This window comes from Myodes glareolus, chromosome 18 (assembly GCF_982192425.1).
Source record: "Myodes glareolus chromosome 18, mMyoGla1.1, whole genome shotgun sequence".
Classification (NCBI taxonomy): domain Eukaryota; kingdom Metazoa; phylum Chordata; class Mammalia; order Rodentia; family Cricetidae; genus Myodes; species Myodes glareolus.
In genome coordinates, this window is record NC_142043.1 from 64,478,404 (window position 1) to 65,627,238 (window position 1,148,835).

The window sequence follows — 1,148,835 nt, forward strand, 5'->3', positions numbered from 1 at the left end:
AGAAGGGTCTCACACACAGACATGAAATAAGAAGGAAAGAAAAGATATACAGAAATAGAGAAAAGTAAAAGCCCAGAGGCAAAAGGTAGATGGAATAATTTTAAGTTAAAGAAAGCTAGCTAGAAATAAGCCAAGCTAAGGCTGGGCATTTATAAGTAATAATAAACCTCTGTGTGATTTATTTGGGAGCTGGGTGGCAGGTTCCCCAAAGAGCCAAAAGAGTACAACAATCAACAACACACTAATATTACTTCTTGTCTTCGTGTGTGTGTGTGTGTGTGTGTGTGTGTGTGTGTGTGTGGTGTTTCGTATGTATTTGGTATGCTTGTGTGTTTCATATGTTTGTTAGTGTGGTTGTCAGCACATTTGCCTGCAGATGGAAAGGGCAGTGACGGATGTCCGGTGTCTCTCCTCGGTCCTCTCCACCTTTTAGATTTTTTTGAAAAGGTGTATCTCACTAAACCTGGAACTTATAGATTTGCCTAGGCTGGCCAGCCAACTAGCTCAGGAATCTATCTGCCTGTCTCTCTGAGGTGATAAGCACATGTCACAGAAACCAGCTGTTTTACATAGATTCTGGGGATCCAAACGCAGGTCCTCAGGCCAACTGAGACTGCCTCGGCTCATTTATTTCATTTGTGAGGTTTATCCACTTTGGAATATGTCTTTCTGGCTGATTTTGTTTCACTAATATATCATATTCCAGTCTATGAAAATGATAATCTATCTAGTTTCCTGTTGTTGAACAAGTAATTCTTGCCATTTTCCCTCATCCCAACCATGCTTCTTCTACTTGTCACATGGAATATAAGTATAATAATCTTTGTCTAGGATCGATATTTAATAGTGCATCCTGGGGTGTGCTACCTTCAACTTCACTAAATGCTGACATATCGTCTTCTCACATGTTTCTAACAATTTAGGTTTCTACCAACCAATACCTGTTAATTCCAGTGTTCCACCTTCCACAGTAGTACAACACCGATGGCCTTTTAACTTTAAAGTTAGCCTGAGGGCATGGAAAGGGCCGGAGGTGATTTTAACACACCGTGTTCCCTTTTTCTTCTCTCTGCTACTTTTTATTGTTTTGTATTTTCTCACTGGTTTGTAAGAATTTTGACATATTCTGCATACAGGACCTATGCTGGCCTTAGGTGTGTATGGCCCATACCTTCTTCACCAAACATCAGAACACCAGGTTGTCTTCGTCCCTCTCCATAGTGTTTCTTTCTTTACATTTTGTAACATTAGAAATCGGTTCCTGTCACATTTCTCTCCATAGTATTGTTCATGTGGCAGAGAGAGAGAGAGAGAGAGTGAGAGAGAGAGGCTAAGGCAAGACTCACCAAGAATTAAAGTTGCCTCTAAAAAAACAAAACATTTTAAGGGTCTCCTGAAGCCCAGGTTGACCTTGAACTCACTATGCAGTCCACACTGGTCTTGAACTCCTGACCCTCCTACCTCCACCTCCCAGTTACTGGGACTGTTTGTGTGAATCAGCACACCTGACCAATCACACAGTTTAAAAGGTAATTTGAGATGTGACATCCCATTTCTTCTGTATATACCCATACCCTTTGTGTAGAAGTGAGTCATTAAAATCTCATCCAAATTCAGGTGTTTTGTCTGCTTGTACTGCATAGTCAAACCATGACTTACATCTCATTCAATTCACAACAAATTCCAAATTCTTTTTTGTGGTTGTTCTTGTTTTTCGAGACAGGGTTTCTCTGTAGCTTTGGAGCCTGTCCTGGAAAACTAGCTCTTGTAGATCAGGCTGGCCTCGTACTCACAGAGATCCGCCTGCCTCTGCCTCCCTAGTGCTGGGATTAAAAACGTGGACCTCCATTGCCAGGCTAAATTCCAAATTTTATAAGGAGGCTCTGTGAAGATCAGCCACTAATCCAAGCTCCTGGGGCCAACAGAGGAAGCAATGCTTAACCGTAGTTGCTCTTTTTTAAAAAATAGAATAAAATAAACGGAATTGTTTTCAATTATCCTGGCCGATCCAACTCAGAGAATAAACTTCAAACTCTTGTACAATAAAAAAAAAATCAAAAAAACAAAAACAACAAAAAAACTAATACCCAGTTCAAACTCTCATTATCCTAAAAACAGTAACTTCCACCAGGCTGCAATTTTATACTACGTTGCCACCCTGAGGGATGGGTGGTTATTCAATTTTTGCAATTAAATACAAACAAAATCAGGTCACTGAGTAACACCCAAGGTGCGGATGGAGCGTCACAAGAAGTTTTTAAAGAGTTGCCGCCATTGCCCGCAATGGCATCCTGGGAATTGTAGTTTCGCCTTACTTGAACCTGAGTCATTGGGATCCAATCAGTAGAAAGCCAGCAACCATATGCACCACGATTGGCTGAGAGCCGCGGCCGCCGCTCCTTAGCCGGTCACTCAGTCTTTTGCAAAGGCGGCCCACGGTCTTTGCGAAGCGTGTGTTCCGCTGGTTTGTTGGCAGAGTTGGTGGGTGATCCTCCAGGGCGACCATGGCAGAGCCACAGCCTGCGTCCAGCGGCCTCACGGATGAGGCCGCCCTCGGCTGCTGCTCCGACCCGGACCCCAGTACTAAGGTGGGCGACAGGGCCTCCTTCTCTGGCTGCCGGAGCGGACCTGGGACTCTGGCCCGGCAGGTCTGGGCCGAATCTTAACACTATCGGCGGCAGCCGCCGGTCCTCCGGTTTAAAGCGCAGTGGAGTGAGCTGGGAAGAGAGGCCGTTGGAGTAGACAGTGCGGGGGGCGGAGGTATCCCCTTCTTCAGAAAGTTATTTCAAAACATCTGACTCCATGTACTTTAATTTGTTTATTTTTGCACAGTGTCTTGAAGCCAGGCCAAATCTGGGTCAGATTCCATGTCTGTGTGTGTAGTTGTCCCTCAGTCAGAGGCCATGGTCCTTTGGAGGTGCAGTTTCTGGACTCCCATAGTTAAGGGCCCTGTCTATAACTGGTCCCTCCCAGTCGCACTCACTTTCTATAGTCGCCGTGAGTCCGGCTTTCACTCCTCCAAACTAATTTAACCGCATTTGCTGTTGCACAAGGCCACACTTCTGTCCCTGTGAGTCTGGTGGAGAAACTACAGGACTTGGATCGGAAGGGACTCTCAACCATCTTCTGGCCCTTTTGTTTTGCAGTTACAGCCTAGTAGGGACTTAACCTGTGGCATGAGAAAGCTTTCACGTCGCATGACTGTACTTACAGTCGGCTAAAACTCATTCAGGTGTGGTACCCTGGTCTGGGAGGTCCAAGCAGCCACCTCCAAAAGTACCTCACTGTCTCGGCATTGTGGCTGATGGAGGAATTTAGTCCTGTGTAGTCAGTCGTCTGTGTCAGTAAACACCTTTGCATATACTCATTTAGGTGTATCATTTGTAAATCCCCTGATGATTGAACGCAAGCTTGCAGACCTCTAGGAGGGGCAGATAGAGGGCAAAGGACTTTGGTTCCTGCTTGTTCTTTGCCTTAAGGGCAGCGAGAGTCAGTCATACTGTAATTGCCAGAACCTTTGACTAGAACAAGGTGTGTACTGAGGAAAGATCTTAGTCACCAGAAAATTAAGGCAGGAAAGAAAGAATGGATACACACCACACACCTTTCCACACCTTCCACTTACACGTACCTTAGTTTGCATTTAATTTTTTTCTAACTTTTTAAAAATGTATTTTATCTATGCCTTGTTTGCTTGTACATCTGCACCTCAGAAGAGGGCTTTGGATCCCGTAGATGTTGTGAGCCACCATGTGGTTTGCTGGGAATTGAATACAGGACCTCTGGAAGAGCAGCCAGTCTCTTAACCATTGAGCCATCTCCTTCCCCTGCTTTTATTTTTGTTTTTTAACATTTATTTGTATGTGTGTGTTGCATGCATACGTGTGGAGGTCGGTGGACAACTTTCTCTCTGTCCATGTATGTGTGGACCTTGGGATTCGAATTCAGGTCTTCAGACTTGGCCGCTAGTAACTACCCGCCGAGCCATTTTGTCAACCTCCTAGTTATTTTATACGCTATAAGTTGGTTCATTCTATGTTTCCTACAGTACTCAAAATTTTACCCACTTAGCGATTTTCTTTTCTTTCTTTCTTTCCCTTTTATTCTTTTGTTTGTTTGTTTAGACAGGGTCTCATTATGTAGTTTTGCCTCGCTGGGAACTTGCTCTGTAGACCAGGCTGGCCTCAAACTTACAGAGATCCAACTGCCTGTTTCCCCTAGTACTGGGGTTGAAGGAATGCACCCTCACAACCAGCTCTTTCTTGCTGGGCTCTTGCTTACAAAGCGAAATCAGAGTCCAGCTACTGTTCTATGTCAGCTGATTACCTGGTAACTGGGGGTTTTAGGAAGCAGGCTGTTTCAAACACAGCCAGTATGGTTCCAGGGCCTGGGGATGTGGTGTGGTAGAGATCATGCTTGACTTTGAAGTCAATTCTTAACATTCAAAAAAGAAAGAGAAAAGAATGAATAAATTAAAAGTCCCAGGAAGATCTTTAAAATATATATGAAAATTATTTTTTAAAAGACTATGTATGCAGTGTTCTTCCTGCATGCCAGAAGAGGGCACCAGATCTCATTATAGATGGTTGTGGGCTACCATGTGGCTGCTGGGAATTCAACTCAGCCAGTGCTCTTAACTGCTGAGTCATCTCTCCAGCCCAAAATGTACTTTTTTGTACCTTGATTTACATTCCACATTCTCCAAATGTCTCTTGATTTGAAATTACCTTTTGAGATTAGGCATTTTTAGTCATGGACCAAAATACAATTAAGCATGTAGAGATGTAAAATGAGTTGCCCAGTACCTGGTGTGTGCTGAGTGTGCTAGGCCCTGAACTGATGTTGCACAGTACCTGGTGTTTATTGAGTATGCGAGGCCCTAAACTGATGTTGCCCAGTACCTGGTGTATGTTGAGTGTGCTAGGCCCTGAACTGACGTTTTTAAGCTCATTCAGAACAGCTCTGGAAGGGAGAATCGTTTCCATTGTACAAATAAGGAGATTTAGACACAGGTACTGACTGACTTGCCTAGGGAGGAGCCCAAGTTCCCAGCCTCTACCCTCTCCTCTCTACTTCTGAAATAACTCAGACTGTAACTGTAGAACTTGGCCATGGAGGGGAGAGGGAAAAGCCTCTAGTGAATGAGATTTAGCTGGATTGTATACTAACTGCAGAGAACACGATAGGCACTTTTGCATGGGCGGTGATGCCAGCATAAACGAGGACTTCGTCCTTCGCCAAACACACACCAACTCTACGGACTTGGGATGAACGGGCTCTTGGCATTCCAAAGCATCCCGTGCGTGTATTTGTCCCTGCTGTGACCAAACACCTGCTAAAGAGCAAGGGGAGACTGACTTCTGTTCACAGTTCAAGGGTGCATTCTGAGACGCTGGGAAGACGTGGGGCAAGGGAGGCTCTAGCTTGTGTCCGCGGAAGCGTGAGGCAGCTGGTCACATTGTGTTTGCAGTTGGGACTCAAAGTGAGATGATTCTGTGCATGTAGCTGGCTGACTTCCCACTTTTTATTCAGCCTGAAAGCCTAGTCCGTGGGTCGGTGCCACCCACATTCAGGGTGTGTCAAACCTTGGGTGATTCTAAGTCCAGTTTCATGTTGTCATGGGAGATGAACTATCATAGTTTTCAAAGTGGTGTGTTGTCGGCACAGGGTGTTTGGAATCTAGAGCCCTGCATTGGAATCCTCACGCCCTTGATTATTATTCCCATCTTGCCTGGGCTCCTGGGACCCATCAAAAGGAACGTAAAGATGACTCGGAGATCTGGGCGTGTTGGCACATACCTCTAATGCCAGCACTCAGGAGGCAAGGTCAGGCGGATCTCTGAGTTTGAGGCCAGCCTGGTCTACAGAGTGAGTTCCAGGACAACCGAAGATACACAGAGAAACCCTGTCTTGAAAAAGAAAAAATGATGACTCGGAGAGCTGTTGTGAGGGTCCGATGAGATGGAATGGCTTGTGCTAGTCTGTGGAGATGGAGCTCGGGGTAGCATCCAGCTGTGAGGGTCGAGGAAGTCATTAAGCAGACCGTGGTGGTAGAACCACGTTTGCGTGGATGGGGTTCTCACACCCAGGGAGTCACGCGGGAGATTCCAGGGGAAGGAAAGGAGACATTTTAGCAAAATATAATAGCTGTAGGGTGGCAGAAGGGTGTGGGGCATGCCATATTGTGGTGAGAGTCACATGAAGCCTTGGTAGAGAAGGCTAGCCTGGTCTATTGGAGACGGGTCATGAAGAGAGAAGCCTGAATGTCGTGTCTAAGAAGGTTAGGTTATGAGTGTATGTGTGTGTGTATATAAAGCCTACATTATATATAGTAGGTACATTATAGAATGTAGGTAGAGAATGGAGGGGCGGGAACACAAAACAGTCATTGGAGTACTCAAAATTTGAAAACTCTTGTTTGTTTTCCCTCATCCTCCTTGGTGAGTTTGGAGTGTGTGTGTCTGTGTAACCCAGAACTTTGGACTTGCTAAGCACATACGAGCTCTGACACCAAAATACATCCTTAGGCCAGAGTTATACTAGTATATTATGCATGCATGTAGTGGAAATCAATATGTATTTGTTAGGAGAACGTGCCTCTTTCTGCAGCTATCTAAGCATTTGGCATAGAGAATGATTGGACTCAGCACTGTAAGGAGCAGTGACGAAGCTGTTGTTGAACAACAAATGTCAGACCTTGTGGACATTTAGCCCCACGGTGTCAAGAATCCACAACATCTGCGGTTGATATTTCTTTTCTTAAACCCAGGATTTTGATTGTGGAACTATCACTCCAAATTGCTCTTGAGTAAAAACCTGCAAGAAGCAGAGAGCATTCTGGTTGGAACCAGGGAGAACTCGAGCTAGGCAGTAGTTATTAGGAAGGCTAGAAGAAGAGAAGGGTTCCCAGGAGGGTTCAGCGGGCATGGAAGTGGTTGGCTTGGCTTGGCTCTTAACCTATTCAGTTCACTTCAGGTCGATAGGGTTGAATTGAGGAGACTATGAAGAAAGAACCGAGGAAGACTTCCCGTGTGTCTCTCTTAGGCTAATGAGGAGTAGCTGGGGCATTCTCTCTCCTCTGTTTGAACTGCGGTGCTTTTGATTCTCTGGCACAAGCGGATGTGGTGAGGAGGCCAGGGGTGGGAGTCCAGAGTTGAGGTTAGAGGGTTGGGCTGGAGAATGAAGATTTGGTAACAAATCAAATAGTGTAATGGTAACCAAAACCAATAGTGTAATGGAACCCCTGGCTTTGTTTGTAACAGTTGCCGAAAGACAAACAAAGTGCTTTGCTCTGGGCACGGCATTCTGTTAAGTACTTTAAATTTTTTTTCTATTTTTTAAAATTTTACATATATAGGTGTTTTGCCTGCGTGTATGTCTGTGTGAGGTGTCAGAAGCCTTGGAACTGGAGTTACAGACAGTTGTGAGCTGCTACATGGTTGCTGGGAATTGAACCCAGGTCCTCAGGAAGAGCAGCCAGTGCTCTTAACCTCTGAGCCATCTCTCCAGCCCCATGCTAAGTACTTTAATACATTACGAATTTGTACTTGAGTTCAGCCATAGACTGATTATCTTCGTCCCAAAGGTGTGGAAGCAGAGATTTGAGGAAAGTAACAACTCTCAGCGCCACAATTGTAGAGCCATGTTATTGCCAACTCAGAGTAAATAAATAAACAGACAACTCCTCTCGTATATGTGTGTTTTTCCTCCCTTTTCATGAGAAAAGGAATGCCTTGTAGTACTAAAAAGAGGAGCAATAATGTTGGATGCAGCTTGGGAGACCTGAGTTCAATCCCCAGGACCCTTGTAAAAAAACAAAAAGGCCTGGCATGTGCTGTGCCTTTGTAAGCCCAGCAGTAAGGAGGCAGAGGTAGGTGGATCCCTGGATCTCTCTGGGAGCCCCAGGTGGACAGTTTCTAGCAGCATCTTGTCCTCCGGCCCCCACAGGCATGGACACACATTGCACAAGAACAGGCTACATATATACAAGAAGTGTATGACCTCACAGCTGTATAGAGGTCTGACAAGCATCCCTCGGGCTTAAACTCAGGGTATGGGCGGAGCTTCCATCCTTACTGGAGGCTCCAGAGAGGCATCTGCCTCCCACTGCGGCTACCGTCTCATCTCATTTCCTCTCAGAGGTTGGACCGACACCCCCGTTTTCTTACTGGTTGCCAGTGGCCAAAATGGGGGTCTGTCTCTCAGGCAGCCCCTACAGTTTACTCGTTCTGACATCCCTGCAGCCACACCCCTCCTCACCATATCTGCCAACTCTTCTGTCTTCTGATGCTTTTAAGGTCTCGTGTGATTGCATGAACCACCTACCCAGCTGAGGTTTGTTTACCTACCTACCCCCCGTTTTTTAATATTTTAAGTATGTGTCAGCATGTCTGTGTGTGGGTGTGCGCATGTAAGCGTAAGTGCCTGTGGAGTCCACAAAGGGTGTTGAACTCCTTGGAGCTGGAATTTCAGTTGTGAGCTACCCAGCGTGGGGTGCTGGGAACTGAAGCCAGGTGCTCTGCAAGAACAGCTCGTGCCCTTAACTGCTGAGCTGTCTCTCCAACCCCAGTCTCTATTTTAAGGTCATCTGGTTAGTTAATTCCATTCTCAGAGTCCCTTACGGTAGAACCTAAGTTAATGTTTGATGAAATAATCTGGACCATGTTTAGAGCTAACTGGGTCTGCCAGCCTTCCCTCCCCCCAGGGGTTGTAGTGGCGATTCACCAGCCTAGTGTGGGAGGTTGGCTTTCTCTGATGAGGCCTGCCAAGGACAGCCTTTGAGATTACCACTGTGTGGCCTGAAAGAGCACACATCAGCATCTCAGTGGACTTGGCATCCCCACATGCAAGCCCAGTAATTGATAGGGAAGCAGCAGGCACTCACATTCGTTGGGAGAGGGAGATGCCTGCTATAGTTTGAGCATCTTGTTTTAGTCTCTGCTTAGACCAGCAACTGGCATGAAAGTGGTCTTGCTGCTTTGTTAAAAGGTCTGAAATTGGTTGTTTCTCATTTCGCTGTAGTCAGAGTGACTTTGTAGGTGTCTTTATGGCTGTATTCAGAGGACAGAGCCAGGTGGTCAGGTGCCTGGCTGGGGAGCCATTCATTGCTCTCTTGACAAAGGGGAGGGCGGCCTTGGGTTTGAAAAGGCTGCGTAGGTCCAGAAAAATGGAACCTTGAGCCTTTTCCTTGGGTGCTGTGTGGTGTAGGGAGAGGAGCAGACCACGAGAGCTGCACTGATGCTCAGCTCAGGGTATGAACTGCCCGGCTGTCCCCAGGAGAAAGGAATGCAACATCACCAAAAATGAGTTTGCAGTTTTATAGGGTGCTTTTAATTGGACAGGAGAGTGGTAAAGACAAAGGAATTCTCACAGGCAAAAGGGATTGCAGTAAGCAAAGTTTTTTGTGGAATGGGGAGCCCTGTGCTGTTAGCAGGAGGCTGTGGGCAAGCTGTTCTGCTCTGAGAGGGGTCAGCACACTTCTGAGAAGTGGAAAACATTCAGTTTTCATTTCCCTTAAGGGCCTGGGTCCCACAGGGTGTGTCCATCTTGTTATTTTAGGTGACCCCATTTTAGGATGAACAGTGAATTTAAGTGCTCTTTAATATCACTTCTTCATGATAGACAATGTATAGTGTATTTGCGTTTTATATGATGTAAGTTAGGGGGAAGAGGCTGTTTGGCCAGAGCATTACTTGTGGGCGGAGTGAGTTTTCCTGTCCCGCAGCTGCTCTCAAATAGACACTCAGAGGCGTAATATAAATTATAAATGCTCGGCCAATAGCTCAGGCTCATTACTAACTCGCTCTTACATTTTCAGTTATCCCATATTCGTTATTTACACGCTGCCATGTGGTAGTACCTTTATCAACATGGCACATCCATCTCCTGCTTCCTGTGTGTCTGGCTGGCTACTTCAGACTCTGCCCTTCTTCTTCCCAACATTCTCCTAGTCTGGCTCTCCTGTCTAACTTCACCCTGTTCAGCTGTTGACCAGTCAGCTTCTTTATTAAACCAGTCACAGCGACAAATCTTCACAGTGGACGAAGGGACTACTTTTCTCATTGTGATAAAGCTACTTGGGGAAAAGGACTTAGTTTGACTTGCAGTTCAAGTTACATGCCATTGCGGTGGAGCGGTCATGGTGGAAGGAGCTTGAAGTGGCTGGTCACATTCCAGCCACAGCCAAGAATCAGAGAATGGGAACTGTTTGTGCTTAGCTAGCTTTCTTTTTTGTGCAGTCCAGGACCCAATCCCATGGAATGGTCCCACCTATATCTATGGTGGGAATCCCCACTTTGATTAACCTACTCAAGATTTAGCTCTGTGGTAGAGCGCTGAAGACCTTGGCTTCAGTCCTCAGCTCTGGGAGAAAACAAAACCAAAATCTCAACCAAACCAAAACGAGACCAGAAAAGATGGGCAAGTGGTGGAGCAGGCCTTTAATCCCAGCATTTTAGAGGAAGGGGCAGGTGGATCTATGAGTTTGAGGCAGAAGGGAGAGAGAGAGAGAGAGAGAGAGAGAGAGAGAGAGAGAGAGAGAGAGAGAGAGAGAGAGAGAGAAAATAATCCCTAAATCCCTCTCTCATGCATGCCTGGATGCTAACCTAATCCACTACAGGTGTGCCCAGAGGCTTGCCCCATGGTGATTCTAGAGCCTGTGGAGTTGCAGCATTAGCTATCAAAGCTGCAGAAGGGAAGGATGATGGGTGTTTTCAGGCCTGTTGTGTTAAACCTACAAGTACAGAAGAATAACACTGATTACTGTAGGAAGTGCCTGTGGCAAAAGAAAACCTGGATTAACAAGAGTTAGATAATGAATGTACTCATTTATAAAATGGAGATAATACTCAAACATATAAACACTTCAGACTATTTTATCAGGGCTGGGAGTGTAGCTTCCTTGACTAGCGCACAGGAGGCCTGGGGTTTGATTCCCAGCACTGGGAGCACTTGGGAGGTGGAGTCAGGAGTATGAGCAGTTCAAGGTCATCCTTGGCTGCCTGGTGAATTCTAGACCAGCTTGACTCAAAAAATTGAGCCAGTGATGGTGTGTAAAGAAATCAGCTTCTAACTAAAGTGTTATTAATAATTTTAACCCTATGAATTTATGCATTGCCTTCCCTTTTTTTCTAAGTAAGCCTTTTGTTTTCTGAAGAAGTTGAAGGCTTTAGTAAGGATTAAGACACTAAATTTTTGCTTCTAGGTTCTCTAGGAGTCTAAGGCCTTCTTAAGGTCTTCCCGTTAACACGTTACCAGTAAATTCACAGACACCCAGAATCTCAGGGTGGCACAGAGGATCACAGCGAGAGTAGCTTCTCGGCAATTTCTTTCTGCAGAGACTGCCAGAGGGCAAGGACTGGCAAGCGCCCTGGGGCAGGACGGGCACTAGTTTTTTCAGAATCCTCAGAAAGTGAAGGAGGAAGGGGTCAGCTGTTCAGGCCATCAGGTTCTAGGGGACTGGGGATGGGGACCCTCATTTCTCACTAAGTAGTTCAGCAAGGGTGTTTATACATTCATCAAAAAAATATGGAGGCAGGTGGATCTCTGAGTTCAAGGCCAGTCTGGTGTACAGAGTGAGTTCCAGGACGTCCAGGGCTACACAGAGAAACTGTCTTGAGGGAAAAGAGCAGAGCGTGTGCGTGTGTGTGTGTGGGGGGGGTGTGAGAGTGTGAAGTTACAGAGTCAGGTATTGTATGGTAGCACGCACCTTTAATCCCTGCACTTTGGAGAAGTCAGGCTGATCTCTGTGAGTTTAAGGCTATCTCAGATTTGCTTAGAGAGTTCCAGGCTAGTCAGAGCTGCATGCGACCTTGTGTGTGTCGGGGGGTGTATTATAGAGGTTGGATTCTTTGTTATGCCAAATAAAATTAATTTTGGTTGCACAAAATCAAGGTAGAGAAAGGATGCACTCGTTAGTAGTCTATTTGGAAAGTAGAGTCCCCGGAAGCCCCATGGAGTGGGGAAGTACCAGCAAAAAAAAAAAAAAAATTGTTTTCTGCCACCTTGCGGGAGTAGGGAGGTGCGGGGGTGATGTGGCAGTCAGTCATTTCATTTCATAATTGTCTTGCCAAAGCGGGTGCTGGTGGCTCTTGCCCATAATCTCAGGACTTGTGTGTGAAAGCCAGAGGGTCAAGCAGGGGCCAGCTGGTGACACAGCAAGTTTGAGGCCACAGTGGACTATATGAGATAATGCCATTGGAACCCAAAATGAAACCAAGACAACCACCAAGGCCCCACCAAGCCCCAGTAGACTCAGAAAGCCAGGTTTTTCAAATCACTGTTGAAGGGCATTGCTGGAATGATAAGCCGCCGGCTCGCAGCTGCCCCACCCAGAAGCCTGCTACTGGACAGCACTTGGCAGAGAACTCGGGAGTGGAGCAATGGGCGAGGGAACTGTTCGAGGGAGCTACTGTTGCGGCTGAGGATGGGGCTGCCTTTCTCGTTTTCCGGTTGCTTTACAATGCTGGGCTGGTTGAGAGCACAGTGAACACCGCAGTGTGGAAAGTTAGAGACTGAACCTACACTGTCGTCTCTCCCCAGGACTTCCTAATGCAGCAAACCATGCTAAGAATTAAGGATCCTAAGAAGTCCCTGGATTTCTACACTAGGGTTCTTGGACTGACGTAAGTATTTCTTGGTGTCTTAATGTTGAAAACCACAGCGTTAGAGAAGACGGCTCAGTAGCAGCAGAGAACTGCCTCCCCCGAAGTTCCCCTACCTTCCATGGCCATGCCATGGCACGTGCTTCCTTCCTCTCAGAAATAAATTAGTATTAAAACTTTTTTTTTCAAAAAACCAACCTTTTTTTCTTTTCTTTTTTCGTAACAGAAAGTCTTTAGTTGAGGAGCCTACAAGGAGGCCAACTAGACAGCACTTTGGTTAGGTTCCATTTGTGTCAGGCAGGACTGGTCAAGGCGCAAGGGCAACAGGAAGCTTTTGTTTTCAGCAGCCTCCCTTCTGCCCAGAGCTGGCCGTCTAGATCATTGTCCCTTTAGACCCTTGACATGCTCGGACTGCTTTTAGCTCCTTTTGCTTGGGAAACGTGAATGGCAGGATGCATTATCTAGAAAAAGAATGGCTTTATTTACAGACGGCCCCTGGCTCCAGTTTTAGGGCTGCATTTTCTCTTGCTAAAGGGGTAGTAGCCACGGGGTTTGCAACTCTTTCAACATTTTCGTATGCAGTATTTTCTTTTTCCATTGGCTTTATTGGGGTATAACTGATCATTTGACTTTTCTTGGTTCGTTTCCTCAAATACCATGAGGTTTTCGATGGCACACATAATTAAATGAAATGATCTTTAATTTACAGCTTTTCATTTACTTCCACAAATTTTAAGAGACCCGCCCAAGTAATACATCTGATTAGAATATGTGATCAGTTCTGAAAAATACAAAACGAAGAGGAATGACTTCCTTCTCTGGGTCCTTCCCCCTAAACTGCTCTTAAATTCTTGTGATCCTTTGCTGAAAAAGTGGCTTTCTTGTGCGTACAGCGTATTTAAAGCGCAGAGAGAAAGCGAATGCCCTGGACTCCTACCATTGGCCAGGCGCAAACCCAGTTACTCCCTTGTGCCTTTGCAGCAGGCCTTGCAGACAGCTTGTGTCCTCCTACACATGAAGAAAGGAAGTTTCTGGTCTCTGACTCCACAGTTGGCAGAGCTGAAACCATAAGCAGGTGGCTCCACAGTTGATCTTTGTTTTTAAATAGTCCCCGGTAGAGCGCAGCTTGACACTAACCTGATTCGTGTCTTATAGAAAGAAACCTGCTTCCTTTGCTTCAGTTCACGTCTGAAGGGCGTTAAGGCTGGTACAGTCATGTTAGGGGCAGAGACAGCTTTCCAGATGCTTCTATTTGAGATGTTTGATCCTTTGTGGAGTACATTTATTTGTGGTTAATCAATGCCTACACCCAGTGGTCCAGGTATATTGATAACAGGGATAAGTAGATAAAAGATTGGAGCAGAACTTTGGAAACTTTGCTTTGGGTGCAGGGGGATGGCTCAGTTGATAAAGTGCTTGCCATGACCGCATGGAGATTTCAGTCTCCTGGAATCCATGCAGTCCTGATCCTGGGACTATCCTTGCACTCAGGAGGCAGAGGCAGGGGCAGGTGGATCTCCTGCCATCTTAGCCACTTTAGCAATTGCAGGCCTGGTGAGGTCACCTACTGACACAGTCTCTGGGGTTGAGGGTGACTGAAAGACAGTGGAGAGCAATAGAGGGTACCCCGTGTCAGCCTCTTACTTCTACATGCACAGTACACTCCATGTACGTGTACCCATGTGTGCACGCGCACAAACACACACACACACACACAAAGACATTTGGCTAGGCTTCAAGTACTTGCTCTTTTTTTTTTTTTTTTTTTTTTTTTTAGTAAATTTTATTAAATTATAAAAGTTTCCATTTCCGCCCCCCCTCCCAACACCCTCCCACTCCCCCCACTGCCCCCCTCCTTCCCCTCCGTCCCCCAGGGCAGTCAGGGTTTCCTGCCCTGTGGGAAGCTCCAGCTCCCTCCCCCTCCCTCCAGGTCCAGGAAGGCGAGCGTCCAAACAGACTGGATCCCCAAAATCCAGCATATGCAGAGGAAACAGGTCCCAGTGTCATAGTCAATGGCTTTTCAGAAAGACCCCGGGCCAGCCACAGTCAGAGAATCCGGCCAAATTCTGAGAATCTGGCTAGATCACGTCCTCCTTCAGTCCCAGTCCGACTGGCCCTGGTAAACTCTCATCAGATCCGTTCCCTTGTATCAGTGGGTGATAGCATCCCTCGCAGTACTGATTTCGTCTTTCATGTTCCTCCTCCTTCCGCTCCCCCTCCGGACCTGGGGGGCTCAATCCGGTGCTCCAATGTGGGCCTCCGACTGCATAGCCGTCCTTCGCCAGACGAAGGATCACTCCGAAGGCCCTCTGGATGGAAGCTGGGATGGCTGGCGGGGAAGCTAGCAGGGTGGAGCCAGCAGAGCAGGCTGACCTGGGAGTCTATGGGGTCGGGGAGAGTCCTAGCTTCCCCTCGCCAGGCCCCTGTCGCGGGCCCGAATCACCTCACCACTCCGAAGGCCCTCTCAAGTACTTGCTCTTAATTACGAACAGAATCATCTTTGAGCATAATTAATCCTCTGTATTATGTGTATTGCTCTGCTTGCATGCTATCTAACATTCTTTAAACCAACTTGATAAACTCACTTTTTAGAGCCTCGGGGCTCCCTCACCCTTGATATCAAGTCTCCTTGTCCCACCCACTTTTTCTCTCTTCCACCTACAAACAAACTTCAGAAGTCTTTTGAGACTTTCTTGCCCCTGCACCCTCGTTTGTCCACGGTCACTCTTTCTGCAGCGGGTCTGCGGAGGCTCTGCTGGCTGCTCTCTTGCTTGACTCCCGCCTTCCTCCCGGCCCTGCGTCAGCTTCTTGGCCATGTCGAAGCTGCTCCTGCAGGGCCTTCCCATGTCCCATGTCATGTGATCTTTTCGCAGTCTTAATCCTGTTTCACCTTTCTGCAGTATTTGAGACTTTAGCCCTCCTATTGTAGACATTCACTTGTCTGTGATATTAATCTGTCCTTCTCTTCTGCCACCTGACCTCCTTTTCCTTTCTGGGTGCTTTTGAAGAGCAGTAGATGTGTTTAGCTGAAAGAATGGCAGGAAAAGTTGTTGTTCACTGAAACCCAAACCTAAGATATCTTTCCCTGTTTGTAGATAAGCACTGTGATGCTAGCTGAATTCACTAAACTTGAATAATTGAGAGATGATTGTGCTGAGTCATCCTTGGAAGTGGAGCACTTGGGAGGCTGAAGCAGGGGATGGGTGAATTGGTGCTTTCTAGTGAGTTCGGGTGTGTCTCACAAAACAATAAAACAGAGAAAGAATAGATGAATTACAGAACCTCGCGCCTCACGCCTCGGTACAGAAACCTGGACTAGGGGTGGCGAAGGAGTGAGGAAGGAACAGACACTAAAGAAACTGCTACATGGGCACAGAAAAACTGGGGTCAGGTGGTCTGTCTGAGCCCTCTGAGTGGTCCCAGCTACCTGTGTGCAAGGGTGGGCTGGTCTCAGTAGGAGGTGTCTGGAGGCAGCAGTCTCAGGCATCCTAAAGGAGCATTGTCCTCACTTGGCCTAGAGGAAGGCTTTGCCGTCCGCCTGAGCTTAGGGGTGTGTCGGGGCGCTCTTCTCTTCCCACGTCTGAGCATTGGTCCTTGACATGGCCACGCTCATGTCAACAATACACAACAATGCTCTTCACCTAGTTGACCCTTTGACTCAATGCCTCCTTGGCTCTCAGAACTTTTTATTTTACTTTGTGTGTGTGTGTGTGTGTATTCACACGTGCGCTAGAGGGGACATACCATGTGTAAAGGCCAGAGGTCAACTTTGGGTGCTGTTTCTCAGGAACTGACCACTTTGGTTTTTGAGACAGGGCCCCTCATTGGCACCTGCTAAACTTGCTGATCAGCAGGCCCCTGGAGTGTGCCTGTCTCTGTCTTCCCAATGCGACTGTTGCCAGCACACATCATCACTTCTGGCTTTTTACATGTGTTATGGGGACCCACTTATACATACATATACTTACATGGCAAGCACTTTATAGATGGAGCTATAAATGAGATCTTTTTCCCACTAATTTTTGCCCATAGTTTTCTCACCAAAGTAACTACATTGCATATGGCCCTTATTCCTGGTAGAACTTGAATATTATGTTAAGCTTATTACCAGCCTTTGCTATTGTAAATGACTATGGCTTTTAATTTCAGGCTACTCCAAAAGCTTGATTTTCCTTCGATGAAATTTTCCCTCTATTTCTTGGCTTATGAGGATAAGAATGACATCCCTAAAGACAAGAGTGAGAGAACAGCTTGGACATTTTCCAGAAAAGCCACGCTTGAGTTGACACAGTGCGTATAAGCCTTTGTCTCTTTATAGATCCTAATTTTTCATAAGGTATTTTTAAAGAATCTTTTTTGGTGGTTTCCATTCTAAGTCAGATTATATATATGTAAATTTCATGTGCCTTCATGTTTTGCTTGCATGTATGTCTGTGAAAGTGTCGGATTCCCTGAAACTGAAGTTACAGTTAGTTATGAGCTGCCATGCGGGTTCTGGGAATTGAACCCCGGTCCTTTGGAAGAGCAGCCAGTGCTTCCAGCAGCTGAGCCATATCTCCAGCCCCCTAAATCAATTTTTAATATTTTTGTTATTTTTAAATATTTGGGTCTTTGTGTTATTCTTATGGTTTCTTTAGGACAGAGAGAACATTTTTCTTTTAGAGAATATAAGACCCTGAATTGGCCAGATATTTGCCAAACTATAGATTACTAATTTTATAACTTACAGATTCTCCTAAAATCTTCTGATAGTCATATTTTTGTCCTTTTATTATTTTACTGTTTTTGATCCAGAAATGTTATAGAATATGTTCCTTTTAAAGAACCAGCACATAATTTTGTAATAATTTTTTGTTTGTTTGGTTTTGGTTTTTTGTTTTGTTTTTTGAGACAGGGGTTCTCTGTGTAGCTTTGGAGGCTGTCTTGAAACTCGCTCTGTAGACCAGACTGGCCTCGAACTCACAGAGCTCTGCCTACCTCTGCCTCTTGAGTGCTGAGATTAAAAGCAGGCACCACCATTGCCTGGCCCCAACATTCAAATTTTAAAGTACTTTTATAACCTCAACATTTAAAAGAACAGAATTAAAGGACTCCCCATTTCTTTCTGTGTTAGTATGTATCCTTTGATTCAGAAACACTTGCTTAAGTGGCCGACTATCTCGTCTCCAGAATGGAAATGCTCAGCTCTGGTCCATGGAGCTGTATGATGCTTGATGACACATCTAGAACTTAGTGCAGGAAATGAGAGTTGCTGCAGCTCTTAACTCTTGCTCTTATCTGGGTGCTGACTCGACCATCTTCTTAACCTAGTTAGTATCTTCTTCGCCAGCTTGTCCTTCCTGCAGGCGAAAAAAATCAGTATTTGCAGTAAAGTAGCATGCATGCAGAGGCCTTCGGGGCGATCCCTTTTCATAGGCTATTCTAAGGTCGGAACTACAAGTTACTATCTTATGCAAGCCTCCTTCTCTAGAAGAACAGAACCAATAGAATGTAGATACAAAAGGGAATTTATTAGATTGGTTTACACGGTAGGGGTTGGGTAGTCCCAACAATGGTTGTCTGAACACTGGGGAAGCAGAGAACCCAGTAGCTGCTCCATCCACAAAGCCGGATGCTCAGCAGTCCTAAACTGACGTGGAAGGCCTCGGAGCTCCCTAGAAGGCTGGACTCTGTTATCAGCTGAGAGTAACAGCAGCAGATGCAGGACAGCTGGAAAGTGTTGGCTGTGTTGGCTGCGGGTCTTTTTTCTCAGAAAATTCACTTGAGGACACACCCTAAGATGTGTCTTCCAGGTGGGTTTTAAGTCCCCCAGGTTGACAGTTACAGCCTGCTAACACAGTCCTTCCCTCTGCAGCAACTGGGGCACCGAAGATGATGAGACCCAGAGTTACCACAATGGCAACTCAGACCCTCGGGGATTTGGTATGTTTGCCCCATTGTATGGTGTCTGTGGGTGTGTATGATTTTACATGGTATACATATTTATGGTTTAGTAAACCTAAGATACAAATGACCTAATTTTCAAGTATAATTAATTTATTAGGGATGTGATTATTTTTATTTGCTGCAGATCTTATTCAGCAGCTATCTATTTTCAGTATTGGTCCAAACATTGTGTTTGCTTTCTCATAATATTATGCTGTAAAGTCACAGTATTATGTTTCCAGTAAGCTTTATTGTAGGGCTAGGAAGAGAGTCCACAGCCTTACACATGCCAGGCACGCGTTCTATGCTGCCCTCCCTCTCCTTCTAGGAGAGTGTTCAATTAAAGATAATGATGACCGTGGTTAGTAATAATCCCATTTTCTGGCAGTGTCTTGTCAAGGGCTGAAGAGCTGCTTCAGTGGTTAAGAACACTTGCTATTCTTGTAGAGGACCTGGCCTTGGTTCCCAGCACCCACATTGTGGTTTACAACCATCCATAATTCCAGTTCCAAGGGATCTGATGCCCTCTTCTGACCTCAGTGGGTATCAGGAGCACACATAGTGCATATACAATAAAATAAATCTAAAAATATGTATCTTGTCTTAGTGGCAGAATAGAAGCTTGAGTTGGGAAATGTAGTGACCGTCTACAGTTAATCTACTAAACATGAGTAAATGATAACCTTTCGGGTATAGATTATCTAAACAGATTGAAGTATGCATTAGTCAGTATTGGTTTGTTTCAAATAATAATTCACAACAACTATTTGACAATGACTAGCCAGTCAGACAGCTATTGGTCCTTTACTATATAGATTTTGAACCTATTTAACTGTTTCCAAAGGCCTTGTGTTTTGAAGTAAGTTTTGGAAGCCATTTGCAGCATGTGGGTGTACTCTTATAATCATTTCTTTCCGTGCTTTGTTTTTTTGGGGAATGGTATCACCAAAGGTCACATTGGGATTGCCGTTCCTGATGTCTACAGTGCCTGTAAAAGGTTTGAAGAACTGGGGGTCAAGTTTGTGAAGAAACCCGATGATGGTGAGTCAACCCACCCTTCACCGTGTGTATAGCTGTGATTGGTCAGCCTGCACCTCACTATGTGCACTGTGATTGGTCAGTCTGCTCTGCACCACAGCTGTGATTGGTTAATATGTCTGAGGGCCATGCTGATTGGATGCAAGTAACAGGAAGCTGTTTCAGTGGTCCTAGGAGCAAAGAAACTTGAAGAGAATACCTGGCTCTCTTAAGAGACCAGAGAGAACATATAGTGTGGCTTCACCAGGACCTGGAGAGCCATGGGACCTCACCTCCCCTTCCCTAGCCCTGCTACTGTCTCTCATTGGCTTCCAGCTTTCAGGATTTCAGGGTGTAGGTAGTTGCTCCTAAATGAATTCTCTGAAGTTTATTTTGTTGTCAATATAACTTTGTCAGTTTACTTTAGTGAATAACTGATATTTTTCAGTCTTTTATACAATTGTATATGCTATGCTTTGGGTATATGTCTTGAAATAGCATATATCTGAATTGTGTTGGATTTATATGTATCACTATTATTCTTAGATCTATTCTTACCTTCCTAATTTTTTAAAATTTCTTTTTAACTTGGGAAATAGGTTCTTGCCATGTAGCGCAGGCTGCTCGTGAGCTTAGGATTCTCTTTTTCAGCCTCCTAGTTACTGACATTGTAGTGTGCCACCACAGTTTGAGACATTTCACGAGCTTAAGCAGTAAGAAGTTCGTTAGAGCCCTTGCCTAGCTGCACTGGGTCATAGGTTCAGCCCAGCACCAAAAAACCAACCATCCAAACAAACGAAAAAAGAAAAAAAGCCCAAAACCAACCAACCAAATACATAACAAAAACCCAGAGAAAAATAAACAAGACATTTTAGTAAAATTGTTTGAAGGAAAACATGTCCTATGGGATCCCCTCAGTAAGTGAGCAACTCTCGTCTCTGCTCACATCAGCTGCTGCCACCTAGACTAGGTCAGTGGTTTTCTTTTTCTCCTTCTTTCTTCCTTCCTTCCTTCCTTCCTTCTTTCCTTCCTTCCTTTCTTCCTTTCTTTCTTTTTCTCCTTTTTTCTTCCTTCCTTCCTTCCTTCCTTCCTTCCTTCCTTCCTTCCTTCTTTCCTTCCTTCCTTCCTTTCTTTTTTTGCCTTTACATTTTTTCAAAAGTAACGTAGTACAGTGTTTTGAACATCTTCGCTCCACTTCTCTCTTGAAGCATCTTTTGGATTTTCCTGTCTTAGCACCTCGCCCAGAACTGTGTTCTGAGGTTTTGTGAGGTTAGGCCTCTGAGACACATGCATGGGAACCAGACACAGATGGATGAGTTCTTTTGGGAATCCTAGGCTCGTTTTCCTTCACCTCTGAAAACACTACTATACTGTCATTCTGCATACAAGTGTCCTTGAGAATGTTGTCAGTGTCTCCTCCTTATTTATTTCTGGGAGCTTTCTGGCTTACCAGCTACTTTTCCCTCACATGTGTCTATTCTGATTTTTTCGTCTTTTTTCCCTTTGTATGTGTCTGTGTGTGGAGTATGTGCCTGTGTGTAGGCCTCAGTTAACAGTGGGCATCTTCCTTGAATACTCTCCACTTTATTTAATAAGGCAGGGTGAGCTCCCTGGAGATCCCAGCCCCAGCCCTCACACTGGGGTAACGGGTAGCCACCAGGCTTGCCCACCTGCCGCCTTCTCAGGGGGGTTCTGGGAATCCAGACTTCAGGCCTCGTGATTGCACAGCAAATGCTTTTGCCATTTCCTGTCAGCCCCGCTCTCTGCTGGAGGCTTTGTTTCTGGCTCCATTTCTTGGCTCCTAACATTTTCTTAGTCTTAGTTCACATTGGCAACACTTCATAGTGCTCTCACATGCCTTAATAACTCATTTATTATAATATGTATATTATATAATAACCCTTTGTCCACTCGTTCTAATAGTTCATGTTGAATTTGAATCTATAATCCATATAATTATGTTCCTAGATTATATTAGTTTAGCTTCTGAGCTATTTTTCCCAACAACTGTAAGCTGTTGTAATCCACCAGCCCACGTGACTGGCAGAAGAGAATTGTCCCTAGGGATCTGTGTGATCGCAAGAAGACAGGCTGATGAGCCCTGGGCTGAGTTTCCTGGGTACTGAAAATGACAGCTCTTCTGCTTAGGGGCTTTCCCCTCTCAGGGCAAAGCAGTGTTAGTAGGAGACACCCCTGAGGTTGTCGTGCTTGGCCCTGGATGTGTGGGGAGCACTAAGGAAGGCCAGCTGGTTTAGTCTTCTTAGCTTCCTCGTTAAACAAACTGTGTCCCCCTTCACTCTTGAGGACATCTGGCAATCAGTAGCTGAGCCCCTCCCAAGTGCCAGGGTGGGTGTTGCTTGCCTTGGGGAGGCAGAAGCAAGAACCCTGTTTATTCTCCCACAGCCACAAATTCAGAACTTGTGTTCTGACTCCAAACTACTTTCTGTATGGATCAGGGAACCTGTGTCCTCATCCATTCCTCCTCAGCCACAGCCCTGGAGATTGCTTAGCTGTGTTTTACCCTCTCTCTTTCACCCTGATTTGTATTCCGTGACCTTGGGGTCAGGAGGCAGATGCGAGAGTCAGATGGGTTCAGCATCTTAGTCCCCACATAAATCAGTCTCTCAGGCCACATTTATACATCTGAGTAAACAGCTCCATCTGGTTACAATCCCCGGGAGTCACAGTGTGATTGACAGGGTTTGGGTTGCTTAGTGTATTGTTAAATGGGGTTTACGTGACCCAAGCCTCTGGTGTCTTGGTTGTGTGTAGAGGCCACATTATCTGTTCCCTTGAGCATACCTCTATCTTCTTTTCCTTCTTAAATAATTTCTGTGATTGGTGGTATGGTAGCCTCAAGGTGAGGCAAGGACCTGATACTTAGCAAGACTGTTTTCAGCTCCTTCTGGAAGGTCATTCTAGCATTAGGATAGCCATGGTACCATTATAACACAAACTTTCTAGAATGAAAGCTATCAACAATGTGTCTCATTCAAATGCAGATTAAAATTGTAATGAAAATGTGTTTGATTTTTAATGTTCCTTTCTAGTAATGAGAAGTTTTCATTATACAGGTAAAATGAAAGGTCTGGCATTCATTCAAGATCCTGACGGCTACTGGATTGAAATTCTGAATCCTAACAAAATAGCAGAGATTATTTAGTTCTTTGAGAGAGACGTTGGGGACAAGAAGCAGCGCAAGAGAAGATGCTGAGGCCCCAGAAGCATCGAGAACTGATGGCGCTGTGCTCCAGCCATTCTGAAATCCCTCTCATTATCCTGTTTCAGTGGGTTTTTTTTTCCTTTTTAAATCTCCCCTCCTCTATTTAGTTAACCTAATTTTCAAGTACCAATTTACCTTATGACTTTGACAAAGTTATGTGACTTTACTTTTTAGATAATAATTAGAACGATTCCCTCTGGAGACCATGTCTGCTCCCGTCTGTCTCTTCAATACTACTCAAGTCTGGTTTTGATCTGTCATTTAAAATTTTGTTTTAAATGTTTCTTTTTCTGTTGGGGGGCTGTTACCTTCTGGGGTTTCAATTCCTCAGAAATGACTCTTCATAATGGAAAGTAAAGAGCACTGAACAGAAATGAAGCTTTGTGTGTGCTTCAAACAGCATAGTGTTTATTTTACAAACGAGAAGGCACTCGAGAGCAGTTCTGAATCATGCTGACAAGGACACTGACAGAAATACTAATTATATATATATAGTACTTTCGAGATTCAAGGACTAACTTTACTTTTCTAGGAATGTGGAGAAGGAAGGGCTTAATTTACTGGGTACTTAGACAGTGGGCTAGGCAGCAGCATACTTCACGTGAGTGGAAACTGCAGTTACCCTGTGAGAAAGCAGAACATACACGCTAACTTGACTGGGTCATCATTTTTGGTCCCTAGATTATGCCTCATTGTAGCTTCTGCGTTAGTCTTCTTCTGTGAAACCTGCGCTGAGCTTGGCTTTGTGCCTTTGCTCTCGAGCCTGACTACAATGGAAGAAGCATAGAAGTCTTAGCACCAGGCTGGTCTAGGTGACATTCTGTTTGAGGGCGTCTCACATGAGTCTTCTCCACCCCAGGGTCTTCGTGAATTCCCTTAGGATAAATTATTTCCAGTGACAGCTCAGATATCAGGAGTTCCCTCAGTGGTCTGCTGACTGACGACGGATTTCTAAAAGGCAGTTTTGAAAACTTGTGGCCTGGAGGATAAAACCCAATTTGAGGTCAAACTGCATTGAAGTTTTCTGCGGCTGTAGCGGCAGATGTCTGGGTGGTGATGTCAAGTGCTACATGACTAGAAGTGCTTTGTTTCTTTTTGGGATGGAATGGATAGTGTGAGCAGTTTAAACAAATCACAGACCGAAATAAAACGCTGTTTAATATGGAAAATTCTGTGCGGCAAGTTCTTTCATATAAAAGGCCTTGAAGAGGAGGTCTTGTAAATGCACAGTGAACATGCATGCTGAGCCAAGGGTACACATGGTTCTGTGCAGACTGTAAGCCAGACAGTTTCTATGGTTCTAAGTGTGGGAAAGAAAAATACAGAACCAGCAGTGGTTGCTCACACCTTTAATCCAAGCACTCAAGAGGCAGAGGCAGACAAATCTCTGTGATTTCAAGGTCAGCCTAGTCTACAGAGCAAGTTCTAGGACAGCCAGGACTACACAAAGAAATTTGTCTCAAAATATATATATTGACACACACACATATACACACATATTTCAGAGAATTGTAAGTACAAGAGAAAGACCAGATATCAAAAGGTGGGTCACAGGCATTTAGGAGGACCAGTTTCTGATGATCAGTACTATAATCACCAAATGGGAAGCCTACCGAATTCTTCTAACAATTTCAACCTTATTACTAGGGAGAAAAAGACTTCTTGCTAAGTGAGTCTTTCCAAAAGATAACCCTAATTTCTTAAGTTTATTACTAATGCACTGAAAAAAGTGTATGTGGCCAGGCCTTGGCAGGAATTCAAACAGTGCACTTTCAAACATGCTTGCTTGGGAAGTGGTGATGGTGAGAACGAAATGCCTCTCAGCACTGCAGCTCAGGAAGCTTGCTGCTGTTCCACGCTGAGGTAGCAGTATTCTAGCACAGTCAGGGAGAATGCTGGTCTGCAGACCTGCACGCATGCTGGGACTCTTACTGCAAGTGGCTTAAATAAAGAGCCAGTGGTTAAAGACTCAACTTGTGGCTCACCAATGCAGCATTTTGGCCAAACTGTATAATTGTAGCTCATAATATGCTGCTATAACAAAAACAGACTAGGTAGTGTAAACATTTTTCACACTTCAGGAGGCTGAACCATCCAAGAAGAAGGCAGCAGCAGATGCAGTCAGTGTCTGGCAAGGGTTCTCTTCCCAGCTTATAGAAAGACACTATCTGTTCTCACACCATGTCTGTCTTCCAGACACTCAGCCCATTCCGGAGGGCTCCGCCATAACTGAATTAACATGCAAAGAACTCATCTGGGATGGTTTGAATAGGTTGGCCTCATAGACTTGTGTGTTTAAATGCTTGGCCATAGAAAGTGGCACTACTAGGAGGTGTGGCCTTGTTGGAGGAAGTGTGTCACTATGGGGATGGGTTTGTTCAAGCTATGCTCAGTAGTTCACTTCCTGCTGCCTGCAGATCAAGATACAAAACCCTTACCTCCTCTAGCACCATGTCTGCCTGCATGCCATCATGTCTTGCCGTAAAGATAATAGACTAAACCTCTGAAACTGTAAGCTAGCTCCAAATAAATGTTTTCCTTTATGAGAGTTGCCATGGTCATAGCGTCTCTTCACAACACTAGAAACTCTAAGACATTTCCAAATACCATTTTTGGGAGTGCTGTAGGAATTCCTACAGCCAGTAGCCTTTAAGTTACCCACCCACTTGGGCATGACCTCTTGTACTATATATGCTGACGTAAAGTGCGCATCTGTCCTTTTACGGCAGTGTGATTCGTTTCCTGTTCCTTGTTTGTGCAGAGAATTGTGATCTGTGAGTCTACCTCTAAATAAATAACTCTTCATTATACTCAATTCTGAGCTAGTGTGGGATTTCTTTTTAGCATCCTTCATCTGGTGCCCCATGTGGATCCGAACTCCACACCTACCGGGTGAACCGGCTTAAAGGCCTAACCAGTCCATAGCCCAGAAAGTTTCCCACCCTGCCCACTTGCCTTTACCTACTAAGCAGTTTTTGTAAAACTCCCACCACCGCGGAGCAAACTGCATGCAGCGACTTGGAAATTTCCCAAGCCTGCACACAATTCCCCTTACCCCATTGCCGTGTTTCCTGCCATGTGGTGTCTTGTGCAGCTTCTGGTTTGTGCTCCCTGCCCGTGAGTTCTGGGATTCTTGTTCTGTGTACAGAATTGATTTAATAGCTTTGAATTTGTAAAGCAAAGCATATTTCTCAATATTTAACCAGCACCAAGGTTAAAAAAAAAAAAAAGCAGCTCAGGACCTTTGTATCACCAACAGTTGCACTGTCGCTAGTGGCGATTCTGCAACCACGACACCTGCTGGACGATAAATATTACACCTAAAACAATTTGCTGGACCTCATACCAGGTAAATATTTTATTAATTAAAAAAAGTCAATAAACTCAAAAGTTATATAATGGCAGACAATATTACCATAGAGAATTTTAGTAACTTTTTTGCTAATACTATGGTATGTATTCTGCAAGGCTTATATGGTTATTGTGATACATCCATTTATTGAATATTGGAAGTCAGTTTTTTTCTTCATATTGTATCCTTAAGAAAATGGTTTGATAACAGAGCCAAGAATTACACACTTTTAGAAATGATACAGTCTTTCCAGACTAACAACAGCTAGCTGACAGGATTAATACCATTGAAAATCAAAAGTTACCTGAAAAAAAATAATACTATTGAAAAGTGTAAAAGGAACGGAGGGTTGTGTCCCGGCTCCCGGCTAGCTTTACCTGAAATAATTACACGAAAACTGTATTCTTTTAAACACTGCTTGGCCCATTAGTTTCAGCCTCTTATTGGCTAACTCTCACATCTTGATTAACCCATTTCTAATCTGTGTAGCACCATGAGGTGGTGGCTTACTGGGAGGATTCTAACCTGCGGCTGTCTTGGAGAGGAGAGTCATGGCGACTACTTCACTTCCCTTCTTCCCAGCATTCTGTTCTGTCTACTCCACCCACCTATGTTCTGACCTATCAGGCCAAGCAGTTTCTTTATTAATTAGCCAATGAAAGCAACAGAAATACATAAGACTCTCCTACATCAGAAAAGGGTAACATTAATTTGACAGACAAAATTGAATCCATGTCAAAGGGTACTGAGGAATTATCTGAAAGAATTCATACTGTTAAATTTGACAAATCAAAATTTGTTAAAAAGTTAGCAGATAGAATATCTCTCCAGGAAGGCAATCTGCATGCTATCCAAATAATGCCCAAGGATGAGATGTTAGCTTTAAAGAAAAAACTTCAGACCTTGGAATCACATGTGCAGAATGAGAAACAGAGGCTAGCTGCCTCAATGAAATCACTAGACATAATATACAGGCCAATAGATTCAGGCCTTACAAAAGATAGTAGCAAAAAGATTTGAAATGATTAAGGAAATCATTGGAGCTGATGAGCAGGGAAAGGGGGTACAAGGACAGGATTCAACATCTCCAGTAGCTTCCAGAGATGACTTAACCCAGGGTTTTAGCTTCCTACCCTGTAATCTACTCTGACAAAGAATCAAGTTCTAAAGACCCAAAAGTATCCAAAGAAGGTAGATGGATACCTATAGGAATGAATGATCTAAAAGAAATTAAGCAAGCAGTAATAACTTATGGCTTGCATTCTGTATGTTAGGGAGATGATAAAGACATGGGCGTCCAGCATTAAAGCAATGCTGTATGATTCGCTCCAGCTAGTTTCAGTAGTCCTGGATAATGGGCCTCAACTTATGTTTAAATGTTATTTCAGGGAAGAGGCTAAAATCTTAGAACAGGGAAAAGCAAAAGGACTTGAGACTTTCCAAGATCAAATTCTTGGTGAGGGCACTTATACTGAGCCACAGGCTCAAACTCTTTGTGGTGATCAAAGCTTGTCCCTATGCTACAAAGCAGTCTTAAATGCTTGGTACAGAATTCAAGAACCAGGAAAATGAATTTAATCATATACCAGGCTTAAACAGGGCCAGAGAGAAACCTTTAGTGACTTTTTACAAAGATTAACTAAGGCTGTACAAATGGGAGTAACAGACACAGACGCTAGATGAGTACTTATTGAATCTCTGGCTTTTGAAAATGCCAAAGCAACTAGCAAGCCTTTAGAGGTACCAATGGCCCTATCTTTAAAATGGTTAACTGAGAAGCCAATATAGGTTAAACAGTGGCTGTTAACATAAGAAAAACTGCAGGCTTTAGAACAGGTGGTATAGGAGCAACCCGATGCTTACCATATTGAAGAATCAGCCAGCCCTTTGAATTCTCCTGTATTTGTTGTTAAAAAGAAATCTGGTAAATGGAGAATGGTGACAGATCTAAGAGCTGTCAACAAGGTAATTCAACCTATGGGCACTCTACAATCTGGAGTTTCTCTGGCCTCTTATAGTTATTGATTTAAAAGATTGTTTCTTCACTATTTCTTTACAAGGAAAGGACAGAGAAAAATATGCCTTCACAGTGTCTATTTACAATAATTCTCAGCCTACTAGGAGATACTAGTAGACTGTATCTCAATATCCCCATCTTTTGCCAATACTCTGTAAGTCAGCCATTGGAAATAATATGTAAAAATTTCATAAATCTATAATTTACCATTACATGGATGACATTTTGCTATCTGATTCAAACATATATACTTTAGAAAGAATGCTTGAAGAAGTAAAGAAAGTTTTGCCAAAATGGGGATTACAATTTGCTCCTGAAAAAGTACAGAGAGGAGATTCTGTTAATTACCTAGGTTATAAAATGGGTTTACAGAAAATTAGAACACGAGCTGGGTGGTGGTGGCGCACGCCTTTAATCCCAGCACTCGGGAGGCAGAGGCAGGCGGATCTCTATGAGTTTGAGACCAGCCTGGTCTACAAGAGCTAGTTCCAGGTCAGGCACCAAATCTATAAAGAAACCTTGTCTTGGAAAAAAAAAGAAAAGAAAAAGAAAAAAATGAAAAAAATTAGAACACAAAAGGCACAAATTAGGAGAGATTGATTGTGGATTCTTAATGACTTTCAAAGATTGTTAGGAGACATTTCCAATCTATGACCAGCTGTTGGGATAACACCTGATCTAATAGTTCATTTAAACAAAACCTTAGATGGTAACAAAGACTTAAAAAGTTCCAGAGAATTAACAGCTGAAGCAGAAAAGGAATTGATTGTCGTTGAAGAAAAATTACAGGAGACCCATGTGGATAGAGTGAATCCAAATCTTAATTGCATTCTAGTCATATTGCTTTCCAGAATTTCTCCCACAGGAATTTTAATGCAAAGTGAAAATATTATCTTATAATGGATCTTTTTACTACATAAACCAAGTAAAAAATTAAAAATTTATGTGGAAGAAGTCTCTAAATTAATTTAAAAAAGAAAATTGAGATTTTGTCAACTAACAGAGATTATAGTTCCTTTTACTGCTGATGAAATTAAAAGATTACGGGAAGACAATGAACCTTGGCAAAGAGCTTGTACTAATTTTTAGAAGAGATTAGTAGCAATTGTCCCAAAAGAAATAGAATTAACCTTATAAAGAGAACTACTTGGATCATTCCCCGCATTGTATGCGATACAAGAATAACTGAAGCCTATACATTCTATACTGATGCAAATAAATCAAGAAAGGCAGGTTACAAATCAGAAGATTTAAGTAAGGTGGAACAAAGCCCCTATAATTCTGTCCAAAAGACAGAATTATATGTTATTCTCATGGTGCTATGGGATTTTAAAGAACCTCTTAATAGAGTTACTGATTCACAATATGCAGAAAGAGTTGTCTTCCACATTAAAACCACTGGATTTATACCAGATGATACAGAATTGACTTCATTATTCATACAGGTTCAAGATATAATCAGGAATAGGCTTTGTTCCATATACATAACACACATCTATTCCCATACAGGTCTGCCAAGTCCTCTAGCACAAGGTAATGAAGAAATTGATTGATTACTGATTGGAAGTTGTTGAAGGCCTCAGAATTCCATAAGAAATATCATTTCAATAGCAAAGGTTTAAAGAAAGAGTTTTCTATTACATAGCAACAAGCTAAGGAGATTATAAAGAGATGTCCTACTTGCTCTTTCTATAACCAAACACTGTTACCTGCAAGGACTAATCCAAAGGTACTCAAAGGAATGAAATCTGACAGACGGATGTGTTCCACTTTGCAGAATTTGGAAAATTAAAATATGTACACCACACTATTGACACTTATTCAGATTTTCAATGGCCAACTGCTTTGAACTCAGAAAAGGCTGATTCAGTAATCACCCATTTATTAGAAGTTATGACCATCATAGGTATACCTGCACAAATAAAGACGAATAATGGTCCAGCATATGTCTCTAAGAAAATGAAACAATTTATTGATTATTATAATATAAAGCATATTACAGGTATACCACACAATCCTACAGGTTACGCAGTTGTAGAAATATCAAGTTGAATTATAAAGGATATGCTAAACAAACAGAAAGGGGTGGAAAATACCCGCAGAAATAGATCACATAATGCTTTATTAACCTTGAATTTTCTTAACGCTAATGAAAAAGGGGCAAAAGCAGAAGAGAGACATTGGGTAATATAAAAGGCTTTGAATTAAATCAGCTGGTGTATTTCAAGGATCTGTTGATCTCACAATGGAAGCCAGGAGATGTGCTATGTTGGGGAAGGTGTTTTGCTTTTGTTTCAAGAGAAGAAAAGTTATGGATACCATCAAAATTAGTAAAGATTTGGTTTGAAAAGAGAATTCTCTTGAGAAAGAGAAATAACGGCTCACCCACAGAAGTGACAACCAATCAGGTGGTAAGGAAATCTCATAAGGTTTGGGGTAGGGTTCTGTTCTTGTCTTTGCAGGAAAATACTCATCTTCAAAAAGTCAAGAGACCCTGGACACCTAGATGCCTAAAGAGGAAAAGATAATTATCCAGACAGGATCACAAAGCAAAGAGAATTATCACTTGTGAGGACATGTCATCTGAGGGTAAGAATCCCTGAATACCATTTATGGAGAGAGGAGAAAGGGTTGATAGGGGCTTTATATAGCAAGAACTCCCGACGTCTCCAGCTTTCTTTCTGTCACTTAACATCTTCCTCTTCGGGTCAGTACTATTTATGGTCAAAGATGCCTAACACCAGGCTGAGTGCTGGGTGTCGATCAATGTCTAGTGGAAGAAAGTAACCTTGTTTTCTTACTTGTCAGGATAGGACCGAAAGCATCTTCTAAGGCTCCTTTGCCAAACTCTCATCTTCTTATCTTCTGCAAGACTAACAATTTTATGGGGTATTAGTTATTTTACAGACTATTTCACAGTTGGGGTTTCTGATTTCGTGTGATGACGATGATGAAAGTGGGGTTGTATATCTTTAAGTGGAAGGCCACAGGTAAAATGCCCTCTCATATTGAGGGCACATGCATTCAGTGAGCATCACTAACTTAACCTTGTGGCCTGCTGAGGTTATGTTTGTTAAGTTTCTCCAACAGAAACTTATCCCCTGCCCACCTCTGTACTCTTCAGAAGAAAGTCAACTATGTGAAGCCCTAAACCAGGAAATTATGCTTCACTTCTTTGAGAGGGGGAAAAAGCAAAACAAAACAGGTTTTTGCCTATATGAATGCTCCTGGTTTAAATATTGTGCAGATCATTTTGGGGTGTCGACTGTCCCTGCACCTTATCTGTAGTGGCATTTCAATTGTATCTTCATCAATAAAGACTGCCTGAAGATCCGAGAGTGACAGAGTCCCATTGGTCAGGTCAGTCTTACAAACCAAGTTATGGTAACACACACCTTTAATCTCAGTAGCCACACTAGTTGCCATAGAAAATGGGTGGTGCATGCCTTTAATGACGGTGGTGCATAATTTTAATCCCAGCCCTAGAGAGGATTATAAAATAGGAGGAAACAGCTCTCAGGCACAGTCTCATTCTGAGATTCTTGGAGGCAGGATCACCATTTTCGGACTGAAGTCGAGGTAAGAGTCAGTTACTGGCTGTTTTGCTTTTCAGATCTTCAGGTTGAACCCCTATTTCTGATTCTGGGTTTTTATAAATCATGCTTCACTCATCCACCTAACTACTACTAGGAAAACCAACTGAAATTGGCCCCCATCCGTTTCCCGAATAACCCCTAGAGGTCAGTACTGCCCTGCTGGAATCACTGGCCTTTAGATTTCTGATTCTAGCTTCTTCTAAGTGGAGTGTGGCCTGGCAGCATTTACAAAGGAATGAGTACGGTCTATACTTTGATGCTTTCCTGCTTATGAACCCAGGGTATTTTCCACCTTTGATCAGCAGTTACTTGTCTCAGCATTTGAGGGCTTTTCTGAACATTGTTTTACATAAGATTTTGTTAAATTGCATAACTATCAACTACGGGGGCAAACTAATGGAACATGTTAGTTCCAGGCACAGAGGCACAGTACCATCAAGGAAGTAATAGCACTGGATGACCCAGAACATGGCCAACTAGTGACAGTTAACTGACCTTAACCAGACAGCACTCTTCGATGGAGGAAATGATGCCTCGGCTCAATCTAATCACTAGTTAAGAGAAGCTGTACTGCAAATGCATAAATTTAATGTTAGCATGTTAGTAAAATATGTTAGCATATTATAGAATATTTTTAAAATGCTAATATTCAGGGTTTTTAGAGCTATAATTAACTAGGCATGTCATAGATGTCATCAAACTACACATTAGGGCTGGAGACAAGGCCAGGAGCAGTGCCTGCTGTTGCGGAGTACCCAAGTTCAGTTTCTGACACCCATGACTCACATCCACCTTTAACTCAAGCTCCAGGGGATCTGGCACCCTTTTCTGGCCTCTGCACTCAAGTGTGTGCATGTGTGCGCGCGCACACACACACACACACACACACACACCATAATTTTTAAAAATAATTTATTTATTTTTATTTTATGTGTGTTGGTATTTTGCCTGCATGTATGTCTGTGTGATGGTGTTGGGTCTCCTGGAACTGGAGTTACAGACAGTTGTGAGCTGCTATGTGGGTGCTGGGAATTGAACCCGGGTCCTCTGGAAGAACAGTCAATGCTCTTAACTGCTGAGCCATCTCTCCAGCCCCACAAAACACAATTTTAAAATAAATATATTTTTTTAAAACTGCACATTAGATTTACAATAGGCTTCAGGACTTTAAAGGCTTTAAAATGGTCAGCTCCTTTTATTTGGTTAATGCTGTGGTATTCTGTATCCTAGAAAATAACCAGGGATTTTAATTTCTAAACTAAATGCAACTTGTTGCTTGTATTACATTTTACAGTAGAAAAAAAAGGTAAAAGAGCCCCTGAGCGAAGAAACAGTTAATTTTATAAACTCACAGTGATAGAATGTTTTCTCTTCCAATGTCACTTAAGCATTCAAACATTATTTTAGACCTTAGAAAGAACAGTGGAAAGATGCCAAGAGGCAGTAAGTGAAGAGACAGAATGCAAGCTATGTGTATCATGTGCTTGATGTTAGTAAGCAAAAAAAAAAAACGAACCATGGAAAGACATGGGGGAGATACCAAGTTAGGATCATCACTGGCTGGTGTTCTCGTAAATTTTCCAAACTATTTGAAGGGAGAAACTATGGTTCTACTGTTTTTAAAATTTAGTTTTAGTTTACATGCATTAGTGTTTTGTCTGCTTGTGTGTCTGTGTGAGAGTGTCTGATCCCCGGGAACTGAAGTTATAGACAGCTGCCATGTGGGCGCTGGGAACTGAACCCTGGTCCTCAGGAAGAGCAGCCAGTGCTCTCAACTGCTGAGTGTTCTCTCCAGCCTGGCAAGTATTACTTTTCAAATAACGAGAACCATTTCTTAGTTTGCTAATGTTTACTTTTTTTGCCCTTTGGAAAAATGAGGTATTTTAAAAATGCTTGTCTAATTCAAGTGTAGTGTTGCATGCCTTCAATCCCAGAACCTGGAAGATGGAGCAGTGGATCTCTGAGAGCTTGGGGTCCAGGTCAGCCGGAGCTACCGCGTGAGAACCTGTCTCCAAACAAGCAAGCAAATCCAAAATAACAACAACAACAAAACCTTTTTTGTCTGATTCTCAAACTTCTTTTCTTTTTGGTTTTTCTAGACAAGGTTTCTCTGTGTAGCCCTGAATCTCCTGGAACTCACTCTGTAGACCAGACTGGCCTCAAATTTACAGAGATCCTCCTGCCTCTGCCTCCTAAATACTGGGATTAAAGGAGTGCACCACAATGCTTGGCTCAAATATCTTTTCAGGATGACAATATATAAAGATTAGAAAATACATTTGTTTGAAACTCTTTGCATAGCTAAAAAAGTCATATTCTAAATGATCAAATTCAATTACATGACCTTCAAACTTTCCTTAGTATACTTACTTTTTGAAAGTTGAAATAAGTAGATAAAAAACACTCAGGAAAGAAGGCAGTACATTCTCAGCCACTCTGTCCACTCTCAGCTGATTCGGGAGCAGCATTCTATTTTGTTGATGTTTACTCTGTATTTTAAAGCCATCGTCTTATAGGCACAGCCCTCACTGCCAATACCCCTGGAGCATACTGCTGATGTTCAGAAGTCAAAGACAGCTTTGTGGCCCTTCCATATCCCCAGACAACCTACATCTCAGGACCGTGATTTCTCCCTTTTCTCAGTTACAGGAAGATATGGTCACTGCATAGGAACTCAATGATCATCAGGGCTGTCCTGCCTGACTCCCCTCCCAGCACCACAGGGGTCTGTGGTCTGACTGCCTGGATGGAGGATGGCCATGAGCTACCAAGACAGGCAGGGAGGGGAGTTAATGATTTCAGCATCATGTCATGTAATGATATAAAGATTTCATGGAGCGTGCATAGCCTGATTGGGGGCACATCACATTAAATGTCCTAGAACAAGGCTGAGGATACAAGGTAGTTGCTGTGTTAAGAAAAATTATGGTCTGAGGAGACAAAATGGTCAAACCAGAACAGCAGCAAGCACAATATCAACAGGACCAAACTAGGTTTAAAATCAGTACTAACCACCCTATGTGGGTCTGTCAGGGGCAGTTTCTAGCATCTGATGGACATGTGTGGATCTCGAAACTGGACATATTCTCAGAATCATTTGGGGTTTGTTTAAACACAGGTGTCTGGGCTCTACTGATGAACTGGGTCTGCAGAGAGCTCTACAGTGAACATTTGTTTGCTCTCTCTCTCTCTCTCTCTCTCTCTCTCTCTCTCTCTCTCTGTGTGTGTGTGTGTGTGTGTGATAGAGAGAGGGGGGGGGTAAAGATAGAATGTGTGGAGGCCAGGAGTTGACATCAAGGTATCTTCCATTGCTACATCTTAGTTTTTAAAAAACACGGACTACCACTGAACCTGGATCTCACCATTTAAGCCAGACTGCTGGGCACTGAGCCCCTGGGATTCACTTGTCTCCAGCTATGCTCAGTATTCGGGTTATAGGTGACACTGGATACTACATCAAGCTTTTTCATATGGGTTGGGGATCCCGAGGTAGATCCTCATGCTTGTCCAGCAGGCACCTTGACCACTGAGTTGCTTCCACAGCCTTACAATGACCAGCTCTATCCAGTTCCCAGGTGATGCTGATGAGGCTAGGCAGCCATGGACCACACTTTGGTGAAGGTACCACGAGTTATCAGTGCTCTCCATGACACTGTGGGTAGGGAGCACACAGAGCTGTGACCGGAAGGAAACAGAGAGTGCTGCATGGTTACCATGGTAAATGAGCACCACCCTTCTTGGGAACTGGGGGAGACCATGAATGATTCACTTGCCGTGATGTGGTAGGGTCAGTCTTCCTGGCAACCACTCAGTGGATTCTGGTTCTGAAAACAAGTTACGTGTAGAAATTGGGTAAAAATTTTTTTTTGTTTTTTTCCAGACAGGGTTTCTCTGGGTAACAGCCCTAGCTGCCCTGGAACTCACTTTGTAGACCAGGCGTGCACCATCACCGCCCAGATTGAGCAAGCATTTTTAAAATTTGGATGAGTGGTTCATCTTTGATTTCTTTTGAGAGTATAGAGTGAGCAAGACATTGGCTAGCTGCCACTGGCTGTCCCTTTATAGCCCATGTGCTCAGAGCTCTCTCCATGACCATTCATTAACTGCCCCTATGGCTTTGCTAATCATCTATTACAGTGGGACCTTTCTTCCTCTTGAATTAAGCAACTTAGTTATGTCACAGTACTTCCGACTTTCGGCTCTTCATCTGATGGGTTTTCTGCTAATATAGAAGCTATTCCTGCGGGCACGTTCATTTCTCAGAAGAACCAATATTACAAGTCAGGGGAAGCAGCAATCTCAGGGGAGGAGGGAATGGCAGTTAACTGGAAGCCCAGGGACTTGGGGGTGCACACAATGTTCTAATGTTTTGTCTTGTTTTCCTTTTTACCAGGGTACACTGTGAAAGCCTAACAAGTTGTATTCGTGTGTCTTACTGTTCTGTTAGACGTCAGTTAAAAATGATGCTCCTCCCTCAAGGGAAACTATCTTAGATGGGGCTGAGTGACAAGAGGAGCCCTCCAGGTTAGAGCAAAGCAGTCCCCCTGGACCAGTCATGAGGACAAGTCTTTACCACGGAGAAGGTGGTCACTGGAGAACACACTCTGCTCAACAGAAGAACAGGGTTTTAGGGACTGTGGAGACAGCTAAGGGGCTAAAAACACTAGTCATGCAAGCGGGAACCCACATTTAAAAAATGGGGGAACTTGGGCGGCGGTGGCACACACCTTTAATTCCAGCACTCAGGAGACAGGGACAGGGAGATCTCTGTGAGTCTGAGGCCAGCATGGTGTACAAGAGCTAGTTCCAGGACAGGCTTCAAAGCTACAGAGAAACCTTGTCTCAAAAACAAACACACACACACACACACACACACACACACACACAAAATCGGGGGAAAAAAGCTGGATGTGGTGGCATGCATCTGTAATCTCAACACTTCTGTGGTAAAATGGGAAGTGGAGACAGGGGAATGACCCAGAAGCCGGCAGGCCAGATATCCTGGAGTACACAATGCTGAAAGTTGCCCTCTGAATGTTGCATGTGTGCCCTGGCACACGCCCACACATGGTCTCCCTTGACGTGCTCTCTCTGCTTCCACGATTGAGCCCGTGCTCGCCAGTTCTGACTTTGCAGCCTGTTCCCTCTCTAGTTTCTCTTCTAATACAGATGAGATTAAAAAGGCGCTGATTCCAGGCAGAAGCTCTTGACTCCATCGCTAACAGCGTGTCTGCAGGAGTTCTTCCTCACAACGGTTACTGCTGGGTTCAAGGCAGGGGTGGGAGGGGGAGTGAATGTGAATTCTTTTGTACCTGTGCCTGGAATAGAAAACATTCCCTCAACACTCCGTCCTCGGGATTGCCCCTTTTGCACAGTCTCGTCTGTCCCTGGTGATGTCTCCCACTTCCGTGGCCTTACCTATCATTTCTTTGATAAAATCATTTGAGGAGATAAAAAAGATTAAGACTGTAACACAGACAGAGCAAACACAGAAGTATAATTAATGCACAGTGCTATTTGGCCTCCCTGTGTCAGTCTTCCTAGACTTTGGGAACAAGACTGGTAACAGTGGAGAAACGCCTTTTGCTTTTGCCATTTGTGTGCCCCTCTGGTCCCCCGCCTCTTTTCTGTCTCCTGATCAGGGCATTCTTCTTTTTATGCCCTTGGTCTGTCACACTCTGACTGACTGTTTTCTTTTTATCTCTACCCTAAAGCAGCCCCTTTCTGATGCTGGCATATCATAACCCGCAGAGAAAACGGTACACGGTATGAAAGAAGCCAGCCACAAAGGCCCACAGACTGGATGATTCTGTTCCTGGGAAATGTCAGGAGCTGGCAAATCTGTAGGGACAGAACGCAGATGACTTGTCGCCCCGGGCTGGAATGAGGGGTGGGGAATAAGGAGTGACTGACAAAGGGCTTGGGAGCTCTTTTGTTGCACCGAGAAGGTTTGAAGTTGGAAAAGACGTTGCATAGCTTTGTGGACACACTAAAATCCACTAAGCTGCACTCTTTAAACAGACTCATATTCTAGGAAGGTTATTAGAAAACATAAACAAAAATTCACAATGGTGTAGTTTATTGCTCAGCTTTCTGTCACTAAAAAAATACAATACCAAGGAGAGAAAATTAATGAAGAAAAATGGATTCTATGTATATGTGAATATGCATGTGTGTGGGTACCTGTGGAGGCCAGAAGAGGGGGCTGGATTGCCTGGAGCTATAGTTACAGGGATTGTGAGCTGCCCAATGTGGGTGCTGAAAGCCAAATTCTGGTCCTCTGCAAGAGCAGCAAGTGCTTTAACTGCTGGGCCAAACCCTCTGTCCCCAGAGATGGTTTCAGAGGTTTCAGTTTGTGGTCACTTGGTCTGGTCGTTCTAGGTCTGTGGTGAGGAAAGCTTCTTGCTTTGTGGTAGCTGAGAAGCAAAGACAGACCTTATTTTTATAATAAAATCTATTCTCCAAACCCAGTAAGTTATTAGTCTGTAAGTAGACCCATCCATTAGAAGGTCAGAGAGGTCTTACCATTCACTCCCCTTCCACAGGCTTCCCTCTTTATACTGCTGCACCAGGGATCAAGCCTTCAATGTGTGGCTTTTTGCAGGGCAGTCTAGATTTAAACCATGGCAGTTGGTTGAAAGAGACTTTTGACCCTCACCTAGCTGAGCAGGCTTTCTTCCCTAGGCTTCAGAGGGTGATTTCGTTGCAACATGCATTTATGAAGAACTGTTCTGTGCTGCTGCTCCTGCACCACACACTGTGAGGGTCCACAGTTTTGGATCGGTTCCATCTTGACCACAGGTCAGAGAGTTCAAATCTATTTCTGCTCTTCAAGGTCAAACAACAGGATGTTTGACCAAAGGTGTGGCTACTGGATCCTTTGCTCCTTAAAAGCCAGACAGCAGGATGTTTGACTTAGGGCACGGTTACTGGGTGTTTTGATATGGAAGGGGGTTATTATGCTTGCTTGTTCTTTGTATCATGGGAGTCTTGTGCCCTCCTGTTTTGATTGGGCTATATAAGGACTGTGAGTAACGAACTCGGGGCTCTTTCTTACAGTAGTCACTGGAAGCCTCCCAATTCTATCTTTTGTCTCATGTCTATTTCTTTCCTCAATTCACACCACACTTCTCAGGGAGGTAGGAACCAGTTGTGCTGAACCCAGACACACACTGAGAACCAGTGCCCTGCAGCAGAGTCGTGAGTCAAGCATGGTGAGCATGCCTGTGAGCCCAGCTGCTCTGGGGACCGAGGGACATCACCTTTCCCCTCCTTTATTAGTGTGCAAGCTGCACCTTTGCAATTCAGTTTATATACATGTCTTTCTTTTATCAATAGAAAAATATTCCATAATGTATTTCATAACTCACCCAGCTTACTTCCCTACTGAAGAACACTCTAGGTGCTTCCACTTTATTTTTTAAAATGCAGCTAGTTTCCAGGTGGTGGTAGTGCCGTTAGTCCCAGCACTTGGGAGGCAGAGGCAGGCAGATCTCTGTGAGTTCGAGGCCAGCCTAGTCTACAGAGCTAGTTTCAGGACAGCCAGGGCTACACAGAGAAACCCTGTCTCAAAAAACAATATAAAACAAAAACTTAAAATGCAGCTAGAATCATAGTAAATATCCTTAGTGGTGTGTGTGGGCAGTTTTCAGAGAGAATGGGCTCCCTGGAAGATCTATAAGCAGGTACATTTCAACTGGAGTCGATATTGACAGATTCCTTTCCAAGGAAGTTGTAGAAGTTCAGTCTCTTTGACCCAATATCCCGGGGGACAAGTGAAATGAGATGTTTTCCAATACTTTTTTGACTATCTGTATTTTTCTATTTTATGCAGAGCAGACTTTATTCCTTTGCCCCATTTTCCTCTTTTGGAACATCTGCCTTAGTGCTTTTTTTCTGCCAAAGATTTTGGAAACGTGTTTTTTTCAGCAGGTATTTACTTTTACTGGATGAAACCAGGACAGAACTGAGAATCTAAAGTATCTTCTCCTTTGGCCTACATTGATGGTCCTGAGGGTGGCACATGCATGTTCTGTACCAGAGTTCCTGTGGGCATCTGTCAAACATCAAGCAAAGGAGACTTTCTGAGAACTCTCCAAAGAGGGTGATGGGTATCCACACATCCAGGCCATTCTTACATCATGCTACCTTATCTGCCTGATTCTCCTATGATTCCAACAGAACTTTCTGCAATAACCCAAACGATTTATACGTGAACTGTCTATCACAGCGGCTACTGAGTCCTCAAAATGGAACTGGAGACTGAGAGATGAGTGTTTAGAGTGGAGGCTGCTGCACCAAACTCCCTGAAACCTGAAACCCCACCTTCATTTCTGCATCCCTTTTGTGTCTAGCTCACAGTAACCTGCATATGAAAAAGGGCAAAAAGAAAACCTGGGCAATTTTTAAAGGTTCTTGGTATATCAAGAAATGAAGACATGCCAAAATCCAAGTATAAAAATCGTGGCATGCTGTAAGATTTGTCTTGCACTTACATGCTGCTTTAGTTTCCTGTGCTGATGATAATCTCGTGGTTAAAACAGTCAACCAATGAGGTAACGGTATCTGATGAGTGGGACTCGTCACCACACGCAGTCCCTCTCTACCATCACCTATATAAATACCAAAGACCTATTAAGACAACAATGAGTCTTTTTTGATCTTTCATGTGCTTTCTGTTAAAATATTGTAGTTGGAGAAGCAGGCTGCTTCCCGCCGCCTGGCTAGCTTAATTCCCGAAATAACCACACGGAAATTGTATTAATTAAATTACTGCTTGGCTCATAAGTTCTAGCCTCTTATTGGCTAACTCTCACATCTTGATTTAACCCATTTCTAATAATCTGTGTTCACCACGAGGTCGTGGCTTACCGGGAAAGATTCAGCATGTCTGACCTGGCGGATGGCTCCATGGTGGCAATCTCTGACCCTGCTTTCTTTCTCCCAGAATTCAGTTCTGTCTACCTCGCCTACCTACGTTCTGATCTATCAGGCCAAGCAGTTTTCTTTATTAATTAACCAATGAAAGCAACACAAAGATAGAAGAACCTCCAACACCAAAATATACATGCAGAAACATACGTATTATAGAACATACTCAGATTATTAAACTGAGGTAGAATGGAGGTATAAGCAAAGACTATAGTATATATTTACTCTTTGAAATTCAAGCCCCCTGGAAGACAGCATTGAGAGAGATGAGAGAAACCAAGAGTATCGGAGAACTTGGGGCTTGTTTATTGATTTCATTTATCCATCTCCTTCCGAAGGAAAAGTGGAAGGAATGTCATCCTGCAGAATTGCAATACTGTTGAAACTTCTCTGAAGATAACTCATGGTTCCTACTCTCACTAAACCGGGGAGAACTCATCAGACACAGTCGTCCCAGCCTGAAGTGAGGGCAGAAGGCTACACTTTATGCATTAGACAGCTATCATGAGAATACTTGTCATTCATTTTCCCAAACAACTGATGACGGCTGCAGTTACACAGAGGCTGCAAACATTTATACATGATTCTGAGCAAGCAAACCCAGAACAAAGCAGAATGCAGACATGCAGGCCACGACTTCATACCTGGGCACTCAATCATAGTTGTCACATTTCCTTCCTTATCTTTTCTCGTGGGTGCTGGAGATTGAAGCCAGGGCCTTGCACGCATTAAAGCAAATCTAAGCTGCATTCCTAGTCCAGAGCTATAAATTTGACTCAGAGCTTCAGGGCAGCCAAGATGAAAAGAGGAACCGTGGAGCCACATAGTTTCTTCATCCACAAAAAATGATGTCACTCTTTGGACTGGAGAGGAAGGGGGAGGGAGAATGGAGGGAGGGGGAGGGAAATGGGAGGTGAAAATTTTTAATAATAATAAAAAAAACCTGAAAAAAATGATGCCAGTTACTCAAGGTAATTACTTCATAGGCTTTGAAAGAAAATGTCCCATGGGAGATTTCCCGTAGGGAATGCAAAGCCATCAAGTACACAGTAGGTCTTACAGGACAGACATTCATAGGTTCTGGGGGGCTTCTGGGGAGGTGCCATACTCAACAAGTTGGTACCACACTGATGGCAGGGGGCTGGAAGTTTTGTGAGTTTGTGCTTAGGACAATACGGACAAGCATGTTTTCTGCGGGACCAGCTAGCATTGTGTGCTTGGCTAACGACAGATACACACTGTTCAGAATTCAGTAATAGCATCAGCAGATGGAAGGGGGTTGACAGCTTTTTGTGAAGAGTGAGCAACCCCATGTCATGACTGTTAACCTTATATGACCATTCCTGTCTCTATGATAGTAGCTGGGGGGCACAGGCAATCTAGGAATTTTAATAAAACCAGCTGTCCAAAAATAAGGGGGAAAAGTGTTCAAGTTTTATCCAGGAGAGCAGAAGGTCTATAAACTCAGAAGTTACTTTCTCTTTAAAGTTCATATTAATTGCCAATATTTAGAGATTAATAGACTTCAAGTCTGACAATCTGGATGCTTTTATTGCACCACATGGCAAAGTCGGCTAAGTGGGGCACAGAACAATACCCATTTGCTTGAGCTATTTAAATACTGAAATGCCGTGTTGTAGAACAATGGAAGAGTTGGATTAAATTTTTTCGAGGAAGTATTGGTATATGCAATACTATATTAGTGTATATACAAGTGTGTATCTTTGTGAGAGTATGTGCACATGTGAACACAGAAGTTTTGGTGTCCAGAAGAGGGCACTGGACCCCTGGAACAGGTGTTACAGGCAGTGAGCTGCTCTACATGAGTGCTCTCAGATCCTCTGCAGAAATTGTACAAACTCTTAACCACTGAGCCATCTCTTCAGGCTCACTGCTCACTCCTGACTAAGGGAGAATCTGAACGAAATCTTAGGAACTATGTATGGCTATCAGCAAAGTGACCCATTAGTAAATATACTTGGAAGGATAACATGTAAAACACACCCGTTGGTAAAGAAATGAACCTTTGCTGGGTAGTGGTGGCGCATGCCTTAATCCCTGCACCTGGGAAGCAGAGGCAGGCAGATCTCAGTGAGTTTGAGACCAGCTTGGTATACAAAGTGAGTTCCAGGAGAGCCAGGACTGTTATGCAGAGAACCCTGTCTCAAAAAAAAATAAAATAAAAAAAGAACAACAACAACAACAGAAGAAAACAAATGAACCTTATAGGTATGGCATGGTAGTACATTACTTTAATTCCAGCACCCAGAAGGCAGGTGGACCTCTCAGAGTTCAAGGACAGTCAGGGCTATGTAGAGAGGTCCTGTCTCAACAAGCAAAACTAAATGAAAAGAGACTAACCTGGTAGTAGTTACTGGATTTAGGCAAATTAAACTTAGGCCATGTTGTTTGGGAACTACCTTCATTTTCACCGACAAATGGGGAGTGGCAAGGACATCTACAGCTTTGAAACTCCATTAATATTAGCAACATATAGGAAAACAGACACTCTTGTTTCTAAGGCAAGGAGAATATGTGTTCAAAGAACCCACATATTATCTAGAGTTTAAGTTTATTTTTTCATGTTTTCTTTTTTTTATTTATTATGTATACAGTGTTCTGTTTGCATGTATGCCTGCATTATAGATAGTTGTGAGCCACCATGTTGTTGCTGGGAATTGAACTCAGGACCTCTGGAAGAGCAGTCTGTACTCTTAGTCTCTGAGTCATCTCTCCAGTCCCTTATCTAAATTATATATTATATATAATATAATTATTATATATTATAAATTATATATAAATATTTTATATATATATATATACACATGCACAAGAAAGGTCACACTTTCTGGACAGTGAATCTTTCAATCTGGACTTTCAAAGTTATGAAACTTGAAACTAGTTCTTACCCACAATCTAAATGTGAGAAATTAAACTTACAAACACTTAAAATATTGTGTGTGTGTGTGTATGTGTGGCAGCAACATGCATGCCTGAGCTCATGTGTGGAGGTCAGAGGGCAACTTTGAAAACACTTTTTTATGTGTATGTATGAGCATTTGTGCTATATACATGTAGTAGTCATAGAATGGCACGCAGAAGTCTGCTCTCTCTACCACGTGTGTTTCCTGGCATTGAACTCAGGTCTTGCACAGCAGATGCTTTTCTGTATCTATTGACCCATTTGGCTGGCCCCAAAACATTCCTTTTAAAATGAGGGTTTTTTTTTTTAAATTATAAAATCAATGCTGTCAGTAATTTAAAAAATAAGAAAATTTAGGTAGTTTTTCCAATTTTATATGCAGAAAAGCTTCAAACTAACTTCTATACTTTGGATCTAGAATATTCTCTGAAGCTCATGTCTCGAAGGTCCCCAGGGGAGCATCATTAGGAGGTGGTGGGGCCTTTACGATATAAGGCCTAGTGTCAGTCCTCAAATCAATAAAAAAAAAATGTGCCCTTGAAAGGGATTGTGGGATCCTGGTATTTTTTTCTTTTTGCTTTCTGGCCATGAGGTGAGTGGTTGTGCTCCCACATACACTCTGTCACTCCATGGGCCTAAAGTCAATGAAGCCCCTGGATACCAGACTGAAGCCTCTACAACTGGGAGCTGCAACACACATGGTTATCTCAGATATTTTGTTAAGGTGACGATAAAAACTAGCACACCAGTGGAAAGAGATATGCAGGCCAATCCACTCAGTCACAAATGCTAAGTGAGCAAATTTACTCAGGGCTTTGGGGCAGGGACATGAACTTGGAAACATGGTTACACAATTCAGTTATATAATTGGTATTGCCAATAAAGAGAGACACATCAGTTATCCAGAGTGGCCCAAGGATCTGTGACTTTCAACGTGGGCAGAAGAGTCTTTGGCGGTGTTCACATCAGGGAAGGAGAGGAATCACACACAGACTGCTGAGCTGTGTAAGCCCTGTTTTCCAGCATCCCTCCATGTCAACTGGGAGTATGTGGTAGGAATGGTTACAATACACGGGTTCTAGCATTGGTAATCCTGGCTCTATCACTTATTAATTTAGTGAGCTTGAGTAATTAAACTTTCTGTGATGTAGCTTTCTGATCTGTAAGCACTGTAATTAATAGTATTGCTTACCTCATCGGGCTCCGACAAGACTTGAATGAGCTAGTGCTGCCTATAACACTGACACAGGAGCACAGGTGCAGGAACAGAATGCCTGGCATGTAGGGAGCACCATTATTACAGTAAATGCTACAGTGGTGGGTATTGTATTAGAGTATGGAGAAAGAGCATTTGATCCATTTAGGACTCTGATAGAAGGCTTCCTAGAAAGGGACTGCCTGTCATGGTCTAAACCTTGGTCTATTAACTGTTTCAGCTTTCTCTAGTCTGCTACAGTATGTGCACACCTTAACAAAAAACCCCAAACAAACACCCATTAGCAACTAGCTAACTACCCACGTGTTTACCTTTCCTCTAAACTGAATAGCTTTTGTAACTGAGTGGTAGCCACAGCTGTCTGGGTAGAAGTAGCACAGCCTACGTTAACTCTGAGTGTTTGGTGAAATGGCCTTAGTAGGTTTTTAAGGATGCTGCTATAAGCAACTCAGTCTAATATAAAAGTTGACATTGTATTTTTGCCTTGATTGATCTCATCCATCGAGGTCTTAACCTCCTCCAAACTTCGACTTCTTTCAGCTGTCACAGACCTGTGCAATTTGGCTTGGACATTTTCCTCTAAATGTGGGGGGTCCATAGTCACAGTGTGAGTCTATGAAGCAACCTGATAAACTGTGATCTTTTTATTTTTTTCTAGAGAAAGGCGAATGCACCAGGAAACTGTTGTCTTTATTGTTGATGGTGCTAGTTTCTTATGGTTATGGTGATTCACTCGATTCCTGCCCTCTTTTGATCCATTTTCAAGGATAACTGGGTGGTATCTTCAAGTCTGTGACCTCTGCTTCTTTCATATGCCCCTTCCCCACTCTGATGCTCCCCACTTCGGCAACCCGAAGCATCTCATGTCCTTAACTGAACCATATCTGCAAACTCCCTTCTGTCACAGTAGATTATGAAGATGGGGGTGTTTGCCAATGTGGGGAACATTATTCTGTAAAACACAATTACCAAAGCTGGAATAGGGTATCACCTGTGGGCAGTTTCCTAATGTTAAACTCTAGGGTTTGCTTTGTACCCTTGCATTAGGCACCTTCAATTCACCACAACCTAACAGTTTCTTAAAGCCTCCCCATGTACAGTTTGTTCTTTTAAATTTACCAATCGAGAAGTCAATTCTCCAAGGAAAAGTCAATTAGGGACATGTGTAGCAAATGCTAGAAGTACTCAATTAATGGATATCATTTCACATAAAAGATTTGAGAGGAGTGTGTTTCTCCAACCAGCGTATTCATTCACATTCCAACTCGTCTGTCTACCACAGCCATCCGTCAGGAACGTCATTACCATTCAGTAACTCACGCACCTGCAAACACAAAGGCATCTTTCTTTCCATCTTGCTAAATGTTCCGCCCACCTATCTCAACCCGCATTAGAATTCTGGCGCTGGCCTTCTTGTTTACAGTCCCACTCCCAGGGCCTTAGCGGTTCTGATCACTTCTCTAGGATGCTACAATAGCCTCTAAATGGGAGTCCCTGGTCCAGCCCAAGCGGTTTCTGTTTATTTCCACTTCCTATTTAAGACGTCTCTGTTTGGGACTATCTTTCATCTTCAAATCCTCGTACTCAGATAAGAACCTAACTCTCAAGGGAGACGACTCTTTAGTCTGCGGCTTCGAAGTAAGCAGTTCTTGCTCTCCTTGCTCTACCGTCTCTTCTTATGTGAAAGATGAAGTCTAAAGGGTTGTACACATCTGGTAGTCCTGGGAGGTGGAATGGGGAGCAGTTATGGACGGGCTTCCGCCAGGGTCTTGAAATTAAAAGTTCGAATAAACCGGGTTCTTCAGTAGCATCGCACGCATTATCTCGTCCTGAAATTCACACCTTTCCAGTGCAAGCAGGTTAGGAGGCATTTTTCACACTTAGAGAACGAGAAAACTGAGTCACGGGATTCCAGGCCTGGCCTTCATCGCACCTTAATGCTGTTAAAGACTCACTTGGTTCATTCTTTCTCCTTGTAAAACTTTCTCGCACCCGGCAAACCGTCCCTCTGGTAGTCGACTAACTGAATAAGGTTAAGGCTGGCTCTTACAGGCGCTCCGGCTCGTCTCCGTACGGAGTGACGTGACCGATGACGCTATTCAGTGACGTATGATGACGTGACTTACCCTGAGCCAGGTGCCGGCAGGGCAGCCACACCCTGAGGGCCCAGTTTAGGAGGGATAGTGGCTCCGACGGGCGGAGACGCGCCGCAAGACCCCGCCTGAGGCGACCTGGGGCCCCGAAATCCTGGGTCCTACCGGCCCACGGTTGATCCGTTGCTAAGTGACGCCAGCGCGCAACGCGCGTGCGCGGCCACGGCGGTGTGCGTGAAGGCGGGCGCGCGCCGCGACGGCGGCGGCGGGGAAGGCGGCGACGGCGGCGGTCGAGGGGGCGGTGGCCACGAGGCCGGGTCGCTGCAGGCGGAGGAGACGTATGTGGCGGCGGCTAGGTCGCTGAGGAACATCGTCGGGGTGAGTCGCCGGGACCGCTCGGGGGAGGTGGGGCCTGCTGGCCGCACCTGCTGCGCGGGCCCGGGGCGCGGAGACGCGCGCCCCCCGCCGTACCCGCGCGCGCCGCTCCACGCCCCTCGGCCGCTGGTTCCGGGGGCGGGGACGGGGACTGACGAGGGTCAGTTCCCGGGCCTGGCGCTCTGGGGGCGCGCTGGAAAAGGGTACGGAGGGACAAGGGATTGGATGCCGGGGTGACGCTGCCAGTTTCCCTTCCACTGAGGAATTCGAAGCGGGAGAAGCCCGCGTTCCTCAGCAACCTCCGCGCCAGGACAAGAGATGCGACTGTGCGAGCCTGACACACGCGGAAACAGGGACCCTCGGGGTTGGGGGTTCCCAGAGTTTTGGGTTAGCCGCGAAGGGCTTCGTGTAGTTAGGGAGAGAGTTATGAGCCTCTGCCTACGCGAGATTCGGGCACACCCACGACCTGGGAAAGGCGACCTGTCAATGTAGATGCTGGGCGGCCAACCTGTTGCCCGGACTTTCTGGCCTCACGTGTATGCCCACGTGATATTCTGACATTTTTATCCGGTGTTGGTACACATTTTGAAGCCAGAGGACCTTACCCATCAAGTATTGTTATTTTCTGATAGATTCAAAATTGCTTATTTTTTTTCCCCCGAGAACTGTGCTGTGCTTTGGGCCATTTCAAGGGCCGCGAGGGTGGGGCAGCCCTGCCTTTTGTGTTTGTTTTCCCTAGATGCATTGCAGGCTGTTATTTATCGTATGAAAATATAGATCGAATTCCATGTGTAGGCTGGAATGGTGGAGCTGGAGGAAAAAGATGCAGTTAGCTGCCCGTTGGTACTGTCGTAGAGCTCTGGACTACAGTGGGTTGGATGTGTGGTGGTTGTCCCAACCATCCTTGGGGAAGGAGTAAGGGAGACAAACCGAAGAAATTGTTTTTCCCCCGTTACCTGTTAAAGGCGATGCTTAGAACCAGTGACAAGATAGGGAGCACTGATATTTAATCATGATTTATGCATAAAGCCCGAGTGACATAGCTTCAGTTTCCACCCAGCTCTACAATCCAAAGAGGTTCAGTTTTTTGTTTTTTTGTTTTTTTTTTTTAAACCAAGGCACTGTCAAGTATGGCATCTGAACTTCTCACGTCTTGGAGTCAGTAAAGCTTGCTCTGTAAAGGGGAATACCCAGGATCCACTGCTTTTTTACGAACTTTTAGGACTAGTGTCCTCCGTTTTTCATTTCTGCCTGTGTCTCCTAGAAAACCGCATGCTACAGTGTAGACACAAAATAGCTAGAGCTTCAGACTGTGCATAAATGGTTTATCAGTACCTGAGAAGCATCTGGTCTCAGCCTTCACATAGTTGATAAAACTGCTCCTCTCGTTCCAGAGCTGTGCTAAATTAGTGAGAGGGTTTTGGGACCACAAGTGAGTAGATGAGTCTAGTCAGGAAGAGAAAGAGTATCTATGTACAAGAATCATGGGACTAAAGGAGGCAGTACTATTAGATGGGGCTGTAGTATAGGAGAAATTTGGACAAGAGGAGGTCAGCTAAGGAACTCTGGCAGGCAAAATTAAGACTGGCCTTTGGAAGAAGTATAAAATTGGAATTAGGAAAGGATTAAGAAATCCTGTTGTGAAACTTTAGTGTGAATTTGTTTGTTGGGTGGTGGAGATGTTTTAAGGAGGCCTGCTTGACTGGAGCAGAGAAAGTTTTCTACTGAAATAGTGGAGAAAATTAGCAGGGAGGAAAGGTGTTAGAGACAGCTATTAATAATAGGGTGGAGCCTGTGGCTAGTTTTTGTCAGCTTGACACAAATTAGTATCCCTGGGAAGAGGGACCTCTATTGAGGAATTGTTTTCTTCAGATTGACTTGTGTTCCTTCTGTGGGGGCACTTCTGAAGTGATAGTTGATGTAGGAGTGCCTCCCCAATCCCTGCAGAGTCACCTCTTGGCAGGTGGTCCTGGGTTGGAGGGAAGGCAAGCCAGTAAGCAGCACCTGGCTCTTGCCTTCAGGTTCCAGCCTTGGCTTTTCTTGATGATGGGCAATTAACCTGTAAAAATAAACCCTCCCCCATAGTGGGTTTGATTAATGTTTTATCATAGTAACAGAAAATCAGACTAGAGCAGAGTCTGTTTGCGTGGGGGATGAGTTGGCATTCATCAGAATAAAGTCTAAGACAGCAGTAAGTTTCAAGTGTTATTCTTTGAAAAACAATCTACTTATTTGTTTCTTGAGATAGGGTCATATATATATATATATATATATATATACGTATATATATATATACGTATGCATACACACACACACATACACACACACACACACATATCCATATCCCTGGCTGGCCTAGAACTTGTGTAGAACGTGTTGGCCTCAGACTTAGTACTTAGTATGATCCTCCTCACTCAGCCTCCAGGTTACCGAGAATACAGACAGATATGCGCCACTGTGCCATGTCTAAAAATAAATGTTATTCTTGCTTAAAGGATATCTAGTTGAGCCAGGATCAGATGGCTATGTCCTTCAATTTTATTTAGTAATTGGAATAAATACTTAAGTCCTGTGCATTTGCCCTAGGTTGTCCGTACTGCATGGCTCGACCCCCAAAATCTACCTAATGGCTTTAGGCTGCTGTTCTGGACCTTTACAGAAATGATGTAACCAAAGTCATCATCTGACCATAGTTAGTGACACAGTTTCCATTGAGATGATCTCAGCACCCTGCTGAGCAGTAACTGCTAATCCTGTGACAAAAATACAAATAATGTTAGCTAGAAAGGGAGTCTGTCTGAAGAGAGAGACCGAGAACCGTTGACGAAAAGATCTGACAGTAATTACACATTGTAGGAGAGTATCAGATTATCTTTATTAAAGTTTTTGTTATTAGAAAGTTCTTGAACTGTTTGTAGTGACACACACTTGTAATCTCAGCACTTGGAAAATAAAGGCAGGAGGCTCAGGGATTCAACAATGTTCTCTGTAACAGTGACTTTGAAGCTAGCCAGGGCTCCGTGAGGTTCTGTCTCACTCTTGTCCTCCCTCCCCACGAAAAGACAAAATCCTTAGAGTGCTCTGTAAGCCTGAGGTTGAGTTGCTAAGTGAGATGTGTAGCGCTACTCGGCAAACGTTGCATTATTCAACGACTCAGCAAATATTTATGAGGTGCTAGCTATAACTAGCTCTTCTGTCATGTGCTGAGAGGACATAGATGAATGAGATGCTGTAATACATTTGGCATACAAGTGTTCATCAGAGACAATAAACTGTTATATGTTGTGATAAGTTAATCACTTTGAGAATTAATAAAGTGCCAGAGGAATTAACCATATTTGAGAAAACATTGATGTTGCAAGATGAGAAGAGGATAGACGTTAGGCCCAAGGGTTAAATAGGTTTTTGCTGTGTGTGAGGAGGAGGGGAACTTTCTAGGTAGACAGTCTAAGAAATGTTGCTGAACATTAAAATTGTCCTTTTGGAAATGTCTTGAGTTGTTCCTTACCAGCATAATGTGTGGCAGTGGAGATAGGATAGATACATTAAAGACAAATTATGAAGGGATCTTTCATTCTACGTGTGTGTGTGTGTGTGTGTGTGTGTGTGTGTGTGTATGTCAGGGAGAGAGAGAGAGAGAGAGAGAGAGAGAGAGAGAGAGAGAGAGAGATAGCCCTGGTAGTCTAAGAACTTATTATGTAGACAAGGCTGGCCTTCAACTCACAGAGCCTGCCTGCACCTCTTGATTAAAGCGTTGTGTGCCACTACTCCTGGCCCTCTCTATTCTAAGAAGTCTAGACCCACCGCTTATTTAATTGGCAATGGAAAACCAAGGAAAGTAGATCAAACACATCGTCAGGAAGTAATCAACAGTCCCACATAGGTTGCTTTAGTATGGAGAGGTGGAGATGTGCTGGTTATCTCAGGATAGGAAAGTGGCATGGTTTAGAGTTCAGAAACATTTTAGTTGTTAAAAGTTTACAAATTTAAGAACACATGTAAGGGGAGGGAGAAAAGTTCAAGATGACATGCTTACTGTGACCAGGTGGGTGACTATGATGCCGTTGAATTAGAAAGTAAAGGAGGGATGGTTTAAGTGTGAAGAGACAATGCTGCTCTGTTAATTTTCAGGAGCTTATGGGGAGTTTCAGTCGATAGGTCCACTAGGTAGGTAGTTCAGAATTCTACTTCAGTTGGAGAGGACCAGGAGCAGTGTAGTGCACAAATGACAGCTGAGACCACAGGAGTAGCAGTTTCCTAAGGAGCATATAGGATAGTCATTAACTTTGGGAACTCTGGAAGTAGGCCAGCACCATATTATACTATTTATTGGCTAAGGGACCTTGTACAAATTAATGTCTTTTATCATTGACTTTTTGTTGGAATTAAGGAATTATTGTGAAGACTGAATATTACAGTCTGTTCTTGGTATCAGTGCATGCCTTGCAAACAATAATAGTAATATATGTGGAAGTAATTGGTCCAACTACATAAAAATAAACAGAAACAAAAACCAGAATGGTAATTAGGACAGTGAATGAAACTTGGGAAAGTAACAGGTGAGTTGGCATTTAAACTCAGGTCATTTCTTGGCCAGACCAGCTCTCAGTCTGTTCTGTTTCTGTGAGGAAACACTGAAAACTTAAGAGTTTATAAACAACAGAAATTTGTTTCCTCAGAGTTCTAGAAGTTGAGATGGCCAAGGTCATTTGGTAGATTTTGTGGTGAGGGATGGTGTCTGTCTGTCCTTTTCTCCTTCTATAGGAACCTCAGTCCTGGAGTGACAACTGAGGCCTTCATGTCTTATTACCTCACAAATGCCCTGTCTCTTTACACAGTTGCTCTGAGGATTATGCTTCCAATGTGTTAGCTCTGGAGAACCTCAAAACCATGGCAGTTCCCAGACTTGAGCCTGCATCAGAAGTACATGGAGGCCTTGGTAAAACCAGAAATCCAGGCCTGTTCTCTGTTTCAGAAGGCGCAAGCCTAGACTGGTCTTGAACTAAGTGTCCAGGTGATGTGCTGGGGTCAAACTTGTAAATAACTGGCGTAGACCCCTGTGACTAGAAGAGGAATGAGCATGGCCATGAAGAAGATGTTGAACTTTTTGGAGAACCAGTAGAAGTTCAGAGCAGAATCAGGATGTAATCGTTTCCAGACTGTAGGCCCTTCACCTGAGTACTTCCGTAGAGCTCGCTGTAGTTGTCGTCTCCAGAAGCTACCAAATGCCTGCACTATGTGTCAGTGTCTGCACGAACCCTTTGAATTGCTGACCCTGCGGGTGATTGTATGTCCTTCGCACTGATTGCTCTCGTGCGTTCATTACTGTAAATGAGGATACTATTAATCTCACACAGGAGATAATGACAGAAAAGATTTTAACAGACCCATGTGTAGCTTGTGCATCTGGCTTTGTGTTAGTTTCTTTCTCCTCACCCCTTTTCTTACTGTAGAAGAATGATAGTTCAGGTTGTAAAATCAGCTGGGTTTTGTGCATGTGACACAAATGAGAGTCAGTTGGGAAGTAATTGAGAAATTACCTCCTTCAGATTGATCTGTAGGCCTGTCTGTAGGGCCTATTCTTGATCAATAATTGATGTGGAGGACCCAGCCCACTGTTCTGTTGCCATCCCTGGACAAGTGGTCCTGAGTGGGATAAGAAAGTTGCAGAAGCTATGGAGGAAGTCAGGAAACAGTGTTCTTTCGAGGTCTCAGCTTCACTTCCTGCCTTCAAATTTCTGCTGGAGCTCCTCCCCCAACTTCCTCCATTGATGGACTGTAAAAGGAAATAAACTCTTTCCTGCCCAAGTTGGTTTTAGTCAATGTGTTACCACAGTAACAGAAAACAAGCTAGAACCCAAAGTCACAGTGAGCAATGTGTGCCAGAATTCCCGTGTGCGTTCTCACTGTTAGGGAAGCAATAATATACTCTTGGTTTCTAGAGAGTTTACAGAAAGTTGGATGAACTGTGCAAAGCTAAGGAAAGAAACAGGAAGTTTAACCATGGAAACCAGGATGTAGAGGACTCTGAGTCTTAGGTTGTTTGTGGATGTACCTTAGATCCTCTGTGTCACATGTACCAAGGACTTCTAGTGTACAGCACAGATGTTAGTATTATTTCTCTTTTTTCTAATAGGAAGTAGAAAAGGAGTTTGTTCTCTTACTTGTTTTCTCTGTCAAGATATTAAGTAGTTGCTGACTCTCCAGATTTTATGTGAAGCTATAGGCAGGAAGAAATGATCATTGTTCTGGGCACATAAGCTGATTGTCAGTAGGCAGTGAATGTGTGCACGTATATGTTGTCGGGCATGGGGGAGGATGCCTGATTTTTCAAATGTTCAGGTTATTCTTACAAGAACAGTGTATTGAGAACTTGAAGTTAAATTTATAAGCTTTTTATATGCGAGGAGCCATGAAGAGTACAGATGTTTAGCTTTTTTTCTTTGCAATCCAATTTGTAATTTGGTGGAAGAGAGAGTGCAATTAGAGAAAGAAAATAGACTGCTACAAGGAATATGTTAAGCTTTATAAATATTGATTGCAGGCTAGGGACTTGTGCTTGTTGAGTAGGTAAGTGTTCTGTTTTGATTTCAATTCATAAGCCATTGTAATCTTTCAGAATTATAACAAGTCTGGAACTGAGGATATAGCTTTCTTGATGGAGGCCTTTGGAGGACATTTAAGATCTAGCCATGCCTCCCACACATGGAAACCTGAGTTTGATCTCTAATACTGAATAAACTGGTCATGGTGGCACACAACTGCCCATGCCTGTACTCCCAGCATTTGGGAGGTAGAGGCCGGAGGCTCAGAAGTTCACGGCCATCTTCAGCTACACAATGAATAAGAAACAAGCTTGGGATATGTGAGACCTTACCAAAAGTAAAAACAAAAAAAACCAAGCCATAAATCTGGATATATTAGTCCTCCTGGGCTGCTTTTTGCATCTCAATATGAGACATAAAATGATTCCAGCGGTCTGTGTCCTTGCAGTTCATGATTTGGGAGGCATACTCAGTGTGCTAGTCAGCTTTCTTTTACTGTGGTAAAACTTGACATAAACCAACTTAATAAGAAAAAGGGTTATTTTGGCTTACAGTTTAAGAGTTTTATGTCCACAATCGGACACTTATTCCTTTTAGGCCTGCAATATGTATTTGTGTTGGGGAAGCACAGCATAGTTAGAGAATCCAGGGTTCCACAGTCACTTTTGAGGGTATGGTCCCAATGACATGAAATCTCCCACTAGGCTTTACCTCCCGAAGGTAGACTCCTGTCCTCTGCTAATCACAGACTAGACGCCAAGCCTTAATGCTTGGATCTCTGGAGGCTGTTCCAAATGCAAGATGCAGCATGCATGTAGGGAGAGTGCCTGGTACGGTTTGGATCTCAAATATTTCCCAGAGTTCTGTTAATGCCGATGGCATTGTTGGAAAATAGCAGAACTTTAGGAGGTAGGAACTGCTAGGAGGAATTTAGATTATTGAGCCATGCCATTATAGAAGGTAGCTGGGGCTCCATCCCAATCGTGTTTGTGGCTTTGCTTCCTAGCCCCTGTGAGGTAAGTACACCATGTGCTTTCTGCCATGATGCACTGCTTCAGCACGGGTCAGAAAGGCAGTGGACCAGCCACTTGGTTAACTGAAGCCTCTGCCAGCACAAGCGCATCTTTTCTCCTTTCGACTTCTCAGGCGTTTGTCACAGTGATAGAAAGCTGACTATTACATGAGTTATTAACAACTAAGGGCCATGGATCGAGTGGCAGTAATAATGTGAGGTGAGACCCTGTCCACGTATTCTTTAATTCTAATAATGATCTTGAAAACCTGACAACTATCCCCATTGTACTAACGAGCCACGTGAGTTCCAGAATGGGGAACAATCTGTCTGTAGTTTGTAACCAGTGAGAGATGGCACTGAGTTTCAGCCCTAGGCTCACTCTTAATACCAATGCCTTTTCTAGTTAGTGTCAACTCCTGTGTTAACGGAGGCTGCTTGTTCATTTCCCAGAACCCAGTCTCGACTTATCACCCAGAAACTATATTAATTGCAACACTGCTTGATCAATGACTTAGGTGTATTCCTACCTAGCTCTTATATCTTAAATTAACCCATTTCTATTAATTTGTGTATTGTCATGAGACTGTGACCTACTGGAAAGGTTCCAGCAGTGTCTTTTTCCTTTGATAGCTACATGGTGTTTCTTTGACTCCATCTACTTTCTCTCTATATCTCTGTTCAGATTTCCTACCTGGCTCTACTCTGCTAAGCCATTGGCCGAAACAGCTTTATTCATTATCCAAAAAAAGCAACACTTATACAGAAGGACATCCCACATCACTCCTGGTTTCAGCATGAGGTCCTAGCATGTGAATGTCCTGATGAACACACACACAGACACACATTCTGCAGAGTGTGCAAAAATTGTTAGAGCAAGTCAGAATCTTAATCAAATGCTTAAATGATTGAAGTTAATTTGATAAAATATTTATGGTTAGAGAGGACAGGTGCCTGATAGGTGGCAGTGATGATTACTCTATGAACAAGTGCCTTGTTTTTTGAATGATATGTTTTATGTAATCATTTGGTTTTATTTCTAGGTACAACATGTTTTAGAGAAAGAAAGATAATTTTTCAAGGTAATCAATAGCTTTTGAAGTAAATTTAGAACTTATTTTTTTTTAATGGTGGTATGAATGAGAATGGCCCCATATATTTAAATGTTTGGTCCTCAGTTGGTGGAACTGTTTGGGAATGATTAAATGGTGTGGCCTTGTTGGAGGGAGCTTGTCACTGGGGCTAGGCTGGGCTTTACCATTACCAGTTAGTACTACTGCCTCCTCCCTGTGGATTAGATGCTCCTGTTCTAATGCCATGCTTGCTGGTTTCCCACTATGCCCTCTGCTGTGATGGTTATGGACTCACCCTCTGAAACTGTAAGTCCCCAGTAAACTCTTTCTTTTATATGTTGGCCAGACACCCTTGAACTCTTATCTCAAACAATGTAATACCTGAGATTCAGTAGGTAATCTCTCTTCTGTCTGCATCACTTATTCCTTCTGTCGAAGTGTTTATTAAGTCTCCACAAAATAAATGTGTTCTGTTTGTGTTGTAATTCAGTTATTTTGATTTGGGTCCTAGCATTTTGACTGAGTTACTCTGACTCATCCTATTGTCTACATTCCTAGAAATATGGACTCTAATTATTATTATTATTTTTGTTTTTGGTTTTTTTCAAGACAGGGTTTCTCTGTAGCTTTGGAACCTGCCCTGGAACTAGCTCTTATAGACCAGACTGACCTCGAACTCACAGAGATCCGCCTGCCTCTGCCTCCTGAGTGTTGTCAGAGTTTCTGTCCTGCCTAGTTCCCTCAATCATCAAGTCCCAAAGAAATCACACAGAGGTCTACATTAGTTATGAACTGATTGACCCATTAGCTTAGGCTTCTTATTAACTTTTATAACATACATTAGCCCATTATTTTTGTGTATGTTAGCCATGTGACTTGGTACCTTTTTTGGCGAGGCAGTCACACTTGCTTGCTTTGTGGCTGGATCAGGACTGCATCCTCTTCCCAGAATTCTCCTGTTCTCCTTGACCCACCTCTACTTCCTGTCTGGTTGTCCCACCTATACTTCCTGCCTGGCTACTGGCCAATCAGCATTTATTTAAAATATAACTGACAGAATACAGACCATTGTCCCACACCACTTCCCCCTCATTAGCATATATTAGTTGTACAAAACCATGGATTTCATAATGACTTTTTATCCACGCATAAATAAATTTTGCTCTGGTGCAGTGTTTCTTAGGTTTGCCTGGTTAGATCTTTTGGCAGGAACACCGCAGTGTTCTTCAGTGCTTCCTTTTGAGATATTGTCCTCTTGTTAGCTTCAGTCACTTGACTCAGATGGGTCTGCTGGCCTCTCCACAGTAATGTGTGCGATGCTGTTTTTCTCCTGTATTTAGTGTCTTCTGAGGAGACTTTGAGACTGGGCACCTGTTACTATTCAAGCCTCCTACTACTGTAGCATTCTTGAATAATTCTTTGCTGAATTTGTTGACAAGGTTGTTGCCAAATGGAGATTTACCAGTATCATCATTTCTTTTACAATTATTGGTTGGTTTTCCCCATTATCTAATTGTTTAGTTACTACCTTTGTGAATTTGTATTCTTAGGCTGTTAATTAAGTCAGCATTCTTTATCCTCATTTATTAAATAAAACTATCCCAGATTTGACTAATGGGAATCTTTTCAAGATGGTGCTGTGTGTGCATTTCTGGCTTGTTCCCATGGTTTCTGGATACCCTCTTTTTTCTGATTCAAAATAGTCCAGGTCTGTCTGGTATTTTCCTTATTCTTGTCCCAGAATCAAAGAACCCTAGCCATGCATATAGATGCAATATTCAGTTTTACGTATGGCTGTAACTACCAGATATCCTTGCTTGTAGACTTTCTTAACAAATAGCTATTTAGACTGGTGTGTGTGTGTGTGTGTGTGTGTGTGTGTGTGTGTGTGATTTCTATATTTGTACTATATACTATAGTATCTCCTATACTGCAGGGTTTATTGTAGCTATTTGTTTTTCATATATGTAACTTTTTTCCCAAGGTGCTAACATCTAGCTCCGTCTATCAACAGTTTATTCACTCATTTGCTTACTGCTAAATGTACCCAGAAAGTAGGTTTGAGATTGCTGCCTTGTACCTCTGTGAAAAAGAAGCTCATCAACTAGATGGCAACATTCTTTCTTAGTGTTAGCTGGAGGCTGTGTTCCAAACACTGTGTTCTAAAGTTACAGGGTGAATTCTCCTGTCACTCCTTCCTTTGGTGTAGTCGTGGTGTCCCCTTGAAATGAAGTCTTGTTTCATTTGATTGTACTTCATGTTAGGCTCCACTCTTCCCATTTTTGTTCATTTATTTGTTTATTTTTGACTGTGTGAATCATTAGCATGGTTCCACGAAACCATGTTCATAAAGAATTGTCACTGTCCTCCGACCTTCTCACTGATTTGTCTTAACTTGTAGATAGTGAATTTTTTTATCTATCAAGATATTGTGATCTTGCATACACCCCACAACCACCTTACTGTAGGATGTGTACACTGGAATTTGTTGAGACACATGGTATTCAAATCTTGAGCTTTAGTAGGTGGTAACAAATTGTTTCCCATTGAAATAGTTGTGTTTTGAGCCTTGATATCAACATTGTGAAGAGCACTAATGAAGCCTAATGCTACTGATGCTACACCATTTTCCATACCTTGCTGAAGTCTAGAGGTGAAAGGTAGTCTAATGGAGAATATTGGTAATATTTCATCTGCGCCAACTCATTAACTATTTTAAAATCACTTTTGCAGCAGGTAATAGATGATTTTTGTACAAAATACCAAATGGTGTAGAAGTTGAGAGTAAGTTTGTAATCTTTACCCCACATTACAGTTCCTGTGCTATCATTGGCTCACTGATTGATTCAACAGAAATTTATCAAGTGCTTCTTTAATGTCAAGGACACTTCTAGTGTTTGAATATAGAAACGAACAAGATTGGCCAAGAACTGCCTTTGGAATATCCATTCTACCGGGAGACTGTGACTGGGAATGTAAAGGTGCTTGCTGTCAAGCTTGACAACCCGAATTTGATTCTTGGAATCCACATGGTAGAAGAGAATTGACTCCCAAAAGATATCTTCTGACATCCAAGAACACATTTATTTTCTGTTTTGGTTTTCTGAGACAGAGCTTTTCTGTGTAGCCTTGACTGTCCTGAAACTCACTCTGTAGACCAGGCTGGCTTTGAACTCAGAGAGATATACCTGCCACTGCCTCCTGAGTGCTGGGATTAAAGGCGTGCACCACTACTGCCCTGGAGCCCCATTTCTAAATAAATAAACATAGAAAAAATAATCAATTAGACATTTAAAATTTAATTTCACAGGGCTGCGGACATAACTTAGTAGTAGAACACTTGCTTATTAGTGTGTTTGAGGACGCGAGCACTAAAAAATAAAAGAAAGAAATAGCCTATGTAAATATAGCTTGCGTCATTGTTTAATATTCACTTTAAAAGATCTTAAAGTAAGAATGGATTCTGTCTTGGAGTCTTCATACGTATGTTGTTATTGTTACTCTCATTTGCTCCCCTTCCCCACTGCTCTCCAACATGACCGCTTCCTGCTCTGATTAGTTTCTTTTCTGATTTGTCTTCCGCGTCTGCTCCTATTGTGTTTATTATCCTTGATACTTCCTACCTCCCTTAAGATTTCCTCCTTTCCTCTCATGAGCCCGTTTCTAGTTTTTTTGACCTACAAATATATAAATGTAATATATAACATATAGTTAATATTCAAGGGAAAAATGCAGTGTTTGTCTCTCCCTTGTGTAGCTTATTTTGTTTAACATGATTTCCAGTTACATCCATTTTCCTACAAATGTCATGATTTCTTTCTTCATGGCTGCAGAAAGTCCCATTGTGTATATGAATCACATTTTCCTCTGTTGATGGACATCTAGATTGGCCCATTCCTGTCTACTGTGAACAGTGCTGCAGTGTGTGTGGCTGTGTAAGTGTCTCTGGTATGTTTTACACTCCGAGTTGTCTAGGTAGGTCATATGGTTGTTTTAGTTTTTTTTTTTCTTTAAGGAGCCTCCATGTTGATTTTCATTGTAGCTCTACAAGGTGTACACCAGCAGTGAATAATAGTTTCCCTTCTTCCACCCACATCCTCCCCTGTGATTTCTGTTCATTGTTTTCTTGATTACTGGGATAAGATAAACTGTCAAAGCATTAACTTCCTGATGACTAAAGATGAGCACTTTTAAAACTCTTTATTGGCAATTTGTATTTTCTCTCTCTTTTTAAAAAATATTTATTTTATTTTATGTGTTTTAGCTTATATGTATATCTGTGTGAGGATGCTGGATCCTGGAGTTACAGAGAGTTGTAAGTTGCCATATGGGTGCTGGGATTGAACCCAGGTCCTCTGAAAGAGCAGTCAGTGCTCTTAACTGCTGAGCCATCTCTCCAGCCCCTGTATTTTTTCCTCTTAAGACCAACCTGTCTGTTTAGTGTGTTAGCCCGTTTATTGGTTAGTCAGATGTATTTTGTGTTTGTTTAAATTGTGCAGTTCTTTCTAGATCCTGAATATTAAACCCGTCTGATGTGTAGTTGGCAAAGTTTCCTTTCTTCTTGTTCTTATTCTTCAGACTTTCTCTTTATTCTGTGGGTTGTTCTCTTTGCTGTGCAGAACTTTTAAATTTAATGTCATCTCCCTTGTCATTTGGGACTATCTCCTGCTGGAGTCTTGTTCAGAAAGCCTCTGCTCATGCCTGTATGCGGAAGCGTCGCATTGATGTTTTCCTCTACTGCTTTTACTGTCTCAGGACTTACCTTAAGGTCTTTGATTTAGTTTAAATTGATTTTTGTGGAGGATGAGAGACGTGTCTAGTTTCATTCTCCTACATTGGAAATCAGGCTTTCCTTTATTAAAGAGGCTGGGTGTGGTGCTTTGAATGACATTGGTCCCATAGGCTCATATGTTTGCATTGTTAGTCTCTAGTGGTGAGCTGTCAGGGAAGGGGGAGGAGGTGTGCTAGAAGGGATGTGTTGTTTGGGTGGGCTTTGAGATTTCACAAGCCCACAACAGGCCCAGTCAGTCAGTCTGTCTGTCTGTCTTGTCTGTCTGTGCCTACTGCCTATGACCAGGAATGTAAAACTCTCAGCTACTTTTCCAGCACTGTGCTTCCTGCCATGATGATAATGGACTAAACCTCTGAAACTCAGTGAGCCTCCAATTAAATGCTTTCCTTTATGAGTTGGTTTGGTAATGGTGTCTCTTCACAGCGATAAAAACACTAAGACACTGGGTTTCTTCAGTGTTTGTTTTTGGCAGCTTTGAAAAGTTTAAGTGTAACTGTATCATTTATTTAGATAAAAATAAGAAGAACAATAAAAAATAAAAGTGTAAAGGTGTTTTTTAAAAAGCCAATACAGCAAAGTCAAAATACTCCTAAGTGTGGAGAAAAGAAAAAGGGAGAAAATTAAGGGTCAACAAAGAAACTAAGGAACAGAACAAACATCTAAAAATTTAAAAAAGTAAACTAAATTAGATGAATGGGAATAACAAAAAATTTCTAAAACTTTTAAAAAATCAGATATAACAGAGTAAACATAGAGAAAGGTAAATCACACAGTGGGAAAAATGGGGTGGTGAAAAGGCTGCTTTCTGAGCCTTCAGAAATTGGAGGCTGCCAGTTACATGCATGGAAGGGGTGAGGTCTGCTGAGTACCTGGACTCTTGTTCTTTAACTTGTGTGCCTGCTCAGTGGATTCTCCAAGTGTCTGGTGTTGCTTTCCTTGTTTGTGTAACAGGGCCTCTGCTGGCCACACTTAGCTTTGCATTCTGTAGGCTAAGCAGCCTTCTGCGATGACTCCTAAGGACTGATCCCTGTGTGGCTACTTTGGCTGAAGGATGTTTTCCAGGTTCGTTGTGAGTAGGAAAACAGCCACAGTACTGAGACCAGTAGGAGCCTAGGAATCCTTCCATGCTTCCAGTCTCCCTGGATTAGACCTTGTTAGAGGGATGCTACTATGGGTATTGGGGATAGCCCACATTCACAGTTCTCAGGACTACAGCCGCAAAAGATAGGTGACCACAGAATTTGATCCATTCTTTGGCATTAGGCCCAGAGCTATCAAATGTCAGGGTAATTCTGTGTTGCTGAGATCTGTTCCAGTTCATTATGGTTGGCTCTGTCTCCTCCTGTATACCTCCTACCTTGAGCAGGAGTGTCCTGCCACCTTTGGTTTGTCAGGGTTTAGCTCTGACTCTTTACAGCTGCTTCTCTGGTGTTTTCAGCCAGGGACTAAGGCAGAGGGCAAGTTGAGGTTCAGTTTCTCTCTCAGGTTAGTGCCTGGCTGCTGCCCTCTAAGGGATATGATGGGATTTCTCTTGCTGTTGACTTATGAGTGGAGCCCTTGTCTCACCAACACTGCAACTGGATTCGGGGCTTGTGGAGGGCTGTGGGCTTGTCCCAGGGGGCCGCTTGACTTTGTTGGCTTATCCTTTTGGGAAAGGCTGTCTTCAGTCTTCTCTTCACAGCTTTGTTTTTGTTCTTTCCAGAATTCTTCCAGTTTCCGTATGGATCTCTGAAGTGTTTCCTCTGTTCCTTTCCTTGGGATTAATTCTTGATTCTCATACGTCCAGCTCACACAGGGGCAACCACTAGGCTGTCTTTCCCAGAAGTCCTAGGTTGTTTTCTTTTTTACTTTTGTTTTTGAGACAGGATCTTCGTATCTCTGACTGGTCTCAGATTGATTACATAATTGAGGATGACTGAACTGATTTCTCTCCAACCTCCTTCCTGTTCTTAAGCATATGCACCACTTTTCTATTCTCTTGCACCTTGGAGACTTTCCATAGCAGTGCATTCATGCCTTTCGGTTCCATGCCATGGTTTTCTTACTACAGGTTCTTACAGGTTCGTAAATAAGCTGATTAAAAAAAGATTTATTTATTTTTATATGCATTGGTGTTTTACTGGCATGTATGTCTGTATGAGGATGCCAGATCCTCTGGAACTGAAGTTGCAGACAGTTGTGAGCTGCCATGTGGGTGCTGGGTCCTCTGCAAGAACAGTCATTGTTCTTAACTGCTGAACCATCTCCCCAGCCCTAAATAAGCTAATTTTGATTATGAGAAAATGTGTAATAGTAGTATTACTTAAAATCCCTGATTTAGCTCATCAGTCCTAGGTGATTGGAAAGGTTTGTAGTATCCTCTGCCTGTAATGCTAGTGAGCACACAAAAGGTAGAAGTGGATGCTCCAAGAAGCCATAGGTGTTTAATTGGGAATCCCATTGCTAGGAGTGGGTTACCTCCCTGGGAGTTGTTGGCCACAGGGACCCTAGAGGCCTCTAAAACAATAAGACTATTGCTATTGTTGTTGGATGCATGCCAGAACTGAATAGTAGACTCAGTTCCTGAAGAGGTTGTATGCTTGCTTTGATTGCAGAGCTTGAAGAAACAAAGCTTGGAGTGGGTTGGAAGTGTCTCCTCTCTGTGAGTTAGCTCCCCTAATGAATTAAGCCCCAAAGTCCTAATCAGCTGTGTATCCTGCATGCTTCTGTTGGAAGTGCTAGAGATGTGCCAGCCTGTGCAGTAGTGGGGCAAGGAGGTCTGGATAGAATCAGTTTTGTTGACTTCCCCTGGTTCCCAGGGGGAAATTTGCATATAGTACTGGGACCTTAGAAAAGACCCCGTGACCAGAAAGTCATAGGCTCCAGGGGAGAAGTCTATTACTTGTACTGATGTACTCACTAAGATGCTTTCCACATTTGTGTTTACAATTATAGGTTATTACTGTAGACTGCACTTGTTTTGGTATTTTTTTATCCCCCCCCTTTTTTTTTTCCTTGCTTGTGTTTTTTAGTAGAAGACATACCCCCATGGTTTGCCAACATCCACTTTCTTGAGATAGGAATGATGAAAGAACTTGAAGGTTTAATAGTATTGGAGGAGGATATCAGACATCTATGTCACCTCTTTCCACTCTCAAGGACTTTGTAGAAGAGAGGGGTGCAGAGAGAATGTACGCCAGAACCATCCCAGCTGGGCTTGTTGACTGTGCACATCTCATAGAGGGAACCGTCTCAGCTGGGCTTGTTGACTGTGCACATCTCCTCATGGTGGGGTGGGAGGATCATGAGACCCCCACCTAAGCTGCTCCCTTCCACCTGTTATGCAACTCTGTCTTAATTACACATGGTCATTGGGAGGGGCTGGAGTGTATAGGCTCAGAGGACTAGGGCAGGGGATTCCCCTCTGATGTGGGATTCCCCTCTGTATGCTGTGAATACCATTGGTTAATAAAGAAATTGTCTTGGCCTGTGATAGGGCAAAAGAATAGAGCTAGTCGGGGAAAACTAAACTGAATGCTGAGAGAAAGAAGGCAGAGTGAGTGAGAAGCCATGTAGCTCGCTGCCAGAGACAGACGCCAGAACCTTGCTGGTAAGCCACAGGCATGTGGTGATACACAGATTAATAGAAATGGGTTAAATTCATATATAAGAGTTAACCAATAAGAAGCTAGAGCTAATAGGCCAAGCAGTGATTTAATTAATACAGTTTCTGTGTGGTTATTTCGGGTCTGGGCAGCCAGGAACAAACAAGTGGCCTTCTTCCTACAGGCTGTGGGGTAACTCTTTTCCTTGCTAGGTATTTTGAGTTCTCTATTGCTGTGCTAAGGCACCGTGACCACGGAACTTATAGAAGAAAGAGTTTATGAGGTTTATAACTTCAGAGGGTGAGTCATGGTGGGGAACCTTAGCTGAGAAATCTTAAATCTGATCCACAAGTAAGAGAGGAGGGAGCTAGGGGGTGAGGGAGTGACTGCATGCAGGAAACCTCAAAGCCCCACTCCTAGTGGCATACCTCCTCCAACAAGGCTACAACTCCTAACCCTTCCAAACACGTTCACCAGCTCTGGACCAGGCCTTCAAATACGTGAACCTGGGGAGTGGAACATTCTCATTCAAACCACCACGCTGGATAAAGGCTTTACCAGAGCAGCTTTGTGGGGAAGGAGCATCCGCACCACTGTAAGGAACCTAATACACTCATTGCTTCCCCGAGTGCGCTTTGGTGGAATTCTTGGAACCTTGGGAGGGGAGTGGATACTGTTCTTCTCCCTTTGGGAAGGACTTTTAGCAACAAGGGGTAAGTGGGGGCAACATATGCCCTGTTTATCAGCCATGACTTTGTGTGGTAGTCTAATAATGGGTCAGCGTCAGTTGTTAGGTGTTAAGTACTTACTGGTTTGTGCTGGGCACTGGTAGGTTGCCTTAGACATTGTTACCCATGGGATAACCACAGGGCAGGTGTGGAAGTGCAGAGGCCTGTTTGACTCCAGAGTTTTATCTGGAGAATTGTTACAGAAGCATCAAGCAGAGGAATGACAGTTAATCTTGATTTAGTGTTGATATTCTGCAGAGTAGAAGTGAGCTTGAGACTAAATTAGGATGCAGAAGGTTAGTTGGGAAGCTGTTGAAGCAGTCTTGATGAGAAATGTCTGAAACCTGACTACGTTATAAAGTAAATGTTGGTCACTTTTGTTGTTGCTTTGACTAATGCTGAACAAGAGACTATTTAAGGGAAGAAGTATTTAGTTTGGCTCACAGTTTGAGAGAGTCATCTGTCATGGTTGAAAGGTGTGGTGGTGGAAAGGGAGGCTGTGCATTCATATCTAGGTAGGTCAGGGACAGAATCCCAGAGTTAACGTGACTTTCTCCTTTTCTCATTTTTAACTCATTCCCAGACCCTAGGCCATGGATAGTACTGAACCACATTCAGGGTGAGTCTTCTGTCTTCAGTTCAGCCTCTCTGGCAACACCTTCACAGACTTCATGTCCAGACTTAGCTCACTAAGGCTAGAAGCACTTCTCAATCTAATGTGCTTAGAATGGTGATTCTCCATCACAGTGGCATAGGAGTGACGAGGACACACATACTTAGACAATTAAGTCAGGACTAATTAGGTATTGTGGGGCCAGGGGTAGTTGTCAAGGGTTTCTTAAGGTCTGAATGTAGCAGGGTTTATTTTGTGGTTGTACTGTGTGTTACGGTGAAGGCCACTGGAGGCAAATGTCCATTATTAAGAGATTAGTTCAGTGTTGAGTAGTTGATTTGAGGTGCCTGGAGGGACATGTGTTGGCATCATACTGCAGGCGTACGATTCTGTACAGAGGGGTCTGGGGGTTCAGAAGAGAAGTAGAGAGAGCTGGACTAGAGAGGAAGATTTGGAAGCTACAGAGTGAAATCTGGAGGATAGGCCACTCTGCAGAGCAGAACTCATACAGAGGAAGTAGTGACAGAGAGACAAGATGCCAAAGAACCAAGAGGGGAGTTCACAGGCCAAGGGAATAGAGCATTTTAAGTAGGGTGGGGGTGGGGCCATCTTTAATGGGAGGCACTTGGGAGATAGAGGCAGGTTGAGATCTCTGTGAGTTTGAGGTCAGCGTGGTCTGTAGAGCAAGTTCCAGGACAGCCAGGACTACACAGAGAAATCATTGTGAAAAACTAAACCAACCAACCAAACAAACAAAAAGGGCCTGCTCTAGAGTCAGTGCTGCAGAAAAATTCAGACCGGTGAGGGAATGAGATTCTAGAACTTACCTTCCTTTGCATATTCCAGGGTCAGCCACAGAGCAGCTGTGGACTTTGACAAATCACTCCATTTTTTTAAGCTGTTAAAAAATGCTGTGTGTGTGTGTGTGTGTGTGTGTGTGTGTGTGTGTAGTATGCATGTATATACACATATGTGTAGTTACATCTGTCTGTGTATATTTGTGTAGAGGCCAGAGGTTGATTTCATATATCTTAGTCTATTGCTTTTTGCCTTTTTCTTTTAGGCCAGTGATTATCAACCTTCCTAATGCTGCAGCCCTTTAATACGGTTCCTCATGTTGTGATGACCCTAACCATAAAATTATCTCATTGCTACTTTATGGCTGTAATTTTACTACTATTATGCATTGTAATATAAATATCTAATATGGGACCCAAAGGGGTCATGACTCACAGATTGAGACCCACTGTTTTAGGCAGTGTCTTACTGTTTATACTCAATCAGCTGGCTAATGAGCCCCAGGGACCTGCCTGTCCCACTACCCCACACCCTGGTGCCGAGGTTATAGGTGTACACTGCTAAGCCTGCTTCTATGTGGGTATATTAAGGGGATCCAACACTTTCCCACCGAGCCATCTTCCTAACACCCTGGTTATGATTATTCTTCTCATGTCTATTTTCCAGGTATTAGTAAGTATTTATCTTATTTGGGCACAAATAAAGGCTAATAAGGGAATTTTTCCCTTCTCAGTGAATTAGTAGCTTAATAGTAACATTGTCAGGTTGTACTGATGAAATAATTTATTTTCCTATCACAAAGTGAATTCTCATTATGTATGTGGCTTTTGAAGGCTAGTATAAAATAAATCAAGTAAATAGATTTGATGACAGGCCTTCTATCAGTTGTTACTGGGCATGGGCACGTGGGCAGAGAGCCACCTGCCGGACTGTGTGATGATGTTAGTGTGTTATAGGTTAAATGCCTAGTATTTTTATTAATTTAGGAAGCACTTTGGCATGTGGCCTTTAAAGTCACATTATTATGTTATCATAAATCTCGATTACGGCAACAAAACATATTTACTATGGTCAGCTTCACAGCTGGGGTGAACTATTTCATAGCACGTGTAATGAACTACTAGATGATGGTGACTTCGCTCCATCTGAAGAATTTGAGCTGGAAAATGAATTAGCAGCTATAAAGGTCTATGTAATTGTGAAAATTAATTTCAAGGAATAATATCATGTGTCCTACGAGTACTTCCTTAATAATTGAAGAGGATATTGAAAAAATGGAAGTTGTGAGGTTTTCCAACCTCTTTAAGTCCATTTTGTAAAAAGAATATAATAAAATATAATGCTAATATGAATCTTCAAAGATATGCTTCCCCACGTGATATAAAAAGAAATGAAATTGAGCTGGCAGGATCACTTGGAGGGTAAAGCACTTGCCATTGAACCTGATAGGGTTTGGTCACCTCCTCCTGAAAGTTGTCCTCTGTCCCCCACTTGCATACTGTAGCATGTATGTGATTCCTCTATTAAATAATTATAAATTAAAAAAATAAACAGTTAAATAGCAGGTTTTTGAAGATGATTCAGACACATGTTGTACTGCTACTAGAGGCCTGGAATGATAAGAAGAGACATTGGATGGCATTGTAGAAAACCCAGCAGTGCTGCACATCCTGGCTCCCAGTGTTGGCATGGACATGTGCGAAGGCTGGAATGGGCCAGCAAAATCAGTGCTGCAGTGGATATTCTCTTGTGGGGTCACAGTAGTCAGTCATTGCTTGGCATCTTGTTTGGGAAGAGCTGAGAGCATGTACAGGTGGAATGGATTTCAGAAAACTTGAAGCCCTTTTATTTGTAAGTGAGGTTACTGTAGGCTCTAGGTTATCCAGGATCCAGGCTAAGGCCCGTTTATTACACTACTGTGGGACAGCAGTTGGTTCCTCTGCCTTGGGTTGCTTATATTTTTTTGAGTTATGTGCAAAGGAAATGCCCTGGAAACACTCAGGTTTCAGTGTGTTTCCGTGTGTGTGTGTGTGTGTGTGTGTGTGTGTGTGTGTGTGTGAAAGTGGACCTGTTCCCTAGGGTGCTTCATCAAACCCGTGTTACCAGTGTTACCAGTGTTGGTGTCTGCTGTCCATCTGTGCACCTAGCTTTGTCCTTTTCTTCATGTGCTACTGTGGTGGTCATCACAGCAGTGTGTGAGGTTTGTGTGCTGGGAAGGTCGTGTTTTCTGTTACCTACACTGTGTAGAAAACAGGAGGGAGGTTTAGGCCAGTGAGGTGGCTCAGCAGGTGGAGTGCTTGTCACCCAGGCTTAACAGTCTTTATTCAGTCCCTGGAGCCCAAGGAAAGGTGGAAGGAGAGAACTGATGCCACAAAGTTGTTGTTCACTTCCACTGTGTGTGCCGTGACACATGCGCCCCACCCCATACACAGACACAACTGTTTTTTATAAAGAATATTCTAAAATGGAGCTTTAGGAGGAGGTTAAGCAATATGTCCAAGACTACATCGTAGTAAATGGTGCTGCCACGACTTGAACCCAGGCAGTGTGACTTTTGATGCTGTCGGATGCCTTGTTCTAAAGCTCTACTGCCTCCAGAGATGTGTGAGCTGCAGGTGCAAACCCTGTGTCTCCCTCAGAGTGCCCCAGGAGCCATGCCAAGGAGAGCGTACAGTGGACCCGGTGAGATGAATTGAGGAAGCCTGATGAAACTGGCGTCTTTATTTTTTTTTCAAAGTTTATTAAATTATGAAAGTTTCCATTTCCGCCCCTCCTCCCAACACCCTCCCACTCCCCCCTCCCCCTCCTCCTCCCTCTCCATCCCTAGGAGCAGTCAGGGCTTCCAGCTCTGTGGGAAGTTCAAGTTCCTCCCCCTCCCTCCAGGTCCAGGAAGGTGAGTATCCAAACAGACTGGATCCCAAAAATCCAGTATATGCAGAGGAAACAGGTCCCAGTGTCATTGTCAAATGGCTTTCCAGAAAGGCTCCGGGCCAGCCACATTCAGAGAATCCGGCCACATTCAGAAAATCTGGTTGGATCACATGCTCGTTCAGTCCCAGTCCAACTGGCCTTGGTGAACTCTCATTAGATCAGTCCCCTTGTATCAGTGGGTGATCGCACCCCTCGCGGTCCTGAGTTTTTTTTTCATGTTCTTCCTCCTTCTGCTCCTCATTTGGACCATGGGGGGCTCAGTCCGGTGCTCCAATGTGGGTTTCCGTCTGTATCGCCATCCATCGTCGGATGAAGGATCTGTGGTGATAAGCAAAATCTTCATCAATATGGTTATAGGCCAAGGCCGGTTCAGGCACCCTCTTCTCTGTCCAGAGAACAATCTGGGGATCTCTCCTTGGACCTGGGATCCCCTCTATAATCAAGTCTCTTGTAAACCCTAAAATGACTCCCTTAGTTGAGATATATTCTTCCCTGATCCCATATCCATCCTTCCTCCCTCCCCCCATCTCAGTCCCCCGAGTTTTCCCCATTCCTCCCCTGCTCCCTTCTCTCTAACCCTCTCCCCTTCCAACAACCCTCCCCCCCCCATGCACCCGAGGTTACCTGGGACTCTTGTCTATTTCCAATCTCCAGGAGGATAAGTACATGATTTTCTTCAGGTTCACCTTCTTATTTAGCTTCTCTAGGATCTCGAATAATAGGCTCAAAGACCTTTAATTATGGCTAGAATCCACTTATGAGTGAATATATACCATATTCCTCTTTTTGGGTCTGGCTTACCTCACTCAGTAAAGCGTTTTCTATGTCCATCCATTTGCACGCAAAATTCAAGATGTCATTTTTTTTTTTTTTTTTTTTTTTTACCGCTGAGTAAAACTCTAGTGTATATATGTTCCACACCTTCTTTAACCATTCTTCTATTGAGGGGCACCTAGGTTGTTTCCAGGTTCTGGCTATTACAAATAGTGCTGCTATGAACATAGTTGAACAAATACTTTTGTGGTATGATAGGGCATCTCTTGGGTATACTCCCAAGAGTGGAATTGCTGGGTCTTGAGGGAGATTGACTCCCAGTTTCCTGAGAAACAGCCACACTGATTTCCACAGTGACTGCACAAGTTTGCATTCCCACCAACAATGGATGAGAGTTCCCCTCTCTCCACATCCTCTCCAGCATAGGCTATCATTGGTGTTTTTGACTTCAGCTAATCTGACAGGTGTAAAATGGTATCTCATAGTTGTTTTGATTTGCATTTCCCTGATCGCTAAGGATGTTGAGCATGACCTTAAGTGTCTTTTAGCCATTCAGAGTTCTTCTGTTGAGAATTCTCTGTTCAGATCAGCACCCCATTTTTTAATTGGGTTAATTAGAGTTTTAGTGTCTAGTTTCTTGAGTTCTTTGTATATTTTGGAGATCAGGCCTTTATCTGATGAGGGGTTGGTGAAGATCTTCTTCCAGTCAGAAGGTAGCCTTTTTGTCTTACTGACGGTGTCCTTTGCTTTACAGAAGCTTCTCGAAACTGGCGTCTTTAAATCTAAAATGGTGTTTTAACATATACTGACAATGTTTTACATTGGACCAGCCACATTTTAGGTGCTCAGTAGCTGCGGGTACTATGGGGACCACTGTCATTGCAGCTGTGGGGACAGGAGTCAGATATTACTCATTAGAGAAGTGGGGGAAGCCTGTGGAAAAGTCAGAAGAATTAGGTATAGATAGAGAAAAAGGCAGTATAAAACTCCTGGGGGTGAACCCTCCCAGCTCCAGCTCCCGTTTCCTGACTGGGATTGCGGTGGAGATGGGGCCAGTGGAGAAATTTGTGCTCGTATCACCTTGAAACTGCTAAGGTGTTTTCTTCGTTCCAAACTAAGTATTGCTCCGCATGCTTAGTTTCCACAGGACTGCATCCTATAGACACCTTAGGAATAGATAGGCATTTGTGGGCCACCCACCACTCCAGCAGTTTCTATGGGAAAGAATTCCCAACTCTAAGAACTGTATCTTTTACTTGAAATGCCATTTTTCATTCAGAGTGGATTGAGTTCCTTGGGGAAGAATGGTTAGGTATCTTCAGCCTTTTGAGCTCTAGGAAACCTACAAGATAAAGAGATACGAACTTTTGGTATTTAGGGGTCACTGTCACCTCCTCTTTTAGTGTCCCCTGGGCTTAGCTCGTACTGTAGTGAGCCATCATCAGGTTGAGAAGCAGTTGTTCCTAGAACTGAGCTGTATGAACGGTTTTCTTCATTCTTATGTAGTTTCTTCCCAGAAGCCTTAACCCACTATAAATACCTACATGGGCTTTCCCCAAACTAAATGGCATATGTTAGGAAGAGAACCACTGGCTTCTGTCCTGTGAAAGATAGGAGCAGGAGTTTTGGATTTTTGTGGATGGGAAAGTGGTGCAGTACTGGGCTGAGATTGTAAGGCTAGGCCGACTCGGGTACATGTGGTTAAGGGCTGCTCACATTCTGCTGCAAGTATCTGTAGCCTGAGAGCGCCCGAGAGCGCGCCTGGGAAGCACTGCACAGTAAAGTCCATTTGTATGAAAAGAAAGCGTGGGACTGGACTAAGGGCGTGCAGTTTAGTACAGTTTGTTGTAGAGCAGCCACCAGGAGCAGGGCTGACAGATTAGGGAAAGAAAAGGAAACCTTCTTCACTTTCACTGTAAAACATACTTATTTCATGTGTGTGCCTTTGTGTGTGTATACGGTGGGTTTACAGGTACTCACAGAGGTCAGAAGATGCGTAGGATTGCCTGGAGCTAGAATTACGTGTGGTTGTGAGCTGTATGATGTGTTGGGAACCAAAGGCCTCTGTAAGAGCAGTAAGTACTCTTAACTTTGGAGCCATCTCTCCAGACCCATGGAAAACTGCTTAAAGCATTTAGTTTAAATAGTTCAGCTATTTAAATTATTTATATGTATGTTTTATTCACATATACATAAGGGATACTTTATGACATAGATGCATAATAATGTATTTTGAACATGCCCAACACCCCCACTTACTCTCTGTAGTGCCAGTCCTACTCCCCATGATCTCCTTTGTTTTCCCAACTTATTCCCGTCTACTTTCTTCCTCCCTTCCTTTGTTAGTTTTGCAAACCAGTGAGTTTAATTAAGGTTGCTTATAGGAGTGTAGATAACTTACCAGTGGCCCTACCTTTCAAGGAACCGTTAGTGGCCTATAGATCTGCATGGAGAAGGGTAGAGCCTTATGAGTCCTTCCCCATCCAGCAACCTGCCCACCTATAAAGTCTTGGAAAAGAGTGGGCCTTATGCGGTGGAATGTTGACAGGCTCCATTTTGTGCCTTCATTGTATTTGCAAGAAGCAGGTGGTTCTTGTCTTTCAAAGGTAGCAATTTGTATACATTTAGCTAATTCTTAAAAGTGTGTCTTAAGACAATACTGTCAGTATCAGGCTTCCTTCAACTCTCACTGTATTCTCTTCATATACAAGTTGAAAGTATCTGATGTCGATATTTATACTGTGTATGTGTGTATATACACACGTGCATGCTTACGTGCACCACTGTACATGTGGACGTCAGAGGAGAGCTCATAAAAGTTGTTTCTCTACCATGTAGGTCCCAGGATCCTACTTGGTTGTTAGGCTTGGAGATAAGTGGTTTTATCTTTTGAACCATCTTTCTGGTCCCCTGTATTTCTTTTGAAACAAACAAACAAACAAACAAACAAATTCTTTTGATAAACTTATCACCTCTTAGTTGCCATTTTGAAAAAAATTAAATTCTATTTATATAAAAGTCCAGTCTATTATTTGAAAAAGAGCCACTTCAGAAATATATTGGATTTAAACAAAGTTTCCTAGTTACTCACTTTCCCCTTTCTCCGAGGCCCTGCTATTAACAGTGTGTTATGTGTTTTTCAGGTCCTTTTTCCTATCTCAGTTTACTTAATTAGCTAAGTCTATGTTTAGGTATACATACTAGGTATCAGAATATGGGTTGAACTAATTCAGTAAATATATACATATATAGAGAGTATCTTTATATAAATATATGTGCATATACATGTATATAAAATAGATTCACATAAATGCACCTGCTTACATAAATGGATTCTATTGTCCTGAGGCCTTCTCCTGTTATTTCCTTTGGTTAGGTCAGATTGTGCAGAGCTTGGGCAAGTGCCCCAGCAGAGAGCACTGCAAAAAGCAAGACCAAAACAAGCAAACAATATTCTTTTGTATGTATGTATGTATGTATGTATTCATTTTTGGGACTGAGTCTCATTTTGTAGCCCTGGTGTTATCCTGGAACTCACTATGTAGACCAGGCTGGCTTTGAACTTGGAGATTTCTCCTGCCTCTGCCTCTGCCTCTGGAGCGCTGAAATTAAGGTGTGCCACCATGTCAGCAAGTTATTACATTCTTACTAATAAATGCATCTTATTTCATTTTGCTCTTACTTAATTTCTCCCTAGCTTCTTAAACTTAGAACCAACCAATAGCTTTAAAAAAAAAACAGAGTTGTTGGGTCATAAAAATTTGTATAGAAACTTCTGATAGTGTTCAGAGCTTAGCTCCAAGAAGCAGTTTGTACTTCCAGCACTGTACTTTGTAATGGTTTAATTACAGTTTCAGAACTTGGACCACAGAACGTAGCCCGGTATACCCTGGCCTCTCTCAAGGTAGACACTTGAAGGCTTGAAAATCTGGAGAGCAGGAGGGAGGAGGAGAAAAGAGTACATGTGCATACAGGTACCTGCTGAGGCCAGAGATGGCAGATTCCCCAGGAGCCAGAGTTAGAAGTGGTGTTGGTGCTGAGAACCACGGTTGGCTCTTCTGAAAGAGCAATGTGCTCTCTCAACCACTGAGCTGTCTCTCCTGCCCCCAGACGCATTTTGTATAGGATGCTTCATCACTGTGTATCTGTCTCTGGTTCTCTTCTGTTGTCACTCAAACGTCCTCTTAGTCACAGGGTTTCCCTTCATGCCACCAGCCTCTTGACCTTGCCATCCTTTTTCTATAAAACATCTTTTACTTACTAGCAATAAAAGCCACCTCTTCCATATTTAAACCCTTGCTCGATCACAGCTGTATGGATTACTTTAGGTTTATTTGTGGGTACATTAGAGGATATTGTGTGGCTCTTAATTTCTTCAGCAGCAGCTGATCCCACCGTTTGCCAAAAAACACGTTAGCGTCTTCATTTATAAGCCCTGAACAGGAAGCCGACACTTGTCTGTCAGCAGCATCTGTCTATCACAGCATTTCTGCTGCTGCATTGATGGTTTTATGTTTCTCAAATGCATAATGACGGTACAATGGAATGAAGACCAACTTAATACAATTTAAAAACTTACTACCTTTTCCCTTCCCTTAGAAATGACCTTCAAAAAAAAATTCTGCCTATACTGTGTTAATCATTTCTCTTCTGTGACAATATAATTCTCTGGTGCTTGAGTTGTAGATTTATCCTACAAAGGCATAGTCCTATTGGTGTCCTCCTTGATGGACCAGGAGAACTTGTGTTGGGGCCATGGAGATGGTTCAGTGAGCAAGGACTCACTGAATCCACATGGTTGAAGGAGAAAACCAACTCCAGCAAGTTTGCACGTGTACCTTGGCAGGTGTGCAAACCCACCTTTCCTCACACAAAATAAATGCAATAAAAATTTTGTGTTAGTGGCTTTCTAAGTTGCTTCTGTTGCTGAGCTGGTCACATATTGAAGATTATGACATTAGGTAAAGAACCAACTGGCATCAGCCTTGACAGGGCTTTTGACCCTGACAAAAGAGAAAGAATACAAGATTAGATGTGAATTAAGTTTGGTTTATGAATGCTGTTCACAACAGAAAATAGCAGTCTAATCATAAACTTATCAATTATTCAGTAGTGTCCTGGGGGCATTAGTGCACAGAATACAAAGATTCTTTACTTATTTGTTATTGTTCTAAAACAGCAAGAAAAAGAATGCGTTATTCTCATCTTTATTTTATTTTTTTAAATTCTCCCAGTGTAAGTGAAGGTTGCATGTACACAGAAGAGGATTAAAGGGCAGACTACACACTTGTTTATTCATGAGGGCTTGTGGATATTTGGGGTAAGGCCAAGTTTAAATCTTGAAAGGGTGACAGTTTTATAGAAGAAAAAATCCATTTTCCTGACGGGCTCTAGAAAGTTTTGGACTTAAACTTTTTTTAAACCCAAGATTTTTCTGTTTCTAGAATGAAAGTTGTTGCTTGAGTTAGGCCTGTCTGTTCCTATATGCTGAGGTGCACACCCTTGGGAAGTGTGCATTTGGGAAGAGTTCGTGGTGAGTCCCGTGGCCCCTTACCCAAGTCACCATTATCCGTGGTTTTCAGTAGCATCTTTAAGACTATATTATGGATTCTCTTCATCACAGTGGAGGGTGCCAAGTTGGCGTTAAAGACAGGGCTTACAAAACAGGATCATATGGGGAAAGAAGAACAAACAGGTTAGTGTAAATTATAAACATTTCTTTTAAATTCTGTTATAGAATAGCAAATGAACTTACAAATCAAGATTTTAGATTTGATTTAATTTCTCAGTTAATTTCTTTTTATTTCATAATTTTACAGAAAATAGTCCTGATATTGGGGGATAGCAAACTACAGTCAAAACTATGCAAAGTAGAACATTTTATAATATTCTACAAATGAAAAGCCAATTTCCTTTACACAGATAATAATGCCCGTGTTCACAGCAGCTTTGCTACAAAGAAATTATGTTGCTGCAGTTGATGATTCTACTGCTTTAATGGGAGTTCATGCTGTAATAACCTTTATTAATTAGGAAAACCATATAATTCACATCTCTGCAAGAATATTATAGCCCCATAAGTTGCCACTGAAGAAATTAAGTAGAAATGACTTGTTCTATGTTTTAAAATATTATTACAAGCACTAACCTCTGACCAAGAATAGACCATGAATAGTCATTCATGACTATTTTGTTGTTGTTGGGTGGTTTTCTTTTTTGGCTTATGTTTTTCTGCTCGTAGCATTCAGTTCATACAGTGTTCAATGGGCTTGGGACCAATAAGGCCAAAAGTTAAGAAAAAGATAATCATATAAATTCTGAAACATATAAACGATAGCTGCTTCTTGGAGTTGGGAAGTGTGACTTCTCATAAAAGTCACTCATCTGTGGGGAATTGCCACATTAGAAATTACAGGAGGAGCGATCACAACCCAGGAGCCTCAGGGTGATTGAGGGCTGGATGCACAGGCATTGGGTAAATACTCAGAACTTAGGGTAGGACAGTCTGGTACATTTTATTCCTACCCCTCTTCTAAAGCGGCCGAAGGTGTTAGGGAAGAAAGAAAGAGCAAGTGTGTAAGTTGTGAGAACACTTCAAACAGTGGAACGCAGCTTGTGTGGTCGTCTGGCACTCACTCTAAGAATGCCCTTTTTGAATGCTGTGGTGTGTGTGTGTTGTGCAGCATTTGGATTGTTTTAATTAGAGGTTGGACCGACTGACTGCAGAAGGCTTAACTGAATAGAAATAAAAATGATATTGCAAATTGTGAGTTAGGTTTTTTTTTTGCCTGAGAGTCTTAGCTATCTGTGCTGTGATAATAAAGCAGCAGCCTTGCTCAGCCACCACAGAATTAGTTATCATCGCCAGAGTGAGCCTGCAGCATTTCCTAGTTTAAAGAACATTTTTCAAAAGATGGGCCAAGGCCTCTCATAGACCCTGACAAAAAATATTGGCAACTGATGGGCATTGTTGTAGCCCTTCATTTTATATAAATATAAAATATACATATATTGTATATGGGCAGCTTACTAGTAACCAATCAAATGAGGCATTGGGAGACTGGGAAATGTGGCATTCTTAAGCCTACAATGGTATATTACTGCAGTGTGTAAAGGAGTCTGGTTAGCTCTCCGAGTCCAGCAACTACGTAATGTTTAATACCGTTGCCCAGCTCCTGTTTTGCATCTGAATGCCTGTAATAGAGTTCTTCACAGATGTGGAAGGCCATGCTCATCAGTGTATTCTGAGTTGAACTTCCTATTCTAATTTTTATTATAATGTACTGTTGGGCTTATTATTTAAGTTTGCTATAGGTTGTTTACTTAACCCTACTATATATACTATAAACTACACACACACACACACACACACACACACACACACACATATACACACCCTACATAACCCTACAGCATACTTGTGTTAATAGTATTCTAGTCTAGATTTTACTTTGCAATTCAAATATGAGTTGTTTCCCCCATATTAGTAAGTAAAAGATATGTTTTACCCACTTAAAGATGACATGAAAATGACTTTGTGGGGGTTTCCAGACAGAGTTTTAGTATGTAGCTTTGGCTTTCCTGGAACTTGCTCAGTAGATCAGGTTGGCCCGATCTTCCTGCCTCTGCTGGAATTAAAGGTGTGTGTTAACCACACCTGGTTGAAATGGCTTTTTTTTTTAACTGACTAGAGTATGTTTCTGTCATCCAGTACTGGACTGTATTATAAAGAGAGCTCAGGCAATCTTCTGCTGATGATCTACAGATTCAGAAACTAGTTTACTTCTTGACAAAGAAGTGGATCAATGTGATGAGTAGTAAATGGAGTTATGCGCATGGTCAATAAAATAATCTAGTCAAAGATTTTTGTTAAGTTGCAGTTTATTAAAGATGACTTTGTGTCTTTGGATATTTATTTACAAACATAAAGTTGCAGAATGCCACGACTTTGAAGGTAGCATGGACGTGAATTCAGTCTTTCCCTAAAAGAAGATGTCAGGGATCTTGCCTTATGAGCCCCATGTTTCCTTTTGTTGCTTTTCAGTGCCCGTTGTAGAATGAGGCTTTCAGGATTTCAGAATGAAGGTCACACCCCTAGTGTGGTCTTCAGACTTAATGACAAGTAGTGAATACATCAGAAGAAGTCATGTGCTCTTCTGGTGAGAAGGTAGATTGGGGTCCTCTGTGAGAGTGTTTAAGATGCAGACAGGGTGTAGTTGACTCCCTGAGCGCTATTAATTTAAAGTTTAAGGAATCCTACTTCAAATTACATACCACATGGGTACCAAGAACAGAAAGAAATTGCTAAACCATATGCTTGTAAATGCCATCTCTTTCCCCCAGAGAAAGATCATTTATATTTTGCAATTAAAGAGCAGAAGGTCTTTTTCCCCATAAAGACCTTTCAGTCAGGAAATGTGCAGGGTGGAGAGGGCTCCCAGGGGAGACGCACGGCTCAAGGACTCACTGGCATCTCCACTTTGTGGAACCACTTTGGCTATTTCGTCACGAAATACTGAAGAATAGACTTAATTATAGAAATGAGAATAGCCCTTAAGTTAAGGCCTGTCAACCACTGCTTGGAAGTGTGACTTTAGATAAGGAAATGGATATTCAGGCCAACATCATTTCTTCCCTCTTTAAGAGACATTTATAACAGGACACGGTTATGAGCTGCATATGGTACTCTCATTTCACTGATGGACATTGTTTATTATTTTGGTGAGAAAAAGATGGGTGTGGGATTCTTCCTGCATCGCAAACAGGTAGTACCCATCAGTATTTTAGCACTGCTGACTAGCCTTATTTTGATAATTGATGCTTTTGAAGTAATGAAAGTCAACTAAGAACAATAGTATCCATGTATTATCCCTACTAATGTAAAATTCACACAAGGGTCCAGTACCTCTCAATTAATATTTGAATAAGGTACCATGGAAGATACATTCCTGGTTGGGACATTCTTTTGTCCTCTGCTAAACTAAGCCCGTGTTGCCCTGCCTTTCCACCACCTTGAGGAGGAAGTGAAAGGAATAAATTAAGCCTACTTCATCTTGTGGGAATCAAGACTTCAGGACTGTAATTAGGAAGGAGTCAGTCAGATCACAGACATCTGAGGAGGAAGTCTGTCCTCAGACTGGAAGGGAAGATCTCAAGTTGGGATGTGCCAGATGGAGACAGTCCCCAAGGCCACTCTACTCTTGTGCCATTGTTACCTAGTTTTTATGTGGACTGACCTCAAACTCCTTTTCTAGCTGAGGATGACCTTGAATTCCTGACTTTCCTGCCTACAACCTCCGACTGCTGGGATAAGGGAGTATGTCACCACTCAGGGGTTAGTTTTCATTTGTAGAGATAGTCCTTGTGCTTAGTAATTTGATAATGCCTTTTTTCAGTGTTTATGTTTTACTTACTTAATAAAACAAACTTTCTGACAGTACTGTTTTTTGTTTGGTAATTTTGAGACAGGGTTTCTCTGTGCAGCTCTGAATGTCCTGAAACTCACTCTGTAAACCAGGTTGGCCTCAAACTCAGAGCTCTCCCTGCCTCTGCGTCTCGAGTGCTGGGATTAAAGGTGGGCACCACTGCCTGGCTGTGGTACTGTTTTATAGCGTGTGTTTGCATCCAGTGGTGTGTATTTTAGAACTGGAGTGTAGTTCAGTGGTAGGGTGCTTGCCTGATGATGAGCCCAAGTTCAGTTGGCTAAAACCATTGTTATTAGTGTTAACTTCTTTGTTTTAATCATTTATAATATTAGTAAATAACATTTTTATTAATATTTGAAGTGCTACTATTTGACTATAATTCTTCAGAATATGTATGTGTGTGTGTGTGTGTGTGTGTGTGTGTGTGTGTGTGTGTGTGTGTATATATACACACACACGCGCGCGCATGGGAAGTGAACTTTTCTTAACTTGCCTAGTTTGTGTGAGACTCTGGGTTCAATCACAAAGAGGACTTTATAATAAATAAAAAATCTATACACTTAATATTTTTTCTTTTTCTAAATTTGAAGTGTGTGTTCATGTGGGCAGTCATCTGCAAGTTATGATCATTTTGCTTCTGTTCCTAACCCATTTCCATTGTTTTGCTCAGTTGCATAGTTTTGGTCCTATAAAATGTTAATAGTGATAAGAGTAGACATTATCGACTTGTTCCTGAACTTGAGTATTTCTTGTGTCTTATTAACCAGATGTTTATACCTGTTAGGGTGTGGATACGTGTGATCACCGACAATCCTTTTATTTGTAACCAGTTACCACTTTTATTATCAAGTTTGTAATTATGGGCTATAGAGAGGGCTCAGACACTATTTACTGCTCTTGTAGAGGACCTGAGTTCAGTTCCCAGCACCCACATCAGGCAGCTCACAATTCTCTATAACTCCAGCTCTTGAGAATCCAGCAACTTTTGAGGGCACCTATACTCAAGTGCACAAGCCCCAACATATAAATAAAGGTAGAATTTTAAAAAAGTCTGCAGTGAATGTTGTAAGACTTACTTTAGCATTTATTATGTGGATATTTTCTATGTTGTAATTAATTCATTTTGTTATGAATCCTTTTACCTCATTGCTTCCACTATCTTTGTGAGGATTTTTTAATATTAATCTTGTTTGAGTATATAGATGTGGTAATGTCTCCATGTCAAGGTTATGTTGATTTCATATGATAAAGTTAGAAAAGGACTTTTTCTTTTCTTTTTCTTTTGTTGGTTTTCAAGACAGAGTTTCTCTGTAGCTTTGAAGACTGTCCTCTTGTAGACCAGACTGGCCTCAAACTCACAGAGATCCACCTGCCTCTGTCTCCCGAGTGCTAGGATTAAAGGTGTGCACTACCACAGTCAGGCTAGAAAAGGACGTTTTCTTGTGATCCTCCAATATATACCCTATGGTGTGTGCCACAACTGGCAAAAAACTACTTTTCTCTCATGCATGAGAGTAGAATGAATGTTTTCAGAATGATCTGAATCTTGATGTTGTCCATAATGTTTGGCTCTGGGGCACTGGGAGGATAGAGGTTAGGGATACATCCAGATAGAGTTGGTGGTTATTATTTTTGGTATCCCTTTCTCTAATTCTAAGATTAAGTAATTAAATTGGCCATCAGATAGTAGGTAACTTTATTTTCGGTGCTTTTGCTGGTATTAAGTCCTCTTGTTGTCTCTAAAGCTCTGCAGAGAAGAATGAACAGAGCAGGACTGAACTGCTGTCTTTGAAGGAATCTGCTTGCCAGGTTGGTGCTTCCATAGCACCTGGCAATTTAGATTGTTGTCGACTATGGGTAAACTGAACAGCTGTGTTGGCTTCTCTCTTCTGAGACTCAGAAATCTACATCCATTTCAGGTAGGGACTACCCATGTGGGATGTGCCCACTAAGCACTCTGGTCATTAAGTGTCTTTTTCTTTTTTTCTAAACAATCTTTTCTCATTTTATATACCGATCCCAGTTCCCTTTCCCATCCCTCCTCTTGCTCCCACCCTCTCGCCGTCTTCCACCCACCCCATCCTTCATTCACTCCTTAGAGAGAGTAAGGCTTCCAGTGGGGAGTCAACAAAGTCTGGCACATCACTTTGAATCAGGACCAAGACTCTCTGCCCTAAACCTAGGCTGAGCAAGGTATCCCTCCAAAGAGAATGGACTCCAAAACACCAATTCAAACACTAGGGATAAATTCTGGTCCCACTGCCAGTGGCCCCGTAGATTGCCCCAGCCACACAACTGTTGCTCACATTCAGAGGGCCTAGTTTGGCCTATGCAAGTTAACCCACTGTCAGTCTGGAGTGAGTTAGCTCCCACTAGCTCAGGTCAGCTGTTTCTGGTGGTATCCCATCATACTCTTGACCTCTTTGCTCATATTATATTGCTCCTCCATCTCTTCAACTGGACTCTGGGAGCTTGGCCCGGTGTCGGCTGTGGATCTCTGCATCTGCTTCCATCAGTTGCTGGATGAAGTTTCTGTGATGACAAGTGTAAACAGAGGCTGCTTGTTCATTTCCTGGCTACCCCAACCCAAATAATCATACAGAGACTATATTAATTATAACACTATTTGGGCAATAGTTCAGGCTTCTTAGTAACTAGCTCTTGCATCTTAAATTAACCCATTTCTATTAATCTATGTAGTGGCACGAGGCTGTGGCTTTACTGGTAAGGGTCCAGCGTCTGTCTCCTTCTATAGGTACATGGTGTCTTTCTGACTCTGCCTACTTTCTCTCTATATCTCTGTTCAGATTTCCTGCCTGACTTTACTAAGCCATTGGCCAAAATAGCTTCTTTAATAAGCTGTTCAGAATGGAGTATAATTTAAAAAATGGAAAAATAAATAAAAACCAATGGTAATAAAACATACTCATAACATACAGAGGGGAATCCCATACCAGACAAGTATAGTCATCAGTTTGATTGCAGGGCAAGACCAGTTCAGGCATCCTCTCCACTATTGTTTAGGGTCTTAGTTGGGGTCATCCATGTGGATTCCTGGAAATTTTCCTAATGCTAGATTTCTTGCTAGCCCCATAATGACTCCCTCAATCAGGGTATGTTTTTCCTTGTTCTCCCTCTCTGTCCTTCCCCCATCTCGGCCATCCCATTCCCTCATGTTCTCCTCCCCACATCCCTTCTTCTTTCCCCCTCCCCTTCTGCCCTCCCTTCTCCCCCCTCCCAATTTTCTCAGGAGATTTTGTTTATTTCTTCTTTCCAGGGGGATCCATGTATGTCTCTCTTAGGGTTCTCCTTGTTACCGAGCTTCTCTAGGGTCATGGAATATAGGTTAGTTATCTTTTGCTTTACATCTAATATCTACTTATAGTGAATACATTCCATGTTTGTCTTTCTGGGTCTCCATTACCTCACTCAGGATGTTTTTTTTTTTTCTAGTTCGTCCATTTGCCTACAAATTTCTGGATGTCTTTTTTTTTTCATTTTTTTTTTTTTTTGTAAATGGACCACATTTTCTTTGTTCATTCTTTTGTTGAGGGGCATGTACGTTTTTTGAAATTTCTGGCTATTCTGAATAATGCTGCTATGAACATAGCTGAGCAGATGTCCTTGTGGTGTGAATGTGCCTCCTTTGGGTATATGCCTAAGAGTGATATTGCTGGGTCTTGAGGTAGATTGATTCCCAATTTTCTGAGAAACCACCATACTGATTTCCAAAGTAGCTGTACAAGTTTTCACTCCCACAAGCATTGGAGGAGTGTTCCTCTTACTCCGGGGCATTGAGCTTCTATCTTCCCTGGTTGAGAACTTTCTGTCTGTGTTGTCCCAGCCCTTTGCTGGGGATGGTCAGCATGTGCTATATGACTCCATTCGGAGAGCATCCCAGGAAGCTTGAGCCTGCTTTTCTGTAGGCTTTGCCTCATGGATCCATTCTCTCTGATAATTTTCTTTCTTGTAAAACATATTTATTTTATGTACAAGAATGTTTTACTGGCATGTATATATGTATATCGTGTACCTACCTAATGGAGGCCCAAAGAAGGCATCAGATCTCTTGAAACTGTAATTACAGCTAGTTGTGAGTGGCCATGTGGTGTTACTTGGGGCCTCTGGAAGAGCAAGTGTTTTTGATCGACGAGCCATCTCTCCAGCTCCTGCATAATTTCCTTTGTGTACTTTTACAGTAACAGACCATGACAGTGAATATTAACTGGATTAAGTCATGAGAGACCTCATAGTGAATCATTGAGCCCAGGACTGGTTGTTGGGATTCCTGATATAGTTCTTGCATAGTAGAATTTTTAAAAAAGGTTTGTTTAACTTTGGACTATGTGAATGTGTCTGTGTGAAGATATGTATATATGAGTGTAAGGGGCCGCCAGGACGTTGCCATGGCGAAATGGTGCCAGCGGTCCTACAGCTTGGAGGTAAACAGATCCTTTTGATGTTGCGGGCCAGAGTGCCCTGGGCCTGTCTTTTGCATAACTGAGCCTTGGTTCCCTAGCCTATCCAGAAACCCCGGGCTTCAGCGGAATGATATTAACCAATCAGAACAATGTCCGAGCCTCTCCACCCTAGAAAAGCAGCTGCCTCTTGGCTTCTCTCTCTCTCTCTCTCTCTCTCTCTCTCTCTCTCTCTCTCTCTCTCTCTCGTCCCCATTCCCCCTTCAACCGAGTGCTCCAATAAAGTTGTGATTTGGAAAGAATTCTCGATTTCGTGGTTGTTCCCGCTTGCTGGTCAAGGGGAGCGTCTCACATATGAGTGCAATTAGGTGTATGGAGGCCAGGAGTGGGAATTGGATCTCCTAAAACTAGGGCCATGTTTAGTTGTGAGCCGCTCAGCTTAGGCGCTGGTCCTCTGCAAGAGCAGTAAAGGCTCCTAACCACCGAGCTCTCTCTCCAGTCCCTGTTGGTTTCTTAATATTAGCTTTTCCTGCTGGTCAGTATAGGTTTAATTTGCATCTCTCTGATGGCTAAGGATACTGAACACTTCTAAGTATGTATTAGCTATTTGTATTTCTTGTGAGAGATGTCTGTTTAGTTCATTAGTTTGGCTACTAATTGTCTGATTCGTGGATTTTTGTAGCTATGTTTGGGAGTCCTTAGTAGTTTCTAGACCTGTCCTCTGCTGACTGCTTTTCCACCACTCTGTGGCTGTCTTTAGATGGCTGATTATTTTCTTTACTTTGCAGAAACTACATGCGATCCTCTCTGTCGCTTGCTGGGATTATTTTCTTTGCTGTGTATCTTAGTTACAGTTTCTGTTGCTGTGAAGAGACACTGCCACAGCAACTATTATGAAGGAAGACATTTAATTGAGGTGGCAGTTTACAGTTTCAGAGGATCAGTGCGTTGTCATCATGACAAGGAGCATGGTGGTGTGCAGGCAGACATGGTGCTGGAGAAGTAGCCAAGTGTTTTACATCTTTCAGGCACCAGAAAGTGGTCTGAGACACTGGGTATGGCTTGAGCATAAATGAGACCTTAAAGCTCACCTCCACAGTGACATAACTTCCTTCAACAAGGCCACACCCACTCCAACAAAGCCACATCTCCTAATTATGTCACCCACCCCCCTTGGGGACCATTTTCTTTCAAATCACCACATTATACATATATTTAATGCTGCTGCTCAGCTTTCTGTTTCCTTTTTATTCATTTGGGACTTCATAGAATATTACCGCCTACATTTAGAATGGGCCTTCTCCCATCAGAGAATCTAATCTAGACAGTCCTTCACAGGCATGCCATAGAGGCTTGTTCCCTTGCATAGCTCGTTGCTTTGACAGGGTCCTCTCACTGTCACAGAGGCCAAGATGAATGCGATTTTCTTTTCTGAGTTTTTCTTGACAGTTTTATTATTAGCGTATAGAAAACCTATTGATTTTTGTATGTTGATTCTTGTATCTCGCCATTTGGCTTAGTGTCCATTAGAATCACTAATTCTCATGTAATACTATGTAACAAAGTTCTCTAAAAGTTAATGGCTTATATAGATAGCCATTTTATATTGAGTATAATTCTGTTGAATGAATTTAATCAGGGCCTAGCTTGTGTTTAGACCACATGGCACCTGCTCGAGTTGGAGCATCCTTACACATTCAGCCCAGCTGATGACTGAGCAGATTGGAAGGACTTGATTAGAAATATATGTTGGTTTTCATTTCCCCTGCGTTCATTACTCATCTGTGAATAATCTCAGGGCCTCTTACTTTCGTCTGGCCTGTCTACATGGCCTGAGCAGCTCAGGGTTTCCCAAAGGCATGAAAGTAGATGCTGTCAGATTCCCAAAGGCTTAGGCCTGGAACCTCAGTTTTTGTTTGTTAAAGTGACTCCAACTCCAGATTTAAGGGGAGGAGAAATGGATTGCCACAGGGCAGATGTTTGTGTTAGGGAAAGGAAAGTAGTTTAAGCCAGCTGTCTTTGGGACTGTTTGCCTCAATAATGATGTGTATTTGTATAGACTTTTCAAAACTTCTGTTTTCTTAAATTTGTTTCAGTTTGTTGTCAAATAGCATACATCGTAAGAGGCTTCCTTATGGGGGCTGGAGAGATGGCTCAGAGGATAAGAGCACTGGCTTCTCGTCTAGAAGTCCTGAGTTCAATTCCTAGCAACCACACGGTACCTCATAACTATCCATAATGAGGTGTAGTGCCCTCTTATGGCCTGCAGGTGTACATGCAGATAGATACTGGGTAAATAATAAATAAATAAATCTTTAAAAAATTAAAAAAAAGAGGCTTCCTTATATCCTTATGGCAGTTTTATACTTTGCTCTCGTTGATCATGAAGACTCCCTCCTGTCCCCCGCATTGTACTCTTCTGTTCCCAATGGCTCCCTTTCTATCTTGTCACCTTACATGATCTCCTATGGTTTTATGGTTGAAGTGTCTTGATTTTATATGGCAGGACAAAATAAGCATTAAAAGACAGAGAGGCAGAGTTATAAGATGTAACTTGAGAAAATAATCATCTACTGTACACCCATGTCATGAGTGTGGAAATTATCTCGTATTTTAAAATCTGAATGTGCTGTGTGACATGTGTGGCTAATGTAGCATAATGCAGAGAGTAGAACTTGTCATGTCAGTGCTCAGTTCCACGAACATGAGTCCTTTCCCCCAGTTTTATTATTTATCATGTGAAAATTGGTGACTTAACAATATGACATGTAATTTTTAAAGTAGGCTTTTAAAAAAAATGCATGTGAAATACACACAAACTATAACTTTGTAGATAAGCTAGCTTATTGATAAAAATATTTTTCTGCGTATATACATATACAGTCTGGTTATTTGTCTCTTTGCAATATTATCAAAGTAGAATTTGTCCTGGTTAGTTCCCCTCTACCCAGCTTGACACAAGCTGAAATCTGAGGACTATCAATTGAGAAAATGCCTCTATCAGATTGGCCTGTAGGGAAGTCTTTAGGGCATTTTCTTCATTAATATGGGAGGGCCCAGCCCATTGAGGGTGGTCCTAGGCAGGTGGTCCTGAGTGGTATAAGTAGGTGGGTTGATCAAGTCTTGGGGAGAAGAAGCTAGTAAGCAGTGTTTCTCCATGGTCTCCGCTTCAGTTCCTGCTCAGGTTTCTGCCTGGAGTTCCTGCCCTGACTTCCCTTCTTGATGCACTGTACACTGTAAGGTGAAATAAACCCATTTCTCCTTAAGTTATTTTTGGTCATGGTGTTTTATCACAGCAATTTTAACCTAAGACAGAACCTGTTTTTCTTTTGGACATATTTTGCTTTTGAACTTGTGTACCTAGGGAATGTAAACTGTATTAGCTTTGTATAACTATATGAGATATCTGAAGTAGGCTAGCTTTATAAAGAAAAGAGATTTATTTAACTTATAATTTTGGAAGTTCAAGGGTATAGTCCTGCCATTGGCCCAGGAGCTCATGTTAACAAGCTGGTATTACAATGATGGGAACACATGTGGGAGGAAAAAAAGATGTCTTGAAACAGTAAGCCAGAGAGCTTAGTGGACCCAAGCTTGCTATGGCTGCAACTCTTGAGAAAACTGCCAAAGGGTCTCTTGAGAACTGCCTTAATCCCTTTGTCCTCAGTGACCTCAAGACTTTCCAAAGGGTTGGCTAACCTCTTAAAGGTTCCTTGCTGCCTCCTGATTCCACCATCTGTTGATTCTATGATCAAACCACGAACCCACAGCAGTCTAAACTGGTGGTTCTTCTCCATGTTGCTCATTTAAATCACTTTAGTATGGTGACTCCGGTGTCTGTGTTCCTTTCCAGACTAATTAAATACAACTCTCTGAAGGGTGGGACTTAAGCGTCTTATTTCCATTTTTCTTAGCTTCCTATGTGGTTCTAGTATATGGCAAGCTTGTTGAGAATCATTGATCTAATTAAAATTATTTCTATACGCCAATAAAAATTGTGTTTATTCCACACTAAGTGGCTGTTTTCTGTATCCAGCACTATTCACTTTATATTTCCACTTGGAAAAACATAATTAAAATGTAAATTTAGCAAAGTGAAATTATATGTATTGAGAAGTGAAGATCTGGTGAACCCATTAAGGCAGATATTTACATATTCAGAATTAATGCTCATGATTTGTCAGTTGGTGAATTGTAAATATCCCACTGAGCTAGTTAACTGAAAACCAGTCATTGTTCAGCCAGAGTCATTAGCAGTGGGTTGAATCCTGACCATGACTTAGATAAATGCTCAGAGATGTTACACCGGAGGATATTCATGAGCCACATGCAGTGCTTCCTCTCAGTGCAAATGTCTGTTTGATTTGGAGTGGCAGAGTGATGGAGCAGTCCTGTTGTGAAGGATGGAGTTTGGAGTCAGAATCTAGTAGCTTTCAGAGTTTGGCCAACATAGGAAGCAACCATGGCCTTTGCATATCAGCAGGATAAACTACCAGAAAAGAATACAAATCTCAAACCCTGTTTGATCCTTCATCTGGAGCTCTTGATCATGTTAGTCAAGCACATGGCAAACTGTGACCTGTGACCAAATCCATTTTCTCTTTAAATATGAGAGAGAGAGAGTAGAGTGCAGGGAGAGGGAGAGGATCTCTGTGTGTGTCTGTCCGTATGTGTGTATCTCTTTGTGTGTGTATTATGTCTGTAGAGATCAGAGGACAATTTGGGATCTTAATCGATCCTCAAGCGCTATCTACCTTCTTTCTTTTCTTCGCTCCCCCTTCCTTTCTTTCAGCACGGCTCTCAGAGGCCTGCAGCTCACTGAGTAGGCTAGACTGGACGGCCGGAGAGACCTCCACTTTCCAGTGCTGGGATTACAATCTGTGTTCATCATGTCCTGCTTTTTTTAAAAATGACTTATTTATCTTTATTTCATGTACATTGGTGTTTTGCCTGCATGTGTATCTGTGTAAAGGTATCAGAACCCCTGTAACTGGAGTTACAAACAGTTGTGAGCTGCCATGCGGTTGCTGGGAATTGAACCTAGGTCCTCTGGAAGAGCAGCAGGGCTCTTAACCTCTGAGCCATCTCTCCAGCCCCCATGTGTTGTAGAATATTATTTTAAGGTGTGTTACTTTTGTTTATACTCCAGAACATTTCTTTAATGATGCAAAGATGTGTTTGATTAAATAAAATTCACCTGCGGTCCGGAGGTTGCATCGGCAACTAGCTGACAGGAAGTTGTAGGGAGGAGCTGGGTGGAGAAGGGTTTATAAGGAGGGGCGAGAAAAGGCACGAGGAGGAAAGACTTCTTGGGAGGTGAGCCAGGTTAGTTGCTTGCTGTTCAGCCTCTCTGGGAAGCAAGATTCTACCTCAGCCTTTGAATCTTGAGTTCTTTAGCAGGACAGAGATTTAGGTAAATTCTCTTAGTTCTTTGAAAGAGTCAGTGCCTGAGGGAACAGAATTTCCTCAGGCTGCTGCTCCTTCTGCCTACAATGGAGTTGCAATTGCTGACTAGTGCAGCCTAGCTTAAAAGGCAGCAACCATTAAAATAAGAGGACAACACTTTTTAGTGTGGATTTTTGGGGATTGAACCCAGGTTCTCGTGCTTGTAATGAGTTCATTCCCCAGACACTGTACCATTCTTTTTTCAATATCTTTATAAGACCACTGCCATGGTCATTCGTTTACTTATTGCCTAGGGCTTCTTTTTAGTTCTTAAGGCAGACTTGAGTATACATGACAATGTTGTGTAGTGCACAAAGCCTGAAGTAACTACTATGAAACCTTTATAGAAAGTGGCCCAACTTCCATGTTAAATGTCATAGCACACACTTCCCATTGTTGCTAATGCTTCCAAGTTGGTCCTAGTAAACTGAATTTGTTTTTTCTCATACAAATGACTGAAGATGGCTAAGTTTTGACTCTTTGAAGTGGAAGCTGCAATGAGGAAAGGGGGTTTGTTTTGTGTATTAGTTACTTTTTCATTGCTGTGATGAAACACCTTGAGCAAGACAATTTATAAAGAAAACATGTGATTGGACTGTGATTCAGAGGGTTAGGGTGATGGGTGGAGCAAAGGCATGGTGACGGAACAGCTGAGAGCCCACATCACAGACTGTAAGTAGACACAGGCACATTGGGAATGGAACTGTCTTTTGAAACTTTAGAGCCTTCCCCCAGTGACATGCCTCCTCCAACAATGACACGCCTAATCCTTCCCAAACAGTACCGACTGGGAAGAGTACGAAACTTACAGGGACCGGTCTATTCAAACCACCACCCTTTGGCAACAGGGGAGGATGCTGCCAGTCATCCATTATGTTCTTTCTTCTCAGCTCTTGCTGTTGGTAGTCTCTCTTTTGGGCTGGTCATGTGATGACAAGCAGCTAAAGAGCTTTGTTCATGAAGGTTTCCTTGCAGACACAGGAGACAGACTTCATACACCTTGCTAGTAACAGATCTAGGATGGAAGTTTGAAGATGGGAGCTCTTCAGCCTTTAATGCTGGTTAACATAGACTGCTGAAGATGGTGAGGTTTCAGTGAAGACTGTTCATTGGCTCATTTTCCTTGGTCTCTGTTCAGTGTAGAGACTACTTCTGAGCCACCAGGCACCTCTTCTACCTGGGGGTGTGAATGCTAGTGAAGAGCCTCAAGTATCTGCCGAGTTCTTACATCTGAAAAAGGCGTGCTTACAAATAAAAACTTAAGAGCAGTTCTAGCTTCCTAAGGTCTTAACTTCCCTTTTCAGTATGTTACTCAGACTCCAGCCCCTTGATTTTCATTTATTTTTATAGACAGACTGCACATAAAGGCAAGGAAGTGCCTATAAATATAGTGATATTCTGGTCTTTGTCATCAACCTGATCATTAGCATCACAGGTATGAAATAGAAGTCTTACTGTGTAGCTCATGCTGGTCTTGAACCCATAATCTTGCCTCAGCCTCTTGAGTGTGGTGGTATTAGTTCACGGCACTTCACCAGGCTGAGAAGTAGCAGTTTAGAGACGATGCCAGATGAATTCTCATTTTGGAAGAGCGCTGTGATGTTTCTGTAAATTTTTATTAATAAAGCAAGTCACTTTTGTGACCACAGAAGATTGTTTTCTATAAATTATTTAAAATGGTTTCAGACCAAAATCGCTCACATGGAATGATATTGAATTTAGTCTGTAATTTATTCCTAGATCTGTACTTGAAAGACTTTCCGGGGTGTAGCTGTATACAGCCTTGCAAAATCAGCCTGTGATCAGTGTAGGCCCTTTCTGCTGGTTGGCTCTCCTTTCCATGAGGAAAGGCATAGAGCCAGTGTGTCTAGATTGCTATGGCTCCAAGCACTACTAGTATGTGAATATCCAGGCATTTCTGCTTTCCTAGTGTGATGAGGCAGTGAAGGTTGTGGAGTTAGTTAAAAAAAGATTGAATTACTTCTTAGAATAAGCAGATTAATTAAAAAGAAACCACCTGGGTAGTGGTGGTGGATGTCTTTAATCCTAGTACTCAGGAGCCAGAGACAGGCATCCCCTCTGTGAGTTTGAAGTCAGCCTGGTCTACAGAGTGAGTTTCAGGACAGCCAGGGCTACACAGAGAAACCCTGTCTCAAACAACAAAAACAAAATAATAATAATGACATAAAATAAAATGGAAACCTTTGACGCTTTGGACTGAGGAGGGAGGAGGGTGAGTTCTGGGATAGCCTGAACTATAGTGACTTTTAAGGCAGCCTAGATTACACAGTTGAAGATTGTTCCCCCCCCCCCCCAAAAAAAAGAAAATAATCATTGCTGATTAACTCTGGGGTAAAGTTTGGTTGGCTGATGGAATGCGGTTGTCTGTGTCTGCACCCTTTGCTCACTAACCCATGCTCCTCCTCTGTGTAACAGGTCAGTGACTATCATCTGTTCTACACGATGAGTAACAGCCACCCTCTTCGCCCCTTTACTGCAGTGGGGGAAATCGACCATGTGCACATTCTGTCTGAGCACATTGGTGCCTTGTTGATTGGTGAAGAATATGGCGATGTCACATTTGTTGTGGAAAAGAAGCGGTTTCCTGCCCACAGGGTAATTTTAGCAGCTAGGTGCCAATATTTTAGGTAAGTGTGTAATGTGCTTTTTCTTTTCTTTCCTCTTCTTTTCTTTTCCTTCCTTTTTTTTTTTCTTTTAGATTTAAGTCATTCATGGGAAACACTAGTGTTTTCTATGAAAAATATGAACCAGGTAGTGGTGGTACACGCCTTTATTCTCAGTACTCAGGGAGGCAGAGACAGGTGATTTCTTGAGTTGAGGCTAGCCTGGTCTACAGAGTGAGTTCCAGGTCAGCTGGGGTTACACAGAGAAACCCTGTCTTGAAAACAAAGAAGAAAATAAAAATATGTAACTTATGTATAACAACAAGTGGAATCCTTTAGTACAATGTCTGAAAGAACTTTATCTTTGTGGATTTGTTACTTTCTGAAAATTACCTTTTCTTTAGGAGCCAGCTTAGAAGTAAGGGGTTAGAAGGCTGTGTGGGCCAGACAGTACCAGTTAACTCTTTTTGAAAGTCTGAATGTACTTTTTAAAGACCCTTTCTATTTCTGAATACTGTATATTTTACTCTCCTTAAAAAGCAATTGGGCAAAAACAAAACAAAACAGAAAAAAATTACCTGTATGTGGATGTCATATGATCAGTATATTATTTTAAAAAAGATAATCCAAACATTTTCAGAAACTTGAAGATGGTATTGAGCTAATGGAATATATTCCCCTTACTCATTGACATTTGTGCTTCTGAATATTGAACTTTGTAGTATTTGTCACTCACTTGGGCTTAAACCATGCCACCACCAAAACTCTCAGATTCTCATTGATAACACTATTCTTGTGCAAAGCAAAATTAACTGGCAGCAGTTGGGAGGAGTCCTGACTAAGTCTTGTCACCAGATCTTATCTGTTCCCTGACAAGGGCATACTAGCTATACAAGAGGGAACTTTTCACAGTAAGCTTCTAACCACCTTCACTGTTACTGGGAAAGACCCAAGGCAGATGTCTCCTAGACAGCACACATTGATCTCTATTGATCTTCCTAGTGGTGACATAGAATGTGTGTGTGCCACAGTGTTTCAGCCATGTTCATCTTGACATTTTGATTTTTTCCAGTGTTTAAGTATTCATTCCTATATATCGTTAAATGAATTATATTTTTCTCTAGTTGGGTCTTAAAAGAACAATTGATGAGTCTTAGTGTATATACATTGCAGATTTGAATAGCTGTATTACTAAATTATTTTGCAAAAAGAAGGGGCCCATTTACATAGCCCCTTAAAATGCTGCAGGACAGAACCTGTTTTCTTCCTGTGCAGCAGTCAGAGACTCCCATTAGTATTGATCTCATTTTCCTGTAGAGTTTTACTTTTTAAACTTTAACATCTTTATATTGAGTGTATTGTTCCTCTCAAATGATGACTTCCAATTTTCCATGTAATCTTGCGTTCCCAGGGTGCCTCATTTAGCTCAATTGTTTATGATATTAATTAAAAGTGGTTTTTAAATTCTTCAAAACAAACTATTTACAATCACTTGCATTCTCCACCTGAATCTTTATATCATTAAGCAAATTTATTATATGTGTATAGTATTGATAACCATTATTACATGTATTTTGTAGCAAATGGTGTGTGAGGTTTTCTAACTCTGTTTCTTCTCTGGTGTGCAGAGCATTACTGTATGGCGGGATGCGAGAGTCTCAGCCTGAAGCAGAAATCCCCCTCCAGGACACCACCGCAGAAGCATTCACAATGCTGCTCAAATACATCTACACTGGGCGGGCGACACTGACAGATGAGAAGGAGGAGGTGCTGCTGGATTTTTTGAGCCTGGCTCATAAATATGGATTTCCAGAGCTAGAGGATTCTACTTCTGAGTATCTCTGCACCATCCTTAACATCCAGAATGTCTGTATGACTTTTGATGTTGCCAGTCTCTACTCACTGCCCAAGTTAACTTGTATGTGCTGCATGTTCATGGACAGGAATGCTCAGGAGGTGCTTGCCAGTGAAGGCTTCCTCTCCCTTTCCAAGGTGTGTTCTGGTCTGCCTTTGATTTCTCAGCGTGCTTTTTTTTTTTTTTTAATTTGTACTTATGCAGTGACCAACAACAGTGGTCCTAGAATCAAAGATAAAGGTCCTTGGTCTCAAAGAAGTAATCTGGTCTAGCACTTGCTCCAGGCTTCTGGGACTCTAGTTCTTAAAGACTTTTGGTTCCATTTTTCTTTCCCTTTCCAAGGTTTCTCTGGTAAGTTTTATGTGCAGAAGAGACTGGTTTTGGTTTTAATATGACATAAGATTCTTTTTTGTTGTATTGCACACCATTTTTGGGATATGTATTTCTCTGATATAGAATATAACTAGGGATTCTCTTTTGTCAAAAGGAAAGAGTCTTTAGGGCTGGGTATAGTCAGTGGCCCAGAGGGAAAATTGATCAAAGAGCTCTGAAGTGGGTGTCTCTTAAGTCACTGCTGGGGTCCCTCCTCTTCCTGGTTTACTGTTTACCACTCTAAAACTGCCACTTAAATCTGCCATCGAACCTGGAGCTGTGGCTCTCTGTCCCTCTCAGTATTTATCTGTGTGTGTTTAAAGAGCTGTGTATCTTGATTTGAATGAACTCTGATTTTTTTTTTAATTATCCCATTTAACTTCTGTAAGCAAGGAATTTTCATGGGTGCATCAGTGTTTATGGAGTTCAGTCCAGAGAGCCAAGGACCGAAACCATGGTAGTGCAGCAGAACTGTAAAACAGAAGGCTTCTCTTACTGACTTACAAATGTACACCTTCTCAAAGAATACACACATGCGTGCACTTGCACACACGCAGTTTGCCATCTTTGTTCTTGCTGTTTTATAAGAGGATAGCTACAAACTATACCACTCCTGCAAATAAACCCAAAGAACTTGAAGTCAGCATGTTAGAGATACTTGCACCTACAGGTTTACTACTGCACTGTTTGTAGTAGCTACAGTGTGGAGCCAGTCTAGAGGTCCATCAACAGCCAGATAAGTGATGTGGTATGGAAACACAATGGGACTCTGTTCAGCTGAAAAGGAAAGTGAAATAATGACAGTTGCAGCAAAATGGAAGAACTGAAAATCATTAGTTGAAAGAAGCCAGACTCATAAAGACAGATTTCACCTGTTGCTCTCATAATGGCCCCTACATTGTATGTGTGTAAATGTGCACATGTTAGGGACTGGGTTTCTAAGTTTGGTTTCTATTGCTTTGATAAAACACCATGACCAAAAGCAACTTGGGGAGGAAAGGGTGTATTTCAGCTTCAACTCTCAGGTCACACCCCCCATCACTGTGGGAAGTCAGGGCAGGGACCTGGAGAAGGAACTGAAGCAGAGGCCCTGGAGGAATGCTGCCTACTGGCTTGCTCCTCCAGGCTTGCTCGGCCTGCTGTCTTAGACAACCCAGAACCCATTTGTATAGGGAGTGGCATTGCTTTTAGTATGCTATGTCCTTTCTCATCATTCATTAATCAAGAAAATGCCCCACAGACTTGTCCACAGGCCAGTCTTCTTATGGGGGAGCATTTTCTCTATTGGGAGTTCTTCTTCCCAGATGACTCTGGCTTGTGTCAACTTGACACAAGCAGGCAACACAGTAGGTATAGCCCATGAAACTAGAAAGGGGACTATGAAAATGGAAGAAGATCTTAAGACAGAATGTAGGAGAAAAAGCATGTGTATCTGTGGGGTAATGGAATACACATGACATGGAAGCAAAAGCAGGACTGTGGGAGGCGGACAGGGTACCAGCAAGATGGGCAGTGGAATGGAGAGTAGAGCAGAGGACTGTTACAAATATGAGCAACATAGTGTATGAAAAATTTATTTACTTTGTATTATAACTTTAAAAATAGAGTAAATCTCTTTAAAACAACAAAAGATGGGTATAGATGTATGGGGAAAGACTAATTGCTTTCCTGAGTTAGGGAAGGTGCTACTCTGTTTTTTTTTTTTTTTTTTTTAAATTAACTCATATTGTCTTTGAACCACCCTGTAGCCCAGGCTGACCTTAGACCCACAGTCTTCCAAATGCTGGTATTACAAGCATGAGCTGCTGCACCTGAATTATTACTGCTGCTTGTTCACATAGCCAGAGGGGAGAAGGGGACAGATAGGAAGGACAAAACACAAGGAAAGGACTGCTGCCCATTGTCTGGCCAAGTTCTGCTGACTGGTTATGCTTATGGCTGCACTCCATGCTGACGTCTACGCTCCCTGTTTATCCTTTGCAGACGGCACTTCTGAACATCGTTTTAAGAGATTCGTTTGCTGCTCCTGAGAAAGATATTTTCTTAGCCTTGTTAAACTGGTGTAAGCACAATGCAAAGGAGAACCATGCTGAAATCATGCAGGCTGTGCGTTTACCTCTGATGAGCCTCACTGAGCTTCTGAATGTCGTGAGACCTTCAGGGTTGTTGTCTCCAGACGCTATTCTAGATGCCATTAAAGTGCGTTCAGAGAGCCGGGATATGGACCTTAACTACAGAGGCATGCTCAGTAAGTATCTGTTTCTCCTTCTCACCTTCTCCTAACCGCAGAACTCCAGCTACAGAGTTATACATACCCTGGTGCAGGTATGCATAGCATATGCCCAGCCAAGAGGACCTAGCTCTGTTTCCTGTGGGTGTCTCTTGCTGTTGTTCTTCCTAACAGGATGAGCTTGCACATCTATCTGTTGTCATTCCTGGACACATTTTCCATCTGCTCCTCAGGATGTCAGTAGACACTTTCCTAAAAAGTTGCTTGTCAAATTAAGACTTTTCCTCCTCCCTCCTTCCTTCATCTAAGATGAGTGCCTAATTCTTTAGGTACCACCTGTGGAGATTCTAAGTAGTGGTGACACTGGCTGCTGATAGTAACAGTGTTCTGATTTGCAAATGAAATAATAGCAGTTAAGGATTACCAAATCCTCTCTGTGTCAGGGCCAAGCTCTACATCCTCTCCATTCTCAGGTCCGTGGAGACACACTGCCTATTTCTAATTGGTTGTTTCACAAGTGAAGAAAATGAGACACAGAGAATTGGGTGCCTTGCCCAAAGTCACACAGAAGGATGATACGCTGAGAACTTGATATCACTCGCCTCTGTAGGCTGTGCCTATTAAACTATCCTATTAAACTATTAAGCTATGCAGCAGAAGTGTAAAGAGCAGCCTCTGCCTTTGACCCTTCCACTTTCATTGTGGGAGAAGGCCTGTGACCAACTAAAAACAACAGTGTTGAAGTAGTAACACGGTGTAACTTCAGGAAAAGGTGGCATAGAATGGTTGAGGGGAAGACAGGAAACTCCTTGGTTGGAGTGGTATTGTCATTGACTGAGCGCCGGTTTGGAAAATGGGTGAGATCAATGGAGTTTTGTATCTGAGAGGCCAGGACGAAAGCGCTTGATAGAACAGGAGGGTGTGCTGCTGTGTGAGCTAATGGCTGCGTGCCAGTTCAAACAGATCGTGGAGATCTTTGAAAGCTGGCTCAAATCTCCTTTCTCTACAATGAGAAGCTTACTTGAGAGTGGCTTGCACACTGCAGTGGGGCTCTCGTGGATGGTTTGGAAGAGTTTAAACTGGATTCCAGAAAACCAGTGAGGAAGGAATTTAATCTGCTCGACTGACACAGCGTGTGATGGCAGAGAAGTGGAAGGAACAGGAGCATAGACAGGGTTCCAGGAAATTAGAGCTTGATGATGGGAGGATTTCACTGTGGTTTTCTAAATCTAAGAAACCAGCAGTCCTGAGGCCTCATTGTCTTAGGACAGTAAACGGTGCCAGCTAAAGCTCAGGACATTTCATGTTCTCAGGCAGGCAGTGCTTCTGCCAGGAGATGCTGAGCATCTTTGGTTATTCAGCTTGAGGGCTTCTGGGTATTTGCCATTTCTGGTGAGTCTGGTCATTTCCTGAAATGATACCTTTCTTGACTGGTTTGAGACGTTCTTGAAATGCTGGTGGGCCCTAAAAGAAGTTCTTAGCCTAGATTTACATCCCAAGTTGTCAGATTTAGATTTCTTTTCAACTGACACAGTAGTTCTTTGGCCTCACATATTTTGTGGGTGCACATACATGCATATATGTGCACAGAATGTGGAGGCCGGAGGTGAGCCTCAGGCATTACCTTGTGGGAGTCATCCAACTTGATTCTGAGACCTTCTCTTGGCCTGGGGCCCGCGTCCCGCTGAGTAGACTGACTGGGTGGCAGACACCCGGGCTCACTGGTCTGTTCTGGGGTCTATAGTTGTGTGCCCTTAGACTCAGCTTTTTATGGCGGCACTGAGAAATCCTTTAGGTTCTCACTGCTGGTTTGGTAAGCACTCTTTAGACTGAGCTGAGTCCTTCAGCCAGACAGATTTGATTTTAAGTCCTGAATTAGTCATTAGCTGTATGATCTGGCAATAAATTGAGTTTTAGTTTTCTATTTCAGTATTGTTATGAGGATTAATTGGAGTAATTTGTGTAAATACGGCATGTGGTTTCTTTTTCCCTCATCTCTGTATGTCATTGTGTGAATTGTTACATTCACCATATTCTTGTAAACAGTTTCCTTTACTTACCTTTGAGTTTTAAAGACAATGTTTTTTGGTGGGTCTTATTTATTGATCTTTTATCCTGACCACTTAACACACTGACCAGTGTATAACAAGTGAATGCTTGCTGGATCAAAGCATTCTATGGTATTCGGGGAGCAGTCACAGCTAGTGACCAAAAGATTTGAAATCTGGTAAGAATAAGGAGTAAAAGAATCAAGCTCCAAGACTTGGAGACCTGTTGGCCGGAGGCTTCAGGTGGAGAAGGAATTAGAAAGGCAGGGAGGCAGCAGAGATACAGAAGTCCACAGAAGCCGGTGGGGAGAGGGGAGAGCTGCTGTATGGAAAGGCAGTTATGGTGTCTCACGATGCCAGATAGTCAAGGTGAATGGCAATCAAGAGGACTTTGGATGTAAATCGTGTGAGTTCATGAATAGTCTAAAGGGAATCAGGCATGTTTGAAGGGATAACACGTACAGTGTTAGTGATTGGGTTTGTGGTTTGAGGTAAAAGGCAGTAGAGAAGCAGAGTGGCGTAGCTGTAGAGAACGAACTGCAGAGGTCTGGGAAGCAATTAGAGGGGCCAGTTGAAGGTCAGCCTTAGCTGTAAGAGGGTGAAAGGTGATAACGATGTTAAATTTTACACTTTCCAAACCCTCATTTTGTATCCTCTTATATAAGTGCCTCTCCTTCTTTCCTATGATTGACTGATATACCCTAGAACTGGGTTTGGAGAAGATGGGTTGGATCATGGATGTAGGTGTTAGGTATATTTGGCACTTCATACAGTTACTGGTTTCTTGGTCAGCCCATGCGGAAGCACTGGATTCTCGTTCTCTGGGAGATTCCTTGGGGAGGGAATAGCTAAGGCACTGAGTTCTGGAATGATGTGTTTTCTATGACTATTGCTCATCAGGGTAAAATTTTCAGTTTGGAGACATTCAGGCAGAGCTCAAGGAATAGATTATGAAAGTGTTTGGTAATCATAAAATCATTGAGTAATGGTTAAATAGCAGAATATTTTCTGACTTTTGTAGTATTTAGATAGTAAAACCAATAATAAAAATACTGTGGAAACGCAATGCATTCCTAGCAGATTCGTGAAGAGATTATTTTCTAAGAACTATCTAAACATTCGGATAATTATTTTAACACATTTTTTTTTGTTGTTGTTGTTGTTGGGAAACAAGGCCGAACAGCTCAGAACCATTCTTAGACTGATGGTTTGGAAGCTAGCTCTGCTGGTATTGGAGAAGCTAGCTCTGCTGGTATTGGAGAAGCTAGCTCTGTTGGTTTTGGAGAAGCTAGCTCTGCTGGTTTTGGAGAAGCTAGCTCTGTTGGTTTTGGAGAAGCTAGCTCTGCTGGTATTGGAGAAGCTAGCTCTGCTGGTATTGGAGAAGCTAGCTCTGCTGGTATTGGAGAAGCTAGCTCTGCTGGTATTGGAGAAGCTAGCTCTGCTGGTATTGGAGAAGCTAGCTCTGCTGGTATTGGAGAAGCTAGCTCTGCTGGTATTGGTGCTGCTGGGATCGGATTGTGTGACTGTTGATGTTCTTCCCTGGCATGTGTTTGTGTTTAGAGGCTAATCAGGAATGCAGAGGGCCTCTCTTGGCCCTGGTGCCGCTCTTACAAATTCATCGACATGGGTTTCTAGAAGAGCCTCTCCTCAATGCCTACTTAGATACTTTACTAAATTGCACACGCCACCCCATTTTAAAGGGGGCGATCCAGAAGATGTTTTTACTCAGTGATGAGGGCTGGTCTCTTTAGAAGGTAGTTTAAATAGTTTTATGCATATCTAATAAGAATTCATCTATGCATCTAGGGAAAGGAAATGACCTTTTTAATGAAATCTTGAACAGCCTTCTTTCCATTCTCTTAACATTTAGTTTTACTTAATTCTGTAGATGCTGTCTTGAAAGTCAGTGCTTTTTCTAATGAGGCTGAGTTATACTCTGCTTTGTTTATCTCATGCTTTTGACTATGGGAAAGAGAACAGTAACTTCTTATTTCTGCATGCTTATAGCAGAGAGCTGTGTCACAGATTCTAGCCTCAGGATTTCTTTGTTGAGTAAAAGTCAATATGTTCTAAGACTGCTGAGGTACATTATTGGGGTGTGTGTGCACGCGTGCGTGAGTTACTGGTCTATAGATCTTTGCAACTGTGATATAATTGTTGGTTTTTATTTGTCTAGACGCACTCATTAGATTGAGTTCTTTAATGATATAGTTGTGGTCTTCTAGCACCTGTCACAGTGTCTGAATCAAGATTTTAAAAACACACGAGACAGAATGAGTTCTTTAATTGTTTCTAAACTAGAATTTAAGTCTTTCCCCCCATCACATAAAGACAGTTATACTCAAACTTTCAACTCTTGTCTCTTCACTGCTGTGTCATTCGTGGGGTGCATTCATCTGTGGAGGTGGTCGGTGTCAGTGTAGGTTGTCTTGTTCTGTCAGATGCTGAACATCTGGGGCTGAGTCCAGTACTGTGATTTGCACAGCGGAGGCAGCCTTGAAACCTGTTTCTTTAAATAAATTGCATGCTATTGCTTGGTAACTTGCCTAAAGTTGCCAGGTAAATTAATTGCCTAGGCTGGGATCAAACAGTAGGAAGTAGATGCTCTTCTGTAATTTCTTCTAGTTGGTTTCTTCTTTGTTTCCACTTTGTGTGTTTGAGTGCCAGAATTGAGAAGTGTGGAAACCAGGCCTGGAAATAGTAGGTTAATGGGGAAAGTTAAAGCAAGACAGGAGCCTTGGGAAAGTCGTTTGTAATGACGCAGTTGTTAGGAAGTATCATGGGAGGGAGGCAGATGCCCCATACATTCCAGGAAGTGCAAGAGTTGACTTAGGTGACAAAATCTTAAAGAGATTCTAGTAGGCAGAGAGCTATTTTGTATCTAAATAATTCATTGGTACAAGTGCCTGTCTCAAGTGCTATGTCCCCAGTGATGATTATAAACATAAGAGAACACAGGGTTGTTAGCCCAGCGCCTCAGCTTTTCTCACTGTGTAACTTGCTTTAAATTATGACTCAATCTCTGAGCATGTTCATGTAGCCTCTTGTCTGTCCTTGGAGTGTTGGTTTTTAGGTGTCAGTACCTGGTGACCCCTTCCTTACTTGTGAAATTAGATTTATAGATGACTTCATAGTCCTAGACACCAGTCTCAGTTGGAGAGAGGAGGGAGCTTGAAATAACCCAACAATCCCCCTTTCCTCATTTCTAATAATTGGTTTGATTTTACCTAGCTATAGAACTTTAAAGCTCATTTTTTTCTTAATGACTATAAAATATATTATAAATCATAAATGTAAAGAACACTTTGATTGCTGTTTATGATCTTGCTCAATTCCTGTTACTACCTTCTATTCTCTGAAAGTTTTTTTGTTCATGGACAGAGAGATACAGTTACTAAGAATATTCATGCTTTGAATACTTTTGTAGTTTAAAATTTTCCAGGATGACTTTTCCTTTCAAATTCATCATTTAACTGTAGATTTTGAAGAAAAAGATTACGTTGGAGCTGTATTTTTATCTAGCAGTGTACTTTTCTTGTCACGAGGGGATTTCCACTTGTGTAAATGGTCTTCACTCGGAGCGAAAGATGCTCTCCGGGAATGAGCGTGTTGAGAACGGCTAGAAAATGCTCAAGTACTCTTGAAATAGACTTCAAAAGAAGACTTTGACTTGCGATAAACTTTCATTTCTATTTCAGATATCAGCTGTAATCATTAGAAACTCTTGGACCTGCTGTATTATTCAGAGCTTGATAGATTTTAGTACTGAGGGAAACTCTCTTAAGGTGGCTTCAGTTTCTAAGCTTGGAGGCTTGGCACAAGTCCCTCTATGTCTCGGTCCTAACTTGTACTCTCTTAACAGTCCCATCAAAATTTGCCTATGAAGGAGGCTCAGAACCTTAAACTAGCAGTGGGACCCCCTGGATGCCTGGGTCTGGTATCAGCTCTGCTGAACAGTAGGTCTATTGAGCTTTTTTTGCTTCCATGACTCATCTGTGATGGCCGCAGTAATGTACTGTGCTCTGAGAGCAATATGAGGACTAAATCAAAGAGCTAATATTTATAAGTGCGTGCAGCAGTGTCTGGGAGGAGTATGGAGAGTGATCAGAGTCGGCTGTGGGAGGTTGTAAGTTGGTGCGGCTTCAGCCACTGAGCGTTGCTCTACTTGCTTTGTTTGTTTCCCGAGTTGCTTCAGTTGCCTTTAGCTGCATTTGTTACCTGTTCTGGAGCCACTGTTACCTGTCTTTATTTGTAAACTTCCACAAGCCAGTTCCCACCGTATCTACAGTGCTGAATTCTTCCTCCTGCCTTTTCTTTGTGCACCTGATAAGTCTCCCTTTCCCCTGCATACCATACGGCCAAGCTGTATGTGCTTGCTGAGAAATCTGCACAGTTCTCTTACATACGTGCAATATAGTGATGACTGTTTTTAAAGAGCACGCTATATGCTTTATAAACACCTGCTCAGTCTTTACAGGGGATGTGTAGGGGACAAGCATTGTCTTCTTAAGAAATTGACATTTAGTAAGAGTAATTTCTCCCAGGTGACATATCCAGTTCAGGGTACAGCCTTGATTTAAATTATGACTCAGTCTCTGAGCATGTCTATGCAGCCTCGTGTCTTTCCGTGGAGAGTGCTGGTTTAGGTGTCAGTTCCTGGAGACACCGTCCTTACCTGTGAAGCATGATATGTACAAATAACTTTAAAGTCCCAGACACTAATCTCTCATTGGAGAAAGGAGGGAACCTAAGATAACTGCAATACTGATTCTGATTACAGGCTTCTGAATTTTCAATTAAAAAAAAAAACAGGGCTGAAGAGATGGCTCAGTGATTAAGAGCACAGACTGCTCTTCCAGAGGACCTGGGTTTAATTCCCAGCACTTAACTGGCAGCTCTCAGCTGTCTGTAACTCCTGTTCCAGGGGATCTAACACCCTCACACCAATGCACATAAAAGAAAATTAAATAAATTAAAATAGCAACAACAACAAAAATCAAGGGATGTTTATTTTCTTTTAAGGTAGGATCTTATTTTCTCAGTGTGGAAAACTGATGCATCTTGTCTGCATGTGACTAACAGTGGCCAGCGCTGGAGCTTCTCCTTCTCTCGTTTGGCCTGTTGGCTGGACACCTGTCCTGGGTCCGGAGGGCGGGTGCAGGTCGTCTGATGTGCTGTTTCTGATCAGTAGTCACTAGATTAAAGCTGTTAGCGGGATGAACAGAGAGGATTGCTTGACCTGCTACTTGTGTTTCTAGTATTGACTTTCTCTTAATATCTAGTGTCTGGCTCACTATAGATGTGGTAGTGACATTCAGTTTGAATACTGAGCTATTTTAATCTTGGTGGACATTCTATATTCTCCATTTTCATAAAGTTGACTATGCAACTTAAAATCAGATGCAGATACTGTAATCAACTAGAATGCTTAAAAGTTCACTTTCCCTTCACTAGTACAGAATAATGAAAATCACCACACCACTTACTCTGTTTCTAACTGTAGTACCAGAAGAAAACATCGCAACTATGAAGTACGGAGCCCAGGTTGTGAAAGGAGAGCTGAAGTCAGCCTTGTTGGATGGTGACACTCAAAATTATGACTTGGATCATGGATTTTCCAGACATCCCATCGATGATGACTGCCGCTCTGGCATTGAAATCAAGCTTGGCCAGCCATCCATTATCAACCACATACGCCTCCTCCTGTGGGACCGTGACAGCCGGTGAGGCCTTCCTGTCCCTGAGACACTGATGTTGCATTTGCTGAAGAGGACCTAACTTTTTGGTCATCTGCTTTGGTTCCTCTCCCCAACTGCTTCTTTATCTACTGGCAAAGGGGGCAGTTATTGAGAAAGACAGTGTCTCTGTCTTAGGGTTACTATTGCTATGATGAAACACCACAGCTAAAGCAACTTGGGGAGGAAAGGGTTTATTTGGCTTACATTTCCACATCACAGTTTACAAAGGAGGTCAGGACAGGAACTGAAGCAGGGTAGGAACCTGGAGGCAGGAGCTGATGCAGAGGCCATAGAGGGGCTGCTTCCTGGCTTGCTCCTTATGGCTTGCTTAGCTTGCTTTCTTAAGGAACCTAGGCCCACCAGCCCAGGGATGGCCCACACCCCTCCCCGTGGGCTGGGCTTCGCATCAATTATTAATTAAGAATATGCCCTACAGCTGCATGATACGGAGGCATTTTTTTTTTTCAGTTGAGATTCCCTTTTTTTTCAGTTAACTCTAGCTTGTGTCCAGTGACATAAAACTATCCAGCACAACTCTCTAGCACGGAAGTGCACCAGGGGAACTGGGAAAGACTGTTAGATGCTCAGTGATCATCTGCTCTGGTTTTATCGGTTTAAATGACCTAATTGTGATCATTCTGCTATTTCTTTCAGTTAGTTGTAGAAGAAGAATTAAAAGATTTCTTTAAAATTTTTAAAATTTAAAGTTTTTGGTATTTTATTTTGTGTATTATGAGTGTTTTGCTTGCATGTATGTATGTGCATCATGAGTATCTGGCCTCCCCATAATAAGGTGATGGATACCCTGGGGCTGGAGTTTCAAACTGTTGTGAGTCACCATGTGTGTGCTGGGAATCAAACCTGGGTCCTCTGAAGAGCAGTCTGTGCTCTTAACCACTGAGCTGTCTCTCCAGCCCCTTTTGTCCTCCTTATATACAAGCACCGAATAAGTGTTTATTTTGGGATATACAGAAAGCACAAAGAAGAAAATAAAAATTGCTGGTAATCTCACCACTACCAGTTAACTAAACTTTTTACGTATCTAACTGTGTTTATTTGTTTTCTCCCTGTCTGTTTCATACACACATATGCACATTACAGAGTCTTCACATAGCTTCACAAAATACAGACTAGCTATATGGAAAACTCACCTCTACTTTTTACTTTTCTGTCTTAATAATTTGCCTAACCTGATCTTGGATTCCTTTTGCCACAGTTTCCCAAATTCTTGTATTACAGATGTGTGTGCTCCACTGCGCCTTTGAAATGTAGTAACTGAAACATGAAATTAAAGCCAAGTGTGTTTCAGTTACTACATTTAAAACATTCTGTTAGTTTTGAATTGTTATCTGGCATCCTTCCATATAAGTAAACATTATTTATTTGATTCTTTAATATTGGATATTATGAAACCTTTAAAATACATATCATTGAATGACTGAAGAAATTGTCTTTTAGTGCATAGCTGAGCATCCTTGGAATGAAGTCAAACTGAGAGAGAAGTGGAGTGATCTTCAGGCCACTGCGTGTGCCCAGTTTCTTAGCAGCTCCAAGAGTGCTTTCCTTCCATCACCTCTGTCGTACTCTGGTCTGCTTGAGCCTGTGCATTCCTGGTGTCAGAAGCACCAGGGCAGTGATGAGCAGAACTACGTGGTCTCTAGTTGTACTTTTAGCCTAAGGCCTACCCAACCTGCTGTGCCTTTTGAGTCTGGGCCTGTCGGTTCAGTGGGAGTAGTGACAGGGCTCACATGGAAGGAAGAGAGTGTGTCCTGGTAGCACATTGAATTTTTGACCATTTGAGGGAATCTTTTTAAGGTGAGTCAGTCAGCATTTGTATGTGTAGTGTTGTTTTTGAGATCCCTACGTGATAGCTCTGTTTTGTTTTTTATTAAGAATATACTTCATGGGGCTGGGGAGATGGCTCAGTAATTCAGATCCATGTACTGCTCTTGTGGAGAGGGTGAGAGTTTGATTCTAGCACTCACATTTGGTGACTCACAACCACATGTAATGTGTGCTGTAAAATAAATCCTTTAAAAAAAAAGAGTGCATTTCCTCACATGTATCTTGGTGGATATCTGGTGCATGACTGACGAAGTGGTTAGAGTTAATTCATGTTTCTCACTTCCAAGAATCCCTGCTTAATAATAACAGTGTAATAATATTAAATTGCACTTCCATTACTTGTATATGGTAGGCTTTCTAAAGGCTTTATGCATTTCATTCATCTAATTAATAATGAAATTGGTATAAAAATAATAAAGGAAAAGGCTAGTGTGCTTGAATCTGAAAGCACTGCTCATTGTTCCCACGATGTTAAGTATTTCTCGGCCACTTTTATTTAGTATCTGTGTTCCATTCACAGAGGACTTAGCATTACCTGTTCTTTTCTTACAGCATTGTTAACATTTGAAGTAAAGGTGAAAAATTCAAAATCTTAAGCCAAAAAGATTCTGATGTGTTGTAAAATTATATCCCACAATACTGATAAGCCAGAGAGGTTCAATAAAAGGTTATAGCCAGTTTGAGGCTGAGCGATAAAATGAATGGGAGTTGAGGGGACAGCAGAAAGTGAGGGGATGACACAAAATAAGCTGACCTTTTCTGGCCACAGCTGTGGGCTGCAGGCTGACATTTATGCTCACCTAAATCTTCCGAGATTGTTCCTGTTGATATTACAGTACGAGTAATAACTGCACCTCAAATTTAAATTTGGCTCATGACAAGGAAGTACAGATGTTTTCAGTATGGGACCAGCATGTAATGGTCCTGGGCAGCTGCCTAGGGGAGGATGATAGGCTGTTTTCATTACAGCCAGGTTATTAGCTGGCAAGTTTTAAGTTGCATCCAAAAGAAACAAGCATTATCTTCCCCCCATGTTGTTTATTTTTCAGCAGGCTGTTTTTAAGTGTGGTATGGTAGGAGACTGAGAGGTGGCTGGAGATAAGCTGGCTTCTGTGGAGAACCATTCCACCCTTCCACTAACTTTCCCTGCCAAGAAGGGAGGGCAGAACACCTAGACCAGGGGCCGTGGAAGGAGGAAAGGGCACTTGCCTGCTTCTGTTGGTTGTCTCTTCCCTGTCTAACCTCTCCAGTCCTACTCCTGTTTTCTCTGTCTCCTCTCCTCCCTCTTGGCTTTATTAACCTGCTAATAGGACATGACCAAGGCATCTGGGCAATGTGAAGAAAAGCAGTCTTCTGTTTCATTTTGTTCTTAAGTAGTTCATCATTTGATTAAGGCAGAAAGACAAGCTGAGAGGAAATGTCAATACATTGAGTAAATTCTAAGGAGAGTGTTTTATACAGCTTTCATTGCTACCTAAATTTGATAAATGTCATTTTGAAACAGATAGAATTAGTTCATTCTATACTTTGGTACATTTTAATATCTTACTTTGGTTTTCTGTTGTCACTGTGCCCTGTTCTTTCCTTTTACTTCCTAGGTCTTATTCCTACTTTATTGAAGTGTCCATGGATGAACTTGACTGGATCAGAGTCATAGATCACTCGCATTACCTGTGTCGGTCTTGGCAGAAGTTGTATTTTCCAGCTCGCGTCTGCAGGTAAGTACTCATTGTTAATAAATGATTTCCATCTTTATTTAAGGACATTTGGAGTTTGAGAAGGAGATTGCTCTCAAAAAATCAAAACCAAAAGAAAAAACAAACAAAAATAGAAAAACAAAACCCTGTAGGGAAGCTTATGGACCTTAGTGTGTGGCTGCACTGGGGAGCTGTCCAGCGTGTCTGTGCCGTGTGTTCTGTGCCGTGTGGAGACGGAGTTGCTCTTTGCACTGTTGTCTGCATAGAGAAGGCAGTTGTGGTTAGACGGTGGGAAGGTCTTCCTCAAGGCTCCCTGATGGTGCCCAGAGCCAGGAGGAGAGTTGTGGATGCCTTTGTCCGCATCGGATGGCAGGTGGGGTGTGTCCCAGAGCAGGTGTTTTTGTTGTTGTTGTCGTCTGTTTTTGAGAGGGTTTCTCTGTGTAGCTTTGGCTGTCCTGGAACTAACTCTGTAGATCATGTTGGCCTCGAATTCACAGAGATCCACCTGCCTCTGCCCCCCAAGTGCTGGGATTAAAGGCGTGTGCCACCAGTGCCCGGCCAGAGCAGGTGTTTTAAGTGTGGTTGGTCAAAGGCACAAGGCCAGCTTAGCTGGTAGGCTTCATGCTCACATCGTTTTTTTCTCAGTACCAGCCAATTCTATCCAAGCCCCCAGGTAGGATTGTTGTAGAGAGTGCTGAAAGGTTACTATTCTAATAGTTCACATTCTTCTTTAGATAAAAACCATTATCTGAACTTTCTGTACGTCTGCAAAACATGTAAGTTAGTGAAATTGGGAGTTGGAAAAGGTGGTTGAAGTTCCCTGAAAATTACATAGATTTGTTCTTCTTCTCACCGGACTGTGCGATGATAATCTTTAAGGCAAGAGGTTAAAGGCAGAAGATAGTAGGCTCATATAGTGTGGGAGAAGAGTAGGGAGGAGAAATGGTTGGGAAAAACAGGAACAAAGTGGAGCTGGCCTCTCACCATCACCTCCCCACGTCAGATGCCATCCACTCTGACTTGTAGTCGTGACTGACATGAAGCATGTGAGAATGTCCCTGGCTTAGTCTCCTGGCCAGGAGTCTCCTCTGTGAACTCTTGATTAACTCAGCACAAGAATTTGTGAAACTTTTCCACCTCTAGTACATTTTTATTGGTATTCCTGGACGCAGTATTGTTACTCAGGGATCCTCTTGTGTATAAATGAAGAAAATCAATTTCATTTCCCCAAAGAGGGACTAAAATATTTCTTTTACTTAGAGGAGTTTGGAATGGATTAAAATAAGAGGGATCAGAAATTGAGTTAAGATTCCACATCCCAGAGCTGCCACCAGATACTTGGCGAGAGGGACCTGAGAGGAGGAGGACGTCCAGTCTGCAGTAACTCAGGTTGTAATGGTTGAAGCAGGCTAAAAAATAAACAGCATGTCAGCCTATGCTGACATGAGTGGAAGGATAGAGCACTGCTATGCAATCTGAAACAGTGGGAACATGGCTCGTAGAGCTAGTTACCATGCCTCCAGCCCGGACAGTCGCATTAGTTACCATGCTTCCAGCCCGGACAGTCGCATTAGTTACCATGCTTCCAGCCCGGACAGTCGCGTTAGTTACCATGCTTCCAGCCCGGACAGTCGCCGTGCTCCAGCCGCCTTCAGTCAGGCTCTCTAGCGTCTAGAAAGTATACTTTCCCTTGAACACTTCCATTTTTCCTCCTCCCTTCTTTCTTTCCCTCCTTTATGAACTTGACTTTGCCAGGGTCATTTTTTGTTTTATTTGTGCTGCCAGCTTTTGTTTTAGTACATGTCATAATAATTACATTCGGTTGCTATGGCAAAACACATGAGCAAATCAACTTATAGAAGAGTTTATTGAGGCTTACAGTTTCAAAGGGTGAGTCCATGGCCATTGTAGTGAGAACTTGCAGCAGGCAGTCGGGCAGGTTCCAGAGCAGTAACTGTGGGTTTTCACCTTTTCCCAGAGCACACATCCACCCCTTCACCCCCCACTCCCACCTACCCATACTCACCCCTGCACCTCCTGCATGGATGGCATGGGCTTTTGAAAGCCCAAAGCCCAGCCCCAGTTATAAGCTTCCTCCAACAAGGCCACACCTCCTAATTTTTCCCAAACAGTTCTATCAGCTGAGGACCAAACGTTCGAATATATGTACCTATGTGGCCATTCTCATTCATACCACCACAGGTCATCAGTGCCAAACTACAAATCTGAGCAAAGGTGCTGTTAGAGACAGTGATAGCAAGAAAAGGGAGGAATCTAAGGGCCCATATTAGTAAGAAATAACCTTTTTAACACATCTATTACATTTCTTCATAAATTCTGTTTCTTGGGTTCAGTTTTTGTTCTAACAGTATTTTAAAGTGAATCTAAGAATTAGATTTTACTAACATCTAAGGATGCGTTGATTTTTTTTTTCACAATCACTTATTGACCGTTTAAACAATGCTCTGAATGAACTACTTGCAGGAACTTCACTCTGCAAAGAAATACTTCCTTAGTATGTAAGGATTTAGTTTTTATTGTTAGCTAATTTATGTATTTGTATATCACCTTTGTTCATTAGTATCTTTTGTGTTTGTTTTATTTTTGCCTCCATGCGTGAAATTGCAAGCTCTTAGAAGGCACGGAGTTTTTTTATATATATATTTATATATTTACTTATTATGTATACAATATTCTGCCTGTGTGTGTGCCTACAGGCCAGAAGAGGGCACCAGACCTCATTTACAGATGGTTGTGAGCCACCATGTGGTTGCTGGAATTTGGACTCAGGACCTTTGGAAGAGCAGGTAATGCTCTTAACCGCTGAGCCATCTCTCCAGCACCCCAAGGCACAGAGTTTGGATTTCAAATCATCGTACTTTTGAGCAGTCCTCAGACTGTGGCAGCTTCTCTGTGCATAGTGTGGTTTCGTGATGTCAGGTGTCGACTGTAACGGCGGCGAGTGACTCAGCATTGCCGTGCCCACTCCTTACTTCATCTTAGTCAGTCGTTCATTAGGACGGTGGAGTGCTGGCAGACTCCCCGAGGTGGCACATAGCTCTGCGCTTTCAGAGTTTCTTTTCTTTAGGAAACTGAATTTGGAGGTTCAAATCAGAGCTTTTGAATGCTTTGTATGGATGGCAGCTTTGTTCTGTTCCAGTGACAGTGGTGATACTTTATAAACGGAGGAGAGGGAAATTACCTGCGTCTCTTTCTGAGACCAGACCAGAGGAAACAAACACTGTGGCCTGGAACTGAGCTGTGGTGTAGATGGGGCTCACCCCAGTCCTAGCTTAACCTCACACACTCCTTTTGTGGTAAATCTGTGCCTTCCTCAGCCTGGCACCCACACACATCAAGAACGGGAACAACGCTCTTCGTGGGCTTCGCTTTGATAGTTGGCAAGCACAGAGCATGATGTCTGGTTGAGAGTAGAGACTCATACCTAGCAGAGGTTTTTGTTCACTTGAGAATCTGAACTGTTGCTTGTTCATCAGAGAAGGTCCTGTTCTTGGCATGGTGGCTTTTATTAAGACCACTGTGCCTTTTCTTAGTAGCCAAGTCTTCTGGGTACTTCCTGTACTGTCAGGTCACACATGACAGTCCCAGGCCTGCTGCAAACAGGTATATCAATAACTAATTGCCCATTTTTCAATGTTTATAGCAGTTTTGCATGTTTTGATTCTGATATATATGTATACGTGTGTGTGTGTGTGTGTGTATGTGTATAGATATAGTCATTAAGTCTGCCATTGCGATGCCTGTGCAGTGTGATCTTTCAATGTTTATAGCAGTTTTGCATGTTTTGATTCTGATATATATGTATACGTGTGTGTGTGTGTGTGTGTGTGTGTATGTGTATAGATATAGTCATTAAGTCTGCCATTGCGATGCCTGTGCAGTGTGATCGAGGCAGCGTTCATCCTGCATAGCAGTAGATTGTGTCTGCTGCAGTAAGATAGTGCCAGGCTTCAGACCACAGTGATCATTTCAACCATGATGACGAATGGAGGGAAATGATTGACTCTTACTGGAGCCCTGTTTGTGTGTGAAGTGGGGCTTGTCCTGTGTGACCAAAAGGGTAGACTAATACTGTCTGCCCTTATCTTTAACCCTTAACTGGAGAAGAAGAAAAGTGACTTGCAGTTTATGTGCAATCTTCATATTCAGAGCAAACCATACTGTGTCACTTGTAAGACCTTTGCATTGATATAGACATGCGTGGATGTGTGTGTGTGTGTGTGTCCATGTGTGTAATGTGTGATTTTCTTTTGTGTGCTATGTGACTTGATACTAGGTTTTAGTGTTAAATTGATGCTCTTTTGTCAAATAGACTTTTATGTTTTTAAAAGAGATGCTCAAATCAGTGTTTTGAAATTATTTCTAGTTATATATATTATTCAGAAAGATGTTCCTCAATCCAGTGCTTAAGAATGCTATGTATTTTCTAATATTTTAAAAACTCCTTATAGTTAGATATTCCATTCAGACAGAGGAGGGGATGGTTTAGGCTGGGGGGTTAACTTAGGATTGTTCACTTAACAATGATTGCTTACCACCCTGATGAGACTGGTCTTGTTTCTCATGCGCTGAATTGTAGCATATACTTGACTCTTTTACAGTGATTTCCTTTGATTTCTGTTGACTGTTTGAATTATTGAGGTTTTCCTTCCTCTTTTCTTAGAGTGTGAAATTACAATGTGCCAAGTATGTCACAGACAAAGGAAAGGGTGTCACAGAACATCTGCCAGTCTGTCTTTCTAGTCTCAGGGGTTCCATTAGAGGCCTTCAGTGATGATCAACATCGCACTAGCGGGGCTCTGTTTCCACGCAGAACAGGAATTTAGCTGTGCCTCACCAGCTCGGGAAAAATTCTCTTCATATGTTCAGCCACCACTTATTCAGTCAGCAAATGAGCACCTACTTTGTGCTCTATTTTGTACTTAATCCTGAGATTGTAGCTCTGATGGATGTCAGGGGTTCTGCATTTGTCGATTGGGGGAGGCATATGCACGAATTTATAACTACATGTTGTCAAGATGGCACTGTGATAACAAGGATCAATGGGAGCAGGTATGCATTTGAAGTAAGGTTGCCAGGGTGGTGGTGTTGTAAGCCCAGCTATAGGAAATGGCATTATCTGGTCTTTGCTTTGGCCATCAAGGCTTTCTTTGGTTGCTCATGTAGTTGGTCTTCTGTAGGAAGCCTTATTAGATGCGTACTAAAACTGTACCATTTGTTGGCATGAGGCACTTGAATCTTTTATTGCTACTGTACATTTCAGTTCACCCTCATCCCTGCTGTCATTAGCTACAGCATTTTCCCCACTCGTTCTCATTAGATTATAGTACCTACACAGGTCTGTAGATCTAGCGGGGAGAGAGAACAAACGAGAAAAGAAGTGTTTCTATTTATGGAGGCATTCTCTCTTGCCATGCTGACAGTGTGTGGACACACATGTCTTTGTTATTACCCTCCCCAGCCCCCTAACTGGGCAGAGATAACATTTATTTGCTTTTAAAAGCAAACAGTGGCATAATTGAACAGTTCACCTGGAGGCTTTAGGTTCCTAGTCAGTTATGCTGAGCCTTTACTCTGCTCCTGGGATCAGAAAGCTCAACCATTTGAGAAATGCTCTATTTATGATGGAAGAGAAGTGGGAAGTGTTCCACTTTAAAGAAGCGGCTGTTTCAGCAAACACTGAGTTTGAATTGTTCCTCTACCTATAACTTTGATATTGTACTTGAACTAGCACAGAACAACCTGCAGAGAGAGGAGCATTTTTTCTAAGAATGCAAAGCAAAACGTAGCCACATGGTGTCACTAAATTATAACAATTTTACTTAGAGCAGAAGAGAATTTGAAATGATTTTTTAAATAAAACCATATTTAAATATAAATTTTCTGAAGTCTGTGATTTGTGAAATAACATGTGAGACATTTGTACTGTTTGAGTCGCCTACTGATGGAAGCATTAATTATGCCCAGAGTCCGTGGATATCCACTCTGTGCCAGCAAACTTAGGAGTCATCATCTGCACAGCGGAGGGGACTTGTGGACTTCACAGCACAGTTGCTCCAGCTTCTGACAAATAAGGATTTCAGGCCTTCTTCTGGAACTCTGAAATAAATGAGTAACAGATTCACTGAATATGTATGAGGAGTCAGAAAAATGGGAGGAATGAGGATACAGGGAGAGGATTAGAGGGCTGGGGAGGCTGGAAAGGGAACAGCCTGATGTTTATTGAGCACTTGTGGACCCAGCCACATTTTATTCCCCCTGTGAATCTCACAGCAGCCTCCTGGGAGGAGAACCGACTCTATTGCTGTACAAATGAAGAACTTGACTGTTGGAAATCTGAGCTTTTAACCAAAGGATCTGATTCTGTGTCAAACACTGCCATTACTGGGTGGCAGCGGGGGTTGGGGGGTTGGTGTGTGATGGTGGTGCAGAAGCAGCCCTCACTGCATGTGCAGCAAGGTGGGAGGGAGCACCTTACTGAGCACCAGCCCTTGGGTTCAACCTCCAGAATAAACACTGGGCCAGATCAAACCTAGCAAAACAAAAGGAACAGCCCTGCTCTAGAGTTGCAGGACCCAGGATCCAGAACCTTTGCTGCCCTTTAGGGAAGCATTCTCCCACTGAGTGACATCTCTTTCTTCCCCTGTGGGGAGAGCCATTTCCAGGAATACTGTAGGAGGCTCACTGTCACCAAAGGCTGCCCTGCTCCAGCTGGTCACAGCCACCGAGTGGACAAACTCACACTTGGTAATGATGATGAGCAATTGAAGAAGTTTTCTTCCTAAACATGCTCCTAAGAGCGTTTGGCAAACCTTGTTTTCAGCGTGCTTTGTCAGTTTGTCAATAGAGCTTTAAATCTTTCTGCCCCTTGGTTACTCCTAAGATCTTTTCAGGCTTTGTTATTGTAGAGTGAAATCCACCAATGTTCTTATTTCCTGGTTTGTTTGCTTCATTTGTATTTAGAAACAACAAACATTGTGAAATCTGTTTTCACAGATCTCTCTACATATTGAGTTGCCTTTTTTTAAGTTGAGAAATTATTTATTGTTTTCACCTAGAGGCCTCTTATTAGGGGGGACAAAGCCCACAGCAAAACCAAATAACAACAAAACCCAAACACTGTGCTTTATTTTCATTAAGACCTTTGAGAAATAGCTGTTTATGTGTGTTATTCAGCTGAATTCAGGCCTTTTGTTTTATGTTGTTGTTTTAAAGGATAACGCTTGAGCTCCTTTTGTGTATAGCGGAGGGTTGGAACATGAGAAAATAGATCGGGGTTGTCCTTTTCCTTAGCATTTTGTTTTGTAATTTTAGAGAGCGTTTGTTGTAATTTAACAAGCTCATTGCATGAAGAGGATGCTAATGGCACTAATAACCTGTTATTACCAGAAATACCAGTTGCTGATTTTCATTATGGAAGGGCAAGAGCTATATTTTGTTCTCTTAGCAGTTGCTTCCCAAGCAGTTAGGTCCAAACAGAGACTGGTGCTGCCTGATCAGTCCTCAAGCATCCTTTTTTATAATTTACCCCCCAAAATATGTATTTCCTTTGTTGCTAAAGGATTTATCTATTCAGACATTCACCTGACACCATTTGTGGGAGGTATCTACATCAGATAGCAAGATACAGTTGTTTAAAGAGACTCATGATGTAATGGAAATAACAATCTACTAAAAATTTGTTGTTGATTTTGATAAAATAGTCCCACACTAGCTCAGAATGGAGTATGATAAAGGGTTCTTTATTTAGCGGTAGACTCAAAGATCAGCAATCCTCTGCATGAGTGGAGAACAGAACCAAATCTAGCAGACAGGGGGCTTGACCACACCCCTACCTCTGCTTACATAGTACCCAAGACCATATCCAAAGTGGGACAGCATCTTAAAGGCCATTGGCTGAAGGAGTTCCCATAGCATCTCCCCCTTTTGTCTAAATAAGAGAGTTTTATAATACAAAGCTATATACAATAAGAACAAATAATCAGGTTTAAAAATTAGAATTACAACCAGCATAAACAATATCAAGCAAGAAAAGTATGCTAACTATTTTAATAGTTATCTTATCCTAAGGAGTTTAAGTCTTATGTTAGAAATGGCTTGGCTAACTCATGAGAGGAAGGTAGCTACAACTATCTCATCTTTAACCCCATTAAAGACCTGAGAAAGAAAATAATATTACTTGAGTAAACAGGAAGTGTACAATCAAGCAACTTCCAAAATATGCAAAAACTGATAGACAACAAGCTACCTGGACAATAGCTCAAAGTTCCATTTTCAAGGTTGAAGCAACCAGCTTTGGCTTAGGCCTAGAGTAACTGACAGACCATTTTCAGAGGCAGGAGAATTTTGAAACTGTCTTACCCTGTCCTGGAAAGGTTTGGCAGTCTTTTTTTGTTTGTTTGTTGTGTTTTTTTTTTTTTTGTATTCTGCTTGTCCAGCCTTGATGCCATGCAATTTGTCAGTGGTTGAGGCATGGGCAGTTTTTGCCCAAAGGCCAGTTTTGCCAAACTCCTTGTGGAGTGTCTTTGGTGCCCAGCATTCTCTCATAAATAGATTGGGGCTGCCAGGAGCAGTCGTGTCTCATGTCAACAGATCCCTAAGTTATTTGAATGTCATATTTTATAGTTCTTGGAAGTGGTTGAAGATTACCTTCTATGTGGACTACAATCTCTATGTATTTAAAGAAACTGATTAGTCTAACTATAAGTACGACAAACATGGATGACTATTGACCTATAATTCTTAATATCTATATAGCTTAAAGACTTAGGCTTCATATTAGAATATTAAATATTCTTTAAACACTTGTGTAGCAAATGAAGACAATGACCTCTTAAAGTAAACAATGTATAAGTATCTTGATCAGAGGTAGAAATGTATAGTGCAGTATGATAAATATATTTTAAAATTTCATCAATATACAAAATATCTTAAGCAGAGGTAGAAACATGCATGCATACCATATGACAATAACTTTGCATAGGTGTACAAGTATTGTAAACAGAAATAGGAGCATATTCAATATAACAAACAATTTGAATGTGTATCAATATACAAAAAATCTATACCAGTGTAAATTATCTATAAATAATAACTCACAAGTATTCTCTCTGTACTCACTATTATTACTAGTGTGAGTTTACTCACACTACTCTACCTCTTATCCCATCCAATTGCCTTTATTGTTTTCAAAAGAGATCCCTGAACTTACCTAATTTCTACCCTAACTGCCAATGCTATAATACTTGTAATTAACCTCTAATAGATGTCCCTAACCCTAAGGACAAATTTTGTTGGGAGAGGGGATGTTGCCTTCTAGGATTACTGAAGAGATGCCTCAATAGATAAAGGTGCTTGCTGCCAAGCCTGATGAACTGAGTTTGAGCCCCATGTCCCACATGGTAGAAGGAGAGAACCAACTCCTGCAAGTGTTTCTCTGACCTCTACAGATGTACCATGACATGTATTTAGGGCCCCAATAAATTAATAAATATAAAAAATTAAAAATTGATAAAGTAAAATATGAAAGGTACAAGGCCATAGTTATAGAGGATCCTCCTATGGGGAGGATTTGAACTGAGTCTTAAATGACCAAGGCTCCTGGCGAGGGAAGTGAAGTGGGGAGGATGTTCTGGGTACTGGACACAAAAGGCAGGCTCTGAATTGCACTCAGTTCTTCAGCGTCTCCTACTTCTCTTCTCTGTTTGCTCCCTAGCGCCTGCCCATACTGCCTATGTGTGAATGGCACATTCGTGTTGCTTTGGATACCTCTATAGATTTCTAGAATTTACTTGGTTTTATTTAAAGTTATGCTTTTGAATTCTTCTTATCGTATAACTAAAGTTTTCACTATGAAGAACTTTTCAACTGGGTTAATTTTCAGAGAATAGTAAAAATTTATGAGAACTGAAGAAAGTCATTTTTTGGAGCCAAGATTTGACCTGATTGTGTGTGTGTACACATTTTTTTCAGAGAAGAAAATTGCTATTCATCAGCATCTCACTGTGGTATGTGCTCTGTGTGGGAATGGGAACGTGACTGTTCATGCATGAGACTTCTTTTGGAAACTGCTCTCCTAGAACTTAGTAATGACACTCAGGAAATCCAGAACCAGCACGAAAGTAGTGAAATATTAGGCCTGAGACAGTGTTTTGTTGGGTAGAAGGCAGAGGAACGTGAAGGCAAGCTGCCCAGAGCACTGGGCTCCTGAATGGTTAGCCAGGGGCCTCTAACATGGGGACAGACCACACGAGATGGAGGAGCTGGAAGCGAGAACACACGGATGAATAGAGCTCTTAGGGAGGAGTTTCCAAGCCTGTCAGTCAAGCATCTGTGTGGATAAGAAAGTAGTGTTGATGGTGAAAGCCCTGCTGATGTAAGCTTGGGAAGGCAAGGAACTTGGAGGGACAGTTAGGATGCAAACTCTAGATGCAGCTCTACTGTGCACGACAGTCATCTCCTATCCTGCATGCTTTGGGTATAGTAATCCAGAGGGAATGTTGGTGGTTAGTAATTCTCTCAGTGGAGAGCTAGACTGTGTACATTCAGATGTCACACACACTACCTAGTAGTGACTGCTCTGACCTTTACTATTTATAACCTGAGTGGCCCGGTATACCCATCCATTACATAATATACTCTGTGCACTCCTCTAGTTATTTTGTGGTTCCTGGGCCTTACTTTACATTCCTTTAGGTAGTACTCATTAAATATTTGATTCTCCTTAACCCTCTTAACATCCTTAACATCGTAACAACTGCCTGAATAATAATAGATTTTTCTGGAAAACGCTCTTAGCATTGCTGTCCCCCTCCTCATTGTTAGAAAGCAACACTAGGAAACAGGATTTTTAATATTCCATCTCACAGAAATACGCTTCAAGAGAACTGTGCATACAAGTTCCATGGTTAATAAAATGATCAATGCTTTTGTGGTGATGATTATAAATGGCACAAGCGCCCTGGATCAGGGTGCTCACTGTGGATACAAGGTTAGCTCAAGGGACAGCGGACAAACAGGTAAACCAGATTGCTTGTCGGCTGCCAGAAATTCTGGGCAGAGTTCCAGGCTTAGTTCACCTTCTAGAAATTCATCTCCCAGTATGAAAAGAGAGGGCTCGATCCCTGCAAGGAACAGTAGCAGCAGGAACACTCAGACTCTTTCAGTCCAAGTGCTGCAGCGGACGGTGTAGAGCTGAGCAGTGGACTTGGTGTCTGACCTCATTCATGAGCAATGGGATTTTCCTTAGCAGCTTTCCTTCATTATGCTTCAAATTATAATTTCATAAGTTAATAATTGTTCTTCCAAATAATGTGGGTCATATGTACACATGAATACGTTCTGCCTGATGGGAAGCTATAGGTTTAATTTTGGGTAGTCATAGAAATTCTTTACACATCATAAAGCTATTAGGACATAACAGCTGTTTTAGTTCATTTCACCCTGCAAAAGAAATGCGATGCAGACTAAAATGATCAGTAATTATGTATTTTGAAAACCAAACCTCCAGTTATAGAAAGAGCTCATTTACACATTAGATGCTGATAAACAATACGGTATGCCATGTGTTTCAAAGTTAGTGTAATCTCCTGCCTAAGACGATGAAAGCAAACCTGTGCCAAGAAACATTTTTCCTTCTTTGAAATCCTCCTTGGCTTTGCCTATTGTAACCATGGAGTTGCAAATCAATAGTAAGGAAAAGCTACTTGATAGTTTGCTAAAGGAAAGACGTGAGAGGGACTGTTTGAGGGAGTAGGACTTGGGGTTTGTTTTGTGTCTGTTGATCAGTGCCTACCATCTGCCTTGCAGTTAATGTTGGAGAAGCATGTGTGCAGCTCCTCGTTCTGAACAGATGATGTGCACGGTTTGTTGGGATAAATGTGCATTCTGTGTGTGTGTGTGTGTGTGTGTGTGTGTGTCTGTACCTAGAGTGCTTAAAATCACACTTGAAGTGTAAAACAGATAATGAGGCTCCATTTTGGGCTAATTTGCATATTCAGCTCTTATACCTAAGACAAAGGATTGTAATGACACTGATTCTCTTTTCTCCTTTAGATCAGCACTAACCAGCTGTCAACAAATATTTTGATTAAACACTTCTTTATTGGAGAACTTTGGTGCATGTTCTTTGTGTAAACACTGTTTTCTTTGATTGCAAGGGATAGATTTTCAGTGTGGTTCATGGATGTATCCCACCATAAGCTGTCAGACAAAACGATTTTTTCTGTAAGCTCCCCTTTTACTGTTGATTTCTCTCGGGAAAGAGCAATATTTCAGCTCATGATATTTGGTTGCAATAAAGGTGGTGTATAAGTCTACTTTAAGGAAATTAAAACATGTGAGGAATGATTCATAAACTTGACTATTCCACAAGATTTTAAAAGAAGAGTTATTGCTGGGCAGAGGCACACGCCTATAATCCTAGCATTCTCGAGACAGAGCTAGGCAGGTCTCTGAGTTTGAGGCCAGTCTGGTCTACAGAGTAAGTTCTGGGGCAGCCAGAGCTATACAGAGAAACTCTGTTTCAAAAAAGCACAAAAAAGTTGTTTCTAGTTTCTCTAATAAATTTGAAATATGACTAGAAATTTTGCTTATCTTTTAATATTCATGTTCTTAGAATATATATTCATATTCATTAGGATGTATTGCATGTATTGTCTTTTTTTTTTCTTTTTTCCCCCTTGGTTTTTCCAGACAAGGTTTTTCTATGTAACAGCCCTAAGTGCCCTGAAACTTGCTCTGTCGACCAGACTAGCTTTGAACTCATCAAGATCCGTTTGCCTTTGCCTCCCAAGTGCTGGGATTAAAAGCATGCACCACCACCACCACCGGCGGTGGTCTAAGTATAGTCATACATAAATGTGTTATTTATAAAAAAAATGTATTTAGTGGCCAAAGAATCTTCAGAAAACTGTTGAAACATCCTCAGCCATCAGGGAAATGCAAATTAAAACTGCTTTGTGATTCCATCTCATCTCAGGCAGAATTGCTTCATCAAGACAGTAAATGAGGACAGAGGCAAGAGAAGCCTTTATATACTGCTGGTGGGAGTATACACATGGCCATCAGTGTAGAGGTCCTTTAGAAAACAAAACTGTCCTATACTTCAGCTAAAATACTCATGAATAGGCACCCAAAAGACTCAAAATCAACATAGCACAGAGATACTTGCACATCCATGCTTACTGTTACATTATGATACAACTGCTAAGAAATGGAGCCAGCCTAGATGCAGTTCAACCAACAGATGGATAGATAAGAGAATGAGATCATGTGAGATAGTGCAAGTAATAGAAGGCAGGGGTACAGAACATCAGGTGTCAGGGCCTGGAGCTCACAAACTGAAGCTGTCTATTGAAAATGCAGGCATGAGTGAAGGTGCTAAGCAAGGAGTTTATATGACTTTATAAGATATTGTCACCTCTTTGGGGAAAGGATTGAGGTGGGCATGGAGATTGGCAGTGCAGGTGAAAGGTGCTTTGGGTAGCTAAGAGCGGCGTGGAGATAGTGTAAAGATGGCGGCAGTGGCATTAGAGATGAGCGAACTGGAGACAGGTACTGCTGTTGGGAGTCTTCTAAGGAGCAATGTTAAATGCATAAACTTAGAGCTGAGGAATGATTGGTGCCTGGAAATAGAAACAAAAGAGATGCTCTTGGGTATGGGAAACCGTAGAACCACAAGAGAGAATGTAGCAGAGTTCAGGAGAAAAGAGAACTAGACCAGGGCATGAGGTGGCCAGAATGGCTGAATCAGAAGAGACCTTGTCAGAGGAAATGAGAGGAGGGTAGCTAGCCAGGGGAGACTGTGAAGGAAGGGGTGGTGCCAGGGAGAGCAGTGTGATGACAGTGTTGCTGAGAAGTCACATGGGAAAGAAGTTGAGTCACAGACGCTGCCAGCAGTGCATTCTTCACGAGGACAGCAGGACACTGGTGGCAGAAGCCATATGCGGTGGGTTAGAGAAGAAAATGTGCACCGTTACATCATTAAACATGCATATGTCCATTCAGCCAGCAGTCATTGACCGGAAAATATGTTCAAAGAAAACCTATGTGAGAGCCAGGCGGTGGTGGCGCACGCCTTTAATCCCAGCACTCGGGAGGCAGAGGCAGGTGGGTCTTTGTGAGTTCGAGGCCAGCCTGGTCTACAAGAGCTAGTTCCAGGACAGGCTCCAACGCTACAGAGAAACCCTGTCTCGAAAAACCAAAAAAAAAAAAAAAAGAGAAAACCTATGTGAGAATGCTTTTTGCAGTAGTGTTTATAGCACCAGTAACACAAAACTACTGAAATACCCATCAATAAGAAAGTCATTAAAATAATTGTATAGTATACAGCCAGGTGCATGAGGTTCTAGCTTATAGGAGGCAGAGGCAAGAGTTGGAGGCTACCTTGGGACATAGGGCAAGAACCAGCTTAAAAAAATGAATAATACTTGTATCCCCATAAATTCCTAGAGAGATTTTCATAACAATGGCTACACAGAAGACATATCATAGCTAGTACTAGTTATACTGTGGTGAACGTTCCATGCCATGGGGTCTGCATCACCACCCAACTGGTATGGACCGCGACTCCACACCTACCACGAGCTCTATAATGTCCTAGGGGTTAAAACACAAGACGCACACACAGATACACAGAGTTCGAGTCATTCTCAGGAGAAGGAGAATGCCTGTTTATTTAAACTTAATCCAGGGTTAAATACTTTTGCCCCAGAAGTGGAGAGCCCCCTCCCAGCCAGGTGTGAGATCACGGTGTTGAGTGCCTGGTGCCTAGTGGCAGGAGCTTCCATGCAGGGTGTACTGAGCTGGGAACCCTGACAGACAGATAGGAGGAGATTCAGGGCGCCTGTGAGAACCCTCCTTAGCAGGTCAAGTTACCATATCAAAGACTGAAACAAGGTTCTGAACTAATCCCCTCGGCTGGCAGAGTCGAGCAGAGGAGTCTAGGCTGGTTAGTGTAAACAGTTTTTGCATCCTGTGCTTGGCCTCGAGGAACAGGGAAGACAGGGCCTTATATTATACTTCTTTTGTCAGTGACTTTGTGTTTATATGGAATTATGTGAACAAAGTAATATGGATACATACCAAACTTCGATATTGATAACTTTCAGAGCCTGACAATGAGCTAAGAAAAAGGGAAACATAGTAGCAGAACTTTCTCTGTGCTTTCTGTTAATGTCTCTGTGTGTATGTACTTGAACTTACATATGCATGCTGTCTTGATCAGTGTTCTATTGCTGTGAAGAGACACCATGATCATTCAACTCTTACAAAGGAAGCTTATAGTTTCAGAGGTGTGCTCTATTATCATCATGTTGGGAAGCATGGGGGCATGCAGCAGACATGGTACTCGAGAAGGAGCTGAGAGTTCTACATCTGTGGATCCACCGGCAGTAGGAAGAGAGGAGAGACTGGGGCTAACTTGAGCATTTGAAATCTCAAGGTTTCCCATTTGTGACACACTTTCTCCAACAAGGCCAAAGGCCATATCTCTTGATCCCCCATCAAGTAGCACCACACTCTGATGACCAAGTTTTCAAATCCTTTTCCAACCACCAGACATGCTGACCTGGAAATTGAAGCTGGGGTCTTGCGCATGCTTGTCAAGCACTCTGTCACTGAGCTGCATCTCCAGCCCTTGTTACTTTTAATTTGAAAGGGAGTTAAATTTTTAAATGTTGAGAGATGAGGTAATAGAAAAAGAGAAATCAATAACTTTTTGAGAAACTGTACCATGAAGGTGAATACAAGAACACAGCTTGGAACTGGACATGTGTGCACATGGTGTTGATGGTCACGGGGCGAGGGAAAGCTGAGGTTGAGGTAGGGAGAAAAATAGCCAGTGGAGTAAGGTATGCTTCCATTTTGTAGGCACAGAGAACAGGGTAAATATAGTTCCAAATGGTACAGGCCAAAGAGGCTGTGTCTGGTTTCCTCCAGACTCGGGACAGCCATCACCTGAGAGCGCCAAAAGATGGCGAGGCTCGAGATGGAGGCTCGACCCAATAGGGAAAGTTAGGAACAAGCGGCTGTAGGCCGAGGGAGAGTTTCCTGGGATCTGTTGGCTGTCAGCAGGGTTGTCTGTCTGTCTGAGGCTGGTAAGCACAGGCTTGCAGCAGTTGTTTCCTCGGGTAGAGCTCAGCCACTCATACCCAGAAGCAAGTGTGTGGTGGTGGCTGTCAAGGCTACAGAGTAGAGAGCATCTGCAAAGGCTTGGAGAGTGAACCTAGAGTTACCACGGGAACGGTAACAGTCTGTCCACAGCCAGGCCTTGCGGCTTGTTTTCTGGTTTTTGTGTAGCTCTTGGAAACGGAGATCCTGGGACTTCAAGTAGAAACACAGGGAAGCCTGTGCATATACTCAGCATCTGCAAAGAAACGAAACTGAGAAAAGCAGGTCTAACTGAAGTTGAGAATATTGCCAAGATCTTATTGCGCCACGATCCTCATCCCATTAAGGATGGTAGGTTTGCAGGTTCTCAGATGCTTGATCAGTTGAGAGATTATTGGCAACCTTGTCATGGACTTCCACTCATTATTAGACTTACATTGCCCTTCCTAGTTTATGTTGTCATTTAGAGAAGAATACATAGCCACACATAGACACCCTTGGACCAGACCTTAGGACTGTAGTTTATTGCTGTCATTTACCTTTAAGTACACCTTTCCTGCAGAATCTGGATCTTACGGAGTCTGACTTGTGTCTTGAGTTTTGGAGGGTTGGGGTTTATTTTTTTATTTTTCTGTTTCTGAGACAGGATCTCATTTTATAACCCAGGCTGGCCTTGAACTCATGATTCTCATGCCTCAGGATTGTCTGCACCATCATGCTTGGGGTTCTAAAACTGATCTTTTTGTTTGTTTTAAAATAAAGTACTGTCCTTTCTGTCTTTTTCATGACATTGTCTCCATGTGTGTGTCTTCAGTGATAATTCAGTTTTGTTCTGAACTTCAAGGTTGTGAAGTACTAACTCTTACTGCAGGATGATCAAATTTCTCCCTCCCTTCAGCCATCCTGCCCACTTTATAACTGAACAGTAGTCTCTATCTACTATTTAATTTTTAAAAAGCATATTATGTCATCAGTAGGTCTGCATTCAGGCAGTTGCCAGATACACATTTAGATGCTTAAATTAGTAAGTTGGGATTTAAATCTTGCTGCTGTAGTTAGAGTGGTGCCCATGAAAGCCATTTCTGCTATTAGAGAACAAGGGCCCTCCAGGTATCGTTTCCTCAGTCCGTTAGTACTGTGGTGGCAGGCTGTGGAGACAATGAAAAGGTATGCCAGGGTGTGCTGCTAGCTTCAGAAACATCTCTGGTTCAAGAAAACAGGAGCACTTCTGTGCAGTCAGTGCATTGTCTCGCCCTGCACAGTCTCAGATTTCACAGAATGCGGCAGTCATCGTAGTATAAAAATGTTCACGAATGAACTGTCCATATGTAGAATTAACTCTCACTCAAACCTTGTCCCTGAGGTGGAACGTCCTTGTCTATCCCATCAGGCACAGTGCTTCACTGGTGCTTGGGAAGTTGTAAAATCATAACTCAATTACACGATTAAATACAGGTTTTTATAAAGGTAAGGAAATAAAGATGCTTGAAGTTAAGAAGATTGAAGTTACAGAACTGCCAGACTCACATGCAGAGCTGTTGACGAAGCAAACTCTGACAGTGAACAGCTGGGAAAGAAAAGGCTACCAAAATAATGGTATGTAGATGTTTCAAGAGAGGGGACAGATAAATAAAAATTTAGAGAATATTGATGATATCCAGTCATTTTGAAAGAATATTCCTCACCGTAGTTGTACTGGGACAGTCAGGGAAATGGTGTTAAGACTGTACTCAGGGCATGGATCAGCCACTTACTGCCGCCATTCTGGTCAATACACAGATGCATTCATTACCTGTTTCTTCTTAAATAGAATCTAAAATATATTTGAATCTCAAAGTCCTTTTCCACACTCATAAATAAGATTTGATCCTGATTTGAAGAGAGCTCACTTTTAGTGTTATATTCTGGATAACTATTCTAGGATAATAGGAACTACCCCTGATGGCTGCATGCCTGTCTTCTGAGATTATGTCTTCTTTGTCCAGTTTTGTTGGTGATGAACATCAGCCACAAACACAGATGTAGCCAGTTTAGAAGTAGGATTGACTTGTCCTGAGTAAAATTGTCTTGTAAGAAACTGACTGTGATCAGCCATAGTCTCTTCCAGAAGAATGGCTAACTCTTAGTTTATGCTTTTATCTGGGAGAAAGAACTTGCGGTCACTTGTTAAATGAAAAGGCATTGCGTTAATACAGACTCCAGTTAAAGGGTGGAAACACAGCAGTATGGTTTCTGAAGCCTTTGTTTCTTTGTCCAGAGATGTGATTTTACTCAGACTTCAAGATGAATATATTGGAGCTTCCTAATCCATTTGAAAAGGAAAACGTGTCTGCAGCTTTCCCAGCCTTCATTTGGTCACTGGTGGATTGACAGATTCAGCCTGTATGTTGAGAGTGAAGTCTAATGCACCCGGCTGCTTGCTATTTTTAGTCCAGTCAAGGCTGTGGAAGCCTGGGGCTGACATTTCTTTCTAGGTCTTAGAATCTGGGGTTATGGTGTTGTCAGAGAATTTATTATTTTTTGAGTTTTGAAATATGTGTAAAATAATATATATTGGTTGAAGCTATAATGCATAGTTGATTATCTGGTAGCTTCCACCAATATGCAAGTTGTGTTCTAATAAAATCAGATTTTTTTAAAGATGTGAAAAGTAAATATATACCTTAAAGCCATTCTCTAAATAGCACCCATTCATTATGGTGCCCATTTACATTCATGCCTCCCTTGAACTTAGGCTAGAATATTTATCTGTGCAATTTAAGTGGCAACATGTTAGTTAAGTGCACAGTTTAAAGATGTTGGCATGTCCATTAATTTTTCTTTTATTGGAAAAGTTCATCCTTCTGAGAAAGGTTGGCTTAGTCATTGGGTGGTTTGGGTAAGTTCCTTGAGCTGAGAACAAGACAATAGCAGGATCCATGGAGCTGTCTCCAGCACCTGTGTAATGGGCACATAACACACTCTTCATAGCTATGTGCTTGCTTTTCAGTGGGAAGTATGTATGATGTGTGACTGAGACTCCATTTTATGGCAAGTCACACATCTTGTCTAGTAAGCTAACCACAGGTTTTGTTGTTGTTTTGTTTTTTTAATTTTTTGAGACAATGTTTCTCTGTGTAGTCCTGAAACTTTTTCTGTCGCACATGCTGGCCTTAAACTCAGAGATCCGCCTACCTCTGCCTCTTTTGAGTTCTGGAATTAAAGATGTGTGCCAACATGGGTTTTTAATTTCTATTGCTCCAAGGATTTTACTCTGAAACTCACTTGCTCAGAAACAGAAAATAATTCAATACCATATAGTTTGTATGCTTAAGAATGTATTTTCATCAAAATAGATCATCTTTTGTTTTTCCTTTCTTTTTTCTTTTTTCTTTTTTTTTTACAAGAAAAGAGATCAATACATTGTTCTATTTACTGTACTTCCCCCTTTTAACTTCTGTCTAGTTATCTTAAAGGTTTTTAGATCTGATTATTTAAAAACTTGAAAATGTATATAATAAAGCAAGACCCTCTTGAAACACAGGTATGTCACATATCCAGTAAAATCTTAGAAAATGTTGAACTTATCTGTAACTCTGGTGTTTTATGTTAGATTGTAAAACTGCAAAACTATGCTCTCAGGCTTGAATTACATTTAGCTAATGCTATGAAAAAGAGACAGAATTTTGAGAACACTTTTTTGGAGAGCTTTGACCTTATTCTCAATGAAGGTGAAAAGAGATGAAGATTAAAAGGAGCTATGAGGCCAAGGAGGAAAGAGAGGACGAGGGGTGCGGGAGCGGCAGAGGCATTGCGCCTCTCTACTTCACTGCACTGCCGCCTTCCTTCCCCGTGCACTCTCTTGTCTCTCAGGGCTGCTCTCACTGGTTCCCAGTCCCTCCAGCATTTGCCCCTGTCATGACTAGATTCTCTCTTTAAGGCAGAGTGCAGGCCTGTTATCTCTAGTTCTAAGCTTACACAAATATGTATTTTTTAAATCTCCATGTTGTTGTCAGAATTTACCCTAGATCAAGAGGACTTTTGTAAACTACATGTTGACAGTATTCAATCCTTTGTCCCTGCCTTCCTCCCTGTCTGTTCATCTGTCCGTCAGTCCGTCCGTCCGTCCGTCCATCCGTCCGTCCATCCATCCATCCATCCATCCATTCATCTATCCATCCAAATGTATCTGTTAGGATCTTATTCTCTGATATTTGCCTTTTATGTGCTAGGGATGTAACCCATAAGAAATTTGGAGTCCATTGACATTTTCATGCCCAGACCTCAAAAGATTTCAGCATGATAAAGAACACAAACAACTTTAGAAGACAGTTTTGCTTATGGAACTAAAAATCTTCTGTGACATATGAAACAGTTACGTATGTGTCGTAGATTTATCAGGATGAAATGTGTCCGAGCTTTGTGACTCCACTAGACAGATTGTTGTTTCTTTTGTGCCTTTAAGCTTTCCTTGTTATAGCTGTTTCCGTTCTCTATACATTAAGCATTGTGGAATTATTTTTCCTTTATAATTATTTCAGAGTGGGCTAACCTACTGCTTGATGGTGGTTGTGGTCCTTCATTTCTGCTCAGCTGAATACTAAAGGAGATAATTTCTGATATGTGGAGGATTTTTTTCATACAAGGATTTCAATACTTTGTTTACCCTAAGTCTGTGAGTAAATTCTTTCAGAGTCTGTCACATTTCTTTGTTACTATACATTTTAAGACAAGTAGTCTGTATTAAAGTCAGTAACCCTTTGTTACTAGAAACTATTCTTTGGGTATGCGAGATGACTGGAGAAGGCATAGCTGAAGCCTGCACTGAACTAGTAATCCCATCTTGCTGACCGGCTTCTCTGAGCCCAGTGTAAAAGCTACAGAACCGTGCTATGCCTTGAACCTCCTCCCAAGAGTTTAGTTTCTATTCATAGGTGTTTTCAAATTATTGGTTAGCTAGATTACTAATTTGAAGTCCTGCCATTCTTTCTGATTCTTTCTCATAGCTTTTATAGAAGACTACGTATCCTTCATTATCTGGAATCTTTGAAAGAGTCTGAAATTCCAGCCTTCGCCTTTTACAGAGGCTATATGTTTCAATCCTCAGCGGGCACTGGGGACAGTTATGTAAGATCTGCTAGAGTTTTAGTTTTGTTACTCAAATGTTAGACCTAAAGATGCTAGGAGGAAAGGAGAACGTGCCAAAGTTGTGTCTGTTCCAGTGACCAGGCTGTCTCCTTCAGATCTAGGGCAAGCATTTGCTGTCAGTTTCTACTACCATGGTGTGAGTCTGCTGAGTTTTTTTTTTTTTTGGTTGTTGTTGTTGTTTTGTTTTGTTTTTTGTTTTTGTTTTTTGCTCCTGTATTTGCCTCATTCTTAGTATATGGTGGGTTTTTCTAATACATTAACAACAGATACTCTTACTGCTTTATTCACCAGTAAGTCAAATTGATGGCTATTAAACAATAATCGTGCAGCAGTAGAATTCTTGCATTTCCTTGTTTTGACACTCCTCTCCCCCAGCTCGTTCTCCTTCCACTTGAAGGTTTCCTGACTCCATGAGGTGGTTGTTCCAGTTCACCCTCCTTCTGGAGTTCTTGAAAGTTTCTGTAATACTCGGTGTAGTGGGTTCAACCAGAACACTTCATGCTGCCCACTATTCGTCCCATCACGTTGTGCTCATTCTCTTTGCGCCCGAACCCAAGTTTGCTGGTCACTGCTCCAGGCTTCCATGTGGGTGGCCTGAAGATGAAAGAATTGCAAAATGAACTGCATATAAGGAAAGGCAGAAGCCCTTAATTGTTTCTTCATCATAAGCCAAATGCTCTGCCTCCATCTTAGTAGATCCCTACTCTGTATTGTTTGTAGACTGACCCAGTTCACAGTATACTGTTAACTTTGATTTGAATTCAGCATTTAATATTATAAGTCATTTTTTATGTAAATACATGGAGGATGGTAAAAGGCAGCACATACCATAAAAAAAAACCCCTAATTTCGATTTTCTATTTTTTCTCCCCCTCAAACCTTTCCTCACTTCTTACTCTGTCTTCTTGCTTCCTGTATCCAGTTTGGACCTTACTGGTGGCTGTCTTTCTCTAGATTCACATTGTGTCTTAAATGAAAACTTGTATTATCTCCCACAGGAAAACTTGTTAGTGGCCCTTCCTTATCTATACCATGAAATCCAGATTCATAGCATAACAAATATAAAAATAGTCTAGTGACTAGGGGTACAGTTCCTTCTAAGTCACTGTTCTACCCTCAGTTGTTACACCTTTGGAAGGGGGAAGACAATGGTGACTTTTTTGAGCGAGAATTAGAACAATTCCTGGTGTAGTATGATTGCTTCGTAAGTGTCAGATCCCTGCTGCGTTGCTGGGCTCACAGTCTGCTGAAGCCTTAAGCTCCATCAAACCAGCCTGTTTAGAGATTCCAGGACCACACTGTGTGAGTTCATTATTCTGTGTCTTTAAACACTCTTTGCTCAGAGTGAACTTGACCTTCCTGATGGCTGAGCATTGCCTTCCCTGTGAAGATTCTTCGACTGCTGTCTGGAAAGCCTGAGTTTCATAGGTACAGAGGCTCAGCCAACAATAGACAGCATAAAATGCCTATCTTCATAAAAATTACGTTCTTATGGGGAGAGACAGACAGTAAAAGAATAAACAAGTACACTAGAGCAGAGGGAGTAGGGCATTATGGGAGTGGAGTTTGCAGTTTCTGATTGGCACTTTTAAAATCAGGACGTGCCTATCTGAGTAAAGACCTGAAGAGATTAGGAAATAAGCTAGTGTGGCAGTGTTCCAGGGTGAGGGGACAGTGCTTAGCCATGACAGGACATGTCATGTGTGCTCTTAGAGGGATACAGAAGCCACTAGGGAATGGTGCAGAGGGGCAGGAAGGAAATAGTCCCAGTTTTCCTAGGATTGGATGAACGGAGGGTACTCAATATAGCCTGTGATCATTCTTCCTGGAGCCCAGGTTGGAATGGTCTGGAAGAGGGCGCACACACACACACACACTTCCACAGCTTAGCTCTGCAGGAACGTGGTGATTTCCACAGAGGGTGTCTTCTCCAGAAAGCTGTTCAGTTGCTGCTCTCCTCTGCTCTCGGCAGCCAGGGTCCACGAACTCTTACTAATGTTTGCTGATTTTTCACATAGGAGCTGATGTCAGGGACTGAGATGGCACCCCTCCCCCTGAGGCTTTAGGGTGTCAGTGTGTAGATGTGACCTTTCCCGAAACTTGGGAGTGTCATGTGAACCAGGCAGTTAAGACTCGTCAAGAGTGCCTTTGTGCCAGCCAGCCCATAGCTGGCTGCCTCACTTCCATTATCCATTTCACCTGAGAGCTTCTTGGGGACAGACTTGTAAAGATGTTAGAGGTTGGCATCTGGGGATTGTGACAGCTCTCCTAGCACCTGCTTTATCTCGCCAGCTTTGATAGCTCATTGGAATGCCCAGACATGTTTTATGGCTGTCTCTGTAGTTCCAGGCAAGTTTATGGAACCAGTCATTAAAAAGAGTCACATTGTAGCTTACTTTTTAAGCATATTATGAATTCCAGTTAAGAAGATGGACTTTACTTTTTAAATTACAAGACTAAGATTTTGGGGGGGAGGGTGGGAAGATTCCAATTCAGTGACAACCTGCTTGAGGATTTTAATTCTTAGGATTTACAGGTTCCTTTGCCCATAGGTTCTGTTGCTCTTTCTGAGGTTATTGATTTTCCTCATCCATTTCTATAATATTTGCCTGGCTGTATCCACTTCCTTAGGGATTTATTGCTCATCTTTTGCTCTGCTCTCTTTAGAGGAATCCTGAGTCAAACTTTTATCCCTTCTATCAAGTTACAGCAGTTTCAAGTCAGATTGTGCTCTTGGCCTAAACATATTGACAGAGACCCTTAACAGTGAATGATAGCATGATTTTCAGGTAAATGTCTTGGTGTTGTGTTTTCCTTCTGTGTATGGACCTCACTTCTTTACTTATTTACATATCTCTAGGGAGAGAAAAATGCCTGAATTGGGCAAAAAAGATTCTGCTGTGAAATTGCTCTATCCTTTTTTGTAAGATGACACCTAGAAATGCACTATTTAAAAAATTTGAACTTTGTAGGCACATTTCCATTTTAAAAGAAGAAAGTTCTTAAAAAAAAAGAAAAGAAAGAAAAAGGACTCTGGTCTGACAAGCGAATAAGAAGAAATGATTACTGATCATTTCGATTTCCTGTAAATTGCAAAGCATACATAATGGGCTTGGAAGAGAGATTCCTCCTGTGGCACACTTCATGCTGCCTTCACAGGTAAGTGTGTAAATGAGAGGGAGATGAGTTGTTTCAGCCCAGAAAATCTGTAGTATTTGTGAGTGAAATTGCGATAATTCTATCACTCTTTACTGAAAATAAAACATAAATGTTTTTGATGTGTTTCTAGAGAATAGTATATGTACAGATTTGTTGCAGAGAAACATTTTTTTAATCAGGGATAACTAAATGAATATCAAAAATAAGAGTCTAGGCTGGAGAGATGGTTCAGTGGCTAACAGCGTGAGCTGCTCTTACTCAGGACCCAAGTTTGGTTCCCAGCACTCACATGGTGGCTGTCTTGGATTTTTATTGCTGTGGAGAGACACCATGACAACAGTAACTTTAACAACATTTAATTAGGGTGGCTTATAGTTTCAGAGGTTCGGAACGTTATCATTGTGATGGGGAGCATGGTGGTCTGCGGGCAGATGTGTGAGAGTCCTACATCTTGACTCAGAGACAACAAGAAGTAGATTATTGTACTGAGTGAAGCTTGAGAGAAAGACCTCAAAGCCCTCCCCTGCAGTGACAAACTTCCTCCAATAAGGCCACACCTCCTAATAGTGCCACTCCCTTTGGAGGCCATTTTTTTTTTTTTTTCAAACCACCACAGTGGCTTCTAGACATCTATAACTCTAGTTCCAGTAATCCACTGTCTTTTCTGGCGGCCTTGGTCTCCAGGTACACATGTAGTATGAGGCTACTTGTTTGTTTCCCGGCCACCCAGACCCAAATAATCACACAGAAACTATAGTAATTACAACACTGGCCAATAACTTAGGCATATTTCTAGCTAACTCTTACATCTTAAATTAACTCGTTTCTATTAATCTGTGCATCACCATGAGGCTGTGACCTACTGGTAAGGTTCTGGCATGTCCTTCTCCTTTGGCAGCTACATGGTATCTTCCCGACTTCGCCTACTTTCTCTGTATATCTTTCGCTTGACTTTATTCTGCTAAGCCATTGGCTTCATTCATTAGCCAATAAAAGCAACACATATACAGAAGGACTTCCCACATCAATATGTTGTACACAGACATACACAGAAACAAACACTTGTGAGAGTAAAATCTATTAGTATTTTATATAATTTATACTACAAATTTTAAAATATCACTTTGTGGCAAGAAATTTTAAAATAAAATGTCAAACAAAATAACCCTTAGAATTTAACAGTTTTCCATAAAGGTGTGTGTTGGGTCCTTGATCCATATATTCATTTAACACAGATTTCTTGAAAGCCTGAAACATTCTAGCCAATATGACAGCACAGCCAGTTTCCATTAAGGAGTTTTCATTGTAGTGGAGACAGATCTGATCATAAACAGTCACAGAGATGCCTTTAGTGCTCTATAAGAGAAGTTGGGGACTTGCTGCAAGAGCCTGGAAGATCTTTTCAAAAAAATATTATATTGCCTACCCTGAGACTTAGGAAGATAGTAGAATTCAAGGAAAGGAGAAAAGAGGCACCGAAGGAGAGACTTATTTGGAGGCATCAAGAAGAGAAAGGACTTGGTGGGTTCCTAGGACTGAGAGAAGCAGAGAAGTGTGCAGTGTGTGTGTAGTTCAAGCCAGCCAGAGGGGGAGGGAGCTCCAAAATCAGGCTGAAGTAGTGAATTGAGGACAGATCTAAGGGTAATCATGTTTGGAGTTTGGATTTTATTTCTGAGAACAGGGAGGGATCTGTTTTCTAGGTGACATTCTTTAAAGATAATACACAAAACTCTTGAATAGAATCTTTCCAAAAAGAGCTAATAAATTCATGACAGATGACCAATATCATTTGGCATTAGAGAAGTGCAACTAAAAACCACAGTGAGAAACCACTTGACAGCCATTAGGATGACTGTGACCAAAACAAGGAAATAAAACAAAACCCAGAAACCAGAAAATAAGTGTTGGCAGGGTGTAGACAAGATAGAACCTTTGTGCATTGCCAGTAGGAGCACAGCATGGTGACAGTTGCTGCTGGAGAAGTTGTACAGTTCAAGGTGTGCATGAGATTCCCTATGATCTAGCAATTCCACTTCCTGGTGTATCCAAGGAACTGAAAGCATTGATTCAGACAGATGCATGCATGTCAGTGATCACAGAGCCAAAGGGGGATGTCCATCAGCAGGTGTGTGTGCAGAGAATGTGGGCTCTGTAATAAACAGTGGGGTATTATAGCACTTTAGAAAGAGATGAAATTCTGGTACTTGCTGAACTGTGAAAACATAGTGAGTGGATAAGTCATGTGAAAGGACGACTGTCCTACAGTTGCATTTACGTGATTCACCTAGACAAATTTCTAGAGGTTAAAAGTACAGTAGTGGTTTGGAAGCAATGGGAGGAGGTGGACCATTGGTATTTGTTGTTTATGGGTACAGATGTTCTGTTGGGGATACCATGGAAGTTTTAGAGATGGGTAGTGATAGTGATGAGTTAGCTAATGTCACTGAATTATACACTTGGAATGGCTAACTGACTGAAACAATCTCCTTGTGTGTGATTAGGAATGAGTTTCAGTACAAATCACAGGAATGTCAGGGTAAAACATTTGGGTTGCTTGTTGCTCTCAGGTTGGCATTACGGAACTGAGTGGTGCTTTCAGGAGCCAGCTGTTTCTCTTTTCACCCTTCTATCTGTGGTGTGTTGGTTTGTCCTGTGGATGAAATAACTCTCAGTATTTTGGCAGGAAGGAGGAGGACTAGTGGGAGAGAGCGGCATCTGTATTGGGAGCATCAAAGCCAGTTTTCATGTCAGCTTACTTTCTTTTCTTCCTCATGTACCCCAACCTATGACAAATCTTATTGGCCCTGCCTTCGACATGTTGGAACGCCTTCCTCATACCCACTTCCACTTCTCTGATCCAGGCCACCCTCTCTCAGATTATTGCAGTTCTCATACCTGTCTTCCTGCTTCTAATCTTGTACTCCTTTGGTTTCCTTGATTTCTGAGATCTTTTGTCGTTTGATTGTTTTGTTGTTGTTAACATAACATATAGCATTTAATCTTTTTTTGCTCTGCAATTCAGGGGCTTTAAGTATTTTTCAAAGGTTATGTAACCAGAACCACCACCATCTAAGCCAGAAAGTGTTTCTTTTAAACACCAGGTGCCAGCTGCTTAAAACCATCACACTCTATCTAATTCAAAATAGAAGCCAGCTTTCTTGACTCTGAGGCCCTGCATAATCTGATCCCCTTGCCTCTCAGGCTCCACCTCCTACAACTCTCTCCCCTCCTTACCCCTTCTGAACCTCACTGGCTCCTGCTGTCCTGTGCTAGATCAGCTGCTCTTTCAAAGCCCTGCACATCTGCTGTTAGCCACTGTTTTGTTTTTCCCAGTGGGCCCTTTCATGACCACCTTGTTGATAACTGTAGTGAACACAGCTCACAGAAACACACTCAGTATGTTTTCTTCAGCTAATCCATAATATAACCTCTACATTTATTATTTGTCCTGTTTTATTAGGTTATGAACTGCTTCAAGAGAGAATTTTGGGAGTATTTGAACCTATCACCTTGACCAAAGTCAATATTGTAGTTGATGAATGAATAATAAATTCTGTCATTTTGCGTCTCAATCTGCAAAAGACCTGCCTAGCCTCAAGATTGCAAGAACTAAATGAACTGTAGTTAGTGTTCAGGGTTGACTGAGCCTGCCGCAGGAGCCCAGTGTAAGAGGTGTTAGGGTGGCACATTGCTTATTTGATGCACATTTACCGTTTACCATTGAGTATTTATTCACTAGCAAATAAACAGCTAAATGGTCCCTGCTGTCATGGAGTTTACTGTCTGGAGGGGTGATCTATACAGCAGGTAAGCAGGAAAGGGAAGTTGAAGAACAGTGGTGACTAAGGAGAAAATAAGACAAGGTGATAGGGACTGAAGGCAGGTTATAGTCAGGCGAGGACTGCTTTAGACTGTTTTAGACTGTGTAGTTAGGGAAGCCCTCTAAAGAAGTTACCATCCCAGCTGGATGACTGGGAGGAGCCAGCCATTTGGAGCTTGCCTTAGTTTCTTTTCCTGTTCTTGTGATAGAATAACCTGACACACAGTCTAAGGGAAAGAACTTCTTTCAACTGTTTAAGTGCAGTTTATTATGGCGGGGAGCTTAAGGATGCAGGAGCATGTAGCATCTGGGCACATTACAGTCTCAAGTTGGAAAAGCAGAAGGATGGACACGTGCATGCTAGCACTCGGCTCGCTTTCTCCACTTGGGCAGTTCAGGCTCCCCTGAACAGAGCATGGTCTGACCCCACGTTAAGATGAGAGTCTCCCACATCAGTTAACATACTCAAGATAATGACCTCTAGACTTTCCCAGAGACCTGTCCGCCTGACTCTATTAAGTCGATATTACTGACCATCACAGCTGGAAAGGCCTTTTCCAAGCTTGGGAAAGAAGGCCAGTCTAGATGGAGCACAGCCAGTTAGAAAGGGGCAGGGCCTTTCTTTGATGCCATGGGTAAGAATTTAGATTTCTAGGGCCTGGAAGGATGGCTCAGCAGTTGAGACTGCTTGCTGTGAAATCATGAAGGCTGGATTGTGGATCTCTCCACCCACATACCAAGCCTGGTGTTCCATAAATGTCCATAACCTTGGCTCTGAGGGATCAAATGCCCACCCCTTTGCTCTCACTCACTGAGTCATGTACACACACACTTTAAAAAAGAGTTTAGACTTTGAAGTCATTAGTCATTATTGGGTTTAACCAGGTACACGATATGATCTGATTAAGATTTTACATAGGGCCCAGCGGTGGTGGCGCATGCCTTTAATCCCAGCACTAGGGATGCAGAGGCAGGTGGATCTCTGTGAATTTGAGGCCAGCGTGGTCTACAGAGCTAGTTCCAGGACAGGCTCCAAAGGTACAGAGAAACCCTGTCTCAAACCCATCACCCCCCAAAAAGTTTTACCTAGGAACTTGTACGTAAGAGGTCTCTGAAGCACATGTTCTTTCAGTGGCCGGCTAGTATAAAACTGTGGATCAGACTTTGTAAACGAAATAGTTTGGACTATGGTGATAGATGCTGACTTGCTAAATGTTGAGGAAAAAATAGAACAACGGCAAACAAGACAATGAAGAAGCCCTCCTGAACTCGTCCAGATAGGCCAAATGGACTTTCATGCCCATACTGCCAGCTCTTCATTTTCCAAGAGAAGTCAGGAATCCAGTGTTTTGTTAAACTCTTCAGTTGAAGTATAAGCGACCAGTTGAGGAGCATTGTAAAATGCTGGACCAGGGCTAAGAACGACAGCTTTGATGGTATATGGTCAGGTCTTACCAAGGACACTGCGTAGTGTCTGGGTGAGGATGACGGCAGTAGAAAAGCAGCCAGGATTCAGAATCACTTCAGGAAAGGTAACAGAAGTGTGATGACAGAAGGAATGTCAGAGACAGGGTGGGAGGAATGTGCAGAAACCTGGTAATGCAGAGATGCAGCACTTTAGAGGAAAGAGATACTGTGCATGTGTGAAGACCACCCATGTAGTGTTGAAACTGAGCAAGTTTAAGATGCTTGTGCAAGCACATGGGGACGTCTGATGTCGCAGGGCAATTGATAATGAAAAGTCCCCAGATTATTTTAATACAAAATATATAGCTTTAATAAACAGAAGTAAGACTTACAACAGCTTACACCAGAATCCAAACGATCCGTCCAGACGCAGGAGCCAGGCGAAAAAGAGTTAGCGGGACCGTGCTTGCTAGGTTTTTAGGCAAGCTTTAGCCTAAGGGCGGCATGCCCCCAAAACAGAATGTGATTGGCTGAACTCTCCTATCATCTCCCCCTTTTTTAAAAAATAGGACAGAACCAAATATAAATATAACTATATATAATAGAAGCAAATAATAAAGTTATAAACAACAAACAATGTGAAGCAAGAAACATATAATAAAAGTTCTGTTAAGCATTCTATCTCAGGGAGTCTAAATAATGTAGATGGTAACTATAACTATTTAATCTTTAATTCTATCAAAGATCTGAGAAGGAAAATAATTTTACTCATGCAGCCCGGAAGTACAAGCGGGAAACTTCCGAAATGTGCAATGAATGGAAGAGACAACTGAATACCTTGGTAATCATCCAAAGTCTCGTATGTAATGTTGAGTCAATCAACTTTGGCTAAGGCCTGATGTAACTGACATGTCATTTTTTAAAGGCAAGAAACCTTTTAGGACTCTCTCATCCTGTCTTGGCAAGATAAGATAATTCTGTTTTTATCCATTTATGGATATTTTGTAATTTTGTCAGTGGTTGAGGTATGGGCTTTTTCTTTGTCCAAAGGCCAGTTTTGCCAGGAAGAAGACAAGCTCCATGTGGAGTGTCTTTGGTGTTTAACGTTCTCTCGGGAGTAGAGCGGTGATGCCAGGAGTGATTGTGTCTCATTATTATAGAACTATGAGTTAGATTAAAGGCCATTTTTCATAGCTCTTTGAAGAGGTTGAAGATTATATTATCTATACTAAGTATGATCTCTATGCATCTAAATAATTTGATTAGCCTAAATATAAATATAATAAACATATATGACCATTGATTTTTATCTATCTAACTTGAAGATTAAGAGAATGAACAATTGTGTAATGAGTGAGGACAATGACCTCCGAATGTAAACAGTGTACATAAATATCTTAATCAGAGGTAGGAATGTAAATATATGTATATATATTAATATAAATAGAGGTAGAAGCATATTTACATATAATATTTAATATATCAATGTACAAAAATCAACATCGATACAATTTTTTAAAAGCAATAACTCACAAATACCAATATATTATTATTTCAATCAAATTACATAAATATCCTAATAAAGGTATGTAAATATATGTATATATATCAATACAAATAGAGGTAGAAACAGCATTGTGGATTTAATTTGTAATGATTGAATCATTCTTATAAAATATCCAAATATCAGAAAAGCGATAAGTCCCAGAAATAACCAAGTAAGAGGAATGTCAGAAACCTCATGGAGGATATCCTCCATGGCGTAATTAAAAAGGCCATTGAACTTTTGGATAGTAATATTTTTTGACATATTTAATCAAAAGAAATTGTATTTATTTATTTGTTTTTAACCGAAAAGAAAAATCTTATCTGTAATGACCCTTGCCTGTCAGTAAGTGGCGGGGGGCGCATCTGAATCCATGTGGCAATGGCGCCGACCCAGAAAGATTTTGAAATATATATAAATTTAAATCCAGAGGTTATTTTTAGGCTAGCAGCGCAAGCCAAATTTAGCCGGAGCTGTAGGGAATATATTGCCCAAGTGGGGGGGGGTAGAGCTGCCGCTTGCCTGAGTTTTGTAGAAGCCACGTTTGTAGAACCCCGCCCCGGTGCAGGCTTTATGGAGCATCTAAGGAAGTTGTAGGTAGCCGTCTATTGTTTCGGCCGCGGCTGCGCGAATATGGTTTATACTTAAGCTAGGAATTGGCTAGTCAGGGTAAAGACCTTGGGGTCGCCAATGGACCCCAGGTGCTGTGCGCATTCAGGCTGCTAGGCCCGTGCCATGAGGGGGGAAAAGGCCCCACGTTCGGCGCCAGATGATGTCGCAGAGCGATTGGTAATGAAAAGTCCCCAGATTATTTTAATACAAAATATATAGCTTTAATAAACAGAAGTAATAAACGATCCGTCTGGACCCAGGAGCCAGGCGAAAAAGAATTAGCGGGATGTGCTTGCTAGGTTTATAGGCAAGCTTTAGCCTAAGGGCGGCACGCCCCCAAAACAAAATGTGATTGGCTAAACTCTTCTATCAGACGTCCAGAGAGATTATGACACTAGCAAGGATTTGGTTGGGATATAAAGGTTTGGATCAGTGGTATATAATTGTAGACAGAGGTTTCTGTCCTGCCTGGTCCCACAGCTGTTCAGTCCCAAAGAAACACACAGAGACTTACATTATTTATAAACTGTTTGGCCTATTAATTCATGCTTATTAGTAACTAGTTCTTACCCATAATTAACCCATATTTCTTGCCTATGTTTAGCCATGTGGCTTGGTACTTTTTCTCAGTAAGGCATCCTCATCTTGCTTCTTCTGCATGTAGCTGGTGACTGATTCTGCCTTTCCTCTTCCCATAATTCTCTTAATCTGGTTGCCTCTCCTTTACTTTCTGCCTGGCTACTGGCCTATCAGTGCTTTATTAAACCAATGTGAGTGACAAATCTTTACAGTGTACAAGAGCATTATCCCCCAGCGTTACCTCTTTTTTTTCTTTTCAAAACAGAAACCCTGAATCTAATCTCCTTTGTTTAACTTTTTTCCTGACCAGTTTCCATAACAACTTGTAACCAACATGCTAAACAAAGACAAATATCCATAATCCATTTTGGGGGAATGTGAGCATAGTTTTCTAGGCTGATTGAGGGCACTGGTAATTTTATGGGAATGCAAAGAAAATTTAGATTTATGGTCAAGTCCTGACTGGAATATTCTTTGAGGCTTGATCATCTCAGCGTGCAGCCTTGAAGGTGCTCTAGATGCAGAACTCAGAGGAAACTGCCGCAGAGGTGCTCTGAAATGTTGGATCATCTGGGCTATCTGCTCCCATTGGAGATTTTTCAGGGGTCTTCCTTGTTCAAACTTTATTTTTCTTAATCAAGAATGAATCCGTAGCCTCTCATTTCCTGTGGAAACAGAAGCAAAACCTCTTCTCCAAAGTAACATCTCTTTTGACTTAAATTTTAAAGTCAAAACCTTTTCAAAATATATAGGTTAGATTAATTCAGAAGCATTTATAACCAGTGTCTTTTAGTGCTGTTGCTTCTTCCTCAGCAGTCAAACAATTCAAAGACAACACAGTAACATACAGTATCCAGACTCTGTAAATGTTCCATCTTTACGTGTTTTTTTTTAACTCTTATTTCTTTTTATTTTTATTTTTAACTTTTGATTTTTTGAGGCAAGGTTTCTCTCTGTATTTTTGGCTGTCCTGGTTCTCACTCTGTAGACTAGTCTTTGGCCTCAAATGCAGAGACCTGCCTGCCTTTGTCTCCCAAGTGCTGGGACTAAAGGCGTGCGCCACCACACCCAGCTACTCTATTTCTTTTTTAAAGGACTTTCTCTATCCTTTTATTCCTCTCCCAAGCCTACATATATTTTTAAACACACTGTAAAATGTTTAGAGGTCCCCCCCCCTTCTGAATCTGTCTTTACTGTATATCTCTATCTTTTTCTGAGCTAAATGTCATTGCTAGGATTAACGGTGTGGCTTTGGTGACTGATTCTGCCCCATTCCTTAGCTTCCTGAGTCTAGCTTCATGGTGGAGATACGGGTGGGAGCCACATTTATTGCCACAACTCAGTGGAGTTTCTCGGTTCAGCCACCACCAAGAAGCCTACTACTAGCTGCTCATAAACACCATTTAAGTGATTGGTGACAGAGCCTCTTAAAAGAGCTGTGAGGTTTTTGCCGTTAACACTGAAGTCAGAAGCAAACAGCTCACTTGAGAAAATGCTGCTACCAAGAACCTGTACTTGACCATGTTCTTTTGTGTCTAGAATCCCTTCCCAAGCTCTCTCAGGTTTTATATGGATGTAGTTGCCAAACATTGGGCACCATTTATAGACAGAATTTTCTGTCTTGCCTGGTCCTACAGCTGTTCAGTCTCAAAGAAACACACAGAGGCTTATATTAATTAACTTTTTGGTTAATTAATTAACCAAAATTATTATTAGTTCAGGCTTATTAGTAACTAGTTCTTACAGTTTAAATTAGCCCATAATTCTTGTCTGTGTTTAGCCATGGTTGAACTGTGACTTAGATAAGATCCACTATTGAGAGAGAAGGCCATGTGTCCAGCCTTAGTGCCATGCCTTAACTCTAGATGATCATCCCTGCCTCTTTTCTCTTCTACCCTTTTTATATAAACTTACACTTTTATATTTAGTTAAGTTGATACAGGTTTCCTACACGAGAAGGTAAATATTCATCTTATTTTTAGTAAGCATGAGAATTCTAGAAACCCAGGGTTTCTACTCACACACAATCAGAGGAAGCAAGTGGTTTTATAAACACCTGCACAGGGCTTTGACGAGCACCTGATGGATATTTTGCGGTGTGGTCAGTCCCAGGATGAAAATGTTATTGTTGACTTCTGTGTCCATGTTCCAGTTTCAGAATTCCCTCCTGTTGGAATTCTTTCTACTTCCTGTTCTTATTTTTATTTCTTCTCTCATCCATTCAAATATTTACATATACTTGCTACGTGTTGCATAAAAATAGGTGATGTCATTGTAAAACCAAACTAAATGAAAAAGCTTATGGTCTGTTTTCCATAGTAGTATATATTTACCTACTCTATTTTGATACTCATTGTCAAAAGTTTTCATGCTTTTTCTTGAAGCATGAAGGACTTAGACATAAAATTAGAACAATTTTAATAATATGAATTTAACTGCCTTAATCCTTGATTTAATAATGCCAGACACATTGTCATTAATTTCTATTTACATTAAACTATGTCTGACATTGTGCTTGCTTTTGTGTTTCTTGACTTACTGCCCCTCTGCTCTAGCTGTGAATGTATATGAAAAGAAGGCCTTGCTCAGTGTAGTCCACAGGAAGGTGATGCAGTGTTAGTGGCTAGCAGCACAGAGCTCTACATGAGACATCATAACTCTGCTCTGCTTTTGAGTTAAATTCAGAACAGCGACTTTCTTCTTTGATTTATACTTAAGCCTTTAGGTATCTTTAACACTTGTATCCAGGGAGGCACCACCGGTGCTCTCCTGCTGGTTGGCTTAAGTCTTTGGTGTCCATAGATAGTAGTGTTTTCTTGAGATGAACTTTTCATTTTCTAAGTCTTTATAAAGTTAGCCTTTGGGTTGACCTTCAGGCGTAAGGCACACTGCTTTTGTTTAGTGCTTTAAAATGAACAAAAGAAAATCTGAACAGAGCCAGTCTTTCCTCCTTGCTCAGGTTTTGTATGTGCTTTTATACCATGAGTGCCCAGAGGTGTCTTCTTAAGATGGACATGTTTTTATAAGTCTTAAATAAAAAGTAAATGCTTTATAGCTTTGGGATTTGTGACTGTATAGCACACTGTACATCAATGACTCTGTTGTAACACAATAAAGTTTATTGTAACATAAACCTATTTGTAAAGAGTTCAGCTCATGGATTACTAGTGTAATCCATAAAGTGGACCCTGCTGTGAGACATTTTATAGTAACTTATTGAGCCTCCAACATGGGTATTACCACCTAACCCAACGAAAACATCAGCAGTTTATTGGAGACTGGAAAAAAAAAATCAAAAGATGAGACTTGGCCAGAAGGTTGCCTGACACATTGGCACAAGAACAGTCTTGCTTTACTGTAGCTTCCTTTTCGTTATCTGTGCTTGTCAGCACATGTGGATTCCTATTTCATTTCACTTTACTGGTTAGAATATGTATGCAAATGTTCTGAACTCATGTGTCCTCTTCATTGTTGGTACTAATGGAAAACCTTCACGTTTTGTTTTTTCCTTTTCTGAGACAAGGACTTACTATATTAGCCCTATCTGGCCTCAGACTTGCTACAGCCTTCCTGCTTCAGCCTGCTAGGGATTGAAACTGCAGTCACGCACACCATGCCCGGCTGAACACCCTTAATGCTTAACTAGAAAGCTCCAATCATGTCGGCATCACTGTTCGTCATCTTAGGAGAAGACCGGTTTTCCAGCCTCTTAGGGGTTTCTAGAAATGTGGACTTCTCTGCACTTGTGAACACTGAGAGAATGTACTTTTCTCTTCAATGACCTGAGTCTGATTTTCAGAGAGCCTAACATGGATTGGTTTCTACCTCATTTTCAATACTTACTGTCAAATGTCACAGAGCATAGGTCAGTGTCCCATTTTGTCTTTGGTTGGTATTAAGACCCAACATGAACTGATTCCACTATTTACTTTGATCCCAGAAGTACACATCATATTTCTTGTTTTTCTGAGCAATTCCCATGAATATCTTAAAAAACAAAACATTTACAAGTCCAACTAGAAGATCTGTGAGTTGTTTTTAGTCATGTGTGATTGCCCATGGCAGTTTAATTTTTTAACAGAATTGTGGTCATCTGGTTTTGAGTACAAACTGCTCTAGAAAATTCAAACGCAGAGATTTAGGTTCCTTATGTTCTGGCCTCCCCATCTGGTTATTAGTGTTGTGAGTTTGTGTGGTTGGAGGGCTCTGTGTATATAATAAGTCTGATGATGGTTGCATGAATAAATGTTGACTAGTGGTTGGCAGTTAAATGTAAAACAAGTAATTGAAAATAGTAAACAAAGGGCTGTCGACTTAGTAAATTTAGATTAAAAACTGCTCTAGCTAAGAATTTGCGGTCTCTCCAGTAGATATAATAAGGAACGTTACAAGGACGTTATGCAGCTAATACCTGTCATTCCTAGATTATACTTGGATTTAGAGTTAAGATCATTTAGAGTTAAAATGAATAATTTTATCATTTCTCTCACTCCCACTTGCCTTTTATTATTAATGTTGACGATGTACATGTTCCTCAGAAACCACTTAATTTCCCTAAAGTAATTTGCAGTTTTGTCTCTTGGGTTTAATACTTTGAGTTCGGCCATTACTTTTATTGTAGGAAGCTAATGACTTCCTAGAAAATCAAGTGTGCATGAGTAGATTCACACTAGATTTTTTTTCCTGCCGAATGGTTGCTTCAGTATTGTAACTTCTGATGTACACTTCTAGATTTCATCTCAATCTGTGTGAATATGGTCATGGCCTAAGCAGTTATCCCAGAAGATGCAGAGGCTGTTCAGCTTAGGCTGTTCTTTCTTGCCAGTCTGAGGCTGCTGGGGCATGCTGTCCTTTGTGACCCAAGGACTGCAAGGTGGCCTTGGCTCTGGTTCCCTTAAGTGTTGTCTACCACTGCTGCTCACATTCTAGTGGTGGGAAATTTGCTGCCACTGTAGAGGGATGGTGGGAAATGTCTCAAGTGTTTCTGTGTCAGCTAAGGTTTGCCAGAGGGCGGAAATAAAAGCATGGAGGCCTGCTTCTCTGTCATATCTAATGTTTATGTATGACAGAATTCAGTGTCATGTTGCCAGCCTGTGAAATACTTTCCCTAACTCTACCCAATCCCTACCTCTCAAAAACAAATATAAATTAAAGAGGCCCGCTAGCCCTTATGGTAGAAGGAAGGGTAAACTTGGAATGTAAGATCTGCAGAGTGAGCAGAAGTAGACAAACTGGTCCCTGCCCCGTGGACATTTGGAATTCCCAGAGATGCTTCCTTCAGAGGGTCTTTTGGCCATTTGTGGAGGCTAAGAGCTCCTGAGTTAAGTGAGGGGAAGAGCACAGGAAGGCTTTTCATTGGGCTCATTTGCACTGTTGGGAGCATTGTTTCTCTGGGTCACATGACTCCCTTTTTAGGAACACAGACTCCTCCATTTCCACATGGTTCTCTACACAGAGAGAATGCAACAATCACAAATCTATAAATATTCCGGTTTCTTTGAAAGTTATTTCTTACATGAAAAATAAGTGATTGGGAATTACAATAATTCCCTAGGGAAATACTTTCTGATTCTGGTTTTGTTTTGTATTAATGTGGTTTACTTATTAAGGGTATATTGTGCTGATGATGTCAGTGTGTGACAAAATATGACTGTAAATTTCTAAATCTTTTTAGTGCATATGTCAGTATTAAACGAGGATCTCTGAAGTGTTGGCTCACTTCTGAGGGTTTGATCCGTCCAGACTGTCCAGATAGCATCTAGCTGACCGAGTTTCCTTTGACACTGCCAGTGTGCGTCAGAGTCAGACAGACAGAGGAAGGAGAAAGGAAGCTGTGATAAATGAACCATTTTGAGCCCAGGGAGTCCCCTCCTCATCATGAATTTTGAAATGCTTAACTAGAGAGAAGAACCCACTTAGTAAGGCCCAAAACTGTGATTGGATCTAGTGTAGGAAACGACAGTAACCTTGGTAGGCAAGATTTCATAAAATAGGGAGGCCCTTGTGGGTCTGTGGTCTGGAGAGTGAAGGTGGTGAGTGAACTTGTCTAGGGGTGTGTGAGTGGAGGAGCATGCAAGATGGCTGTTTAGATCCAAGTTAAGATTTAGAAAAGCAGGTAGACACACATTTAGGAAGGGAGAGGAAAGGGAAGGGAAGGGAAGGAGGCGGGGAGTGAGAGAAGAACGAGAAAGAATGTGAGAATTTGAGAGAGGAAAGTGGAGTGAACTGGCTGGAGCCGGTGGAAGGGTCTTTGGAGCCCTCAGTCTCTGCTTCAGAGGATGAGGAGCATTCTTGAGCAGTAAGAGGGAGCTTTCCCCTGGCCAGTGTTTGGGAACAGTATCTGAAAGTGTGACAGGAGGGACAAGACAGGCATAACATCTTAATGTGGTAGTGGTCAGGCGGGCTGTTAAGGCAGCACTTTGTATGAAGCGCTGTGCTAATGTGTTTGCGGATGTGCGCCATTTGTCTTTCAAACTTGGTAGGTATTATTTCTACATTTTGTAAAGGAAGTCATCAAAACATAAAAGATGAACCAATTTGCCCTATTTATATGTTTATTAAAGAGCAAAGCAGCTCTTTATTGTTACAGGGCATGACCTTAACCCCTGAGCTTCTGCTTCTTTTGGAAATTAATGGAAAAGTCAAGGCATGTATAAGCATTTTGATTGTATAGGGTGGGAAATCAGCAAAAAAGCTAATTTTTTTGAGCCAAAGGCCTTAACATGCACAAAGCAACACATCAGCACTAATATATGCGTTTAAACCTTTGATAGCAGTGCATAACCATTTTATTTTTTTTCTAAAAGTTATTTGTGTTTATTGGAGAAAATTTAGTATAAATCTGAACAGAATTATAAACTAGGTGTGGTGGTGCTTACCTTTAATTCCAGGACTTTTAAGGCAGAAGTGGGTGGATCTTTGTGAATGCCAGGCCAGTCAGGGATACATAGAGAGACCTTGTCTCAAACAGTAACAACAGCAATAAAACCACAACAAAAATGAAACAAAGAAATTGTCTTAAACTAATAGATAACCAAGGCCGAAAATTTGTGTGTTTCCATATAATTTTTTTCTTGGAGACAGGGTCTCATGTACACTGCAGTTTGTGTTCAGGCTTAGTGCACCTCAGGGTTGCCTTGAGTCTGAACATCCCTCTCCCCTGTCTCCACTGCGCTTGTGCTGAAGTTGTAGGCCTTTCCACCATACCTGATTTTATATGGTGCTGGACTTTGACCAGCATGAATTCGTGACTCAGCGTGGTAGTCAAACAGCCTTCTGAGCCATATCCCCAGCCTCTTGTGTAACTGTTTTTTTTAAAATATGTCAACAATTAATATTATATATATGTATATATGTCCATGCATAACACACACACACACACACACACACACAAATATATATATATCTGTGGGGGAATTGGGTGGTCGTTATTTAACATTTTATCTAGAGTATTTGCTGCTGTAAATCAGTTACACTGCAACATTTTCACTGGTTTTTTATTGAAGAATCAGGCCATTTCTGCATGTTGGTTTATCAAACAATGCTATAGTGGCCATCTTTCTTTGTTTACACTTTTTATTATTACCTTGTGCTGTATACTAGCCGGCACCCTGGGTCTAAGCAATAGTTATGAACCTTGAGCTCAGTTAGGTGAAAAAGCAGGTCATAGTTTATGTAGTTGGTGAAATAGCAGGAGATATATACATATACATACATACATACTATACATATACATGTATATGTGTATGTATACACTGATTTTTGATGAATTCTCCTACTGTATAACTAAATTTGGAAGATTCACTTTTTGTGATCTTACATTCACTTTTTTAGTCTACCTTTAGTATGGGATCCATGAGGAGTAATGGGAACCGCCTTTTTACATGGTTCCGGTGCTGTGATGGACAGCAGAGCTGTATTGCCTCCTAGAGAGCTTCTTTTTCAGTTGAATTACACTAACTGAATCTGGCGCTCTTCAGAAAGCATGTATATCAGTTTCTGTCTCCTTTGAGGTGCTGCTCCAATGTTGCCCCACACTGATTTGTGTTACCCTTCTTTGCAGTTGAGGTGATATTTTTCTCCGTTTGTCTTATAAGTCTTAAAAACTAGAATGTAAGTTCCTATAGATAAAGGCCAGTTATTTTCAGGTCTCATCTTACTCCTTGCATAATGATACTTGATTATTCAGATGTTCCTTAACCAGTTAGGTGTTTTATGTAGTTATGGAAGATGCTGTCAGCTGCAAGTAAGAGAAGGCTGTGATTCAAAGACTAAAAATAATAAGGAAGCACACACTTAGATAGAGACCCAGATATTGGCCTGCTTCCTGACTGGTTAATTTGGTGGCTTAATGATGTTGTAAAGGATGCAGGATTTTTCCATGCTCAAATTCTGTCATAGTTAGGATCTGAGGTTTGCCCTGAACTGGATTTTTCTGCGGATCACATGGTAACTGATACATGGGCCCAGGAGTCGTGAGAGGATCTTTCCTATTATTTTTCTGAAGTGCTAACGAGCCTTTCCCAGAATCCCTTTGGAGACTGCTGTAGATGTGCTAGAACTAGTTGAAGTTACCAACCCTATAGCTAGTCCTCAGTGAAGAACGTAGTGATAAGTGTTCAGGATTTTCACCTGGCCAGGGCATGCAGCCCCCGCCCCCTATGGTGAGGATATTAGTACTATCAAGGTTTGTTAGGAAGGAAGAATGAAAACTCTGTAGGCAACAGATGCCATCTCTTGAATTTTATTTGTTTGTTTATATGTTTGGGGTATTTGAGATCAAACCGAGGGCCACATGCATGCTAAACAGACATTCTGTGGGCTTCAGCCCCAGCTCAGCATTATTCTTTAACAGAAATACCTGCTCTGTTCTCTGAAGTTGGTGGTGGGAGCTTGTCTTAGACCTTGCATGCAATTCTCCTAGCTTCCGGAATGCCTTCTTATTTGGTGATGTTTGATGTGTCAGTTCTGGTCTTTTTAGGTTTCTGGTAGTCAGTCTTCTTACTCTTTCTGAGAATTTATTATTTTGACTCTTAGAATTTGGAAGTGTACATTTTAATGATTTCTTGCTAATTTTATCTGGGATGAATTCCTCTAAACCAAGGCTCTAATTCTGGATGCAAAGCAGCCTGAGGCTAAGATTAAGATGTTGATGCTTTCGTTGAGAAGTTCAGGTCCAAGTTTGTAAGAGTAGGGACAAAAGGAAATGAACCAGGAAGGGTGTGAAGACATGAGTGTATTACTGAACTAGTGTGGGCTTCGTACTCAGCTCTGAGGAGATGTAGCATGTCATTCAGCAGACATGGCTTTTGGCCTTGCCCACTGGTGTCCTTGGGAAGGATTGGGAGGAGGGGAAGATAATAGAGTTGTCTTTGGGAAAGAGAAGATGAGGAGTTTATCCAGCTGACTCCTTCTCCCACCTGTTCCTAGTAGATGGAGATTGCAAGGAGCAAACTCCCTTTGTGCTTTCGACCTGAGCCTTTTAACTCTCTCCTTTAGGCTACTCGAGTTGCTAGACCCTGTGCTCTTTGCTTTGGTAAGTCATCCAAATCGGAAATAGCTTGTCAGCTAAGACAAGAGAAGCATGAAAGGAAACAAGAAGGGCAGGAAAAGGGGGGTAGATTCTTGGGAGGATTTTGGCTTTGGTGTTTTCAAATTACTTTGGTATTTAATAACAAGGAAATACTAGTTCCACAGAGCAGGCTATCTCCTGCTTTGTTGTCCACAGGTCTGTGTGGCGGGCGTGCACTTCAGCCCACCTGCCATGCAGGTTTGCTGTGGTCTGGTCTGGGAATCTCATGTAGAAGGATTGGCAGCGTTCCAGAGCTCACACAGATCATACTGCTTGTGGATCTGGGTCAACACCGACTCCTTGAAGTCATTCTGAAATACGACTGAGGTGGAGTAGAGTGGCTCTGGGCACGCTCAGGTTGTCTGTTCTCCCCAGGTTTCTCAGGATTGATGGACTCTTTGGCATGCTAGACACTTGGAAGTCCCTTGAGTGTTGGCTTTGAATTTTGAAAGCTCTTACAAGGCCAACTTCGTTTCAAAGAGAGCAGCTTTTGCTTTTTATTCAGTGTCAGTGAAAAAAAAAATGGGCAGAATCGATGGCAGAAGAGCAGAATCAGATGGAGTGAAGGAGAGAACGCTCTGGGTTGGGCTGCTCTCTGATGCTTCGTGTATGATATCTATTTTCTTCACTTAAATATCTTTGTTTTTCCCCATGAATGTTGTTCATCGGATTGCTTTGACTGCCTAATAGATGCGAGAGAGTAATGGTGGCTGCTTTTGTGGGGGAGATAAAGGATGCGCTTGCTGGAGATGAGCGGTCACTGGCTGTGTCTAACAGGCCTGAGGAGACTCCAGCTCTGTGTCATAATAGGAACCGAGGCAGAGATTTGTACAGTTCCAGCATGTTGCCAGCTGAATGCTTTTGATTGACTTTGAATTGCTCATGCTGGATGCCACTGGTGTGGGGCTAGATGGTTCTTGGAGCTGCTTAGGATGTGTGGGAGTTCTTTTCTAGGCCCTGGTTTGAGCTACTCAGATTTTTTTTTTACATATTCTGAAAGGGCCTGTGTTCCTTCACATGACTTTGGCGACTATTTAATCTAGAGACAGAGTCACCTTAAGTCTGTTGGTCTGGTTTGTCGAATCCCTCTCCTTTTTTTTTTTTTTTTTTTAATTTGTGGGATGGCTGAGTGATGCTTATTTTACTAAAGTAACGGTGACACGTGGAAACAACGGCCCCCTGCTCTGGGTTCTGGTTTCTAGTCTGCCTAGAGCCCTTCCCCTTTAACTTGCCTTAGGCACTTTAAGGTTACGTGAGTGGCTGATTCAAGGTAAGTCTTCTCCCCCTCCCCCTTCTTTCTGAAGCTTTCTTATGAGCTAGAATCATAAAAATTCACAACTTGTGCCAAATTTTCTTTTGTTGATGACTGTGCTGTAGCCTGTTATGTAACTGTAATGTATAATTTACACATCCTGAAGACCATCCGACTCTGTACAGAGCGACTATATTTAACCCTCTCTTCTTTGGGGAAAGAGAACATTACTAATTATCTTTGAAAATGTATTGTGAGACACAGCGCACTGATCCACCCTCTGCTTCCATTTTTAATTTCTGGTACGTGAAGAAGTACTTTCTGATTTATTGTGTGCTTTTCATATATCTGAAGCCTGGAGGAGATAGGGGAGTCGGTGTCTATTGCATGTGCCTCGAGCCTCCTCCACTTGTCCTATTAAACCGGGAAGGAGAGGTGTGATGTCTCCATCTCTGCTGATGCAGGACTCTCTCCCCATGCTTGTCTTTTCTTTGTGAAGGCAAGTGGAGAGAGGAGTATTGAAGGAAGTTTTTAATGGCATACAGTTCTGTGCTTAGCAGGAAGATAGTCACACTACCATGTAGCAGGCTTTTGGACCACCAGCTCCCAAATCATGACATGGAGACTTCTTACTAGTTATGAATGCTCGACCTCAGCTTAGGCTTGTCTCATGAGCGCTTATAACTTATATTAATCCGGTTCTCTTCATTTGCGTTTGCTCAGGGCTTTTTACCTTTCTTTCATTCTGTATGTCCTACTTTCCTGCTTCCTCTATGCCTGTCTGGCTCCAGGCATCTCCCTCTCTTTCCTCCCTCGTTTTCCATCAAGCCTAGATTCCTTCTACTTATTCTCTCTGTCAGCCCTGCCTGTCCCTCTATTGCCTACTTATTGGCTGTCAGCTTTTTATTAAACGAATCAGGTGCCTAGGAAGGCAAGGTAAAACAAACACAACACATCTTCACATAGTTAAATAAATGCAACACACCTTCACATAGTTAAACAAGAGCAGCACAAACAAATACAGCACACTCTTCTATATTTAAACTCTGTTCATGGCACTTCCATTGTCTTTACCATGACATCACTGGTTCTCTGTGGTTTGTAGACTTTGAGAAAGAAAACTGTCAATGCTAGTGTCCACATATTTTGAACTTTGAAGTCTAGTCCAGGCCAGGAATAAGGCACCCACTGTGGTGCCCTTTAATTTGTTTACTTCCCATACTGCAGGTTTCGTGTGACACTGCTGTGTCAGAGAACCCTGACTGATCCCCTAGAAAGGAAGCCTTGAGTAAGAACGCACTCTGATCAAGTCAGCTCCTTAAGCGGGACTTGTGGGAGGACTTGCCACAGATGTAATGGACGTAATAGTTCATATACAGAGGCTGAGGAATAGGAGTGATATTCTGCAGCTGAGTAACTGTAGATTAATCCATCTTCAGACCGTTCTGGAAGCATCTGTAAAACGGGAAATTACCTTTTCTATCCTTTTTTCTGGTGCAACCATACTAAATGTATTTCCCAAATAATTTGAAATTAAATTACATCCACGTATGTAGGCCTACTAAAATTATAAGAAAAATTAAAATAAATGATAACATGTAAAGGTGTTCTTCTTGGCTACGTTTCCCATAGTGCTAGTCAGTTTGGGAGGGATGCATTGTTGAAGGGCACCCTGAGGTCACTATGGAAGTTCTTTTTTGTTAGAGGGCCCTATCAGCTGTAGTGGTCACTTCTGCTTTCAGCTGGATGAAGTAACCCTTTTAAGGTGGGTGGTGAAGTCAGCCGGTAGGACTTCTCTGCAGGCCCTCTCTGTGACCCTTTCAAAGCCCCTTTTAAGTTCACCACACTAAAAGCACAGCACCAGGCCCTCCTCCTTTGTCAGGAAAGGACAGCTATTCCCTTTCCTGCTCCTGCTCTAACCTTTAATGAGTGCTTACTTCTATGGAGAGAGCGGGACTCCCAGGCCATGCAAGCATTTTAATGGGCTTGAGTGACATTCTACAGACATTTGTAAGACATGAAAGGGTATGGGCTTTGTTCATGTTTCATTCTCCTCTAAGTTATATATTCCATTCATGTGCTGTGTCTATAAGATATTTAATTTGGGCAACATATTCCGCTTGAAGATTCTTGAGGAAATAAAAAGTAAAAAAAAAAATACCAATTTGCGATTCTGTTTATTGGAAATGAATGAATGCAGTGGAATCGGTCCATTTTATAAACACAGCTAAGAGAAGAATAGAAGTATTTTGGGAATGCCTGTAGCCCCATGTGTATCTGTAGAACATGGCAGTTTGCAGAGGACTTTGCCCACGCCCCATTGGCCTATAGCGTGGCTTCTATGGCGGGAGGTGAATTGGCTGGACTCCTGGCTTCCTTAGCTTTAAGATCTCTGGGTCTGAATCTCCACACCAACTGTTTTAATTGGCATTCTTGCTGCACTGTGTTATTAGACGGGCAGAATAGTGAGAATGTCTGCTATTGGTGGCAGCTGTTCAGCATGTTTAGCCCTTTCCCTCCTCTGCTTCTCATCGCCGTCACTTTTCAGTTTGAGAACTGGAGCGTGTGTGCCCATCTTTATTTACATTTGTTCCGTGCTAGCATTTGCCTTCCACTAAATGAGGTTGTCCTTTAGGAGACAGCTGGCAATGCATTTCTATAGTCAAGATTCACCTATTGCATTTGGAACCTGGGCTACAAAATAGAAATAACCATCAGCGTGAGCACTGTGCTGGAGCTGCAGACAGCCGTCCCCACCAAAGAGCTGCCACTTCTGTTTCTGGTCATTGGCACTGATACTTTTGCCTCTGTTCTCCAGAGGGTTTCACAGCCAGCAGTAAGCAGTGAGGATATCAGTGAGTGATGTGCGCATGCTTGTGTTCAGATGCTCATCTTGCCCTCTCCCCGAGGGGAACCATTCCTCACATTTGCTCTTATGAACAACACCCCTGTATGATCTTAACGTCAGCTCAGGCAAGTTGTCTTGTCCACCTTTTGCGTTGGGGTTATTGAAAGCATCATGGCGAGTTTTACCCAAGATGCGCTTTTGTTAAGTGACTTACTAATAAAAAATTTTAAATGCTGAGTCAGTCTAAGGGTTCCTTGAGTTCTTATGGTCAAGCACTGGGTTAAGGTTTTTAATGGATTAATTTTTTAATTGAGATTTTTTTTCACACAATGTTTTCTTATTGTGCTTTCCCCTCCGCAGTTCTTCCCAGACACTCTCTCTCACCAACACTATGCACTTTTTTTCTCTCTTTAAAAAGCAAAAACATAAAAATCTCCCCCCACACAAAAACAGAAACCAAATTATACAAGTGAAAGATCAGTAAGCAAAAAAAATAAACCCCAAAAAACAAAACAACAACAAAAACTAAACAATGCAGTTGGAGACAAAAGTCTATAAAAATGCCATTGAGATTTTTGTGTTGGCCAACTATTCCTGGGCATGGGGCCTGTCCCTAAGTGTGGTTGACACACCCAGTGAGACTACATTGGAGAAAACTAAGTTTTCCTCTGCAGATACCTTGTTGGTTAGGGGTGGGAGCCCTTGTCTACTTCCTCCTCTCAGCACTGGGATCCCATCTGGCTTGAAACTGTGCAGGTCCTGTGCCTGCTGCCACAGTCTCTGTCAGTTCTAATGAGTCCCAGCCCTCCTGTGTCTGAAGGGCACTGTTTCCTTGAGGTTGTCCATCACGTCTGGGTCTTAGACTCTTTCTGCCTCTTCTTCTGCATTGATCTTTTAGCCCTGAGTGATGGTGGTGGGGCGCTTGATGAAGACATCCTATTTATGACTGAGTGCTCCAAAGTATCTTGCTTTTTGCACTTTTTACTTAAAGTATTGTTCAACCACAGTAAGGACCGTTACACTTGTTGAACTGCTTTTGATGTGGTTTTGTTACATATATTGTATATTTTTTCTTGGAAATTTTAGACTGTAAGATTTTAGTTTGATGTTCAGTATATCCTGTTAAATTTCAGCATTAGGCAACATGGAAATGTTTGGGACTTGCCACAAAAATCACTTAATGGGGAATTGAAGATACTAACAAAGAATGGTTTATAGTAATTTGAATTCATTTTTTTTTAAAAAAAAACCTTCCCTTTCAGAGTTAAAGATTTAATTCTTAAGCATGAAAACACTTTTGGAACCTTACTAAACTATTGATGATTGTCTGTAGCAGAGTTTCTTGTGATTGAACATTCTGTGTGTGAAAGGTCATACAGCGTGACTTGCTCTACAGCAGCAATCTTCTGTTATGGAAGGTGGTGGAGCTTTTTCAGTGTGTTACATAAAGGAACTCAATTCGCTTCAGTAAACAAACTGCCACTAATGTCTTGGCACTGAAGATACAGTGACTGAGTTCACAGTTCCCTGGAAGAATGAGTCCTCCGTGGGTCATTTTGACAGTGACACCGTGTGGTGTTTGATGTACACACATTCACACTGCTTTGTAAGTGAGCGGTAGACAGTGCAAACCGCTGGGGATTCTCTCTTGGAAAACCTAGCTCTAGTTCTCGAGTGCCCTTCTGACCAAGCTCAGAGTCCCTACTCTGGACTTTGATGAGGGCCCCAAATTTTTTCTTTCCCCTCCCCACTTGTACACGTCTGAAGTAGTCCTTCTCAGAATGTCACCTTATGTTTGAAACGCTTTTCTTGCCCTCTGCGCAATTAGATCTTTTCTGTCATCTTCCATGTGGTGTTCTGATTCCTGAGAATAAAGCCCCAAATCTCTGATTTCCTCTTTCGCTTTGAATTGTTTCTAATGAATATGCAGTTAATCATGATAATTGAAAGAAGATTCAAGCAACACTCTAGATATTTATAAAATACTGTGGGAGCCTAACATAGAGGAGGGAGTGATTAATTGGTTTGGGGGAATTCAGAAAATGTTTTGTAAAGAAGTTATCGTTTATCTAAGGTCTTTGAGGGACACGTAGGAGTTTTCCAGCTGGAGCCATGTGTGATGGCTGATGGGATGGCAGCAGCATTGTATAGCACAGGCATGTGGGGTAAGTGGTGTGCATGTTGACCTGGTGCAGGGAAGTAACAGTGAAGGATGATGTCTTGAAAGAATGAAGTATGTTAGAGGAAATACAATGGACTATGAGCTGTCCATGCTGATTTGGTGGTGCCAGGCCTGCAAGACAATATGACCAGCAGGATTTACACAATCTCTGAAATGCAGAAATCTAGCTCCTGCAGCTTTTCTAATACATGTCATACCAGCTAGCACGTCATGTGGTGGGTTATGCGTGTGACTTATGTTTTGTGAGGAAACATGAAGCTCAGGGTCACTGGCTCTTTGATCAGAGTAAGAAAATGCAGCTGCTTTAATAACCATATTTATTGTCATTCCTGGCAGCAAGGGAAGTATAAAGATGTTCCTCACTATTTGTGCAGCGCCTCTCCCCCAAATTCACGTTTTACAAGCTTTTTCTTTTAAGTTTTAATTCTATGTCATTGTATTATATTTTATGAAAACTTAGTTCTAAAGCTTTGTGAATTATTTCTCCCTCTGAAAGGTCTGGAACCACTTTAGCCCATAGCACTGCCTTATTTCAGGTGACTGGCATTTCCCTGTGTATCATACCTTTCCAGCCAGTGGTTATAAGACGATGAAGGTAGAGCAAGAAGGGTTCTAGATGATTTGTGCTGAATCTTTTACACCTACCATTTTAAAATAGCACCCTTACTGTTGTTATGCAAAGAAGGCATAGTTTAGCTGTAGCAAACAAAGACTGAATGGCATTGAAAGGAAAATGGTTACTTGTTAGAAATTGCACTTCGGCCAATACTTCCTTTTGCCCACATGTGGAAAATATTCCAATCTACTGGCTTCTTGAGGGTTGTTTAAATTCATCATGTTTTGTGGGAAAAGGTTATAAGTGGAAGTAGGGCAAAAACAGAAACAGGTCAAGATACTGGTTGCTTGGAGTAAGTAAGCTAGTGGCAGTAGAGACAAGGCAGGTGATAGTGAAATACGCTGTACAGAATGGACATGGTTTGTCTGGTGTCTAAAGGAGGGGCCTAGGACCAGGGAGGGGGAAACACTTGGGTGTCTGAATATACAATGATACCATTTCCCGAGAGATCCCCACATTTCCAGTGCTGAATGGGGCTGGGGAGACATTCAGAGTCAGGATGGCTTGTTTGATACAAGCCTGGGGATGTCGCTCAGGAGTAGGACACATGTCTAGAATGCTCAAGGTCCTGGGTTTGATATGCAGCTCTTTGAAAATAAAGGGAGATTTCTTATTTTATGTAAAGTTCAGTTGCATGGAGTTTTCCCCCCAATTTTAAATAGATAGAGGTTAAAGAGGTATGTTCATATGTCTATTTATAGCCCCAAGGTCAAGTATTAATTTGGAAGCTTTTGTCATATCAAGGTACTTAAAACTCTGAAAATGGATAAGGCCACCTGAGAAGGGGATGGAGGACTTGGGTTTGAGGAATGTCCTCAGCTCAGGGTGATACAGAGGAGACATAGCTTTCAGAAACTGAGAAAAGAGCTAGTGAAGTTGGAGGGAACTCAGCAGAAAGGTGGTGGTCCTGGAAGCTGGAAGACAGTCTACAAGAAACACAGGCAGCAGACAACTCTGTTGAGTGATTCTGATCAGGCCAGAAAAGTGTGTAGATTTTCTAGCCTGGATTAGTGGTTACGAATACAACCCACATTCAGTGTCATGGTTGGGGCAGGAGACTGTGAAAGATGGTGGGGCAGTGGGACTGTGCATGAGTCCTACCTGTGAGGGGCTGGTCAGCCCTCTGAGGTGAGGGCTATGTGGCAGTTTGCAGGGTAGATCTGACATAATTCACTCAGGCTTTAACTTTAAAAAAAAAAAAGGACATTTACTTGCCTTGGCTTGCATGTATGTGTGTGCATCATATGTATGTCTGGGATTATGGCATTATTTTTAGTAGCAAAGTGAAGTGCACACAGATGCTCATCAACAGTGAAAGGCTATTGTCTCTCTGTTCTTTTAAACTAATGATTTATTTTTACTCACTGAGGCTGTCACTTAGATCATCTGCCTCTGCTTCCACCTCTGCCTCACAAAGTGCTGGGACTAAAGGCAAGCACCACCATGGAGTCCATAATAGGGCATCAGATTCTCCTGGAACTGCAGTTTCAAATGGTTGCCCACGTGGGTGCTGAGAATTGAAACCAAGTCCACTGCTAGAACAGCCAGTGTTCTTAATTGCTCAGATGTCTCTTCATCCACAGCCTTTCGCTCTTGATGAGCAGCTATGTATACTCTACTTTGTTACTAAAAATAATGCTTCAGTGAGCAGTACCACCAGCATGAATTAGTGATTGTGGTTCAGAGTGCTTACCGAGAGACTGCACTTTAATAGAGAGAAGACAGGAGGAGGGGATTTCTAGGTGCCCACAATATTGTAGTGTTATTATTGGCAACATGAAAACATCCCATAGCCTCAGTAGATAAGATATAAACCCATTAGTTTAAAAGGAGCATGTGCTTCATATGTGCATTCTTCGAGTTAGTTCCCAAGGATAGAAAGTGAGAAAGAACTAGAAGGGGTGGGTTTGGGACAGGAAAGCAGACAAAGAAGCATCAGAGTTGTAGTACTCAGAGTAGACAACAGTTCTCCAGAAGTAGTGCAGAGAATATAACGGGATTCCTGGGCAGTGTTGACTTCGCAGTGAAGTCTATTTGGTTTTTCTCCAGTTGTGTGTGTGTGTGTGTGTGTGTGTGCGCGCGCACGCACACACACACACACACACACACACTCAGACATTCTGGGTTGATCTCAAACACTTGAGTTCATCTAGGGCGGCAGTTTGCCAGACAGGCTTAATGGAGGAGGTATGTATGTCAGGGGAGACAGGGAAGTGAGGACGCTCAACCAGGGAATTATGAGACATGGACATCTAACAGATGAGGGAAGTGAGACCAGAATGAGGCTGAGAGTATCAGTGGGGTAGGGTCAGTACGGCTCACTTAGGGCAGGAAGTTCCACAGAGGGACATTAATGCAAATGAATGAGAAAGAGGTTTGGGACATGGGAATATTTGTACTTAAGATATTAGCAGGTCTGTGATTTCTCTAGATCAAGTCAAGGAAATTGTCCATGGATTTAGATCATTAAAGTATAATAGAAAAAAAGGTCCCTGGAAGTGAAGGTGTCAAGGACTTGAGTGAGGGTAAGATACTATTTGCACATGGCACAGTGTAATTGACGTGATGATAGGAGTGAGAGTATAGCAGAGTCGGTTCAGCAGTGCCAGTAAGGTCTGGGAGATAACACTGCCCCAGACAGGTGGGCTTGACCTTTGGAAGGACAGGCAGGGTGTCAGGCACAAGGAAAAGAAAAGTGGTTTTGAGAGTAGCAATGAGGACAAAGGTAATCTTCCTCCAACTTCTAGCCCCATGATTTATGGGGCATTGAAAGAATACATTACCATCTCTTGAGGGCTGCTGGGGAAGCATGTTTAAATACTGGGAATGAGAAATCAAGAGGCAGGGAGAAGCTGGGGAGATGAGCGCAAAGATGCCTGGGAAGGGAAAGTAGGTGGGTGGGTTGAGGACCTTTGTGAAGAGGTTGACCAGGTTTGTCCTTGTAGAGGGCCAGTGGGATGGGTAGTAGCCAGAGGCCAGCGCTGACTCCCTTATGTTCTTTGCAGGAGGTAGTAACCTCTGCTTAGACTCCAGGGAACTGGGTAAGAGATAAGACAGGAAATGCAGTCAGAAGTCACAGCCATGAAGACTGGAAGATTCGCTATATCACTTAGGCCACCGGCAGGTGGTGAGAGTTGAATGAAGTGTGTTTCACAGGTTAGGCTACTCTTCTCCGTGTGTGATTTGTTCTCCTAGTCCCTCTAGACCCAAGTACTGTTCCTTGGTTTCCACCCTGAGCACCACTTTCCATTACTTTATGTTGAGCTGCAGGGTGTACCTGATTTCTCCGAGAGTGAGCTCCCAGCCAGCATGAGCTTTGTAGTAGTTAGCCCCTCTTTAGGATCGCCTAGACTAATGGCTGGAACCTACAGGCACTCAGTTAATGCTCACTGAATTGAATCACATTACAAGTATGCTCATTTAATTTTTCTAATAGTTCTGGTGGTCTGATGCCGTGTATTCCAAACAGTCTTCCAGCATCTGCGGCTCCAGTGTGCTCATTAAGCCATTCTATTTCTCTGGCTTGCAGGAGCAAGACCTGCAGAAGATGAAGCTGTTTCATCTCCACACAGTCGGTGTCAGTTTATTTGTTTTGGGGGTTTCTTCTGCAGTTGTTTGTTTGCCACACACTCACCTAGCCACCCAGCCCTAAGGGCAGGCTTTAGAAACATGGCGAGCAACTATTTTCCTCCAAGCCCTCTTCCCCTGCCTTCCTTTCCCATATGAGTAAATGATACTGGGCAGTTTGAAAATTGCAGAAGACTAGACATGAAGGGAAATGGTTTTCTTTAAAGGAGCACTAACGAACAGTTAAATTAAAACTTACCCTGCTTCAAAATGGTTGGAAATAGTGTACTGACACAAAGATCTTATAACTGTGGAAAAATATTAATTTGCCCATTAATGTGCTCATATTTCTTTGTGGATAGTGAAAAGAAGGTACATTGTTATTCATAGTCCATGTCAGGAGCCATGTCCCTAGGAGGAGGTATGCTTTTATGTCCCTTTAAGACAAATTACAGACGCCCATTTTAGAAGGAAAGTGCGGAGAGCAGTAGGTCCAGTTACCCAGTCCCGTGCTTGAATCCCCTCTTGAGCATCCTCGCCATCTGGACATCCAGCTTGATGTACACATCAGAGGCTTCCCGTAGTTCTCAGAGACGGCAGTCCATTGTGGTTGCAGTCTCTCGCAGGGCTCCTCAAGTCATTGCTCCTTTACACTCCTAACCACTTAGCACACCAAAGAACATATGTGGAATATGTCTATCAAGATTTATTAATTTATTAACTTCAAATACAATCATGAGCCCATTAAATGCTGTTACAAATAACTTTTAATGAAAAGTAGTTGTTTTCTAAAATAAAATAAATTTTGTTAGGAAAGTGGTTTTGTAAGTCTTCTAGCTGGCCAGTAAGTTAGAAGGCGTCTGGATTCTCATACATGTTCCTCACCTAGTCTGCTGTAGATCATACAGCCCATGGAAAGCTTAATCATACAATAATTCCTTACAGTCAAGAGCTCTTGACCCCATAGACCTCTTTATGTGTTCTCTGGGACCCACTAGGAGTTTCCAGATCCCACTATGAAACCTTTGCTCTCTTTGTATCAAGAGGTGGATGGGACTGTAAACTGGTAGGGTCTGCCATTAAAGCAAGAATAGATGCATCGAAGCCAATACAAACATCTCAACCTTGTGATGGACCAGTATCGAATGCCTGTCTGTGCCTCTGTAAAACATTGAAATACTAGCATATTTCATTTGCTTTCTCAACAGGAAGACTCATTTTGACACCCAAAAATACTTCAGTAATGTGAACTAGCTCTTTTACGTATAGCATTCATTAATTGAGAAAATGCCAAAAAAGCCACTGTACATTAGTTCTGGTTTTTAATATATTTGTTTTATTAATCATAACAGCCCCTGTGGGCATTAACAAAAGAATGCTCTGCCTGTTCTGCGAGGATGCATTTGGTCTGCAGGAAGGCTTGGCACCCGTGGGGACTTGCAGACCCCTTAAGAATCACAGTGCTTGGTTTTTGGTTTTTTTTGGAGGGATGTCACTTAAAGGACCCACAGATTGGAAACTGAAGTTGTTCATCAGTTCTTGATGTCATCATTAACGGTGCTGAGTGGTGGATTTATTTGGAGGTTACAACTTTTGCTGCTTTTTATCAAGGTGTTCTATTGCTATTAAGAAACTAAAACCCAGCAAAGAAAACCCAGGGATGGACACAAGAGCTCCCAGTGCCTCAGAAGCTCCTGGGCAGCGCTAGTCCTCTGGTGTTGGAGGGCAGTGCTTGCCGATCCAGCACCTTGCCAGCTTAGGAGATCGAGAGTTGAGGGAGGAGGGTTGTGTTGAGGGAGTTAATACTGAGCTACAGAAAAGTGGAAGTGTGGGGATGGTGCAGGAGGAGGAGTGAGAAATTAAATGGTATCTCTTTAGAAGTCTGCCTTATTGCAAGCTCCATGGCTCCTTTGGGATTTTTCTACTGAGTACAAGAAAATCAGCAAGCACTTCTTGAAAAACCCAGATGAAATTACTGCCATAAATTTTTTTCATGGTATAAAACCCTTAATTTAGGTGGGGAGGGTTTATTACCAGTGTTTTCTTGGCATGGCTAAGTTCAATTAATTTCCGATGACAAGCTATCCCCCTCCCCCACCCCAGTATGTGGAAAGTACCATTTGTTACTGGGTTGCCTTTGGCTCTGGAGACCTCATTAAGAGCAGGAGGAAGGGATTCTATCTGACTGGCTTTGACACCTTTCTCTTTCCTGGTGGAGTCGGACGTTTGCATTGTCATATGGGAAGGATGTATGTTCTGTGTGTGAGGAGATTCACAGACGAAAGTGGTCTTGTTTATACCTTTTAAACATTGATTTCAAATGATTATTGCAAGTTAAAAATCCTTAGCACAGTGTTCATCTAAGATGCCTGGTGGATAGAGATGAGGGCTCTGAAGAGTGTGGCTGCATTTTGACAGGAAACTTCCGTGGTTGTTCTGACACTTGATTTGGAACCTACCTGGTTGTTTGAAAGCAGGAACAAGATGTCAACAGAATATCGTGTTTCCTCGCACACTAAGACATAGCATGCTGCACCTTCAAGTTATTGTTCTTGTCCAAACCCCGTGAGCATATCTTGCAAACAAGGAAAATAATCTATGGTGTTTTGTTTTGTTTTTTCTGCATAGTAATACAGAATCTATTGTGGTGTGAATAAGAGGAGTCAGGAGAGATTCATTACTGTGTGTGAAGGGCACTGTCTGTGTCTTTGTGCATGTGATGGTTTATTTTACTTACAAAGCAGATATAAAAATTAGAATTGAGGTGATAGAGAAGATATATTGCATAAATAAGCAATTCAAACAAAAGTTTTGCCATAATAACAAATAAATATCCTGTTTCAGAGGTTGGAGATTAGAATTCTGTTACATTAAATGCTTGACAATTAATTAGCTATTGCCTGTAAGGTTCCCAAGATGACAAGTTACTTAAACACTGTTATTAGGAATAGCTGGATTCGTAATAATAATGCTCAAGTGCCATTGGCAACAATGAGGAGATTTTAAAAATAAAGATAAATGCATATGATCACAGTCAGAGTGATCTGTGTGCTGTATGCAGAGCAGGCGGTCCCTGGGCCCCGTGCTTCTGAGGCTGTGAAACTGAGCAGGCGAATGTGTGGTGCTTGGCGCACTGTGCTGAAGAGCATGAGGCAAAAGTAGTTCATTTGTTAATAGTTTTTTCCTCTGCTCTTTTGTCTATTGTTAAATAATGTTTGCTTAGTAAAATTAAAGAGAAAATAAGAATGCTGACAGAAGATAGGTCAGGAAAAGGCCAATCATAAAAGAAATACTGCCTGCAGTTGCTGATGCTGTTCACACCCCAGATATACTGTGTCATTTGTTATCGTATGTGTTTTTAAAAAGCACTATGTGAGTGTGTGGTTAAAAGCATGTGCGGACTTAACTTCAGCACATGGGATTTTAGCAGAATTTATGCCCATGGGCCCCATTTGTTCTGGGTGTCAGTTTGCAAGAAAATCAACATGGAACCTAGATGATGCCCAGTATCAATAACAGAGGTCAGAGTGACACATGGATACTTATTGTGCAAAGTGAAGCTTATGAGGAGTGCTGTACACTTGTTGGTTTTAAAAGGATTGATTTTAAAATTGAAATGAGTGCAGGGGCAGTAGTTCGCATCAGCTGTCCGTGTGCCGCTCTCCATTACTGTTGCGTTTGGACTGTGAGGGAAGCATAGAAGGTACTTTTTGGAATATGCATTTAAAATGCAGTGTCTTCCAGTCCTTTCTGGGTAGCTTCTTGCTGTGTATTTTTGTTGTTGATTAGTACTACAGAACAGATAAAGAGAGAACCATACAACTTTGAGAAGTATCTTTGCCTCTAAATAATGAAGTGATTTATTTATGTTCCATATAGTTCCTTGGTACAATCTGCTGTTTGGAAGTATTTATAGTGTTTCTCTGCCTATGAATATGGAGTGTGGATGACAGACTAGTTCTGACGTTGTGGCTTGTCCTTGAAAACCTTGTGCGAGTCCTGGAGAAGACTTATTGTGTGAAGACCAAGCTGGCTGGGTCTGGTTATGGGTACCACAGGCAGGTGCTGCAGCAGCCAGACCCATGTAGTCAGGCACTGTTATCAATGACCACATTTCTGGCTCTGGTCATTTGTTGACAGTTACTTTAATGTTGATCTTGCTAGAGTTGGTTGTTAGTGGCAAAATGATGTGCTAGTGTTCCTGTTGAGCCAGCGAGATTCCAGTAGAGGTGCTGAGGGCACCTCAGCCTTAAGCCCATCTGTCCTCACAGGTCTCATGCATGCTCTCACCCGACTCCTCTGCAGAGCTGCCTGTTGCCGCCTCTGCTGCTTACATGCAGTTTGATTCTAGCCAAACTTGCTTAATTAGGACTTGAAATAATTCTTCAGTGTTGCCTGGAACTGGAGAGAAGAACTAGGCGCAGCTGTTACTTAGTAGTTGAAGTATCTGGACTCCTCTGGTGATTGGTGGCTTTGATCCAGTGGGAAGGTTAGGCCATCCGTGTTGGTAGTAGTGGTCTTTTCCACTGAGTACTCATTCTTTGCAGTTTTCTTCTCGTTTTACTACCTTCTTCTTTCCTAATCTTCCACTTCCATCCCCTTCCTTATTTTATCCTCCCTTATACTGAACTGTAAATTTGAAGTAAAGCCTCTCCCCCATACTGCTGCTACAGTGTCCCCTGTATAGGATCTAGGATGCCTGATCATTTTGAGGAAGGAGCTAACTAGTTCCAACACCAAATACCTAAGAAACATCTACTTAAAGACTGTAGTGATGGCTCAGTGGTTAAGGACATCTGCTGCTCTTCCTGAGACCCTCAGTATCAGCTCCCAGCATCAGAGATGGATGATTATAGATGGCTTACAATTGCCAGTAACTTCTGACCTCCATGGGTAACTGCACTCATGCATACCCCTCCCCCCGAAGTACACATAATTAATTAAATAAACTGAATTAGAAATGTTCACAGAGTGTGTATCATCTGTGATGAGTGAAATGTTTCAAGAGAGTATACAGTTAGGAAGAGAGGGGAAAACGTTCTTGAGACCTGCTTTAGAGAATATAAATCACAAATCAGCATGAATTTCAGATAATCCTTTATTCAGCAGCGGTGTGTGACAGCACTTGGAGGTGGGAAAACTCCCTCCCTGTGTACATTTGGAGAAATACAGTGTTTTTATTTGGTATAGTTGCATATTCATTCCTAACAGACTGCATTCTGAAAGAATTGGACTTTTATAGATTCTATGAATATTCAGAGAGTCACCAGAACCGACTCTGTCCTTTACCTTATGTATCTAGACCCATCTGTCATTTCTTGCTAGATGGTTCTGTTTCTGTTTTTGTGGCTTTTGCCTTTTTGATAAAGCATTTCCGTTGTTGAGAGTGGGGGGCGAGGGGCATACTGTTAGCTTTGGCTTTCTGTTTGAAAGCAGCCAGTGCTCAGAATGGGTCTTTAGAGATATAACAGATATATCTGTCTTTCTGTCAGTATGCCATCTAGAGAGTCCCACCTGCTTTGGGTTGTGGTCCCTCAAGTCTTGAGCATTTAGGACATTGTTTAGGATCCTCGCTCAGTAAGGGGATACATGATGGCTGCTGTCACTGAGTCATCAGGGAATTTGGCAAGAGGCAGAAGCTGGAAGCCTTATCCATTTGCATTTTAATTGACATGACCATTAGCCTAAAGCCCGAATTTTAAAAGTTATTCCGTGAATCCCTTCACTTGGTACCCTCTCATTTCCCTCAAGCTGACTTGCATCTTTATAAAACCATGTTTCAACATTTAAAAATTTCAGTTCCTTTTGATAAACTTGGAAATTGTACATCACATTTACTTAAGATATCTTACTTTAAGATAACAGTTTAAAAGTTAGGATTGTAGAAGAAAGAGTCAAAGCAATGACAGTCTTGGAAGGATATCTTTTGTTCAGTGGTCACATGAGATCACGGTGAGGTTGCATGCTTGCCACAAGCATATTTCCTGTTCTTGGCTAGTGACAGCAGAGCGTAGGTCACTTTCACATTGCGCTTCTCAATGCCTTCGTCTCCATTGTCACACAGGGTGGAGAGACTGCTTTCCAGTGTCCTGTATATACTGGGGTATAATTCAGAAAATGTCCTCTCGGACTGTGCTTGTGCCCATCCTCCCCCACTTTAAAGATTTTGACTCCTCTGCCGTCTTCTATCATCGGGCTTTAAACCCTTGAACACGAAGAAGCAGATAGAGTGATTGAGGTGGGTTATGTAAGACATTTTTATTCCTGAGCACATTCTGCTGTTTGCCACCATCCCTTGGGGCTGCGCTATTGTTTCACCCCCTCAGTGTCCTCAACATCCCAGATCTACCTGCAAGGCCAGCCAACAAGGCCCTCCAGTCTTCCTCAGACAAGAGTAAGTCAACTCAGATGACCCCCATCCTCGCAGGCCTTCTTTTTATGGTGTGAAGTAGTAAGACAGCGCACAATGCATAAACGTTTCTGGGTCTTCGAATGTGTGATAGTAAAGGATTGGGCTGTTGATTCCCTCGTGTGCTTCCATGTCTGCCAACTCTAGCTCAAGTGCCCCTTGCAGTGAGAATACGCCTTTTGCATTGTTCACTGGTAAGGGGGCAGGGGGAGAGAACTGGTATCTGAAGATGTTCTTTGTGTGTTTGAGGCAGCAGCGCCAGATGTAGTGCTTGTATTGTGACATTGAATCCTCACAATATTGCCATGAGATGGGAGCCATTGTTAGTTCTGCATAGATAAATAAACCATGCTAGCATGGAGAGATCTGCATCCAGGCCCATATGCCATTGTTCCTCACTGGAGAGGTGCATCGTTGGTCCAGTGGAAGGAATGCCCATTTCCAATTCCAACATGTTCAAATGTTTCCAGTCTTTGGATAAGCAAAGAGGAAAAATCGTTAGATAATTTTCATTATTCTTTTGAAAATTAAATACCTCATTCTACTCAGTAACTACTTGATTTATGATATGAGGCAGTGGTTTCATGCCTTATGTTTTTATTGAGTAGAAAACCAGGACTATTATAATGGACTCACTCATTTCAGTTGTTCTGAATGGAAGTATGATCCTTTGAATGTGAGAGACCAATGTTTGTTTCTCAAGACTAGAAGCATTATAGACTGGCCTATGTGAGCTGCTTCCTGCCATCTCAGGAAAACTGTTCACACATCGGAAAGGAGTAAAAGACACTTTATAATTTTAAATTGCTTTTGTAATGTTCATCATGTTGTGTAACCTGTGGATTAGAATTCCATGGTTTTTATAATCTTGCTTTTGAATTTAAGTTTGAGCATTTAGGAATTAGTTATAACCCATCTAGTGCAGACCGTCCAGCCACTATCCTGGGATTGTAGGGAATCTACTCATTCATCATGAAGTGTTGAATTCATGTGAGGTCACCTCCACCCCATCCCTGCACCCCCTGCCTCCAGAGTTTGTCTCAGAAGGAACAAATCAAATTTGAATTAAAAAGTTTGAATTTGGTGAGAAAACAATAAGAGTGGGAAGATAGTATGGCACTGATGATATGTGATGATATAAACAGTTGTGTTTTAAAAAAGAAGTTAATGTCATTGTCATTGTTCAATAGGAAAAAAAGTGAAAATGGCCTTTGAAAACTTGCGTTTTGAATACATGGCCACTGGAGGGTGCTGTGTGACCGTAAACCACCCTTTTCAAGAGAGAAGTCATCAAATCTCACTGAAAAGATAAAGGATTTATATTCTTATAATACCAAATCAGTTCACACTTAACATTCAGCCTTTAGCTGTGGAAACTTGTTTGAATGACAGTAATGGCTTCATTTCAAGTTATTTAAATGTTTAATGCTGCGTAATTTACGCAAATGTGTATAATTCTTTATTTAACTAGATGAAAATAATATACTGTTAACATTGTTTTTTTAGCATTAATTAATGTGACTAATTATAGCCGAAAAAACTAAACCAGTCTCCCTGTTTTGTTTGGTGATCAGACTTCAGAGAGGCTTCCCTGTGGCCCAGGCTGGCACAAGTCAGGCTGTCGGCTTAGCGCCCCCCCCTCCCCCCCCCCCCCCCCGTTCTTGATTTTAATTTGCTTTCAGTCTGACAACTGCTACGCGAGGTTAGCTGGAGGTGCTTTCTGCTACAACTGGTTCTTGCAGTGCAGGAACTCATAGCACTGCTCTTCCTAAATGAGGTTACTATCAGCGTTTTAAAAGGAGGGAAGGAGTAGCTTTCCATGTTGACAACCCGAATCCTGGCACCTGCGGGGTAAGAACTCATTTTCAATAGGCAAAGGTAGAAGCTCCTGTAAGCCCAGCCACTGCCATCATTGACTCCCAATAATGATCAAGAACGAAAGCCCCGCTGTTTTCCAAGCCATGTTTGCTCTTGGAAATCCGATGAGTCTCAGTCAAATCCAGGTACCAGGTTCCTGGCAGCTGGCTTGCACTGCTATGATGTGATTCATCAGAACTGCCCATCCCAGCCCCATGTTTGTTGGCATAAGTAATCCTTTCTCGTTAAACACTGCTCCTCCAGGTGCTGGAGAAAGACTTTTACCCACTATTAAGTGTTGAGAAATATCCTTTATTCAAAATAATTGTTAAACACTGCTCCTCTAGGTGCTGGAGAAAGACTTTTACCCACTATTAAATGTTGAGAAATATCCTTTATTCAAAATGATCGTTAGGTCACAACAAGCTGTCTTTCTAATCTAAACGCTGGAATTTTGTTCAAGATTCGAAGAATTTTTGAATACAGAATGTTAAAATACAGAAATATCTCATTAGTTTCAGATCAGATTCTGGATTAACATTGTTTAGGTTTTTAAAAACCTGTGATGGAGTTCATTGTCTTTTGCCTCCTCCGGTGGTGTCTCAGACTAACATGTGCCCCACACAGCCATTTCTCAGTGCAGCTTGCACAGCTCCCACGTTGGTTCACTTTAGAGCTTCTTGTGTCCATAGCTAGCACTCAGTGATTACCTAGAAAGTTGTCCTCACTAGTGGTGAACTTTTGCCAGCATTGGTTCTCTGATCCTTCATCCTAATACTGCAGCCCTCAACACCATGCTGTGCTGACCCCCAATGAGAAAATTATCTTTGTTGCTACTTCCTAACTATAATTTTGCTACTGTTAGGAATTATAATGTAAATATCGCTGTTTTCTGATAATCTTAGGCAACCCCTGTAAAAGGGTCTTTGATCACAGAGGCATCGCGATCCACAGGTTGAGAACTGCTGCCCCAGATTGCCACATCATCTTACTTAAAATGAATTCTGTAACCTGCTTATCAGAAGGACAAGAGTCGATCTCTCCTGTTAGACTTTCTTCTCTCACCTCCTTCATTCTCTGATGACAGGTCACTTGGGTTGTAGACTGACTGTCCTGAATGCCCAGCCCCAAGTTTCCTTTCACATGTCAGATAGGCATGAGCCTTAGAATGCACGTCTTTGAGACTGCAGTGGCCACACCTTTCATTTGGTTGGCAAGCTGTATGTTACCAAGGGCCTAACAATGTGCAGTGAACACACATGGAGGCCCCTGTCTTTGTCTGTGCAACAGCATTTCCATTCTACTTCGTTTCCAAATGGTCACAAACAAGGGGAAGCTTGGCAGGCTGCAGGGACTCCGGGATCTGCATGGACTGGTCTGACTGGTCAGTAGATCATTAGCCAGCTCCAATAGATCATCGCTGACTGTTGCTGATTCGTGTTGAGTTACAGAGGACAAAGGGATTTCAGAAGATTTGACCCCCATTGAAATGTTACATTTCTTAAATTAATAGCAACAAATAAAAAAGACTTATGGCTAAGTGGGGAAATATATTTGCCTTAGAAAACAATGGAAATCTTTGCTATGTGGCTTTTATAATAAAGAAGGAAGAAGTAAACATGTCAGAAGAAGTGGGACTAGGACTTGTGACATCGGAGCCAGGCTATTCACAAAGAAGTCTGTGAGATGCAGTGAAGCTCTGCAGCCATGGCGTGAAATGACCACAGAAAATAGGTGTGTGCATATGGACGAGCGCAGAGGTGGCTCAGTGATGAGTACCTGCTCTGCAAGGGCGAGGACCTACATAAAAGCTGGATTGCTGGGCTTGCTGTCTGCTGGCCTAGCCCAGGTTTGGTGGGATTACCCCGTCTTAAAGGAGTAAGGCAGAGCGAGAGCAGGAAACCTTGTGAAGCATACACTGCGTTCATCCACAAACTCATACCAAAACATTTGAATGTGGATTGAACATGCATTTTTTTTCTTGTCATTATTCCTTAAACAGTACAGCTATTCACACGTTTGTATTGTTCTGGGTGTTACACGTTAAGTAGAGAGATGTGCCACTAGATATATGCAAATACTATACAAATTTATGTAAGGGGCTGATGCGTCCTCGGCTTTGTTATTCAGGGGCCTTGTAGATGCATCGGCCCTGCAGAAATGGAGAGATTGCAAATGGCTGTATAAAGAAAGAATCAAGCTCATTGTGAAGCAAAGAGAAACTTATTTTGTGCTCATCAAATAGAAAAATATTTTGAATAATACAGTATTGTTTGCCAGGGCAAGGGAAAACTGTCTTTCTATATGCTGGTTCTTAAAGGATTACTTAGTTATAAAAATTGCAATACAAATATATTATAGAGTGGTATATCACTAAACATACTGGGAAATTTATGCGACATAAAAATGCTGACATGTTAGGTGAAAATGTACTAAAATATGCAATATTCTAGTTTTTAAAGTGACACGTTTCTTTAAAAAACTATAAATAACAATTGTTAAAGTATTTTATTTTTAAGTGCAGAAATTGATTATTTAAATATTTTACATTTTCTGAAATTTCTGTAATGAGTGCATGCTACTTGTGAAATATAAATTGTTGTTAACAAAAAAATGGACTGTAATCTTTTCTATGGGAGGTGCCGACTCCTCCCTAATCACACATTCTTTGCAGCCCCACAGGTTTGTCTGACCTTTTAAAGGCTGTCTAGCAGTCTTTTGTCTGTCTGTCCAGCGGTCCTCTGTCTGTCTGTCTGGTGGCCTTCAGTTTGTCTGTCCATTGGCCTTCTGTGTGCAGAGCACTTCACACAGAGCAGCACAGTAGACTTAGTTTGAGTGTATGCAGACTTGGGGGTCCTGTTCTTTCTGTTCTTTGCACAGGCTGCTTACACCTGTGAAAGCTGCTCTTGGCTTGAAGTAGGTCACTGCTCACTGACCTTTGTTCAGAACCATGGAGGACAAGCATGCTGTATCAGACCTGTTTCTGCACACGTCCATGATAGTCTTCAGACCATGAAGAGGTCCTGAGGAGAACAGATGCAAACTGATGTAAGGATATGTTGGGCATGTTGCTTCATCCCTCAGAGCCCCAAGCTCAAAGGCAGGTGTGCCTTAACTAGACTGTTTGAAGTTGGTACGTTGTCACACTTGCTAGCTTAGGTGTGGGCGAGGGCTCGGCATCTTCACTGACACTTCCAGCAAGACACAGAGCAGCAGAGCATAGACTCTTAGACTGATCTCAGTCCTAACTTGGTCACTCATCAGTGGTGTGGCCTTCAGTGTGTTAGCCATGTGGAGCCTCAGCATCTTCATCCCTGCAGTGAGGACAGTAACTGTCTTGTGCATTTGCTGCAAGTGTCACAAGAGATGATGCTTGGCCCAGGAGGCCCTCACTGCTTACAGGGTACTTAGTGTTCTTTAACATAGATCCTGTATTCTTCCTCAGGAAATAGTCACTATCACAAACACTAGTCAGTCTCAGAAAGTGTTTGCCTATTTAACCCATGCTATCAGCTCTAGATTGAACAGTGTTCTGCTGCACCTGCAGCCCATTTCTTTGATTTGATCCCTACCAGACACAATCAGCTAGGAAATGATGTTCTGAACCCGAAAATGAATCACTGTCTCTCAGCGTCCCTAGTTCTGGTAACCAAAGATGGATCCACCTCACCACCCTCACCACCCTCACCACCCTCACCACCCTCACCACCCTCACCACCCTCACCACCCTGTGCAGTGTTTGAGTTCTCCCTTTATCTTCTGTGTGGCCCTGTACAGTAAACAAAGAGATGAACAGTACTCCATCATCTTTCCAGTCTTCCACTGAGTATCTACAGAACACCCACAATGTACTGCCTGGAGCCAGACAAACAGAATGAGACCAGGCCCCCGCCCTTTACAGCTTGTATTTTAATAAGAGAGCGAGATAAATGAGAGGTGAGAACTAAATGCGATATGTGGAATATTTAAAAGAAACTGGGTTGGGCTCACAAGTCAGCAGGTGGCTGAGTTTAGCAGGGCAGGTGGAGAAGTCAGTTGAGCCAAGATGTGAATCGTAATTGTGCTGTTGGCTCAGTTGTGAGCTAATAGAGAACATTGCAGCCATCTGAACAGCAGAGGAAGGACTGGGCTGTGCACAGCTTTGGAAGAAGTCTCTGTAGGAAACTTGTTGGGCAGGCTGTAGACAGTGGAGAAATGTCTTACTAGAAAAGAATGTGGTAGACAGACAGGAGCCCAGGTTTTCCAGGCCCTGGTGATACACAGTTCCTTCTAAAGAGGTGACAAGTCATCGATAGGTACAAACTGAGGCACTTAGGCTCAACCAGTATTGATCTGGTGTGAGAGTGGCCTAGAGAAAAGTCAGCCATGGAGGAAAAGCAAGCAGAGCCTGGGTGGAAGCCACCAGGAGGCAGGAAGAAAGGATAGAATTTTCAGGGACCAGTGAGGAAGTCTTTCCATGGAGCAGAGGGGAGACAATAGGCTGTGGATGTCAGAGAGAACAGATGAGGATGTGGCTGGCAATATGGGGCTTATTGGCTTCCTTGTTCAAAGCTATTTTAAGGTGTTGTGGGGAGGGGAAAATAGAGTCTGAGGAGACAGGAAGCAGTAATGCAAGGAGACAGAGGCGTGTCATTGGAAAGGGAAGCAGAAGAGTGACCATGAGGCAGAAGTCACTTTCTGGTCAAGGAGGATGCCCAGGGAAGAAGATTTGATAATGCAAGGGAGTGGAGCCTGAGCGCAGGAGGATCAGCTTTTGATAGTCAGGACGTTACAGGCCTCATACAGGAGGCAAGGCCAAAGTGTGTTCTGGCCATGTGCATAGGTAGATTGAAGCAGAAATGAAAGCATCATATCCAGGCACATGGGCCTTGTGCTCTTGGGTTTTGTGGCATGTGATAATCATAGCCTTTTTTGCCCTGCCTTGCTAAGTTATTTGTACACCATAGTTTGTTTTCTCTGTCCAGGCCTGTGTCTCAGATACTGATCTGTTTACACGTCTGTCTTTCCCACTAAACTGGTCTCTCTTCCGCTAGAGCAGTTATCTTTTTATCACAGATGCAGCTCAGTGCTTGCAAGAGCAGAGTTGCAATAGTGAGAGCCATGTCACTACAAAGGCCTGTGTCACAGTTCCACAAGCATGCGCTACAAGAGGAAGTGAGTTGAAAGCATGAATAAATTCAAGTATTTGCGTTTCTTAGAAAAATTAATATGTGGTCTCTTAAGCTGAATAAATTATCACAGATCTACAGAGTTGAGGAGCAGCTAAAGGTAAAAGCTGGACCGTGTTGTGACCATGTGGGACGAGGTAGGTTTTTGCAACCCTCTTCAGTAGGGAGGCATCAGCAATTGGCATGCTGTTACATGGGAGCTCATCTTGTGTTCAGGAGCAAGTAGGCCTAGTGTGTATGGAAAAGGAGACCTCTGCTTTTGGGGAGTAGCAGGGGCTGTAGAGTTTTCACGCAAGGTCCATCAGTGAAAGATGACCTAAGTAGCTGGTGTCCGAGCGTAAATGAGAGCAGCTTTACAGAAGGTTCCAGCTGAGCATGTATGGTGCTTTCTCAAATACTGTCGGCTCAGATTGGGGAAAACCACAACAAAAGAGGCATGCTTTCCTCTTTACTATAATACAGCACGTTTTAAATGAAACATGACTCTTGAGCTGCAAGCCGCCCCTGGCAAAGAAGCTGGGTGTAAGAACGTAATCCCAACCCACGCTCTGAACTTAATGTTCTGTGGGTGCTCCAGATTTATGTGACGTACTGTAGCTGTATCCAGCCTGCATTAAGTGGTGTGAGAGGGGTAAAGCACCTTTCCGCCCTTCTAGCTCTTCCTGCATGGCCTCAGGCCATCACTGTTGCTATGGGGGCCTTCTCTCCCAGGGGTCACCTTCTCGCCTTTAATGCCTGTGCGTGTGTGGCGGTGTCTCTAAACTACATTTTGCCTCTCTTGGCTATTAGGTGCTAGCAGATGGGGCCTCCACCCTCATTGGCAGGTGGAAGCAGTCATGGCCTCTTCATCAAGTATCTCTCCTCTCAGGATTTGTGGATTATCAGCTAAAGGAGGTTGGGAGCAGAGCACCCACTCCAGAGTTCATTTTCTCCATACTCATTACAGCGCTGCCTTCACTTCCCTGGGTTTTTACTTTTCAAAACACTTTATGACATGTGGCCTCATTGTGTTTTATATTAAGCTGACAACCTAACATCTCACCAGGTGTCCTTTGGGAATATATTTCCTCACTCATTGTACTGTGCTGTCTTGCCAAGTCCTGTCTCTTCCACAACTCTCATTCAGAAAGGAATTAATTTGAATTACATGATGCTATGATTGTCTCCGGAAGAGCACTGGGTTCTTGTATGCCTTGGGAAAGTGTCTGGGTGCACTTGAGTCTTCCCGTTTGTGTGCGCCTCTCCTTCTCCCTGCCTCCCCTTCACGTCATTGTGGCACCTTCAGTTTAGAGGCAGATCTTTCTTTCTCTCCTCGGGATGTTCAGGGCCAGTTGCTCTGTCTCAGGTTTACCTGTGAGAAGCTGCTATAGATGGAAGGATCTACATCTAAATACAGTGTTCTACGTTTAGAAGAAGATTCATTGTTGAGATCCAGTTGTTAGCGCAGAAAACACATTCACACCTTCCCTGGTACTGCCAAGCCCAGCTGGTGGGGCCTGTCAATAAATGACCTATTCAGGAAAGGCGGGCCTTGGCTGGGCATTGGTTTTAAAACTGCAGCTGGACAAGCATCTAACTATTTGGATCCTCACTTCTTAGGATGAGGGTCTGATGGGGTTAATGACTTGCTCTGTCCTGTCTTATTTTGTACAGAGAGGGTCTCAGGGCCTCAACTGTATACTAATCTTTTGGAAAGAGTTTGATGGTTCTGCTAATGCACTGTTTAAGTGGAGGACTGGAGTGGCTAGAGCATGAAGTTGCCAGTGCCCCACTTACCCTGTGCATGCTAGGCAAATGCTCTCCCTCTAAGCACTGCCCCTGGCCTTCAACAGGACTTTGCCAGCTTCTCCCACATTTTTGAGAAAGCTCCTAAGCCGAGTGTTGTGGGAATGTCTGAGGGTTTTACATGAAGTTGCAGGAATGACAGAGGTAAACCCCTGCTTGCTAAGAAGTGACAGAGAGCATTGGATGCCCATCATCCATCCGTTCCTGCGCAAGTACCTTATGAAGGGAAATAGTTCTCCTTTATTTATGGATAGGAAGTGGAGTGTCAGCAGGCTTGTCCAGAGCCAACAGCTGGTGAGGGGCAAAGCAGCTGCTCCTGACAGCCTTATCTGCTTCCTAAAATAAGGACATACTCTTAGTTCCAAATGGGGTCTTCAGGTAATTGTAGTATCACCTTTTCTCTCCTTTTTCTCTTTGCACTCTCTAAAGGAGAACATTTATTTAAAGGTTTTCATGCCCCTTAACTGAGGCTTGGATTCTGAAATAAAAATGCTGTTCTGGGGTAAAATTGGACAGTAGTGGCAACATCTGTCAGTATGGCTTAGTGGCTCTGTGTGCAGATGTGCACTAGAAAGAGCGTTAACATGGACCTGGGCCTTTCAAATGTTGGAAAACCCTGAATTTCTCTTCAGGTAGCAGAAAGGAAAAAAGAAAACCACTACCTCCTGCTGGTTATCTAACAGACTGATGTTTTCCCCAAAATTAAGACAGCATATTTTGTAATCCCCCCCTTGATCCTGTATGGTTTATCAGATAGATTTCATAGGAAGGGCTCTGCTAGCTAAGGTCTTGGAACTATGAGTGGAAAGCCGTTGGAACTGGAGGATCATGTGTCAAAGCTCTTGTCATTGCTGTGCTGTGTGTGCATAGGACCCTAGCAGCTTCCACTCACCATTTATTGTATGCCTGGGAACTATCTCCCAGCCAGATAAAGCCCAGAGAAACCTCCAGTCCTATGGTTTGGGTCATGTTTGTATAGTTTCCATTTGATGACAGAGTGGCTTTCAGAAAAGTTTGGAAGCTTCTGAGAACTCCTGAGACTCTTGTTTTGTCTTCATCTGCAGCTGAGATGATTGCAGATTCACCAGTGTTGCTACAGACAGCGTGGGATGTTCAGATAAACCAAAGCGAACACAGCAAGATGCTCCTCCTGGGGCTGTGACTCTGTTTTGTTATAAGAACAGCGCAATAGAATTGTGACTGACAGGCATACTGAGGCAACTTGGTACTTATGTGGTATCAGCCTTTCTAATAATTCCCGAAGTCTTCCTTCATTTTCAGTCTAGTGATTGTTTTTCAGTCCTCTATTCAAGGACAACAGACTTCTCAGGCTTTTCCTATAGTTGCTGAAATAAATTCATACCAAAGTTTAAAAGAAAGTGAAATAGCCCAGGGTCCACCCAGAAGTTAAGAGCCCACCTTGCTTCCTCCCAGGGTAGCCTTCTCAGGATAGCTTAAGAGGAAATGGCCATTGTAGCCCTCCAAATGCACAGAGACGTTGGAGAAGAATGAGTTCTCAAAACAGGGAGGCAGGATGGAAATGGTTAATCATACTAAGAGACTGTGTCAAGCTCAGAAGCACCTACAGGTGCTTGGATGTGTCAGGTGACGGAGGTGGTAAGCTTGTGCCAATGATGGGTGTGTCAGACGACGGAGGTGGGAAACTCGTATTAGTTACTTTTCTCCCTTTTGTGACCAAACACAGTTTTGGCTCATGGTTTGAAGGTACTGGCCATGGCAAGGAAAAGCATGGCAGTGTGAATGTCTCTCATCTGTGGCAATAGGAACATGAAATCTGTATACTCAACTCTGGGTGGATTCGAACACAGAGATAGGGGAGAAAATGGGGTTAGCTTATAAACCTCAAGACCTATCCTTCAGCACTCCATTTCTTCTAAAAGTTCCATAACTTCAACAGTTCCACCAACCAAGAGACCAAGAAAACACAGGAGTCTGTAGGGAAATATTATAATATAAATCATAATCTTCTGCCCATTAACTCCAGTCACATCGCCATCTCATAATTGGAATGTAATCATTCCAATTTCAAAAGCTCCCCTCCATTGTCTTACATTTCCAACCCTGTTCAAAAGTCTAAAGTTCAATATTTCTTCTAAAATTTAAGGCATTCTGTTAACTGAGCACAATCTATAAAATAGAAAGTAAATTACATTCTCCCAACATAAAATGGGACAGGTGAATCATTCCTACTCCAAAGCGGGGGAGAAACCAAGGCTTGAGCCTAGCAGGGCCAACATGAAACCCTGCAGGTCCATGTCTGACATCTGAGGCTTGGATTACATCATCTGGGCTCTAAAAGGCTTGAGACTGCTCTCCCAGGTCTGCTGCAAGTTTCACGTGTCGCTTCTCTCATGGGCTTCATTTGATGTCTTTGTATTTTCTTAGTGAATGTCCTGTATTTCTGGCATCTCCAATATCCTGAGCATCTTGAGCACAACTTAGGTTCCACCCTCATAGCTCTGCATAGCTCATTCAGTAGCCCCGTGAAGACAGTCCAACCCTGCTACCTATTGCCTGACTTCAGTTTGAAACTCACTGTAAACATCCATGACCCTGAAGCCCTTGAGTTTGCAGACCTGAAAAACCAGTTCCATGTGGATAACACCAAGTTTTGCTACCAAGATACAGCCTGGCCACAGTTATAGCAGCCCTTGGGGCTAAAGTTTGAAAAGCATACCGCCATTTTCTAGCAGGGTATCCCAAAGGCTCTGTCTTTTCAAATATTCTCCTTAAAATGAAAGTGCAAAATAATTTTGTTCTGCTAAACACTGGAGCATCTCTGGATGAGTTGCCTGCAAGGTTTATTTCTTATTGTCCTCGTTGAAAGCTTTAGAGTTCTCCTTATGGCACTGATCTCCTTAACAATTACCTTTGCTTTTTCCTCACGTGCTCTTTCTGCATATTCACACTCGACAACCTGCATGTTCTTTTTCTCTTTCCCGCTTGTCCTTACTATAAACTAAGAGCAGCGAGCAGTAACCATGCCTCAGTCTTGGGTCTCCTCCCCAAAGCAAGGTAGTCCTTCACTTCTGCATCTGGCCTTCCCTATTCCTGGACACAGGTAGAATGCAGCCAGTCTTGGCCAGAATGGCATGGCTTCTAGCCAGGTTCCTGATAGAGCCTTCATTCTGCTCTAGCACCTCACAAGCCGCCCTTCACTGTCTTCCTTTCTGATAGTACTCTGAACTTCCATACTCTAGCCAGAGTGGCCTGTTAGCGTTGTTGACAACATTCTACGGTTTCTCTAGCCTGTGGTTCTAGACTCTACATTTCTTCCACAAACAAATCTGAAAGGCCCAAGAACCATATAGTCAGGTTTATGGAAATGATGGTGTCGTTCTGCAGTACCAATTTTCGAGTTTCTTTTCTTGTGATTATGATCAAATGCTCACTAAGAGCAACTTAAAGAGGTTTGTTTAGGCTGAGTGTTGGAGAAGATCCGGTCATCATGGTGAGAAAGGCAACATAGATGGCTCCATGGCAGTGGATCATGCAGCAGTTGCCTGCTTGCGCCTCTGGGAACAAAAAAGCAGAGCAATCCAGGCTCTATACCTCGAGTCCTGTCCCCACCTCCTTCTGCTAAGCTCCATCTCTCAAAGGTTCATAATTTGTAGAGAGCACATCGCTAGCTGAGGACCAAGTGTTCAAACCCAGGATACTGTGACAGGCATGTCACATCCAAACTGTGACAACAGTAACATGGTATCTAAGTCAATAATAGTAAAACCAAAGTTTTTGTTTGTTTTGTTTTTGAGACAGGGTTTCTCTGTAGCTTTGGAGCCTGTCCTGGAACTCACTCTGTAGCCCAGGCTGGCCTCGAACTCAGGGAGATCGGCCTGTCTCTGCCTCCCAAGTGCTGGGATTAAAGGCATGCACCACCACTGCCCAGCTAAAACCAAAGTATTTTAAAGGTAGCAAAACTCATGAGGACACTGTTCAAAATATATAGCCTCTTTGTAACCTCTATACTTGTTCGAGCAGGTATAGGTAGGAAAACTTTTCAGTCCTTCTCTAGAGTAAGTGGCTTTCATAGTAGGAGTAACCCAGCCGATCCTGTGTTAACTTCCTCTTAGAGAGTTTCCTTTTACGACAAGGGGCTTCTTCGTATGGATGAAGAAACTAGAAATCAGAGAGGTTGAATGTTCTTAAAAATAAATAAATAAATAAAACATAGATTTCAAAACATAGGCTTGGTTGGGTGCAGTGATATCCACCTGTAGGCACAGCTACTAGGAAGACTGAGGCTGGAGCAGTTCAAGGCCAAACTGGGTAAGACCTCATTTGCATGGAAAATAAGTCAACACAGAGCAAGTTCTCGTTGTTGTAGTCTTGATTCAGAATTGCTTTCCACCAACCTAAGCTGCTTCACCCAGGAGCCCCTGGCTGTTGCTTTCACTTGACATTCCTGTCTTGTTGCTCGGTTTGAGTCAGGTCAGCAGTCGTGGAGCTGCCTGACCAAGAAGACCTTGCCGAGGAAGACAGTCCAGTTAGGATGGCTTTCTCCCTCACTCCACTGTAATCAGCATCGATTTCTCCTCATTCCCCATAGCATTCAGTCATGATAACATCGGGGTGACAGGAAGTGAGATCAGCAGACGTAGAGCGCTGGCAGCACTCACTAGGTCTTATCTAAAAAGTGTGGGCATAAATGTAAAGCACAGGCTTTAGAGCATTGCAGATAAAGATAGTTGTGTTTGCTAAACAAGCTTTTTTTCGGTATTAAGCAAAGCACATTGTTACCTCTGAGCATCTTACTTACTGCAAACATCTCACAGACCAGAATTTGCTCTTATAAAATGAGCAGGTGTGCTTGTTTACTTAGAAATGACATTCAGCACAAAGTAGGTGCTAGCAAACGTTAGTTGAAGTGACCACTCCAGGTATCTGATACCCTCACATACCACGCATGCACGCACACACGCACGCACGCAGAAGCTTCATGTAGCCCAGCCAGGCCTTGAATTTATTGTGTACCAGAGGTGACTCAACTTCTGAGTTCCTGGTCTTCCCACCTCCACCTAGGATTTCAGGTATGTATCACCACACTCCCTACATTATACTGGGAATGAAACCCAAGGCTTCATGCGTGTTAGACAGGCGCTTCATCAGCTGAACTCCTTCCTCTGCTGTTTCATCTAAATATGGAAGCTCATGTTCTGTTGTTTCATGTATGATCTAAATGTGTTACATGGACATTTCCATCAGTGAGTAATTCCCAAATTCAGGTAGCTTTCATTGTTGGTTTCATATGTTGTTACATTTAATTTTGTGTAATATATTGGATTTTAATTTAAAATTTTTAAAGTTAACTGAATTTAATTTTATTTTAAAGTAAACTCTAAGGAGCCATAGCTTTGTTGCTGGTCTGGAGCTTGCTATGTATCAGTCTGAACTAGAATTTGTGGGACTCCTTCAGCCCTGCCTCATGGAGACTAGTATTCCAGTCATAACAGCCAGCTTTCTACTCCCTTATTTCTTTATTATGCCTAATTTGCTTACATGGGGGAAAGCCCGTGTTCTGTCTAGTTCAGGCCCCTGTACTCAGTGCTACTTCTGGTTCTCTGTCCACCTTTGTCTGCTCTCGCTTTGACTGAGTAGAGGAAGCAAACAGAGATTATGATATCCTTCTCCCATCCCCTACCTCTGTCTCAGGGGGATTCATGGCATTTCAGAAGCTCTTTCATTTCAGGAAAGACATCTGTTGTCCACAGCTTTAGTTCCTAGCTCTTGTTAATTATCTTGAAGACACCACCCATCCCAGGTGTCGGCCCCACCTAAGCTTGGGCATCACCACCAGGGCCCTTTCTAGGGTCCTGGCTGTTATTGTTCCCGTGCACATGTCCGTCAGAGAACAAAGCTGTCTGTTTAGAAGCTCCATGGGAACATTAGGTGGAGTAATAACATTTTCATGTGATTATTTGCCATATTGGCATTGAGGCAGAGAAATCTGTTAGAAAAACTGTTTGCTCTTTTCCCATGTGTCCATATTGAGTGTGTGAGCTGGCTCTGTTGTCTCTATTCCAAAGCTGTCATGTGTTATAATAACTGCTTTGACACTTATTATCTTTTTAATGCAAAGAGGAAATTGCCAGAGTTCACAATAGTAAAGTAGATCCTTTGTTATTTGTATTATTTTCATTTGAAAGACTTCCTTGCCCTTCTTGTCTTGATAGGACTGAAGTTTATGTGGTAAAAGACTGTGGTGTGACAAGAACTACAGGGATTTGGACGGTCCTGAAGCAGAGCAGCATTCAAATGAATCACTAATTGTTGCTTTTTAGAACCAGTGTTTCTAAGCAAAGCTGTCAGCTCAGTCACAGTCTGCCCTCATAGGATGCCAGTGGTTTATCAGAGTAATTGTTTGTCAGTGACTTTACTATGTCTTCCTGGAGTTGGTAAAAGCATTCCCTCCACCAGTTTGTGGGCATGTGCCACATACCCTGGCCTCACTCAGGCCGGCCTCCATTCTTCCAGAGGTGCTGGGAGGAAGAAGGTGGCCTCCCAAGCGCCCTGAATTATGGTTTTAATTTTATGTCCCTCAGAGGGATTTGAATGAGATTACTCTGCCTTGGTGCTGCACTGGCTTGAGAACAGTGTGAAAGTGCCTAATGGTTGACCTTAAACACTGGTGCTGCCGTTCTGTTCACCAGGGCCTCTGACTTTGCTATTCAACAGTTAGATTATTCAGAATGGAAAACACAGTGGAAACCCCAAATAAATTTCCTCTAGTCTGCCAAATGTACATTCAGGAAATCAAACGGGCCTTTCCAAATGACTTGCCAGCTCCCATTCTTTGAAGAGTTGGGGAGAGGTCTCTCGGAGTCAGCTCTGTAGGACCAACTGGGAAAGACTGTAGAGTCAAGCTCTGCCAAGAACCTGCAGAGAGGTGTCCAGGCCTCTTCTCTGCCATGACCATCCATGACATAAAATAGGGTGTAATGGCAGCTTTTGGCCACTCAGCAACCTCAGCACAGGGAATCCCAGTAGAGCTGTTTTGGGGATTGCACAGTGGGCTCTGTATCGGAATGGTTTATTCATTCTGATCTATCAGCAAATACTAGAGGCCACAGAGGAGATGCTCCATATAGTTGTGTGGTGCAGGAAAAATGAACCAAATGGAAAAATAATGGTTTTGACAGAAGCTGGATGAGTAGGGGAGAGGATGCTCTCCCTGGGAAGTGCTCTGCTAAAGCTGAGGAGAGCTGCTGGGAGCGCTGGCTCCAGCCTGTGGGTGGGCTGGACACAACCAGAGCAGGTCTGTGGGACACAGCCAAGCCTCTGCCAAACGATGGGTGAGTCATGGAGGAAAGCTCAATGTTTTGTTTTGTTTGTGTTTGTTTTTAAATGTGATGATTACTGGGAAATAGTAAAAGCATTAATAATGGGGGCTAGAGAGATAGCTCAACATTTAAGATCACTGACTATTATAGAGGACACAGGTTTGATTTCTAGCACATGGTCGCATACAACCATCAGTAACTCTGCTTCTAGGGGATCCAACATTTTTTATGGCCTTTATGGGCACTGGAAGCATGTGGTACACAGACGTACATGTAGGAAAAAGGACTCATACATATAAATAAAAATAAAGGTAATTTTTTAAAAGTATTAATGTAGAAATTTAGAAAATAGAAAAATATTGAAAAAGTAAAATTACCCCTAACCTCATGGTTGTAGATCACTAATCTGATAATTTCTGTTTTGCTTTGGTCATGTATGTGTTTGTCTATATTTTTTTTTAAATTGAACTTCAAATTGTATTACATATACTGTACATATTATACATATTACACACACACGCACACATTTCCCCCTACATTACTAAGTATTTCCTGAAAGCTTTTTGTGAACTGTATTATATTTCATTATATAGAGCATAGTTCTAATTGGACTTCTATATTAAAGCATGTATAGATTGTTTTGCTTTTGTAAAGACTGTTATGATGAATATTCTTACATGCTTTATATTTTTGTTTAAAAATTATGCTTCCATTTTCATATAGCATTTAAATACTTCCATTTTCACTTAAAGGAGCAGCTCAAGAATATGAACTTTAAATAGTAAGCATTAGATATCATACAATTTTCTTTTGTCATAATTCTGGGTAAGAACTTGACTCTAGAAGATCAGTGTCATTGTTCTTAATGGTTAGACTGGACTGTGCCTTTTTCCTGGGGTGGATGGGGAGTATCATGAAAAAAGAACTGTTGAATGGATGGTAGTATTGGTTCTTCCATGGACATGGAACCTGGTGATGTCTTCTGTTACTTAGGTCACTTCCAGGCCATTCTAGGACTATGACAGCAACATCAGAAATCATTTTATAGTTTATCTATTTTCCTCTTGCTATCCTTTACTTGTTTTTATACATTGTGTGTGTGTGTGTGTGTGTGTGTGTGTGTGTGTGTGTTTGTGTACAACCCACATTAAACATGTGGAGATGAGAACATAACTTGTGGGAGTTTTGTCTACCCTGTGGCTTCAGAGATTGAACTCAGGTTTTATAGGATTCGTGGTAGGTGCTTTTACCTGCTGAGCCATTTTGCTGGCCTGATTGATGGATAGATTGGTGGATTGATTGAGACAGTTTCCCTCAGTCTCTCTCCTGGCTTCACTCCTCCTCATCTTCCAACTAGTGATATTACAGGGGTGTGTTACCACACCCAGGTTCTTTACTCCATTTTCTGCCTATGATTATTCATTATATGATATAAATCCAATCATGTTTCTTAACTCTGAGTTTCCCTGCAATTGTGAATATGAGATAGAACCCTAGCCCTGAGTAGGACCATTACTCTGGTACCTTGCTTGTATGTCCTGAACTGTACAGAGCCCTTTCCTATCCTTGGTTTTCTTACTTGTTACCATGTCTCCTGCAACTTCATACTCGTTCAACCTCAGCTCAGCTTCTATGCCTGAAAGAAGCCTTCCTGACCACCAGCTCCTGCTGTCTTCATGACAGTCTCACTGCACTTCCTTCCTTAGAAGAAAGCATGCTCCTGGCTTTCTCACTGCTTTGTGGAGGACAGAAACTAAATATTTTCAGCTCAGAAGAAGCACCATTATTGCATTAGTAACCACTGCTCCACCTACCATGGTTTGTCATGTCTTCCTATTTCCCTGAGCTCAACTGCGAGGATTCCTGTGACGGTAAGATCAGAGCTGGTTGCAGGAGTCGTGAAAAGTGAGCAGGAAAGACCCGAGCCCAGCCTTTCTGTGAGTTTCCATTTTGATTGTTTCAGGAGAAGAGAGATCAGAAATGACAGTGAGTGAAGGCATCAGACACTTGGTGGGTAAAGATGTTATTGACAGAATCAACTTAAGGTGAGCTGTGTAAGGAAAGAAATGATGAATGCAATCTCAGGACATGTGACATTTATGGTTGAAAAAGTTGAATGACCCACTGGCAGGACAATCCAGAATGCAGTACCATTCTTGCCTTAATAAAATAAAGCTATAGTTCGTCTTATCTGGGGACATTTTTAATGAGTCTGAGAATTTTTAAATTTTAAGGTCCTAAGAATCCGTTGAAAAGGAATGTTGCATTTATCCTTCTGAATTTAAAATAAATAGAAAAGGTAAAGCCATCATTTTCTCTTTGCTGGAAGACTTGCCACTCTGCCATCTTCATTCTTGAAGTTCTGGTGTCTTATGATATCTTCAGGAGAAAGACAGGTGGGCTCTTTCTTCCTCATCCCTCCAGTAATCCTCACTCCCCACATTGTCACACACTGGGGTTGGGCCACCCTAGCACTGAGGTTACTACAGTGAGGTTGGGGTTCAGGTCTTGAAGTCTGCTTTACAGACTTGGAGAAATAAGTGAATTGGAAGCTGGTTTTCCCCAAGAAATAATAGAAATTATCCTCTTTGCTTTGAAATGTGAGAAGTGCAAGCTCGATTATACCTGTGCTGGGCTATGATCTGAGAAAACCGGGATTGTACAGGTCCAGCTGCTCAAACTGCAGTCCAGCAGAGCTTAGAAAAATTGCTTAAACAGTCAAGGGAAAGCCTCATCTCATGTGGCGGCTCTTGGCCTCGTGTTAGCAGTAGTGAGATGCTCTTATCTATGGGCTGATCTTTATCTCGTGTTTTCTCATATAGGCTACCTTTGATACATTAGTAAGGTACGGGTTGTAGGTCATGCATACTTGTCCAGGTGTTCTATAAAAGCCACAGGCTTACCTCATGCCGCTGGTGTCTTTCTCTGACAGCGTCCACATTACATTTCCAGTAACCAACCAGCCCAGCACAGTTAAATTTGCTGCTTAACACTCTGTAAAGTGTTATTTAGACATTTCTAACTTATTGTTTCATGCTGGTTTATGGTACATAAATTTCTATTTAGGCCACTAATTTACAGGAGAAGTTTGTTGCTAATATCACTGCAGGCTCCATCCATCTAAAAATATTGCTCATAACCTATGCTAAAAATATGTTATATATTTACACTGTATGTAAACAGCATTGTGTTTTATTGGTGAGCAGTACTTTGTCTATGGAAATGTTGGTATTGCAGCATATATTTAGGAGGGTAAGAAACACAAGTATGGTGTTAAGGCTGTAGAGAAATAAAATCCCTGCAGGATGGGATTTATGGAATTTTCAGGGCACTTTGCAGAAAATCTACATAGAATATATTTTCCACCAAGACGAAGTGGAGTCTTACAGAATCTTCAGGGAAACACTACCGTTTGCCGCACTTGCCTGACTTCTAACTGCTTTGTAGAGGTTGGAAACCGCAAATATATTCAGCTCCAAAGAAGTATCATTATTGCTTTAATAAGCACTACTTCAAAAACTATTTATTTAAATAGGCCAGAAATTAAAAAGGTTGGATCTTCTTTTTTGTAATGAAGAAACATAATTTCAAGGCATGACATTTTGATTTTGTCCTCTGGTATCCATTGCCGGGGAGTTTTAGAGAATGGGAGGTTTGGTGCTGGAGAGCTTCTTTGGCCTGTTTTGATCGGCTTGCAGGTTTGAATTCACTGCACTGAATGCCTGTGCTCAGGTCTGGTTTCCATTGTTTCTTACTAGAATCCAGGGAAAGTGTAGACTGCTCCAGCCACTCCTTGTTTGCACAGGGCAGGCTGTTCCTGTCTCCCGCTGGCCTAATGTTCTCAGTGAAGCAAACTGCAGACCTTATCTCTGGGACAGATACACCACTGGCTACATGTTGACCAGTTGAAAAGATGATTGTACATCAGAAACAGATTAAAGTGGCTGGTTAAGCTGCACAAGCTGGGCTTTTATCTCTTACAATGGTGTATTGAGATGTGCGACCCTGTTTGTAGATCTTACAGCTTGTTTAAGTCACTGAGCTGCTGGGTATGGTGATACCATTGCGTAATCCCAGCACCAGGAAGAGTGAAGTAGAAGGAATGTCCATAGTGAGTTAGACATTGTCTGAGTAAGAAGTGAACTATTGTTTACAGAAAATTAAGACTATCAGTTTTAGGTAAAATGGAGACCGCTCGTTCGTTTCCTGGCCAAATAATCACACAAAAACTATATTAATTACAACACTGTTTGACCAATGACGCAGTCATATTCTTAGCTAGCTCTTGCATCTTAATTTAACCCATTTCTATTAATCTGTGTATCGCCATGAGGCTGTGGCTTACCAGAAAGGCATTTTCCCCCTTTGACAGCTTCATGGAGTCTATGTGACTCTGCCTTCTTTCTCCTTGCATTCAGCTTAGTTTTCTTGCCTAGCTCTATTCTGCCCTGCCATAGACCAAAGTAACTTCCTTATTGATCAATGGTAATGAAACATATTCACAGTATACAGAGGAGAATTCCACATCATCTCCCCTTTTCTGTCTCAATAAAAGGAAGGTTTTAACTTTAACATAGTAAAATTGCATATACAAAACAATTATCAAGTAAGGATTAAAGTTACAATATTTAGTCCATTTATTCTATCTTTGTGAGTCTAAAGTTTTATATATAATTTATTCTCTATCATAACTAAGGAAGACTATAACTGTTTTCAACTCTTCAGAGACCCCAGATGAGTATAATATTACTTAAATAAACAGAAAGTTCATTGTAAACAACTTCCAAAACTTTAGAATTGACAGTGATGTCTCACTGCCTACACAGTCACTCAAAGTTCTTCCATAATGTTGGGATATCTATCTTCAGCCTACAGGCCCATAGTATTCAGCAGACTTTTCCATGAAGCAGGAAATTTGAAAGACCGATTTGCCTGTATTAGCAGTCCTGCAAAATGTCTGGTAGTTTCTTCTGTGAAGCAGGATCCCTGAAGGACCATTCCTTCTTTTGGAAGGTTTAGCAGTCACTTTTCTGTGGGTCCTGCATGTCCAGTTCATACAGCACACCATCAAGCAGTCCAGGCAAGAGTAGTTTCTTGCCCAAATGGCCAGCAAACCCCATAAGGAGCCTCTTCGATGCCCATCATCCTCTTGAAGTAGATTGTTGCTTCCAGAAGCAGACATGTCACACTGTCAAGAAAAGTCCCAAGTTCTTAGAAATTTTAAATACCATATTTTGTAGGTCTTTGAAGTGTTGACATTTTTCTATTTAACTGAAATATATCTCTATATCTAGAAAACCTAACTAACGTAATTAAAAGTTTTATTATTATAGATGACTGACTATTAATCTGTATTTCTTAACTATACAGTTTTAGATGAGCTACAAAAACATAATACCTTAAACAAGAGTAGAAATACATATACACAATGTAACAACATTGACCTTAAATTTGTATCAATAGGCCAAGATCCATACCAATGCAAAGTATTCATCTCTATATCATTTCCCCCATTTATTTTTTTTAGAAATTTACTGTGATCATTACTCATCTATAACCAACTCTTTTAAAACGAAAATAAACATTTATAAACAATCAGTTTGGAAATTTGGGCATAGTTTTCTCCAAACTACTTCCTACTGTTTGTTGGGCGAAGTATTTTGGGGGTTCATGGAGACCCTTCAGGGGCTCTTGTTCCATCAAACCATGTTAACCTAGAAGGAATCTATAGGTTCTCATCTTCTGTGGAAACAAAAACAGAACCTTTTTTCCACAGCATCATATCCTATATCCCAAATTTTGAAATCAAGAAATCTTTTATGTTGGTTTAATTTAACAATCCCCAGAATCAACGTCTCTCTGTAGTCAAAAAAAATTCAAAGAAAGTGCAATAATATACATAATCCAGACGCTCTGTGTATATTCCATCTTTATGTAGCTTATTTTTCTTTATTCCTTTAATCTATGTCTGTACTCTTTTATATTACTTTTATGGTCTCTTTAAAGACTTTATTTTATTTTTTTAAGCTATTTCTTTTTATAACCGTCTATACTCTTTTTCTTCTCTCTCCCAAGCCTACATACATTTTTTTAAACACACTATGACCCATTCAGAGGTTTATTAATGTCTGACTCTGTCTTTATTACATGTCTGTAATAATTTTCTGACCAGGAGTGCTTTTTTAAAAAAAAGAAAAAAGAAAAGAAAAGAAAATACAGGCATGGTTAAAATGAATGCTGTGGCTTTGCCTGTTGGCTCCACCCCATCCAGCATGAAGGAGGTATGTTAATCACCTCTGTGAGCCATGCTCACTGCCCCAGCTCCAGGAATGTAGAGGGTCTATGTAGCCATAAAGCAGCTTGTAGCACTCTACTCACAAACCCCATTGAACTGCTCTGTAACAGGACCTCACTAAAGAACCAGAATTATGCTAGCAGCAGGAACCAGGAAGCCAACTCTTAAAGGAACCACACAGGTTTTGCTGCTAATGCTGAGTGAGGAAGCCTTTTCTTAAAGGAATCACGCCTCTGCTTGCCTCTAGCCAACAGAGCCCACCCAAGAAAATGTTGCTAACAAGAAGCTGTGCTTAACTCTGCTCTTTTGTGTCTAGATTTCCTTCCCAGACTCTCTCAGGTTTTATGTGGATGTAGTTGCCCCATGTTGGTGCCATTTTGTAAGTGGAGACTGGCACCTGAATAATTACAAAGAAACTATACTGATTACAACACTGTTTGGCCAATGACTCAGGCATATTTCTAGCTAGTTCTTACATTTTTATTTAACCCATTCCTATGAATCTGCATATTGCTATGAGGCGTGGCTTACCGGGAAGGTTCTGGGCATTTTTTTCCTTTGGCAGCTACATGGCATCTACCTGATTCTGCCTTCTTTTTCCCTGCATTCAGTTTAGTTTTCCCACTTAGCTCTATTCTGCCCTGCCAAAGTAGCTTCTTTATTAACCAATGGTAATAAAACATATTCACAGCATACCGAGGGGAATCCCACATCAGTTTTACTTCTAGAGTAGTGAAGTGTTGGTAGGTATATTCATGTCCTGCTGTATTGGCATGGTTCTCCAGTGCTAGAAAATCCATCTGTGAAGACTAAAAACAAATAAGAAGAACAAGAACACCTACTAAAGAATGTTAGTGTAGGATCGAGTCTTGGAGAACTGGTCTTTCTGATTTCCCACTTCACTCAGAGCATGCAGAAGAGGAAGCAGTGAGTCATTAACTAACCGAGAGGTCAGGGCTCCACGGTGTCACTCTCCACTTGATAACCCACGGCATCTTGCTTGGTTTGTTGGATGGAGGCAGGAGAGCTCCCAGTGCTCTGCGGTCACAGGAATACACAGCTTGTCCTGCTCGCAGTGCCCTCCCCACACTCTGCCCTCTGGTCTCTTGGTGATAGCTTCATTTAGGTACATCTCCCATGTTCACAGTAAAAGGACAGTTTTCCAGAAGCTGACCAGCACTGACTGAGACAGAGAAATGGAATCTGAACAATAAGTTATCCAAGTGGCGTTTTTCCTGTGTTCACATCCAGACCTGCAGACCGTGCTGCACACTTGACACCCATAGACATAGCAGAGTGTGCCCCTCCCAAAGCTATCACTTAGCCCCATCTTTAGCTAAGCCCAGCCCTTTATTTTCTCAGGGTTCCTTCTGGCCTGGCTCAGGGTTGCTGTCCATTAAGCCTGCTCTGGTGTTGTACCACCGTGCTGAGCCATGACGGGTTTGAAAATGGAACTGCATTTCATGCCTGGGCTCTCTACTTTATTTCCTCCTTTTCTCTGGTTATTTTTCCTGGTTCTTACAGAAAAGAGAACAAAGCCCATTTAATAACTCTAAAGCTTGCTGTCTGCAGATACCCTAAAGATTACTAGCAACAAAATGTATTTATGTCTTTAATAAGGATTGAAATTTACTGTTCACTAAATAGGTTTCCCTCTCTTTTCTTTCTGTGTTCTTTCTCTTTGGACATTTGTAGTATTGGGTAAAACAGTTTGGGCTACAGCATAGTATCAGCTATTAGTAAACTTTTGAGGTAATTATTAATTTTTTATGCACACAGTGTTATGTGAAATATTAGAGTTTTGTATAGCTTCCAAGTATCAAGGTGGAAAGACTAGACTGTAGTGAATGGGGCCGACTGTGGGAACTGATAATGTAGACCAGATCGGCTATAGAATAGAGGTGTATATGTAGAAGTGAAGATTGACCATTTGTGCAGTCCGCAGTAAAATGGTTCCTATCAAATGATCACATTGCCTGTTAACTATGTTCTAGTAAAATCTCTCAAAAGATAATGAGACTGTGAGGCCACAAGCCACAGAATGTACTTTCTAAGTGGATTCCTTAACCACCCTGATCTCCATTTTGTACACTTTTTAGGATGCATGAATAAGCAGTTGACAGAGATCCTCTGAAGACATGAAACACTTCTGAGAGTTACTGGCAAATGGTGGACCATCTGCTGCTTTTGCTTCAGAACTGATTTCTGGCTAGTCATGCATTTCTGAATGGCCCCTACCCCCTTGTTTCTCACTCTGTGTGAGCCCCACAGCCATCTTCTTGGGATTGCCTATACATGGTCAGAAAAGGGTGCACGTTTTGACTGGAAGGAAGCGTTGCTTAGAGAGAGAGAGAGAGAGAGGAGAGAGAGGCCCTCTGAGGAGTAGAAACTGTATCTTTAATTGTAAATACTCTTAAAGTTCTGTGTGGGGGTGGTTGTGGTTGTGGTTATGTCATTGGCTAAATGTTCTATGTCTGAGCCTTCAGTATCACAGTGTAGAACATGGACTCTCATCTCTTTTGAGTGGGACATTAAAGCACTTGCCTAAGAAACTGAGTCACACAGGAAAGTAGGACATGATTCTTGTCTTCAGGTGGTCTCTAATACTAATAGATGCAAAATCATCCAAGCAAAATCTATGTTTTTGAGGGCTCAAAAGTACTGGATCGTCCAGAAATCTAGAGGATTTCAGGAAGCTCATATTGCAATGATGGTAGGAGGGAGTTTCCAAAAATGTCTTTACACTTGGCCTTGGAAGATGCTCTGCATACATTTAGGCAGAAGAGACAGATAAACATGTCTTTGGCAAAAGATGGCAAAAGGGGTGGGAATGGGTGTTTCTGACTGTAATATAAGTTATAGATGCAGATCGTAGGAAGTAAGGTTGGTATTCAGTGGCATTAGAGTCTATAGCTTTGAGTGTGCCATGCAAGTAGGGGAGTAGAGTCGCCATGACAGCTGATCGTGCGGCTTGAACACTAGGAGCGACCCAGTTAAACTGTGCTTCACAAAGCTGGTCTGTAGGGTAGAGGATCTTTGAATTGTGGGTAGCAGACTATGGTATGTTTTAAGTTGGTTTAGTAAATGCCATGTGAAGGTGCAAAATAAAAAAGCCTGAGAAAAGCTGAGTGTCTGAACTTGGAAAATGTAAAGGACGGATTGAATTCGAAAGACATCCTGGAAACGACTCTAGAGACTGGGCAGTCGTGAGAGCTGGATGGGGAGTGAAGGAGGACAAATTAAAGGTGGCCACGTGTAATTCAGGAAAATTCTGGAGGAGCCAGAATAAAAGTCAAGATGAGAAAACACTTTCTTTTTGATAAACTGATAAAATTTTTGTACTGAAATGCCAGCAAAATGTTTGGGTTGCTTTGCTGTGGTGGAGGTGAGCGAGTGGTCTCATGTGCAGAAGAGTCGACTTTTGGTTGACCCCACACGAGGTGGTGCTGTGAGTGCAGATGGAAATTGCAAAGAAGTTCTATTATTGCACTCTGTGGGTTGAGTTAAACTGTTCGTTGTATTTCGCATTAATATCTAAATTAGTATGGTGGCCTAATGTGGGTAAAGGTTGTCTCAGTGACTTTTACTGAATTTATTAATGAGATGTGTTTGCAGAGTTGCTGACCCCGCATATGTTCAGAAACAAATACTTTTATGTTTGTTCATATGGAAGTGTTCGGTATCCTCTTCCCAGGATGTGTGTGGGGAAACCAAGAAAAAGAAAGGTCTGACAGTTTCAAGAAACCAAGGCTAAAGGAATAAGATTCCTTCCTATAGCTACTATTGTTCTCTTCATAATCAAAGTCAAGACCCCTTCTGCCTGCCCCTCCTCTTGCTGGAAACTCTCCCAGTGACTTCTATTCTGTGATTACAGGTTTTTGGTTTGAGATGAGGGCTGGGAAAAGCTGTCACTGGCATTTGGTTGAAGCAGCAGTTAGCATGTTCTGTCGTGCTGCAATTTAGTGGTTTCCGAGGGGTGTTCTGGGTGTATTTCTATGCTTGACATTACTCTTAAATTTTGATGTTTTTAATTTACCAGCCATGTATTCTGGGTATGAGGGCTGTGCCAGGCCTTAAACGGAGTGACAAATGTTTGCTGCAGATCTGTTTGCTCAGAGTGTCCTGTCTTTCTCTGGTGTTACCACTGTCCTAGCCTCCCTCTGTACTTCTGCACTTGGAGTTTTGTGAACTCTAGTAAGCTATCAGCTGGGTATAACCATGTGCGCTTTATTCCCAAACCTGGGAGGCAGAGGCAGCCTCCCAGTTCACGGCCAGCTTAGTCTACACACAGCAAGTTCCAGGATATTAGAGAGATCTTGTCTCCCCTCCTCCCAAGTAAGCCATTAATAGAGTATGTTCCCAAGATATTTGTCTGTTTTTTTTGTAAATGTTTTGTGCCTACAGCAGAGTGTTCTGAAGTTTTCGTTCAAGGCTACAAGTAAACAATACAAACATTTTCTAACCGTTCCTTAAGGAAAAGAAATGGAGAACTCAGTTAGCTTTAGAGAGATGGATATAAAGAAGTGTACATATATTGAAAGAAGAGTAAAGAATATTTAAAGCAACCTTATGCTGGTCAATAAGAATAAGTGACTTGGGTGACTTGGATGTAATTTATTTCAATTTTATTGAAAGACAAAAAGTACGAAAATCACTCAAAGAGATAAATGGAGTAGCCATATTGGTTAATGAAATTGAATATAACGCTAAAAGTGTTCCCACACAGAAACGCCAGGCCCTGATTACTTTACTTGTGAGTTCTGTTAATATTTAAGGAAGAAATGATGCTGACTATATACCTATATACCTACTCTTCTAGGAGAAAAAAAATCAAGGGGAATAGGATTTTATCCCAGTACTAAAGGCAGAAAAAACTACTATGTAAAAAGAACAAAACAAATGTTAAATCTGATAAGTCACAAGAAGAATTTATCAAAGTTAAATGAATTTTGCCATCTACAGTGCAAGGGTTATTTCACATTCAAAATTGTATAAAATCTAAGCATTCCAGTAAGCAATACCAATTAACAAGAACTAGAAAAAAAAACACAAAAATCCCCACAAACTTCTTCAAGTAATAAAGGGCATTAAAGCGACAACAACAACAGAACAAAACCCTAAAGCAGACAATATTCAGTGTGAACGACTGAACACCTTCCTCTGTGTATCAGAAGTAATCAGAACAGCCATTCTCGGGATCTCCATCTAGCATTATACTAGCAATGTTAGCTAAAACGAGAAAGATAATAATAATAACAACAACAACAATAACAACAACAACAACAATAAAGCACACCCACGTTGGAATGGTAGACAAAAACTCCTCCTCCTTCTATATGTTACCTTTGTGTTGGTTTATATGAGACTGTCCCTCATAGGGGCAGATGTTTGAGTACGTGAGTCCCTGTTGGTGCAATTGTTTGAGTAGGTTTAGAAGGTGTGGTCTAGCTAGAAGGAGGTATGTCACTTGGGTTGATCTTTGAATTTTCAAAACCACAGGCAGATTCTAGTTCCTTCTGTGCCTCTTGTTTGTGGTTTAATGTGTGTGCTACTGTGCTCCAGCCGTGACAGACATTCATTCTTTAGGTTGCTTCTAATCATGGTGTTTTATCACTGCAATAAAAAGAACTAAGACAGTCATGTGTGTGGAACAGCCAATGGAATCTGCAAAACAGTTACTCAAACTAGTAAACAAATTTGACAAGACTTCAGGATGTATATCAGTAATTAAACTTTTAAAAATACCATTTAAGCATCGTACAAGTCAAAGCTAAAATTCTGAGCAAATAAAAAGTGACAAAAGATGTGTAAGAAACTGAAAATTATAAAACAAGCAAAAACCATCCTGAAATCGAGAGATATGTACTGTGTTTGATGGGTCATAAGATTCAGTGATTAGAATGTGATCTCTCTGTACATTTTCTGTATATTCAACAGGTTCCTAAGTAAAATACCCAAAGATATTTGGAAGAAAAGGACAAATTGTTTTGATTTGGTTTGGTTTTTTTGAGGCCGGGTTTCTCTGTAGTTTTGCTGGCCTTGAACTCACAGGGATTCGTCTTTCTTGGCTGGAATTAAAGGTGTGGGGACAAGCTGGTTTTAAAACATGTAAACACAAACCTAGTTAAAACAACTTTGAAAAAAGAACAGAACTGGTACCTTAACGTTGCCTGACTGATTTATTATAGGGCAACTTTACAAAGTCAATATAGTGCTAATATACCAGCTAACAGAACAGACCCATATCACATAGGCTGCTGCTTCCACAGAGGCGAGAGACATTTCAGTAGAATAAGGGCAGATTCTTCACTAAATCCAAGATTTTTTTCCACAGACAAAAGTTATCTCAAAATAACCATTTCTCTCAAAATATAGACTCTAAAATTATAAAACTTCTGTGAGAAAGAATATAATCTTAGAGAAAGGCTTGTGACTTTGACTTGGGCCAGATTTATAGATACAACACTCAAGACATAGTTCATACAACAGAAAAAGTGATAAATTGTACTTCATCAAATATAAAACTTTTAACTCCTATAGAAATAGTCTTACAAACTTTAAAGGCAAATCACAGGCTGAGAAGATATTTACAAGTCATGTGTATGATTTACAATCTCATATTTAGAAAGCATGAAGAGTTCAGTAAAGAATCTCTGTCAGGAAAAGCTTGGAACAGAAACTTTACTTCAAAGGTATGGAAGATGTTCAATGTCATTAGTCAGTGGGGAAACACAAATCTGTTGTGCTCATTCAGATGAGAAAGACCATCCATCGTGATGTCAAGCACGTGAAGGCCCCTGACTCTCAGTGCTGTGCTGGTGAGAGGTGTAAGTGCCTCCAACACTGAAGAAGAGTTGGCAGTATCCTTAAAAACAGGCATGCATGTCCTTAAAGACTCAGCTGCAGTCCTCCTCAGGGTTTATCCAGGAAAGTGAGCACGTGTCATAGAGATCCGCCCATGTCTTCACAGCAGCCCCAGTGTCAATATCCCAACTGGAAATGGCAGATGCCTCTCACAGATGAATGAGAAACAGACCATGATGCAAGTTAGGTGTCAGGCAGAGCACCTCTCGCTTAGAAAGCCAAACCTGAAATCCAGAACATTTTGAACATCAACAGAACATCTGAGAAGCTTATGTTTTGTATTTTTTAAATTATGAATGTTAACCAATGTATTCTGTGCAGATACTCAAGAATCTAAGACCCTTTCATGCCTGAAACGTCTCAGGCGACAGAGTCAACCTCTAGGATTTGACAGTAGGGAAAATGCACTGTAGACGCATGCCAACAGCCACAGTGTGCACGCTTGGTGGGTCTTCTGTCTGAGAGTTCAGAGACTGGGAAATGTCGAGAAAGCAGCACTATAGATTAGAAGCAAAAGTGGGGAGTGAGAGGATGGTCAGGGAGTGTCACAAAGGGGATCAAGGACGTGTAGGGTCAGTAGATAGATCATTAACTGGAGTTAGTGATGGCTTATCATTTCTGAACATCTGCAGTTTGTGCCAGGAAAAGCCAACAAAGTTATTGACTCCCCTGAGGACTTGACATTCCTTAAGGGAATGGAATTATGTGCTCAGGTTTAATCAACCTAGAGGAGTTTGTTGTTGTTGTTTTAGGATTTGAGGCTTTCACCCTGGAGCCGTAGAGGCCTGTGCCCGTTCGACTTTTCCTGTTATTCCCCTCACTGTAGAGGGCGTGGAACATGAGACTTAGGGTCCTAGTCAGCACAAGGAAGATGATTTCTGGAAGCAAAAACATTTAATCACCTCACAATTAGGTGACAAACATTAAAGACTTCATCAATTACTAAGTCAGCCAGATTTTCCAAAAATTGAACTGAAGTGATTAACAAATTCCGCAGGCTGGCCAAATGTCAGCATGGTATATGACGAACATTCCCTGTAGTTACTGTATTTTCACTCGATGTTGTTTAGAGTGTCCTATTGTTCTTATATTACACTGTAAATTCGGTTTCCTTTCCTCCTGGAAAGGGGAAATAAATACACAATCGCAGCATGCATAATGATGCTCAGACCAGTGTTACCAACCAAAAACAAATAGCAGTGTGCTGTCAGCTCTCTGAGCAGCACTGACTGAGGGGCACACTGGTTTTACCATCTCTTGAATCCTGCTGTTTGGTGGCTGCTGTGATGCTGAAAGGGAAGGACCCCGCAAGACTTAAATGCGTGTAGAAACTCAGGAGGGAAACACAATTACTTGTGTTCTGACTGCAGAGGATTTAGATGTGATTCATAGGGGTTTGTGTTGTAGTGTACTGGTCTGTTAACTTCCATGTTAATGTACAGACAGACATACTGACTCCATGAAAAGGTGTTCTCGTTTGAATCCCTGTTTGTTATGCTGTTTGGGTGCATCTTAAGATGAAAAGGATGAAGCAAATGACGTGACACAATGCCCCTGTACGGTGCTGCCAGCCGCAGTGCTGCAAACTCTCCCAGGGACGACTTCTCCGTGATCGCAGGAACTGACACTCATGTCTTCAGTCAGTCGTGTACCCGTGACTATATGTTGACCTCTACCGTAGAAGAAATTAGTCTCTGCAGATAGTTGCTCTTTGTAAACTAGACCTGCTTTGTGAAGAGTGAGATGGGCTACTGGGGACAAACAGTCTTTGAGGGCATCTTCTTGAGGTTACTCATTCTGTGGCTATGATTTTAGATGACAAAGGTCTATTTAGAGGGCTAGGATTAGCTGTGTTTCATAACAGCAACATAATAAATACAAACATAATTAAAGTTTATCTGATGTTGAACATCTGAAATAGGTCATGTACTCAGTGGTCTCTAAGGACTTAGTCTGATGGAGTCTCTATTAACTTACAGCCAGCTGTGTATGCAGAACATGGAGAAACTGGAGTTAGAGACTCGTTTTTAAAGTCTTTAGCATAAAAGTGACATAGTTGTTCTCTTGAAACCTATTGCAGACCCAGTAACATCGCTGCACCCAGTGCAGGTCAGCTGTGGGATTGTTGGGGAGCAGCTGCATACGCAGTGTTAGATAACGTCTTGGCTGTAAATGGAGAGCAGGCTTTTAAGCACAATGACTCTACTCGGCCTTTTAAAATAATACCTTTAATAAAAAAGCTAATACTATTTACTAAAATACTAAGCTTGTAAAGATACTTATTTAAAATTGCCCTTTTTGTATATTCTCATTTGTTAATGAAGAAGAAAGGGAATCAATATATTTTTCTGTTTGCCATTATGTATGTAAATGGTAAGTTTTCAATTTTCAGTTTCCAATAATCACATGAACTTGTTGTGATCTCCAAGTGATAGTTCATGTGTTTATATAGAAATATGTTGTCGTGAAACTCAAACATGTTTGGGAAATTGTCTGCGATAGGCATAGGAAACGATTACTTCCAGACATTGTTTGGTTACATTTTATTTTCCTTTCAGTAAAGCTCAACAGTTGGAGAAGAGACTCTGGTAACCTGAGTAGATTATCTTGGACTTGTGGTTAGGCTGTTTCTAAGTCTTTTAGTAGTTCCAAAAGGAATTCAGAGTAGCATTGGAGGGGACTGTTGGATGCCTAGCATTCTCAGGGATACCAGTGGGTTACTCGTACTTGGATATGAATCCAAAGATATCACCTCTCAATTTAGCTCAGTCTCTGACCCTTTTATCTTGTGAAAGCTCATAAAATAGGAGAACTCATTTTGAAGACAGGAAATGAGAATTAGTAGGAGTGAAAATCCTTTGGGTAGTTCTAAGGTGACAGTGGCTTCTTTGAAGCTGTAACAGATCTTTAATCAAGAGTTGTGAAGGGCTCCTTGTGCTTAAGATTCTCCCTGCCTATCATGGGAACCGGGAACCTGGTGTCTAAAGCTTCATTGAAATTCTCCCTGCCTATCGTGGGAACTGGGAACCTGGTGTCTAAAGCTTCATTTCTTGCATTACAGTCCCTTGGGGTGTCTGGGCACCACTACACCTTGTGTTGTCATGCTTGTGTGAACCCACAAGACTTGTTGGGCATCAGACATGAAGATTCATTAGACACAGTTAGAAAAAGGGTACTGTTTGTGTGCTGGTAGACTGTATAGGCCAGGCAGAGGAAAGAAAGACATATAAAATGACTGTTGAGGTATGCTATTTACCATTGTTGGCATGCCAGAGCAAGCAAGCCCCTTTCTTTCTTTAGCACATATATGCTTCTAGCTCTCATGTTTATCTCTTTCTCAGGCTGACCTTGGTGTTCCAACCATTGTCTACAAATCTGTTGGAATGTCTGCTAGGCCTTCCAAATCTAATGCATCCCGAATGGAAAGCTTGGCTTCTCACTCCTCTTGTCTGTCCTTTCATTCAGCCTCCAATTCCAAGAGTCATTTCCACCCCTCCTTCCTTTTTCACTCTCCACACCACAGTCAGTGCACTGTGAATCCTACTAGCTTTAACAGGAAGATGCAGCTTGGCTCCCTCTGCACTGCCCCACTCTATTTGATTGCAGCATCATTTTTTTGCCCAGAGTGTAGCTCTCTCCTAACTGGTTGTCTTCATGTTTGCTTCTAGTGAATTTTTTTCTAGTACCCAGATTTATTTCTTTGCTTCCATGATGATCTTAAGGTTTTTTCCTTTTCCCTTTCTTCTCTTAGATTTTAGTTTATTTGGGGGGCGGGGTGCATGCAAGGAGACAGGAAATGAATGGGATCGGGATACATGGTGTGGGATGTGAGAGGCGTATAGAATGAATGGGAAGAAAGAGAAAGATGGAGTTACTGTCTGCTCCAGGCAAAGCTTAAAGGGCTCAGGCTCTGTTTGTGCTGTGTATCCATTACTTTCCTGCCCCCCACCAGCCTGGATGCCTTCTCTTCCTTGGTCTTGCTGAACTTCCCCAGCTTAGGGCTTTTGCTTACTTCTCTCTCCCTGAACCTTTTCTCTCTGAATACTTCCGGTTTGAGTCTTTCTTGAAACCTCACCCTGGCAGTCTTTCCTGACAACTGCCTCTGTATCATGATGCCATGATGATTTAATGAATGACTGTGGACCAGAGACTGGGGTTTTAAAAAGCTGATAGTTGAGAAGGTATGTTAAGGAACAGTATAGGAAGAGAAAACATCTGCACATCACATATATGGCACAGGATTTATAGCCAGAATACACAAAGAGCCCTCCAGACTCAACATTGAGTAAGCAGACAACCCAGTTTTGTGTGTGCTAGGGCCTTCCTCACACATATTAAGGAAGTGCTCTTCCACTGAACCACATCCCCAATTCTTACCAGTTTTACTTTGTTTTTGGTGGTGGTGGTGGTGGTTTTTTGTTTTTTGTTTTTTTGTTTTTTTGTTTTTTTTGGTTTTGGTTTTGGTTTGGTTTGGTTTGGTTTTTCAAGACAGGGTTTCTCTGTAGGTTTGGAGCCTGTCCTGGAACTAGCTCTGTAGACCAGGATGGTCTGAAGCTGACAGAGGTTCTCCTACCTCTGTCTCCTAAGTGCTGGGATTAAATGTGTGCACCACCACAGCCTGGCCCAGTTATATTTTTTAAGGCCAAAGGTTTGAGCAGGTCCTTCACCAGAGCAGTATTCAGGTGGTAACTAAGTACATTGCATGTTGTCCGATTCAGTTGGTTATTAGATGTAAATTGAAATGGTGAGACACCCAAGTTTCCCTAGGACACCGCTATAACACATAATAATTATTTAAAAGCAACCCATAACGCCACATCTGGGAAGGATGGGGGAGGGAACATCTGGAGTTTTCATACAGTTGGTAGGAATACAAAAAGATACAACCACTTTGAAAAACAGTTTAGCAGTTTCTTATAAAATAAACACATATTTATGTTGACCTTGCTATTTTTTGTTATAGACCAATGTAAACTTGGTTCACTGTAGTAGCATTTCGATTGTATTTTATTAAATAAAGCTTGCCTGGGAATCAGGAGAGTAAAACAGCCACACTAGTCACTGGTCAGCCTTACTGCCATGCCCTGGTAACATATATCTATAATCCCAGTAGCCACACTATTTTCCATAGAAACCAGACGGTGCATTGCCTTTAAACCCAGTGGTGGACACCTTTAGTCCCAGCCCTAGAGAGGATCATAAAACAGGAGGAGACAGCTCTCAGACACAGTCTCATTCTGAAATTCCTTGAGGCAGGATCGCCATTTTCTGACTGAGGTTGAAGTAAGATTCAGTGGCTGGCTGTTTTACTTTTCTGACCTTCAAGTTGAACCCCAGATTCTCTCCCTGAGTTTTTATTAACCATGTTTTAGTTCACCCAGAAACCTAAGCAGGATGCTTATAGTAACATCATTAAAACTTGACAAAAGCAGGATATAATCCTTTTACTGCCTTGGCATTTGGCAGCTTGACTCTCGTCCATCAGCGTGGTGGAGTTGTGCTATAGCACTGCTCCTCATCACAGAGGAAGAAACCTCTGATGAGACAGAATGTGGACGGCTCCTGCTAGGGGAGGAAGTAAACTTCATAAGGACTCACAGTGGCTTCATGTGTATGCCTTTTGTGAAAACAAAGCTGCAAGACAGACTGTTTTTTGCCAAAAGACAGTTCTGGGTGTGTTCGCGGTGTTGGGTCTATTTTGTGGTTGCTATGGGGGGAGTAAATAGTACATAGTAAGTCCTTGCTTCTTTAGTCTCAGAATAGTAAGTACACCAAAGGGCTAATTTCCTAGACTGTAAGAGTTAACATATCCTTAAACTGAAATATCATGGACCGCACTCTGTGAGTAGTGGGCCAGCATTTATTTTGTCATTGTTTTCATTCATGATGATTGTTTCACTGCAAAGCTGGAAAGAAAATGCCAGTTTTATTCCTCTTTCCAGAAAAGAGGTGTTTGGCTATAGGAGTACTGGTCTCTCATGGGCTGCTCAGATGGCAGTGGCAGTCTTTAATAATACCGCATTGAGTCTTCTTGTCTTTAAAATGAATTTTTGTTAAATGAAAAAAAATTTCATTTTGTCAGGAATATGCAGTATTTTTCCAATTTTAACTTTATTGTAATAATACTTTAAAAAAAACATTTTTAAGAGGTGATTTTTAGTGTTTTGCGTCCAAAATTCTGTATATGAACTTTATTATCTCTTTAGTTTCAAAAAATTAGACAATAAGTATAGAATAAAGTATTTCCCCATTTTGAATCCTTTGTGCTCACTTCTAGTGAGACTGCTCTGGCAGTGAAGGACACGAACATTGAGCTGGCATTTATCAGGTCATGCTGGGCTCCTGACCTTTGTTGTTGCTTGCACCATTGCATTGTACAAGTGCTTGCTGAAGTGCTGGAAACCAGCACCCATTCACTTCAGGTTTCCATTTGCAGTACATCAGAGTTACTGTTGGCAGCACCTTTCAAGTGCCGTTCAGAAACACCCAACACATTTCTCTGTTACTCATTCAAAATGGAGCCACTGCTGGCCATACTGAGGCATGACCTGGTGGTATGCAGGGTGCTGCCCTGGGAGCATTCAGGATGCGAGGTTGAGTATCGAATGTGTCCTCCACATTCCCATACCACTTGAAACTTAGCTATGTTCTAAATGTGTGTTTTACTAAAAAGCAGCTTTGTTGGTTTGCATAGCAGTCAGTGACATTGAATCATTAAATATCTTGTCCTGGTTTCCCAGTACCTGAGGTGAAATTCAAGAGGACATTCATTGGCTGTTGAAAAGAATGGGGAAGAGCCAAGTAGGGAGCCATCTTCACCCAAGTCTTAGTCCACAGCCTGAACTGCCCTGAGCGGTTTTCTTGTCCACGTCAGAGCACTTTTTTTAGAACGTGCCGTTTAAAAACTGTGAGACCAAACATTTAAAATCTTCCTTTGTGTTTACTTTGCCAAGCCTTATTGATTTTGTAGTTTTAAGGAATCTGTAGAGGAGTCCACTATTAATCATATTCTAACCCTATAAAATATGTAACCAGCTGTTTAACAGAACGATGGCAGCAGATAGAGGACACGCTCCCTTTGAATTCATGCAAATGTGGAGTTCCCAGAAAGCCATTTAAAAGTATGAGCCACATTTTGAAAATAAAACAAAGAATAATGCCTTGGAGTAGAAATCTGTAATGAAACCCAGAATAGCTGAAGAGTACCATCCATTCTATAGGGAGAGCTTCCCATCTTTTGTTCCTTTTCAAATTCTAATACTAAACTCTATTAGTAGTCTGTATAAAATGATGAGACATGAAGCCCTGCTGGTGTAAAACTATTACTGATCTGTTACTTTGCATAAATTTTCGCTCAGACAATTGTCTGTGGTCTTCTCATGAAGGACCTGCTACATGCTTTCCAGCTAAACAGATGAGACCTATTAACTGTCCCGTTCACGTTGAATGGGGCTGGAATTTGCAGGCACGGCATTATTTGCAGGTTGGGGAGAGAAAGAGGTTGTATGTAAGAGATGTCAGGATATTTTCTTGAGTGACCCAACATCCTTTTCATCGGTATTGTTGTCACCTACAAGAGTAACACAGGCATATTTTTACTCTTTGTTTTGAAAACAGGCGAATTTTGAAGTAGTCACCTTTCTTTATCTGGGTCACACTGTTATTTCATTCCAGCAATTGTGACAAATATATCATTTCTTCCCCATAAACTTTGTCTTCTCTGTTTCAGCTCCTGGCACCCTTTTTGCTTCGTGGTCATGCAGACATGCAGTTTAAATCAGCTTTGATTCCTTTATCCTTCCTTCAAAGGCTTCAGCCATTGCCAGGTTATTTCAATTCATCTTTCATAATTTCTATTATCTTTTTCTTTTCTACTCCCATTGCCAGCATCCGGTGCAGACCATTATGGCCTTGTGCCTAAATTATTACATCTTTAATTGCTTTCCCAACCTCAAATTAATTCCCTTCCAGTTCATCCAGAACACTGCCAGTAGATTTGTGATGCTAAATCCATGGCATTGACAAACTTCTCAGTTTGAGAGTTTGGAGCTGCTAGTGTTGTTCAGAGGCACCGTGGTCCAGTGGCATGCTGATCAGAGGCACCGTGGTCCAGTGGCATGCTGATCAGAGGCACCGTGGTCCAGTGATGTTGGCATTAGAACCAGATAAAATGGATTGTTTCTCCACATAAATCATTTTGTGGTGTTCTGACTTTAGGAAATGAGTTACTTAACCTTTTTGAGCTTCAGGGTCTATTTGACCATAGGGAAAATAAAGCCATAATTAAGTGGCAGCATGTAAAGTCCATAGGTTGGAGGGCCTGGTTAATGACCACTCTTAGAAGTGCTGTGAAGAGAGGCAGGAGAGGGTGACATGGCGCTGCCTCCACTTGAAAGCCTGGGCAGGAGCCTTTCCAGAGCTGTGAGTGCTTCTGAAAGAGGAGAGTGCAGATCTTTCTGACCATGTTTATGGTTTAAAGCAGTGAGGCCTTTCCCAGGAGACTACACAGTATTTAAAGGAACCTAAACTGAAACTTTTTCAGGTCTAACACTCAAAGACCACAGATTTAAGTATTAGAAACACTGTGCTGACTGTCAGATTACAGTTTCATGCTGAGCAGTTACTGCCAGGGAAATGGAAGAGGAATGGTCAAGTAGGGGTCAGGAGGGCTTGGTGACTCGTGCCACACAGAGAGGAAACTGTGGTTAAAGATGTAGGAGCAGGAACTTGTCTTCTCCAGTGAGTCTGGAGGACAGACACACCAGATGGGAGGGAGGTATATGGGGGCTCCCAGGGCGAGCAGGGTTCTTCTGACCTCAGGCTAGAGAGGAAGGAGCTCCACAGGCCACCCAGTCTAGTTCTGAATCATGAGCACAGGAAAGCTTGATAAGGGTTGTTTCCCCCTTGGTTAATTTACAAAGCTCTGTTAAATGCCTTGGCTATCCTGGAACTCACAGTTACTTATCTGTCTCTGCCTTCCGAGTGCTGGAATACACCAGCACCCTGTCTGACCATATATATGTTTAACAGATGCCCTGGTGGTTCTAATTCAGTTTGTACCTTGACCTCATCCTAAACGTTCAGTCAGTTGTTAGTTTCCTTCTAGAGCACCTCTGCTGTGCGGCTGCCTACCACTCACAGAAACTGGCACTGCTTTCTGGGATAGCCTATTCTCTATTACAGACCTGTTGGTTGGGAAGTCTTTTGTTGAACTGAAATCTCTGTCTGTTTTTTGCCCATTGATTTTCTTTTTCCTCCCTAGAGGACCCAGCATACAATAGGTCTTTCCCATGTGAGCACTCTTGGAGGTATGAGAAGGCTTCTCTTCTTTAAGCTGAGCATGTCTGGGCCCTCTCTTGTTTTGGCTTTGAGTTCCTCTCTATCTTAGAACTCATGCTTCTGAGTAAACCCAGCTTTTCTGTGACCTTTGAAAGCTGTATCACCCAGAACTCAACATTATGACTGCATGGTCTCTGAGTGTGACTGGATAGTACCAGATGGGCATGGGATTCTAGCAATCATTTCCTCATCTGGTTCTCTTCGATGCTGTAATGGAAACTTGAAGACAGAGGGTTGATTAGAATGCCCTTTATGAAGAGATTATGTGTCAGCACAAGGAGAAGGAATGAGACTGCTTTGTGTGCCTGAGAATCGTCAGTCACTGATCGGAGATGGAAAGGACTGGGATGTCTGTGGCCTTTTGTAATAATAAGTAGTCCTCTCCCACCTCATCTTCCTTTTGTGTCTTATTCTCTCCTTTCCCCCTTTTCTCTTTCCATTCCTTCCTGTATTCTGTTAAATATTTCACGTGTGTCAGGTTAGAAATGTTAATTGTGCTTCGTCACACTCAGACTACAGTCTAGAGAGTGTTGAAGCCGAGACACCGTCTTCATCTCCTTTCTTCCTTCTGTGTAGCTCTTGACACAGCTGATTGCTATAGCAAGGTGTGCAGCCTGGGCTTAAGTTAACCAGAGCTGCAGCTGGACCAGCTGCATTTTGATCCCAGATTGCCTTGTGGAAGACTATGGAAATGTAGCTCTCTAAGCCTGTTTGCAAGTCACTGAACCAGGACCAGTGTTGATGCATCTGCATCTGTCCACAGGCTTCCTTCACCCTGTTGCTAAAGTTTTAATTCAGACCTTGCCTTCCACCAACTTCTTTGACTTTGCCACCAAAAAGCCTAAGTATCAACTGTGTCAAGATGAGCTGTGTTCCCAGCATGATAAACTGATACACAGTATTCTTGGTAAGAAGGCAGGGAAAAATTCGGGGTGATTTTTGTTTTCTGCCTTTTCCTGGGTGAGTCAGCTCTATAACAATTCTTGCTATGAAATCTTAATTAATTAATGTTTTTGTGTCAGAGTTCACCATGGTTGGACACAGTCTATGTTGTAATGTCCTTGACTTTCCACGTTGTTGCCCTTTGTCAATGTGTTGAGTCTGTTGATGACCACTAGAGCTCTTTTTTCTTCTACTGGTGTTTTGCTTCTAGAAGAGAGATAAACCCAGTGAAGTATTATGAGCTCTGCTGTGATTTCTGAGTGTTACTAACTATAAGGCTCTTTGCTCTGTCTCCTGCCTCTTGCTCAGTGCCCATTGATTGAACCTCTGCTTATACTTCTGACCCCCCAGCTTGACAGCTTGTTTGTAATTACTGTGTGACCTAACACAAAGTCTGTGTTTCTAATAGGTACATTTTGCAGAGGTCCATAAAATTTGACCAACAAGTAAGAATCTCTTGATCTCCATGATATTTTGTTTTAATGCTGGTCCTTTTTTAAAGAACTTGATACATTTTTATTTTCTTAGAGAAAACTTTAGCAAGGTACTGATGGCAAAAATTCAAGTAATGGCATCTTTTATTGAGTCAAAGTTCTCATCAATACCAAAGAAAAAGATGAACAACACAAGGAGAAATTATTGCTATTGATTTTTTTAAACCAAAGAGTTTTTAAGGGTCGTTTAGCTTTTGAATTAGCTAGGTGTACAGGAATTTTGCCCGCCCTGGTTTAATTTGTCTAGATTTATACATGGGTTTGACTTCAGGACTTTGCAGTGGATGCTGGAGCAATTGATCTCCCTGCATAGTCACAGTGTGGGGTGAGCAGGAGCCCTGGTGCCTGGCGGGCCTGAGTTTGGCTGTCTTCTCCTTGATGAGATCCTTATTTATGCCTTGGTTCTTTCACCTGAAAGATGGAGGCAGTGCTAGATAGACCCGCTTCCCCATAGCACAGCTCTTGGCAGGGCTAACGGAAACCAATGATAAATGTAAAGGTGTGTGATACTTGATATAGAGCTGGCACCCAGCACATGGCAAGATGCTGGTGGTAAACAAGACTGTTGGATGACTATGGAGCCCATGTAGTGGTCTGGCCCCTGGTAGACAGACACTAAGCAAATCTTTGAAGACTGCTGTTTAATTAGGGCTGCCTTTGGTGCACAGCACCGGTACATATGACAGAACTGCGTTTCTGAGTCCACCTCTGTGATGGTTCACACTGAGCGAGCCCTGTCTTCAGCTAGTCCTCTGTTGTCTGATTCTTTAGCTGAACAACTGTTCAGACCAACCCCCTCCCCCTGACCCAGGTATTGTGCTTTCTGTTTTGTTCTGTTGTCTTACCTTTAAATCTCCCCTAGTTAGGAAATTTCCATTGCTGTGATACAACACCATAGGCAAAAGCAACATGGGGAAGAAAGGGTTTATTTTAGCTTACGGCTTGTAGTCCATCACCCAGGGAACTCAATAGGAACCCGAAGACAGGAACTGATGCAGAGGCCATGAAGAACTGCTGCTGTACTGGCTTGCTCCTAATGGCCTACTCAGTTTTCTTTCTCATAGCTCCAAGGATTGCATACGTGTGAACAGCAACTGCCTACAGTGAACTGGGCCCTCCCACATCAGTCATCAATCAAGAAAATGCACTACAGACTTGCCCATCTGTAAACAGAGACTGGTTGTTCATTTCCCAGCTATCCAGACCCAAATAATCACACAAAAACTATATTAATTACAACACTGTTTGGCCGATGTCTCAGGCATATTTCTAGCTAGTTCTTACATATTAAATTAACTCATTTCTATTAATCTGTGTATTGGGACAAGGTTGTGACTTAATTGGTAAGGGTTCAAGATCCTTCTCCTTTGACAGCTACATGGCATATCCCTGACTCCACCTTCTCTCTCTCTCTTTCTCTCTCTTTCTTGCTCTCTCGCTCTCTCGCTCTCTCGCTTTCTTGCTTTCTCTTCTGATTTCTCGCCTGGCTTTACTCTGCTAAACCATTAGCCCAAACAGCTTTATTCATCAACCAATAAAAGCAACACATATACAGAAGAACATCCCAAATCATCTCCCTTTGTCTGTCTAAATGAAAAGGAAGGTTTAATTTTAGCATAGTAAAATTACATATACTAAAACAAGTATCAAGCAAGAATTGCAGTTATAATATTTAGTCCATATATATTTGGCCAGTTAAGGATAATACTTTATCATCTGTCATATCTTTGTGAATCTAAAGTTTTATATCTAGTTTATCTTTTATCACAGCTAAGGAAAACTATGACTAACTGTCTTGAACTCCATCAAAGACCTCAGAATGATATAATATTACCTAAGTAAACAGGAAGTGCATTGAAAGCAACTTCCAAAGTTCTAGAATTGACAGAGACATCTCGCTGCCTGGACAGCCACCCAGAATTCTTTTGTAGTGTTGGGGCATCTGTCTTCAGCCTATAGGCCCATAGTATCCAGCATACTTTTCCACGAAGTAGGAAAATTGAAAGACCGTTTTGCTTATATTGGCAATTTGTCAGTCACTTCTTCTATGCCCTGCAGAGTGACTGGTAGTTTTTTCTGTGAAGCAGGAACCCTGAAGGACCATCCCATCTTTTGGATAGTTCAACAGTCACTTTGCTGTTGGTTCTGCATGTGCAGTTCATACAGCATACCATTAAGCAGTCCAGGCAAGAGTAGTTTCTTGCCCAAATGGCTAGCCTTGTCACATTGAAGGCAAATTCCATAACAAGTTTCTTCAGTGCCCATTAACCTCTCTAAAGTAATTGGTTCTGCAAGAAGCAGACATGTCACACTGTCAAGAAAAGTCTAAATTCTTAAAATATTTAAATGACATATTCCATAGGTCTTTGAAATATTGAAGATCATCTATCTAACTCTAAAATATCTTTGTATATTAAGAAAACCTAACTGACAGATTATAAGTTTGACTATTATGACTGTCTATTAATCTGTAATTTTAAAATTATACATATATTTTTAAATGAGCTGCACAAACACAGTACTTTAAGTAAGAGCAAAAATACATATATACAATTTAACAAAATCAACCTTAAATTTATATCAATAGAACAAGATCTATACCAATGCAAAATATTTGTTTCTATATCTTAGCCTCCTTTAAATGAAAAGAAACATTTGTAAACAATCATTTTGGGAATTTGGGTATTGTTTTATCCAAACTGCTTCCTGCTATTTGTTGGGCAAAGTATGTTTAGATTTCATGGAGAGCTTTTGGGGGTGAGGGGTTCTTGTTTCATCAGACCACATTAGCCTGGAAGGAATCCACAGGTTCTCGTCTTCTGTGGAAACAAAAGCAGAACCTCTTTTCCAAAGAAACATATTCTTAAACTCAAATTTTGAAGTCAAGATACCTTTAAAATATATATGTTGGTTTAGCTTAGCAGCCCCCAGAATCAAATATCTCTATGCAGTCATGAAATTCAAAGAAAACACAATAATATACATAATACAAACTCTCTGTGTATTTTCCATCTTTATGTGGCTTTTTTCTATTACTTTGTCTTTATTCCTTTAATCATGACTTTCTGTACTCTTTTATATTACTTCTACTACTTTTTCCTGTCTATAATCTTTTTCCTTCTCTCTCCAAAGCCTACGTACATCTTTTCAAACATACTATGTCTTGTTTATAGGTCTTTTTTGTCTAAATCTGTCTTTATTATGTATCTGTAATTCTTTTCTGACAAGCAGAGTTTTTTCTTTTTAAATGCTAAGTGGGCATGGCTAGTATCAACTTCAGGGCCCTACCTGTTGGCTCCACCCTGTCCAACATGATGAAGGCATGTTCACCACCTCTGCTAGTTATGTTCACTGCGTCTGCTCCAGGGACACAGTGGGTCTATGGCGCCATTAAGCAATTTGTAACATGCTGCTCGCAGACCCGTTTAGGTGCTCCATAATAGGACTAGCATAAAGGAACCGTGGTTTTTGCTGCTAATTTTGAGTCAGGAAGCCTTCTTTTAGAGGAATTGTCCCTCTGTTTGCCCCTAGCAGAGCCCACCCAAGAAAATACTGCTACCAAGAAGCTGTGCTTAACTCTGTTCTTTTGTGTCTAGAATTTCTTCCAAAGCTCTCTAAAACCATTTTTATGTGGATGTAGTTGCCCCATGTTGGCGTGCCATTTGTTGATGTACAAAGGAGTTCCAAAATAGCCCAGAATGGAGTATAATAAAGGTTTATTTGTTAGAGGATAAGCTCACAGAAATAGTAGTGATCCACTGTGTGCCCTCTGTGTGCGCTGGGAACTGGAAACAAACGCAGCAGCTGAGAGACCCATACATACTCTTCTTTGTCTGCATCTATAGTACATGAGACCACACCCAAATTGGGCCAATATCATAAAGGTCATTGGCTGAAGGAGTTTCCACAGCACCCACAGGCTAATCTGGTAGGGGCATTGTCTCAACTGAAGTTTCTTTCTCCTGATGTCTCTAACTTGTAGTACTAGCTATCAGAGGTTTAGTGCAAACTTTGTTTAGAAAGACCAGCAAGGGTTCTGTCTCAGGGGACAGGAGAAATTGCAAACTTTTAATGTAAATAAGCTTCTGCAGTGTTTATTTACACAGTGTTCATACTCACCTCTTGCCATTGCTTGGCACAGTGCTCTGTATTTAGGTTTCTAGTAATTTATATTAGCCAAGAGACTGAATATGAGATTTTTGTTCTCCCACTCATCTTGCCAGATTATATAGTGACACATCAATACCCTCTGGAATTACAGCATCCTGCACTCAGTTCAAGGTGTACTTGATAATGTATTTTAAATGTAGACTAATTTGGACATTTTCTTTCTGTGCATGATCAAAAACCGTATGATGAAATAGATAGTCTTAAGTTCCTATTTTAAGATTTTTTTTAACCATAACTAGACAGACTCTCTAGTATTCTCTGAATATGTAACATGTCAGAATAATGAAACTGTAATACTAGGGAGAGTGGCTTAGAACAAGGCTGATGGGCATTTCCATTCTCAGTCTACACATTTACATTAAGTTTACACCTGCTGGTAGGTTGATATCTTTCCTGTTACACTTTGATCTCCCCTGGTCTCTTATTAGACTCTGCAGACTCTGCAACCTGGCGCTGGTCAAATTTGATGGTTGTCAGCAGTTAGTACAAGAATCCCACCAGGGTTTTGTTTCCTGTGCTCCATGTAAGAGGGTAAATAGGAAGGAGATAGGGCGTTAGAGCATCAGTAGAGTAGATGGGTTGTAAGAAGGTAATAGGATGGAGATAGGGCATTAGAGCATCAGTATAGTAGATGGGTTGCACTGTACTCGCTCACAACCCAAGGATTTTAGTGAGATGCTTTTCCTATGACAAATTCAATAAGATTATCAGGGGCTTTACTCATTGTTGTTTGGGGCTCCTGGATGCCAGAGACTTATATTTTAATACGTGCTTCCGTGATCACAGAAACTGAGCAGAAAGTTCTCAGGGCTCTCACTCTAGCAATGGAATACTATAGCTCAACATGACTCCAACCATTCTGGTCACTGTGTACAAAGCTATTTCACTATGTGAGCAGGCAAGTCAGCTTCTTTTATGCCTTAGGTGGGGAGCAGACCTGACTCTAGATATCAGGGAGTGAAAATAATAGCTATTGTTATGAGTGGCCCTTTTTAAAAGAGGAAGATGGCTTTAGGACTTGGATGTTGGGGCAGAAGGGAAGAGATTTTTCTGTTCCCCTTCCCTTTGTGGAGAGCGAGTGTGGAATGATCTGGAGGGAAGATAAAGTGCACTGGGTGCCCTCTAAAGTGGGAAGCAATTGTGGAACTGCCAGGATTTATGGGGAGTGTGTGATGAGGACATGTGCGTGTTGTGAAATGAGCTTGCACGCACCTGACAGAAATGAAAGTGAGCAGGTAAGGTGGTGACACATCTCTCAGGATTAAGATGCAGGGTGTTGAGCCAGGAGAAATGCATTCCTGTCCCTCTCCCAGAAGCAGGATCAAACTAAACTAATCTAAAATGTGTTATGTATTTGCTTTTCTGTTCATAGAGGACATTTGTTTGTAATGTCAGGGGTACAGTCCCTGTTGATGTCCCAAGCAACAGTCTGAATCTATCCTTCTTGGCTTCCGTTTAGTATCAGGTATGGGAAGCTGTTTCTGTGTCCTTTTATGTCACAACGTCAAACTACCACAATCCATTTACTGACTAAGTAAATGTTTGCTTGACAAACAAACAAGTCAAAATGATTCTGTCCAGATTGAGTTCCTTATAGTTCTTAGAAAGGAAGCTTTGATTTTATTGTATTCCCCATCACAAGTAGACAAGGGCACATAGCTTCCTCTAACTCCGTCTTCATAGGACAGAGCATCTGTTACTGAGTGGAGCAGTTAAGGTACAGCTTTTGATGGCATCATATTAATTTTTTTGTTATGTTCTGCCTCCCTGGAGCATGAATACTTTGTTTTTACTTGAAATGTAAACATATGTATAGAGCCTCTGATAGTGAGCTCTGATGTGTTGTTAATGTCCCACTGCCATCATGGTTGAGGCTACTGAGAGCCAGTTCCTCAACATCAGCATCATCAAGATTCTGCAATGTTGTTTCATGTATTTCTGTGCATCCTCATACTATGGAGCTCTCTTCTCTAGCTGCGTTTCCCTGGTTTCCTAAAACAGGAACTTCTGTCCTCTGATGAATTTCAGAGAAGGAAGACTTCATGTTTGTAAGAGTGCACTCCTACATGTGTGTGGTCCTCCATCTCCCCAGCTTGATGCTTAACTATATGTAACTCTGTGACTGTGACTTTTGTTTGTGCTATTTGTAAAACTGTGTTGTTAGTCACATCTTTCTTATAGGTGATTTGTGGAAAGCACTTAGAATAATACATAGTACACAGTGAAAGCTCAGTAACTGTTAGCTACAGTTACTTCTCATTTCTCAGGGTGTGGTAATTTGCTTTCCTCTTTGTAACTTACCCCCCTCCCCCAGTCGGGGTTTCTCTGTGTTGCTTTAGAGCCAGTTCTGGAATTAGCTCTTGGAGACCAGGCTGGCCTCGAACTCACTGGGAACCACCTGCCTCTGCCTCCCGAGTGCTGGGATTAAAGACGTGCACCACCACTGCTTGGCCCTTTTTGTAACTTTGTATTGTATCATCTAACATATATGACATAGGGATGGCTAGAAACCTCCTGCAACTGCTCCCCCATCCCAGTTGTAGGCAAATTGTCAGATAAACAGAGAAGATAAACAGTCCTGTCAGAAGGAGCTGGTACCACTATGAGACTTGAAACCCTACCTCTATACCTATCCTTCTGGGATATGCTGTGTCCTGGCTGGCAGCCCCATAGCACATTGAACCTGGGCCTAGGGCATGTGATAAGAAGTCCTGTGCTTATCAGGAAGTGTCTCTTTCACCTCAGGTTACCTCTTGAGTTATGAAAAAGAACAGTATTTACTCTTCAGGTCAGGGCTGTCTTTACTGCCTTCATAGGTAGGTAGTTAGCATCCTCACTATTCCATTGCATGTTTCTGGAAAGCACATAGTAAAATGGATTATAGAAGTATGAATTACTTTGTTAATTTTGAAATGCAAGAAAATATTCTAAATTTGGTCAACACTAAATTAGAGTGCCCAGACCTCCTGGCCCTTGACCAGTGTCAGACCCATTATAGCTCATTATCTCTTCTTTATCAGTTGAATACAATGTGCATAAAATTTTAATTAGTGTATGTTAGATAGAAAATCTTAATAAAATATAGACAGTCAACACATTAAAATGTTTTTGTTAAGCTATAATTTGGCATAACTAAAAGTAATACAGCAGGTACAATATACACTGAGCTTGTATTAGTGTTCATGTTGCTTGCGTTACTACATTTTGAAAGAGACTTCATGGAAGAATGTGGAAAGTTATTTGGAAATGCATGACATTTCCCAGAAATAATCTTTCTTAAACCTGTTCCAGCAGGTCTTTGCTTAGTTATTCTCACACTACCCTTGTCGAGGTGACCAGCTCTTGCTAGGGTGAGGGTCCAGTGGTCTGTGCTGACTGTCTGTCTGATACAGCTGCCGTCAGCTTTTGATCATTTGACCCCTGCTTCTTGAAACACATCATTGTCATCTGTCACCTCAGCATGTCACTCTCACAGCCTTTCCTTGCATTCCAGACAGCTGCAACTGCTTGGGGCTTGCTTCCAGTTTCTCATCTTCTCTACTTCTAAACTAGAAATGTTCATATCCATTCAAGGCCTCTCGCTTCCATTTGGTCTGGACTCTAGGGCTTGAAGCCATGTCCGTGCTGAAGACTTTTCACTCTGTGTCTAGCCTACACCACTTTCTTGAATTGCAAGGTGAAATGAAGGCTGCTTGACTCTTTAATGTCTGACAGGCATGCGAGCAAGTGTCCCTCTTCCCTAATAGTTGAACAAAGACTAACTCCATTCTTCCAGGCAAGCCATCCTTTTGACTCTTCTCATTCAGCCTTTCAGATCCTGCTAGTTCTGCCTCCAGAATATTCCCAGAACAGGATTTTGCTCATCCTTTCAGTGGCCCCACCCGTATGGATCCTTCTCTAATCTCCTGCTTGAACCTGGACTATCTCTGCAGCCTGATGATCCTAAGTAAGCTTCTGTCCTTGTCCCCTGGAGTCTTTTCAACCCAGCAACAAAACTGATTCTTTACAAATGTTGGACCTTGTCACCATACCTAGCATCTTGCAGTGAACTCCTGTCCTATGCAAATGAAGGTATGCTCCTTTAAGTATTTGACAGCCCCGCAAGTGCCTCCTCCTCCTGGACTTAATTTCTAAGTTCTGTTTGTATTGTTTTCTTTATTCCAGCACCTCTTGAATGGGTTGAACACACAGGGCATATTCTTAGGCCTTTGAACTTGGTCTTTCCTCTGTTGAAGCTTCCAGTCTTCACTTCTCTGTCATTGTTTTCCCTGTAAGACTGAGTCGCTCCAGTTTTCACCCAGTCTGGATTGTCACATGTCAGATAGATTTGACTAATTTATCTTGTCTTGCTTGTTTTTCCTCTTTACCCATTAGAATGAAACTCCCCAGCATCTAGAACTATAAGTTGTAGTTGGTGCTCAGTAAATGTCCCTACGTGATCCAAAGAAAGGGTCACTTTGCCTCTGTAACTGTCACAGGAAACTGTGTCTTGATGTAGTTAGGGTTCCATAGGCACGGTCGTGTTGAGAGCGCCATCTTGCTGGCAGAGTGCTGTTTTTGATGGTGCTTTTCTTCTGCTCTGTATTCAAGTTTCCCTTTACTCTGATTGGAAGGATTGCCTCTTCTCTGAAGCCTGTAGTCCGTCACCCACATCTCACTGTTTTCCCACTTCAGATACTTTTTTGTGGCTCCAGCTCACATAGAGGCCCCAAAGTATATGAACTGGCTTTTATATGTGCTGTATTACCATAAACTGTTGGAAAGGAAGAACATTCTTTGCAGTAGAATCCAAACTTCAGATTCAGTGCTGTCAGTCCTGGGGGGAAATGTCCTCCTTTTGCTGTCCCCAGATGACACTGAGCATTGGAGTCAGGTGGGCCTTTTACAATGAGAAGGCCCCTTTGTCCAGCTGCGGGACAGTCGGAGCTGGGTCTGACTGGCCCCACTTCAGCAAAAGTGTGTCCTTTACCTTTTTTGTCTCCTCCTTTCCTTTTCCCGCACGCCACGCTACCCAGAGAAGAAGCTTAACCGTGCCATTCTCTAAACTATCTGACAGAAACCCTATTTGAATACTGTCCCCTACTTAAAAGTTGTATTCTGAGTTAATCATGAAGATCTCGGTGCTATTTCTCTCTCTTAATTGTTATTAGTATGGTCTTGGTGTGGACTCTGCACTGAGTAGAAGCCTAGAATCTTCACAGGCACTGACATGTAAGATTTGTCTTGGATATGAGGTCAGAGGAGCTCGCACTAATACAGGGAAAGGGCATTGCAGTTCACAGTCCTCCTCAAGGTGTCTTTCCCAAAATGATAATGGAACAGTGGATGCAGACAGCAACAGGTACCGTTTTCACACTTCAGTGAGCAGAAGTACAAATGAAGAATCATGTGAAAAGAACACAAATCCAGATAAACTGTTTGCATCTTCCTGTAACTTCTTTTTCTTTCTCAAAATGCTGTAAGATGACAAATCCCACAGTTGACACAGCTCAGAGCTGTAGAGGACAGGAGCACAATAATGTGTAGAATGCCTGTCTCCAACATGACTACCCCAGCTGTGAGACATTTCCAGGGGAGCTTTGTCATTAGTGTCCTGGTTCTTCCTGTCTTTGGATCTCCTTGACTTTTCAATCTTAACATATACATATAGTCACAGTTGGTTCTGTGTGTGTGCCTCCGTAAGCTGGGAAGCAGAATCTCAAGCCCAGTAGGCCCTGGGTTGGCTCTGTGTGTATATCATGCCCCTTACTCTTTAAGCCTTGGGCTCACTGTAATTTGGCTTTTATTTTAATCTTTTTTAAATTTTTTTAAACTTTAGTTAATTTTATGTGTGAGTACTCTGCATGTACACCTGCGTGTCAGAAGAGGGTATCAAATACCGTTGTAGATGGTCATGAGCCACCATGTGGGTGCTGGGAATTGAGCTCAGGACCTCTGGAAGAGCAGCCAGTGCTCTTAACTGCTGAGCCATCTCTCCAGGCCATATAATTTGTATTAATTAGATGTTTCATAGATATTGTTATCAACTCATCTGTTTTTGATGCCGTGATTTTTGATTCTTCATCCTGAGGAGGATAAAGAAACCGCAGCTCGGAAGAGCTGAGTGCTCTACACATTCTTATGACGGCATCTTTCATTGTGTACACTTGGCCATTTACAGCACTTCCTGTTTACAGATCCTGAGAGAAATGCACTCTGTGTCTTGAGTAATGACAAAAGCCATCCCAGGGGCTACTGGGTTCGAGATTCTGCTTCTCAGCTTAAGGAGGCTTTTGGTGTTAGCCTGTACTGGAGTAGAAGACACTGGTTAGCCTGCACTGTGGTAGAAGACGTTGGTTAGCCTGCACTGTGGTAGAAGACGTTGGTTAGCCTGCACTGTGGTAGAAGATGTTGGTTAGCCTGCACTGTGGTAGAAGACGTTGGTTAGCCTGCACTGTGGTAGAAGACGTTGGTTAGCCTGCACTGGGGTAGAAGACGTTGGTTAGCCTGCACTGTGGTAGAAGACGTTGGTTAGCCTGCACTGTGGTAGCGTCTGAGGTGGTGCTAGTGCGCAGTTAGTTCTCTTCCACATTCTGGAGCTGATCTCGGGTTTAGAGAATAGCGTAGCTAAGGGGCAGTAGATGGAGATTGGGATTTTTGAGAGGAGACTAAATCACCTTTTTGCTGCTTCTCCATCCTGCTCTGTTACCTGTGGACAAGAAGCTCTTAGCCTCATTTTTATATCCAGTAAAATGGCCCTTCCTGTTAATCTGCGTAGCAGTTGTGGGCAGAGATTCTGTATGATTTTCAGTGTCAGGATACTTAAGACATTGGTGACTTTAACGACCATGTTCCAGATTGTCAACTTGACAATCACAGTGTTAAAACTGGAGAGTCCTACAGATCTATGGGTAGACTGGGGTTCTTTTAGTCTCAGTGTTGGGTTAGAAAGGCAGAGTTTTGTAGGTTTTTCTCTAAAGCTTGTTTTTAGGGTATGCTTGGTGAAAGTTTAATCCTGCTTTCTTTGAGGCTAAATGATAGTCCTTAGTGTCTCGTGCCTCGAACACATCTCAGAGGAGAACATCAGGTGTCCGAGTCTGGACTGTTGCTCCAGGCTGACAGTGAGCCAGAGGAACAGCCCTTTGGCTGTGACAAAACAAGCCAAGCTGACATTAACTATTATTTTAAGCACAGTTCAGATATAGGACAAGTAAAAACATGTTTTGGTTCTCTAAAAGTTTCTAGGTAGAGTGAATAGATCCGGAAGAATAACTGAGCTTTCTGTCCACATGAAACAGCTGAGACAGAACGCTGTGTGTAATCACATGTTTTCTCAATAGCCGCCAACTTCAATACTAGGAGAATATGAAAGAGAATTGGGAATTTGAATTCCTCTTTCCAAAATGCTGGGACAGCAGCACTCACTACCCCAGCCAGTCCTTGTCATGGAATATATCATATGGTGGAGGAAGGAAGTGCAGTAAGCAGCTAAATGTGCATGACGGTTTCAGCTATTCTGAGTGCTAGAAGGAAATACAGCACATTTGTCAGATGAGGCATTTTGTATGGGGTTAGAGAAGGTAATTTGAGCTCATAGATATCAGGAAGGAATCAAGGAAGAAGTAATCTCAGGGAAGCATCTAAGGCAGCGGACACACTCTACAGAAACGCCAAGCTTTGCCAGGTGCATTCAAGGACTTGAGAAGATGTGCCAGGGTGAGGATGAGGATGTGTTGTAGGACTTGATGAAGAAGTAAACTCCATAAACTACAACGGGGATTTTAATCTTATATAAACGAGGTGACTAGAAACCACTGAAGATTGTGAGGACATTAAACTATGTGTGTGTCACCTCACAACACAGACAGAGGGGAGGGAGAGAAGATTGTGAGAACATTAAATGAATGTGTGTGTGTCACCATACAACATGGAGATGGAGGGGGAGGGAGAGAAGATTGTGAGGACATTAAACACGTGTGTGTGTGTGTGTGTGTGTGTGTGTGTGTGTGTGTGTGTGTGTCACCTCATAACATGGAGATGGAGCGGAGGGGAGGGGAAGGGAGAAAGGGTGAATGATAGAGACAAAGAGGAACCACCAGGAGTTCCATCATTCTTGTCAGTTCTTAATGAGAAGAACTGGACTTGGGGACTTGGGTCTGGTCAAAGAAAAGAGCTACAGGCAGACTCCAGATGTACTTGGAATCTAGTGATGGAGAGGAGAAAACATAGGTGAGGAGGAGTAGGTCTAAAGGTTGGGCATCAAGATTGTGTCAAGGTCGGAGATGCTGCTCAGTGGTAGAGGGCCTGCCTCTGTGCTCAGGCCCTGGGCTCAGTCCCAAAATATAGGGGTTTTTTTGGGGAGGGGGTCAGGATTAGTTTTGAATTTTATGGTTCTGTTATTTATTGCCTGTAGACTGTTACACAGATGTTTTCAATGACCTCATCTACAAAATGGGGATGGTAATTGTATATAAGCTTTTTGATTGATGTGAAAAGTGAATGAATGAATACTTCTGAAGCTCTTAAAACTTGATTAGCCACCTGTAGTTTCTCAGTAAAGGTTAGCTAGAGCTGCTGACGTTGTTGTTGTCTTAGAGTTGTAGTTGCTAGATATCCCAGTGAAATGTCACGTAGACCCAGTCACACGGTGCAGAACATGTGAGTCTGGAGCTTTGCAGGGAAGTCAGACTAGAGATGAACCTTGATAGTTACTGGCATGGAGATGGGCATTTAAAAGCATAGTGCTGTGTAAGTTTGCCTGTGGAGAAAGTGGGGAGTTGAGGGCTCAGGAATAAAATCCTCCGCCTAAGAGAGAGGAAAACAGAAGCAGGTGGCATTGAGGAAGCAATGGATAGGGCACATCCAAAGATGTGTGTGACTGCATCCAGTGCTGCTGAAAGGGGAGAGTGAGAAGTGCACAGACCAAACCCTTGTTTTGGCAAAGGGTAAACCTATGTGTCCTTGACAAGAGCCATTCCATGGAATGGTGGATATGAATGCTGTCATGAGTGGATGAGAGATTGCTAGGTAGGAAATGGAGCAGTGACTGGGGAGGGTTGGGGCTTCAGAATATCTTGGGAAGCTCATTTTAATGTGGATCTATTAAAATACGTTTGTGAAGCACGATTAATAAAAGCTCAGGGTCAGAAATTGGGTTCATCCTGAAGATCCAAAAAGCAAAACAACCAGCCACTGGCTCTTACCTCGACCTCAGTCTGAAATGATGATCCTGCTTCCTGAAATCTCAGAAGAGACTGTGTCTTAGAACTGTCTCCCCGCTACCCCCATCTATTTTATATTTCTCTCTAGGGCTGGGATTAAAGGCATGCACCACCCAGTTTCTATGGCAACTAGTGTGGCTACTGGGATTAAATATGTGTGTCACCATAATCTGGTCTGTAAGGCTGACCAGTGGGACTGTTTTTACTCTCAGATCTTCAGGCAGACTTTAGTAAAATACATTTGAAATGTCACTACATGTTTGTATGCTAATTGGGATGATTAAGTAGAGGGGGACTTTTATGATACGAGAAATGAAATAAGGAGAAAGTCTTTGAGTAGGCAGAAATGTATGACCCGAGAGAGACTTCAAAGGGATCCGAGGTTGTTCTTCCTTTGTGAAAGAAGGCAGAGAGAGCACAGATCAGCTGCCAGTGAGAATGGGGTTTGGTGCTAGGAGGGTCATTGTTAATTCTGTACTGTTTACCGTCTCAACCCCAGAGTGGTCTAGAGTGTCCATGGGAGAGGAAGTGAGCGAACCTCTCTGCTTGAGGTTAGTTCTCACCATAGGGATTGCACCTTAGCTCCCATCTGTTTCTGGAGTTCCCACTCACCAACCATACTTTCGAGAAGGAAAGCTAATATACTGTTTTTTGTTTTGTTTGTTTTTTGTTTTTGTTCCCTGCCCAAGGGAAAAATTCTTACACAAAGAAAAATAAGATTGGTTTTTATTCCTGGCAGAAATCTAGAACCAGTAACCTGAGGGTTTATGAACATTTAGGAGAAGGTGCATAGCACTAGTAACCAATTTGACTTGTCTAAAAATAAGTTGTTCTCCCAAATAAATAGATTATTCTCTTGTTTTGTCGTTGGAAAATTGGAGCATCCCCATAGGCACTGTATACTCTCAGTTTGGTCCAGTGTTTGGTGGAGTTTCCCATGCCATTTTGTATATAAGAAGGGCACATCTAAGTCCTGTCCGTGAAAAGTACTTGATGAGATTATGAATTACATTTATAGTGTTGCACTTAAATTGGTGGTATCTATTCACTAGCTAGTAGGGAATCACAAAAGTTTGAATTTGGCTCTGTCCTCCCAAGAAACTCAGGTAAAATCATAATGGGCTTGTGGAGAGAATGAGTACAGGAGAGGGAGGGAAGCGAACCCTGAACCAGAAGCAGCTTGCTCTGGGGTAGAGGTTGGAAGTCATTCAGGGGGGCAGATGCCTCTACCCCCTAAACCCCTCTTCAATATCCTATCCCCAGTACCTCACCTTGGCCTTATATTTCAGCAGAGCTATAGAGGGGCGGTCTACCATACCAACCCTCTCTGAAGCACCTTGTGATGATCAGCTGTCAGACATGTAGCTCATTAATCTCCACATCCCTCTCTGCTCTCATCTCCCCTGCCAACTTCAGCCTTCGGGAGACCGCTAACCTCCAGAGTAGCTGCTGTCTGGGACTCTGTTCTTTTGAAGGGGCTTACTTGCCTCTATACAAGTACATAAAAGTACCTTCATCAATGCAAATACTGGACATTAATGCTTCCATGGTGTCCATAAAAAAATGTTTCCTCAAACCTTACGTGTTCATGAGCAACAGACTATGAAGGTTAAGCTTCAGGACCAGCTTCATCCTGTCATCAAGGAAGACTCATCTATTAAGGCAGAACACATATTCTACCTCACCTTCTTGTGTTGCACTCTAATTAGTCAGCTAAAGAGTGGCTGACCTGAGAGGTTGCAATTAGTGTTTACTTTATGAGGTGAGGACAGGTCTTTGTGGGTTTTCTCTCCTTTTTGTTAGTTCTCCATTACCTGCAATTATCATGACTGTTAACAGGTTTTCGTGAGACCATTATAATTTAATCTTTCCACTATACTAGCAAACACACAAATCCTTTGACACTCAGGCTAGGAAATGGAAACTCCAGCATTTGAATCTGCTGGGATCCTGTTGCTTGTTGGAGAAGTGGCTTTTCTGTGCTTGGCTAGCTAATGAGCTCGTGGCTGTTTCACCTTCTGGGGGTGGACACTGGAGTTATTTGAAGTGATTTTACCCAGTGCCTCCTGTCTACCTCTTACAAACAAGAGTCTGACTGGTTTGTGGTAGGCCTGCTTGCCACCAAGAGTTATATATGTGTGTGTAAGCTTCTGAAATCAGCAGCTAACCCTGAGCAGCATTGTCTGGTAGGCATAGAAGCACAGGGCTTCTTAGTGATTTGTCCACAGAAAACCCCTGTGAGCATCATGGGTGGGGAAGGCTAGAGAGATCTTGTTGGCTGATGTATAGGGAACAGATTGCAGCTGGGAGCTAGAGCTTCATGCAAGGATTGCTGTGGCTTTATAGACTGGGTGGACTCCTAATCCAGACAGCTCATCAAACACCTTTATTATTTCCTCAACCTCACTCCTGCCATAGATTTGAAGCAACTCTGCCTCCTGGAGGTCCATTATGATGCTCATTTCATAAGTTCATAAGTTTGTCGTTGATAAATTTAAACTTTGGAGTCATTTAACATAAAATAATATGTAATAGCAAGCATGAACTGGAATTCCCTCTTCTACCCTATCTTTAGGTGTACCTTGCATATAGAATCTCAAAGCTGGAAGGATTCCTAAGGTGTTGAGTACTAAAATCTGTAGATGTTACATATGCTGCTTAATGTCATCCTAGTCGGGTTTTAGTTTTGTGCAGTTCTCGGGACTGAGCCAGGGCCTTGATTTTTTTTTTCCAGCACACTCTCCCCTCAGCTGCATCCCCAGCTCTCAATGCTTTAGGTTATAGAAGTAAGAGGAATGCCTACTTTGACTGTAAGGTCATTTCTTTCTTTGTCATATAATGCTGTCTTCTAGTAAAGTCTCCTGAATATTTGAAACAGAATACAAATTTTCATGTTTTGAAAAGAGACTTGAGTTTTGGAAGCTTCTGTAACATTCATATTCAAGCCCAGTAGGATGGGCGAGCCATCTAATAGTTGTGGTCCGTAACTGACTGGGAATTCACAGTGGTCTGAGCATTGTCATCAAGGTAAGAGTGGACAGTGTCACACTCTTTCAGTGTCGCAGAATTTCTCAATTGCTTCAGAATTTCTTAAAAACTGAATGGACAGTATGATCCTGTGGGATGAATTTTGAATGACTTATATATACCATCTGCTTGCTGAGGCTTGAAATTCCTTTAAGGGAAATAAAGATTTCCATTCTACAGTTTGGGGAGAAAAGCTTTAAGATGCAGATGACTTGGACACCTAGCTCACTGAAAGTTAGTCATAAGCTGCAGTGGATAAGTGAGTATGAAATTACAGGAGTAACCCTCTCCCTAATTAGTGCTTCTCAGGCTCCAGTTGATGCCTTGAATGTTTATGATCTCTGTGAGTTGATGTATAGTTAGGGCCTGGGTATGTATAGATCAGTGGGTGCAAGATTTGCCTAACAGAAGAGAGACTTGGGGCTCAAATGTCAGGACTACAATAAACAAACAAACAAATAAATAAGAATAAAAAACAGTAGAGCCAGAAATGGTGGTATATACCTGTAGTCCTAGCTACGGTGCACATTGAAGCTGGAGGATCTCTTGAGATTAGTAATTTAAAGCCATACTGGGCAACATAGGGACTCATGCATGTCCCAAAACATAATAAACAAAAGTCATGCACACATATATATAATACATACCCTACATATATAATTATATACTTATGTGTATGTACGTTTACACACACACACACACACACACACACACCAACCAGAGAAATAGCCAATATTATTTACACTTTTCAGATAAGGAAATCAAGTTCCTGAGATGTCCAATGGCTTGTCCAAGCATGTGTAGCCAGTAAGGAAAAGAGCTGTGCTTTGCATGGACCTATCTTGTCATACACTATTTAATAAAAGTATAATAATTTATTCATCTAAGACCAATGAACTTGAATTAAAATTTTAAGATTACAATGAGTCTTTTAATCCATTTTGTCTGTGTTACCATTCTTTATTGTATTATTTAACAGAATCATAATAACTTTTTTATCCTTTGACCTAATACGTTTCAAGTTTTATTAACTATTTGGACTCCCATTTCCAAACCAGCATTAGGAATTTATTTACCATGATCTCATTGGCCCTCATGTGACTATAAAATAATGAAGGACTCAGTGAAAACCCCTGTGTTTACCATCTGGGTGGCCATATCATGGTGTCTGAGAAAGGTTTCTACCTGAGGTTCTCTCAGTGGTCATCTTGAGGGAGTTTAGCTTTTCACAGAAGGTCTAGGTCTTAGAACATTAGGTCCATGGTCCTTGGCTGGATATTCCACCATTTATTTTGCTGAGAACAATGATTCTTATTCTTTTCAGGCAAATGTGCCTTTTTTGAAAGAAATATACAGTGCCCCTTATAGAAATATGACCTTTTCCTAAATCAATATAATGCAAATATTTTGTTTTGCTTTATTTTTTGTGGAATCTTATAGACGAATTCTAAAATTTATAAAGAATCACACAGGATCAAAAATAACCAAGGCAGTTAAGGAAGAGAGTAAGATAGGAAAACTCAGTTGATTGTCTATTGGTCAGCGTTCATTTCATAGCAGTTTGCTCGGTACTTTACTGTTACGTGGGCCGCTTCTGTCCCAGTGAAAAGGGAGGTGGAGTAATCAGTATGATGCTGTAGCTGTGCTAGGAAAGAGAAATGAAGCAAACAAACTGACTGGAATACGGAAGTGCTACTGCAGATGGCATGGTGCCCCTCAGGTGGCAGCCACCTCCATGAGATCCTCTGCTTTAGAAAACTGCTCACCATATGGATTTTAAACTGTTTGATGTTTTAGTTTTATTTTTTTAACTGATGGAGGAGTTATTTTTTATGATGTTTAAAATTTGTGGCTTACACATAGTAGCAATACATGTATGATGTGGTGACATTTCAACATAGTGTATAGTATTCAGTGATTAGATAAGTGGGTCTTTGGCCTCAGCTACACATTATGTCTTTGTGTGAGAATATTCAAAATATCCTCTGGGTTTATGTTGTGCCTAGAGCTACCTTATTGTGCTGTCAGACATGAGAAGTGTTTCTCCAGGCCACCTGCCCTTCCTAGCCCCACCAGTCTTTTTATATATACTCTGCTTCCTCATACCCTTGCCAGGCTCGGGTAAGCAATATTCTATAGTCTCTGTTTCTTTGAGGTCAACATTGGTCTCTATAAAGAAGTGAGACCATGTGATATTTGTGTCTATGCGTGACTTCTCTCGGTGTCTCCCATTTCCAGCTGCACTGCTGCAGATGGAAGCATTCCATTTCTTTTGGGGGCTAAATAACACTGTGTTGTATGTATATACCACAAGAACTAGTTCTTAATTAGTCATTCTGAGTCCCCCGTGCTGCATCCTGAGCTCATTAATACTGATCCGTAGTGTAAACGGAGCCTGGCTGATCATTATTTTCAGCAGCAGCAGACACTCATATTTTTGGCTAAGTTTTTGGCATTTTATATTTGTGGGTGCCCTTTTCCCATTTCTCTCACATTATTGATGTACCCTGTCTTTGTCATTAATGAGCTTAATTACTTACCCCATTGACAATTTAACTTTGGTTTGAATTTTCACCCTCTGGCTAATGCCTTACTGTTTGATGTCATCACAGAGTGTACCTGGATCATCTTCCATATATCTGTTGGTTTTAAGCAAACATGGTAGATACCTAGTATGCTCGTGGCTGCTATCCTAGTGTGCAGCTGTCCTGAATGGTGAGCAGCCGTGGAAGTGCTCTCCAAAGGAGGACTGCAGTCCAGTTTGAAAATCAGCATCATATCCATGAAGAAGAATAACAATTTTCTGAATAAGAGTCAAATTTAAAACCAAACAACTCAACTTTGAGTGTAGCTCAGTGATAGTTTGTGCCTAGCATGTGCACACCTTTAATCCCAGTACTTGGGAGGCAAAGGCAGGCAGATCTCTGTGAGTTAGAGACCAGCCTGGTCTACAAAGCAAGTTCCAGGTCAGGCTCCAAAACCTACAGAGAAAACCTGTCTCAAATCCCCCCCTCCAAAAAAAAAAAAAAAAGCTGTGTGTTTTACATATGTGTGTGCACCGTGTGCATGAAGCCAGAAGAGGGCCTCAGATCCCTGGAACTGGAATTACAGACATTTGTGAGCTGCCGTGTCAGTACTGGGAATTGAACCAGAATCAGGGTCCTTCCGAAGAGTGGTCAATGCCCTTGACCTCTGAGCCATCTCATCAGCCCCAATGTGCGAATTTTAATAGCTACATGGTAGTCCCTCTTTCTGATGAAATGGGAAGTGAGAAGAGTTCACAGAGGATCATGGCACAGGACAACTTCAGTCCCTGCTCATTCTCTGGTACCTGATGAGAAGAAGCTCACTGTTGTAGGGACTACAGTTGAGTGTGGTGGGGAAAGTCTGACAGCGGGAGCAGGAGCTGGCTCATGTGAATTTACAACCAGGAAGCAGAAAGTGGGCCAGAAGTTGGATAGGACCATAGAACTCCAAGTTACCCAGTGACCCACTTCCTCCTGTGTGGTTCTTCAGCTTCCACAGGCAGCTCCACCCTCTGGAGAGTGTTCAGGTTCAGGAGTCTGTGGCACCTGTTTCACATGCACACCATGTCTGCTAATGAGTTTACAGCCTGTGACTGACACTGTCCTTGCCCTACACATGATTCCATCTACTTAATTTCTGTTGGTTTGTGTGTGCACTGCTTAGGAAGCATTAAAACATACCCCATAGAGTGGTGTGAGTTCTGGATGGTGGTCGCCATAGTCACGGCACAGAACTGTGGTTTTTTAGTGGAAATCTTGCTTTCTTAGTCTTAGAAATTAAAATCTCCTATTTAAAGAAAAATTAAAAGCTTAAAAAGAATTTTTTTTCAGAGGAATGAGACATTGTTGACGGCTTTCCAGAATTCAGATAGATGTTTGAGTAGCTTAGGATCTGCTGTACATTTCAGGTCTAGTGTAATTACTTTATATTTTCTTTTTGTTTGGTATTTAGTTTGTTGGAAAGAAAGAAGATTGCTCTGAGCACCATGGACAATGTTAAAATATTATTTCTTAATAGTTTAAGCCACTGTTTTTAAGTCTTTCAAAATTAGTATTTTTATCTTCCTTCTAGACTTAGGTCATGCTCTGGTTATGGGTCAAGTGACAGTGTGGGGCCAGGACTTTGAGCATGCAGGTGCTGTGCTATTGAGCCACATCCCAGCCCTCAGATTCTTGTGGTCACAATGAATTTATCTCTAGGGGGTCAAAGAGACAAGATCTCATCAATGAAATGTGTAAACATCTCTAAGATTTTTGTGACAGCTTCTTTGCAATATCATTCACATATCATATAATCCACCTATTTAAACTGTACAGTACAGCGGTTTTTAGTATTTGACCTTTTGCTTGAGTTACTGTGTGTGTGTGTATATACACACACACACGAACACACACACACACATGTCCTAGGGATAAAATCCATGATTAAGCATGTACTTACTTTATTCTTGTGTTTTGGCTTTACATTACTTTATTTTTTGTTACTGGAAAGAAATCCCTTGAAGCTTCATACTTTATTATTAAGTTTTATTTGGATTACAGTTTTGAAGGCTGAAAGTCCAAACGCCATGGCATGGTTCTGGTCAGTGTCCTTCTGGCTGAATCACCTTATCAGGTGACATCCTGGAGGGAATGCATTAAAGAAGGTGAGGTCACAGTAAGGCAGGGTGGCTAGGCTTGTTCTTTCTGTAACAACTCTGTCCTGAAACTTAATTCAGAATCTCACAAGAATTGCCTCAGTTTCTTGCAAGGGTAGAACTGACAAGAAAACTAAACTCCTATCTCCTAAAGGTCTCACCTTCTCCTAATATCACCACTGTTGGGTTTAAGCTTTCCAAATGGCCTTTGGAAGACCAGCTTACTGAGACTCTAGGGCTCTGCCTTCCCTTTATGTCTCCATGTTCCATCCATGCTACAACATGCATACTATTTCATTCCTTTTATAGCTAGTGTTCCATTTTTATTAATATATCACATTGTGTTTATACATTCATTAATCGAATGGAGATTAATCAGAGCTTAAAATCTTTGACAGTGGTTATTTTGTGTAGTAGGAATGGCTATGAAAACCATTTTCTGTAACCAGCTCCTTAAAATGATAATGAGCAAATAGATAATGTGTCCTTGCCCACTTAGTACAGCCCTTTGTAAAATCAGAGAACACAAACAAAACTTAGATCTGTGTACAGTCCAACCAAATCAGGATGGCACTGAGCCACTAGGATGGTGGGAGGGCAAGCAGAGGATATGGGACCCTGTGGCACTGAATCAATGTCAATTGGACAATGTGGCACTGTGGTCAACGTAGACCACAGTAAAGAGACGAGGTCTACACCTAAGGAGCTGCTTAGACACCATGAGAAGGAGCCAGTTGCCAATACTCCTAAGTAAAGACAAACACATACATGGATATTTCCTGAGAATAGGTCTGGTGATTGTAGCCCTCCTGGCTTAATAGTGTTTATTGCACTCACATCTTCTGGAGCATGCATCCTCATCCAGGGTGATGTCGGGGAAGGTTGGAAAGAACTTACTTGTCCCCCTCTTCAGTACTGGGGCAAAATCTAGGGCCTTTTCCATGCTAAGAGGGAGTCATACTCTCTCACCAAGCTATTCTCCCCAGTCCCAGCCTAGAACTTGCTGTTTTTAATGTTAACGTACAGAAGGGCATAAAGTGATGTATAGAAAAAATATCTTGAAAAGCCTCTTTAGTCTAGTTGTTGTAGTGGCTGATATAATCCTAGCACTCAGGTGTAGCGGAAAGAGGGCTGCATATTCAAGCAGCCTGGGAAATATAGGAAGACACTGAATCAGACAAACAACCAACTCCTTAGGGAGCAGTAATGGAAAGGTTAGGAATTGCTGAGAGGTGGGAATTCTTACTTTGAGAGACCTAGGAATAGTTCCCCATTGAAGATCTTCCTAAGATTCCTCTGTAGCTATCAGGAATCTCACCCGCTTTCTCATTCATTCACATCCATATTCCCTGCCTCTCAATACTCCTTTTCTAGCCCTTTCTTTCTTTTTGCTTGGAGTCGGAGAGCCAGGTGAAAGTGGTAGAAGAGGGGAGAAATGGACCAGAATACATTCAAGTAGATGATTCCAGACTGTCTGACTTGTAAATGGATAGCCTCATATACAATTAGGCCCATTTCTACCTCTGGGCCTCAACACATTTACATGGTAGTTGTGCACCCTCCACATATTTCTCCCTGTACTTAGAGTCAGAAAGAGTGATTTTATGTAATTTATTTCCCTTGGAAGGCTCATCTCATACCAACACTTTTGTTTCATCAAGATCCTTTATATTTTCCCCTTAAATTTCCAATGCAGTTAAATCTGACTCTTTATGGGCCATAAGCAAAGACATAAATGATAATAGAAAAAAACATTCTTCAATTATAGGAAGCAAGAGTTCCCGGTGCAGTGCTCACTGCTTGCCTTTTTCATGGTGAAAGCTGGTAACGGATGACTTAAAGGTTTGTGTTCTTAGTCTCTGGTGCGCTCTCTCTCTCTCTCTCTCTCTCTCTCTCTCTCTCTCTCTCTCTCTCTCTCTCTGTGTGTGTGTATGTGTGTGTGTACTGTTTGTGCACATGTGTGGAGATCAGAGAACAATCTAGGATGTCACATTCTCCTTCCTTTGAAGCAGTGTCTCATGGGCCTGGGGCTTACAAGTCACCTAGATTGACTGGCAGGTGAGCTCCAGGGGTCCTGTTCTTCTCAACTTTCTTAGCACACATCATCATGCCTTGTGTGTTCCCTGGACTCTAGGGATTGGACTCAGTCTCCTGTGCTTGTGAGACAAGTACTTTGCCAACTGAGCCAGCTCCCTGACTATTTTATTTTAACCTTTACCTTAGTGGCAGGCAAGCTGGGATGATCAATTACTCAAAACAAATGCTGCTTCATGTAGTAAAAATCAGCTAAATGAAAAGTCAACAAAACGCCATCTTCATATGCTTACTTACTTAGCCAATACCAACTGTTTGTCTGTGTTCATGTGCTGGAGCCCAGAGGTGAAGAAGACAAAGCTTGACCCTCTGGGATCACATTCTAGGCAGAGGATATGAATGAACACAAACAGAAAGGAACCTTTCTGTCAGATAAGTGCAAGCAGGGTGCCCAGCCAAGTCTGGGGAGTACAGACAGAAGACCAGGTGATACTCCTCAGTAATACCTGACTTTAAGTGACAGGCTAGAGGAAGAGAGCTGTACGTACACGTACACACACACACACACACACACACACACACACACACATACACAAGATCCTGAGGAAGAGACAGGAAAAAGAAAGAAAATGTCCTTCCAAAAGAATGGCATAAGTCACAGAAGTCACAGCTGTCAGCAGGCCTGAGCAGTGTGGAGCAGATCCAGTGGGTGAGAGTGGGGTGGGGGTGGGCCAATGGCAGCTGCAGAGTGCTTGGGGAGACTGAAAAGAAGTGTGGATTGAGGTGAAGGGAAGAAAAGAGATAGGGCAATGACCGGAGGGAGGGAGTTCATAGAATTTCCTTCCTTCCTTCCTTCCTTCCTTCCTTCCTTCCTTCCTTCCTTCCTTCCTTCCTTCCTTCCTTCCTTCCTTCCTTCCTTCCTTCCTTCTCTTAAATAACAAATGCTTAGTGAAAGATGAGGGATTCGTATCAGCAGGGCCCTATGACTTGCATCCTCCATTATTCAGAGAATTAGTAAAATTTATTGGTAGAGTCTGTGTTAGCTATTATTTTTGAGATGCATTGAATAAAGAAGAGAGCTGTAAAAACTATAGAATAGCTGCTTGGTGACCCCAGTAATTATGGATGTCTTCCTGTTCTAGACAGCAGCTTGCCATCAAACAGTCCATGTTAAATAAGCACCTTGTCAAGCACAAGGCACTGAGCAGCAATGGCTGTGTTCTTGAACACAGTGAATTTTGTCAGTTATCTTTCTCAGTGATAGACAGCCCATACCTACAGAGCAATAATCAACAGAACATCCAAATTTCACGGAACTTTGTAGGTGCCCTGAAGAGTGCAGATGCTAATCACTCCCACAGCACAATAGCAGCAGGAGCAGCGGATGAGTTTTCTGGTAAATGCTATACACATTGCAGGTCACTCAGTCTGCAGAACAGTCGCAGCAAGCGTGTACTTTATGCTTTCTGTTTCACAGATGGGAACATTGCCAAAGGTTAGCGATGAGGTCAGTGAAACAGAAAGGCTTAAAGAATTCAGCATCAAAAGAATGTTTCTGGTCCAACTTTGTTTACGTGACTATTAGGCCCCAACATCGAGTAGTGCATGCTCCTAAAAGTGGCATGTGATGGATAGGCAGAGGGTGAGTGGGAGAATGGGAGGGACCAGCCCGAGGGCAGTGGCAAAGGTTGTACACAAGAATGATGTGTACCAGTGCATATGTTTGAAAATGCCATGATAAAACCCATTACTCTGTTTGTAACTTAAAAATAAATTTAAAGTATTTAAGAGCAGTGGGAGAAAAGTATAGAGTAAGATTAATTCAGTGATAAAAGAAAAAAGAGAATGTAGTCTGAGAATGCTTATACTCAAAAATGACACATAAAACTAAAACATCAGATTTTCAGTCACAACACAAATTCAGAAAATTACCTTTCTTTTCATCTCTGGATTTTGGAAGTTGGTCTCAAGACAGTAGCCGACATGATTTACCCATTCAAAAAATGAGTGCCCTGAGAAGAGCCTTAAACAAGCTTCACAATGTCGAGTTCTGAACAATGGCTTTTTGTTTGGCCTATACAGTATAAGAAATCTGAATTGGATGATAGCTCTTAAAAACTGGGAGATTTCCTTTAAAAAGTTATCTCGGTCACCAGGAGCTCTTGAAAAATAAGAAGCTTTGCCATCATGGCATCGCCATGGCCTTCTATCAGCTCCCATGAGCACTTGGGCAGTGTGTCCTTCTCACCCATGCTACCTATGCGAACACTTTTTCTTACTACTCTAAGCTGTGTGGCTGGGACAGGGAAGAAAAGGAGGGCAAGAGAGGGGTGGCCTGAGGAGGGAAGGCAAAGGAACAGGAGAGAGCAAAGAAACAACTTGAATTATCATATGACATTGGTAGGATTTCCTAAGGCGTAGTTAGGCGTTGTTGGCAGGATTGTACGCACGTAACAGTGCATACCACCTTATAGACTGTGTGGAAGTGTCCTGTCGGTTTTACCCTGCGCACCTGAAACTATAAGGCAGTTTTCCAAAGGGAAACTGAAAGTTTGAGTGTAACCTAAATGGTGGCTAGCTGATGAAGCTCCTCACTGGACCTGAATTTTATTCCTGCAAGGTATGAGGGAACTGTTCCCACAGCCTGTAAACAAAATTCGCTTTCCAGGCTTGATAAACAGTGCAGGGAGAGCCCTTGTCTGTGGTCAGGAGCAAGGCTGCTCATATGTCTTTAGGGGATGCTCAAGCGTTCCTTTCTCTGTGGTGAAAGGGTGTGTGTGTGTCTCCATGCACGTGTGCAGATGAATGTGGACACCAGCAGACAGCCTCGGGTGTGCAACTCAGGTGTAACCCACCTTTTGCTGTTTTAAAAAAATGAGCTCCCTGCTGTCCAGGAGCTTGCAGGCCAGCAGTTCCAGGGGTCAATCCTCGCCTCCCCAGAATGAGGCTTACAGTACACACCCACCATATCTGGCTTTTCTAAATGTTGGTTCTGCAGATGGAACCCAAGTACTCATGCTTGCAAGGCAGATCACTTGCCATGGAGCTGCTCCCCAGTCCTCTCCCCTGTTTGTTCTCCAGCTTCTTCACAGGCTTTAATCCTTTATATTCAGGAACTCTTTCTTCACCAGAAATGCTAACTTCCATGTTTGTTAAAAATGATGATGCGGTTGGAGATGTAGCTCAGTGGTCGAGCACCCGCTCAGCATGCATAGTCGGCCCCAACTACTGCCAAAAAGCTCTTTCTTAGTAAATCAAAGGAGCAGCATGCAGCTAAGGCTGAGCTAAACATGCCTGGATCCCAGCACTTAGGTAGAAGGATTGTGAGTTCAGGGCCAGCCTGGTCTACATAGTGAATTCAAGGCTATATAACAAGATTGTACCTCAAATAAGACAAAATGAAAATGGGGGTGGGGTTCAACCAAAGAACTTACAGAAATGTTTCCCTGTTTGTCATTTGGACCTTTCCTTATTTAGTTTGGGAATTTTTGTTACACTATATAGGATTTTTTTTTATTTAGACAGATCAGACTGGGTAGCCAGAATGACCTGGTATTGGCTGTATAGGTCAGGCTAGCCTCTCCCTCACAGAGACCCAGCATCCTAGACTTCCTGGGTATTGTATTTAAAGGCTTTACCACCCTGTCCAGCTTTGCTTTTTATCTTGTTAAACTGGCTAGATTTCTTTTTGTTTGGTTCTTTGCTTCAGGATTTTTGAGCCAATTTTAGAATACTTTTCTAGCCTCCAAGTATAGAAGAATTTACTCTATATATTAATTTTAAAAATTCTTAAGTTGGAATCTGTAACTCATGAATTTACCCTCATGTAATTTGAAGGACAGATCTGTTCTGTGGTTGCCTGGTTACCGAAACAGCACTTACTAAGGTCCATTCTTGATCTGAGATGTCTGGCAGACAATGCACATCCCTTTTCATATGCAGTTTGTTTCTGTGCTTGTGTTCTCCAGGGCCCAGCAGCCGTCTATTAATATGCTGATGCTAGGCTGTTTTATTTATAGCGTCACAATATATTTTTATGTTTGCTTTCCTTACTCCACATTCTTGACTATTGTTGCTTGATTGTTTGGAATTAGCCTTATCAGCTTGTCTGATTCTTAGTGCCGAGGATTTTGGGGTTTTCCTTTTTTCTGAGCTTTCCTTTGATAACGAGGGACTAGTCACATCCTTTAGTTTTGTAAGAACTCAAATTCTTTTGTTTGTTCAAATCTACTTTTCCTTCATGTCTTAGGCATGTGTCCTCTCAGTTTGGGCCAGCTTCAGTTGACTGAGCAGGGTAGAGAATCCAAGAACAGCAGTTCTCAACCTGTGGTTCATGAGTCTTTGGGAGGTTGATGGACCCTTTCACAGGGTCTCCTAAGACCACTGGGAAACATAGATATTTACAATACATAACAAGTAGCAAAATTATGGTTAGGAAGTAGTAACAAAATAATTTTATGGTTGAGGTCACCAAAGCATGGGGAACTGTATTAAAGAGTCGCAGCATTAGAAGGTTGAGAACTACTGACTTAGTAGAACAACTTAGCCAGCATCAAACTGTGAGGCTGGAGCTCATGAGTACAAGGTTAGGCTAGAGATAAAAACTCTAGAACCACTTTCATTAGTGAGATAGGCAGTGGTGAGCTGGCGTGTTACTATAGTGTATAAAGGGAACATTCTCCCAGAAATCCTCACCAAAAGCATCTCATTCCTCGGAGACATGTGGCCAGGCAACATTTTCATATTTTTACCAATAATATTTTAGAATTGTTTGTTTAAAGAATGTTATATGCCATAATTACTGTTTCATAAAGGAACATGTTCATTGTTTGAAATTTTTCTTTGCATTTTTTTGTTTCAGGTTATAGAAATAGATGTCTAGATTTATATCAACTATATTACATAGTCAAGATAAATTTTAAGTCATTAGTTTCTTAGAGTAACTAATATACTGATGTGCTTGCTATAGCCCAGAAAGTATAATGGCTTAGTTCTAAAACATGATTCCGGGAGCAGATTGCTGCGGGGGATGGTGAGATGAGTTGGTTTGAGTTAGTTAGATCTGGCTTCTAGTTTTCTCTCCAGGAAATCACACACATATGCAAATGCCTAGAAGGCCAGTGTTCTAGACCTGTGCTTCCCACCCTCCCTAATGCTCCTACTCTTTAATACAGAGTCATGTTGTGCTGACCCCCCAACACAAAATTATCTTGTTGCTACTTCATAACTTCATAACATATGGAAGTATGCATACTTCCATAAATGGAATACTTGTTATTCCATTGGGCGTGGGGCGATCCCATCATCATTATTTTTAAAAAGAACAATAGTAATATAATATGATATGATGTAATCATAATCTGATTGCAGGACATCTGATATGCAATCTCCAAAGGGATCACAATCTGTAGGTTGAGAACCACTGTTCTGGGGGTAGCCTGTAAACTAAATTCTCAACTAGAATTATAAAAATGAGTGTATGAGTATGTTTTTGTCTATATTTTTGAAATACCTTGTACATTAGATATAAGAATTTAAAAACAGGTTCTGTCTACTACTCTTTACCCTGTCTTAGGTATTATTTTCCATATCAGAGCTAGTTCACATTTATTAAGTCTTATAGACTGTCTTGGGAATGATGCTATGGTGTTGCAGATGAAGGATTATTTTAAGGAGCACTTTAACTCAGACAGGAATGTCACCATTGAATGGTTGCTTAGTTTTCTTTTTCTCCATAGCATTAGCATTTGCAGTAGGACCTGAAGCAAGGTAGCTCCATAGATCTCCCCACTTAACACTTGTGTAGGGGCTGTGTGTACTGAGAGTGGACTAGGAGAAGACATTGGAAATGTCACCTTTAGCTTTTGTTTTTAAAAGCTTGTTTGACTGCAAGACTTAGGGAATAATAAAATTTATTGTATATTCTTAGTAAACATCTCCTTTTTTTTCTCTGTCTATTCCACATACCAACTGTTTTCTCTGGAATATTTATAACTTGTGTTTTGGATTTACTAGGATTTATTGGGTCAGTATGCAAGCATAATGGCCCTCAAAACCATATCTCTTGTGCAGGTGTCAGTGTAGGGTTGGAAATACTGTAGGTGAGAGGAAAACAAATTCTCGTGTGTCCACTTCCTGTCTACGCCACCAGTGCTTTGAATTCTTCAGTTTTCACTGCCTTAAAGCTTGGGTATTAGAGTAAGCAGGTAAAGGAAATAACAGAATGTAAAAAACATTTTTTAAAAAGCCATTGCAGTACCACGTGGACTACGTCTTTCAGCTCAGCATGCTATGGCACAGACTGCCTTAGTAGAGGAGATTCCCAAGCAACAGTGAGAGAAGCTGGCTGTTAGTGCTTTGTGGGGTAGGGGCCACCCCACTCACTGCAGTCAGTGTGGGGCCCTGCACTGTGCCCTTGCACTGTAAATAAATAAAAAGTCTTGTTTTCAGGTTATATAGTAGCGGCTTTTTCTTTTCTTCCTTTCTTGGGAGGGAAAAACAATCCGATATCTCCAGAGAACAAGCAGAGAACAGCTTTTCTTTGATCATGCATCTGATTTTCCACCATTTGGGCCTCTGAATACAGAGATTCTTAATCAGGATAGGTGGACACGCATCATAGATTTTGCTAGTCTTCTAACAGAGTCTAGGTTTATAATTATTTGCATAGTTCTTTCAGGATTTCCCATTGATTTTCTTTGTGGACTCCAGCATAGGAAAGCTTGTGAAAATGAAACACTTTGGCTTTTTGTTGAAAACAATCCCTTAACTGATTTGTCCTGCATGTTTCTTTGCATTTAACCTTTACCTACCCAACTTACCTTACCACCTTCTCTCCCCCCCCCCCCCCCGGTTCTAACTGAAGCAAATCTAGCATGCTGGGAAAATAACTTCAACACATGACCAGAATTCTTTAAAATCCCAGCCAGACTCTGCAAGGGGCCGCTGCCCATTGCACCTAGGAGAAGCTAGCTGGTCTGCTAGTTGGCCTGCCCCAGGCTTGTGTACATTGTACACATTCGTCAGAAACATGGAACATACCTGATAATCCTACATACAGAATTTTGGTGAATCCAGAATTTAGAATAAATACGAAACAGAGGATCCTCTTCTAGTCCTCCAATGTAGTCCTTCTGAAAGCTGCGTTTGAATTGGACTGTGAACAAATGTTGGAGTTTACCCAGAATGACTCATTGTTTAATCCTGGCATTTTCTCTTTATTGTATGATCAGCAGATGTGTTGTAAGTTGATTCAAAAGGAAAATAAAAGTCCTAATAGTTAAAAGTATGATTATCAGAAAGTTTTCCAGATTTAAGAAAATAAAATTAAAATTCATTTGAGAAATGCTCAGCTGCAGCACTCCTTTTGGATGGATGATTTCTTGAGCACGAGGCTCGAGCATTGCCAGTGTTAGTGTGGACTCTGTCACTGAGTTTCACCCGTGGTCCTGAGGTTTATATACTGAAAGTGTGTGGGGGATGTGTACACACAAGTATGTGGGTGTATGCACCTGTTCACATACATGGGTGTCAGAGGCTGACATGAGGTGTGTCCCCCATCACGCTCTGTCTTTTTATCTTGAGACAGGATCTCCCAGTGAACTGGAAACTTGTCATTTTCGTCTAGGCTGACTGGCAGGAAACTCCCAAGATCTGCTGCCTCCATCTTCCTCCCTTATCATCATGCTTGGCCAGCAAGTGTTTCTTATCCATGGAGGCTGCTCCCCAGCCCCAACGTGTACCTTTATTTAGCTTCCTCTTGTTTCTTCCTGTCTGTGACTCCCAATTATATGTTCATTAACACGAGTGTTCAGAATAGGAATGAGCTCTCTATGAAAGCTTCCATTCTAGACCTAGCTCTTTCATTTATTAATGGTGTGGCTTCTGTGGGGACAGGTCACTGAGCCAGACGATAAACAGCCAGCCAAGTAATGCCAGGGCATTGGGGCAAACACTGACTCCAGATGTTGTGATGCACATAGACGGCTGTTCTTCTAGTGCTCATCCGTGAGCTACCCCTCCATCCCCTAACCTCTGTGTTGGGGTGCCAAAATGGTTTGTCAGTCCTTTCACCACCCCTGAATGAATACCCGCTGGGAATACAGTTCCCTACTGTGACGGAAGTGCAGTTCACTGAATGAAGAACTGAGTGTCGACTCTGACAGGAAACGTAAGAGGATGGCCATGTGTACAGTGTGGTGTAAGGCTTGCTTTCTCAACTTGACAGTAGAATTCGGAGGTTGTTTGGTTTGGTTTTAACCAACTCCTAGTAGCACTTAAAACTTGGCTGTTGATCCTCTCTCACAGTTCCTGTGAATGCTAGAGCATGTATGCTGGCCCTTCGAGAGCAGGTGCGAGGTGCCCCTCCTAGGGTTTTCTGTAGGGGTTTCCCCCTCATTGCCTCTACCCTTCACAAGTGCCTAGGTTTGTGAACCTACTGCACTCAGGTTTGGGTTTGGAGGCCCACTTGGGGGTATCTTCCTAGCACATGCTTCTTAAGATCATGTGACAGTGGCAGCCTGCCAGCTTCTGTTGATTCTGAAGCAGGTTCACTCCCACCCCATCTTCATAAAGCTTATTCCCTCAAAATGCATGTGATTTGTTAAGTCCGGTTCATGGGAATGGAGAACTTTCCTAGGTGTTGAATTATAATTTTCTCTCCTGTCCTCTGATTCCAGAATTTTGGAATTAGAGGTTTGTGCTACTATCCCCAATTTGTTTAGCTCTTTAGTGACTTGTGGACTTTGGCTACTTCCTGACTGCATTGACTTGCATTTATTTATAAATGTGTGTGACTTTCACCATTATAGAATGAACGTGGACACAGGTAACTTTGCACAGGTCTTTGCAGTTGTCCTGGGAGAACATGGCCTCTCTAGCTGATTTGTATTCTGAGCCAATATGATGGTTAATGCATCTTTACAAGGCATTCCACACTGATTTACTTATACACTTGTTTACTTGTTACTGTGCTAGGAGATGAACTTAGAATCTCACACACACTAGACAAGCGCTCTACCACTGAGGTGTTCTTAGCTTGGAACTCCATTGTGGAAGTAGAGATTAAGTTTCTGAACTTGAATCTGATTTCCAGACCTCCAGATCCCTCCAAGTTCTTCTGTGCTGATGCAGGGTTACCATTTTTAGGTCATTGCAATTTGGATTTTCTAAACGCTATTCTTTTTCTGAATGACTGGCAGGAATCATTACTCTCTGTGGCAAGAAACCAAAAGTTGGCAGGAGCCTTCCAATAATTGTCCAATTGGATTTATTTTTTTAAACTTTTGTGCCAATTTCCAAATTATCTTCAGTTCCAGAGCTTCTGTTTTCTTTAAATGTTCAAAGTGAGTGATGCGTGTGCAGCCCGAGTCCTACCCCGGCCGGCTGGGAAGGTGCCAGAGGCCTTTCCTTAGCACGCTTTGGATGGAGCACTCTGGACAGAAGCCAGGGCCTACAGGATGTCCTAGAACTGCCCAAGTCCTCTGAGTCAGGAGCAGAAGGCAATTTCTGTAGTTTTTGGAAACACTAAGGTTGTAACTTGACTCCTTCAGTTTGTTAGAAGGTGTGGGCTTCCAACGATCTCTTTGTATCCTTGAAGTAGACGCACTAGGGGTCCGAGCAATCACAACTATGTTTCCTGTTTCCTACCTCATTCTTTCAGTATTAATTGACAAATACCAAAAAAGGCCAGTCCTCTATCTCTGAAGTAATTTCTGAATGTCTCTGAAATAGAGGTGTGAACTGAACACTGTCATTTCACCTACAGCCCGAGACTCCTTTTATCTCCTGCTTTGCCAGCCTTGGCCAACTTGATAATAACAAGCCCAGAACAAAACACATCTGTTTATTTTCTCTTGTCTTCATTAACAACTAGAAATGGTTTTGCTTGTTTGAGTTTCCTTTTCTCTAGAATCCTGATATTTATTTTGAATTTGCTGTTGGCCGAATGAGATCTGATGTATGTCCGACAGACGGAGGTTGTGTGTTTAGTGCTTGAGCTATATTTTCCTCCCTGCTCTGGATGGAAGCTTTCAGCGTATGCAGTCTGACTCTATTGTCCTGGTTGTGCTGTTGGTAATGAAAGCATTCTTATTCTGGATGGTGCTGGGTAAGTTCACATCTGTCCATCCTTTTCCTTTACCTGCTGAGCTTACACACCTTGTTATACTGTTGTTGGAAGATCTTAAAGACACAGAACTGAGTGAGAAGGAAATGGGCTAGTGCTGTAGACAAATGACTTTGTTACCGTTTTTCCAGATTAAAAAAAGAGAGAGATTCATTACACATCATCAAAGTCTGTTTCTCATATTTTACTTTTTGATGTTCCAAAGGTTCTTTGTGTTGGAGCAAGTGTCAGCACTTCATTCTTGTTCATGGTGGATAGTGTTCCACAGTATGAGTACAGAGCAGTTGCACAGCCGCTGGAACCCCCGTGTTCAGCGTCTCCGTAGATGTGTATAGGTCTTCCTCAGTTCCTGATGTGGCTGTAGCTGTGGCAGCTCATTGTTGAGCTTTCTCAGGAACTTTCAGAATATTTTCCGTCGGAGCGTCCCAGCAGCCCTGTGGTGGTTCTGACTTGATGCCCCCACTGTCACATACTGTTACTGATGGCTATCATCCTCATGGGCACCTCAGGGTGGTTTTGATTGGCTCCTCCTGAAGAATAATGCTGCGGAGAGTCTCTTCATGCTGCTTGGGAATTGTGTGTCCTCTCTGGGAGAATGTCTTTCTCAGCTCCTTTGTCCATTTTTAGATTAAGTTGTTTTATTTGCCCAGAATTTGTTAATGCTGTTTTTTTGTTTGTTTTGTTTTAATGTCTTTTTAGTCATTGGGTTTTAAAGTTCTTTATATATTATGGGTTTTAGATCCTTATCGTAGCTGTAGTTTAGAAAGCTTTTTCTCCCATTGTGTGGAGTGTCTCTTTTAGGCTTGCAACACATTGCATTTTTTCTGGGGGGTGGGAGATATGTGCAAAGTGCCTGCTTTACTGCCGAGCTGTATGCCTGGACTTTAATGGTAATATCCACTGAAACACAAAAGTTTCTCATTTCGATGAAGCCTACTTCACCCTCTTTTCATAGCTAAGGAACTCTTACCTAACCCAGGATCGTAAAGATAACCACCTCGGTTTTTCTTGTGAATGTTTATAGTTTTAGATATTATAGCTAATCTCTCCTCCATTTGGAGTTAATTTTTGCATAGAGTCAGAATTCATCCATTCTTTTGCATGACCATAATCAGTTGTCCCAATACCTATAGCTTTCCATGTCTTAGATTTTTGTGGAATTTATTCTTAAATATTCATTGCTAAACTGCACCCCCAGACTACTGCTCTTGTATTCTGTTGTGGCGGAATTGGCTTCCTTAATTTATTTGTTACATTGCTTCTTGTTCATAGAAATTCAACCTTTTTGTTTATTGGGTATATTAACCACTAGAAAGAACATTGTCTTAATCCCAGCCTTCAAAGTAGGGAAATGGAGATTAAAAGTTCAGGGTCATCCTTGATTAAATAGCAGTTTAAGAGCAGACTGAGTTACATGAGAACCTGGCTCAAAACAACACAACCATGACAAGACACACACATACACCACTAGCAGCAACAACGAAGACTCTCATTACAGTTTTAAATGTATTAGAATTAGTTGACAAAGCTGATCTTGGGATTCTCTTTAAGGGGTTATAGAAAGTTAATTTGTATCACTGTGTGTCCTACACTAAGCTGCTTACATGCTGGATCATCATGGAGCACTGGGACAGTATTGGAGCTACAACTGAGGAGGCGACTTAATGGCCTGCCCTCTCTGTGCTCACGCCTCACACTCCATGCCCTGGAAGTAGCAGATTCCAGCCCTTCCTGTGGATTTGTTCACACTGTTCACACATTGACAGTTGGAATTTCTTCTGTAAAAGAGTTTCCTCTCTGTGTTTGTCTAGGATGTTTGATTCCATCCTAGTCACCCCTGTACTGACACACTCCTAAAACCTATGTTTTTAGTTACTTGAGGATGCTGCCTTTGGGGAATAATTTCTGGTAACTCTCACCAGGAACTCAGGCAATAGATGAGTTTCTAACTCTTCTATCTTTGTGTTTATTTTTGGTTTTTCGAGACAGGGTTTCTCTGTTTAGCTCTGGCTATCCTGTAACTCGTTCTCTAGACCGGGCTGGCCTTGAACTCACAGAGATCCCTCTGCCTCTGTCTCCTGAGTGCTCGGATTAAAGGCATGTGCCTCTACTGCCTGACTTTAACTCTTCTATCATATTAGGGTTGATCCTTTTGTGTCTGTATGATGATGACTCTCCTCCTCCTCTTAGAAATTTGAATTCTGTAGAGAAGTCTTAGCACATATAACACATTGTAGAGTCAAGAGGGAGGAGGTTCTTTCAGTAGACAGGAGATGATTGAGGAACAGTGGAGATGGTGACATGGGTCATAGCTTCATAGGCATAGACTAGAAACCAACTGTAGACTGGGCATGGTGGTCCATGGTGTGATCCCAGTCCTTGCAAGATGGAAGCAAAAAGATGAGGCATTTAAAGTCATCTATGACTATATAAGGACTTTGAAGACAACCTGGGTTACATGAGATGCTGTTTCACAAAAAAGAGACCCAAACAAGAAAGAAATTTTTTTTAACAGGTAATGAAAAAGAAATGAAAGGTGCTTGGGGTTTCTAGCTGTAACTCCTACTAAATGATGGAGGCAATAGACGGAACGTATGAGATGGGAGAGGATGGGGGGGTTCTTGGACAATAACAGAGAGATGTTGGTGCTGCTGGATTACAATACTATAGTAGAATGACAACGTCCTTTCTGTTTCTTTACAAATTACTTGATTTCTATATTCAGTAAACATTTTCTTTCTGATATGTAATGGTCACCAAAATGGACGTGATTCCTATCTCCAAGGATGTCCACTGAAGGAGAGATGCAGAAAGGCCTAGGTACCTAAATACCAGTTGATATCTACATCATGGAAGGAGGGAGCTGAGGAGACACTGAGAGAAGAGTAGAACAGGCTGATCTGGAAAGGGACAAGGAGGTGCAGTGATAGGAGCTGTGACCGCTGATGTCTGGTGGTTCAGTGCCCTGTGGGGAGGGGCATTCTAGGCCAACGAATTGATCTCTGTCTCATGGGATTAGAGGAGGCTTAAGGAAACAATGTGCATGAAATGCTAGCCTAACCCTGGCTCAGAGAACATGTCTTAAAGAGTAATTCTTAAGATGATTGTAATTAGATTAGCATGAGCAATCACAAATCCTTTCTGTTTATATTGGAGATGAACTAGCTCCGAGTGTGTTTGCTCAGACAAGAATGTGGAATGGTGTCCTAGAGAGTGGCCCTGGGAAAATGAAGGAAGAGTGGGTTATGAAAGACCTGAGGTGGAATGGGCAGCCAGACAGTGGAAGAACCTAGAGAGGGTGTCTATAGCTAAATGGCAGAACCCCTACCTAACATATATAAAGCTGTGTGTTGGGTCTCCAGTACCTCAGAAAGACAAAGAAATGACAGAGGGAAGGATTGCTTTTGAGGAGAAATGGTGGTCAATGAAGCTAGATGCCTCTCCGGCCACCAAGTTGAATAAAGATTGAGAAGGGGCCATGAGGTTCTCATGGGCACATTAGTTATTTTTCAGATCAGGTTCAGTGGAGTGAAGGAGAAGGGACATCCTGAGAAGCTGCCCTACAACAAGGAAGTAGTCAAGTTGTGTGAGTATTGGGTTTAGGAAGCTTGTTGATAAAGGGAAGGAAAGGGAGTGAGTGCTGAGAGCAGATAAAGGGAAAGCTCCTCCATTGCTGGTGGGAATGCAGACTGGTGCAGCTGCTTTGTAAACTGGTGTGGCAATTTCTCAGAAAATTAGGAAACAACCTACCTCAAGACCTAACAATACCACTTTTGGGCATATACCCAAAGAATACTCAATCTTACCACAAGGACATGTGCTCAGCTATGTTCATAGCAGCATTGTTTGTCATAGCCAGAATCTAGAAACAACCTAAATGCCCCTTGACCAAAAGACTGGATAAGGAAAATGTGGTCCATTTACACAATGGAGTACTACACAACGGAAAAAAATAAACGACATCTTGAGATTTGCAGGCAAATGGATAGACCTAGAAAACATAATATTGAGTGAAGTAACCCAGAACCAAAAAAACAAATATATGTACTCACTGGTAAGTGATAAGTGGCTTTTAGATATAAAGCAAAAACAAAAACAAAACAAAACAAATACACAGCCTACAATTCACAATCTCAGAAAACCTAGACAACAAAGAGGACCCTAAGAGAGATATACATGGATCTAATATACATGGGAAATAGAGAAAGACAAGCTCTCTTGGGTAAATTGGGAATATGGGGATTATGGGGTAGGGCAGGAGAGAAGGGGAGGGAAGTGTAGAAAAATATATAGGTCAATAAATACAATAAAAATGTTAATTTTTTTTAAAAAAAAGGGATTTGGGCTGAGGGCATAGCTAGCAGAGAGAACCATTGCGGATAGAGCCAGGGTAGTCTTGGGCATTGTAGCTCATTGACAGGGTATTGACAAGGCCCTCAATTAAATCCCTATCACTGTGAAATAACTGACAGCATAGATTGCAAAGGACGAATAACAAGTAAAGGGGAAATAGTAAACCAGCCAGATGGTAGTTTCGGAAATGTGCCTTTTATTCCAGGCCAGCTATTTGGTCAGGATCAGCAATTTGGAGTCTCTGCCGTAGACAGTCTAACCCAGCTAGAGTGGATGGTGAGTGTATATCAGGAATGAAATCCATTACTGCTCCCTAGTAGCCTTACCTTTCTCACAGATACACTGATTTTCAGGAGGGTTGGGTATGTAGCCCAGCAGAAACGTGTGTCATCACAGTCCCAGCTCCAGCCCTTCTTCTATCGCACTCTGAGGCATTTATGTGATGGGCCGAGCAGTTGCAGTTTAGCCCGCAGACAGTTTGAAATTGTGGTGTTCTACCTCCTCATGTCTTAATAGTCTAAATATAGGTAGTATTAGATGCATTGTATTCAAGTCCAGACAGAGGAAGACATCAGTAGGATTTAGATGTTGCCCATTGTAGAGCTTTTTACAATGGATTCAATTTAGTTTTTGTTCAGAAATTTAGTTGGCTTTTGAGACACAGCCATTTCTTGGTGTTTTGTGGAACAGTTTTATATTCTTCCCACCATAGAACCTGATAGGAAAATGTTGGTGAAAGAGGTTCTAAACACACCTTCCATTTAAAAGCAAACCTTTTCCTAGACTAGCAAGCATGTCTCCATCCTAATACTGGAGAATGCGTGTTATCTTAGAAGACCATGAGAGAATGAGGGCAGCACAGTGGCAGAACCTGAGCTGGTGAGCAGGGAGTGTGCAATCCTGCAAGTTAAGTCCTTCCAGCCCAAAATAAAACACATTTTTTTAAAAAAATAGACATGAGAATAAATTTTAAGACAATTGTCTTTAGCTTTTTAAATTGTCTATAACTTTTGAAGTAAGCCGAGTATATTGAACTCCATTTCATCATTAGCTTTTTCTTTGTTATTGTATTTGATGGTTTGAGATTTTATGTTCCAGGCCTGTATGCCCCAAAGAGGGGTGGGCAGTAGAGCCACTGAGAGCTGAAGCACAAGTGGATGGAGAATGTGGGAAGGTCTGGAGGCCATTGTTGAATAATCAGGCTGTGGCTTGTTCTGTCTCTTTGTAATCTGTCCAGTCCAGGGGAAGCCCGCAAAAAGGGTGTTTGCTTTTCTCCTCATCTGTGTTTTGCCTCAGTGTGTGATATGCAAAGTGAGGGAATTGTTTATGCCTGGATTGGCCTTCTGTTCATGACAAGATCTGAGAGTGGTGGGGTGGAGAAGCTGCTGCTAGTGTGGCTTCATGTGCTCTTACCAGTCCTCCATCCATAGGCCACTTTGGCTTTAAGGGCTGGAGGAATGAATGAATCCATCTGTTTTGAGTTGTGTTATCTCGAACCCAGTGCATGCCAGCTCCAAGTGGGTGGGTATACTTTGGGCTTAGGATGGATCACATGCTGTGAAGAAAGTTGTAAAGACCGGTGATATCCTGTCACTTCTTTACCTGTAATCTCCCTGGGCTCCTCATAGTCTGAGACCTGTAGCTTAAGATACATGGACCACACTCTTTTTCTCTTATCTATTCCAACAGTGTCGGTCTCCTCCCCCTTCTGTGAGCTTGTTGACTGCTCACAGCTCAGCACTTGGCATTTGATGTCTGTGTTACAGAATTTATCTTTCTCTCTTTGTCCAGTGTATTTTCTTGTTCCCATCTGACTTAAATAGCCACCTACCTTTCCCATGCCACCCACCCAATGCTTTGTGGTCCTGCTTTATTTTCTGTCTAGTGTTCATCCCACTTTAGAACCATGTTCTTTATGGGTTTGTATGCTCTGCTGGCCTTACTTTGTATGTTCTTCCCCATGCAATTTTGCAGGTCTGTGGGATCGATTAATAACAGATGCTCATGTCCTACTCAGGTCCCTGCTGTGCCCCTGCAGCCACAGAACATTGAAGAAGTGACTAATTTAAGGCAGAGTGACATGTATTCCTCTTGCAAGTTTCTCATTACAGAGGTTGCACCTTCCAGAGAATGGGCATCATTAGGTGTCACCTTTAATTCCTCCCTCTTCCCCAGCTGGTCATTCCTATTTGGTTGCCCTTTGTCCCAAAACTGCTTTCTATCTCAGCCTCTCATTGTCCTTTCCTTCTAGAGTTAAATACTTCCTCATTACAGATCTTCTAAAATATGTTGTCTGATAGAAATGTATGTAATTTTTAGTTTTTTAATAGTCATAGTAAAAAACATCAAAAGGAAAAAATGAAAATTTAGCTAAATTTGTTATTTAAAACCAGTATTCTTCAAGTGTCCTCATGCAACATGTAATCTATATGAAATATTATTGACAAATGTTTTAAATATGAAGTCTTCAGAACTCGGTGTGAATCTTATATTTATAGCCCGTCTCAATTTGGATTGTCTACATTCCTTCCTTAAAATAGGTACCCATGACTAAGGGTCTACTCCATCTGACTTGCTGCTTCAGAATGTAGAGCCCAAGAAGCATGGAGTGTGAATAGTTTCTTTGATGGGTTCCAGCTGAGAAGGAGGAGGACTGGATAAAGGAAATGTGTGCAGCATCTCCTGACTCGTGACCACCTCACAACCTCTGAGTCGGGCAGTTCCAGCCAGAGTCTCTTTCTTGATGACTCCTGGCACTTCATGACAGCTTTTCAGATTCTATATGACATTTGGTCCAAGGCCATGAGTGGAAGAAAGGGGCTCTAGGGAGGTGGGGGTGGAGTAGCCTAGAGACACTTAGGTTTGCATCCAGTAGAGCAGTGGCAAGATGGTCTGATGCAGACCTTACCCTTCCCACTCTCCGTCCTGTAGCCAGATGACTTGGTTCAATAAATACCTGACTCTTGTTTCCTATTTCAAAACATCTAAGGGTGCTTTTTATTTTCCAGATAAACTCTAACACCCCCTTTTTGTGTGTTCTTTACAGTTATTCTGACCTAAATTACCTTTCTAGCTTGTTTCAAATACCTCCTTCCAGTCTTCAATTCTGGGTTTGTTAGTTATCTGTGGTGGCTAGGAAGAAAATGACCCCAAAGGCTCATAGGAACTGGCACTAGTGGGCGGTGTGGCATTGTTGGAGGAACTGTCAGTGGGGATGGGCCTGGATGTTTCAAAAGCTCAAGCCAGGCCCAGTGGCTCAGATTCTCTTCCTGCTGCCTGCAACTCTAGATGCAGAACTCTGAACTCCTTCTCCAGCACCATGTCTCCCTGCACACCACCATGTTCCACCACGATGATAATGGACTGAATCTCTGAACTGTAAGCTGCCCCATTATATGTTTTCCTGTATGAGAGTTGCTGTGGTCATGTTGTGTCCTCACAGCAATAGAAACCATAGAAACCCTAGGGTAGCTAAGACCGTATCTACTACTGTGTGGTAGAATACCCCAAATGTAGTGACAGTAGCAGGCACTTGTTACCTCACAGTTTTGTGGGTTTGCAGTTTCAAAACAATAGCTTAACTGAATGGCTCCTGTGTGGGATGTCTGTTTATTTAAACTGCTAGAACAACTACCAGAACTAGATGATGTAGAAGCAGCAACTGCTTCTCACAGGTTTGGAAGCTGAGAAGATCAAGGTCATGACTTCAGGCTGATCCTTAGGTAGCACAGGCTTCAAATGATGGTTGTGGCAAAGAGGCTCTTCCAGGTTTCTTTTCAAGGCATTAATCTCATTTGTGACAGCTTCTACCTCATGATCTATGTCTTCCCCCAAAGTCCCATTGTCCTAAAATCATCAAGGTGGTAAGATTTCAACATTAAATTGAGAGGCAGGGAATAAATTTTTAATCCATAGCAGTCTGTTATAGTTAAGGTATCAGCCAGGGTTGTAGTCACATGGTTGGCATACAGACACTGACTGTTGTCAGGGGACAAAGTGGATTGCTGTATTGTCTTTGAGGTTTTTGTTGTTTTCTGAGATAGGGTCTTGCTGTATATATCAGGGTGATTTTGAACTCACTACCTTCCTGCCTTAGAGGTCTGTGCTTATAAGTATATGGCACCTATGTAAGGGCTCTATAGACAAACAAAACTAAGTGTGTGTGTGTGTGTGTGTGTGTGTGTGTGTGTGTGTGTAAAGGGTTTGTTAAAATTGCTTAAAACCAGTAGGGGTAGAGTAGTCTAGTGGGGCTTTCTTCCATGCTAGAGAGGCTAAGGAATCCATGAAGCTGGGTCTTTTAGCATTTGTATTCTGGAAGTAAGGCTGGAAGATTCTGGAGTGTCACCAGTCTTTAGTCACATTAGGAGGCCAAGACACTGTATATTCTGGAGCCAGCAAAAAAAATGGCAGTAAGGGCAGCAGGAAGAGGCTAGACAGGCTCACAGGCAGGTACCAATTTTCCCTCAGATCTCTTTATATCTATGCTGCTAGCTGGAAGGTACCACCTACTCTAGGTGATGGAGGTTATCTCGAGACCCTCACTTAATCCTTCCCGGAAATGCCCTAGTGTCTATTTAGTTGATTCCTGAGCTAATCAAGATTAGCGTTCACAGTACTCAGCTCCATAATATGTTGTCTAAAATGCTTATAGCATTCCCATACAGTATCATGCCCTCCCCCCAATAAAACATGATCCAGGGGAACAGGGAAGGACCTACATGCTTGTCAGTTTCTTTTTACCCAGCCTCAGAATCACACAGTGTTAACCATAGGATCAAACTGGTCAAGAGGGAATCCACACAAAGCCATGAGTAATGGAAGACAAGCACTGGGGCCACATTGGAGGCTGCCAACCAGTATATGACGCACCGGTGTAATTTCTGTAAGCTCTTGTGCTTTGAAGTTCCTATGGGCAACTTTTCGTTCTGTTTCTCTTCTTGTTTCCTTTGTATTTACCATTGAGATTGGATGTGGGTATCTCCTGATACAAGAAGCCTTCTTAGCAGCATGGTCTCTCTCCCATCAACACCATCCCTTAGACCTCTGAAAGTTGCCTGTTGCTTTTCTATTGCACTCCAAGTTCATGAGGACAGGGACCACCTTTCTGATTCATTGCCCAGCATATCACTTGGGAACACATCACAGGGTCTCAGTAAATAATTATTGGAAAGATGAAAGAAGGGCTGGATGAATAATAGGTGGGTCATGGGTAAACAGCTGGCTGACTGGCTTATCTTTTCTACTAGTGAACAGTGCCCTGTTCTTTTCATTCTAAATCCCCAGAGTATTCCCTAGTACCCTGCATGTCATAGGCTTCTGAAAATGACCCCTTTTCTTTCCTATACTTTTTAATGCCATAAAGATTTTGAGAAATCAATATTTTGAATTTAGTGTTATTTAAATTTATATTTAATGGTAAAAATTATGTCAACAATTTGTTGTCCAATATTGTTTAAATTTTCTCTTGAGTCAACTTTGTGGTAAGATTTTACTTGTGTTATATTATTATTTTTGGTGTTCGTTTAGGCTTAAGCAAGTACCTTGAACACGGATGGTATTTCACGAGTGACTGATGAATACATTTACTGTATTGTTGAGTGCTTTGTGTTGAGCATGGCGAGTTTCAGGTCACACAAGAAGAAAATAAACTTTTAAAATTGTTTTTATTAAAACATGGAATTGCTGATATTGAGTAATTTGTCCATTTCTGGATTTAAATTTAGGCAAAAGCTAACTTCCTATTGTGGCATGATTAATTTATGACCAGTTTGCTTTAGAGGCAAATGAAGGTGCTAATGGGAAAGAGGTCCGGCAGCAGTGTTAGAGCCTCTTTACTCCAGTTTTGCAGATTTCCAAGGCAGTTGCTAAGAAACCTCTGGCATGAAACAGTTGCCCTTAATTATGGTTACATATTCCTCCCAATATATCCTTTAGGAATTATTACCTTACATTTGTATGTTTATTCTCTGTGAGTTGATTCTATATCTGTTTTTGTTTTCAGCTTCACTTCTAGGGTTTCATTAAAAGGTCATGGGCTTGGGGTGAAACAGAACTGCCTTCACATTTAACAGGCGTGTCTTCGTGGTGGTGGTTTAAAGGAACAACCGAGGAAAGGGATAGGTTTGGCGGCTAGATGAATGACTGACAGACATGCATTGTGATGTGTTGGACACGTTGCTCTTTATCTATGAACTTCAATGTTTAGGATATAGAATGAAAATAAAATTGATCCTGTTATGAGATAGCTTCAGGCAGTATCAGTAAGCTGTGCCAGGTGAGTGCCTGGCATGGTCTGTGGTGTTTACAGATAGATGTTCAGTCAGGACTGACTAGTACCATCTTGCCTAGCTCTTTAGCTGATCTCCAGCAGGAATTTGCTGTGCCTACGGTGGTCTCACCTCATGCAGAAATGTATGGCATGTCTACCCAGTTGTTCTCTAGAATAGACTCCTTAGCTGTGCTTCTGTGCTTTGCTCTCCAGTCAGCTAAAGCGCTGGGTTCTGGTCAGTGCTCTTCTGGGGGGCTGGGTTTTTCTAGTCCTCATGTACTTATCTGCCCTAACCCCCCTCCTTTTCTTTGATGCAGATACATTTTTTAAATTCTTTATTGAAAAGAGGATTATATAATATATTTTGATCATGTTTCCCTCCCCCGAGTCCTTGGATCTTCCCCACCTCTACCCACCCAATTTTATGTTGTCTCTCTCTCTTTAGAAAATAAAACAAACACCTAAACCCCACAAGAGCTCAAAAGCAGAAACCAAAATATACAAGCAAAAGACTAATAAGCCCAAAAAAAAAACACAAACAAACAAAAAACCTAAACAATGCAATAAGAGCCAAAAAGTCTACAGAAATACTACTGAGATGGTTTTATGTTAGCCAACTACTCCTGGGCATTAGGCCTGCCCTCACATATGACTAATAGATCTAGTGAGACTCCATTGGAGAAAACTTAATTTTCCTTGCCAGCAGATACCAGTTGCAGATAGCTTCTTGGTTAGGGGTGGGAACCCCCATCCACTTCCTCCTCTCATTGCTGGGACCCCATCTGGCTCGACCCTGTGCAGGGCCTGTTCCTGCTGCCACGGCCCCTGGAGTCCATACTCACATCAGTCCTGCTATATCTAGAAGACACTGCTTGCTTTGAGTCATCCATCTTGGACACCTTTTCTGCACAGATCCCTAAGCCTCAAGGGAGAACGATTTGATGAAGACATCCCATTTAGGACTGAGTGCTACTCATTCGCTGCGCACTGTCCAGGTCTCTGTCATTCCTGTTGACTGCAAGAAGCAGCTTCTCTGGTGACGACTGAGTGAGGCACTGATGTTTAGATCGCTGCTTGCTTCCTCAGGCTGGCACCACCAAGGCTAGTTCCTCACCCTAACCATGCTTTTGCTTTGCCAGGATCCAGATGCTGGGCCAAATAGCTTGATTCTAGGAAGCTTTTGATTTCAGAGCTCCTTTTAGAATTTGTTCTGTTGAGCTTTCCTTGAAGCCCTACCAGGAAGTGGTGGTATAGATGATATGTCCTCATTTCTGTCTGGGAAGAATGTGATACACCCCACAAATAGACCATCTGGGGTATCCAGCTCTTGAGTTGAGCGGCCTGTTAAACAGGCTTGTGTCAAAAGTGATGAATAGTTTTTGTGGATTTTGAGCGAGTTGCCAATCGATCGACTCCTGTTTAATGAGAGAGGCCCTGTAAGAGGGGCAGAAGCCCAGCTGCCTGTGTGGGAGCCACCTGCCTTTTCTCTTTACTTCATTTTCTTGCTAATGAAGGAACCAATTGGTTTAGAGCGATCAATGCTGGCCTATTAGGATCAGACATTGTTTTGGTGTTGCCAAGGCAATTAAATTCAGCAGGGTAAGGATTAGTGAGAGAAAGGCTGTGTGGTGGGGTGGGGGAGAGAAATAAGGGACTTTTTATTCAGAAACAACCTTTCGTGGTGTTACAGGTATAAAAAGGATTAGTTAAAAAAGAACTAATCATTAGAGCATTTTCCTTCTTGGTAAAAAAATCAGGAGATTTGTTCTTAGACTTGTGGAGATAGGAAGCTCTGCCTTATGACCTGATTCAAGAAACATACTTTTATTATTGCCCTCTCCCCTGTTTAAGGCTGTGACTAATCCACGGAGCCTTTTCTCTGATTCTGTGCACACAGTGACAGGTAGTGATCGTATGTGCTGAGTTGTCTGAAACAGCTCTGATTTAGCACAGCATAGTAGCATAGCCCTGGGTCAGCCCATCAGCAGGTGCTGGGATCCAGAAGTTGTTAATTATTCTTTATTAAAGTCTTGATAGAGAGCAGAATCTAGGACCTAATTAGCTTAGCACACATTCTTCCCCTAATCTCAAGCTTTCTACCTCCACCTCGTCAATGGTACCTTTCACTGAGATATGCATTGACATTTGAGTAAATAAACCATTAATCATTGGGCACATCCAGTGACTAGAAGTTGGGTCTTCAAAAATCAAGAAGATTTTAAGAATTAGTTTTTTTCAGGTTAGGGAAGAAATAGGAGCAAGCATATAAGGCAGAAACAATAAAGTAAACGAAAGAGGCCTTTCTTGAGTAGAAGACACACTTAAAGCAGACTCTTGGATTTCATAGACCTTGTCATTTTCAGAAGGATTTTGCTATGTAAAGATTTTTTTTTATGTAAAGATTTTGATATACTGCTGTTCCATTACCAATATGTGAAATAGATCCAATCATGGCAAGGGGGTGACAATTCTTTTAATGACTTCTATTTTGCAATATTTAAGTTTGTACAGTTATTTATGTTTTGTTTTCAGAGACACAAGTACTGGCCCCTATGCCCAATGGCTTGTTCCATGTAGGGTGCCTCCTACAGACTTTGTCATAAAGTTACCTTTCATGGACTGCTGATGGCTTGCCATGGATGTGACATAGGAATTACCGCTGCTGTCCTCCTAATGAGAGCAGAGCGATGAGTTCATTTTAGCAGTGACAGTAGTTTGCATGATGTTGTATTTGTGACTTAGAATTGATGAATATCTTTGGTTTGGAGACTCATGCCTAAGACATCTATGTTTGCTTGAGTTTTGTTCATCCCTACATCAGTTTCCTACACTATTTCTTGAATATGTCACTCATAAAAATGTTTTATGTTGTTTTTTTCTTCTTCATGAAGGCTTAAGTATCTTTACTAGGAACTGTGGTGGATTCTTCAGATACTCCCTGAGGCTTTATTCACAGAATGATTTGTACTAGTGAACTTAGCAACTTTGTACGTGAAATGATAATCAACTTCACCAGAGAAGGATGAATGAAAACTACACGAGATAGCTACTACATGCTGAGTAGGATGGGGAAGAGACCTACAAAACAACACCAGCTGTTGACATTGCTCTGTTTCCTGCTAGAACTTGAGGCTAAGACCCTGTTGCTGAAGACACTGTATACTGGGATCATGGGGCTTGGAGAAATGAAGCCGTGTTGTAGGAGCTCTAGCTTCTTATTGGCTAGCTCTTATATCTTAATTTAAGCCATTTCTATTAATCTGTATCACCACATAGCTGTGGCTTACCGGCAAAGTTCTGTCTGGCATCTGTCTCTGGCAGGGATACATGGCTTCTCTCTGACTCTACCTTCTTTCTCCCAGCATTCAGTTTAGTTTTCCCCGCCTACCTTTGTTCTCCATGCTATAGGCTCAGAACAGTTTATTTATTAACCAATAAAAGCAACACAAAAGGACTTCCCACATCAAAGCTGGAAACCTCCATGGTGAATAGCATTCATAGTGTTAGAAGGGTTGTGTAGATCGCCAGGAGTGCCAAGTTGTTGGTTGTCCCACCTAGCTGTGGGTCCTGCAAATTATGATGGCATCCAGCCTAGCAAGATATGCCCAGTAGTGGTATAGTAGTGCTGCAAATGTCTTGGGGGTTACCAACAGCTGTCTGATTGATTTTAAGGCTTGTTCAGTAGGAAAACCTCATGCCTGGTGCTATCATCTTGCCTAAGAACTTTCAGCCAGAGAGGACATAGACCCCAGGGGACCACTATTTTGAATTCATACTGATTCCAACTATATTCTGAATACCTATCCTTACACCCATAGATGACTGCAGCTAACACCCCTCATCAGAAAAACTTTTTTTTGCATTGGACAGAGGTTACTGCAAAAACCACAATGAGGAGAATAAGTGACTATGGTGTGTCCTTCCCCAAATGGGACATAAACAACACATCCCTGAGCCCTGGAACATCAACAATACACCCCTTTCTACCAGAACTCAGGGACTATTGAAGAAGAGCCTGAATATTGGGAGGACCGTTCCAGAATAGTACATTCTGGGCATGCTAGGGATGTTGTGCTCATGTACTCTCTCAGCAGGTGTGGTTTGCCATGCACGATCAAACCTGTGAAGCTTCCAGCGTGGAGGGGGCAAGGGGTGACTATGACCCAATGCATAGTACTCTTGGTTGAAATTCTCAAAGGATAATTTTAAAAGACTGTCCAGCTTGGTCTTCCATTTTTCCTTACTTTGACTAATGTGTGGACAGTTGCATTTCATACCACTGTTTCCTTTTCTATAAGAAAACTATCTGACAAGTCTCATGGAATTCAAGATTTTCTAGTGGCTCTATTTTAAAAAGCAAGAAGCAAACTTAATTTTAAGTTTATTCGTGTATGTGTTTGTGCATACATCTGCCTCTGTGCACACATGCATGCAGCTTCCTGCAGAAGTCAGAAGAGTATTTGATTTCCTGGAGCTGGAGTTATAGATATTGTTAGCTGCTTTGTGGGTGCTCGGAATCAAACTTGGGTCTTAGGTAAGAGAGCAGTTAGTGCTCTTAACTGCTGAGCCATCTCTCCAGTCCCAGGTTGGGTTATTTTGTTTGTTTGTTATTGTTGTTATTGTTTTGTTTTGAGATATTTTAATTTTTACTTGCTTTTAAATAATGCTTTCCAATGTGCTTCATTAATATATTTCTCTGTATATATATGCTGTTTTTAAAGTACTGCATGTTTCCATTTTTAAAAAGTGTTAACAAGTTTTGGTGAGGATACTAAGAAATTGAAACCTTCATAAACTGGTATGAATGAAAAAGGTTATAGTGGTTTTGGAAGCCGTATAACTACTCAAAAATTTAAAAACATTTTACTTTTTCACCCAGAAGTTCCACGTCTTGTGCCTATGAGAAATAATGAGTGGGTAAATACAATAAAGTCTATCCAGGCAATTGAAATATTGTTTAGTCATTAAAAGGAATGAATTGCGAATGCTGCTTCAACATGCATTGAAACCATTGTTTAAAGTGAAAGAAACCAATCATAAATGATGATACGGTATTTGACTATCCCCAAGAAATTATTCAGTATAGGTAATTCTGTACAGTCTCTGGAAGGGAAAGTAGATTGGGGGCTTATGAGCGCTGGTAGATTGGGAAGTTGGTTATTTAGAGGTACAGTTACTTTCTGAGGTGATAGAAATGTTAGAAGTGCAGTAAGGTTTGTGTGCCCGTGAATATACCGCAAACCCTGTGTTCTTCACATGGGATACAGGCGGTTCACTTTGGAAATCAGTTCCTGACTATATTACAGAGAAGAACGCGAGTGAGTCAAGCCTGCATGGGAAAGCTAGGTTTGTTGTGACTGTCTGCATTTCAAGAAGAAGAGTCTCTGTGAGCCTATAGCTCAGCCATGCTGCTTAGGTAATGGCACTAGCAGGAGGCTGTTTCCAGTTACTCCACTGTACCTTCACAGAGAAGTTTGAGTGGCATATGATGACAATCACTGATGGCCCTCTAACCTCATATTTCATAATTACTACTAGAATCTATTCAGTATGTATGCAGCACTCTCCAGAGGAAGGAAAAAAATCCTATTCCCAGCTGCATGACAGAAAGCTATATTTTTATTAAGAGCTTTGACTGACAATATAAATCATAAATCACCAACATGATGCTTGAGGCACCAGAATCCAGAGCAGAAATTTAACCCGCAAAATGTGCCATCATGGTATAGTGTCCCCAAGATTTTAAAGCCTTTATATGCCGAATCAGAGGATCCATCTTTTTTTCGGGGGTATCTTTTTCCTGTGAATCTTCATAATCTTGTGTCATATCTTTATAATGTCAACTGATGGTAACTAGCTTGCCACTTGTGCATCTGAGTGATTAGCTCTTGTAAAAGGTAGTGCATAATTACAGCACATTTTTCATAAGGCATTCGTGTCACATAGAGCATGCTCGTGACATGCAAAGCCACTGTCTGTGTAGGGCAGATATTCAGGTGTTCTTGGTGCGATACTGATGTTGTAGAGGAAAGGGAGTATTCTGACGTTTCTTGCTCTGTTTGAAATGCACGAAGAATATGATATTGCATTTGCCTGCTTTTTGGGGTAGCAATGTGTCATTAACAACTTATTGTGTCAAATAAAGCCATGAAACAGACCCACATCCTGAGCATATTTCTCCAGCAGACAAAGGTGCAGATTTTATGTATTGAGTTAAAGGAAATGAAACTTTCCCAGTAAGGATAAGTAGAAAGAAATTTGGCTCTGGAGATAATATATGTCTTTAAAATGTAATGAAAATAAGTTTAAAAGGTTCTTTATTAAATCCCACTTCTATTAATTAATTTCTATACTATAAATTTTCAGAGATGTCCTGCTAATGAAAGACAGCTTAAAGATCAAGAGGAGAGTTTGATATGTTGCATAGCCCTAGAAGGAAAGTATTTTTATTCTGCTGACCTTTCCCCCAGGTTTGAAGAGCTCATTTGCTAGTGTGAGACCGTATTCTAATACAACTCAGATTTCTTTCTTAAGAAAAGATAATACATTACGAGACATAATTTTTAACCCTTTTAGAAATGTAGCTTTCATGATGAGATTTTAATATTTCAGAAGTCATGAAGTTTTAACTTGAAGTTAAATGATCTGTGGCTTTAAGCTGTTGATGTTTATTAGGAACAGTCATTTAAGTTAAAAGTGTAGATGGAGACTAGGTGCTTTATATAGTCCCAGCCTCAGAACAGAAGGATTGATGGACATGCTCCTTCCAGAACACTTTGAAAGAGACTGCGTTGAATGTATAAACACACTAAGTTTCATTTGATGTTTCCATTCAGTCAATATGAACTCTTGCAGTTCAGGGAGAGATAGGAAAAGCTATTACCCCGTGTGCTGAACATACACAAATAGCACAGTATCCAGGGCAAGGCGTAAAACATAAAACGAAAATCGTAATGCAAGTCTTAAGTAGTCTACTCTCAAATTGCTCCATCTTCCTTTTCATATTTTTTTTTCAAAAACAAAGCAGAAGAGCCTCTAATGTTGGAGAGTCACCACCACCATGACAGAAGTCAAAAAGGAGAGAGGCCCTGCCACCACCTTCAAGGTCAGGCTGCTGCCTGTTAAACCAGGCACTTGAGAGCAAGTGCCTCACTTGTGTCACAGACAGTTTTACTGAAGTGTTCTCTTGGCACAAAGTGTACATCTGAACATTTAAATCCAGATATGCTAACAGATGTCTCTTTAGCAACAGCATCACAAAACCAGATCTCACTTGAGTGAGGAAAATACTTTTTCCATCATTTTTTATTTTTCACTTGGAGATTGCATTTCACTGCAGACGACAGCCCCGTGGACTGTGATTAGAAAGGAATGTGAGAAGGTGGAAGTGGCGCGTCCTGTCAGTGAGAGGTGAGCGCATGCATTTCAGATGAGCACTGCTACCAGGTTGAGACCACGGAATGCTAATGAAACCGGCCATTATTTTCCTGTCTTGGTTTCCAGGCCTCTTTCCCCACAAATCCTGACACACTGTGAATTTGCTGTTTTCCTTTCTGATTCTGTGTGCATGTGTTTGGCATCTGGGCAAATCCTGTTCTCAAGAATTGGGGGGATAGTTTATCTGTTGGCGGATTTCTCTTTTGAGTGCAGATGGGACCAAATGAATGATACAGTTTTAGGTTTCTTTCAGATCCACTTTTCCTCTTGTACCTATTACTCGTAACCTCTGTCATACTGACCAGATTCCAACTGCTGAATGAGGAGTATTAGATACATGAGCCTGGCACAGGCCTTTTGTCTTAGTCCTAAAGTTAATACAGTTTTTCCCTATTATAAATAAATTTTAAATATTCTCATTAAAGAAACATGTTAGTAGTTGAAAAAGAAATATGTGGTTGTTTAAAATTCCAAGGAAGGTGAATGTCCAGGAATGATTTCCCTGCTCGTTGCATCTGTAAGACTCCCGCCTCACACCACAGACGATCACTCCAGCTACCTTACACACACTTGTCTTGATATCGCTGAGGGATTGGTTCCTGAAACTTCATGTATACCTAAACCCACACACCAATTTCATGTTCTAATGTCTAATGGCATAATGGTGTTTGCATGGAACCCACACACATTCTTCTGTATCCTGCCCATCACCTGTAGATAACTTTTAGTACTTAATCAAAACAGATGTCTTCATGTACATAGTTGCCATCCTTTATGGCTAGCATGATTGTTTTAAAAAGAAAGGTATACAGTTTCAGAATAGATGCAGCTGTTTTCTTTCATTTTCTTTCTCAGAGTGAATTCATGCGGAAGGCATGGGTATGGGCAGCTCACTGAGCACATATTGACCATGTGAGAGCTGAGATCAAAGATAGCCACCTACACAGGACAGACATTTGGGGATACAGGTACCTCAGAAGGTGTATCTAAAGTTGTGTTATTATAATTTTGTTACATCAGTCAGAATTTTAAAATGTAACTTTTTCACACGTCATCAGTTGCCCTCATCCTTTAGAGCGGTGGTTCTCAACCTGTGGGTTATGACTCATTTGGGGGGTCAAACAGTCCTTTCACCTGGGTGGTCTAAGACTGTCAGAAAACACAAATATTTACTTTATGATTCATAACAGTAGCAGAATTGCAGTTACAAAGTAGCAACAAAATAATTTTATGATTGGGGTTACCGTATATGAGGAATAATAGAGGGTCTCAGGAAGGCTGAGGACCACTGCTCTAGAGCATCGTATCGCACACTTGGAGTAGCAGCTTTGCACTTGCAGCCAAGACCTGAGGAGGAGCACAGCGCTGCTATCATGTTTCCTTCATTACATGAGGGGTAATTTGTTAGGGGTGTTGTTAAACATCACTTTGAGGGGTTTTTGTTTGTTTGTTTTCATTTATTTTTCTTTTCCAAGCATTCTAGGTATGTGTTCTGACCTTTAATTTATGTAATTTTGAAGTGCCCCATTTGATATTCTGTCTTAATTTATCCTCATATGAAATTAGTATTCTTCAAGTAGAGTTGGATATTATAGCTTATAGGATAAATGAAGTAAAATAATTAAAAATAAATACTATGTTTTTTGTTTACGGGTATGAATAATAGTTTATAAAATAATACCATAAAAATTAGAATGTATTGTCAAAAATTAGAATGTATTGTCAAATCTCTAGTTTAAAAAAGTATATGAAATTATCATACCTAGTTCCACCTGGGTTGCTCACCTCTGCTTGAATAATCAAATATAAACATTAAATACAAGTGTGTGTACTGTTGAGTGGACTGTGGTTTTTATTTTTAAAATGGCAAAGCCTTTGTGACCATGTCACTGCTGATCATGCATTCAGGGATTCTGAAGTTGGCCCTGAAGTAGACTTTACGCCTTCAACACCCATCCGAAGATTGAAGCTAAAGCCAAATTGCAGATAGCAGAGATCAAAGACAAACTTGATTTTATTTCTATAGTGACGCTGAATATGAGTTTGTAGTAGGGCCTGACGGCACAAACTTGTAATCCCAGCACTTGGGAGCTCAAGGCAGGAGGATTCAAGGTTAACCTGGTCTACGTAGTTAGGCCTGTCTCAAAAAGAAAAGAGTTTGTTTTGCTGTTCATATTGATGTTTAGCCCTTGTATGTTTAGCCCTGATGTGGAGCAGGGTATTTTTCTCAGTATATCCATGCAAAATGAGACAAATTCCCCTGTAGCTTCAAAGCCTTTTTATTCTGACCACCTCGTTCAGGTATTGTCATGCTAAATTTTAGGTCATTCCAGAGTTACCATATATTAATCTAATCAGACTATTTTCTGGTCTTCTATAATCTGAATACTGATTTTTCTCCTCAATTTGTGACTGTTTATGAAGACCCTCTACTGTGTGTCTACAGAGATGAATTGCTCTAGTTTTAAATGCTAACTCGTCTAGCTTGTATGAGCCAAGCAGGCTTTGGTTGGCAGGGTACATCTTGCATATTAAAAAAGAACCATTTGTAGAGGCTTGGGCTCAGAGGTAAGATAAAAAGGGATTTATATCTGACAGCGATCTTTGTCTCTTTTAATACCATTTTATTGAATTCTTCATAAGGTGAAAACTACTCAGTGAGTATAAAGATACACAAATTAGAACTACAGAATCAAGCACATTTGAAGTTAGAGCAGACACAGTAAAACTTTATATAATGCAGTGTGTTTTATTTTTATATAGTCTAATTCACAGTATCACAGGCATTTTATAGAAAGAATCAATTGCAAGCTTAAAAGAATAAGCGAAACTTTTAAGGTGAGATTTAAGGATAGAATATGCTCTAATTGCACACTTATCTTACAACTGAGTCAGAAGCACCATGCCTCACACACTGCCATTGCTAAAGGAAGATTGAGGTTCCCTGTACTGCCTGCTTGCTGCAGGAAGGAAGGGTATGGTATTTCTATGCACTCCCCACCTCTGGAGGAACAGCAACAGGATGCCACCATGGAATCAGAGTATCCAAGTCTGCGGGCTGATAGGCCAGTACAGAGACTCTGTGTAAGTACAGCCACTCATTCATCCTAGGACAGAATTCGTCCAACATTCCTGCCTCTCAGTTCTCTTCTTAGCTGTCAGCCCAGTCCTATAATAAGACACCAGGTTCTGTGCCTTTGGATCGTCTCAGCTTCAGTCTCTATCGTTGAATGTAAGTGTGTGTAAGTGTGTGTGCGTGTGTGTGTGTGTATGTGTGATGTGTGCACGTGAGCACACGTGCATACATGAGTGTGCATGCACACTTGCACACATCTGTCTCTTTTCCCTCTTCCTTTTTTTGTTAAACATTTGATAGACTTCTAAAATTATTTTCATTAATTTTTTGTTTTTGCTGCTATATCAGGAAACCACAGACTTAAAAATTTATAAACAATAGAAATTTATTTCTCCCAGTTTTAGAGGCTGGAGGTGGGTGTCCAGGATCAAAGTGCTAACATATTTGGCCATCTAGTGAGAGTGATCTTCCATCCAGAATGGCACCATGTGTTGTCTACACTAGAGAGGTGGGATACTGTGTTCTCACAGGGTGGAAGGCTCAAGGGAAAGCCAGCTTGAAAACTTACTAAAGCCTGTTTTATCAGGTCCTTAATTCCATATAAAATGGGAGGAAGTCTTCTTACCTGATCACTTTGTGGTTTTTGTTTTGGTTTTTTTTTTTTTGGTATTTTTTGTTTGTTTGTTTTTCAAGACAGGCTTTTTCTGTGTAGCTTTGGCTGTCCTGGAACTCACTATGTAGACCAGGCTGACCTCCAAGTCAGAGATCTGCCTGCCTCTGCCTCCCAAGTGCTGGGATTAAAGGCATGGACCACTACTGCCCAGCAACCTGATCACTTCTTAAAGGCCCAGCCATTGGTCATTTGGCTGTAAGATCTGAATTTTGAAATGAACACATTTAAACCATAGCAAAATATGACAAAATATTTTTTTTGCATTTGTATATTTTATGTGTACATGTTTGTATGACTGTGCATGTCCTGGAGATCAAAGAGCAGCTTGTGGAAGCTGGCTCTCTCCTTCTACCATTTGGGTCTCAGGCTTCAAACTCAGGATGTCAGCCTTAAAAGGAAGCATTTTTGCTCATTGAACCATTTGCTAATTAAAAAAATTAAAAACAGCTCTTTTAAGAATATCCCTTTATATTTTTCTTCCAAACAGTGTTACCTATAAAAAGGATATATCTTGCTTGTATGTAGTTAAAATCATAAGCATGTAGATCTTTTCTTTATGTCATATTTTGTTAAGCTTATTCCGGGGTAAGAATTATGTTTTGTCATTAACATGTGGTGTCTTTTAGTTCAGTGGATTCTGCCCTGTTGTTTCAGAATGTGACAAAGGCCATCAAATAGATGGGGCTGTGCAGTCATCTTTCTGTTGACTTCTTTACGTTTTTAAGTGAGTGCTTCTTTCATTTTACCACTGAAGAGCATTTGCTGTAAGGTTTTGATAAATGCCACTCCGCAGATTAAAGAAATCACCTTAAATTCCTAGTTTGATAATTTTCTTAATTTTTGAAAAGTTGAGTGATTTAATCACATTTCTTTTCTAGAATATTGAAAACCATCGCATGTGCGTTGTCACCCCACCCAAGGTTCATGTAATAGATTATATTAACATAGGTGATACCTGGCATTTGAGGGATTAACCTAATTTGACCACAAATAATTATTTGTACATTATTGGATTTATTTTGTGAAACTTTCATTTCTAACTTTGTAGTTGTGTTCACAAGTGACTTCAACTAGAATTTTTGTGTACATTTGATTTTCAGGTTGTATCGGCTTTATAGAATGTGTTTTCCCTTTCCCAGTGAAAGAATTTATATAATGTTGAAATTACCTGTTGTTTGAATATTTGGTATACGATGCCTGTAAAATTTTCTGAGGTCTGTCAGAGTATTATCAGCTATTAATTAAACAGTTAGTGTCTAGGGGATGGAGAGATGGCTCATGACCCAGGTTCCAGTCCCTAGCGCTGATATGACACCTCACAGCCCTCTGTATCCAGTTCCGGCTGCCCTGACAACTCTGCTGGCCTCTTCAGGCACCTGCATACATGTAGTACTCGTAGACTCAGGCACACACATACACATATAATAAAGGTTCTTTAAAAATATATTTAATGTTTATAGTATTCTGATTTCTTATTGAATTGTCGTATCTTTTTCTTGTTAAATCAGTTTTGGTAGGTGATATTTTCTAGAAATTTATCCATTTCAACTTTGCTGATCAGGGATACTTGTGATTAAATGTATGATGTGGACAGTGGAGGTATGATGTGGATACTATTAGAAAAAGTCCTGATTTAAAAGGTTCCATGCTGAATACCATCTATCCCTTCTCCCCAACGTGAGGGGTGGTTCCATTTAGTCATTGTCATATTTGATGGGAACACTGGTCCTAGCCCCAGTGTGGTTTCTTCTGAGAAAATGCTCTCAGCAACCTTGTACAGTTGCGCTGATGCACCACTTTCCCAGAGCAGCAAGTCAGTGTTATGTGCTGGGTTTACCTTTCATGTGGTTACATGTCAAAATTGACTGGCAACAAGTTCAACCAGAACATTTGTAATTTTTGAGTAGGATAGGTGGGTTTAGGGACACAAGCTTGATGATGTACTGGAGACTCCATCCATTGACTTGAGAAACTGGTTGTGATAAGCAAAGTTTTACTCTGGGAACCCAGCTCAGCCGGAGAGCAGTCAGCATCCGGCAGGAAGATGTGTGTGTGTCGCTGGGTAAAGTAATTCACTTAAAGGAGATGATGGTGTGCAGTATATTCACATGGCTGTCATTGTAATTATCTAGTCCATTCAAGGTACTAGATAGCTTTTATGATTATAACCACTCCAAGAAGGACAAATACAGGATAATAAGCACCAGAGCCACCGAGTCCTCAGAGTGCATGGACGAGGCAAAATGGATGATGCCAGAATACATCAGCTTGTCTTCAGTTTTCTCTATACACAATTGCAATAAAATTTGATGTGCATTGCTGAGTCTTAGGATGTTTTTCAGTGGCTAATGATTGTGTAATGATTTCCCTTTTATCATAGAGTTAACACAGCCTACTTCTGGGTTTTGAATAATTTTGGTATAGCTTTCATTTTGTTTAAATACACACACACATGCCTTCATCATTTGTGATGTTTGTTTTTATTTGTGAACCTCTAGATACAGTATTTTTGTTACTCAGATTGTGGGAACGTTCTGGCATTTAAGATATATTTTCTTGGGCTGGAGAGATGGCTCAGTGGTTAAGAGCACTGACTGCTCTTCCAGAGGTCCTGAGTTCAATTCCCAGCAACCACGTGGTGGCTCACAACCATCTGTAATGAGATCTGGTGCCCTCTTCTGACCTACAGGCAAGATACTGCATAAATAAATAAACAAATCTAAAAAAAAAAAAAAGAAGTCCCTGAAGACAGCAATTTAAAAAAAAAGATATGTTTTCTTCCCTTCATTTCTTTCTTTAATTTCCTGTTTTCCAGTACACTAATAAATATTTTTAAACAAATATCTTCTAAAACCTTATTTCTCCATCCTTGGAATACCCTTAAATATTACGTGTACAAAGTAGCTTTTGTGGTCTAGTGGTCCTTAGCCAAATGATATATGGTTTCCTTTTACTATCTTTCATCTTAAACCATGCTCACCTGGTATAATGTCTGTGTTGGGAATGGGCATGGCCCACATAGGAAAGTTTTCTTAAATGGATTCCAATGCTCATTAAACAGCAGTAGATAATTTGGAGGGTTCTATTTGCTCTCTAATCTGAAGGATGCTTTCTCGGTGTGTAAAATGAGATACCTAGGGCTGCACATATGGTTGCTTTTCTAGTCACAGTTACTCTACCTGGCTTGTTTATTTTATTTCTTGCTTGTGTTGGCTCAAGGTTGATTGTCTTGGGAAAGATAGCAAATCAGTTCTGTAATAAACCGTGTCCATTTGAGACTTGGAGCTGTGGAATCTACCCTGTTTGTCTTCCCCATTACTAGCCTACCATGGTGAGTTTGTTTTCCAGCTTGCCCTTTCCCACAGACCTTGTCTTCCTTGACGAAGTCTATTCAATAATTCACATAGTTTTAAGTTCCTCTGAGCACGTACAGGTCTGATATTGGCACCAGAGTTCAAATATCTGGTAACCTCTCCTGCTGTGGTTAGCAGTGAGGGACAGCAATCCAGGCGATCCTTTCTCAGTGGCAGCCAGCCGGCTGTGCAGCTGTTGACCTCCCATCCCTGAAGTCCCTGCAGTACTAATGTTGATTTCCACTCGAGCCTGCCTGGAAGATCATAAGCACTCTGAGGGCACACACAAATATTGTAAGGTCCTTAGCTACATGTTGTACTTCTTGTGACTGTCCAGGAAATAAATATCCTGCTAATAAAAAGCAGAATACACAATTTAGTTGTTTAATGAGCTATTTCAGTTTTCACTGAACATGATTTTGACCAAATTTATGTTTCATTATGGCATTGACAGCCATGCTTTACATAGGAAAGAGCCCCTGCAGACCAATCTGCAGTATTTCCCATCAACTTTCGGGACATCAGTGTACCCTGGCATAGCTTGCTTCTTCTTCAGTGCTGGGTTTGTCAAAGGACTCAGCATTCTATAGATGGGAGGAGTATTGAGGGTTGAATCTGAACTCTTGCTGTAAAGTCAAGAATGTGAGAAAGACAGTCCTGACTCTTTACCCCTCGACTCTCTAGAGTGACGGCTATCGAAAGGCAAGGAGAGAGAAACTGCCTCGTGGTTTTGGACATTGTGTTCCAAAGATCACTAAAATGTCGCTGCCAACTCTGAGTCCTTTTTCTTGTCACTACAGGCAGAGTAGAGGGCTAGTGACACTTTTCTAAGACGCAGTAGGTGTGTCCCTAGGCCCATCAGCGCTTTCAGGGCCTCATAAAAGGTATTGATTTCATGCTGCTCTCTATGCAGGGTTCTTCCTCTCTCAGGGCTCTATTGTGTGTGTGCATGGTGGGGAGGAAGGTGTCTTTCTAATACCGGCAGAATTTTCTTTTTCAAATAATTTGTTTTAAATTGAAAACATTTTCATTAATTAGTTTCTTCGTTCTGTTAATTATGCCAAAATGAGACATTTCAGGGAGATATACATACTTCTCTTCTTAGGATATCTTAAGTTAAAATGCTGTTTGATTTTAAATGACATTATTATCCAGAAGTTTCTGAGTATTAATAAATCTGGCTTTGAAGTTACAGAATGTGACTTTCTTGTACTGTCTTTTTTTACCTTTATGCAGTTTGGATTTTGATGTTTAATAGGCTTATTTTTTAAGAAAAGACACGAAGTCAGGGGTAGATTGGGGTAGGAAGAGCATGTGCAGATCTGGGAATGGGGGTGAATATGATCAAAATCCTTTATATGAAATCCTCAAAGAATTTGTAAAAATGTCTAAAAAGAAAAATTGCAGCTGCACCTGGGGTAGGGTGGGAGGAGCACGTGAGTGGGTACAGGTGTCCTTGGGGAAGTGTGTGACATATGGGAAAGGACACCTCATGAGAGTATGTTTTGCCCTTGACCTTTGCGATTTACCCTTCAAAGTTTTTAAAATTATATACATTACTTAAGTAAACATTGCACGAAAGGTGACGTTTACCAGATAAAAGCAATGTATGAAGAGGGAAAACAAAACAAAAAGTAGCACGCTTATTTTTCAGATAAATGCTAGGCATGGAAGCAGTGTCAAATGTTACTTACCTTAATATCGATGCAACTTCTTTTTCATCTTTACTTTCTAATGAAATTAGCTGCAACCCTGAATTTTAACCTAGTATCAAGTTTATACCTGAAGTCTGCCCCTAAGAAGAGCAAGAATGCTCGCTGAAGCATATATTTTATGGCTTCATTAAAAAGGAAACTGACACAATACAGTGTGTGTATTTAAGCAATGTGAAAAATACAGGGGTGACTTAATAATTCTGTATTTGGTGAACTTAAAATCTTATTAATTGTGGTCCAATTCAGAGAAATAAATCAGTATACAAAATAGTATGTCCCCAAAACCAAAGATTGCCATGGGTAGTGTTTTAGTAGTTTTTAAAGGTATAATCTATTTACTAATCACTTTAGTAAGGAATTTGTCTGAATCCTTATCCCTTTTGGGGTGTCCAGGGGATCAGTGGAAAGAACAAAACACTGCATTTTACTTTCTGATCCCCTGAGGGGATGTAGCCTCCTGCAGTGAGGAACACTGTCCTCCTCAAGTGCCACTTACTGTGTCCTGTGCTGCTCAGCACATAAATAGGCAGCAGTCCTTGAGCTGCGGAAGAGCTAACAAAGACTCTCCCTTTCCTTCATAGAGAGAAAGGAATGCATACAAGCTCTGCAGCGAAGCCCAAGGGAATGGAGCAAACTCAGGGCTTTGGGCATGCTAAATCCCCAGGCCTGGCGTAGCATTTTCACAGACTCTGGAAGCCTTTGCTACATTCGTTTAATGGCAAGTGTAAGAGTCTTATGACTGAATAGGAGCGCTTTGAATGTATCAGTAATAGAGAGTGATATAACAATGTCAGGTTTGGGAAGGTTCTTGGGAGGAAGACCAGAAACTGGCTTTTGTGGTTCAGGTTGAGATACTAAGGAAAGAACCGAGAAGTCTCAGTAGCCCTTCAAGGACCTTTTAACATCAAATGTATAATCTCTGGTGTCAGTGTTGAAGAAATCAAGAACATATTCTCTTTTGAAAAGGAAAACTAAACACACACACAATATGTTGTTCTTGAAAATATGGATGGGACGGGGTTTTATTCATACTTAAAGTGTGTGTGTGGTGGTGGTGGGGTGGTGTTTTATTTTTCTCTAGCTGTTCTGGCAGTATATTTGACTTGTAGAAAATGGGTTCTGTCAGTCCACACCAAGCCAGCAAAACCCCAACTCACAGCTGTAGAAACAGCCCCAGGAAGAGACAAATTAGTGTTCCTCATCAGGCAGTGATTAGGCTCAGTGTCTTTAATAACAAGTGTGACTCTGCATGGGAAGAGGATAAGCTGGCAGTTTTTATAAAGATAGAGTCTCCCAGGAATTTTGGTGGTATTTAAATTTTAATTACTTTAGATTTGGGGTTATGAGAAAGCTGACGGTATAGCTAAAAATTCTGTCACTCAAGGCTCTAGAGATGGTTGTTTCATTGATGACACGTGTGACTGATGATCCGGGAGATAGAGATTGTGTACACTGCAGTTCCAGTGGGATTTGCAAGATGGGAAGCATCTCGTTGAAACTACTTATTTTACGTTGAGTATTGTGATTTTTTTTAAAAGTGCTATTAGTGTTTGGATAAAATAATGCCTTTTGATCTTATTTATACGGTCAAAAACTTATAGAAATCTCCCATTCATTTTTATGAGAATTAGAAGTAGACGCTGAGGCAGTAAAAGTGTAAGGATCTTTAAATGTTCATTATCCCGGTTACATACTAGTATGAGCAGTTTGGATGCCTTGAACAGCCATGGCATGCTGACTGGACTCACTGTGGTGTGTGACTTATTTTTTGAGCTAACCTTGTTTACACCGTTTTCAGTGTGCTGATGTGCAGATTACAGACAGACTAGGAAGCTGTGAGATTTATTTTTTACAGAAGGTGGACAGTAGAGTCTATCAGAGCCGCAGTCTGTCCTACATAAATGAATCGTAGCTAAGGCAGTGACCTTGAGAAGTCATCCGTCTCATTTGTCCTAGGTTCCTGCACATGACTATGCCTCATTGACACTCCTGTCCTGGGGAGGACAGACCTGTCCATCTTGTGCTGGCTGAGAGCCTGGGAAGGAGGGCCATGGTCTCCAGGAGTCCCCTCAGCTGGGGATTACCTGGAAATTCTGTGTTCTTTGTGCCCACCACACTAGGCTGACTTTATTTGTCACTACTTCATTGTTGGGCTCTTTCAAAACTGGAATTTCTGTCTTTTAGGATGAGAGTCAGAGTTAAACTCTGCAAAATGGAGGGTATCTTCTGTGCACAGTATACAGAATGGTAAATTGTCCTGGGCTGTCCAGATCCTCTTTCAGTAAACTAATACTGCTGGGATCCATTAGAGCCGTGGGGCTGCCAAGTCCTCATGGCCCAGGCTCATCATCTTGTTTTTGCTGACCACACAATTAGCAAGAGCAATGTGATAAGTCTTGGATGATAAACATAGTTCTGTTGCAGAGACAAAATGGATCACAGTCGACAAGAGAAAATGTTTTAGATGAGGAAAATAAATGCCAAGAGCAAGGTCCTTCTGGGTGAGAGCAAGGTCTTTCGGATCTGAGAGTCCTGTTTCCCATGCAGAAACTGAAAAGAAGTATCCTTAGTGTTCCCCATTGACCCTCAGCCTCAAGCACCTCCTAGTTTGAAATAGCACCAGGGAAACCCTTGACTCCACCGCATGTTAAGGGCAAATTTCAGGGCTTGCTTAATAGAGTAGAGACGTTTGTTGCAATGAAATGCAGATCTGCTGCTAGTGGGGATTTATTGTGGTGCTGTAGCGTCTTTATTATTTCCTATAAAATACAATCTGATGTAAAAATAACTGGTCCTGTGACACTTACAAGGTTGAATGTGATGGGATGTCCATTGCAGACGAATAGCCCTGTGAATAATTTATGTGTTTTGTCACTTCTGTGTAGATTCTCTTAGACCTACAGTAATTAGCAATAAGTTCTAAGGTAAACCAGAGGGTAGAAGTATCAGAAAGTCATGTAGGTTAGTGAGCTCTATTGATCCTTTAAAATAACTCTATAGTAGCTACCATGGGAAAAGAGCCAGTGTTTTTCCAAGTCTGATTAATAGTTGATTTAATTCATAAGCCTTAAAGCCCAAAGCAAAGATTCATTTGTTTTCAATTCTGTTTTATGATTTTTGGAGCATTGGAGCTTGGGTAATTTATTTAAATGAGGTACATTTATGACTTTTCATATGATTGCCCTCCATTTACATAGAAAGTAATATATTATATTTCAAGGAGGCAGGTCGATGAGTGATACTGGTCATGAAATAAAAGAAGGTGATATGGATTCCATGCTGGGTGTCACTTTACCATTACAGACACAGTCAAGTCTTTTATATTGCCAGGAGCTGAAAGTTGCCCAGACTAAAGCAAAGTTGATTTTATAATCAAAGAACAGGGATGGCTGATGGAGCCAAGGAAGGAAGTGGGCTCAGGCCTCATTAGAGACCAAGCTAGGGGCTGGACTGTGGTCCTAGGCTGTTGTGATTGTGTTGTTCTGTCAGGACTGAGCGTTCTCCTTTTCTCAGCGCAGCTCTCACCTACAGACTGGCCTTCTCTTTCCTAGTGATAAGTTGTGGCAGCTTTCCTCATTTCAGTTACACTCCTTCTTAAAGAACCACCAAAACCTTGATTCCTCCAACACTGACCCTGATCAAGTGCCCAGAGTGCTGTGGTCAAGAAGCAGGGCAGCCGACTCCAGGAGGGCACTAGAGAGGAGCTCCAGTTTTGCCCAGGTATTTCTTGCTCCTTCCTTCTCTCCTGCATCTCTCCTGTGTGGGTTGCAGTCATTTTAAGTCAGTTGCCTAATAGAGTACAGAAGAAAGGAGGTGCTGAAGACGGTTCAGGAATTTGAGCCGTCAGTGTGCTGAGGGAACTGCAGCCTGATGTGAGGGAATCTTCCAATAGGAGCCGCAGCAGCCAGAAATGAGACTCAAGGGCAGGCTTGGATTCTAGGTCTGTGTCTGCAAGGCCATTTTATATTGTTGGGTTTGTGTTTTTCCCAGGAAGTTGGTCACTGAACTGCTTTAAGGAGAAACTGCCAGACTTTATATTCACCGAAGTGTGAAGGGTGATTTGGAAAGGGCATGAGCAGAGCAGATGAACCACTTCGAGTATCTTAGTTGTGGGGACGTTAGGTTCTGAAATAAGAGAAAAATGCTGTGGAAAGTGGGGGACAAACCTAAGAACTGTTACTGTCAGGACTGCGATATGAATTCAGTCTAAACCTCTGCTTGGCATGCTGGGGAGACAGCAGTGGTGCGGGCTAAGTTAGAAGCCAGAGCAGTAGTGGAAGATGTGTCCAGAAGCGGACGGCTGAGTTGAGGCGTAGGTCACATGTCACTCATCTAGCCTGAGTGTCTGCCCCAGGAATGGATATTCGTGCTTGTGTTAATAGTTCTGACTCAGGAAGGTAAAAGCCCCAGTGGGGTAAGAATGGACAGAGTCAGCCCTGCAGGTTTCAGAACAGGACGTGCTTGGCCTCTAACCGGAGAGAAGGCTCCATAGGATCGTTGACGACTCTGTGTCTAAAACTGTGTATGTTTGGGTTTTCCTGAAAAGATTGGCACAATAGTGTGACTTCTCAAATGGAGTCCTTGTTGGAGTAAAAGAAACCTGTTGCCTAGAGTGCATTTTCTAAGGGGGAAATAGTTTACGTCAAAGAGATAAAGTGAAAGCAGGGCACAAAAGTCTTACTTTTGAGGGGGGATCTCACTGTATCACTCAGGCTGGTCTAAAATATGTTAAATACCCTAGGCTGACCTCAATATCACAACCCTTCTGTCTGAACTTCCCAAGTGCGTGGATACAGGCAGGAATGTCACATCCGTCTTTGTTATCATTCATGTTAGATACATAGCACCTATGCAGACACATGATGCTTCAGTCACATTAAAACTTCAAGCTGGGCCTTGTCAGCTGAGCAAAGTCAGACTAAGAACTTTGTTGTGTTTGGGGGGCTGAGGATTCAATTCCAGGTCTGAGCTCTCAGAGCTATGCTAGTGACCTACATCCTGTGTTAAGCATACTGTCTCAAAGATACACGTGATCATGAAGTCACGTACTGCTGCTGATACTCTGGATATAGAATAGGAAGGCCGTGTGATCTGTGTCTGTGATCAGAACACCAAAGACTTCCACATGAAGCAGTTTGACCTGTGGCCATGTCTGCTTGCTACTGAGTAAGGGCCCAGGAAAGCTGAAGCGAGACCATGTAGATCTGTTGAAAGTTGATTGTGGATGTCAATCTGAGCATCCTCAACTTGTCTTTGTTTAGAAAAATCAGTATAAATCAGGGCTGCACACTGTTTGTGGATAAGTACCCTGATACCACAGTGCCTTGTTGCTTGAGAACTGGGGCACCAGGGAACTAGCAGAATCTAGAACCGTTTCAGTCTCTGAAGAAGAAGGCATCTGCTACAGGAAAGCTTTTAAACAAAGAAGGGAGTAGCTAGGGACCACAGCTCCCAGGATTCAGCATTCTGTCACTGCAGGTGATCTGAAGCCCAGAGCCTGGCCTTTCGGTCTGAAGAAAGAACAGTCTGGGAAGCTTGAGTAATCCAAGTACTCCTGGGCTACTTCTCCCTCATCTTCTAAGATCTTCTACACCTAGTGTTTACTGAGCCCTGTGCGTAGGAAACCAGATCTCAACATAGACTAGCTTGTATACCATTCACAGAGGATCTGGGCCTGTCCTTTAGGAGCCTCTGTTCACACTGTAGTAGAGAGCTGCCATTGCAGAGGTAGCCCCTGATGCAGAGGCTATGACGAGCTAGGTTCATCAGGAAGACCCAAGGAGGCCACCGCTTCAGCCTGTGGCTTGCTATGTGTATTCCTAATCTTAACTCTCATGAGTCACTTACCAGAAATGATGGACAAATTAACCAAATTTTACTAATCTTTGCATTATTTTATCATAATATAAGTTATTGGCCATCCTTGGGGCCAGAGCTGAGAGCAGCAAATTTTGGAGGGAAGCAAGATCAGCAGGTTTCTGGCCACCGTGCCTCATTAAATCAGAAGCCATTTATCTGCATTAACTCCTCTTCTGAAGTGTTCATATTTTTAACATGTGGGTGAGGCTTTTCACAGCATGTGAGGGTCTGCTTTGTGCACTTCTAAGGAAAACTAGTTGGCCCTCTGAACCTCTATTCATCTTGAAGCCTTGTTACCGTGTTGAATGAGGCTATTATCAGGCTGCCGTAGTCAAGACTCTGAGAGCTTCGTATGCTTGCCTTAACTGCTAAACACCAAGGTCTGCAAAATTGCCGTAGAAAAATTGCAGAACTGCTAGCAAAAACAGCACATATGTATCATTTGAAGGGAAGATAATTCTCTACTTGTGAATGGCCCTTTTCAGTCTCGTAAGAGGGCCCATGAGACAAATCACCGTGACACCCACTGCTCTTTTCCGCTTTCCTTCATGGGCTCAATCACAGTTGCATGCTTAACTTAGGAGCATTGCATTGTGTAGGAAGTCCCAAATGTTCAACTGGAAGCATGCCTTTAGGCCTTTCCTCATAAACCAGCAGTTTTCTCCTGTTCATGGTGGACCATGACTATTTGTTGTTCATGAGCTTTTTGACTCAGTCCTGTAATAAAATGAAAAGTTCATGTGTGTGCTTTGTATGATGATGTGTTTGACAGCAGTTTTGTTTTTCAACCCTGCCTTTGGTGTCAGCGAACTTGCAAAGCCAATGCTGTGAAGTACAGTGATCCTTGTGATTTAGATAGTGGTCAGAGTTCATCCGCACACAGAAATAGGCCTTTTTTGAAAGGAACAGACGGCAGCTACAGCGAATGCCTGTGTGTCATTGTAAGGAGATGCTGGACCAAGATGGAAGCAAGAAAGAAGGTGATTGTTTTGCAAACTGTGACCTTTTCTTTACAGGTGAAAGTTAAATTCAGTAGGTTAAAAAATAGTTAACTTATAAATTCATTACATTTTGATAAATAAAAGCTATCTTTATAGGAAGCAAGTCACATTTTCAATTGTGAAAAGTGAAGCACATATTTTCTCACCCCCAAAGCTCTAGGGAGCCCAGTAATTTACACAGAAGCAGAGGTGAGTGTGTGGGCTGTGTGTGCTCTTCCTGGTGAGTGAAAAGTGCCTGGGTAACGTGGATCTGGTTTCTGCTGGTTTCCTGACCCTTGTTTCTGAAGACCAACCATACCTAATTTGTGCAGTTTTTCCTTCCATGTGATTGGTCCTTCCATGTGATTGGTTGATTGAGATGATGGAAATTAAACCCAAGACTTGGGCTAGAGATGGCTCAGCAGTCAGTAGCTCTTCCTGCTCTTTCAGATGACCTGGTTTTTATTCCCAGCACCCATGTGGTGATTCACTATCAGTCCCAAGTGATTCAACACCCTCTTCTGGTCTTTAGGAGCACTGCATACATGTGGTGCATAGACATACATGTAGGCAAAACACTCATACACATAAAACAATAAAATAAAAAGAGCAACAGTTCATAACTTTGTGCCTGTTAGATAAGTGGTATGCTTCTGAACTCTACCTAGAACCCTCCATTTGTTTTTTTAATACAGAAATTATCTTAAGATTATGCTAGTGGACCATGCAGTAGTGATGTCTACTGGTGAATAGGGATGGTGTAGCCGTATGACAGATTTTTACTTCATTTCTCGTAACTACATATTAATCACAAGGCTTGTGGTCAGCAATGTATGGTCAAGTTTAAGTTTAAAAAGAGCAGACATGGGGCCTGTGCTTTGTAGTTGCAGCTCTTCTGTAGGCTGTCGGGAAATTACTTAAGCTTGTGGCTTCCAAGACTACTTTCCACTATAATGAAACCCCGCTTCACGAGGAAAAAGTCTGGAACTTGCTATCTCTTGCTGTCTTGTTTGGAGCAAATCTGTTACACTGTTATGAGAAGTGACCTATCTATTGGGCCGAACACATAACATAGCTTTCTATTCCCAAGCTTGTGAGCTTAGAAAAGTAAGACTCTGTGGTTATGCCCCAGTTTGCCATCTGTAAAGCAGAGATAGTAATAGTAACTGCCTAGGAGTTGGGAGGGTTTAATGAGGTTAACATAGAGCTGGTATAGATTAATAATCAATAAACTTTTTAAAACTACTGTGATTATCAAGTTGTTATGAACCATTCAAAATTAGCTTTGGTGTTGAACTTGTTACAGTTTAGCCAAGTCCTGGATACACCTTGGTCAATGGGTTAATGTCTCCCCATAGTGCTTTGAAATTGCTTCTGTCCTAACATTCTCGTGTTCCAGGCCGTGATTCATTTATATAAACCAGTACTTGGCAGTGAAGATTTTAACAGGATATTTATATATTCATCAATCTATTTTCTTTAGGTTTTCTTTGGTCCATGATATGTCAACTGTAGTGGGAGATGAGAGCTGCTTGTTGGTTCCCAGCCACTTAGCCCTGAAATAATCACACAGAAACTGTATAAATTAAATCACTGCTTGGCCCAGTAGTTCTAGCTTCTTATTGGCTAACTCTTATATTAATTTAACCCATTTCTGTTAATATGTATATTGCTGTGTGGCTGTGGCTTACCGGGTAGAGTTCCCAGCATTTATCTCCGTCAGCTCCATGGCTTCTCTCTGACTCTGCCCTTCTCTCTTTCTCCCAGCGTACAGCCTAGCTTTTCCTGCCTATCTAAGTTCTGCCTTGGTATAGGTCCAAAGCAATTTCTTTATTCATTAATGGTAATCACAGCACACAGAGGGGACTCCCACATCAGTCAATATTCTCATGTTATCCTATTGGGCAAGGTAAAAAGTAATAGGGCTAAGGAAAGCATTTCCTGTACCATGACCCCTAGGTAGTAACCTTCATAAGATGAAGGCTCTAGGTAGCACCAGTTCAACTTCTTCATGAGTTGTGTAGGTGTTGTCTTAACAATTGGACCTGCTGTCAGTTGTGGAAAGCCACCAGTAGCCTTAGCGATAGTCTGTGTTATTTGGAGGTTCCCATGGGACACCTATGGTCAAGAGCTCAATTAAATGTAACCTGTTGCCAGTACTGGAAGCTCAATTTATTTGGTGATGAGAGATGTCCCGTTGGAGTTCTGTCTCCTCCTATTTTTTTTGACAATTTTATTTAGATTGCCTTTATTTATGTATATATTTTAGGAAGTTTCTACTGTGTTAGGTTTCCAGATGGCCCCTCAGATGTCCCTTAATTTTAGCTGTCACTTCCTGTGTTCCATCCCTTAACCCCCTCTACCCTCCCTCTCTCCCTTTGATCCTCCCATTCCAGGTGTCTTCTAACCCTGTTTATTCATAACTATTTTTTTTCCTAGGGAGCTCCGCCCCACCCAAATCCTTTACTCTCTACCTAAATTCTGGTTATGTAGATTGTAGCTTGCTTATCAGTGACTTAACATCCACATATAAGTGAATACATGCCATATTTTCTTTCTCGGTTTTAGTTGCCTCATTCAGGATGATTTTTATCTAGTTCCATCCATTTACCTGAAAATTTCATGAATGCATTTTTAATAGCTGAGTTATATTCCATTGTGTAAATGTGTACCATGTTTTCTTTATCCATTCGTCTCTGGATGGACATCAAGTTTATTTTCAACTTCTGACTATTGCAAATAGAGTAGCAATGACAATGGTTGAGCAAGTGTCTTTGTAGTAGGGTGTATATGCCCAATAGTGGTAAAACTGCATCTTGAGATAGATCAGTTCTCATCTTTATGAGAAACTACCACACTAATTTCCATAGTGACTATACAAATTTGTACACCCACCAGTAATGAATGTTTCCCTTATTCCACACCCTCGCTAATGTGAGCTGTCACTTGTGTTATTGATTTTAGTCATTCTGACTAATGTAAGATGAAATCTAAAAGTAGTTTTGATTTGCAGTCCCTAATGACTCAGGGTGTTGAACATTTAAATGCTTCTCAGTCATTTGAATTTCCTTTTTTGAGAATTCTCTGTTTAATCTGTACCCCATTTTTAGTCTGTTTTCTTATGTTCACTTTTTTGAGTTCTTTATATATTTTGGATATTAGCCCTCTATTGGATCCACTACCAAAGGAGAAAGGTAAACCCAACCACAAACCCTTTGATATACAATGATGACTTCCTATAGGATACACTAGTACAATAGTTGCACAGAGTTTGTGGGAGTAACCAACCAATATCTGGTTTAAGGCCCATTCCATGAGATGAAACCCATACCCAACACTGTTTAGGTGGCCAAGAATCTCAGAACCAGGTGTCAAGAGTCAAATCAAATATTATTCTGCCAGAAGAATGTAGCAATAAAGCGATTCCCTATTATATTCTCCTATACTCATAGATCTGTACTTTGTTCAGCCATCGCCAGAGAAGCCTCCTTCTGCAGCAGATGAGAACAAATTGAGACCACAGACAGACAATACTCAGAGAGTGAGAGACCTTGAAACACTAAACCCTAAAATGGCCATCAAATCCCTTCCTTCAGGACTCAGGGAACTGCAGGAGAAGAGGCAGATTGAGTGTAAGAGCCAGAGAGGATGGAGGACACCAGGAACCAGGGCCTTCTAGGCACAGCAGGGCTGGTGCACATAAGAACTCACAGAGCCTAGTAGCATGCATAGGGCTTGTACAGGTCTGCACCACTTTGGAGTCTTAGAACTGAAAGGATAAGTAGACACGTGTCTCCATTCCTAACCCAGATGGTTGATCGTTTTGTCCAAGGGAGTCTTACTGGGGTAACAAACTGTTCTTAAGGGTGGGCCCCATGCCAAGCAGTAGATGACCAACACAAAATGAACTCAACAGCATCTATGGAAGTTCTTTGTCTCATAATGTCAGGTCTTTTTTCTTTAAAACCTTACAGGTCTCTGCTTACATGTCTTGGCTTCTCAATTTTGTGTCGTTATGGAAATCCTGTGTGTGCAAATGTGTTTGTATCTATGTGTGTTTCTTCTGCTTTTTCTTGTTTGATTGTTTTGTCCTGTTCTGGTTTGTTTGATAGTGGGGAAACCATAATCCATATATAAGAAAAAAAATTTCAATTAAAAAAATTGAAAAAATAGTTTCCCAGTAATACCTAAATCTGACAGCAGAACTGACAAAACCCATTCACTGTTACTTGGGGGTGAGATTTACTGCCTCCCAGAAAACAGGTGCCATCTCACATTAGTTGCCAAGGTCAGCTAGGGAGTGTGGCTTTTATTTTATTTTATTTTTTAGATCTTGTGGGTTGAATTGCTTAAGTGTTAATTCTAAGTACTTTTATCATAAATATTTAAAGCAAATAACCAATTTCTACTTAATCATAAACCATAACTCTTATTAGTCTGAAAGCACTTGCATGGAAAATTACATATCACTTTAATGTATTTTCTGTCTGTTTTTATGTTCATATAAAGTGACAGCCCACAGATGCATGATGACATCATCATCACTGAGCCAAAGGAAGCAAAGGAAATCCTTTGTGAGCTGATCACTTAAGCAGCCCCTGTCAGCTTGGTGCTTCTCTGTACATTTTCAGGTGGGAATGTCTGTGTGTAGAGTCAGCCCCTCGATCAAGGACAGTTGACACTCAGTTCCTTCAAAATGAGCCCCAAATTTAAATACATTGTCCTCCAAATGTCCCTGGGCGCCAATGAATGTGATTTTTTTTTTAAATGCTACATTAGTTTCTGTAGTTCATCCCACTCGGCTCCATTGCCTTTTCCCTAATGTTGTGTCCAATTTTAAATGACTTGAATGATGGACCGTCCATCTTTTACCTGGCCATGCAACCACTTAGTGCTCAGAAGTCCTGGGCCTCATTTCCTGTGACAGCTCTACTGTGGCAGACCCGAGGAAGGGGTGGCAGAGCGCATGAGACTTTAATTGCTGCCTAATAGGCTATAGCAACCTGAACATTTTATTAAGAGGGCATTTAAAATTAGCATTATTATTCCAGAAGATGCTTTCACACCACAGTAAAAGTCATGCTGAGAGTGTCTGATATGTAACCTAATTTCACCACTTTCTTAATTTCTTCCCATTATTCCTAGTAATATACCTCTCAAGCCATTTTATATTCTTTTCTTTGTACCTGTTTCCATAAATTATTTTATTTCTCAGAGTATTATAATAACCATATATATGTGTGCAGACACACACACAAATATATGTATATATACACACATAATATATTTTGAGGATATATAATGTATATAAAAAACAGGGTTTATTGAGTTAGAATAACTTTTTTGGTACTGGGGTATGTATGTGCGTACGTGTGTGCATGTACTCATAGTCACACTTGTACAGATATGGATGTGTGGGTATGCTTGTTTGTTTAGAGCCAAACGTTTACTCTGGGTACCTTCTTCTATTGTGTCATGTGTCTCCCCCCGCCCTTATTTTTCATTGTATCTCACTCAAACTTGAGCTTGAAACCTCTGCTAAACTAGCTAGCTAGTAAGATACCAGCAATTTCCCTACCCCAGCACCTGTGCTGGTTTATAGTTGTGTGATAACATGTCTAGCTTTTATGTGTGTTCTAGGGATGTAAACCTACATCCTCATGCTGGCACAGCGAACACTTTACCCATGAAGTCATCTTTCCAGCCCCCGAAATACTGCGCCTTTTTAAAAGTGTCTATTGATGGGCTCTATGGAAATAGACGACGTTTGCCTTCTTGTCCTGATAGTCAAGACAGTGTGGATTTAAATGCCTTTTTCCTGCACAATCTGAGTGTGTAGGCCAGTAGTGAAGTGTTGGCTAGTGTGTGTAAAGCCCTGGGCCCGAGCTCTAGCACCAGAAAGTTCAACAAGAAATCCCTCCATTTTCTCTTTTTGTCATCGAAATCTGTCATCTCTGGGACACTCTGTTTCTAAGAGTATCATGAAAGCCAGATTTCAATAATATCCTTTGAGAAAGGGACTTTTCTCTTCAGTGATGATATTTGAGGAGCCCTGTCATCATTCCGTGGCTATTTGATTCTATTGTATTTTAAGTAATCTCCAAGCTGCTGACGGTTGTCACTTAGAAACCTCACTAGTGGTTTTTCTTTCTTCTGCTATATCATCAGATTCTTCAGCTGTGTTCCTGCACCTTTGGTTCTTGATATTATCCCACTAGCTAGCACATGGCTGCCTTACAAAAAGGATTTGCCTTTTGTTGTTGTTTTGAGAAAGATCTCACTATGTAACCCTAACTGACTGACCTGGAACTCACTCTAGATAGACCAGGCTGACTTTGAACTCATATTCACTTGCCTTACCCGAGATTGAAAGTGTTCATTGCCACACCCAGTCCACAAAAGGGATTTTTGGCAAAGAAAGCACTACCTAATTGAGACTGATTTGAATCAAACCTTAAACAGCAAGTTTCAAATTTTTTACCAATTTGATAATTTTTGTCCCTAGTTCCTTAGGCATAATCTATATTAAGAAATAATTCATATAAATATTGTTTGGTGAGTTTTAACAGTCTTTAAACATTGTTAAATTCCTGTGTATAGCTGTTACAATAATTACCTTTTGTTTCTCCACAACTATTTCCTCAGTTTGCAAATATTTTCATAAACTCAGGGCACTGCACTGGGTGATTTGAAAGGGAACCTGAACAGCACATGGGCTGAGCTTTCAAAAAGACCTGAGTTTTCAATAAAAGTGAACATTTAACCCTTTGGGGTGTGAGGCACCTACAGTAGCCGTGAACACTGAGGGGCAGGCACTCTACAGTAGCAGTGGACACTGAGGGGCAGGCACTCTACAGAAGCAGTGAACACTCTGAGGGGCAGACATTCTACATTGGAAGTTAGACGTACACCAGAGAGGGAGACACAAATCCTTCCGTGGACATGCTATATAAAGCACGTGCTCGATTTTATAGGGAAAGTTACAGTTCATTCAGAGAGTAAGAGAGAAAGGTGTCCCAGGCCTGAAGCCCCGTGTATGAGGCACAGACACTTAAAGTCCTCTGAGAAATGACCGTGATTTCAAACCCTGGGCATAAGGGAGAAATGGTTAGGCTGGTGCTAGAAGACTAAACAAGACATACTGAGAAGGTGGTCCAGTAGCCCAGTAATCAAAGGAGCACCAACCCCAAATTGGTGAGTCTTTCCTTTTGTAGTTTGCATTTTTCTTTTTTTTTGGTATGGCTGGGGTGTGTTTGTTGTGGTGTAGGCTGAGATCCCTTAATATAGTTCCTCATGTTGTGGTGACCCCAACCATAAAATTATCTTCATTGCTGCTTCATAGCTGTAATTTTGGTGCTGTTATGAATTGTAATTTAATTACTGTATTTTCCAATGACCTTAGACAACCTGTTGAAAGGGTTGTAACCCACAGGTTGAAAACCTCTGATTTAGCCTAAGGGTTTCCAAGCCGAGACACACAGTAGACAACACTGCTTCATTTCACTTAGCACCCTGTAAGAATAGTATATGTGTATTTCCAAAGTTCCCCGAATAAGTCTGATTCAGGATCTGATTTAAGAACCACTTCTCTACACCGTTCGTGCCTAGTTAGGTTCATGCGATACTCAAGGAGACCTTCACTAAGCTAAGACGGGCACAATTAAGTCAGGAGTCATTTCTCGGTTACACAAGTGGGAAGCAGCGCTCTCCACCTCTCTGCTCACACTCTTAACCCCTGCAGTATTTGAAGTTACTCGGGGCACTTCTGCCTGCTGGTAACTAAAGCTTTTGCTCTCCGGCATCTCCCTCTTGTCTGCAGCCTTCCTTCCACTCCGTCCTTACAGCCAGACTGTGTGTCCACCATGGCTGCTCCTGTTCAGTCCAGTCTCAGCTCTGCTGCTCTGTCTGGTCTTTCTCCTCCCTTGATTTTCCTTTCCCACTTCCTTTAGCCTCTTCCTTCTCATCCCTTGGTCCTCAGCAACCACATCTAGGAAGCATTTCTTGGATGTCCCTGTCTGAGTGAGGCACCATTGCCATGTGCCACCAATGCAGGTAGTGTAGAGTTTATAGGATAATTATTAATTGGTATTGAAGTTTCTGTTTGTATTAAAACAGTGACCCCTTTAGAAATTGACTTGTTCACATTCATTTCCTTATCTGATATCTAAAGGGCTCAGCATATGGTAGTTGCTCAGTAGAAATGCTAAGTAAATTGTGGGAGTGTGCTCGCTTCACCTTTTCTACTGAACATTTACTGTGTGTCTGGTTCTTGTAAATTCCCTTAAATTAGATGTCATTACTTTCCCCTCTACAGGTGAGGGAACAAGCTTCCAGAAGGCAAATGAATAGTCAAATCTGAGTTGCTCATCCAAGTGTCTTTATGAATTTGATGTTTTACAGTTGCTAGTATTACCATTGCCTCTGGTGATTGTCCTAATAATTCTTTAAAAGATGGGATCTTGTGTAGTTTTGTCCTTAGGTTTCTTTTCTGACACTTGTATTTTCCTAATCTTCCATGCAAATCGAAGAGGCCAGTGATGAACAGAAACAGATTGGCCCTCAGCCTCCATGCCCGTCACCTCTTCCTACAGAGTAGCCTTGTGAGCCCACAGCTTGAGCATCCTTCCTGAGGAGTCTGCCTTCCACTGCCCTGATAGAATAAGCGTGAAGTGGCCTGATGCTGGCCAGAGCAGGGAGAGCACAGCAAGCCAGAGTGATCTGCAGAGACTTATTCAGCCCTGGGTAATTGATTTTCCACTGACATCTTTCTTCTGATACTTAGCATTGAAATTATTGAGGGAGGCGCTGTTTCCCTGGGCACCAAGACATGCTGCATTTTCAGTCTCTGCCATGGACCTTTGGATTCAGCTTTGTGGACTGATACCTTGCACCTTTTTTTTTTTAATTTAATTTAATTTTTTTTATACAGGGTTTCTCTGTATAGCTTTGGAGCCTGTCCTGGAACTCGTTCTATAGATCAGACTGGTCTCAAACTCACAGAGATCCACCTGCCTCTGCCTCCCGAGTACTGGGATTAAAGACTCGCACCACCAGTGCCTGGCAAGAGAGCCACTTTGTACTTCTGACAGGGACTCCAGAAAAGAAACTGGGTGAGCTCAGATGACATAGTATCAGTTCTGCTACAAGTCAGGCTCAAACTGGCCTTTTATGGCCCTGGTGTGTTAGACTGTGTGTGATGCAGGCTGAGAACCAGCACTGTGGCAGGAATGGGCCTAAAAGATGAAGATGTTGTGTGGAATGGAAATGTAGCTCAGCTTCAGTGGCTCCGGGAGTGGAAATGACTGCTGGGGGCTTGGGTGAACTTGGCTTCCTGAGATGTGAGACTTGATGTGTTAAAACCAGACCTGTCCTGGACAGACAAGGATGGGTGACCATTATGTTTAACTGGATGCTACTGAGCTGAACAAAGTGACAAGAGTTGAAATATTTATCTTGCCTTACTCCTATCTAACTCATTCACTGACCCAGGGAGACAGTCAGCCAACCTGAGGGCTTCCTGGGACAAACAGAAAAAGCAAATGGTTGCTGCTGAAAACCCCCCTACCCATTTGGCTCTTCTGTGTCCCACTTAGAGCCCTTAGCACTCTGGGAGGTATGTATGGCTTTGTTTGCCTACTGCCCCCTCCTGCTGCTGTAGTAGCTACAGAATTAAGGAGGGCGCTCACTGCTCTTCCTCCAACTTTGGCACTTACTTCCCATGGCTCTGTGTTAGATGCAGCTAGCTGATGTGGGGTATTTGGGAGCATCCACAGGACCCACAGCTGAATCTGTTGGGTCCCCTGCAGCAGCTGTTCTCTGAAGCAGCAGCAGTGAAGGAAGGGTGTGTGGTGGATATGCGGGAAGAACAGCAAACAAATCTCCGCTCCAGAGGGTTAAAATCAGCCCATCTGCATGTGGAGCTAGTGATTGTACTAGAAGGTGGGAATGGGAGGAGGTGGTGTTTTCCACATTTACCAAGATAGACAGAGCAGTCGGGAGGGGGGAGCTGTGCAGCTGTTTCAATGTGACGATGAGCTGAATTACTTTATCGTTGCTCAGTGGAAATTAACTCGTCCCCCTCTCTATGGGAGAGAGAGAGAGAGAGAGAGAGAGAGAGGCTGAAGCTAATAAAACTAGTCAGTCATTTGAATCTTTGTGCAGAGTAGTGATAATTTATAGGAATGTCTGGCCATATCCTTGTTTGGACATTTAATTAGTGAAAGTAGCAGCCTACAAGATGAAATAGCTGAGTTGGCTGAGACAAGCATTTGAGGACCTGGGAAAAGGAATGGGCTAAGAGGGGCTGGGGAAACACCTGAGGGTAATGTTGCTAATTCGAGACAGGAATAGAATTACAGCCCTGACTGAAGTGGAAATGGGAAATGGAGGAAATGGTTATTACAGTCCTCCCAGTTTCTGAGTGGCCACTCCAGCATGAAGGCTAGAGGTCTCAGACTCAATAAGGCCATCAGAAGTCCTTGCTTGGACACTCCCTGGTCTTTACCAGAATACCAGAAGAGATTGGCATTCCCTGATGTTGGAGGAGGCTGCTTGTTTGTTTACCAGCTGCTCAGCCCTGAAATAATCACACAGAAACCATATTATTTGCAGTACTGTTTGGCCAATAGCTTCAGCATATTTTTGGCTAAGTCATATCTTAAATTAACCCATCTCCATTAATCTGTGTATCACCATGAGGCTGTGGCTTATCAGGTAAAGTTCCGGTGTCTGTTTCCAGAGGAGCTACATGGCTTCTCTCTAACTCTGCCTTTCTTTCTCCCTGCATTCAGTTTAGTTTTTCCCACCTATCTCTGTTCTGCCCTATCAGGCCAAGCCATTTTCTTTATTCATTAATGGTCATCACAGCATACAGAGGAGAATCCCACATCACCCTTATGAAGAGTAATGACAGTTGCAGGTGATGGTAACAAAGGGAGCACACACCAGTCTCACACCCTTCTGAATAAAAGTCCCAGCAAAAGAAGAGCAAAGGGACTGTGTTGAGGAGTAAACCCTTAATTCTAAGGAAAATGAAGCATGAAGCCGAGGAACAAGTGCTTAATGACTCAAGAGACTCAAGAAAATAGAGTCCAAAGTATTGAATCCTCAGAGAAGGGCATAGGCTCCTGCGCAGTGACGACCAGTAACCAGGCAGGAGATGACTGACAGGAGGAGGGTTGGTCAGCTGTGGCTTTGGGAAAGGAGCTTGAGAACTGGGGAGAACGAGTCAAGTTCTCCCCAAGAGTGGGAAAATGGAGGGTAAAATAAGGGGTGCTAAACCAAATGGGGTACCCAGCGCGTGTGCATGTGCACGCACACACACACACACACACACACACACACACACACACACAGTTTCTGGTCTTGTTTTATCACTTGCTTCTAGGACACTAGCAGCCAGGCCCTTATCTTCCTTCTACAAGGAAGTTAGAAAAGTCTCTGTAGCTAATATGGCAAGCCCAAGAGGGACAAGCTAAAGGAAGTGAACTCTCTCTGCCAGTTGACCTCTTTAGGGAATCCTAAGGTGAAACTAAAGCTCTCCCAATTGTCTTCAGGGTTCCTATTGTGTGCCTAATTCCCCTTTTCCCAACCTGGTTGAAAACCAGACATGAGAAAACTGGTAAATACAATGCTTAAAGCAGACAGGGAAAATGTATATAGGGAAATTAAAACTTCACAATGCAGTGCGGTCCTTAGAGAGATTAAAGTCCATGGTACAGTTTTATACCAAGAACAGGATGCCATGAGAAGGAACCGTTAAAGAATATGAAGTGTAGTCAGATATTTAATATATTAAAGCAGACATGGAAAGTCAGTAAGCAGCCTAGACAGCGAAGATGAACTCTCCCAGAAAGAAAACCAAAAAGATGAAAAGATGGCTGAAGAGAAGGCAGAAACATAGAGGTCAAGGGTCAGAGGTTCTGACAACTGAAACCTCGGGTGTTATTGAGAGAAAGCCCAGGGAAGAAGTTAGCACTAACAATTCAAGAAATTTTACCCAGACTAAAATATGTGGGTCCCAGATTGCAAACCCCACCCCAAGACGTATCTTCCTATAATTCCTCATAATGCCTATCTGTAGATGACCCACATCCTTCTAGAGCAGGCCGTGGTTTTAAAGAAGAAAGAGAATTCAGGTCTGGTGGTACAATGGCTGCTTAGTAGCAAAACCAGTTGACTGACCAGAATATTCTACTCAATGCTCTCAAGGAAAACAATTGATAGTTTAAAGTTCCACGTCCAGATAAAATTCCAGTTGAACAGGAAGATGTACTAAAGGTTTGCTCAAAGTTTATAACTTCATCACCCAGGAGCCACTTCTCAGAAAACTTTAAGTAAGTATACTCTACCAAAGTCGCAGAACAAAACAGAAGAAAGGAGGAGAGAATCAAAAGCAGCTGTGGAGTGGATGTGAGGGTTGGGAGGGGGTCTGTGCTTGACTGCGGCTGCTCGGGAAGCCTAGGAAGGCAGCTTGAGAAGAAAGAAATTACTAGGTCCCTTGGATGTGTCAGAATATTTTGAGAGCAGCATGTCAGCTGAGGAGAGTTACTGGAAGGAAGGATTTAGTGTGGAATTCCTAAAATTAAGCAAAACAAAAATCTCTTGAGCCATGATCTCATGGTGACGCAGGCCTGTAACACTTGCACTTGGTAAGCTCAGGTAGACAGATTTCTTTTGTGTTTGAGGCCAGCCGGAGCTACAGAGTGAGACTCTGGCTCAAACAAAAACAAAAACAACCTAATGCCATTTCTAACTGGGAAAACCCTGTGTAGGAATTAGGTGTGAATAACATTTACATAGCATAAAGTAAACAGTAAGTATTGATCTAGCTCAGAGTTACAGTCTACACTGGGGGATGGGAATGGTCCAGTTGGAGAGAGAAAGCTGACTCCTGTCTTCTGCAGTAGCCTGATCAATAATGCCTAAACCAGAAGATCAAGAAAAAGCGTCAGAAGCATGTTGATTGTAGATGCAAAATAAATCCCAAAATAATGAATTAAAAGAGATAACAGTGGTTCCTCTGGGAAGGGGAAGAAATGGAGCTTGGAAGGTGTGTCATAGCAAGCCTTACAGGTGATTTGACTTTCAACTATGTGCACAGATAATATTATTCTTAAAACTAAAGAGGAGCAAATAGCAAAGGCATCTTTAGTTTGCTTCAGGAAGTCAAGGGCCAGAGGGGTCACAGTAGCTTCTAGAGATTGGACAGAATCTTCTTGTTAATGAAAAAGCAAAACCAAAAACCCTCTTTTGCAAGAGCACATTACTGTGTATGTGTACAATGCCCCCAAAGGCTTCTTTGCTTGAGTTTGTGAAGGAGATGTAAGGCTTGGCGTTCTCTCTGACCACCAACTTAGGCTGTACCAGGAAAGCCCAAGGGATGAATTTTTGAACTCTAAAGACATTTTGGAGAGGGGAAAAAGTCCTTCTAAACTATTCCACCTCCAAAGCTGTTTACTAATCCACAAGAGATGCTACAGACTTGAGAGTGACCTTCAACCGTGCAAAGGACTCACAGTGCCAAGGGTGTGTATCATCAAAGACTGGCCGGTTTAATCTGTCGGTCAGCTTAGCTCCTGTCTAACAGCCCTGTAACAAACAGGATGGTGCCACTTGGACATCTTCCCGTTCCTGCTTTGTTTGTGTTAACATTCTAAACACTTGACTAAGTCTCTTATAGCTATAGCATTGAAATTAGCGCTGTAATCTGCCTTGCTGTTTGGAAATTGGAGTATAGGCTTCTGTGGCAAAATCAGTCACACACTAGACCTTGGCAGCCCTGACGGGTACACTATGTGTGTTCATGCTCACTGTGGCTTGTCCTTGTGTGTCTCCTGTAAGTGTTTGCATTTCCTGTGTGTTGGTGGTGAATATTCTCATTTTCTCTAGTATTGTTTTTATTTACTTTCCTATTCTGCCTCTTGTTGAGAGCTGTTCATCATTAGACCGCTACTTGAATTGTGTGCCAAGCGAATCGCTGTCTCGCTTTCCCCCATTCTCCTCCCCCTTCCCTTTCCTTCCTGAGGAGAGGTACTGAATTGCCCCAGGACAAAGGGAAGGTCTCTGAAGTTTTCTGTGAACATGATGACTGTTGGCTGCACTTTTCTGTGAATACCCACATCTGATTCAGGTGCGCGCTTTCCCGAATTGAGCCCACGAGAATGGATGAATATCCTAAGGGTTGAACAGACACACACAAAGAGACCAGGCTCATTCACCAAAGGAGTAAATGGCAACTTTATTAAGCATAAGTCGGGTATATATACTAGGGGGCAAAAGGAAAATAGCCCCTTCCATCCGGAACAGGGGAAGAGGATGTCAGGTGTCCGGCGCCCAAAGCCAGAGAGCAGCTATGGTGGCAGACTTATTAGGCCCACGGTGGGAACCTTGCTTGTAGGTGGAATTACCATAACAAAAGAGGGCCAAGTTCTTTCTAAGCTAAACCCTCAGGCCGGTGCAAGAGCAGAGAAACCAGGAAGCCAGTGGAAAAATGGCCCTGCATAGCGCCTCGAGCAAAGGGGAAAAAACCTGGGTACCAACAGATGACTCTGGGGATATTGGGTGGAATACGTGGGGCTTTGGGAGTTGAACTTGTTACCCCAGTACATTTAGCATTCTGAGGATCTGTTGTCCAGAACACAGGTTTCTTGAAGTAGCTGTAAAGGACACAGGCTTTGGGATTGTCAAGCATTAAAATCTCCAGTTTGAAGATATAACCATTGATATGACATTTAATACTGTCTACATGTGAAGCACACATATGATCACATGTCTGAACATGTGTTACTATTGGCTGCATGTTGTATGGACTGTGAAAGGCTACATGTGTGGTGTGTTCAGAGCTGTTAGCATAGATTTTGAATTCCGGTACTGCTTCTGAGCAGATTGGAACAGAGGCTGGTATCTTCCGTTCCTGCGCTCTGTGACACTCTCAGTTTTTGACACTTTGAGACTGTCGTGGCCAGTCACCATTGCATTTCTTGGGGTATGCAATGTTTGCCGCCTTGGGGACCTTCAGTGTTTTCTTTGGAGAGTCAGAGTGCTTTCTTGTGCAAACCTTTCACAGCTAGCATATATAACTGAATAAATTAATGACCCTGTAAAAATTGTTTTGTTCGTTTTGAGATTTGGTGTCTCTCAGCATCCCAACCTGGCGTTAAACTTTTAGCCTTCTGGTGCTGGGATGACAGCCATGAGCCGGTCTGCCTAACCATGTGACTTCAGCATGTACACAGAGAACACGTACATTTGATCACGCCCATGACCCATGACCCCAAATTCTTCCTCTTCTTATTTACTCCTTTTCCTTCTCTGTTCATTCACCTGCTTGAAAAGAAGAAAGGAAAGAAAAAGTTACTCTGTTCTTAAAGTTTGTTGCCTGTGCCCACCCTAGTTCAGGGAAAGAGAAATGTTTTGTCTGCCATAATCCATGACACACACACCCCCCCCACGCAGGTATGTTTTATAGGTCACAGTCACGAAATGAGTTTTTTACAGATTCATAAGAAAGCTAACAGATTTTCTTGTTCTTCCATTAGACTCCTTTGTCTGTGTTGGTGGAAGTTCACAGCCTATTAGGTAAACTAGGAGAGATAGCGCAGCCTATGCCAAGATAAAACTGGGAAGTTCTCTTTCCCACCCCCAGCATGTTGGGCTAGGGGAAAAGTTAATGAGAACATGCAGATGTTGAAGTCTTGGTAATGCGGCCCTGTTTGTTAGGATGTGCTGTTGTATTGATGACAAAGGGTGATTTGTTCACGTTTGCAGATGAGGCTTTCTCACAGCTGCTCTATCCTCTCCGTATCCTCCCTTTTCCCCCGCCGCCTTCTTCTTTCCTTTCTTCTTGTCTCTCAGATTAATTTTTATTTTATATATGTCATCCCTACTTCTGCCTCATAATCTTTTGAATATTATAATCTGAAGAAAAAAACTAAACCATGAAATGCATAATTTTCCCAATGAAATTCAAGTTGGTTCCTCTCTGTCTAAGTTGTAAGATACCTGTTTGGTTGGGTTTTTACTTTGTCCAACTAAGTATCTGAAATAGGTATACTGGACCTCCACCTCAGACTCATTTATGTTGGACAGAGCTGGTTATGTCCTCCCATTTGATCAGCTTTCACCCCTGGGTGATGGTTTATAGCTGTTCGACCTTGTAGTTAAGCATGTTTGTCTGTGAGGGTCTATGATGGGTAGTTTATCTTCTAAACAATAGATAATTGGTTGGTTTTTTTTTTTTTAATTTGTTATCTGTCCCTTGACTTTAAATGTAAGTTCATGGAGAGGGATTTTATCTGTATTCCCCACTATGGGAGTAGCAGGCACATAGCAAGTGCTCAGTCATACCATTTGCATAGGCTGTTCATCGCTGGGGGTGGGACAAAGGGAACCTTTTCTCCTTTGGCCATGTTTGTTTGGTTTTGGTCTTTGAAATTACTGTAGGTTTCCCAGTAGGACTGTGAAAGCCCACTCTCTGAGCATCCGTGTTTGAAGATGAAGCTGCCATGTGTGAGTGAGTAGTTGCTGAGTACTCCGCCCTTCTCTCCACTGCTACCTCTCCTGTGGAGCCCAAGATAAACGGAGAAGTTGGCCCAGGTCTTCCCTGGGTCTGTCTGTCAGAGTTACAGAGTTTCTGTTCTTGCCTGTGGCTTGGTGTACTGTCTCCAGATCAAGGCTTGTGTCTTGTCCTTCAGCTCATTCCCCACAGGGCTTAGTATAATTTTTTGGACCCAGTATGCGCATCTTAATTAATGACAGATTTACTCAGGATACCTGTAAGAGCTTAAATGCAGAAGCAGAAAATTTAAATGAACTAAATAAACTTTACACCTTATATGATCTTATATGACTTATATAAATGATACAGTTAGTTTGGGGGAATAATTATTCCAAATACAGTTTTGTAAGTTGAAGGCAAATGGCAATGTTAGGCTCTGAATATTTGAGGAACAGGAAAACTTACTGTTCAAAATTTACTTAGATTTTTATGAAAAACAGTAGCTGCTTATATCTGTGTTGGTAGCTTTCTGTTTGGGGAACGTTGAATTATTTTGCCCACTAACATCCCTTCTTGTATTGGCTTCCCTTTTGCATCAGTTTTTTCAGGGAAACAAGATGGCTTCTTTTATTTCCTCTTCAGGTTGAGTGTCTTAGAAGCTGGTGCATGATTGCTCCTTCCACAGGGCCCAAGGCCCATAGCAAGGGGCTTGGTTGCTCTCTGAGTTGGTAGCCTGTGCTTAGGCTCACTGTGCAAAGTGTTTAACCTTTCCATTTCTCCCTCTCAAAGTGCGCAGTGCTGCAGGGGCTTCTCCAGCTTCGGCAGAGGAGAATCTATAGCGCCACAGACCAGCCAGAGGGAAGGCTTTCTAACTGTTACAAATCTTTCCTGTTGCAACATGCTTATTCTAGAAGCTTTTTGTCATTCTGGCAGCAAACTGTTTTCCACTAGCTGCCTTAGCAACAAGACCCAAAGTCACTCCCCCTCTAGCTTGTGGTCTGTTGTTCGGAGCACTAATGTTATACCCAGAATTGGAGGAAGACACCATAGGTGAGCTGCAGAATTTAGCTGCTCTGGGACTTGAAGGATCATACCTGTGTTTGATCCTTCCCAGGAGCAGGAAAGAAAAGAAAAGGCCAAAGAAAACCTTGAAATGACCACTTCCCAGCTCACCCCAGGTCTCTAGTGAGAGATATAGCTTGTTCTAGTAGGGGATGGTCCCCGGCCACAACAAAGAACAGGATTTCTCCTCAGAGTTCTCAGAAGAAAACAGAAGCTATTAAGGATCCTTTCTTAAACGTATCCACCACTTTAATCCTAACCCTGGCTTTCAGTAGTGTCTGTTTATGTCGATAACATGAAGTCTTAATTTGAAAATAAACTTTGGTTCCTAAAGATCAAAATTCTATTGCATTTTAGATTAATTTGATCCCTTGAGAGCTTACTTAAATATTCTTAACAAATTAAATCTTATCTGATAACAGACCATGCCCAGTGCAGAACATTAGTAACCGAGGCATAGGTTAAGGGTTAGCTCTAACCACAAAGTCAACTTGGCGTCTACCAGGACTAGAGACCAGATTTTTCTTTAGTGTATTAAGATGCTTGGTATCTTCAGTGTTAGCTGTGAGACATCAGTTCTGGAAGCATTTTGACAGAAATGATAGACAGATGAAGGATGAGAATTTTTCCACATCAGGCAAATAATGCCCTGAAATCACCAAAGCAAAATATTAGCCTTCTTTACGGAAATGTCATGTTCCTCAATGAATTAAAACTTTTAACTTCCAAGGTGTGCACAAAAATATGAGCCCTTCGGTTGGACTGAACAATTTACCACACCACCTGGGTTTCTTTCTCCTTGTCTGCTGAAGAGGGAAGCTTCGGAAGGCGGGTAGAGGCTTTAAGCTTTAAGCTCATATCGGGGCATCGCTTCCACGAGCATTGAGACAGGCCAGAAAGGTTTTTTTTTTTTTTTTTTTTTTTTAGCCTGGGTGACCAAAATAGGAATACCATAGAATCAGGAAATGTTCATTCTTACTAGAACCTGCTTCCTTCAGCCCATTATTGCTCTATGCGATGATGTCACATCTGCCCTGTGGCCTGTCCCACTCCACCATCTGGGTTCAGGAATACTCTCCTAGGTGGCCCAGCATCCAAAGTCCAAACCACAAAATGATGTCCCCACCAGTCTACACTAAGGGTATCCTGCTCTGCCACACTCTGCCTTTGGTAACTTTAAAATATTGAACTTACTTAAATATTCTGTAGCGTTTCTATTGTTGACTTTTTGTGGGTGATTTTTATTGTTAATTATTTTTTAAAGTAACAGGACCATACTGTGTATACAATGTACTGAGATTCACACCCCTTCCTCTTTTATCCTCTTCCACCTCCACTGATTCTCTTCTCCCCACCGAATCCCCCTCCTATCCTCTGTCCTTCCCTCATTTCCTTCTTATTTGGGGGTGCCGGGTCATAGCTTCTGGGTCTTCATGTTTGCAGCAGCCATGTGATTTTAAGTCAGTGCTCCACTGCACTCCTCCCTACCCTGTGGTTCCCACATCCATTTGCCTTCTTCTTCCATCATGTTCCCTGGCACGTGGAGGCATGACATAGATGCCCCATTTGGAACCAACCACTTAGCAGCCACGTATTCTTACCACTTCGACCGTCACCCATTGCCAAAACAGGCTTTTCTGGTCAAGGTTGAGTGCTGCTTGGGTATATTAGTATGAACATTTGGAAGGCAGTTCAACTGCATGTCCATTTGGCAAAGCGTAAGTAGTGGATTCCCCCTAGATCCTGTGACCAAGCTCCTTGGCCCTGGCTATTGAGCAGTTTTATGGTGCTAGGCATATACTCCTTCCTCTGGATCTGATCAGGAGGCAGCTGGTTAGCCCAGCACATTCATGACACTATTCTACCTTGAATAGGCATGTCTTGTCAAGCAGTTCACTATTGTAGCATGAAGGGTCTGTAGCTGGATGTGATTACTGAAGAAGTATTCTCTTCCCCCAATGGCCTGCATACCACGTCCAACACATTGAATGCTGGCTACAAGAGAGAGAGCTGCCAGCTCAATTCCAACTTTGTTTCTCTGTCTTTTATATCCAGAATGTGTGGTATCTTCAACAATAGGGTTTTACTGACTAGTTCTGGTGGGCAGTCAAGAGCAATGGTAATAACCCACTTTGCTCTGATATCCTCTGTGGTCTACCTGACGAACTCATAGGGCGGTATCCTGGGATTTGGCTTTGAAAACCCATGACTTGGGTGTGTTGCTGACCTTTCTTAATAGAGGAGGAAACCAAGGTTCAAAAATTTTTAAACATTTTTCTCTCGTTTGACTCATCTAACTACATGGTGAACTGCGCTGCTTTGAAGCCCACATTGTTGTAAAACTCTGCAATGCCTTCCCATTTTAGTAGGCTGTCCTGAACATTTTAGCTTATCTTATTAAAGAAGACAGAATCCCTTTCACCCATAGTCTGTTAGCACTGAAGAACTTTGTTATTGAAACATCTTGTTCTGAACTGTGTTCAGGGTCTGGGCTCTGTCAGCCTCTTGAAGACAGTGAGCACAAGGAAGGCAGGAGAGTGTCGAAAATAGACTGGTTCCCTGGGACTCGTGTAGATGGCATTCATCTTCCCCAGAACCCGCCAATCTGCTGCCTGTCTGCCTTCTGTGGCACCGTTTAAGTTTTAATTATCTTCAAACTGAGCTGCTGTGTTGAGGGCCTCTGAGAGAACAAAGTGTAGTGCTCCAGCTGCTAGACAGCTCCTCATCGCTCACTGAGGCTGCCCTTCCTGCCCCTGCCCTGGTTACCAGGTGATATTGCTAACCATGCACCGCAGAGACAGTGCTGAAGGGCGAAGAGAAGTCTCAAGCTTTGTTTGCTATCTTGTGGCAGAAGAACGATGTCTACTTCTCTTGCTCAGATGTTAGGATCACTTCGTTTTGCTATTTCAAAGAAAATTAAAAAACAAAACAAACAAAAAACATTGACTCCATCCCTACCCTTTCTCCTGGGTTTTCAGTTAGAACTTCTCCTCCATCGTGGGGTCTGCATTCTGAGCTCTCGAGAGGAACTGTGGTTGTCATCAGGGTAGGTGCTTGTGAGCATAAGAGGGTCTCCAAGTAAGACAGGCCTCTGAATTCTTAGTGTAGGGCCCTTTACTGACACCCATGCTGATTCTAGTTGCTCTCTTCAGTGCAGGAAGGAGAGGCCTGGCTCCTTCTGGCTTCTTTCTTTTGGTGTTCCATTTCTTTCTTTTTTCTTTTTTTTAATTTTTATTGAGCTCTACATTTTTCTCTGTTCCCCTCCCTACCTAGCCCCTCCCCTTCAACCCTCTCCCAAGATCCCCATGCTCTCAATTTACTCAGGAGATCTTGTCTTTTTCTAGTTCCCATGTAGATTAGATCTATATAAGTCTCCCTTAGGGTCCTCATTGTTGTCTAGGTTCTCTGGGATTGTGATTTGTGGGCTGGTTTTCTTTGCTTTATGTTTAAAAACCACATTCCATCTCTTGAAGTGTGGGTTTGGGTAAGGACTTGAAGCCATTGCTGTAAGTTATGCTGTAATTGTGCAGGCTTAGAAAGCATGTGAGCCAGGGTGACAGGGCTTGTTATGGGCGTGCTGTGTAGCCAGCGAGGAGTGTGATGTATGGTGATGAATGGCTCATTTGACCTCAGGATTATGGGTGGAGATAACACTGTCTTCATTTATGTGGGGCTTTGACCTGGAGACATTTCTCAGTGTTCCTCTCTTATCTAGTATTTTCTTTATTGTCACAAACACTGTCTGTAAAGTTGTAAAATGTATTCCACTACAGCTGTTTGTCCCCAGTTGCTTATAACCATGTGGCAAGGGAAGGCAAGGTTGCATTGTTTTGTCTGTCCATGCCATTTACATCAGGGTAAATTTGCAAAATGACAATTATCTGAACTTGAAAGCTTGATTCCATGTTTAAACAGGGAAGGGAGGCCGATCAGCATCTGCTTTAGGCACTGCCAAGGGGAAAGGCCCTATTAGTCATCCCTGACTCTTGTACCATGCACAGTAGGAGAGCTCGTTCTTCTTGGGTTACTTAACCTTGGGAATAGGATCTGATCAGATTACATCAAACTGCCTGCTCTGAGGTTACAGACAGCAGCACTCAAGCTGCCTTGGCCATGTGCGGTTGAAAGTGCAATGCTAGTTGAGTTCCTGTGGTTACAGGAAATGACCAAAATTAGATTCAGGCCAAGGTGCCAGATTTAGTACACCCCTTCCCTCCCAGAAAGCACTGGGGAGACGTTAGCTGTCTGAAGTAAAAGACAACACAATCTGTAGTACTACTCAGACCATTAAGAATCTAATTTAAATGAACTCTCCACCAAAACCAAAAGAAAGCCCAATCAACTCAGCCCTCTTTGTCTACATTGATGCTGAGGAAGTCGGAGAAACCTGCCTTGTGCCTGCAGGGTTCTGGTAGGAGCCAGATCTCAGCAAGGGAAGTATGACTCTCTGCACTAAATCCAGGCATTCTGAATAGCTAGTCCAGGAGATCCCATTAATATGGGTTATGAAGATAAGTGATCGGCTTGTGTCAAGGAGCAGATGGCTAAATGAGGTGCACAGGGAATGCCATGAGGCTCAGGCTGGAAGAAACGGAGGAAGATAGCCCATAATGCGAAACCCCTAAATACAGTCTCCTTAATGTGAATGCTTCAAATAGTCTTTTACATTATGCAGTTAATTCAGAGTGATGAGAAACGTTAGGAAATTATGGAATTGGTGGACAGCAATTAACATAGAAGTAAAATTATATTGTCTAAATTGAAGGTTGTTGTATGTGCAGAGGGAGGGTATTACTAAAGCCTTGCCCAGACTGTCATTTCCTAATTGAAATCTGTTCTCTCAGTACATAGTTCATAATTTGGAAGAATGAGAATTCTTAGTTAATCTAGTTATTTTTCGTGGTTCTTCTTTGAATTCTAGTGCAATAACATGGAGTACATTCCCTACGGTATTGACTGTGTCCTCGTTATCCTGTGAACTGCCATTCTTTTAGAGCTAAGGGCTCCTAGGTTTAGTGCTTGTTTGTCGGTGATGAAGCTTCTGGGGAAATGGATAGGATGAACAGGCCAAGACACTACAGACCTGCCCGGTGAAACTCCACACCATGTGCAGATAGATGGCAGAGCCGTGGGGCCCAGAGGGAAGCTGCAGAGCGGGCTGGGTCCTCTCTACAGAGAAGGCGCCCCAGCAGTCAGGTGGGGGACTGGTGTAAGTATATAGGGTTCACTTCCTAGAGGGACTTGGGAGCAGCACCTAAAGAGAAGACTTCCTTCCGTAGTGGTTTTCAGTAGGTTATGTGCATGTTTCCTTCTGAACAGGGAAGCAGTATTGATTTCATGCATCTACCTGCAATGGATGGAAGCTCTTGGAGCTGAAAACATTTGATTTTCTTATAGTTTTGCACTTATACCCAGAGAGACTCCTAGTCATGAGTCAAGGTAGAAGCTGGTTGTTATTCTCCAGAGTAAATGCCTTGTGGATTTATATTTGCTCTGACATGCAAGGGTTGAACTAAATAGTACCTGGTGTGATTTCTAGGTAAGTCAGAGCCAAGGTTTGCTTAATTCCATGTGAAACGGCATGGCCATGAGCCAGCCAAGGAGGTTGACTTAAAAACTCTCAAGGTCCCCTCTACTCCGTGGTGTGGGGTGCCTTACCTGCCTAGCCTGGCTTGGATGTGGCAGAGCTCATTCTAACACGTGTGCTTTCTTTTCTCCCTCAGGTATATCCGAATAGTTGGGACTCACAACACAGTGAACAAGATTTTCCACATTGTGGCTTTTGAATGTATGTTTACAAACAAAACCTTTACTCTGGAAAAGGGCCTAATAGGTAAGTAGTACATGCTATTTTTGCATATATGCTTAGATACTTTGCCTTCATAATTTTCTTAGTCTAATAATTCCTCTTAATCAGATCTGACTGAGGACTTGAGTTAATTTTTAAATGTCATATGCCGGAGTGACAGAGGCTTTATTTGTAGAAGAATTCAAAATAATAAACCCAGTAAAGTAAAGGAAAAGCAAATATGAATATTACACTACAGCTAAGATTGGAAGCATTTAGGGAGTTGTCCAGATTTGCAGAGTAGAAAATGCTCTTGATAGCCAGGCAAAGGCTTTCACTCCGAAGGCTTTTCTATATTTAATATAGTTGAGGCTGGGGAGGATGTCTAGTATTGATCTGATGGTCATAGTTTCCAGGGCTACGAAGGCGTGTTGGCTTTGATTTTATAGGAATGGTATGTATAGCTGGGGGAATGTTTTCCTAGACATTTCAATTCCAGATTTGCTCTTCTTAGCCAAATCACCCTCGAAAAAGTTGCAGTCTATAATTTGAGTAAGACTGCAATGCTGAACTATCGCTGAGGAAGTCAAGTTACTGGGTGGGAGCTGCCTGGCTACTTTTTTCCAAGGAGATTTTAAATTCTGGGTTAGTTTGGGGGCAGTCTTTGTTTTAATCATTGCTTAGCCCATTGTGTACCATCCATCCCTGCTCGTGGCCTTGGTGATGTCAAGAGTGATGTGTTCTTTCCAGACAACTTACTCCCGTGCCCTTGGGTAGTTCCTCACCTCCTGCATACATAGGCTCATGAGATCCTTGAATTTGTGCTTTTGCTGTAGCTTTCTTTGAGAAATAACTCACAGCATATTGTGGGCAGAGTGTGCTTTTGTCTAGCCTTACCTAAAATAGAGTTCTGTGCCTTCAGAAGAGAATTCTGTTCTCTTGTCCATGGTGGGACACAGATCCACATTAATGTAAGTCTTCAGCATGGCAGTGACTAACAAAGAGGAGTACAGACTCAGACACGGGCAGTGATGTTTGCATGGTTGGAGCCTAAAATTCCTTGTGTCTGCTGTTGCCCTCGCAATGTGCAGAAATACCAAGACTAGAAATTTTCCATTGAGAAGAGGATTTTTAGAGCTCAACCAAAATAATTCTTTTTTTTTACTTTACTGTTAATGTAATTTAAAAAATTAGTAGTGTTGTTTTTGTGACTTTCAAGTAATTTGAAAATTAACAAATTTGAAGCACTCAGTGGTGGCATTGTCTTCTAATTCTGTTGGATATGTAGATTTGTGGGTACAGGCTGCCTAGGTCCCCTGAAGACTTCAGGCCTCATTGTGTGCAGTCAGGAGAGACCTTGATGAGGAAGATCTGAGGAGACCAAGAGCTTTCAGATTCACAACCTGTGTGACATCATTTCAGCCCCAAGGCCTGCATTCTTATACATGTTGTATTCATGTAAATCAGTCCCCTTCATACTGTAGGAAGAACAAAATTGTTGATACTGTAATTACCGAAGAAACAGGCCCATCTGGTAGAGAGGCCATCTGGTAGAGAATAAAACTTGGTATCCGTTATGGTAAGACATGCTCTCTTGCGTGTTTAGTCGAAGCTGATGCAGTCAGAGCTGTCCAAGGCTGTAATAGTCTCAGGCTTGTCAAATGATAGGAGAGGACTGCAAACGCAGGAAGTTGTTTTGATGTCCGACAGGACACTTCTTCAAGCCCCTTTCGACGAGGCGTACAAGTGTGACTGCGAAGAGCACTGCAGTGCCACACCTGCCATCATCCCTCAGCCACGCAGGAGCAGCAGCACTGCCAGTAGGCAGCTATATGTGTGAACTCACCAGCAGATGACCTGCCGTGGGGTGCACTCTGAACCTCCTGGGGGCCATCTCTACAGTTCAGAGCTGCCCAGACTAGGCAGAAGGGAGGTGGTGTTGGTGGAGAGGAACATGGGGCTCTCATTACCCTGAGTCTGACGTCGCAGCTTTGCTTAGCTTACAGAGGTGTTTAAAGTAGGACTGGACAGATGGGCATGTTGATGACGTCAGATGCATTTTAACAGCACATAGTCTTTCGCTAGTGATCCTGCTGGAACCTCCCAAGAAAGGAGTGGACACTGCAGGGGCACAGGCAGATAGATGTGCCGAGAGGTGGATCTTTTTAGATGAAACTTCCTTGAGAGCCACTCACTAAGCTTGATATTGTCATGACTGGCGAGAAAGAGGAAGACAGCAGAAATACCATGCGTATCTATTAGAGTGTCAAAGCCTCCTGTTATGTCTCGCTTCATAGATTGTTTCTCAGCTCTCAGTCTTCCTTCAACAGCTCAGGGTCTTCTAATTATTCTTCTATAGACCTTAAAAATGACTTTAAGTCATTTGTAGTTTTGATAATCAGATTTTAGTGTTATAACATGTAATGGTACCAGGAAGTGACACAGCAGAGGTAATGATGTCAACTCTGCATCTCTGCATCTTAGTCTTTCCCACCAAGGATTTCTTGTGTGTGTATGTGTGTGTGTGTGTGTGTGTGTGTGTGTGTGTGTGTGTTTAGGGGGTTGTTTTCTATTTTGTTTGCTTTAGTTTAGTTTTGTCAACCCTCAAACTCATAATCCACTGTGTGTTTCTCACATGCTGGGACTGTAGGCGTGTGGCACCATGGCCTGCACCTTCCCCTCACCATGCTGCTTCACTTGCACAGCTTAGCAGGAAAGCCTGCAACTTGGCCAGCTTCCCTGTCACTGGGATTGGGCCCTAGCTGGTCCTACCACCACCTCACTGCTGCTGTCGCAGCCCTATCACACTTGATTGATGGCTGCTTGTGCATCTTGCCCGAATGCGTCCTCTCCTGCCAGAGCAGGCTTGTGGTGACTGTCTCCTCAGTGTTAGGAAGAGTTGCTAGAGGCCCTAGCATGGCACCAGTGAGGCACAGAAGCAACTCCTGTTCTACACGTTCCTGACCTCCCAGATGTGGTGTTTGCTCAACACTCTACTTTGTGATCTTTGTATATGTTTGCTGAGGTCTGATTATTCATAGTCGTTGAAAGATTGAGTATCATACTAGTATCTTGTAAACAGAGATCACTTTTTTTGTTCCTGGCCACCCAGACCTGAATAATCACACAGAACTATATTAATTACAACACTGGCCAGTGGCTCAGGTGTACCCCTGGCTAGCTCTTATATCTTAAATTAACCCATTTCTATTAATCTGTGTATTTCCATGAGGCTGTCACTTTCCGGTAAGGTTCTGACGTCTTTCTCCTTCAGCAGCTACATGATATCTCCCTGACTCCGCCTTCTTTTCTCCTCCTCCTCTGCTTGGATTTCCCTCCTTGCTATATTCTGCTCTGTATAGGCCAAAGCAGCTTCTTTATTAACTGATGTTAATAATACATGTTCACGGCATACAGAGGGGAATCCTACATCAGTTACTCACACATAGTCCCTACCAGCTGTCTTTGAGACCACACAGCCAGCTTAGTTTTGTCTGTCTATAACTTCCTCCCCACCAGATTACTATTACTCTTATGTGTATGCATATCTTGCCTGTATGTGTGTCTATGTGCACATGTGTACCTGGTGCCCAAAGAGGGCGAGTAGAGGAAGTCAGATCCCCTGAAACTGGAGTTATAGAGAATTGTGCGCCACAGTGGGGTGCTGAGTCCTCTGGAAGAGCATCCAGTCCTCTTAAACACTGAGCCATCTCTCCAGCTTCTCCACTAGATTATTTTGAAGTCAATCATCAGTGTCTTATCATTTCATCTGTAAATATTTCATTATATATTTCTAAAAGTAAATTTGTATATAGTATTATAATGCCATTATAATTCCTCAAATTTGAATAGTAATTTCTTAAGATAATAAGTGGTCAGCCAGTATTGAAATGTCTCCTAATAGTTTTTCAAAGTCTGAAGTGAGAAAATTTGTATTTTGTAAGTTATTCAAATCAGAATTTAAAGGGAAGGAAACAGGACTCCATAGCACAGTGCCTGCTTAACATGAGTAAAGAAAGCCTTGGCTTCCATTCCCAGCACCCTCCCCAGGAATCTGATAAGGCTCCTTATCTGCACTCTCCAAGACTCACTCCTTTTCTAGTAAGAGTTTATTAGTTGAAGAAAGCAGATTTTTGTCTACAGTGTCACTGATGGCCTAAATTTTGGTCACTGAACCCCAAGGTATGCTCACCCATTGCATTCCTTGTGGCATCGAAGTTAGAATCCAAGTCAGATCTTACTATTGTTTTCGGTAACACTGCTCCATAGTTAATGTTGTGTGTGCTACAGCATCAGGAAACATGTAGACATTCAGATTGTCTCCCCTTTGGGTATTTCCATTGGGAATACAGAGTACTATTCCAAGTCTGTCTTTTTTAATAGCTAGAAAGAAAACATTTCTTCACAGCTTGATTTGATAATCCTGAGATGAAACTTTCCCAGGAAAAGTAGGGTGAAGGTTACATTGTTTTCCTTTCTGTACCAGTTTTCAAATTGAAGAAGTAGCTCTCTAGCATCCTCCAAGTGTGACCAAAGAAATAGATTTGTATCCAGACAGTGGTGACACACACCTTTAATCCCAGAAATCAGGAGGAAGAGACAGGCAGATCTCTGAGAGTTTGAGTCCAGCCTGGTCTACAGAGCTAGTTCCAGGACAGACTCTAAAGCTACAGAGAAACCCTGTCTCAGGAAAAAACAAAACAAAACAAAAACAAAAAAAAACAGACAGACAAACAAATAGCAGATTTTTGGGGTTTCTAAGGGAAATGTTACACATGTTTGCATGTTGGTAACATTTCTGTTGTTGTGATATGTGCATATATGTGTACATGTGTAGTGCTTGTGGTATATAGGTTAGAGGCCAATTGCTGCATGTCTTCCTCTGTGGCTCTCCGCATTAGTTTTTGAGGTAGGTCTCTCACTGAAGCTGCAGCTCATTGATTGGCATGACTGGCTCTCCAGCAAGTGCTGAGGATCACTTGTCTGCAGCCTCATGTGGGTTACAGGTGTGCCCTGTCATGGCCATCTTTTTACATGGGCGCTGAGGATCTAATCTCAGGTCCTCATGACAGCACTACAAGTACTTTAGCTACTGAGCCATCTTCCTAGCCATTTAACTTTTACAAATCAGTTATCATTGATCTTCAAACAATTGCATCTTTGATTGGTCCTTGGGAGCTGCCGATATGACTCAACATTTCTGAGTATCTCTTTGATTCTAGCATGACACAACACACCAGGTTCATCTTGTTGTGTTCTTCCTCTTGATTTGAAACCGACCATTTCTTCAAGAAACCCTCGTTTTGTTTAGAGGGAGGTGACACTTGAAAATTTGCACAATAGATGGTGCTTGTTACGACCTTTATTCCTGTGTCTGGCCCCTTCTGTTTGCAGAAGTAGGAAATGGATGCTCATAGTTTTAACAGATAAAATGTGTCATTAGCACATCCTGGAACTTCGATTCAAATTCACTTTGGTCTTTTTGTCTTCCATCTCCTTTTCAACCTCAGCTACCAATGATACAGCACGATAATTCATTTACCCTGTCTCTATTAATATAAAATCGTCTTACAGTAGCAGTACCAATGCTGTCATGGACCATGTCATTACTAAAAATAGTGTAACTTTTTTTACAATCATTTTTTTATGTCCTAGGGTATTTCTCACTCAAAATGTATAAGAAATCCTATCTTAAATTTAATTGAAACTGCTCAGTGTGGCTTAGCATTTCAGTTTACAGTTAGGTCCATCTATTACTATGGACTCTGCTTTCAATTTGTAGGCGACTGCCATTACACGCAGCTGCTGTAAGTTCATGATTGCTCGGCTATGCAGTGATTAGTAGGTGACTTTTTGCAGCCCTTCTCCCTGTCTTCTGGCTCTTAGATTATTCCTTCTCCCTTTTCTGTATTATTCCGGGACCTAAAGAGGCATGGTACAAATATGGTGTTTAGAACTGCACCCTCAACCATCCTTTAGTCTCAGTATTTTGTGGAGTCATGGGTTTCTGTATTCACCTCCCCTCACTGCAAAGGGGCTTTTCTGACTAAGGCTGAGAATGACCTTTGTCTCGAGACATAGTATAAACACAGATATTTAGCAGACAGATTGCTGTTCCATCAGTTTAGCTGAATAGCAGTTGTAGGTTCTTCCCTAACACTTAAGGTTACCTTGGTCATTGGTTTTTTGACTGAGTTTACAGTTCCAGGGATGGATTCCCTCTTATTGAGTGTGCCAGAAATCTGGTCAGTGAGAGTGAATGTCTGTTGCCCATACTAGTCTTGTTACTATTGCACCAGTTGATACATCTTTCCATGCCGGGTTGGCATTGTAGATCCCCAGCGTTCACATCTGGGGAAGACTGCTGATGCCTTTCTTCCCCCAACAACCTACATAGCAGCATCAGGCACTGTGAGAGCTACACAGCATGGACGATGCTTCCAGCTCTGAAAATTCCTAGAAGTAGCAGGTCACTAAACAAAAACCCTAATTCCAGGTGTAACATACCCCTGAAGGGAATGCCCAGAAGTCCCCAAAACAATACAGACGGCTGTTGTCCATCAGAGCTAGTGAATGAGACTGTATTGCTGAAGATATCTTAACATATTTAGTGTCAGTGGCAACTAAGCAATCCAGTTGGTTGTACCCAATTAATATGTTTTGTTTTGGGCTCGAGGAGTGTAGTGATATTTCATTTGTATTTTAATAAATGAAGCTTGCCTGAAGTTCAAAGAGTAAAACAGCCATAGTGGTCAGCCTTACAGACCAGGCAGTGGTGAACACACCTTTAATCCCAGTAGCCACACAAGTTTGCCATAGAAACCGGGTGACAATAATGGTGCACGCCCTTAATCCCAGCACTAGAGAGGAGGCTCAGTCTCATTCTGAGATTCCTGGAGACAGGATCACCATTTTAGACTGAGGTAGAGGTAAGAGCCGGTGGCTGGCTGTGTTGCTTTTCTGACCTTCTGGTTGAACCTCAATTTCTGCCTCTGGGTTTTTATTAATTGTGCTACATTTGTTGCCTGACATGGGGTGTCATTTTTAGATGGAGACTGCACTTTTGTTTCCTGGATGCCCAGACCTGAATAATCACACAGAAACTATATTAATTACAACACTGTTTGGCTGATGACATATTTCTAGCTAGCTCTTACATCTCACATTAACCCATTTCTATTAGTCTATGTATTGCCATGTGGCCGTGGCATTACCGCATTTTCTACATATCTTGTTTTCTCATCTGGTGTCTGCTTGACTCTGTCTATTCTCTCTATATATCTCTTTTCGGGTTTCCTGCCTGGTCTTATTCTGCTAAAACCATTAGCTGAAATACAGAAGGACATCCTACATCATAGAAATTTGAATTTGAAACAGGGACCTCAAAAATGGGTTATGTTGGAAGAGTAAAATAGGTCTCTGCACTCTAACATTGTCCCCCCTCCAATATCACACTACTACTGAGAGATTGTTCATCCCTCTTCAGTATTACACTAATACTAAGGGCTGCTAATCCACTAATATCACACTAATACTGAAGAATTCTAAACGCCTCCCTCCCACCGTATCAACTAATACTGAGGGATTCTAACCCCTGCCCAATATCACACTAATATTGAGGAATCTTCTGTGAAGATAGTTAAGAAGTTAGCACTTTGTTGTTGTTGTTGTTTTCAAGAAAGGGTTTCTTGGTTTGTTCTGGCTGGTTTGGAACTTGCTTTGAGGACCAGGCTGGCCTGGAAGTCACTCTGTAGACCAGGCTGGCCTGGAAGTCACTCTGTAGACCAGGCTGGCCCTCCAACTCACAGAGATCCACTTGCTTGTGCCTCCTGAGGACTGAGATTAAAGGCATGTTCCCCCTTGCCTGGCACAAGTTTGAGCTTCTTAATATAGTGTTATGGTTCACATAAAGAGGAAGTCTTAGGAATAAGCAGACAGTCATAACAAAAACATGATTAATGTGAGACTATAATAACAGCATTGTTTTCTATAGTTTAGGAAATCATATCAATAAAAATTCCAAGTAGCTCATATATTTTTTTAAAATATCTAAACATAAAAAAAACTTAAGGAACACAACGCGAAAAAGACAAGCTTAGTAGAAATGCTGTCAGAGGGGTTTTTAAGATTTATTTATTTCTGCCTATTGTGAGTGTACGCAGCAGCCAGAAGAGGTCGTTAGCGCCCCCAGAGCTGGTGTTACGTGTGTTTAATGATGCCTGTCTTATTACGCAAGTACTAAGATCTGAAACCCAGTCTCCACAATTGTGTTTCACGTGCTCTTAACTGCTAATCCATCTGCAGCCCTTGCAGAGGTTTGAGTTGAGTTACTTGGAGCACTCGGCTGTAGATGTACTGGAGGGTGAGGATCATGCTATGCTTTTAAAGTCCCTGCGGAAGGGTTCTCAGAAGAAATTGACCTCTTGGTAAGAAATAAAATTTAAGAGTTGATATCTGCAACTTTTGTAGTACAGTTGGTGTGGCACTTTGAATGAGAGTGGACCCATAGGCACATATATTTGTGTTTTTGGCCCCCAATTATTGGAACTGTTTGGGAAAGATTAGGATGTGTGGCGTTGTTGGAGGAGGTGTGCCAGTGGAGGTGGACTTTAAAGATCCAAAACCCCACAGCATTTCCCGTTAGCACCCTCTCTGCCTCATGCTTATGGATAGGGCTGGGAGTGCTCAGTTACTGCTTCAGCACCATGCCTGCCTGTCTGCCATGCCCTGTCTTGATGATCATACACTCTAACCCTTTGGAACCATGAGCCCCAAGAAACTCTTTCTTTTATAAGTTCCTTGATCCAAGGTATCTTGTCACAGCAATACAAAAGTAGATAAGCCAGCCAGGGAGTACTAAGTCCTTTTCATTGAGACTGAAAGTGGATGTGGGGTACTAGATGTGATATTGAGGAAATCTTGATTTTAACTCTCAGGAATTAAGTTATTCATCTCTTGGGCACTCACTGTAGAAGGACTGTATTTTTTACTTGTTAGTTGGTATTTTTGTACATTTTATCTTTATTTTTGTTTTTTATTTGAGACCTGTCTCAGGTATCTGAAGTTAGCTTGGACCTCACTTAGTGGCTAAGAATGACCTCCTGCCTCTACCTCTCAGGGGCTTATATTACCAGTATGCATTGCCTTACTAGCTAAGTGTCTAGTCCAGCAGGCTTGTCTGTCCATACTTGGAGTGAGGATTACGGAAAGAAATAGATGAGAAAGAGAAGATAGAGTCGAGAGGGCCAAGTGTATCTGACTTGTTTAAGGTGAATTTTTCAATTTGGCTCCTTGGAACTCACAAGAATTCTTTGGGTTTTTGAGAAGAAAAGTTTTAGATATATGCATTGTATAAACAGTAGCATATTTATGTCAGACTGACTGTGACAGATTTTTTGTACAATGAAAAGTATCTTTAAGACTTTGAAAGGCAATGAGAGAGAGAAATCTGATAACTTGTATTTGTCTTCACACCTTTATAGCTTGCATGTCTTGTATTTACTGAAATTGTTTGGTAAGGTTGTCCTTTTTTATTTTTTTTAATTTATTTATTTATTTGTTTGTTTATAAAAATTTCCACTTCCTCCCCTCCTCCCCATACCCTCCCATTTCCCCCCACTCCCTCTCCTCCCCTCCCTCCCCACTCCCTCTCCTCCTCCCTCTCCAGTCCAAAGAGCAGTCAGGGTTTCCTGCCCTGTGGGAAGTTCAAGTTCCTCCCCTCTCCCTCCAGGTCTAGGAAGGTGAGCATCCAAACAGACTAGGATCCCAAACAGCCAGTACATGCAGACGAAACAAGACCCAGTGCCATTGTCAATGGCTTCTCAGACAAGTCCCTGTGTCAGCCACATTCAGAGAATCTGGTTTGATCACATGCTCGTTCAGTCCCAGTCCAGCTGGCCTTGGTGAGCTCTCATTCGATCAGTCCCCTTGTATCAATGGGTGAACGCACCCCTCGCGGTCCTGATTTCCTTTTTCATGTTCTCCCTCCTTCTGCTCTTCATTTGGACCTTGGGGGGCTCAGTCCAGTGCTCCAATGTGGGTCTCCGTCTCTATCGCCATCCATCATCGGATGAAGGTTCCCTCTGGTCCTGCCTATCTTGATCACATTTTCCCTCCCTCTGCTTCTCATTTGGATCTAGGGAGTTAAGTCCAGTGTTCCAATATGTGTCTCTGTCTCTATCTCCATCCATCGCCAGATGAAGGTTCATATTCCTCTTTTTGGGTCTGGGTTACCTCACTCAATAAAGCGTTTTCTATTTCCATCCATTTGCATGCAAAATTCAAGATGTCATTGTTTTTTACCACTGAGTAAAACTCTAATGTGTATATGTTCCACACCTTCTTCCACCATTCTTCTATTGAGGGGCACCTAGGTTGTTTCCAGGTTCTGGCTATTACAAATAGTGCTGCTATGAACATAGTTGAACAAATGCTTTTGTGGTATGATAGGGCATCTCTTGGGTATATTCCCAAGAGTGGAATTGCTGGGTCCTGAGGGAGGTTGACTCCCAGTTTCCTTAAAAACCGCCACACTGATTTCCACAGTGGCTGCACAAGTTTGCATTCCCACCAACAATGGATGAGTGTTCCCCTCACTCCACATCCTCTCCAGCATAGGCTATCATTGGTGTTTTTAAGTTTAGCTATTTTGACAGGTGTAAGTAGTCTACAAGATATAGGCACAGGAGACCACTTCCTAAGTAGAACCCCAGTAACACAGACAGTAAGAGAATCAATGAATAAATGGGACCTCCTGAAACTGAGAAGCTTCTGTAAAGCAAAGGACACTGTCAGTAAGACAAAAAGACTACCTTCTGACTGGGAGAAGATCTTCACCAACCCCTCAACAGACAAAGGTCTGATCTCCAAAATATACAAAGAACTCAAGAAACTAGATACTAAAACTCTAATTAAGCCAATTTAAAAATGGGGTACTGAACTGAACAGAGAATTCACAACAGATGAACTTCGAATGGCCAAAAGACACTTAAGGTCATGCTCAACCTCCTTAGTGATCAGGGAAATGCAAATCAAAACAACTTTAAGGTTGTCCTTTTAAACTGACAAATCCTCAGCTGTCAAACTTCATCAAAGCTCTTTGAGAAGGGTGAAATTTTACTTGAGTTACTGATTAAAAAACAACAGAGAACTTACTTGGTTGGCACCTGGAGCTACTCCTCAGGGTCTTCCATGGTCACTGAAGGTCATATTTGCCTTTTGCTGTTTAGTGGACAGCCTGCCAGGCGCCAGAAGATCCTGTGGGCAAAGAAATCTGTAGGAAGACCTGTACCTTGACCTGAGCAGCTAAGCTGTTGATTTCAGTGATTCTGTCCACATCTAGAGACCTTCAGTTTAGATGAAATGCAGTTTTGCCCAGTAATCAGTGCTTGGCAGTTGAAGCGAATTGTGGATGGACGTTGTTCTGTGCCCATTTGTCTTCTGTCTTCTTTGGAGGAAGTAGAGTGCTGCTGCTAGGAGCCAACCTGTCTCTTTTTGTTATGAAAAAGTCTTAATAGTTAAATATTTAAATGCCATATTCCCCAGATCTTTGAGTAGTTGAGGGCTGTTTTTCAGGTATAACTACAGTATAGACTCAGCCTTGAGAGCTGGGTTCAAGCTTGACTGTACTGGCTCTCAACTTAACAGGTAAAATTTACACTCATAAAAAGACAGAAAGAGGAAAAAACCTCTTGCAATAGATGGTTAACAGCAGAAATGACAATAGTAGAGAACATCTTAATATATTTTAAATCAGGGTTGGATTACATGTATAGTATTTTTTGTAATAGACTTAAAAGTACATACCAATTTAAAACATGAGACTTATTGCTTTGTAGTCTGAAATGAAATGTAATGAACAATTATAACATTTAACAGTAAACATAGGTGCATTTGAGTTACATGTATGAATACACACACACAGAGTGAACAGGAATTGGGCGAAGTGGTTGCTCTTAGTGGGCCCTACCAAAGGCATGCCACTGCGCAAAACACATGCGCAACAGAGTCAGCAAGAGGAATTTAGAGACAAAAACATAAGTAAACTGGAGGACCAGGCAGGGTATACCTCAGTAAAGATGGTGGAATACGGTCACCTGACCTCAGTCAAAATGGCAACAGTCACATGTTGTATGGAAAAGTCACAATTTCTAAGCTCCTGGGATTTTAAGCTTAATAATAAGAGAGGCTTAGAGACATGATCCACCCTGTCACTGAGCCTCCATGCCAAAAGCTGCAGCGGAGAGAAAAAAAGGCTGAAAGTGAAAACAACCACTTCGTGGATCTGGATCCGACCAGTCTTGTTGGCAGCAGTAGCAATGGCAGGGACAGTTTGAGGAAACTCCTTCCTTTTGCCTGTGCGCTGACAGTAGTTAGAAAGCTCCTGTAGAATATTGGGATCAAAGGTGCCATAAGGCAGCTACTTTAAATTGTTACCTAAATTGTAAGGAGGCCATTTGAATAAAGATGGGCAAGTGTAGGAATCTGTAAGTAGGGCTTTAATACCTGGGGTTTTAGGGCCTCTTAAAGGCATCCCAGGTGGGAGGCTGGATTGATGGTCTTAGATGGCTTGCTACCTATAGCTGAAACCCCGAAAACCCATGAAAACGACGACACCACAAGGCCTATAACGGGATGTCTCCCCTCTATAGGCAGGATGTAAATCAACAGCAAACACTGCAGGGCTTGTAGGAGAGCGTCCTCTGCCTACAGGTGGGGTGTTAAAGCCTGAATGACTACAGTTGGGGAGATTCAGAAGCCAGAGACCCATGGTGACGACCACTGATGAGTGGTCCAAAAGAAAAGAAAAGTAAAGAAAAGAAAAAGAAAAAAAAAAGGAGAAAGAAAAATCTGAGGAACTCTGGGCCCCCAGTAGAATGCGCTGTACAGCATGTGCAGTGCCAGTGGACTGACTCCGGGTTGTCCAGTCACAATTTCAGCTAAGGGAAGCAATCCAGAAATGAATGTCAATAAATGGCTCAACTGTAGCCATTAAGGCTGTGGTTGGGCACTCACCCCCCACCCCCCACCCCCCGTTTCTAGGAACACCAGAAGATTGTCAGGAGCTCAACAGTCAATTCCTTGGGTTCGGAGAAACTGTTAAGCTGACCAAAAATGGGGGAAACTCACTAATTGAAGCCAGTGGCATGCATAGAAATTTCACTCGGGCAGATAGAATGGAGAGCTGTTGTAAAGAAGCCTGGTTCCTGAGCCCAGGATTCTATGCATCTTTAGCCAGCCCACCCGCCAGCAAGAGAGAATGTGGAGAGTTTGGTCAAGTCACAGCACCAATGTGTAAAAGGAAAGTGGCGGGCTGCATTCCCGCCTGGATCCTGGCTAGCTTACCCCTGAAATAATTACACGGAAACTGTATTCATTTAAACACTGCCTGGCCCATTATCTGTAGCATCTTATTGGCTAACTCTCCCATATTGATTCAACCCATTTCTAATAATCTGTATCTCACCATGAGGTCTTGGCTTACTAGGAAATATTCAGCATGTCTGACCTGGCAGCTTCATGGCGGGCGGCTCTCTGACTCTGTTTTCTTCCTCCCAGAATTTAGTTCTGTCTTTCCTGCCTACTTATGTTCTGACCTATCAGGCCAGGCAGTTTTCTTTATTAACCAATAAAAGTAACACATAGACAGTTAACCCTCCTCCATCACCAATGTAATGGTAAAAGTAAAATGCGGGTCCCGAGACTATGCCGCAGGTCCCTGAAGTGGTGGTGAGCAGTGGGCAGTGGGTTCCAAGAGAAGCCAGTTCCCAAGAGCAGCAGGCAGGGGTGGCACAGTTCCCCGAGAGGCTGCAGTGGGCCACAAGGGGCAGTGTGTCCTAGGCAGAGATCTGCAGTCCCAGCAGCTGAGAGACAGAGACGGATAGGCACGCCATGCAGAATGAGGTTGGATATTTATTTAGTGGGTTATGAAGGGACTAGGGGAGAAGAGGAGAGAGAGAAAGGGGGGTGTGGGGAAGGGGAGAAGGGAGAGACAGAAGCTGCCTCTTTGAGAGGGAGATGGAAAAGAAGAGACTCTGAGACTCTGGCTGCAAGCAGGAAGGAAGATCTGCCTGCCTCAGTGGATGGGAGAGGGAGTGGACAGGGTTTGTCTCTTAAAGGGACAGGACAGACCATTACAGGCTGATACCCTATGTATGTACCCTACATATGATAGCCTTTGACAACTTATCATACTTTGAGGTTGGAAGCAATTTGATATATTGTCACAGGCTGTCAGTGAAACCATTGCCTGACCTGAGGAGTTCCCCTGCCTCTTCCTCCTCCTCCCTATCAGAGTCTTTACATTCTGGCAGCTGTAGAACTTCTAAATTAAAAGAAGCAAGGTTGCAATAAGGGCCACAGAACTAGACATGGGGGAAGGCAGCAGAAAAGGACTGAATGCTAAGGATAAATGTTTTGACCAAATGTTGTGAAAACAGTAAGAAGGTAGCCAAAGCCAGCTCAGAATCAACCAGCGACCATGACTTACAAAAGTGGGGGGGGGCTGAGCACCAGAAAGAACTCATAGTACCACTGAAAGAGCCAGTGCAAATATGTGGGCACAAAGGGCAAGGCGACATTTCAAGTGAGCGTGGATCATCCTTTGGCCCATTTTGACTTTGAAATGCACAGCACAGCTCTTGGCTCAAATAGAGTAAGACAGTATATTCTGAGCCAGACTCGAGTAACTGTGCCCCTAGTAAAATGTGCCAACATAAACTTGATCACATGAACTACTTACAGCTATGGAACAAAAGTCATAAAGTGCATGCCAGATACATTGAGAACAGTGGAGATGGGTCTCAGCAAAGCAGGGAAAACTGCTGGAGATTTCAGATGTTATCTGATGGTGTGCTTGGGTTTGGTCCTAGTGAAAGCTAGTGGTCTGCTAACACATTCCAAAGGTTTCACCTGAGAGTTGACCGGATATTAGATTAGACATAGACAACAAGTAACTATAAAGGGAACAAAGGTTGCTCAAGATCATTTTTGCTCTGGACCTACATTTCAGCTGTCCATAGTCAGGAAGTTCTGATTAGCCAGTCAACTTTGTAAAATCTTTAATACAGGTGTAGCTTTTATTTCTGGGAACTCCAGTTCATATTACGTCATGCTTATGCTATAGCTAAGATGGAGAAATATACTGTTCATTTATTTTTATAACTCGTACTTTGTGTAGATGAACTGAGTTTGTTGAATGAGTTCTTTGTTGATGAGCCCTTTATATTATTTTTCAGTCTTGCTACTACAAATGGTTTTGATTACCTTGTACATTTTATAGGACAGATTCCTACAAAATGGCTTTTACAGTCCAAAAGGAAATATGCATGGAGTTTTGCTAAATGCCCTCGGGTTCACCTTTCTAGAGAAGATGCCGTATGCAGACTCTCACTGGTGTTGTGTGGATCACTCCCCTATAGCTGTACCAGGGGAGCACATTGTCACACTTCTGGGGTTTCACTGGTTTAGGTAAGAGATAGATCTCGTTGCAGTTTTAAGTGTAGTTCTCTTATGAGAAAAATCGAGCTTCTTTTTATATGTTTAAGGGCCATTTGCATCTTTTTATCTTTTTAAATGGCTTTCTCTTATGAGTCTTCCAGATGAATAGACTAGCTTTTAGAAGACCTGGGGGAGCAGTAAATATGAGCTGGTCTTAGAGTGGTGTTCAGCATTCCAAGAGCCTGGGCTCCCTTCTCAAGATCTTCTGGTGCTTAGGAAGATGTGTGCTGCCCTAAGTCCCTCTCCTTCCTCATCATTGGCTGTCATGCTCTTCGTGCTCCTTGAGAGGTACCAACTAGAGCATGGAGCCAGGTTCTGAATTCAGGTATCTTTAAACTGTTTAAATCATGGAGCAGAGCTCTCCTGGTAGATTTAGACTGGTGTCCACCTCTGCATCTGCCAGCACAGGGCTAGGAAGACCAGTGGCTCTGTGTTGTGGTTCCTAGTTAGCGCTTGCCCTGCGTAAGCCAAAAGCACAGGGCTGCTGCTGTGAAGCTCTGGGACCCTCATTCCTCCCTGCTGCCACCCTTGGTCTGGGATCTATAAACAGGGCATGACATTGTGTTCATCTGCTGCTCTTCACAGGCCTCTTCCCGCCTGCACATATGTTAAGGGCCATTTGCATTTCTTTTTTACTTTTTAAATAGCTTTCTCTTATGAGTCTATCCAGCTTCTTCTATTGGTAGAACTAGAAGCCAGGCTGGTAAAGGGAGTTTGAGAGCTACAGTTGGCAAGGTTCAGACATGGACTAGGCAAGGAGCTGAGAACAGATGAGTGGCACAGAAGCCAAACAACAGCCTCCTCCTACAGGCTGTCTACCATCTGACTAAAGGTGCGTGATAGGCACCTTGACAAGGGGGGGACAGCAGACAGACTGTGAAAGGGTACATGTTTAGTTGAGATGTGAAGGACCCTCAACATACTTTCTTTCTGGTAAGATAATGGCTTTGGGAAGGATAAATGATGTTTGTTTTTTTTTTTAATGAAATGTTTATTTATTATTTATACAGTGTCCTGCCCACATGTATTCCTCCTGCAGGCCAGAAGAGGGCACCAGATCTCATTACAGATGGTTGTGAGTCACTATGCAGTTGATGGGAATTGAACACATACCTTTAATCCCAGCTCTTGGGAAGCAGAGTCAGGCACATCTCTTCTGTGAGATGGAGGTTAGCCTGGTCTACAGAGTGAGAGTTCCAGGACAGAGAAGGCTACACAGAGAAACCGTGTTTCAAAAACAAAACAAAACAAAACAAAAAGTTGGTAACATGTATTTTCCTCCAAGGAGCTGAATGCAGGAAGTAGGTGGACTGTGGTTGTGGCTCATTTAAAGGTACTCTGAGATTGTAACAGTGTTTGAAATGATGTAATTTTTTAGGAAAAGCAAACAGTTGGAAATCAGGCCACAAATGGTCTTTGCATCCATTAAAGTAGGGATGTATAATAACTTGTGTGCTTCATAACTTCGTTTAGAAAAATGTGTCCTCTGACACAGAAACACAGATTTGGCCTTGGGGAAGTTCATTAGCATATGAAGATGAGGGTGTGACTAGGAGCTGCCAGCAGGCTTCACAAGGGGCCTTGGGGGCTGTAATGAAGGTAGTTTCCTAGGATGGCACCAATAAGTTTCCACTATGGCATGCCAGCACTGTTCCTTCTCAGACCAATTCCTCAAACTAGGTACAAAGGCTATTTCTGTCAGTGAAGCTTAACTGTTGAGCTATGTAAACCACTTGGCATTAAGTAGACACTTATTAAGAGTCTGCCAGGCATTATTTTAGACTCTCGGGAAAGGAGACACAGGTGTAGCTTCTGCCTGGGAGGATCATGTATGCTAATAGAGGAGAATGACTTACATAGGGCAGGCACTAGCACAGGCCAGACCTTATAGAGTAGAAGGGAAGTCAGAAGCTCAGGAGAGTCGCCAGTGCTCAGCATGCAACTTACTTGTCAGGCAGAACTGCTTCCAGTGGATCAGCATGTGCTAGTAACATGTTTTTGTGTGGAAGTGGTTATGGGTCACAGAACCGAAGTCATAAATCAGAGCATTGCCGATCCACTGGGGAGAACACGATGTAGGTGTGCTGCAGTGAAGCAGGATAAACTGTCATAGACTGTAGATGCTCTCTGGTGGGTTTCATAGCTTTGGGGAGGCTGAAAGCTCACACATTTTAGAGGTCTTATGTGAAATTAAAAGGTTGTTAGGTCAGACACTGAAGTAAGAAAAGAAAATGAATGAATGAGGACTGTCCCGTTGTGTCTAGAGTTGGTGCTGCATGCTAAAGGATGCTCACTGTTGATGCAGGAGTAGACTTCTAGGAAGGAAAAGCAGTCATGGGCAAGATGGGGAGAGAGAAAAGGAACATACTCACTCAGAGAGAATAAAGAGCCTGGAGAGGAACCCACATGTGTACTGACAGTTGACTCTTGACCTAAATGCCAGTGTATGCAATAGGGAAAGGAGCGCTCGTGTACTGTCTACCTTTGGCTTCAGGATCCAAGAGGACTTATGGAGTACCAGATTGTTCTCTTTCCTTTTATTTATGTGCCATTATTTTTAACATGGGTGTATGGGTGATGCAGAGGAACAACATGCGTAAGGAAATGTGATAACAACACCATGGTCATTTGCTCTCTTTGGATGTCCTTGTCCTTCTACATTTGAAGCGAGTTTTGGTTTATTGACCACCATGCCAAGGATATGGAATGTGAAAAGAAGAGTCCCTTCAGCAAACATGCATAAGAATAAAAGTGAACCGTTATCGCATCTATACACAAAACTCAACTTAAACTGAATTAAAAACTTAAGTATAAGACCAGACTATAAAACCTCTAGAGAAAACATCTGGTAGTCGCAGAGTATAGAAGGAAAAACTACACATTGGTTTGGACAATGGTTTTGTTGTCATTTTTTCCTTAACCCCTAAAGTGAGTACAAGAAAAGCCAAAAGGGATGAATGAAGCAAATGGAACCAAAAAACTTCTACTCGTCAAAGGAAACAGCAGTACATATAGATGATCTTCAGATGGGAAGAAAGTCTTTATAAGTCATACACCTGATAGGGATTGTGCCAAAAAATGTGTGAAGAAGAGCTCAAGCAACTCAACAGAAGGAGAAAGAACCAAAGCAGCTAAAATAATACGTACCAGGGACTCAGATGGACAGTTCACAGAAGACATACAAATGGCAAACAGAAAAAAAGTGTTTCCAATCCTAATCATTAGGGAAATTCAAATTTCTAGTCATCCCTGTCTCACCTGTCAGGATAGCTGCTGTCAAAGATAAAAGGAATAAGGATTGGTAAGGGTGTAGACAGGAGAGGCCCTTTCTCTGTTTGCTGTAGGAATGTGAATAAACCCTCATAAAAACCATGGAAGTTCATCAAAATTAAGTTATCCTATGATACACTCTGACTTCTGAGGATGTGCTCAAAATTTTTAAGGCAGTTTTAAGAGATGCCTGTGTTGGCAGTTTTTTCTGTCCTACTTGCTTGCTCCCAAATAACCATACAAGATTTCTTATGAAAGCTTATCCGATAGCTTAGACTTGTTTTTAGCTAGTTCTCATAATTTAAATTAACCCATTTCTGTTATTCTATGTGCCACCCTGAGGCTCATTTGCCTCATCTACGTACTGCCATTCTTCTTGCTACACATCTCATGACTTGTCCTCCCTTATTCCCAGTATCCTCTACCGGAAATCCTGCCTAGCTATTGGTCGTTCCGCTTTTTATTAAACCAATCAGAATGACACATTTTCACAGTATACAAAAAGCTTGTTCCACAGCATGCAGCAGCTCCTGTGAAGATGGAACACGTGCATGTGATAGATTACAGTCTGATTTTAAGGGAAGGAATCCTGTCATGTGACAGTGTGTGTGGAACTGGAGATCATATTCAGCAGAGCAAAGCAAACAGAAAAGGCAAATACTGTATCACTCACCTGTGGGATTCAGCAAGCTGAGCTCACAGAGTAGAAGGGTGGCTACCAAGGTTGGGGTGGGAGAGTGAAGAGGTGATTGCCAAAGGGTATAAATGCTCAAGCAGAAAGAGCAGTTTTTTCCTATTGCCCAGCATGATGAATATTGTTAATTATTATAAACTTCAAATTGCAAAGAGGAAATTTCAAACTTGTTCATTACAAAAAGTTAAATATTTGAAGTAAAGGAAATAATAACTGATTTAATTTAGCTGTTTCATATTGTATTTATAAACCATGACACTACTTGTTGCCACTTAAATTCATATAATTATAAATTGTTAACTTACAGCTTAAAAAGTACAAGCAATATAGGAGTGCATTCAGTAAAATAAAATATTTCTGTTTTAACTTTGATTCATTCTAGTTATCACTAGAACTGAATATCTTTTTTTTGCTTCTTGCCCCCTTAAAGATTTTAATTTTTAATAATTTAATTTTTAATAATTATTTATAAATTTTTGTGTAAATGTGGGTTCAGAAGAGGGCATCAGATCCCTTGAAACTGAGGTTACAGGTAGTTGCGATCTGCCAGAAGTGGGTGCTATAAACTAAACCTGCCAGATGCAGATACTATAAACCAGATCCACATCCTCTACAAGTACAACAAATACTCTTTTTCTTTCTTTCTTTTTGTTTCCTCCCTCCTTCCCTCCTCCCCTTTTCTCTGAGTAGCCCTCGCTGTCCTGGAACTCACTCTGTAAATCAGACTGGCCTTCATTTCACAAAGATCCACCTGCTTCTGCCTCCCAAATGCTGGAATTAAAGGCGTGCACCACCACCGCCTGTCTAGAATGATGAACTCTTACTTCAAAGTACCAGACAGCCCTGTTCAAGTCTTCAGGCTTCCCTCTGAACCTGCACCTGCCAGGTCCTCCATCATCTGCACTGCTCTTAGCGTTATCTTCTAGGTTCCCACAGCAGCTCAGAAGCTCTGAGCACTCAGCGACTCTTCCAGCCTAAAGTTCTAAACAACCCCACCATCCTCCCAACACCATGGTCAAGTCCATTACAGCAATACCCTGTGAACCTGGTACCAAGTTCTGCCTAGTTAGGGTTTCAACTGTAATCAATCACCATCGCTTAAAAATAAACAAAATTTTAGGAGGAATGGGTTTATTTTGGCTTGCAGTTCCTTACCCAGGCCATCATTGAAGGAAGTAAGATCAGAAACTCAAATGGGACAGAAATCTGGAGGCAGAAGCTGAATCTGAAGCCATGGAAGGGTATGGCTGCTGCTTGTTTCAGAGCCCAATGGACTGTGCGTGTTCAGTCTGTGCTGTCCAGTGTATGCCGGTGCTTTCTGTGTGTCAAGGAATATGCTGTAAATGAGAGGGAGGATTGGGGAGAAAAGATTTTTGGAGCCATTGGAAACCATGGCGTCACACACTTACTAACATGAGGCAGGCTGTATTTTTGTGGGCCACTGGGCAATTTAGGATTTGGAGGCTGTGGAAGCAGTAGCTTGCTGCAGTAAATGTTTTGGGAAGGGTCTCCACACGACTGAACCCTTACTGCTTCATAGTCCTGTGCCACAGGGTGAGGGTGGGTCACTGATTCGTGTAGAATGAAGCAGTGGTATGGAAATGGGAGCCTGTTAGGTGAGCCAGGCAGGGCACAGCAATCTTTTTGAATTTATTGGCTCATTAATATTGTGAAGATGGGTATGCTTCTTTTATAGCTGCATTAGATACTTGTCTTTCTAAGGACAGGAATCAGTACAGTGTTACAAGAGAGAACGTACTTAAAAATCACAACATTACCTGTATAAAATTATCATAAAAACTACCTAGTGCTCAAGCGGGCCGTGACTGCAATTCTGCCCCCATAATGACAGGAAATGGTTGTCAGCGAAGTTGTTTTCCATGAAGCTGTGATGAAATCAACTAAAATGGTAATAAAGCAGAGTGTGGAAGTGAGGGACTCGAGTGAGTTGTAAAAATGCAGAAGGTGTTAGAATGTTCGCCTTGGCATCTTCCAGAAATGAAATCTGTAAAATAGCAAATAGGAATTGATTGAGATTTCCATTCAGAAATGCTATCCTTGCAGTGGGTCCCACAGTGCAGAGAGGCCAAATGCCTGTCCCCTCACCACAGCCCTGACAGGACAGCTGCTGCTTGGCTATCGTGATAGGTTTTGATGACAAGGGGTAGTTAGAAAAGCTTGCAACCTCACCTCCTTCCTTCTGACTTGAATCAGCCTCCCTGGGTCCATCTTCGTGTTCCCCAGTGTTGCTGTGGTGGACTTATGTTCAGTAGATGCCTGTTACACTAAAAAGGAGGTGCCTCTCAGTGACTGCTCAGTCAGCTGGGAAATGATAAAACATACCTGATCAGGGATGGTTTGTACTATAGCAGCAACTTCCATATTGATACTGTATTCAAAATGACAAGTCTGCCCCCTTGTCACTGCTGCTGCCCCCAAAAGGCAAGATGCTAACTACTGCCTGTCCTCCATAGTGTCAACTGTCTGGTAGTCCATCTCAGAGTAAGCCTATCAGAAGGCACCTTGACTCAAAATAGGGCTTTCCAATGTCCATTGGGTGAAGTTTAGAGTCCTCACCAAGGTCCTCACTGTTTGGTGCCAGCATATTTGTCCCATATGGTACAGGTCCTTGCCTGGTGTTCTATGCTCAAACCTGGCAGGACTTTTCATCCAGAGAACGTGAGGTCTTCACCCTTGCCATTCTTCTTTATGCTCCCCTTCTTACCCGCAGCCCATTGCACCTTGTCCCTTCACTCAGGCAGCCTCTGATTAACTGGAATTTTCTGTCTGTTGTCCCTTCTCTAGAACAAGTCTTCTCTACCTCTTTTTCTCCTAGTCTATATTAAGTTTCTTTGGGTTCCTTTTCTTTTCTTTTTTTTAAATAATCTTTTATTTACATATAGTAATTAGTAAAAAGTTAAGACCAAATGTAGCTTGTATAGAAAAATATGGAGTGCTTTTATGAATTTGCTTGTCATCCTTGTACAACAGCCCTGCTAATTAGTGTGTGTATCTTTCCAATTTTAGCACATGTATTGCTGGAACAAGCACTGTACTGAATAGGTTTCTTTGTTTGATGTTCAGAGATCGGAATGTTCCTCTCAGACCACTTTTTTTCACTTGTAACTATGTATTTCTTCACATTGTTTTCAATAGGACATATGTGTTGGGGTATGAACTGCTCCAGGGGGCCTAGATTCTAGACAGAATGCCAGTGGGGAGAGAAGGATGTATGGACAGACAAAATGACATACTTCATTCTGAGGACTAGCTCAACCAAATCCCATTTGCCACTCTGCTTTTGAATTTTCCTATAATAAGCAAGGCAGGATCTCCTGAGTTTAGTGAATCTGAGACTAATGAGAATTGGCTACATCAGTAAAGTTGTCTCATAAAACCGTCCTCTCCCTACGCCTTCTGACCTAGAGCAGAAGGGAAGCTGCTCCTGTAGCTGTGGGGAGGCTTGTTTGGTTCCTAAGGAAGAATCCACAGTAGAGTTGTGTTATTGCAGACCTCAGACTGTAACTTGTGTGTTCCTGGTCTGTGAGAGGCCCTCTCTCCCACAGGTCTCCTTTGAGCCTTCTTACTCATGGCCCCTTCTCTGGATAACAGCTCTAGTGTGTTTATTTCTTTAATATGTGCATTTTTTTCACAAGAATAAGGCTAACAGTTGTGGGTGTGTGTTTTGATCTTAAGAGCTGTTTTGTGCTATGAGTCATCTGTTTCTCGCTTCTCTCATCCCATATGTTAAGATCTGTATCTCACTGTGTCTCCATAGTCTCATGAGTATGATCTGTGTTCCCCTCAGTGCTAGACAGCTGACCCCTTGTCACCCTCCCGAAAGTCCTGCAGGTCACTGCTGTTCTCCTACCCTCTTTAATGCACTCATTTCCCTGGAGAGGGCCCCTGGTGACCCCAGCCTCCCTCCTGCAGGACCCTGTACAGCAATCAAGTGTGTGGTTTTGCCAGTGCACACCCCACCACCAGCACATCAAGTGTGTGGCTTTGTGACTGTGCCAGCCTTATAGGAGTGTGTCATTGTTTTCGTTGAAACTATCACTCTTATTTATAGTCAGTTTCTCCTTACTGCTGCTGCCCCTACCCTAGTGCCAGCTACTGCCTTTTTCATAATCCCCATGGTCTGTCCATCCAGCAGTGGCCTCAAGTCCCCTCTAGGCCATTTCACTGTTCTCCTGTCTCCAGCCAAGGTAATCTGCCTGGACCACTCACTCCTTTCTTTGTTCAAAATCATGCAAAACTCACAGACTTTCTCACCTTTCACCTGTGAAAGGAGTGACATCCTAATGAATCTTATTATGTTTCTTGGACACGTGTTGCCTCAATACGATCAATTTTCAAAATAACTATTAGACCAGCTGGCTAATATTTATTTTAGAATTTTTATACCTGTTTGCTTAAGTAAAATGAACTTATTCTTAACCACCTCTAGGCTGATTGGAAAGCAAATCTATATTAAAATGCCTTGAATTGCCAAGCAGTGGTGGCACATAGTACTCGGAAGGCAGAGGCAGGCGGATCTCTGTGAGTTCAAGGCCAGCCTGGTCTATAGAGTGAGTTCCAGTGCAACACAGAGAAACCTGTTACAAAAAAACAAACAAAAAAGCCTTGCATTGGTTCCTTTGCTTTGCCTGGGCAATAAAATGCACATTTTCTAATTCTTAACCTAGGTGGTCTTCAGCATTTTAGCTATGAACTTGATTTGCTGAGCTGCCTTCCTGCGAGTTTCCTACCAGTACTTGACCGGGTTGGGATTAATATGTGCCTGAGACCACAATGATCCTGGTGGGACTAAGCCACTATGGACACAGAGCAGTGGAATAGTGTGTTCCTTTTGTGTGTGCCACTGACAACTGCAGGGCAAGTTGGTTTCTGTTGATATCTAGTCATCTTAGCCACAAAAGTTTGGATAGTTACATTGTGTCTAGTAGGGCAGTGAGGAACCCCCAGTTCCCTGGCCAGTCCTCCACAGAAACATGCATCTGGGCTTGACTCCTCCCACATCCTTTCTGGATTCTTCCTTATCCCTGGATTTCTGATTTTTATAACTCTGGAGGGAAACTGAGTCATTGGAGCTTAAAAATAACAAGATTGCCAGAGGGTGAGTTTGGCAAGATTGGAATAATGGACAGCCCAGAAACTGGGTTTGGGCTCTGTACATTTGCCAGATACTGAGACTTAACTCCTGAAGGTAGGTGACTTCATCACTTAGTTCAACATTAGTGTCCATACAGAACAGCTGAGAAAGCTGGGCCGTATATACCCAGTCCGATCAGTTAAAGCCATTTCCATTAGCATTGCATACTTAGTCTCTGGTCTCAGTCTAAGTTAGAACACAATCGGGATTCATGACATTGCTGTTCTGACATCCCCCATTCTTCTGAGGGCATATTACTTTAAACCATAATAGTAATTTTCATATCATGTTATTTTTATTTTTCAACTGGCTGAAGACATAGCAAATGCAGAGAATATTATTCTTCAGAGAGTAACTGCCTGGCACACACAGCCTACATAATGGCAATTAAACTGAGCTCCAGACTGACAAACAAGCTGTAAAGCAGAAAGGCAGGATTTCTGTGGAAGATCAGTTATAATAATTTTATATCTCAGTGTTTTACATATGTGACATTTTGTATAATAAACAATTAACTGCCTGCTTTTGACATTTCAGAGTTAATGTGAGAGAAGTTATACAACAGACACTGTGAGCGTCACCTTCCCGAGTGAAGTGGCAAATGGCTATCAGCCTCCAGGTTTGCGAGGCCCGATTAGTCCTCGCTGCACATCCTGAACCTCTTTGCCACCAGTCGGCAGTTCATTGTCTTTGATAAACAAGATAATTGATATAAATGGAGGTGTTCTTCTCTAAAATGGTTTCCCAATTGCAGGTTTTTCAGGCTGGAGGTATAATTTTCCTTGTGTCCTATTACTGTTAATCTCTAAATGGATAGATTAGTTAATCTACCTGCCTTCCACAAGAAGACATTGGGTGAGCTACCCCTCAACAAAGCCGACAAAACATTGGGTGAAAGTAGGGCACAGAAAAAATGATGAATGAACGTTGATGCTGAAGAACATGGGGACTTTGAGCAGGAGGGTTATAGCTGGGAATGCAAGGAGTATAGCTTAGAGAAAAAGAAGTGGTTTGTCCTCTACAGGACGAGGTCAGAAGCCCCGTGGTCAGCCAGGTCTACCACGGGGACACTGGGCACACGTAAGATTCCACAGAGCCATCACGTGCTTGCTTGCTGCTTTTTTGGAATGAGCTAGGCTTTGCAAAGCCCAATTTATATCATATGTTAGTATTCAGCCTTCTCAACCCTCTATTGGGTAGCTTTCTTTGTGAAGTGTCGGAGATCTAGCCTGCCAAAGAGCCATGCAAGTTTGCATCCAGTTGTGAAATCTATTCTGAAAAACATGCACGTGTGTGTGTGTGTGGGGGGGTACATATAAATGCAACAAGGAAGAATGACTGGGAAAGCGAGTGGGTAAGTGTTTGGGAGGGAGTTACATGGAGACTCCGCAACTCCCCATTGTTGGTTTGAAACCATAATGAGCAACCTTTGGAGTGCCTTAATCATTCTAATATTTAGTTTAAAAATCAGTTTGCACTCTGAGCAAGGAAAGCCATAGTAAGATGAGCTGTCTCCCAGGCCCATCCTGTGTGGTGGGGTTATCACACCACCTTTCAGATCCAGCACGCCACGGGTGCTTTACTGTCCAGTTTAATGTCATCTCTTGGCTGAGCGGTGGGCCTCCTCCCGCCTCCTTCCACTTTTGAAAGGTTAGCCTTTCTTCAGAACAGTACAGGTTTCCTGCAACATCTGTCAGCTTGGCAACGAGCACACCCCAAGGAAATGATGAGCATTTGAAGACCATCTAAATACTGCAGGGACCTTTCCTCTCTCTCTTCTCCTTTTCTGCTCTTCTCCCTCTGCCTTCTCTTAAGGAGAGTGGGACAACCACCTGGCATCTCACTGCCGGTTGTGCTGATAAATTATAAACCCACTTACAGCTGTGATTTTTTTTAATGAGTTTTGATTTATTTCTTGCATTGTGATAGCCTTTGGAACCTTAAAGCAGAACTGGCCTGGAAGGCAGCTGTGAGCAGAAGCTTTTGTTTAATGAAGGAGCCTGCTTGGCCCTGAACTGCTAGTACAAAGAAGCTTCCTTGCTCTAATGACTCAGATGATCTTGATCTGATTCAGTAGGTCAGAAATTGCTGTCCCCAGCAAGTATCGACCAGAAGGAACTGCTTTCTCGGTTATTCTGAAACTGCCAGCTACATATTACACTAGCAGGTGCTAATAGTTTTTTGCAGGTCAGTAGAATTGTTATTGGCTCTTCCATCCTTTACCCCCTTCCTTGTACAATCACAAGGTGGCTCATGAGCACACAAATCTCCTTGTCTAACACTCAGACCTGAACTGCCAGGCCCACTCCCCATTCCATGGGGAGACCTGGCTCTTGATGGCTGGAGAAGGACCACGTCAAAGGCTCATTTGTCTGAAAGTCAGAACGCTGTGTAAAACTGACTTGTGTCACAGGAGCTTGGGGGAAAAGAAGGGTTTATCACACAGTAGAAAACTGAGTCAGAAATGGTTAAATGACTTCCTTAAGATTGCTCAGAAAGCTGGTCTCACTGTCGGGGTTAGTCTGGAGTCCTTGCTGTCCAGCCTTTGCCCTATGTAGTGACTCTAGAGCAGAAGATTGGGAGTGGGGGCATCTCTGCCTCAGACCTGAAGAATGGAGACGTGAGGGCAAGAGGGCTAGAATGCAGAACCACGAACTTCCTAACGGATGTGAAAATATTTAGAATGTTCTTTTAAAATGCTGTGCCTATTGTATGCTCAGGAGCACCAACTGCAGATTCTGAAGTAATTAGAACAGTAAAAGGCTTTTACCTTTGGTTTTAGACAAGTCTTTTTTAAAAATCATACTCTGTAAATCTACAAAGAGCCATAGCATCATTTTATTTCCTCCGTGTGGATTAACCTTGGCCCCCAGAAGGTCATATGAACTGTGGTTTCCTGATGGCCTGAGCGCAGTTGTCCCAGTACACTCCAGGCTCTAGCTTGTCTTGAAGCTGGGTGACCACATTCCGCAGGGTCCCTGTGAGCTCCCTGCACAGGGCATGCATCATCACCTCAGCTTGCTGTGACCCTGCTGGTGCCTGAGCTGAAAATTAAGAGGCTTGGGGGACAAGCTGTTCCCTTGGCTATCCCCTGGGCTTGGGTCCTGTTTTGAGCCTTGGGGTCAGAAGTTCTTCCACTGTTATTCTTGTTTGCTCCTCAGGCCAATTGTGCTCTACTGTGATTCCTCTCTGCTAGTCAACCCAGGGCCTGTGAGAACCCAGGGCCTGTGAGAACCCACGGCCTGTGAGAACCCACGGCCTGTGAGAACCCACGGCCTGTGAGAACCCACTGTTTCTGTCAGCTTTCTTTCTAGACCTCAAGGGGCTGTGGCCAGAAGCTGGTGTGGAGTGTGAGCAGCATCCTTGCACAGGTTCAGTAGGGACTTCTCTGTGATATTTGAAAACTATGATTTGAAGTCTGTGATATTTGAAAATATGTGATATTTGAAAACTTCACCATTGCTACCACTTTGGTGAAAACTTAAAATTTAAGAGTTATTTATGTTGTTTAAAGAAACATTCAAGGTTTAAGACTCAAGCGCTATTTGTGATCTTAGAACCGGTCTGATTTAAGCTTCTTGAGTTTAGAACTGATGCAGCCTCCAACTCAAACAAGAAAAGCTACTTTGCACAGCTCTTTGCACATTTTTATTCTCTAGACAGGGTGAAAAGCTACTCCCCATCCCTGAAAGGACATTTCTGCTCTCAGGACACAAAATTGTTGGGATCTGACAAGTGCTTTTATACAGTCCCATGGGACAAGGACATTCATTGGTGTATACAGCACTGTGGAACAAGGACATTCATTGGTGTATACAGCACTGTGGAACAAGGACATTCATTGGTGTATACAGTCCTGTGGGACAAGGGACATTCATTGGTGTATACAGTCCTGTGGGACAAGGACATTCATTGGTGTATACAGCACTGTGGGACAAGAACATTCATTGGCGTATACAGTCCTGTGGGACAAGGACGTTCATTGGTGTATACAGCACTGTGGGACAAGGACGTTCATTGGTGTATACAGCACTGTGGGACAAGGACGTTCATTGGTGTATACAGTCCTGTGGGACAAGGACGTTCATTGGTGTATACAGTCCTGTGGGACAAGGACGTTCATTGGTGTATACAGCACTGTGGAACAAGGACATTCATTGGTGTATACAGCACTGTGGGACAAGGACGTTCATTGGTGTATGCAGTCCTGTGGGACAAGGACGTTCATTGGTGTATGCAGCACTGTGGGACAAGGACGTTCATTGGTGTATACAGTCCTGTGGGACAAGGATGTTCATTGGTGTATACAGTCCTGTGGGACAAGGGACATTCATTGGTTTCAACATCCTTGAAGACATAAGGAAACGTAATCCCTATAAAAATCTTAAAGTACAACTTAGCAAGATGCCTTTCCTGTGCAGCTTCTTAGTTCCTTTAAGGTTTTCAGAACTTGAAAAAGCAGTTTGAGTGACTACTGTGTGCTGGGTGGTTTCCCAGGTGAGCAGCGTGAATAGCTAGCTTCTCAGTGCAGAGTCTCTTCCTCCGGCGGATTATGTCATTGCAATTACACATTGCCTGAGTTCAGACACGGGGCTGGATACCTGGCTGTCTCTTCTTAAAGCAGGAAATGCCTTTGTCCAAGACTTTGAAGGCTTACCTGCAGAGTGACTCCCTCCCTCATTGACACCCTGTAGTGGTCACTGCTGCTAAACAGCTCATGCTTGATTCTTGAAGGTTTTTGGAAATTTTTTCAGCTAAAACCTCCAACATTTATACTCCGGATTTGAAAACTACAGAAGAGAGTCGACAGTGTGGCTAGATAGCAATGTGTTTGCCTTCAAATACCCCGGTGTGAGAAGAGTGAATTCACTGGCTCTTTTCAGCTTGCGTATTTAAGGTCCACTGTCTTTAGTCCATCCCTCTTCAGCCCCGAGGATATTCTTCTCTGAGTTCTCATCTTTCAGAAAGCAACCCATGGACTCTGTAGTGTTCAGAGCTAGAACTCCATTGAGTTGGCAGGTTTGAGGAATGGGGCTGAGCACATTTGAAGGTTGGAAGCTATTGCTCTCTTGTTGCTTGCCAAGATGGAGCCAGCTTGATTGTGAAATCACTATGTGGGGTGTGTGGCGTGGACAGATGTGGTGATGTAAAACAGTGTGGGGTGTGTGGCATGGACAAATGTGATGTAAAGCTGTGTGGGGTGTGTGGCGTGGACAAATGTGATGTAAAACAGTGTGGGGTGTGTGGCGTGGACAGATGTGATATAAAGCAGTGTGGGGTGTGTGGCGTGGACAGATGTGATGTAAAGCAGTGTGGGGTGTGTGGCGTGGACAGATGTGATGTAAAACACTGGGGTGTGTGGCATGGACAGATGTGATGTAAAACACTGTGGGGTGTGTGGCATGGACAGATGTGATGTAAAACACTGTGGGGTGTGGGGTGTGTGGCGTGGACAGATGTGATGTAAAGCAGTGTGCGGTGTGTGGCGTGGACAGATGTGATATAAAGCAGTGTGGGGTGTGTGGTGTGGACAGATGTGATGTAAAGCAGTGTGTGGTGTGTGGCGTGGACAGATGTGATATAAAGCAGTGTGGGGTGTGTGGCGTGGACAGATGTGATGTAAAGCAGTGTGCGGTGTGTGGCGTGGACAGATGTGATATAAAGCAGTGTGGGGTGTGTGGTGTGGACAGATGTGATGTAAAGCAGTGTGTGGTGTGTGGCATGGACAGATGTGATGTAAAACACTGTGGAGTGTGTGGCATGGACAGATGTGATGTAAAACACTGTGGGGTGTGTGGCACTGTGAAGATGGGAACCAGCACAAGAGTGATGAGGATGTGTGGTTGACACCTACAAGAGGAAATGAAGAAGAAAGCACAGCAGAGGGCTGGGTAGGCCAGGCAGGACTCTGGTCTCCCTTCTCCCCATGGTTCTCTGAAGAGGCTGGGAAGTCAGTGGTACTACCTGGATCTTTCTGAGTTGTGGGGATTGGGGTTTAGGGAGGTTCTTCTCCCGGAGGAACCTGGGAGAAACTGGCAAATGATCACATGCCTCTTGCAATCAGTGACGTTTTCCTCAGATGTGATGTAACACACAGTTGATAACGATTTCTCTTCCAATAGAGAAAACTAAGAATCAGTGTAGCTCGGTGCCTGCTCTGAGAAATAAATTTGTGCAGTGTTTTGATAGTTTTCAGGAAAGATGGCCTTGTTCTCTAATGAGCTATTGTGCGTTTCCAGCTGTTCCGACAAAGCAGCTGTGGATGCGTCTTCCTGTAGAAGAATGCAGCAGAAGGTCGGGTTCCAGTTGGCTTAGAAGCTTGTCTAATCAGCAGCAAGTTATGTACAGGCCTGGAGCCGGGCCCTGGGGTTATTAGCCTCCTTCAAATCAAACAGCTGTGAGACTAGGGAGACATATAGGTAGGCCCGTAAGCTAAACATAGGCTTCCTTATCTTTTTAACCAGGAAATACTTCGTGTCTAAATCTTGGCACTCAGAAAATCTTCCAAGAAAAATATATTGTGAGTCTGTTAAGCACTTTTTGGTGAGTGAGTGGGGTCGGGGGGGGGGGGGGTGCTGATAGAAATCAGCTTTATATCCAGCAGCCAGGAAGACAGCGGATAGGGTCTGCAAAGCATAGTTATGTAAGAGTCAAGTGTTGTTTCATTTAGGGGGGAAACTGCTTCAAGAAGGCTTTTCTCAGGGCTGGAGAGATGTCTCATCCGTTAAAGGCATTGCCACTCTTCAAGAGACCCTTAGTTCAATTCTCAGCACTCACATGGAGACTTACAACTGTCTATAATGGAATCTAATGGTCTTTTCTGGTGTTCGGATGTATATGCAAAGTACCCATATATAAAAATACATTTTTTAAAAAACTTTTGTTGTTGTTGTTGTTAAAAAAAAAAGTTTTTCTCCCATGTCTGGAGATGATCTCTGGAGACAGTCAAATAACAGATCATCATTCTTTTCTTTAAATATAGCTGGTACGAGTATCCCTCGAGTCATGTTCTAGTGAACTAACACTGCCTTTTAAAAAATTTATCACTCCTGAATTAAATTTACTGGCAGTCTGTTGGTCACCCCTGGCACTACGTAAGAGTGGGGAGCTATGAAATGTTTTCAGATGGCTTTTCCTGCTGCTCCCCAGCCCAGGCGCTCTGTTCTCCATCACAGCTCCCCCAGCCCAGGCGCTCTGTTCTCCATACACTGCCGCTCCCCAGCCCAGGCGCTCTGTTCTCCATACACTGCCGCTCCCCAGCCCAGGCGCTCTGTTCTCCATCACTGCTCCCCAGCCCAGGCGCTCTGTTCTCCATACACTGCCGCTCCCCAGCCCAGGCGCTCTGTTCTCCATCACTGCTCCCCAGCCCAGGCGCTCTGTTCTCTGTACACTGCTCCCCAGCCCAGGCACTTCATTCTTGACACACTTGCAGAATGTACACACTTTGTTAGAAAGCAACTTTTGCATTCAGAAGCAGCAAATTAAATTTGTCTGAGCAGAATTGCTGTGTGCATGGAGGGTAAAAGTAATTTCTGCCCAAGCAGTTTCCCTGTCTCCTGCTCCCAGCACAGGCTGTTGTAATAGGAATGGAGCTGAGGATGGCAGCGGAAACCTAGGAAGAGACAGACAAAGATTCTAGGTTCTGGCAACATGGGTTTGTAAACAAAGTGACACAAATTGGGGCAGAAATTCCAGTGGGACCAGGCAAGAGACTAGAAGACTGGAAATATAACACAAAGCTGAGTCCCATCCAGATGGTGTTTTTAATAAATTTATCAGGCTCATATGAAAGATAGTAATGAACGTTCTAAACGGGGAGTGGCCCATTCCTCTAGGGAGAGCAGCTGCGCACTGTCCATGTGTTGCAGCCAGGTACGGGCGCTCTCTCAGTCTTCCCAACACAAAGACCGCAGAATGTATTTCGACTCCTATGTGTTAGGCCAGCCAGGTAGGCAAGCTGAGGCTTGCATTTCTAGGACAAGAATTAGTAATCCAAGTATTTTCTGCTGAAATGGAGGAAATAGCGTCTAGTTGGTATAGTTAATAGTGACATTTGGGACTAACATCTCCTGCCACCGCTCCTATAATACGATTAACTTGGAAGAGGAGAAAGAATATAATCAAAATATATTGTATGGAATATTTTAAAACAAGAAAAATAACTGCCTGAGAAAAATAGATAAAAGATCTTTTATAACTGGGCTGTGGGGGCACAGGACTTTAATCCCAGAACTCGGGAGGCAGAGGCAGATGTCTGTGATTTTGAGGCCAGCCTGGTCTACAAAGCAAGTTCCAGGTCTGCCAGGGCTGTTAAACAGAGAAACCCTGTCTTGAAAAATCAAAAACCAAAACAAAACAGATAAAGCATCTTTTATGTCTTTTAAAGCCACACTGTAGTCTATATCCCTCCTTCCTTTTTGCACTCCAAAATGGTTTCTTGTCCAAAATATTTTCCTGTGCCGTGGCTGGCTGGACTTCCTGTTCACAGGTCGGATTCTGATGAAAGAAATTATGAGGACAGAAGGGTCGTATGCTTACGTAGCAGCTCTCCTGCCAAGGTCGCTGGCCCTTCTCTGTCTAGGTCAGGACCCAGAGGTTGATCATGACTTATTTTCTAAGGAAATTTCCACCAAGAAAGCAGTGTTTGTCCATTTTCCTCTATAACTTCAGATTTTTGTGGCTTTGGATGAGGAACTTTGTTAATAAGGGGAAGTACCAGAGCCGCGTACAGCACTGGGAAAAGAAAGAATAGTTCCTACCCTTAGGAAACTCGCGGACTTGGATGTTAAGGACTGGAACAGGCCTGAAGTGATTATCATACCATAATGGTTTACAGGAGGCTATCATCCATGGCTGCTGGACTCACATCCTGTCCTCCCTATTCCACTTCCTGGTATCATTTGCTCCTTGCGTTGATCCAGACCAAAAAGAAGGACTGAAAATGAAGAGAGGTGTCAGTGTTTTAATACTCTGCTCTAAGAGACAAGAGATTGAATTGGCTACCAAGTAGCTATTAGAATTCCAACAAAGTCTCTCTTAGAAAGAAATGTGGGCATGATTAGATGACACTGGTGTAGTGGGTCTGTGTGTGTACCTTGGCGTGTGAGCATGCGTTCTGTGCTTGGCTTCTTCTATAAGGCCTAACTGTCAATGTCTATCCTGGCCTGACTTCCCAGGAAACACAAGGCCCAGTTAGCTGGAGCCTGTGACAGCCCATGACTGATCAAGTCACATCATCTAGGGCCAAAATGTTGAGGCAATAACACACAGAGTAGGTGGGAATTGTTGCACGCTGGAGTTTGCAAAGACAACTCCCAAGCATGTCAGCATTTGAAATAATCACTGGTTGCGGGGTGGCAGAGTAGAGACTCTATCATCTTCCTTACTTTTATAAATGTTAAAAAATGTGTGAAAAATTCAAATATTGCTGTGTAGAAAAACACATGGGTACTCTACATGTCAGTTTGGAGGGTGAAAGGATGAATATACTCACCAGGAAATAGAATATTACCAGACTTTTGAATCCATCCTTTAATTACCCATTTAGAACCAAAGGGAAGAAGTAATGGACAGAAGAGCTCAGGGAAGCTGGAAACAAAGAACAGAATTTTAAGTGTTGGTTGTGTGAAAACCAAGCTAAAATGGACAGATGTGTGTAGGAACAGATGAAAACAGAAAGAAATGTGTAATGAGGAAAGAAGAAGAAAATAAAAATGGGCAATTCACAGAAGGGAGATCGAGATGATGCTATAGGGAAAGAGGAAGATAAAGCTCCTTTGACAAACAAAGGTGAGACAAGCCCATCCTGATGCAGCAGTCAGGCCCTGCGGATTGGTTGGCTCCTAGGGTGGGTGAGGAGATGGAGCACTGGGTGGAGAGTGTAAACTTTACAAGTAATTTGGTGACTAATTTGGTAAGATCTATGGAAGCTGAAGGGCACCATATCCCACCATACCCATGAGTGTAATTCTGTTCCCATATATGGCTGCTGTACATGTGTATGTACATATATTTACATATTTCTTTAAAAAAGAAACTCTTACCCAGAAACTTAGAAGACACTTTTCTTTGTAATGGCAAGGAAAGAAAAATGTTTACAATCTAAATGTCCCTGGATTACATTTTGTAGTATCTATAGGTTACACATAGAACAAGGTAGCTTTCTGCCCTCCTTTAACCTCCATGTTAAGTAAAGTCATGTGACTTGCATTGGCCAATTAAATGTGAATAAAGGGATATGCCCCTTTAGGAAAAACATTTTAAGAGCTGCAGTTGTACTAGGACCTCTGAGAGGTATAATCAGCAGAGACATCTCTGTAGGCAGAGACTGCTTGTTTGGTTCCCAACCACCTAGATCCGAATAATAACACAGAAACTGTATTAATTAAAACACTGCTTGACCTATTAGCTCAGGCTTCTTATTAACTAACTCTTAATCTTAAATTAACTTATTCCTATTATTTTATATTTTACCACGAGGCTCATGGTTTACAGGTAAGGTTCTGGGCACCATTTGTAGACAGAAGCTGCTTATTCATTTCCTGGCTGCCCAGACCCGAAATAATCACACAGAAACTGGCTAACTCTTTTTTTTTTAAGATTTATTTATTTATTATGTATATAGTATTCTGTCTGCATGTATGCCTGCAGGCCAGAAAGGGGTACCAGGCCTCATTATGGATGGTTGTGAGCCACCATATCGTTTCTGGGAATTGAACTCAGGACCTCTGGGAGAACAGCCAGTGCTCTTAACCTCTGAGCCGTCTCTCCAACCCCCCTTGGCTAACTCTTATGTCTTAAATTGACCGATTTCTATTCCTCTTTATATCACCACAAGGCTGTGGCCTACCAGTAGGCGTCTTTCTCCTTTGGCTGCTACATGGTGTCTCTTCGACTCCACCTACTCACTCTCAACATCTGTTTGGATTTTCTGCCTGGCTTTACTCCATTTGCTGAAAGCAGCTTCTTTATTACCCAATGATAATAAAACATATTCACAGCATACAGAAGGGAATCCCACATCACATTTCTGCTGCAGAACTTGAGTGGATGACTGTTTGTGCTGCCCCATGTTTCTAAGGGCCAGGGCTGTGTGCTCTTGCCAGGCTACTTCCCAGGATCTTGAGTCTTGCTTCCAGTGTTCTTCTCCATCATCTGCTTCCTTTAATCCTGCCTTCCAAGTCACAGGAGATAGACTTAGCAGGGCTTATCCCCTAGGGTAGCAGTCTCCTGTTTTAAGAGTCTAGAGAGCTTCTTTTGGAGCTCTTTCTGCCAGGAGACTGTCCTCATGGGGAATTGCACCAGTGTTTTTACTCTTGCTTTGGAATAAGGGACTCATCACCAGAAACCCACTTCCCTACCTCCTTCCCCTCCCCATGTTCCTTGTCTGCGGGTGCTCTTCCATATCTGTGGAGAGCAGAGCAATTAGTTGGCGAAGACGTCCATACAGGCTTATCTCATTTGAAAGTAGACTCAGTTGTGAGATGGCGTGAGGTTATATGGTGGTGCTATTTCTGTCTGTCTTTTCTGAGTGGATAACAGTAGATTTGGGTTAAATGACTCAAATCCTTAAAGAAGATTGTAAATTTTGATTGCATAACATGAATACTCAGCCTCAGGGATTTCCATGCCCTTGGCTTTTATCATTGGTATCTTAGTATTTCTAGAGCCTCTGTCATACTGAACAACTATAGTTTTGTGGGAGCCCTTGACTTTTATATGGTCTTGAAGTGTAAAGAGAGAATCAAAACACAGCTGTTTGTTCAAGTTCCTGCAGCTCCTGAGCAAAGGCAAGCCCCTGTGTGACCATGCACTGAATAGCAAACACAGTGGAATGGGTCATGCAAAACCAACTGTGTGTTCTGAAAAGGGACTGATACCATGTCTGGGGCCCCTTTCATACTCTACAGATTTTGAATTGCTTGATGTCTAAGTTTTTCATGCAACATATATGCAGCTGTAGCTCATTAGACCAGATACTGGCCAGGACACAGCTCAGTGATAGAATACCTGCTTAGAATGTGCAAGGACCTGGATTTAACTCCCAGAAACAACTTGAAAAATCCATCTGGGCTGGGCAGTGGTGACCCACACTTTTAATCCCAGCACTCAGGAGGCAGAGGTAGGCAGATCTCTGTAAGTTCGAGGCCAGCCTGATCTACAAGAGCTAGTTCCAGGACAACTAGAACTGTTACACAAAGAAATCCTGTCTTGAAAAACAAACAAAAATTCATCTAAACTGATGAAAAGTTTCTCATTGAGTTTTACTTACAATGTAGTTTCTCATTCTGTTATCAATATGCTCTTTATAATGCAATACTTAAGAATTAACTGCTACATATGGTTTAGATATTCCAACCTGAAGATCAGTTTTTGCTTGTTTAGTTATTTGACATAGAAACTCTTATCTGAAGATAATCGAGATGTTCTAGTTTCCCTTTTATTATTGATTTGAGATGCTAATTAATTAGTTTTGTTCTGAGCATGCTATAGGGATATAGTTGGCTTCTCTTATCCTGATGCTGGATCTTGTGCTTTGGATTCACAGTTCCCATGGAGAATGTTGCAACGATTGCTGATTGTGCCAGTGTTATTGAAGGAGTCAGTCGGAGCCGAAATGCCTTGCTGAATGGGGACACTAAGAATTATGACTGGGATTCTGGCTACACGTGTCATCAGCTGGGAAGTGGTGCAATTGTGGTTCAGCTGGCACAGCCATACATGATTGGGTCGATACGGTAAGATTTCTTTGCATTTGTTAGTTCAAAGAGTGTAGATACACGTAATCACCAGTAGCTTTAGAGAAGAGATTCTACTGTTTATTAGAAGGATTGAAGGCAAGGCAGGGAGATACAGCTGTCTGTTTGGATTGTTTAGTAAGGTACCCTGAATTTAGACCTGAAGTCAGCAGGGAGAGAGGACTGGATGAGAAGCCTCCCTCCGAAGGGTATTACTCCTGCAACCTCATGTGTGGGTTCGAGGCTTACAGGGTCATGTTGAGGGGTATTGTAGGCTAAAAGTTTTTTCCAGCTTTGATAAACTTAACCTTTGTATATGAACCAGAGACACAAATAAGCCTTGTTCTAGAAAGTCTTTTTAGTGGCTTTGTGTTTGAGTTTCTTCTTGATCCATTTTGTTTTAAAAAGGGGACTTTAACTTTGCTTGACTTAACAGGATTTTATTAATTTTTAAGTATGAGACTAATACCCCCCCAAAGTTAGTTCTCAGTGGTAGGTACTATTTCTTTTCATTGTCTGTTTCCCCTCCGTGCCCATCTTCTCCCCTCCCATCTTCTCTCCTCTCATCCTCTGCCCTCCCCTCTCCTCCTGTCCTCTCCTCCCTTGGTTCTAAAGAGGCCTTTGAAGGCCTCATATAGGAAAAAATAAATAAATGTCTGTGTACCTCAGTCTGCTGAGCATGGAGTTGTTGGCAGGTCGTGACTGTCCCCCACATGGTGCTTTTCTACACTTGGCTTACTCCTCCCTCGTCTCAGACAATCTGTAGGAAGAAAGAGCCAGCAGAGGAAAGCAGAGGGAAGCAGTGTAGCAGACATAGCCTGTCTGTGCTCAGGATGCAACCATAACTCAGGCTGCTTTGTGCTTCCCACACGGGCTGAGGAATCAGTGCCGGATGTCTTGAATTGAGACTGTCTGATTTCTTCATTTCAGTTAGCCCCGTTTCATCAGAGCTACAGCATAGGCCAAGCATCACAGGGGATGAAGCATGGAGCTAAGCACGCGGGACATACTGTTTTCTGAGCTGTGTGTATTCACTACCGTGTTCCCACCATCTGCCTAATGTGCATTCCTAGGCCTTTGGTCATTGGTGATGTAAACTGTCTGTATTTCCTTTACAGTCTGTCCCTCTTCACAGATGTGCTAACAGTTGTCTTTCATTGGTCTTCTGGCACTGTCTCCCTACAATTTCTTGACGATTACCAATCGTGTCTCTGAGATTACATCTGCAATTTCTTGCAGCAGGCTTGGGGTGTAACTCATCTGAGCCAGAAGACTTGAAATCATTTAAATTGACTAGACACTCTCTTTCACTTCACCGATTTGGGACTTCAATTTTCTCTTTATTATGTTTGTTCTGCCATTTCTAATTTGAGGACTGGTCTTCCTACCAGTGAAAATTGAAGCAAATGGGCAGCTTCGTACCTCTGTCCAGTCCTCTTTAATGGCTTCTCAATCCCATTCACTTACCTGGTCCTGGGTGCTCTTCCCCCAGCACACCGTCTGTCTCTGTGTGTCTAAAGCAAACCAGCTAAAATGGAATTCTGTTGTTCTTCCCCTCCTGTCCCAGCCACCGTACCTCAGTCTCAGTATTCTCCATTGGTTTGGTGGGTCCACACCTTTGGCCAAAACCACAAGGCCCTCCTAAATTTGTTCCCCTCTTCTATCTCCCCCTTGCTGCCCAGAAGTCAGTCCTGAGGTTCTGTGCTGCCTCCTAAACAGCTCCCAGAGTTCTCACTTCTCCACTCTCCCAGCTATGTAACCAAGTGAAACCTCTGTGGGGCCACTTCTCTACATGATCTACCATTAGACCCTCTCTTCCCCAGCACAGTCCAGAGGGAAACGGTGTTAGTGACTCCGTTACAGCCTGTGCCCCTTCCCACTTGATTTTTTAAGACAGGGTTTCGGTGTAACCCTGGCTGTCCTGGAACTCACTCTGTAGACCAGGCTGGCCTCAAACTCAAAGAGATCCACCTGCCTCTGCCTCCCAAGTGCTGAGATTAAAGATGTGCACCACCACTGTCCAGCGTTACCTGGTCTCTTGTGTCTTGAGACCACCCAAGTCGCTGTGTTGGTCAGTCCACAGGTCCTGTGCTCCTTAATGCCATGCTTTTGCGTCTTGGATCATACTGATCTCATCGCTTACCTCATACTCCCTCTTACTCTGGAATACTTTGGTATTCCTGAATCCGTGTGGGAATACTGGCCATGCTCCCATCATCCTCCGAGCTTACTGAGACACCCTCTGTCTTAGTTAGGGTTCTGATGCTGTGATAAAATGCCATGACTGAAAGCAACTCGTATGATAAAGAGTTTATTTCAGCTTACAACTCATGGACCACACCCTAACACTGAGCGAAGTCTGGGCAAGAAGTCAGGGCAGGAGCCTGGAGGCAGAACTGGAAAAGAGACCATGGAGGATTGCAGCTCACTGGCTTTCTCCTCCTGGCTTGCTCAGCCTGCTTTCTTACAGAACTCAGGATCCCCTGCCAAGGGTGGTACTGCCTCTCTGGGCCCTCCCACATCAATCAGTAAGAAAACATCCCAAAAGCATACCCACAGGCCAGTCTTTTGGAAGCATTTTCCCCATTAAGATTTCCTCTAACCAGGTATGTCTAGGTTTGTATTAACTGGACCGAAGCCATACAGTACATCTTAATCAAGTGTCGGCACTGGTGTAGAACTCCTGTCATTTGTACCAGTTGTTGACTTGTCAACTCCTTCCAGCCTTGCCTGCTACCTGAGGCCTGAGGTAGCTCAGAACTGACGTCTCACGCCAGGTTGGACGTGCCCCTGCAGTAGTCTTGTGGACAGACTGAAAATTATAGCAGGTTTAAGAGGAAATTTACAATTTTAGACCTAGCAGAGAGCCCGAGATGGTTGCCAGGGTGATAACTCAAACAAACAAGGGCTTGTCCTGGGGCACAGCCACCTTGACCTCTAGCTCTACCAAAGACTTGAATTCTGACTCTGTCTTGAGCAAAGTGCATTACTGGGCTCCAGGCAAATAGAATGGGCCCACCTGGCTTTATCTAAGTGTGGAATGAAAATGGTTCCTCCAAACAATTTCTTTTTTCCTGACTCAGAGGAGAGATGATGAGCAGGCACACAATCTGAGGCAGGATTGTGTATCTCATCCCAGTGTGGTGCCTCTAATTTCCTGACGCCCTCTGTTGTCTCTTCAGTAAGGAAATGCATTCAGCTGCATCACTGTGTAACTAGCCAAGCATTCAGAGACACGTCTTGGTGAAGCTAACATTATGTTGTCAGAAACGGCATTTGCCTCTTCTGTGACATTATTAAGAGGAAAGGAGGGAGGTTTCCTGGCCACCAGTGCCCATGGACAGCACTGGGTGTCTTGGCAGGCAGCAGCTACAGCAGCTGATATGCCCAGATAGACATTTATTGATGTGAAGCTAGGTCAGTGGCACCTTCTCCTGGGGATGGCGATTGGCCAGCAGAGGACCGATTAGTCAATAGCATGTGACCCTCCACTTCTCTGGCTCATGATGACTAACTTGCTTTCCTTGTCACTGTATCTGTGACCACCCAGCGACTTGAAATCCACACCTAAGGATAGTGTTATAGAGCTGAGCTTCATTCTCCCTGGCACAGTGGTTGCAGAGCTGGGAACCTGTAAACTCACCTCCGCCTGTCACATAAGCTTTGAAAATACAGATTTCTTTATAGTTGATGGCTTCTCAGGCAAAGGACTCAGTGACTGATGTTCTTTATTCCTCACATGGTACATAGTGTTCTATGGTTAAGATCCTTCATTCTTTCCTGAGAGCTTGCCAAGTGGCTATGCAGGGAAGCAGAGCTAACTTTCCTGGCAGGGAGAGTGCCTGGACTCCATGGTCAGTAGAGCCCAGTCTCTGTTGATGTGTCCCCTGAGGTGTCCTGGGGAGGGTAGCTGGACACATGATCTCTCTGTCCCTTCACTTTCGTTCATTCAACAGACACTTGGCTTTTTACTGTGTGTCAGATACTGTGGGAGATGCTTAGGATATAGCTTTGAGTAAGCAAGCTCAGTACTCACATGCTTTTGGAGCTGACACTCAGAGCAGAATTACAAAAAAGAAACAAGCATGCTTATAGTGTGCTAAATTCTTGGAAGAGCTATGAGGACAAAGGAGGAAACAGAAAGGGGGGAGACAGTTCAGTTTCAGACTGTGGTCTGAGACGGGACGTGTGATCAAGCACCCCTGAAGAGCCAGGGTAAGTGCCAGAGACAAGTGCCAAGGGCCAGAGGAGAGAGGGAAAATAAGAGGCAAGGCCTAAGAGATTTGGGGGAGTGACAGCCAAAAGGGGCTTTGTTACTGTCTGCATACTCAGCACCAGCTCCCCGAGCCACTCCCGTCACAGGCATTAGGAATGCCAAGGTAGGAGGAGAACAGGAGATGGGAGCCCCGACCACACACCTTGGAGCTGCCTTCTTGCCCTGCTTCCCTGCTCCAGCTTCCAGCATTTGCCTTGGGCAGGACATGCCTCCAAGTTAGTGGAACCAGAAACAAAGCAACTGGCCCTTGTTGCTAGGTTGACAGGCACAGCAGACTTTACTCACTTTTAGGGAGAAAGAAACTTCCAGGAATGTGGCTTAAAAGTGGGTAATTGAGTAATAATTATGTCATTTCCTTGGCATTTAAAAAACATTTAAGATTTAAATAACAGGAAATCTTCAGAGGCTTGACCACATAAAAATATTGGGCTAGAGTCCTATTAACTAACCAGATCTGTTAGATCTTAGTTGATAATTCCATCACCTTTAATTAGGCTGATCATCTTTCTGCATGCTGACGGAGATAATCCTGTTCAGTGTCCTCAAGTCTGGGAGGTGAAACAAGTGTGTTATGCAATGAGCTCACCGAATACCTACCAGCCCTCCCCAGCTGATAGATGACAGAGCTTACCTAAATCCTACCTGGAAGATAATCAATAACAGGAACAATTTTTACATTAGCTTGCAAAGAACAGTTTTGTAATTGATACATGCAATAGTGTAAGTAAAATATCCATAATGCCTTAAATAACAAACCTAATTGTAAGTAAATAGACTACCCAAGGAGGTCCAGTGTCAATAGATGGAGCTAAATTAACACAAATTGAGGAGTTAATGACACAAGAACTGTTTGAGTCCTCAGTCGGAATACACACATGTGCACACACGCAGTAAGGTTACTGAATGGAAATACACACATGTGCACACACGCAGCAAGGTTACTGAATGGGAATACACATATGGGCACACACGCAGCAAGATTACTGAATGGGTTAAAGTCATTACTGATATTCTTGATGGGTATTCATAGTCTCTTTAGTCTGAGGTGACGAGGCTCTTTTTATTTTCCAATAATAAAAAGAAAAGACCTGTGGGTGAAAAGAAACACCCACAGGTCTGCCTCCTATATAAGATAATCTGGCCCAGAATGACTAAAGTGCAAATCAGTGTATGTCCTAGAGTTATTACACATAGGTGAAATAGGAAATGTACAAAGCAAGGACTCGCACATCTTGCTGTGGGCCTGTTTCTATGAACAGTTGGGTCCACACCAGGTTCAACTGCCATTTCAAAATTGAACAGTTCAGCCAACTGTAGGTTACCTATTCAGGTTGTGAGTGCCAAAGGCCCCCTTTAACTGCTATTTTCCCTTCTTTCTGCTGCTTACCAGCTTGCCAAACTATTACTCATCCCCTTCTGTCCTGAGGGACAGGCACAGAGAGAAAAAGGGGAACTGGAGGCCATTCCATTTTGTTTCCTACTTAGTAGCCCTAAATTAAGGTTTACTCAATAAGGGTGAAGAGAGGATTTGAAGTTCATGCTTCAAATAATAGTTTATAATTATTCAAGTATTGCCTGTGTGTGTGTGTGTGAACCCATCATTTCCTGGAGGATCATAGAAAATCTCAAATGCAAGATAGTGGTTTTTTTAATATTGTGATGAACTCGGTCTCTGTGGCAAATTCCCAGCGCCTAGTCTGGTACTGTGTGCGGTGGTACATGGTAAACACTTGTCGGCTGCACTGACAGCGCTGTGTGTGCAGCCAAAAGGAGTTCTATCTGTCAGCTAAATTGGACATCATATTTGCTCAGTGTGGCTGATCTAAGTGTATGTGAGCAAACTGCTAAAGATCTGGACCGGCAGATGACAGAGAAGGGGCTCAGGAGGCGGGCACCGGCATCAGCACTGGGAAGAACGCCTGCTGCCTCGTCCCACTCTGCTTCCATTTCATCCTGTCTGAGTGCCTCTGGGGCAGCAACACATCTATTTACATTAAGACAGCCTTCTTTGCAACCTAGAGAGCTAGAAATTTCTTTTTATAGTCTAAAGAATACGGCAAGCATCTAAATATATGACTCCTCTGCTTTGGATTAAGATTGCCTATAATTCTAGTTGAAATTGGAAAGATATTTTACCAAATTTGCTTCATATCAGTCATGCTGAGCACCGTCTGTCATGGCCCTGAACTGAGGATTCTTCCTTGTCTTGCTGGTCTGTGATTGATTTACTAAGTACTGTTTCTCCCTGAGCCCATCTGCATCATGCTGACGTCTCCTCACCCACAGTCCTTAGCACTCTGGCTTCCAGAAGAATCACAGAGTAAAGAATTGTGTCTGTGATTCCCAGCAGACGCTGGAGTCTGGACTGTGTGAACATAGAAAGGCCAGGAATCCTGGAGCCTGGCAGCAGATAGACTGTGGGGCACAGTAAATAGACCCTAGCCATTTTCCATGGTAGGGAATTTCAGGACGAGAATGAATTACTGTGGCAGCTTAGTTACATGTGGAAAATCCAAGAGGGTGCTAGAGTCACATGCACTTTGGGGATGCAAGAAAGGTTGAAAAGCCCCAAAAGCATGTGCGCATGCAAGAGTGTGTGTGTGTTGGGGGGGGGGGTTGATTTACCTTTCTTGTCAGAAGCTTTCATCTCTTGGTTCTCTGGGGAACGTGACAGCTAGTTGTCACATATGCAGCTAGATAATGTGAAAAGTCTCTTAGTTGTCAAAAACTAGCCCACCAGGAAGACACAAACACATGCTTTGTTAATTATCTAGGATTGCTGGTTAAATTCCTTGAAAGCACACAGTTCACAGTCATTCATTTGCCTTAGAAGACTGAGTACAGTGCATTGGCTCTGGGCTCTGGGAGTCCTGCTCTGGCTGACGGCCATGGCTGTTCAGAGCCATAGAAACATGACTGCTGTTGGGAGGGCTGATGGAAGGAAGAACCTTGAGAAATGATGGAAATTCTACAGATTTAGTAGACCAGATTGCTTCCCTGTATCTTTTGAGTACAAAGTAAATAAAGCTGTTCTGAAAGTCATGGAAGGCTGTTAGCTGCTTACGCTCAATCCTGACAGTAATCCCAAGAAGTTAGTCTGTCTGTGCAACTCTTCACATTTCCCAGGCACCTTTAACTAAGAAGCTTCTCCCTTTTGGGAGCTCAACTTTTCATCTTTCATGCTGCACCAGCTCCTAGAAGATGTCAGTGTCATGGCGTGCACTCACAAGCCCCCCCCCACTGTTTTGTTTGTAAAAGCATAGTCACAGAGGTGCTTGCCAGGAGCAGTCTCAGAAATAGGTAAGAAATGAGCCATTGAGACCAAGAAAGCCCTGCGCCTACTCCTCTCGCCTGCGCCTACTCCTCTCGCCTGGCCCCTTTGTCTGCCTGTACTCCACATTCTTCTGGTGAGCAGTGGCAATGGCTAGGAGGGCTACCTAGTACCCCCCAGGACTCTCTTCATCTGCCTGCCAGGACTTGTGGGCTTTTCTCCTGCTGGAGAGTCTTTTTTTTTTTTTCTGCTGTACTGCCTCTTTCAGTGGTGTATCAGATTCAATATAAGAGGGATCAGTTCCTAGATAAATGCACACTATGCTCTTACTGCTCCCAGGGTCTTCTTTCTTTGCTGCCCTTGAGTCCTAATGGGAAAGATTGTCTTTCTTCCCTCTGAAACCCCATCCCTCCATGATGACATCATCTTGTTATGATTCTTTTCCTATAACCCAGCACCACTCAGGATGGCTTTTGTTTACTCAGTTTACTGTTGAGGACTGGCTGGTGCTTCTCTTGCTTGCAGCCACAGTTCTTTTTATTTAGATTTAGTGGGTGTGTATGTTTCACTCATGTGCGTATCTGTGTACCGTGTGTGTGCCTGGTGACCGCAGAGCCCAGAAGAGGGTGTTGGGGTGGCTGCTGTGAGCAACCATGTGGGTGCCGGGAATTGAACCCAGGTCCTCTGGAAGAACAACTGGCTCTCTTAACTGCTGAGTCATCGTACCTCTTCTCCCCCAGGAGGTCTGGGTGCACACTGTGCTGCTTGGGCTCCTTGTTCTCCTCCCCATAAGCAGGACAGGCAGCTGGTGCTGAGACTTGCTCTGAAGACTCCTGTTTGTTGCATGGCCTCACAGAGCCTCTTTAGCTCTAAAAAGAAAGACATAAGAGATGGCACCTTGCCTTCCAGTCAGCCTACTTTTGTTCCCGAAGGCTGTAAGTTACTGAAACTCAGTTAACTGTTGCAACTGAGACTTAGCATTTATATTAATTGCTGCTACTCATTTGCTCCAGAGGAGCTTCTATTTGAGTTTTGTTTGGTGGCAGGTAACAAAGATCTAAATTCTTTTCAAGTTATTTTTGTTTTTATTCTATTGGTATCTTTTTTTTTTTTTATCTATGGGGTTAAGGTCCTACAACTCAATGATATGTACATTTTTTTTCTTTTCTACTTGCGTTTTTGCTCCAAGGAAATAAGACAACTGTTTGAGCTTTTATTACCAGTCTGTGTTTAGATAGGAATAAGGAAAAGGGCAAAGAGAGAAAGCAATTCGAGCCTGCCAGGCCAGTCTGCCCCTTCTCATAAAGAAGCCTTAGCCACACTCAGAGCCCTTGTATCCCTGCCCTGGGATGAAGCCCATGTGCGCTTACAATTATTAGGTAGCACGAGGTCATCAGGTTAACCCTAGCAACGCCGGCTAAGAAATTGAGATCCACAGTGATGGAATGGCTCACCCAGCCATAGCACAGAGTCTGCCTTGTGCCGGTTCATCATGCTTTGGGATTTTTACAAATTCCCATATTCCATGTGCTCTGTTGCTTTCTCATTTTTAAAAACAACTTCATTGAGATGTAGTTTACCCATTTAAAGTAGAGAAAACAGTGAGGGGCTCTTCTTTTGGTACTGAGGGTTAAACGGAACCTTGACTGTGCTAAGCAAGCACTCTGCCACTGAGCTACACTCCCAGCCTTCATTTGTCCCCATCTTATTTATGCGCTTCTCACTGTGTAGCCTAGGCTGGCCTCAAGCTCTCCGTCTTCTTGCTTCTGCCTCCCGTGTGCTGCATTATAGGCAGAGGACTCCATGCCCAGCTACATTTATTTTTAAAAACTGTCCTTTGAGGCCACAGCTTCTGGATGTGTCTAAAACAGTACTATAATAATTGTGCTTTATATTAGTCTCAGCTTCAAAAATATTGTATAAATTAAAAAAGCTGTCTGCTTACTATACAGTTCTGATCTAGAATGAGAGGCTTTGCTGATTATGTGTGTTTGATTTCTTATTCATGAAATTTACTTCTTAAGAAAAACTATGTTTCTGTTACAAATATTTAATCAGGTTTTCTGTAACTGGTCCCTGTGTTTTGCCAGCATAGTGATAAATCATGCACATAATAAAATTTGGGAGGCAGGCGAGATCCTAGCTGACTTCCAATGAAAGGAAAATAGGGACTGGGGATGTGGCTCAGTTATAGAGTGCTTGTCCATCATGCACCAGGCTCCAGGCTCAAACCCAGAACCACACAGAAAAAAGTGGTAAAGAAATAACATTTTCAGTGTTTAAATCTGGAGATTAAAAAAAAAAAAAACAAAAAACCCACACCCACCAAGGCATAGTAGCACACACATTATCCCGCATTACAGGATTACACTAAGGAAGCAGAGGCAGGACGATTGCTGTGAGATTGAAGCCTGAGCTACAGAGTGAATTCTGGGCTAGTCGGGCTACATAGCAACAACTTGCCTAAAAAATAAGTCATATCCACTTACCCTGGAATGAAATAGTAAATAAGAGACTTGACTTTCTATGAAGGTGTAGATGCTGACTGCTACACGACCTCTAGACTGTTTCTCTGACTTCTTGGGGCACACGATGTTGTGTGTTGTCTCAGAGTGTAGTGGTGGTTCTGGTTTTCGGAGTTTGGAAATAAGCTGTACAGCATGGAGGCCATCCAAGCTGCACCATTCAGACACCCTCCCGTGGCCTCCCGTGTCTCCTGCCCTTCCTTCCTGCCAATCCCATCCCCATATTCAGTCCTCAAGAAGCGGAGCTTAGGGCCCCTTGTTTCCTTTCCAAGTGTGTGGGACTCAGCGTGGCTGCGACTAAGAGCTGCTTCTGTGACTGTTCAGCCAGGATGTCTGCTTACAGATGTTCTGCTTTCCCTCTCACTTCCTCCCTTTCCTGCCTCTCCTTCTCTGTCCTCCTACTGGGTGACTGCTCTCATTTTGGAGGTAACAAAGTATTTTTTGTTTTGTTTTTGTTTATTTTTCGAGACAGGGTTTCTCTGTGTAACTTTGGTACCTGTTCTGGTCTGTAGACCAGGATAGCCTTGAACTCACAGAGATTCTCCTGCTTCTGCTTCCCACACGCTGGGATTAAAGGTGTGCACCATCACCTCCAGTAACAAAAGTACTTTTAAGCACAGCTGGTTAAGAATTGACTCATGTGGATCTCTGTGAGTTTGAGGCCAGCCTGGTCTACAAGAGCTAGTTCCAGGACAGGCTCCAAAACTACAGAGAAACCCTGTCTTGAAATACAAAACAAAACAAAACAAAAAATTGACTCATGGGCAGCTAGGCTATGGGTAGTGTTCTCTCATAATCCCCGTTTCTCTAGAACAGGATTGTGTATTGGGTTGTGACTTCCTTAAATGGTAGTGATGAGAATTAGTAATGAATTTGAGGACTGAAGAAGGATCACAGTAGGCCTCATCCCATGAACAGAGAGCACGCTGTGCTCTTTGCCTTTTGCTTGAGGGTTTTGAGCTGAGCATTCTATTAGTAAACAGTATTTCTTTGCTTCTCAATTTTATGGAATTTTCCTTGGCATTTACTTAGCTCGAGGCCTTTGCATTATTTACTTTTCTGTAGCAGTGAAAGAATACCATGACCAAGGCAACTTAGAAGACCTCGCTTGGGTTTATAGTTCCAGGGGGTTGTGTCAGTCACGTCCGAGAGGCATGGCAGTAGGCAGGCATGGTGGCCGAAACAGGAAGCTGAGCGACACACCACGCATGAAGCAGAGAGCGAACTGTAAATTTACCAAGGCTGTATGCTCTCAGAGCCCACCCCCAGTGACATGCTCCCTCTAGCAAGGCAGCCCCTTCTGCACCTCACCAAGCTGCACTGCCAACTAGGGACCCAAGAGTTCAAGTACTTGAGCCTATCGGGGCATTTCTTATCCACACCTCCACACCCTGGGACAGGGTTATTGGACACTGAGATGATAGATGTTGCTCCAAGTCTCTCCGCATATGCCATTTGAATGTCCACTGAAATCTACTACAGACCCTTGTCACTTATTTTTCTGATGCTGACCTTTCTTTGCTCATTTCTGTGAGGTTAAAAAAAAAGACAAATACACTAAAACACTGTTTATTGCAAAATTCATTGTAACCTTGTTAAGAAATAGGTAAAGCATTATCTATGGATAATTAGTGGTAACCAGGTGAATATTACCTTACTGGTAATAACCTTCCTAAAAAGACTGGAAAGCAGCTTTGTCGGGTCAGGTTACGGTGGTAAACTCAGCAGCGGGTAGAGGACTGGTGGGAGGAGTTGGGTCTATTCAGGAAGAACAAGTTCAAACCTGGCTTCATTACAGATGCCAGATTGAGGAGTTCAGCTGAAGTACTGAGTACTGTGTAGTCTTGTTGATCTTTGGACCTGAGCTCCTCTGGCCAGCTATCTTACAAATTGCATTTTATCACCCTGGGAGGCAGCACTAGAGAGATTGAAGGGAAAGATCTGTACAAGTCCACTCTTCCCTGGCCATCAGCAGCTGCACCCTCTCTGCTCAGCTAGTAGGGTTTGGTCTTTGTGGTTAACTTCCTCTCATGCTGCTGTCACATTCATTGCCCTGTCGATGACTAGATAACTTTTTCGGCATATTATTTATGGACTTGAAGTTTCTCTGTAACATGCTCATCTGGTCTGCCTCTTCCATCTTACTGGGTTTTGGAGGGTGCTGGCCAGCCTTTTTGTGTGTCTAAGAATGTTCATCTTGGGCATTTACAATCAGTTCAGGGAGTGAGGGTTATTTTAATTAAACACCTCCCTCCTTCTTTCCCTCCTCTCTCCCCATCTCCTCTTCCCTTCTTATCTCTCTTCCTCCCTCCTTCCCTCTTTTCCTCTCCTCTCCCTTCCTCCCTGCCTTTCTAACTCTATAGCTGTTGGAAAAAAAAATACTAGAAATTTGGTGTGAAAGGCAAGCCAAGAATTGTCAGTGCAGTTGTCACAGTAACCAGGATGGAATTGTGACTACAGCAGAATCTTACAGCAGAATTCCAAACTCCATGTGGAATTTGCCACATTAAAAAATGTATTTCGAAACATTCAGTGAAAGATATTTTAGACATTTTTAGGTTAAGCTCAACCTTATTTTAAACCATGCCTTTCTTCTTCAGCTCAGTACAATTCAGTGAGACTGGCTCCAGCTCTTGGACTTGGCCAGGTTTCCTGTAAAGAGACAAGCAGTGCATATGTCGTGTTTCCCCCTCTTAGGGGCCTTGCTGTGCTCCAGGAAACTCTTTACAAGACAAGTGTAGATGACCCTTGTATAATTTAGCCAGACACTTCATCATTGGCATCTCTGGCCTACACAGGAAAAGCAAAGAGTCAAGGCATTCATATGCCTTCTACATTTCCAAAAGTGAAAGAAAATAAGAATACTTGTAAACCTACTATTAAAGGCAGTATTAAAATCAGCATCTGCTTTGGGAACAAAACACATGCCATGACCCAGTGGGTTCTCCCACTGTGTCTTGTAGCCTTTGGACTGCTAGAGAAAAAGAGTCAGGGAAAATCTGAAGCTGTCGCTCCAGTCTGTTGTACTTTTTTCTTTATGGTGCATGAGATGGAGCCCAGCACTTTGTGCATGCTAGGCAGACCAGAACTTTGTACATACTAGGCAGAACAGCACTTTGTACATGCTAGGCAGACCAGAACTTTGTACATGCTAGGCAGAACAGCACTTTGTACATGCTAGGCAGACCAGAACTTTGTACATACTAGGCAGAACAGCACTTTGTGCATGCTAGGCAGACCAGCACTTTGTGCATGCTAGGCAAATCAACCCTCGCACCAAACTCTGCTGTGCTCTCTTTTAGACACTGAGGATCTTCGATGTTGTACAGTGTTTGTAAAAGAGGTTCCACGTCTCAAGAATACTTGCTTTTGTTTTCCTTTTAATAATTTACTTTTATGTGCATTGGTGGTTTGCCTACATATATCTGTCTCTATGAGGGTATCAGATCCCTGGAATTGGAGTTATGGACAGTTGTGATCTGGGCCTGGGAATTGAACCCAGGTCCTCTGGAAGAGCAGCTAGTGCTCTTAACCTTCTTAACCTCAGAGTCATCTCTCCAGCCACTCAGAAATACCCTTTAAAATATTGCTTTCCTTTTTTCCCCCAACTAATTATCTTGTGGATATTTTAGAATATCAAAGGGTGTATCATCTATTGGTTTTGTTTGTTTTATTTTTTTCGAGACAGGATTTCTCTGCACAGCCCTGGCTATTATGGGTCTCACTCTGTAGACCAAGCTGGCCTTGAACTCAGGGATCTTTTTACCTCTGCCTCCCAAGTTCTGAGATCAAAGGTGTATGCCATCACACTTGGCTCTCGTCTATTGTTTTGTATGGAAAGGGTTTAAAAAATACAATCACAAATCATTCTAAATCAAAATCCATCTACCCCTTTCTCCCTCCTCACACTCTCCATCCTCTTAGCAGATTAAATGAGGCTGTGGTTGTAGAGAAAGAGAGAGATAGAGTTAGGACTCTTCTGTCTGGTAGGGTCATACACCATGCCATCACATTAAGCCCTTTGGGGTCCACGTGAGCTAAGGAGATGACTACTGCTTCTTCCTTTGGGTGGCAGCTTCCATCTCTTGAATGTCCCCAGACCATTGGAGCTGCCACTAGCCCTTTAGAAGTTGACTCGTTGACTCGGGATGCCCTCAGCATAGATCTTTGGAGTAGTCTTGTGTGTGACTCACTCATGGTACTAAAGCCAGAGCCTCTTCTGACCCCCATAAATTTCATATTGGTTCTTGGGGGCTCCGCGCCAGAGAGGTAGGATCCCAGGAAAAGGTGAGGCTTCACTCTGGACCCAGATCTTTCTTAGGCACCAAGTCCTTTCTTCAAGTGCAGAGAGTGGCGCCTATACTGATAGCAGGGTGTGCTCTCAGTCCGTCCTGTGGGACCTGTTAGCCCACATAGGAAAGCTAAAGGGCTGTAGCAAGAGGCTGGTGGGGCAGAGGGGAGATAAATGTTTGTTCTTCTTGATAAGGAAGGGTGAGACAGCTGAATGAAAGAGTCAGCATTTAATTCCCCGAGGGCAGGATTCTAGCGCCTCTGCAGTGGCAGTCAGTGTGGTGGGGAGGGGGAGGGGTAGACTTTTTGCCACAGAGCCTCCAGAGCGATTTATTCATCTGCCTCCTTCACTGTGATTTCCTTCTTTCAGCCTTCCAATATCCATCACGGAACCCTGCTTTTTATATGGGAGTTTACCCTGGTGGCTTGCCTGGAATACATTTTGAAGGATTAGTGTACACGGCATGGAGACTGGCCCCTATGCCCAGCACACGCTGGTGAATATTCATGCCGACACCTGGAAGGGTTATTTCTAAAAAGACAGCTCAGACAGAATACATTCCAAAGAGGAAATGTTTTCCTCTTGTCTTAGGATCCCTCCTCCAAGCAGTGAGGAGTGAGGGGGAGGGAGCTGGAGACAGCCTTCCTCATCTTCTGCAGCAGAGAGGAGGGTCAGACCCCTTCCCTGCCAGCCTTTGCCTGGACTCCAGCTCTGGGCAGAGCAGTGTAAGCGATTCTAGAGGGAAAAAGCAACCGTTCACTTAGCATCTGGTCCTGTAACCCACACCGGTTTGGTTTAATCATGACTGTTGAGCAGTTAGGAAAGTTAAAGTTGTGCATGTTCATCTGAAAATGTTTGAATTAAAACTTGTGATCCCAGCTTTGAAGGTCTGGATCAAGAAACCTGTACTGAGTGGCCAGTGATCAAAGGAACTCGATTGAAAAGCTTAATTAGCCATTTTTCCTCTAGCCATTACAAAAAAGGAATCGCATAAAATGTTGCTTATTTTCTGGCTTCTTGCCATTCTTCAAAAGATTAATCTTACAGCAACATATTAAATTGATTAATTATCTTTGTTTATAAGAACTTACAGTTAGTTCGCATCTTCACCTTTGTGTGCTGTGGAAAAGATGTTGCTATTATTGTTCTCATTAATGTCTTTATTTTAACGGTAAGTCATGTACCACATGGAGAGTCATGATTTATCATGCCTCGACCTTGCCGCAGAATAAACTACCATTGTGTAGCGCTTGCTACTTGCTGCTTTGGTCTTGTGTTTCAGAGGTAGCTTTCATGTGGACTTCACAAAAGAAGTTCAGAAAATGGATATGTGGGGAGGAAGTTTTAAGACAAGTAGATAGACAGCCAGGCAGATAGCCAGACTTTGATTATATAGAACATAGGAGAATTGATACTGGCTCCAGGAGGTGGGGCCAGGAATGCACAGCCAGCAAAGGATGTAGTGAGAGATATCCAGGCCTGGATTGTTTAAAGTCACTCAGCTAGTGCCCAGGACTTTGTAGATTGTGTCAGCTGGGGTAGAGGTGGGGACCCAGATCTGGCTCAGGTGAAGAGGTCAGGCTGGTAAGAAAGTGAAAGAAACGGGGAAAACGTTACTGACTGTGTTGAGAGAGACAAGAAAAGGCGATTGCTGGGAGCTGGAGAGATGGCTCAGTGGTTAAGAGCATTGCCTGCTCTTCCAAAGGTCTTGAGTTCAATTCCCAGCAACCATATGGTGGCTCACAACCATCTGTAATGAGATCTGGTGCCCTCTCTGGCCTGCAGGCATACATGTAGGCAGATATTGTATGCATAATAAATGAATAAATTAAAAAAAAGAAAAGGCGATTGCTAAGAGCAAAAATAGAGAAAGGACATGATTGAATAGGGAGAGTTTGCCTTATACTTCATCTCTGCTGGAATATTCTCTTGCCTGTAATATTGAGTCAAGTCTTCCTACCTTGTTTTGCCCTTCCATTCTTTTTCTCTCTCACCTGGTTGAGAGAATACAAAGATCTGCCTAGAGCTACATTTTGAGTTCTCCCCCAGACACAAATTCTGTGAACACTTGACCCAAGGGACTAGAAAGGATCTGTGGAGCTTATTAACTTTCTTTTCGACTCTGTTTCTTGGTTCTGTGTGTAGGCTGTATGCATGTGAGCACACATTAGCATGCAGTCAGAGGAGGAGCAGACAGATAAAGTAAGAGATGAAATAGCAATGAGTGGGCTGGGGCTGCAGCTCAGCTGGTACAGCACTTGCCTAGCATGCGTGAGACCCTGGGTTCAGTCCCCAACTTTGCCAAGAATAAAGGAAGATGAGAGAGAGGGAGGAGGAAAGAAGCAGTGAGGTCTTATGAAAAATGTAGTTTTTCTGTAATCCGTGTTCTTTCCCCCATCCTCTGTAGTCCTGCTCTGTACATCACCTAAAGTGTACAACAAACAGTTGAGCAGCTGGTGTGTCAGGGGCAGGTGGCCCTCCTTAGGGAGCATCCTTTGGGTGGTATTATGAAGGAAATGTGGAGCTAGTTGAGTCTGTTTCTCCCCTGCTTGTTGGATGGAGGCCCATGGTTGGATGGCCTCCATCTATTTTACCCTATAGAGGCATATGTATTAAAGACTGAAGAAGTCAGATCCCTAACACTTAGCTTATAAAGTAAGTCCCAAGCTCTTTGTCAGGTTTGTCTGTCTTACCTTCCCTATAATTTCATAGAATTTGGGGGAGGAGGCAGGAAAGATCACACGAATGTATATTGCCTTTAGCTCTTAGACATACTGACTCTGGCCTTTTAAAGTCACAGTGGCACCTAATACTCTTCCCAAGCAACGAAGCTGTAAGTGAGCTGGCTGAATGTCTAGGAAGCCGCTCCCTGTGCTCAGTCTCCAGCTGATCCTTTTCTGTGCCTGCTGAGAGCCCATCTCACTGATTGCGTGTCTACACCACGATGAGGAAGCTGCTGCGATCAGGGCAGATGGCCTCACTGCAGAGAGGGAACCTGAGAATGCCTAATTTAAACACCAGGAAATATCTACAAAAACTACCTACCTGCTTAACAAGTCCGTGCCCCAGAGGTTTGCAGCAGCATGAAGCTTCAGCTTGTCAGGTAGCACAAGGCCAGCCAATGACCATTTGACGCCACCTTGCCTAGGGAAGGGGCTATATTGCACAAGAGTCACCTTCAAAATACAAGAAAGAACTTTTCTTCTGAGACCGTTGGCCTAGACATAGTTTTCCCATATTCACATGGAAAGCATAAAATGAAAGACTATATATTATGAAATCCAGATCATAAGACTGGGCCAGAACTTTCTTGTTGAATAAAAAATAAAGGTTTACCAAGTAACTAAATAATCTAAAGGTATCTGGGGGCAGTATTTAGCATGTGCCAAAAAATTAAACACTGACTTAGACAAAGAGTTTAGCATTGAGAAATTAAAAGTGTACGGATTATAAATTGTTACTTTTTCTTTAAGTGTGCTGGTGTGTGCACAGACAGTGGGTGTGGTCTGTGTAAGTGTGAGCTGATACAATGCCCAGTCACTCCTTATTCCACACTCTGCGTCCACTGACAGTGGAGCCCCTGGTACTGTGCAGTCAGTTCTTATGTTATCGGTCAGACTAGGCTTTAGGAAAAGAACCAGATCCCAGTAGCTTCTAAAGGTGACTAGTTCTGTCTTGTCTCAGAGTTGGGGAAGCTTCTCCTTGTCCAGTTGTTCCTAGATGCACCCCAGAGGCCTGCTTTCCTTACAGTCCCTGGATTATAGTGTGCCAGGTGTAAGTTGGAACTAGAGATGCATGCAGCCCCACTCTTATTGCCATTTGTCTTAATGAGATGGCATCCACGGACTGCCCAAGTGTCTTATTTTGCCACCTTCCTTTATTTCATCTTGGTGCCGCATCAGTGCCTAAACACCAGTACAGACGCAGATCATCACGAGCCTGAGGGAGACTGATGGGACAGTTTTTTCTAACTTCCCTGGAGAACTCATCTTCTCTGTGTGCTGCAGTCTGGATAGGAGTGGCTTGGTGTCCAGCCCATGGTGCTTTTCATACATGAAGGAACCTTCTAGTGAAGGTAGGTGTGCAGGTCATCCTCTGAATGTAGAGGGAATGCTCGAGCCCTGGCCATCTCCAGCGCCCTCTGTTGGCCATCTGGCTATCAACACTCCCCTCACTGCTCACTGTCTCCCTCACCACGGACCAGGAAGTAATGAGCTGACAGCCAGGCACTGAGACATCACAAACTGCTGTAAGTGTGGTGGGCCACACCTTTAATCCTAATACTTGGGACTGTGAGTCAGGGGTCAGCCTGATCTACACAGTCCAGGTGAGACCCTCTCTGAAAAGAAAACAACAAGCCTGTGTGCCAAAGTACACCTCACCCTTTTTAAAGGGTAGTATCTCAAGTATTTTGTTCCAGTGACAGAAAGCTGGCAGACAGAGCATCCTAGCTGTAAGAGATTAAGCAGTATCCCACAGTAGACAGAGGCTCTGATGTGTTCTGCTAACATACTTGCCAAGAACACATTCCTTCTGGTGAGAAGCCTGTAGTTCCCTCCTCCTGATGGTAGAAGACTGGCTTCCCCTCTGCTCTGAAGGTTGTAGCCCACTTGTAAGCATGGCCTCTGTAGCCGTGGCCTCCTTCACTGTTCTCATGTCTGACATTTTCAGGGCAGCCATTCGGTCTCTTTAGGCTCTTCAGAACATTGTAACCTGGCTCTAGTCCCTGCTGAGACTCATTTTGGACTTAGAATTCTCAGCAACTTTGCTCTGCTGGACCTCGCCCCCACCTGAGAAGTACACCATCCATTGCTGTGGCAGCCAACAAGAAAGATCCCTTCATCTTGGGGAAAAACCCCGTTTCTCACTAGTAGAGTTGATTCTCTGTTAGCTCCTCTGGCAGCTGTTGCCGACTGTCTGTCCCTTGCCAACCACAGGGACTAGAAAGGTACCCTCACATTGTGTCTGTGTGCTTCCAATTGCAGCCATGTTCACATTGGAGCCATGATAACTGGATTCTTCAATGAGTTACAAGTTCCCTGCTTGGTTGCAATACCTGACCTTTCCCAGATCCTCAATTCCACCAGTCTACCCGTCAGTCAAGAAGTGCTCAGCACTTTCCTGGCCCTTGGATCCTTGGCCAGGGAAGTGCTTAGTCAAGCTCACCGCACCCCTGCTGGGTGGTTCTGAAGTGTGCTTGGTGATTAGCCAGTGCACAGTGCCTGCCCACCGCTGCAGAAGGCAGAAGCCCCTCATTGAGCCTGTCCCCACCCCTTCGCCTTGTCACCTGTCCTGCAGCAGGAAGACTCTCATTCAAAGGGAGCTTTCCTCCCCTTTCTTCCTCTGCTTTTCCTGTTGTACCAAGTGTTGCTGCCACCAAGGCAGCATCCCATCACTCACTGTCACATGCCTTTGCTCCCAGTGTGCTCTGCTGGGAACCTAGCTCAGGCCCCTTTGATTCCAAGTGACAAAGCCAAGTAAAGATAACCTAAGCCATGAAGGTGTCTTCATGGTGGCATGTCATGGTACTGAAATCAGACATAGGAATTGGTCAGGAATAGCCCCACTCGGTTTCACTGTGTCCTGGCTCTGCTTCTCATACCCATGACTGCATCCTTCCTGGTACCTGTGATGAAAGAGGACCACCCTGGAATGTCTGCTTTCTCATTATCTCATTTAAGTGAGCAGGGCCAATTAGCTAGACGCTCACTGCATCCTCCAGTTTTGAGAAATGAAATGTGATTAGCCCAGCATGGGTCTGTTTCCTAGGATGCAGCCAGGTCTGCAGGGCAAACTGAGCCCAAGAACTCCCACACCTACTTTGAAATGGGGCTACTACAAGTAGTTCTCAGAGAGAATGCCGTGCAGTATACAGTCATAGCAAACCCTCCATTGCATATGCAGGAGATTATAAACTGTTAGAACACAAGAGCCTGGGGAAGCCATCAGAGGCGGATATTGAAGTTCACAAGAGGGGGACTGGAAGGTAAAGTAGGTTCAAAGATTTACCTAACAGTGTTTAGTGCTTGGTAAAGAATTTTTGAATTGTTAAATGAAAGACAGCTGTTTCTAAAGAACCTAAGGGTTCTTTAAGAATATTATATATACCTTTTTGAGGTTATAAGTGTCTTTGACAGAAAATTTATAAATGAATTCTTATAAGTTATTACATTGCCAATAGCCGGGTAGTTGATCTTGCTTTGGTTGGTTGTTTTCCCCAAATGAGGAAACTTAGCAACAGGAGCAGTGTGTTAGGTCCCCATGTCTTCCAGCAAGGCTGCCACAAACGGTAGGCAATTAGGTACAAGCAAACAGGCCCTTGCTACTGGTCTAAAGGCACCAATTCAGGGGAAAAACTGTTGATCTCTTCTGTTAGGCTTTAGCCATTGTTCACAGTCTGGCATGGAATTAATCCCTTAAGAAAGGGATAAAAAAAATGCCATTCAGCACAACATAGTTTGTCATCGCATGCATAATGCAGGCTTTCCAATTAGAATGCTACAATTTGGAAACTTTCTTCACAGACTGATGCGGGAGCAATTATTTTAAGAAGGGAAAACTCAGTCCACTGGGTTTGCCTCCAGTCACTTCTAACTCTGGCCACAAAGACAAGAGTTTTGAAATCATATTCACTATCGAATTTTATATCAAAACACCAGCAAGGAGAGCAATTAGTTGCTGTAAACTGAGCCCCGGGTAATCAATGGTATGAAACCAGCCATTTATGGAAGATGTAAGCAGAATCACATCTGCTAATCAATTATTTTAAAACCAGCATTTCCCTGCTTTTAGGGCGCCCCCACTGTAAGGATAGTGGGAGATGGAGGAGACAACATGTAATGTCACCAGACATTTCACACGGTGCTCATTAGATGCTGAGCTCTGTGGCAGCCATTCACAGGCCTGATCTGCACTGGTGATTCTCCGGTGGGATAAAGTCAGCCTCTTTGAAAATGGCTTCTGATAATGGGGTGGAGAAGGGAGGGGCATGTTTAAGGAGCTCATCTCCTTTAAGGTCATGAGGAGTGTCTCTGCTGGGTGATCACACTCTGCAAACATTCTCAGCCAGATTACAAGCCAGAAATGTCTCTATGCTGTCAGTGCAAATCCCTAAGAACAGACTTTGCAGGCAGACAAAGGAGCTAGTGAGGGGAAGGTGGTGGGGCTTTACACTGTGCCTAACAAGAACCCATAGACAGGAAGGAGATTGAACCAGCTTTTCTTTTAGGGTTTTAAACTGTACTTGCTTTTTCAGTTGAATCAACAAAAGGATTTTATTCCTGATGAAGCCTAAGTTCCAAGCAAATAGGCACCCTGGTACATGAATTTGAGTCCCTAAAACTGCGCATGCAGAGGACAGAGCTCTGTACTTGATAACCTGCCATCCGTCAGTGTCCCTTCCCACTCAAGAGTCACCGTGACCCTGCATTCCCCAGGGGCTCTTAATAGAAGAATAGAAAGGAGATGTCTCAACCAGTATGTACTCTTGGCTGCTATTCAGGAAAGAAAAAATTTAGGCTAGGAGAAATTATTGAGGTAAAGATCGATGGATTAGGCTAATAAAAATTAATATCTTTAGCATGCCAACTATGATAGGCAGTGAATTAATATCCTTTAGCTCTGGAGGACATTTTGTAAGTCATTAGCAATAGGATAAATATGGAAAATACACAAAATGTTCAAGTTCAATGATAAGTTTGAAAAAATCCCTGCAAATTAATGAAATGTGTTTGCTATGTAACAGCAGCAGTGTTTCTAAGTATGATTATCAGTGAGACGCTCAGAACTGGGCGCTGACTAGAGTCTGCTGGCAGCACAGCCTGTTACAGATTTCTGCTGGAGGTGAGGGAGAAGAGAGGTGTATAGCTGTTCTATGATACATACCACAGGCTCAAAATACGAGTGTTTTTACAAACTTACGAGGGAAGTAGTGGATTTAGCTAAGACTGTTTATTAAAGAGTTTTCCTAACAGTGAAATATTACTAACTACTTAAATGTTGAGTACTAAGAGACTAATTAAATTGTGGGACATCTGTAGAATGAAATGCTGTGAAGTCAGTACCTATGATATAGATGATGCAAGACCTGACCTTCCAGGATCTCCCTCACTCCCCCAGGGTTTCTCTGTGTAGCTCTGACTGTTCTGGAGCTTGACCAGCCTGGCCTTGAACTCAGAGATCCACTTGTCTCTGCCTCCTGAGTGCTGGGATCAAAGGCGCGCGCCACCGTCAGTTGACAGGTAGTGCCGACATCACTCTGCGAGTCTCTGAGGACACCCACCACACTCACACTGGTCAGATCTCAGTGTTGTCTCCATGTCTCGTATCCTCAAGGCAGTCTCTTTCCATGGACCATTTTGAAATCTGGTTAGATTCTGCCTCACAGGGACCGAGTGTGTTTATTTGGGTGCTATCACTGATTCATAGCTACCTGGAACGGTAGGTGGTCGGAACCCTCTGGTTCTCCATTAATCCCAAATCGTAGTAAGAGAGCCAGGCGTGGTGGCACAGTCCTTTACTCCCAGTACTTAGGAGGCAGATCTCTGAGTTCCAGGACAGCCAGGGCAACACAGAGAAACCCTATCTCCAGAAACAAAAACAAAACACCCCAAGCATCCTAGTGAGAGTTGTCTTGAGAGAAACCTGTTGCAAGCTGTGAGGTGAGGAGAACAGTTAACTTGAGGCTCCCTCATCTGTAATAGTAAATGACTGTTATTTTATAGCAAGCAGAGCTGTGTCTGAAACAAAGAACTGAAGGGAAAGGAGCTGGGCCCTGGGCACAGGCCTGTTATCCCAGGGGCTCAAGGCCTGAAAGGCAGTAGCCTAGGACTACTGAGTGAGAGTTCAAGGTCAGCCTTGGCAACTTAGACCCTGCCTCAAAAGGCAGAGTAAGAGGGCTGTGACCATAGCTTAGTGATAGAACAGTTGACTAGCCCTCGGCCTAATATCCAGAGACAATCACAGGAGCAATATTTCTCTACAGTAACCTTATACGTGAGACAGAACTCGTGCAAGGGTTTTCACTGGCTGTAATCACGGGATTAGAGAAGACACTAGGAATGGCAGTTGTGGAGTGATAGGTTAGAGTAGAAAATGATCCAGATGCATAAAGTGGAATAACAGCAGTACTTGCTGGGGATTACACACCTGGGTTTTGATCAGGATGCCAGGTTGGAATCCTGCATCATGCACATGCTGACAGTGAGCTTAGATAAGGCACTTACAGCCGCAAGGCTCACTTCTACCATTTATATAATGTGAGGAGTGCAATCATGCTTGCTAAGAGGATATTCAGGTGGAGATAATAGACCAGACTGGGCAGAGCGCTTGACATGGGTCTGATCCACATAAGCATTAAAGCAATGTTGGCTCTCATGATTATCACTGTTACTGCTGTGTTTGCCCAGCTGACATCCACCGAGCACTGGCTCCAAGTGACATGCTGTTCCAAGCTTTGGGTATCGAGAAACTATTTAGACATGGGTACTACCTTCAGGGCGCTCACTGTTGTAGCTGACTGGAAGCACATGCATCCAACTTCCTGTTAAACAGTGTGATAGTGCATCTACTTTGTTTAGGCAAAAACGGCTGAGATAGTAGAAATCAGAAGCCAAATACAGATCCCATATTGAAAGACTCGGATTCTGTTTTTAACTGAAGAACCGCACATGTGAAATGTGTGGTTCACACATCTTTCATGCATAGCCTGATGAATATTTACATGCTCCTGCAGCCATGTAGCTGCCACTGGGAGCAAACTAGCACATCTCTGGCCTTCTAGAAGGCGCCCTCATCCCACTTCTCAATCAGTACCTTCCTTAGAAGTAACAACAATTCTGAAACCTAGGTAAGTACTTTCTGACTGAACTTGATGAAAGTGGACTCCTAGTCCATTTAAGTTCTCACCTGAGCAGAAAGAGGGCTCAGAGCAGAACCAGAGAGTAAGTTCCCAGATACTGAGTATGTTTTCTGGTGTATTTGGCTCTCTCACGTTTGGGGTCCTCATAGAACATTGATTAAATTTTTTTGTTTGCATAAAAGAGCACAAATTTTTTTTTCTTGTCATTTCCTTTAAAAATACAGAAGAAAGCTATTTACATCACATTTGCTTTGTATTGGGTATTATAAGTAATTTGAGGATGATTTGAATTATGTAGAAGGCCAGGTGGGCTATTAACAGCCCTCTGATCACAACACTGGAGAAGCTAAGCAGGAAGATTGTGGGCTCGTTGGCCTAGCCTACACCACAAGACCTTGTCAGTGGAGGATGCCCACACACAGACTCATCTTTATACTTGTGTATGTCTATCTACATTTATGAATTTGTGTTCACCTATGTCAGAGGTATGTGAGAATGGATGACTGCATAGATTTTGTATATATAAAATATGTAAGATGTCGTGTTACTGAAGGACTTAAGTAGCCACAGACCTTGAGGGGGGGTGCTAGGACTTGTTGCTTATAGATGATAAGGGGTAGCTGTATTCCCACATGAGGAAATTTTACCAGGGTCACACGGAAATGTGGTAAAAGTGAGTGCTTGTTAGCACCATGGAAAAGCCCTCATTCCCTGAGCAGTGTTTCTGGGATGTTGTCTTCAGCTAGATCCGATGCTACAGGTGAAAGCTGGAGAGCCTCAGAGGATGACCGGGGATGTTCTCCCTCCTAAGCCAGTCTGAACCTCGCTGCCATGGGAACAGAGGTCCCCTGGGATTGGGTGGTTAGGGAAGCAGACTTCCAAAGAGCTGACCACAGCCCTTTTCTTCATGTTTTCATTGAGATTCACTTCTGTCTTCAACCTGGATGCAGGGTGGGGCACAGCGGAAGTGGGGGGGGATGACACAAGGCCCCATGATAGGATGCAAACACAATGTAATGTCTTTTTCTTTGTTCAGGTTATTACTCTGGGACTGTGACGATCGAAGCTACAGTTACTACGTTGAGGTTTCCACCAATCAGCAGCAGTGGACCATGGTGGCTGACAGAACAAAAGTGTCCTGCAAGTAAGTAGCATCCTTTCAATGCAGGGGCAGCCCTCTGTGAGCTCAGAGGCTTCTGAGAATGATGAGGTGAAGTGCATTCCCATGATCCTTTGTTTCCGTTTTGACTATTAAGAATTTAAATGAGATTTACTTGCCGTGCCTAAATAAGCTTTACTTGTGAACTGAACTTGGAAATGACTGACATGTCCAAACAGGGAAGTAAGAGTTTCCTGTGCAGTCCTCCCTCTGACCTCCAAGCCCCACTCTACCCTTTTAGGGGTTTTTTACTCCTTAATAGAATTTGACTTCACTGATTACTGTGGGCTCTGTCTTACTCTTTACCTTGTACTGGTCTTCATACCAAATCTTACCTCATCTAGTACCTAAACTAAGCAAGGCAAGCCATGAGCCTTAGGCTCTTCACAGGCCTCTGGCATTGGGTCTCTATTGAGCTTATCTGACTGTGGGAACACCTAGAAAGAAGAATTCTGTGAGTTCTGACCATCTTTAGCCATGATACATGAAGAGAACTTGGTGTCTTCTGGGGGAAAGTTTCTTCTGGGAGACAGAGCACAACAAAGCTGAGACTTCATCTTTAAAAATCAAATTACAATCCTATATTAGTCAGATTTCCGTCTCCATGACACAGCACTGAGAAACAGGTTACTCAGAAGGAAGGCTTAATGGCTCGTGTTTCAGAGGTTCCTGCCCATGACCGTGAGCTTTCCAAGTGGCCTCTGGAGCTGGAGGGAAGGAGGCGCAGGAACCCCGGTGTCACCTTCCAGGTCACCTCTGGTTACCTCACTTTCTTTCACTAGGTTCTGCCATCACCTCCCAGTACCACCACAGGCTGGTGACCAAACAAATCTTCACGCATGGGCCTTTGAGGGACATTTTACATCCCCGGCCTGTCATCTAAGCTCACCCTTACAAAGTATGCAACAGAGTGGTTTTCAGGACATTCACAGAATTGTGCAGCCATCGTTAGCTGATGTTCTGCAGCAGTTTTATTACCCCCCCATAAACCTATGTTCCTCCAGCTGCTCCAGTATCTAGTAATTGCTTCCTGACTCTGGATTTGCAAAATATGGGAGGCCTCTGTAAGTGGAATCATGTGCTGTATGACCTTTTATCCTCAGTTTCTTCTCCTTGGTGTGTTTTCCTGTTCATCCTGCAGATGAACTGTATCAGATATGAAGATTCTTTTGTCTGGGTGAATAATATTCTAGTGTGTGACCTTATTTTCTTTAGTTGTTCATCCTCACAGATATTTGAATTGTTTTTTTCTCTTTAGCTTTAATGAATAAGGCTGCTTTACATATTCCTGTACAGGAGAGTGTGTGAACATAATGTTTAAGTGGTCTTGGGTGTATACCTAAGAGTAAAATTACTGCGTGGTATTTTTTTAAAGATTTATTTGTTTATTATGTACACAGTATTCTGCATGTATGCCTGCAGGCCAGAAGAGGGCACCAGATCTCATTACAGATGGTTGTGAGCTACCATGTGGTTGCTGGGAATTGAACTCAGGACCTCTGGAAGAGCAAGCAGCGCTCTTAACCACTGAGCCATCTCTCCAGCCCCTGCATGGTATTTCTTAAGGGCATGAGTATGACTTGATGACAGTGTGTTTGACCCAGTGTTTACCATCAGCAGCACTACTGTTAGAGTGACTGGATTTAACTTTTTGAAGAACAGCTGAGCCATTTTGCATGGCCTTCAGCAGCATGTGAGGGATCAGTCTCTCATTCTTGCTAGTGTTGTCATCTGTGAGCCACAGTCAATCCCAGGGCAGTGAAGCAGGCCCCATTGAGGCTTTGGTTTGTAGTTCTCGTGGCTGATGCTGCTGAGTGGTTTTTTTTTGTTTTGTTTTGTTTTGTTTTTTTGCACTTATTTGGCTATAATTTCTTTTCTAATGTCTGTCTCTTTGGTTGATTGGTTGGTTGCCAGAATTCTGCTAGGTAGTTGCTCTTACTGCGCTGTGCCCCTGGTCCATGCTTTGTTAATGCCGTTGATGGCAGTACGTTAGATTCAGTGTTCACACCATCAGTACTACTATTAGAATAGTTGCCACACGGACTGTTTTATGGTGAAGTTCACACTCAGGGCTATAACAAATAAGCTTCAGTGTTTAACCAGCTTCATGCAACAGTATGATTAACAGTCTACATGAGTGCTCCTGCTTGTTACATGGCTTCTGCTTGTGGGTTCATCATTGTTTGGAGGCTCACCAGGGTCTTCTGCATGTAGCAGATACAGGTCATGGAAGCAGAAGGAGAAGTTATAACTGGTTCTAAGAAGCCCTGGCTTGCACAGTGTGCATTCCTGCTATTCACATACCACTGGGGACAAAAACCAGCCTTTCTGCTCTAGTGTGCCTGGACTACTCACTTCTTAGGGAGACATGAATCTTGTGAGCACCTTGGCCACGGTGCAGGAAAACAAGTTATTATTTGCTAACTAGTATTCCAACACTTTCATACATTGTATCTCATTGTCTGAATATAGGGTGCTTAGTGGGATAGTGTCCTCATTTTATAAAAGAATTGTGTGGAGAGAAGAAGTATCTTTCCCAAGGAGCAGAGGTCAAATTTTAATCCAGGACTCTTTGCCACTTAGCCCCGCTTACAATACCCAGGTATTACTGAAGAACACTAAACCACCCTGGGAGGAGAAGCATGAAGGAGGGGGGATCTTGGTCCCAAGCTGCTGGAACCCTTTACAAACAATGACATGCCTCTAGACGCCATGAGCCGCCTGCTGCATCCTCTCTCCAGAGCCAGCTGTTGAGCACAGCTCACCATCTTTGGCATTATTGACAGCCCCTCTGTCATTTGTACTTCTCTTTGTAAACCTCCATCCAGGGAGCTCCATAAGCCTTCAACAAGAGCACAGTCAACTCTGCACAGATGCCGGTCCTCGTGCTTTGTATTTAGCTCACTGGGGTTTTGTGACTGAGAAACGCCTCTGTGTACAGATTTTCTCAATGTCTTGCTTGGCCATCAACATCTTATTGGTTTGTTGCCATTAATTGATGAACTTAAATAATTGACAAGATTTCCACTTCGATGATAGCACTCGGGTTTTCCGGTAGCATTTTACATATTAATAAGCTGTGGATGATTCATCAGAACAAAAGAGAAGGGAAAGGAAGGCAAGATTCTGTCGACTCCATTGGAATCAGTGGTAATGATTTTATATTTGTAGATGTTGTCTCACCCCCACCTTTAATGTAGTCCTTAAGGAGATGTGCAAACAGTTCTCTTTACTTACGTGCTTCAGAGCAGATGTCAAGAGAAGGTTCTTTTAGCTTCTAGAGCTGAGCTTGTTCTTACTGAGAGGTAGCATGTGTAGGGCGGTCGGGTACACAGAGACCTTAGCCCTTGTATGTCTGGCCCTGCTCTTGCTTGCTTTCAAGATTAAGGATCCTTCTTATTGTAAATAATCATGCTTTGATATTGATAGTTTTGAAAAAACTTGTCTGTACTCTTGTTCTTCTCATGTTCTAACTGTTAGCCCTCAGACCTTACATTCAAATTGTGGTTCTCTTCCTCCGCTCTCCTCTAGATTGTTGAACCCTAATCTTTTTTGGAATGCAAGCAGCACGTAGGACATTAAACAATACAGGGAGATGTAAGCGGAGAGCAAAACATGACCTTCGCATCTTCCTGCCCATTCCTCAGAGGTTGCACCTTTGACTTGCTGTAGGGTTTTTGTTTTCGTTTCCTGACGACTTCCATACTATCAGCAGCATCTTATTCCTTATTTATTTGCCAGCTTTCTTAACTTCCTACTCATGTCTGGGTTATGTTTTCTGTTTAGTTCTACTTTAATGTAGCTTTAAACATAAACAATATACCTGACTTCTACTTTCTGGCCCACCTTTTAAGGACGGAACCTCTTGACTTCCCACTATGTTAATGGATAAATGGATGTCCTGTGTTCTACTCTGACTTTCCTACTTCTCATTTTTGTCTTTCTTTTCTTTTTCCTCCTTCTATCAGCTCTTCGACCGCATTAATATTGTAAAGGTTTGTGATGCTTATTTTGCTATAACTTGGAGATAAACTTTCTGTGTGGCCACAAAGACCCTGAAAAGGAAACCCCTGAGAAGTCATCGTGATGTTCTGGTTATAGAAACACTGTCCACACAGTATCTAGTCACTGCTCAATGTGGGAAACACCACACTGCGCCTCTCAGCTTATGGCCTCCTGAGAAGAACTGTGTGCCGGGTTCCAAGCAGATGGATGGGGCTTTCTGGGAGTGCTCAGAATGGTTCCACTGCTAAGGAACCATTAGCAGCTTTTTGTTGCCCATGGTTCCTAATCAGATAGTTTTGCTATTACCAAAGCTTCTGAAGCTTGCTGTTGACTCATTGGTTAATTCTGGGCAAATGCGTCCTAACCTACTCAGAGCTGTGACTTAAGATTTCTTTTCTTTCCCATCTAGGTTGGCTTCTCTTCTTCTTTTTCCTTCTATTTGTTCTTTTTTCTTCCTTCCTCCCTTTTTCCTTTCCTCCCTTTCTTCCTTCCTTCTTTCTTTTTCTTTCACTCCTTCCTTCCTTTCTTTCTTTTCTTTTTCTTTTTTTTGTAGAGCATGGTAAAGGGTTAACAAAATCCTTTCTCTGTGAGTCAGATATTGACCTTGGACCCAGTTCCTCCCTTTCTTGATCCATTGTCCCCAAACCTCACAGAAGTGGAATATTAGCTATGCTGTTAAGCGGTATTGCTTATGATAAAAATTATCCCTGGCTCATAAATAGCCTCTGGCGTAGGAGGCTCTAGGTATGCATTTAGAAGCTCCAGCTGGGACTCCTAGGAGCAATGACTTTGTAACTGGACATGCCCTATTATTCTGGGACAGAGCTCATGGCTGTGGCCAGGGAAATTGCTTTGTATTTGGAGTGTGAGGCTTACCACCGAGGGTCTCCACCTTCCTGTTACTGAGTAACACTCACTACATATTACATGCAGGAGACACAGTTGTGTACACTGCTACAAGGAAGAAACACCAGTGCTGTCCTAGTGGTTGGTTGCTTTTCCATTCTCTCTCATAGGTCACCCTGAAGCCTAGTATACTTGTTTGGTCTTTTGAGTTCACGTAATTTTGAACACGTAATTAAGATTGTTATGCCCAGTCCATGAGGACCCCAAAAGACTACCAGGGAGACAAACTCACCAAAATGCAAAGGCAAGGTTTATTGTGTGTACAATACAGGCTGGCAGGGACCTCGTCAATGCAACTAGTGCAACAGCAGCAAGAGGGGGTACCCCGCCCTTCTAGAGGGCATTATTTAAAGGCAAAAGCCAGAAAAGTTATATTAGCAGGGTGTGTGCTGGCAGGTGATCCTATATACAAGGTTGGAACATTAGGAATTTCCTATGGAAGGTCTCTTCCTGGGTAGTGCCTGGGTAGTTTCAGTTTGTGGTCTTTATGGAACCAGATATTGCCTCAGGGTAAACTATTGAGACTCAGACCTCTATTGAACTTGTCATGACTGGATCCTACAAAGATCTTTGATAGATATTGTATAAAGTAAGCCTTGTAGATTAATTTTTTTCAGAAAAGATATGCCAAATTCAGATAATAAGAATTTTTACATGTCTGCATCATAGTTTGACATGGGATTGGATTCCTCCAGGAATTTCCTTCCTGTTATAAACTTCAGCTTTTCAGGGGCTGCAGAGGTGGCTCAGAGGCTAAGAGCTCTGTCTGTTCTTCCAGAGGTCCTGAGTTCAATTCTCAGCAACCCCATGTGGCTCACATTCATCTGTATCGAGATCTGGTGCCCTCTTCTGGTGTGCAGACAGAACACTGTGTGCATAGTAAATAAATAAATCTTACAAAGAAAAATTCAGCCTTTCAGAACCTTGGACTTCCTGCCACTTAGATTCAAATGCTGCTGAAGCAGAATCTACTGCTGGCCCAATTCTTGTTTCTTGTCAAATCTTATCTTCCCCTTTGGAGGCTTTTAGGAGTGTCTCTTCATCCTTGAGGTGCTGTCGATTCACAGTGCTTTGGCTAAACTGGCCGTCCATCCTGCGCAGGTGGCTTTCTCTCGGAAATCTATCCAGTTCACAGTGTATGACAGAAGAGTATGTCATCGCCATTCTGTGAAAATTCCTTGCAGTCTTGCATTTGGCTGCATTTCCTCTTCCAGTTTGCATCACCTTTGTTAATGCATTCCCTTGGTTGCTGCATTTGCTTGTTCTTTTTGTTTTTTGACTTTTAATTACAATTATTTTGGGGTTATACATGCCTGTGAAGGTCAGAGGGCAACTTACAGGAAGGAGTCCATGAGGGGAACCCACCATGTAGGTCTGGGAGATCCAACTCAGGTCCTCAGACTTGCCAGCAGATGCCTTTACCTGCCGAGACATCTCACTGACCTTGTTTGTTTGATGTGGGCTCTCACTAGGCAGGTAGCCCTGGCTGAATTGGAACTTAACTGTGTAGACCAGGCTGCCCTTAAATTTGTGATAATACTCCTGCCTCTTGAATGCTAGCTAGTATGACAGATGTGAGCCACCATGCCTGGTTTCTCTTTGTAGTTTGAAACCATATTAGAGGCTTTCAGAAATAGAGAAAAGCAAAAATGTATGTAGTGTGTGCCATCTTTTATCTTAAGTCCCCCAAGTGATCCTGCCTGACTCCCTTAGGGTCAGCCATTGGTAGTTCAGTGCCTTGAGTTGCTTTCTGTGTTTTTCTCTGCCTAACTTGTCCTTTCTCTCTTCCCACCCCCCAATCCACTCCTCCTCCCGTCCTATTCAGAAAAGGGCAGGCCTCCTTTGGATGTCAACAAAATACGGTATATCAGGTTGTGGTAGGACTAGGTTCTTCCCCTTGTATTAAGGCTGGACAAGACAGCCCAGTATGAAGAATAGGTTCCCAAAAGCCAGCCAAAGAATTAGTAACAGCCCCTGCTCCCACTGTTAGTAGTCCCTCAAGTGGGCCAGATAATATGTAGAGGGCCTGGGTTGGTCCCATGCAAGCTCCCTGGCTGTCGGTTCAGTCTCTGTGAGCTGCAATGAGCCCAGGTTGGTTGGTTTTGTGGGTTTTCTTGTGATGTCCTTGACCCCTCTGGCTTGTACAATCCTTCCTCCCTCTCTTCAGCAGGATTCTCCAAACTCGGCCTAATGATTGGCTGAGGGTCTCTGCATCTGTTTCCGTCAGTTACTGGATAAGAAGCCTCTCTGATTATAGTTGGGGTAGGCACCAATCTATGAGTATAGCAGAATATTGTTAGGCATCGTTATGTTGACACTTTCCCCCTCTCTGGTCATGTTTGGTTCTATCTTAGGTCTCTAGGCTATCCAGCCTCTGGGTCCTAGTGCTCTACGCAGTGTCAGGGCTTCCTCTTAGTCATGGGTCTCAGGCTGGACCATGGCCAACTCCCATGGTTGGCCACCCCCAAAATCTCTGTGCCACCTTTACTCCAGCACATCCCATAGGCAAGACAGAGTATAAGTCAAAGGTTATGTGGCTGGGTTGGTGTCCCAGTTCCTCCTCTGGAAGTCTCCTCTGGTCATTGTTAGGATTGTGCTGGCCTTTTCCTGTCACCTGGCAGGATGAATCCAGACAGTACCCTGTCCCTTTAAGAGATAAGCTCCACCCACTCCCAATCTCTCTTGAGGCAAGCTCCTGTCTAGGCCCCTCTTTTCTCCCTGCTGTTCTGAAGAGACAGCTCTCTCCTCTCTCTGTCTCTGTCTGTGTGTCTGTCTATATCTCTCCCTTCCTTCCCACTACCCTCCCAATACCCTCTTCCTAAATAAAACTCCAAACTCTCCAAGCTCTCTTAGCATGGCATATTCTGTTTCCCCTATCCACAGTGGAACCTGCCAGGGTCACATGCACTGTATCTTACAGCCACAGGAGACGGCCTGTCCAGGCTATATATCCACTATTGCTAGGAGTCTGAGCTGGGGGTCATCCTTGCAGATTCCTAGTTTTCCTTGCACTACCTCACCCCAAAATTTACCCCCTTTCCAGTCATCTCTTTCAGTACTCTCCCCGAACCCCCCCCACCTGATTCCCCATCCACCCCTAGTCCACCCACAAAATCTCTTCTATTTCCCCTTCCCAGGGAGATCTGAGTCCCTTCCTTGTGCCCTCCTTGTTACCTAGCCAATTTTCACATATTTCATGGAAAAAATATTTTTAGAAAAAGCTGCATTTGAGGAAGCTTTTTTCTTGCTGCAGACATAATACTCCATAGTGTGTGCCCTTGCCTGCATTTGCATAACCTGGGCTGGCAAAGCACCTGTTTCTTCCCTATCAGCATGAAGTCAAGCCAGTAAGTGTTGTGTGGAACTCTATTCCAGCAGCTTCATGAGTACTTGACATCAAGGGCCCAAGCAGAACCTGCCAGCCTCCCAACTGAGGCAGGCTTGAGGCTACAGTTTTTTCAGCACTCTGCTATGAAATCTACTGCCATGACTTCCTTTAACAAGAAGGGGCCTGCTTGTTGGGGTTTATATCCTGCCCAGTTCCCCACAGCTGGCAAGCCCCAAAGAAAATCACACAGAGATCTCCATAAGTTATAAAATTGATTGGCCCATTAGCTCAGGCTACTTATTAGCTCTTGTAGCTTATATTAACCCATTGTTCTTATCTATGTTAGCCACATGACTTGGTACCTTTCTCAGCTGGGCAGCTCACATCTTGCTTCTTTGGTGATCTGGGCAGAACTGCAGAGGGAGCTTTCTGCTTCCCAGAATACTCCTGTTCTCATCGCCCTGCCTCTATTTCCTGTCTGGTTGACCCACCTATACTTCCTGCCTGGCCAATCAGCATTTATTTAAAACATGATTGACAGAATACAGACAGTTCTTCTGTATCAACTTCCCCAGGAAGTGTCTCACAGTCCCAGAGTCTGGGAAGACCTGCCTGGGGCTCCCCTGGCCTGCTCCTGCTCTCCACACGATGACATCCCCATCTGAGGAGCTCTGTGCCCTAGCTTCATGTCAGGCACTCAAGACCCTAGGAAGCACATGTCTGTCTGTCCTGGGCTGTTTCTCTAACTGTTGTTTACTCTCTGGGAATCTGAGAAAGAACAAGTACTTCCCTGAGGGCAAGAGGACATTTTAGGGTGGAGAGTTTCAGGCACAGAGCCTCTTTGAGAGTGTGGTAAGGAGGAAAAACAGCTCATTTAGACCTAGTGACTGGCTTTGCCTTAGCTTTTCTCCGTATCTCCGTCCCATTAGTGGTGACAAAGCTAAGAAAGCAATTTCCCCACCTATTTTATCTCTTAGCCAGAATTCAGCAGATCAAAAGCCTTGAGTTAGTTCTAGGAAGTCATGGCTAGCCATGCTCATTGTCACAAACATGCCAAAAGGCAAGTCTTTTCTTTGATATTATGTTTGAATGTCTTGCCTGCATGTACACCACATATGTGCCCAGCTCCCTCAGAGATCGAATCCTTGGAACTAGAGCTACTACTGGAGGTTGCGAGCTACTGTGTGGGTACTAGGAATCGAACCCAGGTTCTCCACAAGAGCCAAACATGCTCTCTACCACTGACCATGTTGTTAGCGCAGCAAGTGGGATTAGATGAGGGTGATATCTTCACTGTTGCTGCTGCTGGGGAGAAGTCCTAGTGAGTGGCAGGCTCAGTTTTCAGGGAAGGGCTGTGTCTAAGACTCTGCTGCAAATCCAGGTTCCTCCCTCCTCTCGTCCCTGCAGGTTTGCACTAGTGAGCATGTTTACTCTTTCCTTCTGGACGCATGAGCCAATTAATGGGTACTGGTTGTGTAATTGTCACTTTCAAACAGCTGGATGAAGAGTTTATTTTTCTCTCTTCATACTTAATTCTGTTTTTCTTTTTTCACACTTTGACAATAATGAAAAAGCCAGCCATGTTCTTTCCTTTATTTTTTAAAGGGCAAACTCTGTTGTTAATTTTTGTCAAGACTTTAAAAACTTCAACAATAAAGAAACACATCCTTGTAAGAGGAATATACCACCCCACCCCACCCTCCCCCTGTCTCCAGCAGAATTCAGATAGAACACACAGACCTAGTCATAACGGGGCAGACCCTGAGTGTCAAGCTTGTCTGTGGAGGGGCCTGTGTGCCACGTCAGACTCAGAGGTGCTTCTAAGTGAAGAAAGACCTTGAGTGAATGTCTTAGTATCTGAAACATTAACAGGCAATTAGTTGGCCATACCTGTGTTTTTAAAGAGGACTTTTTACATAAAGTTTTTGTGTAAAACTTTATCCATACGGTAGAAGACATATGGGAACCAGTTGTGGGCTGTGTCTGGGAGTCGCCGAGCACTAACTTCGGAGTATCTGTGGGTTGAAGATGAGAACCCTCCCTACTCAGAACCTTTGACAGCTGAAGGAAACGGTCTTGGGTAGCAGCCGAGAATCTCCGTGCTCTCATTCTTGTCTTCCTTGCTTAGCCACAGAGCTCCATTATTCTGTGAAGATAAAACCTTTCTTCGTGTGGTCTTAGTTTAAAAAAAAAAAAAAGAGCCATACCTTAATGACACTTTCTTCCTGAGCTGTGTGAGCACACTTAGAGTACACATGATCAGACAGACTTTTTTTGTCATGGAATAGCTTTCATATAAATACTGTATTTCAAATGACAAAAATGAATAGAGGTCACACTAGTCCAGCTGCCATCATTTCCCCTGTTGACTCTACCCAGTATGAGGAGCAGATTGACTCCCTGCCTAGGAGCCTTTGTTCTCTGAACCAGAAGCACAGTCCCCCACAGCTGGGATCCCTCTGTTGGCTCTCCCTGCCCCTCTAGCCTCCCACCTCACTTCCCACTCTCTCAGCCCCCATTTCTAGCTTCCCTTCAGTTCCTGTCACACAGTGCTCAGTCCTAGCGCAGACGCCTTGTACTTGTTGTTGGAGCCCATGGAGCCCACACTGCTGCTTTCTGACTAGTTCATAGCTGTTACATAGCCAAGACTCTCCGTTTCAAGAAAAATCTGGCTCCCCACCATTGGATGACTGAGAGGAGCGGTCTCATAGCATTTATTTGCTGTTGCTCTCCACTAGACAAGCTTCAGAGAGCAGAGGTCTGGATTCTCTCCTCGCTCTTTTACCCTTTGGAGTCTAGCCATGACCTCGCTCACAGAGGGCCCATGTTTACTGGACCAAGTGCCTATGTGTGTAAGCACCATCACTGTCTCCAGTGTGTGTGCACTAGGTGTGTAACCATCACTGTCTCCAGGGTGCTTGCACTAGATGTGTAAGCACCATCACTGTCTCCAGGGTGCTCACTAGGTGTGTAAGCACCATCACTGTCTCCAGGGTGCTCACTAGGTGTGTAAGCACCATCACTGTCTCCAGGGTGCTCACTAGATGTGTAAGCACCATCACTGTCTCCAGGGTGCTCACTAGGTGTGTAAGCACCATCACTGTCTCCAAGGTGCTTACACTAGGTGTGTAAGCACCATCACTGTCTCCAGGGTGCTCACTAGGTGTGTAAGCACCATCACCGTCTCCAGGGTGCTCACTAGATGTGTAAGCACCATCACCGTCTCCAGGTTGCTCACTAGGTGTGTAAGCACCATCACCGTCTCCAGGGTGCTCACACTAGATGTGTAAGCACCATCACCGTCTCCAGGGTGCTCAAACTAAGTGTGTAAGCACCATCACTGTCTTCAGGGTGCTCACACTAAGTGTGTAAGCACCATCACTGTCTCCAGGATGTGCACACTAAGTGTGTAACCACCATCACTGTCTCCAGCATGTGCAGCTAGCTGCATTTGTATAGCAGTCCTCTCTGGACACGCTTTAGGTGTCACTCAGTTTCATCAGAAAGTCTGCGCGTTCCAGTTCAGATGCTGACACATGCTGAACTTGTGCGAGAGGGTAAGAGTGGCCTTGATGGGTCGTTTTTGTAGATTTGGGTATATCTTCCCAACTTGTCTTCCCTTGTCCATTTGCCATCTTTGATTTGGTGACAACCCATTCCCCAGACTTTATTTCATTGCTGCCAGAGGTTCAGTATTCTCTGCTCCCCACATCTGTTCATTGTCCCTCAGTTTATGACTTGGATCCCCAGTAACAGTGTTGTCACTAGAGGTTGGTTACGGGCTGGGAGTCCATTACTTCTTTCTTTCGCTACTGTTGGGAAAGGAACGTTCTTTATGGAAGGCCGAGTGCTTTTAGAACATCTGCCAGCTGTGCCCCTTTTACTTCAGAAATGGATTGAATTTAAAAGCCCAACTTTGTCAAGTCAATAGGTTCCGGTGGTTTCTCTGAATTTTCAAAGTAATAGGTTAAAAAAAAATTTTTTTTGAGAACACTGACCTTGAACTCTACAGAGGGACTCAAAACCACTCACAAGATACTTATGTGCCTCTTCCTGCAAGGAGAATCTGACTGTCAGAGTGGACCTGGCTCTGAGGTCCTGGCCCACAGCACTGGCTGGGTATGCTCCATCTCCTTGGCCTTCTGTAGACACTGCTCAGTGTAGGGCTTGCCTCGCAGCCCTGGAGCAAGCTGAGCACAGTAATGCTTGTCACAGATGTACATTCTAGCCATGGTCTCTGAAACATGGAAGGAGAGACCCATGCATTGCCCTCAGCAAAGGCAGAGAAAGGGAGAGAACACCTTTTAGAGTGACTTGCCTCAGTTTCCAGATGATACCCTGGAAGTCATGACCCAGTCTCTAAGTCCCAGTGAAGTTTTCTTGGTGATCACATTTTGATTAAAACTGGTTTAGGCCTGGCCTCGAGTGTAAAGGGACTTCTGTTTTCTTCCTAGGTTTAAGAAAAAGGGTGGCGGGGGTGACTTCGGGTTCAGTACAGAGTGTACAGAGTCAACTTTTGTGTCTGAGGATCGCTCTTTCTTAACTCTCTTAGTCTCTTGGCGTCACCTCTTCCTCCTGTCATTTCCATTGGCCCCTCAACCTCACACTGCTCCCACCGGCTTCTTGCCCTGCCCTGTAGCTCCCCACACTGTGCCCTTGTCTTGAGTACTGTTGTCTTTTCCTTTGCTTGCTCTCCACAGTTGGCCTTTTGTTTATTTCTTTAACACCCTTTCCTCCAGTGTTTCTCTACCATGGCTTCTGTCCTGCATACCTCCATGCCTCTTTCTCGGGGTGTCTTTTAGTAGGCCCTGGTAGAGTCCCTCTGTCCTGTTTATTTCTTGCTGTTCCAGGGACTGTAACCCTGGTTCTGAGTCATTACTACTCTTAATTTCTTTGTCCCCTGTAGAGCAGCTTCAGCTGTTTGCTGGGGATAGTCACAGACTGTACCTAGTGTATCCTTTTTCTCCTCATTGTTGACAGAGGTTTCTGTCCTGCCCAGTCCCCCAGTCATTCAGTCCCAAGTAAACACACAGAGATCTACATTAATTATAAGCTGATTGGCCTATTAACTAAGGCTTCTTATTAACTAATTCTTAGACCTTACAGTAACCCATAATTCTTGTCTGTGTCAGTCACCTGGCTTGGTATCTTTCATCAGCAAGACAGTCCCATTTGCATCCTCTACATCTGGGCAACGACTGCAGACTGAATCTTTCCTCTTCCCAGAATTCTCCTGTTCTCGTCGCCCTGCCTCTACTTCCTGCCTGGTTGCCCCACCTATAGTTCCTGCCTGGCTACTTGCCAATCAGCATTTTATTAAAGTACCAGTGAAGATACAAACATTGGCCCACAGCCCCTCATGACCAGCTCTTGTCTGTTTTCAAATGTTCTTGTGACTACTGAAACGTGTGGTCAGACCTCACGTGTTATTTCCCTATTGCTCAGATCCCACCCGCTTCCTGCCCCTCACTGCTGCCCTGCCCTCCTCCAAGCCTTGTAGTCTGCTTTAGCTCAACCATCTTTATTTCCTCCAGCTACCTTCAAGTTTCTCCCCAGTTCCTCCTAAGACCCCACCCAGTTCCTCCTGACCTTATCCTTGGGTACTTTTTCATACAATTTGATAATAATGTTATATATTCTTAGGTCTGTATCCCAGAAGGGAAGGAGGGAGAAAGATAGATAGGGAGGAAATGATGCTGTAAAGTCCTGGCCGTTTTTCACTGTAAGCTGTCATTGTTACCCTGAAGTACAGGCCGGCTTGTTCCACGGAAGCCTCCATTGCTTTATAATCACATGCACAGCCAAACGAACTTTCATTTAGTCTCATGTTTGCTGAATAATTTGCATAGGAGGCAATGCTGCAAAACCAGGAGAAATCCTCAAGAGAGCAGGAGCCATTTTAAAGGTCATACTCATGTCACCCCTTTCTCTGTAAAACAACAACAGAAAGGACCCAGTGTACAAGCATCGGAAATTGCTTCAAGAGCCTTTGAAGTCTTAGTCCAGGCCTCCCCCGTGCAAATGGGAATTTGAGGTGGAGAACTCAGTGCTTTCCCAACTTCGTGCCTAATGGCAGGGTACAGCTCAGAACCCGTGTGTCCTGGGTCCGAGTCCTTGTCCTTAGAAAATTGTAACACCATGGTTGGTTGTTTGTTTGGGGTGAGTTTTGGGTTTTGGTGTTTTGTTGTTGTTGTTGTTTGAGACAGGGTTTCTCTGTGTAGCCCTAGCTATCCTAGAACTCACTCTATAGACCAGGCTGGCCTCGAACTCAGAGATCCACCTGCCTCTATCTCGCAAGTGCCTGGATAACACCATGGCTTTTTAAACAGATACAGTACTGCTGTGAGGATCTAGACAGTCAGAGCGTAGCATGAGCCAGGGGCGTTCTCTGTGAGGATACAGAGACAGTCAGAGTGTAACTTGAGCCAGGGGCATTCTCTGGAAATACACACTTGTCGACTAACCCCTGCCCTGGTCCACATTACAGCTGGGAGAACCAGTGATTTCACAACCAATGGTCCTGTGAACTCAGATTTTAAAACATATGGAGATATTACTCAGAAATGACTGACTTCCAGAGTTGGAACAAAGGCCACAGACTACAGAGGAATCCACCTATATTTTTATATGATTTCCTATCTGTAATCACTATTACCTTCCACAGAATGTTAATTTGTACAGCCTAATGGCTGTATCATAATTCATTTTTTAAAATTGTGTTTTTAAAGTACAGCTCCTACACCATATTCAAATCCGGATCACCCAGGGGTTCATTATCCACATATGAACAGCATATTAGCTCTGTTTTTCTTACTTTTTCTTCCTGTTACCTATTTTTAAAAAATCATTACACTGTTCATTAGGCCATTTATTAAACTATTTCCTTCCACCGTGTGGGGCTTGCATGTGTGTTTTTCCTTTTGTTTTAAGCCAAGACCCATAAAGCATATTTCCCCCACAATTGACATTTTCTTTTCATGATCCCTTGAAATGGAGTATAAGTGAATTCCAGCACAGTGTTGTAAATTATGCGCTAAGTATCAGTAATAAACATTTCTTACAAAGTTTAGAGTGTAGTTTCGGGGTGGTGATCATCTGGAATTGCAGACATTTGCCAGCTGCTGTGGGGTAAGGGAGGGGGGCTTTCTCTTCCCAGACATTGTTTTCCTCTCTTTTACCCAAATTTATATAACAACACAGAGCCCATATCACAATCATAAGCAGAATAAAAGAATGTTTGTGCCTTAGTAACATGGCTTGGCAACCTGGACCTGCTGAATGGCCATCTTGTTTTTCCTTTCTCCTCCAGACAGCGTCACACATTAAAATTGTCCCAGAGAACCCGTGTCTCCCTTGCTACAGAGGCCACCTTAATAGGTGTTGCCTGCCATCTCTGGTGCTCAGAGCCTCAGGGTGAATCTCTGCTTCAGCCCTGGAGCAGCGCTGCCTGGCTCTGCCAGGCTAGAGTAGCTGGCTGTGTTTCTCTGAGAGCTGCTAGTCTTCCGACTGTGTGACCTGTCCCCTAGGGTGCCCTGAGAGTGTGGGAAGAAAGGCCCTGGACGCCTTCTTCACTGTCTCACATTTCTTAATCTTCTGAACACGTTGGGTTTTTTTTGTTTGTTTGTTTCTGACTGAAGATCCAGTCTTGTGCAAACCTGCTGTTGAAGTCATGGATTTAAACCATCAGGACTCAGGTTCATGCCCTCCCAGCACCAGTAAGTAGCCCCTGTTTCTGAAGCCTCTGCCTGTTGTCAGCAAGGCTGCTGGCAGGCTAACTGGGAGCCCCACTGCATCACCAGAGACCCCATGACATCAAGCAGTAGTCGGGCTCTTGGGTGAGGAAAAGCAGCCACAATTACAGAGGCACTGTGGACTCATAGTCCGATTTCAGATTTATAACTTCATGTCACAGTGGTATGATACTCCAGCATTAATATTAATTAACTATAAATGTCTGAGGAGATGGGGACTAGAGGACAGCCCTCTTCGCATCTGGGAAGAGAACTGCAGCTTCCTTCTGATGCCACTTCCTGACAGACAGTATAGTTCAGCTGACACCGAATCCTTCCCGGCTTGGAACCCCAGTCTGTGAGGCATGGGGCCCGGGTTAACTCAAAAATCTGACGCTGATTCGCTAACTTGGCAGACATATTCTGAGCCATTGCTTTAGGCCAGGCTGAGCTGGCACCCACCCTGTGGGCTCACTGTGTAAGCACACTCCTGGGTGCAGGACCCTGCCAGAATTAGATGCTGTGATCCAGGCATAATTGGAGGATTTGTGAAATCGGACACCCTGAGGTAGGCCACATGTCCAGTTAAGTCTTGAGGGGTAAAGCACATGCTTAACCAGGAAGTGTGCTGTACAGGCAGGTGGGACTGGCCTGGACAGATAAATACAAAACACTGTGGCTCCTGCAGCCTGCTAGGGGGAGTCCACGTATGCCTTTGAGCACTGTTATCCGAGGTGGCCGGACTGCAGCTTGCACTCTGCCCTTTGGCTTCCTTGTTGTTCTGTTCTTCCATGTTGCTCAGCCATGGGGAGGCTTGGTAAAGAATGATGGTGTTGGATTACTCTCCGGTCCACCATCCCAGCTGTCCTCTCTGTGATTAGTACAACAGTCTGTTTGCAGGGAGCACTTGGACTCTATAAACTGTAACCCTGTGCCTCGTAAGATGTCATTTTCCACTTTGCTTAAAAACGGGGCATTCTGCTTGGCTTTACTTACAGCCCAAATGTGGGCATTTTCCCTTTACACCAACATGATATAGTTTCAGAGGCATATTTTCCTCACAAAGAGATTGATAAGTTAGCGTTCCAAGTTTGTCCAAAGTCTGCAATGGTTACTCTTGTCCTGAACTGTCAAAGGCGAATAAAACGGTTCTAAAATAGCCGTATGTAATTAAACGACGCTGTGCATCCTTGAGCTGGCTTCCACTATTGCCTGGCTTTCTCTCAAGGGATTAGTGTATCTTGAAGCCAGCTCAATAGCTTGGATCATAAAACTGCCAAGCCTCAAGTTATTGTTCTAAGTTTCCTATAAGAGAAGTATAAAGGGAGTTTGTCCTAGTGACTCAGCGCCCTTCCTGAGAGAGGAAGAGTCTCTTCATGCCATGCGCTTTTCTCACCCACGTTACGTGTTTTCCAGAATGGATGGGGTGTTTGCACTGATTTTTAATCTTCTTAGTCATCAGAAAATACATTTAAAAAATAAATAGACAAAAACTTTACACTGTAACCTTTCTCACCTCTGTGTCAACTTCCCTTAATGACCTCAGAACCGTAAGACTACACACATCTTTCTTTAATAATTTAAGCTTGCTCTCACCATGCTGCCTGCTTCTTCTCTTTCTGGGGTAGAGCTACATTATTTAGCCCTGCATTTCCTTCTGTAGGTCCCTTGATGGTTCTACCTGAACAGGACCAGCAGATGGTGGTTTTGTGGTATCAGAGGCCTTGTGGGGCCCTGTGATGGGAGCCCTGGTGTTTCTGTGCTCCCTGGGCACTGCTCTCTGACAGAACCTTCCTGCAGACCTTCGTCCTGGCACTTCCTTTATGACTTGCTAAAACCAGAGAACAGCTGCAATAATATTAAGAAGGTGTAAGCTGACGGCCTTTCTGGCACAGACAGTCATATTTGTTCATTAGAAGAACAAATTAATAAAAGTTAATGCCCTCTCTACTGGGAGAGCCTTGAAGAAAAGAGAAGACAGACCACTGCCTGATGTGTTGGCTAATTTTGCTGGGGTAACATACATAAACAGCCTAGAGAAGAAAGGGTTTCTGGTTTCTGGTCCCAGGGGAATAGAATCCATCATGGCCAGGACACAGGGGACAGAAGCTAGCTAGCAACCCTTCACCTGATACAGGAAACTAAGAGAGACCCAAGAGTAGAATGAAGCTATAGATCCTGAAAATGCCTTCCCAGTAACGGACTTTCTCCAGCAAGGCTGCACCTCCTAACAGTTTCATAGCCTCCCCAAACAGCCCTGCCAACTGGAGACCAAGTGTTCAAATATGTGAGCCCATGGGGGCCACCACACTTATAGACATCATCACAGCAGAGTCCCATCTACTGCCCCCACTAGAGTAGACTGGAGTCGAAGTGACTGCTGCTGGTGCCCAGTGGAATTACAAGGCAGAGGAGGAGGGTGGCAGCATGAATGTGGGGCCAGGAGAAAGTATGAGGAGAGAAGACAGATTTCATGTTTCCTGTCATACATGGAATCTAGCTTTAAGCATACATAGAGAGCTGGATAGCGTGGAAGCAGAAGAGAGTCAGAGAGGAAGACGACGACCAGCATTATTAGGGGGAGGAGGGAAAAGGGAGGCGAGCAGAGGGTGAATATAAGCAGAGTACAGCAATACATGTGAATAAAAATGGCATAATGAAACTCCTTTATTTTGCATGCTAACTAAAAATAATAATTAGTTAAAAATAAAAATAACCCATTAAAAAGAAAAAAGTATACAAATCACAGGATAAATGAGTAGATTTACAAAAAACTAAAAACAGTAAAGCAGATTATGCCTCTGCAGGGTTCAGCTGCTAAGCAGTGAGGTAGGACAGGTGCCCCATGCACCCGTGATTGCACCCAGCGTTTGCAGGACTTCAGGGACATACTTGTCATCCACCTGGCCATTCATCTCAGAAGCCCTTTGTTTCCTAAATCCAAATGTGGACATACCATCTTGTAACTAGGGACTTTAGGGAGTGCTGCTTGCTTCCTCCAGCCGTGTCTTCCATTGCAATCCCCCTCTGCATGGAAGAGTGACTCCGCCCTGTGCCACAGATGCTCTGACCCAGGTGGAGCACAGTTTTAATCAGATGTCCATAGAGCAGCTCATCTGCTACCCAAATCCCAAGAGTCCTGGTGTTATCGGTAGCCACATTTTCACTTGCTTTCTGAATTTTGATTTCTAGCCCAGCCTGTTGTCTTGTGGATTTGTGTAGATCATTTGAATAACATTTGAGATTTCGTGTGTGTGTGTGTGTGTGTGTGTGGTTTTTTGTTTTTTGTTTGGTTTGAGTTTTTTGAGGCAGAGAATCACTATGTAACCCTGGCAATCCTGAAACACTTTGTAAACCAGGCTGGCCTTTAACTCACATAGATCCACCTGCCTCTGCTTCCTGGGTGCTAGGATTAAAGGTGTGTGCCACCATGCCCGGCTCCAGTTCTTTTCTTTAAAAAAAAAATTATTTTTATTTTTTTACTTTGTATGTATGGGTATTTTACCTGCATGTATATCTGTGTACCATTTGAGTCTGGTGTCCATGGAGGCCAGAAGAGGGCATCAGATCCCCTGAAACTGGAGTTACAGTTGGGAGCTGCGCTGTGGCTGCTAGGAATTGAACGTGCATCCTCTAGAAGAGCAGCTCGTGCTCACAACTGCTGAGCCATCTCTCCAATCCCAGTTTTGTTTTGTTTTTATATTTTTGCTTGTTTTGTGTATGTGTGTGACTGTCTGGGTGATTCTGCTCACATGTGTGTGCAGATATGCATGCCTGTACACATTTGTAGGCTAGAAAACGGCATCAGATCCCTGGAGTGACAGATGTTTGGGGTGTGCCTGGCTTGTTATGTAGGTGCTGAGATCCAAATTTGGGTTCTCATGCCTGCAGCCAGCTTTCTTGGCTGCTGCTGATCATCTGCCTTGCCTCAAGATCGCCACGGAGAGTCCCATATACTGTGCTTAGCAAATGGAGCCAGTTCGAGCGAGGGTCTGGGTTTCAGGCTTATGGGTGGTTTTTCAAGTCGTTAGGAACTATGTCAGCATTCTTTAGAAACAGCTAAGTCATGTGGTTTGTTAATAGCACTGCAGAGGGAAAGTAAGGGGATATCCTGGGACACTTGTAATTCTAGAGAGGACCAAAGGGACTGAGGAGTGCCCCGCACCCCAGCAGCTGGGGGATGGTGGAGTGCCTGATGTCACTGCTCCCTGCATGAGACTCAGGTTCCTGGCTGATGTCTTGTCACATGCAGCAGTATTCCCCAAATGATAGCCTGTCCTTTGTGCCCCTGCCAGCCCCTGCGTGCCCACACCTCAGATGTCTGTGGACAGCTGTGCTTTGGCGTCAGTGGTTTGCTGTGCCGCTGTTCCTGTGCACACAGGCCTCCAGACACCCAGAGATTCACAGCACTGGAAGGGCTGACGTGCGAGGCAGACAGATGCACACTTATGAAAGCCTTGGGTAAAGCAGTGCGCACTGGCTCTGGGTATCTGTGTGACTGTTTCTGTGCCTGATGTCTCCTATGATGGTTTCCATATGTGTGGGTGTCTGAGGTCCAGGACTATTTGCTGCAAACATGAGCATGTCAGCCTCATTTCTGTCACTGGCCTTCTGTGTTAACCCTTAAAGCGTGGTGTGCTCAGCAGGTACTCAGCAGTGTGCTGAGAGCCATGTGGTCTCCATCTCCGACCTCAGCTGGAAGAGCAGGGCCACAGTTACAGTAGCCTGCACTTGCTTTCAGCTGCACTCTGCCCCCACCCCCAGGCTACTGACCTTCTTTTAGGATACCGTTTTTTGCCCACAGGCGAATTCGGTGCCTACCAGCAGACACAGCTGATGGAAACCTGTAACTGTCCACCCGGTCCACTTTACAGAGTACCTACTATTAGGTCAGCTGTGCCAGACAAATCCTGACCACCAAATTAAAGAGCCTGTGGAAGGGAGCTGAGGTTTGTAGCTGGGTTTTGACAATAATGAAGTCCAGGCTTCCCTCAGGAACAGAGCTGTGTGAGCCCCATGTGGCTGCAGAGTTTACTATACGTCTCCTGTATGCAGGATACCTTAAAGGACTTAGTATCTGCCCAGGGGCCGTACAGGCCACTTGGTAAAGCACAGCACATGTGTGTGCACGCCTGTGTCAAACTTGTGCTCGGTGTGCGAACTTCTGCCTTGGCCTTTCTGCTGGTGACTCTGCATGTGGAATCATTTCTGCTGTCTTGCCACATGAAGGAGAGGGTGAAAATGCAGAAGCCACATACCAAGAGGAGACCAGCAGTACTCTGCCACAGACTGGCCAAGTGTCTCTAGGCAGGATCTACTATCCCTGCTCCTCTGTCTGCACATCTGTAAAAGGCCATTCCTAAAATACGGCTTGATGCCAAGTTCTGAGGGCTGTTTTTATGAAAGAGTGAATTTTATTGTTTGCTCACAATAAAAGTGTGTAATAGTTACATAACGCAGAAGGTAGGATGGATTTACCTCTGAAGTTTCTCCAAAGCCCTGATATAATACTATGGCTGCACAAATATACAGATATACGTTCCACATGTGTGTCTGTGTGAGCATTAAACACTTCTGTATGAGAGAGAACATACTCCTTTCTCTAATTATCCCCTTGTGTATACCTGGGCCCAGGCAGCAACAGGATCCTGACAGCTCCACCTCCATAGTAAAATTGCAACCCCAAAACAAAAGGACAAACTAAACTATATTAAACCTTGCCTCCTGGCAATGACTGAAATTGAGAGTCAACTAGAACAGCAGGTACCAGGGCCAAAGCACAAGGTCAGAAGAGCTTGTGTAGGGAGGTCAGGAAGGTCACCTTGGCCTTCTGAAATCACAAGTGCAGCCTCCTGACTTGGGGCTGTCTCCTAATGAAATATTAACGTTCTGTAGGTGTTGGGCGTGCATTGAAAAACGTCCTAGCATGTATATTTTTAGCCAGGACACAGTGGTATCAGTTAAAATAATTAGCCCCAGCCTATAATCTCAAAGCCTTATCTCTCCTCTTGCTTTTTTAGAAGGCAGATGTTTTAAAACTGATTTGAAAATCAAATTTGCCCTTCAGTGATTTCATTTGGAAGAAACAGAGAAGTAAACATTATAAAGAAGGCTTCTGGGCACATTATGCATGCAAATGTGGCAGCCAATCCTTCTCCAGAAGAGGTGGGTGACTGCTCTGGACGGGAGGGAGGGTGAGTTGTTTAAATGCATACAAAGGTCACCAACCCTCAGATTATGTTCCTCTGTCACCGGGTAGCAGCTCATGCTTCATGTTAAACTCCATCTGCCAAAAGGACACAGATAAAGGCTCTGGCAGTGAAGGCAATGAAGGCGGTGAAGGCGGTGCTGCGGCTGCCACAGGTTCAGCCTTCCTTGGGCCCTGTCTTAGCCCAGCCCTGTGTGGAGTGCAGCAGGCAGGCGTGAGGAGGTCCACTTTCCCATCACCCCACTGCTCGAGTCAGAAATTATATCCGTGTTGTGAAGAATCTCCCTGATAGATAGTTGGCTGGACTCTCTTTAAGGATCAGTCAGGGACTGTCTGTTCAACCGAGAACCATAGTGCTCCCTCCACCCCCAGGATGGAGTGTATTGGCTGAAATAAATGTCATGAAAATAAATGAACAAATAAGCCGAGGAATGAATGAGTGAGTGTTTAAACTTTGGATATTATTTTACCTTTTTATGGGATTACAACAGAGACTCTGCCACACTAGTAGTAAAGTAGTAAAAGTTATTGCTGTGGTTGAGTGACAAAGGGGATCTGTCCTTACCCAGACCAAAGTCTCGCTCACTGTTCTGAAGAGCGTGATCGGAGTCATTCTTCAGTTCTGGATAGGAGAGCTGTGTCACCAAGGACACTGGTTGCCCTGCCTGAAACTCGGATTACAAGCTCAGTAGGGCAGCCCCCTGCTTGGGCAGCTTCCAGGAGGCAATGGAACTTCCCAGGCTGGCGCAGCAGTGAAGCTTCTCAGGGAGGGCTTGCTGGAGAGGGCCAGCCGGCCTGGGCTTCAAGAGGTGGCCTGGCCTCTTCACGTGGTATTAACCCATAGTCTATGGAGACTTGTTTCAAAAGGTCTTGTTAAAAGAGGTGTAGCCTGGAACCTCCAGGGAAGAGCTTCATGCAGCGTTACAATTCTTGTGCATGTTTTTCTGTTTTCTGTTTGGGGATCTTCACGAGCTTCCTGAGGCACATGGTAGGAACTTCAGTGGGCTATTCTGGGTGGAGCCTGTGTCCCAGGCTGCGTACATGAGACAGTTCACCTCTGGTTAGAGCCACTGCATCTGACTTCAGAGCAGCTCTGACTATGTCTAGCTAAAGCTATGTGTGTGTCTAACCATTGTCATTGATTAGAAAAGGGCCTGCCTTAAGCAAGTGTTTGAGCTCCTGCTAAAAGTGAGCAGTCAGCCACCACATTCATGCTTGTGCTGTGTTCAGGCTTGGGTTGAGAATGCGCTAAACTGGACTCTCAGATGCTGGAAAGTGGAGCTGGAGGGGGAGAAGGAGGCCTGCGAAACACTGCCTCTAGACATGGCATGGCTATTGCACCCAGAGCCCACAGCGGCAATGGCTTTCCTGCATGAGACCAGCCTAAGACTGGGTCCGTCAGCACACTGCGTGGATGGGGAGGGGTCAGACAAGTAGCGGTTGCTGCAGTCATGGTCTGCAGTGGTGTAGCCTCTGGTAAGTTACCTCTGCTCACGGGAACAGCAGCTGCCACCTCACGCAGGCAAGTTTGATTGAATTCATTTGACCTAAAAGGGGAAAAAAAGGGACACGAAACTCAGAGGGAGTCTTATTGGTAAGAAGGGACTCAGTGTGGGGTGATGAGAGACGATAACGGCCAGGAATATGAGCAAAGCACGTTATATGTGACATTGTGAATGACCAGCTAGATGATTTTTACATTTTTAAAAATACAGCCTTTCAGGAAAGAAAGGGACAGAGGGGGCTGATATTCACCTGCCTCCCCCAACCCCCATGCGGAAAACGCGGAGAAGAAAGCAGGCCAGCCTCTCTGTGCCTGCTCACAGCGTTAGTCATGATGGCCCCAGAGTGGTAACCGTTCAGGTGTCCCTGGATGAGAAGGGTAAAAAAACATGGTATGCCTATCACATACTCTGTGGCAATTAAATGGAATAAGGTACCCATGTACACGTCACCATAGATGACCCTGAAAGTGTTTTGCATGTGGTAAAACCCACTGTTAGGAAAGACCACTGACTGACTCCAACTCCGTGATCCCTGAACATGGAGTGTCCAGATGACCCTGCTGGTGGAAGAGAGGAGGGCGGATTCCCGGAGTGGGCTTGGGGAAGAATGCCTGTGACTGACCACTCGTGGTACGGAGTGTTTGTTGCCACAGTGTGAAGGTTAAACTTCTGGAAGTGATTGTGGGAATAGTAACAACTAAGCTAAATAGAAATAAAAAAAAGTACGTTTTCCAAGAGTGGGTTTCATTTTGTGTGAATTACAAATGAAGTTCTGACTTAGAATGGAGCATGCCCCAGGGCTGACACTACCCTTCAGAGACAGCCTGTGCCAGGGATCAGGACAACTCTGCATGGGAAGGCCGCATGTCTTCATTTTGCTGAGTGTGCTGGATGATAGCAGAGATCTGGTATAGGAAACACCCTGCCTGCCTGCCTGCCCTCCACTTAGTTCCCATGATTTCCCTCCTCCTTCTTCAGCACATTTCACTCCACACTTAAATCCAGAGCTCTCACTATGCTGCTTCTGGGTGAGACGAATACAGAGCGTATATGTCCCTGTGCCCTCCTGTCGTGGAACTAGGCCATGGCAGCTCCCTGGGAGAGGCTGCTCAGTGACACTTGGCACTGCACCACCCGGCTCATCGTGGCCTTTACAGCCCCCTTTTACAGCCCACTTTATGTGTTGGCCAGTAGGTTAGTGGTGTGAGCACCTACTGTAAAGAGAACCTTGGACTGACATTGTAATGGTATTGTAAGTCAATAAACTCAGGTTTTAAAATCAGAGCAAGCCGCCCTTGATGTTACATTGGGCATAAATGTTTATAAATGCAGGAGTTGAGGCATTTGCATGAACTTGGTCTACCTGAATTGCAGCTCTCTTAAGTGGTTCTTTTGATATGAAAACAGTCCAGTCATTCAGCCACAAAGCTTCACCAGCAAAGTAGAGGTCTCTTGAAGTGTGGTTAGAAATAGCATGTCTGTGTTAGCCCACATAATGCAGCTTTACTACCAATTATTGTCTGACCTAACTCAGTACAGGTAATTCAATTTGATTCCTTGATGGCATCATAAAATATTGATAAAAAGTGAATAATAATAATGGTGTAATAGTTGGAGCCCAGAGCCATTTTTATGAATGCCTCTGAAGTCATAGCAGATAAATTTGAGTTTTCCTGGTTCTCTAATTCTCACCGCCATGCATCCATCCTCCAGACGATCACAGAACGTCGCTAAGTGTTGGGCACCAAACAAAACGGACACTGTTGTCATTTTCCTAGTTCACATCCTAATGGCAGAAATGTTGGATACTTAACAACATTATGGCTGTTGCTATTCTATGACGCAAGTAAAACAGCAGATAGAGACCAGTACGGGATGGGCAGGAGCTGCCTTCATCCATACAGGCCTCTCTGAGACACTGGAGCCAAGATCGGTGTTTTAGGGTTACTGTTGCTGTGATGAAACACCGTTTTCAGGAGCTCCTGGAGGCAGGAGCTGATGTAGAGGCCAGGGAGGGTGCTGCTTACTGGCTCACCATACACAGCTTGCTCAGCCTGCTTTCTTATAGAACCCAGAACCACCAGCCCAGGGATGGTCCCACTCAGAATGGGCTGAACCCTCCCCCATCATTCACTAATTAAGAAAATGCTCTGCAGTCTTGCCTACAACCTGATCTTCTAGAGGCATTTTCTCAGTTGAGGCTCTCTTCTCTTGGTGACTCTAGCTTGTTTCAAGGTAACATAAAACTACCCAGGACGGGGCTGGAGAGATGGCTCAGAGGTTAAGAGCACTGACTGCTCTTCCAGAGGTCATGAGTTCAATTCCCAGCAACCACATGGTGGCTCACAACCATCTGTAATGAGATCTGGTGCCCTCTTCTGGCCTGCAGGCATGGAGGCTGAACACTGTGTACACAGTAAATAAATAAACCTTTAAAAAGGAAAAACAGGATTAAAAAAAAAAAAAACAACTACCCAGGACAATTAGTGACAGACACCAGCCTTGCAGGGCTCAGGAAAGAACTTAGTGGGTTAAGTCCGGAAGAGGAATGATCATGTCAAGACAGTATGGATGCAGTTGAGGCTCAACAGGGAAGCCAGGGTGATATGCGCGTGAGGAAGCAGGAGCAGTTGGATCCAAAGCTGCTTTTAGGTCTTAGTGTACACTGAGTTTTATTCTACGAGCAATGGAGAGTTTGGGGGTGGGGAGTTATGCAAGGAAGTGCTGTTTTGTTTGGTTTTGAAACATGGCCTTCCTTTGTAACCCAGGCTGGTCTCATCTCAAGCTTCTTCCTCAGCCTCCCAAGTGCTGGGATTACCGGCATGTGTTGCAATACCCAGTTTGTTTGTGTGTTTGTTTATTTATTTATTTATTTATTTTGGTTTTTTGAGACAGGGTTTCTCTGTAGCTTTGGAGCCTGTCCTAGAACAAGCTCTTGTAGCCTAGGTGGAACTCACAGAGATCCACCCTCCTCTGCTTCCTGGATACCGGGATTAAAGGTGTGCGCCACCACTGCCTGGCTTATTTCTGCTTTCTTGTTATCAGTGCTAGGGACAGAATCCAGGCCCCTGGTGCATCTTAGCTTATGTGTTCTACTGCTGAGCTACACATTCAGCCTATTTCTTGTTTTTACTGTTTGTTGTAGTTGCTGTGTAGAAAATGATTGGATGGGGTGGGTATAGAAGTGAGAGCCCATGAAAGAAGCTGTTGACAGCTTGGTGACACATGATGGGGCTTTGGGCAAAGGCAGTGACGGTGGAGATGGTGGCGAGTGTTTGCTTGTGAAGTACACAGTGCTAGCAAGTTGGGGTCCACAGTCCTGGCTGGGGTCCAGCAAAGATGGAAAGGCCTTGCATAGCTTCCTGCCCTGTCCCTGGTCCTGAACATTGTGCTGTTATCCACGCTCAGAAAGCATGCCTCTCAGGTTTCTGCATAAGGTGTGGGGGGGCAGCCGGAGGGATGGATAATGTGGTAGATGACAGATGTGATGCTCAGACTGATCTCTGCAAGCCCTGAAGTGGGCCCAAAACAACAGGATGGGACTTAATGGGGATAAATGTGATGCCTTCCATTTAGGTTCAGAAAATCAATTCTCTAAGTACAGGATGGGGCAGTCAAGCTAGAGAGAGGTTTACAGGAGAAGAGCTATAGTTTTTAGCCAGCCACAAATTCAATGTGAATGAGTAGTTGCTGTTGGCTGCCACAAATCCTGAGTAACGTGGCCCAGGCACCCATACAGCTTTCCTGTTGAACCTGTGTGTAGTTAGGACATGGCTGGGCACATGTGTCTACTCTTTAAGAGCAACCTGGAAGGTATCCAGATGATAAGAGTTCAGGAATTAAATAAGATCCAGGTAAATTCCCCAAAGTGTTGCAGGGTCATGGCCATTACCTTTAACTTGTGTGTAAAACTACCGTTTGGGGCTGAGCTCATAATTCTGTGTAAAAATCCCAGAGGTCAGCACCAAAATTGGCTAGTCACACCTCAGCACACTTAGGGAGTGGCCCTCTTCTCTTTGCTGGTTGTTGCTTTCTGTGTCAGACAAAATGAGCAGAACACACAATAATAACACCGCCTTTAGTCCCACTATCAGAAGGCAGGGGCAAGAGGATCTCAACTTCCAACTCAGCCTCAGCTATGTAGTGAGTCTAAGCCAGTCTGGACTACAGAGTGAGAGTCCTTTCTTTTTAACAAAACCTAACATGTTAATGCTTTCTTCAGAGACTGTTTTTTAGAACAGTTTTAGGCTTACAGCAAAACCAAAGACGGTGAGATTTCCTTTAGGCTCTGCCGTGAAACAGAAAGCTGCTTTCAGAGCAGAGCCCCCCACTTAATTCTGCGAGTGACCACTGCGAGCGAGCCCACTGCTCTCCTGTCTGTGCTGATAAGAGCACGAGGTGCCGCAGCCCTCAGAGCAGAAAGACTACATACGCGCACCGCCTTCCCCATTCACCTTCACAAATTCCGCATCAGCAGTAGAAGCTGCTAGCATGAAGAAAATGATCCTTTATTTGTTCCTAGGGCTGAGACCTTCAGCAGGCATGGCCTTTCTGAGCCACTCTCGAAACTCTTCCTCAGTGTGATAACTCAGCCTGCCCCTGGGCCAGCCCAGCTGTCGGATCACTTTCCTTCCTTCCCACATGGGGCGGAGGGAACAAGGGCAGGAGCTGAACCATTTGCCAGATGGGGACATTCAGACTGCTCTGCGTAGCTCTGCAGCTCCAGCTGGTTTTAAAAGGCTCCTTGTTTAAGGCCTTCAAACCCCTTTAAGAAGGAACCTGAGGAATTTGAAGCCAAGATGCAGCGGAGCAAGAATGTCATCTGGGAGTAACCTGATCAGCAAGTGTGTGTCCCTAAACAACAGCAAGTGACAGCACTAATGACTGCAGCTAGGACTTCAAAGTGCAAAGCCCCAGAGTGGGCTCATTTGGAGAGAAATCCAAATCTCAGAATTCTCAGTAAACTTGAAATTTCTCTGCCTCTCGAAATGATGCCCTGAATCTCCTTGCAGTAAGGCCTACACTTTCCCTGTTAAGAGGCTTTGCACCAGGGAGACATAGGTGCAGGCTGCATGAGAGCCATTCTGGGGCACTCTTGTTAAGTGGTAACCCTTACCTTGCCCCAACCTCTGTCTGAGCTGTAAAATCCTGGGTCAAACCGTGATTAGTAAGTCGATCGCTTCCGAAGCAGCCCGCTGTCTTTGGGTCTTTGTTTTCGTTGGAGCTGCTCTGCCAGCTGCAGGCTCGCCTTTGATAGGCCACAGCAGTGTGTTTCATGTCTAACTAGTGTTTTAATGTTTGTGAAGAACTGTGGTTAATTGGATCCCCATGGTACCCCAAGTGGCTTTAGAAGCCTCTTGTGCCAAGAGAGAGGGTGCTGTGCTATGCCGTGCCATGCCAAGCATGTGAGTATGCGTGCTTCTGTGCACACATGCAAGCCCTCTAGCTGAGCAAGCAGTACAAGGTTTAAGTGTTCTTGGTTATGAAGACTTAGTTTTGAAGGAAATTTTTCTGTTTTAAAGGGAGAGGCTTATTTTGGCTCACAGTGTGAGAGGTTTCAGTTTGTGGTTAGCAAGGCCCATTGCTTTGTGGCCCAAGATAAATAAGAAAGAACACCATGGCGGAGAGTATGTAGTAGAGCCAAGCTGCTCCCCTGCTGGTGATCAGGAAGCAGAAAGTGAGTAGTTTTCAACAAGTATGTAATAATTTGGTACAGTGTGTGTGATATTTCTACATACATATTTTATATAGTGATCAAATTTGGGTATTTAGCATGCTTATACCTCATGCATTTATCATTTCATGTTGAGAGCATGAAAAAAATCTCTCTTCTAGTTATTTTGAAATGATCAAAACAATATTATTAACCACAGTCACCCCATAGCATCCTAGAACACCAGAACATAGCCCCCCTCAAGTGTGACCCTCTACTGGCCTATCTCTCTGTGGTTTTCCCCAGAGTAGTCACCTCTCTCCTCCTTTCTGCTTCCGGCCCCACACAGAAGTGACATCACGCAGCACTGGTCTTTCTGTGCCTCTTCTGCTCTCAGCAGGTCCCATCGGGTCATCCATATTGCCATGGTTTTGTCCTGTCTGTGGCTGACTCTAGCATGTTATAGTCTACATATCATCCTCATACTTGTTTGTCCAAAGTCCAGGTCTTGACATGATGCTGATTCTTGGCCTTTCTCTGCTGCTTCCCACAGCACAGCTGTCAGGTCTGCTGTCCTCATGACTATTGTCTGCTGACTCCTGCAGAGCTGCGGCACACACCCTCCCTCAGCGACCAGGAAAGTCTATCAGATGCTCACTCCCTTGCCCCATCTCAAAAATGGTGCCATAATTAGCTGTTATACCCAGGTTACCATCCTTTATTTGTCCACAGTTCTGCCCCTTCTCTTTAAACCAATGACAACCTATTCCTGGTAACCTGAAGGAGACTATGGTTGAAGCAGAAACTCAGAAAAGACAAAGTCAGACAGGTTTTTGTTTTGCTTTGTTTTTGAGATACTAATGATGCAGCCAGAACTAAGGGCTAGACTAGAACACAAGAAAGGGCTTTGGGCTCAGAACCCCTGCCAAAGAGAGATGTTGACATGCCTGTGGCCTCAGAGTCCATCCCAAGTGGTAGACATGTGTCAGTCATAACTTTCAGTGACGTGGTGAACGTGGCTCTGTCTGATCCATCTTTAGGTCTTGTAGCTCCTAAAGTCAGGTTTGGTGCAGAGTCTCAAAGGCAGCCCCTGGTGTTCTGTGAGCAACTTTACCAACCCAGAGTTGGTCTGATACCCTGAGCGCTATGCTCTTCGCCTTCCCTGAAGCTCTCAGTATTGGTAATTTTATATATTTTTTAAAACTAACACATTTCTCTTCCATAAAAGTGGAGGCCACATCTTATTCATATTTACCTTCTCAATATCTCTATACTAATGTCTGGTAGATATGAAATCATCTTCGTTAATAAATGAATGACTTCTGCAGAGGACATCAGTAAGCCCAAGACCAGAACATGTCCTGTGCCCATGGATTTTACCAGACATTCGGGTCTTCACCTTTAGGTTCTGTGTGTCTAGCTTTCTAACTGTCACCTGGTCATTCTGCCTCTTCCTGCTGGTAACATGGCTCGAAGGAACCTCAGAATCTCTAGGACACCATCAGCAGGAGATGACACCACCGGCTGATATCTACCCTCTCCACTTAGGGACAGATGGCCTTGGGACCCAGATACCGAGAGATGGGCATGTGACATGACTGAGTACCTGTACCCTTCAGAATGCTGGCATAAAGACAACTGTGTTCTGGCTGTGGTGAGGCGTGTTCCTGTCTCACAAGAGAGCCCGCTAAGGCATTCTCTACCATAGTCCACAGAAATGCCGCGGGAAAGTGGTTCCTTGATGCTCCTTTTGCCTTTCTTTTTTTTTTTTAAAGAAATATTTTTTAAAATATTTATTTATTTACTTATGATGTATACAATATTCTGTCTGTGTGTATGCCTGCAGGCCAGAAGAGGGCGCCAGACCTCATTACAGATGGTTGTGAGCCACCATGTGGTTGCTGGGAATTGAACTCAGGACCTTTGGAAGAGCAGGCAGTGCTCTTAACCTCTGAGCCATCTCTCCAGCCCTCCTTTTGCCTTTCTTATCTTATTTGTGGATTTGACTAATTAGATGGTCGAACTGCAATTGTGTTCTGGAAATTGCAGTTGTGTTCTGAGGACCAAGCCCTGTAAACAGTGTAGGCACCACTTACACGGAACTGAGCTTCGTGTAAGCTGCAGCTTTGTGGTGAGTAATGCTTGGAAAAGTGATTAAATGCATAAGCAGGAAAATTCAACGTGGGAGTAATGGGTCTGCCCGAAACATCTGTATGCTGCTCTTGGGCACTCTAGACCTAGCCTGTCTCTTGATGTTCTTGGCCTTAAGATTGTCCCTCTATACTTTGCCTTTCAAATTCTGCATTTCTTTACCCTGACTCTGACTTGGCAGTAGGCCAAGCATCTCCATTGCTCCTGGTTACACATGAACTGTAACTGGTGATCTCTAGAAACCCTTTGTGTGAGGCATTGCATCTTCATTCAACGTTGGTTTTGCCCCAAGGATCGATCCTCTTCCAGCAGGCAGTGCTGTGGGATTGGGGGGGGGATCCTGCTCCCTCTTCACAATGAGATGACCTCATCCAGAAGTGTGCATGTGTCCCAGCTGAGAGTAGCACGGTGCTCATGCTGCTGAGCAAGCAGATAACAAATCCAAGAAGTAACGATAGCGCAGAGAAGGAGCTAGCACAGGTCATGAGACTTCAGGCTCACAGTAGGCAGAACCAGACCTTGTGCCTGTAATGAAGCTCCAGTTACTTCAATACTGTGCAAAGCATAAACCTGGCCAGTGTTTCTAAAGGCAGATTAGTGCAGGGTAAGCCTGGGCGAAATTGTTGGGTTGAATGGGACCAGGTTTCTATTTAAAGATCAAGGGGGAAAAACAAAGGGAGCCCCAGAAAACATCTGGCAGAAGTGTTTTAACCGGTGGGCGTTCGTGGAGCCGGGAGGGCAGACCTGACCTGTGCCGAGTTTCCAGCGTCTGTGGAGGACTTGACTTTGCTTGTTTGAGATGGGACAACACCTGCCTCCCTGCTTGGCCTCAGACTCATGTTCCTCCTTCTCAGCCTCCTGAGTGCTGGGCTTCCAGACATGTACTCTGACCTCGGCCTGCCTGGTGTTTAACGGGAGGCCGTTGGTGCTCTAGTGGGACTAATTTGAAGGGTGATGCTCAGTGCTTGTTTGGGCAGTCACCTGCAGATCTTAAGTCAGGACTAGAAGGTCATTTCTGAAGACTTGCCCAAGTTGACCTTTTTCCAAGTGAAGAATAAGTTTAAACAGTAGCAAGAGGGGGGCTGGAGTCTGCTGCCAGAGAGACCTCTGTGGCCACACCCACCATGTGTAGTGAGCCCAGCCATCTATGCCCATTGTCCATGTCTGTCTGGTGACCATTGCATCTGACCTGAGTAAGTTTCCATTTCTGAGAGACAGCTGGAACTTTCCTGTCTGTGCCATAGCACCATGTCCTCCACCCCTTGTCTGTTCAGTAAATAAATGAGCAAGTTATCAGGGATAATCTAGTCTGTGCTAAGGCTTCATCCACGTGGCTCTGAAGTTTTAAGAGCATTTTATTTGTCCAAGGCAAACCGTGCATTTCAGTGTCAGGTGTATCTGCCTCCTGGTAGAGCTCAAGCCAGCTCTTCCTTCCCTGACTTCTTCTGTCCTCTCCTCTCTGTAGGGATGTTTGGAAGGCGAATGAGGCCATAGCTCTGCCAAAATGCCTGGCTTCAGAAATTCTTATTCTCTTCAAACTGTACCCACATAATGCCTGTGGCACCTACAGTCTGGCCAGGCTTATCCTGGCAAAATGATTCAGATACAATGTCTGTCCCCTGGCTGTACTCAGGGCTTACTGTGATGTGGGTCAAGGGGCAAGATGGTGGTGATGGCTTCCTGTGGGGAGACTTTTGAACGGAAGTGACTGAGTAATCACAGGAAGACAGGTGCTGATTTACCTGTTTGCTAGTTTATTTTCTTTTGGGAGTCAGTGTTCCAATTTACTGCGTTCCTTGGAAGGTTGACATATCAATTAGATATTATCGACAGTAATAGAGGGGCAGTTGCTGTAAATGTGAAGTTTTTCCTGGTAGGCCATGAAATGACATCCCAAGGGGCTGTAAGAGAGGCGTGATAAATATCGCGTTACCTAAGTACCGGCAGAAGGCCTGAGTAATGGGGAGGGGGACTCTGTCTCCAACACTAAAGTGGTATTTATTCATTTGCTGTCAATCAAACCTTCTGTTCTAATTGGCTGAAAGACTAAATCAACAAGGTCTGCTCATAAACCAGGTTAAGGGAGGAAGAAAAGCAGAAGTAAATCATAATCAGTAGCTTGTTTATTTACTGCAACTGTGCCTCTGGATGACCTTGAGAGTCCCTTCTACCCTCCAGACCACGGCAGCTCCCACCCAGCCTGATGCATGGGTGGGGACAGTGCAAACAAAGAAGAGATGGTGCCACGCCCAGTAGCACAGGCAAGCTTGGGTGGCAGAGACTCAGCATGATTAGACCACTGTGTCTCTCTGCTGCATTTTTAATGTATGGCTCTTATTTTGCACGACACTTGTAAAAGGAAGAATTACTTTCAAAAGACAAATATATTTCCACACTAACAGTTTTATAAAGATGTCAGCGAATAAGTGTGAGCATCATTAAATCACATTTTAAAGGCAGACACCTCATGATCAATCTGCATTATCAAGTCTCATTTCTGAAATGAGTCAATCACTAAAACATTATGAGGGTTGAGGAAAGATCACTTGTTTGGCCAGAACAATGTACATTGTTAACCTGCAGAAAGGATAGCGTCAGACCTCCACTGAAAGCATGAGAGGGTGACACCCATCCTCAGCAGCAGTGTGTCAGAACAAGCTTATTCAGACAAAGCCAGCCATAAATTCCAGTACAAGAGTTTTCCATCCTGCTTGCAACGGAACTGGCAAAGATCAGACTCCAGGAGCTACGGTGGGAGGGAGGTAGGGTAGGTCCTGAGCAGCACACTGACCCTTCAGGACAGCTGCCCACCTCGGGCCAGCCCTCCCACTCTCCAGCTCACCTGCAAAGCCACACCCCAAATTGTAGAGCACTTGAGCTGGGGCATGTGCTTCGCTGTTATTACCCTGACAGTCAACAAGCTCACAGCCATGGTGACTTGACTCTTAGGCACACAGCCCTTTCAACTCATGCATCTGATACATCATATTAGCATATTAAGCAACATGGGAAACCATCATGATATGTCATGTTAAAAGCACATTAGCCGAAGAGGTCTAGTTGTCAGCCCCTGGAGATAATCTCAGAGCAGAAGGGCAGGAGATGGTGGGGAGCCCCGCGTCATTCTCAGAGGGTGTGAAATCTTGGGTCACTAAGGTGTAGAAAGGCAAAATAAATGTTCACTAGTGGTTTTAGTGACAAAGCCAAGCTGATTTTGTCCTCTGTGTGAATGCTGACCTCACTGCAAAAACAAAACTCTTTTACCCTATCTGTCTTTATTTACTCCTAATGAATTCCAAAGGGTACTGTGTGGTGCAGTAAGGTGGCAGATGAGGGGCCAGGATGACAGAGTCAGAGATCAGAAGGATGACAGTTCACATGGGGACTTGGTGGCTAATTTGGTAGAAGAATGAATAAGAAAAGTAACAGCCAAAACAATGATGAAATACTGTCTCCTCCTCCTGCCTCTGAGGCAGTCTCACTGCTTTTGGTATCGTCTTAGATGCTGTATAGAGGGCTGCTCAGCCTGGAGACCTGATGTCACACCGGGCAGGAGCAGACAGTCTAGCTAAGATCCTGCTCCATGGGCGGATGGCTTTCCCACACCAGATAAAACCCCATTTACCACTAGAAATGGTCACTGAGTTCCTGTGCTAAGAAACACAGTTTACTGATCAATTGTGATTTCAGATAATAGGATAAACCAGCACCATCTTTCTGAAACTGCCCTATAGTGTCTTCAGGTTTTGCCAAAGTCTGACCCTGCCACATACTCTTAAACTAAAGGTCCTTGGTAGTCAACTCCAGACCGGGAGAGCTGGGACATAATAGTTGGGTTTCTCTGCTGAGACAGTCTAGTTTCAGTATCACAGAGGGCAAAAGCAAAATAAGTTGTCCTGGATAGGGAGGCCTGCCAGGGTCAGGGGGCTGTTCTAGAATAGCACAGCCCAGAGACTGTCACTCAGGGAAAATTCTGGCAGTTATCGTAGGAACTATGAGCTTGAGATGAAAATTCAGGAATAGACTACGTGGCACAATCCTGTAATCCCAGCACTTTATCACCTGAGACAGGTGCACCATGAATCTCAGGCCAGCCTTGTATTCTACACAGCAAGACCCTGTCTCAAACCCACATACCAACAGAAGACACCCAGCTACTGCCAAGGAGATGCTGGAAAAGTCACCTTTGCTGTGTGTCTTAGTTCAGGTTTTATTGCTGTGAGGAGACACTGTGACCATAGCAACTCAGAAAATAAAACATTTTTAATTGGGGTGGCTCGCGTACAATTTCAGAGGCTCAGTCCTTTATCATCATGGTACGAGCATGGTGGTGTGCAGGCTGATGTGTGTGTGTCTTGAAGGCAACAGGAAGTCGACTGACTGTCACTGAGTGCAGCTTGAGAAAAAGACCTCAAAGCCACCCCCACAGTGACACACATCTTCCAACAAGGCCACATCTCCTACTAGTGCCACTCCCTTTGGGGGCCATTTTCTTTCAAACCACCACAGTGGGGTTCAGAGTCTGATGGAGCCAGGGCCAGAGTCCCCGCTGCCTCCTTTGCATAGTCCCTGAGTTAGGATGACTTTTATATTCTTAAAGGACCGTGTAAGAAATTAAATGGTTGTGGCACAGACCTTTGTGTCCTTCGGAACACAGTTTGATGACCTGGGGTGGACTCAGCTGTAAGTACAGAGTGAGTACTGCAGCCCTGGAGAGGTTATGCCAAGAGCCAGTGAGAGCCAGATTTCCAGATCCCAGAAGCCAACCACCCAGGCCTGACCGAGGCCCAGGCTAGTTACTGCCTCCCAGCTTGTACTCTCCTCCTAGAAAAGAGCCCTGAGAGCAGGAGAACCTAGGGCAGGATTGACATGTTGGGGCGGGTCAGCTGGGGCTGGCAACTGCTGGACACTAGTGTAGGAGCAGAAAGGGCATATTGGGAGGGTTTGAAAGGGAGAAATACAGAGACAGACAGATTGGGGGGAAGGAGAGAGGAAGAGAGAAGGGGAGCAGAGGAGCGGGGAGAGACAGAGCTGCCTCTTCAGAAGAATGGGTGGGCAGGGCTTGCCCTTGGAGGAGGGGGAAAAGAGAGTGGGTGGAGCTTATCTCTTAAAGGAACAGGGTGCTGACAGGGAAGGCCAGCATAACCATACACACATGACTCAGCCTGTGCAGCTGTTGAGGGGGCAGATCCTGGGCCACAACCCAGGAAGACTCTAAATCTGATTGCCCTCCTTTTTTCACTACCACTTGCCATCCCAGTCCCCCTGGGTAGGCTGACTCCACACTCAACCAGGAGTTCTGCCTCTGTGCCAGTCACCCAGCCTCTGCACTAAAATGGCCTTCCTAAGCCTTCAAGTCCCCGATGCAGAAGCCGCCATGACTTCCCCAACTCGAGTGGAGCTTCTCAAAGTACACCGTCTAGGCCATTATCCCCAGCAAGGAACAAACTTGAAATGTTTTACCATTGCCCCTTCTCCAGCCTCTGATGATCACTGTTCTCCCTACTAAAAAGCCAACTTTTTTACTTTACATGTGGGAACAATGGGCAGCGGGAACCAAACTACAGCTAGATAGGAGAAAGCTTAAAGAACAAAGTGTTTGATCCCAGCCTGTTGCAAGGAGAGCCAGGTCACTTGTTTGTCCTGGTCGCCCAGCTAGCTTACACCTGAAATAACCACTCAGAAACTATATTAATTAAAACACTGCTTGGCTCATTAGTTCTAGCTTCTTATTGGCTAACTCTTATATTAATTTAACCCATTTCTATTAATCTATGTATCACTACATGGCAGTGGCTTACCAGGTAAAATTCCCAGCATCTGTTTCCAATGGATCCATGGTGTCTCTCCAACTCTTTCCTTCTCCCAGCATTCAGTTCTATCTTCCCCGCCTTCCTAAGTTCTGCCCTATCAACAGGTCAAGGCAGTTTCTTTATACAGTTCTTTATACAAGAAAAGCAACACACAGTAGGGACTCCCACATCACCAGCCTTCAGTCTACACTGGTGTCTGAGGGTGGAGCCGTCCATCCATCCATCCATCACGAGCATACCCTCCACATTGAACCCCTCAAGTTTGAGCTCTGAGGCCACATCAAAACAGACATGGCATTGATGTACAAATGGTCCATCCCAGGGCATTGGGAGTCCCAGGCTACAGCAGCACCAAAGGGTCTCTGTGGAAGGTGGTTGCTGGTATAGGCATTCCTTGTGAAGTGATGGTTTCCATGCACAGTGGAGCATCTCAGGAACCGGTAGGAATTTGACTGCCCCAGTGAAGCCTTCCTAGGTGCTGAGCACTGTGGACCAAGGGGAAATGCTGGTGCTCAGGTGTTTGGAGCATCAGCCTGCTACAAGTGTGCAGGGAACAAAGACCTGTGTCTTTGTTCCATTCTTACAATAGAATTATTAACATCAGGAATTTGTGTTTAGGGGCCTTCCCCCTGTTTTTCTTTTTTTTTAAATGTTTTATTTTCTAGTGCTGTTGTAAAGCCTCCTTGGTATAGAATCCCACATCTGGACAGCTGCTGACCTGGGGGAAGCAGAGCTGGAACATATACATCTGTGTATCCTGCACCCACAGGCCTGCAGGACTGCCCAGCATGACCCCGCTGATCCTGATGGCGCCCAGCCATCACAGAGGGAGGACCAGCAAACTCATCTGGTGGCTTTAGGAAAGTCTACTTTGTGCTTTCTCACACTTGGTTGAACTTTTCGAAAATATTGACTAAACAACTTGCCAGCTGTGATTACCAACAGCTCTATTTGATGATCTTTGACAGAAAGCCAATGGGCACATTCGACGTCATCCGGCACTAACGGGGCCTTCATTAGCAGCTTGTGAGATGCGCGCTCCGCTAGCCCTGCGAGAGTGATTGCTGCCCCCCACGCTGTTCACTCGAGCATCAGCAAACTGTTTGCGTAGCAAGCCCAGAGCAGACATGCAGCCTGCTTGTATGTCCCCACCACTCCGAGAGTTTATGTTCTCATCTCCAGAAACATAAATAATATTCTTTCTAAGCTGCTCCCAAATACAAGTGGTAGAGAATATCACGGAAAAGGTGCATTGCCAGACGGCAAGCCGTCATGACCGAGCGCTTATTCATAAACTGTTGACAAATATATTGCCCACGCTCACTGCCGGCTTTCTGAGATTAATACCCGATCTATCTGATTTTAGAGCCTGACAATAGAATCAGAAAGAGTTAGTGGTCAGTCTTCTCACCCCCTCCTCACCCAGCAACCCTCCTTTCCAAGAAATAATACTGAAAAATAAGCTGATTTAGCTCCAGCCACATCCTTGCGGTATTTTATTGTAGGAGATTTCCATGTGCCAAGGCTAACTTTGATCCTTGTTGAATGCAACCTGACTTTTTGGCATCTGCCTTCAACTCTGCACACCCTCAGGGCAGGAGACTGGCACAGTGCAGAACAGGGCACACTGAAGCAAACCCGGAAAGGAAACCATATTTCTGTGGCTCTCGTGGCTGTTTGTTTACCGTGAAGTAATAAAGAGCTCATTTTTTGATGTCTTAGCCTTGAGGGCATCAACAGACTCAAAGCAGGTATTGAGAAATACATTGCATCATACCATGGCATACACACAAACACAGGTACACATGTACACACGCATGAAGCCTTAGTCTGCAGAAAAAATGGGAGATAGTCTCTGAGGTTGCCAGCCCAAGGGACGGATTTCTTAGAAAGAACGAGGCATCCCATTCAGCGTTCCTGAGGTGGAGCGGAGCTGGTGGCCCTCTAACTGTACGTCCAGTCAGTATGAGAACTCTTGAAGTACCTAGCTACCCCCCCCCCAGCCATCTTGGCATCTGCTTTTGTGTCGCAGTTACTTAAACCATTTAGCTTCACTCTTTATTAGCATGCCGCATTGTCACCTGTCCTCAGAGTCTAGGTGTATTGTGCAGGCTGCCCTGGTTCTTCTGTAAGCTGGCACCAAGAACAGCAGGCAGGCGCAGTTTCCAGGAAGCCAGTTCTTGCCTGTGGCTAGCCCAGTGCCAGCAGGAGCCTGGGAGGAGCAGGAGATTAGTTGTGAGCCAGGTGCTGGCAAACTCTGGAGGACCAGTCTTTCCACGGGTCCAAGAACAATCTGACCAGCAACCAGGAGACCCAGAAACCAAATTTGGGGGTAGGCATATGGTTTTCACTTGTCTTCGATAAAGTGTTTGAAAGGAAGGAGAAATTGAGATGGGGCTGTAGCTTAGTTGAGACTGGGGTAGACCTTAGCAATAGAGAACTTGTTAGCGTAAGCTTGGGCTGCCTCCCACTCCAAACACGGTAAGAAGCAAAAGAAGGGAGGAGGTCTCTCTTAGGGTTAGGCCTGAACTGCCTCCCCTAGTTGGTTCAGTGTTCACATTTGCTGCCCTGCCTTACCATAGGTGCTGACTGCGGCACTTATACAGTTCTAGGGCGGGGGGGGGGGGCGCTTCACAGGACCTGACTGGAAGACTCGACACCTTTTCTTACAGCAGTGGTACCCTGTGTGTCTCCTGCATCAGCTGGCCCTGGACTGATCCTGGGAGCTGCATGCTAAGAGGGATAGTTTCTTCTTCATAAAGGAATATCCCTTGAACTCTGGGGCTTGCTTGCTTGCTTGCTTGCTTGCTTGCTTGCTTGCTTGCTTCCTTCCTTCCTCCCTCCCTCCCTCCCTCCCTCCCTTCCTTTCTTCCCTCCCTCCCTCCCTCTCTCTCTCTCCCTTCCTCCTTCCTTCCTTCCTTCCTTCCTTCCTTCCTTCCTTCCTTCCTTCCTTCTTTCCTTCCTTCCCTCCTTAGTGCCTCCAATTTCTTACCACTTCAGCGGAAAATGCCCAGGCCCTCAGTAGCTGGAGTCTATTTTTAAGGCTTACTGACAATCTTCCCGTAGGTACTGAGCGCTAGTGTGCTGTCAGATCTGGAATACCCACCGGGCCTTTGTGTGATTTTTAGTTATAAAATTGATCAGGTTTGATTGTGAAAAGGCCTGCCAGTCCTTTTATAAGGCCTCTTACTTCCTTAGTGGGGTGTGCTGTGGGGGCTCCTGAACTCTGGTTCTGTTTGGCATGGGCTCTGGGGTGTGCATTCCTATAAAAGCAGCCCTGTATTTTAGAACTGAAAACTTGGGGCATTGGTCCTCTCTGCGCTTTCAGTTCCGTCGGTATTCAAAACACGGGGAAGTGAAATAGTCACATTCGGAACATTTCAAAATTGGCTCCTGCCCAGGTTCTCACATCACCAGTGTGAGTCTGAGAGGGTATGCTCCCGGAAAGCCAGGGGTGGTGCAGGAGCCAAGAAGGAAGGGGGAGAAGAGGGGAAAGGCGGGGAGGAGGGGAAAGGGCACTCTGCAGAGACAGGAGCTCTTAAAAGTTAGGGCAAAAAGGAGGCTGTCATCACTTAGTCAGGACCTTGGGTGGACATCATTGGCCAGGGACAGTGAACTCACTGGGCAACAACAGACTCCCATTTCAGTGGAGACTGAGACGCTGACTGCTACTAGATTTCAGGCTTATTTCAGCAAGACCTGCATCCTCTTAAGCCAAGCAGAGGGGGCAAACTTAGGACGATCACTAATAAACGGCATGGAACGAAGGCCCTGCCTCAACCTCCTTCAACCACTGATGCTGGCCAATGTAGACCTGACTCATAGAAGTAAGTATATGTGTTTTCAGTATGGACTTTGCACATAGGAAAGAAAGCATAGCCCCACTAGGGCCCTTTGAGTGGGCAAACATCCTGTCAGGTCCTGATCATATTACCTAGCTAGCATGGCTAAGGAAGGGGAGCCATACCTAGAGCCTGTGTCATAGGGGAGCCCTTAGTGTGAAGATTATTTCTGGATTCTTCTTTGCTTGGCAGACCATACCAAAACCAACTCGATGGCCTCTCCTAGTCGCTACCTTGAGTGTCTCTAAGTTTTCCAGGGCAGGGGTTACAGCTCATACCACACAACACTGGTTTTCCTGCTGCCCCTCAGTCACTTTTAGGCCAGTCAAGTGAGCAGTCATGGGAGAACAGTCAGACCTGGTGAGACACCCCTGTCACCCCAAGCAGGACGACTGTAGACCTGAGCCCAGGCCCCAGGGTAGATAGCAACACACTATCTCAGTAAACCAAGGTTTGCTTGGCGCTGGTGGTAGAGCACGTGCCTACGTGCACGAGAGCCTCCCTGGGTTGATTACACCAGCACACAGCAAAAGAAAGGCCAGACTAACACTGTTGGTGGCATGATTTCAGTTCAGACACTGCTTGATTCCTGGAGTTCACGCTGAATATTTATTTCCAGGAACAAGTAGGATTTGAAGCTCCCAAATGTCCCCTTAGTTTTTAATGGCACAGCACACACTCCTGTCCCCACAGTACCAGATCTTGGTGGCCATAACCATGAAAGGAAAAGGGAGTTTTAGCCTCTGCAGACATAGAAGATGGCTGAGCACTAGCAAATGGATAATCCCTCAACACCAGCCAACATTAGCCATCGAGAATTTTGTTTTGTTTTTCAAGACAGGGTTTCTTTGTGTAGTCCTGACTGTCCTAGAACTAGCTGTATAGACCAGGCTGGCCTCAAACTCAGAGCTTCACCTGCCTCTGCCTCCCAAGTGCTGGGATTAAAGGCATGCACTGCCACCGCCCAGCCAAAGACAATTTTTTAAATGAAAAATCCACATTTGCTGGAGTCTTCTAGAGCTCCAAAGACATGGACAAGCCCAGAGGATGTAGGGTGACTCTCCTGCCATCACTGTGCCTCGTAAATTGTTTCTTAGGTCTGTTTCAGACCTTGCCTAGTTCCTAACCTCTGAACAAGACAGTTTAGATGGGAGCTGTTTCTTGTATGTGTGTGTATGTGTGAGAGGCACATGTGTGTGCATGCATGTAAACATCAGTCAACTGAGGTATTGGTCCTAAAGTGCCATCTATCTTTAGTTCAAGACAGTCTTTCACTGGCCTGGAATTTTGCTAAATAGACCAGACTTGCTGACCAGTGAGCTCCAGGGCTTTCCTTGCCTGGCACTGCCCGACTGGTGCTGGGATTACTAGTACGAACACCACAGCCAGTGTTTTATGTGGGTTCTGGGAATCAAGGCTCAGGCTCTCATATTAGTAAGACAAGTATAACTAACCACCCGAGCCACCCACACCCACACCCACTCACACACACACCACTGTGTTTCTGAGCTTCTATTCCTTACTCGCTCAGAATCATCTTAGATGTCTGAACTTTACAACATAAAGTCTGAGAGAGCTCAGCTATAATGGAGTTTACTAGAAACTTCCTCCTCGGCTCCTGGGTCCATGTGGGAGAAGGGTGGTCAGCCTTCAGGTAGGAGCTCAGGTGGCCTGGGACCTCTCAGTGCAGTGGGGTATGTGTTCAAGACACACAGTACATGGTAGAACCCCTGGTCCCTGCTGCTTACCCGACGGAGAAGCTCTCCGCACAAGTGTCTCCAGACACAGAGGATCCTATGTGTCAACAGAACATCATTGTGTGGAAGCCACTAACCCCTCTAAGAAAGAAAGGCCAGGCCAGGAAGGTGCTCTGCAGGTACTAATTTGATTGACCTGGCCTCCTCTGTGTTTGTGTCACATAAAAGTTTCTGCCCAGGCGTGTGCACGCACACACACACACACATGCACGGCCACACTCCCACTGCCAGCTTTGCACAGACATGATGTGCAGACAGAATGGCGCTGTGCTTTCCTCCCGCATGACACCCCAGCTCATTGCACACGCACAGCTGTGGCTGCAGGAAAGAGGGAGGCTCAGCTCCCGAGTCTGTTTATGTGTTTGAGCCGAGAAAGTGATTTTTGTAGCAGAGAGCTCTAAGTGAGACAGTCAGAGAATAAGAGAGTGAGATAATTATCTAAATTATGTTCGTGCTATTATCGAAGACGAATATAGTTAAAATGTAATTAAATATGACGGGCTAGCAGGATGTAAGCCAAGCTTTGGAATGCTAATCATCAATTACCACATCCCCTTAGGGGAATCAAGGAGTGCTCTATGGTAGAGTGGGAGTGGGGAGCTGGTGGTGGGCAGCTGAGTGAGATGTGGAGTATGAAAACAGACACCCCCATGCTCATTCAAACACTCCATGAATGTCCCTGGACACTCCCTTTCTGTAACTGCCAAAGGCGTTAGAAGTTCCTAGCGCGGGCTTGTAGGATGAGCTGGCAGGAGGGTCCTGACCTTCTCTTTGAGAGGAAACCCCTCTAAAAGGGAAAATTACGATCTGAGCAGAGAAGGTAAACCCCAAGGCCAGCTGATATTTGGGTTGCAAATGTGTGTGCATCTGCCAGGCAGAAAGCATCATCTCCTACCCAAGTCTAGGAATCCCTGAAAGGGACTTCATGGGAGAGGACCGTGGCCCGCCCCAAAGATGCCACCTCTTCCTGGGCAAGGGTCCCTCCTTGGAGCCCTACACCCAGTCCAAACAGTGAAATTCCCTAAGGAGGTGAAAAGGACACACACATCCCCCCAACCACCACCACCACCAAACACACACCTCCTGGGACTCTGAGCAGGCCTAGAGACTGAAGACCAGGTCAGTTGTATGATTTTGCCAATCTCACTGCATGTGTCTTGAGGCCTAGGAAAAATCAAAAGCAGGGTGGATGGGCAGAGCATGTACACATACAGCACATGTGCTTATGTGTGCATACACGCTTATACACCCACAGACACATATGAACACTTGGTTAAGAAAGTATGCTGAGATATGGTACCTCATGGTACTAGATGTCGGATGCTTACATTTGAACCTACTGGGGTGAGTGCCTGGCTACCTTCTTAAACTGGGACTAAGAGAGGAAAGCAGCCAGGCTCCAAGGTGGATGCTCCAGAAGCCAGGGCACAGGTCCATGTCCTATTTGCGGCTGCCCTGTTGCTGGATCTTCTGATTTTCAAAAAAAACCAAAAACTGTATTTTAGTGGAACATCTCCCAAAAAATAAATGGATGCTAACTCAACTTGTAAATGAGCAGATTAGATGTATGTGCCTTCTCCAACAGGCAGCTTCGGTCCTGGTGAGCAGGGACCTCAGGGCTCCTGGGGCAGTTTCCTGACACCCTGAGTCTCTAGTGGAATCCGACAGATTCACCCCAGTTTTCCTCAGTCTGGCAGGTACGAGACTCTAAACAAATAGCTGTTGAAGAGACAAACAAGGAGAATGGATGGCAGCCAGAAAGCCCAGGTAGTTTGGGCAGTTGAGATAGCTGTTACATCAGTTAAGTGTCCAAACAGAAGCACTTGTTAATTAGACCCAGGCCTGCTCATGAGATGTTAGATGGTGTTGGACATCCAGGCCTTGGAGCTTTCTGGAATGAGTGCTGTGGGCTTGGTGTCTGTGAGGAAGTCATACTCTGGAGAGCCAGTAGGCAAAGGCATGCGGAGCAGTTAAGGCTGCTGGAGCAGGCCGATTCCTGCCTCACCCAGTGTGGAAGGGCTCTCTCTCCACATTGCTGGTCCATAGATCATTTCTAGATATGATGAGAGAGAGGAGTGTGGTCCTTGTTCCATCACATAGCCAGACAGGAAGAGCCATGTGTGTAGATGGCTGGCGGGCAGCTTGCGGGTCAGCGCATGAGGCACACTCCTAAAGAGCTGTCACAGACATCTCCCTGAGTTCCCATGTCACATCTCATTGCCATCGAACTGGAGAGGGCACTGCTGTCACTGCCGGAAGCTCACTTGACGGGGACAGCCTGTATCATTTCCTCCCTTTTCAAGAATCTCTTTCAAAGGTTCACGCTGGCCTTCTAGCGCTGCTCTGCAAGACTGTAAATGACGGTTTGTGCCAGCCCTTCCTGGTCCTCTGCACCACTGCCTGAGCTTCCTCTCTTGGCTCTGCTTGTTTTTGTTTTGTTTTTAAGTTTTTCAGTCAAACTGATACATGTCCACAATTTTCTCATTCCGTTAAAACCCCAGGACTTAGCAAGCAGAAGCAGCAGTCCTTTGTTTACCCCTTCTAACCCCAGGTTCTCCGCAAAGGCAACTGCTTTCCTTTTCCTATTTTAGAAGACTCGTACTGTTTTGAAAAGGTGATGTATTTAAAGAAAATGCATTTTAAAATGGCTTCCAAATGAAAACCTAAATGTCTTCCTCCCACTCATTTTCTTCCAGAGACTTAGAAATAAATGCATATCTCCTCTCCCTCTGTCCCACTTCCAACTGCCTCGTCCTTGTGGGGAGCAGGCGTGCACTGTCATCTATGTACTGAGGACCCAGTACCATCAGCTAGCTGGGCCTACGTCAGGTCGCCCTTCCACTTCTTCCAGTAGGGACCCCACTCTGTGCAGTGTCGACGGGTCTGTGAACATCAGGTGCACACATGCACCCTTCTGGTCTTCTGTCCAGTCTTTCACCTTTCTAAATTGTCCATACCGGCAGGAGCACAGTTCTCAAGTTAAGAACACTGACCACTCATGCAGAGGACCCAGATTCTATTTTCACCACCCACATGGTGGCTCAGAACTATCTGTACCTGCAGATCTGATGCCCTTTTTGGCCACTGCAGATACCAGGTGCACATGTGTTACACAGACATACATGTAGGCAAAAATCTCATACACAGAAAATGAACTTTTAAAAAAACTATTGATCTGCTATTTCTTCATTGTCAAAATGATCTACTGTCTCCATGCTTTGGAAGGTACGGATCCCTCTGTCACCCTTCCTCCCTTCACCCCTGCTTTGTGAGACCTCAACTTCACTGTCTCTGAAGTCAGGTGGGTGCTAAGGGGCATGCAACTGCTCTGAACCAAGCATTGTGGCCCCCATGGTCACCTTTTCCCCTGTCCTTGTCCTGGAGGGTAGAAGTTACCTTACTTTACTGTGCCCCTGTTACCCGCTTCTTTTCAAGGCTCTTTCCCCTGGTTCATCTCCCTACCTTTGGTGTGAACAACACTGATTGCTCTTCTTAAGAGGTGTCTGGGGAACCTGCCCACAGTAGCCATGCTGCACAGCACCCTTGGGGACCTCCTGCCCATCACCCACCTCCCCATTCCTCTGCCCTGTTTTATGCTCTGTATTCTGGATCCTGTGACTTTTGCACTGTTGGAGTTGAGTTCTTTGACTGAGTACCTTTTTCTAGTAGCTTCTTATGAATGCCTTGGGGTACATTTGTTTAAGATGTACACCTACACGCAAGTGGCTTTGTTCTTTCTCACACTTGCCTGGCAGTTTGGCTGGGAAGTCAGACTTTCACTCAGCATGGGGAGGAAGCGCTCCTCCATCCTCTGACCTGTAAGTCTGAGCCGCTCTCGCCACACTGAAGGTTCTGAGAATTGTAGCCTGCTTTGGTATGGGTGCTCCTCATTTATCATGTGCCATGGGGGACTCGGCAACCTGGAAATCTCTGGCCTTTGTGCCTAGGAATGACCCTGCATATCTGGATGCTTTCCTAGCTGGTATGGTCTGTTCTTTCTCATAGGAGTGCTGACCGGATAGTGGCCCTCCTCTCTGCCTCTGCCATCCTGGACCTCTTTATTTCAGCTGCTGGTCTTAATTTACAGAAGTGATTTTTTGTTGTTGTTTTTAAAAGGCTCACTCTTCATATCATTTTATTTCAGAGGAGTAATGCTTTTTTAATTTTCTCTTTCTGAGGATAACAGCCCCCCCCCCGGCCAAGTTTTGTTCCCCATATTAAATTATGTCTACAGCCTCTGAGTCATTTTCTTTTCTGTTTGCTTTCAGCCTCTATGTTCAGTGCCAGAGTCTATTCTTTGCTGATGCTTGATGGCTTATTCATCTTCAAACATCTTACACTGAGAAAGCAGAAGTTTTCTGTCTGCAGTGGGTTTGTGGACACCATTATCAGGCAGGTGCTACTGCATCACTGGGAGACCCCCCTGCCACCCAGTCAGGATAGCACATCACCGCCTCCTGGTGGTGTCTCATTGCGATACTCTTTGACCTGGGCATGACCTTCTCCGTTAAATATGCAGGGGTGTGTGTGTGTGCGTGCGTGTGTGTGTGTGTGTGTGTGTGTGTGTGTGTGTGTGTGTGTGTGTGAGAGAGAGAGAGAGAGAGAGAGAGAGAGAGAGAGAGAGAGATGAGACATACATCACCAGTTTTTTACTAGCTTTTTAGTGAGAGCAGTAGAGATTAAGCCATGAGTTCTCTGTGCTGTGTTTAACTGCCCATCTGACCAGAGCAAACATTCTGTGTCCCCTGGGTCCCACAGGTCTGCTGTAGAAATCACTACCTTTGACTCTGGTTAGACCAGAGCAAAGAAGACCAGGCGCCCTTGGCATAGGATGCACAAGGGACAGCCAGGGTAGAAATCACCTCAGTGTCTTGTCCAGGAACAGCAGTGCCTGAATTGTACCTCTTGGTAGAGTCCCACACATCCCTAGAGTGTTATATTTGCAACTGAGTTAATTCTACCTCCTAGCAAGTTCTTTCTTGCATAAACACAGATGCTGTTTTGATCCCTTTCTCTATTTCAAAAGCTGTGTAAGATACACAGAGTAAAAAGTGATGTAACATCGGCTTCCGCTCTCATTGCCCAGGAATGACCCGTGTCAGTATTTCTCACACACACAAGTACTGTTTAGTTTAAATTAAAGACATGAAATGTTGCAGTTAACATTGGCATTGCCTCTGTTCCTGTCAGCAATCCCCTTCTTTGCCCTCTCCTGAGACAATCACTGGCTCAAATTTAGCATGTGTATTTCTAGAATATTTTAAAATATTTAAGAAACATGCACATTTTCATGGGTCACCTGTAAGCATCACAGCTCAGATGGAAAGGGATCTTGGCAGTCATGAGCCAAGACAGCACAGAGTCACTGTAAGCTCAGCAGCTTACAGCTCTGCCTCAGAGAAAGGTTTCCCCAGTGCGAGTGTAACAACTCCGCTCCCGTGGCGGAGGGTTTCCCAGCAAAGATGTTACAGCCCTGCTTGGCTAAGATCCTGAGAAGCCTTACAGCTCTGCTTAGGTCCTCTGAAGTGTAACAGCTCTGCTCCACTAGGGGAAAGTTTCCCCAGCGAAGGTGGTACAGCTCTGCTCCAGCGAGAGTGTCCCAGCTCACAGCAGAGCTCACTCGGGAGATTTATTGGGAAGGGAGAATCTAGGGTGAGAAGCAGCAGCTAACCCAACAGGGCACAGAGCTTGTTTAGAGTTTCTTGGGGGAGGGTTGGAGCTTTCCAGAGTGGCTTGGGATTGATGGATTTTTGTGGTCTGACTCAGGGGCAACTCAGAGATTAGTGGGAGTCTGTGCTCAGGAATTGGTAGGGTTCTGCGGCCTGACTCTGGGTCAAGCTCGGATTGGTGCGATTTCAAGCCCTGGTCCTGGTGTCAAGTCAGGGTCGGAGTGTTTCTCCTTGGCTCTTTTCACCCTACTTCAGGTGTGGCTTTCTTGCCAGTGGTGAGGGCTGAGGAGGTCTCAGTCCTTTAGTTACCAACATGGGAGAATTCAGACAGACAAGAAGCTGAGAGGAAGGTTTACTACATAGTAAAAGTTCAGAGTCCCGGGGTGAATGTGAGCTCTCACAAGAGAGGCACTGCTGGGAATTCGGGCAGCTCTGCACATGGCCAACTTTAATAGAGGGAGGATTTCGTTGAGTTACATGAATATAAGTTGGGGTATTCGAAGGAAGGACCAAGGTTTTCCTCAGAATAGGGTTCACGTCTTTCTGTCCTTCAAGGGGATCTTAGAATGAGTCTTGGCAGCTTCTGCCTGATGGCCAATTCCGCAAGGCTAATGATAGAGAGATGCCATTGTAATAAAGCAAAGACAGTTGGCATGTGGGTCCCTGGTTGTTAGGGATGGACTGTTTCCTGTCACATGGTGTCCTGTAGCAGTACTGTTCTGCCAGTACATAACCCCCCAGGCACTGTAGTCTGTCTCTATCCAGGTCTGTGTCTGTCCACCCTGTCTCAGTCCTGTGTGTGCTGTCACAAAATATATGCTGCCTACCTTGACCTGGCTTTTTAGGGCACCTCTGGCCTTACACCTGGCCTCCGATAGTGCTGGCCTTGGAGGGAGATACAGAGCACCTTTACAGGAGGTGGAGAAGAAACCACTGCTAGGGCTGGGGCACAGCTCCGTGGGGGAGTCGTTGGCTGATGGCCACAGGCCCAGCCCTAGCTCTGCACACACATAAACAAAGGCATGCTAATAGCTGCCAGCTCTGCACTGTGATCTCCTGCCACACTCCTGGATCTCCTGTTGCACGCACGCAGTCTCCTTCCACATAGTAACTGAGACTTGAGGGGAAAATCACTTTCCTATAGCCACCTTGTGGTTCACTGTGCATGTGTGCACACATGTGCATGTACATGCCCCATGGCTCAGACCACTGTGATCTCTAGCCCTGGGGTAGTATAGTAATACACTCCTAAGTAAAGTCTGGTAGCTTGTGGGCCCAGGAGTAAGAGCAAGGACGTAGCTGGTTCTCCAACCACAAAGGTACTTGAAAGTTTCTACTGAGCCCTTTGGTGGAAAAAGACAAGCTAATTGTCATCAGGTCCTGCTTTGGCAGCCAGCCAGGATCTATCTGTCCCAGCTTCCTTATGCTGTCCTGCCTCACCTTCCTCAGCTCTATGCTGGGTTCTCGGCTCTGCCTGTCTGCAGTGACTCACGTCAGAAGCCAGAGGAGGCAGAGTGCCGGTGACTCACGTTTCTCTCTGTCCGTGGGCACTCACTGTGCTCCAGTGCAGAGCCCTGACCTGATGCTCACTCCTCAGCAGGGGTTTTAGAAAGCCTGTTTTTCTGACTTGTTTAACCACCACTCTGGCAGCAGCATCATTTCCCCTTCCTAAAGCTTCGTATATGTAATATTTTAGCCTCATTTTGAGTTTTGTGGACGAGCTTTGGAAACTCATCAAAATTTATAGCTCTGTTTCACTGAAATATTACTCACAAGTGTCACACGAGTTATAAGGGGGACTTTGAGAACACCGGTTTGTGGATTGGGACCCCTGTGCTGTTTGTCTTCTTTTCTAATTAGTGTGGGGAAGGACGGTTAATCTCCCCAGTGAGATTTTAAATGCCGTAAGGGCTGCACTGTCTGTGCATGGATCCCTGGACACCCAGCAGGTGCAGGCTCAAGAATGCATCATAAATACAGTTAGTTCCTCTGAAGTCTGGCTGCTTGTCTGTCTCAAAGGAGGGGTGCTGATAGGAGTGGCCTCGACTACCCTGGTGCCTGACGTGATGGCTCATAGACGAGGCACAGGGGAGCAGTCTGTCTTGTCCGTGTTCATCCTGCTTTTAGCACTTGGTAAAAGCTAACACTGTCCTGGGTGTTTCTACTTAGGCTGTGCCCAAGTCCCCACAGACATGTTGGAGACAGCTGTCATTATTCATTCTGTAGATGAGAAGATCGAGGGCCCAGACAGGCTGAGCCACTTACCTAAGGGCTCGACACTATTAGAAGTTCAAACTGAGGGCTGGGTGTGGTGGTGCACACCTTTGATCTCAGCACTCAGGAGGCAGGGGCAGGTGAATCTCCATGAGTTCGAGGTCAGCCTGGTCTACAGAATTCTGGGACAACTCAGGTAGCTAGGACTACATAAAGAGATCTTGTCTCAAAACAAAACAAGCAAACATGCCAAAACCAAAAAGGTTCAAACTGAGATTCAAATCCAGGTGCCTTAGCTCCAAGGTCCAAATTGAGTCTCTCCTGCCTGAACCACAGGAAACTAGGGCTGAGCCTAGTGTCACCAGCAGGCCTCTGATGACAGGACAGAGTGTCTCACTCTCTAGTCCTCCTGCTTAGCGGCCTCTGGTTCAACTCCTCACAGCAAGCAAGGAAGATGCTGGTTTCAATGGGTGTGAACACACTACCAACCACACACAGTGAGTTGCTCAAACCAGTCTGTCTATTCCATGTGCATATAGAGGGTGAGGACAGCTTGTAGGAGTTGTTTCCCCTTCGAGAGCTGCAGACTGAGCAGCAAGCTCACTGCCCCCGTAGAGAACCCGAGGCAGCATCATGGTATCATCCCATACCTTCCCTGAACACAGGAATTCATGCGTCCCCCAGGGGACATCACTGAGGCCTCATTCTGACTGTGCTCTCAAGAGAAGACTCCATAATAGCTGGGAAAAGTGTGATGTGTCTCTGTGGAGGGGGAGCATGGGTAGGAGCTGCAGGTGTAGGTGGGGTTTGTGATGTGTGGCAAATCTCAAAAGGAAGCTCACATCTGTTTTGGCCTGTTGCTCAGGTTCAGATCCCTCATCCAAGGTACTCTTCCTAGGGAGACATGAACAAATGACTCCTTGCCCTAGCTAGGGAGCCAGTGACAGACCCAATGCACTGTTCAGTGCTCAGGAAGGGGCAGTGCTTGGCAAGGTGGCCATTAGGCAGTCATCTTTAAAGCTCACAAGAATGGCCACAGCCTTGGTTGATATGGTATCATGGTGCTGGTTTCTTGGTTCTGTGAAAGTTTATTCCAAGCACTGTCCTCTGAGGTCGCACAGCAGTTATGACAGACGACTCAGATGGTGTTCTGAAGCCTCCCTTTCCTCACGGGGTATCATTGGAAGTGGACAGATTCTAGGGAGCAACTCCATCAAGTGGAGGGAGGAGGGTGCTCATCCCTGCGTCCCGCGGCTTCCGTCCCTTCACTCTTTGGATTGCTATCTAGTTCTGCTGGAAATAAGAGCATATATTCAACTCTCAGGCTGTGTTAGTGCAAATGAACTCTAATGTGATTAGATGCTAATGCAATGTAATGGAGGATTGGTATTAAATTGAGACCTTCTGATCTTATTACTCCACAAACTCAGGCTCCCTCCTGCTCAGCTGCTGCCCTACCCCAAGCCCCAGGCCAGACAAAAGTCTAAGTGGAAGAGAAGAGGCCATGGGAACCTGCAAGGAATAAGACCTGTGTGCCAAGAGCATTTGGCAGGCAGATGGCTTAGGAACTGTGGCAGAGGCGGCAAGCTCGGGCCTGATGCTGGCCTGCCCACAAGCTTGGCGCCCTGTGCTCTGTGAGGCCTGGGAGGGCTCACCTTAAACCCAGAGTCTCTGGATCTGTGACACTGCCCTGCCTCCCTCCTTCCCACTCTGTCCTGTGTCCCCATTCCGGGGCAGCTGGAGCCTGTGCCCTAAACTTGAGGGATGAAGGTGGGGTTCCAATGCCTCGCACAGCCCTGCTTCTCCCACCAGCTTGTGGACCCCCCACAGCCTTGCAGACCTCCTTGCAGACTGTCTGGCAGGTACCCCAAGAGCTGAGGGTCTAGGAAAGCAAGAGTCCCCCACAGGGAAGCCGGGTAGAGAGGCATGCTTGGGGGATGGGCAGGAGAGTTGTCTGTCTGCATGAGTAATAGTGTTTTTACAGAGAGAGTGATTTTTCTTACTCTGTTTTCAGCAACTGCTTCCAGAGGCGAGCCTTTGTGCGCAGGGTGGTAATGACTTTTTAATGACCTTAAGAGGACTGGTGTCCGGGCAGCGGTGAATCAGCCTCAGTGGGAGGTGCATAGTGAGAAGGAAGATGGAACACCTGAAACCAAATGGGAAAAACAAACTGCAGATACATATATTTCCTTTGCTAGCATTACTTGGTAATTAGACAATTACAGGAAAGAGCTTCGCAGCAGCTGGCATTTCTACAGTGCGGGGGGAGCGGCAGCAACTGTGAGCATAGCGGGGCCTGGAGTGTGCAGTCCCAGCTCACACTCATGAGCTGAAGAAGGCCAGGCCAGGAGCAGGGCTCCTCCTGCACGCGTGGCTTCTAGGTGAGCCAGCCCAGCCCAGGCAGAGGAGGAGGACTTGTCTTTTAAATGGCATGGTTGTTGGTTGTGGTGGCGCATGCTGGTAAGGTTTGTTGAAGGAGGCAGAGGCAGGATGACCATGAGTTCGAGGCCAGCCTGGACTACACATTTTTTTAAAATGACATGGTTGGTGCTGCACAGTGGCCCAGCGGGAGCCGTGCCTGCTGTGCAAGCTGGAGCTGGATTTGGATCCTAGCACCCACTCTCAGGTGGGTTAGCAGTGCATGCCAGCAGCCCCAGTGCTGCTGCAGGGGTGCAGGAAGCTCTCTAGCCAGCTAGTCTAGCTGAAAAAGGCGAGCTATAGGTTCAGTGAGAGAACTTGTCTCTAACAGTAGGGTGGAAGGCAGTTAAGGAAGATACCTGGGATTGATCCCTGGCTCCCCCCCACCCACACACACACTCAAGGATGCGTGCACACTATACATACATGGGAGGGAAGTAAAGGAGAGTAGGAGGGAGGGGAAGAGAAAATAAACTAAAATATTGAGATGGATTTGGGGGTCACTCATAGATGGACCAGCCCTGAAAGGAAGCCCTGTGAGGCCATGTTGGGAGCAGGAAAAGTTGAGGCTTTTAGGGCACTTTCTGACCAGGATCAGCTCTGGCGTTGAAGTGACTTCTGCAGCTCCAACTCAAGAATAGAACCTGCCTCACCTCTTCCACCCAGCCACACCCCTACCTCACCCTGTTCCTCCTAGCCATGCCCCCCAGCCTCACCCTCTTCCACCCAGCCACACCCCTACCTCACCCTGTGTCCTCCCAGCCATGCCCCCCAGCCTCACCTCTTCCACCCAGCCACACCCCTACCTCACCCTGTTCCTCCCAGCCATGCCCCCCAGCCTCACCCTCTTCCACCCAGCCACACCCCTATCTCACCCTGTTCCTCCCAGCCATGCCCCCCAGCCTCACTCTCTTCCACCCAGCCACCCCCTACCCTGTTTGCGAATTCTCCTCTTGGCAGCTTCCAGGACAGTCCCCACTCCTAACTCAGGTTCTGCACACGTGCTGAATTACCTGCTGATTCTGCCAGCAGCCCAGTGAGGAGGCCTGTCCGGCCCACACTGTAGGTGAGGACCCTGGTCTAGAAACTCCCGCCACCCTTGGAGACGTTTTTAGTCGGCCATACTCCTGTCACCAGGCCAGCATGGTCAGCGGTCTTGCTTTGTTTCTTGGTGACTTTCTAAGAGCCTGAGTCACAGGTACACACAGTACTGCCTGCTCTGGTGACATGGCAGGCTCCCAGATGTGACGGTGTGTCTTCTGCCTCCTTCCATGATATCATGGGGGAGACCCCGCCCTAGCCCGACCCCCGTCTCCCTGTAGACTGGGTCTCCTGGCACAGGAGCTGACATGACCCATCGCCCAGCTGTCTGCCGGGCCAACTACAGCAGCTAACCAGGAAAACTGTTGTGTTTCTTGCAGGTCCTGGCAATCAGTCACTTTTGAAAGACAGCCTGCCTCCTTCATCCGAATCGTTGGAACACACAACACAGCAAATGAGGTAAGGGCGCTCTCCTGAGAAGGGCAATGGCATCTGTGATAGCCAGGTAACCCGCACCCTGGCTAAGTGGAGCTGACTACCCTGCCTGGTAATGGCCGCTGTTACCGCAGCTCATTGTAAAGGAAGTCCCCACCCTTATTTAGGGGGGATGCCATCTTCAGGGCTCTGCTCGCTGGCAAGAGAAAGTCAGCTTGGATTCTTCCACCAGCCTGGGCAGAAACAGCCTGCGAGACCCTGAGAAATGAGGTGCCCTTCTCTCCTCACATGGCAGTGCCCTGCACAGCATCCAGGTGGCGTCTCGCTGGTCACCGCTCCATGTTAGCGTGTACCTCTGAGAGTGCGACAGGAAGCCTGGGAGTAGAGGGGTCGCATCGCTCCGCATCGCTCGTGTTGTTCTCTCTCCCCGCGCTGGTTCACGGGTGCCCCCAGAGCAGTCGTGGTGCCCCTATGCTTGGGGTGTACAGTGTGCTCTAGGCTCCTTCTGGAAGTGTTCTGTGTTCTCGCTGTCGGCGAGAACTGTGTTAGACACCAGTTAGACACCAGTGGGTCTAACATGCTGGCTTCCTGCCCTTTTCTTCTCAAGAGGGTGGCTTGTGAGTCTGAGTGCAGGTTCTGGGATAGGGTTCTGGAGAATGCAAGGGTTGTACTAGCCACAGGGCGTCCCTACATGTGACGGAGAAACACGTTAGATAGCAAACTGAAGAGCATGGCGGTAGGAGAGACATGCTGGGGAGCGCGTGTTCCTCTGCTCCTTAAACACACACACCACACTGTCACTTTGTCCCTGACCTACACACTGTAGAGCTGGCCCAGTGAGCCAGCTAGAAAATATCTAGGTGTGTCTAGTGCTCCAAGAAGTTTCAAAAGTGGAAATAGCACTGTAGTTTCAATCCATGTGCCCTTTCACTTACTTAGGATAATAATAATCCACACCCACAGTGTGTTTCCTACAGAGAGCAGCTTGTAAATAGAGCCCCAAACGTCTTCTCCTTATTCAAAACTAACTTGAAAATTTTAGAATAGTAATCAGCTGATACTTTTATGGCTGTCTAAGCTTTGAGTCATAAGCGGGTATGGTGGCCAACTCCCGAAACCCTGCCACTCAGGAGGTCAGGGCCGGAGGACAGCTCTGAGTGCAAGGCTAGGCTGGGGACCAGGTTGTAATAGCAGGACCATCCTTACAACGGAATAAGTAGATAAGTAGCTACCAGGTCATAAGGCCACTTGTCTTTCCTTTTTGTGTTATATCAAAAACAAATTTGAATTTGCATTTAATGTTTTGTTTTTAAATGAATAGTCTTAAAATAAGTTCCAATTGTTCTTTTTGAAATTTATCATATTTTAATTATGTGTATAAGTGTGCATGTGGGTACCTTCAGCTTCTAATAACTGGTGTTAGAGCAGTTGTGAGCTGCCTGATGTGGGTGCTGGGAAGAGCGGGATGTGCTTTTAACCAGTGATCCATCTATGCAGATCTGAGTTCTAATATTTCTTCTCACCTACACTTTACATGTATGTTACTCCTGAATTAAAAAAATAGCGTAGCTTTATCTATACAAATAACAAAACTAAAATATTTTCTATTTAAAGTTTTTCTAATACAGTAAGTCCCTCCCCCCTCCCCCCCAGGAAGTCTAGTCTTCTGCTTAAATGCCCAGATGGAACTCCAGAATGCTGTGCTCCACGAAGGGCTTCTCAGGTCAGGAGGGAGGCCGCACTCGGCAGAAGCAAGGGGACAACCTTGGACACTGGATTTCAGTGCAGCTCCTTCTGGAGCCCCGCCTCCCGCCACAGCTGTACAGAGGCTGCAGGGCTCTTGAGGGCGCTTCCTCTGGGTCTCTGGTGCATGCATCTGGTGGGGCCTGGACAGAGTCTCGGTGGGCCTAGCTAGAGGGCAGCCTGACATGGTCATCTGCCTCATTTGGCTGGTGAGTAACTTCCCTAGCTGTCTTCCAGAGTCAGTTATTGATTGGGAAAATAAAGCCTCAACATAGTGTTGTCAATTGGAAAACATCGTAAATCATAAAATGCATGATGAACAGGGCTTCAGATAGAATCCATAAACTGTCATTCTCTAGGTCCCTGAAGGAGCAAGCAGGTGCATCTCCCTGGGCGTGGAGGATGTGGCAGATTCCCCGGGAGAGTGTTCCCCCGCTGTCCCCGCTGGGTTTTGTATATGCTCAGGAAAAGGGATGTGACTGTGGCTTGTGAGGGGAGAGGAGAATGACTCAGGGCTGGCTAGGCAGAACACCTGGGGACAGCTCTAAGGAAGAATGCTGTGGCCAGGCAGGAGTGTCCGGCTGATGCGTGGGGCACAGCGGGGAAAGGAAGCTAGGTGTCAGTGTCCAGAACGCCATTCTGTCGGCCCGGGGGAGCCAGCAGCATGCTGGGTAAGGAGAATACCCTTATTCATAAATAGGGGTAAGGAGAAGCAGGGTTTCCTCAGCCTGCCCCTGCTCGGCTGCCAGGTGACTTCAGTGGCAATGGTGGCTTGCATTGCAGGGCAGAGCCTGTCTGCTATATGGCTAATGTGGTAGATACTTGTTTCTCGTGGCTCAGGAGGCTGGCTACATGTTTCAGGCCAGGGTGCACACAGTGCTGCTGGAGGAGCTGGCTCACCCGTCTGCCTTTACAAGGCCTTTCTTGGAACACATACCTAGAAAGGGAGTTGGTGAGTCAGGGTCCCTCTCTCTTCCTGTGAGGACACTAGCCATAGGCTTCTAAATCTAGTGGCCCTCAATGGCCCTGCCTCCTAAGGCTGTACCGTGGGGGCGGGGCCAGGGTCTCACCATATGAACCTAGGGACCTCAGATGTTTGGTTCTTCCTGTGGCCTTCATTATAGGACAGCACTTGCTTCCTTCAGCTGAGTGCTTGTACCACAGACCTGTGCTGATGCTGCTGGTGTCAAGTTGCACAGGAGAACCTGGGTTCTAATTTTCGTTTGTTTATTCATTGGTCACAAAATACACAGTTGTGTACATAAAAGAAAGAGGAACAGGAGCTGCCTTGCTGGGGACGCCTTCAGAGAAGGCATGCAGAGTAGGGGCTGTGGAAGCCCATGCAGGGCCTCCTGAAACTGGAAGGTCATTCATGGGGACTAGGTGTCCTGTCAGTGTGCATGTGGCTGGAGAAGCTGCTTGTTTGGAGCCCCTGCGAGGTCTCTGCAGCCTGGAGCCCATGAGTCAACAGCTTTGCAGTTCTGTGGTGAGTTCTGGCTTGACCTCGGACCTGCAGCTGGCTTAGGATAGCAGGGGCAGATACCAGCAGGGCTGGAAGAGGCTTCCAGGTACAGGCAGATTGGGGTTCTGTGTCTGGCCAGGTCCTCCTGTGTCCAAAGGCTCAGCATGTGTCTGCTGTGGTGATGTCCCTCTTCCCTCAGATGTAGGTGGCTCCCAGCAATGGCAGCCTCCCAGTCCATGGAGGCCAGCTCTTGGTAGCTTGTTTGAGCTCTTCTGATTTCCCCCAGCCTTCCCCCTGGCAGCAGCAAGTGCTCCTCCTCCCCGATGGATCCAGTGCTTACTGCCCACAGATTTGGCAGACAACACAGCACGTCCCATCCATGCTGGATGTGCATCATAGTGCTCTGAAGGACACCGAAGACTCCATGGAGTAGGACCCCCTTACATACGCCCACAACAGGAGAGACACACAAGTGATAAGACTGCTGAGGACAAAGGCCAGGGGACAGCTGTACCTCAGCCAAACAAAGTTCCTGGGCTTAGAAGGCTTGAGTCAGGCTGTGGCTCGGTGCGTATAATTCTCACCCAACTGTATATATGTATAAATGTATGTTTATATATGTTTATAAATATATGTATACATATATAACTGTATATATGTATGTGGAGAGCATCTGGTCAGACTGGCTCTCGACTGCTGTGTATCCCAGGAAATGGTAACAGATGCTGAGGGGCCAGAGCGGGCTCTACTCCACCCTGGCCCGTAGCTTAGGTCCGTGCATACACTCTGATGGGCTTGCCTTGAGCACTACATCCGCTAGGGCTAGAGAGAAACTGAGGCAGAGCGCGGGGACTGCAGCCTCTCTGCCTGGCAGTGTCCCCTTTGAAGAGCCTGTGCCTCCAGTGACATTTGTATCTGCTCACGTTGAAATGGTGGGTAGAGGTAGAGGGGCAGCTGAGATGGCCCTGATGTGGGTGTGTGCAGGGCTGGTAGAAGGGCAAGGTCCTCTCTCTGTATGAAACAGTGGCCATGGAGCATATGGAGGAAGGGCTTGCAGATCGGTCCACACCTCTGCCATGTGTCGGGAACCGTAACCAGCTGTGAGCTTGCTGCAGAGGGCCCCACAGACCAGCAGCAGGGCAGGGTCTGCATGTGGCTACTTGAGCTGCCTTCCATGCTGAGGTCGGCTTCACTCACAGGCTCCATCAGACCACTGAGTGACTCTGGGATCCTAGTGCCACCTCGTTCCCATAGCAACATGTGGCTTTAGTGGGAAAATAAAGCCAGGAAAACAGACTGGGAAAACTAAATAAATGTTCCTTCCTGGCCTGGGGTAATTATTTTCCAGTCCCCTCTGGGGTGTGCCCTGACCCATGAAGGACTCTTCTGCCACGTTCTCCCCAGAGACATCATCTAGGTGCAGAAGGTGCCTCAAGCGGCATCCTGCTCAGAAGTCCCAGAGCAGGGGCAGGCATGCAGCAAGCAGCAGGTGGAGACAGACTGAGAGCAGTAGAGAGGAGAGTCCCACCCTGCACGAGACAGCCCCAGCTTGTAGGCCCTTCTGCTCCTGGGGAGAGCCTGCCCCCCTCCCCCCGGGGTGTTGTGTCTCAGTGGCCAGAGAAAGCTGCACACCGCAGGAGCTGACCCTGGCACACAGAGGTTTCATGTGGCATCATGGACAAGGAAGGTACTGTGGGCCAGGATACAGTGCTGGGCCAGAGAGACAGTGTGTAGGGGCAGCAGTGGCCTGGGTCCCTGGACGGGTTCAATGGACAGTCCCAGCAGGAGGGTTTGACCCAGTGTCCAGTGCACCATAGCTCTTGAGAGTAATGTGTGTGAATGGCATGTATCAGTCCTTCCTCAGGCTGCACAGGCCAGCGTGCTGGGCAGGAGTCAGAGGGAGCCCGCTCGCAGTCACTATTGACAAGAGATGGAGCCTTCACCATGGCCGTGTCCCCCTTGTCCTGGAGGCCTACCCCTCTAGTGCACTGTGAGAACAGCTGACATGTGGCAGGAAGGTGGGGCCTGAACACTGGAAGACAGGCCACACTGCCACCTTCATCTCCCACCACTCTCTGACTCCTCCCGTTAGGAGTCCCTGGTTCGGCCATATCTACCCAGACTGGGAGCTCAGGCATCCCCGAGACCTGGGAACAAGGGTGCTCTCCACTTCTGTTTTGTAGCTTTGCTTCTGTCTTTAAAATAACTTGAAAAGATCTCTACCACACTAATAAAAAGAGGTCCTCTGACCAGTTACATTGGTCAGGCTTCTTGTCTAAGAAAAACCACTCCCAGAAAAAAGAGAATTCAGCCGGGGTCACTTGGCCACGTGCACTCATGCATGGTGGCCAGGCGGTACTGCTCACAGTCAGGGTGAGCCATTGCTTCAGTCGGTCCTGTCTGGAAGTGTCCTGGCAGGCGTACCAGGTTGTGTGCGCCTCGCCAGTCTCCCGAGTGACGGATTCTACATGCAGTCAAATTTAACCCAGAAAGGCACACACGGCGAGGAACAAAGAAGCACAGAAGTGGGAAAGTCCAGGGCTACCTAGGGAAAGGCTCTCTTTCTAGATCTTTCCAAACAGTAGAGTTGTAGCTGTCTGTAGCTACGTGAGGAAGTGATATGGTAAAGTTAAATGGTGCCATATGTAAGCATTGGCATCAGAATCCTATCCATACTGAGGGATAAGAACTCAGGAAAATAGTACTTAGTATTTATGCTTTATAATACTGAGGTACACACCTTTAATCCCAGTAGAAGCAGAAAGATCAAGAGTTCAAGGCCAGCCTCAGCTGCATAATGATTTTGAGACCATCCTGGGCTTCATGAAACCCTGTCTCAACCTTCCTTTCCCAGATGTCTCCATATCAAGTGGTCCCTTATTTGAAAGAGCACTGTGGTGACTTGAATAAGAATGTCCCCCATAGGCTCCTATATTTGAACACGTAGTCACCAGGAAGTGAGTGTTTGAAAGGTTAAAATATTAGGAGGGGTGGCCTTGTTGGAGGAAATGTGTCCCTGGGGACACAGAGAGCCTGCCGCTTTCTGCCTGTGGATCAACCCCTGCTCTAGTGAGCGGCAGGTCTGCTGCTGTGCTCCCCACCATGGTGCTCCCCACCATGATGACAACCATCTACACCTCTGACACTGTGAGCCAACCTCAGTTAAATGTTTTCCTTTCCAAGAGTCGTCTTGGTCCTGGTGGCTTCCCAGCAATAGGACGGAGACTAGAACAGCACTTGTTACTTGGGTTTTACACAGCTCGGAGAACCGCACCTGCGACAGCGCGCTGTATGGGAAGCGGTGTCCTGTCCTTCCTACTCTTGATTTGGACTGTTGTTTGGTTGATCAATTTGGTTTTTAGAGACAGATTTTTACAACATAGCAAGCTAGCTTCTAGCTCACCATCTCCCGCCCGCTTCAGCTCCCTAAATTCCGGGATTACAGGTATGTGCCAGCACTTTGATCTGTTTAAAAGGAGCAAACAAACAAGCTGTTTGTGGTCTGTATCTGGATTGCTCCAGGGAGAGCTCCCTGGCTGCCGTAGCTGGACTGGCTACCATCTGGCATGGTGATGGGTGTTATGCTGGGGTGAAGGGAGACAGTCCTCAGGCCTCCATCTTACTTATGGGCAGCCAGTGGGAGGAAGCTGGCTATCTACTTTATATAGACCGTCACTTTGGAAATACAAGTCAGGTTGGCAGGGGAGTGGTCTGTGCAAACTACCCAGAAGCCACAGAAGCAAGGTGGAGTCATTGATCAGTATTTATTCCTTTCCCCCCAATATCTATTACAGTTCATACTGGGCTGATAGCCCCTCCCCACTACTTCTCCCCTCCCTTTCTGTGTAAACCCTAAGTCTGCCCCTGGTGCCTGGGACCATAGCTCTGAAGGGCAGGACGGCACACACCTGCTGCACGGCTCACAGGAAGGAGTGTGCCAGACCCTTTCAGACACGTCCAGGATTAGAGCTCCCACAGAGGCCTGGCAACGTGATAATAACAGCAGCCGCAAGGAAGGCCACCCGAGTGTGAGGAAGGCTGGGCCTGATTCATACACATGACTACATTGCAAATTGGCCGCTCCTCTAGGGGGAGAGATCCCAGGCTGCTGAAGACGGTTCAGCGAAGGTGCCCCTTCACGAACAGCAGCAATCAAACAGGCTAATGGGATACACGATTGCTGAAAAGTTGAAGGGAAAATGATGCAGAGACCATGGTAATGGCTTTGCATAAATCAGAAGTGTGGCTCTGCCCGGTTCGCCTCATTCACTTTTGTCACCTCCTTTCCAAGGAACACTGCAGCCTGGGGAAGGCTTGGAGGAAGGAAATGGAATCATACCAGCTCCTAAGCAAAGAGAAAGCCAGAGCTTGGTCATTTCATCTCATGCGAGGCCTATAAGTGTGTGGTAGAAAGAGGGGAGGAGGAGGGATGGGTGCAGGAACATGGTGAGTTGGGCCCTCTGTGAGAGTCCCACTTGCCCAAGCCATTAAAGCAGAAAGCCACCTTCCCTTAGGTCTCTGTGAGACTGACTGTGTGCAGCCTCAGGACAAGCATGGCTGCATGGCTGCCCTGAAGTGGACAGGGTTTCACTTCCATTTGAGAAGTGTACAAACTGGAAGGTGTTTGGGGTCCTGGAGAAAGTGCCCTGCCCTGCCCTGCCCTGCCCTGCCCTGCCCTGCCCTGCCCTGCCCTGCCCTGCCCTGCCCCGCCCCGCCCCGCCCCGCCCCGCCCCGCCCCGCCCCGCCCCCGGCATGGGCCCGGCCCATGGTGATGCTGGAGAACTGTGGGTACCATGGCATCCACATGGTGTCTGTAAGCATCTTGGGTAGAGTGGGAACTGGGTGCATATGCCTGGCCTGGGCTGGGAACTGAGCCAGGCACAGTTGACAGACAGGCAACTGCCAGAGTGAGGTTCTAGGGCCAGACCTGGACTTGCATGTGCCCAGTGTCCTGTCTGCTTCGCAGGCCACTCATCCTGTCCGCCTCCCAGGTCTTTGGGGCCTGATATATGCAGTCTTCTCTGTATTATAGGGAACACTTCTCTGGCGTGCTCCCTAAGGTCCATTCCAGGCATCGTGTGCTCCTGACACTGCCTCATGTCAGGACCCTGTGTGTGGTAGGCACCCCAGTACGCTAGCAGTTTCCCTTTGCCCCTCTCCATGGTGAGGACACCCCAGCATGGCATGCTGCCCCTTAGGTCACAGTTGGGCTCAGCAGTTGCTGTCCATTGAAAGAACAAAGGCTGGTCGTGGGGCCGTCTGGAGCGCTCATGCCCGCCCCAGATCCGAGAGTCTAAGGGTTGCTGCAGGACCATTGCTGTCCTGTCAGTGTGACCCGTTGTCACCACTGTTCCGGGCTCCTTTTCTTTCTTCCTTTCAGTTTTCCTACCAACTGTAAATAGCTGCTTTGCCCAGAGTACTGAAGGTTTCTCACCAGCTTTCTTTAAGCACAGTATCTGAACGTGTCAGCACACACGTGTTTCTTCTGTAATCTCGTTATAGAAGTTTGATTCGCAGGAGTCTACCATGTCGAGAAGTCTCTAGCTGCAGCTCCAGGTCAAGCAGGGACTGCTGATCTTGTCAGCCAATTTCTGCACCTCAGGCCCAGAGCTCCTGCTCTACACACACACACACACACACACACACACACACACACACACCCTGAGCTCCTGCTCTACACATACGCACACACACCTACACACACACATACCCCCCCCCCACGCACACACCTGTCCTCGTTCTTTTTTTGTTTTTAAACTTTATTTAACTTTATTTCATGTGCATTCCAGATTCTCTGGAACTGGAGTTACAGACAACTGTGAGCTGCCCTACTGTAGGTGCTGGGAACTGAACCCGGGTCCTCTGGAAGAGCAGTCAGTGCTCTTAACCACTGAGCCATCTCTCCAGCCCCCCTTTCCTCATTCTTTAGTTCCCAGAAGTTAAGCAAGAGTGCAACCTCTCCCAATCCTGCCCTGCAAGGCCACCTTGTCCTTCCTAACTTGTGCCTCAGATCCTTCCGCTGACTTCCTGGGCTGCTGGTCATTGTGTGCTCAGGGGCCTGGCTTGTCCCAGCATGCCCTGGCTCCTCTGAGAGAAGCTGACCTAGAGTTGTACACCGTCACCCTAAAGGCATATGTCACATTTGTTCCTCCCTGACCTGTCACTCACTCTGAGCCTGCTTGCCTGCCTCCAGTTTCATGCCCCCGCCCCTCAGCATCTGTGGTGTTTCTGTCTGGCGCTGTGACTTAGTAAATGAATGGCATCCTGTATGCCACCCTGACCAAGGAAGCCTGTAGGACTCAGGGTTTGCAGGGGTCAGCTGGGAGTCAGGGGTCACAGACTGCAGTGGTTCTCAGAAGCCCTGGTTCTTTATGTCTGGTCATTATGTGACCTTGCAACTCCCAGGGTCACCAGGACTCATGCAGGAAGGTTCAGCTTGGGTCTTTAAGAACTCCCCAGCCTGGGTCTTTAATTCAAGTAGACTCACGTGACTTGTGTGGGCCTGTCAGATAGCTGGGTATGGCCCTTGTGGATGAGTAGACCCCAGGAAGACAGCACTGGGGTGCTGGGAAGCATCGTTTGCATGTGACCCTGACGGCGCAGTTGGACACAGTGGCCTGTGAGTCAAACAGACGTAATGCAGGGTGAAGTGAGACCAGTGGAAGGGGCAGCGAGGGTGGGGAGCCAGGCCTGGTGTGCACAGCCGCAGGCTCTCTCTAGCACAGGCAGAGCCACCCCATGGTTCTTGCAACTTTCTTTCTCAGTTTAGGTTTTTATTGATCTAATTGCTCTCGTCAGGGCAGAAGGGCTGAGCAGCACAGGCCTGCAGAGCCCAGGATGTCCTGAGAGAAGGAAGGTGCCTGAGCAAGAGAGGCAGGAGGGGAAGCCGTGTCAATTAAGTTAGGGCTTGGTGTTCTCGCTCTGTTCAGAGGGAGCAAAGACAGCCTGCCTAACCCGAGATGCTCCCGCCTCAGCTTCCTGAAGGGAAGGCCTGACTGAGAAAAGAGAATTTAGAATGACACAGCTGGAGCTGAGAGCAATTATGGAAAGCTTTTAGCCAGGAAACTTGAACACAGTTTCATAATTCTGGAAAAAAATCTAGTTATATTTTAAAAGAATTCACTGAGCTCTCCACTCTTTCTCCCCCTCCCTCCCTTCCTCCTTTCTTCTCTCTCCCTCCCTCATTCCCTCTTTCCCGCCCTCCATCCCTCTGTCTCTCCCTCATTCCTTCCTTCCCCTTCTCCCTTAAAAATATTTTTTAAAGGCTGGAGAGATGGCTCAGCAGTTAAGAGCATTGCCTGCTCTTCCGAAGGTCCTGAGTTTAATTCCCAGCAACCACATGGTGACTCACAACCATCCAAAATGAGGTCTGGTGCCCTCTTCTGGCCTTCAGGCATACACGTAGAAAGAATATTGTATACATAATAAATAAATAAATATCAAAAAAAAATTTTTTTTTTAAAAAGGATGATCCAAAAGAGAAGAAGAGGTCCAAGGAGAAAAGCCACTGCCGAGTGTTCCAGCCTGGGCAGTGCCGAGACACCCATGCTGGACTTTTGTAACTCTAGAATCGTCCATCTTTTTGCATTTATCATGATCAACCACACATCTAAAACCTTCTTGTTGCTTCCAGGTGTCCGAGACAGGCAAGGAGTGAGGTGGGCGCTGGGAGATTTCCCACACTTCCCCAGCACACCAGCGTGTGCCATCATCGTGGCTCAAACCTCCAGGCTCAGGCGGGGCCACATCTCACTGTCTTTTCTGTTCCCACCAGGTGTTCCACTGTGTCCACTTTGAGTGTCCGGAGCAGCAGAGCAGCCAGAAAGAAGAGAGCAGTGAGGAACCGGGGACAGGGGACCCCAATACCCCCAGTCAGCAGCTCGACCCTCATGCACTGCGAGCACCCAGCGCCAGCTCACTGCCCCCGAGTCCGGGCCCCAACTCGCGCTCACCCAACCAACAGTACCAATAAAGAAGGCAGAGGACGCGGTGTGACTTGGGTGGGCAGCAGTGTGCCCTCCAGGCAGGCCCTGTGTGCAGCACCCTCCCCCATCTCTGGGAGGAGCAGACCCGGCTGCAAAAGCCACCCCAACCAGGCTTTTCCCCCAGGGGACAGAAGGGCACCCATGTTCTCCCCACTCTTCAGGTAGTCTTCAGGGGGAGGAAATGGGTCTCGATTCTCCAAGTCCACCGTCAATTCCTACCTCTCATGTCACCAAGGTACCAGTGCAGAAGGAATCTAGAGACAAGCCAAGCTCAGTACAAGAAGGAACCCTAGGCCTTGACAACCAGAAAAGGGCCCATGCCCAAGTGTCCCCACTGTGGCGCCCATTGCCTCTGCATTGCTACTTGGTGATTTACAGTCATGTAGTTTGTCCTCAGCTGCTGCGTCATGGCTGCTGCAGCCTTGTGGAACTGCTCTGGCCCTCTGCAGCTGCAAGGGTCCTCAGTCTCCAGTGCCTGCACATGGGCAGAGCAGAAGCTGCCCCTCCTAAATGACACCAGATGCGGCTCATCATGACACTTAGCCTGACCAGGAAAATCCTCGAAGTTCAACCAGACACACAATGTGCAAACCAATCTTTGGACACTAGAGTTAATAATTGATCAAATTGCCAGCCTGGAAGCAGTGGCCGTGCCAGCTGCTGAGGACCACTCAGAAACCTGAAGACAGACGCTGCCCAGTCCTAGGCTGACTCTGCAGGCCTCGTGGCTCGGCTGCGCTTGTTCAGCCAACAGATGGGGTGTCAGGAGCACAGGCCTGGGATGGTGAAGAGCAGATTCTTAGGGGCCTCCTTTTTTAACTGCTGCAGCTCCCACTATCATGCTCATGTATAGCTCCTGCCTCTGCACCTCCCTGTTGCATCCTGAGGCCCCATGAGGTCTCCTTAGCACTTCCTGTGAGCATGTTCAGAGAGGGTGGAGCTTCAGGGCGGGTCCTGCTCTAGAAGTGAAAGGATGGGTCAGCCAGCTTTCTCTGAGTTTGAAATGGGTTGTCCACACTGAAGAGGTGGCAGCATGAGGCCACAGGCTTCAGTGGGGGTCATCTTCCTAGGCGTTCAGGCCTAGGGTGCAAAGCTGGTCCTGAGGGAGACTAGTCCACAGTCCGAACCTCTGGCTTCACTGCTGTGTGGTATGGCTGCATCAGGTAGGAGGCTCCTGTGTGTGGATAGGGTGCAGCCATTGTTTAGGGTGCCCAAAGCAGCACCCCAGCCCAGCTGCTAGTCAGCCTGGAGAACTGTCTGTCCACTCAACATCTCTACAAGCAGCACCCCCTGCCAGTGCACAAGGAACCCCGTCCTGTTGAGGGTGGAATTTCTACCTTTGGAGGATAATGCATGAGGGCTTGTTCGTCTTGTTCTTGTTCAGTTATTTGCTTCAGATAGTTCTTCTCTGTGTAGCCTAGGTTGGCCACACTCAGGGCAATCCTCCTGCTTCAGCACCCTGAGTTCTGGGTTTACAGTTATTAGGTAGCACTGTACTGGTGGACTCTGACCCTGAGGACTCGTTGGGTGCCAAGGAGCCACAGTCATAGGGGACAGAGGCACTGTGAGCCATTGCTCCCTCAGCCCTGCCCTCCCCTAAGGTCAGCTGTTGGAGAGTGTGGCTGCTGCCTGCTGCCCCTGGCAATGCCAGCTGTGAAAGGGCACCTGCTTCTAGGTCACCTGGGCTCTGCAGAGCCTCTTGCGCTCCTTTAGATCATGTTCTTTAGGATGGCAGATGTCCGCATTAGGGCTTTTGGAAGAAGAGTTCAGTGTCATCCACAGGGGCTCCTGGGACCATTTGGGCTCCGTACAGCAGCTCCAGGCAGCCACAGAGGCGGCCTCACACTGGGACTGAGCATCTCCTAAGCCCTCGGTACTTTTCCTGTTCTTCTTTTAGTGGAGTTCCAAGCCTGTTACAGATGTGGGCTCTTTCAACTGTCACTTTCCACTTTTATTAAATGAAGTGTCGATTCCGGGCAATTACAAGTGTTCTGTTCCTAGAAGACTAGAAAAGGAAATTCAGCGAGAGAGGGACGTGTCCGTTGGGCTGATTCCTTCCCCTTCCTCATGAGTTTTGAATTGTCTAAGAAATTGCCCAGTAGTTAAGCCATCTCCACAATTGTCAGACTAGAGTGCACAGCTAACCCAGCCAATCTCCAGTTCTTTCTAACTTAGAAGATAACAGAATTGTAACCACGGCCTCTGCAGGGCCACAGAAAGAGGGTGAAATCTATGGCCAAAGTGGGGCTTGGTGTGTTGAGGCTGCTTGGCACTGAAGTGGCTCAGCCCGGCGTAGGACTACAGATGTCCCTCTGGATGGGAACAAAGGTGCCAGGGCAGAGGACTGCCTCCTCCTGGGATGTTCCTCGTTAAGTTTTGGTTTGCTATGTTAGTCTGTCACCTTGCCCCATGCATGGTGAATGGAGCCTCGTAGCAGTGCTGAGGTGACCTGGCACTGCAGACACTGGCCATGCTCTGGTTGTTCTGCAACATAATCATTGATTCTGAGTGTTTACCCTAATAACGGCTCTGGCAGGAGGGGAGCGCTTATTAGCGGCCCTAGGCACTACAGTGCCCTGTGCTACCAAGTGGAGCACCCAATGTTCAGGGTTCTGGAGTCACCAGGAGGGAGAGGAGTGGCTGGACTGGCCACAGGCTGCTGGAATGCATCCAGTGCTCCTCTGGATGGGGCTTGGGCATCCCTCGCACTGGGTGAACAAGAGGCCATGAGCTTGTGTGAGCTGCACTTCACTTCCCTAGGGTAAGGAAGAACCCCCTCCCCACCCCCGCCGTCTGCTCCTCCCTGTCCCTTTCTTGTCCTTCACTTTGAAAGATGTACAGGAATAATGCTTGTTCCAGAGTAAGCTTTCAGTCTAGTGGGCGGGCAGGGCAGGGCCTCCCTGGCAGAACCACTCCTGACCTGGGTCTGTGGCACCACACATTCCTCTTCTGTCCCCACCCTACCCCTGCTTTCCAGCCTCTGCCGCTAGAGGTCAAGCTGAGTGGGGCTTCTGGACAGATAGTTCCTGCCCCCAACCAAGGACGTGATCACCCCTGTAACTTGTGATTAATGTCCTCTCGGTGACAGTGGTGCTTACGACTTTGGAGGTGGCAAAGCAGGGTTCCCCGCCCATTCAGGAGACCAGCACAGTGTATATGCCTGAAAAGTGGGGTACTATCCGTGACTCCCATGGGTTACAGCCAGAGACAAGGTATGGTCAAAGCTGGGCTGGCGATGTAGAGTCCCACAGCCCCTGGTGGCTGCTTCAGGCTCTGGGTCTCAGGATGGCTTTCCAAACATGGCCTGAGAGCTAGGTAGCTCCTTGTTAGACTGGCCTGGGGCTGATGTCCCCAAGGCCACTTTATACCTCCACAGCTGTCCCCAGTGCTTGGGAAAGCAAGGTGACTGTCTTGGGTTTTGCCTTTGGAGTGAGGGTGGGTGACAGCACCCCATAGGTGGCAATATGCGAGGCCCGTAAGCCACTCTGACCAAATTTGTGTGGACTGGATTTTCCAGAGAAGACAAGCCACCTCCCCTCCATGGCTACCATTCCTGAGCCAGTGGAGATTGCAAGTGCTGTCCCCATACTCCTCCAAGGGTCTCTTGAAGGTTAGACAGGGGATCATGCTAGTCCTGGGCATGGTTCTCTGAGGAAGTTCCCATGGCAGTGTTTGGATTGTGACCCTGAGGTGGTGTGGCATCCTCACTTCGCAAGCTGTGTTGCGACCCTCAGTTCACTGTGTGTGCAATGCCACTGTGGGCTCACTGCAGAAATAAAGCACTACTTCTATGCCCGAGTTCGTGCCTTACTTTGTCCATGTCTAGCCCCTCCAGGTCTCTCCAGGACCCAGTCCTGTCTCTGCCACAGGGCTCTCTTGGCTCCCCATCACCCTGTCCCAGCCCTCCTCTGCTGTCTGCTCTGAACCATTTCCTGTGCCATGAGGTCAGCCCACCCTGGCACCACCTCCTTTAGGATGGGGTGACCCTTTCAGCTCTGTGGCACCTTCTCTAGTCACCCTGTGGCCTAGCTGATGCCATTTTACTCACTTCCTTGTCCCTTTGAGTGGCTTCAGCTTCCAGCTGCATCTTTGGACATCTGGGAGCTGGTGACTAACGTCTCCTGCCTCAGCTTTCCACCTGTCACCACTCACGGGCCCTCTTCTCCAGCACCTTGCTCAACTAAGGACGAACACGGTCACTGCAGAGCTCAGTGGGAGTCAGGTGTGTCCCACTTGGTGTGTCCCTAGGGACCCTATACCCAGTTCCTGTTCACTTTCCTCAGTCTGACCTGGCAGATTCCCAAAGTGACAGCTGAGCAGAGCTGAGTAAGATCTAGAGGTATGGGGAGCCCTGCCTGGCTGGTCCCTAAAGTGGGACCAGATTGCCCATGGGTTATGCTGTGAGTTTGTGGGGCTTACTCTGCATCAGCTCAGAGGGAGAACAGACCAGGAGCCCCTTGACAGAGCCAGCCTTGAGGGGCACCAGCAGCAGGAAAACCACAGAACGTCACATGTGGTTCAGGTCTTATTTTCTCAGGCTACTTCTGGCCAGATGAGGATGCTGCCAGCCTCCATACAATAGCAGATGGAGAGTTCCAGTTTGCAGAAAATGATTACCACCGTGCTTTGTCAAGTTTCCACTTTTCTCTGTAGGAGTGTAAGCTACAGCTGCAGCCAGGCAAAGCATCTGTTTTGTTTCTGAAAGGTTGACATCACCATTAAACCTCATCCACACCAGCAGAGGCAAACGCAGGTGAGTTGGCGTCCCATGTCCCCCCTGATTACCTCACCAGAGCTGGAGAGCCCAGCCCAGGCAGATCAGGCTGGGGAGACACAAATGTGGTGAGCCCTGCACCACCACAGCTGAAGGCAGGACATCGTCCAGTACCTTAAGCATAACTTGCTATGGGAGCGGTCACATACAGGGTTTGAAATGGTGCCCTCAGCTGGTTACTGCGTTCCACCACTGGGATATAGACAACTCTCCTGTGGTGGTTTGAATAAAAATGCCCCCCATAGGCTCCTATATTTTGAATGTTTGATTCCCAGTTGTTGGATTGTTTAAGGGTTAGGAGGTATGGCCTGGAGGTATGTCACTGGGGAAGCACTTTGTAGTTTCAAAGGCCTTTGCCAGGCCATGCCATTTCACCCTCTGTCCCCTACCCATCAAGATGTAAGCTCTCAACTACTGCTCCAGCACCATGCCTGCCTGCAGCCATCCTTCCTGCCATGATTGACAGGGACCTTGAACTGTAAGCAAGCCCCAATTAAATGCTTTTATCTAAGCTGCCTTAGTCATGGTGTCTCTTCACAGCACAGTTGAGTACAGTGACTGAGACAGAAGCTGGCACCAGGCTCTAGGGTGTCGCTTTGACAACCCTGACCATGCTGCTTGTTTGGACAGTGGATAAGAAAAGCAGTGTGCTCAGCTAAGCCATCCAGCAGGAGTGTGGAACATAGTGATGCTGAGAGCGAAGTGGAGGAAGCAGTATTAGCAACTTGGCTAGAGACCATCCTTGTGATATTTTGGCAAATGTGGGTGCTTTATGCCCTTGTCCTAAAAATCTGCTTGAGACTACATTCAAGAATTTTGGGCTAATGACAATGGTAGAGGAGACTGAAGACAGCTTAGTTATGACGGTCACATGGTTATTAGAAATTACTCTTATGCGGATTTAAAATGAAAAGAGCAATCGGGACAAAAGATGTAAATACGTAGTTTGAGAATGTCTGACTTAGCACCTACCAACCAGCCTCTTCTCCGTTTTCCATGACACCGCTCTCAAATCCACGAGGAAGCTGGCTTTTACAGCTTCATGAGGCCATGCCGCATTTGTCTCTGTGCCTGGCCTATTTCACCTAACAAGACCTTGTTGCTTCAAGGATAGGATTTAAACCTCTTTTAGGGATAACCAACACACCATCGTGTAACTCTGAGTTCTTTAGGCACTCATCTGCAGATGGACACTGGTTGGTATTTGCTGTTGCAAACAGTGCTCCAAGTATAGACAGGCAGGTGTCTCTGAAGACATGAACTGCATTTCTGGCGAATTGTTCACGCTTCTGTCTACAGTGTTGTTTTCAAAATGACTGTACCAGCTGACACCCCATCCACGTGGTTAAGGCTCCAGTCTCCTGTTAAAACACCTAACAGGGGAGCTGGTGTAGCATTGTGGCTTTGGTTTGTATTTCCAGCATTTTCTTGCCTGTTGGTCCTTCTACATCATCTGAGAACCATCTAGTCAGGTAGTTAATTCATTAAAAAAATTTTGGTGCTATTGTATACAAAACATTCAGTGGTATCTGCGGGGCAGATGTGCTATTGTTTTGTGTGTGGGTACACGGGGCAAGCCGAGCTTCTCTCCCATTTGACACCTGTCAACATCAGGCCCCACTCTGCAGCTCACCTCATGGCTGCCCTTCTCTGTACACACCCTGCTTGTCACCTGGTTATAGATTCAGGGTGTAAGTCTTGGTCTTGCGTGTGTGGGCTGCTGCTCTTCTTCCCACTGGAGACCATCCTTTCTCTGGTGGCAACTTTGTTGAAAATCTGAACTGGTCTGTTGTGGTCAGGGTTGAGCAGGACACTTTGTCTCAGCTACACCCTGCTGGCACTAGTTGACCTGGAGATGGGAGAGAGCTCACTCCCCACCTGTCTGGTGCATGTCAAGGGACCTGTCTGAGCACTTGCTCTCTCCAGCATGCTGGCCTAGAGTGGCAAGACTTGAGATTCTCAGAGCGTTAATTTCGACATGAAAGGTGACAATCCAGGAGGGCTAGCTGGGATGTGGCTGGGCAGGAGAACCCGTTTTCAGCCCCAGATCCTACGCTCACACAACCCACTCTTCTGTGTGGGCACCGGGGCTGATGCCTTCTTATGGCTGCTCACTGCAGCCTACACATCCTGCTTTGGGTTCTTTGGAGCTACTGGGACACACAGGAAACATTACATTTTTATATCTGCATGGCCACACTTTACATCCCCACAGGGTTCTAGTTAACCCACAGCCCTGAAACTTTCCCTTTAACTGTTACCACCAACTTGGAATACTGAAGCGGCCAACTTCATGCCTAGGCCGACAAGGGCAGTGGGAGAGCAGCTGGACCATTCTTTCTCTCGCTCCATCTTTTCCCCTCCCTTCTCCCTGCTACTTCCCTTTCTGTTCTGTTGCTCAAGCAAGTCTCCTGCCTTAATGACCCCCCAGCAGCTGGTGTGTACCCTATGCCACGTACAAAGCACTGCTCCTGCCCCAGGTAGGCTGGCTCCAATCCATAGTACAGGGCTCCATTCTCTGACATGAAGGATATAGAGATGTGTTCTAAAAGCAGGGCATTGTCATGACGTCCCCCAACCACCCACAACAGTGCTGGTGCCTGTTTGAGTCATCCCACTGCTCCTGCGTGGGGAAGCTGCTGGCTAAGGAGGCTGTCTTCCACCCCCACCTCGAGCAGCACTGTGAACCCAAACCACCTGTAAGTATTTCCTAGGTTCCTAACACTTAGGGCCTCTTCAGGAAGGCTAAAGGGGGCTCAAAGGTCTGATGTGTGCACATGACCCGGGTTTAATCCCCAGAATAAAAAGTGGGGGAAAAAAAAAGGAACATAAAGTGAATTCAAAGGTGAATATGAGTAATGAAAATAATTCACAAGTTAGTCTCTAACACTTAACAAATACCCAAAAGGCAAAGGCACACGGCTCCCATTCACGTGCTGCTGTGTCCTCCCATGATGTTTTGGGCTAGGTTTAAAATCCAACATTTGTGGGTCTGGGGCATCCTGCCAAGTCATGTGCTTAAAACTGCTGCCCAAGGTAAGGGCCATTCCCGTGTCCCTGACTACCTTTTCCTGTGGGACCCCGGTGCGGCTCACTGGGCAGCAGACATACTGACCAGAGTGGACTTTGCACTGAACATGCCTCAGGCCTCTGACCTCCCCACACCCACCACTGTAAAAGCTGCTAGTCTAGCCTGTGGCTCTGCTTTCCCAGGCTTGCTCCAGCCCTTCCTAAAGGGCCCAGAGTGGTCTCTGGTTTTAGCTAGGGCCCTCTTGGAAGACTAAGTGGGCGCATTACATCATATAGCACCATGTAAAAAACTCTGGGACAGAGCCCACGCAAACACCAAAGTCACTTTTTCTATTGTTTCATCTGCACAGCTGGGTGATTAACGCAGGTGACAAGTCTCTGCAAAGGGCCAGCGACCCAAGTGTCCTGCCTGGAGTGGCTGCTAGACCTCTGGAACTAACCTTTATCTGTGCCCAAATGGACAGCGAAAGGAAGGTGGGGGTTGGGCCTAGTGTGTGCCAGGTGGGACCTTTGGCTCCTGGTCACAACAGCTGGCCAACAGGGCAGGTATGTGCTGGCAGAAAGCACGGTGGCCTTCCCATCCATGAGGGGTGACTTCTGCACTAGGGTTTATGTCGGTCGCAAACACAGAAAGGCGTCTGTGACTGGAGGCCTTGTTGCACCTCTGTGGCTCTCCACCATGGATCTTCTGCAATCTGGGGGTGAGCTCCTGGCCCCGGAACAGGCAGGAGTAGCCTCACCTCTATACTGTGTCCCCATCCTCCACCCCCGTGCCACCCTGCAGACTCTCCTTGGGTCTCTACTCTGCCCAGAAGGTGAGGGAGTTCTCATAGCTTTCCTAGGTTCTTCTCTTCCTGTGGTCATCAGAAAATCTGTCCTAGCTTGACTGGCTTGACTATACAGTCCAGCCATAGACAAGCTTTCTGCCTGCTAGCTGGTTCCCTTCCCCACACCAAGTGCTCTAACTTCCTGAGCATTTTCTGTCACTCTCGGGCAACTGTGGGGTGATGGGTAGGTGCCATTATTCTGTGTGACATAAAACTTTCAAAAACGTTTATGTACCTTGATGCCAGAGTCACATGCTCATCCTTCCAGCTGCACCGCAGAGTGCACAGCTGCCCTCACCAGTCCTAAAGCCAAATTCCCAGGACCCAGGCACCCAACCCACCCATACCTGAGGTCCCCAGGAAGGTTCTAGAAACACCACCCCTGCAGTGCCTGCACTGGAGCCTCTGGGCCTCACAGACACTAGGGAAGTAGCTGCTCACTGTACACTCACTGGTGCACAGCGCCCTGCAGTCACAGGCCAGGGGCACGCTGCGTTCATATCCTGGCCATCGGGGCCCTAGGAGAACCACCGAAATAGACAATCCAAATGTCCGTATGATTGGTTTAATTTTTTTCAGCAGGAGAAAAAAAGGAATAAAGTTACAAGATTCTTTTAATATTTTTCACAATGTTAAACTAAAACTGAGCTCTAGGCTATGTGTGTAAGTCAATCTAGGACACAACGGGTTAAATAAGATTTCCTCTTTAAAGATACAAGAATTTCAGCTTCCCTTACATTTAACAAACTTCACAGAACAGATACTGCAGGGAACAAGCCCTTCCTCCCTCCCCAGCACTCCCAGCAGGCTTGAACCTGGCTGCGATCCCTGGGTTCACGGTCCCCAGCACTCCCCTCCCAGTGCTACTGGGACACAAGGGACTAAGAAGGGCACATGGTGCCTCGCTGAGGATGGCCATGTGGCCAGAGGGCTGTGGCTTAACAACAGTGGTAAACGCTGGGCAGACCTGGCCCCTATGCCCTGGGCTGCCCTAGAGTGAGGCGCTGGTCTGGGTCCTGAAGCAAGAATTAAGGCTGGAGATTCTGCAGTGGGTCCCATCTGGTGGGGTGCAGAGTGGATATAGGGTGGGAAGAACATGATTTCCTATTTGGAATTTTGGATCAAGACACTGTATTTGTAGATCCACCGTTCATATGGAGAGCAGACCTTGCTCAACTACACAAAGAAAGTCGCTGGGCTAAACCATCAGCAGTCAGGCATGGACAACCCCATGCCAAGCCACCAGGCTGTGACAGATGGTGCGTGTGTGGCACTTAGACCTGATCCAGGCTTTCAAGGGAATCCCAGCATCTACCCAGCCCCGCCCATCTGACTGCTAATGGTTTCTAACCAGCCCCACGTACCTACCCCCATTCAGTCTCAGTCTGAGAGCTGCCTCCCACCATAGCCACCACCACCATTCTAGAGAGAGCCACACCACAGTCCTGTGCAGCCCACTGTCTTCCCTTCCTGAACCTACCCTGAGGTGGGTGGCCTGTTAGTCCTCAGACTATGGCTGCATTGAAACAAGTGAGGCTCCTGCCAGGAAGGACAGAAGCTTCCCCAGATTCTTGTGGCTATGAAACATCTTTTTTAAAAACTCCAAATACAGAAATCTGCTTGCAGGTACAGGCCTCGGCCATAGGGCTGCCACGAGCAACACTCTTGCTCTTGGCAAGCTGCAGCTAGAGCCAGTGGGTCATATCCACGGATCCTGTGCAGAAAAGGTGGGGATCATGCGTGGACTAATCTTGAGTGGAGCTAATTTTTTAAAGTGAAGTTGTCCCTCTTCTCGTGGGACAAGTTTCCCCACAACATCAGGTAAAAAGCTTCCTCCATAAGAATCTGTCCCCACCCCCACTTCCAGCACTGAGGGAAAGCGAGGCCACTGCCTAGCCCAGCCACGTGGCCAGTCTCAGCAGCCTCCTGTGGCCAAGGCACGCGTGGCCATCAGGTCCTGCTGGAACCAAGCAAAAGTGAAGAGGTGAAAGGCCGGACACGAAGAGTTCCTGTCAAAGCCGCCCGTGTGGCTGTGAGACCTGCGCCTCCTCTCATGACTCAGTCCAGTCTGGACACATTCCGCTTAAGGCTTTTGTAAGTTTGACTCCAGCAGTGACAGGTATGTGTTGTTTTAAATCCACTAGCCATGCTCAAAAAAAATATTCTTCATGTTTTAATTTTATACAATGGCTAGCAGGCACCTTAGTAACCAGCCAGAAATCAATTTCATCCACCATCAACCCCTAAACTACAGTACCAGGATGGCTGGCTAAAGAAAGGAAACGGCCGGCTGTAGTCTGACGCGTGCCCAGTACAAGGTGTCTGGCTGACTTTGTCCTAAATAAGGCTAACATTAGTGAACTAAGAACAGCGTCGTGTAGTGGCCTTGCGTGGCCTTCAGGAGCACCCCTCCCCGATGCGCTGGCAGGAGCGCCCCACTTTCCGGTCCAGTTTCACCATTTTCATGATGGCTTCCTCACGGCCGCGGCCCATGTGGTCGAACGTACAGTCATGCTGCTCGGGGAGGCGGTGTAACATACAGAACACGTAACCTGAAGGCAAGGAAGCAGAGGAGACAGATCATTTGGGGTCTCGCTGTCATCTGCAAGAAGCAGTACACATGGTAAGGGATGTGGATCAGGGCAAGGCTTCATGCTGCTGAGCACCCAACCTCTAGCATAGGCCCAGCACTTCCACCCCAAAGATCTGCAGCCTCCCCTAGGAAATGTGTAGGTTTTGATTTTGTCCCAATGAAGCAGATGAAGAGAGAAAACACACAAGCATGAACTCCCAGCAGCCAGGACCCTGTCCCTTCTGTCCCCAGGTGGATCACAGCGCAGAGCAGGAATTATTGGAAAAGTCTGGTTCTCAGGCCAGCTGGGGTGTCAAGGTCAGGAGAGCAGCTTACAGCCAGGCTAGCTCAGAAGCCCTTGCAAGCTGTGGTAGCCACCACAGGACAGACTTGCAGGGCTGGGCTGGAGTCACACCCGCAAGTGAATGGGACTCCTAACTGAAAATGCCTTCCAACCCTGGAAAAGGTAACACACAGGAGGAGCCACTGCCGAAGTGCTGTGATGTCATCTATAAGGACCCTGAGAAGGCAGAGAGGAGAGGCCTCTCTAAGGACTCCCACCTGGGCAGCCCTCCGAGGTATAGGTCCAGGGGAAACACAGACTGACACACGAGAAGAGCAAGTCCGAGGCCAGAGAGGCCTGCAGAGCAGGGAGAAGTGCAGGTGGACAGGGTGCTCTTCAAGGAATGCGGAGGTCACCTTCAGGGTTGCGACATCAGCTCTCAGTGTCTGCAGGCAACTGTTCCCTCCAGCTCCCCAGTGAAGCTCTATTACGCTGTGGTGTGTGCAGCCCTCTTCAGAGTCAGGAGGAGACTCGTACAGAGGACCACTGCAGAGCAAACTGTTCCCTCCCCTGTCCTCCCCCACACCATCTTGTGTAGCCATGCCTCCCAGTCCTGTGGGCCTCAGCAGTGATGGCAGGCCCTGATGTATACAAACATGTCCTAAGCTGTTCTCCCTGTGTCTGGAGCAGCTCACAGTGGCCTCTGGAGACAAGGCCCTGAAGGTGGAGGGTTAACTCAAGATTCACTGGCCCTAAATTTAACCATTAACTTCACCCAATCTTGGAGGGAGATGTATGTGGAAGGGGAGGCAGGGTCGTAAAAGACACAAATGCCAGTCACCCTGCCTAGTAGCTGCTTCCTTACACTGTGTACAAGGGCACATGCATCCAGCTGGTGGGCAGAGGGCACAGCCTGGGCCATCCACTGTTGGAGAAACACATTATTAACTGCTTCCCAGGGAGAGCAGAGCAATGTGTTTGATTCTAAATTGGGACTGGGTTTAAGGAAAAGAACAGAGATGCAATCTTTGTCTCCTGAGAAGTCGATCTCCCACTTGGTCGAAAAGCAAAGTTAAGATTAATGAGCTTGTATGTCAGAGTTACTGATAAGTTCATTACTCCCAGATATTGGATACCAGCTGTCTGTCTCCTGAAGGATCCCACAGCAGAGCCTGTGTTCTGGGTACACATTCTTCATCTAACATGCTAAATCATCTTTCAGGAGCAAAGCCCCCACCTGTGAGGGGAGGCAGCCGCGAGGTGGGGACACCAACAGGTATTTCTGTCACCAAGCCTTGGCATAGTTCTGTACATGCAGCACCTACAGAAGGGCAAGGGCTACCTGTTGGCCCTCCCTTCAGGAAGGCGGGGGCTCTCTCTCCTGAGCTTGTGGAGCTGTGGGAAAGCAGCAGAGATTGGGGCAGTGGGAGCTTCCAGCCTAGCTCAGACCCCTTAGTCAAAGCAGATCCAGAGGGGTGAGCTGCAGCATGGCCCTCGGTGTCCTTTAGGCCTGTCCTGCCCTCCTCTGACAAGGGAGAGACACTGGCAACCCCTGTCCACTAGGCTGTTTAGAGTTGAGAGTCTCCATTCCACGCCCTGCACACCTGTCGGGTGTAGCCAGAGGCCTGGCTCTGATCTCTGCAAGCCGGAAACTTAATGAGCAGCAGCTGTACTTCCGGACTGCCGGCAACATGGGGGAGGGATCGGACATGGCCACATCCAGGTTATTAGATGTATAGGTTATACTCAGGTCCTGTCATGATTACTCACCAGTGGAAGTTACGGGTTGGAACTTGTCCCTGATGCTGAGGAGGGCCCAGGCCCAGGCCGGCATTGAAAATATCCTGCACCATGGGTAGGCACTGACTACCCTAATAACTGGTAGGTGGAATTCCTTTTTTTTTTTTAAGAGTTTTTAAAAATCATATTATTTGCATTGGTGTTTTGTCTGCATGTATGTGTGAGGGTGTGATCTTGGAGTTACAGACAGTTATTAGCTGCCATGTGGATGCTGGGAATTGAACCCAGATCCTCTGGAAGAGCAGTCAGTGCTCTTAACTGCTGAGCCATCTGGAATTCCAGTTTTTAGAACAAAGGAAAATGGAAAGTTTATTACAAGAAAACTGCAGTTGAGCACAGATCAAGCAGCTGAATTAATAAATCTCCACCTTCCCCTCTGGGGAACACAGACCTTTCCAGAAAGCGCTGCAGGGGTCACAAACTCTGCCTGCAAACTCAGCACTTCTCTAAGTCATTTGTTAGAAACCAGAGGGTGGGGTAGGAGGGCCACAAATTGTAGGAGTCTCAGAAACAGAGGGAGGACAAACAGTTTTGGGTTCTTTCTTGAAAAGGTCAAAGAAGGTGGCGACAGAGCCACGATGCCATCTCTGTGACTGGCAGAGCACACAGTTCTTCTCCCCCAGCTCAAATGAGGCTCACTCCTGCCATACACGGAGCTCCACTCTCCTTACACAAAGTGCCACCCCCCGCCCCGCCTTGCTCAGGAGCACACAGTTTTGAAAGCAATTTCAGTGTACTGACTTACCCTTACTATGGTGTAAGTGGCTGAAGATAATTGATGCTCACCCCCAAAACAGAACACCTAGGGTGTGACATGACCTGCTAAGTACAACCTACACAACCCCCAACAGGCAGCATCGTATCTGTCCTGTGCCACAGAGCCGGGCAAGTTGAGTTTCTTGGACAACAACTTGAAGCTGGCACTCCTCCAAGGTGTCTGAGCAATTTTCAACAGATCTACACAAGGTGCTCAGGACTGTGTGTGAATGTCTCTATTTTGGAACAGACCCTTCATTAAGAAGGGAAGTGAAGAGGCAGCTGGATTCTGAGCACTTTGTTTCCAGGGCCGTGCCTGCCTTCCTCCTCTGGACTGCATCCTCTCTATGTGGACCAGCCACTGTCCCTGTTTCTGACAGGCCACTCTGGGCATGAGAAACACGAGCTAGGGTGTGTACCAGTCCCTACAACCTAGGATGTGGGTTGGAAGGTCTCCAGAGGGGCTGGGCAGTCCCACTCTCAGTCTGAGACCTCTTCAACTCAGCAGGCAGCACTAGGAAGATGCGTGGCCATATCATACCAGGGTCTGCCCAAGCCTGCAACTGTGAGGTAGCATGAGAGACGGGGAAGGACCAAAGGCTCAGGACCTGCTGCAGAAACTTCTGTCTACACAGAGTTTTCAGGGAGTAGACAGCAGGGCTATCAGCTCACTCACCCTGAACACGGAAGTGGGCGGAGAGTGATGGCGGGGTGGTTGAAAGCACTGACCGTGACAGCCCAGTTCCAGGAGATGCCCTCCTCTCAGCTCCACGAGCACCAGAGCTGCATGTGGTGGGCATACACATGCAAGTAAAAGACACAATTTAAGTAGAAAGAGAAACCTGGAGCCCAGGTCTGGCACATCTGGATTAGACACAGAACACATGGCTCCAGCCAACCATGTGCTACACATGTGAAAACGACGTACTGTGACTGATGTGTAAAAATGCCATCTGTTAGGATGCTAAGTTCTACTCTCACCCAAAGCCTTCAGTGCTCACAGCTGAAGCTCAACCCAGCTAATTCTCAGCCATAGCTAATGTCACAGGGGTAACTGTTCTGGGCCTGGACACTGGGAGCGTGCATAGATGCCACAGTAGGCATATATGTAGGTGACCAGTGCTTTGTTTGAAGAGTTTCCAAAACAGCAGAGCAGTATTCTCTGCTTCACCCCTGAACAAAGACCGATACCTGTGAGCACCACCCTACCTAGTGCAGAGGTGGCCTGGGGCAAAACACGGTAGGCACATCACAGTTCCCTCCTCTCAGTGTTCCCTGCCACTGACCACAGGGATGACCACTACAAAGGGGGCAGGGCAGAGCTGGAAGCCCAATCAGCATCTCTCCCACCCTAGGATCTGAGCAAGGGTCCGTGCTGTTTTCTTCTTGGACTTTGTATTTAACCCACACCTGGGCAGAAATGCGATTTACTGGCTTCATCTCAGAGCAAGCATACCATTTCAAGGTGGCAAAACCAGGCAGCTCTGAACACTCAGGTTTTAATTAACCAGACATTTGCTTTCCAGCAGGTACCCCACTTGGAAGCCCCCATGTGCTATTTAATACTGGGACAGGACAAGCCTCAACTGCTCAGTGTTTCTACCTCACTTTTACAGTGCCCTACTCATCTGAATTTCAAATTGTTAAAGGCTCAAGCGGACCATTAAAATCCTGACAAGCCTGAAGAGGAGGCATGCAGAAGGCTCTGTTGGTGTGCAGTGAGGCAGCAGTGTGCAAGCTGCCCACAGAGTACATGCTTACCAGAGGCCATGCTGTCCAGTTCTGACTCAAGTTACCTTACATGCGCACAGCAAGCAGAACCTATACAAGATCCCTCAAAGCTCTGTGGAGCCATCTTCAAATCGCAGCACTGTGGACATCAAATATGACATCTAAAGTGTCATTTTAAATCACCAGTGCTGGGGATGTAGTCCCTCATCACAGCATAAAACCACACACTGTGGCACTTGTCTGTTATTCCAGCACTAAGAAGGTGTAAGAGGGCTGGGCGGTGGTGGCACACCTTAATCCCAGCACTGGGGAGGCAGAGGCAGGCGGATCTCTGTGAGTTCGAAGCCAGTTTGGTCTACCAGACCGAGTTCCAGGGCAGGCTCTAAAACTACAGAGAAACTCTGTCATGAAAAACCAAAAAAAAAAAAAAGAAAAGTTTTAAGAAGATCAGAAGTTCAAGGTCATCTTTGGCTACAAAGCAAGTACGAGACCAGACTGGGCTACATGATACCGTCTCAAGGAAACAACAAAACCAAAAATGAATCAAAGTAAATGTCCTTGACCTTTGTATCTAAAATTCCAGGAATCTCCTTGAAAAAACAAGTCCCATTTTCCAGCAAGGAAATTTCTGAAGCCTCAGGACAGCTCAAGGACCCCCAGCTCATTTGTAAGTAGAGCATAGGTGGTACAGCCGCGCAGCCAGACAGCATCAGCCACTTACATTCCACATCTGCTGATACAATGCCCAAAGCAGAGTTTGTAGCTGAAATAGATGCATTTAAGGATCTCAATGCATTTATTTCATCAGCCTCGGCACAGGAAAAGCAGCTATAGGTGCCGAGGATAGAATATGTCTGCTCTACATTCTCCTCCATCTTTGGCTTCCCACGACAGAGATAAAGTCACTATCCGAGAACCAGAATTAGACTCCAGCTCAGTGTGCTGGGCCTGTGCCCTGTTGCAGAAGAAAACCAGGTGGTCAGAGGTCAGCTGCCCAGGGCCCTGGAGCCAAAGCCCTGGTGGATCGCCAAGCAGGTCTCTTGGTCTCTCTTCCAAGGAGGGAAGGAGTTACCAAAGTTACCAAAGGTGTCAAGCCATACTAGGAGGTTCTAAAGCAGAATCTGCTTTCCCTGAATCAAACGCCTGAAACATACAAATGCTACATAGGCCAACAAAACGCAATTCGAGGCAGAGGAGACAGGAGCCTGAACTCAGAGCTCACTTGTACACTGGTGGGAAGGAAGCACCTAGCACATTCATTTAAAGCAGTAAAGGTGAACTATCTGTCACAGACCAGCTGTGAAAACAAGCCCCACCCTTCATGAATGAAAACGTCCCCAAAGTTCTCGCCCTGTCTTACTGTCCCCTGTCACCCACAGTGGACCCTCATTATATCTGACCTCCACCTGCCACCATGAGAGAGTAGATAGAATAGCCACAGAGTAGCCACACCATGAAGGATGCTGCACAAGGAGGAGGGGCAACTGGGCTCAGCCATGTAAAGCTGAACTTTATTGACAGGAAATGGCTCACAGAAGTTTCCACCACAAGAAGTGACTACCGCCTCTACGCCCTTGGGAGCTCTCCCACATTCTGACTGTCTCCCCTCTCTGTGGGCTGCAATAGAGCAATGTGGGTTACCAAGACGCCTGCTTTGGGGTGACACACCTGCTTTCAGAGGGTCCTGATATGCATGAACCTCCTTGTCTTCTGTAAGACAGCAGAATAGTTTACACAAGACTGTTCTACAGTTACAGTGTAGGTGAGGGGACGTGTGACCCATCCAGCCCAGACCAAAGAGAAGCCATCCTGGCTCAGGGACACTCAACAGCTCCTGCCACATAGCTCCCAGGAACTGAGCCCTGATCAGACACCCCGGAAGCATCTTTGCAAGCAAGAATAAGCTCACTCTATAACTGATGTCCATGCGCCTATCTCCAGCTGTCTCTGCTACCTTCCCCATGTTCTTGGACACTCATCTGATACCATGACAAGTCCTGTACCACGGGATCCTGGGTTCTGTCAGGGTGACCCATTAAGAGTGTGTGTTATGGAAACTGAGTCCTGGACTTGGGCTCCAGCTGCAGCTCTGACTAGAGTGAGGCTGAGACTTCCTTGGGACTTCTCACAGTGGGCTTCTCCCTCCGTCCTCACAGCTGAGGCTGGGCTCAGTTCTACCCACCTACCTTACTTCTCAGTGGAGACTAAGGTACCCACCTCCTCCCCAACCACAAACCTACTTCCAAGGACTACTGATGCATGCTAAGTGGCCTGTCCAGTAAAGATTCCAGTTGAGGAAATGCAAATTGCAGAGAAGCCTCCTTTAAATATAATGAAGACTACCAGGAGCCTTGAGATCTTCTACGGACAAGGAAGAGCGGCTCTCATAGAGTGAGAGTCTCTCAGGCAAAGGCACAGTGGTTCCAGGTTTGGTCACGGAGGGAACTTCGCATCTGAGATCCTAGGCCGGAGCGGTAAAGGGAGCAGAAGAGAAAGCAATGGCTGTGGTCACTGCCACACAGCTGCACTAGCGTCAGGCAATTTTTTGTGAAATTTTTAAGGTGAAATCTCTACAGGTGTGTGTACGTGTGTGTATGCGCCTCATGCTCAAGACTTACTTCACAAATCTCCTTCAATTACATTCTGGAAACGTTACTCATCGAGGCGGGATCTCACTGAACTCACAGCATGGACACGGCTAGTCTAGCCAGTCAGCTTGCTCCAGGGACTGCATTATGAGTGCTGGAAGGCGATCATGTTGGTTCTGGGGATCCAGACCAACTGCTACACCATTTCCCCAACCACTACATGCTTTTTTCTTTCTTCTAGTAACTCAAATAGGCCACCATGAGATGTGTACAAGTACAAGCACACGTTTCTGTATTTTCACAAAATCCTATTTTCAGAATCAGTAGTCTCCCATCTGCTGTTTACTCTTGAAGATTGGGATTTGGGGAGAGAAGCTGCTTCCTGGTCCTGGTTTACTTAGTTTATGTTAACACACTTTCCCGGGAGGGAACAAGGCTTAGACATGAGTTCAAATGTGAAATCAGACACGACAGCTGTGAACTGACCACCCACTGTCCAGACTTTCAGTGCAGAAAATGCTACCCTCCTAGCCCTACCCCACATCATATGGGGAATGGGGAGAGAGAGTACACATGCAAGGCCACCAACTGGCCAGCATCAGCACTGACCACTCTACAGCTCAGGACACCTGTTCCCATGGTTCCTCCATTTTTGGACAGCACCTTGCTCTTGAGAGCTAAGAACTGCTCAGGGCTGGGCCTTCATTAAACGCTCTCTCCAGGGTTTAAACTCTGCACATGCTGACAGTTCTACACGTTCTGTTTGCAGCGCCATGCGTCTGCTCTGTTATCTGCTTGAGACTGGCATCTTCCCGACTTCTCACATTCATTCTCTAAGTCTTATGGATCCTCTTCCGAGTGTGTAATCTCTCCCACAGCTACCCCATAGGGAGGCAGTTCCCAGAACCTCTGCCACCATGCACTGTCTTCCAGGTCAAAGCCTTCTCACAGCAGCACAAGGTTGATGCTTTCTGCCTATGACCACCAAACTCACTGAGTGAACCCTATTTTCCTGCTGACTGCATCGCGTTCCTCCAGGGCAGCCCCCCATGGCACCTCTCTCACACACACCATCCTCGACACAAGTACCTCCCACATGGGCTAAGTCTCTTCCATATGAAGAACCCCTAGATTCTCATGCTATCTTGGATGATTTCAATTACTTGTTACAGCTGTACCTTTACAGCTACTTGTGCATTTTTTTTTTCGTTTTAATGTCTAATTGGCTGACTTCATAAAACCAAGGACCACAGTTCTCTAAGTCCCCATGTGCCTTTGGAGCCCAAGATAGTGCTTATTTCTGTCAAAGTAACAAAGCTCACAACGATAATGTGTCCTCTCAACCTAAGGGACAAGAAAAGGCCAACAATGAGTTTTAGAAGTTGACTGTGAGTTTGAGGTCCTCATTCTCTCCTCTCAGCAGCCACCACCAGCCTGGCTCCTAGCATCTGTGCTTGCCCACGCTTTGTGATGTCATCCTTCGGATCTCCCTGCCTCACTGGTTGCTGTTCTCCAAACTCTTCTCTTAAGAGCCCACAAAGCAAGGGCCCCTGTATAAAATCCCATTCAGAACAGGAGCATTCACTGGTACCGGATGCTGAGTCACTTCCTAGAAGAGTTCCTATACGAAACTGTGGTCTCCACAGACACCCCTAGGTGGGCTGGCCACCAGGAAACTCCCTGTGCTGTGCTCAGGACAGAACTTTATTCATCAAGCCTCCACTGACTGACATTCCTTGCTTCATAAATGGCAAATACCCACCCTGCCACGGCTCACGTCAGATCCCAGGTCACCCCTTCCCTTCTTCTCACAAACCTTACTCTCCTTATGAGTTGCCATTCTTTCTATTGCATGCAAAGCTTTCATGGCAGGAGCAAGCACAACATGCTGAAGGAACAGTAACAGTGGACTAGAATGTAGAGACACGAATGGCTCCATCACGGCTTACTAGAGCTCCCCTGTTAGAGCATTTAGAAAGACTTTGGGACATATGGGTAAATGTTTAGGATAACTAGCCTGAGATGCACTTGTTTCATATTTATATCCTCTTTGAATATAATAACAGAATACTAAATATAATAAAGTTTACCAAGAAGTCATCTCACTTTGTTACCCTTCCTAGAGGCCATGTCAGCATGGCCACCAGCCCTTAAGTATTCTTGAGAGCCATACACACCATCATTTCTGCTTCTCGCCCCAAGATATTACAATGTAAGTCGGGTCATGTCACTCTTGTGCTTAAAACTTCAATGCTAGGAATAATGAAGTGGCCAAGGCTGGTAAGCCCCTAGCTGGACGGGCCATCCCCACTCTCCTGCACTGGTCTCTAGTCCCATGATGAGAATCCATACTGGCACATGCTATATTCTTGGTCCCAAATGTTCATTGCTACTACTACTACTTTGTTTGTTTGTTTGTTTGTCTGAGACAGGCTGTCTCTGAAGTTTTGGAGCCTGTCCTGGAACTAGCTCTTGTAGACCAGGCTGGCCTAGAACTCACAGAGATCGGCCTGCTTCTGCCCCCCGAGAGCTGAGATAAAAGGCGTGCGCGACCACTGCCCAGCTCACTGTTACTTTATGATACCTTGGTGAAGCTTCCACCTGAAGTAACTGAAGTGACCCATGTCTACTCCGTGTGCTGCACGCCTCCCCAAAGAATAACAGCACAAGAGGCACAGACTCTCATTCCGTTCTCCTGGAACTCAATGAAAATAGGCACATAAATAACTTTAACAGATGACTTATTAAAAACAGAAAGGTATTACTTCTAGCATAAAGGGACATTCAATGTTAGAGGACAGTGCCCTCTCTCACTCCAGAGAAGCCCAGCACAAGTACTTCCAGTTTCACGGATAACCAAGGTGTGGCAGGTACTATTACTGACTGATGTGGACATGTGTGTTTGTGCACTAGCCGGTTCATTTTCTACTACTGGGATTAATCTGAGCTTCTCCTCAGAGTCACACATGGATATATAAAGACGGCATGAGAAACTCTCGGGGATCACAAATAAGCTGTATGGACAGCGAAAAACTAACCTCATCGGAGGCCCCTACTGATGTTCGCTTCTTCTCTCTAGTATTTTGGTCAGTTACTCACAGATTCAACAGAAAATTAATCCTCGTATAACAGTTCAGCTCTAGGGAAAAGCGATTTAATTGAAGCAAGAGCATTAACATAAATCTGGGTCCTTAACTTGTAAATCTCTTCCCTCTCTTCCTGGATAAATTTGTAACTTGGCAGGGCACAGTATAGAGAAGCACATCACACTATGTACCAATGACAAGGACTCAGGAGCCTCACTGCGCTGACAAAGTTGCTCCCTTCCAAGGGCCAGAGATGACACAGATCAAAAAGGAAAGATGTTGGCATGTGTGGAACATCCTAGTGATCAAGGAGGAAAAAGCTAGTTGGGCCTCACAAAAACTCGAATGGTAGCTGCCATATTTCCCCTGGAATGGGTTCTCAGAATTTGTCTTTAATTGGAGCATCCTCTGTGTGCCACCCCCATATAGTCCAGAACCAGCCATTTCCTGGACAGCAAATGCAGGTAATCTGACAACGAAATACTCAACAGAAACTTCTGGGTTGAAGAGAGCATTAAACACTGGCATCAACCTGCTCCCTATATGTGGTGATAATTCTGTTTGTGATTTAACAAATAAAGCTTGCCTAAAGATCAATCAGAGTACGGAGCTAGCCACACTAGTTAGCCAGAGGCCAGGCAGTGGTAGCTCACACCTTTAATCCCAGCACTAGGAGGTGGAGACCAGAAGGGATACGGCTGGGAGAAAAGAAGAGTATAAGGCAGGAGGAGACAGGACTTGTAGAGACAGGACACCCATTTGGTCAGAGGATTTTGCAGAGGTAAGAACTAGTGGCTGACTGCTCTGCTTCTATGACCTTTCAGCTTTTACCCCTATACCTGACTTGGGGTTTCTATTATTAAGACCAATTAGAATTCACACAGCACCTATGGCCCTGTGGGCCTTCCTAGAAGAAGTGTCAGAGTGGAGGAAGCCTCTGGAAGGCTACAGCAATAGCTGGGTATTGTCATAGGCCAACATGACCTGTCCTCCAGGCACTGCACAGTTTAACGCGTGCACGGGTGGTTAGGCCTCTGATCACCCTGTCCACTTTGACACAAAGGGGTCCCCTGTCCTGTCTGACAGTAGGGGAGTCTCTGGGAAAGCCAATCATTGAGTACGGTGATGCCTATACTAGGTAGCTTTCTGCATGTACTTTTTTGTCTGCAAAGCCTCCTGGAAGAAGGGGAAGAGGGTAACCACACACCCACAGGTGTGACAGGGCAGGTGCTGAGAGGCCAGCTATCTGGCTGTTCTGAGCACTCCAGTGAACCACAAAACTGTCAATCACTTTTTCTGTTTTGTCTCAGAACTCCGCTGTGTCAAGTCTATTTCAGCAGACCTGAATTGTGGAAGCTCTCTTTCCTATCAGACAGGAATGAAGCAGCTTCTCAGCCAGTCCAGCCCAGGCCTCTCATAGTCCTTGCAGTTCTGTCCCAGGGACTTGGCTCCCTAGTACCCTGGTTCTGAGTCTCAGGACTGAATAGCTGTAAAGCCACAACACCCAGCACAGTGAGAGTCAACAACCCAAGAAGACATCACACAGTGATAGGACTGAGGTTCATGGAAGACACACTGGTCTTTAAGATGCGCTCAGGGGAACTAGTTTCTGCAGCTATTACCATAGAATGGTATTCTGTCTCCTGCTGGCAACAAGATAGGAAAGTGGCTGCGTCCTTCGAGTCTGTGTCTCCAGGACCTGTGTTGTGTGACCTCATCAAGTAGATAAAGGTATTGTCTAGAATAAGACACAAACTTTACTGACATTAGTCTTGGAGGAAAGGTGGCACCAAAATCCCTTCTAACAAAGGAGTCAAGTGCCAGAACTGAGTCATTGGTCCAGCAAGGGAAGGAAGCAACAGGCTCAGGGAGTCAGCATCTTTACTGGCTGTCTGCACACATGCTGGCTGAGCAGAGGGGAAAGAAGCCAATGCTTCCTGTAGCGAAAGAATGCTGAGATGCATGGAGGAAAAACAGTTTCAGGTCACAGGAAGCAAAGCAAGAAACCAGCTGCAAACAAGATGGATATAATCAGGCCATGGTAAAAACCGGGGCATCCAGGGAGGTCAACCACACAGTGTGCCCTGAAAGGAGGTCCATTTCCATGGGCAGTGAGGACATGAATCAGTGCCAGGAAGAACAGAACACACGCACTAGTGGCAGTGGAAGGCAATGATACGGACCCTGTCCTCCAGAAATACTGTGTTTAGATAAGGTTCAAGCAACACACAGAACACAACTTAATAGCGGCATAGGAGGGTGGGGTTTGGTTAAGAGCACTTGCTATTCTTCCAGAAGACCTAGATTCAGTTCCTAGCACCCACATGGTGGCTCACAACCAACTATAACTCCAGTGCCAGGGGATCCAACAGCCTCTTCTGACTTCAGTGGGCACCAGACACACACGCAGTGCCACATACATACATGCAGGCAAAATACTCATACACATAAAAATACACGGATCTTAAAAAAGAACAACAAAACAACAACCCATCAGCAGCCCAGGGAAACCGCACACACCCAGCAGCCATTTCCCTGCATACATGCTTACCACTCACCAACCTCTACAGGCTGAAAATGAACAGCATGGGCTACGGCCACCTCCTCAACATTTACGGTGCCCCATGTTTGGAGACCAAAAAACAAGATGTGCGCTCAAATCCTTTAGCATTTCTGATTACTTAATTTCAAAGTTTGACTATCTGTTTCTAAAAACCAAGGTAACCCTGTTCTACAATGCCTTATTTAAACACAACCAAAGTTCTGAATAAGGACAGATGATCACTGGCACTATTGTTTATGTCCCCCAAAAGATCCCCAATCTGTTCCCACAGTCACTGCATGTTACTGTACACTGTGGATGGTGTTGGGGTTGGGCCAGGCAGAAGAGTAAACATGGCCCCCCCACCCTGTAGTGCTTGCAGTCAGGAAAGAGGAGCAGCCATGCAGACAGGGTTTTACCATGTGGTCACTTGATCAAGTAAGATTGTATTAAAAGAAGATCAGCTGGAGGAACCATGGCTTCTCTCTGACTCTCTCTTCTTTCTCCCAGCATTCAGTTCTGGACAGTCCGACACCATTTCTGCAGCCACTAGGGACTGGAGTTTTAGAAGGTCTAAGCCACTGTACTCCAGCTGGTGACAGAAAAGCTCAGTAAGGAAGAGACCTTGTGGGACATCTCTGAATGGCAGAATGAGTGGGAATAAAGTATGCCACACCTCACCAGGTGAGGGTTTCCCTATATTGGCAACGTGACCAATTGTTGGGTTATCCCAACACAGGAGTGCTAAGGTCCTTCCTCACTTGCATTCTAGATAATAGCATCCGTCTAGGGCTGGGGTAGGAGACAAGTGTGGTCCCACACAGTAAGCTATGACCTCAAGTTTCTGTGACCTCAAGAACTCAAAGTAAACACAGTTTGTCTATGAAGTATACTTTTCCCCAAAGTTGAGAAATTAAAGCCACAATCATAAAATAATTGGAATTAAACAAAACAGGCAACCTCACCCTATCTGATAGTTTAGTCTAGAGATCACTTATAGGAGCCCTAGATCCAAGCAGAAATTCAGGGCTTAACTAAATGGAGGTTAAGGAAACAAAGATGCTATTTTAGCAGAGACCAAATGACATAAATAACTCACAATACATACTGGGTTGTGCAGACAGGAGGGCAGGAAGGGGTAACAGGGAGGCGTGCTAACAACTGGAGCCTCTAGCTGACAGCTGACAGGCACTGCCATAAGCAGGCAACAGCCACACCAAGCACTGTCGTCCACAGTGTACTTCAGGAAGTGACTGCCTCACCCTGTAAACAAGTGAGGCTGTGGGGTAACAAAACATTCCAACAGGCCACACACGGCTTCCTCTCCAGACCACCTGCTTCTGCAGGCTCTTTGTGAATGTTCCCTACACTGTCCTGGACACGTTTCTTAAGTGCAACCCCTAACCCTCACCACGTGAGGGCAGCTATGGGAAATTCACCCTTAAGTCGTACTTAATGCCGAAAAGATGTAATTTCAACTGAAGACCAAAGAAAGGTAAGGATACTAGAGGTGTAGACTTAGTATTTAACCTAACAGCTTCCTCCTGCATGTCTATCTGAGAAAGAGACAAGAAATAAGAGAAAGGCACACAGAATGGGAAAAGTGCAGACTGCGTGTCCACAGGTGGCATGCCATGCGTGTGCAGCATCTTACAGAATGGAGAACTAACAGGAAGTTTAGCCTGGATTCAGGACTAGAGATGCTCCAGGAAAATCAACTGTTTCCTGAGGGAGCAGCGATCTTACAGCAAGCACTGTGGATCCCAAGCATAGCACCATCAGATATTCAAAACACACAGGGACACCTGAACAAAGACATATACTGATAACATAAAACATGACTAAGAAATTTTTAAAAGACTTAAGTAAATGCAGACAGGTATTTGTATGTGGGGGTTGGAAACTATTGGGATAGCGACTCTGAGCTGTCATCACCAGACTCAAAGGCAGGAGCTGCTTCAGGGTGGGTCCTGTGGTCTCCATCCCACTAGCCTGGTTGGTTCTGTTGTGACACTCTTTTTCTAAAATGAGCAATGTTTGAAAGGTGAAGAGATGCTTCAAGATGTCTACATGGCCAAAGCACAAGGAAAAGATGCTCATGTATGTAAGATGCTCCCTGGTCCAAGGAGAAGAAAATTATTAACACCGGGCTTGCTAGGCAGTCGGAGAGGAAAGATTGAGTACTGAGGTTGCCAAGGGCACAGAGAAGCAAGAACCTGAAGCACCATGACGAACTGGGAACTGGAACAGGACACTAGGAAGGCTGCTGGCTGTAGCTAACGTTAGATGTTAGATGCAAGTCTCCACTTAACACTCCACCCCACATATCTACCCACTAATAATACAATTCTAGAAAGAGCAAATCTCTAGGGCAGGAAAGTGAAAGACTAGAGAGGGACTGAGTCCTTCCAGAAAGCCATATGGTGATAGAATCATGAATTTACAAAAACTTTCTGAATTGCAAAATGGAAAAATCTTATGGCAAGTAAAATGTTACGGTATATTAATTTTTAAAAAGTTTAAAAAAAATCTTCCTGAAAAAATTATTTATTACTAAATCAAAACTATAAAATATCAGTAGTTCTTTTTAGAATAATCCCCTTGTCAACAAAATGCATTCTAGGCAGGGTAAGCTGTCCAGCAGGCTCATGCACACAATCATGGTGCTGTCACTGAGAAGGAACCCTCCACGTCATGAGATTGGGTGTCAGTAGGGAGAGGTGGGGAGGTGGTACAGGCAGCAGACAAGCTCTGGGTATTCTGTGCATGAAGAGTTTAAATCTTGGTGCTTGTTTCACTTGGGGAAGGGCAGCATCCACGTTTGTGCGTCTCTGCACTGCCCTGGCCAAGCACCAATGACAAGCTGGGCCGCTAGAGTGGGTGCAGATGATACTTTCACTTGCCGTGATAGATAAGCAGGACAGGAATTCAGAATTCTTATATATTAAAGGGTCAGTCACCGTGTTTCATAAAAGCACAGTGTGGGTGAAGAAGAGATGGTGGAGGGGATCTCTCAACCTGCCACATGGCTCCTAACACCTTTTGCTTCTCTTGTGTATGGTAATTTCCACCAGAGGGTTTTCTGTCCTTTTGGAAGTAGGGACAAGACACACCTTCCTCTGCAGTCATGGGTATCACACATCCGAGTTGCTGCCTTGGGAATATGGGAGAAACTTGAACCTTCATTACCAGACTCCTGCAGGGTGGGTCTCTTTATCTCACCAGCCAGATCAGTTCTGGCTAGGGTAGAGGATCTCTACTAGCCTGTGTGCTTGAGTTAAAGACAATGCTAGAACACATTAACTATATCCAAAACCACTGATGGTGCTCACCCAAGCCAACACACAAACTCAACCCAGAACTGAAACTTTTTTCTTTCCAGTAGCCCTTTGCCTCCTGATACCAGTTCCATCCAGATGCAGGTACCATCTCTATAACCACTGATGCCCAAGCATTCGTCTTTTCCTACATCTAAGCCACACTCTTCCTTAAAGCCTTACCTGTAGACACCTGTCCAGAGTCTTCCAGGTGGGATGAAGCCCTGCCTGTATGCTCTAAATGTGTCTTGTAGCTTGGTAACAACTCTGGTGATGGGCTGTCTGGTGGTGCTTTTAAAAACAAAACAAAACAAAACAAAACAAACTGTGTGCATGCCTTCCTATCAGGCCTACCGAATCACTGCATACAAAAACCATTTTCTGTATCCTTGGATAAGTAGCTGGCTCCAGCAGGAGGAAGTAATCCTCTGATTTAGACACATCTTGCTATGCCAAAGAGTGAGGACCTGAACCTTCTCCTCCCTCACCCCCTCACTGGAGAGAGGAGCCTGGTTGAAGGAACTTCCTTTTGGTCAAATGTGGAACACAGTGAGTAATGAGAATATTGTATCTAGCACTGACTTGTAATCCAGTGGGGTGGAGGGAGTCCACCAAAGCCACAGGTAAACAAATGAGAAGGAAAGAGGCCCCACTTAGAGAACATTGGTATCAAATGGCAACTGTGGAATCAAATCATTGTGAACTACATGAGGCCAGTTCAGGCAAGATTCACAACTATACGCCAAACCTCAAGGACATCTTTTGTTTGTTTTTTTGAGACGGTCTCCCAACGCATCTTTAGCTGGTCTGGAACTTTCTAAATAGACCAGACTAGCATCAAACTCATAAAGATCTGCCTGCCTCTGTCTCCAGGGTGCAGGGATTAAAGGTGTGTAGCACAGTGTCTAGCCTCCAAGGACATTTTGATGAAGGCAGGGCATTAAAATATTGTTAAAGTATTTCCCACAGGTAGCTTATCAGGTAAACTATGGAAGGTGGAAGAGCTTGGCTGGGGTGTGCATGTGAATCAAATAACGTCAGTACCGAGAGCTCACGGACACGGAGCATCCCAGAGGGAAACTGGGCAAAACATCACCACAGTGCAGTACTGTAACCGATGACAAAGACCAACTAAAATCATTAAGAAACAGATCCTAAACAATTTAAAAACCTATAAAAATGTGCGTGTACCTGTGTGTGTGGACAACAGAAGGACATATTTTAAAAGGTGATATTAACAGATTCAATGCAAGGCCCATCGAAATCCCAGCAAAATTCTTCAAAAACCTGAAAAGAACGGTACTCAATTTCATATGGAAAAGCAAAAAACCCAGAATAGCCAAAACAATCTTGTACAATAAAAGAACTTCTGGAGGCATCACAATACCTGACTTCAAACTCTACTACAGAGCTACAGTACTGGAAACAGCCTGGTACTGGCATAAGAACAGACAGGAGGACCAATGGAACCGAATAGAAGACCCAGATATCAATCCACACATCTTTGAACACCTGATCTTAGATAAAGAAGCAAAAAATATCAAGTGAAAAAAAAGCATATTTAACAAGTGGTGCTGGCATAACTGGTATCAACATGTAGAAAAATGAAAATAGACCCATATCTATCACCATGCACAAAACTCAAGTCCAAAAGGGTCAAAGACCTCAACATAAAGCCAGCCACACTGAACCTTATAGAAGAGAAAGTGGGAAGTACACTTGAACACATTGGCACAGGGAACCACTTCCTAAATATAACCCCAGCAGCACAGACACTCAGAGAAACAATTAATAAATGGGACCTCCTGAAACTGAAAAGCTTCTGTAAGGCAAAGGACATGGTCAACAAGACAAAACGACAGCCTACAGAATGAGAAAAGATCTTCACTAACCCCACTTCAGACAGAGATCTGATCTCCAAAATATACAAAGAACTCAAGAAATTGGACACCAAAAGATCACACAATCCAATTAAAAAAAAAAGAAGAAGAAGAAGTACAGATCTAAACAGAGAACTCTCAACAGAGGAATCTAAAATGGCTGAAAGACACTTAAAGAAATGTTCAATATACTTAGTCATCAGAGAAATGCAAAACAAAACAACTCGACCAAAGAATGGATAAGGAAAATGTGGTACATTTACACAATGGAGTACTACACAGCAGAAAATAAATGATAGCTTGAATTTTGCAGGAAAATAGATGGAGCTAGAAAATATTATTTTGAATGAGGTAACCCAGACACAGAAAGGCAATTATCACATGTACTCATTCATAGGTGGTTTTTAAATATAAAGCAAAGAAACCCAATCTACAAACCACAATCCCAGAGAACTTAGACAACAATGTGGACACTAAGAGAGACTTACATAGATCTAATCTACATGGGAAGGAGAAATTAGAAAAAGACAAGATCTCCTGAGTATGGGGACCTTGGGGGAGGGTTGAAAGGGGGAGGGGAGAGGCAGGAGGGGAGTAGAGAAAAATGTAGAGTTCAATAAATATCAATAAAAATGTATAATAAAAAATAAAAGGTGATATTGTAAAACAGGAAGTTTGTAAGAATGTCCTACATTAAAACAGATTACATTAAAGATACTAAACCTACCATCTCATCATGGACCAGAAATGGACTCATCACTGACGGAGAAAGCAGTTTTGGAAAAAGAACATCACTAAAACAACAGACACAAGTGGAACATGGGCACAGGTGTGCGTTCCCTGAAGTAGGCTTGTGCTGCTGGGACTGGCTCTGCAGAACAGCGTGTCTGTCTGTGTCCGCAAACAATTTACAGAAGGCCATGATGGTCACAACTAGCTCAAATGGTTGATGGGAAAATATATTTTCAAATAGAGTTGAAAACAAGATCTGGGAAGCACTGCTAATTTGTTTGGATGGTCCAAAGAATCTTCCAAGACTGAGGGTGTTCAGCGTGGTATCAACAGTCACATGGGGCTTATTTCACTGAACTAGGACCTCTGGGAGTGGGCCAGCAAGTACGTCCCAACATACCACCCAGCTAGTTCTCACAGGGCCACACTGAGCCCTAGTCTATGAACTTATCCTATGTGTCTCTTACTCCTCACAAAACTAAGTAAAATGCTTTATAACATCATCTCAACACACACCTGTCCCTTTGGTCTGACAGTGAGGACAGAGGCAAGGACCTCAGAGGCATGTGGAGACAACAGGCTGCAGAGGACCAGCCACAGCCATCATGCGTTTTCTGAGGTAAACAGAAAACTTACTTTGAAATCCATCAGGAAAGTGAGATTAGCATGAGGTCATAAAAGCAGCACTGTCCTGTGGAGTTGGTTGAGTCACCACATACTAAAAACATGCAAAACCATACACAGTTCTTATTTGACAGGTAATTCTTGAGAAGCAATGCACAGCGATCACAAAACCACGCTGAGGGGGCGACAGCACACAGAATTCAGGTGCTGTACATGGCCCACACTCAGTGACAATGGCCAGACTTAGACTCCTCCAACAGGAATGATCAGTTCTGTTACTCTGTCAAGTAGAAACACAACAGGCAAACCTATTCTTTGTGACTGTCTTCTGTCCTGAGAAGGGGCTGTGGAAGATGCTCTAGGATGCAGGCCTGTCCCACCCACACCACAAGCCTTTTCTAATTGGCAGGCAGGCAGGCAGCTTTCACAGGAAAAGAGCGTTCTTTTGGTATTGTTGACTTAAAGGTTATCTAGTCACAGTGAAGCAGATTCACCCCTTACTGAAAACGCAGAGAACATCCTGGCAATTAACAATTCCTATCACCTACAGCTGTCCTATGTGAGAAGGCTCAGAACTCGCCTTACAAATTGTTCTTTTGAAGATCAAAGGGAAGCTGAACGTGTCTATGTGCACTCTCCATGAGACTGTAATTTAATGGAATTTTTAGAGAAGGCTTTGCTAGCAGACCTTGGATGACAGCCCCGGGGCGGAGGATTCGGGGAGCCTGGACACTCTTCCCTTTGGAGCGTCTTCTCTGCCTTTAATTGGCACCTCATTAGAAATTAATGAAAATGACATCCTCTGTTCTTCTTGCTCTAGGCATCGCATGCTACAAAAAGGCCCATCACAATTCATAACACATTCAATTTCTATAGCAATAGCTCTTAAGCATTATTTATGAGATGTGAATTTCTTGTCAGCAGTTAATAACCTGTACCGAATGGAAGGGGGATGGGAGAGAAAACTGCAAACATACATAGAGGAAGATTTTTCTGCAGTGGAGAAGTGTTCTGTTTTGAGTTCAACAACTATGATTCTTTGCATTCAGTAGTAAATACCCTCTAACACCTTCCAGGGTGCTTAGTGTCTTCCCAACATGCCATGTATCTTAAGCAAATCAACACACAACTCTACTTTTCCTTGAGGAATAGGCAGGCAAGCAGGAGGGAGGTACACAAAGCAGTTTGTCAAAGCGAGCCCAAGAGCTGTTCCCCTGCTGTCCTTCATCTTTTAAACAGTGGCAGGTGACTCCCTCATTTCATTTTTTCTGGGCTCCTGGTAAAAGCTCTCAGTGAACCAGAGTGAACTCCAACGCTCTAGGAAGACCGTTCTCTGAAGGGACTTTCATCTTGGAACTGGACAAGGGACTATATGCTGTTAGGTAACTGAGAAAGAATGAGGGTCTAAGGTGAACCCTACTTAAGAGACCCAGTCTTCTGGGCAGGAGGTGAAGAGCTTGTGGCTTAACTGAGATACTTTGATGGTACTGGCAACAGGAAAAGGCACAAGGCCATCTACATAACTATTTCTTTACTTTTTTTCAGCTAGGTGCTAAGATCTTTGGGGAAAAAGTGGTTTGCATCCAAACTGCAGGGCAAATGCAGAACCCTGGAGCTTCCAAACTACTTTGAGAACTCTCCCTTGCTTGCCTGAGGAGAAGCAGAAGCATTAGCCACCGCCAGAGGCAAGGCAGCAAGCACTAAGGAACCAACTGTTTTATCTGTCTCAGCAAGTCCTGCATTCCACCAAGGACCCAGTCACTTCTGAGGAGGAAACAGGAACATTTCTACCATTCTAACTAGAAACAAAAAGCCTACATAATAAAGGCTTTTTGAAAAATATAAAAAAATGGCCAGGGATGCTTCTCAACACAGCTCTTGAGTGAATCGCTGAAAACCACAGCAGAACTGAATGCCACACCCCATCTCCTTGTCCCCAGAGTTGATATATGAGAGAGAGAGAGAGAGAGAGAGAGAGAGAGAGAGAGAGAGTCAAACACAGATGGGTTCATGCCAAAAATAGCTGTTCCAACCTAAGGCTCACAAGAAATCAGTCCATGCGCTGCTTCCCCACTTCCACAGCAGAGGACAGACAATGCCCCCAAAAGATCAACTTTACAACTATACAAGGTACTACAAAATACAGGATGGCCAAAAAGTGAAGGGGAAGGAAAGCCCATTTCCTGGACCAGGAGATGGAGAGTTCTCAGGCTAAAGTCAGGCTCAGCGTCTACCAGATGACACCTCTGTTCCACAGATCAGTTCTTCTCAAATTTCAAAAGTTCTTCTCATGTTTCAAAATTAAGAAATAAAAATAAGGGCATAAAAACTGTAAGTGTTCCTAAAATAACACAGCCACAATTTTACCTTTGTGGCATAATATATTAGTCAAAAAGAAAAGTGGAATGTTGCCTATGTTTTGTTCCAGTGTACAAGACAAACAGTTGAAAAAATTACATCCATGTGCAGAACCTTAAAAAGTGGCTGCACTGGAGAGTCAAGTCAAGGTGTTAACTCAGCGGATCAATGAGGGTTCCAGAAGAAGGACTTCTCATCAGACCATAACTGAAAAGGGGTATGGGGAGAAAGTATCTGCTAATAAAGGCTCATCTAAGATGAGTTCAGTCTCTCAGTTTCAAGGGACACAGCACAGACTTGAGAGTCTGGTTAATTTCTAGTCACAATGGGAAGGATGTAGAGTGCAGACCAGGGAAACAATGGAAACAGCAGCCATGTCTGAGACAGCATGGTATCAGGAAGGTGCCTTAGGAAGGGTGCTCACCACAGCGACAGGATCCCAGTTCCTGCTGCACCAGCTCCAGCTTGGTCTGACACTGGAAGCACCTACGCCGACTCTTCTGCTTTGACCGGCCGCTCTCCTCAGGCCGCTCAGTACTCTCTAGTAGTCTTGGCCGTTTCACAGGTGAAGCCTCGTTGTCAGACTGGGAATCTAACAAAACAACACATTTAGGAATGAGGATTAGTGCCTGTCGGGGCAGACAAGACTGTCCAGAGTAGTGTCATGGTACTGTTCCTGACCAGGAACTCGACCAGTGTGAGCACTGGGACAAGCACGTACCTCCCAACAAGCCAGCCTGAGTTCAGGGTGGCAACTCTATGTTGGATTTCTGGAACTAGATGTTTTCACAAGGAGAGCATTCCAGATAGAGATGGGACCCCCACTTTACAACAGCCCCATTGCACAGAACCCCAGTGCTCACCTGCACTGGCTATTTACCTATTCCTGGGTACTTACTCATCCTCACACAGGCATTTTATTTTTGTTCTGGAGTCAGGGTCTCCAGCCCAAGTTGGCCACAAATTTGCTATGTATTAGAGCCGTGGTTCCCAACCTTCCCAATGCTGCAATGCTTTATAATACAGTTCCTCATGTTGTCATGACCTTCAACCATCAAAATTATCTCAGTGCTACTTCATAACTGTATTTCTGATACTGTTATGAATCATAATGTAAATGTCCAATATGCAGGATATCTGGTATGTGACCCCTGTGGGGGAAGGTCAAAGGAGGTCAGGAGTCAGAAGTTACGACCCACAGATTGAGAATCTCTGTATTAGGAGATGACCTTTGATCCTCTTAGTCCTATATCCCAAGGACAAAGATTATAAAGCTGGGAGACAAATCCAGGCCTCTGATTTATAGAAATCGCTTATAAACTTACATCCTTGCCCAAGACTGTAACTTTTTTCTTTAAGACTTTATTTTAAGCTGGGGGTGGGGGTGAGGGACAGGGAGGAGTAGCATACACTTTTAATCCCAGCACTCAGGAGGCCATAGCAGGTGGATCTCTGAGTTTAAGGCCAGTCTAGTCTATAAAGCAAGTTACAAGACAACCAAGGACACATAGAGAAACCCAGTCTCAAAATAACATCAACAACAACAACAGCAAAGATTTCATTTTTAATCACGGGGATAGGATATACAAGAGTACGGGTGCTCATGAAGGTCAGAACAGTGCCAGAGTCCCCAGAGATGGAGTTACAGGTGGCTGGGAACAACTGATGTGGGTGCTGGGAACTGAATGCAGGTGTTCAGCAAGAGCAGTGTTCAACACTTAACCACTGAGTCACCTCTCCAGTCCCAAGACAATAACTCTTCAAAAACAAACAAACAAAAAACCCAGAAATACCAGCCTACACTTGCTTTGCTTGCTTCAACCCCAGTGCTCAGTTTAATTCTATACTCCCAAATGACCTTTTACGGGTGACTGATAACTAGTTCCTCAGAAAGATAAACACACATGCCAGGTTCTGGTATTGATACATGCCGTACTTGACAGACAGGAGTTCTGCTTGTTCACGAGCAATGTCTCTGCCTGCACTGGGTGAAGGAGGGGCCATCGAGGAAGAATTTGGCACCATAGACCAATGACAGCTCTAGGAAGGTATGATGAACAACAATTTTATCCTTATGTAACCTCAGAAAATAACTAAAATGTAGTCAGGTTTAAATCACTTCTGTCCTTGCTCAGGCTGGCTGGTCAGAAGTCACTCTGAGGTACATACTTGTTCCAGTGTAAGCAGTACAACCAGGGAAGGGACACTGGCCATCTTGCTCATACATGGGGCTCCTATACCCACAATGGCCACCACTGCTTCCTGGGAAGGTAGCTCTGTCCACAGGTCCAGGGTAGTTTTGTGTTATCACCAAATCTCACCAACCAGATTTACTTGCTGTGGTCAAAACCAGTCACCGCACCCAGCCTAGATCATCAGGAAGCCCTGGACCGTCTCCCAGATCACCTCCTTGCTTTAAACCACTACCAACCCTCCCCAAGAAGAGGTTGAAGTGCTTATCAAGAACCTCAAAAGGTACTGCCACTCTATCCTTCCAATCTCTCTCCCACCATGTCCTGCTTTCTTCCTTACTTCCACCTACATGCACCTCCAGACTGTCTCTTAGTTCCTTTCCATTCCCCCTGTACAGCACTGCTCATCCAGGGGAACACAGAACCCTTTAAGTCTCTGCTCCACAGGGACATGTCAATTAAGTTTTGTTCCTGGATCATCACATGTGGGTCACCCTGCTCCCCATCCACACTATCCCGGTCCTCTCTTTTCCTGCCTCACATTTCTCCTGGGAGGGTTAGTCTTGTTAATCTGACCAGATAATCAGGGATTAGTAAGGCTGTGTCTGTGAGGCAACCCTGTGACAATCTGCTGACAGCTCCACTAGTTTTCAAACTCTACAGAGATGGGTGGGAAATGGTACAACTGTGGAAGACAGGGCCTGGCTGGGGAAGGAGGTCACTGGGGGTGTGTGCCCCGCGGGGGACCATCTTGCACTGGACCCTTCCTGTGTGTCAGGATGTGAGCTGTTCCAGTTGCCCTCCCTTCAGCAATAGACTGAAACCATGAGCAAAACCAAACCTAAGAATCTCGCCTGCTGGATGTCTGTCACAGGAATGAAAACCAAACATCCCTTCGCTCTTCTGGGGGGAGGGCATGCTCACCTGCTTACTGATTGATATGCCTCCCATTGCTACACCAAGCACTGGTTGGATGAGTAAATCCTCTCCCAGGCAGTACCTGTTTTCTATTTGAGGGGCTGTAGCATGGGGATATAATGGCACAGACTATTTCTGTGCCTTTCCCCAGCCCACTCTGTGTGGAATGTAGGTTGAGCTTTATGGTTCCAACAGCAACAGGAGGACAGTGAGGACAGTGTGCCCACAGCGTCAGCCTCTGCTGCCCAGCACAGCAGTGTACAGATGCACTGCACCAGTCTTCACAAGTACAGGCTTCATTGCTCATCTCATTCAATTCTTCAGTCCTATATGACATTCCCCCCACCACAAACCAGCTAAAGAAGTTCTCCCAAGTAAACAATGGGAAGCAAGTTCAGTCTGTTTCCTAGCTGTGCTGAGAGCAGCTGTCCAGACCCAGTTAGTGTGGTTCCGAAGGCCGCCACACAGGCAAGCCCCCCCCCCCCTTTTTGCCTCTACAAGAGCAAAAAGCAACAATCTAAATGTAAATCGTTACAAATCAGCCAGCCAAAAAGCATTGACCTTGCATGAGCCACGCTGCTCTCCTGGGGGTCCTTTTCCACAAAAACAGCACCCTTTGTGATAACAACCCTATATACCTGGCAAAACCCTGTACTGCTGGTCTTGTTTGAAGTATTTTTTTAAGAAAAGTCTCTTAACTTGGGATGATAGGTGTGGTCTATACAAAATGGAAGCAAGTTGAAAACGTCTATATTTTAAAATAATTTGGAGGAGGGAGGAAGAGGAGGGAAGAGTGTGTGTCACCCACACCACATATATGTGGAAGTTCTCTGAGGTCTGAAGAGGGTTTCAGATTCTCTGGAACAAGAGCTACAGGTAGTTGAAATCCAGCTGGTGGGGGAACTAAACTCCAGCTCTCTGTAAGAGGATGAAGAGCTCTTTACCTACGAACCCTCACTACAGCCTAAATAAACTTTAATTAAAAAAAAAAAACAGCATTGTTAAAGTTGAGTATGGTGGCACACTACAATTTTAGTATCAGCATTCAGAAAGTAAAGGCAGACAGATCTCTGGACATTCAGATCTACACAGCAACTTCCAGGTCAGAAGGACTACATAGTGGAACCCTGCCGATAAAATAAATAAATAAACAAACAGACAAGTAAATAAAGCTGAGCCACAAAGTGATATCCTGCCAATGAATGAATGAATGAATGAGCAAGTTAAACACAGAAGGTATGCATGGTGCTGATAATGGGCCTCTTTCACTCACATCTCTGACAGGAACACATGTTGGAAAAAGCACAGAGCTGGAATACAAAACTCTTTTGGTCTGGCCCAAATGGCTAAGTATACAACCTTCTGAGGAGCACACACTTCCATTTGTAGAGGAAACTAATTTCAGGTGTCAAGTGAGCAAGAGCAAAGACCTGAGGCATATGATGGCATCAGGGAGGAGGTATAAGAAAAAGCATTTGCTTTGCATGTCACTGTTGCTGGGAAATCAAATTTGATATCAGCACAGTCTTACTGCCAGGTGTCTTCACTGAGCACCTGCTTCTGATGGGGTCCCTGGAAGTTAAGACAGTCCAGGTTATCAGCCTATATGCCCAAGAGTGTCAACAGTAACTCTAGGGAACAAATCTATACGGTCCCTCTGACTACTTTAGACACTGAGAAGTTCTATGTTCTTGTAGGCAATAGAAAGTAAGTATTCTTGGGATAGCAGGTCTAAGGCAAGCCTCTGATGGGGCCAACAGTTTCTGGCTACAACTACCGGCCTACTTGTTCCTCTGAGGGTCTCAGCAACTCCATCAGTCTACAACCAAATATATCTGTGTGTAATTAGCTGTGCTGTGAACAGCAATCTTACGTGGCTCTACACCAGTTGGTCTTTAATTTTCCTAAGGCTGTGACCCTTTCATATATACAGCTCCTTATGTTGTGCTGACCCCCAACCATAAAATTAATTCACTGATACTTCCCAACTGTAATCTTGCGACCATTATAAATTGTGATGTAAATATCTGATATTCAGGATATCTGATATGCAACTCCCATGAAAGGGTTGTTCAATCCCAAAGGGGTCGAGAGCCACAGGTTGAGAACCACTGCTCTACACTTAGATGAACTGCCCAGCAGACTATATTCTTAGACTCATGACACTCTTCCCAGATACTAAGGGATCTACAGAGTTAAAGCTCTGGGATACACTGGCTTTCTCTGCCCTCATTGATGGTCTATATTAAAAGGAAAAAAAAAAACCCGTAGTGTCCACTAATGTTACCTAATGTGAGGAGGAGTGCAATGAAGGCCCCCAAACTGCATGCTACACGCTGCCATCCAGGTGGTTGAGTTTTATGTCACTTCTTGGTGAAACAAGTCATTCTCTGACATTTTCACACAGGTCAACTTGGTGTTTTAATTAGAAGCTAATGAAATAAACAGGAGTCTATAGGCTCAGCATCATGCCCATGGAAGAATTTTATATCTCCTCTGCTAATTATTTAATGAAACGTTGTGCCTGGGGTAAGCTGCCTAAGTAAGAGAAACAGCTGTCTAGTGTAGAGATTCTAATTACATAATAATGAACTAAGTAATTCAACTATTCAATTATAAATTTTAAGTCAGTTAGGAAAAGACTACCAGAGAAGACCCAAACATGAGCTAACACTAAAGGAGCCATCTACTGTTTACCTGGAATCAACTTTGATTATTTGCCATTTGCTTCTAACTTCAGTCCCTCTAACGTGAAGCATTTTCAGCTTTAGGAACAATGGCAGAAACCACCTAACTCATCTATCTGCATACGCTGAACTTGGGCAGTAAGGGTTAAATGTGGAGAACAAGGCGAACAGAAATAACTCTCACACTCAGCTTTAACTGTCAGAGGAAACACGTCCTAGAAAGGAGCATGCTCATTAGCAGCAGGAGGAGCTGCAGTGGCAAGCTAGACGCAGTCCCACCCCAGGAGTTAGGAGTGACTTCTAATTAAGGTCCTTCATAAAGAGCCAACAAAGCAGATTTTCTCCCCAGAGTGCTTCCTCTTGAGACCTACTCTAGGCTGGGTATATTCACACAGGCTGCTGTAGCCCAAGTCAGGTCCACTGTTCTTGTAGACCCCATTCTCAGTCAGCATTTAACAAAGACACCACGCGAGAGTTTCTAAGGAAAATTTCACCTGTTTTACCTCTGTCCAATTTTTTGGTCTGAAGGCAGCCACTACTCAATGTGTGACATAGTACCGTGTTTTAAAAACAAATGTCTACAGAAAGAAATCCCCCTAATTGGACTTCGCTAGCCAAGTGCAGACAGTAACTAGCACCGAGTCTTTCAACTCAGGAATACATTTACAACGGAAGCCTGACGGCAACAAACAGGGATGCTGCTTCTCAAACTGTTTTGTCTCTGACAGAGATCCACATTTGCTTCTTACTGTCACTGTTCTTGTCTATATTACTCATGTTCTCTCCTGAAAATTTCCAAATGAATTGTGTCAGGCCTGTCAAAACTGCATCCCAGCTCTCTTACTCTTCTGGAGCTATGCAGCTGCCAGCTCACGCCCACCCCAGGCTGCTAAAAGTAGCTGTGGCCTGCTGAAATCTCAGGCAGACTCTCACCCTCTGCTCCAGTGAGTCCACAACACAGAACCCCAGAGCTAGAGACAAGAGCAACAAAGAAGAAAGCCCACACCTTGCACATGGTTAAGAAAGAGAGGAGCCCATTTAATCTCAGGCTTTGTGGCAGTTTTTGAGGTACTCAATCAATTTTTTTAGCACCTATCACAGTCTCTTGACAGACTGACATTTATGATCCCAACAGCCTGTGCAAACATCAGTAACAGCAATAATTAATGAACCCTCACACATCACTGCTGTCTTTCCTTCCACCATTTAAAGGTGCTTAAGCTGTTACAACCTCTGTCCACGAAAACCACCACCCTCCCTGGAACACTGATAAAGGAGACTTGGGAAGGGATTGTTTTACAGGCTTCTCCCTATGTTTTGCCTTTGGAGCATGTGGAGGGATTGGATTCACCTTCTCCTGGCATTTTACTCTGTGGACCACAAAAGCTTTAAGACTGAATTTTCCCATTACCCATTTAAAAAACTACTTTTTGCACTTGGTTCAAATGGGATAGCCCCTTCATTATATTCCTAATGACCCTAGAATTTCAGAGTAACAAGTTAAAATCAACAACAACAAAACATTGCTCAGAGAGAGAATTTTACCTTCATTGTGATCAGAAAGGCTTTGGTTTCCATGTGTCATCCTGGCCACTTTCTGTTCTGCCCACCTAACGTACTACATCCACAGCGAGCTCTATCACTCATCTAGCTTCTCTTTATCATGAGATCTAAGTGGACCATCTCACCAGTAGTGAAGAAAGGCACTTGCAGAGCATGTCTGAGGGATTCTGCTTGGTTGTATGTTTGAAATGGAAAATAAAGGTGTTCGGTATCTTTTCCCTTTGATTGGCGCCACCTAATTTAATCCCACTCCAATTCCACCCTGGGAGTTTAAGGCATCTCTTTCAGTGTCAGTGATCAGCTCAGTTTTCCTTCTGTGATGTTTAACATATTAATCTGTCCACACAGGCTTTCATCATCATTTTTTCCCTATCAATAATCTTAGACCTTTTTACACAGTTATAAAAAAAATAGTAAAATGTCATGTACTCTTTCTTCACCCACTTTCTCCAGCCAGGAAACTGACGTAGATGGATATTTTCAGACACAGCAATCACAGGTGTCCTTCATGCTGCTTGTTGTTTTTCCTACAGAGTAGGTTCTCTGAGTTGTTTCAAGGACTGGTATCCCAGGCATGGACTAATTATTCCACGGGTTTAGATTGCTGTTTTAGAACTATGCCTATTTCCATTCAAACCCTCCATTTCTATACTTCGGCTACTTCAAGAATGCTCCAGATATGCACACATGGACATATGAATCAAATCATACTGCATGTAACCATCTGTCAAATGTAATATTTTTTGTTTGGTTTGGTCATATTATATAGTACTGACTGGCCTGAAACTTGTTATGAACTCACAAAGATTCACCCATTTCTGCCTCTTTTGTGCTGGAATCAAAGGTATGTGCCACCACACACAGCTTATCCAAAATAATTTTTAAAACTATTCATCAAAGTAGGCAGGTATATGACTGAAGAGACTCCATTTGTTAAGCTTCTGCAATAACAGCAACCAAATGCCAACATAGAGTACATACTATGGACACAGATGTTCTGAACACTTCACACGTTAACTCACTTACATTCAGCAAGGCTATCAGGTAGACATTATTATTTCCTGAATCTCCCAGTTTTCTGCTGGAGCTCTTTAGAGCTGGATTCTGAGCTGAGGAATGGTTTTCTCATTACCCGTGAAGACTACTCCTGCTCTTCCATAAAGCAACACCGCAAGGATGTTTCTCCTACTGGTCCCTACAACAAGGGAGGGAGCAAACTCTGGCCCAAGAGTGGAAATGAAGACAAGTGTCTTCCATTGTTTCAGAAACCTGACCACGAACATCATCAATTTCTCTGGGATGGTTGTCTGTCAAGCAATTCTGTCCACTGCTCTTAGAATATGATTTATATGATGGCTGACTCTGTTCTTCTGATACATGCTAATAATTCTCGAGATTTCAGAAATTACAATAATGTAATTTATATAAAATCATCTTTCTTCTCTCTCCCTCCCTCCCTCCTTGACATGTTTATGTATACTATCTGACACATCTTGGGCTTGATATTGGATTTCCATCACTGTCATGCTACTGTAGGAAACAAATCCACAATCAGTTTTTACTGATTACTTGTTGAATAATACAAACAGCTCAGAACCCAGTTAGGAAACTTCATTTGAAATTTTATTTTAACAAGTAGGAAAGGCAAACCAAGCCACTCAGCTTTTCACGGCACCCCACAAGGAAACTTTAAAGTCTTCAACTCCCTGCAGTTCTTCCAGCTTATATGCCAAATGGCTTTACAAACACACACACAAAGGCCAGTAAACTTCTGGAAACCTGTTATGTCACTACCCTGGTCTGTTAGTGCCTCTTCTATTTACTATTTACTGGGCATTTCCAGGCACTAAATCCTAAGAGTAGTTAGTCAGAAGAATCTGTGAGACCAGCAATAAAAACAGCAGTCCTTTTCTGGGGCCAGTGCTCAGCATAACACCAATTCCTGATTTTGGTATTTTTATTGGCAAGACTATTCAGACTGAATTATATCCCCATAGATTACACCCCACCCCTCACCCCAGGTCTGAGATAGGGTTTCTTTGCAGCTTTGGAGCCTATCCTAGAACTCACTCTGTAGAGCAGGCTGGCCTTGAACTCACAGAGATAAACCTGTCTCTGTCTCCCAAGTGCTGGGGTTAAAGGCGTGCACCACCACCGCCTGGCTAGATTCCCCCACTTCTTGTTCAGACTGCTAAATAGCCCTGAATATATAATATATTTCTTTTTATGACCTTGGCTATCTTAGAGCTCAATATTTTACAGTACTGATTTTTAACAACTAACAGCACAGGAGAGCAAACCACAGAATAAGGAAACACTAGTACTAAGGAGACAAAAGAGAGAAGAGAAAAACGGAGAAGCTCAAGGAGTAGAATGTTTGCCTAGCATACACAAATGTCTGGGTTTTGTCCCCAGCACTGTATAAACCAGGCATGGTAAACATATTTGTAATCTTAACATTTAGGGGGTAGAGGTTGTAGGGTTAAAAGTTCAAGGTCAGTCTCAGCTATATAGTAAGTCTGAAACAAACCTGCGTTACATGACACCCTGTGTTGGAAGGGAGGAAGACAAGAGAAAAGGAAGGAGGGAGGGAGGAAGGAAAGAGGAGAGGAGAAGAACAAGGGGGGGGGCATTCGGGGCGGGGATGGAGACATGAGCACCGGCTGCTTTTCCAGAAAACCGTTCCCAGTACCTAACCATGCCTCATAACTGTAACTACAGTACCTGGGGATCCAACATTTTCCAGTCTCCTTGGGCACCAGGTACACAGACCTACATGCAGCCAAAACATTGATACACATAAAATAATTTTTTCTTAAACAACAAACGATAAACTCAAGAGAGTTGTGCATGGGAGCCCAAGTTTAAAATCCCAGCATTCAGGAAGTGGAGGGCAAAGGGGAAGGGAAGAAAGGTGAAGAAAAGAGGAAGGAAACACCAAGAGAAAAAAAAATCACTACATGTCAGCCACATGCCTTCTAACTATTCCTTGACTACAAATCAGTGAGGAGGATGAAAATCCAGACCTGGATTCCTGAGAAGCATCGCCTGGAATCTCTGCTCTGCTGTCTTCTTCAGCACTACCAAAACAGTAAGCTTTATATCTTCATGTATACAAGAAATAGACACAGCCACACTTATTTTCATGTAATTAAATAAGGCAGATAGCACTGTTTGCATTTAGTTTCTCAAAACACAAATTTAAGGGTTAAGCTTTTTAAAAATGTGGAGTAAATCTTCTATGCTCCAATCTTATTAAGTCTAGAGGTTTCCACAGAAGGGTCTCGAGTTTTCTAACTGTCTTGAGATACTGGGTAACTCTGATAACTATAGCAGCTCCCTCCTATTGATGCCTAATATCTGAAGAGGACCAGAGAGTATAGACAGAATCACGTGTCTTCAAAAGATTAAACTCCAGTATCTTGGTCTCCAAAGCACCAATGGCTTGCCCAGGTGTGAGTCTAAGCTGGTGTTGTGGGGTTTTTTGTTTGTTTGCTAAGAAGACTGACAACCCATCTTTTATATAGAAATACTGACTGTAGAAGTGGGATTGGGAAATGGATAAAAATAAATAAGACACTACTCAAGTCTCCTAAGTTATTTTTTAAAGTCACAGACACACATCCTTCTTTGGAGGTCTTTTTAAATCTTCAATTGTTTTACCTATTTGACTTACAGCAAGCTTCCAGGTAAGGTACAGTATCAGCTACACTGCTGGCTACCCTGGTGCTCAACACAGCAATAATGAAAGCAAGGAGTTGACTTCTGTAAAGGCAACTTCCTCATGATGGCAATCTTGTCACAAGAAACTGGCAACTGGGGGATGTGTGCTACAGGTTTAATGAAAGGGAGAATATTTGAACATTTTTATTTTGCTGTTTAAAGAAAATCAGTCTACATGAGCAAGGAAGTCAGGACCGCGAAGGGTGCGTCCACCCACTGAGATGGTAGGAATGATCTAATGGGAGCTCACCCAGTCCAGTTGGATTGGGACTGACGGAGCATGTGATCAAACCGGTCTCTCTGAATGTGGCTGTCAATGAAGGCTGACTGAGAAGCCAAAGACAGTGGCACTGGGTTTTGATTCTACTGCATGGACTGGCTTTGTGGGAGCCTGATTTGTTTGGATGCTCACCTTCCTAGACTTGGATGGAGGGGGGAGAACCTTGGACTTCCCACAGGGCAGGGAACCCTGACTGCTCTTAGGACTGGAGAGGGAGGGGGAGGGAAATGGGAGGTGGGGAGGAGGTAGAAATTTTTAATAAATAAATAATTTTTTAAAAAAAGAAAGAAAAAGAAAATCAGCTTGAATTCATGACTGAGTGGATGCTAAAATTAAACAGCTAATTTGTTTTTAAACTATTTTTTGTTTCCAATTTAGCATTGAGTTTAATTTAGTTCCTATTCTAACCTATCACTTAGCTTCTTCTACCCAAACTCTGGTCTTCTACTCATTAGTGTCAGGGAAAATACAAAAGCCTATAAGTAATAATCTAGGTGCCACATTTTAACAACTTCTCAAGTGAGGTTACACTGGACCTAATTTCACATTTCCCCTGTGCTCTGAAAGAACACTGTAACCTTTTCTCAATCAGAGCAAGAGAAACAGCCATTCCATACTTGGGGTTGCATCAATGATGGGCTCTACCAAGGGTACCAAGTGTTTAGGAGAGCTGGAGAAAGCCATTCTAAAAAATCAAAACCAAAAATGGCCAAACAGTAATGATATAAGACTTTAATCCTAGCACATGAAAGACAGAGGCCAGCCTGGTCTACAGAGTAAGCTCTAGGACTGCCAGGGCTACACAATGTAACCCTGTCTCAAAAACAAAACAAAACAAAATTAAAAAAAAACAACAACTGTTTGTTAAGAAAAGAAAAATAACCCATCCATAAAATGAGCTACTAGAAAATTAGAGGCAAAGAACTAATAAAATTATTATGAAAACTGTGTAGCGGTATTTCATATGCATTTTAATAAATAAAGCTTGCCTGAAGATCAGAGAGCAAAACAGCTCCACTGATCAGTCATACAGGTCAGGCGTGGTGGCACACACCTTTAATCTCAGCATCCACACTAGTTTGCCATAGAAGTCGGGTGGTAGAGGTGCACACCTTTAATCCCAGCACTAGAGAGGAATATAAAATGGGAAGAGACAGCTCTCAGGCTCAGTCTCATTCTGAGATTCCTGGAGGCAGGATCACCATTTCAATCTGAGGTAAAGGTAAAAACCAGTGACAGGCTGCTTTGCTTTTCTGATCTTCAGGTTGAACCCCAATATCTGCCTCTAGGTTTTTATTATTTATGCTATAAAATTGTCTGTAATACACATTTGAAACACGAGAGGACAAAGTAATGAACATTTTAACCTCAAGTCAACTGATTCTGTTCAACTCTTTAATGAGAGATTTATCAAGCTATCCACACTTTGAACAACTGTACTAAAAATACTATGAACTACATTAAACTTAAATTTTAAGTTATGAAAAGTGTACATGATCATATAAGACTAATTCTTGGTATTAAGAAATTACACATTTGATATTTTATATGAGAAAACATTGGGTCTGCAATTCACTCTATAAAAGATGTAGATGCATGTGCAGAGACAAACAGGCAGCGGCAGTCTGTGTGGTTAAAACGTTAACCCTGTCAGGCGGTGTTGGCACACACCTTTAATCCTAGCACTTGGGAGGCAGAGGCAGGAGGATCTCTGTGAGTTTGAGGCCTGCCTGGTCTACAAGAGCTAGTTCCAGGGCAGGCTCCAAAACTACAGAGAAACCTTGTCTCCAAAAACAACAACAACAACAACAACAACAACAAAATGTTAACCCTGAATTGAAAAGTTGGAAAAGATTCTATTTCTGTGCTGGGCCCTTTTGGGACCTTAAACTACACTCCAGGCCCCAGGATAAGATAAAGGCCGTAGAACCCCTCTTTAGGGGCAGTATTAGCTAATGGAGAAACATAAGTTACATAAAGTTACTGACTGCAGCCCATTCCCCCACCCAACTTCCCCCATCAGTTGGGTGATATCAGCTAGACATATTTCAAGCAGACCCTGAGATTAGCACAGAGTCAGCAGATATCTGGAGGATGTAACCATGGGTGGGCTCTATTGCTATCTCCCTTAGATACTAATAGCCTATCAGAAACTAACAGCTGAGCTTTACCTCACCTTTAGCCAATTGTGATTGATTTAGGATCAGTAATTTTGTATTTTGAGAATGTAACCTTGTGACTGCTTTGTGGTTTTTGTCTTTATAAAACCCCTTACAAAAACACATGGGGTCATTTTCCATCTGCTGTGTCAGACTATAGGCAGAGGACACATGCTAGCCCATACTTAATAAATGAAACCTTGCTTTTACATTTGAAAGTGTGGCTCCGTGGTGGTCTTCTTGGGGGTCCTTGAACTGAGGCACAACAGGTATAGGAGGCACTTGAGAATTTTAAACAAACTCCCAAGTTTTCTGTTAAGTCTGAAATGATGTTGAAAAAGAAAACCCCACACACAGTTGCACCAGAGTAGCCGAGCTTGCAGATGACGTACCTGTAAGGGAGTCTTCCGCACTTCTTCCCAGAAACACTGATCCCACTTACGGTCAACTTCGTGACAGTCAGCTGGAGCTGGTAATCAACAGGGAGGTGGAAACTCACACCTTTCCAGGTTTGTGAAGTCCACTCTCACCTCTAAGTATTCTTTATCACATGTCACAGACTTTGACAGGTCATTCCTAGGCTGTAGCCCTCCAACCCAATAAGGATTCATTTTTAATTATGCCAATAACTACTACTGCTATTTTAGAAATGAGGATGGCTAGCTAAAACATTAAAAATGTGATTTTACTCTTCTACAAATGCATGTATCAACAGTTGTCACAGGGAAATGTGGAGCTGAATTTTGTCAGTTATATAAACTACCACTTTGTGCCAGGCCAGAAAAAAAACGCTACGGTGAGCACCTCCTCCCATTCAGCTACTCCTACACAAATCTCTCCCCAACCCTCTATCTTTTAAAAGCCGTCCTGTATCCCAGCACTCGGGAGGCAGAGGCGGGCGGATCTTTGTGAGTTCGAGGCCAGCCTGGTCTACAAGAGCTAGTTCCAGGTCGGGAACCAAAGCTACAGAGAAACCCTATCTCAAAAAACCAAAAAAAAAAAAAAAAAAAAAAAAAAAACCAAAAAAAAAAAGGCGTCCTGTAGATTTAGACATGTAATTCAAACTATGATGCAATAACATTTTCTCTGGAGAAGAGTTCAACTTTTCCTAGAAAAGAAGAATCAGCAACTGTCAGTACACTTTCTAGCAAGTGAGCATGCACCACATTCAAGGTGAAAGCCATCTGTCCTCACTGGAGTAACAGGAAATGGACACACTGAGCTGATGCCCTACTTCTAGCTTACACATGTATGCATTTTTAATAAGTTCTGAAAGGGCAGATGAATGTGGGAGTGCATAACAGGTAACTAATTTTCTCATCTGTAGAGCTAATAGAGGTGGGGTTTATTTAAAAATTCAAGTTGTGGCTCTCCTATTTGGGAATGGCTTTCTGAAACTCTGTGGGTGGGTAGTGGTAATGAAACAGAGAATTCAGAACGGCAGGGAGCATAAGGGCAAATAAGCTTTTACAGCAGAGTATGTGCATATACCAAAAATAATTATACATACATAGTGGGAGGCTGGTTATCAGAGTCCACAGAGGTGCTTGGCTGTTCAGGTAACTAATCACAATATGAGGACCCCCATGACAAAAATGTATTCAAGGTTAAACCTTCTGATTTTTAATCATAAACAACCAAATTTATTGTTTATTAGCTAAAGTGTTTACTCATTTTGTAGGTTTAGATACAACAATCTTCTTTTAAACCATGATTTTAGCCACACAAAAATGAGTAAGCTTCGATGGGTCCTAAATTGTGATAAATCCCACAATAAAAGAGAAATACACGATCATACAGTAAAACAGAGAACTTGAGAAATGAGGTATATTTATTTTTTAATAAGGCAAGTTTGTGAAAACTCTAAAAGGATTGCTTTTCATTAATATGTACAGTGAAATTAACTTTTAAAACAAGGACTAAAAAAGGAAAAGCAGAACAAAACCTGTCTTAAAAAGTCTAAAGGGAGTTGAAGCTATAGCTCAGTGGTGAGTACTTGATGGGGCAGGGTAACAACACAGGGCAGTATTTTCTGGTTCTTTCTCAGATGGAATCTGAAAAGGCATTTAGAAAAAAATGAATGACCCTATTTTAATAAAATAACTGAATATTTTTTAACATATTCAACAGGCTAGCTTTTTGTTGTTGTTTTGGTGAAATCTGTGTGTATACACCTGTTATTTACAGGTACCCACAGGAACCAGAAAGGGAGACATGGGCAGCTGTAGGCTACCTGGCAGCCCCTAGAAGAGCAGCGAGGGCGCTAACCACTGAACCATCTCTCCAGCCTCAGCAAAAAAAAAAAAAAAAAAAAAAGTTCTCAGTAGGTTATGGAGACGATTATAGCTGACCTCAGCAGCTACAAGCCACTGTGACCAGGGGATGGGGGGCAGGAGCCCAAAGTTGGACTCAGAAAAATCAGGAATGAGTGGGGTGAGAACTAGGGCAGAAGGCCAGGGAACCATTCAAAGTTTATCTGCAGAAGTGCTGTGTGAGTCTGTAAGCTCTGTGCTGGCCATTCTGCCAGCTGTCTGGTGGAACTCTGGCTAGGCCTTCTTTAAAGAAACAGAACAAGCTGAACAGACACAGTGTGTGCACACTCTCTCAGACTCACATCCTCTTCCTTAATGTGAACACCTGACAACAGTTCTCAGCTTGCTCACAACTAGTTCTGCTGGTCAACACACCTGCCCAACTGCAGCCCATGGAAAGCGTCTACTAAGAGCTCCGCCCAGGAGACACGGAAGAAGAAGCCCGCCCTGCACTACCGCAAGCATTCCTTTTCAGAGGCCGCCAGAGAACCATGCTTAGCTCGGCAAATGAGAACTAGAGAATGGAGACCAAGGTAAAGAGAAAAATGTCCTCAAGACAGGTCAACAAAGGAGTAATTGCTAAGAACGTAAGAGACTGTGCAATCAATTCTATCGTGAATAAGAATGGGGAACTGTAAAGAAGCCTCAGAGAATGGTGAAGACTGGAATAAAATCCCAGGAAGGGCTGAGAGATAACAGAATTACCCAGCCAGTGAAAGAGGACGCCAGCAGCGAGAACAGAGAGAGGTCTGATAACCAGCCATTCCAACACCTAAATTATGAGTACCAGGTTGGGGACTACCAAAGACTTCCTAGATGGGCTGGAGAGATGGCTCAGTGGTTAAGAGCACTGGCTGCTCTTCCAAAGGTCCTGAGTTCAATTCCCAGCAACCACATGGTGGCTCACAACCATCTGTAATAAGATCTGGTGCCCTCTTCTGGCGTGCAGGCATACATGGAGGCAGGATGTTGTATACATAATAAATAAATAAATCTTTTAAAAAAAAAGACTTCCTAGAGTCAAGGGGTGACACTGGACTTCATATTTAAGGTGCCTAGCAAGCGCTCAACATCTTGAATAAAACAAAGGATAGCCACTAGACACTTCATTATAAATTCTATGACACCAAAGACTAAAAATGTGATTCTAAGTTTAATTATAAAGGTGAAAATTATAAAGGCACTTATAAAAGTTAAACTGGTGCCGTTTGACTTATCGGTAACATCATGAAATGCCAGAGAATGAGGAAGCTGCAGCCATAGATTTTAGGCAAACTCTTTGGAGAGGCTGCAACAGAGGGGAAAATTCCCAGTCTCCTCTACTACCCAACCTCAGTGCTGTGCTTGGGCACAGAAGGGGATAAAAGAGGGCAAGAATAAGGAAAGTAGCTCTAGGACAACACGCCAGACTTAAAGACCACACATCTGGGCAGGAATTAAAACACGAGGTGCTCCAGAAGGAGGGTTTCAAAGGTATGAAGAGATTTAAGAGAAATCTGGCATAGCTTCTGAGGAACTGATAGAAGGTTAACAACCAATGAGGTATTAGGTAAAACATGCTGTTTCAAATGAACAGGTACTATGATACCAGACCTACAGAAAAAGAAATGTATTTCTGGTATAGAGAACTTGGGGTCTGGTAGGAAACATTCAGAGAATCACAACCATACACATGACATTTACTGGATTTCATGCTTTATGAACAACCTGTGGTAACATAGAAGATCAATCTGCTGGTGGTAAGGAGCTGAACATACACACGTGTATATACATACACAAGTGACAAAATAAACAGCTAAGTGCAGGGGACTTCTCTAACCAGAAGTACAAATGGGCTAGAGAAGATGGTGCTGAATTTGACTGATGAACAAACAAACAAACAAATAAATAAATAAGGGAAAGAGGAAAGGGATACGAAGGGAGTAATGTACTACAAGCAGCAGGATGAGGACCAGTGCAAGCTAAATGTTAATCAAAGCAGGGCTAAAAGAAACATTTCTTCCCAGGTTGTAGGTTCTCTCTGCATAGGAAGTAGTAACATACAGTGTTCAAGAGACGCTGGTTGGCTGTGTTGACCGTCTCTAGACTGTTGCTCACTCTCCTCAGTCACTTGATCATGTGATGTGCCACTCTGTCTCACACGGTGAACTTGAATGCTTATAATTAAAGACACAGAGGCATGCATCCATGTTCCTCTCTGCCCCTTCCTCTGGGGAAGTGCTCATTTGGTTTACATACATGCATGCCACTGAATTACAGTCTGGACCACCTTCTAATTGGAGATGTTCTTTCTCCCCCTCAATCCACCAGTGTTTCCTGTAGCTACTTCTACCTTGATGCTTCTGTCAATGCCTTTACTCAGAAAAGAATAGTCTTGGACAAGCTTTGGCTTCCCACCACACCAAACTTCTAAGTTGTCATCTACCCAGTGGTCTGTGAGCCGTAAGAACAGCTTTCCTTAGGTCCCCACCCCCTGACTCTTCTCATGAACCTTTCCCAATCCTGTAGGATGCTGTAGAATCCTTTTTCTTCCTCTGTCTTCCTCAGCTGACTGACATTCTGTGCTCAATGCCTTGTTCCCTGTATTCATTCGCTCAACAATTTGCATAGGTGAACTATTGTTCTAGATTGATAATTCCTCAAATAGGCTACTACGTCTAATTTTATTACTATTTACAACAGTGGTCCTCAACCTTCCTAATGTTGCAACCCTTTAGTACAATTTATGTCGTGCTGACTCCAATCATAAAATTATTTTGTTGCTACCTCGTAACTATAATTTCACTACTGTTATAAATTGTAAATATCTGAAATGCAGAAAATCTGATATGTGACCCCCCCACAAGAGGATCAAGACCCACAGGTTGAGAAAGCCTGATCTACAAGGATGTAAAAATTTAGCTTATCAGAAACCAAAAATGGTACCAATCATTTGGCTTTGCACTTTCTCCTTATCATTAGCCCAATTTTTCTTGGTTCCTGGGTTTATGAATTACATTCTTTATTCAGCCAATTCTTAGCAACTGTCAAATCTTGTCAACTACTCACACAAACATCTTTCTCAGAGTCATCTCTCGTTCTTCATTCTACTGGCCACTACTCACCATATACCCAACAATCAGTATCAACTGATGTTTTCTGACAAGTAAAGTTTTATGGGCTTTTTTAGTTGTTTTTTATTTTAACAGCGTTACCCTGGGCAGTCTCTAATTAATTATATAGCTGAGGGTTGGATATGAACTCCTGACCTTTCTGCTTCAACTTTCCGAATTCTGGGACTGCAAACATCTATCTCCGGGTTCTAATCTTACTTTGCATGAAAAGGGTAAACTCTACATTTGCCCAGTGGCAAAGCATTTACAGATTAAAGGGCACAATAAGATTGTCACCTATCAGGTGTCTGTACCTACTCCATAGTTTAAGACACCACATAAAAAACTGACAGTATCTGTGTTCAGCCTGTATTTTACATAACAAAATTACAATTTCTCAAGCAACAAGAAGTCTCCTGACTGTGACAAAGAGCTGAATAACTAGAACACTTAAACTCTAGGATCAAACTGAAACACCCTTCTCAAACCCTCTGTGCTCTGTGCCAGCTTCTGCTGTCTGGGTCTGACTGCTGTGGTTGGGGGTGCTCAGAACTGAGCAACACTGCATTATCTCAATTTCTGAAGCACAAGTTGTTTACATGGTACTCAGAAGTGCTGCTGGACCTCAAGTTTTCTGTTCACACAAACCACAATCCTTCTGCTAGTCTTTGACTCCACATCCAGTGTCTCTTTATCATGCCCATGACTCTAGGGTTTTGAATTCTCAGAATCTCCATGAAGGAATCACCTCATGCTATGCTCACTCCTGTGGTTGGCATAATCACAGTCCTCTCTTAAAACCATCTTATTTCATGTGTGTTTGTGTACATATGCAAGACCTGAGTATATGCCTGTATGCCACATGTGTGCAGAAACGTGCAGAAGTCAGAAGAGGACATCTGATACCCTGGAACAGGAGTTAAAGGTGACTGTGAGTCACCCAACATGGGTGCTGAGAACCAAACTCAGGTCCTATACAATAGCTGTCAGTCGAGCCATCGCTCCAGCTTCGATCTTTACTTTTTAAAATAAACCTAAATTATTTTCCTGCTACTCTCTAAAGCTGGATTTAATTGTATTTGTTTCTGAATTTAACCTGCCTTTTTGTGGTTGAATTCCCAGGAGCAGGCAACATCACTTCTTTACCATGGTTGTTTAACACAGTGATGAGCCCGACCTGATCCTGTACTCCATAGATACACCCCCTTCTGAAGATGTGCTCTACAACCACCACAGCGAGCAGCCAGTAAGATCATGGTGTTAGTTGGCTACGATGATGAGGTATTTCCAAAAGTGTTTATCTTATGAAGGTGATGCTTTAGAAGCAGATGCAGGCAAGAGGAGTACAAGCCAGCCCACCCACTGGCAGGCGAGGCAATGGGACTGTCTCCCTTGAGATAGATGAGCAAGCAGGAAAACAGATAACACAACTTGTCTTGAAAGCAAGCACCAAGATGAGGCAGTAAAAGCCCATTAGCATACATCATCCTCTCATGGCCCTGTGTCATCCCAGCCTCTATTAGCTGCCGCTGCATCAGCGCAAGTCCCACACACTTTATCCTGTTTATAATTGCTGATGAGCAGTAATAAGGCCTCCATGCCTCAGCTCCGTCCGTTCCACTTCGGCACCCACCTATTAGGTAATAACTTTTATTTACAGCCTTGCTTGATGTGCCGTTCTATTAGTATAGCCAGGAACCAAGTAGGACAGAAAAAAAAAAATCTCCTTAATGGACAGTATCAGTGCCAGACTCCAAAGTTTCCTACCTCAGCTTTGTGGCTGTTCTATGGTGTTCATTCTGGTCAGTCTGCTTAGGCCACAAGGCCACATTCCTGTCCCAGTGCCTTCTATCAAGCCCACATATCTAAGGAGCACCACCTGAACAGCACTGCCTAGATCCAGCTACCACCTAAAGAAACACAAAAGCACCAAAGGGGGAGTAAGCAGTAAATGTCTGCATATCCTTCAGAAATGGTGTAGGCTTGCCCTGTGGAGCAACAGAGCAGCTATTGATTGGGTATGGAGGCCTCTTTCTCCTTAGGAAGAGTGTAAGTTATGATAAAACAAATGGCCATAAAGGTTTTTTAAAATGCTCTAAGTGTGTATGTTAATGTACCTAAGCAAACTGAATATGCTCAAAGCACACAGACAGTACAGGTTCAAATTTAAGGGCCAAGTGTTTCCCCTTCATTCACCCCATTCCCCCATGTCATTTTAAAACAGCAACAAGCCAAATCACAAGCTAAGCTATAACTCACACGTGCAACTGGTGGCAAGAAGATGTCACTCCCATTAGGGGAACAGTTAAAAACAGAGAACTGGTTGTTTCTGGAATTGATGTGGTTTTTAAACTCAAATGCCCAGCATCAAGCCATCTGCATATCTAGTGCCTTAATCCCCCATTTCATTCTCTAATGCAAACTGAGGCACACTGACTAATAGAAAAACAAACCAGTAACAACAAACACAAAATAAAGCATGGACCATTTCGTTTCATCTCAACAACTGTGAAAACACACATCCTGGCAGGAGTGAGCCACTACGACATACCACCATAGACTTCAGTGGGAAATACTTACTTAATTAGGCAGAACATGGAAAGGTGGTACCTTTTAAATTAAAAGAAAATTTGCAACTTTGTCAAATATTTAAATTCATTTGTCCCCCGAAACTCCAAGGATCAAAGAAACTCCCTGAAGACCAAGATGATGAATACATAAAGTAAAAATTTTTAATCATTTTTTCCTTGCCATGGCAGATTTACTGTTTTGATCTTTCTTCAATCGTTACATTAAATGCAAATAAAAAAGAAAGGTTTAGATCTTCCCTAATATTCTACTGATAGGAACTTGTGCATTACATAAGTAGGTCAAATTTCTAATTTTCTGTCTCAAATGCTGAGACTGCAAACCTGAGGATGAGCCCTATCTGGAGGACTACCAAGTAAGAAAAGTGAGTTACAGCTGAGCTCACACCTGGAAAGGAGGACAGGACGTCACTGTTTAGCAGAGGCACCAATGGTGACTAATACTGACCACTAGAGCTTAGTCCGCTGACTTCGTTCTTCAGAGCTCAATGTACCAGCTGAAGTGTTTTCATGAATACTGACTCTATGTGGAGCTAATACACAAATACAGGGACTGCCAAGAAGGGGAGGTCACCTGATGTAACACCATCACCCTTTCGCTTCTGGATCAGTTGAGAGATTTTACAGAATCTCTTGGTAACACAGAGCAATTAAATAACCCCTCTAACTGCTTCTGAGCACTGACATAAAGTGTATTTATTTAGCACACCAGCCTTCCCTCAACTCCCAGGTGGAAGAGTCTTCTTCTATCTCTGTAAGAACACACAATAATATCACAAGCAGGCTACCCAAGAATTGTGGAGAAAATTGTTAGGGAAGAAAAAGAAACAATAAACAATACAAGGCTCTTCTAGTTCCTGTCTTTTTTATTTTTAACTGAACTGAAGGAAAAATAGGTGAGCCAACAAGATAAACAAGTGTAGGTAAAGAAGAGGAGAAAACCTAGCAGGCAGGGATACATTCCTGTGCTTCTTACAGGTGCAAAGATGGTGCTTTCTGAGTCTCTAATTCCTCCTGCTCTCATCTTGGGCCCCACAAATAGTGATTTTACTGGCTACTCTACTAATTATAACTACATTTCAACTCACAAGCAACATTTTAAAATCATTTTTCAAGTGTAACAGTGAATATTACCTGTCTAACATACAAGGTGGAAGAGAATAAAAGGAAGTGTAGATACAATGAAGAACATCTGCTGGCTATGAATTCTTTTCTCGTCTTAACTTCAGAGAAAAGTGAACTATAAAATAAAAGGAAAAAAGCTTTAAAAGGCAGCTAGAGAAGGCTTTCCCTTTCCCCACATGCCACAATGTCTACCCTGGACACTAAAGAATGGAGCCCTTGAGTCACTGTCTAAAGATCCTGCTGATAATAAGACTGTCTCCAAGGCAACCTAAAACTGGGTGTTGCTCCCTACCTTTCTGCCCAGCCTAATTTTTTTACTATTTTGGTTTTTTTGTTTTCTTTTTTCATTTGCTTTCAAACTTGACTCAAGTTAGAGTCATCTGGGAAGAACTTCAATTGAGAAAATGCTTCCATTCATATTGTCGATAGGACATTTTCTTGGCTAATGATTGACATAGGCAGGTCCAGCTCACCAGAGACACTGCCTTTGGGCAGGTGGTCCTGGATGATGGAAGAAAGCAGGCTGAGTGACCCAGGACACTCCTCCACTTCCTCTGCTGCATTCCTGCCCTGACTCTTCAGTGGCGGAGTGGGCCCAGAAAGTTGTAAGAGAAAATAAATCCCCCTTTCTCCCTAAGTTACTTTAGGTCATGGACTTTATCACAGTGATAAAAAGTCAAGACACTGTCCTTTTCAATTTCAATTTTAAGGTTCATGAATGTCATACCCCAGAAAAAAGAACTTTTATTTTGCTGTAACTGCAAATAAATCTTTAAACAAGAAAGCGTAGCTGGGCAGTGGCAGTGCACACCTTTAATCCCAGCACTCGAAAGGCAGAGACAAGTGGAGTTCGAGGTCAGCCAGGTCTACAGAAAGAGTTCCAGGACAGGCTCCAAAGCTACAAAGAAACCCTGTCTCAAAAACCAAAAAGAAAAAAAAAGAGGAAAGGAAAAGGAAAAGGAAAAGGAAAAGGAAAGGAAAAGGAAGAAAGGAAAAGGAAAAGGAAAAGGAAAAGGAAAGGAAAAGGAAAGGAAAGGAAAAGGAAAGGAAAGGAAAGGAAAGGAAAGGAAAGGAAAGGAAAGGCAAAGCTAAACTTCCCACCTTTCCCACAAAGCACTTTAACTACAAAAATAAGACCACATGAATCTCTACATAGAAATAATTCTGTGTAAGGATGCTGACCACAGCTCCAATCACCATGCTCATGATTTTGGCATCATGTGGGGATTAGAGAAGATGGAGGACAAAAGGACCTCTTCCAGTGTCTGGTTGCCAAGGAAGGAGACTCTCCTTTACAGCATATTTAATCTTGGCAGAAAGGTTCAGAGAATTAATAAAGAAGTATGTGTAAAACACTCTGAGATCTCTGAAGTAATATGGGCTCTGCAGCCATCTATAAGCGTGATGTTCTCTAGCCAAGGCAATCCAGCACACACAGAGCACTTTTCAGCCCTTGGCTGACAAACCTTTCGGTGCTCAACAAAGAGTGAAAAGGAGTGTAGACTAGGGATACCGACACAACTTTTCACTTATTTTTTCTGATTAAATACCAAAATTATCAAGATGCTGCTTATTTTTACCTACCAAAGGTTATAGTGAATTTGGTTATTAAAAATATCTGTGTGGGAGGCTGGGGAGATGGCTCAGCAGTTAAGAGCACTTGCTGCTATTGCAGAGGACCTGGGTTTCGTTCCCACCACTCACATAGTGGCTCACCATCCTCTCTAACCTCAATTCCAGGGGACAGTGTTAGTATTCAGGCATCTGTACTGGCCTGCCTTTGGGATTCTGACAGGCTATGTTCTCAGTTGTAGTCACTAAGAGCACATTCACTATGTTCCCTTTTAAAAGAGCCCTGCCCACATCCCATCTCTTTTTCTCTTTGTCTGTTCCTTTCTCTATCTCTGCTTCACTGCCTGTCTCTCCCCCTTCTCTCTCTCTTCTCTTCTGCTGCTCCTGTCCCCAGAGGCTGGTCTCACCGCTCCCCTTCCCCCTTATACAAACTGAGACGCCCTGCTTAACCACTCAGGTCTTTGACTAAGCTAAACAACAACAGGTCTAAAGCTGACCTTTAGAACTCAAAAAATAATCACTAAACAAAAAATAAATAAACAAAATAACAACCTGTTTTCATTGCATATTCTTATCTAAAAAGTTCAAGTGCCTTTATATTTTAATTACATGTATACAGACATACCTGACTTAAAAGCTGTATGTATGAATGTATGTGGGGGGGATTTACAAAACAGTAATTTTAAATGGCTGAGAAAGTCTTTTACTAGTGTTCCTCCTGTTTCATGAACTACATTACTGCAACCTGATTCACAGTCTAAACACCGTATCCTGATTCACAAACGACACCTATGTCCTTATTCACAACTCTATACCTGTCCCCTTCTTCAGACACCGCTAACTTAATTAAACAAGGTAGAAAAAAGAGCACAACAATGTTTAGAACTGGGGACAAACTAAACTGTGGCTGATATTAACACCATCAGCTAGGTGGTGGTGGCTCAGACCTTTGATTCCAACACTAGGAGGCAGAGGCAGATGAGTCTTGGAGTTCAAGGCCAGCCTGGTCTACTGAGTTCCAAGTCAGGCAAGACTATACAGACAAATCCTGTCTCAGAAAAACAAAGAGAGGAAGGAGGGAGGAAGGGACAACGAAGGGAGGGAACCTCACAATTTTCAATAGGATAACAGAGGTCGTCTCTTGAGGGCAAGGCTCAACCCATCCAAGGTTCCACTGTAAAAAATGCAAACTCAAAGCCGGGTGGTGGTGGCACATGCCTTTAATCCCAGCACTCAGAAACCAGAAGCAGGAGGATCTCTGTAAATTCGAGACCAGCCTGGTCTACAAGGCAAGTTCCAGATAGTCAGGGCTACACAGAGAAACCCTACAATTAATAAACTTCAAACTCCTTAGAGACTTCCATTAAAATCTCAGGGCCTGAAGACTGAGCCTCCAGGCACCTCTGGAAAAGGGCCATCTAGGGTTCAGCCACCCAGGCACAGTGACTATCAGTTGTGGTAAGAGAGAGAATTTGGTAATTTTTGTTGCTGTTTTTGTTTGTTTGTTTGTTTGTTTTTACAGGGACACAGAATTCAAGAGTTATAGAGTTCTGGGAGTTTGCCCAAGGTTTAAAGAAAAACCACTACTACCACTACAACCAGCACCACCCCTCCTCCTCCACCACCATCACGTCCTCCTCCACCTCCTCCTCTTCTTCCTCCATCACTACCACCTCCTCGTCCCCTACCACCACCACTGACCTCGTCCAAGTACAGCAGGAACTCCTAAGTGGGTTGTGTGGAGATAGAGACGTGAGGCTTCAGGGAAAGCAGAGATGCTGGGGTGTTGGAGAAGCCATGAGTATGAGATGTCATTAAGCAAGGCTAGAGCCGCTGAGAGGAGCTTGTTCAACAAAGAGGCTACAAAGGATTGCAAATAGCAAAGTAGCCCAAGTCTACTGGAGTTCAGAAGATGCCACCACAAGCTCTGAATGGTGGACATAGAGCTCACAGGTTTGGTATTTTCTCGGCTGGTTTTTGGCCTTGCTTTGGACCATCTTTTACTTGCTGTATCCTTGTATCTCCCTTTAGAAAGAATATGTGGTCTGCTCACACAGACACTGAATTAGAAACATGTATTTTACAGGTGCCAAGAGTTACAAGTTTCCATCTCAGATGAGACTTTGGAGTTCTGAATTGTATTGAGACTGCTAAGAGAATGGGGATTTTTGAAGCTGGACTAAATACATTTTAAATTGTAGGTTGGTCATTTGTCTCTAAAGACTCGAAACAAAATGCTAAGGCTGCACTCTAACTGTCCCCTATAGGCTCATGCTTTCAACAGTTTCCAATGCTTTTACTATCTGAAAGTTGTAGCAAGTTTTTTAGAACATGGGATAAGAAAACCAGCTACAAGTAGAAGGCCTCTGAAGGCCGTGCCCACCTGGTTCCAGCCAGTCTCAGCCTCATGGCATGCACTATGTGAATAGACTCTGCCTCAAACATCATGGCTTCCTTGCTATAATGGACTGAAATCTTTCTGAAACTAGGAGCCAATATAAATCTTTATTCCCCCAATTATTTATACCAGGTATTTTGATAACATTAAAAATTATTGTAGTTATAAAAAATAAAACAATGACCCATTCAACATCTACTATATGATCTATGTATAATGTTCTTCTTACACTGAATCTGTGAGATGTCTTATCCCACTTTATAGATAAACAATTTGAAATGTCAGCTTGCTTTTAAAAAAAACAATACAAAATAAAAACCACATATATATAAATGGCTAAAAAAGGCAGGCGGTGGTGGCACACATCTTCAGTCTCAGTACTTAAGAGGCAGAGGCAAGTGGATCTCTGAATTCAAGACCAGCCTGATCTAAAGATCAAGTTCCAGGATGGCCAGGGCTACACAGAAAATCTGTCTGGGGAAAAAAAAAAGAAAAAAGGAAAAAACATTTGAAATCTAATTTGGTTTTAGAAATTGGATTTTAAAACTACATTACTAAACACTGTAATCAAATATGTGTTTGGCTTCTTCACACTTCAATGACATACTTAAGTTTGAGGTGGGTGGAGCATATAATAAAAACGTGGTACATAGTAATATGATGATGCAATGTAATACAAAAGGTTTTAGCATCTGCAGGACGGACATTCAGGTCCTGTCCACACTGCTCTTTAGCAGTCTTACTCAGGAAATCCAGTGTCCTGAGTACCCACCATTATTTTCATCTGTGAATGAGAATCATCTTGCAGAAGTGATCTCCCAACCTTCCACTGGCCAATGAAGACAATCGACCTAACTTTAGGGCCACTGGTCTGTACCTCAATCAGGCAGAGAAATGCACTCTATCTCATAGAGCTGGCCCACTGTGCACACAGTAATGACAGCATGCCAGGACTATCACGCACACCTGTCTTAAAGCTGGCTATTCGTAAGAATAAAGTAAAATCAAATTCTCTAAGAGTTCAGCACTGGATGTTACTCTGAGTCTGCACAAAGACGGTCTGCATAAACATTCACAGCAACCGTCCATATTTACAGGAGCGAAGGATTAAAACCTGCATGTGAAACAGTTTCTACTTTTCTGTTTGAGAGTTTAAAAGGACTGAATTAAATAATGAAGACCATCTCGACTGTGACCTTTCGAAAACAATATAATATGAAAACAAACCTTGAAATATCTTAAACAGCAATTAGCATTACTAGAAAGGTAAACCGTTTAAAATAAATTGAGCTATAGGCTAAGGGAACAGTAGACACCTGAATAGCTTTATAAAGGGCTACATGAATCATGACTTCATGTTTAACAAAATCGTCACAGACGCAAAAATGTTTGGGGCACCATCCATACACGAAGACTGGTTCCAGTAGAACACCATGGCTTCAACATCAACAAGAAATTTCCCAAAATTACTAACACATTGCAACAAACAAGCTGGTATTTACTTTTCTATAAATGCTTCTTTATGCTTTCATCATTACTTAAACATTAATTTAGAAGATCCAGGTCTTAGACAAATGGACAATATTCTGCATTTCATACCTGTTTTTTTGTCTTATCAACTTTGTGATATTAGCAAATTGGTAAATTTTGATGCCTACTTATTAGAAACTAGCTGCCAGCACTATTCAGCCAATATGACTCCAATGAACATCATTCTCACTTCTACTCAAACTCTACCCAATCCCAAGTACAAAATATATCATTTTGCATTGATTAAAAAAAATTAAAACAGTCTCCTGGAGTATACAGACCAAGTTAGAATTCAGGTACAAATTCAGGTAAGATTGCTGTACATACCTGCACCACAGGATCTTTTGGTTGGTGTGATTAATGAGACATGAGCTGTGTCTGTGCATGGCCCACCTAGAAACAAAACACAAACAAACAAAAGGCACATCAGTCAGGTACTTTCCACAAGCCCAGAGCTGCCACCACAAATAAGAAAGAGAAGCATACAAAGGACAGGCTCAACCTGCAGATATACTAGGAGTGGAAGCAAAGTGATAACCGTACACAGATTCCTTTAAAGGAAAAAGTTTGTATTTTAGCTTAGCAATGGAGTCCATGGAGTCCATAGAGTCCCAGTATTTCTACATTGTGATATACCTTTCATAAAACACTCTTTTGGGAGGGTGGTTTCAAGACAGGGCTTCTGTGTAGCTTTGGAGTCTGTCCTAGAACTAGCTCTTGTAGACCAGGCTGTTCGAACTCACAGAGATCTGCCTGCCTCTGCCTACCGAGTGCTGAGATTAAAGGCATGTGCCACCACTTCCGGGCTTCATAAAATATTCTTAAGTCTCACATAATGTTGAGAAGTTAAATGATGAAAATTTAATTAGAATTCAGATCCAGGTAATTAAGAAATTACCCAAAATTTGGAGATATGAGTTCTTCCACAAAACAACCAGGTAGGCATATGTATCCTTTTATAATCTCAGTGGTCATTGTACTTTGAATTTACTGTAAAACCGGCATTAAAGAAGAGCATTCCTTCTTAAGAGAAGGAATAGTAAAGGGCTTATCAGAAGAAGTAAGAATGTTTCAGTATATAGAGAAAATACTACTGATCAAGGAAGGATATTCAGTTTCTACTAAGTGGCACGGATGAGTGTATCTCCATGAGATCTTGGTGGGTTCTGATATCTGATAATTAGAGTGTGAAGACTTTAGTTAGTAGAATGGAAAGCAGCATTTCCATTCTGCAGGATAAGGACAATCAAAATAATACAAAGTTGATACTGACTCCCGTTACCAACGACTATGTCTCACCTTTGAAAACAGAGAGCTGCTGTACAATATGGATGCCAATAACTCTCAACTCGCTATGAGAAAGCAGTATTGGTGACAAGAGCAGAACGCACAGGCAAAAGTTAGGTTATTCTAAAAACGTTCCTCAGGTGACTGTTTCCAGCAAAGGAAAACAGTTGGTACAGTTTTATACCACTGATATTACTCACTGAAATAAAAAAAAAAAAAAGGTAAAAGAGCCCTGAGACCTGTAAGTGGAAACAATAACTGAAGTCATGGGAAAGGGGACTTGGAGATCCAACCTAAGAAGCCCACCATTAACCCATTCTTTCCTAGTTCAAGGCCATAATGGCAACAACCTTTATATAGTATAAGTCATAGAAGGAACATATTTAAGGAAAAAAAGAACCAAGAAGTATGCTGCTAACTTCCAAAAGCACTTGACAAATACCCATGGTGCACCACAGAGGTCACTCCAGAGTCTGCAGTTTTATCAGGAAGACAGGACTTATGTACAGAAGAATGATACACAGCTGTGATAAATAGCTGGATGGAGAAGAACCAAGTGCCAAAGCACTGAACACATAGTGAATGTCACATGCAATCAGGAGGAAGAACATTCACCACTAGCCAACAACACCTGGAAAATGCAAGAATAAAAATGGGGCAAGAGAAATTAGAAAAATTCAAAAGATCTCTCAGAGGACACGGTATTCCAACTGAACATTTATTCCATATTGTGGGTGGTCCTATCACTGACCAGATGGTCCTAGATGGTATAAGGAAGCAAGCTGACTAATCCATGATGAGCACTCATTCATGGCCTCAGCATCAGTACCTGCCTTGAGTTCCAATTCTGACAATCCTTTATGATAAAGGCCTCAAGCTGTAAGATGACCCAATCCTCCTCAAGTTGTTTTTGACCACAGTGTTTAATCATAGTGTTAGAAACATAAGTTAAGACAGATGTTCAGGCTGTACTAGAATGAATTAATTTGGACAAAAATATTAGAACATCATCTGAGACACTGGGGTTGGTGAGGTGGCTCATTGGTTGACAGCACCTACTGCTCTTTCAGAAGACCCAGGTTTGATTGACAGTCAGGGACCCAATCACTCTTCTGGCCTCTGCAGGCACTAGGCACTTACATAGTTATAGTTATTCACAGGCAAAACACTCATACACATAAAATTATTTTTTAAAATACAGGCTCCTGATAATTCAATATAAACTCTTGATGGAACAAGCCAAGGTAAGCAGAAGACTTACGCATTTTTCTAAGCAAGCTGGATACACCATAAATATTAGCAGTTTAGTAAGTTACAATATATGATGGATTTTCTTTAATTCCTAGTTCAGTATCTGGCCAGGATCAAGGGTTCTGAAAACACAGTGAGCTGTGGAGAACAGTCAGTAAGAGTGTATACCAGAAAGGTTTCTTAAAGAACATCAACAAGCCATCCAGAACAAGTATGAGAAGGGAGAAAGCATGGAATCAAAGCAAAAAAAATATCTGGAACTCCTCAATTAACACTCCATGCCTGAAAATGTCCAGGTAATTATTGAATCAAGGAAATTTTACCTCACCTGAAGGTTAAGAGTTTATCTTTAAAAAAAAAATTACTCATCAATAAATTTCTGTGGGCTTTGGCGAAAAATGCAAATAATTTTCTAGCTACAAAGCACAACTCAACATGCATCACCATACAAGTGTTCTCCAGAGGCTTGTTAAGCTAGCAGCCTTAATTCAATGTGTTCGCTCCATTACACTGACATACAAACAGAACCACAGCTGAGCCAAGAAAAACTGACAGCAACAGTAACTGGCAATGATAATATATCCCAGATTTGATAATTGGGCAATATTATAAATGGAAAACTTGGAATTAAGTTTGGTCTGGCAGACAGTAACCTATGAAACACTTTAAAACACAGATCAAAAGCCAGTGAGTACCATATATGCATCTTATATTAATAGTGTATCATCCAAATCACAGACTCTTGAAGGAAAAAAATCAAAAGGACTAGTCACTGGAGAGGAGACTATCTGCTCTTATAAATTAATTATAAATCAACAGTTAAAACAAATGTAGGCGATTATGGGAAGGGTTTCTGTCAACAACAAGAAAAATATGGCATTTGACTGTTATTTGTTTTTTTATTCTTTACTCTTTGGGGGCCCGCCACCTGGCTACCAAATAAAAACACACACAGAAGCTTAATTTTACTCATGAATGCCTGACCTTAGCTTGTTTTGTTTTTGCGAGCTTGTCTTATCTTAAATTATCCCATCTATCTTTTGCCTCTGGGCTTTTCCTTTTCTTACATCTGTGTATCTAACTTTCCCTCTTACTCCGTGGCTCGCTGTGTAGCTGGTCCCTTACGTCCTCCTTTCCTCTTGCTCCTTCTTCCTCCTCTTCCCAGATTTCTCCTATCTTTTCTCTCTGCCTTGCTACTGGTCCTTCAGCTCTTTATTACACCAATCAGGTGTTTTAGACAAGCAAAGTAACACAGCTTCACAAAGTTAAACAAATGCAACATAAAAGAATGCAACACATCTTGGTATCATTAAAACAAATGTCCCACAGCATAAACACATCTCAAAATAATATTCTAGAAAATGTGTCCCCTATGATTCCAGTAAACAAATAGTACTAAGAACTGAACTACTGTCAATGGACAAAATGGAGTTGTCCACTTCACCAAAAACGGGACCAGTGTTCCTATCAGAAATATCTAACATCTGAGGGAACCACCCCATGTACCTATAGCTCTGAACATGTACCTACAGCACACTGGGAGCTCTGTTCCATTCTTGGCCATCTTTACTTTCACTAAGAAGCAAGACAGACTAGTCATTTAGCAGAGTGAGGTGAAAAAGCCAATGCGTGACTGTGGGTTACATGGGTGAGGACAGGAAACAGAAAATAAATACATTTCTAAGCAAAAAAAAAAAAAAAATTTAAATTATGCTCTTGTGTACCAAAGAGGCTCAAGACAACTGGTGATACCAAAAAGGCATTAATATTTAATGCTAACAATATCAAGACAGGAAGCCCAGATTCTAGTGGAGACCACTGTGGCCAGCTGAGCAGCTCAGAGGATCCTTTTACAGGAAGTTTAGTGCCAAGCACAGAGCATCACTGTTCTCAGAAACTCAGCATGCTGCTCTCTGGAAAATCAGGAGCTCACGGAGTGATCGCCATGGACAAGCTGCTATCACTGCCAACAACTGTGTGTCACATCTGCAACCTGTATTATGGCAATTTCAGAAAGACAACTTTTGACTGTTTCTATGTTAAAAAAAAATTACTTTCTCTTCTATCAGGTTCAAAGTGGGCAGATTAATGTTGATGTCTTTAATCCATTTGGACTTGAGTTTTGTGCATGGTGATAGATATGGATCTACTTTCATTCTTCTACAGGTTGACATCCAGTTATGCCAGCACCATTTGTTAAAGATGCTTTCCTTCTTCCATTGTATACCTTTAGCACCCTTGTCAAAAATCAGGTGTTCATAGGTTTGTGGGTTAATATCCGGGTCTTCTATTCGATTCCATAGGTCGACTTCTCTGTTCTTAAGCCAATACCAAGCTGTTTTCAATACTGTTGCTCTGTAATAGAGTTTGAAGTCAGGGATGGCAATGCCTCCAAAAGTTCCTTTATTGCATAAGATTGTTTTGGCTATCCTGGATTTTTTTGTTTTGCCATATAAACTTTGCTGTGGGAGTTCCTTCAGCTCCTTCAGCCAATCGCCGCTGAGTTACCAGCCCATTGGGGCGTGGTCTCTCTCCCTTTAAAAAAAGCAGCGGCTGTCCTCCACTCTGTCTTTGTCTTCCGGCTCCGTTTCCGGCCCCTGGACTCCTTTCCTGTTCGCGCGGAGGGGCTGTTGTCTGGGACGGTAATCTGTAAGTTTTTTCCCCTTTGAATAAATAACCATTCTATTAATCATAATTCCAAACTGGTGTGGGATTGTCTGTGACTTACGCCTTCAAAACTTGATTATTGTTCTCTCAAGATCTGTGAAGAAGTTTGATGGGATTTTGATGGGGATTGCATTGAATCTATAGATTGCTTTTGGTAGAATTGCCATTTTTACTATGTTGATCCTCCCAATCCAAGAGCAAGGGAGATCTTTCCATTTTCTGGTAACCTCCTCAATTTCTTTCTTTAAAGACTTAAAGTTCTTGTCAAATAGGTCTTTCACTTTCTTGGTTAGAGTTACCCCAAGATATTTTATGCTATTTATGGCTATCGTGAAAGGTGATGTTTCTCTGATTTCCCTCTCTGCTTCTTTATCCTTTGTGTATAGGAGGGCAACCGAATTTTTGGAGTTGATCTTGTATCCTGCCAAATTACTAAAGGTATTTATCAGCTGTAGGATTTCTTTGGTAGAGTTTTTGGGGTCGCTTATGTACACTATCATACACACATTGGAACACTGGACTTAACTCCCTAGGTCCAAATGAGAAGCAGATGGAGGGAGAACGTGAGCAAGGAAGGCAGGATCAGAGGGAACCCTCATCCAACGATGGATGGAGATAGAGATGGAGACCCACATTGGAGCACTGGACTGAGCCCCCAAGGTCCAAATGAGGAGCAGAAGGAGGGAGAACATGAAAAAGGAAATCAGGACCGCGAGGGGTGCGTTCACCCACTGATACATGGGGACGGATCTAATGAGAGCTCACCAGGGCCAGCTGGTCTGGGACTGAACGAGCATGTGATCAAACTGGATTCTCTGAATGTGGCTGACATGGGGGCTGACTGAGAAACCATTGACAATGGCACTGGGTCTTGTTTTCTCTGCATGTACTGGCTTTTTGGGATCCTAGTCTGTTTGGATGCTCACCTTCCTAGACCTGGAAGGAGAAGGGAGGAACTTGAACTTCCCACAGGGCAGGAAACACTGACTGCTCTTAGAACTGGAGAGGGAGGAGGAGAGGGAGTGGGGGGAATGGGAGGGTATTGGAAGGAGGGGAGAAAGTGGAAATTTTTATAAATAAATAAATAAATAAGTAAATTAAAAAAAATCACAAAATTTCTCGTTTGATATGTTTGGCTCTGTGCAAGCTGGTTTTACACCAACTTGAAACAAAAACTGGTTACCTGAAAGGAGCTTCAATTGAGAAAATGTCTCTTTAAGATGCAGGTGTAAGGCATTTTCTTAATTAGTGATTGAAGGGCCCTGCCCATGGTGGGTGAGGACATCCCTGAGCTGGCGATCCTGGGTGCTCTAAGAAAGCAGGCTGAGCAAGCTAGGGCAAACAAGCCAATAAGCAGATGATGGTTTCTGCATCAGCTCCTGCCTCCAGGTTCCTGCCCTGCTTCAGTTCCTGTTCTGGCTTCCTTCAGTGATGAGCTAATAAGTGAAAGTGTACGCCACATAAACCCTTTCCTCCCCAATTTGCTTTTGGTCATGGTGTCTCGTGTCAGCAATAGAAACCCAAAGACAGGCTTCTCAGGGAAGCAAATGATTCCTGAGCTTGAACAGCAGCACATGCCCACAGTCTGAGCACTTGGGAGGCTGAGAAAGGAGTATCTCAAATTGGAGATCTCCTTAGGCTATACACAGCAAGAACCTGTTTCACAAAAGCAACCTGAACTGCCTTTCAGTATGCTTTTTGACTTCCTTTGCTTAAGTGAATACCTAATTTTTTCCAAGATTCTGCATTATCTAAATGGGTGTAATAACAGACTATCACATTGCATTTGATGTTCTATTCAGGACTCCTTTCTCAATTTACTTTGTAATTTACAAGTGAATAATGCTTGGGGGAGTGTGTGGTTTGTAACCAGGAAGTCTAAGTATTCTTTTCTTCTAGGGTTTGTGTCTATGCTGGTATTAAAGGTGTCGTATGTAATGCTGGCCACTTGTGAAATATCAGGAACACTATGAAGTGTTATTCCTCAGCTGCACTCCCAAACAAACAAACAAACAAACAACAACAACAAAAAAAACTTTTTACAACAAATCCAACAGAGTGCTGGATTGTTTTCCTGGAGAAACTGCGATCTCGGCTCTGTGAGAGAGAAGCTGCAGCAAATCTGCACACTCACTTCACTGCAGCCCCGTGACTCTCAAGTCTTCGGACACTGTGACCCTGTAATGTAATTCCTCGTGCTGCGGGGATCCCCCAACCATAAAATTATTTTCTTGCTACTTCCGAAATTGTGATTTTCTTACTGTTATAAATAATAACATAAATATCTGTGTTTTCCAACGGTCTTAAGAGACTGCTGTGAAAGGGTTGTGACCCACAGGTTGAGAACCACTGCTATAATCTATAGAAAATCAGGACTGTATAAAAGGTATGCCGTTAACTGTCAACATTCACGTTCTGTGAAGCAACAGAATTCTTAATTTTTTTTCAGTCTCCTATAGCTGTTGAACATATATCAAAAAGCCATGACCAAGAGACCTCACAGTGCAGTCAATTCCACAGGCGACCAGGCTACTGTGACTTGGGGAAAAAGCACTGGCATGGAGGACAGCTACACTTGGACGAGCATGCTCTCCAGAATTCAAAACCCAAGGCAAAACAAATATGGGAAATACTATTTCTCCTTTATCTTCAAGTGGAGAACAATCTGAAAGGTTTTGTTAAAACACTTGCCATGACTGATTATATTTTATCCTGCTCCCACAAACCTTCACGGCCTATAGTTAAACCATGTGCTAAAGTATCATTAAAAAACAGACTGTCAAGGAGTCAGTCAGCTAGAAGTGCCAGAAATTCCATAGTCAAATATTCTACTATTAGCCTTCCAAGGAAACTGCAAAACATTAATACACAAAAATAGCCACTCCTCGAGCAGATTTACAACGCTTCAATTTTCTTGCTTAATTAACATGACATTTACATAACAGCATCTAATTAATTCCCAATAAAAGGCACTGTGGGCTTATTAGAAATGTATCATCCATTTCTAACCAGCTGGCCAATTTCACTCCATCATAATCCACACACTGTTTACTTTGTAGCAGCTCACTTTTTCAGGCTCACCATCCTAAAGGTGACCTCAGACAGATCCAGTCATAATTCTGGCTTCTTTCTGGAGGTTTGGAAATTGCTTGCTGGTGAAGCTTTTCAAAGAAGTAGGGCTTCTGAGCAATGCAAACATAAACTTTTATCTTGGTGTGGTCCTGTTAAAAATAAAAACTTAGAAAAATACCCAACCTGCTTCTTGAGTAATAAAATAGTCCCTCTGTGACTGCCTTTAACATAGATGTGATTTTTAAATGGCAAAGGACAGAGAGTAATAACAACCAGGGACAGACTGGGCTGCAGAAGAACCAGTCACCTTTTCAGAAAAGACCCCCGCCCCCATTCCACAATCACCTTCCACTTGCAATTCATGAGTTAGTATAACCAGAAGGGACATGCTTAATGCCTAATCTATCTACATAACTGGATCTGAAAAGGTCTACTGATTAAAAGCAAGTAAATATACAGATATAATAGATGTGACTCTAAGTTTACAGAAAACCAGCACAGACGATGGCCCTCACATTTCTCCAAAGGAAACTTTTAAAATGAACCATTCATAAGACATGTTACAGAACTTAAGTGCTGATCTGTCAGAAATCCCAATCCTAACTTGCTGTATGACCACTCATAAATCTCTAATTTAGATACGAACAGTATAAGAAGATTTTCAAAGTGGGCCAGGCCTTGCTATTGGTATGTTACTGATTATGTTCAATAAAATAATATGACTATCGCATCCCACATCCCTAATAATTATAGTCCTGGACATCTCTGCAAACACTGTGAAATGTGTGTGCAGTTACTACTATGTTTGCTCACTAGAAATAAAATTTTTCCACAACACCTTTCCAGGAAGCAGCACCAAGAGCAAAGCTAAGTTAGGAGTGCTTCCCACATGCCCAGACTCATGGAAACTTCCATGAGCACTAAAGGGGCACCAGGATCAGTAGAGCTGTGGAAGGACCACCGTCTCCTGGCCTGCAACAACACTGAGGCCAAGAGCCTCACAGGCAGAAGTGGTCCAAGTCATCTAGAACACCAAGTGTCCAGAAACAGTTCTACACCAGATGAAAACAATCCAAGCCAAAAACCATAGAATATATGGAAGAACTGTCATGCTAACTAAAACAGTTGATTTTTACCACATTTACATGTTAATCTAACAAGGCACTTCCTGAACTTTCAGTCCTCAAGTAATCTTTTTATATTTAAAATGACTGAGGATCACAAAAAACTTTGGTTTACATATACCATATTGATACCTATATGAAATTTAAAAACACAAAATATTAATATTTCATTTAAATTAACAAAAAGTTATACTTGAATATAAAAAGGTTCTTTTATGAAACACAACTATTTTAAAAACTTAAGAGTCCCAAGCTTAAAAGACGGCGTTGGGGTTTTGCTCCTGTACATACAGCACATCTGCTGCAGGAAAGCACTCTCATGCTGGTAAGGAGTGAGAATGGCTTCAGAGATTCTGAAGGACCTCGGTTTAGAACTTCCGACACAGTACACAACAGTGAACCCTTAAGGTTGATAAATTTTTCCAATTCTCACACACACACTCCTCTCAAGCTAACCCTCTCTGATGGTTACTCTTAGCAGAGATTAATCCATGCTTCCAGTGTAAATAAAAGATTTATTTTTTTACTATCTAAAACTATGTTAACATGTAAGTAAATGAAGCCAAGTGACATAAATCAATAATGAGCATTCTATCTAGGATGGCTACAATATTTCATGGAGTTCAGCTGGTTCCAGGCAAGCATCTAAATGTGTACAGAATCAGTCCTTCAGGATTAGAAGTAACAAGCCTAAGAAAAGAACCTGGGATCCTGGGGATCAAAATCAGAGTCCCTTTAGGAAAAGTTTTTTTAAAAAAAGTCATTTCTAATTTTAGACACTGCTTTTGTTGCTCCTGACAAAGCACATCTAATATGGTTATAAATCAGGGACTGTCGTCATCTACTTTAGGCCTTGATTTTGACTACTAAGGCTTACCTAAGGCCTAACTGAGAAATGAAAATTTGGATTTCTACCACTGGCACAAGCATGATGTTCATAACACTGATATAAATATTTGACATTGAGAGATTTTTTTCTTTTTTCTTTAAAAAAACAGAAACCTAACAGGATAAACAAAATTGCTCAGAGGTTAAGAGCACTTGTTGCTCTTGTAGAGGTCCTGGATTTGATTCCCAGGACTCACATGGTGGCTAATCACAACTGTCTGCTAACTCCAGTACTAGGAAGATCTAATGCCTTCTTCCGACCTTCATGAACCCTTCATGCACATAGTACATATGCACACATTCAGTCAAACACATAACATAAAAATAAATAAAATAAAAATGAAGGTAGTAAAACAATCCTCAAGAATCTTGTCTACACTGGTAATGGCAAAAAGCTTCTGTGCCTACTTCAGAAAAGGATGCAGTTTGTGTGCATTCTTTATCAGAGGCATCTGGAAGAATGAAACAAGATATCTATCCAGACCACAGGTGCTATGCCATGAAATAGTCCCTCCAAAGCACACTGCCCTACTAAACCACATTGTTAAGAACAACACTGAATGAAAGGCCCTATACACAGTCTGCACTGCTGGGAGTGACTAGGAATGTCACAATTTGAATTATGTAGTCAAAGGTTCTACTGGTATTTTGAAATTTTAAAAGTCCTTACTGAAGTGTCACCCCTAGTGAAGGGTTGGAACATGAGATGGCTTTGAAGCAAAGGAGGAAATGAGTATGAAATATAAATTCACATGGTTGTTTTTGTGTTGGCAGTCCTGAGTTTTCAAAGAACTGCATAAACATACAATGTAGTTCGACAAAGTTAAAGTAATTACTTCGGCATATCCAAGTAGAGGCATCTCATGACTTTTCAGGCAAATGTTCTGCCATAAATGAAGCTTGGATTTAGTTTAAAGTCATCAGTGTCATGCATTTCCTGTACCTACACAAAACAAAAACTGCAGCAAAGTCTACACTGGTGTGACATGACATGGTTGTGCACTGTGGCCTTTACCTGCAGACAAGGGCAGAGAATTTAATCTATTCAGAGAATCTTTTGAGTTGTTATATTTGCAAAGCCCTAATCAGTGGCAAGAGACTTCATAACTGCATCTGATCAGCAATAACTGGACAGCCTTACAGACATCAGGGAAGACTGCAGAAACAAACCTTTCAGGTTTCAGGCCTCAGGGACTCTGAATATAAGTATTAGAAGCTTGCACAGAGTAATCTAAAGGAGGAAATTCAGAAGACAAAAGAAAGACCTATGAACAGAAAGTACCCTGACAAGAGGCAGATGCTACCCACACACGGTGAGACACAATTATTACTCTGAGATGAACTGTCACAACGAGACACACAAACTTCAAAGTTTTATGTCTTGAGATCACTGAATTCTACCATTAAACATTAAATATATTAATAATAAACAGCAGCTACTTAAAATTCAAGCAATGAGACCTCTTAATGTATCAAAACAAGGTAGTTTTTGCTTTTTTTTTTTTTTTTTTTTTTTGTCTTGAGACAGTGTTTCCCTGTGTAGCCGTGGCTATCCTGGAGCTCACCTCCACCTATCTTCTACCTCCCAAGGGCTAGATTAAAGTGTACTACCACCATCATCATCCAGCCATATATATCAATTCTAAAAAGTACTAAAATTAATAATAAAACTTCTCTATATATTTAAAGTAAGAATCAACTGAGCACTACCTGGACATGTACCAGGAGCTCTGAAGTCAAGCAGCACAATAAAAAACAGAGGTTTTCCTTGTTTGGAACCTGAGACTCTAAACTGGTACACAGAGAGATATCCAAGTCTAAAAGGTAACAATAAAGACAATTTGCGAGCAAGTGTCACAAATAAGTAGTCCAGGAGTTCCTTAATGCCAACAGTCAAGAGTAAATGAAATGATTCTGAGCTGGGCCTAAGAGAGCACACTTGGAAGGGGTCATATTAGTCACAGGGAAAATCAGTCAAGAGGAAGTCTCAATACTGAACATCTATGCCCCAAATACAAGGGCACCCTCATACACATTAAAGCCCACACATTAAAGTGGGATACTTCAACACTCCACTCTCACCACTGGACAGGTCATGGAAATTAAACAATGCTCACCTGCATCACTAATGGATCAAGGAAAAAAATTAAAGACTTCCTAAAATTCAACGAAAATGATCACACAACATATCCAAATTTATGGTACACAATGAAAGCAGTGTTAAGAGAAAAGTTCAAATCACTAAATCCTTATATAAACAAGCCGGAAAAATCCCACACTAGTGAGTTTACAGAACACCTGAAAACTCTAGAACAAAAAGATGCAAACTCATCCAGGAGGACTAGAAGGCAGGAAATAAATTGAGAGCTGAAATCAACAAAATAGAAACAAAGAAAATAATATGAAGAATCAATGAGACCAACAGTTGGTTCTTCAAGAAAATCAACAAAATAGACAAACCTTTATCCAAACTAACCAAAAGCGAGAGAGAGACTACCCAAATTAACAAAATCAGTCCAGGTGGTGGTGGCACCCGCCTTTAATCCCAGCACGCAGGAGACAAATGCAGGAGGGAGGATCTGGTCTACAAGAGTCAGTTACAGGACAGGCTCCAAAACTACAGAGAAACCCTGTCGTGAAATCAGTATGGCAATTTTTCAAAAAATGAGGAAACAACCTACCTCAAGACCCAGCAATACCACCTTTGGGTATATACCCAAAGGATGTTTTCAATCGTACCACAAAGACATGTGCTCAACCATGTTCACAGCATTATTTGTCATAGCCAGAACCTGGGAACAACCTAAATGCCCCTCAAATGAAGAATGGATAAGGAAAGCATGGTACATTTACACAATGGAGTACTACACAGCAGAAAAAATAATGATATCTTCAAATTTGCAGACAAAAGAATGGATCTAGAAATCATATTGAGCGAGGTAACCCAGACCTAGAAAGATAAATATAATATGTACTTATATATAAGTGGCTTTTAGACATAAAGTAAAGAAAAACAGCCTACAATTCACAATCACAGAGAACCTAGACAACAAAGAGGACCCTAAGACATACATGGATCTAATCTACATGGGAAATAGAAAAAGACAACATCTCCTAAGTAAACTAGAAGTATGGGGTTCATGGGAGAGGGCAGAAAGGGAGGAGGAAGGGGAGTAGAGAAAAATATATAGCTCAATAACAACAATTTAAAAAAGAAAACTTATAGTTAAAAAAGAATTGTCTATATAACTGGCATTGGAGTTTGAGGGTATTACTAAATTCTCTGAAGGCAACTCTGGCACAAGCACTGAAAACCACAGCAGCCAACCTGATGACCGGCACTATGGTGTCTGCAGGCAGCAGTACACACAGCATGGTCAAGTAGGCAAAGGAGAAAGTGGGACAACACAAAATACACAATTTGAGAACTGTTCATTTCTACACTTTCCATTTTTATATTTAACAAAGACTTATTATTCACAATATATGAGCCATTCCTACACATGAGCAAGGTAGAGGGAGCTAAATCAGCAAAGAACATGGACAGGCAAAAATTAGTCATTTCTGTTAAATCAAAATTTGAAAATGCTGTCATACTTCATGCAACTACTTGAAGGTAGCAATTGAAGCTGAGGAAGAGCAGCAGGTGAGGAACTTGAAAATGATAAGTTTGCTTTAATTGGGCTCGTATTTTGACAAGTTAAAGGTTAAATGACACTGTAAGTACCTGAACATGGTAGAGCAGATATAGTCTGTATAAGCAAACACTCAAGTCCTACATCCGGACAAGCCTGAATTTAAAGATCATCCACAATGAATCCTCAGTGATAGCTATTTGATTCAGTAAAGCACATAATGGACATTACCAAACTGTGTGCACAGTATCAGTCTTCTCAGAACAAGGCCCTAATGAAAGCAGCGTGCTTTGTAGAACCAGCCTAGGATTAATAAATAAATAATCCTACAGAAAAGAACCCTTTAAATTAAAATCAAGAGACATTTAAAGTTTGGGCATTCTTTATTGCAGGAGAGAATCTTCCACTTTGAGACTATTATATATCAGAAAAGTCCCATCTGTTGTATAATTACCTCTGATAAACGACTTGATGCTTCGAGCTTCATTAGAGAAAAGGGAAGAGAAAGGCACACACAGAGAGAACTGTAAATAAATCGTCTCTCCATATTTCACTTAAAACCAGCCCAGCAGGAAGTCATAAAATATTTTTAATAGGTAATATTTTCCAAACACTTTGCTGAAGCTGTTAGCCAGTTCTATCCAATATCTGGCCTCCTACAGAAGCCACACTGAAAAGGGGCAAACTGGCTCCTTTTGGAGTTTACTAGAAATTTAACTGGAAAATCAAATAAAAGCTTATCTACTTGGTGGCACTGACATCCACTCTGCAGAGAGCAGATCAGGCGTCACTAGAATCAACAACAGGCTATAAAGTAACAAGCATTACAACCTACAGATTATGACTGAACTCTACAGTTCTCACATTCAGGAAGTACAGGCAGAAAGATTACAAGTATGAGACAAGTCCAAGCTCACAGGTGACATTTGAAAACACCCACCATCATTTTTAAATCTCTGATTAGCTAAGGCAACACCAGAAACCTCCTCACAAAGAAAGACAGCCCATATACATGTGCTAGAAGCACAATGTTCAAATGGCCACACTAGTCAAAGCAATATGCAGAGTCTACACAATCTCTACCAAAATACTAATAGCATCTATTTTCTTCACAGAAATAGAAAATAAATCCAGAAAATTCTTATAGAATTCACAAAGTATTCGCAAAAAATCAAAGCAACTGTAAGCATAAAGAACACACGCAGAGGCATCACACACTCCAAAAACCACTCCCAGAATAGCATGATATAGGCACAGACCAACAGGACAGAATAAAGAACTCAGAGAAGCCACCTACAGCCAGGTAACTTGCAATGAGGCAGAAATAATGAATACCTAGTATGCTGTGGAATAATCCTTTTGTATACTGTAAAGATTTGTCACTCAAACTGGTTTAATAAAAAGCAGACAGGCTGGTAGCCAGGCAGAAGTATAGGCGGGACAGCAAAAAAGGACAATGAGATGAATGAGGACGGAGTCAGAGGAGATGCCAGCAGACACAGAGAAAACAGGACACAGAATGTGTAGAAAGTGAGGTAACAAGCCATGAGCCATAGGGTAGATAAGAAATATGGGTTGATTTAAAGTATAAGAGCTAGCTAGTAAAAAGCCTGAGCTATTGGCCGAGCATTAGTAATTAATATAAGCCTCAGTGTGTGGGACAGAAACTTCCAACTACACTAGAGGAGAAAGGAGTATCAATAGATGTTGATGGGGAAAATGACACTCAGTGCAACAGGGCTGAACTACCTACTTAGCTCAGGTAAGTTTCTACACAGAGAAACATAAGAAAGTAACAACTAAGACACAAGGCTGGAAAAACATGAAGTAACCAAAAAGAAGATGTCAAACCAAAAAGCTTTAAACTGCAAAGGGAACAACAGGCACAATTTGGAGATAACCTACTAATGGAAGGAAATGTTTGCAAAGTATCCTTTAGTTAAAACCCAGAAGATAAGGAACTCAACCCCAAACAAGGAAAACAAAACATCTCAAAAGAAAATGGGAAAATAATCAACAATTGTGGGAAAAAATGAGAACTACCAAACAGCAGAAAAAAGCCAACTAAACCACAATAAAACACCACTGCCCCTCTGATTAAAGCACTGTTACCTAACAGACAAGAAGGGGAGTGAATATTGATGAGAATATAGAGAAGGAGGAACTTTCACACTCTGTTGGTAAAGTGTGAATTGCTGCCCACTATGGATGTTGACAACATCATTATGGTCTACATACAAAGAAAAACTCACTGTGCTTAAGAGTAACCTGCACCTTCACGGTTCCTGCAGCACTATTAACAAAAGCCAAGAAGTGATGAACTTGGATGTCCATCCCTACACAAATGAATGAATAATGGGGTACATACACATAATGGAAAATGCTTACCCATTAAAAACACGAAAGAAGTTCTGTCACATGCCTGCAGAACATTAAGTGAAAACATATACAAACACCACTCCTTCCCACTTAAATGAATGTGGATACTATCTAATTTAAAAAGAAAAAAAAAAGGCTGATAAGTAAGGAACAGTGCTTACCAGATACAGAACATAGGTGTAGACAAGTATGGTTGGTGGGTACAGAGGACAGCTGCATTATGGAGATGCCTTCTAATATATTATGTCGTAACTGGATAATGATGATTGACAATAAATATTTATTTCAAGAAGACTGAGCACAGAGAATTCTGTACATTGTCAGCACAAACCAGTATCTGAAATGATGACTGTGCCAAACATTCTTGTATGCATTTAGCAATACTACAGGTGCTAATACCATGCTGTATGTAACCAGTATGCGTAATCATTACAGTGAAATGAGCAGAGAGAAACAGAAAGAAAACATTTCAAATCATATTTCATCTTCTTAAAAAAAAAAGAAAGAAAAAAGCGTGGGGAGGTCCTCACAGTTCGGGCTGGCTAAAGGCATGCATACCACCACCTGGTACCATGCAACTTAGGTGGGTGAAAGACCACAAGAGCCAGCCTGGGTCCTTATGTCCAGGCAGGCTGAAGGTATCCAAAGGCCCACCTGGCACCACAAGAAATGGAAGAGAGAAGCAGGCAGTACATTTCATGTGTTGAGCTAAAAGATAAGAAGAAGTGAAGGCAGTAACTGATAGGCTGGTCGATATAGGTGGTCAACTTGTGACCCAGGTCCAGGTCTGGGCCTGAGCTGCCACCTAGGGCCATGTCTGGATCCCTGGTTCAACTGCAAAAGGGGGGCTATGCTGACGTCCATGACCCATGTTACCAACAGCCACGGGGAAGCCTGGGGTCTAGTCTGCAACCTGTGGACATTTTGATGTTAAATGGCTGTACTGCCACTGGGGCCAAGTTTATATGTATGGCCTGTGCTGCCACCTGAGGCCATGGTGGCATCTGAGTCTGGGCTATGCCACAGGGCCCCACCTAGCTCCATGGACCTACCACAGACAGGGTCTGCATTGATATTTGTGGCTCCTGTTACCCTGAAGGCCTTGAAAATACCAGGGTCCAGGTTGTTACCTAAAGCCAGGTATCAATCTGAAGGTCATGCTGCAGCCATGCCAATCTGAGTGACCTATCCTGCCACCTGCGGACATGGAGATATCAGACTATGTCTGGGTTCATGGACCTACCACAGCTGGGGTCTGTGTTGATATCCGTGGCCCATGGTGCCACCACATGGATGCCTGGGGTCTAGGCTGCAATCTGTGGCCATGTTGGTGTCTCAGGGTTGTGCTGGCACCAGGAACAAGCCAACTTGAGTGACCTACACTATCACGTGGGCCACGGTGTCACCAGGCCAGGGCTGCTGCCAAGGGCCATGTCTGGGTCCATGGCCCTACTGCGGCCAGAGTCTGAGTTAATGTCAATGGCTTCTGTTAGCACCAAGAGCTAATGCAGATGCCCAGATCTGATTAGCTATCTCAAACCATGTTGGGGTCCAAGGATCCTGCTATCACTAGGGTCATAATGCTCTAGGTGTCTTGTGCTGCCACTGGGGCCATGGTGATATCCAGGTCTGATCTGCTGCCAAGGGTCATGTCTGAGTCTGTGTTCCTACAGCAGTTGAGGTTTATGTTGATGTCCATGGTGCAAGGATGAATGAAGCATTAGGAAGGTTGTAGACCTTTCGGGATTCTAAAATCTAAGCCTTCTAGATTACATGGCAAATGTGAAAGCCAGAGGGAAAGAGGTTTGGTACAAAGCAAATAAAATGCATCTCCAATCAGATGGGTAGCATTTATATTTCTGCTGTGGGATAAGGCTCTTGTATACTGTAAAGATTTATCACTTGTATTGGTTTAATAAAATGCTAACTGACCAGTAGCCAGGCAGGAAGTATGGGCAGGGCAACCAGACAAGGAAAATTCTGGGAAGAGGAAAGGCAGAGACACAATCACCAGTCAGATACAGAGGAAGCAAGATGAGAAGGCCTTACTGAGAAAAGGTACCAAGCCACGTGGCTAAACCTAGGTAAGAATTCTGGGTTAACTTAAGTTGTAAGAGTGAGTTAGTAATAAGCCTAAGCTAACAGGCCAAGCAGTTTATAATTAATATAAGCGTCTGTGTTTTTATTTGGGACTGAACAGCAGCAGGACCAGGTGGGATAGAAACTTCTATCTACATATTACAAGAAAAAGCATGGCATTTTACAGTGGCCCAGATAGAAAGAGATGAACCCTAGAGGCCCAAAGGTCAGGGCAGGACTAAGCCTGGGAAGAAGAAAGAGAAAAGAGTCTGAAGACAGAATCTTACTCGAAATACAAGACTTTTTCCATACTTATTTAGCATTCCCTATACCACAATCTGTTCTAGGTTGATGGTGTCTATATGAATCCTTGCTATTGGTCAGTTTCCCTAAAAGGTCCACCTCCAGAGAAAGTGTTAGCAATCATACAGACCTGGCTGCTTACAACCCCTTTAGGATAAATTTGAGGAACTTTGGTCATAATGTAGATTTCCATACAAGAAAAACACCTGATTTAGCCATCATGAATCTTCTATAGGTATATTTTCCACAGTGAATTAATTGACACACACACAAAACTAAAAACCAAACAAAATCAACCAACCAACCAACCAACCAACAAACAAACAAACAAACAAACCCTGGGGTGGGGGGGAATAGACCCTCTGAATCTTGGTTCCAGTAGGTTTGTGGCTATGGACAAATTATTTGATTTTTTGATTTCTTTGTAAATAATTATAATACCTCCCCTCACTGGATTGTCTTGGGTCTGAAAGTACTTAGGTAAGGTGCTATAAGTACCTCACCCTCACATGCATTTTGGCTGAATGGTTTGTTGTAGCCTAGTTTTGGAACATACAAGCTCAATCCAGGTTCCATCCAGTGAGATCCTGACCAGCCCCAATCGTTCCCTTAGGCCCTTTAGAATTTAACTTTTGGTTATAGAGCTTTAAAAAAATCTAGGCACAAACAGGCGTAAGTGGAGAATGGGTATTTTTCTAACCTGGTCACAGCTTTCATCAGCTCCTTGATAAGCACATGGTCTATAACTCTACTTCCTTGACATACCGTTAATAACCTTCTTCTCTTCTTAAGTTTCCACACCTTTCCTTTTTCTCTTCTTAAATTTCCACACCTTTCCTAGTAGCACTGAACAAGTTATAATATTAAAATCTCTCTTTTCCTGGAATGCTACCTTTCAGTATAACCCATTCCTATTCTCAATACTGTCAGATTGCTTCTTCAAAACAATAGTGACACTACTTCTTCTCTTGATCAGAACCACAGCTATTGTTCAAAGTCCCAGTAGCATGGCTGGGCATTCAAGCTTTTACCTCTTTGTCATAACGAACTTTTCCAACTTCATCCTTCACCAATGGCCCTAAAAGAATCACAGGCCAAAGAGGAGCCTCAAGCAGCTTTCCTTCACACATCATGCTACACGTATGAAGGGCCTCTTCACAACACTGTCTTCAGTGCCATTTCTGAGTAAGTCCGTACCCTTCGACAGTGTTTACTATATAGCCTGGCCTACTAACAAATGTGCACACGGCCATAGATCAGGTTTCTAACCCCAGCATCCTGACATGACTGTGCTGGACCACTTCTGGTGTAGAGTTGTCCTGTGCAGTGTAAGGTATTAGCAGTACTTTAGATCTCTTGGCATTCCACTGCTCAGAGAGAGAAGAGGGGAATGATCACTTCACTGTTGTTTGCCATCCTCTCATTTAATATAACAAATAAATTAAATGTCCCTGCTCAACAATAAATTCTTTAAAGACCTTCTTTGTTTCAGATTCTCAATATAACTCATGAAAGGATTTAATAAAGTATTTGTTCCCTGCTAACCTCCCACAAATTGGTAGAATAGATAGCATAAACTACCACATTTCTAAACATTCATTACATTTTAAACACTAAACTATAACCTTAACACAAACCATCAGAGGCAAAAACTGCTGTTATCTTTCTAAATTTGAACAAATGTTATCAGTTATAGTTGTGTCTCCAAAGAAATAGTTCTAGCATTATAACTAGCTGAGCACTAAATACACAGCACCTGAGGTTAAGCACTCATGCAAATTCCTGGGCTAGTCTATGACTCTTATGGCTAGGGACTCACATTCCTCTTTACTTGGTGAAGTTACATTCAGGTCTGTCGGAAGCGACTGCTGGCTGGGACTAAGAGTTGGTGTGGTTATAGAGGTATTGCTGTTGTCACTTGTGGTCTCTTCAGAAAACAAATCTGATTGGCTGTTACTTGTACTTGGGGCAGAATCATCGTCTGGTTGTTTCTTTTGAAAATCTAAAAAGAAAAAGAAGAAAAATGGTTTAATTGAAGAGCTCACAGCCATAGCAGTCACTAAAAACATTATGTTAGCATCAAAGTTACAGGCAACAGCAACAAAGGCTAATGTGGGTAATTAAAAGAAAAGCATGGAAGTAAATCATCAATCAAAAAAAAAAAACCTAAAATACAACCACATGCATGATTTCTAGAGAATGACTTAAACTTTAAATTTATAAATCAAAGCCCTTTGTTGTTCAGATGACTGTAGGCACTGATTTCAATACTGAACTCCGAAAATCAAAAGATGCATGTTAGCATTTCAAGAGTAATCAGTAGATTAGAGAAAAAAGGATAAAAGTGGTCGACACTAACAGGTCAGAGATCAGAAAGAAAATGGCAGGCAGCACAGAAAATAGGACAAAATAACAGAAAACATTTAAAATGGCATGAATTGGTGAGTGTGTGTGTGTGTGTGTGTGTGTGTGTGTGTGTGTGTGTATGTGTGTGTATCTCAGTAATGGGAGTAAATATAAAAGAAATGAACATAATAGCAAAGGGAAAAAAAACAGATGGAGGAAACGGGCTCCACTTAGTTACAACAGCCTTAAAAACACAACAAGATGGTTTTCTAGTTAGTGATCTCTTTGATTTCTTAAGCTGATGAGGGGTATACAAATGTAATTGTAACAATATTGTAACAAAAACTGTAACACAATCTTTCATAATTTCATTTTTTAAAAATCTAGCTCTTGTATGAAACACAGGCTGCATTTATCAATTGGAAAAAGTATCTTTAAAATTGCACATGATCTTACCGTGGAACAGAAGCCACAGCCATCAAGTTCTTTAGCTTTATCAGACCCGCTGCATCTTAACCTATACTTAACATAACAGCTAGCATTTATGACACAATGAGTATTTCTGCATAACTCATTCACATTAGCACTCAAGAACACTACTTAGTTTGTAAGTAGTTAAGAGCAAGGGAAGAGGAGAGCAATTCGAGTTGAGGTCACAGCTCATGTCTCCTCATGGCACACGGTGTAGATAAGAAGCACCAGCCCAGACCAGGAAGAGCCCACCAGGCTATTTCCTACCCATTTCCAGCACGGTTTCTTTCATGTAGTGTGTCTCCTAGCCACTTTCTTATTCAATATTTTGACATTTTCAAAATGATTTATCAATATTATTGTACAGTATTTATCAAAAATGTGCTAAATAAAATAAAACATTGCCCTTTATATCTTACAGTAGAAAGTATAAAAAGATTTTTATGTCATTTCATTAGTATTCCTATATCAAAGATTCCCGTGTCTTTCCTATGACTGTGTACCACACAACTAGGAATATTATTAAGACCCCAAAAGACAGACTCTAGTGCATTTCTCAGTTTCCCAAAACAGATACAAACTTACTGAAGCCTAAGAACGTGTCCCACTAGTTAAAGTCATTCTTCCTGTTGGTCCCATGCCTGCCTCAAAGTATCACTTGGCTCTTTCTTTTCAGCCAGCATCTACTTTCTGACTAACACCAGAAAAAAGTAGGGCTGGAGCAAGGGGACTCAAGAAGCCCACAAGAAGCCACTCAGAAGGTGAAGGGGCAGAGTGAGGTAAGAAGTGAAGGAAAAAGTCAAATGAGGCCAAGAGACTGCTTTTTAGAGCTCTTCCTTAAAATCAGAAAGAATGAAAGGTCCACAAACAGCTGCTTGTTCTGATCAGGGACTAAAAGTTTGGTTCACTTGTTCTAAAATTCTGAAATAAATGGGAAAGATAGAAATCTCCAAAACTAATCCACTACAGTATATGAGAAAATAATCAGGATAACTTCCATGATTTACTGGTATGGTTAATGGAACATTCAAAAGTCTAAATCTACCAGTTAAACCACTTTATTGGTGCTGCTCATATCCAGCCATTCCCACTCTCTAAACATGGAGAGTGCCTAAGAGGAGACCAGATGGGAAGAAAGGAAAATCTGTAAAGATTTGACAGACAACAGCAGATTCTCATCGCACAGTCAACCGCACCCATGGGTAAAAATCACGGTACGTTTTGTCATTGTCCAGAAAGATGGAAATTTCCTGCTGAGAAATCACTTGAGAAAATCCGAAATTCAAAATGAAAGGCTAAATTTGTGCATGTGCAAGTTATGTACAAGCATTGATGGGAGGATGGAGGAGAGAACCTGAACAAACCCTTGGACAAAGATGTACAATGGCAGAAGTCTCAGCAAAACAATGCCTCCTGCCCCATTTTAAAACTTCAATAAAATTCTTTACATAATTCTTTAAAAAGGCGGCATTTTATTAGATGTTCAACTAAATAAACTGACCTGAAAATAGCTACAAGATATTGTTTCTTGTGTGTTTATAACCATGTAAGTATAACTTACATACACACCCATACACAATAAATAAATCTAAACCAAAATGCCACTATTGGGACACATTTAAAATGCCTACCATTTACTATTGTGAACCTTTGTAAGCGCTCTCAGTTCCTAGGGGGGCTAGCATCTTTACACTCGAATGTTCAGAGACCACGAGTTTCTATTTCCATCATCAACAGAGTCAATTACTGCATCATTCCATTTACTCAGTGGGATGATCTGGCTTGCTGTACCAAAGCTTCTAAACTATAGACACTAAAACTGGTTTTATACATCATGGCAGGTGGAGATCTATGAGGGACACCAAGTGTGGCTCCTGCCAGGAGTTCTGCATTCATTCTCCTGATACAGTGGGACATGGTAGGGATGGGCAGCTACAAGTGAGGGCTGGAGCTGGGCTTTGGGCTACAAGTTACTGATTCCTGTCTGGGCTTGCCCTCTACAGCAATACTGTAACTAAAGGAACAGGACACTCAGAGCTTATAGGAGGGACTCTACACATCCCCACATTTCCTTTCCAATCTCCAAAGCCTAATCATCCTTCAGTGCAGATTCCAACTTCCTATTCCCACTGCAAGCTTTTGTTTGGTTATTTCATACCATAAAGTACTTCATGTTTCAAACAGGCAGTTAAAGATAAAAACAGAATGTTGTCAAGAGTTTTGTCTCAACCCACTTACGAATAAAAATTCATTTCCTGTGTCTCCAAAGTTTGGTTCATGCAGGATCTACATAAAAACTTCCTTTAATAGAGCAGAGTTCTAAGCTTCCTCCTGCCTTCTCAGTTTCTATCAGAGACTAGAGCCCTCACCCTCTACCAACTTGGGTGTCATACTTTAAAAAGCTATAAAACCATGAGCCAGTCAATTCATAAATTAGACTTTTAGTCTTCCGATTAAAATATTAATAAAATTCTAGGAGTTAGATGTTACCCTGGGTTAATGGTCTAAGCAAAAACTAGCTTAAGCAAGAGTTAAGCATGAATAAGCTTAGTTACAAAACCTTGCAATGTAGTCAGTCACCTTTAAACTACATAGTTTAAAGAGAAAACAGATCTCACTGAGACTGGGATCATTTAAACTTCTTTCATGAATCATCTCTTCTGGCTTTGTTAATGATGAAGTAGGAAATTGTGGACCAGATTCTTACCTTCTCATGCTGATTAGTGTCTCTGGTTCTTACAGAGACTGTGGACCTCACAATAGACTAAAAGAAGCTGTGTTGCTTTTTGCAAGCTTCTGGACAAGTTAAACACATCCTACACATCCACACCCACGCGCAGAGAAAAGGGGGAAAACAGAGAGACAGAGAAAGACAGAAACACAGACAGACAGACAGAGACCGAGACCAGATGAAGTATTGTGTGAATATGTATTGTTGACATGGGCACAGCCATGTCAAAAAGCCCTTTGCCTCAAACCCATAGAAATGGCAAAGCCTTCCCCTGGTGAAGCTCAGAGGTGAGAGCAAAGCTTTCCTCTGGTTCAAAAAGACTGACTTATATGTGAGAACTAGCAAATGCAGCTTCTTTCTTCCTCCCAGGTAACTGCAACTTGAGACTGCCTCCTTACAGAGACCTCCTACCTAGACCAACTAACCCCTCCTTGTCACGCTGTACTTAAGAAAACACTGGGTACTGAGTATCCAGAAGATGTAGTAGGTGCCCTCTATCCGAGGAAGCATAGTCCACTCAACCCCAGCTTCCTGTATACATGTCTGTTGTTTCTTGAACTGTCATTTCTTCATTCCTTCACTGTCCCAGTCAGGTTTTCAGAACAAGCAACATAGGACGCAACAGGTTCTATCTGTGTACTTTCTTGGGAACTAAACCTTTGTTTACTGCTCTTCCTACTGTCTCATAGCACTAGCAATAGCATTCATCTAGAGGCTGAATACAGATGACTGGGGAGCACTCCCTTCCTTGACTCTCCATTTCAAGTCTCAGCAAGCATCATCATTCACAACTGTTGAATCTCTTGACCACACACACCTCTCCACTACCACTCCAGCCTAATGTCTCACCTGCCAGATTCCATCAGTTCAACTCAGCAGAAATCTTTGGATCACTGTAACCCATTCTCCACAAAGCAGTAAGAATGATCGTGAGAAAAAATAGTAAAACTCCCAATAAAGTCCAAATTTCTATGTCAGTTTTGTACCTAAACCCTTGAATGCCCCCGTTGATTCTACAATCAAATTTAAACATGGCTAAAAAGGGAAACGCCCCCTCAAGAGAACAGTTGTGGGGAGGGTGAGAAGGCTCAGCAGGTAGTGTTGCCAGTGAAGTCTGGTGATCAGAGCCTGATTCCCAGAATTCTCAGAAAGAGGCACTGAGGAAATTTGGTGTGGAGTTTACTTTATTTAAGGCAAAGCTAGCCACCTGGACAGAGAAAGTGCCCTTGGTTCAACTGCTGACAGTATACTGCCCAAATTGAACCAGCAGGATGCAAATGAAAGAAACTGCTAAACATTGCCCAGACAAGGTAGGACATTTGTCCATCAGATATTCTAGGTCTATAGGACAAAGATGGATACCCCCAACAATACAGAAGAACTCTGGGCTGATTGTCCAGGCAGCCAGATGTCCCTGTTGTCAGATAACATTTCAACTTTCTGGGGTCTTTGATAAAAGCTAAAGACTAAATAATTAGACTTAAAGTTTTCCTTAGTTATGAAAAAAAAAAGGTAAATCAGGTATAAAACTTTACAGTGGTAAGGAGCACTGATTGCTTTTCCAGAGGTTCTGAGTTTCAATTCCCAGGAAGCACATAGTGACTCACAGTCATCTATAAAAAAAAATCTGATGTCTTTTTCTGGAATGTAGGCATATATGCAGACAGAGCAGTCATACCTACAAAAATACATAAACAGATAAAATCTAGGTCAGGTAGTGGTGGCACACACCTTTAGTCCCAGCACTTGGGAGGCAGAGATCAGTCTCTGTGAGTTCGAGGCCAGCCTGATCTACAAAGCCAGTTCAGGACAGGTTCCAAAGCTACAAAGAAATCCTGTCTCAAAAAAACACAACACACAAAAATTTAAACTTACAAAGATAAGATAAATAATATTTTCTCTAAGTTTGTCAAATAAAATGGAATGAATATGTAACTATAAATCTTAATAACTGTTTTTGTTGTATATAATTTTACTACAATGAAGTTAATACCTTCCTTTTTAAGTAGACAAAAAAGAGGGAAGTGGAGAATATCCCTTTACATTGTGTGAATATATGCCATTGTGATTGGTTTTAAAAAGAAGCTGACTAGCCAATAGCTGGACAGAATAAGTTTAGGTGGGAAAACCAGACTAAGCACAATGGGAAGAAAAAGAACAAAGTCAGAGGGGTTGCAAGTAAGAAACAAAGAGGAAACAGGAGGTTCAAGATGAAGAGAGGTAATGACATGTGGCACAATGTAGATTAATAAAAATGGGTTAATTTATGTTGTAAGAGCTAGTTAGTAATAAGTCTGAGCTATCAATCAAGCATTTATAATTAACATTAAGACTCTGGGTATTTAGGAGCCAGTGGTCCCAACAAAAAACTCCACCTACTAGATGTCTTTATTCTGTTAGGTATCTTTAGATATTAAATCCCTTATATCTAGTCACATGATCCAATCTGATTTATCTAAATCTCAGTTAAAACAAGTGAAATTTGGTTAAAATAATATATTTGGGACTATGCTTTTTTATCTTCAAGTGTGGATAATGCACTCTGGATAGGAGAGGAAAGGTAGATGCTATCCACCTGAAATTATCTTTAAAATATTGGTGGTGTGCAACACAGGTGAACTCCACTTAGTGTCAATAGTATGACTATGTTCTGTGCAGGCTGAACTCTCAGGATGTTTAGCTCCAAGTCAATGCAGCCCAACAGCTTAAATCTTATATCAGACATACAGTGCTTAACAGTAATTCTGTCCCAGAAAAAAGTAAGGTGTATTTCAGCCCTCACCATGAGTCCTTAGCTTTCACATGCAAGGCCCCTGGTTCTAACAAGGGATGGAACAAATAGCCATGTGAAACACACCATTTGTTGGCTGTTCCTACAAACTATGTTCACTAGTAATCTGCCTACCTTAGGGTTCATTCGATGGCTACATCATTGAACTGTTTGGTTTTGCTTTGAATCCTGGAAAGTGCGGGTGTCAGTTTGCAGTAACCCTGATGATTAGACTATAGCATGCATTTCTGTGTCAGAATCTTTTCTTTATCTTGTGCTACATCTGAATTTTCCCTTTCTGCATATATCTTAAAAATTAAAAAGAAAAAGTCATTATTCTTACTCATACACTTACAAATCACATACATAAGAATTTAAGTTTAAAATTGTTTACTTAGGTATATGTTTTCGAAAAGGATCAAGATAATCAAATAAAAATATCAAAATCTCATTTTCTTTTAATGTGGGTGATGTCACAAAGAAAAGCATCGAAAATGGCCCATATTAATACCTGAAACTATATTTAAATGAAGTCTACTGATGAACCAACAACAATCATGGGAATAGCCTTGAAGAGCCTCCATAAGGAGTCAGGGCTACACATCCCACTGAATAGGTTTTAAGTAAGTTAAGATATGTCGGGTTTAAGTAACAGATCCAAAAATGCTCTCAAAGTACTGTACAGACACATTCTATGAATTTATCACACTCGTACTGAACCTTCTGAAGCAAATCATTAACTAAAAAAAAAAAAAAAGAAATCCTTGACAAAGAAAGAATGAAAGTATGTATGAAGTCAGACAAGGTGGCACGTACCTTTAATCCCAGCACTCAGGAGGCAGAGGCAGGTGATATCTGTTAAGTTTGAGGCCAGCCTGGTCTGCAAAGCAAGTTCCAGAACACCCAGGGCAGTTAGATAGAGAAGTCTGTCTCAAAAAACAAAACAAAACAAAACAACAAAAATAAACCAAAAAAAAAAGAATGAATAAATAAAATAAATGTAAAGAGTGAAGAGGCTATTTAAGTCAGCATGGTCTGCATACATCTTGAAGCTAGTTATAGACATTTCAGCTTTCAACTTGCTAGGAACCAATATCAGACAAAACACTTGAGTTTCTACACACTGTTTAATCATGTCATTCTTTCCAAATAATCTCTTCTGTCCTTTCAAAAAAAAAGTGAATGTCAAAGAAATAGTATATTTATACAGACAGATCTCATATTCTCCTTAAATTTTATAGCTTAACAATATACAAAGAAACAGAGAGAAAAATGCAATTGGCAAGCTCCTTGTGAAATTTAGAGGCCTAACCATAGAGCCTGTTGATCTCAAGTTGAGAAACCAGATACTTTATTTCCAACCTACCCCAAATCTGTCACTTTGCTCTGCTCTGTGGCTTTACTTGCACTTTCAAAGCAATCCTAGCCAGATTTCAATTGGCCTGATCTTCAAACCAACCAAGTCTAAACAGGATGTGATCTGACAGCTTCAACAGTGTGACATTTCCCCCCCCACACCCCGTGCGCGCCAAAGGAAGCACAAAGGGTGTGATGCAGCCTTGCTTTCAAGACCTGCATCATTCTAGACCTAAAACATCAACGACTAATGCTATCTGGCAAAGGTAAATAGCTATGAAGATCTCTACTGATATCACAGAGAAACCATTGACAGTTCTGCATTCTGTAAACCATGCCAGAAATGATTCAATTAAAACATCAAATAGGGAAATGACTTTCAATTGGCCTCTCTCAGATAAGTATCTTTGGAGCCTGTTTCAGAAAACCACCTATCCTAGGAGACTAGGTTTACCTCAGTCATTTGAAAATATTCTAGCTTTACAATTTCTGTACATTCTTTCCAGTCCCAATTAAAATGGTATATTTGCTTAAGTTTCAGTTGAAAAGATTCATTTCAAGTTCAAACGGCGGCACTGTTATCACATCAGCCTTTATCAACAGGAAACAGTAAAATGTGCCATCAACAGGCTACAGAGAGACAAACTCGCTCCAACAGAGTGCTCCTCTGAGGACCCTTATACATCTTCACAGTGGCAATGGGAGGCAAGGGCAGGATGACATGCAAAACACCAAAACAACTGGGTGCACTGACTGACCCCTTTAAAATCTACTGTCACTGGTTTTTCACTGCTAGTGAGCTGCTCCAGGAACAATACTGCTCCCCTATGTCGACTTTGGGCCTTGGTGCCCTTTCTGTTATCATGCACTTGCACCATCTCTTGCCCTCCCACACATTCCCTCATAGCTAATACAATTTAGGTCCTATGAAGGAAAACCCACTCCCTGTACGGAAGGATTAAAGATATATGCACCCTATCTCTGATTCGCCCAATGGTTGCAATAAACATTAAAGAGTTGAGTTACAGGCTATTAGGCAGTTATTTAAACACACATGATTTGGTTGTTGTTTAAGACAGGGTCTTAACTATCTCACGCTGGCTGGCCTGAAACTCTATATAGACTCAGGCTGGCCCTTGACTGCTGGGATTAAAGACACGTGCTACTGTTGTAGAAAATTATTTCAAGATGTTTTACGTTTGTTTATGCTCAGGAACATTTGTTTTAATGATGCAAAGATGTATTGCATTCTTTTATAAGACATTTGTTTAACTCTGTGAAGCCATGACTCTCTGCCTGTCTAAAACACCCAATGATCTAATTTAATAAAGAGCTAAATAGCCAATAGCGAGGCAAGAGAAAAGACAGGCGGGGCAGGCAGGCAGGCAGGCAGGCAGGCAGGCAGGCAGAGAGAATAAACAGGAGAAATCTAGGAAGAGAGATGAAGGAGCAGGAGAAAAGAGAACACCAGGGGCCACTTACACAGTAAGCCATGGAGAAAGAAGTAAAGACAGGTATACAGAAATAGAGAAAGATAGAAGCCCAGAGGCAAAAGGTAGATGGGATAATTTAAGCTAAGACAAGCTGGCTAGAAACAAGACGAGCTAAGGCCAGGCATTTATAAGAAACAGTAAGCCTCCATGTGATTTACTTGAAAGCTGAGTGGCAGCACCACCCAAAAGACAAAGGTGTAAAGGGTAAAAAGAGTAAAACCACCAACATGCTACCACATCTAGTCCATTTACCAGGCATAGAGTTAGTCACCAGAACAACTAGAAGAACAAGCTGCACATGCACCCCTAAGGAAAAGTGATTCTTAAAGGATGTGATTTTTAAAAGAGTTCAAGAAGTGTCAACAGAAGCTTAAGCCCCTTGTGGGAATGCTATGTGGGTTCATCGTAATCAAAGTGCCACAATGGTCTGGATATGTATGTTTTCTTTACCAACACAAAAATGATATATATTTTACCTGCCTACTACATTGTTTCAATCAGTATCATCCAACTTCACTGTCAACCTAGACCATGTAAAAATATGTATCACAAGTTATTCAAGGGGCCTAGACAGATGGCTCAGCAGTTAAGAGTACTGGCTTCTGTTTCAGAGAACCTAGATTTGATTACCAGAACCTACATGGCAGCTTACAACTGTAATTTCAGTCTCAAAAATGATCAGATAACTTCTTCTGGCATACTCATGGTGTACAGACAAAATGTAGACAAATAACCTATGTACATAAAGTTTTTTAAAAAAATCTCAAGAACTTACCCAAGTATCTACCTTTGAAATGGTATGGGTGGTGGTTAGGATGCTTGTTAAACAAACACCTCACAATATTCTTAAAACAAAAATATAATTTTATAACTGTAGATTTCACTAAATTACTCTAAATTCCTGAGGACAAAGAATACTGAATTAGCTCAGAGAAGCAGGGCCTGTTTGCTGTTTTTGGATGCATATGCTTGGTATAATCTGTGCACTACCGTATGTTCATCGTTTCCTCTAGCATTGTGGTATGCTCATCCTCTTCAACTGGCTGGAGTACAACAACTGCACTCACCCTGCTCAGAATGACACACATTACAATTTTCTAATAGCACTTAGATGACATCCAGAGGGGGCAAGCATAGCCCCAAACTGACAGATCCCAGATTACTAGCTGTGTCTGGTTCTGGAAAGTCATAACGTGAGCACTCCACCAAGGCTTGGTGATTCAGACAACACTAAAAATACTTCCCTCTTGGTCCCCGATATTTTATGTTGTGTTTTATTACACATCTAACCTGACAAACATTTAGGGTAGAAATGGTCCCAGGCTACTTATGGCTTTTGTTCACTAAAAACTGAGCAAAAAAAAAAAAAAATTGAGCATGACATTGCACACTCAGAATATAGAGTATTTTCCTTACTTAATATTTTATTTTTAAAAGCTCTGAAAAGACTTAGTCTGACATACAATACACACAGCTAAATGGAAAAAAATGGAGTATGTCTTTCCAAGAGAGATAAAGTTATAATTCATTATAAAGAAGATCAATTCTGATTTTACAGTTCTTGGACACCTTATGAGACAGTTTATAAATTTTGGACTTTAAAGTTTTCATAGTAACTTAGTTTCTGGAGTCTCAATTTCTATTGGCTCATTTTAATTACCTTGTTATTGATGTTCTGTATTTCATAAATCACTAATCAAACCTTGTTTTAAAACTTATTCATAATTATATTACTTTGAAGCAATTATAAATGACATTTGTCCTAAGTGTGGCACATATGCACTATCTCAAGACCATTTCTGTTGTCTGCTTCTTCCTTGGCAATCAGGTGCCCACATACTTTCATTCTGTTTGTTGTGGGACACAGTATGGTCCCATGGCAAGCACCTGAGTCAAGAAAACCCCATTCCTCTTAGCAGGAGTCTACACCAGTTCAGAATAGGGCATACATAGTGTGGAGCTAAAATACGGAAAAGAGATGCTTCAGGCCTGTCCAGAGGTATTCCTAGACTCAGAATTAGTCAGGAAAGAAAGAGTCCAGTGTAGCTATGCACTCACCTGCACAGACCTTCCATAGCCTGGAGCTGGTGAGAGGAAGCTACAGTTCAGATACCTAGGCTCTTGCTGTCCTCATAAAGATTTAATAGCTTTCTTGATTAAAAATTTCTCCATTTGCTGCCTGTACTTAGAACAATTGCCAGAGACTTTGTTCTGTTTAATAATTCTCAGTAAATGATTGTTTTCACTAGAAAGGAGAACTACACAACAGCATTTTAAAATTTAGCATGGGTCTGTGGTAGTAGAACCAACATCTTCTGTATACTTATATTACTAGTTTGCTTTACCAAACTATTTACACTGTTAGAAAGAAAATCTGTATACTTTACAAAAAGAGAATTACGTTAACAAGAAATTCCTACAAACTAATAAGCAATGTAAACTTAAAATGATTCCTCAAAACATAGATATTGATAACCAAGAATGTGGGCACCACCTTTTGCAAAGACAGTGGATTTTATAGGTTTCAAAGTTAAGCTACACAATCGCTAGAATACTAGGTATACATTCCCAGCCATGTATCATTTTGGTTGCTTAGAAACCAGGTCTGAATAAGCAGAATTAGAGCAGAAGGAAGGAATCTTTGTTAAAGAAAAAAAAAAAGGTTCAAAAAAAAAAGAAAGTCTAGACTGTGATTATCTGTTTTGAAAATGAGACTGTAAACAAACATAATGAGGTTGAAGATGTCACATTTGAAGATATCACCCAGACCAACAGATCTTTAGCTCTCACTGGCCTGCTGCGGCACACTGTAACTCATAGTTCCACAAAGAAAAGGAACCTTGCTGTATGTGCATAACCCCATGCATCAGTGTCCAAAAACCAAGAAAGGTCAACATGAAACATATAAAAACTTAATCTTCATTCTATTCTATTTCATAACATTGCTCAGATGTAAAGCAACCATTAAATATGTATAATCAGGAGAGAATTTTAATCTGAGTAAAAATGTAATTTAAAAATGCTACAAATAATGCAATACCTTTTATCAAACTTAAAATGATGCATGGATCTGGTTCTAGCCTGTATAATCCATGAATATACTGGATTATATCTAAGCAAAATGTGATCTTTGGAAATGAAGAAAATTCAAATTCCCATGTCTGAAACAGCCTCTTAGAATACACATTTGTCCTCAGTCTAAGATTCAAATCACTAAAAAACAAAACTAATTTTAAAAACTAATAAACTGTGAGAATGAATGTCTAAGACAAGAAATTCTCAGAATTTAATACACTGTGTCTTTTTAAAGGAGAGGGGTAAATGATGCCTTTTAAAGCTGACAATGGTTAAAATTCCTGTAGGGGATAGAAAATTACATTAGAAACCAGTAAAAAGTATCATACAGAATTCAAAATTGTTCCAGAATGTTCTCCCTTTGAGACTCTAACAATCCATTTGTTTGTGAGATTTATACAATCTGCAAGGACTTATCATTTCTCTAGCTGTACCAAGATTAAAGGAAGGACCCAGTGCACAGCAAGGACAGTGCCCTGTGTGTGCCATGTGTCTGAGGGTCCCCTGTGCTTTCTTTGTGCTTGTATATCTGCAGCTCCAATTGTTTGGTGTTCTCTTAAAAGCCATAGTGAGCAATTAAAAATCTCTAAGATAATCAACTGCATCCTTTAAAATACCCTCTTTTATTTAACCTAATCCTAGAACCACGTAAGTTTTATTTAAGGTCTAATTTGTCTTTCAATCATCCCAGAATGGATCAGTGGGAGCTACTCTCCTCTGTCCCACAGATGACCTCCCTGAGACAGCAGTCATCAAGCGCTCACCTCATTTCTCATGACATTTATCCTGATTCCACTTCAGCTAACAATTCCAGAGACAATAACCTGACTCCTCAGAAATCTTTCAAACTCTCTGCTCTAGTGATACCCCACTTTCCTTCCACAGACAAGAGTTCTTTCCTTTCCTTATTCCCAACTGTTCCCACTTCTCTATCCCAGGATCCCTAGTGGATTCATTCCTTACTAGTCTGTCTTTGTTTCTTTGTTTGTTTGTTCGTTCGTTCCTGGGGGGGAGGGGCTCAAGACAGGGTTTCTATGTAGCCTTGGAGCCTGTCCTGGAACTAGCTCTTGTAGATCAGGCTGGTCTCGAACTCACAGAGATCAGCCTGCTTCTGCCTCTGTGCTGGGATTAAAGGCATGCACCACCACCACCCAGCTGGTCTTACATTCTTTATATACATAAAGTCCAAATGCCTATGGTTTACTCTTAGGATAGTGTCATCAGTCCCCCACTCCTCTTACAACCCTTTCTTCTATTCCATGGGCTCTAAAAAGAACCCCACAAGCCTAGACCAATTCTAATATCTGCTACTAATCTTGATTTCCAACATCTGTTAGAAAGATTTGAATGAGTTGACTAGGGCCAACTCAGCCAACGAGCTCCTCTTTCATCTCCACAAGCTGTCCCTTTAACCTCAATATATACATACACTAAAAGTTTTTACAATGATTTGCATGGGGATACTCCTTTGACCATGCCCTCCCCCCAACTATCACTTACCCTCTTCTTTTTATTCAAGATTCTGAAAACAAACCCTCACTTGATTTAAGCTGAAAAAAGAGGCATACTTGGTACTAATAGAGAGAGCAATACTTACATGGCAAGGATGAACAACACAAACAACCATCACTAGCTGCTCAAATAGAACAACACCCCAAAAAGCAAACATGGGTTGAGATGTGTTACAAGAGAGAGACATCTTTAAAGCTGTTGTAAGTTTCAGGGAGAATTAAATTTCTCAGTGTAAGAAACCCCTCCACAATACTGGAGGAGAAAGGCTCATAAAGCCTCAGTGTTGGGTTCAGGGCACAAATTAGGCTTAAAGAACGTAACAAGTATGAAGTTCTACTACTGCACTTAATTTTCGTTAAGAATTCTTGGGCTCTGGAGATTGCCTCACAACCATGAGGACCTGAATTCAATCCCTAGAACAACAATAAAAGCCAGTCATTGTGGCACACCCTGTAATCCGAGCACCAGGAGACAGACAGAAAACCCCTGAGGCTCAATGCCGGCCATCCAGCCTAGTCAACCTGAGAGGTCCAGACCAATAAGAAATTCTGTCTGGGGGAGGTGGGTCAGGGCTACTGAAATGATAACTAAGCCGACATACAGAACGCATAAAGACAACATAAAATTGTAATGTACCTTGTTAGTTTCTCGTTACTTGTAGTATGATCTTCAAATTCATATAACATAATTTAAAACACAGTCATTGCTATAATTTGTTTAATTTAAAATGGTTAAAAACACTTGTCTTTAATTGTCATAAATGTAAAATAAATACTACTTGATGAATAAACTATGATTCTTGTTCAATTCCATTCCTCCTTTAAAAATGTCTAGATCACAGGAGTGGTGGCGTACACCTTCAATCTTAGCACTATGGAAGCAGAGACAAGAGGATTTCTGTGAGTTTGAAGTCAGCTTGGTCTACATAACAAAGTCCAGGATAGCAAGAGTTACACAGTAAGACTGTCTCTAAATTTAATTTTTCTTTTCTTTTTGAGGCTGGAAGGATGGCTCAGTGCTTTGGTTTCCAGCACCTACACAGTAGACTGACAACCATCTATAACTCTAACCCCACAGAATCCAACACCTATAATGCCTTCATCAGGCATCTTCATATATATATAATATATATATATCATATATATATTATATATATATGGTGTGCGTGTACAAACACACACAGAGACACATAAAACAAACAAATCTTTTTAAAGACAAAAAATGGCTAGATCACATTTAAGCACTGGTGGAGGCATTATATTTTAAAAACCACTCTTTAGAAGCTCATCATTTCTCACATAACTAAAGTTCCCACATAACTAAAGTTCCCACTTGGGAAGAAGACCAACTGTCAGCTTTTGATAACAAGTCCTTTAAAACATTTTTTCTACTAATTTTATTTCACAATAGTTTTTAAACCACAATTTAAAAAAATGTTTTTTTTGGGGGGGGACATTGATAATTAACCCTTAGCTTTCAAGTTGTTCTCACAAACATCATATATGTATCTGCTGGCTTCACAAGGATTTTCTTGATGCTCCTCTGGATCCATGAAGAGGTAACTACAAATATGCTTTCCTAACCAAATAGCTACAAAAGGGTGAAAATCCCATTGTAAGATACTGGACAACCTTCAGGAAAGCAAGTTGGCAAAACTCTATTAGGTGAGTCAATTGGAGTCCCTCCATCTGGGTTATTCTTACATTCGAACATCTCACGCTTACACCTCTACTAACAAAATATACTGCAGAGTAATCTGGAACATCTGAGTTCTATCAGAAGGCAACAACACACAAAATGCTGTAGGTAATTTGATGACAAATAGAACTCAAAACAACACAGAAATAAAGACTCCCAAATATGGATCGATGTAAAGTAAACATTGTTGCTTGTATTTGCTCTGATGACAGTATTATTATTATTATTATTATTAACCTTCTTCGGTACTGGGCCTAATGCCTGCCTGGCAAGAGGCACCCTAAGGAGCAAGGATATCTATGCTTTAAGAGCCAAGGACCCATTTCATCAAGGTAGCCAAGCCACAGAGGAGCATAAGGCTGCTGATCACATGGCATCTGCACTCAGGAAGCAGATAAAGCACTCTGGTTCAACTCCATTCTCCTTTTAACATAGCCTAGGGCCTGAAGCCCATGCAGAGTGGCTCTTCCTCAGCTAAATGGTCTGGGAAAACCCTCAAAGACACACCTACCTGTGTGTTTTCATGGCAATTCTAAATGCAGTCAAACTGACAACTGGCTGACCCTCACACAGCTACACGGAAAGTAGGATGCCCTCTTCTGTTCAGAGTGCTTAGAGATTGTTGTTACAGTACACCCTCACTAGCTCATCACTTCTTGCCCTCTCTCTGATGACTACCAATTATTTTGCACATTCTTAACTGATTAGCTCTTCTTTTGTTAGGTGCTCACATCTTTCATTGTTCATGCAGGGTTTTTTTTCTTATAAAGATTTCTAGTTTTCAGCCAGGTGGTGGCGCACGCCTTTAATTCCAGCAGTAGGCCTAGGCAGGCAGATAACTGTAAATTCAAGGCCAGCCTGGTCTACAAGAGCTAGTTCCAGGACAGGCTCCAAAGCTACAGAGAAACCCTTTCTCAAAAAACAAAACCAAACAACAAAAAAAGATTTCTACTTTTCTTTGAGATTTTATTTATTTATTTTTTAAGGTATGAGTGCTCTGTCTGCATGTACACCTGCAGGCCAGAAGAGCCACCAGATCTTGTGGCTACCACGTGGTTGCTGGAAATTGATCTCAGGACCTATGGAAGAGCAGTCAGTGCTCAACTGCAGAGTCATCTCACCAGCTCCCACAAGGTTATTTTTTAAGCAGAAAAATGTATCAACATTTGAATTAATATGTAGAACTTCTTTAAATATTCTAGATATATGCCTTTACTCACTGACTATGAGATATGTCAAGCATAACCAGAATGCTGTGCCTTTTCCTGGTACTGAAGAGCCAAATGAATATTTCATGAGTGAAGTAAGATAACACAAGGAAGATATCTAATGTCCACTATTCACATGTTACTTAAGAACTGATAATAACATAAAGTAAAGGTAAAAGTAAAATCAGAAATTTTTTTTCTGAGATCAAACAGCTGAAAATTTATAAAAAAATCCCCTTGTGAAATGACTGTCATCTGGGCACATGAGATCAACAGTCAGAAAGGTGGCCTCAATTTACAGTGGCTTCTGAATATACCTTAGATGAAGACAGTTCAAAAAACTATTTTTAAGAAAAGCACTGTTCATGTTTGAAACTGTCAAAGGTTAAGTAAAAGGTTCTCTATTTTAAAAAAGTTCTGTTCCCAGCAACCACATGGTGGTTCACAACCATCTGTAATGAGGTCTAGTGCCCTCTTCTGGCCTGCAGGCATACATGCAGACAGAATGTTGTATACTAAATAAATAAATAAATAAGGAAGTAAATCGATCAATCAATCAGGCATGCATGTGTACATAATGAATGAATGAATGAATGAATGAATGAATGAATGAATGAATAGCGTAATGTTGAAAGATGATCTACCACAACACTATAAGGTATGGCTGCACGGCTCTATGATCCCAGCACACTGGACAGGGACAGAAAAATCAGTTCAAAGGCTTCATTGGCTGTATGAAATACTGACCCAAACACAAAAACAAGAGGAAGATGATTGTAGTGACCTAATAGACCTGATTATATTTTAATGTGTTTTCGACTAGCTCTAATTTTTCTCTAGGGAAGAAATTCAGTCCCAACTGGAATATGGATATGGACCCAATACTAAGGGGGCTACAGGTCCTACTGACTCCCTAACCCAGAAAAGACAAACTAAAACCACATTATGAGTCATTAAAGTAATTTCTTCCCAGCAGGAAAAAAAAAAAAAGGCTCGATTCTATTCTATACTTTCTTCAGAGAGGAAGGAAAGCAACTGAAACTTACCCTGTATAAGGCAGAACAAGATTCAACTGCACACTTCAAGACAAGGTAAAAAGCTGCAACCTGGAATTCCCTCACCAGCATCTTAACTTTGACATTATTTTGTTGCCTTTCCACAAAGTAAGGGTCAGTTCCATGAGTACATTATTCCGTAAGTACAAGAAGAACCTTGAGTAGAACGGCCTTTAGTTACAGTGAGATGGTGCCTAAAACCATGAAGAGCTGTGGAGGAAAATAATTATGACATCTTGACTAGAAAATAAACAAGTGTAAAATATAATATGATACAGAAAATTTCATGTAATTATTTGCTAAAACTCTCTTAATATGTTTTCCATACAGACATTTGGTGCCTACAAACACTGCTCAAAATTTATAAAGGAAGCTATAAAGTTACTGTTTAGGTGGACGCCTTGCTGCCATCCTCCATACATACCCAAAGAGATTGGGGTGTTTGGAATCTCCAGTTTGGGGCCCCATTCCATGCTCAGGTCTCACTCCTCACATTCCAAAGCCTACTCTTAGTGCTCCAAGGAGTGGCCCCTCCCCTGAAGCTGACCTCTTCAAACTCCCTGAGAAAGCAGGCCAAAAGTCAGCCCTTCCTTGGGGGCTGCTCAAGAGCACACCTATAAACTACTTAAGACCTAACAGCCACATTTGCTTCATGATTTCTCTCCTGCCCTCCTGAGGGTCACCGAGAAGTTACTTTGCTCTGTTCATTAAACCTGGATTTAACAATTCGTTCTGATTGGCTTATTACATTGGCAGCAGTGGAGATTTCCAATAACCAGGAATTCCAAACTTGTCAGTTATGTTTTCCAATTCACAAGTGCCACTGTCTTGTAAAAGGTTTGTATGCAGAGTATGTGCATAAACTACAAAACATAGAGACGGAAAGGCAGAGCCTTCCTGAGACTGATGGTCTTTTTGGTATTTTGGCAAGGAGCAGACTAACAGCCTTCCTGACTGTAGGGAACTGAAGACAAATTCTAAGCAATCCAGGAGCACTTGTGGACCTAACACAGTGCCCTGAGAGCTGGCCTGGCCACATTTAAGTGACACCTTATTAGAGAAGCCATGTTGTCCAGTCCCGCATAAGGTGTGCATGAACAACACAGGAAAGGAATGCAAGAAGACTCCACAGCAGGAATGCTCTGCTTCTGAGGGGTCAGCTGTGATCAGTCAGAACTGCCTAGGGGTTTCCTAAGAACTTGTGCTGAGTCAGTATTGTGCTCACTGTCATGCCCTGCCCTTCCTAAGACATGCTGATGGGTTTCAAAGCATTTGCTGGGAGCAACAGCCTCTAATTCGTTCCCAGCCACTTAGCACCGAAATAATCACACAGAAACTGTATTATTTAAATCACTGCTTAGCCCATTAGCTCTAGCTTCTTACTGGCTAACTCTTACATCTTAATTTAACCTATTTCTATTAATCTGTGTATTGTGACATGGCAGTAGCTTACAGGGTCAAGTTCTGGCATCTGTGTCCAGCGGGGCTACATGGCTTCTCCCTGACTCTGCCTCTTTTCTCGCAGGATTCAGTTTAGTTTTTCCCACACCTAGACCTGTACCCCTATAGCTCTGCTATAGGCCCAAAGCAGTTCCTTTATTAACCAATAATATTCACAGCATACAGAGGAGAACCCCACATCACTTCCCCTTTTCTGTTTAATTTGCACAAATATTAATTTTTTATATCTACCAAAGCCATGAAATTCTTCAAAATTGTGCTTGCTTCGAAATTCCTTAATGCTCTCTCAAAGCTCTAGAAAGCTACAAAGTTCCACACACCCAGCTTGATATTTTTAGAACTATCATTAATACTGACAGACTAAATTTCAAAAAAGTAGCTAAACAATATATTCTAAATTTAGAATGCTCCATTTAAAAAGAGGTACCATTTAAGAGAAAGCTGTTGTCTAAAATATATTCACACACACAAAAAAAGGTTAGCTTTCTGCTATTCAGCTATGGTATTTTTAAGAGGGACCTTGACGATTCTGCAACTCCTTCCTACACAGGCTGCTGAGCAAGAACTGTGGGAAGACAACTGTCAACTATGAGGCATTCCAAATACTGCTAGATTCAGAATCGGAAGAACCACCTTCAAAAGAAGGAGGGAAAATGACATGGAAGGCAATCGTCATGTTCTGCATGGCTTAACTATTGCTAATCCTAAGGAATCGGAGCAAGGACACAGCATGCATCTACAAACAACAGCTTTCTGCTTGAGGCAAGTGTCCATTAAGCATCATGAGGGTCTTGTCCTTGGAGCCCTGCAGTCTTGAAGAACTCTTATCCTGAACAGGGAAAATATGAAAAACAGGAATTTCCTATTTCCACAATGAATGAATGAACGAACGAATGAACAAACGAACAAACAAACTTGCTACTTAGTGAACACTAACCAATTCAAACACTTGAACCTAGAACTTTGTCTACAGTGTCCAGACAGGAACTAAAGCTAAATTTGCTCTGAAATATCTAGTATTATACTACTTCTACACCTACACACACACACACACACACACACACACACACACACACACACACACACACAGACATAGAGAGAAACACCATTATTTTGTCAAAATGCTATAAGAGGTAACATACAGGACAGGCGTTTAGTCAGATGCTAAAATCACTTTAAGCTCACCTGAGAGAGATGTGCTTCTCTCAAAACAAAGTAGATGGCAAGAACCAACTCCTGAAAGTTAACCTCCAACCTCCACACATAGTACCTGTCCTCTGCCCACCCTCCATCAGTCCCTTGTCCCTTCCTTCCTTCAAGTGGCAACTCCTACTACCAGCTCTAAGAAAACACCACCCTAGTTTACTTGCACAGAGTTGTTTGGAAAGGTCATGTAAGTGAAATCATACACTCTATGATATTTTATGTCTTCTTTCTCCCATTCAGTGTTTCAATATTCTTTCACTTTTTACTCCCATGTATTATTTTATCTATTGTTATTACTCTGGTTTAACCGCTCACCCAATAATGACTAGATGGGCTTATGCCATCTTAGCTATTATGAGTGGCACTGTCAAAAAACACACGCAAGTAATTACCTACCTACTGTTCAATTCTGTTGGGTGCACATACCTGTTAGCACAACCGCAAGGCTGAGCAAAGAAATGTCTTTTTGGGGGGGGGACATTAAATGCAGTGATGGCTTCAATCATGAAAACCTTTTTTTTAAAAAAAGGCTTTTCTTTTTCCCTAATAATGAACTAATTTGCACAGCAATTGCACATGTTGGAGACCAAAGACAGAGTAGTAAATGTGAATGCCAAACATAGCTACCACTTACTTAAAATGGTAAAGATACCTTTGTCTTGATCACGTACTGACATTTTTCTTACAGATGTATGAAACTGATCTTACATTTAGGTATTTTTCCTCTTGCCAAAAAGAATTGTTTTCTATGCCAAAAAGTTGAATTACAGGGCATACATTCTAGACTCTAAAACTTTCAAATTTTCTTTCTAAATAGTTTGAGAAAATTACATATTTTAGCATATACAGAATGTTTTGAAATTTGTACTATGATATGGGTAAATAGAGCTAACTAACACATATCTCTTGGGGCTGGAGACATGGCTCAGGGAATAAGAATACTACCTGTTCTTCCAAAGGTCCTGAGTTCAATTCCCAGCAACCACATGGTGGCTCACAACCACCTGTAGTGAGATCTGGTGCCCTCTTCTTGTTTGCAGGCAGAATACTGTATAAATAGTATATAAATAAATCATTTCTTAAAAAAAATGTTGCTCATATACCTCTGTTTTTAGAACTTTTTAAGCTACTAAATGTCTATGTTGCTAGTAAATGTCTTATGGCCGTCAGCAATGATGTATTATCAGATGACCATGGCCAATGAAAAAAAATATCTAACTAAAAATATACCTCACACACATGAACTCGTCCCTCACCCATGAAGTTTTCTGAACAAAAACAATAAAAAAGAACACACACACACAACACACACACACACACCCATGCAACCTCTGACTGGCTCATCTGTAAAGCCCCCTAGCCTTATAGACGAATATAAGTGTGTGTATATGGCTAGACTATTACATCCCACAAATTCTACACTATGGAGGATGACACATATTTGCTCTCTACAGTATCATAGGAAACACAAGGGCAATAGCAGAAGAGACAGCAGACAGGGGTACAGCTACCAGCACTCTCATCCCCTGTGAACTCGGTCTGTACTTGATACTCTCTCAAATTGCACTGTGGCAAAGAGGGCAAAAGTAACATTCACCCAAAAGTCAGTAATTACAAATTAGTGAAAAGTATTTTCTTTTTGTCTGCTCTTAGGAAGAAATCTGACTAACTGGCAAAGGGGAAGAAAATGTACACTAATCAGTTTTTAAACTCAAACCAAATCTTAATTGTATGAAGATGTAGGAGCTATGTGAACTAACAAAGTCCCTTTAAGTCCTCTGAGCCTACTTCCTCATTTATAAAGAAGAGAGGCAGGCTGAGGAAACAGCATAGTTGGTAAAGTACTTACCCAGCAAACATGAAGACCTGAGTTCAATCCACAAAAAAACCACATAAACAATGCTACATGTGGTAATGTTTGTTATCTCCATAGTTTTAAGGTTAGTACTGGAGAGGCAAAGAGAGAAGGACCTTTGGGGTTTGCCAGCAACCTACTCTAGCCTACTTAGCAAGCTTGAGACCAAAAGAAGGTGGGTTGCATTCTTCAAGATGACAGCTGAGGTTGTTCCCTAGCTTAAACACCTACCCACAACCCCCCCACAAGAATACATGAATAAACAGACAACAACAATAAATGGATGAGATGAATTCCTTTTTAAATTTAGTGTGCCTGGAACACAATAAAGCACTCAATAAATGGTAGCTGCTGCTCCTAAAACACCTGCAAAGCAATGAGCTGGCTTGTGTGTGCTGTGGACTTGGGCAGAAGTAACCACCTTAATAAACAGCAGCTCCAGGAAGGAGCAGCACGGCACAGCACTGACAATAAACTCATAATCAGAAGGCCTTTCCTTCCGTTTTCTTTACCGTCTTCTTGCTTGCTTTGGACAAAGGAAAAGTAGAGCAAAAGCTAAGATCAGAAAGCAGGTGTCATTCATTACAGGGCTTCTCAAACTCTGATGTGTGATAATTTCAAGATTTTGTTAAGATGCCTGCTCACCTTATGATTTACTTGGTAGGTCAGTGGCAGGGTCTGAGAATGTACTTCTAAGAAGATCTTGGGGGAAAGGGTGTTGATGACATAGAAAGTCCTTTGAACAAGAGTTTACAGGATGTCACACTTTTAAAAAATGTAACAAAAAAAGCAATTTTAGTCTATTTATTTATTTGGTTGGTTGGTTGTGTATCTCCAGCTGTCCTGGAACTCTGTAGACCAGGCTAGTCTCAAACTCAGACATCTATCTGTGCCTCTGACTCCTGAGTGCTGAGATTAAAGGTGTGTGCCACTACTGCCCGGCTCAAAATTACTATTTTATTTATTTATTTTTGGTTTTTCGAGACAGATTTTTCTGCAGCTTTGGGGCCTGTCCTGGAACTAGCTCTTATAGATTAGGCTGGGCTTGAACTCATAGAGATTCGCCTGCTTCTGCCTCCGTGAGTGCTGGGATTAAAGGTGTGCGCCACCACTGCCTGGAGTAATCTTAGTCTTGATAAGGATAATTGACTTCCAAACTCCAAGACTAGAAAGGTGGGGAAACCATCCTTAGTCCACTATGCTATACAGACTCATACTGAGTGCTGGAGGCGCAGTCAATGCTCATCTAAGCTCCTCCTTCTCTTCCAGGGCATCACTGCATTCAACAGTGTAGATGCTACTCTCCCGCTCCAACAGATGGGCTCAAAAACAGGCTCTTGTAACTGAATGAGAAAAGCGAAAACTGCCCTTGGCAGCTCTTCGGAGTGAAATCTAGGTGACAATGGCATCCCCATCACCATTCAACCTGAGCTTCAATGTAGTGTGTGTGATGAGTGAGGAAGTGAGGCTTTACCTCTGCTGCTGGTCATGTTTCACCCATGCATCCTCAGATGTCTGCTCCTAAAGGCACATCATAGAACCACAACTTACCTGAGGAACAGAAAAGGGAAAAGGTACACTACAGACAGGAAAGTAGAAGTCAGACTCTTCAATATCATTTAAGGAGGTGGTTTCCTGCCAGGGTCTACCTTACCCTTGAGGGTATAATTGAAATTTAAAGCTGCCGTGGGTTTATCAAGGGACAGGCTCTGTGGAATCACTATCATTCCCCCTTCTCTGACACCTCTCTCACATCAACCTTTTCAAACAGGGCACTGAAGCAGCAGACTTAATGCTCACTGGCTTTCACAGACAAACCATTAATCTTCTCCACACTACTTATCACCACAGCTAGGATAATATTTGCTCTAATCTAACAGATTTTCATTTCAAAACCAATTGTAAAGCTCAGCAGGGTGCTACACACAACTTTAATGAGAGCTTCTAACCGAAGACTCCTCCAATATGTGCTGCTCAGAACTGCTGAATATCACTGGTCGGAAGTTGTGGAAAGGTTAACCAAGAACCAGAATTTAAACAATTCAATTCCTTCCCTATCTTTTCTAGTTATACAGGTAAAAACTCTAATAAATCTGATCCATCTGATGACAGGATTTACATTTCCCTTCTGTGCTACCTACGACAACTTGACCAGTTCCTTTACAGGTCATCCTACATCGTACACCATGGTTCGCTATAATTATTGCAGAGCAAGAGGGCAGGTCTGCAAATCTGTGACAGCTGTTTAATGGGAGAGGTGGAAAGGAGTGGACACATCCTGGCAGTGTGCTTAATGGCTACACAAACACCAGCCATCAGCCTCAAGGGATTCTGGCAGAAAATTAACTTAGAGATACAAAACTCATTTGGCAAGAAGACCTGCAGCAATCTACACGATATGCGGTTGTAAATGGTCGAAGGGGCAATGTGAGAAGAGGCGCCTGCTAAATTTCCTTTAAAAAAGAACCCCACCCACCATTTTTTTCACATGCCGCTGAGTGATTCTCTTACCTTAATAACAGAGTTCTTCACTCTGAAAAACAGGTCTACTACTCAATTGTAAACAACACCATTGATGACACCGTAGAGATTTCTTTGTTATTATAACAGTGTCATGTAAGCACTGAACTTTATGAGATAATTTGGAACACACTTTTATCATCAACTTATTCTACTGTCTAAATTGTTTTTCCAATTTCTGCTGAGGTTACAGGAACGAAAGAGAAGTGATAGGCACTGGATCACAAATTACACCCTGACTCTAAAAATACAGTCAATATATATATTATCTTGCTATTTCCATAGCCACAGAGGTAGGTACAATAAGGAAAATAAGAAGCCTACGTATATTCACATTTCCACTGCATGTAACAGTTGACTAGCAAAGCCTGACTATTTCTCTGTCTTTAAAGTCTGTGCCATGTGGGCCACTCCACAATTAAGGACAGGTTTGGGGTCTTTGTATTTCCCTCCACAAGGTACAGAAAAACAGAAATATGAAAACCAAGAGAGAGAAGGGAGGGAGAAGCAGGGAGGGAGGGAGAAGCAGGGAGGGAGGGAGAAGCAGGGAGGGAGGGGACATTATTTGACATATGTCATTTTGAAACCACATTTACCCTGCTAAGACTAATGCTGTACTAACGAAGTGACTTCTTGGGCAGTAACAGTGCAGTTCCTGATGTCTGCACAGCAAAAAAATACATGGTAAGAGGAAAGCAGAATTAAGTAGTTAGAAAGAGAAAACAAAATTCAAAAATAAAGATCCAAAAGAGTTGATATGGAAATCATCTTTTATAATTTGAAAAAATAGTTTGTGTGTGTGTGTGTGTGTGTGAGTGAATCAAAGAGGCCCATATCTTTGTCTGAAAAGTAAAACATAAAGGAGGTTATTAAACCCCCCCCCCGGGGTGGAAGAAATGTACATCTAAAAAATAACTGGTTTTATTTGTTTAAATTAGAAGGGATATCTCTCTCCAGAAGGACACAAACATCAGGTATCTCCTTCAGCTAATCTTTCAAACATCAAATACAGAAATTCTAAAGCTATATTTTCAGAACAGTTTACAGCTTAATGCTCACAAAACGAAAAGACAGTCTCCACAAAAGTGCCATTAAATACATGTGAACAGTAGTTTAGTGAAACTAAGCAAATCAAGCTTTCCGACTTCATTTTAAAAACACTGAGCTAGCTCAGGAACTCATGGCTCACTGGACACACTAATAACTAGCTTCAAATACCAGCTGAAATCACTGTGGAACGGAAAGGCGGTGTTTCTAACTGAATGCCAAACACCCATGTGAAGACCTGCTTGATCTGGTTCTTTCTACTGTGTATGAAAAATACCCCTACACACACCTACCACTCACCCCCCCACACAAGTCATGAGTCTCCTTAGGGATAGGGGTTTGGATCAGTTCAGTGAAAGGAAGGATGAAGACACTGCTGCATTCCTACCACCCAGCGGGACTCAGAATCTTCACCACCCTTGGCTGTCAAACATCACAGTTTTAAATTCCTACAATTCCATCTCTGGGGAGAACTTTTAAAATGAAATGTCAAGGGCTAGAAGTGATGGCTCAACAGTTAAGAGCATGTACTGCTCTTATAGACCTGAGTTCAGTTCCCAGCAGCCACATCAGGAGGTTTACAATCAACCTCCTGCTGTAACTTCAGTTCTAGTGGATCTGAAGCCCTCTGCTGGCCTCTGTGACCCTGAACTCACATGGTCCAGACACACACAGATACATACATAGAAATCTTTCTTTTAAAAAAATGAAACCAGATGGAGTGCACTTCCTAACATCCAGCCAAACTGGCTGGATCTCATCAGAAGGCAAGCAATGTCATGTTAGAAAGAAGAGGAACAAGGCAACAAGGAGAAAACAGCAATAGTAACAGCCCTACCTGCCTCACTCCTGCCTGAATCTCATGCAAACAAGGTTGCAGAAGACACTGTGATCCTGTACTGAAAATCATGTTTTCTCCATCCATGAAACACCATTTCATTTCTTGTACCTACACCAGTTTTATTTCTTAATTCATAATCTTCACTGGATGCCTCACTTAGGGTTTCTATTGCTATAATAAAATCTGACCAAAATAAACTTGAAGAAAGGGTCTGTTTCAGCTTATAACTTGTAGTTCATTACCAAGGACAGAAAAGCAAGGAAGGAACCTGGAGGCAGAATCTGATGCAGAGGCCATGGAGAAACACTGGCTACTGATTGCTGCTCATGGTTTGCTCAGTCTGCTTTCTTACAGCACCCAGAACCACGAACTCAGCAGCAGCATTGCTCATACAGAACTGGGCCCTCCCACATCAATCATCAATCAAGAAAAATGTACCACAGGCTTACCCTCCTACTAATCTGGGAACATTTCTTCAATTGATGTTTGTGTCAAGGTAACATAAATTAGACTGTGTACCAGACCAGCCCACTAAAATTAGTTGATGAAGACTGGAACTAATTTATTTTTAAAGTAGTGTTTCTTGGGGGGAGGGCAGTGTTTAAGGAAAGCATAGTAACTAAGTTAACTTTAATGTTATCTTGTAAGATTTTAATTGTAATTGAATCAAAGGTAGATCTGAGTAGAGAACACAAATATGTTCTCTGAGTGGGAATAGGTTCTGTATTTTAGAAATATTTACTAATGTAATCAGACTAAAAACATTGTGTGTGTGTGTGTGTGTGTGTGTGTGTGTGTACACCGTCCCCCTTCATTAGTACAGCAATTAGCACCTAGAAATTAAAATCACTTAAGGCCATCAACTATAGCCTGAGTAAAACTCTAGCACACTGAGTGGCTCACCACTTTTAGCATAGCTCCCTCCATTTTCAAATCTCCTGACACATCCTAGGCTAGTATAATTACTATTTCAAGGGTGAGCCCAACATGGCTCAAAGTCAATAGGTGTATTGTGCACGGCTAGGATTTAAATCTAAAACCTAAGTTTTGAACCACTGCCTTTGACTTCAGTTACCATTCTCTGTTCTATATACTACTGACGACTGAATCTTTGGCCCCTGACAACATGAAGAGCCACAGTTACTCAATCATAGTACGGGGAACATCATGACATCTGCACCTCCCATCCAGCTTTGTTCAGTCTTAGGGCCTCACTCTATTTTCGTGTCTCAAAAGGGAAGGACAGCAAGCAGGTCAATTAAGACTACGTATACATCCTTCAGTCCTATTGCCTTCTCCTTCCCAGAGAAAACTGCTGGCCTGAAAATCTATGTCAGGACCTGCATTCCAAAGTCTGGCCGAACCTATTTCTAATAGCAACAATACACAGATAGGCAGCCACAAAGCACGATCTTGCATGTTCCTAAACTATGGTGCAGTACAGATGCATCATTCAGAAACTTTTCAGTTAAGTTTCTAAGATACAGTACATGTGGGCAAGCTACATGGTATTCAGTCTACAAATAATAAATTCACCTGCTCCTAGTCAGTTTGTTTCCAACTTTTCCATTAATACAATCCCACTACCATGAATATTCTTATACTGGCCTTGTGTACATAAGCATTTCTGAGATATGCACTTAGAAACACTAAGCCAAACCAAATGAATGCTCCCTTTACCAAACACTGTCACACAGCTCATGAAACGGCTCATTAATTCCCACCCCCAACAGCAGCAGAGCCCACTCAGTTCTCACAAATAGCTGGTATTGCCAGACATTTTAACTTCTCAATATAATAGTGTGAAATTATCTAAGTTTTGTTTTAATTTGCATTTCCCCAGTTGATAATGAGATTGGGCATGCATCATAATTAATAATCGTATCTTTTACATAGGAAACTACAAAGTACAGCTAACTAAGGATCAAGAGTACAGGATTAATATGGAATTTTTCCACCCTCCTATAAACATCAAATAAAGTTAAGTTCATATCATCAGTCCTGGTCTAGTCATTGTATTGATAAAAAGGAGGTTAAATGATTTATGGTATTTTCCAACTAAACAATGTAATTTTAAAAAACATCCAAGGTATTCTATGGAGAAAAACCATACATGTATGAAAATTAAGGAAACAAAGAAATACCACTATCCCTACACTCCACAAAGAAAACAAGAAACACCTCCTGAAGCAGACAGAGCCCCTAACACGGTTTAAAGCAAATGATTCAGGTAATTTCTATTCTGAAGCACCTGGGTAAAAAAACAAACAACAAAGGCAAGAAGAAGGCAACACTGCTGCAAAAAGCATTAAGTACTGTTTAAAATGTTTGATAGAAATGCAGGCTACATTTATGCTGAAGGCTTACAGGAGTGATGAGCAGTCCAAAGAAAGGTGACATTTGAGATATTCATTAAAGGAGATGGACTTCAGTCAGCAAGACTGAGACAGACTCAATATGTGGAAAATATTGTTAGCAGAAGTGTGAGAGAGTAACTACTCCTCCCTGAAAACACCAGTGACGGTGAATGAAACATCAAACACAGACTCTTCATGTAATCCAAAGCTGTACTTTAAGGATTATGTGTAATGTGTTTAACAGTGCCCAGCACATATTGGTGAGCACTATATGCAGCTTGCTTGCTCTCAATCATACTTTTTATTTGTCTCAAAAATAATCAAAGTTTAACTGAATAAAATTTAAAAATATGTGAAAGTAGAAATGAAAGAAACATCCATAATCACACTACAGAGATAACTGAGGCTGACATTCTAATGGCTCTTGCCAGTGTTATTCCTCTATACTTAACACTCTAAGGTTTGGATTCTCTAGTAAAAAAGAGATTTTCATATCCTGCCCAACTAATAGCTGGAGTAGAATACAGCACAGTGGCCACTACAGGGTGTTCACATCTCTTACATCCATCACCCTCCTTACTTTACCTCAGGGTCCTTAATTGACATTCAAGTTAAGATTTTTGTGTCCTAACACCTCATTACATAAAAACAAAATTCACTATTAAAATGAAATAGGAGATTCCTTTGAGGCAATAAAGTGTATTTATAAATCAAATTTGGCTGCTTCAATATTTTACCAAATTTCTCCATCCAAAGTCTTGAAAAGAAGATGCGATTTCTCCAATAGGGACACAAAAGCTTGCACTGCAACAGCTCTCCACAAGCTCCACTGTCCAACTCCTCCTCTGCCCAAACACACAGTAGATACACGGTAAGAACTAATTATCTTCTTCCTGAATGCTTAAAAAGTGTGCCCCAAAGTGCTGTACATACCCCAGCTATTAAATGTAAAACTTTATCGTCGCTTCCAAATTTAAAATTTCACATTATATGTTCACCAAAAATAAAAATGATTTATGAAATATAAGTATGCATTTTTTTGTTTTTTTTCTCCGTAACTATGTATTTTTAACTGAGAAAAACAGGTCAAGATTTAGTTCTGAAAAGAGTGGCTTTAAGATTATTCCACAGAATCCAGAACATTATTTACAATATCTACTCACATTTTAATAAAAGATTTCTGGACATGAGTAAAACTATCAATATAAAAGTAATTGTGTTACTGACAGTGAAAAGGGAAATGTTATAAAAATTTATAAGAAATTAGAGAAAAGCAAAAAATTTCTGACTGATAGAAATTTTCTGCTTTTTACATTTTTTTCTTGCTTTTTTTTTTTTTAAGACAGTGTCTCTCGCTATGTAGACCAAGCTGACCATTGGTGAAGCTGACCAATTCACAGAGATCCACCTGCCTCTATCTCCAAGGAGCTAAGACTGACGGCATGCACCACTACACTTCACTATACCACTGGCTCCTATTAGTACCTTAACAAAAATGTCCTAAGTATAAATTCACATCTGTTAATAAAACAAACTCCTTACAAATATAAATTATAGGGGCTAGAGATGACTTAGCAATTAAAAGTACTTTATGCTCTTTCAGAAAACCCATGATGAATTTCTGCTTGTTCAAAAAGGAGAAGATAAACACATGCAAAGCACTTTTAAAGGTTTCAGGGGGGAAAAAGCCAATTTATTATTCACATACAGGAGAAGCATCCAGTCACTGTTGCTTCCCACATCCCCAAGGGAATAACAAGTCTTATTTTCTGTGTCCTCATGGGCATCAGTAATATATGGCCTAGCAATCAAACCTCAGAAACAAGCTCAAGTGCCCCACACTGAGTCCTGATCACGAACCAGGGCTCAGTCACCCTCCTCCCCTGGCTCTGCCCTAGTTCCTCATCAGCACAGCATGGGAAACACCAAAGTTCCACTTCTCTACACTCTTAACATGACACTACTATTTCTACCAGTAGAGTCATTCCTTTCAGTCACTGATTATCTTCAAAGGGTCCTAACTTACTGAACAAGGATGTGGCAGGGGTACACACTGACTGATTCACACAATACAGTATATATACTCTCTGGTTACCCAAGGTGGAAGGTGTAAATGTTCTAAGCTGATATGATGATGGTGGGGGTGACAGGAATCACCAAAAACTCTAAGTTAATTAATTTTAGGGAATGCCAATTATCTCTCAACAAAGTTCTTTGTAAAACATCAACCTAACTTATCATGGTAGTTTAGAACTGAACACTGGAACCAGAAATTGTTGATGTAGCATGAAGGCACAGGTAAGGAAATATGATTAGTGCAGGGAAATTCAGTGTCAAAATGAACAGCAGAGTAGCAATACAGAGGTCAGAGGAAAAGGGGAGGAGAAGAGGAAGAGCATCCTGGGGCTGGTGGTCACAAATATCAAATTTCCTTAATAGAAATTATTACTAACATTATCGTTGGTTTTCCTTATCCACTGACTGATTTTCTTTTCTTTTCTTTTTTTTTTTTTGTTTTTGTTTTTGTTTTTGTTTTGTTTTTCAAGACAGGGTTTCTCTGTGGCTTTGGAGCCAGTTCTGGAACTAGCTCTTGTAGACCAGCTTGACCTCAAACTCAGAGATTTGCCTACCTCTGCCTCCCGAGTGCTGGGATTAAAGGCGTGTGCCACCACTGCCCAGCCTACTGACTGAATTTCTTCAGTTTTACTTCTTCAATCATCTACTGAAGTATTAGTCAAAAATCTTCCTGATCTATGAAATCACCATTCAACATGACATTCCACACAATATTAAGATACCTCAGATGACAATGTTGGCCACTTTCCTTTTTTTAATAGGAGAAAAATATTAGTGCACAGAATTGACATGTCCAAGGTTATCAGGTAAAAAACAAATAAAAATCAGAACAGGTTTCTGACCTAATGCTAACTTTACAAACTTCCATAGATAGCTAATCTTAATTCCAGCATGCAATTACGTTTTAAAGTCAGAGTCAAGTTCAAAGCCATGTGATTCTTACATATAATATACAAACACAATGCACACGGGTAATTTATTTTTTTAAAATCTACCCCTCAAAGACATATAAAACAGTCAAATCTTACTTTAGTCATACCCAACACACTGGTCACTCCCAATCCAGGAACAAAGGAACTTTGTTGTTAGGCTGCAGTTTATCTGAGGACAGCAGTAAGGTCTAGGTCCAATTCTAGGTTCTGGAGATAAACTTCGATATGTAAAGAGGGCAAGTGGGAACTTCGATTTTTTTTTAAGTCATAAAGTTATGCTTTAGTTTATTGTTGCATCAACACAAAATCTGTTAAAGGGAGAAAACGTCCTCAAGGTTGTGGGGGTTTATTGAATCTCGACATCTCCCAGTGGGAACAAACAAACAACCACTCCACCAACACATAAAACACACCTTAGAATTTGTAAGGAAAAATGACCAATATCTAAAACAGACAAACTGTAGGCACACTGTCTCCCACTTTCTACCCCACCCGGACTGGCTAGAGGCTGGGCTTGGGGAACTCAGCCCACCATCTGAGAGGCTGATTCTCCCTAAGTGAGAATAACAGCTGGAGGGTGCTAGGGCGCTGCAGCAGAGTGCATTCCAGGGGTGTCACGTGCACCACAAGGGAAATTTACTTTTATTCTTAACTCTAATAAAACCAATATGCAGATTTCTCCCAGTCATGCAATTTCTAAAACAAACCTCCTGCTTTTCAGACTGAGGAATTATTTGGCATGTCCAAAGGAAAAAAGTCCTGCCCAAATCTGTGTATTGAAGGCAAGAGGCCCATAATGGGGAACTTCAATCTTAATGTGACCTTGCAGTTAGGCATTCAGCAGCTATCTTTTACATTCTGGATACAGTGTTTAGATAAACTAACTGCAGCCCACCACAGGTGTAAAGCACCAAGCCTGCAGACCACAGCTGGAAGCACACCCTGAATCTGGAGTGCTGTCTTGTAGTACAAGCAGAGTCCGAAATAAGTCCAGCACAAGGCATGGTGACACTCACGGGAAGACTCATCCTTGTCCTCGTCATCTGTCAGAAACAGAAATTGAAATTCTCACTCCCCACCACTGCCCCTTACAATAGTCTTATTTCACCAGGAACACCAAGAAGTAAGGCATAAACTTCACGTTTCAGAGAAGGGAACACTATCATGATAATATACTGTAAAAATGTATCCAGACCCAAGCAAAAAAATCTTACACCGAACACTGACTTCAGGAGACCTAATATGGCCCTGGGATTCTCTGGGAAAGCCCCCACAAAGGAAACTAAGCACATTTATTTCCAAAACTAAATCTGGAGGGTGGCAATACGTGCCGGGCTATGGCAGGATCCGGTAAGAGTTCAGAAATGCATTTTTGGCAAGCTCTTACATTCTAACAGATGCATGAGAGAAATTTAGAAGATCACTTTGTCTCCTGATATAAGTATTTTCAGATATTTACACTGTGGTTGGAGGGTGGGAGGTAAGTAGTGGTTCTTTTATAACCCAACATCCAGCAGCGTTTGGACATTATTTGCTGCTGAGAGAGGAAAAAAGAAATCAGATGTCAGTGGGAAGTGAGGCCGAAAGCATTTATCCCCTTGTTAAAATTTCACCTAAACTTAGCATTTTTCTCAAACCCTTCTGTACAACAGTGCCTGGCAACAGAGACTACACACTCAGAGTGAAAGAGGTTAGAATTCTGTTTCTTTAAATTTTAACTAGCTATTCATTAGAATTAAAATTTACAGGTTTCAAAATTCTAATGTCACAAAAAGGAATCCAGCAAATATTTCCTCCCTCAGGACCCACAGTAAGGTGGGCCCTCATACACTTACTACTGAAGACAGCACAAGTGTCCAAGGAAACCAATTCTAGTGTAAACAGCAAAGTGTGAACTTTTGGTCTGTGAACACTATGCCTGTAGGCTAGTATCACCAGGCTTCTTAATTAATTATCAAGAGACTAAAACCTCTGAGCCCTGAACACAAACTTATAAGAATAATTATATATTTAAATTCCTATCAGTAGAAATTCCATTGAGGTTTTTACAAATCATGTATTACATACACCTAACAACTCCAAATCTGTACTATCCACTTGGTCACAGAGTCTAAGAACTTTTTTTTCTTTTTTTTTATTTATTATTTTATTAAAAATTTCCACCTCCTCCCATTTCCCTCCCCTCCCCTTCCCCAACTCCTCCTCCCCCTCCTTTTCCAGGCCAAAGAGCAGTCTAGGTTTCCTACACTATGGGAAATCCAAGGTCCTCCCCATTCCCCCCAGGTCCAGGAGGGTGAGCAGCCAAACAGACAAGGCTCCCACAAAGCCCATCCATGCAGTAGAATCAAAGCCCAGCACCATTGTCCTTGGCTTCTCAGTCAGCCTCCACCGTCAGCCACATTCAGAGAGTCGGGTTTGATCACATGCTCCATGAGTCCCATTCCAACTGGCCTTGGTGATCTCCCATTAGATCTGTTCCACCATCTCAGTGGGTGAACACACCCCTTGTAGTCATGACTTCCTTGCTCATGTTCTCCCTCCTTCTGCTCCTCATTAGGACCTTGGGAGCTCAGTCTAGTGCTCCAATGAGGGTCTCTGTGTCTATCTCCATCCGACACCAGATGAAGGTTCTATGGTAATATGCAAGATATTCATCAGTGTGGCTATAGGAGAAGGTCAGTTCTGGCACCCTTTCCTCTGCTGCTCAAGGAACAAGCTGGGGACATCTCTTTGGACACCTGGGAACCCCTCTAGAGTCAAGTCTCTTGCCAACTCTAAAATGGCTCCCTTAATTAAGATATATATTTCCCAGCTCCCACATCCAGCCCTCCTTCATCCCATTCCCTCAAGCTCTCCCCATCCTCCCCTTCTCCCTTCTCTCTCCCCATCCCCCCGTGCTCCCAACCCCTGCCTGGCAATTTTGTCAACATCCAATATCCAGGAGGATCACTATATGTTTTTCTTTAGGTTCACCTTCTTATTTAGCTTCTCTAGGATCACGAATTATAGGCTCAATGTCCTTTATTTATGGGTAGAATCTACTATGAGTGAGTACATACCATATTCCTCTCTTTGGGTCTGGCTTACCTCACTCAGTAAAGCGTTTTCTATTTCCATTCATTTGCATGCAAAACTCAAAATGTCATTGTTTTTTACCGCTGAGTAGAACTCTAAAGTGTATATGTGCCACACCTTCTTTATCCATTCTTCTATTGAGGGGCACCTAAGTTGTTTCCAGGTTCTGGCTAATACAAATAGTGCTGCTATAAACATAATTGAACAAATGCTTTTGTAGTATGATTGGGAATTGCTGGGTCCTTGTAGGTACACAGGTTCCCCATTTTTCCGAGGCGCTATGCAGGGCTGTTCTGCTTCCTGGTTCCACTGCATCAGCTTGAGGGTGTAGCATAGAACTGCCCTCTCTTATGTTAATTTCACCTACGGCCCAAGGGTGTAGCTTAGAGAGAACTCTCCCTCTACTGTCATGGTAATTCCACCTGCAAGCAAGGTTCTCGCCCACAGGCAAGGTTCCCGGGTCAGCTTTTCTCTGAGCCTGAGCACGCCCACCTGGCTTCCTCTTTTTTCTGTTCAGCTGCTCTCCGACCTTGGGTGTGGCCCCCTGACTTTTCTCTTTCCTTGTTCCTGATGGGGGACTGGTGTCTTTCTGCCCCACAGTATATATACCCGACTTATGCTTAATAAAGCTGCCATTTGCCACTTGCTCCTTGGCAGATGAAACCGGTCTCTTTGTGTGTGTCATGTGTTCAAACCCTTAGGACAGTCGTCCGTTCTCGTGGGCTCGAGTCAGGAAAAGCACGCGCCTGTTTCGAAGTTCGGGTGTCCACAGAAAAGTGCGGAAGCTTACAGGTCCTGACGTAGGTTGACTCCCAGTTTCCTGAGAAGCCACCACACTGATTTCCAAAGTGGTTGCACAAGTTTGCATTTCCACCAACAATGGATGAGTGTTCCCATTACTCCACATACTCTCCAGCATAGGCTATCGTTGGTGTTTTTGATTTTAGTCATTCTGACAGGTGTAAGATGGTATCTCAGAGTTGTTTTGATTTGCATTTTCCTGATCGCTAAGGAGGTGGAGCATGACCTTAAGTGTCTTTTAGCCATTCAAACTTCTTCTGCTGAGAATTCTCTGTTCAGTTCAGTGCCCCATTTTTTAATTGGGTTAATTAGCATTTTAAAGTCTAGTTTCTTGAATTCTTTATATATTTTGGAGATCAGACCTTTGTCTGATGTGGGGTTGGTGATGATCTTCTCCCAGTCAGTAGGTTGCCTTTTTGTCTTAATGACAGTGTCCTTTGCTTTATAGAAGCTTCTCAGTTTCAGGAGGTCCCATTTATTAATTGTTGCTCTTATTTTGAAGTCCAAAGGAAGCCCAGGACTTTGCCGGCACCTCAGATGCTTATTTAAGCTTCCAAGATAAACAGTGTGGGCTGGGGAGAGAGAAAACTGAGGGACAGTAAAGTGAAAGAAGAGCATATCTCTACTTAGAGCGCAGATCTGCTCAGCATTCTCTCTGGCAACTAACAATGATTTTAACAAAAGATGAGACAGCTTTCCTGCTTTAAGAAATGTTCCTGTATGTAAAAATTTACCTGGGTTTTCTTAAATATAAAACCTAGAACAAAAAATACACTTTTTCTAAACCGTATAGTTTTACCAGTTTGTCTAACTGGTAAAGATCGATCACATTCTCAATAATGTAGGTCTCAAGGTCTCTCTCATACTGCATCTTTAGGTTAGTCTTAATTGCCATTTTAAATACTCTGCTTTCTCCAATAATTCTAGTTTAGGAGCACTTTCTAATTACATATAATTGGAGTCCCTCTTTCCAAAAGGTTCCTAACCCTCTATCTCAAAACTGAAAGACACAAAAATTACATGCAGTGTGGCAGGAAAGCAAACTTTGATTTAGCCAGGCAGGGGTAACACTTAAGACTCTCTATTTCCAACAGACCACTTGACTCTTCTGCAGATACCACCTGCACAGAACATTCAGTAGCAAGGTCCTAGATATTATTCTAGAATTCAAGCTATCCATTTTACAATATCAAGAGAACGACACTTTTAACAAGTCAATGGATGGACACCACCCATCTCTTTGAGAAAAATGTCTTCACTGAAATGGCAGAAATTGCTTTCTTGGTCATTTGTTCCAAGTTTTCTACCTTTCACTCTATCTGTTGAGACTAGTATTAATTTTATCAATAATCTTACAATTAGCCAGAATTAACTTAAAGCTAACAATGCTGACACTTTAAATTTTTTTATTTTATACTAGTACATTATTGATGAATTTAATTATGATTATTTCATTGTCAATTTCTAAATCCTGAGCAAAGGACTAGATAACTTATGTACCTAAGTAAAGTTAAAAGGAAAGAATAAGAACACCATCATCTTTTCACAGTGAGTGCAGTCTACATTTTTACACATGCTATGTTTGTTATATACTGTAAGTCTATACTGGAGAATTTCCTTTTGAATGACCAATTAAACAAACTCCAAGTCAAAAAGTCTTCGCTGGCCTCTCTACCACCTCTCAAAGTTTTTGTTTTTTTTTTTTTAACTACTTAATGCTATACAAAGGCTGGGATGCCCCAAATTGAAATTATTTCACCCATCTGCCTTCTCCGAGAAATATACACTAACTAGGACTGGTAGGAACATCTATATAATCGATGAAGACCACGCTGGCCTTTTAAATCCTCCTAATCCCCAGGTGTGGCTTAATTTACTGAGAGTTGGCTCCAGGGTGCACAACAACGAGACACACATGCTATAACTCATTATGGTCTTACACTCTAACCTTGGATGTCATGGAATCCAGTTTCTTCCTCCCTCCTCTCTGAGCAACCCTTCAGAGCCCAAACCATCGGTCATAACCTCAAGAGTTTAGCAGCCCACATGATTCACAACACTGAGAAACTGCTTTACCTGGGTGCATTAATGACCCTGAATAAGGACAAAAGCAATGAGAAGAGCAGAGTTCCAAAAGAAAGTCAATTTTATATTTATTCAGAAAGGACAGCTTTTTAATCAGGCAAATTTCACAAGTTTTATGAGTGCCTGTGTGTATGTATATTTTTATATAAAATGAAAGTTATTTAGTGTAAAATAAAATTGGTGTGAAACTTCTCACCAGCCCACATTCTATTGCAGCAGAAAAACAGACAGAACAGCTGGCCAGCTTAACTCACATCCTCTGCTATTAAACACTATCTCAAGTCCACTGAACTCATGTCTTATTGGAGCTTGTGTATGCTGTGTATGGGCTGTATGCACACAGAAGATGGTCATGTTTCTCTGGGGCATGACGACCCATGATGAAGCTCTCCCTTCAGGACATCAAAGTGAAAGTATGATCACTATGAATCCTCACTGTCCATCTCAGGATACACCATGCGGGGCAGGGGCTTCCGCTGCTGGTCAGCCTTCACTGAACTCATGCAGCACACCCCGAGGAGACTACTCTGACTCAGCAACCTGACTTCATAACAGCATTTCTGAAGGCCTTCTAAGAACAAAAATTATAGACTTACTAAAACTGCCTAATATCTACACATGTGCACATACCCTCTAAACTGTACATTCAGTTTAACAGATTATAACAATATTCAAATAATCTATTCTTCCTGATATGTGCTTGAGAGCTATATGAGTACTACTTTTTAATGTTCTTGAAAGCTAATCAAATTTCAAAAAAAAATCTTAACTATAATAAAACTCATCTTTTGGCAAGTCACAGTTTATTACCTATGAAGAATGTTAATAACTATAATAATTTCAAAGGAAATTTTTTAAAAAGTTATGATTTGATTTACTATATACAGATTCTTGTGCTGTGCTGTATGTACAGAATACCATGCATCCTCTGGCAAATGATGAAGACCTACACATTTCAATGATGTTTTGAGAAAGACAGCTTCTGTCAACATTTTCTTGCTTTTTATAGTAAAAAATTTTACCACATATGCTGAAATGCACACAAAAGTGACTTATAATCAAGCTTTTTTTAAAAAAAAAAAAAGAGTTCTTAATGGATTTAATATACAACTCTAGCGCACAGTCCTAAGAAATACTTAGCCCCAGAGAAGTGCCACAGACGAGTAGATTTAACCGAACTAATATTTAGCCTGTTAAAATATACAGTGTGTCAGATATGCTGGTGCACATCTTTAATCCAGCACTCAGGAAGCAGAGGCAGGTTGATCTCTGTGAGGTCTAGGTCAGTAAGGCTACATAAATAAACAAACAAGAAAATAAACTCTAGAATGTGCTACAAGACACATGTTTTTACATGCTTTTTATCCAAAACATTTATTTTACAAGTGTACAAGACAAGTTTAATACTTTATTTTCCTTCTCTTCCCTTCCTTGTTTGTCTGTTTCTTGAGACAGGGCTTCTCTATAAAGCCTTGGCTGTCCTGGAACTGCTGTGCAGTGCTGAGACTGGAGCTGTGCGGCACCGTGCCCAGGTCCCAATCCTTTTTTAAGAGAATTTTTAAGAGAAGGAAGCACGTGAGTAATTTTGAGTGATAAGGTCAAATGAGAAACACTACAGGTTATATGAAACAATATGGTACAAACAGAGCTCAAGAGTCATAGGCTGCAGCACTGAAGACGCAATTGTCTGGCTTTGTGACACTTGCTCAGAGTCATTAATTCTAAATCAAGTTTGGAACTGTTTTCACTAGAGTTTTTCCCCTCCCCAATCATAAAAGTAACTTACAATAATCTTCTGGTTAAGAAATTCCTACATATTTTCAGTTTTAATATGCAACTTTTTAACAAAATTTTATTATATATACTGTTCTGTCTGCATGTATCCCTGCAGGCCAGAAGAGGGAACCAGGTCTCATTACAGATGGTTGTGAGCCACCAAGTGGTTGGTAAGAACTGAACTCAGGTCCTCTGGAAGAACAGCCCGAGCTCTTAACCACTGAGCCATCTTTCCAGCCCCACAACTTATTTTTTATTTCACATGAGAATACTGTGGTTCAGACATATCATTACGGAAATAGATTACGTCTCAAAGACACAAATGACTTAGTTAAGATTTGAAACCAGAGAGGATGATGGAGTCTTTCTTATGGCTTAATGGCTTGAGAGTCATTCCTTCTAACAAATCATGATCTGATCTGGGAAAGTCATGTGCTATTACAATGTATTTCTGGCAGGCAACTATTAGTTAATATTGGCAATTCAATAATGAATGCCTACAGTCATTTTTTTTACTGCCACTATAAAGAAATTAAGATTTGATTGCAAAGAATTATCCCTAGAAACCATCTGTCAATGTCTTACATCTTTTAATAAAGAAAGCTAGTAGAGTCAATCTTTGAGACTGAAGTTCCACCTTTCAAAACATGCTTAGATGGGTCTACATAGTTAGAGTAGATATATACTATACATCCATAATACAGCTCAAAATAAAACGATCCCACATGGGGCTCCTGGGGTTTGAAATGGCACTAAAGAAATTCTGAGCCAATCTGTTCAGCATACTCTGTTTTTGATATTGCTCATATAAAGGATTCCGAGCGATGGAGCTTTCAGAGACTGAGTATCACACTGGAAGCTGTCTGTCCATCATGTCTATTAAAGGGAGCAATTCACTGTCCACACACACCTTACACACATTTGTGATGTCAGGAAAATCACCACCTTGGAGTTGGGAGAGTTCAAGTCTGTATATTAAGGTTTTAAGTAAGTCCTGGATAACTTCTAAGAGAGGATCCTCAAAAGAAAAAGCCATGATCTGTTATTCAGCAGGTTAGGAAAAAGCAAATGTTTTATCTTTAAATGATTAAACACAAGAGATTGTGCTGTGAATTCACTTCTCATATTCTTTCCATTCTGCAACAATGTTTTAGGCTAAACTTTTAAATTTGGCAGTTATTAAATTATATTTTATTTGAATTTTTTAGAGTATAGGGTAAGAAGTGCACATGAAAGCAACTATAGTTACTATAGTACTCTTCAACTTAATTTGAATAAACACTTGTTATGCTCTGTTCCACTCCTTCATCCAAACTCTGACCAAAAGACCAAGCTGCTGCCTTCACAATGGGGTTCTGCTGAGATAGGCGTCAAGTCACTGCTGTAACTTACACGGCTCCAACAGATACACAACAGAAAGTAGGTGGGAAGTGATAACTCCACAAAGGAGAAACACTGCTCATATCCAAGGCAGGTAACATGCTGTAAGCCGTGTGTTAGAAACCAGACTCCTCCCAGTATGCACAGCTGGTCCCTTTGTTCTCAGATTCACCTGTTAGGATTTCAGTTACCCATAGTCAGTTACAGCACAAAACTATTAAGAGGAAAATTAAAAAACAGTTTCTGAATTTTAAACTCTGTCACACACCATCCTACTGTCATGAAGAAGCATGCCTCTTATCTGGCACATCCAGTAGAGAGCTTGCTCTCCTTCCTCCATGCCAATACATTCAGACATTCACCCAAAGGATACAAATATTTTTTTAAAGCTGTAGTGTTGGGGAATATTATTTTATGGTGTGTTACTTTTTTATGTTGTAGTTTTTTTTAACTTTGTGAAGTTGCATAACCATGTCAGTTTAAAACACCTGATGGTCTAATTAAGAGCTGAACAGCTGATAGCAAAGCAGGAGAGAGAATAGGTGGGCCTGACAGGCAGAGAGGATAAATATGAGGAAAAATCTGGGTGAAAAAGAAATTGGGGATGAGAGAGATGAAGGAGGACATCAGGGGGCCAGTCACCCAGCCAGCAAGCCACAAAGCCTACATGTTACTGAAGGAAAGAAAAGGTATACAGAAACAGAGAAAGATAAAAGCCTCGAGGCCAAAGATAGACAGGGTAATTTAAGTTAAGAAAAGCTAGCAAGAAAGAAGCCAAGTTAAGGCTCGGCATTCATAACTAAGAATAAGCCTCCACGTGTGATTTACCTGGGAGCTGGGTGGTAGGCCCCGCAAAGAGCGCCAAAGAGTAAAGAGTAAAACATTATACTATACTGTAGTGTCTGGGGCTGCAAACTTGGTTCAGTAGTTAAAAGTACAAACTGTTCTTCCAGAGAACCTTTCATTCCATCACCCACATGCAGTGCTTCAAACCTACCTATAAAGCAAACTCTAGGAGATACAACACTTGTTTATGATGTGCGCACACCCCACAATCTTATTTTAAAATGTAGTATCTGTAACTGAGTCTATACAGTTTTTTGTTACTACTCCTTAACAATATAATGCAGTAACTACTTATATACCATTTAAAGGTATTAATCTTCCTAAGTAATCACGAGATGATTTGATGCGGGAGAATTATCTGTATTCTGTCAATCATGTATTTTAATAAAACGCTGACTGGACAGGCAGGAAGTATAGGCAGCAAAACCAGACAGGAAGTAGAGGTGATGCAATGAGAACAGGAGAATTCTGGGAAGCAGGAAGCTTCCTCTGCCACTCCTGCCCAGATCACCGAAGAGGCAACATGTGAGCTGACAGCTGAAAAAGGTACCAAGCCATATGACTAACATAGATCAGAATAATGGGTTAAGATAAGTCATAAGAACTAATAAGTAGCCTGACCTAATGGGTCAATCAGCTTTATAACTTACAGAGATCTCTGTGTGATTGATTTTCTCTGGGACTTGCCGGCTGTGGGGTACTGGGCAGGACAGATACCCCAACAAGCCCGCCCTCATGTTACATATGGCGCCCAATGTGGAGCACGAACCCACGACCCTGAGATTAAGAGTCTCATGCTCTACCGACTAAGCTTCCTAAGTAATCAAGAGATGATTTAAAATACATACAAACATATGAACTGTGAGCAAATACCATGCCATTTTAAATAGAAACTTGAACACCATCAAATCTGGATACCTGTGGGGGTATCCAATGTATACTGAGGAATGGATCCAGGAATCACTTATCTGTTAATACATTTTGTCAACAACCTGGATATCAGACTGATTGTTAGGTTTGGTATATATGTAGAAGCTAATAATGTAAGAGTGTCCTCAGAGTACTGCTGCAATTATTCTATTTTACTAATGCTAATCTCTTGTTGCGCCTAATATACTAACTTAAGTTGATCACAGGTATATATAAACAGCAGATAGTGAACATGTCTTAGAACACAACCACCAAATAAGAGACCCCATGTTATGAGAAATCAATTAAAAACACTAAGGATTTCTGAAATCAACTGTGAAACTTAAAGCTGAATATACCCAAGAAGTAGGATTACTCACGAAGTCTTGAAGTGGCCTCTTCTCCACCCTCTAAACTCAACATTCCTATTATTACATGTACAAAACACAAGAACCCAAAACTCCACCAAGAGACTTCTACAAAACCTACAAAAGATATAAACCCACCAACTGGGAGACAGAGGTGGGGAAGAGGGGCTTAAATCCAGAAAGCTGGAAGATAACCTTGGCCATTTTTCAGTCTGATATGAACTATAAAAGAATTAATGAAAATAGGATGCTTCCACTTAACAATAGTAGAGTCCAAAAGAAAAACAGTAATATTCTGACTTAGGCTACAGATGACCCCAGGTTATTGAGAGCCTCTAGTAACAAACAGTATTTAATGGGAGCCCTTGGAGATAGAGAAAACAGCATGCAAAGAAGGGTGCTAAGATTCTGTTTTTGAAAGATAAAGATTCACTTTGTAATCATTAATTCTACTTGTATTCCAAAAGAATATATGGTTTGCTGTGACTATAAGTTTAATACTATTATTTAAAACAAAGCCATACACTTCTACAGGTGTAACTTTCACACCTACCCTGTTTTCACAGAGCAAGACAAGTATTTATTGTTGAACTATGCCTACTTTATGCTTATAATTACATAGCACTATATTTTCTTAAGAGAAAACCAAATTTCTGAGTATTCTAGATTCAAGCTTTTATTAAATTATACAGAACTTCTGGGGCTTCCGCATAAATGTCTACAGCTGATAGTACTTTCAATACTCAAAGCACACACCTGTGTGGTAAAGAACATGCTAGATCAAGTACCCTGTGGCTGGTGATCAGGGACTGCAAGCTTTCCTATGGAAGTGGGAATAGAGCTGTCTGTCACTGCATGATCACTGTGTATCACCTGCACTGTGCATACCTGTGATACATTCAGTCAGATAATCTCACTTTCAAGGGTATTATAATCCAGTCAGTCAAACATATCTGATTCCATTTGTATGTATAAGCAAGTCTCATCTCTGAAATACCTTTTACTTTATTATGTCAATGATTTCAAATACTGAGAGAAATAATAGAGCCTAATAGAGTTAGACTTCAAACAAAACTAAACCTAAACGATTCAAAGCTCAACCTGAACCCTAAAACTTTCGGTGAGTTTGTGAGTTTTCTACATTTCAAATAATGAGAAAGCTAAAGCAAGTACCACTGGGAAGGCAACAGGATGGTAGCATGTGACTAAACTCTACACTCATTTGTTCATCGATATTTAGCCTAACAGAAAAGGCATGACACAAAACCCTATTTGCATGCTGTTAGATTTTAGTCCTATGGACAAAGAAACTGACTTCACTTTCATTAACTGACCTTTAAGAGGTTGCTGCATCCATGGAGCACACAGATACATGTGCATATGTCTAGTTTCCAATAAAACATATCTCTTGCTAAATGATAAGCATTATGTAAGTTTAGGGAATTTACATATGACCAGAGAATGAATTAATAGTTGAATAGGGACTAATAATAAACCTGTCGTTTTACAAAAAAAAAAAAAGGTATTCACTGAAGTCCAAAGGTCTGAACCATTGACCATTAGGTTTCTAAAAGATAAAATTCTAATATACTTTACAACGCTCTTTTCTACAAGATACTTAAAACACAAACTCAATAGACACATAAGAACATCAAGATGCAAAGCATGTGATCTGAAACACAAACTCTCTAAGATGGGTTTGCATTCATTTCAGGTTCTCACACAAGATTATGAACATTTTGTAACTTGGAAGTTGGTACTATCCTTTGAGGCAAAGACAGTGCAATTTATTTCAATATGAATAAAAATGAATTCAGACAGTTTCTCTCTAAGGCTTTGAGGTACTTTGGGACATTTTTAGACCTCTTTGCAAAGGTCTACAGGGCAAAAAGCAGTGCTGTGTTTCACAAGTGTCTGCATGCTCCAAATTACTTTCAAGTGAACTCAGAGCAATCTTTGAAGCCTTGTTCAGTGCAAGAGAGATAGATCTGATGCTTATGCTTTCATTTACGGATACTTCTACTGATATATAAAAAGAAAGGTGTCTTAAGTACAAGGTAAGCACAAGGCCCACAGATATCACCTATGTACTTTCCACTTCTTTATAAGCCTGTGTGAAGGGCAGAGCAAATCATCAGTGTGTGTGTGTGTGTGTGTGTGTGAGAGAGAGAGAGAGAATATGCATGTGTGTATGCGCATGTGTGCTCTGGGGTGGGGATGGGGAACCTTTAGTATGGCAAACCACAACTTAAAAAGTAAAAACTGCAGAACAACACAGTATGGTGGCATTAGGGGTTGTGGATCCAGTAAAAAAACAGAGAAAAAGGAACCTACTGCCTAGCTGAATCCAGGCTCTGTGCTGCGGAGTACCTTCCGTTCCTTTAGCCAATAGCCGCTGAAATACCAGCCCACTGAGGCGTGGTATATTTCTCTTTTAAAAAGAGCTGCAAGTCTTGGCTCGGCCTCTCTTGGTTCCAGCGCTTGGTTCCGGCTCCTGCTCCAGCGACTAGGCTCCTTTCCTGACAGTTTGTGTGTATGTAAGTTTTACCCCCAAAAATAAATACCCCTTTAAAACCTAACTGGTGTGGGATTGATTAGCCATTAGCTCTGTAACTGAGAGATTCAATAATCTCTCCACAGACAGATACCTAAGCACACACATAACACAATCAACACTACATGTGTTCACCAGGTGACAGTGTTTAAAGAAAAACACTATGGAGTCAGCATGTCTTAAAGCAGTGAATATGTTGTGCTGTCTGATATTGGCAAAGCCACAACCTTTGAAAATCTATTCTCAAAGAAATTCACCTTTTAAAGGAGTGCCTGCTATTTGTTTGTTTGTTTGGGTTTTTCCGGAGAGGGTTTCCCAGTAGCTATGGAGCCAGTCCTGGAACTCACTCATAGACCAGGAGGGCCTTGAACAGAGATCCTCTTGCTTCTGCCTCCTGAGTGCTGAGATTAAAGGTGTGTGCCACCTTCACCAGGCTATCATACAAATTCTTTGAACAAATTTATATTTAGGATAATTTTATAATATGATACTTAATCTAACTTTTTGACAATTCAAATACCTTTGCTTCCCATTTTATTCCCTGATTATTTCGTGTTTTATTCATTATAAGTTTTTGTAACTAAATTTTGTTCAAAGAAGCCCTGCTTTATTCTTCCTTGTGTTCCCTAGGACATACCATACAATCAACAAACATTGAATTCTTTAAACATTTTTAATTCTAAAAATGATGTAACTACCTCAGTTACATCACACAACAATGTGAACATTACGAATGTAATTTTCTAAAAGATAATCTTTATTTTTCTTTTAGAACCTTTCATTAAACAAACCCAATATGATGCATAAAAAACTCACAGCGCTTGCATAGCCAGTTGCTTTGGAGATTGAACAGGAGACATGCTTAAGCCAAGGAATTGCAGACAAGTCTAGTCTAGCCAACACGGTTCTTTCTTAAAACAAGGGAAGAAGACAAAGAGGAAGGAAAAAAGGAGAAATCAGATCTGCATAATTATAAAAAAGAAAGAAAGAAAAACCAGACGAGGCTGTTAATCAAGCTGAGGACTTATTGACTCCAAACACAAGTAGAAAGGCAACTGGCAGGTAAGACAAATTTCCATATAAGACAGAGGTTACAAAATTTCTACTCAGGTCATCTCAAGGCGATGGGACGGTTAATAAAATCTGACTATCTGATTAGAGGGCTGCAGAGATAGCTCAGCAATTTAAAAGGTCTGGCGCACTTTTGGTTCCCAGTACCCACATAGTAGCTTACAACCTTCTCTACTCCAGTTTCAGGGGATTTTGACACCCTCTTCTGACCTTCATAGGTACAAGGCATGCTGCACATATATGCATGCAAACAAAGCAATCATTCACATAAAATAAATCTGAGACAAAGACAGACAGACAGACAAGACAGACACACACACACACACACACAGAGAGAGAGAGAGAGAGAGACAGAGACAGAGACAGAGATCTGATTCCAGTCAACAGTTACATACTGCACACAGAAGTAACCAACTCACACAGGCATCTCTATCACTGTAATGTCACCCTCTTGTAGCTTCCCACTGGCTCTTCACAGATTCACTGTCCAAGCAACAACCATTCATCCACGGACAAGGGCAGTCAAGAGTCAGGGATCAGCTGGAGATTGTACCATAAATCACAAGCACTAGAATCACCCCTTCTTTACTGAGATAAGAACATCTACTGACCATCAGAAATTTGTGAACCCTGCTTGACACGTGGTCACAAAAGATGAATGTTTACTAGCCACAGAACAGTATCTGCAAAAATCTGGTGCTGTAGAGTCCTAGTAAATCTTCATTGTTGAAACTACTCTAGGGATATACCTTGTACAACAAACTGCTTAATCTAGTCTGATTTGTAACTAAGCAGCTGTGCTTTATTGATAAAAATTGTAGTGAGAGTTACAAATCACATATTTACCATTATAAAGGCATCTACATTGTATTTGATAAATATAGACACCCTGAAAAAGTTTTTTAAAAAAATAGTACACCCTATACCCTGCCAAGCACACAGTGTCAGAACAGTGAAGAATGCTAACACTCCAAGTCATAATTAGTCACTCTGCTGCGGGGTTAGTGACAGGCAATTTCTGGGGGAAAAGTAATGTCTGAGTTTGTAATAAGCAGCCTCTCTCCATCACAGAAGTGGATACTTAACTGCTTCTGCCAGCTCATAAATATTTCCACTCACACACAAACACAAGGTGGTCTATCTAACATGGTTTAGTAGAAGCTACTAAAGGAAAATAAAACTAAGTTCCTTGCTCAACCATGGGAACAGATCTCCAAAGACAAAGCAGGACTCTCCTGACTCTACCCCCTCAACCCTTACCCCAGTTGCCCCAAGAACTTCCACCTTGGAATCACAACATTGCCAACTAAACTCCTTTGGTATTACAACATTATAAACACTATGTAAACTCTGTTCTGACAGAACAAACGAATGAACACATACCAATACACACCATGAACTTGTTCACTGAACCGCAAACACACAATACCAGTAAGTAAAAATATATAGTCAAGAAATCAAAATCTCTTTCTGACTCTAGTACATGATCACCCTATTTCAACGGTAATTAATTTATCTTTACTGGTGACAGTCAATCTCTTATAGAAAGATTTTTAGTTTCTTTGCAATAGTGAAAATATCACAGATCAAAAGAACTCAGTTATGTGATAAGTATATATTTAAACGAGTCACTATTTTGTGAAAATTTTGATTTTTCTGGTATGAAAATGATCAATTAAATACTTTTAAAACAAGTCTTAAATGCCTGAGCTCATACCAATACCTTATTGTTACTGACAACAGAAAACAACCTAACAACTTGGAGTTACTGACTTTAGAGGGGAGCAGAGATGGCTCCTAAGTTCAGAGAACTCACTACCCTTGCAGAGAACCCAAGTTCATATGCCAGCATCCAGACATCAGTCACAAACACCTATATACATACAGCGCAGTTCAAGGTGATCCAATACCCTTTCTGATTTCTAAGGGTGCTGCACTCTTGTGGTACACTTAAATACATACAAGCAAACACTCATACACATTATGATGTGATAGTCTGAATGAGATGCCTCCCCCATAAGTCACTACAATTTGAATACTTTGTCCCCAATTGATGGCTATCTGGAGAGAATTAAAATGTATGGCCTTGCTGGAGGAAGTGTGTCACTGCAATCATTCCTGAATGCTGTCTCTATATCCTGCTGCCCCATAAACCAGCTCAAATAACACTTATAAAATTAAATATGATCACATTCCTTCTTCAATGTGATCAAACAAACTCTACACTGACTTCACATCTTATCCACAGGCAAGGCTTCTGACACACAGCTGACAAGGGCCTATGTCCCCGTCCCTGAGCCTCTGACTACTTTTGGTTGCTCACACTGCACCCTGTAACACTAGGGGGCTTCACTGTTGGTCTAGAAAATGTTACGAGACAATCTCCAGTCTCAGGTGCTATCACTTTCACCTAACATTCTTTTCACGGGTGACCACATGGTCTGGTCTTCATTTACTGCTACGGAATAAACGCTGGGGTCACCGCAAGACCTTATAAATACAGCCTCGGGACTGGAGAGATGGCTCAGGGGTTAGGAGCACTGACTGCTCTTCAGGAGGACCCAGGTTCAATTCCCAGCACCCACAAGGCAACTCATAACTGTCTCTACAGTTCATAACTGTCTGTTCCAGAAGATCTGACACCCTCACACAGACATACATGCAGGAAAAATACCAATCAGTGCTCATAAAATATAAATGAATGAATGAATGGACGGATGGATGGATGAATGAATGAATGAATGAATGAGTAAATACAGCCTCAATCCCCAGTGTGATTATATTGGGAGTAGGATCTTTGGAGAGTAATTAGATCTTGAGGATGGCATCTTCAGCCAGAGATTTGTCTCTGTACAAAAAGATATCTGAGGAAGACAGAGAAGGACGGCATCTGAAAACCAAGAACCAAATTGGCCACCACTTTGATGGTGGGTGGCTTAGCCTTCTACACTGTGAAGAATCCAGTTCTTGTTCAAGCCACACAGAACAGCATTTCTGTTAGTGGACACTTGGTATCCTCCTCATAGGAAATAGAAAAACTGCACACTCACACACCCCTCCCTTGGCAGCATTTCTCCAGTGACTTAACAATGAGTTGTTATTCCCCATAGCTCTCCATTAGAGGTACTACAGATTTATGTATCATGCATCTATTTACCTGTTTATCTGCCCTTCCACAAGAATATAGAATCCTTGATGCCACAGACCTTGCCAGTTTAATTTTCTGATAATCTGAATGCCTTTTACATGTTCAACTATGTACCTATCTAATGAATAAAAACTAGAAATCTTAAAAATATGCAAATAAACTGGAGAGAAAGATTAGTGGTTAAGAGACAGAAAACCGGGGTTTAATTCCCAGCACCCACTTCATCTGTGGCTTTACTTCCAAGGCATCAAACACCCTCTTCAGGCCTTACAAACAACCAGGCATGCAAGTGGTGCAAGAAAAGATAATTTATAAAAACATGTAGAGAAGCATGTGCACGTGCACGCACACACACACAAACACCCACAGTTGTTTATGCTCCAAATGAAGGACCAGAGAGTCCCTGACAAAGAGTAGACAATAAATGTGGGGAGAATAGAGAGAAAGAGAGGCTAAAACTCTAAGTGAAGGCCAATTCCTACATGAGCAAGAGAAATAAGCTGGCAGAACAATGAAAACAAATCAATATTTAATATTACTTGTTTGCCTCTTAATGAAGCCTGGCTTCAAAGCAGACAGGGAGCTGAGAAAAGCATTTACAACATAAAATGTATGGTTTACAAAAAAAAAAAAAAAAGGACTATGGGCAGAAACTACATTCAGAGAAAATGGACAGCTTGACTAGAACAGGAGAAAATAATGCAGAATGTCAGAAATGAGGAGACAAAATAAGCATGTTCAGAGCAGTAACATTTCTGGAAGGGGTGGGAGTAGGAGAGTTTGCAACAGATGAAGCAAGATGCCATAGGAAGGACAAAGTTTGTCAGGAACAGAAAGCAAAAGGTCAAGCTGGAGATGCAGGCTGAGTACATGTTTACACAACTTACTGGGAAAGCAGGATTGAAGTTCACATTCAGTGATACAGAAAAAAATCCTATGTGCTTTTACAGTTATGAGGAAAAAGCATTAATCACACGGTCCGATGATGTAATGATGCAGCTGTATGAAGGCAAAAGTAATGTTACCCATGAAAATTCTTGATTCTTAAGAGTTTTCTACATTTGGACGAAATAAATATATTCACCTACTATGACACTTAAAATATGACAAAAATTCATAGTGTATTTTAATGACTCCAATAACTTTTACCAACCAGAGGCTTTCAAAATATGCTCTATACGTCGAATAGTACTCAAATAATGAGAACAATTCTGGCCTGGACTGAGAAGCTTGAATTTTCTTAATCTATTTAAATTGCTAAAACTGTATTAAGTTACAAATTTCAAAGGCATGCTCAACAGTGCAGTAAATACACAATCACGGCAAGGGTGACTATATCTCTTTGCCAATTTCCAGTAAGAATCCAAATGTGAACTATCCAGACAGGTTTATCTGACTCGAGCTCCTCTCGTCTCACCAAACCAACACCGCTAAGAAGTGTTCTCAACAGTTCTGCAATGGTGTGGCACTGCTCAAAGAGGGAGGAAGATTTAGATTCTCTGGTGCATCTGGTTTACTATATATTATAAATTAAAGATTATATATATTTGATTTATTTTTATAGGCAATCTGGAGCCACCACTCCAAAAGGACAATTTCACTGGCATGATTATTATTTTTTAGTTTTACAGTCTGGCTGTTACCTAAGAATACACTTACATTCTCATTGTTATCAGAAGAATATACACCAAGATTCTTTGTTAAATTTCCTAACAAGATGATGGGGCTGAGATATAGCGCAGCTGGTATACATAACATAGCATCCTGGATTTAACCCCCCAGTACCTTCTAAAGCAAGTGTGGTAATACAAGTCTGCCATCCTAGCACTCAAGGAGTGGAAGGAGGACCAAAAGGCTGCAGTCAGCTACACAGCCAATCCAAGGCCAAAAGGAACTATAAGAGACCCTGTCTCTAAAACTAAATAGAAAAAAACTCCCAATGATTCTACTGAAATCAGGAACAAGACCAGGTTTTCCACTCTCTCCATATCTATTCAACATAGTTCTTGAGGTTCTAACTAGAACAATAAGACACCAAAGTGAGATCAAGAAGATACAAATTGTAAAAGAAGTCAAACTCTCACTGTTTGCTGATATCATAGTTTACATAACTGATCCCAAAAAATTCTACCAAGGAACTTCTACAACTCATAAACACTTTCAGCAATGTAGCAAGATACAAGATTAACTCAAAAAAAAAAAAATCAGTAGCCCTCCTGTACACAGATGATAAAAAGGGCTGGGGAAGAAATCTCAGAATCAACATCCTTTAACAATAGCCACAAATAGCATAAAATATCTCGGAATAACTCTAACCAAATAAGTGGAAGATTTGTATGACAAGAACTTTAAACCTTTGAAAGAAATTGAAAGAAAGAAATTGAAGACACCAGAAAGTGGAAAGACCTCCCATCTCCCATGCTCTTGGGTAGGCAGAATTAACATAGTAAAAATGGCAATCTTACCAAAAGCAATCTACAAATTCAACGAACTGCCCATCAAAATCCCAGCAAAATTCTTCAAAGACCTCGAATAAACAGTACTCAACTTCATTTGGAAAGCCAAAAAACCCAGGATAGCCAAAGCAATCCTGTTCAATAAAAGAACTTCTGGAGGCATCACAATCCCTGACTTCAAACTCTACTACAGAGCTACAGTACTGAGAACAGCCTGGTATTGGCATAAGAACAGACAGGAGGACCAATGGAACCGAATAGAAGACGCGGATATCAATCCACACATCTTCGAATACCTGATCTTTGATAAAGAAGCAAAAAATATCAAATGGAAAAAAGAAAGCATATTTAACAAATGGTGCTGGCATAACTGGATATCAACATGTAGAAAAATGAAAATAGACTCATATCTATCACCATGCACAAAACTCAAGTTCAAAAGGGTCAAAGATCTCAACATAAAGCCAGCCACACTGAACCTTATAGAAGAGAAAGTAGAAAGTACACTTGAACTCATTGACACAGGGAACCACTTCCTAAATATAACCCCAGCAGCACAGACACTGAGAGAAACAATTAATAAATGGGACCTCCTGAAACTGAAAAGCTTCTGTAAAGCAAAGGATATGGTCAACAAGACAAAACGACAGCCTACAGAATGGGAAAAGATCTTCACTAACCCCACATCAGACAGAGATCTGATCTCTAAAATATACAAAGAACTCAAGAAATTGGACACCAAAAGATCACATAATCCAATTAAAAAAAAAAAGTACAGATCTAAACAGAGAACTCTAAACAGAAGAGTCTAAAATGGCTGAAAGACATTTAAGGAAATGTTCAACATCCTTAGTCACCACAGAAATACAAATCAAAACAACTCTGAGATTCCATCTTACACCTGTAAGAATAGCCAACATCAAAAACACTGATGACAACTTATGCTGGAGAGGTTGTGGGGAAAAGGGAACGCTTCTGCATTGCTGGTGGGAATGTAAGCTGGTACAACCCCTTTGGATGTCAGTGTGGTGATTTCTCAGAAAATTTGGAAACAAACCTTCCTGAAGACCCACTTTGGAATATATCCAAAGGATGCTCCATCGTGCCACAAGGACATGTGCTCAACTATGCCCATAGCAACTTTGTTTGTCATAGCCAGAACCTGGAAACAACCTAAATGCCCCTCGACCAAAGAATGGATAAGAAAAATGTGGTACATTTACACAATGGAGTACTACATGACAGAAAAAAATAATGACAGCTTGAATTTTGCAGGAAAATGGATGTAGCTAGAAAACATTATTTTGAGTGAGGTAACCCAGACACAGAAAGACAATTATCACAAGTACTCACTCATAGGTGGTTTTTAAACATAAAACAAAGAGAGCCACCCTACAAACCACAATTGCAGAGAACTTAGACAACAATGCGGACACTAAGAGAGACTTACATAGATCTAATCTGCATGGGAAGTAGAAAGTAGAAAAGGACAAGATCTCCTGAGTAAATTGGGGACCTTGGGGGAGGGTTGAAGTGGGGAGTGGAGAGGCAGGGAGGGGAGCAGAGAAAATGTAGAGTTCAATAAGTATCAATAAAACAAAGTAAAATAAAAGAGAGACCCTGTCTCAAAAAAATTATTCCACAAAATAAAACTGTTTTCCTAACTTCTCATTTGATTATAAATCTTTTGGACAATAGTTACCAACTAAAAGTAATGATAAATACTACTATTGCACCATCTTTCTGAAACTTAGAAACTTGGCACTTAGTACTTTAGCACTATATCCACCCTCTGACTTGTCAGAGCTCGGGGCTCCTCATCTACTCACCTCTGAGGCCTCTCCTTTGTCCTGTATTTAATGTATTCTAGCATTGAATTTAACACAATCTGATGGAAGTCAAATTCCACTGATTCTCAAAGCTAATCCCTTCCCTATAGTAAGGAACCGTTAAGTTTCTCACACTAATACACTGTAGACTGGACACCTCTTATCTTTATATTCCCTATGCCTTAGGCATGTAGTAAACACTAGGAAATTATCTTTTCACTGACATAGTTGTGACTTAGGCTTCTTAATAACAGAAGAAATGTGGGTGAGGGGGGACCTTTGTTTTTAACTAAAACTTTGTTTTTAACATTAAGAGACTGATGAATACAGAGGGGAAAGTACTCTCCTCAGTAAAGGATGTGATATTTCTGTTTTCTTCAGCTATTTTCCTTTTTTTCAATAACTAAATTTTCTTGAATAGTAAGAGAATAAACGATTGTTCAAAATAGCCCACTAGGACACTAGCCAAAATTCTGAGGAGACAGCGCTCTGGTTTGTTTTGTCTGGCATCATTCATTAAAACACTTATTTTTACCCACTAAAATCAGGCTAAGAAACCTACATTAGGCCAGGCAGTGGTGGTGCACGCCTTTAATCCCAGCACCTGGGAGGCAGAGGCAGTTCGAGGCCAACCTGGGCTACAAGAGCTATTTCCAGGACAGGCTCCAAAGCTAAAGAGAAACCCTGTCTCAAAAAAAAAAAGAAAAAGAAAAAAAAAGAAAAGGAAAGAAATGAAATGAAACGAAACCTACATTGAAGGCTAGTCCCTATAAGACACTTAAGAAAACTGGTGACTATTTCTCACACCCCAAAGACTGTATTTCTTATGCATGGGAGACATTGCTGGCAACATAATAAAAAAGCTTATCTGGTACGTCTAATAATACTCAACCATCACTATCACCCTGAAAGCCCTTAAATTTTTTTCTTAAGGAGCAACTTATGGATTTCATCACTGTTGTTACTAACCAGCACATGCCACTAAACATACATAGGAAATAGGCAAGTAGCAGGTTAATAATGGGTCGCATAACATGAATTAAGAGACCTAGATTCAGAGAAGAGGACCTGTAGCAGCCCAAAAATACTTGCCTAATCTAAAAGAACAACCTGTACTCAACCACAGACGACCACAATCACAGAGAAACTTAAACAGGTGGGGCCCAGGAATGGTATTTTCAATGAGAAACCAAACACTCAGAATTTATATGAAACTTGTCCTACTTTAGAACGGCAGTCATCAAGTCAAACGTATCTGCAGAAAACATCTACTTTTATGTTTCCCGTTAAAGTGCAATACAACCAGGAGAGCAGGTTATCAGCTTCTGCCTAGAGACACTAGCCAAGTGGGAGTTCCAAAGACTTTGGGACAGGTGGTACAAAACAGACAGAGTTAAAGGCAATTTCACAAAGGTCCAGAGTGACGTTGCTTCTCCTGTCAACCTGCCTTTAACTAAGTCTTAAGTCTCCTCTATCGATTCTCCCTTTCCCCCAGGGCTGTTCAGGCTTTCCTAGTCTGCAATACTTGTGAACTTACAACACCAACTACAAGATTTAATTTTGAGTTAAAGAATTTCTAATTTACTTTTATTCCAGTTCAAAATTGATCTAGTAACATAGTTCCACCTATTTCCTTATCCCTGACGCCACTTAGTTTTGTATGTATGCCTACTTTCTTTACAGAAGTATTTAAAACTTGTTTTTCAAAAAGCTTTTTTGGGGAACGAGAGGTGGCTTGGTGGTTAAAAGCACTGGCTACTCTCACCATGTTTGATTCACAGCACCCACCTAGTGGCTCAAACCATCTCTAACTCCAGTTCCAGAGGATCTGACTGCCAAGGGCCCCAGACATGCACCTGTTACATATAGAGACAAACATTCATACACACAAAATAAACATTAAAAAACTGAAAAGAAAAACAAAGCTTTCTCTAATAGCTCTTGAAGCTGATTCATCAGAAACAGCTTTAAAAACGATTTCTTTAAAATGATTTGTTGCAACCAGAGGGCTACTGCTTGCTAGTCTCTAGATGTCCAACATGACTCCAGGCTGGGGGTGAACTGTTCTTCTAGAGAAGGTAAAGCTGTATCTGTCTAGGAACATGTGGGATCCTGGGACCTGCTTGTTCTGTCCCCAGACCTGCCACAGTCTCATTTTTCAGTGCAATCTCAGAAAGGCGAACATGAAAACTGTGTAAAACCAAGGCTCATCATTAGTTGTTCCTCCGTGTCAGTCTTATTTCCCTCAGTCTCTGGGGTGGGTTATGGGCATTTACTGTATGGGGCATACACAGTGATGAGGACTCCAGATACTAGGGGAATCTTTCTGAAAAAGCCACTGAAGCCATATCAGGGGCAGCAATGTTTTATTCAAATTGGGAAATCACACAAACTGCAAAGACTCACGAAAAGTACAACAGCTACTGCCAATCCTCAAACCCAAGAACCACAAGAGCAAGGACTCTTCAGATCCTAGTTTGCTCTCCTATACCACCTGGTGTAGAAGCTAAAATTGCAATCACTTGAATCTACCTTAACTTAGTCAACACTTCTGCCCCTGGAACACACACTTGAGACAGTCCTACAAACTGGTGCCTTTAGATCCTTAGACCCAGCTTCGGTTTTGAGTTTCTCTGGCAGCAGTTCTGAGCAACTATTAAAAAATATCTTTGTTTTCTGTGAAGAATCATTTTATGATGTATCATGCTTTACACCTTGTATGGAGGTCTGAATGAGAATGGCCTCCATAGGCTCATAGATTTGAATGCTTTGTCACCAAGGAATAGCACTGTTTAAAGAATTAGAAGGTGTGGCCTTGTTGAAGGAAATGTGTCTCTAGGGGTGGGCTTTGAGGTTTCAGAAGCTCATACCAGACCCAGCACTGCTCTCTCTTCCTACTGCCTGAAAATCTGATGGAGAACTCTTCGAACCATGTCTGCCTGCTGCCACGCTACCTACCATGATCATAATGGACTAAACCTCTGAAACTGCTAAGTCGGCCCCAATTAAATAATTTATTTTATAATAGTTTCCTTGGTCATGGTGTCTCTTCACAGCAAGAAGAACACTTAGATACCTTATAACTGTCATATTAGTACAATGGGTTCATCTTATACAACAACAGCACTATGAAAGTTTAGTGGCTTTGATTTTCCTGTATCTTTAAAGCAGTCATTTTATCATTGTCAATTCTACCAACTGTGCTGTTTAAAAGATAACAGTGACAGTAAGAAGGAAGTGACAAACTGCTGTAGCAGACAGTGATAAACAGACCTCACTCTGCAGTTTTCACTACAATGCCCACAGCATTTGCATCAGTTTTCCAGGGGTGAAAGCAGCCCGCTGACATTACCTCTGCATTCAAGGAATATCACTAAGAAGACAGAATTTTTCCATTACCTGTCAATGATGGCAAACAGAAGAAAAATCAACAGAAAAAAATGGTGTTTAATTATGAGACAAGCAAGATAGATGCAAACAGAAAGCCTCTAAAACTAAAACATGGTTTGCTCATTCAGTTTGACATTTACAACTTCACCATGCAGCACTTCTCAGTGTGGGAAGAGAAGGACTGGATTCCGGGGGAACTACATAAAGCAGTAAGTATTCTTCCATCTTTCTATGATGCTAGTATACCAACATGTACCTGCCATAAAAGCTTGCTACATTTATACTCTATGGAAAATCCCTAAAAGTTTTCATTGTTCATTACTCTTACACGCATATTACTCGCAAAAAATAATTCATTAAAAACAAGAAAATAGGCCTTGGGTGGTGGTGGTGCACACCTTTAATCCCAGCACTTGGGAGGCAGAGGCAGGCGGTTCTCTGTGAGTTCAAGGCCAGCCTGGTCTACAAAAGCTAGTTCCAGGACAGGACAGGACAGATTCGAAAGCCACAGAGAAACCCGATCTCAAAAAAGCAAAACAAACAGACAGACAGACAGACAGACAGACAGATAGAAAGATAGATAAATAAAAACAAGAAAATAGACTGTACTTGGATGGTGAATCCACCAGAAGATTACTTCTATTTTCCTTCTCTAGCCCTAAGCTTTGCTCTCTTGAGAGCTGCTGTGGTCTTTATGTCACTTACAACACTGTATATAAATGATTAAATTTCTGCTCCCACCCCCTCCACCTCAAATGTATAACAGTCCTGGCTGTCCTGGAAGTCACTTTGTAGACCAAGCTGGCCTCGAAATCAGAGATCCTCATGCCTCTGCCTCCCAGGTACTGGGATTAATGTCACTGCCTGGCTGGATAAATTTTTTTTATCACTCAGACCAAGTCTTGCTCAAAGAAAAACTTTAAAGACACGGTTATTTACCTAAATACCACCACCCAACATCATACCAAAAGCATTTATATACATTTATCACATAAATGCTTATTTTACAAAAACTGAAACACAACAATCTTTCAGTTTGCTGAAATATTTTAAAGCAAATTGTAATTCTTCAAGTATTTAAACATCTTAAAAATTGTATGACTCCTCCTAAAGTAACAGTATTTTCGAGAATGCACTGAACTGAAAGGACCACGGAAAAGAAACAAATGGATTGCTGGAGAATCCCACAAGGGTAAAAACAGTAACAAAACTACAATATTCAGTGGCCGGAGGTAAAAGCTAGTGGCAGAACACTGATCCAACCCATATTAAACTCTAAATTCATACCCCATGTTGCATGCTCCAACCACCCACAAGAAGAGATACCATTCACTTTAAAAACATCATTCTGAAATCACAATAAAATTCTCTTCTTATCCCAGATTTCTAACTATGTAACAACTTTTATAACAAATAAATAGATATTTGTTTTAAATTTTTTTTAAGTATCCCAAATTTCTTGGAACACAAGCACATCTATGAACAAAATAGAAGATCCTCAGTACAAATTTTTCTCTCCATAACCCTATCACCTACTAGCACTTCTAACATCCTCTAGGCTCATGTACTGGCTTAGGTTTGGTTCCTCCCTAGGCCATTGAATTGACTATCATTTAAGAAATTGTGAACTTTAGCCAGACCCTGGTGGCACACACCTTTAATCCTAGCACTCCGTAGGCAGAAGTAAGCGGATCTCTGTGAGTCTGAGGTCAGCCTGGTCTACAGAGCACGTTCCAGGGCAGGCACCAAAGCCACAGAGAAAAACCCTGTCTTTAAAAACAAACAAACAAAAAAAAAAAAAAAAAAAAAAAAACAAGAAATTGTGAACTTTAAATTTACCTCCTGTCCTCTGCTATGCTCTCCTGGTTCTCTTAAATGTGTGTACCAATTGTGCATATACAATCATGCAATCGTGTGTTTGTGTATGTGTGTGAGAGAGACCACACAGAATGTACACGAGTAATTTCTATTTCATTTTCCAGGAAGATTCTACTTCACCACGCATGGTAATGCTTACCTTACAATTAATTTTAATATTGCAGCAGGGAATTTTTTTCTTTTATGTTTTAATCTGGGGACAAGAGCAAAACCAGTAATAGAACGTCAACATTAATTTGAAGGGAGATGAAAAATGACTTAATAATACTGCAGCAGAATTAATATTGTACAATAGATCATGGCACCATAAAACTTGACAAATTCATTTTTGTATCACTGTATATTCTTGCTAATAGAGCAGGGCATATCTGAAACACTGCTAATACTTTACTGCACAAAGGACGATCAAACTGCACTACAAAGGGATGTGTTTTGCAGGAAATAGAAAAATTACTGTCCTCAACTGCCTGCAGCTTGTACTTCAATGCCGGATGGAGGAGGATAGAGGCCAAGTGATTTCAAGCAGAAAGCAACGCTTTCTAGAAATCAAGTGGTCCAATTCAGAAAATGAGCTGATGGTTCCCAAGGAATCAGCTTCCACTTGAAGGCCCTTAGTACAGAAATTAAAATTGGAAAACAGCAAATGATGTGAGAGACTCTACATCAAAGAGATCTAAACAAGGTGCCAAGCCAACAGGCCAAATAGGAAAAAGCATCTACTAGGGTCCTTGAACAAAGACACACTATAAATTTCTGCTTCTGTGCAAGATGCACTAACACAAACGAGATTTAGCCTCCTGCCTGAGAAAATCAAATAACTCAGACAAGATACACAAAGCAAGAGGAAACAATTTTGTGCAGGATTTTGGACATCTGTCAAAAAGAAATCAAAATAAACACTAAAAGGTGAAGCATAGCTCTCCAACACTCTTTGCTCACTTCCTTGAAGACAGTTTCCAAGCCATGCACAGAGAAAGGAGAATGAGGTGGAGACAGCAGCAGCTCAGAAGGGGCTAAGTTCCCTGTGATGCTCTATTGTGACTTTCTTATAATATGAAACAATGTTTTAACAAAGAGTTATCATTTTCATTATACACTGGACCCTGCAAGTTTATGGCTACCTATACAGTCACCCAAGGTTCCTCTGCAATGTTGGGGCTTCCATCTTTAGCCTACCATAGGCTGAAGCCTATCTGACATACTTTTCTTTGAAGAAGGATATTCTGAAGGGCAGTTCTAGCTTGTACCGGCAAAGGTCAGTAGTCACTTTCATGTCCTACTTATTTGGACAGCATACTGTCAGCAGTAAAGGCAAGAGCACATTCTTGCCCACGGCTTAATTTTGGTGCTACCAAGAGAAGAAATGTCTCATTGTCATTTAAAAAATATTGGATGGTATTAAAACATCTTGAATGCCATATCTTACTGATGTCTGAAGTGTTAGAAGACAACCTACACATCTAAAATATGTCTCTGTTTGATCTTGAAAACATACCTAATATGACTACAAGTTTGATTATAATGACAACTAACTTGCATATCTTTATATCCTAATTACTTCTTAATGGTAACTTTCAAGAACCAGAAAGTTGCATTACATTGTTAAATGACTTGTATAGGTACATAATTTAAACATGATTAGAAATGTATGTACAGTATGTTCCAAGAAAAATAATCTTAAATTTGTATCAATTTACAAAAATCCTTACCACTTTTTGGTTTAAAAGAAGCTTCAATAATCTACCATTTTATCCTATTTTTATATCCTCCATTTTCTTTTCAAAGTAGACTCAATAATCTACCTTTATATACTCTCACATCTAATCCTTTTTTTCTTTTCAAAACAAAAACCCTAAATCTAAACTCCTTTCTTCAGTTTTTTCTTGACCATTACCAATAACAACTTGTAACCAATGCCCCTTAAACAATGACAAATATCCATAACCCAATGAAAGATCAAAAGCCACGCATCCCATCTCTTGGGAATGTGGGCATTGTGCTCTCAAATTTACTTCCTGACGTTTGGGAGCAATGGCATCTTTAGGGAATCATAAAAAAAAAAATTGTCAAGTCCTGGGAGAGGTAGCTGTATCATTTGTTGTCCAGTCTCTCTGATTAATGGGCAAGTGCAGAACCTGTCTTAAGTCCTAGCTAGAGTAGTCTGTGAGGCTGGATCATCTCAGTTAGACACCTCAAAATTGTCCTGAGCAGTTTGTAGTCTGAAACCAATAGTCAGTGTTTTTCAGTTTAGTGGCGTTATCATAGTCCTAGTGGAATCGTTGTGTGACACTATCTTTAGGAGACTTCAAAGGTCACTGTTAGCATGGTCTTGGTTCACTGTAAAAAACTAAACCATTTTAAATGTCATATGCAGCAGATCTCAAAGAAGTTAAAGGATCAATATTTCCTATGTATATTCAGAGTACAAAAACTTAATTCCTAGTTACCTGACAAAGACTCAGACCTGAAACCATGTACATAAAGCTAGCTGAACCCTTTTTCTAGAATTAACTAATACTCTATATGACAAAATGTTGAAAATACACATATAAATTCTGAGACAATATTATACCTTAAAAGAATCTTTAAAGAGTCAAAATAAAATCAAAAGACCATATCAGATTAAGTGGCAATACAGTTAGTTCCTTCTGTCCCATATTAGGTGGCCCTTCTGACACAAAACAAAGATTTTGGATTTTACTTTAACAAGCATGCTCATTGATAGAAAAATCTTTTTTCAAACCTTCGCTATTGACATGATGCTTTTTATGCAATTCTGAGGCCTCCAGCACATTTCCTATCAATAGTTGATCAATTTCTTCATTAGCATGTGCTAGAGGGGCCGGGATGACCTGTATGGGATCGAATGTGTATTATATAAGTGACAATTCCTATTTCTATTCCAATTATTATTTCTTGTAACTGAATAAATAATAAAGTCAATTCCGTATCATCTGATATAAATTCAACAATATAAATAACAACTTTCATTCCAAACTGGGCGGTGGTGAGGCACACCTTTAATCCCAGAACTCGGGAGGCAGAGGTAGGTGGATCTCTGTGAGTTCGAGGCCAGCCTGGGCTACAATAGCTTGTTCCAGGACAGGCTCCAAAGCAACAGAGAAACCCTGTCTCGAAAAATAAAAACAAACAACTTTCTGCATATTGTAAATCAGTAACTATGTTGAGAGGTTCCATAAAATCCATGAGAATAACATATAATTCTGAGTTCTGGACAGAATTATAAGGGTCTTGAGCCACTTAATTTTTCTTACCTGTAACCTGCCTTTCCTGATTTATTTTCATCAGTATAGAATATAGGGGCTCCAGTTATTGGTGTTTCCCATACAATACAAGGAAGGATCCAACCAATAAATTGAATTTTCTTGTTTTGGGTATATTTGTTAATTCCTCCCCAAAAGTTAGTTACTACAAGTTCTTTGCCAAGATTCACTTTCTGCCCACAATTTGTCAATATCATCATTAGTAAAAGATACTAAAATTTCTGCTGGGTCTAGTTCTGCTACTTGACAAAGTTTCAATGTTCCTTTTAGAATCAAATCAGAGACGTTTTCTACATGTTTTTAATTTTTTTTACTCTATGTGGTAAAAAATATCTATTCTAAGATAACACCAACCCTCTGCATTAATATTCCTGTACAAAAATGCTTAGAGGGCAAAATAACCAGAATGCAAACAAGCCACATGTGTATCCTGTAATTTCTTTTCCACCAAAGCCAATTCTCTCTTAGCTTCAGCTGATAATTCTCTTGGACTATTTAAGTCTTTGTCACCGTCGAAGATTTTGAACAAATTACTCAGTTTATCATTTTTTACCCCAATAGTGGATCATAGACAGGAAATGTTTCCTAGCAACACTTGAAAGTCATTAAGAGTCTGTACTCAATCTCTCCTAATTTGAACCTTTTGAGGTCTAATTTTTTGTAGACCTATTTTATATCCTAAATAATAAATAGAATCTCCTCTTTGTATATTTTTCAGAAGCAATTTGTAATCTCCAACAAGTCAAAATTTTCTTTACTTCTTCAAATATTCTTTCTAAAGTATCTACATTTTAGTTAGCTAGTAAAATAACCATATAATGGCAAACTATAGGGTGATAAAATTGCTTATGTTATTATTTCCAATGACTGACATACAAAATATTGGCACAGGATGAGACTATTTAACATTCCCTGTGGGAGAACCTTTCATTCAAACTGCTTAACAAGATAAGAATTATTATAAATAGGCACTGTAAAGGCAAACATTTTTCTTGTAAAGGTATAGTGAAGAAACAATCCTTTAAATCAATAACTATAGAGGCCATTCTCTAGGTAATGGAGAAGGCAAATGAATTCCAGACTATAGAGAGCCCATTGGCTGAATAACCATTTTAACAGCTCTTAGATCTGTTACTATTCTTCTTTTTCCAAATTTCTTTTTAATAACAAATATAGGAGAACTCCAAGGGTTGGTTAATTCTTCAACATGCTGAGGATTTAACTGCTCCTGTACCAGTTGTTCTAAGGCCTGCAGTTTCTCTGTTGTTAAAGGTGCAAACTCATACAGGTTTGTTGTCAATCATTTTAAAGGTAGGGCTGTTGGTGTCTTTGAAAGATCAGCAGCTGTTGTGCCCCATTCTTGTACAATCTGAATGGTCAGTGATTGTTCTTCATAATATGTTCTACTATCTTTCCCAGAAACGTACGTCAATTTATAGTTTGTTTCTAAGACTGGGGGAATGTTAACTGTGTATTCCACTGCTGTGACAAAACACATCACCACAAATTCACTGCTCTGTTAGTCACATATGACTTTAATTTTCCCCTCTGTCCTTCTGTCCCTATATATTTGACCCATCTTGTACTTTGTTTTAGCTGAGATAATGTTCCAACCCATAAAAGCTGAACATTTACCTCCTGAAGAGGCCAATTTGGATCCCAAGATTCTGGTGCAATTACTGCTGCATCCTTTTCAATGACAATGTCATTCACTCATATTTTTAATTTTGGTTTTAGTTCATTATAGAAGTTTGTGAAAGTATCTGCTTTACAACTTCTCTTGAAATTTTTTTTAGAGCCTGTCTCTGAGAGAGAGAGAGAAAGAGAGAGAGAGAGGGAGAGAGGGAGAGAGAGAGAGAGAGAGAGAGAGAGAGAAGAAAAAGTGCAATGCTGAGATTGGTTTCCCCCTTTAAATTCCTCTGTCTATATCTGAATATCTCTATGATCTGGTTTTTTTAAATAAGTTTATCTAAAACTTGCATTTTAGCTCTTAACCAACTTTTTAGTGATAAAACAAAAATGATAAAATTGATAGCTTATAATTGACAATACATAAATCCCATCTAAATTAGTTACCCTCTCACTTAATTGTTTCATTTTCAAACCATCCAGCAAATTACCATACAAAGATCTAACTCCCTCCTTTTGTAACAGTGTTTCCCATTTTTTTAATGTGAGGGGAAAAAATTCTTTTAACTAATTCCTCCCTTTAAAAATTATCAATTAGCTCATCAAACTGACGACAAGGATGGTGGAGAACACAGGCGGTGACCAGCCTGGCTGAGGACAGCTGCACCTCCTAGCATGTAGCCCTGAGCTGGGAGTGGCAGTCCGAAGAGAGGGAAGCTAGGGGAAGGCCATAACCCACAAGGCAGAGGGAGTAGACTGTCTGGGATTTTGCGAAAGAAGCAGGTGTGGTGGGACCTGCCTGAAGGCAGGGACAGCTGGTCTAGGGCGGGTAGGTCCTGTGGCGTCTGGAGACCAGGTACTTCTGGAATTTGGGTGGCAATTGGAGACTTGTAGGGAGACTACAACAGGAAAATTCCAAACTCAGTCAGAGGTTTGGGGGAAAAAAGAAAAGAAAACCTAGCCAGCGGAGCAGTGACTCCAGCATGTGCTGCAAAGGCAAGTGGCTTTTCTGTAAATTCTGCCCTAAAGTCTTAATAATAAAAATCTGGAGCCAAATGGTGGGGAAATCCTGAAAAATCAGCGAGACAAAGGAGCAAACCACAGTCAACTCTTATCTTGGTAACACCTCAGCCAAAAAATGGGGTAAACTACTTTCTCCTCCCACCTCATATCCCTCTCTCTGACCAGCCATATCACTTCCTGTCTGTCTGTACAGACCTTCAAACCTCTTTGGTTAACTAGTGGCTAACTCGGCCCACTGTTCTTCAGGTAAGCTCTATTTGTTAGAGTACAAACAAGATATCACCACACTCATATTTTAGAGGCTTAAAGTAAAAACGCAGGTGGTCATCTGCAGAGCCTCCTTTAAGTTCAGGCGACACATAAAACTGTGGATAACACCATGTTGGGAGCAGGAATGAGAAAGACAACTGAGCAATATGTGCAGATAAATTCAGGGGAGACTGATAGAATATTATTTTAAGATGTGCTACATTTGTTTATGCTGTGGAACATTTGTTTAATGATGCAAAGATGTGTTGCATTCTTTTATGTTGCATTTTTTTTTTAACTCTGAGAATCTATGTTACTTTGCCTGTCTAAAACACCTGATTGGTCTGATAAAGAGTTGAACAGCCAATAGCAAGGCAGGTGAAAGGATAGGCAGAGCTACAAGGCAGAGAGAATAAATGGAGAAAAAGAGCAGAAAGGAGCCAAAGGAGCCAGCAATCCAGCCACAGAGTCAGTCACAGTGTAAGAGTGAAAGCAAAATATACAGAAGTAAAAGGAAGATAAAATCCCAGAGGCAAAAAGTAAATAGGACAATTAAGAAAAGCTGGCTAGAATAAGACCAGGCATTCATAAGTAAAAATAAGACTCCATATGTGATTTATTCATGAGCTGGATGGTGTGCCCCTAAAGAACAAAAGAACAAAGTGCCAAAGAGTAGAAGAAGAAAAACAACAACAACAACAACAAAGGCTCTCATAACATTTTCACATTGAAACTTCTCCACTCATCAAAAACAGCCATCAATCTCTTCCCACGATGCAACCTAGCACAGCAATCTGATTACCCTCTCACCAGACCCTATTTCCTGAGGTACTGCCACATGAACCTTTGGTGACAAATTCAGACAGTATCCAAAATACAGCAAGTCTTAGCAAAAGGAAAACTAAGTATTTATATACACAACAGTACGGACAAATCTCAGAAGAATTCTATTGAGTGACAGGCACACGTCAGAGAAAAACCAGAGACACTGCATAGTTCCACTTATGGAAACATACAAAACACCACTTAGTTCACTGAAGAAGAATGCAGACTGGTTGTCTGGAGCAAAAGTGAAGCAGTGATGGCAAGGAAAGAAGATAAAAGACTAATAAAAATTTGTAGGTAACAAATATGCTGCCTTGGCTGTGATGGTCTCATATACATATGTCAAATATACCTCAATAACGTTTTTAAGAAGGTATAGTACATATATTTCAAATATAAGCCACATAAACTGATTCAAATCACTACCCTGGTTCCAAAAGCAAACTCCCTTTCCTTCAGCATTTTTACCCATAGAAGCAGTTCCTGAGTGAGAATAATACCTTTCAAATATTTCTCCAGTTTCTGCCATATAATAGGAGTGCATTTATACTTAATGAACTGTTTTGTTGAGTCCCTCTACCAAGAGGATCTTCCTACAAGCCTACAACAAATCAATGATGGACTGACTCACATATAGAGAGAGAAAGGCTGCTGTAAGTGAAACCCTATTTATTATAAGGCCAAATAAGCCTTCACTTCATATCACCTGCTAAAGGCCTCTTTTATAATTCACAAAACTAACTTGAATTAAAGTTAATTCTCTTCGTTCTGTTCTGTGCATTCAAACTGACCAAAAGAGGCTTCCTGCTATCACAGTGCCAGCAGAGGAAATAAGACAGCTCTCGATGAAGTACGTGGAATGTGAGAAACCAGCTCACAAATGATAGCTACCCAGTCAGTTTCCTTAATCAAATATGCTTTAATTCACTCAGTATGTGATCACTCAGTGTGTGTTTTAGAAGGGCACTCATCTACTTTTGCCTGGACTAAAGCAGTTTCACTTCTAATGAAACTTCCTTCAACTGACTCTTTGAGTAAAAAAGTTTAGTGGTGCTAGAGGTGATGCAACAATCATCTGCATGCACGAACTTTTGTTAACATCTGTTCTCACCTACATACGAATTTTGTTGTTATTGTTATGTTGTTTGTTTTTCAAGACAGGGTTTGTCATGGCTGTCCTGGAACCCACTCTGTAGACCAGGCTGTCCTTGAATTAACACAGATCCTCCTGCCTCTGCCTTGGAGTGCTGGAATGAAAGGCCTGTGTCACCACAGCCAGGCTAAGAAATTTTATAAAGCACACAATACTTAGAGGTTGAAATTTTTTCAGTTAAAAAAAAAAAGAGTGATAGGATAGAGGAAGTAGCCACAAGAAGAATTATTTCTTGCAAAAAAGCCAAAGCTGCTATTTCTCTGTCAAGTCCAATTTTGAACCAGCAAAAGTAGATTATTTTCTTGCAGAAAGTAGTCTAAAAACTCTCAGATCAGTAAAACTGTCACCCAGAGAGAAGGAACTACTGGCCACTATCTGCACACCTAAGCATATAGTAATGTTTCCAAGAGATGAAAAATAACATTTCAGAATTTCAGCAGACATAAAATTAAGAGTAAAAGACAATCATTACATCATCATGTAGAAAAAGTTCCACCAACCAATAGTACAATTCTGACTCCAAGTAGCACCCTGCCTTTCAGTCAAGAAAAATCATGGATGTTACTGAAGAGTCTCTAACTTAGGCACCCAGCAAACAGAAGTCACAGGCACATGCAGCTAGTGAAGTCAATTAAGATGAAATTAAATATAAAATCTGGTTCTTCGGCACAGTGGTCACTTCTGAACTAAGTGAATATGCCTCACTGCATTCTGTGCTCGCTAGTATTTGTCTACTTGACACAGACTAGAGTCACCATGGAAGAAAAATTTGAAATTTAGGAATTCCCTTTAGTAGATTGGCCTGAGAGCCTGTCTGTGTGGTTATTTTTTGTGCCTGTTGTTGATTGGTGTGGGAGCAGGTTCAGTCCCAGCCCACCATAAGCAGGTGGTCCTGGAAGGTATAAGAAAAGCTGCTGAACATAAACCAGGAAGTAAGTAAGCAGCATGGGTTCTGCCTCTGTTCCTGCTTGGAAGACCTACTAGGACTTCCCTCAGCATCTGGATGTGTAAGACAAAGAAACCTTCTGGTCACTGTTTGATCACAGCAAGAGAAAGTGAGCCAGAACACTGTCACACTGGAAAGCACAAATGCAGGTCACTGTGACAGGTCACTGTGTGAGTGCTTCTTCAGAGTGACTGTACTTTGGGGGTTAGTTAATATGTGGCACTTAAAAGCTGACTGGCAAAGAAGAAAAGCATTGTTTTGCCAAAACAGCTTGTCAGGACTATATAAAAGCAGTTATACAACAGAAAGCATATGGCATGAACTATCCAATGGCTCTGGCAATTAAGCCCAGGGCAAGAAAATACAAAAATTATTCCTTTATTAACGGATTTAACTATTGATAAACTACACAAAATAATTCAGGTCCAATTTTAGTTAATGGGATCTTCCCTGATGTCACATTTTACTGACATCGTGGCCCTTTTATGTCGCTGGCAGAAACAACTCTAATCCCAGATTACAGTCAACAGAGACAAATATCACATTCACTGCCTCTTCAGCACTCTCATTCAAAAGGAAATCCTGCCCTGATGTCATCTGTAGCAAAGGGAAACCTATCACCTAGTCCAACAACCCATGATCATCATCATCATCAACATTCATTACTGTCAATGTGCTAATAAATAACATAATCCCATTCAATTAAAACTACAGCTACTGTGAGTCTTGAGAGCCATTCCTGGATATCTCATACTTTCTAAGTTCTAACTCCTACACATTCTCAAAATGAATATTCTCACAGTTTCGTAAATGTACAAGGGTACCAAAATGTTGAACGGCCATATATGCTATTCTAACATGTATTTAATGCGCATCAGACATTGGGAGATATTTTAACAAGAAAATCATCAGTTACTTCTGAGGGTTCACAGAGGCAAATAAAGATGCTGAATGGGCAACAAAATAGGAAGACTAGTTTGTCAAGCTTCTATACTAAAACCCAGCTTTAAGGGGCCCTTTGTGTGCAGCTGGACAGAAGCCTCAGTCACTACAAATAAACAAAAATAGATACTGCACCCAATGAGACATGTCAGACTGTTAAAAGGTTTTGTTCTTCGTTTGGAGGGGTGGTAAAGTGAGCTACTTCACAGGAAGTAGGAATGTAATTCAATGCACTAGCTGCCTTTGTTCTTTTATTTTATTATCTCATATGTGCCCCCCCAAAAAGAACAATTGGGAAAAGCAGTAGGAGACAAAAGAATTCAATTAAAATAAAATATAAAACACCCTTGTTTTGCTCCGAAGCCTATGAGAGAGCAAAGGCAAGCCCTGCTGTTTCAGGAAAAACTGAGTGAGCTTCTCAAGTCGAAGACTGTTAACTCTTAGAACACAAGTGTTCATCATACACTCAGAGAGCAGTTTAATCAACAACATCAAAAGCAAAAATACGCCAGGCAGTGGGGGAGCACGTCTTTAATTCCAGCACTAGAGAGGCAGAGGAAGGCAGATCTCAGTGAGTTCAAGGCCAGCCTAGTCTACAGAGTGAGTTCCAGGACAGCCAGGACTGTTACACAGAGAAAGTGTCTCGAAAAAGCAAAAATACAAAGTCTCCCTCATGGGATACACAGAATAGCATTTAATTTATAAAATGTGCTTATGCATATACAGTATGAGAGAGAGACAGAAAGCTATGCATTAGCTCAAGTTAAGGGCTGTGGGACTAGAAAACAGAAAAGGCTACAATAAGGTGCTCAACAACAATGCAGGCAGATTCTATTGGGTGACATATTCATGCAGCTATCCCTGGCGCTACAGGGTATCATTCAGGTCTATGAGAACAAACACATATATGTTAAAAACACAAATGACATGATCAGTCAAATAATCTGGGTAGATCATTTTAGGAATACTGGTGGGGAGTGAATCAGAGTTCTGAACAAAGTATATTTGGTCTTATTCATCACCAGGGGCTTCCATTCACTCCTATTTCAATCTTTCTAATTCTTGTTCTGAACTTTAAATCAAAACCTCTGGTCTGCTAACTCTGGTTCTCACTGCTAAGGTGCCAGGTATACTGCTATAGAATAAAATTCTATCCTTCACAAGCACTGAGATGGGCTCTTGGCTTTAGCACACTAGAGGCAGTGCACCAAACGCCTAGCACACAAATGCTCATTTTCTCATCACTTAAAGTCTTCAAAAACTATAAGCAGAGAAAACAAAGCAAGAGTTTGGGGAATTTTATAATAATCTTACAGAATAAGGTAGTATACTAAATATAGGATTTAATTATCAATTTTTTTACTCTTAAACTTCATTATACTTACATAAAAACACTGATTACTGGCAGGCTGAAATACGAACTATCTCCACAGTAGTTATAGAACTATTATACTAAGATTTTTATAGCTTATATTGTGTTTTCAATGAATATATTTATTGAGTACATACCATTTGCCAGGTGCTGTTGGTTTAATACTCGAGCCTTATAGGTACGTATGTTCCACTACTATTTTCTTTTACCAGGTTGGGGGGGAGGGGAAGACAGCAGGGGCTAGAGCAATGTCTCAGCAGTTTAGGAGATTCAGTTCCCAAAAGCCATATGGTGGTTCACAACCATCTTCAATCCTTTTTCCAAGGGATCTGATACCCACTTCTGACCTCGACAGGCACCAGGAATGGTTGTGGTAAACCAACATACATGTAAGAAAAACACCCATACACACAAATAAAATAATTTTTAAAATAAAAACAAGACTAATCACTAAGCCTTATGATGTTCATAAATAAATCCAGTAGAAAGAGATATGTTAACTTAGAAATAATGAGAGAAAGAAGTCATGAATGTAGCCAGGAATGACGGGAGTCAATCTATAGTACAAATTAAATATATATTTAATATATATAAAATTAATATATATTATAATACACACACACACCTTTAATCCTAGCACACAAGAGGCTGAAACGGAAGAACTGTTAACTTTTGAGGCCAAATTGGGTTATGGAGCAAAACCCTGTTTCAGAACGAAAAGGTCTCACAAGGAGATAAAGGTCCTCACAAGGAGGACAGCCTCCTGCTCTCATATCTGCTATAGTCTTCCTGCTTCTACCTACACTGAACCAAAGAAGACCTAACACAGTCTAACCTATCTAGCTCCAGTTTAAATTCCCCTCTGCCTCTTGACTGGTGGACGAAAAGCAGTTCTCACCAAGTGCCACAAAGGCTAAGGAAAAGGTACCTTATGAGCCAGATATCCTCCTAGCAAAGATGGGTCTTTGCCCACAATAACCATGGGTAAGAGCAAGAGAGTAAAGTCCAGAGTTCTGTTTTACTATGTTTCCTGATGTCTGAGAAGATGGTGGTAGATGGTTTGGACTCAGGAAGTTTCCTGGGGGGGAGGGGGGCCTAGACTAGAAAGAAAAGAGAATTGCAACAGAAAAGACAGATATGGGAATGATTTCAATATATCATACACCAGCCCCAAACCAAAAATATTTGACAATTCTTCCAGAAAAGCAGGATTGGGAACATAACAGATCTCAATACTGAGTTCTTGGGAAGTCTAGCACAGAAAGCCCAGTTCACAGCTACCTTTTGTACCCTGAATTATTGACCTACTTGTTGCATATGGCACAAAAAGTATATCCAAAAAAGAAATCTCACAGATCTGACACCAAGATCACAAGGACAAAATTACTCAATTTTACATTCAAAAAGACAAAAATTAAAAACTCAAACAGGAAGCAAGGCTGACTTCCCAAACAGAGAACACTATCAATCATCCCAAGAGCTTTTAGAACTGCTGGATGGAAAGACTACAGAGAAACCTCAACATTAGGAAGCCATCAAGTCCTTCAGTCTTACGGTTAGGCTGGGGCTGGGGGAAAGTTCTTAGAGCAAATGATTATCAGCAAAAAAATTTAACTTTCTATGCCCAGAGTGAAACAACAAGTATGTAAGGCTTTTCTACAATCTAAATAAAGGAAGGGAATGCACAGGAAGAAACTGGATATGAGGTTCTGGGATGTAGATGAACAGAGCCTGCATATCACGAAATATAGTTCACAGAGAGTGGAAAGTAAGCCACTGTACAAAGGAATGATGTTGCCAAACTTAGAGAAACATCACTGGCCATACTCTCCGAAACCTTGTGCCACAAGAGCAGGTGTGTGTGGATATATGTTTCAACAGATACATTCAACTTTTGTCATCTGATGACACCTTGGTGTTTTGAGGTTCCCATAATACAATAATGAGGTTCCCATAATACAATAAATGATTTTGCTAAATTGCACAGGTGCAGAGCAGCTGTGTATGCCTGAGTCACTAAGCTGGCTGTGACCTTAGAAACACAGCTGAGTGGACCTGAGCAATTTTGGGAGGCAAGACACATCTCCCCAAGTTTCCTGATGATTATATGCTCACCCATCTCAGTCGTCAAGATTTCCTGGGTAAGGACTACAGATTTACCTATCCCCACAGCACTTAAAGGCAACAGTCACAGCAGACATTTCAGAAAATTAACTTAAACAAACATGAGGTTTATTTTCTTTTGAAATTCATTCTTGAGCTTAAAGCTTGAGTGTAAGTGTTTTCAAGAAGAAAATCACTCAAGTTCAAATAGGAGGTTGAAGAACTTGCCTCAATTTAGTCTCAATTTAATTCTGAATCTGGAAGATGAAGTTAAGCCAATTTATTCAAAAAAACCAAAAACCAAACTTGAAATTATGAATACACGCAGGCAAAACACCAAAGCACATCAAAGTAAAAGAAAAAGAAAAAAGGAGAAAAGGAGGAAGGAAGGGAGGGAGGGAAGGAGAAATCTTTAAAAAAAATTCTTGAACTTGGAGTCATCTGTACATTTCCAAAGCTAACACTTATATTTTGATGAATTGGTACTGAATGCATGTTCGTGAAAACATCACACCGTGTGAGCACTTCCAGTGACGATGAAACATTTGCTATGGCTGCTCGTGAACATCACATAACTACACTGAAGTTGACTTATGGAGAACTGTACTGTGCTGGGCATTTTGCATCATGTTGGTTAAAACTGCTGCACAAAAATCAAAGGCCTATGAAGAGAATTCACAAATCAGAACTGTCACACCTTATGAATCCATTCTAGTTCATCACTTCTTCACCATGTCTTTCACTGGAGCAAATGGAGAAACATGTCATTGTTTTCAAGGTCACAATAAGCAAAAGAGAGAGCTGAAATTAAATGAAAACAAAAACCAAAACCAGAGAAATTTGCAGACCACCCCAGGCTGAGTGTGAGGACCTCTGGGACAAAGGTGTCTGTCATCATTCTGTTTCTATGATTATTTACTACCTTCAGGGAGTATCTATTCATTTCCCTGACATTTTTCTTCTCCATTCTTTCCTTCAGGTTTGTTTTCATACCTGTTACTCCTAATAAAACTACCCTAGCCAGGTGGTGGTGGCGCAAGCCTTTAATCCCAGCACTCAGGAGGCAGAGTCAGGCGGATCTCTGTGAGTTCGAGGCCAGGCTGGTCTACAAGAGCTAGTTCCAAAAAAAGCACCAAAAACTACAGAGAAACCCTGTCTCTAAAATAAAAATTTTAAAAAAATTAAAAACAAACAAACAAAAAACCTAACCTAAAGAGCTCATGGCCAGAATGCAAATGCCTCCATGAAATGCATGAAATCCCTCAAGAATGAATAACAAACTATAAGCACATGTGCCTTTTTCTTAGACAACTCAGGCCTTTATCAGATTTTCAGAAAAGTAGTGACCCACCCCAGAATTTACCCTTTCAAAGTTTACAATGAAAATATTGTTTATTAAATCTGAAAATTATTACTCATTCTAATCTATTTCATTTGATATAATAATCTTCCAAAACTAAAATAATGAAACAATTCTCCTTCAAGTCTGTTACTGTTAACTACCAAATAATGGTCACTAACTTCTGTGACTTCATCCCTATCTTTTTCTTCTTCCCCTCTCTAAAAAATCTGAACACCCCTTATACGTTCCATATTTCCATCTTAAACCAATGGTCATTAAAGTGTGGCTCTCAGACCACTGCATCACCTAGGAACTTGTCAGAGAAGCAAATGACTGTGGCTCCACCCCAGAAGGGACTAAACTGAAAGCTCTGGGAGGCAGAGGCCCAGCAATGTGCTTGCTCTTTATTTACTTAACTATATGGGTATTTTGTCTGCATGTATTTCTGTCTAACACATGCAAACCTGGTGCCTATGGAGGCCAGAAGAGTGTGTCAGATCTCATAGGACTCGAGTTACAGATGGGTTTAAGCTGGAAGTGGAAATCTGGTTCTCTGAAAGAGCTGCTAATGCTCATAACCAATCCAGCCCTCCAGCACCATGTTTCAACATGCCTTCAGGTACATGTGAGTTTGGTACTACTATCATGTGCACAAGCTTCAATTCTCTGGTCTAATTGGTCATTCAAAGATTTAATGAACACTACCAATGTGCAAGGATCTCAGTTGCTTAATGTGACAATGTTTTGAAACTGATTTTAGACCTTTTAACATAGTCCCCAAATCAAATTCAAGAACATCCCCTTCAACTCCAAACCCTGTTCCCCATCACACACTACCAATCTTCTTTTTCTGTTCAGCAGCTAAAAAGCCTTAGTCAATTTACTTTTTCTTTCCTCTCCACATATGAATTCTAACAAAAACCCAAGGAATCTTATCCGAGGGTAATTTAGATCACCCTTGCTTCCCCTCCATTTCACTGTGATGTAGAATTTTATACTGTCTATTATATTATGTAAATCTAACTGATAACTTGCCCAGAGACAAATGAAAGAGCCATGAAAGGCTCAGAACTGCCCTCTCACCCATTAAGCTACATTGTCATCTTGCTGTATATCAAAACAATGGCCTTACTCAGCTCACCACTTAAGATCCTCAATGGCTTAAAACAGCTGCTGGATCACAACAGAATTACTATTTTGGCACTTTCAGCTAAAATAAATATTCCACTGATATAGTCAGTAAGCCCTTCTCATGATCCAACACTATGCATTGTGGTGCAGCACCTTAAAACACCAAACATTACATTATGTCATGCTATGTTATGTTATATTATTTATGTATTTCTCCTGGTTCCATGGGAACAAATGGCACACACAAACCACTAACATAAGGCTCCGTGTAAACTTCTAAGAAAGGATAAAATCCCTAAAATGAAATGATCTTCATTTCACTTGAGATTTTTCTATTTCTCAGAACTAAATAGTTTATTTAAGGCTGACCTGGAAGGCCTCCACCTCTAGCTAATACATTCAGAGGAACTGATTTATCTCCCCAGTGTATACAACAAATCTGTTAAAACATATGAAATTTTGGGGGTAAGGTGTCCATGAGGTCTCAAAGTATCTTTCTCTATTATTTCCTTACTTTGAGACAGTGTACTTTACTTAACCAGAACTCAGTAATTTAGCTAGGCAGATATATCATGCCAGTAAGCCCCTGGGATCTGCCCATCCTCAGCATTAGCATTAGACATGTGCACTCCCCAGCTTTACACTGAGCAATCTCTGCAAACTCCACAAAGCTATTTTCAGACACAAAGGGGAATGATGCCCACAGTTGCAGGAAACTGGTAAAGAGGATGAATTATAGAGAGGAAAAACAAACAAACAAACAAACAAAAAAACAAAAAAAAACTCAGCAAACTCAGAGTTTAAAGGGCAGAGCCCCACAGAGATGGAAGCAGCTTGAGTTTGAAGAACAGAGCCCTGAAGACAAGAGAATACATAAAACCAGCATGGGATCATTTTTGCTGTTTTGCTGAATACTGACAGGGCATGTTAGGAAAAGGCCTTAAACTTAGAAATGCTTTGAAAGAATAAGAGAGCGCAAAGAATGTGGAGTGCTCACAGGAAGAGTGCTGCTGGTTCCCACAGCACAGAGTTGAAATCTTAGAGTTGAATAACTGGCTCTAAAATGAGAATGGCTCAAGGGCTGCCTAACAAATCTTAAAATCAAGACCAGAAAAAAAAATTGTTTCCAAATAATTTTATTACATAGAGGTATAAAATTTTGGAAGCTTTCTAGGGATAGAAAAGTATGTAACACCAAACAACAAAACAGTGTTGATATCAAATAAAAAAAAAATTAAGAGGCTGAGGAGACAACTCAGTGAGTTAAGCCAGAAAACTTTCAGCAGAGACTAGGAAGGTACCCAGGGAGTCGAAGGCAATTCTGATACCTTCTGAGAGAGGGCAAGTCAGTTTAAGAGTGTCAGCCAGGCAGTGGCAGAGCAAGCCCAAGGTGATCTCTGTGAGGGCGCCAGACCTCATTACAGATGGTTGTGAGCCATCATGTGGTTGCTGGGAATTGAACTCAGGACCTTTGGAAGAGCAGGTAATGCTCTTAACCACTGAGCCATCTCTCCAGCCCATATTAATATATTTTAAAGTCACTAATCAATGAGAATTTTTTTTTCACTGAAACATTACAGAACTCATGTAAATTCTAACAAGATTCTGGCAAAATCCTTGGTTTTCTCTATATATAAAATTATCGTATCAACAAACAGGAATAATTTTGTTTCTTCCATTACTATTTAAATATCTTTTAATTCCTTCCTCTGTCCAAGTGTTCTATGACTTACAAGACTTTGTCGGGTAGGTGTGATACAAGTGGACATCTTGGTCTTGTTCTAGATCTCAGAGGAAATGTTTCTACTTTCTTGCACGCAGCACAGTCCTGGCTGTGACCCTGCTCTATTGTTGGGGGGGGTGGGGGACAGTACCCCTGTATCTAATTCACTAAAGATTTTTATCACAAAGGGATGCTAGATGTCACAACTGTCTTTTCTGTCCATTTTGGTGACTGGGTGGTTTTTGTCCTTCGTTGTAGTGATATGAAATGGAACTGATGAAAATCATAACAATGATCTATTATCCTACACCCCTACATACCTGAGGTATGTAGAAAACCCTTTTGGTCATAAAGCACATTTAGATGGATGCACTGTCAAAGTCAGTTTACTAGTATTTTGCATATATGTTCACCAAGGATGTAAGTCTGCAGTTTTATTGTGTTGTGTTCTTTTCTGGTTTAATATCAAGAGTAATGCTGGTACCAGAGCTTGTATTAGAACCAGTATTGTGTTTTTTTGGTGAAGTTTAGAATTGGTTTAATTATTTTTAGTTTGGTAGAATCAACAGCAAATTCACCTGATCCTGGGTTTTTCTTTGATAGGATAATGTGTATTACTAAGTCTTGCTATTCGTTACTGGTATGATGAAGTTTCTTGCCTTCGTGATACAGTGTTGATAGGTTTCTTGTCTAAGAACCCTTTCTTCTCTTCCAGGCTTCCAAGGTGCTGAAGTACAACTATTTTTAAGAGTTCCCATGATCAACTGTATTCTCTGGTGTAAGTTGAAATGCTTCCCTTTCACCTCTGCTTTTATGATGAGCCTCCTTTGTCTCGCTGATGGTCCAGTTAAAGGTCTGTCAATTTTGTTTACCTTTTTTTTAAGTGTATGGGGATTTTTATTAGTCTCTACTGCATTTATTCTAATTTAATTTTTCTTCCTATTAGTTATCCCATTTAGCACCCAGAGGTCACACTCATTTTCCCTGTTATCATTCAAACTCTGGCATGCAGGTTGCTGCTGCAAGTGAAGAAGTATATGTTAAATATAGAAATACAAACAATGCATTTCAAGTAGGTAACAGAAAAGATATGTGGGGACTAGAGGTATATAGCTCCCTGGTACTGCACAGACTTAACATATACAAGGTTCTAGATACTAACCTAAAGATCAAGTTGTGCCAACTAACATAAAACTAGCCAGCACACAGTCTTACTAACCCTGGCAGGACTGGGACTTGCTATGTAGGCCAGACTGATCCTGAACTCAAATCTCCCAGCCTCTGCCTGTCTCCCAAGTGCTGGATTAAAGGTCTGCACCACCACACCCAGCCTTATCTTGATTTTTTTTAAAAAAAAATTAAAAACTACAGGTGGTGTGTATGTGCACACATGAATGCATGCTCTGGATATCCTGGAACTCACTTTGTAAACTAGGCAGTCACAAACTCACAGAGATCCACTTGTTTCTGACTCCTGAGTGTTGAGATTAAATGTGTGGGCCACCACTGCCCGGCTAATATAGTTTTAATAATACTTTAATAACATATTTCATTAAAGTAATCTAATTGGGTTCACAGTGAGCGAGATATATAATGGTCACCATGTGACAAGAGGCCACTACACTGTCACATCCTTTCACAGCTCCAGAGACTGGGGTAGTGAGGAAATGAAGAAATGACAGATACTTGTAGAAAGGGGCTGCGGGCAGGCCTGCTTTTCATCCTGCCCGGCTCCCGCACAGCTAGCTTAGTCCCAGAAATAACAACACACAAATTGTATTCATTTAAGCACTGCCTGGCCCATTATCTCTAGAGAGTTAGTTACTGGCTAACTCTCATATCTTGATATTAACCCATTTCTAATAATCTGTAGCACCACGAGGTGGTGGCTTACCGGAAAAGATTCAGCATGTCTGACCTGGTGGCTGGCTCCATGGCTTCTCTCTCATTTCCCTTCTTCCCAGCATTCTATTCTGTTTACTCCGCCTACCTAATTTTCTGTCCTATCAAAGGGCCAAGGCAGTCTCTTTATTGACCAATGAAAATAACACAATAGACAGATAATCCTCCTCCATCAGATACTCAGAAAAACTGGGACGGTAAGGGCTGGGCTTTCTGAAGAAGAATCCATAGCACCCTGGAAGCTCAGTGTGTTTATTATATACAGTGGAGCAAAAGGCAGGCTTACTGCACTCATCTGAACAAGGGGACAGGTTTAGCTAATCTAGGTAGAAGCAATCTCTGCAGGGAAGCAGTCTTCAAGCCATAAGTATCAGGGGAGAAACCTATAGTGGATGTTTTTTGCACATACTGCCAGAGTTCACACTTGGGATGCCCCAAGGTAGGCTTTTTGCTATCCCTCCAAATCTCATCGTGGAAGGGAGAGACAGGGTTCGATTTTCCCATGGGTCTGAGATTATGGGGTCTTGGTATGGCTGGACCTATGTCAAAAATACACGTGTATTCAAGACTTCACTCACTAAGGCTTTCTTTATTTAATCACATAAAATGCTCAGTCAGCCATCATTTACACAGATTTTTATGCCTGTCATTTTTCTGTTTTTTTAAAAAAGAAAAACTACCTTATTTTCATTTCACATATCAATCCCAGTTCCCACTCCCTCCCTTCCTCTCCTCCCCCATCCCACTCCCCTGTCCACTCCTCGGAAAGGGCGGAAAGGGCAAGGCACACTGCCCTGGAAAGGACCAAGGCCCTCATCTATACAGATTAACCAGGCAGAAACATTAAAAGATAATTTCTATTCTAAGTGTTATTTACTTATGGAAGTGTTTTGAATTCTTTTCTATTAAGATGGTTTATTCCGTAACTGTGTAACACTTCACTTGTGGATAATAAATTTTTAAAGATTTATTTTTAAATCAAGGAAAAAATAATATTCAAAGTACAAAACATTCTTAGTCATTTGTATTGTGGCATGTCTGTCACATGTCTAAATGTCTAATGTCAAGATAGTAATTTATCCTGAAAACTCTTATCAAAATAAATCCCCATTCCTGCCATCATCCCCTGGCAAATACCATCCGACCTGATATATCTATGAATGAACTAATCTAGGTTCCTTAGGCAAGTCACACACTTGTCCTGCTGTGATTGATTCCTTTCACTTAGCACAATGCCCTCCAGGTTCACACATAGGTGGCAGAATACTTTGAAGCCTTCTATGGTGTTCACACAGCATAAAGACAAACTCCTTGATAATGCTGTAAGGTAGAAAGAGCTGAGGAATGAAGTGAGCTGACTTGAGAAAAGGAATAAACATAAACTTTTTATGCTCCTCTAGCCATAACCATCAACACACAAAAACAAGTAGGAAAGGACATTTTAAAAGAACATGTACCTTGGGGAATGGAGTACTTGATCTTAAGTTAAAATATACATCTTTAACAAAACTTTGTTATATCTGAGAAGGAATTCTTTAAGGCACTGGTAATGTTGGACATTCAAATCATCTTTTAATTGATGTATGTGATAAAATCCAACATAAAACGCAAACAACTCTTACCTGAGAAAACAACCCCAGCACTCTTGAAACAGAAGCAAGGGAAACTTGTAGATTATTTTCTCACCTATAGAAATTTATAACCTGATAGAATCTAAAGATACCTAGTATTTTCTTAAGATTTACTAACATTAAAAAAAGGAGGTAAGACCAACTCTATCTTAAAAATAATTCCCAAAAGCAAGAAAACTAACCAACTCACTTTTAAAATAATTCTTAGATATACTATAATGATGTCACAAATAGTGTTCTTGATATGCTCTAATATTTGGAAATATTAGCTTTCTTTATATCACTGAATTTTCTAAGACATTCCAAATAATGGATAAATAATGTAGCACCCTTATATTATTCTTCCTTTAAAATTATGTACTGAAAAAAAATTAAAATAAGAAGATTACTACCATAATATGTAATTAATATATTCACATGAGGAGAAAGGAAACATGCTAAATACATGTTTTTAAACGTGGACCTCATAGACAACAACAAAGACAACAAAATGGCTGTTTCCAGTGTCACCCCAACTCACTTCCAACCTTTAACTCAGAAAATGACTAGGAAGAACACTGGTATTTTACACCTATAACTCCTTTCTCTTGGAGTGTATGTAACCACCATTTATATCTAAGATCGATGGGTTCACAACTCTAGACTTCCTAAAAACCGAAACAGTGCTAGGCACTCAAGATGGGTACTTAGTGGATAGGCTGAGCAGACAGAAGCAACAAGCTTTGAGCAGCCTGGATAATTTGGGACCAGTGTCCTATTAATTACTGATGACAACTCATGAAAATGAGCATGCCATGAGTTAAAGGCACACCACTGTCACTTAAATAAAGCTGGCAACATGAGCAACTTCTACAGATGTCAAATACTTTTAAATAAAATCATCTGCACTGGTCAGTTTAACATTGTATTAGCCTATTGCTCAGCTATTTACCGAGACAGAACAGACTTAAGCCTTACTGTTCATTCACTCAGAAAACTAGTGGGACAATTATCAATAGCTGGTGATAACTGAAAGACCCCAACCTTAGTCTCCATCTTAAGACTGAAAGACCCCAGCCCTAGTCTCCATCTTAAAATGTTTTGATCAAACAGCCTAGGGCAAAACAGGGTATCTGTGGGCGGCAGACACAATCTTAAGACTGGCTGCACCTGCCTAGAGGATAAAAACAGGATATCTGTGGGCAGCAGAAGCAGTCTTGAGAAAAAGACCCAGTCCTTTGTATATCCAAACCCAAGGGGGCAGAAACTGGCTGAAACTAGCTTAATTTAGACTTGTTTTTGTCCTGATGTTGAACCACCCATATGTTAATTTTATTTGAGTTGACCAATGGCGTTGCTGTTGCTATGCTTCCCCATTATGTAACCCTGAGATCCTATAAATACTGGCTGGAAAAATACAAGGGGGTGCTCAGTCTCACTGGAGTACTGAGTCGCCCTTTGGCGCCTTTGACAATAAAGAATCCTCTTGCTGTTTGTATCCATTGGCGTGGCTTATTGAGTCTGGGGGATCCTTCCCTGGACCCTAGAAATTAGGGTCTTTCATTAACATTCAGAAATGAAGTATGGGGCACTTAATAATATCCCATCATTCTTACTGTTACCATCATCAAAACATTAGTAGATGGGGCTAAAGGGATGGCTCAAGGGTCAAGACAACTATCTTCCAGAGGTCCTGAGTTCAATTCCCAGGACCCACATGGTAGCTCACAACCATCTATAAGTGTAATCCCATGGGATCAGATGCCCTCTTCTGATGTGCAAATGTACATGCAGACAAAACACTCATATAAAGTAGATAAATAAAAATAGTTTTTAAAAAAATCAGTAGAACCTGCAAAACTTTCATAGGACACAGCTAGAAATATGATGTCTAGTTTAAGTCCAATTAACTAGTTGCTCAATTTTTCTAGAAACCTTAATACTGTCCTATGTACTTTTTAAGTGAACTGCTCCAGAGATGTATTCTTCTTAGTCTTTCCCTACCTGAGCTAACAAACACCAAAATGTTGAATAATCTCATTACAAACTCTTTATTCATCTAATTTTTCCTCTCAACATTATTATTTCAAAACAACTGATAATTTGATTTTTTACAAAATAATTTCTGGACAAAATAGAGAAACATAAGCAACATTACCATTTAACTGGGCCAGCGCTAATTTCTTGAGTTTATTTGATATATCAGCTAAAAATAATTCTGATTTTAGAGTACATGCAAATACAATACCAAAATATGGTCGTTCTTGAGGATGAATTGGTAAATTATTAGCCTATGATGGTCTATCCAAAAACATCAGGGCTTTTAAATACTTGATGAAATATGAAACTAAAATTCCAGTATTAAGTCACTGACACCTAAAATTTGCTACTATCAGCTAAAGATAAAATAGTATACCGCAAATTCTAGGACCTTAAATTAATCGTCATAATTTCATCTATCTCTGGAGATACACTATTATCTAAATAGTTACTAGTTTCATATGCCCTTACCCTCCTAAACAGCAGCAAGCAAAACTCAAAAACTACAGCATTCATTGGTTGAATGCTTAGGAATTTAGGGAGTTTTGCTACCATGTCTCAAATGATCACAAAAAGGAAAGGGCAGATTTGTAATGGCAAAGCTTTAAATTGACTAAGTCACATGAGGAAAGTTACAAAATCATTCAATGGAGGTAAGTCCTTAGACTCTTTTCCCCCAAAGTACTGATCTTTCCAACAGATATTTGTGAGTCAGAGCTAAAGTAGTATCTTTTTATTCCCAAATGAGTGTCAGTACCACTCAGGGGATCCATGTTTTATTTAAAATATATTCTTTCTCAGTAACCACTTTGTTCTAATTGGCATGGCAAAGCCAGGTCTCTAAAGCACACAGCTCGTTACATTCAGTTTGGATTACAAAAGCACAAGATGAAACAAACTGCATCGAAATGTACAAATTAACAGCTCAGGAGTATGGGGCAGGGTGGTGGAATTAGACTGTGATTTGGAACAAACTCCACGGGGAGGCTGGGAACAAATCACTAGTGTCCTTATAAACCACACAAGGTTTCCAAATGAGCATATACACAGCCAGAGGACGGGCTTTCCATAACTTAACCGAGCTGCTAAATATGGATATGAGGAAACCGATTTCTTTAACACTATTATGCACATGTGTATGAGAACAGGAATACCAACGAGGCAGCTTAACATCAGAACCTACTGTCACACTGTCTAAACAGGAAACTCATCTTTGCCTTCCCACTGACAACGCACCAACAAGCCCACAATTAAATTGCATTTTCAAACACTTTTTTAAAATCTTTTGAGAAGCTAAACACGGGAGACTAAATTAGGAATAAAGCTTTGCTATGCAGTACAGAGAGGAAGGTTAACGAGCTAAAAGTTACACAAAAAGGCACAAGAAAGATGTTAAGAAATGAAATCTCACCACAGAAATAGAAAATGCCTTAGACAAAAACATTCCCACATCTCTCTCCTTCCCGCCCCCAACACCCTTCCCGAATTAACTAATCTGTGAAGCTTTCAGCATGCTTCTCTGATTTTTCCTAGAGATCTAGAGACAAATTATAACTGAACTCACAGGAAGGAGCATGGGAAAAGCAGAAACGACATGCTAATGGACTGACATGGCTATAACCTATTATTCAGTTCTCTCAAAATCCACTTCATCAGAGCTTTAACAATTCCATCTAATCTATCGCCAGCATGCCTAGTCACTGCATACTATGGAGATGAGGACTGGAGTTCAAATACCTAGACAACCAACCTCCAGTCTTCACTCTAAAATCTATTTAATCTTGGAGGCGCGAGTTGCTGTTTCCTGTTCTGTAAAATGGAGCTATGAAACAAGTAACATTGGGCTTCGTAAGATAAAAGAGCTGCAGCAATCTCAGTCACCAGGACAATTACTTCAGACTTTAAACCCTTCTGAAAGCAGAACTGTAACTGCCCATACTCTTCCTTAATCTTTTTGTCACAAATAGTTATTCTTGTTCACATCCAAGTACCCTCCTTCTTACAATGTTTGATCATGTACTGTTTTTAATTTTCTCTACACAGAAGTCCTCTATTTCTATCAAACCCAAAGTCTTAAGGGTCTTTTTCTTTCTTGTATCTAATAGTCAGTTTAAGAGTAATCCAAAAAAGTTAAAGCCTACCTTTTGATGTGAGTTCAGACTGTTAACAGACAGATCTACTTTAGACTCCGGGAGTCTAAACACTGTGGACTTTCGATATAAAATTTTATAGTAGTAAAAATCAAATTTTAGTTATACTTTAGTACCTACCTTAAAGATAATGTCTTTTTTTACTTGATATCCCTTCTTCAGCTAAAAGATTAATTTCAAAAGGGTTATAACCAGGAAAAGTATCCAAAACTCCACAAAGTTAACTAGATCAAGAAATGCTTTGAGTACCAATAGCTATGTGGCACCGAAGGTCCGGAAGGATACAAAGAAATAAAAATGTCATGGTACTGAACACCACGCTCCCATCTGATAAGAGGAGCCCCAAGTACACACAGTACAGGAGACACAGCAGGTATGTCTGGCTGCTCTTCATGCCTATCACATAAGAGGCTAACCATCTCCAAATCAAGTAGTTCTCAGATCTGAGAGGCTTCTGAATTTCCTTGATAAAGAAGTGTAAACTGGAGCACAAGCCCCCTACACAGCTATTTTGTTTTAAAAGTAGTTACATATTCTTAAAGTGGACTATGTGAAACAATGCTCCCATCTCCATCTCCAAAATATGTCTATCTACAACTTGTGAATAGGAACCCATGTGTTTTGTTTAAAAAAAAAAAAAAGAGGGGGGTCTTTGTGGATGTAATTAGTTAAAGATTCCTCAATAAAAATAATTCTGAATAAGGAACAGCTCTAACTCCAATGCTACTTGTCCTTAGGAGACAGAAAACAGACTCACAGCAGACAGAAAGTCCACAATAGAATGACTAAAAGTCAAGGAACATTAGACTACAGCAAAACACAGGATGATCTGCTTCTGCAGTTCTAGAAAGAAACACCCTGCTGAAACCTTGAGTTAGGCTTCAGTCTCCAGGACTAAGAAACACTGTTGTTTAAAGCAAATGAGGGCCAATTATTATGGAAACACTTGTAACAGTAAAACAGTTAAAATGGCACAGATTATAAAAGGCAACAGTAATAGCTCAAACAGAATAAGCACTGTGCAGCATCTGGCCATAGAAAGGCAGCTGCCTAACAGGTGTGAGGTCCTGGTCTAAACCCAGAACCATAAGAAAAACATCTCAGGAAAGCCCACGCCATACAAGCATGAGACCCTGAGCACTCATGTTTATTCAAAAATAAACAAATAAATAATAAAAAATAAAAAGCCAGGCACGGGGGCACAAACTTGTACTCCCATCACTGTGGAGATGAAGACAGGAGGATCCCTAAACTGGCAAGTTGTAGGTCCCAGTAAGAGACCCTCTGTCAAAAACCAAGCTAGATGGCTCCTAGAAACAACACCCAAAACTAACCATAGACTTTTACACATATTACTAGCACTCACAGAGAAAAGGAAATGGATGAGACTAATTTTTAAGAGTGAAATCTCATTATTACTTTAAAATTTAAAGGCAGATCTCCGTGAGTTAGAGGTTAGCCTGGTCTACAGAACAAGTTCTAGGATAGTCAAGAATATACAGAGAAATCTTATCTTGGTGGGGGTGGGCTAGCTGCATTTTAAATTGATCAGCTAACAATTAGTAATTCATTAATACTTATTTTTAGTAGAAGTATTCCATGAAGATTAAAAAGTTGCTTTTACTGTGAATAATCATCTCTCCCTTATTTACTCAGTTTTAGGTCAAATAAGAAAGAACATATGTCTTAAATTATTCTTAAATAGGAAACAGGTCAAAATTATCGTTATTAGTTATCTGTGATAATTTCCCTCACAGACACATGAGTTTGAACACTTGGTCTCTCATTGATAGCTTTGTTTTGAGACATTGTGGAACCTTTAAGATGCTGGGTCTCGATCAGCAGTTCAGCCTTTTTAGTGGAACAACCCTTTCACAGGAGTGGCCTAAGACCACTGGAAAACACAGATATTTACATTATGATTCACAACAGTGGCAAAATTATAATTATGAAGTTATAACAAAAATACTTCTATGGTTGGGGTCACCACAACATGCGGAGCTGTATTAAAGGGTCTCAGAGTTAGGAAGGTTGAGAACCACTGGTCTCAATGGAGGAAGTGGATTGCTGGACCTGAAGATAGGAGCAAACACTTTCATACTCTTACTGCCACAGTAACACCGCTACCACACCATGCCCTGTCACAGGCTTTCGCCTCTCACACTGTAAGCAAAAATACATACTCACAATTAAAAACAAAATAAACCCCTTCTTTAAGTTGTCTCTGTCAGCTATTCTGTCAAATCAATAAGAAACCTAGTAACAGTTATACAATCTACTTAAAAGAAACTGCCTACTGTGATTTTTCAGAGTATTCTTCTCTTGGCCTATTATTTTATGTGTGTATGTCTGTGCATCACATACATACAAAGTGCCCTTAGAGGCCAGAAGAAGACATCAAATCCCTGGAACTAGAATTAGACCGTTCTGAACCACCAGGTATATGCTAGGAATTAAATGCATGTACTCTCCTAGAGCAGGCAGAACTCACCTACTCAGCAATCTCTCCAGCCCATATGCTTGCTTCTATTTAAAAACAAAACAAAACACACTTTAAAAAGAAATGTTTTGGTATCTTTTAAACTAGGTTACCAGTACTTACAAGCTATTCTTGGTGCGGGAGAATTGCCTGTATCCTGTCAATCATGTTTTAAATAAAACGCTGATTGGCCAGGCAGGAAGCGTAGGTGGGAAACCCAGACAGCAAGTGGAAATGATGCAAGGAGAGCACGAGAATTCCGGGGAGGAGGAAGTTGATTCCTCCATTCCTGCCCAGACCACCAAAGAAGCAACATGTGAGCTGACAGCTGAATAAGGTACTAAGCCATATGGCTAACATAGATCAGAATAATGGGTTAATATAAACTACAAGAGTTAACAAGAAGCCTAAGCTAATGGGCCAATCAGTTTTATAACTTATGGAGATCTCTGTGTGATTTTCTTGGGGACTTGCCGGCTGTGGGGTACCTGGTGGGACAGAAACCCCAACAAGCTGGCCCTCATTTTACATATTCTTTAAGTGTTTTCTATCTTTTAAATGTATTGCTCACCCATTTTGCTTGTTCTTTGTTTTGTTTTGAGAGAGATTTCTCTATGTAGTTCTGACTATCCTGAAACTTGCTCCGTGGGTCAGACAGGCTAACTCATAGATATCCGCATGCCTTTGCCTTCTGAATGCTGGGATGATAGGCATTCACCACTACACCTGGCTTTTAATTAGTATTTAAAATTAAAGTAGCTGTAGCCAAAGCAAACTTCATGCTGTCTTGTATGCATCTCATGTCAATAATATTTTCTCTATGCTTTTCTATCTTCATAACCAAACAATACACAAATGCATTTTTAAAGTTCAATGATATTTTTTTCTTCTTAAAGAAATCAAATGCTGTGTGAGCAGGCAGAAGCAAGTAACAGAAGAGGGAAGAACTTGACAAACGTGAAAGCACTATTTTTTTTGAAAGCAGAGTTTCATAGACTCAAACTCAGCAGGCAGTCAAGAATGACTTCAAACTTCTGAATCTCCTGCCTCCATACTTCAGTGCTAGCATGTAGCACCATGTCCAGTTTACTTGGTTTATTAAGGATTGAGCCCAGGGCTTCATGCACACTAAACAAACTGAATGGCACCCCAGCCCTCTCCTAAAATGCTTTTAAAAACCTGTATAAAAAGGATGGACACAGAACATCAGCAACAAATAACTATAATCAAAGAAAGTAAAACTTTAACAAATCTAAAGAAACATGAAAGCCACAAACTGACTCTGTTGATGATTTTGGTTCTTCAAGACCGGGTCTTTTTGTAGCTTTGGGGCCTATTCTGGCAATCACTACATAGACCAGGCTGGCCTTGAACTCACAGAGATCCATCTACCTCTGCCTCCCGAGTGCTAGGATTAATGGCGTGCACCACCACCACCCAGTTGATGATTTAAAAAAAAAACAAAAACATTATATTCATCCAGGGACATGAGAGAGTTCTTCCTAAGTATTTGGTGTGAACTACTTTATTCAAAGGTATCTGGCCTTCCCAAGGGAAGATCTCTACAAACTCCAATGGAGATCATCCTGTGGATAGAATATAGCCCTCCACAGAACCTGGCATAATGTGATTAAAATTGGATGAAGCTCAAATTTACTAACTATGCTTTTCTTTTAAAAACCTAAAATATTTGACAAACTGCTAACTTTGAACAGATGCAAATTGGTAGTTTCCCTACTCCTACAACGTGCCCAAAATTCCCACCTATCCTCTAGTTTAGGCACAAATGTCAAGGTTTAATGAAGCTTGCAGAATGATTGTTTCTTTGCTTAGATAGCACAATGAATCCAAGATGAAAACAACAATGACAAAAAGTCACTTTGATTGGATTCTTCTGAGCCCCCTTCTTGACTGGGCTTTCCCTCTGCCTATGTAACTTAACAGACACACCCCAATATAAAAAGACTTAAACATTAACAGCCTTCTAAGTAAAAAGCTTGCATCCTTAGAATTACACCCATGCACAACCACCCACCATCAAGTCTGCCTCTTCAAACCTAATAACTACCAAAATATGCAATGTTCTAGTCAATAGTCAGAAGCATTAGTCCTAAACACTCTCAAAGCATTAACTAAAAAGGGCTTAGAATTATAAATTGTTCAATGTCATGTGATATGTATGTGTATCTCCTCCTACAACTTGGGAATATCTTTCTCAAGAACCCGAAAGGCATGTTTTTAAAATGTAATTACCAAATCTATCATCTCTCAGACTACTTTGCGCATTACCAGTCCATTTCTTCTGTCTCTATAGCACCTTTGCTTTGTCACCTATGCCCACGTTCTTGAACTTTCCCTTGAAAGGTCCCTGCAACCACTATGTACTATGTACTTGAGTTCAGTTTATGCTATATCCTGTTGTCTGCTCCTACGGAGTTATCACTAAAATCTGTCCATAACATCCTATGCAGTATCCAAGCTTTGCTTGCCTTTGACAAATTAAAAAGAAAGTAAACATAATCTCATCAGTAAAGAGTAAACTGAGTTATAGAAGATGACTGGCTATAAACTTCTTTTTGAGAAACTAAATTGGGGATTTTAAGTTCAGGAAGGAGTCACAGTTCAAGAACACAATCAGTATGTGAGGATGGTAAAGCCCTTGGCAAGCCCCAATTCTGTGTTTTACAAATGATGGATCTAAAGTCCAAAAAGATGAAGTGACTTACCCAAGATGATTTCAAGGAGGGATCTGATTAGAAGGGGCTAACTCAGCATGACTCGCTTCCTGACTCCAACATGAAAATATTCTTCCTGTGGTATTCTCATTGGTAAAGCAACATTTACTATTAATCATTTAAGTCAAGATCAGAGATTAATATACAGGGCCCTACTAAACCAGACACATTTTTAAAATTTCTCTGTACCCCAACAAACTGAGCAAACTGCATTTGATGCAAGTACGCATGAAATTCTATTGCACTCAGAGAGGCCAGTTCAGCAATCTTAACCAGTATATGAAGTGCCCAGTGAAGAGTATCTGCTTTCACACATAAAGAAAACAAAGCCCCATGCACAATCCATAGGAGGGCCATATAATTTAGATAATCTTAAAATAACCAAAAAGGAAAAAATAAATTGTTGGGGAAAAAAACAAAACACAAAAAAAAACCAAAAAACACCCAAACCCTTTTCTGCACTTACCAGCAAAGCATTTGGAACAGAGATTCATAGTCTTGCTGGACCTGGGGCAAAATAAAAAAAGAAAGAAAGAAAGAAAAGAAAGAAAGAAGAGCTAAAAATTCCATATCACTCTAATCAAAACGAAAAATTAAATGCAGGCAAAGAATTTACTGGCCAGACAACTGCTCTAATAAGCTAATTAGTACAAGTCTGGCCAGTCATCTATCCCATCCCCAACAAAACAAAAGCAAACAAAACCAAAGTAAAATGCATGGGTTTTTATTTTTACCTTTGCATGTGCCGATGCTTTATTTTATTTGCTGTAATTAACAGCTGGGGCAGCAATACATTTAGGAGTACTGTAGTAGCCCTGGAGTCAGTTTATCTCACAGAGCTCACTGCAGTACCCTCTGTGAAGAGTAGACATGCCTATAGAGGAGTTTTAAGCTCTCCTCCATAATCACAGGCATCTGGTTTCCCATCACTACAACTTTTATCTCCTCTTCAATCCTCTCATTCAGATCCTGGTCACACTATGACCTTGTTGTTTAAATTTGTTCCTTCAGCTGCTCCCAATCAAATCATTTTCTCGTGTCCTTTCATCTGTTAATAATAGCTATAATTCACTGAATACTAATTTGGATGGGCATTTAACATACATTATCTTATTAATCACCCCAGACTCCCTAAGATGGGCACTACCATATTGCTTTGCTTCACTTTTTAAAAACTTTCACATTCATGTCTATATAACCAGGAAACAGTGCCACAACTGTCTACAAGTAATGAATATTAAGGAAATGTTCCCGTCTCCTCCAAGATAGTCTTAAACTGAGGGGATCTTAAAAATCACAGCAAACCCTCTCACCCCCATCTGACCAGCCAACAACTTTCCCGAGATTCACATTTAGAGACTGCAGGTGCTTACCTATCTGACCTACTGTCTGAGCTAACTCTAAGACTATTGTGTCTTAGAGTCCACCTTTTAACAACACAGCACCTGGTAGCACACAGCCAGCCAGGGACTAAATAATCAATGTATATGCCAGGTGCCACTCAAGCAAACTCATGTATATGCCAGGTGCCACTCAAGCAAACTCATTCTTAGAACTTAGAACTTCCAAAGACCTCCAAGAATACTCTACATTGGGCAAGTTGGCCTATTTGCAGCTTCATTCCCAAGCAACTTTCCTCCCAACACTAAGTATTTAGCCAGAGTAGCCCTGAAAAATAGAATAAGCCAATTTTCTTCTGTCCTTTTTACTAAATTTTACAGTTTAAGCCTCAGATCTGGTACATACCAATCATCCCACCAAATGGAAAAAAGGGGGTTGATGCCAGAAGGAGCCACACAGTGAAATCAAGGGCAGCCTGGGCTACATAGCAAGACCTTGTCTCATAAGATCAACAATCACAATTTTAAAGTGAGGGAGGGTTAAAGGTAGCCTCCCACAGAAAGTATTTACTATCTATGCCAAAGATGACAAATAATAAATACATGATTCTCACTTAACTCCAACATCTGCTCTTTCAACCATGAGAAACAAGGGTGTCTGCTCGTCACGAAAGCTGAAGGATGCACACCAATACCAGCCTTACCAACAAGTAAGAAAATATTCAGGGAGGAGGAGACAAAAATGCATTTTTTTCTTCAGTCTCCCTTATCTCTTTTCAGATAGTTTATTCAAAGTGCCAAATCAGAGTTCTCCCTACCCAAGAGTCGGCTGACCCCACTTACCCACCTCTATGAACAGCAACACGTCTTCCCAACTGCTCAAATCACAATCTCATGGGAAGTTTTTACTCTTCTTTTCTGCTGTTTTTTGGAAAACACTCAGCAAGGCCCACAGCTCCACTTGCAACTGTACTTGTTACAAACCTGTCCCACCAACGCTGCAGCACCACTGACACTTGCCACTGTAAATCACTCTCCACTATCTACTGCCTCCCTACAGTGATTTCCCACCCAAATGTCAGGTCATCTTTTAAAAAGTGGGTTATGCTTTTTTATTTTCTCTCCCCTCTCTCTCTCTCTCTCTCTCTCTCTGAGACAGGGTTTCCTGCATAGCCCTGGTTGTTCTGGAACTGGCACTATAGCCCAGGCTGGCCTCAAACTCAGAGATCCCCTGCCTCTGCATCCCAAGCACTGGGATTCAAGGCATGTGCCACCACTGTCCAGCATGCCATTTTTTTATGTCACCCAACCATGTGCTACAGCCATTAGTTTAAAATCTTTTCTTACAGCCTGTATGTCCTCTGTGGTCTGGCTCTATCTACCTCCTTCCTTCTTTCTATTTTCACATCCACTCACCATATTTCTGCCACATTGGCCTTTTCTGTTCCCATAGAGCCTTTCCCATGCTGTTCCCTGTGTCTCCAAGTCACTGCGTAGCAGTCAGTCACTCGGGTCCTACCTGGTTCGGATCTCAATATTTTCTATAACTACTTCAATCAGTTCCACTTCTTTTTCCTCACAACCTATCAAAGTATATCTCAGCACTTGTCTTTTTGCTGTTTTTTGTTTTGAGACAAGGTAGCATGAAGCCCAGGCTAGCCTAAAACTTGCTGTGTAACTGAAGATGACCTAAAGTCCTGATTGTCCTACTTCTAACACTCCAAATGCTTTGGTTATGGGTTTATATTACCACATCTGGCTTGTTGATGATCTTTTAACAACAGAAAGTGCCTGCCAGGCAGTGGTGGGGCAGTCTTTAATCCCAGCACTCGGGAGGCAGAGGCAGTGCCATAAGTGTCATAAAAGTGACGATCCTCTTGGTCACTCTCATTTGTTTATTTCATATGTAAATGTATGAGGACACACATGTGCAATGGCATGAGGGTGAAGGTCAGAGAACAATTTACTACAAGAGTCAGTTCTCTCCTTCCACCAAGTGAATTTTCGGTCATTAAACCTGGGTAGTCAAGATTGGCAGCAAGAACCTTTATCAGCTAAGCGATCTTGTTGGGTCTCATTTGGTATTTAACAGTCAACCAAAACATGTAAGTAATATTAAGAGATAAATCCTTTCTAGATGCCTGAACCATGAAAAACCTAAGTAGAATTTTTAATGTATTTTGTAGTGTGTGGTGACCATTATCTAAAATTCCTGCAGCTGTGAGGTTCCCACCCATCTGGAGCTCTAGGGGCATGCAACCCTACTCAGGAGTCAACTGGGAGAAAGACACTATAAAAGGTTTCTTTGAAACAAGACAGGGGTTTAAAGTCAGGTTAACACTGTTACTGCTTTGATAAAATGTTTAATGTTCTTCACTGGTTGCACAAATACATAGTTCTTTATGAAAAATTGGGGAGGGGCAAACATGTAAGCAAAAACTAAAGACAGGTTATAACTCTACCTCCTATGTCATCCTACTAGTATATGACATGCTTGCTTGGATTTTTATGGGTAAACATGTATAACTCAGAATCTATTGCATTTAACAGTAAGTAGTGTGTAGTATGCCCAAACCATACACTTTCAAATATGACAAATATTTCATACAGAAATCCATCAAAATTCATGTTTTCATTTTACATGTATACTTACTATTTCTGGCCCATTTCTCTTGCTGCTCTATAATGCTGTTTTAGGCTAGACAACATTGTAGACACTATTAATCCACTGCATATTCACACTATATTTAGCTGTACTCTTATTATTGTATGCATTACCTTTTTCCCAGCTATTTTTCTATTATAAATATTGCCACAGTGAACATTTTTAATCTCTGGTAATGAACCTGTGTCTGAATAATTTTTCTTTGAAATTGTTTCTGAAAGTTTACTAGACGATAAAGTGTGAATTTCATACATGCTGTGAAGCTGCTTTCTGGATAAATTTTACATACTTCTTTCAAATAATTCTCACCAATACTGAGAATTTTTATTTTGAAATTTTTGCTTTATGAAGAAATTATCTTGTTTAATGATGTGTTTTCCTCCTCCCCAATTTTGTATAAAGGACAATTTTAACTGTATTACTCTGACATCACTATTTGAGGATATTAATTTGGGGGACATCAATTTTTCAACAAAGAAAAAAATCTCAAAATGGAAGTAAAACTGCTCTCTGGTTCTCCCAATCTCCAGGCCAGCTCCAGCAATACCAAAGTGGGAGACTTGCTGCTATGATTCAGAGAAAGCCAAGCAGGTAAAGGAGTTGGACTATTGGTCATCTGAACTTTGAAATTAGAGAATAGGGCTTTTTTGATGTTCATGCTATATACATGGGAAGGGGGTGCACACACATGCATCTGTGTGTTTACATGTGCATGTGGGTGCACCATGTATTTCCATGTACATGTGGGTGCACATGCATGGGTGTCTACCTTCCTCAACCACTCTCCCTGTATTTTACATAGGTAACAGGGTCTATCACTGAGCCTGGTGCTTGCTGATTTAGTTAGTCTACCTAGTCTTGCCCCAAAGATTTCCTTGTCTCTGCCTCCTGACAGCTAGGAAGGATTTCAGGCAACCTGCCAGATTTTACATGTTTTCCGGGGATCTGAACTCCAGTCTACAAGCTTGAATGGCTAGCACTGAGTCATCTCCCAGGTGAGAGTTTTAAGAGAGCATTTTCAACAGGGAAAGTGCTTACACTGTAGAAGCATGAGGGCCTGAGTTCCATCCATAGCATCCACAGAAAAACAGAGGTGGTAGTAACACATCTGTAACTCCAGCACTGAGGTTGGAAGAGCAAGGGGAACCTCCAGGGACTCTAGCTTAACCAATGAGCTCTAAGGTCAGTAAGAGACCCTATCTCAAGAGATAAGGTGGAGGGGATAGAGAGGACTGCTGCTCTCAGAGAGGACCTGAATTCAGTTCCTAGGACCCAAGTCCATGATATCCAACAGCATCTTCTGACCACAAGTACCAAAATAAATACAAGGCACAAACATGCTTGCAGGCAAAACACTCATTCACACAAAAATAAGTCCAGGGGCTGGAGAGATGGCTCAGAGGTTAAGAGCACTAGCTGCTTCCAGAGGTCCTGAGCTTAATTCCCAGCATCTACATGGTGGCTCACAACCATCTATAGTAAGATCTGGTGCCCTCTTCTGGCATGCAGGAGAAACACTGTATACATAATAAATAAATCCTTTTAAAAAATGAGGCGGTGAATGGGAGAGGAAGACATGAAGTTTTTATCTTTAGCTCTATACATTCATGAACAGGTGTGGACACCCTGAATACAGAACAACCTACAGCTTTGGTCTTAGAGCTTGAAGAGGTGGATACAGCAATGTCCACTCAAACATACCAAGCTGACTGGATGCAGTGGAACCAAAGAGCAGTTGCTAGAGAGGATCCTGTAATGGTTGGTGGCCATCTAACAGTAAAGAAAACTTTTATTGGTGGTAGTAAATGAAGACAGAGAAAGAATTTGAGAGACTATTTTGAAAAGAATATCAAGACAATAAAAGACAACAAAAAAAAGGGTCTGCTTTCATAATTTCTGATGATCATGATTCAGCTGACAAGGTTTTGTTTAGAAATATCACACTATTTTTGTTGTTTTTCAAGGCAGGGTTCCTCTGTTTAGCCCCGGTTGTCCTGGAAATCACTCTGTAGCTCAGACTGGCCTTGATTCACCTGCCTCTGCCTCCCAAGTGCTGGAACTAAAGGCGTGTGCTACCACACTTAACTTAGAAATATCACACTACTCATTACCAGGTGTAATGTGGGATGAAAAGGCCATCTCAACAAAGTGTGCAGTCCACGGAATCACAAAGTCGTAGGAATAGATACCTGGCAACTTTTTGAGTTATAAAAGAAACTTCAGTGCTGAGGAAGTAAGCTGGACCGCAGTGGAAACTGTGATGATGTGGAGGTTACAGCAGAAGCAGAGAGACAGAACAGTTAGAGCAAGGATGGAGGTGACACCTGCAGCTGTGCTGTTGGCTGAAGTGGTAGAGGAGGCCACTGTGGAGACCAGGACATGAATACCAAGGTGAAGGGCGGAACATAGAGAAAGAGGAGAAAATGTCTATAATGAAGCAGGAAATGTTGGTACAGTCATGGTACTAATAGAAATAAGATTTTAGGAATCAGTGGGCAACACAACCAAATTATGAACTGGGGGAGGGGTGGTTTTGGTCAAAGTCATAGTTCCTGTGGTGGGTAGAGCACCAACAGACTTCTGAAATGACAGGAAAGGGCTCTGGTGCTTCAGGAGAGAGCATGGAGACCTGGCAGCAGCTGACAAAAACCTTCCCTGTTAAGGACTGTCACAGCAGTACACAACTCTGCAGCTGTCTACTAATGCAGTAAAGTCTCAATCTGATGCCACACTTCACATCTTCTGTCTCTTGTAGTTTTGTCTCCTTCCTTTTGCTTTGGCTGCAGTGATCAACACACTCCTGTAAACTGTGGTATTAATAGCAGGACTGAAATGCTAACAATTTTTTTAAGATTTATTTTATGTGTGTGTGTGTTTGTGTCTGTTATATGTGTATAGGTGCCCTTGGAGACAGTCTGATGGAGGTGCTGGGAACCGAACTCAGGTCCTCTGGAAGAGCAGCAAACATTTCTAACCACAGAACCATCTCTCCACCTCTACAAATTTTTAACTATAAAAAAAAAACCCTCAAGATAATTCATTGCAGGAGATTAAAATGATATTTTCTAATTAGTCTGAATACTAGAAATCTCTAATCTATTTTGTTTTATGAAGAGTACTACCTCTCTGTACCCAAAATGCACATACATGGCATTGCCAAGCCCTCCCCAAAACTGTCAATATAAATATAATAATAATCAAGTCGCCCTATGTATGTTCCTCAGAACCTGTTCTTCCTCATACTCATCAGTAAAGGGCAAGTCTAAGAATAAAACATGCCAAGCTTGTTGGGCTCTGATAGTGCACATCTTTAATCTTGGAACTCTGGAGGCAGAGGTAGGTGGACTGATCTACAGAGTGATTTCTGGGCAGCCATAGCTACACAAAAAACTCTGTTTTGAAAAAACAAAACAAAAAAAAAAAAGAAAAACCATGCAAGCTCTTCCAATAGTCTGAAAGTAACTTTTCTAGGCTAGATGTGGGTCTAAAACAAGAAATATTCTGATTCTACAAGAACTTATTTCTGGTTTTGTTTTTGTTTGGTCTGGTTTAATTTGGTTTTGGTTTCTTGAGACAAAAATCTCACTCTGTAGTCCAAGCTGACTTCAAATTTGTGGCATTCCTCCTGCCTCGGCCTCAGCAGTGCTGGCATGAACCAACAGGACTAGTGAGATTTCTTCCTTACAGAACAAACACTAATCTCAAATAATCACAGATCTTCATTCAACCTCCTTCAACATCCGGCAGGTGAATAAGAGGATGAGAGAAAGAGAACAGAAGAACGGAGAGACGGTGTAACGAACAAACAGGTTCACTCTAAACATAATTTCAGTTGCCTTAGACATGAGATCAAATGATTAAAGACTAGTAACATCTGCCTGCCACCAAAACCAGCACAGTCCAAATTACTACGGCAAACAGGAAGCAGCAAACAGCTCCTATTAAATTATCAGTCCAGCTCATTCCAGGCAAACAAGAAAAAGCAAGTTCAAACAGATGACATCCTAGCTGGGGATGACAAGGAGATTTCAACTACTGACCTCCCTGCTGAAAACTGTTGCACATCACTAAGTAATTCAGTTGATGTCTATAAAGTTTTCTTTTTAAAGGAATACCCAAAGGATATGACAAACTTGTTAATAAGGGGGATTAGTTCTAAAGTGCAGTCAATCCTGTTCATTTAAAAAAACTAATTCAAATTGAACATAGCAAGACAACTAAGGACTAAATCACTACAATTCTAGAAAGATTATGCACAGCAAAGCTGTCAAGAATGAGAAAAATTACCAATGAAATAGGCAGAATCATTTTTAAACCACCCACCTATTATGAAGCTAATATTCAAAACATTTGAAGAGCATGAACAGCAAAAGAAACCTGGTAGAAAACTGGGGAAAGGACTAAATATGGTATTTCTCAAAATGACCAGCAGGCAGTGAGGCATAGAAGCATATGCTTCTATTCCCAGCAGTTGGATAGCAGGTGCTGGAGGATCTCTGCAAGTCAGAGGCCAGCCAGGTCTACATAGTAAGACCCTGCCTTAAAAATAAACGAGATAGATAGATAGACAGATAGATAGATAGATAGATAGATAGATAGATAGATGGATGGATGGATGGATGGATGGACGGACGGACGGACGGACGGACGGACGGGCCAGCAAGTACATGGGAAAAAAATAGTAAGCACCAAGCTAATACAAATCTATTTCCTTACCCTCCCCTAGATGACTACTGCTAAAAAGAAAAAAGACTACAATGGGAGAAAAAGTAACCCTGGACAGTTAGTAGGATGTAATTAAGAGTCAATTGTAGAAAACAATGGCACATGTGAGGTAACATCAAGTCAAAAATTTGTCAAATTTAACCATTTCTAATAATCTAAAATTTTATTTTTAAAATCAATTAAGAGTACCTTCAGATTGCTTCACAAATTAGCTTTAGTCTCCTGCCATTATAGGGGCTAAACGGGGTATAATTAATACATAAGCACCTGTGCCTCTCAACAGCATGATTAGATGAGTTAACCATTGTAGGATAGTATATGTCTAAAGCTTCCACTTGTTACTACAATCCTCATGGGGGGGGGGGGGTAAGGTCCTCAAGGTGAGTCATTTGTGGAGGTTTCTTGCAAGTAAAAGGTGGAGACAGTTAAGGCTTCAGCAGATAAAGCCTGACTCCAACAAGTATGCTCCTACTGTACTAACTACACAGTTAGGGGACAAATTATGTACATGTCCTGTGTAAAAGTAAGTGTGTGTCTCTCAAACAAGATGACAGATGTGTCGAGGAAAAGTCGAGGCTTCACTGAAAAACACAAACATAAAATGCATTCACATTAATGCTAAGGCAGCCCATTTATATTTAGGATTCCATGTAATAACATATTTTTTCATTACCTATCAGTCTCAACCCTGAATTTGAATGAAAGACTTCTATCATGCCTTTCCCATGCCAAGGAAAGCTAATCCGCCACAAACAAGGGCAAAGCAAATATCTCCATATTAATTACAGACATTATTGACATAACACATTCTCATTTCACAGGCTTAGATGTAACCTTCCAAGAGTTTATTCATAATTAATCAGCACTACAGTGGGCTGTTTCAGAGATGTAGAGAAAACAGGTATCTATATCAGAGCTTTAAAAAAAAATACAAACAAAAAATGGGAAACCAATCTGGTCTGTGAGGTTAATTAACTGGTCTATTATTTAGGGGATGACATTTAAAAATCAAAAGCAACTCCTAAAAAACGAAATACTCTCCACACTCACATACGGCTACTACAGTATTCCTCTCTGAACTTCTAAGTGTGACTGACAAAGCAGTGAATCAAGGAGCTCTCTGTGAGAGGGGCCAGGAAATGTGGATTGTGGTTAGCATTTCTGCTTCCAAATTTAGCCCTGCTGCACTTGTTCTCTGAAGGCAACCTTCGCAGTCCAGAGAAGGTGTGGGAAGGGCTTGTCTAGACATCTTCCACTTCTCCTACCCCCTTTTTCTTTATGACCTGAAGGGGCTTTTCTTGATCCAGAAAATTCCTTCTCTAATTTATTCCCAAAATTCTCAAAAATTAGATAATCTAGAAAGAAATGTTTTCTTTCCCAAAATGCTAGCTAGAGTCCCTGGCCACTAACCGCATTCCTTACCCGAGCCATCTTTCTCTTAAACACAGCCTTTGTCGGCTGGTTTTCTGTTCCAAATATCTGTGTATTTCTATACTTTCTGCCTAGACCCTCTTTTGAAGTGCTCTATAAAAAATCCAGGAGTTTATTTCCCAATATTTCCCTAACTTTGCATAGCTTTGGCCCTAAGTTTCAAAGCAGCCTCATGTACAATTGCATTTACGGGGTATAATTACCAAGAAATTTAAGGAAGAGAACACAATATCTTTTCAACTACACAGTTTAGGGAGCTATCTTGAAACTACACTTATTTATTTAGTGTGTGTGAGCCTACAGAGGACAGAGGACAACTTCAGGAGTCGGTTCTCTCACTATGTGGTTCTGGCCATCAAGCTAGGGTATCGTGCCTATCAGAAACTGCCTTTACCAGATGAGCTACCTCACTAGTCCGGGAAGCTTTTTTAAAGTGTTCTACATAGCCCTACTGTATAATTATTTTAAGCAATGGACACTCAAAACAATTTGATAAAACATTACTGAAATCAGATACCATACGGTCAAGAAGTTTCATCCTATACATTACTTACCAAACAAGAACAAACCAAAATTTACACCTTTAGAATGCAGCACTGAACACCTTATTCACTCAAACACTGTAGACAAATAAAGATATGACCTGACATCATATTCCCCCCTAATCAAATCACAAATGTTTTTAAATGAAATTAAGGGGCTAAATTCATTTTTTAAAAAAAAAACTAAGCCATTTTTATGATGCTATGCTTTCATTTTTTTCACTCAACCACTAAAAAATTTTTTTAAAAATCAACTTTATTACTAAAAACTTGAAAAACACACAACAAAATTAAACAGACCCAAAGTCTACACATCTCAATGAACTTTTACATAGTAAGAATAGGCATTCTGAAGCTGTGGAGCTTCTCACTGGGTTTTACACTTTTACTATTAAGTGTTAAGCATTTATCGACAACCAAGAACAAAAAAAATACATGACAGTTAAAATTAGAAAAAGAATACTATATCCTCTTTCATGACTCATGCCCATTACCTGCATTCAGTTCTTTCTCATCCCCTAGTAGTTACAGGATATTTCTTGTTCTCTTTTCAACATGTTGCACTGTTCCCACATGTACATTTGTTTACATATATACTGGCTAGGTTCCAAACATGAGGGAAAACATGCAGTTCTTTTTCTTCGAGATTGTGTGACCTTGCTTAATATTATATGTTCTACATCCATCCATTTTCATGCATATTTTGTGACTGCATTTTTCTTTAAACCTGAATAGTATTTTATTAAATGCACACAGAAGCATACAAACATACACAACCCAAACTTTAGCTATCCATTCATCTGTTGATGGGCATGCAGGTTGACTCAGTTTCTTTACTACAGTGACCAAAGCAGCAATAAGCATAGTTTTAAATACACTAATTTAAATATTGCATAAACAGTTTTAAATACTATATAATTTCACCTTAATATTAAGTATCTTGCAAATAAAAAAATATAAAGAGATCCAGAGAAAGCAAGGAAGAAAAATAGCTGGTTGGTTTTCTTTCAAACCACAGACAAGAAAAAGTCAGGGAGCTATACTACAATGAAAGAAACTAAGAGAAGCAATAACCAGTGTGAACCCACGAGCCAGTTTGAGATCTTAAATTGGTGAGAAGTGAAAAAGAAACTCATAGGATTTGAGGGAAAATTGGGCAAATTTCAATACAGAGTATCAAGCAGCTAACATCATAGTAAACATTAACTGCTCATTTCCTAAGTGGGACAAACGATACTGTGGTTATGTGTCCTGTCCTAGTGTTTAGGGCAGTCACACCAGTGGGGGGGGGGGGGGGGATCTATAGAGGCAAATTCACTTTAAAAGACAAGCGTGGGTGGTAAATGTTAATCAGTGGATAATCAAAGTAAGAAGTCCATAAGACTCCCTTATACAGACTTATCCCAGTCTCTCAGTGTTGTTAAAGACTGTACATTCAAAAAATAAAAAGTCCATAAATGCACACTATACATCAGCCTGTCCATCAGCTAGTAAGTGGACACATAGTATGCCACATGACCCAGAGAATGAAACACTACTTGTCAATAAGCAGCACTATGGAAGGTATCAAATGTGACATGGAGGAACCGCAAAACATTCTGCTCAGAGCACCCAGTCTCAAAACACTATGTTGTGTCACAACTCTATGTGAAACATTCCTTCAAGGCAAATCAACAGGACAAATCAAGTAGGAGACCATAGGGCATGTATCACACAGAGAGACTCCAGAATTATTAGTCAACAGCCCTGAAGGAATTTTTCCAGAGTAACAGAAATGTCCTGAAATTTTATTAAAGTCATGGAATGGAACTTGATAAATTAGTAAAACCCATTCAACTATACAGTGACAACAAGTAGCTTTTATGGTATGTATATTACATTCAATAAAGCTGTTAATAACTGAAATTTGAACAAATCTAAGGTCTGAGGAAAGAGGACATGGTTTGGGAACTGAGTGCATTCAATTATCTGCTGGAACTGACTGAAAAGACAAATCAGAGAGGCTCATATACAGAACTAATGTGAGTTACATTTCTACAAAAATAGATAAAGTTTCAATATAATTTCTCTTGAAAAGCATAAATCCCTTACTCTCACATTTCAAAATCTATTTTATAATCCAAAATAGGCCTTCAAAGAACACTTAATTTTCATTAACAAAATATAAACAAAAAGGAAAATAAATAACCCAATTAACCAATTAATTACTGGTTGAAGAACTTTGACAAACATTTCTCCGAAGAAAACATGCACATAAGACAAAAGGCAAAAAGCACATAAAAAAAAACAGATGTCATTAGCAAGCCATAAGCAAAATGCAAATCCAAGCAATGAAACAAACTTCACACCCATAACAAAAAGTAAAAAGCTGACACAAACAGAAAAGAGGTAGCCAGGGTGTGAAGACACTGAAAGCCCTGAACACTGTCAGTAGAATCAAAAATGCAGCCACTGTGGGAAATATAGATCCCTGAGAGTTCAAAGTGTGGTCACCAGAAAGCTCAGCAATTCTACTCCCAAATGTCTAATCAAAGGAACTGGCAACACATGTTCACATTAATGCTGGTATGTGCATTGAGTGGCAGTACTACTGACATGGACAGCAAAAGAATCCAAATATTCAACAACTGAAAAATAAATAGATCAATATTCATACAAGTCCTGGAGAGATGACTCAAAAAAAAGTTTTGGCTTCTCTTCCAGAGCACCCAGGTTCAATTCCCAGCACATATATGGCAGCTCACAATCCACTATCACTTCAATTCCAGGGGACCTGAAGCCCATTTCTATGAGAGCCACGTACCCATGTGGTACAGACACACATGCAGGCAAAATGCTCAGAAAATAAACTCTTTAGCCATTTGAGTATTATTTAAGACACACATAAAAATGAAGTAACAGAGCAATGAAACATACTACAACATAAGAAACTTTAAAAAACATTAAACAAAGTAAAAACAATGGGCTGGTTAACAGTTTGGTAACAGAGCACTTGGTCTTACATCACAGTCTTGGGGGTGGAAGGCTGTTGCCAACAATGCAAACAAACAGTAAAACTCACCTCTTATGACTGATTTAATACAACAAATCCATATAGGTAGAAGGCAGACTGGTGGTTCCAGGGGGATAAAGGGAGGATCAAAGAGGGGCAGTGGCCACTAACTGGGGAAGCACTTTATAAAAGGATAAAATGTAGAATTAGCAATTTTCATTCGATTTAAACCTAATTATTTTTTCTACTGCCTTTATCTTTTAAAAAAAAATCATTTACACTTACATAGTTTTGGAAGGGTGCATGTGCTGTGTATGTGGAAATGTGAGGTCAGAAGACAACCTTAAACAGCCAGTTCTCTTCTACCAAATGTGTTCTGGGGATCAAACTTGGGTTGCCAGACTTGGCAACAAGCACCTTTATCTACTGAGCCATTTCAGTAACTAGTCCTTTGGTTTCTGTATGTCGCAGATCATACTGTGGGTATACCACACCACTTACCACTTTTTGAGGACTTGCTATTTTGCTACAAGGAAAAGTACTCTGTGAGCTTTGGTTATTCAGAAACCTGGGTGTGGGATACCTACAAAAGCTCATTTTTGTATGAATAAGATAAAAAGCCCAGAGAAACAAATGAACTAATTAGAGGTAGAGCTGGAGAATCAAACCCTAATATTTTTCAAGATTAACTCAAACATAAAAAGGGAATAAATTAAACAGCTTCTGTTAATACCTTTCCAGCAATAAAAGTCTATGAACAAGCTACGTGAGAGGAAGACAATGCTATCCTCCCCAGCCTGTCCTGGTGATGGTTTTTCAGTTGCATACACAATCCAGAAATGACACACAGCATGACTTCCTTCCACAAGAACACTATTAATTTATTGCTCTCAATACCATTTCCAAAGAACCAAACCCAAGATAACTGGCACCACTATTTCAAAGTCAATCAAAAGTGAAAGGAGAAGATCTAGCTGTATAGAAGCACCCAAAAAAAGGAGTTGCTTGTTTTACTTAGCTATGGGGTCCCATGTGGCTTGAAAGAAAATGGCCTCAAAGGGAGTAGCACTATTAGGAGGTGTGGCCTTGTCAGAGTAGGCGTGGTCTTCTTGGGGAAAGTGTGTCACTGTAGAGGTGCTCTAACCAGTAAGACAGACCACTTCCCGTTGCTTGCAAGCAAAGATGTAGTACACTCAACTGCTTCTCCAGCACAATGTCTGCCTGCATGCCACCATATCACACCAGATGATAATGGACTAAACCTCTGAACTGTAAGCCACCCCAGTGAAATGTTTTTTTCTTTGTAAGAGTTGCCACAGGGTCATGGTGTCTCTTCACAACAATAGAAACCCAAACTAAGACATTCCAGAAGACACATATGAGAACTATGACTAGTATTGAAGAAATAAAAATAAAAGAACTTATTAGCATTGCCCTGATATAGCTGTCATATGTTGTACCTTTCAGAGCACAATTGAAATCAAAATACGCTTGAGTGCTTGCATTAACTCATGATACTCCACCCCATTTATCTATCTACTCTGCATTTGAGCAATTTTCTATGAATCAAAACCAGTTGCCTGTCTGTAAAAAATACAAAAACACACAAATATGATGAACTCTACAAAACATGTAGGATGGCGCTTGACCAATCAGAATGAATTAATTTCTCAATAAACAAGTCCAAGTAAACTTGATAAGTATAAGACTGAACTATGTGCTTGGCTCTGTGAACACAGTGAGAATGAGACACATCTCACAAGGCTCATTAGCCAGGACACCAGTCACTAAGTGGGCTACTATGGAAGCAGCCATCTCTTCTCATCACAGCCTTTATTTTATTTTTAGATATGAAAACTCTGCTTCACCCTTTCCTGTGGCATTATAGGATTCTCACTTTGTCATATCAATCCCTTAAAATTCCAGTTTTCATTTCATGTGGAGAAAATGTACATCCAGGCAGCCTCTATTATTATTTCAAAGCAATTGGAAAATCCCAGAATCCCCATTTTCACTGGGCTGAGACTTTCCAATATGCCTAATAATGATACTTTATGACCTAGAAGTTCCAATGAATTGGTAGTAAGAAAACATTGATCTGCTTCAGTGGCATTGTAATTGGAATGGTGATTAAATGCATCATGTTAAATTTACCCTGGGCCTCTTCCAATGTGGCAAATATAAAATGAGCTCTCAGCATCAGCAGAGCCTAAACTACTCTCTTTCCTTCTAAACTGATACTCCTCCTGCATGTCAAAGGTGGCCTGGTTTGAGCGTCCCCATTAATAATTAGGTGGCATAACATGACAAACTATATAGACCCATAGAGGCTTCCACAGAATGTACACTGCCCAACACACTATGCTGTATTTAGCAACTTGGGACAGCCTTGTGCGTGGCAGAGTGGTGCATTTGCACCACTATAGTTAATGGTCTGTCAGCATTTCCATTATAAAGCAATTTTCAAAGGTTTATTGCTCTGCTGAAGAATTTGCTCTGAGCTAAAATTTGGCATTCCAGAAAAGCAGAAACTGTAGCCTGTAGCTATTTACTCCCTTCCAAGCAGGCCAAGTAGGTTGGTTTTGCCTTTTATTTTTTAAGTTAATCCAGTTCTTTATTTTAGAATTTTCTCATGGAGCCCTACAGGAATATCTACAAAACAAACCCCACACCTCACAAAGGGACTATTGTTTCATAATAGCAACTTGTAACAACGTACAAGATACAGAGCATAGATCCCAATTCATGTATAAAAAGTAACTTTTAAAGTAAGTCTATTTCTGATGAACTGCAAATTTTAAAAGATTTTTATTCATCCTGTCTAGTTATGATGAATTTATTCATGTTGTGACAGTATCTGACGAAGTTTTAAAAAAACAAATCAAAAGCGGACTTACACATCTCAGTTACAAAGCTTCCTTTATCCTTTCCACTCAGGAACCATAACCATACTATACTTGGCCTAAGGTGCACAACACCTGCTCAACTCCATCTTCAGCTACTAGCTAAAGTCATTAAAGGTTCTGGTAACACTGAAAGAGCAAGAAAGAGTAGTAAAACAGGAGGGGAGACTCTAAAAAGAACTAGAATATTTAGAAACCTGATGATCACCACCTGAATTAGATAAAGTCTAGAGAAAAACTGGCAATATGTAGTTTTGGTGCATTTGTATGATAAATTACTGATTTTATTCTTTCAAAACATTCCTGCTAACCTGAAAGTTTGCCAAACTATCATCTTATCAAACAAAGAATAAAAGATCAATTATTCTAGTACTTTAGCGTCTGGTTACTGAACCTAACAAGAAAACAAAAATACTTACATATTTGAAATTACAACATTTTCAGGTTACATATTACATAGCCAATCCTGATATTACTCTACCCACATGCATACAAAACTTGTAAGCTAAGCCCTTTCCCAAGGGCTGGAGATTTGCCGGGTCTTTGTGCTTGTCTAGTAAGCTCAAGACCCCAGGTCTGTTCCCCAGCACCTAACAGGAAAGTTTTCTAAGCTTTAACATTCTCATATACAAGGATCCTCCAAATTTAGGGACTGTTGAGCAAAGCAGCCTTTTAAAAGCACTTTTTCTGGGCATGGTGGCTCACACTTATAATTCCAGCTCTGGGGAGGGGGGCTGAAGGCCAGTCTGGACTAGAGTGAGATCCAGGACAGCCTGAGCTATAGTGTCTTAAAAAGCAAAACACTGCCAAAATTAAAAAAAAAAAAATAAAAAATTGTGGCACCTAATAAAGATTTATCCTTAATGACACAAATACAGCCTGCTATGCTTTGCCAATTTCCCAACTTGTCACTAGCTGAAATTATTCTAACATGTCAAATTATTTTCAAAGTAACAAAACTAAATTAATTCAAAATAATGTCTATACAAACCTAATGAGACCCATTCCTGATTACATAATACTGTGAGAAGGGCATAAAGGCACCAGAAAGAGCTAACAATGTAGTCATTGGTGTCACTGGACAGAACTGGATTGGAGCTCAGTGGTGGATGGCTTGCCTAACATGCACAAGGTCCTGTGTTCAATGGCCAAACAGATTAAATGGATGGATGGAGGATGGAAAAATGCTTATAATCCTTTTTTGTTGATTAAACAATCTTTCTTCAAATAAATATTTTATAATTAAATTCCAAATAAACCCCACCTTTACCTGTGATGAGCATGAGCGACCCTTCAAACTTACAAATGAAAAGTGAAAAGCAAATGTATTGGATCTGGAAAACGGCTCAGCAGTTAAGAGCACTGGCTGCTCTTCCAAAGGATTCAGGTTCAATTTCTAGTACTCACATGGTGGCTCACAATCATCAATAACTTCAGCCCCAGGGTATCCAACACCCACTGTGGGCACCAGACACACACCTGTCACACAAACATATATGGAGGCCAAGCATCCATACACATGAAAAAAAAGTTATATTTTTAAAGCAGATAAAGTACGGGAACAAACTAAAAGAATAATCAAGAAAGGTCCTCAGCAGCTATAAGCACTTGGAGTCAATGGGTATAATTTATGGAATAAGAGATACGGATAAAGAATAAATTCTATCAGAGTCCCGAGTCAGCAGATCCCACCAGTACTAAGCCAAGCAAGACCTGTGAATCCTTCTGGCTTATGACAGAAACCTCAAGTAAGGGTGAACTGGCTATTCAGATGCACTAGACTACTCCAACCAACTTCACTACTCTCATTCAAAAGGCTGAGTTTCTCTAAAAGGCTTGGCTGAATACAGAGGAAGTTAGTTATTGATTGTTTCACTTCTATGTTTAAAAAACAAACAGCCTCATTAATGATTAAAGTAACAGCAAAGGTTTTGTAATGCCCTGTCATGTCTCAGTCATTTGCCAATCAAATCTTTACGTTCTCAGGAAGTCCTTTTCCAATACGTTACTATTAGGAAACCATTTAAGATCTGCTTTGAAGTAAAAAAAGGCTCTGGCCACAATGAAAGAAAAAGAATCAATCATTAAAAATGACATGATGGCTCCATTCTCAACTTCACCTCCAGAAAGACAACAATAGCATATTCTGCAATAAAACATGCTTAAAAACAATCTGTGTATAAAAGGGTACAAATCTTAACTTTGACCATAGCATATCCCAACACCTGGCTAGAGACATTCAGACTCTCCCTACAGAAGCAACCATTCCTAGTAGCTCCTTCAGGGACACACTCTATTTTAAAGTGGAACCCAGAGATTCTAAAACTTGTAACACTTCCTAATTTGTCTTCTTCATCCCTAATCACCAATTAGCTTGCTGATATTTATTTGTAACTTTGTTTTGTTTTGTTTTTGTTTTTTGAGACAGCGTTTCTCTGTGTAGCCCTGGCTGTCCCGGAACTCATTCTGCAGACCAGGCTGGCCTTGAATTCACAAGAGAACCACCTGCCTCTGCCACCAAGTCCTGGGATTAAAGGCGTGCACCACCACTGTGCAGCTTTATTTGTAATATTTATGATCAGACAATATTTTATTTCGATTACACCACCACTTGAAACTAAAATAAAAGCTTTACAAAAACGTCTGCGGAGTACCTGCATTTCTAGAACATGGAGCACTGCCCTGAACAGAAGGCTCCCTTGACAAACACTGGCCAGAGGAGCTAACAGTCTTGTTATTACAAGCGCTAGTGAGGCTGTATGCAAGCTACCTGTTCGACAGAACACTGGTACTTTTCCATAAATAGGTTAGACTACAGAAACATAACACTCTACCTACAGAGATAAATAAATTTAAAAGCAACTACAACTGTGACCACTCAATATTATCCATTATATGAAATTGTAAATTTTACATTCAATTTTAACATAAAAGGAAATATCACTTGTAAAATTATATTACCCTGATGCTTTCTTGAAGATTTCTTCTCCAAGTCTACCTAAGACAGTAACTTATAAATAGTAATTTATGATCTCAAGAACAAAACTAAAAAGGTAGTTTTCCAGATCAAGGTACAAATAAACCACATAAATCAAAACATTAAAATTAACTACGACCGCCAGGTGTGGTACACACTGTAATCCTGACACTTAGGGAAGTAGACAGAGGAGCTATACAAATCTGAGGCCAGAGCAAGCTAAATATCAAAAATACACCTCTTTAAAAAGAAATTCTCACATATATGTACAAAGGTGTACACTAGGCCTTTCTGTTTCGATGTTAAATAACTAGTGAACTGCTAAGTTGTAAGTCTGCAGTCATTGGTAGTGTGCCTCTCTAGCATGCAACAACAGAATAGAATAGAATAGAACCAGGCATGGAGGCATACAAATGTAATCCCAGCCAAAAATCCGAAGTCATACTTGGCTATATACTGAGTTTATGACCAGCCTGGGCTGCACCAGATTCATCTCAAAAATCAGTAATAAAGATAAGTAGCCATAAAACAAGAAAAGCAACAACATGAATATCAATGAGAAAACAAATTTGTTGAAACCACAAAATATACATTGCAGCTACCTAATTCTATTTACAATTATATTAATTACATATAAGCTAGCATGGAATAATCTATAAAATGTATCACAAGATGTTCAAGAGTATGTATAGCATATATCAAAGCACAGATCACTTAATTTTATAATTATTCAGTTATAGTACAATACATTATCAAACACTGATACACATTAAAAAAAACAATCTGACACACATTAAAAAGTGAGCTTTGATCATTATTCAATATCAAATATAAATATGTACTGCGAACCCAATGTAAATAAAGCAAAAAGAGTAAAAAATATGCATTTTTAATTTTGAGAAAACAGCAAAAGTTAACACTAACCACATAAAATACTAGCAAATTACATTTTGCTAACATCAGAGAATAAACAAACCAAATTAAGGAAAAGGTTACAATACAAATTATGATGTGTGTGAAATACATTCTTAAATTCCTATAAAACTGTAAGAAGACTATAATCTCACGTTAAAATAGGCAAAACCCTTCACCAGGGTTTTTCACAATTGTGGACATATATATAGTCCAAAAGCAACATGAAAACCAGCTCCGTATCATTAGACATTAGAAAATGTACATTAACAATCATTTCAAATGAACAAGCCCTGGTTCAATCCCTAGCACTAAAAATGTAAAGCAGTAACACAAACATCACACTGGTATACACCTCCACCAAAATAACTAAATGTCAGCAAAGGTGTGTACTAGCCTCTCATATAGTGATTCTAGGACAGTGAAGTGATGCAGTCATTGGGAAGAAGCTAAGCATACATAGTTTATAGCTCACCAACTCATTCACAAAATAAATGAACATACACACATCATTCTACCAAAAGGCATGCAAAGCAATATCCACTGCAGTATTATCCCTAAAAAAGGCTGAACAATCAATGCACAGCCACAACAGAACATGTGAGCTGCTCTGTAGTCACAACACGCAATAACTAGTACAAGTAACAATAAAGACAAACCCTACTGAAATAAAGCTGAACAAAACAGAAACAGGGATAATTCCAGGTATATGTTTACAGTATATAAGCCTGAATACATGGAGTCAAAGTTATTTGTGGAGAAGATTTTGATTATATAAGGGCAAGAAGACTACATGAGTGACAGAAATACCTTTTACATTGACTTGATAATTAAATTACTATACTGACAGATACAAAATAGAAATGTGCATTTTTAAAAAAACTCATGAAATTGTATATTTAATATAGTATACATCAGAAATCATACATAAACTTACAAGAGGACTCTGTCAGTACTATGCCAACAAATATAACTGTTTAAAATGTATACTTCTAGGATTTAAAAAAAAGCTAGATAAAATTGAGACTAGAAAATCTAACTCATCTGATAATGTTAAAAAGACATACTTTAAAACGTCAGTAGAAATGAAGAGAAGTTCAAATGGTGTCAAGGGATTCACCAGCAATATCTACAAATAATATAGTAAGTCAATCAAAAACAAAGAACAGAAAGGAAGTAATTCATTTGAGGAGACCAGCATATCTTGATACCGAAACTCCGTAAGGGCATTACAAGCATAAAGATAAATTTTAAGGACTATTTTCAAATACATGGACATGGATGAAAAGAAAGAAAAATTTGAAAAGCAAAAGAATGAAAGACAACAACCAATGAGGTAGTGATGGAGGAGAGTCATCGGTCTATGTGTTACTCTCATTGGTTAATTAATAAAGAAAACTGCTTGGCCTGATAGGTCAGAATACAGGTAGGCAGGGAAGACAGAACAGAATGCTGGGAGGAAGAAGGCAGTGAGGCAGATGCTATAGCTCTCCTCTCCAAGACGGACGCAGGTTAAGATTCTTCCTGGTAAGCCACCACCTCGTGGTGCTACACACATTAATAGAAATGGGTTAATCAAGATGTGAGAGTTAGCCAATAAGAGGCTGGAACTAATGGGCCAAGCAGTGTTTAAAAGAATACAATTTGTGTGTTGTTATTTCGGGTGTAAAGCTAGCCATGCTTGAGCCGGGCGGGAATGCAGCCCACCACTCCTTTCTACAAGGTAGGGTTCATCCTGATAATCCAAAATTGGTCTAGCATTCAAACATTAATGCAACAGACCATATATTGACTTAATAACATATTAAATTAATAAAGGAACAAAAGTTAAGCATTATTATGTATCCATGATCTTCAAAATCACCAAGCACAGGAAGAAAACAGAAAAAAGAAAAAAGGCATTGGAAAATATTATGCAGTGCCAACAACAAACATCAAACCTACTAACAAAAAGCACTAAGTCAGGCGTGGTGGCGCATGCCTTTAATCCCAGCACCCAGAGGCAGGTAGATCTCTGGGTCTGGTATACAAAACTAGTTTCGGGACAGTCAGGACTACAAAGAAAAACCCTATCCCGCACGGGGGTGGGGAGTGGGGAGGTGGGGGTAGAATCACTGAGCACTATTCAAATAAAAAACAAACCAAAACAAAACCATTAACATGACACCCATACACTTTCCAATGCTTATATGGCAGCAGAGTCAATGCAAAAAAAGAACCAAATAGCACAATTTGAAAAGACAGAGAAATTAAACTAATTCAAAATTTACGTGACAGTGCAAGTGTAAAACAAAATAAAAACCTGTATAAATGCACAGCATTAAAAGTGAACTGAGGGGCTAGGAGGCATGTCTCAGCAGTCAGGATTATTAGACCTCTCCCAGAGGACACAGATTCAATCCCAATACCTGTGGTTCAGTCCCAGGGAATCTGCCACCTTTTTTGATTTCCAAGGGCACCAAGAGTATGCACTGTAAACAAACATACATCCAGACAAAACATCTATACATATAAAATAATTTTTTATAAATTTTTAGTAACTGAGCAACACTGCTAAAGACAACATGCAGAACTCCAAAATTTGTTTTGGATTTGCTGCAACATTAGTTTGTTAGGTCCAAATGGAACAGAATTGAATGCAAGTTAGTAACATAAAAGCTAGAGCTTCATCTGGATACAAAGGTAATCATAGTATTATTCAAATTCTCTGTGCACAGTTCTATAATAATAAAAGGTTAAAATATCAATAGAATGATAAGACAAGACACACAATTGGAGAAAATACTTTCAAGAGATATATCTCATTAAGGACTGTTTTTGAAAATACACAAACTCAGCCAGGCAGTGGTGGTGCACACTTTTAATCCCAGAACTCAGGAGGCAAAGACTAGCAGATCGCTGAGTTCAAAGTTAGCCTGGTTTACAGAGCAAGTTCCAGGACAGCCAGGGCTACACAGAGAAACCCTATTTCAAATAAAATAAAATAAAATAAAATAAAAAAATAAAAAGAAACAAAAACAGAAAACACACAAACTCAACAAAGTAACCTGATTAAGAAATAAACACAAGACCTAACAGACATCGAAGAAGACCTATAGAGTTGGCTAGTGTGTGCATATAAGCCTCGAGGTTGAATTCCTGACACTGGGTAGATGGTTTCACATGGCTTAAGCATATGAAAAGATCCTCAATGCCTTATTTTGTTAATTAAAACAATGAGACCCGTCCACACTTTATTAAAATGACTAAAATCCGAAACACTGAAACACTACAAGACTCAGAAAAGGATGTAGGGGAACAGTCTCACTACTGGCAATAATGCAAAATGGTACTCTAGGAGATGGCCTGGCAACCTCTCAAAAACTAAACACAAGCTAACAAGCACATTCCTTGCTATTTACTACCTCACTGAGCTGAAATTTAAGTCAGCACCAATACCCGGCAAACCAGTTTTATTCCTATATGACAAAATTAGGTCCAAACAAAACATTCAGCAGCAGCAACAGATAAACTGACTAGAGCAATGTCATTGCTAACACTGGGTGGGTGGGTGAATAGATAATAAGTAGGTAGGTAGGCAGGTAGGTAGGCAGGCAGTCAGGCAGTTAAAATGCTATAGTTGTGAAAGGACATGGAAAAGCCTTACATGTATGCTATAGGTGGAAGAAGACAATGTAAAGAAACATAAACCATTCCAACTGTGTGACACACTGAAAGAAAACCTAAGGAGACAACACAAAGATGAGTCTTTGCCAGGGCTTAAGTCAAAGGGAAGATAAATAGTCAACACAGAGGACTAATAGAGCAATAGGAGATTTATGTTATTAACATCTGTCCAAACCAAAGGGATGTAAACAACAACAAAAAAAAAAGCCCATACAAATTCAGTGTCAATACTGTGAATGCAAGTCAATCTAATGGACACTGTAGTGGGGCACTGACAGTGGGGAGGTGGAAAGTGAGGCCAGCAGGTGTGTGGTTCTGCTCAATTTTGTTGTGAACATAAATAGCTCTAAAGTTTTAATAAAACTTAAAATACTTAAATATGGATCTCATTTATACAATACCCCATAAAACAAATACCTAGAAAAATCAGTGAAATATCAGCAAGATCTCTATTCTACACACCATGAAATATAATTGATAAAATCCAAAAAAACTTAAATGTATGTAGTGAAATATGATCAAAACTATGATGAAAGAAAAAAGTTCTGCTAAACATAAAATGGGTGCTATTCAGTCAAAAGCTTAGCAGGTTTTTCTTAGAAAACTGTTAAAACTATTTCTAGAATCCTTATGCAAACGTCAATGGCCAAATACAGCCAGGCTAATCCTTAAGTTAGCAGGCTAACTCTATCAGATAACAAAATTCTCTGTAAACTATAGAGTTACACCACCAAAATAGTTTCTTTTAGAGTGAATACAGATACTAACATAATACAAAGAAAATAGACCATCAAACCAATTCAAATCCATCCACAATTACTATAAACTCATATAAACAAACAAAGACGATGGTATCTGGAACCAAAGACATTAAAACCAGTGCTCTGTCTTAAAAGATATTACAACACTTGCCCTATAGTAAATTAATATAGTCACAGTAAAACTTATGAAGCAGGGTAATATAGAGGCAAAGTACAAGGCACAAAAGAGAAAACTTCAAATACCTTAATATATGTGTAACTGGAGTAGGAGGCAGGAAATAAATATTTGAACATAGCAGAAATGTTAGAACTTTGATGAAAACCACAAGCCTACTCACCTGAAAATCTCAATGAATCCAAGCACGTGAGTGTGTGCACACATGCACACAGAGAGAGAGAGAGAGATTTAAGACACTAAGGCATACCACATAATAGCATTGCTTAAACTCGGTTATAAACACAAAAATTTTTAAACAAAACCACATCAAACAATGAAAAGATGGGAATAGCAGTAGATTTTCCACTAGGAACAGCACTTTCAACTCACTGAATAAAATGTTGTTAACCTACAATTCTATACTCAGCAAAAATATACTCAAAAAGGGAGTCAGCTAAAGCTAACTGAATATGAAAGCTAGAGGAATTCCTTACCAGCAGAGCTGCACAACAAAAAATTTAAACTATTTCTCAAAATATCCAAGGACTAAGATTACACCAAAGGGAAATACGGACCTACACAAAGGAGTCAGTCCCAGAGGGGTCAAAAAAAGGACGATTAGTCCTCACCCTTTTGAGCAAAACTAGTAACAATCTCATATTGGCTTTGTTACATACAGAGGCAAAAACAATGAAATGCACAAAACTGAAGAAGTGAGGGGCAGGACCTCCTGAGGCCATACAGAGTTGCACAGAATCATCTGAAGACAAAATATCAAAGATTAGAAAGATTAAAGCAGTCACTAAAAATAGCACAATACAAAGCTACACCTAGACACCTTTCATTAGGCTAAACAAGTCAGCTTCTATTGGTAGTTTGTGGAGGATTTTTATTCAAGAAATCACACCGAACTTTATTAAATTTTGTCATCTTTTAAGATTATCCTTTGATTTTTTTTTCATTCTGTCGACAAGATGTACTGTAGTAATTTGCTTCTGGAGGTTAAACCAACCTTATACTCCTGAAATAATTCCATATGACCATGATACATGGCTATTTATTATTTGACTTCCCAGCATTTTGTTGAGGATTTCTGAATCAATATCCCTAAGAGACAATGGTTTGACAGCACTGTCTGGCAATTCATGCTCTCTCCTCCCTGTCCCTCCCTTCTCCCTTCATTCCCTTCCCCCGCACTATCCCCCTCTTTCCCTCTCCCTTGACTTTCTCTTACTCAAACTCTTTGTGTATTTAAAGAATATTAATCCTTCTTTAAACGACTGGTAAAATTTCTTGTGATTCTATCTCGCAATGTTCTATGGGTAGCTCTGATTGTCCAGTTCATCTCTTCACTTGTTATAGGCCTATGATAACATATTAGAAAAACCGTCTCAAAAAAAATTAATTTAAACAAAAATAAACATAATCTGAGGGATAGCATTGTGATCTCCTGTCAAATTACAAATTTCCAAGGAAGAAGAAGAATGTGTGACAAAAGAGTCTAACAAATAGTCCCAAAGAGTCAATGCAAATAGTGCAATCCAAATAGCACAGAAATAATACACCCTAAAAGAGTAAGCCATAAATGGGTGCACCATAATGCATTCCTACAGATAATGCCATAATTATGCAACTACAATTCTGTAATAGTTGACTTCATTAGACCATTTCACAGCTTAGTTCAGCTCATCTATTACATTATCAGAGACTCAGCTATACCACATGCAAAGAAACATGTCTGGTTTTAAGAAAATTTAAACAATGCATAATAAAACTATTTTTCATCCATCTATTAATTTTTTTCTAATTATAATATCTAAAACTTTTAATCATACTTTATAACAGAAAAGCTGAAATGCACATATAAAAATGTATAGCTGTGATCTTGAGTTGTCCTACTCAAAAACATAAGCTCCAAAGAAATGTGCAATCACTAGATATAGACCCGAATCCCCCGAAACACTCTAGGTATTAATGGTAATGTTTTCAGGGGTCTGAAAATAATCATGTGAGTAGCTATCACAAGACTTTTGTTAAGACTCTGTCCTATTTCAAAATGAACCTGAAGACAGCAGGGAAAATAAAAGTCAAAAAAACTCCTTCCCCAAAATTCCAATGTGGATTTGAAAACTCCTCTCTGGAACGAGCTTGAGCAAGCAAACATGATCAATATGCAACATGAGTCTGAGGCAGCATTCAATCATTTGTTCTCTACTCATATCACTCAGGAACATGCTCGGGGCATATATGCAATGCCCACAAAATGACTTGTTTTTTGGTAACCTTATCCTTACACTTAATATTATGGTGCCACTGAGAAACTGTCACATGCATCTTGGCTGAGAAACAAAAATCAAATGGAACCACAACCTAGCAATCTCTCAAAGGACATGCAAACGTTCCCACTTCTCAATGAAACAATCCTCACTCTCAATGAAGAAATAATTCACTTTTAACCACTTGTAAAATCCCCATTTAAATGTGGTCAAGTTCCAAATTGACTTCTATTTAAAAGCTACATACATATAGGAACGCAAAACATCTTTCTGTTTAAAGGCTCTTTTGATGCCCTCTCCACAAAGGACGACTAGTACTTTGAAAATTCCCCTGATGGAGGCTAACAGGCCTGACAAGCCTCCAGCACATCAAGCAGGTGGGTGATAGGAAAGATAATGAAATAGATCATTTAGATATGGGGTATATTTTTAACACATGAGTCATTTAAAACTATCTGCAAACTAAACTTATTGACAATCTGGTTATTTTTCTATATAGAAGAAATTAGGAAGAACATGGGAATTAAATATTAATTGTCTTCAAGTGACAAATTATACCACTGGAAAAATTACACTAGAATGCACTTACCCTCCAGATGTCCTTTGAACTAGGCTATTTGTAATTCATAGTACTGATTAATCAGAACTGTAAACTACCTGAACTCTAACTCTATGCTGGATGGTGCTAGAGAAACAAAGCGCTCACTGGAATGTCCTAAGCAGGAATGAGAACGTCTCCGCCCCCCACCTCCCTCTCCCTCTCTCTCTCTCTCTCTCTCTCTCTCTCTCTCTCTCTCTCTCACACACACACACACACACACACACACACACACTCACACACTCACACTCACACACACACACCACATTCAAAGAGTGCCATACTGAAACAAATACAAAGTTTCTAATAAATGCCTAAAGAACTGACTAGTTACCCACTGTTTTTCCTCTTATGTAAAGCCCAAACCAGAAACAGAGCTGTCTAGTCCTGGCCCTCAAACTCCCAGGAAGACAGGAACAAAAAAAATCTCTATAAAAGCCCTAAAGGCTGAAAAAAAAATTGTTTCTAGTGCTCTACTGTTTTATTTAAAAGCCAATACAGTTGGTTCCTTCTAGTCAAGGAGGTCTAGGAGGTCTAAAAACTCTAAAAAAGCCCCAGGAACCCAGCAACTTTATTTTCTAATTAAAGAAGAGAGAACCTAGAAAGGATTCATGATTCAGCTTTGCCCAGAGCTAACAGCCTCTCTCCAACAGCAATCCTGCCTCTTGCTGGCCTAAGCAGAAAGACAGAGAGGAACTCACATCTAGTTCTCCCAGCATTGGCAATGACTGGCACTCTGGCCAGGTATTCACATAGCTCTTTAATTTAAAAACCACACAATCTCATCCTTCCTTCCCTTGAAAACTATCTTTCATGAAGCACTAACACACAACAGTCAGAAACATAATAATGAATTTATCAAAGTATATTTGATTAAACAATCATTTATGGTCTAGACCTAGCTTTAAAAAAAAACGTCTACTGCTAAGTATAAGCTGCATGAAAAATTAAATATACAGAATAAATTATTTCCAGCAATGTTCTCCTCAGACGTTTTAACACATATTAGCTTCTTTTAAAAGTTTAAATTCAGAGCAGTTGTTCAGGATGTGTTCCACTCAGTCTTCAGGTTTCATTCAACAGGCTCTGTGTGGTACACTTTGGAGCACATCAAAATTCTCCCTGAACTTCCTAGAAAGTGGCTCTGCTGTCTAAGATTAGGACAGTCGTCTTTTTAAGTTCCAGAACAGTCCTTTTTTTTAAGATTAATTTATTTATTATGTATACATACAGTGTTCTGTCTGCATGTATGCCTGCAGGCCAGAAGTGGGCACCAGATCTCATTACAGATGGTTGTGAGACACCATGTGGTTGCTGGGAATTGAACTCAGAACCTCTTAATCACTGAGCCATCTCTCCAGTCCCCAGAACAAAGTCATTTTAAGATCAAAAACAACTGAAGCAGCATCCTTCTGATACAAAAGGATGGAGAAGCAGAGGATAGCCTGGGCTCATTCCACTGGCTCCTGGAGGGTCTACTGCAGCGGTGATGTAGTTCTGAAAATAGGAAGCTCAAGTATCCCAGACAACTACAGAGGTTTGTTGCTATGCTTTTTAAATCAAATCCTTTAAAAAAAAAAATTTTTTTTCCATTTACTGTCCTTGAAAACTTGGTGGCGAAATGAAAGCATTTAAACTTAGTAAATCCTTTATTGACCAATCATCTGAACAAAAATAACCCATAACTCACAACCTCTAAAAGCTTATAAACTCTGTAAAACTAAGTACAGAAAACATCAGAAAGACTTGGTTTTTAATCCTAGAATACAGAGAGGTGGTCACCTAACAGCCTGCCTCCACGCAGGCTCAAAAAAACCCACAGCAAATCTCTACACCATCCTGACAGCAACAGAATACTCTGTTCAAAAGAATTAAATGCCATATACGTCTGTTTCTAAGTGTTGTTTGGTATTTCATACTCAAACACATGTCTCCTGAAGTTCTGTAACAGCAAGATAAAAAATCTTTCACCGGTAATAAACTATAATTCATACCACAATAAAATGCACGCTCATCCCAATTATTGAATAGTCTCCTAAAATATTTACTAATGGCAAGCAAAATGAAAGTTTTAGGCACATCTATGCCTTTAATGGAACAATTAAGACACGTGATATGACTCTGGAACATAAATCTATTTGTTACATATAGAAAAGACTATATTTCACAGCCACAAAAACTAATTATCCACAATGATTACCCACAGTGCAAGCTATGCTGCTATCATTTCCATTCCATTTTTTCCACTAAGATATATCTCCTATTTGCTCTCTTCAAAAGCTTTCTGCGTTTGAAACAAAACTTAAGTGGTAAAGTTGAAGAGTGTTTTTGCCCAAGCAGAGATGAACTGTCACGTGTCCTGTCACCCACCAAGATAGTTTGAAGTGTCATTGTCATCCCTTGCCCCTGCCGCCTGTGTTCTCACATTTATTTCTCTAGTGTATACACAGAAAGAACATTAAAATAAGAGCTACACGGGTCACTTTACTCAAGCTGAACATCAATTATACATGAGCTGGGCATAGCGCACTTCCCTACAAGGTTCCAAGTCCAGTTATGACCAGCAAGGGCACAGGTACAGACATGTAAAATCAACCCGATCACACTCTGTCTTTAGAACAAACTCACAGGTGGAAAAGATGCATAGTGAGCTAATCCCGGACAGGAAGAGATACTTCCCTCAGCTACTTAAAAACCACATTGGGAACAAAGAGACTGGACAACACAGAAAGCAAACTCCATGTCCTCCTCTCCTTCCAACCCTTGAGTTGCCAGGTGCCCCTCCTTCCTTGCAACTCTGAAGTTTCTCCAGCACTAACCGATTTCAGAAAGTGGACAAAATTCAACCAGTCTAATACTTAATGCTGTTCCCTACTCTTTGCTTTCCCAGATGCAAGGAGATGACCCACACAGTAGTAACAAAGGGAAGAATCCATTTCTGTGGTAAATTGAAGCTCCTTTTACATACTGCTACAAAACATATATTAAAAATACAACACTAAGGCTAAGACTACGGCTAAGGGGTAGAGCACTTGCCCAGCATGCATGGTGATCTAGATTCAATGGCTAATACATACATGGACACATACAAATATACACAGTACTTAAGAATTTTCCAAAGTGAAACAATGATCTAAAAAAACACAGTGGCATTACCTGTTTATTGTCAGGATAAACAATAAAACCACCTTTAAAATGTGTTTATTTGCGTATATTTATGTATTGTTGTACAAGTATACAGAATTCTTCAGTCTTCCTTGTAATATACATAGGGTACTTGCATAAATATACAAACATTAATACTAGGATTTGTTTCTAGAACCTCCCAAAATACAGCTACCAGTTTGAGACCAAGTGTTCAGCATGAACTATAACATTTTCTTTTCCATCTTTCAGATGCTCTTCAGCATCCTCCCTTTCTTCTGGTAACTAGGTCCAAAGCAACATAGCAAATCTATTTTCAAAACACCTGTGTGTACACTAGGTGAGATGGTTAAGTGCAAACCCCTCGTTAAGCCACAAGAAATAGAAACTATACAATTCCACCCAAAAACAAGACACACACTTTGAAACAAACAACCTTCAGGGCAGCAGGCAACTAACTTACCCTGAATGGTGAGAGAACAAAAACACTACTATGTTAGAACTTGTGTACATGTGAAAGGTTATAAAATGCCTTGTATAGCTGTCAATGATAGATCTAAAGCTACAAACATCATCGAGTCCACTTAAATTCAGTAAGCTCTAGCAAGAGGACAAGCAAGTGATTATGTATAAATTAAGGTTGTTTGCCTTCTATCATCAAAATACAATTTATTGACCAAACACTAGAGGCTAATATGTGGAAAGAATGATAAACTGTATTTGCATTAACTTCAGTTTCAATTTACTGAAGCTAAAAATTCTTAGAGCTAGCCAGGCGGAGATAGCACACGCCTTTAATCCTAGCACCCGGGAGGATGAGGCAGACAAACTGTGAGTGAGGCCAGCCTGGTCTACAAGAGCTAGTTCTAGGACAGGCTGAAAAGCTACAAATAAAAAAACCAAAACACCACAACCTAGAGCTTATTAGTTTAAAAAAAAAATAGCCAGGCATGGTGGCACAACCCTTTAAACCCAGCACTGGAAAGGCAGAGGCAGGCATCTCTGAATGCAAGGTTACCCTGGTCTACAAAGTTAGTTCCAGGGCTGTTACACAAAGAAATTCTGCCTCAAAATAATAAGTGCCATCATTTGGTCAACTGTATGAAAGTGTCAAAAATGACATAAAAGAATATTAAACTCAGTGTGTGTGTGGTGTGTGTGTGTGTGTGTGTGTGTGTATAGGGTGCATGTGCACTCTTGTGGGGGAGGTGTAGGGTATGTGTGTACATATGTGTGGTGTGTGCATGCGTATGTGTGCTGTATGTGGTGTGTGTAGGATGTGTGTGTGCACTTGAATGTGGAGGAGCATAGGGAGGTGTAGAAGTGTTATATGTGGTGTGTATGTGTATACATGTATGTATGTGTGTGTGGTAGGTATAGGGTGTATGTGTGTGTTCTTATGAATGTATATGTGGGTAGTGGGTGTAGGGTGTGTGTGTGTGTATTTAATCAGCTCCAACACGGGAATAACCCAAAAGCATTCAATAGCAGAAGGGTGAACCCAGGCAATGAAAACTTCCCAGCAGTAAGGATAAATTATTCACACATACAGTTTAGAATAACCACCAAGATAGAAACCAGACAAAATGTAAAGCATATGATTTATATATTGTTCAACAGCAAATACACCTCATCTATGGCACTAGAAGGCAGGATAATGGCTATTCTGGAGACACATGAGAACAGTGGCTACCAAGGGATATCAAATGGCTTCTGAGGACTGATACTTTCTCTGTCCTTACATCATGTCAGCTTACACAACTGAGTTATGATAAAGTGTTATATGTGCCAGAACATCCATGACATACGTATTTCAATTAAAAGGCTAACAAAAGTAACTCCCACCTTCTTGAAGCTAAATCCTAAACTACTAGAAGCTAAACTTAATAAGCTCCTTTGGATCAACTGCCCCACAGATAAAAATCTACAAACAACACAGAAAAGACCATGAATGGTGCTAAACCATGAATAGGTCTTACTGTTTCAGATGAGCAAGTTCCAGTGACCCTCTATCCAAGATATGTTACACCTGCCTCCTTCAGAACACCCACAAAGCTCCAACTCAACCAATTCTGCCTGAAAGTCTTCCTAATCCTGTCAGCTTGGTTTCATACCTTTTGTCTCTAAAATTCCCATTGTATCTCGGAATTCAATTATAACAGTTATCATTTCTTTCTATTTTTCTATTCAACTATTGCTCTTAAAAGTCATAGGCTGGATTTTTTTCATCACTTTTATAGAAAAACAGTATAATCACTTAAAAAAAAATCTGACAAAAGTCAATACAGATTTGTGGGGGGAAATTTGAAATTAAGAATTGAGGGAAAGAAATGCCATCAAACTAATAAAGATATATAAGAAAAAGTCTACCACTAACATTAATAACCCAAAAAGAACTAAAATCAATACAAAGGTTCACCAAGCACATATGCTTATTTACCCTTCACTAGTTCTCCTGGGAGCAGGGGCAAGAAGGGAGAAATGGAATTGTTAGCCCTGCAGACACAATAGCAACTTGATGTATGAAGTCCTTCTGTATATGTGTTGCTTTTATGGTTAGTGAAGAATCTGCATTGGCCTGTGACAGAACAGAGTAGAACTAGGCAGGGAAAACTAAACTGAATGCTGGGAGAAAGGAGGCGGAGTTAAGAGAAGTCCTGTAGCTGCCAGCGAGGACAGAAGCCACCACTGGAGCTGGCCGAAACTTTCACAGTGATGCAGATTAATGGAGATGGGTTAGTTTAGGATATAAGAGCTAGCTAGAAACATGCTTAAGCTATTGGCCAAACAGTATTGCAAATAATATGATTTCTGTGTGATTATTTTGGGGCTGAGCAGCCAGAAACGAACTAGCGGCCTCCCCCAACAGCAACTCTGGGTCATATGTGAAGCCATGGTGCCAATTAAGGAAGCCAGAAATAAAGCCTGGGCTTTCAATCTACTAGTACTTTTCCAAGATAGCAAGCAGCCTCACCTTCAGATTCAAGTCCCAGCCCCAACGTGAATTTGGCAGCCTTGTCAAAAGTGTCAAAACTCTTAAGGTTTCTCAGTAAGGTTTCTGGTTTAGGTGACTGCAGTACATGCCTAGTAAGACACTCAAGCAATCATTACTTTTCATTAGTTGATCAAATAATACAGAATAACAATTTTAAGCACACATAAAAGATCCAAAAAAGAACCTCAAACCCCTTTCTTCAAAATAGCAAGGGCCCAGATATTAGACACCTCCTCAGTGTTTGCCAGCCTTCCTTTCTCCACTCAGACACTGCGCAAACACAGATAGCTCCAGGCCAAACTAAAAGTTCTCTAACTCACAACCAATCAGGGCCTTAACTGAGCAGCTAGCTCCAGCTCAAGGTTAGGACCACAGTTCCACCAGGGTAACACAGAGGCTTAGAAGTCTCTGATTCATATAAATTTTTCAAGCAGGAAAATATGAGTATTTCCTTAAAAATTTTTCCATCTGTGATACACCAGAGCAAGCGAGTTTTCAGTGAGGTTGGATTTGTTTCACGATTGCATAACAGGCATCATTTCAAACCCAGAAAGAGGAATGCACACCCTTCAAACCTGTTAACAGAACAGCAACAGGAAAGGCAGGACGGCTTTTTCTTCTTAAACTAATACCTGTACCTATAAGTCAATCATCTCTGCCTATCCTCCCTGTTTCCTAAACTGCACATGTGACTCTGAATCATTTGTCTAGAACAAAACTTAAAACAATGTGGATAAGTGCTGCTTCCCCACCAGTAGAGATGTCATCTTCGTAAGTATCCCAGATCCTTAGCACAAGTCTAACTATTTCAGAGTTAACACAGGGCCCTTTACTGAGAAAACCTCATGTGCCGTTCCTGCCTAACTTTTTCACAAAAAAAAAAAAAAGAAAAAATGCCATTATCAATTTAGTGAGTAGTTACACTTACATCTAATGAGTTGGTTTACAATTGCCCACTGGAAAAAAACGTGAAATAATAGAATGTTTATTTCAAAGTTTATTGTTTTAGGAATATTTATGCTGGCAAATTAAAGCACTCATTAGATCCCATCCATTCCACAAATACTTTTTTGCATGCCTCTTATGTTTCCAACACAGAAAACAAAGCCAAATGGTCCCCTCCCTGGTGGAACTTCCTGCATATTATCAAGCCAATCCACCCGCACACTTTAGACAAACATGATGTGACAGGAGGATTTGGTAAATTGTCCAAACACCACTTGTCCCATGCTGTTGCTTCCCTCAGAACCGATGCCAAGCCCCAGTCAGGCAGTTGTTATAAACAAAGTCATGACTCCTTGCCTATTTAAAAATATGTTTAATGAATCATTTTTGGTTAAGGTACAATGAGAAAAAAAAAAAAAAACAAGCCAGTCACGGTGACACACACCTTTAATCCTGACAATCTGCAGGCAAAGGCAGTCATCTCTGTGAGTTCAAGGCCAGCCTGGTCTACAAAGCGAGTTCCAGGACAGCTAGGGTTATACAGAGAAACTGTTTCAAAAAAATAAAAAATAAAAAAAGAATGAGAAAAAAACAGTTAAAGCTCAAACTTTCGAACAATGACACCAAAATAAGTCCAAAGAAAGTTATTAAAATTCTAAAAAAAAGCATAAATTAAACCAAAAATAAAACTTATATTCCAGAAAATTCATTTATGTATGTATATTTTTATGTATGTACGTGTGTGTCTGTGATGCCACATGCACGTGGGTACCAAGAGGCCAAAAGACAGCTTGGAATGCTCTGGAGTTAGAGTTACAAACAGCTGTGAACCACCTAGTGTGGTTATTGCGAACTGAACTCAGATCTTCTGTAAGAGCAAAAATACTCTTAATCACAGAACCATCTCTCCACCTTCACAGAGTGTTCCTGTGTCATTCTCTCCTTAAATGCATTTTCCAAAAAGAACTCCAGGAATTACAGGTATAGTTCAGTACCTGCCTAACGTGTACAAATTCCATCCCTACTGTGCACACTTCGTGTGTACACACAACTCTGAAGATTCCTACCAGTCAGGGACACAAAAAAACAGAACATATACAACATATTTCTATTTCCCATCTTTACAGTAAGTAATATTTTAATAAGGTCTGAAAACATCAAAATGTTAAAATAACAGCCCAGTTACCACACCTGATGTTCACAAAGTTGTACTTCTAAATATACACTGAGTATGAAATTCATACATCTAACATTTATGTGTCAGTAGCCTATCCAACAGTCTGTACAGCCAAAAAGGTAGACTTCCCTCACCTGTAACCAGACATGTGCAGAATGAAAACAAATGCTAACCAAAGCTTTAAAGTCACAGGTCTTCCTTCTTTATCTGTGGTATAGAGTCACATGCAAGGGGGTGATATGATGATTAATATCAAGACATAACGCTCCTCCAACAGCGCTTTTCCCAGCTCTAAGAAAACTGCCTACATCACGTTCCCTTCAGCTGGGAACTCAGCTTACTACCTCTGACAGTCTGAATCCCAACATCTCAATGGCTCCCAAGAAAAGGGAATCAGCATTCATGGAGTATCACTTTTTTTCCACTTTCACCCTACAGTTTCCAACACTGCACAGAAACTAAAGTGCACTCTGTAATTAACACCATGTGAATGAATGATTTTTAAAAAGGCAGAGAAATAACAAGTTGTTCTCTTGAAAGGGAAAAAAAAGGTAGACAGAAAAGGTGGCCCAAATGGTTCCTTGAATAGAGAAAAGCTTCCGATGTACACTACAACTAAAATCTAGTTTAACTTTTAAAAAAAAGTTAATGGACATCCTCCAGACCCTGCAAAAAAAAAAACTCAAATAGAAAAACAGAATACAATCAATCACCCCTTCTACAAAAAGGCATCCCCTATGATTTTACCCAACTGAGAATGTGAAGCTTGACAAATATTCAAGACTAAACTGGAACTCCGCTTTTCTTCCTCGCACATATTTTCTACAGGGTCAGCCAGCAGGGGGAGTGCAAGTTCATTTACACTATAGTCCCAAGATACTTATGGCTAACAAATTTCTGAAAAGTTAAGTGGAAAAAAAATCTAAACTTATAAATATTGGTCCTGAAAACCAGTGGATCACAGGTCTCCTTAATTATGTCATCACACAGGCGTTCTTTCTACTCTATACAGACCTCCTATATATAAAACTACTACCTCGAGTCCTTTTGAGATGTGGATATATTCAAATAAAATGTAAGCATATGCCGGGCGGTGGTGGTGCACACTTTTAATCCCAGCACTCGGGAGGCAGAGGCAGGCGGATCTCTCTGAGTTCGAGGCCAGCCTGGTCTACAGAGGTAGTTCCAGGACAGGCTCCAAAGCGAGGGAGGGAGGGGAGAGTGGTAGGAGAGAGGGAAAGAGGGAGAGAAATGTGGATGCATGCCCTCCTGAACCAGAAAAATAAATCAATATTAATCAAAATTCAATTGGCAATGTTTAAAAAAAATGTGCTTAGCCGTGCGGTTGGCAGCACTTGGGAGACAGAGGCAGACAGATCTCCAAACCGACTGAGGCACAGGCAGCCACATAATTCCCACAGTCACTGCTTAGTCCTCACCTGCCTACAGGTCTCTAGAAAGTCAGAATTAATTCATATATTAAAAATGTAGCTGACCCGTTTCCACAGAGATTTTTTTAAAAAACAAACGCCCATGAATAACAGCATAACAAGTCCAATACTGTTATTGTCCTAGGATTTATCTTGTTTTTCACTCCAAAGAAAAACATATGCAGTTACTACTGCCTCAGAGTATGGCTTGTCCTCTCGTAAACTCATGCTAGAGTTCAATCACTATTGTGAGGGGTTACAATGGTGGAACCTGTGTTTACAGTCTAGGTCTGTATACGGCAGTAAGGTTTAGATATCGTCATTAGTGTATAACTGCTATGATTGAATACATGTTGTGTTGAGAGAAAAGAGAACTCAGAAAATAAACACCACATCTCTCCATATCATCTCTACCTCTCACACATGCTCCCAACATAATGGCATCTAACAAGAGGTCCTTGCCAGTATCAAACCCATGCCAGTAGCCATTATTATCCTTATACCACCAAACAGTGAACTAAAGCCTTTTTGTTTTAAGAACTCAGCCTCAAGCATTTTTGTCAGTAACAGAAAACAGACACACTAGTAAATACAAAAAAAAAAAAAAATGTGATTACAGAAAAGCTAGTAGGGAGCTGAGAGAGGCTCAGCAGTTAGTACGCACTGCTCATGCAGATTAGGAGTGCACACCACTGCAGCAGAGGTCCTGAGCTGGGCTCCAGCACCCATTTCAATTGCTTCACAATGCCTGTAACTCCAGCTCCAAGGAGATCTGACTCCTCTGGCCTCCAGGGGCATCCTCACATACACACTCACATACACATAACTTTAAATGAATTTTTAATTTGCTCTATTTTTTTAAAAAAATAAAAGCTGATTAAGCATTAGTACCTCATCTCAAAAAAATACACACATGATCTCTAAAGCACTACACAAAACACTGTTCTAAAAATCTTAAGAGATTTGAGATGGCTCAGCAGGTAAAAGCACTTGTCACTGAGCCCAATCCTAGGAATCCATGGGAGAGCCAACACTCCCAAGTTGTCCTCTGACCTGCACAGACTAGTGTTCTGTACACATCATGCTTAGGCTAACTTGCCCAGTAAACATGACAATCAAATACCTTGCCACATTGTCACATGTTTCCTAGAAGATAAATTCATCATCCTTCACACCCCCATGAAGAATCACTTAGCAAAACAGAGCTACTGAAGGAGTCCAAGCAGAGCTTAATACAAGCTGGTTAAAGCCCTGTGTGCCTGAGTGCTTTTAAAACATCAGTCAAAAATGCTCCTTAAATACCATGTATTTTTTTAACCTATCTTAGCTCTCCTGGACAAAAACTTTACACAACATACTGCCCTCCTGAAAGTGAGTATCAAGGTAACTTAACCTCTATATTAAGACTCAGAGACATTATGAAATTCACTCAGTTTTGTGGAATATTTCTAATAAAGAACAATAGTTTTTGCAAAGCTCGAGCATAGGGCATGTGGGAATAGGTGGTAAAGCAGGCTAAATGGGGTAATTTAAAGGAAGAGGATTGTGAATTTTAACCCAAGATCTCTGATCTATTTTCTAAGAAGTACAATGAATAAAACAGAGGAAAGACCTGTACACAGCAAGCAGCTTCAATAAGAAACAAGGGAGAAACAGGAAGCAGGGGCTCCCTGAGCTAGAAGAGGAAGGAGATAGAGACAGACGGAGTTTATGAGTGATGGGTGGGAAATGGAGGCCCTGTCACTTGACTTCTAGATGAATACATGCAACCAAGACTGGAGAACAGTGTGAGAAGCATATGTGTGGTAAGGATAAGCTAGATTTAGAGATAAAGCGGAAGAGGGAAGAAAGGAGGGAGGGAGGAAAGGAAGGAGGGAAGGTGTTTAAAGGCTTAGCCTCAAATGATTAGTAAAGTCAACTTTACTTAAGCAAATCATGAAGTTTCTATTAATTTCCATCCTCAGTGAAATGAGAGAAAAAAGCACTAGACCAACTTATACAGACTATATCCAACAATAAAAGCAGTTTGGGGGCCGGGGTGGTGGCACATGCCATTTATCTCTGCTCCTGGGAGGCAGAGGCAGATGAATCTCTGTGAGTTCAAGGCCAGCCTGGTCTACAGAGGCTGTTCCAAGATAGCCAAGGCTACACAGAGAGGTGTCTACAACCAAAACTAAGCAGAGTTTTACAGGTTCTACTTAGTAGGCCTGGTTTCATAACCAGTACATACTTTGATGCCCTTTCTAGAGTAACTCCACTGGAAAAAACTTCCAGATCAAATCAGAGATAGATATGGCACCCCCTATGGAAAAACAATATTAGAAAACAGACAAGCATAAGAGATGAACCAATGAGAAAAAAAAAATCCCTCAGAGAGACTGACTATGGCCCTGATTTCTCAAAGTACAGTTCCCAGAGAACATATGCCCACAAGGGAGAGTGTTAGAAAATATCTGGTCCTTTCTTGGACTGCAACCAGCAATCTGTCTCATCAATGCACTCTGAAACCTGGAAATCAATCAGGGATAAAACACTTGCCTACTGCTAAGATCCTCAGAGTCTTCCTGAATTTGGACCTACCTGGCAGACTCAAGCTCTACAGTATGAAGCATACTTGCAAGGCGCATGATGGATCCTACTCTTGAACCAGCATCATATTGCCCCATATTCTTAGAATACCTAGAATCTCGCATGCTCTATCTTCACTCCACCTTCCTGACCAAAGACTGCTCTTGCTGCTAAACAGTAGGGATGTGGAACCCAAGCTGATTTTGTTCAACCTCAAAGGCAGTTTAATTTTATTGTTTGTTTGTTTAATTCTTGGTTTTTCAAGATAGGGTTTCTCTGGTTCTCTGTGTCCTGGAACTCACTACTTGTAGACCAGGATGGCCTCAAACTCACAGAGACCCGTCTGCCTCTGCCTCCCAAGTGCTGGGATTAAAGGCGTGTGCCACACCACCCAGCCCTCAAAGGCAGTTCTAATAACTCAAAAAAATACAACAAGCTTCAAGACTTCTGTCACAGTTTGTTTGCTTTTCCAGACAGAGTTTCTCTGTGTAGCCCTGGCTGTCCTGGAACTAGATCTGTAGACCAGGCTGGCCTCGAACTCAGAGATCCAAAGATCCACCTGCCTCTGCCTCTGTCTCCCAAATGTTGGGATTAAAGGAGTGCACCACCACCACCACACAGCAGGGCTGATTTTTGTTTAAATTCCTCTTCTACAGAAAAACATGTTGCTGAACCTTGTCAAAACAGATCAAAGTTATAAAAGTTCTATACAAATAGTAGCTTAGAGAAACTGACAGATCTCCTGATGGTTCCCCTCATCTGTATATAATGGTCTTCAGTGTTCTTCAGAGTCTAATACATAAACTACCAGTCTTAAGACAGCAACACAACCTAACTCTTTAACATATCTTTTAAGAAGGCCAGCTCCCTCTCCAGTTCTGTAGCTAGGCAAAGTTAAGACAACTTAAGCAGTTCTAATTCTGAATTTCCTAGCTAAAAACACAAAGAACTAGCAAAGAGTGATTTATGAGTCTTCAGAGACAAAGAATACTTCACGTAAGGAGAATAACCAGTTTCTCCATTCAGTCTGAGCTCCAGGAATCTAATGACTCTTCATTTATTCAAAAATGAAAATGATAATAAAATTCCCTGGTGTTGACAGCAGGTGGTTTTTAACCACCTCAAAAAACTTCACCACTACCTGACAAGCACCCACAGGCTTTCCTTGGCCTCAATCTGTCCATGTTGGAAGTGCCAATTAGTAGCTTCTCAAAAGCAAATCCTAACACAAACCATTAGAAAAAGTGCTTTCAAAATGCCAAATACAATGGGCTAGTCAAGCTCACCATGCAAGGAAAAAGCCTGTACGTCCAATGTGGGCTGCAGCTGTCAAAGCCAAATGTCAAGCAAGGAAATGATCATATTTTCAAACCAGTTCTGATGCTCATTCTCTTAAATACAAAGACTGCTGCAGCAACCTAACAGCTGTCTCCTCACCTAACCATTCTCATCTGAGGTTACACAGAAAAAGAAGGCACCAGTAAAGATTTTCTGTAAATAGTTCAGGCCTCTGGGAAGCCATCGGCAGTAAGTAAATGAATGGTCATGAGCACGTTTTAAAACTTTACAGTCACTGGGATTTGAGTTTTGTAAAAGTTTCATGGAAAAATTTCCTTTTGTCAACAGGTAAAGATATTCTTTTATTAATTCTTTTCATTCTAAATTCACCTGACAGATATGGCCCTGAGAGAGCCTGCTAACATGTCTGAGGAGTCACTTTCTAAGAAACAGAATGACCTCAGTTCTATCATTTAAGTACTAATTATGTACCATATGATGGATAAATAAGGAATCAATCAAATCATTTCACCTCCCATGTTAATTATCTACTATTCTGCTTTTAACTGAAAAGATCTCATTAACATGTTAACAAATAACTTTGCAAGCTAAATTTTAACTTTCAAAATAACAGTATATTAATATGCATGTATGTCTAAAGGAGCTTTTCACAAGCATACCAGTACTTATGGATAATATACATCAAAATGCTACAAATTAGCAGGCGGTGGTGAGTGATCAGCCCTGAAATTATATACATAACAAGTAACAGAGACTGAGTAGGTTGTATTTATTTAGGAGTGTGTGTGTGCTAGATAAATATAGATACATACACACACACACACACACACACAAAAAAAACAACAACAACAAAGGGGAAAAAGGTCATGAATTTTAGAAATAGCAAGGGAAAGGTTGAAAGAAAAGAAATGATGTAATTTTAATTTCAAAAAAGAAAAAATAATTTTAAAAAGGGAATTATTATACAAGGAAAACACACCATGCATTACAGTCAGTTCAATACATGACGGCAAGTGGTGTGGAGGTCATCAGGTATGTGACCACTTGAGAAACTCCTACATCCTTCCTGTAGCTTCTTTTAAGTAATAAAGATACCAACTATTTTCATGATGATGTCACACTAATCTGAACTTCCTGATGAATTTGCTGTGCTGCAGTGCTCAGCATGGCCTTACATGTAAATGCCATGCTTCAGGTGCAAAAGAGGCAGAAACGGAAAGATTCTCTCCAACAAAGGTCTCAAAGGACTGGTTGTGACAGCATGCACAGACCTGTGCACACTCAAGCCAGACAAAATACCAACATGGAGGGTAGAAGTGGTCCCAAAATCATCTACCTAAGGAACTTTTGGTAACTGACAGCTGCCAAAAGAGAAGAGAGTTGGCTCTTGGTAGGCTGACCACATAGGTCACCACACATCCAAAAGTTAGTTACACAGGCAGCACAAGAGGACACGAAGACATAAAGCTATGTTGGGAGAGTGTAACCAAAATATATAAAATTATCAAAGAATAAAAAAACTTAAAGGAAAAGCATAAAAATTACATTCTTCCTGCCAAGCTCAAGCTCTTCTATCCCACCCTCCTGAGCAGTTAGCACACACCAAGCCAGTCAGTTCTCCACCTACATAATTCGGTAACTGACCAACCTGAACATACTGAGGAAGATGAAAGACAGACAACAAAATATTTGAAAATGGTAAAAGTTCTAAGTAAGTGTAATGTATAATTGTTTCTATAATACTATGAGTAATTTCTCAAAACCAATCATTAAACAAATAGGGAAAATTATGGAAGCACATTATTTAAAGGAATTAATACCATTTAAGAAAGGTTGACAGCATAAATGTGAGGTTAATAATGACTCATAAGAATAACTGTGTAAATTAAAACTACTGCCAAATTGCCCCACAAATCTTTTTTCTTCATCCATAGCCAAGCTCACAAAGTAACCAGGAAGACAGACATTACTGGTACAATGGCTCAGGGGCACCCTTCTAGGAATACACTAAACACACTTACAAATCAAGGTTTCTAACACTATTAGGCAATGTTCTAGGCAATGAATTGAGCAGGCATGAAGTAAGTTATCTTGCAGATCTCATATTCCCAGAAAGATCACTTCACACCTGAGAGTTTGCATGAAGATCTTATTCTGGCTTTGAAAGTAAAATTCTCCCTAATCCCTCAGCAGATGAAACACGACTTTGATGTTATCCATTCAAGTGAGAAATAGAGTGGATGACCATGGCACCTAAGAACACTGAAGCACACTGAGAGCAAGCACTTCACAATCTCTCTCTCTATTCCCCACCCCACCCCACTCCACCCCCAGAAGGCCTGAAGATGACAGAGAGGTCTTTTCGATTAAAATGTAAAATTACTGCCTGAAACTTTACACACTCTCAACAGAAAAAAAACAAGAGGGGGAGGCAACCAAATCGTAACTCATTCACTGTTTACTGCTTAGGTATAAACTGCTCAGTGCTGTTAGAAATGTAAAGATTATGACAAAATTTGTCCTTTAATATGCAGGAAACTAGAACAAAATATAAAACACATTAAACTTCCAAAGGGTCAACAAAGGTCATTCTTTCATTGCCTCGTGAGCAATTTCAACTGTACAAGAAAAAAAAACATAAAAATATTTAACCGTGTTCTTCGATCATATTTTATACCACATGCTGGAAAATGCCTACCAGGACTCCGCTTTCATTCTTACACCTTACAATTCAACCTACACACTGCTACCAGAATAAATTTTTGAAACATAAATATCATTTGTCATCCACACTTAAAATCGTTAAGTGTTTCCCAACTGCTTCCCAAGCGCATTCAAGTTCTCGTCCCTCCTCTTCTCCCTCCTCATCTCCCAGGCTTCATCCTGCCACACTCTGCAGCTGAAAAATCATTTGGGTTGGCAATGCTACTCCCTCCCCTGAGAACGTTTCTTACACTCTTCACCAGCTAACTCCTGCTCATATCTAGTTCAAGAACATCTCCTTCCCAGAGAAGCCCTCCTGGCTACCCTCCAACTATTTTGTCAGCGTTCTCACAATGCCTACCATGATCTCCCACAACTTTCCGCACAATGCTCTGATGCCTAGCCAACTTCAAAACGCAAAAGCAGTACTTAACACAAGGCAGCTAAATAAGATCAGCTCCAGACAACAGCCAAAAAGGCCAATACTGGTCAGCAACCTCATCATCTAAGTGTTCTGAAGACCACTGCCAATATAATTATCCAAAGATATCAAGATATCTATCCCCAATACTCACTCATTCACTCATGGTTACAAAGTCAGCCCTCAGTAAATGTAATTGCCACAGCCAGGCAGTGTGGTAAGGGATTCATGTACATTAGAGCTCACTAAACCTCAAAACAACCTTCAGATACTCTTTTGCAAAGAGAAATTGGCCAAGTGGTAAAGTCAGCTTTGGATCAGAAACCCACAAGTTACCACGGAGCCTAGCAGATTCCCAAAGATTCAACACACCCTTCATTTCTAGGAAAATACTGGAAGAACTGGGGTTTGCTAGAAGAGCCCTTCATTGGCCTCTTAGGTAAGAAAGGTCCTTAAGATTTAATGAATCCTCTTCCACATGTATTCACTGTGAAATCTTTTAAAATAAAAATATGTCTAAAACAAGTTGTTCTTCCAAAAACAGCAAAAGGTAGGCAAGATTATATTTAATTCTTCACGAGGATTGGGGGAGGAGGAGAGTAGGGGAAAAAAATTCTACCTCAAGGAAGTAATCAGTTGGGCAGAAAAAAGCAAAAAGGAAGTTGGCTGAGGCTCTTCCACTGCTTCAGACACACCTCCAAGTGCCAGGTCAGGAGCTAGAAAGGCACCTCACAGCTCAGCAGAAGGATAAAGAAAAGCCCAGATTTCTAACAGATCAAACACCAATTCCACTGAAGGAGGCTACTATTTCCACTAAACTTCATCATGGAATCTGTACCTCAGCTTCACACTCTGTGATTCAAGAAAAGATAGGCTGTTTCTTTTTCTTACTTGTTTGTTTTTTACATCCCAACTGCAGTTTCCCCTCCCTCTTCTCCTCCCAGTCCCTCTTCCTGACCACCACCACCACCCATCCACTCCTCTTTCTCTTCAGAGAAGGGCAGGTCTTCCATGGGTATCAATCAGCCATGGTACATCAAGTCGCAGTGAGACTAGGCACCTCCTCTGCTGCTAAGGGTGGACAAGACCCAGCAAGAGGTCCCAAAAGCACGCGACAGAGTCAGATTTCACAAGTTATTTCTTTTTCTTTTTTCCTTTTTTTTTTAATTTTTTTTTTTAAATTTTTTTTTTTTTTTTTTTTTTTTTTTTGGTTTTTTGAGGCCAGGGTTTCTCTGGAGCTTTGGAGCCTGTCCTGAAATTCTCTCTGTAGACCAGGTTGGCCTTGAACTTACAGAGATCCACCTGTCTTTACCTCCTGAGTGCTGGGATTAAAGGAGTGCGCCACCACCACCTGACCATAGGGTATTTCTTTAATCACAAATACAACCTGTTCACATTTGTTTCTGTAGCTATTACACACCTGACTACAACACATGGCCACGAAGTAGCCTCACTTCTAATTAAAACCATACTATTTCCTTCACATGTCCTCCATCCTCTGTCCCTTCCAAACGCTTCCACATGCCCCCATCCAGTCTTTCCCTGACCACCTTTGTGACCTTACCCTTGTAATTACCTCAAAATTTACACAAACCTGTCCAGTGAATTCTCTGTCCAAGTTTAAACAAACAAAAAATATTTGTGTTCCTCAGGAGAGCAGTTGAGTGATGAAAATATAGCTGGCTACTAAGACTAAAGAACTAAATCTTAATTTATACTGTTTTACCTTAATTTATACTGTTTCTTGTAGCTATTTTTTTACCATAGTCGTACAGTGTACTTTAAAATATAGTCCATTAAAAAACTTTAAAGTTCTTTAACCTCCCTTGTGCATGTAACAGACATATGAAATTCTTTGTGTCTAAATATCTTTCAGCAATTTTGTTTTGCCTTACAGGGTCCCACTTGCTGTCCCGCAAGACCCTAGTAGAAGTGACACCAGTGTCATGCATACAGTTAAGGTGAAGGCCTCTTACAAACCACAGTGACAGAACCTGCTTCAGCATTCAATAAGCCAGACCTGGATTTTCTTTTAAGTGTCTAATCAAAATTCTAACATTAGGTCACTTCCTACACGTGGCTTTGCTAAGGTTCAATTTTAACCTTTCTTCAAAAGAGAAGCATGGTGGGTATTGACTCACACCTGAAAGTGTGGAGAAACTGAGGCAAGAAGACTATCTCAAATCCAAGGACAACCTGGGCTACAAACTTGAGTTCCATAACATGATAGCCTTCCCTGTTACAGCATGAGGTACCACTACTGGACAGATGGGAGAACAGGAGTGTGGGAAGAGTTTTATTAGGTTTGGCTTCCAGCTTTAGCCACAACAGCTCCACTATTGGCCCAGGTAAAACAAAATTTCAATCTTGATCTATCATTGAAGGATTTCAAAATATTACATCACTTTATGGCTTAGTTTAAACAAATCTTACTTTAAAAAAAAAAACAAAAAAAAAACAAAAAAAAAAAACCTTCTGACCAGGCATGGTAGCACATGACTTTTCATCCCAACGTTTAGAGGCAGAGACAGGAGGATATCTCTAAAGCTGAGACCAGTCTCTTTTACACAGTGAATTCCAGGCCAGTCAAAACTGTAAACCAGACACTGTAATATATAACATATAGTATACATATTAATTTACATATAATATATAATCCTCACCCTTTTAATATGCCAAGAAAATTATTGCATATACAGTCCATTGCTTTTTTATATAAGGATTTAAAAAGTATTCATTTCAAAAGTCATTTTGAAATATTTTTAGTTCTTTGATATCTTTCCTTAGGAAAAGGCTAATTAGTTGAAGTTAATGTTAACTCTGACACTGTTAGGGATTATGAAGAGATTCTTAGTCAAAACTTGGGGCTGCTCACCACAGGCAAGGGAGAACCAATCCTGATGGCATGGGCATAGGCCCCAGTGGCTCTGACTGACCAACTCAGCTACCCCCAGGTGAGCAGCTGGGCCTTGGGTTGGCACACCCTAGCATCTACCCCATCTAGGTCTTGCTAGAGTTCCTATAGAAAGCAAAAAGGTTTTTTCTTTTGTTCTTGTTTTGGCTGTGTTGTTTTAAGGGGCACACTGCAGAGGTGAGGGGAGGATGTGGGGGAACTGGGAAGTGAGTGGAATTAAGGTGCATTATATGAAATACCCAGGAAACCAATGGAAAAGTTGTGCTAAATTTAAAATAATAATAATCTGGAGCTGAAGAAATGGTTCACTGCTTAAGAGATAGTACTGTTATTCCAGAAGCCCCAAGTCTGGTCGTCAGCACCTTTATTCAGTGGTTCATAAAGACCTGTAAACCTAGCTGCAGAGGATCCCAAGTCTCTAGTCTCCACAGGCACACGCCCTCACAAGCACATACCACATACACATACGTCCACGTACGTACAGTCTGAAATAAGGGGCTTAGCAGTTAATGGCACATTTCTCTTCCAGAGAATCCAAGTTTGGTTCCTATGGCTCACAATCATTCATTCCAGGGGATCCAACACCTTCTGATACACTTTAAAACATGCAAGCAAAACACTCCTAGACAAAATAAGTATCTAATAAAAGTAAAAATTCAGAGCTGTTACATAGGAAAAAAATCAAATAAATATTTTTTTAAAGAGTAAACAGTTATACAGCTATTTAAAACAACAGTATGTTCCAAGAAAGTAAGTTCTAGATTGAGAACACAAACAGCTGGAAGAAATATGGAAGATGATGCAATATTTGACAGAGGAATTCAACAAAGATAGAAACACTTTAAGAAAAAAAACTATCTGAAAACCTGTAATAAGAAAATACAGTAAGTCAGAGTTGTGTGCGAAGTATCATCAACAGAATGTCTTAAGGAGAGGAAAGAATTCCTGAACTTGATGAAAAGGTAGAGAAACTGAATCAAACATAGGACAAAGATAAACTAATGAGGTACCAGTGGGAATTCCAAGATATACATGACACTGAAAAAAAAACAAACCTAAGAATAATAGGCCCAAAAGGAGAATCCAGTTCTAAAAACAGAGAACATGCTGGAGGAGCATCTCCCCAGGTAGCAGCACTCACTCTCTCAGAGGAACCAAGTTCAGTTCCCAGAACTTTGTCCAGCAACTTACTGTAAACTCACCTGTCACTCTTGCTCCAGGGGACCAAAGGGATCCAAGATATTCTTCAGGCCTCTAAGGGCACACATGGCAAACATTCATATACACACACATAAATAAAAATACATCTTTTAAAAGGCATAAAAATGTTTTTAAAGTATATTTAAAGAAGATTTGAAAAGAGACATCAGGGCCCTCCTACTATAATTAAAACACTAAACCTAAAACGAAGGAGACTGAAAGCAGCAAGAGAGAAACACCAAGTCACAAATAAGGTGCTGCCCATCAGAACAGTGGCTTATTCAAATGAAACTTGAAAGCAGGAAGGACTCTGACAGTTCAAATTCTGAAAGACAACTGCCAACCCAGACTATGACAGCAAAGCTGTCATAACTGGGGAGAAAAAATGAAAACTTTCCATGATAAAAACAGGCTAAAAGAATTTATAATTACTAAGCCAGTTCTACAAAAATATACTTGAAAGAATCTTTCAGAATGAAGAGAAAAACAAATCCATCAGGTAAAGAATAAACCACACTAGAACTGAGATGAACAGGTGGGGAAAACCAAGGAATACATTCAACAAATTGTGTCAATACACACTTTTCAATAATAACTCTGAATATGGTCAATTGTGCTGGTGCACACCTTTAATTCCAACAATTGACAGGCAGAGGCAGGTGGCTCTCTGTGAATTCAAGGCCAGCATGGTCTACACATCAGTGGTTCTCAATCTTCCTAATGCTACAACCTTTTAATACAGTTCCCCATGTTGTGGTAACCTCCAACCATAACGTTATTTTCATAACTATAGTTTTGCTACTGTTATAAATTGTAATGTAAATAGCTGTGTTTTCCGATGGTATCAGGCAACCCCAATGAAAGGGTCATTTGACACCAAAGGATTTCAACCCACAAGTTGAGAACCAGTGGTCTACATAGTGGGTTCCAGGCCAGACAGGGTTTACACAGTAAAACCCTGTCAAAAAATAAATTTAAAAGGGGGGAACTGTTAATGGTCTCAATTTCCCAACCAAAAAAAACATAGACTAGTAAATTATATCAAAAAGTAGAAGCCAGGAGTGATAGCTAAGAGCACTGACTGCTCTTCCAAAGGACCTGGGTTTGATCCCCAGCACCCACATGGCAGCTAATAACCATCTGTAGTTCCAGTCCCTCCAAGGAAACTGCAATGCATATGGCACAGGTATACATGCAGGGAAACACACACACACACGCACACAAATATGAGCAATATTTTTTAAAGGATGTATCACCTATATGCTGCCTCCAAGAAACACAACTCACCATAAGACAGACACTACCTGAGTGAGAAAGAATAAAAAGAGATACTCCAACAGACCTAGGAAATGAAGGTGTCACCATATGAATATCTAACAAGCTGTCAAACTACCTTCTAAATATGTTTACACCCATACACTTCAGGAGCTTCCTTCTGCCTTCCTTCGGGAGGCAGAGACAGGTGGATCTCTGTTCGTTCAAGGTCAGCCTGGTCTACATAGTGAGTTAAAGGCCATCCAGAGCTTCTTAAAACACACACACGCACATACATACATATAACATACACATACATACATACATATGTGTGTGTGTAACATACACACATATAAAACAAGAATATGCTGTATATATTCTGGGACAGTAGGCTAATGAGCGATCAGAGTATTTGCTCCCGATTTTACTCTTAGTAGAACACTGTAGTTACATATACTGACACTCTATTGTCATAGTCAGATAGCCACAATGACACTGCAGAAACTACAAGAAGTATTACGCAGTCAGTGAAAACACAGCAGGGTAGTGGCCATCAAAGTTTAGTCTCATATTTGTGGAATAATGATTTAAATATGAGGTCTAACTAGGTAAACTACTGATTATTTTGAAGATTATAAAGAAGCTTAGGTTGATGAGAAGATGTAGTGTGTAAAGGGACTTGCCTGTCAAGTCTGCCAACCTCACAGTCCCAAACCCTGGGATTAAAGGCATGAGCCAGCACACCCATCTACTTTCTAAAATAATTATGAAAAAAGTGTACCTCAGTAAATCTGAAGCATATGAACAATTTTAAATGCATTAAATTAATACTACTCATATCTAAATGAAACTACTTTCAAGCTAAGCACCGTGGTAAACACCTGTAATCAAAGCACCTAGAGAGTGAAGTTCTAGAGCAGCCTGAGCTACACTGAGTTCCAAGCTAGCCTGAGCTACATAATAAAACCCTATCTCAAAAGAAATGGAAGAAAAAGAGGGGAAGATGAGAAAGGGGGAGGAGAAAAAGAGGAAAGAACTCAGGGTATTCACATTTAACAATGCACTGATACTTTTATTTCAAACATGGCCATTATCATTAAGTGCTTTTTTAACTGATTACAAAATGTCTATAATGAACCAAGACAATGTTCATATTTCACTAAAACTTTTAAGTCCAAGTTACAGGGAACAAATTGTTTTAACCCTAAAAGGCACACAAAGAACTTTCAAGTTCTATAAACAGAGCAGTCTTCAACAATCTCCAAGGTAGCAAGTTTCCCAGTGAGGAGACAGTCCCTATAAATTACCCCAACTACCCATCCCAATGACACAACATAACCCAACAGACACAGAGCTGGAAACTGCCTGTTCTAAGCACTATGGCATTTGAACTGCATGCTCCTCCTGGCATTCTCCTTTCTATTGTGTGCCCACAAGAAAGAGCTCTAAGCTCTCTGATTTGCCAAGCCCTTATGACTGCTGTCCTGACTCAACAATGCTCAGCAGTAAATACTGACGCCTGAGTCACTAGAGAGAGCAGCATTTCTAAAGGAACTCCCTTTACTCTCATGGTGCCAGAATAATTCTGCAGAGAGGCTCCTCTGCAAATGCCTGGGTGTGGGACCTGGCTAGCTGATGTTAAAGACGAGCACTTTCAGCATGCTGCACTGCACAAAATTTCTTAGGAACATACTTTTTGCTTTCAGCAAGAGAAAAGACAAAGATTCCTTGATGACTCTCAGTCCATCCACATTTCTGTGTTCTTCCCAGCCAGGACATGCTCATGCCACTGCCATGGCTAGCCCAGATTACTACTACTGACAGGTGTTCTGTATCTCCAGATCTGGCAACATTCCAAAAATACATACACCATGTTCATTCAAACATACAATCACACCCACACACCTAGCCACTCTCAAGATCAACCAATAACCTTTCATATCAAAGGTCATCATGTCAGTCCAAGCTCAAAGTTCTCTGAGCTCAGACTCCCTCACTGCACTCAGGATAAAGTCCAAAGGCCTCAGCACTACCCGTGCATGGAGTTGTTATCACCACTTCTCCAGCACTGGGCCTCATCCCCAGCTGACTCCTCTTCACAATCTACCCACAGGCCACTCAGTTCCTCAACCTCTCCCTCACTTCCCTTCACTTCTGCCTCAAACACTCCTCTTTCTCCCTTCTACCCTTCTTACAGTCTCTGCTGCACTCTTCACTTTCTCCAGGGTGCTCTCATCCACCTCCACCTTACCAGGGCGGCTGCCCCTCCCTCTCACAGCACCCTGACCAATCCAGTAACTCTACCAACTTACTTCTCTGCCTCACATCCCTGAGGATGTGACAAGACTCTCACCCACCACTACCAAAGTGTTGAATAAATTCTAAGTTTCCCCTACGGACACAGTTCAATTATGGTCCATACAATGATGGAAACTATTCAAAATCAGCTATGACATGATGAAGACAATTTGGCTACTCTTTGGCATGAAATACAAACTGCACAGGTGTCTACAATTAGCCTTAGGAAAGCTTTAAAAAGGTGTGTTAAGATGTGTTACCAGATAATGAATAGCTCTGTGCTCACTACTTATGTCAGGCACATCAAAGTTCATAAAGGGGCCAGACTGAAAGAATCAATAAAGGAAGCCTGAATGCTTCAGGTCAAGACCTCTGCTGTCTGCTACCAAAGTGTCTTAGCCTGACTTAGAATCTGTTGGCTAAAGTCAAGCAGCTATTCCACTTCTCTAGTTTCGAAGCCTTGGTGAAAGTAAGGGTTCCTTTCACACATGATATTAGTCCCAAGAACATACACACAGGTTGGAAGCAGGAAGCAGAGCTCTGTGACACCCTGAGCTACTCTCTTCAGGTCATATGTCCCACAGTAAGTTACGATCCAGGGTTTCTAACAGTAGATCTGTCCAAAGTTATGTCATAAATGTGATGGCACTAAGCACTCTCAAGCACTCACCCACCACACCCTGCACTCCCTACAGGAAGGGGCAAGTAATCTATCCACCCTCTGTATGGATTGTCCCATCCAGTAACAGATAATGGTCCCTCCCTTGTAAGATTCCTATGAGAGCTCCATGCAAACACTTCCGCACTTCACAGAAAATCCAGCAATTCTTGCAACTCTAACTGTATAGAGAAGTTCACTAAGCTGTTAAGTCTTTGGATCTGGTTCATTTTGGTTGAAGTTTTTTTTTTTTATTTTGGAATTTTTTTTATAAAGAAGTTGAAGATAAATTTTTTTAAATGTTTTAAATCAAATTAAAATGAAGACTCTACAGCTAAAATACTTTTACATCTTCAAAGTTTTTGGTAATGCTACAACTTATTCTTGACTAATGTCCTTCCACTCAGAACTTTTTGAAAAGGAGGATTTACTTACTGGAAAACGCCCACAGAGATCTAAATTAAAATACCGCTCTCTTACACATATCTTTAATTTCTATATTGACCATTCCTAGCATACAGAATAGCCATTCCCCAAGATGTGTCCACTAGAAACAGCCATTCATAAATGTCCCAATACAATCTTTTAAAAAGGCAGAAAGCCTGAAGCACAGGAGCTGCCCTTACTCTTACACAGAACTAGCCATGAGGTTTGATGACTGCACCTGTTAGGTGTTCCAAGGACAATGTAAACTATAACTGGGGGTGGAGGGGGTGCTATCTGTCTCTGTCTCTCCCCTCACACACAACCCACCCTAATGCGGTATGGAATTAATTGTACATTCTGTGCTGTAAACTTTTTTTTTTAATAGGGAAAGAGGAATTTGAGAGCCAATGAGGAAACCGGCTCTCACATTCCACAAGCCAAGCTGGCTTGGGGTTTTGTTGAGAAGTTTCTGCTTTCCGTTCGGTTGGAAGGGAGGGTGTTTATTTGTTTGGGGGTTTTTTGATTATTTTTTGTCTGTTTGTCTTATTTGGACAGGGAGATTTTTTTACAGACTCCCTGATATGTGTTTCAGATAACAGTAAGACCCTCAACGATCCTATCAACTTTACTCTCCAAGTCCGAATTCTGGACTGTGGATTTGTACAAACGTATGACGTGTGAACAGCTCCCTAGAAGCAAATGGGGACTGAGATATAATTTAGGAAGTGATGATGCAAATCTCCTGGGGAGCAGCAGGGAAGGAGGGGAGGTGAAAAAGCCAAGAGGAAATACCCTCCTGATGGCTGGGCACCAACTCATAGCAAGATGGGGGGGAGGCGAACTGGCCTCCACTGGCCAAAAGAAAGGGGGCAGCTCTGCCCCACCGCGAAGTGCCAGCGCCGACACCTCCTCCCTCCCCCTTCGCCCGTGGCCCCTCACCCAAAGCCGGCCTCGGGCCAGCGAGTCCCACAGGGGACAGTGCGGCCCGGGCAGGCCTCCTCCACCTCCTCAGCCCACCCTCAGCGTCCCCTGCCCGCGGCCCTCCTCGAGCCGAGGCCGCGGTCCCCGCCCGCTCCCCCGAGGCCCGGCTTCCGCGGCCCAGCTTCCCGGGACTCCGACCTCCCTGGGGTCCCCCACCCCCACCCGAGGCCCGCGACCCTGCCCCCACGCTTACCCCCAGAAGCCGCAGGGACAGCGAGGCGGCAGGCTGGGCGCTTTGCTACGCTCGCTCCCGGCGTCTCCCATGGTGCTCGGCGGCGGCGGAGCTAGGAGGCGACGGCGGTGGCGGCGGCTGGGCCTGGGCCCCGCTCGAAGGAAGCGGCGGCGGCGGCGGCGGCGGCGGGGGGCGCGGGCCGGGGGGGAGGGGGAGGGAGCGGGCGCGCAGGCGGGCGCGAGTCCGAGGCTCGGAACCGGGATTCCAGGCCGGTCAGCTGGAGGCGGGCGGCACCACTCGGCCTGAGGAGAGAGGGGGGACGCGGCAGGAGAGGGAGGGGAGCTGCGGAGGAGGAGCTGGGTCGTGCGGGCGAGGGAGACCCGGCGTCCTCAGCCGCTCTCTCCGCCGCTCCCCAGCCACAGCGCTGTTCCGTGCGGCCGAGCTGGCGAGCTCGGGACCGGCTGGGGAAGAACCCGGAGCCCCCGCCGGCTGTGGAGTCGCAGCGGCCGGCTGTGACGCCCCGGGTCCAGGCTGGCTCCGTAATTCCCTCCCCTCCCCCCCCTAGGCTCTGCTGACCGGACAATGGCCGCTCCGCCCCCTCCCCTAGCGGACACCCCTCCCGAGGCGGCGCGATGGTCTCGCCCGAGGCGGGGGGGGGGGGGCGGGGCGAGGGGGGAGCCTCCGCTGGAGCCCCGCGGATCAGCTGGGATCGGGGCGTGCCACTTTGTTCAGCGCCCCGGTGGCGCGGGGCTGGGCGGCGCGTTCTCTGCCGAATTTTTCGGGCCTTCCCGGACCTCGCTCTTCCCAGAACTTTTAAAACCGTGAGCGAGCTCATACTCTCCTCTCTGAGGAAGGGGAGCGTCGCCTCCCCCTGAGTAAAACAAATGGTACCCCCCCCCACCCCAAGCGGGCCCGGGAGCCCATTAGTTGTTTAGGGTAAGTTGGGTCGGTCCCCAAGCGACGGCGCATGCGCCTGGAGACCTCGTCGCTGGCTCCAGAGGAAGGTGGAGTGTTTCCAAACCCGGAAGTTGTCTGGGTGTCCGGTGTCCACTGCTGGCCCACTGGGTCTTCAAGGCCGCTGCTCGCGCTCCTGTTCGACGCTGCGGAGCGTTTCTCCCCAAACTGCCAGCCGTCGGAGACTCTGACTTCCTACTTCCCCCCAATCCCAACCCACTCTCACTTCCACCCGGAAGACTAGTCCCTCTGGCATCAATAAATCTCCGGAAAATGTATACTACCTTCCTCAATAGCAGGTCGGGGCAGAGGGAACGTGGCTAAGGGTTTCACCCCACTCATGTTCTCCATCTCAGAACCGCGGTATCTTGATCTGGAAAAACTTTCTTTCTCCCTAGGGCGGATATGGTTGGTTTAGGCAAGAGATTTGACCTTTTCTTTTACATCCATGCTGTATATTAGTAAGTGGCCAAAGAAACCTGAGCCATTGAAAAAAAAATCCTTTAATATTCCTTATCCACGATCCTGAATTCTGTCTGTTCTTCACTCAGTGGTAACCGGAACAGTCCACTGCCGATCACTAATCTGAACATAAAGGAAATTTCCACCAGAACTCTTGGAGAAGTGACCTGGCCCTAAAGGTTTTGGAGCCAACTTGAAAGTTCAAAACTTCCGGGAAGGCTACCATGTACCCTCTCAATCCCAAGGGGATCTATCCCCAGAGAATATTACTTTGATTAACTCGATTATCAAATGTACTTTTCCTTTATATCAGCGTGTGCATTCTCTGGATTTGTGAACACTAGCATCTATTCTCTTGGCTTTTAGACTTCTAAAAGCCAGGAATCCCACTGAGTTTATAATCAGAATGATGACAGTGAAGGCAGTGATTGAAAATGATGCTACTGACGGGGAAGGCCATGACTACAAACAAAATTAAGATAGCTGATGCCACAGTTTTAATCTGATCTTGTGAACTTTCACATGCCTTCAATAACGACTTGTCAGAAGTGCATCCCTTTGTGCCAGCCCTCCAGAGGCAGAGGCTGGCAGATTTCTGTAAATTTGAGGCTAGCCTGGTTCTACACCTTGAGTTTCAGGACAGCAGGGGCTCCAGAGAGAGATCATGCCTGGAAAACAACGTAAATAAACATCTGCAGCATTCCCCATTCTCACTGGATCCATGCTGCCCCTTAAGTTCTCACTTAAACTGGCATAACCACATAACGAGAGACAGCCTTTGTGTGTAACAAGTGATATTTACTCCCCCCACACATGCACACATCTCTCTCTACTGGCATCTTGATGGCTGTCTTTTCTGTGCAGAAGAGAAAACCCAAAGAAAAGTTGGATGTATAAAGTACTTGTTTGTTATCTAACAAACTGCTTGCCTTGTTTGCCTTCCCTAATTCAACAAGTGTGTACTGAATGCCTGGAATGTCCGATCCCTCGGGAAACTAGAATAATTCATAAGCAGGTCCGGACTCCCTGCGTACAGGAAGTTAGGTCACTTGCCTTTAATCTGCTTCTCAGGCTCCATTTAGTTCTCTCCATTCTGTCCCCGTGGTAGTATGAATGTAGTTTTTCCCCCATAAGCTCATAGGGAATGGCACTAATGGGAGGTGGGGCCTTGTTGAAGGAAGTGGGTCACCATGGGGGCAGGCTTTGAGGTCTATGCTCAAGAGACTGCCCCGTGTCTCAGTTCACTTCCTGCTGCCTGCAGATCAAAGATTTGGAATTCTCAGCTCTGTCTCCAGCACCATGTCTGCCTGTACACCACCATGTCCCACCATGATGATTAGCGAAACTAAAATTCTGAACTATAAACCACCCCATTATGTTTTCCTTTTAAGAGTTGCCCTGGACATCAAGGTGCCTCTTCACAGCAATAGAAACCCTAACTAAGACAGTCGCTACAAGTCAGCACTTGCCTTTTCTTAAACGCACCTTGCCTGTTCTTGTCTCTGTTCCTCTGGCCCTCCTATCGCCTCTGCCTCAACTGCCCTTCCTCCCTCTGTCCCAGTGTATTCCTACTGCATCAGGGATATGTTCCCCTTCAGTACCCTCCGACTCTGCTGCAAGAATACTGGTTCCTTTCTCACATGCACATGATAGGACAACCCAGAAACTGTCTCTGCTTATCTCCTCTTACAAAACTGTCTTCAAGCTGGACGGTGGTTGCAAACACCATTAATTCCATTCTGGAGGCAGAGGCAGGAGAATTTCTGTGAGTTGACAGTCAGGGCTACACAAAGAAACACTGTCTCAAAAAAAAAAAAAAACAGAAAAAAAATTGTCTTTAAAAAGACCAAGGTTAGAGCAAAGTTAGCCCATATTTGCTAAATAGAAAAACTAATTTGGCAAAAATTTAGTTCTTGCCAAGAACCTTGTCTTTGTAAGTAGAAAAATCACATACATTTCTTTGTGCAAAACCAATCTCCGTGTGTGTGTGTGTGACCACACAGAACACAAGGGTAAAGGAAACAAGATTGTGGGCCAGCAAGACAGTTCAGTTGATAAAGGTGCATGCCAACAAACCTGATGACCTGAGTTTGATGCCAAGATCCACATGGTGGAAGGAGAGAACCAACTCCTGAGTGTTGTTCTTTGCCCTCAACAAGGTAGCCATGGCACAAGGCTATACACACAGACACAAAATAAATGAAGCAAAAGATTTAAAAAAAAAAAAGTTGCTTTGCAAACACACCTGTAATTCCAGCACTCAAAAAGCTGAAGCAAGAGGATCACAATTCAGGGCCACATTAACAAAACACTATCTCAAAACCTAAAACTAATAAGCTCACAAGAACAAGCCAATCTCACACAAGGACCTTAAATATCAACAGGAAGCCATGTGGCTAGTCCCTCAAATCCTTTTTTCTGGTCACATGTTCTTTCATCTCCGCTTTTTTTTCCTGCAAAGCTGCTTCATTCCCTGCTGACCTGCCTCTCTGAGAACATACTCCAAGCTTAGTGACCGTCATGTCAAGAGCAAGCTAAGACTCTTTAATATTGATGGATTCCAATTTCTGAGGGAAAGGAACTGGTCAGTCTAGTTAATACCAGGTCGTCAGATCTTAGTCTATGCCAACTTCTGCCAACATAACGGTGCAGTCAGAACCACAGCGACACAAGTGTGACTGCCAGAGACCCATCCTTGGGGCTGTGGTTCTCAGGAGGGTCAGCTGAGCCAGGCTTGGGGCAGCACATGCCTTAATCCCAGTATGCTAAAGGCAGATACAGGAGAAACTCTTCTTAGTTTAAGGCCAGTCTGGTTTGCATAGAGAGTCTCAAGCCAGCCAGCGTTTTATAGTGAGACCCTCTCTACAATTTAAAAAAAAAATTATTGCAAAAAGATAAAGGATCAATAGTCTACTTGACAGAAGGTGTCCAGAACACACCAGAAAAAGGAATAAACTATAACATCAGGTTCAAAAGGATAAAAGGCAATGGGTGGGATCAAGAATTTCCCAAGACTGGCTCCAATTTAAACCACCCTGGGCCTTTAAGTCACCACCCCCCAAAGAAACCATCATGGACACACTCCCATGTTACAGAATCTTGTACAACACTCGCTGCCCTGGTGAAACCTGTCACCATTTACGAGAAAGTATTCATGAGTCTTTGCTACAAACTTCCTGTTTGTTTTGCCCACCATTACTTACCTAAAGTCAAAGGCACATTTGGTTTTATATTGAGTCGATATTTGTTGAGGGCCTTCTACATGGTTCAGTGAGTGAGAGTGTTTGCTGCCAAGCCTGACCACCTGAGTTCAATCCCAGAGTTAAAGGGAAGAGAACTCCCACAAGCCAGACTATGAAAACCACTCTTATATACAAATTTGATTCTAGAAGTGAGTCATTGTTAGTAAAATTAAAGGCACAGCAGTTTGTTCATCTGTGTGAGATCCCCACAAGGCCTGATGTTGAACACCTATAATCCCAGCTGCTTTGGAATCTGAACAGGAAGATCTCAAGCTCAAAGGAAACCTAAGCTTGGAGTGAGTCAAGGCCAGTCTAGACAACTTTGTGAACCTGTCTCACAAAAAAACAAAACAAGAAGGGCTGAAGAGACAGTTCCACAGTTAGAAATATGTACTGCTCTTGTAGAGGACCCAGGAACAGTTTCTCACATGCACAACCTGTGGCTCTCAACCACCTGTGACTCCAGGTTCAGGTGTGTGATGCCCTCTGGCCTCCTTGTACACCCACACTCACCTATTCATACACACACTTTAGAATTTTAAAAATTTCATTATTTTGTTTTGTTTTTTCGAGACAAGGTTTCTCTGTGTGGTCCTTGCTGTCCTGGAACTCACTCTGTAGACCAACTAGGCTGACCTGAAACTCAGAGATCTGTCTGGCTCTACCTCCTAAGTGTTGAGGATAAGGGCATGTGCCACCACTGCCCTGCTAATCTTTTTTTTCCTTAAAAAAAAAAAAAAGTAAAAGGGGTCAGGGAGGATGTATATCAACACTACAGCTCATGCCTAGGAGTCACCATTGAGGAGCCTGGCTATGGCCCAATGGTGGACCCCCTGCCTAGCACATACCAATGAGGGACTAGAGGTGTGTGTGTTCAGTGGTACTTTCAAGGTCACATATAGGCTCAGCCTCTAGTACTGCAAAATAAATGCATCAACAAAAAAGTAAGACCCATATACAGATTAACATTTGAATTGTTCTACCTACGATGAAGGTCTGACACAGTCACAACCTACCCTCCCTAGAAGATGGTGGAAGTGCTGGTTTGGGAGGGGCCGCACTACAGTTGGATGAAATAAGACATTCTTAGCCAGTTTAATTCTTCCCCCTCAGTTGCCAGGGTCTGGATCAGAAGAGCTCTGGTCCAGTTCCCAGTAAGAGCCCCTCCTCCTCACAGGATGAAAGCTCAGAGAGGGCGTAACATTTCAGGGTATCAACAGAGTAGGGGGCCAAGGTGTAAGGTAATTGGCAGAAGTGCTTCTGTCCTGATTGTCTTGGTTGTTTTCTCGTATGGATTGCCTTCCAGACGAACTGGGATGTGGCTCTTGGGAGTATTTCGCCTTCACTGCTGGCCCAAAGGAGCCATCAAACATGCTCGGGAGGAGCTAGGGAAGAATAACATTGCCTCAGCAGCTGAGGTTTTGGGGAGCAGGTCTCGTGGGTCTCAAAGGCAGAGCAGCATGAGAGTCCAGGAGGCCTTACTTAACCCTGTAATGCAACCACAAAGGGGCTTTAGGGACCCGAGAGGAAGCAGATGACAGCCCCCTCTCCTGCCCCGGCCTAATCCTTAACCCCACAACTCTAACCCGGTTTTAAAGCTGCTGTAATTCACTCTAACCTGGTATAAATCCCAGTGTCCAAACCCTGGGTCTTAATCCTAATCCCCATATTAGCTGCCAGAGTCCCAAATATCAGTCCCTGCATCCACCCTGATTCCAGAGACTTAGCAGAGACTCCTTGCTGGCAGCTGATGTGCCCCCAGTTCCTCTTCACTGTAACCCCCCACTCATAGGAACAGGGAACCCCAGAATACCCTATATTCTTGGGAACTGAGAAGCCAGTTTTGGCCATCAGTGAAGAGAAAAAGGCCTTGGCCTGCCAGGAAAGAGGACATGTGGCATCTCCCTACTGACCCAGCAACCTTATGTCCTAGGCTTCTAGTTCAGGGGCTGCAGAACCCGGTAAGTCCAGGAAAGACACTACCCAAGTCCCCATGTGACTCTGGTCCCAAGGGTACAGCTGACAAAGGGCAAAAGATCTGAGGCCCCTCTATAAAACAATAGGATGTGGAGAGGTGGGCAGATCTCTGCTTTTGAGGCCAGCCTGATCTACACAGAGAACTTCAGGCCAAGCAGGGAAACACACAAGGATGTCGTGAAGCACTTCCTCCAAACTCATCTGAGAACATGGGGGATTCTGCTCTCTCATTTGAGCCTGATTTTCCTGGCTGGGAATTTCTTTTTATTCCATTGAACAAAACCCTGTGTAAGTTTCCTCCCAGCCTTAAAGTTTTCTGCTGGGCAGTTGGTTCTTTGAGTCACATAAGGTCCAGTTGGCATGGATAAACTCGCAGCACCAAGGAAAGAAGGGCAACCATGCATGCCATCTCCAGCCCTTCTCCAGAAACTAAAAATAAATGAACTAAAATGAAAACTTGGATGGGGAAAGAAGGGAGGAGAGCAGGAGGGACTGCCATTTCACATTCTGTGTTCCTTATGGTGGTGACATCACAGATCTCCCTGCTGCTCACACCCAGTCTCGGTGTGAAATTTGATTTTACTGACTTTTCAATTTCTTTACAAGAATAGCAATAATCATTTCTCTCAGAAATTCTTGACCTTTGTAGAAAGAAAAGTCCTTTCTACCACCACCCTCCCCACCCCTAAGAGACACCCTGTGCTAACAGCCTGGGGTATAGCCTGCAGGGTAGGATCATACAGGACATAGCATGCCTTCAAACTGATGTCATGGCATCTTCCATATCTCTGTGCATAGATTAATAGCATGATCTTTTCACTTTTAATTATGTGTATGTGTGTGAATCTGTGTGTGGGTATGTACACGTGACTGCAAGTGCCTTGGCAGGCCAGAGGAGAGTGTCAGAGGCCCCTGGAGCTGGGGTTAAAGGTAGTTGTGAGCTGCCCATTGTCGGTGCTGAGAATTGAACTCAGGCCCTTTCCACTCCTACGCTATAGTCTTCAGGCTAAAGGCATTCATGCTGGTGTTCCAGAGATATAGGAAGACTGGGGTGGGAGAGAGGATGAGAGGGGGAAGAGGGGACAGGGAAGGGAGACTGAGGAGCCTCAAGAGCTCTCATCTAAAGGCCTACAACCAGCAGAATCATAGTCAAAAGTCGTGATCTGGATCTGACGACAACCAAAAAAACCATATCCGGACTCAAACACCAGCAGTCACAGGAAGAATTGTATCTTATTTCATATTTTGTTCCATTCAGGCCTTCAACAGATTAGAGTAAGTCTGCCCACCTTGGGGAGGGCGATCTGCTTTATTTAGTCTACCTGTTTGTTTCAGAACACTTAGGATATTGGAACAAAATACCACAGACTGGGTAACTTATAAATGGAGATTTAATCTCTGTTATAGGGAGGCTGTTTGTTCATTTTCTGGCTGCCTAGACTCCCGAAATAACCACACAGAAACTGTATTAATTAAATCACTGCTTGGCCCATTAGCTCTAGCTTCTTATTGGCTAACCCTTACATATTATTTTAACCTATCTCCATTAATCTGTATATTGCAACATAGCAGTGGCTTACTGGCACAGTTTTGGCATGTCTGTCTCTGGTAGCGGCTCCATGGCTTCTCCCTAACTCTGCCTCCTTTCTTCCAGCATTCAGTTTAGTTTTCCCTGCCTACCTCTGTTCTGCCCTGTTCTATTATAGGCTCAAAGCAGTTTTTTTTATTAACCAATGGTATTCACAGCATACAGAAGGGAATCCCACATCACCTTTCTTTCTGTTTAAATAAGAAAGGTTTTAACTTTAACATAGAAAATTTACATATAACAAAGCAGGTATCAAGCAAGAATTATAGTTACAATATTTATATCTACTTTATCTTTTATCATAACTAGGAAAACTATAACTATCAATTCTTCAACTCCATCAAAGAGTCCAGAAGGATATAATATTACTAAGTAAACAGGAAGTACATTGTAAGCAACTTCCAAAACTCTAGAATTGACAGAGACATATTGCTGCCTGGATAGTCACCCAAAGTTCTTCTGTAACGTTGGGACATCCATCTTCAGCCTACAGGCCCATAGTATCCTGCAGACTTTCCATGAAGCAGGAAATTTCAAAGACAGTTCTGCCTATTTTGGCAGTTTGTCAGTCACTTTCTTCTGAATCCTACAGAATGTCTGGCAGATTCTTTCATGAAGCAGGAACCCCAAAGGACTGTCTCACCTTTAGGCAAGTTCAGCAGTCATTTTTCTGTTGGTCCTGCATGCCCAGTTCATACAGCATAGCATCAAGCAGTCCAGGAAAGAGCAGTTTCTTGCCCAAATGGCTAGCAAACTCCATAAGGAGCCTCTTTGATGCCCGTCTTCCTCTTGAAGTAATTGGTACTGTCAGGAGCAGATGTGTCTCATGTCATGAAAAGTCCTAACTTCTTAAAACATTTTAAATGACATATTCTGAAGGTCTCTGAAAGACTTGAAGAATACCTAACTAAAATATATCTTTATATCTAGAAAACATAGCTAACATGACTAGAAGCGCGACTATTATAGGATTCTCTATTAGCCTATATTTCTTAATTGTACATTGCATTTTTAAAAGAGCTGCACAAACACTTCAAGAGCAGAAATATACATATAACAAAACTGACCTAAAATTTGTGTCAATAAACCAAGATCCGTACCAATGTGAATCTCCATAGCATATCCTCCTTTAAATGTAAACAAACATTTGTAAACAATATTTGGAATTTGGGCATAGTTCTCTCCAAACTGCTTACTACTTTTTGTTGGGTGAAGTAACTATTGGGGGGTGTTCACAGCAACCTTTCAGGGGATCTTGGTCCATCAAACCACATTAGTCTAGAAGGATTCCATAGGTTCTCCTCTTCTGTGGAAACAAAAGCAGAACCTCTTTTCCAAAGGAACACATCCTTAGACCCAAATTTGGAAGTCATGATAAATGCTGGTTTAGCTTAGAAGCCCATATAATAAATGTCCCTCTGTACTTAGCTCCTTCACAGTCAAAAACTTCAAAGAAAACACAATAATATACACAATCCTGTTGCTCTGTATATATTCCATCTTTACGTGGCTTACTTATTTTTATTCTATTACTTTTTAGTATTTATCTTTATCCTGTAATCTATGACTGTCTGTGCTCTGTCTCTTTAAAGACTTTGTTTTTTAACCCATTTATTTTTATAACTCTCTATTCTCTTTTTCTTCTGTCTCCCAAGCCTATGTACATTTATCCAACACTGTGACTCGTTTAAGAGGTCTTTTCCATCTGAATTTGTCTTTGTTGCATATCTGTAATCTTTTTCTGACCAGAATGGCTTCTTAAAATGCTAAGTACTTCTTAAAAAACTAAGTGGCAGTCTTGCTAGGACAAACAAGGCCCTGCCTGCTTGCTCTGCCCAGTCCAGCATGGCAGAGCTGTTCATTGTCTCTGAGAGCTATGCTCACAGTCCCATTTTTAGGCACACAGCCAGTCTATGTTGTCATTAAGCAAGTTGTAGCACTCCATTCACAAATCCCATTTAAATGTTCTGTAGCTGGACCTCCCAAAAGAGCCAGAGCCATTCATGCTGGCAAACCAGGAAGCTGCCATTTTGAAACTGCATGCTTCTTTGTGTGTGTGTGTGTGGGGGGGGTGTTGTTTGTTTATTTTGCGTCTGCTGAATCAGGAAGACCTCTCTAAAGGGAGCTGAGGTAAGCCACCCTCTGGAAAAAAAAAATGCTGCTAAACTTGTTATATGAAGGCGTAAGTCACAGACAATCCCACACCAGTTTGGAATTATGATTAATAGAATGGTTATTTATTCAAAGGGGAAAAAACTTACAGATTACCGTCCCAGACAACAGCCCCTCCGCGCGAACAGGAAAGGAGTCCAGGGGCTGGAAACGGAGCCGGAAGACAAAGAGAGAGTGGAGGACAGCCGCTGCTTTTTTTAAAGGGAGAGACCACGCCCCAATGGGCTGGTAACTCAGCGGCGATTGGCTGAAGGAGCTGAAGGAACTCCCACAGCATCTCCCCCTTTTGTTTAAGTAAGAGAGTTCTAAGCCTACTACGCAATTATATACAATAAGTACAAACCTACGAAATTATATACAATAAATACAAATATCCTATTCTAACTAGCTTAAGTCTTGTATAACAAATAACTTGGCCAAGTCATGAAAGGAAAGTAACTACATTTATATAATCTTCAATCCCATCGAAGATCTGAGAAGGGAAATAATGTTATCTGAGTAATTAGGAAGTGCAATCAAACAACTTCCAGAACATGTACCAAATCGCAGAGACAACTGGCTACCTGGACAAACACCCAAAGTCACATTTGCAGCGTTGAAGCAACCAACTTTGACTAAGGCCTGATGTAACTGACATACCATTTTCAAAGGCAAGAAACTTCAAAACTATCTTACCCTGTCTTGGCAGGATATGACAGTCTTGTTTTATCCATTTACGGATATTCTGTAACTCTGTCAGTAGTTGAGGTATGAGCATTTTTTTACCCAAAGGCCAGTTCTGCCAAGAAGAAAGGCTCCAGGTGGAGTGTCTTTGGTGCTCAACATTCTCTCGGGCATAGATCAGTGTTGCCAGGAGTGATTGTGTCTCCCTACCATAGAACTCTGAATTAGATTAAAGGCCATTTTCTACAGCTCTTTGAAGAGGTTGAAGATTATCTATCTATACTGAATATAATCTCTATATATCTAAAGAACCTGATTAGTCTAATTATAAATGACAAACTTAGATGACTGTTGATCTATATAATTCTCAATATCTATCTAACTTAAAGACTGAGATAATAAACAAGTGTGCAATAAATGAGGACAATGAGACCTCCAAATATAAACAATGTGCAAGTATACATTGCAATATGGTAAATATATATCAATACATAAACAATATATAAGTATCTTAATCAGAGGTAGAAGTGTACAATGCAATATGGTAAATATACATATATCAATACAATATATATATACAAATACATAAAAATGTTTTAAACAGAGGTAGAAGCATGAATCATGCATGCATAAAATAGTCAACATAATTTAACTTTGTATCAATATATAAGAATCGATACCAATATGTTTGTCTAAAAGCAATAACTCACAAGTACAAATCTATTTATCCCATAATCCAATTATCCCTCCTTTTTTTTTTTTTTTTTTTTAAGATTCCTGTGCTTATAAAATTCCTCCCCCAACCCTCAACCGTATACTAATTATAACCAACCCCTAAATGATGTCCCTAAACCCAAGGACAAACTTTATTGGGAGAGGGGACGTCGTTCTCTAGAATTACTTCCAGCTGTCATGGGGGCGACGTTCTTTCTGGGGGATCCTGTGAAAGTAAAATGATGGTTAAATTTCAAGATCAATGTCTTTTAAAATTGCAAATAGTCTCTGAGTATTTTGTGGAGGTCTGGCCAGAATGTTGTACAAGATGTGCACCATTTCAGCACGTTGGAACCGTCTTGTGCAGCTGGTACCCAAAACAGGTCTTGTAGTAGCGCTATCAGTATCATGACGTCATCTCAACCAGGTGGAGTTGTTGTTATGGGGCCCCATCTTCTTCCTGGAAACTTCAAATGTCACTGTAGGAAAAACTCATTGTTCATTGTGGAAAACTTAAACATTAATTATATAGACATATACATGAATACCTATATTCAATGAGAGACATGATAGATATATTTAATGAAGGTATGATAGATATGAAGAAAAGTAAAGATGTTTTCTAAACTCATATTTCTTTCTGTCCCATATCATGGCTCTTGACATGAGACAGAAACTCCAGAAACTCTGGGTTTTTCTTTAAACAACAGGCTTGGAATTAGAGAGGGACTGAGCCAGAGTTCAACTCTAAAACCAGCTCTATAAATTTAGAAATATGATTTAGTATATGGTACTTACAGAACCTATTCAGTTTTCTTGATAGTCCCTATTGGGCCGTTATTTTCCATCTGTCAGTATTCAAATATCCAGGGTCCCTTGAACTTTTCAAAGATCAGTGTTTTCCTGTGGAGATAAGAACAGAACCCTGCCCCCATTCTATATGCTTTTCTTACCACCTGTATGGTTATCATCATTGTAGATGCTGTCATTTCTCCTTTCCAAGAGGTTTCTCCTCTTCAAATCGAATCTTTATTAATTTTGATGGTATCCACAATTTTTCTTCTCCTGTGGAAACAAGAGCAAAACCCCTTCCCCAACGTAGCACATCTCCTGGCTTCCATTGAGAGGTCAGCACGTCTTTGAAATAAACAGGTTGGTTTAGTTCAGAAGTTTTTTCCATTATCCAATGCCTCTCTGCTGCTGTTGTTCCTTTCTCATTAGCATTAAGAAAATTCAAGGTTAATAAAGCATTATGCAATCTATTTCTGGGGGTATCTTTCATCCCTTTCTGTTTGTTTAGCATATCCTTTATAGTACGATTTGATCTTTCTATAACTGCCTGACCTGTAGGATTATTTGGTATACCTGTAACGTGTTTTATATTATAATAAGCAAAGAAGCGTTTCATTTTCTTAGATACATATGCTGGACCATTGTCTGTCTTTATTTGTGCAGGTATACCCATGATGGCCATAACTTCCAATAAATGTGTGATTACCGAATCAGCCTTTTCTGAGCTCAGGGCAGTTGCCCATTGAAAACCTGAATACGTGTCTATGGTGTGGTGTACATATTTTAATTTACCAAATTCCATAAAGTGGAACACATCCATCTGCCAGATTTCATTCCTTTGAGTACCCTTTGGGTTACTCCCTGCAGGCAATGGTGTTTGATTATAGAAAGAACAAGTAGGACATCTCTTTATAATGTCCTTAGCTTGTTGCCATGTAATGGAAAACTCTTTCTTTAAGCCTTTACTATTGACATGATGTTTTTTATGAAATTCTGAGGCCTGCAGAACGCTTCCAATCAATAATTGGTCAATTTCAGCGTTACCTTGTGCTAGAGGCCCAGGCAGACCGGTATGGGACCGGATGTGTGTTATGTACATTGGACAAAGCCTATTCCTAATTATGTCCTGTACCTCGATAAACAATGAAGTCAACTCTGTGTCATCTGGTATGAATTCAGCGGTTTCAATATGCAAGATAACTCTTTCTGCATATTGTGAATCTGTAACTATATTAAGAGGTTCTTTAAAATCCCTTAGCACCATAAGAATGGCATATAATTCTGCCTTCTGGACAGAATTATAAGGGCTTTGTTCCACCTTACTCAATTCTTCTGATTTATAACCTGCTTTCCCTGATTTATTTGCATCGGTATAAAATGTCCGAGCTCCAGTTATTGGAGCATCACGTACAATTCTAGGAAGAATCCAAGAAGTTCTCTTTATGAGGTTAAGTCTATCACTTTTGGGATAGTTGCTGCTAATTTCTCCCAAAAAATTAGCACAAGCTCTTTGCCATGGTTCATTATCTTCCCATAACTTTCTTATTTCCTCAGTAGTAAAAGGCACTATAATTTCTGCTGGGTCTATACCTGCTAGTTGACGAAGTCTCAGTTTACCTTTTATAATTAATTCTGAAACCTTTTCTACATAAGTTTTTAATTTTTTACTTGGTTTATGAGGTATAAATATCCACTCTAAAATAATATCTTCCCTCTGCATTAAAATCCCTGTAGGAGAAATTCTGGAAGGCAGTATGACTAGGATGGAACTAAGATTCGGGTTGACCCTATCCACATGTGCCTCCTGTAATTTTTCCTCAATCATTGTCAGTTCCTTTTCTGCTTCAACTGTCAATTTTCTGGGACTATTCAAATCCTTATCACCATCTAAGGTTTTGTTTAAATGAACTATTAGATCAGGTGTTATCCCAACAGCTGGTCGTAGACTGGAAATATCTCCTAACAATCTTTGGAAGTCATTAAGAGTCCGTAACCGGTCTCTCCTAATTTGTGCCTTTTGTGTTCGAATTTTCTCTAACCCTATTCTGTAGCCTAGGTAATTAATAGAATCTCCTCTTTGAATCTTTTCAGGGGCAATTTGTAATCCCCACCTAGGCAAAACTTTCTTTACTTCTTCAAACATACTTTCCAAAATATCTTTATTTGAATCAGATAATAAAATGTCATCCATGTAATGATAAATTATGGACTTGGGAAATTGCTTACGAATTATTTCCAGTGGCTTATTAACAAAATATTGACACAATGTGGGACTATTGAGCATCCCCTGTGGGAGGACAGTCCATTGATATCTCCTAGTAGGCTGAGAATTATTATAAGTAGGCACTGTGAAGGCAAATTTTTCTCTATCCTTTTTTTGCAAAGGTATAGTGAAAAAACAATCTTTCAAATCAATAACTATAAGAGGCCATCCTCTTGGTAATAGAGAAGGCAAAGGAATTCCAGATTGTAGCGGACCCATAGGCTGAATTACCTTGTTGACAGCTCTTAGATCTGTCACCATTCTCCATTTACCAGATTTCTTTTTTACAACAAACACAGGAGAATTCCAAGGGCTGGTTGATTCTTCAATATGGTTAGCATCTAGTTGCTCTTGTACCAGCTGTTCCAAAGCCTGTAACTTATCTTCAGCTAGAGGCCACTGCTTGATCCATATTGGCTTCTCAGTTAGCCATTTTAAAGGTAGGGCTGTTGGTACCTCTAAAGGTTTGCTATTGGCTGTGTGTTCTTGTACAGCCTGAATGGCTGGTGACCTTTTTCCATAATACCTCATTATATCCTTCCCAGAATTGTGAGTTCCTGGAACTACAGGAATGTTAATCTGGGTATTCCATTGCTGTAGCAGGTCACGGCCCCATAAATTTATTGCAATATTTGCTATATATGGCCTTAATCTTCCTATTTGCCCTTCAGGCCCTATGCATTCCACCCATCTTGTGCTTTGTTTTACACGAGATAGGGTTCCAATTCCCAGGAACTGAACATCTACCTCATGAAGAGGCCAATTCGGATGCCAGGATTCTGGAGTAATTATACTTACATCCGCACCTGTGTCTAATAAGCCTTCAATAAAAATGCCATTTATACAGACTCTTAGCTTTGGTCTTTGATCGTTAATATACGTTTGCCAAAATATACGTTTACTCTGTCCTCCTGAATTTTTTGACTCATTCTCCACATGTAATTCATCATTTAGACCAGTATTACTTTTTACGGCAGACATTGGAGTTTTTAATTTTCTTGGTGAGACACATTTTCGACTGTAACTGGGAATGACTGGGCCACTTTTGGCTTGGGGGCCTGCGAGAGGCCCCTCAAGGAGTTTCCCGATGGTATCGGGTTGCCTTGTCTGTCTGTTGTTGACCTGCATTCGTTGGACCAATGTCGGCCTTTACCGCATCTTCTGCATATACCTGAAGGCTGAGATCTCCTACTTTTGTCATTCCCAGAGGAGATATTATTCCTAGGATTTCTTTGCCTGCAATCCCTTTTCAGATGTCCTAATTTACCACAATTAAAACACCTGGTAGTTTGATGTCTCCTCATAGCTTTGGAAATCGCTTCTCCTACCCAGGATTCATCGTTATAGCTAAACATCTCAACATTCATTGTATGCTGTATCCATTCTTCCATTGGTGCTGATCTAGATCTTAAAGGCCCAATTATCTTTTTACATTCAGTATTTGCATTTTCAAAAGCTAGAGATTCAAGAAGTATTCGTCTAGCTTCTGGGTCTGTTACCCCTATGTCCAGAGCCTTAATTAATCTTTGCACAAAGTCAGTAAAGGGTTCTCTCTGTCCCTGCCTAACCCTGGTATATGATTCGACCCTTTTTGCTGGATCTTGTATTCTATTCAAAGCATTCAAGGCTGCTTTGTGACATAAGGACAGCACTTCTTCATCATAAAGAGCTTGGACCTGTGGATCAGCATATGCTCCTACACCAAGAATTTGATCTTGGGAAACCTCCACACCTTTTGCTCTTCCTTGCTGTTCCATATGTTTGGATTCTTCTCTGAAATAAATTCCAAACATCAAAGAAGGCCCATCATCTAAAACTGCAGACACTAGCTGAGAGAAATCATGGGGGGTAGCTCTGACATTAGAAGCCCAAGTCCTTATCATTTCCTTAACAAATGCAGAGTGCAAGCCAAAGTTAACGACAGCTTGCTTAATTTCTTTTAAATCATTCATTGCTATTGGTGTCCATCTAGCTTCTTTAACTCCCTTTGAGCCTTTGGAAGTTAACCCTTTGTCAGAATAAATTACAGGGTATGTTGTTAGGACCCTGGGTAAGCCAGTTCTAACAGCTGGTGGTGGCATTGTATCCTGTCCTTGTGCCTTCTTACTCTGTTCACCAGCTCCAATAGTTTCTTCAATCATTTCTAATCTTTTTATCATTGTATCCCTTAAATCCTGAATCTCCTGACCTACCCGTGTTTCTAGTAATTTCACTAAGGTATCAGTTTTTTGGTTCCCATTCTGGAGGTTCATTCTATCTGTTACCTTATCAAAACTTTGTGGTAACATCTGAACGTCAAATTCAACAGCCTGTACCCTTTCAGGTAACTTCCTAGTACCCTTGGACATGGAGTCAATTTTGTCTATCATAGTATCCACTTGTTCAGATAACCCCTGATTTTCAATAATTTTAATCCTTTCAACTAGTTGTTCAATATTAGTCCGTAAAAATCGTATCTTTCTTAATGATAAAATATTGAAAAGAAAACTGAAACCTAGCAACAAGTAAATTAATATATTCCCATAGTCATATAAACCTTGCATGACATAATCCATTGTATTAATAAAGAAAACAGTAAAATTGGCGTTGGAAACAAAAACTGCCATATTACCTCTTGTCTAGTTGGCGGCGCTGTTGCCAAGTTGCGACTAGAACCACTGCAAAGGTGACTTAAACAGGTCCTGTTTCAGTGTCTGCCTTAGTATTTGTTAAAAACTAGGAAATATAAGTTGCTCAAGAAAGAAAGTTTAATTAAATCAATTCCATACATGGAACCAGAAACCCAGAATCCAGGGGTAGAAAAGAGCAACCCGGAAGCCGCGTATGCCTCCACGTGACCGAGTCGTTCTGATTCACGCCACTAAAGCACCGCACTTACAAGGGAAATTTAAAAACAACTCAGAAAAGAGCAAACCAGGCAGGCAGAGACTGTCCCGAGCCTGTGGAGCTTGGGAGGCGTGGGGTTTAACTGAACTGCTGGCTCCACACACAGGGCACAGGCCGCAGCTGAGGGAGGTCTCGTGACTAGCCGAGCTGGTAGCAAGCAGTTGAGTGGGGGGGAAGGGGGGGTTCTACAACCAAACGTGGGGCGCCAGATGAAGGCGTAAGTCACAGACAATCCCACACCAGTTTGGAATTATGATTAATAGAATGGTTATTTATTCAAAGGGGAAAAAACTTACAGATTACCGTCCCAGACAACAGCCCCTCCGCGCGAACAGGAAAGGAGTCCAGGGGCCGGAAACGGAGCCGGAAGACAAAGAGAGAGTGGAGGACAGCCGCTGCTTTTTTTAAAGGGAGAGACCACGCCCCAATGGGCTGGTAACTCAGCGGCGATTGGCTGAAGGAGCTGAAGGAACTCCCACAGCAGTTATATATATATATATATATATAGAGAGAGAGAGAGAGAGAGAGAGAGAGAGAGAGAGAGTTCCCTTTCAAGCTATCTCAGGCTTAATGTGGATATACTCAACCACATTGGAGTGCCAATTTGTTGTAGGGAGGCCGCTTGTTCATTTCCTGGCTGCCTAGATTCCCGAAATAACCACACAGAAACTGTATTAATTAAATCACAGCTTGGCCCATTAGCTCTAGCTTCTTATTGGCTAACTCTTACATATTATTTTAACCCATCTCTATTAATCTGTATATCGGCATGTGGCAGTGGCTTACCAGCAAATTTTGGCATGTCTGTGTCTGGCAGCGGCTCCAAATCCTTATGGTTCTCTCTTCATGGGTGTGAGTGTGTGAGTGTGTGTGGTGTGTGTGTAGATGGTGATTTTGTTTCTTTCTTTGCCCCTCAAATTCCTTAAAAATTACTATTTTTAATCATGCATGTGTGTGTGTGTGTGTTCGTGCACACATGTGAGAGAGAGCCCCTTTGGAGTCCAGAAGAAGGCATCATCAGCTCCCCTAGACCTACTGTTACAAGTAGATTTGAGCTATCAGATGTGGGTGCTGGGAACTGAACCCAAGTTCCTCTGAAAGAGTAGTATTTGCTTTTAATCCCTGAGCCATCATCTCTCCAGCTCTCTTCCTCTTCCAAGCTTTTGAGACAGGGCCTTGTTATAGTCCAGTCTGAGCTAGTACTTTTGGATGTGTAGCCCAGGCTAGTTTATAACACTCCAATTGACATTCTTTTGTCTCAGCTTCCTGAGTGCTGGGATTATAGATATCAACAAGCCTAGCTTCTTCTTCTTCCTTTTTTTTTTTTCTTTCTTTTTCAAGAGAGGGTTTCTCTGTGTAACAGCTCTGGCTGTCCTGGAACTCATTCTGTAGACCAGACTGGCCTCAAACTCACAGAGATCCACCTGCTTCTGTCTCCCAAGTGCTTGCTGGGATTAAAGTGTGCACCACCACCACCTGGCTTCTTCTTCTTCCTCTCCTCTCTCCCTCCTCCCACTCCCCCTCCCTCTCCTTCTTCCTCTTTTTGAAGATACTGTCTTTCATCATTTTTCTTAGAATGGAATTAAACTCTTGGCACAACTGATTTTCTGCCTCTACCTCCCAAGTAGTGGAAACTGCAGACATGAACCACTGTCCCAACTTTTGGACATATTTTTCCAGGAAGTAAAATAGTTGCAATACTGTTTCACATTCATTTCACGTGGCCAAACATCCCATCAGAAAGTGTGCCAATTTACACTCCCTCCAACAATGAGTGTGAGGGTAGGTCTCCCCACTCTCAGTAACTCTGTGATAACTCTCCTCACTCTTGACTGCTACCAATGTTAATGATAAAAGATGGCTTTAGCTCTTTCCAGCTGCTCCTCTGAAGAGGCAGTTTCTCTCTTCCCCACTCTCTGTCTCTCTGCCTCTCTCTTCTCTTCTGCTACTCCTGTCCCCAGAAGTCAGTCTCCCCTCCCTTCCCCCCTTTCCCATTCCCTTTCTCCTGATAAAACTCCCAACATAAGTTCTGTCTGCTCTCTGCACGGCACGCGTCTCACCCACCTGCTCTCCGGCCATCTGTCTTGGTTCAGTCTCGTGCCGTATCATAACACCTGCCCTCTGCCACCATACCTGATGATCTAGCTCCAGAAGACCCACTCTCGACCCTGTCTTTCAGGCCTATTAAAAATTGTTTTAAAAGGCTGGGTGGTGGTGGCGCAGGCCTTTAATCCCAGCACTCAGGAGGCAGAGGTAGGTGGATCTCTGTGAGTTCGAGGCCAACCTGGTCTACAAGAGCTAGTTCCAGGACAGCCAGGGCTATATAGAGAAACCTTGTCTTGAAAAACAAAAATTAAAACAAAACAAAAAATTATTTAAAAAAATTTTAAAGATGGCCTTTAATGGCTATTTTTATTTGCTTTTGGGGGGACACGTATGTGTACTTTGTTGTTGCTTTGTTGATTTCATTTCGTATAGAATTGTCTATTAGGTCCTTTGTCCACTTTTCTACAGAGGTGGATTTTTTTTTTTTTTGCCTAAACTTTCACTGTTGATATGAAGAATGGTAGTCCTTTTCCATACATATACATGGCAGGTTACTTCTCCACCGTTCCTCTCTGCGGCCGTTCTCATTCTACCCTGGGAGTCAAACCCACAGTTTCATATATTCTATGCAAGTACCCTACCAATGAATTATACCCCAGTCACTTTTGTATTTTATTTTATTTTTAAAATGGAATCTCACTGAGTGAAATTGTGATCCTCCTGTCTCAGCCTTGTGAGTTCTGCAGGCCTATCAGTGGGTCTGGCTTTGCCATCTGTCTTTCAATTGTGCTTAGGCTTTTGATTTTCAGAAGTCTAGATTGCGTGTTGTGGGAGGTTAACCTTGGATAATTTAAAGTGGCTGATGTGGACACTTTTTTCTAAAGACCTCTGCTCATCGCCTAAAGACTGAAAACAGAACGGGGAGAAAGAGAAGATAGAAAATTGAGAGAGAAAGAGACGGGAGGCAGGCTGCAGAAAGGAATGTCTTCCCCTTAGGCTGTCCTTCCCTGCTTCATGTCAGGCAGTCTGAGGCAAATGGCCAAGTCATCCATAGGTCAGGCCAGTCCCTTGGGCCTGGTGCCCAAGCTCCCTGAGGCAGCCTGTCCAGGACTTGTGCCCCAGCCTTCCTGATTTCCTGTCGAGAGGTTTTCAAAAGCAGCCAAAAGCCATGACCTTATAGCTGGGTGAATCCCTAGAGACCTGAAGTTTCCCATCAAGTCCTTTCCTCAAACTGGCATAGATCATTTCCAGGGCCCACTGGCATCATGAGTGGCTGAGCAGACGCTGGACTAGGTCAGCAGTATGCACTGAGGGGGCCAAACAAAACAAGGGGATCAGAAAAATGGTAGGGAGAGGCTCGGGTGTCTAGGATGGGACTGAACACAGAGCTGGCGTTTTAGTTTGGGTTCTCCAGAAGTTGACGCAAAGGCAAGGCTTAGGAGATGCAAAGACCATGGTTAGGGACAGTAAGGTGGTCGGGGGAAGGGCATCAGATAGCCAGCTGTCACTGGGCACGGCCAGGGCTCAGTCCAGTGGGGGGTACACAATGCCAGACCTTCGAGTCAGCCTATCTGAAGAGCAGGGCCCGTGACCAAGTGAATACACAGTCAGGTGACATAAATCACAGCAGTTCCGCCTGACCCTGAGCACACCTGCAGAACAATCATGGCTAAGTTAACTCAGGTGGGAAGACATAACTGTGAACAGTACCTTTCCTGGGTCCATCTGGACTGTCAGACCACGGAGGAAGAGCACCGGCCACCAGCATTCATCCTCTGCCCCCACCCTGGCTCCCACCACATTGGACTGTACCTTGAAATGCGAGTCAAAATAAACCCATCCGGCCTTGATGGTTCCCACAGGGTTCCATCGCAGCAACAGTGTGTGTGTGTGTGTGTGTGTGTGTGTGTGTGTGTAGATGCACTCTGAGAAGTTGTAAGAATCAAGGGCCAAGATAGGATACCAGAGTACACAAAAGTCAGGTTGTGTGTGTGTGTGTGTGTGTGTGTGTGTGTGTGTGTGTGTAGATGCACTCTGAGAAGTTGTAAGAATCAAGGGCCAAGACAGGATACTAGAGGACACAAAAGCCAAGTTTTGTGTGTGTGTGTGTGTGTGTGTGTGTGTTATTATCAGGGGTTTCTTTCCAAGGCTGTGATTCATTTCCTCGTAATATGCATAAGTCAAAGTTACAGTAGAGATGACAGAATTAGATTTCTAAAAGCTCAAGGAACCCAGAGAGATTACTTTCTCCTGCCTCAGCTTACACAGAGGCCAGGTCTGTGTCACTCTAAGGCAGACTGAAAGGACAGAGGAGGATACGATGGTCTGCGGAGGGAGCACGCTTTGTTCAAGGATCCCCACCAGCCAGGGACCCAGCTAGGCGGAGGCTGCACAGCTGCCATCTGCTCTCTTGGCTCCACTGCCTGGCAACTGCCTGCCTGGGTCTGTTCTCTGCCCTGGAGGAGAAGGCAGCGTTCCTCCATGGACCATCAGGCAGCAGTGGCCTCGCCAGGGCCTGGCCACATGATGGATTCACTGATTATAACTTTCTGATGTGGGGGCTGCTCAGTCATGTAGCAGACCCAATTCCATCTGGTGTGTGCTCCTGGAAAGAGCTGAGAGAAGGGAAAATTCCACATGCTGGCTGCTCACACTGGGAGAAGTGCATCTTTGTGCAGGCAGGTGTGGAAGGGTGTGCACAAACAGGTGTGATTGCATACACGGGTGGGAACCTGCAGAGATGATATTCTGTGCATATGGTGTGATCGTGTATGTTCCTGAAGGTGTGTGGACATAAACACTAGGAGTTCAACACCTCCATGATCCCACTTCCTTCTCAGAGGACACTCAGCAAAGAGTGTATTAATAAATAATAATGTTACTGTCTTTTTATACGGTCTAATGGCAGTAGCTGCTTTGTGCATGCTATTTGTTGTTGTTGTTTTGTTTTGTTTTGTTTTGAGATAGGGTCCCTTAACCCAAGTTGGCCTCACACTAGCTTATGTGGTCAAAAATGAACCTTGAATCCCACCTCTTCTTCCAAGTGCTGGATTGACAGATGTCACTCACTTTGACAACTGCAGTCTGCAAGAGAAATCTTTCCTTCTCCACCTTGCAAATGAGGCTACTAAAATCCTGGAAGCCGAATGAACTGCCCAAAGATTCAATTTGTAAGCAACATAGTCAGAATCCTAGATGGTGTTTCTCATTTCACAATGCATGATATTTCATTTCCATCCCCTTCCTAAATCTCATCGAATGAGAATAAACAGCAAACTATGCAATATACAATAGGAATAATTCGCGGTAGACAAATGCCAAGCAAAATAAGCCAGCCACAAACAAAGTAGCTTGTGCCTCGTTCTGTGCATGGGAAAACCAGAAAGGCGCAGGACTCATCTGCAGTGTTGAGAACGAGGAGAAGGAGCTGGAATGTGACGGTTCAGGCCTGAAAACCCAGAACTCAGGAGGTGGAAGCTGGAGAATCAGGAGAATGGTGGGCTGGGAATGCAGCTCAGTGGTAGAATGCTGCCTGGCCTGGTAGGAGAAAAGGCCCTCGCTTCACTCCTTGGAGGGGGACAATGGAGAAACGGGTGGCTTCCAGGAAAGGGCTAGCAGGGAACACCAAGGTCATTCGTAGGGGCTAGTCATTGGCAACATTTTATTTATGGATCTGACTGTTGGTTACATGAATTTATTCAATCGTCATGAATCCATTGAGATGTGCGTATGTGATTTATGTACTTTTCTAGGTGAATGATTGCCCTCAATCAAAAGTTGGAAATGAACAGAAAAATTTTATCAGGTACTGTGAGAAATAAAGACAAGCACAACAGAGCCCACACTTAGGGGCTTCCCGGGAAGCGTCAGGAGATTCGGGACTCTGAAATAGGGGAGGCCACGAGCTTAGCAGACTCCAAACTGAGTGTTCTGGGTGAGCTTTATGAAGAGTCAGTCTAAAGACTGTGGCAAAGGACTTGTGTGCATGGTTAGGGTCCTGGGTTCTGCGCCTAGCACTGCATAAGCCAGTTACGGTGCCACATACCCGTAACCCAGACCTGGGAGGTGAAGACAGGAAGATCAGACGTTCAAGGCCATCCATAGCTACCTAGGTAGTTTAGGTCCAGCCCTGATTCCTGAGACCTGTCTCAAAAATAAATAAATAGGCCTAGTGTGGTAGTAAACATATGTAATCCCAGCACTCAGAGGTGAGTGGATCTCTGTGGGTTTGAGGCAAGTGTGGGCTACACATTGAGTTGTAAGACAGCCAGGACTGCAGACTGAGAGCCTGTCTCTAAATCACTCAACCAACCACTCAGTCAGTCAGTCAGTCAGTCAGACAAAAGACAGACAGATAAAGTAAAGAAAAGAAAGGACTGTGGCCACTGTGTCCTGACTAGGAGAAGGTCATTTGCCTTTTGAAATCCAGCAGACCTGGGTTGACTCCCTAGGTCCGTCCCCAGCTGGCTGAGGGATATGGAGAAAGCTCTTTAACAACCCCAAACCTTAGTTACCTCCACAATGCAATGGGGAGCCACATGGCAGGAGGGGAAAACCAACCCCACAAAGTCTGACCTCCACATGGGCTCTGTGGTGTTCACCTGTGCACATGAACACAACTAAAATTTTAATTTAAAAAAAATTGTGAGCTGATGAATGAACGACTGAAGAACTTCTTCAGTCATATAATCAGAGGCCAACCACAGACCCGCTTCCTTCCCCAAGGACCCGTTTCATGTCCCGCCAGCTTCCCCTATGGTGGGGCCCTTGGGAACCAGTGCAGTAGACAGCCTTATTTTCCTGCATGTTACATGAACTCATTGCACCCCCCAAAACAAAACAGTGCCCTAAACACAATAGCCATTTATATTGGTTTCTTTGAAAGAAGTCCATTAACATGTGTGTTATGGGGGCTGGAGAGACAGCACAGAGGTTAAGAGCACTTGCTCCTCTTCCAGAGGACTTGGGTTCCATTCCCAGAGCCCATGTTGAATGGCTCACAGGCACCTGTAACTCTAGCTCCAGGAGATCTCTTGCCTTCTTCTGGCCCCTACAGGCCCCTACATAAATGTGGGTGCGCATTTAAATATTTAAAAATCTTAAAATGTTTCTTTCAAAAGATGCCATCAGTCAAAGGCAAAGACAAGGCACAGCTCGAGGGGAAATGGGGTCTGTAGATCATGTGTCTGATAAAGAGCTGGTCTCCAAAATATGTAAAGAGCTGATAAAATTCAATAGCAAAAAGGCAAATGATACAGCTTAAAAAAAGACAAGAGATTTGAACAGCCATTTTCCCAAAGATGTAGAATAGCTAAGAACAAATGAAAGGAGCAGGCCAACCGCATTAGTCATCGGGGAAATGCAGAGCCAAGCCACAGGGGATATTACCTCACAACCACCAGAATGAACACAACCAGAAAGACGCACAGACAAGTCTTTGTGAAGACGTGGAAACACCCAGAACCTTAAGTTGGGATCTAAAAGGGGTGCAGCCACTTTTGGAAGAGTCTACTCTTGGGTCTCTGTCACACCAGAGAGATGAACAAGGTCCACACACGTGTACGCAAATGTCCACAACAGCCGCGAAGCGAGAACGGCCTATGCATTTCCTAGTGAGTGGTGTAACTGTACACTGAAATACTGCTCACCAATAAAAGGGGGAGGGGGAGCAATGATGCATGCTGCACCAGTGGGAACAAGCCTCCAAACCACTGTGTCCGGTGCCAGATGTGAAAGCCCACATCTATAATTCTGTGTACAGGAGATGTGTAGGGAAATCTATAGAGGCAGGAAGTAGGTTTGAGCTTATCAGGGTGGGGTGGAGGTGGGGAAGGAAAAGCCTGATGGCATGAAGACTGTGAAGAGACTTGGATCTCAGTAGCATTATAGCTATAGCTATTCTTGTTCCTCATTGCTGTTCTTTTACCAAGGTGTAACACACATACAGAAGTGCACAGAACCTTAACTAGACAGCTTGATTTATACAAGGAAACACAAGCTCACATACATTCACATATACACACACACATGCTCACATACTCTCACACAATACACAGAACACACACACATGCTCACATACTCACATACAGTACACAGTACACACACATATGCTCACACACATGCACACATACTCACATACAGTACACACACACATGTTCACACACACACCTGAAAAATCACTTCTCACATGCAGATCAAAAAGGCTCCCGGCATCTGAGCACTCCTGGCCAGCCCCACTCCCCACAGAGCAGGCTCTCAGGGGGTACCATTAGCACAATCTACTCTCACATGGCTCTCCACTTCCCTGGTTTGGTTATTTGGGCAATGTCTCCTTTTCCCATCCTGGCACCCCCACGTACACACCGCGCCCCTCCCCGACGCCCTCGGAGACCCACTCACACTTGCCATGCAGTTGATTTCACTGCAGAGTTGGGGTCCACGGAGAGTAACTCCAGCTTAGGGCAGGAAGGAGACTGAAGCCCCTTGGTAGGCACGTGGATGACAGTGGCCATCTGCCGTGTCACTGGATGGGTCCTGTCAATGCCCCTCTCCGGGGAGAATCACAAATTTGTGTCCTTCACAGGACAGGAAGTAGCAGGCATGAGGGACACCCCAGCCAGCATTCCTAACAGTGCAGGACTGAGGTTAACAGGCACAGCCGGCATTCATCCAGTGCTGGTTCTGGCAGCAGCTCTCTCCTCACCCCCTTTCCGTGTCTCTACTTCCCATCATTAATGCCCCCAAGACAGGCAACTCCCTCAGCTCAGGGCTCCTCCTATAAGCCAGGCTCTCCAGCCTCCTTTCCTAACCAAATCCTCTCCCACGACTGGACAAGCACATTTGTTTATACTGCTTTTCTTTCACTTTAGGGACTGAGAAACTGAGGAACCCTGAGAGGAGAAACTCCTTATCCTGACTCAATAACTGCCTCCACCTTTCTTTTACAAGCTTCCTCAATCAATCTCCGCCTTAGTTTTGGAGACAGGGTCTCTCTGAACCTGGAACTCACGAATTTAGCTAGGCTGGCCAGCAAGCCCAGGTGACCATCCTGTCTCTGTCTCCTAGGTTCGAATTATCTTCCTCTTCTTCTTCAACGTGGGTGCTAGATCCGAACTCAGGTCCTCATGTTTCCAGGACAAGCCCTTTACTGACACAAATGGTGGCTTGTTCATCCGTGTATGACCCAGTTTTCAGCAGCGCCCTCAGAACACGTGGCCACCACTCAGTTAGTACATATTATATTTGGACATAATTAAAAGATGGCTTTGGGTGAGTGCAGGCTTCCCAGGGCTGGGAGGAGAAGCGAAGCAGGGAAGGGTTATTTAAGGAGGGAGAAGAGGGCAGCAGAGTGACTGCGGCTGGCCCTCTGGGCTCTGTCCTAGCATCGGCCGCCCACTGGGCTTCCTCTCCTCCTGCCTTGGGGAGGCCAGTGGGGCAGGCTGCTGCCACCATCTATCAAGAAGTGTGGGGCCCATCCTGGAGGACACTTTCAATCAACTTTGGTTCAATGCATTCCCTCTAAATGACTCTGGGATGTAAATAATATTAAATTAACGTTGCTGCTGTTTGTCTCTAGTTGGGGTGGTAATGGTCTATCACAATGCTGCCCCTGAGGACGGCAGTAAGGCCCGTCCCGTGGCCACCTTCTGTCTCCTACCAGCATGGCGCCGGGAATGGGGGACAGACAGCCAAGTACCACACAAGTCCAAGTCCAACATGAGACCTGTAGCCACATGTGCCCCCTAAATATGTAAGAATATGAACCAACACACAAAACCATCATCATCATCATCATCATCATTATTATTATTATTATTATTATTTTGGTTTCTCAAGACAGGGTTTCTCTGTGTAGCCCTGGCTGTCCTGGAATTTGCTAGGCAAACTAAGCTATTATGGAACTACCTGCCTCCTCTGCCTTCTGAGTGCTTAGATGAAATGTGTGTGCTACCACTGCCCAACTTTCAATACAGAATCTTACTTATTTTAAAACATCATCAGATTTTTAAATAACTTTTAAATATTTTGTAACTCAGTTGCATGATTTTTTTGGGGGGGTGGGGGAGAGCAGGGGGCGGGGGAGGTGGCTTCGGTGGTGGGGACGAGAGGGGAGGGGGCAAGAGTACGAGGAGGGAGGGGATGGGGGAAGATGGGAGGGAGGGGGAGTAGATGGCTTTTTGTGGTAGGATGGGGATCTCAGTTGCATGATTTTGCAGGAATCCTTTTGTATGGTTGTTTGTTGTTGCAGCTATTTCTTGGTTGTTTTGTTTTCTGGTGAAAGGGTCTCTCTCTCTCTCTCTTACTCTCTCTTCATACTAGGACTATTCTGGAACTCTCTGTGTTGACCAGGCTGACCTTGAACTCACAGAGATCCACCTGCCCCTGCCTCCAGAGTACCAGGATTATAGGCATGAGTGGTTCTTGAGTGTCTATGACAATGTCTACCAAAACGTCAAAAGGTTGGACATGCCTGGTGGGCATCACTTTGGGGGGCTGGGAGGTGCATCACTACCAGTCCCCCTCTATCTTAGACTCACCCCATATGGCTGCCTAACTGCTCTCCATGGACACCCCAAGACAACTGTTCCTTACTGAGCATTTAGCACTCTGTAATAGAGCTGAATACTGTTTATTTTTTCCTTTTGGCTTACCAAGTCAAGAGCACCCACCATAGAGGCCTGTCTATAGGAAGCTGTGCCCAGCGACTCCTCGCCAGGACACAACCTGTGGATCATTTGTCTCCCATCTTTCTCTCCTCCGCCATGGACACCATCACCCTGACTTCACCTCCACACTACTGACCACATAAGTCTTTGTTGTGAGGGGCTGTCCCAAGCATTGCCAAAGGCTTAGCAGTGTCCCCGGTCCCTGTTCACTAGATGCTAGTACATTACCCCACCTCCCACTTAGAACATCATTGTCTCCAGATACTACCAGGAGCCATAAGAACCACTTGAGGAAGGAGAGCACCTGGGAAGGAGGGAGCTTGTTGAGAGGGGAGAATGTGAGAGACAGAATCCTATAATATATACATCTTCCCATCTCCAGACCCAAAGTTCAGAACAGTGCTGAGCTTTCTCTTGTTGGTTGGTTTTTGTCTTGACAAGGTCTCATCGTGTAGCCTTGGATGGCCTGAAACTCATGAGATTCACTCCTGAGTGCTAGGACTACAGGCATATACCACCATGTCTGGTCCATTATAAATGTCTTAAAATCTACTGCCATTGCTCTACTTTAAATGATAAATGACCAATCAAGTTCTAGGCTAAATATCAATGATCCTCAGCTTCTTCCACCCAGCAACCTTGTCTCTTCTATCCCACTCCCACCCCTCAGTTTACCTACACGTGCAGGTCCACGGGTTTGAACACTTGGAGGTGATGTTTGCAGGAGACTACAGAACCTTTAGGTGGCATGGCCCAGTTGGAAGATCTGGGATGGTTATCACACATTACTTTGAGCCTCAGTTCCTTTACTTTCTGGTCTGCGGAGATGCGAACAAGCATCCTGAGGCTCTCACCACCATAACTGCTGGAAGTTCCCACGCCATGCCTTCTCCACCACGATGGACTGTACCCTCTAAAGCCCACAGCCAAACCCTCCCCCCTTAAATTGCTTTCCCTTAGTTTCTAATCTTTGTTTACATGTCTCTGTGTGTACCATGTGTATGGGTGCTCACATAGACCAGAAGAAGGTGTCAGATTCCCTGGCATTGCACTGGAGTTAGAGGCAATGTCCGTGCTGGGATCTGAACTCAGGACCTCTGGAAGAGCAGCTAGCATCTTAACCACTGAGCTGCCTCAGGTAAAAACCTCACTAGATTGTGAGCCTCAGGATAGGAAGACATGTTTGTCCAGGGAGAGATTCCATAAAACAAGACATTCCAGAGCAGAGGCAGTTTTCTAATAGAAACAGCCTCCACTTCTGGAATCTGCCCCGATGAGAGAGGGGAGGGCTGAGGCCCCAGCGCCCTGCCTGTATCCTCCCACCTCTCCCTTCAGCCATCTCCACTTACAGAACAAACTGTGGGAAAATGATCCTGTGATTTTAACTCTATTTATAAATCTCTTCAAGCTTTCATGTGGTCCAGAAGAAGGCCTGGCCAGAACATTCCAAATCACACAGGAAATCAAGGAGCATGTTTATAATCAAAGGACAAAGCCCAAGCACAGAAGTCTCCCAGGATCCTGGGGTGGGGGTGGGGATCCGAGATCACATTAAAAAAAAAGTGACATCTCACCTCCCATCCTTGTAGTCCTCCTAATCGGATGGCCGTGCCTGCCTAAGTCTGTTCCTGGCAGGATTTCTGATATCTTGAGCCGTTAAGAACTTTGATCTTAAAGGACATCTAGAGCCTGGAGAATGTCCACGGCCCATGTCTGGCCTGTGAGCTGTGGACGGGACACCAGGCTGCTGGGTTCTTTAGCTTTACACTTGATCTTAGCCAAAAGGCCGAGAAGCGATGGTTCTTTAGCTTTAGCAGATTTGGTCTGATTGATCTGATGCTAAAGCTTTGGACTCCCTTCCCCACCCGCACCACCCCTGTTAACTCAGCCACACTAGGGCATCCTTGTGTAGACCCCACAGTCGCTGACAGGGACAGATGGGTGAGGGTGGCTGGGGTTTTCACACTGTTCTTCCCCTTAACCTGGCAATGACTTCCCAGTGTAGCCTGCCCCATCCAGGACTGTGGAGGGGCTACTTAGCCAGCCCACACTGTGTGTCACCCTGCTGAGAATAGATGGACGCCCCAGGGACTCATTCCCTCCTCTGTGTCAGATTCACAGCAGGCCCCAGCCGATGACCGCCTGTTCTCCCGGCTGCAGTCCTCGGCTAGGGGCTGGGCTTGGCACACAGAGACGTTTCCTGGGCTCTGGGCTTCCCTCCCACATTCCAGCAGCTCCAGGAAGTGGCTGGGACTGAGAGGAGAGCAAGGGACCAGGATGGCTTTCCAGACCTTTCTGTAGAGCTAAGGTTTACATTTTTCATTTCAAAAGTCATTCAGAACAAAGAGGATGAAACAAGGCTCTCTCTGCCCGTGGGGCAGGGCCCTCTCATCCTGACTCTCGGAACCCAGGGGTCCAGGCCCTGCCCTCCAACAGCAGCACTAGCACCACACCGATGGTACTGAACTTGGCCGCTGAGCCAGCGTCCCTTCTTTAGCTCTGGTGGATGACAAATGATTGGACGGGGTGCATGTGTGCACGCATGTGCACATACACACTAAACAGATGGGGGAAATGAGGCAGACAGAAACAGGTGGGAAAACAGGAGGCAGAATGAGAGACACAGACACAAAAGCTCACTGAGAGAGCTGGAGAGATGATTCAGAAGAGCCCTGGTTGCTCTTCCAGAAGTTCGGGGTTTAATTCCCGGCACCCACATGGTGCCTCACGACCGATGCTACACAGTGGTGCGTAGATACACACGCAGGCAAAACACCCATACACAGAAAAACAAAAGCAAACAGTAACAAGAAAACCAGAGGCCTGCCGAGACAAGAAAACAGAAAAAGTTGAGAGGGGACGAGAATAAAATATGATTTCCACCAAGCCTTGGGAGTGCCAAAAGAGCCCCCAGAGGTTGAGGTTTACCATCTCTCCATGCCTCAGTTTCCTTATCCATAAAATAAGGACAGAAGTGGGATCACCCTGACTGGGATATCATGAGGATCAAACACAAATACCTGACAGTATATAAGCCATGCCTGGCTGTTTTAGTTCATTGAACATAAATATTAACTACTATTACCGCTATAAATTTGTGTGTTTATGTGTTATGTGCACATGTGTGTACAGTTGCATGTATTTTTTGAGAAACAGTCTTGTGCTGAACTTATTTGGCGAGACTGGCTGGCCACCAATCACGGGAATCCTCCAGTCTCCCTTCCCCGGCTCTGGAATTACAGGTCCACGCTATGGAGCCAGCTTTTTACGTGAATGCAGTCATCCGAACGCACATTCTCCTGCTTGCAAGCCCTGACCGAACTGACTGAGCCATCTCTCCAACACCATCATTTCTAGATCTCAGTTGTAGTTCCCCGACTAAAATAACTTTCCGCAGCAAAGATTCCCCTCTGCTCACGGTTTCAGACAGACTTCAGTCCACAACCACAGGAAAAGCAGGACAGAGCTTCAGTCCCTGGCAGCGAGTGTTCGCTTGGCAGAAAACAAGGAAACAGAGAGAGCAGCAAGAGCTGCGGCCGGATGTAACCTTCCAAGTCCCGCCCCTTGGGACCTACTTCCTCCAGCCTGGGCTCTGCCTTCAAAATAGCGCCCCCAGCTGGAGACCGGGTGATCATGCTTGGAGCCTGGGGAGGATATTTCCTGTTGAAAGCGGTACACCGGCTTTGCGGGGACATGACACAGTGGGAAGGAGAGACGAGCTTCCTTTGCTTCCTCCGTCCTGCTCTTTCTGGGGCCTGAGTCCTTTTGCCAACAGCACCCTCTAAGACTTCTCAGAACCACCCTGCGTCTGGAGACATTTTATTCCCAAACACTCCCCAAACTCTGTCTGCCCTACATTATTACCTCACCCAGCTGGGCAACAGCTCTGAGAGACACATCTGAAGTAACTAATGTGCCTGGGGGTGTATGGAGCCAGAGATAAGGTTGGAGAGAGCTTGAATTTAGTGATAGAGGGCCTTGAATTAAGATTCGAGGATGTTGTATGGGCTCTGTTCTGAAATAAATGGGGAGCCACGGATGGTGCTAGAGAAAGAAAATGGTACAGTCTGAGCTAAGCATCCATAAATTGGCTCTCCAGGAGGAGTAAGTGCGGAGCAGCATTTGAAGCTCTTCTGGGTCGTTTACACGCTGGTGAGAACAAGTCTCAAGTGCTTTCCCAGGAGAAGGTTTGATGAAGGAGATAAGGCGTGGGGCTTGGAAGGATTTGGCCTTAGGATGTCTGGTTTTGATGTGAGGATGACGTGGGCCCTCTAGCAGCTGACCAGGCATTTCATGTCAGGCACTTCCTGCAACTTCACTCAGGCTGGAAGCCAACTAGAGAGCAATACACACCTGTTATACCGTGCATGTGTGTTATGAGTGCATATGAGCTGGGGCCAGGACTCAAATACACGCAAAGTGTGTGAGTGATGAAGTAAGGCAAACATGGCCACCAAAGTGCAGTCTGACGTTCTGAGGACTGAATTCAAATCCTGCCCCCTAAGCACAACACGTGGGCCAAAAGGCATCCCCTTTTGCAAGGCGAATGGGATGTTGGGGAGAGATGATGAGGCAATACACTTAGACAGCTTAGGACAGCAGCCAGCAGCGGCCTGGGTCCTTAAGACCCACCACATGGGTCTTCCCAGCTCTCTATCATCCAACAGGACACTGGCCCATCTTAGTGGCTGAGTAGCCCTCTTCTTACCACCCACACTTCTAGAGGCAGATAATCCTCCATCCAAAAGGCATCCCCTTTTGCAAGGCGAATGGGATGTTGGGGAGAGATGATGAGGCAATACACTTAGACAGCTTAGGACAGCAGCCAGCAGCGGCCTGGGTCCTTAAGACCCACCACATGGGTCTTCCCAGCTCTCTATCATCCAACAGGACACTGGCCCATCTTAGTGGCTGAGTAGCCCTCTTCTTACCACCCACACTTCTAGAGGCAGATAATCCTCCATCAAGCCCTCCCCATGCCCCAATTTATGTTTTACTGTAGTGGGGATTGCATTGGAGCGGCAGCTGCTCTGAGCTCTAACCATCAAGGTTCTCGCTAGGAGTTTAATGCTGGGAGAGAGATGGGAAGGGAAGGGGAGAAGAGGAGAGGAGACGAGAAAGAGAAAGGAGGAGGAGGGGAGAAGAGGAGAGGAGACAAGAAAGAGAAAGAAGAGGAGGAACACAAAACTGCAAGGAGTTTAGTCAGACTTAACCAGAAGCTGGTCCTATCTGTAATTTGAACTCATTGGAGGCAAAGATCTTATCGTTTGGGGCCCAGCTGTGTTGGCAGCTGTACAAACCACAAGCCAGAATGTTCCTCTGTCTGAAGTATCCTAAAGTTCTCGCTGAGGGTGTGGCTCAGACCTTGCCCAGCATCTGTAACCACAAGTGCTATCCCCAGAACCACAAACAATGCATGGACGAATGAATAGTCACAGCAGCCAGGCCCAGTGGCATGCTCCTTTAATCAGCGCTCGCGAGGCAGAGGCCAGGGAGCTCCGAGTCTGTGAAGCCTGGTCCACACAGCAAGTTCCAGGCCAGCCAGAGTGACATCGTATGACCTTGTCTCAAATGGATAAATACATGAATTTCACCTCTTTCTTTCTTGAGTTAGTTTCTGTCGCTTGGGAGCAGGGTACTCACACACACACACACACACACACACACACACACTGTTCAACATGTGTGTGGTCCGATTCATATCTCACTCTAATATACATACACACATACACAGACATAGACACATAGACATAGACACATGAAACATAGATGTATTTACACACATGTAGACACATACACAGATATAGACACACACATAAACATAAGCATACAACACATACATACAAAGACATACATAGATACCCACATACACAGACACGCAGCACATAGACATACACACACAGAGACATACACAGATAGAGACATACATGCATACACAGACATAGACACACACACACATTAGACACAGGCACACAAAACATATACACACATGCAGAGACATAGATACACACACATGCACAAACAGACACAGACAGAGACAGACACAGACACACAGACACATAGAAACACACACGGATAGACACGTACACACGTACCTACACAGAGACACAAGCTTCTTACGTTTGTCACCTGCCGTTTATCAAGGTCTGGCAGGGACTCCAGTAGGCGGCCAAGCTGTTGCCCCTGCAGTGCAATAATCCCACTTGGGCCTCAGCCCCCTTGGCCTCCCCAAGTTCCCAACTGAAAACCGTGCCTGAGAGCCTTCCCCACAGGCATGTCAGGTCTTCTGGGATGCCTTTCCTTTGGGCTAGCTCTGTCTGCAATTCCCAGACTCAACTCTGGTGTCCCCTGCACCACTGAGCCTCACTGGGCTCTTCCTGTCCGCCTAAGTCTGTGCTTTGGTGACACCTCCTTCCCAATGTTGCTCCCCCCAGTTGGCCCTCAGGGCACCTGGCAGCAATCAGACTGGGCACAGGCCAGGAACAGAAGAGCAATGGACCTGGGAGCTTGTATTTACTGAACACAACTCTCTTCTGTGTCTCTCCTGGTCGTGTGTGTGTGTGTGTGTGTGTGTGTGTGTGCGTGTGTGTGTGTGCGTGTATGTGTGTGCATGTGTGTGTGTGTGTGTGTAAGATATATGTATCTTTATGTTACACACACGCACACATGTAATACCGTATCTTATTTTTTTGGTTGTGAGCCTAGACTTTAATGGCTGAGCCATCCCTCCAGTCCGTAACACCATGTCTTAAAATTAATTTGGAGCCCAGGTGGCAGTGTACACCTTAAGTGCCAGCGTTCGGGAGACAGAGAAATCTCTGTGAGATTGAGACCAACCTGGTCTACATAGTGAGTTGCAGTACAGCCAGTACAGCTTGTCTCAAAACAAACAAATACAAAACAAAACAAAAAAAATTCTCCCTAAGCAAGGTGGAAGCAATAGGGAGAGATACCAGGAGTATCTCTGAACTCCGACCTCCAGACATGCATGTACTGGAAAACCTACTTACAGGCAAACATGTATACATATGTACAACACACACACACTCCAGGTAGCCATGTGCTGAGATGAACATCAGAGGTCCTGTTGTTATAGAGAAGCTGCAGTAATCAACACATAATAGCCCATACCTGCAATCTAAGCACTTGGGATGCTGAGGCAGGAGGATTGCCAAAAGTTGGAGCTCAGCCTGGGCTGCATAGTCATTTATTTATTTATAATAAGTAAAATTAAAAGATAGGCAACATAAGCAGTCTTTGCCTTACAGAGTCCCAGGAAGCCACTTGAGGTCACGCAGCAGAGGAGGTGCCAGAGGGTGGGACTTGAGCCCATCTCTGCAAAGCATCAGCAGGACTTCCTTCTGCCAACCCAAAACCCACAAGGACAAGGATGCAACAGGTAAGGCAGAACACTCTAGGAGCTGCAAATAAGGGAAGTCCTGAGGTCAAGTTCAACACAGTCTGAGTCAGGCCCTACGGGGATGGAGTCCCCTGAAGGATTTGAGATGCCATCAAATCCCAAACTGTCACAGCAGCTTCTAGAACTGGGTGGGGTGTCTCACCGTCTCGGGAAAGGATGTTGCAGTCTAAATTCAGAAAGGGACTGGGCCTGGGTGTAAGGGTGCGAAGATCACGAAGATCACGAGGGAAGGAGGAGAGGAGGAACCTGGGAACAAGTTTACCCCTGGCCTCAGGTGTCACTGCAGGTGGCCCTGGCTGGGCCAGGCAGAGAGATTAGCAGACACTCTAGGAGACTGCTGGACTGGGCTCCTAGAGTTAAAGCCTCAATCACTTTCAAGCAAAGGCTTAAGATTTTTCAATTGGGTATAAGTCTGCTCTCCCTCGGGGGTCCCCCAGCTAGAAGGAGGGATGGGAACAGAGGCAAAGGCACTGGCTGTCAGCAGCTGTCTGCGGTGGGGAGGTGGGAGCTGGGGTCTTGCTGGGTGTGGGGAGCAGGCTGGCAGGTGCTAATGGACAGGTTGGGGTCCCTGGAGCAGACACATACCACAGCTGTGTGACTTGGGGTGCATCAGTCACATTCCTGAGGCTTAGCATCATCTGCATATGGCAAGAATACTATTTTGAGGTGGGATGGAGATTACTGACAGGGGGGAAGCAGCAGGGGCTGTGGAAAGCCCCTGTGTCTACCTCTGACCTCACACGTGTGCATGTATGTAAGATTCACCAGGCTAGGGCTGGAGAGATGGCTCAGAGGTTAAAAGCACTGACTGCCCTTCCAAGGGTCCTGAGTTCAATTCCCAGCAACCACACGTTGGCTAACAATCATCTGTAATGATATCTGGTGCCCTCTTCTGGTCTGTATACATAATAAATAAATATTAAAAAAAAAAAAGATTCGCCAGGCTATGACAGCTACGTTGATCGCGGGCTATGACACATATGAAGGACAAGCCCAAGTAAAGGCTGTGTTGTTAAAAGCACTTGCATTCCCCAATGCAACAGGGAATGCAATGAATCATCTAAACAAACAAAACAAAACAAAGCCTAAATAAGCAAATAAACAAAAAGACATCCCCGCCTCATACATGACCTGCAGGACCCCAGCACACCCAAATTCTAGCAGCTGTGGCATGCACTAACCTCACCCTGCTTAGAGAGTGCCTGGGCTGGAACCCTGGGCTTTGTACAAGCTAGGCAACCGCTCAACCGGCTGGGTTACAGTCCAGTTCCTGGACTGCCCAATCATAAGGAAAGAAGCTGACCTAAGGCTTTCCGGAGATCAATAGCAGAGCAATAAGGCTTCCCTGATTTAGGAACATGGAAACACATCTCTAAATGAGAGATTTTAGTCCTAATTTTAGGCCTCTAGGGGAGGCACAGTGCTCCTGGGAAGCCCAGGAAGCATCAGCAAACCCCCCACATCCCCCCACCCCCTCACCCCCCACCTCCCACCTTCCCCACCCCCACAGACTCTCAGTTCAGTGCTCTTCCCAGCTCAGGATCCTCCAGATGGCCAAGCCGCTGGACCTGGCTCCCTCTCGCCCCCCTGTGGCCACAATTGGAACAGTCCAGAAGCCTTGCAGCCAGCACTGGCTATGAACAGATGGATGTGCCCAGGCGACCCCTGTTCTCTGGAACCCTCTGCCATGGAGGACAGCACAGTTGATGAGTCACCCTGCAAGCAGGGGAGAGCTGAGGAAGAAACCCTGTCTCCAGGAGGCGGGCAGAAACTCCAGACTGCTTCCCGGCCTGGCTGCCACACAGTTCCCACAAACTTGGGCTTTCCCAGGAACAGAGGGTGGTGGCAGGGGCCCAAGGTGTCTCCCAGGTGTCCTGTCCAGCTTAATCCATACATTTGGTACCTCCTAATGACAGTTCTCCTCACTATCCTGCAACCTCATCTCCACCCAAGATTTCCTTTAGGCACCTGCCACTAAGACCAGGCTGTGCTCAAGGCAGTCACCTTCTCCCTGCTCCCTGATGCCTCTCTGTGACCCTGTCTCATTTATGGGGCAAAGAGCACCCTTTCTGACCCACGTAAGAACTTGCCAGTAGCTCACTTGGGTGTTATTGGTACGGTTTCTCCATCCCAGGGAATTGTACTTGGATGTTAGTCTAAGTTTGGAGGGTTTTGTTTGTTTTGCATTTGTGTGTGTGTGCCTACATGCAGCATGTGCATGCATGTTTGTATGTGTGGGTGTGCATGTGCGTGTGTATGCCTGCATGTGTGCGCATGTGTGTGTGTGTGTGTGTGTGTATACCATGGAAAGCAAGTGATGGTCAGAGGACAATTTGTGGGAGTTGGTTCTCTCCTTCTATCACGTGGAGCCTGAGATTTGAACTCGTGTCACAAGGCTTGACAGCAAGCACCTTTACCCGTTGAGTCTTCCTGCCTGCCCCTAAAACAAGGTTCATGAAGACAGATTTTGGTGGGAACCTCTGTATGTGTCTGTTCCCTCTTGCAGTCTCTCACTGAATACACATTTATTGTTGGTCAACGGTATGTCAAGTCCTGGGCTGAGGCCTGGGTATAGAGACACTGTCGCAGATCTAAGTTGGTACTGGGAGGTGTCCCTGAACCCTTCCTTTCAAACACTGCTTCCAGAAGCGTCTCTGCTTGCTAGCTCCATGACCTTGAGCAGAAAACAAAGAAAAAAAAACAACACAAGGAATAGAGAACTGCGCAGTGTGTTTTACGTCCATTAGGCAATTCTGGCGTTGTCTGGAGGTAAACCTGATGCTTCCCGGTTTTCCTGGTTCAGAAGTGAAGCCTCAGAGAACTTGATCTGTTGAAGTCCACGGAACTGGCAGGTAGAGGAAGCTTGATTTGAACTTGGATCCACCAGCTTTCCCAAACCCATATCTTCAACTGCAGGCTAGACAGCTTCACGTTTAAAATCCTTGTTTCTTTGTGTCTTAGTCTGTTCCTATGATTAAAACAAACAAACAAACCAAAGACAACAACAACAGCAAAACACCCTGGCAAAAGCAGCATGAGGGAGAAGGACATTATCGTAGCTCACGTTTTTTTGGCTACAAGCCATCATGGTGGCAAGTCCAGGCACCAGGCTTGAAGCAGCCAATCACAGTGCATCTCACACCGCATCTGCAGCTGGCAGAGTAGTGGATGTATGCATGCTACCGCTCAGTTTTCTGAATCCCTGCACCGTCCAGGATCCCCTGCTAGGGAATGGACCCCTCACAATTCAGATGGGTCTTCCACGGCTGTTCCTGAGATCAAGACAATCCCCCACAGGCATGCCCGGGGGCCCCTCTCCCGGAGGATTCCCATTCTGCTAGGTTGAACAATTAACTCGAACTCTTCCCAACAGACAAGCAGTTTTCAAAACTTCTTTTGCTTTTTCCTCTCCAGCTCTAGTGGCACGGAGACCCAAGAAAGCGGTTGGAGGCTTACGAGATCTGCCTGCGGGTGTGTGGGGGCGGGCATGTGGGCAGGGCAGGCGAAACCGGAGGTTGCTTCTCCCACAGACAGACCTGTGCTGTAGAGTAATCTCAGCCCAGCATGGGGCAGTCCAGCAGGAAGAGGTGAAAAGTGGTCTGTTGTTGCGTTTAAAAGTCAAGTGTGTGTCTGAAAATAATGTTAATGGATTCCTCAGCCGACGGATACATAGATAGGTCCTGCAGCTTTGCTATTAATGGTCAGCGCTGGATGAGGTGCTGTATGCCCGAAATCTCACCACTTGAGAGCTGGAGGATGGATACATAGCCTGGGCTAAATGAGATCCTAACCTCCAAAAACGTGAAGGATCGATTTGAGGCGGTAGCTCAGTGGTAGGGTGCTTGCACAGTGTGCACAAGGCCCTCAGGACAATTCTCAGCACTGTAAAAAGTATGCCAATAACCTTAAGTAACACAAATGTCCAACAAGAAGCGGGATGATTAACTTGTGACATACATATTCGGTTCTGTTTCCTTCTTTTTCTTTTCTTTGTTTTTGGTGGGGCTAGAGATCAAACATGCTAAGCAAGTCATTTACTATTAAACTATACCCCCAACTCCCAATATACAGCTATATTTCTACAGTGAGATTCTACACGGTAATGAAGAAGAATTGCTCTAAGGGTCTACCATAAGGGGGATGTATCCCACAGATACAATGCAGAGTCAAAGGTATCAGGCAAAACAGAACTCATATCCTGTTTGATTCCATTTACATGAAGTTCAAGGACAGACCACAGAATTGTCTAATGACTTTATAACTATGGCTACTTTTGGCAGTGTGTGTGTGTGTTGGTCTGAGAGAGGGCATACCTGTTTTGAGGTACTGGGGTGTGCACATATTCTGTATCTTTCTGTTGTTGTTTGAGACAGGGTCTCACTACATAGTCTTAGCAGGTCTGGAACTCACTCTGTAGACCAGGTTGGCCTCAAACTCACAGAGATCCACCTGCCTCTGCCTCCCAAGTGCTGGGATTAAAGGTGTGCGCCACGGCACCAGGTGAATATATCTTGGTCTTGATGGTGGCTATGTAAAGTGTATGTGAAAATTCGCTGGGCTGCACATTTAAGCTTACGCACATTAACACATATATGTTGTAGCTCAATAAAAGGATAATGAGAAACTCCCCACGATGTCACAAAAGTCTCACTGTTTCCCCAATTGTCCTAAGCATTTCCCGAGCCACAGGCTTTTCCTAAGGGGCAGTCTGGTCTACAGAGTGAGTTCCAAACCAGCCAGAGCTACACAGTGAAACTCTGTCTCGAAAATAAAATAAAATGAATAAATCTAAAAAATAGTTTTTCTGGGAAAGATTTTGCGTTGGGGACTATTATTTTCAGGTGTGTGACTTTTGTTTACGCTGCGTTTGTTTAACTCTGTGAAGCTGTGTTACTGTGCCTGTCTACAACGCCTGAAGGTCCTAATAAAGAGATGAACGGCCAATAGCGAGGCAGGAGCAAGGATAGGCGGGGTTAGCAGGCAGAGAGAATAAATAGGAGAACTCTGGGGGAAGAGAGAACAAGGAGAGGGGAACAACAGGGGTCAGCCACCCAGCCAGTCACAGAGTAAGAAGGAAAGACAGGTATACACAGATAGAGAAAGATAGAAGCCCAGAAGAAAAAGGTAGATGGAGTAACATAAAAAAATCTGGCAAGAAACAAGCCAAGCTAAGGCTGGGCATTCATAACTAAGAATAAGCCTCCGTGTGTGATTTATTTAGGCGCTGGGTGGCTGGCCCCTCAAAAAGTCAAAAGAATAAAACATCACATAATAATTTTGTTTTACAGTGTGTGTGTTTGTACACATGAATTCAGGTCTCATGTAGGCAGATGAAGGCATGGGATCCTCTAGAGCTGGATTTACAGTTTGTAAACCACTCTAAATGGATGCTATGAACAGAACCAGGGTCCTCCTAAGCAGTGAACCATTTCTCTTGCTGTAGGAAGTTATTTTATGTGTATTATTGTTGGGTTTTTTTTCTGTTTTTTGTTTTTTTCTTTGTTTTTGGTTTTTTGTTTTTTGTTTCAAGAGACAAGGTCTTCTGTAGCTCAGCTATCCTCAAACTCATAACTATCAGAGGCTGGGCTTGAACTCCTGATCCTCCCACCTCCACATCCTGAATACTGAGATTACAAACATGGACCACTGCACCCAGCTTGGGAGGGGAGCGTTTTTTGAGCGAGAATGGAGCTTGCCTCAGAGGCCAAGAGCAGACCTTCGGGTACTTGGTAATTCAGTGTGGGGGCCTGGTGGGGAGCCGATGGGGCTGGCCCTGTCAACCGTGAAGGACTTTGGCGGTGATCTGTACAGTGGGGAACATCCGAGAAGCTCAAGCGTGACTGACAGGATCGGGCTTCTGTTTTGCAAAGATCCCGGTGGCTGCCGTGGCGAGGAAGATGGATGGGATGAGGGGCCGCAGGAGCAGCGGGGAGGCCAGCTGGGTGCTCCTCCCGCCAAGCTCCAAGCTCAGTGCTGGCTGCCTCAGCAACCCTGCCGCCCCCAGGCTGATCACAGACATTTTCTCTGCGCACAAAGGGGGCAGATTTGGGCATCAGGAGACCCCGAGCACACTACAGCAGCCCCTGTCAGTCATTGTCTCTTGGCCTTTCCTCTCCTGAGTTCCTCTTAGCGGCTCTTCCTACACCACCAGACTACCCGCTGGTTCTCCCTCCTCCATCTTGCTGGCCACTCTTCCCTCACCCAGCCAGTCTCCAATAAGTGGTTATCCAGCCTCCTGTCTTGGTTCTGGTCAGTTTTCCTGACATCCAGGTACAAGGACCCCCATTTGGTACCTCTCCCAAGAAAGAATTCTCCATCGGACCAGAGTTTAGTTCCAAGAGTGGGGTTCCCTCTCTCCTCCAAAGTCCTTAGAGTCTTGGGCCCGCTTGACCTTTTAGTAAAGCCCTTTGGCTGAGTTTCACTCGGTGCTAATTATTCTCCTCTTCCGTCCGCTTCCGACCTCCTCCTCTGTTTGGTGGCCCTAAAGGACACCTGTTCCTCCCTACAGCATTGGGGGTCCTGTTGATGGTTTGGGTTACCTGTGGCAGATGTGACAGCAGGTAGAGAGAAGACAAGGTGTCTGTTCCACGCCTCTCCCACTCCCCGCGGGTCACCCACGCCTCTCCCACTCCCCGCGGGTCACCCACGCCTCTCCCACTCCCCGCGGGTCACCCACGCCTCTCCCACTCCCCGCGGGTCACCCGCAGCTCTCCCAGCCAGAGCTCTCACAGGCTCTGGGGCTGGCACCTCCCTTTTCTCTTTACACCTGCCGTGGGATCCAGCCCCAGGCACGACATCATGCTCACCTCACCTCTGCCCCCATCTCTTCATTTATTCTGCTTCCATTAAGCCTGAGAATGAACCCTGGGTTTCCTGCCGGGACAGACACTCCGCAGCTGAGCTGAGACCGTTGCCTCTGTCGTTGGTGGTCCTCCCTTTAGCCTTAGGTTGCTGACACAATACACTCAGTCACACGGGAATTGGTGGCTGACTTCATTCCTAGCCAGTTTTCCAGAATTAAATGTATGCACCTGAGTCAGCCCAGCACAGTGCCTGGTAGACTGCTGAGCCAAGGTCAGAGCGAGAAACTTTCCCCTTTCACGACAAGGGGTGGTGATCTGGTCTCCACTTGTGTCTCCTCTTGAGCCGGGGACAGAAACCCTTCCTTCCAATTTAAGGATAGGAGCCACATTCCTAATGACGGAATTCCTCAAACAGTACCTATCTGACAGAGAGAGGCTGGCTCTCCTCACTCCATGTGCCCTTTCAGCAGATGGAAGGAGATGTGTTCTGCGCTCTCCCGGAAGTGTCCACTTGTCCTCCCTAAGCCATCACCATCAGTGCAGCCCGGTCAAAGGTCGCTCTCACTCCATTAGCCTCCAGGAACCAAAAGAATGATTTCTTTAGTCAAGAATAATTATTTCAACCAGCTTTCCTCCTTTCGCTCGCTGCCGCACTGGCTGGGCCACGGGTGCCGGCTGACAAATTAATTTCTATTATTTATATTGGGCTAGCCCGGGAAATGGCGGGGAGGAGGTGCTGGGAGAGGCGATGCGGAATGGAGATGGCGAGATAGCAGCAGGGGAAATGGAGAGAGAAAAGCAGAGTGCAGGGAGGGATGGAGAGGTTCAGAAATGTAAACAGAAGAAAACTCAGCCTGTGTTGGGTGGAAAGGAGCGTGGGAGGAACGGGGAGGCGGAGGGGGCGGGCGCAGGGTGGTTCTCAGGCGTGGGAGAGCTGGGCAAAACCTGTTAACTATGGGGTGGCTGGGCCCGGAGGCCCAGGCCCGCAGTTTGCATCCTGGTGAAGATCCTCTGGTGAGCCGGCCTCTGGGTCCTCCCGAGCCGAGACATGCGCTGGCATCTCATTGAGCTCTCAAGGCAGCGGCTCTTCATGATCCATCAAAATGCATAGCAATGACTCTGTCTCCCCCAGCCTCCCAGGCGCCTGTCAGTCCAGTGCTGCCTCCCCACGGGCCTGGGAAGGTCTCATTAAATGTAGCCCATCCAATTCTGGACCACTGGAGGTTTGGAGCGAATGAGCTCCTGCCCACCCGCTGCTGGCCCCTCTCTCCACCTGCTCTTCTCTTCCTCAGTCCTCCTGACCAGCACCTTCACTGGAGACAGAGGCACTGGGCACACAGGGTGCTGATCTAGTCATAGGGTAGGCAGACGCAGGGACCTGTCTTTCTAAAGAAGAGCAGGGAAACTGGATAGGATCTATCTACCTCCGGCCCTACACCCTGCCAGGTTACAAAGTCAGCTAACTTGGTGGGTGCCATCTTAACTGTGCATCTTAAAATGGTTTCACATTTATTTATTTGTGGGGGGAGCATGTATGAAAGCCAGAGAACAACTTCCTCTCCTTCCAGCGACCAAACTCAGGTACCTGCTGAGCCACCTTACTGGCCTCGACTCTGCATCTTTAAGATGATATATATCACAATTAGTTGCTTTATCTTAATGTTTTTTCCATCTATTTATTTATTTGTGTGTGTAGAGGTCAGAGGACAACTATGGGGCAGATTTTCTCCTAAGCTACGGGTCCCAGGGAGCAGACTCAAGCCATCTATCTTGGCGGCAAGCGCTTTTACCCAATGAACCATCTCACCGGCCCTCTTTGAGAGGAAACTGTTGGGGGTGCAGTTGGATGACATGTTGCACATGCGCACACACTGGTATGACCTCGGAAACTGAGGCAAAGGTAGAAAACATGGCCAGGACCTCAGGAAGTTCCCTCAGAATGACAGTCCATGCTCCCCCAGACCCCAGCTACCGCGAGGGAAACCCCGACTGCCAGTTATGGGTACTTCATAGACACCGGCAGACAGTGCAGAGCCCCGCTCTTTTGTTCGCTTTGATGTCTGTTGTTTGTAGCCGGCACTCCGCTAAACTCATTAAAGGGCTCTCCCGGTGGTGAATCGCAGGGCTCTTTTCTATGTTTGGCTTCTATGAATAAAGCTTCATGAACATTCTTGTATGTGTTGGTGTTCGGTCCACTGGGGCAGTGTGACCTTAGACAAATCACTTAGCTTCTCTGAGCTTCAATCTCATCATTCACAAAGTGGGAGAGTGGGAACTAGATATGGGCTACTGTGTCTGTTACTCCATGAGGATGAAATGAGCAGACACGTGAAAACTATCTAACGGGGTGGCTGGCAAACAGTAGGCGCTTCATAAATGCCATTCCTAGTGGGGAGCCAGGAAAAGAGAGATAATTGTATATAATTTACACAGACTGGGGCCCTAGGTCAACAGGTCACCCCAATAGCAGAATTGTACCCTAATTTCTGCCATCATCCACAGTGGCTTTTTTGAGGCCCATTTCTCTTTCATACTTTAAGTTTCTTAGAGGGTCAAGTCAGCCATGTTGTAGACAGGAAAATGAGTCTCAGAATGATTTATGTGATTTGCCACAGGGCTGGGGAGACAATTTAAGGGGTAAGCCCACTTGCTGTGTAACCCCAAACATCTGTGTTCAGGTCTCCAGCACCACATAAAAGGTTAGGTAGAGTCACTCATGTAACCCCAGTGCCCCAGTGCTAGGGATGAGGGCAGAGACAGGAGGATTGCTGGTCTGTGGGTGCCAATATCAGCAAAATACAGCAATTTCTAGGTTTCAGTGAGATACCCTGACCCAAGGGAATAAGGCAGAGAGCAATAACAGAGGGTAGCCAGCCTCAGAAACACACATGTAGTAGGTACATGTGTATTCAAGTGCATATAGCACACACACATACACACATACACACATACACACACAGAGACTCATTTATATATTACTTGTTAAGACAGGGTTTCGCTCTGTAGCCCAGGCTGGCCTAGAACTGTGAACCCTGATGTGAATATCTCTGAAGTGAAGGGATTACCAGCCTGTGCCACCATACCTGGCCTGCTCATGCATTTTTTAAAAAGATTTTTATTTATTTTTGTTTCATGTGTTTTCCTAAGTGTATGTCTGCACCGTCTGTGTATAGTGCGGAAGAAGCCAGGAGAGGGCACCAGGTCCTCTAGAACTGAAGTTACAGGTGGTTGTGAGCTGCCTTTGTGGGTGCCAGGAATCGAACCTGGGACTTCTGGAAGAGCAGCCGCTGTTCTTAATTACTGAGCCATCTCTCCAGCTCCTCACTTATGCATTTTGATGGGTCAGTCCTGAGGATAAAACACGTTTCTTACATCTTCATGCCTTTTGATGGGTTGCAGAGGACCTGGCTCCCAGTCTAAGCTTCAGTTTGTGGAATCTGCAGTCCCCTCTGAACCCAGTCCTTCTCCGGGACCGCCTTTATGCCGGCCGTCTCCATCCATCACCCTCCCCAGCCCCTCCTCACATGTCTTCCCCCAGAAAACAACCCTGCTTTGCCTTCAATACCTAGGTAACAGCAGTGGTGAGCTTTATAGCCAGCCCTGAAGTCAGTGGGTCTGGCTCAGGACACTGCAGGGCTCCAACATCCTGGCATGGTGGGGAACCCCCAAGGGGCTGTCACATTTGTCCTCTGGCCTTAGGGCAGGTCAGTGGCCTGCCTCCCATCTAAATGTCTTAGAGAAATGACTGCCTTCCTCATTGCTGGGGGAACACAGAGAGGAGATCTGAGGCTGGGAGTCTAGATGCAGCTGAGTTTGCCTTGATGGGGCCTGGGTGTAGCACCAACTAATAAAAACCCAGAGACAGATATTGGGGTCCAAGTTGAAGATGAGAAAAGCAAAGCAGCTAAGCCACTAGAGAGTTCTTATCTCTACCAAGGCTCAGACAAAAGGGTGATCTTTGTCTCTGTGTGACTGCAGACTGCAATGCTCTCCACCAAACCTCAGGCTGCAGACTGAGACCCTGAGCTCCTGTCTCCTTCCGTCTAATATCCCTCTCTAGTTCTGGGAAGAAAGGCCTGTGCCACCACTGCCTGACCTCTATGGCTAACTAGCATGGCTGCTGGGATTAAAGGTGTGTGCCACCAGTGCCTGCCTGTATGACTGACTAGTGTGGCTAGCTTTATTTATTAAAACACAAACAGAATACACTAGACCTGGATGGCCTTTCCCGAGTCCTGATCTGGACCCTGCTCTCCTCCTACGCCCAGACTCTCTCCGGCCGAAATATACACTCAGGTAGCCATGGTTTCCTTCCACTTCATGAGGTTCAGCAAGGGTATGGGGTGGGCAGGTGCAGGCTGCAATTCTGTTCAGAGCCTCAGGCCTTACCTTCCTCCCTCTTCTCTCCCCCTTCATTGCCATTTAGAGGAGAGGCCCCTAATTGCAAGGTGGAAGACCACTAATGAATCTGTTAAGGACCTCAGAGACGGTGCTGATGGCCCTAAAGGGCTTCCCTGAGTTTCCGTAAAAAGCCCTGGTGGCAGAGAAGCCTCCATTAGCAGGAGGATTAATCGCCAGGCAGATCTCGGCCACCTCCTTGCAAGGTGGCCCCAGCTTCCACAGCTGCTCTGTTGAGCCCTCAAGTCAGAGAGGATGAGATCTGAGGTTTAGAGACACCCCATTCACGATCTTACCTGTTTCCTGGTAAGAACTCAGGGCAGGGAGATAGGGGTTTGCGGAGCAGGGAGAAGGATGTTCAGAGCAGAGGGATAGAGCCCTGAGAGACAAGGGAGGGGCCTCTAGGGAGGGATTGCAGAGAGCCTCAGGAGAATGCAAATGATATGCAAATATGCAAACCATTAGTGATTAGTCGTGGGTCAACAGCTCCAGGGCCCTCTGAGTAATAAGTTGGCAACTCAGAGTGCTAAGTGTCTGATTGGGCCCAAGGGAAGAACCGAGGGCTGGCCTTGGCGGGCCTGGACTAGGACCTCTGGCCTTTCGGGTCGCCAGCCCTCCTGGGTACCATCCTGGTCCTTTGCTCAGCAGTGAGGGGTTCAGGCAGCTAGAGGCTCCCAGAAAGCCCTGTCCACCCCCCCCAAACTGCCCCTCCCTGCATAGCTAGGATGGCCCTCACACCTAAGGCGGCCACATCAGGCTGATGGCTGGCTCTGTAGGTGCCGGATGGAGTCGCTCCTCATCCTCTCCCTCATCATCGTGGGAATGTCTTTTCTTCCTCCCCTAGCTCTCTCCTCCTCCTCCAGCCTCCCACCCCATTCAGAGCATCTGGGTAGCCCGGTCCCTCTTTACCTGTTAGTGAGACCTGGTCTGCGTGACCTTTGTGACTCTGGCCGGCCAGCTTTGGACTGTGGGGAGAAAGGAAGACGTTCCACCATTTCAAATTTTGGAGAGAACCTGGTATGAGAGCTGCCAATCATGCAGGCCTGTGATGGCATGGAGGAGGGGACCCCTCCCAGGAGCACCTTGCTAATCCCCCCCCACCTGCCTCTCATCAAGTCTTTTTGACCAGCTGGCAAGGTTTTCAGTGCAGACAGGACCCAAGAAGTTGCTGCCTTCTCAATGTCTGGGCCTACTCCCAGTACTTCTGTGGAAATTTTTTTTTCCTTGGGGCTCTGCCACAGCAGGGGCTAGAGGAGTAAATTCAATCAATATCTGCCAAGTCCTTGCCTGGTGCCCCGCAGTGTTGGAAGGAACCTTGGAGTGCAGAGTGCAGGTTGTGGGGGAGGTAGGTAGGGGGTTGGTATGGGCACAATGAATTCCCAGAAGCCACCTGGACTGAAATTCTTCCCTCAACAATCTCAAGCCAGTTCCCCCTCTACCCTGGGATCATCCTCTCTGGAACAGTCCCTCAGAAGGGACAAGGCAGGAGGGACTATCCAGAGAGGTAGGGTGGGTCAGGAGGCCACTGCCCCAGCCTTTTCCAAGGGGAAAGACGGTAGGAACCTGAGATCAGTCACTGGACACCATGATCTGAACCTCAGTCATGGCAAAGTGGGTAAGAGGCGGAGTAGGGAGTGGGGACTGGCAGCCCGAGCTGTGCCGAGGAGTGCTCATCCTGGCTCATCCCCTAGACTCCAGTCAGCATCCTGGAGCACTCACCGTTGGAGGGGAGCTGGTGGTGGCACACACTCCGCCCCCACAGTAACACTTGTAGTCGGATGGGCAGGGGTGGCAGTCTAGGAGCTTACTCCAAAGTCTTCATCCTCCTGTCCCTTCCTGAGAGGGACACTGAGAGGCAGAAGAGAGGAACTGGGGAGCCTGGAGGCTGTCTGACGCTCATGGTGGTCACAAATCGCAGAATGCAGTTCCCTCAGCTGTAAAATGGGAGCGTCCCCATTTACCCTCTGGAGCTGGGCTGAGGTGAATAAGGGAGGAGGAGGAGGTGAATGAGGGTGGAGGAGAATGGTTAGGTGAAGGGAAGATCCTCAGTACACAGGCTCTGAGGATTGCTAGGTAGGCTCGTGGAGATGCATAGGTTGTTCAGCCTTCCCAGCTCCATCTAACTTCCATGCTGAGAACTCTGGCTTCACTCTGCCTCCACCTTAAACTGTGTATCAGCCCCCCTCCTTCCCAGCCTCCGGCTGAGAGACCCTCCTTTTTCATTCCCCCAGCAATCTCCTTGGTGACATTGTCGGAGTGGCTGGAATCAGACCCCTGCCTCCTGGGGCCTCTTTCTAGTGTCTCTCCCTCCTCCCTGCGGAGGCTCTGACACCCGCTGGCTGCCTGTGACCTTCAAACTGTACCACGATCCCCTTTCATTTCCCCTCCTTCTCCCCCCACCCCCAGCCTTCCTCATGTGCCATCGGTCTATCGGTCTGTAAGACTGCTAACTCTGCAGCCACCAGGGGAGGATCAGGTGTTTGTGAGGGGGGCTGGCTCCTCTCTGGATGCCTGAGAAGCAGAATTGAACCTGAATAACTTTTCTTCCCATCGTTGACTCAATAGCATGAGCCCCCACCTCCCAAACTGGAGCAGAATGTCTGGCTGGGAAATGGCCTACAGAACTGAGCTGGATTCTGGGTACTAATGACCACCCCCAACCCCCAACCCCCAACTCCTACTCCTGTCATTTGATTGGACTGTGCTTGAGAGTGGCCCAGGAGGAGATCCAGGCAGAGCCTTCATTAGAGCACCTTACTGTCCTGGCTAGTTTTATGTCAACTTGACACAAGCTAGAGTCAGTTAAGAGTAGGAAACGGCAACTGAGAAAATACCTTCATAAGATAGGTAGGCCTGGAGGGCATTTTCTTAATTAGTGATCAATGGGAGAGGGCCCAGCCCATGGCGTGTGGTGCCATTCTTAGGCTGGTAGTCCTGGGTTCTATAAGAAAGCAAGCTGAGCCGGGCAGTGGTGGAACAGGCCTTTAATCCCAGCACTCGGGAGGTAGAGGCAGGCAGATCTCTGAGTTCGAGGCCAGCCTGGTCTACAAGAGCTAGTTCAAGGACAGGCTCCTAAGCTACAGAGAAATCCTGTCTCAAAACAATAACAACAACAAACAACAACAACAAAAAAAAAAAAAAAAGAGAAAGCAGGCTGAGCAAGACACGAGAAGCAAGCCAGTAAGCAGCACCCTCCATGGTCTCTGCATCAGCTCCTGCCTCCAGGTTCCTGCCTGGTTTGAGAGTGGGAGTTCCTGTCTGGGCTTCCTTCATTGGACTGTGACATGGGGTATGTAACTCTTTCCTCCCCAAGTTGCTTTTGCTCACGGTGTTTCATCCCAGCAATAGAAACCCTGACTAAGACGCTCACCTCAGGAATAAAGTTCTAGTGCACGGTGTTTGTGTGGAGGGATCTTCAGTAATTAAGACAAATGTTTCTTTAAATATAACACCTAAATTAATCTACATTAGGAGTTAGGGAGATGGCCCAGTCGATGAAGTTCTTGTCACATAAGCATGAAGACCCAAATTTGATCTCCAGCACCCGTAGTAAATACCTGGGGGACGGTGGTCTGTGCAAGCCAGCCCAATGACGCGGAGACCAATCGCGGACTCACTAGCTGGACTAGTCTACTCTGTGGATCTGACCTGTCTGAAAAAACACGGCTCTGAGCAAGGACACCTGAGGTTGACCCGTGTTCTTTACACACCTGTGCACCTGTACACACACACACACACACACACACACACACACACACACACACAAACACATACACATACACAGAGCAAACTTTAATGCTAAAAAAAACCCCATGATTGTGGTAGGCAGAGGGAAGCTAGCTCTCTTCTCTAAGAGGTTTATAACTGGTTTCCCATTTCTGTGAATACTCTAAATGACTCTGGGCTTAAGGCAGGATAAAAGGTTCATCAGCTGGTCTTGACAGGGAACGGAACCTGCAGCATCTCGGCGGGACCGGCATCATTTCAAAGCCTTTCTGAAAGGGGGGCTGGAGACATGGCTCAGTGGTTCAGAGAGTTCTTGCAGAGAACCTGGATTTGGTTCCCACACGAGGGGGTTCACAGCTAACTGCTTTGCCACACCAGTTCCAAAGGCTCTGTCGCCCTCTGGCCCCTGTAGCACCGCTTTTACACACCCATCCACACACCTACATGCTTAAATGTTCATTTAATTTAAAAGTGATTTTTTAAAAAGTCCTTGAAGGAGAAGAGAGAGCTGGAAGAGCCAGGACCAAGGACAGCAATGCAATCTGAGGGTCTGATGCAGTCTGAGAACAATGGCATGCATTTGGGGTGCTAAGATGGTGACAGGGCTGCTGCGTGAGGAATGCCAGCTGCTTCTAGAAGCCGGAAAAGACTCCCCTGGGCCTGCAGAAAGCAACGAAGTCCTGCTGGCACCTTGGTTTGAGCTCAGTCAGATCCTGACTTACAGAACTGTAAAATAATATATTTGTGCTGCTTCAAGGCGCTAAGCTAGCGATCATGTGTAACCGCGGCAATGAGAACGTAACAGCGACGATTGCGCATTCTCCCTCAGTGCCCATGAGGGACTGGTTCCGAGACCCCGTACAGATCACAAAACCCTGGGATGCTCACATCTCTTACTTACCGTGACCTAGTGTTTGCGTACAGCCTGTGCGCACCATCCTGTATGTGCTAATCCTCTGCAAACAGCAGTTTTACTGTATCATTTAGGGAATAATGAGAAGGAAAGGTCTGCGTCTGTTTGCTTTCATTCCGATTATTTTGTATTTGCAGATGGCTAAGTCTGCGGCTGCCGAAGCTGCAGATACGGAGGGCTGATAAATAGAGATGGGAAAGTCTGGGCTTCTGGCAGTGACTCCACCTTGGCTCTCCTGCTCACTCAGCCTGGACTTCAGGGGAGATGAAGAACTGTGGAGGGACAGGGCGTATGAGAAGACCCGAGGGCACCGCTGCAGGCCTGGCATTCACTAGCTAACAGACACTTGTCAGGTGGGTTGGGGGTGCCAAGAGCTCACCCAGAAAAGACACCACAGGGCTTGTGCTGGAAACCAGCATCCAAGGATAGAAATGTCACATTTTCTGTTTGCTTAATCTATTAGCATGATATAACTGCTATTGAGACAAGGTCTCACGGAACCCAGGCTATCCTTGAACTTGCTTTGTAGCTGGGGATGACCTTGAACTTCTGATTCTCCTGGCTCCACCTCCCAAAAGCTGAGAATACAGGGGCTCTGCAGCTCTGAAGATGGAAGTCCGGACTTCGTGCATGCTAAGAAAACCTAAACATTATGAGTTAATGCTTCTAAACACAATGAATTAATGAATTAAAAGAGTCCATGCACGTAGTAAGAAAGTTAAAAATCACAGGCCTCATAGAGCCTTTCCCGCCCTGTAGTCCCACCCCCGAGGCAGTCACTTTTAATTTTTAACTGTTTCTTTTTTTCCTTTTGGGGATTTATTTCAGATATTTTAAAACAACCATGAAACATATTGCTCATTTTTCTATTTTACAGCTTTGAAGTCTTGACTCTTGATCTCATACTTTGGAAGATAGAATGTCACATTCATTAGCCCATCCTCCACTTTTCGTCAATTATGAATTTTTAAAAATTACACTTATTTACTGTGTGTGTGTGTGTGTGTGTGTGTGTGTGCATGTGTGACCGAGAAAGAGAGAGAGACAGAAGGCAACCTTTGTGAGCCAGCTAACATATTCTACCATGTGAGTCCTGGGCTTAGATTTCAGGTTGTTAAGCCAGGTGGCTAGTGCCTTTGCCTGGTGACTCATCTTACCGGCTTAATTTTAACAGCTTTAAATCAATATTTGATGTTTATTATGGCTTCATGTATTTAAGTCGGGCAGTGGCAGCGCATGCCTTTAATCCTAGTGCTTGGGAGGCAGAGGCAGGCAGATCTCTGTGAGTTTGAGGACAGCCTCATATACAGAGTGAGTTCCAGGACAGGCTCCAAAGCTACAGAGAAACCCTACCTCGAAAAATCAAAAAGCGAAAACAAAAAAACCTACTTTGTTTTCTAAATGCAGCTATAGTTTTTTTAAAAATATTTATTTGTTTATTATGTGTTCAATATTCTGTCTGTGTGTATGCCTGCAGGTCAGAAGAGGGCACCAGACCTCATTACAGTTGGTTGTGAGCCACCATGTGGTTGCTGGGAATTAAACTCAGGACCTTTGGAAGAGCAGGTAATGCTCTTAACCTCTGAGCCATCTCTCCAGCCCTATAGTTTTTATTTTGTGTTTGAAATTTGTTTTTGTTTTTGTTTTTTTTTTATATTTATTTTATTTATTATGTATACAATATTCTTGTCTGTGTGTCTGCCTGCAGGCCAGAAGAGGGCATCAGATCTCATTTCAGATGGTTGTGAGCCACCATGTGGTTGCTGGGAATTGAACTCAGGACCTTTGGAAGAGCAGGCAATGCTCTTAACCGCTGAGCCATCTCTCCAGCCCCCTCTCTGGAAATACTTTTTTTTTTGAGGTTGAATATTTATTCAGGGGGTCATGGAAGGGGAAGGGAAAGGGGGGGCAGAGAGAGAGAGAGAGACAGAGAGAGAGAGAGGAGGAGAAAGAGACAGAGAAGGGGGGAAGCGGAGTGGAGAAAGAGGCAGAAGCGAAGCTGCCTCTCCGAGAGGAAGACAGGAAAGAGCTGGAAATACTTTTAACAGATATATTTACTTTATCTTATGTGTGTAGAGGAGGGCCTGCACGTGTGTGTGTGTGTGTGCCATGTGTGTTTCTGATGCCTGTGGAGGCCAGAATCCCATTTGGGATTCCCTGGAACTGGAGTTACAGGTGTTTGTTGCGTGTGGATGCTGGGAACCGAACCCGGAGCCTATGCAAGAGCAGGAAACTCTCTGTAGTACTAAGCCATCTCCCCAGCTTCTATTTGTTTGTTTATTTATTTAGTCTGTGTGTGCGTATTCGCATGAGCCCCCCACGTACACATGCCACAGTACACACGTGAAAGTCAGAACACAACCTCTGAGGCGCCTCACTCCTGCCATGTGGGTCTCAGACACTAAATTTAGCTCATGGAGCTTGTCTGAACATGCCTTTACTTGCCGAGCCGCTGTGGAAATTGCTTTCACATTGCTTTTTAAACTCTGTATGTTTATTTTTTCTGCTTTCTTAGGAAGAGGAAAGTCTTGGAGGAGGTTTCTGTCTCCTCACATACCCCTCCCCCCTTCTCCTGTGAGGCTGCTGTGGTCTCTGTCTATTGGGCTGGAGACTTTCTACACACGTGTGGCGATCCTGGCTGTCTGTTCTTATTTGCCAGGAGACACCTGACAGCTCCATGGGGCACCGTCACGTGGAAAGGCAGTCGGGTGGGACGGAGCTGCTTCCTTGGTAGAAGCCTAGTGATGGTGTATGGAGACTCTTACAGTGAGTCTCCTGTCTCCCACCTGGAAGTATAAACCCGCCTTCCAGGATGCTGAGGGGTGGGAAGGGGAAAAGAGCTGCAGCCCCACAGCTCTGGGTACAGATGTCTACAGTATCCCCTTTCCCAGTACGGCGCCTAAAGTGGATTGAACTGCGGCTTCCCCAACAAATGTGCCCATGGTGTATGCCTGGAGCCCACGAGCCCTCTGGTGTGAGCCTATTCCGAAAGAGAATCTTTGCAGATAGAACTGGATGAGGTCATCCCGGATTCCCCAGATGTCACATCCAGTGACAAGGGTCTTACAAGTAGCTTACAGAAAAGATGAGGTCATGGGACGACAGAACCAGAGGCTGGAGGGATGCGGCCACAAGCCAAGGGACACCAAAGTCACCAGAAACCAGGAGGGACAAAGAAAGACCCTTTGATTTTAGGCCTCTTTTTTTTTTTTATTGTTTTCAGTGCCCCAGTGTGTGCTGTGCTCTATGCTACGCTCTACCAATTAGCAAACTTACTCAACACTCCTCCTCCAGCTGGCCTGCTGCTCCTGATGGCAGAGACCCTCTGGCTCAGTCTTTTCTGGGAGGAAACCTCCTTTTGCTGGGGTAGAGAAGGAAGTTGGCTGCCTGGGTGTGAGGGATGTGTGGGGCTGTCTGCTACCAGTAAAGAGTCTAATGTTTTTAAAATTACACTTATTTATTTAAGGAGAGAGAGAATCACAGAATTGGTGATGTGATGGTTGGAAGCAAATGAATTCTTTGGGCTTGCTTGCTAGCCAGCCTAGTTCTGTCTATGAACCCCAAGTTCCAATGAGAGATCCTGTCTCAAAATCTACAATGATGGTTCCAAGAAACAACACCTGAGGTTGACCTCTGGTCTCCTCTTCATATAATCATGTGCGCACACACATATACTTCATACAAATATACACATGTCTAATTATGTGCACACACACGTCATATAAATGCAGACTCATGTAATCATGTGCACACACAAATACTGCATATAAATGTGCACACATGCAATAGTGTGTACACACAAATAAATATGTCATATAAATATACATATGTAATTATGCACACACACAAATAAATACTTCAACAGTGAAGAAAACATGTTTTTGAGAACTAGAGAAAACATGTTTTTGTGAACTCCTCGTGACCCCACCCTGCCTGTTGACTAGAATGTTAGGTGTTTTCCAACAGCCTGCAGGTGCTTCCCTGTCCTTCACCTGACCCAGCAACCGCCCATCCCACCTTTGACATACCAATCATAGTAAATGCCCTTAAAATGAGCCAATCTCTGCATTTGACAAACAAACCACTGTACCCCCCTCCCTGAATATGTGTTTTTTTACCTGTAAAAGTAGCCTGTAATAGCTAGTCGGGGCTTCTCTCCCTCCCCTGGCTGAGGAGTCATTTGCTCAAACAAGAATAAACTTCGTCTTGTTTTTGCATCAACTGGACTGGTGAGAGGTTTCTTGGGGCGGTCCTCCTGAGGAGTTAGCATCCCAGAGTTGGGGTTAACAAGAGAAGTAGAGCATACTTGGAGTTTGGAGAATTAGGACAGCAAAGGTAAAGAGTATTGAAGAAAATTCTTTTAAAGAGTTATTATCCCTGCAATGATGGTGCACACCTTTAATCCCATCATTACTCGGGAGTCAGAGGGAGGTAGATCTCTGAGTTTGAGACCAGCCTGGTCTACAGAGCGAGTTCCAGGTCAGCAAGAGTTATTTATCTTATATGAATGAGTGTTTGCCTGCATGAATGTGCACCACTATGTCTGTGCCTGGTGCCTGTGGAGGCCAGAAGATGGCGCTGGGTAAAACCTGGAACTGGAGTTACAGACTGTTGTGAGCCACCATGTGGTGCTGAGAAAAGAACCCTGTTTTTCTGCAAGAGCAGCAAGAGCTCTTAATGCTGAGCCATCTTCCCTACTCCCTGTTCTGATTTCTTGGTTTTGTAACTGCTGGGCTCATGCTCCCTCCCACCCCCACCCCAGCCACTAGGCACAATCATCCACACCCACTAGAGTGAAGTTGGCGTGGTGAGATAAGAAAAAGCCTCATGGAAGGAGAGCTGGGCACTTGGCTATTTTCACTTAATCTGTGGTTGTATAGCTAAAAATCCCTTCCTTGAGGATGTAAACAACTCCTCCTTCTGAAGTCTCAATGACAAACTGAGGTCCACCAAAGTTCACCCAGGGGAAGTGATGAGTTTATTAGGCTTACTTATTAGGTGAGGAGTTATGGGAAGGGCCTAGATGATCTTCAAACAGTCACACTGGAGGGTCTTCACCCAGCAGGGATGATAGCTTCCCCCTGGCTGTGTTATAGGGACCCCCTCTCTTACCCGTTCCCACCTACATACTACATCCCTTCCCAGAGATCCTGAGATCACATGTAGTCAGGGCAGAATTGCAAACGTCTGGTTGGGGGGCTGCAGACTCAGGTGAGGGTTTCAGGACCTTCCCACCCTCTCCTTCCAAGAGAACAGTCAACAAACAATCAGCTAGTCCAGCTGTGATCATCCTTGGCCGGCAGGAGCAGCTGAACTCCTGATGATGGTGGCAGTTTGCCTTGGAGGGCTGTCCCATACAGCAGGTGGCTTGTATCATTTTGATTGACATGTAACTCCCCTGCTCAGGTATGCCTGTTCCTCCCTGCTAGCCTGGCCTCACAGGTTTAGAAAATTGTGGAAGGTTAGATCTTGATATCAAACAATAGTGCTGTGATGGTTTGGAAGAAAATGGCTTCCAAAGGGAGTGGTACTCTTAGCAGGTGTGGCGTCATTGGAGTAGGTGTGATCTTGTTAGAGGAAGCCTGTCACTGTTTAGGTTGGCAATAAGTTCTCACATACGCTCAAGCCACACCCAGTGAGACAGACCACTTCCTGCTGCTTGCAAGTAAAGATGTAGGCCATTCAACTGCTTCTCCAGCACCATGTCTGCCTGTACATCACCCTGTCCCACCATGATGATACTGGACTAAACCTCTGAAAATATAAGCCACCCCAGCGAAATGTTTTCCCTCTCTAAGAGTTGCCATGACCATGGTGTCTCTTCACAGCAACAGAAACCCTAACTGAGACAAGTACTTCAGGACTCCTGTAGTTGGGATTGGTCCTCCCCAGCTGGGAGACCTGGCCGCTTCACTCTGAGCTCCCAAGTCTGACCCATCCGCCTCTAGCATCAAGATCTGCAGCAACTTTTCAGCTCCAGAAGAGACAGGGGTATCCAGAGGGATTCTGGAAGGAGTAAAAGATACAGAAGTGGGGGGGGGGCTGGAGAGATGGCTCAGTGGTTAAGGGCACTGACTGCTCTTCCAGAGGACCTGGGTTCAATTCCTGGCACCCACATGGCAGCTCACAACTGTCTGAAGATCTAGTTCCAGGGACCTGACACCTTCACACCAATGCACATAAAATAAAGTTAAATAAAATTTAAAAAAAAAGGTACAGAAGCAGCCTTGGCTATTAGACAAATGATGGGAGGCTATTGCTCCAGACTGAGCACCACAACAGGCCCCAGTGGACTTAGCCAAACCAAAATGGAGTAACCCATGCTCAATGCCACAAAACCAAACAGATCTTTGACAAACAGATCCAAAGGAAAAAAAAAAGATAAGTTTCTCCTGAAAACAGGAGGCTCTTAGTCTACCCAAGTCGGTGAGATAAGGAAGGACCCTCTACTTTTTGAAAATTACTTTTATTTATGTCATGGGAGGGGCATGTGTATGCCACAGCCCGTATCTGGGGGTCTGAGGATAGCTTGTGAAAGTTGATTCTCTTATTCCACCATGTGGGTTCTGAGTACAGCATGTCTTATCCTCAAGGAACAAGCTCCCTTACCTGCCGAACCATCTTGCCAGCCCAAGACCCTCTGCTTTTTTAAAATGTGATTTTATTATTTTGATTTATGTGTACGCATGTGGGTCTGTGTGGTTGGATCCCCCTGGAGCTGGAGTTAGAGACGGTGTGAGCCACCCACCCATGTGGGTGCTGGGAATCGAACTCCAATGTAGGAACAACATGTACTCTTAACTGCTGAGTCATCCGCTTTAGCCCTTACCAAAAAAAAAGCTACTTGAAATTATTTGATGTCAATCACTTGGTGTTTTTTCCTAGCTCTCGTTCCTTGATCCCATCTTATAAACCCACAGTGTCGGTACCGCATGTGGGAGCTCACTCAGTCTGCAGGATGGAGGCTGCTTTGGTTCACCAATCACAAATAAAAGCCAAGCAGACCCAGAACTAAATCGGTTGTAATGCTGTGTCTCAACGAACCTGAGGTCTTGGCTCATTGCTCTTTGGCAGAGAACTTTGAAGGGGGCTTCCAGGGGGGCTGAACCTGATGGTTATGTGTGGGAGGGAGAAAGGGGTGAAAGTGGCTACTATTCCTCAGAGAGGACAAGCTATGAACTGGGCAAATTGTGACACCTCCTTCCCCTTCTGTCCCATTAGGTCCCAGGACATCTGCCAATCAGCCAGTCAGATCTTCTGATGGAGTAAGAGAGCTGGGCTGCTGGTCTAGTGCTTGGATTGGGTTAAATGGAGGCGTCTAATGCTCTTCCCAGGAAACAGTTAATGTTTTGAGGCCTCACGGTTCTCTTCAAGACCAGTAAGGAGTACCCCATATCCTCAGTACCTAAGAGGACTGGTACTTGAGAAAGGGTGAGCCCTAAGATCAGCTACCTCTTCTGTTCACCCCCCTCCCCTGCCCGCTTTTCCCTAGGAAGCAGCAGATACAATCAGCAACTTGTTTTTTTGTTTTTTTCTTTCCTTTTTTTTTTTTTTTTAAATAAAAAGGCACTTTAGGGCTTTTATGCAGGAGGCTGAGGCCCATTAAGACACAAATTAAATCTTTGTGGGAACAGCCGGAGTGTGGAGGCTCTGTGTGAGGAGGGCCCCTCACTGGTGTGGCAGCCCCCAGCTCCTGCTTCCACTGGCCTTGAGCCCCACCTCCCTCCCCCTCTCCCTCCAGGATTAAAGTGCTTCTTAGCGGCTGGGAGGAAATTAATCAGGGTTTGCATGAAGGAGGTTATAGAGCAGGGTTGGAGTGAGGTGGAAGAGGAAGAAGCAGGTGAGGGAACAGGGGGTGGAGGGCTAAGGGAGGGAGCAGAAGGGTATCACTGCCTGTACGCCACTATCTGGCTCAACCCTCCCACCAGGCACCGCAGGGAAGGGCTGTGCTATCTGACCCCACACAGACAGGGAAGCAGGGAGATTCCACCAAAGTTCTGCGACCGCCCACACAATTTTCCTTCTCTCTGTGTTCCCTCACTCCCAAACAGTTCTTTGTAACTGGTTCAGGAACTTGAAAATCCTGATGTCACTTTTCTGGGTACCCCCCCCCTTTGTGTGTGTGTGTGTGTGTGTGTGTGTGTGTGTGTGTGTGTGTGTAGCTTGGTTTTTGGAGACAGGGTTTCTCTGTGTAGGATCTCACTGTCCTGGAACTCGCTCTATAGACCAGGTTGGTCTCGAACTTACAGAGATCCTCCTGCCTCTGCCTGCCTCCCAAGTTCTAGGATTAAAGGTGTGTGCCGCCACAGCCTGGCATCCCTGGGGTCACTTTTGAGGGTCTCAGTGATGTGTGTTTTACTGAGGAGGCTAAGGGAACCCCAGAACTAGTATGTGTAGGAGAAGGGACCATGGACTCATACCTAAGAAACCTGTGGCAGCTCTTACAGGACCCGGGGTTTGGACTGAAAAGCCAGAGCTGGGTCTACAGTGCAGGAGGCAGGGCGGGGCTGTTGCCAGTGTCGGGTCTCCCTGTGTCTTCACACTTGTGCTGTGGCCACCTGTCACTCATTCATTTCTTCAGCAAGTGTTTATTCTGCACCTGCCGTGCAGCTGGCAGGGGGCTAAGTACTTCAGTTAGGGAAGCAATGAGAGTAGAGAAAAATGTTGGATTTCTTCTTTCTAAGAAGCACCCACCCCCTGGGCAATTTGAATGTTTTTGAAATCAGGGTGCATTTTTTTTTTTTTTACAAGCCCTGAGTATTAGAGAGATTTTCTGCAGTGTTTTTGGCTTTTTGGGCTACCACATGGGCTGTTCACACCACGGCAGCTTAGAGATTGTGAGACTCAGGCACAGCCACATGCACTGTTAGGACACTTAACAAGGTGCCAGGTCCTGTTCTAAATTCTTTTCTTTAATTAATTAATTAGTTAATTAACTCACACACATACCACTGTGGGAACACAGAGGTCCAACACAGCTTTTGGGACTTGGTTCTCTCCTTCCACCACGTGTAACCCGCAGATCCAACTCGGGTGATCGGCTTTGGTAACATGTAACTTTGCCTGATCAGTCATCCTATAGGTCCCCAAAGGCTCTGTTCTAAATGTTTGTCGTCTGACTTTTCCTAGGGAGATGTAAAGAAAAGTCCTTTCATCCCAAACAGGAAGTCAGGGACAGACAGATGAGGATTCAAGCCCACCTTAGCAAGCCATTGCACTTATGGGAGCACCTACACTGTGGAGCTGGGGATGTCGCCTGACACACAGCATCGCCTAGACCAAATAAACCGGGGCGCAGGGTACAGGTCTATAATCCCAATACTCAGAGGGTGGAGGCAGGAGGATCCAGAGTTCAAGGTCATCCTCAGCTACTTAGTGAGTGTGAAGCCAGCCTTAACACTTCGTGGACTGCATGAGAGCCTGTCTTAAAACAGCAAAACCCAGAGTTCCAACTCCTGGTCAACTGTCCATCTCCTGTCTAGCCTTAGGGAAAGTGGGGGCGGGGAGCCTCAGGAACCTCTACATTCTTCCAGGAAGGGCGTCAGGCTCTCCTGCCAAGTGGTCACATCTGCTCTCATTCAAGATCACAGTGCCCATGTCTAAACCAGAGGAAACAGCCACACGACAATGTTCTACATGCCTGAGACATGGTCTCATGGAGCCCAGGCTACTGGAGCTCAGGGGGCAATGGTTAGGTCCCTTAGCTGGTAGGAGCAATTCCAAAATCAGGAATCCCGGCCACCACTGTATCTTGGGCTACATGAGAAACAGGTCTCTAGCAGCCCGGGATGACTTCAAACTTGCTGTGTTGCCAAGGGTGAATTTAACCTTCTGATTCTTTTGTCTCTGGTCTTAAATGTTGTGATTACACTGTGCACCGCCACTCCTGGCTTGAAGAGGACTTTTGCTATTGTTTGTTTTTGGAGACAGTGTGTCATGTAGCTCAGGCTAGCCTCAAACTTTCTATGCTGTTAAGGGGGAGCTTGAACAAATCCGCCTGCCTCTACCTCTGGAGCGCTGCAATTGTGATCACATGGTGTCCCCGTTCCCGAGTTATATAGCGCTGGAGATCTCACCAAGAGCTTTCTGCATCCTAGGCAAGCTCTCTACCAGCTGAGCACATCCTAGCCCCCTCCCCTAGCCAGGTGAGGAAACTGGGACCCAGGGAGACGACTTTTCATTTGGCTCTCAAGGAATGTGGCACCTCATAAGCTGCTGTGTAAACATCAATGGTAGCCTAGAAACCGCACTTGAGATGTGGGGGTGCAGGGCAGCAAAGAGGAGGGTGGAGGACGGAATCTGCTTGGATGTGGCCACATAGAGCAGCTTTGGGGCCTGGAGAGTTTTCCCTCTCTCAGAAGAGTCCCCTCTTTCTTGGCGAGCCTGGGGTGATTAATCACAGAAACACACACCATTTGCTGCTATCTACCTGCCAGTTAGCCCTTCTTCCAGGCCAGGGGAGGCAGGGAACAGAGGGAAGCCCAGGGAAGGGCCAATGAAGCAGCCTGTTCCTCTCCAGCCGCTCCCACGGCAGACACATGGACCTTTCTCCTCCTGGTTTGTTTCAGACTGGGATGCATGGGCTAGTGAGGAGGGCTTACAACAGGGAGGAAAGATGAGGAGAGAAGTCACTAGGAGCCCCCTTGTCTCCTTACTAAGTACCATCTAAGGCAGGCAGAAAACCAACTAGGATATAAGGAGCCTGGGGCATCACCCTTCCCACCTCCAAACTTGTGACCCTAAAGACATCTCTCAGTCTGTCTTTTAGGCAGGATGGTGGAATGGATCCTCTGTGAGGAGGCTGTGGGCAGGAGACCTCTGTTCTGCCTGTGTCCTCTCTTTCCCTGACTCTCTCCCCTCCCCATTATTCTCCACCCTTCTCAGACCCAGCTCTGCCAAGTGCTGGGAAATGAAGACCTCACCTGCCAAGAGGAGCCGGGAGGGGCGCCGAGGGCCCTGCCAGCAGCCTGGAGCTGTCAGGCTGGCGGTAATTAATTAATCAATCCATCCGGGAGGCTCTCAATTCAGCAACAGCTTCTCCTGAACACGGCACAGCGGGCAGGGACAGCAGCGACTCCAAGGATGTTGAGGTCACAGAGGCCCTGCTAACCTTGACCACATGGCCGTTGGTCCTGTGACCTGAGAGGGGGCTAGTGGTCTGAAAGGAGGGGCTTACTCACTCAAGCCTGGTGTGTCTATCTTGTTCATTGATTCCACAAATACTGTGCACCACCTGCTGTGTGTCTTAGACTTGCTAGAAACAGCTTGAGACAGGGCTCAAGGCATACACATGCATGAGTGTGCAAGCACACACACACACTCTTCTACTGAATTGCTGGGGAGTGGACAAGGATGTGGTCTCAGTGAAGCACTAGTCTTGGCTAAATCCACAGGGCCTGGAGCACACACAGAGTGCAAAATTGTCTTGCCCTTTTTGGGAGGACAGTCCTTTCTGCCTCCTCAGCTGTGGACATTGGCTATGAGCTTGCATGTGAGAGCGTTTGAATCTGTGTGTGTGTGTGTGTGTGTGTGTGTGTGTGTGTGTGTGTACCTCAAGGTCCTTTCCATCAACAGAAGGTGAAACTCCAGCAAAGGAGCAGCCGGGAGCCCTTAGCAGCGGACCCCACAGATGCCGAGGGCTGGTTGCACCCCTGTGAGTACCTGGGCCTTGGAAAGGCGTCTATCAGTTTTAGTCAATGGGTCTGCAAGCATCATGACCTCTGGACCAGCAACCATCATCACAGTATCATCTGGAAATAGCCCATTGCCAGCCTCATCCCACATATCTTGAATCCCATTCCTACCACAGGGCGGTCACAGGTTTTAGCAAGTCTTCCTGGTGGTTCTGCTATCTGCTCCCCTAGGACACTGCACTCCTCGGAGTCAGGGGGACAAAGAAGTTCTGGTCCCTGTGTTTATGGGACTTGGGCTCTAGTGCAACTGATTGATAGTATGCATGGGGTCTGTATTCTTCCCATCTAGGCTTAAAGAAACATCAGCTAATAGGGGTGCTCAGAAGATGCCGAGGGGTATAAAGAACACCTGGCCCTTTTGTATACTCTCTGAATGTCTATACTTTCATGAGACCATGAGCTGCCCTTTGGTGCCTGTTTCAGGCTTTCGAACCATGGGAACATGAGTAATAACTTGTCTGGGACTAATTTGCTAGGTTTTGTTTGGGGGAGGGCGTGTGCATGTGTATGTATATGTGTATGTTGTGTGATGTGTGTGTGTATATGTGTGGTATATGTGTATGTATGTGTGTGTGTATATGTGAGCGGTGTATGTGCATATGTGTGTTGTCTTTCATGTATTTGAGATATTATTTCTTTTCTACTGACCACATACCTCCAGTCCCAGATTACACAGGCCACATTAATACGGAAACCAGATCTCCACCTTGCACTTCTATGTTCTGTTTTTGAAAAAGTCAGCCTCATGGGAAATAAGAATAAGAATATTCCTTTTTAATTTAAAAAATCATTTATTATTTTTTAAGACTTTTTTTTTTCTTTTGACACAGGGCCTCATTGTGTAGCCGTGGCTGGCCTGGAACTTGCTATGTTGACCAGTCTGGCGTGGAACTTACAGAGTTTCACCTCTGCCTCCTGAGTGATGGAATCAAAGGTGTGCTCCACCACACCTGGCCTAAAATATTTACATTACTTTTAATTATGTGTATATCTGTGTATGTGTGTGTATGGGTGCACATGCATGCAGGCACCCCTAGAGTCTGGAGGAGTGCATTGGCTACTCTGGAGCAGTGGTTACAAGGGATGTGAGCTTCTAGACATGGGTGCTAGGAACCAAACTCAGGTCCTCTGCAAGAGCAGCAAGTGCTCTCAACCACTGAGCCACACCTCTAGTCCCCAATTAGTTATTTTTTTATTACACCGCTGTTTATTTATTTTGTGTGCAGGTGTGTGGGGCACCTATGTGCCACAGTGTGCACCTGGAGACCAGAGAACACTCTGTAGGAGTTAGACCCCATCCACGTCCTCAGGGGCCCTCACCAGATAAGCCATCTCTGTAACCTAGGCATATTCTTGAATGTCATTCTCATCCTAGGAAGGCTGGTGATGGCTGATGTGGAAGGGACTGAGGGTCAAATAGACACATCTGCTAGACTTAACCGACATGAATCTCTGATTTTCTCTGAGCCGCATCTTCTCAATGCCCAATGACCACTGCAGGTGAGGGCAAGCATGATGCAGGGGGCAGCAAGGAAGGCAGAGACATCTTAACGGGTGATGATCACAATAGGCATGCTTGCGGGCTGTGTGTGCACAAGGTCCCTATGTGTGAAGCTATTTGGCAAAGGCCCTCTGAGGTTTCTCAGAAAGGAACTACACAGGTGAGTAGTTTTGAAACAGAAGTCACATTGGATACATGGTGAATCCATTTGGTCTGCCTCTAAGTACACAAAGGACAAAGGAGTGTGCAGGGCCTTGGGGACACTGCCCATCCTCAACCTTGGTCCTGTCTCTAGTCTTCCCTTTGCTTTTCCTTCCTTCCTTCCTTCCTTCCTTCCTTCCTTCCTTCCTTCCTTCCTCTTTCTTTCTTTCTTTCTCTTTCTCTTTCTCTCTTTCTCTCTCTCTCTCTCTCTCTCTCTTTCTTTCTTTCTTTCTTTCTTTTTATTTTTGACAGGGTTTCTTTGTGGCTTTGGAGCCTGTCCTGGAACTTGTTCTGTAGACCAGGCTGGCCTCGATCTCACAGAGATCTGCCTGACTCTGCTTCCCGAGTGCTGGGATTAAAGGTGTGCGCCACCACCACTTGGGCCAGACTTCTCTTATGCTGGTTACAGAACCATTGCCTTCCTTAAAACAAGTTCTCTGGACCAGGGAGATGGCACCTGCCAAGCAATCCTGGTGGCCTTTGAGCCCCCAAACATACACAAAGGTGGAAGGAGAGCACGCACACACATACACACACACACACACACACACACACACACACACAGAGAGAGAGAGAGAGAGAGAGAGAGACAGACAGACAGACAGACAGACAGACAGAGACAGATAGATAGACAGACAGAGACAGAACAATAAATAAAATGTGAAACCAAAGTGTCCTGTTTTTACCTGACTTGGTGACAATTTGTTCACATCTCTTTATTTATTTTGGGATAGGGTTTCATCTAGCCCAGGCTGGATAGCAGAGGATGACCTCGAATTTCTGATCCTCATGTATCTACCTCCCATTCCTAGTCCACATAGCGCTGGAATCTAAACCAAGGTCTTATGCATGCTATGGAAGCCCTCCACCAACACTGTCATACCCCCTTTTATATCCTTTTAGATGGCCTCAGGACTGAGTGACAGCCTACTGGTCCCCCACCGGAGCCGGAGGTACAACTGTTCATGGACTTCATCAGATGACCCTGAGGCTAAGGTGTCACAGGGGCTGCCATCCTTCATTCTAGGATTAATTTGGCAATTCTATCTGGAGCATTGAGGCGGGCCTGGGGGAGCCACACGCTAGGCAGGAGGGTTCGGAGACGCCGCCTTCCCCGCTTCATCACCACCACCTGGTCTTGTTCCTACAAAGTGCTCTTTAGCCTCAGTCTCGGGGCCGTCCCCACATCCTCACTCAGTTCCATCTCATTACGCTTGCTGCTCTTGACCATCCTGCCAAAATCACTTTGGATCTTGCTTCTTCATGAGCCGTCCTCCCTCTTCCTCCTGGCTCTGTGTCACCAGCGAGCCCGATAAGCCTGTTATGTCTTCATTGCTGTCCCTGATAACAGCCTTCCTTGCCCAGGCTGAGGACAGAGCCCTGGGGCTCTAGACATTTCCCTGCGGATAGACACGGCTTCCTTAATCAGCACCCTTTGGGGACAGTGGTTCAATTCACCTCATTACATGGTCACCCGACCGCGTTGGCCATATTTTCTCAAGGACATTGTAAGAAGCCTTGTCACCATCCTCAGGACCTGACACACCACGTGTAACAGTTTGCTTCTGACAGTCTGGTCACCTTGTCAAGATAAGGGGGCACTGGGGCAATTTTGTTCTCCAGCCATCAATGGTTGGCTTTACTTCTTTCTCTCTCTCTCCCTCTCTCTCTCTCTATATATATATATATACACACACATACACACACACACACATATATACATATATATGTATGTGTGTGTACACCATTTGTATATATACCATATACACATACATGCATATATTAATTATATGTATAATATATGTGTATGTGTGTATACCATTTGTATATATACCATACACGCGCATGTGCATATATTAATTATATGTATAATATATATGTATGTGTGTACACTATTTGTATATATACCATATATACATATATGCATATATTAATTATATGTATAATTTCTATATCCTTCTCTTCCTTTCTTTTTTTGACACAGGGTTTCTCTGTGTAGCCCTGGCTGGCTTGGAACTCTTTACGTAAACCAGGTTGGCCCCAAATTCATAGAGCTCCACCTGCCTCTGCCTGCTGAGTGCTAGCATTAAAGGCATGTATCATGTATCAACATGTCCCACTTTTTAAAAATAAAAATAACTATTTTATTTTTATTTTTTAAAATAGTTATTTTGAAAAAGCTATTTTATGGAAACATACGTTCAGGAGTTCTCAGGTCACAAGCACACAGCTTGACAACTTTCCAGAATAGCACGCCATATAATCTCACTACCCAGAGCAAGAAACCAAACAGGACCTCACTTAGGTCACCCCACTAAGAAGAACCTTCTTAGGGCTTCTATCTTCGCAGAAGACCTTCTCTCGTTTTTGAAATATATTTGAAATGCATACACACACACACACACACACACACACACACGTTTATGTCTGCTTTTGGTTTATTGATTGTTTTAATTTTATTATTTTGGGGGTTTATGTTCTTTTTTTGAGGTTATAATATTACATTTCTTTCTCCCCTCCTCCCTCTAAGCCCTCCCCGATACCCTTACCTGGTCTCATCCAAATTCATGGCCTCTTATTTCACTAATTGTTACTGCATGCATGTAATATATATATATATACACATATATATATTCCTAAATAGAACTTGTTCGTCTATGTAATGCTACTTGTATGTATACTTTCAGGATGAACATTTGGCATGGACAGCCAATTGGTGTACTCTTCCCTGGGAAGACCACCTCCCCCATTCCCAATTTCTTCAGTTGCCTGTGGCTCATTTGAGGAGTCGAGGGCTTTTCCCTGGTCAGTGTGGCATGACCATTGGTGTCATCCCCGTTCAGCTCATTTGGATGGTCTTGGGTGTAGCTTCTGACGTCACTGGAAAACACAGCCTCATAGCAAACTCCCCGGTCCTCTGGAGCCTACAGTCTCTCCAGCCATTCTTAGGACATGTTCCCCAAGCCTTACGTACAGGATTTTTTTTTCTTTTTCGAGACAGAGTATCCTATAGCCCAGTCTGACCTCCTACTCACCATGTAGTCAAGGATGACCTTAGACTCCTGTTCCTCCTGCTGCCATCTCCCAAGCGCTGGGAATACAGGCATGCGACATTATGTATAGCCTTGTGTTTAGCTTCTTTTGTTCACACTGTATCTGAGCATCACCTGTGTTGGAAGCCACTACAGGCTTCCATTCTCATGGCTGCGTATGGCTCCACAATATGAATCTCACATAATGTATTTATCCATCCCGTTGCTGCTGATCAGCATCGTTTAACCATCAGGGCGATGATTATTTATGGGCTGCACCGATGGGACTTTCTATTTTTTAATCATGTGACACACACACGTGACGTCCCATGCAGAGTCAGTCCCTAGGAGTCAGTCTCTAGGTCACGATGTGCGTAATTTGTCGTTTTGACAAATAGCACCATTGTGTAGTCCCATGAGCATCTTCACCAGCAGCCGAGGGATTCTGTGGATTTGGAGGGAGCTCTCCCAGCATCTGTGTCTCCCTGGTGATAAAGCATAGCACTCATTCACGGGCTCACAGCCAATCAGATGGCAAATTTGGGGAGTTATCTGTGCCAACTCTCTGTTCATTTCTCCAATCGTTTATCTGCCCTTTTCTCGTTGATTTGTAGCTGTTTCTTTCTTTATGCTCCCTATGTACACCAAGACGTCGCTTAACCTCCACCAGTTATTTGTGCAAATGAGTATATCAGATCCCAGGAGGCGGCTGGGAAGGGGGTAAGTTCCCCTTCGTGGAAAGCTGAATACGAAGGAGGCTGTGAATCAGCTGTCATGGCTCGTCATGACACCGTGTTTTTTCTTAAAAAGTGATGGGGAAAATGAACGGTCAGAAATGACACACTGAGGGCAGCCTTCAGGCCTGGGTGAGGCGGGAGGGCAGGAAAGGCTGTCCCAGGGTTGTCGAGAACTCTGAAGTTGATGATGAGCAACCGTAAGTGTGAACATGGGCCTCCCCACTTCTGAGTATATCATTGTGGGCCGACAAGCCTTTCTAAGCATCCCCTGTCTCTTTCGGGATCAGAGACGAATACCCAAGCTGGTGAGATGGCTCACCAGCTTGCTGCTTGCTGCTCCGACGGAAGACTAGGACCAATGTGGGGGAAGAAGAGAGCAGACTCTACGTGCTTGCTAAGTAAGGTATGGACACATGGCTATCCATGCATGTTCAAACACAAGTAAATAAATGTACTTATATCCTTAAAAATGATGAGTCTTCATCTCATTTGAGGTTAAACAAGAAAGCAAGTGATGGGATTTAATATTCATGCAAATGTCAGATCCCTCTTGAGTTTGGAGAAAACCTACAAGTCTAGCTTAATGTGGTAGTGGATTGAGAAATATGCATTGTTGAGCACCCAATGTATACCAAGTGAGCAATCTAGTGGTAAAAAACGGATGTAAGACCTTCTGGATTCAAAGGCCACTAGTACCACTCTCTAGGGTCCCAGTGGCATAGTACCTTATCTGTGGAGAGACAGGAGAGTTCCTGACTACACAGGGCGGGTGTGAGGATTAAGTGCAATCCTTTATGTAAAGGCCCCCATCCTAGTTCCATTTCTGTTGCTGTAACGAAAATACCCAATGAAAGGAAACTTACGGAGGAAAGGGGCTTATATCTGCTTACATGTCCAGATCATAGCCCACCATTGTGGGGAAGTCAAGGCAGGGGCGTCAAACAGCCAGTCGTACCACAGTCAAGGGAGGAGGGCAGCAAAGGCAGATGTGCTCGCTTGTTGCTCGCTTGTGTTCAGCTTCTTCTTCCCACTCGTATACAGTTCAGCGCCCCCCCCCCCCCCCGCCCACAGAGTGATGCTGCCCACCGTGGGCTGGGTTATTCCTGCAACAATTAAGGCAATCTCCCACTGGCCTGCCCAGAGCCCAACCCCATGGAGATAATCCTTCATTGAGACTCTTGTCAGTGACTCCCATTTATTTCAAGTTGACGGTGAAAACTGAGCATAACAGACCCCTGCTAGACTCTCAGAAGACACACACCTGTTAACTGATGTGCTGTCAGATTTGTGAGTATGCATATACATATTTCCCTCTCACGTTTTCAGCCTTGTGAGGTGATGTGAGTGCTGGCTCCATTTTGAAGATAAGGAAATGGGTTGTACATCTTGCCAAGGCCCCGTGACCATATATGTAGCAGAGCCAAATTTGTACCCAGAGCTCCGTGGATAGGTTGCAATCTAGCATAGCGAATCCGATTGCCACCAGCTTCATATGTGTCCAGCTTATTTTTAAGAACATCAGGAAAACCCTTATCAGATGTCATCTTAGATTTCACAGGGGTTAAAAGGTCAAGAGAGGCATGGATCGTTTGATACTGAGACAGATAGAGTAGGGATGCATGGCCTGGCATAAAGGAAGGGGGCTGCTAAAGCCCCGAGCACTAAGCTGCAGAGCCATCAGGAGTCCCGCACCAGAGGGTCTCCGGAGTCCCAGGGCCCACAGCCTGGGATGGCCCTCGGGCTTTCTGTAATGAGCCTGCCATACAGCTGGACAAAGACTTATGACTTCTGGTGTCTGGGCCGCCTCCTCCCGCTTGTCCTCCCTGGTTATTTATCACATTTGTCCCTCTGGAGAGGCAGGGTCATCGCTTACACTGTCCAGAACAGGGAATGCAATAAAGCTGGTTCTACGGAAGTCCTGAGCCCCGCCCTCCCCACACCAGCGGTTTGTCTGCTGGGGGTGGCGCGGGGCTCTGCAGCAGTGCTGACCCCAGTTCAGCTTCCCTGGAGGTCTCCAGCAGCACCGCCACTCCACAGTGACCAGTGTCACTCACCTTGCCGAGCGACCCTAGCACAAACAGGGCCATGGACAGCATCCCAACGGCCACTCATTTCATTACCCCCTACCCCACTCCCAGTCATCAAACCGTACCAGTATCACCCCTGGGAAGGTAATGTCAGGCTGCACGAATATTCCTAATCATAAAATCCCAATGCCTTGAAATCCGAAACCGTCTGAATGATGACATAATGGTGTTGAGTGGAAAATTCTACACCTGACCTCATGTGACAGGTCCCAGTCAAAACACAGGTGCACTAAAGATATTGTATAAAATTACATCGTCAGCCTGGGTGCCTACGGCGTACAGCAAACACTAATGAATTACATGTTTAGACTTGGGTCTCCTTCCTTAGATATCTCATGAATCTTTAAACAGAATTAGATGTGTTATTATTTTTATGTATATGAGTATTTTGCTTGCACATGTGTCTGTGTACCACGTGCTTGCCTGACGCTCATGGAGGTCAGAGGAGGGCGTCAGATCCTTAAACTGGAGTTATGGATGATTATGAACCACCGTGTGGGTGCTCGGGCTCGAACCCTGGTCCTCTGCAAGAGCAACCAGTGCTCTTAACCACTGAGCCATCTCTCCAGCCCCTAGAGTGTCCCTTTTCATTCAGTTTGCAGAAACAAGAGAATGAGAGTTGTCACAACTGGTCCGCCTCTGCTCTGAACTTGTGTCATCCTCTCAGAGGCTCCCATGACTCCCCTGGTTTCTTAGAGGCTGATGGCATCATGGGAAGAGCTTGGCTCTAGACAGGCCTGCACTTGGACTTGTCTGTACCACGTGAGAAGGCTAGATCCACTCACATCTCCCCAGGGCCTTCGTGGTTTTGTCAGTAAAAATAGAAATAGTTCAAATCACCTCCTGAGGTTCCAGGATGGAAATGCATTATGTCGTGTATGCAGTAGGTGCTTAATAAGCCTCACATAGAATAGCTACCATCAATACTGTTTCTCTCTAGCCTCCTTGTCTCTGCCTAGAGAACTTGCTTCCTTCCATCGTGGTCCCCTAGGCCAGGACAGTAGCTTCTCTCTTTATCTCCCCCTGCCTGACCCAGTTTCTGTGGAAACCCAAGATTCTCATGGGGTGGAGATGACAGTCACATCTACAGGTCTCATCGTCCTATTAGGACAACATCAGTGTAAACATTAGTTATTCACAAACCCAATTACATTTTGATTGCTCTGACCCAAGTGAGATTGGGGTTACTCTCAATCCACATTTATTTTTTGGCACAGGCTTCCTAAGGTTCGGAGAGATGAAAACAGCCTCCCTCCTCGCTGCTGTACCCTGGCAGGAATCTTCCAGGCTTCACTGTTTCTTCTCCTTCCCAGCTCCCAGATGCAGCCATTCCTGGGCACTCTGCCATTCAAGGGGAAAGGATCTTGGTTAGCGAGAACGGAGAACTTTCATCAGGGAGCCAGGAAGGAAGAGACTGAAGGGGGATTTAGTGTCTTTACCCAATTAAGGAGACTTGGCTCCCTGCCTTTGTAGCATAGATGGAGGCCTAGACTGCGTTTGGAGTCCAGGTGGAGGGTTAGCCTCCCTACGCCAGAGATTCCATTCTAGTCTGAACCTCTGCTAAACCGAGTTCAACTTCAATTCTCCGGAGAAGCTGCTTCTCCCCAAACCTTGCCCATCTCAAAAAAAAATCTTTGCAGTTGCTCAGGTGAAAGACTCTGGCCTCTCCCACAATTCCTTCCTTCCTTCCCCTCCAATCCGTCTGCACACATGCCCTTTGCATGGCAGCCTCTGTATTAGTCTCTTCTCTCGCTGCTGCAGCCAAATAGCTGGCGAGAAGCAGTCTAAGAGGGAGGATTTAAGCTAGGCACTGTGGTGCACGCCTTTAATTCTGGCACTTGGGAGGCAGAGGAAGGCAGATCTCTCAGTTCGAGATTACAGAGGGAATTCCAGGACAGCCAGCACTACACAGAGAAGCTCTGTCTCAAAAAAAACAACAAAACAAAATAAAAAACCCAGAAGAGGGAGGGTTTGGTTTGGTTCACAGCTTCAGGGGCTACAGCTCATCCTGGTGGGATGTAGAGAGGCAGGAGAACGAGGCAGCCGGCGCCGCACATCTGTAGTCAAGGTAGAGGAACACTGAGTAGACAGGAAATGGAGCTGACCTATAAAACCTGAGGACCCAGCCCCTCCCCAGTGACAGTTCCTCCAGCAAGGGTCTAACTCCTAAAGGTGCACAAAGCATCATTTGGAGATCAAGTATTCGAAGCCATGAGCCTATGGGGGACATTTTACATTCAAGCCATAATGCCCACCCTGGGCCCAGCCACCATCGTCTTCTGCCTACACGTCTACAACTGATTCCTCACTGAACCCCTCCTTCCTTCCAGCTCACCCCCACGGAGCCTTTGTTACCTTCTTGTAGTATGTGCAACCAGTGCTCAGAAATCGCTGCAAGGGCTGGTCCTGGTGGCACACACCTGTGACCTCAGCACGTGGGAACTGGAAACTGGAGGCTCTGAAATTTGAGGCCAGACCTTGTCTCAAGAGTGAAGCAAACCAACAAAACCAGGGGCTGGAGAGGAGGCTCAGCAGAAGACTTGCTCTGGCAGAGGACCAGGGTTCAGTTCCTAGCACCCACATGGACGCCAACAATTGTCTGTAACTCCAGATCTAGGGAGCCTGATGCTGTCTTCTGACTTCTGTGGGCACCAGACATAGTGCACAGACACACATGCAGGCAAACACTCATACGCGTTAAACTATAAAAAAAATTTAAAAACTAAAACTAAATCCAAAACAAGCTCCGTGGGTTCCTGGGGTAAAAGATGAAGTCCTTAAAATGACCCTGAGGGGCCTGGGCAAGATGGCTCATTTGATATACCTATGAATAATTTGCATTGGTATGGAATTTAAGGTCAATTTTGTTATATGTATATGTATTTCTGATCTTGATTAAGGTATTGTGATTGTGTAGTTCATTTAAAAGTGTAATGTATAATTAGGAAATATAGGTTGTTAATGGATAATCATCAATAATAGTCAAGCTTGTAGTCATGTTAGTTAGATTTTCTAGATATATAGAGATATATTTCAGTAAGATAGGCATTCTTCATATCTTTCAAAGACTACAGAATATGGCATTTAATGTTTTAATAACTTAGGGCTTTTCATGACAATGAGACACATCTGCTCCTGGCAGCACCAGCTACTTCAAGAGGAAGATGGGCATTGAAGAGGCTCTTTATGGAGTTTGATAGCCATTTGGGCAAGAAGCTGTTCTTGCCTGGACTGTTGCATAAACTGGACACAAAGAACCCGCAGAGAGAGGACTGCTGATCTTGCCTAAAGGTGAGATGGTCTTTCGGGGTTCCTGATTCATGAAAGAGTCTGCAAGACATTCTGCAGAACACAGCAGATAGTGACTGAACTGTCTTTGAAATTTCCTGCTTCATAGAAATGTCTGCTGGATACTATGGGCCTGTAGGCCGAAGATGGATGCCCCAACGGTACAAAAGAACTTTGGGTGATTGTCCAGGCAGTGAGATGTCTCTGTCATTTCTAGAGTTTGGAAGTTGCTTATTTCTTGTTTACTTAGGTAATATTATATCCTTCTGGAGTCTTTGATGGAGTTGAAGAATGGATAGATAGTTATAGTTTTCCTTAGTTATGATGAAAGATAAAATAGATATAAATATTGTAACTGTAATTCTTGCTTGATAACTGTTTTGTTATATGTAATTTTACTAGGTTAAAGTGAAAGTCTTTCTTTTTGTTTAAACAGAAAAAGGGGAAATGATGTAGGTGTTGATTTCATTGGTTAATTAATAAAGAAGCTGCTTGGCCTGATAGGTCAGAACATAGGTGGGTGGAGTAGACAGAACAGAATGCTGGGAAGAAGGCAATGAGGCAGTCGCCATGACTCTCCTCTCCGAGACAGCTGCAGACTAGAATCCTCTGCTTGATCAGGAAAGGAGTCTAGGAGCCGGAAGCGGAGCTGGAAGCCAGAGAGAGAGTGGAGGACAGCCGCTGCTTTTTTAAAGAGAAAGAGACCATGCCCCAAGGGGTTGGTATCTCAGCGGCTATTGGCTGAAGGAGAGGAAGGAGCTCCCGCAGCACTCATTGGTTAAGAGAATTGGAGTTTGGCTCTCAGTGTCATTTGATATGTATCAGTTCATTTTACATGCATCAGTGTTTTGTCTGCATGTATGTATGTGCACCGTGTATGTGTAGTACTGGGCATTAGACCCCCTGGAGCTGGAGTTACAGTTGGTTTTGAGTCACTATGTGTATACTGGGTCCTCTAGAAAAGCAGCCACCCATAAAATTAATCTTTATCGTCACTTAATAAAAGGCTATCAGGCTGGCCTTGATCTCTATGTAGCCAAGGATGACAATGAACTTGAGGTCCTTCCGCCTTTGCCTCTTGACTGCTGGGATTACAGATGCGCACTACCGCAGCTGTTTGAGGTGGTGCTCAGGAGCACCTCAGGGTTTTGTGGGTGCAAGGCACGCACTGTGAACTGAGCCGTGTGTTTTGCCCTTTCCGTCGCTTTTGCCCACCCTCACAAGTCTCTGGTTCACAAGGACGCAGGCGCTGTCTTGTCTCTGAGTTCCCTCCGCCTTTGATGCTTTCCCGCAGACATCCACATGGTTCTCTCTCCTGCTTCACATCTCCTCTCAAACGTCACTTTACCAAAGAGGCCATCTTTCCTTGCCAGAACCCAGAAGACAACAGATGGCACTCCCAAATCCAGGTCTTTCAAAGAGTGATTGAGCAGTCAGAATCTCTGGAGACCATGGGAACAGTGCTGGGACTCCCAGGCTATTAATGGCAGCATTAAGAGGAGAGCTGTGACTATCCAAGGCTAGACTGGGTAGGCAGAGGCAGCTGTTACAGCATTCAAGATGGAAAAAAAAAAAGGAGGGGGAATGAGGGTTACTTGACTAGACTGCGTGATGCTGGTTCAAGACCAGCCTTGGCTAGATGAGAGCCTGTCTCAAAAATAAGAAGGACTTGGGGCTAGAGAGATGGCTCAGCAGTTAAGAACTCTTGCTGCTCTTGTAGATCTGAGTCCAGTTCCCAGCACCCATGTTTGGCAGCTCACAAATGCATGTAACCTCAGCTCTAGGGGACCCAACACCCTCTTCTGGCCTCCAAAAGCACTTCGTTCATGTGCAATGCTCATACACAGACACACGTGCATATACATGCATAAAAATAAACCTTCAAAATTTAAATAAAACGGGGAGAGGGTTAAGTGGAAACATTGAGAACCAGTTGCAGCCAGCCCACATACTCTCTTCCTTGTTTCTGCTCACCTTGAGGTCCCCACTCTCCAACCAAGCGCACAGAAGCCAGAGGTCAGGGCGTTCAAGGGATGCTGTGGCTGCAAAGCAGCATCCCAGAGCACAGATCTGGGTGAAGCAGGGTGGAGAGTGGCGAGACAAGAGGATGTCCTTGTCACCTGTTGCCCCTGAACGTCACCACCACCACCACCGGACTCCACAGCCATTACATTTCTTGCCTGTTTTTCTGTTTACCACTTAACCATCTTTTAAAGTACCTAGCTTTTTTTTTTTTCTTTTCTCATCCTCTACTGTAGTGTGAGTTCGACAAGGACCAGGACTTTATTTCTTTAGTCTACAGATGCATCCTTGGTGCCCAGTCCAGAGTCCTGTGTATTATGATAAATGTATAGCAAACTGAGTGATGGTTCCTAGGTGGGCAGTGGGGGAGGGTCAAGAAAGCATGAACGCAGCCTGAGGTTGCTTCCTGCAGCTGAGGTCTCTGGGTTTGGCCCTGGAAATTGCCATCTGTAAGGGAGAAAGAATGCATTCGTTGTTCGGGTAATTGGTAGTAACTGATGGTAATTTCGAGTAATTAAACACTAATTAATTCAATGAGTCAGTAATGTATTTATTTATGGTATCCGTGTTTGTTCCCTTATAAATATTGGTGTTACTTTTCTCAGGCAATTAAAATCCACTGGTGGGGACTGGCTGAGGTCCCAGGAGAATCTGGAAGCTTGGCCTGGCCTGAGCCAAGAATGAGTTGTGGAGGGGCTAGAGAGATGGCTGAGCAGTTAAAAGCACTTGTTGGCCTTGCAGAGGACCTTGGGTTTGGTTCTCGGCACCCACAGTTGTCTGTAATCCCATTATAGGAGATCTGACACCGCCTTCTGGCATCTGTGGGCACCTGCAAGCACATGGTTATCACACGCACACACACACACACATAGATATACACACACACACATACACACACAATCTCTTAAAGAAAAAAAAAGGAAGGAATGAGTGTTGGATCCAAGGCGACATAGGGTGGGGTGTAACATTGGGGGTGCTGAGGGGTTCTCTGTGTTAGGCTGGGGCTAGGGTATAAGATGCTCATTCACAAAACCCTTCCTAACTTCTCCACTTCTTCATTCTTGGCCCTCTTCGTCTCAAAAGCACTGTTTTTAGGTTGCTAATACAGGAAGTCTATGGAGAACACCAGAGATAAGGGAGCTCTTTGACTTCTCTTCCAAGACCTCTGCTTGAGGTCTGAGCCCTCTGGCACAGACCAGACAGATCCTGATGGATCTAAGATGGAGCAAGAGAGGGAAAGGGGATCCTGGGAGCCAGATCAGGACTTGAGGAGTTGCGGAGGCAGGAGGCTCAGACTTTGGGGTCTTGATGACTTTGAAGGTACAAGTCTCCAGGTCTGCTAGTTAAGCTGACATGGAAGGACAGACCCACCACACCCTTAGGAGGTACCACCCTTCTGTCTAAGTCCCCAGTTCACATTCCCTCAGTATCCACAAATCTAAGGATTTCTCAGCGACTGCAGTGGGCGCCTATCTGTCTTCAGGATTCCACCCAAACTACCATTCCCCTGGCACTGGGTCGCGGTCCTCTTCTCTTGCTCTGATAAAATACCCTGACTAAAGCAACGCAAGGAAGAAGGGTTTGTTTGCCTCATGCTTCCAGGGACACAATTCGTATCCAGGATGACAAGCTTGAGGTCGCTGGTGACATTTGTCCATAGTTAGGAAGCAAGAAACAATGAATACAAGTACTCAGTTTCTCCTTTTAAAAATAATATATATGTATATGTAGATATAGATGTAGATGTAGGGACTGGAGAGATGGCTCAGTGGTCAGAGTGTTTGTTGCTCTTTCAGAGGACCTGAGTTCAGTTCTCAGCACCCACATCAGGCAGTTTTCACAACTGCCTGTAACTCCAGCTCCAGGGAATCCAACACCTCTGGTCTCTAAGGGAACTGGCATTCCCATATACAGACACACACATACATAATAATTAAAAATAAAAAAATTTAAAAATATTGTAATAATTATTTGAGAATTTGTTTTTGAGACAGGATTTCTCTAGCTTTGGAGCCTGTCTCGAAACTAGCTCTTGTAAACCAGGCTGGCCTCGAACTCACAGAGATCCACCTGCCTCTTCCTCCTGAGTGCTGGGATTAAAGGCGTGCACCACCACTGCCTGGTGAGAGTTTTATATAATATACTTTGATCATATTCACTGCCACTCCTTTCTTGCATCCTGCCGGATCCACTTTGCCCCCCACATATCTCTTCTTTCCCTTCCTGAAGCTTTGTCTCCTCTTTTTAAAATAACCCACTAATTCCAATGTGTGCTGCTTACACACTCCTAGGTGTGGGGCCATGTCCTGGAGGAGCAGAGTCGACCTACCAGAGTCACAAGCATTTAAGAAAATTGACTCTAACGCCAGGTGGTGGTGCACGCCTTTAATCCCAGCATGCAGGAGGCAGAGGCAGGCAGATCTCTGTGAGTTCGAGGCCAGCCTGGTCTACAAAGCAAGTTCCAAGACAGACAGGGCTACAAAACAAAAAACCAAAACCAAAGCAAAACAAAAAACAAACAAGAAGAAGAAAGAAAAAAGGAAACTGCCTCTAACCCCCCCACCCCTGTAACCTCACTCCTTGAAGTTCCTCATTTAGGGACGAGGACTTAAAAAGCCCTCCCCACTCCACGCTAGAATGCTGACTGGCTCTGTTTTGTATAGTTCTTGTTCAGGTAACCTCAAGTGCTGTGAATTCTTGCGTGTAGGGTCCTGTCATGTTTCGCTCTGGTCCTCCATGACCTCTGGCTCTTACAACCTTCCCACCTTTTCCTTGGAGATGGTCCCTGAACCTTTGGGAAAGGGGTGTGTTACTGGTGTCCCTTATTCTCTGCACTTTGGAATGCTTTCTTCTTTCTATAGAGTCCAGGACGCCAGCCCAGGGATTGGTGCCACCCACAGTGGGCAAATCTTCCCACCTCAGTGAAGCTAAACAAGATAGCTCCTCACAGTCACATCCAGGAGCCCCAGGAGACTTGAGGGTGAACCGAGGCAGGGGGAGAGCTCATGACTAACACTCTCCAGAACTGCTGTCCCTTTGCCCCATGTGGCTTTTCCAAAGTGACCACAGGGAGGCAGGAGGCAAGGGGTTTGGAATCAGGTGCCATGGTTGTGATGAACTGGGAATTTCCATGACACCTTTAATTGATTAATTAATTGGAGTTAGTAAGTGAGCCTTGTTCACTTATACTCCTTTGCCCTGTAGAGCTGACACAACCCTGACACATGCCCAAGCACAAGGAGCCTCCGTAGTGTGACTAACAAGCAGGAAATGCTCCTCACAGCCACTAGAATGGCTAATACGGGTGCCTGGTCCATCTCTGACTCACTTGCTCCCTCCAGCTTTCCTTGTCTTCTCGTCTTAAAATAAAAAAAAAAAGATTTATTAATCTTATTTTCTGTGTGTATGTGTTTGGTTCCCATGTGTGTATGGGCACTGTGTATGTGCCTGGTGTCCTCAGAGGTCAGAAGAGGGCATGAGAACCCCGGAACTGGAGTTATAGATGGTCGTGAGCTGCCATATGGGTGCTGAGAACTGAACCTGGGTCCTCTGCAAGAGCACTCAGTGCTCTTAACCACTGAGCCAAACCCCCACCCTGCCGGTCTCACCCATTCTAACTTTAGAGATTCTTCTCCCGTGGGTCTAGATCAGCCGTGGGAATTTTTCCTCCATGGGTTCCAAGAGCTTCCCCACTCTCTCCTTCAGTGTGTGAAGAGATTATCTTCTCCTCTAGGTGTGCGATGCTGGCAGGGACTCAACACCCCCCCCCCCCCCGTGTGCACTGCCTTCCCGTTTCCCAGCCTCTGCCAGGACGAACACACTGTAACCTCCTCTTGCCATGTCCCAGCGTCCCTGGCCTCGTGTAGTCATCTCTGAGTCTTTGTCCCCGTCCCGCTGCCCTTCATTCTGCTGCCTTGTCTCCCATTTCTCCTCCTCTCTCCCCCTTTGTTCTCTCTGTCTCCCTTAATTAGCGACACTCTGGGACTGAGCTGTTTTTATTATGTTTTATTTATTGAATGGCTTTACTGTTTCCTGTTCTTAATTTAAAAGGCAGATCGATAAAACGCTTTATATTCCTGCTCAAAACGAAGCTAAGTCAAGTTGTTTTTTCCTAGTGCGGCACTTCCTTGTGTCTTTCTTTCTCTCTGGGAAGAAAGGATTCCTCATCTCCATTCTTGTAAATCGACAAGAACATTTAATTCATTGGCTTCACTTATTCCATTAATTATTCAGCAAATAGTGATTGTGTGCCAGGCACTGTGTAGGACCCTGGGGACCCCGAGGACCCCAGAGATAATTCAAAACCCTATTTCTGCTCTCCAGAGGCTCCCATCTAGTGGGGGAACCTAGATACCAGTGTGTGACAGAAAATGCTCAAGGTGCCATGTTAATGTGCCATGCACACGCAACACACGGGGAGGGAGCGGGAAGGCTTCTGGGCGGGAGACAAGTCAGGCTGAGAAGCAAAGGTGACCGGTCTGTTGGTGCAGGCTCACAGAGGCAGGTCAGCCCTAAGCCAACGAGATGTGTGTAAGCGGTGGACTTAGGAGGGTCCCGGGGAGCTAAGGTAGCATGTGCCCCTTCCCTTCTCACTGCCCTGACAAGATGCCTGGGACAAACCACAAAGGAAGAAAGATTCATCACTCAAACTGTCATCCGCAGTTGGCTGACTCCACATTCCTGGGCCCGTGCTGAGGCAGAATGTCATGGCGGAAGGGCGCGAGGAAACAGAGCGCCTCACTTTGTGGTAGCCAGGAAGCAGATGGAGAAACAGGAAAGGCTCAGAACCAAGATGTACCTCTCAAAGGGATACCCTCAGTGGCACTTCAATCTCACGAGACCCCCACCGTCCACACCAGCTCTTCTACCAATAGTCTTTTCGATTTTTAAAGATGTTTCTATTAATTGATTGATTGATTGATTGATTGATTGTGTGTGGACAGGATGCATGGTGGAGGTTAGGGGGCATCTTGTGGGAGTTGGATCTCCTCTTCTGCCATGTGGATCCCAAGGGTCAAAGTCAGGCTGTCAGGCTTTGCAGCAAGCCCCCTTGCCTGCTGAGCCATCTCACTGGCCCACTCTACTCAACTTCAGATCAGCCAATGGAATGAACTACTGGTTAGGGCAGAGGCCTCACAGACACCCAGAGGTGTGCTGGGGTAATCGCCTCCGTGTCTCTGAGGTCAATCTCAGGAGTCAGGGCTAACCATCATGGTGGGAGGTAGAAGAAAAGGTCTGGTAGAAAGAAAGTTAGCAGAGCATGTCCCTCCTGTGTGCAGCTGGGCTTCATCCCTCTGGGGACTGGGGGGAGACTGCAGAGCATGCAACAGAGTTGCCCCAAGTGGTCAGGGAGGTAGCTGGGTGTTTCTGGCTCCTATCAACAGTCACCCATCATGGGTGACAGAGCTCAGGAGATGGGGTTCCCGCACAGCTCTGGTTTGCCACACGGATGGCCAGAGAGCCTTCGTGCAGAGAAATGAGGGCTCTGGTGGATTGGCATGCACCAAAGTAGCCAGAAGGAAGTAGCCTGTGGTCACCAATACCTCTGCTACCACGCGTGTTGGGGAAAGGGAGAAACGTTCCAGGTAGAACTCCTGAGAGTGACCCCTGCAGTTCCAGGAGGTCTCAAAATTCAATGAGCAGGAGACCTCACTCATTTAGAGAAGAATGATAAACACCTTCTCCGCTCATCTGAGGTGATTTGCAGGGAGCCCCTGCTCGCCCAGGGCCCTGCAGAGCAGAGACCCATTCAGCCTATTCTTTGAATCCCTCAACCGCACCTCCTGCCAGCCTGTGCGAGGCTATTTATGATGTCCTGTCGATATCTGTCTTGGCGCGGGAGCGTGGAGGGGACGGATGGAGCCTGAGGTCCTATCCATCAGTCACTTGGCCGCAATCTCTAAAGAGATTTTAATTGTGAGCTCAGATTTACTCCCGCCATCAGCTGCGCGCACCCGCCCGCCTCTTTACCAGCGAGAGCAGGGCCTGCAGACCCGCTGCGCTTTGCCAAATGCATGTCTTGTAGCAACGTTGAGGAAATATTTGCTGCAGCGAAACTGTGTGCCCCGAGGAAAGCAATCGCCCTAAATTGCCCCCTGACAGCTACCCGGCTCCTTGCTACACGTCTCTGCTTTCCTTCCTGCCTTCTACCCTGCTTGCTCCCTGCCACCAGGGACAGTGGCCTCTAACCTGGGGGAAGTTGAGTCAGGGGCCACAGCACACCCTCTCCCAGGCCACGAAGTAGAGAGGATTGCAGACCCTTAAGGTAGCAGGGTGGTGGGTGGGGTGGAAGACCCAGCCCCGAGTGAGGCAGGCCTGTCTTGGGCAGGCCAAAAGGACAATACCCTATGGCCCATTTATAGCTGGAGTCGGTGCCCAGGGAAAAGGGTGTCCATTCAAGGCCACATGCTGATAAGGATTTGGTGATCTGGAAGTTGGCAGAAGGTTTGATCTTTATACATCCCCAGCATCCTATGATCCTATGTTCCAGGGACTAGAAACCCCTTAACTGCAGGACTGTCTCTAGGGTTACCACTATCTGCTTCAAAGAGTATGTGCCTCCCAATGGCTCCTCTCCGAGAGGGCATAGATTCTCTCTCTCTCTCTCTCTCTCTCTCTCTCTCTCTCTCTGTGTGTGTGTGTGTGTGTGTGTGTATGTGTGTGAGGGTGTATGTGTATATATGGTGAACATACTCAAAATATTTAATGTGATGTCCTCATAGAATTAATAAAAACATTACTACTACTACTACTATTATTATTATGTTTTTTTGAGACACAGTTTCTCTGTAGCTTTGGAGCCTGTCCTGGAACTAGCTCTTGTAGACCAGGTTGGCCTCAAACTCACAAAGATCCTCCTGCCTCTGCCTCCCGATTGCTGGGATTAAAGTCGTGTGCCACCACTGCTTGGCAAAACATTATTTTAAACAATGCTTATCTTGATAAAAGAAAGGGAGGGGTAGGGGAAGAAGGGAAGAAGAAAGAGGAGGGGGAAGAAGAGGAGGGGGGAGGAGAGAGAGGAGGTAGATTTGAAAGAGGAGGGGGAGGGAAATGAGAGAGAGGGAAGAGGGAGAAGAGAGGAAGGAGAGAATGAAAGGACGGGAAGGAGGAAGAGGAAGGAGAAGGGGAGGAGGGGAGGAAGGAAGGGAGGAAGGAGAGGAGAAAGAAGAGGAAGAGAAGGAGAAGAAGGAATAGGAAGGAGAGGAGGGAAGGAAGGGGAGAGCTTTTCCCAAACTGTGAAGTTATTCAAAGGAGAGCCTCCCATTCTCCCTTTAAGGCTTACAACTTGTCCAGCTAGCCCCAAAGGTTCCATTTGGTCTAAAAGCACACTCCCTTGGCTCTCTGCAGGCCTATTTTGTGGAATTCATCCTACTACTGAAGCTACCCGGCTGCAAGAACTGGGTGATGCTGATAGCAAAACTCTGGAAATGGATCTTTTAATAGGGGACCATTCCCTGAGTTGGACATTCCCCACCACCACCACCACCACCATCAAAGAGCAGGGGACACCACGCATAGGAGCATTAGGAGAGTTGGGAGATTGAACCCTAAACACAGGAACCCTGAAAACCCAACAGTGTGTGTGTATGTGTGGTGGGGGGGGTGTGGTGTCCACAGGTCTCTGATGGGTCCGAGAACACCAAACCCTCCCCCATAGCTTTGCCAAATTAGGCCACTAGGAGAGAAGTGGCCATCTCTCCCTCTGTCTTGTCCCCCTTCCCCCCAGCTTCTGCAGTGCCTGCCAGCCTCCCATTCTGTGGCATCTGAATGGGCTGGGTGGGCAGTCGGAATGCTGTTGAGCAGGTTCCAGTTTCGGACAGGTACACCACCACACAGGTGAGCCACCTGGGAGGCAGGAGGTCAGTAGGTGAGCACAGAGGGTTGGGGAGCACCCATGCCCACAGGCCTCTTAACACTGGGATGGTGAGGGTGGAGACCGCTGAGATCATTCTCACCTGAGGAGGAAGGCAGCAGCTGAGGGGGGTCTCAGAGACGGCCAGGTGGACTGCTGGGTTCCATGCTCTGAAGTTCTGGCCGCCACTCCTCACTCTTAGTCACTTGTTTGCCCCTTTCCACATCTGTCTTAATGGCTAAACCTGATTCTGCCTGCGGCCTCCTCTGTAGATGAGTAGAGGCCCACCCCGCCCCACCCCCACCTTTCCTTCTCCATCAGACAGGGCCTCCTGAAGGCCAGAGCCCACAGAACCCACATTCTCTGGTAGATGGGGTACACCTTGCCCCTTCAAAGGGCTGGAAAAGCACAAGCCCTCTGTCACCCTGCCTGGGCCCTGCTTTTTTCAGTGGGTAGGACACCCAGCTGAGGCCTCAGGGACTACTTGGGGGGAGTAGGGAAGTGGGGGTTGGGTGAGAAGAGGCCGCTTGTCCCTGCCCTCGTCTCCAGCCAGATAGCCTGCCTCACCTTCCAGGTTGTTTACCTTGGCCCGCTCCCTCTGCCCTGCTCTCCCAGCCGATCTGATTGCCGTAATTAGTTAATCAGTAACTGGCATAATTTCCCCCTGATTAATGCAGGAATAATCACCCGCCAGGGCTGCCAGCAATTTGCTTATCAGAGTCACTTTGAAACAGCTTTGAAAAATGAACGATTGGCACCTTCCTCAGGGTTAAAATTAGAGTCGGGGAGGCCGCCCTCTGCTGTGGGCGGCTGGGAGTGGCAGGCCGGGCTGGCAGGGGTGCCTCCACCCCAGTGTCTGGGGTAACTGGAGTGGGTGACTGGCACAGTTCTATGTCTGGCTGATCCCAAATGAGCGCTGGAGGGAGGGGAATATGTGTGCTAGTGAGGCTCCCCAGGAGAGGGAAGACAGGTTGGGTGCTGTAGCTGCCTCTGGGATGGAGCTGGCCCACAGGGATCTGGACAGAGGCCTTGGACAGCGCAGGACAGAGGGACATGCTTTGCACTGGAGTAGTACTAATAACAGTATCAATAGCAAACCAGTCACATTCAACTTACTTACTTACGTTCTTGTGGTTCTGGGGATGAAACCCAGAGCCTTGCCTCATCCAGGGAAGCACTGTACCCCTAAGCCATACACACACACATCCCCAGTAGAGAAACCCCTGGCTTTCTTTATATACATTATCTCATTTAATCCATTGAGTGAGCTCATCTGCTGGACCAGTATCTGACCCTTTATTTTTCATAATTTTACTTTTGTTTTGTTTTTGTTTTCTGAGTCAGGGTTTCTCTGTGTAACAGGCCTGCCTGTCCTGGAACTCACCCTGTAGACCAGGCTGGCCTCGAACTCACAGAGATCCACCTGCTTCTGCCTCCCGAGTGCTGGGATTAAAGGTGTGCACCACCACCACCCGGCTCATTATTTTACTTTTAATTAAGGAAAACTTCCCACGTGGGCAGAGAGCATTGGGATAATGAGCGCCTATGAGCTCAGCACCCACTTTCTACGTGCTACCCAACGTCTCCCTAATCCGGTTCCATCTGATCCGCCCTCCATTCTCGTTAGCGCTAGTGTCCAAGTCTTTAAAACAGTTCCTAATACGGCAGTGTTCTTCCTGTAAAATGAGGTGCGGCAATCAGTCTCTGCCTCTCGGGCTGGCTGGGAAGTTTAATGAGATCCTTTGTGGAGGTGTGAGGTAGATGTGCATCATTATTTTTTCAGAGTGGAGAGTAGCTTGGTTGGGTGTTGAAATCTGTGGAGTCCAGAAGACAAGCATCAGACGGAGTTGGGGAATGAAGGAGGATTATAGTACACTGGGCTGTGCTCCAGTCAGCTAAGTCAGAACACACACACGTGCGTGCACGCACACACGCACACACACACACTACCAAGTAGGTTTATTACTCACAGAAAACCAGCAGGGGTAAAAGACGCCTGGCTTTCTGGGGAGCTGGTCCCCTGAGACTCAGGAAAGCTGCCTGGGGGGACAGCCTGGGAAACAGACTGCAGGGATAACACCCAAAGGACTAAAGCTCTGATGAACATCTGCCCCGGGAGGGGCTGGAAAAGAACTCACACTGCTGGGAGACGAGGGAAGGTGAGAGAGGCTTTGCCCGGGCGGCAGGGCACACAAGCTGCTGGAGCTGGCGGGTTAAAGAACCAACTATAACAATAAGTAGTGTGGGGCCTGACCCTCGGCACTTACACGTCTGTGCACATGTGTGTATGTGTGTGCACACATGTGGCCTCACTCCTGACTTGCAAATGAGCTGTTTTGTGCACTCGGGCTGTTGCAGGAAGATACAGGCACATGTCCTGCATGCATGATTCTTGAAAGCTACAAGGAAGAAAGCAGGGGCAGAGACTGGGTGGATCTAAGACCACTTGGGGCACTGTCCTGCAGGTGTGTGTGTGTGTGTGTGTGTGTGTGTGTATCTTGCTGGTGCAAACCTTACACACGTAAGTAAGTCTTGAAGGAATCGGGCGGCAAGGCTGGTGTGATTGTTTTGTGGTTTTATTTGGATTGACCCCAGGGCCTGATACATTCACTGCTGCTGACCGTTGCATTAGCTTTTCCAAGGGAGGTGGGAACAAATGTCTTCTTGCCACAGATAGAGGTGACCAAGCCAAACAGACCAAAGCGACAGTTACACTGTAGTTCGGCATGATGAGACAGTGAGTTCACTGGGTTCACCGATCACAGGAGACCCGCAAACAGCTACACCATCAGGAAGTCCCACCCCAAAATGGATGACTTCCCCATAGCCGCATAGATGGAATGTGCCCTCACCTTAATTAACCTTCCACGCTCTGTATGGAGACCGCAGACCACACGCAGCAAGCCCCGAATCACAGTTGGGAGGGAGGTACAAGCACAGGGTATAGGAAGACAGAGTTAGAACCTCAGATGTGGGCGTGAGGACACGCCCCGCCTCAGCCTTCTTCTGAGGGAAAGCAACAAACCAGAATTTGAGGGTCTCTTGTGTGCCGTCAAAGTGCTTTAAGAAAACGGCAGCTACACTCAGAACACAACCCTGGCCCCTGGGCATTGATCTTTCCCCTCCATGTGAATTACCTGGGGGCCTGCAAGTGGGTTCTAAAGGGATCGTATTGGGGGTTATATCCCTGGACCTGAGCGGTGCTTCCGCCGTTGCTGTTTGGCTCATGGAGTACCGACCTTTATTCCATTTGAAGAGCTGGGACAAAACATAGGCAGGTGACAAGGGACCCCGAAAGAGTTCTTATTCTCTCACTGCCTTAAGAAGGGAAGATCTAAAATCACCAAGTACCTTGCCTGGACTGGGAGTGCTGGGGCTTCTGCCCGCTCAGAGCTGCAGGGGGCGCTGCTGAGTGAGTCCGGAGGAGAGGAAGGAGACGAAAACAAAATGGTGGAGGCCTTGCCTCTAGGTTCTCACCACCTGGTGGGAACGGGAGGAACTAAACAAGAACAGGACAAACCGTGCCAGGAAGTGATGCACTTTGGAACGTATCAGTGACCTGACCTGGCCTGCTAGGGCCTGGACCCTCGGCGCATGCACGCTGATGCATGCTCGTGCGTGGGCGTCCGTGCGCGCTAACACACACACACAGACACACACGTGGCCTCACGCTCCTGACTTGCAAATGAGCGGTCCTGTGCGCACATTGTCAAAGAACACCTGTCATAGAGAAGTCTTTGTTAGGGTGAGAAATAATGAGAAGTTAATTTAGAAAGATTTCTCTGTCAAAGAGTTGAGACTGTGTGACTAGAGACATTAAAAAAATCATTTAAACACCACAAAAGAATTTAAAAATGGACTTTATATTAAAAGAATCAAGTTCTTTGTGTTCTGCTGCTCCCATTGGCCAATTTCCCGGGAGCACCCCACCCCCACCTTGCGTAGGTGTCACTTTTGGTGTGTGGCACTGGTCTGGCCTGCTCCCACTGTAGGCAATCAACTCCTACCTTCCTGAAGCTCTGACTCCGGGTGCTGGATTCGTCTCCTGGCTTCAAGGCTCCTCTCTCATCTTCTCCACCAGCTGCTTCCGTCTTCTCTCTTAGCGGCTGGAACCGCTGAGTCTGAACCCACCGTTCACTTCTCCCATGATCCCCTTCATTCCCTTGGCTTCTTGCTTGCCTGTTCATCCCACCACCCACCCCCACTCCCACCCCCACCCCCACCCTCACCCTCACCCTCTTGGTTTTTTTTTTTTTGTTTGTTTGTTTGTTTTGTTTTGTTTTTTCAGGCAGTCCCATGTAGCCCAGGCCAAACTCCCGGTACGTGTAACTGAGGCTGGCCTTGAGCTCCCGATCCTCGCGCCTCTGCCTCTCAAGCGCTGGGACACAGGCGTGCATCACCATGCCTGGCTCGCTCTCTCGGCTTTTTACCATCAGCTTCCAAACCAATGCTGTCTCCATCTGTTCTTCTCCCAAGGACTCCGGGCTGCCGTTCTCGGTGGGTCCCGGACACCTTTCTCAAGGTTCCCTTGCGGGAAATTCCAATTCAATTTGTCTTTTCCAATTTGTCAGTCTTCTTCTGCAGATTAAATTATCCTTCTTTGATCTCTACACCTTCGTCGGGTACCACCATTATCTTAGAACTTCAATCAAGAAATGTAGCCACCACATCTGCCCCCACACACTCTGCACTTCCAAGGACTTCCAGCTCCTGATAGGCTCTGCCTCCCCCACATCCTGAAGGCACCAAAACCCTGCTGAGCCCCAATTCCCGGCAGGATCTCCACTTCTTGCTGGGTTCCCCTCCTGTCTACCCTGGAAATCCTGATGGGGATCTGAAGTCCAGACAACTCAGGAGCGCTCCATCATGGGTTTCAGCCAGCTCGCTCCACTCTCTTGTCTACTCCTCACTTCCTGAGCCATCTGGTGAATCATTTCTGGGGAAGGCGAGGGACAGTTGGGTACAAGTACCTGCTACTCGGCACTTGGGAACAGGGTCCTCAGCCACACTCATCTCTACCTATGTTTTACCTTTTCAATTTTTTTTTGGGGGGGGTGGGTGGGTTGCTTTACTTCTGCCCCTACCTGTTTGTATTGGGTGGTTTTAGGTTGGGTTTCAATAATAGAGATTCCACATCATGGTAACTTAAAGTAGATACTGTTTCTTATTCCTGTCGATGTCCAGATGGAACTCTTGTACTTAAAATCCTGAGGATCATTTCAATTCATTCATTCGTCCACTGATGCTCACAGTCCAGGACGCTTAGCTTGAGTTCAGCCATCACCTCTGAGCTCTAAGTATTAAAGCGAACAACAGGGCATGTACGGCCTCTTGAAGACATCCGTCTGGAGTTCCAGGGTGAGTTTCCACTTCCATGCTGCTGGCCAGCTGCAGGGAAGGGATGTGACATTTAATCTTTGCTCTGAACTGTGTAACTGCTTGGAAATCCTGGCTGTAGTATTATTCAAGAAGGCGAGAGGGTTTTGCGGGGGGCCGTCTAGAAGTGTCTGATGCCGACTGACTGTGGACCACTCAAACATCTCTTCCTTCAAGTGCCTTCGCAGGCCCCCAGCCAGAATCAATCAGTTCCTTCCTGGTTCTTGCTGGCAGTATTAATTAGCCACAGCTGGTGCTAGTTGGTCTCTCCTGGACTCTAAGGCCCTGGGAGACATGTGTCACAACCTCGAGCTGCCTTGTGGCTGACCACGTGTGGGGGAGAAGACGTGATGCTGGTGGAAGTGGCCCAGCCCTTGACCACCTAGGACCTTCCTCCCTGGACTCCAGAGCTCTGTAGCCTTGGCAGCTCCTGGCTCTACGACATAAGGGGCCGCCCTGTGCGTCTGACTCCTTGGTTTGGTTTAATAGCATTTCTTTCTTTCTTTCTTTCTTTCTTTCTTTCTTTCTTTCTTTCTTTCTTTCTTTCTTTCTTTTTTCCTTGAGACAGGGTCTCACTCTGTAGACCAGACTGGCCTGGAACTCATAGAGATCCGCCTCCCTCTGCCTCCCCAGTGCCAGGCTTAAAGGTGTATGCCATTACACACAGCCACGTATCTTTTTGAGGCAAGGTGTCTTTCCTATACACCCTTAGCTGGCCTTGAACTTACTATGTAGTTTAGGCAGTCTTGCCTTGAACGTGTGGTGATCCTCCTGCTTCAGTCTCCCAAGTGTTGGGACTCCATCTGTGAGCTCCCCTACCCAACTCTTGCTATACCTAGCTCTTACATACAAATCTTTGTATGTGTTAGAGAGAGAGAGACAGAGAGACAAAGAAAGGGAGAGAGAGAGGAGAGAGATGAGGGTCTCATGTAGCCCTGTTTGCCCTCAAGCTCCTTCTATAGCTGAGGGTGACCTTGGGTTTCTTATCCTCGTCTCTCTGCAGGAATTACATCTTCACCACCAATCTCAGTTTATGCCAGGCTGGGGCTTGAACCCGAGGCCTCGGGCCACCAGGCACTGCTTATGTAGATTACATTTCACTGATCATGTCTAAGCTCAATGGATTTTTAAAAAATGTCCTACTTAGCCACTCCTCTGAGCACCAGAGAACTGTACCCTTTCCTACATCCTGCAGAGGTAACCACTGCTCATCCCCTGCCTTCACCTGGGTTTTATCGATGCTCATAGGAACTGGCGCAAACAGATGGCAGCGTGGGGGTTGAGAAGAAAGCAGGAGTTGGGGCGGGGAAGTGCCTCCTTCTCTCGGTTCCAAGTCTTCCCCAACTTACTACCTGCTAGTCAAACTCGTCCTTAACTTCCTCTGAGTCACTCAGCTTTCTCCAGCCCCAGGGTCTTGGTACTGGACGTTCCATCTTCCAGGCTCACTCTGAGTCCCCATAAGGCCCTGATCCTCTGTGCCTCTCCATCTGGGTTCAAACATTGCTTCTTTGTTGGCTCTCCCTGACGCCATCTTAGGGTGTTGCCCTCCCACAGAACCTTGAACGCTGCCCTGTGAAATCACCATTCTTCCTGTGCTTGTACAATTCCTGCTGTTGTGGATGCTCTCGAGCGTAAGCCCCAGTGGGTCATGCCCACATAGAACCCCTTATTAACGGTGAGACCTTTGGCCTGCTCCTGTCAATCGATTATGTTAAACATGAAGGCTCTAATGAAGGCTCACGGCCAGCCAATTTTGAATTAATCAAAAAAAGATGGCTCAGATGGCTCTCAAAGAAGCTGCGATTCTGTTCTCAACACCTGCGTTCTGATGCCTGGAACCGCCTGCAACTCCAACTGCGGCAGAGTTGACGTCCTGTTCTGGTCGCCTCAGTCACCGCAGGAGGTGCACACGCATACGTGCACATACCCAGGTTTATGCACCTAACTAAAGATAACAGCTGGGTATGGTGGCTCACACCTTTAATCCCAGCACTCAGAAGGTAGTGGTGGTGGGCAGGGTGTGTGTGTGTGTGTGTGTATCTCTCTGAGTTCGAGGTCAGCCTGGTCTACATAGTGAGTTTTGGGACAGCCAGGGCTACATAGTGAGACTCTATCTTAAAAATAAATAAATGTATCTATCCTTTGGAAGGACTGACTTAGACTCAGAGAAAAGACTGTGAAAAAGGAGCTGAGACCTTGTTGGAGGCCCTTGACTTTCCTGCTAGCCTGGAAACAAGAAAGCTGATCCTGATAGGATTGAGCGGCTGTGTGGGGCTCTGAACAGAGATCTAGAAACCCTGATGACAGAAACTAACATGAGGAACCCCGGTTGTTTTTAAGTATCCAAGTATAGGGTCATTTGTTATGCAGCGATATGTAGACAATATCTGCCCTTCCCTTTAGACTCAGAGGTTTGTAAGGGCTATTCCTTTCATTCTTTTCTTTTTTTTTTAAATTGTTTTGAAACAGGATCTCATGTAGCCCAGGCTGGCCTCAGATTCCTTATTTCACTGCAAGTGACCTTGAACTCCTGATATTTCTAAATCTACCTTCTAAGAGCAAGAATTACAGGTATGCACGACTACATACAGTTTTATTTCATTTTTAAAAGAAATGACATTTATTTATTTAACTTTGGCACACAGCTGCCTTGGTACACATTAAGTGTTCGAAGGACAGCCTGCAGGAGTTGGTTCTCCCTTCCTACCGTACGGGTCCAATGCATCAAACCCAGGTTATTAGGTTTAGTAGCAGACACCTTTACCCACTGTGCCACCCAGCTACTGCTTTATGTTTTTTCTAAGACACCGCAGGTGACTGAAACTGAAGACAGTGCCCAAAATCTATGCATTGTGTGTTTTTCCTCTGTATACATAATTATGATAAAGTATAATTCATAAATTGGGACTGGTAGGACATTAATAATAACTAAACATGAGTTATAACATTATAGTAAAAATGCTTAAAATTACATTGGTTTTAGAATTTTCCAATAATATCTTTTTAAAAATCTTTATGTGTATGTGTGTGTCCGCATGAGTTTATATGTACCATGCATGTGCAGGAATCCACAGGCACCAGAAGAGGGCGTCAGAGCCCCAGAACTGGAGTTATAAGCAGTTCTGTAGGTGATGTAATCCAAACTTCAGTCCTCTGCAAGAGCAGTCAGAGCTCTTAACCACTGAGCCACCTCTTCAGCCCCACATTTAGTGTCTTTGGATGCCACAGAAGGTGAAATTGCATACATGGGAGGAGGGCCATGGTTTCCCAAGCCCTAGCCTTAGATCAGCCCCTCCATGTTCACCCTTCTTTTCTATTCCATGGAGATTTTTAAACTGACTCGGTTCTTTCTTTCTTTCTTTCTTTCTTTCTTTCTTTCTTTCTTTCTCTCTTTCTTTTTTAAGAAAAATTATTTATTATGCACACAGTGTTATGCATACAGTATTCTGTCTGCAAGTATGCCTGCATGCTACAAGAAGGCACCATATCTCATTCTAGATGGTTCTGAGCCATCATGTGGTTGCTGGGAAATGAACCCAGAACCTCTGGAAAAGCAGCTAGTGCTCTTAACCTCTGAGCCATCTCTCCAGCCCCCAAGATGGCTCAGTTCTTAAGAGTATGTAGCTCTTGTCCAGGACCCAAGTTCATGTCGCAGCATCCGTGGTTGGGTGGCTTACAAGTTCCAGGGATCCAGTCCCTCTCTGAACTCTGCGGATGTCTGCCCTCACTTGAGTACATAACTCCCACACACATATGCCTATGACTCAAACTTTTTCTGATCTTTTAAAATCTTAGAAACGTGTCTTCACAGACATTATCAAAAGGATTCAGCACATTATAACGTTTACCATGAGTGTGACTCCCGCCTGACGCTTCTGAGATGTTGACGCGTTTCTATGAGCATTTAACATACCTAACAAGGTTATGGTGCCCGGCACATCTACCTCTGCTTACAGTTTGGGAACCCGGGGACCTGGTGGATACACAGAAGGGGCTTGAGAAACGAGTGTTACCTGAGTGACTGAAGCAACAGTGGTGGAAAGAGAGCCCAGAGAGAGATGGAAAATATGGAGGGGAGAAGCTCCCTTTTTCCTCTCCTGGCACAGGGACTCTACTGAGCTGCCAGAGAGCATCCAGGCAGGAAGTAGACACCAGTCCAGATGTCTCAAACTGTAAGAAATGCAGTAGAAAGTTGGTCAGACACGGGATGATGAGATAACTCAGGTTGGTGAGAAGAAGAGACTGCTGATTTGTTCCCTTAAACTATAGAGACAGAAGCAGGAAGCCATTCCATACCCCAAGACAACAACAACAGTCAAGGCCAGCAGGAAGCTAGTTGTCACGTCTGATAAACACAGCTTAGCGGGCTATCTCTAGGGAGAAGAGAGGGCAAAGGTCAGACATGGGACTGAAATCACAGCAGCCCTGGAGAAGGTGTGAAGGACCTGGTTGTGGGGCAGAGACTAGGCAGGGGAGAGGGCTCATCTTCTAGACCCTTTTTACCTGGCTTAGGGCCATGTGGGCATCATTGGGGCTATGTGGATATCATTATGAGAAGTGCTAACTCGTCGTTGAATAGGAGCATGGGGGGACACCCTGGGTGCTCTTGGATATCAAAAAGACAACTGGTAATGAGGCCAAGCTCAAAGCACAGAGCTTTGGGGACAGTCCTGCTGTCAACTGGAAGCATAGCCTCAGGTCCCTCTCCCACTTTGAGTCTGGCCCCTCACACCTTCCTCTGACCTTGGCCATCCTCCAGGGCACTGCTAACTGGATGCTGGGAATGGGGTGTGTTGCTTGGTTGGTGGAGTGCTTGCCTGGCTTACCCAAAGCCCTAGGGTCAGTGCCTAACTTGGCACAGTGGTGCCTGCCTGCAAGGTCAGCACTCAGAGCTGGAGGAAAAGGGAGCAGAAGTTCAAGGCAATCCTGAGTACATCGCAAATTCAGGCCAGCCTGGTCACCTGCGTGAGATCCTGCTTAAAAGCAAAGCAAAACAAAACACCCCCCCCCCAAAAAATCTAACTGTTGAAACAGGCCACGAGGGTAACTCGTGGGTAGGCAGGAAGGTGGGATGGCTGAGAGACGGCTCAGCCGCGGAGAGCTCCGGTTTCTCTTGCATAGAACCTTGGCTCAGTTCTCAGCAGCCACACACATGGCAGCTCACAGCTGTCTGTAACTCCAGTTCTGGGGATACGATGCCTTTTTCTGAGCTCCGTGGGAAGCAGGTACAGGTATACAGGCAAGTGCACACGCATCCACAAAAACTAAAAATAATAAACACTTAGAAAAGAAAAGAAAAGAAACATGGTGGGGCCAGATTCCTTCTACTCGGGGTCTATAGGCACCTGTCAATCATGCTCTTATTTTTATTTTGTATGTATATGTGTGTGTGTGTTGTATGTGACTATAGTCTCTCAACCGGAAAGCCTCCTTTCGGTCACTTCTACCCAGTATTTGGTCACAGTAATATGACTAATGAGGGATATTCCAGAAAGAGGAGACCGGATTAAAAACTTTCCCGTAGACTTCCAGGTCAACAGAACACAATCACACGCTCCAGACATCAGGTTCTCAGCACAGGGTCAACCTTGATTCCTCTGCACCCGTGTTTTTTCCTTCCCCCTAGTGGACAAGGCACTTAATGATCAATCCGATTTATGCAAGCAAACAGAGAGCTTGTTCCAACATAGGGACCACTTTGGCTCTATGTGGCCTTGGGATAGTGGTTGCCCCTCTCTGTTCTGTAGTGAAGGCAAAGTCATGACCCATGCCCTATGACCGCACATAAGATACTGACCATGGGCCTCCCCTAGGAATGGCCATCTGCTGGCTGGCTGGGTGAAATGGTGAAGGCGACAGGGGTAACTATATAAAGAGAGTGACTGGATGGGGTGTGCATGGTACCTCTCGCGGATGGGGTGTGGCCACTGCCCTGGAGGAACGTGGTGTAGAGAGCGAGGTGCGTGGGGCTCCCGTGTGGAATGGCAACCCGATCTGCTTCCCCTGTGCCTCCTTCCTGCCGGCTGCCCACATCTCATACATACCAAGTTCTTACCACATCAAGAATTCATAATCATCCCAAAATATTCAATGGGGATATGAAATATTTACACACAAGGCACTAGACGATGGAACGAGTGTGTCCTCAGCCCTGACAGAAACCTCTCTCCTGCAGGGACAGAATGGTGCTGAGGCGGAAGAGTGGGCTGGGCGGTCTCCATGAGTCTTCTCTCTCCCCCAGAGCTCTAGGCACCCAGGGCTTACTCTGGATGTGAAGTGCAGGCACAGCATTAGCTCCCAGCCTCCTCCTTGCTTCCCATAGGGAGGGGACATCTGGGGGATGAAGTGACAGGGACCCAGGGGCTTTTTATTCAACACTGGAACCTCAAATCCACTTCTCCCCCGACCCCAAGTGTTTTGGGGAAACTCATAAGCCTGCTTGTTTACACCCCAACCACAGGGACCTTGCTGTCATTATTTACTGACCTACAGTTCCAATGTGCTTCCTTGCAAGGCAGGCATGGACAGGCCTGCAATCCCAACCCATGGAGGATCCCAAGTTCGAAGCCAGCTGTAGTAAGTTCAAGACCAGTCTAAGCTACATAGGTCCTGCCAGTATCCTTCTCTCCCCTCTCCCCCCCCAAAAAAATGGAGGGAAGAGAGGCAAGAAAGTAAGCAATCCCTGGCTTTAAAACGACTCCACATTCCACCCACCAGCCCTGCTCAGCCTGGCATCCCTGCAGCTAGCTCAAAGGTCACCTTGGCCATCCCCCTGGCAGCCTGGGTCTCCAGTGTCAGCAGACCCCAGATCTGTCAGCACACAGGGACACACCAGAGCACAGATGGGCCCCCAAGCAGCCCTAATGGCCTCGTCTGTCTAATTAGCATGCAATTAGCCTAATGCATATTTTAACATCACATCAGAGTTGCTCATCAATCATCCCCCAGCCAGGCAGGCAGAGACAGACAGACAGACAGACAGTAGTAGGGCTGCAGAGCCAGAAGGATAAAGGTCTTGCTGGCGACTTTTCAAGGGGAACTCCTCACTCCCAAGAAGTTACAGGGCTGCCTGGGGGCTGTGCCAAGTCAAATGATCAAAAGCCTTTCCATCTAGCTCTCATGGCAGGGAGGAGATGCCCAGCCATCATTTCCCCACTGTAGCTTAACCGCCAAGGGGCCAGCAGAAGTGGATGCATCTTCCTGCCAGTAAAGCAGCCCAGGACACCTCCTCCCGCACCAGGCTGGGAACCCTTTGAGGACAGACTCGTGCCCTCTCTTTTCTCCACCTTTCCCAGAATTCCCAGCTCAGGACTGTGATCCAGGACAGAAGGAACTCTGGTCTAGGAGTCACTGAAAACATGTGTCACACAGAGTAGAGAAGATGGATGTTTAAAAAGTAAAGGTGCCATCCCGTGTAGGCCCACTGCGGGTAGCTGGGTGACCCTGAGAAGCTGTCTCAACCTCTCTGAGCCTCCGCTTTCTCAAATGCAAAGGCATTCTCCTCCTGTCTCTGCTGTGGAGTGGAGAGAGAATCCGTTAGTTGGCATCACACTCTGCCTTCGGTTCACAGGCTCCTTCTTGGACTGTGGCCATTTGGCTGCTGGTGCCAAGGAAACCTTTGACACCAGTGCTGAGTAGAGGCCTATGTGGGGTAGAAGGGCTCTGTGAGGAGAGGTGGGGTGCAGTCCTGAGAGGGAGAGGGAGAGCCTTCCTCCTCCATGGGAATGAAGTGGAATGTGACATTGTTCCCGCCAGACCCTGAGCGGCAGAACACAGAGGCGCCTAAATATTTCATGGTCAAATTCATCAATAATGGAGACTGAGACTAAATTACATAACTGTCACCTTTCTGTTAAATAATATTTTCTGCGGGGGGCTGGGAGGGGGCCAGGGAGGCCTTTATTGCAAGTCATGAATGATTTAGGACCGCAAATAAAGGGGATCTGGAAGAGAGGACAGGGGCTTCCAGAATCATCTAACACATTGCCCTGCCATGGGGGACAGCTGGACAGACTCGGAGTGCGGGCGGAGAGGGTCCTGGCATCTCTGCAGGGTGTGTCAGACAGACCCCTGTCACCATAACAAAACACTGGAGATAAATCAGTGTAGAAAGAGGAGAGCGGGAACCCGGAGACAGCTTGGCTAGTAGAGAGCCTGCCTGAGCATAAAGCCCTGGGTTGCAGGTCCCCCATTGCAGAAACTGCATGGGGTGGCACATTCCCGTGAAGCTTCAGGATCATCCTCTATGACATAGCTTGGGGCCATCCTGAGCTACATGAAATCTTGTCTCAAACAGGATATAGCAAACCAAATACAAAGAGGGTTAGTGGGAAGGCTCAGCGGCAAAAGTGTTTGCTGTGCGAATGTAATGGCCTGAGCTAATTTCCTAGGACCCAAATAAAGGAGAAGGAAGAAAACCGAATCCACAAAGTTGTCCTCTGGCTTCTACACATGTGCCTTGGCACATACTTGCCCCACCCTCAACATCATTCATGTGCACATGTGTGCACGCGCACACACACAGATCCATAACAATTTTAAATTTTTATTTTTTGCTTTTGAGACAGGGTTTCTCTGTGTTGTCCTGGAACTCACTCTGTAGACCAGGCTGGCCTCAAACTCACAGAGATCTGCCTGCCTCTGCCTCCCAGTGCTGGGATTAAATGTGTATACCACTCTCTCCTGGATTATAAATTTTAATTTTTTTTAAGAAAAGAAAGAAAACCTGATGGTACAGGCTTGTAATCCCAGCTCTTGAGAGGCTGAGGCAGGGGGATTGCTGCAATAGTGCAGTCACCCTGAGCTACATACTGAATTTCAGCTCTTGCAAAAGACTTGGCATCAAAAATAAAAAAAAGATCTGGGAGTCAGCTCAGTGTTTAAGAGCACGGGCTGATCTTGCAGAGGACCCAGGTTTGATTCTCAGCATCCACATGAAGGCTTTGTAATTCCAGTTCCAGGGGATCTGATGCCCTTTTTTGGCTTCTACGGGTATCAGGCATCCACGTGGTACACATACATTCATGCAGGCAAAACACCCATATTCATATAAAAATAAAATAAATAAATCTAAAAGAATTCTAAACGTAAGAATAGGAGAATTGCTTTCTTTGTTTAGGCTGACAGTTTTGGGGCTTGCAGCTGGCTGGCCCTATTGCTTTGAGGCTGTAGCCAGAGGCAGAAGAAGCCACTCCCTGCATGGCAGCTGGGAAACAAACAGGGCCAGGATGGGGCTCCACTGTCCCCTTCTATAGTGCATCCCCAACAACTGGAGGCCTTCTATTTTTTAAAAAAATTATTTTATTTCATAGGCATTGGTGTTTTGTCTGCATGTATGTCTGTGTGAGGGTGTCAGATCCCCTGGAACTGGAGTTACAGACAGTTGTGGGCTGTCATGTGGGTGCTGGGAACTGAACCTGGATTTTCTGGAAGAGTAACCAGTGCTCTTAACTGCTGAGTGTTCTATCTGGAGGCCTTCAAACAGACCACACCTCCTGAAGGTTCCACTGCCCCTGGAGAGGACACACCTTTCTCACAACTGCTGCCACACCTCCCCTGCCACCATGTCCCTTCACCCTGAACCAGAGAAACCCTGTTTCCTTCAGTTTCCTTTTGACCCGTATTTAATCCCAGCGGTCAGTAAAGTTACTAAATAGGAAGGACACACCTTCCATTGTAGGTTTGAGGGTATAGAGCACATCAGTTTTCAGTTGGCATGGTCAAGTTGTCCGTTTTACACGGAGAGAAAGATACCCAGAGACAATCAGAGACCAGGGCACCAGCTCCCTGTCCAACAGAGGGGTGCTGTATGTGGGGAAGCTCCACCCAAAAGGCATCTTGGGCAGATTTGTCTCCTGTCGCCAGAAATCGTGTCTGCCCTCACTGAATCTGGACCTTTTTCATCAGTGAGCTCCCCGCCCCCTGTGCCCGACTCCAGCACATCAGGCCCACAACGCCGGGAGTCTGCAACAGTGTGGTATGATCCGATGAGGGCTCCTGGAGCACTTGTGTGTCCCCCCATCACAGTGAGGTCCCAATAGGCAAGAATCACATCTCTGTGAAACTGAGGGCTTCTTGAGGTCTAGGCTACACCTTCTCCTTGTCTTTCAAGTCTGTGTCACCTGAGGGAGGCGCCCAAGACTTACTGTACCTCCGTCTGGAAGGGATGTGGAGAGTGTGTCCAGGCTTTGCTGAGGCTCCCAGGACTTCACAGCAGGCAAACTCTCCCCTCCGGGGTAAGGAGTCTCCGTGGGCGTGTGTGCAAACTCACCCTGCACCGTCAGCCCATGTGGGAAGGGTGAGGGTTGGGAGTGCGGTGCCCGCTAAGTGTATAATTACACGGTACTTGGGGTAATTTCCCTGTTCCTCAAGAAGCGCACGTTGGCCCTGATTTTCCTATCTGCAGATTGTAAGCTCGTAATTAGTAGCAAATTACCCACACAAGTGACAAATTTTTGTGCTTTCAAGTAAACAGACAAAATACCCACAGTTCATAAATTGCCTTTCGGTGCAGCAAGCACCTGGTGCCAGGCGATGCCCAGCCTGCCCACACATGGCAGAGAAGAGGCCAGAGTCAGTGAGAGGTGCATGGTTGCACACAGAGGGACGGAGGGGATGGCTCTTCTTTACACCTGACCCTTCCAGTTTGCAGACCAACAGGACACCAGCAGGTCACTCACAAGCGCTGGGGAAACTTCACGGTCTATGGCAAAGGCTGGGGACACTAGTGTTAGGTGGGCGGCTCATCTGTCACTCCGAATTTCACTGGGGTTCTCCCAGCTAATACCAGCTCTCTGGGTATCACATGTTGACAGAAACTGACCCCTTACAGGCCTTTCTTTTGTTTAAGGCAGGGTTTCATGTAGTTCAGGTTAGTCTCAAACTTGCTGTGTAGCTGATGTTGGCCTTGAACTCTGAATGCTCTTTGCCTTCACTCCCCAATATTGGGATTACAGGTGTACACCCCCACTGTTGGCGTACAAAAGAGTGGCAAAAGGGGTTCCCACAGCACACCACCCCAACTTTATTACAAATATTTGAATATTATTCTTAACCTACTCTGTCCTGCAGGTCTTTGGCAGTCAGTCAGGGCCTCTGGAGTGAGCCCCGAGTTCATCCCCAGCATGTCATACCCTGAGCAAGACGGTGCACTCCAGCACTTGGGAGATGGAGGCAGGAGGAACAGAAGTTCAAAGTCAGTTTGAGACCAGCCTAAACTACATGAGACGATGTCTCAAAAATATACAAAAAAGGGAAAGAATAGAATAGATAAACAAACAAAACAAAACAAACAAAAAACCCAACCCCCCCAAAACAAAACAAACAAACAAACAAAAAACAGACCAAAACCCCTGAACTTCAACATCAGGAAGTTTGGAGATAAACTCTTGGCTTTACTCTGTGTTAGCTGTGTGACTCTGAGAGTCTTCTGTGTGCCCTTGTCCCTATAGAAGTAGTTCTCAACCTGTGGGCCACAACCCAGATGTCAGATAGCCTGCACATCAGAGATTTACATTATGATCCGAAACAATCGCAAAATTGCAGCTGTGAAGTAGCCATGAACTAATGTTATGGTTGACGGTCACCGTAGCGTGAGGCACGGTATTAAAGGGTTGCAGCCTTAGGACGGTTGAGAACCACTGCCTTATGGGTTGGTGTCTTACACAGGGTTGGAAGGATTAGATGGCATAATGTGTGCAAAATCCTTATCAGTCTCTTGCACACAGCAAGTGTTCAACCGATGTCGTGTTCCATTTATCATTGCTAATCCTCGGTTTGGTGAGTCGGTTCTTAATCCCTACGCTTGTCTTCTGCTGCGCGTGCGTGCGTGCGTGCGTGCGTGCATGCGTGCGGTCATCAGTCCCACAGCCTGGGCTTGACAAGCACTCATTCAACAAACACTGATGTTCCCTGTTCTCCTCGAGTTTCCTAGTGCCATCTGATATGTACGGTGTCCCTTCCCTCCTGGCTCACATGTGCTCTGTCACCCTGCCTGACCCCAGGGTCATTATTTTTAAAATGGACGTTCTCCCTCCATCAGGCTGACAAGGGGTAATATTGCACACCGGCAAAGGCGTCTGGTGTGTCACAGTGCCTGTCACTAGTTCTATTGTGTTGGAAATCTGCTACGTTGCAGGCTTCTAAGGAAGCACACCCAGTCGCAATTCTAGGTGCTCCCATCTAAGGAAGCACACCCAGTCGCAGTTCTAGGTGCTCCCATCCCCTGCGACTCTGGGCTAGCTTTCATGTCTTGCCTTCTCTCAGACTGGGGCAGGAGTCTTGTGGCAATTCCTGCCTGGGTCGCAGGAAGGCCTGGCAGCCTGGTGAGCTGCTGCTGGCTGGCTGGTACCAACTGGCCAGAGCTAATTGGAAAATCTGAAGGAATTTTATGAGCTGACTGACAATGAATTGGTAGCTCACAATGAGTCTTTTGTTGTTGTTTTTGAGACAAGGTTTCAGGTAGCTTAAGTTCACCTCCAGTTCACTGAGTGGCCAAGGCTGGCCTTGAACTCCTGACCTTCTGAATCTCTGCCTATGGAATGAGCCTCGATAAGAGAATTTACCACACAGAAACTGGAGAATACTCTAAACCAAAGGCTCTTCCTTCTTTCCTTCCATTTTCTTTGTTTTCTTCTCAGTCCCACTCCAGCTCCAGCTGACCTGGAACACTCTGTATAGCCCACGACAACTTCAAATTCACAGAGACCTTTCTCTCTCAGCCTCCCAAGGGCTGGCATTACAGGAGTGAGTCACCACACCTACCTCCTCTTCTGTTTTGTCCTGAAGGGCCCATTACCAGCCTACCCCTATCTAATAGCACCACTCTGAGCTCTGGTGAGGCTGACCCACGCCTGAGCAGTTCTGTGTTGGCCTCCTTCCCCCTTGCACTGTGGTTTTAGCAATGGCCCCGCCCCCACCCCCGTGGAGAGCCCAGAGCACAGAGAGAGGCCCTGAGATTCCCAAGGTGACAACCAGGAAACCATATATCTGACTTGAACCTTTCCAGCTGGCTGCAACCCAATGGTCCTCCTACCTGGGAGAGACATCACCTGGGAAAGAAGCAGCCATCAACGCTGCCCCCACCCCAGGAGTCAGCGCATCCTTGCTGTAAGCCTGCAGGGTTATGATCAAATAAAACACTCTTGTTTTAAACCAGGAAGTTTGGGGTACATTGTATCACAGTAATAGACAGCTGAACCAACCACCATGTGTCCCTAAGATGAAGAACCAGATAGTCCTGGTTTCCTCATTATGTGGCCTCCCATACCTTTCTGTAGTTCCTGAGGATCCAGAAAGCCCAAAGGGAGGAGTCTGTGAATGGGACAGGGTTGTTTGCCCTGGAGCCACGCCCACCTTGCAGAGATCCCAGGTGGCATCCAGCTCACCCTCCTCCACAGGACATACAAGGTGAAGGGATGTGGAATGTGGGTTTCCACTGGGAATCTGAGACAAGCGCAGAGTCCCCTCCCTTCCCTGTTGACATTTGCAAAGGACTAAATTAGGAGACAGGTAAATGCTATTCTTTTCTTCTCCTGGGGACCAGGGAAGAGGGAGCGGGAGGCAGACTCTTGTAACTCTGCTTCAAGCTTCGTAAGTTCTTTAGGGTCCAGGTTGATGCCAGCATTGCAGGGTGTCGGGCTGTTATCTTCAGGCAACGTTCCTGGGACCGATGTAGGGCAATCACCTCAGCCTAAACCAGCATCCCAGTGCTTACAGAAACCCAAGGCCCCTACCTCAGGATGTGTTTCTAACTTCCTGGCGGAGCCCAATTTGGGAGATTTGGGAAATGGGAAAGTAGAAATCTTGAGAATTCTTGGAAATTTCCAGTATCATACATTATCTTGTATTTCTTTCCACCATACTGTTTTTAAACAATGACGTGTGGCTGCAAATAATAAACAGTCCGTCAAGTTTCAAAGACGTGTTCGAAATCTCAGAGGTCATTCTTTTTAAAAAGACGTAATATAAAATGCATGGACTGTTATCGCTAAGAGCCACTCTATTTTCACAAGATTATATTTTAATAAAATACAAAATAGTTCTCTACCTGGTGTTGATGTTGGACAAGCAAAACCATCAAAATAAGGAAATATAAAAACCACAACTACTAGTTGGGAGTGGAGGTACATGCCTCTCTGTGTAGCCCTGGCTGTCCTGAAACTCTCTATGTAGACCAGGCTGGCCTCGAACTCACATAGATACTACTGCCTGCCTCTGCCTCTAAAGGTGTGCACCATCACGCCAAGTTAATGATTATATTTTATTGTAAAATGAAAACTTTAAAACCCGCAGAGCACTCATTAGCTAGCCTGGCAGTCACGATCTCTGTTTTGAAACAAATATTCCAAACATAGCAAAGATTTTGGTGGTGGCTCGGGGGTGGGAGGATGGGTCGTGTGTTGGGGGGGGTTGGCACTGACATTGCTGTACTGACCAAGCCTGTGTCTATGAGCATCTTCAGCGTGGGGATTCTGATACCCAAGACTCTTCACAAACAATGAAGCGCTTTGTCTGCTAGCGGGGATTTCATTTCTGTCACTAAAATCGATGCTGCTTCTGCTCATTCATATATTGAATCCGCTTTTGAGTTTGCAGCCGAGAATCCCACAACATCCTTAGCTTTTTTTTCTCTTTGCATTTCGTTCATAGTTAATATTCAATCACCGGAAAAAGGCAGCGCCCGTGACAGGATGGTATTTGAAGAATGGTAACATTTGGGTCTCCCCGCAAGGTTAGCAGTACTATGCATATAAAAATTGCCAATTTAGGGGCTTATTCTGCTTCTAAAACTTATTTCTTGAAATATCGCCCATAGGATCTGCATAATGTATGCTATGCAAATAAACTTATTAATATTTATTTTATTTGGAAGATTGACTCGCCATCGGCAGTAGACAGGGCCACAATCATGCAGTGGTATAACAACAAGGGTGGTAAGGAGGACCACTTTACCAAGGTAAGGAGGATGAGGTGGCCACTTCCTCCCCCCATGGACTCTTGTCCCCTAATTCCAGAAATACTGCATTAATCTTCAACTCCGCATATCCAGGATTCTGACTCCTGTTTCCAACTTTTAACAGAGCAGGATTCTTTTGAGTTGTAAACATTCCTGTGTGGATTGTGAGGCTCCAGTCCTCAAGGAGAACTTTCAATACCTCTCCCCATTTTTCAGAACTTTGGGGATTTGAGATTTGGGAAAAGATAATTTCCTGAGAAATGCTAGGGAGATCTTGCTGCACTGTGGCACTGAGATCGTTAGGGTGGTAGTTAGGAAAGCCATGGGGCAGGAAATGTTCAGGGCACTACTTGTCCTACTAGGCCTGTAGCATGACTGCAGGGTGTGGGTTTCCTCTGGGGAGAGTGAATTCAGCACGCCTGTCTCCCTACAGGAAGGGTGGCCGTGGTCCGGGACTGGGAAAGGGTGGACTCAGGAAGGAGGACCCCCTGTTCCCACCTCGACTGATAGGCTCACATAAAATGACACTGTTTCTCAAGGACCTATTTTTGCCTGTTTACCTTCATCTCTGTGACCTCTGGGGCACCCATGAGCTTGGTGTCGCTGTGTTGGAGAACCCTGAGGTCAGGTTTCAGTCTAGACCTGCGATGGTCCACCTTCACTGTCAGACTGACTGGCTTTAGAGACATCGAGGAGACACACCTTGGTCATGTCTGTGAGGGCGTTTCTGGGGAGAGGCTAAACTAAGTTGGGAAGACCCAGGCCAAGTATCAGCGGCGCCATCCCATGGGCTGGGGTCCTGAGCTGAATAAAAAGGGGGGGGAAGAGGATTCCAGCTGGGCACCAGCATGAATCACTGCTTCCTGGCGGCAGATGCAGCAAAGCCAGCTGCCTGACAGTTGCTGCCATGATTGACTGTATCCCCTCAAACTGTAAGCCAAAACAAACCTTTCCTTCCTTAAGCTGCTTTGGCCAAGTATTTTGCCACAGTCACGAGAAAAGTGCTAACAAATGTGGCAGATGTTAGTGGGAGACTTTAGCAACAGGCAATGCCAGCCAACGCTTAGCCTTGAAAGGTTAAAATTACCCTGCCAGAGGAAGAACTGACTAGCTGGGGTACTTATGAAGATAAATGGAGCAGGGGACGAAAGGACAAACAAAAGCCAGTTACCTACATGCGGTCTGCTGCGGAAACAAGAACTACGGTGTGCACCTGTGTCACACTCCTGGCTTCCTTACGGGTATTTATCTGTTTGATGACGCTTCCTTTGCTCTCTGGCCCGCGCTGCCCATTGTACTCATAAGGGGCTGCTTTTGAGGATGAGATTTAGAACCTACTACATAGATTATAGAGATGGGATCATGGTGGATTAAGGAGAGAATGAACTCCTTTGTTAGCCTGGCCCAGTGACCTGCAGGGCTTTGGTTGGTTCCCTTTGGGGGAAAGGAGGAGGAAATTTTCACTCGGAGGGAAATTGTATTGTCAGGTAGAAGCAGATGGTGGCGATGGTCATGACAGGCAAGTTGAAGACGGACTATAGGGACTGGAGAGGTGGCTCAGTGTTAGAAGCACTTGCTACTCGCTCACAGGACCCGGGTTCAGTTCCCACAAGGGAGCTCACTCCAGTTCCAAGGAACCCAGTGCCTTCTTCTGGCCTCCAAGGTTTCTCTGCTTCTCAGATGTTGAGGTTACAGGTATGAGATACCATGGCTGGCTTCTGCCTAGGACTTCTAAAAATATATTTAATTTTATTTAATGAATATGAGTGTTGTGTCTGCATGTGTGTCTATGTACCAAATGTGTGCCTGGTGCCTTCAGAGGCCAAAAGAGGGCATCAGGTACCCTGGCCAGTTGTGAGCCACCACGTGGGCCCTGGGAACTGAACCCAGCTCCTCTGCAAGAGCAGCTATGGATCTTTACATCCGAGTCATCCCTCCAGCCCCTCTGCCTGCCTAGGACTTTAAAACACTTTTTCCTTATTGAGAACCCCTTATGCCTTATTTGTCTGGTTGGACAACAAGTTCCCTGTCCCTGGTCATACACCCTCTTTCAGGGTGGAATTGAACCTTGTTCCTGGGCCTGTCTTCCAAGGGAAGACATCCTACTGATAAAAGTATCAAAGAAAGGTCCATGTTGGCTCACGGTTTCAGTCCATGCTCAGCTTGTTCCATTGTTTCTGGGCCTATGATGAAGCTGAGCACCACAGAGCGGACTGTGTGGGTAAAGCAAGGGAGTTTAGCTCCTAGCAGGCAGGAAGCCGAGAGACAAACACAGGGAAAGACCTGGGCCAGATAGAGCCCCCAAAGACAGCACCCCCAAGTGACCAACTTCCTCTGCTTAGACCCTGCCTCCTAAAGTTTCTAGCACCTTCCAAAACAGTACCACAAGACAAGAAACAAGGCTTCAACACATGAACCTGTGGGGTTTTTGTTGTTGTTGCTGTTGTTTTTGTTTTTTCGAGACAGGGTTTATCTGTATAGCCCTGACTGTCCTGGAACTCACTCTGTAGACCAGGCTGACCTCTAACTCAGAGATCGATCTGCCTCTGCCTCCTGAGTTCTGGGGTTAAAGATGTGCACCACCACCCCTGACAAGTCTGTGGGAGGTTTTATATTCAAATCATAGCTTGTTACCACTGACTACCAAGCATTTATATCTACTTCATCATGCAAAATAGATTCAGCTCATCTCCAACAGGCTCCCAAATTTGAACAGTTCCAACATCGCTCAAAGGTTCAAGTCCAAAGTCTCCCTTGAGATCCAAGGCAAACTCTCTGTGGGGAGTCTCTGCTATGAATGAAATCGAGACTGGAGAGATGGTGCCGTGGTGAAAGCACTGGCTGCAGAGGACTCGGTTTGGCTCCCAGCACCTATGCCAAAATAAAATAAAATAAAATAAAACAAAACAAGTTCTGGGGGCTGGAGAGATGGCTCAGAGTTTAAGAGCACTGACTGCTCTTCCAGAGGACCTGGGTTCAATTCTCAGCACCCACATGGCTGCTCACAGCTATCTGAAGATCCAGTTGCAGGGGATCTGACACCTTCACACCAATGCACATAAAATAAAGTTAAATAAACCATAAAAATATTTTTAAAAAAGACTATAAAAAACAAACAAGTTCTGTTCTGTTATGAACAAAAGCACAGAGTAAGCCTATTCTTTTATTTATTTATTTATTTATTTTTAGACAGGGCCACACTATATAGCCCTGACTGACCTGAAACTGGCTATGTAGACCAGGCTGGCTTCAGACTCAGAGGATCTCCCCGCATCTGCCTCCTAAGTGGATCTGAACTGTGGCCAACTCCTCCAGCCCACCAAATCTTGTTGACCTTTTTAGTTTACTTTGTTTTGGTTATCTTGTTTTTGAGTAAATACAGATGTTTCAAAAATGTCTCATAGCCTCATAAAGAAGACCCAGTGGGCTTCTGTGTGTGCGTCACAGCCTCCAAGGCAGAAAGAAGGCCTTCAAGTAGATAAGGATAATTCCCCAAAGGCGGAGGGAATAGTGTGTTCAGGGCTGTGCTGGGGAAGCTTGGAAACAGTATTCCTGGGAGAAGGCATAAATGATTCATAAGAAACTTCCCATCAATCCAATATTCCCAAATTGTACAAATATTAAAAGTCTCTCAAGTATGCAACAGGTGGAGATGCAAAGCAAAGGTGGTACAGCAGCCATCACGTGGCTCAACTTTGCTGGATCTTTGTCACACAGCTGTGCTGACGTTATGATTTCTGCCATCCCCACCAGATACGACCATGCTAGACTGGCTAACCAGTGAGTTCCAGGCATCTGTCTGTGCCTCAACAGAGCTGGGATTCCAGGCCCATGTTGCTGGGGATTCAAACCCAGGTCCTCATGCTTGTGTGGCCAGCACTTTATCGATTGAGCCACCTCCCCAGCTCCTGTGAATTCCTCTTCTGCAGAAAACAGTGGCTGCTTGTAGTTTCGAAGATCTGATCAAATGCAGCTGGCTCCAGATTATCTCGTCTGAATCAGTTCCTCGCACATCGAGCACTTGCCCCTTGGCGGGCTGGCTCATAGGCAACAGTGAGACAAAGATGTACGAGACAGATTCATATTATTAGATAATAATAGCTCACCCTGCTGGGTATGCCTGTCATCGCAGAGCTTGGGAAGTGGAGGCAGGGGGATTAGGAGTTCAAGTCTTTCTTGGCTACGTAGGGAGTTTGAAACCAACTTGGCCTACAAGGACACTGTTTCAAGACAAAACAAAACCAACAGGGCTGGAGAAATGGCTCAGCAGTTCAAAATTTGCCTCACAAGTGTAAGGACTCAGATCCAGAGAACCTGTGTAAATGCCATGTGGGCCTACCTGGGATGCCTGCCTCAAAAGATGGAGACTAGATCTCTAGCACATGCTGACTAAGGAGGTTAGCTGTGTGAGCTAGCTCTGAGATTTATTGAGAGAGCCTGATTCCATGAACAAAATGGCAGTGTGACCAGAGATGATTGCCGATATAAATCTTGGGCCTCCACACACACATGCACATACGTGTGCCCACACTTATGCAAGCACACAAACACGCATATATGTATACCTTTAGATACAAGAAAAATTAAAAGTAAATAAATAACCCTTGAACTGACGAGAGGACTCAGAGGTTAAAGCACTTGTTGCTCTTACAGAGGACCTGGGTTCAGTTCCCAGCGCCTACATAGTGGCTCACAGCCATCTGTAACTCCAGTTCCAGGAGACTCAGCACCCTCTTCCGGCTTCCACAGGTACCAGGTGTGTACACGGTGCACTTACACACATGTAGGCAAAACACTTATGCACATAAAATAAAATAAATGAACAATCTTTTTAAAAAAATAAAAGCCAAAAGATTTAAAAAGAGAAAACCATTGCCTGACATTCCATGATCACACGGACTGAGACAGACACTATGCTGTGTACCCCAACTCCCCAATATTATGGTTCTCACAAGTCCTTCTTGTGGTAATTGCTATCATTAACCCCATGCTGGAGACAGGGAAACTGAGGCTCGGAGAGGTTACGTAATTTGATTGAGACACACAACTGGCCTCTGCCTACAGTGAGCCTCTCCTAACCATCTGAGGAGATGCCCCTGTGCACCACGGAACTGGTTTGCTCCGGGCAGGGCAGGGCACTTCTGACAGTGGAAAGTGTGTTCCCAAAGGACCAGAGGCACTAGATTATGTGACTGGAGCGGCCTGTGGCTGTGTGTGGGCAAGGAAGGGAGGGCAGAGCCCAGACACCCCTGTTCCCATCACCAAGCACTGAGCTCTGGCGGGCTGAGCCTAAGAAGCCGAACTTGATCCTGGAGGCTGTAGAACCATGAAGGGATTTTCAGTGGATTTACAATTCGGAAATCTCTTGCAGCTTGGCAGGGTGTGTGGGCTGGAAGGAAGAAGCTATTGCGAAGCCCTTTATGTAATCCAGGTGAGAATGGAGCAGGGCCGGGATGAAGCCCCGCTGGTGGGAAGAGGAAATGGACAGAGGGGCGAAGATGAGAGAGGGAGGCAGAAAGCCGCAGGCCTGGATCGTGCATACTAAGAGGAGAGGAAGCACTCAGGGTGAGGTCCCCCGAGCCTGCCTGGGAGATGGGGGTGCTGCTGAGCCTACGCTGAGATATGAGAGATACGCGAGGAAGAATGAGGCCGTGTTCTAAGCGGCGAGGTGGCCGCCCCGGGGAGCTGGGCCGAAGATACAGCTAATGATGGCGGACAATTACGAAGGCAGGCAGCAGAAAGGGCGACCTCCCAGGGATGCAGGAAGATTAAATGAATTAATACACACAGTGGGCTGAGAATCGTGCCTCTCCACAAAGCAAGCATGCTAAAAGAATTTGCTATTAATTTGACTATTGTTAGCCTTGTTTCACAGTGCAGGAAACTGGGGCAGAGGGCTCATGGAGCCGGCCAGGGTCACGTGGTCACAGGACCGCCGCAGTATCACTCAGGGTCCCAGTCCTTACTTCTGGTCCCACACCATGCTGCCTGCAGCAAACGGAGCGTGGCGGGCGACCAGAGGTTAGGGTGGGTAGGCCACACAGGGGTCAGGAAAGAGGTAAAGCCAAGTGAAACCTTTCTTTAGCTAAAGTGTGTTGTCCTCTAGGCCTCTCTGGAGTCCAAATTTTGGCTATAGACGCCGCTCATCCCTGGAGAACCTTTAAAAGATACACTGACCTTCTTCTTGCCTCCTACCCATGAGCCTCTGCTTCGGTCATTCTGGAAGGGTCAAGGCCCTGGCCTAAGTTGGAGGAAGCTTGGACACAGGAAGGAGGCCGTGTACTCAGGACTGAGCTGTGAGGATAAACATGGTTCCGGTTTGTTTATTTCTCTAGAGACGGGGGCTCCTGCATCCCAGGCTGACCTCCCACTCAAACAGTGACTCAAAAGAGTGACCTTCGATTTCTGATGCTCTGTTTACTCAGTGCTGGGGAAGGAAGCCAGAGCTTTCCAACTCTAGGCAGGTGCCCTACCAACTGAGTTACATGGCCAGCCCCCCCAGCATGGTCCCCGCTCCATGAAGACCCAGTGAGACAACACCGGCAGGTGATGGGGTAGGGCTGAGAGGCAGGGGTCGGGGTAACCCAGTGTTAAGGCCTTGTTAAATTCCTGTGGAGTGGGTGGCCGAAACAGACCGCCTCAGTTTGGGTTTGCGCCCCCCCCACCCAATCCGGAAAATCCCCTTAGAACCTGTTCCCTCATCATTAGACTGGCCACCCGAATCTCAGGCTCGCAGGGTTCCTGTGATTAAATGATAGAATGTGTGACTGCTTTGAAGGCTGCAGGGAGCGTGTGTGTGTCTACAAACAGAGCACTCTGTCACAATCCTGTGGCTTCCACCTCTGGAGGTAGCTGGTGACAGACTGGGAAAAGAGCGTAGGAAAGCTGTCTGGGACTCGTGGGCAGCTCGGTGGTTTGGCAGAGGAGTGGAGCGAGGTCAGCGTGGTTGGACTGAAGAGGAGCAGGCGTGGGCTGGCTCCTCAGACCCAGGAGGGGACTGTCGAGGCTGATGGGCTGTGACCTCCTCCATGCTTATCCTGAAGCATGCTCAGGAGTGCCGCAGGGGGTGCGGGCATGCCTGAGTGCAAGCATGTAGTGTGAGCGAGTGTATGTGTGCACACTCCAAGGACACCCCCCCCACACAGCTTGGATCCACACTCAAGAGGACACCCCAGAGAGGTGTAGGTTGGATGACTTCTCTGAGAAGCAAGTCTCTCCGATGGGTGATTTTTCTGCTGACCTCCTCTTCCGAGCAGCAGGGATAATTGGAGCGCTTGCAGTGTTTGGTTTGTTTGGGTGTTCACGCACTGTGAGTAAACCAAGCATGCGCACACGTGTCTAGTGCCACCAGCCGCCCACGGAGCAACCACGGGTCAGTGGAAAGGGCGGTTGTTTACCAAGATGCACCCTGGTGGTACTGAGAGCGACTGGATGGTGGCTGCTTCTTCTGCATGCGACAGCCCCCCTTCCTGCCCCTGTGGTCAGAACTTTCTTTGAGAAGGAAAGGTGATGAGGGGGAGCTGGGAGAAGGAAGGAGGGAGGAAGGGGAAAACCACTGTGGTGTTTAAACGGGCACTGGCTCAAAAAACACCCCCCCACACCTCCCCCCACCCACCCCCACCCCCCCACCCACCCCCACCCCCCCACTCCCCCACCCCCCCGCATGCCGGGTCCCACTCTTGTAGCAATGTCTTGCTCCAAAAGCCAGCTTCCTATTGCAGCTGTGACTGGAGAGATGCACCCCGTGACCCTGGTGGGTGATTTGTGTGTGTTGTGTGCGACTGCTCAGGGAGTTCAGTTACACCTATTTCAGAAGACCCTCCCAGCCGGGCGTGTTTGCATGGGAGGGTGGAGGAGGTCACAAGGCCCTCACACTAGCTACAGATCTGGTGCTCCTGTGCCACCTGATGTGTGCAGTTCTGCCTAATTGCACATGGCCTGGGGGGGACGGGGAGCTAGAGTACATAGACCGGGGAAGACTAGGGGACCATCTCTCAATTCCCACTCTTGGTGTACTAGGCTGCAGACACTCATACCGGGCACCAGTCATGTTGCCATTTGACAGGATGTCATGGTGGGGTCACCCACAGAGTTTACACTTGAGAGCCACTCAATAGCTTTACACACACGCACACACGCACGCATGCACGCACGCACACACCTCCTCTCTAGTAAATTTGTGATTTGTGTTGGGTGACATGAGCAGCTATCTCACAGGCCATGGGTTGGACGCATCTGGTAGAAGTCTCTTGGGGCTCTGGGGGAGTCAAAGATACAGTGACTGTGATCTCGAGCTAGACTGGGTTCCTCCGGTGGGGCTAGCACCCTGGGCTCTGTGTGGGAATGTTGTGGTGAGTTTAACAGCAGGTTCTCTCGAGGAACGGTCCTCTTGGTACCCTGGGTCAAGAAGCCCACCAGTTTGGGAGTGGGATATGCTAGTTTGAGGACACAACTGTGGTAGAAACTCTATAGACTGTGTCAGCTGGGGTCAGCTAGCACCTGATGGATGCATAGTAGGTCTTCTATCAATATCTGTTTAAATGAGTAAGTGAATGGTCAGATATATGAATGAATGAATGGATGAATGAAGAGCTGGCTGACTGGGACTGGGAGCTGAGTCAAGAGGCTGTTGCAGTTTGGGAAGGACAGGGAAAGGGTACAGAGGCCTCAGAAATCAGGACCCAGCTGATCCAAGGGGTCTCAGCCCCAGCCCTACCTCCAGCTCCCCCAGCTCTGGCCTTAGTATTCTCTCATAAATGACCTGGGTGCTGTTGAATGCAGGTTTCTCACTGGGCCTTTTGTTTCCTCAGTCGTGACAAAAGCCGTATTAATGAGTTATTGGAAAAACGAAGCCCTGCTCCAGGCCAAACATAGAGGGGGGTGGTGCCAGGAGGCAGAGGGGGTCTCTGAAGAGTGGGAAAAGGAATTTAAATGTTCCCACAGCTCATCTGTTGGGGCACGGCAGCTCACACAGACTGAGGGAATCGCTCGCAGCCTGAACCGCTTGGCATCTAATAGTCTATGACTATTAGGGCCGCTACCTCAGGACCTTTGCACTGGCAATCGCCCCAAATCTCACTCCTGCCACACCCTCGCTTTACCTTGACTGAATGCCACTTCCTCCCCGACACCCTCCTTGGTGACCTTGCCTAACACAATGTTGTTCTCCAGTCCCACCCTCCGGCCCTCACTCTGTTTTAATTTTGGCTTCATAGTGTATAGAAATTTCTAGATTTTTCTAGAAGCAGACCCAGATGAAAATTTGAACATAACCAGTATCTGTTGGCTCTATGAAATAGAAAGGGGGAGTGATGGAGGCACAAACAATGAAGTTGCCACTGTGTGTGGGGGGGGGTTGGATCTTATATCAGCAGAGAACTGCAAGACACATTCTCAGAGACACCCTTCAGTGGCAAGGGAGCTGGGTAGGCCTTAGGCTCAGTGAGTCAAAGGTTAGGAGTTGTTCTCAAGGAATGTTTTCCTGATGAAAATGGTGTGGCTTGAGCTGATGAGGTAACTCAGTGGGGTGAAGGAACTTGACATTAAGCTTCATGAGCCAAGTTTGACCCCTGTGACCTGTGGAAAGAGAGAATTGACTCCTGAAGGTGTCCTCCGATCTCTGTGTGTACACTGTTGTGGCATGTGTTCCTAACACACACACACACACACGCACTCACACACACACATATACATACATATATGTTAATATATATAGTTTGACTCTCGTGACCTGTGGAAAGAGAGAATTGACTCCTGAAGGTGTCCTCTGATCTCCGTGTGTACACTGTTGTGGCATATGTTCCTAACACACACACACACATACACACAAACATACATACATATATGTTAATATATATGTATATATATTAAAAACCTATGGGGAATGGTGTAGCTTGAGATCAGATCCAGCCATACAGGAAGCCATACAGGTCTTTGGGTACAGCAGTCTCTCTGACTCTTCCCACTAATCACTATCCTGAGCTAGGGCATTCTATATCTTGGAAGTTTGGCTTATCCTGGTTTGGCCTAGCCCAGGGGGGCCTGTAAAGCCTCCTTCCGGGATGAGCTGTTCTTCCAGGACCTGTGCTGGAGTGTTGTGCTTTCTGGCCTCAGCTGGAGTAATCAGAGCTTTAGATGTAGTCGTCTGAGCAGCAGAATGCCCCGCGGGTGGGGGAGGGGCAGCCGAGGGTCTTGGGGTGAACAGAGAGGCAGTTGGGCACGCTGATCTGAGAAGTGGGGGTTCACCTTGGCTTGTCCACAGTGCTGCATGGGGACTTATGTGGACACATGAGCTAAGTAGCCAGACCCTGCGCGGGTCCAGGCCACTTGAGGTCTTGAGGATTCAGTGGCAGGCGCCTCTCGGGGTGTGTCCGGGGCAGTGCAGCCGGACACAACCTTCAGGAGCCACAGGGACAAGAGTCAGCGACATGGCAACACAAGGTTTCTTTTCCTGGACCCTGGAGAATCAAACATAACGAAGGCTGGTTTCTCAGCATTGCGGCAATTGGAGACTTGGGATCCGGATTTATTTGACTTGGAAAAATAAAACAGGATGACATTTATTGCAGGAGGATGTGGCAGTGTAAATTCAAGACCACTCCAGTGCAGGAGGCCCTTGGGGCCTCTAGGTGGAAGGGTCTAGGTGGAACCTCTAGGTGGGTTGGAAGGCTTGCCCTGGCCAAGTGGGAAGTGGGGGGCAGAGGAGGGGTACAGAGGCCGCCAAGGAGAGGGCAGAGGAATGGAATGTTTTGTTTCGTTTTTAATGTACTTGAAAAAAAATACAATATTTCTTTATTTCTGATTGTAAAAATAACACAGGCTGCTTGTGGAAAATTGGGGAGAAACCGTAATATATGAAGTCAGAGTTGCAAATCACCCCTAATTCTATCACCCACGATAGTCATTAAAACGATATTATCCAACCTTCTCATCTTTATTCCATACCTGGCTCTTCCCATAATTGAGGCCATATTAATATTATTTATATAATTTATATTCTATCTATAGAGGACAACAGATCCCTGAGCTCTGCGCAGTAAACAAATGAGAAACCCGCACACACAGTCCCTCGCCCGTCCATACTCACATCTTAATTTGCAGAGAGGTGGAGCATGGGGCAGGTGACAGGTACCAACCCTGCCAACAAACTGTATGGTGACCCTAAAGACGCGACCTCACACCCTCCGTGCCTCAATCTATACCGCACAGCATTTGTGAGGAGCGCCATATAGAAGTGTCCTTTAATAACTGTCCCGGTGCCATCCAACCTTGGTGGTGGCGGAAGAACAAGTGGCGGGGCTTTGACATTCAGTCTGCCATATGACTTTAAAGCTGCTCCTTCTGCTGCTCTCCTCCTCCTCCTCCTCCTCTTCCACCTCCAGCTCCTCACTGTCCTTTCTTCTTTTTAAAGATTGTAGGCTGAAGAGATGGCTCGGGCGGCTGAGAGCCCTGGCTACTCTTCGGAAGCCCTCGGTTCAGTTCCCAGGGGCTCACAACATTCTGTAACTCCAGCTCCAGAGGTTCAAATGTCTTCTTTTGGCCTCATCATCGCCAGTCATGCATGCAGCGTGCTTACATACACACAGGCAAAACACGCACATAAAGGAATAAATAAACATTTAAAAAAGTGAAAGAAAGAAAAGGCATTCGATAGTCTCCGGTGTGAATGCCAGCTTTGCTGTGTGACAACTATCTGTGTGGCACTGGGGATGTGTCTACAACTTTCTGTTCATCCGTGTCCTCATCTCCCAAAGAGCTGAGGAAGGGGGTCTGTGAAGGTAAGCGGTTTTTAGTCTAGGCTGTGAAATTTGAAACCACAGCCTCCCCTCCCCAGAAGGCCCTGAGTAGGGAAATAGAAAGGGCATGTAATAAACAGGCTGGATTATCCTCAAAGGATTGAGAGGTTGGTCCCTTCCCATCCTCCATGCCTGCATCCTGATGCTGCAGGCCCCCGCCGGTAGTCTCTGGAGGTCCCATAAGAGCCAAACAATGAGACTTGTTAATCAAAAGGACAGCGGATGCCCTGGACTCTGGGCTTTCTGAACTGCTGGGCCTGTGGCAGAGGACGCTGGCATTTCCAACCCTCCCTGGACACTCAGAGCAATCAGAGTACATCCTGTGGAGACAGGGAACAGGCCCGGATGGCCAGGGTCGGGCTTGGGGAGAGGTACAGGCCCATATGTCCTAGGGTTGATGTAGGTTGGAGAGAGGAAGGGGAAATGAGGACCTGGGTATGGTGATGCCAGCCTGGGGTCACATAGGAGCAGAGGGAGTGGCCACATAATCTGGGTGCTTAGTGGGCCAGGGACAGTTCTGGTTCAGTGGAATCTGTGTGAATGGCGCCCCCTGCAGGAAATGCGATGTCTTCCCCCTTGCTCTGTGTGTGTGTGTGTGTGTGTGTGTGTGTGTACACACGTCTGTGCATGCATACAAACTGCTCCTCCACATCTGCTGCAAGTTTCCATGTCCTCCAACTCCATTCTCAGATCACAAACTTGAGTCATGGCCTGCCTGGCCTACAGAGATAGTGCAAGGCTAGCCTGGACCACTTTGTAAGATCCTGTCTTGATATAAAGAAAAAAAGGTCTGGGTGTGCTGGCCCAGTGTGAGTGAGAACCCAGGGTGCAGTCGTGTGTGTGTGTGTGTGTGTGTGTGTGTGTGTGTATGTGTTGTGTGTGTGTTGTGTGTGGTGAGGTGATTAAATAAAACAGTTCGTTAGAAGGTTAAACAGAAAAAAGCAAGGAGCACTCAGGGCCTGACCTTGAGCCCCCAGGCTATGACCTCAGCTTTGCTGGTCCCCTTCCTAGGCCATCTCTTCTAGCTGGGAACATTTGATCTTGCTTCTGGCAGAGGCTGCTGAGAGCGCGAGAAAAGCCAGCTCAGCGGAACAGGATACTTCCACTGGGGCCCCAGACGCCAGAGGACAGGCCCTCTCAGCAGACTCTTGTAGGAAGAGTACCTGGCCTGACCTCTGGCCCAGTCACATCTCAGAAGCGGGAAGCCATGGGGACATTGTCTGCAACCTGCTTATAGAGGGACTTATTTCCTGTGGCCACCTGGCCCTCACCCGGCTGCTTCCTTTCTCCAAGAATCAAATCCCCCAAGGTGCATGTGATTCTTCTGAGAACCTGAGCATTTGCATTTGCCCCAATCCAACTATCGATTGGGTGAGTCAGGCCTCATCCAAAGCCAGTTTTTGCTGGTCAGTGTGGTCAGCTTGGCTCACAAGCATACAGGTGACTGCTGTGTGTTTGACCACGCCCTGGGTGCTGTGAGTGGCCCCCACATGAGCAGGACACGACACTGATGCCTGTTCAAAGCCTGGAACATGGGTGACATCCAAGACCGCGTGGCAGCTGGGGTTCCAGGAGGAGCTGATCTGCAGATACCTGGCAGTCCCTCAGGCTGAAATGGCTTCCCTGGAAAGGCTATTGGAGGTTTCTTGCCTGAGTGGAGCCTGGCACTGTGGAGAGAGCAGGTTCTCTTCCCTGTGTGTGTTGCCAGCTGCCAGCGTCAAAGACTCACCATCAAACAGGCCCCGTTCCCAGGAGCCTAGAGAGACGTTTGCATTGAGAGAAAAACACAAAAGGCTGCTTTCCTGAGGTGCTAAAACTGGTAAGCTGCAGCTGGCCAGACAGAGGGCAAGAAGCAATCTTACACTAAGAACATAGAGTCAGCCAGGCGGTGGTGGCGCACGCCTTTAATCCCAGCACTCAGGAGGCAGAGGCGGGCGGATCTCTGAGTTTGAGCCTAGCCAGTCTGGTCTACAGAGCTAGTTCCAGGGCAGGCTCCAAAGTCACAGAGAAACCCTGTCTCGAAAAACCAAAAAAAAGAAAAAAAAAAAAAAGGAAAAGAAAAAGAGCAGTCACCAGAACCTTTCTTTCTCTACTATTAGGGTCCATCCTTAATTGTGTGTTTGTATCCATTTCTGCATCTCCCCTCTCAGGCAGGAGACAGGGCCCAGGGCTGTACCTCTTCCCTCAGACCCAGGCTCCCTGTGGACAGGCTGTGTTCCCTCAGATGGGGCTCCCTAAGGGCAGGTTTTGCCCATCTCAGACTGGGCCTCCCAGACTTCCACTTGCTGGTTTTCTTCTAAACGCTGGGCTGCCTACTATGATACAGGTATGAAACTTGACTAAATTGTTCATTTCTTCTGCCGGTTGTTGTCTTCCCTGACCCGCTCAGTGGGAACATAGAGCCTGGTATCCCACTGTCCCTTGTGCCTGTTCAGAGCACCTTCAATTTTTTTTAAAGCTGGTGTTAAAGCAAAATTATTTCTGATCTACTGAGTCATCGGTTCAAAAAGGTTAAACGAAACTCCCCTGTTCCAACAAGAATGTGAGCAGAGGGAGGCTGGGACAGTCCAGGTGACTCTCCAACAGGAAACAGTGTTTTAGAAGCCAGGCTTCAGTCACAGCTCACAGGCCTCAGAGTTTGATGCTCAGAGGAATTTCAAAAGGTGGCCCAGTCACGTTGATATAGAGCAGGAAATTCTGGAACCCAGAGAGAGAGGAAGCTCACACAGTGAAGCAGGGTGCAGTCATGGCACAGTGGTAACCCGTGGCCTCCTTGTTCACATCTGTAAAATGGGTAGACCATTTGTCTTCCCTCCCAAGAAGAAGGTGAGGATAAAATAATATAGTCTATGTGGGAGTCACTGGCAAGTTCAAATCTTAGGGTTTCTAGATATAACTGAGATAAAACACCATGACCAAAAACAAGTTGGGAAAGAAAGGTTTATTTCATCTTCCACTTCCATGTCATAGTCGTCATTGAAGGAAGCTGGGCAGGAACTCAAGGCAGGAAACTGGAGGCAGGGACTGAAGCAGAAGCCCTGGAGGAACACTGCTTACTAGCTTGTACTCCAGAGGGGTAAGATTCTATCATGGTAGAGAGGCATCACATCAGGCAGCAGGTAGCATGTGGCTGGCCACAGGAGCAGGCAGAAGGCAGCAGGAAGCAGGCATGGTCATTCAAAGGCCACCTCCACTGACACGCCCCCCTCTTCCAGCGAGGCCCCACCTTCTGAACCTTCCCAAACAGTGCCACCAACTGGGAGCCAATTATTCAAATACATGATCCTCTAGAAGATATTCTCCTTCAAACTACTCCAACTCTCTTTGACCTCAGCAATTCCACTACCTTGACTACTCAGCTGCTTCCATAGCAACACAACACCACTGGGCCTTTGCCCTCACTACCTCACCTGCCAGGTATTTGCGTGATTCAGTCCCTCTACTCTTTAGTGTCATGGCTCCAGGATTAGGCAGAGTCTAGATTCTTTCTCGTATTGTCCGACTCTCATACTTCCTAAATCTCTCCCTAGTTTTTACAATTCCCCTTAGTATCTAAACACTAGATATTTTCTTTATGTGCATGGCTATTGTGTGTCTCTTCACACCTCCATAAAGAAGGTGTTTTATCTTTTTTTTTTTTTTAAAATCACAAGCTGGGTGGTGGTGGTGCACGCCTTTAATCCCAACACTGCAAAGGCAAGAGGATCTCTGAGAGTTTGAGGCCCACCTGATCTACAGAGTGAGTTCCAGGTCAGCCAGGCAGGGCTGTGCAGAGAAACCCTGTCTTGAAAAACCAAAATAGATAAATAATAATAATAAATCTTTTATGTGAGTGCTGAGATTATGTGTGTGTGTGGGTGCATGTGTGCATGCGTGAGCACATGTATTGCCACGGCATGCCTGTGGGTCGAAGGCAGCTTTGGGAGTCAGCTCACCATCTGGGTCCTTGGGATGGCACTTGGGTCTTCAGGATTGGTACAAGCACCTTTACCTGATAAACCTTCTCACTGGCCCCAGAAGGGATTCTGTCTCTGTATCGAGTCTACAGCGCCCAGGGTGACCAGTGAATGGTGCACACAAAGATAAGTGTGCCCATATGAAGTCTGCCTCCTATCAGCAAGTCCTGCTTGAGAATAGAGGAGAGAGGGAGTGGCAGCGGCTACAGCCTTGGTGACAAAATTTGGGAGGCTCCCCTTGCCAAGAGTGTCATGGAAAGACTGCATTATCCTTAGTCTTGAGCTGAACAATTTATAACAGAAGTTAACTGCTTACTAATTAGCAGCTGGAACCATTAATTGGCTATTTGTTAGAGCTCGAATTAATAAACTGGTCTTTCAGTGGGGTCATAACTCTCACCGTTCGTCACCCCCTCCCAGCCAGCCTCCTCCCCTTGACCAGAACGCAGCCTGCTGTGCGATTCGATCAATACCTGCCACCGTATGATTTTCAGACGCAATCTGCCTCACAAGGCGAAGAGGACACCATCGGGGCCAGGCCAGATCCCTCTCCACTCTCCCTTTCTTCCCTTCTGGACTCTGACTCGCAGGAGGAGAGCAAGCGGCTGGGAGAGATGGAGAGTTGTCTAGTAACAGTGACGTCATTAGAGCCTGCAGCTGGCTGCCCTGGATGAGCCCTGCCCAAGGACCCTGCTTCCCTGGCCCGTCTTGGGCACTCAATTAGCCATTAGCTAGTTCCGAGCCCTTGCTAGGGCCCAAGTGCTGTGCTTTCTCAGAGACAAAGAAAGGAGGGCTTTCTTCAGTGAGGAGTGATGGTGGGTCCCAAGAAGCCTGCCACAGTCTGATCCCAGGGTTCCATGGTTCCACTTAGGGGTTCCCAAAGGCTTTAGGGTCTAGATATCATGCCCCCATACTCAGCAGCCCCATGTGGGGTTCAGAGTGCTGTTCTGGAGATGATTCTTATGACAATGTGGCTACTCACCTCTGGGCTTGCATGCCTGCAGCACCGGTACCTCTGGAGGAAAAAGCAAGGCCATTTAGCCTGGTTACTTAAGTCAGGAGCACCTGACAGTTCAGCAGCTCTGTGGCGCATGCCTGACGGGTGCGCAATGCAAAGCCTCTGGCCCTACAGCGGGCACCCAGTCTCTCAACCACTCCCTTAGGCAGGGTCCCACCTACCTGACATCTGGGGGAAAGTGAGGACCAGAGAGATCAGGGCTGAAGCATAAGGCCGATGGCATTTTTGCTTTCTCTGAGATTGTCTGCCGTTGTCAGTTCTGGGGCTCTGTCCCAGGCAGCAGGCCTGGAACACTGGGGGAGGAAACGATTGAGTTGACAGGCACATATGAACAGGCTGTCGAGGTGTTTACACTACACGCAGCAAGTATTCACAAGTGGATTAGCACAGCAAATGTTCAATCCCAGCCTGCCAGGCTCTGGACTTCTGCTCCGCTCCTCCCCAGCTCTCCTCCCTCACAAGGCCTCTTTCTTCTGTAGGCCAGGGTGTGTTCAGACAATAGCCCCGTCCTCTCTCTGCTATGCCGAAGAGGAGCGATTTGATGCTGTTTGGGGTTGAGGTGTCTAACTGGAAAAGAAGACAACAGCTTCCCAGAATAGGCAAAGCCAGGGAGAGCCTGAGTCATCGGGATGACTCCCTGGGAGCTTCCTGGGGGATTCTGGAAGCTTTCCAATAATGGTAACACCACAGTAAACCTAGCTACTCACCATCACCCCCTCAGCTGGTGCCACTTCCCTTTCAGGCTGGGTGGGAGAGGTAGGTGGGCAGACATTGGATATCTATGGAGCAGATCATGCATTTTTTCCTTTGGGTTAACGGGAGGCTATGAGGAGGGAGGACGGTAACTTGAAGGCTGCCTTGGGCTTCGGGATCTGGCTAGTGATGGGCATCATTCATTCATTCAGTTAACAAATCTCCAGTTGCTGAGTTGGGCTTGGACACCCTTAACTGAGCCTTGAACCCCCACAGCAGAAGGAAGGCAGAAACAAGGGTTGATAACCTGGATGAATCAAAAGGAAGTTGAGAAAGGGTGGGCTGATGGCGCCCCCCCCCTACCTACCACCTCACGCTCCTCCTTAGCAGGTCAGGTCTGCCCATGAGGGCCAGAGGAGAAAGATCCCGGTGGGAAATGGATTTGGAGAAGGAGGGGTTTGTTATTAATATTTTTAATTTATGCGTGAATTTACATGCAAGAGATTCAACTCTTCGGGTGAACAGGTCTTTGAGTTTGGACAGATGCCTGGAGTCATGGATCCACCATCGCAGATCCTGAACAGGATCCAATCTCGAGCTTGTTAGCTGCGGCGGCTGTCCGCGCTCCCACGGGCCGCTCTAGGACAATCCCTGCGCTCACGCTGAGATAAATAACGGCGACAGGTGGAGCAGGTGAGATTAGCAGGACCCGAGTTGGGGGATGCGATTGGAGGCTCCGGAGAGGTCGCGCGCCTCGCTCCCCAGCCCACGCCCCTCCCCAAGGGCGTCTGGAAGGAACTACGTCTTTGGGGAGGGCCGGGTTGGGAAGACCGCGAGTGCTGTACTCAGGCCCCAGCTTGGCTGCGGAAAGGGCGTGTACCCCTAGGGCACTGGGTCACGCCTGAGGTCCCACGGGGAGGCAGAGTGCCAGAGAAGCAGGCTGAAGGGGACACTTGGTGTCCCCGTGGAGCGGCACTGGGGTCTTGCTGGCAAACCTGTTGGCAACCTGTGGGCCGGGGCTAGGACGCGAGCAGCAAGCGCGTCCTCCTACTCAGCGGCTCTGGCAGTGGCTCGGCGCCGACCGGGGAGAGGCCGAGGCGGCTTGGAAAGGGGCCGGGGCTCTGCCAGGGGCGGGTGGTGGTTGGAGGTGGCGGGATTCCCAAACCGAGCCAACATCCCTGCAGAGCGACAGCAGGCAACCGGCTCTCGCGCCAACACTGGTCTAGGAGAAACAGACATCTCGGCCTTTCTCTCCGATTCTAGGCTCCTGTCTCGCCTTCTCTAAAGTACAAAACATTCCTAAGTGTCCAGTGCCCTGCAGGCTTGGGTCTCCGCAACGAGCCGCCAGTGCCTGACCCGCGAGCGTGCGGCGACCGTTTGCACCCGGCCCGGGCTTGCCAGCTTGGGCTGTGCAAGGGCGGGCGGAGAGCGTGTGCGAGTGCGCGGCTGCAGAGCCCGCGCCGAACCCACGTTCCCGCTACTGTCCTCGGGATAGATGGATCCATTGCTGCTTTCTGACATTTTTCTGCCAGGGGGCTGGTGGTGGGGGAGGCGGAGATAGCGAGAGAGAGGGATGGGGAGGGAGGAGAGAAAGAGGAGAGAGAGAGAGAGAGAGAGAGAGAGAGAGAGAGACTGCTTCCCCCAGCCCTGTTTTGTTTTCTCTAATTGGTCCTGGGGGAAGCAAGGAAATTGGACAGAGGCTGGGCCGGGCGAGCTGGGCTGCCTTTAATTGGCTCCTTTTTTTAACTGGAGGGGAATCAAACAGGAGAGCGAGCGACAAAGGGTGGGAGAGCGAGAGACCGATCGCGGAAATGGGAGGAGGGAAAGAGGGAGGAGGGAGAGAGGGAGGCGGGGTGGTGGTGGTGGGGAGGTGGAGGAAGCGCGGAATGAAAAGCTCGGAGGGACCAGAAAGCAGCACAGCGAAGCCCAAGTTGCCGAGCGAGCGGAGCGCTCCCGCGGCCCCGGAGCCCGAGTGGCCGCCGTGCCCGGGAGCCCGGCCCGGCCCCACCCGCTGGGGCCCCCTCGGGCTCAGGCCTCCGGGAGGGGGGCGGGGACGCCCAACTTGGGGCGCGGCACAGCCCCGCTCTCCCGAGATCGCGGAGCCCGGGAGCGCCACGGCTGCGGCCAAACGGCGGGAGCGGACCGCGGAGACAGGAGGCGGCTGGTAGCTCCCGAGCTGCTGCCCGGGCCTCGGCAAGAGCGCGAATTATTTTCAAAGGACTCAAACTTTCCTCCTTCCCCTGCTGGCTGCGGTCCCTCTTGCTTTGAAATCGTTCTCCGGAATCCCGCGGGGGCACTGGGACGCGATCGCCTCCCCCGGATTCCTCGGCGGCGGCTCCGCCAACTTCGTGGACCCGGGGACCCGGAGCGCTCGCTCGGCGGCCGAATTCAGTCCTCGCTGCTCCAGCGCTCAACAGGAGCGGGACCCGGGGAGACCTTGCCTCCGAGAAGAGCGCCTAGCCCCGATTCCTTGGGTCGGGCTGCCAAGCCCTCCGCACCCACTGCAGAACTGGAGCCAGCGGATTAACCTCCCGGCCTGGCTCCACGGTGGGGCGTCCCCTGGGCGGGGAACGACAAGTTTGTCAGGCATCGGTGGCCTGTTGGATTGGAGCTCGGCCACTGCAGCAGGGAGGTCCCCTGCGCTCAGCACCCTCGGCAGACAGCCCTGGGGACTCAAGGCTACTAGGTGGCCGAGCTTTCTGGTTTAGGGAGCTGACTGCGGCGCCTGGTGCACAGAGGCGTCAGGGTCTGGGCCAGCGCCCCCAGCGACCCCACCCGGGCAGCCGCCCTGTGGGAAAAAGACAGAGCCAGTCGCCGCCTGCTCGGACTCCTGCTCTCGGTCGGTCGTCTCGCTCTCTGTCGCGTCTCAGGGAAAAGGAGGGAAAGCAGAGGGCATCACGGTGCCCCGGCGGATGCGCCCCCCGCTGCCTCTCAGGCTGCGCCGCCTCGCGGGGATGAAGCACTGGCCGTGAAGATGGAGGTGACCTGCCTTCTACTTCTGGCGCTGATCCCCTTCCACTGTCGGGGACAAGGAGTCTACGGTAAGAGCCCGCGTCCAGCTCCACCCTGGCGGAGCCGCGCGGAAACTTTACAAGATCTTGCTCAAAGTGCGCGCTGCCGGGCCTTGGTGGAGCCCTAGGCTTGCACTCTGGAGTGGATGGCCGCGTCCCCGCCCTCGCCCGGGCGCCAGGAGACCTAGTAGTCTGCTTCCGAGCCCAGGAGCCGGTCCTAGGATATGACATGAAACTGAGGGTGCCGGGGTGAGGTCTCGACTTTCCGAAATCTTGCCAGGGGTTGGAGTGATGTGGAAGTGTTGGGAAAATCCAGTGGGATCAGGAGACCCGGGAAGAGCCTAAGCTCTGGACTGGGGCAGCGATTTCCGCCGATTCTTTTTCCTCCCCTGGCTCAGCCTCCCGAGTGGAAGCAAGCGATGCGTGATCCGGAGTTGTGTGCGGCTGGCCGGCTAGATGCTCGCCAGCACCGCAGCCGGGCCGCTGACTCGCATTCTCGGCAGTAGCCACGGCTCTGCCGCCTCTTCTAGCTTTGTAACAGTCTGAGCCGATGATGGACATCGCCTAACCCTGGCGCTGAACCCAGGGTTCAGGGCATCCCTTTTCAGAGACCTCTCCCGAGTCAGCTCTTCCTGTCCCTGGTTCCCAACCTCAGAACCCCAGCCCCAGCTTCCTTCTGCCCGCTTGCACACACAGAGACATTCAGCCACCGTCCTCAGGAAACGCAAACACCGCTTGCACCCATCCAGCTACGGGTCTAAACTCTGCCTCCCGCCACGCAGGTCCACTCCCGCATCCCCAAGCCACGCTCCGTTGCGCCAAGGAGTATTCTGACCACATTTTCTCCACTTCATGCCGCGGGGTTTTCTCAGCAAAGGCTCCTTGGCTCAGTACTACCCAGGGTCGTCCTGCCGACGTGCAGCACAGAGAGTCGGTCCCCAGAGCCTATGGTTCTGACTTTGCTTTCTCCTGACCGCAGGGTGGGCTTTGTAGTTACTTTTTAATGATGTGTGACCAGGGTGGACAACATTCTCCCTCTTTCTCTGGGGTCGAGAATATAATTATTCTCTTTGAGAGTGGAGGGAGTTGGACCTGCACTGTTTGGGTTGCAGAGCCCATGTCCCCGACTACTAGCCTTAGGTCCCGTGTCTCTGCCTGTGCCTGGCAAAGGAAAGGAGCATCCTGGGAAGCGGGTATCTGGAAAGTATACACCCCTGGGCTCCAATAGCTAGCTGGCTTGGGCTTAATTCCCTGGTGAGGCCAGCCCAGGCTTCCAGCCAAACTCCTTTTCTTAATTAGTTTGTGTGTCTCTTACTGTCTGGCCTCTGGCATAGGCCAGACAAAGTAGGCAGGAGGAGGGATGCTGCGGGGCTGGGTTGTATGTATGGGCAGAGGGTGTGAAATAGGTCCTCTCTCTGGGACAAGAAGATACCAGCGGCCTCAGAGTTCTTTTTTCTCCAGGATCACCAAAGATACCAATGGCTTAGCCACAGCTATCTTTATGGGAGTACCCCACAGAGGCTGTTGCAACTTGCTCATACACTCTCCTGAGATCTCTGTCTACTACCAGCTCTTGGATTGGTCTGATGACCCCATCTCATGGCTGTGTAGTTTGGGTTTCTCCCGTCTTCCCTCACCTGGGCGGCCCAATGTAAGGAAACCTCTCTGGGACTAGGTAGGAATGCCAACAATGAGGACAGAGGTTAGGGGACAAGAGCCATGTCTCTGTAGACCCTCTGTGCCTCCCCTTCTCTGTCCCCTTCTTCTTTATTTTCTCCCAGCTCTCACATGCCCAGGTCCCAGCTGCCATTGTTACAAATCAAAGCAGGGTAAGTCCACTGGGTCCACCCTTGGCCCTTCGCCGGCGTTCTTTTGCACCTGCTCTTGGAGAGCTTGGCTCCTGGGAAGGCCGGGCTGCAGGGAGAATGCTGTGTGGAAAATCTTCTTGGTGGTGGATAGGAAGCAAGGGAAAGAGGAGCTGAGGGACACTGTCCCCTGTGATGTTACAAGCATGGGTGACACCTCAACAGGGTTGGGACTGAACTAAGAAGTAGGGTGGAGAGCTAAGGTTTGTCCTGCTCCACCCATTCCTCTGCACCCCAAAACAGATAAGGCAAATGAATGTGAGTGTGGTGGTGTACAGGGATGGAGACATCCTCCCTGGCCATGCACCGCAGCATCCAGCCCTAGCATGCTACCTGGTGTCCTGTAGGAACTCTGATGAAGCTTGTTGAGTGGATGAAGAGCTGCAGGTTGAAAATACTTCATGAAATTCTCAGGTGTCTCCAGAGCTTGTCACTCACCAAGACAGAGGGCTTTAGCTGAAGGTTTCTGCTCAGAGAGCTATGAGGCCCTAGGCTTGCAATCCTAAAAGAGAAGAGACTGAAGTGCTGGCTTTCGCTAGCATCCAGGAGGGAGGCTGTATGTCAGTTTGTGCTGGGGATAGACTTCAGCTGCTGCTGTCATTCTGCCCCAGGCCTGTGCTGCTGATGAAGGGGTAGTCTCATAAGGAGGGTGAAGACAAGAGAGGAAGGAGGGACAGGATGGCGGCCTTTGGGGTGGGCGAGGGTCAGTCCATCCTAGTAGGAGACAGCTGCTCAGAGCCCTAAGCCCTGCATCCTGCTGGGTCCACCCTCCAGCTCTAAAGTCTGCCATCAGCAGCAGGACTGGGAAGGCCCTCTCAGTCTGTCCAGGTGGCTTTGCTCTTCTTTGGGGCCATAGATGCTACAGTGGCCGTGTGTGGGACCAGATGGTCCATTTGGAGCGGGGCCTCCTCCTTCCCCTGATTCTCAATCTCTAGCCCAGTTTGTTGTTTACAGAGTAGATCCTGTAATCTATTTTCTGCCAGGCCAGTGTGTGTGTGTGTGTGTGTGTGTGTGTGTGTGTGTATGTGTGTATCTGAGGCTGGCCCCAGAGGTCTAGTTCTGTGACAAAGACAGGTAGGTGAAGGAGGGGTGACATGCTCTTTGAAGGCAGAGTTAGAGGCTTTCCATCTTCTGTCCTGGCTTCTTGTCCCCTGTCTTAAAGCAGGCAGACTTCCAGGCAGGAGCAGTGAGGAGGATTCAGCTCCTTACAAAAAAAAAAAAAAAAAAAAAGAAACCCACAACAAACCCCTGGATTATTTAATATGCAGGAGTGGGAAGTGACATTCTCCTTAAGACAGGTTGTTTGCCACGTACTGGGGGAAGTCAAAATATTTCACCAAAGGTGTCATCAGAAACTACTATCCTATGCTAATTTTTGTGGGAACATGAAGACAGATGTTGAATAATTTGACAAGAGCAACATCGCTCACAGAATTATCACCAAGTCAGCCCCCCTTCCTCGGGGGGAGTGTGGGGAAGGGATTTCGGGAAGCGAGTTTCCCAGGGTGGGGCTTCTGAGTGTTGATGTGGGTGGGAGTGCTTGGGACTTTTCCCTCTGAGACCCACAGCCCTGCACTGAACGTGGCGCTGTGTATATGGCCCTTCCCAAAGAGGCAGGAGGCATCCAGAGTCAGCTGCAGGCTCAGGTTCCCCTAAATCCCCAAGAAGGCCCCGCCTACTTTCGTTCCTTTTTCCTTCTCTGTTATAGACATTGCCCGAGGGAAAGATTGTCTTGTGTCTACAAATCCAGGCTATTTTAGCTGTGCTGCCTTTGACAACCCCCCAAGCCTGCCTGGGGGCTCCCCCACAGAGTCATTCTATAGAGCTCTTCCTGGTTTGCCCCCTACCTACCCGCTTCAGGCAGACGTTCCTTCCTAGCCTGCAGGCTGGGCATGCGGGTATTATACATGGGTGAAGTTCTGGGGTCCAGAAGCTAGATTGGAAGGGATTATAAGCATCCTTGAGGGGCAGGCTGGGACTGTCCGAGAGGCCTACATATAATTGGCCAGGTCTGGCTCTGAGCTGCTGAGGCCGGGTGGAAAAGCCTCATTTAGAGCCCCGTATTAGCTTTGCTTTGCTGGAACACGGAGGGATGGGCGGGGAGCTCCGTGGGGAGGGAGAGGGAGCTAATCACAGTCGCCAAGGCCCGGCCAATGAATGATGTAGAAGATCAATACCGGGGTGGGAGTGGAAATCAGGCCGTGGTAGCAGGGCTGGCTTCTCCTGGTTGCCCAGGAGGCACGGAGGGTCCTGGGAGTAGTAAGGCCCAGGTCAGGATATGGAGGATTCCTCGGTCTCAACTTGTTACCCACAGCAACCTTGACGACTCTTCCTGTGACTGGGTTCAGGAAGATTGGACCAGAAGGTACCCCACCTAGGAAAGTTTGGGAGACTAGAGATGGAATCGAGTTTCTCAGTCTAGCAAGAGCTCCACCTTACTTTCTCCCTGCCCAGACACCCAAGTCTGAGTAGGTCCCTGATGCCTGTGTGTCAGAGAGGTCGGGCATGTAATCAATCCCTTTGGGCCCTGCGGTGTAAAGCTGGTGCTGCTCTTCCAGACATTGCCAGCAGGGGGCGGGCTTGGCCACCACATCGTGTCTTCCCAGTGCTTGCCTCCTTGCCCTATCTCAGTAAAGGGGGCTTGTTCTGACTCTCCAGCCTGAGGTGGAAGGGGACTCTCCAACTCTCACATACCTGCCTCAGAATCTAAGGGCACCAACCATGGATAAAGTCACACTTTCTACCTTTCCAAGATAACTCAATTCTTCTCTAGGTCAGCTGAGACTTTGAGGGGGCTCAGCGGAGCTTGTGGGGCTCTGACTCCAGGGGGCTGTGTGTGGGGAGGGATCTGACACCTCTGCACAATTGCCTCTTTGCAAACCTAGGTATGGTCTCTGGCCAGCATCGCCTTTTCCACTGTCACAAAACTAAAGGCCCACATGGCATTTAATAGCTGATGCAGGAGGTGGGCAAGAGCCATGCTTAGCACAGAGGAATGAATCTCTCTCTCTCTCTCTCTCTCTCTCTCTCTCTCTCTCTCTCTCAACAATGGATTCTTCCTTTTTCCTAAGACTAGCTAACAATCAAAGTATACATGAAAGTATAAGAAAGTGTGATTCAGGGGCTGGGGGCTGGAGATACGGCTCAGTGGTTAAGAGCCGTATGGGTTAATTCCCACCCATATGGCAGTTCACACCTGTCTGTAGCTCCAGTTCTAGGGGACCCAGCACCCATGGCCAAAGCATCAATGTGCATAAAAACCATAAAATAAAAATTTAAAAAAGTAGGTAAGATTCGGTGTCCATGCATTGGGTATGGTTCTCTCCACATCTTTTAGTATATAGCAGGGTGACCCCTGTTCAGAGAACATTCTTGGTGAAGTTGAGAGTCTCTCACAAACATGGGGGTACCCCGTGCCCTGCCAAGTCTTTGGTCTGGCTGTGTCTTTATTTCCAGTGATATTCTGAGAAGGCAGTCCATGAGGGTGCTTATCTTCGCCATTGAACCAAGGTTCTAAGGACATAGGTGACCTTCTTAGTGTGGCATTGTTTTGTTGGTGAGAAGGGGGGGCCCAGCGTGGGTGGCACAGTCTTCTGGGTGGAGATCAAGGCCAATGAGAGGTGATTCTCTGTGGTGCCTACCGAGTCTTTCCCTTGGAAAAACTGGTGAGTCAGGGGAAGGAGGAAATGGTTCCACAAAGATTCAATAAATCCCTCGTGGCAAAGCCAACTTGAGGCTCGCAGGAGGATGGAAAAGTCACCTCCTAGGGCTTGTGGAGGACAGAGATTGGACGAGCCGTGGTCATCGACAACCAGGCCTGCGAGGCTGTCCCTGGCAGAGGGCACATAGAGCTGAAGACCCGTGTTGGTCAGGCATTGGTTGAAAGGAAGTCAAGGCTACGAGGACTGGAAATGCCAAGGAATAAGAATAATAGTATCCGAGATCATGAATATGCATTGCTGTCTCTAGCTTACCGCAAGCCTCCTGGAGAGATGGACTCCGCAGCCCCTGGATAGGACCCAGAGATGAGGACTGCAAAGCCCGTGATGGAGGCCATGCCGGAGGAGTGATGGGCTGGGGAAGCCGTGGTGTTTAGTTGTTTTGAGGAGGCGGCGTGGAGGGAGTTTCTGGAGCTCTTGCAGGGTGCAGTGCTGGCGTGAGGTTGGCCTCAGCTGCTGGGAGAAGGGACGGGAGAAACTGACTGTGGAGCAGGATGGGGGGGGGGGGTCAGCATTTGTTTCTCCTAAGATTTACACGGCTGTGGAGGGAGAGACGCCCGCAGATAGGAGAGCATGAAGAGATTGCCTCTCACTGACAGGAGGGTCATGCGGACAGGGGGACTGAGTAGAGAGACTGTGGGTCCAGTTCATGCACAGTGGCTGGGGTTGGGGACTTCCCTGTGGAGGTGCCCCCCGAGGCAGAGAGCTCATGGATATCTACGTGAAGTAGCCAGGCAGGGGACTAGGCGGTGCCATGGCCCTGACGTAAGGATGGACCTGGCTTGTTAGAAGAGTCCACTGTGGGGAAGAGACTGAACGGAGACACTGCAGATGGGGTATGACCGTGGGTGAGGACAGATGTATTGAGGGCTGTGTAAGGACTTCTGAGTCTCAGGGGGATTGGGTTTTGAGCATTTAAGGAGCACAGTGGTCAGTTTTCTCACAGAGTCCCTTGAAGGAGGCGAAGCTGGTGAGTTTAGAGACTGCAGAACTCCATCCTGAAATCCAGAGCCGGGCCGGGAAAGAGATCCCATGGGGACAAGAGCTGACAATGGCCTGCAGTTGGCAGTTGGGGAACGGGCTCACAGTGGGAAGAGGCAGAATAAAAAGCTGTTGATTAGACAGATTTGGGGCAGGAGAGTGGAGAGGGTTAGGGCCTGGGCTTCTGAACTGCTGCTTGCTCCTGCCCCAGAATGAAGGCTGAGAAGGCGCTGTCCTGGGCCAGCCTTCTGTCAGGGCAGACAGGCAAACAAAGACCTAGACAAATAGCTTAATGACTGGAGGTTTTATTTTGAGACAGGCTGGCTGTGTAGCCAAGAATGACCTTGAACTTTTGCTTTTCTTACCTTCACCATCCCAGGGCTGAGAGTACAGGAGTTACAACCGTATCCCATCACGCCGAATATATGCTGGGGACTGAACTCGGGGCTTCGTGCAAGCGAGGCAAGGATTCTACCAACTGAGCTGCATTTTTGTTGTTGTTGTTGTTGTTTGTTTGGTTTTGTTTTAAGAGACAGGGTTTTCCTGTAGCTTTGGAGCCTGTCCTGGAACTAGCTCTTGTAGGCTGGCCTCGAGCTCACAGAGATCCACCTGCCTCTGCCTCCCGAGTGTTAGGGTTAAAGGCTTGTGCCACCACGGCCCGGCCATTGAGTGTGGTTTTAAGGTCGACTTTATTCATAGGCTGTGTGGCAGGGAGGCTGGTGTGAGAACGCAACTCAGAAAAGGTTACAATGCACCTTGGTTTATGTCCACAAGACAATGTGGACTTCTCCAAGGAAGGTATGTGTCTGTGGGGGCACTGGGCTGAGTCCAGGGTCCCATATCTAAAGAGAGGAGAGAGGGAGACAAAGCAGATGTCATTAGGGAGGGAATGTCAGAGGTGGCTTGAGAAGAGACGGGGACCTGGAAGCCAGGGACATAGTTGCGGGTGGGACTAGGGGTGCTGTGTAAGGGAGAAGAGGAGGTGCCTCAGGGTCCACTGAGGGAGGGGAGCTCCTCAGCTCTTCCAGAAAGGCTCTTGGGGAAAATGCAGATTCAGGCTGTGTTTCTAGCAGAGCCCTCATGACAGTGACAGAGACTCTGGTGGGACATGGGTTGTTCTTGGCATAGCAAGGGCAATACGCTCTCTTTAAGGGGAGCCTCAGTTTCCCTGTCTGGAAGGGGCTGGGGTCACAGGAAAGCCTCAACATGATGTCAGTATTTTGCCAGCTCTGAGGTGAACTACAGGGACTTGCGGGAGCAGAGCGGAGGCAGCAGACAGCAAAGTCACTGTGCGCTGCATGGGGCGGTGTCGAAGCAGCGGCTGCACGTTTGAGAGACTAGGAAGGCCTCAGAGGCCTGAAGTGGCTGTGGCTCTAACCTGAGCCCTGCTTGTCTGTTTCTGGTAGAAGTTGGGACTTTGGAATGGGTGACCATGTGGCTTGGGAGAGGCTATCCCAAGCTCTCTTTGGTTCCCTTCCAGTCCCAGAGCCAGCCAAGATGCTAGGATTATCTGGTGGTTTGGAAGCCATGAGGTGGCATATTAAAGCCATCCAGGAGCTTATCCACAGTGCAGACCTCACTCTGCCTGGACCCTCCGCTGCAGGAGCTCCGCGGATGGAAGCTGTGGCTGGGAGTCCTGAAATTGGTGCTTTGACTCAGAGTCTAGCTGGATCTGTGCTGACAGAGGGTGTAGACATGTCAGAATAAGCAAGGCTAAACTGCTTTTTCACCTTGGGATGTCTCCAGGGCATTGTCTAGGCTTCCAGGCCACTGCCCAAGCTGAGTTTCAGCCAAGCTCTGCTGGGTCCTGGGGACTTCAATGCAGGTCACTTATTATCCCTGAAGCCACCAGCTGGAGCCTTTCTGCTTGCAAGATTCTCACAGAAGGCTCAGCCAGGGGCTCGGGATAGCTTTTTATTCCTCCTTTTAACCACAGGGCCTCCTCATCCTAAACCAGCTAAGGACCGAAAGGTTGATGGGTGTTGGATATCCCTAAGGATCCCCCCCAAACCCTCATTTTCCAAGTGCAAAGGTTGAGGGTCAGGCTGAGTGACAAACCAAGGTCAGGCTGAGTGGCATACTAAAGTCCTACAATTGGTAGATCCAGGATTCAAACTCAAAGTTACCTAGTGCCAAACTTCATGTCTGCCTATACTACCCCAAGGGTATTTGAGCTACCTGGCTGGTTTGTTTCTTAGTTTTTCTTAGGGTCAGGGGGTTGGTTTTTGTTTGTTTGTTTTTGGTGTTTTCGAGGCAGGGCTTCTCTGTAGCTTTGGTGCCTATCCTGGATCTAGCTCTTGTAGACCAGACTGGCCTTGAACTCAGAGAGATCGGCCTGCCTCTGCCTCTGCTGGGATTAACTGCGTGTGCCACCACCGCCTGGCTGGGTTGATTCTTGAAGCAGCGTGAGGAGCCCTCCAGCCCTCCAGGGACCCCGTCTGGCTGTGAGGCACCTGATGAGGCACTGAGGCGTCCGTCTCTGGCTCCTCGGGTACAGGCTTCTCCAGGCTCCTCTCCCTTGGGGCCCTGCTTCAGCAGTAGTCCTCAGATTTGGCTGCACATAAGATGACCCAGGACTCTTCAACAGTTCCCTGTGCCCACGCTGCATCAAGCAGTTAAATCAGCACATCGGACATTTTGGCCCAACCACCTTCCTGTAAGATTTCCCAGAAGCCCTTGGGTAGCCTCTGTTTACATTGTGCAGCCTTGAGCTCCTTGGCCATTTTAACTGTAAGGGAGGCTAAGGTGGGCACATTTTTGCCCACAGAAGTACAGGAGTTCCACAGATAGACACGCCACACATGGGGTCAACGAGATGGCTCATCAGGTAAAGGCCCTTGCCACCAAGCCCTATGGACTTTAGTGCAATCTGCAGGTCCCATGTGATGGAATGAGAGAATGGACTCTGGGAAGCTCGCCTTGAGATGAGTGTACACACACACAAACACAAATATAATAAAACCTAAAATTCCAAAGGAAAAAAAAAAACAGGACTGGAGGTGGACAGGTGACAGGCTAGGCGTGAGTCTCCTCTTAGTCAGCTATCTGTCCCGTTGTGGGGTTCGTGTGCATTGGAGATAAGAGGCTGATTTTAGGTGTCCTCAGCTGCCCTCCACCTTAACTTTTGAGACAGGGTCTCATTTGGACCAGGGGCACACTGCCTGGCTAAATTGACTGGCCAGCAAGCCCTGATGACCTGCACGTCTCTGCCTCCCCAGAACTGTGATCACAGGCATATCCGGCTTTATCTTTTTCTTTTAAAAAGATTTAATTTTCTAACTATGTGTCTGTGTGTGTATACACACAAGTACAGGTGCCTTTGGAAGCTGGAATAGGGGTATCACATGTCCTGGAGCTGGAGTTACAGGTGGTTGTGAGTTGCCTGATGTGGGTGTTGGGAACTGAACTTGGGTCCTCTGTTAGGGCAGTCGGTACTCCTAACCAGTGAACCCTCTTTCCCACCCAAGCCTGGTTTTTTCAAGCAGTGCAGAGGAATCCCAACAGAGTGTGGCAGGGCAGGACTCAAGCGCCCCCTGTGGTCTCCTGTGACCCAGATGGGGCTCTCAGAGATTCAGTGTCAGGCAAGTCCCTCGAGCTGGGCAGCAAGTACCTCACCCATTGAACCAGTGTCTTTCCCCCACCTGCTGCTTCCTGACTGAGGAGGTTTGAATGCTGTGAGCCGCCACACCGGGTCCTCTTCTACCTACTCTGTCAACTTTGCTCAGGTGGGGTGAGGGCCTTGGAGAAGACCAAGACCAGAGTGGGCATGTGACTTGCCTGGAGTCACCCAGACATTCCTGTGAGAGTCTTGCCTGGTCTCCTGCCTGCCTGTGGCTCTGATCCCTCTCAGCCCTCTCCTCACAGTCCTCTCCTCTGGCTGGGAAGCTCTCCAGGAAGTCTATCTCCAAGAGCAGGTGTCTCCTTTCAGCCTGGACTCTGGTCTGGGGAGCAGCAGCCTCCCGCTTTCAGACACTGACGACTATGGGATGGGAAGTTCGTTTTCTGGGGGAGCGCACTCTCTTGTGAGATCAGGAGGTCTCACTACAATTTGCTGTGTCTTTCTTTTGGCTCTTCATCTGGGGAAGTTCTCACTGTCTGACTTTATATCAACTTACTGGAGCATAGCCTGACATCGGAGACTTGGAGTCGAGTCTGCCGTGCTGAATTTGAATCAATCCCTGGCCCTGAGCCTCTTCTCTCCTACACTGGAGGCTTCTTTCTCGCCCTCTGAGTGAAATCCCGGGAGGGCAGAACGGGAAGGAACTGAATTCCAGTGGCCTGGTCCCTTGGGTCTGGTTTTAATGCTCCATTAAAACGCAGGGGAACTTGGGGAAGGTCGGGTTAGCTTCCTGCCCCAGTGAGGCCTGGTTCCCCACAAGGCAGCTGTAGAAGCACCAGAGGGTGTGGCAGGCAGGACTCGGCCACCCCACTCTGGTCTCATGTGACCCAGCCCATTGGGATCTCTGAGATTCCGCGTAGGAAGAGACTTAAGATCAGGGAAGGCAAGTGGTTTGTGAAGGCCACACAGCCATCATGTGCCCAGGCTGAAGCCATCATGTGCACGTACAGGGACTCCAAAGTCAAATCCCTGTCAGTGTCCCACCTCACCTTAGGCACATCACTGTGGTGTTGATAAGCTCCTGTCCCTCCCCACCCCATTAGAGCCGCATTCCTAAATCCCCCACAGCCTCAGTGGCCTCCAGACAGGAGGAGATGCTTGAGGGTTGGGTGCCAGGGCCCTGCATGAAGTGTCAGGGAGGCAGTGACCCTGTGTGGGCCTTGCTCTCAGCCCCTTTCGGTCTTGTCACACTTCCGACAAGAGCAGGGGACAGTGCCACCTCTAGCAGAGAAGGCCCGGAAGCTGCAATACAACCCAGGTCCTGAGGCTCAGGACTAATGGGTAGGTGGGTTTAGGTATGGGGGTATCCAGGGACATTGTTTGGGATGAGGGAGAGAGTTTTTGGGCAGAGGTCATGGTGCTTTGGGGTGGAGGGCGACAACCGGGACATGACGTGGGGTGGGGGTGGAGAGTGGACCTTCCACATACACCATAGATCAGTGCATCAAAACTCCCTTGGACCTGTGGTTTTAGGTGGCCTGGGTTGGGAAGCAGAGAAGTAAGCTAGGAAAACGAGAGACTCCCTCCCCCTTGAACCTGATTAAACCAGTTGCCCTGTGCCCTTCTGAAGAGCTCTGGCTCTCTGCTCCTGGGGTGGGGGACACACCCACTCCTGTTTCCATTGGCCAAGCTGTTCTGGGATGGTGGGAGTTGTTCACTCTGCCCTCTGAGCCCCCTAGGCACATAGGAACATGGGCTGTAGTGGCCACAAAACAGTGGGTGCTAGCAGCTAGGAGCTAGATGGATGGCCACTGGCTACTGAGAAGGCTAGAGGAACACGGGGTGGGGGGCGGCTGACAGCAGGTTCCACCCCATCTTCCTTTGTAGATGGAACCAGCCTGATTTGCAGAGCCGCAGGGCCTTAGGCTCAAGCCTCTCTCCGGAACAAGCTGCTCACTAAGTCGCCGTGTGTGGGTTTCCCCTAGGCCAGTGGTTCTCACCCTTCCTGATGCTGCGACCCTTTACCACAGTTCCTCGTGTTGTGGTGACCCCAGCCATAAAGTTAATTTCATTACTACTTCATAACTGAACCTTTGCTGCTGTTAGGAATCTGTAATGTAAATATCTGATCTGCAGATGGCCCTAGGCCTCTCCTGTGAGAGCGCTGTTAGCCCAAAGGGGTCAAGTTGAGAACTACTGCCTGGACCCTTCCAGAAGGTGGGGGCAGGGCTTGTCCCTGAAGGGGACAGGGTAGGGGAGTAGTGAGGACAAGCAGGGCTCTCCAGGGTACTTTGGGCAATACTGTGAGTGGATACTTGCTCTGAAGAATTCCAAGTCAAGGTTGAAGTGGCTGGGCCCAGCAACTTCCCCTATTGGCAGAGTTTTGAGGTATGCAGAATTCTTTCTGTCCATGCCCTTGAGGTTGCTGCCCTGCAGCCCTGAACAAATGAAGTCTTTCAGGGACCACAGAGGAACACCTCTGGACTTTTGGGGTGCTTACAACTGGGACCTGAGATAGATGAATTTAGCATTTAGTGATCACCTGCTGGGTGACAGAAAGGACTAGACCCAGCTCAAATGCACAGAGGTTAGCGGTTGACGGCTGAGAGGTGAGCTATTAACTCTATCCCTCAGAAGCAGAAACTGGTGACCAGTGTAAGTCAGCGGCCTTTCTCTGTGTCCTCAGAGGGACCTGGGCTAACACGGCCTGAGATGTGTGTATGTGTGTGTGTGTGTGTGTGAGCATGCATGTGCTTGTTAGAGTGCGTGTGTACATGTATGAGCGCATGTGCGTGTGCATGTTTGACACGGCAGGATAGCCAGCAGGTGAGTGACTTTTCAAACCACCTCACTCCTGGAATGTTCAGAGGTGACAGCAAGCTCCACCTTCCCTTCCCTTAGCTTCTCCAGACTATGTGGTCCCTGGCACTAGCCTCATGGTGGGGCCAAGAGGTTCTGGCTCCTGGGTCTCCTAATCTGGAACATCCCTGTGTGGGTGTGGCTCACTTCCTTCCTTTCACTTTGGGGGAGCTGAGGGAGCAGGTGGAGAGCTCGCTGGGAGCCAGGACAGGAGTGGCCATCTCCCTTCCCCATTCTGTTGGAGACGAACATGAGGTTGGCAAGTGTTTTTCATCGTGGACCCTGACAGCCTTGCTGCCTCACACCGGCACCTCTGATCTGTCTCTCAGGCACATGGAAGTCTGGCGGGCATGCATGAGTAGGTGCAAGCACGCATACTGGTGCCGCACACAGAAGAATGTATCTGTGCCCTGGGTGTGCCCTGGGGACCTCCACAGGGATTCTGAGCCCTCCAGTAGACTGTGGTTCCTGGCAGCCACCAGGCTCAGCCCCAGCACCCCGGGTTCAATCTGTCTATTCCTGGCTTTGGTCCTTGCTGGGCGCAGGCCCCCTCTCCTCCCCACCAAGAGGCCTGGAGTGGGGGGCAGGGGCAGGCCAAGGCTGGCCCGGAGCTCATGGCTAATTTTCCCGGCCACAATCGATCCAGCAGCTTCTCCTGAGTCTATTAGCAGTCGGCAAGTGAAAATATCCCCCATCGTGAGCCCTGACCTGAGACAGGGAGGGATCCATAGCAATTTGTTCAAACAGAGGAGAGCGATTCCCTCTCATTTCTATTCCAATTTATTCCAGGGAGAAGAGGGTCAGGCTGGGAGGCCAGAGCTGGACCCAGGCCTTGTCCACTGGGTCTCCTGTGCCAGCCAGGGTGGCAGCTGGTGCCACCCGTAGTTCCTGGGTGGGGGGGCTCTGTCTGGAGCTGGGAGGGAGGCCTGCCAGCGTTCCCGGCAAGCTTTGCTTAGCTGCCGGGCTTGGTTGTGGGTTTGGTTCTCACAAAACACAAAGCCACCCGCCAGAGTCTCATTCCCAGACACTGGGCCCTGTGTCAGGCGTGCGCTCACCCAGGACACCCTTGCCAGGAAGGAGGCTGGGCTGGTGCAAGACCACAGTGCCCCCAGATGTGCCCAGCAGTAGACAATAGAGGACGGGGAGGAGGGGGGCTGTCTTCTCAAGCTCCATGGCCAACTGGTTGGGGACAGCCATGCCTCGAAGAGGACCCATCACCTTAGGGTTCCTCTGCACCTAACTTCCTGACTCAGGTTCCAACTTTGGGCCTGGTCAGAGCTGGTGGCCTAGTCAGGGAATCTCTTTCAAGCCTCCAGGGCTGGAGATGTAGGTAGTTGGTGCAGTGCTTGCCTAACCTGCTTGAGTTGCTGTTTAGCTACCCGACGGCACAGACTGGGTGTGTGGGCATGCCTGTGACATCACCACTTGGGAGGTCTGCAGGAGATTCAGATCAGTTCGTCTTGGCTCCATAGCAAGCTCAAGGCCAGCTGGGCTATCTGAGAACCGACCCCAAGAGAGAAAAAGGCCTCCCTCCCCCAACGTTTGTTAATTGCCTACTGTTTTCTGGTCGCCGGGCCAGAGCTTTCCCCTAACTACCTCGGTTTCTCCCTGTCGTTCCTTTTGCTCTTGTGTATGCCTTGCCCCCTCAGCCATCTGCCTGGTCCCTTTCACAGCCCCCACAGCCCCATCTTTTTTCTGAGTGAGGAGACCCTGATGACTGAAGCCCCGGGAATGGGCCCACTGCAGCCCCTCTCCAAGGACTCCATGCACGGGTCCCCATCCGACCCAGGCCTCTGAGGAGTGGTGCCATAGCAACCAGAGAGAAGGCATCTGGAAAGAGTTGACCAAGTGGCCCCACAGGCATGGAGGCCCCCTCCCTCCTTCGCTGCTTACTTCCCTCCTTCAGAGCCCTGGGGAGGGCGGGGAGGGCATGGCAGGAGAAGAGCTTCACACTGAGGTGTCAGCGGCTCACAGCTCTGAGGTCAGCTGTTGCACATGACTTGTCAGGCTCAGGTGACACCACCAGGGTCTAATTTCAGCATCATGTAACTAAATATACCACAGCGGGTGGAGGATGTCTCTCTGGCTGGGGGTGGGGGCAATGGGGGGGGACAGTGGGGGCTGAAGGGAAACTGCAGAACCTTCTGGAATGGATCCTGGGTTCCAGACCTGCCTGAGTCGTGTGAAAACTTGGGTAGGATTTTTAGTTCCCCGTGCCTCTGTTTCCCCACCTATGAGGAGAATCGATGTGTACTAAACTGTCCTCAGCCCAGTACCTGGTCCAGGGAGGTTAATGGCAGATGTTGAGACAGAGCACAGAAAGCAGCCACAGTCACACATAATGCCACCAGAGGAGTGGCATAGCTTGCTTGGTGTGCAGGTGACACGGTATTAAGGAGGGAGAGGATGAGGTTGAGGCTGTGGCCCCAGAAGGAAGAAAGGTGGGAGGGTTCTTCTGGCTGCAATCCTCCCGTCCAAACACAACCCACGGCATTCTCGGCATTCTCGGCATTCCCGTTCTTCCGCCTTGCCCAGACCCACCGGCCACCTCTGTGTCACCGTAAATGCGTAAATGCCACACTTTGCCCTTTCTTCCTGAAAGCTATCCCCTCCCATGTCCTATCTACAGTCTTCCCCTGCGGAACCCTCCGCTCTCAGGGGCAAAAGCCTTCGCCCCTCGCCCACCCAGCCATTTACAGATGGTTTCAAAGCGTAGCATTATAATCAGATCCCACGGTTTGTGCCATTTACAGCCAAAAAAAAAAAAAAAAAAAAAAAAAAAAAAAAAAAGGAAGAGAACGTTTTAGTAATGGAAGGAGGAAAAAAAACCCAACAACAACTAATAAGAACATGCTTAAAGAAAGAGCAGGTATTGCATCTCCTGATTTACAAATACACTGGATGCTAAAGAGACTGCATTCCCAGGCTCTGAGGTTTTTGAACTGACTCTTGAAAAAAGATGGCATGTCCTTTTAGATATTCAACATCTGTTCCTTCCCCAGCAATGTTTGCTTTGAAGGGATACAGAGACAGAACAACAAAAAACGGCTGGGTTTGGGTGGACTTTATTTTTCTTTAAAATATCGTGTGTGTGTGTGTGTGTGTGTGTGTGTGTGTGTGTGTGTGTGTGTGTGAGTTGTACGTAGGTATCCGTGGAAGCCAGGAGAGGGTGTCAGATGCCTTGGAACTCGAGTTCTGGGCAGTCGTGAGCCACCTGATGTGGGTGCTGGGAACTGAACTTGGGTCCTCTGCAAGATCATCAAACACTCTCAGATTCTGAGTCATCGCCCCAGCCGCTGGTGAGCTTTATATATAAAAAAAATCTCACAAAGTCGGAGCAGGGATAGGACTGTATGTGGGGTGCCCAGGGAAGCGTCTTGGAAGTAGGTGCTGGAGAGAGCTCTGGAGAGTTGGGGGTGCCTACCCCAGCAGAGCACTGAGCAAGAGCATCAGAGGTTGTGAGGTAAGAGGTGTGGCTGGGCTCAGGAGAAGGGCAGTAGAACGTGAGGTGAGAGGGAAAGAGGGAGCAGAGGGCAGGGCAGGGCATGCAGGGAGGCTGATCTTGAGCATCACCTAGGAGAGACGCCTCTTGGGTGTGTCAGTGAAGATCTTTCCAGAAAGGTTTACCCGAGGAGGGAAGCGCCTGCCTGAAGATGCGGGACTAACAGGGGCTGGAACCCAGAGCGAATGAAAAGGGAAAAGTATGCACCTCTCTCTGCTCTGACTGTGGGCGTCACGTGACCAGCTGCCTCACACTCCCACTGCCATGACGCCCCCACCGAAATGGACAGTGAACCAGAATAAAGCGTTCCTCATCAGGTGTTTGGTCACAGCTGGGAGGAAAGCAACTACTCCAGCCGGTTGTTGAAAGTATTGGTCCAGTTTGAGTAAATCAGGAATGGGGCGAGCAGAGGAAAAGAGGGCGTTGCTAAAGATCGCTTCTGCTGCTGTGGTGCAAGCTAGGGGGTGAGGGATGAGGCTGGGCAGATCTGTCAGGAGGCCGCTTTAACCATCCAGGTAGGAACTGGTGGTAGGGACCGAGAACAGGGTGGCAGACAGGAGGCAAGCTCCGGGTTGTGTGTGGGATGAGGGAGAAGACGGGGTCTCAGATGACTCCCAGCTTCCTGATGGACAGTGGTCACCCAGAGACTGTGTCCTGCTTGTGGGGGTGCTGACTCCAGAGGCCAGGGGCTGCAGTGGTGTGAGAGTCAGTGTAACCTTGATGTGAACCCACCCATGGGGCCAGGGTGACATCCTGGCCTGCAGGAACATACCGGTGACGCTGCATGTAGACAATCTCAGGGAGGCTCCGGAAGCCTAGCTATGGTTCCTTCCTGGAGCTGGCTCAGAGCATCCCAAGAGTGGGGGCTCCACTGGGGACTCACATCAACCTGGGATAGGGCAAAGGCATCCCCAGGCCTGCATCCTCCCTTCTTTTCCCCTCTTTCTTCCATCCTAGGAGTTGGGGCCCTGCCAGCTCCCGGGCTGCATGATTGATTTTGCTTTCAGTGTTGTTATTGTTATTATCAGCCACTTAAACAACTTCACAGGAAGCAGCCGGCCCCTGTGCCCATCAAACATTAACCGTTCATCCGAGCTCTCTGCCCATACCTGTCGATACATTTTTACATAGCGGTAAACAGTCCTTCCTCCCAGGCTCTCTGCTGACTTTATCTCCCACACACGTCTCTCCCTATTGACGGAGCTCTCAGACCTGCCACTTTAATGGGCAGTAGCACCCTCTGCATTGATGGGCTGGGCTTGGGTCACCGTTTCTCTGGAGCCAGCTGCGGGCAGGTGCCAGTTTGGCTTTCTCTTGAATAACGAACGCCACGATGAGTATCCTCATGCGCGTCCTTTTTCCCTTTGCAGTAGGTTCAGAAGCCTCTTCCCCAAAGTGAGATCACCTTCCAGCTTCCGACACAGAGGCAGTTGGATGGGTTCGTCGTTCATGACCTGGCTACGCCAATCTGATCACTTTCGTGTGTTTGTCTGCCCTGGTTCTGTAGATGTATGGTCTCATGCTTCCTAATCTCTGACTTCCCACACCCCGAGGCCGTGTCTGGGCCTCTCGGCACCTGAGGATCTGCACGGGCTTTGCAGTTTACACGGCACTTGGTTTGATGTTGCACTTAGCACGACACTGTGAGCCTGAGATTATTTTGTGGGGGTTTAGTCAAGCAAAGAGCTCACGTGGAGCCTTCCCTCAGCATCCATTCCCAGCAAATTTAGTGGAAAGAATTCCCATCCAGCCGTCACCATCACCTTCTGTCTGAGGGCTCAGGGTCTCAGACACCCACAGAAGCCCACGTGGAGCTCTATTTATGCTTTGGGGTTGGGTATTGGATCCGTGGGCTCAGATGGAGCCCCATTAACCCCTCATATTTCTGGGCTTTGGGGTCAAAGTCTTCAGGGCCCCCTGGTTTCAACACGGTGCTGATTTGACTGTTCCTAGCCAGAGCCTGACCCAGGCTCCACCTTCTAGGAATTCTGGGAATCTGGAGGTGGTACAGTAGGAAAGGCCGGACTCCTAGGACCTGTGTCCCAGGCTTATGGGTACAGCAGCATTCAGGGGGATGTGAGGATCCACATTGGAAGAGCCAGGTCTGCAGTGTGGGTCTGGTTTATTCTACTCCCTCCTACCCATTCTTCTAGAGTGTCTGTCCCGAGTCCACTGCTGAGTCCGGGGCACGCCATCCTTACATGTTTAACCCTCACTGTTGATAGCCAACCCATTTTATAGTCAGAGAAACTGGTGCTTCAAATGAGAGTATTATGATTTGCTTCAAGTCACACAACAATTATTGTCACAGTTGGGACAGGAAACCTGTCCCCTGCGATACCCGAGGGCAGATCTCGGGTATATGTATAATGATGGGAACCTGGATTATAATGAGACTCTGGGCTACTGAATGAGACCAGGGCTGATGGAACCCTGAGAATGGGAGAGTGTGTTGGGGCTAGACGATGAGGACCCAAGTTGGGTTTTTGAATTAGTGAACCAATGAACATGGCCCCAAATCCCTGAGCCAGGCAATAAGCAAAAGCCTCAGTTCCCCGTTAGCAGGAGGAGCTCTTTCATTGGTGACCAGACACAGCCTCCTTTGCTGCTCTGGTTTTTGTATCCTGCTAAAGTGTTCCTCATTCAATTTTTTTGACTCCTCTTGAAGAACTTTGGGACTGTTTCCCAGAGAATCCTGGGCTCTATTACCAACCGGAAACGGAGCAGAATTGAGTGCCTACCAGGCACCAATCCCTGTGCTTGGTGCCCAATGCCCGATCCTCAAGAGGCAGTTGAGCGGTGGAGTGTGAGGAGCAGTGATTTCCCCATCTTTCAGAGGTTGATTAACTTGCCCAAGGTCACATGACTGTGGAGTCCTGTCTCTATCCCTTAGCCCACTTTGTACAGCCCAGGACTCACTGCCTGGGGTTGAGGCCTTGCTGCTTTCTCTTCCCTGAGTGACTGCCCAGTGCTGGCGATCACTGCACCCAGAGAAACCTGCAGGTTCTCATTTAGAGGTCTTCCCCATTGGCCTCGGGAGGCTTCCCAGAACCCCATGAACAGACACACAGCCTTGATGGCTGCTGACTGGCAATGTGAGCCTCGCCTGACCCACCCCCAATGAGGCACAGATGTGGTGAGAGGGGAACAGACACTCTGGCCACCACTTTCAGAAAGATGGGGTTCATAAGAGAACCAACCTCTTCCAGAAGCTTCCGGCTCTGCCAACACGCTGCGCGGCTGCTAATGGAGAAACAGCTTGTTTCTGGGCTCTGTGGTGGTGGTGAGACCGCAGCCTTCTCAGCCTTAGCTACGGCCCATGCCTTGTTCAGCACAGCGGCAGCGCCCTTTCACTTAGAGGCCAGGGATCCTTGTTGCGGAAGGAGGAGGTTAGCTAGGTGTGAGATTGGTCTTTGATTATTTACTATTCATTTTATTATTGGTGTGTGCATGTGACTGCATAATGTATGTGCAGACGCGTGTGTATGGAGGCCAGAGATCAACTTTGGGTGTTGTTCCTCAGGAGATAGATAGACTCAGTCCTCGATAGACTGAGACAGAGTTCTCTCACTGGGCAGTGACTCACTGATCTGGCCAGGCTGCCTGGTCAGCAAGCCCCAGGGACCTGCCCGCCTCTCCTTCTCAGCACTCACCACCATGCTCTGGCTTTTTCCGGGGATGGCGGGGGTGGAACTCAGGTCATTGTGCTTGCAAGGCAAGCGCTTTGCCGACCGAGCTATTCCTTCTGTCCTGTGGGTTTGGTTTTGATCAGCACAAAAGGCCTTGGGGTGGAGAACAAATTTTACCACAGTCAGAGCTGAGGAGCCCCGAGGCTCCTCACAGAAGAAGCTCTCCGCCTATGAGGCTCTGCAGCCTGGCTCTGAGGGCAGAGATCACTGTTTTGGAGGCTCGAGAAATGTTACAGAACCAATCAACACATAAGTGGAAAATTCAAAGGTGATTGTCTACGCCCTAGGAAGGCTTGGGAGAACAGAAAGAGAGGAAGGATGAAGAGCAATGAACGTGGCCTTGGGGTGACTGGCCTGGGAGAGATGACCGGGGTGAACAGGCCAAAAGTCTTCTGGAATTTCTCTGAAGATGGCTTGCGCTGGGGTGAGGAGAGAGGAGATAGGCTGGGAGAAGTGAGATGGTTTCAAACTGGTTTCCCCAGCGTGGAACTGGAGGTACCTCTAGTCTAGGCAGGTCCCCAGGAAGTCTGGTTCGCCCCTGGCTAGCAATGTACAGAGGGCAGGGTTATGGCAGCATGTGGAGATCTGGACTATATGAAGGCTAGACCGGTCTCATTTCAGAGAGCGAGGGGGACAGGACCCAACTTCCTGGGACGCCCATGTCTGATAACCCATGGGCCACAGGAGGGGCTCGGCGAGTCAATCCTGGCAAAAGATGGTTCGGGAGGGCTGGCTGTCACCTGCCCCAGGAAGCCTCCTCCTAGGCCGTCGGTCACCATCACCTGAGCAGCTAATTAAGAGAGAAAAGCTTGTTACTATCTCAGCACTGTTGATTTTACTCCACGTTATTAAGTGTCCGTTTACATTACGTGCACAAAAGGATCAATAAACATGCTCGTGCCCAGAGATGGGAGGGCGCAAGGGGTCTCGGGAAGGGAGGGATGGTAGTGTAGGATGCTGCCCACGTGACCTGACCAGAGATGGTGTCCTGAGCTCAGTCCTTAGCACTGTACTGGGCACCCAGCAAGTGAAATTTAAGAAATGCAGTGGCTTCCAGAGCAGAGCAGTTTGTGAGGCTTATGTAGCCTTGTTGAGCCTCATCTTTCTTATCTGAAAAATGGGAGCAATGATAGACTCATTAAGGCAACAAATAAGATCATATCTGAAATGACATGTCACCATCTGAGATGGCACACTCTGTAGAACACTGCAGAATAAATGTCTTTCTTTGATGCTATTGTGGTGAGGGTGTGGGGAGACCCGAGGTGTGACCCAGATCCCCAGCTCACAGAAGTTCCTCTCTGACTCTAGGCAGACATTCCATCATAGCTGGTGGCCTCCTGGGGAAACAAAGTGGTGGGGACTTCCACAGGAGAGTGAACGGAGTTGCAAGGTAGCAAGCCTGGGTTCAAGTCCTGGCTCTGCTATGGTCTCCGTGAGTGATCCAATCAAAGTATTTTCTTCTCTGTGCCTCAGTTTCCCTCTTTGGGAAAAGGCTAAATATTGACTTGTCCTTTCTGTCTTGGAACAGAGATAGGGAGCTTGAACATATACAGGGCACACCAGGACCGTGCCACTACTCAGCACGTGTGGCAGGGGCGGCGGGGTCTTCATCCAAATGTGTACCACCCCATAGAGAGGCCAGCGCCTGAGAGCTCGCGTTTGTGTTAGCCTCGGTGTGCTGGCCGATGGTCTAGGTGGCTTGCTGCGTGTCAGACACCATTTAATTTTATTTGTTTAGTGTGTGCATTCCCGTTTATATGTGTGTGTATAAGCACGATATCTATGTGTGACACCTGCACGTGTATGTGTGTGTGTTCCTGTGGAAGTCAGAGGAGGGGGAGTGAGGTGTCCTGTTATTCTCTGCCTTATCCGTCCAGAAAGACTCCCTGAGCTTGGAGCTGGGCTGGCAGCCAGCAAGCCCCAGCAATCCTCGTTTCCCCGCCCCCAACACTGAGGTCAGGCCCTAGGCTTTTACAGGGGTGCTGGGGATTTGAACTCAGGTCCTCAGGTTTGCACAGCAAGTGCCCTTCCGCTCTGAGCCATCTCCCCAGATGCCTTAACCGCTCCCGTGGGCTTACTTAGGCATCGCTCGCAGTCACTGCATTTTAAAAAGAAGACCCAGGCTCCCACGGCTTGCGGGGCACTGTACTGTACGAGAGAGGATGCTCAGAAAAGCACCCCAGGTCCTTGGTCCCTACGAACCCCGGCATGAGTTCCTGGCGTGTTTATGAGACATCCCTTCCCGTTTCACGTCGGCTTTGTGTGCTTCCACCTGGGGATGGAGGAGGACCCCAGTAGGCAGTCTCCTGTCCCTCCTTTGCTTCACAGTCCTGGCAGCTGTCACTCATCGAGAGAGCGTGTGTGGTTTGGGCCAGGTTTTGCCTGCATTGCTTTGACTGCTCCTGCTGGCTCCGAGGGACATCACCGTTCTCATTTACAAGAGGCTAAGGCTCAGAAAGGTATAGAAACCTGAGCAGTGTCCCCTAGCAGGCGGGTAACAAACCTCCACATTCAGTCCTAGACAGGGTGACTTCAAAAGTCGACTCCTTTCTCCAGCCTGTCCCTGCTGCTCTCTTCACCTACCCCTGCTTTGGAGCTCTCATTGCGATCCCAAGCCACCTTGGTCCTCTTTGCTTCCCTGCTTGATCATGCTCTTTGAGGGCAGCGAGCCCTGTTTACTTTTGGTGACAGGTTCTCCAGCACCCAGCAGGGTACTGCTCAGAGCCTGCACCCAGCAGGGCATCACTGACCCTGAGCCTTTATTGTTGGCCAGATGGAAGACCGGATTATGACAGGCCCTGGCTTGGTGGCCTTTTGAAGCAGACGCTGCTCCTCACTCCTCAAGGCTCCTCAGGATGTGCAGAACTGGGGACTGAGGAGAACCGGAATCAGGGACAGAAACACTAAGTGAGCAGAGTTCGAGACTGTGGCCTGTGGAGGATAGTGCGCAAATCCGCATGCCAAGGCCAGGGGGCACGAGCTATGTGATACCAGGAGGAAAATGGAGGGCTGGAACCAAATCAACACTTTTTTATTATTTTTTTGTTTCTCGAGACAGTGTTTCTCTGTGTAGCCCTGGCTGTTTGGAACTTACTCTGTAGACCAGGCTGGCCTTGAACTCACAGAGATCCCCTCTTGCCTCTGTCTCCTGAGTGCTGGATTAAAGGCATGCGCCACCGCTGCCCGGTCTCAGTAAATTCTTAACATGTGGCTTTTCCTGGGGAGATGTATGTGGACATCTGTTCACCCACAAAAGGCGCCTAGTAAAACAGGGTTTATGGTGGTCACTTACAGCAGACTCGGTGACTCCAAGGCACATATGTCCCTGGAGCTCCCAGCTCCACCAAAGAGTCCTCTCTCCAGCAATGCTCCTGCCTGTACGACCTTGCCCAGGGGTCCTATGACCCCTGAAACCCTCACAATTGCCTGGTAATCTGCTGAAGTCTCTCTCCTCCCTCAGGGAAGAGATGACTACACAACCATCTCCAACGTGAGGATTGAAGGGATGGTTCTGGGTTTTCTAGAATAATGACAATGATTAATGCCAGCAGAAACAGGTAAATGGATGTTTTGTTTCTCTTTCTATTGTTTCCTAAATTGAAACATAGCTTAGTGTGTTGGTCACTGTGACAAAATACTTGAGAAACTCAATCTGTCTGACTCTTTCTTTCTTCCTTCTTTCCTTCCTTCCTTCCTTCCTTCCTTCCTCCCTCCCTCCCTCCCTCCCTTCCTTTCTTTCTTTCTTTCTAAGCGTGAGTTCTTTGGATTAAACTCAAATCCTCATGCACACAAAGCAAGCACTTTACTGACTGATGTATGTTCTCAGCCCTACCCAGCCCCTTTTGAGACAGGATCTCGCGTAGCCCAGGCTAGTCTTGAAGTCTATGCAGCCAAGAATGACCTTGAAGCGGTCCTCCTGCTTCAGGTTCACAAATGCTGGGATTACGGACGCATACCCTCATGCCTGGTTTTATGCAGTGACTGGGATCAAATCCAAGGTTACAAGCACACTAAGCAAGCACCCTACACGTTGAGCTACAGCCTGAGCCCTCTTTATCAAAGGCCTTTGATGGGTGAAGCTAGCACCCTCATGATCCAATCACCTCTTAACATAGCTGGGGACCAAGCTTCCAACACTGGAGCCTTTGCCGGAGGGGCATGTTGTATGCACACCATAACAGACAGGGTGAACGCCCAAGCAGATAGATACCTGGGCGTAGAGACCTCACCATTGAACCGGCACTCGATGGAGGTTCTTCTGTCTTGCCTCCCTGGGACATCCTAGTGTAAACTGAGGCTGCTTTCATTTCCCAGCAGCCCAGACCCGAAGAATCATACAGAAGCTATATTAATTAAAATGCTGTTTGGCCAATAGCTTAGGTACATTTCTAGCTAGCTCTTACATCTTAAATTAACCCATTTCTATTATTTTTATAATTTACCTCGAGGCTTATGGTTTACTGGTAAGCTTCTGGCGCCCTTCTCCTTCAGGCTACATGGTGTTTCCTTGACTCCGCCTACTCTCTCTATACAGATCTCTGTTCAGATTTCCTGCCTGGCTTTACTCTGCTAAGCCATTGGCTGAAACAGCTTTATTCATCAACCAATAAAAGCAGCACATATGCAGAAGTACATCTCGCATTGTTCTGGCAGTCCCTTCCCAGCTGTTAATACCCTGTCTACCCAAGGCAGTCACTGACAAGCCTCTGTCACTACAAGCTTAGCTTTTGCAGTTCTGAATTTGGAACAAATGAAATCATGCATTATAGACACTTGCGTGTCTCGGTCCTGTCAAATCATGCCTAGGAGGTTCGGCAGTGTTGGAGTGGCTATGTTTCATTTCCTTCACTTAGGTTGATGTCGCACTGTATAAAGACACCAGCGGGGGCTGGGGAGATGGCTCAGTGGGTTAAAGCACGTGCCGCGAAAGCCTAACGACTTGAGTTGGATCCTAAGAGCCCATGGAGAATTTGGGCACAGTCATAGAAGTGGCTGTAATAGCGATACACCTTTCCTGAGAGATGGTAAGTAGAGAAGGGAGAGCCACCAGCAGCCCCATTCCATGGCCAGTAAGCCTACAACACGTAGCTGAGCAATCCTGCCGTTTGGTTTTTGTTCACTTTGTCTTCAGACAGAGTCTCCTTGTGTAGGCCAGGCTGGCCTTGAACCCACAAAGCTCTGCCCATCTCTGCTTCTCCATCGTTGTATGTGAGCACATGTCAGCACACTGGGCTCACTTCCACCACTCCTGACAGGCACATGGGTTGCTTTGGAGTTTTCGTTATTAGAAGAAAAGCCATTCAGAAGATTCTCTCTCTCTCTTTTTTTTAAAGAGGTTTATTTGTGATTATGTGTATGTGTGTACAGGGGCAGGTATATGCATATGGGTGCTGGGAATTGGACTTCTCTGCAAGAGTAGTCCATGCTCTTAACCACTGAGCCATCTCTCCTGCTCCCTTTGAGGATTCTTGAACCGATTGTGTGATCGTCATAAGTGCTCATTTCTGTTGTATCTGTCCCCAAGAGAGGAACTATGGTACCATGGGGCACATGCATGTTTAGCAGTCATAGATATGACTCAGATCTCTTTCAGTGTACTCTCCCATGTTAGAATAGGATCGTCTTAATAGCTAGTATTGGCAGAGAGAGGCGTGCAATCTTAATGATGTCATCTGTGATGGTCACCCCCTGCCCACCTCCATTGAGCAAACTACAGGCCCTGCCTGTGTCTGCTGGCCATCCCCCCCTGCTGCCCCCATCCAGGCTTGCTGTGCCCTGAGCGTGTGAGGCTTTGTAGCTCTTTCCCATCATTCCTTATCTGTCACCAAAGCTTCTGTCATTACAACACTGCCTTGCTGTGGGCAAGCCACAGCGTCCAAGATTATAGCTTATCTTCCATTGAAGCCTGTTCAACCGATGTCTTCCTTGTCAAGAGGCACCCCGGGCTTCCTGCAGACATCCATGCAGCCTTCTGGTCTTATCAGCAACCAACATGCATGACATCTCTTGGTAGCTTGTTGCTTGATGAGGTTTCCCAGGGACCTGGGCCAAAGATGCCTATCTCTTCTGTGTATGGTGACGTTTGTGCATTTTTATGGCATGGTGACAGCGACAATCCCAGTCCCTGGAGTGTGGTGTGCATTTTATACAGACACTGTGCGCTGATTACAAAATCAATAGCAAGTTGAAAAGACCTCAGAGATCATCAGTCCACTTCCCTCCTGCAGATGGGGAAACAGGCTCAGAGTGGTGGCTCAGATTGTGCCAAGACACACAGCTTATCTTTTAACTGCTCAGCCCAGGTTTGTTCCTCTGTGGCAGACATGCAGTCAGGATGGCCACCTGAACATTGTAGAAGTTTGCTTTGTTAGGCGGGGCCGGTGTCAGGCCGAGTGGCTGTACCACAATTTTTTCAGCCAATCTGGGGTTGGTGACTTGTGCCTGTCATCCCAGCACTTAGAAGGTGGAGGCAGGAGGATCAGGAGTTCAAGTTCATCCCTGCTACAGAGGGTGCTGGAAGGCAGCCTGGGCTTGGTGAGACCCTGTTTCAAACAGTTTCTTGAGCTGCTGGCTGGTTGCCTTTGGGGACAGTGGTCTGGTTAGATTGTGTTTGTCCCATCCGTGTTGATGGCGGACACTGCTTTGGAACACATGGCAATTCTACTTTTCATTTCTCACGTCCCTACCATGTAAGTTCTAGGAGTTGGCTGCATCCCCATTTCAGCCTATCCCTAGCCTGCAGCAACCACGGTCATCCTCCCTCTGAGTGTGTGTGGTGTGTGTGTGTGGTGTGTGTGTGAGTGTGGGGTGTGTGTGTGTGTGTGTGGTGTGTGTGTGAGTGTGGGGTGTGTGTGAGTGTGGGGTGTGTGTGGGTGTGTGTGTGTGTGTGGTGTGTGTGAGTGTGGGGTGTGTGTGTGTGTGTGGTGTGTGTGTGAGTGTGGGGTGTGTGTGTGGGGTGTGTGTGAGTGTGGGGTGTGTGTGGGTGTGTGTGTGTGTGTGGTGTGTGAGTGTGGGGTGTGTGTGTGGTGTGTGGGGTGTGTGTGTGTGTGTGTGTGTGTGTGTGGTGTGTGTGTGTGGGGTGTGTGTGAGTGTGGGGTGTGTGTGTGTGTGTGTGTACCTGCATGGGTCACCTGAGAGCAGCGAACATCAGTAGCAGAGGGAGATGGGCACACCTATTATAGAGCTGGGTGCAGCACCAAGAACACCCAAGTCTGGAATCCGACAAGGCAGTGAAACCAAGCTAACAGAGCAACTAGCTACCCCGCCTGCCATGTTTTTGAACTTGGGGGTCACAACCTGTAACCCAAGTCGTGTCTGGCCACTGCCCTGGATAAGCCGTTTAAAAGAGACAAATTAATAGTAGGATGCAGAAAAAGGCTTACTCAACATGGCCCTGTTTGGAAGAGGGACAGAGATCCAGTGAACCCCCAGAGTCCATCTTTGGGGGTCCTGGAATGAGATCAATGGCATGCACATCTAAGCAGCCTGTGAAGCTGTGTCCCCCCCCCCCACCACCACCACCATTGACCCATCACCCTCTGGGCTTGGGTCTCTTCCTGTGAGGTGATCTGATACATTGTTGCAACTATGTGAAATCTCTTGCCAGACACAAGTTCCTCTTCTGGCTGGTCCTTTTCCTTCTCTGACAGTATCCCTGGGGAATTTCCCATTCTTCAGGGTCCTTTGGATTGAGAGACACCTGTCTCATAGTCTGAAAGGATGGATTGAGAGACACCCGTCTCTTTAGAATTTCTTCATTTCTGCCATGCTTGGTATGCAGGGTATGCAGAGCACCGCCCATCCCCACCCCACTGCACTTCTTTCCCACTGAAAAGCATACACTGCGCCCACCACCTCTTTCCCAAATCCCAAGGTCTCCTGTTTCTGGCCTGGGCCCAGAATCGATCCTGGCCTACTGGGGGTGAAGTCTGGACTCTTCCCCTGAGCTCTGTGAGTCTCCCCTACCCCTTCTCTGTCCTCCTTCCACAGCTCCAGCCCAGGCCCAGATCGTGCACGCAGGGCAGGCCTGTGTGGTGAAGGAGGATAATATCAGCGAGCGAGTCTACACCATCCGGGAGAGCGACACCCTGGTGCTGCAATGCCTGGTCACTGGGCACCCTCGGCCCCAGGTAAGCTGGGCCTCGGCCTTGCTGGGTGCCTATCCTGCCCACGCTCTGTTGCCTGGGATCAGAGTTGGAGAAGAAGCCAGAGGTGAGAAACTACATACACTCCACAGGGCAAGCAATATGATAGGATAGAAAGACTGGGACCAGATGACTAGCCTGGAGATAACTCTTCAGGGAAGTGCTAGGTGCTGCGGGTGCCGTCACCAGGAAACACTGACAACTGAGAGGAAAAATGGAAGCCAGTTGCTCTATTACACTCCATCCCTCTGTGTGGTAGACACATCCTTACACACACCCTCAAGAAATACTGGCGCCCAGTGTTTTTTCTCTCTCTCTGACTCCTCCAAGGGCTCCATTTTACAGCTAAGAGAAAGCGAGGCCCTGGGAGGCTGGGCAAACTCCCAAGGTCCCACAGCACCTCTGAAAACAGAAGCAGAATTTGAGTCTAGAAGCTGTACCCTCTGTGGCTTGGCACGCTGCCCTCCTCTTTGGGTTAGGAGCTGCACAGATGATGTGGGCAACACTTCAGGGTTTTGGCAGGCCAGAGCAGACTCTGGAGGTTCAAAGACACAAAGCAATTAGAAGGGGACGTAAGACAAGTGTCTGGAAATGCCAGGTGCGTTTTGCCATAGATCAAGTGCTCAGGTTCGGGCAGGGGGTGGGAGCCGGCTATTGCGGAAGGCTGATGGAGGAGGCAGGTGGGAGGAGGGCTGGAGGGACTGGCTGCCTGGCAAGCTGCTGTGACCTTTAATACTTGAATAGCAGCAACAAAGGTGGCAATTGGATTCTAGGAGGGATGCTGGAATACAGACTTCCCCCCCTTTTTTTCCTCCCTGATAATTTGGGGGAATGGAGACAGCTTTCATAGCTCTGGCTTGGGGATAAACAGATATGCAAAGAAACCCCTAAAGATTCCCTCCATCTAAGGCCACCGTAGCAGCTCGCTCCCTCTCAAAGGTTTGTTTGGCATTGATGACGGCGCAACTGCATTTCTGGGGATCTTTGTGTCACGTGTGGTGACTACAGTGGGGCTGTGGCTGGTGAGGCCAGTAAGGAAACTGCCAGGCTACACTGACCATCTGTGCATGTGTCCCAAATGTGACCACTGGTGGGCATGGCTGGGTGACAGGGTCTCATGTGACGGAGACAGGCCTCCAGTTTGCCACAATGGCAAGGATAACTGAACGTCTGACCTGCCCACTTGTACTTGCGTTGTGCTGGCGTCAGAGATGTGAGTTACCACACTCAGTTTGTGCTATGCTGGGGGTCGAACCCAGGCATTTGGTGTACGCTGAGCCTGCTAGCCGAGCATCCTCTGTCTTCCTGTTTTCCTTAATGGCTTCATGCTCGCCCTGTCTGATAAGCTCACTTATTTGACTTTGCACTATTTCCCCAACGGTTGGCCGGCTCTGGCTTTTTGTGTCTTACATGGTCTCGTCTTTACTACCCTTCTAGTTCAGATCTTCAGTCCTGTCCCTGGACCACGACAGTAGATTGAAATTGATCCTCCAGGCTCTTTGCTTGTCCCCTACCTTCATTCCATTGGAATGAACACCCCAAAATCTGCTCCATTACCTCTTTCCCCCCAACTTCGCAACAACCAGTGGCTCCCCACTGTTGGCCATCTTTGCTCAAGCCCCCGGGGTGCAACTGGAGACTTTTTGTATCCTGACCCCACTTGCCCCCACACACCTGTGTCCCAGCCATATGGGCCGCCAATCATTCTCTAGGTATGCCCTATTTATCCCGCTTCTGGCGCTGTGGTGTCCTCTTCCCAGAAGCCTCCTTTCCTGCTTGCTTCCTTACAGTGACACTGGGCATCTGTTCCAAACAGCAGCGGGGGCACCTATTCATTGAGAGGGGGGCAAGGAGGGAGCCTCAAGGTCCTTGCCAACCAAGGTCAGGACAGAAGCGTGAGTAAACACACACCATCAGTTCGAAGAAGAAAGAGCATGGGCGTGCTAGGGTCTGCAACCCAGAGGGCATCTATGCAGAAGGGGAAGCAGCAAACCCCAAGTTTTTGTTGCCTCTCAAGCAACCAGTGACTTGACAAGTTGTTGGGCAGGGAGCTAGCAAGCTGCAAAAGATGTAAGCCTCGGGGGGATGTAGCTCACCAGATGGGAAGCTCGCCTAGCATGGGCCCTGGGTTCCATCTCCAGCACTATAAAATAAGGTGTGGTGGTGCGCACGTCCAGTCCCAGAACTCTGGAGATGGAGTCTGGAAAATCTGGAGTTCGCAGTCACCGTCAGGTATATATCAAGTTCAAGGCCACCCTGGACTCTACTTGAGACCTGTTTCAAAAATAAAAAAGAGGCTTTCTCCAGGTGATGGGCGCCTGGTTTTTGTAGGGAACTGTGGGGGAGGTACGGGACAGACAGATGGGGTCCTCAGGGTGGTCACAGACTTTGGGTGCTCTGCCTTTCTAATGCCCAGGTGCTCTTCTCTGTGGGCCCCTGGAATAGTCTGGGTTCTTTTAGTCTAAGGAGATGTTATGGATGACAAAGCCTCCTGTTCTTTGAGCTTTTGGCTTGCTTTCCAAGGAATAATGAGGCTAATTACTAGGAGGCAAAAGTCTCCTCTGGGAACAAGGAGAGAGTGAAAAGCCACTGTCCCCCAGAGTGTGGGAGAACCAGAGGAAAGCAACCTAAGAACATTTGCTGGGGGAGGGGACAGTTTTAGAGCTGATTGGTATCATCGACTACAGAGCTAGTTGGAGACACTGTATAGGGCCCAGTGTGTGACCTCCCAAATTAGTGGGGGTTTAAGTCAACTAAGAACAAATGAATGGAGAGAACCCCCCCCCCCTCCAGGCAGTGAGCTGAAGCTGAGGAGCCTGGGGCTGCACACACCTCAGGAGGAGCTGTGTTTACAGACACAGGGCAAGTATTACAGTTTACATACACAGAAGGCAGTGTTCCCATTGCCGTGACAAAATGCCTGAGAAAGTGAACTTATAGCTCAGTGTTTCAGAGGTCTCCCAAGCATGCCCCTGCAGCGACAAACTTCTTCAAACTAGTTCCCACATCCCAGTTCCCACAAGCTCCAGGCCATCAAATCTGAACCTATTGATAAGCCATCTCCCCAAAGCCCATTGACTAGCAACAAAGCCTTGAACGCATGAACCTTCTGGAGACATTGCATATCCAAGCCGCAGCAAGGCTGCAGGTCCTTCCAGGACTAAAAGTAGAAGCGGACGCACGGCAAGAGCTTCTGCCTATGAAGGGACCAGGAGCCTGTCCCCAGAGTCACAGCTGGGTGCAGCACCTAGGAGAAAGCTGACCCCTCTTCTGTGTTTTGATATGGGAAAAGGCAAACGGAAATCATAGAAATAAAAGTAGTCTTTTTCTAGAAAAAAAAATGGCCTTAATACCTCAGAGATAGCTAGATTGGGTGCTAAATCTGAGGACGTTAATCACAAGTCTGGAAAAACAATACAAATTATGAAAGAAAAAAATTATGAAAGGGAGGTTTGAAGATGTAGCTCAATTAATAGCATGCCGAGCACACGTGAAGCCCTGGGCCTGACCCCAGCCCTGCATTAGCAGACACAGTACTATGCTCAGGTAATACCAGCCACCAGCCACTGTGGAGGTGGAGGCAGAGGTGGAGGCAGAGGAATCAGGCGTTCAAAGTAATCTTTCGGTTACATAGCATTTGAACCTAACCTGAGATAAGACAAAAAATAATAATAAGAAGAAGAACCATTTATAATTCCAGTTCCAGTGGGCTCAGCACCCCCTGCTGGCCCCCAAAGGAGGCATGAACATTGTACACAGAAATAAACAAGACAAAACACAACAATAAGACCTACCCAAGCCAAAATCCGAGCTTTGAGTTAAACTCCACATAGACAGATTAAGGTGAAGCTGCAGAGTGTCAACAATTAACCAAGAGCACTGCTAATAACAGAAATCGGTGAGTGACTAATGTATTCACGGCACCACATCGAAGTGCTTCACTTCCTAAGCCTCATAACTTGCAAAGTAGGCATTATGCTATATTAGTTATTGTTGACTGGCAAATACTTCAAAATGCAGGGACTTGGGTCCTGGAACGCTTCCTGGCTCCCAGCGCCAGTGGCAGGAATCCAGCAGCAGTTGATTCTGACGCAGGGTCTCTCACAGGGCTGCGGATGGGTGTTAGTCATCTGAGCGTGACTAAGGCTGGAGAACTCTCCGCGGAGGAAAGAGGGTAGCTCATGGCTCCTCCTAGGCTCCTCTCCATAGGGCTACTTAGGGCAGAAGAGCTGGCAGAGGAACAGATCAAGGCCGTGGTGGAAATAGTTTCATACACTATCCTAGTCTCTCTCCTGCTGAAGTCCATCGGCCACACAGACCAGACCCTCCCTAGAACAGTGGGCTGGGTCTACAGAAGAGAGTGAAGCCCACCTTTGGAGACTGGTTTCCAGTGGAGCTCTTTCACATCCAGGAGTGTGAGACCAAGGGTTGAGTAACCTATAAGGTCACTAAGCTAAGGAGGGGGTTAATAGTCTTCCCAGTACTGAGTATATACTTACCCAACCAATTCTCCGTTAACTCGAGGCAACTTGGATCAGGCTCCTGAGTTAGAGCTTCCTCCTTCTGACTTTGACTTCTGCCCTGTGACTCTTCTCCCTGCGGTGTCCTGAGGGGTTGGTCATCTTTGCCTTTCTGCCACCTGTTTGGGTTGGACCTGCATCCTTCTTCTCCTGCACCCTGGAGAGCATGGGGCAGGCAGGGGACTGTTGTGCAGGGTACCGTAACCTACCCTAACCTCAGTGTGGTGACCGCCCGGCCAGGTGCGGTGGACCAAGACTGCCGGCAGTGCATCAGACAAGTTCCAGGAGACGTCGGTGTTCAACGAGACGCTGCGGATTGAGCGCATCGCCCGCACACAGGGCGGCCGATACTACTGCAAGGCGGAGAACGGAGTGGGCGTGCCGGCCATCAAGTCCATCCGTGTGGACGTGCAGTGTGAGTCAAGGCCCCATGTGACCCTGGACCCGACAGTCCGTGCCCCTACAGGGGACAGCTCCTGAACCCTCAGGGGTGGGGAAGGGGTAGGATGGAGAAGTGACATCATGGTGGAGGGTGTAAGAATCCTCTCTTTGGGAATGGGCAGCTGATCTCCCTAAACCCTTTCTCATTCCCATGTCATCCTCCTCCCATGGACTTGATGCAACCCTTTCAAGTGGACAGGGCATGCTGGGTTATATATAGTTCTTCCACAGACAAGGAAAAGCGAGGGACCAGCAAACCTCCTGTATGATTGGAGGACACAAGGGCAGGTCTAGGGTTTCCCTCTCCACCACCCTGTGCAACTGAGGACTCTCCCCCACCCCCGCCCAGGTCACAGCCCTGGCTGTATACACTAGACTCTCTGATAAATTTTAAGATTGTATTTAATCTGTGTTGTGGGGGCGGGGTCACAGGACAGCTTGCAGGAATTTGTTCTCTGCTACCTCCTGGGTCCTGGGGATCGAACTTCCATCATCAGGCTGTGGGAGGCATTTTTACTCACTGAGCCATCTCTCCTACCCACAGGAATCTTTTTAAAACTGCTGATCCCTTAGCTGGGTGTGGTGGCACACGCCTTTAATCCCAGCACTTGGGAGGCAGAGGCAGGTGGATCTCTGTGAGTTCAAGGCCAGCCTGGTCTACAGAGTGAGTTTCAAGATAGCCGGGGCTACAGAGAGAAACCCTGTCTCAAAAATACCAAAACCAAACAAACAAAGAAAAGTCCTGCTGATACCTGGGCTCAACTTCAACTTCCAGAAGTTTTTATGTGAGTGACAGGCAATGTGGCCTGACATTAAGGATGCTCTTCAGCCACCAGTTCAATAACTGTTTACATTTGCATGTGTGTTAAGCATCTTTGGTTTCAAAATGTAGTGTGTTTTGAAGGAACTAGGCCAGGGCCAGTCTGGTCTGTGGTCCAAAGACCATTTTTTTTTTTTTTGGCAGGGTTTCTCTGTAGCTTTGGATCCTGTCCTGGAACTAGCTCTTGTAGACCAGGCTGGTCTCTAACTCACAGAGATCTCCCTGTCCCTCTCTCCCGAGTGCTGGGTCGGGCCCTAAACTCAATTAAAACATTGTTAGATTCTTTTTTTTTTTTTTTTGTCATCCGATTTTGCAGTTCTCAGTCAGGAGCTTCCTAGATGAAAACATCATATCCCACTGTCAAAATGTTGGATCTGCCTGCAAGGCAATTTCCTTCTACCCTCTTTCCAGCCAATAACACCCCAGAGATGATCACCACCTATGAGGGCTTCTAGGCAGCAGCCCTAAAAAGAAATTTCAGGTTGAGAAATTTCTTAGTGGGTAGCATGTTTGCTGAGTTTGCTTAAGGCCCTGGGTGTGATCCTCCACACTGCAGGAATTGAGTGTGGTGGTGTTTGTCTGCAAAACTCAAGCTTGGGCTGCAGAGGCTGGAGTATCAGAAGTTCAAGGTCAGCCTCAGCCACTTAGTGAGTGCCGGGCCAGCCTGGGATAGATGAGACCAAGTCTCAAAAAACAAAAACAAAGCCGGGCAGTAGTGGTGCATGCCTTTAATTCCAGGACTCAGGGAGGCAGAGTCAGGAGGATCTCGGTGAGTTCGAGGTCAGCCTGGTCTATAGAGTGAGTTTCAGGACAGCCAGAGAAGCCCTGTCTTGGAAAACAAAACAAACCAACACCAAGGCCCAGAAAGAAAAGACGCTCAAGGGAGGTCACACTACAGAATTAGTCAATAAGGGACTGAACTTAGCTTTCAGCTTGTTTCCAGTCTCTGGCTGCCTGCTCTGTCCTATGAAAAGTACATTACTAGAGGTCCTGTACAGGTCCCTGGGGAAGAACAGTGATAGGTAGCCGCTGGAAGCCACTAGATCCAGTCCCCGCCTCTAACAGATTGGTGCAGTTTGCAGAACTGAAGGCAGGCATCAACTTTCTGTATCTTCTGAGAGTGGCTCTGCTCTTCCCAAGGGCTTCAAGGGGCCTGAGCTCCCAGCTCTGGGGTCACCTCATCTTGATGTAGCGCTGGTATCCTTGCAGACTTGGATGAGCCCGTGCTGACGGTGCACCAGACAGTGAGCGACGTCAGAGGCAACTTCTACCAGGAGAAGACGGTGTTCCTACGCTGCACTGTCAGCTCCAACCCACCCGCCCGCTTTATCTGGAAGAGGGGCTCCGACACCCTGTCCCACAGCCAGGACAATGGGGTTGACATCTATGAGCCTCTCTACACCCAGGTCAGGATGGGCAGCTGGTGCTCCACACTCTTGTACCCCACAAGGATACCCTGTAAGGGGCTGAAGCCTGACGGCCCAGACTCCTGGAGACTGACCTGATCTCAACAATTCAGTGCCTGTGGGAGGCACCTGGTCTAGTGTTCACATAGCCCAGGGTGAAAAGTCAGAGAGCAGAGAGGTCAGAGGTCAGAGTGAGTCCCACACTGGGAAATCCCAAAAGCGACATGTTCCCTGGAGCACGGCTGGATAGGAAAAACCATCTAAAAGATGAGTGAACCATCTGTGCCTGCTACGGTGGCTGAGATGGGAGCCCATGAGCGATGCAAATGGGGTTGGAGTAGAAAGGCCTCTCTCAGTCCATGCTTCCCTGAATGCAGTTCCAGGAGACGGTGACATAGCCATTCTGCCAGGGAGGGCTTCCAGAAGGGACTGCCAGCCCCTTGTGTGGCCTGTGGGCCAGTCCTATGTTGTGTGGGGATACAAACCACAACGGTGTTCCCTTCTCGCGCCCCCTCTTCCCAGAAGAGGACACTGAGGCCTAATCCTGGGCAGTGTGCCCCAGGACTGCCTCTGCCCCAGAGAAACCACGGAAGCACTGGCAGGGGCGTGGAGGCTTCGTCAGGGAAGATGGTGTGGCTAGGGCTTGAGAAGAGGAGAGCTAGAATAGGAATTGCCTGCTGGCTGTACTGTGGATGTAGATGAATCAATGTGGGGGACCCCAAGAGACCCCAGCAGGTCCTCACCCCAGCCATCCGCTGCCATCCAGGGGGAGACAAAGGTCTTGAAGCTGAAGAACCTGCGGCCCCAGGATTACGCCAGCTACACCTGCCAAGTGTCCGTGCGCAATGTGTGTGGCATCCCAGACAAGGCCATCACCTTCCAGCTCACCAACACCACAGGTACAGACACATCCCCTCTCACGCCCACCAGACCCGCTCTAGTGGGCACCCACACTAGTGCCCAGAACTTCCTCTCCAGCATCCATGCCTGGGCTGAGTGTCCCTGACCCCCACCCCCCAGGGTTCTCTATCCCCTCATCTCCCTCTCCTTTAACCATGGAAGTCTCCTGAGACCCAACCTCTTGTCCCCCTTAGCACCGCCAGCCTTGAAGTTGTCTGTGAACGAGACTCTGGTGGTGAACCCTGGGGACAATGTGACAGTGCAGTGTCTACTGACAGGCGGCGATCCCCTCCCCCAGCTGCACTGGTCCCACGGACCTGGCCCACTGCCCCTGGGTGCTCTGGCTCAGGGTGGCACCCTCAGCATCCCTTCAGTGCAGGCCCGGGACTCTGGCTACTACAACTGCACAGCCACCAACAATGTAGGCAACCCGGCCAAGAAGACGGTCAACCTGCTGGTGCGATGTACGTGACCTGGAGGGGCTGGTGGGAAGTTGTGCGGTGGACAGGGTCTCTGTCCTCCAGGGACTGCAGGTGAACTGGGAGAGGGAGCTATCTGTTTGCCACGGAGGATGGGGTGTGGCAGGGGGGTCATGGTCTGGGCGGTCTGCTTTCCCTGCAATTCAACAGTCTACCACCAGGGGCAGAAAAACTTCATTTAGTAATTTACAAGAAGGACTGGTAATTGTTGACGTTTCTTTTAAACTGGTAAATGGGGGCTGCAAAAAACTAAATGTGGGTACTGTAGGCACCAAGAGAAATTTCATGGCTTTCTTTCTAACTGCGGATTGGCCAAATTTAAATTACAATAAGACATAGTTCTATGGAGCGTGTATGCATTACTTTTTTTTTTTTTTTTTTTTTTTTTTTTTTGCAGACACTGTCTCACTATGTAGCTCTGGTTGGCCTGAGATTCACTATATAGACTTTTCCTCCAACTCACAGAGATCCATCTGCTTCTGCCTCCCAAGTGCTGGGACTAAAGGTGTTCTGTATATGTGTAAATATTCTCCTCCTCCTCCTCTACTGTTGTTTCTTCTTCTTCTTCTTCTTCTTCTTCTTCTTCTTCTTCTTCTTCTTCTTCTTCTTCTTCTTCTTCTTCTTCTTCTCCTTCTCCTTCTCCTTCTCCTTCTCCTTCTCCTCCTCCTCCTCCTCCTCCTCCTTCTTCTTCTTCTTCTCTTTCTCCTTCTTCTCCTTCTCCTCCTCTTCCTTCTTCTCTTCCTCCTCTTCCTCCTCCTCCTCCTCCTCCTCTTCTTTTTCACTTATACAGTTAGGTGATTTTTTTTTAAAGACTCAAACTTTCAGATCATGGTGGTGTAGGCCTATCGTCTCAGCCCTTGAGAGGTGGAAGCAGAAAGATCAGGAGTCAAGGTCATCCTAGGCTACAAGGGAAGTCCAAGGCTAGCCTCGGATGCCTGAGACCCAGTGTCAAAAAACAAAACCATGGACTGGAACGATGGCTCAGCAGCTAAGAGTTCTTCTGCTCCTGCAGGGGACCCGAATTCAGTTCCAAGTACCCACACTGTGGCTTACACCCAGCTGTAATTCCAGTTCCAAGGGAGAAGACCCTTTACTGGCCTCCATGGGCACTGTACACACATATGGTGCACATATATATGTGTAGGCAAACGCTAATACACATTTAAAATAATTTTTAAAACAACAAACAAGTGGGGGAAATAAGAGCCAAATAAGGTCTTATTCCCAGACCTTTAGGCTTGAAAGTCAAGTGCAGGTGCCGACAAACATAACCGAGCCTCTTTGGACTGGCTTCTGTGGTCATCTCTTTCCGGTCTCCTCTCAGCAAGAAGCCAATTCTCTTCAATTTTACTTGGATTGAAAAATAAATTAGCAAGATCGGAGCTCTCTGACCATAGCTTTCTCTTCCCCATCAAAGATGAGCTATCTCCACCTGACCCCACTTGACCTTGAAAACCTGGGGTGGTGAGATCTTTCTGGACATCCACAGTTGTGGTCACTTCTCAGGGTGGCTCTGCAGCCTATGTTATCCAGGCTGATCTCAAAGCCACCATACCAGCCAGTGTTCTATCAAGTTAGCGCCTCGCCTAGGAAGGGCTTTGACTGATTTCAAACAAGACCCACATTCTAAAAAGCATCCAGACCTTAGTTTTCTAAACCAAGTGATGTCATGCAATTGCGTGCAAGAGCATAATATTGGCTTTATATTATTAAAAGAAACTGCACAACCTTGTTGTAAAAAATCAGACTGTACAAAATGGGGGGTTGCAATTAATTTCCTTTGGATCCACGATAGATAGAGCAGTTATCAAGTCCCATGTTTCCTTCTATATCGGTTCTTTGTATACACAAAGTTTAAAACACAAATGAAAACAAAGCAGTGTGCGGACAAGAAGGATTTGAGGGCATGAGTCACAAGTTAGACAGGCAGAGCCTGGGTTCCCTCCGGAGACAGTGGGACAGGTTGTAAGCGCTGATCCATGTGATGCCTGGGCCAGCACCACTCACTGATGGAGTGTGTTCCTTAATAATGCCCAGGGTCAGCACCAACCCCACTTTTCTGCATTGAGCTCTTTTAAAGCTATTAAAACACCTCTGAGCCATTGGAACCATTTCCAGATTGAGACGGGGGAAGGGGGGGAGAGATGCAAGCATGCACGTGCAGGTGTGAGGTGCAGCCAATTTGAGAGAAGAAGCTGCTTCAGGTCGTGGATACCTGTCCTTGGATCAGCCCCAGCCCTTCTCTCCCCACCTCCTTGCAGCCCTGAAGAATGCCACATTCCAGATCACCCCCGACGTGATCAAAGAGAGCGAGAACATTCAGCTCGGCCAGGACCTGAAGCTATCGTGCCACGTGGATGCGGTGCCCCAGGAGAAGGTCACCTACCAGTGGTTCAAAAATGGCAAGCCGGCCCGCATGTCCAAGCGCCTGCTGGTGACCCGAAATGACCCCGAGCTGCCAGCCATCACCAGCAGCCTGGAGCTCATTGACCTGCACTTTAGTGACTATGGCACTTACTTGTGCATGGCGTCCTTCCCGGGATCACCGGTGCCTGACCTCAGCATTGAGGTCAACATCTCCTCTGAGACAGGTGGGGGCATTGGGAACTGTGGGGAAGCCCTTAGAGGCCCAAAGTAGTGTGTGTGGTGGGGAGTGGGGGTGGGAGAGATGTAGCAATTTGCAAATGGATGTCTAGCAGGAGGAGGATACCATTTGTTCATGCCATACACACATGTTGGGGCTCTGGGATAGCCAGGCCCCGGGACAGGTCTTGAGGTAGAGTGACGGGAAGAGGAGATGCTGTGTTCCTTGAACTTGGTAGGAAGATGAACCTATTTCAGACAGTTCATGAATAAATGTATCACTGCAAGCTGTAATTTGAATGAGATCTGAGGGAGGAGCAAGATTGTGCTAAGCAAAAGAGAGTCAGGGAGGTCACAGAATCAGCGTATGCAGAATCACTGTGGTGGAGGGAGAGTGTGCTGGTCCTCTGGGAGTGGGAGAGGGGCGGGGGCCAGGAGGGAAAGTGTGCTGGTCCTCTGGGGGTGGGAGAGGGACAGGGGCCAGGAGGGAGAGTGTGCTGGTCCTCTGGGGGAGGGAGAGGGACGGGGGCCAGGAGGGAGAGTGTGCTGGTCCTCTGGGGGTGGGAGAGGGATGGTGGCCAGGAGGGAGCGTACACTGGTCCTCTAGGGGTGGGAGAGGGGCGGTGGCCAGGAGAGTGGAATGGTACAAGCTCAGAGAGGCCACCCTAAAGACTTCTCAGCCATGGAGACTGGAGGTCTGAGGTCAAGGTGCCAGAAGAGTTGGACTCCCTGGCTGACTGGTGGCATCTTCTCCCTGTTCTTGTCTGTGTCCTAGACTGGATTAAGGGAGATCCCATTGGCTTCAGCTTTGAAGGGCCTGCCTACAATATAGCCATTTTTTTTCATACATTGGCATTAGGATGACCACATATGGATTTTGAGGGGCAGAATGCATCCTGTGACAGGCCATGGTAAAGAGCCAGGTCTTTATTCTTATAATAAGTATTATACGATGAGTTGATAATAGGAAATTGGGTGTATTCTTATGAGCGTATGATTTCTTTATTCACCTCTGTGACTTATAGTGACAGGGACTCCCCCCACTGTTTTACTCCTTTATTCTATGTGGCTATGCATGTGTAGACACGTACCGCGGGGCACGTGTGGAGGCCACAGCACAACTTGCTGGAGCTGGGTTCTCTCCTTCTACCATGTGGGTGCCAGGTATCAAACCCAGGTGGTCAGATTTGGCAGCAAGTGCCTTTGCCACGGAGTTACCTTGCCAGCTGGTCACGGGTTGCAATTTATCTTCTCATTTTACTGAGGAAGAAGCAAGCCTTAGAAACTTGAGTTTGAGACACTTAGCAAGGAGTGGAGCTGGAGGTGGCGGGGAGCCCAGACAGGGGTCTTTGGAGTTTGTGCTTGGCACTGCAGGAAGATGGCATGAGGCCAGAGGGTGGTTGTTGGGAGAAGGCTCTAGGAGCTTCTACTGAGAGGTCAGCTGATCTTGGCTGGTGGGTCACGTGACCAACCAGTACACTGCCGACTCTTCTTCCTCTGACACTTAAGCTCTGGCCTCAATTTCTCTTGGTGGGCAATTAGACTCAGTGACCTCAGCGGACCCTCTCACCCTGACATCTGCACACATGGAAACCCAATGAGACTGGAGAGCGCAGAAGAGGCTTCTAGAAGGAGATAGGCCTGAGCAGGACCTCAGAGTAGATGGGAACTCCACAAAAACCACAGGTTGATTTTGCAGAGTCCTTTGTGCAAAGCTGTGGCAAACTAAGAACCCACCAGTCCCTTCCTCAGAACTCGCTGTCTGGGCACGGGAGCTAGGGCCGTTAGAAGGGAGAGGGCAGGGAAAACGCCGGAACTCTTGCCTAGGAGGCCAAGGAGGGGTCTGTAAAGGGGACACCAACAAAGGAAGGCCAGGCTGCCTAAGAAGCCAGAGAGGGCTTTCTGCAGGTGTGTTCCACTGTTCCACGTGATTCTTGTAGGTGCTGTGGGCTCTGCTAGGTGAGGGCATAAACCCAGAAGGGGTACAGCAAAAAAAAAAAAAAAAAAAAAAGAACATGGAGCTGCCCAGTGTAGGAGACTAGCTGCGTCTTGGGTAGGTGAGCAGATTCCTCATAAAGTGAGTTACGCAGCTGGGACACTGGGGCACAGATGGGAGCTGAGGCTGGGTGAGGCCAGAGTCTGAGGGCCTTCTCCACAGAGCCTGAGTAAAGAGCTTTAACCTTAGCGCCCACGCGGGAGAACTCTATCCTGGGGGAGCTCGGAAGTGTCTGACTGGGGGAAGCAGCCTAGTGCTGGTTCTGCTTTGGGCTCATAGGTCCAGTGCTGGAGCATAGAAGCCTTGTATACGCCTCTGGGAACAATTTAAGCCTGAAGGGGGGGGAGGATGGGAAATGAATGAACTGGCTCCAAAATACCAAGAGAAAGCTGTGAAATGGGAGCCAATAGATGTACAAGTGTTGGCAGGGCACAACTTATACAAACCAGATAACTGGCCCTTCGCCTGGCTTGTATAGTCATTTACGAATAATTGCTTTATAGTTAATTATATTTAATGTTCAATACTTGACATTTAATGATAAAGCGTTTGATGTGGGTTAAGACCCAGGGAGGTCTTCTCAGAACCCTCCATTTGGCAGTGTGTTGGGGTGGAGAGGGTCTGACTGTGAACGACAGAACTCTAATAGTGATTCAGCGCTAGCCTGTGGCTCAGCTGCGGTGCCACTGGCTTGTCATGTAGAAGGCCCCGGCCTGCGCGCCCTTCTGAAACCCAGTGTGCTTATTACTTTGGAAGGAGGGCTACGGGATGTTGAAAGTCGAGGGTACAGTTAAGGTGGTGCACTAATATGGTAGGCAAGGAAAGCTGGAGACATGGTTCAGTGGTTGAGGGCACTTGTAGAGGACAAGAATTTGGCTCCCAGAATCTTAATCGCGTTGGAAATCCAGGATGGCTCACAACCTTCTGTAACTCCTGTTCCCGAGGATCCAGTGCCCTCTTCTGGCCTCCCTAGGCAATGCATGCATGTATGCATACACATGCTCATACACATAAATACATACAAACATAAATCTCTAAGAAATGCTGAAGGGCCAGAAGTAATGCTGGGAAGGGAGAGGTTAAAGGCTCTTGAGAGTCTGAAGCAGGAGGATGAGTTCAAAGCTAGCTCAGCTACATAACAAGTTCAAGGCCAGCTCAGGTAGGCTATAGGAGATTCTTTCTCACCCTCCAGCACGTGCAAGAAGAAAAGGAAAAATAGGACACCCTGTGTGACTGTTATGGAAGTGGACTTGGTTAGGCTGACTTCAGGGCTCTTTCCGAGCTGGGAGAGCCTGAGGTGGAGATGCCTGAGGTGGAGAGGATTGGGGAAGGCCAGCCACTGCACTGTGCTCCGAACATTCTTAGGGACCGTGGGACCCACGGGCTGGATAAGGGGGAAAGGCAGAGCCCCACATCAGGGACCAGGGATTCCTAACTATGTCCACTCCTCTCACCCTCCTCCAGTGCCGCCCACCATCAGTGTGCCCAAGGGTCGCTCAGTGGTGACCGTGCGCGAGGGCTCTCCTGCCGAGCTTCAGTGTGAAGTGCGGGGCAAGCCCCGACCGCCAGTGCTGTGGTCTCGCGTGGACAAGGAGGTCGCCCTGCTGCCCTCAGGGCTGGCCCTGGAAGAGACTCCAGATGGGAAACTGCGGCTGGAGCGCGTGAGCCGTGACATGAGCGGCACCTACCGCTGCCAGACGGCTCGATACAATGGCTTCAACGTACGGTCCCGGGAGGCTCAGGTGCAGCTGACAGTGCACTGTGAGTCCCCTCCCCAGACACCCAGCCTAGGCCACCCCCACCCCTCCAACTACTGTTTGCACACCTGAAAACTCTGATGATTCCTCTGCAGAGGCACAGAAAAGTTAAATAATTTGCCTCAGTTTGTACAGCAAGGCTTGAATTTGAACTAGGTCTAGCGATAGTGCTCTAAGCTTCGTGGCTGTGCGGTCTTTCGTTACGTGTTGGTCGAGGGACCCACTGAGCACAACCAGAGGCCCATTGTGGGAAGCATGGCTGGAGGGAACCGCCGGCAGTCTGTGCCTGGCTGTTGTATGAATGAGTTGCGAGTGTGTATCGGCCCTGAGATCCTCCTAGGCCAGGATCACGGGACTGGGGGACAAATAAGCCACCTCCTCCGCGGTCCTACTGACCGCAGCCCTGGTTCCCAGTCCCGCCAGAGGTGGAGCCCAGTTCTCAGGATGTGCGCCAGGCCCTGGGCCGGCCGGTGCTCCTGCGCTGCACGCTCCTGCGCGGCAGCCCCCAGCGCATCGCCTCGGCCGTGTGGCGCTTCAAAGGACAGCTGCTGCCCCCTCCACCTGTTGTCCCCGCCGCCACCGAGACCACCGATCATGCCGAGCTGCGCCTGGACGCCCTGACCCGTGACAGCAGTGGCAGCTACGAGTGCAGCGTCTCCAACGACGTGGGCTCAGCCACCTGCCTCTTCCAGGTCTCCGGTGAGCGTCCGATTGGCCCCACCAGCGCCTTCCCGCCCGCGCCCACCTGGAGCCAAGCTCCACCCGCTGTGGCCCTGCCACACCTAGCCGGGCTTCGCTTCAATCCTACTCCTGCGGTTTTAGGCCTTCATCTTCCAAGATCTGTCCGTTCCAGATGTAGTCCCCGCCCCGTAGAGCCCAGATCCAATCCTTGACCTCTTCTCGAAGGCCCGCCTCCTCAAGACCACGCCCCTCCATCCCTGTGCTCCGTGTTCTCCCCGAGGTTCCCGAGGTTTCCGAGGTTCCCGGGCTGGTGAGGGTTCGGTCCCTTTCTTTGGCTTCCTACAGCCACGTACCTTTCAAACCAGTCTCTGCAAACGACCACAGTAGATTTAGATCCTTTCAGCCTCATCCATCCTAGTGCTTCTGTCCCTCCAACCCCGCTCACACTCAGAACTCGGGCCCGGACCCGTCTCAGCCGTAACTCTAGCTCTTCCTCAATGGTTCTTGGCCCCAGAGGCTGCGGATGGGGAAAACCGTTGGGTACTCCCTCTTGGAGCTTGAAGGGTAGAAGATGCCCCTAAAAAGCTGGGGAATGTCGGGGTGAGGCTTGGCTGGCCCAACACAATCCTCCCCAGTCCTTCTCCCCCCGCCCCGTTGCCACCCTAGAGGTGTAGGCTGTTGGGTGCTCAGACATCCTTGTCAGCCTCTCCTTTGTATCAGTCCTCTCCCCCATGAGCCCACAGGACTGCTGATGGGCCAGGATGGGGGACAGCATGGTGGGAATTGCTGAGAGAGCTTAGGGTAATAGACAAGCTGCCAGGGTGGCCAGTAACCTCTCATTCTCCTCTCCTTTTTGAGAGCCACCTTCCTGCCAGATCTGGTGGCAGTGATCCTGGGAGACCTGTTTCCCTATTGGTTGGCACCCCCAGATTTCTCAATAGCCCCTCCAAGGCACCAGGTGGCCCCTTTAATTCTTGAACCACTTAATCCTCTCAATAGCAGGGCTAGAGATGCAGATCACTGGCCACCTCCCAGGCCCCTCCCCACCCACTCAACTTTGCCAGCAGAGGCCCCTGTGACATTTCCCATCCCCTTCCCTTTCCCTGTTCCCCCATTTTCCCTGTCTCCCCACCTTTTGACCTCCACCCACCATTTCTTCTTTCTTCCCTCGCTATATGCCTGACCCTTGTCTTTACCAATCTTTCTGTTTCTTCCTTGGCCCTTCCTCACTATTCTCCCTCTTGGAATTTACAATCACCCCCTCCGTTCCCGTCTCACCTGCATCCTCCCCATCCCCTCTCCTTCCAACGCCAACTCTCCTCACAACACCCCTTTCTCTTTGTCGCCCCCACCTCTGACCACCCCCTTCCCACGGCTCCTCTTTCCATGTCTCTCCCACCTCCGCCCTCCATGGCCCCGTGCCCCCTCCCTGCCCTCTCAGCCAAAGCCTACAGCCCGGAGTTTTACTTCGACACCCCCAACCCCACCCGCAGCCACAAGCTGTCCAAGAACTACTCCTACGTGCTACAGTGGACGCAGAAGGAGCCAGACGCTGTGGACCCAGTGCTCAACTACAGGCTCAGCATCCGCCAGGTGGGCCAGTGGGGTGCGGCTATCGTGTCGGGTCCTGGAAATAGGGACAGGGAGGAGTTCCTGGACACAGCCCTCCTGTCTAGGCAGCTTCTCTGAGGCAGAGGAAGAGTCTGAATGTAACAGCCAGAGCTGGGAGCCTCTGAGCACACTGTGTCCTCCATACTGTCCCTGGGCACAGCTGAGAGCCACACACAAGACAGCTGTGTGCAGGACAAGATCACTATGGCTCTTAGAATGAACATCTCCTTTGGTACCCAGGGCTGAGAACAGGAGCTCTGTAGGACAGCGCCCCTTTAGCCTGGCTGCTCTCATGCCTGCCTGGTCCAGTCTATGTGGTCCTGCCCTGCCCAAGCGGCAGTAGTGGGAAGGGAAGACTGTACTCCTGGGGACAGGGCCTGGGGACAGGAGCAGAGCGGAAAAGAGTTTAGTAAGATTACAGCTCTTTTGACCTTCATTTGCTTATCTGTGAAGTGGATAATGTGGCTAATTCATCTCAGAGAATTGTTGTTTTGAGTATTAGATGAGTGATGATGCCTAAGCACTTTATAGTGTCCCTTACCTGTTGCTATAGTAACCATTATATATCCTTGTTAACATGGAGACAGCCCTGGGAGGGGGCCTGGAACTGCAAATTGCCCCCAGCTCAAAGATGGGGAAGCCAAGGGCCGATGTCCCAGACTTTTGCTCTTTCTGCTCCCATGAAGCATTCTGGGAAGTCTGGGTTGTCGCCCCAGGGGACACTATGGCCTGCTGGGCATCTGAGAACTCTCCTGTATCCACAGTTGAACCAGCACAATGCCATGGTCAAGGCCATCCCTGTGCGGCATGTGGAGAAGGGGCAGCTGCTGGAGTACATCCTGACGGATCTTCGTGTGCCCCACAGCTATGAGATCCGCCTCACACCCTACACCACCTTCGGGGCTGGTGACATGGCTTCCCGAATCATTCACTACACAGAGCGTAGGTGATGGTGGCGGCGGCAGCTCTGGCGGTAGCAGGAGGGGTGGGCCCGTTAAATATACCCCTCCTAGATCGCCCTTGAACTTGAGTCACCCCATTGTGCCTGCTTACTGTATCATTACAGACCAGACCTACTGGTCCCCGGTCCTGGCTCTGAAGACCCTTCTCCTTGACCCCCAGCCTGGGCACACTTTGCATAGCCATGCACCTCAGTTCTGACTTGTTTTCCTTGCTTGCTTTTTCAGCCATCAACTCGCCCAACCTGTCAGGTGAGACCCCAGTCCTTAACGTCCCCTACCTGTTAGGGATATAGAGACTCTCCTGTTGGGATATGGGGACCTGGAGAAGATACTCAGAGAGAAAAATAACTGCTTCCAGTGTTTCCATGGAGAAGAGCCAGCCGCAGAGGATGGGGCTGGAGATGCTTCTCAATCAGAGTCTACTCTGGGCTCAAAGACTGCACGTTGGTGAAGGGCCCTGTCGGCCAAAGTGATGGAAAAGTTGGGCTGCCCTAATTTCATCTGTTCCTGCAATAAAAACCCCTGAACAAAAAGCAGCTTGGGGAAGACAGGGAGCAGGGGGGTAGTCTGCGGGATGCCGGGCTCCTGCGAGGGACCTCTGTGCAGAACTCACAGGTTGTCTGAATCTGAAGAGGCGCATCGTTATTTCCTTATTTTCCCAGCTTCTGACAGAAATTTAACAGGCTGCTTAAAGATGAGCGTAGACAACAAACCCTGCAGAATAATCAGTGCCTGTTACTTTATCATCCGCGGGTGCCCAGTGTTTCCCCGTCGCCTTGCAGTTGTTGCAGACATCTGTAAATGTCACTTTCAGTCATTAGTATTACAGAACCACAGTAGTTATTAGACCTAGCTAGATCTTGTGATCTAATTATATAATAAAGAGGGTCTGTTATTATATAACGGATTACAAGAATATTTTGACAACTGTATTTCAATATAATTGATTTCCTTTGAAGTCCCTGCGCATTTTATTGTTTGTGTCTAGAATCATTATTCTGGAAGGCAGTCTTAAACCAGAAGACTGTGGCAGGAAGTCTTGTTCCTGAATAAATTTGTCCCGGACCCCACTGCCTGATCTCTCTGGCCCTGAAGCCCTGGACCCATTACTTAGATTATTTAAAGGTGGCTTATGGATGTTAAGGGGAGGGCAGGATAGACAGGGGCTAAGGCTGAGTCTCTTTGTCCCATTCCCTGTGCCTCCATGCAGACAATACCTGTCACTTTGAGGATGAGAAGATCTGCGGTTACACTCAGGACCTGACAGACAACTTTGACTGGACGCGGCAGAATGCTCTTACCCAGAACCCCAAGCGTTCTCCCAATACCGGTCCCCCTACTGACATCAGTGGCACCCCTGAAGGTGAGGACACGGTCTGTTGTATGGAATAGAGCATGGCCTCTGGGGGGAGTCTAGGCCTAGGACCCCCAAGAGTGGAAGGAGACACATACAATCCTTGGGGACCCTCCGAGGGAGACAGAACTGTGGCCTTGTTGAAGGTCAGAAAAGGAAGAAACTGTCCACAGAGCTGGGCACTGCTGAACTCTGAGCAGAGTCCTGCAAGGTTGGGTGAGGAGCCTCGGTGGGGATGAACTTTAGCAGCTTACAGTAGCTCTGAAGACCAAGCAGGGAGGAAATTAGCTGTACAGAGGCAGGGTGGCTGGGGAGAGGTTGCTAGTACACCCCCCACTTCCACTGCAGGCTATTACATGTTCATCGAGACCTCCAGACCCCGGGAGCTGGGGGACCGTGCAAGGTTGGTGAGCCCTCTGTACAATGCCAGCGCCAAGTTCTACTGTGTCTCTTTCTTCTACCACATGTATGGGAAACACATCGGTGAGTTGGAAGCCGTGATATTGACTGTGTGAGCTGTCTGGGGAAGATGAGGGAGCCACAGAAGGCTCAGGACTTCCCAAGGAGGCCTAAGCTTCTTGAGTCGACTAACCTGGGAGTCGGGGTCGGGGACTGTGGGCAAGTGGAGCTGAGGATGGAGAATACGGTTTAGCTGTTTTGGTTGTGCATCGGCTGCCTGCCAGATACTGGGATGCATTTAATTCAGAGAAGTTAAGCGTTTCCTCAAGACCGCGTAGCTCAGTGACGTGGGTCTGATTTCCCTGAAATCTTACAACGCAACATGGGAAAGGTGTTTCCTCCTGAGCTGTTGAGGAGAAGTGCTGCTTCCTAAGTGTGATGTAAGGACCTCTGGACTGGGAGAGAGGTCTGGTAGAAGCTTCACTTTTCAGTCCTGAGCTTACCAGCACGGCTGCTGCTACCATAGCTGCTGCCGGGTACCAGCATCCTTCGCTCTGTTGCGGGAGATGGACAGGTCTCTGTTCCTCAGCCTAGGGGACAGGCAGTCTGACTGCTAATGGATCTGCTAGGAGGTAGTGACCACTGTGGTGGTGGAAGGACAGCGCCTGGACAGCAGATGACGAGGCAAACAGGGTCTGTCTGGAGGCTGGGCTTGGAGACTGCCGAGATCGCGAAGGCTGTTTAATGAGCTGTTTGTGCTGGGTGTGGCCGTGCCTTGCTCTTGATCCCAGTCCTGGGAGGTTGAGGCAAGGGTCAGTTTGAGGCCTGGCCTACAGAGGCAGCCAAGCCAGCCAGGACTACATAGTGAGATCCTGTCTTAATTTTTTTTTTTTAAAAAAAAAAAACCTACAGAAGAGCTAATGTATTTTACAGGGAGTGACAATTGTAAAGGGTGCATTAAGTACCTCCTGCTCTTCTTGGTCCTGCCGCCACTACAGAAGGCGGTAGGCAGTACACGGAGCCTCTCTCCCGGCTGTTTTATACTCTGTTTTTACACTCACCACTTCCCTCTGGGCCATCCATCATCCTGGCACTCCTTCCTTATCGGTCCCTTGCATGCCCCCTCCCCCCTGCGCGGCAGAGGGGTGGCTCTAAGGTTCACCCTGGAGAAGTTTCCACATAGCTGGAGGAGGGTCCTGCCAAATGGACCCTCCAGGACGGGGTGAAATGGAGGATTCTGCATTCGTGGAACCCTGCCCCCAACCATCTCCTCAGACCAGCACTGTGGCTGGGTCTGGACTCTGTGAGAGGTTCCCCTGGGGTGAGGAAGATGGCTGACCCTGGCTGTCCTTGCCCTTGGTTCCATTTAGCTTCAGAGCGGTCAGTTCATTCTGGTGTCCCTAGTCTTAGTGACGAGTCACCTCAGTCCCAGGCAGATGCAGATGGTGGATCACTGTCAGCTTGGAGTGGTCCTGGGCATCCAGGTGTCGGGGGGGACACAGAGGGTATAAGCCTGGTGGATTAGAGAGACGGAAGCCTGAGGGGACAGGCTCTGTGGTCACAGACCCTGCTCCAGGCTTCCCAGGAGTGGAGCAAACACCGGGCAGCTTTGAGGCCAGCTAAGGGTGGCTCTCTTCGTTAGACCCGTGGGACAGGAGTGAGCTATTTGAGAGGTTGAACACATCCCGCGCATGGACAGAACTGTCCAACTGTGAGAGACTCCAACCTAGGTCATGTTCCTCCTCTGCTCAGGACCCTCTGACCCTTCCTGTCCCCATCTTCAGGTCTCCCATCGCCAGGCACAGCTCTAACCCCCCTCTGGCCTTATTTGCTGCCCCCTGACGCTGGCACCCATCGCTGTTTGAATCCTCCAGGCACATTCCTGCCTCTGAGGGCTTTGCTCAGAACCACCCCTGGCCTGGAATGTTATTTCCTCCTTCACTCGGGTCTTCTAGGGCAATCCTTCACTACCCCACCTAACACAGCTGCCATTCCTGTTCATCAAATTGCTTTTTGTTTTCTGTTTGTTTGCAAGCACGTGTGGGTCGGTGTGTGTGCACCTGTGTGTGGAGTCAGAGATCGACCTTGGGCATTGCTTCTCTCTCAAGTTTCACCTTAATTTGCTTTTTGTCTTGTTTTGAGGCTGAGTCTTTTAATGTAGCCCTGGCTGGCCTTGAGCTCACTGTATAGACCAAGCTGGCCTCAAACTCACAGCGATCTACCTTTCTTTGCCTTCTGTTTTCTGGGGTTAAAGGCGTGTGCCAGCTTACCCTACCAACTTTAATTTTGAGAAAGAGTCTATCGCTGACCCTGGAGCTCACTGATTTCACTGAAGAGATGACATCACAGTTAAAAATAGTGGCGGTTCTTGAAGAGCACCCTGGGCTCAATTCCTGATACCCACATGATAACTCAGAATGGTCTGTGTCTCCTGTTTGGGGGCATCTGAAGCCCTCTTCTTACTCTGTTGGCATCAGACACATGTGCGGTGCACATGCATACGTGCAGGCGGTACACATGCATACGTGCAGGCCAACACTCATACACACAAAATAAAAATGAATCAATCTTTTGAAAAGATTGTTTTTGAGACAGGGTTTTATGTAGCCCAGGCTAAACTCAAAATTGTTCTGCGGCTGACGGCTTGTAAGGGCCCTGAAAAACATTGGGTCTGGGCCCTGCTGAAGCCAGGGTAGCTGTTTCCTGTTCTGCTGGTACAAGTAGCCACCCTCTTAGGGGCCCATGCCTGAGGGATGAGGTCTTGTCGGTCTTGAGCCTGTAGCTTGTCCCCCAGGTCTAGCTTTGCTATGTAGCTCCCCACCCCCACCCACACACTCACTGTGCCTGGCAGCTTTGGGCACCAGCTGTCCCTAAACTTTGTGTCTCGTCAGCTCTCCTTGGTCCCAGCCAACTCCTTTCATCCAAGGCAGGTAACATTTGGTGACTCTCCCCGCAGTGTAGGGAGGGAGGTGTCTGTCTCTCTGGCATCACAGATGGTTCAGCTTTGTGAGCAACGCCATGGAAATGCCAGCCACCAGGTGCCTCTGAAGATGAATTTCCCTTTCCTGCAGAGCCAGGTCTCTTGTGCCATGGGAGTGGTTGAGAAGGGCTGAAAGAGACGTCCAGGGGACACTGATGGCGCCTGTGTGGCTTTCAGGACACTGCAACCCGCTGCTGTCCGAGTGCCCCTAGCATTCCTGGGATTGCAGATCCCCAAGGCTGCAACAGATGGGTCAGCACCCCAGGCTCTCGCCCTCTGAATCTCACCAGAGCCATGTAGTCCTCAGGTTTATGTCTTTAGATAAACTCATTCTGGGTTGCAATGTTGTGTGTTAGCTTTGTCCTAGCATCATGGCTTGGAAGGCTAGAGTTACTCATTGTGTAAGACATTCAAATAAGGAGCTGGGGAGATGGCTCAGTGGGTAAAGTATTCGCTGCTCAAGCATGAGGACCTGAGTTCAAATCTGCAGTACCCCTGAGAAAGCTGAGTGGCCGTGTACATCTGTAACCTGATGGGACTGGGGAGGTGGGGGGCAAGACAGGCAAATCCCGGGGGCTTGCACCAAGCCAGCTGTCAATCAGTGAGCTCCAGGGTCAGTGTACAAAAAGATTCTAGGAAGACGCCTAATGTTGACCTCTGGCCTACACACACACACACAAAATAAATCTCTCTATGTATAATTTTTAAAACTATACAATACATTAAAAAATGGTAAGTCCCTTTTTTCACCCCAGTAACCATGTACCATCTAGGTGTACACTTGTGCTCTGAGAATCTTGTCTAGGATGAGGTCAGGGGGTGTGCCTGTTCTGGGATGGTTTCCCTCCTGGATGGTGATGGCAGTGTGTGCGTGTGTGTGTGCGTGTGGGTGCGCGCACACGTGCGCCCACTCATGCACGCGCACACACACACACACTCCAGGCCTGATTCATTGATTACACAGAAAAGAAAGGAAAATAAAAGGAAGTCTACAGGCTGGTCTGGGCACGGGAACAGGTTCCATTAAGCAGGGTAGCGCTGTGGGCATTGGTGAGGGAGGGAGAGGCTGGCTTAGGGGAGACAAGGAAGCTAGATGTCATTGCCAACCTCACCATGCTCTCTCTTCTCCTGCCACAGGCTCCCTCAACCTTCTGGTGCGGTCCAGGAACAAAGGCGCTCTAGATACACATGCCTGGTCCCTCAGTGGCAACAAGGGCAACGTGTGGCAGCAGGCCCATGTGCCCATCAACCCCAGTGGGCCCTTCCAGGTGAGTCGCTTGGCGAAGGTCCCATGCAGGTTCCTGGGGGGTTAAGGCAGGGGATGGGGACTTCCAGGTAGCCTGAGGTGAAGGGGTGGGGAGGCTCTGCTGCCAGGCCCAACTTCCCCAACCCTTCCCCCACTCTCTGACCCCACCCCAGATTATTTTTGAGGGGGTTCGAGGCTCGGGCTACCTGGGGGATATTGCCATAGATGATGTCACACTGAAGAAGGGAGAGTGCCCCCGGAGGCAGATGGATCCCAATAAAGGTATGTGACTTGAAGTGGGTTGGGGATGGGGGGAGAGGGCTGCTAGGGAGGGGTTTAGGGTGCCTGGATGACAGAAATGTTCATGAGTGCCCACTTGGGCACCACCCTGAGTCAGGCTGTGAGGAAAATGGAGAACTGACAGGGGCCACTGGCCCTGCCTCCTCTAAGCTTGCTGACTTGTCTGTAGTCTGTACCCATGGCCCAGGTGTCTCCAATACCGATTGCTCCCGTGGACTGAGCAATGACGGTGTACCAGGCGCAGGACAGAAAGCTGCAATAGCAGGCTTTGCTTAATGCTCCTGGCAGCTCCCCGGGATATCAAATACTATTTAGACCCATTTTTTAGGTAAAGAAACTGAGGCCCCATGAGGTCAAGTCTTTTGCTGTGTCTTAGTGAGCCTGAACAGTGGCCCTGAGTTAACCCCCATGAGTGTGCTTATGGGAACTGTGTGAGCTCCTCCTACCTTCAGCCTTCCTTTACCCCCTCCCTGAAGGGAAGAAGCAGAATCATGAGGCCTCTCGTGGTCTAGCCCTCTGTCCCTCCCTGCCCCTGCTGGAACTAACCGGAGCTCTGGCCTGGTTCTTCTCTCTCTTGTGTCACAGTGGTGGTGATGCCAGGCAACGGAGCCCCCGGCCTGTCCAGCCTGCAGCTTTGGAGACCCCTGGCTATCTTCCTCTTGGCGTTGCAGAGATGATGAGAGCTGTCTGGCCCCCACCCCACCCCGCCCCGGCACACCAAAGTGTCCACATCGTACCAAAGACTGACCCCTGCCAGCCGGGGTGCCCGGGGCGAGGCCGGCCCGCCAGGGAGGGGGCCTTCATTGGCTGCAAGGATAAGCCGAGAACACGGACAGTGGCCGGGCCAGGCTCTGATGGTTGTTCAACACACGCACACACTCACACACTCACGCTCACACACACAGATATATTAAAGCACAAGTTTCTAGCCAACCTGCCAGCACCTTCTTTACTATGGAGACAAGGGACTTACCCGAACGACGCCCGACACCTCCAAGGACCTCGGTGCGACACTGGCCTCATCCTGGCTGCACTGCACTGTTTCTGACCTTGCCCCGTCCCGCGATTCAAGGCCGAACTCCAGCCCAGAGGCTTGGCAGAAGGGAGCCAGGTGTGGGCAGACCCATCAGACTTGTGTGTCTGGTTGGAGATCACAGGGCTCACAGGCAGGCCAGGCGGGACTCTGTGAGCTCTCTGTCCCTCGGTCAGAGGCTGAGAAGGAAGGAGCACCTGCTGCAGGCGGCTGTCCACAGAGTGTGGCGACAGGCTGGATGGTTGAGGCACCGGTCAACTCAGATTCCCTTGTCTGTCCCTAAGATGTCATATTTCCCTCCCCACTGTGCCCACTTGGAAGGGATCCACCACAGGACTTAGGGTGTGGGCAGTGTGAGGACGGCTCCCCCATTCTTCCCCAGTTGAGACAGTTCCAGCTTGGGACTTCCAGAGAAGCTGGTGATATGAAAAGTAGTGTCTGTCCATGCCAGCTTCCCGGGTGGGGCTTGGCTTTGAGAGGAGCAGAGTAGGGAACTCTTTGAGTAGGAGCAGAAGGGTCTGTGATTACATGTTTCCACAGAGAACAATGAACTCATAAGCAGAGTGGGACCCCTGTTTCTTAGGTATGTAGTCTGCCGGGGAGGGGGGGTCTAGAAGGAGGGGGCCGTGAAGAGGATAGAACACTGTCCAATCAGCTGTGGAGCAAGGGGGTGATGGATGGAGGTGGCTGCGTCTCCTTTTTCCCTGTGAGCTGGGGAGAGCACTTTGTCCTTGGAACTTGAAATTGATGGGATAGGATCTAGAACTTTCCTCTTTGGTTCCCTTTACACCCTATCCAGTTTCCTTGGGAGAGAGGAATCCTAGCCCCTTCTGCAATGAGTCTATGTACCCGTGCATGTGGCGTGTCTGTGTCCAAGTGTGTCTGTATGCGTGTCTCTGCGTGTGTAAGAGTGTGTGTGCCCATTTGTGTCTGTGTAGCACTGTGCACATCTCTGGACAGGCGTGTACAGGAATATGAGGCTGAGTTCAAGCCCAGTCTCTGTGGGTGACTGACGTGTGCATTTTGCATCTTAATGACGTGGTGTGTTTGTGGGTGCTGGCCCTATGTGCAATCTCAGACTGCCTGCTCCAGTCTAAATCTTACATCTCCTGTGGGTGACAAAGAACTTAGAGACGACCCTATTGAAGGCTAGCCCCTTGGCTGGAGGCATGGCACAGGGCTCTTCCTTGTGCATTTTGGGGGGACAGTTGCAGAGAAGAGGCTGGAAACCCCCGCCCCTGCCTCCCAGCAGCACCACGGCACCAAGACGCACACTGAGGATCAGGACCCTTGCTGCCCAGCCCCCAACTCCACCTGGCCTGTGTCCTCGTTATCAGCATCGTCATGGATGCTGGGTTGTCAGGCCAGGGTACAGCTGTACCTTCTGATACCCGAACAGTGTGTCTGCCTTCCTGGCCCCTTCGAGGCCTCTGTCTGAAGTGAGTTGCTCTGGCTTCCAGAACACGCTTCCATGGCATCTGCCTGGTATTGCTCCTTAATTGTCCCATCTGTGCAGAGTCTGTTGCCCCATCTAGACTGTGAGCCCCTCCCCCTCTGAGCCCCTCCTCCTTTCTTGCTGGTAAGGGAGACTAGGGTGGAAACCGGGTGGAATGGTTTCCATAAACCAGTGGTCCATGGCCCTAGCTATAGAACCGACCCTCCAGGGTCTTTTAAAAGTACAAATGCTTGGGCCTCAACCTGGGGGTTGGGGTATGATTCAATGGTATAGGAATGCAGCCTGGCATTAGAAACATTGAGAAGTATCTTAGCATAACCCGAGACAGGAAGCTCAGATTCTCTCAACTCCAGGGCCATCCCGGAGAAGCAGCTCCACTCCTTCCTCCTTGAGGTTCCCACCCCACCTTAAGCTTGCTCCTCACTTCTACTCATTGTCCTGACTGCTCTATATCTCAGAGCTGGACACAGGAAAGATGCGTAGTTTGCGTTGGTCCCATATTCCACAATCTTTCTTATGGTGAGAGCAGCCATGTCTGAGGGTGTGTGGCCTGAGATTACAAAGCCTGTCTGCTAAGAAACCAACCTACCCTCTTGTGCAAGTGGGTAAGGCTGGGGTGTGCGTGTCCGTGTGCGTCGTGGCGTGCAGGGCTTGTGATGTCAGATGTGTGTGTACTGGAAGCGCTCAGGTGTACTCAAGGCTGAGAGCCGAAGTGTAACTGTAGGGTAGGAGCTTTGTGCACGTGGTGCCTGTGAATCCGCTTCCCTGTATGTCCTTATGGGTCAGTGTTGGGACAGGTAGCCTGTGACCACCCCGGGAGACCAGGCTGACGGGATCTAGCTTATCTCTTCAGTGCAGCCTCACCCTCTGTGTTGAGGGAACTGAGGAAAGTTGTGGCCTTAAAACGGGGATCCCAGAGTCATTTCTCAGGGGTTTGAGGCCCTTTTACCCCAGCCCCTGCAGATTAGAATCTGGGGGAGAAAGGGATTTTTGGGATAAGGGACTGAATAGCAACCAATGGGTGGTCTCAGCTTGACCACCCTGTGCCTGGGACCACAGGCAAGCTCCCGGGGATGCGATGTGAAGACCAAGCCTGCTCCTCCCCTCACATTCCTCTCCTCGGTCCTTTCTCGTTAGCGCTCTTTCTCCTGTTCTCTGAAAGTACCTGTTCAGGCTAGCAGAGCCAGGACGAGCCTCAGACATGCTGGTCTTTCATGGCACAGATGCAGAAGCTGGAACGGAGAGGGGCAGGGATGGCTCAAGCCTTGGAAGCCTAGTGCTACAGCCCTGGGGGTGTCATCCCGCTGACCTCTGGTCCTGGGAACCTCTTACCTGACTGACCAGCTACAGGCGGCTGAGCGGAACTGACCCTTCTCTGGGTACCTTCAGTGCTGCTGGGTCTGTCACACACGCGACAGGTGTCATGAGGATTTTTGAAGCGAGAAACCATCTCCCTGCCCTGTTCTGGCCTCTTCTCCCAGGCCACAGCCCGTGGACAGCACGGGTACCACATGGAAGCTGTCATTCTCTGTCAACATTGGCTGCAGTCACTGCTCCTCCCACGGGCTCCCGACAGAGGAGACTCTGTTTCCCCACTGCCCGCTGCTGTCAGCACAGGAGGCTGGGCTGGCAGCCAAGGCTGGCAGATGCCAGTGTCCTCATCCTCCCGACATCCTCCCCAGGACCAGGAAAGCTGCGGGGGACGTGCAGTATTCTTGGGTTTTCCTCTGCTTGGACAGCCCCATGAGGCTGGAAGGGTGGGTTTCCAGGGAACAGCCTAGGAGTGTGATGTGTGAGCCTGTACTAGAGAGTTCCTATGGGCTTTTGGCTGAGCTTAGATTTTGGTTGCATTCTGTCCTGTCAGTGGTGTGTGTGTGTGCGTGCGCGCGCGCGTTCATGTGTGTGCATGTGGACATGTGCGTGCATGCAGTGTGTGTCTGTGTAGGGTGGGGCAGAAGGACCACTCTTTTCTGGAGACCTCTTGACCTTTAGCACTGGAGAGGACCTTAGAGGCATCTAACCTGGTGTGCCCATTGTACAGGTGAGAAAACTGAGGTTCAGAGAGAAGGCACCTGCCCATCCCCATCCCTCTCCCTTCCATATGTGGCCTGCCTTCATTGCCCAGGGGCCCTCTTAGAAATGCTCTCCCTCTCCTAGCAGCTTCCTGTTCTCTACTCAGACACCTCATCTCCCCCATCTCAGCCCAGTTGGGCAGAAAGGGCAATGCCCTAGGACATCCCTGAGCACCACCACCCCCAGCCTAGGGCAGCTTGCTCATCAAGCCCTTATCCTCAGCCCGTAAGGGACAGGAAAGAGAGGACTGTTCCAGTCCTGGGGCCTCACATATGCGAGGAAAGTCAGCCCTTCCTCAGATGCCCAGGTCCACGTCTGCCCCGCCCATCCTGCCACTGAGGTAAAAGCACAACAGGAGACCCCCCCATTCACGGGTGACATGCCTTGGGGTCGTCTTTGGTCTCACGACCCTGCCTCACCCCTTTGCCTTGCTCTCTGTCTCCACCCAGCCTCTGTCCCCATCGCCCCTCTTTCTTTCTTCCACAAACCCCAAAATGTAACCTCTAGTCGCGGCCGCGATTGTTTCAATCAATAAAGACGCAGTGTTCTAGAACTCGGGGCCAGCCTGCGTGTGTTGGGCTTCAGGGAGGGAGAGCAAGGGGATGGGATGACCAGAGGCAGTCTTTCCTCTCTTTGCCACCTGTCACTGTGCCCTAGACAGAGGGCACCCGTGTGCTGTCTGCCCACAGCGAATCCTTAAACACTGTGTCCAACTAGTGGGAGAGACAGACGCGGAGCTCAGACCAACGCCAGGAAGTGTATCATGGAAGCAGAGGGCTGTCAAAGAGAGTTTGGGTTTGGGGCTTCAGGGAAGACATATATTTTAAAAAAGAAGCATTTAGTTAAGTGTGGAACAAGTTTGCGACCCCAGAACATGGGGAGCTGAAGCTGCAGATCTTGAGCTTGAGGCCAGTCTGGGCTACATCAGAATGAGCTCATGGCCAACCTTGGCAATTTAGTGAGACCTTGTCTTAAAATAAAAGATGTTTAAAAAAATAGTGTGTGTTGGGGGATTGTGGAGAGAAGGTTCAGATGCAAGACCTCATATTGTTCTTGCCAAAGACGCAGGTTCAGGTCCCAAAGCTGGGATGGCTGATGAACCACCTGGAACTCTAGCTCCAAAGGATCTGGTGCCCTCTTCTGGACTCTGTAGGCACCTACACTCACATGTGCATATACCCACACATAGACACACATGCATGTAATTAAAAATAACTTTAATGCTGGAATATAGCTTTGCGGTAGAGCACTTGCCCCAGATCATCACAGTAGCCTTTCTTATTGTTCTAGGACTGCAGAACTGCGAGGTCTGTCAGTCCGTTCAGCTTCTTCTTCTGTTCTCCTCAGGATTAGCGGGCTTGCTGAGGTCACAGGACAGGCAGGCAAGTGAAACCCAATGTCCACATGTGGAGGGGTGTCATGATAAGGGCTGTAGAGAGACCAGGCAAGCAGCGGGAAGATTCTGTCCTGTTACCTGTTTGCAATGACTGAGGTGGGTAGAGTCGCCGGGCCCATGTTTCACACAGGGAAATGGAGGCCTCACAAGGCAGCAAGCTAAGGACTCTCTGCCTCTCTGGAGCTTTATCAGTGCTCATCATTGGTGCCTGCTTGAGACACGCCTGCTGGAGACATAGCTTGGGTAGTCTGCTCACAAGGAGCTAGAAGATACAAACTCTCCTGAGAGTCTCACACACACACATGCACGCACACACACAGATCAAGAGGGACAGACACTGGAATGCCCGCAGAAGTTGGGTTGTGACAGAGAAGGTGTCCTGTGCTATACGAGCTTCTGGGCTCAAAGAACTGAGAGCTGAGGCCATCGGCTATAGAAACTTCTGGCTCCTGTGGTGAGGTAAAGATGGTCGGAATCCCTCCTCACACTTCCTGTGGAGGCAGGGTCTGACTCCCTTCCCCTCCAGTCTGCACTGGTCTTAGCAATTCTTTTGTCCAACTGAATGTGACTTTCAAAGCCGCTTCAGCTTGGGCATCTTGGAATGTCCTGTCCCCGAGCCACAATGTTCCCAACTCTCCTGAGACTACCAGGAGGCAGGGAGTCCCCCCACTCCCTCCCAACCATCCCAGCTGGGATTGGCCTGCCAACCATTTCTGCCGAAGCACCAGGTGATGCGGGAGTGGAACCATCTTGGACTCTAAGACCATTGCTCCAGCGGTTGCGGTTCGGGGCACATCTGCCTGAATTTCTGACCAGCTCGTCATGGAATATAACGTAATGCTCCTGAGGTAGGGGTTTGCTCGCTTGTTACAAGCGCAAGAGTTAATCTGGCCTGTGTGGTTCATCATCTGTATCTCCATCACATTCCCCTCTGAGCATAGCCCACCCACACAGTTCCTCACCTGACTCATGTCAGCTCCCTCAGACTGGAGCCAACCAGGGACCAGGACCTCCGCTCCATTTCCCCCGCACAAGTGAGCTTCCTGTGGCAGCTAACAGCACCCAATGACTCAACCTCTCAAGAGAAGGGGCTGCTGGCTGACTGCTGTTTTACATCCGGACACACACACATACACACACTCAGTTGAGCAACCTGTTGACTAGCTGCCAGCTGTCATGTGCCACCTCTGATCTAATCAACTGGGCTGAAGAAAGGGGCCATGGGTGTACAACATGGCTAACATGGGGGCTACCATTTTTAGAGCGCTCTTGGGTAGACCCTCTTAAAAAGGCAGGAAGGGGGCAGGTGGGTCTCATAAGTCCTTTCTTGTCCACCCTTCCTAAAGTGGCCATCCATTCCAGGGTCACTGTTGTGTGGTGTGTGCACTGTGAACGTCTTCCAGTTGACCTTGGCCAAGGCCCAGCAGGTCTCAATACCAGGATCCAGGCAGGTGAGGTCACTTGAGGCACAGTCCTGTTGGCTCATGCTAACTGTTGAGTGAGAGACTTCTGGGGAGGGGCGACACACACACATCTAATCACCTCAGAAAGGGAACCCATGACAGACCAAAGAAACAATTGTATAAAACCCAATTTGGTGAAGCAATGAGGTTTCTGTTTGTTTGTTTTGGGGGGGGGAGGAGGAGTGTGGGTGAGAGGTTACTCAGAGGAGCGCGCATGACTCAAAAGCAGCTGCATCACCAAAATGCTCACCCTGAAACCGGCCATGACTCAAACAAGCTGCCACAGCGTGCGGGGCAGCTTCATAGTCCAAGGAAACCTCCCCTCTGCAGTCGCTGGGTCGTCTCCCCCTGAGGTTGTCTGTTTCCCTAAAGCTGGGGAGAGCCGCTGAGAATCTTCCAAGTTTCAGCTTTCCCATACACGCACCCTCCCTTTCCTCCTGAACCTCATGGGTCTCCCCGTCCCTCCTGGAGAGAATGTTCTAGTTCTGAGGACCATGCCACACGAGCGACTCAACTGTTTTAGTTCTGTATTGCAGATAAGGCCTGCCAGATTCAGAAAGGTGAGGTGGTCACAATGTTCATAAAATTCAAGAGGGGAAGGGTCTGGAGAGACATCCAGAAGTTTGGATTTCGGTACGGCGTTCCTCCTCAGCCCGAAGCTCTGCCGTGTTCCCTCCTGGGGATTGTCATATCTTGCTAACCAGCTCCTCCCCAGGCGCCCGGGTTGGGGGGGGAGTAGGTGTGGGGGGGAGCGGAGTCCTTTCCCATGGGGCTTGGGCTCCAGTTCTGCTGATGGACCTGTCCCCTGTTCCTGCTTTTCTTTTTCTAGCACCTGACCTTTTTTGCGTATGTCCTTTGTTGAGAGCTCCGCTAACACCTTTTTTAGAAAGAGGCTGGGTAAAAATAAATCCAAGGAAAAAGCCGACACACTTCTCCTTGAAGTCACCCCAAACCTAGGCAGAGGCCTCTCTCCAGCCCGCTTCTCACGCCTCCAGCTTAGATCCATCTTTCCTGGGCATGCAGCCTGGCAGCACCCAGCGTGGCTTCCTGCTCTAAGGTCAATTTGGCAGCTCCCTCAGATGCAAGTCCCTGAGCCCATCATCGCATGGGCTCTGCCTGTTCAGGTCTCCTCTAAAGACGGGGGCGGGGGGGGGGGGGCGGGGGGGGCGGGGGGGCGGGGGTGGGAGCGGGGGCGGGGGCAGGGGTGGGAGCGGGGGGGGGCGGGGGGCGGGGGAGGCGGGGTGGGGGCGGGACGACAACACGACTTCCTGTTCCTCTCAGGTTCCCTGCGGCTGGCAGGCTGGAGCTGGGGGCATGGATTCTGCACTTAGGAGCCTCACCCATTGCCAAAGCTGCACCGAGCAGGGTCCACTCTCAGATCTGCTCTCATCCCCCATGGCCATCCACCTACTGACTCTCACCTGAGACACGGGGAGAACAGAGTTGAACATGAAAGGGGCAGGCTAAGGTACAGCTTCCGTGCAGTGGGCACAATATATGAATGAGAGAGAGTGGCCAACTGGAAAACAGCGTGCCCATCGCTACTTCGTGCGTGTGTGTAAATGTGTTCATGTGTGTGTGGGCGCACACGTGTGTGCTTACACATGGGTGTCATTCCTCACGCACTGACCACCTTTCTGTTGTTGTTGCAAGATAGGGTCTCTCGCTGACTTGGAGCCTGCCCAGGAACTAGGCTGGATGATCAGAGAGCTGAGAAGTCCTCTGGCTCTGCCTGCCCAAGACAGAGTCCTCCGGCTCTGCCTGCCCAGGGAGAGGGTCACAGATTCACGCCACCTCCCTAGGCTGGGGAGGGAACCCGTGTCTGCATGGCTGCAGAACAAGTACTCAGCCATCTCCCCAGCTACTCTCTCATGTTTGTCAAAATGTACCTGAAGTGTTGCGGTGTGCGTGCATGTGTGCGTGTGCATGTGTGTGCATGCATGCATGCGTGTGTGTGTGTGCGAGTGCATGTGTGTCCCCTAAGATTCTCCCCTGGGATGTGGACACTGGTGATTACAATAGTAAAAATTCAGAGACTCTGAGCCACCCCAGGCCTTCTGCGCTATCTGAATATCTCTACATAAATGTGTGTCATTTTTAATAACCAAGAAGAAAGCCGTATTTTCTTGAGAGGACAGAAGGCAGAGGTCATCACGGACTATAGATGAAGAGTAAAGGTCGCCTCTGTTCTTCCTGTGAGCTCCATAGCTCAGACATCTCAGAGTTTGGGAAGGGGCTTTGAACTTGAGGTCTTTCCTTGCTGGTTTACTCAAAGACAAATACACAAGTGAAAGGGGAGACGGGAAGAGTAGCAGGAGCCGACCAGGGACAGGAAGTAGGGATACTGAGCCAGGTTTTTAATTAATTAGCTAATGGACTGTCCGTATGTATACATATGGGCACAACACGCATGTGGAGATCAGAGGACACCTCTAGGGTGACAGTCTCTCCTTCTCTCACATAGGAGGACCTGGGGATGGAACTCAGGACATCATGCTTGGTGGCAAGCACCTTTACCCTCTGAGTCATCTCATAAACCCTCTTGAACCAAGTAAGGAAAACCTCAAAGAGAATCCCCAAGTTCCAGGGAGAGATACTAACTTGTAGTGTTATGTCTAAAGTGGCGTACATAAACGAAGTCAGTACTGCGAGGGATGCCATCACCCACTGATACAAGGGAACGGATCTGATGAGAGTTTACCAAGGCCAGTTGGACTGGGACTGAAAGAGGACGTGATCTAACCAGACTCTCCGAATTTGGCCGGATTCTCTGACTGTGGCTGACCCGAAGTCTTTCTGAAAAGCCATTGACTATGACACTGGGACCTGTTTCCTCTACATATAATGGATTTTGGGGATCCAGTCTGTTTGGACACTCACCTTCCTGGACCTGGAGGGAGGGGGAAGGAACTGGAACTTCCCACAGGGCAGGAAAACCTGACCGCCCTGGGGGACGAAGAGGGAGGAGGAGGGGGAGTAGGGGGAGTGGGAGGGTGTTGGGAGGGGGGGTGGAAATGGAAACTTTTATAATTTAATAAAATTTACTAAAAAAAAAAAAGAAAAAACAAAAAAAAATAAATAAATAAAGTGGCGTACATGTGTATATGAGAGACACAGGGACCGCAAAAGTGTGCATGTGCATGTATGCATGCACGTGGGTGAGTGTATTGCATGCCCACCTATGGATGCCTGCAGCTACCTTTCCACTATAATTAGCTGTAGGGCAAGTGAGTAATTAAATGCCCTGGGTTGGTGGTTGCTGCCATCAGAGAAGAAGAGGTCCAGGAAGGTGTGGTGTGTGGATTGCAGCTCCTACCCTTTCCTCACTCTTCATTTTCCCATCAGCCTCTGGTCTCATCACCCAGAGTCAAGGTCCCAGAATGGAGACTGAGGTCTGGGGCCTGGGGAGGAAGACTATGTGATCAGCCAGGGCTCCTGTGCCCTGTGCATCTCATTGAAGCCTCCTTGTGCTCTCTCTCTTTTGGCTGAAGGGTACCAAAGCCCTTAGGTCCAAAAGACGGGAATAAGAGGTAAGGATCAGTAATTGTTACTCTGGACCAGGAGCCCATTAACTGAGATGCCCGAAAACAGAAGACTAATCCACCATTGTGCTTTCCCTGGGAGGCTGAAATGTGCCCACTCTACAGACAGGACTCAGCGAGCAGGGCGGTTTGCAGAGAGATCGCAGGACTGTAGGGCCGTGCTTGGATCCTGGGTCGGGCTTCTCGTCCCACCACCCAAGGAAACAGGCTGTGAATGTAATAGATGCCCGTGTCAGGGGCTCCCTGAAGGGAGAGAAATGGAAATCACAGTGCTTGCTGCTGGAATGTGTGGGGTAGGGGTGGGGAGGGCGTCTGGAGGGAAGTCTGAGGAGGGATGGAGAGCTCTTTGGGAACTTGTGTCCAGTCCAGGGAGGAGGAGCAGGTGGGGACAGCAGGTCCTGGGTACCTATTCGTGCCCGACTCAAGGGTTAAGAGGGAGGACTCATGAGACCCACAAAAAAACTGAAAGAACTCAGAAAAAAGTGACAGTACCCATGAGACCCCATCTGCGCCACATAAACAGTGGGCAGCACTGGGGAGGGAGGACTCTTCAGTGCGACAGGGAGCTCTTGTGAGCTGTCACCTGCTGGGGTGAGCTTCGCAGAGGTTTGTCTGCCTTTGAGCCACCCATGCTCCAGTCAACTGCGTCCACCGCATTAGATGCGGGTGGGACCGTTTCTTTGGTCTGTCGGCTGTGTCCTCACTGGAGTGAACAGACATCTGTCTGTCCGCATCTCCCCAGGGACAGTCGCACAACAGCAGGTCTTAGGAGAGGGTGGAGATATTTCCAGAATGTTCCGGGTTTCCACACACATTTGTTTTGTCTTATGTCTGGTAGGAGGTTCTTTTATTTTTTAGTTTTTTTTTTTTTTTTTATCAATCTCATATCATTACGTAGCTCAACCAGATGTTATATTTGGTCAAGTTCCCTCCTTAACTGGGGAAGGAAGACTGCTAGCCTCTCAGCCTGCCCACCCTATACATAGCAGGCTCAATGCCTGCGGCGGACAGTGAGTATTGTCGGCCACCACAGCCTCTGCCACAAGGGGTCAGAGAGGGCATCTGGAGAAAGGCAGAAGAAAGGAGGCCAGGACTAAGACTGAACCCCGAGGGAGCCTTACCTGGTGTGAAGATGGTTGAGCCGGCCCCTCGAGGCCCAGTCTCCTGTGAATTAGGGGAGGTTTGAACATAAAGATTCTTCCTGTTCAGATGACCAATGAAAGGAGAGAGTGGGGTATTCCCACGGAATGCCAAGAAAGAGAAGAGACACTGTAGGTTTTGTTGTAGTTGTTGTGTGTGTTTCTTTTAACTCTTTCTGGGCCTGTCACCCAGTTCCCAAATAAATACACGGAGATTTATTCTTACTAATAGATGCCCAGCCTTAGCTTGGCTTGTTTCTAGTCAACTTTTCTAACTTAAATTATCCTGTTTCTCTTTCTTAGTCCGTGGTTGGTTGTGTGGTTGCCCCCTTCTCCTCTCCTTCCCTTGTTCCTCTCTCTCTCTCTCTCTCTCTCTCTCTGTCTCTCTCCCCCCCCCCCAGATTTCTCCTCCTATTTATTCTCTCTGCCTGGGAGCCCCACCTATTCCTCTCCTGCCTAGCTATTGACCATTCAGCTCTTTATTAGACTATCAGGTATTTTAGACAGACAAAGTAACACAGTTGCACAGAGTTAAACAAATGCAACATAAAAGAATGCAACACATCTTTGCATCATTAAACACATTCCACATCACAAATGAATGTAATACATCTTGAACAAATATTCCACAACAGGACGCCTGTAAAAGGTCAAGGAGACCCCCAACATGCATCTCTGTTTCTATTGGTATGGCAGAGCCTGTTGTCTCCACCCTCTGTTGCAGATCCCCACCACCCAGGCCTAGGTGAGATCCAAATGACCTCCTCCTTCTTCCCACACTCATCCCCTGAATTGGGCCCCACCCTCACTGGGAGGAGGGCAGGAGCTGTAAGACCAGGTCACAGGCTTCAGTGACTTGGCCCTGGGGATGGGGTAGGGGGATGGTATGGGCCAGAGCAGCCAGCATAGTGTTGCATTGCACAAAGCAGGCTGGGCTCTGAGGGGCCCGGGGCTGGGCATCCGACTCACACCAGTGGCACCAGGATAGAGGAGCAGCAGCCAGAGATCGGCTGGGGTCTGAGACAGTAGGCCTCAGTAAAAATGAACTGCAGGGGTCCCGAGGGGAGAGCTGCCTTCATGAAGTCCCAGGGGCAGCAGGCCCTCTGTCTTGAGTATGGGGGAGCCTGGATCCCAAAAGTTATTGCCCTGGCCCTGGACTCTTGTTCCTGGAGAAGGAAATAGGTTGGAGCTGGGAAGGGTCTGTCCTGGGACCCAGTGATGTATGCCATGCTCCAAGCTGTGCCAGCCATATGCCCTCCAACTTCCTACAGCCTGAAAATGCTGGGGTCTAGGGTCTAGACTCTGGGAGAATGGTCAGGAGCTCTGCTCTGCCCCTGCGTGTGCCACAGACTCTAAGGAACCCCAGATTGTGGTTTCTGACTGACTCTGTGGAGACCACGATTCTTCCTCGAGATCAATCTCCGATCCAATTTTGGAAACACAGCAGGATGAAGAGTGAGGATCAAAAGGCACTTGCTAACGGGTAAGTGATTCAGGGGAGTAGTTTGCGTCTTCAAAATCCTCGGGACTCGTTATAGCTGAGGGAAGGCTCCAAAGCCAGTATGGGAGATTGCAGAGGTGTATCTTCCTCCCACTGGCCAGGCTGTGCTGAGATCAAACTGTGTCTCCCTCATACTGCAGCTCCCTGAGGATTAGCCATGTCCCCCTGATATGTTACCCTTAGAGGACAATCCATATCTCCTCAGCCTAGGGCTCCCTCAGGCCATTTCTCCTTCAGATTGAGGATGTGTCTTCCCCAAGTTGGGGTTCCCTGAGGATAGACCATGTTTTCCCCAGAATGAGTCCTGTCTCCCTGGGTTGCCTCCCCCAGGCCCGCCAGGACAAGGTATGTTATCCTCTGACTGGGAACCTCTGGGGACAATCCATATCCCTCAGCCTCAGGTTCCTGCACGAAACACCCCCTGTGTGTATTTCAGATGTAGAACATTCTCTTGGGCTCACCAGTGCAATGTTGGGTAAGCCTTGTTCTCACTCCCTCCCACCCCCATCTCCAGAGCACTGGCTGTGGCAAGGACTGCAGATGGCATCCCGTAATGCCCGTGGGTGTTTAGGCGCCTTGGGAGTAAAGTTTAGCCTCATTACAGCTTGTTTGAGAGAAGAGCCAATTAGAGAGGCAATTTCCCTTGAGCAGCCTGAAGAATGTGTTGATGTGCTAGCCAGTGAGATGGGAAGCCAGTAACCTTTTTCCTCTCTGCAGGCCTAATGGTGGCCCTGACTGCCCCTCACACCTCTATGAGTCTCCTAGCCACTGGATTTGGGCCAATGGTAGGAGAGGAGCCTTGTGGCCAAGTTCTCCTGAGACCTCTGCTCTCCAGAGGTTACCCTGACCCATCTCTCTCCATTAACTCCACACCAGCTTCTTTTATCCTGGTGTATTCCTTGTTGTGGGGAAACTTCATTGCTAATTACCTTCTTTGGGGCTAAATGTCTTTCTATTGAATCTTTGTGGCGTAGGAAAATTGGATGTGCCCTTAGAAGGAAGTCCCCTTTCCTTTCCCATCCTTTTCCATCTAAGCCGCCTGCCAGATGGAGGTTGACAATGACGCTCTTCTAAAGCTCAGTGCTGGCCAGTGTTGGGAGCTATAGATCCCGGCCCCTTGACTTTCTTTGACCCTTTGCCTACTGGAGTGAACTGAGCACGAGACCTCGCCTGCAGCTGCTTTAAGCACGAGACCTCGCCTGCAGCTGCTCTGAGCACGAGACCCCGCCTGCAGCTGCTCTGAGCACGAGACCCTGCCTGCAACTGCTCTGAGCACGAGACCTCACCTGCAGCTGCTCTGAGCACGAGGCCCTGCCTGCAGCTGCTCTGAGCGCGAGACCTCGCCTGCAGCTGCTCTGAGCACGAGACCCCGCCTGCAGCTGCTCTGAGCGCGAGACCTCACCTGCAGCTGCTCTGAGCACGAGACCCTTTCTGCAGCTGCTCTGAGCGCGAGACCTCGCCTTTAGCTGCTCTGAGCACAATCTGAGTACGAGACCCTGCCTGCAGCTGTTCTGAGCACGAGACCTCGCCTGCAGCTGCTCTGAGCACGAGATCCCACCTGCAGCTGCTCTGAGCACGAGACCCTTTCTGCAGCTGCTCTGAGCACGAGACCCCACCTGCAGCTGCTCTGAGAATGAGACCCTGATGGCAGGCTGATGAGACCCACAGTTGAAAGATCCCGAGAGCTGGGCGTGGCCAAGATTCCCTATGAAGTTGCCCCTGAGCACAATAAAGGGGGGCATTTGGCATTCTTGTATCAAGGGTGACCCGTGTCCGTGTCTCTGTCTCTGTCTCTTTCTATGTGTCTCTGTGTTTGTCTATGTGTTTTTTAGTCTCAGCTTAGTTCCTGGCTCGCATACCGGTCCTGTAGTGGCATGGGAGCTACAGGCCCGTCTTCATTCGGGTTTTTACTGGCCAGGGTATGATGGGAAGCAAATGAACGAAACCTGACTAAAGCCACCGAGGTAACACAAAGGGAAGGACTTCAGATCTCTAGGAATCAAAGCTCAAAGTGAGGGTGGGGCTGGAGCTCAGAGCTCTACACAAGCCAGAAGGTGCTTACTCTTTCTCTTACTTGTTTTTTCTTCTTTCTTTTCCTTGCTTTCTTTCTTTTTTTGTTTTTGTTTGTTTGTTTGTCTGTTTTTTAAGACAGGGTTTCTCTGTAGCTTTGGAGCCTGTCCTGGAACTAGCTCTTGTAGACCAGGCTGGCCTCGAACTCACAGAGATCCACCTGCCTCTGCCTCCCGAGTGCTGGGATTAAAGGCGTGTGCCACCACCACCTGGCTCCTCTAACTTTTGAATTAGTGTGATCTCTAGGCCCTTCTTCCTCACAGGACAGCCACCTCTCTTCTCTACCTCCCCACTCATAGCCTTTCCACAAAGAAACAGCCAAGCCTCTGCTAGAGATTCCCAGGAAAGAATGCTGGCTGACCCAACTTTGGGTACTTGATCTTATGGGGATCCCTGAGAAAGGCCCCCATGCTGGAGTCAGAGCTGGCCTGGGGAACCCATGCCAGGAAGAGGACAGACTAAAGGGTGGCCATCCATCATAGGGACAGATGCCTCCCTTCCTCACGGTGCCTGTCATCTTGTCACACAACACATCTTGAAGCAGGCACTAAAAAGTCCCGGTGGCCGCATGGTCCCAAACCCAGCCACTCTACACCCAGATCTGAAGCTGAGCACACGGAACTCAGGGCCGCTGGAGCTGAGCAGGGCCTCTCGAGACAAGTGGTGTGGGATAAACGTGAAATGTCCCCATCTGCTCTGGGTCCTTGGAGGGTGGCTTTGTTTGGGAAGACTGGGGAACCTTTAGAGAGTGGAGCTAGGCTGGAGGAAGTGGGGCACGTGGCATGGACCTCTTCCTCTGCTTGCTGACTGCAGGCAGTGTGATCAGTTGCCTCACATTTCCGCTGCCTTGATGGAGTGTATTCCTTCTCCAACCTTGAGCCAGAACAAGTCTGCCCATTTTTTTTTAAGATTTATTTTATTTTGTGCACACAAGTGCTTTTTTTGCATGTATGTCTGTGCACCACATGCATGCCCAGTGTCTAAGGTAGTGGTGAGCCTCCATGTGGGTGCTGAGAATTGAACCTGGGTCCTTTGGAAGAACAATAAATGGTCTTTTTTAGTTAATTTATTTATTCTATGTCTTTTACATCATGTATCTTGATCCCATTCATTTCCCCATCCCTTTGCATCCGCTCTCTGCCCCTGCATACTCCCAAATAAAACAAAATTTAAGAGGAAAAAGGAAAATAATAAACTAAAATTTTAAAAGGGGAAAACTTAAAAATCTCATCCACACCTGCACTAACAGGACAGCAAATGCTCTTAACCACGGAGCCAGCTCTCCAGCCCAATCCTGTCCTTGAGGTTGCTCCTTCTTGAGGTTTTGGTTAAAGCAATGAATACAGCTAACTGGCTTCCTAGAGGAGGCAGTATCTGCAAACAGTAGGTTCTGGCTGCCCTGAAGAAAGTATGGCTGGAGGTTGGGCTGGTTACTTCAAGAATAAATAGGAAGGGAAGGTGGCTTTCTCAGCATCCTGACCAGTGACCACAGCGGGAGTTTGGGAAAGTGGGCCAGAGAGGTGGACGTGGAGACCATAAGCAGGACTGGCGTGAGTGCTGGCCTGAGGACACTGGATTTTAAAAGATTTATTTCTTTAATTTTGGCCTCTGTGCACTTATGTGCACCAAGCCGGAAGGTGCACATGAGCGAAAGTACCTGCAGAAGCCAGAAGAGGGCGCTGGATCCCCTGGAGCTGAAGTTAGGGGCTGTTGTGCGCTGCCTAATGTGGATGCTAGGACCAGAACTCAGGTCCTCCAGAAGACAAGCCAAGAGCTCGTAATGGCTGAACCATCTCTTCAGCATCACCCCAACCACACACACACACACACACACACACACACACACACACACACACACTGTGGGTTTTTTAATGGAAGTGCCGACAGGAGAGAGGGTGGGACACAACACTCTACAGCCCAGACTAAAAGTCGGGGCAAAGTAGTAGGGGTCAGGCTTTCTGCTGCCCCAGCCAGGGCAGAGCAGGGCTCACTACCTTAAGAAAGTGACTTGAATTACAGAAGTAGGCACACTTTGGGTGCTCATCCAAGAATGTATCAGGAGCCTGTACAACGTATCAGGACACTTCAAGTTCAAATTGGAACAAGGAGGGACATTTGATTTGCCTAAGTGCAGCTATGTTAGTGTGACCAGAACTTCTCTGGGTGTAGGTGTTGTGGACACCCAAAGTTGATGGCAGAATCCTCCCCAGTAGCTCACTCACAGAGATAGGGTCTCTTAATCAAACCCAGAGTTCATGGATATAGGTAGTCTTGCTGGCCAGTTTGCTCTGGGACTCCACTGTCTCTGCCTTCCAAGGCTACCAGGAATTTTATGTGGATTCTGGGGATTCAAACTCAGGACCTCATGCTTGCTCAGCAATCGTTTTAATTGGAACAATCGTCCTAGACCCTTTACCATCCCTTGAAGACAATTTTGAAGATGAACGCCTACTCTGTGCCAGACACTGTCATAAAACAGCAATATTGTCTGGGCCATCGGTACATAGTATAGCTTTCTATGTTTTTGACAAATATGCAAAGGAGGAAGCCAAGACCCTGAGAATTAAAGGGATATATTCAATGTCACACGGCTAGAAAATTAGAGAACTTGATTCTACTTCTATGGTATCTTCAACCATCGACCCCCCGGGACCCCCTTGGCAGACCCCCAGGCAGAGGGTGGAGGTGGGATTGTACCTCTGCCATTAGACTCGCTGACAGATATTTCATCCCTCCCTTCGCTTTTAGGGGGTCCTCATTCAGGGTTCACACCCTTCAGCTCTGCACTGGGGCCCTGCAGAGGCTGCCTTGGGGACCTGGGTTCACGCTGGGCACCAGTAGTTTCCAGGGTGTCTCTGAGAGGCTCTCCCACTACAGAGGAGAGCCCGCTAATTAGGACATGCTCTTTACGACTTTGTATTCCAAGATGTCATTTACCAGACTCGGGGTTGGGGGGTGGGAGTGGAGAAGTCTTACACCGTTGTTTTTAATTACATTTGGTTTGCTAATTTCTGATAGAAAATAAATATTTACCGAGAGCCATATTTCTTCATTTCACGCCGGCTGACTCTCAGAGTTTATCGGGTGCCCAAACAGGCACGCCTGCTCACCTCCCCCCTCAAGTCCCTACCCACTTGCTGGAGTCACATTCTGGAGCCTGGAGAAGGGGGTAGGAAGGGAGAGATAGAGGGAAATTGGACGACGGAAAGGGGTCAAGTTCAAGTGTGGACAGCAAGTCTGAGGATGTGGAGATGGGCCTCCTTCCTCGGTCTCTTGGTGGTGGCCACAGCAGAGGTCAGAAGGCAAGGTGGCCTTAGCCCTGCCGTGTCTTCCCGGGTCTGCCCACACTGACGGGCCACCTCTAAGGATGTCCAGTCTACCTGTGTGCTAGGATGCACTCACTCTGACTTCAAGGCGGTCCCTCTGAGGACCAGGCTCCATGATGGGTGGACAGAGCTTGCCAGGTGGCCTTGCCAGCTCCTCTCTCCAACTGGCCTTTGCAGGGCAATAGGAGTGGGAGGAGAGAGCATGGGGGAGGGGAAAGACCTGGAGGAGGGGAGCACCTCGTTGTGGGGCATAGGATGTGGATAGAGAACAGGAACAGATGCTTCTGTGTGGTTATGTGTTCAGAGGCACATGTGTAAGCGGATAAGTAAACACATGGACTTGTATACGTGGAGGCTGCCAGGCAATTTCGGGTATTCTTCCAAAGCCTCCTTCTTTTGAAATTGTGTGTGTAAATGTGTGTGTGTGTGTGTGTGTGTTTATGTACACTATAGAATTCAGAAGAGGCCATTGGATCCCCTGGAGAAGGAATTACAGGCTGTTGTGGGCCACCTTGTAGGTGCTGGGAACTGAACTTGTGGTCCTCTGCTAGAGCGGTAAAGCTGTGCCTACCCCCTTTTCCCAAGGCCCCAGTGCCAAACTGAGGCATGACTCCACCGGAGTTCACCCTGGAGACCCAAGAATTGACTGGGCTTCCTTGCCATACCCAGGTGAGGGCTATTTAGAAGGATGTGGGCATGTCTCTCCCAATGGGCAGCACCTGCAGGGCCTACCCAACAGGGACAAGGGCTTCTCCTGTAGCTGCATAAATGGAACTCTGTCCTGGGGCTTCTGTGTGAACTAGCTCTGCCCCAAGGTCCCTTGCCAGGTGGTAAGGAGCAGCTGGGTACTCACAGGGGCAGGGAGCGGGGATAGAGGGGAGGAGAGTAAACTACCGCCCAGCCCATCTGAGATGAGGCACAGCTGAACTCCTCAAGCCCTTGGTTGCTTGGCTCAGAAAACAACCACTCAGAATGTTGCTCTGAAACGCTGAATGCTCTCTCTCTCCGGGTTCCCCCTCCTGTTTTAAGACAGGATCTCTCTACTGGAAGCCGGGGCTTAGACCCAGGGATCCTCCTGTCACTATGTCCCCAGCATTGGTGTTGCAACCAAACATCACTATACCTGGCTTTTTAATGTGGCTTCTGGGGCTTGAACTCAAGTCCTTATGTAATTTACCAACTGAGCCAATCCCCTGCAGCGTCCACAACCCTCGCAGCCCTATACCCTTCTCTCTGCATTGTGGTCTTGGGCTGATGCCTTCTTGATGTACACAGAGGGACTGGAGCCTGTAAATAGACCAGGGAGAGCAGGGAGATCTAAATCTCAGCAGGACCTGACTGACCTTGGTACATGCGCTGTCTGATGGCACCCTGGCATCTTCACCCCCAGTCACAATAGCAAAAGCTGCCTGTGGATAGTCATGTAGGCATAGGGGGCCTTCACTGAGAAGCACTGGTTGAGTACCAGGTGGGGAGGGGAGCCTCCGGGAGACTGGGAGAGCCTGGCAGCTGGGAGGAGTCTCAATGGTGCCAGCAAAGGGATGGGGGAAGCGATAAGGAGAGCTGAGGGCATTAGAGTGGAGAGGTCCCTGCCCCCAGCCTGATTTCCAAATCCATGGTAAGCCAAGACTGTGGGGTTTTTTTTCCAATTACATTTCAATTTAGCTCAATTACTTTTCCATTATTGTTCAAGCGACTCGGTTTTAATTGAAGCTGGTGGTTCTTATCTTCTTCACCCCCCTACACACACACACACACACACACACACACACACACACACAGGAGGAGGGAAGGGGGGAAGAGGAGAGTCAGGAGGGAGGCCTAGGAGCTGTGGCCCCTTTAGGTGAAAGGACACCTGGACCTTTGGGATACCCAAATAAATCTGCACGGTGACAGGGAGAGACATCAAGAAGCAAAGTTATTGGCCACCTCTGACCAGTACAGTGAGCCAGTCCTACGCCTGGTTTTAATCCCTGCGGTTTCAGCAAACCGTGGTCCAAAAATACTCACCTGGGCTCTTTCAGGAGGGAGCTGCCACGCTCCAGGACTTTTATTGTGATGTGTCGCTACAATTGTTTTATTTACGATGGTGCATCCCTCCTGTGCCTGCTTCATAAACCCAACTTTATGGTGGCGGGCAGCGCGTATGGGGATTCCTGTCTCGACTTTCAGGGGCCTCACTTGGATCCTGGATGATCTCAAGAGACTTTTGGACCAGACTCAGTTACAGCCAGGATTCGTTTCATCCTTAGCACAAGCCCACCAAGTGCTTTTTACAGGGGAGAAAACCGGATCACAGAGAAGTGCAGGGATTGGTCCTGAGTCTTACAAAGGAGAAATTGCTGAGGTGGGGGGTATCACAGCAGCGTGGGTCTGGAGCTTGGGTACTGCCCCCAGAATCCTGTTTTATACACACAATATTGCACCAGCCCCAGCTCCCTGACGCTCCCTCCTCTGCTTCCAAAGTCTGTTCCTTTGAGCTCTCCTCCTCTTTTGCCTTCACCCTTCCCTTCCCCCTCTCTTCAGGGAAATGGAACTTTGGGGTTGAATAGAACTGAATGAAATCACCTCCAAGTTGATTCTGAGAGTCTCCATGTTCTTCTTAACTAGATATGAACAACATCCCCTTCCTGGGTACGAGGCTCTCAGATGAAGGACGTTAGGAACCTTCCCCTCCATTGTGAGGACCCTGGCACCCAACCACAGCAGGGTTAATCTCCCCGCTTGTCAGTTCTAGGCTGTACTAGTTTACAACTAGCTGGAATACATAAAATGTATCTTAGAAGAAATACACAGGTACCAGATAGTGGTGGTGCACGCCTTTCATCCCAGCACTCCGGAGGCAGAGACAGGTGGATCTCTGTGAGTTCGAGGCCAGCCTGGTCTATAGAGCTAGTTCTAAGACAGCTAGAGCTGTTACACAGAGAAACCCCGTCTCAAAAAACCAAACCAAACAAATAAAAAACAAAACTTAAAAAAAAAACCACAGGCAGACGTGGTGACACATACCTTTAATCCGAGCAGCTGGGAGGCAGAGACAGGTGAAGTTCTGTGAATTCAAGGCTAGCCTAGGCTACATACCAAGTTTCTGTTGGCTACATAGTGATGCCCTGTCTCAGTCAATCAATCAATCAAACAATCAATGCAGTAATTGCCAAAATGCAAAAAAAAAGAGCAACCCAATCTTGTATCTCTTAAGTAAATTAAAATTATTTCACAAACCGAAGTACCTAGGCCACATGTTTCCTCAGATGAAGCATACAAACATTAAAAGAATATGCTATACTTATCCTCCAATCTCTTCCTAAAAACAGGAGCGATGGGAATACGTCGCCACCAGTTTGAGGAGCTGAGATGGCCTTTATTTTTAAATAGGAGAAGAAACCTGCAGACCGCCATTCCTCAGGAGCCTAACAACTAAAATATTATGCAAAACACTAGGCAGGTGACTGCATCAATACACAGAAAGAATTACACACCACGCCGAGTGGGGCTCATCCTGGGAATGTCAGGCTGGTTCAATATTCAACAGTCAATCAATGTAATCCATCACATTAACAGCCCACATTCTCCTCTCAAACGGAGATAATAAGCACGTGTTGCTGTACGCTGCTGGGCCGTGTGACAGTTTGATACTCAGCGATGGATTAGGAACCCGGCACAGCTGATGTCCTGGGCACTCTCTCTATTCACTCGGCACTCCCCGGGGGTAATCACTGGCCCAAGTGTAGTGTGTGTTCGTTCTTTCTTTCTCCCTTTCTCTTTCTTTTTTGAGACAATATCTCATCTTGAACTCACAGAGTCTTCCTAATTCTGGTACCCAAATGCTGGGATTAAAGGTGTGTGCCACCATACCTGGCTACTCTATGTGTTTATTTATATTTTTACTCAAAAGGCTGGGGATTGGATTCAGGGACTTGTGCATGCTGGCAAGGACTTTGTCTCTGAGCTACACTACAGCCCGTCTTTACAGGCTTTTAAAACATACATAAATAACATCCACACCGTAGGCAATCCTTCTGTTTGTACTGCGCCCGGGGCTGGCAATGTAACTCAGCTGGCAGATGTAGCCTGGGCAAAGCCCTCAAGCCCATCTCCAGTGACATTTCTAGTCCATCCTAGGTTAATCTATAAAACCAGGTATGATGGCAGGTAGATGATCGGGAGGTAGAGGCAGGAAGGTCAGAAGTTCAAGGTCATCCTTAGCTACAGAGTGAACGGAGGCCAGCCTGTGGTACAAGTGACTTGTCAGTAACAACAGGAGTGTGTCCTGAGATTCACTGGTGTCCTGCAAGACTCTCACCTCTGTGTGGCTCTCCACTGGTGGTGGGTTATTGATCCTTCATGGTGAAAGATTCATTTGTCCTAAGACTTGTCATTTATCACGAAGTCTTAGCAGGAACCTTCCTGTGAGTGTCTCCAGGTGCGAAGGTGTTGGAGTTTCTCTGTTCAATTCTGTGTTCAAAAACTTCTCTATCAGGGCCCACATGAAGGGGCCACGGTCATGTGCATGTGTGTCTGCGTGTTTCAGAGGTTGGGAGGGAGAGGAGTAACAACTGTGAGGTGCCCACATCCTGTCTATGTATGAAATGAACCGAGTGGAGCCCTTAAGCCATCAAGAAATGTGCAAGGATTTCGGGTGCTAGTCTTGCCCCTCCCGTCCTCCGTGGTGGTCTCATGTCCTCCCCGACCCCTCCCCAGCTTCTGCCTGACTTGCAAAGCTCCTTTCTCCCTCCATATTCTCGCCCTATCCCAGCAACTTGCCCAGGTTTCAGAAGGAGGTGTTATAGCATGAGATGGCAAGCACCCCTGCCTCTGGCACTAGCGAGGAACTGGGGGCTGCAATTAAATGGGAAGACAGAGAGGAAAATGGAGAAGAGGCAGAAGTGGGGGAAGGGCCACTGGACCGAGTAAAGATGCCCTTGTCTCAGCAAGCTTGAGAGCATTCCTGCCTGAAACAATGTTACCAGAAGTGTATTTGAGCATCCGGGGTGCCCTGGGATGTGACAACATGGCTTGTTCTCAACGATGCATGCACCCCAGTGTAAGCAAGCACACATGAAAAGCAGATACCTTGTGCACAACACTACACACACCTCATGTGCATGTGTGCACACACATACACACACTACTCACACACATGCGTGTGCACGCACAAGCACACTCGCTCACTCACTGCTCGTGCTCCTTCTTAGCCCAATAGGAGAGCAGGAGGTGATTTATGCCCAAATTCGCTCACAAATTTTCAGGCTCTGCCCAAGGCTTTAGGAAGTACAGTCTAAGACTTTCATTTCCAGCTGAGGGTGGGTTGCTCATGCTCGTGACTACAGTACCCAGGAAATGGAAGCGGAAGGATCCAGAGTTCAAGATCAGCTTAAGCTACAAAGTAGGATCCTCTTTACTTTCAAAGAGAGGGGAATGTGACAATGCACACCTATAATCCCAGTCTCAGGAGGCTACCCAAGAGAAGTGCTTTAAGTTCCAGAGGCCAACCTGGGCTACATAGTGAGTTCCAGGTCAGCCTGGCTACAAAGTGAGACACTATCTCAAAAGACAAAAAAAATGTTTTCTTCTGTTTAGGGCTTTGGTTTTGTATCATTTTTTTCCACTTCATTGCACACTTTGGATTGTTGTTTGTTTTTCAGCAGAGAAACAGTTGCCTTTTTTGTTTTTTAAGTTAGAAAAGTAATCCCAGCTAGAGAGACAACTCAAGGACACAAACTGCTCCTGCAGAGGACCTGAGTTCAATTCTGCACCCGCATCAGGCGACTTTACAATTACCTGTAACTCCAGGTCCAGGGATCAGACACCATCTTCTGTCCTTCGTGAACACTACATTCATGTGCACAAAGCCACACACACACACACACACACACACACACACACACACAATTATATATACGTAATTAAAACTAGAAATAAATCTTATTTAAATAAATATATTCCTTTGCTTCTCAAGAGTTAAATAACATAAAATAACAAGAACAAGATAAAAACCACAGAGGAAACTTGGTGCCATCTAAAAATAGGTCTTTCTAGAAGTTTCTTTCTTCTAAATAGACTCAACTATCTCTCTTTTCCTAAGTTACTCCTAATTTGTTTTTATTTGACAATAAATGTTTTTAAAAGCCTCTTTGATAAATAAATCAACCAGCTGATCCTATTTTTACAGTTTATTTAAAAGTGCATGGTGTTCCAGGCTCTGGTCTGGGTACATTGTATTTTTTTGTTTTAAATACAATTGTGACAGTATCTCACAAGTTATTCTAGAACCATTGACCTCACTGGAGATAGGAGGCTCTGTATCCCCTGTCTACCCTGGGCTGACCTTTATGGCTGATTTGACCACTAAATACTGTGAAAATCTCATGTAGTATATAATCCAGGCTAGTCTCCAATTCACTACGTAGCCAAAGATGACCTTTAAGCTTCTGATCCCCCAGCCTCCACCTCCCAGGAATGCTGAGATTATAGACAAGACCACGGCAGGTTTAAGGCCTCTGAATTCCATACAGTTCTTTAGGACACATGCATGTGTGTGTACAGGAACACACACAATAGATTGGTAGGTAGGTAGGTAGGTAGGTAGGTAGGTAGATGAATGAAATTATAACTTTCAAAATATGAAATAAATTAAATTTAAAAATCTCTTTCTATCTTCCTCATGAGTTGTGGGGATTTTCCCATATACACAAACTACAGAACACTGGCAGCTTTATCCCTGTGGGCATCCTGGCACTATTTCAGACCCAGTGAGCTTTTCCATTGTGAAGTAATGAGAAAGAGTCAGGCATATCCCATACACTCTTAAAAAAAAAAACCAACTTTTTAAATTTTTATTTTTGAGATTTTAATATAATTATATATAATTTCTCCCCTTTCCTTCCTCTAAAGCCTCCTCCCAACCCCTCCTTGCTCTCTTTCAAATAATGGCCTCTTTTTTCATAATTGTTGTTTCATTAATATGTACATAATATATATCCCTAAATACATAATACTGGTTTATTAAGTGGTGGCTGTGGGTTCTCCTCCAAGATCCACAACTTCACGAGTTCTGACTGGTTGTTGGGTTTCCAGGGCTGGTGCCAACTCAGGGCAATAGCAATAGCCTGGTCCCATCCATTCCTCTTTTTCTTTAGTGTGCCCCATGCTCCAAACAGCTATGGCTAGCAAGCCAGGCATCAAGCTAAGATAAACAAGGCGTGAATTCCCTCTCGTTGAGCTTGTGTCCAGTCCAATTAGAAACTGCTGGCTACTGTCGAGGTCTGTGTGCCACGGCTGCGCCTGTAGGCTTGTCAAGCCATGTTGGTCCCTGTTGAGGCTCAGTTCACAGTCAATGTATCTGGGTAGGACTGTCGGTTTCTCCCTTCTTTGGGAGCTTGCATGACACCATCTGGTACCGTGAAAGCTAGTCCTCAGGAAGGAGGCATTCAGGTTCATTCCTATGCAGGGGTTTCTGGGCCTATAGGAAGTGCATGGTGCCTTCTGAAACAGGGGCTTACCTTGCACCTCTGGAGATAATCAAGGGCAATAGCAATAGCCTGGTTCCACACTTTTTTTTATGTGCTGTAGGCATTAAACAGCTAGCCAAGCCAGGCACTAGGTTAGGATGAACATTGGCTCTGCCCCTCTCTCTATAAGAACAGCAGCAACAACAAGGTGTGTTTCTTTGCCTGTTGCCAGGGGTGGGGTTCTCATACACCCTTAGCAAAGGAGGAGAGAGACCAAGGGGGTCAGGCCACAGCTTCTGGGGATGAGGATGTGGATCTCCATGAGATCTTTAGGAATTCTACGGCATCACCCCCATCAGTACTGGGTTCCACAGACACACATGGCTACATCTATGTTGGGGATCAAACTCAGGTCCTCTTGCTTGGGCAGCAAGCAGTTTTCTGAATCAGTCATCTTTCTAGATGAAGAACTTGGGCTTTAAGACATGCACAACTCTTAACAGTGGAAGGTTCATCTTTAGGAAACCCATTGGGACCCTCTGGGCCCAGACACACAAAGCACGGGAAACCTTAGCGGGTGGACGGTGGGGCCTGTGGAGATGTGTCCGTCTTTCACTCCGACGCTCCCCGGGGCTCTGGGTTGACAGCCCGGAAATCTGAGTGCTTGATAGTCCCTGTTCCTCTTTCAAGAAAAAAAAATCCGCACAACTCTATTAAAATAGCAGCATGATCGAGTTAATTATTCCCTCTAGAAAGGAAAAGCGGCAGGAGCGCAGCTCATCCAGCTCCCCGCTGCCTCACCCAGTTTCCTGAGCCGGTTCTTGGCCCTTGTGATTGTGCCTGCCCCGGGAGCTGTAAGTGGTTCTGAAGGTTGAGATGGCTGGGACTTTCACCATCTGGACCCTCGCTACACTTGTGCCTAACTTCACTGGCAGGATTCTGCGTTCTGTACCAACTGGGCTGTCTGTATCACACCCTTGTCTCTGCTTCCGTATGCTCTTGTGAGACCCTGATCGCCATCAGCTTCCTCCACGAAGGCGGCTTTGATGGCTGCAACCCAGAGTTTCTTCATGTGAACTCAAACCATCAGCATCAGGTCATACGGCATGTGTGAGGAGCGTGGGGGGACGGGGTAAGAGACTGATGATTCAGAGACATTTTGTGGCAATCCCAGGAGTCTCCCCTTTGTAACTGTAATGCTTAGCGTTGTCAACTTAACAAAACCTGGGAAGAGAAAGTCCCCGTGGGGTTGTCTCCATTGGGTTGGCCTGTGTGCATCTGTGCAGATTGTCTTGATTACTAATGTCAATGGATGTGGGAAGGCCCAGCCCACTGTGGGCAGCACCGTTTCCTAGGCAGGAGGCTTTGGACTGGATAAGAATGGAGAAATGCGCACAGGCAGGCAACTGAGTGGTTGCGCATTCATTGATTTCTCTCTGCTCTTTACTGTGGCTGTGATGAACTAGCCGTTTGAAGCTCCTGACTTGACTTCCCCCATAAGGACTGTAGCTTGGAGTAGTAAGCTGCAATAGAACCCTTCTCCCCAATGTTGTCAGAGCATTTTAACACAGCAACTGAAACAAAACTGGACTAGTGGCCAGCAGCCCTTCTCTGACCCCCGGAGCAGAGCCTGGATCTCTCACTTAGCCACAGCTGATGCTGGAACCTGATGGGCCAGTTACTCCAAAGAGCCTTCCCTCTACAAAACACCCAATCCTCAACCAGCCATGTTTAATGACCTGGGATTTGGGAGCAGGTGGGGAGCTCTTTGAGACCACCCCCAAAAGCACACTAACATCAATGGGATTGTGTAGTAAAAACAGAACCCCGCCTGAGATTCCTGCAAGCACTCAGATGACTGGTGTTCTACTGTTGTCTCTGAGGAGCCTCTCAGGCTCAGTTCGAACCAAACCCATGATCACGGGGCTGGAGAGATGGCTTAGTGGTCACGAGAACATCCTGCTCTTGCAGAGGGTCTCAGTTTGGTTCTCAGAACCATGTTAGGTGGCTCACAATTTTCTGTAACTCCATCACCAGAGAACCCAACAACTTCTTCTGGCCTCTTTGGGCAGCTGTGCCCATGTGCACACACTAGCATACCTTCACACATACACAGAATTTGAAGATAAAAATAAATCTTTAAAAAAAGACCCTCATAATTGCAGCTGAAAAAAAGCACTTAAGGAAGTTGAGCACAGTGGGTTAGAACTAGCGGAAATCATAATGACAGAGACAAATGCCCAAAGAATTCCAGGGCTATTAGGTACTAACTGTAAAATAATCATGAATAAAGCAATGGAAGATAGATGGGTGGATAGATAGAGAGATAGATAGATAGATAGATAGATAGATAGATAGATAGATAGATAGATAGATAGATAGATAGACAGATGTATCTATATATATTTGAGATAGAATCTCATGTAGCCCAGGTTGGCCTCATATCTACCATATGGCTAAAGCTGGCCTTGAACTCCTATTACATTTATTACTATGTGTGCTTGCGCTGATGGAATGAGCACGTGTGCCACAGTCTGCATATGTAGGTCAGAGGACACCTTGCGGCGGTCAGTTCTCTCCTTCCACCACGTGGGGCCTGGAGATCAGACTCAGGGCATCAGGCTTATTATCAACGAGTGTCTTTACCTGTTGAGCCATCTCAGCGGCCTGAGTGCAGGTTTCAATACTCAGAAGACACGAGGACGTTTCACAGTCTCCTCCAACCCTCAGACACTCATTTCCCAACTGGTAAACTGTCATGGATCCCAAACACTCGTGAATCCTACCAAAAGAAATTAATCCATGCATGCACAAAAGACATGATGTTCTTGGCACCTCCGCCCCACACGTTTGAAATTTTGCACAGGGTTTCATGTAGTCCAGGCTAGCCTCAAATTTTCTGTGTAGCTGAGGATGAGCTTGCGTGCTCCTGCCTCCAGCTCTTTGAAGTTACAGGCCCCTGACTCCTGGTTCACTCAGTGCTCAAGCCCAGGGCTTCGTGTGCCCTGCCTGTTGGGCCCTATCACCAACCCCTCCGAACCGTTTTAGTGCAAAGGCTACCTGCTCTTCAGGCCGCTCCCCCTTACTCTGTCCCTCCTGGCTTGTCTTAGGGTGGCCCCCGTGAGCTTTTGTACCGTCCCTGCTGTACTGCATTCCATCATGACGGCTGTGCCCTCATTTCTTACAGCAGCCAGGAGCCCGACAATCAATATTGCATTGCTTGAATCTTTCCTTTGCGAGAGCTCTGGTAAAATCCATGGGTGTGGGTCCTCTCTCCTGGGGCTGAGAGAGTGGATGTGAGGGTTGTCAACCTCCCTGTAGGCTGGGGAGTCAGTGAAAGACTTCTTCAGAGGACTGGCCCTGCATTAAGCCCCAGCCAAAGCCACCTCCCTCCGTGGGACAGAAGGATCCACAGGAGTGCCATGCCTTCGCTGTAGGGCATCCTTCCCCAACCAATGGGTATCAGGCCAGCACAACATGCACAATAACCAGATCAGAACGGGAAAGGCCGACTGCAGAGAAAAACCCTCATAGAATCTAAGGACGTGTTTCCATGCCCTGAGGTTTGGGTAATGTCCAGCATTTTCAAAGAAATTTCAAAGCACAGAAGAGCATGCATACAGTAAGCATGCAATAAGTGCTGGAGGGATCTCCCTCACCTGATCCAGAAGAGAAAGGGCTTTCTGCAGAAGGCCACAGGCCTTTCTGATTCCACCGTGCGGTGGGCAGGATGGACAGTCTTTCTGTGTTGCCAGAGTGGGGGGATGTATCCAGGTGAGTAGTGGGTTGCCTGTCTAAGATGGGCCATAGGGTCTGACAGGAGCAGGGCCACCCTGAAGTCTTACACCAGAGACATAGGGAAGACTTGGACCAGGATAGGAGCGTGCAGAGAGGCCAGGGGCTCACTTCATGTGAGTCTGTAACAAAGGGTGGGACCTGAAAGTGGCCACAGTTTTTCTCCTCCCCAGACCTGTGGGCCCTGGATATTTTCCAGGAGAGGGGAAAGTACACGGAGTGCTGAAGGAAGTCAGCCCCTAGTGGAATGGGTGGAAGAGAGAGACTCTCCAGGTCCTCCCTTTGCCTCAGCCCCACCCTTCCACCCCCTCAGAGGCATATTCAGTCTCCAAATCCAGCAGGAGAGGGAAGGAGGAGAAAGATGTCACTGAAGGCATGGGGGTGCGGACTCTGTGCTCACCCAGCCCTCCTGCCTAGTTCAAGGGCTCTGTAAATGACCACCCAAGACACTAAGTGACCACTCACTGTCTTCAGTCAGCATAGTAGCTGGTGAGACATGGTGCCACCAAGTCTCCTGGTCCCCACCTTGAATATGAACAATCCTCTCTGGTCAGGGATTGAGGCAGGAGTAGGGGAGGGGTGGGAGGGGCAGTGTTACCAGCCTCTCAACCCATAGGTCAAGTTCAGTGCTACTTGGGAAGGAGAGCCAGCCTCCGCATCCTTTCTCCTCACCTCTCACTCCAAACCCACGCTGCCCCCCCTTCTCTATCCCAGCAACCACAGCAGCTTCACACAGGCCCTATGCAAAGGACCCCAGAAGGGGCCCTGCAGAAAGGGAGCAGGTGTAAGGGTGGACAGGGTTTGCAGCACCCTGTCACCCATCTCTGAAGCATGCCCCAGACTGCCCCTTCTGACCTCTTTGACTTTCTCCTGGACACTCTGGAGGCCCTCAAGGCCACGGTAAGCCTCCAGACTCTGCTCTGCAGGAAGGGAATTCAGATAAGTGAGCACTGACTGCCCCAGTTCTCACCACGCTTCTCAGCTGCCCGCTGGATTTTTACACTGCACTAAATAAACTTTAATAACAGCCTGGTTTATCTGAATCCCGGTAGCTAGATTCTGTCAGGGCTCTGAGGCTCTGTATACCCCTACACGGATAGCCCCCCACTCCCCCTCCATCCTCTACCAAAGCACCCCTTCTTTTGGAGTCCTCTCCAGCTTTTCCGTAGTGCAGCGGAGGTGTGCCCCGCCCCCCTCACACCCTCGACACCCTGCCTCGGAAATTACCACTGACGCTTGGGCTCACAGATTGAATTCTGTCCCCTTGGATTCCCTTGTTGCCTCTCTAACCACCCCTCCCAGCTCTTTGCCCCTCAGGAAACGGCCTTCTTGGAAGCAAGATGTTTGTATGTGCAGTGACTTAAGAAAAGGTCACCCAGGAGTGGCCTGGGCCCTTAGCCAGTACTTCTGGGGCCTTTGAAAAGGATGAATGTGGGAAGAGAAGGACATTTGGGGGAAGTTGGTGTGTAAGCAAATGTCCAAGATGGCAGCAAAGCGGACACTAGGAGAGAAGCTGCAGCTGCTGTCCCGGCTCAGTCCACAGAAGTCCCGCCCTGCCACCCCCTCACCTCACCCTCCTGAACCATCCTGGGCTGGAAGGAGGTTTGCGGTTAAGCCAGTCTGGCGATTTGTCTGTGAGCATTGTGCCATCCACCTGTGCAGGTAGGGCATCTCTCCTCACAGGATGCCGTGAACTCCAGGCTACCACATTTACACTAGGGGAAACTGAGTCCCAGAGCTGGTTCAAGGGCAGAAGCTTCCTCTAGCCCAGTGGTCCTCCACTTACCTAATGCTGTGACCCTTTAATACAGTTCCTCCAACCATAAAATTATTTCTGTTGCTACTTCATTACTGTAATTTTGCTGCTGTTTCGAATTGTAATGTAAATATCCGTGCTTTACAAGGAGCGGGGACCCACAGGTTAAAAGTCACTGCTCTAGAGCCCCCCCCGACACACCTTTCTTCTTTTTCTGAGACAGGGTCAAATGTAGTCAATGTTGCCCTTGAACTTGCTCTGTAGCTGAGTATGCCCTTGAATTTCTGATTCTTCTGCCTCCACCTCCCTCCCCAGTGCTAGAATCACAGATGTATGTGACCACACCCAGGTTATAATGGTGCTTGGGATGGAACCCAGGGCTTCAGGCACGCTAGGCAAGTAATCTACCAACTGAGCCACATCCCAGTCCCCAGAGACCGTGTTCTTAACCACTAGCCTGCATGTCCTTATGGTCTACTAATTAGTAGTAACTAACAATGATATCACAGAACGAATGACTCCAGGCTCTGGACTCTGATGATCACCACAGCATCAAAGGAGAGGAAGAATCTCGCAACATCCTCGGGGACTGGTCCAGCTCCTAACCATAAAGAGGCAGGGCTGGGGCTCAGCCTCTAGAAAAAGACATTACAGTGCCAGGCAGATGTGCACAGCTATCTCCTGGCCCTGCTCTTCCTGGCCTGACAGGGCTCTAGCTTAGGAGCCATGTCCTCAGCAGGGGCCTCACAAACGCCTGTAGGGAAAGAGACCCCACGTGTGCCTGGGATGTGAGGCCACAGTCTCCCTGGCTCTCATAACCACATTTCATCCCCAGCTCTCCTGTATCGACAGACTCCTCATCTCAGCCTGCTAAATGCCTGCCTCATTTTCCACTCTATTGACAGACTCCATTGGGCTTAACTGGCCCCCATCGTGCAGTGATTGGAAGGCTTCTTGTTGCTCTAAATGACGGGAGGAGCAGGCGCCAGGCCTGGGCTTCTGTGGGGGCAGGGTGGGTGTTCCCCCCAGAAACAGGGCTTTCCCATCACCAGGATCACCTGGACAGCTGGGGGAGGGTCGGAGACAGGCTTGAGGCTCGGTAGCCATCACTCTGTTTCCACTCACCCTCCTGTTCCGCCGAGGATGAGCATGCCTGTCTGTGTTGATGCTGTGGAGGGGACGGGGATGCAGTGCTCTGGAGACTGGCCCTGCTGACTTTCCCTCCCTGCTATGGCTCCCATGCTCTTCCTCCCACCTCACCTCTTCCCATCCTTCTCCAAGGCAGAGGCTCTGGCTTCCTTCTGAATATTAACCCAGCATAACCCACCTTACTCCCCCTGCTCCCGCTGACCTTACACACCCTGCCCCGCTGACCTTACACACCCTGCCCCCCGCTGACCTTACACACCAACCTTACCCCCCTGCCCCTGTTGATCTTACACACTCACCTTACCCCCTGCCCCCGCTGACCTTACACACCCACCTTACCCACCCTGCCCACCGCCTCACTTTTCCCACTGTGCCCAGCCCCTGACCTTACCCACTCCATCATACCCTGAACTTAACGCCTTGAAGTCTCTAGGACTAGAATGAAATCTGGGGAGCCATATGCTGGGGATTCAGTCATGAACAAAGGAGCTGATATTCCTGAAAGGACAGAAAGGCAGACACACAGACAGAGGAGTCTGTCCCACAGGTGAATGGGCATCGTGGTAGCTGGGGAGGAGGGCGGATGATTTCAGTAATGTGATCCAGGAATGCCTGTCTGGGAGGGGCACCAGAACAAGGGAAAAGATGTGGGCATGTGGGGACAGAACTTCCCACGCCAAGACAAATGTGAGTGTAAAGGTCTTGAGGCAGGAGGGGCAGGCATTCTCCAGCAATAGCAAAGAATCAATTTAGCCAGAGAGGGCAAGATGACACATGGGGAGAGACTTCAGGACCTGCCTGGAATCTCTGCCTCCTAGCCTGAACCAGGTAAGTGAGTTCATAGAACGGGGCACACACTGGTTTACTGTCAAAGATCCCTCTGGCTGCTGTGAGACTAGAACGGGCAGGGGAGGGGACCACAAAGGGGACACAGGAGAAACAGATGTGATCATCCAGGCAAGGGACAGGGTAGCTTGGAACAGATGGAGACAACGGAGCCCGTGTGTACATGCGAGCACACATAAGTACACACACACACACACACACAGCAGTCATTCCAGAGTTTTGTTCATTTGTTTGATTGAGACATGGCCTCACTATGTAGCCCAGGCTGGTCTGAAGTTTACCATGTAGTTCTAGGCTGGCCTAGAACTCATCATGATCCTCCTGCCTCAGTCTCCCAATACTGGAATCTAACGCTTCATCTTGAAGTTATTCTGGAGACCACTTCACAGGTGCCCAAACTGAGGCCCAGGGAAAGGAAGGGACCCAACCCAGCCACACAGAAGATCAGGTCGTAAACCCCAAATCCAGTATCAGCCTTTCTGCAACTGGCTTCTGTCCCAGTATCTCTTTACCCTTTAGCTTATGTCGTATGCTCCCCTGGACATCTCTGTCCCCAGAGCTCCCCGCTACTGTGTCCTCTCTCCTGGCCCTCACCCTGCAGCTGCCTGGGTGTCCATTTTCCCTCTTGTCGGTCCCAGTTTGGAGCAATCCGGAACATTTACTGATGAATTATTAGCCACATGAATCTCAGCCATTGTCACCCAGAGTCCATGGGCTCCTGGAAGGGGGCCTTGCCATCTGATCTCCACACCTCTTACCTCCTCTCCCAGGACAGTGGGAGGCTGTGGCCGCCCCACCCCCATCCCCTAGTCCCATCAGGGCTCAGGACTAGTTCATCTTTGCCAATTAATTATTGAACGGTTTATTTTGCACCAGGAGGTGATAGGAGACGGAAAAGCTGCCTGTTGTTAAGTTGGCACCTTAATTACACGCACGCACGCACGCACACCACACACACACACACACACACACACACACACACACACACACTCATGCATACACGCACCACACTGGGTGGCATCACGTGTCCCTGAGGGTGGGAAGACTGTGTGGCACTGACTCTGGTCCCTCTGGATTGTGCTCCATGGACACACTCACACGGGATTTTCAGAGTCCATTTACAAATAGGGAAAGACGAGGGGAGAAATAAATGGGGTCCTAGGACACCATGGGTGAGACTAGAAGTGTCCTCATAATTCTCCTGAGGATATGCACCTCTGAGTATGCGCAGTACTGTGTCTCACGCCATCTGCCCCGCCTCCATCCCACTGCCTTTCATCTCAGGCCTATCTGCTCCCTCTTCTGCATATTCTAACCTCCCTGGTTCTCTGGCTACCCCTTTGTAATGCGGGCACCCCTTGGCCTCGGGGATTTTGCACCAGAAGTTCTCTTTCTGTGTGGTACCTACTCCAGCCTACTGTGCTCACTCCATCGCCCCCTGCAGGTAGAGATCCAGCATCGCCTTTCCAGAAGGTAATCCGGAGAGTCTTTTTAAAATTGTAAACCTTCACCAGTTTCTCTTTCTAGTGTCCCTCTCCACTCCCCTTTCCACGACAGTTCGTTATACTCAAAACCGTGTTTTACTCCCTTGTTATTATGTGTCTCTTGCCAGAGTATAAGGTCCACAAGGTTTAGGAACTGCTGTAAGTCTCGCTACTACCCATTTCTCCCTCCAATCCCCATCTGTGTCACCAGCAATAAGACCTGTGCCTGGCGCAAAATAAACGCAGTTAATCATTGTCAAATCAATGAATGAACGAGAGAATGAATGAAAGAATGAGGAGCTATTTATGTGCAATCCTCCAAATGCAAGAAGATCAGCACTGATCCTTTCCCCCTGAATAGGGCTCACACAGGACCAGGAAATTTGAGGGAGATTCTTGGTTAGAAACAGGGGTCTCCCGTCCAAAGAGGAAACTGCTGGAAAAGTCATTTTAAAAAGCGAGAGCTCCTGTTGATTTCATGTCTGCGCATGCCTCGGGGCTAGCAAGTCTGCTGTGCCCCTCCATCAGTCATAGGCAGATTGGTCCCCACCCCCCTTCCGACTCTCCCCAGGGAGGGGACAGGAGCAGGAGAAGTTGCAGACACTTTGATTAACTCCCCAGCAAGAGTCCCCACGCCTGTGTCTCCCTCTCATCCCCCCTAGGCAGCAAACGGGGACAGTGCACTGACGGCGGGAGGATGGGCAGGGACGCTGCAGCGGGGAGGAGCACGGGGCGGGGGGACCGCGGTTATGAGTGGGTGAAGAGAAAGGACTTTAGTGCTCAGCTCTGCCCTCACTCCAGGCCTGAGGGTTTGGGGAACCTGACAGCCGTAGTGGGCCACAAAGCTCTAGCCTGCTGTCCCTTCACCCTCTCCTTCAAGCTGGTCTGTCTCTCCCCACCCCGAAACGAAGATGGTGATTTTTTTTTCCTTTAGAGCCAGTTTTTCCCCAAATCTCTGGAGATGCTGGGAGCTGCTGTTTCCATGGAAACCTTCCCGCCAACCTCGCGGAGGTGGAGTTGGGCAGCCGCCCCCGCCCCTCCGCCTGCGCAGCCTGCGCAGCCTGGCTCTAGCCCGCAGGGGGCCCAAGTTGCGAATCACTCCCCCCCTACCCCCCCACCCCCGCGCGCATCCCCAGTGGGACTCCCAGACTGAGCAAGGGGAAAGGTGGTGTGTTTGGCTTTGGCCTGGCCTGGGACCCGTACCAAGCAGGCCAGGGGGATGGGGCTGCTAGAAGCAAGGGGGGCAGGCTGCTGGTTACCGCGGCAGCTTCCACCCCAAACAATTGACAAGAGCCACTTCAGCCAGGGACCGACCCTGGGGCTGGGTTTTTATTTTCTTTCGTTTTGTTTTTTTCTAAAATACACTTGAAAGCTCCTATTTATGTTTGATCTGGGGGGTGGGGGTTCCCTCATTTCTCGCACCGCTCCATCCGAATTCCTCGGGGTCCAGGCATTCAAAATGTAAATGATAAAACCCACAAAAAATAAGCAAAACTCTATGCAACTCAGGTGAGAAAGAAATTGATCCCGAGCAACAGAAGGAAGGAGGCTTTTAGAACGGCCCCCCAACTCGGGGTGGGGGGGGGAGGTTTGAAAAAGCAGGCTTGGAACCTGTCCAAGAAGACTGGCTGAGATGGAGACCAGGGAGTCTATCCTCCTCCCCAGCCAGCGGACACTGCCCCCTCAGGAGGACACAAAGCGCTGCTGTACAAACACTTTGCGAAGGCTCTGTTTGCACATGGCTCCCTCCAGGTCCCCATCCTGGGCCAAGGGGTGGTGGAGGCAGCTTTCCTGGGTGACGAATATATTTTTGTCTGTCATGGTGGTGACATGAATCGATGACTATTAAAATTCATAAAATTACACAAAAATGAGATCGATTTTACTGTATGTTAATTTAAAATATAAGGTCCCAGCTCCCCAAAACTATCCTCTAGTGGCCAAGATGGATCAGGTACCAGCAAATCAGTGACCAAGTCAGGGACAGAGGGCTCCTCTCTACACCTCTTTGCCTCCAGAATGGGCAGTGGCTCTGCCTCCCAGCCAGATTCACTGAGACAGGAGGATTTCCAGTCTGAGGCCAGACTAGGCTACAGGAAGTCTCTATCTCAGAAAAAAACTGCAGAGACAGGGTTCTGGGTATGGGGTCCAGGCAGAGGGTCCCCTGCTTCATGGGAGGAGCTCTTGGGTGCCTCTGACCTTCGGAGGAAAAGCTCTACCACTGTGAGACCCTCCTGCAGCCAGACCATCGGTTCCACAGGCATAGAGGCAATGCTGGACTGTGGGCATGATGGTGGGTATCCCAGTGTACACACACAATGCCTAGTCTAGCCACAAGTAGGGATGCTTGCTTTGGGGATAAGGGTGCCATGGAGGGATGGAGGGAAGCTGTTCTGGAAAGGGCCCTCAGGAAGGGCTCTGTAACAAGGGGCTTCCGACCGGTGACATTCACGTCTCTGCCTGTCCCTGGTCTCTTTCTCCTGTCTCTGTCACTTCTCTAGGCTGGTTTCTCTGGTCATCTGTCTCCTGCCCCACCCTCGTTAGCTCATCTGTCTCCATCCCCTTGTGTGCCTTATAATGGGGGCAGTAACCAGCCCAGGAGGGGAGCCTAGGGAGGCAAATCTGGCAAGCAGTGAGGGGGTGTCGAGATCTTTTTATTTTCTTTAATGTGTGTGCATGCTCACACCGTGTACACACGAAGACCAGAAGTCGGAATTCAGTGTACCTTGATCGGTTTCCACCTCATTTTTTGAAGACAAGATCTCTCACAAAACCCAGAGTTTACCATTTCAGGTAGGTTGGCTGGCCAATCAGCTCCCAGAATCCTCCTGCCTCTGTCCCATCCCCCCAGGGGTGACAGAGAAGAGCCACCATGCTAGCAGGTGCTAGGAACCAAATTCAAGCCCCTAGTTTGTGCAGCAGGCACTTTGCCCCTTGAACATCTCCCCAGGCTCTGTCAAGATCTTAGTGGCCTTCATCCAGGCCCAGAAGAAGGGCTCTACCGGGTGGCAGTGAAAGTAGATGGGGGTCATTTGGGGCAAGATCCCTGCCCTGAGAGCCACACTCAGCAGGTCCCAGAATAACCAGGATGGAACAATTCTCTCCATCTCTGTCCTTCCTCTGTCGGGCTCTCTTTAGTAGACATGGCAGTTGCAGGGGAGGTGGCAGAGACAAGGGGTTGTGGGAGTTTCTACTACCTGGGGATCGCAGAAGAGAGATGAGGAGGAGTGGGGAATTCTCCTATTGCTACCTCCACAAACTGTTGTGAAGTCACAAGTCAGTTTCTTGCTCAGTTGTCCAGCCCGTGACATCTGCACCCCAGCCAGCTCAGAGGAGGAAGGCATCACAATTACGGCACGCTTTGTCTCTGCTACTGACACAGGTCACGTGTGAACCGGACTGTCCCCTGGAGCCAGGACTTCATCCCAAGGCCACACTTAGTTGCAAGGAAGGCTGGGAATTAGAACCGGGAAGAGCCGTGACCTTGAAGCTTACTTGTGCTGATTAAATGAGTTAGTAAACTACCAGGAGGACCCTGTGTGCTTGGGAGGGCTCTGTTAGGATGCACGGAGCCTGACCCACGTGAGCACTTTGGATGCCATCACCGATTCCTGTGGTCACACAGCCCTGGGACCAGCCCTAGGGAAAGCTCACCGACATTCCTGAAGTCGTGAGGGCCTCTGCCTATCCCATCCCTACCAAGGAGTGTACAGTGTGACAGGAGGGTGAAGGCAGAATGTGGAAACGCAGAATGTTCTTTTCCTTTCTGGAAAGGAAATTTCTGAACATTCTTTCATAAGTGCTTACGCTAATAAATTACACCACACATCTGTGACAGTCATTAGCACAATTCAAGGCCAGGGTTTGCCATCTGGGCCTGCAGTGGCACCCACCTGCTCTCCTCCATCGTGGGGTCTTGGCGCTGGTTCTGGCCTTGGAGCTGCGAGAAGAAGAGAAGTATAGTTCTTGCTGTGAGACCCTCCACAGCCTGTCTGCCTGTCAGTCAATGTCCTGAGGTACCCCCTTCCTATTCATAAGAAAAGGTAGGCGTAAGAACTCACATGACGGGCTGGGGAGATGGCTCGACAGTTTGGAGCAAGCCCTGCTCTTGCAGAAGACCCTGGTTCAGTTCCTAGCACCCGTGTGGATGTCTCACAACTGCCTTTAACTTCAGCTCCAGGGGATCCATCACCCTCTGCTAGCCTCTGCACACACAGACACATAAAATAAAAATAAATATTAAAAAGAAATAAAAAGAGACGCACTTGGGTGATTTGAAGTCTCTGGGGATTGGGCCTTGTCAACAAAGCCCGTCCTGATGGATTCAGCAGCGGAACCAACCGCAGAGGAGGAGAAAGGTGATTGTTGACAGTAACAAACCCTTTCCCAGGATATAGCTTAAATAATTGGGATATCCATGTTTGTGTTATCTCTTCCTTGTATCATTTTTTTGTCTCCCTGTGTGATTGCACAAGTTAGCATTTGGTGTGGCTGCAAATGTCAGATAATCCAAATTCACAATGACTTCCACAGTCAAGTAACTTTAGTTTCTCCTGTTCCAGTATCCAGAAGTGGCAGTCTGGAGCCAATGTAGTGATCCCATGATCCAGAACTCAGCCACCTTCTCGTGGGTGACTGTCATTTTCAACAGATGACTTCCTCCCAGTGACTCAAGATCACTGCCAAGACCCAGCCCGTGACATCTGCATCCCAGCCAACTCAGAGGAGGAAGGCATCACAATTACAGCACGCTTCGTCTCTGCTACTGACATAGGTCACGTGTGAATCGGACTGTCCCCTGGAGCCAGGACTTCATCCCAAGGCCACGCTTAGTTGCAAGGAAGGCTGGGAATTAGAATGCATATTCTGGGCAACCATGTACCCTGCTGGTGCCTTTGCCAAGGAGGGGAGAGAGACCTCGAGAGGCAGCTGGTGGCTGCTGGCTGACGGGGCTTTGCTGCCTCCTCACGTGTAGGTTCTGTGCTGTAATAACTGGTTTGGACCCTTTCCAATTTATTTCACATTCCGGGTAACCATATTAGTGAGAATTGCTTTTCTCCATTTGTGCTATTTCGTTGGGATTTATTTCCCAATGTGTGACAACCTGCCAGGTTGAAGGGTGTGAGGCGTTCTCTCTGGCAGGAGCTGCGGACTGGTCTCGGAACACTGGGGCAGCAGAGAGTTTCGGAGCCTGTAGTTTTGTTTCCTCCCGAGGTTGTATTGCCTCCCTCCTCCTTCTTACCTCCTCCCCCCTCTCCTTTTTCCCCCTTCCCTCTCATTTCTTACCTTCCTTCCTTCCTTTCTTTAAAAAATATTTTTATTGCCAAACAGTGGTGGCCAATCCCAGCACTTGGGAGGCAGAGTCAGGCAGATCTCTATGAGTTCAAAGCCAGCAGGGTTTACAGAGTTGCAGAGTTGCAGGACAGGCTCCAAAGCTACACAGAGAAACCCTGTCTCCACACACACATATATACACACACACGTGTGTGTGTATATGTATGTATGTATGTAAATTTATGTGCACAGATATTTTATTTGCCTGCATGTCTGTGCACCACGTACATGCAGTGCCCACTGAGGTCAGAAGGAAGTGTTGGATTCTCTGGAACTGGAGTTACAGATCCAGGTAGGTGCTGGAAACTGAGCCCAGATCCTCTGCAAGAGCCGCCAGTACTCCTAACTACTTAGCCATCTTTCCAACCCCGCCCCTGCTACCTTTCTTTTTGAAACAAGGTCTCACTTTGTAGCTTAGGGCTGCCTCAGGCTGGCAGCGCAGACCTCCTGCCTCAGAATCCGGAAGGACGGGATCACGGGAGTGAGCCTCCATGCCCAACTACTTATTTATTCTGTTTGCTTATGTTTTTTGTTTGTTTGTCTGTTTGGTTTTGGAACAGTCTGGTGTAGCTCAGGCTGGACTGGAACTTGCTACGTAGGCAAGGATGACCTTGAGTTCCTGATTCTCCTGCCTCCATCTCCCAAATTACAGAATTTCAAATATGTGCCACCGCCCCCAGCTCATTTGTATGCCTTTTTTTTTTCCAATTTAAAAGGTTGTGAAGGCTGTTTAGTTTTTTAAAGTTTAAAGTTACATTTTTTTATTTGTGTGTCGGGGGGGGGGTGCCCATGCTGTGGAATACAGTTGGAGGTCAGAGGACAGTTTTGGGGAGTTGGTTATCTTTCACTCCGTGGGTCCCAGGGATTGAACTCAGCTACTCGGGACTCTGCAGCAAGTGCCTTTACCTGCTCAGCCCCCTCAACCTACTGAATTTCCAATTTTGTATCGGTTGATAGCTAGCTGAGAGTTTTGACCTGGGCTAATTTCCAGTCTATATATTCTCAAAGAATAACTATTTTTGTTTCCAATTAGAAGGAAAATTCAAAGCTGAGAAAGCTAAGGCTTGGAAGATGGAGGCACAGGGCAGTTGGGCCAGAGACCGTACTGGAACTAGCTGACCCCTAAGCCGGGGTTCACATACACACATACATATAGTTTAAATGATGAAGCACGGGTGCACCAGTGTGGGCTGCCAGCAAGAAGATCACTGCATGGGAACCTGAGGACCTCCCTAGATGAGGTTTGGCCCTACTGAACCCCTCAGCTTATGCAGGAACCCCTTCCTCTCCTAACCCCTGCATGTGCTCCCCTGTTGCAGAGATGAACCCAGAAAACAGACAAGATGGGCAAGAGGGGAGAAGAAGCCCGGCAGGCTGAGTCCAGGCCATCTTCTCACCTACAAGACCCTGAATGCTATAATAACTCCAAGAGAGGACAGGGAGGTGCTGAGAGGTGTAAGGACCGGCCGCCCTCCCTCCCCAAGCTCAGCTCACTCTGGCCCTTGCTCACCTGTGTCCACACCCCTGTCCCACCCTGTATCTGCCTAGGGACTCATGGGGACTCAGCCACATTCTGGCAGCAAGGATGAGGTTTATCTTCATTTCTCTCAGAAAATGGGTATCGGGGACTCTTAAAGCTAAAGCCGGGTCTCTCGTGACATCCAACGCTCCCGGCGCTTTATCAGTGTGAGCACAGAAGCACAGAGAGGCTGTCACTTTCTCAGGGTCCCCTGTGGCTACTGGCAGAGCCACCACAGAGCCTGGACTGCAGTTCTATTCTACTCTATATTGTTCGGGTTTTGCTTGATTGATTTGTTTATGAGGCAAGGTCCCATGTATCCCAGAATGCCCTTGAGCTTGCCGCGTAAGACGTAGCTGAGGTTAACCTTGAACCTTGAACTCCTGATCTGTGTGCCATAATTTATAGGCATGTACATTCACACCCAGGATGCAATACCACTTTATTAGGCTCCCATTGGGACCTTAGTTATTAGCTGGAGAAACATGCCTCTTTGGGCCCTCCTAAGGGCTCCAGCTAGTGAGCCCAAGTAGGTGCAGGGAGCCTGAGCCACACAGGGCTGCCTTGCAGCTATTTCTCTCCTATGTGTGTCTGAAGGGAAGCTGAGGGACTAGGAAGGGGCCCTCAGTGGCTTGCCCAGGACGGGCAGTGCACATTCGTTGAGATATTATAACCAAGGTACCAACTGAGTCCTTAACTCTCAGCAGGGGTGAAAGTCCAGTAGGCTTGCATTTTTCTGGAACTTTCCACAGGAATGTTCCTGAGCTAGTTTGAGAACTCAGGGCACCCTCCACTAAGTCCAGGATATATAAAGAGGGAGGGGGAAAGTGGCAGAGAGGGCTGAGGCAGGGGGAGACCGCTTTAAAGAGAGCTCTAGCCACCCCACAGACCCAGACTTCTACCTACAAGAAACACCATAATGAAAGAGATGGGTGTAACACAGGTGGGTGAGGATGGGGAGAGCTACAAACCTTCAGCTAGCATAGCACACACTTGGCATCTCAGCCCTCCGAAGGTGGACGCAGGATCAGGAGTTCAAGGCCAGCCTGGGCTACGTGAGAACCTATCTATATTAGTTACTTTTCCTTGGCTGTGATAAGCACTTGGGGGGAAAGCAACTTAAGGGAGAAAGGGTTTGTCATGGCTCACAGTTTAGGATACAATGTATCATGGTGGAAAAGCCATGACAGCAGACACCTGAGATGGGTGGTCACGTGGCAGTGGTGGTCACATAAACCACACAGTCAGAAACCAGGAGTCCATCCCAGGGAATGGTGCCACCCACGGTGGGCAGGTCTCCCGTCTCAATTAAGCTAACCAAGATAACCCTCCACAGGCGTGCTGAGATGTCTACCCCTCGGGTGACTGGGGGATTCTCCTCCAAGGAGGAAGAAATGAAGATTGGTGCCTGCATGAGAAGCCGTAGCAGGATTGTCCATACAGGCTCTGCTCCCAACAGCCAAAAGTGGAAACAGTCCAGGTTTCCACCAGGCGTCATGAGCCAATCATCGATGCAATAATTTAGCCACTAAAATTAGCAACTGAGTGTGGCAAGAGGGCAGGTCTGTAGGGCAGAGCATCAATTAAGAGCTCCTGGGAGTGGGTGGGCGTGGGCATTGGGGAATAGAGACTTAATAGGTACAGGATTTCTTCGGGGAAGTAATAAAAATGTTCAAAAATTAATAGTGGTGGAGTTTGCCACTGCTCCAAATATAGTTTTAAAAGTAACCGAGAGTATGCTGCAGCGCACAACACCTGTCTGTGCTCTATGCGCTACCACACAGTTCGCGAGCTTCAGGCAAGGGGCTGGAGACTGAAACACACAAAGACACACAGACAGAGAGACAGAGAGACAGAGACATGGACCTCCAGTTACTGGTAAGAAGCCCTTTTTTCAATAGCACCATGGAGGCTTATATACCCAACAGTCAGGTGGGCCCACAGGTGAAAACCTTATCCTCTGATCCTCAAGGCCGAGGCAGCACGTGCTCGTGAAGCAGAGCTGGCAAACAATTTTGACACAGCTTTCAGTAACTCAGATCAGAAGGAAAGTAAAGATCTCTAGCAGGGAAGAGCAGCTGGGGGCCAGGACTCCAAATGGTCCCAACAGTGTGCTTTAGGACGGTGACATTTACGATCTGTAAAGTCCAAAGCCACTGCATTCTTTGGGAGGCCACAGCAGCGGGGCTTATCTGAAACAACAGAAGACAGTCACAACCTTCTGTTTCTGCTGGGTGGGGGGATACCGTCTCAGTTTCTGTTCCTGTCACTGAGATAAAATACCTTTACAAGAGCAACTTAAGAGGGATGGCTTCATTTTAGCTTGAGATCCAAGGTATAGTCGGTTCATCACGTCAGGACAGCAAGAGGTTGAGGCTGCTGGTCATGGCACATCCACAACCAGGAATCAGAGCGTGCTGTTCAGGAGGGCGAGGGGAGGGGAGAGGAGGAGAGGGGAGGCTTTCTCCACTTACATAGTTCAGGATCCCAGCCAGGGAACTGTCCCACCCACCACAGGTGAATTTTCCTACCTCAATTACCATAATCCAGGCAACCCCACCACAGGCAGAGGCCTGTCTCCTGGATGCTAGATTCTGTGGAGTTGACAGTTCACATCATCCAATACTAAATCCTCACCTAACACACGTGAAAGCAAGTATGGGTACATTGTGCCAGTTAAATACACCTTGTTTGAAAGTCCTTGTCTAATCTTGCCCAGCCTTCTGGTGACTCAGTTTACAGAAATCAGTTTGGAAAAGACTCTGTCAGGTCAAAGTATAGAACCAAGGTAACACTTGAAAGAAATCTTGTCTTTACCATCTGCAAACATTCAGAAGATGGTGGGGGCTGGGAGGGGGTGTGTGAGGAGGAAGAAAAGTTTGCGGAGAAAGACCTGGCTTGGTCATCAGCATGTATCTACTTTAGAAGGAGGCCGTCAAGACAGCTCAGCTGCTGTGAACTGCCGTTTCAGAAGACCCAGGTTCAGTTCCCGAGATCCACATCAGGTAGCTCACAACCACCTGTAACTCCAACCCCAGAGAACTGGACTCCCTCTGCTGGCCATGAAGGACACTGCACTCTTGTGCATAAACCCACACACTGACACACACCTCTACATATAATTTTTTAAAAAAAACTTTTCTAAAAAGCAAAACCACTGCATCACGGGAGGTGACAGTCCCATAGGTAAAGAACCAGCTCCCTCACTGTGTTCTGCTCTCGGCAGCATGAAGACACCACTCTCGGGAGAAATTGGCAAGGAACGTTAACAGCGCAAGAGCTATGTCAGACGAGAACAACACAAGCTGCTGAGGCCATTATAGCTGTCGCGCGGAAGGCTAACTGGATGTGTTCTCTGCTCTTCAGGGACAAGCCAGGACCACACGTGTAAGGGAGGGGCGGGGCTCAGCCTTCACCTAGGAAAGTAAACCAGAGTGGACTGTTATCAAAACAGACCGCCTGGGGAAGGAATCACACCAGCTAGCGTTTATTGAAAAACAAATGAAAGACCCTGGGTTTTATTTGCTTATTTTGAATCTGTGATACATCCCACAGCTTTTAATACAAAAACCATACAGAAGAGTGTGTGGCGACAGGCTGTGTCCCCCGCTCAAGCTTCTCCTCCATGTCTGATTTCCACACATGAGGACACTTTTTCTTAAGTACTTCCAAAGCTTCTAGAGGCAAGTGCAAACACATTTCTATGCCCTCCCCTTCTAAAGATTTGTTTCTATTATTTAAAGTGTGTGTGTGTGTGTGTGTGTGTTGGTATGTGCACATGAGTGCAGGGGTCTACAGACCCCAACAGTTAAGATTCCCCTGGATCTGGATCTTCAGATGTTTGTGATACCCTGATGTGGGTGCTAGGAACTGAACTCAGGGCCTTCACAAGAGTGGTGCACGCTCTTAATGGCTAAGCCATCTTTCCAGTCCCCCTTCCTTTTTTATAGAAAAGACAATACAACACACCATGTCTTTGCTTCAAGCTGGATATTTTCTATGTACTTAGCATGATCCTCTTTTCTGTTGACCTGATATTCTCTTAAACCCATATAATTAGTTAGTTAACTAGTAGCCCAGGCTAGCTATGTTGAACTCCACTCCCCACACCTTTGAGACAGGGATTTCATGTAACCTAAACTAGTCTCCAACTGCTAAGGGGTGTGGAGTGAAGGCTCACAATAGCTGTAGAGATAGAGCCTAGTCTTCCAGCCTGTACACTCCAGCCCTCCTAGAGGCCATGTGCAATCAAGGCAGTTACATAACAGATGGTTGGGAGCCGCTCAGGTGAGGGTCTCGTGACCCTCCCGCCCCGTCATGAGGAGTTGAAATGGCCAGCAAGCCCAGCTGGGATGATCCTTTTGCAAGGGGGCACAGCTGAACTCCCCATGATGACGGTTGCTCAGCTCAAAGAATAAGTCACGCTCAACAGGAGGTGGGAGGAAAACTCTGTGGAGTTGGTTCTCCCCCTTTATGAGGGTGAGGCTCAAACTCTGGTCGTCTGGCTGTCAGGGCAAGTGCTTTTCCATACTGGCCAGCATCTTGCTGGCCCTGGTTTGATTTCTTGTGATGGGATCTGTGATAACAATTTTTGGTTGTCAGCTTGACTACACCTGGAAGTAACCAAAATCCAGAGCAATTGAGGGGCACATCTGAAGGGATTTTTGCTTAATTTGAAGTAGGGAGATCCACTTCTAATCTGGATCTTTGAGGCTGGAAGACAGGCCTTTAATCCAGATCGCTTGAACTGGGAAAATCCACCTCTGACATGGACCGTGCCTTCTGCTGGAAGGCCATACAAGGATGTGGAAGAAGGAAGCTTTCGCTCTTTGCCTGCTTGCCCTTGCCTTGCTCACACATCCATACCGTCACTGGCATTAGAGCCTCCTTCTTCAGAATCCCCGTGCATATGGAAGACCAGCTGAGATATCCATCCTCATGGACTGAACAACTACAGGATCCTTGGATTTTCCGTTCCCAGCCAGCAATTGTTGGATGAGCTGGACTACAGCCTGTAAATCATTCTAACGAATCTCCTTTCTATATACAGAGAGATTCATTCTCTAAGTTCTGTTACTATAGCAAACCCTGACTAATACAGGGCTTCGTGGAGTTTAGACTGGCCTGACCTTACTACATAACTGAGATGGCCTTGAACTTCGGATCCCCTCTGCTGCTTCACCCCCTAAGCAATAGGATTACAGGAGTACACCACCGCCATGCCTAGCAAGTGTGTGTTCTGCATGTTTTACAATAATAAGTGTAGAATCTAGAGCGTCTTGGGGAAATCCCAGCAGGCATGAGATTAATTTCCAAGTCCCCCTGGCTCCAGAGCAAGTGTATTCCCTCAACCCTGTGGCCATCCACCCACAGGCTTTGCCAGAGGGCTAACCACTGCAGCGTTCTAAAACCGTTTCTGTTGTGAGGAGCCATGTTGGCTATAGATGTAGGCGGAGACTGTCTTAGTTCATTTTCTGTTGCTGTAAGTGACTAGGTTATAAAGAATGGAGGTTCCCGTGGCATGTGGTGGCTCTGGTGACTGTTCTCAGGGTGGTGGACTTTTTCATCTTCAGGGTTATTGCTTTCTGGTCACAAGATAACGGCACAGCTCTGGGCGAGTCACCTGCATGCTGCTGTATTCCAGGCAGAAAGGAGAAGGAGCAGGCTTCGATCCTGGATGTACTCTCCAGGGATCACTAGGATTTCCCTGCAGCTCTTTGACCTAAACTGGGTCGCATGCCCACTGATGAACTGATCTGTAGTAAAGCTAGACAGCATTTCCCTGGCTAGTGTAGACCAGGCACATTTGGTTTCCCAGGGCCTGAGAGTCCATCCACTTCCTTAGACTGCTGTCTCTTCCTCAGAGGAACCCAAGGAAGGCCTGCCATCGGGTACATGACGGCCCATGCCTGCAACAGGAAGCCCCAGGCATCTAGACACCCAGCTAGGGTGGCTCGGGGCCTCTGGGACAGCCGGGCCCCTTCTCTATGGCTGTTCTTCAGCCTCCTCCAGGTTCCTCCTCTGCACACTTCTCTCTTGCGCCCAGACAGCTGCCTCGGCGAAAGGCCTCACACTGCAAACCCTCTGCTGTGCCTCTTCACTCAAGCTCAGAAGTCCCATAGGTCCCTGGCAGCTTGGGTGCTGCCCTGAGGTGGGGGGCAGCTCTCTCTCCAGTGCAGAGGCCAGTGAGGGGGATGCTGGGAGTGGATGATGCCAGGGAGGGCACGGGAAGGCAGACAAAGGTCAGACGGGATAAACATGCCCTGAACCAGGTCGCTATGGACTAAGGGTCTGAGTCCCCTGAGATACCTCTGATGAAAGCTGGTCCCCGATGTGACCAGAATTCCAAGATGAGGCCGTTAGGCCATGCATGGATCATGAGGGCTCCACCCAGAAGTGGAGTCTATGCTCTTAATAAAAGGCACTCTGGCTGGACAGGGGATCACACCTGGAATCCCAGCCATGGAAGGCAGAGGCAGAAGGATGAAGAGTTAAAGCTATCCTCACCAGACACTAGGTTTGCTGGTGGCTTGCTCTTGTCCTTCCCTGCTTCAGTGGGTAGCATGTTCCTCTTGTGTATCTGTGTGTTGGCAGGGTTTTTGTTCTAGTAACCCAACAGACTAAGACAGCAAGTATGCTCACATTAGAATAACCTGCGTTCAATGCAGAATTGAGACGGAGCCTCTCGCAGCCCTAGCATCGCCTTTCCTCATTTCTTAGGCAGGTTCAGAAGTCCTACCTAGTGTGACAAGGACCCTGAGCTGCCTCTGCTCTCGAGAACTCAGCCACCTTGTCCCATGCCCCCATCCTGGGCTCCTGCGACAGCCTGATGGGAGGGGTGAAAACAAAAAGCCAGTCCCCTGGCCTCGGAGGGCCCGTGCCTTTTGCCAGTCATGCTCCCATGCCCCGTCTCCTATGGTTACGTCTTAGTCGTGCCTAGCCTTCCTGAGACTGCCCTGTCTCCCGTGGTCGAGTCTTAGTTGTGCCTCGCCTTCCTGGAGATTTCCCTGTCTCCTGTGGTCGAGTCTTAGCCATGCCTAGCCTTCCTGGAGACTGCCCTGTCTCCTTTTTGTTTCCATCCAAAGTCAGTCACAAGCAGTTACTCCCATGTTGACTCTGCTGTCAGGGAAAATGTGTCAAGATAGCACCCAGGGATTGTACATGCTGAGAGCCTGAGGCAGGACGTGGGTGTCCCTTCTACCTCCCTGGGGCTCCCAGGTATGACTCTATCACCTTCCTGTGGCTCCCCATACTGAGCAGACTACGTGCCGGGCTCAGGACAGGCATGAAGCAAAGTATTTGTCATAAAAGGATTTCCCCCTTTTTAAAGACTTAAGTGTGTGTGTGTGTGTGTGTGTGTGTGTGTGTGTGTGTGTGTGTGTATGATGTGTCAGTGTGCATGTGCATGTGACCACAGGTGCCCAAGGTAGCCCCTGGAGTCACCCAACTTGGGTGCTTGAAGCCAAGCTCTGGTTCTTGGGTGCTCTTAACCACTGAGCTATCTCTCTAGTCTTCTCGTGCCTGTCTATCTGAGGAGGCAGCCTGTCAAAGAGAAGGGCTCTGTGTGCCTTCAGGAGGGGACAAAGCATCCAGAGATGAGCTGAGCCAGGAAGGGCAGAGAAGAAGGCTGGAGTGGAGGTTTGGAGGCAGAGTGACCGTGGGACTGGGAAGCCTGTTATCCTGCTCACTTCTCGTCCCACCCCCCTCCCCGGGAAAGTCCTGCACATTATGCCACACCCAGGAGGTGTGTTGCATTTGGGGAGCAGGAGTCCTGCCAGTGGGAGCCTTCAGCATCCCTTCCTTCTTTCCTTCCTTCCTTCCTGCTTCCAGCAGGCGCATTAACTGTATAGAGAAGGGGAGGCGCCTTCCGAGACTGTACTACCTGGTCTCCAGAGCATCAGAAGAACGAGCCCTCCCCTCTCTCCAGCGGGGATTTAATTAGATGCACTAATTAGTCGCTGGGTGTGAGAGATGGAGATGCAGGCGCCTGTGTGTTTGCAAGCTGAGGATGGCTTTGGGCTGGTGGTACACAGGGAGAGCCGCCAAGGGAGACTTGGCTGTACTTCGAGGGACAGCGTGAGGAACTAGATTCTGCTGGTGCTGTCCCCATCCCCATCCACCAGGGATGGGCAGGCCAGAGAGGGGAAGGACCCAGGAGCACACTCCAATCACGTACATTCAGACACATTCACACATGCCGACCCTCACACACATACACAATCACACACTTGTCTATGATCATATCACCATTATATTTGCACACATTCGTACTAGATATACTTACCCAGTTCACACACACTTACCTGCTCACTTCAGCATACACACACATATATATTATACTCACAGCCACACATTCTCTCTCTCTCTCTCTCTCTCTCTCTCACACACACACACACACACACACACACACACACACCTGCATTCATACACTCTCACAATAATTCACAGACATACCCATAATTTTCTTGTCTACATGTGTGTGCTCGAGCACACATGAACACACAAACTTGGGTGCAGGGTTTTGCACTTTGTGGGGTTTTGTTTGTTTCATTGCTTCTTCTTGCTTTCATCTTAGACAAGATCTCACAGTCCAAGATGGTCTCGAACTTGCTGTATAACCAAGAACGCCCTTAAAGCCCTGATCCTTCTCACTTCTGTTCCCAAGTCCTGGGATCAATAAGTGTGCATCACCAGTCTGGCTCAGGAAAAGCGGCACTGACTTTCACATCCAACCCATCTGAACTGTGCTAGAATCTTCTTTTCGGCTAAATTCCAGGGCCATCCCCAGAGCCCTCACTCCACTCCATACCATTGCTGCACCTCATACTGGTCTTCCAGCGGTGTCCCCTCCAACCCTTTGACCTTTTCAAAGGGAAAAGAGACCCCTCAAAGCAGAGGCCCTAGTACCCCTGCTGTGGTGACCAGAGTGACCTGGGGAGGGAAATTCTTCCTCCAGTGACCATGTGTCCTCCACAGCATTAGCCAGGGCCACTCTCAGGGGACATGGATGTCCTGAGAAAGCCCTGCAACCACATATCAGGGTCAACTAACAACAAGATCAGAGTGATCCTGAGCGAGTTAAAAAGCCTCTCTGAGCGCTGAGTGTGGTGGTGCACACTTTTCATCCCAGCACTCAAAAGGTAGGGGAAGGGGCAGGCGGACATTTGTGAGTTCGAGGCCAGCCTGGTCTACATATTCAGGACAGCCAGGGCCTTGTGGAAACTCTCTCAAAAGAACATAAAAGAAAGAAAAGAAACCTCTGCACCTCCATCCATGTGACAAGTTCAGGTTACGAGAGGAACAAGTCAAATCTCATGTCACACACGCAGCCTGCTGAGTCCAGGGTCTGGCAGGCTGGACGTGCTCAGGCAAGCTAACCCTCCCATAGCTGGGACAAAGCCAGCATTCCCAGAACAGGGTCCTGCCTAGCCTTCGGGCACGACTGCCTCTTGCCTGCCTTCCCTGTCTCAGAAGAAGACAGGCTATTAGGACAAATTTGATCGAAATGACGCATGGATTAGCATGTGCGAGGCGAAGTCTAATTCTGTTTACTGTTCTGGGGTAGCACACAATTATTACAGGAGCTGGGACAGAGTGTTTTTAATAACATTCCTTGTTAAGATTTAATTACAGGAAATTGCATTTTCTTAATCACTGAAAACTCAACTGGCTAGGAAAAGAATCGTGATAATTTTGTGTGTGGCTTATTAAGTTCTTAGGATATTCTTTCTCTTACATTTTTCCTTTATTATATGCTTCTGCTAAGTGCTTTTTAACCCTTGGAGCTGCAGACACCCCTGCCTCTCCCACCCCAGGTCCTAAACTCATTTGTAAGCTTGGTGTCACAAGCCCAGAACCAAAGTGAGAGCATGCAATGTTGGAATCCAGTCGCTGGGTGGACAGGCCGCCCTCTGCTCTTGCAGAGGATCAACGTTCAATTCCTGTACCCATGTCAGATGCCCACAACTGCCTCTCCCTCCAGCTCCAAGGGATCTGATGCCTTCTTCTGGTCTCTGCAGGTACCTACACACACATAGATAGATAGATAGATAGATAGATAGATAGATAGATAGATAGATAGATAGACAGACAGATAGACAGACAGACAGAGACAGGTAGGTAGGTAGGTAGGTATGTAGATAGATAGATAGATAGATAGATAGATAGATAGATAGATAGATAGAATCAGGTTTTTTTTTTAAACAGAATCCAACTGGACTCGGGTTGCAAACCTGGCAGTCTTCCCCCTCTCTCACAGATACTAACATTACTGACATTGTCTGTGAGTCCCTGGATAACAGACTTCCAAGTGTCAGGATTTCTTACCTGGGGAAGGGAGTAGACAACAAAGCGGGTACTGGTGGCCCACATGTCTGTGACCCCCCTGACACCTGGAATTCAGAAAGTCTGGCTGCAACTGTACTGTGAACCCTCCTCCATCCTCAGAAAACTATGAGAGACCCCACTTCTGTCATATGGGCCCAAATCTCTTCTCTTCGGCACCCCCAACAACGCTGTTATCTGCTTGTATGTCCATAGTGTTAGTGATTCACCTAATAAAACCCTTACCCCCAACAGTCCATCTCCTGGTCCCCTTGAACCCTCACCCCAGACTTTTCACAAATTACCCAAGGAAGTAGTATACTGGAAAAAGAGCCACCACATTCACTCAGCCCTTAGCACCTGGGCCCCTCTCTGACCTTTCTGGGAACCTAGTTCCTTAGCAGGTCTACCTCCTGCTAGAAGCCCGCAGGAGCTCTCAGAAATGACCTTTAAACTCATGGGCACAGCTTAGGAGTCTGGGACCCACAGCTGTGTTCTGAAAGTGAGGGCACACTGCCGGAGCTCTGTGCCTTCTGTCTGCTGCTGTCTCTTCGGGGCAGGAAGAACCAACTGCAGGGCGTTTCCTCTTAATTGGCCAGATAGCAGACTTTGCTACTGCTTGATTATGCTCCAGATGTGGGATTCTGAAATGGGCACAGAGCTCCACCCTGGGTGCCAGGGGCCTTCCTGTTTCTCTTTCTGCTGTGTCTGTGTGAGGGGCACAGGGAGACAAGGACAGTCTAGAGGAGCTGCCACTGTAGGAGAGAAAGACCCCGAAGTGTAAAGAGTCATAGCCCATGAGTCCCTCCAGGAAACCGTGCTGGAGCGATGCTTACCGCGCCAGCACAGTCTGGAACCACGAGTCTCGGCGGAGGGTGTCCAGGTTGAATGAAATCCACAGAGCACGAGGTTTAGGTGAAACAGCAGCTCATTTATTGTTCTGCTGGGAGTAGCTTTTATACCATGGCACCAAATGGGGAGGGGGCTGCGAAGGGACTGTCACCTGACCCAAGGAGGAACTCTCACCTGACTCCAGTAGGGGTCAAGGACTGATCACGTGCACTCCACCTTCATCTGTCCCCAGTAGGGACTGTCACCTGACCCCAGCAGGGATCAAGGAATAATCACGTGCACTCAAACTTCCTCATCCAACTCCAGGAGCAGAAGAAAGTTAAGATTCTTTGCAGATAAGCACCTCAAATGGGGGCAGGGAAATATAACTCAGGGTAGCAATTCCCACAGATGCTGGCAAGCTGGCCACCGTGTCAGCACCGTGAGGAGCAGAACTTGTAAAATCAGTGCAAGGTCGGCGGTGACTTGTGATGGCTGAGCAAGAATTTGTCAGCTAAAGAATGCCTCCCTGGCTCTAAATAGCTGGACTTTTCATGGTGTATGAATGCATGCATGCTTTGGAGGGGCCCTTGGCTTTGGTCCCAGCTCCATCCCTGTCTCCTGGCCCAACAACTCTCACAGCCTCTTCTTCAGAGACGTTGCCCCTTTGGCAGACGCATCCCGCTGGTATCTCGTTTAAGACTCCCTGGCGTCAAACACACCCAGGTCCTCTTGCTCTTTGAGCCAGTGGGAGAGAAGAGTCATGGAGACACTGACTAAGTTCTGGGTGAAAAGGGCAGATCAGACACGTCTCTGAGTCTTTCCACTCTCCTCTAAACTTGAATCCCCAGCTGTCTTAATCCCCCCAGCCCCCAGTGGCCTCTCTGTTCGCTCTAAGTCGCTTTGGTGTCTTTGCTCTCCCAGCTGGGGAAAGCAGGCTTGACAGCGTTAACCCCGGTGGCAAAGTGCGGGACTTCAAAGAGGCTTCGAGGAGCTGATGGATAATAGATGTCTGGAAGCATGAATGATACATATGGAGATAAATGATGAATAATAGGGCTTGCATGATATATAGGCGGCTGCCAGGTAATGGGTGTGTGGATACTCGAGTGGGGGTGGGGGGACAACAGACATGGGACAGCAGGAAGGGCTGAGTCTGGACCGTGATAAATACCTTGAGACTAGATAGGTGGGGAGACAAGATGGAAGACCCTCAGAGGGGACTTCCTGGACCCAGGGCCGGCAGAAAGGACCCTCAGTGACAGCTAGGAGCTGTCCAGGTATCCATGGCAGATGACCATGAGTCTGATCTGAAAGAGCACCATCTCATGGATTGACGGTGATGATGATGGATGTGCCTGGAGATAATGAATGCTGGACCTGCTGACAGATCAAGTTGCCTCCCTCCACCCTCCACGCCATTAGCACCCATGGCTAAGCGTCCCAGCAGTGGGTGCTGCTCAGCTGGTAGCCACACAGGGGCGCTCACGGTCGAGACCCTCTAGGAGAGGCGGGAGAAGGGGGCTATGGCTGGCTCCGTGATGGTTTCCATGACAGCGGGACCACGTGATCCTCCTCTCTTCCCTCCTACTCCTCTGGTTCATAAATAATGTTCCTGATTGAAAACTGCTCCCCAAGGAAGGGCAGGAGAGCGGCTTCGTGCTAAGTTGCTTGTCCTAGGCATCTGAGCTGTTCCCCCATTATTCCTCTGCGGCCCGCCGGCCATGCTTTAAATCCTTCCCTTCTCTACCCTGCCTCTGCCTACTCTTCGCGGTCTTCCCGACTCCGGTTCCTCTCTCAAACAGCCAGCTGAGTTATCGTGCTAGAGAGAGCACAGGCCAGTTCCAGGAAAAGTGGCGCTGGAGTTGGGTGGGTGGAGTTGATGGGCCCTTCTGCTGGCTGAACCCATCAGGAGGGTACATGTCTGCTCCAGCGGAGTGCACGCTTGGGCCGCCCCTCCACCAGCAGATTGGAAGAGCAGCATCCAGGATGGACATCCTTGGGGACTTTCCCTGGGATTCAGATGGGGTGCAAAGGGAAAGACAGGAGAGGATTCTGGGAGGGTGACCGCAAAGGATCCTGGGAAGGTGACGGCAGAGGATCCTGTGGGTGAGGTTATCACCTGGAGCCTAAGTCTGTGGTTTCCTGGTAGCTCCTGGAAGCTGGATATAAGGACCTGCAGTCATGCAGCGGAGATGAAGTCATTGTCTGAGAGAAATGCATTCCCAGGGCCATGGAAACGGGGAACTCCAGAACTTTCTGCAGAGAGACCTCAGCAGCTAGCTGAGCATCCCACTGCCTGGCAGCCTCAGGCCTGCTGCTATCATCAAGCCCCGGGGAGGGGGGGTGGCAAAAAAACGAAAACCAGTGCCAGCAGGAAGGGGGGGGGGAAGACGTAGAAGAACACTTAGAAGAGGAGGTTAACCGTGGGGAGAGGCAGCACTCTGTAGAAACTGCTTCCCTTCCTCTGCTTCCCTTTACTCCCCTTACTCCTCTGGAGGGTAAAACACACTTTTTTTTTTTCATTTGGCACTTCTGCCCCTGCCTGAAGGAAATGCCACCAAAGTGGCTTTAAGCAAGCAAGATGCTAGGCATGGTGATGCACACCTTTAATTCCAGCACCTGGGAGGCAGGGACAGGCAGATCTCCGTGACTTTGAAGCCAGCCTGTTCAACATAGTAAGAACCTGTCTCAAAAAAGCACAGGGGTAGGGGAGAGAGACACAGATGGAAGGAGAGACAGAGAGATGGACCAAGGTTGACCAGGTTGGGCCAAAGGTTGGCGAGACAATGTTCTGGGAAGCGCACTGCTCAGAAGGGTCAGGGTGGCTAGGCAGGGTGGGGCAGTGGGGTGCTGGAGATGGCTCCATGTTCCCGGGATGAAAACACTGGAGGAGCCACCTAGGAGAAGGATACTGGGGTGAGGTCACAGAGGGTCCAGTTTGTCATGGAAGGGTTTGAGTAGGGAAGATGCAGGCTCAGATCTGTAATTCGGCTTCAGGGGTGTGGGAGCCTGCAAGGCTACTTAAGAAGCCTCAGTAAGGAGAAGGGGTTGGCAGCGAGCCATGCCAGTGAGGCAAGGACTTCTTCAAGGGAGATTCATGCAACACTTTGGAGATCCAAAGGACAGGACTCAAGAGGAAGGAAGCAGAATGGCGAAATGGAAGTTCAGACAGTCCTGTGCAGAGGCGAATGGCAATGCCACATTCCGAAAGGTCACACGGAGGGAGAGCAGACTCCGGCAAGGCGGTCCAACTTGGAAAGGGTTTCGTCTGAGGCATCCAAGAACGCCCAACCTCGCTTCCAGGAGAAGCTGAAAATGTTGACCAGAGTCTGTGGGTCAAGGCTGGACTCTGTGGGGAACTGAAGACCTGTGGGGAACAGAGCTGACTACCCAGGAGCAAGAACTGAGCCTGAGCCAGGATGGGCAGGAAGAAGCTGATTGGAAGGCCCTATCACACTGGGAGTCAGGATTGTGAGGACACAGAAAGGGAGGGGGAGACAGAGCAGCAGAGATGGAGCTGAAGCCACCAGGAGCATCTCTGTGAGGAGCTCAAGTGCCGAAGGTGCCTGTGAACTTGGCACTGGACGTCTTATTAGTAATCTGGTTTGGCAGGAAGCGGGGTCCATTCCATCGGAGTCATTCAAAGACAGCCTGACGAGGGTGTGGGCTGGGAGGAGAGGAGTCAGCCAGAGATGCTAACTGGGGAGCTTTGAGTCTGAAGAAGGGGTGTCCACCATGCTGTCTGTTGTAGTAGCTAGCACCCTTTAAAACCAGGAAAGACACCAGGTGGTGGTGGTGCATGCCTTTAATCTCAGTACTCGGGAGGCAGAGGCAGGAGGATCTCTGTGAGTTTGAGGCCAGCCCGGTCTACAGAACGAGTTCCAGGATAGCAACACAGAGAAAACCTGTCTCGAGAAACCAAAAAAATAAATAAATAAATAAACAAAAAACAAAACAGGAAAGATGGGAGGAATCTGAAAGAGTCTAAAAACGTGTTTATTCCATTTGTTTGTGTGTGGTGTGTGTCTCTGTATGCCTGTGTGTCTGTGTACACATGCCAAGGCATGACTTCCGAGGCACAAAGACAAATTTTAGGAGTTAACTCTTTCCTTCCATCATGGGGTTCCGGTGATTGAACTTAGGTTGGCAGGCCTGGTGGCAGGTGCCTTTACCCATAAAGCTATCTTTCTGGCTCTTGAAAGGGACTTCTAGTTTTTCTGATTCAGGAATGAGGGAGAGCCCACCCTCTTAGTCTGTGTCAGCCAGGGAAGAGAGGGAATTACATCAACAATCAGGGGCAGTAACAAAAACGCAACTCTCCCTGGTTCAGGACGGGTTCCTGGTGGATGTCAGTCGTTCTCAGCCCAGCATTCTCTTTTGGGTGCTGTGAATCCACCCACTTAATTCCCAAGGCAAGGAAGGCAAGGATGAGCTTGCAGGAGGCTTGGCTTCAATCCCCGGTGCTGCATAAATTACTGTGGTCGGATTATGTCTGGAATCCCCGCATTTAGGAAGTGGAGGCAAGAGGATCAGAAATTCAAGGTCAGCCTCAGTCACAAAGTGAGTTCTAGGCCAGCCTGGGACACAGGACACCCTGTTCCAACTAATTAACAACACAGTCCTAGCCCAGGCTGGTAGACTGGTGCCCACACTGACCACAGGCTGCATCATTAGTGAGATCGAGCAGCACCACCCCCAGGACCCTGCTGTCTCTCCCTCTCCCTCAGCACCCTTCTGCACGACTGCTCACCCCTCCTTGGTGAGACCTGCCCCCTCTGTCTCTCATCCCAGAGGGAAAAGGCATGCTTCCCTGACGGTCCCAACAGCAAGGTTCTGAGTGGCCCAGTTCAGGTCACCATCCCCACCCCGGGGCCAATCCCTCTGCCTGCAGCATGGGGGTCAGAACCAGGCAGCCCAAGCAGCAGCCACCTCAGAACCCTCGGGGAGGTGAGAGCTAGAGCAGCTGCACAGACAAGGCCCCTGGGATTGGGGGGCGAGCTGGCAACAGGACTGAGTCCCGGGTTTCACCTTGAAAAGGGAAGGGAGAGGATGGCGGAGGAAACGCCTTCGGTTTGCTCAGTGCTCTCTCTCTCTCTCTCTCTCTCTCTCTCTCTCTCTCTCTCTCTCTCTCTATCTCTGTGTGTGTGTGTGTGTGTGTGTGTGTGTGTGTGTGTGTGTGTGTGTGAGAGAGAGAGAGAGAGAGAACAGAGTGAGTGGTGGGCAAGATGGCTCATCAGACAAAGGCACATGCCACCAAGCCCTGATGCTAATGACCTGGGTTCAATCCCTACGACCTACATGTGGATGGAGAGAACTGACTCCTGCAAGCTGTCTTCTGTCGTACACTCGTGCACATGCGAGCACACACACACACACACACACAATTTAAAATATAATTTAAAGAACCCAGAGATTTACTTTCACACATGCAAACACACATGTTCATACACATGCAAGCACACACACATACTTAAACAAGTATATTTGCCACCTTCCGCTCACAGATACCAGAGTCGGACGTGTAGCTCCGATATCAGGCAGGATAGGCGGTTATGCTGCAGTAAGAGGTCCTAACACTCCACAGCTCAAACTTCAAAGTTCAGTCCTGGCTCACTTTCTGGTCCCGCACAGGCATGGCCCATCACCGTCCCCCAGAACCCAGGCTGATGGAAATATGTCAGATTACACCTGCTAGTCCAGGGGGCAGGGCATGCCTCTGAGACTCACAATTAAACTCTATTGACCAGAATTGCTCATTGACCAGAGCTGGTCACATGACCCTTCCAACCACAGGGGTTGTCAGGAAGTGCTCCCAAGAATCAGGGAGACCTAGAGCACTCAGCAAATTGCATTAATGACTGCCATTCCTACATGGAATAAATGTGTGTACACACTCATGCGTGTGCATGTGCATACACACAGACTCACACACAGCACACTTCTCACTGTTTCTTTACCCTTTAAGTCCTGGACTCCTGTCAACTCCCTGTGTCCAGCCTTCAGGGTCAAAAGTTCCCAGCTAGGAGCCCGCTGTCATGGAAACCTGCATCTCCTTTTGTTTCAAGCCCTGACTGCTGCCCCCAGCCCTCCCTCTCTGATTCTGGGCCCCATCATTCATCTCTGCTCTCTACCCATTCTTCCAGACTTCCCCTCCCTGGTAGGTCTTCCCTCCTGCCAGGAAGAGATAAAAGAGACAGCTGTGTGTTTATTCAGCAACACTTCACCACCACTGCTGACATTTGCTTCAAGTTTCAGGCTGGTGTGTTAGAGACCCCTCCTTTTTTCTCTCCACTTGCCTTGTGAGCTCACTAAGCATGATCTAGTGACAAAAAGAGAAGCTGGTAGAGCTAGGAGGGCAGGGGGTGAGGCCCAGAAGACCTGGGGGCAAACGGAAAGCAAGCAGGAACAAAGAGAGCCAGGACACAGGGAACAGTCAGAAAAGGGATGTCCTGTTCTGAGACAGCGGGTGAAGTGCTTGCCGTGCTAGTGTGAAGGAACTTCAGCATCCATGTGACAATCTGGTCTGGTGGTAGGCACCTATAATCCCAGCTCTGGGTAGGGGCAGAGACATGAGGATCCCTGGGTCTTGCTGGCCAGCCAGTCTGGCCAAATTGGTGAACTCCAGATAAAACAAAGTGGAGGGCGATGGGATGACTTGCCCAGTATCTGGCCTCCCTGCACGCGTCCATGCAAACACAAGCATAAGGAAAAATAAACTGTATAATGCAGCAGAAAGACAGACAGCCTGTGGAGCTCAGAGGACATCTTGAGGGAGTCAGTTCTCAGGATCCTGCAAGTCAAACTCAAGTTTTGATGCTTAGCAGCTCACACCGGAAGGGCCGAAATAGCTCACAAGCCCTGAGGTATATTTAAGGCCAGGGAAGAGATGTGGCCCTTTCCAGTCAAGCAACAGGGACTGAGGCTGGGGGCCGCTTGAGGCACCAGTGTGTGGCATTGGGTGGGGGGGATCTTTGGAAGTCACTCTGTCAGGAGTGGGTGGGTTTTGAGGTTGCTGGCACCCCAGCTGCCTGTGCCTCACCTCCGCTGCTTGCCTGTGTATGACTAGCCTCTGAGCCAATCAGTTACCATCTTGGGTAGTTCAGCTGTGTCCACTTACAGTCGATCATCCCAGCTGGGAGTGTTGTTTGTATCCCCTTGTGGGAGGGTGAGGAGGGGCCCGAGACTCTCGCCTGCGTGTCCAGCCACTCCTACCACATGTTGTATGTAATTCCGCCTATGTAATAACTGCATGAGGCCTTGGGACAGGGCTAGAATAGAGGTCGGGGGAGACTAGGGAAGGGGAGTTGGATCTATCTGGGACACTGTGGGGACGTCGTCACCCCTTCTGGGTGAAACACTCTGTGGTATCTTGCGGGAGGATGGCTCACATCCCTGCGGGTAACTGTGCTCTCTAGGGAAGCCCGGCAAATTCACTGGTTCCCTAGTGAACTTTGGGGGCATTGCGCCTCATTATGTTAATGGAACTTTAGGAGGAGTACAGGTCTCCCCCTGGGAAGTTCCGGCTAGGCCAGGTGATCCTAGAGGGAAGTGAGAGAGGCAGGAAGAAGTCTCCATTCTGTATGGGAGTGAAGGAATGAATGCCTGAAAGAGAGGCAGACCCCCGCCTTCAGGGAGCTCTAGGCCTAAGCAAACCCTTTCAGCACTCCTTTGGTCATTTCTCACCGCCCAGGGCGCGCTCGCGCACTGGAGAGAGCCCACGGAACACAGAAGCTGCAGGTTTGCGGACAGAATGCGAACAACTCCCGATAGTGTTAACGACAAATGGGGCCAAGGGTTACAAAGGAAGGGCGTCACGTGCTAGAGAAAGGTGGGGACCACCTTAGACTCTGTGTTCTTCCAGACGGTACCGCAAACCCTCCTGAGGCAACAAGAAGAAAAGTGGGTGTGGCCCTGTGTGGGGGTGGGGAAGTGGCCCTGTGTCGAGGACAAACCCTCAAGAAATCCATACAACATTCCCATGTCTGGGCACTAACTCAAGACCCAGGGAAATCCAGAGCGCCCTGTGAGAGCCACGCTGAGGGGCTGCAGCCCACGGGGCGCCCCTTGAGGACGGAAGGCTTGGCTGGGATTCAGGGAGGGAGTCTGCGGTGTCTGTGGTGTACCCCTGGTGTGCTGGGCCTAATCTAGGCTCCCTCAGCTAGACAAGGGTTGTGGGGAAGGGGCAGTCAGTGCATGGAGAATCATACCTGGTTTAACCTCTGTCAGGTCTCATGCTCTTGGGGATAAAAGTAAGGCCTCTTTGGTGGAAGCTGCCAAACTTCCCTCACTGCCTCCTGCTCCTCCCCACCACACACTCGGTATCTGGGATGTTCCCTGAAGGTGTGGCAGAGGGCAGCACAGGTGTGGCCCTCTTGAGAAGTGGTGGATCTTTTAGAAGTAGAGAGGGCCTCCCAGAAGGTTTTTAACCTCTGAGGAAACGTTGGGTCCCCTCTTCCTTTTCTTGCCTCTCTGTTTCTCAGCTGCCACGAGGCAAGCAGGCCTTCTCTGCCACACCCTTCCACCGCGACATCCTGAGCTGCCACAGGCCCAAAGCAAGGGGACCATGTGACCATGGATGGAAACTTCTAGAACTGTGAGTCAAAACAAACCTCTCATCTTTGGACGCTGCTTTGTCTGGGTATTTGTTATAGCAATGGGAAGCTTTCCTGTGCTGCCCCTGCCCCTATTGTACCCTCTGTCTTGATACCCTCCCCACCGCCCACCCTAGACATCCTAGGAGATTCCACTTTAGCAGAGCTGGTTCCCCTCCCTACAATGAAACTGAGATCCTTTAGGCCTCCTAGGACCGTGTAGCCTGAGAATACATCATTATCCTTAACTGTCTGCCTTGGACTGTGTGACAGGCTTAAAACCCCAGCCTGACGATGAATTATTTGCCTGTTTTTGGGAAACTGATAGGAGGGAAAGGGTGGCTCCACTTTCCTCTCTGACACCATCCCTACAATGGCCAGAGCTGCTTCCTCAGCTGATAGGGAAGCAGCTGGGGACCAGAGTCTGGGAGATGGAAAAACAAAACCTCAAAGCAATGACCAATAGTCCAAGTTCAGCAGAAATGGCGGGTCAGGCTTTGGTAGTTGGGGTCACAGGCTCTAAGTGGAAAAATAGGGCAGGCTGAGGAGCAGAGGGCATGCTGGGGATGCTGGGTAATTGAGACAGGACTGGAAGGAAGGTCAGGGGAGGGAGGATGCTGCCCACACTGCTGACAGGGGGCTGGATGGGAATGACTCAGGGCAGAGACTGTCTGGGGAGGGCCAGCGTGAAAGTCGCCTAATCCCAGCAAAGCGAATCTCCACGGTGTGATTTTTATCCAATTTGCCGTCGTCTCCCTCCAGGGATTTTATGTGCAACCAAGACAGAGGCAAGGAGAATACTTGTCCCTCAGGTGATGACTTCTCTGAGACCTACTGTGCTTCTGTTCTGAGGGAGACACTGGCATCTGTGCCAGCATCCTCCTGGGAGGACCTGGGGAGAAGGGCACACATTGCATGTACAGGGCCAACATCCTCCTGGGAGGATCTGGGGAGAGGGGCACACATTGCAGGTACAGGGCCAGCATCCTCCTGGGAGGATCTAGGGAGAGGGGCATACATTGCAGGTACAGGGCCAGTATCCTCCTGGGAGGACCTGGGGAGAGGGGCGCACATTGCAGGTACAGGGCCAGCATCCTCCTGGGAGGACCTGGGGAGAGGGGCGCACATTGCTAGTGTAGGTACCTGGTAGTAGGGGACAGAGCGAAAATGCTAAGAAGAAGTCAGTAGGTAGAGATAAGGGATCTGGGGGGGGAAAGATACCATGCCCACTGGAGGGCATCAGAAGAAGGGCTACCCTAAGAAACTGGAAGCTGGTGACAGAGGGCCTGGAGGCAAAGCTAACAGCTCCCATGTGCATCAGTGCCTTCCTTCCTGAGTACAGCAGGGGTAGGGAGACTTCTGAGGTTCCATGTACAGCATGGTTTGGATCCACAGAGGACCACGGTGAGTTGAGGTCTCTGGCCCACGTGACCACCTCTTCACCACTCCCTGAGGTTGGGACTGATCTGGGCATCTGGAAAGAAGATCAGACTGCCCTGGGCCTGAAGGCCCTGGCCACAGTGGGAACAGGACACAAGACTGTTTAACATGTGAGAAATCAAAGCTTGGCTCTATGAAGATGCTCAGACCGAGGTGGTAAGGTCTGGATATGAACTTGTGATGCCAGGCGCTCATGTCGAGAGAAACGGCGGCACCTCCTCTTCTAGCTCTAGCTGCCATGAAGAGGTGTAGACAGAAAGGGAGCGGGGCGTGGTGAGAGAGGGAGAAGAGAGTCAGAAAGAGAGGGAGGCTCCCATGGAGGAGCAAGCAAGTCCTGTAGCCGGAGGTAGAACGAGCCAGGTACGTGCTGGCCCAGATAGCAGGTCAGTCTCTGCACCCTCCTGCCTCCTCCCGCACTAACACCTGTTCGGCACCTCTTGACATTCACACCCTCGCCGAGTCAGGGGCTGGCTCTCTCTGGGCAGTCCCTCGCTTGTTTGTTTTGAAGCAGCATATCTTTACTTAATGCCCAGGCTAGCCACAAGCTCACAATCCTCAGGCCTTGGCTTCTAAACGCAGGGATCATAGGCTTGCATAGGATCTGGCTGTAAATGTCCCCCAAGCTCTGAGTTCAGAGCACATTCCAGGCAAGGGACCAGAGAGAGGTGGTTCTAGAGTCCTGCTCAGAGAGTAAGCTGAGGAGTTTCCCCAGCCCTGGCTCAGCAGGGCGACTGAGGCAGCCGCCTGAAGCCCTCTCTAACTGCCTGACCTAGGTTATGACTCCTGAAGAAGGCTGCTCAGAAATCAAAGGCCTCCCAGGCATTCTGGTCCAGAGTTGCTGCTTTCCCAATAGAGCAGAGTCGTTCTCAACCTGTAGGTTGTGACCCCCACAGGGGCTGCATATCAGATATCCCGCAGATAAGATATTTACATCACTATTCATAATAGTAGCAAAATTACAGTTATGAAGTAGCAGCGAGATAATTTTATGGTTGGGGGTCACCACAGCATGAGGAACTGTATTAAAGGGTTACAGCATTAGGAAGGTTGAGAACCACTACAGTAAAGAGGGGCTTGGAAGATGTGAAGTGAAAGGCTTGCTAAAATGTTCTAGAAAATATGCCTTGAAAAATCAAAATAAAGAGAAAAAAGCTCTACTTCCCAATGGCAGGGCTTTAATGGGGGGGGCACACATCACTTGACCCCCTCACTCCTGCCTATCACAAAGGGTTTCTTCCTTCCTCCATGGCCCCTTGACAAGCCTCCACTGCACGACTTATAAATTGTTATGGCCCAATAAAAAGCTGGCCCTTAAATGTCACTCACCCAGAGAATTAAGGTAAGGCCAGCCAGGGGGACCAGCGCTGGCTGGCATGGTATGGTCTGAGGTGGACACCGTGGGATGGGGTGGGATGGGGGGAGGGCCAGACTCCAGAGGAGGACAGTGAGATGTGAGGTCTGGGGTTAATGGGAAATGCCCCCTGGCCCTGAGTAGTAATTATTAGTAATGATGCCTGCTTCTATGGGAAGGCAGCTAAAGAGTACAGGCTTGCTGCTGCCTGGGGACCCGCCCCCCGCCTCGCCCCCGTCCCACCCTACACCCCCCCACACACCCCTGCCTGCCTTCTTCCCTATCCTGCACAGTCCTTAGAACTCAACAGCAACAAAGCTAGAAGCAAGTTTTAGGGAAGATGAGTTCAGCTTCCTCGATTTTTCCTTGGCAGCATCTCAGGTGGAGAGGGAAGGCAGGCATGGTGACACACACTTGTAATCCCAGCACTCAGGAGGTAGAGACAGGAGGATCACAAGTTCCAGGTTAACCTTGGCAGCTTAAAAAGTTCCAGGACAGACAGGAATACACCAAAAAGAAAAGCAAAACAAAACAAAAAGGAGGGAAGGGGAGTTGGAGAGATGGCTCAGTTGTTGTTTTTACAGAGACCCTGAGCTCTGTTCCCAGCATCCATACAGCAGCTCACAAATGTCTGTAGCTCGAATTCCAGAGGATCTGATGCCCTCTTCTGGCCTCTGAGGGCTTTGCATTCGCGTGGCACACTGACATGCATGCAGCAAAATACCAGAACACATAAAATAAAAATAATTTTTTTTTTTTGGTTTTTCATGACAGAGTTTTTTTCTGTAGTCCTGCTGTCCTGGAACTTGCTTTGAAGAACAGATTGAACTTGAACTCACAGAGATTCTCTTGCCTCTGCCTTCCCAGTGCTGGGATCATAGGCGTGTGCCACCACCACCTAGCAATAAGTGATTTTTTAAAGAATGACGTGGTGGATGAGGGATTTCAGGTTCCTTCAGGAAGAGGATGGGCCCGGGCCCCCGGTGTCACGCTCCCTGCCTCCTCCCCCCCCCCCCCCCGTGTCACGCTCCCTGCCTCCCCCCCCCCGCCGTGTCACGCTCCCTGCCTCCTCCCCCCCCACCCCGTGTCACGCTCCCTGCCTCCTCCCCTCCCCATGTCACGCTCCCTGCCACCTCCCACTCTGTAATCTTAGCTTTTTGTGAAATAAGAAAAATTCAAGATACAAATCATTTTATTTTTAGGTTATATCCACCTAGAATCTCAGGATGTAGTCACCTCAAATCATTTTATTACATGTTTGTTTATGGAGCGTATAAATGTGTACACATGTGGGCACAACAGCACATATGTAGAGATCAGAGTACAACACTCGGGAATCTGTTCTCTCCTTCTACCGTGTGGGTTGGATCTCTGGATTGTTTGACTTGGTGGCAAGCACCTTGACCCACTGAGCCATCTTGGTGGCCCAACAAATTCTTTTAGAGCAAACACAGGGAGTTTCCACCTCCCCTGGGACCTAGATGGTCTCCTGCACCCTTTCCCCACCCACCTCACCGCCGGGAGGCCAGACCATCCCTCCCTCCTCTCTCCAAGCCTCAACGATGCATCCTGCCCATTGTTAGACTTCAGGTGAATAGAATCCTGTGTCATGTTTCCTTTTCTGGATGATATCCTTTAGCCAAGCTGGCCCTCTTTGCGTGGTTAATCCCTTGGTTGGTTTTCTCGCAGGTCCTTTATCCTCAGAGTCCTGGAGAGCTTGTAGCCGGGCCATCCATAGCCTTGCCATGGATCACAGCATCCTTGTATTCACCAGCGGGGAGCTGCTGGCAAAATTCAGATGTGGTCGGTTCTTCCTGCTAGGAGTTCCCCTTAGCTCGTCGCTCTGTGGAGAGTACTGTTGTCACTGATGAAGGGGGTGGGGAAAGAAAGACAGACAAAAATGGTGGCTGGGAGGTGGCTCAGTGGCTGAAAGTGCTTGCTGCCCAAACCTGAGGATCTGAACTAAAATCCCCAGCACCATGGAAAAAGCTGACCATGGCCAATCCACACCTATAACTCCAGCAGTGTAAGGACAGAGACAGGAGGATTGCTGGACGTGCTGGCTGCCAGCCGAGACCCAAGTTCTGTGAGAACCTTTCTCAAGACAGTAAATTAGAGCGATAGAACAAGACACACTGGGGCTCTTCCTCTGGGCTCCGCTTGCTCCCCCACTCCACAGCTCTCAACTCTCTCTCTCTCTCTCTCTCTCTCTCTCTCTCTCTCTCTCTCTCTCTCACACACACACACACACACACACACACACACTCAGAATAAATACAAGTGTTTTAAAGAGTACCAAAAATAACATATCAACAATGCATCTGCCACTGTGACGGGCTCCCCAGCCCTCCGAGAAGGTTGGTTATTATCACCGCATTCGTTCAGCGATTCCCATCTTTAACTACTTCAGTGCCCATCGCCACCTTGGAAGGAGGTTCTGGTATCGCCCCCATCTCCTCTACTTGGCAGTTGAGAAGTTAAGGAACTTATCCAAACCCGGGCTGCCAGATAAAACAGAATGAGCAGTCAAATGAGAATTTTGGGTATGCTAGAAATTATTTTAAACTGTGAATATATCCCACATTGCATACATATTTTAATTCAAATAGGCACTTTGTAAGTCTGACTCTCTCTGAGGTCACAGAGCAAATGGCGGCGGGCTGAGGCAGGGACCCAGACCCCCTCCTCAGTCCTGTGTGTCTAGCCACCACAGTGGGACCTGCTCCAGGGCCCTGGTGGCCAGGGAGGAAAGCAGATGGGCCGGGTCTGTTGAGTAAATCAAACCAAGAAGGCTAGGGTGCAACTTTGACAGGAAGACTTGGTACCTATTCATGTAGAATAGAGTAGTCGTCCATGGTTGATGATTCATTTTGCCTGGGGTCACTTTAGTTCTGGAGAGTTGGGGTCAGAGGTCAAGGCCAGGTCACCTGGGGATGCCAGGGTTGGCCTTTAGTGGTTGTCCTCTACCGGATCACCAAGTGTCTGAACCAGTTCTTTCCCACCTTGCCCAGCCGGCCCCGCCCATCCATACATGACTCCACCCATGGTCCACATTCACGTAGGGGGACCCTGTTGTGTTTGGCCTGGTCCGGGCATCTCTATCCTCCCATCCCTCCTGTAAACCCCTGTCCCTAGACTCAAGTCGCCAAAGCAAACTACCCCTCGGAACTCCAAAGCCTCCCTGTGACCGAGCTGAGCCATGAGAGGCAATCCCAAGCCGGGAACTTGGAGGCGCAGCAGGATGGTGTCCCAGGCTGCCGCACAGATGTATGCGCTCGTTGTGCATGGAATAATGCGTTTAATTACTTCTTCGAAGGCCAGGCTAATAATAGCGCTTTGCACGGAGGGCCTCGGTCACAGAGGAAAAGCTATGAAAGCGCTGGGCTCTGTTCCCAGTGACTTAAAAGCTCCCGTGAACACAGTGCCGCCTTCCTCAAGAGACAGAGGGAACTGTGCCGAAAATGCTGTAGGTTTTCGCTTTTTAACTCACTGTTTTGATCCTCTGAGGCCCTCAGGATGTGGGATGTCCCCGAGATAGGGATAGTGGGGCCAATTCCAGTACGAGACGGGAGGAGCATAGAAGAGTCTACGGTCCCCGCCCATCTTTTCCCCTCCATGCCCCCCCTACACACTTCTCCCGCCACATGTGAGTCAGAGGAGCTCCCAAGTCAGAGCTGGCCCCAGGTGATGGAAAACAGGAGCTGGTGGTCTGGCCCCATAATGGCCTGACCTTGGTCAGGCTTGGGCTGTTGCTGTATTGTTTTGGTTTTGGTTTCTCTGTGTAGCTTCAGAACCTGTCCTGGAACTTGCTCGGTAGACCAGGCTGGCCTCAAACTCACAGAGATTCGCCTGCCTCTGTCTCCCAAGTGCTGGCTTTGACGGCGTGAGCCACCACCGCTGGTTGTATTATTTTGCCTTTAAGACAGGCTCTAACATGGCCCAGGCTGGCCCCAAAGTTTCTGTGTAGCCAAGGATGTCTTAAATTTCTGATGTCCTGCCTCTGCTTACTGAGTGCTGGAATTACAGGTGTGTGCTACCATGCCCAAACAGCGCTGGCTATTGCTGCTCACATCCGTCACAGCGGACACCATCCTGCTGCTCCTGGGGCAGTCCCTGTCCATCTCCAGGTGGGCTTTGCCTCTCCTACAGCATGGGAGGCTTAAGATGGATGCCAGAGAACCCTGAATTCAGACCCCAACAATGTGACCTGGGTCACCCCAGCCCCTTGAGCCTCTTCCAGCATTTCCCCCTTATCACCACTATCAGGGATAGGAGAGACGGATGGGTGGTTAAAATGGTTTCCAAGCAACCGTAAAGAGTGGAGTTCAGATCCCCAAAAGCCCATGTCAATGCCGGCAGGGCATGGAGCCTACCTGTAATCCCAGCTTCAGAAAGTAGAGACAGGTCCCCAGAGCAAGCTGGCCAGGGAGATTGCCTTGTCATTTAGCTCTGAGTTCGATTAAGAGAGCCTGCCTCAAGTAATGTGGAAAAGCAACAGAGAAGGATCCCTGACATCAGCTCAAGCCTCTCCCGTGGTACACACATGTGTGTACACACACACAAGCCTCTCCTGGGGCACACACACATGCTCACACACACTTGCACACACACACAAGCCTCTCCTGGGGCACACACATGCTCACACCCATGCACACACATACATGCTCACACACATGCACACACATACATGCTCACACACATGCACATAGATGCCCCCACACACAGGAAAATGGAAAAAGAAAAAAGCCATTGCTACTCTGGCAACCCCTTGACAATAGAGAAATTTTTGCACAACCCAGAAATACAGGCAAATAAAACAGATCTAAAAACCAAACATTATTGATGCTAAAGCATAAAGATGACTTGAAAACAATTCTTTGGTATACGCATTAGTTTATCATTTATTAAAGATGAAAGCCAATTTGCACACTAATGAGATGGAGGTTTTTGTTTATTTTCACATGAAGAATTAATTCTTGGCTGAATATTTGAGAATAAAGGACACAGCGTGTCCCAGTTTCCTGTCGCTATGTAAAAAAAAAAAAAAAAGAACACCAACCACTGTGAGCCAGGGATGGTGGCAGGCTCACGTCTTTAATCCCAGCACTTGGGAGGCAGAGGCAGGCAGATCTCTGTGAGTTCAAGGCCAGCCTGGTCTACAGAACAAATTCCAGGACAATTCCAAAACTACACAGAGAAACCCCTGTCTCAAAACAATAACAACAACAAATAATTAATTAATTAATTAATTTAAAAAAACACCTGTGACCAAAAGCAGCTTAAGAGAGGAAAGTGTTTATTTGACTTGCTTTTCCAGGTCCTAGTTCATCATTAAGGGAAGTCAGGGTAGGAATTCAAAGCAGAATCTTGAAGCAGAAGTCGTGGAAGAATGCTGCGTGCTGGCTTGTTCAGAGGTTCATGCTCAGCCAACCTTCGTATACAACCCAGGACCTCCTACCTAGGGATAGTGCTGCCCACAGTGGGCTGGGTCCTCACACGTCAATCTCTCCCAGATGTGGTTGTGTATCAGTCTGATAGAGACAGTTCTTCAGATGAGGTCCCCTCTTCCCAACTCTAGGTTGTGAGAAACTGACAATAAAGACTAACCAGGACACAACACATCTTCACTGTTTTTCAGTGTTGATGAGCGTCTTGATCTCACGATTGTAAATGCTCCTTGGTATAAATAGGATAAAATGACAGGTGCATGTTCGGGGCCATCGCAGAGATGGTTGGAAGTTCTGTCCTAGTCCCGGGACAAAATCCTTTGAGCAAGGATTCTATTTAAAAAATAGAATTCAAGTTAGCAACTCTAACAGCAAAATGTAAGCCCAACATTCTAGCGTAACACAAACTAATTTGGTATTTACCTGCTGAGGAATGCCAGTAAGAAAATACCAAGTCTTTGTTTTCCACAATTAAAACATCATGTTTCCATAAGAACAGAAAATTCTGTGAGTATGATAAAAAAAAAACAAAAACAAAACAAAAAACCCAGCAAAACCCACTACAGTTCATAGCAGACAGGAGCCTGGAATGTGAGCCAAGGCATAGCAAGCAACATTTGGTACAGTGTGCATGCAGCAAGAAATGCATGGGTTGTGAGTTCAGACCCAAGGCTGTAATGAAATCACACACTGCAACATGGATACGCAGTGCCCGGAAACACCCAGATTTATGGCATGTTCGGTTATGAATGTCTCTTTGGCTGTTGCATGTTCGGAAGGCTTTACCATCCCTCCACTTAAAATAGCCAAGGCCCTCGGGGTGGCCTGACTTGCCAAGGTCCCCCACCTTCTTGAGCTTTGCTGGGAGGATTCAGTGTCTGTGGCCTAACCCAGAATGAGACATAGCCAGTGGCACATTCCAGAATCCTCACCCCAACGCCACCCCAAATAGAATCTGTCCCTTCTAGGATTGTGCGGCAGCCAGCAGCACTCCCGGGCACCAGGAGACCTTTTACATACCATATGGCTGTAGAATTAATAACATGCTGTAAGCAAAGATTGGAAAAGAGATTAGGGGACCCGGCTCCCGTAGTGGAACTATTAAGGAAGAATGAAGCCTAGTGACAGAACAGGGAGAAGAGGGCCCAGGCCTCCTCTTAGATGCTGGGCAAACACCAGGCAAGGGAGCATCCGTGACCAGCTCAATGTGCCTGCTGTCGGCCATAAAGGCAGAACGTATTGGAGGGACAACAGCCAAGAATAACAAAATGACCTCTTTGGAGGGGACAAGGAGCCAGTTAATTATCCTCAACAAAAAAGGATGCGCACGCCACAGCTAACCTCTATGCAAGGAGACTGTCACCTCCACAGAGCGTCAGGGCTCAGATGGCAAGAGGAATGGCGCCCAGCAGGCCTTGGCTCCCCACTCATCTGGGACCCGGCTGAGGACACATTTCCCTTACCTCAGTGGCACAGGACAGTGATGTCCTCCATGTTTGCAGGACCACGCCAAGCTGTTCCCACCTGCATCTCCCTGGCTGCTGAGGGTCAAAGCCCAGTGCGACCTTGGGTGAGCCAGCCCCCTACTTTCTGGGTCTGTGCTATGGGCTTCACAAGAGAAGCCACCTCATGGAGTTGGTGTGGGGAGGCCGAAGGCTGGCAGAGTGTGTTGTCCCCCAGGGTGCCACTGAGGAAGGCTGCAGTACAAGTCTACCAGTGACAATAGGCCCATGGCTCTAGTTACAGCCCATGACATAGTTACTATTGTCCTCACGATAAGGTGGCACTCCCTGGCATCAGCTGGCACCAGATAGGGGGCAGTCCTCACAGATGACTCTGACTCGTCCGCATTACTTCTGGTGACCTCTGGGGCCGACTGTAGGACCACTTCAGCCTGTGCACTGTGCCGGCCTCTGTGGATGCTTCTCCGGGCTTGGGCCAGTGGCAGTGAACAAAAAGCAGCCTTGGGAGCCAGAGGGTATGGCAGCCAGGACCAGGCCTGCAGGCGTCTGGGACATAGGGTCCCTGGAGACAGACAGACACTGAGGATATTGTAGATGCATACAGACAGCCACATGCAGAGGTGAGGACACACAGAGACAGGCACACACAGCAATGCACACACAGACACAATCCCCACACACAGCAATACACGCGCACACACACTCCCCAGCCCTGCCTTCCTTGTAAGAGCTACGGGGCTGCTGGAACTGGCAGAGCTCTGAGTCTGGAGTTCATTAAATGGATTTTCACAGATACAAGCTAATTATTCCCAGCTTGGATCCCTCCTCCTGCAGCATCCCTCTTTCCGGATCCCCCAGAGCAGTTGAGTCCCCTCAACCTTTTCTGCCCCCCCCCCACCTCAGGCAAAGGCCTAGGCCCTAGCCTGGATCCTTGACAGATTTAGAAGCTTCAGGACAAGTTTTTCCCAAGGACCCTGGTTGAATTGACCAAAGCAAAAGGGCATTGATGTTTCGGGTTTCTTTGAGGATGCCAATCTGATCTGTAGCCAAGTTGAGCATCCAGACTGTGGCTTCCTCAGGGAGTGGGGTGGGCGGGGGGGGGAGACCAGCTATTTCTCTGAGTCCCACTGCCTGGCTCACAGTAGACCTCATGTGGGCCTCTGCCTCCCTCCCTGCTTTGCCTGCACCTATAAGGTGCCTGGAGTGAACAGGCTGGGCCATTCTTCCTCTCCAGCAGGTAAAGGAGCCTAGATTAGGTGCTGAGGGCAAGCTGGGCTCAGACTCCACCTCTTCTAGGGCCTTGATACAGCTGGGCCTCAGTTTCCTGGTCTGTAAACCGCTCTGTCTCAGTTGCCTGAGGAAGGAAGGCTCGGCTGCAGGGACTTGGCTTGCCCTGTTTTCACTCCGTGGGTCCCTGACAGATGTGGGCAGTCCATTGATCTACCAAGGAGAGCTGACCGAGGGCTGTTTGCAGACTGTGGGCAGGATAGAAGATGGCCACTCTGGTGAGCTTCTACCCCCAAACTATAGGGGAACAGAGCCATGACAGGCCATGTGAACACCAAAGACTGCCACCCCAATACATCTACCTCCTTTCCTCCTCTCTTACTGATGCCTGGCTTTGGGCAATGCGACCTGCAGAAGGCCTCAGAGCCTGGACGCCAGCCTCCTTAGAGCCCAACGTAGTGCGGAGGATGGCAGAGAATGAGTGGGTTTAATGAAACATTCCCAGTGCCCTGACATATGGTACGGGCTGAATCAATAATACCTCTATTATTACTGTCCATTTGGCTGGGCGGGTCATCTTGTGATGTCTGGTCTGATATTTAACTGTGTCGTTGGCACACAAGGCAGATGGCCCAGACCTAGGGCCAGGTCCTTGGCCCCTCTGTCTTCCCGTGACTGGACGAAGGAAAGGAGGTACCTTCAAATGACAAGTGCATTTGACAAGCCATCAAAATGACTTTGCTGTGACAAGCTTCATTAAAACGGGAGCACATCGCTCTCGTATGCAGATGGGGCCACTTTATTACTTTTTAATATGTTTATAGAAAGCCGTTGCTTGGTGTATGCCGTCTCTACAAACAGAGACAAAGGGCCTGTTGCCTCCAAGCTATGGTATCCCTGGACAGATACCACAGGCCGCACACCACACTTGGTTACCCATAATAGAATCTAACACCCCTGGCAAAGAAGATGGCTCAGTTAGTAAAGGGTTTGTCACACAAGCACAAGGACCTGACTTTGATCCCAAAAACCTATGTAAAAGCCAGGTGTAGGCTTGCATCTGTAACCCCAGTTCTGGGGAGGGCAGAGACAGGTACGTCCCTAGGGTTTCCAGACCAGACAGCCTTGTGAGTCGGTAAACTGCGGGTTCATGAGGGATTATATCAGAAAAAATAAGGCGGAGCAATCAATAGTAGTCATTATATGGCATTGACCTCCAGCCCACACACACTCAATCACACATGTACACACATGTGCACTCATATACATATACACACATACATAAGCACAGTATATGTACATACATACACAAACATGTGTAGACACAGACACACATGTACATACGTGTGTGCACATATACATACATATACAAACACACTCCCACACACAAAGAATCCAACATATTTTTCAAGCTATGTAGAAGGCTACGGGAGAGGACAGAGGGTGTGACTGTGTGACCCTAGGAGGCCCTCGCCCCTCTCTGGACTTCCTTCTCCGTCTCCATGGTTAGAGACCCAGGCCAGTGAAACTCACAGCATCTGTAGCTCTGTTATTCCATGACTTTGTGAGTTCTCTTCCCTTTCCACCCTGAGGGCCAAGAGCCCCCATCTCTCAGCTCCCCAAGGCAGCTCTTCTCATTAAAATGAAGTAAAGGCTACAAATCACCAAAGGAATTTTGAAAGGTGGGTCAGGCTACATGAGGAATACCACTCCAGTGACAGGCTAGACCCTTACCTAAAGTCCCGAACGGAAACAAGAGGGAACCCTCCACCTCGGTGTCGGTCCTCGTTAGCCTCTCCAGGCCTGTAAAGTAGGGTGACGATGCCCTTCTCTAATCGCTCTGAGGATTAGATTCTTCACGGTCACCCAGGAGAAAATGGAACCCATACAGCTCTCTGGCTGCAACTGTTATGTCTGGCAGTGGTGATAGTTTGCGCGCATGTGTGTGCGTGTGCGCGCGCGTGTGTTCACACACACGAGGATATCCAGAGGTCAGTCTCGGACGCTTATCCTTGGGGGCATCCACCTTGATTTTTGAGACCTAGAACGTGTCAAGTAGGCTAGGCTGACTGGCCAGCAGATGCCAAGGCTCTGCCTCCTTAGCACGGGGATTGCAAGCGCACACCGCAGCCAGCCTTTCCGGTGACTGGAGCAGGTTTGGGAGCATTGCTGCAGCAGCTGTGGTGACGGCGGAAATACTCACACAGCATGTGCCAGGCACGACCCTAATCCCTGCGGTTTGTGATCTACTCATGATATGGTATTAATACCCCCACTTTATGGACGAGGACACTGAGGCACGGAGAGGTGAAGGAAGGGGCCCACAATGCACAGCCATTGAGTGGCAGAGGCCGGATGATGGTGCAAGGGTCAGAACCCTCCTTTCCGCTGTCTCTCCAGGAGAAAGAGACCTCAGCATAGTTTGAAGTAAAAGTCTGCGAGGCGACTGGAATTCACTTCACTGTTGAGGTTTTTAAGTCACAAGGACTATTATGAGGGGTGAAAGATCAGAACCGTCCTGTCAAGTGTTGTGACACCTGCCTTCTGACAGAATTCTCAGTGATGGAGCTGACGGGAGACAGCTCACCCCCGTGGCTGGAGGACGTGAAGAGAAGGATGTTCCAGTCATGGCGCTGAGACGTGATGTCCCCGCAAAAGTCCTCTGGGCCACTCTTCTCCTTTCTCCTTTTACACAAACAATGGGTGAGCCCAGAGAGGTTGGGCAACTTCCCAGGGTCACATATAAGTTCTCAAGAAACTCAATTCCACGACTGTTCAATAGGACATCTGCCAGGACATTACGTTCGCCAAGGGACTAGAAGCCAAAGAGGAGGCCCACAGGCTAATTCATTAGCCAGCTGAGGGGCTAGAACCTGCTTCCTCCATAGTCTCCTTAGCGGCCAGGGGCTATTTTCTACCTAAATGTGTTGTCGCTGTGGAGCCCTTACTTAAAGCTTTAAGCTCCTGGTTTTCCTCAGGGGAGGAAAAAGGAAAGGCCAAACACCCACGGTCCTTTTGTTTGGAGTGTGGGGGTGGGTGGATCCTCTCACCCCTCAGAAACTCCTAATAACTCTCTCCCCTTAACTCTAGGAAAATGAAAATGCCCCCCTACCTGTCTCTCCTACCACCATTTAAGCTAATAGCACAGGAAGAGAGGGACGGGGCAGCTTCTTTGTTTGTGTGTCACTGTGTAGGATGCAGATCACACACACACACACACACACACACACACACACACACACACACACACACAGGGCATCATAGATTGGCTGGGGAGGAGGCCACAGCCCTGCAGGGCAGAACCTGAGAAAAAAAAAAAAAGCAGGTGGCCAGGGAAGGGTCGCTGCAGGCAGGGCCAGAGCTCCTCCTAGGGTCTGCGTTGGAGGCTTTCCGCTGAGCGACAGCGGCTCATTACAGCTAATTCCCCTCCCTTGCTACAGCTGGAAAACCCACAGGGCTTTCACTGCGTATTTGTGTATCTGGCGCTTTCTGCTCTCCTCCCCGTGGGGACCATACGCAGCTAAGAAAAAGAGGCAACGCAGTCTCCCGTAATTTCAGAGTCAGTTCCAGAGTTAATAATAAATTAGCTGAGGTAGGGGGGAGGACAAGGTGGGGTGGACCCATCCTAGTGGGTGGGGCCCCTCTGGAAGTCTCTTCTGGGCGTCAGGAGGAGAAGTAGCCGGTCTAGAGAAGGAGGGCACACCGGGACAGCTCTGAAGGGTGCCTGTAGGAGCCCTCCCCCAGGGAGGGAGGAGATGGGGCCTTTCTTAAACCACCTCTCTGCCTCCCTCTCAGGGGACAGAGGGGCCCTTGGCCAGGCTTCAGCACACCCTGGATCCCCACTTCCGGAGAAAGGGCAGGGTGCTGTTTTTCTGAAGTAACTGGAGGGTCACATTCCCTCTGGAAGATTCCACCCAACCCATTCACTTCCCAGGAAGACCACCGCAGCCACACCAGGTGGAAGTCAGCGGTCTCAACACCCTTCAGGTTCTGTTATCCCTCCCAGACTCGGAGCTCCTGAAGACCAGGGACTCGGCTGTCAGACTGGAAACTCAATCAATTCCTACCAAAGTGATAATCACCGAGAGACAGGGAGGCTGCAGTGTGGGGACATTGGACAAGATTGGTTCCCAGGATGCCGCAGGATAGACAAGATGGCGATGGCGGGACAGGGACAAGATGGCTGCTACCACAGTAAGACACAGGTGGCAATATGAGGACATTAGGCAGGGTTAGCCCCAGGACACTGGGGTATGGGCAAAGTGTATGCCCTGAAATTCAGAGGAGCTTTCCTCCTGTGTACCACTCCCAAGTAGACCTAGGATGAACTAGAAGTGACATAGAGAACTCGACTTTGTTTTGAGAGCTGGGCTCACTTCCTGAAGGGCAGCTCAGTAGGAAGGAGCACACCTCCTAGGTCAAGGAGTGGAGCTTCCAAGGACGAGGATGGGCCAGGTGACAAAGGACCAGGTGGTCACTAAGCTCCTGCCAGCCCGTGATGGATTGATGCTCCAGCTTATCCACCCCCACACCTAACAACCACAGGAAGGGATCAGCCAGCGAGCCTCAGCACAGATCAATCAGGTGTACTGCCTCAGGCAGGAACAAGCCCATCCCCCACCCCCCAACTCCTCCAGGAAGGGGACAAACTGGAGAGAAACTCTTCCTTACTCCTCAGGGTCATGTCTGACCTCAGACCAAGGGAGGCCAGACTCACTACCCTGGGCAGGATGGGAACTTGTTCATCCTTCACCAGGAAAACGAGCACGGCAGAGCAGAGGGAGGGATGTGTCCACCATCACCAACTGGCAAGCCACTGCCCTTTCTCTCTGCCCTTGACTGTGCCCCCCCTCCCCACACACCATCTGCTCCTGCAGCAACTGGGGTTTCTTTTAAAAAATATTTGTCTCAGGTGAGGCCCGGAGTGGGCAGAGGAATGATGTACATGTGCTTTGCTGGCCTGGGAAGGGTAGGGAGAGTGAGCCCCTGGCAACTTCTGGGATGGTAGGGACAGGCCTCCCTTCTGGTGTTCTGCCAGGGCCTTTAGGCACCTCGAACCCAGACCCTAGCCCCTCCAGCTGCTCCCGAAGCCAGCGGACTTGGTGCTGTCCCAGGACAGTTCGACTTTGGGGTGAACCTCTGCTAGAACGGAGGCTTCATAGGGAGTCCAGGTCCCCCACACAGAGGTCTTTGGGAGTGGTGGGACCCTGGAGGAGCTTTCGAGACTGCTCCATAGTAAAAAAGGCTGGGGGTGGGGTGGGGTAAGGACCTAAGACAGGGTGGTACCCGCCCTCTGCCAGCGGGGCCCCTGGAACCTTGTCAGAAGACCCCTGGGGTCTTGTAAAACCAAGTCCGTTTTAATCGGGCCACCTGAGACCACCACACCCTCCACCTACCAAGACAAATGGCCCACCTCACCACTAGGACCCCTTCCTCTGGCCTGACTGACCCCACAGTTTGGGCCCTGGAGGTCTCCTGCCTTCTTTTGTGACTCTATTGATCCCAAGGAGCTGGGGGTTGGGAAGAGCAGGGAGAGAATTCCCCGCTGAAGGACTGACTCAGAGATAGCCACGAGACGGGAGCCTGCTAAAGGGCTCAGTCACTGGCTCCCCCCCCCCCCTTGGGGCTTCTCCCCGCCTGCCCCTCCTCCTAGACCCAGGGCAATTTCCCCTGAAGTGTGTGTTCACGCTGGGCGCTGAAGCCTCAGAGGCAATTGACTAGATTTCAATCAGAAATCCATCTCCCTTAAGGACAGCTTCAGATAAAAGCGGAAGTAACCTGCAATCTAGATGCTGATGCTGAGCCTAACGGGGGAGCACCGAAGGGCTGGGACAGAGAGGGCACAAACCGGCTCAGCCTCCAGGTACCCAGCTCTGCCACAGGTCCAATCCCCAACTTGTGAGGGAAGGTTGGTTAACCAGATGAGACTAGTGGCCCACACTAGCGAGGCTCCCAGAGACCTGACTTAAAGAACCACAGGTGTCCTTAAAGTGAGGGAGAAGAACGGGGTCAGGCCTCCTCCCACCCACCCATATCCACCCTCTCGGCCTGTTGCCACTGTGGTCACTGGTTCCTCTCAGAGACTGGACGGTGGTCAGGAAAGGGTCACTCCAAGAGAGAGAGGCTGCGGCCTGATCCTCCTTCCTGGAGACCCTGCAGGGCGGGCAGAGGAGGGGCTGCGGGGACAGGAGGGACCCCACAGAGCATCGCTGGTAAATAATGCACACCTCCCAGGCCCAGTTGCCGCAGGTAGCGTATCAAAGTAATACCGTGAGACGGATTGCAGTGTAATCGCCATAATTTAGGGCCCCGTGGGTGAGGCCGTTTCGGAAAAGCTGCACACCCGGGTGGGCCAAGGTGACTGGAGCGCCTGCACCAGCTTTGACCTCTGGATTTCTTCCAAGCTAAGTGAGGCCATAAAAAATTCAGAAGCCCAGGCTGTCTCCCAGCAAATGGGGTGTGGGTAGAGAGATTGTCCTATCCATCTAGACCGGGACAGGATGGATGCTCTCGGTCAGCGGCCAGCAGGGAGAGAGATGCCGAGCCAAAGCCACCTCTTCCAAGCGTCTGAGAAGCCCCATAGATGTGACCCAGGTGCCCTGCCATCTAATGATATTTTCATCAGCGCTCAGGAGGTCCCTGTAGGGATTCCAGGTCCTTGGTGGCCAGCCCGCTTCCCACCTGCCCTGGGACATAGGGACAGTTCATATTCTCGCCCAGCCCTCCCTCCCCAGGGACCTCTGCAGAGCACCCCTTCCCCAGCCCCTCCAGGGGACGGCAGCGTTCAGTGGTGCAGAGTTGATGAAGGGCAGTGTGTTTACAGGCTCCCGAGGACCTTCTTGATGGGAGCCAGCTGGAAGCCTTGTCCCCCTACTCCTCTCCTGGTGACCTAGAGGGTGATATTCATGAGTTTCTCTCGAGGAAAGACAAAGAAATAGAAAAACTTATCAGACTCCACAGCCCTGTCAGGTTGCATTAGCGGCCATCCTCGCCTCTGCCACCACACCTTGGTGCTGGGGGGCTGAGGGGGGAGTGTGTGTGTGACTTCTTAGAGGTGCCCTCATCCATTCATTATGAGGGCCCAGAGGCTCCTATTCCCTCCTCACCTGTCTCTAAATCATTTTATGTTTTGTAATAAAGAGATACCCAGGTTCTAAGCTTGCCTGGGTTGGCAATCTGCTGCGAGGCGCCCTCCCCCAGCCCTGAACTCCCCACTTCCCGCCCCCTGGCTGTTCTGATGTGGCCTGGGTGTGGGTTTGAGTGCCTGCAGCAACCTTAGAAGAAGCCCTGATTAAACAAGTCGCAGGGCATCCTTATGACAGAACATTCCACGGTGACAGGAATCAGGGAGATTTACGTGCGTGTGGACACGGGAGATGTCCAGGACATATTGTTAAGCAGAAAAGGCAAGTTGCGGAATAGCGTGGAGTACAATCTCATTTGTGTTTTAAATAAAGGCTGTACATATTCACACACTCGCCTGTGCATAGCCGGTGTCTGGAGGGAAAAGCAGAGACTGTCGACAACACTGTCGCTAGGGAGAAGGAGAGGATTTTAACCTCTCGTGGCTGACTTTTTTTTTTTTTCTGACTTTTTTTTTAACTGTTAATTTTTTTTTGACAAATAATCACATTAGTTCTGTAACGTAGATATAAATATCTTTCAAATGAAACGAAAAAGAAATATGGCCCAGTCCCTTCATACGCATCGAAGGTCCAAAGAGGGAGAGAGTTTTTCCAGGTTACACAGCGCTCAGAGGAATCCTGAGCCTCAGACTCATCTCGGACTCTCCTGCCAGGCATAAAGTCCTGTCAGCCTGAACAAGACCCCTCACAGAGGTGCGACCTGGCTTGCGGGGAGCAGTCAGATAAAAACAGGGGTCCAAAGACAAGAATGAGAGGCCACAGTCATAAAAGGGACAGCTATGGCAACACCCACAAGGCTCAGGGAACAAGGAGGAAGAGGGTGAGGAAAGAATGTAAGAGCCAGGAGCTGGAGAGATGGCTCAGTGGTTAAGAGCACTGACTGCTTTTCCAGAGGACCAGGGTTCAATTCCCAGCACCCACATGGTAGCTCACAACTGTCTGAAGATCCAGTTGCAGGGGATCTGACACCTTCACACCAATGCATATAAAATAAAGTTAAATAGATCATAATATATATGAATGTAAGAGACAGGATGGGGTGGAGAGCCATGAAATGGTGTCCTGTGGACCTGAGGTGGCCGTTGACCACACGCACGGACTCACAGCATCTGCAGGTCACCTGCACGACACGGAGCCAAAATCTAAGCAGGCAGCACTGATTGGATTCAGTGGATTATGGAGGGGAGAAAGTATGGAGGATGCTTGGACAGGATGTGTTGAGGGGAAAGGGGAAGTGGGAAGGGAAGCTGGGGTTGGTATGATCAAGATACATTGTATGAAACTGTCAAAAAGTAAAAGATTAAAAAAAAAAGAGTGGGTGACAGTTTCGGAAGCCCAGCTGAGTGGCCTGCACTCACCTATAGCTTTGATCTCAGCTGGCCCTGAACAACTGACTTCTCCCAGGTTGAGCATGACCAGTGGCCATGCCAAGGAGACTAGCCATCTTGATCTGTCCAGGAGCGAGAGGGTTCCCAGGATGGGGTATCTAATGCTAAAACTGGGCAATGGGAGGCAAGCAGAGACAAGCCGGGGCCTTGCTTTGTCTTGCCAGAACATACTGAATGGCTTGGCAAAGACAGCTCCCAGTAACTAAAGGTTGAAGCTTCTAGAAGGTAGACACTTAGTGAAGCCAGCCAGCCCTGCTCTGGCTCTTCTGAGAAGGATGAGGCAACACAGGCTAATATGTTAATTTGTGGCTTGTCTGTTGTTTGCTTTCTTGCCTCTGTACACATACACACACACACACACACACACACACACACACACACACACACACACACGGCCTCCAGCGTTTCTCAGCCCACTGAGAGGCACATTGGCCGGGTCCCATCTTTCCCATCCAGAGCCCACTGTCTCTTGTAGAAGACATAATCCTCAAGAAATTCCAAAGCCTTTAATTACACACAGGGTGCGTGGCAATCTCTCATCTCTCCCTCCCCACCCCAGGAGACAAAAAGGAAATTTCACACCCTACTGAACCCAGCTCCTCGTTCCCTTTGATGCCAGCCTGGGGTTAAAAAGCAGGGACGGGCACCGCTCGCCTCCTCCGGGTGCCGATTCCTTCGCCGATGTTGAGATTCAGAGCATGCGTCTGAAAGATGATAATCAGGGCGCTCCGTGCCGTCTTCCATGCCGATGAGTGCCCCCCTCCGGCCCCCTGACTTCCGCACTGCAGCACCCGGCACTCTGCAGCCAGTCACCTTCTGCATCCAGTCCCACCTGAGCCTGGTCACCCTCGGGAGACTGGGAGACGCACTGGGCCTCGGGTGCAGAAGGGCCAGCATTGTTCAGGTCATATCCTAGCCCTACTCCTCTAGAGCTGTGTGGCTTGAAGCCACTTTCTTTCCCTCTCTCTTCATGGGTTTACCCAACCATAAAGTGACGGAGTCTCCTAGGCATGGTGGCACATGGCAGTAATCCCAGCACTTGGGAGGTGGAGGCAGGAGATGCTCACTAGGGAGATACCTATGGTCAATCGACTGTCTCCTGGGGTTCTCTGGTTCCCAGTCACTCCAGGCTCCCTCACTCCAGCATCACCCAGGCTGGGAACAGAGAGGGGGAGGAAGGCAAACGATGCTTGTTACTGTAGGGAGGTGGCATATAACGTCCCAGCTGTCCCTCCATCGGATGACTTTGAGGTTTGTTCTGTGTGGTTGCTGGAGAGGTGAGATGTAGCAGAATTGAGCCTGAGACCCAGGAAGGTAACTGATTGTCAGTATACTCTCCATAACCTCCCTCCCCACCCCACCTCTGCACCTCAAGATCCCCTCCAAACACTTGCCCCAAGCCCCTGCCATAGCTGGTATTTCACAGCATCAGGGTCAAACCCAGGGCCAACTTCTTACAAGGCGCATACCCTGCCACTACGCCCCACCCCTCGGCCCTTGCCACAGAGTGCTCATAAACACTGTCTTCACTATTATAACAACCTTCCACGTTCATGTGTATCCCCAAGTCTCAGGACTATGGAGGCTAAATGCCACGGAGCTCTGGGGTGACCCAGACAGCAAGGCTTGTCTCCCTCTGCCTCTGCTGCCACTGCCGCCTCCTCGCCTGGGGGAGGCTGCTACGCTGGGTGCCTTCCTGCTCTCTGGAGCAGCTACTTAACTCCAGGCAGGGACAAGGGACATGGAGCTGGGCCATATGGGAAATAGTCTCTTCTCCAATCACTCGGAACCTTCCTGAACCCTTGTGGGGTACACCCCTGGTCAGAGCAATCAGACATTTAACAGTATAACTCAGTTTAAGTGCCAATTTGTGGGGACCACTGGGGAAAAGAGGCCTCCCAGGGTGCCAGGGATGAGCCGAGCCTCTGCCTGACCCCTCAAAGGGTGCAGCGCCTTCCTGGGCCCCAGCTGAGCCTCCCCTTGGCTCCTGGAAGTGTGTGCTGATGGCAAGCGAGGTGGACCATCTGCCTAAGCCTGGGGGAGCCACGTTTCCTGTCATCCCCCCAGCACCGAGACCTCACTTCAGAGTGAGGCTGAGTACAGCCCCTGGTGGTTTGCTGCCTACCGGTAGCTTTTATATGTGCACAATTCCAAACCCACACAAACTTTCTACATGCCCTGAAGACACCTGCCACTGGTGCTGAGTGAATGAATCCTACTGCACGAGGTACCACTCAGGGGTAGAGTGTTGCCCGCTGTGGATCCTCCTAGAGATATTCTGCACACCTGTGAGCAGAGATGCCGCCATGCAGACTCCCTCGTCTTCTGTTTTCCGGGATAATCTATCTTTCTATGAGAATTCATATGGGAACCCCCACGTTCCTCTTCATAGCTGTATAGTATTCCACCGTGTCTTGGTCCCTTGTGTGATGCAAGTATCCATGGTGGGCAGAGAATTTAAGCTGTACCTACTCTTTGCATCTACAAAATCTGCACCCTTGGAAATATATCTATAAGAAGAAAAATTCTCTGGACTATGTGTCTATAGTTAGAACTGCTGAGACAAAGAATATTCACAGTCGTGACTCTGAAAGACCCAGATCAATTACACTCATTTGAGGTGTATATCACCCTGAGGGCCAACCCAGTTTCGTGTAGGAAGGAATGTGGCTGACTTCAGTCTCACAACCCCTCCCCGCGCTCCGCCCCCACCCCACCACCGTCAAAGAAGGGTAGAATTATTGTCCTTAACCAATGAGAACACGAGATTCACTTTTGCCCAGCTAGCCCTCCCACTGAAGACTGCGTGCATCCAGATTCGCCCTCCACACTGCTGACAGCGTCACTTCCCAGCTGAGCCAGGTGTGGAGCCCCGAGAGGCCACGCAGCTTTCCTAGCATCACACAGCCAACAAGTGTGCCTTCCTCAGGGTGGCTGTAGAACCCCGGTTACTCCTGCCTCTGGGGGACTTCTGCTTTGCCCCATGTGTGCACAAGACTCCTCTGGGGAAGAAATCAAGTCTCCTGTGTGTATTAGACCCACCACTGAGCAGTTAGAGATCAGCGAAAAGTCAGTCAGAATTGGAGAGGACCACGAAAGGGTTTTCAGAGGTATTGTCTGAAGCTGGTAAGATGGCTCAGTGGGTAGCAGTGCTTGCAGCTAAGCCCGATGATCTGAGTTCAATCTCTGGGTCCCACATGGTGGAAGGAAGAACTGACTCCTGAAAGAAGTTGTCCTGTGACTTCCACATGCACACTGTGGCACACATGTGCACCTCTCTCTCAAACACACACACACAAATGCAAATGTTGTTTTAAAAAACTTTTTAAAGGAGAAATGCCCTACCCTGGGGCATACAGAGAAGGGGTGGGAAGGTGATGAGGGCAGTGGTTCTGGCTGTCCTGTGCTTGCTCCAGGGAAGGAGGTGGATATTCAACTGTCTTACCTCTCTCGTGGGAAGGTCTCATACAGCAAAGAACTATTCTTCCCCAAAGGCCCACAGTGCCCCCTATCGGGCAACTCCAGAACCATCTCCCTGTTATTAGTACCCAGCAGGAAGAGCCCTGCAGAAGGAATCTGTGGAGGGTGATTCTGGGCCAATGTAGAACGCAACATGGCCTGAAGGCACTGACTGGGCCAGAGGCTGAACTCTGCCTGCTGCTGCCTCTTGCACATGTGTGAAACAGAGAGAACCAGACCACCCACGTGCGTTGGTGGAAGAGGCAGGGCTGATGGTGAAGCTCCTACTGTATTCTCGTGATCTTCCGGGTTCCGTAATAATGCAATTCTGCCATAGAGGAGACAGGGAGCACAGGTGCAAGTTGGGGAACAAGGTGCAAGTTAAGTGGAGCAGATCAGGGAGAGCTGACACCCAGCAGAGGGCTTCCCGTCAGTTGCAGCATTGACTCCACTCCAGGGAGCTACCAGGCCAGTTACAGGTTCTCAAAGCAGGGTTTGCCTGACTGATCACCTGTGTGTTCAGGAAGCTGGTTCTGTTCACAATACTTTACCCAGCTGTTCCCTGCCCACAGTGCCTTTCTAAGACCGTGGAAACCCCAAGTACTGCACTCCCAGGTCCCTGTGAGCCTCCCCTCCGCCTTGGGATTATTCCCTTAGAGCAGGAGCTGGGTCATATCTTTGCATCCCCAAAGTTCTACTGCTCCAGTGTCAGACATTTGGATGGATGAATGGCGCCTTAGGGTTTCCATCGCTATGAAGAGACACTGTGACCATGGCAACAAAGAAACGCATACAATTGAGTCTGGCCTATATTTTCAAAGATTTAGTCCATTACCATCATGGTGCAACATGGTGGCATACAGGCCGACACGGGGCAGAAGAAGGAGCTGAGAGTCCAACTCCTTGACCCACAGACAACAGGAAGTAGTCTGAGTGACACACTGAGTGAAGCTTTAGCAAATGAGACCTCAAAGCCTGCCCCCACAGTGACTTCCTCCAACAAAGCCACACCTCTTAATAGTGCCACTCCCTATGAGGCCAATTATATTCAAATTACCACAGATGGATAATAGAATGAAATAATGGATAGATAGATAGATAGATAGATAGATAGATAGATAGATAGATAGATAGATAGATGATAAATAGGTAGGTAAGTGGATGGGATGAAGGATGGATAGATAGTTAGGTGAATGAATGGATAGGTAGGAGGATAGGTGGGAAGGGGATAGGTTGGATGGAGGGAGGTGGATGGGGTGGATGGAGAGAGGGATAGGCAGATAGAACATGAATGGGTAGGTACATGGATGGGATGGGATAAATTGATGAGCAGGTGGTTGGGTGGGTGCATGGGATGGGTAGGCAGATGGAAGGATGGAGTGGGTGGGTGGGTGGATGGAGAGACGTACTGATTAAGGCCTGTCTGAGCAGTGGTAGTAGGAGGGAAAGGGAAGTGAGAGCAAGCTAAGGGAAAGAGGACATGCCGGCTTAGCTCACTGGATGTGACTCCATGAGGAAGTGCTACTATTGACCCCATTTACAGACAAGGAAACTAAGGCTCAGAGAGACACTGCATGTAGCTAGTTCTCCACATCCCACAGCTGCTAAATGGCAGAACCAAGCCTTGCACCTAGATAGTCTAACTCTGTCATTGTGTCCATTGTATATGACCTAAAGACTCAAATTGAAGATAAAGTCCAAGCCCTTCATACTGGGAATCGGTAAAGAGGCTGGAGCTCCTGTCCGCTGACTGCCAGTCTTCCTTTAGCCCGGCCTACTCACCTCCCACTCATCCCCAGACAGCTCACCCCAGAACACCACCACCTACTTCAGCCCACACGGAGTGTACCAGCTGGACGGAGGGACAGCGTCCTCTCCTGGAGACACACAGAAGTGCAGGCCGACTATAGACTTCACTCAGCTCCTGGCCTATCCCAGCTGAGTGGACTCTGGGCAGGAAGCCAGCTGCAGCCCGCAAGGCCCTCTCTCTGCTGCGCCTCCGCCCCTCACCCGAGTCACACTCCACATGCTCAGGTTCCTTTGTGGTGGGTGTTTTGATTAATTTTATTCTAATTAATTCAGTAATCTCAAGCTGTTTGCAAATCTGCACCAAGCTCTGCTGTGTGATGGATCTGCAGAAAAGGCTACAGACAAACTCGCTTCAGCTCTTGGCTGGAAGGATATATATATATATATATATCACGGCTGGGAAAGTGGGCTGGGAGGGCCCAGAGACACTCACTGCCTCTGGCTTCTCACTGTCACTTCCCAAGTGCCCTCTGTGTGCCTGCACCCGGCCTTGATGGCTGTGGCTGGAGAACAGAGACCCTGAAGGCCATTTTATTTTTAACATTTAGTGTGTATGTGTGTGTGTGCATGTGTGTGTGTGTGTGTGCGTGTGCATTAAGTGACTGAACAAATTGAGAAAGTCCATTCTTTTCTTCCACCACGTGGGGCCCAGATATTGAATTCAGGCTGGTAAGCTTGGCAGCAAGCATTTACCCACTAAACCCTCTTGCTGGCCCCGCAAGGCTAGCTTTGTCGCCTTTGGTGGCACAACTACACTAGCCTGATCTTTCTGCTTCTTTTTCTTGTCAGAGCCACAGGTGCTGCACCTCACTGGTGGACTCTAACACCCTCCCCCACACAACAGATGTGAAGACTTGCCCGCCATTCCACGGGTACCCAGAGCCCCCTAGAATCTAGACAGCGGCTTAGGAAATGGGACAGACCCCACGGGAAGGAAGGACAGTAGAGGATAATACCCGAGAAGCAAACCAGATTCCCTGGGTTTCCATCCTGTCTTTGTGCTAGCGGGGACCTGGGAGAGGTACTGTACTTCTCTGTGGCTTAGCTGCCCCCACCCCACCACACACACATAGATAAATGTAACTGGAATTGGTAAGGGCGGGCAAATGTCTCAACAGGTAAAGGCTCTTTCTGCCAAGCGTGATGGTAGAATCTGAGCTCTGGGACTCACATGGTAGAAGACAACCGACCCCCACAAGTTGTCCTCTGACCCCCTCACACACACACTGTGGCATGTGTATGCGTACACATTAACAAACATTTATAAAACATACTGTTCTAGATACCAGTGCAGGGTATCTACTGTTACAGCTAAGCCCCACGTGCACCCCTCTGGGTTTGGAGATAGACTTGATGGAGTCTGACCTCTGCCTCCTGAGTCTTTGAATTATGGAGAGCACTCCCCCATATGCCCTTGAACCCCTACTTCCCACGTGCGGCTGGTGGGATTGGCAGTGGTGTTCAGATGGGTGCTCAGAGGCAGCCTGTACACTGAGGACCCTGGGTGAGCACTGCCCACCCCCAGCTGTCCCTAGTGTTGATTGTCAGAATGCAGAGTCTTCTATGACTCCCACCCACCTACGCCTTCCCCAGAATTGTACCACAGCCTGGAGGGAGGGACATGGGGTCTCTAGCCCTGATCTCCATGCCACAAGACCAATGCAATCATGATCAAGTGGCCAGATGTCTCCTCACCCTGACCCCAACTTAATCTGCCTGCATGCACCCTCCCCCTGTCATAATGAGCCCTAAGAGTCCTCTTCCCTCTATCATATCCCCCGTTTTTCCCACACACACTTTTACCCATCCCGGGAAGACTAAGCTTTGTATCTTCCCCTTGAAAGCCTGAGTTAGTAAGTTTCTTGGTAACATTGATGGTCGGTCTCTCTGAGGAAGGGCTGCACAGTGAGGACCCTGGCTGGGCTGCTCTCCTCCCTTCAGGCATGGAGGCAAGTCTGTGATCTCCAGTATCAGCCAGAACTTCAGGATTCATGTTTAAAGGTTCACGAGGTGGAGCTGTACGTGGTGGTGCCTGCCTGGAATCTCAGCACTTGAAAGGTAGAGGGGAGGATCAGGAGTTCAAGGTCATCCTCTGGTCTGTAGGAAGTTCAAGGTCAGCCTGCGCTACTTGAGACCCTGTCTCAAGCACCCGCCTATAATCACAGGGCTCAGAAGGCTGAGGCAGGTAGATCTCTGAGTCAACTTCCAAGCCAGCCAGGACTGTCTCAAAAAATGCAAATGTAAATAAATAAATAAATAAATGAAGAATGAACAAATACATTCTCTGGTCTTCCCAACTATTCCTCTAGACCAGACTCCCCATGAGCCTGAACCCCCTCTTCCATCAGATGAGCACCCCAGCTGCTGTGAACAGGGTACTCCACTTGGCCCAGCACCCAGCTCGGGTCAGGTACTCAGCGAATATCAACCCGGTCCTGTCCAGTCTGACCCACAGTTGCTGGGCTTACTGATAACTCAGACATTACTGTGACGTCCTCACCGGGCATAGAGCAGGGTCTCTGCAGAGTCACCTAGGCACACGGGTGACAGTGTTCACAGGCGGTCACCTCACCTCCTCGGCCTCGCCAGCCCCTGCTTCATTAGCTGACTACAAGCCTCCCCCTCAGTTCCCTTTCTTAAGGGCTGCTGCGTTCTGAGCAGGAGCATTGGAACAAGCTTTGTACAATTACCGCCCACCCCCATCAGCCCGGATCACGGCTGGGGGATTAGTGTCAGGAGATTTGCTGGGTAATGGGTTCTGGGCAGTGGGACACGGGCCCTCGGCTGGGACATGATTATGCAGGTTACACTTCCATGGGTCCAGACACAGCTATAGACCCTGGCAAGCAGGTGTCTGGGGGGTGGGGGAGGAATTCCATGAAAGCTTCTTCACTCACTGTAAATATATATGACGCGAGCTGGTTTTCTTTCCTTTTCCCTTTCTTTTCTTTCTGTTCGCAAACACTGCAGACCCTCGTGAGCCACAAAAGCTTTGTGATATTACACGGGAATAGAGGAGGGGAAACTCCATATTTCCACCTGTCAAAGGTTTGGTTTTCTTATTTATTTACTAGCGTGCCACTGGGTAAATTGAACCCTGAACAATATTAAAAGGAAATAAACATATCTCTCAGTTGCTCACGGAGCCAGCACTCGCCAGGGAGCTGGGCCGGCAACAAGCCTCCCGGGCTGGGGACAAAGTCACAGCAGGGAAGTGGGGGGGGGGAGGCTGTTGACGCAGCTCCTCTCCACCAGCAGCCCGCAAGACCCAAGGCTGGCACACAAGGCCACACAGCGTCCTCTACCGCTCCCAGGTGGCAGGACAGTTCTGGTCTGACCTGCCACCCTCCCCCACACACACACATACACACATGGACACAGACACACATGCGAACACACACACAGACACACGCAGACAAACGCACAAAGAGCAATGGTGAAAGGGATCCCTCCCACCCTGAAAACCTCGATTTGAAAGGTGTGTTTAAATCTGCTGAACTGGGGCCACTGAATTTGGACTCAGTGGGTAAAGGCGCTTGCCGCCAAGCCTGATGACCCAGGTGCAAGCATCGGTTCCCACGTGTTGGAAGAAAAGAAATGGCTCCTGAAGTTGTCCCCGGGCCCCCACTCAAATGTCACGGTGTGTGCACACACACTGGGTAAATAATTTAAATATCTAATAAATCAGAATACATTTGCTAAATTAGAGCTGGCTTGGGGATTGTCAGTACCAGCTTGGCTTGCCTTTGTCTCCCCTCACCTCCTGCAGAGGGGCCTGTGGGATATTCTGTCTCACCTGAGAGGTGTGATCCCGGCCCCCCTCTATCTGTGCCGACTTCCTAGAAAGAAGAGAGCTAGGTCCCATCCCCACTGCATGCACACCTGTGGGGTGAAAGCCTGTGGAACTCTCTGTGCAGCAAGGGAGGGGGCAGAGGTGTAGCCTGAGGCCTCCTCGGTGGGACTTAAGTCTCCTCCTCCCTTTCTGAGCTAAGGAGGATCAGAAGGATGGAGAGTTCCACAGAGTCCGCAGGAATCTTTAGACTACACTGGTTCCAGGGGTCTAAAATCCTAGGATTTGCCTAAGAGAGGTAAGAAGACCCAATGGCTGATCTGGGCATGATCAAGGAGACAGGGCCCAGAAGGCAGAGCCCAGCTGGGAAACTGAAGGGCAGAGAGATGGCAGAACCCAAGCCAGCAAGGTCTGCCCCCACATTACACCCACAGCCACCCCACAGGTCCTCCCTGACCCTGGCTGTCTCAATCGGTGTCCTGCCCATTCCCCCATCACAAGTACAGCAGGTGGTGATTACAGTCGTGCTGGTGAAGCCTAGGGGCAGTTAGGAGAGTGGGAGTAGTCATGTCCTGGTAAGAACCCCAGGCACATGGGGCTGGAGAGATGGCTCAGTGGTTAAGAGTACTGACTGTTCTTCCAGAGGACCCGGGTTCAATTCCCAGCACCCACATGTCAGCTCACAACTGTCTGAAGATCCGGTTGCAGGGGGTCTGACACCTTCACACCAATGCACATAAAATAAAGTTAAATTAAAAAAAAAAAGAACCCCAGACACATGGTGCAGGCAGTGAGCATCGGCTCTGGATCCATCCTGCCTAGGTTTTAGGCTCAGAGCTGTCACTCAGAAGCTGTGTTACCCAGGCCCCAGCCCCATCCTCGTTTGCCAGCCGGGGATTCTGGAAGTTTGGACCAGGAAGTTTGGACCAGCTCAAGCAGGTGGGTAGTCGGAGAGGACAGGAGCACAGCATCTGACTGTCATGGAAGCCCATGGGGAGTGCCCCTGAGGTCGAGGACCATCGAGGACCACTGTGTCCTGTATGAAGGACAGCAGCGGTGTAGGAAGCACAGACATCTAATGGTAAAAGAGACAGAAGGACCAGATACGGTCTCGCCCACTCTGGTCAGGAAGGCAGACACTCAGCACCGGCACTTGCTGGGCAGCCAGTCATATCTGATGGGGTTACAGAGGCCTTAGGTCGTCAAGCTGGTTGGCCTCTTCCCACTGTCCTCTCTGGTCACATATAGGGTGTGGCCACACAGAATCAAAGCTGTATTTCCTGGCTTCCCTTGCAGCTAAACATCTGTATTATTAAATTCTGAGCAATGAGGTTTAAGGAAAATGCCAGATAAAAAACCTCTGGGATTTTTCTCCCAGATGGTTAGAAGGTGGTTGAAATAGCTGGACTCAGAGCCGCCATGTTGGTCTATGAGAGGACCTTGTCTTAGAAGGCACACATCACATAGGAGACTAGTTTTCAGAGGACTGCGCTGAGCAGAGCCTTGCTGGGGTCAGTGGGGACAAAGACACTGAGGTTTAGGCCTGGAGTAGTGGCACACACCTTTAATCCTAGCACTTGGCGCCTGGGAGGCAGAGGCAGGCGGATCTCTGTGAGTTGGAGGCCAGCCTGCTCTATATACATAGAGAGTTCTAGGACAGCTGTCTCGAAAGAGAGAGAGAGAGAGAGAGAGAGAGAGAGAGAGAGAGAGAGAATGGAAAGGAAAGAAAAGAAAAGAAAAGAAAAACCAAAACCACAAAATCCACAAAAACAATCCACCAGGGTAGCATGGCCGGCTAGTAAGGCTCCATTGTGGGACCAGAGCTGGGTTAGGCATCATGGGGAGTCTTTGGCTTGTGTGCTAGATGCCTGGCATCTTATATGGCACAGTATAACCTCAGCGTCGACTCCATGAGCTGAACACAGGTCTCCTTCCCAAGGGCAGAGACTGAGCCATTTGCTCAAGGCTGCACAGCTGTGGAGAGCAGGGCTGAATGGGAACCGAGGCGGTGGAAATCTAGCCTGTCTAACCCGACCCAGTCTCTCAGGGCCACAGGTGTCAAGGGAGCACGCCCAGCTCTTTTTCTTCACCTGACCTGGCCTCCCATGTCCCCACTGGAACACTAAGGACACAGAAAACTGCTCCTCAGGCTTAACCAACCCTGGGATTTCACCTTTGCCCTGAGGGGGGTGGGGCTCCCCAAGGAGGCAGAAACCAGAAGGAGCCCCTGAATTTTCTCAGAGCCCCTCCTACACTTCTAGGGTCATACTCCATCCAGAACATGAATGTGGGTTTTTTTCCATGATATTTATTGAGCTCTACATTTTTCTCTGCTCCCCTCCCTGCCTCTCCCCTCCCCCTTGCAACCCTCCCCCAAGGTCCCCATGCTCTCAATTTACTCAGGAGATCTTGTCTTTTTCTACGTCCTACTCCCCATGTAGATTAGATCTATGTAAGTCTCTCTTAGTGTCCGCATTGTTGTCTAAGTTCTCTGGAATTGTGGTTTGTAGGCTGGCTTTCTTTGCTTTATGTTTAAAAACTCACCATGAGTAAGTACATGTGATAATTGTCTTTCTGTGTCTGGGTTACCTCACTCAAAATAATGTTTTCTAGCTCTATCCATTTTCCTGCAAAATTTAAGCTGTCATTTTTTTTCTGCTATGTAGTACTCCATTGTGTAAATGTACCACATTTTTTTTTATTCATTCTTTGATCGAGGGGCATTTAGGTTGTTTCCAGGTTCTGGCTATGACAAAGTTGCTATGAACATAGTTGAGCACATGTGCTTGTGGTACGATTGAACATCCTTTGGTTATATACCCAAAAGTGGTATTATTGAGTCTTGAGGAAGGTTGTTTCCTAATTTTTTGAGAAATCGCCACACTGACATCCAAAGGGGTTGTACCAGCTTGCACTCCCACCAGCAATGCAGGAGTGTTCCCTTTTCCCCACAACCTCCCCAGCATAACTTGTCATCAGTGTTTTTGATTTTGGCCATTCTTACAGGTGTAAGATTTGGAATCTCAAAGTTGTTTTGATTTGCATTTCTCTGATGACTAAGGATGCTGAACATTTCCTTAAGTGTCTTTCAGCCATTTTAGATTCCTCTGTTGAGAGTTCTCTGTTTAGATCTGTACTCCATTTTTTTATTGGATTATGTGATCTTTTGGTGTCCAGTTTCTTGAGTTCTTTGTATATTTTGGAGATCAGACCTCTGTCTGATGTGGGGTTAGTGAAGATCTTTTCTCATTCTGTAGGCTGTCGTTTTGTCTTGTTGACCATGTCTTTGCCTTACAGAAGTTTTTCAGTTTCAGGAGGTCCCATTTATTAATTGTTTCTCTCAGTGTCTGTGCTGCTGGGGTTAAATTTAGGAAGAGGTTCCCTGTGCCAATGTGTTCAAGTGTACTTCCCACTTTCTCTTCTGTAAGGTTCAGTGTGGCTGGCTTTATGTTGAGGTCTTTGATCCATTTGGACTTGAGTTTTGTGCATGGTGATAGATATGGGTCTGTTTTCATTTTTCTACATGTTGATGTCCAGTTAGGCCAGCACCACTTGTTAAATATGCTTTCTTTTTTACACTTGATATTTTTTGTTTCATTATCAAATATCAGGTGTTCGAAGATGTGTGGATTGATATCTGGGTCTTCTATTCGGTTCCATTGGTCCTCCTGTCTGTTCTTATGCCAGTACCAAGCTGTTTTCAGTACTGTAGCTATAAGTGTGGTTTTACATGACTACTGTAGTCCCCATTAGTCCCCCTGTTGCAGCCAAGACACAGAGAAGGCAAGTCACTCTCCTGGGGCTGCCCAGAACGTAAACGTTGGAGTTCCATATCCACCGAGATTCGCACCAACCTAAGCCACTTACCTCGGCCCTACAGTTACTCCTCTGAGGATCTTCCCAGACCTGTGACAAGATGACAGAATTCTGTTCAGCTGTGGCTGCCTCCCCCATCCCCCTCCCTTGCTTCTCCGTCCCAGCCTGCTACCACAATCTGTAGCCAACATATGCCTCCAAAAGGCAACAGAGCAGCCTTCCTCTGAGGCTTTAAAATATGTAATAGTATTCCGTAAGGGCTGAGCCGGCTTCTGGAAGTATCTCTCAGTTTACTTAATCCCAGCACATTGGAAAACCATCTCCAAATAGAATCGGAGGGCTTTTGAACAGCAGAAACCTTGGTGAGCTGTGTCTTATGTGTCTCCGGAAGGAGGCTTTTCCCGTGCCTGTAAACTCAGCCCTCCAGTGCCACAAAGCTCCGAGGTCCAGCGCTGTCTTTCAGGAGCCTCGCATTGCTGGCCCTGAGCCTATCGGATCCAGCCAGTGACATCTTTGGGCCATGCTGGAGTGTTCCTGAGGGCTGGATGCTAGGGCCTCGCTCTCAAGTTCGTTCCCAAATGTAGGCCAGTAAACCCATAAGCAGATTGATAGGCAGTCTCCGCCGCCTGCTGCACAGCTGAGCTAGGCCCGAGCCTCCAGATGCACACAGATTTAAAACCAACGACAACTGACCACTAGGCATACTGGCGGCCAGGACACTGTTTCTGGGCAGGATTTTCAAAACCTGTGGCTTCTAAGACCAGAGATTAGGTTGGCGGGGGTGGGGGGGGTGGGAGGGTGGGGGGGGGGTGGGGGGGTGGGTAAAGGTAGAAGTCCAGGGGAAAAGGACCCCATGCTGAGCTCTCTCTGGTCTGCTGCCTCCTGCCGAAACCCTAGCTCTCCAACAGCTGGTGGGGGGGGCGCTTTGATCCTCACCCCACAGATGTGGACGGCTCCTGACAAAGAAGTCCCAAGGGACCTGGGCCTTTGTTGCAGGCACCCAGCCCCAGGGCAGCAGCTCCCAGCCCCAGTGTATTTCTCAGAGTGGCTGCCAAAGCAGGGAGGGAGACCAGGGGCACCAGGTGCCCAGAGTGGTAGCCTGCTGAATTCTGTGAACGTCGCCCCGCAGCCAGTACCACGCAGGAAGGCCTAGCAGACCCTGTCCCTGTCCCTCACTCTACCCTACCCTCTCCCGCCATTTCAGCAGCCAGCTCGGTCCCCAGGCAGGCAGAACTCCGCCGTGCACAGCCCCAAAGGCCAGAATGAGGACCACGACAGAAATGCCTGATTGCTGGAAATAGACCAGTGGAGAGGCTTTCCAGCGGGGAGGCCCGAGGCGCCCTTTCCTGAATGGCACTATCTTCCCTTTTGTGCTCTCAAATGCCACCCAATCGCACAAGGCCACCAAAGCCAGAAGGAGAAGGCAGGGAGTGACTGCCTGGGGCACTGGCCTCTGGGCTGCCTGCCAGGGCTGTCAGGCAGCCCAGACTTCAATACCAGCAAGAGAGGAGACAAGAAAACAGCTCTCCCAGAAAGGCTCACAAGTGTGCGGGGATGTGACCTGTCTTGTGCGGCGACAGCAGTTCACCCACACAGGGCTGTCTGCCCACAGGCTCACCCACCCCCACCTGGTGGCCACTAATGAGGCCTGGCAGCCAGTGGAGCCGTGTACTGCATGCTGGCCCCCAGTAACTAATGAGCCGAGCCCACCCCTTCCTCTGTGAGACCAGTGGGGGACCGCAGTGAGGGGGGATGTTTTGTCAAAGGGCATCTCCGGCATTCCCTGGGTCCCCAGGACAAGGGACACAAAAATCCTGTGGTCAGTTCAACTCCCCCAGTGATGTGGCTGTGTCCCAACGTATTTTTGGAAAGATGTCCCCAAGCAGCATTATTTTTGGTATTTATTCTCTTTAAAAATTTTATTGGGGGTGGGCAGGCGCTGGAGAGATGGCTCAGTGGTTAAGAGCACTTGCTGCTCTTTCAGAGGCCCTGGGTTGAGCTGCCAGCACCCATGTCGGGTGGCTCTCAACCATCTACAGCCTGAGTTCTAGGGAATCCGACACTCCCAGGGCGTGTGCACACATGCAGTGTGCGGACGGACAAGCAGGCACACACGCATAACATAAACCTAATTTTTAACAACACTTTATCATTTGTGCATAGATGCCTGTGTTTATCTGCTCGTGAGTGTGTGAGTGTGCAGGTGGCTATGGGGACCAGAGGAAGGCTTCAGATCCTTGGAGCTGGAGTCACAGGTGGCTTATGAACTGCCTGATTCGGGTGCTAGGAACCCAAATCTCTCTTAACCCCCAAGTCACCTCTCTGTTCTTGTGTATTTATTTTTTTGTTTACTTTTTATTTATTGTTTGTTTATGTATTTATGTCTGCTGTGCATGCGTGTGAAGCCCAGCAGGGGGCAGCAAGTGGTCTCCATTATTTCTGCCTACTTCTTTGAAGCAGGGTCCCTCCCTAAACCTATTATTCATATTTTCTGAACTAGGTTAGAAGTCCTAGCAATCCTCCTGTCTCCACTCCCCCGTGGATCTGGGGTTACAGATACATGTGAGATGCGTGGCTTGGGAGACAGGTGCTAGGGTCTGAACCCCAGTCCCCGTGACTTCACAGCAAGCACCCTCAACCTCTGAGCCGTCTCTCCTGCCACCACAGCACTAGCAGAAAGAACAAAGCTGGATCATTGCTTTTGCTTTGCTTTGCTTTTTTGTTTGATGTAAGATCTCAATATATAGCCTGGGCTGGTATTAAGTTTGGGGTGATCCTCCCGTCTCTGTCTCCCCAGTTCTGGGCTAACAGGTGGGTACACTGTGCCCAGCATGCTGCATTCTTTTTTTCCAAATGTGCATGGAAGATTCTCCTGGGGGCCAGTAGAGAGCTGCCACGGATTCTCTCTGTCCATCCAGAATGAAACCATGACATTTGGCATAATGTGTGGAGCACACTGGTTCCCGTGTGCGTGTCTCGGCTGCTTTTCTATGGCCGTGTTGAAACACAAGACAATGCTGTGATGACCAAGACAACTTACAGAAGAAAGAGTTCATCTGGACTCAGGGTTCCAGGGGGATAAGAGCCTGCGATGGCGGGGCAAAGGCACAGTGCCAGAAGCAGGAAGCTGGGGGCTCACATCTTGAACTGCGCGAAGCAGAGACCGTGGAAGAGGAATGGCGAGAGGCGTTGAGTCCTCAAACACGCCCTCTGTGAGGTGCTCCCTCAGGCAAGGCTATACCTCCTAGGCCTCCGCAAACGTGTTCGAACGCCAGTGCCTGTGAGGGACATCCTCAGACCACCACGGTACATGTCTAGAAGGTGTGGACTAACATGTCTGTGCTGAGCCGCTCCACCCATGCCTACAGCCTTCCATCCTCTCAGCCTGCTGCACCCAGATCATCTCAGCAGGGGCCCAGAGATCTAGTAGAATGACATTCATAGAGAGCACTGGCAGAGGGCAGAGTTAGACTACCTTAGGCAGCCCTCCTCTTCCCCTGCTACTTCCCTGAGCACAGGCACCTCAGCTCCCTTGCAATGCAGCGGGGAAGTGAATGTTTGTAGTAAGCCACTGAGGCCTTCAGGACTGTTTGTTACACAGCGGTATCACAATGGGTACTGACTAATATAATGGACCTCTTAAATGTACTTTGTTGTAGCAACAAAGAATTGGGAACATGCTTACACATGTCAACCATGAATAATATACTAAGTGGCGTCTTCAAGTTTGTTTTGCATGTGTGTGTTTGTGTGTGTGTGTGTGTGTGTGTGTGTGCCTGTAGGATGATGGTTACTGGGTGTGTGTGTGTGTGCACATGTGTGCGTGTGTGTGTGTAACTTATCAATTAGTCTTGACTGGCTGGCCAGCAAGCCCCAGGGATCTGCCTGTCTCTGCCTCCCCAGTACAGGATTTCAGGTATGCCCCAACATGTCTAGCTTTGTATGTAGATTCTGGGAGTTAAACTTAGATCCTGTGTTCCCATAGCCAGCACTGTACCAACAGAGCCAAGTCCCCAGGCCCTGGCACCTTCAACTTTTCAGAGTTGATTTGTTTTTCAAAGTTTTGTGCCAATTTGCACTCCACCAGCCATGTCACAGGGTTTTCGTGGCCCCACATCCTTGTCAACACTTGAATTTGTCAGATGTCTGTGAGCTGATGGGTGTGAAATTACATTGCCTGTCCAACTTCTTCTTCCTCTGTTTCTGGGCCTCCGTCCTCGATGCCTGCCTCAGTCACACCACAGGAGTCCGTGCACGCGCAGGCTGTGTGTCCTCGAGTGCCTGCACCGTATCATGTCTGTCTGAACATCTGCACACCGTCCCTTTGTCCCTGCCCCACTACAGAGCTCAGCACACAGTAGGTGCTTGGGTGACAACTAGGAAGGAGCAGATGATGAGAACTTCAATCAGCTGGCCAGCCTCTGCCCTGGGGGAGCATGGGAGCAGACATGACACCGCATCAAAGCTACAACACACACATCAAGGCTTGTCCGAAGGCAGAGATGGCTTTTTATGTGGCTGGCACGCACCGGCTTTGAATACAACTTGTTTTTATGTGAAAAAAAAATGTGATCAGTCTAAGGTAGATCTCAGGGGAATGTTAGTGGCTAGAGAGATGTGAGGGAAAGCTTACCTCTGAGGCCCTGGCAAAGATCTGCTTGAAAATTCTAACTAAAAAGAAAAGACGTTACCCCACACAGAAGAAAGCACCTGTCTCACGCTTTTCCGAGCGCTTTATGCATAGGGGAGGCTGTGAAAACCAGGGGCGATCAGAGGCAGGGGCCAGAAACAGAGGAGGGGACTCATGGTGATGCCCCATCAGGATACACCACTGGCTGGCGAGAGGCCCTGGAATGACTGACTTCGTCAAGGTGGCACAAGGGCCTGCCGCTTTCTCCACTCCACCCTGTCCCTCCCTGAAGTCTATGACATTCACCCTTCTGGCTGTGACTTCAGAGGTTAAGGAACGTTTCATGTCCCAGAGATCCCATCCTTGTCATGCTGAGTGTCCCTTTGGATCATGGGAATATGTTTGGCATCTCAAAAGTCATATGTGAGGGATAGGGTTTGAGAGGTCTCTGTGGCAGCCATCTTCCCTGCCAGTTAGCATGACGGGATAGCATGGGGTTCATCCTGGGATCCTGTGGGGAATACAAGTTGGACCTAAATCTTTTTCTTTAATTGTGCTTTTATTTACTTTTTTTATTTACGTATTTAGTGTTTGTGGGGTCAGAGGATGACTTCTCGGGTTAGTTCTCTCCTTCCATTATGTGAGTCCCAGGAATTGAACTCTGGTCCTCAGTGAGTGTCTTTGCCTACTGAGCTATCATCCATCGTACCAGCCAATGGGCTGCAACTGTAATCCCAGTACTAGGGAGGCTCAAGCAGGAGGCTTGTGGGTGGGAAGACGGCCTGGGCTATATCAAGATACTCTGTCAAAGGCTAATAAATTGGGGCTGAAGAGATCGCAATTAAGAGCGCACCCTGCTCTTCCAGAGGACTTGAGTTTGGTTCACAGCACCCAGCAGGGAGCCTCACACCCTCCTGTAACTCCAGCTCCACTCCAGGAGATTTGCCCCTCCCTCCCTCCTTCCAGAGGCAAAGTCCTGAAAGGCAAAATCTGATTGGTCCAGCTTCAGTCAGCTATTATCTTCTGATTCAATCAACTGTGACCAGTCAGCCTCAGGAGAGCAGTGTGAGGGATAGAGACCTTTCTAGAAGATTCCTTAAGAAAGTGACCAGTCCTCTGTAGTCGCTAGAGACGCATCCATCATCCATCCTGGGGGCCATCTTTCTCATCAGTACAATGTGAGATTGTGATTTGTGCCCGGCGTACAGTGGGTGTGTTCAGTGGATGAGTGACGAGAGAGACTTCTGTTATCCCCTGGGTCTGGTAGTCTGGGTTCCAGGAACTCATGGGAACCGGCAGAACGGAAGAGCGGAGGGTGGGTAGACACTGGCTGGAGGTGCCCGGGCATGCCAGCTTAAGCAGGCTTTGCTCTGGGCATCTTTCCAGAGCCCGTCTCTGTCTTCACCGAGCAGCCTTCGGATAGGATTTGGCTTCTCTAATGGACTCTGCGCCCCAGGGACAGCGCCCTTTATAAGCTGCTGAACTGGCTTCCTGACAGTAGCCAGCAGTGGTGTCATTCGGGAAGCGCAGTCCAAATGAGACAGGTCTGGGTTCGATTCCAACATCCCCAATCCAGGCTCTGTTTATGGCGTCGCCTGGGTGGGGCCATCGCCGCTGCGGAACACCGGAGTGCATTTGCTTTCCTGGGCGCATATATTCTGTCTCATTCGTGGGATGTTTGAGAGTGAACAGTAAAGCTACGCACAATGATCGAGCTGTATCTGTGATGTGATGATTAGCGGCAATCACGATATCATGATACAGTGCTATTGACAGAGCTTTTCCCCAACAGCCACGCAGCTGGGGGTTTGTTCGCTTGTTCATTTGTTTTTTCTTTTGTTTTTCGAGATAGGGTTTCTCAGTGTAGCCCTGGCTGTCCTGGTACTCACTGTGTAATCCAGGCTAGCCTCGAACTCACATAAATCCACCTGCCTCTGCCCTGAGTGCTGGGATTAAAGGCATGCACCCCCACAGCCTGGCTTTTTTCCCCCCTAATCTCATAATGCTTTGAAATCTCGTGTTGGTTTGTATTCTGAGCTGTTTCAGGTCCAGGGTGCTCATGGACCACAGGCCACAGGTTGGACACTCCTGAACGCTAATAAGAACCTTATTAAGGCCAGACAATAATTCCAGCACTAGAGAGGCTGAGGCAGAAGGATTACTGTAAGTCTGAGGGTAGCCTAAGCTACAGAGTGAGACCCCCCCATCTCAAAATACCAAATAGGATGTAGTTCACTGTCAAAGCATTTGTCTAATGTGTGACATTCTGGGTTTTATCCCCAGTGTCACAAATGTACCTTATTAAGTAGCTCCTATTGATGACCCCATTTCACAGATGAAGGAACTGAGGTTTAAGGGTTAAATAGTTTTCCTGACATCACACAGGTGATGAACGGCATGATTGGATGTCTCCCCCTCCACCCCTAAGTGTGACTGTAATTGTTATTATTACTTCCCAAAGTCCAAGCTTACTGGAAAAACTGAACATAGAGGATCTGACTTGTGGGTCTAGAAGACCAAAGCCTGGGCCCAAGAAAAGCATCATTCCTACTTGAAAAGACTTATTTTTAGATTATGTGTAGGTGTGGAAACCTGCACATGGGTGTGTGCACATGAATGTAGATGACCTGGGAGTCCAGAGACATCAGATTCCCCCGGAGCTGGACCACAGACAGTTGCAAGCTACCTGCAGTGGATGCTGGGATGGTCCAGACCCTCAGGAAGTGATCTTGGGCATCATTCATGCAGGGGGAGGGGGAATGGAGAACAAACGAGCTAAAGAGACGAAAGAATAAGTCTAAAACAAACAAACAAACAACAAACAAACAAAAAACTACACTAGATGGCTCAGCAGCTGAGAGCACTTGCTGCTCTTGCAGAAGACCCAAGTTCTGCTTCCAGAACCTATATGACTCACAACCATCTATAGCTCCAGTTCTGGGGGATCCAACACCCTCTTCTGGTCTCTTCAGGCACCAGGCACACTTGTGGTACATATATGTACATGCTCGCCCCTTCAGAAGCAAAATACATATAAAATAAAAATAAGTATATCTTAAGATAAATTTTTAATTAGTTTTCGTAAAAAAGAAAGACAGAAAAGACATCTCTGGATTAGACTAGTCTGAGCTCATAAGGGGGAGTTGGAGCTTGTGAGATGGCTCAGGAGTCAAGGTGCTTGCCACTAAGTCTGATGACCTGAGGTCAATTTCCCAGACCCACACGGGAGGAAAGGACCGGCTCCAGCAAGTTGTCTTCTGACTGGGGCGGGGGCGGTGGAAGGGTGAGAGAGAGAGAGAGAGAGAGAGAGAGAGAGAGAGAGAGAGAGAGTGCATTGGCTTTGAAATATAGTTTCACTGGGAACATGTGTGCCCAGCATGCACAACATCCTGGCTTCCATACCCGGCACCACGTAATCTGGTGTGGTGCACACTCCTGTAATACAACACTCAGTAAGAGACAGGGCGAGGGTCAGAGGTTCAAGATCATCTTCAGCTACACAGCTGAATGCAAGGCCAGCCTGGAGAGAGGCCCATCTCAGAAAATAAGAGGATTTATCAGTGTGCATTCTTGAAGAGGCAAGGGCAAGGTACAGACAGTGGACCCTGAGTTATGACCATTGCCAGGACTCTCTCCATCCCCTGCCTCACTACTGTACCAAACATGTCATCCGCCTCCCCAGAACCTAGTCTCCTTCCAATGACAAGAGCTGTCAGAGTGGTTCCAGGATCTCATTCCAGGGGCTCAAGCAGGGAAAGAATTTCACCTAACTGCAGATGGACAGGAAACCTCAAGGAAGGTCCCTGATTGGCCCGGCTAAGGTTATACACTATCCCTCTGTACCAATCACCATGACCAAGAAAATGTGATTCTATGATTGACAGATTGGTCAGACAGCACCTATGTGACAGTGGGGAATGCTCTGTCCTGAGAAAGTCACGGGAGGAGCTATCAGTGCAGGAGGGAAGTCTCCAAAGCCAGGTCACCCCAGCTTGTATACACTTTGAAAGGGTGCAGCAGAGTTACAATCCATCCCCCATCTCCACATCCGCTAAGAGTTTGTCAACTGGGAGAGGTGGCTTAATGGGTAAAGGCACCTGCTGCCAAGTCTGATGACCTGGGTTCAACCTCCAGGACCCACGTGGTGAAAGGAGAAAAATATTTAAAAGATTTATATATTTATTATGTATACAATGTTCTGTCTTCATGTATGCCTGCAGGCCAGAAGGAGGCACCAGATCTCATTATGGATGGTTATGAGCCACCATGTGGGTGCTGGGAATTGAACTCAGGACCTCGGGAAAAGCAGCCAGTGATCCTAACCACTGAGCCATCACTCCAGCCCCAAAATGAGAACTCTGACTCCTGCAAGTTGTCTTCTGACCTCCACATGCATGCCCACACACATATATGAGCACACACTAAATAAAACCTAAAAAGATGCTTCTAACATCACCTAATTGGCTTTTAGCTTCATCTTCTTATCTTCAGAAGGTTCCATCTGGTCCTCTATGCAGGAGGAATGGGTCTGCCCTTCTCTGTGGGCCACATTACTTACGGAAGTACCCATTCCTTTTTCTGCAAAATGGGGTGACTAAGCTTGCTCTACCATCCTTACCCACAGAACTAATGGACATAGAAAGTGCTTTAGGAAGAACAACTTGTCATATCTACAAACACAGGATATATTTATTAGTTTCTTCATGTTCCTTTATGTTCCCCAAAGAGGATTCTGGTTATCTTAGTGAAATGCTCATCATACCATGGGCTAAAAATAGATACTGTGGGGCTGGAGAGATGGGTCAGCAGTTAAGAGCACTGGCTGCTCTTTCAGAGTACTGAGTGGGGTTCAGTTCCCAGCACCTACGCTGCCACTCACAACCCTCTGTAACTCTAGTTCAAAGAGATCCAATGCTCTCTTCCAGGGCACCAGGCACATACAGGGTGCACAGCCATGCATGCAGGCAAAACACACTGTACACTTAAAATAAAAACACACATTTAAAGCTAAAAGAAACAGAGACCATGACAGAGCTAAGAGAGTCAAGGAAAGGGCAGGCAGACACAGGGAAACTCATGCACAAGATACCCAAAGAAGTTTGGATCTGAGGAAAGTGGGGTGCAAGGTCAATCACAAAAGATGTAGTAGCCCCAAGACACAACCAAAGGGCTCATCTTGTCACAGATGTCTTGATGACATTCTCAGGAGGCCAGTGAGCGCCTGGGGCGGGGTTGGTTAGCTCAGTAGATAGTGTTTGCCTAGCATGCATGAAGTCCTGGGTTTGATGCATAAAACCTGGGTTTGGTGCAGGACTGTAATCTCAGCACTTGGAGTCAGAGGCAGGAGGGTCAGGAGTTCAAGGTCATCTCCAGCTACCTAGTAAACTGGAGGCCCTCCTGTGCTAAGTGAGACGGTGTCTTAGAAAAAAACAGAAAAGAATACTGTGGGATCAAGTCATCTGGATTTCTGTGCCTCCGACACTCCCCCATTCTTCTGTTTGCACTCTCCCCCAAATTATCTACTTATTATTTGATTTACATTGACTAGAAACCGGACACCAAGTAAGAAACGAGCAAATAATAATCATCTATTTTTTTTAATGTAGTCAAAATGCAGCTGGACCTAAGTCATGATATATACGAGGTTCTTCCCTGGCAAAGCACGGTGAGCAAAAAAAAAAAAAAAGTTCTAGCACCTTGACTTAGCCGAAACATAAAAAGCTCAAAGATGTGAAACCCATCCGAGCAGGCCATAAAGACACCGCTGCCTTCGCCTCGAAACTTGGGCTATGATCTGCTGCCCTGGAACAAAATCCCAACATAAATCACCTCCCACTGTATGTTTAAACCACCTACGAAGCTCTTCATTTCCTGCCTGAAGTGCTTCTGACAGTGAGCGGTGCCGCTCTCCCTCACCCCTGCTCTGAAAAAGGCTCCCTTGAGGGTACTGCCGAGGACCAGAGCCTGGGTCTCACAGTTCAGGCGAGTCCAGAAAGAGGGGAAGGACAGAAGGAACCATCTGGAGCTTGGGCTGGAGCCGGCCTCCGAAGAGCTGTTACCCAAAGTTGGGGAGGGCTCTTCCTCCTGGCACTCCCTACCAACCGGGATGCCCTCTCCTACCACTGGCCAATACAGCCTCATCTATGCCCTCTGACCTAGAGCCCCTGCCAAGTCACCCCAGATGCCCACAGCATGGTCTTCTAACAGAGCCACTAATGCAGCAACAGCAGGTACCACGCTGCTGGCGTTTAATTATACCATGCCTGGCATGGCGTTTGCTATTTCATGCTGTCGGTCTGTCTCTCTAACTAGATTAAAGATATCATGAGGGTAATAATGAGTTCATCTTACAGTATATGTCTGCCTCACTGCTGACCACGGTGCCTCACATCTGGGCACCTTCCAAACAGCAAGGTCCCAGAAACAGTTGGCAGGTTCTCTCTGCTCTGTCCATTTCCCTGTCTACAGAGAAACAAAGAAAGCCAAAGGGGAGGCTTGACCGGCCCAAGGTTGTACGATGAGAACTTTCCAGAAGTGACCCAGGTCTCCCGACTGCCAATGCACATGCTCTATTTGCCTTAACCCCTCCAAAATCCTCAAAAAGATATTTCAGGCCCATGGTTCCCTGGGGAACAGAGACACACGCAGACCGTCATACCCCAGGACTCTGTCTGCTCCTGGGCAGGATTGCAGGCCAGGCTGGAGAAAAGCTCAGTCAACAGCCCTGCTGGGAATCCAGGCTAGGTCTCTGTACTTGCTGGGTGGAGCTGGGTGTGTAGGGCAGATGCCCTGGGTGTCTGTGGCCCTCCCCTCACACCACTCATCAGACTGTGACTGACAAGTGGCGAGGGGACAGGGCGGGCCCTCATTGGAGAGACACCAGTGCCTGCCGGGGCTGCTGTCTGCAGCGAACTCCACATCCCAGGTATTTGCCTCAAACTCCAAACCACAAATGCTTTATAAAGACATGAAGGCTGACAGAAACCAGGCTCAAAACAAATGGCAGAAACTGGTGCACAAACCTGGTCGCAGACTGGGGCTCCTCAGTCCTGGAGCCCCTCCTGGTCACTCCCTCTGCAACTGCAATGTCTTAGCAGTTCTCAGAAGGACCTTCCACACCTGGCACTCATTGACAGACAGGGAAACGGAGAACGGAAGTATTTGTCCCACATTGCCACGTTGTACAGCTGCTCAACAACAGAGGAGAGATTGGAATCCAGGATAGCTGCACGGTAAAAGCTCCCCCCACACACACACACTACAACTCAGAGACTTTGATTCTGGCCCTTTTTGAGATTTATGTTTGTTTGTTTTGGTCCCCTCCCCATACACTTTAAGACGGGTTTTTCTGTGTAGCCCTGGCTGTCCTAGAACTCACTTTGTAGACCAGGCTGGCCTCGAACTCACTGAGATCCACCTGCCTCTGCCTCCCAGAGTTCTGGGATTAAAGGTGTGCCACCATGCCTAGCATTTTTAACTATTTATTTGTTTTTATTTATGTGCTTGATTATTTTGGCTGTATGTTTTATCTGTGTAGCATGTGTTTGCAGCGCCTGAGGTGGCCAGAAGAGGGCGTCAGGTCCTCTGAAATTGGAGTTAAAGACTGTTATTAGCCACCATGTGGATGCTAGAAACGCAACCCCAGTCCTGTACAAGAGCTAAAATGCTCTTAACTGTGATACTCTCTCCCCAGTCCCTCATCTTGAGCATTTTCTTCCATCATGTGACTCAGGAGCCAAGGCCGGGTTGGGAAAACCTGAGGCCGCTCAGGGAGAAAGCTAAGAGCCTTCCTGTCTGTGCCAGGGACCGAGAGGAGACAGGACCGGCAGGAGGCGCACCCAGAGCTCTGTGCCTTTTTCTTGGTGCCAGAGAAACACAGAAGGAGCCACTTCTAAAAGAACACAGTGTTTTTTCTCCTCTTCTCACCTCCCCTGGGCCAATGCCTGTGATAATTGGGAAGCAGAGTCTGGTTTTTCTGGGACCGGAACCAATGCTGGGAGAGTGTTCCGACAATACGCGCTGTTGATTGACAGTTGATAGACAATGTTCTCGAGTAAGATTTTTTCTGCGCCGGGTGTTAAGCTGAGGACTGCACTAAACAACTTCAACAGCCTGCGTCCTGTTCAGGTAAAATTTACTACACGTTCTCTCTGTGGGTCGCAGCGAGGCGGCCAAGTGAGATGGTATCTCGGGTCCCTTCCAGCCCCATCACTCAAGGACTCTATCAAGAAGAAAACACAGATCTGAAAACGGTTTTCCTCCGAACACTGAGGTGGGGCTATTATTCACACGGAGAATCAGGCTCTGGTGCAGAGATAACTACGGGAAACAAGGAGCTTCGATCCTGGTCTCATCATCTCTGACCTAGTAATTCCACTTGAGCAAATTTATCTTTAGAAAGGTACACAGAAGGACAGAGCTGTGCATGCAGAGGAGGCTGCTTTGTCCCCGTGCACAGAGAAGTTCCGCCGGACGAAATAACGTCCAGCACAAGAAGGGGATGTATTACCTGGAGCCATAATCAATAACCGGCATCTCAAGAAATGTAGAAAGATCTGTGGTAGTTTTTTGAGCCACACCCTACTCTTTTAAACCACGTCCATCTACTTGCTAGTCCCCCCCCCCATTTAGAAAAAATTATTACTATTTAAAGTTTCGCTGTTGTCTGGGCTGATTTCAAATTTGTGGGCTCTAAATACTGCTCCCCCCCCCACTCTCCTAAGTAACTGAGACCACAAGAATGCCACATCATGCTTGACTATCTTTTTTTAAAAAACAACAACAACAACAACAACAACAACAAAAACCCTCAAATGGATAGTTTAAAAACAAAAAACAAAAAAAAAACACAGCACTTCACAGATGCCAAACGTACTGAGTTGTAAAACTTTGGTTGCAGTTCCGTGGGTCACAATCTATATGGTAGGGTTATAGTTAAAACATTGTAAAGTTCACAGGTCTAAACACTTTAAAATACTAAGTATGAGCAAGACTATAAAGAAATAGGCAGAAAAAAGTAGGTGCTAGAAAAGCTCAGGCCGAACATCGCAGGCTGCCTGCCTTCTGCATGTCTTCTGTGATGTCTGCAGGCTGCTCCAGTCTCGCCAGAACACAAGAGTACTGTCGAAGAATACAAGACGATAAGGATTAACAGTACAAGGCCATAATTAGATTCCAACGGGCAGAATGGTTCAAACTGGGAGTAAAGGAACAGGGCTTGTAGGCTGAGCCTCGTAGGGCCGACTGAATTTAAATGAGGTTAGCCTAAAACTGTGCAGGGAGGGATGCCACGGACAGATGCAAGAAGAAAGATGTTAAAAAAAAAAAAAGAAGAGAAAAAGAGAAAGAGAGAGGAGGGAGGGAGAAGGAGGAGGGAGGAAGAAAGAAAGGAAAGATTGAAAAGAAAGGAAGGAAAAAGGGAGGGAGAGAGAGGAAGGAAGGAAAGGAAGGAAGGAAGGAAGAAAGAAAGAAAGAAAAAAAGAAAGAAAGAAAGAAAGAAGGAAGGAAGGAAAAAAAGAAGGACTAGAAGGTTCATTCTTAGTGGGTAAAGCGTTCTCCACCCGGCTGGTCCGATACCGCCCCTTGGCGTCCGCCCCTCACAAATATGGCCGAGGCAAGGGGGACGTGCCCCTCAACAAGATGGCGACGGCAGTGGCCCCGCCTCCTTCTGCCGCGCCAGCCAATGAAAGAGAAGCACGAGAATTTGCGCGTGCGTGGTGCGACTTAGTGGGCCGGTCCAGTGCGGGGGACACGGCGAGCAATATGACTAAAAAGAAGCGGGAGAATCTGGGCGTCGCTCAGGAGGTGAGGGGAGAAGTCAGGTTTGGACCATGTGGTTGTTCGCCGTGTTCCCCTGGGCGTGGGTCGCCCCGGCGGCTGCGAGGGGGACCAGAAGGAGGAAGCGGGGCGACGTGGCTTTGGGAGAGGCGGCGAGGCGTGAGGGCCCTGAGGGGAGGGAATCCAGGCCCGGGGATGTCCGGAAGCAGAGCCCCACAGAAGACAAAGCATAGACGGTATTCTAAGGGGAGGGACTCGGACATGCAGGGGAGACCTGTGATTCAGAAGTCGCCGAAAAAGGACCAGTGGGTACTGTCGGTGTTAGGGACCTGGAGTCGAGGGGACTGTGGAGCTAGGACCTAGGGACGAGTGCGCTTCTGTTATCGCTCTAACGCCTCCAGAGATGGGGAGTTTTTCCTGTGGAAATTAGCTCTGAGGATCTCTGGGAATCTGGCAAGAATTCTAGAGCTGGTGTTAGGGAAGGCCTTTGAAATAGTTCTCACACATGCAGAGAAAGACTTCCGAGGCACGTTGAGTACCTTATGCGACTCTCCTCCCTGCGTTCTCAGTGGATCCTTGCATGCCTGTCATGTTGGTATAGATGAGGGGACCAAGGTTCGAAGTAGAACCCAGGGGTATGGAAGTGCATGCTTGTAGTCCCAGGACTCAGAGAGCTAAGGTAGCAAGCTAAGGTGAGTTCAAAACCAGCCTGGGATACAGAGCAAGACAGCGCCCCAAAAGGGGAAAGAAAAGGCTGAATCCAGCTGAAAATGGTAAAGATGACGAGCGGAGAATGACGCTCAGGTGGGCTTCCCAGAAGCGGGTACTCATTTCATCTCAGCTACCATAGCAGGCATGTCAGCCTGTGGCCCTTAGGCCCCAGGTGTCCCAGCACATACAGGAATGTAACTCAACACGTTTGTAGATGAGTGTTAGGTATCACTGTCCAAAGCCTCCCAGAGGCTTCCTGCCTACTGGGTGAGTCTAAAAGACTCATCGCAGAGTTTGCAGAAGTGGAGACATGACTGCTTCTTTATCCCAGGTTACTCGGTAGGACCTGAGTGTGTGGTTGAAGCCACACGTATCCATGCTGATGCAGGTGGTGTTTGGCCATTGCCATCGAGAGAAGCTCAGCTGTGTCCGCTTGCAAATGGAACATCCCAGCTGTGCATGCTGACTCCTTGTTCACCTCGTGAAGGGTCGGGGAGGGTCATAACCCTCACCTGAGTGTCCAGCCTCTCCTATATCACCTGTTGAATGCAACTCGGCCTGTTGTATTGCATGTGGGTGGCCTCAGAGCTGGGCTCCGTATTTAAGCTAGGCGAGGGGGTGCCATCTCTGCGGCTGTGAGAAAGCGCTCATCCCTGTTAGGTAAAGAAAGGCCTTCCAAGTGTGGGCTGTTGGGGAGGAGCATCCATACCACCAAGTAACCCTCCACCTAGTCTCTAAGGAAGCCCGATAAACTCAGTAGAGTGAACTTGGTCAGAACGATAGCTCAGTTTGTCATTGAGATTTTCGGAGGAGGGGTGGGCGTTGCTTCTCTCCACACCCCCCCCCCCAAAGATTTTAGCAACAAAAGCAGGTGATTGTAGTAGCGCCATCCCAACTGGGTTTGGCCTGCTTGGTAGGGGGAGACGTGCTTGGAAATGTGCACTCCTTTAGGCTAAAGCATGCGCGGTGACATAAGCTGGCATCTGCGGCTAAGGGATAGACGTGATAGCCTGTGTTAGAGCACAGTGAGTTACTGTACCAGAAACCCCAAAACTCTGAAGCCTCAAGAATGAAAAGGCTGTGTTAGCTAACGGCCTGGAGAAGAGGTCATGTGTAGAAAAGTCAAACGTTTCTGGTTTAGACTTTGTGAGTCCGATGCCTCTGTGGCAGCTCTTGTCAGTTGTCACGGACTCCAAATCTGCCTCCTGGCTGTGGCCTGTCTGTCGTCCTCTCATCAGCGCCAACGTGTTTGCGAAAGTGGCAGTGCATGGGATTCACCTGAGAGCCGCCGTTCCGGCTGAGACTGAGCAAGTGCAGCTCTGCCCTGTTTGAGCTGTCATGCCATAACAAATGTCCTTTTTATGGACTTTCTAGGGCCGCAATTTTTGCATTTTTGTGCTCTTTATTGGTGATTTCGCTACTTCAAGGGATCCCTAAGCACAGCACTAAAGTGCTGTCTAGTGTTCCAGGGCTGTGGTGTGGCTTCTAGGGACAATCGGTTTGTTAGATTAGCCATTTTCCAGGCATGAAGCAGCTTGGTACTACATAATGCTTTGGGCAATGCGTTCATTGCTAACGAACTGTCCATTTATTAAATAAGGTCTCTAACAATACACACATCAGAGAGCACTGTGTATGTATTAGTTGATGAAGACGTTGACCAGAGCTTTGTGGAAGCCCAGCCCTCTTCAGTATTGCTAACTTGACGTTGGGCCAATTTTAAAGGCTGTAAGTACCGGGGCTGGAGAGATGGCTCAGTGCTTAAGAGCACTGGCTGTTCTGGCAAAGGACCAGGGTTGCTTCCCACCATCCGCATGACAGCTCACAATCTTTCTACCTCCAGTTCCGAGGGACCCGATGCCTTTTTTTTTTTTTTTTTTTTTGGCCTCTTTGGACACCAGGCACACATGTGGTACACAAACGTAAGCAATCATTCATAAAATATAAATAAATCTTGAAAGAAAAAATATATCTACGATAGCCAGTTATGGTGGTGTATGCCTATAATCTCAGCACTTGGGAAAGACAGAGATCAGGAGTTCAAGACCATCCTTACTACATAGCCCAACCTACAATACATGTGATCCTGACTCAGATACACAAAAAAAAATGTAGCTGCCTTGAATCAGTCTGTCTTAGTAGAAAAGCAGCTCTTATTTAAAGCTAACGGTGTGCTTAAGAGGCAGAGATAGAAAGCTTATGAGTTTATGGCCGGCATAGAGCACAGTAGTGAGAAACATCTCAAAAAACAACGCCCTTTCTTTCTAAGAAGAGTAAGCAGAGTATGTTTGGTCCATAGGCCTTTGATTGCCAGCCTCTGGTCCATTGGACTGGGGGCTCTGCCATCTTAACAAGATCGGGACACACCTCACTGGTATGTTCCTTTTTTTTTCCTTTTTTTTTTCTTCACTGGTATGTTCTTAAGGAAGTCGCCAGTGCATTAAGGACCCTGGCCCTAGACTGCCCACTTTCTGTTTTTAAAAATCAAGGTGCATGGCCTCACTACCTGCCAGGGCAGCTGGGAAACGGGCTCATCAGCCAGGAGGCCACATGCCCAGCTGTAGCCTGATAACCATGGGAGAATGGGCTGGCATGTGGGGACCAGGTCTCCCTCAGATCACACTTCCCCTCACAGTGTTGCTGTCAGGTGGCCAAGGACAGCCAGCCAACTTTTGTAGATCTGAGTTCATCCCCCTCTTCCTGCTTCGGTTTCCTCATCAGTAACATAGAAGAGTAGCTCCTGTCTTTCATCAAGCTCACTCAGATCAATTGATGGATCTACCTATCCATCTATCTATGGTGGGGCTAGAGCCCAGTGCTCTGCTGTTGAGCTACACCCTCAGCCTCCAGCACAGAATTTTAAGTGTTCGACATGACATGGATTCTCTTAGTACTTTATATGGGAACAGATCTACCCATTTTGCAGCATTCTGCATGATGTGGCGCTGGTTAGTTTCTTGTCAAGTTGACACAAACTAGGATCATTTAGGAAGAAAGGACTTCAAGAGATTGCCTCCATCACAGTGGTCTGTGGGCGAGTCTACGGGGCATTTTCCTGATGAATGCCTTGGTGTGGGAGAGCCCACCCAGCTGAGTGGCGCCTCCCTGGGCAGGTGGTCCAGGGTTGTGTAAGAGGGCAGGCAGAACAACCCATGAAGAGCAGCCCACTGAGCAGCAGTCTTCCATGGCCTCTGCCTGAGTTCCCTTCATGATGGTAAACTGGGAAGCTGAAATTAATCCTTTCCTTCTCGAGTTGTTTTTGGTCATGTCATTTATCACAGCAACAGAAAAGCAAACCAGAATGGAGCTTGGTGTCAGGTTCCTGGGGTATTGCTGTGGTCTTGAGCATGTTGTCTGGGAGGATTGTGGGGGTGTTTGGAACCTTGGGCTGGAAATATCACTAGTGACCCAAGCGTAATGAGCTCTTGTTGGAGCTTGGAAAATCACCAAGAGCAGTGCAGATGATGGAGGCCTGGCTTGTGCAGGTTCAGAGCGAAGACAAGACTCCATCAGGGCCGACTGTGGTGTGCTGTTTTCTGTGGTCTTCTTGGACTGAAGAAGCAGCTGTGATTTAAGGAGAGACCAGCACAGTAGGCAAGCCCTAGCCCTAGCCCTAGCCCATTTCCACCCACCCCTTCAGTAACTGCACTTTTATAGATGTTTGCATGGAGATTTAAAATACTGGCAAATAGACAGATTATAAAACTGTATGAGCATGTAGGAATCTGCAGCCTTAGTCCCTACGGTTACTTTTTGTTGGGGTATTGGAGGATTTGAGACCTGTATCCCTGGGCCTCAGCCTGGCATCTGGCTGCTTCTCTGCTTCCTTCTCTGTTGCCCGCAGCGGGCCTGAGTATTGACTGTGCATTGATGCTCGGTGGCGGTAGATATTGTCCTCTTATTAAAAGTCGTTCGCGCAGAGCTGGTGAAGTGGTGATTTAATCAAAAATGTTTGTTAATCTGACGAGTGCAATAAAAGCCCACAAGTGAGAGATCTCAGCACCTGCAAACAGCTCTTGCTTGTCTTAATGAAACAATTACCAAGCAGGTGGCCCTCGCCCTGAGGGTGGTCATGGGCCAACTGTGCCAGGTGGTCACCTAGCAGCCAGGCCCCCTTCAGAGGCCTATGGGAGTCATCTGGAAACAACTGACTGTTGGTTCTGAGTTTGTTCTGAGCAATGAGCAAAGCCCTATTCCATGAGAAATCGCTGCCCAGATGGACAGGGGCAGTTTGGGCTGATGGTGGTTCATGTGCAGTTTAAACCGAGACAGTAACTGGACTTGTTTCTTTGGTGGCTGGCCTGCAAGCCTTGGGCCCTTACTAAGCATGAGTCTTAGCCGCCCCCACCCTTTTATGGCACTATGGCCACCTGTATGGTTGGAAGGTGCCCTGCTGATGAGCCATGCTCCTGCTGAAGGAGGTAACTTGGTTAAGTTTGGTCCCTAGTACACAAATCTTGTCCGTTGGGAAAGTTTTTGTGTACAGGTTTCAGAATGGCCTCTGTGACTTAGATGCATGGGAATGTTATTCTCCCCGTAAGAGAGGATAGCCAAGTGGTGCAGAAGCTCAGCTCTGTTCAGTAGCAGGGCTAGTGTTCCTGCATAGCCTTAACTGGGTCCATAGTCACAAGATAGCTGCCACAGCTCCAGTCGTCACACTGAACCAGAAGTCTCCCAGATGACATCTGGGACATCTCATTACCCAAAGCTGCTTTGTGTGTGACCCTGGCTGTCAGCCAACTTTTCTGCAGTGGAGGCAAGCTGAGGGGAAGGGCTGAGAGTCACTGCCGGACTGGCCAGCTAATTGCATCTTCCACAAGGGTTGAGAGTGTGGGAAGCAGTTGCTATCCCCTGGTTCTCAGCAGACAGACTGACGGCGACTCAGGACAGGTGGAGGCTTCGGGAAAGAAATGGTTTGGCTAGCGTGAACTGTGACCACTGTTAATCAGTCCAGGAGTCCTCGGGTGAGCTCTGCACAAATTGTGGGGAAGCCCCGTTTCCTGCAACAAGGCTAGAGCAGTGTCTTGGCTGGAAGAAGTCTTACCCAATTGGCCTCAGTGGCAGGAGGCACTGTTGATTCCAGGTGGGTGTGTGGTTGAGGCTGAGGTTGGGCACTAACATGGAGCTGCCTTGCTGGGAAAGTCTGGCAGATGTGGGCTGTTCAGGGCCTGCTGACCATTAAATGAGCCTCACCTGCACAGGTGGAAGCGACAGGTCGCCATCGGGCAGGTGAGTCTTTCGGCAGCCTGCATCTGGCTCTGCTCCACTTAACGGGGGTCAGGAGACTAAAACCTCATTACCTAACGCTGCTGGATGTCAGCATGTGTGGAGTGGCTGTTTGCCAGCGTCTTAATTAATGAATTCATAAGGCACGGGGCGGACGCCAGCTCTCGAAAAGTGCTTTGAGCCTCTCAGCGATGAAGAAGCTTTGCCAGTTTATCAAAAACCAGATCTAGGAGAAAGAAGAGAAACCAAACCCAGGCAGCATTTTGTCCTGAGGCAGCTGGAGGCTTAGGGCAAGGTCTGGCCTGCAAGGTGACTTCCAAAGCTGCACAGTTCCTCTGTGCCGACCTTGGCAGCTCTCCGGGACTTCTGCAGACCTCCTCCTCGCTAGCTGGGCTGGGGTTAATGGTCAGCTGGGTGGTCCTCTTGGCTGTTGCTAGACACTGGGAGGCTTGTTGTCTTCACCTGCTCTGCCTAGAAGAGAAACTTTGCACCAGGCCTATTGTTTGGGGGACCATGGTGTTTTGTTTTTCTGCACCTACAGAGTCCTGTGAGCCTCCACATAAAGATGGGTAATGGGGTTACCCATTTAGGTTTGAGGCTGGTTACCTGGGAGATGATGTCCATGATCCCCCATGACTTGGCTAGAGTGTGGCCTAGAGGCTCCAGATGGAAAGTCCCAGTGCTCTTGCCAGGGACCATCTGGGCAGGCGGTCTAGCTCCTTTACCCATTACAGTAAACATCCCAGGGCTCCTGATGTGTGAAAATGAGTGGATTTCCTGGACCAGCTTCCCAGGCTGTGAATTAGAAGAGGAGAAAGCGCTGATGCCCTTTGGGGTGGGGAGAGGAAGAGGATTTACCAGGCACAGCTAGCCCACACACTTCCTTCTCCAAACTGGATGTGTTTTGTGTGCATTTGGGAAGGTACTTTGACAGTGTGGCAATGTGGAGGAGGGTGTTTGTGAAGGGGGAGTCGGCTTAGTATGAAGACAGACGCCAGGCTCTTGGCGCCTGTGTCTCCAGCACACGGATTCCAGGCAGACTCTTCCAGGCAGCGCATCTGTTGTGTGAGAAGAGACCAAGCAAAGCCAGGCACAAGGTCATTCAGATTAGAGGGTCTGTTGAAGCCAGACCAACAGACTGCCACAGGCTCAGCTGGGTGGTGCTTGACTTTGTTTCCGAATGTCAGTAGTTCTTGTTGTTTGTGGATATTTTTATGAAGGGTGCTGGAGAAAAGCGCATGGTCCAGGACCCAGTCCCGCCACCTCCTAGCCATGTAGCCTCTGCCAAGTTGCTAACCATCTCTACCAAGAGTTAGCTCTCTGCACAGTGGTGACAGCCCTTTGCAAAGTCAGATTGGATGCCTGCAGCTGCATATGCTGCCCATCCTAGGGTACAGGGGTAGAAGTTGCCTCCTAGGCTAAGAGAGACTGTGGGGTGACAGGGTTAGGACACACCTGGAAAGCTGCTTCCTTCCTATAAGTCTGCCTATAAAATGTGGATCCTGGCTGTCTGCCCTCCTCCTCTGTGTGGAGTCTAGAACAGAGCCTGGCACCTGGGCATTGCTGCAGATGTGTCCCAGCTGTTGCATCTACTTTGTGGGCTTTTGGTTCCCAGTGCCACTCCTGACTCATGCCTTCATCCAACACATGATACCATCTTCTTTGTTATAAGTCTTTGGTATCCAGTCAGCTCCTGGCCAGATGGGTGCAGGGCATGCCCCATGACCACTGCCTGACCCCCCACCCAAGGCAAGCCCTTTTGTGGCCAGCATCCTGACACTTGCTGGCCAGAAGCTCCCAGGGGAGAGACACATGAATGTCTTGCCAACCTAGAGAACAGAGTGGGCCCCAGGGAGACCTCTGTCCTTTCCCAGGAGAGAGCCTGGCCCTCAAGGCAGCTGCAGTGCTGAGACTGTGGACCAGGAGCTGCCTCCCAGCTGTCACGGTGCTGAGTGCTGTGTTCAGTTACTTCACTCCCCTCAAGAGCTGTGGCGCCTGCTGACTCGCTTGTCAAAGGAATAAAAGCTACCCATGCTCCTTTAGCAGCCCTAGAGCTGGCACCCTGTGGGGCCTGGCCTGACCTGTGCGGGGGCAGCTGTCTACGCAACTGGCACAAGTTCCTTGCCTCTGAGGAGCCTCTTCAGGGCTTTGATTCCTGGAGGCACCATCCTCTGAAAAGATGCCTCCTGGGGATTTCAGGGGAGTTTTACAGTTTCTCTTAACACAGTGGTTTTATGGTGCATAGGACCCCAGGGACATTTGCCTAAAGCTCTGGGAGTGAGGCTATATCCAAGTCAGGGAGGGGACTGTTCGTCTGTCCTGGAACTGGGGCTGGGGATCTACAGCCCTCACCTGGAGCAGACAGACAGTGCTCAGAGCTGTGGGCTAGGGAGGGAAACTGAGTCCCCGACTGCCACCTCCAGCTGTTCTGCCCTTCCTAGCACACCCTAAGCCACCCACCTGACTTGAGTCCTACTCAGATGCAGATAGATAGCCAAGGCCTCAGCCATTACCCAGACTGCAAGACAGGCCTCATGTGCAGGCTTCTCTGAGTACCAACTCCTGGATGCCTGCTGTACTCCTTTTTCAGGGTTGTGCATTTCCCCTTCCCACCTCATCCACTTCTCCCCTGGCCCCACGGACAGGCTTAGCTACTGCCCAGTCACTGCTGGGTCCAGGCTAGTCTCTGTAGACCACACTGCTCCACAGGAGGCTTAAATGGTACCTCCTAGCTTCTCAATGCAAGGTGCCAGAAGTTTGCTAACTCAAACTCCAGCTCCTCTAAGAAGACAGTGAGCCTGCTCGGCCACTGGTTCTTTCCTCTGTTATCACCTTGTTCCTGGGTATAAGCATAGTGCATGGATGTTTCTTAATCTACCAGGGCACACCCATTCTGCCAGGGCCATGCTGCCCCCTTTAGCGTCAGGCCACTCTTCTGCCAGGCAGGGGCTCTGGTAGCTCCATGACCTTTCACAATGGAACCTTCCTGTCCACTGCAGTAGTTCCCATCTCTTTGATGGAATCTCTTTCTGCCACAGTCCCCAGGGTACCTAGGCTGACTCAGCCTTACTAACTGCCAGGTCCCCTAGAGCTGTGCTTCAAACACCCAAATCTGATTGCCAGGCTTCCGCTACCTCAGGTCCTCAGAGGACCACAGTCACTGCTTCTCTGGGTCTCTGCTGAGTTTTCTGTTCAGGGCTCTCTCTGTTGGTCTCACGGTTTCACCCTTGGGTTCCCCCATACCTGGCCCTGCTTTTTGATCCCACCCCAGCGCCATCCCAAAAGATTGCAAAATGGTGAGCTGACCCATGGAGGACGACCTTGTGTGCTCACTGCCTGCCTGTAGTCCTCTCCCACTGTTGCCTGCCAATAGCAGGGCTAGGGCTTCCCCGCCACTCTTGACCCCACTGCTCATGCTTACTCTAGCCACAACAGCCCAGTGAGCACCATTCTCTAACAGCAGCCGTTCCTACACTCCAGCTGTGTGAAGTGCTGTTCTGAGCACATCATTACAGTCACATCTCTGAGATGTCACCTGAGGCACATGATGCACTGGCAGGTCTAAGGAGCCTGCCGTTCATTCACAAGTGGCAACTGACCCAGCGAGCTATTTTATTCTTTATTCTGACCCTAAAGCTTATAGCTTCTGGGGCCTGGCTTTCAGCCCTCTGTTGTCTTTGGCTGGAAGGCAGGGAGAAAATGAACAGAGGACTTGGATTTGAACCTGTAGCCTGTAGTGTCCATAACCCATGTGCATGAGAGCTGACTGGAAATTCCAGCTGGGGGCTTTCTATAAGGCTCATTTTCAAGTCTTTTCTTTTGACCTATCATGTTGGGACAGCTCTTTCCTGCAGCCCCATGTCACATCTAAAATCATTATGACCATCCCTCCCTGCCTCCTCTACAGAAATTCCTGGAGTTTCTGCCCCATTATTCTGGTTTCTGACAGTGGTCTCTGCTTCAAGTGCTGCTGGTGTCTAGTCCCTTCCCAAGGGTGAATCTGTGACTTGCTGAAGAGCCTCATTCAGGCTCAACCTCCCCCACCCCAGTCCACACCAGGCAGTTGTAAAGAGAACTTGCTATTTAGAAGGGAATCAGAATTGTCAGCAGGACATAAATATTCATAGAGGGAGGTTAGAACTGAGTCCCTAAAACCTTGATTTGTGTTCGCCCATTTAAGCCTCATTAAAAAGTGGCAAATGAAAGTGGGGATATTCAGTGTAACTGCAAATAAATTGGGCTTGTTCAGATAAAGGCCCCCGACTGCCAGCCCCTCAGGCCCTGTCCAGAGCATGATGGCGGAGTGACTTGGCCACAGCTTCAGCTGTAAGACATTGCTCAGCAAGAGCGCCTGGCCTGGCTCTAGGGCAATTACCACTTGTTTGGGCACCTGGTCACCTTCCAGAGGCATTCAGGGATGGAAATCCTTAACCTGATCGCTCCCCAGAATGGCCTACAAACCAGGGTCCTGCCCAGAGAGCAGCAGAAAGAACTGAACCTGGACTGGACATCTGGGCCAAGCTGTGTCAGCTATGTGCAAGCACAGCTGTTTTCTTGTTTTAGTGAACCCAAGGGTTTCAGAAATCAGTTGTACAAACCCTGAACTATTTGTTCCCAGCCCTTCAGTCTACCCATACTGGAGCTGCTGCTTACTCTAGTCACAAATAGGAAGACTGCAGGAGACCAGGCCTTGTGGGCAAAAAAGGGGGCAGGTGGCCTAAGGAGCTGCAGACTTGAACATTCTTAGAGGTCAGGCAGGTCATAGTCACAAGTAGAATTGGCCAGTGTGTGAGGTTCCAGCCTGGGAAGATAAAGCTTGAACTAACAAGAGGGGCAGTATAGAAAAGGCTGACTTTGCCAGGTGAGAGGTATCTTCCAGCCAGGGTGGGAGGTCCAGCTGCATAATAAGTAAGATTTAGGTCTCGGCCGGGCGGTGGTGTCGCACGCCTTTAATCCCAGCACTTGGGAGGCAGAGGCAGGTGGATCTCTGAGTTCGAGGCCAACCTGGTCTACAAGAGCTAGTTCCAGGACAGGTTCCAAAACTATACAGAGAAACCTGTCTTCAAAAACTGAAAAAAAAAAAAAAATTAGGTCTCAGCATAACCTCTGACTGATCACTGCTGTGCCACATGAGGGCACAGTCTCAGGCTAACCTGTGTTGGGCACACTGCAGAGTGGCCAGAAGTACCCATATCAGACTGCTGTCCCCAAGCCTGCTCTCCAGTGGTCCCCTCCCTGCAATACAGTTCCAGGAAGGCTTCCGGCTTCTCTGGGAACTGCTTAGTCTGCTGGCTGGTGCCATGCAGTCACCTTGCAGCTTTGCAGATTATTCCTTCACGTGGAGCCCTCCTTCCTGGGCTGCAGGAAAGGGGTTACCTTTCACCTGAACCCACCAAAGTGGCTGACCCAGAAATGTCTTAGATGGCTGTTGTCCAGGGAGATGGCAGGGACTTCAAGTGCAACTTTGCTGATCCCTGACCCCAGGCTAGTGGCCTGGGACACCCAGACTTTGACCAGCCTGCTTAGAAGTCAAGTTTCTTTTGGGTAGCTCCAATAAGGAATGGAGCAGAGATGACAGAAGGGTATTCCTGTAATGCCTCAGGAAAACCATTCCATCTAGGGAATGCTATCCTTTGATTTGGCCATGTTTGCTGTCCTCTTGGAGACGTGGTAAGGGTGAGTGAAGTCAGAGCTGGAAAAGGACTGTTAAAGGAGCCCTCAACACACCCAGTGACCGAAAGTGAGGCACTAGCCAGCCAGTCTAGACCCAGAGAAATAGCTACTTAAATACCTGGAGACCAAGTCAAGGCAGAATTATGGTGTTCAGTGCCAAATGCATAACACTGACACCCAGGTCTGGACCGCCTGGTCCAGCATTTTACAGACCATTTTCCCACAACTCGGGTATTTTCTTTAAGATCACATATCTGAAATGACAGAGCAAATGGAAGAAGATACGGCTGGCAGCCCTCTTTTTAAGAGCTTAGCTACTTTGCCATCGAATTACGCTGACCTTGGTGATAGGCAACGTCTCTGCGTAAGAGCCACATCAGAAAGAAACAGGAGTGGTTTTAAGTTGCATTGTTTCGCCAATTTTTATTGATTCTCAGAAAAACGCCTGTAGTGACAACACAGACTGCACTATTAGGATGAATCATGGTCATGAAGAAAATGCCCCTATTTTTTAACCCCCCAACATTTAACCCCCTCTCCTCCCACACGGAGACTTAGGACCTTGGGCTGTCTCTGCAGTGCTCATTTCCTTCTTGAACCAACCATGGGGCAGGTTCTGCTGGGTGCCTGGGATCTGCCGCTTCATGCCCACCCTGTGCCTGGCTCACCCACTTCTTGTTTCTCGGGACTCAGCCAGGCAGTTCAAAGTTTGAAGCTCTCTGTCAACAGCAAAGCTGGGTCCTACCCAGTACAAACATGGGGTGGGAAGGTAGGGTAGGGCCTAGAGGTGAGTCCCTCCAGGGCACCAGTGCTGGGAGAGCTTAGAGCTCCGCGCCCCTGTCTCTTTCAGATTGACGGCCTAGAGGAGAAGCTGTCTCAGTGTCGGAAGGACCTGGAGGCTGTGACCTCCCAGCTCTACAGGGCAGAACTGAGTCCTGAGGACAGGTAATGCCTCTGTTCAGTTACACCCCTCTGGCCTAGTCCCCTAAATAAACTAAGCCAAGACAAAAGGGTCCCTAACTTTGAGCTTTAACTCCTGTCCTCTAAGGTCCTATTTTTTTGGTCCCTTTATTCAAACAGACAAAAACTAATGCCCCTCTGGTTAAGACAGAAGAGAAAGGGTCTAACATGTAAACTCCTTCCCCACAGGAGGTCTCTGGAGAAGGAGAAAACCACCCTCATGAGCAAAGCCTCCAAGTATGGTAAGAAAGTTCCCTCCTATAGCCAGCCTGATCCCTGGCACCTAGGAGAAAATGGGTCTTTTTTTTTTTTCCCAAAGGAGGAAGCAGTAGCAAGGGATCTCTATTCCCTGGGGGTGTGTCTGTGCATGTCCAGAGGAAAGGTTCTCATCCACAGACACTGGACTCTTCATTCCCACTCAATCAGAACCATCTACATTGGGAGTCCCTACTTGGGCAGGAAAGGGCTTCTGTGGGTAGAACAATGCTGCCACCTTCTGGTGCTAGGAGCAGAGCATTAGATCCCTGAGGCTAGGACTGTGGTCTGCAGACCCTTCAGATGTGTCCCATTCCTTCTCTACTCAATCTGGCCACCGTGTACCTTCGGACAGCAGGAATTCAGGAACTGTGTGAGCCCAAGGAGGCTGCAGCTGGACTCAGAGTGAACTATAAACAGCTGGCTGGAGACTCCTGAAGGATGAGCTCCTTTGATGGCCTTACACATTACCCTACTGCACTCAGAGAAAAGGTTGAGCTAGTCAGGCCTACTCTAGGTCTCAGTCTAGGGTGTGCGGGCATGCCAAGGACATGGCCAGGTTTTGGGTATCAGTAGCTAGAAAGAGGCATTTCTGTCTGATTTTATCAGAGTGTCCATTCTGGGTGGGAGAAGCAATTAGGTGGGCCTCTGTGTTCTCTCTTGTTCCCATCTTTTTCCTTCCAGAGAAGGAGCTAAAGCTGCTTCGCCAAGAGAATCGGAAGAACATGTTACTCTCGGTGGCCATCTTCATCCTCCTCGCCCTACTCTATGCCCACTGGACTATGTGAGTCAGCTATCCTCAGTCATGCAGCTTCCCTTCCGCTCCCTACCAGGGACCAAGCAACCTTTCAAGCACAGACGGAGGTGGGGGCCTTTTCCCCTCTGGTTGCCCAGCGGCTGTAGCAGAAGGGCATGGTACTGTCGCATCCTCCTGCTCAGTAGAGGGGCAATAAAGAGCCCCACGCTTTGCTGTCTGGTGAGTAAATATCTCTGGCTGAGGAACAGCTGAGGAACAGCAAGGGATGTACTTCTGTCTCAAAGATGAAGGGATGTTCCCAAGTTCTTGTGCAGAAGGGAGGGGAAAAGAGCAGCTGGGAAGGCAGCATCGTGCCACCTGTTTCTCTAAACTCTGCCCTGGCCTGTGACCACCACTGAAGAAAATGCAGCATGCGTGGGAAAAGGAGACTTGGACTTGAAGTAGAAGTCCCAGGGGCACACTGAATGAACTCATCTTCTAGAGACAGGCAGGGTCAAGGAGGCCTCCAGGAGTGTCCGGGTAGTAAGAGCGATGGTAGTGACTAGACTTACTTATGGTGACAATAGCCAGTAAATAAGGTGTACTCGATCAGAAGGAAGCCAAGCAAAAGCAGCTAACACAAGTCACCCCAGCTCTACTCATAGTAAAATGTCCCATGGAGAGGAATAAAGGAATGCTGTGAAGTATGAAGATGGGATCAGATGCAGGCAACCCACTCAAGCCTGATGGTCTGGTGAAGGAGGCTCAGGACACGACACTGGCCTCTTGTGGAGGGAGACTGGTCAGGGTCAGCCAAACACCCTTCCTTTCTCTCTCCTGTCCCTTGTCTAAGTGACACTAATTGGTCTGACACCTCTTGTTATTTTAGTCACAGAGACTGATCCTGGATTATCACAGTGCCACCATGGAGTGAGCTGTGTGATTTATGTAAGAGAGGAAAGGTGCCTCCCCACCCTCCTGGGGCTGTGGATTCATTCATTCCCCAATCCCAGCTTCAAACAGAACTACACCTGGATGTCTCTGCTCTGAGCTGTCTACCAGGCAGCAGCCCAGGAAGCTTGGGTTCCACAACCCTCCTCCCTTTTTAATGTCAAACCCCCAACCACATAGCCCAGAGCCACACAAGCAGTAAAAATAAGTTTAATGATCCAAGATTCTGCCAGACACTGATAAGCCCAGAACTGGGTGGAAATATGGCATCCTAGCACTGTTGCTGCTGGCTTAGGGGTAGGGGCTGGTGGAAGGGAATTGACTCCACAGTGGAGTTAATTCCAACCTCACAGATGCCCTATCTCCATGGAAACCAGCCTGGTGCTAGCATGGGGCCCTCAGGACCCCTATGAACATCTCTTGAGAGGTACTTCCTATTAAAAACCACAGGTGCCCTCCCCAACCCAAACCTGCTGCCCTTCCTCCTTAAAGAGACAGAAGAAATGGAGTGACCACATTGTGTGTGCTTCCTAGCAGAGAGGAGGGGGCACCAAAGCTGCCACTAGCTCAAAGCTCTGTTAAGAGCTTCAGGTGGCCTGAACTGCCTGAGGGCTGGTGCTATGCCTACCCTGGAAGGGAGCAACAAGGGCAGGTCTTTGAAGCTGCCCAGTGTTTAAAATACCTACAGCAGTCACAATCACACCCAAGGCTCTGGTGTGTCAGAAATGCAGGGCCCTCACACCTTCCTGGCCTGCCAGGATGAACTCCAGGATGGGAGTGGGAAAAGACCACAAGAAATAAAACTCTGATTTATACAACAGCTGCTCCTGGCCAGCACATGCTGGTGGGCCTCCTTGCTTGGCTGGCCTGATAAAAAGTTGGGAAAAACAGGGCCTGACTGCGTTGGGGGTGGGGGTTGGGGTGTAAATGGAACTCAGAAAACAGAGTCTACAAATCCCAGAGGGAATGGCCTGCTGTTCTCAGGCTGACTCCTAGTGGTGTCAGTTCTCAGGCAGCAGAGCTCCACAAGCACGTGTCCTCTAAAGACCCTGACTGAGCTATGGGAATGGAGATGAGCCCATTTCCCTCATGACCAGGGAGAACATTCCCAGTTCCTTTCCACACGGCAGGAGCCAGACACAGGGCCCTGCCTTGGGAATGACAGCACATTCATCAGGTGGCGATCCTAAGATCCTCCAGGATTGTGACTCTGGATGAAAGAAAGGACATCCTCCTTGGACAGCTTGTCTGGATCCTGGGACTTCTGGGAGTCACGCATATGGAAGCCATCTCCCCACTCCCAGAATAGCCGGCTGTAGTAGCAGGTACTGGGAAGGGGAGGGGGCAGTCAGAGTACTGTACCTTGGTGGCACAGGACCAACAGACTAACCCACCCCTGGCAACTGTGACTTCAAAGATGGACGCTTTTAAATGAGGCTCTGTCACTGACTTGAGAGTTCCCCCTCTGGCATCCAAAAGGTACCTACCCAGGAGACCCCAGCACCTTCATGCCTCCAAGAACTAACTTTTGCTGCTATACCCTGCATCCAACCGGACTCTTTACTAGTGTTCTAGCTCACCTGCTTCACTAAGAGACCAGTATTAGCTGGCTACAAAACAAGTGTTGGTAGCTAATTTTAGGCCCCACGGGCCACAGCCAAAGCTTAAGTCCTAAGGAGAAACACCTGGGACCTTGAGTCATAAACGGCAAGGCTAGGAGCCTGCAACATGCTCCTCAAACCCTCTTGCAGGTCCCCCAGCCACCTAGCCAGTGAGCTCTCTACCCAGGCTCTCCAAGACCTATTCTTGGGTGGCTTCTGCATGGCAGTGATGGGTTTCAGGTCAGTGGAGGACTACTTACTGAAATGGGGCAATGGAATCTGCAGGGAGGTGAAAGGTAGACCTCTGGGTTTTCTTGTTGTAGAAGAACTTCCTCTTGAAGCTCTTACTGAATGCCATGGTCCATGGCTCTGAGGGAGAAGAGGGCAGGCACTCAGAACAGTACCCATGGGGATGAGTCTGACCAATAAGGATGTCTTCCATTCTCCTGCTTGTCCCTTCCAGCCTCCATGGCCAAGCCCAAACGGCTCAGGAGAATGGCAGGTTATTACTTCTCTATGGCCTGCAGAGAGGCCATGCTTACCTGCTGAGAACACCAAGTGGGCATCTATAATTTCTTCTTTCCTAGTCCCCACCCAAAGACCAGAACAGGCCTAATCTGGTGGTGTAGTGTTCCCAAGAGGTACCTCAGAAGTTGCCAACTGTCCACGTCAACAAAGTCTGGGCCAGTCACCCTTGCTAGGGAAGGGGAACCTACCGTTCATGGTCCTGACAATGTAGAGGCCCGTGGGTACAAAGTGCCGGTCGTCTCGTCCAGTGTAGCTGAGCTTTGGCGTGCCACCGGAGCCCTTGATAAGCTTCATTTCTAACCTGGTTTCCCCAAATAGGTGGACATTCACGAAGCACATGCATGGTGAACAGAGTGGGGCATGCTAATGTTAGTCTCTAGGTAATTCACAATGACACCAGTTCCAGTATCCTATCCTGGTTTGGCAGAAGAAACCAAAGCACAGATCCTTAAGCATACTGCTCCAAGCCACCCAGGGGGGTGTTCACAGCAGTTCTGAGTTTAGAGCACAGTTCTGCACACCTAGTCGGGCAGCAGGTGCTGCTCTTTGTGAGGCCTCACAGTGGCACCAACAAGGGGAGTCAGAAATCAGTGATGCTACTGGGTCTTCAGATGACCACAGAGCTCGCTCACAGTGAAGTCATCTGGTGAACAAGGCACACTGAAAGTATGTAAGATACATCTATGTCCTCTGCTCACTCTAAGCACTGTGAGCTGGGGTTTAGTGTTTGAAACAGCTTGCTTCTCTGCCTTTTGAAAGGACAGTCCTAACCTATTCTAGCATCAATGAGCCTGTATTGCTGCCTGACATAAAGCACCCTGTACCCCCTCCTGACGGGTGCTGAACTAGCTCACAGCTGGGACTCAACTGTAGCAAGGCAGGGAAAGTTGGGAGTGAGAGAGGCAGTGTCAGGACCCAGCTCTGTAAGTCACCCATGTAAATAGAATGAATCTCCTCCACTCAGCTATGCAACACCACCACCAATCTAAGCCACACTGGGCGAGTTACTCACCTGACAAAGATCTTCTCCATCTCTTCCAGCCTGTACACCTCCTTCACCCTGTTGAGTAGAGCAGGTGAGGACAGTTTCCTGGGATGTTTGTGACAGAGGCCCTAGACCTGCCCTTATCCTCAGATTCTCTGAGCCCAGCAGCCCACAAATGAGGTTGCTGGGCCTGCGGCACTGCTACCCTACTGATTGCCTAGGCTTCCGAGCTGTTACATAGCCCTTTGGGCCTGTACAGCAGCTGGGATTCAGCAGTGAGTCCTGAAGACAGGAGAGGGCAAAGGAAGATATGGCAGGCAAACTTTTCTAACACCACCCTTATTCTCAAGGAACCTTCACTGACACTACAGGTCAGAAATCCAAAGGCCAGGCTTTAGATCTTCCTACAGCTGAGTTATTCTAAATAGTCTTGGTACTTCTGTTATTTTGAGGGTGTAGGCTCTAGTTTGAGGCCCAGCCCTCCACATATAGAGACCCCAAACCTGCCTTGGGAACTGCACCTGGATAAGCTGCCTGTTTTAACTAGCAGGCAGGATGTCATATTAGCACAAGCAGAACTCATGCTGAGGCTGTCTTGCATCTTCAGTGCTGGAGTTATTTCTAAGTTTACTTAGATGAACATTACCAATGACTCTGCTAACATATCAATAAGCACTTTACCCTTCAGTGCTGTCTGTAATAGCCTCTGACCTGGAGAAGGTAGTCTACTCTCTATCCCTTCCCTCCTCTTGCCCTGAGCCTGGTATTTTACCCTACCTACGGTTGACAAGCCCCACTCTCCTCAAGCACTGAGTTTCACTCCCCTAACCATCCTTTCATAATCAAATCCCCATTCCCTTACTTATTTCCTTACCCAGAGGCCATGCAGTCAGTAAAGGATACTCAAGCATGAAAGGGCACATGTGCATCTCAAATTAGGAAACCTTAATCCATCCTGCCAGGCAGGACAGGGAGCTGCATCCCCAAACTACTGACATGGCAGTTTATCCCCAGGCCCTTCTACAACCCTCCCATCCCACTGAGGATAGGAGAAATAAGCAACAAAGCCACTACCTGAGGGAGTTGGGGGGGGGGGGCATGCTCACCTGATAGGATTCATGTCAGGCCGACTGGGCTTGGAGACCGCTTTCACAAATTTCTCAGCAAGCTGAATTCTACAATCCAAACAGAATCCTTAGAGGAAAGCCAGGGAACCTCAGTAACATCTGTGCCCCAAGGCATTTTCACAGCATCAGTGGGAGCCTGGACTTATACAACACTTCCAAGTGGTAGCATTCATGTCCCCTGGATTCTGACCTCTGTGAGCTGCTTTTCCTAAAGTGTGTCTTTTGTTGTGTTCAGTCATCTCCACTAGGACATCAAGAACCGTTATTGTACATGTCTGCTCTTTCACCTAGCTCATGTTTCATGTCTAGCTCAGATGCGCCAAATTGCGACTGCCCAAGTTCTGACCACAATTTTTAGAAGAAACCCTCCCTCTTCTAACAGAGCCACCTTTATTCAGTCTTTACACAAAAATGACCGATCTGAACAACTGTAGCATGACAAAATGTGATGGAATTGGGCAACCAAAGCCCACACCTCAGCAAACTACAATGTAGACCCATCTTTCCTCCTGCCTTTGGTGGACATGGGAAGTCCCTCCATCCCTCCCTCCTCCCCTCCTTCCCCTAGGGCCCAGGCACACCGCTGGTTGAAGTGCTGCTCTCTGACGTCGCTGCCATTCAGCACCAGGACATCGAGGATGTGGATTGCACTGATCTTCCGCTGGGCCTTCCCCTACAAGGGACAAGCATGCTCTCCACTGTGCAGGTACTAGTCTTTGGCCCACTGTGGCATGCCCCAGTAAGACTGTGGCCATGCTTACTCTAGTCAGCTGGCTTTCCACTGTGTTGCCTGTTAACAGGGAGTGCTCTAAGTTCATCCCTATACTGTAATGATGCACAGCTCACAGAAAATGCCAGGTCTCTTCCTTCCTAAGAGATTGCTAGTTATGAACTAAATTGGCTACTAAAAACACCTGGCAGGATGTCAGAACTGTGGATAAAGACTTTCTGTCTGTCCCTTCCCAGTATCTCCCATAGTACATGGCAACTGTTTTAGAGGAAATTATTTCATCACACCATGAAACCACACTGAGGTGGAAGGCCAGGCTCCACAGTCCCCCAACTCCCCTGCCTTAGGGCCATCTATGAACAAAAATCCTTCTGACCTCCCCTTTCAGCTCATGCACAATTTCCACACAGAGCAGTGTATCCCGGGGCAGCTCTGTCTTCAGGTCCAGCTTCACCCATCGGTCTGACTGGCGACCATCCCACGTGTAGATCTGGGACTTCTGTAGGCAGGGAGAAGAGTAGGCATGGAGACTTAAGAAATGGGAGGGTCTAGTCTCAAAAGAGCATTAACTTGGCACTCAAGCAGACAAGGGCTGGCCAGTGACAGTAGAAAATGTCTAGGAGGGATGGAGTTTGTGACACTTCCTCCTCAGCCTTCACAGGAGAGTAGAGATGGGCTCCATCTTGCTGGTAGGAAACTGTACAAAAGACCTTCATCTAGTGTGATGTACATGTGGAGGTTGGGATTACAGGAAGAGAAGGAGGCAAAAGGAGAAAAATACAAAGTAAGGACACAAAAGAAGAGACTGGAGCAGAGTCATTTGCATGGGAGGATGCAAGATGTAAAGCTAACAGGCCCGCCCTCCCTCTGTTAGCTACCAATGGCCTTGAGGAGGGAGAAGGGTGTCTTCCAGACAGGAAATGGCAGGGGGTAGGATTGGAGACAGTTGGCCACCCAGGATCAGCCTGATGAGCTACTGGCTCTGCATTTCAAGAAAAGCAACAGAAGACCTCTGTGATGCCAACAGAATGAACACACAAGTGTGGCCAGAAGCTGTCCACATCTCCAGACAGAGGACCCCACGCCAATGGGAGGCCAGAAGCTGACTTACCCCCAGGCCCAGGAGGAATTTCTGCTCGCTGCCGGACACCATACAACGATAGTCCAACACGGGACGGATCTTCTCTAGGGTTTTGGCAGTGAGCAGTGTGGGCTTGTAGCTGAAGATGTTGATGTCGGTGTCCTGTGGCACAGATCACACAAAACACTGCTATGCTGGGGCAGGCTGACAGAGGTGAGGGACAGGAAGCATCTACTCTCAGGAGCAGGCTTCCCTGCACACTCCTTTCCACCTAACCAATCATTAAATAGGATCTATTTCCATCTGCCTGCAGTTTTCCTAGGAGAAACTAGGAAAGGAAAAAACACTGAGTCCCAAGTACAGATGGAGTTACCAGAGCTATGGGGAATATCACCAGAATAGGGCAGCCATGAATTCAGTGACACTGAAAGCAAGGATTCCCCAACAGTTGGCCTGAGAGCAGAGAAATGATCTCTCTATGCCATTCAGAAAAAAGTAAACATCTTGAACCTTATTCTTTAGTCTGTGACCCTCACAAAACCAGCACAGGACCACAACTGAAGTGATACCCTGGGAAAGCTGGAGGTGGGTGGCAGAATTCTTAAGACTAGCTCATTAAGAACAGGATGGAGAGGCTGGACCAGACCCACTGTGGCTCCTCTGCAGTTCCCTGCATAAGATCAACCATCATTCCATCTCTTCCATGCAAACAAACCCTTATGATCCTGAATTTTTAGAACCTTTTGGCCAGCATACCCTTTGGGTGGCAGAATGCTGGCCCAAGCCCATCTTAAGACAAGACTCAGCTGGGCGGTGGTGGCGCACACCTTTAATCCTAGCACTTGGGAGGCAGAGGCAGGCAGATCTGTGAGTTCGAGGCCTGTCTGGTCTAAAAGAGCTACTTCCAGGATATGCTCCAAAGCTACAGAGAAACCCTGTCTTGAAAAAGCAAAATAAATAAATAAATAAAATAAAAATAAAAAACAACAAAAAAAAAAAAGAAAGAAAAACAAAGACAAGACTCTACTGGCCAGAAATGTTCTTGGAAAACCCTATATTAATATAGCAAACCCTATATAATATAGCAAAGTTCTAAGTGGAGACCTTAGTCCACTCCTTTAGTTCCCAGGTTGATGCCTTCTCAATCTTTAATGAAAGCCAGGGCTGCCTCAGTGACACCTTCTGCCCCTAGAAAAAGGCCCCTAATACGATGCCACAGAAGCCAGATTTACCTTGATTAGCTCAAAAAACTTGAATTTTGGGTCTGAAGAAGAAGGAGCAACTCGAGCCCGGTCTGGGATCTGAAAAGAGAGATCAAAGGGCTTAAAAATTTTTATTTTATATGTGTGGGTGTATTGTCTGTATGTCTGTCTACCACATGTGTGCCTGCAGAAACCAAAAGATGGCATCAGATCTCCTGGAACTGGAGTTAAAGGCAGTTGTGAGCTACCATGTGGGTATTGCAAACCTAACTTGGGTCCTCTGGGAGAGCAGCTCTTATCTCTGAGCCATCTCTAGCTCTGGCTTTGGTTTGTAAGTACCCTGTTGACACTGTATGAGGAGATGGGTTCAGGCTGAGGAAGAGTTAATGGCATACAAGCAAAAAGACCTGGCAAGGGAGCTGGAAGTACAAAGTTCATTCCCTATCAAGACCCTGTGTCAACACAACCCAAAGTCCTTTTCTCTACACCTGTTAGATATAGATGGGGCCATCAGGGCAAAATGCAGGCTGCCCCAAACCTCTGTGTTCTTTTGACCCAGATGCAGGCCAAGCTGTCAGAGGGTCAAGAAGGTAACTTGTAACATGCCAAGGAGCTGGGCTCCCTTTCAGGAGGTGGGGGGGTTAAGGTGACAATCCTGTTCTCATCTACAGCTTCCTGCCCTGGGGTGACAATGGAGTGCTTACCTCCCATAGTCGGAGGCATTCTTTCCGGATCTCTGCCTGCCTAGGCTCACTCAGGGTGCTAGGAAACAAAACCAGAACAAGATTAAGACCTCTAAGGAGCCCTATATGACCTTGTCAGCTGCTTAGAGGTACAGTGCAACAGTGAACATCTGAGTGCACATACAGGCTGGCCTCCAAAGACAGTTCAGAATTTATGGACTGAAATCACTTCTCCTCCCACCACCTGGATGCTGTCATTCCCTATACACCCCTTCCCTCCACCACCAAGCACGCTGTGGTTTCTCTTCTTCTCTCAAAGACATCACTATGCTGATATCCCACAAAGCAAAATGAACCCAAAGAGTAGCTTTAACACCGCTAAAGAGATAGGGTTGGTGGGAAAAACAAAGCAAGGGCCACTCTGAGGCTGGTGAGAGATGGGTGGCACTCACCTGTCTTGTACAAAGGCATGGATTTTGGCCAGAGCTTTGATCTGCAGACTGCAGTGGCTAAGAGAAAACAGACACAACAGGATCAGCATAGAAGTGTGGTCAGAGCAGCGGCCATCTGTATGTGAGGAAGGTACTGGTGAGTTACATGGGGCCCAAAGACAGCAGAGCAGAGCTGAGCCCTCATCACAAGTCTGCTGAAAAGGTTTTTTATCCCAGCCATAAAGAATTCAAACACAGTGGTGAACTGACTCTGAGCAACAGCAAAGCCCATACCCAGTTCAACTGCAGACAGCACTGACAAACCTGCTACAGTAACAACTGTCTGTCCTTTAGCCTTGTACACACAGTATCTGGCACTTAATAAAGAAACTAGCCGGGCAGTGGTGGCGCATGCCTTTAATCCCAGCACTCGGGAGGCAGAGGCAGGAGGAAATCTGTGAGTTCGAGGCCAGCCTGGGCTATAAGAGCTAGTTTAGGACAGGGTCTAAAGCTACCGAGAAACCCTGCCTCGAAAAACCAAAAAACAAAAACAAAACTACTGGGGCTGGAGAGATGACTCCAAGGTTAAGAGCACTCACTCACTGGCTGTACTTCAGAGGAAACAAAACTTTCAAAGGGGCTGGGGAGATGACTCAGTGGAGTTCAGATCCCCAGTACCTGAATAAATGCTGGGCAAGTGCTGGCAGCTCACCTGTAATCCCAGCAATGGGAAAGTAGAGATAGGATCCTTAGAGCAAACTGGCTAGCTAAACTAGGTGAGTTGGAGAGCTCTAGGTTCAAGTAAGAGACCCTACCTCACTATGTAAGGAAGAGAGCAACTGAGGAAGACACTTGACATCAGCCTCTGGCCTCTTGGAAACCACCAGAGGAAAAGGCACATGATAATAGCGACAAGGCTAATAGTAGGAGCTGGAGGTGGCTCAGTGGTTAGAAGCACGCACATCAAATGGCTCACAACCACCTGGAACTTCAACCTCAGAAGATTCAATGCCTCTGGCCTCTGCAGGCAACATCAGTCACATACAGAGACACAAAGTTGGAAAGGAAATATTTTTTAATAGCTTCCCATCAGAAGAAAGGGATGTGAGAAATGTAGAATACCTTTAAAGTAAAAGAAAAAATATTTCCTTCCCAATTAAATCCTAAAAAAAAAAAAAACATGCTTTTTTTTTTTTCTGGATGTTTATGTTATAGGTTGTTCTGTTGAAGCAGAGCCTCACTATGTAGCTCAACCTGTCCTGGAAATCAGTGATCCCTTGCCTCTGCCTCATGAATGGTGGGAGTAAAGGCATGCACCACCATGTCCAACTAAGAAATGCGTTTTTAAATAGACAAAAAAATGAAGGGGTTGTCTCGAGTATACAACATGACTGAAGTGGAATGACTGCAGACAGGAACCTGGGCTCTCCAGGAAGGACGCAGAAGTGTGTCAGGAAAGGAAACACAAGACAAGAACACTGATCCTAAAACTCGGAGAATCACTGAGGCAAGAATAGCAAGTTCCAACCAGCCAAGGCTACACAAAACATGCAAACTAAGACTTTCTGGAAAGAAAACAAATCATTCACCAGAAAAAGAAAAGGCCTAAATGGATTTCATTTTCAAAATTTTAAAATTTGAGATGTCAAACATGAAAAGGAAATAAAATTACCTCACTTCACAGATGACATGTCACTAGAACAAGACAGAAAGCCTAGAAGTAAATGCTCATTTACTACTACTTATTAGCATTGCTAATGAAATAGCAAAAGATTTTGGAAAGTGTGCCAAGACCATTTAATAGAGAAAGGACAGTCTAGAAAAATCTGGAAAAAAATGGAGTGAGACTGTTAATGCCATATCCAAAAATAATTTAAAATAAAATGCCTCAACACAGAGGCTAAATTTGCAAATCTTACAATGAACAAGGAGAAGCCCCACAACAGAGTGAAATAATAGAAGAAATGAGTAAGTCAGTGTGGAGGCCAAGAACTGCAGGCCCAGTTCCATCTTGCACATCCCAACTCAGGATGTGATTGCCTGGTTTCCTGGAAATTAAGATAGGCCATGCCATCCTGACAAGTGGTCAGGATATGCAAATGTGCTTCTGTTCCTTCTTTTGTAACTATGAGGTCACCTGGGGAAGGGTGGTCTTCAGCATACCTGATCTAGAGCACTTTAGCTACCTAGACAACAGAATACTAATGATTTGATGTCTCAGAGTAGTAAAGTGACTGTGTAAGTTTCTTTTGTATCATTTTTTGTTACCTTCTCTCCTTCCCCCACCCCCATTTATGTTGGGTATAAAAGCTGTGGTAAAAAATAAGTGGGGGGAGGATTTCAGTCACTGGAATGCCCTCCCAACACTTTCTGTGGTTTATGTCATCCTGTTATTTTTTATGTGTCTTCTTCATATTCTTTACTTATATTTCTAAAATTTCCATGCCCCTACCCTTCTTCATATTCTTTACTTATATTTCTAAAATTTCCATGCCCCTACCCTGGTAAGAAGTATTTTTTTTGAGGTCAGTCCTCAACAACCAGGTCATACTGATGTTAAAAACTTTTGTGCAAAGGACATAATACAGTGAAAAAAACACAGGGCAGGAAACAATATTTCATACCCAATCCTAGTAAGGGATTTATGACCAAAATACACAAATAGCTCTTTAATTCAATATTAAACTAATGCTTAAAAAATGTCTGATTACAGAAAGACAGTTATCACATGTACTCACTCATAGGTGGTTTTTAAACATAAAGCAAAAAAAACCAGCCTACAAACCACAATCCCAGAGAACTTAGACAACAATGAGGACAGTAAGAGAGACTTACATAGATCTAATCTACATGGGAAGTAGAAAAAGACAAGATCTCCTGAGCAAATTGGGAGCATGGGGACCTGGGGGGAGGGTTGAAGGGGGAAGGGGAGAGGCAGGGAAGGGAGCAGAGGAAAAATTAAGAGTTCAATTAAAAAAAAAAAAGTCTGAAAAGGAGAGGTAACCAGAGCTCTGAGATGGCTCAGCAATTAAGAATGTGCAGTGCAGTGTCTGGGTGTAGTGGAGTACATCATAGCACTGGGGAGGCAGAGGCAGGCTGATCCTTGAGTTAGAGGCCAGCCTGGTCTACAGAGTAAATTCTAGGACAGCCAGGCCAGGGCTACACAGAGAAACCCTGTCTTTGGCGGGGGGAGGGTGGGGAAGCAAAGTGCTCTTACAGAGGACCCAGGTTCAATTCCCAGTACTCATGTGGAGTAGCTCACAACTGCTTGTAACTCCAGCTTGGGGGGGGGGGCAATTAAAAAGAGGGAAATAGCTTTCTGTCTCCCACCTGAAGAACCCTGAACTGACAAGGTTTGGGCTCTTACCAAACATGCTCTTCACTTGCGTCCCATTCATCTTGCCTCCAGTCAAGGGTCTTCACAAGACAGCAAGCACAAACTTTTCCAGACTACAGTGACTGAGGGATTACCTGTCTACAGATCACAGGCTTTCTTCTCACCATCGGAGCCAGTCTTGGGACTAGACTTGCTAATGTCCTGAGTAACAGTAACCAAAAAGTAGCCCAAAGTTGGGTTGGAGAGATGGCTCAGAGATTAAGAGCACTGACTGCTCTTCCAGAGGTCCTGAGTTCAATTCCAAGCAACCACATGGTGGCTCACAACCATGTGTAATGAGAACTAGTGCCCTCTTCTGGCCTGCAGGCAAATATGGAGGCTGAACAATGTGTACATAATAAATAAATAAATCTTTAAAAAAAAAAAAAAGTAGCCCAAAGTCTTAGAATGTCCTGGAACCAAACAAACGTGACTCTAGGCTTCCTCACTGCCCCAACAGTTCCAGCAGACATGGCCAGCAGGCTTACCTCTCATTAGACCGTATCATGTAGTCATTGAATTCATGGTCTCCTTTGATCACCATCAAGGGAACTACCAGGTTGACATCAGACTCAGTGTTCCGCAGCTGGTTGAGTTTAATGTTCACAGAGAAGAGGTACTCCCGCACATCGTCTATGCCCACCTTCAGACCTTTGCACACCACGTACCTGCAGGAGACATCCTATCACTCTAAGGAGCTCAGAGCCTTCTCCCGCACACGCCTCCACTCTAACCCAGTAGAGTCACAAAGCGAAACAGCTTTTGTTCTGCCTTAAGCCTGAGCTCAATGGGCAACACATACCATGCTCTTAAAAATGCACCTCAAGTCCTTCTCTTTAATAGGAATTGGTGGCATTCACCTTTAGTCCTACTTGGGAGGCATAGGCAGTCAGATCTCGAGTTCAAGGCCAGCCTGGTCTATGTAGTAATTTCTGGGTTAGCCAGGGCTATATTGTAAAACTCTGTGTTGAAATAAAATATATAAAATCTATAAAATCCTTCTCTTATACATGAGACTGTTTCTATCTCTATGAGGGTGTTCCCAACTGCTCTGCACCAAAAGATGTAACTTGGGAAGGCTTTTAATTACAGATGTAAGGAATCAAACTCTCCACAGGAATCTGTACTGTTGGCCTTTAATCCCTGCACTCAGAAGGCAGAGGCAGGAGGATCTCTGTGAGTTTGATGTCAGCCTGGTCTATAAGAGCTAGTTCCAGGATAGGTTCCAAAGCTACAGAGAAACCCTGTCTTGAAGACAAACAAACAAAAAACAAAAACAAACAGAAAGAAAGAAAAAAATCTGTACTATAACAGCTACCTGACAATTCTGATCGGCTTGTTTTCTCTTACCTTACATATGGGCACTTGGAAGCCTGTGGTGCCTCTGTATAGCAGCCCCATTGCCTGTTCCTAGCTTATATCCCTTCTGAATGTCTCTATTAGTGGTCACACTCTTCCTGGGCCAAGCTGAGAATTCCAGACAGAAATATTGTAAACATAGCTGTAGAAGTGGCAGTCTAAGCAACCTCAAGATGACCACTCAAACCAAGGACCCTGGCTCCAACTGGAGAATCACATCTCCAAAGTCAAGGTTTCTAACAGTTTGAGAGTCCATGCTAGACAGATGCACAGGGTTTACTGCTGACTTCTGACCAGCTAGCTGGCTAACAGAGAGGAAGACCTTACCGCTCTGAGTTGGCAGGCCGGCTGGTGATGGGCTTGAAGAGACACACACGTTCAAAGCAGCAGTATAACAGGTAGATGAGCCCCACACTGAAGGGTGTGAAGAGGTCAAAGGTTTTGCAGATGAAGTGCCCCCCTGGAGTAAGAAGAAAATGCCCAGGCAATCAGTGGCTACTCCAGAATGTGAGGGAGGTCACCTTAGCCAGTAAGATGACTGGGACTGGTCCATTAGAAATCCAAGGCAATTTATGAGATAATCATCTTTAGGGAGGACTTTGGAGACTCTCTTGCCTTTTCTTTCCTGTATCCTTCACCTAGCCACCAGTCACCCAATACAAGGGTTTCTTTCTCTTACTTTTTCTTTCTTTGTCCATTTTTAAAAATTTCTTAACCAACCCCCATACGTGCTCTTGCCAAAAGGGCCCCAGTAAGTCCTTAGTGAGGGAGAACTGAGGAGGTGTCACCTGTCCGGACAACAGACAGCGCCATGAGGAACTGACACAGCAGCAGCTGCTTGCTGAGGATCTCCTGCAGGTTCTCCTGCCCCTCCACAGAGAAACCCTGAAAGGAGAGTACATGGATGGAGAGAGAAATGAGAAGGACTGAGAATCACATCCCTACCTCATCTCTTCAGGAGCTCGTGGTAACATCAGACAGCCACAATCTGACTGATCAGCATCTCAATTTCTTTATCTAAGTAATGTGGTCCGTTACAGACAAAGGACCCTGGCCTAACTGCTGAACTTGAGCTACCTACCCACTTTATTATTCCTAAACCACAGGACCAAGTCTGCTTTTCCAAAGAAATGGTCCAAAAAAACCTTGAAATTCACATGGGAACCCAGAGATAAGACGCAAAGTACTGGCTTATCACTGGTCAACCACGAGATAGAAAACAAAGATTTAAGTCCTAAGAAAACAGGGAGTAAATGTCAGGAGAATATTCTGATGGGGCTGTGCCACACACTGACCTCCAAAGGCCCCCAGTCTGACAGAGAGAATTACAGAGTAAGGATTTACTCACAATACCCACTACTCTGCCCTTAGCTGTGGAGCCCGTTCCCTCCAGCTGGCACACTCCCAGGCCAAGCCTTGCTCCAAGAATGCTGTGATTCCTAGAGCATCAGCAGGGAGGTGCCAGTAACAAACCATGCTTACACTCACATAAAGGAGGCAGGCAATGGGGTGGGAGAGAAGAAAGGACTGCTTTAATGGGTAGTTTCAGTTTTACAAAATGAAAAAGTTCTGGAAACCAGTCGCACAGCAGAGAGTGACTAGACAAACACTTCTAAACCGTACACTCAGGACAAACTGTGTTGCATGCTATAATTATACTGGAGAGCCAGCGAGAGCACTAGCTTCTAGTAAGCTGCCCCTATAGGCCAGATCTCACTGATACAGGCCTATAAAAGTAAGTAATGTTTGCCATTGTCTCCCAGACTTAAAGGTGATTCTCAAAATGCATATTTGTTTTTGAATTCTTAATTAGCTCTATAACAAAGTCAGGGATGGTGGCACATGCCTATAATTCCAGCACTTGGGAGGTAGAGGCTAGAGGATCAGAAGTCAAGGCCAGCTTCATCTGAGGCCAGCCTGAGCTATTTGGGATACTGACTAAAAAAAAGAAAACAGAAAAATAACAGAAGGGAAAAAGAAAGAGATGGGGGTGGGAATGTTCAATGTACAATATATACTTGTATGAAAAAATTCTTGTGTAACACATTACCATATACAACAAAAATTTAAAATTAGTAAGTAATAGAAATAAAAAGGCCAGGCCAGCCCTCCTGCTACCAAAGCAGTTTATCTGTGAGCTTTACAGCTCTGCTTGCTGTCCACTACATTAAGGAAAGAAAAGGTAGAACTGGCAGAACTCTACACATCTGCTCAATAGGAGCAGCCCCTTCCTCTTAGCCAGCCTCAACCCTGTTCATCTGCTGTCTTACTGTGTATAGGGCTTCAGGGAGCCAGGGCATCCTCAGGCCCCTCTAACATTCTCCCTTCCTTCCACACACAACTCACAAGGCTCTTCTGAACCCCAGCTATGTGATCCTGTAGCATATAGTATACTGTCTGTCCTTCCTCCAAAACAAGTGGTGGCTCACATCAGGAGTCACCTGTGGCATGAGATACTGGGTGAGAGCCTCTGCTCAACAGTGTGGTGGTCGGTTCTCTCTGTGCTGCTTAGGTGGGCCCTTGAAAATTCACTTCAGCCAGTCAAGGGCCTCCAAGGATTCTGTGCTGCTGTTGTCACTGTCTAAGTACCTATCTGTCAGTGCATGAGAGGCTCAGAGGAGACCACCTGCAGACAACCTCAACAACCACCACGGTGACAAGTAATGGCAGTGTGCCTTCAACTGGAGTCCATGCCTCATCGGCTCCTTAGCAACTCAGGCCTTTTTGTCAGCAAAGTAAGCTCAAGCAAACATGTCTATGATCGTATAGTCTTTACAAAAATTGTAGGTAAATGTATAAAATAAGTAAAAATGTGCATCTCTACTATATGAACAGTGAGTTACCATTTATGGTGGCAGCTAAAGAACAAAACCAAACTATTTCTCAACGGGCGGTGGGGCTCAGAAGCAGCAAGCACACTTACTTAGTATGCCCAACAAACATACCCTCTAAATTCACAACACAGCCTTAAAGCATCTTTACAGGGACAGTCACCTACCCCATCTGCCATGAGAAAGTGGACACCCTTGCGATCTGTGTTGTCCAGGACAAAATTCCGAAATGCATTGATGTTTTCCGGACGGGTAATATCTCCATCCCCATCGACCCCGCCCTCACCTGATGGGACACAAGAACCCTGTCAGTTTGCCTGCTGTCTGAAGCTCTCAGAGAACCCCGCCCTCACCTAACAGGACACAGGAACCCTGTGAGTCTGCCTGCTGCTGGGAGCTGAGCCAGGAGCCCTCAGAGAGAGTGAGCACAGACACCAAGTAAGCTCCAAGACCCAGGACCCATCCTGCCTATGGACACAGACTGGCAAGAATGACGCCCTGCTCTCAAAAGCCAGGGTTCAAAGGGAACTGACCAGCCAAGAGACATCAATTGAAGCACAGGATCTTCCTTTTTAAAGCATTTATGCTAAAAAAAAAACAGTATTAGCCAGGCATAAAGGTTCATGTCTACAGGTATTCAGGAGGCTGAAAGCAGGACGACCCATAAATTTAAATCTGGGATACACAGGAAGTTTTTGGTTGGCCTGGAACACAAAGTAAGACCCCTTCTCTAAACATCAAAAAATCCAAGCTGAGCATGGTGGTTTACACCTTTAATCCTAGCACTTGGGAGGCTGAAGCATTTAGATCTCTGTGAGTTGATGCTAGCCAGATCTACATAGTTAGTTCCAAGCCAGCCAGGGCTATATAGGAAGACCCTGTCTCCAAAACAAACAACAACAACAACACAAACAAAAACAGAAAAAAATCAAGACAAAAACACTCAACATCAACCTCCAGTAAGGACTGTCAGTAAAGAGTTTAGATTTGCTGACAGATCCTAGTCTACTTGTCAGGGCAGGGAGACTGCCGCAGCTACTGAGCTGTTGGCTAGCAAGTGTAGGTCACACAACCCACAGGGGCTGAGGTGTGTTTGTTAATAACCCTGCTACTTTTTGTCTAGGAATCAGGCAGTTTCATTATCCCCCATCACCACACAAAAACCACAATCCTGCAAGGAGGAATTAATATGGCTTTGATGGGAGTTTGCCTAGAGGAATACAGGCCTGTGTGTTTGTTTGTTTGTTTTTAAAAAAGACACTTCAAAGGGCCCCAAGACCCTCATGCCAGCAACAGTGAATCCCAGCTAATAGACTAGGAAGAGCACAGGTAGCAACAGCTTTGGCCTCAAGTCCCCACACAGCAGCCACTCTCCTAGTCCCTGCCCTGGTCAATGTCCCTACCATAGTACGGCTCGAAGAGCTCACTGGAGGCTGAGTAGAAGTCCTCTAGTTTGAAGTCATTAGGGCCCTTCAGAGTCATCCCAAAGCCTTTTGCATGCCACTTCTTCCTCCACAGCACATACTCTGAGAAACCACCTGGGCCTGCGCAGACATCCGCAAAGTACAGAAGGTCAATGTCCCGGTCCTTCACCAGTGGCTTCTGAAAGAGAAATGGAAGACAAGGACACAGGGATAACAGATGGCTCAGTAAGGAAAAGAAAGGAGAACTCAGGGAAGAGGAGGCAAAAAAACCCAGCCTACTGGCAAGTATGATCCAGAGCTCCCACCAGGCCCTCCACACCCAGTATTTTTTTCCTCAGTCATCAGTATCCTCTGGAGCCCCCTCACCCAAAATATCCTGAACACTTTTCTCATAACCAGGCCAACTCAGACGCCCAGTGAAAGCATCTCTGTGCCTATCATAATGGCATTTTCATGTCCCAGGTTATTTCCTCACCACACTCTGCCTTTCTTGTGTCCTAGTAAGCACACCATTGCCAACAGAAACACCAAGACACAAAGCAATCTGCCCACAGCAGTTGGAACAAAGCTAGGTCCAGAAGCCTGACCATTAGACTGTTCTCCTGAGGAAAAACACTGCCCACCTCCCAGCTTCAAGGACCTGCCTTCCTACACCATAGCCTCGATCTTCTCTCCCTGGGTGCTTCTCCAATTTTGTCCTTCAATTATCTTTACTTTGGAATAAGTTTAGAGTTAGATAAAAGTTACCAATATAATGCAGTCAGCACAGTAGGGATGTGGCAGTCTTAAGTTTAAGCACTGTCAACACTGAACAAAAAGAAAACAATGTTTCTCAGCACTGGGGCCTTAGCCTGAAGCTCCAGTCCCTCTAGCCAAAGGGAAACAGGAAACTCAAAGACTCAAGAGTACCTGGCCTCCATAAGGTGCCTACCTATGATCGCATCTTGTGATTTCAAAATCAGTGGCTTCTGGAGCACAGTAGTGCTCATATACCATCCAGCACTTGGGAGGCTGATACAGGAGTGAGTTCAAAGCTAGTCTCGGTTACGTAGCAAGACCTTGTCCCAAAATAAGAACAAGGGGCCTTGATAAGCCCTGTCCAGAATTCTGCTCCTAGAAGAACAGCTGGTTCTTAGCTCTGCCATTTCCTCACTGTGCAGTCAAGGACAAGCACACATCTGAAGCTATTAAGCTCAATTGCTCAACTGAAATTGGGATGAATGTAGGTATTTCTTAAGGCTGCTGTAGAATTAAATAATCCAACCTATGGCAAAGGTCTTTCTAAAACTATAATCATCACAAATACAAGACGGCATTATATTCAACTAGATCAACTTCCTTGGAGTCAAACATTTTTCTCTCAAGTGCAGTACTGCACACAAACTGGGCACTGTTGATGCTGCCTCATTTCCATTATCAAGGCCAAAAGGTAAATATCCACACTGACTTTTTCTTCTCTCACACTTTACAGACAAGCTTTTCTTACCTAAATAACATCCTCAGGCACAAAACGCCCTCATATGATGTAATACCTCAAGGATCTAAATCTAGCTCCCAGTTTCTTTTTCTTCCCCTAGTCCCTTTTTTCCTTCTCCCATAATCTGTAGCACCAGAGACCAATTATGAAACCTCAGAATTCCTCTTCTCTCCTTCTCCACACCACCCCAAGCTTCCATTTTTCTGACACATAGGCCTAACCCAAACATCTCTAAGACCACAGCATGCCTATGCTTCTAGTCACTCCCACCTCTGGGGGCAGCTGGTCCCTGAAAACACACCAGGCCTGTTAGGCTTAGCTTTCACTCAGGTCCTCAGGGAAAATGGAGATAAGGAAGTATGTACTACGGCTAGAGAGAAACTACTTTTTATTGTGGAGTGCAAAGACATATCTCTGACAGGGCCATTCTTCCTGACCACTAACAATCAATTCAGGTCAAGAAGCTCCTTGAAGCTTTCCAAACACACCGCATTTCCCTATGTAACAAACATCCACCTTCGATCTAAATGGTACAATTCTGGTGCCTACTTCATTCTCATGACAGCAAAAGACAATAAGCAGATAGCGGCTGCTGAGGGCAGACACATTCAACAGCCCAGATGATGCTGTGACTTCCCCTCAGCTTAACAGAGCTCCTCTGCTGGGAACCACCTTTAGAGGAAATCACTGGAAGCTCAGAAAATTAAATCAACATTGCATCAACCTAATTTTCTAAAGATGCTAATTCCAAGAGCCTTTTCTACTGCTGGCTGGCCCTGGAACATGGGGATGGGCCCGGGGAGAGGAGATGAGTGAAGGCTGGAGGGTCTACATATCAGCTTTACCAGCATGGAACAAGTAGTAAGGCAGGTGGAACTGAAACATCAAAGACCTTAGAAGTAAGTTCCTCTAGCCAATGGGTAATGGGGTGGGAGTCTAGTAGAATGAGGGTATGTGAAGTAGGAACAGGTCTGAGGATGCTGGCTCCTGGCCCTGTCACTGTGAAGAAAACCAACCTTCTAGGAGTGGGTAAAAACGTTTTGACCCCAAAGGGAATTCTAGAATGAAATTTCCTTTTATGCGTTCTCTATCGTTACGGAGGGCCAGTGTTCAGAGAAATGAGATGTAGCAGAGCAGAAAATCATTTTGCTCTACCGTTTCTAGAGAAAGGCCAAAGTCTCATAATTATGATCCCACACAGAAAGAGAAAATGACCCTGCTGAAATCACAGATCTTTAGAGCCTGCATACTGGGACACTCCTGGGACCAGGGAGCACTGAAGGACTCTATCTGGGGAATGCAGAGCAAAACACATCACTGCCACAGAGCAGAAACGCATTTGCACTGAACAAATGGCAATCTGTGAGCTACTGAAGCTTTAGTCCACTCAGCACCACAAAATCTCACCCCTTGAGAGTCCAGGGGATTTGTGAACATACGATCAAACACAAAATCCATGTTAGCCATCTTCATCGCTGCCCTGTAACAAAGCAAGATGGAAAAGCACGGGTCAGTCCCAGGAGTACAGAAAGCTGAGGCTCAGATGAAAGGTGGAGAGGTAGAAGAGGAAGGGAGGGTGTCCAGCACACCTGTTAAGGAAGAAGACTCCTCGGATCATCTCATAGGGATTGGCTCTGGTACGAGCTCGCCTCATCTCCTCCCCATCCAGGATGTCAAACACACTCTGCCAAAAGAGAAGAAGACTCTACAGCAAACATCACATCAAGCCCTCTTGGGCAGGACCAAGGTTTGAAGACTCACTGTCCTCTGAGGAACTGGGTTCCTGCTGCATCTCGGCTCTGTGAACTATCCAATTGTATGACCCTGACAAGTTGCTCAATCACTGACGCTCAACTACCCTGCCGGTAAAGAGGTAAAACCCCCCAATGAATCAGGTGCCCAGCTGTGGTTAAAGGGTTAAAAGCACCTCTGCTACACAGAAAGTAGCAAATATTTCTCACAGCAAATGTTTCCCCGTATCACCATGACCTTCCAGAGATTTAAGTTCTGGCACTCAGGATCCCTTGATTGCAACTCTAAATTGAAAAACAAGCTAGGTGGTGGTGACACACACCTTTAATTCCAGCACTTGGGAGGCAGAGGCAGGCAGATCTCAGAATTCAAGGTCTAAAGAGTAAGTCCCAGGACAGTCAGGGATACACAGAGAAACCCTGTCTCAAAAAACAAAATAAACAAATAAGCTCAAAAACAAATCAAGACCAGGGTCTCCTAAGGATATCTACCCCCACCACACACACACAGTATGGGATGGGGATGGGGAGCATCCTCCCTTCCTTCTAACTCTCCCCTCATTACACCTGAGACAGAGTCACCTTATGGATATATTCCCAACCCTATCGGCCAAAAATAAGAGCTTTGTGAGGTAGCCATCATTCTTTTCAAGCCAACATCCTCCTCAAAGAACCCAGGTGTGTGCTTTCTGGCCTGCAATCAGGCCAGAAGGTGTAAGGGGAAGCTAACATGTGCCCGCCCATGTGTTACAACACTCTGACTTCATTTAACACTCACAACCACCCAGAGAAGTACCTTCTACAACTTTACAGAAGATAAACTCAGAGGCACCTAAGCTACTAGCCCATGGTCACACAGAAGAATATTGTAGAAATGAGGTTCAAATACTGATTTGTTTGATGCTAAAAGGTGATTGTAAACTTTCACTTCACCAGGCCCATTGGGTATTAGCAGGATCTGACACACTCACTCATAGGTTAAGTGAGTGCTTTGGTGACCACGTAGACAACACAACAGAAAAATACCATCTTGAACATATGCATCACATATATTCCCATCTCCAGGAAAAACCTAAATGGCACACTCCCACCAACAACTAGCAAAGCCCCATTCACCTTACCCACAGGCCTCACCTGTCCCAGCCCAGCCTTACCTTACATTTCAGCACACTGTGAAGCAGTTCTTCCCCACAGAACTCTGTTTCATCTTCAATAACCATCTTTCTCTACAGGGAGAAGAAAGTCATAAACATTGACCAAGTGTGACTATTTACTGGGAGAGTGAGGAGATTAGGGTTCTGAGTGCTCAGAGCAAGAAGGGGCTTAAGTCTCTGCCAAGAAACATCAATCCCTGAGGAGCACAGAGAGACAATTCCAAATCCCTCTGGCAGTGTTCCAGATGGCTGTGAGATGAAGCAGTGTGCTCGGAGCTCTGGGTAGAAGACCATATGGTCACAGCACGCACAAATGCTGAGGCTGGAAAGAGCACACAGGAAGGAGACACACAAGCTGTCTGCCCCTAGAGCAGAAGGACAGGGCTCCCCATATGACAAACCCGTCCTTCATCCAGGAAGCCTCCACTCTGAGATGGGCAGAAATGCCTGATACTGGACATTGACTTGATAACTTTACAGAAAACAAGGGCCCAATTAGCACTAGCCCTTGTAGAATGTCATGTCCAGCCCAGCCAAGTGTTGCCACCTCAAAAACAGCTTTTCCTTAATGGCGTGTTTGTGTGTGTATTATGTATATACAGGCCCATCTATGCTGTGGCATGCATGGAGCGTTAAGAAGACAATCTCAGGAATTGGTTCTCTGCAGGCAGTCGTGTGTTGGATCACATCAGGCCTGAATACAGATGCCTCTACTCACTGAGCCATCTCGCTGCCTAGTGTCAAATTTTATACTTCTCAAAATCACTGAGGGAGCTGAGGGTATATATCCAGTAAAGAGTGCTTGTCTAGCGTTTTAACTCAATCCCTAACATTCAAAAAACCAACAAAACCCCCAAGAGTTATGTTTGAGTTTATTAAAAGCAGTCAAAACTGAGATTCTTAAATATGTCTTACTTACTTCAAAAGAATAACATGCTAAATTGTTTTATTTAAAACAGCCTTATTTTCAAAACAAAGTTTAATAAGTAGTTGTAGTTTCCACTTCTGGAAATTTCTCTAGTGTGTGGCTTAGTAAGAAGGAGCTGTGGTCCCTGAACTCGCTTTGGCATTGCAGTCAGCTGCTCAGTGCAGGTACTGGCCTCAGGAAAACCCACAGACATATGGGGAAAATCAGAGTGAAAAGAACAAGACCTCGGTGTCATGAAGGCAGCTTTGACTTTGTGGAGCTCCTGAAGACACCCTACTTCTAGAGAACACACTGGAGTGGTAATCAATCACCTCATTCTCAGTGTCACCTTTGCTGACAATGCCCTTGTCCCTCTGAAGACAGCAATGGTATCCTTTCACCTACCCGAACAGAGCCCAGCACTGGCCAAACAGTTCACTGACACATAACAGGCTACTCCAAGGGCGGCCAGCCCCAAAGAGGGTAGAAATGACTGTTTTTTCTGTGTTTCAAATTTTACTCTACATCTCCTGTGACATGGCTTCCACGTTTTTCTAAAACTGCAGTAAGCACACACTAGATTCAAAGGAAAGAAAAGGCTGGGTATATTCCCATGAAATCCTACCTTTCCCACAACCATCCAGTCACTCATCTCCCGAGAGTCAGGAATTTCGGTGGTACATTCTGGAAACCACGACACCTGCTCACAGGCACTGGGCTACAAACAAAAAAGGGTGAAGTCAGATGAGACAGGCCTTTAGGATTCTGCCCCAACTCACCAGTCCTTCTCCGGAACAATTCAGAGCGTTTCAGACAGGCTAAGAAGGATCTAGATAGGTGATGCTAAATGCAGGTAGTCAGACATAAGAAATGAAAGCTAGAATTTTGAAGTTCAGTTTCTGAAGGACAACTCCAACTCTCTGTGAATCCTTCAGAAAATTTCTGGATCTCCAATGTTTCTTTCATTTATTACAGTATTATCTGATGAATACCTATTGTAGGCACTCAAACACCAGAATGAAATAAAATATGTCTTTGACCTAAGGCATTTAGTAAGAGAAGAGGACAGAGGCTGGAGAGATGGCTCAGAGGTTAAGAGCACTGGCTGTTCTTCCAGAGGTCATGAGTTCAACTCCCAGCAACCAAATGGTGGCTCCCAACCATCTGTAATGAGATCTGGCGCCCTCTTCTGGCATGTAGGCAGAACACTGTATACATAATAAATAATAAACTTTAAAAAAAAAGTGCTATAATCAGTCTGGCACATAGTTTAGTCTGGCCATATCTTTAGACTTTGCATGAATGAAAAATAAACTTAAGTCATTGAACATTGAAAGAGAGAGAGAATGAGGACAGAGAATTACCTAGGCAGTGTCACATAAATACAATTCTCTGAGGTATGACTTAATAGCACTTAGCCTCACCTCCTAATGCCAACGCCCCCAATGTTGTTCACAAAATAAACCAGAAACCAGTAAACAGTCACTCCTAGCACTGACTCTAGGAGAGCAGAGGTTCATCTCTAATGTCTGCTTCCTCTTAACTTTTCAAACCCCAGACAGGGTTTCTCTGTAGCTTTGGTGCCTGTCCATTCTGCAGACCAAGCTGACCTTGAACTCAGAGATCCACTTGCCTCTGCCTCCCAAGTGCTGGGATTAATAAAGGCATGCCTGCCCAGCTCAAGTACTTTTCTGAACAGACTGAACTAGGGTTCTTACCTATCATACACTAGCACCACTTACAGAGCTTTCAAAGAGTAATATGTTTTAGAGCAGACAGTTGAGGTTGGTCTAATATGGGAACTGAACATATTAAGTCTGCAATAATTGTACAGTGAATCCAAGGCTAAGTGCCATTGGGCTAGAAAAATGTGGATTCTAAAACCTATCTAGGTGGTCAACCCGAGTGTAGCTGAACAGACTGCTTCCCAAGCAAAGATTCACCATTGCAAACTGAAGCAATGTGATTAAAGGGTAATGTTACATGCTCTGAGAGGCGTAAAATGGGATCACAATGCAAGGTCTCAAGGGCAAGCCAACCACCATCAAGATAGCAAAGTAAAAAGAAAAATCACAGAAGCCTTTGTGCATGAATCTGGCAATGAGTTATGGTTTCTTCTCCCATTCAAATCCCGACTTTAAGCACAAATGTATACTATAAGCCGTATACAACCACAAAAACCTTACATACACACTGGACAATCATTTGTTGAATAAAAGCAGAATTAATCTCCCCATGGAAGCCTGGACATTAAGACTACCCAAGGGAGAGATTTGCCTGAGATGTAAAACCTTGAACTTTACACATATGAGCTCCAGGAGCCTCTGAGCACTTTCCCGCTGTGGCCACCCAGCCCCATCCACTTTAAAGTGGCTACCAACTGGCTGTGCAGCCAGCCCTCCTTACCAGGTAGCTTCTGTCTGAGAAAAATTAATTATGGCCACTGGTAACGGCTACAGTTTCACTAGAAAAAAAGGATTTTTAAAATAACCTATCTTCTTAAGAGAGATTTTTACATTCAACTTTCATACTTCAGATTGAACAGGGAATTCAAGTCCTGCCCCAGTGAAAGGACCAGAACCTCTATCTATTCGTTTCCACACAAGTGAGGACAAGGAGCCAATGCATGCATACAGTAACAATGACAGCAGTTCCCCAGCGCTCACAGCCACACCTGCCCATCTACTGCCACTATGCAGATGGTCAGACAATGGTGCTGCTTCCCTGAACCTCAACTCTGTAATGCTAATATCTCAGATTATTATCATCACTATTTTCGGGCACTTTTATTATACCTACTTCAAATCGTTTGAAAATAAAATAAACAAAACTTCAACACTATGCATGGGAACAAATTTTAAAAGCCTCTTTTCGGCCTGGAGATATAGCACTTTCTGGTATGTGTGAGAATTGGCTTGCAAAGGAACTAGAACTTGCTCTGTAGACCATGATGGCCTTAAACTCACAGAGATCCACCTGCCTCTGCCTCCTGAGTGCTGGGATTAAAGGCGTGTACCACCACAGCCAGCTCACAGCCTACATTCTTATAGAACTGAATGCAAAAAAAGTTTCTCTATCTTACAACAAATACAATCAAGTAAAAAGTACAACAGGAGAAGTGTAAACAAGCAAACACATGTACAACCTGGATAACAAAACCTGTGAAGATGGAAGAATGTCAGAGGCTGGTAATCCATCCTGAACTGAGGAGTAATGGGGGCCCATTCGCCTGTTGGACCCTCCTAGCAGAGAGAGAACTCCCTATCCTGTGAAGTTTAACAATCTACTAGGAATATTCCACTTAGCTATTAAAAGTTCCTTGTGGGGCTAGAGAGATGGCGCAGCGGTTAAGAGCTTTGCCTGCTCTTCCAAAGGTCCTGAGTTCAATTCCAGCAACCATGGTGGCTCACAACCATCTGTAATGAGATTTGGTGCCCTCTTCTGGCCTGCAGGGATACATGCAGGCAGACACTGTATACATGAATAAATAAATAAATCTTAAAAAAAAGTTCTTTGTGTGGCCAAAGAGCCGTCTTAGTTCTAGAAAACAACAGAAACAAAGTCTTATCTCTGAATACAGCCTCAGTGTTGTCCTTTCTGTCTTAGTTAGGGTTTCTCTTGTGCTGTCATCAAACACCATGACCAAAAAGCAGTTTAGAAAAGAAAGGATTTCCCTACATTTTCCCTTCAGTCCACCACTGAAGGAAGTCAGGGCAGGAACTAAAACATGACAGGAACCTGGAGGCAGGAGCTAAAGCAGAGGTCACTGGAGGGGAGCTGCTTACTGGCTTGTTCATTATGGCTTGCTCAGCCTGCTTTCTTTTTTTGTTTTTTCTCTGTGTAGTCCTAGCTATCTTGGAACTCACTCTGTACTTAATAGTACTTAACAGACTCAGAGATCCTCCTGCTTCTGCCTCCTGGATGCTGGAAGTAAAGGTGCGCACTCTTATAATACCCAGGACCACCAGCCTGGGGTGGTACTGCCCACAGTGAGCTGGACCCTCCCACATCAATTAGCTATCAAGAAAATGTATCACAGGCTTGCCCAATCTGGAGGGGGCAGTTTCTCAATTGAGGTTCTCTCTTCTAAAATGAATGTAGCTTGTGTCAAGTTGACATAAATCTAGCTAGCACACACTCCATGTAAGATGCTAACATTGAACCCCTCTAACCACTCTGCTCAAACTGCTTCCCCAGGGTTCTAATTTGCTAAAATATGGTTTCAGAGAGCCACCCATTCAAAAACATCAACAGCTTTCCTGTTTCCTGCACCTTCACCAGCTTACCTCTGGCTCATCCCGCCAATCCACATTCAGTTCCCGATCAAAACCCTGCAGTGTCAGACCCAAACCACGTCGGCCTTTCTGATTGGAGGTCTCCACAATGTCCTTCCGACCCTGGCTGTATTTACCTAATCCTTCCCCTTCCCTGAAGCCCATCTTGGCCTGAAAAAGGAACAAAACACAATTAATTCAGTCAACAGACATTTACTTAATCCCTATCACAGATCATACACTGTGATAAACCCTGAGAAAGGCCTAAAGTTTGTCTTTTAGCCTGACGACGAAAAGAAGCATAAATAACTCACTGTGGGTCAGCAGCTATCCACTCTGCAGGTGATGTCTAGGACAACCTGACACTGGATTCATAAGAGGGGACTGTAGAGCCGTGATCAGCACTGAGAATACTTAATGACTCTCCCTGGACATTTGCACAGCTCTCCCTTTCAGCTACTTTGTCATATTAAGGGGAAATGAAATCCAGGATAGAGCTAATGAAGAGAACCTAATTTAGGATACAGCAGCTTCAAGCAGCAGCTTCTACCCAGGAGTGTGGGCTTGCAGGAGCCTATTCAGTTAGAGTAACCTGAAAGTTTGCTTCACGTAGAACAGAGGAGGAGGACACTTTAATGTCCTGGCACAGAAACACCTTTTTGAATGTCCTGTTTATAACCTCCAGAGTTACTAGACAAAGGTAAGACCTCAAAGAGAAGGGATCCAAATCCTACAGATTCTTACCCAATCAAGGAACCCTGCCACTGTCGCTTACAGACTGGGCAGATCCTGTATAACAGCCACAAGCCCGTTCCCTGGGTCAGGGGCTAAATCATGAGCATCCCCATCTCCACTGACCAAAGCTCACAGGCTTCAACAGCATTCTGACCTCTGACTTCAGCAGGCGCACATCTCATTCTTAAACTAATCTGACAAAATTCTGGAACCAACTTTGACACTGGTGAGGCTGAACAGAAGACAAACTTTGTACAGCCACTACATTTCAACAAGGAAATTGAGTAGGTTTCCCCTTTTCTTTGCTACCTGTAAGTGTATGTGAAAGCTAGGGAGGACAGCGGGGCCTTCTATGGAAAGAGCCCATGCTACTTGCATTTATTTTCAGCACCAACAGGAAGTGAGTTCTTTCTTTCCGGAGTATTCACTAGAGCAAAAAAGCAAGAACATCCTCAACTGTGACACGTCCATGTCTAGGGAAGCATACCCACACATGCGTGTGACAGGCATGAATTAATGTGGGTACTAAACTGTGATCCAGTTCTGGGCAAGACAGGAGACACTGACACTTTTCATGAGTGATTCCAACATGACAGACACAAGTATTGAGAGAAGGCTATACTTTCTCTACTGAATTCCCAACAGCCAGAAAGTAGAGGAAAAATACTCACAACCTAGCCTATGCCAATTATGCCACAGCCCAAATCCTACATATACTTGCTCTCTTTCTCTCACCCTCCTGGGCAACTGTAGAAATCCATTCTAAACAGTGACATACCATAAGCTTCTGGGAAACACTATTATACATGGAATAGCGAGAAGATGTTCCCTCCACAAGGGAATCTGCTTTGAAGTCATCCTTGAAAGTCTCCGCACATGGTTGCTTCCCCTCAGTCTCACTGTCAGATCCACTAAGGCTTGTGGTAGATGCTGGAAGAGAGAGGGAGAACTATTAGGTGAGTCCATAACACAAAACGGCCTTTATACATCCACATTCCACTTAGTCTGCTTATGTCCACTATGTGTCCTGCATTGAATGGCACTCGTGCAATGACCCAGGTTCAAATCTCTACTCTTTCCAGATGTATAATCTTGGATAAATCACCAAAGGTCCTATTTGTCACAGATTACTTGACAAAGTTCCAGCATTTCGACTTTTTGGATGACAATTCTCATTGTTAATGATTTTCAGTATTAAGCGTTTCCTGTGGGCTTTAATGGAGGCTGAGGATGTATACAATGGTAGCTTCTTGAATTCTTTGAAAAACAAAATAATTCTTTGGAAAAAAATCCCCCCCCCCCTATGGAATCATATAGCATAACTCTGCCTACTCCCACACAAGCTAACACCAGGCTGCTAGAAAATTTAGATAAGTAACATGCTTGATAAGTAAGGTACATTTTGATAATTAAAATTTATAAATTCTGCTGGGCATCCCAGCACCCTGGGAGGTAGAGGCAGGCAGATCTTTGTGAGTTAGTTCAAGGTCTGCATGGTCTACAAGAGCTAGTTCCAGGACAGCTAGGGCTGTTACACAGAGAAACTGACTCAAAAAAAAAAAAAAGATTTAAATTTCTAAGGTCTACTCAGGTTCACAATAATATCTGTCTAGCTTTGTTTTTGCTCACTTTAAGGATTAGATATTTGGAAAACTAAGTCTAAGTCATATAAAAAACTGCACATTCTATAATGAGGTATCTGGTTCCCCAAGAAAATCCTTTTCCCAAAGTGCCTCTGGGGTCTGAAGAAAATTCCTGCTTGCCAAAAGGGAGTCATTCTCATCTCTGACAAGAGGAACTTGTGACCCATCCATTAACAATGACTGGTGCCTATTAGCTTATCAAGGTCAATGCTAGTTTCCTCAACCTGAGATCAAAAGCCACACCCCAGCTCACATTCACCCATTTTCTCATTTAATCCTTTGTGCAATTATAGAGTATATAAAAGGTGTCGCCTTTTTCAATAATCGGGCAGCCATCTCGATTCACTCTCCGACTGTGTTATTCTCCTCGTTGGGACCTTAACCCCATGGGAGCTGGAGTTCCGCACTTACTGGTATGTAACAAGCAGAAACTCAAACACAATCATTTTCCTACCTCACCTTTCAGTTTTATCCACTATCAAACTGAGACGGCCATGCCTCACAGGGATGCTTAAAAACTAAAATAATATATGAGGAAGCACACTATCAACTGTAAACAGTGAAGATGTTTTTTTTTTCTGCTACTATTCAGTATTTAACAACTATTTCTTTAAAAAATTTATCTTCTTATTTGTTTGTGTAAGTTACTGGGGAGTGGATCTGAGTGGAGATCAGAGAACAACCTGAAGGAGTTGGTTTTTTCCTTCTACGAAGTGGGTTCTGGAGACTAAATTCAAGTTCTCAGACTCAGTAGCAAGCACCTTTCCCTGTTGAGCCGTCTTTCCAGCCCAAATTTCTAAATACTGATTGCTTAACCTCCTAGTTAGTTCTCCTTGCATTCACAGTCCTTTATACTTGCAGGTAAAAGAGTAGGTCTCCACTGAAGCTGTCTAGAGGAAGAGAAAAAGAAGAAAGAGAAAGAGGGAAGTTGTGCGATATTTAACTATGCAAAGATGCTACTTTTGTTTATGCTGTGGAATACTACTTCACTTGTGTAAAGATGTGTTACATTTGTTTCTGCTGCCTTTGTTAATGATGTAAATATGTGTTAATTTGTTTGTGCTGCATTTGTTTATTTGTGTAAAGATGTGTTACATTTGTTTCTGCTGCCTTTGTTAACGATGTAAAGATGTATTACATTTGTTTGTGCTGCATTTGTTTAATTATGTAAAGATATGTTGCATTTGTTTCGCCTTGCCTGCCTAAGGCACCTGATTGGTCTAATAAAAAAAAGCACACTTTTAATCTCAGCACTCAAGAGGCAGAGGTAGGAGGATCTCTGGGAGTTCGAGGCCAACCTAGTCTACAAGAGCTAGTTCCAGGACAGGAACCCTGTCTCAGGAAACAAAACAAAACAAAACAAAAGCTGAAAGGCCAACAGCAAGGCAGGAGGGACAGGTGGGACTAGCAGGCAGAGAGAATAGAAGAGAGAAGGGAAGCTGGGCAGTGGTGGCACACGCCGTTAATCCCAGCACTTGGGAGGCAGAGGCAGGTGGATCTCTGGGAGTTCGAGGTCAGCCTGGTCTACAAGAAAGAGCTAGCTCCAGGACAGGCTCCAAAGCTACAGAGAAACACTGTCTTGGAAAAAAAAGAGAGAGAAGGGAGAAAAGAAGGAGAGAACAAGGGAGGATGAGAAGGACACACCTGGGACCAGAAGCCAGGCAGCCACCAGACAGACAGACATGAGAAGCAGTGAAACAGACATACAAAAGGAAAGAAAGGTAAAAAGCTCTGAGGCTAAGTGTGAATAAAGAGAATCTGGTTAAGTGATAAGAGCTAATAAGAAACGAGCCTAAAGCTGAGCATTCATAACTAACAGTAAGTATCTAGTCATGATTTGGGAGCTGGTTGGTAGTCCACTGCAGGGAATGGGAGAGACAGGAATTGGAGAAGGAAAAAAAAAGAAAGGAAGGCTAGGGGTGAAAACAAAAACTCCATCAGGACCACCAACTGAGCAGACAGCAGAAGAGTAAATTCTACAGGAGAGGCTGAAGCCTGAGCCATCCTCTCCGCTGTCCACCAACTTTGTCAAAGGACTCCACATAAGATCTAACTCAGCAGCAAACAGAAAGGATGGGCTACCTGTCCTTTCATCAGGCTGGGATGCTTTTCAGTCTGGGCATTCACATTTACTGTTCTGTGCTTTATAAATCTATTGACTTGAAGGCTACTTCTTCCAAACTAATTTTATTCAGGTCATGTTCTATTGTGATAAACACCATAACCAAAAACAACTTAGGGGGAAAAGATTTATTTCATCTTAAAGCTTATTATTCTTCAGAGAAGTCATGGCAGGAACTGAAGCAGAGACCAGGGAAGAGAGCTTGTAACAGGAAGGGAAGGCTTGTTTGGGTTTCTGTCCTGCCCGGTTCCCACCTGCCAGAAAATCCAAAGAAAATCACACTGAGATTTCTATAAGTTATAAAGCTGATTGGCCCATTAAGTCAGGCTACTTATTAGCTAACTCTCACACCTTGATTAACCCATTTTTCTGATCTATTTTAGCCATATGGCTCAGTACCTTTTTCAGCTGGCAGATCACATCCTGCTGCTTCGGTGGTCTGGGTGGGAGTGGGAGGAATCAACTTCCTCCTCCCCAGAATTCTCCTGCTCTCCTTGCATCATTTCCACTTCCTGTCTGGTTTTCCCACCTACACCTCCTGCCTGGCCAATCAGCGTTTTACTTAAAACATGATTGACAGAATACAGACAATTTTCCTGCACCAAGAGCTACTTGCTAACTCTCTCTCCACGGAGTGCTCAGCCTGCTTTCTTATACAACCAAGGGCCACCTGCCCAGGAATGCCACCATCAGTAGGTCGGACCCTGCTTCATCAATCATTGATCAAGACAATGCCCTACAGGTGAATGCAATGGAGCATTTCCTCAGTTGAGAGTCCTTCTTTCCAGATGACCCTAGCTTACATCAAGCTGACAAAAACTTAGCTAACACAACTGTCCACGTGTCAACTTGACACACAAACACATCACTATTCAACTATAATCTTTCTTTTCTCATTTGTCCCTAAAATGTCATGTTAATATTAGTATCACAATATAAAACATAATTTAAAAAAATTCTTACACTTTAAAAGTTCAGTCTCTTAAAAATACCCAAGTCTTGTGTTCAGGGGGTATCACTGGGAAGCCTACTCTTTTCTGAAGGGAATGGAGAAGATAAGGACTGGGAGGAGTGCAACTGTAGCCTCCTGTAAATCAAAATAAATTATGTACTTTTTATTCCAAGAGGGAAGAACCAAGGCCCAGTCACAAGCAAAACCAAAATTCAACAATGTAAAAAAGTTCAGCTTGGGGCTCAGCGGTTAAGAACCCTGGCTGCTCTTCCAGAGGTCCTGAGTTCAATTCCCAGCAACTACATGGTGGCTCACAGCCATCTACAATGAGATCTGGAGCCTTCTTCTGGCGTGCAGGCATACATGGAGGCAGAATATTGTATACAAAATAAAAAAATAAATCTTTTAAAGAAAAGAAAAAGTTCAGCTTGATGTCTGGGACTCACTTACAACCCTCTAGGTTCCAAAGGGCTATGCAGTCTGTTTCTCCAGCTGTCACTCACAGCACATGCAGCTTGTCTCACAGGCTCAGGGCCGCTGCACTCCACAGCCTTGCTGTCCTCAGTGGTCACTCACATTGTACTGGTGTCTCCAATGGCCTCTCCTAGCCTCTCAAAAGTGCCAAGCTGCTTTCTGTGACCCTTTATTCCCTTAAAACTAGTACTAAGTGAGATAATCTCACACATTACCAAAGCCAGAATGAACAGTAGTCTCAGTCGCCTCTTGACCATAGCTTCTGCGTGCTAACCCTGAAGAAAAAACTCCCAGAAGTCTTCACCTCAACGATGCTGGTCCTTTGTTAGTCTTAATTGATTTCCCAGCTCCAGTTAATCAGCAGTAATTGTCCCAAGTAAAGCAAAGGTTTCACCTTAGTGGTATTGACCACTTCTTAATCAGTTACATCTAACCAGAATTTCAGATTCTTGATTTGAATTTCACATGAATAACCAATGACTCCATAGTCTTAAAGGGCTCTCAGACTTTCCTCTGAAACCAGGCCTCCATCATCTGCACTACTCTGAGCATTATTTTCCAAGTTCTCACAACCATTCAATAAGCTCAACACTCAACAGTTTTTCCAGCCCAAATTTTCAAATTCCTTCTACAATCCTCCCCCTGACCGTGTAACACCACGGTCAGGTCAATTACAACAACATCCCATGAACATGGTATCAAGCTCTGCCTTAGAATTTCTAACTGTGAGGAAACACCATGACCAAAAGCAACTTGGGGAGAATGGGTTTATGTCATCTTAGAGCTTACTGCCTTTCATTAAGGGAAGGAGTCAGGGCAGGAACCAGAGCAGAGACCACCAAAGAGCATGAGGAAAGAGCCAAGACTTAAAGCCGACTTGCTGACTTGCTCAGCTTTTTTATATAACCCAAGATGACCTGCCAGGACAACAAAGCCCACAGTGGCCTGGGTCCTACCACATCAATCATTAATCAAGAAAATGCAATGCAGGCTTGCCTACAGGCCAATGTGATGGAGGCATCTTTCAACTGAGGTTCTTTCTTTCCAGACGGCTTAAGTTGACAAGAGAAGGCAGCCAGCACAAGAGGTTTCTGAGACAAATCCACCTGAATATGGAAACACTCTCAGAACTTCGGACAAGAATTTCTATACATTTCCACTAAAAATGGTACAAACAGCAGTAAACTAAGAGGAAAACAGAACAGGAAATAAGGATGGTGATGTCCAATCTGATGCCAAGGTTTAAAAAGTTGGGCAATCCTAGCACTCAGGAGACAGTAGGTGGATCTCCGTGTTCAAGGTGGGCCTGGTCTACAAAGTTCCAGAACAGTCAGAGCTATACAGAGAAACCTTGTTATGGGGGAGGGGGGAACGGGCTAGAGAGATGGCTCAGTGGTTAAGAGCACTGTCTGCTCTTCCAGAGGTCCTGAATTCAATTCCCAGCAACCACATGGTGGCTCACAACCATCTGTAATGAGATCTGGTGCCCTCCTCTGGTGTGTGGGCATACATGAAGAAGGGAGGATGTTGTATAAATAATAAATAAATAAATCTTAAAAACAACAACAACAACAATAAAGAGGTTAGACAGTGAGCCACACATAATGATGCTCACCTTTGATCCCAAGGTTTAAGAAGTTGGGCAATCCTAGCACTCAAGAGGCAGAGGCAGAGGCCTGCGGATCTCTGAGTTCAAGGTCAGCCTAGTCAACATACAGTTTTCCAGGATAGCCAGGGATACATGGTAAGACGCTGTCTCAAACACTAAATAAAAGAAGTTGGACAGTGCTCAGCAGTGCACATGTCTTAGTAGTAACATGGGGAGGGCAAGGACAGGAGGATTCCTGAAGTTTATTAGTCAACCAGCAGCTACTCTAACTGAATCAATGAGCACTCTAGGTTCAGTGAGAGATTCTGTCTCAAAACAAGGAGGAAAGTAACTGAAGAAGAAATCACCCAGTCTAGCTTTGTGGCACGTGTGCGCGTGCACACACACAGACACACCAAGAGTTTCTTGCAAGGATCCAAGAACTAAAAACACTTGCTGTATGTATTGAAACAGATCACCAAGACTGTCAAAAAATAATAGAAGGTGGAGTTGAGGCCCACTCCACAAGAGGAATTCACATCCGGTGCTATAAACCCAATCAAATTCCACAGCTGCGGCGGTCACAAGCCCTAGTGGGGAAGCTGCGGCTGGTCTGCTAAAGAAACAAGATGGCTTCTTTCTGAGTAACTGTTTATGCCCGTAGAGCAACACTGCTGTCAGCTTCGGGCAGACAAGCTTCTCTCTGCAGTGAGTAGTGCTAATGGCAGAGGCCCAGAACTGGTCAAAGTGAAAATAAGGGATTCTTTAGCCACGGGGCTAGAGAGACGGCCCAGTAGTTAAGAGCATACATTGCTCTTCCAGAGAACCAGAATTAGGTTCCCAGCACCCACAAAGAGCAGCCCACGATTTCCTGTAACTTCAACTCCAAGAGACCCAACACCTCCTAGATTCAGAAGGAATCTGCACTCACATGCACATACCCACACAGAGAATCATTTTTTAATCTTTTAAAATAATTTAAATGTCCAACTAAAAATAGGAAAGCTCTGTCATTCCTTCCAAGAACAGATCAGGAAAAAAGGGGCGGAAAGGATGTAAGAGCCGGAAGGAGGGAGAGGTGCAGAGCTCTCGCTTCGGGCTAAGACAGCTGCTGCACTCTTGAACTACAGCAGTGATTACCTGCACAAGACGGGGTCCATCAGCATCTGTCATAGGAGGTGGGTTGTTCTTGGGCCCCTCCCCAAGGATGTATACATGGCCAACGGTTGATGGGGGAGGGAGAGACACTTCTTCAGTGGTATGGCCACTGGTAAGGTGCCCACAACTCCTGTAAACAAACCCTCACCCATGAGCATGTAATCAATCCTAAGGAGACACACTGGGGGTGTCTGTCTATTTTTGTCACTGAGTCTCTCCATAAAAGTAGAAGGGAGCTGGCTAGTCGGGATCAGGCAAAGAGGTTAGAGAGTCATGGGGGTGAATGTGTGAATATGATTAAAACGCATTATTACATTATATTATTACATTATTACATTATATACATGTATGAAACTACCATAACAAAATTTATTATAAATACATGCTTTAAAAAAAGAATAAGCACTTAATAATGGAGAGAGGGCTCAGAGGTTAAGAGCTCTTGCAGCTCTTGAGCAGACCCAGATTCAATTCCCAACACAAACATGGCAGCTCTTTCCCATCTTTAATTCCAGTTCCAGGAGATTTGGCACCCTCTTCTGACCACCATGTGCACCAGGCACAGATATGGTATATATACATATATGTAGGCAAAACTCATACACATAAAAAACTTTTTTTTTGGTTTTTCAAGACAGGGTTTCTCTGTAGGTTTGTAGCCTGTCCTGGAACTAGCTCTTGTAGACCAGGCTAGCCTTGAACTCACAGAAATCTACCTGCCTCTGCTTCCCAAGTGCTGGGATTAAAGGCCTGCACTACCACCACCTGGCAAATCAAATCTTTTTAAAATTTAAATAATAATAACCACTGGGCTATATAATTCTGTGTAGCGCTCTTAACCAGCATACATGATGTCCTAGTAGCAAAAATAATTAACATGAAGATCAGGATAATATGTATTAATACAGCGTCCTGACTCTTGGGTAGAAAATATAATGATGCATTTTAATTTCTTGTACTTGCATTGTAATTGAGATTTGAAAGCTAAGATACATAAAAACAATGAAACTGATGACCCTGAAAGTGCGATGCACACACACAGGGACTGGGGCCTGGAAACAGAATAGAAAATGACTGTGTGGGACAAACCTGATCTAGTTGTCTATCACAAAGAGCAGAATGAAACAGCTCGGGTTTTGTTTCAAGATTTCTATCTAAAGAAAAAGGTTTGTCCCACACAGTCATTTTCTGTGAATGTGGCTGGCCCGGAGCCTTTCTGAAAAGCCATTGACAATGACACTGACACTTGTTTCCTCTGCATATACTGGATTTTTGGGATCCAGTCTGTTTGGATACTCACCTTCCTGGACCTGGAAGGAGGGGGGAGGAACTTGAACTTCCCACAGGGCTGGAAGCCCTGACTGCTCTTAGGGATGGAGAGGGAGGAGGAGGGGGAGGGGGGAAGTGGGAGGGTGTTGGGAGGAGGGGCGGAAATGGAAACTTTTATAATTTAATAAACTTTGAAAAAAAAAAGATTTCTATCTTTAAATCATGTGTATGTGTGGGCGCATATGCACATGTGAGGACAGGTGAGTGGGCGCATGTGCACATGTGAGGACAGGTGTGTGGGCATGTGTGCACATGTGAGGACAGGTGTGTGGGTGCATATGCACATGTGAGGACAGGTGTGTGGGCGTGTGTGCACATGTGAGGACAGGTGTGTGGGTGCATGTGCACATGTGAGGACAGGTGTGTGGGTGCATAAGCACATGTGAGGACAGGTGTGTGGGTGCATATGCACATGTGAGGGCAGGTGTATGGGCGTATGTGCACATGTTGAGGACAGGTGCTCTCAGAGTCCAGAAGAGGTGTCAGATTCCAAGGAGCAACAGGCATAGGCCTTTGTGAGCCAACTGACAGGTGTAGGGCACTCAGCAATCTCTGCAGCCCTTTTCTTACACTTTTTTTGTTGTTGTTTTTTGGTTTGTTGAGACAGGGTTTCTCTGTAGCTTTGGACTCTGTTCTGGAACTAGCTCTTGTAGACCAGGCTGGCCTCGAACTCACAGAGATCCGCCTGCCTCTGCCTCCCAAGTGCTGGGATTAAAGGCGTGCACCACCACCACCACATGGCTAAATTAAATTTCTTTATGATAATTTTTTTTTTTACATTATTTGTTGTGTGATGGTGGTTTTAGTAGGGGGTTATGTGATGGCATGCTGGTGGGAATGCGAGCTGGTACAACCCCTTTGGATGTCAGTGTGGCAATTTCTCAGAAAATTAGGAAACAACCTTCCTCAAGATCCAGTAATACCACTTTTGGGTATATATCCAAAGGATGCTCAATTGTGCCACAAGGACATGTGCTCAACTATATTCATAGCAGCTTTGTTTGTCAAAGCCAGAACCTGGAAACAACCTAAATGCCCCTCGATCGAAGAATGAATAAAAAAAAATGTGGTACATTTATGCAATGGAGTACTACACAGCAGAAAAAAATAACGACAGCTTGAATTTTGCAGGAAAATGGATGGAGCTAGAAAACATTATTTTGAGTGAGGTAACCCAGACACAGAAAGACAATTATCACATGTACTCACTCATAGGTGGTTTTTAAACATAAAGCAATGAAAGTCAGCCTACAAATCACAATCCCAGAGAACTTAGACAACAATGAGGACACTAATAGAGACTTACATAGATCTAATCTACATGGGAAGTAGAAAAGTAGAAAAAGACAACATCTCCTGAGTAAATTGGGAGCATGGGACCTTGGGAGAGGATTAAAGGGGAGGGGAGAGGCATTGAGGGGAGCAGAGAAAAATGTAGAGCTCAATAAATATCAATTAACACAAGAAAAAGAAAAAAGCTGGGCAGTGGTGGTGGCACATGCCTTTAATTACAGCACTTGGGAGGCAGAGGCAGGAGGATCACTGTGAGTTTGAGGCCAGCCTGGTCTACAATGTGAGTTCCAGGAAAGTCAGAGCTGTTACACAGAGAAACCCTGCCTTGAAAAAGAACACAAAACAAAACAAACAAAAAACAACAAAAGGCCCATTGCTTGTCTAGGTCAGACAGCTCCTTTGGTTCAGAACCTGTTCTTGATAGGCCCAATACTAAGTAAAATAGGACACTTTTTATGGAAAAATAACTGTCAGAGAACTTGAAATTTAACAGGTAAGATAAATGTGCATTTTAAAGAATAAAAAATTCTGCAAAAAAAAAAAAGAAAGAAAAGAAAAAGGCCAGTAAATGTGTGGAACAACAACAACAACAACAACAACAAAAACCCACTCGAAACATACTCAAAATTGTGTTTTCTAAACCAGAGGGAATTTTAGTTTAAGAGCATGAAATCTGCCCCTTCCTATTAAGATGGCTGCCCAATTTTCTTAATAAGTATCTCACTTATATCCATCAATGTAGCACACGTCACAGTGGCAGAGAGTGCTACTCAAGAGGAAAGGACAGAACATTAACAATAAGTAACCATGGAAACAGAGAGGTGAGGCGGTATTTATTTTCTGTTTTGTACTCTGCTGCGAAAACTGGGGGTGGGAGGGACACACCACGCAGCTATAAAGAATCACCACTCCAAGCTTTGAGAAGAGATTGGTTTCTTTCCAGAGAAATCAGGCAGCAGCTCTGCGAGGCAAGGCCTTCTGACGGCTCAAGACGCTTCCCAGGCTGCAATCTGTCACCTCCCATGTGGAGGAGAGAGAGCTCTGCAGCAGAGTCCACACGCTAAGGAATGGTGCTCCAAAGTGCAGATTCTCTTTCTAAGGTGCCTCCATTCCTTTAACCGGAACTGCTCAGTAGTAAAGGGCCGGGCTGAGAATGTGCCCTGATGGTTCTCCTGGGAAATCTGTTGATTCAGGCTTAGAAGCTGTAGACATGCACAGGCCTACCCTGAGAGCATCTTTTGAAAGGGGGTTGTGCATGCTCCAGCTCAGGAGCCAGGAGGATCCTTCAGGATCCAGTAGTGTGGTGTGGCACACATCCCACAGCCAGATGTTCAGGGTTCTCACCACCTTTAGAACAGTAAGACGAGTATGCCAAGGTTAAAAATGAAAGTGATAACCCAAAGAGAGGCAGCTCCAACCAATCCTAGCCAAGGTGAGAAGCACACAGATACAGAATAAAATATGAATTTTAATGAGCACCACATCCTACCTATCAAGTGCTAGGGAATACACTCATTCTTGCTTAAAGATGCCATTTCTCCTTCATGTCAAACAAAAAGTAACTCATTAAGCAATTTAAACAGAAACTGATAAAGAGAGTTTTTGATTAAGGCCATGAATCTGGACTGATAGGAAAGCAATCGTGTTCCAGGGCAAAAGCCTATTGAGGGAAGAATTAAACCTGGTCGGGGGAAAGCAGCTTTTCATGTGCTGCTGGTTGGTCTGCCACTTCCAAACCAACCAGCTACAAGAGGATCCTGAGCCCCACACTACATGCACACCTTTAAAAAAAAAAAATTCCTGGGATCTAGACCAATTTTCCTGTTAGAAGCAACTAAAAAGAACAAGATGCTGCCAACTACCTCTCTTACTTCAAGAAGGTTATCTGACTCTGAGCTTCTAAGAGTTTATTTACACTTGAAAATGCTTTCAAATTCCTCTAGAACACCTGGAAGATACTGATGCCAAGATGCCCATGATAATATCCCTTTCTTCTTTTCCTCGGCTAAATGTCAAGCTGCTGAGTTGGCAATGATCTACCTGAGAAAAATGTCAAACAAACAAACTGATTAAATAGATCTGCTAATGAATCATCACATTGATCCAGCAAAGGAAGAAAACACAAGGTCCAGACAGGAATAGTCAGTACTATTTTTCTATTTTGATTGTCCCCAAAGGGCATTTCTCAATTATCTAGCTGAACTATATGTGCAGGCAGAGAAACGTGAGTAGATGGAAACATCCCTGTTGTAATTCAACAGCCTGAAGAGGAGAGCCTTACATGCAACTCAGGAGACAGCAAGCTTGGCAGAGCACTGTCCTGGAGACGCCTAAGAGGAGCTGATACAGAACACAGTCCGAAAGACGGAGGAGGGATGGGCAAAGGAAAGACGCCAGGAGTTTCATATTCTTAGAAAGATGACACCATGACCTTTTCTCAGTCCTCTCTAGAAACTATGGACTAAGTACTTTGCTCCACTGCCAGGCATGCAAGAGAGCAGGAACCACGGAGCAGTCAGGCTGATCTTGTCCTGTCACTGTCACTGTGAGGCTGTTCTCTCCTTATAGTAAATGAACCTGGAAATATGTAGCTATGCTGGTTTGCCTCTGCCTTGTTTTCTACAACTGAAAAAACAACCAACTGGTCTACTGTCAGACACACATGAAGCTGGCCAGTCCCAATCTCCACTCTCCACACTCGGCAGCAATAGTCAGGCCTGAGTCATGAAGCTACTTCCGGAAAAGGTTAAAGCTATTTTGTAAAATTAAGGGTGTATGCCAGGCCAGTAATTGTTATATGGTTTGTTTGTTTGTTTGTTTTTACTCTTTTGGGTTCCCTTTGGCGGGGGTCCTGCCAAATAAATCTCACATGAAGGCTTAGTCTTAGTTATGAATGCCTGGCCTTAGCTTGGCTTGTTGCTAGGTGTTGTTGTTGTTGTTGTTATTTTGGTTTTTCAAGACAGGGTCTCTCTGCAGCTTTGGAGCTTGTCCTAGAACTAGCTCTTGTAGTAAAGGCTGGCCTCAAACTCACAGAGATCTGCCCACCTCTGCCTCCCGAGTGCTAGGATTAAAGGCGTGAGCCACCACTGCCCGGTTTGCTAGCTTTTCTTAAATTAACCCATCTACCTTTTTCCTCTGGTATTCTGTATATCTTTCTTTCTTACTCAGTGGCTGCCTGGGAGACTGGGTGGCTGGCCCCTGACGTCCTCCTCGTTCTCTCTCCCACCAGATTTCTCCTTCTGTATTTATCCTCTCTGCCTGCCAGCCCGGCCTATCCTCGCTATTGGCCGTTCATTTCTTTATTAGACCATCAGGTGTGTTAGACAAGCACAGTAACACAGCTTCACAGAGTTAAACAAACGCTACGTAAACAAAGTCATACACCTGAAAATAATATTCCCCAACAGGTAATCACACTTCACAGACACATTTTTAAAAGTTTAAAATGTCTGGGCTGGAGAGATGGTTAAGACACTGGCTGCTCTTTCAGGTCCTGAGTTCAATTCCCAGAAACCACATGGTGGCTCACAACCATCTATAATAAGATCTGGTGCCCTATTCTGGGGTGCAGGCATACATGCAGGCAAAACACTGTATACATAAAAAAATAAATCTTAAAAAAAAAAAAGCTTAAAATGTCAATCATAGGCCAGGCAATCGTAGCACAGGCCATTTATCCAGCACTCAGTGGGGAGCAGAGGCAGGCAAATTTCTGTGATTTAGAGGTCAGCCTGGCAAGTTCCAGGACAGGCTCCAACAGATTTCTACAGAGAGAAACCCTATCTCAAAAAAACATAAAGCCCAAAACTGTCAATCAGACTAGTTTCCTTAAAGGAGCCTCAACTTTATATACTCACCGTCCTCACCAGGGAGCTGTCCTCTCACTTTTCCAAAGACATCCAAAGATCCACTGAGCACTAGGCACTTACGACCCAAGCACACGCTCCCTTGTCCCTCATAGACCTCTGCATACCCAAGGGGACCTATGGATGTTCTTGTTTCTTTCTTTCCATTTACTGACCCTGGTCACATATAGACTTTCTCTTCTACCCTGAAATCACTCAGACTTTTTTGTTTTGTTTCATTTCTCAAAACAGGGTTTCTGTGTAGCCCTGGCTGTCCTGGAACTCGCTCTGCAGACCAGGCTGTCCTCACAATCGCAGAGATCCACTTGCCTCTGCCTATCATCACCTCCCGCTCAGCTACCCCTTATACCTTTTTACAATTGTTTTGTGGACAGGTCCCACAGCATTGCTCAGGCTGGTCTCAATCTCTTTACCTCAAGTGATCTCTCTGGTGTCAACACCTCAGACAGACAGGGACAAGGCATATGTGTCCATGTGCAACGCCACTGAGTCTTTGAAGACAGCCCTACCTCAACGCAAGGTCATGAGAGTCTCTTACCAGACCATATCACACCTGTGCCAGAGATACATTAGACTCAGAGCTGGAGAAATGGCTCAGCAGGTAAGAGTACTGAATGCTCTTCAAGAGGACCTGGATTCAATTCCCGGCACCCACACGGCAGCTCACAACTGTAACTCCAGTTCTAATGGATCAGACACCTTCACACTATTGCATATAAAACAAAGTTAAATATGAAAAAAAGGAAAAAAGATACACTAGGCTCACCACTATCAAGTTTTTCTCTAGGCAGCTTCACTGGTACAGCAAATGTGTAACTGTCCTTCTGTGAGCCTACACTAGTAAATAAACCAACACCCACAAAGGAAGCATCACATCCTTTTAGTCACCTTTTAGTCAGTCTGTTACAAAGTTTCATTCCAGTTTACCAGTGATCACACAGAGCAAGCAAAATGCAAGCCGGTTAGTGTACTGGGTTGGATATAGTGTGTTCCTTCAAAATTCCTGTCACTTACAAACTGAGAAGGAATTTTATTTGGAAATAGGGTCTTTACAGATATAATCATGTTAAAATAAAGTAACATTGAAGTGGCATAAATCCTAACCCAATGCCTGCCATCCTCCTAGTAGGGAAATGTGGACACAGACACAGAAAGCAGAGGCAGAAACTAGAGACACACTACCACTAGAGCCATATGGTACCAAGGATTGCCAGTGAGTCACCAGACATTACAGAAGTAAGGAAGGGAAGTGTTCCCAAGAGCCTTCGTAGGGAGATGCAGCCCTACTGAGAGTCTGGTTGAGACTGCTAGTCTCCAGAAGTGAGAGGACAAAGTTCTGTTGTAAGCAGTGCTGCACTCAGAAATGAATGGAAGCAGAGTAGCACACACATTTAATCCCAGCACTTAGGAGGCAGAAACAGGAGGATTTCTGTGAGTTTAAGGTCAGTCTTGTCTACATAGTGAGTTCCAGGACAATTAGAAAATTCTCTCAAAAAGTAACAATAAGTAAATGAAAGAGGAAAAAGGAAAAAAAACAAATAAATGAATAGAGCTGTATAATAGAGTACATCTAATTGCCTGGCTATGAAGTGAATTCAGGCACTGTGCATGTTCACAATGTTAACCTGCAGGCAAAGCAAAGTTTCTTTTAACCTAACCAACTAAATCTTCATGCTGAATATAAACAGCAATCAGAGTGATGCTCCATCACAGCTGGGTATTTCTAATTACAGCTGCAGGAACTGAGAAAACTGTATGCAAGGACCAAAGTCAGACCAGGCAGTTACACCCCACATCTATGCCCCAAAATTAATAAATAGCTATTAAAACCACGGCACTCAAAGTTACCACTTCTTCTACCTGACTTGAGGCAGTGAGAATGTCACCTGTTGAAGGACCAGTAACAGAATTAAGGCACTTCTGGACATGACCATACACCCCTTTTTTAAAGTTAAAACAAGTTTCCCTAGTCTTAGTAGGAGAATAATAGCAGAATTAAAGTCTATTTCTGTCAAATTTCTAATTTTGTTCAAGGGGCAGTAAACTATAGTCTGCTCAATTCAAGCACTAAGGCTTCAAACCACCAGATCACATAGTGATCACATAGTGGCCTCAGATCACATAACCCAGCATACCTTTTGCTGCATGATTGACAGAGGAGAGAGGTTCATCATCAGATGTAGAGCTGAGATGCCGGGCAAATTCCCCAATCCGCTTCTGTTTCTTGAGGGGGGCAGTGCACTCTGGATCAGTTCTCCTCTTCATTGTTACTACAACCACAAATCCCATCAGTCAGCTCTTGGGGTATAAGTACCGGGAATTAAGCAAGGATCCCAAAGTATCAACAGCCATCAGCTAGATACGATGGAGCCCCCCCCCCCCCCCCCGCATATCTTAGGACCTCTTCCTCCAAGTAAGGTGTAGGGAAGGATGGCCAAGCTCTGGATTTCAGGAACAATGGTCAGTTTTACCGGGAAACAAGGTGATCTCAGACTTAAAAACCCAGGGGCCACTGGTGTCGATACCAAAAAGTTAGATTAATTCAACAAGGGAGGAAAAAAGGCCTTTGAGTACTTGTTACTTTGTCCTCTTGAGGCAATAGTGGCTATTCATGACACTGTGCACTAGAAACAAATTACGGAACCTACTAAATAACAGCCACCAGTATTTGTGAGAACCACCATAGAATGATTTTTTTCTATCATTTTTGCCAGAAAAAATAAGATATTAGAAAACATGACACAAAATGCTGGAATTTAGTTTATTTCATGTCTGAAATATGAAAGTACTAGTCTAAGGCATGGAAGCATTAGCTGGTTAGACCAAGAGTAAGAAAGATTCTGGGACAACAGGTAGGTAGCTGTCAGAGTCCTGGAATATAGACACTAATTTTTTTCCTTTCTATAAATTTTTATTTTTTGACATTAATTTTAAGACTAGGACTACACCTCACATGATAAAGAGCAGAGTGCTGGGTGTGGCTAGTGTATGCCTGTGTCTCAGCACTCCAGAGTCTGAGTTTGAGACAAACCTGAGTTTGAGAGAACTTGCAGCAAAACACCAAGGATGGGAGGATGTAGCTCAGGGAGAGAGCCCTGCCCTGCATGTGCAAGGCTGTGGATTTCAGTCCAGCAATGCAAGGGTGAAAATAAAAAAACATGAAGCTGCAAGCAGTCAGTGCCATGATGGCCATGAGGTGTACACAAGAAGTTTTAAATAAAAACAAACTGCTAAGGAGCTGGAGGCATGGCTCAACAGGTCCCAGTGTGTACAGGTCTGAATTCAGTTCCCGCCACTCACTCGGATAGCTCACAAACGCTAGTAAGTAACTCTAGCTCCAGGGACGCAGACTCCTCTGACCTCTGCAGGCAACTACAGGCTCGCACATGCCCACAACTTAAAATAGTAAAAATATTTTTTACAAAAATGGATGGAATGAAATGATCACGAGATCCTGAGGAGTGTATCCGCAAACTGGGCTCAGGGAGGAGAAAAAGACAAAGTCAGGTAAACTGACATCTTGGGGGAAAGGCGTCTGCGGCGTGTAGTCAGACACACCGGGATTTGAAGAGCATGTTTTCACTGTGAACTGACTACTCAGTAAAGTCATACAAAAGTCAGACCCAGTCCAACTTATTTCAAAACATTTGCTGGGGGCAAAAAAAAAAAAAGAAGAATGGGTTTCTGCAACAGCAGCCGAAGCAAGAAAGTCATGAAACTGGAAGGGGATTAGTGATCCTTTCCTGCACCCCGAAACCTAGCAAAACACTGGATGCCGTTTCCACGCCCAAGGACGAACCGGTGGACCCAACGTACAGTCACCCCTTTCCCGGGAGGCAACTTCTTAAGTGACCCGGGCAGCGCCTATCAGAGGGAAGCAGGAAGACTAGGAGCCCTAACAAACAGAAAGCAAGGCCTCCCGGAGCGTTTCACTTGACATCTTAGGCCGCCCGAAAGGGCCCACAGGGAAGCCTTCGGGGAGCTCGGCAGAGCCTTCCTCCAGAGCACGCAAAAGTGGGGAGCCTGGCGCGCGGCGAGCTCGGTGTGGAAGGCAAGGCGGCAGATACGAACGTCTCCTCCACCACAGCGCCTTCGAGTGGGGACCTCGCGGGACATCCAATCCAACCTCTCCTTCTCCCCGCCAGGGGAAGGCCGCGGAGCTAGCGAGCCACCCACAAAGGCAGACGCGCTCGGACCCGGCACTTCTGGGAGCACGGCACCGAGGCCTGCTTCCTCCCCGCCGCGGGGTTCAGCCGCCCTCTGCAGCCTCCGCGTCCGGGGCCGGGCTTCGCACCGGGGCGGGAAGGGAACGCCATGGGGTGGGGGTGGGGAGCGAGCTTCTCGTTTGGGAACGTCAGGTGTGAGACTGTGTGCGCGGCGACCAGCAGCAGCGGCAGCCCGGGCTCCGAGAGGTTGCTGGCGAGAAGGGGGCAGGAGCGGAGAGAAGCTACTAGAAGGTGGGCAGAGTCGCCGCCACAAGGGAAGGATGCTGCGCCCGCGCGCCCGCCCGTTCGCTCCCCCCGGGCCGCGCGCCGGCACTCACTCTGAGGGGATGGGGCCAGCTACCGGCGAGCGGAGACGAGGGGGTCAGGCCGCCACTACCGCCGCCGAGCCTGGCCCTGCAACCTCCTCCTCCTCCCTCACTTTCGTTTCCTCACCCGGCCGGCCAGCTGCGCCGTCGCGCTAAGATCCCGCCCTACGGGCGGCGCCGCTTAATAACGTCACGAGCCCGCCAGCCCCGCCCCCGCCGGTTTAAGACTTGGGCCCTGGGAAAAGCCCGGGTCAGGCGGCGCTGGGCGCACGAGGCGCCTGCGCGGAAGGGTGGCCTTGCATAAGAAACGCAGGGTCTTCTGCTCGCTAGGGAAGAGGAGGAGTGAATCCTTCACCTCAGTTTACTTCATCTTGTTGGGTACTTGAAGAGAAAAACTCCCAAGATGCCTGAATAAATCATGTGATGTTTTACTGGTTTTTACCACTAGCTGGGCTATCCCAAGCAGAGTAGGGAGAGGCCGCCTCAACCCCAAATTAGTCCGAAATTTTAAAGACAAGGACCGCAATTGTGACGTATACAGAAAAACAGCTCTGGTCACCTGCAGCAAGAAAGTACTGTTTACAGAAGTAGACAGATAGCAATTAAACCAGGCAGTTAACCTTTAGGTCAGAGTCGCTTTGTATAGGAATTTAAGGCTGGTTTAAGTGATCACAGACCAGTTTTTACGCAAGATAGTTTTAGCCGCCAAAGTATTCTTAGGAGCTTGGCAGTGGCACACACCTTTAACTCCAGAACTCAGGAAGTAGAAGCAGGCGGATTTCTGTGAGTTGGAACCCAGCCTGGTCTACTAAGTCAGTTCCAGGACAGAGGTACATAGTGAGACCGGTCCTATCTCATTACCCCACTCCAGTACCCAAAAGAAAGTATTCTTAGGAATGGCTTCACGAGATGACATATAGTTCAGTAGTTCACTGCAGACTCACCTTCATTATATAGATTAGGGACAAAGAGAAGCCGGAAACTGGCCGAGGTCTGAAGCCAGATTCTCATTACACAGGACACACTTAGAAAGGACAGTGGACCAGGAGTAGCTCATTGTCGAGTGTTTGCCTGGTACACACAGGTCCTACGTTCAATTCCCAATAACTCAGCCAAAAGAAGGAATGCCATCTGGCATTTGACCACTTGGACAGAGATAGACTCATTTCTAATCCCTTCCTTCCCATTTTCAGACTCATGTAACTTTGCTAGACATTCTCAGTTGGGCTTGTCTCAAACCCCATGAACCGTATGTTCTTCCAGGATGCTGCTTTTTTGTAAAGAATTTTTTCTTTTTATTTTCTTTTATTGTTTTTTTATTGTGCTGTACATTTTTCCCTGCTCCCCTCCCTACCTCTCCCCTCCCCTTCAACCCTCTCCCAAGGTCCCCATGCTCCCAATTTACTCATGAGTTCTTATCTTTTTCTACTTCCCATGTAGATTAGATCTATGTATGTCTCTATTAGTGTCCTCATTGTTGTCTAGGTTCTCTGGGATTGTGATTTGTAGGCTGGTTTTCTTTGCTTTATGTTTAAAAACCACTTATGAGTGAGTACATATGATAATTGTCTTTCTGGGTTACCTCATTCAAAATGATGTTTTCTAGTTCCATCCATTTGCTTGCAAAATTCAAGATGGCATTTTTTTCTGCTGTGTAATACTCCATTGTGTAAATGTACATTTTCCTTATCCATTCTTCGGTGGAAGGGGCATTTAGGTTGTTCCCAGGTTCTGGCTATGACAAACAAAGCTGCTATGAACATAGTTGAGCACATGTCCTTGTGGCATGGTTGAGCATCCTTTGGATATATACCCCAAAGTGGTATTGTTGTGACTTGAGGAAGGTTGTTTCCTAATTTTCTGAGAAATTGCCACACTGACATCCAAAGGGGCTATACCAGCTTGCACACCCACCAACAATGCAGTAGTGTTCCCTTTACCCCACAACCTTTCCAGCATAAGTTGTCATCAATGTTTTTGATCTTGGCCATTCTTACAGGTGTAAGATGGAATCTCAGAGTTGTTTTGATTTGCATTTCTCTGATGACTAAGGATGCTGAGCATTTCCTTAAATGTCTTTCAGCCATTTTAGATTCCTCTGTTGAGAGTTCTCTGTTTAGGTCTGTACTCCATTTTTTATTGGATTATTTGTTCTTATTTATTTATTTATTTATTATGTAGATAGTATTCTGTCTGCTTGTATGCCTGCAGGCCAGAAGAGGGCACCAGACCTCATTACAGGTGGTTGTGAGCCACCACGTGGTTGCTGGGAATTGAACTCAGGACCTTTGGAAGAGCAAGCAATGCTCTTAACCGCTGAGCCATCTCTTCAGCCCGATTATTTGTTCTTTTGATGACCAATTTCTTGAACTCTTTATATATTTTGGAGATCAGACCTCTGACTGATGTGGGGTTAGTGAAGATCTTTTCCCATTTTGTAGGCTGATGTTTTGTCTTGTTGACCATGTCCTTTGCTTTACAGAAGCTTTTCAGTTTCAGGAGGTCCCATTTATTATTTGTTTCTCTCAGTGTCTGTGCTGCTGGGGTTATATTTAGGAAGTAGTTCCCTGTACCAATGCGTTCAAGTGTACTTCCCACTTTCTCTTCTATGAGGTTCAGTATGGCTGGCTTTATGTTGAGATCTTTGATCCATTTAGACTTGAGTTTTGTGCATGGTGATAGATATGGATCTATTTTCATTCTTCTACATGTTGATATCCAGTTATGCCAGCACCACTTGTTAAATATGCTTTCTTTTTTCCATTTGATATTTTTCGTTTCTTTGTCAAAAATTAGATGTTCGAAGGTGTGTGGATTAATATCCAGGTCTTCGATTCAGTTCCATTGGTCCTCCTGTCTGTTTTTATACCAATACCAGGCTGTTTTCAGTATTGTAGCTCTGTAGTAGAGTTTGAAGTCAGGGATTATGATGCCTCCAGAAGTTCTTTCTTGTACAGGATTGTTTTGGCTATCCTGGGTTTTTTGCTTTTCCATATAAAGTTGAGTACCATTCTTTCGAGGTCTGTGAAGAATTTTGCTGGGGTTTTCATGGGCAAGGATTTTATTTTTATTTTATGTGTATGAGTATCCTACAAGCATGTATATGTGTCCACCACATGCATGCAGTGTCTGTGTTGGCTAGAAGAGGGCGCCACATTCCCAGGAACTGGAAGTACGGATGGTTGTGGGTGCTGGAATTGAATCCAGGTCCACTGGAAGAGCTGTGAGCCATCTCTCCAGCCTTTTCCCGAAGTGAATGGCACTATTTGATCTACCCTGCTTATTCAAGGAGAGGTCTGATGAGTTTCCCTTTCCTTCCTTTTCCTGAGGGCAACAATGTGCTTGAGTTCCTCTTCTACTTGTCTGGTAAACATCTCCTGCCCTATCACACTCCCTATCACCACTCGCCTCCCCTCTCTTCCCTCCCTCCATCCCTGAAATGCTTTTTCAGAAATCTCCAAATTGCTGTAGCAAAACACCTGCTCTATGTACTAAGTGCTACGGTTCACAAGTTGGGCAAGGGGTTGGAGATTGAAACACACAGGCAGCCAAGAATGCCCCAAGAACACTCCTTTATTGTGTTCCAGGGCAGCTTATATAGGGTCTCCTTGACTAATGGCCACGTCCTAACTCTCAGCTGGAAGCCCACCAGAAACAGGCCCCGGCCATCAGGAACTCCTGGGGGTCTCGTGCTCAGAGCAGCTGCAAGCACAGGAAAACAAGCTGTTTACTCCAGCAGGCAGGGGGTCAGAGGAAATTCAGGGTTTGGGGGTCCATAGTACCCAACAAATTGTGATATCTGTGTCCAGTCAAGTTGTTTCTAGTGTATTTTCCTTGAAACTAAAATGGGTTTTGTTGTTGTTGTTGTTGTTGGATTTTTTTTTTTGGTATTATTGTGTGATCCTATCGCAACCCAGTGATTAAAACCTGACGTCCCACTGCTATTCGGGTGACACTAATGTTCCCTGGGTGGTCTGAAAGACCCCAGCCTTGTTCTACTAGGTCCTGCCATCGCCCTAGTCCTCTCTTTCTCAAATACAGTGTATCTCTAATGGTTCCTCTGTCTGTCTGGACCATTCTTTCTCTCAGTGCGAATGTCCACTGATCCCTCAGATCTGGGCGTAGCCCTCTCCTCTCTGAAGACCTTTCCTGACAGCACAGGAGTCATTAGCACCACTTCACCTAGGAAAGCTAGCAGGCACGGCATCCTCCATCCACCCTGCGGCTTTCAAAAGACTCTCGGGCCATTAGGCTCGGCAGCAAGGCCAGTCCCTCAGAGCCATCACACAGACCTTAGGATGAATAGTCACGATCAGCAGAGAAACAAAAGATAGAAAAGTAAGTGGGTTGAGAAATTAATCGTTGGGAAACACAACAACTCCTGCGTGTGCTGGTGCACGCCTTTAATCCCAGCGTTTGGGAGGCAGAGGCAGGCGGGTCTAAGTTCTAGTCCAGCCTGATCTACAGAGTGAGTTCCTCCCATCAGTGAGAAGCTATCTCAAAAGCAGAAGAAAAGAAAAAGAGAGAAAGGAAACAATAAAGACTGTTCCACAAGATGGGCTTACCACTCCAGGTGGTGGTGGCGCACACCTTTAATCACAGCTTTAGGGAGGCAGAGGCAACCAGAGCTCTGTGAGTTCGAGGCCAGTGTGGTCTACAGAGTCCTAGGACAGCCTGGACTGTTACACAGAGAAACCCTGACTCGAAAAATAAATAAATAAGAGAGAGAGACAGGGAGAGGGAGGGAGGGAGGGAGGGAGAGAGGAAGGAAGGAAGAAAAATATTACAGAGTGAGACAGCATTCCAGTCTGAAGAGGGGTCCGGAAGCCTCCACCAACAGCAGAAGCAGCTGTGTCAGTTACCTGAAAATGGAGAAGTGACATACAAAAGTATTCAGATGGCGATTATCCAAATTTGCTTTACACAGGCTTGTTTCAAAGCCGCTAGCTATGATTGGCCGAGGATTAAGCTGCTCTGGCTTGCTGAGATCAGTTCCTAGGTTGCTATGGCAGGTTTCCTTACATTTCTGTATGCATCAAGATTGGTTACAATTAACTACACCTGGAGCCACACATAGGCCAAATTGAGGCCATATTGAGTTCAGGGCCACCCTGGTCTACAGAATGAAAGTCTGGCTAAAAAGATGGGAGGCGTGGCATACACCTTTAATCCCAGCAGCTGGGAGGTGGAGGCAGAAGGATCTTTGTAAATTCAAGTCCACTCTGGTCTATATATTGAGTTCAAGGCCAGTCAGAGTTACATTGTGAGACCCTGTAAATAATAATAACAATAATAAACCATACTTACCCCAGCTAGGTAAGCATACAGTGAATTATTTTTTCTATTTTCAAGTTCTTAAAAATATACATAATGGTTGAAAGCAAATGTAACATTGTCTGGAGGGGTTTTCAATGTATGCACATGTAATCCTCGAGAAGATTCTAACAGAGGAAGGGAAAGGAAGAAGGAGGTAACCTCTCTACATTCCAGCAGACTAGGACAAATATTGATTTTAAATTCAGGGGGGAAAGTCAATATATCACAATGCCCCAAGTTTTTAAAAATTTTTAAAATATTTATTTATTATGAATACAGTGTTTTGCCTGCAGGGCAGAAGAGAACATCAGATCTCATTACAGATGGTTGGGACCCACCCTGTGGGTGCTGGGAACTCAGACCACTGCAAGAGCAGCCAGTGCTCTTAACCTCTGAGCCATCTCTTCAGCCTGTTTGTTTTTTTAAATTTATTTTCAAAACATAAATTCTTAGTCATCCTGAGCACACCCCTGTAATCCACACACTTAGGAGATGGAGATAGGAGGATCAAGCATTCAAATTCATCATTGTTGGCAAGCATTAGTCCGCCTTAGACTACATGAAACCCTTAACAACAAAAGGCTGGTTCTTTGAAAAGATCAGTAAATTTACTACCTATCCAGATTAACAAACAGTGAGAAAATGTTAAAAAAATACCATATCAGGGTGGAATGGCTCATCTTCCCAGGCCCTACAGATGTTAAGGTGTTAATAAGGGCAATCTGAGACCCTCTAAGACAGCAACTGATGTGGGCCAACTTCTTAACAACTACAAACTGCTGGAATTTACCCACAGCAAAATAGAGAAACTGATTAGTCCTGTATCTATTAAGAAAGTGCATTCATGGCTGTTTCTTTTTAAGCACACTTTAAATCTTGAAATCCAAATGGAGCTTTAGTTTCCTTTCTGTTACTATGATAAAATACCCTGGCATGATTTGGGAAGTCCTACTGTACATGTGTTGCTTTTATTGGCTAATGAATAAAGCTGTTTTGGCCTATGGCAGGGCAGAATATAGCCAGGCTGGAAGAGATCAAGAGAGAGTAGATGGAGTCAGAGAGATGCCATGTAGCTGCCATAGGAGAAAGACGCCAGAATGCCAGAAACTTACCGGTAGGCCACAGCCTCTTGGCGATATACAGATTAATAGAAATGGGTTAATTTAAGATATAAGTTAGCCAGGGATATGCCTAAGCTATTGGCAGAGCAATGTTGTAATTAATATAGTTTCTGTGTGATTATTCAGGTCTGGGTGGCTGGGAACGAAAGAGCAGTCTCCATTTACACCGGCAAAAAACAACTTAGGGGAGAAAGGGCTTACTTTAGTTCACAGGGGTACAGGACATCATCTTGGTGTAAAGGTATCAGGAACTTGAAGCAGCTGGTCACATGACACCCAAGTGTAGAACAGGAAGGAATGTATGCACGCATGCTTGTTAGTGCTCAGCTCACCCCCTACTCTTCCACAGCCCAGGAGCCCCAGCCTGGGGAATGGTGCCACCCACAGTGGGCTGGGTCTTCCCACGTCAATGAACAGTCAAGGCAATTCCTCATAGCCATACCCACAAGACAATCTGACAGTCCCTCATGGAGACCTCATTCTAGGTTGTCCCAAGTTGACAACTGGAACCAAGCATCACAACAGCTCCGTTGGTCACAACAAACATATAAAGAAGTAACACCAACTTGACAAATCTCTCCCAGAGAATAACATTTAAAAAGAACACATTCCAGAATGTTCCACAAAGCCAGCATTACCCCGCTACCAAAACCAGATTCAAACAGCAGAAGACATTGCAGACCAACGTCCTTCATGAATATAGAAAGAATAATGCTAAGCAGAATACCAAAAAATTGAACCCAACAAGCTCACCTCTCCGTGCTTACAGTGAGGAACATGTGTGCACACACACAAAAAGAGCTGGCACATGCACGCTCCTAGCTTTGTTCACGGTCACTCCAGAGGTGTAAGGCCACCGGTGTGAGAGAAGCCGGGCACAGGGGAGTTGGCTTCTATGGTTCCATTTACAGAAAGCTCACGAGCTGTGGAAAGGACTGTGCTGTTGATGCCAGGGCAGTGGCTGGTTCTGAGCCAGAGGAAATTACAAACCAGGCATGTGAGGGAACCTGCTGGGAACTGGAAACATTTTATGCATTGACACAGTGATACCATAAGCACATTCACAATCAAAACTCACTGAACTCTTTATTCCCTGAAAACCTGCGACTCCACTTCTGTAAACTTGACCTCCGTGAAGCAAACTTAACATGTATGCACAAAAGCAGTGAGCAGATGCTGCTGGGACCAGTGAGGTGGCTGAGGCTGGCAACCCTGGGTTCCATCCCCGGAACCAAGAGGACAGAACTGACTTCTCCAAGTTGACCTCTGGCCTTCACATGTGAACCATGTGGATGTGTGTGCACGCGCATGTGTGCACACAGATACACATGATATTTTTAAAAATTTAAAATAAAGGAGGCTGCTACTTGACTTAAATAAGAAATTTTAATTGGCGCCAGGCAGTGATCGTGCACGCCTTTAATCCCAGTACTCTGGAGGCAGAGGCAGGAGGATCTCTGTGAGTTCGAGGCCAGCCTGGGCTACAAGAGCTAGTTCCAGGATGATGATGATGATGATGATGATGATGATGGAGGAGGAGGAGGAGGAGAAGAAGAAGAGTAGAGTTTCTTTTCTAATTTAAGATTTTTTGAGTGTTTTGACTGAACATATGTCTGTGGACCTTGTGCTTGTGTGGTAACCATGTAGGCCAGAAAAGTGCATTGGATCTGGGAGAGCACCCACTACTCTTAACCACTGAGCCATTTCTCTAGCCCCTGTATTTAACTTTTGTTTTCAAGACAGGGTTTCTCTGTGCGGCCCTGGCTGTCCTGGAACTTGCTCTGTAGACCAGGCTGTCCTGGAACTCAGAGATCTGTCTGCCTGTGCCTCCTGAGTGCTGGGATTAAAGGTTTATACCATCACTAGACAGCAATATAATTACTTAAAGGAACATTTTCTTTTTATTTGTATGAATGTGTCTGGGTATGTGCACATGGAGTGTGGGTGTTCATGAAGGCCAGAGGGGTGTCAGCTACAGGTGGAGCTGGAGCTGGAGTCACAGGTGGTTGTGAACAGCCTAATGTGGGGTGCAGAAGACCGGATTCAAGTACTCGTAACTATTGGGCTATCTCTCTAACCCCAACATTTAATTTTTAATTTGCTTCAGTAGCCATACATGGGGACACTTCATTGGTAAATACAAAAATAACATTGCACAAGCAGAATTAAAACTTCTAGGTTTCTTATTTTTATCAAAACAAGAATAATCCTCTCTCCAGAAATACAATAATTCTCCAGGATCTTTGCAGACCAGTAGTCTTTCTTTTCTCTGAAGATTGAGGATTCACCGTCAATTAAGTCAATTATCTTTAAGGGCTTTGAATCCCTTTAAGAAAAAGTGAATCACCTAACTATGATTTTAACTTAGAAGCCATGGGGTGGACACAGCTTTGAAAGACTTCTGAGGTGTTCCACATATTTCTAGAATTTTCAAAGAAAATGCCAGAATTGCACATTAAAAAGGCATATCCGTCAGCTCCTTCCTTATCGACCACTTGGCCGGAAATGTTTTAATATTTTTCAGTAGCATCCATAATCTTGACTTCACAGCACTGAATTGAAAGGTTAGACTCGGTCTCGCGGCTTCTCTTCTCCCAGAGAAGCCAATACAGCAAGAAAATTCCTTTTCCAATAACGTCCGGAGTGAATTTTCTTTTTCTTTCATTCTTTTTTATTTCAGTTAGAGATGTCTGCCTTTAGCTCAAAAAAGTACTTCTAGACATATTTTCATGGCGGGCTGCAGACTTCTGCACGGTACAAAAGCAATTCATGTTTTTTTCCAGCATCTTTTCAAAAACTGTTTAAATGTGTTTGCTTGACTCAAGAGACCTGCTCGCTGTTGACATTTAAGGCTGTTGACAAAACTTCTTTTATGGGCTTGTTAGAAGAATCTTTGTTGTTGGTGCACATCTGTGGAAAAAAAATATATAAAATGTGCAATATATATATATATATATATATATATGATGTGAAAACGACTCTCCTCATTAAAATAGCCCAGCTAGACACATCACCAGGCATGGCAGTGGTCCCTTCTGATGGCAGCGGTCCCTTCTGTGCAGGGTAGCAAGGGTTTCTTTCAAAAATTTATTTGGCAGGAAATAAAAATCCTTTTTACTATTTCCAAACTGTTCAAAGCCTTTGTAGTTTACAAAAGGATGCACAAAATAGGGATCCTTTGATGGCTTCAGTGTGCACACAAGAAAGGAGCGAGCTGATGCATGAAGAGATGTCTGTCAGGACGACAGCTTACTAAGATGCCCTTTCAGGCTTTCAGCTTTGCTGGTATCAAACTTCAATTAAATTAATTTACATATACATACAAACACACACTCTGGCTTCCCAACTCTCTTTTTCTTTGGTTTTTCAAGATGGGGTTTCTCTGTGTCGCTCTGACTGTCCTGGAACTCGCTTTGCAGACCAGGCTGGCCTTGAACTCAGAAATCTGCCTGCCTCTGCTGGATAGTGCTAGCCAGGTATGAGACGCTAGCTCTGGTTGTGAGGTGGGTGCAGTGCGGCCTGCAGCCTCATTTGCCCAAATCCTGAGAAACGTGAGCCAAACGCTCTACACTGTAAGTTAGCTCCCTAGAAAGCCTACAGGATGCAGAAAGCCTCAGTGACCGGCCGTTGACCTATGGACCCGTGCTAGGATGTCAGCCCGTTGATTTACCATGACCATGTGCACTCATGTGTTTCAGCAGCTAGGGGGCTGAAGAGATGACTCAGTGGTTAAGAGTACCGGCTGCTTTTCTAGAGGACCTGGGTTCAATTTCCAGCACCCACATGGTAGTTCACAGTTGTCTGTAACTCCAGTTCCAGGGGATCCAACACCCTCACACAGACATGCAGGCAGGCAAAACACCAATGCACATAAAAATAAAAATAAATAAATCATTAAAAAAAAATTTTAAAAAGACTGCAGCAACTAAGCTGGGTGTGGTGGCAGATGCCTTTAGTACCCAGCACTTGGCAGGCAGAGGCAGGTGAATCTCTCTGTGAATTCGAGGCCAGCCTGGTCTAGAAAGCGAGTTTCAAACAGCCAGCGTTACACAGAGAAACCCTTCCTCAAAAAACCAAACAAACTAAAGAATTTAGTAACTATGGAGGAATGGCTTACTGCTTTTACAGAGGACTCAGGTTCAGATCCCAGCACCCACACGGCAGTTAGCAACTGCCTGTAACTTGAATCCCAGGGGCTCTGACGCCCTCTTCTGGGCTTCTTATGCCCCTGTAAGCAGGTGGTACACATAAACTTACAAGGTCATGCCAGGTGATGGTGGCACACGTCTTTAATCCAGCACTTGGGAGGTAGAGTCAGTCTGGTCTACAGAGCGAGTTCCAGAACAGCGAGGGTTATACAGTGAGACTCTGTTGGAAATGAAAAGAAAACATTTTGGTTTGTGAGGAGTTTAACAATACCCGGGATATGATTTAGGCCTCACTTTCTTATAATTTAGAGGTGGGTACCCACTAAGAGCTGTATTAGCCAAGGCTCTCAGAGGTGGAAAACATGTCCAAGGTCATACAGTTATCATCAGTAGGGCTGGGATTCAATCCTAGCAGTCTGCCTCAAGTTAGTTTTCATTCCTTCTTCGTCTGCCACATCCTGCATGGCTTGCTCCTGGGAACGGAAAATCGTGGTCAATCTAAGGTTCGTCTCTGTAGATGGAATTCCTGTCCAAGTCAAGGTGTTCACGCCTTTGCTGTGATGATACATGCACACAGGTGTTGAATGGTGTAGAGTAGGAGGTCTGGGGCTGGAGAGGGGCTCAGCGGTTAAGAGCAGTCTGCCCCCTTGCATCATAGAACCTGCATGGCAAGTCACAATCACCCATGAGCTCCAATTCCAGGCATCTGGTGCCCTCTTCTGGCTTCTGTCCTGCATACACATGGTGTACACACTCAGGCGCACACATATACCCATAAAATATTAGAGAGAGAGAGAGAGAAGAAGATGAAGACAAAGAAGAAGAAGAAGAATACAAAGTTTGAGACAACTGAGAAACTGGGTCTAGTAATACACTCAAAAATGTGCACCTGTCCTCTTACAAGAAGAGAATTGCTTATGTGTAAACTTTAAAAAGACAGGCTACAGGGGCTAGAGATGGCTCTATGGTTAAGAGCATTGCTGCTCTTCAAGAGGACCTGGGCTCAGTTCCTGGCACCCCCATCCCATGGCTCCCAACTGCCTGTAACTCCAGAGGATCCACAGGCACATGTGGGGCACACATGGACAAGCAGTCACACACATACACATAAAAACATAAAAAGACAGACTATATGCCAACATACACTCCCATGCAAGGCACATACATGTGAGGAAACGGGAAGTTGTTACACAGGGATGATAACATGGCAATAACTGTGTTCCGGTCTTCACCATCCCAGAAATCTTATGGTTCTTTTTCAAGTTCAACCTTTACTTCTTGACTCTGCCAGTCTGTTTCTTCTGGTGCTGGGTATTGAACCCAGGGCCTCTCGTGGCACGTCTATCACTGCTGTTCTTCTAAAAAGCTGTCCATACTTCCCAACTAATAACAGGGCATACAAAACTAAAGAGATGGATTGAGAACTCCAAACAGGTGCCATGCAAGCATCAGGATCCAAGTCTGACTCCTGGAAATCCTATTCAAATCCAGGCATGGTGGTCATACCTATAATCCTGGCACCAGGAAGACCTCATTGGCTAGCCAAGCTCCAGGCTAATAAGATCCTGTCTCAAAAAACAACGTGGAGGCCAGGAGCGGTGATGAACACCTTTAATCCCAGTATTTGGGAGGCAGGGGCAGGGGGATCTCTATGAGTTCACGGCCAGCATGGTCTACATAATAGTGAGTTCCAGGACAGCAGGGTTATGTAGAGAGACCCTGTCTCAAAACAAATTAAAAAAACAAAAACCAAGGATAATTTAGGCTGACCTCTGGAATACACTCAACACACGCGCACTCCCAAGGAATCTGAAAAGAACGTTCTCTGGGCAGAAGGGAATCAAGACTCTACAACTCCAGGAACAGGGCTCCCCTCGCTCTCATCTCTGGTGGCACCAGCTACGCATCCACTGGCACACTTCTGCGACTCCAGCATCAGGAGGCAGAGGTACGAGACGACAATGGGTCAGGTCTCCCTCGGCCACACACAGGCTACATGAAACTGTCTCAAGGCGTTTTAAACAATGTGCGGGAAAAGATGGCAGGAAGAAACACAAACACACACACACACACACAAAAAAAAAACAGGTTTTTTTTTTTGGTTGTTGTTTTTGTTTTTCAAGATAGGGGTTTCTCTGTAGTTTTGGAGTCTGTCCTGGAACTAGCTCTTGTAGACCAGGCCTGCCTCTGCCTCCCGAGTGCTGGGATTAAAGGCTTAAAGGCTTGTGTCACCACCGCCCGGCTTTTAAATGAGGGATGCATCAGGTTCTCATGGAATCACTGCTTGTTCGCAACACCCAGGGCGAGAGCTGGAAACACCTCTGAACCGAGCTGAATGAAAGAACTCCCAAACAAGGAAAGCGGTGAGCCCCCAGAATGGAAACAGAGTATCGACAGCTCACCAGGTCGGCCAGTCTATGAGCTGCCAGTGTTTACCTGGGAGACTATCTGGGAGCCCGCAGCAAAGGAAGGCAAACACACTGAAGCCCAGCTGAGCAACTGGCGGGTTTAATAATTTATTTCTGAGAAATGACATCTTGTTTTCACAAAGGTAAACCAGACTCAAGATACAAGCCGCCTTCAGAGCAGCCATTCATTAAGCCCGACTGTCCGAGATGATGTCAGCAGGGGGGCATGAGGTATCAAAACAAACAGATTAAAAAAAAAAAAAAAAACCAACAGAACTCGATTCCTTTAACGTGTAGTGAGGCACTCAGTGTGGAGTCCCGGTCCTGGCAGAGTCCCAGCGGCACGGCAGCATGAGGAGGGCCAGCACAGCGCAAGGCCAGTGATAGAGGCTTCTTAACTCAGCACACAGCTCCCAGATGGGCTCCAGAGCAGTCTAAGGGAATCCTCTAGACCACTTCAAGATGCCAGCCCCCTAGAGTCTCTCACATGTCCTTGGAGCATGACCTTCATGACAGTCTTTTTGCTTTGGAGAGAAAGACAGATCCATGAATTAGGAGCCTGTGTTTCATCCCCCACATCCCCCTTCCACCTTTGCTACCTTTGCTTTGTCTCAGAAACCACCAGAATAAAGGGAGAAAGTAAGCCAGGCTTGAAGCTTGGTCCTGGGGGGAGCTGTGCTGTGGGCTAATGGCCTTGCCCAGCAGCCTCCAGCAGCAAGAGGATCCCACTCGGGACAGTAAGCGAGTCTTCACCAGCAAGACTCCTCCCCAGCTCTAGATCACATGAGGTATATATTTAAATGTGAGGTGGACAGGCACTCAGGGTCAGCCCAGGACCCCTACTTGAACACAGCCTGGTTCACTAAGACACAACTAGCTGTGCACCTGGGTATGACGGACAGCGCTAGGGAAAGCTGTCCTTATCCTGGGTGTTACAGACAGCGTGGTTTCTGGTGACAAGGCAAAGACAGCTCACTACAGAGTGAGACGAACAGTCACAGAACACCTTTAAACCTCCCAGCAGAAGGCTGCTTCACAAGGACCATAGACTTGGTAAGAAGTCAGAGGCACTAGGACCCACAGGGTCACTACTTCATGCAGTCCAATTAACCCCAGAGCTGGCCACCTCTCTTCAAGAGTTCCTGTGAAGCCTCTGCCGCTTCTCTGTATGGGCGCACGCAGGGGAGCTCCACTGTGGCCCTTCCTCAGCGATCCACCTGGTTCTCTGATACAGTCTCTCATTATGCCCTAAGGCCCACTGAGGAAGCTCCCAGCCAGCCCCAAGAACGCGCATGTCCCCACTACCAACACTGGGATTTTAGATGCCACCAGACGCAGCTTTTTATTTTTTTCAAGGCAGGGTTTCTCTGTATAGCTTTGGAACCTGTCCTGGAACTAGCTCTTGTACACCAGCTGGCCTCGAACTCACAGAGATCCACCTGCCTCTGCCTCCCAAGTTCTGGGATTAAAGGCATGAGCCTCCACTGCCCCAGCAGACCCAGCTTTTTAAGTAGTTCAGGAATCAAACTCAGGTAGACCCTGCGCTCGCAAGCACTTTACCAACAGCCACCTCCCTGCCTGTCTCACACCTCAAACTGCACTCTGACTGATTAATTAATGCTGAAAAGGAAAACAGAGGAAACGCTTTTAATGACAAGGAAAAGAACGCAGACAGAGGAGAACAGGGCGAGCAGTGACGGTAACACTGCTTCCGGTAACGACCACGCATTGCTATCCCGCGACAGCCGCCTCTCCAGACCCAGATCCTTGCTATCTTGTGATAATTACCTCTCCAGACTCAGATCCTGAATTCTTTTTTAAAAGTCCCCAAGCACTAAGGATTAAACGAGCTTTCAAATGGCACCCAAACATTTGAAGAGAGCTGGCATTTTAATTTAGAGTTCTCTCTAGCCCCCACACTGCAGCCCAGCAGAGCTGCTGGTGGCTCTGACACATCTTTCCCTAACTCAAGACTCAGATCCTTCGGTCTGTCTAGAGAAAACCCCAGAGCTGCACTTGCTGTGAACACTGCAGACAGTGGAACTGCCTGCCAGAAGCACTGTTCACGGTGTGTGCAACACGGAGCTGTTTCCTGTGCAGTCACTACCAGAGGCTCAGGCCAGCCCAGTCAGCCTCTGAGGAGAACGGGGGAGCAACTGGGGTGTTCACTATACACAAGCACCTTACAGTAGAGGAGACAGGTGAACTTGGGACTTGGGCCCTTCTAACATCAGCTAGGAGTGGCCTGAAAAGAAGAACACGGGCACACACTAGGCAAACTAAACTCTCATGGGTCCCCACCCTGACAGCGGGCACGTGCCAGCTCAAAGGTCCCGATGGAATCTGGCTCCAGGCCATTGCTCCTCTCAGACAGGGAAGCAAGATGACACAAGCTTCTTGCCCCCAGCAGACCCCGGAAGTCTTGCTGTTCTACAGGTTGCGGGCCATGTCCTCTGATTGGAAAATGAGCATCCAGGAAGCCATGAAGCTTGGCCCAAACATCACTTCCCTTACAGGATCCTCTACACAGTCCTTTGTGTGAAGCCGCCAGCACCCTCGCCTTTCTGTTCCACCGCAGACAAGTGGGTACTGGAACACTCAGGAGATGGCTACGGCTCTCCACCCCAGCGCCCATGGAACGCTCCTATGGAGCAAGGGGAAATGGAGAGCAATGGGGTTCTGCCAGCCATCAAGGACAGAGGTAAAATTTGTGGGGACTCTACACTGGGCACAAAGTACTCGAGCACGTATCAGGGAAGAGACAAAGAAACCCTTCCTTCCGAGCTTCAGAACTTTCCTGGACAGCAACTGGCTAAGCCGTGCTTCCTGCTCAGCATCCACACTGCCTGCCCAGTTTCACACCACGGCCGCCCATGAATCAGCCACAGATTCCTGTCCCTACTTGATACCCACAGTAGCACTAGGAGAGAACTAAACTACAAACAGAACACCCAATTCTTGTTACCAGCATTTGCCCTTGTAGGCTGTCCAGCATCTCTAGACTTAGGAGCACAACCAAGTCACACGCACTGTGGCCAGGTGGTAGTTATGGACAACCGCTCCTGGTTAATTTTCAATTCTCAGAAGGCAGTGACGGAATATGGCAGGCATATTCACTCTGCCTCCTACCCAGTAGCCTCCTTGTTTGTTCTGAGAGTCCTCTGCAGCAGCACCACCAAGAGAAGTGGCCCTCTGCAGGCTTTAACATGCAAGCCCCAAGTGGGACAAGGTCACTTAAATCAGTGGTTCTCAACGTGTGGGTCACGACCCCAAAAGACTATTGGAAAATACAGATATTTACATTATGATTCATAACAGTAGCAAAGCTGCAGTTACGAAGTAGCATTGAGAATAACTTTATCATGGGGGTCACCACAGAAGAACTGCATTACAGGTCATAGCAATAAGAAGGCGGAGAACCAGTGATGTAAATGAACATCCCTTCCCCAGTCCAAAGTCCCCAGACTCGGAGACAGGACAGACGTGTGCACGTAGAACAGGGCCTTGCACACACCAGGAAAGCACTGTTGCTGCCCCAGTTGTAAGCCACGCCTCTTACAAGCAGGGCTTGTGTACTCTCTGAGTCCTGAATCGGACTTACACACATCTTATTTATAGCCTGTCAGCTCAAGTGGCAGAACCAAGCTGTCTCAGCAACAGCACCGTCTGGTGTCCACATGGCAAACCATCTGCGCTTTCCAGTCACAGCTTTCTTCACTGCCCTCCGAGGACCAGGGCAGTCGCAGGACTCTTAGATGCTCAAACTCCAGAGGCGAATCCTAACTGAGTCCTTCCCGCTGTGGTTCTCTGAACTCCCTTTACACTCCAATTTCTCCTGCCTGGCCTTAATGCAAAAATCGCTTACCAAACTATCCCTCAAGTTCTCCCCTAAAAATTCCTGATGCAGTTCAGAAGTAATGAAGCCCCCTGTTGAGGAGCAGTTCTCAAAACTCACTTACCTTTCCGTTCCCTAAGGAGGAGACTTCGCCGCTCTTTCACTTCTGAGCCCAGATTGTCCACCATCTTATCAATGCAATTGTCCAGAACCAGGGAGTGGGTTTGGGACTCAATGTCTTTTCGACAAATGGGGCACTCTGCTTTCCGTTTCATCCACTCACTGATACAGAAGGAGCAGAAACTGTGGGCGCAGTTCAGGGTGACAGCCTACAACGTGAAAGGGACACACGATTGACACCTGCCACTCATACTTTCTCACAGCTGGACCAGGGACAAATCTCCAAGGCTAAAAAGAAAGTCCACTAGTCCCATCTTACAAAGATGCTCTGAGGTGCTGGGCGGTGATGGTGCACGCCTGCCTTTAATCCCAGCACTTGGGAGGCAGAGGCAGGCGATCTCTACGAGTTCACTGCCAGCCTGGTTTATAGAGCGAGTTCCAGGACAGCCAGAACTGTTACATAGAGAAACCCTGTCTCAAAAAACAAACAAAAATACGTTCACTCCCTACCCATTTCTACTGTCCTGTTTTCTACTAACTTCCACAGTCCTGAGCAACGCTGAGAATTTCCACAGCAAAGAACCATCAGACAAGAAACTGCAGAAACCAATGACCTATAGTAGGAAACCGATCCTCCCGAGACATTCCTCGGAAGGCGAACACACGCAACCTCCTAGAGCCTGCCTCAAACAGGAACCCCTCTGGACACACATTCTCCTTTCCAGGACTCTAAAAGCCACTGTTTGACAGCATCGCCTTAACACTTTTAGGACAAAATGAACTGGTTACAAATGTTAGAAACTGGGGCTGGAGAGGTGGCTCAGCAGTCAACAGCGCTGGATGCTCTCCTTGAGGGCCTGAGTTCACTTCCCAGCACCCACACAGCAGCTCACAACTGCCTGTAACTCCAGTTCCAGAGGCTCTGACACCCTCATAGCAGGAAAAACACCAATGTATATAAAATAATAATAATAAAGATTAAATTTTTATTTTTTGGTTTTTCAAGACAGGGTTTCTCTGCATAACAGCCCTAGCTGTCCTGGAACTCACTTTGTAGACCCTGGGGCCTTGAACTCACTGAGATCCGCCTGCCTCTGCCTAATGATTAAAAGTGTGCGCCACCATCGCCTAGCCTCATAAAGATCAAATTTAAAAAGTAGTTAAAAAAAAAAACCCAAATGTTAGAAATGAATGAAAACTAAGAGAGTGGGTGACAAAGCAGCAAGCAGCAGCTTGGAGGAGAGGGGGAGCTCTACTTCTCAAAAGGACCCTCAAGACCCTGAATACCCATAGCAACCACACATAATGGCATTCAATGCCTCTTCAAAAAGGCACGCTACAAGCCCACGCTGAGCACTGCGCCCGTCCAGAGTTAAGAAAGGACAGCATCAGTGGGCAGCTTTACTTCAATACTTCAAAACTCTAGGGCTGTGTGGCCCTGACAGGCCTGCACTGCAGTTATAATGGTGACCCAAGAGGAACAAGAGCACGGTGAAGACTGCATGACATAATGAGAAGTGGCTACCTTCAGATGTCACCGGGAAATCAAACAGCTCTAGGTTTCTGAACCAAGCTCTCTCCGAGAGGTTCCCCGCAGCAGAAGCAGCCTGGAAGGCTGGGCCCCACGCGGGGCCGGGGCGCCACTCATACCCACCTCGATGAAGTACTCTGAGCAGATGATGCACTGGAGCTCGTTCTCCAGAACGTCGTTCACGTGGCTCAGAACCTCCTCCTTCTGGGCCTGCACCTTCTCCTTTTCTTCCTGCAAAGACACAAAGCCACCCAGTCACCTAGGGAAACGAACCAGAATACAGGACAGGACGGAAGCAAGGTTAGTTGCACGGAGCAGGATCCAGTGTGACTGCCTTCGGAGATGAGGGGGCAAGAATGAAACTGTGGGTCACCAAGAGCGGTATTCTTACCGCCGAATGATAGCTCAGCCTTCCTCTCCTCATTCCCGCTGAAAACTAGCCTGCAGCGTGACGACAGCAGGAAGGGGGAAGCCCTTAGGTGGCTAGAGGGACGGCCGGACAGGACAAGTGGTCTAGGACAAAGCCTGCAGCAGCTGGCCCTGTTCCTGTCCCATGTGAAGAGCCGGTACCATCTGTGAACCAAAAGCACAGTCCTTGCCCGACTCCACGCCAGCCAGCACCTCCTTGCTAGGATCGGAACCTGAGTCCTCCGGAAAGCAACAAGCGTCCTTAACCATTGAGCACCTCGTCAGCCAACTCGGAGGACTTTAAGCCCCGGGTTTTAAAATACGTGGTAAAGCAAAGTGACAGCAAGTGAGATTGGAAACGGGAGGAGCAAGAGACTGCGCAGAGGTGGGGCTGGAGAGGGCTCAATGGTGAACACACTGGCTGCTCCTCCAGAGGACCCACAGGGAAGTTTACAACTGTCTATAACTCCAGTTCCAGGGGATCCAGCACCCTCTTCTGGTCTCTTCAGGTGCACACATATGTGGTGCAAAGACATGCAGGCAAATTACTTGTATATATAAAATAATAATAATAAATCGTTTAAGAGAAAATAAGTTTAAGGTCATTTTTGGCCTTTTCGGTTAGTTTTAGTTTGAGGACAGCCTGCACTATGAGACCAACCCCCATAGATAGATAGATAGATAGATAGATAGATAGATAGATAGATAGATAGATAGATGACAGATAGATAGACAGACAGACAGACAGACAGACAGACAGATAGGTAGATGGATGGGCTTAAAGAGGCTGCAGCTCAGGACAGAGCCGCCCAGAAAGCCTAGCGCCTGGTCCATCCCTAGCACCCACCACTACCACCACCACCACCACCACCAAATAAAGGTTCTGATTTAAACAAAAGACAGGGACACCAAATCTTCCCTTTTTCCTCAGCTCTGGTTCTGAACCTGGGGTAGCGGAGGATACAGTCTGCCTTACACGCTCATTTCTGACTAGAAACTGACCTGGGGACTGGTCTGCTCAGCTTGGCCTTTATGCCATTTAAAAACACATACAAAATCTGAACTTGTACAGAGATTGAAACATCAAATGATTACTCATAAATACATATTTTAGGATTACACAAGCTTAAAAAAACTTGACAATATTCAAAAATTGGATTATTTCATTACTTAAACACCTGGATTTCTGCTTACTATGCAGAAGAAGTCAGCTCTGACAAGCCCGGGCTTGCATTTCTGGGTTGTAACTGTCTGGGAGGGGTCAGGAAGCAGCATGGCCTCACAGCTCCTCCAGTTCTCACACTCAGGTCTCTTCACTCACTCTTATTATGGTCTGGCCCTGGTAGGCATTTGTTTGTAATTTATAATTTAAAAGTACTGCTGGGAGGTGGTGGCGCAGGCCTTTAATCCTCACGTTTAGGAGGCAGATCTCTCTGAGTTCAAGGCCAGCCTGGTCTACAGAGTGAGTTTTGTGGCAACCAGAGTGTCATGAAGACAACGGTCTTGAAAAAAAACTAAACAACAACAAAAAGAGTTCTATGGATTTGATGGGGAAGACACATCCTAAAAGAGAGCCCCACAGAGGGCAGGATACAGGTGCAGGCCTCCTCCCAGCACATAGCTTCTGCACACGGAAGGAAGCAGGTGCTGCCGTATGGACGGAGAACTTCACAGGTCCTCTCCCCAGGTAAGGAACAGCCCTCGGGACGCCCAGCTGCCTGTGCCAATGACAAGCTGCCCTCGTCTGCCCAGTACCTTGGTCTGCTCCAATTCTTTGTTCTTGGCTTGAATGATTTTCTCAAAGTCCTTCTTGCTGCGGTTTAGCTCCTCCATTAGAGCCCGATGCTGCAGAAACAGCAGGCAAGCCGTCAGGACAAGCAGGATGACACCCTCTCGTAGGCCACACACCTGTACGTCCTCCCTCTGCCAGTGACTTTGCTTTGGGGACCAGTGAAGACAACTTCAAAAACAGCGTGCTTTCCTTCAGGACGGATGGGTCAGGATGGGGGCGGGGAGGACAGCAAGTGTGTCAGTCCTTTGTAACTAACCTGGACAAGGTCTGGCATGCCCAGGGCCAACAGCGGACACCTGTGACTAACTTCTTACACCAAATGTCAACAGGTTCTGCAGCTATGAAATGTAATTTCGGGTTGGGATGTGACCCAGTCATAGAGTACATGAAGTGCATGAAGGCCTAGGCTTGACACCGAGCAAGCCAAGGAGAGGACACAGGAGGATACGAGGAAGGAAAGAGGGAGAGAGGAGAAGAGGGAGAAAGAAAGCTGAGTCCCTCCATGCATAAGTACAGCGTATACTTAAGACTCTCACCTTGAATACTCTTTAAAAGAAGGTAGAATAGAGGTGTCTCTCTGCACAAAATTTCAAGAAACAATCTCAGGGCTGAAGAGGCAGCTAGCATTTACTTAAAAGCAGCATGCTGCTAAATATGTGGGCCCGAGTTTGGTTCCCAGCACCCACGGGCAGCTCACAATCTCCCGTAGCTCTAGCTTCAGGAGACTGGATGCCCACGTTCTCCAAGGGCACTGAACTCATGCCACACCTCCACATACAAACACATATTTAAAAAAAAAAATCAAAACAAATCTTTTTTAAGAAGTTGAAGAAAGAAACAAATGTGTGTGGTTCCCTAAAAGCCACAGTCTACATCTTAACCACTAATTACATCTATGTTCCAGAACTATCTCATCTATAAAACGGGAAAACAGGTGACCCTACCACCAGAGTTGGTATTCAGAAAAGGGTTTTAAAGCCTGTGAGAATGTAAGTCCCTACCGGTCTGGAAAGGAGAACGTCTTCAGGGGACAGAACACGCCAGCTGAGGGTGGCGTGTCCCTCAAGCACCTGTCAGATTGGCCAGCTACCTCATGACACATGTGCTCTGTGTTAGAGCAGGAGAGGTGCTGGGGCCACAGGGAGCTCTGTGACTGACACCGACCTTCTGCGGGGCAAAACCTGACTCTTCTAGCTGGTTTCAGACATCTAAACGCTAGTTTAAAACCTCTCCAGCGGGCTGGGGAGACGGCTCAGTGCAAGCCTGATGACCGAGTGATTCCTGAACTCACATAGAGGAGGGACCAACTCCTTCACACACACTGCCACATGAGTGTGCAAACACACAATTTTTTTTTAAATGAGATTTATTTCTAAAGATCTGTTTTTATTTTTATTTAGTGTGTTTGTATGAGTTTAAGTCACACATGTAGGGTACCGTGGGAGGCCAAAAGAGACCTCCAGTCTCTGGAGCTAGAGTTACAAGGGGTCGAGAGGTCTCTAATGTGTGTGCTGGCGACCAAACTCAGGTCATGTCTCCAGCGCCACAGGTGAGTGCTTAAACCCTCACACACTAAGCAAAAACCACAAACAAAATTTAAATACTCAAATGGGAACAATGCCTGCCCTTTCACCCTATACAATAGATAAGCTCAAAAAATAAAATTCCAAAGATATAATTTTCACCTAATTATTTCCAAAGCTATTTGTGCACCTCTATTTTATGGCAAGTTGTTGTGCACAAGGAAACCAAGGCAGCCTCTTCTCACTGACTGCTAGCAGCACAAGGCTGAGGCACAGGTCTGCAATAGCAGATACGAAGATGACCCCTGAGCAAGTTCGTATGCAACGCTGCTGCTTGCCGCGCCCGAGGAGGGCTAACCAACTTATTAACCTTTTAACTAAACTTGCACCAAACTACTGACCATAATCAAAGCTCAAAGACAAAGCAAGGGTTTTACTTGTTATTTGTTTTTGAGATAGGGTCTTGCTATGTAGACCAGGCTGGCCTTGAATTCAGAGATTTACCTGGGCAGCTCCTGCTGGATGAAGACCTACATTTCCATGCTGAGATCTGGTGCATCTGTGAGGCTGCAAATCTCCAGCCTGCTGGTGTGAGCATCTGCCACCTGCTCTGTTTGCAGACTGGAGGCCTCAGAGCAGTGAGCTCAGAGGCAGAGGCAGCTAGTGGCCATGTGATGCCTGGCTGTTCCCCACTCACCAACCACCACAGCCTCTGGAAGCGGGGGAGTAGGTTACCTCCTGCAGAGCCTGGATCAGCTGCTGCTTCAGGTGCTCTTCTCCTGGCTCTTTCTCCAAACCCTGAAAAGACAAAACAAAATGGAAGGTCTCCCTGCAGTCAAGCGGGAAAGAGAACAAAATCCTGCAACAATCAGGTGTGACAGCATGGGGCAGGGAACAGGTGGAAAACCCCGTTTTACGGCAAGTTGTTTCAGCAAAGGGCTTGAACAGTGTTACTTGCTCAACCACTGGATCCCTCGGACTGTCAGCTGCAAGCCACCAGCTGAGTGGCTCTGCCAACAACAGGGTGACAGACTGAGCTTCTTCTATTATCTACTGCCATGATACCCAAATGGCTAAAACTGAGAAATGAGCCACAAATACAACCCCCGCCCAGGCCAGCATCCACAGCGTTTCCACGGTTTGTCCCTCCACAGTGACCACCCTCCACAGGCCACTTTCTGCCCTTGCCTGAGCCTCTGTTGTCTTTCCTATACCAGCCATTCGAACTACCCCTCATCTGTGGCGGCTTCTCCCATACAGCCTCTGTGAGTCTGCTGCCTTAGGAATTACCTACAGGGTGGGCATTTTGAATCATTCATAATTTAAAGCATCACCCTGAAAATTATTCTTCCAACATGTTTATGGGCAGCATATCTCGTCGCAACAAGATGAAGAACTCAGTGATTACAAACAACATTTACCATTTTAAGGCCAAGCAGAATCCTAAAGACAGCGTCAGGCGATGATGTGCTCCAAACACCAAGCATGGAGCAGGGGCAACAGCTTCTGGGGTGAGGGAGATGAGGCTAACCCAAAGAACTGAACATGCTTCTTGAAGTCATGCAAACATGACCCGAAGAAGTTGCTAACCTAGCCTCTTCTGTCTTTAACCTTCTGCCCCAGAGAAAAGCCTTTACAGCTGCATCTTTAGTGCACAGCACGGCGCTAAACATGTCCCAGTTGCGATGGTTTCTGAAGACGCTATCCCTCAGAGAACTCCGCTCAGTGAAGGTATGACACGCTGAGCAGCAGACTCCCACCCTCTGGTGACTGACAGTTGTCTGGGCTGGACAGGGGAAGCAGAAGTATGCCCACCCACCATGTATGTCCTGAAGGCACCTGCTTAATCCACAGCTTTTGCTAATCCGACCAGCTCAAGGAGACAGCAGAGATCAGAATGAACCTATAAATTCTTCAGAAACGAGCCAACACTACTACAGGCTGCTCCTTGCCCTGAGAGGCTCAAGCAAGATAAAAACACCTTTCACTTAAGCTGTGACAGTCCTTCCTGATTGCAAGCCAACCACAGGGAAGTCTTGACATTCCCCATCACCTGGACAGCGGGGTGGGAACGACAGGGGCCCTGCCATACGGGAACTGACATGTTAAGCAGGAACAGGATCAGCTCCAGCCAAAAGCTTTATGTGCAAGCCTGTCATCTAAGTAAACCATTTGGAGATGAGACCATACTCGGTCCCACCTCTGTACCACTCAAGACACTTTTATCTTCTAGTAAAGGATGGTGGCTTATCGCTCAGCCAGTTGTGTGCCTTTCCATGGAGAAACAAAACCACCCACCCCCGGTGGCTAGAGCTGACCTCACAGCTGTCACGTACAGGACAGGTAGCGAGATGATCTGCATTTGCTCTGGGCTCTGACTTGGTTTTGTCTACACAGAGAGCGAAGAAAGGAGTCCTAAGGTACCCTGATCTTTATCCAGCTTCTACCTAAATTTATTTTGGATCTGAAACACCTCAGTTTTTGATTAGAAATCAGTTATCTCCCAGCTGGCTGTTGTGTTACTTTGCTCATCTTGGTCCCTGACTGGCTCCTGCTCTCATCAGTGTGGAAATCTTAATCTTTCCAAAGCTTCATCTTGGTTTTCTGCTCCCCTTCTGTCTCCAAGGCTTAGCATCTGGTGTCTGCTTCAAAGACAACTCTAGCCAGAAATTCTCAAAATGCCTGCCCAGCTGAAGGCACCTCTGCCTGCTATCGTGGTACATTATTTGATTTTAATGAATAAATCTGGCCTGAAGACCAGAGGCAAAACTAAAGCCACTAGAGGTCAGGTAATGATGACACACACCTTAAATCCCAGGATTTGGGAGACAGAGTCAGATGGATCTCTGTGAGTTCGAAGCCACCCTGGGCTACACAAGATCAATGTGGAAAGAAATTCAGGTGGTGGCGGCTCCTAGTCTTAGGGAGTCACACGCCTTTAATCCCAACACTAGCGGGAATATAAAATGGAGAGGCTCTGGTTGCTTAGCCTGTGGCCGCCCAGCCTTGGTAGAGGTTAAGACTTCCTAGTGGCCTGGCTGCTTTGCTTTTCTGGTTTACTCGTGCTACAGCCTGCTAGCTGAGGTACCTGGAGGTGATGCTCCTCCTCCTGGAAAGTCTTCTCCAGCTGCGCCACGCGCGCCTGCTGCTGCTCCTGCTCTGCACACAGCTGAGACTGTAAGTCTTGCAGCTCCTTCTCCATCCTGACGATCTTCTTGGAGCTCCCCTTTCGGGTCTGCCTCTTCACATTCAGGACGGCTATCTGTTTCTCGTGCATCTGGGTTTTCAGCCTCAGAATCCTGGACATGGTCACCTTAAACAGCTCTAAGCTGCTCTGAGATGCCGAAGGGCTGGAGGCCTTCTGCTTCTTTGGATAAAGTTCTATGACCTTTGAGAGAGTAGGGCAAGCATGAGTCCCGGTGGTCTTGTCACTTGCCCCAAGAGAAGTCAACTTAGGACACAAACATCCCAAGGGCTGACTTGCTGCTTCACCTTTTCCGCTTACGGTCACTGGCTCAACAGTTTTACAAGAGACTGCAGGTGCTTTGCATTTGAGAGGTGAAGGGCCTTCAGCTGCAGGACTCTCTAATCCATCCAAACTGAATTTCCTTTTAGTTCTCAAGTCTTCATTCTTTCCCCCTGTCTGGGCATTCTTCGGGGCGAGGCAGGGAGACAGCGTCCCCCAGTCCTCTTCAATGACTTCGTATTCATACTCTGCGCTCCCCTTATTGTCCAGCGGCACTCCAAGCTGGATGTGGTCTCCCTTTTGGATGCAATAAACCTGTAATGGCGCCAGCCGCTCCCTGTTCAGCCAAACACCATTCAGACTCTAGGGAAAATGAAAGAAAAACAAAATAAGCTCATGCTTTTCCTCCTCTTAATGGAATTTCTCTCTTGCTGCTATGAAGCCTTCTGCCTTTTCAGAAGGGAAACCCTGGAGAACAAATGGAAACGAAAGGTTCATAAACCACCATCCTTGGAAAGAGCCCTGCGCGTGCGGTGCTCTGGCTCTCTGCCTATATTTCACATTCATGCCTCCACAGAGAACCGCCTGTGTAACGGGCAAGAATCACCTTACTCCAAACACGCAAGGCACTAAAGAACACTGAAACTCAATCACTCCTATTGACCTAAACTCCAGGCAATGATTCCAGAGTGGAAAGAATGCAAATCACAAGGCAGGAGTCACCCATACTCTGCACGTGGGCCCTCCACACACTGAACAAGCACAGCACTGTTCAGTATACAAAACCAATACTTTGTACTGGGGGAGTCAAACTGTAGGTGGGACCTGGCCTGAGTAACACCAGCAGCAGCTGTCTGCACGTGTTACAGTGTAGCAAACAGACTTGGAGATTTGCACTTGAGCTCAGCCCAGATTCAACACCTTAGGCTCAGTAGTTACATGCCTTTAGCAATCCTATTCACTTCTGTGTCTCAGCCTTGTCTATAAAATGGGGAAGTCTTGCATCTATCCTGTAGTGACATTTTATTTGTTCTTTTTTTTTTGTGACATTTTATTTGTGATCTAACAAATAAAGCTTGCCTGAAGATCAGAACCCAGAGCTAAGTCACTGGTTAGCATAGAGGCAAGGCACTGGTGGCACATACCTTTAATCCCAGCACTTGGGAGACAGAGGCAGGTTTCTGTGAGTTCAAGGGTCATACTGGGCTACACAAGATTGAATCTGTCTAAAAGAGAAACAGCTCACACAAAGGTGATCCCAGCACTTGGGATCCCATGCCTTTAATCCCAGCACTAGGGAGGTGGAGACAGGAGTGATATGGCTGGGCAGAGAGAGGAATATAAGGTGGAGGAGATAGGAGCTCAGTGCAGTATGAGAATTCATAGAGACGGATGCAGTCTGAGGTTTTGTAGAGACTGGATTGCCCCTTTGGCCTGAGCATTGGTAGAAGAAAGAACTCTCTAGCGGTTGGCTGTTTTGCTTCTTAGATCCTTCAGCATTAACCCTGGTATCTGTCTCTGGGTTTTAATTATGAAAACCAATTAGAATTTGTGTTACACTATCCCACACTGTAAAATGCATAGCACAACACTTAAATATCATGTCTTTGCCTCCTAGCTTGTTTTAATGAAATTTATGTTGTTAAGAGCATGGACAGGGAAGGAGATGGAGCTCTGGGGTAAAAGCCCATGAGGACCTGGTTCAATCCCCACACTGAAGATGAAAAAGAATATTGGATCGGATAGCGTGGGTTTGCAGTATGTCTCTAGCACCTACAGTCGAGCAACACTGGGCAGGCTTGCTTGCTTGTGGGGTTACTGTGTCTGTAAAGATGACAATCTTCCTGATAATCCCTGTGTGAGTTTAGTATGTGTAATGTACTCAGAACAGCACCAGGCACAATTGACAGGCCACTTCACTTCTGGGCTTAACATCTTCCCAGGTAAAAGACACCAAGGACAAAACAGACACAAGCGGTTTTAGCAGCTATTTGGGGAAGGACAACGCAAGGACATAACTGCGTATGGACTCTTGAGGCTCAGCCGTAAAGGGTGCCATGTGGAGAGGGGACAGCTAACGGGAGAGGACAAGTCCTGAGATCAGTTTCAGAGCTAACCAGACACTGCCAGGACACTAACTCTGGGAGAGGGGCCAGAGTTCTGAACTGAAACTAGAGTGGCATTTACACTGTGTTTTTAGTTTAGCAATCTGAGAAAAGTATTGATCAATATTCTAAATGTTTTTAGCAAAGCACAATACGCAAATGTAAATGGATAAATCATAAACGTACAACCAGATGAATAACCACAAAGAGAACACCTCAGTGCTGGTTATGACATGGCTTTAAAAAGCACATCACAGCATCCAAGAAACCGATCCCTCCTTTCCCCATCCGGGGACTAGTACCCTGCTGACGTAATTATCCACCCGGTTCTAAGTATCATTTCAATGGCATCATATGGAACATACTCTCGTGTCTAGCTTTCCTGCTGTTGGGTGTGCACACGGTGTATGAGGCCAGAGGCAGCACCGTGTTCCCAACAGATGTTCTGCACCATACTGGATGTGTGTACTCGGCCTGTATGTACATCTGTGTGTCGTGTGTACTCCTGGTACCTGTGAAGGTCAGAGGAAACATCAAACCTCTTAGGACCAGAGCTGAGAACAGTGTGAGCCACCACCCACATGCTGGAAACTGGACCTGGGTCCTCTGCAAGAGCAGTAAGTGTTCTTAACCGACCTTATTGTTACTTTGTTTATGGTCTCACTGTGTAGTTCTGGCTGGCCTGAAACTTGGTTTGTAGATCAGGCTGGGCTGGAATTCAGAAATCTGCCTGTTTCTGCCTCTTCAATGATAGAATTAAAAGTATGCACCACCACACCTGGCCTCCTCATTTTTTAAAAAAGATTTATTGTTTTAAATTATTTGGGTGCATTTGAGTGGCAAGTGCCCAGAGAGGCCAGAGGACCCCTATGGCTGGAGTTACAGGTGGCTGTGAAGAGCTGAGGTCTGAGGCGGGTGCTGGGAACTGATCTCAGGTCCCCTCCAAGACCAAGGTCTCTTACTTCTTGGAACTCAGCAATCAGGCTGCCCGGGCAGTGAGCTCGAGGAACTCCACTTCTCCCCACCTCCCCAGCCCTACAGTTACAAGACACCCACCGCCACACACAGCTTTTCACATGGGGATTTGAAGTCGGGTCCTCACGCCTGCCTGGCAATCTCCCAAGTCCCTGCTTCATTTCTTTGGGACAGTCTGGCTACATAGCCCAGGTACAGGCATATATCAGCATGCCCAGCCACTTGCCGTGGCGCCTTCTCACTCAGTATTATGTTTGTAAGACGTCCCCATGTTCGATACAGTAGTGTTTACTGTGGAACTCATCCTTTGTACATCCTACTGTGGGTGGATGTTACAAATGTCTCCTAGAGACAGCAATTGCGCTCTGAGCTGCTTATATCAGATGTTCAATTGAACGAGTTACGTATTTTCAAAGTCCTTGTGCCAAGCCACCTTCCCTCTAAAAGAGAAAGACAGCTGTACTTGTTCCTATCTTTGCCAGAGTATTCCCTTGTGGTTTTGATTTGCATTTCCCTAATCACTGAGTTCGAACAACTTCTCGTGTTACTCTTTCTGTGATGCACCTGTCTTTTTAAAAAGCCGATCGGGAGCTCTGTACATACACGAGCATACTTCACCGTTATGTGCACAGCAAACACTTCTACTCCGGGCTTGTCTTTTTCTTAGTGATATATTTTGAAGAATAGAAACCCTTAACTTTATTATATTATCATTAATTTTTGTTGTTGTTGTTGGTGGTTTTGTTTGTTTTTTGAGACAGGATTTTACTGTAGCTATCGAGTCTGTCCTGGAACTAGCTCTTGTAGATCAGACTGGCCTCAAACCCACAGAGATTCACTTGCCTCTGCCTTCCAATGCTGGGATTAAACACGTCCATCAAATATTTTTAGGCCCCCACTCCTCTGATGTGAGACGGGTTTCATAGCTGCTGTTCTGGGATCCCCTGTGTCTGCCTGCCAACATGTTGTAGGAACACAGTGATCACAGATACCGGACAGTTCGTATGGCTTTACACGGGTCCTGGGGAGCCAAACAAGTCTACCTGCTTGTGTGGCAAGTGCTTTACCTACATCAGAAATTTATGCACCACCACCTGGCAGAATTCTTAAAAGGTATGCCGGAGCTGGAGGATGGCTCAGGGGTTAAGAGCACTGGCTGTTCTGGCTGAGGACCCAGGCTCAATCCCCAGCACCTGTAAGGAGGTTCACAACTGCTCACACTCCAGTTCCAGAGAATCTGATTCCCTCTGGCTTTCCCCAGGCACACAAGGACAGAGTACCTGTACACAGAGACCAAAACCCAAGTGTGCCAGATGAGGGCTAGAGCGGCAAACAGAAGCCAGGGCCACTCTGGTTGTTGTGTTCCTAGCAGGCCTGAAGGGGAATCACTCCAAGCAGTGAGACTCAGCCACAAAAAACACGTTTCTAAGACTTGAGATGCCAGAGTCTACGGTACAAAGGAGAAATCACCAAAGAGCAGATGTGTTTGAGGCTAGCTTGCATTACATAACAACATCCCCACCTTAAAAAGGAAGCCCCCTATTCCATGGTCTGTTTCCACTATGTTCCAGGAGTTTGCATGTTTGCACGTGAGGTGCTAACTGCTGGGCTCCATACTTCCCGCTAGACTGATCAATTGCTTCCTAGTTGCTGGACTCTGTACACTTCCCGCTAGACTGATCAATTTACAGTTTGTTTAAAGGGAGTTGAAGGGACGGCTCACCAGAGCACTTGCACCTTTTCCAGAGAACCCTAACGCAATTCCCAGCACCCACATGGGGCACCTCACCATTGCCTGCAACTTCAGCTCTGGAGAACCCAAACCTCTCTTCTGGCCTCAAGCACCTGAGCACAAATGTGCATACACTACACACAGACACACATACATGTAAGTAATACAATAATAAAATAAATCTAAAGAAATATTTAGGGCTGGAGAGATGGCTCAGAGGTTAAGAGAACTGGCTGCTGTTCCAGAGGTGCTGAGTTCAATTCCCAGCAACCACATGGTGACACACACCCATCTATAATGAGATGTGGTGTCCAGAACACTATATACACAATAAATAAATTTAAAAAAAAAAAAGAAATATTTAAAGCAGAAAAACACATTATCCAAAATCAAATGTTTCTGAGAATACCAACAGTTAAGCAAGGTTTTTTTTTCTTGCTTTATTTATTTTTATGAGCATTAGTGTTTCGCCTACATGAATGCCTGTGTGAGGGTGTCAGATCCCCTGGAACTTGAGTTATAAACAGTTATGAGCTGCCGTGTGAGTACTGGGAATTGAACCTGGGTCCCTTGCAAGGGGCCTGTTTCCGCAGAACTATGGTTTACTGTCTGGAAGAGGAGCCACAGCTCCACTCCAGACGCTCCCTTCGAGGTAGCACTCACTCGGGCCATTAGCCATCACCGTGCACAATCTAACTTCCTGCAGCACACAGAAGTGCTGCGCCTTCGAAAGAGAACAGGTGGGCGTGGCTAGTTTTTAATATTTTACGAGAACAACTATCAGAGGTTAAGAAAAGGAAATCTGAGATTATAGAAATGTGCCACCTTTAAACCCAGCACTGGGGATTTAGAGGCAGGCGGATCTCCACGAATTCAAGGCCAGCCTGGTTTACAGAGCAAGTTCTAGAACATTCAGAGCCACAAAGAGAAACCCCTGTCTCAGAAATCCAAATAAGTAAAGAAAAGGAAAAATTGAAATAGCTCAGAGGGCTAGAGAGATGGCTCAGGGTCAAGAGCATCACACATCCTGTTCAGCTCCCAGCACCCACTGAGTGGCTCACAGCAGCCAGTAACTCAGGGCCACAAGGACCCGGCTAGCTTCTGCTGGCTCCTGCACTAACGTTCAAACACACGCACGCACGCACAGCACATGGGAGTAAAACTCAGCCGGGCAGTGGTGACAAACACCTTTAACCCCAGCACTAGGGAGGCAGAGGTAGGTGGATCTCTGTGAGTTTGAGGTCAGCCTGATCTACAGAGTGAGTTCCAGGACACTCATGGCTACATAGAGAAACTCTGTCTCGAAAAACCAAACAAAATCCATAAAACTCAATAGGAATCATTAGGCTCACGTGAGCTCCTGTACCTCGTTGTCCATAATTGTCCACTGTCCCTTGGGATTCTGTTTCAAAACACAGTGGTTCCGAGAGATCATCAGGGGGCAGACCTTGGATATCAGCTGGTAGGTAACACCAAATCCACGTCCTATCGTCACCTGAAAGACAGGGGTAATGTAAGAGACACAGTCGGTCACTCCCCTAGAAGGGAGGTTCTTTGCAATCTTACCGATCAGCAGCACACGTGGGTCCTGACCAGTTCATCTGCTGCTGTGCCGCCCCTCAGCTGCCACAGGGAGCCACCACAGAGGAAAAGGCAAGAAGCTGTGCTAAGAGAATCCTGAACCATGGAGAGCTGGAGAGAAGGCTCGGTGGCTGAGAGCACTGGATGCTCTTCCAGAAGACCAGGGCTTGTTTTCCCAACAGCCACATGGAGGCTCATAACCATCCATAACCCCAGCTGCAGGAGATCTGCAGCAGTCTCTGGTATAATATTACCGCTTGCCCCCACAACCAGGCACCAGACATACATGTAGTCAGAACAATCATACCCATAAAAATAATAATAAAAAAGAGTTACTATGAACTCTCAGGCTAGTACAACCCTGAATCAGTAAGACAAGGATGATGTGGGACAATGCTCTTGTACACTGTAAAGATTTGTCACTTGTAATGGTTTTAATAACACAGATTGGCCGCCAGTAGCCAGGCAGGAAGTACAGGCAGGGCAACTAGACTAGGAGACTTCTGGGAAGAGGAAAGGCAAAGAGGCAGTCACCAGCTAGATGCAGAGGAAGCAAGATGAGAATGCCTCACCGAGAAAAGTTAACGAGCCACGTGGCTAAACACAGACAAGAATTTAAGTTGTCAGAGCTAGCTAATAATAATCCTGAGCTAACAGGCCAAACAGTTTATAGTTAATATAAGCCTCTGTGTGTTTCTGTGGGACTGAACGGCAAGCTCCTGCCTAGAGTTTCTTCCCTCACATCCTCATCAATTCATCTTCAACACTGCCGTTAAATACACACGGACTTTTACATGTCCAACTTGGCATCCTTTTCTCTGCAATTCTTCCAGCTGGCCCTGGTTCTGCCCTAGGTTCATCAGGGAATCTCCCATCTCCTTCCTCACACAGCGAAGTACCTGGGCCTGTAGCCCCAGCCATTGTCCTGAACTCCCACAGCCTGCCTGAGTTTGTCATCTCAACCCATCTATGAGAGAACTCCTGGTTTAGTGTTACAGACGTTATTTAAGAAAAACAAATTTAACTTCTTCTACAAAGTCAAGTGATGTATGGTTTTCCCAGTTCTAGGTATGGCTGCTGATAGGCAGCACCAGCCTTCCCAGCGCTCCAGCATACTGCCATGGCGTCCTAGGCCTGAGAAATGACTACATTCTCCATCCTCCCCTCCCGCAAGATTACCAAGCTGTCTCTTTCTCTACCTGACTAGCTGGCAACTGTGGATTCAAAGGCAGGACCTGACACTGTTTCTGTTCATCCTCACTATTAGTTCAGCCAAGCACACTGCCTTCTTAAAACTTAACTCTTATCTGCCGTCAGATAGACATACACCATGTTCCTTTAGCTTAGTTTCCATGAACCTGATATGGCAGTTGATGTTGTACCTTCGGCCAAGACATAAAGAAAATAAAATAGGGTCTGGAGAGATGGCTCAGAGGATAAGAGCACTGGCTGATCTTCCAGCTGTCCTGAGTTCAATTCCCAGCAACCACATGGTGGCTCACAACCATCTACTACGAGATCTTGTGCCCTCTTCTGGCCTGCAGGCAAAACACAATATACATAATAAATAAATACTTAAAAAGAAAGAAAAGAAAGTGGGGATCAGAGAGAAGCTCAGAAGAGCTCCTAACTCCAGATCCAGCGCCCTCTTCTGGCCCCTGCAGGAACCCATCACACCCTGCAAATCCTAGTAGATAGTCTTCCAACCAAGTTCCTTGAGACCCAGGTCCCCACTGATCCACAAGGACAGCTTGAGCTTCTGTAGAAGACAGAAACAAAGCTCAGGTTCCCGTCTATCACACTTCTGGTAGACCTGTCTAATTATAAACGGCACGTGAGGGAAAGCAGCAGCGTTCTTCTGGGATTCAGGTCTTAGTTCCCGGACTCTTCTCTGACCTGGGCCCACACGGGAGTAGAGAACTCCCTGGAGCTGTCCTGACCTCTGCGCATACACCACAGCATGACAACCACAGTCACACACACATACACCAACGTTTTAAAGTGGAGAATGTCCAGCTAAGGACAAGCGTGGTGATGGTCATTTAGGGGTCATCTACCATCCATATTCACTGACAATGTCCAGATTCAGTGGCCGTCTTAGAGAAGTATTGCATGTTCCACCCGAGGGGAAACAGCTGGGCTGCCATCAGGGAAAGCAGGACCGAAGACCAGAAGGACACCTTGTCCTCAAACTGTCCCTGACTTAGTATCCAGAGAAAGAAAATGCTCTTGGTCATCCTTCACTGTCCAGTCCTGGAATTCACAATGGTTTCATTTCAGCGCCACTGATCACTAGGAACTCCCACGGGCACCTGCACCATTACAAACATGGAGCACACAGACATTGATACGGATGATGATCCCTTGTTCCCGCTCTCCCCTGCAAGGCTCTGTGCTGTGGGACAATGGTCTATACCCTGTCACTTGTATTTTAAATAAATGCTGACTGGTCAGTAGCCAGGAAGGAAGTAGAGGTAAGGCAACTTCTGGGAAGAGTCAATTTTACAGTCGTCACCCAGACACAGAACAAGATGTGATTGCCTCACTGAAAAAGGTACCAAGCCACGTGGCTAACACAGACAAGTATTATGGGCTAATATAAGTTGTAAGAGTTAGTAAGAAGCCTGAGCTACTAGGCCAATCAGTTTATAACTAATGTAGACCTCTGAGTGTTTCTTTGGGACTGAACGACTGCAGGACCGGGCGGGAAAGAAACCTCAGACAACAGCTCTGTTTCTGAAATAATCAGTACGTACTCTAACCATTCCAACCCACAGATTCATGAAAACCAAACACAAGAGAACAACAAGCAAGCAAAAGACACAGCTTTTCTTTGCAGGACTGAAGTAGCTCGCCTGCAACAAGCCTCTGCTAGTTTGTGCTTACGCCCACATCTCTAGACTGGTTTACAAAGTTTAAAGACACCCACTCAGACAGATAACCTACCAAAGGACTCCCTTCGATACAACTGAGGATCCAGCCATGTTTTATGATTTTATCTGCGAAAACTGAAACTGAGGTAACTGGAAAGGTGGGGAACTAACCCACCTCAGCTGCTGGCCGCCAGCACACCTCCTGAGACCTCGCATAGACCCGCAAACCCACATGCACTATCCACCTGAGAACCATCACAGAAGACCTCAACCTGACCTCTGTACAAACCCTTCCTACACTCGGCAGGCCACGCTCCAAATGCTGCCTCCAACCTGACTTTGGCATCACCAGGCGGGCTTCTCTGACACACAGCCACCCCCCATCGGGAGTCACTCCTGACACGGCCTTCAGCATTCTCTTTGTTTGTTAGGGTCCCTCTCCGCTTCGAGGTGATTCCACATAAATCTACGGAACACTACAGAACATCTCGAGGAGAGTGCTGTAGACCAAAAGAACCTTAAATGTAAAAAATAAGTGGCTCTCTAATGACTGCTAATTTAAAGCCTGGCCTGCTCTGGAATAATGCTTAACAAGCCACACCTTGGCCAACCCAGAAAGATGTTCACGGACTCCTTCACTGTATAAATCTTCTTTTCCTGGTTCAAACCATAAACTCCAAGAGCAGAAACTGCATTTGAGAATATACAGCTTCTTAAAAACAACAACAAAAAACCAAAACTGCCAAGACAATGAGTTTAGCTTACATGATGTCTTAGCTGGGGTTACTACTGTTGCGATGACACATGACCAACAGAAAGCAACTTGGGGAGGAAAGGAAGGAGGTCAGGACAGGAGCTCAAACAGGGCAGGCACCTGGAGGCAGGAACTGATGCAGAGGCCATGGAGGGTGCTGATTACTGGCTTGCTCAGCCTGCTTTCTTAAAGAACCCAGGACCACCAGCCCAGGGATGGCACCACCCACAGTGGACTGGGGCCTCCCCTTCAATCACTAAAAGATCAGCCGGTTCTTATGGAGGCATTTTCTCAATTAAGACTCCCTTCTTCACATAACTCTAGTGTGTGTGTCAAGTTGACCTAAGACCTCAGTCAGCACACAGGACAACCAACACTCAGTACTGCACACTTTCCAAAGCCCATAGGGCTCTGAATAACAAGCTCAGACCTGACCCAGTTTTCCTTCCAGAGCTGACCACCATTAGCTTTTCGGGTACCAATCTCGCACCTCCCTTCCGTTCATGACTGTGCCTCCCCTTTTTGTGTTTTAGTTTTGCATTAATGGAACTAAAGACACTGTTCAGCTGGCAGAGAGCTTGCCTTCCAAGTATGAGGTTCAATCCCCAGCACCAGCCCTACAAGCCTGCATTATCAAACACTGTAAGCAGTTTCTGGAGAGAATTGCTGACTGTCCCTGATCCACACTTCGAGGGTACAACCGTGGTCCACCCCAACGCGCTAATTTTCCTCGGAGGAAATAGAAGACTTTATTTTTAGACTCATGTTGGAGGATTTCAGGCAAGTCACCCTTAAAAACTCGCGATCACACTCAAAATCAACTCCAGAGAGTACACGTCCTCCGCAACCAACCGAGCAGGTTCGCCATTGTCCGGGTCAGTGGGGACGCCTTTGCCTCAGTTTCCCTGTCTGAGTTGAGTCACCGCAACGCTCCGGGAGACTCTAACGGAGACCGTGTCTACTCTCGGCTCACTGGAGGGTCCCGTGTCCGTTACGGCAGCTCTGGCACGGGCTCGCTCCCGCACCCAGCAACCCGGGCCTCTCAAGCCACGGCCTCGTCTGGCCTCGCGGCGCGGTCCCGCCAGTCCCTAAGGCGGCTCGATCCCGGCTGCCACCTCGGTGCCTCCTCGCAAGCCGGATTCCCGCGGCGGGGCGCCGCTCCTCAGCCTCCCCGCTCCCGCAGCCCCTCCCCCCGCCCGCGCCGGGCCGCTCACCCTCACCTCACTCGCAGCCTCCAGCTGCAACCACTCGCGGTCCATCCCCAGCCGCCGCAAGCACCAGCTCCGGCCGGCCGCGAGCTGCCCCGAGCCCAAAGGGTCGGGCTCGCCCATAGCCCGCTCGGCACTGGGGCAACGCTCAGCAACCAGCCAAACTCCAGTCCGGGGTCCAGCCGCCTTCCCGTTTCCTGGCCCGCACCATAACTAAACAACAGACAGAAGCAATCGCCCAGGGAGCCGAGTCGATGGGAACGCGAGCCCGCCTCAGGGCTGGGAAGGAGGGCAGTGCGCGTGCGCCGCGGAAGGAGGGGTGGGCGTGGGCGGGAAGGGCGGAGGTGCGGACCGGGAGGGCGGGCCTAACGCAACTTTGCGGAGGGAGGTCGGTGATCGAAAGTTGCAGGCCAGCTATGGCTACCCCGCCAGACTTTGTCTCTAAAATCTAAAGCCTTACAAAGTAAAGAATAGGGCTTGGAGGATGGCTCAGCAAGTAAAGTCGCCCGCTGCCAAGCCTGGCGACCAGAGTTCCATCCTCAGGCTTCACCTGTGTGGTGGCTGGAGAAATCCGACCCTTCAGATTGGCCTCTGACCTCCACTTGCGCCCCATGGCGGGTTTATGTGTACACACAAATACTTAAATAAAAAAACTATAATAAATATAAAAATAAGAAACACTACCGCTTTCTTCGGGTTCGTGAGTCTAACGTCACTATCTCCCACAGCCAAATACCTTCCCCTCCTTGCTCTCCAAAGTTACCACCCCAGGTCTAGCAGCTACGGACGGGAACCTCTTATTTCCATCTCACCCCTTTATTAATTTGTCAGGGTATGGTGGAAGTAGAAACAGAAAGATGAAGAGTTCCAGGCCATCCTGGGCTACACAGTGAGTTCAAGGCCAGCCTGGGATAGGAGACCCTATCTACAAAACAAACAAATAAAAAATGCTTTATAACTACTTCTTATTTAAAACTATGGCCTACTTTGGGTTTGGGGTGGGAGGTGCTGAAGACTGAACCCAGAGTCAAGAGAATGACAAGGGTGTACCCTGTAGCTGAATTATACTTCCACCCTCCACCCATTACAGCCCACCCACTTTTGAGGAACTTTTTAAAACACTGCTCTTTTTATTTATTTATTTATTTTTGGTTTTTCAAGACGGGGTTTCTCTGTAGCTTTGGAGCCTGTCCTAGAACAAGCTCTTGCTGGCCTTGAACTCACAGAGATTCGCCCGCCTCTGCCTCTGCTGATTAAAGGCGTGCACCACCACCACCCATTTTAAAGTTGGTTTAGTCTATTCCTATTTAGCATCTATTTTTTGCATGACCTCCTTTTGTTACTGAATTTTTAAAAATCGCAGCAGGCAAATGAATAGAGACAGCAGCACATGGTTACCTGGAGCTGCGTGTGTAAGAGCACACACTGAGTGCGAATGGGCTTACAGGAACGGGGAGAGGATGCTGTCTAAAATGTCCTAAAAGTAAACTGTTGTCAGATTGCACAAGCGTACCAATTTACCAAAGAGCTGTAGGATGTAATAGTCTTTTTGTACACGGTGAAGATGTGTCACTGGGATTGAGTTTATAAAAAGCTGAACAGCCAATAGCAAGGCACAGAGGACACTGGGAAGAAGAAGGTGGAGACGCCAAGAGATGCAGAGCAAGCAGAATGGGCGGTACAGAGATGAGGTGATGAAGCCACGAGGCAGAAAGTAAAGAGTTAATTTATGTTATAAGAGCTAGTTAGAAACAAGCCTAAGCTATAATCCAAGCTTTTATAATTAATAAGTCTCCATGTCTGTTGGGAAATATTATTTTAAGCTGTGTTTCTTTTGGTTACGCTGCATTTGTTTAACTCTGTGAAGCTGTGTTACTGTGCCTGTCTGGAACACCTGATGGTCTAATAAAGATCTGAACCGGCCAATAGCGAGGCAGGACTGGCAGGCAGAGAGAATAAGTAGGAGAAACAAAGAAGAGGAAGAGCAAAAGAACAAGGACAGGAGGACATCAGGGGTCAGCCACCCAGCCATCCAGCCCTCCACAGAAAGTAAAATATACAGAAGTAAGAAAAATAAAAGCCCAGAAAAAAAAAGGTAGACAGGATAATTTAAGAAAAGCTGGCAAGAAACAAGTCAAGCTAAGGCCGAGCATTCATAAGTAATAGAGTGTGTGATTTATTTGGGAGCTGGGTGGCAGGCCCCCAAAGAGCAAAAGGAGTAAAAAACCATCATACAATGTATGTCATTTATTGGGGAGTCATCAGTTTCAGTGACAAAGTCCAACAACACTAAAGGTCATTGGCAGGCACTCTTCCACCCAATGACTTCAGCAGTATGGAAATTATCTTCAAAGTGATTCACAGTTAGGAGTGCTCACTGCTCTTCCAAGGATCAGAGTTCCATTCCAGCATCCACTGGGGAGTTCATAACCACCTGGAACTCCGGCTCCAGGGACTCTGATGCCCTCTTCAGGCCTCTGAGGGCACTGCATTCATGAATAAAGAGACAGTAGTGGGGATGCACACCTTTTGAACCCAGCACTTGGGAGGCAGGGGCAGGCAGATTTCTGTGGGTTTGAGGCCAGCCTGATCTACAGAGCGACTTCCAGGACATCCAGGGCTGTTACACAGAGAAGCCCTGTCTCAAAACAAAACAAAACAAAAAGCAAAAATCCACACACATATGCACATAAATTTAAATGCGATCTTTAAAATCTCATTGATGCTTTTTTTAAGCAGTGATTAATGACAATGTACGTCTCATGGCCTTCAGGAGCATGTGGTCGTGGAGTAGGGACTGTGAACCATTTGACCATTTGTGATCTTGGTAGCTCTGAAGGCTGGCTCAGGATGCCCTCTGATAGATACCCAGCTCTGTGTGTGCGGAAGGGTCCTAGGTGAAACTACAGGACTGGTGCTGTGATCCAGCTCACTGAGTAAGGCATGTGCCACAGAAGCGTGAGGACCTGAGTTTGACTCCCCAGAATCCTGTGAAAGCCTTGTTCCTGTGGCAAGATGAGAGGTGGAGGAGAGGTCCTGGAAGCGGGGGCAACAACAGCGAAAAGTCTCAAGGTGGACAGGTGTGGTGTGACACCTGAGGTTGTCCTCTGACACACACACACACACACACACACACACAAATTTAACAGCAGAGTCAGGAATGCTGGATGTGATACCATCATTTGGGAAGCGGAGGCAGCTTGGGTTGCAAAGCAACCCTTTCTCAAATAAATAAATAAAATCAATAAAACAGGACCTATCAGATGGCTCAGCAGGAGGAGGTGCTTGCCACCCAGCCTGATGACCTAAGTTTCACCCCCAGGACCCACATAAGGGAGAACTACAAACTGTCCTCTGGCGGTCACACTCATGCCCCCCGTGTCTATACATAACAGATAAATGTAAAGTGTTTAATGAATAAAATGAAATGTATATTTATATACACTGCGCCTTATGCATATTCTCCTATACACTAATTGCATGTATCTATTACTTCTTTGTGTGTAGGGACACATGTGGTGGCCAGAGGGCAGCTGACAGTTGATGGCAGTCGGTTCCCTCTTTGCAGCAGGTGTGTTCCAGGGGTTGAACACAGGCCATGAGCTCCTGTAGAAAGCACTGTTACTGAACCGCCTTGCCAACCCTCATCTACGCTAGACCAATGGCTCTCAGCCTTCCTAATGCTGCAGCCGTTTAATACAGTTCCTCATCCTGTGGTGACCACGGCCATAAAATTATTTTCATTGCTACTTCATAACTGTAATTTTGCTCCTGCTATAGCTCTCAGCGCAGATACCTGTATTTTCCAGGGGCCGTGGGCAACCCCTGTAAAAGGACTGGGAGCTGCTCTAAGTCCTCGCCTAATACAATGCATATGCTGTGTGAGCAGTGGTTTTAATGACAAAATTGAGGGGAAAGTGACTAAAAAAAAAAGTGTACATATTCAGCCGGGCAGTGGTGGCACATGCCTTTAATCCCAGCACTCGGGAGGCAGAGGCAGGCAGATCTCTGTGAGTTCGAGGCCAGCCTGGTCTACAAGAGCTACTTCAGGACAGGCTCCAAAAGCTACAGAGAAACCCTGTCTCGAAAACAAACAAACAAACAAACAAAAAAGTGTACATATTCGATATAAGCACAGTTTTGTTCTCAGTTTCACAATCAGCTGTTGACTAGATTCACAGGAGCAGAACACACCCATAGGGCAGACCTACTATATTTGTGTGTGGCAGAACTCACTCCTGGTTGGTGGTCAATGAAGGGAAAATATTGGCTCAGAAACCCCCCAAGTTCTCATACCAAGTTTTTAACACTTTGTATTTTACAAGACATAACTAAACTAAGCCATCTCCTCCCCCCACCCAACTCACGGCCAAATTCTTACTTGAATCAAGACCACCTGATGTGGGATTCCCCTCTGTATGTTGTGAATATGTTTTATTATCATTGGTTAATAAAGAACCTGCCTATGGCAGGGCAGAATATAGCTAGGTGAAAAAACTAAACTGAATGCAGGGAGAAAGAAGGCAGAGTCAGGCAGATGCCATGTAGCTGCTGAGGAAGGACGCCAGAACCTTACCAGTAAGCCACAATCTTGTGGCAGTACACAGATTAATAGAAATGGGTTAGTTTAAGATGTAAGAGCTTGGCATAAGAACAGACAGGAGGACCAATGGAACCGAAGAGAACCAGACATCTTCGAACACCTGATTTTTGACAAAGAAGCAAAAAATATCAAATGGAAAAAATAAAGCATATTTAACAAGTGGAGCTGGCATAACTGGATATCAACATGTAGAAGAATGAAAATAGATCCATATCTATCACCATGCCCAAAACTCAAGTTCAAATGGATCAAAGATCTCAACATGAAGCCAGTCACACTGAATCTTATAGAAAGAGAAAGTAGAAAGTACACTTGAACTCATTGGCACAGGGAACCACTTCCTAAATATAACCCCAGCAGCACAGACACTGAGAGAAACAATTAATAAATGGGACGGGACCTCCTGAAACTGAAAAGCTTTTATAAAGTAAAGGATACTGTCAACAAGACAAAACATCAGCCTACAGAATGGGAAAAGATCTTCACTAACCCCACATCAGACAGGTCTGATCTCCAAAATATACAAATAACTCAAGAAATTGAACACCAAAAGATCACATAATCCAATAAAAAAAATGGAGTACAGACCTAAACAGAGAACTCTCAACAGAGGAATCTAAAATGGCTAAAAGACACTTAAGAAAATGTTCAACATCCTTAATCATCAGAGAAATGCATATCAAAACAACTCTGAAATTCCATCTTCCACCTGTAAGAATGGCCAAGATCAAAAACACTGATGACAACTTATACTGGAGAGAATGTGGGGAAAAGGGAACCTTTCTGTATTGCTGGTGGGAATGCAAGCTGGTACAACCCCTTTGGATGTCAGTGTGACAATTTCTCAGAAAATTAGGAAACAACCTTCCTCAAGACCCAGTAATACTGCATTTGGGTATATATCTGAAGGGTGTTCAATTGTGCCACAAGGACATGTGCTCAACTATGTTCATAGCAGCTTTGTTTGTCAAAGCCAGAACCTGCAAACAATCTAAATGCCCCTTGACTGAAGAATGAATAAGGAAAATGTGGTACATTTACACAATGGAGTACTACACAGCAGGAAAAAAAATGACATCTTGAATTTTGCAGGAAAATGGATAGAGCTAGAAAACATTATTTTGAGTTAGGTAACCCAGACATAGAAAGACAATTAACACATGTACTCATTCATAGGTGGTTTTTATTTTTTAAATGTTTTTAAAGATTTTATTTTTATTATGTATAGTGTTCTGCCTGCATGTATGCCTGAGGGCCAGAAGAGGACACCAGATGTCATTACAGATGGTTGTGAGCCACCATGTTGTTGCTGGGAATTGAAATCAGGACCTCTGGAAGAGCAGCCAGTGCTCTTAACCACTGAGCCATCTCTCCAGCCCCATAGGTGGGTTTTAAACATAAAGCAAAGAAAACCAGCCTACAAACCACAATCCCAGAGAACTTAGACAACAAAGAGGACACTAAGAGAGACTAACATAGATCTAATCTACATGGGAAGTAGAAAAAGACAAAATCTCCTGAGTAAATTTGGAGCATGGGGACCTTGGGGGAGGGCTGAAGAGGGAAAGGGAGAAGTAGGGAGGGGAGCAGAGAAAAATGTAGAGCTCAATAAAAATCAATTTTAAAAAGGTATAAGAGCTAACCAGGAATATGCCTGAGCCATTGGCCAAACAGTGTTGTACTTAATACAGTTTTTGTGTGATTATTTGGGTCTGGGTGACCAGGAAATGAGAGCACAGTCTTTGTTTACAGCCATCCAATAAACTCAACTTCATTGATTCCTCCTCAAGTGCCTCCCACTACTTCCTTTGTGCCTCTCTTCAAAGCCCTGCATGGTTAGCTGTGGTCTCTAGCTGTTGATACCTGACTTGCCTTGCCCCATCTCCCCATTGTTGGGATCCAGCTGCCCTCACTCCCCCTGACTGACAGGGGAACTTCCTTGTGGTCGGTAATTGACAAGGATGTTTGTGTTTCCACAGAAGCAGTAGAGGTACAAAAGGCTTTAGGTCAGGACAAAATAAAGGTTGCTGTTCTTCCACTTCAAAAGAAGCCTCTGTGTCTCAATCGTGGCAGCCCCCCATCCTCCCCCCCACCAGTCTAGGCATCCAGGCTATGCTGGCGGCACCCATGACTGCTTGTCCCTTTAACCATTCAAGTTCCCCTTTGGTAACCATAGTTAAATTTCCTCAACCTTTGCACAGCAAGCTCCCCAAACCTGGAACAACAGAGCGGCCCCTCACTGCTTGCCAAGAGCCTCCCCAGTCATCCATGTTCCTATAATATCTCAATTTATTATTATTATTATTATTATTATTATTATTATTATTATTGGTTTTTTGAGACAGGGCTTTGGAGCCTGTCCTGGAACTAGCTCTTGTAGACCAGGCTGGCCTCAAACTCACAGAGATCCACCTGCCTCTGCCTCCCGAGTGCTGGGATTAAAGGCGTGTGCCACCACCGCCCAACAATATCTCAATTTTAGAACCCACCTAAGCACCCCAGGAAAACCTATTCTGATGTAATGGAAGCTTCTCAAATTATATTCTCCCCGATACAACCAGGTTTTCCCCAATTAACCTGATAACACCGGCCTAAATGTTCCAAACCTAACAGTGTCAGATGTACATCCAAGATAAAATTTTTTTTCCTAAACTGCTTTACTTCACATCTGTCTGAACAAGTTAGAAATCAACTACAGATTTCTCCAGCAACTTCGGCACCAGCCTCAGCTGTCCCCTTAGGATCTACATCTTGGTCCAGCCTCCCAGACTACGCTTCCCTGGCCTCAGATGTTCCCACAGAACCTAGACATTGACTGACACAACCTGTTCTTCCCAGCCTTGATCAACAACTCAGCCTCCTTGGGTCCCCTAATAGCAATGCCCCAAAGTCTGCAGGAAGCAGGCAGAGAATGATGCCCACTTACCCAACACCCAGCGACCCAACACTAAACAAAAAGGTGGGAATGAAGGGATTCCAGCCCATTCGAGCATATGGCTTGGCAGGCCTTGCCCTTCTCCCTCTTCCCTCAGCCCTGGAGCTAGCCACCAAGGTCTATTCCCTTATATGGTCACTTCCTCCTCCTCCTCCTGAGGTTGACTACCAAAGTCCAGCTACCAAAGTATTGAAATACAGCATCAAAACCCCCTTTGGCTCACCTAATTACCATGTCCAATTCAAATTAAGCACCTCATCCTAATACAGGGTTTCCCTCTGGTCCTTTATAAGTTGCCATTCTCCCATGGGTCTCCTCTGTCTCCCCTCTATCCAGCGGCGTCCTTTGTCCCTTTAGGACAAATACCCCTGCCCCCTACCCTTGTTCCGTCCCTTTCTCCTTCATCCTCTGTCTTGTGCTTGTTCCTTATTCCCTGCCCTCTGTCCCTCAGGGACAAATAAATCTCCTTTGTGCTGAGAACTTGGCCTTTGGTGCCCTGAGCTGATACTGTTCTTTTCAGACAGCTGTCCCATCCCCCAAACCCCAACTACGTCCTGCTTGTTTCCTTTGCACAGCTCAGTGGACTCCTCTGTAGCCAGAACGTAAACCTGGGGAGGATGGAAAAGACATGCCTGCTTGTAAATGGATGGATCTAGAAAAAAAAACATTGAGTGAGGTAACCCAGACCCAGAAAGAGAAATATACTATGTACTCATTCATAAGTGGCTTTTAGACATAAAAGCGAAGGAAAACCAGCCTACAATCCACAACCCCAGAGAACCTAGACAACAAAGAGGACCTACATGTATCTACTAACAAGAGCGCTCGCTTACTGTTTGATTTATTCTATATTATTATTGTTGTCTAGCCAAGTCTTGGCCACTGGGCCACAGCTCAAACCCTCACCTATGCTATTTCTACCCTGCGTTATCCAAGAGACATAAAATAAGGTTTTCCTCTCTTGAAGTTGGTAACGCTATAAAGGAGAGATTCCTTCGGCTTTAGAAGCCATCCATAGCCATGTCCAAGCAAGATACGTCTTTGAAAACCCTAAAGCAAACAGCTCCCTTTGTGGGCAGGAGCGGATCCATGTTGGGCTGCAGCTTTGCTAATGATGTGAACTGTGGTTTCCCTGCGTGGGGTTCAGGGAAGATGAGGCATTGGCTTTTTTAGTCTTGAAAGACTGAGCCAGGCAGGAAGGAGTCTGGATGTAGCGTGTCAAGCCGAGTCCCGATGTCCTCCCGGTTCTCTCATCTCTCACAGGCTGGCTTCACAAGGCAAGACTGCATTTACCTACCCAAGTGTCTGGTGGGAGGGAGCAGGGGCTAGGACTGAGGGCTCTACAGTCTGTGGGGGTTCTACCTTTTATCCAATTCTTTATTCCTCCACTCTTCTGCACCCCACCCCCAAACGTAAAGATTCAAGCTGAAATGTAAGAAATACTACCTGATAGTCCCCAGCCAGCTACAGTCAAATAGAAAACTCTAGACCCCAGTGAATGCCTGCTGGTCTAGCTATTCCTCTACCTAAACTCTGATGAGCCAGGATTCCCCCTCCTCCCTGCCATTTCACCAAAACTGGAAGCAGAAGCATGGAGTGGAATGTTGGAGACTGTATTCCCAGACCCTGAATTTCCTGTAAACAACTTGTTTTTCTATGCTTGCAGCTGCTCTGAGCATGAGACAGGGGAGTGGTTTCTGGTGGACTTGCAGCTGAGAGTTAGGGCGCGGCCATTGGTCAAGAAAACCAATAAGCTGCCCTGGAACACAATAAAGTTGGCATTCTTGATTCAAGTTGGCATTCTTGTTTCAAGGATGACCTCTCTCTCTCTCTCTCTCTCTCTCTCTCTCTCTCTCTCTCTCTCTCTCTCTGTGTGTGTGTGTGTGTGTGTGTGTGTGCTTCAATCTCCAGCCCTTTGCCTGGCTTGCAGAACCATCTGTCCAGTAGTGTAGGCACGGTACGCTACAGATGTAGTAGTACCGCAAGTACAGGTGCTACAAGACCATAGTACGTGTAGCATGGAAAACTACTAACAGCCAAGCCCGCCTACAAGGTCATGCTTCCAATAGGCTTGAAAATGAACAGGAGGCAAAACATGAGAATGAACCCACTCACAATACCACTGAGACAAAGACAACTGTGACAAAAGCCAAGTTAGGACCTAGATGACACAAAAGATTGTTCCTCCTGACTCCTCAGGTATGAGGAGAGGGAGCGAGGGACACCCTGCAAAGTCACAAACTACACTGCCTTGTGCTGGCAACACTCAGTCTTGGTGCTCTTACTATGAAGTGAGGATCAGAGCTTCCCAGAGGAAAGGAATCAGGAAAGACTTATGCCCAGATTACAGAGTGTCGTGTGTGTGTGTGTGTGTGTGTGTGTGTGTGTGTGTGTGTCTGTGTCCCGCAAAACCAATTAGCAGACCAAGTCCTGTATGTAAAAAGCAAAGAGCCTTTATTCTTACACAGGTTCGCAAACTGGGACTCTCCATGTGCCCAAGGTATTGGCGTAACTGGATAGCCCCGGATTCAGTTAGGGTGGGGTTTTTATAATAGCAGAGGTTGGGGTGAGGAATTTCTAAGGTTCTTGCCTGACATCTGTTTAGGGACTTCCTGGTGAAAAGCAACGGGTGTGTGCTGGCTGGTGATCCTATCTTCAATGATTGGAACGTTAAGAATTTCCTTAGGATGGTCTGTTCCTGGGTGGTGCCTGGTTGGTCTCAGTTGTGGTCTTTCTTGGAACCAGGTATTGCCTTAGGGTAAACTGTTGAGACTAGGGGCCTCTATTGAACTTGTCATGGCTGGGTCTTACAGAAAGGATGCCTTGGTCTCAAGAGGGCACTGTTTTATTTATTACTTACTTGAGACTGAGATTGGAGACTCTGAACATCAATCTCCACCTCCAAGTAGTTGAACCTTGAACTTCTGACCCTCCAGCCTCCTCCTTCCTGAGTGCTAGGATTACAGGTTTGCACCACATCTAGTTTATACAGGGCTGGGGCTCAACAACCAGGGCTTTGCACCTGGTGGGTAGGCATTCATCTACCAACTGAGTCTCAAGAGGAAGATGTCTTAGGAAACCAGAAATAGATTGGAGGTGGGGGGGTGTGCTTCTGCTTGGAACCTGTGTACTAAATGCTGTTTTATGTAAACAGAGCTGTATGAGGTTTCTGACTCCTTTAATCAAGCTATTTTAAGTATTTATAATGACTCATCAAGCATCTTCCATTCTGGAGATATCTGACAAAGGTGGGTATTTTGGAAGTGCTCAGTAGATTACCCCATTCCTTTTCCTTCCGGAGCCTGGCTGACACATCCTTCAGCATGCCGAGGACCAGCTTCAAGCTCAAGTATTTATTGCACATCTGATTTTATTAAGGAATGGGGGGCAGTGGGAACCCCAAATCAGGAATACCTTCTTGTTTTCCTCTCCTTCAATGTGAGTTCCTGGCTGTTTATTTTGCAAGTGATACAAAGTTATCGATGTCAAATGTAGGCCTGGAAAGCTTTATAACTATGCTAGATAACCCTGAGTTGGCTATCTGGGGACTACAGAAACCACTGGGGGAGGAGGGGTGTAGCTCCCTGGTAGGGTGTTTATGAGGCATGTACAAAACCTTGGGTTTGATCCCCAGTACTGAGGTGGGGGGATAGAGAAGAGGAAAGAAGAGAGGAAATTGAGGCAGGGGAAGGAGGGAAGGAAAGAAAAAAAAGTATGGCTATAAACAATGGAGCACACCTTTACTCCCAGCACTACAGAGGCAGAGACAGATAGATCTCTGCAAGTTCGAGACCAGCTTGGTCTACAGAGTGAGTTCCAGGATAGTCAGGGCTAAAAAAGGGGGAAAAAAAAAGCCCCCATTGCTCCTCCTCCCAGCACCCACACAGGACGGCTCAGAAGTGCCTGTAATCTCAACTCTGGGAGATCTAATGCCCATTTTGGGCCTTAGACGACACTTACACGTGGTACACACACAGACACACGCATAAAAATGAGTAAGATTTTTAAATTTTATTGGGGCAATGGCCAATACCAAAACGACCTAATGAGGACTGATGGTCAGTGGTCAACGAGGGACAGTGTCAGTCAATCTCTATGGTGTCCTGGAGACACTAACCAGGCAACCAGGAGGAAGCCTGCTTGTGTCCTGATCCTGCTGTCCCTGGCTCTGGGCTAGTTTCCTCTTTGAGTAATGATGCTGTCAGCAGGGCATAGACATGTGACCATAATCTCAGGATTTGGGATGCTGAGCCAGGAGGATCAGGAGTTCAAAGCCATCCTCAGCTACTTAGTGGGTCTGTGGCCAGGCTGGCTTACAGAAGACCTTGTCTCAGCCAAAATTAGGTGATGACTGTATTGGGCCAGCTCTTTCCCATCCATTACTAGCCAGGCCTGGCCCTGATTACCTTCCCAGACCAGATGGGATCAGGCGAGTTCTGGTGGTAGGGCTGCAAACTCAACCTGGTACCTCAACACCTTCTCCAACAGGAAGTCCCGGTTCATTCTCTCATCTCCTTATGATGTGTGCTCCTTAGCAGGAAGTCCCGGTTAATTCTCTCACCTCCTTATGACGTGTGTTTCTTAGCAGGAAGTCCTGGTTTGGTGTAGGAGTTCCTTCTGTTTGTGTGTTGCTTTAATTGGCTAATGAATAAAGAAACAACCTTGACCTAAGGGTGGAACTTAGGTGGAGAAAACAGAACTGAATGCTGGGAGGAAGAAGGGCAGAGTAAGAGATTCCTGAGATGGACGCAGGTTACAATTTTACCCAGTAAGCCACTGCCATGTGGCGATACACATATTAATGGAGATGAGTTATACTAATATGTAAGAGTTAGCCAAGGGCTGGAGAGATGGCTCAGAGGTTAAGAGCACTGCCTGCTCTTCCAAAGGTCCTGAGTTCAATTCCCAGCAACCACATGGTGGCTCACAACCATCTGTAATGAGGTCTGGTGCCCTCTTCTGGCCTTCAGGCATACATACAGACAGAATATTGTATACATAATAAATAAATAAATATTTAAAAAAAAATGAGTTAGCCAATAAGAACTTAGAGCTAATGGCCAAGCAGTGTTTTAGTTAATACAGTTCTGTGTTGTTATTTCGGGTGTAAGCTAATCAGTCAGCCGGAACAAACAAGGGGCCCGCTCCACCAACACTGGTTCATTCTCTCACCTCCTCATGAGGTGCGCTCCTGTGGACATGAGAGATACTCCACATAAAGGCTCTGTCACAGTGCTGCACATGACCACGTGAGGTCAGTCTGAAAGCACCCCCTGAGGAAACAGGTTACTCACTTGGCAGTCTCTTGCTGAGAGCAGGCGCTGATGTCCCCTGGAAATGCTGCTGGCCTATTCAAGGTTTAACCACATTTCTTTCTTTCTTTTTTTTCTTTTTTAGATTTTATTTATTATGTATACAGTCTTCTACCTGCATGCATGACTCTGCATGCCAGAAGAGGGCACTATAGATGGTCTGGGACACCATTTGGTTGCTGGGAAATTGAACTCAAGACCTCTGGAAGCTAGTGCTCTTAACCTCTGAACTATCTCTCCAGCACCCACCCCATTTCTTTTTTAAGATTTTTGTGTGTGTGTGTGCGCGCGCGTGTGCACATGGGAGCTACATGAGTACAGTGTCTGCAGAGGACAGGAGGGAGTAACGCCCCTGAGGCTGGACTAGAGGCAACCGTGAATCAGCAGAGGTGGTTATTGGGAAGGAGAGTAGACATTCCTAACCATGGGACCACTTCTCTAGCCCTTGACCCCACTCCCACACCCAGCAAGAAAAATCCAGGGGAAGAAAAAGACACTTAATTCTGGGTTCCGGACCTCATGAGACAGAAGCTCATGATGGAGGAGGAAACACACCATTTATTTACAATCCACTCACTTTATCCACAATTTCCCATACAAACATAAAACTAAAAAAATAAAACCACCACTTGGGAACACAAGTGTCTTTCTTTAGTTAATCTGTTTGAGGGAGGGCCATGAGTCCCCATCTGTGGAGACTACTTAGGCACACGGAAACGTGGGTGGGGAACGGGGAAGAACGCCTGAGAATCAGCTTGGATGAGGGACCTAACTCACAAGGGCACGGTGTGGAGTGACACAGGCAAGCGACCTTAGGTGTCACCGCCAGGAACACCGCCTGGCTTCTCCACCAAACACCAGAACTCGAGCATGGGTCAGACGCCTCACGAGCTGTGGGGGGTGTGATGGTGACAAGGGACACCTAGTGCCACTCTAGGAAGAGGCCCCCCATCTTGGGGACACACGGGGATCCCTTCTCTTGGCACAGACTCGTCAGCCAGTCTCTGTCTTGACCACAGTGCTGACTTACACAGGGGAAGCCAAAGGATGGGGCCACAAAACCTGAGGGGGGCTTCTGCCTCTGTGGTCCTTCCTGGGAAGATGCTGGGGGTGAGTAGAGGGGAGTTCTGCCATGGAAGAGGGGAAGGACAGGCCAGGTGTTCACAGAGGCCCAAGGAGGGGCTGGAAGCAGAAGGCGGAGACACTGACAGACAGCATGTCTGCTGGCCACACCCTCCAGGTCCCTCCCCTTAAGCTACCCACCCAGCAAGTTCATCTGTGCTAATGACCTAGATTGCTTTCACATGTCAATGCACACTATAAATATAAAATCATATCTGCTACAAAGAGGACATAGATTTGTACACCTTTACCCATATACATAATAACACAATTTATACATAATATCTTGGAGTGGTTCACCCTGGGAAAGGGCTTGAAGAGGTGGTTAAAAAAAAAAAAAAAGAAGAAGAAAGAAAACAATAAAACAAAACCATCCTCTTTCTCCCTCTTCTGCCCTGGTCCCTCTCAAGGGACCATCAGATGCTTGGTCCCTCGGGTCCTTCCTAACTGGTACTGATGGGTTCCTCTGAACACGAATTCAGACATGTGGCAAAATGCTGATGGGCTTGTACACACAAACACACATGCACACACACACACACCCCCGCGATCATTCGAGCACACACACATACACACCGTGTGAGAATCATAGATGAGGAAAGGGGAGACGCAATCCCTAGCCCTTGCGTGTAGGCCTCTCCTCAGGGCTATGAACACGGTGTCTCCTCCACCTGAGAAGGAAGGGCTCACTCACTGTGTCGCTGGCTCAGCTGGGGCAGAAAGAGGCCGGGAGTGAGGGGGAGAAGGGTGGGGCCAGGGTCTTCTGAAAACAAAGAGTCCCTGACCTGTGACCAGATCGAATGAGTCACACAAAGCAGCAGCATGAGAGCGGAATACCCCGTGCCGCGGGATGAGAATTTGTGTTTTTCCTGTTAAAAAGAAGAAAACAAAGTAAAAGGAAACCACACCAGCTGGGTCCTGGGTAGAGCCAGCAGTGTCTGGAGGGGCAGTGTAGGGCAAACCGGAGCTTCCTGTGTCCAGTGTCACCTCCTCCTCTGCCCCTCCCAGAGTTGGACCCATCCACACGCACAGAATACTGACAGTGGTCCCAGACACATCCAGAGACACGACGTGGCGGATGCTGTGAAGTTAAGACCTGGGCGGTGGTGCCGGGGGTGAGCTTTGTACAGCAGGAGTGGTTCCTGGCCGGGGTCCACGGCTTGCACAGTGGCCACAGTGATGAAATTGCCATCAGAGATGGGGGCAGTCTGGGTCCCCGGGGGAGACAGCACCTATCGGCGGTAGTGGTTGGGGGCGTCTGCAAACATGTACTTGAGTCTGTATGCCTCGGCCAGCAGCAGCCCGATTTCCTCATTGCCCCAGTGGATCGTAGGCAGGTTCTGCAGCAGCATGAGGAGGCCCTGCAAGGCAAGGAAGGCCCTTCATCTCTTTACAGTCTGCAGCTGGAGGGAGGCGCAGACCCTGCTGCAGGGCCTGGAATGGGGCCCTCCTCCTGGGCCACATGAACCCAAGGGTCCAGTCTTCTGCCTCCTACACATCATGCAGCTCTGGGCGCCTTTCTTAGTCCAGGAGTTCAAACCACCCCACCCCCCAGAGTCTCCCACACACAACACTGCCTCTCCCAAATATGATGAGCAGAGAATGACCACAATAAAAATAGCAGAGAGTAAGATAAACACTTGCTCCTAGTTCAGGGACAGCCAAGGCTACACAGAGAAACAAGGGACTGGAGAGATGGCTCAGCGGTTAAGAGCACTGACTGCTCTTCCTAGAGGACCCGGGTTCAATTCCCAGCACCCATATGGCAGCTCACAACTGCCTGTAACTCCAGGATCCAGCACCCTCACACAGATATACATACAAGCTAAAGCACCAAGAAAATAAAATAAAGAAAGAAAAAAACAACAGAAAAACCAAGACAAACAAACGAGAAACCACTGCTCTGGGGACATTCAATCCCTCAGTCTTATTTCCATAAATCTGTTTCTTAATTGTACTTTGTTCATTTTTCTTTTTCAGATTTTATTATTTTGGGTTTTTTTTTTTGAGACAGGATTTCTCTGTGTATCATTGGCTATACTGGAACTCACTCTGTAAACCAGACTGGCCTTAAACTCACAGAGATCCATCTGTCTCTCTACCTCCATAGTGATTGGTTAAATGCATGTACCACACTCTCTGGCATCAGATTTTTTTTTCAATTTTTAAGTTTTATGTGCATTGATGTTTTGCCTGCATATATGTCTGTGTGAGGGTGTCCAAAGTTCTAAAACTGAGTTGCAGACAGTTGTGAGCCACCATGTGGGTGCTGGGAATTGAACTTAGGACCTCTGGAACAGCAGCCAGTGCTCTCAACTCCAGGCCCCAGATTTTGTGTGAATGTGTGTATGAGTGTGCGTGAGTGTGTCTATGTGAGTGTGGACCACCATGGAGGCCATAGAGGGCACCAGATCCTGAGCAGCTGGAGTTACAGTAGGTTGTAGGCCTCCTGACACGGTGCTGGAGTCAAATCTGGATCCTCTGAGAGCAGTGCCTGCTCTAAACCGTTGAACCTTGCTCCAGGCCCTACTTTATTTTTTGAGACAGGATCTCGTGTATCTCAGGCTAATACTGAGCTTTTTATGTAACTAAGGACAACTCTGAACTTCTGATCCTCCTGCCTCCAACTCACAACTTGGAATTACAGATGTGTGTTCCATGTCTAGATTTTTGTGTTTCTTTTTTAGAAGTTTTCATTGCAATTATCCCATAAAGGATGCACGTTTTTCTCCAGTGCTGGAAGTTGAACTGAGGATTTCATCTATCATATGCTAGTTCTTTAATCACTTAAAAAGTAAGCCGGATGGTGGCGCACACCTTTAATCCCAGCATTTGGGAGGCAGAGGCAGGCGGATCTCTGTGAGTTCAAAGCCAGCCTGATCCGCAAGAGCTAGTTCCAGGACAGGTTCCAAAGCTACAGAGAAACCCTGTCTTGAAAAACAAAACCAACCAACCAAATAAAAAAGTATAATCTTTTCTGGGCATAGTGGCTCACACCTGTAATTCCAGCACTTGGAAGACTGGCAGGAAGAAGGCCGCAAGACCCAAGTCAGCCTGGGCTGCAGAGTACAACTGTCTCAGAGCACTGTCGCCAATGATAGCCTTCTGGCTTGTTCTGTAGCACTCACACTAAAACTGAAACAATAGAAAGAAAACTAATGTCATAGTGGTGGTGGTTGTGGTGGTGGTGGTGGCGGTGTGTGTTGTGTGAATGTGACAGAGAGAATTCTCATGGTTCTCTACTCAGCCTTCACAAATGAATATTTCAAAAGAAGCAATTTATCTACCTATCTTCCTTTTGTTAGATCCTTAATTGGGTTCTTCATTTAAAATCATTCCTGTTGAGACTGCAGAGTGCAACCCCTGCATTTAACGCGTGCCCTGATCTCACTAGTAACTAGCAGAACGTATTCACCTGCTGCCAGCACCTGGCCTGGTTGGTGAGCCCCAGTTCTCAGCTCTGCCAGGCTACTGCTCACTCTTCCCCTGCACACACACCCACCCAGCCACACCCACTCATCGTGCCCCAGTCTCCACCGGCACCATTCCTGTCACCAGGACTGCTCTGGTCCTGTCACCTGTCACGGGGACACGTGGCAACCACTACTTGGCTTCAGCCCTGACCCCACAAACAACTCCATGGAAGTAGTCCTTGAAGGGATAGCATCAAAATAACAATGAACATGGGACTTCAGTCATCAAATTACTGTTGCTGCTGTTTCATGCCCTGTCTGTATCTCTGTGTGTGGGTGCATATGACTGTGCACCACGTGTGTGCCTGATGCCTGCTGGAGGTCAAAGAGGACACTGGATTGCCAAACTGGAGATACATGGTTTTAAGTCACCTTATGGGTACTGGGAATCAAACCGGGACATTCTTATTTTTCTAATTAAAGAATAGTCCCGGGGCTGGGGAGAAGGTGGTAAAGTGCTCCCCTGGGAAGCAGGAGACCCTGAGTTTGATGCCAGCACTGGGGGAAGCTGGCTACAGTGGCTCGTGTCTATACTTCCAGCACTGCAGGCAGCAGAGGCAGGACAATCCTGGGGCTTGGGGCCAAACAGCATAGCCCAAATAACGAGCCCTGGTTCAGTCAAAGAGCCTGCCTCCAGACACAAGATGAGCTGGAGAGCTGACTCAGAGACACTTGCTATCCTCCCGGAAGAGCTGGGTTTGATTCCCAGCCCCTGCGTGGTAGTTTAAAACCATATAACTCCAGTTTCAGGGGATCCGATGCTCTCTTCTGGCCTCCAACAGGCATTAGACACACACGTGGCACACAAACATGAATGCAGGCAAACATTCATACACATGAAATAATAGATTTTCAAAACCAGAAATTAAACCAAATGTGGTGGTACATGCCTTTAATTCCGGCAGGCAGAGCTCTCCGAGTTCCAGGCCAGCCTGGCTTATGCAGTGAGTTCCATAGCTAGTTCCAGGACAGTCAAGGCTACATAAAGAGACCCTGTCTCAAAAACTTTCTTTAGGTTTGCCCATTCTGTGTAAGTGTGTGCTTGAATGTGGAATGCGGAGACCAGAGGACAGCCTTAGGAGCAGGTTCTCCCCTTCCACTATGTAGGTTCCAGAGTTCGGTCTCAGGCTTGGTGACAAGCACCTTTCTTTACCCACTGAGCCATCTCGCTGGCCCTCTTCACAGCCCCCTTACCGGAAACTTCTAGTATTTCCATAATGATTCCATGCTTTTATGTAACTTGCAAGCAAAACCAACCAACACGAGTGGTGCTCGGGAGAAGGACGCCGTTTCTGGGATGGGCGCCTGACTTCTAACTCTAGCTTTAGTAGAAGCTTTCTAGAAACTTCTCAATAAATTCTATCCCTGGTCAAGCGCAGAAAGAGGATTAGCTGTAAGGAGCCACTCTGCTACCTGGTGGCAGCTCTTGGAACTGCAGCTTTCCACCTCTGCCTGCTCCCTGCCCCACAGCAGCTTAGCAGTGTGGAAAAATTGGGAGTCTTTCTTTCGATAAAAACGGTGAAACTGAATAACCACGGCCAAGGGAGAGAGGTGCTGGTCACAAGTCAGGTGCGCTTAGCCCAGATAGCAGACACTATCAGAGTCGGACTGAAGATCTTCTATAAAGCAGTCCCTCAGGAGCCCTAAGTAGGGTGTGCAGTCAGGTGAACTAGCACAGGCCTGGGCCTGTCTGCAGGGCAAGGCTGGAGGGAAGCCTGCAACTACCTTTCAGAGTTGGATGCAGAAGTGCCAGGCAGGCTCAAGCACCTGCTGGGAACCCAAGCATCCCAAAAAGAAGGGTACCGGACAAGGGCTGGAGGAAAACGACTAGACAGAAGGCCAGAGGAGCAAGCACTGGCTGCTCTCGCAAAGGACCCTAGTTCAGTTCCCAGCACCGATGTGATGGTTCACATCTGTAATTCCAGCGCCAGGGGATCTGATGCTCTCTTCTGAACATCAAAGGTACAGACACACATGTATATACAAACATGCAGGTAAGACACTCACACAGAAAAATAAATGGAAACAAAAGCTTTTTAAAAAAATAATAAACCTTTTTTAAAAAGCTTTATTTAATTCTCTGTATGAGTGCTCTACATGTAGCCCTGTGTGCCAGAAGAGGGCATCAGATCCTGTTGAAGATGGTCGTGAGCCACCATGTGGGTGCTGGGAACTGAGCCCAGGTCCTCCGGAAGAGCAGCCAGTGCTCTTCAACACTGAGCCACCTCTCCAGCCCATAATAAATCTTTTAAAAAGGAATGAAGAGTAAATGGACTTAAAAGGTGGAAGACGGAGCTGGAGGGATGGTTCAGTGGTTAAGAGTACTGACTGCTCTTCCAGAGGACCTTGGGTTCAATCCCAGCACCCACACGGTGGCTCACAACTGTTAGTAACTCCATGATCTAACACCCTGACACAGACATACATGTACGCAAAACACCAATGCACATAAAAAACAAAAATAAATTATTTTTAAAAAGGTAGAAAACTATCTGATTAAGTAAGATATCATGTATAGAATCACTGCACTGTCCAAATGTTCTTCGCAGATGCCGAGTGGACTCAGGTGAGAACATGGTAATGAGCATCTACCTGAATATGGCTCAGCACAGACTTCCCGAGGGTTCTCCCTTAATGGCTTCTTGTCTGAATGTCTAAAAGCTTTGGCTTTTCTCAGGAAGACCCTCTTGTAGTGATATTTCATTTGTATTTTAATAAATAAAGCTTGCCTGAAGAGCAGAGTAAAACAGCCCTACTGGTCAGCCTTACGGAACAGGTAGTGGTGACACACACACCTTTAATCCCAGTAGCCAGACTAGTTTGCCATAGAAACTGGGCAGTGCATGCCTTTAATCTCACTGGTGCACACCTTTAATCCCAGCCCTAGAGAGGAATATAAAAAGGGGAGGAGACAGCTTACAGTCTCATTCTGAGATTCCTGGAGGCAGGATCGACATTTCAGACTAAGGTAGAGGTTAAGAGCCAGTGGCTGGCTGTCTTGCTTTTCTGAACTTCAGGTCAAACCCCAGTTTCTGTCTCTGGGTTTTTATTAGTCATGCTACACCCTCCTTTCCCAGGGTTCCCTCCACACTTCTGGGCAGGATTCAAAGTGGCACTACACCAAATGTATGTGAATAGGACCTGCACTCGGCCAGTGGTCCACAACTGTACCCTTGAGTCAAGGATGGATTTATCTGTACTCTGTGGCCCAGGTCTAGTATATCCCACCGCCTTGCAATGTTTCGCTTAGGAATTCTGACTGGCCTAAGCCTGAGAGTGCACCCCTACAGTCCCAGCATTCTGGGAGTCTGGTGGGGTGGGGTGCACCCGTGCAGTTCCAGCATTCTGGGAGTCTGGGGTGTGGTGGGTGGTGCAGTGTGAGGCACCCCTGCAGTTTCAGCATTTTGGGAGCCTGGGGGTGGGGTAGGGTGAAAGGAGGAGAAGTTCAGGGCCATCCTTGGTTACATAGTTTGAGGTCAACCTGGGCTACATAAAACCCTATCTGAAAATATTGAATAAATAAAAACAAAGCCTCAATTCTCTCCTAGAAGAGGTCCTCGGTAGGGTGGAGCTCGTGCACAGACAGAATGAAAAGCTCCCTTGAGACTGACAGCAGCCCCATGACTCCCTGTTGATTCTTTAATGTGCATTTAAAGGGGCTCTGATCCTTAGGCCTTTGGCTTCTTGCTCAATGGTTCTCCATATGAACGCTGAGCATCTAAGGTCAGAGAGCACCTGCCTTGACCCGTCCTAGAGTGGATAAGATGGTTTCTTGGACCACAGAGTGAGCAGCCTCTGCCTGGTTTTGGGTGAGGTTGGAACTAAGTGCTTCTCAGTGAGTTACTTGTTCTGCCTAGGGGAGCTGTCTGCCAGCATGCCCACAGTCTGGCACAGCTCACACACTGCTGGATTTCTGATTTTTAGAGATGGTTCCCTCCTGCCCCAGTAGCTTGTGCATGTCTGGCTGTGCTAAGGTAGGTCGCACTACCCACAGGAGGCGGTAGCAGTGCCCACAGGAGGCCTGTCAATTTTCCAGGGCAGAGAACTCAGGACTTCCATCCAGGGTTTGACTCAACTACCTCTGAGAAGGTTTCCTCAGGGTCTCACGTCCACAACCTGCCTTGGTGGTGTGTTCTGCTAAAGGGTTGGGAATAGAAACCAGAAGCTGCAGTGGGAATCCCTTGGCTCTCCCAGCGCAGGTTGCTATTGTAGATGTAGGCAGCCTTAGCTCAGAAGAGCTGAAATGAAAATCCACCTTAACACTATGGACTTGGTGCCTAATAATGGGGCCTGACTCTCTGATGGGGTGGGACCAAAGTCACCCCTACCCTCACCTACCCCTAACCCCACATCCAAGAGTGAGTGGGGCAGGTCAGGGCTGGATACACAGAGCCAGACTTTAGGACTGAGGCTGTGGATGTGGGATGAGGGAAGGGGGGAGGGGTAAATCTCACCTGTCTTAGGTAAACCCCACAGTCTCCCAGAATGCAGCTCCTAGGATAGTGCACTTGCTAGCGAGTGAGCCTGAGTTTAATTCCAGCATTGCAATAAACAATTTGTTTTTAACAAGCAGCTTTGTCCTGCTCCTGCATCGCCCATGACACGAAAATGATCTCCTTTTCTCCTCCTCCCACGCACCTTACCCCCCTCACTCTCACAGAACCTTCCCTTGGAAGGCATTCGTTCCCTGCCGGACACAGAACCTTCCCTTGAACTATGGTGTCTGCTGATGTCTGTACGGCTGGCTGGAGCTGTACTGACTGCTCCTCTATTTGGAAAACACCTGGCATAGTTCAGTCTGGGCCAAGTTCATGGCTCGCTATGAGCAAGTTCAGGGTAAGCTGGGAAGTGGACATTTCAGTCCTCAGGCTCTTGTGCGGCCTCTCCTCAAAGAGTCAGTCCCCTTTGCTTATATGCTTCTAGGACCTGCACAGGCACCCAGAGGCCTTTTTGCCAGCGCAGACACCCTGAGCAAGGGCTCCCTACCTGCTCTTGTACATGGCACTTATGACACCTTAACTGTGAGCTATCTCTCCAGCCCCTACACCAAAGGTTTCTAAACTCATGCGCCCAGTCTACCCTGTTGCTTAGACACCAAGACACTAACACTAACGTGTACATTTACTTGCCTAGTTATCTCCACTGTGTGTCTAAAGTTCTTTCTTTCTCTTCTTCTGCAGCAGGGCCTCCTGTAGCCCAAGCTTTCCTCAAACTTGCCTATGTAGCCAGGGGCCACCACACCCAGCCTGAGATTTCACATTCAACATTCTCGACACTAAGGCCCTGCTTTCCCTACACATCCGCCCCACTACACTCAGGAATCGTTCTCGTCCATCTGACTCTGTCAATCCAAACCCAGACCAAAGAAGCCGGCTCTACTTACAGAAGACCCCAATCACGGCCACTTCTACCTCCACTATCACCACCCATGACCACGTGCCCCTTGAGGAATTACAGCAGTGTCCAGGGTGGCTACCGTGGCCACACTCCCCACATCTGGGAGCCACCCAGAAACCAGAGCAGTCTCTGAGCTCACGCCCACTCCTATGACCCATCTTCCCTCCAGGAGTGCCAGGGCGGCCTTCCTGATGTCTCAGACCTGACCTCCCCCACTATTCCACTGGCCACCCTGCTTCAGGCCTCACTTCACGGTCCCTTAAATAGCCAGGCACGCGGCCGGTTTAAATTCTCTACAAGGCCATTTCCTCCACCCTAGTGGTCACATGGCTTGCTTCCTTACCCTCTTCAAGTCTTTGCTCAAATGGTTCCCTTCTTGGTGAGCTTACCCTGACCACTGCAGCCTTCCCCCTTCCCTGCCCCTGAGGGTCCCTGCTGGACAGCGCGGGACCCTGAAGAAATGCATGCTATCACCCAGCATCTCTAAGCCTCCTGCCTCCCATCTGCTGCCTGTCTTTCCTCAGCATGTGTGCTGTGAGAATAGCTGCTTCACTTCCCAGGATGCCCTGGGTCTCAGGGGTGATTCTCAGAGCAGGTCTGTAATCAACACTTGTTCATGGCTGCATGAGGATCTCTCAGGCCTGGACAGTTACTCCGCAGCCTTCTGGAGACAACAACCCTTCTCACTGGGAAGACCTCTGGCCCCACTGCAGGGCAGCCTCCCCTGAGTTCCCTGCCCTTCCAGTCCCAGACACGCATCCACAGCATCCATCCGTTCTGTCCTCAGCATGCCAAGGCCTCACTCCTCCGGCCACGCACCTGAAAGTCTTCCTCGTCCAAAATCTCCTTCCTCCACTTGATCAAGAAGGCGGCACACACATAGAGATGGAAGTGCGAGAACCCTTCTGGCTCAGACTGCAGAAGAAAAGAAGAGTCAGGCAGGGCTCCGAGCCCAGCAGGACGCCACTGTGGGCCTTGCACTTCTGAGACATCTGGAAGGTGGAAAACCCATCCCAGTGCTCGCTATGTGGCAGAGCAAATGTTAGCCGACAGAGCTGAAAAGATTTCTGAAGACTGCAGCGGACAGAGTTGAAAGTGGACAGAGAGACTTTCAGCCCTCACACTCCGCAGGAGGCTGGCCCACCAGGGGTAGTCGGGAGAGCACGGGCTCCCTCCATACCTGGTACGTGTCCCACAGGCGGATGGTGCAGCGGAGAGGGAGCTCCCGCATCAGCAGGTTGTTCATCCACCGGAAGGCAAACTGCAGGTACTCCACCTCGTACCGCCTGAAGTGACTGTGTACCTGCTCTGAAAGGGACACCAGTCAGGAGCCAGCAGCAGGCCTCAGGGCCAGGAGCAGGTTCTGTTTCTTACCAGCCCCATCTCCTGCAGACTGCCCTTCGGTCCCACAATCTCAGTGTGGCTCATGGCTGACACCAGCACACAGCACGACCACCATCCCACTAGGCTATTCCCATGTGCCTTCTGTCTTCCTGGGGCTGCTCTGGCCACGAAGCAAGGGACATGAGGTGAACTTGGCGGCTGGGCCTAATAGAAAGGAACCCCGGAGGCCATCTTGGCCATTTCCTTTCAGCTTCCCTGACAGATGGCCAGCAAAGACTCACCAGAAGACTGTTTGTTTTTTGAGGCAGGGTTTCTCTGTATAGCCCTGGCTGTCCTGGAACTCACTCTTTAGACCAGCTGGCCTCAAACTCACAGAGATCCTCCTGTCTTTGAGTGCATGGTGTGTGCCACCATGCCTGGTTATTTCTTCTTTTTTGTGTGTGTGGGGGGTGGATTCTGCATAGTTAGTAGAAACCAGCTGCCACCTGTCACTTAGCCCCCACCCTTGAGCCTGTGTAGTAGTACCCTGAGCAAGTTAAACAAGCCACGTGTCTGCACGTGGGTGTGTGCAAATGTAGGCATCTGTGTCTGCACGAGGATGTGTGCAAATGGAGGCGTCTGTGTCTACAAGTGGATGTGTACAAACGTAGGTGTATGTTTCTGCACGTGGGTGTGTGCACACAAGTGCAGTCCGAGACATCAGATTCTCTGAGTCACAGAGAGTTGTGAGCCATGTCATGTGGGTGCTCAGAACTGAACTGGATCCTCCAGAACAGCAACAACTGCTTGTAGCCAATGAGCTGTCTTTCCAGCCCCCGTGAGGGGGTGGCTTTAAATCACTGTCTTCTCATTCATAAAACAGGATAATGAGAGAGCAGCAAAATGACTCCATGAGTAAAGGCATCCACGATGTGAGGGGTTTGCTGTTGTTGCAGTCTTAGTTTTTATAGTGAGGAAGAACAAAGATGTGGTGCACATTTATTTAGTGCGTGCGTGTGTGTGTGTGCTTAGTTATGTGTATGTGTGATTACGTGTATATGATTGTTATGTGTGGTTATGTGTATGTGGTTGTGTATGTGTGGTTAGTGTGTGTATGGTTACATGTTTGTGATTGTGTGTGATTGGTATGTGAGTAGTTACGTGTGTATGGTTGTGTATGTGTGGTTATGTGTGTGTGGTTGTGTATGTGTGGTATGGTTATGTGTGTATGTGGTTTGTTGGTGTGTGTGTGTGGTGGTTGGTGTGTATGTGTGTGTGTGTCAGAGAACAACTTAAGTTAGTCAGTTCTCTCCTACCATGAGGATCAGGCTGGCAGCAAGTTTAACTGAATGAACTAGCTCTCTGGCCCAGTGTATACACTTTTAAGACTCTGCTGTTTTTAAGCCCCATGCCTTTATTTACCTGGGCCAGAAAAAAATAAAAAGAGATACAAGCAGCAGAAACTACTGACTTTGCCCTCCGGAATCCAACTGATGACTAATCCAGAAAGCCACTCAACTCCCCAGAAGTTAGGACAGCAGGCGCCCCATACAATGCTCAGGGAAGCAATGGGCCTCACCATGGAGGCCAGCAGCAGGGGCAGAGCAGTGAGACTCAAAGGAATAAAATTCCGGTCACCACAGAACACTACTGTGAGAGACAAGTGAAGCTGAGCACTAAGACCATAGGCCACGGGAAGATGGAGGGAGCAAGACAAACCAAGAAGGTTTCCATGACAAGAGAACCTGGGGAAAGAGGGGACGGCTCTGCCGGATGGAGCAAAAGGTCTGATAGGAGAGAGGTCGCAGGGGATGGCAGTCTTTAAGAAGGCACTACAGCCGGGTGGTGGTGGCTCATGCTTTTAATCCTACCACTTGGGAGGCAGAGGCAAGCAGATCTCTGAATTTGAGGCCAGCCTGGTCTACAGAGTGAGTTCTAGGACAGCCAGAGCTACACAGAGAAACCCTGTCTTGAAGCCCATCCCCCAAAAAGAAGCCACCACTACAAGCTCACTGGTCTAAGAAATATCATGTCACAGGTTCCCCTGCTAGGCCCATGATGCAGGGAAGATCCCCTCCCCATCTCTCTGGCCACTGAGTCCTAGTCACCAGGCTTCCTGGTCACTCCTCTAAGCACCTGCTCCTCCCAGATATCTGTCTGGGGTAGGGGGTGGGAGTTTGGAGCATGGGAAGTCCCACCGAGATGTTAGTCAGATTTGGAGAGCCTGTATCAAGCCTAGGATGCTGTTATATCACCACTGACAGACAAGGTCAGTCCAAAGCCTGGATGCTAAAGGCAATGGGAAGCCACTGGTGGTTTCAAAACAGAAGAAGGGCACAGCCAGAACACTGCTCTAGAAAAACTAGTCCCAGAGTTGGAGAGATGGCTCAGCAGTTAAGAGGACTACTGGTTGCTCTTCCAGAGGACCCAGGTTCAGTTCCCAGCACCCATATGGCAGCTCACAACTGTCTGTAACTCCAGTTCCAGGAGACCTGACGCTGTCACACAGACACACATGCAGGCAAAGCATCAATGCACATCGAATAAAAATAAATAAACCATTTTAAAAAGAAAACCCAGGGCTGGAGAGATGGCTCAGTGGTTAAGAGCATTGCCTGCTCTTCCAAAGGTCCAGAGTTCAATTCCCAGCAACCACATGGTGGCTCACAACCATCTGTAATGATGCCTGGTGCCCTCTTCTGGCCTATAGGCATACAAGCAGACAGAATACTGTATACATAATAAATAAATATTAAAAAAAAAAGAAAAAAAAAGAAAGAAAACCCAGTCCCGTGACAATGGTTTGAAAGAAGAACAAGTAAAAGAATGTAAGTCCTTCTAGGAGGACCGGGGCTGTGGAGAAGGGGACGGGGTGACTAGGACAGAGCTGTGGGAGAAATGAGAACTTGGTGCCGGAAACGAGATGGAAAGACCTTGGGACAACAGCAGAAGAGCCCAGACAGGGTTGCAGAGGCAAGGTCACAGCAAGGACAAGTTGGGAAGCGAGCGGGGAGGGCTACACTGGGCTACTGCTAGAGAAGTCTTGTCCTCTCAACCTACCATCGATCCGGCTGACAAGCTCTTCCAGGGCCTTGACCTTCTTCTGGATCCCTGGCTGCGCAAAGGTGTAATTATCCTGCAAAGGACACAGAGATTGGGGTGAGCAGAGTCCAAAGCAGCTGCCTACCACAAAGAGCTTGTGCAGGCACAGGCTGCTCTGCTGTGGTCAGTGCTGGCGTGTGTGTCTGTGTTACACATCCTCCTCTTGTTTTGTGAGATAGGGTCTCACTGAGCCTGGAATTCACGGAGTGCGGTAGGCACCTTCCCAGTGCTGGGGATCAGGCTCAGGTTTACTTTATTAACCGAGTCTTCTCCCTAGTCCCTGAAGCACATTTAAAAGTAGACCAGGGGCTAGAGAGATAGCTCAGTGGTCAAGAGTGCATACTCTCTTCCAGAGGAGCCACTGTGGTTCCCAGCACCACATCCAGTGGCTCACAGCCACCTGAAACTCCAGATGCAGGGATCTGACACCTCTGGCTCCCACGAAAACATGCACTCATACGCACATACCCACAGAGACACATGATTAAAAAGGAAACAAAGCTCACCAGTGCTAACGGCTAGTGATACTGTTGGAACATGAAGGATTCATAAAACTGTAGCACGTGGTGAAAGGCTGCTGGAGCCCTGCACTGTGCCGGGCACACAGTGAGAGCAAGGGCTAGGGTAACACGGTGCTCTCCTCAGACTCTGAGGGACACTAGACCAGTGTCTAGTGGAGCTAATAGAAGAGGCAGAGGAGCACTGGCAGGGGGTGGTCCTGCAGGACACAGAAGGGGAGCACTGGCAGGGGGTGGTCCTGCGGGACACAGAAGGGCTATAAGGAAGTAAAAGACCTAAGGGAGTCCTGGACCGGGCTGGGGACGGCTCACCTGGATCCCATCCAGCAGTTTGCTCATGCACCAAAAGCTGTCAGCTTCGATGCTTCGCAGCATGTCCTGAGACAAGTTGGTCACATCAAAGTTCTCCACATCTTCTTCTGTAAAACAAAAGGTGAAGAAAATCCAGAGCCTTATCTGAAAACGGAGAGAGAAAGTTGACTGTGGTCCACAGTGCATCTTGTAGTTCCCAGGCATCTCACTGTAACACTGACGGCCATTTCTCACTCCAGCCCAGCATACCTTGCTCTTCCTTGACATTTATAATAAGAAAATGACCACTTAGGACTTTTGCTCAGTGAGCTATACCCAGCTCAACTCAGGGAACTTTGATTGCAGACGTTCAGTGAGCTGTCTACCATACTCATAGGACAACTGGGTCAGAGGCCCCCATTCAACATAGGGATGGACTCCCTCAATGCTGGCATTAGACTTGGTACATGTGGGAGCCTCTAGGATTTAACTCCATCATGCTGGTATTTCTCATTGATATAGGACACACACACACACGTTTTGTAGACAAATGCCATTGAGAAACACTGTATTTCTATATCATCATCTTGGAGACTCAGCAAAACTGTACATATATATAGCCACAACATACAAAAGGAGACCAGGAGTTATAAGAAAGTGTCAGCCATTAAGTGCAGGGCCTCAGAAGTGTGTGTGTGTGTGTGTGTGTGTGTGTGTGTGTGTGTGTTTATATGTTTATATGCCATTCATGTGCAGGGACCTGCAGAGGCCAGACAATGGTGTCAGATCCCTGGCTGGAGTTCCAGGCAGGGCAGTTGTGGGCACTGAAACTGAACTCAGGTCCTCTAAAGAGCAGGAAGCTGTTTTAACACCAAGTCGTCTCTCCAGCCCAAATGCCTACTAACTCTCATGGAAATTCCAGCTAGTAGCAGGGATGAGGGGCTGTGAAGTCCAAGGTCTAAGCAGAGGAGACTAAGAAACCTAAAGGAGAAGGCCAAGGGTGTCCCTTTGTGGGCCTTCTTTAGGGAGGGGTGTGGTAAGGTGGGTGCTCCTGCCTCATAAGTCCCGTAGCAATGCCTAGGCTCGTTAGCTCTGCACAAAAGGCAGCTTTTCTCCTTAGACCCATCATTGTAGACCCAGTTTGGCTACAGAGTGAGTTCCAGGACAAACTACACAAAGAAACCTTGTCTTGGGGGGAGGTCAAATTTCAAAGTTCTTTTTCCCATTTATGTGTGCAAGCACACACACACGCGTGTTGTGTGTGAGAGCATGCACAGCAGTACCACAGTGCTCATGTGTATGCAAGTGCCTGCATATGCGTGTTGTGTGAAAGCATGCACCACAGTGCTCATGTTGAGGGCAGAGAACAGCTTGTGGGAGTTGGTTCTCTCCTTGCACTGTGGATTCCAGGGATTGAACTCCAGTCACTAGGGCTTGGTGGCAGTTCCTTCCCCTGAGTAGCCGTCTCACCAGCCCTATGTTCCAGTTTTCTGCTCCGATCTTTTGGTTTTAAGTAGGAAAAACCACAATTAACAAGGAGTCTCAAGTTGGCAAGGTGCTACACTCAGTAACTTCCATCTCCAAACCTTCAGCTATGCCGGGGCAAAGGGACTACGGATAAAGGAAACCCTATTTGGGAGCCACGAGTCGGGGGACTATGGCCAGCCATGTGCCTTGGGCATTCACTGGTGGTGGTGATATCCCTGCACTTCCTGGGGCAGGGTGTGGGGCAGCTCACTGCACTTCCTCTGCCTACTGGGAGGATGGGCTGAGCAGAGGGAGGAGTGTGTGCTGTGTGCTCTGGAGGGCTTCATTCAGCATAAACAATCTGTTCAGAAGGATCATTAACCGTCCACTTGAGGAAACTCCACACATAATTGGAGCTCAGCAGGAAAGCTCGCCAGCCTCACTGCCCCAGGTGGGGACTGTGTCTGTGGTTGTCATGGAGTGTATGGCAGCCAGGACTGACTGCAGGGAGTGAGTTTAAGGGTGTTTTATGGCCATTTTAAGAGGCAATGCATCCAAAATGGGAAAACCAAAAAGCTCTTTATGAAAACAAAATTGGCCTCTCTGGGCTTGCCGAGAACACAGCTATTGATCAGCTGGTAAAACGCACTGGAGCCGTGGCTCCAGTTAGCGCTGACTTCGCTCAGAACTCTTAGAGTCCTGGTCCCACAGCAGTCAGTGGAACACGAGCCTCACAAACAGTCTGGAAGTCCCAAGCAGAACTGCCCAGCTCTCCTCAAAGCTGGAGGTTCACTGCTCCAGGCACTTCCAGGAGCCCTGGCAGGTCCCGGGGCAACCCCAGCCTCCACCATCAGGAAGGACTCAGACACTCAAAGCCATCAACTGTAGAGGCTTCACTGGTTCCCAGTTCTTCTCCCTCCCTCGTTCCTTCCCTTCATATTGAAACCAGACTCATAAGAACCCCTTGCACAAACTGAGCATGACAGCACACACAGCACACACAGCACCTGAGAGGTAGATGAAGGAGGATCTCGGTGAGTTTGAGAACAGCCTGATCTACAGAGTGAGTTCCAGGACAGCCAGGGCTACACAGTGAGACCCTGTCTCCAAAATACTAAAAATCCCTTGCACAGTATTTTCTACTCACAGGAATCCGCTGGGGCTGGGGAGACAGCACAGAGGATAAAGCACCTGCCATGCAAACGTGAGGGCCTGAGCGTGGAGCCCAACACTGTCTAAAGCCGACTGTCGACAGTGAGCACCCTCGACAGTGAGCATCCTCGACAGTGAGCATCCTCAATAGTGAACGCACTCAACAGTGAGCATCCTCGACAGTGAGTATCCTCAACAGTGAGCATCCTCAATAGTGAGCGCCCTTAACAGTGAGTATCCTCGACGGTGAGCATCCTCGACAGTGAACATCCTCAATAGTGAGCGCCCTCGACAGTGAGCATCCTCGACAGTAAGCACCCTCGACAGTGAGCATCCTCAATAGTGAGCGCTCTCGACAGTGAGCATCCTCGACAGTGAGCATCTTCAAAACAGTGAGCATCCTCGACAGTGAGTACCCTCGACAGTGAACATCCTCAATAGTGAGCATCCTTGACAGTGAATACCCTCGACAGTGAGCATCCTCGACAGTGAGCACCCTCAACAGTGAGCATCCTCAATAGTGAGCGCCCTTAACAGTGAGTATCCTCGACGGTGAGCATCCTCAATAGTGAGTATCCTCAACAGTGACCACCCTCAACAGTGAGCATCCATAACCTCAGCACAGGCAGGTGGAGATGGGGATTTCTGAAGTTCACAGCCAGCCAGCCTAGTTGAACTGATGAACTTTGGGTCTGATGAGAGACCCTGTCTCAAAAACAAAACAGTCCAACCCCTAAAATACCAGAAGCAATTGCAGTCAATCATTGCCAACCTTTGGCCTCTATACATATGTGAGCCCACACCTGTACACACTCACTCCTACAGATACTATACACAAACTAAGAAGAAGTAAATGACCATACAGTTAAAGGAATAAGAAAGCACAGTTTTGTTTTGTTTTGAGAAGGAGTCTATGTCCCCCAGGTTGGCCTCGACCTCCTAAAGTCAAGTAATCCTCCAGCCTCAACTCTCGGAGTAATCAAGAACTATGCTACCTTCCTGTGTATAACTTCAGGTGGTTGGAGGGACACATAAACACTGCTGGTGTTAGTCACCTGAGATTCTCATGCCAGGGCTTGATGACAGCAGACAAGACCATGAGAGCACAATCCTCCAGATGGAATAGAAGAGGTGGAGGAAGCCAGAGCCTGAGAGGATACAGGCTCTCTCAAAGGCATGCGGAGGAAAGTCAGCCTCAGGCGCTCCTGGAGAAGAAACCCACAGGGAGGTGGTTCTGTTCCACAAGGCCCACATCTCTGCTTGTCATAGAAATATGTCATTTTGGAAGTACAGAGAAGCTGCTGGCCACAGAGGCACCATCACACGGGCCTGTCAATCAGAGCATTGACTCTTGGCTCAGAATGACACATAAGGGCTACAATGTGGGATAGCTGAGGCAGACAGATATAACACTACCCTGGTTAAAATTAATTTTAAAAACCAGTATGTGGGCTAGAGAGGTGGCTTAGTGGTTAAGGGCACCTGCAGATCTTGCAGAAGAACTGAGTTTGGTTCCAGACACTCATGTGGAATAGCTCACAACCGCCTGCAATCCCAGCTTCAGGGAATCCAAAGCCATTCTCTGGCCTCCACGGAGACCTGTATGCACATGGCACACACACACATAAAAATAAACAACACTGTGGTACTAAGGGATGACTCAGTGGCTAAGGATGCAGGCTGTTCTTGCAAAGGACATGAGCTTGGTTCCCAGTATCCACATCAGATGCCTCACAACTGCCTAGAACTCCAGAGATAGGGAATCGACCCTTCCAGGATCCACGGGTACCTGCACTCATGTGCACACCACACAGAGAGAAACAAACACACATTAAAAATAAATCTTTAAAAATTTGCATGCCTGCCTCCAGATTTTCTCTACTGTCCTGAGGTTCTGTTGCCTCTATTGAGCAAAGATCAGTAGCTGCTATTAGGGCAGCCTTTGAGCACTAGATGGAGGACCCTTGATCACTTGATCACAGGAACCTAAACAACACAGGGATTCAGAGTTAAGGCCAAAGAGGTAAGAGCAAAGGCCAGTATACACATAACCTGCTATGGCTTTCTAATGACTGGCAGGGATAGGTGGCATTCACTGCTTGAAGAGAAAGCAAGGTCTGATACTTGACAAGTCACACCTGCCACTGTCACCCTCAGTGATGGGGAAACCCAGCAGTGGACTCCCCAGGGAGCACTCATCCCCTCAGGGACAAGAAACTCAGCAGTGGACTCCCCAGGGAGCACTCACCCCCTCAGAGACAGGAAACCCAGCAGTGGACTCCCCAGGGAGCATTCACCCCCTCAGGGACAGGAAACCCCAGTGGCCTCCCCAGGGAGCACTCACCCCCTCAGGGACAGGAAACCCAGCAGTGGCCTCCCCAGGGAGCATTCACCCCCTCAGAGATAGGAAACCCAGCAGTGGCCTCTCCAGGGAGCACTCACCCCCTCAGGGACAGGAAACCCAGCAGTGGACTTCCCAGGGAGCACTCACCCCCTCAGGGACAGGAAACCCAGCAGTGGACTCCCCAGGGAGCACTCACCCCTCAGGGACAGGAAACCCAGCAGTGGCCTCCCCAGGGAGCACTCACCCCCTCAGGGACAGGAAACCCAGCAGTGACCTCCCCAGGGAGCACTCACCCCCTCAGGGACAGGAAACCCAGCAGTGGCCTCCCCAGGGAGCACTCACCCCCTCAGGGACAGGAAACCCAGCAGTGGCCTCCCCAGGGAGCACTCACATACAGGGATACCACTCCGCTCAGCACTCTAGCTATCTTTACATGGCTGCCACTGGGAGGACTTCACACACTCCCTGCCCGTCTCTCATACCAAAGGCTGCTTCTTCCAGCTTAAAAAAAGAAGAGCTGGGGTCCCAAGTGGGACACATGTCCAGAGAGTCCGTGTCCGTTCCACTCCTCATGCCACAGACTACCGGAATCAGAGCTCTTCACTGTGTGATTAGCAACAGGTAGGGAACCCAGGTGTTAGAAGTCAGTATGGAGAAGGGCCGAGGTCCTAGGGATCTCTGCCTTGTTTCAACAAAATTTGGACAAAACAGACCTAGAAATTCCTCTTTATTGGCTTCCAATTGCCTCACTGTCTCTCCAGCCACAACCTTCGGCTCCCAGGACCAGCCAGCACCATCTCTTTGGTCTCTTGAAGGTTAGCTCCGTATTGCTGGTCAGCCACAACCTCCCAGAGTCGTCAGAATTACTCCACCGCAGTGGAAGTTGCCCAAGCTGCAGTGAACTCACCTGGTCCACCTGCACCTACAAGTATACCTACACCTAGCTCTCTCTGGGCTACTGTTTTGAAGGGGATGATATGGCCCAGGAGGAGTGGTCACTTCTCCCAAAAAATGGTCAAGAAGCCAGAGGGCATTTTGTCATCACACCGCAAAACAGCTAAGATGACATCACAAAATCTAGCAGTCCCTTCCTGTCCTTTTCAGTTCAGCATCTGTTCTCCCAACCATATATATAAGCACGTGTTACTTTTTCCTTCACTCTAGGATAGTGGTTCTCAACCTTCCTAGTGCTGTGACCCTTTAACACAGTTTCTCATGTTGTGGTTATCCCCCAACCATACAATTATTTTGTTGCTATGGCATAATTTTGCTGCTGTTAAAAACTGTAAACATTATGAGAGACAGAGGCTTGTCAAAGGGGTTACAACCCACAGGCTGAGAGCTGCTGCTCCAGGACAATTTTATTAGCATAAAGCTAATAAAATTTTTATTTTTAAGAGAAAAGCAAGAGGGACAAACTGCAAATTCCAGCAGCTTCCAGGAGAAAGGAGATGGAGAAGCGGGGAAAGAGCCCCTCTGCCAGCAATGGAGCCTGACCAGCAGTCACGGCAAAGAAAAGGAGCCTCAGAGAGAGACTGAAGAAGTCCATCCACCAGTTCAGATGCTGGGAGGGAGGGCTTTCTGAAGGTATAACGTCCACACAGCAAGCTTCACAAACCACACAGATGCACAGTTCTGTTCTGGTATGTCCCCACAACTGTGGTTAACAATAGCAAGATGAGGGGATAGGGGTCCATGATGCAAGAGTTTCCCCTCAGCCACGTCCTGGTGGACCCCACTCCAGCGCTGTAGACTGGGGTTGGTCACTCTTGGGTTCCGGATAACTGTAACCACACAACCACGCTTTGCAAGCTGCATGCACCAGCAGCATGCTCCTTCTGCGGCAGAGCTCCACCCCACAGTAAGAACAGCTATGGATGGCTGGTGCTGTCATTCCCAGTTGCTCCAGTCTGTGAATATTCTTGTTTTGTCTTGTGGGACTTACAAGTTTTCATTCTCTTTGAACAAACATCTAAGAGTGGAAGGCAAGATGCTTTCTTTGCTTATGGTCCACATCCCAGCTCCTAAGTGTCCACCTCCATGACACTCACTGGGTACAGCCCACAATTGTGATATACTGCCCCCCCAGTGGCCACGTCCGCCACAGTTCCACTAGCTTTGGCGCATTCTGTGCCTAAACCATGGGATATGGGTCTCAGTCTATGTATGTGTGAAGCCACAATGAAGGCATGAAAGGAAGGGAGATCTTCGGAGTCTCTGGCCTCCAAACAAGAGAAGGGAGAGGGAAATAGAGGCATATTAAGTGCTACTGGAGAAAATAGCTCAGCTATGGGGTACTACTAAGTTCCGGGAGGACATGATGGGACAGTGTGCCTAGGGTCTTAGGGAAGGTGACTTTTCAGGAAGGAGTCACTCAAGGGATAAGGAGGTAAGGCATGATAAGGCTTCAGGTTTAAAATGTCGATTCTAGAAGCCTGTAAGATGACTTAGCAGGCAAGGTGCTTGCCACCAAGCCTGAAGATCTGAATTTGATCTTGGAACTCACATGGTGCAGCTGACTCCTGCAAGTTGTCCTCTACACACCATATACACGCACGCACGCACACACACCACATACACACACACCACATACACACATTAAAAAATTGAAACTGGGCTGGGTGTTGACGGCACACACCTTAAATCCCAGCACCGAGGAGGCAGAGGCAGGCAGATCTTTGTGAGTTTGAGGCCAGCCTGGTCTACACAATGAGTTCCAGGATGGCCAGAGTTACACAAAGAAACCCCGCCTCAAGGGAAAAAAAATTAAAAAATGCTGAGCTGAGGGAACAAGGCAAAGAGCAGAACTCACAGAGCCCACGTCAAGCTGGAGAAGCTACAGAAAGGGTCTCAGGACAGGAACCGCACGGCCAAGCCCCTGTGAGTGGCTGGCATGGAAGCCAGGGAGCAGATACAGTGAGCTGAGAAGGCAGCTCTGCCAGTGCCGCACTCCAGGCCTACAGAAGTCAGTCAGGGCACAGCAGGGGAGAATGAAGTTCAAGAAGCAGTTACTGGACTGCAGATGGGGCTCAGGGGCAGACTGCTTAGCATGTACACCACCCTAGACTCATCAGAGCCTTATAACTGTCTGGACACGCTGAAATGACAAAAGTGGGTTCTGAACTATTCTTAGCACTTCTGACTTCAATGACAGGCATTGTTGCCAACTCAGTTACAACACAGCCAGGTCTTATAAGGTAGGGGAGGCCAGTCACTCCAATATTCAGTCTGAGGAGTAAGTAGGATGATTGACAATTGCCTGCAGGAAACTATTCCCTCTTTTCCACCAGGTAAAAGAAACTCAGGAACTGTGAACTCAAAATAGACTTTCCAGGGTTATTACTGGATGTGTCCATAAAACCAGGTTCAGACAGGAGATGTAGATTAAGAACCACACACAGTTGCGGGATGGCATTAAACGGAAACAGTGTGCAGGACTGGGCTCACCTCACAGCATGGGGATCAGAGCTTGGATCCCCAAAAGCCATGGAGCTGGCTGGGGGTAGCAGTTCACCTGTGATGCCAGCCTCAGAAGATGGAAACAGAGAATCCTGGACCAAGCTGCCTAGGGAGACCAGCCATATCAGTGAGCTCTGGGCTTGATGTACAGCCGGCCTTTTGAGTACAGAGGAAGAGCAACCAAGATGCTCCTCAATACCAACTTCAGGTCTCCATATGCAAGTGCATGTGCACACACAAGTACACCCACTTGCATATAAACATGCTCTCACACACATGCCCAGACATACAAACATGGATAAATGCATGTGCTGCTGCATGCTGGCTGGAATGTAAATGTAATGACACACATATGTACTCTGGATCATGAGTGAGAAGCTACATGCTGAGGGTAAGACAAGAGAGATAGGTGTGGGACCTTTGCGCCCCAGACTACTTACCTGTGAGAGACAGGCTCTGCTGTCTTACTTAAAGCACTGTTGCATGGAACAAGTTAATCCTGATCCTCTCTGACATACACAGGGAGAGATGGTCCCACAGGAATGGGCATGAGTCAGAGGTCTGGGAGGGACTTCCCTCGAAGAGTTGTAGTACTATCTGATCATGCTTCCAAGCAATCTCCAAAGGAATTCCAGCTGGCTCGCTTCACATGGAGAAAGAGAACGAAGCAACTGGACCACTGCTTATTTTGTTGGAAAGAAACGGCTTCTTATGGTAGGCCATGTTGGGCTGGCATGATGGCTCAGTGGGTAAGAGTTCTTGCTGCTGGACCTGACAACCTGAGTTCGGTCCCTAGAACCCATGTGGTATGAAGAGAGAGCCAACTCCCATAAGCTGTCCTCTGACCTTTACACACCATGGCATGCACACATAGACACACAAAACAAATGATTCAATGTTTTAAAAATAATAAACTGGATATGTCCCAAACATGACAGCCTTATCACTTCCACACATCCATGTGCCTTTCTCTACACACACCTGCACAGGTGAGCTGATGCTCACTTACTCAGTTCAGAGCTGGACCGACAGTGCTGCGCAGGCCACCACAGTCTCGGGGTAACCCTCCAGGACTGCACGCTGGGCCTGGCACAGCTGGCTTTCTGCAGAGGATCCATTATTATGGAAGCACCTGGCTTCCGCGGTAAAGACACTGCTAGCTGTGGACAATCTCTCCACCAACTCCAGACGGATCCAGTACTACGTTTGCTGCTTTCAACTCTTGTGAACAAAGATGACAGAGCACAAAGCAAGCTAGGGTGCTAACTGGTTAATTTGTAAAAGCCAGAGAGGGCCAGTAAGATGACTCAGTAGGAAAAGTGACTGCCACCAAGCCTGATGACCTGAGTTTAAGGTACCACTAGTGTCCTATGACCCCCACAGGTGGCAAATGCATTCATACAAACACACACACACACACATGCATGCGCGCACACACACAAACTAAAGATTGCTTTTAAAAGGAGTAGAGAAAAATAAAGGAAAGGCATGTAGTTTATATATAATGTTGAAACAATCTGCCACTTAGATTGTTTAGATCTGGAGTAATTTTAAATCCCAATTCCTGACATACAGGAAAACGAAGTACTAATAAGAGAGAGAGAGAGAGAGAGAGAGAGAGAGAGAGTCTCTGTGTATTCTTCCAGAGAACACAGGTTTGATTTTCAGCACACACATGGTCGCTTACAACCATCTATAACTCCAGTTCTAGGAGAGCCAACACCCTCTTCTGGGCTACACAGGCAGCAGGTACACACATGTTGCACTGATATACATGCAGATAAGGCAAGCACTTAGGTACATGAAGTAATAAAAGCATTTTCTTTTTAAAAAGAGAGGCATACACTGGGTAGTGAGCTGGCTCCGTGGCTAAGAGCACTTCCCGCTCTTGCAGAGGGCCAGGGTATAATTTTCAACACCCACCCACACTAGGCAGTTGTCAAGTCCCTGTAACTTCAGTGCTAAGGGATCTGCTGCCCTCTTCTGGCCATAGAGAACACCTACACTCACTTGGTAAACAGATGAGCAGCCTATGCACATATACAATAGTCAATTTTAAATGTTTTAAAGAATCATCAAGAACAGAATTATGCTGCCTACTTTGACACGGGGGGCTGTGCAGGTGGCGCCATTAGACACCAATGATAAAACTCTAAGTTCAGCTGTGATCGCGTCATGAGAAGAACAAAGGCACTAAAGTCAGAGAATCCGCCTTAGAGTTCACAAAACTCATTAAGCCGCTCACGCTTGGATCTTCCGAGCTGTGACACAGGTTGAGATGTCTGCCTTACAGAGCTGCTGGGTCCACTGTGCAAATGGTAAAGAGCTTTAACTCGGGAGTGGTGTGTTTCTGGGGTTCCTTCCAGTGTTCTTTTTTGTCAGTTAGGAGCTCTTGCTTGTTTCTTTACTTGATCTTTTAAGACAGGGTTTCACTGTGCAGTCCAGGCTAGAACTTGGAATGCCCAGTCTTATACTGAGGTTATAACTGTGTGCCACCTGATTGCTCCTTCACATATTTGGATTCCAACAGCCTTTCTCTGTTCCCTGGACAGCACTGGGCACCCATGGGTTTTCTTGTTACCCCTAAGCACAGAAACTGAGGAAACCCAAAGGAAAACCAGACTCTTTTGGCTCCTTTAAGAGTCTGCTTGAGCTGGGAGATGGTGGCGCACGCCTTTAATCCCAGTACTTGGGAGGCAGAGGCAGATGGGTCTCTGTGAGTTCGAGGTCAGCCTGGTCTACAGAGCAAGCTCCAGGAGAAGCCTCGGCATGTTCTGCACAATGACAAGAGCTCAGCAGGGTCAGGACAGAAGAGTAGGGGGACAGCAGGGTCCCAGGGCACCTTCTGGCCAACTCCACCCTCCAGCATCCTCTGCATGCCCACATCCTACTCCCGAGATCCAGCATGGATGCTGGTACTTAACCTCAAATGTCCGCATGGGCACTGGATCTGAGACACATCTGGAGAACCCTAAAAACAACCTGATTAAACCATCAAGCTCTGTTCCTGAGAAGGGTGCCTGTTGTCGTGGGGAAACCAGTCTTTGTAAGTGTGATTGGTGATCACCTCACGAGATAAACTCCAGGCTGCCTATGCTGCCCAGACAGCTCTGGGTATAGCAAAGGGCTGCCTGCCTCGTTCTTAGTAAGACACTGCCACCAGCGGCACACTTGGGAAGACAAACAAGCAGATGGCAGATAGGAAAGTGACAGCACACTCAGCATGGTGGTAGTGCTGCTTACCCACGTATTCCGAGAGGAAGACGACAAAGAACGGAGTGACCAGGTCATTGATTCCCTGGACATAGCCACTGGCGGGGTGTCGGATGGCCCAGATAAAGAGAATTCTTTCAAAGATCTAGGAAGATGAGAAGGAAAGAGGACATGTTAATCTTTGGACACACTTCTCCCTCCACTTACCCACGTCACCATCTGTCTTGGGATCAGCGAAACGTTTTAGGGAAATTTAAGATACTGTGGGACAAAGGAAGGGAAACACAGAGAGCTGGAACGCGTACGCTGCTCTGCTCCAAGTTCCTTGCCCTCTGTCTTTTCAGTGCCTGGGGACCACGCCATAAAAACTGGAAACAGAGGTTCTAGAGATTACAAACTCAGCACTTCTCTACTTCTGGGAGCGAGGCATTGCACAGGCCAGCTCTGGTGTCTTTTTCTAAATCTTCCCTATCACTAAGGAATTAAAGGGAGCGGCATTCTCTACCACTCTCTCTCTCGGTAGGGGAAAAAGGTCAAGATTCAGTTCTGTATGAAGCCCTGGGTTTGATCCCCAGTGTCACAAAAAAACCAAACAATTGTCTCCATGTCAGCCCTTTCTGAAGGACTTATAAGGACACCTGCCACTCCAAAGTCTCAGCCTCAGTGACTGGCTTTTACAGGGCCAACTATACAAAGCTGGCTGCTCAAGTCAGGAGAATGGCAGAGCCTCTTCAGGAGAATGAGTGATGGAGACGCACACACATCATACTCGAAAGGTACCAGACAGATGCAAATGAAGACAGGAAGCCCGGCTGCTTGGGAGAACACGGGCTCTGCACTGTAGGAGAGTCTGCAGTAACTGCCCCTCAGGGAGAAGAGGATGAACCTGAAGGGTTTCCCACACCTCTCCCCCACTACTGGGGCAAGTCGGACTCACTACACATGATGCTCAAGCATCTTTCAGCACTGGGACTGGGGTTAGTGTTCTGCCTCTGTTTGCTAACAATGACCACACCCAGTACGCAAGGTGACGTGAGCAAAACTGAAGAGAATAAAGCACGACTTCCATCTTTGCATTCAAACTCCACTATGGAGACGCCCATTAAGCCACTGTCCACATCACTAAAACGAGAGCTGGCATGCAGGGGTGAGAGGCAAGAATCTGAACATTGCAAGGTGGAAGGAGGAGAAAGCAAGGCCGAGCCTTGGAAACTGAAGGGAGGAAAGAAACGCATTTCAACTTCCTTTGTGCTGCATCTCACAGGCGCGATGACGGTGTCACCCTACAATCTTCCCTTTGGTATTGAAAGTTACAACAGATCCCAGCAGGAGAGACATCTATACTTTTTTTTTTGCATGTTTTTTTTTAATATTTATTTATTTATTATATATACAATATTCTGTGTGAATGTCTGCAGGCCAGAAGAGGGCACCAGACCTCATTACAGATGGTTGTGAGCCACCATGTGGTTGCCGGGAATTGAACTCAGGACCTTTGGAAGAGCAGGCAGTGCTCTTAACCACTGAGCCATCTCTCCAGCCCGAGACATCTATACTTAAATGGAACTATGAACATTATCCAAAGCCACAGATTATCCTTCCCATCGTCCCTCTCTATTATAAAGAGAACGCAAAGCTCCCTTCAAAAGTCCCGACATTCCATGTCCTGACTGCAGGAGACCCGCAGAGGCAGCCGCTGACCTCAAGAGGTGATCATCCCTGCTGGAGGCAAGTTAAAGGTCTCACTGGACCCTTCCATGTGCTCCGTTACCTTGAGGTCTTAAGCATCACTACCAATGCCACTTCTGGATTTAATTCCAAAGGAAATTAAACCAGGGTCTACAACATATTTGCATACCCATGCTCAACACAGCATTAATCACCACAGCTGAACAGGACACGCAACCCACGTGTCCATATGTGCTACATTCGTGATGGAATATTAGCAATGATGATGGAATATTTAAAGTCGCGGGACGGGTGGAGAGATGGCCCAGTGGATAAAGGGATACCTGTTGGCAAGACTGATGACCAGAACCCACAGAGTGGAAGGAGAAAACCAACCTCTGTCAGTGGTCCCCTGCGCCCCAACCCCACACCATGGCATGCCCTCCACAACACAAATAAATAAATGTAATACAAATTTTTAATGAAGGGAGTTCTGACACTGTGAATTCAGCCAGACCAAAATAATGACAACTGCTATACAATGTACTGGAGGTCTGGAGTGTTTACATCATACACAAGAAACAGAATGGTGGTGGCAGAAGAAAGGGGATTATTATTTAATGGGTACTAAATTTAAGTTGGGAAAATGGAAAAATATCTGGAAATGCATGGAGTGCCTTGAGTTGGGTACTATTAATTATCCACTTTACACAAAAAGGAAGAGGGTGGCAAATTGATGCTATATATATCTTATCACCAAAAAAAAAAAAATCACCATTTTAGCTTTAGAAAGTATAATAAACCTGGGAACAGAAATTATAAGGTAGGATGCTGACTGCCTCCAGCCTCGGGCCAAGCACTACTTGGTACCCAGGCCTGTCATGAAGGGCAGATGAGAATATGTGAGACCTTGGACATGAGGCACCAAACAGGAGTCACTGGGCCCAGGCAGGAGAACCAGACAGTAGGGATCTGCTTACCTCCTGGACGAGAGGCTGCTGGAACAACGGGATGAGAGGATTTGTCCTTGGAATGTCAATGTGAATCTGAAAAACAGAAACCACAGCCCAAACATAGGGTCAGAGTGTCTAAGGTGTCAGAATCAAAGGAGCACTTAGAGCACAGTTTGGCTCTAAGAGACTTACCGACACAGACAATGCCCAGCTAGACCCCACGTTACCCACAGCTCAGACAAGAACTATCCTCTGAATAAGCCACTTAAACAGAACAGGTTTCTCGCCTGAGGCAGCCCAAGGCTCTCCTCTGGTTCTCTGAAGTTGGATTAACTCTGGGACAGTACTTTTTAACCAGACATGACCAAGTATGTACCCCCTCTTTCAGGGGCTTACTCATTCACGATTCCTAAGAGTCTGGTGTGGTGGTGCAAGCCTGTATTCCCAGCACTCAGGAGGCTGAGGTCTGAGGTCAGCCTGGACCACCAGGCCAGCCTAGGCAACACAGTGAAACCCTGTCTCAAAAACCAGCTGTGTGTGTGTGTGTGTGTGTGTGTGTGTGAGAGAGAGAGAGAGAGAGAGAGAGAGAGAGAGAGAGAGAGAGAGATAGCAATTACAGCCTTCCTGTAATCCCAGTACTTGAGAGACAGAGGCAGGAGTTTGAAGCCAGCCTGGTCTATGTAGTGACTTATAGACCAGGCAGTGATACCTAGCAAGACCCTGTCTAAATAACAAATAAAACCCACAAATATGGGTAAGAATAAAAAGGGCTCCAGCTGTTGCTAAGAATGTGCTGGAACAGGAACCAGGATAGGACTACTCATGAGGTCAGCAAGTGACAGAGTGTTAGGGCAATTGGTTCCAGTCACCAGAGCCGAAGCTCTCACTTCTGCTGCCCACGAGGTCATGTAGTTAGCATCAGCTCTGAGGTCTTTCCAGTGCCCAGGCTAATGTCCTAAAGACATTGTTCACATCAGAAGTCATGATGTTTCTGGGGACAGCCATGCAGTTGTCTAGTGTCCACCTTTACCAGCCCCGCCACCTCTCCCTCCTGTGAGGCTGCCGCTGGCAGACACTTCTGCAAGTCCTTGGACTTCTGCAGGCAGAGGGTGCTGAGTGGGCACTGTAGCAGTCACAGGGACATTCTGGTGCCAGTCCACAGGGGACTCTCCACTTCTGAGCTTTCTGTCTCTGTTGTGTGTCCCATGGCCCTTAATCCTCACAGGATGGTCAACCGCACCTTTGTGACCAGGTAGCATGTTAGAAGGACAGGCTTCACATCAACTCCTACACCTACTGGTAATCCAAGAGGGATGTGTGTGTGTGTGTGTGTGTGTGTACACACCTGTGTCTGTATATGTGTGATGATTTGTACACACTTGAAAGACGAGAAAGCACCACCGCTGGCCAGTGCTAAAACACATCTATCTAAGGATGTAAGTAGCACACACCCACAGCCCCAGCGATAAGAAAGCAGGTTCATCGTCAGCCTGAGCTACAGTGAGGCCCTGTCTCAGGGAGGAAAAAGATCAGGAGCTGGTTCAGCAGCAAAGAGTGCTTGCTGCTCTTCCTGAAGACTTGAGTCTGGTTTTTAGACCCACACGGGGCAGCTCACAACAGTCTCTATTCCAGCTCCAAGGATCCAACACCCTCTTCTGGCTTCCATGGGCATCTGAACTCATGTGTGCATGTTCATACACATGCACACACATAGATAAAAATGAAAATAAAATTTAAATATACCCAATACATACAAACACATGCACAGTAAGTTCAGTTTTAAAACGCCAGAGTCAGAGCTGCTGGACGAAAAGAGGCAAGGGAGCCCTAGATACACAGGACATCTGACTGCACCAGGAGGTCCCAGGGAGAGGCCAGACGGCATACCTGTCTGTAGGTATCCTGGTGATGCTCCTCATTGCGAGAGTCGTAATACTGCTCAATGAAGCCAAAGTACTCCTCCCGCTTCCGCTGCAGGGTCAGCTTCCGTCGCTCGGTGTTTGCGGGGAGATAGCCCTAAAGACAACACTGCCTGTCAGAGGATGAATTTTCATTTTAGCCTGAGCAGTGGCTGGGAAACCAAGGAACAGAAAGAAGACTATGGAGAGGACAAGGTGGGTTCTTTTTGGTTCAGGCCAGGTGGTGCTTGCTCTCTTCTGGTTAGTGGACCCTGGGTGGGCAGATGAAGGGAGGCCAGGTTTCCAAACTTGCCTATGGCTTTGGTCCCACGCTTCGCACAGTGGAGCTCCCTAAGTTGGTCCCACTGAGCATGAAATGGAGGTCAGTGGGAGGGAGCTGAACCCAAGTCACAGCCTCCAAGGGAATTAGAAGGACCTAGCGACTTCTGTGACACTTCTTGGTACAGATTACACGTTCTTTTCCAGAGTAACAGTGGGAACCATCAGCTCAACACGCTGAACGGAGTCAAAAGACTAGGACAGAACTGGCACCCTGGCTTCTGTTCTTATTCCCAGCCTGGATCCATTTTTTTCTCCTAAGCCTCCTGTTCCCTTTCTGCTTGCCAATTTCATTCTGAGCAGCATTTGAACTTACTAGAAGGGGCAGAGGCACTGACCGCACAGCTGTAAGACCAGGGGCTGGGGACAGTGACAAGAGCCCCCCTCCCCATGGCATTATGTAGCGCACTCCATGGTGAGTGCCTGGAGCACTGGCACGGGTGCTTGTTTGATCTGGGGAACGCACATAGCAAGCAGGCCTTTGAAAGCCTTTACTAAGTGAATGAGCATCCATCCCAGAGCAGGAGCTGGGGTGCTGCTGAGCGTGGTCAAAGTGAGATCTGTCTGGCTTCTGGGAGGCCGACGAACTGAATCGTCAGAGCAGGGAGACGGATTTCAAACACTCAGGAGTGTCAATGCTTGCTCTCAGCCAGCATCCTGGGGTCCTGTGCTGCTAGATCCCTCCCCACATTGCTAAGAAAGTGACACTGTGAACACAGGAGTCAGCTTCTGGCCTCCTCTGCAAACATCCGTAGGAACACACTCACCTACAGGCGTGGGAATAAACTTTCAAGCATGTGTCTCTTCTGACACAGTCTCACAGCCTGCTAGGCGATGGGACTAGAGAATTCTATGGCATAAAATCAACATTTCCAGACCAATCTTGGCAGGCAGAGGGCTGTGTGATGCCCACGCTTCTCACGGTGGGTAGAACTCACCGACAAGAGTCTCCAGGTGACCGGTCGAACTTCCCTGGGAACGCCTGGCCAGCTCCACTTCCTCAATTCATCTACAACAGAAAGCAGCTTCCCTGAATCAGGGCTTCCACAAAGGCCCAAAACAAACCTCAGTCAGATGCCTCCTACCAAGCTGGGAAAGGCTCCATACCACAGCCCTGAGCTGCTGGAGGCCAGGACACCTGCAGCAGTCACTGGCTCAGAGAAGCTGTGGGCGTGCACAGGGAATCATGGAGCTGGCCTGGTCTAGCTGCCTTGAGAGACAGGCATCACAAGTTTTTCAGATTAGAGACTGTGGCTTCTGAGGCACTATGTGCCTTTCAGTCCCTGAGAGACCAATACACTCCCTCAGGCAGCAAGGCCTTGAGGCCGCCGTTAATCTCTGCATTTCCTACAGGTCAGAGAAGCATACAGAAGTCTGACAGGACAACTGGTCTGAAGCATGAATCTTGTGTACCCTGAATAGCATGCAACGTGGCCTGCAAACATCACTGTATCCTAGCAACCACCAGTGTATTCTGTTTCTGATAAGGGAATAAAAAGTCTGAGTGCCTGCAATAAACTGTCACTGCCCCAGTCCTGCTATGATCCCGCCAACCTAACCCGGGCAAGATTCACTTCTCATTGTCAGTATCAGGCAACCCTGGCACTTCAGGAGTGGACTTGTGTGAGAGCGCCTGGAGGTAGCCCAAACGGAGCACAGGGACCGCAGAGACGGTCACACTGATGGCAGTCCCTAGTCTCTGATAACAGATTTCTAACTAAATACCTGTGCATCACGGCTCTGGCCCCAGACAGGGGCTGTTAGAAAGTAAAAGAAGGAAGAGTAGAAGCTTCTGTCCTCTGAGGACCCCAGTCACCATGGCAACTACTCACCCAGGGCTCCGGGGAACTCACCTAAGTCGGTGTTGTGGCTGGAAAGCAGCTGACGGAACTTTTCTAGGCGGGTTTTCTCCCGGACTGTCATTGGAGGGGCCCCAGAAGCATTCTGGTCTGAGATCCGGGCAACAAGGGGGATGATGGGCCGCAGAGGGAGAGACTGCTGTTTGTGGAGTGGGTCCCTCAGGCGCGTGTCACCTGAGGGGATTTCAGAGAGAGAGAACTGCATGGGACGGTCATGGGTCAGACACCCTAGGCCTGCTCAGGATATGGTACGGCACCTCCTCCGGGGCAGAGGCTGGGCCTGTGGCACTGCCTGAGGATCCAGCTGAGGGGCAGTGGGAGGATAAGGCCCAGCAGGGCTCTGCTCCCATGCAGAGGAAGGGCTACACATGCACCTGCAGAGGACAGCTGTGGCCGACTGTGCTGGGGTCAGCCAGCCAACTCCAGATGTTGCAGAAAGTGTATGGTGAAACCAAGGGAGATGACGCTCTTTCTGCCTTAACCTGGATCTCTCCCCAGCGGCTTGGGGTAAGTGGTAGCCACACAGTCTAAGGCAGAGCTCCTCTCCCCTCATGCACACAGAGTGCATGAAAGGCTAAGCTGAGACCCTGTCTAGCACTGGCTGTCCTTTACAACTGTCCTTGGCCCACCAGGAGCCCTTAGAGGCAGGTAGGAAGCTTCAGGCGACCCAGTGATAAGGATCTGGCTCCTCTGGGCTCCACATTCCCACTCAAATGAGCAGGCTTCGGGTTCTATCATGCTATCATTGAAGTAGTAGAAGCGACAGGAGCTGAGTTGTGCTCCTCTGTAGATGGTCCGATCGGACGGTGGGTGGGGAGTCGCAGTGTAGTACTAGCTCATGGGGCGCTCGCTACATAGACAGTGCTATGCTATCCATTCCAGCATGGCCTCTCACAGGATGCCTGACACCTGCTAAGAACTGAGAACTGTTTTACAGAAGAACAAACTCAGGCTGGGGAAGCTGAGGAACTAGGGAAGTGGAGGAGATGCCCTGGGGCTGTCTGACTCCGACACTCTTCATAATTAATTGAAACAGAGAAAACTGTTGCAGGAACAGCTTTCTCAAGCCTGGTCACATTCCTCAATATTTGCCTTAAAATGCCGAGCAGGAACTAGTCAGCGCTGCAGACGCTTGTGACAGCTGCCACAGGCACCTGGCTGGGGCGCCCCTGCTGACAACTGGGGTCTAGAAAATGCAATCATTCGCAGCAAAGCTTAGACAGACGGGCATCTCTAGCACCTGCTGTTAACAGGCAGATGCACACGGAGGGAATCTCCACAAGGGGACATGTGGGGGGCCCAGTTACACAGAGCAGCCTGCAGGGATCATGGCAGGGCCCTTCCTGTCACTGGGAACCTCAGCCATAGCTTGAGCCACCTGGTCAATCACTACTGAATGCCTGTCTCAGACTGGCACTGTGGGTTCAAGCTGGGCCCTGTCTCAGCAAAGGCAAATGACAGAATTACAGTAAAGACCCTACAGCCAAGCTGGCATGGCCTCATGCAAGGTCTGAAGCTGTGGAAGAAACTCAGAGCCAGAGGCAGGACACACTCTGGGACTCTGGTATCCTCTGTCCTTTATGATCATGACCTGTAACCAGGATAAAGGCACTTTCCTGCCCAGCTCAGAGTAGCTGATTTACTTCCATAAAACCCTTTGAGCAACATTAAGTAAGCGCAGCAAATGGTTCCTTAAATGTGCACAGAAAGTCCCCAGACATCCAAAACTACCATCACCTCCCATAGTAACTGAGGCCAGTTTCCCAAAATAAGAAAACAAAACAGCCAGGTAGTGGTGGCAGTGTACGCCTTTAACCCCAGCACTTGGGAGGCAGAGCCAGGCAGATCTCTGTGAGTTCAAGGCCAGCCTGGTTCTACAGAGTGAGTTCCAGGACAACCAGAGTTGTTATACAGAGAAGTCCTGGGGGGGGGGGGGGGAACAAAACAGGTCTTTCCTTCCAGTCACTCAACCTGGTGGGTGGCTGACTAGCAGGGAGCTGTGACCTGGTCCCACAGCACAGAAACAAGAAAAAGGCCTCCAGAGGTGGGCAGTTATTCCCCAGGGCTGAGGAGGTGAACCACTTGTGAACTCAGTCGCTGACACCTTTAAATACATTTAGTCAGTATCTGTGAACCTGACCAGGACGAGAGCAACGTCAAACAATCTCATCACAGAGAGCTGTGGATGCCACTGCAGGGAAGGGAGAAGCACGGGAATGGCAGGGAATGTGGGTGTGCTAGGAAGTAAGGACCAAGCAGGAAGGGCAGGGACAGCCTGTGACCAGTTAGGCCTGCTGGTGTCACAGCTCAGGCTTGAGGGGTTTCTATTGGTTTGTTTGTTTGAAATCGTCCATGGAGATCTGCGCAGGAACTTCTTTCTCTCTAGCTGCGCTCTACTGAAAGGCAGAGGCTATGGAGGGCAGGGAGGACTCACTGGAGTTTCGGGAGAGCTGGGCATCACTGCTGGACTTTATGACCTTGTAGCTGGCAGGGACGTCTGATGTTGTCGACTGGGAGCGTTCAGGTTTTACCCTCAGCTTGCTGTGGTTTTCCAGGACTTGGGCTGCAGTTGCCAAAGCCACTTTTGAGTTCAGAGTTTGGAAAGGAGGTGAGGAAAAGTCCTCTTCCTCGTCATCGCCAATGTCCCAAGCGTCACTGGTATTCCGGGCAAACTCATGGAAACTGGAGGCCTTCTTGTTCTTCAGAGGAACTGAGTTGACTTTGGACCGTTCTTTGATGAAGCTTCAAGAAAAGAGACGGCGTTACAGAGCATGACACACCTGACCACTCCATCAGCATTTGTCACACGACATTAACCAACTACCCCAGCACACACTGCACTCAGAGCAAATGGCCCAGAGCCGCTGCTCCTAAGGAGCGTCCCACAGATGCGAGAGCCAGGTCATCAGCTCTCCACATGCTCTCTTATTCCCAGCATCTTCCAACTCATGAAACCGTCTGGTCAGTTTAAGCTAAGAGAAGTGAGGAAGTCATGCCATGCTGGTAGCTGCCCCATGGCCCCTCCTAGTCACTGGGCCCTGCAAGGCAGAGGAACTCCCTCTGCCTGAGTCACTGAGTGACTAGGGGGACTACAGCCTGCCCTCCATACCTGCCCCACCCCACAAAGGACAGATTAAGCAAGAACTAAGCCTTAGCTGTGGATTCCACTGAGGTGTCGAGTGGATTTGTTACTAGAGCAGGACGTAAGCTACTGGGGGGGGGGGATGAGGGATGCAAGGGGGTGGATCATTAACTGTCCATACACACAGCATTAATCTCAGAATGAAAAGGCTCCTCTCTTTACTCTGCCAGCCTAGAAAAGAAAGTTTGAGCTTGGTGCTGCTCTGAGGTTTTTTTCCCCCCTTTTAAAACAATTAACTCAGACTTCACAGAGGAAGCAGCCATGTGAATGTCTATGATTCATGGGAACTGGCCCACAGTCGGGTAAAAACATCAAGACCCTTCACCCAGCCTCTCAGCAAGGCAGAACCACTGTACAACAGAGCAGGCTGTGCTATAACAGCTAAAGGCCCCATTCCTAAGGTGTTCTTCCCAGGGGATCCTACACCTCCGACCTTATGACCTCATGAGCACGTACCCCCAAAGACACACAGACACAGACACGCAATTTAATAAATGTGTCTTTGGGGTTGGAGAGACATTTCAGCAGTTAAGAGCACTGGCTGCTCTTGCAGAGGACCAGGTTCAGTTCCCAGCACCCACGTGGTGGCTCACAACTATTTGAACTCTAGTACCAGGGGTTCTGATGCCCTCTTCTGGTCTCCTCAGCCACCAGGCACAAAAATACTGTGCATATATATTCATAGAGGCAAACACTCACACACATAAAAAAATAGAAAATGAACCAAGCCAGGCGGTAGTGGCACATGCCTTTAATCCCAGTACTTAGGAGGCAGAGGCAGGCGGATCTCTGTGAGTTTGAGGCCAGCCTGGTCTACAAGAGCTAGTTCCAGGACAGGCTCCAAAGCTACAGAGAAACCCTGTCTCAAAAAACAAAAAACAAAAACAAAAACAAAAACAAAAAAACACGAAAAAACAAAAGCAAAAACAATCTCTAAAAAACATGAACAGATAGATTTGAGACTTGAAGGCCATTTTGCAAGAGTGGCCCTGGGTTACAGTGTTGGGAAGACAACACTGCCCTGCTTTCCTGCAACAGCTGCTCTGTCTATAGAATTGTTTTGGCTGAAATACGGCCCATACATGTTTAGGAGGACATGTAGAATTATACTGAAAAAAACGTTTGACATTGGTTAACTGATGTAAAGCAACATTCAAACAACCCCCCTTGGAGCATCATATGACTTCACGTGAGCTAGTGCTGTAACCTGGGACCTGCCACACAGTATCGTTTAGAAGCCTGTCATGGCAGCTAGTGGCTGATGGGGCTGTTCAGCAATAACACTGGTTTTATTCGAGCTATTAAAATTATTGCAGGCAATATTGCCACTAATAGTAATAATTTAGCAAATTGGAGTCGTGTACATGGACAGGAGATGACTTAGTGTGCTCATGCAGTTTAGATAATTAAAGACCGGATGTAGAGGCTTCTACTATGAAGGAGATTAACCGTGTGGTGATAAATGGCGGTCTGGAGCTGAGCAGAGAAAGCAATCAAAACGTCCAAACAAAGGTACTAAAACAAGGGCAATAAATGTTTTATGGTAACAATCTGGGATTGTAAAACAGTCTGGTGCTCCACTCATGGTGCCCCCGTGTTCGAGACCATTAATACTGAGCCCGCACATACGTGAGACAGGGAAACCATGAATTAGAGCCAGTTCATTCTGATTTGTGAAGCCAAGTGAAGTCGACAGCAATATGACTCCAAGAAGTGACCAGGGGGCATCCTGGGCTTCACTTTATTCACTTTATCTATCTATCTATCTATCTATCTATCTATCTATCTATCTATCTATCTATCTATCTATCTATCTATTATGTATACAGTGTTCTGCCTGCATGTATGCCAGAAGAAGACACTGGAACACATTATAAATGGTTGTGAGCCACCATGTGTGTGCTGGGAATTGAGCTCAGGTCCCCTAGAAGAGCAGCCTTGGAGGCATCTCTCCAGCCCCAGGTTTTACGTTATTAACAGGTGAGAAAACAACGTTATTAGAGTTTGCTGGGCAGTCTGGGACAAGGTCATCTTCCTGAAGATCTGCCCTCAATACAGAATGAGAGAAAACCCAGGTGATGATGGGCACAGTAAGGTGAGTAAGCATTAAAGTGTGCCCACTGCATGGATGGATGGTGGATTTACATGTGAACACCATGGCTCCTGGGCAATTACAAAACTAGCTGGTTGGGATGTAGTGAACACTTCTGCTACAGCAACAGAACCCTCAACTGCTGCTTACACACAGAGCAGGCCGTCAGGACACTGGAGGACCCCAGTCTCTGGCCTTTCCTACGAGCTACAGTCATGGTACAGCCCTGGGCGTCTCACCGCACTCACTCCCAAGTTCAAAGGGAAGCAGGAGGCAGGTGTACAGTGCTAAAAGTGCCTCCTTCATAGAATCCACTCATTATATTCAGACTGTCTGTCTGTCTGTCTCATTAAAAAAGAGCTTCCACAGAGCTGGAGAGATGGCCAGCTAAGAGTGATTACTGCTCTTGCAGACAGCCTGGGTTCACTCATCAATGCCTATAACTTCAGAGTTCCAGGGGATCCAACCCCCTCTTCTGGTTATGTGGGCAGGCACATACACACACAATTAAAAATAAGATAAAAATCTTTTTAAAAGTTTCCACACCAGGCAGTGGTGGCGCACGGCTTTAAAATCACAGCACTCTGGAGGCAGAGGGAGATAGATCTCTGGGAGTTTGAAGCTAGCCTGGTCCACACAGTGAGAAAATTGTTCCTGGTTCACCCAAGGCAGAGAAACAGCTGGAAGGCCAGAGAGGAAACGTCACCTCCACAACTAGAGGAGGCGGTGGGTGAGGGAGAAGACAGTGAGGGATAAGGCCTTGACTTACTTTTTGGTGAGTCGAGGATCCAGAGGAGGGTGCTGAGCTCCATACACGGGCTGAATGCTAAAAGCAGGACACAAGTTTAGTGAAGAAGCTAAACGTGCCAGCTGAGAACTTTGTAACACACTGGACTCTGAACTCATGGGACTTGGAAAAGTAGCCTGCTTCCAAGAATGACACCCAAATCATTCCAAAAGACAGCAGCCTACCCTTCAAGACGGCCCTGGACGATGCTCATTTTCCCAGTATTTTCACTCCCAAATACCTATATTTAAAAATAAAAATGAAACTGTTGGCCAGGCAGTGATGGCGCACACCTTTAATCCAGCACTCAAGGCAGAGGCAGGCGGATCTCTGTGAAGTCTGAGGCCAGCCTGGTCCACATAGAGAGCTCTAGGCCAGCCAAAGATACAGTGAGAGATCCTGCCCCACCCCTGAAAAAAAAAGATACTTGGATGTTTGTACATGCATGGGTCCTTTACCTGCTTCTATGCCTGCACACCACTTATGTGTCTGGTGCCCAAGGCAGTCAGAAAAGGGCACCGGGTCCTCTGAAATTTAATTTACAGACAGTTGCAGGTGCCGGGAACGTCTGAACCATCTCTCCAGATCTCCGCCCCCCCCACATACCCACCACATTAAGAAAACTACACAGGCATGTGTATCAGGAGGTATATTTACACCTATTCAAATCACCCACATTCTTCTGGATCTCAGGAGAAACACCTTAATGCCCCTCTACACTAACTAGTGAAACAAACTGTAACATGGTAACAGAACATTCCATACTAGGGACACTAGGAAATAAGCCTGTGAGCAACAATGTGAATCCATCTCTAAGTGTCCTAGCAAAGGTTAATCTACATGCCCGGCAGTGGTGTCACACACCTTTAACTCCAGCACTGGGGAGGCCAGGGCAGACAGATTTCTGTGAGTTTAAACCCAGCCTAGTCTTCAGAGTGAGGCCCTGGCTAGCTAGGGCCTCATAGTGAGACTGGCTCAAAACAAAAAAGGAATGGCTAACAGTCAAGGGCGTGGCTCTCTGTGGAGGGAGGTGTAGAGAACAAATAAGAAACACAGGGGTTCTGGGGAGTGAACACACATGCTCTCCTTGATTATCCATCAGGTCATCAAACCACACATTTGTGTTTCATGTACTTTTCTGGGGTGTAATACGCCACAATAAAAATGACCTAGGATTTTCAAGATGGTTCAGAGAGTAAAGACACTTACTGCCAAGCCCAAGACCTGAGTTTAATCCCAGGATTTACAGAGGGAAAGAGAGAACCAATACCTGTAAATTGTCCTCTGACCTCTACACAGTAACATGACAGGTTCACACCCACACATATACACAATAAATAACTATAATCAAAAGAGAATTACAAGTACAATTACTAGAACATGAGCAGCTGGGCAGTGGTGGCACACGCCTTTAATCCCAGTACTCAAGAGGAGGCAGAGGCAGGCAAATCTCTGCAAGTTCGAGGCCAGCCTGGTCTACAAGAGCTAGATCCAGAACAGGCTCCAAAGCTACAAAGAAACCCCTGTCTCAAAAGAAAAAAAAATTAAATTATCAAATTATATACATGTAGGCACTGTCTAGTCCATATTGTGAATTTTGATTTGTTTGTTTGCTTGTTTTTGAGACAGGGTTTCTCTGTGTAGCCTTGGCTGTCCTGAAACTCGTTCTGTAAACCAAGTTAGCCTCAAACTCACCTGAGTCTCACCTGCCTCTGTCTCCCAAGTGTTGAGATTAAAGGCGTGCACCACCATTGCCCAATAAAAGATTACTTTAAAAAAAAAAAAGATTGGAAAGAAAACTAAGACCAAATACTAATTATTCTGATAACTATAAATGGTCTTAACTTTTAAAAGAAAAAAGACCTCTATCAGTGGGATAAGTCACATGCATCTTAAAGGACAGAGCTGGTCTGTCCCACTGACATGAAATAAATGCCAATTTCACTGCAAAAGACATTGTATTAGTCAGTATTCTATAGAAGAACAGGACTTAGAGAATGAATCCACATATAAAGCAAGGGGATTTATTAGAATGGTGTACAGGCTGTGGTCCAGCTAGTTCACAATAGCCGTCAGAGACCTAGGGTAAAACCAAACACTACTGACAAAAAAGTCAGTGAGATGACTCCTAGGGATATTCTGTCACACTCATAGATCAGTGTCTGGCCCAGTTGTCATCAGAGAGCCTTCCTCCAGTAGCTGACGGGGGCAGATGCAGAGGCCCACATCCAAACACTAGGTGGAAGTCAGGGAACCCCAAGGAAGAGGGGAAGGAAGGATTGTAGGAGCCAGAGGGACTGAGGATACAAGAATACAACCCACAGAATCAACTAGGCAGGGCTCACAGAGACTGCAGAGGCAATCATGGAGCCTGTCTAGGTCTGCCCTAGGTCTTATGCTGTGGTTGTTTAGCTTAGGGGGTTTGTGTAACTCTTAACAGTGGGAGTAGGGGTGTCTCTGACTCTTTTGCCTGTTCTTAGGACCCCTTTCCTCTTACTGGATTGCCTCACTGAGCCTTGCTATGAGAGTGTGTGTCTAGTCTTACTGCATCTTGTTATGATGTGCTCAGTAGACATCACTGGGAGGCTTGCTCTTTTGTGAAGTGAAATGGAAGAGCAGTGAATCTAGGGCAGAGAGGAAGTGTGGGAGAGCTAGGGGGGTCACTGCAGTCAGGATGTATTGTATGAGAGAAAAAAAAAAATTTTTTAAAGTGGATCTTCCACTTCATATGATTTAACTTAAAAGAAAATTGCAGCTAGGTGGTCGTGGCCCATGCCTTTAATCCCAACAGAGGCAGAGGCAGGCAGATCTCTTGAGTTTGAGGTCTACAGAGTAAGTTCCAGGACAGCCAAGGCTATACAGAGAAACCCTGTCTCAAAACAAACAAAAAGAAAAAAGAAAAAACCTTCACAGGTGTACCTAGCCATCTGGATTCAGTAGATTCCAGACAGAGTCAAGCTGACAACAGAGAACAGCCTCACAGATGCAGAACTGTAGCATAATGACTCTATATAGTTTGTAAAATTATTAAAATTAATGCGTTCACATATTTATATCCATGGTACAGGGACAGGACACACCAGGAGCAGGGCTTTGGTGGCGAAGCTGCAGAACCAGGCAGACCTCAGGGACAGTGCTCTCCCTGACATAGTGGCTTCTGCGGACATCACTTTTTTTAAGACACAAACCAAGCTATCCTGAGAGCATTGAGAGGCTTGGCTCAGCTCCTGGTGGTGGTGAGCAGGCTGTGGGTGGGACTGCACACATGAGAACTCAGCCCAGCACACACTGCCAAGAGACCCTGGCTTGCTTCCTCCCTCTCTATTTATGGTTTAATCTTCACCCAATGTTTAGGAAACAGAACTAGAGTTTACCAAATCTCTGTTTCAGATTTATTTGTTCTTATTCATGTATCTGCCTGTGTGCCTGTGTGAGCATGTATGTACCACTTGCAGGCAGAGCCCTCAGAGGTCCGAAGAAGGCATAAGATCCTCTGGGGCTGGAGTTGAAGACAGTTGTGCGCCCAGGCACTCTGTGAGAGCACTGAGTGCTCTTAATCTCTCCAGCCAAGTTCACCCAGCCTTCTGCTTCTTGTGACTTTGAAAGCCTTAAGAAGCTTTCAAAGACTATGGGCCGGTCAATCGTCAATCATTTCCACATGATACCATTTTTACTTTTTAGAGTAGCATATAAGATGTTAGATACTATTGTGGCAGTTTCAAACAAAGTGAAACACTGTTTCTTTTAGTTCCGAGGGACTTGTCTACCGCTGAGTCTGAGTTCTGGACATTCTGGATGTAAAGTTGTTGCTTCCTGAACCTCTCTGGAGGATTACTAAGTGATTCATCCCACAGGCTGCTACAGAAGCACTGACGCGGAAAGGCTACACCGGTATATTCCTGGCATTTTCTAGGCAGAGGAAAAGGACAGGAAAAAGTCTAGAGGTACCAGAGTACTGGGAAAGTCTGGCTCACAGAGAAGAGAGGGAGGCTTACAAAAATTAAAACACAACCACAATACCCAGGGGGCCATGGGTTTGCATTTTAACATTTTCAGATTCTCGTACTCAAGCCCTTGAACTCTCAAGTCCAAAGCACTTTGGAGTCAAACATTAAACAATAAACAAGGCAAGAGGCTTCCCACCAGGCAAGTTAGGTTAGCTGACTGGATAAAAAAGTAAGATCCTCCCACCCTCACAAGAAAAGGCATAGCTAATCGAATGAGCCTTCGGGCCAGAGGCCATCAGCTATTTTTCAAAGATGTGCTGGTGCAGCCAGAAGTGAGATAAATGATGGGCCTCAGCAGCAGAGGCAGCAGAGCCCACACTGAATTTGTTAGCCTGTTCTTAAACCAGACTATGATGTATATGAATTGGGGTCACTTTGCATAATAAATCAGTTTGCAGAACCTCAACAAAGACAGGCAGGAAGTCAGAGAGAAGGGGGAGAAATCAAGATTATCACAGGGGCTGGACGAAAACTGACTACAAGAGCTGGAGAGCAAAGGTGTCATTCACCTGTGAGGAGCTGGAGAGATGGCTCAGTGGTTCAGAGTGTTGGCTGCTCTTCCAAAGGTCATAGCTTCAATTCCCAGCACCCACATAGCAGCTCACAACTGCTCACAACAGTTCCAGGGAATCTGACACCTTCATACCAAATGCACACAAAATAAAGTTAAATATTTAAAAGAAAATAATTCACCTATGAGCCTGTGCCAACCAGGTTCCTTGAGAGTTCCACACTCAATACCAGGGAAAGCTGGTCTCCACTCCACTTTTAAATAGACATTCGTCATTTGCAGGGGTCAGGGTGAGTGGCAGCACACACCTGTAATTTTGGAACTTGGGAAGCTGAGGCTAGCCTTGGCTACACAGAGTATACCAGGCCAGCCTAGATTACAGTATGAGATTCTACCTCAAAGGAAAAAAAATTTTTTGCTCAAAGTGTAAAAGCATTTTACATCCATTTTCAGCCAAAAAGAAAAGTGCAGCGAAAAAATAATCAGCACCATGAAGTGGTGGGTCTGGCCTCACTTTGACAGTTGCCAGGCTTCCCGCCCCCAGGAACACAGATCATCAGGGAGACCAATGCAGTCTGTGGCGGTTCTTTCCTCCTCTTCTCCCCTATGAGTTCGCCATCCCCGAGGGACGGGGACACTCCAGGCCATTCCCACTCTTCCTTTCACTGACTTCTTTCCTTTGTTGTTTTTGTGTGCTGTGTGTGATGTATGCCTGCAAGGACAGGTGCCACGGCACATGGGTCAGAGGGCAGGTGCCAGGGTGCATGGGTGCAGGTCAGAGGGCAGGTGCCACGGTGCATGGGTGCAGGTCAGAGGGCAGGTGCCACGGTGCATGGGTGGAGGTCAGAGGGCAGGTGCCACGGTGCATGGGTGGAGGTCAGAGGGCAGGTTCCATGGTGCATGGGTGAAGGTCAGAGGGCAGGGTCCACGGTGCGTGGGTGGAGGTCAGAGGTAGGTTCCATGGTACATGGGTGGAGGTCAGAGGGCAGGTGTCACGGTACATGAGTGGAGGTCAGAGGGCAGGTTCCACGGCGCATGGGTGGAGGTCAGAGGGCGGGTGTCACGGTACATGGGTGGAGGGCAGAGAACAACTTTCAGGAATCACTTCCACCATGAGTTCTAGAGATCAAACCCAGGCTGTTAGGTCTGTGGGAGCAAGTCTTTTTCCCACCAAGCCCAATCACTAGACCTAATTAATGTCTATGTGTCTCCGTTCTCTTCTTTTCCTTGTTATGCTGGGAGATCATGGGCTTCAGCTCCCAGAAGCAAGCACCCTAACACTGAGCTCCAGGCCCAGCCCAGTAGGGCTATTCTCACCTTGCCACGTGTTTCTACCCAGCTCCACGTCTACATTATTTGATTACAAACGTGACATATGCTTAGTGGAAGAACCGGAAAGCCGGTCACTTGCTGACCTTCAGTCTGAGCAGCTTTTCAGTTTGTAGCTAGCTAGCTGTGGTCTGTCTGTGGCTCCCTCATGGCACGGGAGAATGCGGCACACGCCAGCAGGCACTCACAGACCCAGGCTCTGCTTAAGCCGCCTCTTCTCTAACAGACCTGAAAGTACACACTCTGAACAGACAGCATGAAGCCAAGGGCTAGCCTCAGCCACGCTGAGAAAACAAACCCACAGAGTGTTGCCAGAGATGTGTTGGCAAGCTGCAACAGTGGGAAAACCCAGCAGGTATCTGGTGTTGACACGGAAGCTGAGCACACACCAGAAAAGAATTATCCATCTTAAATGCCAAGACATTTGGCAACAGGACTCCCTCCATTCACACAGATATTCCGTGGAAGACTTCCAGACCCCAAGGCTCGCTGCTTTTCAGTGTGGGGATAGAACCCAGGTACTGACCAGATAGATAGATAGATAGATAGATAGAGAGAGAGAGAGAGAGAGAGAGAGAGAGAGAGATTCCACATGGAGCTGATCACCCTACCTCACCTCCCCAGTGCTGTGATTACAAGCACACACCACCATCACACATGACTTTATGTGGTGCCGGGGACCAAACCCAGGGCTTATTCATGCATACTACCAAGTTCTCTACCAACTAAGGTATATCCTGGCCCTCACTGCCTTTAACAATAAGCCTTTGGGGGCTGGAGTGATGGCTCACTGGCTGCTCTTCCAAGCGACCCAGACTCAAATCCCAGCACCCACATGGTGGCTCACAACTGTCTACAAACTCCAGTTCTAGAGGATCCAGTGCCCTCTTCTGGCCTCCACAGGCACTGCATGCATGGGAACACAGACACAGGATAAACACCCATATACAGAAAATTTTAAAAAATAAAATAAAATCTAAACTACTAAAAAGCTGTTTTGCTTAGAGGAAAGAGAAGTGGTCCCAACAGGCTTGAGGTATGCGTCTGGGGTGACCCAGGTCCCATTAGCCTCTCCTACACCCTCATGACTAGTGTCCACGTTCCTTACACTGCAGAGCTGCTGCTCCTGTAACAACCAGGACTGAGAAGAGTGAGAAGCACCAAAGAGAGAGAGCATTGGGGCAAGGAGTCCTCAAGTCTGCTCCATGGCTCCTCCCCATCCAGCCTCATTTTTCTTCTCTGCAGGGTCTTACCCTCCAGTTCTAGCATCTGGTAATTCTGCCACTCTCAGCAGCTCACCAGGGCCAGAGATAGGCTACTTAAATGAACTATACAGAAGAGTCCATCTTCTGTCCCAGCCCTCAGATCTGCCCAGCAGTCATGCCTGGCAAGTGGGAGCTGATGTGTAATGTGGAATGTGATGCTCAGCTTCAGAACTGGTCAGGATCTCATGGATCACCCAATCCAAGCCTGTCATTCCATAGGGATGTGGGATCTCCCTGTGCATGCTGTGAATACCATTGGTTAATAAAGGACTGCTTTGAGCCTAGAGCAGAGCAGGGTAGAAAGAGCTAGATGGGGAAAACTAAACTGAATGCTGGGAGAAAGAGGGGCGAAGTCAGAGAGAAGCCATGAGGTCGCTGCCAGAGGCAGACACACTGAAACTTTGCTGGTAGACCATAACCTTATGGTGATGCACAGATTAATGGAGATGGTTAAATTAAGATGTAAGAATTAGCAAATAAGAAGCTAAGGCTAAAGGGCCAAGCAGTGATTTAAATAATATAATTTCTGTGTGATTATTTCGGGAGTCTGGGTAGCTGGGAAATGAACAAGTGGCCTCTTATTACAATACCATAGATAAGGAAATCAAGTGTGGCAGAGCTCAGTATTTTGTTGTAAAACTTGATGTGGTGGTTCGAATAGGTATGGTCCCACAGACTCATGTGTTTGAGTGCTTGGCCCACAGGGAGTAGCACTATTAGGAAGTGAGGCCTTGTTGGAGTAGGTGTAGCTTTGCTGGAGGTAGTATGTCACTTTGGGGACAAGCTTTGAGGTCTCAGTAGCTCAAGTCTTGCCAGTGTGTAGGGGATCAAAATGTAGAACTCTCATCAGACATTGGTGGCTCACACCTTTAATCCCAGCTCTCAGGAGGCAAATGCAGACGGATATCTGTGAGTTTGAGGCTAACCTGGTCTACAGAGTGAGTTCCAGGACAGTCAGAACTGTTTCACAGAGAAACCCTGTCTTGATAAACTAAAAACAAACAAACAAACAAACAAAAAAACCACAGAACTCTCAGCTCCTTCTCGGCACCACATCTGTCTGCATGCTGGCATGCTTTCCACGGTGATAATAGACTAAACCTCTGAAACTGTAAGTGACCACCGCAGTTAAATATTTTCCTTTATGAGAGTTGCTGTGGTCATGTTGTCTCTTCACAGCTACAGAAACCCTAAGACAGAAGTTGGTACCAGGGACTGGGGTATTGCTGTGATAGGCCTGATCATATTTTTGTTTAGAGGAATTTGGACTCAGGAACTTTGTGTTAGAAAAGCAATGGAATGCTTTAAGCGCTGCTTAATGGGTCACACTGGTAGGAGCATGGAAGACAGTGGTACTGAGGTGATTTCAGCAGTGTGTGGGGGGGTTTGGCTCAAGAGGTTTCAGAGGAGAAGAATTTTAATATGTGGCCTAAAGACCGTTCTTGTGATATTTTGGTGGAGTATGTGGCTGGTTTTGCCCTTGTCCAAAAATCTACCTGAAGCTAAAGTAAGGAGCTTTGAATTAATTGCCTTAGCAGAGGAAATCTCAAAACAACCCAGCATAGACTCTGTCATGTGGTCACTGGTGTCCATTCTTATGAAGATTTATAATGAAAAGGACCAAGCTAAGCAAGGAAAAACACAAAACATACAGAGGAGAAAAGGGCACCAGGAAGTGGAATGGAGCTAAAACCTGTGTTCAAGGAGATAAACAGATTAAAGAAGAGCTGGAAGTTAAATGGAATAAGGGAGTGGTGACCTCAGGGCAAGACCTCACCCAAGCTGCCAACTTGTAAAAAGGAATTAAAGAACAGTTTAGGTCCAGGCATGGTGGTGCATGCCTTTTAATCCAAGCACTAAGGAGAAAGACACAAGCCTATTTCTAAATTTGAGATAGCCTGGTCTACAGATTTGAGTTCCAGGACAGTCAAGCTAAGGCAGTGAAGGAAACCATGGAAAACAGAAAGCTGGTAAAGATATAATTGAATGAGGTGACCATGTTCCAGCCCCAGCAAGCAGCACAACTTGACAGTTTCAGCCATGTGGTTCTGGCTTTAGAGTCAAGGATAGAAGAAAGGGGTTATGGAATCTACTTCTATGACTAAGAAAAATCGCTGAGGCCAGGCACGTGTCAGGGTTGTCCCTGAATAGAGGCATTGAGAGGCCATTATGTGTGATGCTGTGAAGGTGAAGCCTGGGTTGCCTTAGAGATCCCCAGGTGTTGGAGATGCCAGGGATGCTGCTAACAGGGAATAGCACCAGTCCAAGAGAAAGAAGTGTGCTGCAGTCAACAAAGCTAAAAGGAGTTGGAGCTCTGAAGAGCGCTTTGACATCACACACGGAAGTGCAGAGTTTGGAGTTTGCCCAGCTGGTTTCGGTCTTGCATTGGTCCAGTGTTTCCTCACTATCCTCCCTTCCCCCATTTTGGAACAATATCCTTTGTCATTATATGTTGGAAGTATATGACAGTATGTGACCTGTGTTCAGTTGGAACCTCTAGCTCACTCCTGTTTGATCCAGAAATCCCATTCTTCTCTCTCTCTCTCTCTCTCTCTCTCGCTCTCTCTCGCTCTCTCTCGCTCTCTCTCTCTTTCTCTCTCTCTCTCGCTCTCTCTCTCTCTCTCTCCCCCCAAACCCCGCCCTCTCAGAGAATCTCCAACAAAGGGAAGGTACCAAAAAGCCCACATTCTTGGTGGCTATGGCAGCTCTTCCCTTGAGGTTGCCAGCAGTCCAAGTTCCCACCTAAAGCATGCAGCTTTTGACCATACTTGGGCACAACCCAGCTTGTGGTGAGCACATCACCACCCTTGCTTGCAAGCTATATACTCTCCCTGCTTTAGTTTGCCCATGTGGCTACTCCAGCCTCCACCTCTGGGACTGGAAAACCCACCTAGGAATAGCTTTGCTCAAATAAGTCTGTTCTTCAACTTTTTCAATTTGGCTTGGTCTGGCTTACTGCACTGGCAAAGAAACTACTGGGGTACCAAAATTAATCTGTTTTTTTTATTTTTATTTTATAGATTAGAATTAATAGATTACATGAATCTCAGAAAAGACTTTGAACTTCAAACTTTTAGACATTGTTGAGACTGTGACAGACGATGGGAACTTTTGTAGTTGGCCTAAATGCATTTTGCATTACATTATGGCTGCAAGCCTATGAGGGCCAGGGAGTGGAATATGGTGGTTTGAATAGGTATGGCCCTGTAGACTCAGGCATTTGAGTGCTTGGCCCACAGGGAGTAGAATATTACGGAGTATGGCCTTGGAAGTATGTCACTATCGGGGTGGGTTTTGAGGTTCCAGAAGCTTAAGCCTTGCCAGTGTGTGGCAGTCACCTTCTCCAGCACCATGTCTGCCTACACACTGCTGTGTTTCCCACCATGAAGACAATGCAGTGAACCTCTGAAACTGTAAGCCGCCCCAATTAAATGTTTCCTTTATAAGAGTTGCTGGGGTCACAGGGTCTCTTCACAGCAATAAAAAACTCTAACTACGCTGGGCAGTGGTGGCGCACGCCTTTAATCCCAGCACTTGGGAGGCAGAGGCAGGCGGATCTCTGAGTTCGAGGCCAGCCTGGTCTACAGATCTAGTTCCAGGACAGGCTCCAAAGCTACAGAGAAACCCTGTCTCGAAAAACCAGAAAATAAAAAAACCCTCTAACTAAAACACTTATTTTTTTTATTGCAGAGTGTGTGTGTCTGTGTATAACACACATATGGAGGCCAGAGGACAATTCAGGTAGTGAGCTCTCTCTCCTTCCACCATGTAGGTCCTGGGAACTGAACTCGGGTCTTTAGGCTTGGTAGTAGGCACCTTTGCCCACTAGCCTTCACTTGGCTTCTTCTCTGAAGATCAGGACTTGGGAGTGACCCCCTCCTCCCTCTGCCTATTCCCTATGTTCAGTGATCAGCAAAGTCCCTTGGATCTGAACTCAACTGGACTTTCCTACTCCCTGCCGGCTCAGGCCTCACTACCTTGCTCACTGTGAACACAGTGGCCACCTAACTTGCCTCCCACACCTGTCCTCCCAGAACTCAGAAGTGGTACTACAAGGTTTGGCAAAGTGTCATCATGTAAGTAAGGTATCTGTCCTAATAGCAGGTCACCTTCCTAACACTAAGCTGGCAAAAGTGGAGGTGGAGAGGAATTTTAAACGCCCTATAGTCCAATGGCCACTGAAGACGCAGGACCCAGTCACCCACTTTCTCAGGTGGACTAGAATGAGTTTCCCTGGTGCTGGGAACAACCACTGAGCTATAAGGGTCAACCACTGAGCTATATCCCTAGCCCTCATTTTAGGTTTTTGAGACAGGTCACCTAGCAACTGGGATTTGAAGCCAGGCAATCAGCTGCAGAGGCTGCGCTCTAACACGGGTCCTTTCTGTGACAATGGCACATGCTGCTTATCTGCCCACACTGACACAGTGCCCTAAGATGGGTGTGCTGGCATCGCCTTTAATCCCAGCACTCGGGGCAGAGGCAGGTGGATCTCTGGGAGTTTAAGGCTACCCTGGTCTACATAATAAGCTACATAAGACACTGTCTAAAAAGAAATATTTTTCAGAATATCTTTTCAGAGACAGGAGAGAGGTTCAGTAGTTAAGAGCACGGCTGTTCTTGGAAAACCTAGGTTCAGTTCTCAGCAGCCATATGGCAGCTCTCAACCACCTGCAACTTCAGCTCTATCTGATGCCCTCTTCTGACTTCTGCGGGCACTGCACACACAAGACTCACCTACATACATGCAGACAGAACACTCATATATGAGATAAAATAAACTAATCTTTTAAAAAGCATTCTGGAGTTCGTGGTGATGGATGCTCGAAAGCATCTGCCCTCAGGATGAATTCACTGCGCTCCACTGGACCATGCATTTAAGAGAGAGTGTGAGGCCCGGATGATGGCTCCACCGCTGAAAGTAAACATCACTCTTGCAGAGCACCCACTTTGGTTCCCAGCACCCACATGACAGCTCACAATTATCTTTTATAATTCAAGTTTGAGGGGGCTCCAACTCCCTCTTATGACTTCTGTTACCAGTCCCAGGTGTGCACAAGGTGTACAGGCATACATGCTGGCAAAACACTTGAGATAAAAATCAGCCAAGGCTGGTGTTGTACACCTTTAATCCCAGGCCTTGGAAGGCAGAAGCAAGAGGAGCTCCATGAGTTTGAGAGCAGCCTGGTCTATACAGTGAGTTCCAGGACAGCCAAGGGTACTTGGTAAAACCCTGTCTCAAAAGACAAACTAATTAATTCATTAAATCTAAAAAAAAAAAAAAATATTAAAGAGTTGCTGGGTGGTGGTGGTGGTACAGTCCTCTAATTCCAGTACTCGGGAGGCAGAGGCAGGCAGATCTCTGAGTTCACGGCCAGCCTGGTCTACAAATAGAGTTCCAGGATAGCCAGGGCTACACAGAGAAACCCTGACTTGAAAAGCAAAACAAGACAAAAAGAAAAAAAAAGAGCAAATTTTTTATCTCAATAACGCTACCACTGCCCGGGCGAAATAATTTTTAAAGCCAGGCAGTGGTGGTGCACGCCCTTAATCCCAGCCCCCGGGAGGCAGAGGTAGGCGGATCTCTGTGAGTTCAAGGCCAGCCTGGTCTACAGGAGCTAATTCCAGGACAGGCTCCAAAGCTACAGAGAAACCCTGTCTCTAACAACCAAATAAATAAATAAATAAATAAATAAATGAGAGAGAGAGAGAGAGAGAGAGAGAGAGAGAGAGAGAGAGCCAGGCATAATAGGCCAGGGGAGGCAGAAGCAATCAGGCCTCTGTGAGTTCAAGGCCAACCCAGGTCTACGTGGTGAGCTCTAGGGCAACCAGGACTAAGTAGTAAGACTCTGTCTCAAAACAAAGAAAATTGAAGGAATGCTTTGCTTGCTCTAAATTAGGGCTATTCTAACAAAACTTCTCTTTGTTGCCGGTAAAGTCACTCCAGATAAACGGGGAAGTAACAGCAGGCCAGTCTTGACCTTTCCTCACCTTTCAAACTACCCACTGGGGACCCCTGCATGTGCTCACTCATCTGCCAACCCAGGAGAGAAGGTTTCTTTTCCAGACTAAGGGGTTCAAAAGTCGAAGTCTATCTATGGAAGTGAGCACCCACTTTCCCCGACACCCCTGAGCTCTGGGGCTCTCAACTGTCCCTTACCAGGCAAGGCATTAAAATTGTTCATGGATTATGGCAACATTTTTATGCCTCAATGATAAACAAGACAAAGCTAATATGGGGGGGGGGGGCTGGGAAACATCCTTGTAAGTGTCTCCTTGCTCTAATAACAGCAGTGCAATGCAATTAATAATGGCTGTTTATGGAGCAAGTCCGAAGGACTGAACAAACTCTGTCGTGGTTCTTTACAAACGGGGCATTTCATTTAGCCTTCCCAGGAACCCTGAGGGTTTTTATTCCCGGTTTTTAGATTAGGAAACAGGCCCAGACAGATTGTTAATCATACGGGCGAGAGAATCTGAATAAACAACAACAATAATAACCTGGACTCCAAAGTTCTTGCCTCTACTGCTCTGTTTCAAAACGAGCAAAATGAGAAAGGAAGCTGGGCAGCAGTGGTGCAGGCCTTTAATCAGGAGGCAGAGGCAGGCAGAGCTCTGTGAGTTCAAGGCCAGCCTGGTCTACAAGAGCTAATTCCAGGGCAGCCTTCAAACCTCCTCCCCAAAAAAAAGATGAGAAAAGAAGCCAGAGGTTTGAAGGAACTGCAGATTCTTCCTATACAGCCATCAAGGGGGCTCAGTCCCGGGGGCAGTGGCGCACACCTTTAATCCCAGCACTAGGAGGCAGAGGCAAGTGGATCTCTGAGTTTTAGGCCACCCTGGTCTATAGAGTGAGTTCCAAAACAGCCAGGGCTACACAGAGAAACCCTGTCTCAAAAAAACAAAAAACAAAACAAACAAGATGGCTCAGCAGGTAAAGGTACTTGCTGCCAAGCCTGATGACCTGAGTTCGGTCCCTGAGATCCACAGGGTAGATGCAGAGAACTGACTCCCACAGATTGTCTGTGGCAGGCACACACCCACACACATTACAAGTGAAGTAGCAGATAAATAAACGTAATTATTTGAAGTAGTACTGTTAAAAAGCTGACTTGCTATAAGTCCTGGAGAGGAAATACAGAAAACAAAAGGCCACTAGTGCTCCACATCTGGAGGTCAGAAGGCACGAGGACCACCCAGCTTCCACTGCCTCACCACTGCTTCCTGCCAGAACCATTTTTCCACTGATCACTATCTAAGATATCAAAGCTCGATGATCCCACCGTGGCAAACTCACAGAGACACAGTTGGAGAACTCACTCAAGCAGGAAGGAAAAGAAATCGGTGGCAGGAAGTGGAGCTTTATCTAAAAACACAGAGTGTCACTGTACAATGTGTGAACACCGCCACCCCACAGCTCTTCAATCCGCTACCTTTGCCTCCCCTGGCATTCTGTTACTGTGTGCTGCTGAAAGCGGGCTCCTAAACTTTCTCCATGTGTCTAACAAGTTCCACAGCCGACATTAACGCTCTCTTAGCCTCAATGGGAGAGTGTTTGCTTTGAACAGTGAGAAGAGAGACGGGGAGAAAGAGGGAGAGTGAGGGAAAGGAGGAGGAGGAGGAGGCTGAAGGGAGAAGTTCTGGGAAGAAGGGAAGGCGAGGTGAGTGAGGGAGGAGGGGAGGGGGTAAGAGAAGTCACAGGTCAAAGGATTACACCTGAAGGAAAAGGCTACATAAATCAGGAAAGACAACATGAGGGGAATGGAACGTGACCAGACAGAAATGCTAACACTAAGTAGCTGTGGCAGGCAGAAACCATAAATTCAGTAGGGAAACACACACTCCTTTCACTTTTCAAGGCGCCACCCAAAACAAACTGAAGCAGTAAACCAGCTGCAGACTGACAGACGGACGGACACTGCTCCGAATGTGAACACACACCAAGAAGAGAAAGAAACACTAAGAAAATCAGTTGCCTGGGAGGCCTGCTCTCCACCAAAACAGAACTAAAAGAATGTAATATGCATCTACACAAAGGGAACAGTACTTCTCGGGTGGGAGAGCGTAAACTGGGTTGCACAAGTGATTAGAAAATGCCGAAGGAGTAACTTTACTCTCCACCCTGGGACCACTCTGCAATAATTTCTGAGAAAAGGGCCAACGCCAAGACAAAGTAAGGTCAGGCTTAAGAATTCCCTTAACTTTCCAGGCTCACACCCCTGCCGGCCTGCCCCAGGCTAGCCCACTGGAACCCCTGGGGAGTTCAAAGGGGGACCAAGGCCAAGGGCCACCCCCACGCAAGCAGCCACCCATGCTGTCGGTGACCCCGGAGGAGTTCTGTAGAAAGTCGGAAGCGGTGGTGCAGGTGGTCCTCCAAGGCCAGGCTGACAGCGGCAACTCCCCAACTCCGCTGCCCCCACACCCGGTCCCCGGACACCTCCCAGCAGAAGTTCCCCTCCTCAGACCCCAGCCTGCACCCCACACCCAAGCGGGCCAGGCTCCTCTCAGAGACAGCTGCTCCAGGCTGGGCCACCCCGACTCCAGCCCTCCGGCCTCGGGGGGCGCCCCAGGCCCGCGGGATTCGGGAATCAGGATGTGGAAGGCTCTGGGTCCAATCCCCACTCCCCTCAGCGTCCTGGGCTCACCTCCCCGGCAGCTTGGCGCTCCTCTTCCAGAACTGCTTGCTGTTCTCGGCGGCCATCGCTCTGGCCCCGGGGGTAGGCCTGGTCGGTGGGTCACGGGGGCGCCCCGCGACAGGCCCCCGGAACCCCGCAATCTGAGGGCCAGCCCAGGCCGCTTCCCCGCCGCCGGTCACCCGCTCCCAGCTCCTGGGGGCGCCATCTTGGATGTGGGCACTCCCCCCCGCCCAGCGCCGTTGCCATTGGTGGGCTGCGCAGGCCGGTGGACGGATGGACCAATGAAGATCTGGGATCCTGAGGGCCGCTGAAGCCCCGCGGCTACGTCAGGGGCTGGGCACACAGGTGGGCCGGAGAGGCGGGGCTTCGATGGGCAGGAAGGCGGGGCTGAAAGTTCCTACTCAATGGAAGCAGAAAACCAGGTAAGGGAAGAAAGAAAAGGGAGATGAAACTGCCTTTGACGGACTGAGGTTCTGGGTGTCATTGGGAAGGAGGGGGCGGTAAGGAGATACCAGAACATTTATATACAGAAACCTTTAACCTATAAGTAAGACCTCCTGTGATAACTGTAGACCATTTTTGAACGGCTCCCAACTCAATGGTACCCAGGGCTGTTACTCCCCGTCGTTCCCTTATGATCCCAGTTTCTTAGAAGATAGCTTTGGCGGTAGCCCAGAGTGGATAACTGTTGCCTGAGCAAGCAGTTGGCTCCTCAGAACCTCCCTCTCTTCTGCTAACTGAACTCCGTGCTTCAAGTGATGTAATCCCCTCTTCAGGTCTCGTCCTGGTTATGAGAACCCAGATCCTGAGAAACCATGCTGAGGAAATAGGACTTCTCCCTTCCACTTCAGATTTCCAGGTGCCATGTCCGCTAAGGATGTCGGACATTTTAATGGCACCAATGAGAAAGATAAAAGATGAATCCCTTCCCAATATCCTTAACTCCCCTTATTAGTCTATTATAAATCTTCCTTCTTTAGATTCATTTCAAATTAGATTAGATTCATTTCAAATTTAGATTAGATTCAAATGCATTTTCAATAGCATTTTGACGCAAAATGAAACCCAACTTTAGCGTGTTGTCCGTTTTGGCGCCATGCTAATGACTCCTCTTTGGAGTGTTCTGCCCTAGGGTGGTCTGGGAAGAAGTTTTTGTTAGGACAAAGGACTGTGGATCTGTGCAGATTGCCTACCCCATGCATCCCTATACTAGAAACCACCCCATGGGTTCTAAATATTGAAAAGTTTTTATTTTTAATTACACTTATTTGTGCATATGTACGTGTGTGTGTGTGTGTGTGTGGTGTGTGTGTGTGTGTGTAGTGTGGAGGAGGTCAAGTTGCAGAATTCAGTTCTCTCTTTTCACCATTTAGGGCCAGGGAATCAAACTCAAGTCCTTAGGCTTGGCAGGAAGCCCCTTAGTCCCGTGAGCCAGCCATCTTGCTGGCCTAACATTTTGGAGAATTCAGACAGGGTTTCTCTGTGTAGGGTTTCATCTCTCTTTGGAGCCTGTCCTGGAACTCTCTGTAGACAAGACTGGCCTCAAACTCAGATATCCTCCTGCCTCTGCCTCCAGAGCGCTGGGAGTGTGCCACCACCGCCGGGCCTTTTCTGTCATCTTACCTGCCAGCACTGCACACTAACCCCTGAGAAAGTGGAAACAATTTCTTCGGGGTGGGGAAGGATACGGTGGAGCAATAGGGGAGTAGAGGAAGGGAACTGAACAGTCTATGCCGCTCCTTCTAATAACCAACAAGAGCGTGAGTCCACCAAAGCTCACCTTGGGAAACGGATGAGTTAATGAGGCTGCCTTACAGCGCATGTGAGGGCTTAGTGTTAGGAGTGTGGGCGACCCTAAACAACGGCACTGGAAAGTCGGCACGGAGCATGGATGCTTGCTTCCCTATAGCCACCCGCATGGAGCCCCTTTCCCAACCTGGGTACTCTAGCCCCGCCCCCAAACCTCAAAACCATGTTCAATTAGATTTTTGGCTCAGAGTGCACTATCGTAAAGCTAGCATCTAAATCATCTTCTCCTGCATAAACCACATAAATTATGCGTGGCCCTGTGACAAGACAATGTCCACTTGGCAATTACTTATATGGTTTTAGAATGTTCTGGAAGCTGAGCAGTGGTGGCACACGCCTTTAATCCCAGCCCTCGGGAGGCAGAGACAGGCAGATCTTTGTGAGTTCAAGGCCAGTTTGGTCTACAAGAGCTAGTTTCAGGACAGGCACCAAAAGCTACAGAGAAACCCTGTCTCAAAAAATCTAAAAAAAGAAAGGAAGGAAGGAAGGAAGGAAGGAAGAAAGAAAGAAAGAAAGAAAGAAAGAAAGAAAGAAAGAAGAGAGAAATGTTCTGGAATGTGGTCCCTGGCTTGGTCGTTTTTCCTGTTGCTGTATAAAATACCCGACAAAGGCAACTTAAGGGAGAGAGGCTTGCTCTTGGCCCACAGTCCCAGGTTACAGTCATCATGGAGGGATGAGGCCCAGGAGTAGGCGGTTGAGGCAGCTGATCACATGACAGCCACAGAAAGAGATGGATGCTTGTATTCAGCTCCCATCCTCCTTCTTAAACAATCCAGTATCTTATCCTAGGGAATGGCTTCATCCATCATTAGAGTGGCTCTTCCTACCTTAATTAGCCTTTCCCAGATGACCTCCACAGGAAGGCCCAGAGGCTTGTCTCATCCCCCGCCCCCCAGCACCCCTCAGGTTCTGTGTCTCAGCAAGTTGATGTTTGAGATCAGCCGTCACACTCCCTGTTTTATCATTATTGTTTTGAGGCAGGGTGTCAGGTATCCTGGGCTGGCCTTAAACTCCTGACCACACCCCTCTACCTCCTAAGTGCTGGGATGCGGGGCTATTACTAAGGTGCCTGACTTAGATGCTCCCTGTGGACTTGACATTTTGCTACCTGGGAAGGAGAGGATAATCTGCGTACCTTGAATCGCCTCAAAGAATTCCTTCTTTAAAACCGTTTATGAAACTTTAAATAACACTGATTCCCAAGGGGCATGTTTAACATTGCTCAACTCAGAAATGCCCTATTATCCCTGCTCTTTGTTCTCTCTACTTAATCCAGTTTTCTCTCCAGGATTTCTTCCCAAAGAAAAGCCACAGTCACCTGATGGTAATATTTGAAATAATATGTGATAAGGGAGCCAAGAATATTAAACCTTCTCTCCCCACCTCCACACAGTCACCCTTATTTAGATCAATTGCACCCCTTTTATTTTATTTATTTATTTGGACATAGAGTTTCCACTATGTAATTCTGGCCAGCCTGGAACTCTACAGCCCAGGCTGGCCTCAGACTCTCAGAGATCTACTTGCCCCTGAGAGCCGGGATAAAAATGAGCACCACCACGCCCGGGCAATAATTTCTACTCAAGATTGGAGCCTGAACTTTGCGTATAGCAGGCAAGCACTCTCCCAGGGCCTCGGTTGTACCCTATGGCAGACTTTTATTTTTCCTTCCTGCAACTTCGCTCCTTTGAATCCTGTTCTTCCCACAGAAGCCAAGGAGCCTTTTAAAATATAACTCACATCATGTCCCTCTGCTCATTACCGGGACTCCCATCACACTTGGCCCAGAATACAACTTCTGACCCAGACGTGATTGCACCTGCCTGGGAGGGAGGGGGGCAAGAGGTAAGCTACACAATGAGTTCAAGGGCAGTGTGGGAAACACGAGACTCTGTGTGTGTGTGTGTGTCTGTCTATGTCTGTGTGTGTGTATGTCTGTCTGAGTCTATGTGTGTGTGTCTGTCTGACTGTCTATGTGTGTGTGTGTCTGTCTGTGTCTGTGTGTGTCTGTGTCTATGTGCGTCTGTGTGTGTGTCTGTCTGTCTATCTGTCTATGTCTGTGTCTGTGCGCGTCTGTGTGTGTCTGTCTGTGTCTGTGTGTACATATGTGTTTTTTTATGTGTTTCTCTCCTCTCACCATGGAGGTTCTGGGAATCTAACACTTGGTGACAAGTGCCTTTACCTGCTGAGCCATCTCACCATCTTGCCAGCCCCAAATCCATACTTCCTAAGGACTCTTTTGCTGACTCTTGAACACTCTACCCCAAGACAAGGTCTTTGCTGTAACTGTTTTCTCTCCTTGGAATTCTCTTCCCCCACATCCCGCAGTTAACTTACTTCCTTATGGCTTTCGATAGCCCCAAGCTCCCTCACCTTGGTTGGCTCACTCTAAGCGCTCATCTTGGGCGTTGGTTGCACCACTTTGCTTTCTAGCCAGTGCTCTCCCACGTGCCAAGGTATAGACTTGTCTGTGACCCATCGCCACCCCTGGAAATGTGAACTCCATTAAACAGGGACTTGGTTTTGTAGCCTGCTGTGTGTTCAGCTTCTAAGAGCTGTGGGTCATAGTTCAGGGGCTTCCTAAATGCTCACTGACGGTGAGGATTGGAAGCATAAATAGTTGGTGTCTTTGGGTTCATGTTGTTTTGCACATTTTTTAAAAGACTTATTTTCTGTACATGTGTGAGTGCCTCCACGCACAGCATGCATGCCTGGTGCCCCGGGAGAACCAGAGTTCCATACAGGTAGTCATGAGCCACTGATGTGAATGCTGGAACTTAGCCTGGGTTCTCTGCAAGAGCAACAGGTGCTCTCAACCACCGGGCCATCTCTCCAATCCCAGTTTTACACATTTTTGCTTGGGAATGGTTGTTTCCTTACCCCAAGAAGGCTGTGCCTCCCTTGCTGAAGACTGTAGAAGCTTGTACATCCTCTTGGCTGGAAAGGTTTTCATTTTGTGAAGATAGGGTCTTCCTCAAAGTTCTTGCAGCTTCCATAGAATGAAAGTATACTGCAGATGGCAAGGGATGGAGGTTACCTGCCCAGCCAGGACATCATCAGCCCTGTCTGTCAAAGGCAGCTGAGCGCGGCCCCAGCAAGGTGGCTTCATAGGTAACAAACAACACCATATATATTTTAATACACTTATTTATTTGAGCTGGGTCTGCTAATGCACACCTTTAATCTCTACTCGCGAGGCTGAGACAGGCAGATCTCTGTGAGTTTCAGGCCATCAGGGCTACATAGTGAGATCTCATTTTTAAAAAATTATATTTATGTGTGTGTGTGAACACACTAAAACACAAGCTCATGTCACAGTGAAGTGTGGCGATCAGAGGACACCTGGGAGAGCTGTCTATCTTCCTCCACCATCCCGTAGGTTCTGAGTTAAACTCAGTGCCTGGTGTAGTAGCCTGTGCCTTTCTCTACTGGTCCATCTGACTGTCCCCCACCTCACCAAAGTCTCTCTCTCTCTTCTTTCTTTCCTTCCTTCCTTCCTTTCTTCTTTCTTTCTTTCTTTCTTTCTTTCTTTCTTTCTTTTCTTCTTTCTTTCTTTTTTAAAAACTATAGCTTACTCTCAGTATAGCCTACCTGTAGATAATTTCAGATAGGAGAGCTTACTGAAAGACAGCAATACAGAGAAAAGGCCTTTAGACTTCCAGAGAGATCGGAGGTGAACTTTAACCTCAAGGGAAAAGTGGTGTGGCAGGAAGAAGACAGTGTGGCTAGAGCTGAGAGGGGAAGCTTCCCAGTGCATTGCAGGACATTGAACCTGAGCCCTAACCACTCAGAACCCTGGCCTCTGTGAGAAAGCCAAAGGTTGGACTGGGATTTGGGGGCAGGAGGGCCCTCTCAAACATCTGTTTCCCCTAGGAAGAACTAAGGAAGAGGAAATGGCTCCGAGAAAGTGGAGTAGCAAAGCAAGGTCTTCTGGAGTAGAGAGGGTGAGGGAGCAGCTAGAGCTGGGGGTGGGAGGGGAGAGAGGACCTGGCATTTTGTTGTCAGAAATTTGTTCTAGAAAAGGAAGTTGGAAGACAATGGTGTCACATGGTGGCTAAATCCTGCAATCCCAGTACACCGGAGGCAGGCAAGGGGAGGCAGATCTCTTGAGTTCAAGGCCAACCTGGTCTACAGGGTGAGTTCCAGGACAGTCCAGGCTACACAGAGAAACCCTGTCTTGAAGAAACAGAAAAAGAAAAGAAAAAAGAAAGGGAATTGGACAAAGAGAGAGAGAGAGAGAGAGAGAGAGAGAGAGAGAGAGAGAGACTCCGCATGATGGTCTTTCATGGTAACTGTTAACAAATTGAGGGAAATAGACAGGCGTGGTGGTGCACACCTGTAAACCTGGCACTAGAAGGGTGGAGGGAGGAGAATCAGGGGCTCAGGGTCAGGTTTGACTGCATAGGGGTTCAAGGCCAGCGTGGACTACATATGCCCCTTTAAAAAAAAAAGAGGATGAAATAAAAACAATATAAGGTTTAAACATGAGAAAGCAAGTACACAAATTACAGTACATAACTGGAGGTTTCTCTCCACCCGCAAGTTCCAGAATAACCACTCTGAGGATTAATATTAATTACAAACTGTTTGGCCTATTAGCTCAGGCTTATTATTAACTAACTCTTACAACTTAAATTAACCCATTTCTATTATTCTGTACTTTATCACGAGGCTCGAGACTTGTTACCTCACATCTTGCTTCTCTGGCAGTGGCTGACATCTCCCTGACTCCACCCTTTTCCTTCCTGTAGCTCTGTTTGGATTTCTGTCTGGCTTTATTCTGCCTGACTATTGGCTAAATCAGTTTCTTTATTAACCCATGGTAATAAAACATATTCACAGCACACAGAAGGGCATCTTACATCAACAGTATGTGGTTTGTAACTTGAACCATATTATGCAATTAAAGAATATAAGCCTAGGACTGGCAACATGGTTTAGTGGATAAAGGTGCTTGTGCCAAGCCAGATGGTGTGAGTTGGAGCCTCAGAACGTGTGTGATAGAAGAAAAAAGCAACTCCTGAAAGTCATCCTGTAAATGCACACAGACACATACATACACATACACGCACACAAATATTTTTTAAGTTTTGTTTTAATTTTCTTATTTTATGAGTATTCCTGTTTTTCTGCATGTATGTCTGTGCACCACTTGCATGCCTGTTGCCTGAGGAGGGCCAGAAGAAAATCCTGGCAATGACCTGGTTTCCATTCCCAGCCACTACAGGGCTGCTCCGACCTTCTGTAACTCCAGTTTCAGGGGATCTGGCTCCCTCTTCTGTCAGTGTGCCTACTGAAGTCTTCTCTATGAAGGGCCAGGAAATGGGGCTGGAGAAATGACCTGTTCTGTGGAGAACTTGCCTTGCACACTTGGGTGCCTGAGTTCAGTCCCCAGAACCCATGTAAATGTGCTGAGCTGGCACTCTTGTTCTCCCAGAATTCCAGAGTCGGAGATAAGAGAACCCCTGAGGCTTGCAGGCAGGCCTGTCAGTGTGGCCTAACTGATGAGTTCCAGGCCAGTGAAAGAGCCTGTCACAAAAGAAAAGGAGACTGGTGGTACTTCCAAAGATGACACTTCATCTGTCCTCCAGCCTCCAATCGCCTGTGCTCACACACGAATGCATTAGTTCTTTCTTTTTTTCTTTTTCTTTTTCCTTTTCTTTTCTTTCTTTCTTTCTTTCTTTCTTTTCTTCTTCTTCTTCTTTTTCTTTGCATTGGTATTTCTTTTGCATTTTCCTTTTCTTTTCTTTCTTTCTTTCTTTCTTTTCTTCTTCTTCTTCTTTTTCTTTGCATTGGTATTTTGTCACGGGCATCGGGTCCCCTGGAATTACAGACAGTTGTGAGCTGCCATGTGGGTGCTGGGATTGAACCCCAGGCCTCTGGAAGAGCTTAACTGCTGAGCTATCTCTCCAGTCCCACATTAGCTCTTTAAAGGGAGGAGTTGGCCTGGTGAGGCTGGCTCAGAGAATGAAGGTACTTACTGCCATTTTGACGACTGGGGTTCAGTCCCTGAGATCCACATGGCGGAAGCAGAGAACCCATTCCCTAGGGTGGCATTCCAACCTCACAATACACATAAGTAGTCTTTTAAGGGCCAGATTATGGCTGCTTTGGGCCTCCTCTGGGCCCGGCTGAACTGCCTCTGCAGCCTGGAAGCCACTTAGCTCATTTGTAGGTAAAATATCAAGGCTGTGCTCCAGTAAAGAATATTCACCGTAAATGTTGAAACCAGAACTCTCCAACATTTTCACACACCACAAAATGTTCTCTCAGTTTCCCCAACAATTTTTAAACGTAGAAGCCATGTTTAGCTGACAGACCTTACACAGCAGCTTCCATGAGAACACAACCTATGGTAAGAAGATTGAGATGCAACTCTGGCGGTGGCTCTCGCCCCTCCGATCTTGCTCTCCTCCCTTTCTGCACGGGAAGCCTCCATCCTGAATTAGCATCTACACACGTTGCAGGCTACTACACATGTGTGTCTGCAGAAACAGCACGTTTCTTGTGTTTTGAAACTTTATAAATAGCATCGTGCTGTACATATGCTCCAGCACCTGGCCCCGTTCCCTCGACAGCCTACTAATACACGGAGTTCAAGTTTACTCATCACGACAGCGTATACGGCCATGTGTAAATACGCCTTCGCTTCGGTACCAATGGTTTTTCCTGTGAAAACCCCTTCATGGGCAAGTTTTGTTGTTTTCTTTGGCTTTGTTCTTTCTTTTAAATAAAAAAAAGGATTCAGTTTTATTTATGTGTACACATGTTTATCTGAGTGTGTGTGTGTGTGTGTGTGTGTGTGTGTGTGTATGTGTGTGTGTGTAGGTGCCTGCAGAAGCCAGAGGAGGGCATCAGATGGGTTTGCAGGCAATCGTGAGCTGCCTACTGTGGGTATTAGGAACCAATCTGGGGTTCTCTGGAAAAGCAGCAGCTGCTTTCGGTGACTTGAGAGAAACGTAAAGATTAGTCTGGGACAGTGAGATGGCTCGGCTTGTTACTAAGCCTGGTGGTCAGAATCATATCCCCAGGAACCCACACGGCACAAGGAGAGAACCAATTCGTGTAGGTTGTTCCCTGACACCGTATGGCACTTAGATACACACCACACACAAATAAATAATGCCTAATTTTTAAATATTACAATATTAACACAGTTCTTAACTTTTTAAGTAAAAAAAGAGGGAATGAATGAAAAGCTAGACACCAGAAGGTCTCCACCTCCCCTTGTGCACACACTCTGTCTTCCTCCTCTTCTTCCTCCTTCCTTTCCTCACTAGCGCTCTGTTTGGGTTTTTAGTGACCTACCATACAAGCCCCTTTCCTTCGCATAGAGAATTTCTCAGGCTTTGACATTGAAGGAAACAGACCCTATTCCTGCAGCCATAAGTACAAGCTACCTACTCCTTTCTCCCCGGGGCTGGAGAGGGAGGCTATGGTCCCCTGCATCTATGCTAGGTTAGCCCTTCCAAATGAGATCCGTGCCCAGCTCCAGCCATTCCCTTCCCGTTCCTCCTTGGGAGCTAAGCGAGAGTCTAGTGCTGTTAATGAAATGCTCCTGCTCTAGATTTTGAGTAAGGAGGTTACAAGGCAGACAGAACCACAACAAACAAACAAACAAACAAACAAACAGACTGTTCTGGTGAGGGAGGGGAGGGGTAGCCCTCAGGATCTGGTGCCAAAGACTCTCAATGTAACTACAGAGTCACACGCTCCTCGGTGGCTTAGCAGTGTCTCTGGTGGCCCAGCTCCATGATATGCCATCGACCAGCACCTTGGTCATCTGCAAGCATGAATGGCCTCCGTTCTTCCCTTGGAGGCCTTCCCTTTCTGGTTCCAGAATCCCCTTTACAATTGCTTTGGTCAGTGGGAATTTAGTGAACATTTCACAAACATTACATAAAAAGGCGCTTGTGTAATTGGGTTTGCACTCACCCACGGCCATGAAAGCCTGTCTAGGCTAGCCTGCTATGCGATAAGAGGATGTGGAACTGGGCCAAGCCCCTATGAGCGAGCCCAGCTGAGGCCACGCTGGGTCAGCCAACAGACTGTTGAGCCTCAGATGTATGAATGAGCTCAACCAAAATCAACAGAGCTTCCTGGCCAACCGACAATCCACCCCAGACACTCTAGTGAGTCCCGCTGAGCTCAGCCCAGCCCAGCCAGCCTCGAGACAAGCTGGGCTCCACAGATGTGTGAACTAAAGGCACCATCATTTTGATAAACTGCTAAGGCTTGCAGTTGACCGTGTGACATGTGCTAGACCCCTTTTTAGAAGATGTTTTATTTATTGCCTTTTAGCATCTTATCTTTCCCCCTTTTATTGAAAATAGATTGTTTTCTCATATAATATATCCTGATTATGGTTTCCCCTCCTTTATGCCTCCCAGTTCCTCCCCACCCTACCGCCCATCTGGATCTAATCCCTTTCTGTCTCTCCTCAGAAAACAAACAGGCTTCTAAGGGATAATCATAAAATATAATATGATAAAACCAAAAACTGAGCTAGGTGGTGGTGGCACATGCCTTTAATCCCAGCCATTGGGAGGCAGAGGCGGGAGGATCTCTATGAGTTCAAGGCCAGCCTGGTCTGCAGAGCTAGTTTCAGGACAGCTAGGGCTGTGACACAGAGAAACCCTGTCTGGGGCGGGGGGGGGGGGGGGGGCGAAAACTATTGTAATTAGACCAAAAGCAGAAGGAAGGAAAAGAGTCCAAGAGAAGGCAGAAAGCAGATCCACATGTTTCCCATGCTCAGTAAGTTTATAAAACACCAAACTGGAAGCCGCAGTGTACGCACAGAGGACCTGGTGCGGACCTGTGCGTGCTGCCTCCGTCTCTGTGAGTTCGGAGGAGTTTTTCTCATGTTGATTTAGAGGGCCTTGTTTTCTTAGGGTCCTCCATCCCCTCTGGCTCTTTCCATCCCCTCTTCCACAAGGCTCCCTGAACCCTGAGGGGAGGGATTGGATGGAGGCATTCCATTTAGGGCTCAGTGTTCCCAGGTTTCTCATCCGCTGTATAATGTCTAGCTTTGGGGTCTCTGTTTGTTCCCGTCTGCTGAAGGAGGAAGCTTCTCTGAAGATGGCTGAGCAAGGCACCGATCCATGAGCACGGCAAGATGTCACTACAAGTCATTTTAGAGCAATTTTTTTCTTTTTACAGCAGTATTAGTTGGTTTTACCCTAGGTCCCTGGACTCTCTGGTCTCAGGTTTTGGTCACCCAAAGCAGTGTTGGGTGTGGGTCCCGTGAAGTGGGCCTTAAGTCAAGTCAGATATTGGGTGGTCACTCCCGCAAGCTTTGGGCCTCCATTGCACTAGCCTATCCTGCAGGCAGGACACTGTTGCCAAGGTTTGTGGATAGACTGGTGTTTTTTTTTTCTCTTTTGGTAGAATGCAGAGTGCCCTCCTGCACCCCAGACACTAGAACACAGGGATGAAGGCTTCCTGTGGGCACCAGCTCAACTTAGCTTTGTTCAGTGAGCTCTGCAGGTGTTGTCTTCACCAATGAGGGCTCACCATCAGTTTGTGGAGAGCAGCCTGCCGTCATGACAACAGCCGGGGTTGTTTGGGGGTTACCATGGGACCCCTTGGACCAGAAATTCAATTAGATGTTACCTAATCCTGGGACTGGAGACTTTGTTTGGTGACAAGAGATGGCTGGTTGGAACTCTGTCTTCCACATTGGTTGTCAATTTCAGTTAGACTGCCTCATGCATGTCTGTATTTTAGGGAGTTTCTACTGTGTTGGGTTTCCGGACTAGCCCTCAAGTGGTCCTTAACTTTACCTGTCTCTCCCTGTAGTCTCTCTCGTCCCCACTTGGTCCTCCTGTCCTAGCTCCCCCATCCATCCATAACTATCTAGTCTACTTCTCTTTCCCAATGAGCTCCATTTGCCTCCCCAACCCCAGGCCTTTACTCTGTATCCACGCTCTGTGTTTCTATGAATTGTAGCTTGGTAGTCATGGACTTAATAGCTAATATTCACATATAAGTAGATACATACCGTATTTCTCTTTGTGGTTCTGGGATACCTCACTCATGTTTTTTTTTTCTAGTTTCATGCTTTCACCTGTGAATTTCATTTTTTTAACAGCTGAGTAATACTCCATTGTGTAAATGTATCACATTTTCTTTATCCATTCTTCTACTGGGGGAGATCTAGGTTGTTTCCAATTTCCGGCTTTTATAGAGCAGCAATAAACATGGTTGAATAAATATCTCTGTGGTAGAATGAAGGCCTTTGGGCATATGTCCAAGAGCGGTATAGCTGGATCTTGAGATCGGTCAGTTCCCTTCTTTCTGAAAAACCACCACACTGGTTTCCGTAGTGGTGGTTTGCATCTCCACCAACAGCGAGCTAGTGTTCCCCTTACTCCACATCCTCACCAGCCTGAGCTCTCACTTGTGTTATTGGTCTTAGCCATTCTGACTCGCATAAGATGAAACCTTAACGCAGTTTTTTTAAATTATTTATTACGTATACAATATTCTGTCTGTGTGTATGTCTGCAGGCCAGAAGAGGGCCTCAGACCTCATTAAAGATGGTTGTGAGCCACCATATGGTTGCCGGGAATTGAACTCAGGACCTTTGGAAGAGCAGGCAATGCTCTTAACCACTGAGCCATCTCTCCAGCCCCCTTAAAGCAGTTTTGATTTACATTCCCTAATAACTAAGGTTGTACAGTTTTTTAAGTGTTTCTTAGCCAACCATTTGAGTTTCCCCTTTTGAGAATTCTCTGTTTAGATCTGTACCCCATCTTTTGATTGAGTTGTTTTTTGATATCTAGGGTTTTTTGTGCTTTGTATATTTTGGATATTAGCCCTCTATCAGATGTGTGGTTGGTAAAAATTCTTTTCCCATTCTGTAGGCTGCCACTTTGCCCAGATGGTGGTGCCCTTCGCCTTGTAGAAGCTTCTCAGTTTCATGATGTCCCACTTTAATTTTTATCTTAGTGCCTGCACTAAGGTTGTTCTGCTCAGAAAGTCTTTTCCTATGTTACTGAGTCCAAGGCTAATTCCCTACTTTCTCTCCTATAAGGCGCAGTGTAGCTGATTTTATGTTGAGGTCTTTGATCCATTTGGAGTTTTATGCAGAGTGGTAGCTTTGGCTCTGTTGGAATTACTTTACATGCACTCATCCACTTTGACCAGCACCATTCGTTAAAGGTGCTGTCTCTTAGGGCTCCTATTGCTGCAATAAAACACCATAACCCAAAAAAACAAGCTGGGGAGGACAGGGTTTATTTGGCTTACATTTTCACATTGCTGTTCATTGTAACTGGAGGTTTCTCTCCTGCCTGCCAGTTCCCAAAAAAACACTCAGAGGCTGATATTAATTATAAATGTTTAGCAGTCATTTTCCTATGGGTCCTGCATATCCAGTATGCAGCATACAGTCAGGCAGTCCAGGCAAGAGCAGTTTCTTGCCCAAATGGCTATCCTTGCCACATTGGAAGCAAACTCCATGAGGAGCTTCTTCGATGCCCACCATCCTCTTAAAGTAATTGGTGCTGCCAGGAGCAGATGTGTCTCACTGTCAAGAAAAGCCTAAGTTCTTAAAACATTTTTTAAAATATTTATTTATTTATTTATTGGTGTCTTGACTGCATGTATGTCTTGTGAGGGTGTCGGATCCCTTGGAACTGAAGTTATAGACAGTTGTGAGCTGTCTTATGGGTGCTAAGAATTGAACCCCGGTCCTCTGGAAGAACAGCCAGTGCTCTTATCCACTGAACCATCTGTCCAGTCTCCTTAAAACATTTTAAATACCATATTCTTCGAAGTGCTTGAAGATAACCTATCTATTTGAAATATTTCTCTGAATATCTAGAAAATCTACCTAACACGACTATAAGTTTGACTATTATAGATGACTATTAGTATTTCTTAACTGTACATTACATTTTAAATGAGCTGCATAAACATAATACATTAAACAAGAGTAGAAATATACATATAGCATAAAAATGACCTTAAATTTGTATCAGTATACACAAATCCTTTAAACAAGAATAGAAACATATATACAGTGTAGCACAATTAACTTTAAATTTGTGTCATTATACCAAAGTCCATGTCAATGCAAAATGTCTGAGATTAATAGTTATTTTTTTATTCTATATTCCCCCTAAATATAACAAACATCCGTAACCTACCAAATAACCAAAGACCATTCATATCCCCTAAAATTTGTGGGAATGTGGACAAAGTTTTCTCCAAACTACTTCCTCCTGTCTGTGGTAAAAGTATCTTTAGTATCCCTGATAAAATTTTGAGATAATGACCAAGTCCTGGGAGGACCAGTGGTAACCTTTGTTGATAGATATCACCTGTCAAATTTTAGGAGATCTCCCTTGATCAAACCTGGTTCATCTTAACCTGGAACAAATCCTCCTGTTCTCTTGTTTCCTGTGGAAACAAAAGCAAAAATGCTTCTTAAAAGCAGGGCAGCTTTTAAGTTCCATTTTAAAAATATATTTTTGACCTATGTTTTAAAACATAAAGTTCATAGCAGACAGAGGGGCATCCCCCATCAGTTCATCACCAAAGGAAGTCAGAACAGGAGCTCAAACAGACAGGATCCTGGAGTCAGGAGCTGATGCAGAGGCCATGGAGGATGCTACTTACTGGCTTGTTCATCATGGTTTGTTCAGCCTCCTTTCTTATAGAACTCAGGACCACCAGCCCAGGGATGGCACCACCCACAATGAGCTGGACCCTCCCCCATCAATCACTAATTGAGAAAATGCCTTGGCGCTGGATCTCATGAAGGCATTTCCTCAATTGGGGCTTCTTCCTCTGATGAATCTAGCTTGGTCAAGTTGACATAAAACCAACCAGTACACTGTCATGTTTCCTGTGTGATTCTGGATTCTTTATGGAGGTCCATAAGGGTGTGGATTTATCTCTTGGTCTTCAATCTGATTCTGTTGGTCAACATGTCTGTTTTTGTGCCAGTACCATGAGGTTTTATTACTATAGGTCTGTAGTGCAACTTTAAATTGAGGATGGTGATACCTCCTGCAGTTCTTTTATTATTTAATATTGTTTTAGCTATCCTGGGGTGTGTGTGTGTGTGTGTGTGTGTGTGTGTGTGTGTGTGTGTGTGTTTCTTTATGAAACTGAAAACTGTCCTTTCAAGGTCTGTGAAGAATTGTGTTGGAATTTGACAGGGCTTGCATTGAGTCTATAAATTACTTTTGGTAGAAAGGCCATTTTTCCTATATTAATCCTACCAATCCATGAGCGTGGGAGATCTTTCCAAAGCCTCACATGCTATTCCCTGTCAAGTATTGCCACTCCCTAATGACCAAGAATTCAAATATATGAGCAGAAGTGGGCCATTCCTCTTCAAACTTGACAGAAATCAATGAAGAATGTTATTGATTCCTGTTATTCTGTTGTTGTTCTTGCATGTATGTGCATGTATATGTGCCTGTGTGTACATATGTGTGTGCATGCATGTACGTACCCTCATGCACTTCCTCTCTTTTGACTTACTGGTCTGGGGTCATTTATTCCCTGTGTCTTCATGGCTGTAGTTAACCTCTTTGGGTTGGAACTTTCCTTCTAGTTCTGCCTATAGAACTTGATTTGTAGATAGATATTGCTTAAATCTGGTTTTATCGTGGAATGTCTTATGTTCTCTGTCTCTTGTGGTTGAAAGTTTCGCTGGGTAAAGTAGTCTGGGCTGGCATCTGTGATCTCTTAGAGTCTGCAGCACATTTGTCTAGACCCTTCTGGCTTTTAGAGTCTCTGTTTTAAAGTCTCCATTAAGAAGTTGGACATATGGGGCTCAGCGGTTAAGAGCACTGACGGCTCTTCCAGAGGACCCGGGTTCAATTCCCAGCACCCACATGGCAGCTCACAACTGTCTGAAAATCCAGTTCCAGGGGATCTGACACCTTCACACCAATGAACATAAAATAAAGATAAATAAATCATTAAAAAAATTTAAAAAGGAGTTGGACATAGAGCCTAATATGGTGGCACATGCCTTTAATCCTAGCACTCAGGAGGCAGAGGCAGGCGGATCTCTGTGAGTTTGAGGACAAGGTTGGTGTAATTCTACAGGTCTGCCTTTTTATATGTTACTTGGATTTTTTTTCCCCTGGCAGCTCTTAATGTTCTTTCTTTGTTCTGTACACTGAGTGTTTTGATTATTATGTGCTGAGGGAACTTTCTTTTCTGGTTCAGTCTATTTATGATCTGTGCCTTTGACCTGGGTTTCTTCTCCTCTATTCCTATTATTCTTAGATTTGTTGCTTTCATAGTGTCCCAGATTTCCTGGATGTTTTGTACCTGGATTTTTTTCTTTTTTAAATTTAACATTTTTTTGACTGAGGTATCTATTTTATTTTTAATTATGTAAAAATTCACATATGCAGGTGTACAAGTGCCCTCAGAGTCCAGAAGGGGCGTCGGATCTCCTAGAACTAGAGTTACAAGAGGTTGTGAACTGCCTTCATGAGTTCTGAGAACTGAACTGAGGTCCTCGGCAAGAGCTGTGTGTAAGCCCTCTTAACCACAGAGCCATCTCTCCGTTACCAAATGGTAGACTTTAGAATGCTCATAGGCAGAGTACTAGAGGCAGATTTATCCTTTCGGTTAGGAGTGTGTCTTCGAAATAACATGATTTGAACGTGATAGGAAACACCATTTCCTGTGGGAATTTAAAACGGACTAGGGCTCTGCTCCGTGACACCCTTAGAGGTCTCCATCCCTTCTCTGTCAGGTAGAAACTGTGGTCTTCAAAGGCTCACTTGGTCCTGGTGGCTCCCCAGCACATGCTCATTTGCACCATCTGGAGGAGGAACTGGCCGGTTACCTTAGTTTCTCCCTCTTTGTCCTTTCTTACAAACTGATAGCCTACAGCCAGGCACAGTGGCTCCTGCCTGCAACTCCAGCAGGAGGTGGAAGCAGAGGGATCAGGAGTTCAAAGTCATAATTGGATTCATGGTAAGACCAGGCTACCCAAGGTATCAAGCACCAAGCAAGATGGCTGAAGGTCGGAGTTGGATTCCTGGGATCCCCATGGAGATGGCAGGAGAGAGCCTATTCCCCAGGATGTCCCTCTGACCTCCTCCAATGCACCTTGGTATGCTCCCCACACACATGTAACACTCACATGCACACAAAACGAACAGAATAGCATTGTTCAAACTTTGGTAGCATAGCCAGCAGTTGTGTGGGAGACTTGGAAATGTAAACCCAGTTCTGGCCGACTGTGCAGCTCTGTAAAGACCACGTCTGTGGAAGGGGCAGTCGCCACAGCAGCGAAGGGCCTGCCTTCCATCACAGACCTCCACGGCTAAGGAAGATGAGTCATAAAGGGAACAAAATCCGACCTCTTTGCCAAGAGGGCTCCTTGCCGGTGGAACAGCGCAGCTGGGCTCTTGGTGCTGGCTCGGGTAGTTATCTATGGCAGGTATGGTAATTCTGCAGCTCAGCTGCTGGGGTTCTGGGAGTGTGTAACTTCCTGTGGAAAAAGTGAACAGGAAGGAGAGCTTCCGGAGCACTCCTGATTAGAATGCCAACGAGGGGACCACAAAAAGGGGGCTAACCTGGGACCCTGACACCGCGGAGATCTGGAAAACCTGGAGGGAACGAGTCAAGTGGAGAAAAGATATTTGAGAAAGAAAAGCTTACACACGAGGGGAGGAATGTGGAGCCACCCTGGGGTGACGAGTGGGGGCTGACCTTGAGACCCTGTGTGCAGCAGCGTCATTTATTGTCATTTATCGTCTGTGTTTGCTCAGTCCCTGTGGGGAGTGGTTCTCCTGCTTGTCAGCTGGTTCACCGCCAAAGCACCACAGGCACGTTCTCTTTGTGTGCTGGAGAGGATCGCCATTCTACTGAAGGCTTAAAGGACTTTTGTTTTGGAAAATCTGAACACAGATTTAGGTCTGTGGGTGAGCGGGAGTGTTGCCTGGAAGAGCGAGAGGAGAGAGAAATTGTCTGGCTTCCCTGCAGTAATTGGGATATCTCTCCTGCTGGGAAAATGGAGACGTGGCATGTTGTCTTCCCCGAAGAGTGTGTCCTCCCCCCACATGCTGAGTTGGATGCTGGCTGTGTGACTGGGAAGTAAGCTCAAGGCCTCAGCCTTCATTGGGTCTCTAAGAAGTGGGACCGGTGTGCTGGAGAGATGGCTTGATGTCAGAGTACTTCCTGCTCACAACTGTCCGTAACTCCAGTTCCTCTGGCCCCAACTGACGCCCTCTTCTGGCTTCTATGGGCACTGCATGCACATGGTACACACACATGCATGCAAACATTCATACACAGGAAATGAAAGAAAAAAGATATGGCTGGCACCAGTAGTTACTCTCACAAAAAGCCTGCTGCCATGGCACAAGGAGACTCGAGCAGCCCTTAATCCAGAAATTGGATCTTAATCCAGAGCTGAGGTCTCTGGCCAGTACCCAGCCAAGAACTACCAGTTGCCAGGTGAGTGAGACGCCTCTCTTCCAAGGACAGCCTTCAACTGGCAGCTGCCCCAGGCCTTTATTTGACCTTAGGAGGGTCCCTGAGACATAGCAGCTAGGACACTTTGGCTTCCTGCCTCAGAATCCCAAGATATCTAAGCGTGGAACCATGCAGATGCCCATCAGCTGATAGATGGGTAAAGAAGATGTGGTACGTACAGACCGTGGAATGCATTCTGCTGTGATGTAATATGAGATCATGGCATCTGTAGGGAAATGGATGAAACTGGAAATCATTATATGAAGTGAAATAAGCCAGGCTCAAAGAGACAAATCAGACATGTTTTCTCTCATACGTGGAGCCTAGATTTTAATTCTGTCTGTGTGTAGGTGAGACAGAGACAGAGAAACAGAGAGAAGAAGATCACGAGACTAGGAAGTAGACACTGTGAGTCCAAGGCAGCTTATAAAAAAAGCATTTAATTAGGGGCCTTACGGTGTCAGAGGGTGAATCCATGACCACCAAGGCAGGAAGCAGGGCAGCAGGCAGGCATGACACTGGAGCAGTAACTGTAAACTTACATCTTATCCACAGCAGCAGTCAGAGAGAGAGAAAGACAGACAAGGCCTGGCTTTGAGGTTTCAAAGCCCACCCCCATAGAGCATACCTTGTCCAGCAAAGCCGCACCTCCTAATCCTTCCCAAACAGTTTCATCAGCTGAGGACCAACCATCCAAATACATGATCCTGGGGCCATTCTCATTCAAACCACTACACCTTTGTAAACGTGACGACCTGAGCTCAATCCCCCAAACCCACATTTTTTAAAAAAGGCCAGATATGCTTATAATCTAAACATGGAGAAAACAGATCCCTGGATCCCTGCAGCTCACTGGCCAGCTGGCCTAGCCGACTTAGTGAGCTCCAGTGAGAGAGCCTAGCTTTAAAAATAAGATTTTAAACCAGTCAGTGGTGGTGCACGCCTTTAATGCCAGCACTCAGGAGGCAGAGGCAGGCCTGGTCTACAGAGTGAATTCCAGGCAGCAAAAGCTACATAGAGAAACCCTATCTTGAAAGAGAGAGAGAGAGAGAGAGAGAGAGAGAGAGAAGAATTTTTAAAAATAGCTTACAAATGTTTGCCTTCCTAGTGTATAACATTTAAGGTAATTCCTTAGAGCATGACAGCTATAGGTCAGTTAATACAGACACAGCATTTAAAGGGGAAATAGCCAAGCATGTCTCAAGGTGACCAGCAAGATGGTTCAGCAGGCAGAGAGCTTACCATGTAAGTCTCGGGCCTGAATTTGGTCCCCAGAACTCACTTAAAGGGAGAGAGAGAACCCATCCTTAAAGTCATCCTCTGACCTCCACGTACATGCTGTGGTAGGAGTGCATGCTCTCTCTGTCCCCCCCTCTCTCTCTTCCTCTCTCTCTCTCACACACACATACACAGATACATACACTTGCACATAAATAGATGATAGATAGGTAGACAGATAGATAGATAGATAGATACTTTTTAAAATATAGTCTTAGGTCAGGCATAATGTCACATGCCTTTAATCCCAACACTTGGAGACAGGAGGATTTCTGTGAATTCAAGGCCAGCCTGACCTATATTGTAGTTCGAGGACATCAGAGCTTTATAGTGAGACCCTGTCTCAAAAATAAATAAAATGCAGTCTTAGACCAACCTTGATAGCACACACCTTAACCCCAGCACTCAGGAAGCAGAGGCAGGAGCTCTGTGAGCTCTAAGTCAGCACAGTCTTTATAGGGATCTGATGCCCTTCTCTGGACTCCATGGGCACTACACATACATACACACACACATACACAGACACACACACATACATACTTACATACATACTCACACACACACACACACACACACACACACATATTAAAATAAGTCTTGAAAAAGAGAAAATAAAATGTAAGTATTGTACCGCCCACATCCTCTTCCATTATCAGAAAGAAAACATTTTGGCAGTGTGCCCAGCCCATTTCCACGTGTGTCTCATCTCCTAGAACTGTGCCCATGGGTGGCCTTACTTCAAGGCAATGTTTGGGAAGACAAATATTATGCCTGAATCTGGGCTTCTTGCCATCCTGAACACAACCAGACTTTCTTAGCAAAGGAGGAACTGGGCGGAGAAAAGGACACTAACTCTGTGTGAAGCTCAACAGAGAGTAGTTAATGCACAGAGTGAGCAGGGGCTGGCCCTTGGCACGAAGACGAAAGAACACCGAGAAGCTTGGTACTCCCCGTACGCAAAGCCCTTCCGAGTCTTCTGAATGTATTTGCTCATTTAATCCTCAAGACAGTCTCACAGGGTTATCTACAAATGGGTCTTTTAAACATTTCTCATATCTTTGTTCATTTTGTGTGCATGCGTGTGCACACGCATGCCGTGGCAGTCTCATGGAAACCGTCAGAGGACAATTTCCCAGACTCAGTTCTCTCTTTCCACCCTATGGGTCCTGGGGATCAGACTACGATTCAGTCGAGGTTCATTTGACAACTATTTAATATCCTCCTTGTGGGACTCTGTGGCAGTTTATTCCTGCCTTTACATTTTTATTAATTATTATTATGTGTGTATAATGGGAGGCATCTGTGCTGTGGCATGTGCGTGGAGGTCAGAGGACAACTTTGTGGGATGATTTCCCTTCTCATGCCTTGATTAAATTCAGGTTGTCGGGCTTGGCAGCAAGCGCCTCATCTCAGCACATTCTTTTCATTTTTAATTAATTTATTTAATTTTATGTACATTGGTGTCTTGCCTACACATATGTGTGTCTGAAGATGTCAGAGCCCCTGAAAGTGGAGTTACAGGCGGTTGTGAGCTGTCATGTGGGTAGTGAGAATTAACTCAGGTCCTCTAGAACAGCTTTACCCACTGAGGCATTTCTCCAGCCCTGAGCCATTCCTTATTGAAGCAACTCCTACACGTTTTTTTCCTATTTTTTAAGACAGGTTTCCCTGTAGCTCAAACTGCTCTTTAAATCACTATGCCACCAAGAATGACCTTGAACTCCTGATCCTCCTGCCTCCATCTCATGAGTGCTGGGTTTGAAGCTGTGTGTGCACCATGGTTCTATACAGTGCTGGGGATAGAACCCTAGATTTCATGTGTGCAAGGCAAGCACCGTGTTGTCTGAGCCAAGCCCGCAGTTCTGCTGCTGTACTTTTATTGATTTCTGTTGTCTAGTTACCAACAGTTCACACTGTCACGCCGTTTTCTAATAGTACTCTACATGGCTCTAGCAGTTTTATTGGCTCTATGAGCTCTTCTCTTTTCTACAAAACTTGAGTGTTTGTGTGTGTGTGTGTGTGTGTGCGCGCGCGCTGCGCATGCACCATCAGTTATTAATATCAGGCACTCAGGGAGAAACAGATCAATAAGGACTTTGACATAGCGGGACTTGGTACACACAGAACCCTTAGGATCAGCAAGGAGGAAGTTAGGGAAAGGCAGGGCATATCAAGTTACTGTGAATATTTCCTTGCTGTGATGGCTTTTGTTTCTTTGGACAACTTGGCAAACATGGACTTGGATCATGAGCAGCTGACAGAGCCTCCCCCACAGGAGAATGGAGGGTTCCTCCCCGTGTCTATGGCCCAGCATGCGGGGCTGGCTTCCGAAGAGCAGAATGCTGGAAGGTCACTGTGGGACTTCTGAAGCCAGGCTAAGATGTGACAAGACAGCCCGCTTGGCTCGATCTTCTAGAGCTTTCTGACTGCGGAGAGGCGTCCTCCTCTGTGGCTTTGAAAGGGGTTCTCCCACTGAACTCAAAACTCTGTTTTGCTTAGGCAGGCCGGCCAGTGAACTGCAGGATCTATCTGCCGGTCTTCACCCCTGTCCACCCCCCACCCCCCTAATTACAGAACAGGCCACCACAGGGGTTTTACAATGGGGCACCCTGAACTCAGGTCCTCTGTAAGCCCTTTACCCAGGAGCCATCGGCCTTCCTCCCCACCCCCCGTCTTTTGTCAGCCAAAGCCACTAGTTCCCATTTCCTTTCCTCTCTCTGCTTCCAAGGTGGGGGATGGAGATGGAGGTGGAGAGCCTGGTACCTCATGCGCGGACGGGCACTGAACTCCCGTGGGGTCGCTTGTCTCCACAGGAGGTACTGGCATGAAGCAGCAGAACTGGTATGGGCTGTCGGCGAAGATGGGCACAGTGCTGTCAGGGGTCTTTTCCATCATGGCCACCCACATGCACCTCATCTTCGAAAAGAAGCAGTTTGGGAGCAGCAACTGCACGAATAACCTCCAGAGTCAGGGTATCAATGTTGTGAGATACTTCTTCATCTGCTGGAGCTACAAAATCGTCCTCTTCCTGTCCCTCGTCACCATGGCAGTCAGCTGCTTCCTCCTGTATTCCGTGTACGCCCAGATTTACGGGGGTCTCATGAGCTACACCATCTGGATCTTCACCTATGAGTCCGTCAACCTGGTGGTCCAAATCCTCACCGATGAGTTCTGCCTGGCACTGGTCAGAGCCATGCGCTGGTTCGGCTGGGTGTCCCGTGCGTCCCTACACACCTTCTGTCTGTACTTTGTCGTTACTCATGCCCAAATCATCTACCAGAGCAAAAAACAGGGCAACATACTCTCTTACCATAGGCGCATCTCTTTGGGAACTGGAGATGCTCCACGGCGGAAATCCAAGATTTTAAGTTTTGTCCCCCACTACAGTGAGTAAAGGTAGCCATTTTTCAACCCTGGAGGCTCTCAGGGTAGCCCCAGTCTCCCCAGATCACCTTTTGGGGGAAAGGAGAGTTTCTTTTGCTATGCTGTATCTTCTTTCGCCTCAATCCCTAGCTAGCGATGTCTCCTGTTATAGTCCAAATAAGTAAAAATAAACAAACAATTAAGCAAGTAAAAAGAGAAAAACCATTCTTTAGTTTCTCTCTTGAGTTTCGCCCCCAACACACATAGTTTGTCAAAAAGTGGTCACAGGGGTTGGAGAAATGGCTCTGCAGTGAAAAGCAGTGGCTGCTCTTCCAGAGGACCTGGGTTTGGTTCCCAGAACCCACACAGCAGTTTACAAACATCTGTAACTGCAGCGCTAGGGGAGCCAATGCCCTCTTCTGGCCAACACAGGCATTACACACACCGTGCACACATGTACAAGCAAGCACTTACCCACTTAGGGTTCTATTGCTGTGAAGAGACACCATGGCATGACAACTCTTAGAAAAGAAAGCATTTATGGGGGGCGGGGCACTTGCTTATACTTTTAGAGGCCTAATCCATTATCATCATGTCAGGGAGCATGGCGGGTGGCTCCCATGCTATTGGAGGTACAGCTGACGACTTTACATCCTAGTTCAAAGGCAGCAAGTGGGCAGAGAGAAAACCTGGGCCTGCCATGGGCTTTTGAAACCTCAATGCACACCCCCAGTGACACACTTCCTCCAGCAAAGTCATAACACCTAATCCTTCTAATCCTTTCAAAGTTCTACTCCCTGGTGACCAAGCATTTGAGTACATGAACCTATCAGAACCATTTTTATTCGAACCATCACACCTATATAAAAAGAAAATAAATCTTTTTTTTTTTTAAAAAAAAAGTATCTAGGCAGGCATTGATGACACACACATGCTTTTAATCCCAACATTCAGGAGGCAGAGGCAGGGAATCTCTGTGAGTTCTAGGCCAGCCCGGTCTACAAGAACTAGTTCCAGGACAGGCTCCAAAGCTATACACACACACACACACACACACACACACACACACACACACACACAAAAAAAAAAACCTATCTCGAAAAACCAAAAAAAAAAAAAAAAGTGTCTAGCTGGGTGTTGATGGCGCGTGCATTTAATACCAGCGCTCAGGAGGCAGAGGCAGGTGGATCTCTCTGACAGATCTCTCAGGACAGCCAGGGGAGGGAGTAGTTGTTAAAGGCACCTGCCTGATCAAAAGGAATCTGTTAAACTTGTTGCTATGCTATTCGCTATGAATGATGAGAAAAGACACTTGTCACCAAGCCTGAGGACCTGAGTGCTGGAGGAAATCCTACAGCCAGTAGTCACCCGCCCACTGGGGCGTGGCCTCTTATCCTATTTATGCCCATGTAGAGCACGCATCCGGCTTCTTTTCCGGCTTTGGGATTCGGTTTCTGTTCTCCATTCCGGCAGAGGATTCTGATTTGTGGGTCTACCCCTAAATAAATAACCGTCTAGGATTTCTCAATTCTGAGCTACTGTGGGATTTCTTTTAAGTGCCCTTCTTCACCTGAAGTCAATCCTACATAAAACTGACTCCAGGAAAGCTGTCCTCTGCACCGTGTCTGCCCCCCACACACATGTACAAAAGATAAAAGAGGGCTGGAGAGATGTTTCAGTGATTAAGAATTCTTGCTGCTCTTGCAGAAGACCAGGGTTTGATTCTCAGCACCCATATCAGGTACCTCACAACCTGTAGCTCCAGTTCCACTTAGATCTGATGCCTTCTTACAGCCTCTGTGGGCACTGCACACATGTGTACACATATACATACACACACAGATAAAATTAATTTTTTTTTTGAGACAGGATCTCATCAAGCCTTGGCCAGCTTGGAACTCACTCTGTAGAGTAGGTTGGCCTCAAAGTCACATAGATTCCCTCTGCCTCTGCCTCCTTAGTGCTAGGATTAAAGAAATGTGACACCACGTCAGGCCAAAAACAATTTTTGTTTGTTTGTTTGTTTTTGAGACAGGATTTCTCTGTGTAGCTCTGGTTGTCCTGTAAACTAGGCTGGCCTCAAATTCAGAGATCCCCTTGCCTCTGCTTCCCAAGTGCTGGAATTAAATGCATGTGCCACCACACCCAACTCAAAAACAATTTTTTAAAGAAAAATAAAATAAAAGAGGAAACTTAGCCAGGTATGGTAATTGTCTTTGGAGACCCCAGTGAGGCCAGGTGCATGGGTGAGGGAACCCCAGCAAGGCCAGGTGCATGGGTGGGACCCCAGCGAGGCCAGGTGCATGGGTGAGGGGACCCCAGCAAGGCCAGGTGCATGGGTGGGACCCCAGCAGGGCCAGGTGCATGGGTGTAAGAGAATTTACTAGAACCCAGTCAGAGACAGAATTAATTGAAATGCTCTGTGAAAGGCCCAGCAGGCGTGTTCCCGAGAGGGGATTGCTATACTGGGAAGACTGGAAGGCTCTGCTGATGGCAGTCAGAAAAGGTTAGGTGTTTCTGGGCAGAGCCTGAGTAAGGTGACTGTTTGCGTGACTGCACACACTTCATTGTTTTCCTGAAGTATAAGTTTTCAGTACGACTTCCTTCTTTTTGGAGTAGCTATGTGAGCGTGACGTCATGAGTCACTAGGGCCAGACTGTAAATCTCTCCTGTGCCTGTTTGTTAATGTATGAAATTCCCCACGCTGATGTCCCAATGCTTTCTCTTTCTTTTTTTTTTTTCTGGTTTTTTGAGACAGGGTTTGTCTGTGTAGCCCTGGATGTCCTGGAACTCTGTACACACAGGTAGGCTGGCCCTGAACTCAGAGATCTCCAGGCCTCTGCCTCCCCAGGGATTCAAGGCATGTGCCACCATTTGTCCAGTACCCCAGTACCTCTTCAGGGTCCCAACCACCCTCAGAACTGTCACAGTGACAGATAATTTAGCATGAGTTTTAGAAGGGACACGCGTGCAGACATAGCATGCTTGTGTGATGTCTCAGTTAGGGTTTCTATTGCTGTGATGAACCACCATGATCAATGCAATTTGGGGGAAAGGGTTTATGTGGCTTACAGTTCCACTTGTACTCCATCACTGGAGGAGGTCAGGACAGGAACTCAAGCAGGGCAGGAACCTGGAGGCAGGAGCTGATGCAGCGCACATGGAGGGGTGCTGCTTACTGGCTTGCTCCTCATGGCTTGTTCAACCTGCTTTCTTATAGAACCCAGGACCACCAGCCCAAGGATGGTACTGCCCACCATGGGCTTGACCCTCCCCCATCAATCACTAATTAAGGAAATGCCCTGCAGGCCTGTCTACAGCCCAGTCTTATGGAGGCATTGTCTCAGTTGAGGTAGCTTCTCTCCAGTGACTCTAGTTTGTGTTACGTTGACATAAAACTAACCAGCACATGTGTATGGAAACAAACCGTAGAATCAGCTGAAATTTTGGGTTAGGGGACAGGCGGTGGTGCAGTATAAGGATTGAACTCAAAGCCTCCCTAATACTAGGCAAGTGTCCTTTCACTGGGCTACATCCTCAGTAAAACTATCTTCGTGGCAGTGAGCCTTCTGAGCCATGAGAACAGTGTTCTCTCTCCAAGTCCCAGTCCTCAATTGCCTGAGGTCTTCAGTGTCTTTTATCAGTGTCTGTGTGTCTTAGTTAGGGTTTTTATTGCTGTGAAGAGACACCACGACCACAGCAGCTCTTACGAAGAAAGCATTTAATTGAGGTGATGGCTTCCAGTTTCAGAGGTTGATGACAGGGAGCATGGCAGCATGCAGGCAGAGGTGGTGCTGTGTACATCTTGACCAGAAGGCAGCAGGAAGTTGACTGTCACACAGAGTGAAGCTGCAGAAAAAGACCTCAAAGCCAGCCCTCACAGTGACACACTTTCAACAGAAGGTGGGCCCAGATTGAAGGTCTGCCCTCCAGTCTCGGGGTCTGGATTAAAGGCTTGTGCCATCCAGCCTTCACCAACAAGACCACACTTCCTCCAATTCCATACCTCCTAATAGTGCCACTCCTTATGAACTTATGGGGGTCAAATACATTCAAACTACCAGTGTGTGTGTGTGTGTGTGTGTGTGTGTGTGTATGTATGTCTTTTTAAAATATTCTTTTTTAAGATTTTCTTATTTATTTATCATTTATTTATTTGTTTATTTATTATGACAGTGTTTTTCCTGCATGTACACCTGCATGCCAGAAGATGGCATCAGGTCTCATTATAGATGCTTGCGAGCCACCGTGTGATTGTGAGGTATTGAACTCAGGACCTCTGGAAGAGCAGTCAATGTCCTCTCAGCCATCTCTCCAGCCTATGACTTCATTTCTTAACTTTAAAATTCAATGGTTGCTCATTAGCACATAGAAATATAATTGAACTCATATAACACACTGCAGCTTAACTTGTGTGCTAGGTCAGGTAATATTTTGATTTTGCTTTTGAGACAAGGTCTCATGTAGCCCAGACTGGCTTGAACTCACCATGCTGCTAAGGAACAACCTTGGAATGAGCTTAAACTTCTGATCCTCTGGTCCCCACCTCTGGAGTACTGGGATTACAAGCATGTGCAACTACATTAAGTTTTTTATTTCGCTTTTGTTTTGTTTAGGTTTTGTTGTTGTTGTTGTTGCTCTGTTTTATTTTTTGAGTCAGGGTTTCTCTGCATAGCCCTGGATATCCTGAAACTCACTCTGTAGACCAGGCTGGCCTCAAACTCACAGAGATCCTCCTGCCTCTGCCTCCCGAGTGCTGGGATAAAGGCGTGCACCACCACTGCCCGGCTCAGGCTCCATTTTATTCTGACCCCTACAATCTTTATGGTCTCTCCCTCAGCTGTGCAAACAGTTCTGGGACAACCGGGGCCACATGAGTCTCTGTGCTGATCCATGAGTTAAGCAGAAAGCGGAAGGAGACCAATGGCAGTGCGTCTTTGCTCTGATTGGTTGGAAAGGACACCACTTTGATCAGCTTGGAGAGAAGCCAGGCCAGGCTCCCAGCTGCTTGTCCCCTGTACTGATTAGAGTTCTCTACGGGCCAGGTTCTTTTTTTTTTTTAAACATATTTATTATGTATACAATATTCTGTGTGTATGCCTGCAGGTCAGAAGAGGGCACCAGACCCCATTACAGATGGTTGTGAGCCACCATGTGCTTACTGGGAATTGAACTCAGGACCTTTGAAAGAGCAGGGAATGCTCTTAACCTCTGAGCCATCTCTCCAGCCCCCTTTTTAAATATTTATTTATTTATTCATTTATTTATTATGTGTACAATATTCTGTCTGTTTGTCTGCAGGCCAGAAGAGTACACCAGATGTCATTACAGAAGGTTGTGAGTCACCATGTGGTTGCTGGGAATTGAACTCAGGACCTTTGGAAGAGCAGGCAATGCTCTTGACCACTAAGCCATCTCTTCAGCCCCGGGGCCAGGTTCTTAAAGAGTGGGTTATTTACCTATATGAATATTTACCTATATTACCATCACAGAAAATCTGGCAACAGTACATCTGTTATGTGACACCCACATGGAGTCATTACATGTCCCTGAATTCATTGTTACCAAAAATCAATTCAAAATCAAATGTGTAATGAATCCAAAGTGCTAAACCCAAAACCTGCTGCACACCAGTGTGTGTGTATGTGCGTGTGTGTATGTGCGTGTGTGTGTATATGTGTATGTGTGTGGTGGGGTTATATGGCCCTGTCAGAAACAGAACAAAGGCTGAGGGAATCTCCATTGAGCCTAATTGACTGTCATGGGCTAAGCCTGTGGAAAGGACACGCCCTTTATGTGTGTGTCCCTGCCCAGCCAGGAGATGGCCATGTTATCTTTACATGCTGTCCACCCAGCTGGGGGTAGCTGAAAGCCCTGCCGACCATCTCCATCTTCAGCTTTCTGCCGGCTGTCAGTCATCACTTGGCCTCTGAGTCTGCAGGTGTCTGTTAACTACCCTTGTCCTCACATTTATAAGCTAGGCCTGTAGAGAATCAACCCCCTCCCAACCATCAAGATGTGACTACAGTCTTTGTTGGTGACTTTGGCTTTTGAATTTTTTGTTTTTGTTTTGTTTTGTTTTGTTTGAGACAGGGTTTCTCTGTGTTGCTTTGGAGCCTGTCCTGAAACTAGCTCTTATAGGCCAGGCTGGACTTGAACTCACAGAGATCCGCCTGCCTCTGCCTCCCAAGTGCTGGGACTAAAGGCATGCACTACCACTGCCCGGCTCTTTGTTGGCTACCTTATAGCTAGCTCCTTGACCAAGCATATATTTACATTAGAAGCTAAAGTCTGCTATCCATAGCTGTATTCCAACCAAGACCATATGCAGTGCCCAAAAGACCCAGGAGAGGTTGTCGGGTCCCCCAGAGCTGGAGCTACAGGTAGTAGTGAGCTACCCAAAATGGATGCCAGAAACCAAAATACGTCCTCTGCAGGATCAGCAAGCACTCTTAAATGATGAGCAGGCTCTACAGCCCCTCCATCCATCCCTCCTCCCTTCCTGGTGTTGTTTGTTTTATGTTGGCATATATTCATGAGTTCACTGGAGACATTTTCATTGACTGTATCATATCCTCGGGGGAGGGGGCTCAGAGGTGCAAGCACCCACACCACAATCATGAGGGTCAGAGTTTGTTCCCCAGCTCACATGTAACAAGACAGGTATACCTTCAAATACAAATATCCCCGGCTCCTATGGAGGCAGAGATGGGAGCATCTCTGGGGCTTGCCAGCCTCCAGCCTGACCAAGAAAATGTGAACCAAGATTCAGGTAGAGATTCTGCCTCAGTGAAAAGAAAGAGAGTGGCATGGCAGAGGGAGAGACTGGATGCCCTTTCCTGGCCTCCGAGTGCAGGTGAACTGGTGCATGGGAGGGGACTGGGGAGGTGGCTCAGAGGTTAAAAACACAAACTGAACCAGCATTGGTGGCTGTTGGTGGTGCACGTCTTTAATCCCAGCACTCAGAAGGCAGAGGCAGGCTGATTTCTGGGAGTTCGAGGACAGCCTGGTCTACAGAGCTAGTTCCAGGACAGGCTCCATAGAGAAACCCTGTCTTGAAAAGAAACAAAACAAAGAGAAAAAAAACACTGCCCGCTCTTCCAGGGGTCCTGAGTTCAATTCCCAGCACCCACATGGTGGCTCACAACCATCTGTAATGAGATCTGGTGCCCTCTCCTGGCATGCAGGCATATATGGTATGCATAATAAATAAAGATTTTTTTTTTGAGATGGCTTTGCCCTGTTGCAAGCGTGCAGCTGGTGCAGTCGGGACGCCACGGTTATGGTTTGCTATGGGATTTTCTATGGTCAGCTCACGGTCGTTTCTTTCTTTTTTTTTTTTAACGATTTATTTATTTATTATGTATACAGTGTTCTGTCTGTCTGTATGCTTGCTGGCCAGAAGAGGGCACCAGATCTCATTACAGACAGCTGTGAGCCACCACACGGTTGCTGGGAATTGAACTCAGGACCTCTGGAAGAGCAGTCAGTGCTCTTAACCTCTGAGCCATCTCTCCAGCCCCCAAATAAAGAAATTTTTTGTTTGTTTGTTTTTCGAGACAGGGTTTCACTGTAGTTTTAGAGCCTGTTGGAACAGTTAATCTCACAGAGATCCGCCTGCCTCTACTTCCCAAGTGCTGGGATTAGAGGCGTGCGCCACTAATAAATAAATATATCTTTTTTTTTTTTAAAAAAAGAAAGAATGGTCTTGAAATTAAGATCTCCCTGTGTCTACCGGGTAGGTGTTAAGATTACCAGTGTGCGCTGCCACAGCAGGCTTATGTAGTGCTGAGCATGGAGCCCACAGTTCCAAACAGCAACTCTTCAAACATGAGCCCATGGGGGCCATTCTCACTGACCTCATCACGTACAGCTTGTTGGATAAGTGCGGTGGTTTGGAAGAAAATGGCGCCCAAGGGGAGTGGCACTATTAGGAGGTGTGGCTTTGTTGGAGTAGGAAGTGTGTCACTGTGGGGGCGGGCTTTGAGTTCCACATCTGTCTGCACTCCCCATGCTCCCCACCACCATGATAATGGACTAAACCTCTGAAACTGTAAGCCAGCCACTTCAGTTAAACGTTTTCCTTCATAATAAAGTTGCCATGGTCATGGTGTCTCTTCACAGCAATAGAAACCCTAAGACAGAATGTCACTGGTGCTGAACTTTGAGGTTTCAAAAACTAACGCCATTCCCAGTAAACTCTCGGCCTCTTATTTAGGGATCGGATGTAAGCTCTCAGTTACAGCTTGGGCTTTCCTGCCTGCCGGTGTGACAGGCTGGTCACAGACTCACCCTCTGGCACAGTAAGCCCCAGATAAACTTCTCTGAAGTGGCTTTAGTCATAGTGCTTTATCACAGCAATAGAAAAGAAACCAAAGTGGGGTGTGGTGGTACACACCTTTAATTTGGGAGGAAGAGGCAGGAGGATTCCTGTGAGTTTGAGACCAGCCTGCTCTACAGAGCAATTTTCAGGACAGCCAGGACTACACAAGGAAACACTGTCAATAACAATAATAATAAAAAAACCCAAGAGGGAGCCCCTGGAGCTGGAGCTACAGGCAGTTGAGCCACAGGACTTGGGGTTGAGAACTGAACTTTGCTCCTCTATAAGACCACATGGGCTCCTAACTAATGAGTCCCTGTTACTTTTTAGTTTGGTTTTAAGGTAGAGTCTCCTGTAAGCCAGGCTGAGAATGACCTTGAACCCCTTATCTTCCTGCCCCCACAGAACTGTTCATCACCTCACAGCAAGACTGGAAGGAGACAGGGTCGGAAGCTTCCCCTAGGCCAGTGGTGTTTTCTGGGTCCCAACAACGTGGTTCCAGCTGCTTAGGTTAGACCACGCCAGACTCTTTCCACGGATCATAGTTGTGGAGTAACCTTTTATACTCTGGGAAGATGGATCTCTGCCAAGGCGCCTTCTGATTGGTTTAACAAAGAGCTGACTGGCCAATAGCTAGGCAGGAAGATGCTAGGCGGGACTGGAGAGAGAGAGGGAGAGATGATGAATCTAGGAGCAGGATAGAGGCCAGAGGAAACAGGAGGTGCAAGTGGAAGAGAGGTAAAAAGCCAGAAGGCAAAATATAGATTAATATAATGGATTAATTTAAGTTATAAGAGGTACTGGGACAAACCTAAGCTGTAGGCCGAGCTTTCATAATTAACTATAAGTCTTTGGTTGCTTTTCTGTGAGCCAGCGGCCCAAAGAAAAATCTGACTGCAGAGGGTCTTTGTTCCTCGATCCCCTAGTTACACCTAGTGATTTGGGGAATCCGTCTTGAGCAAGCCCTGCCTCTCATGTTTACCCCCGATTTTCCCCTTCAGGACCCACCCCGGTGAGTTTGGTACAAAATGAACTCCAAGATGATATCCACCATAGCGGGCATCTTCTCTATCCTCAATACCATCCAGTTCTTCATCTTTGATCTGAATCAGATAACACACATTGGCTTCGAAGACAAATACAGCATCTACGTGGACACAGATTCTGAGATCTCATCCTGGCCCGTGGTCTATAGGCACAACATCAGCACAGGCCTGTCCATCACCACCATCACCATCAGCTGCTTCCTCCTCTTCTGTCTCGACAAGAACATGCTGGTCGGGCTGATAATCTACGTCCTGTGGATCGCCATGTACGAGATCTTCAGCTTCGTCATGGTGCTGCTCGTCCACGGCACCATCAAGGAGCAGTTCAAGGACCTCGGCTACCTGTACCTGCTCTTGCAAATCTTGCGCATGCTCCTGCACTTCACCCCTCTGCCGTTCATCGTCAAGCACGGCTACACGCTCTACAAGGACCCCAAGGCGGTGAGCATAGCCGGCCGCCGCAAGCGCTCCTCCGTCAGCACGGTGGACTCGTGGCCGCCCATTCCTGTCGGCCTGAGCTCTTTGTACCGCAAAACAAACTGAACCAGAAGTGGGGTGGTGCTCGCCCGTGGTGGAACCCTCCCTTCCTGGCCTTCGGTCTGTCCATGCTACTTGTCTTTACTTGGCTTTTCCGGGTTTTTTGAGTAATATGCATGGTGGGGTGATATAGCCTTGGTTACCTAATGACATATTTGTATATTTGTTACCTTTGTGTTGACTATCTTGTTGGTACCTATCTTTAACTCTTTCCAAAAAATATTTAATTTTTATCTTTTTTCTTAAAGATAGGGTCTTATTATCCAGGGTCTGTAACCCTGGAACTCAACATGTAGACCAGGCTGACCTAAAAGTCACAGAGATCTTCCTGTCTCTGCCTCTCTAGGATTAAAAGTGTATGCCACCACACCTAGCAATTGTTATCAATTTTAGAGATATATTTTAAAAGTATGAGTGCGTTTGTATAATATATATGTATGAGAGAGAGAGACAGACAGACAGACAGACAGACAGACACACACAGAGATTATGTGGATGTCAGTGCAGATACCCAGAGGCCAGAAGCATAGGATCCCCTGGAACTGGCCTTACACATGGTTGTGAGCCGCCCTATGCAGATGCTGGGAACTGAATTCCGAGGTCCCCTGCAAAAGTAGCAAGTGCTCTTAACCATTGAGTCATCTCTCCAGCCCCGTATCATTTTGAATTATGTGTCTGCATGGGGGTATATGTCTGTAAGCACAGGTGCCCTCAGAGGCCGGAGACCTCGGATCCCCTGGAACTGGAACTGCGGGAGCTGTGAGCTGCCCAGCATGGGTGCTGGGAACCAAAATTGAGTCTCCTAGAGGTGCAGAGTGCCCTCTTCACCGCCAGCCCACTCCGCCCTCCCACTTCCTTTTTTTGAACTTCGTGAGTTTATGTGGATGTGCACATTCATGCAGGCAAGTGCAGGCCCCCGGGTGCCGTGTGTGCGGAGGTCGGTCCTCACCCTCCACCCTGTGTGAGTGAGGTCTTTGGACTGTGGGGCTCCCAGGAGTCTCCCATCTCCGCCTCTTGTCTTACTGTAAGAGCGCTGGGGTTACAGATGTTATTACAGATGTGTGCTTTCCTGTGGGCTCTGTGGATTCGCATGCAAAGTAAATCTTCACACTTTTGAGACAAACACTTTACCCCCTGTGCCATTTCCCATGTCTCTACCTTTTATCCCTGGTTGGCCTCCTGGCAGCCGAGGATGACCCAGACTTTCTGACCATCCTCCCTCTGGATGCTGGGATCACAGACAGACAACGAACATCATAACTCATTTTTACAGTGCTGGGGATCACGCAGGGTTTTATTCATGCTAGAAAAGCATTCTACTGGAGTTGGAAAAATGGCTCACTGGTTAAGAACACTGGCTGTTCTTCAAGAGGACCCGGGTTCAATTCCTAACACCCACATGGCAGCTCACAACTGTCTGTAACTCCAGTTTCAAAGGATCCAACACATTCACACAGACATACATGCAGGTCAAACACCAATGCACATAAAATTAAAATAAATAAATCATTAAAGAAAAAAATAGAAAGAAAAGCAGTCTACTGAGTACATCCCTAACCCCTCAAAAAAAATTTAAAAAAATGTTTGATTGAATCAGGGTCTCATTATGTAGCACCAGCTAGCCTGGAACTTACTGTGTCAGTCAGGCTGACCTGGAACTTAGGTGCACCTACCTCTGCCTCCTGAATGCTAGGCTTGAAGAGGCCACCCTTTTTTGTTTGGTTGTTTGTTGAGACAGGGTTTCTCTGTAGCTTTGGAGCCTGTCCTGGAACTAGCTCTTGCGGACAGGCTGGCCTTGAACTCACAGAGATCTCTGCCTCCTGAGTGCTGGGATTAAAGGTGTGTGCCACCACCAAGTGGGCAGTGAGCTTTGTAATAAGGGTTCTTTAGGGGCCTGGAGAGATGTCTCAGTGGTTGAGAGCCTGTGCTCTGCTTGCAGAGGACCTGAGTTTGCTTCCTAGCACCCTACCCTGGTGGTTCACAACCACTCGTAACTTGGCTCCAGAGAATCCAGTAGCCTCTCCTGGCTCCCTGGGAACATGTACTCTTGCACACATACCCACATCCACATCCACACACTGACACATAACTAACAGATAAAAACAAATCTTTAAAGTAGGGTGAGGTGGCATCTTAAAAAAAAAAAAAAACCAAGCTGGGCGGTGTTGATGGCCTTCACTAACCTGCTAAACGCAGCCTAGAATCACAGCAACTGGCAATAGGAGACAGGGGGATATCAGGAGTTCAAGGCCATCCTCACCCACATATCACATCTCAAGTCAGCCTGGGCTGCCTGAGACCCTGTGTGGAAACAACAACAACAACAATGAAAAAGCTAGAAACTGGGTGCGGTGGGGGTCACCCTCTGTCCCTGCACCTGGGAGGCTGAGACAAGTCCGTCTCTGTTGGAAATTGGAAGCTAACCTGATCTACAGAGAGAGTTCTGTTCTACGTAAGGAAACCCCGTCTCAAAAAATAAAATAAACCTTTTGGAGAGAAGTGTTAGCCAGGTGGGGGTGCACATGCGCGGAGCCCACAGGCGGATGGCAGACGCCCATCATCACTCTTCTTTTTATCCCTTCCTGACAGGGTCGCTCAGGGAACCCGGGCTCGCTGTTTCTTGGCTAAGCAGCTAGCCAGGATAGCCAGCAAAGCTTCCTGTCTCCGACCCTAGTACTGGTATCACCGGCCTCCTGGCTGGATACTATGGTCTGAACTCAGGTTCACAACTTGGGCAGCTCTTACCCAACGAGCCATTTTCCCAGACCCCGACTCCGTCTGTTTGGACCACACTCCTCCCAAACCTGAGCAGCCTGACAGCTCTGACTCACCGAATCCAGGACAGCTAGCCGTCTATTAAGTCCATAACTCTTCCCAGCAAGCTACAAGAAATTAATTTGGACCCCGGACAGTTTTCCAAATCACCACTAGATGGCAATCGGTGACAAGTTTCCAGTTGGTATTGTTGGCCAAAACCAGATCGTCCAAGCAGAGCTGAAACCTGCCCCAGAATCTAACCCTAGAGTCTGTGGCAGAACTGGAAACTGGGGAACCTGTGTGCCAAAAAGATGGAGTAAGGAGAGCTCCAGAGAAAACTCAACTAAGAGATACTCGAACTGGGCCATCCCATCTGCTGAGGACACTAAGGCAGGAGGATCAAAAAGTTCCAGACCCCCCTGGGTTAGAGTGAGAACTCAAGACCAACCCCGCACCTTAGTGAAACTATCACAAAAGAAAAAGAAAAAGAGGGCTGGACTGGGGAGCTGGCAAGATGGCTCTGCAGGCTACAAACGTTTGCTGCCGGAGCCTGGAAGCCACCCGTAGTGGAAGGGGAACCCGTGCACCAGGGCGCACAGAGACACAGTAATATTAGCAGTAAATACATATTTACTTTTAGAGGTTTTTTTAGTTTGATTTTGGATCTTCGAGACAGGGTTTCTCTGTAACTGCCCTGGCTTTGCCCTAGAATTCCCTTTGTAGACCAGGCTGGCCACGAACTCAGAGATCCGCCTGCCTCTGCCTCCCAAGTGCTGGGACTAAAGACGTGCACCACCGCCGCCGGCATATTCTTAGGTTTTTAGGAAGAGAAGGAAGGTGCTTGGTGTAGGAAACTCTAAGGCACTGTACAAAAGTCAAGTTCCTAAAAATACCCAAACCCCCAAAGGCATGGTTTTCCCTACCTCCTGCTTTCTATTCACAACTCTGTTCCCCTCTGGTCCAACCTTCACACTTCCCTTCCACGGAGGCTGCTTCTGTTAGGGTGGCCCCTCCTTGTCTAATCCTGAATTCGCCATCATCACCTGCCAACAGGTGTCTCTCTTGGCTCATGAACACCTATATATCTGCACACACTTACATACACACATACACACACACACACACACACACACACAGCTCCAAATGTCAGGGCTCAGGCCCACTCTCCCCTGGCCTTCCCTCTACACTGATGAACCCCACATATGCCTCCAGTTTTGACCTCTCCGAAATCCAGTTTGTTTATGCTACTGCTTCCTGAGGTGGTAACCTTCCTCCCTTAGGGGGTAACCTTTCTCTCCTAGCTCAGAAAGAGCCCAGTCAGGGCATAAGCCCTTTGAACAAACAGTCTAATAAAGGGATAAGATGTTGCTTCCATAAATAAAGGGATAAGACTCACTTCCCACAGGTTGTCCTCTGACCTCCACACTCCTACACCCTGGCTCTGCAGCCCACACCCATACATACACACACATAAATATATAAATGTGATTTTAAGGTCTATTTAAAATTTTTTTTATTATTAAGCCATTTGGTGGTGGTGCACATCTTTAATCCCAGCACTCAGGAGGCAGAGGCAAGTGGATCTCTGAGTTCGAGACCAGGCTGGTCTACAGAGCGAGTTCTAGGACAGCAAGAGCTACACAGAGAAATTCTGTCTCAAAATAAAAATAAATAGAATAAACAAAATCTTGGCTAGGCATGCACTCCAGAGGCAGAGGCAAGCAGATAGATAGATACCTTTGCATTCAAAACCAACCTGGTCTGCATAGTTTCAGGCCAGCCAAGATACACAGTGTAACCCTCTATTAGAAAAACAAATTAAAAAATCAAGTCTTTAAAAATATATATTATATTTGTTTGTCTGTTAGGAGGGCTGGTGTGCAGTGGAGCACATGTATGGGTCAAAGGACAGCTTCTGGAAGTCTGCTCTCTCCTGCCACACGCATTCCAGAGTGTAGATTCGATTGTCAGGCTTGGCAGCAAGCACCAAGACCCAATCTATCTCACACACCCTGAAAAACTTTTTTTCCTTCGATTTTTTTTTATTTCTTTCCTTTCTAAAAATTTATTCATTATGTATGTAATGTTCTGCCTGCAGGTGTGCCTGTCGGCCAGAAGAGGGCGCCAGATCTCAAGACAGATGGTTGTGAGCCACTCTGTGTTTGCTGGGAGTTGAACTCAGGACCAATCATCTCTCCAACCCCTTAATTTAACTTCTTTATTGACTCTTTGGGAGTTTCACATCATGCACTCCAATTCTGCTTACCTCCGGGTTCCCCCATATCCTCCCCTCATCCCTGCCGTGCCCCCCACAAAAGAAAACAAAACAAAGCAAACAAAGAAAAGCAAGTAAATGAGCAAAATCATAGAAACAAAACAAAGACCCCAAAACCAAACCAAAACAGCAACAACATCTCTGTTTCTTCTTCTTTGCAATGAACTTCTTTGCAATGAACATTTGCCCGTAAAGCTGATGGGACAAAGGGGTACACTAGGTGTCACCCCAAAGCCTCCAATGCCACCAGGATGAATGAAGAGATGTTAGAGAGGCTGGAAAAAACTTTTCTTAATACCATAAAGATTTCAGTGCAGCTGGTACCAAGAAGCCCTGCTGGTAGAGTCCCTAGAGAGACATTTATTTAACTGGGAACTAATGTCCCCAAACAACAGACCCCCAAGTAGCTGGATCCAACAATAACCTACGAGTGACCTTGGGGGTATTTCCTCCCCCAGTAACTTCAGGTGACAAGTCCTAGATTCCCACAGGAACTACGGCACGCTAACCATAAATGGTCTTAACCACTGAGTGTCGGGGTCATTTGTTCCCCATCAGTAGCTGAAGCTGGGAGAAAATCTGCTTGCACGCACGCACGCACGCACGCACGCACGCACGCACATTCCTCACTGGTTTTAGAGGTCACTGAGCTAAGTGGAGCTCTGTCCCTGCTAGGTCTACTGTGACATCATCTCTGACCACAGGTCATAACAATGACAGTTGCTTAAACTGTTTACTTTTTTTTTTTCAGGAACTTGAAGATAACTCAGGTAGACTGACACCCTTGACCCCTGACCTGTGACTTTGAGGGTGTCCTGTAGGTGACCTTTTGACTTCAGCTAGCCCAACGCTCTACCCTTAGATCACACAAAAGGCACACACTTCCTCCAAAGAGCAGTGAAGTGGGTTCCTGTGTGTGCAGAGTATAGGTTACCTTAGCTTGCCTTCCCTCACCTCAGCTTCCCCACACCTCAAACCACCACTACTCCAGTCCCATAAACCTCCTAATTGCTAATATTTTAAAAATTAAAAATTCTAGGTGACCTGGCAGTGGTGGTGCATGCTTTTAATCCTAGCACTCGGGAGGCAGAGGCAGGTGGATCTTGAGGACAGCCTGGTCTACAGAATGAGTTCCAGGACAGCCTGGGCTATCCAGTAAGACTCTGTCTTACTGGATAAAAAGTAAATTTATATTTATTTTTGGATAAATATGGATAAAGTTATATTTTATATGAAAAAATATAAATACATGAGACCCTGTCTCCAAACAAACAGGCCAGGTGTGCTGCTTGCCACATACCTTTAACCCCAGCATTTAGATGCTGATGGACTCCTGTGAATCCATTACCTGGTCTACAAAGTGAGTTCCAGGCCGGCCAGCCAAAGTTACACAGTGAGACCCTGTCTCAAAACCCAAAACAACCACAAAGCCCCCTGTAGGTGTCTTGGCAGAGGATTGTCTGTAGAGGGAGGAGGGTGGCACAGGGCAGATGAACCAGGAGCTGCTCTGCAACAGCCTGAGCAAGGCGTAGAGATGAGACTGGAGCCTGGGGTGGAGGCAAAGGTGGTGAGGGACTGGATCTAAGACAAAATGGATTACTAGGGTGTATCTAGAGGCTGGCTATAGGCTGGGAGAGAGACCTCAAAGATGCCAGGGTGGAACAGGCTTATGGGAGAAAACAGGAATGCAGAGGGACTTGGTTTTTGTTTGGTTTTGGAGACAAGGTTTCTCTGGGTAGCACTGGCTGCCCTGGAACTTGCTCTGTAGACCAGGCTGGCCTCGAATCTATAGATCCTCCTGTTTCTGCCTCCTGAGTGCTGGGGTTAAAGGCGTGTACTGCCGCCACCTGGCTGGGACTTGTTTTATGGCTACAAAGCATCCATGAAGCTGTTAGAACACACTTTCTGTTATCCATCAGGTATAATGAAGCCATGTTAACACAGTCTATGTTATCTGTCAGGCATGATGAAGCTGTGTTAGAGCATACTCTTTGTTAACCATGGAACCCCATTCTGTCTGCAGTAATCACCGAAGTAGCAAGTTCCCAAAGACAGTGTGGGCACGGACTGAGAGGTGGCTTGGTGTGTGAGAGTGCTTGCTGCCATAGCACGATGACCCATATTCAAATCCCCAGCCCTCACTTAAAAAGCCAGGTAAAGCCGGGTGGTGGTGTTGCACACCTTTTGTCCCAGCACTCGGGAGGCAGAGGCAGGTGGATCTCTGTGAGTCTGAGGCCAGCCTGGTCTACAGAGTTCCAAGACAGTCAAGGCTACACAGAGAAACCCTGTCTCGAAAATTCCAAAAATACAAGAAATAAAATTGCTTTTGAAAATCATTTAGTAGCAATGCCTTCCTCACATAGCCCAGGTCCTGGCCCTTCTCCCCACCCACTTGTCTTTGGGCACGGGCACTCAGTGAGCATCAAGCTCAGGACCTTGTGCCTGCCTAGCAAATGCTACCACTGAGCCCTACTCCAGCCCTGGTATTTCTTCCATAACATTTTATTCTCTGTCCTCTCCCCAGGACATGGGAACTCCATGTTTATTTCATGGCTGTTTTCCCCAACACCTAGAACAATGCCCAGTACGTTGCAGCTGCCCCATAAATACTTGTGGAGTGAGTACAAGCAGACCCTCCGCTGAGCACAAGGACTGGTCGGCCTGTTTTCCCAACAGGAAGGGCTGCCAAGTGGCAGAGTCTTCGTTTTCATTTCATAGTGTGTTTTGTTTGTTTTGTTTTTGTGAGGTTCTTTCTTTCTTCTTCCTTTCTTTCTCCCTTCCCTCTTTCCTTCCTCTTCCTCCTCTTCTTCTAAAATAATTCTTGGAATGTAATCCAGGCTGGCCTAGAACTTGCTACGTGGTCCCCACTGGCCTCAATCTCTGGCTCACCTGACTGACTAACCTCCTCATCTCAGGTAGTCCAGGCTGGCCTTAACTCACTATGCAGCTGACAATAACCTTAATTTCTGATCAGAGGCTTGAATTTAGGATTGGAGACCTGCCCTCCTGTGCTTTATGTGTTTATGTGGTGCTGGGGATGAAATTCAGGCTTCGTCCAAGCTAAATGAGCACCCCTTTGTTCCCTCAGGCCTTCCGCAGTCCTTGGGGAGGACCCCAGATGGCTGTTGGCAGGAGACTAGCCATGAAGAATCAGATCTCAGCCTCCCAGGGCCTGCCCCAGGCTCCCATTTGCTGACCCCAGGGCCTCACCTCTAGCTCTTTCTCACCAAGGATAAACCAGGCCTTTCCATCAAGGCGAGTGCTCCGGAGAAGGGAAACACTGGGAACCATCAAAGACTCCGGGGGACCTTCCTTTCTCTTCTTTTCTTTTTTCGAAAACAAGATCTCATTTAGCCCCAGCTATCCTTGAACTCCCTAATAGCCAAAGATAGCCTTGAACTTCTTCCTCCTGAGTGCTGGGAGTACGGGAGGCCCTACCACGCCTGGGGTTTATACAGTTTGCTCCAGTTTTTAGCCCAGGGCTTAGTGCATGTTAAGCAAACAGTCACCCAGATCAGCCAATATTTCCAGCCTGACTTGCTTTTCTTCATAGTTTATTACTAGGTGGTAGACCTTAGACAGGAGCTGGGACGTAGCTTGGGAATCAAGTCATGGCTCACATTCCCTTGAGTGTCCAGCCCGGTGAGGAACCAGGCCACTTGGGCCTCTGGGACCCAGTATAACAAATGCTAGATGAAATTCTGAGAGACTCAGGGTGGTACCCAACCATTAGAGGGAAGAGGCTAAGTCTTCCTGGAGGTGGGTGTCTCTAAATTCCAGAAGGGTGTGTAAAACAGCCCTTAGTAGAGAGGCTGTAATTCCTTCTCCTTGGGAGACTGGTGCAGGAAGGTTAAAGTTTAGGATTAGGGGGAAAAACGTTCCACGCAATGGTTGGAGAGGTGGTGGCTCAGCAGAAAAGAATGTTTACCATTCACACAGGAATCCAGGTTCAGTTCCCAGCACCCACACGGCAGCATAGAACTGCCTGTAACTCTAGTTCCAAGGCATCTGACACCTCTCTCTCTCTCTCTCTCTCTCTCTCTCTCTCTCTCTCTCACACACACACACACACACACACACACACACACACAAAACAGTCTACCACTGAGCTACAAAGCAAGTTCAAAGCCAGCTTGAAAAACTTTACAAAACTCTGTCTCAAAATTCAAAATTAAACCAGGCAGTGGTGGCATAGACCCTTAATTCCAGCACTCGGGAGGCAGAGGCAAGCGGATCTCTGGAAGAAGTTCGAGGCCAGCCTGAGCTACAAGGGAAGTTCCAGGACAGGCTCCAAAGCTACACAGAGAAACCCTGTCACAAACCAAAAAAAGAAAAGAAAAGAAAAAAAAAAAGAAAAAGAAAAAAGACCAGGATGTCTGGCAGCCTCAGGGCCCTAAGTGAAATCCTCAATATGAAAGCCAGTGAGGTAGAGTGGAGGGAGTGAGGGGAGGGATGTGGGAAACTGGGAAGATGAGGCTGCCTGTGTGGCTGTAGCGCTGTAAGATCTCAGGCATGGGCCCACCTGGGCTGAAGGAAGGCGCTCTACACAGGGACCAGGGTGTCTGCAGGACACTAGCAATCACCACTCCCCCGCCCCAGAGAGAAGATGGTCTCCTGTTTGCCTACAGCTTCTGTTCTTAGCTGTTCACCCCCATGAGCAGTTTTTTAGTCTGACTCCCACCCAATGACTGCCACTTGGGATACCTTTTCTAGTCTGCCCCACAGAGGACCACGCCCCTCCAGCATTTGCCTGGGTTTTGAGGATCCAGACTCCCTGGATCTGGAGTTCCAGGCATTGGGAGCTGGCCCGAGTGGGCACTAGGAACTGAACCCAGGGCCCCTGGAAAACAGGACATGCTTTTAACCGCGGGGCTGTCTTCTCTGCAAACCTGAAAGAGATTTCCAAGGAAGATAAAGGCTCCTTTGCAGACAGACTGAAAGTAGCTATAAAACGTGCCCAGCGACAGCCACCAGACATTGCACAGCTGCTTTCTGAGGACCATTGTCCCCCCTGTCATCCTCTGAGGCTGAGCCTCCTGTCACCTGCTACCCAGACCCCCACCAGTGCCTCTGGCCGCAGCCTCCCATCCGAGGCTCTCTCCATTTTCTGGCCTAACAGGTCTATCCCGGCCAGCATTTGGACCTTTATTCAAGACGCCACCTCCTTCCTCTGGGACAAACACCAGGGCAACGGGCACCCACTCACACCCACTTTCTCCTCTCCTTTACTCAGTCATCAAAAAGACCTCTGGTCACCCAGTCACGGAAGCACACACCTGTAATCCCAGCCCCCGGGCTGAAGCAGGAGAATTGCTACAAGTTAAAGGTCAGTCAGGGTTACATAATGAATTTCAGGTCAGAAATGGCTACAGTGAAACTGTCTCAGGACAGACGAATGTTTCTAGTCTCGTGCCCCACACCAGGTGGCAGGCCAAGAGCTCGGGCAAAAATAAAAAACAACATGTAGTTTTGACCCTAAACCAACCCCCAGCGACTAAAATCAAATACAGGGGCTAGAGAGATGGCTCAGCGGTTGAGAGCAGTCGCTGCTCTTGCAGAGGACCAGGAGTCAATTCCCAGCACCCACACGGTGGGTCACAACCACCCGTACCTCCAGTTCCAGGATCCAGCTCTACTCTCTCTTTGACCTCTGAGGGCATCAGGCATGCACATGCTACACATGCGTACAAGGAGGCAAAACAGTCATAACGCAACACTTTTTAAAAAGTAAAGAAAAGCCAGAGGGTACTGGAGAGACGGCTTAATGGTTTGTAAAGATTTGTTGCTGTTTAATCCAAGTTCAATTTCCAGGACCCACATCAGGTGGTTCACAACCTCCTGTAACTCCCGCTGCATAGGAGGATGTGATTCCCGCTCCTGGACTCCGTGGTCACTGCAGCACAGCCAATCACACACACACACACACACACACGCACACACACCCCATATACATGATTAAAAAATGATTGTTAAAGAAAAACTTTAAACCGGACAGTGGTGGTGCACGCCTTTAATCCAGTACTCAGAAGGCAGAGGCAGGCAGATCTGTGAGTTTGAGACTAACTTGGTCTATAAAGCAAGTTCCAGGACAGACAAGGCTACACAGAGAAACCCTGTCTTGAAAAACAAACAAACAGCTGGGCAATGGTGGCGCACGCCTCTAATCCCAGCACTTGGGAGGCAGAGGCAGGCGGATCTCTGTGAATTCGAGACCAGCCTGGTCTACAAGAGCTAGTTCCAGGACAGGCTCCA

General features: G+C 45.4%; 10 protein-coding genes, 1 long non-coding RNA gene and 1 other non-coding gene across 16 annotated transcripts; 7 read left to right on the forward strand and 5 right to left on the reverse strand.

Annotated features, from left to right (window-relative positions):
- Positions 1-2,375: 2,375 nt before the first annotated feature.
- Glo1 (glyoxalase I) lies at positions 2,376-23,936 on the forward strand. The gene is made up of 6 exons (XM_087898352.1): positions 2,376-2,588; positions 12,541-12,623; positions 16,752-16,892; positions 18,457-18,524; positions 19,479-19,568; positions 22,619-23,936. Exons 1-6 carry the CDS (start codon positions 2,505-2,507, stop codon positions 22,705-22,707), a joined length of 555 nt encoding a protein of 184 aa, XP_087754478.1. The 5' UTR covers positions 2,376-2,504; the 3' UTR covers positions 22,708-23,936.
- A 23,188-nt stretch (positions 23,937-47,124) lies between these two features.
- On the forward strand, positions 47,125-429,368 carry Btbd9 (BTB domain containing 9). Its single transcript, XM_085679848.2, has 11 exons — positions 47,125-47,273; positions 91,845-92,056; positions 93,661-94,024; positions 96,243-96,507; positions 104,041-104,260; positions 107,719-107,838; positions 296,906-297,015; positions 334,135-334,324; positions 359,583-359,690; positions 414,326-414,404; positions 425,360-429,368. Exons 2-11 carry the CDS (start codon positions 91,872-91,874, stop codon positions 425,555-425,557), a joined length of 1,839 nt encoding a protein of 612 aa, XP_085535974.1. The 5' UTR covers positions 47,125-47,273; positions 91,845-91,871; the 3' UTR covers positions 425,558-429,368.
- Positions 319,375-319,483, reverse strand: LOC125411592 (U6 spliceosomal RNA). The gene has a single exon (XR_007235355.2). It is a non-coding gene; the product is annotated as a U6 spliceosomal RNA (small nuclear RNA).
- Positions 429,369-434,752: 5,384 nt separating the features above from the next.
- On the reverse strand, positions 434,753-678,324 carry Zfand3 (zinc finger AN1-type containing 3). 4 transcript variants are annotated; one of them, XM_085679849.2, is made up of 6 exons: positions 678,197-678,324; positions 597,975-598,015; positions 507,114-507,296; positions 486,937-487,002; positions 458,895-459,062; positions 434,753-436,753 (listed from the first exon to the last, which is right to left on the reverse strand). In XM_085679849.2, exons 1-6 carry the CDS (start codon positions 678,307-678,309, stop codon positions 436,599-436,601), a joined length of 726 nt encoding a protein of 241 aa, XP_085535975.1. In that variant the 5' UTR covers positions 678,310-678,324; the 3' UTR covers positions 434,753-436,598. The 4 variants fall into 4 exon arrangements, 3 of the variants coding, with proteins under 3 accessions (XP_085535975.1, XP_085535976.1, XP_048307233.1); XM_085679850.2 differs by lacking the exon at positions 678,197-678,324 and adding an exon at positions 652,060-652,517; XM_048451276.3 differs by lacking the exons at positions 597,975-598,015; positions 678,197-678,324 and adding an exon at positions 531,006-531,082.
- Positions 678,325-776,070: 97,746 nt separating this feature from the next.
- On the forward strand, positions 776,071-834,812 carry Mdga1 (MAM domain containing glycosylphosphatidylinositol anchor 1). 2 transcript variants are annotated; one of them, XM_048451271.3, is made up of 17 exons: positions 776,071-776,971; positions 805,108-805,247; positions 810,023-810,197; positions 812,253-812,449; positions 813,216-813,348; positions 813,544-813,813; positions 816,090-816,419; positions 819,872-820,168; positions 820,579-820,863; positions 822,287-822,438; positions 823,221-823,398; positions 823,644-823,667; positions 824,629-824,781; positions 825,121-825,255; positions 829,289-829,419; positions 829,623-829,679; positions 830,283-834,812. In XM_048451271.3, exons 1-16 carry the CDS (start codon positions 776,905-776,907, stop codon positions 829,635-829,637), a joined length of 2,682 nt encoding a protein of 893 aa, XP_048307228.3. In that variant the 5' UTR covers positions 776,071-776,904; the 3' UTR covers positions 829,638-829,679; positions 830,283-834,812. The 2 variants fall into 2 exon arrangements, with proteins under 2 accessions (XP_048307228.3, XP_048307227.3); XM_048451270.3 differs by having other exon boundaries at positions 776,072-776,971; positions 829,571-829,679.
- A 3,109-nt stretch (positions 834,813-837,921) lies between these two features.
- On the forward strand, positions 837,922-840,060 carry LOC146890864 (uncharacterized). The gene is made up of 3 exons (XR_014998476.2): positions 837,922-838,242; positions 838,400-838,586; positions 838,776-840,060. It is a non-coding gene; the product is annotated as an uncharacterized LOC146890864 (long non-coding RNA).
- Positions 840,061-938,462: 98,402 nt separating this feature from the next.
- On the forward strand, positions 938,463-952,315 carry Ccdc167 (coiled-coil domain containing 167). The gene is made up of 4 exons (XM_048451269.2): positions 938,463-938,547; positions 950,981-951,075; positions 951,280-951,332; positions 952,030-952,315. Exons 1-4 carry the CDS (start codon positions 938,506-938,508, stop codon positions 952,131-952,133), a joined length of 294 nt encoding a protein of 97 aa, XP_048307226.1. The 5' UTR covers positions 938,463-938,505; the 3' UTR covers positions 952,134-952,315.
- A 911-nt stretch (positions 952,316-953,226) lies between these two features.
- Positions 953,227-999,792, reverse strand: Cmtr1 (cap methyltransferase 1). Its single transcript, XM_048451268.3, has 24 exons — positions 999,657-999,792; positions 997,249-997,383; positions 981,467-981,618; positions 979,966-980,124; positions 976,305-976,397; positions 974,773-974,844; positions 973,457-973,551; positions 973,275-973,347; positions 970,370-970,568; positions 969,134-969,252; positions 966,924-967,020; positions 966,463-966,595; positions 965,265-965,444; positions 961,422-961,478; positions 960,991-961,048; positions 960,317-960,385; positions 959,115-959,246; positions 958,380-958,502; positions 957,855-957,946; positions 957,253-957,321; positions 956,174-956,221; positions 955,350-955,462; positions 954,894-955,002; positions 953,227-954,360 (listed from the first exon to the last, which is right to left on the reverse strand). Exons 2-24 carry the CDS (start codon positions 997,376-997,378, stop codon positions 954,219-954,221), a joined length of 2,514 nt encoding a protein of 837 aa, XP_048307225.3. The 5' UTR covers positions 997,379-997,383; positions 999,657-999,792; the 3' UTR covers positions 953,227-954,218.
- Positions 999,793-1,012,721: 12,929 nt separating this feature from the next.
- Rnf8 (ring finger protein 8) lies at positions 1,012,722-1,036,819 on the reverse strand. The gene is made up of 8 exons (XM_048451267.3): positions 1,036,553-1,036,819; positions 1,031,491-1,031,619; positions 1,024,935-1,025,675; positions 1,022,582-1,022,644; positions 1,020,287-1,020,376; positions 1,018,247-1,018,354; positions 1,016,597-1,016,801; positions 1,012,722-1,013,161 (listed from the first exon to the last, which is right to left on the reverse strand). Exons 1-8 carry the CDS (start codon positions 1,036,661-1,036,663, stop codon positions 1,013,145-1,013,147), a joined length of 1,464 nt encoding a protein of 487 aa, XP_048307224.3. The 5' UTR covers positions 1,036,664-1,036,819; the 3' UTR covers positions 1,012,722-1,013,144.
- Positions 1,036,820-1,049,891: 13,072 nt separating this feature from the next.
- Positions 1,049,892-1,104,954, reverse strand: Tbc1d22b (TBC1 domain family member 22B). Its single transcript, XM_048451264.3, has 13 exons — positions 1,104,744-1,104,954; positions 1,088,972-1,089,028; positions 1,085,403-1,085,710; positions 1,082,963-1,083,142; positions 1,082,048-1,082,118; positions 1,080,760-1,080,888; positions 1,078,900-1,078,965; positions 1,076,282-1,076,396; positions 1,064,638-1,064,744; positions 1,063,766-1,063,841; positions 1,060,563-1,060,690; positions 1,060,202-1,060,297; positions 1,049,892-1,051,873 (listed from the first exon to the last, which is right to left on the reverse strand). Exons 1-13 carry the CDS (start codon positions 1,104,797-1,104,799, stop codon positions 1,051,745-1,051,747), a joined length of 1,518 nt encoding a protein of 505 aa, XP_048307221.3. The 5' UTR covers positions 1,104,800-1,104,954; the 3' UTR covers positions 1,049,892-1,051,744.
- A 105-nt stretch (positions 1,104,955-1,105,059) lies between these two features.
- On the forward strand, positions 1,105,060-1,137,920 carry Tmem217b (transmembrane protein 217B). The gene is made up of 2 exons (XM_048451266.3): positions 1,105,060-1,105,156; positions 1,136,970-1,137,920. The coding sequence occupies exon 2, from the start codon at positions 1,136,997-1,136,999 to the stop codon at positions 1,137,555-1,137,557; it is 561 nt and encodes a 186-aa protein (XP_048307223.1). The 5' UTR covers positions 1,105,060-1,105,156; positions 1,136,970-1,136,996; the 3' UTR covers positions 1,137,558-1,137,920.
- Tmem217 (transmembrane protein 217) lies at positions 1,105,062-1,127,994 on the forward strand. The gene is made up of 2 exons (XM_048451265.3): positions 1,105,062-1,105,156; positions 1,127,096-1,127,994. Exon 2 carries the CDS (start codon positions 1,127,107-1,127,109, stop codon positions 1,127,674-1,127,676), a length of 570 nt encoding a protein of 189 aa, XP_048307222.1. The 5' UTR covers positions 1,105,062-1,105,156; positions 1,127,096-1,127,106; the 3' UTR covers positions 1,127,677-1,127,994.
- Positions 1,137,921-1,148,835: the final 10,915 nt, after the last annotated feature.

Excerpts from the sequence above, each read along its gene's own strand:
- Glo1 (XM_087898352.1), top strand. The coding sequence starts at position 2,505 with ATGGCAGAGCCACAGCCTGCGTCCAGCGGCCTCACGGATGAGGCCGCC. Across the intron at positions 12,624-16,751 it reads ACTAGGGTTCTTGGACTGAC|GCTACTCCAAAAGCTTGATT; the intron begins GTAAGTATTTCT and ends TTTTAATTTCAG. Across the intron at positions 16,893-18,456 it reads GCCACGCTTGAGTTGACACA|CAACTGGGGCACCGAAGATG; the intron begins GTGCGTATAAGC and ends TTCCCTCTGCAG.
- Btbd9 (XM_085679848.2), top strand. The coding sequence starts at position 91,872 with ATGAGTAACAGCCACCCTCTTCGCCCCTTTACTGCAGTGGGGGAAATC. Across the intron at positions 92,057-93,660 it reads GCTAGGTGCCAATATTTTAG|AGCATTACTGTATGGCGGGA; the intron begins GTAAGTGTGTAA and ends TCTGGTGTGCAG. Across the intron at positions 334,325-359,582 it reads TACATGATTGGGTCGATACG|GTTATTACTCTGGGACTGTG; the intron begins GTAAGATTTCTT and ends TTCTTTGTTCAG.
- Zfand3 (XM_085679849.2), bottom strand. The coding sequence starts at position 678,309 with ATGGCCACTGTCATCCACGTGCCTACCAAGGGGCTTCAGTCTCCTTCC. Across the intron at positions 598,016-678,196 it reads AAATCAACTGCATGGCAAGT|GTCCAGCAAGACTATGAATC; the intron begins GTGAGTGGGTCT and ends ATTTTGCCCCAG. Across the intron at positions 487,003-507,113 it reads TTCACCAAGTAAAGAGGAAT|GTGGGCCATGCACAGACACA; the intron begins GTGAGTCCCTAG and ends TTTTGTTTCTAG.
- Mdga1 (XM_048451270.3), top strand. The coding sequence starts at position 776,905 with ATGGAGGTGACCTGCCTTCTACTTCTGGCGCTGATCCCCTTCCACTGT. Across the intron at positions 816,420-819,871 it reads CAACATCTCCTCTGAGACAG|TGCCGCCCACCATCAGTGTG; the intron begins GTGGGGGCATTG and ends ACCCTCCTCCAG. Across the intron at positions 820,169-820,578 it reads GGTGCAGCTGACAGTGCACT|TCCCGCCAGAGGTGGAGCCC; the intron begins GTGAGTCCCCTC and ends CCTGGTTCCCAG.
- Ccdc167 (XM_048451269.2), top strand. The coding sequence starts at position 938,506 with ATGACTAAAAAGAAGCGGGAGAATCTGGGCGTCGCTCAGGAG. Across the intron at positions 938,548-950,980 it reads ATCTGGGCGTCGCTCAGGAG|ATTGACGGCCTAGAGGAGAA; the intron begins GTGAGGGGAGAA and ends TGTCTCTTTCAG. Across the intron at positions 951,076-951,279 it reads GAACTGAGTCCTGAGGACAG|GAGGTCTCTGGAGAAGGAGA; the intron begins GTAATGCCTCTG and ends CCTTCCCCACAG.
- Cmtr1 (XM_048451268.3), bottom strand. The coding sequence starts at position 997,378 with ATGAAGAGGAGAACTGATCCAGAGTGCACTGCCCCCCTCAAGAAACAG. Across the intron at positions 970,569-973,274 it reads ATCCCCTGGACTCTCAAGGG|AAGCCACTGGTGAAGGACCG; the intron begins GTGAGATTTTGT and ends TTTCTCTTTCAG. Across the intron at positions 957,947-958,379 it reads TGCATGAGCTGAAAGGGGAG|GGGAAGGCCCAGCGGAAGAT; the intron begins GTCAGAAGGATT and ends TGTCCCTTGTAG.
- Rnf8 (XM_048451267.3), bottom strand. The coding sequence starts at position 1,036,663 with ATGGGCGAGCCCGACCCTTTGGGCTCGGGGCAGCTCGCGGCCGGCCGG. Across the intron at positions 1,031,620-1,036,552 it reads AGCTGGAGGCTGCGAGTGAG|GTGACGATAGGACGTGGATT; the intron begins GTGAGGGTGAGC and ends CCTGTCTTTCAG. Across the intron at positions 1,020,377-1,022,581 it reads TGATCCAGGCTCTGCAGGAG|CATCGGGCTCTAATGGAGGA; the intron begins GTAACCTACTCC and ends CTGTTTCTGCAG.
- Tbc1d22b (XM_048451264.3), bottom strand. The coding sequence starts at position 1,104,799 with ATGGCCGCCGAGAACAGCAAGCAGTTCTGGAAGAGGAGCGCCAAGCTG. Across the intron at positions 1,076,397-1,078,899 it reads AGCAGCCTCTCGTCCAGGAG|ATCTTTGAAAGAATTCTCTT; the intron begins GTAAGCAGATCC and ends TCATCTTCCTAG. Across the intron at positions 1,063,842-1,064,637 it reads AACTGCTGGATGGGATCCAG|GATAATTACACCTTTGCGCA; the intron begins GTGAGCCGTCCC and ends TGTCCTTTGCAG.
- Tmem217 (XM_048451265.3), top strand. The coding sequence starts at position 1,127,107 with ATGAAGCAGCAGAACTGGTATGGGCTGTCGGCGAAGATGGGCACAGTG.
- Tmem217b (XM_048451266.3), top strand. The coding sequence starts at position 1,136,997 with ATGAACTCCAAGATGATATCCACCATAGCGGGCATCTTCTCTATCCTC.